This window comes from Bactrocera dorsalis, chromosome 1 (assembly GCF_023373825.1).
Source record: "Bactrocera dorsalis isolate Fly_Bdor chromosome 1, ASM2337382v1, whole genome shotgun sequence".
NCBI lineage: Eukaryota > Metazoa > Arthropoda > Insecta > Diptera > Tephritidae > Bactrocera > Bactrocera dorsalis.
The window spans coordinates 3,151,974-4,214,610 of NC_064303.1; the positions used below are offsets into that span (position 1 = coordinate 3,151,974).

At 35.5% G+C, this 1,062,637-nt stretch overlaps 39 protein-coding genes, 8 long non-coding RNA genes and 1 other non-coding gene across 78 annotated transcripts in view; 21 read left to right on the top strand and 27 right to left on the bottom strand.

The window, feature by feature from the left end:
* The window catches only part of LOC105232359 (uncharacterized), a 3,229-nt gene extending 2,578 nt beyond the window's left edge, over positions 1-651 (bottom strand). Inside the window, exon 1 of the mRNA XM_011214021.4 lies at positions 1-651. This exon is cut by the window's left edge and continues 385 nt beyond it. Coding sequence (XP_011212323.2) covers positions 1-396 — 396 coding nt within the window. The 5' untranslated portion in view covers positions 397-651.
* Positions 652-797: 146 nt separating this feature from the next.
* Positions 798-3,910, top strand: LOC105232360 (protein CNPPD1). The gene is made up of 4 exons (XM_011214022.4): positions 798-1,066; positions 1,126-1,419; positions 2,084-2,206; positions 2,273-3,910. Exons 1-4 carry the CDS (start codon positions 992-994, stop codon positions 3,155-3,157), a joined length of 1,377 nt encoding a protein of 458 aa, XP_011212324.2. The 5' UTR covers positions 798-991; the 3' UTR covers positions 3,158-3,910.
* An 834-nt stretch (positions 3,911-4,744) lies between these two features.
* LOC105232362 (tRNA (adenine(58)-N(1))-methyltransferase non-catalytic subunit TRM6) lies at positions 4,745-6,347 on the top strand. Its single transcript, XM_011214024.4, has 2 exons — positions 4,745-5,788; positions 5,851-6,347. The coding sequence occupies exons 1-2, from the start codon at positions 4,837-4,839 to the stop codon at positions 6,270-6,272; spliced, it is 1,374 nt and encodes a 457-aa protein (XP_011212326.2). The 5' UTR covers positions 4,745-4,836; the 3' UTR covers positions 6,273-6,347.
* On the bottom strand, positions 6,330-6,919 carry LOC105232361 (cytochrome c oxidase subunit 5B, mitochondrial). The gene is made up of 3 exons (XM_011214023.3): positions 6,779-6,919; positions 6,542-6,718; positions 6,330-6,470 (listed from the first exon to the last, which is right to left on the bottom strand). The coding sequence occupies exons 1-3, from the start codon at positions 6,882-6,884 to the stop codon at positions 6,367-6,369; spliced, it is 387 nt and encodes a 128-aa protein (XP_011212325.3). The 5' UTR covers positions 6,885-6,919; the 3' UTR covers positions 6,330-6,366.
* A 494-nt stretch (positions 6,920-7,413) lies between these two features.
* LOC105232364 (cytochrome c oxidase subunit 5B, mitochondrial) lies at positions 7,414-9,212 on the bottom strand. Its single transcript, XM_011214025.4, has 3 exons — positions 8,966-9,212; positions 7,937-8,110; positions 7,414-7,818 (listed from the first exon to the last, which is right to left on the bottom strand). The coding sequence occupies exons 1-3, from the start codon at positions 9,045-9,047 to the stop codon at positions 7,712-7,714; spliced, it is 363 nt and encodes a 120-aa protein (XP_011212327.1). The 5' UTR covers positions 9,048-9,212; the 3' UTR covers positions 7,414-7,711.
* A 267-nt stretch (positions 9,213-9,479) lies between these two features.
* On the top strand, positions 9,480-11,467 carry LOC105232366 (intraflagellar transport protein 52 homolog). 2 transcript variants are annotated; one of them, XM_049460706.1, is made up of 7 exons: positions 9,480-9,726; positions 9,780-9,997; positions 10,050-10,293; positions 10,349-10,532; positions 10,614-10,865; positions 10,944-11,266; positions 11,347-11,467. In XM_049460706.1, exons 1-6 carry the CDS (start codon positions 9,617-9,619, stop codon positions 11,235-11,237), a joined length of 1,302 nt encoding a protein of 433 aa, XP_049316663.1. In that variant the 5' UTR covers positions 9,480-9,616; the 3' UTR covers positions 11,238-11,266; positions 11,347-11,467. The 2 variants fall into 2 exon arrangements, with proteins under 2 accessions (XP_049316663.1, XP_029408686.2); XM_029552826.2 differs by having other exon boundaries at positions 9,481-9,726; positions 10,944-11,467.
* A 38,879-nt stretch (positions 11,468-50,346) lies between these two features.
* Positions 50,347-117,935, top strand: LOC105232365 (developmental protein eyes absent). 2 transcript variants are annotated; one of them, XM_049460680.1, is made up of 5 exons: positions 50,347-51,615; positions 104,747-104,793; positions 115,188-117,113; positions 117,182-117,426; positions 117,506-117,935. In XM_049460680.1, the coding sequence occupies exons 1-5, from the start codon at positions 51,562-51,564 to the stop codon at positions 117,685-117,687; spliced, it is 2,454 nt and encodes an 817-aa protein (XP_049316637.1). In that variant the 5' UTR covers positions 50,347-51,561; the 3' UTR covers positions 117,688-117,935. The 2 variants fall into 2 exon arrangements, with proteins under 2 accessions (XP_049316637.1, XP_049316631.1); XM_049460674.1 differs by lacking the exon at positions 50,347-51,615 and adding an exon at positions 94,032-94,402.
* A 15,251-nt stretch (positions 117,936-133,186) lies between these two features.
* On the bottom strand, positions 133,187-134,070 carry LOC105232367 (uncharacterized). Its single transcript, XM_011214029.4, has 2 exons — positions 133,964-134,070; positions 133,187-133,843 (listed from the first exon to the last, which is right to left on the bottom strand). Exons 1-2 carry the CDS (start codon positions 134,012-134,014, stop codon positions 133,268-133,270), a joined length of 627 nt encoding a protein of 208 aa, XP_011212331.2. The 5' UTR covers positions 134,015-134,070; the 3' UTR covers positions 133,187-133,267.
* A 25,667-nt stretch (positions 134,071-159,737) lies between these two features.
* Positions 159,738-299,101, top strand: LOC105232376 (uncharacterized). Of its 3 annotated transcripts, XM_049460737.1 has the most exons (7): positions 159,738-159,951; positions 161,289-161,561; positions 200,783-200,821; positions 260,075-260,292; positions 272,499-272,559; positions 297,150-297,835; positions 297,908-299,101. In XM_049460737.1, exons 6-7 carry the CDS (start codon positions 297,290-297,292, stop codon positions 299,039-299,041), a joined length of 1,680 nt encoding a protein of 559 aa, XP_049316694.1. In that variant the 5' UTR covers positions 159,738-159,951; positions 161,289-161,561; positions 200,783-200,821; positions 260,075-260,292; positions 272,499-272,559; positions 297,150-297,289; the 3' UTR covers positions 299,042-299,101. The 3 variants fall into 3 exon arrangements, with proteins under 3 accessions (XP_049316694.1, XP_049316689.1, XP_049316700.1); XM_049460732.1 differs by having other exon boundaries at positions 159,738-161,561; XM_049460743.1 differs by lacking the exon at positions 272,499-272,559 and having other exon boundaries at positions 159,738-161,561.
* LOC125779508 (uncharacterized) lies at positions 231,827-232,679 on the bottom strand. 2 transcript variants are annotated; one of them, XR_007423285.1, is made up of 3 exons: positions 232,576-232,649; positions 232,278-232,482; positions 231,827-232,215 (listed from the first exon to the last, which is right to left on the bottom strand). It is a non-coding gene; the product is annotated as an uncharacterized LOC125779508 (long non-coding RNA). The 2 variants fall into 2 exon arrangements; XR_007423286.1 differs by having other exon boundaries at positions 231,830-232,215; positions 232,278-232,467; positions 232,576-232,679.
* LOC105232369 (uncharacterized) lies at positions 233,775-235,515 on the bottom strand. Its single transcript, XR_007423281.1, has 2 exons — positions 234,175-235,515; positions 233,775-234,118 (listed from the first exon to the last, which is right to left on the bottom strand). It is a non-coding gene; the product is annotated as an uncharacterized LOC105232369 (long non-coding RNA).
* On the bottom strand, positions 237,576-238,338 carry LOC105232372 (uncharacterized). The gene is made up of 2 exons (XM_011214033.4): positions 238,183-238,338; positions 237,576-238,110 (listed from the first exon to the last, which is right to left on the bottom strand). The coding sequence occupies exons 1-2, from the start codon at positions 238,234-238,236 to the stop codon at positions 237,811-237,813; spliced, it is 354 nt and encodes a 117-aa protein (XP_011212335.2). The 5' UTR covers positions 238,237-238,338; the 3' UTR covers positions 237,576-237,810.
* Positions 248,043-248,743, top strand: LOC105232373 (uncharacterized). Its single transcript, XM_011214034.4, has 2 exons — positions 248,043-248,202; positions 248,292-248,743. The coding sequence occupies exons 1-2, from the start codon at positions 248,158-248,160 to the stop codon at positions 248,598-248,600; spliced, it is 354 nt and encodes a 117-aa protein (XP_011212336.2). The 5' UTR covers positions 248,043-248,157; the 3' UTR covers positions 248,601-248,743.
* Positions 299,102-306,889: 7,788 nt separating the features above from the next.
* Positions 306,890-377,413, top strand: LOC115066582 (uncharacterized). The gene is made up of 3 exons (XM_029552871.2): positions 306,890-306,893; positions 376,587-376,643; positions 376,706-377,413. The coding sequence occupies exons 2-3, from the start codon at positions 376,590-376,592 to the stop codon at positions 377,294-377,296; spliced, it is 645 nt and encodes a 214-aa protein (XP_029408731.2). The 5' UTR covers positions 306,890-306,893; positions 376,587-376,589; the 3' UTR covers positions 377,297-377,413.
* On the bottom strand, positions 313,898-315,358 carry LOC125779491 (uncharacterized). The gene is made up of 2 exons (XR_007423280.1): positions 314,298-315,358; positions 313,898-314,215 (listed from the first exon to the last, which is right to left on the bottom strand). It is a non-coding gene; the product is annotated as an uncharacterized LOC125779491 (long non-coding RNA).
* On the bottom strand, positions 316,943-317,811 carry LOC125779502 (uncharacterized). Its single transcript, XR_007423284.1, has 2 exons — positions 317,305-317,811; positions 316,943-317,248 (listed from the first exon to the last, which is right to left on the bottom strand). It is a non-coding gene; the product is annotated as an uncharacterized LOC125779502 (long non-coding RNA).
* On the top strand, positions 321,120-326,579 carry LOC105232377 (uncharacterized). 2 transcript variants are annotated; one of them, XM_049460771.1, is made up of 2 exons: positions 321,120-321,277; positions 325,603-326,579. In XM_049460771.1, the coding sequence occupies exons 1-2, from the start codon at positions 321,224-321,226 to the stop codon at positions 326,422-326,424; spliced, it is 876 nt and encodes a 291-aa protein (XP_049316728.1). In that variant the 5' UTR covers positions 321,120-321,223; the 3' UTR covers positions 326,425-326,579. The 2 variants fall into 2 exon arrangements, with proteins under 2 accessions (XP_049316728.1, XP_011212339.2); XM_011214037.4 differs by lacking the exon at positions 325,603-326,579 and adding an exon at positions 321,340-322,180.
* Positions 337,644-339,467, top strand: LOC125779423 (uncharacterized). Its single transcript, XM_049460789.1, has 2 exons — positions 337,644-338,517; positions 338,582-339,467. The coding sequence occupies exons 1-2, from the start codon at positions 338,464-338,466 to the stop codon at positions 339,374-339,376; spliced, it is 849 nt and encodes a 282-aa protein (XP_049316746.1). The 5' UTR covers positions 337,644-338,463; the 3' UTR covers positions 339,377-339,467.
* On the top strand, positions 344,417-345,211 carry LOC105232475 (protein TsetseEP). The gene is made up of 2 exons (XM_019992439.2): positions 344,417-344,516; positions 344,580-345,211. The coding sequence occupies exons 1-2, from the start codon at positions 344,466-344,468 to the stop codon at positions 344,961-344,963; spliced, it is 435 nt and encodes a 144-aa protein (XP_019847998.2). The 5' UTR covers positions 344,417-344,465; the 3' UTR covers positions 344,964-345,211.
* Positions 358,950-359,725, top strand: LOC125779448 (uncharacterized). The gene is made up of 2 exons (XM_049460809.1): positions 358,950-359,065; positions 359,124-359,725. The coding sequence occupies exons 1-2, from the start codon at positions 359,012-359,014 to the stop codon at positions 359,616-359,618; spliced, it is 549 nt and encodes a 182-aa protein (XP_049316766.1). The 5' UTR covers positions 358,950-359,011; the 3' UTR covers positions 359,619-359,725.
* LOC125779401 (uncharacterized) lies at positions 360,700-367,463 on the top strand. 3 transcript variants are annotated; one of them, XM_049460757.1, is made up of 2 exons: positions 360,700-360,860; positions 366,211-367,463. In XM_049460757.1, the coding sequence occupies exons 1-2, from the start codon at positions 360,810-360,812 to the stop codon at positions 367,285-367,287; spliced, it is 1,128 nt and encodes a 375-aa protein (XP_049316714.1). In that variant the 5' UTR covers positions 360,700-360,809; the 3' UTR covers positions 367,288-367,463. The 3 variants fall into 3 exon arrangements, with proteins under 3 accessions (XP_049316714.1, XP_049316720.1, XP_049316709.1); XM_049460763.1 differs by lacking the exon at positions 366,211-367,463 and adding an exon at positions 360,915-362,176; XM_049460752.1 differs by lacking the exon at positions 360,700-360,860 and adding an exon at positions 365,986-366,156.
* LOC105232379 (hypothetical protein) lies at positions 372,726-373,707 on the top strand. Its single transcript, XM_011214039.4, has 2 exons — positions 372,726-372,881; positions 372,956-373,707. Exons 1-2 carry the CDS (start codon positions 372,831-372,833, stop codon positions 373,643-373,645), a joined length of 741 nt encoding a protein of 246 aa, XP_011212341.2. The 5' UTR covers positions 372,726-372,830; the 3' UTR covers positions 373,646-373,707.
* Positions 377,414-378,857: 1,444 nt separating the features above from the next.
* LOC105232380 (uncharacterized) lies at positions 378,858-379,785 on the top strand. 2 transcript variants are annotated; one of them, XM_019992440.3, is made up of 3 exons: positions 378,860-379,018; positions 379,094-379,537; positions 379,596-379,749. In XM_019992440.3, exons 2-3 carry the CDS (start codon positions 379,127-379,129, stop codon positions 379,626-379,628), a joined length of 444 nt encoding a protein of 147 aa, XP_019847999.2. In that variant the 5' UTR covers positions 378,860-379,018; positions 379,094-379,126; the 3' UTR covers positions 379,629-379,749. The 2 variants fall into 2 exon arrangements, with proteins under 2 accessions (XP_029408747.2, XP_019847999.2); XM_029552887.2 differs by having other exon boundaries at positions 378,858-379,018; positions 379,094-379,785.
* A 1,595-nt stretch (positions 379,786-381,380) lies between these two features.
* On the top strand, positions 381,381-382,410 carry LOC105232382 (uncharacterized). Its single transcript, XM_011214041.4, has 2 exons — positions 381,381-381,529; positions 381,585-382,410. The coding sequence occupies exons 1-2, from the start codon at positions 381,428-381,430 to the stop codon at positions 382,323-382,325; spliced, it is 843 nt and encodes a 280-aa protein (XP_011212343.3). The 5' UTR covers positions 381,381-381,427; the 3' UTR covers positions 382,326-382,410.
* A 448-nt stretch (positions 382,411-382,858) lies between these two features.
* LOC115066585 (uncharacterized) lies at positions 382,859-383,930 on the top strand. The gene has a single exon (XM_029552885.2). It carries the CDS (start codon positions 383,103-383,105, stop codon positions 383,832-383,834), a length of 732 nt encoding a protein of 243 aa, XP_029408745.2. The 5' UTR covers positions 382,859-383,102; the 3' UTR covers positions 383,835-383,930.
* Positions 383,931-386,547: 2,617 nt separating this feature from the next.
* Positions 386,548-387,535, top strand: LOC105232383 (uncharacterized). Its single transcript, XM_011214042.3, has 2 exons — positions 386,548-386,788; positions 386,847-387,535. Exons 1-2 carry the CDS (start codon positions 386,738-386,740, stop codon positions 387,510-387,512), a joined length of 717 nt encoding a protein of 238 aa, XP_011212344.2. The 5' UTR covers positions 386,548-386,737; the 3' UTR covers positions 387,513-387,535.
* Positions 387,536-390,131: 2,596 nt separating this feature from the next.
* On the bottom strand, positions 390,132-391,445 carry LOC105232384 (uncharacterized). Its single transcript, XM_011214043.4, has 2 exons — positions 391,150-391,445; positions 390,132-391,074 (listed from the first exon to the last, which is right to left on the bottom strand). Exons 1-2 carry the CDS (start codon positions 391,201-391,203, stop codon positions 390,454-390,456), a joined length of 675 nt encoding a protein of 224 aa, XP_011212345.2. The 5' UTR covers positions 391,204-391,445; the 3' UTR covers positions 390,132-390,453.
* Positions 391,446-393,034: 1,589 nt separating this feature from the next.
* On the bottom strand, positions 393,035-394,267 carry LOC105232385 (uncharacterized). The gene is made up of 2 exons (XM_011214045.4): positions 394,110-394,267; positions 393,035-394,040 (listed from the first exon to the last, which is right to left on the bottom strand). The coding sequence occupies exons 1-2, from the start codon at positions 394,152-394,154 to the stop codon at positions 393,315-393,317; spliced, it is 771 nt and encodes a 256-aa protein (XP_011212347.2). The 5' UTR covers positions 394,155-394,267; the 3' UTR covers positions 393,035-393,314.
* A 713-nt stretch (positions 394,268-394,980) lies between these two features.
* On the bottom strand, positions 394,981-422,778 carry LOC105232386 (uncharacterized). Of its 6 annotated transcripts, none has more exons than XM_049446794.1 (3): positions 422,040-422,188; positions 421,553-421,972; positions 394,981-395,677 (listed from the first exon to the last, which is right to left on the bottom strand). In XM_049446794.1, exons 1-3 carry the CDS (start codon positions 422,088-422,090, stop codon positions 395,402-395,404), a joined length of 747 nt encoding a protein of 248 aa, XP_049302751.1. In that variant the 5' UTR covers positions 422,091-422,188; the 3' UTR covers positions 394,981-395,401. The 6 variants fall into 6 exon arrangements, with proteins under 6 accessions (XP_049302751.1, XP_049302755.1, XP_049302752.1 ...); XM_049446795.1 differs by lacking the exons at positions 394,981-395,677; positions 421,553-421,972 and adding exons at positions 409,499-409,762; positions 413,671-414,105 and having other exon boundaries at positions 422,040-422,778; XM_049446797.1 differs by lacking the exon at positions 394,981-395,677 and adding an exon at positions 409,499-409,762.
* Positions 400,192-401,127, bottom strand: LOC125775834 (uncharacterized). The gene is made up of 2 exons (XR_007421398.1): positions 400,976-401,127; positions 400,192-400,906 (listed from the first exon to the last, which is right to left on the bottom strand). It is a non-coding gene; the product is annotated as an uncharacterized LOC125775834 (long non-coding RNA).
* Positions 422,779-426,076: 3,298 nt separating the features above from the next.
* On the bottom strand, positions 426,077-427,117 carry LOC105232387 (uncharacterized). Its single transcript, XM_011214047.3, has 2 exons — positions 426,963-427,117; positions 426,077-426,876 (listed from the first exon to the last, which is right to left on the bottom strand). The coding sequence occupies exons 1-2, from the start codon at positions 427,011-427,013 to the stop codon at positions 426,187-426,189; spliced, it is 741 nt and encodes a 246-aa protein (XP_011212349.2). The 5' UTR covers positions 427,014-427,117; the 3' UTR covers positions 426,077-426,186.
* A 2,981-nt stretch (positions 427,118-430,098) lies between these two features.
* Positions 430,099-431,028, bottom strand: LOC105232388 (uncharacterized). Its single transcript, XR_007421816.1, has one exon. It is a non-coding gene; the product is annotated as an uncharacterized LOC105232388 (transcript).
* Positions 431,029-432,813: 1,785 nt separating this feature from the next.
* LOC105232389 (uncharacterized) lies at positions 432,814-434,062 on the bottom strand. Its single transcript, XM_029552850.2, has 3 exons — positions 433,914-434,062; positions 433,643-433,811; positions 432,814-433,580 (listed from the first exon to the last, which is right to left on the bottom strand). Exons 2-3 carry the CDS (start codon positions 433,691-433,693, stop codon positions 432,888-432,890), a joined length of 744 nt encoding a protein of 247 aa, XP_029408710.2. The 5' UTR covers positions 433,694-433,811; positions 433,914-434,062; the 3' UTR covers positions 432,814-432,887.
* Positions 434,063-434,196: 134 nt separating this feature from the next.
* On the bottom strand, positions 434,197-435,251 carry LOC105232390 (uncharacterized). The gene is made up of 2 exons (XM_011214050.4): positions 435,092-435,251; positions 434,197-435,026 (listed from the first exon to the last, which is right to left on the bottom strand). The coding sequence occupies exons 1-2, from the start codon at positions 435,140-435,142 to the stop codon at positions 434,328-434,330; spliced, it is 750 nt and encodes a 249-aa protein (XP_011212352.2). The 5' UTR covers positions 435,143-435,251; the 3' UTR covers positions 434,197-434,327.
* Positions 435,252-437,323: 2,072 nt separating this feature from the next.
* On the bottom strand, positions 437,324-438,291 carry LOC105232391 (uncharacterized). Its single transcript, XM_011214051.3, has 2 exons — positions 438,133-438,291; positions 437,324-438,066 (listed from the first exon to the last, which is right to left on the bottom strand). The coding sequence occupies exons 1-2, from the start codon at positions 438,181-438,183 to the stop codon at positions 437,422-437,424; spliced, it is 696 nt and encodes a 231-aa protein (XP_011212353.2). The 5' UTR covers positions 438,184-438,291; the 3' UTR covers positions 437,324-437,421.
* A 1,625-nt stretch (positions 438,292-439,916) lies between these two features.
* Positions 439,917-441,575, bottom strand: LOC105232392 (uncharacterized). 3 transcript variants are annotated; one of them, XM_049455883.1, is made up of 3 exons: positions 441,540-441,575; positions 440,816-440,923; positions 439,917-440,723 (listed from the first exon to the last, which is right to left on the bottom strand). In XM_049455883.1, exons 1-3 carry the CDS (start codon positions 441,558-441,560, stop codon positions 439,968-439,970), a joined length of 885 nt encoding a protein of 294 aa, XP_049311840.1. In that variant the 5' UTR covers positions 441,561-441,575; the 3' UTR covers positions 439,917-439,967. The 3 variants fall into 3 exon arrangements, with proteins under 3 accessions (XP_049311840.1, XP_049311875.1, XP_049311916.1); XM_049455918.1 differs by lacking the exon at positions 441,540-441,575 and adding an exon at positions 441,403-441,525; XM_049455959.1 differs by lacking the exon at positions 441,540-441,575 and adding an exon at positions 441,291-441,430.
* Positions 441,576-442,126: 551 nt separating this feature from the next.
* LOC109579967 (uncharacterized) lies at positions 442,127-450,640 on the bottom strand. Its single transcript, XM_019992507.3, has 3 exons — positions 450,500-450,640; positions 443,723-443,833; positions 442,127-443,512 (listed from the first exon to the last, which is right to left on the bottom strand). The coding sequence occupies exons 2-3, from the start codon at positions 443,783-443,785 to the stop codon at positions 442,391-442,393; spliced, it is 1,185 nt and encodes a 394-aa protein (XP_019848066.2). The 5' UTR covers positions 443,786-443,833; positions 450,500-450,640; the 3' UTR covers positions 442,127-442,390.
* Positions 450,007-451,596, bottom strand: LOC105232393 (uncharacterized). Its single transcript, XM_011214053.4, has 2 exons — positions 451,347-451,596; positions 450,007-451,259 (listed from the first exon to the last, which is right to left on the bottom strand). The coding sequence occupies exons 1-2, from the start codon at positions 451,395-451,397 to the stop codon at positions 450,510-450,512; spliced, it is 801 nt and encodes a 266-aa protein (XP_011212355.2). The 5' UTR covers positions 451,398-451,596; the 3' UTR covers positions 450,007-450,509.
* A 3,143-nt stretch (positions 451,597-454,739) lies between these two features.
* Positions 454,740-456,265, top strand: LOC105232394 (cytochrome c oxidase subunit 4 isoform 1, mitochondrial). 2 transcript variants are annotated; one of them, XM_011214054.2, is made up of 3 exons: positions 454,740-454,860; positions 455,355-455,775; positions 455,834-456,265. In XM_011214054.2, exons 2-3 carry the CDS (start codon positions 455,364-455,366, stop codon positions 455,965-455,967), a joined length of 546 nt encoding a protein of 181 aa, XP_011212356.1. In that variant the 5' UTR covers positions 454,740-454,860; positions 455,355-455,363; the 3' UTR covers positions 455,968-456,265. The 2 variants fall into 2 exon arrangements, with proteins under 2 accessions (XP_011212356.1, XP_011212357.1); XM_011214055.4 differs by having other exon boundaries at positions 454,805-454,877.
* Positions 456,266-457,293: 1,028 nt separating this feature from the next.
* On the bottom strand, positions 457,294-853,476 carry LOC105232477 (protein sickie). 12 transcript variants are annotated; one of them, XM_049446861.1, is made up of 17 exons: positions 790,456-790,759; positions 769,030-772,479; positions 737,004-737,174; positions 658,266-658,615; positions 600,552-600,682; positions 596,016-596,124; positions 594,150-595,838; positions 557,629-558,296; positions 556,806-556,950; positions 554,637-555,011; positions 554,454-554,480; positions 543,965-544,335; positions 543,708-543,859; positions 461,558-463,395; positions 461,233-461,488; positions 460,657-461,136; positions 457,294-460,582 (listed from the first exon to the last, which is right to left on the bottom strand). In XM_049446861.1, exons 2-17 carry the CDS (start codon positions 771,877-771,879, stop codon positions 460,463-460,465), a joined length of 9,732 nt encoding a protein of 3,243 aa, XP_049302818.1. In that variant the 5' UTR covers positions 771,880-772,479; positions 790,456-790,759; the 3' UTR covers positions 457,294-460,462. The 12 variants fall into 12 exon arrangements, with proteins under 12 accessions (XP_049302818.1, XP_049302819.1, XP_049302820.1 ...); XM_049446862.1 differs by having other exon boundaries at positions 790,601-790,754; XM_049446865.1 differs by lacking the exons at positions 769,030-772,479; positions 790,456-790,759 and adding exons at positions 811,453-811,882; positions 853,081-853,476 and having other exon boundaries at positions 458,496-460,582.
* On the top strand, positions 546,273-549,668 carry LOC105232395 (chitinase-3-like protein 1). The gene is made up of 4 exons (XM_011214056.4): positions 546,273-546,423; positions 547,959-548,415; positions 548,481-548,728; positions 548,786-549,668. The coding sequence occupies exons 1-4, from the start codon at positions 546,345-546,347 to the stop codon at positions 549,517-549,519; spliced, it is 1,518 nt and encodes a 505-aa protein (XP_011212358.3). The 5' UTR covers positions 546,273-546,344; the 3' UTR covers positions 549,520-549,668.
* Positions 689,912-776,171, top strand: LOC125775851 (uncharacterized). Its single transcript, XR_007421421.1, has 3 exons — positions 689,912-690,752; positions 775,673-775,754; positions 775,828-776,171. It is a non-coding gene; the product is annotated as an uncharacterized LOC125775851 (long non-coding RNA).
* On the top strand, positions 748,955-751,273 carry LOC105232397 (uncharacterized). The gene is made up of 4 exons (XM_011214058.4): positions 748,955-749,266; positions 749,380-749,588; positions 749,653-749,944; positions 750,013-751,273. The coding sequence occupies exons 1-4, from the start codon at positions 748,955-748,957 to the stop codon at positions 751,189-751,191; spliced, it is 1,992 nt and encodes a 663-aa protein (XP_011212360.3). The 3' UTR covers positions 751,192-751,273.
* A 13,265-nt stretch (positions 853,477-866,741) lies between the features above and the next one.
* On the bottom strand, positions 866,742-868,584 carry LOC125775850 (uncharacterized). Its single transcript, XR_007421420.1, has 2 exons — positions 867,060-868,584; positions 866,742-867,028 (listed from the first exon to the last, which is right to left on the bottom strand). It is a non-coding gene; the product is annotated as an uncharacterized LOC125775850 (long non-coding RNA).
* A 7,001-nt stretch (positions 868,585-875,585) lies between these two features.
* Positions 875,586-882,602, bottom strand: LOC125775848 (uncharacterized). The gene is made up of 2 exons (XR_007421418.1): positions 878,381-882,602; positions 875,586-876,967 (listed from the first exon to the last, which is right to left on the bottom strand). It is a non-coding gene; the product is annotated as an uncharacterized LOC125775848 (long non-coding RNA).
* A 655-nt stretch (positions 882,603-883,257) lies between these two features.
* Positions 883,258-1,032,077, bottom strand: LOC105232401 (uncharacterized). The gene is made up of 9 exons (XM_029552889.2): positions 1,032,052-1,032,077; positions 996,146-996,303; positions 969,182-969,227; positions 943,761-943,790; positions 905,997-907,726; positions 901,931-902,173; positions 901,435-901,805; positions 900,794-901,355; positions 883,258-886,585 (listed from the first exon to the last, which is right to left on the bottom strand). The coding sequence occupies exons 5-9, from the start codon at positions 906,250-906,252 to the stop codon at positions 883,980-883,982; spliced, it is 4,038 nt and encodes a 1,345-aa protein (XP_029408749.2). The 5' UTR covers positions 906,253-907,726; positions 943,761-943,790; positions 969,182-969,227; positions 996,146-996,303; positions 1,032,052-1,032,077; the 3' UTR covers positions 883,258-883,979.
* Positions 957,162-958,124, bottom strand: LOC105232400 (uncharacterized). Its single transcript, XM_011214062.4, has 4 exons — positions 957,839-958,124; positions 957,694-957,705; positions 957,557-957,619; positions 957,162-957,502 (listed from the first exon to the last, which is right to left on the bottom strand). The coding sequence occupies exons 1-4, from the start codon at positions 958,015-958,017 to the stop codon at positions 957,430-957,432; spliced, it is 327 nt and encodes a 108-aa protein (XP_011212364.2). The 5' UTR covers positions 958,018-958,124; the 3' UTR covers positions 957,162-957,429.
* Positions 1,012,177-1,021,324, bottom strand: LOC105232398 (uncharacterized). 3 transcript variants are annotated; one of them, XM_011214060.4, is made up of 3 exons: positions 1,019,987-1,021,324; positions 1,019,188-1,019,927; positions 1,012,177-1,012,369 (listed from the first exon to the last, which is right to left on the bottom strand). In XM_011214060.4, the coding sequence occupies exons 1-3, from the start codon at positions 1,020,945-1,020,947 to the stop codon at positions 1,012,304-1,012,306; spliced, it is 1,767 nt and encodes a 588-aa protein (XP_011212362.2). In that variant the 5' UTR covers positions 1,020,948-1,021,324; the 3' UTR covers positions 1,012,177-1,012,303. The 3 variants fall into 3 exon arrangements, with proteins under 3 accessions (XP_011212362.2, XP_011212363.2, XP_011212361.2); XM_011214061.4 differs by lacking the exon at positions 1,012,177-1,012,369 and adding an exon at positions 1,012,859-1,013,084; XM_011214059.4 differs by lacking the exon at positions 1,012,177-1,012,369 and having other exon boundaries at positions 1,017,637-1,019,927.
* Positions 1,032,078-1,062,637: the final 30,560 nt, after the last annotated feature.

Here is a 1,062,637-nt window from a genome sequence, read left to right on the forward strand (position 1 = left end):
AAAATAGTAGACATGTCCACTTCGCATAAGTAGCAAGGCATTCAATTCGAGTATGAACATATCGTTTACTATTTCTCCTGAAGGCATTGGCAAACGTACTTTTGTCAAACTAATTTTCTTCGTCCGCTTTGAGCGTTTAAATACGAAATTGAGCAGATATTCTTCATTCCACGTTACGAATACTGTTTTCCCAGCATCAGTGCCGTGATTTGTAAAACCGAGTGGATGGAAGAGGGTGTCATCATCTATAGACCAGAGTAGTTTCTCAAATTCTTTATCTTCCTTTTCATCAGAAACATATTCACTCTGTTCATCTATGTCCATCGCTTCCACAGGATCCAAGGTAGTTACCGACATTGATGTGTTCCCACATGTTGGCACTTTAAAATCACTCATAACTTAAAGAACTTTAGAATATCTCCAGACGTAATTTTAAATCGTACATTTGTTTACTAATTTTCGCGGTAGGCAGAGAAATGTCAAAATTCCTATGTCTGAATTAACAACAATTTTAATTCGACCATATTTTGAAAAAATTTCTTATTGGAATAAGTTAGATCGATTTTCAGGTGTAAGATTACTTATTTATTGAAAAAAACCAATTAAGGCATTATTTTGGTCTTATAAATACATATTATACATACATATTTTAGTAAATTAAAAAAATAAAACAAAACAACTTTTTAAAATTCGCATTTGCATTTTATGCAACCCTGCCAGAACCAACGAATTTCAAAAACATTTCCGAACCATTCCGCTAAGAAAAGACATGTGAAGCGAAATATGTCATTCACAATCGTGTAGAATTTACCACACGGTGTTGTGAAAGTTTTTTGTTTTGATTTGTAAATCATTATCTGTAAAATAATTCAACTTTAACTTAATTTTTTGCATTAAATTTTTTGTTTGTTAGTTGGTACGCACAAATTTGTAGTGTAATTTTGTATCAAACAAAATACGAGAACTGTTATTATTAAACGACGTAGTAAAAATGGCTTTTGGGCGTAGCGCCAGAAAGCGCAAAGACAATGGTGGCTCCCACTCCACTACCACAAAGGCGAGTCAGGTAAAAAAATGCAAATTTGTGACATGTGTGAGTAAGATTTTAAAGGTTCGAATTTGCAGGTGATGCCTCATGGCGAATACATCGATCGTATACGGAAATCACTTTACTTCGGCGATGATACACTCGACGAGGAAATGGAAATGTCCCGTCCACTCGCCGAATATGCTTCCGAATTATTTTCCGCACCTCATAAGGGGCACTCTCTAAAGCGTTTGACTAAAGTTGCTGCTGGTAGCGTACATGCTTCTCCCTGTTCACTCATAATGGCTTTAATATATTTGGATCGTTTGAATGTGGCTGATCCTATGTACGTACTGCGTATAACACCACAGGAGCTTTTTATTGTATCAATGGTAAGAACATATATTCAAAAGCAATGTGTTGAGAAGTTTTTGTTTTTAAACTAATGGTGTGAGTCATTACGCAAGACATGTTTACAACCTGTTGAGTAGCCGCAATGTCTACTTTGTTATTGCAAGAAGATTCCCCAACTTTCAGACTATTGGGACTCTTTGTCTCTTTTCATTTGTTCCTTTAAAAGTTTATATACATGTATATATATAAATTTATAATCTGAAGGTTATTTTGAAAAAAATTCTAACCACATTCAAAACCTCAGTCTAACACTCAAATTTTATAATTTATAAACTGATGTTAGTTGATTTCTTAAACGATAAACCGCTTGACAACATATTCTTATCAAATTTATAAATTGAATGCGCTTATGAAAATAACTTTTTTTGTGTGTTCATGTTATTAAGATTGATAGGCTGAAAAATCAAAACTGATAAACGAATTGAAAACATGCATATATACGGTTATTTTTAGAGCAGTGTTATCTGTTTTGAATTTTTTAATTATTTTCTGATTTGTTGTTGTCCTTTTTGTTTAGTTTACCATAAAAATGTACTTGGTCTTAATTCATTTATGAGATGCATTATATGTATTATTGTAGTTGTAATCTAGAAATCTTTAAAACCTATGAAGTATCATTATATATTTACTTATAACCTGCAGATGATTTCGACAAAATTCTATGCTGGTCATGATGAGGAAATCTACTTGAGTGATTGGGCTGAGGATGGGCATATGACTGAGAAAAGACTGAAGAAATTAGAGTTGGAATTTTTGTGTGCTATAGTAAGTATAAATAACTGTTCTATGTAAGGTATATATGCTTAAAAAATTTTACATTACCACAAATAGGAATGGAATATTTACATATCGAGTGAAGAGTTCTTCAATAAATTGAGTAGCATTGAGAAACATCTCGCACGGCGTGAAGGATTGCGGCGTGGTTGGTTGACATACACTGAATTAAGACAAATGTTACCATCGTTTACATTGGCAAAATTCATACTAAATAATATTGCTGTAATGGCTATTAGTTATGCGGCAAGTGTTATCACCATAGCTGGTGCCTTTTTTGTGGCTAGCCAAATTCCTGGAACTTCACTATATCGTAAGGCTGTGTCTATAGTAGTGAGTGATGATATTATAGTACAACAACCACCACCACCCATTGTTGACTATGCTACTACACAATTAAATGCTCAACAACGTCAAAGGCGCACTAATAAAACGGAAATAACAACGTCAACAGATCTACATGCCACAGCTCTAGATAGTGAAAACGTATTCAATGCTTCATGCTCAGCTCTAAATGTGGAAGAAGAACTTTTGAAGTTGGAGTGCCAGTATAGATTGGAAGCACAACGTGAGGCTGTACGTCAACGTCAACATGAAATTGAGAGTGCCACACGCCTGACATTGCCCGATGCAACGCAACACATCGTGAGTGGAAACAAGAAATCGAAGAATGCCTGGTATACGATACATTTTGGTAATTGGTTCGCTTTCAAAGAAGAAAATCCGGAGGATAGTGTTAGTGCTTGGCTACGAGTACTAGACGAATTGGATGAAAGAGACTACTCGTTCGATAAAATAGAAAAGAAACTATATGAAAGTCGCTATCCCGTTTTGAGAGACTGGAACGCCGGCAACTATACATCTGTATTCTGGCACATTTTCAGTGGAGCCGCTCAAATAACTTACATGCGCTATCCATTAGCTTGGTTTAAATTTGTTTAGCTTATGCAGATAGCCCTTGCAAATATGAAACTAAATATATTAAAGGACGCATCAGCAAGGGATATATGACATGTACATATGCTATATTCTTGCGTTTGTTTTAAATGAGTTCATCTTTCTGTTAGATAGACAAGCGAAATTTTTATATATACAATGTAACTGCAATCGATTATTGAATTAATTTGAGTTTAAATTATCATTTTTTAACACTGTATATGCATATAACTACGATAATGCACTTACTTTTACTTAGTTAAAAAAAATATACATGAATATTTATAAAGACGATCGTTTGACATGTTGCACATGCAAACATTTTGTCATCACTAATAATTTTAACAATACTTGAAATATTCCTTATTTGCGCCTTTTATTACTATTACTACCTAATTATTTTAACCGAGCAAGAAAGAGCTTAGCCTTAGACATTGAAAGCCTATGGATCTAAACCGAAATAAAAACTTATGCATAAAAAATCGAAAATGCAAAAACAAAAATATATATCAATAAGGATTTACTAATTGAAGTAATTTATACTAACTGATCACAATGTGTAAAGAATTAAGATTTCACATTTTACTGCATACAAGATTGCACAAACTATAATACTTATATCTATATAGTAAAAAATCATGGTTGAAGCTAAATAATTTTAAATATTATGCTCAAGTAGAGAGTGAATTGAATAGCAATCAGCGATTATAATGTTATTACAAGTCATGCATATATTTTAATAAAACAGCAGAAATACGAGATTTTGTTTGTTACTCATTATGTAAGTGGAACCCTCAGTTAACAATTGCAACATATTCATTTGAAAAAGGACACATTAAAACAGGGACAATGTTGGAGTTGTACATTTACATTGTTCCAGAAGGTCACACAAATTTTTGTTTTATAAATTTCCATGAAATATACCTATTTATACATTATAAAAAATATCGCCTAAATTTATTTAAATTTTGAATAAATAATTTTCAGATAAATGCGGACTTACCTCGCGATTGTGTGCGTTTTCAGTGAAGCTGAATAACTGAAGCAGCAGCCATTTTGAATTCCTAAGAAAAAATTCTATCACTTTTTAAACACATTTAGCAAATTTTTCACAATTTATTTCACTTTTAATGAATACAATACACACATAAATGCCTTCTCACTGAATATTATACACTTTTCACACATTAAAAAGAAATGCAATCATAACACAATAATATTTTTATATGATTTCTGCCTTTAATTTAAAATATATCTAGCTTGAAATCCGCGCAAATTAGAAAAGCTTCACAACTCCTCGACCAAAGTACCGTAACTAAAGAAAATAATGAATGCTTATTTCCAGCTATACGCTTCCTTCCGCCTGGAAATGAACCTGCCATATCTTCGTTTTCGAAATTTAAGTTTAATTTTTTTGAATTATATTGTTATATTTTCTATACATAAATGATGTCCAATAGCTCAAATATAAATATGTATATATAGTAAAATATTTAAATATATTAAATTATAACAGATAAATTGTACTCCCGATTTCAATACTGTGGTAACTCAATTTACATTCACGTGTTGCCGCTGGTTTTTTGACATTCCGGTCAGCAAGTGTTTATGCCAGAGATAAAGTTTATGCCCGGTTTATGTTTTTCTGTGTGGTTCCATAATATATTAAACAATAAAATAATACCATGACAAAAACTGAAGTGAACGAAATGTCTAAAATTCAATTGGGCGACTACATAGTAATTCAGCGGCAAAAGTATACTAAATTGCAGAAATTCGGCAATTTGGATACAACATCCATGTTGGGTAAAGAGCAATTGGAATTACGGGGGCTTTTAGATCAACCCTACAGCGCCACTTTCAAAATGTGTCCCAAAGAAACCACACCTTCCAAGCAGCGTGGACAACGTAATCTCCGTCTACACACGCTAGAGCTGTGCAATGAATTGGAAATGCGCGACATACGTGATCGTTTGGGTATATCGGCAAGTGGTGCTGATAATCGCGACATAATTGACGATGGTGATTCGCAAGCGTTGCGACCACAGGATATCGAGGACCTACGCGAACAACATAGTGAATCGACTAAAATTATTGAGAAAATTGTTGAAAATTCCAAAACATTTCACGCCAAGACCGAGTACTCCCAAGAAAAATATCTGCGTAAAAAGGAGAAGAAATATTTTGAATTTGTGCAAATACATCGACCCACACTGCGCTTAATTACGGAGATTTACTATCGACAAGATGCTGACAAAGTGATGGGCATGCGTATGGATACACTCTCACAACTTATCTCCTACTCAGGCGTGAGTGCATTTGGCAACTACTTAATGTACGAAAGTGGCACAAACGGGTTGTTACCAGCTAGTTTCCTGAATTCAATGGGTGCAGGTACCGAGGCAACATTGGTACACATGCATCCCGGTAATGTGCCGCAAAAGCAAGCTATGCTCGCCTTAAATTTGCCACATGAGCAATTGCAGCGTTGCATCTCGGTAAATTTGTATTCCGTATTGCGTGAGTACTATCAGGGTGAAGGCCAAGAAAGCACGGAAGTTGCAACAGAGCCAAGCACACCATTAGAAGAGATTGAGCCTAGCAGTAAAAAACAGAAATTGAACGATGATGATGCGGGTTAGTAAATACACTTATTTCGCAATTAAGTAATAAAAATATAAAACCTTTTTGATTTACAGCACCCACAACAACGTCTTCTACTAGTAGTGATAGCAATGGCGAAAACAATACGTCTCCGCTGGAATCATCAGTTAACATTCCTGTGCAAGCACAGAAATGGCAAGTAGAAAACCGTCGTGCCTGTGAACTCATGCGCGCGAAATTCGATGGGCTTGTAATTGCTGCCAAGGAGCATCCGAGTAACATAGTACAAGCTTTATTACCATTTGTAAAATCCTCCCGACCGATTGTTGTGTACAGTCAAAGTAAAGAGGTGCTCATGGATTTGCATGTAGAGCTAAAGAGCAGTTCAAATGCCACAAACCTGCATTTGACTTCAAATTGGTTACGCTATTATCAAATATTGCCTAATCGCACTCATCCGGAAGTAAATATGAATGGTAATAGTGGCTACCTATTGACCGGTTATACTATAGGTTAACAGTTTTAGTTTATAATAATTATTTAACTACAATTAAATACAAATATTTGTATGTATGTAAATTACTGTTGTTCACTCTTGTTTATACATTGCCTTAAACCGGCTTTACTTCCTTCAATTGGAAATAGAATCCACATTCACAACGTTTTGGCGCACCTTTTTCAAGCCACATCCAGTTCACAAAGCGATTGCCCTTACCTAATCAGAAACGATGGTGAGCCCATCAATTGTTATTTCCAAAATAAATGAACACAGCTTTAACAACTCACAGGAACAGCCCACAATACGCCCATCGAATGCGGATGGTATCATTGTTGGCTGCTCCTTGGTGCCGGGCCCGCGCTTTAAGACCGTGTCGAGCAACCAAGGATCTTTATTGCCAGCCTTCCATTGTTCTAATTCACGTTTCTCTATGCCAGTTGCATGATCCATGGGATCGTTCATTTCTTTGAGCGAAATTATTATTAAATTATGTGTGTACCTAATAAAAAAATGTCTCTACGCACCCGCTAAACATATTTTAGTACTTGAGATACAGCGAATCCCATTGCAAACGACTTTACGAGCGGCTTTCCGAAGTGCAAGCGAACAGTTGATTGTTATTGACGCCATTACTTTAGCCGATGTAAGTGTTTAAGAGTATTTTTTCGTAATTTCAGCTAAAATCAAAAGACTCAAATTTCCCTTTTTACTCGCCGCTATTTCAATTTTAAATAATCAATTTTTACAATAAATGCGCAGCCTACTTTACACGAAAACAATATGTTTGCGTCTCCTTTATTTGAAGTAATTTTTCTCCGGTTGAGTTGACAGTCCTTGCAGTATAAAAATCGGGTCCCTTTCCGATTAAGTAGACCCGACCGGAGGTGGAACGGCTTTTTTGTGGTTAACTGTTCAGTCTAACAACATTGAAAGATTGTTAACTAATCTATTAATTAAATTATATGTATTTATTCAATATTTTCAAAAACAACTCGACTGCAGTGGCAATTAAGAAAGACTTTACCCGTAGTTATGGCAATAAAAAAGCACTTTCAACAACTAAGGATAATTAAGAAGAAAAAAAGCAGAAAGAAATATAGCGACAGAAATCCTATCGAAAACTAAAATGCACTGATGTAAATTAATAACAAACAAGGCGTTTCTCTTCCACACTGCAGTATGTGCTCTATTCATCGCATACATTTAACATTAAATATTACAGTGTTCTTATTTCATTTATTAATTATTTATGTAATTCTATGCCAGTGGTGAATTATTGGCTTTAGCAAAGCAGCATCCAACATAGCTTGCAACTTTTTCAAACGTTGATATTCTTGCAATAAGTTCTCGGTTGTATATTTCACTATTATTTTAGAGTTTTGTGGTTGGTTTTGTGAATTTATTTGGTTACTTTTTGCTTAGTAAAATGAAATTAGCAGTTTATTAAATTATTTGATTTAAACAGGAGCCTTTTCAACCAATTTGAACCAATGACCGCATTCGCAACGTTTTGGTGTGCCCTTTTGCAGCCACATCCATTGAACATAGGTTTGATCTTCTTCGCCTGGTATGCGGGAGGATGACAAGCAACAGTTAACAGAAATAAAATAAAAATAAAGAAATATTTAGAATAATCTGTTACCAGCATTAAATGTTTACTTGATAATTGTGGTTTTACTTACAGATGCAACCCACAATACGGGCATCGAATGCTGATGGTATCAGGTTGGGAGAATCTTTGGTGCCAGCGCCACGCTTGAACACTTTCATGTCGAAGGGATTATCGTTACCAGCGGCCTTGGCCAACAGTTCACGCTTTTCAATACCGGTAGCGTGCTCCATAGGGTCGTTCATCACTACAATGAAAAATATAAGCACAAAAGTGTGGTGTTAAAATGTTTTTATGTATTTACTAGTATTAAAAACATGTTATATTAAGTAATTACTACAAATATTGGATTGCTTTTTAAATAGGGGTGGGGGTGTACAACAGCCAAATATCGAAGTACTTAAAACTGCATCTCATTGGTCTATACATTTTATGTTTCAATACTTTAGCAAGTTAGACATTCCAACAAGGCAAATAAACATCGCATATTGGCATATGATTGTGTCAAACTAAAAAAAAACTTTCAACTGTAAAAGTTACATAAACAGTTTGCGGTCATCGGGGGACTTTCAATACATTTGAAATGCATTATAGTTATCTGACATAATGGGCGTCGGCTAATATAATACTAATGATTTAAGAAAACATTACTTTAATACTTTTGTACTCAAAGATAAATTAAAAAAAATGGTTCCGAGAAAGTCTATTGATAATGTGATTGTACGTTCGGCTGAACGCCAATCAATGGTTACATAAACGTAGAGTTCCTAATCGCTAGCGTTAAAAATATTGCTTGCAGTTATTAATTTTTATAAAATTTAATGAAAAAGGTTCATAAACTCCAGTTTTGTGTTCTTTTACATTACGTAACATTCACATCCCGACCCTGCCGTTCATGCTTAGATATACTCGTCACACGAGAAAAATGCGTGCGAACTGTCAAATAGGTGCCATATGAAAAGTTTGCAGTGCCATAACCTTTTGGTAAAGCAGCTTTAATAGCTTCCATTGTTTCTTCCTAGATAATCCCGACATATGGAGGCTCTACAACTTTACATCACGGTTTTTTCATTTTATGTGCCTTTCCGCAAGTTTCACTTACTTTTACAGAAACGCGCTGGAGTGTATTGCAAATTTTGACGTGTCGCCGCACGCAAAGCCATACGCCCACAAACCGAAGCCATTTTTGTGTAATTTAACTACTGAGTTTGATTTCAAATCAACAAATATTCGCGATCTGCGATCACACAAATTTTCGATTTTTGACAAAAACTTTGATTTATTTCGTAATTTTCAACACACACAAGCTCGCTGGCTCGCTGTTCGTCGCTGCTTGAAAAGGTGAAAAGTCAAATTGACAGCTCCGCGGTGGTGATGTTGCCATTGCAGAACTACAGCAAATAGTTGAGAATGGGCAGCACTGCAGAGTAGCGAGTGCAGTAATTGGCAAAAATGATTTTGCTTTTAAAAGCTGTTTGTAATATAAAAGATTTCAATAACTTTCAAATATTGATTAAAATCGAAGACATAATTAAATGAGTCTGTCGAAAAATGAATTACAGTGAATGTCAAAATTCTAGTTTTGTGTTTGTCCGGCATCACTACTTAACTAATCCATTTCGAGTTGCAATTAAGTGTTGCTAGGAAACGGAAACGAACAACACAAACCGGCTAGTTGAAAATCCTCTGTATTAATTCATTCAACATTTTGATTAGTTAAAACCACATAAAATTGTTAAAAAAGCACTTAACCATGTCGAAAGGCGTCATTTGTTTTGACATATCGAAAAATGAACGCTTTCAATTGTCGGATAACTATAAAATGCTGCATCGCAAACTGAAAGTAAATTGGAAAGTTGAACAGTAAGTATAAAGCAAAATTTGTTCAAAATGGCGTTAACAAAGCTGTCCAACAGGAGCGATGGTGAGCTGAAGAAAGAACGGCTGCAGCGTGTGGGCATATTTGTGCTGGCCGGACCGCAGGATCGGTTCACCGAGGAAGAGTTTCAAGTGTTGAAGGAGTTCGTGGAAAAGGGTGGCAAATTGTGGGTGTTGCTCGGCGAAGGTGGCGAACAGGAATTCAATACAAATGTGAATTTCTTTCTAGAACAATATGGCATATACATAAATAGCGGTGAGTTTAATGCCATATAGGATCGCCAGTGGGTCTTAACATATCTTTTCAGACACCGTTGTGCGCCCACATTACTACAAAAATTTCCATCCTAAGGAGTGCATTATCGGCGGTGGTGTGGTTTGCGAGTCAATGTGGCGCCACTTGATCAAACAAGATATCGAAGTGGTCGATTATGACTTTAGCGATGAGAAATACAAAATACACTTTCAATATCCATATGGCGCGACGCTAAATGTCTCAGAACCGGCGAATGTGCTACTAAGCACAGGACCGGTTGTTTATCCCTTTAATCGGTAAGCGTTTTGGATTTTAAATGTGGGCACTTGTTTAGTATGTGGCGTTTTTTAGACCACTAGCTGGTTACTACGTCAACGAGCATGGCGGCAAGATACTCGCCATCGGCTCTGGCTACATGTGGCACGATAAGTATTTGCAGAGCGATAAAACAAACGACGCGCTATTAGAATATTTTATACAACTTTTGGGCGGCAATGAAATACAATATTCGCATTTGGACTTCAACGATGTGGAGGTGCGGAATATATTATATTTGATATATGATTAAAAAAAACTTAAAAAACTGACATAGTGAATTTGCTGCTGGTTTTTACAGATAAACGACAACAAAACATTCACCGATATCGCCTTCATTGCTGATTTGCCGAAAGCTTGTCTGATCGACTCCATTGGCGGCACCGAAACACCCGCCGACTTCAAACAAATGTTCGACATGACAATCTACTCCTTAAGTAATCGTCTGCTGAAGGATGTAATGACGACATACGAACAATTGAATGTCAAATATGAACCGTTAAAAATAATTAAGCCGCAATTTGAGATTCCGCTGCCGCCATTACAGTTAGCGGTTAGTGTGGAGATACTAAAAAATTTATGCATTTAAGCACCAACATTTCTAATATTTTATTCTTCTCCATCGCCTTAGACTTTCCCACCCATCTTCAGCGAGCCTGCCGCCCCACCACTCGAGCTCTTCGACCTGGACGAGGTGTTCAGCGCCGCGCGCACACAATTGGCCAATATGACCAGCAAGTGTGTGCAATCCATTACCGCGAAGGATGCCAGCAAGCCGCTAAATACACGTGAATTGGAGAATTACATCAAAGAGTGTGCGCGCATTACGGGCATCATACACGAGCACCAAGATGTGCAAGCGCGTGAGATACTCAACATACTGGCGCGCCAGATCGTAAGCTACAGACCGTATGCGGATGAGTAGTGGATGCGACAGCCGAAACCGGAGTGGAGGTGTGACTTGCGACGCGAGGCATAGACTACAGTCTAAATATGTTTTGTTTTTTTAATTACTTTTGTTTTTTAATTTTCAGTTGGAATTAGAATGCAAATATGGTACTATTAAACGCTTTAATTGAAAAATATGCAATTGCAGCAACAATGCACATTTAATATAAATATAAACAGTATTACTTTACAATTAAATTGCAAGGAGCGCCGCTAAACAATATTTCATTTTGCTCTCAGCCCAATTCACAGGTAAGTTAATCTAAAATTTTTTGAAAAATGATCGCAGTTTGTGTTATCAAGTAGATTATTTGGAAAACTAGAGTTTTTGGTATTGAACAAGCCTTTGACACAGCCACAGAACTTACTTGTCCGCTACTGCAGGGCATTGAAAGAACATAGTTTCCAGAAGAGAACGATGAGAAGAGATGGACCATGAACTATTTGAGCTTAACTTCTTTATCTCGAAACTCCCACAGCCACCAGAGGGAGTTTCTATCTTATCGTACAATGATGATTGCACCATGTTGTCGTTAGGCTACGATGGCATGTGTTCAAAAGTAAACGGTTATCGCTCCGACTTTTCTTTCTTCGTCTCTGCACAAAACTTAACACTCCCCCACCTACAAATTGGACGAAGGAGTACAGACCTGACCTTAATATTGCAATAGATGGCATCAAGATTTCAACTGTCAATAATCCTAAAATTTTCCTTAAGTCGCTAGCCGGCGGCACATGGGGAATGTGCCGGTCTTAAACTACATCGTACCAATATGCTCGGCTGGATGCAGTGAAACGCAGACGAAAAAGTTTCAGACCTGTCAGAATACTGCAGTCTGGACCACGACAGGATGCCTCTTGATGTCTCCTATTGAACAGTTAAGAATCATAACGAGCACCTCTCCAAGCAGTTTCTGCTGGAGTGCTTTCGCAGAAACCATTCTTGCAGTCACTTGCTTGGAGTGGAAACGCCTTCTAGGAAAATCAAGAGGTAATTCCTTAATTACGTCGACGACATCAGACAATACGTCGACCAGACTTCTGACGCAATTCTCTTCTTACAAGCACTGATTGCCATTCATAGTGAAGCCATCAACACATTCAACGACTCCCTTTCAGTGAATGACCACCTATTACAGATCAATATATGTATGTCCGCGTGCTATGAGTCCCCGCATAACACTGGGCACCTCTTTGCATTGCCCACCATCCCCACCCATCTGACACCCCTCACTCTTTGGACCGAGCTCGTGGATACCACCATCCTAATTGAGATTAGACATCCGTTAAAACAACAACAACATAAAAAATCAACATGTTCATCTCAGTCTATTTAGCGACATGGCCGTTTAACCATCTGCTCGTCAGTCTGTGTCAGCCCCTCAGAGTTTACGATATCGCTCTGAAATTTAGCATACGTTCTTTTCCCCAAAGAACCTGCTCATTTATTGGAATAGCCGATATCGAGCCACTACAGCATATACATAGCTGTTATATACAAACTGAACGATCAAACTCAAGATAAACATCTTTCTATGCCCTTTTAGGTCATAAGAAACACACCTGTTATGAGTATTATCGCGTAATAAATAATGCCATATCTTCGCACTTTAGACTCAGGAATCACCATCTCAACTATGAATCAAAATATTTAATTTATAAATGCTCCAACATGTATACACATGTAAGCACATAAATTTTTGTGTGTAAACACATAAGTAGCTACAGAAACATAAAATGTCAACACAAATTATTTTTTAATTTATAACCCAATGCTGTCTGATTTCATGCGCATGCGTAACTACGAAGTCAAACTTCATGCTTCCTTTTCACGTCTCCCACACTGTGTGTACATAGAAATGCCGAGTTTCACATCCAAGACTTCATTAACAGACTACACTTGGCACTTCCTGAAGTGCGGCCGGCAGAGTAGCGTGGCAGCTAATTGAAGTGTTGACAGCGATTACCGCATAAATTTATCATGTGAACAACTCGGTTGTTGGGGTTCAGTACCAATGAGAAGATTCATAGTGATGTGAGGCGTGAGGAGGGAAACTGTGATTTTCTGTCCAATCATGCTGAAGATAAATATTTTGGGGGAGATTACTAATGTGTGGCAGCTAATTATTGAATGATCCTATGAATGTGCTCGTTAATATGAAAGCGATACATATTTTGTAGTGGCCACAGGGGACTTGTTAGTTTTGTTTAATTTTTTGTAAATGAAATAGTAAACAATGAAAGAGACAATTAAAAATCGAGTCGTAAAAGCAGTTGTTGAGCTTTAAATCATAGAGTGCAACGTTTTTACTTTGAATATGCTGGCTAGGAGCTTGTTATCTTCAACAGTTGGTCTGTTTTTATGGTAAATCGGTTTTTATGAAGCAGCCAACAACTGGTAACTGAGTCCCGTCCCTTGTGGAAATCTTTGAGGGCATACGGGATTCGTTATCAATTCAGAGCATGCCTAATCGCACTGCGTGTAGAACGCTTTTCGAGTTCTATGAAAGCTACATAAAGTGCAAAGCACCAGTTAGCAAAATGCATTGTTTGACGAAAGCTATCCTGACCATTTCTAAATCCAACGTCGAGTTCCGAAGATAATCTTTCCCTTATAATTTCAGCAACAACTTTATTGAGGTAAAACAGTGGGGTTATTATTTTCGAGTTATTACACATTATAAAATCATTTCTTTTTGAGAAATTATTGATGATATCTTCGTTTAACTCTTAAGTGAAGAAGCTAAAATTGTGAAATAGGATTAGAAAGGCGCTCCGTGGTCTAATTTCATCAACTTTGGGGTACGTTGTCGATTTGAAACGCTTATTTTGTTTTCAAAGATCTAATAGCCCTAGTGATATTGACCAACTGACAATATACATATATATGGAAATGGAGGTGTTCTCTACGTTGCAACTACAGATAAGGTGTATATAGTCAAAAGTATGGTTATTATGGTTAGACGTTATATGATAATCTGTGTTTTTCTTTTTCCCTTAATGTCTCTTTGTGGCCTAGATACAGCTTTGGAATAACAGAAAGACAATCGTTTTGTGTTCGTGACCGTTGTAGCTTGAGCCATCTTCGCGATGTCATCAACCTGTTTTTGCTTGTAAGTATACAACCTTTTTAACTCGCGAGGTACCGGTATGTAATATCTTTGCAGTGAAGCTTTTATATTAGACGGTCTAGTGGTGTATACAGCGGCTTTCTTACGTTTCCTCTCTTCAATCAATTCCCAAGATCAGGTGGACAACCATTCCATCTTTTTTAATTCATTAAGCTATTGTGACCGTTGAACGAACATTTTTTAATGAGCTCCAGTTATGTAGTCCCTAACAATATAAAAGTCGAGTTTCGTTCTGACTAGGTAAACCGTGGGAACTGGACTTAAGATCAACTTCAGGTGTTTTTTCTTTGCAATTAGTATCCAAGCTCGGTTTGACAAATTTTTCTTCCTTGGTATTGCAATAACCTCTTCAGTCGGTTGTACGAAAATTTTTGTCAGGATGCTTAAGTCAAGTAGGCTATAGTATGAGAATTATTCCTTCCTTAGTACTTCAATGAGCTCTTCAGGCAGCTTTTTAACTGCATCAAAGTCCGCTTTCGTTTCGGCTAAGAACATCTAACTTTCATGGGAGCTGGATCGATCACTACATCTGCGGTAGTTAATTGAACATTCAGGACTGATTCTCACAGTATCTTTTTATACAAATGTATACACATACATACCTACAGGGTTTGTCTGGAAAATAATATGTCTGATTTTCTTCCGCCGCGACTGTACTTCGGAGCGACTGGATTCGGTAGAGGGCGTTCCTAGCTAATGAAGAAGGGAAGAATGAGCAAATCGAAAGTGAAAACGATGCTAATTGCCTTTGTTGACATCACAGACATCGTCCACCATGAATTTGTTTCTCTTGGACAAACCGTCAACACCAAGTTCTACGTGGAAGTCCTCAAGAGACTCAAACGAAGGATCAATCGGGTCCGACAAGACATCGTAGCCGATTGGAAGTTGCACCACGACAACTCCTCCGCTCACACCGCCTTTCTTGTGAGCAGCTACCTAACCGAGGTCGGCATAAAACGTTTTCGCTGCCGTTCTATAGCCCAGATGTGGCCCTTCTGGACTGTTTTTGTTTCCTTGCCTGAAAAGGCCAATGTAAGACAAGCATTTTGAGACGACAGAGAGGATCCAAGCAGCATGCACCTCGGCTCTCAAGGCTATTTCGGAGATGACGCTTTCAATGCTGGGAAATCGTGCTGAGCGCTACATCGACCAAGAAGGAGCCTATTTTGAAAGTTTTTAAAGAATTGTAACGATTGGTTTAATAAAGTCTATTAAATCGACTCATTCCTATTACTTTCCAGAAAAACCCTGTACGTGGTTATATAAATATTTCAATAAAGTTAAAAAAAATATTTCAAAATTTTTCATCTCTTTTAAGATGAGATGCAAGGTGCGCCCATAGAAATCAGTGCTGTATATATTTACATATATTCATGCATATGTACATATGTACATATAACTGCCCTACAGCTGCCGCCGATATGCACTATCCCAAGCGCCTCGTTAAGCAAACATACATATATTGTATATCTATGTATGGGTGTTTGTCTGTATGTGTGCACACACGATGCGTTGTACACCTTAGTAATTCGATACCGTAGGAAGTTACCTTGAGTGCATTTCATTTCACTTTATTTGTGTTTTTTTCCACTACCAGAAAAAAGTCGTCTATCTCCAGCACTCATACATATGCACACACATATGTATGTACATTTGTATGCTCGCTCGCATGCGCAGCCATAGAAATATTGGCGTTCATTCATGGTTTCACAACGAGCCATATTCAATGACATGGCATCTGCATGAGTTGAAAAAAGCCATTTTTTATGAATGAACAGCAAAAACTATTTCTACTCCAACACCAAACCACAGCGCAGTTTATTTGCTCAGCACCCTGACCATTCGCTTAGCCCTTGCTCTGCTGATCAGCAGCGAGACTGTAGAAAGGATATTCGATTGCAAATAAATAATTTCTAATATGCAAATATTTGTTTAACTTTTGACTCTAGTTTCAAGACTCAGCTGCCGCAAAGCCAATAGTGGCGCTTCACTCCTACACTTGAGAATTCTTCAAATAACAAACAGGACATTCAATTATCGTCCAGCTGCTCACACTATATTCATACTTTTACCTCTACTTTCCTTTTTTGTTTATTCGCCTAAATAATCGCCCCAAAAATATTTGTTCAATGATCTATTTTGTGGACAGTGCTAGCGGTATCATTTCCGTTTTCTCTTCTCTTACTTTTCTCTTTGCTTCATATTTGATATACTGAAGAAGTTTTTACGTTTTAGGAGAGCCCACAAGTTTCGGATATTTCAAATTAAAAAATATTCATCATATTTAGTATAGTTCAAGCAGGCCTCGTTCGGTTAGTCAGACTTCATTTCTTATTCTTTACTGGCTTAGATAGCGCTTACGCGGTAATAGCCGAGTTAACAACAGCCTTTCAGTCGTTTCTTCTTTTCGCAATGTGACGCCAATTGGAGATTCCAAGCGAAGCCAAGTCCTTCTCCACGTCTTACTAGTCTCACTAGTCATTTCAATGGAGTGGAGGCCTTTCTCTTACTCTGTTTCTCTAGGCGGGTACTGCGTCGAATACTTTCAGCGCTGGAGTGTTTTTCTCCATTCAGACAACATGACCTAGCCAGTCAGTGTCAGTGTCAGTCAGTGCCGTCGTATGTCTCATACAGCTCATCGCTCCGTCGAATACGGTATTTGCCGTGGCCACAAATCTTCCACAGAACGTTTCTTTCGAAAACTCGTAACGTCGACTCATCAGATATTGTCATCGTCCATGCGTCTGCATGTGCTGCTCAGTCCGAAGTAGCACCTGTTGGCAAGAGTTATTCTGCGTTGGACTTTGAGGCATATGGAATGATACAATCCTTTAAAAACTTTCAAAATTGGCTCTTTCTGCGTCGATGCAACGCTGCCAGCGCGATTTCCAAGCATTGAAGGCGTCACGGAAGGCATTCTCTGGAATACCCCTGAGATCCGAGGTGTTGCTGCTTGGATCACCTCTGTCGTCTGAAAATGCTTGCCTTTCATCGGCCTTTTCAGGTAAGAAAACAAAAAAAGTCCGGAGGAGGTCACATCTGGTCTGTAGGGCGATTGAGATGCCGGCATTATTAAAGTAGTCGTTCACAAAAAAGGCGGTATGAGCCGGGACGTTGTCGTAGTGCAACTTACAATTGGCTGGGATGTTTTGTCGGACCCGATAGATTCGTTTGAGACTCTTGAAGACAATGAGCATCGTTTTCACTTTGAATTTGCTCATTATTCCCTTTTTTGGGCGATGAGACGTCGGCATGTTCGTCCTGGCCCTACAAAAAGGCCATCGAAATACTTCACTTCTTCCTAAAGCAATATCTGGGTAAGCCTGCTTGATCATATCACATCTCTGTCGCAGATTTACCGAGTTTCACATATACAGTATTCAATCGCCTAAATATGTATATAGGAAAAAAATATTTTCCAGCTAAGCTCCTTCTAATTTTAGCACTGCATTTACAATTGAATATTTTTTTACCAAAACAAGGAAGTAAAAAGCCAGTTATGCTTTCTGGCGCTAACATAACAACAACCATAATGATTATTTTAGCAAGATGATGGCGATAAAAATAAGAAGGCGCCACATGCAGAAAAACTTGAACTTGGCACTCGTGATGGCAAAGACTAACGCTGTTTTAGGTGTTGTGCTAGAAATTATCATAAAATCTACGCGAAACGCTGATTACCAGCGCTAGTTAGACGTGAATGCTTATGAAAAACAAATAATATTTTACTAAAAAAAAGTGAGGTTAGGAGCAATGAATGAAGAGGTAGATGCTTGAATGCATTTAAGTATGTCTGTATGTGCTTAAACAGTTAGTATGCAGTTTAGCCTTAGCCTTAGCTTTAGCGCTGCATAGCATGTGTCTGTTCCGCTGGATGATGGCTATCGAGTGGTGGAAGTGGTGGTGGTAATGGCGTTGCCAATGACGCTTGCAATTTTGATAATTTTATTATTTACTTTAATATGATTTTTAGTGTTATGCGAAAGCGGCTCCAGTATTTTTACTTATATGTATAGATATGTATGGATCCAATAAGAAATGGGTTAAATGGGCTCTTTCGATAAATAGCTGGTGTTGCACATATGCCATGGTTAGGTTAGGTTAGATGGCTGATCAAAGATCACACGTGGACATGTAGTCCTTTATGAGGCCATCGAAAAGAAGAAGTTCTGTTTTCGAACTTATTAATTAGCAAAACGCTTAGCAGCCAGTACAAATTTACACAGACGTTTAATTTCCATTGCCGCCAGCTCGGTCGGATACATGAAGGTATGCGTTCCCAAGTGTTTAAGTCTTGACCTCCAAGCCAAGAAGGAATTTTTCAGTTATTTCCACCTGATCTTTTTCCATACAGCTTCTGCAGACGACGTCTGGTAGGATTCCCCAGCCTTAATGCGTGGATGCCAATAGGGCTGCCTTGAAGACTAATACTCGACCTTCTTTCTCAACTGAGATTCTTACTCATATAGTACAACGTCCGGTGGGTACCTGTTGGCACTGCGAATGAAATCAATGTGTTGATAAGCGCCCTGTAATGCTAGATACCAGTTGGCAGTGTGGAGTGGATATACTAACCATCTTGGTAGGGTTCGAGTCTCACCTCAAATATACCAAGGACAAACTTGTTGACATTCTCCTTAACGACATTCTGAACATGAAACAATGCATTCTCTATACTGCGTCCTTTCCTGAACCCAAACTGTCTATTCGACTACATACCCCGCGTTAGCTCCTGAGGCCTTTGGAGAGGAGCCACCTTCCAGGGACGTCTGACCATCCTCACGTCAGACCTCTGGGACGCCGCACTAAACTCCTGGATGTTCAGCCGGAGTAGCTCTTCCATGAATTCATACAGTGCGGAAATCTTAAATCAAAATTTTTATTCTTCAAAAAATATACCCGCAAGTCGTGAGTTTATTCCACAAAGCAAGCGATCGCCGCACAATTATCACAAAGTTGATCAGCGACAGATAACTCGAAAATCTCGCACATAAATCAAGCTACAACAACATGTCACGCCATAATCATTTCTTTTCACACCAAAAACATGTTTTATACACAAAATTCAAATGTTAGTTTACACGCTCCAACAAAGGCAGGCACACACCGGCGCATCCCCATCCCCCTGCGGGAACTTACAAGCGGACTAACGAGCTGCCGCGCAGCCGCACTTAATAAATTAATTACAAATGACAATAAATTTAATTGAGCGAATGTTGTTCGGTATAAATCTTAGAGAGATGTACACGTGAGTCATAAAACACACTTAAATACAAACACATTTTTGCTGAGGGTATTTTTTAGAGGAAATATTTTGGGGGGAATGTGAAATGAGCGGACTGTTATTAGCGGCTATATTCTAAACAGTCCATAAATGGTGGCTTGTGTGCCATACACCTTCTTTTGAATGATTTCCTCGAAGTACCATTTCTATTCCTGCACTTTTGCCTCTTTCAACGTCACTCTTATATTTTACCTTACATGTATGTATGTAAATAAGTTCTTCAGCGATTAATTTTGTGGATTTGGCTACATGTCCACTAAACTGACCGTAATCAGTAATTTTCGTTGTTTAAGTGTCAAAATGACAACATCACCTACACGACGCCTTGACAAAGGTCAGTCCCAGCACAGGCTCAGCCAATCGGAACTCTCGGCACTTTACCGGCAAGCAGCAGTTTAGATAAATGACCGACATGCATTAGACACTTGTTTTGATCTGATAGTGCCACACTGATTTTAGTTGTATTTGCTCTTTACACGATTTGGAGATAAAAATATGGGTTAGAAAATAATTTTTTGGAGGAATAATGTTTTCAGATAGACAATTCAAATTTGCTAGGAGAGCTAATTGTAAACATGTTTAAGAATATTTGAAAAGAGCTTGACGTGGACTTCGTGGGTAACGGTATATGGTTGTTTTTGGAAGCAAGCTCGAACATTAGAAAACATACCAATCAAACTGGCTGATTTCCTTCGGTACTCTTGCATATGATCTAGGCAATTCTGCATGCCCTTATGCCATTCCCACTCGTCTTGTTCTGTATGTCAGCCTTTTTGGAAATTTCATGGGACACTGTTATTAAAGACCTCCGTATTTCCCGTGCTTGTTCGGTAGCTAAATTAATACAATCTTATTAGCGTTTCCCGAAACTCCTTTGTGTCTTGGAGCCCATTATATATGCAGCCGCTTTCCGGTAGTCATCACACCTACTGCCTTTCTGCTTCTAAAGACATTCTATGACGGAATGCGGTGCTAGAATATTGCTTTAATTGCCGACTGGCTATTGACGTATGAAGGTATTGATTTTCATTATGTTGTTTCCTGCGTTGTTCTTTTCTGCCTGGACGATCCTGCAATGTTTGCTATCTCAGCCGCCTTCCTGATCGCAAATACCTCCGCCTGGAAGAAACTGCAGTATTCAGGAAGTTTAAAGGATTGCCTGAGATACAGCTCTGGTCAATAGATTCCAGCTCCTACTCTATTACGCACTTTGATCTGTCCGGAGTGCTAAATGTATGCATAATTTCATATAGGACTATAGACTTCAAATACCTCCTAGCTCGTTGCAGTTAAGTCGCGTTGAAGTCGAGAGTGTTAGTTAACGACGGGGGAGTTTTAATGTTTAAACATTTGAGTTTGAGATCGAGAAATGCAGTTGGATGAAATTAAAGACAGCTTGAACCCTAAGATCCAATATTTCTAAGCTTATAAAAATTTTCAACAGAACGCAATATATTTCACAGTAAACGGATACTCAGCAGTCATTGCCAAGAGTTCAAGAAATATTATGCTCCAATAAAAAATACAAAACAACAACAAGAGGTATGAATGCATGCGCCACATTTTTGGCCTAAATATACCCAAAAGGCCATTGTGTTCGTGCCACTTAGAATTGAGTAGAACAACGACGTTGTGGGTCCACGCACATAACCCGATCACAGAAATAAGAAGTGAGAATAAATGTCAATAAGGCGGAGGTAAGCAGCTGGACATGGGAAACATAACAACAATAAGCGACTTTGGTGGCTGTTGTGTATGTTGTTGTTGTATGCTGGCGTGCATGCTATTGTTGTTGTACTTGGAGGGTACTTTGTCGAAGATTTGTCACCTGGCTGACAATACATGCTGCCAACAGCGCCGCAACACACAGCGAAATAAGCTGTGTAGCATTGCGAGCCAAGCGGATAGATGGACGGACAGACACACAATCAGGCAGTTATGCATTTACGCATTTATATGTGTTGTTAGCCTTTATGTTTGTATAGCTGTGTAGTCATATGTGCGCTGAAGAATGCTTGCTGGTGGCGTCGTGGTTCGCGCTGTGGTCAACACGCATGCTCAACTGCTGCTGCTAGGCAGTTTAAGATAAAGTCGAAATTAATTCTTTTCACTTAAGTACACGATAGGCGATCATTAAATTGTCGACTCGCCATTCGGAGCTTGCCCGTTGCTGCATGTGGTGTTGCATGCTACGGGGCGTGCGGGGCATGCGTCTTAGTCGTGGAGACAAGTTCGATTACGGCGTTGTTGCTGACTCGGCTGACTTTTGACTGCGTTTCTGCGCTGACTACACCGTGTTTAGATCAATGCGTACGGACAATTATTTCACTTGTTCATTTTGTAAGGAATTATTTTTTATTCTTATCATACGCCGAACAGGGTATATTAAGTTTGCAATGAAGTTTGTCACACCCAGTAGAAAACGTTGCAACTTCTGTAAAGTATATATGACATCACTTTTCATTAGGGTACATGTGAAGGAAAAACGATATAACAGTTTTGGTTATGAAATGGTTATATTTTGGTTATGTGTTGGTTATATTTTGGTTATATGTTGGTTATATTTTGGTTATATGTTGGTTATATTTTGGTTATATGTTGGTTATATATTGGTTATATGTTGGTTATATATTGGTTATATCTGACAGTGGAAGCTGAAAATTTTACGATGTTTTTGAGATAACGTTCTGAAATCTTACACGCGTACTTTTTTCCTGAAACGGCTACTACTTTGTCGTAATTGACGGCATCGGACCACTATAGCATATAGCTGTCATACAAACCCAACGAAAAGTTAACCAAATTAAAGATTTGTATACCCTTTTAAGCTATAAGAATTGCATCTATGAAGGGTATTATAGCTTCGATGCAGCCGAAAAAACTTTTTCATTTTTGTTTTATTGCACACACAAGTATTTGGCATAAATGAAATAAAGGCAGCGGAAGGCGAAGAGTAATCACATAAGCATATTCCAAAGTATGAGTGTGTGCTTGTGTGTATGGTATTGGACAGGAAGGCCGACACATGATTTAATCGTTAATCTGTGGAATTTTAATCTTTGGAGCTTGCTGCATTGACATGCGCATTAGCGGCGAAGCTCCTTCTCTCCTTAACTCGTTCTCCATTTGAAGTATTCTATTTACTTATTTATTTTTAATTTGTCGCGAAGGTGTCGAAATTGTTGCTGCCGTTATCGCCCAAAGCATTGACAGTCGATAAGCTGACTCTCAAGCGTTTAGCTAGCAAAGCACAACGGACAGACAGCCTTACACACCTACAAACACAAGCACATCTCACAAATCTTAGATTTCAAAATACCTTTGGTTGCGCGTTTTTTCCTAGTTTTGTCGCTACATTTCGTAGACATTTTTTCCTCTTATTCGCTATGATTTCTCCTTGTTTAGTTGTAAAGCTGCAATCGTCGTAATAAGCGCGCATGTCCATAACTAAAACCATGAAACCGCAAGATCAGCAAGCGTATCAAAAGCGAACAAAATGCAACGCAACACATTTTAAATACTCGTCGACGACAAAAGGTGAGTTAAATAGAAAACAATGTGACACTTCTATCAAACATATTACGTATCTTTTGTGGATCAGCATCTATGGTTGTAGCTAGATAAAAGTACTCGTACATGCACTGAATGTAGCTCCTTTTCTGCGTTTTAAATACTGACGAGTGCATTATGCGCGTGGAACTGGCGGGCGCATCGTCTTGCTTCAAGTAACACAGCGTTAGAGAATGCAAAAATACAAATATTTCTCAATTCAAAAGAAAGCATATAATGTAAAGCAAAGTCGGTTACATATCTTAGAAAATGATTCCCACTTATCCTCGTGACATCCATCAGCCCAAACAAGAAAAATCTTTAACTTTAATATCCTTCACAGGTGTATTCTTATAGCATAAAATGGTATAAAAACATCTTTTTGGTGAAAGAGAATAAAGCACCTGTTGTCGAGAGTTATTCTGCGGTAGATTTCGAATCTGACATTGTTGTTGACTTCGAAGCCAAGACGTGAGTGCCACGACTGTTTGGTTGATTACAGCTGCACACTCTTATAGAAGATTGTACCTTTTCCATTTAGCTCTGCAGCTCCAGCAGTAGATTGAAAAAGTCCCACGATAGGAATTCGCCTTGTCTGAAACCTCGTCTGGTATCGAACGGCTCGGACAGGTCCTTTTCGATCCTGACGGAGCTTTTGGTATTGCTTAGCGTCTGTTTACACAGCCGTATTAGTTTTGTGGGGATACCAAACACCGACAAATGAATAGTGGTGAAAAAAGGATGTGAGCAAAAGTTCAGGATGATTTATCTAAACTGAGGGCCTAGTTTCCATAAAATAATCAGATGTACGGCAGATGGAGAGACGGATACGGCTAAATCGACTCAACTCATCACGCTGATCAGTTATACTTATACATTTTAAAGGTCTCTGTCGTTTCCTTTTGGGTGCTACAAACATCGTGGTAAACTCTATTTGTTCGTTCAGGGTACAAGTAGTGTTAAAAAGGGTCTAGGTGTTTTATTGGTTGGTTGGTTAAAAAAGGATTTCAGACCGCAGGCGACCAGACTTAGGCCGTCGTTAGGCCCATTGGGCTTCCATATGATAACCAATTAGAACTTATCAAACAACAGTGGCTTTGATAAAATACTCATTGAACATTGTGAACGTTGAAAAATATCCGTCTCAACCGATTTAAAGTTAGGCATTCGCAAAGTTAATATTCCTACGTCTTATCATCCTCCAAGTATGCTCTAAATTCCACCGATACCATTTTATCTAGTTTGTAAAAGGGTTACCTTAAAGATAAGTGCCCCAAGATGAGCTCTATAATGATACTTGGTTTCCCCTTGACTAAGTTGTGTTGCTAGTGTTGTAGGATCTAGAGTGGTCCTCTAGAGTCCATTGTGTTCCTGGCTGCCCTCAAGCAGACCATGACTGTCCACAAAGATATGAAATGTGTGTCAGATATGCTGATCTTTCTTGAACATACGATGGAAAAACTGACTTTAGTTGTACTCTGAGCGTCATGAACCTTACAACTAATATTTAAAAAAAGTTTTGTTCATCTTTAGAAAAGCTTCTAAAGGGTGATTCATTTCTAGGTTCAAAACTTTTTTAAAGAAAAAACACAGAAACTTTCAATTTAGTGGGGAATATTGATTATCATCCGAAAGTAAATTCTTTGTCGTTTACTTTTCGAAGATTATCTCTTTTAAATGTTAACCGCGGCTTCGTCACAGATGGTCCATACGTTGAGTCCAAGTTTCGATGACTTGTCCGAGGTAACTGGCGTGTGACTCGCGTAATGTTTTGCTCCAAAGCCTCGAAAACGTCGGGTCTTCTTGGAATTTTTCAAGACCCCATAGAACGAAGCAATGTCACTAGGGAAGGTCGGGCGGCTTCAGTTCTAGCACAAGCTATATTTTGCATGCTTTCAATTTAAGATCACTACTAAAATGCGAGTCCGAGTTGCTGCGAACGGCGCCGAATCTACTCTCCACTGTCTTCGTTACACTCTCAGTACGGCTGCTATATTTTCTTCACTCGTTACTGTTTTTATATCTAATGATCCGCGATCACAATGGGTTATTCCTGGAAATCTTTCTTTCTATAAAGTTTTTGGATGTCTATGGCTTCATATTGAGGCTGAGATAATGGCATTATTAAATGAACTTCCCGGATGGAGTAGAATGAGAAATTCATAGAAAAATTTGGCTGTTCATATCTCAATATGCGATATTATATTAGGTAAAGATGTGTATATGGACCTCAAAAAATATACTTTTACGGTTAAGAATTTTTTTTTCAATTACAAATATGGATTTATTTATTTTATTTTGATATTTGGTGTTAAGTTTCAAGAATATGTAAGTTCATTTGTATGGCTTGAAGAGCTCTGATTTTTCTTGACGACTGTAACAACAATTGTTGTCGACAAAACAAAACAACGCGTAGAGCTGTCAAACAACTTAACTGACATTTATAACTGTTTAAATTGGCATGAATATGTCAAAATGGACGTGATGCTTATGTAAGCACGCCAGCTTCGTCACTGCAAATTTTCTTTATTCAAAAGTGCCTTGAAGACTCCACAGTAACAGCAGCTCAGAGCTTATCGCGGACCCTTAAACGTTTGCAGCTTCTGACAAGTGACAATTTGTTTTATAATTTTATTGTTTTTCTTGTTGTTGTTGTTATTGTTGTTGTTGTCGCTGTTGCTGTTGCCTTTATTGCTTTGTTGGTGGTGCTGATTAGTTACAACATTCCGAATTGTTGAAGGCACAACGCAAGCAACAAGAATAAAGGTTGTAGAACATAAAAGACCGTAAGTACTCGCATGGTCTCCGTTCAAATGTGGAGTGTGCTGAGTCCGCCGTGTTAATGGGTGCAATGTAGGGGGATACAAGAGCGGTAAATAAAGGGAACACCCATTTAACAAGTCAACGATGCCATGCAAAACCATAAATAAAACTTTTTAAAGCCTCACACAAACAATAACAATAACAACGGCGACCAACAATGCGTTCAGGCTGTCGAATGACGGTGGCATAGGTAACAACACGAACATGCACACGAACTGCCTATAATACATGGTGTCGAACACGATCCTTATCTGTCGCCGGTTTCCAGCGGACTGTGCTGGGCCAAGACATGCAACACACCGAGAACCGGCAATTGACAGGCGACAGAGAGGTGGCAAGTGTAGTGAGAGCATTGGTGGGAAAGGCTGCTTTAAAGCTGCAACGAGTTTGAGGACGCTTGGCTCCATCACGTTTCCAACACAGCTGTCAATTGCCGACACGAAGTTAGGCTTGGACTTGCCAAGAGCCTAGTGGTGGCGATGAGAGTGGTGAGGTAATTTGCTGTCCAATTCGCATTCATTGCGTGAAATTGTCGCGCTAATCAAACACGCCATTAAAATGCTCTGCACATTCCAGCCGCGGCTGCTCTGAATATGACTGCATTGTTGTTGCCTTTTAATGTGCGCATGTTCAGCTGTTGTGAGTGCTCACTGGTGTCAATATTTTGCTGTCAATAAGATATCAATTTGAAAGGATCATTGTTATAGAGTAATGAGGAAAATTTGGAAAGTTTAGTCCCTTAAATAGTTTAAAATCCTTAAAAAGATGTGAGAGGTCCTGTAGAAGTCAAGGCAATCATATATATTAAACAGGATAAGTGAATACAAGAAATAATACAGGAAATGGTAGGTTGTCTCAATTCAAACAGATTCATCTGGAATATCCTTCTGTGATTTTTTTCGGCTTCTATTCGTTTTTGGAGCGTTATTCGATTGATTGTTGGACAGTTTTGGATAATATTGATAAATTCATGTCTCATCACTAGTAATGCCTTTATGAATGAACATTGTTCCGCTAAGTTCTTAGCCGTCTCTTTTGCGACTTCTACGTGATACCTTTTTTGCGAAAGATTCTGGACTTTTAGTAGTAGCTTTGACGTACTTTGTACCCCTAATATTAACCAAACGTGCTGCGTCGATCCCTTAAGAGATGTTGAGATTCTCTGATGTCAAAACGATGATTTTCAAGCACTGTTTCTTTAACTTTTCGATGATTTCATAACCAGAATACTTTGTGCCACTCTGACTCTCCAAAACACTTTTGCAATATTTTCAAAACAGATTAAGCTTCATACAAACGTAAGAAAACTATACCAATTCAGGAATCGTTATACTAATGGAAGATTTAGAATTTAAAGTGTCCTTAAGGTTCTATCGGGCGTATTGTCCACAGTGGACCTTATCAGTGTGGTTTTAAATCGACCACGAAAAGGAGTTGCCTTTATGCCGCGATGTCTGAATTTGGTATCCCCGCGAAACTAATACGGATGTGGAAACTGACGGTGATCAACACCAAAAGCTCCGTGATGGATCGGGAAAGACCTTTCCGAGCCATTCGATGCCAAACGAGGTTTCAAACAAGGCGACTCCTTATCGTACGCCTTCTTCAACCTACTGCTGGTGAAATTTATAAGAGTGTACAGGCATACGCTGATGATATTTATATCATTGGATTCATCATCCGCGCTTTTAGTTCAGCTTTCTGCAGACTGGATGTGAAGTGAAGCAAATGGTAGTGAACGAGGGTACGAAGAAACATCTCCTATCATCAAACAAACGGTCGTTGCGCTATCGACTAGGCTCCCACGTCACGGTTGACAGTCATTACTTCGAAGTCATAGATAATTTCGTCTATCTTAGAATCAGTATATTAACACCGACAAAAATTTCAACCTCAAAATCCAATGCAGAATAACTCTTACCAACAGGTGCTACTTTGGACTGAGTAGGCAATCTGATCAACAAAGACCAAACGCTAAAAGTCACTCATTATTTCCATCCTGCTATATGGTGCAGAGGCAGAGACCATGACAACATCCGAAGAATAGACCCCGCCCGCCGAGGAAGCAGAGGAAGAGGAAAAGCTCTTCATCTTTGGAAAGACCAGGTGAAGAAAGTTCTGGCTATACTTGGAATCTCCAATTGAGGCCAAACAGCGAAAAGGAAGAACGACTGGCTCGCTGCTGTAAGAGATGTTGCATAGTTTCTCTTGTTGAAAATTATTTCTATATTAGGAAATGTAAAAACCATAAAAATTCAACACATATTTTTATTACGCAACCCTAATAAACACTAAGCTGTTTTATTATTCTTATCCCACAATTTTTGGATTCTATTAAGAAAAAGGTTATATAAAATAGTTAATAAAAGACAATAGTCAATATCCATTGAACTCAAGTCGGAATATCAAACCCCTATCTCCTCTTATTCGCCATAAATTCAGCTGCAGCTTATGGCATTCATTTAATAACATAATTTTCACTGTCAACCAATTATTTTTCGATAAATTTCTCCGCTGCACCCTACGCTTTGTCACAGTCTGTCATAACCACGTTATAAAGTGATAAAAAATAATGAAGTGAGTCGAGCCAAAGGCATACATACACACATGCGCTTTAATAAATAAATTTCAACTGACTATTTCCACATTTTAGGTTATAAAATTGGCGTCTACGAAAGAGCCAAGACAACAGCGACAGCAACACACATTGCCTTCCCCCATTAAGCGGTCAATAAAAAATACAAAATCTCGAAGAACACACAAAAAAGTTAAAATGAATACTAAGAAAAATTTTAACTGTCAACTGCCCACCTGCTGGGCTGACCTAACCGCACACATGCGCGGGCTCCCCCGCACCCAGCGCCCCCTCAAGCGCTGGCCGGGCGACGTGTGAAGATGCTCGTCTGTCTGCCGGCAGTCAGCCTCCACGTTTGACACACTCTTATTTACAACTGAATGTGCCTATGTTTGTTGTTTTGAAAAGTTGTCATTGTCTTTTGTGATGTCGTCTTGTTGGGTCAGCTGGTCTCGTGCTGCTTGTTTATGTTTGTTTTGGTAATTCTCATGTGTGATTTATGTCAGTCGTAGCGCCATTTTATTTTAATTTCCTCGTTTTTATTTTGCTTTTAGTTTAATTTTACCACAAAATATAAACCTTTCGCTCTCTCGCGGGTGCTTAAAAATAATAATGACAATAAAATTAAAAATATGCGCTGTTAGATTAATTGAGTTTTATTCGTTTCTATTCAAGTCAATCAATTTGGGTTGGTAACAAGAGGCGCCGCGAGGTATGAGAGATAGGGTCGTGTGAAACAATTAATGGCCGACTATTACTGTCACTTAGTAATCTGTCACCTACGCTTAAAATTCGTTCTTTAAAGTTAATGAACTCGATCAAAAAGCCTGCTTAATGTTGTGTCATTATTAAATGGGTCCAATAACTCCTAACTAGATGAATACAGAGTTTGTCTGGAAAGTAATAGGACTGATTTTCTTGCGCCGCGACTGCACTTCCGACTGGATTTTGGTAGAGAGCGTTCCTAGCTAACGAACGAGTGGCTGCTCAGTTGTCTCCAAGCACCTGGAATGTCAGGACAAACATTTTCACGCGACGTGTTTCAGTGAGTGGTGCAAGCTGAAAATGCAGCGTTCCTGAGAGCAGAAGTACGCAATTAAATTCTGTGTGAAACTTGGCAAAGCTGCGACAGATACGTTTGATATGATCAAGCAGGCTTACCCAGATGTTGTTTTAGCAAGAAGTGGTGTGTTTCGGTGGCAGCAGGCCTTTTTGGAGGGCTGTGAAGAGGTCGCTGATAAAGACCGTGTTGGGAGATCTGATGTTAATTTATCAAAATCTACGGTTCATGACATAGTGGCGGAGCACTTGAACATTCGCAAGGTGTGCGCCAGAATGGTCTCAGAAATTGCAGCGAGTGGAATTGTGCCTTGAAAATTTGAACATGTGTGAACATGAACATGTCGGCATACCAACACTTTCGCAGCCACCCTTCAGCCAAGTATGGAACTTTAACTCACTAAAGATTCCGTAGGTTTGCATGTTAGTTGCGTTTTAAGTGATTTTCGGTAGTTCTATGCTCAACCCAACCCAACTTATACATTCGTATGTATCCTCGCTGGTCCACAGCAGAAAATATCTGAAACAAAAGAACTCTTCTATACTAATTATATAGGAACTATGTTATCAATAAGTGTCTGCTAAGAGATAGAAAAGGATAATGACGAAGGATGGATAAATTTGTAGATTAGACTACTGAGAGTTTCTGTTAAAAATGTTCCAAAAACTAGGACTACACTCCGGATTCGTGGCACTGAATCCGAATCATTTTGGAATCTTGAATTTAAGGCTTCGTTAATGAAACTCTGCTGTGGACACGTTAGATTAGGTCGTAAGTTTGATACAAAATATATGAATCTCACTTTACATTTGTGTTACCCATAAACTCCTAAAACCTAGATCGCCGGATATTCATCGTGCGATAATGTGTGTTGTGATTACCACAAATTTATTAAGGGGGTTAATATAATTCCCAGCAACTTCGCTATGTTCGCGACAGGTTTTATACCGAGATATATCAGTCTTAGTCTGCCAAAACCCGGGTAATAGAGGAGGAAGTGACAAAATGATTCCACCTTGCCTTCCTTCATACAGCTTTTACACGGAGTGCTCGACAGAATATTTAGCCAGAACACCGTCAGTGTCCAGTCAGAACACCTATAATTGTAGCGAGATTGACTCTGCTAAGAGCCAGTAGTTGGGATGATTTCTTACCGTAAGCGTTTTGTGCTCCCCAGAAACTTCAATCTCAGTCTGGTAAAAGCTCGCCTTTCCCTATACAGCCTTTACAAAGTGCCTCCGATAGAATGTTTAGCTGCACTGCATGTAAACTTATTGGACAGTGTCCAGCCAAAACACCTTATTTAGTTCAGATGACCTCTAACTCAGAGATTTTTCAATCTCAGTCTGGCAATAGAGAAGGAAGTGACAAGATGATTCCACCTCGTCGTCCTCCAGAATGGCCTGTTGGACAATTTCCAGTTAGAAGATCTATAATTGGGACGATATTGACTCTGCTAAGAGCCAGTAGTTCGAATTGCCTCTTGCGGTTCACTCTGAGCCATAACGTTCATTACGCAGTCGAACAAGTTCTGAGTTGCCTGCTGAGCTCACTAGAAGGTCCAACACCAGAACGCAAGCAGACATCGGAGAACCGACTCAACTCCAAACTCCTCCCTTTTCAGCGATTCCGCTGTGACGGCTATTGTGGAATATTCGAAGCAAATTAGAAATAAAGTCTCGTGGTATTTAATGATACTGGTATGTACACAGTGTCAAAGGACTTTTCCACATTTTAGAGGTCAAAGAGCAATAACCTTCGGTAGAAAATAATATTTGCCATTTTGAAAATGTCTCGCCATAATAAAATAAAACAATGTTTTGACCATATTTATGCATTCAATAAAATCATCGATTAATAATGTGACATTTTAGACGACAATAAATGTGCACACACCTACAAACACATGTAAATACATATGTTTCGATGGGTGCACGAAACGCCAGGGTGGCAAAAACAAAAGCAACAATAAGAGCAAAAATATGTGTGAAGTTTATTGACATTCACCATTTTAGGCAGCCAACTGACAAGCTAATGGTCATAGCAAAAATACTCATGTATATTCAGTAACTGACATAGCCAATTTGGTATCGGATTTTCTTGAGAACAAGCACACGCTCACATGTCTACATACGAAGGCACTCTCGCTGATATTACGAACCTAGTACGATGTATGTGGTTGTGTGTCTAAAACGGTACATTCTTTGCATGAACAATCTGAAATTAATATTCGTATGGCTATGACCAGCGGTGTGGTGGGGTGGTCGAGTGTCAAAAACCCTCGGCAGCGGCAACGGCGGCGGTGACAATGGCGTCTCCTACATACATACATACTTATATTCGGCAAAGGTGTTTCGGTGGTCAAGGTGTACCCACACACATATTATTGCCCCGTCGGTCACTCAGTGACTCTAAACTATGCGACAGTTTAGCCACATACTCTACATGCATACATACATACATACCAGCACTGTTGTCGAGTGGACAGAAAATCGATCATCGGCTGGCGCTTACAGCAGGCCATCTCATTCAACTTGCTGCTCGTGTGCGTGTATATTGATACCCACCGATGTTTTATGCATGTGAATCAGGCATTATGTGACCGTTGCTCTGCATATATTTATGTATGTATGTGCTTTAGTACAAGCGTTCTCAAATGAAAACATGTTTCAAATTTGATATCTTAACAAATGATTTTTTATATGCCTATTTCGTTTTTGTTGTTTGCTGCTCGTTTTGTTGTTGCTTTTTGTATGTTTTGAGTATTTTTTTGGTTTTTACTGTCGCCGTGATTTTATTTTCCATATTTTATGCATATTACTTCTTTAGTTACCGGTGACGCGGTGGTATGGCGCTCAGTGCCGTTTTGTAATTGACACCCAAATTAGTGGTAAATTATTTTATTGTCTATCTAACTGTTTAACCGATTCGTTTCATATTTTCGTTATGGCTGCGTGGCCAGGCGCTCTATATTATCTCACTTACATGTCTTTGTATGTAATTTTGTATGTAAGACGATCATTTATGTTATAGTTGATGTTATGTAAGTATGCGTCTTTGATTTTTCATTTCTTGGAAACTCATTTGCATAGCTTATTTGCCATTAAAATTCGATAGCTTCATCGACTTTAGGTGCGTTTTATTTATGTAAACTTCCTAATTTTATTAATCAGATAAGCGTTTAAGCGTTGTTTATTGCATTTCCTGTCACTTAATAATTGAGTTATTTAAAATGGTATTTATGTGTTCACGTGCGTACAAGTGATGGCGGTCGTTAAGTGCTAAATATATTATTTTCAATTGATTTGGGAAACTTAGAAAAAAATTTTGAATGGATTTCGGAAAAGCTGTAGAATATAATAGAGATAATTGATTAAAGAAGGAAGTAAGAGAGGAATGAGAGAGATGATGACCGTCTCAATGAATTTGTATGAATTTCTGTTAAAAAATAAGCCAATATTGTGTTTTTTTATATAAATCATTATTATCTTTAGTGTGCCATCTGATCAAATTTGACCCGGATTGGTGCATATAAACTCGCGCATAGTGACTGTTTGTTTACGACGAAAAGTTTGTCTGGCGATTTTTACCAAGCAAAGAATTGAGCAGCGAAATTGTTTGAAAGTTTGTGCTTCCAATGGAATCACAGCTACGGAATCAACGAAAATGTTGTCCAAGTGTTTTGTTGAGTCTACTTTAAGGCGAATACAATTACTTGAGTGGCACAAAACATTCAATGAAGGTCGTGAAACCATCAACACTTACTACCTCATGCGAGTCATCCACCTTCCGCTGCTATTGACGATGACATCGAATAGAGTGCTTGAAAGTGGTCGTGTTGGATCGCAACATCTCTCCTGGATATCATGCACTTTATACATATCGGTTAATGTTTGGGTATGAAGCGTGTTAGTGTTAGGCTAGTACTAAAATACATACCTGAATCTTTTGCAAAAGCGCTGTCGAGTTTAAGTCGCAAGAGAGATCCTTGACAATGTAGCTGAGAACCCTATTTACATTCAACGCATCATTACTTGTGACTAGACAGCGGTTTATGAATGTGACTTCGGAATTGTCAAACAATGTAGAAAATAATGCTACGAAAATGATCCGAAACTGAAAAAAATCAAAATGCACTGAATGTACTATAGGCCATCCCAGTTGATACTTACAAGTATAACAAGGTTATGGAAAATTGTGTTAAGCGTTGACATACTTGTATTGGCTCAGGACCCTATTTTGAATGTTTTAAACTACGTCAAATTGTAGTTTTTTCATCAGTCTGTGTCAATTTTGATTGTATGTTATATAGTGGTAAATGCGTTTAATCTAATTTCTCTAGTGTTTTGAAAGGATTCTAAAATCCTTCAAAGAAGTTCAAGCGCATTTTCTGGGCGAATATCAGAGGTTTGCTAGAAGAAAAATCCACAGAAGTTCGAACTTTGAATATAAGGAATAAAGGATAGCTTGTGTTTGTGCTTTGTTAGTATGAATCAATTCTGCAGGCTCAATTCCTAGTTGGTTTGGCATAAATAAACCTGAACTATTTGGTATGAGCTCAGTAGTAATGTCTGGTTTACATATTAAGTGATTCTTATTTGTGATCTTTTGTTTGATTCATGGATTAAGGATCTGCCTCAAGGTTTCTATAATCTCATAATCCTTACCTCGCGTATTCTACGTTTGTCTATAAAGTAAACGCCTAAAAATACTTTTTTAATTCTCATTTATTGCAGTTAATCTATTGGAAAGTCAAAATTCAAAAAGCATCCTATCGAAATAAAAAGTTTCTATACAAAAGTCTAACTGTTGGGTTTAAGCCTATTATTTGCTCATTTGAAGTTATACAAATTTCTTATCTTTCTGGCAATTTGCGAATTCCATTCCAAAGGAACTCTGCCGATTGGCGTCCAAGAACGTCAAGCCAATTTTTGATACCCTGTTCGAATGAGAACTGAATTTAAGAGAGGCATCAAGAGCCGAGCCGTTCGATACCAAACGAGGTTTCAAACAAGGTGACTCTCTTTCGTGCGCCTTCTTCAATCTCCTGCTGGAAAAAATAATTCGAGTGCTGAAAGCAGAGATTAATCGTGCAGATAAAATCTTTTATAAGAGAGTACAGCTGACGGCGTAAGCTGATGATATTGATAACATTTCTCATTTTCCTCTTCGGGCTCCTTTTGATTTTCTGGTTTATGATCTTCCTCCAATGTATCACTATAAGCTCAATTCAATAGCTTTGGGAGGCCTTCCCACATACATTTACAATACTAAGACGTCATCCATCAAAACTCTTTAGTCCTTCTTCCAGGAACTGATATGTAAAACCTTCCTTGAATTGTTGCTTTGACGATTTTGGTTTCTTACCAATACATTTCTGTAAAGACTTGTCTCAAATTTTGGACAAGTGACTGTGGAAAGTTGAAGTAAAAATAGTGTGTGCTCATATCGAAAAACCTTGTAGTTATGTGTAAAAAATGAGCTCCTTATATAATAAATAAGTAGCATATATGTAGGTATGTCTACATATGTACATCCGATTGCCCATAAAAGCTGCTCGGCCATGTTGGTGGTCTAAAAGTAATTTTGTCTAATGACTTGGAAATCCGTCAGCAGCAAAAACATAATGGAACAAGTAAGCGCGCTGTACAAGTACAAAAATAACTGTAGATATATGTGTGTGTATGTGTGAAACTTTGTTGGCCACCAGACAGCCAATTGACGATCACGTCGGCCATATGTTCACGCGTGTGTAAATTATTCATTCTTCCACTTAAATGTGGAAAAAAAAACAAATTTTTTTAAAGTTTAATCATTTATTGAAGTTTACCTTATGACTACTTAATTTCGACTAGTCTACCTTACGACTACTTAAATTCGACTGCTTAATACTAACAATTATGTCTTAACTCTATACCTATCAATAATTTATGGTCACATTGCACTTCAATGTGACCGTATAAAATTCGGCTGCGCTGACGTTGTAACTCTGCTGTGGTGTTGTTGTTGATTTCCGCAAATTGTTATTTTGCGTTTCCTGTTTTTGAGTTAATGCAGACGTGTCGTCAGCAATTTTGGTTTATTAATTTTATACTTGTGTTTTTAAGCAATTTTGGTTTATTAATTTTATACTTGTGTTTTTATTCGCTTGTTTATTGCTGTGTTAGCTAATTTATTATTATCTAACTAATTTGGTGTTAACTCCTCCGCCCTTAAATTCGAGCGTCCTCGTTCGAAGGATCTTCACAAAATTTAGGTAGATCGTCAACGCATACTTTCGTGGTATTACAGCCGGTTATTATTTTATTTAGTCCTCTATTTACTCTATATTTTTTTAATTTTTCTTTTAATAATACAAATATGCTTACAGTTATTATTATTGATATAATTGTTACATTTGCAGAAAAATAAATATAATTTTTTGTCTTTAGCAAAGAAATTTCTTTTTCTTCATTTAATTGTAGTTTCTTTATGGACTTAAGAGATAACATTTCTTCTACTTTACTATTATTTGCCATTGGTTGCAATATTGCTGGTAAAGGATTGCTACTAGTTATTACCTTAGAAAAATAGCTTTTACCATCTATTTCGATACTAGTATTATAGTGTTTTATTAAATACGTGCCATTTAATTTCATTGTTTCATTTTCAAATTTTACAAAACCTGTATATTGGTTTAGAAACAATACATCATTTGTTATTTCTTCAATCTCTTTTACATGATGATTATTAATTTTCGTACAATTGTCGACTTTACTTTTTAGCAGATGTGCTATGCATGTGCTATTCGTAATATCTTCTACTATATTTCTTGAACATATCGATAATTTATTATATGACTTACATTCTTTACTTTTTCCGTAAACTTTATTCTGGCAAATTAAAATTGACTTAAATTCGATCTTATTTATTAATTCTTTTTCTTTTATTGGTCTTATTTCTAAAGTTTTACAATCGTTTTGCTCTGTGGTAGGCAAATTTATTATATAAATTAAGCTTTCTTTATTTGAAGCGATTTTTATTTCAGCAAATTCTAATGCTTCATCTACATTAACGAATGGTATGTTTTCATCTATTAAAAATTGTTTAGTTATTTCCATTTCTTTATCAGACAATATGTATGAATTTATTATGTTAGATTTGGCCCAGTGTATGGCGTATGCTATATTAATTAGCTCTTCCTTTATAATTTCTAATTTAAATTTTATTTGTAATATTAAGTCATTCGCAACTTCTTTTTCTTCTTTCACTACTTTAGATATCTTATTAGTTTTGTCTATGATTTCGTTTATTTTCGCATTTGTCAGTTTGTTAATTATTAGCTGTCTATTATTACTTTCTAGCACATTATTGATTTTTTCCGTTAAGATATTGTAATCGGCATGGTCTGGATTTCCGGCAATCCATTTCCATGCGGAGCCTATAAAGTCTAGTGATCTCCTAACTTTACTGTTTATTCTAATTCTATCAAGATAATTTTTCGATTGGCTTATGAGGGATGTCAGGATGGGTTTCAATGGATGGTTTGCTAATTTATCATTAATTGTCATTTCTACACGGTTTATTGTGTTGTCATAGTCTTGTAATTCAATTGTATGGATTATTTTGAATGTGCCTGTTTGTAGTTTTGCGGGACCTACGTCGATTGTGACTAGTTGGGATGATGAATAGTCTAGTATTTGTACGTTTCCGTATGCCATGCAGGCAAAAAGTCTAAAAAAAACAAATAATATGTATTTCTGTCAAAAGTGTAATAATAAGCGTGCTATGCGCTCTTTTTATCCTTATAAAAGAAAAAAATATTTGTTTTTATATTATTTATTTTTTTTTTTTTTGAATAATAAGCGTACTATGCGCTCTTTTTATCCTTATAAAAGAAAAAAAATATTTTATTTATATATATATTTTTTTTTTTTTATAATAAGCGTACTATGCGCTCTTTTTTATTTATTTTTTGTTCATATTAATTTTTAATTATTTTTTTCCTATTTCTTATTTCCTATTTAATTTTTTTTTTTTTGTTTTTTTTTTAACTTTTTATAAGGCTTTTGTGGACTACCTTGCCGGTTTGTGTTAAAACTGTAGAATTCTTATTTTCTTTTACTATTTCTTCTTTGTACCGTGAAGTTAACTTATTTCCGTAACGTTTATTGATTCTAACATAGATTGTCTGTCCAATTTTATAATCTTTAAATGGGCTTCTGTTTTTATTGTGAAATATTAGGTCTTTCTCTTGTTTTTGTTTTATTCTTTGTATGTTATTCTGTCTTGCCTCTTCGTACTGGTCGGGATTAGTGAATATTCTTCGTCCAAAAAATGATTCAATCGGTTTTTGTCCTGTAGTTGTGTGAATTGAATAATTGTACTCATATACTGCCCTGTCCAGCAGTTCTTCAAAAGATCTTTCTGTCTTTTCCGATTTTAAACACCTTAAAATTTCTGATAGGGTTGAATGGAATCGTTCAACCTGACCGTTAGCTGTACTAGTATGTGGAGGTATCCTATGTATTTTTATTCTGAGTTGGTCTTCTAACATAAAAGTTATTGAGTTGGAATTTAATGATTTTTCATTGTCTATTATTATGTTTTGTGGAACTCCAAAATTGAAAATGATCTGTCTAAGTGGTTCTCTAATGTCTTCTGTAGCTCTTGATTTTAATATTTTCGCTTGTGCGTATTTTGAGTACTTATCTATGGCAGTCAGTATTAGTTGTTTTCCGGTAATATAGATGTCTATATGGATTATCTGTCCTGGGTATTCGGGAATAGGAGTTGCTTGAATTTTTGGGTTATTGGGATGTCTGTCGTACTTGTTTTCTGCGCATACGCCGCATTGTTTAACTATTGCTTTAATTTTCTGGAGCATTTTAGGGAAATAAAATTTTTCTATTAATTGCTGTTTATTTTCTACTGGGTTTCGATGAGCTCTTTTATGTGTTCGTAGTATTTCATTCTCTTGTTGCTCGTTTGTAATGAGATCTTTAACTTGCGTTTGTGTGTACCTAGCTTTGTAGTTCTTGAAGTGTAGGGGATAGATTTGTTGAATCTGCCCCATTATTTTTTCGGTTCTGAATATTCCATTAATAACTGAAGGGTTGAGGTAGCGCTTTAGTATTGCTGTCAAGTCGTCTATTGAATAATTAGGTTTAGTCAGAATGTGCCTATGGTACGTAGGGAAGGGTATTTTGAATTGATAGCTATCGATTTGGTCTGTTAAGATCCAAATTTGATTTTTGAATACATTTATTGGGGTATTAATGGTCGGAATTAAATTATGCGAAGAGCTTTCGTCTGAATTAGTGGCAACTGATAACGAATTTATTTCAAATGGTCTGGAGAGTGCGTCTGCAACAACGTTTGCTTTACCTGGTTTGTATTTTATTTCATAATGATATTCTTCTAAAATTGCCTTCCATCTTTTCAATTTGGAATTGTTGTTTTTGTTACTGAGTGCGTACGTAAGGGGTTGGTGGTCCGTATAAATGGTTATTTTAGCAGTACCATACAAATAATTTCTGAGGGAATTGAGTGCCCAGATAATGGCAAGCATTTCCCTTTCGTTAGTTGCATAGTTTTCCTCTGTTTTGCTTAAAGTTCGCGAAATGAAAGTGATTGGTCTTCCATTTTGCTCTAGGACTGCTCCTATTGCATGTTTGGAAGCGTCGGTGGTTAGAGAGAATTCCTTTTTATAGTCTGGATATTGAAGAATCACATCTTCGGAAGTGAGTGCAGATTTAATTTTTTCAAATGCTTCTTTTGCTTCGTTATTAAGTGTAATGGGGACTTTTTTTGACATATTTTTCGAGATGCGACCTTCTTCGCCGCGGAGTAGGGTTTTTAATGGTTTTGCAAGTGAAGCATAACTTCTTATGAAGCGTCTATAGTAACCTGAAAGGCCGAGGAATGACCTCAAATCTTTAAGGTTTTTGGGGTATTGGAAATTGACTATTGATTGAACCTTGGCGGGATTGGTTGAGATGCCGTCTGATGAAATAATAAAGCCTAAAAATTCCACTTTGGTTTTAAAAAATTCACATTTATCAATCTGAACTTTCATATTAGCTTTATTTAGGGTGTCAAAAATTGTATCAATGTGTTTTTGGTGGGACTCTTTATCTTTGCTGAATATGACTATGTCATCTATGTAGACGTAGCATATTTTCCCTATATGGTCTCTTAGGATGTCATCAAGCGCTCGTTGGAATATACCAGGGGCGTTTTTAAGCCCAAAGGGTAGGCGCGTGAATTCATATTTTCCGTTGTTCACGGAAAAAGCTGTCTTCTCAACATCGGATTCCTTAAGAGGAATCTGGTGGAAGCCACTCTTCAGATCGATTACAGAAAATATTTTATTGTCTCCTAGTTGAGAAAGTACCTCGTTTATTTCCGGTATTGGATACCTATCTGACACGGTGACACTATTCAGTTTTCTATAATCGATGACCATTCTATACTTTTTCTCTCCCGATGCGTCCTCTTTCTTGGGGACTACCCATATCGGAGAGTTGTAGGGCGATCTGGATGGTCTTATTATGCCGTCTTCTAATAGTTTATTTATCTGTTTATCTATTTCGTCCCTGAGGGAAAATGGGTAAGGGTAGGATTTCGAGTAAACTGGCGTTTCAGAGTTTGTTCTTATTTCGGCCACTACTTTGGTGGTGTAGGTCAGTCTTTCGTTAGGTTCGGAGAAAAGATGGCTATGTTTATGGATGAGTTTCCTCATTTCTTGTCTATCTTGAGTATTCATATGCGTGTCCCTAATTTGGATTGCGTTTACGTCCTGTGTTTTGTATTCTTTTAGATGAATTTTCGTGTGGTTTGCTATTATCATAAAATTATCCTTACTATGGATTATTGCGTTAATTTCTTTTATGCTGTCATTACCTAATATTCCGTGAAATGTGGTTAGGGTGGGTAGTAGGAAAAACTTTAATTGATTTTTGAGCTTGAAAAGATTTATATATGTGTGATGGGTGATCTTTATTTTGCCTCCTATCGAGTTTGCATGAAATGGGCTATTATTTTCTATTATTTTCCTTGCTAAATGAGGCTGTATGTAGTTCTTGTTAGAACCTGTGTCTAGTAGTATTTTAAGAATTTCTCCGCTCCTTGTTCTACATTCGAAGTAAGGAAGCGAAGAAGTTTTCATTCTAAAAAATGTATATCTGTTGGGTCTAGGATTTCGGGTTGGTTCTGATTGTAGTTGAGAGAGTCCTGGTCAAGAATATGGTGGTATGTTGGTTCTTCAAGAGGGTTTGCAGAATTGGGGCCTTCCGGCTGTATCTGAGAGCAGTTGATATGGAAATTTCTTTGAATTTTGTGGGGTGGATTCGTAAAATTCGAACTTGGACCTTCCTGTCGTTTTCCGGCATACTTGAAGTTCGGTCTATTGGCATAATTTATTGCGTTTGTTCTAATACTTTGGTCTATGTCCATCGGTTCCGGTTTTGGTAATGGTTTTTGCGCTAGAGGTCTTGGGGGTGGATTGTTGTAAGGATTATATTGTGGATTGTTATAGGTGTTATACTGTGGGCTGTTGAATGGTTGATAGGTGCGTTGCGCGAATTGCTGTGGGCGGTATGCGTTTGGCGAAAACGCTTGTTGTGTGCGTGGCATATATGCGAGTTCTGGGTGAAAATATTGTTGAGAGGGTTGTGTATAGACTTGTCTTTGGAAATGTTGGTGTTGTGGCTTTGGGGGAAGTTGTGGTCTATCCATTCTGTAGGGTGTATTGTAATTATTCGCGTGTGTGGTTCTAAAATTTTGGTTTTCTAGCTTCATGCAAAGGTGCAGAGCTTCTGGCAGGTCGGCAGGTTCTTTCATACCAAGCAATTTGGAGAGGTCTCCTGAAAGTCCTCGTATGAATGTATCGAGTGCTTTCTCCCTATAGGTTCGAGAAAGAATTTCTATTGATTCTTCGCTCATCTCCATACAGGCGATTTTGTTAAGAATTAGTGACAGATGTGCGTATACTTGCGAATAGAAGCTTTGTACCGATCGACGTCCTTGGATAATGCACGTCATTTGATATTCCAATGTACTTAAATCTCTTTTATCCGCGTAATGCGTTGTTAAGCATTTAGAGATCGCTGTCCAATTCAGCGGTGTGTTGTAAGATTCGAGTACCGCGTCGGCCTTACCAACTATTTTATTCCTAATTACGTTTAAGATTCCAAAATATTTTGGAGTGCCTATCAAATTTTCATAGATTTTGAGGATGCGCTCAACGCTTTTCCTCCAACTGCTAAATTCGGTGGGGTTTCCGCTAAATTCTCTAAGTGACCTGACAACGTCTGGGATTTTGTCCATATCTGAAAGATTGTTCCTATAACGTTCGTCAATCGTTTGGTCCACTATGGGTGCTGGGATCATGTCATTCTTAATTATACTTTGTATTATGTTTCGTCCATCTGTGAGTAGTAATTGACCTAGTAGTTCTCTTACTTGATTTGCTAAATCGGGTTGTGCAGGATTTGGATTAGGTGAGGGTAGTACTGGTGGCCTTATGAGGTTATTGGGATTTGCCATTTTTTTTCTTCCCTTTTACTTACTTGAAGATTACGAAATATATTAAAAAAAATCTATTTATTATTTTATTTTCGCTAAAACTAATATTTCCTATTTTTCGTTGTTAACCCTTCTAGGAAAGGTAGCTTTTCTACTCTGGAGGGTCCGGGGGAATCGCAGAGTTAAGCGTTGTTATAGGTTTTTTATTTATTTTTAGTTACTGGCTGTACGAGCCTTTTGTTATTTAATTTATAATTTATAAATCTCTGGAGGGTCCGGGGGAATCGCAGAGTTTTTATTTGTTATAAGCTGGAGGGTCCCCCCGAAGGTGGTGAATCGCAGCTTTAGTTTTTGTAAATTATTGGCTGTACAAGCCGTGTTTTATATTCTAAGATTTTAAATATGTACTTAAATCTAGTTTATTTGATTCGAACTATGTATTCGGAGAAACCAAAAGATGAAAGATATTGTCTTCTTATTTTATAACAAGATCTAATAGTGCTTATTTTTAAATAAATTTATTAATATAATATCTATTTGCTTAAAGTTTATTAATATGGTATTTATTTAGCTAACAAACTTGGCTTTTCAATCGATTTATTAAATTTGTCTCTTGTAAACTGAATTTAGAATTATATATTTACATTTGAAATGTAACTTGAGCATTTATTTATTTAAAACAAAGGTGTTCAAGAATATTTTTATTATGTTTGACTTATCGATTTACTTACATTAATACTAATTTGAGTCGCATACTGGTGAAGGCTTCTGTTTTCCGGGCTGGCTGTCCTATGACGTCCTGTTTGGATTTGTTTATAATCTTACTGAGGGGCCTTTATTTCCCGTGATGCTGCCTTGTTGTGTTCCTCGGGTGGAGTGTTGTATTCTGGGTAGCACTTTCTGCTTTACCCGTCGTAGCACTGTAGTATGTGGCACTGTTGAACTTTATACGATACTGTTCAATTCAGGTAGCACTTTCTGCTTTACCTGTTGCACTATATTCGTTCGATTAGGTAGCACTTTCTGCTTTACCTAATGCACTAATTTACTAAATCCACGCGAAGGAACACTTTTTAGCTCGGGCGCCAATTATTCATTCTTCCACTTAGATGTGGAAAAAAAACAAATTTTTTTAAAGTTTAATCATTTATTGAAGTTTACCTTATGACTACTTAATTTCGACTAGTCTACCTTACGACTACTTAAATTCGACTGCTTAATACTAACAATTATGTCTTAACTCTATACCTATCAATAATTTATGGTCACATTGCACTTCAATGTGACCGTATAAAATTCGGCTGCGCTGACGTTGTAACTCTGCTGTGGTGTTGTTGTTGATTTCCGCAAATTGTTATTTTGCGTTTCCTGTTTTTGAGTTAATGCAGACGTGTCGTCAGCAATTTTGGTTTATTAATTTTATACTTGTGTTTTTAAGCAATTTTGGTTTATTAATTTTATACTTGTGTTTTTATTCGCTTGTTTATTGCTGTGTTAGCTAATTTATTATTATCGGCCATATGTTAACTTGTATGTCGGTCAAGTTGACTGGTAGACTGAAAGCACACAAGTAAAAGGCGACTTTGTGGCAAAAGTAGGAAGGGCTTTCTGCACACCCAACACACACCATATATGTGTAGTAAGTATGTGCGTAGACATGCTTTCGTTTAGACATCCGCTTACAAGCAGCAGGAAAGTAGAGAAGCTGTGTGCGGCTCCAAAGCCGTTATGCATGAACGCCAACCGACGGCGATTGCGCTCGTGATTTAAGCAGCAGACGTCGATGCCGTTGGCATCACCGCTCCCCCAACACTGCTGCCATCTTTTGCTGTGCAGGAGGCTGCAGCTGTGCTGTACATTTGCAGTATCAGCTGCTCTTCATATATTCTCAAAGGCGATCGGTAATCGTGTGTGCAGTAGACTGTCCGATCTGTGTGGTCGTCGGGCTTATGGCTTTCTTGTGCGGTTGGCTGTCTTACGAGACACGGTCAGTTGCAATGACTGAGCACGTGTGTAATCCTATTAACCGTCAGTCAATATGAGCGCTCATACTTGACTCGTACGTAATGCTGTATGGATTTTGTTTTTGTTGTTGTGTGAGTAGAGTGGTTTTTCTTTATGAAAATAACAAAAATTTGTTTGTTTACTTTTCATAAAAAAATTCGTTTCTTCATATTCAAAATGTTTTTGAAAAATATTTTTGACAATTTTTGAAGAAATTTTTTTCTATGCTTTGTGGGCTGAAAATCCGATTTTTAATTTAATTTTTAAGAACTTTATTATACAAATTATATTAAGTTTACCGCGCAGTTTATAAGACTTAGAGGGAAGTGTGTGACAGCATATGAGGAACTGAGTCGACTTATCCTTGTCCCACTGTCCGTATTATAAACGCGAACCAGTGGCTCAGTTTTTGAGATCTCGCTCTGAAACTTTGCACATGTCGTTTTCTCTCAAAGGTGCTGTACTTTTGTCGGAACCGCTGAAATCGGACCACTATAGCCTAAAGCTATCATACAAAAAGTGAGGGATTAATCTTAAGTCCTTATATGGAAAACTTTTTTCTTTGCAAAAATTACTTCTTGAAATTTCAAGCTCGAGACAACTCTACAATCATAGAACAAATGGTTCGGATTGGACCGCTATAACATACAGCTGTCATATAAACCGATGGTTTAAAATCCAGTCCTTGTATGGAAAACTTTCTTATTTGATAAGATATCATCACTAAACTTCACATGAATTATTATCCAAGTCAACGATACAACATTACCACGTATTATTCAGATCGGATTACTATAAAATATAGCTGCCATACAAACTGAACGATCAAAATAAAGTTCTGGAGAAACTGAAGGTTTCTACATTTAAAATTCTACAACAAATCACGTCTAAGTTAGCTTACCGTTATTTTCACTGTATATATGCTCACTAGCATGTCCAAGCTGCTCTAATGTGTACAAAAGCTCGTGATAAACATGCGAGTAAATATGTATGTATGTATAATGCATGTTTGTAGTGCACATTTTATAATAAGAAAATTTGATCCTGTGCAAAGTGTATTTATTGGTTTGCTAATCTTGTATTCTGTATATTTTGTAATCTAATTTAATGCAATTAAAGTCAATTGCTTCAAAATCAACAACACAGCGTGTTAGAAGCGTTGATGGCCGTGGCAGGGCAGCAGCGGGGAGTGTTTTTGCGCAATCGAATGCAAAAAATAACGCACATCCTTCAGCGTGCCAAACCGCTATTGGCCCACCTACAACATAAGTTCCTACACATATACACATACACATGCATACATATGTACATATTTTAACACCAGCGTGCACTGCTTTTGCTATAAGTTTTTATTTCTGTATGTATCTCGTCAATGTGAGAGCACATCCGTTTTGCACTCAAAAGGAGACAGGTTGCATTGACAATTGAGTGGATTCGCTTATGCGCCGACGCATTGTCCAGCCATTGCCATGGTTCCTGCCAAGCCGCTGGGGGTTGTATGTCTGTGTTTTTGTTTTGGCTTCATTGCTTTGGCAGTGTGGCTGATTTCGGGGAGTTTCGTGTGCGTAGGTGGAGAACTTCGCTTATTTTCATGTTGACTCGTCAAGCGAAAATGCAAAATGGCTACGCAAATATTTACCAAAGGCAACACCGGGAAAAATTGAAGACAATGTGATAATAAAATTGTAAAAATTTACAAATATGAAATAATAAGCCAATTAAATAAAGCAAGAAACATCTTTGAATCGTTCAGTAAGGTCTTTTTCACATTTTTTGGGAAAATTTAAAATACATATATATTTTTATACCATAACTAATAATTTTTTGAAGGCCATGGTGCCATCCGGTATTTTCAAATTTTGGTAGAAGGCCTGGGATTTCCCCTGACCATCTTTATAAATACTGTAGTTATAGCCACCGTTAGCTGCTTCCACGGCCTTCCTTCCTTCACGGGAGATGGCTCCGTCTTCCCTGCTGTGGTCGAGCACTCCGAGATCTATGGAGCCTTAGTTTCTTGTCGAGGGAGGCCTCCACCTACTGCGACCTCTGTTGCTTTAGAGCAAATTGGGCACCGCTCGATCTCCGTCGCTCAGCACTATTTTAGACCACTCAGGTATACTACAATGCTGGATTCCTGTCCATTGTCATTATTGCCACCATAGCGCTCTAAGATCTTCGTTGCTAAGCGACAATCAGACTTTAGTTTTGTTTTGAGGCGGAGCCCTTAGCAACTGTCGGGGCATCCGGACTCCTAACAATCGGAATCGAGTATCGTCTGCTGATGCTGGGAGTTCCCTTCGCACCGAAACTCTATTTTCGCTACATTTCGTCAAGTTTCTGCCAACTGCCCCTACCAAATCACCTCCTTTGAGAGGTATTCGAGACTGATCGTCCGTTCGAGTCTTCGTTTGTTTTAGAAAATATCGATCCCGGTCTACTTACTCCCATGCTCTTTATTTTGTATAGTTTATTGTTTCCATGCTAAAAATGTTCTCACTCAGACCCGCTCAGAAGTACTCATGAAGGACCTTTCATGGTCCCAAAGTTATCTTAGTGATAAGACCGGAAAGAAGGAACGCCCTTATAAGGCAGTAACTTCAGAGCCAACCAGCGCAAAGAGGAGGTCATCTCCCTGCACCTATCACACTAACTTGCCAAATGATGAAGGGAGAGGAACGTACTCTAAGGCCTGCCAAGGTTTGTACGAAACGAAGGCAGCCTTGGTACTAACCCAACAGTCATTTTTGTAGAGTGTCACCTGTACATAACATGATAGAGTCACATGGGTACCAACCCAGGGGTTAACCGCGTCTGTCAGAAATTAATTTCAATACGAAATTTTTCACAGTGTAACTTTATTAAAATTTTAATAGTTTACCTCCTACCATGAACTGCTCTTCAAAACTCATCACATATTCTGAAAATTCTCCCTCTCATCCACGATTCAGCGAATCTCTACTGAAATAAAATCACAAAATCAACTTTGCAATTCATTGAATTCTTTTGCCTGATTTAACAATATTCGGCGTAAAGAATCCAACACTCGACCAAACAAGAAAGTAAACTGAGAGAGTTCGAAAGAAAGCAATTCTACTTCCAGGCCAATTTAAAGTGTTCGTCTGCTAACAAGGTCGCCACAAGCGGCTGGACGGCCAGGCTGTTGGATAACCGTATTTGTTCGACCGTTGCTCAAGCTGCAGACAGGGCCGACCGCATTATTGGCGACAGCCACAAGGGCGAAAACAATATTAAAGCGAGATTCAGGTGGTACGTTATGACATTTTTTGCCAATATTTGTTGGAGCAGCATGTTCCACTTGTATATTTGCTTGTCTACTCGATTTAATCCCCGTTTTAATAACATGCTGATGCCATGTTTCTCCACATTTTATGCTATATTTTTTTGTAATATGTATTGTTTTTGATTTTGATCAATTAAATTTTGCACAATTGACTGATTTTGGCGGAGCGCCACAGTGTCGTCATTGTGTGGTGTGCTTATGCTTGTTGTTGGTATTCATATTTACGGGTTTAAATAACAACTTTAAAGACCAGCAGTTGTTGAACTGTCTACAAGCTGTGATTTAAATTTTGGATACTCAGAGTTTTTTCTTTCTACATGCTTACTTAAATTTTGCATTAGTGCCGCAAGACTAATATAAAAAGAAAGAAAGTAGTTTCGGCTGGCGCCCAATCAAGTGTGTCGGGTTAATGAGGTGGACTATTTTGCGACTATAATGCGACATAAGTCTGTGTATTGGACACAAAATTTAGCCACATATCTGTATTTTGCTTATATATCATAATTCTTGTTTATTTAAGCTTAGAAAAACTTCTCTAGTTTTCTTGGAAGGATATGCGCTTCGTGGAAGGATCTCAATCAAGCTTAAGGATTGTGTGGATCACTCACATTTTCACCATTTTGATGGATTTTTTGTTGATAGTGTAGAATATTGGATATATGGTTCCGAAATCAGTATCAGAAGACTGCTTTAAGTAGATATAGAACTGCAGTGTAGTAACCCTTTGCAGTGGGTGGAATAGTAAATTGAGAAATTCTAATGAAAGAGACTCTTAATCACTTTGCAAGAAAAAATATTGTAACAGAATTAGATCAGCTTTATCGTATATAGTAGACCTATTCTTAGTCCTTAGTAGCCAAATGGAGGCTCAGCTAGCTAAAGTATTCGTCATACAAGACGTCAACACTTTTTGTTAACTTTAATAGGGAGTTGATATATAATTTTGATACTTTATTTATTCCCTTGAACTGCCAAGGTCTTAGATATTTCAGACGAATTATAAATAGTGCTGGACAGAAGCACAGAAGGTGTTCCAGCGTCTCTCTTATGCCTACTTCTCTTCTTTTTCTACACGTACATCGTAGTAGACCTGCCAGTAGGCCAATAACCGTCCTGCAGTCCATGTGAGTAAAAAGCATGCGTGTTTTCCTTCAGGGCTCTTGCACATGCTCTTGTTGATCCTGCATGCCCTTTAGGTATTCCATTTCGCCCTGATCAGTCTCTCAATGCATTCGGAAATTTCTTGTCTATCGTTTTTAGTAACTTCCGTATTTCCCGTTTTTGTTCGGTAGCCAGTCGGATGACACTTTTGGCAATCTCGTCCGGTGTTTCGTTTCCCGGCATACCTTTGTGCCCTGGAACCCAGTCAGTATATCTAACTTAAGATGCGACTGAAGCTAGAGCTAGATCTGATTTGGTCTAAAACCCCAGGATATGAGAGTATTCGACACAGTACCCGCTGGGTGACACTAAGCAATATTTCAACTTCGTTAGAAAGCAAGTGGAGAAGAACCTGGCTAAGCGGTATCTACGCCAATGAAAAAGAAGAAATCAGAGAAAGTTACATATTTTGAATAAAATCTGAACTCCAGAAGCGGCAAGGCATTCCAGCGTGTAAGACCGTTTCTCTCACTCGGTGGTTATAGTTCCAAATATTAATTCTTAATATAATGAGCACTTTGTCGTGCCATATCAGGAACTTCGTATATAGTTAAGATGTGAAGAAGCTAAACAATATAAATCGTGGGATTATAAGGGTTATGTCCAAGGTTTTCCTCTACTCGGAAGAGTGCATTTTGGTGTTTTTGGGAGAATGGGAATAAAAGTATCTATAAATCTGAAATCAGTTGCCAGCGGTTATAAGATTTTATATGAACCTTTCCTAATTCGATATTGTGTCGGTTCAATACTGTTTGCCAAGAACAGTGTCAATGGAAAAGATTTCCATTTCTATTCGGTTTTGGATTTTTTGTTTTGGAGGAAGTTGAGTCTATTGTCCAACTTTTGCAAAACTGTGGTTGAAACAGCTCGGAAATCATATCCTCACGGAACCTGGAAAAATAGCGGGAACTGACTTGGTTTTATCAATTTTTGAGAGTCTTTTCGATCGAGTTCCTTTTTGGAGTATTTAGGTATCATAATAGACCGGCTTTCTCACCTGTTCAAGTCAGACCCGTTTTGGATCGATATTTTGACCTTAGCAAATCTGACCTTTTAACCTGGTCTTCCATATTGTTCTTTTTATCTCTCTTTCTCCTCATTTTAACCTCAATAATCGAGTCAAATCATCCTCTTATACTAACTATGTGGTAAATCGAATAACCGTATTATCCAAAAATTATCGCTCTAATACTCGATAATCATTACCGATGACCGCATATTTCAAAATATTGTACTTAGGAACAGCTAACCACATACAACTAAAATCGAAGTGTAGTAAAGCAATTAAAATCGTTTTGAAACTTACCGATGTCAACGCCGACGGCAACCCAGTCGCTTGGCTACGCCTCGTTCGGGTGGTATATGAGTAAACTAATACCTATACACAAGCACACACATGCACAAGACACCACAGGCGCATTGAGTGAGCGTTTTGGCTGGCATGGCAGGTCGGCTGACTGGTTGGTTGGGCCGGCCAGTGACGAAAGCGTCAAAAAGCGCTCAAAAGGGCGGTGTGTATTGGTGTGCGTCAACACCGAAAACAAAAAAAATGCGTTATATAAAAAAGCAACAACAATTTTGTTGTGTCACTACCACCACTAAAAGGTGAACAAAAAAAACAACGAATTTTAGTCGCCTTGTTGGGTGTGCATTTGTAACTGTAAGCACGAACGCCAGCAGCTGTCAGCCCACCATAGCTTGCGCGGAGCAGTCGCGGCAGCAGGCCAATCAGTACGAGTGCAACTTTGTTTGAAAACGCATAAAATGACAATTGGAATTTGCAAATGTTTGTAAATACGCGTGTATTTGGGTTACTATAAAATTATGGCATGCTAATTAAACAATAAACGTTTGCTACGCGAGAGTAGTTCAAGAAATAATATGATACATATGTGTGTGTGTATATATGTATTTAATATAAGCGTTTATTTTTTCATATAAACACACCGCGTATGCCACGCCGTCGGTGAAATGTCAAACATTTTATTTTTACTGCGTTTAATGTGAAAGGCTACAAGCGATAAATGACAAAATGACAGCAACAGCAAACTAAAATTCGGCCGCAAACAAATTGACATTTCCCTATTGACACATAAAATGCAACTTCAACTGGCCGCTCACTAATTAATACGCTTGTCTGCCTGTGCCAATTAGCGACGTTCGCAGCTTGTTAATTAATGTTGAGTATCAGCAATTAAAATAACAGTAAAACAACAATATTCTAGAACAACTGCGTCGCAGAAAAAAAAGCGAAAAATATAAAATGTTTAAACTTTGTAAATTTACTGCAAATTAATTGCTCATTAGCGCGTCGTGACGATCATTAACTTGCGCGTATATTAGCAACAATCAGCCACCACGACAACAACCAACACAATCAACAGCAATCATCTGCAAGTCTCACCCAATTGTTGCAGCTGTCCGCACTGACAGCAGCGCCTGCTGATATTGCCGTCAGCGGCTGCAGAACGTCACGCGCTTTCCCATCTGCATTTTTATTGACCATCTGGATTGACACGGTCGTCGTCGCTTCTGGACGCGCGCCTTGGTGACTGCTGCGCCTTCTTCTTTTCTTCGCGTCATCTGCATACATATGCGCATGTGTGCGTGTTCCTCTGCGCGCATTGCAATCGCGAAATCGCGACATTTATTTATTACAAGTGTCAATGAGTGAATGTCAAGTGTCGAAGTGATTTACTTGTGTCATCGTATTGCCGTCGGCAGCTTTGATGCGCGTCGTGTTTTTTTTTGTGTAAAAAATGTGGAGAATTTGCTTTTATGTTTGTTTTTCGTATTGCGGATTTCTTTGATTTGCTACAAGTAGCGCTATAATTTATCGGTTCGTAACAATATATCTGACAGGCGCAGTGTGTTGGCAGCCGTAGTTTGTGCAACATTGAAATATGTTGTATAATGTGCCGTGTTATCAAAATTTTTCAACACTGGATTACTACAAGGTGAGTTTAGATGCTATTCAACGGAATTTTGAATTTTAACATGGATACATACATACATATATGCCTATATCGATTAATCCGTTCTGCAATGCAATGGTCTGTACCGATCGAGTTATACTTGAGTACCTACGTACATAATTCTGTAAGATATTGATCATCTGTTTTATGTTTTGATAATAATTAGGTTATGTACCATATGTTTATGTGCAAAATTCGGACAACTAACTTCTATGAACAACCGAATTCATTTTATAACACCGGACAAAAATTTTTCTTTAGTTCATGGTCATTTTGTTGTGTTTTAATGGTTATCTACTTTACGTTACGATGGTAAGGTTCAGATAAGTTGTAATCGAGGTATCCAACGATAGGCCTAGGAAACGTGCTTATTCGACGGGGTCGGACCAAAGGGAGAGGGGTGTCAGTGGGGTTAGTTTAGCGCAGACGCAGCAGAAAAATTTCTCCGGACCCGGGTTGAACTCATTGCCAGCACTAGTCAAGAGGATACGGAGCTACCATGTTGTAAGGCGTTTCTGTAGTGATGACAAAACTAATCTAAAACTTACAGATCCTAACGAGGTTAGATCTCCGAAAAAACAGTCGCTCGCTAAAATCCGGGTCAATTTCGGTACCGTAGAACTGCTGTCGTGGGAATTGTTTCAATTTTTAGCTTATAAAGTTTGTTTTGATGACACTAATTTGGCCAAACGAACATAAAAGAAATACGAAAAAAAATGCGTACCAAAGCAAACTTTAAGTTTTTCTCTTTAGATTTAATTTAGACCCAGAACCAGTAAGCTGTTTACTCTCACTAAGATAAACCGTTCCCTAGATGTGTGGGTTCTAATAGGTCATTGTCATATTTTACCGAATGCCAGCCTACTTATATAGTCGAAGGCGATGTGGAAACATCTCAAAATTTTTAATTTTTCCGCATTTGCGGAACCAAGGCTTAAACACTTGGGAGCTCACACTTTCAGATGTTTCAAACTGAATTATAGTGCTAATTAAATTTGTATTGGCCTCGCTTTACGGACTTATAAGAATAACATATATGTAATAGTCCAAGTGCGATCTCCATCTTGAAAATCGCCATCGAACTTAACCTAGTCTCTATTGTCAGAAAAGGAGAAAATCGAAAAGATCGCCCTACAATCAACAAAATATTTACCAAACATAACAGAAAGGATTATACAAATCGTAATCATGTACTAAATGTAGCATAAACTGAAGATCCATCCATTGATGATTCATTTCGAGGTTTCGTAATTTTTTAAAGAAAAAATACAGAGACTTCAAACACAATGGGGTATCTTTCGAAAGAACATTCTTTGGTATATATAATATTTGAAGATTATATCCTTCGAATGTTGGCGTATCAGAGGGTCCATCTATTGAGTCCAATTTTCTATGACTCGTTCGGGCATTTCGTCTGAAAACTGGCGAAAGACACGCGTGATGTTTTGCTTCAAGACTTGAATCGAAGAGGGAAGTCCGGATAGACCTTAGACTTTACATATCCCCACATATTTACATATTAATTTGGATACTGGTACAAAGAGCGCCAACTTTATTAGAACCATCTTCTATTAACGGAATGACGGGTTTAAGAAACTTTTTGAAATGAAAATTTGATTAACATCTTAAAAGTCTACTTATTCTATATGAATCCATTTCATAACTTTAATTCAAGGCTCTCTTAAACATCAAATTTGTTGTTGTGGCAGCAGCCATATTCCCTAATTAAAGAGTCTGAAAAGAGGAATCCAATATTTTATTTTGAACCATTATCCTTCAGCATACAAATCTCAAACCATATGAAATTCTTTAACGATTACTACGTGTGTTCTCCAAAAAATTTTTGATTGACTCAGCTAATTGTTCAAGGTATAAAATCAGCAACTGATGACTAAAAATGTTTTGACTTCAATTTTTTATAATTACGCAACATATTTCCAAATATTAGACCACCTACTTTTTGGACAAAACTCTTCATTTTGTAATAAGAACTTCAGCAAAAAATTCGTGGCTCAATTAAATTTTGACCTTCTTTTTGCTACTGTGCCTTATCGATGCATTAATCGAAAAAGTACTCCAATCCGCACTGCCAAAGTGTTGGAATATTCATGCTTTTTTGGAAAGGTTACTAGACCATAAAGAATCACGTTTGACTTAATTATTTCAGCAAACTGTTGCACTGTGTGCCAAACTCTAAGCAGAGATTGTTCTTTTGGGGTAAGCAGTTAGTCAGTTTTAAGTAGTCGAAGGCTGTTTGTTTGTTTGTTTGCATTTGCCAGCGTGGCAGGCAGGAGAAAGGGCAGCTGATCCTATAATCCCTAAGATTCTGTAGATCCTGCTTGTGTGTGTGATTGTGTCAGGATTTCGATTTCAACAGAAGCCAAATGAGTTTTCGTAGTAAATACTTAATACCTCGTTTGAATGTTATAATTTTTTGTGTTTTTTATATGCCAAATGTGTTCTTGCTTGTGGTCTTTTTGTCCTTTTTCAGTGCGTTGTTGATCCTTTTGTGTCGTTTACGGTAATTCGTAGTATTTGTGCTGAATGCTTGGAAATCATTTGACCAGAAATTTGTATATAAAACCACAAAGCGAGTGATCGTGGCAGGTTTCTTTATTTTCCACAATTCCTTTTCTTCGTTTTGTTTTGTGTTTGTTTTCTTTGCTAATGCTATCCTTGAAGGAGCGTTGTGCTATACTTTGTGTTGATCTGTTGTTGCTGTTTTTTGTTGTTTTGGTTCGCTGTTATTCTTATTATGGTTCGAGGCAAAGACTTTGGATTATTTTTGATTTCATTCTGATTTTTGATTGACAGTCATTTTTTATCTGATGAAGAAGTCTTAATAGTGCGCTACTGATTCCTGTTTTTTTTAACGAGTAAATGCTATTGAGCGTCTGTATGTCCAAAATGTGCAAATATTTCGCTCACTTAAGGTGGAAGATGTAAAATATTCGATTACTTTGAATTTATTCTTGATTGACTGGGCATATACAGACGATTATTGTATTAAAATAATTTGTATTGAATGGCGCTACAATCAATGCAGTCTTCCCGATTTTGCTGCGCTTCTAAATTTTTGTGATATCAAGTCTTCCAGATTTTGGCCCGCTTTTGAATTTTTGTGTTATCAAGCTGAATGTGCTTTTCTTCATTAGATTTTTTGTACATATTTTCGAATAGACAGGCCTTGTTTAAGATGGGCGTAGCCATTAGTTTAATTCGCTATATTTTCGAAAGTTTATCTTACCATCTTATGTGTTCTTCACATTTACTAAGCTGGAAGAGTTCTGAAATTATTGGATAATTTTTCTCAAAATCGATTTCATCAATTCTTACCCTATTCCCAAGGCGAACTTTAAATGGAATTATATCATCTGATCAAATTTGACCCGCACTGGTTTCTTAGAGCGAGTTTCATCAGATGTTTGTTTGTGACGATAAAGTTTTTCTGGCGACCTCAACACCTCTTATCGTTAGGCTGATGCTTCGACTGGACACATTTTGGTCAATGTTCTGCGTATCGTGAGTCATACCAAAAAAAACTAAATCTTTTGCAAAACGATGTCGAGTAAAGATCACAAAATAGATGCTTGACAATCTATCTGAGGTTTCTGCATTTCTCAAACGCATCATAACTGTTGATTGATGTGGTTTTATGAATATTACGTTGAAACTCTCAAACAATCTAGCTTTAAAAATGAGCCCAATCCGAAAAAACTAAAATTCGCTGAAAATACGGAAAATTAAATTAAGCGTTGGTATACCATTTTGAAGGTAATATAATTGATTTGTCAGTCCGGGTCAATTTTGATCAGGTAAACGCATACTTTTTTATGAAAAAAATACATCACTTCTGCCTGATTTGGGAATTTGTTATTTAGAGTATGTTACTATCGGTCCACACCGGCGCCTGGTTAAAAAAAAACAAAAACTTGACACTTGACTTCCTTACATTATTAACGTTCCCTCATACTCTACCATTCTTCGGCACTTCTTCACAGAATTTTATAAAAAATCGAGAATGTGTCAAGAGAGGAACCCCAATCAAGTAGCGTGCCTAATGCTAAACCTAAAAACCCTTGTATCCCCCATTGTCATTGCCAAGAGTCGCTAGTGCTTCCTATTTACTACAAAATTTAAGCGCTTAAACATTTCTATGTATTCCTTGTGACAATCAACTCTTTACATTCCTCAAACCTACGTTCACCCCACCTTATCTTCAATCATCCACCCATCCATCCACCAATGCGCATGCAACTGTACAAATACAGGTGTTGCTTTCAATGTTTTATTTATTTTGTTTATTTGTATTTCTAATGCCATTGTTTTTGTTTCGTTAGCCATTAAAAGTCATTTTACTCAAGTGAAATTTCCATTTGTGCAACGCTTGTCACACACACATTCGCTACTCTATATATACCCCACCTCAAACATCAACTAAACTACACCCTTATGCTAAAGCCCCAGCTCCATCAGCACTCCAGCCCCAACCACTGTCGCCACCATCACCCTTTTGTTGTTGCTATTTGTTCACCGTTTGATGCGCCGTTTTGTGTGCATTTGTTCAAAGCGAAAATTCTTTGTCAGTTCGGTGCGTTGCTTTCCTCGCTCGGCTGCCGCTCCGCTCCGCTCGTTGGCTCCTGCCTTTCGCCTGGCTTGGCGGTGCGCTTGTTCAACGCGCTGCTTGGAAATCTGAGCTTCTTCAAGAGCGCAAAATAATTTCAAGAAAAATATATCAACAAACCATTTCGGTTTGAACAATGAAAACGGTTGACAACGATGGCGTTACTGCTGCTGTCGTTGTCGTTAATGCTTCTGTTTTGTTCTCTGTCTCCATCTCTTTGATGGCAATTTTTTTTGATGGTGCTCATGGTTCGTCATGTTGATGTTGCGCTTGTTGGTGTTGGTGGTATTGTTGAATATGTTGTTGGTTTATGTGCACGCTTTGGTGACGCTGATGGCTCTTTTGACTGCACCTAACAATGTCTAACTAAATAGATATCGGCGTGTTCGTATATTTGGTATAGAAGAATCGCGTTTTATTGTTTGGACTTTTTTGCAAAGTGTGGTCTTGGGTTCAGGTTTCCGAAATTTGTCTGCAAATTTTGAATTTTCTTGAGCCCAGTTTTGCCCTATGCGCCTGTTTTAGGGGTTTTAGAAACCTGTCACAAGATTTAATATATTTGTGTACCCATTATTAGCGAGCATTTCAAGAAAAATACCACAGTTACCATATACTTAGGTACATTAATTGTATGCCTTTAAGAAGAATCTTCCAAGTATTTGTAACAATAAATGTATACCTAAGTAGTATGTTTCTTCGATATTGCTAGATCTTCACTAATTATATACAGATCCTCCAGTTTTAAAACAATATCTCCTATACTTATCATATAAGGTCAGGCCATTATAAAAATGAAACTATAATAAATTGTTTAATAATATTAATTCTATTTAGTATTGCAAATATTAAATGGGCGATCTACAAAATTTGATTCCAAATCGTTACCTTTGTCTTTCGCACAAGCCCCCAAACGATTCGGCCATAGATCAGAAGCAGCACACACAGTTTCTATTGGTAAAGCCGAGGCTGCTCGTACCAAACTTTTTGCGGCTATCCAAGTTTCTGTGGGGTATTCGTTAGGCTTTGTTCTTCTACTATGATCACAAACTGTATCTAATGAATTCAAATTTGGACTTACACATGGCCAATCATCTCCAACTAAGAAATAAGAAATATTGCCTTAAATCACTTCTGCATGGTTTTTGCCGTGTGTGCTGAAGCAGAATCTTGCTGGAAGATCCTATGATTTTCAGAGAATAGTTTATTTCTTGACCACTTAACCAGGCCTTCCAAAACAGCCTACTGGAATACTTTTTCCCCAGTTTTAACCAAATTTTCACGGAAGTGCAATATTTTATTGAAGACTCCCCATGAAACTGTCACAAGGCCTAATGATGATCACGTTGAACCTTTGGAGCTGTGGAAGATTATGAACAGATTTTGTTGTTCTGTTTATTGAAAACTTCAACAGTTAAAATTTTTTCATTTGTAAAAGAGATACTTTCACGGCCATTGATCGTGGGTCACTAAAGACGCCGTTTGTTCCGTTGTGTTGAGCCTAATTTCCTTCAAGTGCCTAGTTAGAAGAGGCTCACTTGACCGACGGTAGGCTTTCGTGGAGAAATCCGAATAAGTCTTGATATTGATTTGGTCTATATATTCATTTTCCTTGACATAGTTTTCTGCTTCCTAAGAGTTTATGGCTGAATTCGTTAAAGAAAAACACTTAAACTTCAAATTTAATGGGGAATGTTTACTATCATTCGAAAGAACATTCTTTATCAGTTATTTCTTGAAGATTATCTCTTTCAAATATTGCCCGAGAATACGTCTCAGATGGTCCATGCATTGAGTCCAATTCTCAATGACTCGTTCGAGCATTTCGTATGCTCATTGGCGAATGACATGCGGGATGTTATGTTTCAAGGTCTAAAGCGAAGCGGGATTGTCCGCATAGACTTTAAACATCACCACAGGAAAATGTCTAACGGTATGATATCACACGATCTTGGCCAATCGACGAACTCAAAACGTGAAATTATCTGTTTACTGAAGTGTTCTCTCAATAAATCCATTGATTGTAAGTTTATGGTAAGTCACGCTATCCTGTTGACACCAGATGTACCGTCATAATTTTTGAAAAAATATGGACCGATGGGTGTTTAGATACCCCTTGAGCCAGAAATGGGTCTATTCGCTGAACACAATTTTGGCTTGAAAACAGCGGATCTTCTTGAAACTTTTCAAGAATCCATAGAGCGAAGCGATTTCACTTGAGATGATCGAGCGGCGTCAGTTCTAGCACAAGCTATATTTTGCATGCTTTCAATTTAAGAACTCGACCTAAAATGCGCCAACTCGTTCCATACGACAGTCCGAGTTTTTACAAACGGCGCCGGTTCGACTCTCCACGGTCTTCGTGTACACTCTTAGCTACGGCTGCTATATTCTCTTCACTGCGTGCTCGACGTGGTCTATTCAGTCGAATATTAACCAGTAATGAATGCTCGGTCTCAAGGTGAGTGATGCTGTTGCGAATAGTACGCTCAGTCCTCCTAATGCAGCAACAACAATAAACTATTTTAATTGAAAATTTCTTCATATAACTGTCCGTACGGCGTTTAAACCTTGCCTGTTTCAGAAATGCTGAATCCTTGCTCATTTCGCGTTCGCCATTGCTAAGAGATGTTGTGTGTAATTTTCGGAATTTATTTTAGTTGTGTGTGTGTTCGTGTGTGAGTGATGATAATTTCATTGAAATTTGAGATTGCAGCTTTTTACGCTGTGTAATGATGCGTCGTTAAGGCGTGCACAACAACAAGTACAGTAACAACAACAACAACAATTGGAGTGAAAGTAACAACAATAGCTGTTGGCAAACAAAACGTACAAAATAGACGCACAACCATCACAGCAACAAGAACAACAGTGGTTAGTCGCTCCGGCAATGGCAGGACATGAAAAAGGACCAAAAGCAGGGAGCGCAACGCAATTCGACAGATTCGAGATTTTCGCAATGGAAAATGGAAAAATTCATACCGCAGCAGCACAGTAAATAATTGCTAGCCAGTTGTGAGAGTGTTAGTAAACACCACTGGCGGGGTAGTCGTGAGCGCCGAACGCGGAGAATGCGTGAGGCAGGGCTATACGCCAGTAGCGACTATGTTCCACATACATTTGGCACTTGGATTTGTTTGCTGTTCAAGTGGCAGTTAATGCGTTTGCTGATGTCCTTAAATCAACACACACACACATGCACACATACATACATACGTAGTAGTCTGCATTTCAGATATGTGCTTTTGTGTATGTGTGCTTCGTAATCACTGCCGCTGCGGGTCACAGCAGCCACAGCGGTGTAGAGCCTGCATGAGGCATTTGAAAACCAGCAAAAATGAGCAACAACCGACAACGCGCGGCAACTTCAGTGCAAAAATCCGACAATAAGAACGCAGAAGCTGTCATTACAAGCACATATCCTTGCATATATGTTTGTGTGTTTGTGCAAAATTTGTGCTGCGCGCTCACACACTACTCGCGTGCTTTTCGGCCCGCCAAAGGATCGCATTTTTGGCTTCGTTTAATTTTATGCTTTGCTTATTAGGTGTACTTTTCGCCATTTTGCTCGGCATTGTTGCGTAATTATTTGCTCACTTACCTCCCCGCTGCGGGTTTTGTAAATGATTTTTGATTGCCGCACGCCCTCGTCGTCAGCAGGATTTACACCGTTTTGAGGTTGTTGTGGCGGTTGCCACTGAATTTGGCAACGCGCCGCGTACTTTCGACTCAAAGGTACAACAAAGCGTGTGCTTATTTGCTCAGTTGGCCATTTGGTTGCCTATTCAAAGGCGCACACCTTTCTCGGCATGAGCTCTTTCAGCGCTTGCGGTGGCATTTAGTCGTTCCAGGTTCTTTTACAAACACACACACACGCATACACAATAGTTGTGTGTTCTATGCTTTTATAATGAACATTAAAATTTACTAACGCTGCGCCAATATCCATATCAACACGCTGCTATTATTTTTTGCTCGGCCGCCGCCATTTTCTACGTCGTCGCTGCGCTTGATATCACTTTACTGCCATCGTTGCCACCCATTTAACATTTTTTCAGCTTAGTTGTCTATCTTATTTGAATAATAGGTTTGGCTACGTCTGCTGCTTGTTCTACTTTTTTTTGGTTTTGTGGGGTGTGCCTTGACTTTAGTAGCTCATTATCGTCGCTAAAGCACGTTAATTGTTTGCGGCGGAATTATTTACCCGCTGACTTCATGGAATGCCTTTGTTTGCTAATTAGTTTCTTTAGTATGTAATTTAGTGCTAAATGAGTTTTTAGTAAAAAAAAAAATAATTTTAATATATTCATTAAGCGCTCGTTGATTTGCGACTACTTTCGTTTGGGAGATTAATTAATTAATGGAGGAGAAGGTGTACCTCTACCTCTGCTTTCCCCGGCGGGTACTGCGCCAAATACTCTCAGAGCTGGAGTGTTTGGAGCGTTGGATTTCGAGGCTGACGTTGTTGTTGGTTTGTTAATGCTGGTTCCAGCTAGTTCGTCTTGCCCTCGTTCGTTACCAGATCCATTTATCTGCTTATCCAGTCTGAAAAAAGCAGAACTAACGGCGCGGATGTTGAAACCAATGATATCAATATCAGCTCTTATAGAAGATCGTGTTTTCTCGGTTCAGCTCTGCAGCTCGAATTAGTTGTCCCAGCAATAGATTGAAGAAGTCTATAGGGAGTCGCCTTGTCTGAAACCTCGCTTGGTGTTGAACGACTCGGAGAGGTCATTTCCGATTCTGCAATAAGTTATTCGATCCATTACTCATGAGAATGAAATACCGCTTGCTACGTTATGACGAAGTTAGTGCTACAGCTGAACTCGAAGAAAAGTGGAATTTTTATTCTGAAGATGACAGCAATCCGAAATTGTTTTCCAGTTAATGATTTGGTGAGAAGCTTGAATCTTTTCAAGAACACTACTGAGTTACTAGGATCTTGGCTCAAAAGTAGGCATTTACTTTGCTTGGCAGTGTCTTCCTCCTTGCTGACTTCCAATCAGCTGCGATGTCTTAATGGAACCGATTGACCCATCGCTAGAGAATCTTGAGGACTTCCACGTAAAACTTCGCGTTGACGGTTTGTCCAGGAGGAACAAATTCATGATGGACTATGCCATTAATAACAAGGAGCATCGTTTTCACTTTGACTCTCCAGGTGCTCAAAGACAACTTTCGGATTCATTTAAGGTCTCTTATAATCCAGCACAGTGGTGGATTTCCATAGATTCTCCAAAAGAAGCCTTAGCAGTTATTCTTCAAAATGACGGGTACATACATTCCTGTCGGATATACCGCAAGAAAATCTCCCAGAACTTGGAATTTGTCTTTTGCAAACTGCGGAGTGTGTTTTGGTTTAAAAATATTGGTTTGATTTACCAAATTTCCTTGCTTGTAGGTCTGTATAATAGAATAGTAGAAAGCGAGAAAATCACTGAACCAGAAAGTGTTGGTTCCCAAGGTAACTTAAATTTCGCGAAAAAAACGATGAAACCATTGGTGTCTCTTGATAAAATCCATCAACCACTCACCACTGCTTCCCTTAAAGCTGGGATTGTTGAAGTAAAGTCACTTCCAAGGGACAGAAATTACGTCAAATACCTAGTATCAAGGGTTCCAGGTCTCTGGGCGACAAATTTGATGGAAGGTTAGACTAGATAGTTGACGTTTTTGGCACAGTTTATCACAGTTATGACGGATCCTCTAAGAACCGAACAATAACGAAGTCTCTAAATACAAACAAAACGTTAAAGGGATGTAGAAAGGTTGCCGAAGAAGTATTAACGTAACATACAATTCCTTCATTCCTACCACGACTGCTTTCCAGAACATTTTGATGACTAAGAAAACTTAGATGACGAAGAGCAAGGTATATTCACCAAAATATTAAGGAGATGGCAAAAAATACTAAGAGAGATGGATCAACGCAATGATGGCAGATTACTGTTGGATGCTTCAGAGAGACCTTCTAGATGCTTCCAAAAGGAAACTCACGGGGAAAAATGTGCTTAGTAGATACTTACTAATAAAAGTCTTTTAGATAAAAAATAAATTTTTCTATCGTTCATTTTAAGATGATACCTTGCTTAAGATATATCATACCTACATTGTCAGATATTAAGAATAGATTAGGAACGGTCAGTAAGTGTGACATTCATATATTGGGCCTACTATTCCAAGGAGCAATCATCTGTGCCAAATTTCGTGAATTTAAAAAAGTTTTCAATACAAGAACTTGATTTTGATCAATATATACGGGGAGCTTTAGTGACTCGATATCAACAGTTCCTATAAATGAGCGGATTCATGGGAGGAGACGGGCGTGTTCAAAATTTCAGATCAATATCTCAAAAACTTTGAAATCGATATGTCACAAACTGAAGCTGTTGCTTTAAAATTATTACTTGGTATTAGAAAAAAGCAAAAATGTATACCCAATTCGCTTGCCTATGTATATTGATTTTAAAGCGAATTTGACTCATTAGAAAGGTCAACGCTCAGCTTAAAGTCTAATTCATTGCTCCTTAAATTATCAAAATTCCACAATCAACACTTGTCGTTTATCACATATCAACATAATTTCCTTTAATTTCACTTTAAACATTATCACCTATTTAAACACATACAAACATACCAACTGTACATTAGAAAATACTATCAATTAATTTGGATATTCATTCATGGCCAAAATACTGAGTGAGAAGCTAAATGGGCGTATCCCATAACCAAGCAGCAAACAACAACAAGTACACGAAGGGAGACAAACACAGCCCACCAAAATGTGTACACCAACACAAGCACACACACATGCAGACATTTTTAGAGTCACCGCTGGGAATTAGGTAAAGGTAAATTACACAAACACATACAAAGCAAATAGTGACGCCATGACAATTACTAGAAGAGCATGAGAAATATATACGAGTATAAACAACAACAAGACAAACAGGAAAAGTAATAAAAATTTTACCTTTGCCAATAATTCACTCCGCATTTTAGCTGCGCTCGAAATGAGTGTAAAGAAGGCACTCACAAAAAGCACTCGCAAATCTGCTAGGAATTGAGTAATTGTCGTTTTATAAATATGTATAAAAATTAGAGTGTGAGACTAAAATGTATTACCGATAAGTGAGCGCTAATTGGAGTGCGTCTCAATTTAAAAATGAGTAAATTATTGAGTATTTGTTTGTGTTATATTTTCGTTTTTGTGATTTTGAGCGCATTTTGGTTTCCTTTGTGACTCCTTTTGCATTTTGTCGCCTGTACATACATACATACATTCATTTTTCCCCTTTTCATTTGCAAACTGGTTAATCCCGTTTTGCGTTATTTAAAAATCGCCATAAATCAAAATTATCAATAAACTCATAACTGCGATCTCGGCAAGTACATTTTTATTTATTATTTTCATGTAAACGGTTTATTCAAATTTCAACTTCAGTTTCATAATTACGAGATTTTTGCATTTTTATTTCATTATCGATGCGATATGCAGCTTTTTATTCCATCAAGTTGTTGGTGTAACTTAAAAATAGACGCAAATATGAGTGGTTAATTGACAAGTTTGACAGTTTTATAAGAAAATACGGTATATTTAAGGTTTAAAGAGAGTATATGCTACGGTGGTCAAGAAAATGTTGTTTGAAATTGCGAAAAAAATAAAATTGTGTTTGAGGGGTATTTTTTGTAATTGCAATTTACTTCACTGACTTTTTTAAAAAACACTGATTTTTCGACTTTAGAATTTTTGATTGAAAATATGAGTTTTTTTTCGATATTGGGTCAATATAATTTTTTTTGACATCAACAAACCTAAAGCTCACCAACTTAAAAAAAAAATCTGATATTTTTACTTCCGATTTTTTTTTATTCAAAATTTGGGTTTTTTATGATATTATGTCATTTTATGATATTATGTCAAAACAGAAAAAATTAATACTTTTATTTAAAAAACAGTGTATTTGAGATATTAAAATATAAGTTTACACCAAATTTCGAGATAGGAAAAAATATTTGTACAAAATAAAAATAAAAAACTTCAGAAGTGGGCTATATGAATTTTTCACATGAATTTTGAGGTTATGTAAAAAAAGACTTAGTGCAAAAGTTCTAGATTTTTTCATTACCTACAACATTGCCTTATGACATTTTTCTGTGGGACTCGTAGTTTTGCCCGAAATCGAGATAACTCGTTTTTAAGTCTAAAAAATTAAACCACGCTCTTCCTTTTACTTTTGCCGACCTCAGACCGTCAGTACATTATTTTTCCCTTAATTTTATTATTTTATCTTTCGTTCTAGAGGGTCTATAGAAAGGGTCTAATTTAATTTTTAAATGGATTTTTTTAAATTACTTAACAAAATAATGCTGAAAAATTATAAAATTATATTTAAATATGTATGTCCATAATCACACATACATAGTACATAGGTATGTATAAGTATATATGAGTAAAATAAATGCTTCACTTTCGCTCGCAACCAGCGTCATCTTACTGCAAACTGGCATTTGACGCCACTTGTCCATTGGAAAATACAAATTCACATACTACTTTTCCCCAACATCAATGAGAAAAATCTAATAACCGGCAACTTTTATTTTCATTCACAAAATCTACTTTGCAAATGGCCCATTCATCGTTTCTCAGCCGCCTAAGCCCCTAATATAGGCGCAAAAAAATTGTCAAAATGGCATAGAATGACAATCTCTGTCGAGATCTCGTGCTTGGCTACTGCAGTTGCTTTGTCATTGTCGCCATTGTTTGCGCTTGCCTTTTTGTTTTCGCAAATGTCAATGGTAATTCGAACAAATCGCTGTGTAATCTTCGCTTCTAATCACTGAGCTGAGCCCATAGTCTGGCTTTTGTTTGAAGTTGCTCGTCCAAAGCATTGCGCATTTTCACAGGAAGGATGTGCAGAGCAGCAAATAATTAGGTCAAAGTGTAACTGTTTCAGAGGGAGATGGAGTTACAGTTATTTTAAGAAATGTTGCTAAAAGTCTGAAAAAAAAGTATTTAAAATTTTTACGGATTTTTTAGAGCCAAGAGTATTCTACGAAAATTTACTTATAATTTAAAAGTTACTTGAACCCAATTTTAATCGCACAACTTAAGTAGTAAGTATTCGGGTAAAAATCTGAGAATTAACAATAACAGTGTATGAAATGTAATCTCAAATTACAAAACTGGTTCCAGTTCTTTGGTTAGGTAAATAGGCTGATTACTCGTGAGGTAACTAATAATACTACTTGATCTTCTAGAGACACTTGTCGTTGTGATGCCCAGAACTCTCGATACGGATCGCATGACGCCTGGAGCCTGTCATAAATTTAAGGAGGCGGCAAATATCAATACAGCCAATTCGCCGGTTTCTTAAAAAGTATGGCACCCGAGATGCTTCGTTCTTAGTCTGGCGAAACCTGGACAATGGAGGGGAAATGCCTAGACGTTTCTATCACACCCTCCTTCATTTCAATTTAAACAAATTTCACCATCTAAAATCTTTAGTCTCCAATTAAAACGCCTATGCGATGTGAGTCTTACTTAGAGTTTGAAAAAGTTTTATATTCCACACATGGTCAGAAGGGTTTCGCAACCCCACAACCACAATTTTCTACGATTCACCAGACAAGTTTAATATAGAAGTAGCTTATTGCTAATGTTGGTGAGGTCATGTACTTTTTGACTAGCTTTGCTATCGGAGTGGATGCATACTTCTCTAAAAAGCCGTTTTTTAGTGAACTGTGATTGGAATTAGGTTGCACACCGTTAATTGCTAAACAACACAGGTTTACATATCTCAATTTCTTAAGTAAATATGTCAGCATAAGAATATTCATATGTATTTACATATAAACTTATTTTTGTTCTGAAAAGAAGACCCACAAATTGAAGAGCAAAAGGAAGCGAACTTCCCACCTATGCTTAAGTGCCTGTATGCCTCCAAATATTAAAGTACCCATATAAGCCTACATAAAAAGTAACATTCAAACCTACATACAAGTATATACTGGAGCACATTATGTTCATATAGAGGGGTACTATTTCTACAAACCTTCATGTTGCGCTTAGTAAGCGAGCGGCCGCCGCAGTAGCAATGCCAACGAACTTAACTGGTTGTCAATGTCAGTTATAAGACTTCAATTGGTCAAGTCAATGCTTCAAATGAGAACTTGCTTCACTGCTTTTCCTTTATAGAAGGCATATAAAGGAAAATATGAGCTGGCAATTATTAAACTGACATAAAGAGCACATACATATGTACTTATACTGAGAGGAAAGTTGTTAAACGTTATTCCAAATAATTGCTCAATTAACGATTTTATATATTGATTGAGCCAATTAGCGTTATATTTTATTCTAAATATAATCAATTAGCGGCATATTTTTATTCTAAATATCGAGAAATGTTTACTATACGTTCTCACTCGCCTTCCATGTCTCATTTAAGCCAATAAAAATTCGCATTTTCACTTTTGTTCAAAGAAAATCCCACACAATTTCCATTAACCAGCCTTTGCTTTATAGAATTTTCCAATGAAATTATCTAATTTAGCCTGCTTAAGTCTTTAAAAGGGCACATTGAGCTGCAGGCAACTATTGGGTTTGTGCGCAAGCGTATGCAACAATTTGTTGCAGCTTGACTATATTCATAAATGAATACGTGAGTATGCATTTGCCCCTCCATTTTCTTTTGTTTTGACATGTAAATTTCAATATGTTACACTCAAGCACGCAACGTTAATTGGGGTAAGGCAAATAAAGAGTGCTTTTCAAGGAGGTTGAGTTGGAGTTGAGTTGTCAGATGTGGCTGGTGGGTGGTCGCCTGCAACAATTTACATATATGTACATACATGCAATCTAGTAAATATTATGCTTTGATGAGATCCGTGGAAAGTGATTGCGATTTGTGATGCATAGTTTTAGGAAAATTGACTTTGAGCCAGTTTTACCCACTCATAAGTGAGGGTTTCACTTACTACGAGTAGTTAAAAATATTTCTTAATAGAAGCGTTTTTATTTTAATTTATTTACACACGTATGTGTAGTAAGTAACTAAGTACGTACCGCCATTGGTGAATATATTGAGGAAAATATTCTTGCATACAATTAGTTTTTTTTTTCACTGCTGGAATGGTCATGTCTAAAGTCCAACTCCACTCCACTCAATTTCACAAACGTAATTCCCAGAATAATTTACATTAATTAGTCATTTGAAACGAATTGGGTCAGCAGTAACTGATGAGCTGACGAAATGTTAAATAAATAAAAAAAAAATAAATCGCTAGGCGTTTATTGAGCTGGACAAATTTTGTATTGCAATAAACTGCTTTTCGCTGAGTGTAAAATTTTTAAGCGATGAGTCGTAAGAGAAAATATTTGTGTAATGTAGGGCGAGGAAATATGTATGAAAATATTTCAAAATGCGTTTATTTTTAATGGTATTTAACAGAGAGTATTCACGAATCCACCAAACTTACAATATCTTGACATGTTTTTGTAGTAAAAAAGTGGTATCTAAATTATAGATCCAGCCCTCTTGGGCAGCCAAACCTTCTGAAAAACAATTTAACGTGTTTCAATTTCGAAAATGTACTGGATATGAAAAAGAATAACCCGTACTCTTTCTTTTTCATATCCAGTACATACAAATTTTTAAAGAAAATCCCCCCAAAACTTTAATCTTAAATTTTATTTACTTTTTTTCGACTTTTCTATATTTTTACCCAAAAAATTTAATTAGTAAATTTTGCAATATAAATCAAACAGGTTTTGCTCAATGTAATTCTGGTTGTTTAGTAAAAACATTCATTTGAGTAGTTTGAAAAAAAAAAAATTCATGAAGCGACAAATATCAGTATGATGAGGGGAGTCGATTTTGCCATGTTCGTCTGTCTGAATATACACGAGGTAGTCCCTCACTTTTTGATATACCGATCTAAAATTTTGTACACACCCTTTTCTCCCCAAGAAGCTACTAATTTGTCGCATATGCATGCATATTTATATAACTGCCCTACAAACTGACCGATCAAAATCAAAATAAATATCTCGTACACTGTGCAAATTAATTCGCTACTGTTTAGTAAATAACCGATACCGTATCCCTGATATCTTCTGCAGCAGTGCGAAAGATAAATAATCAAAATTTTATGATATTTTTGGCGGCTACCAAATGGCAAAGCGCTTGCGCAGCAACATAAACAGTGCAAATGGCGCGCACTTTTGGAAGAACATTGGCATAAATATAGTACGATGCGCCATGGACCATTCCAACAGCAGTGACTCGCATTAAATACAGTAGTGAAAATAAACAAGAAGCTTTGAAGTCACTGTTGCATAAACAAAAATAAGGACTGGCAGTGGATAAATGCACTAAGATTTTAATAAAAATGTATATTTCGGTATTGCGCACTCAGCGCAAAATCTGCGGCAAATACAACAACAAATGGAACAACGAAACCATGAAGTAATTGCAAACTATGCTGAGATATTGCATGCAAGCCAATTACCGGTTAACTACCACACCGGTAACCGGTTAACACAAGAGTGCTACCAGAAAATTTTGTTACAGTTTCTATGATTTTCTTAACGCCCAACTAACAATCTTAACCGAAACTTTTGTGTACGTGTGAGCGTTCAACAGCAAAGGTTTTATGAGTTGTACCTGCAAGTTTGCTGATTTGCAGTTTGGCTTGCACTTTACTTTCAGGTAGGTAGCACTAACTAGTTTGTTTTTAAATTGTCTAAAACCTATGAGTTCTTTGACAGCTTCAAACTGTTGACAGCGAGAAGTTTTTGAGTATCAAAAAGATTAAACGAGGTCGTTACTCAATAAATTTTGATTTTTCGTCAACCGGGAATTGTACCAGTTAATATTCGTTCAAGATGACCACTTATAAGACTTAAAATAGAAAATTTATGGTAATGCTCCTTAAAATTTGATAATCGTACTAGTTGTTAAGTAAACCTATAGTTCGGTGCTCCGTATGGGATCTGCTTTTAATAGTTTTTTCAAGCATATGAAAGCACTACAGTAATTTTCAATAAGACTACTTCATCCTTTGCGAATATCTTTCACTTTTCACATTTTTATATTTATATCCAATAAGTAAAGAGGGTACATACAACATACATATGTATGTATGTATTTACTTACAAATCCACAAATACATACTTATGTATGTATGTACGTGATTATAGTTGATTATAGTTGCAGCAACCCACATTCAAGAAGCTGACCACCAGGCCAGTTCCCTGAATTCTTCGCGTACTGCAGCCGCTGCAGTCGATGCTGGCGAACTGTCTGCAAATAATAAAAATTTGTTTGGTTGTAGAAGTTTTGTGCTACTGCAGCTACTGTTTAGCACTACCGATCATTGTTTGTTTTGTTTTTGTCCTGCAGCATTGATTATTAGTTGAGCCATTAATGTGCATTGGGGCACTCATATCATTTTGAGGCACTTTATCGAATGAAATGCTTCTTCGCTGCCTGGATATCAGAAAGTAAATAAATTGGAAACGTTTTGATTCAATACAAGCTGTAATGTTTATAGGAAAGCAGTTCTGAAACTGAAAAATTTTAGTGAAAAGTTGGATCCTCCACAACCGGATCTCAAATGAAATAACCTGGAGCTAAAGTACAATTACAAATAATCACCAATAAACAACTTGGGAGGATATCTGTCGTTCTTTAGTCAGAAACATTTTGAAATTTTAGGCCGATAATTTGATTTTCATGATACCAACGATGGTCCTTAATCTCATTGGCTCTGAAAGATATACTCCAAATATAAGAATTTATCGAATAAAATTACATTCTTATTTAGAAGTAAATTTATAAAGAGAGGGTACAAAGAGAAAATTGTTTGAGGTTTCTCGACGCATCACAGGGTCTACTTTAAAACTCTTGGTTGATTCACATACTTCATGGCTTCGTTTTGCTTCAGACTTTTTTCTTGAGGAATAAGTTCGATATTTACTTTCGTATAAGGTTTTTTTTAAACGTGTCGCGAATTTTGTATTTTCATTTAAATGATGTATTGAACTTCTCCCGAATTTCGCATTTCTTAAGAAAGTATTTATTTATTCATGAATATCCATTTTTCCTCTGCAAAGTAATCACGATCAGACAATGTTTTTTTTTCAATTCTCAAAATTCTTAAAAAATATATTTTTTTTTGTCTAGCTCATCTCCTTCGATGCAGTCATTCTTTCATGGGCATCTTCAGTTTTGAGAACCAAAATGAGTCACACATGGTCAGCTGTAGGAAGTATGGTGGCTGCGGCACCATTAATGTGTTGTTTTTGCCTAATTATTCGCACAAAAGCAATCCAAAATCTAATTTTTATTTTTCTACAAATGCGGGCGTTGAGGACTGCTTCTTGCAAATTGTGCATAACTTGCAAGCTAGAGAGTATTATTGAACATACGACCCTTTGGCAAGAACTTCTTTGGCAGGACTAGTCTTATCACAAGGACACTCGATACCATTGGCTACCGAGGTTAGGTACTCCTTGATCAGCCCTGAACGCACTGTTAATGAGTGCAAGCCTTGTACCGCCGTTCTGATATCAAATTGGATGGTCACTTCTCTGAAGGAGGCTGAATTCCGGAGAAGTAAAATTATTGCTACCTTAATGGATGCAACATCAGCTTGGAAGACACTGCAATAGTCAGGTAGTATGAAACTTGAGTTGAGTGAGAGCTTCTTCCAGTAAACCCACCAACTTTCTCCTCATGTTTTGACACATCCATAAAGAAGCTCACTGCCCCTCTCCTTCCAAGTGTTCCGGTATGAAGTCAAGGTGCGTGAGTATATGCGAGTGTTCAGACACGTCTTCTATTAAGAACCCATATTCTCGGAGTTTGGTAGTAACTTTCGCAGTCATACAACTTCCGACGATGTCTACGGGCACCATGTGCAAAATGGCCTTAAGTCCCATGGTTGGAGTGAACCTTAGTGCAACATACATGCACATGAGCGCCGCCATTGAACGCTCCCGAGTTTCTTTCTGTACCAAAAATATTGGTTTGAAAATTCTGCTCTAAAATATAAGACATTTTCACGATCTTGCTTATATGTGCAATACACAGGGATGTATTTTCGTGAAAAAGTACGTTTTTGCGAGCAATAGGTGAAGTTTAAAACTGATTAAGCAAAATCTTTTGAAATTTTTTTTAAAGCAATTAAGATTCACATCGATTCTAACCTATTCCTTAAATCAATTTGTATAACCCCAATAATAACAACTCTACTACCAATCTCCGGTACATTTACTAAATGTATGCACAAAATCACATAATCTTATCAGATAAGTATGAAAGTGAACATATGTATGTACTTTACACATACACACACCAACAACAAATAATGTGCCAATGCCGAACGCCCCAATCAAGGCGTTGATGATAGCGATAATGCGATGGGAAAGCGGAAAGTGTTAATTTGATCCCTGGGGTGTCATACATACAAAATCTAGCCGCAGCAGCAACTGGCGAACGCTTCCAGTGTTCTTGCTGTTGTTGTTGGCACCAAAGGGGCGGTTGGCGGCAGGAACGGAAAGAATACTACATTAAAACCTCAACACTAATAAAGTGTTAATAATCAACGCCGGGATGTCCCCAGACGCAGACGAAAGTGCGCTTACTTGACTTGTGAGCTTTTGCCGGGGAAGCTCCGGCGCTTGGCGACAACAATAAAGAATATGACATTAACTGCTGCTGATTGCAGCTCAAAAACAACAACAATAGCAGTAGGAAGAACAGAAAAAATGATGAATGATGACAAGCCAACTGGGGAATGCCGGCGTTCTATGCGCTCGTGCAAGGATGGAGCGTAAAAATTATGTTTATGACGCGAGCGGGAGCGCAGTAGAGACAATTTGATGCAGATTGTAGCAGTCGTGCGTGTGTGTGGAGGGATTTTTTTACCCACACCTAACATAGGTTAGAGTTTCACTTTCACAATTTGTGACAGCAACGCATTGGGCGGCGGCGGAAGTCGAATCGGTAGCGCTGACGCGGGGCAGTTAGGCAGGCGTGCGTTGCTTAAATTCAGCTTAAATTACATACAAGTAGTATTCTCCAAGGAATTCAGTGGCACTTAAAAAACCCAAAAGCCACAAAAAATAAATACACCAAATGTAATTGTATGTGTGAGTAAGTATATTTTTGGAGTGTTTTGTTGCTGAATTATGATTATTTCCGTGAGGCGGACATAATTCAATTTGTCACAAAAATTTCCAAAAAAATATGTAATAAATTCTACAACAATAACCAATGAGCGCCTTTAACTTTTAATGCTTCGTGAGACTGAGCACGAGTGTGTTGGTTTTGGTGCTGGTAGTGGTGTATAAGTATGGTGGTAGTGGTGGCAGCTGTGTGGGGTATTGTACAAGCGACTTTGGTTAGAGAACCCACAAATTAAATTTGCACGGCATGCGTCGGCGTCGGGTACACGCACTTGAGATGGTGTTGCTGATAGCTTTCGACAGCTTCAAGCAGAGTGCCTTGGCGCATAATGGGATTAGCAGCAACCCTCGATAAACAAACCGTACAATAAATAAAAACATGTTTTCTATAGTATTATTACAGTTCGGCAAATCCTTTACGCCGCCACTTTGCACACACACACACACACACACACACATAATCCGAGAAATCGCTTGCACCCAGCTAGTGCGTGTCCTAAAGCCTTCAAGTGTATATATTTAATTTAGCAGTCAAGTCAAGGATACCAACTTGCTTGTTTGTATATGAGTGTGTGTGTGTGTTGCGCAGAAATGTTTATAATTAATTTAATTAGAGTGTGAAATGGTAATGCCTGTGTAGCTAAGCGCCATCCCTTCCCCCTCGCACTTATTACCTTAGTAATTTTCTGGTAAACATATTCGCGTGCTTGGTGGCACCACCCAGTTTGGGTGCAGCGCGTGGTACACGTGCGTGGACGGTAGTTGGGCGGCGTTGGTATGCTGTTAGTTTCGTAAGAGAGTATCATGACTGACTTGCAGGGCACAGTGGGTTTTCGTGCATGTGGTTTAAAAGCTTGAAGGTCATGATTTCGACAATTTGGACACCAGGAGGAATTCGTCGGTTTCAAAGCTGATAATCTTGTAAGTGCTGCGGATTAAATAACTACTTCTGAAAATAAATGTCAAGTAGGGATTTACTATCTGATCAAATTTGACCCGGACTGGTACATTTAAACTGAGTGTATAAGCCCGATAGACAATTTTTTCCATAATTTTGTAGAATTTTCTTTTATATCCATATATTATATTATTTAGTGTATGTTCGGTAGCTGTTGGTTTGCGACTGGAAAAGTTTGTCTGGCGATTCTCACCTCGGAAAAAAATTAGGGAATTGAAATTTTGTCTTTCTTTTTAGAATCATGGCTACGGAATCATTAGGAATATTGCGAAAGTCTCTTAGGAAATCAATATTATCACGAACGTATGTAGTTGAGTCGCAAAAAGCATTCAGCGAAAATCGTGATGTCGTCGAAAACTTTCGACTAGTATGTCTATACACCTCTCTTAATGACGTTAATGTTGAAACGTATTCGCCAGATTTGCCTTTCAATGACTTTTTTGCTTTCGAAACTGAAATAACCGATTCAGACAATGCGCCATCAATTGAAAGCATTAAAAGTCATTCGTTGAAGACACAAGAGATGGTCTTATCTCCGTCGAGGCTTATGAATATAACTAGTGTTGACTTGTGTTGGCTGAAGAACCCATTTTGAAGACGGTAATCAAGATTTAAAATATATATGTGAATCAAATTTGAACAGTTGTCAAAATTGGTGAAGATTCCCTTGGATCTCCGTTCGCACTATAGTCGGGTCAATGGTATATAAACGATTTTTATTCAGCCAAGTGGCTTCAAATGAGGCGAATTCATAAAAGTTATATGGATACTGTTTTCTACCACTCCACCAACTTCATCTGAACTTTTCATATTTCCAAGGTTTAGTTTCGGCAGCTGCTAAGGTGACGTCAAAAAAATTTCTGTCAAAATATGAGGAATTGTTGTTGCATACTCTAGGTATCTCTCTATAGAAAATATGATATATTTTTACATCCTTTCCTCTAAAAACTTGGATTTTTTAGAAAATTTGAAATAAAACGAAGAAGAAAAAATTTCAAACTTTCGAAAATTATTAAAAAAATATAATTGATTTAATTTTTTCATCACATAGAATTCTACTCACATAATTTTCAAATTGCTTTACTATGCATATAACAAACTTCTCACATTAACGCAACTCTGACTTTTTTGACATTTACTTCAACTGACAGCTGGCATACTTACATACTTCGGCGAACTTTGTTGCTGAAGCTGATGCTCTCGGCCAAACGTTGACAAGCCACCCGCCACGACGTGGGTGTTCCAACGCGTTGCGCGTCGGCAAAGTGCAATGGGCGCAGCGGCACGCGTGTGCTATCACTTCACACGCCTCACGAGCAGGTCGTTACAGCGCGGACTTATTCACCTAATACGCGTATGTGAAAGGGCTGTGGTGGCAGCTCGTGTGTGCAAACGAAAGAGTTCGCTCTCACCTTGGCGACGTTGCTAAGGCAGGCAATTTTTTTTTTGGTTTTTTTGCGCCCATTTGTTGTCTTCCGCAGTTAATTGGAAATTCCATTTATCTTCTCCAGTTTGTCTTCCGTCGTTTTGTGTTCTAATTTGGAATTACGCACCGCTATTGCTGCCGTCACCTGGCAACACCCTAAAGCGTCAAATTAGGAAGGAATCCTTTGCTTTTCGGCATTCATTTGGAAGCATAGTTTTGGCTCTTAATTTGTTATCAGTGGTTGTTGTGTTCTTGTGTTGTTTCTTAGCGGAGTTGTTGTTTTTTGTTTGGTGCTAAAATGTAAGGTTTTGTATTACCAAGAAATTGCATTTTGTTTTAGTTGAAAACTGTACTTGATTTGGGATTTTGAGTGGAAAACTTAATTGGAAACAAGCTGAGCCCTTCTGGGGATATTAAAAAGTTGGTTTTAAAGTATGCTGGCATTGTATACGTAATATTCGTAATAAGGATGAATTTAGTGTGAGTTCTTTTTCACTTAATTTCTTTTCAAAATTTTATAATTCATTAACTTTTAGAAGTTATACTGTAACATTTCAACCCTTTTCACACACTTTTTCTCGAAAAACCACAGGTAAAATATAATTTTCTCACAATCTTCCCCATTTTTCTTCCCGTTTTTACCGATAATAATTTGTCAACCCTCGTAATCCATTGTTCAATTAACAAATTTATTTGAACTTTGACTTCGAAGGTCGTGGTTCAACGAGTCTCATAAGAAGGTATTAAAGGTTGACCTTGTCTTTGCAGTAGTTTTCGTTGATTTATGAAGAGAAATATTGACAAGTATTGTTAACTCATTAGTGGTGAAGTTTAATCTTGTAATCTAAAGATTTGTCATGTAAGGTTTTAAAGAGCGCTTGACATCCTTCATTACGGGATTGCGTGCGCTCAAATCGTAATTCTTACAATTTTTGTTGTTTAGTTCAATTTTTTGCCTTGTATTCTTCATTAAAGAGGACTTCAATGAAACACTGTTTCTTTTTATTTGATGTGAAAACTTCGCAGGCAGATGTGAACTCCTGATAAAAAAATCATATCTTACCCTCGTGGGATAGCTTGGGTAGGAGAGACTTACATTTTTGCCCACAGACTTGTTCTGTAAGCAAAGATAGAAAAATAATGCCTTTGATCTTTTAGTGGATCTAACATTCTATATCACTTTAAACCTACAATGGGTTCCAGTACTCAGTGATATCCCTAGTAACCGTGAAGCAGATGAACTAGCCATAACGGGCACTCCTCTACAGTTGGACTTCTCAAAAGAGGGTGTATGCCTCCGACTACTTGTAGATATTTATTTGACAAAAATATAATTAATAAAGCCGAATCTATGAGGAGTCAACTACTGACTTACTCAACAAGGAAGCAAACATGATGTCAATGGGATATGGGCGGCACATGTCGACTAATAAAATTTATGTGGAACGATATAAGAACCCTAGCAGGAGCACTAATAGGCCACTGCCTAATTTGCAGTCTCATAAGACTCGGAACACCATAAAAAGACTATTAATGAAGTTTTCAGGAGGTAGAAGAGGAGGAGACTTGAAAACAGAAGAAGAAGACTTTAAACTATAAAAAAACTATTCTATTGTTGAAGTTGTCAGGAGATAGAAGAAGAAGATACTTTATCTATGCAAAGCAAGGCTTTATAAACTATATTTCGGGGATTTCTTAACGACTTTTCGGAAGTTGCAAGACCTTTATCAGAAGCCTGAGGTGGTTCAGAGAGGACATAGTGAGGGTACTTTAGTGCCAGTTGTTTCACAGAGGGAGTCCTAAAGGCTTCGGAGCATCGTGAGTCACCTTACCTACCTACCTACTAAGATGGTCTCCAACGTTTCCTTCCGTGTATTCCAAACTTCGTAGCAAGGTTAAAATACCGTTTTCAGAGTTTAAACATCTTTTTGATAGCTAGTGTTCCCTAAGTTACGAATAAAAAAAGTAAGGGACTTTAGTGTCGGCGGTATCTCACAAGGGGCTTTCTAAAGGCCTAGTTGCTAAGTAAAAATGTGAGGGAACGTAAGTCTCGGTGATATCACAAGCGTTTTTGTAAAGGCCTATGTGCGTCGCCAGACAGCCACTCTAAGTACCTTCCTACCAACATATCCTTGTGGGCCTAAATTATGGATTATTTTGATACTACCGACTCAGTAGCTTCTGATTTTTTGAATTTCTGTAAATATTTCGAATAGATTAAATATATTTTATTTTTTTGTCCAGGACAATGACAGGATTTTAGTGATATTCTATCATATCCACTTCTGATGATTGACGATATCAATGTGAAATATTTACTATCAAAAAAGAGCTAAAGCTGTAGCTAAGTTGGAAATTAATCAGAAATTATGAATATTGTATAAATTAGTGTTTATGCTGAGCGGATGACTTTAAAACCCCTTAAAAGATAAAAATATTATATAAAAATGTAAAGTATTCAATTGTTGGTATTCAGGAGTCAAAATTTCTCATATTTGGTATTCTGCTTTAGTTCAGCTCCATTAAAGATGTCTGAAATTGTAAGGTCTTTAAAACCCAGCCAAAGGTGTGGGTACTACTTGAAATATACATACAAGCATATGTATGTACATCCATAAATAATAAAACAGTTTTATAAGTATATAAAAGTACTCAGTCCTTGTGAAACTACGCAGTTTGACTACAATCCGATTAAATTTGATATCACAACGCAATTCATTGAACTAGTTTCTAGAGCAAAAGATAAAAGCTGCCAGCTCAGTAGGCATAAAGGCTGGTAGATAATAACAAATATGTACATAAATAATGAATATTATATACATATATATACATACTTTTGTGTTATATATATGTATGTACATATGTATTTATCTATATGTATAGCTGATTTTCAATTGCATCCTCATTTCGAAATCAATCAAGCAAGACAATGAGGCGGCCAACCAAAACAATGCCAAGCTGCCACACAGCCAGTGGAGCGAGCAACTGAACAAACGACTGATAGTGTAAGACATAGAACTATATATAAAATATGTATACATGGATTTATACGCTGGTAGTGTAATATATGAGTTATGTACAGAAGCTTCTATGCGCGCAATTGTACTATACGACTATATGAATACATACATACATATATATGTATAGGTGTACAGTTTGTGTGTATATAATATTTACAGACACCGATGGCAACTCAATACCAACTCTAGCATATCAATTACAAATGAACCAGTTGAAAACATTTTGTTGGTTGCTCGTTTTGCGTTGGAAACACGCATTTCTACACACACATATACAAGTTTTGATTGTTGTGAGTGCAATCTTGTTGTATTTATTGGTTATAACCACCAGCATAGTGCAGAATTTAGAACAGACGCATAGAGCTAGTGTCGACAATTAAATATGACAATTGTTTGAAATATACACAAATACGAAAAAAAAGAAAAAAGAGCACAATAAATACCTTTAGGAAGCCGAAGAGTGAAACAAGAGAAAAACATAGACTTTTTCAGGGTTATTTGGTTTTCACAAGCCGCGGTTTTTTATGGTTATACTCGTACCTATGAGATCAATACACATGCATTTCAATAAATATTTGCTGGCCATATCGATTACCATTTCCAATTATACGCGCCAATAGAATATTTTTTTCCATTTTTTGTCTCTAAAGCGTTTATTATATTATGGAGTAGCAAAGAGCAACGAATTTTTTCCACAATTCTACTTTTTCTGATTTTTATACCCTTAACAACATATATTTGGCACTTTTTGCCATTCTTCCGCTAGAGACATTATTCCATCAGTGTACAGATTTTCTAGTTTCTCGGCGAAAAACTGCGACAAGTAATGTTCACAGGCTTCTCTTGAAGCCAAGTTTAATCAATTAGGGAGTTCTGCATTGACCAAAACAAATGGTAGTCCAATGGTGTAAGGTCAGGGCTATATGGTGGATGCATCGAAGCTCTCACTCCCAGCCAAGCTCTCACTGTTTTTGCCGAGTTATCAAAGATGTGTGTGGTCTAGCGTTGTCCTGATGGAAGACGAAGCTCTTTCTGTTGATCAGTTCTGGCCGTTTTTTTCGATTGCTTGCTTCAATCTCATCAGTTGTTGACAGTAAAATGTAGAATCAATCGTTCGACCAGGCTGGAGCAGCTCATAGTGGATGATTTCTTTCCAATCCCACCAAACACTCAGCATAACCTTTCGAGGTGTCAATCCTGGCTTTGCGACCATTTGTTGAGCTTCACCACGCTTGGACCATGATCTTTTTCGCACATTATTGTCATGCTTGATCCAATTTTCATCTCCTGTTACCATTCGCTTCAGAAATGATGCGATTTCATTTCGTTTCAGCAAAGAATGGCAGATGTTAATTCGGTCTATTAAATTTTTACAGACAACTCATGTGGTACCCAAACATCGAGTTCTTTTTGTAGACAGCCTTTTTATGATTCAAAACCGTTTGATGAGGAATGTTAAGTTTCTTAGCGATGTCATGGCTGCTTATGTGACGGTCCTGGTAAATTTTTCCATAATTTCATCAAGGTCTCACATCGAAATTTCTAGAGCGGAAGTGAGCGAACCGAACTGATACAGCATCGTCTCCGTAAACTTCACAAATTTCGGATCACTATAGCATATAGCTGTCATACAAATTGATCGATCAAAATCAATTTATGGCTTTTTATGCTCCTGTGAAGGGTATAATATCTGCGAAGTTAACGGTTTTTCTTTATTTAAATTTTTGTTTCTAATGAGTTTAACCCACACAAGTAAAAAAAAAAATTTTTGCACAATTTTACTTTTTTTCTGATTTTTTTGTAAATTCCGCATTAATTTTTGTTTGTTAGAAGTTTACTTTCGCCTGATTTGTTTCGTTTTCGCTTGATTTATACTAGCAGGTAATTATGTAACACATTTATGTACTACTTACTCACAGCCCTAGCCATATGCGCCGGTGTTTTGTAATCCGTTTGTGTGGCAAGGCCATCTGCTCTTTGCCAAAATAGTATCGATTTACAAACTTTTACAAAAGTCAGTACATGCATACATACATGCATATATGACATATAAAAATGTATATAGTATATATGTGTATGTATATGTGTAAGGTAAGTATGTGTGTGTGTTAAGCCATGTAGCAGTGTAATAGATTAACTGCATGGACTTTGGACATTGAACCTGAAAGTCTATACATCAGTATCAATATGTATGTAGGTGTTTCATGAAAATATTATTGATTAGAAATGTTGCAACATGATGCCGCAGCTGATGTTTTAACATACATACATACATCCATAAATACATACTAAAACACAATGTGTGGGCTGCAAAGGTAATTCAACTGTTATGCTAAAAGAGTTGAGCAGCGTGTGCATGAAAGTGGGAAAGCATTGGGGTGGTTAACGCTAGAAATTAATTGAAAGTGAGTGAAGTTGGCAAAAACAGGCTGGTTCTTATTGTATACTCGTATTGTGTAGCTTCAGAAGCAAATATTTTTTTTTTTTGTTGCGATTTTCATATTGATTTATGCAGAATTTTCCCAAAATAAATTTAACGGTGCAAATATGTACATATGCAACGGTTGTGCATAGGTTATATCAGGTTTCCATTTAAAGAGCACCACACGAGGTAGAATATATTAGTCAAGATCAAAGATAGTATACCTTTGAGAACAGTTATGAAGGAGATTAACTTTTAGCAACAAGAAACTAAACGAGAAAAGTGTTAACTTCGGCTATATTACTATATACTACGGTGACCAAATTAAGGTTTTTTTAACTTATACTTTGCGTGTTTTTCGAATCGAATTTTTTTCTCTGTAAGTTGATAGTACTGTTAGTGACACCTATCCTAAATTTCACGTCAGAATATTCATTAGTAATTGAGATACATACGTGTCGTTTTGTGAAACTCTTAAAGTGAATTCTTCGATTTTTACTATGTCTGAATTTATTGAAGAAAGAAGTGCTATTAAATTTGGTTTGCGGAATGAAATTTCGCCTGCAGAAACGTTATGGATGTTTCAAAAAGCCTTTGGGCATCAAAATCTGTCTTCTAAAAGTGTTTATAAGTGGTATAAAGAGTTCAAAGCTGGTCGTGAGAGTGTTGAGAAAAATGTGGTGTCAAATCGTCTGATGAACATCACGTCAAACAAGTCGAAAGAATATCGTGCTAAAGGCGAGCCGAAACCGAAAAAATCACGTTAAAGCCGATCAAAAATCAAGGTCATGTTGACAGTTTTCTTCGATTATCCTGGTGTGGTGCATTATGAATTCCTTCCGTCTAACCGAACTGTAAACAGGGAATATTATTTGAGCGTTATGTGTCGTTTACGCGAAGCTATTCGCCTCAAGAGGCCATGTCGATCAGTGGTTGCATTATAAATAATGTATTTACATATGAAATTGTCTAAATTCCGATCTTCTACTTGGCATTTTACACTTTTAGGTATTCCATTGGCGAAAATTCCTGCAAGTTGCAAGAGTATAAAATATTTGGTTGCACCCGAACTTAGCTCTTCTTGTATTGGTAACTTTGAATATTAGCTATAGATCCATATTCTCGTATATGGGTTGTCAAAAAAGTCTTGCGGTATTTTTATTGAATCAATTCGTGTGGCACCCATACATCGAGCTTCTTAGTGACTAAAAGCTTCTTCAAATGGTTTATAACGGTTTGATGACTACTATGCGATCTCTTTCGACCAATTCAGCGATTTTATCGCAACGACAGGCCTTCTGGAACGTGGCGCATCTTCGACCACCTCTACACCAGAACGAAAACGTTGAAACCATCGTTGTGCGGTGGAAATGGAAACTGTATCGGGTCCATAAATTGCACAAATTTTATTGGCGGCTTGAGATGCATTTTTGCCTTTATCGTAGCTGTACTGTAAAATATGCCGTATTTTTCTCTTTATTTTGCTCATGTTTGCGATGCTATATAACTCACGAACGACTTAAAAGAAACGGCAATCAATCAAACACGTGTTAGCGCGTGAATAGCTTTCCAAAAAGGTATAGCATGACCCGATGCGACGAATAAAACTAGAACTGCGCGCTTTCAGCGCCACTAGCGAAAATACCGCAAGACTTTTTTTGACAATATATATTTGGAGATTTATGTATTGCCTTGAACAATTACACTAGTCTACAACAGAAAACCTGTCTGGCTGCTTTCACATACCCCGCACTCCCAAAAACACAGAAATTACCCAAAAAATCAAAACAACTAATAATTTTTATTATTTCTTACAAACGTCATTCTTTCGAAATAAAAAAACTTTTCTATACAAGAACTTGATTTTTAACGGTCATTTTGTATAGCAGCTATACCATATTCAGCTCAAAAACTGAATGAGTCGTTCGCGAATATACAGGTAGACGGGACAGACATGGCCAAAACAACTCCGCTTAACGCGGCCTTAATCGCCTGAAAGTATGCCTCTAAAAACGACGAACTTCTGATTCTCTTCAATTCTGTGGGTTCTTAGCCGAAACAGTGATCCCTGCTCTAACTACAGAGGAGACTACATACAAATACTTTGAAAACTGAACACAAAATATATTTTTGTTTTCTTGTGATCATAAAAAATCGTTGAATAGGACCGATTAAAAGTAATATTTCCTTATCCACCTTTTTGATTTTTTTCATTCTAAGCAAATAAAAATTATATGTAAAATTTCAATACCTTCTGATATTTAATAATATGCGTAAAGCTTTCTTCAATAAAAACCCGCCTTACGCCTTATCTTCTGGGCCGTGAGAATTATTCCTCAACGAGAAAGTCTCAAACAAAGTTCATTGCTAAAATAACTATTAAACATTCATATAGAGTTTTGGCAACAAAATATTCAGCTCTTCCCAGGTAATATAAAGTTATTTTTTCAATAGGATCCTCCAAATATGGGCATAAGCTCACCAAATAACATTTAAGAGGTTTCCTCGGGTAAAAACAGATTTTTTTCAACAATTTGGCGTTGGCGGGATAATTCCTTACAGGATCATCTAAAGTAAAAAAATTCGTGTTTTTGTTAAAACCTTAACTTAGTACTTGGTCGAAGAAAAAACTGAAAATGGGATTTTTGGCATACTTTTTCCAAGTCTTTAAGAATTGTATCTCAAAGAATTTAATAAGACAATCAAAAAATCAGCTTTTGAAGCACGTAAACACTTTAAATCATTTTAATTCGATATCATTAAAATTAAAAAATAATCGCAACAATCGCAAAAAATATTTGAAAGATTAGTAACTATAAGAGAGTTAATTTTGCTCCTCCTGCATTCTGTGAGATGTCTCTGAACCCAAGCATCACTTTAATCGCATTGGCACGATCATGAGTCAAAGTATCGTCAACTACAAATTTCTTATTGCTCAACATTTCAAATCGACGACAAAGACAAGCGATGGCGAGATATTACAAGTATATGTGTTGTTGTTGATAACTAGTGGTAAAATTTGTCCGATTGCACTTCCACTACATACTCGTAAAAGAGCTTTGCAGTATTCCTCATCTACATGGAAATGAATACATATCTATATTGAATGCACACAACAACAAATTTGTTGTTGTAATTTGAAGTGTTTTTATTGTGCACTGCTTGCTGCTGATCTTAGCAAATTTCTTGCGGATTTGTGTCTTGGTGGCACATTGTGGCTGCACTGCCCGGCTGCCATGCTGGCGGCGAACGTGCTGATCGTGCGCGCGCTATCGCTCCACACTCGCCACGTTCACCAGTCCTGGGTACGCCAACTCTACTTTACTCCTCCCCCCGGGTTATGCTGGTAATCGTTGAGTTTGCAAACTGCAAGTATTGGCGTGCAGCGCATGCGGGATTTACGAACCGTGATCGCTCGTTGATCGGCGTGGACCCCCCGAGTGCGAATTTGCAGCGCAATTTGCTTTTGTTGTTGTTTAGTTTGTGCAGAAAGTAAGCGTTTCTCAAGTGTTATTGTTATTTGTTTTTGCCACTATTATTGTGTTTGTTGTTATTGCTTGAATTAAAAATGGCTAGTGATTGCGCTGTTCTTGTTGTTGTTGTGGTCACACTTCGTGTTCAATATGCCGCATGATTTGCTCTTCAGCCGTTCGTTTGCGCATTGTTCTCAAACTTCAATGGTGGTGCTTTAATTGTTGTTGGGTGGGCGCGATCAGCCACTATTTGTTATCCCTTTTAATGTTGCATTAAAATGCTGTTTGCCTCAACTTGAGATTTTTTCGATGAAGTTGCAGAATGGGAAATTTCAGCATAGTTGCACACTTATGGTGCTATTTTGTGGAAAGTGACGGTTGGTATTATCGCCTTGTAATAAGATTTGAGTTTGTTTTTAGATAAGAGTGTGTTTCCTCGCCCATTACATTTGGTAACTTGTCGAGCTTTGTACCATATAGCAGATTATTAAATAGTTCTTGAAAGCCTGCGTGCTCTAAGATCAGTGGTTTTGGACTGTATCATACATAAAATTAGGTGTTATCACTACCACAATTAAATACTTTCTTCCAAATTGGACTTATATTGTCACTAGAATATCGCTGGATGATCACTCGGAGATTTCAGATCAACAGAATGTATAACCTCTAGGTAGTGAAAGACTTCGTCTTTGCCGTTTGGATGCCTGCGCATGACGCGAATTTTAACAGCCTCCCTATCGATACCTCTCTCAGTGTATCATACCATGGGGACCACAGATATTTATAGCGTAGTCTTGTCAATGCTGGACATTCTCTAGCGCTTTGTTGCACTTACATCATGTTTCGGAAATCCTATATTATCTCCAATTTTTAAATGTTGGCCATTCATTTAAATTACGAAATTTAACAGCATTTTTGGTTTTGAATTGAACACACTTCACTCAAAAGCAAATTACAAGAAACATCATGATCTAAACGAAAAACCAATTTCTCCAGTTTTGCGTCAGGTGTTTCATCGATTTGCTGTCACTCTTCGTCTCTATTGATCTTTCAACTTGCTGCTACCGCTGGCATCCCCCTAAATCTCAGGCAGATCGCCGCAGAAACTTTTGATTGACACTTCGAGGCAGAGAGCAACGTGTGTCAGCGCGCCTGCTTCCAACGGAAATGAAGCAGAATGAAGGCCCGCTTTGTTTAAAGCAATCTTACAATATTTTCACAACCCCACTAAAGTTCGGTACTAACAATAGACGCGCCGCTGAGTTGCGGTTTGCTTTTAGATCAACTTCACCATCACAAAAGTCAAGAGGTTGCTACGGTATAAGAGACAATATACCATTGATCACTTTACTCACTCCCACACTCAACTAATGCTGCTTCAAAATTAAACATTTTCACCGCAATTCAAACGGTCTTCAGATACCACACTATTTGCTCCGCCAGCAACTACATATGGACGTCAGTCGAACTGTGACAAGCGTCCTACGGCTAACGGGTGCAGATGTCATTACAGCTGTCAAAATTTGAAAGTGTACAAAATGTTTCACCTCACAGGAATATCTTACAATATTTTCATAAGAAACAGCATTAACCGCATAAACATAATGAGTATCTCTACAAAATAATGAAGAAGAAGTAAATTGAAAACTGAAAACTACTGGAGAGCACTTCAGTTTTCTCAACTCTTCGTTGAGGAACTGTCAAAAAATTATGACAAGTTCATTTGGAGTGTGCATCCTTTACTTATAAAGTGAAAAAAAGAAATATTTTCAATTTATTTTCGTAGTCTTTTTTTATAAAAAAACGTGTACTTACAATACGCGGAGTGCGTGGATAAGCAACACACAGTTGGTAAATCAGCGTTGACTGTCGATTCATGAGAATTAGTGTAACAGACACACCAATTAACATGCGTCTTGACATGTCTTTGATGTGACAGCTGTGTTGTCAATGCTGCTGTTGTGCACTTTTGTTGACATTTGCCGCTAACTCGTTTCGCCTGCCACGAGTGCGTGAGTGAGTGCTTTCTCGTCTGCTCCAAAAGCGTCTATTTTAAGTCACTACTCACAACTACCTTAGTCTCTTTAACAAATTGTCGCTAAAATATTTCGTTATTTGTCATAAGTTTATTATTTAATGACATTTTTAGACTTGACAACGCACGCAGACAAGGTCACAGCTTTCAAAATAAAATTGTTTCGCCGTTCGAAGAAATTATTCTGTCACTTTTGACAATCGAGTTTGCAATTATTTGTGTTTTCTTACCTGAAAATAATCGATTAATAAATAAATAGATGTTAGAAAAGTGTCATTAACAGTTAGGAAAATTATTGCTCATAATAAACTGTCAAAATTGACAGTTCGTAAATAAGTATGTGAGTTCTAAATACCAACGAATAATATATCATTAAATTAAAAAACTTTGGGCTTAATTAAGGCTTATGTTGTTTTGAGCAGGGCACTAGGGAAACAATGGAGCATCTCTTGTGTATTTGTCTCGCATTGGCAAGACTACGCTGTAAGCATCTAGAGTCCCCACGGTATGATACACTGAAGAAGGCGTCGATAGTGAGGCCGCAGAGTCTGTTAAAATTCGCGGCGTCTAAATGACGATGACTTCGTTTGCACCTAGGAACTGAACTCCATCTGGTATCGCAAAGAACCAAAACTACTCTATGTGTGGCTTATTGGCCTACCAGTTCAACCTAACCTAACCTAACCTAAGCCTTATATTGTATTAATTTATATAGACAGATCATAATGGCTGTACAATTTTTTGGAACTCTTGAAACATTTTCCATAACTTTAATACATCATAACACGCAAACGCTCAGTCCAATTTTACAAACACTTGTTATGAATCCCATTGGAATGTCCTGATTTTGGTTTTCTTGCTTTCGTTTCATTTCATTTTTGAAACGCCACTTGCCAGATTCTTGGACATATGTACGTAATGTATATATAAACCCACGTCTCGTCACCAACAGTGATATGTTTAATGATTTGGTTCTCAGCTACGTTGTCAAGCATCTTATTTGCGATCCCTATTGAGTCTTTTGGTCAAAAGATTCAGATTATTTGCGATGCCTACTGGAGGTCGTTTTTCAAGAGATTTAGATCTTTTACAACGAATCTTGCAATTGTCCTCTTCATAACCCGAAACATGAAACAAAATATATTGTGTCCATACATAAGAGGTACTGGGATCCTCTGCTATATCTCTGAATTCTATGCGAGTATCTTAAAACACTGTGTTCAGTTTAAGATTTTTTTATCGATTAGGCTGGCACGGAGTTTAAATGGATCATTCCCAGTTGAATTTGATCAGATGGTGTGCCGAACTTTTGATTTTTTCTTATCATACAGAGCTATACACAGGTTGGCTACCTTACCTTATAGCGACGATAATTTCGAAAAACCGGCGGATTCCAGTTATGACCCGTCTTTACACTTTTGCGACATTTTGCGACTACAGTGAACTTAGTTCATCATCTAGGACATCTGAGTTTAGAACGACGATTTTGTTTTGGGTATTTTTGAAGGAACTGGACAAAAGAGCTTTTCAAAAGCGTAAACCTTCCAATAAGAGTTTTGAAAATAAGGAAGATGATGACGGACTTTTCGGTACTTAGTCCTTTTTAATCTTCCTCAGCTAAATACACCTTCAGTTGATCCGCTTAAAAGACAACGATTTAGCATAAGAGCGTCGAACCTTTTATCTGTTTTGGGTAATTAGAGCAGATTAGGCCTAAAACTAGTGCAAACATTTACAAAATATTTGTCTGCACTAAGGTTTTTGAAGGCGCACAGATTAAGAGATTTAAACAAAGTGGATGGATTAAGTGACAGCCTTATATTGTATATATAAATACAAGTACATGCCTATATGCATGAATGCGAGAATGGACAAGAGTAAGTTATAAACATATGTTTTCGAAATATTTTAAAAACACCAAATTAAGAGAAATTTTGTAAAGTAAGAGTGTAAATAGACAAGTGTAATATACATACTTGTTCGAAATAATAAAAATGAAGTCGAATTATTCCTATTACGACTACCGGGCTGGTAAAAATTGATTTACTAATGCCAATATCAACTTCATATGTAGGAAATAGGCTCACTTTCGCTAACCTCAAAGCACGTAGTCTAGGAAGAGTGTGTATAAAACGGCCATTTGAATTTGCTCGAAAGTTTGTAGGCGAACGTCTGTCAGTTTGGCACAAGATTCTATGTACCGATGAGACAAAGAGAGTACAGTTCGATTGTGCTAAGGAAAAACAAGTATGTCAGACGATCCCGTAATCAGCAAGTCAACGCAAAATATACAACGCATACTATGTTTGTAGTTACATTCTGTGAAATGGTGGGCCTCTAGCAAGGAACACAGGTACTAATAAATCATTTATTATGTTAATAATATTGTGAAAGACTTGGTTCTAACTTATGTCGAAGAGCATATACTATTACGATGGATCTATCAACAAGATAATGTTCCAAGGCATATCTCGAAGGGACATAAGGAGCGTTTTCGTAGCAAAAATATTAAAATAATGGATTGTCCGTGAAAAGTGATATTACGTTATTTTGCCTTTTAACTGACGATATGTAAGGTTTAAATAAAATAATTTTTCAAAATTTTTATTCATCGATTTCTAGGTTCGCTTTGGTTGTGTTCATTATTTCAAACAATTCTCTATATGTATAGGTATAGTGAAATTATTGCTGATTAAACAATAAATTTCACTATTTTTTTCTATTTAACTCTTTGAAAAAATTCTCACACCAATTAAGAAAACTCAAAATTATGGAAATGTCAAATGACCATTGTTTGCGTAACGAAATAGGCAATTCTTTAAACTTTATGAAGCGTGTAAGAAAAATAACCAAAAAAATTCAAGTTTTCCTCGAAATTTCGACCAAAAAATGTCAACTGACCATTGTTTGCTAATTAAGAAAATGTATGCCTTTAACCCTTTCTCTGAACGTTACCTCCAAGAAAAAGCATTTCCACTTCGGTTGTTACTAACTTGTCGAAGAGTGGCACATATTGCCTGTGACCTTTGACATGTCAAGTATTTAACGAGTGAAAATTGATAAACGTCTTCAAGAGGTTAGACGCTGATGGGGTGGAAAGGCACATACACATATACTTACATACATTTATGAAAAGCCAGCAAGCGTCTTGGCAAAAGGTAGCAATTTTTACATTAAATGGGTACCCTTACCCTTGGGGCAGAGACAAAAAAAAATTATACAAAAAAAAATCAGTCACATTTTGAGGACAAATTTTCCGATAAACGCAGGAAATGCATTTTCAACGAGGAAACGTATTTGACACTTTTCAGTCTTCCAAGAGGCGACATTTTTTTTGCACGCGAGAAATATGTTGGGAAATGTGTATTATAAAGGGGAAATAATTTACCAATTTCTGCCAGCAAATGGCAGCAACGAAGCAATTTTCGGTTTGCAATTTGAAAGGTTTCTATGGTTGTTGTCGGTAGCGTCGGGTAAAAGTATCGAATTGCACGCGCAAAAGAAAGCAGGTAAAAGTGAAGGCACATTGTGGCGACCGGTAGCGTGAGCAACTGCGCCGGCGCACAGCGCTTCTGCTGTGGTGCAATGAGGTACGAAAATTGGCAGAAAATTGAGAAAAATTGCTCATTTCGGAGTTTTACATGCGGTAAGCAGTTTTATTGCTGCCACAAATATAAATACAAGTAGGTACGGTGCGATGGAAGTAGCAGTGCATTTTTTTTGGTTTTTAGTTTTTGTAATGTGATATTTTTTGTAACTGAAAAACTGCACCCAGGCGAGTAAAATTTATAAAAAATCAATATGTATACATATATATGTATATATAATATTTAGTCAAGAATAAGTTGGACCACTGTATCGTTTCACGCTATATTCTAACCGCTTCCGTGTGAGCAGGATTAGTCGTCATTCCCAAATAGTTAGTGTAAAGCTTCTAAGTGTGAAGTCAACTTTTGCCTCGGGACCATTTGCTTGGTGATTTCCTGACGTCGACTTTCGCAACTTCGACGAATTTATTTGAATTGTGCGAGTCCGTTAAACCTATTCGATTCCGTTTCGTATTTGCATGTGCATAATAATATATTTTTGTGACGATATGGTAATTTTATTATTTCAATACTAATAACATAATTTTATAAAGTCATTAATAAAACTTTTCTGCTTAAAAAAAGGAACATTTTTTAGAAATTTCATAATAACTTTTGAATTGCAACAATAATTTTTTTTTACTATTAGATTGCCACATTTACAATAAAAATAAAAAGTTTGTTGTTAATTTGTGAAAGTTCGCTGTTAGTTTTCATATGTAAATATTTACTACAATACATGCAAATGTGCTGCGGTGTGTGTAAGTGGCTTTATTATTAATATTGTGTGGTTTTGAATTACATTTTTAACAACAACAACAGCAACAATTATTGAACACAACGGACATCCGCAATTGTTTTGCTGATAGCCACAAATAATTATGTCTAGCTGTTCTTGTTGCAACATGGCGCTTCTGTTGCTTATTAAATGAATTTGTGGAAAATTGCGTTAAATCCAAAATCAATAATTAAACAAATGCGCGAAATTAGTCACAATTGCGCTTACATATATGTAAAGCAAAATGACGGAGCACTTTAACTTAAAGTTTGAGCTGAATTGAGTTTTTTTATTTCTAATGGAAATTTTATGTTTTATGTAATTCGGATGTAAATGTTTGTTTGGTTGATAAAAACATTGAAAATGTAGTAATTTGCTGTAAAATAATTTGAAAAAAAAATATAAAATCATCTAAGAAAAGCAACCAAATAGTGCATGTGTACTGATAAAATCTGCTGGGAGATACTTCGGTTCGTTCAAAAGGTCGATTCTAAGAAGTATTTCACTTGGACAGCTTGGTCTGTTGCAGTAACTAAACCTAAAAAACAATAGGATTCCCCCATAAATGCCTGTTGAACAGGGCCCGGTAGGAACTCCTGCCAAAAATTCAAGATAAACTTTGCTCAGGGAAAGTAGTTCAGTAGATATCTTGCATTAAGGCTTCAGGCCAGAAGGACCTCGTAGACGCAACTGATTGTCGAACAGCATATACCCAGCTAAGCGCACGCAAGAACCATTTTTCCAATGATAGAACCCAAGACGCCAATGGATATCCAACTCGGTCTCATTCCAAAGTGAACAAGGCAAGCGAGCGCCGTTTGGCTAGCACCTCGGTTTTTAATTGCCAGCGATTACTCTGTGACTAGGCACCCAAATTAGCCCGATGTTGAAGTAACTTGAAGTTATTTCTAGTGAGGACAGAAACTCCTTGACTAGCTTTGAAGGCAAAATTCGCAAGCTCATTGCAAGTACTGCCGCTCTGCTGTCGAATTGAATGGTACCTACCTGAGCATCTATCGCCACCTTTATAGCACCCACTCTTGCTTGAAAAATCCTTCGACAATTCGAATAAACTCACTGCGATCCATCTACAACGACTTCTCTGCATCTTCATCTCCCTCGTTGGTATGTGAGCAGAGTTTTCAGGAATGTAATTGAAGAAGGAGTGATTCTCGGCGTGTCCTTGTTCGTACCCTTTCATATAACCAGCTTCCCTGTGCCTTAATGCGCGTTTCGCAGCCATGCACCTATCGAGAATGGATCCATGGATGTTGACAAAGAGTAATAGCCAATAATAAAAAATATTCGGCTTTTAAAGTTTGGTATTTTTAATTCATAAAAATCAATTGCGACCTTCATCACTCTGTACCGTTAAACACCATAAACATTACTCATGTTTCTTTGTTTCGCTTGCATCACATTATAAGTATGTAAGGCAAGTATTTTACAAAAATAAAAACCTCTTAAAAAAACAGTTAATTAATACAAAATCTGTTTTCTTTCGGTCGGTCATTCAATCTGGCATGAAATTGTGGCAAAGGGGCAGTAATTGATTAACGCTGGCGTTCAATTAGTAATTAATTAATTTAAAACAATTTTTTATTTGTTAATCATGGATTTAAGTACATGAGATTTTTTTAATATAAAAAAGTGTATGCGGAAAATGTTCTATGGATCATTCTGAACAAAAGCCCCAGATTTTTTCACAAAAATACTATTTACTTTAAGAAGCCGCCATTCTGTCAAAAAGTAAAATTCTACGGATCGTTCTGATCATTCTCGTTGCCTCCACAATTCGTGGTCTAAAACCGGTTTCAAGCCGGTTAAGGTAGTTAAGGCAAATAAAATCAAAAAAAAATTAAGCGGTTCTATGAGAGATATGTGATATAGTCGTCCGATCTTGCCGCTTCCAAATGTCCTGTAGAATATTGGTAGTCGAAAAAGTATTTTCGTATTTCTAATCAAACTTCGACATTGTTTTTATATTTATACTGATAAATTAATAAACAAATATGTATAATTTTGGTCGACCACTTTTTGCCATTTTTTCGCTAGAGACATTATTCCATCAGTGTAAAACTTTTCTGGTTTCTCGGCGAAAAACTGCGACAAGTAATTTTCACAGGCTTCTCTTGAATCCAACTTAACTCCATTAAGAGAATTCTGCCTTGACTGAGCGATAATGCAAGGTTGGGACTATATGGTGCATGCATCAAAGGTTTGCAGCCAAGCTCTACCAGTTTTTGCCGAGTCATCAAAGATGTGTGTGGTCTGGCGTTGTCCTAATGGAAGTCGAATCCCTTTCTGTTGATCAGTTCTGGCAGTTTTTTCGTTTGCTTATTTCAATCTCATCAGTTGTTGACAGTAAAATGTAGAGTCAATCGTTCAACCAGGCTGGATCACCTCATAGTGGATGATTCCTTTGCAATCCCACCAAACACTCAGCATAACCTTTCGAGGCTTCAATCCTGGCTTTGCGACCACTTGTCGAGCTTCACCATACTTGAACCATGATTTTTTTTGCACATTATTTTCGTATTTGATCCACTTTTCGTCTCCTGTTAGCATTCGCTTCAGAATTAGTTTGATTTCATTTCGTGTGAGCAAATAATCGTAGGTGTTAGTTCGGTCCATTAAATTTTTCACAGACAATTTATCAAGCTTCTTTTTGTAGGCAGCCTTTTTTAAATGGTTCCAAGTCGTTTTTTGATGAATGTTAAGTTCCTTGGCGAAGTTATGGCTGCTTATGTGACGATCCTGGTCAATCTTTTCCATAATTCCATCGACTTTTTCAACGATAGGTCGACCAGAGCGAGGTGCATCTTTCACATCGAAACGATGATAAATTTTGGAAGATCTGAAGAAGATTTGTCTGTTTAAAATTATCTCAAAACCAAAAAGCAGAAAAAAAATCTTAAAAGTTTTATTTTTGACAAAATGGCGGCTTCTCAAAAAAGTTGTAATAATAGTTTACTAAGTTTGATTAAAAATCAGAGAGTACGAGCTTAAAATCGCTTGAGTAAAGAAGCTCCAACCAAATAAATATGATTTAAATGAATAAAGTCGATTGCTGAACTCCCTTGAGCTATAGACAATGAAGAATATGAAATGAAGAATGCATTAAATAACACAATCAAAAATATAAAGGGTGTAGGAAAGATATTTTCTTATACACACATACATATAACTAAATAAATATAAATGTGTATGCATTTGAGTATAAACATCAATGTGCTTTATGTGAGTTTATTTTCATAGAATATACAAAATACTTGTGTTAGTATGTGTGTGTAAATGTTTATAATAGCAACGTGGGCGGAGCCAAAACCGCTTTGGAAACAGATGCGCCACGCTTTATGCTTGCACAAGCAAATACAAGCAAAGCAAACAAACGAACTGACAACCGGCTAGGTGCCAGCTTGCTCACACACATAAGACAGTCGTGCGCAAGGCACTCACACACATGTACAAGACAAAAAAGAGCAGTTGCTATACAATAAATGTCAACACCTGAGCGATGAGGCGCTGATGGCGTTCGCGCAACATCCCTTCATTCGTGGTTTGATGCGCCAATGTGTGTGTGAGCGTGCAGCTAAGCCATAAACCAGTTTGTGAGTCGTTAATAAAACACTCAATGCAAGCAGAACGCACACAGTCACCAATTGGAGTGCTCACATACACACACAAACATACGAACTCATTTGACGACTTGTAGTCACCCCACCATGCGACCACAATTTGTGAGCCTGCTTATTGCGCTTGAGTTCGCACTCAATGAGTAGAGTGCCACACTCAAGTGGTTTGAGTGTTTTGTATTTTTATGCCCACGTCGTTGGGCCAACGCAACCACTGGCATTGGCGATATTGTTTTCCTTTTGTAACTGGCACTTCAGTACGTTCGAGCATCTCAAAGCGTTATATGCGGCGCAAAAGTCGGTTGTGTTGTGTGATGTGTGCACTCTAAAGGCGTGATTTCGTTACCGTCTCTGTCAAGTAGAAACATTTCCAACTAGTTGAGAAATTAAAAAAAAAAATATATTACGTTAAGCAATATTATATTATAAAAAATAAGCACAAAACCAAATACCGTTATTTAAATGCCGCGCTTTAAGTGCTCACGTATTTGATAAAGTGTTAATTAGTAAGAAGAAGAACGCGACAGTTTGTTAATATCACCGGAATATGGTCACCCTAATGCCATACAGTTACTCTGCACCGAGATGTGGGCTAATTGAAAAAATGATTGAACCTAAGGTACCTAAAAACGATTTTCTAAAACATAACAATTGATTTACGGCCAACTTAGGGGCAAGTTTTGACGGAGTTAGTCTTAAGTGTAGACAAATTTTTGATATCCAAAACGGTACAAATAAGAAAAAACGTTAACTTCGGTTGCGTCGAAGCTAAAATAGAATACACAAATAATGGATTTTCCACTCAGGCACTTCATTTGATCGTCCAGTTTGTAAGGCAGCTATAAGTTATAGTAATCCGATCTGTACAATTTTCGGATATTGTAGTGTTGCTTTGGAAAATAATCCATGCTGAATTTCGTGGAGCTATCTCGTCAATTAAAAAAATTTTTCATAAAAGAACTTAGTTTTGAACGTTCAGTTTGTATGACAGCTCACATACTAAAGTTGTCCGACCAGAACAGTTTTTGTAGTGTTGTCTTGCCTAATAATCAATGCCGAAGTTTGTGAAGATATCTTATTAAACAAAACAGTTTTCCATATAAAAACTTAAATTTAATCGTTAAATTTGTATGGCAGCTATAAGCTATAGAGGTCCGATCTGAACAATTTCTTCGGATAATGTAGTGTTGATTTTAGAAATGAGTATTGCTGAATTTCGTGAAGATATCCCCTCAAATGAAAATGTTGTTCATACAAAACTTGATTTTGAATGTTCAGTTTGTTTCACAGCTATATTTTATAGTGGATATCAGCAGTACCCAGAAATGAGCAGCTACTTGTTGAGGAAAGAATGTATGGATAATTGCAGATCAATATCTCAAAAACTGAGAAACTGGTTCGAATATATACCGATAGACGGAGATGACTAAATCGACTCAACTCGTCAGGTTGAAAAATGTCGTCACCTAAAATGCAAAATAACCTAACATAACTTTTCATAAGTTTACAGGCGAAGACAAAACGATATAATAAAAACCACTAATATTGAAAAAAAAACTAAGTTTTGGTTATAAAATGGTTATATACTGGTTATATGTTGGTTATATATTGGTTATATCTGGCAGCGGAAGCTGAAAATTTTAACATTTTGTAGTGTTAGTGTAATTAGCAATAAAAAACTCAATTTCGATTTTTGGGTTGTTTTGCGTTTTAGGCGACAATATGCAGGTACATATGTATGTTATGTACATATCTACTTGTTTTATAAGACCTCTGACGTTTCCTTTTGTGTATTAAAAACCTCACGACAATCATGTTCAGTGCATAGAAATATCAAAATTTTGTTGGATATAAATTTTCGATGATTATTATATAATACTATGATGGTTTGTTTTTATCTCCATTACATCTTAGAAATCTCCATTGCATCTTAGAATTATTTTAGAAAATTTCGAAATTTTTTACTGAAAAAAATATATTGTTTACGGATCAGGAGGTATCTAGGTATAGTACAACATACTTCTTGGTTAATATGGTATATAAAGCAAAATAGTCGAAAAAAGTTTCTTTGAAATGTCAATGACGATTTCACCGTCGGTTAGTCTGAACTAAACTGTACATTATATATTTGACTAAACAATAAGTTTTATAGCATCAGAAATCAAAATTTTTAAAATCTTCAGACCTTCGACAATTTTTATTTATTTGGATATTTCATATAATCTTATTAAGATATAAGTTATAACTAACCGAAACCATAGCGTTGATAATTGTAAGTGCGTAATCTCATTTTTATATGAGATCCAAAACCAATTTTTTTTAAGCAAGTGTAAAAATTTAAAAAATTTATGATTTGTCGATTGGTTGTGATAAGTTGTGAGTCCCCTAAAGGTGTAGGATTGTATGATGGATGTTTGATTGCGCCTTGGTCTTTATGTTATTATGAAAATAGGATAGTTAACATGTTATAGCGGTTCTCTGATTTATGACAACTCATAGCTTCGATCAATTAATGATTGTGGGATACGTTTGAAAATTACATTAGTTCATGATGTCATGAACGAAAGGTGGTAGGACTTTGTTTGTAATTACTATGGTTTATCTGTATCAGCCCTAGAAAAGTGGTTGTATAAAAAATAATATATCGAAAATATTTCGTGGGTGCAGGGGTTGCTAATATTGAGTTTTACTCGAGTTGGTTGAAGCTCCAAACATATGTTTTAATTCCACATGTTTGCCGATCGATTGATTTCAGCAAATTCTTTAAAATAAGCAACTTTCTCGCCTCGGCAATTATATTTTCGGTGAACCAGGCGATATAACCGACACTGACATTAGACGCCTCAACAATTTGGAAAGGCTCAAAGCGCTTACTGAACCGTCCAAGTGAGACATCTAATAGGTTCGACACTTTAACCTAATCTAACCTAAAATCTAGTTTAACCCTTACTAATCCACTTAAATCGGGCGCTACTGCAATCTCAGTCAATTATTTTTGTGAAAATTCATTATTTGCGCTAGTTGTAGTCTAATTTCTTATTTGACGGCTTAAAGTCTGAGCTTCCTTCACGTTCTATTTGCTGTTCTTTTTTAACATATTTTCAAATCGCATGCAACACACTCAAACTACGAGCACACAAGTGCCACCATTTAACTACCTTTAACAACAACAACTTCATGCGTAAGTCCTCAAAGGCATAAACATAAGATTCAACTAATTGTTAAATTGCCCGAGCGAGTATTTGTAAGCGCTTACATGGTGATCGAGCACAAGCGCATTCGGTCTGCAGTCGATTGAATTTTATACCCCTTAATGAGATTGGCGAATGTGGAAAATTTTACTAGAGCATAAATTATTGGAAAGTTATGACGTTTGCGTGAAGCTATTACACTGAGAGAAAGATATGAAAGATATGCTTAATTGGCTGCTGCATAAATGTATAGTTTTCGCGTGAGAATTTGAAAGTTTTACGGCTTAAAGCAAGATCGTTGCATCAAATGCTTATCTTAGCTCATTAAAGCATTTGTTCTCATTGACACCACGTTTGAGGAAGCATGAAATGTAGTCCGTCTAAACATCACTGATGTTTGTAAAGTATTCAAAGTATACGTTAGTTATTAAACTTGTTCTCCAAATCTTCGAGGTAAGATTCCAAGAGATCCAAGATTGAGAAACGGGAGACTGGAATTATAAGCTATACGAAACGAGAGCCGGAAATGACCCTGACATATCAAATATATGCCTAGCGTGCAACGAGTCCTTATATGACACTAACCACCTCTTTGCATGCCCTGCTAACCCTACACATCTGACACCCCTCTCCCTATAGTCCGACCCCGTCGAAACAGTGCGTTTCCTGGGCCTACCGTTGGATGACCTCGATGACAACTTATCTAATCCTTAGTACCTTAACGGGAATTAGGTACCCGTTACAACAAAAACGAAGCGCATTGTGTCGATGAAATTTGTTGAGGCAGATAATATCAGTTTTGGCTGTGTCTCTGGTTCGCTGAAGGTATTTTAAAGCTGGGTAATGGAGCAATGTTTCCACCTCACCTTTATTCATACAATTTGCTTTTACATTTTGCTGGAATGACTGTTCGACAATGTTCAGTAAGAACTCTTACAATTGCGCCAAGATGAATATATTCCTCTCTTTCGACATTGATTACCCTGGCTAGAATTCTTCCCAGGATTTTTTGTAGTTTCAGCGTTGATTACTATGGCTGGAAATAATACTCAGACAAGTGAATTAATTCTTTCTTATATGAGATCCGACCATTTGAAGTTTCCTAGATCAAATTTTATATCTAGGACTTTTGTTTGTTAGTTCGTTTTGAGTTGACTTGTTGACTTCGGTTCTTAGTAGAGTTCCAGTGTTTCTAAAAACGTGTTGTATATATAAGAATATTCTCAAATCAGTAAAGTCCTAAATTTCATTGGTTTTATTACAAGCTTGTTTACAACACAATTTTATTTCTTCGCTGCTCATTCCATATTCCTGTAGTCTAGTAAAAAATTGCTCAATTATTTTGTCGTAAATTAAAGATTTAAGCACCGCGACTTTAATGATGACAAAACCCAAAATATGAAGTGAAAGAAAATGGGAAGAAAACAAATTTAAAAACACTAATTCTCAAACATGTTGACATGGTGGCATTAATCAATTGGCGAGCAGCTAAAGATGTGACCCAAAACTACAACAACAACGTGAGAGTAATACGGCAGAGTCTGAAGATGCGTTCATACATGTGTCACACAGAAGAACAAAAGCCAAACAATATAATAAAAACCAATAAACAAACCATAAAATGATAAAAACATAAAAGCGAGGTAGTGGACAACAAACACAACAACAATAAAATCAGGGAAAAAGTTACACAAGTGGCAAGTGAAACAAGAAATAAAGGGAGGCAGCACAACACAACAAAAACTGACAACAATAATCACAACAACGACAAATCAATATCATCAAGCGACAATAAAAATTCAACACACCATAATTTTTGATTGTCAAAAGATGGCTTCGCAGAAGGCACGACTCGCAGAGCGAAAACGAAAAAATATTGAGGAAAAATCAAAACTCAAAACTCCATGAAATTCACCTTCTTACGCGACGTCGTTGCACGTTGTAAGGACGGTAGGCGCGTTGGCGAGTGACGTAGCAAAGGTTGGTTGACTGGCGTGTGACGTCGCTATGGCTGAACGACAGTCATTTAGGAGCGCGCGGACCCCACGCTTATGCGCTTGTAATTTATGATTCAATTCTCGCGACGATCCTTGCGTGCAACGTGCAACCACTGGGCACAATACACGTCGGTGTGTGTGCCGGGCAATTAACGTAAACTCACCACGCATGCGCCGCAGCACAGCGCAAGCGCGTAGTGGCCAGCTAAGATGCGATCGTGCAATGTCACAGGAATGCTGTGGCGATTAGCAGCAGCAGCAGTCGACAGAAAAATTGTCACGCAAGCAACATAATTCAAAATTAAAGAATTTAAATAACTCTACACCGCACAGGCGAGCGAGCAGAAATGAGAGAAAAAAACGAGCTGACTAACTATCGATCTTATCAGCGCCGAACAACACGAATGAAATCACCAATAAAACAAACCAAGTGCACAGCACATAGCATTAAGAATCACACAAAAATAAAAAAAAAAACAAAAACACACACATGATAAAAGAAAGACTACAACAAATTATCAGTGCGCGCTGCGCCCGAAGAAATCGGGTATAATAATAAACCGAATCATAAGCCGTAAAGACAAAAGCGATTACGATCGCGCACAAGGAATTTTAGTTCGCTGCAACAACGCTTTAGTAGGCGACAAAAAATTCCAACTTACACACAAGTACATATGTCTGTCTGCAAGTATGTTTGCGTGTGTGTGCCTCCATTTGTCCAAAAATAAGAATAAAATCAGCTAAAGAATGGTCACCAACAGGTATTTGTTGCCACATACTACACAACATTGTTGTTGTTGGCTAGCTGTGACTGACTGCCGTGGGTTAAGGGCTGCTGGGGCACTCGCTGGTCTTCCCCAGGCAGGCACTTTGGTTGTTGTTAAATTAACGTGCCTCTCGTACGCGCTTGCACCATAAATTAGTTGACAGTTAAATGTGACAAACACGAGATGCTGTTGTGTTCTTAAAGCAACAACAATAAAATATTATTAAAGCAATACTTACATAGCTAAGGATTAGCTATTGAAAACTCACTTGTGAAATTTGTTGAGCTTTTGGAGGGACTTTAAAGTATGAAAGCTCTCTTTGCGAGCTTTCAGTTAAATGTGTTGAACTTTAGGGGGCACTTAACGTATGGAAGCTCTCTTTGCGAGTTTTCCGTGAAAAGTGTTGAGCTTCAGATGCGACTTTAAAGTATGAAAGCTCTGTTTGCGAGCTTTCAGTGAAATGTGTTGAGCTTCAGTTGCGACTTTCAAGTGTGAAACCTACGTTTGAAAGCTTTTGGTAGTAAGTTTAGGACGTGTTGCCTGCCTGAAGCATAGAACGTTCGCGCTGAAGTAGGAGGCCTACTGAAATCTAAATAAAAATCGTGTATCGTGTTTCAGGGAAAAAAAATTATGAGCTTTTGGAACACGTTTTATTTTAGTGACTCAAATACAAATTTTTTTTTATTATATTCTTCAAACCATCTTCACAGCGTTCCTTAATGGCAACGCCACAAACTAAATTAAGCAATATTTTCACCGCTTCCTAATGCCTGCTTCTTCCATACTCCAGTACTCGTTCGCTCACATTAACCACTGGGTGGTCGCACGCTTTCTGTGACGTCGTAGCTGTCGAATGCCTCCCGTCGTTCGCCAAGTAACCTTTGTGACCAACTCGCTTTAGGGCCAAAGAGGCGCATGGTGTCGCACCGTATTGACTTGGCGACAATTTCGTTTTGCTCCAGTGAAATTCAATTTCAATTTTAACACCGTCTAGTTACGTCGGTATTTGTATGTTCCTTGGTTTGTACTGCCATGCAATCGTATAAAATGCACAGTTATTACAAAATTTAATTGTTACACAGTTAACCGGTGCGCAGCTCATTAATTTCAGCTGCCTTCGTTACACTTTTAACACGCTGCATTTACTGCGGCGAGTTTCAGGTTAATTTTGACTGACGGAACTCGATATTTTGGAATTGCCGTGGTTTTTACTCACTTTTTTCTTGTTTTAATTACTCAACTCGGTACTGTCGATATTGGTTAGGTACTTGCATAGGATTATATATGTTAGGATCTTAGGCTGTAGGCACTGAGGTCAAGAAAATGATTCTTAAGTGTGCCGGAATGAAAAATTTGGTGCGTACGAGTAGTCTGGAGCAAATTTCGTACGACTATAATTTGTTGTAATGGAACTTTCTAACGGGTGATTTTTTTGAGGTTAGGATTTTCATGCATTAGTATTTGACAGATCACGTGGGATTTCAGACATGGTGTCAAAGAGAAAGATGCTCAGTATGCTTTGACATTTCATCATGAATAGACTTACTAACGAGCAACGCTTGCAAATCATTGAATTTTATTACCAAAATCAGTGTTCGGTTCGAAATGTGTTTTATCGACAAATTTTGTTCAGCGATGAGGCTCATTTCTGGTTGAATGGCTACGTAAATAAGCAAAATTGCCGCATTTGGGGTGAAGAGCAACCAGAAGCCGTTCAAGAACTGCCCATGCATCCCGAAAAATGCACTGTTTGGTGTGGTTTGTACGCTGGTGGAATCATTGGACCGTATTTTTTCAAAGATGCTGTTGGACGCAACGTTACGGTGAATAGCGATCGCTATCGTTCGATGCTAACAAACTTTTTGTTGCCAAAAATGGAAGAACTGAACTTGGTTGACATGTGGTTTCAACAAGATGGCGCTACATGCCACACAGCTCGCGATTCTATGGCCATTTTGAGGGAAAACTTCGGACAACAATTCATCTCAAGAAATGGACCCGTAAGTTGGCCACCAAGATCATGCGATTTAACGCCTTTAGACTATTTTTTTGTGGGGCTACGTCAAGTCTAAAGTCTACAGAAATAAGCCAGCAACTATTCCAGCTTTGGAAGACAACATTTCCGAAGAAATTCGGGCTATTCCGGCCGAAATGCTCGAAAAAGTTGCCCAAAATTGGACTTTCCGAATGGACCACCTAAGACGCAGCCGCGGTCAACATTTAAATGAAATTATCTTCAAAAAGTAAATGTCATGAACCAATCTAACGTTTCAAATAAAGAACCGATGAGATTTTGCAAATTTTATGCGTTTTTTTTTAAAAAAGTTATCAAGCTCTTAAAAAATCACCCTTTATAATGTTAAAGTTAATTATCTCTGAAGCTATGAGTATAGTTCGGTGGGTTGTGGCGTTTTGGCAAGTACCGACTGCGAGGATATACTCTGCATAGTTGGGTATAGGCAGCCTTTTAAGCTACCGGACCACTGCAATATATTTTAAGCAGAGACTTTTACTATTGAAAAAGTCGCGGAACTAACCTCAAATGCCTCAGCAGAAAACTTCAAAATTAACATCTACGTGGAGAGCTAAGCAGCAACTAGACAGCGTTTCTTATATTGGCCAAAAGTTATGAACTAAGCAGTGGCAGAGTACTGTCAGAAATAATTGAATTCACTTCTACTGGGTGCCGGGTCACAAAGCTCGATAGAATGAGATAGGAGACGACGTTGCCGAGAGTGATTTATGGTGTCATCCGAAGACGTGATCCACTCTAGAGAAGTAAATTAATGTCCCTGACCTTTAACAAGTGCTACGGGAGCTATAAAGTCTGTCTCAGGACCCATGCTGTATCTATACAATTGCCTGGGCATGATATAAAACGATCAATTTATCAAAAGTTATTTGTAAAATGGAGATCGGAAGTATTAAAGGATCCTACTGGTGTAGGAACATGATTGGAATATTCACTAAGCACAGTCTGGTGGCGGCACAGAAGAAGTCTGCAGGAAATGTCAGAGCAGAGCACACTCGAGCAACTCTTGTATACTTGACCCGCATTTGGGGCCTCTAAGGATCAGATTAAAAAGATGTCATTAGTGAGAGTCTCCTGAAGCTCGTGTCAAGCATCCTAAAGAATGACTACTATTCATAAACTTTGTAACTCTCTTCAAGAGGTATCATTAGTGCTGCCACAGAGAAAACACTACCTATTGCAAACGACGAGCTCGAGTTGCCGCGACAATCTAGAGTGACTTTGCAGCTTCGTTCTAGATACTGTAGCAAGTTAAACTCCTACCTATCCAGCTTCGACCCTGTATATCTAATATACATATGTCCAGCGTGCAACGACTCCTAGCATGACACTAACCACTTCTTTGCATACCATGCTAAACTTACACCTCTGACATCCCTCTCCCCATCGACCTTACCTTACTACGTGAAATAACTATTACAACAACAACAGCATCTCTCACAAATTCAATATCAAATTTATGTAGCACGATTGTTTTATACTAATACTAGGTAGTCGAAAAAGTCTTTTCGTATTTTTGTTCGTTCACTTTTGAGATATACGACTGCAACGACATCTATTGACAAAATACGAAAACACTTTTTCGACTACCCAATATTAAAAGAAAATCAGTCAAAATAAAAACGAAAAATTTATTCCTTACACAGTTAATTATAATTTTTGCAATAACTGTAAATTTCGGAAGCATTTTCATTTACTTTATTTAACGCATTTAATGCTTACGTTTCCTCACGCCAGCAGACACATGAAAAATTCCCACGATTATCATATGCGAAGCAATATAAATAAAAGTAAAAATATTATGCAAAAATAATATAAAAAATTTCGAATTTACATAATAAACGCAAAGAGCAGACATTTATTTAACAGACCGAACAAAAATCACCGAAAAAGCAAAAATATTTCAAATCGCAAAATATGTACTTATATTCACTCAACTGCTTTTGGGCGCTGGCAGGTTCATGACTATAACATATGTAACTAAATGCAAATATACAAACTTACCATACATATGTATATATACAAGTATCTATATAGTATATAAACGTATGTATATATACCTGAAAAAGTGTGCAGACAGAACAAACTGCATTCAGCTTTCCAAGAAGGCGACGAAACATCAGCAAAAATAAGTATTAATACAAAAAAATAATAAAAAATATAAACTATATATTTATGTATGTATTTAAAAAATAAATAAACGCATTCTCGCACAGAACTGCGGTGGAAAAAAGAACAATATTGAAGTGAGAAAAATTATAAACAAAATTAAGCAAATAAACTTGCATTTAAAAGCACAAACTCGCTTGGCGCTAGTCAATGCAGAAGTCGCCGCTTTAGAAACAAAATGAACACAACAAACAATTAAATAAATTAATGCGACAAATACACATACACAAACATATATAAACAAATGCAAGCCGGCGCATTTTGTGAGCCACTTGCGCGCTTTAAGCGCTCAAAAGTCAGTTGACTGACTGCCGTCAAGGCGAAGGCGGTAGCTACTGGTGTTTTTTGTTTATTCCCTGCGCACAAATGTAAACGAAAATGCAAAGGTTTATGCAAGCATTTATACAATTTGATTTTTATTTATTTTTACGCTGAATTATTTTTATATTTTTGTAAAAAAATAAACCTGTGAAGGCGATGGGAACGCTTAGGCGACGGCGTGAGCACCTATTGAGGGTTTGGCTTTGTTTAACCAAATGCAATTTGCCGATGCAACAGTAATCGCATAAATATGAAAATTATAAATAAATTGTGAAAATTTGTGATTGTTTGTTTTGGTTGTATACTATTTGTGTAGTTTTATATGTATGTGGACCTTATATTTTCTATAAATGACTCCAGAAGTCGTTGAGGTGTTAAAAACTGCAAATATGCACTCAATACTAATTATGTATGGTATATTTTATTACAGTTATTAGAATTTAAACACTTTAACTTATTTAAAATTTTTAAATATTTTTTTTGCAGGTCAAACGTCCCAAAACAGAGCACCCGGATACAAATGAACGAAATCGGTAAGTTTACTAGAAAAAAAATTAAAGATATGCACATACCTACATGTACATATATAAGTATTCAATACCACCAACGCAGTTCTCGATCCACCAAGCGTTGAAATGAACAAATTATGCCGATTGTTCAAACAAACTGTCAGCACCAGCCTTTTTTCAACAATTTTTTCTCATATAAAAAATGAAATATTTTATTATAATTTTTTACTGTTATAAAAATACACTATTAACAAAGAAACTTTGAAATTAAAAAAAAAAATAATATTTTATACTCGGCCATTACGACACCGTTGCCGGTGACGATTCGAAAAAAAGATGCGCCCGCGTTGGCAGGATAAATCCTTGCAGGCTCATATAAAGCGAAAAATATACGTTAAAACCTTAACTTAGAACTTTGGCAGACATTTATAAAAAAAATGAAAATTTCATTGAAAAGTTCGCAACATTTTTTTTAAATAGTTGTCATCGAAGAAAAAGCTTCATTCATTCAAATATTTGAGAATTTTATCTCAAAGACCTGTGTAAAATTTCATGAAGATCGGTTGAGTAGTTCTCGAGAAATGTTGCCAACCGACTTCAAAAAACAGTTTCGAAAAAAAAAACGTTTAAAGACGGCGCACTTAGCCTAGCTAGCCTCGAGTTCTCAAGGCTGTATCTCCTAAATTATTACTCGGATCAACTTGAAGATAGTTTATACCAGTTGTTTGTTCTATTCGCCACTCTTCAAGTTTTGACGAATCGAACATTGCAAATATTTATTGAGGACTTTGGCGTTTTAACCGCAATACTTGGTACATTTTTCTTGATTTATGTCGTTTGTAGATATGAATTTACTTCTTATTCAAGTTTTCTGGAGGTAATTTTGGTATTTTAGTAAATCGGAAAGTAGATTGAAGAATAATTTTTGAGGTAATTTTGGTATTTTAGTTACTCTTGTCTTGAATTACTGCTATCAGCTTTTAGGTGGAACTTTCTTGCAGCCTGTGTCTCGGAAACAAACGAAAACCTATGTATGTATATTTTTCTTTCAATTGTCGATCCATCGAGTCAAAGTGGCACCTAAAAAGTCCTTTTTTAACTTTAATTATTCTACAATACAATTCACAGCTTAAAAAAAGAAAATAAAAAGCAAACCACTTTAAATATTTCCCAAAAACCGGCAACAAATGAGCAATAAATTGAGTTTTTTATTTTTAAACGACAAATTATGCTCGCATACTTTTACAGCACACTTGGAAAATTAGAAAACACTTACGACCTTATGAGCACTTAGAACAAATAATATTAATCTCAAATTTGTATAGAAAAAAGTGTAACAAAATGCTTAGAAATTCCACTGAAACACTGCCTGTTCTTTTCACATTTTGCATACGCACACACACACTCACACGCCTACAAACCCAAGCACTCGCTTCTTGAAGAACATGTGTAAGAAATTCATAGAAATTTATGTCACAAATCTTCCAAACCACTTTTCATTTGGTGTGAGCACGCACTCGTTGCCATACTTGTTCGCCTAAGCGGTTTACGAGTGAAATCAGAAAACAAAAAGGACACCAAATAGAATAAATGTGTAGAAAAAGTGTCACACAACCTCAGTATTTTTAACACTTCCCGAGAGCTCGGCGTATGGCATTTAAATAAGGCTTGAAAAAATTAAAGCAAAAAAAAGAAGAGAATTCTAAGCATTTGAAATGCGCTTAACACTTAACGCCTGCGCATGCGTTTATTGAATATACCTATATGCGTGTGTGAAGGCTATAGAAACCTGCTGCAGATGCTTTGGCAAGATGCAGGATGCGCCCACTACTTAAGGGATTAGTATGCTGAAACGTAAAAGTTACAATAATGAGGAACGAAGGCGTTTGTCTTCCTGGGTCATGTGTGTTGTTGTTTAGTTATGTATGTATATATGTATGTATAATAAGATATTTGTATAAAATGTTTAATGTAATTAATATACATATACTGATAGAAAAAAGTCGAATCAATGTAAACGGAACACGCCAGAAAGTGTATCCAAGTAAAGTCTGGAGGTTATAGCTGAGTTTGAAGGGCATCTCTCATCTTAGGTGGTTGTGTCCTTTTCATTGGGGGTATTTTTTGACCCAGATCAATACCCTGGGAAGGACTTCTCACTTTAGCTCGCCTTCAAACAGGTGTTTTTTGGCTTCCCAGAGGATACCTCGTCTAAGACCGAAAGTATTGAGCTGAAAAAGAATCGTTTTTGGCCACTCCCAACTTAATGGTGTTCAGAGAGCTTTCTTCACTTGCGTGAGCTTCTATACATGGCTCCATCCTATACAGAATTTAATAACAATCTTTATTATTGTCTTCAGAAAAGGCTCCTAAGCCAAAACAAGCGTCCCAACGCTTAATTCAATTCTCCATATACATACTTACTATAAGCCTTGGGTGGTACAATCGCTTGATTGTTTAAAGTTTCGAAATCATATTCATAAACCCATGTTTCGCCAAAAGGTTTGCTGTGCTCGATGAATTTAGGATCCCCAGTTATCTTGTCAAGTATGTCTTGTGCGAAATCTCCTCAATGTCATTGACATTTTTCATACCCAAAACATTAACCAAAATATGTTCAGTCGATCCATAACAGATCTTGAGCTCCTCTGTTATCTCTCATATGACAACATTGCGATTTGCAAGCACCGTTTCTGTACCTTTAGACTTAGACTTGATCGTAGCCCCACAAAAAATAGTCTAAAGGCGTTAAATCGCATGATCTTGGTGGCCAACTTACGGGTCCATTTCTTGAGATGAATTGTTGTCACGAAGTTTTCCCTCAAAATGGCCATAGAATCACGAGCTGTGTGGCATGTAGCGCCATCTTGTTGAAACCACATGTCAACCAAGTTCAGTTCTTCCATTTTGGCAACAAAAAGTTTGTTAGCATCGAACGATAGCGATCGCCATTCACCGTAACGTTGCGTCCAACAGCATCTTTGAAAAAATACGGTCCAATGATTCCACCAGCGTACAAACCACACCAAACAGTGCATTTTTCGGGATGCATGGGCAGTTCTTGAACGGCTTCTGGTTGCTCTTCACCCCAAATGCGGCAATTTTGCTTATTTACGTAGCCATTCAACCAGAAATGAGCCTCATCGCTGAACAAAATTTGTCGATAAACACATTTCGAACCGAACACTGATTTTGGTAATAAAATTCAATGATTTGCAAGCGTTGCTCGTTAGTAAGTCTATTCATGATGAAATGTCAAAGCATACTGAGCATCTTTCTCTTTGACACCATGTCTGAAATCCCACGTGATCTGTCAAATACTAATGCATGAAAATCCTAACCTCAAAAAAATCACCCGTTACAAGCATTGTACAATTATTTATAATTTACTAGACTCCAGTGGACCAGTCCGGGTCAAATTTGATCAGATATGCTCATAGCAAATACAAGCAAACTACACTTATTCGAAATATATTAGACTCAAATATATTACAAAAATATTTATTCCCAAAATGTTAGTCTGGCAACGCTCAGAAAAAATTTTGTATTTTTAAAATTAACAAATAAGTGACATATCCATCAAAGCTGCAACAATTATTAATTTCCCACAATATTTTACACGAATGCAAAAGCATTCGGATTCATTTATTTAACGCACAGCTGTATTTTCATACAAAAAACATAAAAATTATAATAAAAGTCCTCAATAACTCTACATTAGCTATTAAATTTCACCTCACTAAATTAATCACCGCCACTCTATATATATGTACATACATACAAACGATAACATGATTACAAACACATATGCTCACACACACAATCACGCATAAACTAGTGTTGCTTGTAACCAAATGAAGCCGTACAATTTTCCCACTCATATTTCTGACGCTTTGGAGACATTTATTGAATTTCATATTACAACAACAACCATGCGTTATGCGAACAGCATTAGCTACGGCACCTATGCATCAAATTACAACAACAAATTGCAACAACTAAAATATGATCGAACAGCGGCACGACAATGAACTTCATTTATCATCAAACAATTATGCATATTTACATATGTGTGTATGTGTATCCATATCTGTAGAAGTAGCGCACGAGTCAAGTAGCTGAAGAGCTGCAAGCGAGTGAAGGCCGACAAGCAGCTGAGCAGCATTGAATCAAATGATTGCCAGACCAATTTTAGTTGCAAGAAAAACGATGTCAGATATTTTCCCATGCTCATCGTTTAACGGTACATATTACTATGTATGGGAGTGTGCAAGTAAGCGGACACACAAGAGTCCACCTCAACACTCTTTCTCCCACATTGCGGGAGAAGACAAATTTCATTCATATACTGTGTCTTATGCAGATTGTTGCGTTATATAATTGTGTGCATGTATATAATTATGGATGTACATATGTATGTATGTATATGTATGTGTGTGTTTGTGTGCTTTTCTTGTCAACCACACGCCACAGCATGCAGGTGTCAGATTCCATTGTAAAAATGTCACAAGCAACTTTTTTCGGGACTCTCATTGCCATGTCATTCTAAAATGATTAGTCGTGTTTGTTGTTGGTGTTGTTGTTTTTATCCCCTCAATTAGCTGTAAGTTTCTAATTTTGAAAAGTTATAACAAATTTCTTTTTGGCTCGAGCTCACAACTCTTTCTCGGCGTTCCTATCCTATTCTTGTACTAAAGTGTTTTGATTAATTGTCATATCGCGTAACAGTCAGTTGAATGACACAGAAGCGGTTGGAGCACATAAAAAATTAAAGTCTTATAATTCAAAAAAATAATTATTCGAAATGATTTAAATCAGTCAAATTTTTTCTGAGAGCTATTTAAGTATATACATATGTATATATGGAAAGATTCACTAAAGATATTTTTGGAGATTCAGGGAGTTAATTGGTAGTTGCTCTATAGATGGCTTTTGGTTTGAATTTTTTGGGTTTTTATACGAGTGCTCCAATGATCTTGATATCTCACTGCATCTCACTCCGTCTACCAAACTCAGCCAACATCTTCCAAATGGAATTACTGGGTATAGAAAAGTCCTGTGGAGTTCTATTGTATAACTACACCATATAAACGGATAGGCAGGTGTCATTGCTTTCCCTGTCGACACCACAGAATGATTCCAGGGAGTAAACAATTGCAGAAAGGCTTTAAGCTCACACGCAGGTTAACTTCTCTCATACCTAATTTGGGCTTTCGTTCACTGGAAGATTATTGTCAACGAAAAAGCTGACGAGTTGGCAAAGCTAAGCACCTCTATAGATGAATCCGAAGCGAAGTTAATGCCACAACATGTGGGAACGATGAAAATGAAGCTTCATCTACATTTTGAACAAACAAGTAGCTCAGAGCAAAAACAAGGCAGATTTGGCCTCAAGTATGACAAATAAAACCAAAGACTTATTTAATAGGTCCAGAAAGGACCACGGAAACTGTTTTTTCACTTTCTCTGTGAATGCCTTGCTCTTTTACAAACCAGAAACAGAAAACTTTGAATTAGCCACCAAACCTTGAACGCCTAACTACTAAGAGCATACCGGATATACATATGTAAGTAGTTTCTTTGAGAACACAAATGTTTTGAGCGCAACGATGAAATGGCATGTCAAGATTATGAGGTCCTACAATGAAGCATCAAAATGACGAATCTAGCGCCAATTGTGCTTATGGTGGCAGCACTACTTCATACCTAGCTATTTATGTGAGTCTCAACATATTGGTTGAATATTTGCTTACAATTGCTCCTTTGCAAAAAAAAAAGTCTCGAAAAACCTTCGTACTTGCTCGTGTCTCATATTTAGTTTAGATATCATGGAGTCGCCAAACCGAACTCTGGCGGCTCCTTATCTGCCCGTATACTGGTGAGGGAGTTATGGGTGGGAAGAAGCCATTGGAGGCAAGGAACAATGAGCTTCTTTTTTTTGTGTTGTTCATCTACAAGGAAGAGTAATAATTACTTTCATATATGCTAAGAATTCAAGTTTCCGAAGATGACTCGGAATTTATTCCAAACATCCATTGGGGTCTTAAAAACAAGCGTTCATCGATTTAGTCATGGTCAATTGTCCGTATATACGGGTATATAGTGTCTCAGATTTTGAGATATCACTCTGAAATTTTGCATGCATCCTTTTTATCCTAAGAGCCTGGCCATTGGTTGGGAACGCTGTTATCGGATAATCAAATCCTTTCATGTAAAATTTTTTTATTCGATGTACTATTTTTACGTCATTTGGCATGGATTATTGTCCAATGCAGTACAGCATTCTACGAAAGATTTATTCAAATCAAATCAAGGCAAAGATTTTTTTAAACCCTAAGCTGTCATGTTATTTTTCTTCAGTATTTTTTGGCATTCCATCATGGAAAGACTGACGCCTGAACAACGTTTACAAGTCATTCAACTTTAGCTTCATCGCTTCGGTCTATCGGCTCTCGAGAAATTTCCAGGAGATCCGACGTTTTAGATCCAAATTTTGTTCAACGGTGAGGTCTATTTCTGGCCCAATGGGAATGCAAATAAAAAAAATAGCCGCATTTGGGACAAAGAGCAACTTGAAGGGACTTAAGAGCTACCATTTTATTCAGAAAAAACAACGGTTTGGTGTGATTCGTTGGCCGGTGGCATCATCGGTTCATATTTCTGCAAAAATGAGGCCGGTGCGATCGTATTCGTCAATGACGACCGTTCCCACAGCAATCGGGTCTACGTAACTGGAACGGACCCGGATTTTTATCCGACCAAGGACTGTCAATTCGGCAGAATTCTACCACTACATCAACAACAAACGTTATCGCGCCATCATAATCGTTGGTGATCTCGGCGACATTTTGTTTCAACAAGTCGTCGTCACTTCCCACACATCGTATTAGTCAATGGATTTATGGAGAGAACACTTCGGTGAGCAGATAATTTCACGTTTTGGCCCGGTCAATTTGCCGCCAAGATTGTGTGATATCATACCGTTAGACTTTTTCCTGCGGGGAAGTAAATGTATGTAAAGTGTAAAGTCTATGGGGACAATCCCGCTTTAGTTTAGGCCAGCGTTGTCCACGGCCTATGCGCACAATAGCGCACGGACAGTGCCAGACACCTCACACCAATGTCGCGACAAGTGTCTGTGAAAGCACGATTGTGCTTCTGTTTCAAGTTCGTGATCTCGGCGACATTTGGTTTCATCAAGACGGCGTCACTTTCCACACATCGCATCAGTCAAGGCCTTTGGGCAAACCATCACGCGCGTCATTCGCCAATTACTAGTCGAAATGCTTGAACGAGTCATCGAAAATTGGACTCAACGGTTGGACAATCTGAGACGTGGCCGCGGGCAACATTTGAAAGAGATAATCATCAGAAAATAAATGCCAAAAACGTTCCTTTAAATGATAATAAACGTCCCTCATTAAATTTGACGTTTCTGTGTTTTTTCTTTAAAAAAATTGGGGAAACTCGAAATGGATTACTCCTTATAAGAAGCATTGCATGAACCACCCTTTACATTTATGTACTTATATCAAGCTGACATGATATGATGTTTAACGGTCAACGGGCAATAATTTCTAACTGGAGTTATCATCATCATCATCATCATCCAGTTGAATGCATAAAATTAAACGCTAGTGGTATAATGTCTATGTATGTATTTCATATATGTATGTATGTATGTATGTACATATGTCGGTATGTTTTAATAGATACATATGTTTGTATATGCTTAATGTCACTTAAATTTATAACCGTCATCAATCGACTTTTAAGACAACTTTTAGACTTCACTTCAACTTCATGCATACATTATAGGTATACAGTGTTTGTATCTTAGTATAGTGGAAGGTAGAAATAATAAAAATAAAAAAAAATAAAATTATCTGTGTATAGTTTGCGGCAAATTTCAGCCAAAACGGCAGAAGATAAAAAGGCATGAAGCAGCAACATTTGCCGCGCACATGTTCACACGTGGTCGCCAGCGAGGCACGGTCCAGCCAAACGGGCAACGGATCAAGTCAAGTGTGTCGCTAAATGGAACCGAAGCAGATGATTAGGATGCGCAGAGTTTTACAATTTTTTATTGTAATTCTGCATAGTTTTGCCTATTTAGTTTAATTTTTTGTGCATATGTATGTATATGAATGTATGCTTGAGCCTGTAGCATACTTTAATGCAGCTCTAAAACAGCCGCTAGAGACACTTAACAGCAATCTAAGTATGCGCCCACGTACAAATACATACATACAAACACACATCCAAATAGTATACAATACATATAAATGCATCTGTACATAGCAACATGTGTGTTACAGTAATTCACCGTTTTATTTTCACTCGACTTAAGGATGGCGCACTTGACTTTTCTGCTGGACATGTTTGTTTCAAGTGTTTATTTTTAATTTCCTTTTCAGGCTTTCCATTTCGTTTAGTTTTTTCTTCACGCCACTTCGCTCTTTGTGCGCTATGGTTGTTGTATTTATTTTATTGTTATTGGTTTTGTTAGCGTTTATGTTGATTTTTATGTTTGTGCCAAGAGTTATTGATTTTTTATTGCTCATTTTCGTTGCCGTCGTTGGCGACATCTCCAGCGTTTTGTTACTTTACGTCGATCCTTCCCTTTGTTTTATTTATTTTTTCTTTCTATTTCTTTACGTTTAACGTTTAAGCATTTTATTTATTTTTATTTACCATTCTTTCTGTCCAGTTTTCTCATAGTTCACTGCCATTCACTAGCAATTCGTGGAACTCTCGGTAATAATTCTTGGCTTTATTAGCCCATTTGGCTGTGGGACTTTAGCTGGCATTAACTCCAATTTGGTGCTTTGTCTGTAGAGTAGATCAAAATGAAAATATACAGATACGAGAGGCCTATAAAATATAAACAGTCTAATTATTTGATTGCTTATTTGATAAATTTCATTAAAATGTTAATGAAGCGCTTAGAGGAATATATTATACTTTTAGCGTTGAAGAATAAGTATTGGAAAGATGAATATAGTTCATTGAAATATCTCTAGATCGAATCAATAAACTAGAATTCTGTGGAGGAATAGAAACCTTTTGAGCCATCTTCCTTCTTTTTTGTTAGAGTGTTACAAATGTGCTTACATATCTGGTTTTCGGTTCTGATCTGTAACTTAATAAACCTAATCTAGATCTAGAACAATAATTTTCTGAACTTAGTGTTTCCATCAAAACAGTGTTTCCACCGGAATATACCTGAAAGTATCTAAGGTCTGATCTGACGAAAAACTATGTTTTCAGGAACTTTAATCGATGTAACCGGAACATACCTGAAAGTGTAACCAAATAAGGTCTGGACTAACAAAGAAAAGCTATTCTTTCACGAATTTTATTACAAATATTTATTATCTCCTAAAATTGGCTTCTTTTGAGGCAATCCACGCAATTCAGGACGCTTAATCGAATATTCCATAATCTTGTTAAAAGCCTCGGCTGGGAGCGCCTTCAGCAAATTTTGTTTTTGTCAATTTCGGCCGATTCTTGATCGTCAGGCGCTAAATCCTTAAGCAGCTTCATCTTTTTAAATCCACGTCTTATCACGATTTTCTCAAAGGTATCATTTGATGAACGAACCCTTAAATTCCGAAGCATCCCTTTTGCAACCTCGACTCCACGTCGTTGTTACAAGCCTCGACTGGTATCACTTTCATTGTCTTCAGCGAATTTTAATATTTTTAGTTTTGGCTGTTTCTTGAGTGTCAGGCGCTAAGTTCTTGAACAGCTTCATCATCTTAAACCCACGTCTTATCAATAGTAATGATATCTTTGATGAATGGACCCTAAATTATCATTAGCGACCTCGACCCCATGTCGTTTTTGGAAAAAATTCAGGTCTTTTGGTATGAGTCTAGCATTGATGCACTTCCTACTCAAAATATTAACCAAAATGTGTTGAAATCCTCTGCTGACTCTCTGATGCCAATACGTCGATTTTTAATCACTGTTTCTTTACATTTTTTGCTATGATCGTCATAAACCGATGTGGTTGGACGACTCGCATGAGGTGAGTGTGGATGACTCCACGATTATCACTGAATATTCGTGCCACATAAATACTTCTACTCATGGCAAAGTAGACCTCCCAGAATTTAAATATATTGAGATATGAAGATCAAACTGCCCACGAAAATAAATAAGGGTGATACCAATCGGGGAAAAATAGTATCCATTCATATCATGCGCGCAGTTTACATAAGTGGACCAGTTCGAATCAAATTTGGTCAGATTTAGTAACAAATAGTCTGGTACTAGGTTATATAGCTTAGCGCTGTTTACAACTCTAACGCCAAGTTGTGTTACGTATATTAGCTCCTTCCTAACTCATACCAATAATATACTATAAAATTCCCATCTTACAAATCTAAAAAAAATATTCTTTACTTTTCCAGCCTTTGTTCTCAAACCACCGCTCAATCGCCGCATCATCAGCAGCAACAGCAACATCAACAACAACAACAGTCACAGCAGCCTCAACACCACACTTCACAACTGCATCCTCACTCCCTGCCACATACACAGTCGCCGCTGGGCGGAGCTGGCGCCGCTTCCTCCGCTACGTCCGGTCAATGCAGTCCACTGACGCTGCCACCACAATCACAGCCGCTGCAACCAACAATCACTTCGCTGGCGTCACTCAGCGGCCACTACAATGCGGCGCCCAACCTGAATTCAAGCTGCAGCCTATCATCCGGACTAAGCGCCTACCCTTCACTTAACTCCGCTGCTGCCGCTTCATTCACGCAATCGCCCGGTAGTAGTTTCTCCACATATCAGCATCCACATGCGACGGCTGAAGGCGCGTCGAGCGGTGTCGATGGTACAACAGGTCTAAGTAACGCGGGAGCTACAGGCGCAGGACGACATGGCGACTTAGGTGTTGGTGTGGCGGGCAGCGGTAGCGCGGGTATGTCGCACTGGCTGCCAACTGAAACGCATTTGACATCCGTAAAGTCGGAGAATCGTAGTCCGGGTCTGAATAATAGCGGCGGCAGCGGTGGCACATCTAATGTGAATGCTGTCGGCGCTGGCATTGAGACGCAGTCTGGGCTGAGCGGCAGCAACGCTGCGCAGTTGGATGGCGGTAGCATAATGTCAGGCAATGGCGGCGTGCCAGCTAACAGCTCCATCTACAGTTGTTCATCGGTTGGTGTCAGCGGGCTGAGTGGCATGGAGAGCAGTGTGGCGGGCATTGGTACAAACTCCTCCTCCAGCGCTGCCATGGCGGCGGTGAATTCATCAGCTGCAGCAGCAGCCGCGGCGGCTGCGTACGACACCAGCAAACACGATTACTACAATTACTACAACAGCATGCAGCAGTATACGCCACCCTTCTACTCCACTTACGGCACACCTTACACAACGGCTGCGGCGCGTGCCGCTACCAAAATTGAACCCAGTTCGCCGTACTTAACTTCATCGTACGCTACTGCGGCAAGCAACAACAATTCCTCACAGCTCTACCCAACCGCTTACGGTTACAACAACTTCGCGCAATTCGGCACTGCAGCAGCAGCGGCGGCGCAACAGGACTACAGTGGCTACTACAATGATCAGTACGGCAACTACTACAATCCAGCCAGCTACTCACCATACGCCGCCGTCAGCTCGCCCAGTTCCAGCGCTGCCAGTCATGGCTTCCATGTGGGCGCTTCCAATTTGTCCGAGAGCCCCACAGATACGCACTCGACCACACCGGTGTTGCATGCCACACATTCACCGCATTCGCCGCTGCCGATCTCACCAAATGCTGCTGCGGCAACGCTTAGCACAAACTCCACGGCGGCCACGTCGGCGGCACATGCCAAGAGCACGCCCACCAGCAAGAGTGGGCGCTCGCGTGGTCGACGCCATCAGCAGCCGAGTCCAACGCGCAGCACCACTTCAGACACACCGAACAGTGATGCGGCCAAGCCGCCAGAACGCGTCTTCATCTGGGATCTGGATGAGACGATCATCATTTTCCACACGCTACTCTCCGGTTCCTTCGCCAATCGCTACACCAAAGACCAAAGCACGCTGCTGACGATCGCCTTCCGCATGGAGGAGATGGTCTTCAACATGGCCGACACGCATTTTTTCTTCAACGAAATCGAGGAATGTGATCAGGTGCACATCGATGATGTGTCCTCCGACGACAACGGGCAGGACCTGAGCAATTACAATTTCGCGACGGACGGTTTTCATTCGGGTGCGCCACCTGGCGCTCCGCCAAATCTCTGCCTGCCAACTGGCGTGCGTGGCGGCGTCGACTGGATGCGCAAACTGGCGTTTAGATATCGCAAAATCAAGGAGATCTATAACACCTACAGGGGAAAGTGAGTACCGCTATTGAGTTCGCTAATGAAATGTTTATTTATTTACTGTTCATTTCCCATTTTTACAGTGTTGGCGGTCTGTTGGGTCCCGAGAAGCGTGACACCTGGCTACAAATACGTTCGGACATCGAGATGGCCACCGACAACTGGGCCTCACTGGCCACCAAGTGTCTGAATATGATTGCGCAACGCGAGAATTGCGTGAATGTGTTGGTGACGCAGACGCAACTGGCGCCCGCCTTGGCAAAAGTATTGCTCTTCGGTCTAGGCGGCATCTTTTCCATTGAAAATATCTACAGCGCACACAAGATCGGTGAGTGTTCGATTACAACAATAATGCACTATTATTTAGTTTATTTTTAAACAAATTTTCGCTTTCGCTTTGCTTGCAGGCCACGACACCTGCTTCGAACGCATTATGACGCGTTTCGGGCGCAAAGGCACCTACGTCGTGATCGGCGATGGCACGGAGGAGGAGAACGCGGCGAAAACGTACAATTTCCCCTTCTGGCGCATATCGTCGCACAGTGATATACGCGCGCTCTACACGGCGCTCGACATGGGTTTCTTATGAAAGACGCGCAGCTGCTGCTGGGTATATTGCGCGACAATTACACTGTAAAAAATATGAGTTAAATGATGACTATTCTAATATTAACACTGCTTAACTACTTAACTAAGCGAAAATCTCTTGCATGTAAATTAAATATTATTCGTAGCTAAGCAAATGTACGCACTAAAGATTAAAAGACTTAATCATTGTATTTAGTAAAAGTAAAGTATAACTATTAAATAAATTAATAAATAAAATAAACTATTATATAATAACAATGAAATTTTTGAAAATAAAAAAAATTTATTGCTGCCTAAATGCGTCTCGAACAGACAAAACTTACAGAAAGTGTGAAAAATTTCTCTGCTAAGTTGTATTATATTTATTGGACTTATGTCTTCACGAAACTTCCCGGTCTAAGCTAAGTCTACACTTTGAATGAAATAACAATGAAACTATTTTTAATGTCAATGTTGTATTGTTAATTCACGTACTTAAAAACGTCTATGATATTGGGTTGTTCACAAAGTTATTTCGTTAGATGACAACAGCTGACATTAACGAACGCTTTCGCAGCCAACTTCAAACTTAAACGAACAGCTGATATAGCAAAGCTTGTTTATTAAAAAATTTCATACATTTTTTGATATAGTTTTTGTTTTGAATTTCGAAGATAGAAGTTCGAATTCAACATTATTGGCATATTTTACTCTTTTACTATAAAAAACGTTAAAATGCAGTTCAAACAATGCGAAAATTATGTGATGTGTACGGAAAGCCAATGGTGTTCATTGAACACCAAGGCCAAAATTGGTTTGCAAAATCCAGCAAATATCGATCTCGAATGGTCCTATGTTATCAACAACGACTTTAAAATACCTTCCGGGACATGGATGCCGTCCTGGCAGACTTTAGAAGCCATTGTTAGTAACCAAGTCGTTAGTGGACGCAAATCGTCTAATAAATACTCGAGAGATTGCTGAAAAATTCAGTTTGTCAAATTACTTAGTGAACCGCCTAATAATTCTAAAATATTTGAACAAATTCCAAAAAATTGTAACGATCTGGCAACAATAATCAAACACCTATAACAAAATTCATATCTCAAAGTACAGTTGACCAGTTTTCATTTCAAAAACCTAAATGAAGTCGTTTGACCCAGAGCTAAGAGTTAAAAAAATATAATAGTTCAAAAATAATTTTGTTTGAATTAGAACGCTTGTTTTAGAACGCTTTTAGACGCGTTTTTTTTTAAATTGTGTTACTTGAGAGAGTGCTTTTTCTTACGAAAATATCTTTAATCGAATCTTAGCTTTTCCTCTTGAATTTCTTGTTTACGTTTTGATGATTCTGTGTGATTGGTAACCTATTAGTCAGTTTTCACTCAAGAAACATATTTTTTCTTGACGTTTATAAAAAATATAAATTTATAATATTTGCTAGAAATGTCAGTTGCAAAATTTCAACGTTACACAATTACTTAGCGCTGGGAAGTATCAAAACATTTCATTAAGTATATGATACATATGCGAAATCTGTATAAATGCATATTCAGGCTAAATCAAATTTAATAATTAATAAAATAATATTATAATATTAAATTTCTAAAATTATTAATATAGTATTTTAAAGTTGATCCAATTAGTTTATAAAGTAAAAAAAAATATAACAAAATCAAATAAAATGCACTAAATTATATGAACGATTTGAGTTTTCTTACGCAATGAGGCGGATATAATTTTAAAGGCAGATATATGTAATTTCAGAGCTCCTGATTATACTCAAACGCTCAAATGTTCGTATCGTTTTTTATAGTATTCGATTTGTTAGGTCATCATTTATATCCATTTCAAAGTTCCGTACTTTTTTTTAAGAAAAAAAACACAAAAATTTAAAATCTAATGGGGAACGCTTATTATTCGAAAGAACATTCCTTGGCATTTAGTTTTTGAGGATTTATCTTTTTTAAATGCTGGTCGCGGGTACGCCACAGATGGTCTATTCGTGGAGTCCAATTTTCGAGCATTTCGTCTGGTAACTAGTGAATGACACGCGTGATGTTTTGCTCCAAGGCCTCAATCCCAGCAGGATTGTTGGCATAGACTTTGGACTTTAAATATCTCCACAAAATGATGGATAAAATGACAGCTCTTAAATCTCTTCAGATTCCTCGTAGTTCTAAATGTGGCTATTTTGCTTGTTTACATACCCATTGAGCCAGAAGTAGGTCTCATCGCTGAACAAAATTTGGCTCGAAAACGTCGGATCTTTTTGCAACTTTTCAAGGGCCCATAGAGCAAAACGTTGTCACTTGGGAAGGTCGAAAGGATTCAGTTCGACGTAAAATGCCTCAAGTTGTTCCATGCATCAATCCGAGAACGGCTGCGAATCGACTCTGCGTAGGCCGATTATGTTGACCATAAGTTGAGCGAAGCGCCCGAAAAAACCTTCTTTACAGAACGTGAATTTTCGTAATAAAGGTGACCGATTTGTTAACGTGGTTTAGGGGTAAGTCTTTCCATGGAGAAATGCCAAACAATACTGAACAAAAATAACATGACAGCTTGACACGACTCATGTATGATCTATCAAAAAAAGACTATTAAAAAGTACTACTTCTACTTGAATCACTTGAATCACCCGTGAATATCTCCAAAACTATCCATTGGATTATCGGACGTATCCGATATAAAACAATGCATATATCTTATATAAGACCAGTTTTTTGGCATAAGTAGGTAAGTAGGTTATATTCACTTGAAGGTAAAAAAAAGACGTTTGCTGTGAATATTTCTTTAAAGAGCCAATTTATTTGATAAATGGATAAAATTATGATGCGTTTCGGGAAAAACTTTGGATAACTTGATCCCTTACCCGATATACAGAAGGGCATCCGATGATGATGAGTGTCTGACGGTGGGAAAATCTTTTCTGCCTAAAATCATGTCAAATCAAAAACCTCAAACCCACAAAATTGTATAATAACAACGGATGATACAGATGATAATCGAATTCTAATTTTAATTTTTCAATAAAAGTCGTATTTTTGTAAAAAAATTAACAAAAAAAAAATCAAAATTATTATCAAAATCTTATTCCTTCTATTGTTACCTGGAAAATATATTCTTATATTCTGGAGGTCGTGTAAAAATTACAAGTTGATCGCGCCGTTTCGGAGCAGTTTTCCTCACCAACTCTGCGTAGGTAACTCTATTATGTTCTCTCTGAATCACGCAGTGCTTCTGAAGAAGTTGTGTAAGCTCCGAAATAATGTCAAGAAACTCTTAACCGATGGTTGAGATTCTTTTGTTCCCCGTTCCCATACCAGACGCGTTTACGTATTCGGAACGAATTTTTTATCCATTCAAGGACTGTCAACTGTCAACAACACAATATTCTTTTGGTTAGAGTTTAAAGTTTTGGGAGCCGATTGGGACCATCGAAACTGTCGGCCGCAAAAACTTTTATTTTCGTAGAACACAAGTGGATAGTAATCCCTTGACTTTGAATATTTGTGAAAAACACTTTCTGTCAGCTGCATATTTGTTGGCTTCCAAACTGTGATTGATTTGTCGCAATTTTTCTTGCGTCTACGTAGTTGCGCCAGAAAACGTATAGCATTACGTTTACGCCTAGCCATGCCATAAGCAGTGTTGCAGCCATTTCCGTCTGTTTGACAGCCACTGTGATGCACAGTTTGAGTGTTGTATTGTCATCAAATTAAAAAATAAATTATATAAACAGTTTAACGTACAGCTTATTTTAATATATATATATTTAATATATATTTATCCATACTCAATTTACTGAAGTTTAAGTTATTGCAGTATATTTATTTATTGTTACGCTTCGAAAGATTCCTGTCCAAACTAAATTGTGCCACTTTCAGCCAAAACACAAACCAATGTGTTGGAAGCTACACCCGCATTGAGAGTGGAACATTTTGAAAGCGCTGTACTCTGAGCGCAAGAATTGCAGGAGTGTAGTAACTACCGATTATCACGATACAACTTGTTACTTCTTAGTAGCAGCTGCAGAAATCAGTTTTGAACCGTTTAGTGGGGTCGTTCTTTGGATTATATTAGGAAACTTGTCGTTATAATGAATATTATGCAGGCAGAAAGAAGAGATTTCAATGAAGAAAATGTTTGATATTTAAAATATAAAAAAAGGATGCTTTACCCCAAAATTTCGGGGAAAATGATGTCACAGAAAAACATTAATTTTGTTATTTGATTTTTTTTATTACCTACGACTCTACCATTTATCTTTCCTCCATAGAACTTGTAGGTTTTCCGGAAATGGAAATAATACGTTTCTCCTTCGTTCCAATTTTTGGACCTCAAAAAAGCCCGAAAATTCTTTGTTATATAATTTTTCTTTTATTCTTTTTGTTCCTAATGACTTTCATCCTACTAAACCCTGGTCTATATTCTGTACTTATTATTTTACCTACCCTGCAGTAGCTTATGGATATCTGTATAAACATAGATATGTACGAAAATTTGCGAACTAAAAAAAAATAAATATATAATTAAATAGCGAATTTTGGCCGCAGACATATCCCGCTAGTGCAACCACAAAATAACACTTCATTCACACTGTCACTGACCGCAGAGCGCACTTAACCAACTGCAGCTGCCTCGCCGCAGCCTGCTCCCCGGAGCTTAATTTTGCAAGTGTAAATTGCAATTTTCAGTACAACTAACGCCGCATGTGCGCGGGCATACTACAACAAAACCAACATACAAGCTCGCGTGGGTGCCTACAAAAGCGGCGTAGCTGACAGCTGCAGCTAATTAAGTTACAAATATCGGTTAAATCAAACGCACCCAATGCTGACTCGTTGACTCGCGGCCGAGCAAATTATTCACGCGACCGCCTGGGGGCTTTGAGTTGCGAAGTGAAGTATAAATACACACGAGTTTGGAAATAATGTAGATTGTTAGTTTTCATAAGAGAGTAGAGCTTTACAAATATTACCAAAATCGAGGCAGTTTTGAGAACTTTGAGATTTTATGGAATCAGGAAACGATAGTACTTACGACTATCCAGGATAAGTTATTGTAGGAACTTTGTGTTGGTCCTGTGATATTGTTGCTTTTGTAAGCCTTTTCCAAATAATTTTAAGGAATAGTGCCAAGTCTGCGACCTGATAAAAATTAGGATCCGTCTGTGTGAGGCAGACCCGGGTTCAGGGATTTTTCAAAGCGTTTACCTGATTTCCTCATCAACATTGGTTCAGCTTTACAGTGGTAATAAATGTAGTTCGGGTTTTTAATGTATTCTTCTTAGATTTGCCTGTTATATTTTGGTTATGTTACAAGCTTGAAAGATTAGGGATTCCCAAATTTTAACGAAATTAGAAAAGCTTTTCTAAAAAAATATTTTAGAGAAGCCCTTAGTCGAAATACTGACGATCGACTGCTTGGCTTAAGCCCTTCTAAAGCTCCAAGCTTTGTAGGTATCGACTAGCTTAACTTCCTCGAGTCTTTCTAAAGCTCTAAGCTTTGTAGGTATATAGTGGCTGAAATTACTCAAGCCTTTTCTTTCTTGGCTGAACTTCCTCGAGCAACTGGACCTGCTTCATACTAATCTTACAAGTCAACAGAAACAGACAGGAACAGTTCTAAGCTTTATGGTGCAGCAGAAAGCTTTAAATGAACTTTCAGCAGAGCTTTCAAATGCCTTTCAGTTATTTTGTTTGGTTCATCCATCTTGTTAGTCTAACCTATGCCACATTTGCTAACAAATAGTAACGAAATTTATGCGGCGACAAGGCGAAGGTGTGGCAACATTCAACTTTAACCACAGCAATGAATTGTTGCATACAAAATTTGGCGGCCAACAACAACTAACGAAGCAACAAAATAAGCAACTACAATAAATGCATAACTATATATGTTTATAGCTTCATACCCAGGTACGTGTCTAAAAATCAACATGTACAACTATTGCAGCAACAACAAGCGTCAGTGCCACGCGGCTACAAAACGCAGTCTTCGTTATATATTCATGCAACATTTTGTTTCTTCGCTGCCTTTTCGAAAGGAAATTGAAAGTAGTTTGTGCGCTTTGAGTTGTTGGCACCCAGTCCAGACTCACTGATACAGTAGAAGTTGAAGGTGGAAGGAAGCGCTAGAATGTTGCAAGCTCTATGCACACAAATACGCACCTACGTGATGTTTTTGTTGGTGTTGGAAGATGTTGGTTTCTCGCATTTCACGGCGGTGGCGTGTGAAAAGCCGATAATTGAAATTGTAAAGAGGACAGCTGCGCGCAAATGCAACAAGCATAACAACAACAACTCCAATGATTGTTATACATTTTGAGGCCGCCCAGCAACAACGACAACAAACAATTGTAATAAGCATTATTTAGTTGCTTGAGCTGTCAGTCAAAAGTTACATCTTTCAACGCCTTTACCTTCACCTAGGTGAGGCTGTTGCAACATGATGTGGCACCGACATGTGTGTACGTGAGCGGCTAGCGACCTCTACGCCCTTTCTGTTGAAGGTAATAAAATTTTATCGTCAAAACATGACCGATGTTGGCGATCAAAAACCATCAATATCTGTGAATTTATGTGTAATCGACATTAATTTCACAAGCACTCATACACACTCATGCGCACGTCCATATGACAGCATAGAGCGACAATGCGAGCTGGCTTAGCCATATCTGGATAGCAGATTACAAATAGCACAGAACAATGTAAATCATAACTAGAAAGATAAAAACACAAGGGAAAATATTAACTCAATTTATAATACCCTTCACAGGTGTAATTTTTAATGCACAGAAAGGCATAAGATTTTATTCTGATTTTGATCGGTCAGTTGTATTTCAGCTATATGCTGTAGTGATCCAATCTAACCGATATTTTTGAAGATTGTAGCAATACTTTGGATGATATTCTCTGCACATTTTTTTCACATAGTAGTCCGATCGGAAAAATTTCTTCGGACATTATAGCATGGCTTTTGGTAATAAGCTCTGCCAAATTTCGTGAAGATGCCTTTGACAAATATAGGGTAGTCGAAAAAGTCTTTTCGTATTTATAATCAAACTTCAACTTATTTTTTCATATTTAAAAAGTACAAATATGTACTATTTTGGTAAAAAAATTTTTGCCACTTTTCCGACATTATTCCATCACTGTAAAACTTTTCTGGTTTCTCGACGAAAAACTGCGACAAGTAATTTTCACAGGCTTCTCTTGCAGCCAACTTTACTCCATTAGGGGAGTTCTGCATTGACCGAAACAAATGGTAATCCGATGGTGCAAGGTCATGGCTATATGGTGGATGCATCAAAACTTCCCAGCCAAGCTCTTTTAGTCTTTGCCCAGTCATCAAAGATGTGTGTGGTCTATCGTTGTCCTGATAGAAGTCGAAGCCCTTTCTGTTGATCAGTTCTGGCCGTTTTTTTTCGATTGCTTGCTTCAATCTCATCAGTCGTTGACAGTAAAATGTAGAATAAATCGTTCAATCAGGCTGAAATAGTGGATGATACCTTTCCAATCTCACCAAATACTTAGTATAACTTTTCCAGGCGTCAATCCTAGCATTGCGACGATTAGTTGAGCTTCACCACATTTCGTCTATGATCTTTTTCGCACACTATTGTTGTATTTGATCTAATTTTCGTCTCCTGTTACCGTTATTTGCTTCAGAAATGGTTCGATTTCATTTCGTTTCAGCAAAGAATAATTCGGTCTATTAGATATTCCACAGGCAATTCATGTGGTACCCAAACATCGAGCTTCTTTTTTTAGCCATCCTTTTTTGAATGGTTCAAACCCTTCTGATGATGAATGCTAAGTTCCTTAGCTATGTCGTGGCGGCTTATGTGACGGTCCTGCTCAATCTTTTCCATAATTTCATCGACTTTTTCAACGATAGGTCGACCAGAGCGAGGTGCATCTTTCACATCGAAATTTCCTACACGAACTGATATATAATTTCTTCATTATATGGTATGACACGATGTGAAAAGACTTTTTCGACTATTCAATAAAATAGTTTCCAATACAAGGACTTGAGTTTGTGCGGTATATGATGCCCACGGAGATGTATTTGTTGCCCAAAACCGCCGATTTCAACGAATGAGCAACTTGTTGCGGAAAAAAGAGCGTGAGCAAAACTTCACACCGATATCTCAACAACTGAGAGGTTAGTTCGTGTAGTATATGTATATATACAGACGGATATGACTCCAGTGGTTACGCTGGTACTTTATGTGGTCTCCGATATTTCCTTTTAGGTGTGACAAATATCGTGGGAAACTTAATATGCCCTGTTCAAGGTATAAAAACTTCTATGCGCATACACAAAACCGCACATACATACACATTTATGTATATGTATACATATGTAGCCAGCATCTGCATGTAGAAATAACAAAGGACGTCTATTTCGCTCAAATCACTCAAAAGCGCAACTCAGCGCGTCTCATTTGTAAGGAGGCTGATGGGGCCTGACGGACGCCTCACTTTTCTCTAATGACTAGGCGCGGGTAGTTTTCAACGCTACTATGGTGCGGCTCGTTATAGGCCTGCCGACTGAGCGACGACTGCATGCCTCTCCGTGCGCTTGTCTACAACAGTTGTCGGCCTGCTGGATAGATGGATTGAAATGGATGAATTGTTTTGTCCGTTCTGCTTTATTGCATTTGAGGTTGTGGCGTAAAATCACTACTCTGAAGGTTAGCAGGCATCATAATGTATCAAAATCATTATTGGTAATTATTCATTGTGCATTTTGCATGAGCTGGCGAAAGGACTGAACCTTTGTTTTGTCGTTTTCGCAGGCCTTGTAATAAGCGCTAGCTGTTGCGGTGGCCGTAAGTGGTCACATGGTCATGTAATGGTAGAGTGTTCTGCGGTGGCTGATGAAGCTCAAATTAAGCTTTTGAACTATCGTACGAAGCATCGATTATGCCTAATTTATCGCTATTTCGTTACAATAAATACTTATATTATCGTCTCGTCAGTTAAGTTAGCTATGTATTAGGGATCGTTCGAAAATTTAAAGACTGCTTTACTCATTTGAATTATTTCTGCTTTATTTTGTGAAGTTATTGGTTCTATGGGATAACCATTAATGGGGAACTCTACCGACAAGAACTCATCAAATGAAGCGAGCAATTACCGCAAAGTTCCCTGAATTTGCGACTAGACACGCGTCAATAATTTTCCTTCTTAACAGCCCTCGGCCTCATCTTGCAAGACCAGTTAAATATTATTTGGAAAACAGCTGTTGGGAAATTTTGCCTCAACCGCCTTTTAGCTCTGACCTTGCACCTTCTGACTATCATTTATTCAGTTCAATGCAGAACCCTCTCATTTGAATACAGTTCACATCAGAACTTGGCTTAATTCGTATTTGGTCGCCATGGCGGCGCAGTTCATGATAGGTCATGAATACAAACCCAAAGGAAGTCAGTTTTGAGCAATGTCCAATAAGAACTTTCACGATTGTCGAAAATGAACTTTAGCAAACAGTTCAACAGATCTTATACGTTCCACTCTAGGCCAGAAGGGTCACTCAGTCGCGCAGTGCTTGGTCGTCAACTATAGCTTACTAAGCACATATGAGACCCATAGATCCACTGCCCCAAGCTGCAAGATGACAACGGGGATCCAACTCGTTCCCATTCCGATTTAACCGGAGTAAGGGTGTGTTTTTAGTTTGCTCATCAGTTATGCAGTTCCCGGCAACTTTATGATACTATTATAATAAATTATACATACAGTTCGCGAGCTCTATGCCAGTATTGTCACTGTAAATGCTCACGTCCATGAAAGAAGCTGCACTTCTAAGCTGCAAGTCTACTGCTACTTTAATAGTAGTTACTTCTGCTTGAACTGCATACTACAGTGATCCAATATTATAAAGCTAAGTTTGACTCAGAACTCCTTATAGAAGATTCCCTCCCAAACTTGCCTCCTAGTCTCGACTCATCCATGAAAAAGCTCACCATACTTCTTCTCCAGCGATTTCTCCCTGTCCACATATTCTAAGCTGGTTTATGAGCGGAGAAAGAGCCACTAGGAGCAGCTTCTGCGATGCAGTCGTCTAAGCTTATAGACATGCGGTTGATTGTGGAATGAGTAAGAAGTCTGTCTCTAGGATATGGAGCCACCAGTAGTAGCTTCCGCCCTGCAGTGGTCCAAACTTACAGACATGCGATTGAAGGAGAAGAGAATTTCAGAGTAATGTTTTCACATTGAAATAAGATTACTTGGTTTTTTTAAGAGGATACAAAATTGCTAGAACATAAAATGTTTAAAGAACCTCTCACACCACTTAAAGAGCTTACTTTACGACATTTGTAAGCATAACTAGATCTTCCGAATACAACTACACGCATACATTTATAAGTGTGGTTAATATATGACATTCTAAGAACGCATTTGTCAACCTCAAGAAGTGGTTGCCTTATGGCTGCCGCTCGGCAACTTGCGGGTAACACTGTGTGCGTGAATAAACGGAAATAAATGCATACAAGTGTGTCAACGAGAGACCCATACACACACGCACAAGCCACAATGTATGGAAATTTATTTATACACCATGAATATTTGGCATTTGCTGAGAAGTTAGCTGAGTAACCATGCACCGCACAGTACGCAGTGTGAATTTGTAGCACGTTGCAAGCTGTTTCGCATTGCGTTTTGCTTGGTTGCTTGGGTGAATAATTGTGGAGCGCTTGTCATTGATGCATGGCAGTGGATAAAGCTACGCTTATTCGGAAGGAGCACCAAGAAACGAAGACGATGAATGCGTGCTGAATTTTGAAAACGTGTAAAGGAACGTGATTCCTTAAATAAATATATGTATTAGGGTGGATCTAAAATTTTTTTTTATATTAAAATTTTAAATTTTTTTTTGCCTTAACCGTGAACATATCTTGCGAAATTACAAAAAAAAAAATTGATAAAGGTTAAGCTCGTAATATCAGTTTTAACATTTTAATGATTTAGTGTCACAATAATTTATGAAAAAAGTTAAAAAATTATAAAAATCATCTTTTACGGTTTAAGCTTGGAAATTGATTACGATTAACATTTGAACTCGCCGATTTAGTTTTTTTTTTAGTCCACCCTAATATGCATATATAATATTTTTTCCGTACTGGAATCAGTGCATTTATGAAAGTATCGAGCACTGATTTAAAAAAGGGTTTTTTGGCCCACCCTAATATCTATACATAATATTTTTCTGCACCAGAATCAATGTACTATATTTATTATGGGAAAGTATCTAACTAAAAAATGTTTTGTTTGGGAATCAGTGCATTTATTGTAGGAAAAAAGATTTTTTTTCGGTCCACCCTAATAATCTTATATAATATTTTTTCCGTACCGGAATCAGTGAATTTATTATGGGAAAATATCGAGTACTAAGTTAAAAAAATTTTTTGTTTTGGCTCACCCTAATATCTGAAAATAATATTTTTTCAGTCATTTATTATGGGAAAGTATCGAGCACTGACTTAAAGCGCTTTAAACAGGATATCTGCCAATTTGTTGTTATAGTACATAGAAACACTTACAAATTATAGTCTTGGTATATAAACTCTTTGTGAGCTTTTCTGCACATTTACGCAATCTGCTCGCTTTTCAACGCTTAATTTGGCTGGCAAAACTTGAAGCACCAGCTAACTAACCAAAATACACACGCAGACTTTTGAATATTTGTGAAATTTATTTCAAAGTTATTTTTAACACATTGCTCAAATAAAGCAAATATCTTCAAAGCGTTTTGTGTTACTTTCATTTTCTGAGAAGTTTGTGCACAACAACAACCAGCCGTTGTCCACTTGTTGAAAAGATTCAATCTGCTTGAGGATTTGCTCGTTCTTTTCGGCTTTGAGGATTAGTTTGCACAGTGCTTACAGTAGTTACAACAACACTTATACTCACACTTACATATTTACATGGCGTGCTAGAGAAAGCTTTAACAGCTAGCTGCTGTTTGTTTTAGCTTTTTGGCTCCCTGACTTTGCCTTGCTGGGCTTCGTGTTGACACTGTTGCACAAGCTGGCTGTATTTAAATAATCTCCAGTCATTTCGGAAGTCAATTGTTAGATCTAAGCAGTATTGAGGATTACTGCTTAAGCTCCCGCTGAGTAAGCTAAGGAGATTTGCCGTTGTAGCGATATTTAAGACGCAAGCGTTTTTTTTTATTTAATCCGATGAAGTACTACATAAGTATACTGGTGCAATCTATGACAGTTGAATAAACAGTGAAAATTACGTTGCAATAAGTTCTTATGAAATAGCTCTTCATATCTTTTTCATCTTTATTGACGTATACACAATTTACGTGGTTATTGCCAGGTTTACAACAGCGCGCCAGTCGTTCCTCCTTTTCGCTGTTTGGCGCCAATTGCAGATTCTAATTGTAGCCAGGTCTTTTTTCACCTGGTCTTTCTAACAGAGTAGAGGTCTTTCTCTTCCTCTGTTTCTCCCGGCGGATAATGTGTCTACTCTCAGAGCTGAAGCCCAGGCGGCGGAAGAAGATAATAGAACTAATCATCACTGGGTCAATATGGTGGGCCAATCTTACAAATCTGGAAGGAAGAATAAAAAGTTAATACACGTCTTTTTGTTCTTCCTTCCAGATTTGTAAGATCGGCCCACCATATTCAGATCGATATCTGGAATACCGACCGCGGGATAGATATGACCGAATCGACTCAGCTCGTCAAGATGATCATTTATATAAATGCATATTTTATTGAAGGCTTTTGTCTCTTTTTCTTTGGGAGTGGTTTGTACATGGCGGGTTCCAAACCCAGTGTACAAGTTCGCTAGGTAAGTGGCTTAGAGTTTTGTACATATTTATATAGCCAGCCGCTAAATTCAAGACCGACTGCTACTGCATCTTACTCAAAGGTTGCTTACGTTTCCAGGTTGCGCGGAATATCTGGAATACAGTCGTAATGATGGGAACCGGAATGTCCCTACACATTTTTTTCTTTTTTAACTATTAACAACTGGCAAGCTTTTTCACAGATGGATTGAAATTAAGCGGGGTTTGGAGGTGAAATCTTGTGTCCGAAACTCTCCATCAACTCTAGTTTCAGGCTACTGAACCACCGCCTTTCAAGTAGTGGTGGCTGCCATCTAGATAGCAGAATTGCTTCGAAGTGCGTCTCTCTTCAGAAAAGTGTACATAAATTCTCTCCAATAGCCGAGCGGATATACTGGCTTTGAGCGCCTTAACTGTGCGCACTAAACTAGTCAAGGAATGCAAAACATCTTTGGCAGTAGTATCAAGCTTCTTCCAATTTAGATTTTTATAGATGCCCGGGAACAGTGATAACAGTGATATCGCTAGAAACTTCAAAGATAATGAGCTGGTTAGGGAGGGCAACCAATTTCAGCCCATTGAAAGCAAGTCGGTTTTCTGAAGTAATATTGCGTTCTGGGTCTGGACCAATGGACCTTCATTGAGTTCGCAACGGTTAAAAACCTTATCCGACTGCGAGATCCCTTTGACCCTGCTCTTAGCAAAATCCAGACGCAATTGTAGGTATTGTGACAGACACTCTTTGCTAAAGCTGTATTGAAAAAGCCGAGCTGAAATCATTTTGTCATCTTATCTTCTATTATCGAGCCTAGACGAGTGGATCAGTTCTATAATCTATCCTTTTTGGTAGTTTATCGATACAAGACGAACATTTATCCAATTCAGATCCATCGATTTGTATCAACCCTACGACCTAATTTAATATAATTACTGAATAAGCTAAAGTTCGGATAGAAATATAAAGCTATAAAAAGTAGAATATCACTTGTGGTCAGATTAAATTGGGATGAGAGCAAGTTACCCAAAGGGCTTTTGTTTCACGATTGCGACTGAAAGGTCTACACTTGTTGCTTTTTCCTCTCTTTTACTTCGCTACTTCATATCTGAGCCAAATTTGTTTGTTTGTCTTAAAGATGTTTACCAAGTCCCGTCTGCAGCAAGTCTTCTGGACTGTAATTAACAAATTTCTACGAATAAAGATGGAGAGAGCTAACGGTTAAGGATTTGCCTGGGCGTCAGCGCCATGAGCAAAGAATGGCATACCTCAACAAACAAGTGAATTCTTACCATTATTATAACCCCACTATTGGCACCTACGCCACCACAAAGCCAGCAGTGGTCTGCAACATTTTAAATATAGAGAATAACAAAATAATACAACAATAACACAATGTTGGCTGCACTTGACATTGAATTTACTGCAAGACCATATTGTTTCGGTATTTCGTTTTCTTTTGTTTTTTATATATTTTTCTTTTATATGAATGTATGTGTATGTTTCTTATAAAACATGTTTCCACGTATTTTCACTTGGACTTCTTTACACTTTCTATGCCTTCAATGCGACTCTTTAATGGCGGCCTTTCCTTCTTCCTCGCGCTTTGCCTTCCGACGCGGCTACTTGTTTCGGTTTCGGTCACTCTGGCAGCCATAAAGTACAAACAAATTAAAGTTTTAATTAAATTTACGGCTGCGCGCTTGTTACTAGAAGTTTACTTTACCGAAGTAGCGCCAACATTTTCAATATTTATTGGTTCCATACACGAAGAAACTTTCAGATTTACAGCGTGCTGTAAAAGTAATTGGGCACTTGTAAGGGAAATGGCCAATTAAAGGTTTGTTGCGAAATGAAAATTTATAACTGTTACTTGTGTACCTTCAAATAAAGAGAACAACAAGGAAAGTATTAAAACTAATTGATTTGCGGGGTAAAATTGTTTGATTTGAGAAATTTCATGGGAAAAACTCAAGTCTTTTCGGTTTTTTATTTAAAAGTTATTAAATGAGTGTTACTTTTACTTTTTTCCTTGGTATTTTATATATAAAATATATTTTCTATTATCTATTACTACATTCCGAGAGCTGGCCTCAATCTTTTCCATTATAGAACGCTTTTAACACAAAGAACATCTCGTTCAGACTCTGCGAGAGACCCTGAGAGCGACATTAGCTGGAAGCTCTCTTCGGCATTAGAGAACTTTAGTTAGATAAGTCGGAAAAACCGTACGGTTGCTTAGATAATTCTATAGTTTTATAAAAATACAGGATTTTGTCCGGAAAGTAACAGGAATGAGTCGACTTAAACAAATTTATTGAAGTAATCGTTAAATTCTTTAAAAACTTTCAAAATAGGGTCCTTCTGCGTCGTTGCAGCGCTGCCAGCGCGAATTCCAAGTGTGGAAGGTGTCACGGAAGGCAATCTCCGGAATAGCCTTGACAGCCGAGGTTAGATCTCCTCTGTCGTCTCAAAATGCTTGCCTTTCATCTGCCTTTTTAGGCAAGGAAGCGAAAAAAAGTCCGAGGGCCACACCTGCGGAAGCGTTGGGATGCCGGCCTTAGTTAGGTAGCTGTTCACAAGGCTACGGTGTGAGCCTTGCATACTTGCCAATTTTTAACAAGTCACTTGATCTAATAGATCATATATGTAACAATTTTAAGTAACAAAAACGGTACTACTGTTAAGAAAAAACCAACCCAGTTTTATTTTGAATTAAAATATACATAGTATACAAGTACATTGACTTTAAAAACTATTAAACTCACTTCCACTTATAGAGGGTTTATAACTCAAAATAATTCCACAGCTTAATCCAAAGTTGCCACTTTTCATCGTCGTCACTTTCGTTGTATTGCTGATGTAAACTCACCAAGCCAGCGTCCAACACCCGCTCCTCTGCCGTTAGTGTTGCAATGAAATCATCAAAGGCCTCGCCAAGGAAAAAATTAAATCTTTGCAACTCAAATGCCAGCTGCCTATGCTCCTTCACATCGCTCACTAATTTAATATTCGTTTGAGAAATTAATTCGCCGATTATGTTGGTCGCGGCGCGTACTTCAAGTGGATCTAACGGCTCATTGATTAAATTTATATTTTCAATTTTATCCAAAGCTTTTTTCAAAGCAGTGATTTTGTTGTTATCCGCAACACTATGCTCTGAATCAGCTTGCAAGTCAGCTAAAATAACTTTAATTGCCTCATAAGAAAATTGCGCAAAATGCTTTTCAAAATCCAACAACACCTTATGGCGTGCGGTTAAATCGAGTTTACCACTACCGGAGAGATCATTACCGCCTGTGCTGATTACTGCTTGTGCCTCCTCGATTTGCACAGGTACAGCTGAGCTGGTAACGATCAGCTGAAAAGAAGTGAGCTTACTTTTAATTTGGGATATTTATCAGTCTACATATTTCTTCTAAAATATTCATGTAAATAAATAAAATAAATTTCTGAAAATTTTTATATGCATATTATTTACCTGCACCATGATGAAGGATAACGATAAAGTCACACCGAAGAATTTCGTCATCGTTACTCTGTTGCAGTCGCTCGGTCTCACTCACTGTTAAACTTAAGTAGATAAGTGACTCAAACGCTGTCAATACACTTCATTTTATAGCAACTTGTCTTAAATTTTAATGCGTTTTCATTTAATTGGCTTCGATAATTAGCTGTTAAATTCTTAATAAACAAGTAGAGTATTTCCAACGAAAGTGCTTGTTTACTTAATGAGACGCCATTGGGTTCAATACAATATATATTTACGCTTTTATTGTTTTTCTACATAATATGATTGAAGATTCAATAAATTAACTATGACGTATGGTGTGGGTTTATTGGTATTACGTGGTGCTATGGAAATATTTTGTAATTTCAATTCCATTCATTACTCCCAACTATTTCAGTAATTGTTATTGAATATGACTTTGCATTGTGATTGTAATTGTATTTGCATGTGTATTTGTTTTTGTAGATTGTATTTATACGTTAGCTTGTAGTTATTTAGTTTGTAGTTTGCACTTTGTAGTTTTGTAGTTTTGTAGCTTGTAGTTTGTAATTGGAAGTTTGTAGATTGTAGTTTTGTAGTTTGCAGTTTGTAGTTCGTAGTTTGTAGTTTTGTAGTTTGTAGTTTTGTATTTAGTAGTTTGTAGTTTTTTAGTTTGTAGTTAGTAGTTTGCAGTTTGTAGTTTCGTTGTTTGTAGTTTCGTAGTTAGTAGTTTGTAGTTTTGTAGTTTGTAGTTTGTATCTGTATATGTAAGGATTTGATAGTCAGAACACTACAAAGCAGAGGTAAGTATACAAATTTATATTTCTGAGTTTTGTAAAATTATGTAGGAAAAGATAAAGTGTAATTTAGAATATGAAATATGCAAGGGATTTAATAGACATTTAATTTGGTCCTAATATTGAATTAATTAAAACTGCCCCCTCTTTACAAATATTCCTTCTACCGCAGATGTGCCTCTTACACTCAACTTTAAGCTTGAGCACCACAGATATATATTAGAGACCAAATTATAGTATCATATGTTCTCCCACATCACCTTTTCGCCATGTTTAATGGCAATTACTTTCATGAGCATTTCGAAAAAGGTTTACTGCCGCACATTTACATTTTCCTACTTCAATTATACGAAACATTTACTTAACTCAAATAGTTTACCTCTGCACTTTCGTGTAACCTACGCCCACTTGCTGCTAGGTGCACCGGTAACAGCTTGCCGTAGTGACGCAAAAACTTCGAGTTAATTTAAATTTGTAAATCAAATATTTGTGCCTCATTAAACATACATTTTCGATTGCTGTTTGTACAAAACATGTTTAGCCTATATAAACATTGGAAATGCGCCGGAAAGTATGCAAAGTAGCAGTGCCTACCGGCATTTAGTTGTCTGTGGTACAGAAAGGGTCACGTTGGGGCAGTTAGTGGGCGGCCTTTTGTTTGTTTGTTTATTTTTTGAGCATGCAAAAATCTGTGCCATAGAATTTTCACCCGTTTCGATTTCGCTGATTTTTTGCGTTCGCTTTAAGTATGCTAATAGGCGCCGAAGAGCATGGCGCATTTTGTGAAGTATTTTATTGAATATTTTGCGCATTTTACTGTTTTTTTATTGATAATATTTTTGGAGGTATGGTTGCTGTTTGTTTGTGTAAAAGTGACTGATGTGGAGTATGTTTTTGAACCAATTATTATATTTATTGCATACTTTTGTGCGGGGCTTAATTGATATGCTTTTTTGTCTTATTATATAATATATTTTGCTGGTACTTGTTACAAACAGCTTATTATGTATTTGTTTATGACCGCATTTGAATAAATATTCACTTTTTGAAATTTTTTGTATACAAGAATATATTTAATGTAGCTTCTAACCCTATAAGTAGGCAATTGTTGGAAATTTTATTCGTTAAATGTTCTTTAAATAATGTTTGCTTCTTAGTAAGTAGCAGTGAGTTTAAAAACACTTTAAATATTGCCCCAAAATGTTCAAAAATTGTCTGTGTGAGTGACAGGCCCACGCGTCAGGTGTTGAAGAAGGTAAAATTTCGCGCGTCGTCCTCAACCCAAGGGAGGCGCACGCACATACTGACATTGTTTACTTTCTTTTTGTTTTAATACAGTCTATTTCCACAATTCTTTATATACATATATGAGTTCTGCTCCCACATATATTTTATATGCTGATCTTAACTCTTTTCTTTCATTTATTATGGTATACCTTGAACAGGTATATATTGACTTTGTCTGTTCGGTATAGTATATAAGAATTAGTCCCTCAGCTTATGAGATGATGATCTGAAATTTTGCACACTTTCTTTTTTACCAAAAAAACTGCTCATTTGTTGGATTCGCTTGTATCGGTGCACTATATCATATAGCTGCCATACAAATTGACCTATAAAAATCAAGTTCTTATATGAAAAACTTTTTTATTTGACGAGATATCTTCGCAAGATTCAACATTACTTATTTCCGAAAGCAACGCTACAATATGTGATAAAATTGTTAAGATCGGACTCCTATAGCATACAGCTGCCATACAAACTGACCTATAAAAATAAAGTTCTTATATGAAAAACTTTCTTATTTGAGAAGACATCGTCATAAAATTTAGCATTACTTATTTTCCAAAGTAACACTACAATATCCGAAAAAATGATTCAGATCGGACCACTATAGCATATAGCTGCCATACAAACAGACTTTTAAAATTTAGTATTTATATGAAAAACTTTTTTAAATGACGAGATATCTTCATGAAATTTGGCATGGCAGATTATCCAAGACACTGCTAAAAGATGTGGAGAAATTTTCCAAACCAAATCACTATAGCGTATAGTTGTCGTAAAAACCGCCCATCCAAAGCAAGCTAAAGATCCTCCCATACCCATTCATGCTATAAGAAATGCAACTATGGAGGGTATTATAGCTTCAGTGCAACCAAAATTAATGTTTCTTCTTGTTTTCATTTTCATTTAACTTTTTCATGTGTATTTATCCGCCGCTCCTTATTTCATTTGTTGGCAGTTTTTATAGCCGCAGAGTGCTGCTTTGTTTGCCACTGTTTTATTTGCTCAGCTAATGTGGATGAAAATTTATTTGTGTTTACCTTCTGCGTTTTGTTCGCTCAGCTATATATTTATTGCTTTAAATGCTTACGTGCTTTGCGTCTCGCTATGTTTGTTGTTGTGTGGTGTTTTGTGATTTTTGTTTGATTCTAAGTCCTTTGTATTTTTGTGCTCTACAAGCGAAAATATATGAGCGTCACGTAAGATTTCGTAAACGTCAGTTTCCTAGTCACGTTCTCATTTCTGAATTGATTTAAGTTTACCACGTGCTTTTGTTTGTATGTGAGTTTGATTGCGCAAATCCTTTTAGAACTCAATGGAGGGGGAAGCTAGCAACAAAAATTGATTTCTGCTGAAGATATATGAGAAACTGAAGATATCTGAGGAACTTAAAATTAAGGAAATTAAAAATTTCTCAATATTCAAAAAATTTAGTTTCTTTGCATAAAATGTTGTTGTAATAGCAATGGAAGCTTAGCTTTTGTCAGAGGTAATAACGCCAATTAATATTATGAAATACCACAGTACTTCAAATCCCTCAATTAACTGATTAACACAGCAACAAACACAACAAAAACTTATATAGGCGCACAGTAAAAATGTTAAGCCCATTTAATTTCCATTTTTATGTGTGTAACTAGTGACTACCAACTTATTGAGGAATTATGCAAAGCACTCGCTTAATTCCCTAGAAGAGCGTCAAATAAGCATTATGCACTCACACACGTGCACTCAACCGCTTGCACAACATTATGCGAAAGTGATGCAAATCTGCATTTAACTTATTGTTATTGCTTTTGTAGTGCATAAATAGCTGCACACATGCTTCTGTAAATATGCAAAATTGCTGGGAAGCGCAGCAGTGGCTCAGCCATGTGTGCCTTAAAAGTAGTTGCGCATTTATCCTTTGTGTTGCATGTTCTCGGGGAGGAGTTACCGATAAGTACTGGTTATAGTGTTTGCCAAGTTTTATGGTGCATTGATCGTTAATATGTAGATATGTGGAGTAGCTGATTATGTGTGCGTTTGAGATTTTATTCTGTATACAATGACGGAAAATGATTAGATACAAACTGATTGCGTCCGTTGTCTGCAAATATTTTTTTAGTTAACTCAAGTAATATTTATTAAATTATTGATTTATAATATATGTAGTATAAGTATACTACATTTTAAGTAAGTAAATATTTTTTTTTATGTTTTAATAAAAAAAAGCAATAATAAAATGTTTAGAAAAATAATACAAACTATTCCTTAAAATCAAAAATCACTGGATTTAATATTGTGTTTGTCGCAACATTCCTTAAAAAGTTAATATGCTTGAATTTGGGCTTAATATACAGATCAATTCCCATTTGTGGGAAATTTCTTCATCGGCATCGGCAGCATTCTCCAGTATAATACGAAGTCTGTAGCACATATTCTTTCTATTTCATTCTTTTTCCTTTTATCCAGAATATCGTACCAACTGATGAGGTTGAAAAGCTTCTTCATAACGTAATATTGCTTCCTCCTGCTTCTGTTCTTGTTTTATAGCTTTTATTGTGTGTTTAGAAGCTGTAGTATTTATGAGTAAGTTTTCATACAACCGCATGGGTGTGCCTACATAACTTTCTTTTTTCTCCTTCCCTTTCTCTTATTTCTTGCAACTAAATTATATATTTTTATATAATTTTTTCTTTATAAGAATTGTATTGTAAAATATTAAAAAGCTGTCTTTTCAACGCACTTTCCTGCAATCAAAATTCGCATGACAGTGCGTATACGCAACATTAATTATGACAAGTATTTATAGTCACTATCAAAACTTTTACACAAATTACACAAAAAAAGAGTCAGAAATTTTCAATTCAAAATTTTAAATTGAAAAGTAAATTATTAATTTTTTGAAAATTCAAGTTTTAATTTTTTGAAAAATTCGATTGTTAATTTTTAATTGCAAATTAAGGATTAAAATTTGAAAATGAATCCCAGCAGTTTGGGATTAAATATTAAAATTTCAATTTTAACTTCGGTTTTGGAACTAAAAATTGAAAATCCAAGATTTAAAATCGGAATATTTAATTTTTTATCCAAAAATCGGAAAAAAAAAATTGAGAAAATATTTTTAATTTAAAAATTCGAATAACAAAAAAAATCAGCAAGGAAGGGTTATGTTCAGATGTAACTGAACGATTCCTACTCTTGTAACTTGCAAGAATTAAAGCCAAGGAAATACTATAAGCCGCAAAACGCCAATCAGAGGATTGGAGTCCAAACAATTATATATATATATAACGCATACACTGACCGCCAGATTTGACATAAAGTTTGTTAGAAAAACTAAAATCATTAATCGTAGTACTATATGGGTATTTGGGTAATTCGTAGACCTATTTTATTAGACCTGCTCGCATATATTATATATAAGTTTTTTTTTGCTTCTAATACTTCCTGGTACTCGGAACTATTCATTCGGTAAACAGGGATTGCCAACAGTACTGTTCTCGAATTCAAAAATGCGCTTCATACCATAGCCATAGTGAGCATCCGCCGAAATTGCGCTTCGAAAAATATAGCGGCACTTTTCGTAAACCTCTCCAGATTGCCAAAAATCATCTGGAACATCAAGGTTGAACATTTTCTCATCGGAAAAATCACATACAACCAGTTTTCGTAATTGCATTGTCTATTTGGCCGCGAACGTATTATATTATTCACAATTTTATTTTCTGAAGCTCACCTGATGCCAGTTTTTATTCGTGTGATTATGGGCAGAACTGAGATGAGAGACCTTATGGTGTGGTTTGAAGAGAGGCGATTTGTTCATTTGCTAATTTACAATGTTAGGATCTCATGCCAAATTGTTGAAACAGATGTAGAAATTTGGTTTTCCCTTTTCACTTTCCGTATTGACGTCGTTTTAATTAATAAATGTCACCCGTTGTCGGCCATTAGCGCTTAACCAGATGACCTGGATTACGCGGGCTATTGAAATCCGGCATTTGGGATCAAAAATAATTTTTTTACGCGTTTTAAATTACCATAAATATCATTAAAAATTTTAGCTTAAATTAAATTTTTGGCATTAAATTTTTTTCTTTTACATTTCGGTATTGAAATAAATTATTTTATATTTTTTATATCCAGGATTTGTGAGTAGAAATGTGAAAATTATAAATTAATAATTATTAATTAAGATTTCGGGATTACAAAAAAAGAAATATGGAAGGTTCAGTTATTTCTTTAATGATCAGCTTCAACCATGATTTTAATGACATTGATTTTAATTGAAGAAGAACTCGAAGGAATCACAGGAAGAAATTTTATAAATATTTCCCAAAACCGAAATAATTTAAATTAAAAAGATTCTCCATTGATCAGCACACTTTAACACAGCCCTTAGGAGAGGACTTTCTCCACAAATTATTGCCAGCCATACTAACTCCATGTTTAATTTCCGACTTAAACTTCTTCGTTCTATACTCACTGCTGGCAATCAGAAACTTTCTTGCCGCAAGTAACTTGCCGGCTATCGCATTTACTGCACAATTGCTGCTCAAGTTGTGATTGTTGTTGTAGCACACAATCAGCAAACACAATAAAGTTCAAATGTAGGAATAAAATAATGAATAAAAACAACAACAAATTGAAAACTGTAAACTGTTAAGTGTGAACGGGCATAAAAAATTAAGCAAGTTGCCGCATGCAGAGAATAAATAAACCAATACAAAGATAAATAAAGCAAACTTTTTATTTACATTGTTGTTGTTATTGTTAGAAAGAAAAGCGCAAAATTGAAATGGAAGTGCACGAGACACAACAAAGCCAAGACATTACTTACTTACGCGAAGCTAAGCAGCAATAAACAACAACTACTGGTGCGATGTGGAGCAGCTGCAGGTGTTTGGCGAGCGGGAGAGTGGAGAGCGCAGGCTAAGTTGACTTAAATCGTTACTTTTGTGGAAGGACCGAATGCAGTTAACTTTTTATTTTACTGCCAGCGGTCAGCAGCTGTAAAAGATGTACGATTGCGCTGTCGCTCTTCGTTGGGCGTGTGCTGCTCTTGAATTATTTATGTATTTGACAATGTGGCGGGCGAAAGCGATAAACCGTGGTGCTGCTAAAGTGCTTTGAGAGCTTTGAATTTTTAAAGGAAAAATTTAGAATACGATAAGAAAGTATTTTCGTGTTTTAAATGAGGAGTGTTTTTGTTAAGTCTAATATAATTTTTGCTTGAACTTATCATGATGTAAAGAGGTTAAATACGCAATATTCATCGATCCTGATTTGTAAACAGCGGATAAGGAATTATTTTAATTATTGTGAACTAAATTGTTGCATCATCTTACCATAAGCTTGTATCTTGCTCGGTTGCAACGAATTAAAAAAAAGTTTTGTTACAAGAACTTTGATCGGCCAATTTGTATGTCAGCTATATGCTATAGCCACTCGAACTGAACAATTTCTTCGGTGATGCACCGTTACTTTGGAAAGTAATCTATTTTAAATTTGGTGAAATGAAAAAGCTTTCCATATAAGCACTTTATTCGGATCATTCAGTTCGAATGTCAGCTATATGCGAGAGTGCGCGGATATCAACCGTTCCAATAATTTAACAGCTTCGTGGCCAGAAGTGGATGCCTGATAAGTTTCAAACCAATATCTAAAAACTTGAGAGACTATTTCGCGGATATACAGTCGGACGAACAAACAGACGGGCATGGCTCAATCGACTCAGTTTGTCACGTTGATAATTTAGATATAAGGTCTCCGACGCTTCCTTTTGGGTGTTTCAAATATCGTGGCAAACTTAATATACCCTGTTCAGAGCATACATATGGCAATGAGGTACCTGGGTAGGTATAAAACGCTAGGGCCAGAGACCCCGAATCCAAAACCATGGATGACTATAAAGGAACGAAGCGGACTGGGATATTAGTCCACACGTATAATAGCGGTATAACCTCAGTTGGTTCAAGTTCTGTAAAGTATAATTTTCCGATACTAATTTCCAATAATTTGGCATTAACAATACAAAATTATTGTCACGAAAATATTTATACATGTAAATCTCTGAACGTCAGTAACATTGTTTAACATATTTTCGAAGGTAAAATTGTTGTAATTTATTCGCTTATCATTTATCTATATGTATCTATACCCCAGACATCTAATATTTACGATGAGAAAAGCCAGTTGAAGGAAAAGTCTTTGTTGTGGTTAGCATTAGAACAAGTTGAATTGTGTCACAGAATAAATCAGTTGACTATCAAATGACAATCCACCCAATTACAATTGCAGAGCGTAACGGAATGACCTTGACTGCTTGGTCGTTATTCCAAAAGCTTTGAGGGGGAAAATTGAGTGGAAATTGAAATGTATAAAAAACAAATAAATAAACACAAAATGTATTGTTGATAAATGTATACTAACGGAAAACACAAAACAACCGTTAGCTAATCATAGACCGAACAGCGCGTGGCAATGACATGCAAGCGATTGGTTGGGGTGAATAGTTAATAGCATTTTGGTTACTTTACACGCTTTGTGATTGCTACTCCTTCACCTTTAAACTGGCACAAATGTTAAGCGTTTATTAAAAAAGTTGTAATTCACTTCCATTAGTTATAATTTCGTTACTTAAGAATTTACTGCAAATGCAAAATAAAATTCCATAGGCATTTAAAAAGCTTTATGTGAGTCTCAGCCATGAAAAATACTATTTTCATTAATGTAAGTCTTTAACGGAGTTTTGAAATTTCAAGATTAGCCAAAAGAGTTTTTTCCGCTCACATGCTTCTCTCTTAACCCTCATACTGCCACTATTATACTGCCAATAATTTCATTTTAAATTTAAATAGCTTAACTAGAAGTAAACACAGCAGTCAACGAGTTGTTCGTGTTTCATAGTTAAGTCATTGTGACTTTCCTTTTGTATGTAATACAGTCTTTTATGCATCCACAGCCAACTTCAATGTGTAATTTAGATACACGTCTGCTTATATGCCTTAGTGCTTGCTTATTGTTTTGACTGTCTGCCTCAGCGGTCTGGATGTTACTGACAATGTTTATCCGTTAAGACACTTTGAAGTCGGTTCGTGGCAATTTAACATTAAATATTTAAATATTATGAATGCTCGACATTTTCCACTTTCCGTTCGCCATTTTACAAGTTTATAGAGTTTGACACATCTCGTCGCATATTTATGCTTGAAACAACATGGGTTAAATATGTTTTTCGGTTTATTGAAGGTGAACTAGCATGACTGAAAGAGCTTAACATATTTGATATGTATACAGAGATGATATTTTAGAGCTGGAATCTAAATTCTCTATTAAAATTTATTATATTTATTTACTGGTATATTATATATACCTTTATTAACTACGCCTACTCATATACCTTTGTAGCCTATATTAATCAAATATTGATAATTTATCAAGACTTTTATTAAGTATTGTTATTCTGTGGTAATCTTGATAATATATTCAGACACAATAACGTAAAAAAAAAACAGCTGATTGCTGCTTGTTTGGTTTTTTTTTTTTTAACTTTTTTTAGTATGAACCGTGCCCAAAGAAGTTGGAAGCTGTCAGAATTCTTACCCCATTGTTATAGGCAGAATAGAACAGTTTGCTAATCATGTTGAGTTTGCCAAAGGCATAGAAGAAGGGTGTAAAACAATTTTTGGTCCAAACATATGTTTATAAATTTGAGAACCAGTAGTGACCAGTTTTGAACAAAGCAGAAAGTAAAGTATAATTATAAAATTTCGCGATTTCCAGGCGTCACAGAAGGCATTCTCCGGAATAGCCCTGAGAGCCGAGTTGCATGCTCCTTGGATTTGATTATTGAAATTTTGACGATTTTTATAAAAATGTATTACTTTGCGACAGTAATTATAACTCAGGCTATGTTATTCTTTAAAAATCGAAATCAGTATCAAAAATCTTATTTATTACATCATTACATAACAAATATGTCTAGAAGGACGGGTAAAAATTATAAGTCTATGGATTAAGCCGTAGCGAAGACACATTTAAGATTTACAATAAGCCGAAGATATTTTTACATATACTCTCATATCTTCGAAAATATTTGACGGATCAAGTTCAAATTTTCGGAGAATATTTTCGAATTTATTATATATATATCATCACATAAAATAAAAAACAACGTAACATCACTTTTCATAAGACCACGGGCGAATGGCAAATGATATAATAGAAACCACTGATATTGAAACAAAATTTGAGTTTTGGTTAAAAAATGGTTATATATTGGTTATCATACACTCATAAATTGGTTAGTTTTCGTTATAAATAGGTTATATATTGGTTCCTATATCTCACAACGATTTAAATTTTTTTGATGATACATTGTTTCGCATTTTAGGTGACGATACGTAACGGGTGGGCCATCTAACGTGTTAAATTTGAATTATCAACATTTCGACATTGGAAACGTCAAATACCATTCGGAAAGTGACAGATATTCAGTGAGTCTAAAATGGGTCGCTATTCACTATTCTACAATTCGCAGATTGGGCACAAGATCGTTTGACGTAGGATGGTCAATTTTACCCAAAAATCATATTTTCGGACGAGGCTCATTTCCACCTCGATGGTTACGTTAACAAGCAAAATTGTCGCATTTGGGACACAGAAAACCCGCACGTAATCGTCGAGAAGCCATTGCACCCAGCACGAATCACTGTATGGTGCGGATTTTGATCTGGTGGAGTTATCGGCCCATTTTTCTTCGAAAATGAAGAAGGAACCGTAACCATCAATGGTGAGCGAATAATATTTAAAAATAAGCTTAAGAAAATAATAAAAAAATTTGCATTGCCTTACTTTAATATTTTAAAAGACAGTTTTCTTCCAAAATGAAAAAGAAATTTAATATATTATTAACAATATATTATTATTAATTAAAATGTCATTCATATGTAAATACGAGCAAGAGCTTGAATTTTTACTAATTAGCTTAAGTAGTGAATTAACTTTTATTTTATTTTCAAATAGCAAAATAAAGAGTAAAGGGGAAAATGAAAATGCTAAAAATTACGTGTGTTTATTTTAACGGATCGGCGCAAAGCTAGCATATGTCTGACTAAAGCTAACCTACACACATTAGTTCACTAATTACGCTCATTTATCAGCACCGACTACGCACACACACTTTTCTAATGTGTGTGCGCTTTCCCCAACTAACCCAGCTTTAGGCGAGGCGAGGTCTTACCCAGGGTTCTGTGAGTAGTTATATATATGTATGTTAACATATGGTCACGTACTTTTGCTTCCTTTTCCGGTCGGCAATGGCGCTACAACACACATTGCATGCAAGAAATTAAACACACTTGTCAGTGTGACACTTGCTTCTGCTACATGCCCTACTGTGCGGTCTGCACAACTCAGCATAAAAATCGAGACTCTAGCATCTTCCAAGCGACACATACACACACACACATAAAACCGTTTATCTAAATAGATAACTGCAAGTATTTCTATTTTCGCAATTAACTCCATGAGTGGCTAAATATACTAAAGTTTAATCACACACACTCCTCCTGCATACTCCTGCAGTTATGTGGGTAGGGATGTAGGCATGTACATATGTGTGCATGTTGTCCTTGTGCCGTGCCTCAAGGCACCGAAAAGGCTATGGTCAAGGTGGATGTGGAAAAAAAAATATTTCTCGGAGTGTAAAGTCAACACAGTGACACATTTAAGGACGTTACTATACCCGTACGTACACTGAATTGTAAGGATATTACTATACACACATATACATACATACTCGCATATGCGGCTGGCCTTGTGTTCCGCAGTCAACTGCTACATTTCGATGCCGATGTGATCACGAGCTGCCATGAAGGCTATGCTGCATGTGGGGTCCATCCTCAGATATACAAGTGTACGCGGATATATTTATACAACTTTCGTATGCAGGTGTGACTACATTGCTAATGAATGTTTTACTATAGCTTTACAGTTAACTGGAGGAAAATGTGAAAAATCACGTTTCGAGCATAAAAATATGTGTTTGGAGGCGGCAAGCATTTATTTGCTGACAACTGGGAACATACAAACATACATATACATAAAAGATATATATATAGGCAACTGTATATAGAGTATATTTGTAGTCAAAGTGACGTAAATTATTTCAATTCTCGTGCTATGCCTTACGGACTATTGAGCGATAAAAATATTTTCGTTCCTCTAATGCATCTTAAAAACTCTTTGAACAGACACGTTGCAGCGGGTGGAGTATGTGAGTGGCATATCAATTTGGTGCGGTTAAATTTGGCTTTTCGAATGGTAAAGCAAACCTCAAATCGTGAACTTTGCAGTGGAAGGAAAGTATATCGAATAATGCTTGAGGGAGTATGCAGGAAATAATGCGACGGTCTGTGAAATAACTGTGAAGATATCTCCTTAATTAAAGTGAATAAGCAAAAGAGTTCATTATTCAAGGATTAAAAACCAATTAAAATTCATCAATCTCAGTGGGACGAAACCAAGAAGTCAAGCTGATAATATTGTACTAATTTAACATATTCATTCTCCATGGAATTACAAGAGCTCAGCTTGTACTTCACAACTGTTCAAAACCATATTAGAACCCACAATATAGCATATTCTTATTCATTGAAAAAAGAAAATCTTGATACTATGATAACTGGTGTTCTTATACTGGATACTAGTTTAAGATTATATGCGTATATATAGTATTTCTTTTAATTCTGGCTGGAGCTTAGAGCCAAAATATAGTCGTCAACGTTGTTTTCGGGTTTTCTTCTTTACTTTCTTATTGGTTTCAGTAATCCAGTATTTATAGAAAAATGAGTGATTACCTCAGATTTTCTATTTCGTTGATAGAACTACTAGTTTATAACGTTTATAACGCGATCCGCTTGCTCCAAGGCAGATGCCCATTGTAACCGTCACTACCATGTGGACAGATATGCCGACATCCCTCGCCGAAGGATTACTTCGGTACCAACTAAGTACAGCCGGTATCGCTCTCAGAATCATTGTACTTACAGAGCTCCCTCATCGCGACAAGATAACAAATTTCATGTTTAAGATTGCAGTTGTAAACAGAGGCGGGTACGCCCAAAAGTTAAAAGTTATACATTATTTCCATCAAAGCTGATACTCCGCGAAGAAAGAGACTTTGAGTTGCAAGTACAAAATTATTTAGTTCTCCCTGCAAAATTCTAATCTGGATTCGCTCCTGGTTGTAAAAACCTACAGATCTAAAGTAATTCGGTACTTTTACCGGCAATGAGTGTCTCACCTCAATATCAATAATCAATCTACTTCATTATCAGACTCCTTTGGGTACCTAGTCACAGCGAATGTAAAGCTGATAAGTTCGCAAGAGGCGGCAATCTCGCTCCACTTATATCGGAATGGAAACAAGTTGGAACCCGATTGTCATTCAGCGTTCTGACACTGTATGCAAAGACCTCTGCTGGGATGTTTTCGCGGAAACTTTCCCTGCGTCGACTGCTTGACGCGGAGCCCGCTCCTTGGAACATGAAGAGGTCCTTACTTGATTACAACGACGACATCGAATAACTTCGATGACGCAACAAACTTAACACATGCACTGACCACCATTCACAGTTTTGCCATCAACACCTTTACCGATTCCCACTCACTTAATGCCGTAAATGTAGTCAAACCCGCAGTTGTAGAAGTTCTTGGTGAACATCGTGCTGGCATCCTGTATTTTATCCGACGCAAATTAACAAAGTTGTATGAAGGAATGTGAGATAGAAACATGTATTCAATATTCTTCTCCATTATCCAGCTTTTGTAAAACTGAGGTTGAAATATTTCGGCAGACATATTTTCGGCGAACCGGGAGAGATAGGCAAAACCGATATTAGCTGACTCAAGAAATGTCTGGTAGACATAAAGTGCTTTGTCGTATAAGGACGGGCTTTATATTCATTTTATAAGATTTTTAGTTACCACAACGAACCGGCGTTTCTAAAAGACTAAGTGTGATATTTGTTTTGTTGCAGAATTGAACTGTTAACCAAACCTACTACCAATATATTACCATATTTGTTTTTTCAATTGAAAATAAAAAATATTTTTGTAAGCTTATCACAATGCAAATATAGTTTTCATTATTGTGTAATTAACCAGAAATTACAACGCGTAATTTTAATCAATATTGGTATGCCGAAGTCCCTTGAAATGTTTATTGAAATAAACATATTTTTTCGCCTGACGGAATTGCATTTTAATTAAATCGCCACTTGTCTTCTGGCTTTTGCAGGTGATTATACTTACGTGTGGATTTGCGTACATCATTTGATTGTACTTCTACATTGTAGAAATACGAGTTCATTACAAACTGGTTACTTTGGAACTAGTACTGGGGCTTTGGGCGAGTGTGGCGAAATTTTGTATCAAACTTTTGCCTTTTTTATGCAGATTGTATATATTTTTTTTAAATATTCATTCGCCTTTCGTTTCTGCTCTGCTAGGCATAGTCCTAGCAGCTCCTGAGGTTCAATCATTATCATCATCAACGATTTACACTAGTCCGCTTCGCATGTAATGACTAGTGAACATGAGTTCTCACATTGTCAGTAGCAACCATTTCATCTATTGGATTTCTCTGACTTTGCCTCAATAATTATTTATATTGCGTTTGTTTGTACCCATGGCGACCCGTATTCATGGCATTTATTATGTAAGCAGTCGATACGTGCATTAACAACTTAATTGTTCTGACATGACCCGACCCAACATTCATTAAATGCAAATGAGTTTTTATGAACAAAAGCACCATAAGGGAATGGGCGAAATAAAGTGCGTGTAATATACATATCTGTATCCGGGTTTAATGGACATGCTACTGGTTATTATGTGGGTATGAAAATGCGTTCATACATATGTATAAAGAAAACATCGTGGGTGGGAAATATTTCTTTATTGGAAAGTTTAGTGAATGAAATTGTTCTCAAACTTATTTTCGCTTTGATTAAACTGAATAATGTAGTTATCTTAAACACTCATGAGAATCCATAAAACTTGTAAGAAATCCCACACTTCATTTCAAAGATCCAGTTGCTGCCGTAAATGTTCTATATTCAGACAATCTTACTTATCTAGTGCATAAGCTACGGGTTTCATTTGGTCACACTGGTCCATAAAGACCCAAATTTGGCAGTTTTTCCTCGATAAAGGAGAAAGCGCAAGCAAGGTGGTTGAAAATATAAATAGAATTTATGGTCCTGATCAGTAACGCCAATACCGCCCGTTCGGGTAATTTCAAAGTCGTATCACGCTCTAGAAGGCCAGATAGTTGGATACAAAATGAAGGTGAAGCGCGAGTCAACAAAAAGGATAAATAAAATAAAATAACAAAATAGAATTACACCATGGAATCACTACAAAAAGGCAACCAAATCGAATCATTTCTAAAGTGGATGATTACTGGTGCTCAGATTACCTACGACAATGTCAAGCGAAAATGATTATGATCAAATTGCGGTCAGCTCTCACAAACGGTTGCCCGTTTGTACTTAGAAAAGTAATTTTTTGCGATATTGTTTAACACCTCCTTCTAAGTAACCGGAACGCACCTGGATTTTTATCCCTCCAAGAACTCTCAACTCGGCACCATTCCTCGAAATTATTTCAAGGAGCTTTTCTGCTGCTCCAACAACCATAACATCAACTTTTTATGTGGTATCAAAAAGTTTGAGGGTCACTATAGTCAGTGTATCACCTTCGAAGGCAACTATGTTAAATAAAAAAGTGTGTTTTACTAGGCCGGGGACTTTTCAATTGACCTGTTATTCTTTATTGACTGTTCGACCCTTTAGCATGAACTCATGATGCACGATACCCCGCCAATCGAAAGCTGTTAACACATTTAACCTTTCTTGGGCCAGTTTCGGTCCTGGCTCATGTGGTAGTTTCCATTGTATAAATGAGCTTTGGTTTCCATGTCATAACCACAAACACATAACTTGTCACCAGTTATGACCATCTTCACCGTAGTGGACTGGGCCCTGCATATCATGAGATATGTTCTTAGCATGGTCCGGTGTCGATAATTATTGTCTGTTCCTATGTATGGCCATTGCTTCATCTGCTGAAAAGTTTGCCTAAAAAGAGAAGCTTGTGAAAAAGGACTATCCCACGATTTTGCCAATAAGGATGTTGACCTAAATAAGATCTTCCTAACTTTGCTAACAAAAAATTCCTTCTTGTAAAAATGATAACAATTGAACATTTCAGTATCGTCACCATTCGACCTCTTTGAGGGATGCTGTGAACGTCGATACAACCCAAACAATTCTTTACACTTCAGACAAATGCATACCAAACAATACATTTGAGAGATTGAGACAAAAGTCGTCTTCAAGTTCTTAGAAAGCTTAGGTTGTATTAATGCGAAGATAGTAGGGAGTTCACGGAGTTTTTACTTGGCTTTAATATATTGATAAATAGTATGGTAACCACCCTCTACCAATATAAAACAAAATGCTTCTCATTCCCAGCCAAATTGGGTGCCAAAATGGCCACCAAATTTTAAGCCTAAAGTTCATTTAGACTAACTAACTTAAACATTACATTCTTTAAGCCTATCTCAACATCAAATATCAAACAGAATCCACGCTTCCGCTGCAGCTACGCATACACCCACTTGATTGCCACGCTGACGTATAATAAACGCTTTCCGCTAACAGCGAATAATTTTTATGTGCCATAAGACCCGCCACTAACTTCCCGAAATGAACGCCCCCATGCCTCGCTGCCTTAATAGATGCTTCTTATTAAAGCGATACGCATCTTAATTAGACGCGGCTGCTACAAAAGCCTTTGTTTGCAATCGGACGCCTTCAATAGCATCAAGGTTGCACGACGCCGCCGCCTCTGCTGCCGTGATTTGAGATGCGTTACAAATGTGCGCACTTGCCACATCGCGCTTGTATTGCTGCCACTGCCGGTGCAACGCATTGCAGACACGCACACGCGTACATACGCCAACAATCACTCACACATACACGCGCATACAAAAGCGTTCTTTGCGTTCATTTGTGCAGTGGGCGTTGTTGGGGTGTTGCCTGGCAGTTGCAACCCACTAATGTGGCGTTCATGGCATGCAACGCTGCTGCTGCTACGAGTTAAAATCATAGGCCAACAACGAATGTAGTGACAATGGAGTGCAATAATGTGAAGCCGACATGTTGCAATGTAAAAATTATGGTGAGAGACTTGTACTTACATACATATATCTGTGGTAAAAAAATACACACAAAACTATATTCAATATATAGATAGTAACCAAAGGTCTTACAGGACCTTCAATATGTAATGAGTTGCTGTAAGAGACAAAGAATTACAAAGGGGTCAGTTCATGTGGAAGCTTTTGCAGCACGACCAGATCCTTCACTTAACCTTTATTGCTGTAAATAGATCAGGTCCTCCGCTGACTGTATGGTTCTATGATAGCTGCGGAACGTCTCTCCAAATAAACGGTACTGCATTATTGGACATTTTGCCACTCTGTGTTGCCGATGAACTAGACAGAGTGTTTTTTTCCATTGACGTCTTGCGTTCTAGCATTGCGTGCATTTAACAGGTGACTGCGAGATCCTTCCAACCTAGAGTAAAACTCAATAGTTCTACTGAACTACTTTGATCTAAGTTCAAGATCTAAGTGCGGTTAGGCTTAAAATCATATCGGACACTAGTTGTCGAAGTTTTATGGAGGAAGGTGAGGGAGAAACGTCTATGTGTTTATTAGTTTAGGTACCACTTGGACGGCTTTCTAAGCTGAGAGATCACTCTCAGGATCGACTTCTTAATCTGACCTAACCTCTCTCCTAAGTCACAACGAATCACTTAGCCCCACCATATTGATGAATTTTAATATATGGCTAGGTGCTAGTGAGGCGACGGGATCCCTATTTGGAAACATGGATCCAAGAGCCTTTATCCTGCGTCGGCAGAATGCTATGCAGTCAATTAGCAGGTCTTCTGGAGTTTCAGGCTCCCTGTCGCAGAACCGGCAATTTGCAGAAGAAGCTGGGCCCATGTTTTAACTATAAATGCTTCTTCAGCTTACAGTGGCGAGTGTAGAATCAGAGAAGTAGTCTGAGTTTTTCTTTAGGGAACCTGCCGAGGTTGTAACCCCCCCTTAGGAACTTGGCATGGTGCATGCCTTGGAGTTGTTGCCAATACCTCTCTCTGCCTACTCTTTACCTTGCGGAGCAGCTCCTTTATTGGATGAAGACCTCCCGCGATGAAAGGTTTAGTGCAAAGCGGGCGAACTCATCAGCCAGTTCATTCCCAGCTAGACTAGACATAGATTATTTAGCAGTTCTCTACACTCTTGCAGTAGTAAGAGCTGGTAAGATCTGTAGAACTATATTTGAAAGCTATTATACCCATTTCACTTGCAATTTTTAAAGCTTTTTTTATAGCGTATACAAAATTTCTTCGGTTTTTCGGATTGCCTCATCTCGTGAACTATTTTCTGAATGACAATTTCCGAAAAGCACAAATTACTTGTAGATTCTAGACATTTTACAATTACTACGTATCATCTGGAAATAAATTTGTACCCATCTCTACATAGAGTATCATATTTCACACAACACTCACTGCCGAATAAGCCCTTTAAATATTCGCATATTACTACATAGGAATGTGTTTTCAGCCGCAATATTCACATCCTTAAACGCATAAATTCAACGAGCTAAACTGACATAGACAAATTATTGTATGTGTGTCATTGCTGGAAGATTTCGCAGACCGCTTGGCTCTACTCGAGCACAACTTTAGCTGGCGGCTTGACTGCTGTCTACTCGGCTGTTGCACTGTCTGCTCGCTGCGGCCTCTGCTAGACTGATTGACTGGCTGTCTGGCTGCCAGCCTGCTAGCGCTCTGCTGGAATCTGTAACAACACATTTAAGACTTACTTGCTTTTCTAGGCTTAAGAGTATTAAACGAGTCAATTCGCATTTGTTGTTGTTGTTTGCCAACATTTTTTCTTTCTACTATGTATGTATAGTATATCATAGAGCTTCAAGTGCCGCTTTGGCCGTGTGTTTAAATTGGCTTTTTGGTATTATTTCGCACCTCGTTGCGCTGCTCCTGTCTTTCTTCGTCTCCTTGCGTCCGCGCTGCGTGTGAATTATGCCTTTAAGAACTTGACTTTGCATGAATTCACGCATGTGTGTCATTTACTTCAAGTTAATTAGAAAATTAAGAATGCTCAAGATGAATTACTTTTGCGGTTTTGTGCAACATTTTATGTGTGCGACAAGTTGAATAATGAATGTGCTATAAATATTCATATATGTCAGTGGATTGCTTAAATGAGTGAGGTAGTACTGCTATGTCTACAGCTCTGACTTTGTATTATTTAATGCCATACCATTTGTTATCTCAAAAGAAATTTTTAAATGGAATTAAGAGAGTTTTTGCTCTAAAGTGATGTAGAATTTTCTTTTATATTTTTTGAACTTTTTTTTATTCTCTCTCTAACTCTTCAACGTTTTCTAATCACTCATCGCAGAATGATTGATTTGAAACCGTATTTTTAATGAAAATGTGAAACCCATTTGTTTGATGATAGAGTTTTGATCCGTGCTTTTAATATAATTTTATTTAATTTTTCAATAAGGCTACAAAAGTATACCAATAAGGACAGCAAAACACACAATATTTTTCCCACTTTTTTGACATTTTTGTTTAGTAAGGTTTGTCATTTGCTCACATTTGCTCATGGAAAGATATATGATCCAACGACGAGTCGAAATTATTAGAATTTACTACCGAAATTCGGAGTCAATATTCTCAATTTTAAGATCGTCCAATTTATGGTCGTCATAATCGTGATCAACAATTGAGCATATGGTGAAACAAAATTGAATCCACAGGTACAGTACAAAAAGTTCCCGTACCTGTGAGACAAGGACGTGTCCGTAATGTCGAGAATAATAGTGCGAGATCAAATTGACGCAAGAAGATCTTCATGAAATTTTACAGAGGTTTTCAGATACAATTCTTAAAGACTTTGACGAAAAATTTTTTTCGATCACAACTATTTGAAAAAAAAATGTCTTTGGTTCGCGTCAGCGTCATCAATACATCAATAACAGAAACAGTACTACTACTGATTAATGACTGCATCCTTTGAAGCATCACTCTTTCTGCATTTAGGCGTGTGTGTGTGAGTATAGCTTTAGTCTCAATCGCCTCAATATTTCACTGCTTTTTGTGTTTGCTTTTTTTATTGAAGCCAATCTTTTCAATCAACAGTTATAATATTTACCCCGCAGGATATACTTCGAGATATTTATGATACTGAAAAGTACTCCTCATTTACACCAACACCCATCGAAATGATCTAAAGCGCTTCTACACACAATATTCTGGTGAAATAATTCTTATAGCCAATCGAAACTGATAAAAGCCCTCAGGTGGGAAATTGCTTCTTAAGCGAGTAATGTATAAATAAAGGATAAGCAAAGGCGAAATGTACGACAATAAAAAATGAGCTCAACGAAATAAAGCCATTTAACCGTTACCGTTACTCACACCTTGCACACCGCCAAACACTGCAGTAACACCTTTGGTGCTCATTTCACTTCCGCCAGTAACCGCAAACTTTGGTGAGCGCACAATTTATTACCCATTCGATCGGGCACTCGCGCATGGTTGCATCGGCTAAGCAAATATATGCATGTGAGTTGGCGCAGGCGCCTGTTCTACGCCCACTACTGTTTGCGCATATTTACGATTTAGTGTCTTGAGTTCTGCTTTTGTCCAAGCGCCCGGCGGGCAGCTTACCGTTGCTGAGTGAGTGCGGCTTTTCAATCAAGACATTATTAAGGGGCTTGTGAGTGTGGGATTTTGACTGTGGTTGTTGTATCTAAGGGCACGCATATGCAAATTAGCTATCATCTCTTTGTGGATATTTACGATGTTTGAAATGCACCAAAAAAATTCACTTAAGAGGGATTATTCTCATTTCGTTCATTAAGGTTTGTGAATGATATGTCTCCAGTTCAACTTTTCACTTATACTACTATTTCCTTTACTTTTCTATTGCCTATTTTTTCTAAATTTTTTACTACTTTTTTCATCAGACCTTCGTCTATCTTGTTTGCTATAAATTAACTGCTTTTTATGCAATCTGTTGCGCTGTACTAGTACTACCTTACATATTCCCTCTTTTGGTTCACAGTTTTTAATTTTTACCAATGTCTTTCGTTGATAACAGCAATTATTTTGTTACCTTTTTTATACTACTTTTTCAAATACATTTTTCGCTTTAACTTCTAGCACCTTTTTCTAGAATTTATTTTAGTTTTTCTAGTTTCTTTCCCACTTATTTAACTTTTTCTACTAATACTTTGCAAATATCTACTACCTTTTTTGCTTATATTTCCTTTTTAATACCTTTTCTTTCGAATTTCTACCAACTTTCGCTACAACTTTTTTTTATCATATTCCAATCAACAATTTCCTATAATTTTTTTTACTACCTTTTTCCGTCTCATTACTTTTTCTATTGTACTATCTTTGTTTAAATTTATGCTAGTTTTTTCTAAATGAAAACTAAATTTTTTGCCACTTTTCCTACTATTTTTTATCCTTTTATTTATACCACCTTTTTCAGAATTTACAATACATTTTCTACTACCTTTTTAAGAATGTATGTAACTTTTTCTACTGTTTTTTTCAGAATTTCTAATTATTTTTATACTACCATTTCCACTCTCACATCTTTGTTCTGAAATGTCTGCTACTTTTTTCATTTCCAATACCATTTAAACAAAAACTAGGTTTTTATCTACAACTACTACTTCTTTGGTTATTATAGTTTTTCCTTTAATTTTTACTACCTTTTCTTATAACTCATACTTAGTTTTGAATTTGAATTTCACTACTTTATCGACGCCGCCAGAACCTCTATTAATTTACAGAATTTCTTATTTTTTTTACTACCTTTTCCACTTCTACTAGTATTCCACTATCTTTATTTTGGAATTTCTGCTACTGTTTTCGCTTTATACACCTTTTAAATAAAAACTGGCATTTTTCTGCTACATTTTCCGCTATAATTTCTAGTACTTTTTTCTATAACTTATACAATTTTCTAATATGAATTCCACTACTTTATCTAAGCTGGTAAAATCTTTCTAAACTTTTTAACATCTACTACCTTTTCCCTAAAACGTCCACAACTGGTTTACTCCTCTATGGCATAGTTTTTACTATTATTAAATGTGAATTTAGTCTTTCTCTACTCCGTTTTTTACTACCTTTTTATGTATTTACTAAAACGTCTACTACTGGCCTACTCCTCTATGACATAATTTCTACTCTTCTTAAGTATGCATTTGATATTTTATCTACTCCTTTCTAACTACCTTTACAGATGTAACTGCTTTTACATTTTTTTCACGCTCATTAGCATTTCTACAAACAAAACCTACTACTGGAAATTCTACTTCTTTTTTTACACCCACTTTATAACTTCTACTACTTTTTTAATTGCTATTTTGACTAATTTCTTTCGGAAAACGCGTGAAGATAAGACATATTACCCCTCGCCATAGTTCAATTATTAAATTTTTAATTCCTGTCCTCTGTCTAGATATGTACATATGTATACACATACGTATGTATGCCTGAGTAGCGCTCGTGCAACCATTAAGTTCGATTTGCTCATCCTCACTAGTTAAGACTTTTGAATCAGATTTTCATGGTTGTTCTTCACATGTCAGTGTGTTAATTATCATTCAGTAGCCACAGTGCTACCAGATTGTCAATCAACGAGTTTGGAAGTGTGACTAATTCACACAAATTGTAGCTGTTAGGCAATGTCAGTTAGTCTAACATGAAGGCAGGCTGTAGTCTGAGTAGTAGTAAAGACGCTCTCTGCTTAAGCGTCTGCAAATACTTAGTATTTGCAAATTTTAGTATACTTATTAGGGCGATCCGTACAAAATTTTTTTGTTTTTCAGTCTAACAAATTAAAAGAAGATTTGAGTGGAACGTATTGCACGTTAATCGAAGGTCAAAGATCAACTTACTTTATTTGTCACTAATTGCCATACATGTTTATATCTGGTAGCTATGATTATAGTAGAATTGAGTTTGTGTTTAAAATTGATTGAAAACTTTAAATTTTTAGTTCACTGCGATTACTTTGACCTCCGGGTCTTTGAGAATAGTCTTCTTAAATTTTACAAAGACGAGGTTCAAGCCTTTAAACACGATATTTACTATTATGCCCAGGCGACACCAAAGTTTATATGTGTTGTCTTCGAGAATAGTTGTATCGATGTTAGGGTTGCGATATAGCTGATCGTCATCTCTCTTAAAAGTCTTCTAAGACAGCACTTAATCATCTCAACTTGATACTAAATTCTGTATGTGGTACTTTCAATTATAGGAGTACCGATGTTGGAGTTCCGGTATTGCAAATCAGTCATTATAATTTTTTTGTCACATTTAAGAACCACCTTAATACAAATAGTATTGTATATAGCTATAATTGCAAGATACTAGCTTCTACTAGTTATTTTTACAATGTCCAAGCGCACGCATCATATTAAAGCAAGTCTTCAGTTGGCGTAGTCTTCACGCTTGTAAGCTGCATTACACGCTCTAAGCGCGCTAAAAGCTTGTCCTACACACACTACTTTTTTACTAGCGTTTTAGTAGTGTGCATTTTATGGTTGTTAGAACTCGGTTTATATTAAATTTTGAACGCTTGTTTGGCATTTAGCGGCTACACACGACCAACTAGCTGCTGTTTCTCCGCAGTGTGACTGACTGTGTAGACAACACTGGCAATTTTTGTTGGCCACCACTGTGCTGCTTGCAACATGTATGCTGTTGGCGCAAACTTATTCCCACCGCACAAATCCATTCCAACAAACCAAAGCGCCCCCAAAAGAGTCAATACAACAAATATTTCCATACATTTGTTGTTTAGAACTGCCGTTGTTGTTGTAGCAGCACCAGCTATACACTCAAATGTGGGCCATTAGGCAATTCTATTCTGCCTGTTGCATTCATTCACGGCGGTTCGCCAAGCAGCTGCGGGTAAACAGTGGCAAGTCGGTTTGAAGCTCATCACTAGCGTTTCGCTCAAGTGTGTGTATGTGTAAGCAGTGGAGCTTGGTTGCGTGTTGCTTTTGTTGTTTTCTACGGGCGTCGTTTGTTTCTGTATGATGGCGGCTTTTGTTCGAAGACGCCAATTTGTTGCTGTTTGACTGTTTCCCTCATATCTGGGGACTGGAAGTACTTGTGCGAATTTTTCGATTTCAGGTTTACTAATCAAAATCTAAATACTAAATCTATGGATAATCGGAAATACTAATAAGGGTGAATTGTTGATTGAAGTTGGTGCAATCAGGGATACTAAAATCTGTGAGAAAGTTATGAATGACATTAAATATAGTTTTGAAAACGAAAAAGTGGTAATCTTGGCTTTTTAACTTGGGAGAATATCTATGTGATCCTTAGAGGTTGATTTAAATGTCGATTTTCTTTTGAGGTTGTATGGATAATATATCGTAAATGTATCAGTTTGTTCAAAAAGTTTTGTCGTTTGGTAAGAAACACACAATTTTATGATTCAAAATGCACTTTATTATTCAGCATAATTTCCCTGAACATTAATACACTTGCTCCAACGATCTTCCAATCTGCGGATCCCATCCATGAAGTGAGAATCCGGAAGGTTTGCAAAATACGCCTCTACAGCCGTTATGATTTCTTCATTTGATGAAAAACGTTTACCGCGCATAAATTTTTGGAGTTCTGGCAACCAATGGAAATCGCTGGGGCCAAATTTGGTGGATTCGATGGATGCTCTAACTATTCGAACTTTAATTCGTGAATTTTAATCATTGTCAAAATGCTTTTGTGGCACGGTGCATTCTCCTGATGAAAAAGGAATTTTTTCTTCTGCAAACCGGGTCTTTTTTCACGAATTTTTTCCTTCAACTGGTTCAAAAGGTTGCAATAATATTTAGAATTTTTTCTACTAGTTTGCAAGTAATATACAAAATTCCTCTCGCATTCAAAAAACGGATGCCAAAATCTTCTTGGCCGATTTCCGGAGACGAACTCGTTTCGAAGCCGAACAACCAGGTTCGCATCACTCTTTAGCTTCTTGTTTTGATTCAGCATGAAGGTGATAGACCCAAGTCTCTTCCATAGTAATGAATCGACACATAAAATCCACTTTATCCTTCTTAAAACGCTCTAAATGTTGCTGAGAAAGTCTCATGTGTTTTTGCTTCATTGTTAGCGAATGCGGAACCCACTGTGCACACAGCTTTCTAAAACCCAAAATTTCACTTAAAATATGGTTCACACTGCCTAATGAGACATGTAGAGCCTCTACTAAATCTCTCTCAGTCAATCGACGATCTTCCAAAACTATATCCTGTATTTTGGCTATGATTTCTGGTGTTGACTATCCCACGCAACCATTTATGTCCAGCATATGTGTTCTTCGTATAAGTCGTATGCATTGTAAAATATCCATTACATATACTTCCAGTTTGCGCCACTGTACTCGATAGCCTTCCAGTCGCAACAAAACACAACATTACAACCCCAAAACAAACCTACGGCGAACTTGTTAGCAAGCAACAGTTGAAACGGCAGTTAACGAGCACGAGCATGGAAACGAACACTCATACAATTTGGTTGGCAGCACACATTTTGGCCAATTACCAGTGCTAGCTGCTGAATGCTTAGGAAGTTTAGTTTACAAAACGAGCTCTTGGACTAATGGTCGTGGGTGATGCGTACCGGGCCAAATTTAATGAACGGTTAATAGCAGTTGGTCAATTTGAAAACAAAAACCTCAAAAAAAGTAGAAAACGAGTAATGGAAAAAATATATAAAAATAATTAGAATCATTACTAGCATTACGTAATTAAAACGGGTGATGATTTAAAAAAAAAATACAAAGAAAAGTAAAAAAGGGTGCAAGTGGAAAATCAGTAATGAAAAGCATTGCAAAAATTATAAAAACAAAAGCGTGATCCAGCAACGAATTTTAGTGAATTGTGCTAAGCGTTGACGCGCCCATTTGGGGGTGTGGTGCGGCGACGATAAGTGTATCGTAGTGCACTCAGTGAGCTATGCTGGCGTTTGGCGCCCACAAAAACCGCTTTAATTGTTGTTGTGACTGTTTTAACATTTTACTAGCGGCGTGCGAAATAAAACTAACAAAAATACTAATGTTTTTCTAAGCGTGTATGTGTGTGTGTGTCAATGTAAAGCTGTCTACACGCTCGGCTTAGACGACGACAGCGATATGCCCGACAAGATTTAAGCGTTTGCAGTGGCTCAGCATCTGTGCTTTTTGTCTTCGGTTTGATGCCATTCGTCTATTCTTCGCTTAGACTTTGCTGTTTTTGGCCTTTCCGCAACTGGCTTTCAAGCGTTGGCCATCAGTGGCGGCTGCAAAAATAGTGGCAGCAGCACCACATTTGCAACCGCTGTGGCCGGGTGTGCCGTTTGTGTTTGTGTCTCTCTGACTGCATCTCTGTTTATAGTGCGCGTCCAACTTACTGTAAATTGCAAAAACAAAAAAAAAACAAAAAAGGCATAAAACGCAAGAAAATCAATTAGGAAGATAACAAAGTTAAATAAAACAAAAAATTATTGCTGAAAATGCAATTTGTGTGTGTGTTTGTGTATTTGTAGCAACTAGTTTTGTCAGCTGTATATAGAATATTAGGCTCAGTGGCATTAACTTAATTTTTAATTAATTAATTAGAAATTTGAAGTTATAATATCCATATTACTTAATATTCTAGTAACTGCTATAATTTACTAAACAGAGCACAACTAAAATTGTTAATTTTTTGACAAACAAAACAAAAAATATAAAAAGTAAAAAAAAAATTAACAAAAATTAAAAAAAAAAAATGTTTGGAAACATAAACAAAAGTAAAAAAATAAATGAATTAATAAAATATAATATATTATAAATACAGAATGAATTCTAGACATCTACTGAAAGTGTTAAGTTTTAACAAGCAAAACAAATTATAAAAAATGAAGGGAAATTAAAAAAAAAAATAAATATTAATTTTGGTCAAGTGCAAGTGAAACAAAAATTCCAAAAAAAAATAAAAAAAAATTCTATATATATAAATAATATCATATTTATGCCTTCAACAAAAATTTGAGTGTCAATTTCCTTCAAACAGAGCAAAACAAAATTGAAGTCGCAGAAGCGTGAACTTGCTGCATAAATAAATAATACTTAAAGTAAGCCTGATCACCAAGCTCAACACTATTTGTATACTGTGCATAAATAAACAATTATCGTTGCTTTTTAAAGTTCTACCTGCAACATCTGATTGATTCCCCAAACTCCAAGTGGTTGAACTCTTTTTCTTGTTCTAAAAACTTTTAGAACCTGCGACTACATTTAGCTGTAGATAAATACATAGGTGTACATAGCTGTTTAATTCAGTGTGGTGAGTGCTAACAATAAGTAATTAATATGCAATAGATTTGCAAATAAATAGCAGTACTAAATCCCTTAAGCATGTTGCCATATATTTTCTTCATAACTATCTTTTTAATATAGGCTAGGAATTAAATTTTATAACATTGTTATATTCTCGTGCAAACTTTACTCCTTATTTGTAACAACACACTAAGCGGTTTCCGAGATGTGGATTAATCGTTGTTAGGAAAAAAGTTTAGTTGAAATACTTTGCGAGGCATTTTAATTCTTACAGTATGGTCGGAAATCAATAAGGCTTGAAAACGTTTCAGTGAATGGATATATCAAGTCCTCAGTCAGCAGTTTTTTCACTTCGAAAGTGCCTTATAATGTATAAGGAGGACAGACTACGATGTTTACTAGATAAAGTACAGATAAAATGCAAAACAAAGTATCATAAAAAATCGAAAGTCGCTGTCAGATATATAACCCACTATGTAACCATAACTCAAACATTAAGGTTATATCAAAAACAAGTATAACAAATATAAACATTTACAGTCGCGAGCCGCTCCAAGAAAGACGCTCGTCACTATCATGTGATACAACCTCGATCGCAGAAGGATTGTATTATATGGATTGTTTTAGCTTCGGGACTCATCTTCGACTTTACCGACTTGGGAGACTCTGCCAGTATCTAAGCTAGTCTAGTGTCAGTAATGCCATCAGTATTTTTGTACTTACTTCGCCCTCTTATCCCTACAACATAACAATCCACTGTGAGCTGCATGTGAAACCTAAAAGAACGCGGTTAAAGTTCTCTTAAAATTGATCTTTGAACAGTTTTCTAAAAAAAAACTGTGAAACCAAAAAGCTCGCTGTAAAAGTTCTCTCAAATAAGAAATATGATAGTTATCTCAAATAATCTTGAAAGTTTTTAGAAAACCTGACACATGTATACAGTGCTCTTAAATGATAAAACCTGGTATATAGAAGAAATGATGACAAGTTAACAGATTTTTGTCGAGAGCATTCAACGGCCCAACACTATACTCACATATTTGAGCCAAGTGTGTATTTGACATATAAGATAGTTGGCCACCTGGGGAGCTTTTCAATTACTCTGTACGACACTCGTCTGGCTATTGGACCAAACTAACGACATGACTTGACCACTCGAAAAAATTGGTTTTGTCCGATACTCAGAAAAAAAATTGGTCAAATAATAGTGTTATGATTTGTACACCCATCTTCTCTTGAACTCAAGTCAAGATGAACACAAACTTGTATCAAGAGTAGTACTCGCGCGATATGGTAGATGAATATCGGTTTACAAACCATTGCCTACATAAATATAGTGTTTGATGTTTTATCGACCAATATCCATACATATCTATTCCACCACACCAGATTGCAGGATCAAAAAAGAACAGTATTCAGTAACAAGGATTTCTATTTTGAATTTAAAGCCGAAGCATTCTCAGCTTTGATATCGAACTGTGGAAATTTTTCGTAGAACATTTTTCCTGAAAACTCGTAATGCCGACTCATCCATACTGGTTTCAAGGCAGACATAATTGTTTATGATTTCGAAGTTATGACCACCAACAGTGACGTGGGAGTCGAGTCGCATATTACTTACTTTTGAAAATTAATGAAATGGGCAGACGATTAAAGCATCCCATGCTTCCATTATTCGTTTCAACTTTTGCAAGAATAATTCAAGTTAAAGAAAAAAAGCTAATTATCATTTTTCATGATTGCTTGTATATAATTTCTGCTCGGTTTAACTATACTTCTTTGCATTTTCATAGTTGCCGCATTAAAAAATAAAAAAATCTAATTACTTATGCATACTTTCTTCTCAAGAAGTAAGAAGCAAGAAGCTACTCAGTGGGCGCTCATTCATGCGGACACATTTCAATTCCAAGTCTTACAAACTAATTACTTAACTCTGCCACATTTCAGCAGCCCACAGCGGTGTATGCTCTTCTATGTATGTATATATATAAATGTGTATATGTTGAGCAGTGAACTTTCATTGTAATCTAGCCACTCATTGTTCCAAGTGTGTTTGTAAGACATTCTTTGCGATTTTCGCGCTTGCTAAAGCACCAGCTCGGCGTGGCGGCGTAATTTCCGACGAAAAATATTTGTCTTTCATAATTTTCTTCTTCCCCGGCTGTGTAAGCATGGCGACTGAATTTGTCTTCATTTGGTGCAAGTTTTCAATGGCATAGTTTGTTGCAGCTTGACTTTCATAGTAATTGAAATGTGTGTGTTGCACGTGTTTAATTTCTTTAAGGTAACAATAGGAGTTACATTTTTTCAAATTTGGCGCTGAAACCAATTGCTTAAAATATTTCGTGATCTAAATGCAAAATAACGTTACATCACTTTTCATAAGTTTATAGGCGAAGGAAAAATTAAAAATGGAAACCACTCATTTTGAAACAAAATTTGAGTTTTGGTTATAAAACGGTTATATATTGGTTATATATATGGTTATATGTTGGTTATATATTGGTTATATCTGACTGCGAAAGCTGAAAATTTTATGCTACTTATTTGTAATATTGTATGATGTAGTGAATCGTAAGCCATAAAAAAATAATTTCGATTTTTTGATGATAAGTTGTTTATGGAGCAACCAAGTCGTAAAAAAACTGATTTCTAAATGAGGTAATAGTTTAATTGACTATTTTCGAAATTTCAGTACAAATTATTGTTACTAAATTTCGATATTATAATTAAAAATATTACATAAAAAATTATGCATTAACTTTGGTGCAAAGATGTTGCAATTCTCACCTCATTTCTAACCAAAAGTTTGCCAAACAACTTGAAGAAACTAAAAAGTACGCAATTTAAATTAAACAAGGTTGCAGCAAAAAATAGGTCACATGACATGCATAAATAAGGTAATGCATGTAAATGCTAAAACATAGATCGGTAATTATGTTACATGCTCGCAGCGCTAGCAACTGCAAATGTTTGTATGTGCGCACGCACTCGCTTTGTGTGCCAAGTGTGTGCGCCTAGTCACGCATTGCATTACAAACTGCAATAACAGCAACAACAAAACAACAGCTAACACATAAAAGTTTCTTGTTGTTATTGCACATTGTTGCTTTTGCCATCTATGGGCAGCTAACAGAATTGCATCACCAGCCAACGGCCATCAGGCAGGCGAACGAGTTGGCCGCCGGGCGAATAGCGAGCAAAACAAACACGCAAACAAGCGGCGGAGCAGCAGCAGAGGCCACAGCAGTAGCAGAGGCCGCAGCTGCAGCGGCAGCGACATAAACCAGAGAGTGAGCGTGTGCTTGGAGACAGCGTGTTGTTGGTAGCAAGCAAAAGCATACAATGCTCTAATGGCAACAGCAACAATAAAACTGACAGCAACAGTAATCTAATGCCAACTACCAACAGTTTGCTGCTGCTTGTTTACTTTTTGACCAATGCAATTTCTGCTCACAACACGTTCGCTGGCAGTCAATCCAAAATTTGAGCCAAGCGGCGTGTCGGCCACCAAAAGCACACTCTCACACACTCACACGAAAACCGGTGTATGCGTGCACTTACTGTATTACATATCAATGACATGCTGCAATGTGGCTGCGGCTGCCGCGCGGCATCAGCTGTTTTTCTGCACGTTATTTATTTAGCTAAGTGATACTTGGTTTTATATGAGATTTTCTTGTAATTTGATTGCTTCTCCGCTTTATTTCGTTCATATTTCACATCTGCTGCAAGTGATGGTTTTGCGGGTGGTGGCTCAACTGACTGGCTAATCTGCTCGGTATTTGCTCTCAAATGTGAATGCACGTTCATAGTCCGGCAGCCATTCCGTATTATGGATGCACAGACTGTTTTAGGAGTATATAGATACAAACATGCCTACATACATACATATGTACATATATGTGAAAAATGTTTAGTTATCTGTAGAAACGTGTTGCACGATTGCCTTTTTATTGGTATCCATATCAGCAGCTGTTCAGCTGGCAGGCGCCAATTTTTATACTCTTGCCACATGTTGCTACAGAGTATAATAGTTTTGTTCACCTAATGGTTGTAGAGGGTTATGTATATCTAACTGATCAAAATCACGAGACAAGTTTAAATCCGGGTGAATGTTTGTCTGTCCGTCCGTCTACCTGCTCTCCTTCACTGGATACTGGTACTCTTTGGCAAGTACACAAGTTAATATTGTCGGAAGATTTTCGGCTAAAAATTCCGGTCCTCAGACAGCTCGCGTTATAAAGGCTGATCCATTTCGAGGCTCCCAACTTTTTTATCATTCGAAAGTACGTTCTTTGGTGTTTATGTTTTGATGAAAAAGTGGGCGTGGCTCCGTTTATAAGTTTAATGTACATATCTCTTAAACCACTTAAGATACAACAACCAAATTCGGCAGAGGCAAATAAATATTATAAGTACTCCTACCGACAGTCTAAAAATGGATGAGATCGGATGATAACCTCTTTCACTCCCCATATACCGGCACTGTTAAAAAACCTGAAGCGCGCTAAATCAATAACTAATTACGTCAGAGACATGAAGTTTTATGAGATGGTATGAAAGGGTTTTAATGGAGCCGGGGTCGAAATTGGACGCTGGGCGTGGCAGCGCCCATTCTAGGTGAAATCACACTTCTCGAGATTCACCCGACCGATTTCAACAAAATTTGGTACGTGACCCCTGTAATTTTTATGTAACAGTGTAAAAATGGGCGAAATCCAAGCTTATTTCCCATATAACACATTTTTAAACTCCTTTTGAAACTTACCAGTATAAAAATGAAGAATGAATTATTATATGAGCAAACTTTGCAGGAATAGTGCCTTTGAGGTGCGCCACCTTTTGAATAAAAATTGCGTAAATCGAACCAAAACTGTTTAAGTGTGTATATACTCAATATGTGAACCTCGGTATCTACAAGTTACTTTCCACCGAAAATATCGATCATTGTGTGAGATATCAATTGAAATTCAGAGAGAATCCTCTTCTAACAATAGTATGTCTGTGTGCTACTAAAAGGTTGAATTAAATCAATACTTCCCTTACCCACCATATATCTAATATAAAGATTTTCAAACTTGCGGAGACTCTATATTTCATATATCGGCCAATATACGATTTATCTTAATAAAATTGAGAGTATTTTCTTATAACGGTGCCCATTTGTGCTTAGAATGCATAAAATTGGGTAAAAACTCGACCTAGACCCCATATAACCAACCAACCTAATGTACTTTAAGTTACTTTCCCTGCTTTATTCCTTGCAAGTTGCAAGGCATTAAACGTTTGCTTATACCCGCACTAAGCGCATCCTTACTTTTTCCATTCGCTTTGTTGCCGCCGCTGTTGCTAGAAACCTATTTGAGGTTGTGTATGTTTATGTATGTGTGTGATTGCAGTGAAATGTTTGCTCTTTTGCTTTTCATCGCTTGGATGCGCGCCCAGATTACACTTTCCGATAAACGAAGAGAATTTACTAGTGCAAATTCATGTCGGCTGACCAATTTATGCTTGCACTTCGATGCAATCGCCGATATGGTGGTCTAATCGGTAAAAAATTGGTAGTAAAAAATAAATGGCTGATTGGAAAGTTATGCTTTTTTAGTTGTACATAGATAAAGTGATGAAAGAAAAACGTTCACTGCACCCATACATATGTATATGTATGTATATAGCAGATACAAATTTCGAGCTTTTTTCCCAACTTTTCCTGCAATACTATGAGTTTTGGGTGCAAACTATGGATGGCTGCATAAATGCAGTCTATAATATAGAGTCTATATTTGTAGTAGAAAATCACGAAAAATTCAATGAATACTCTTATAAATCCCTATAACTATAAAGTGTTCCTGCTGTAAAGTCAGGTAACAAGAAATCCATTATTGTCCAAATCGTTGACTTGAGATCTCTGTAACTCGCATTGCAACGGTGGCAAGAAAAGTAAGTAAAGAATTGCTATGTGTTTAGTGGGATTGCCAAGGAATAATCTTCTTATAGCTGCCACAGGGGAGGTCAAACTCTTAAGTCGCACTGTACTGTCAATAATTTGACTGCCTAAAGAAAGCAATCGCTCAAAAGTGGACAGCTTTGGCGAATAGGGAAGAAATTGTGTTTCATCAGGACAACGCCAGGCCAGACAGCGATAGTGTTCTAAAAGGTTGGGTTGAAGGTTCTTGCGCATGCACCTTATATCTTGGACCTTAGATTACTATCAGCTGCTGGTGAAAAGAGAAGCCTTTGAAAGATCGACTTTTTTTGCCAATGGGAAAAGGGTTTCTATTCCTTATGAAACTACCTTTGAAAAGGCAAAAGTTATCGAACACAACTATATATATTTCATCTAAATCGGATCTTTCTAACGCTACTAAATAATACCTTCAATTTAATCCAAAAAAATGATTCATTTTAGTCGACCTAGGTATTACATACGGTCTATTCAGCGCCATTTCTACCTCCTTTTCTGGAAGCTCGACCATTGATTACTAATTAAGCCCATCCGCATTGAGCATTAAGCTATTATTTATTTACAACTTTCGGTGTCTGCGTTATTGACACCTACTCCAATACGAACTGCCAACATGAACTTGCTATTTACACTTTCCCACCAACGAAAAAAGTGCCAACAAAGTTTCCTTCTGCATGCCAATTTCACTTAAATTTCGTCTTTGATTACAAAAGTAATGCTGCGCCAAAAGTCAAACGAAAGTTAAGCTAAGACGGAAAAGTAAATTAGAAAGGTAAAGAAAACTTTCATCTGCGCTAATTTCTTAAACTTTTTTTGATTTGTAATAAGAATGATTTACTGCACACATGCGTATATATTTTGTAACTTAGCGGTACATTTAAAGTGGGAATTATTTCAACACTTTTTAGACTCATTTTACTAGTCTAATTAGCAGTTGGCTAATTGATTTAGATTTAGAGAAGGAACAATCTTCTATAACAGTGTGAAGCTGCTGGCGCTACTTCTGCTTTCTCCAGACTGCATAAGAAAGCGAAGGTAATAGTTCTGATAATGAATGAGGGAAAGACAAAATATCTCTCTTCATAAGACAAACAGTCGTCGCACTCGCGCTTTGGTTTCCACGTTACATTGACAGTCATTACTTCCAAGTCGTAGATAATTTCGTCTATCAGCATCGAAATCCAACGCAGAATAACTCTTGCCAGTAAGTGCTACTTCGGACTGAGTAGGAAATTGAGACGTAAAATCATAATACTAAATACTATACTCTGACCTAACCTAAAGCAGGTTTTGAACAGTTTTCTGCAACAATTAAATCACTGAAGAGTTAATTTTTCCTACTAAGAATTTCCTCTGCAATCTCGCCTTTTTTTGGCACCTACCAACTCGGTTAATTGACTGACAGTTGAAAGTGGAAGACTTGTAAGGGTTTTCAGTTGCACACACTCTCCTCGGCGCACTTCATGCTTAATTTACTTAATTCAATACAGCTTCACTAATTAGTTTTGTACATGTCCATCTCCCAAATGTCTAAACATCACACTCCGCTTGAAATGTGTCCAAACTAATTCGAGACTGACAAGCCGTTCGTTCGGCAGCAGAAAAAGAAAAGCCAATTCTCGTCGTGTGACATTGTTGCGCAACAAAACTGAACATGTCGTCTGCAACCATACTGACGCTTCTTGTTATTGTCAGCACTGGCTTGTTCTGCATATTTCACTCTGCCGTCATATTGTCTCGTCTCTCACTTGACACACACACACATCCGTCGCATTTGTTTGTCATTCTGTTCGGCTGACACTCGCTACGTGACACTCGCCACCACAAGACACATCGCCTGATTTGTGCAGCCACTGGGGATTGCAACAATGTTTCGCCAACATTTGCGCTGGCAACATAACCTCAACAGCACAAATAAAAGAAAAGGCGCGCTGTAAACAAATAAATGCTTGGAAAAGGACTCAGACTCAATGACAAATAATGCAATGCAAATGGACCGACAATTATTCGTGCTGAATGATTGCATTGCCGCCGGTGCGTAGCAAAAAATAATTGCAATAACAAATGCTGCACTCGTTGCAGCGTTGCAACTTACAGCATTGTCCGCGTTTCGCCTTTGGCAACAATTTATTTGTTTTTCTTTCTATTTGCAACTTTTTCATTACTTTTCTTTCTATTTTATGCTTATTTGTATTTTTAATTGTTTTCTCCTTGTTTACTGCTTCGTCTGTCGATGTTGCTGTCGTTTTCATTGCTGTTGCCGACAGTGTTTTTTAAGCTGTCACCGCTTTGCTGGAACTTTGTGTCGGTGACAAAACGCCTCGTCGCCGACTTTTTACGTTGTTTGCCTTTGTTTGACAGTTGTGTTGTTGCTTTACTATTCTTAATTGCTTTTCGCATTTGGCGTTTCGCTTTTTGCCCTTTCCATTTTTATTTTCTTCGCTTATAATTCACTCAATTACCATTAAATTTCGTTACACATAAAATAAGTTTTAGCGAACATAGAAAAAGCAAGCTTTGCTTTGAGAGCTAATTGATGTTACTTGCATAAATGTTTTGAGAGATAATTCATGTTTCTTGCAGAGATATTTTCATAGTTTTGAATATCAGGAGTGTGGTTCCTAAAAAGAAAAGGTGTCTTTTCATACTGAGTAGTCGAAAAAGTCTTTTCGTATGTTGAATCAAGCTTCAACTAATTTTTTTATATTTATAATGAACTTTAACGAACCAAAAATGTATTATTTTGGTAAACCACTTTTAGCGATTTTTCCGCTAGAGACATTATTTCATCAGTGTAAAACTTTTCTGGTTTCTCGGCGAAAAACTGCGACAAGTAATTTTCGCAGGCTTCTTTTGAAGTGAACTTTACTCCATAAAGGGAGTTCTGCATTGACTGAAGTAAGTGGCAGTCCGATGGTGCAAGATCAAGGCTATATGGTGGATGTATCAAAACTTCCCAGCCAAGCTCTCCCAGTTTTTGCCGAGTCATGAAAGATGTTTGTGGTCTACCGTTGTCCTAATGGAAGACGAGGCTCTTTCTGTTGATCAGTTCTGACCGTTTTTTTCGATAGTTTGCTTTAACCTCATCAGTTGTTGACAGTAAAATATAAAATCAATCGTTCGACTAGGCTAGAGGAGCTCAAAGTGGATGATTCCTTTCTCTCCAAACACTCAGTATAACTTTTCGAGGCGTCAATCGGCTTTGCGACCATTTGCTGAGCTTCACCACGTATGGACCATGATCTTTTTCGCACATTATTGTCGTATTTGATCCACTTTTCGTCTTCTGTTACCATTCGCTTCAGAAATAGTTTGATTTAATTTCGTTTCAGCAAAGAATATCTTCATCAAGTTTCAGCTTTTTAGAGGTCAGCTCAGTTTTGGAGCGCAATTCTCTAGATACTCAAAACATTAACCAAAATGTGTTGAGTCATTCTATAAGAGCTTTTGAGATCTTCAGATCTAAAATGGATTAATCAACTAAAAGACTTTATATTCCATTTGATATTACCAGGGTTAACCAATTGTCACTGCACACCGAATTTTCTAAAAATCATCAAAGATCTCAAAGTGCTGCCTAATTAGAGTCAAAATTATCCGGTTTGGTTTCATATCATCAACTTTTTTGTGAAATTGTACAAAGAATAATAAATAAAAAATTCGAGGCATTTAAAAAGTTCAAGCGTTTAAAGAGAAATGCAGCTATTGAATATAATAAATGAAATGCTAGATTTTATAAATCAAACAACTGGCTGGGAAAGCTTCACAAGCGCATATTTGCAAAATATTGCATGTCACCCACTGCTATCAGCGGAAAATAAAAAAAGACAGCGTTTCGCAATCAAATGACAGCGTTGTGCTATATTTTCAACACGCTAGCAGCAACGAATGCAGCACACGTCTTCAGCGCTTGCGAGAAGAGCTTTGTTTCACACCATTTGATGTCATCGCATTGCACAAACCACACACACACACACCAGCAAATGGATGTGAGCGACAGCACAATCAGCTGCCAGTAAAACGTTCACGCATCCTCACTCACGCTTTATTGTCGCCGCATAGATATACAGCTATGTGCACGAAATTAGTAGTGTCTATATTGATTTTATTTTTATTAAAGAAAAAACAGAAAGAAATGCAGTTAACGGTCAAATTCTAAATGTTTGCGATTGATTAATATTATGAAATGAGCATCTTCGCTGAAGATGATTTTTCAATGAAAATTCGCATCATTTTCAAGTTGTTGCTGAGCGCAATTCACGAATATAGGTTGATTTTGGTGATCAACCGACTTCAGTTCTTGCGTTAATTTGATCTTCTGAGGATGTAGGTCAAGATCTTTTTTCAAAATTCGCCATAACGACGTCAATAAATTGGATGTAGCGCTCTTAAAGTTGAGGCTACTGACTTCGAATAGTAAATTTTAATAATGTTGACTCGTTGTTGGATCGTATATCTTCTCATAATGAAATGGCAATCTTTACCGATGAGAAATGTCAAAAGTGCGGGGAAAATATGGTGTCGTTTGCGGTTTCTATCGGTCTACTTTTGTAGCGTCCCTATTGAAACACCCTTTCGAAAACTCTGTCATAGAGGAGACAGTGGAAATTTTAGTAACTTGTTGACTTGGAAAGTCTGTAGATATACTTGTATGTTCGGAAAAATCTTTAAATATCAGTCTCCGTTGCACTACTAGTTTCATGAACACAACTGTATGGCGCTGTTGAGATGGCGAAACTGAGGCATAACGGTAGACATGTTTATATAATACATATGAGCAAGAAATATGAAAATGCATAATATATGTATCTATATTATATACATACATATATGTATGTCTATATTTACATATATGGCTGCCTGATTATGCATATAAATTGTTGCATTGGTAACAGTTGGCGCAACACTTTTTGCATACACTGTGGTGCAAATATTCCCATACATGTTCATATGTAGATGTCGTTGCATGGATTTTGTGCAAATAATTTCCCAGTTGGCCATCTCATTTTATTGCAATGTGAGCTGCTGAAGCTTTCTTTTCTCCAAAGCACACACATTTACATATACACCCGCACAAGCCGTTCGTGGCAAGGCATTGTCTTTATCGCATACCAGCAGAAGTGGCGCATTAGACACAGCTGCCACTGCATTTATCTGCTGTGGGAGGCACACCAAGCGGCGTTGTGACGCATTGCGACACTTTGTTTGACGATGCTTGGCACACACGCGCACACAAAGCGGCAACGAAGAATGTTAATGAGCGTGTGAGTGCAGAAACGAAGAAAGTTGCGGTGAGGTAGGGGAGACTGTGGTGGCTGTTGCTAGCAAGCGGAGCGTTTTGCATATGCAAATGCTGGTGCAAGGCGCATAGCAGCTTGAGTGAACGTTGCAAGTATAGGTGCATACATATATGTATATGTACATTTACAGCCAGATTTGCACAGACATATAGTAAGTGCATTTTATACATATATACAGATGTATGTCTATGCGTAGATGCCTGGCTTGCAGTTTGCTTGAGCCATCGCCATTATATAAACCTTTTCCCAGCCTCTAAACTAAGTAATAGCACCCTACACAAGTAGATACCAACATACATATGTACAAAAACCATATTTCTAGCATCGCTACTGTGTGAGAAATCATCTTTCTCTGATGCGCAGCAATGGATAATCATTTTTCCACAAAGCTTATGTTAAATTGCTTCATCTTAGGCGCTGTCGGTTTTGTGTTGCACGGTAGCGCAGGTGTTTCACACGGCAGGATAATTGAGGCAGCCGCAGCTACAGGCGGCTTTAGCACTTGCATATAAACATACATACATACATATATATTATATATACATATCTACAAATGCTTGTATTTTGATTTTGTTTCTTGTTGTACAGAAATTATAAAGTATTCAGAAGATTGCTCTATCAATTACGCATAGTGTTGCAAGCACGGCTGTATGTTGCAAGCAATGCTCACATATACAATGCATACATAATAAGCACTTTATATGCTTATAATAGGCACTTAAGCACAAATATATATTTTCATACACATATACATACATATAGTATATGATTATATGCGTGTCTGCTGCACAACCAAGGAAGCACCTGCTTTGCCACTAAATAGGTTTGACTTCTTTTTGCATAAAAGCAAACACTCACACACACACACCTAATTGTGTACTGCATTTTCTTTAAGTCTCAAGCTTAGTAAATCACTTTATCAGCAGCCCATTATATTTTTCTATTATCCTTTTATCCGCCTATATTCTTAGGAAAAATTCATGTAGCGCTTAAGACTGCTTAGCATGTAAAGCAGCGTGTCGACAGCCCGGCATAGCTTTTGTTTATAAGCTCATTATTATGCCATCGAGAGCATTCTTCTGCATACTTTCTAAAGTACCCTCATGTCTTTTCATTATTTTTGCATGAAGCGCAATCAACTGAAGTGAGTTTATATAATCGCTTTTATTGAATTTCGTTTAGAGAGACTTTATTGAAAAAAGTTATATTCGATATAAATTTGGATATACATATGTTTGTGTTATCGCAATAAGTGATTTTTTAGAGCTAATAATTAAATTAAATTAAATTTTTATATTTAGGAGCGTATTATAATTCTCATTAATACCACCGCAGTTTGCTTTAATTATGTCATATTTATAAAGAAACTGAAAGCTTGAACTATCAGCTTGAATAAGAGAAACGCTCGATCTAAAACAAAAAAGCGAAATTGTTTTTGATTGAACTTACGAAACATCTACGCAACCACTAACTCCAGAGACAATTTTCTGGGCAGATAGGAGGCATAAACCTTAAAACTCTATATCTAGAAGGTTTCCACCTAAAGCCTGACCAACTTCCATTCAATACTAACCCCAATATTTTGCATCAAAATTTTTGATGTTAAAATAGATCTTTAGACTCGATTAAGGTTTTTCAGGCTTAAGTATGTCAGAATTCCTCAAAAACAGCCATATACTTAAAAAAAATGTATTAAAGAATAATTAGTTCGAATCGTAGTAAACTTTAGTTTATGGTCTATTATGGTGTTTAGCATTGTTTAGCATTTAGTGTTACAAAAGCAAGAACTATACTTCAATTGCTGAGAAATATAAAAAACTTTGAACTAAATAAGTCCTTTGTTGGATGGATGGATTAAAGTACTCTCTACTTTCTTGCTTTAATGAACCTTATAAACTCTGTTGGGCTTCGGCCTGACGTAATAATGTTTTACAAATAACTCTGTTAAGTAATTTCTCTCTTCGCTAGCCTCGTACACCAAATTTCTTCATTGCTCCTTCTACTTGGTTACGCCACCGATCTACATTTACTTCTACGATTTTTACCACCGATTCTGTCAGCTTTCCTATATGGGCTCTTGAAAAGTTCCAAGAAGATCCGACGTTTTCGAGCCAAATTTTGTTCAATATGAGGCCCATTTCCGGCTCAGTGGGCATGTATACAAGCAAAATTGCCTCCTTAGGGATGAAGAGCAACCTGAAGGCATTAAAAAGCTGCTCTTTCATCTAGAAAAAACAACGGTTTGGTGTGACTTGTCGGCCGGTGGAATCATCGGTCCATACTTCGTCGAAAATGACACCGGTGAAAACGTAAGCGTCAATGGCGACCATTATCGCGCCATGATAACCGACTAATTGATGACTGAAATTGAAGCTCGTGATCTTGGCCACAATTTATATCAACAAAGCGGGCGGACAGCAAGCGATGTGACTTCCCAGACATCGCCTCAATCAGTGGATTTATTGAAAGAACATTTCGGAGAGCAGATGATTTCACGTTCTTGGCTGGTCGATTGGTCACCAAGATCGTGTTATATCATACCGTTAAACTTTTTTCTGTGGTGATATATAGAGTATAAACTCTATGCGGACCATCCCACTTCAATTCAGGCTTTGGAGCAAATCATCACGCATGTCACTCGCCATTAGCCAGTTGAAATGCTCGAACGAGTCATCGATGATTGGACTCAACGGATGTACCATCTGAGACAAAGTCACGGCCAACATTTGAAGGAGATAAGCTTCAAAAAATAAATGCCAAAGAATGTTCCTTGGAATGATCAGAAAAATTCCACATTAAAGTTGAAGTTTCTGTGTTTTTTCTTTGAAAAAGTAGATAACCTCGAAATGAGTCACCCTATCTTAGCTATCTGAGTTATCTAACTTTTGTTTGCTTGTTTTTTGACTAACTAATTTCCGCTGTTTTGCTGACATTGACATTTCTGCCCGCATTCCCAACGGTTTCGCAATATTTATGCGTCCAATGTATTTACACAAATTTGAAAATGCCCGGGCAGTATTCCGCATGCAATACATTGTGCAAATTTTAATGTAGCGATTTTGGAATGTACGAAACGGCCCATTAAACACATTCACCGCACTCGTCACGGCGCACAACACGAGTGTGTGGCGGCTATGCGCCGCTCTAAAACCTGCCGACCGCCCACAATTGCACAATGCCATTTCACAAACACATACACCACTGTACGAGTATGTATGCATGGTACATACTTTGGGTTGCCGAAAATTTTCGGTTGAACTCGCTACTTGTACAATATTCATAATAACGCTGCATAAAAAGTATGATTGCTATTATTTTTAGTTTGCTGCAACAGAGACAGCTACACCCGTATTAGCTGTGAACTAAAATTTCGTGTACTTTATGTTAGTGGTTGCTGCTATTGTTGTTGTTTGTGTTTTCCACGATATTTGTTATCTAAGCTTTTCAAATTCACATGCCACACACTTTGGTTGCCTGCAGGCGCACATGTCGCACGCTTGTGTGTGTGTGCTGGGAACATGTATGTACATGAGACATGACAACAAAATACATACACACACACATGTGTCTGGTGTTCGTGTATGTTTGCATGCGCCATTAGTGATTTTTTGTGGCAAACGGGAAGTAAACATTTTTCGGTTACAACGCCGCTGCCTCATGGGCCATGTCGTTGGCTGCACACGAACGCCACACCGCTTCGTCGCACCAACAACTCATCGCTTTACCACCGCTAGCCGGCCATGGCAACAATGCCGCAACATAGCTCACTTGCAACTTGCTTTTGTTGCTCCCTTATTGTTGGCCGCCCGGGTGTCTCTGTTTGTGGTGTGTGAGTTGCAGGCGGCATTGTTTTACTGCCAATTATTAATGTGATGTGAATATGCCTGGCATGGACAGCCAACCAGTGATACCACAGGCAAGTTGCGCTGGCTGTGGTGGCAAATGGGTAGCTGCCACACGGTTTTATAGAATGCATGCATGCGCACCGTTAGTTGCAATGCACTCATTGAACTGTACTCATGCTCTGCACATACTTACACACTCGAACTATGTAAAATATGTAAACAGTTGGTTTTGTCCTTAGCGACAATTTTCGGGGTTTCAGTTGTTGTTGTTGTTTCGGGTTTTTGTTGTTGTTGTTAGTCGCTTTACAGATAGCCATGACCATTTGTAGCGTTAGTTTTTCCGCTTTTGCGCTATAAAAGCGTAAGCCTGTCACGGTTATTATCATAGCTGGTTGCATATTGGTGGTCTTAAGTACTGGTGGCGGTACCGACTGTTGCAATGAAAAATGACGAAGAATAGTTTTTTGCAATTTTTTTCGCTTAAAACCAATTTTGACTTTTAACTCTTGCTCTTGTGTGAATTTTCAATGCCATTTTCGGGCAGTACGATATCGTAGCCACTGTTGTCTATTGATAACATAAAGAGGGGCTCGTACACATACTATATAGATATACATAGTACATATAGTCACCTAAAATGCAAATCAACGTATCATCAAAAGAAAAAATCGAAAATCGCTGTCAGATAAAATAACCAATATATAACCATTTATAACTAAAACTCAAATTTTATTTCAATATGAATATATGATAACCAATATATAACTATTTTATAACCAAAACTCAAATTTTGTTTCAATGTGAGTGTATAATAACCGATATATAACCATTTTATAATATGTATAGTATATGTTTTATAAGGCTTTCCAGCCTCGAACAATGTCTCTAAATAGCAGCACCCGTATTACAGATTCCGAAAATTCATACATATTGGAGAAAAATAGCAATAGAACTTGCGGGACAGCTGTTACCTTTGATATTTTATGATACTAAAAAACTCCTAAAAATGAATCACCAGATTATCTTAGATCCACGAAGCATTTTGAGCTTACGCTAATTTTTTTAAGTCGTTTAATATCAATCCCAACCAGTTATCAATCCTAACTCAGTTTTACAAAAACCAGGCAACAAAAGAGAAAGTGACAAGATTATTCCACCTTTATTCTTCTATACATCTTAAACAAAAAGCAACCCTCATAATATTTTGTCGCACCGCAAGTAAACCTATTGGACAGTGTCCGCTCAGAACTCCGGCGAGTTTGACTTTGCTAAAAGCGAGTAATTCAGAAGTAGTAGTAGAGCAAATAGTTTACTCTGTGCCAAAAGGACCTTACAATCGCACTAGTACTGGTTGTTGACCAGCGCTTGCCGAACTCACGGGAAGTCCATTGGTTCAGCGCTCGATCGAAAGAGAACAACGGAGTACCGACTCGCTTCCATGCCGCCATGGTAATGCTCTGTATTTGGATAGATGTCCTGTATCAGCTTCCAAACCCGAGCGAAACCATTAATGGAGAACGCTTTCGATAACAATTCATCAAATTGAAGCAAGCGATGGCTGAAGAACACCAAGAATTTTCAATTAAACACAAGGCAATAATTTTTCATCGTGACAACGCTGTTCAACATGTTGTAAGACTGGTTGAAAACTATTTGGAAAACCACGGCTGAGAAGTTTTACTCCATCCGTCGTATAGTCCAGACTTTTCCCCAGCGGACTACCATTTGTTTCGGTCGATGCCGTACGCCCTGGAATACGGTTCACATCAGAACACGATATTAGAACATTGCTTGATTCATGATTTGCCGTCAAGTCCGTGGTCTTTTCGGCTATAATCTACAAATTACCAGAGAGTACTTTAAAATCGTCAGGAAAGAGTTAGAGAGGTAGGAAGAGGGCACGACATCTCTCGCGATTCCACTAGAATGATTTTGGTGTATATTTTGGGTATGAAACGCATTCTCGTTCAACTCTTCCCGATAAAGCTGATTTTTTTTTTCAGAAGTGTACCGTGAAAACGTCTTTTTGGACAAGCTTGATCATGCGAATTCTGATCCCATATTCATTGAGACCACAAAACAAAATTCGCTGAAGGATCTGAGAGCCATCCCAAAAGTGCTTATGAAAAGTGTTTCGAAGACTGGAAAAGTAAAGTGTATTACATCTGATACGGATTTTTTATATACAATTTCCGGGTACTTTTTTGTCACAATTTACTCCACTGTTTACCTCGATTTGGCAGCACTGCCAACATAAAAAGGTATTGAAGATATATAGTATGTTGTTGTTATAATTTTTTCTTCTCATGCAATGCCAGTAACATTGATTTGAGTATCTTTTTTAACCGTAATGTATGCGACGTAGTGCCAAACTGTCGGCAGTCGCAAGTTATTGTCATTTGGAACACTCCCCCGAATACCCGCGGGCTCATAAATACAAATTCATACATAAAACGCTACACACATTAGTCGAATGAGTGCAGCGTAGCGGAACATTTTTGGTTTTTGGTTAGCATTTGGCATTGTTGCCAGTACTCGTACTCGTATTTTGGTCAGCGCACAGCTATGGGGCTACATGGTGCATGCAACATGCCAGCAGGTACAACCGAAAAACAATGTAGGAACGTGAACTTAGATGCTTGGCAAGCATATTAACATACCCCATATACATATGTATATGTAGTTATGTGTATTTGTGTATGTGTGTACGACTGGCAGGTTGTTGCAGCATATGTATTTGCATAGTCCATTGCCATTGGCATGTATTTGTTTGGCACTTACATACATAAGTACAAATATGCCATTAAGCTCCCAACCCTGTTTGCTTGTAATTACCTGTGTGTATACCAACAACATAAGCCTCTTTTTTGTTTTTTCCACAATTGCTGATACGTTTTTAGCCGACTTGCCCTTTGCTGCCAACCCATTCGGCGCTTGTGGAAGCCGTTTATTTTACACAAATACTGTTGTTTACATTCATTTGTAACTATGTATGAATACATGTGTGTAATATACATATGCATGTATATGTTTATTTGGTTTTTGTTCAATCATTAATGACACCGACAGCCGATTTATCAATTCGCATATGCATAGATATGTACATATATGTATGTATACTAATTCATATGTATATATAATATTTTGTAAAACTTCACAATAACTCTGAAATACGTTGAACATTAGCGTGCATTATATTATATAGATATGTACATAGGTAAAATATATCTACATACATATGATATTAACATTCTATATACATATGTATGTATAATATTTTCTTTTATTAGCATATTCAGACATATTAAGAACTTAGAAGGAATTATGTTCAGAATATAATTGATATTTGAGACTCACAAACCTAAGAGTCCTACGTCAGTCTAAAGCAATAAAAATTGGGTGAATTTGACAATTTAGTTATGAAGTTAGCAAAAAGCTCAAAAAAAGTTAATTTGTCGGACTATAAGTTCCAACAATACCGAAGTTAATCATATGTAGTAGTTTATTAGATAATATTACTGTGTGCTGTGCGACGACAGTTACAGTTTCTCCGAGTACTACCATAATTGCTCCACCAAAGTACGATTTGAGAAATGCAGTTTCGAGAAAAATGCAATTAAAAGATTACGTGCTGAAGCTGACTGACCCGAAAGCTTTGATTTTACTCCAAATTGGACAGACAAAAATTGTGGTAGTCTTCTACCTTCGACCTGCTTCTTAGAACAGTGTTTTCAGGACCTTGAAGGTTACTTTGAGCCAAAAAAGAATTTCTCGATATTTTTAGAAATTCATAACTGACCTAATTCTTTAAATTAAATAATTTTTTCCAAATTTAAGACTTGCTTCAACCTTTATATTAATTAGTGATGATTTAAGAAAGCGTATAACTGTAAATTGGATCAATTTTTGCCCTTTTACTACTTCATATTTTACTTAACTTTATCACCAAATTAAATTTGGAGTTTATTTGAAAATTTATTACTGATTTCAATGGAATATTTTAATTCACAAAAGCCGGTAAAAAGCTTTGAATAAATTTGTAATAAGCCCAATTAGTTCAATTGTCGCTTTCAATGAAAATCTTAAATTCTGATTTATTTGCGTAGTTACAATAAGAGTATGCAACATATTGTACATATATACATACTTACCTATGTAACCATGTATGTAAATATATGTCATATATTGCCTGCATATGTAAATATGTTTTTATAAAACATACATGTGCATAAATATGTTTGCATGCATCGCTTTTGTGCTGCTTAATTTATGAACAATGAAAATTTTGCTTTTTTGCAGATTACCTATAAATTTATTACAGTGGAAATCCGCACAAAAACTTATGCAAATAAATATTTTTGTATAGAATTAAGTCGGAACAGAAATATTGTGTGCTGTGTGGATTTAAATATTTCAATGAATTTTGTGCAAACATTTATTTATAACACAAATGAAAATGTCGGAACGTAATTCCAGAGAAAATAATTTGAGGTGTAAAATCAAAAAAAAAAAAAAATAACAATAATTGCAATTATATCCTGGTAGTCAGAAAGCATTGTTTTACTGACGTTAATAGGACGCTATTTTTAGAAAAAAATGAGTGATTTTTGAACCATTCGTGCTTTCACTTTACTTAGGCCCAAATGATATTTCAAAATAATTTTCACTGATCCTTCCGATATACCAACGATGGCAGTAGAAATTCAGTCAGTTAATCGTCGATTCTCAGGCACCAAAACCCTTATTTTACTGACGTGTTGATCACCAGTTGATGTTGATGGCCATCCTGGACGTGATTCGTCATCAACGCGTTCTCGACAATGAATAGGGAACTCCACATCAACTTAGTCATGCTCAGCAAGCTACTGGAAATGTTTAGAGTGCTGGACTTTTATGACTACATGTGATATAGCAGAGGGCACAATAGTCATAGTTCGCAGTGCAAAGCAACAATTACTTTCTATCTATAACTGACAGTCATTCTTACCAACATAGGAAAAAATGGGTTTTCGCGTGAAATTTAAATTAAAAAGTCGTCCTTTAAATATTTGATTTAATTGTTGTGTATATTTAATCTTTTCTATGAAGCCTTTTCCTTGTATTATTAATTTTCCTAATTATTCTTCCTATAAATCTCTCTAAATTGTTATTTTTCTTATTTTCTTTTTAGGTGAGTACAAATCAGCTAAAACAAACAGCCGTCAAGTCAAAGGTAGCGTACATATCGTATTAGAACAATTAGTATTCTTAATCGATGAACAAAATGCTTTGACGAAGGGTAAATAAGCCTTTTCTTAATACAGTAATTTAATTATCATCTGATCAAATTTAGACCGGACTAACACTAACCCAAAAAACACAACACTTGAGGTATTTCAATACAAATCCTTATTTTCACCTTTAGACAAAGAATCATGAGCTAATTTTCCATATACTTGTTATGGCCTCGGTTGGGACGGCATTCAGTGCCTTCAGCGAATTTTAGTTTTTTCGCTTTCAGCTCATTTCTGTGATCGCCATCCGGTATATTGTTGGATAGTTTCGGCGCTATTTTTATACACCCTCGTCTTGTTGCTGTTGTTGTAGCGCTGGAATTTTGAGAATCGACAGTCCATGATCGAGTAAAAAAATCGCCTTTTTGTTGTTGTTGTTGCAGCGGTGGAACTCTGCCGAATCGACAGTCCTTGGCCAAATACAAATCCTTATTTTCACCTTTAGACAAAGAATCATGAGCTAATTTTCCATATACTTGTTATGGCCTCGGTTGGGACGGCATTCAGTGCCTTCAGCGAATTCGATTGGTTAGACTCCAAACTGTGGGAATCTAAGACAGCTATAATTTTATAACCGCTGGCTTAACATTCCATTATAGAATACGCTTTAAATAATTGCTAATATTATTGCTGATCAATTATGTTAGTCTATACTCGAATTATGCCAGTTGCTTGTTCGATTTGCCAATCTCCAAGCTTCGGCGAAACGCCGAAACCCACGAATTATAATGAAAATGATTTTTAACCAAACTGTAAAAATATTTTACTAGAACTAGCATAAAATCTATAAGCAGCTTCACCAAGCGTTAGCAGCTGTGACATAAATAATTTAATCTCGCTTTTAAGGCCTTTAATTGGATGTGTGTGGAGAGGCTTAGCTGGTGGCGTATGATGGCATTGATTTGTGTCATGAATGTTGCAGCTCCAATTACGCAAACTACTAGGGCTTCATGCCACAAGCATGCAAGACAACAAAAACAACAACACAACAACAACAACAACAATTGACAATAGTTAAACTAAGCAACTAAAACAATGCCACAATAACAGAAACTGATTACTTGCTTAGCTATCAAAATAAACAATAAGAAATCACACCGGAATAAATAAAACATAGCACCAGCGCGTTTACATCTACGCATGTGTGTGTGTGTAGCAGTGTTTCGTGTTGTGATTTAATTTGCTTAACAATGAGCGACAATACAATAGCAAATGCAAATGCGAGTGAGTGCCATTGAGCCAATTGCAACATGTGTAAGTGAGCTGTTATTTCACACACATACATACTTACATATCTTTGTGTTGTTGCTTCTATAAAAAATACACATTTTATGGCAATTAATAGCCGTAATATATTTTTTATGCGCAAGCGTTGACAATAAAAGTGCGTGTTTAACCAGAATTTCCATTCAGAGATGCAGCAAAGGATAGCCACATGAATGGCGCACAACAATAAACACACATACAAACACATGTAATTACATATGTATATGATATAGTTACATACATATTTGCTTGATATAAATATGGTATTACTTCCACATATGCATGCATGGAAGTGAACAATTCGATTTGAAGTTTGCATTGTGCAGCGGCATGGCCCTGATAAATGATTAAAATGACTGACAATGAGTGCGCGCAACAGAAAAAAACAGCAACAACAAAAGCTGTAAAATGCAATGCAAACTGCCTGGGGGCTTACAGCATTGCGACTTAAATAAAAATAAATGCAAAGTGCTGCGCTTAAAAGTGTTTACATTTAAATTGAAAAACCTCAAAAACAGAAAAAAAACACAAATTATTTATGTATATATGCAACAGTTGCAGCGCCTGTTGTTGCAACAAATTACACTCGAGGGCTATTTGAAGTTATAAATTTTTAATATGCACATTTTAAGTTGTGTAAATTCAGTTTATTTGTTTAAAAAATGAGTGTGAGTGAAATAAAAATTAAAAAAAAAATAATAAAATTAAATTAGTCTCGTGTTGCAAGCTGGAATTTGCACGCTGACGCAAGTGACAATTGTTGCTTTGTTTTGTGAATTCAAGGTGGTTTGAAACGAAGTTGACATTTTCGGTACAGAAGTGGTCCGGTTTGTAATTCAACTGGAACCCTTTCATATTTTAGTAAATTTATGAAGAAGTGTCAATTTGCCGAACTGAGCAACAACTTAAGTGTTTTTGAGGAAAATACACATTGGGTAGTCGAAAAGTCCTTTCGTATTTCTAGGCAAATTTCAACTTTTTTCTTTTTATATTTATAAAACGACGGCACATACATAGATAAATACAGTGCACTGATCAGCGCCCAAAATAATAAATGTTTTATATTATTTTTTTTTATGTATTTTTGATTCCAATTGGTCAGCTGGAAGCGACACTTTTCCTACTTTGGACGGGTTTGAGGCCGATCTAAAACTTCTGCCGTGCTGTTGGTCCGGCCAGCAGTGCGACTCCACACCGAATTGAATTTGTTAGTCCTACCTGCCTTTAGTTTTAAACCGCAGCCACCACGAATCTCTGCAAATGGCCAAACCTAATGAGCAGATTGGAGCGAACTCCAAGGGGTAATTGCTCTCCATGGTACCAGACTTCAGTCTCTAGACAGACCTTGTAGCTTTTGCTAATGACTGTTGACATTTGTCGCTTGATTTCAAATGTCTTCTCATTAGAAGGAAACTCATTCAAAGTCTATAATATCAGTTCAACCTAAGTATTATGACGAAAACTATGCTGAAATTTCTAGGCAAGCCAAACAGACAGATACATATACATACACATATGTAGTGCATATGGATTTTATTCTTACGACAGGCATAACTTACCGCGGGCAAATTCTACCACCTGCCCGCTGGGGGAACATTTCAGTTAAATCGGTCCAGTGACACCTCAGAGATCGTGGATTTCGTTTTGATAAATACAGTTTCGAGAAAAATGCGTTTAAAGTTTCAGTTTCGGCCGAACCAGTTTGGTTACCGAATCAGAAAAATACCTACTATATATGTATGTATATCCGAAAATAACTTGATTTTTAAAAATCCTTCTGTAGACATGATTTCAGGATGAATAGTTAGGTTGTGAGCTAATTTTAGAGAGAAAAAATTTTTTTTTCCGTCAGGCACATTTTTCAGAAATGTATAATAGAAACCACTCATATTGAAAAAAATTTGAGTTTGGGTTATAAAGTGGTTATATATTAGTTATTATATTGGTTATTCGACAGCGATTTTCGATTTTTTTTTATGACATTTGACATTGTTTTTCATTTTAGTTTGTGTAACTTTACTTTAGAGTTGACCTTTATTGTGCAGTGACATTTTCTAAATGAGTATTGAAACCAATTTAGCGACATATTTCAATACCAACCTGCCATCCAGGCAAAAATATTATACTTATTTGCTGCACATTTCTAAACACATTAGGCATGAAAATGCCGCTCGCAGCCTTTAACTGCACTTCAGGCATTTACATTCAACCTCCAATGTCACATTTTAAAGCGCTCGTGCAGATGTACAAACATCGGTGCCACATACATATGTATGTATAGCTACGCGCGAGTGTAAATGCATTGCTAAGTGTAGCTGCAACATGTGGCAGCACAATGTATACACCGGATGCGAGTTGTAACTTTTGCCTGTGCGATGTAACTTTTATGTGCCCAGTCGGAAGTGTGTCTGTATGCACATATCAACTTCAAGCCGCAGGCTTTTATTCAGCATCAACTGAACCGTCAATTTATGCGCATCGGTTCAATGCAAATGCAGTTACAAACATATATTACATATACACATGTGAATGAATACTGCCATATAAATATACAGGTGTGTGTTTGTGGCGCATGTGTGTAACTTAAAACGATTTTACTAAAAGTCGTCGTCGGTGCTGCTTCAGCCAACTCACCGCATCTGCACACGTGTATGTATGTATGTGTTCCCCACTTTTCAGAAAGCCGCTTTGCCCCGCTTGCGGTAGCTCTCAGCCATTTTCGCAAGTACTTGGGAAAGTTTTTACCGACTACCTGGTAATGGGTTATGACTATATTAGTGTGACTTTTCGAACTTGCCAGACAGTCGCGGAGATCTGCTGAATTTACATTTGCAAATTTGCTCACATAAAATATGTACGTTTGTATGTACATATGTATAGAAGTATATAGGCTTGCATATATGAATTTATTCACTTTGATTTGAAGGCTGAGTGTTTTATGCAAATTTGCTTAAATTATGCATTTCAAAAAAACAAAAATGTTCTACTTTTAAAGGGAGTTTTAATTCACCAGGCAGCTGATTTTTAGTGATATTTGTTTACGATATGCGTTTTATCTGCTTAAAATGCCTTCAGTTATATAGGAACCGCTCAAAGTGTATCACTTAAAACACATCACAGCACACATTTCCTTCATCTCATAAAAATTTTTAGAGACATATGTGAACATTAAGGTGTGCGCTTATTTATTGCATACGAATCCTGTTTTTTAAACGATTGCTTCACGAAGAAAAGCGGCCATAGTATTCTTTATAGATCGTTTGCTACCGTGGAACGAGTTCGTGGCGATCCATACCACGGTAACCAGAGAAAATGATAAACATCACCTTGATTTTTAACCTACTTTGACGTGGTTTTTATTGGTTTCAGCTCATTTTTGGAGCACCATTCGCCAGATTGTTTGGCAGTTTCGAAATCATATTCATAAAGCCCCCTCTCGTCAATAGTTTGTTTTTGTTGAATGTAGGATCCTCAGCTACGTTGTCAAGCATCTTTTTTGTAACCTCTCCTCGATTTCGTCAGAGCATTAACAAACTTTATATCCAGAATATAAAAAAAATGTAGTTTGAATGAAGCAATCCGTGTTAATTTTGATCATATCGTATAAAATGGTCCGTAGTTTGAAGCAGTGATCATAAAAATGTAAACTATAGTGCGATTTGTTGGAAGAAGAAATCGTAAAGCAAAATATCTGTTAAAAAATTAAAATTTAGAAGAGGAAAATCTAGTTGTTCTAAAGAGTTCATTGTGTATATGTATGTATACTTAATTCGATATTCAGGCTTTACTTTTTGTGAAGACAGTCAAAAATATGAATACTACCCGAAAATCAAGAAGAAAAAGATTTATATTGTACAATATAATCCGCCATTTTAAGGAATAGAGCTATTGCATGCTTGAGTTCTGTGAAAAATCTTGGTCTACGACTCCACATGTATTCCTGGCTCTCATAAAGTGTCATCCGTCCCATACTAACATGTGGTGCGTTGGTTTGGTGGGTGTCACTAATGAATAAGTATCGCCTCCTAGAATAGGTACAACGAATCTGTTTGGTGGGGACTAAAGGTGTAATGAAAACTACATCAACAAATGCCTTGCAGGTTATCCTCATTATAGACCAAGTGGGTTTCTGCTCTAGTTTCTGAAAATCCATTAACCTTCTAGTGCATTGCCAAACGGCGATTGAAGTGATCCTTAGCGTCTAAACTAAGTTTCCTGTATATCCATATGAAACACTTAGTGGAAAACTCGGTAAAATCATATATGTATCCAGTCATACAGCAATAGAAGGAAACCAAAAGGCAGACGAGTTGGTCCGCTCAGTTACAGTCGGGAACACAATTCCCCTAGGATGACGTATACCATTGAGCTCCATTAAGGGTTGCTTGTAGCGATGGATCTTAGAGGAACACCTCAGGTCTTGAAGCACTAGTAAGCAGAGCGCATATCACAAGTTGGATAGGGTAGGTCAAAAAACTTCGATTTTTAGGCAAGACGGCACTAAGTAATCATTGTATTGGATTAGTAGGATACTTACCACTAACAACCCACCTTCAGATACTTTGTAAATTCTTTCTGAATGTGTAGACTTGTAACGGAATTATTTCCACCGCTCCCAATGTTGCAACGTAGAATATATTGGCAGCACAGAAGGAGGTATTTTATCACTGAGTTGCTGGATAAGGCAAAACTGTTTGCACTTGGAATCAAAATGAGCTTAATTGTGGTCTAAGTGTGGCGCTTCTGCGCCTCCCTTTTCTAACTACCAACCGATTGAAAACCAACCCATTTTTGTTTTTCGAAAATATTGTTTGAACTTCTTCAAAATTATTTGAGTTAAGTATGTTTTTATAAATATGTAAATATATAATATCTAGTCATATGGATTTTTTGAAAATAAAAAGTACAAAATAAATTCTAATACATTATAGATTTTTGAAAGTTGGAGACTAACTAAGATTTTTATATATTTTTTTAAGTGTATGAAACTACTTAATAGTTCTCTAAAGTCGGTATTTACTCACACATGAGTTCGACTCATATAAAATTATTTTTCTTCGAAAAGCAGTGGAATCAGGCACTTTTTGAAAACATTGTGTGTCATCAATCCTTAGTCTGTGATCTATATACATATGTACATAAGCACTGCATATTGTTTCCCTACTATCATCTAAATATGTACATATATGCAAAGTATGTGCCCATAAAGTGAAATGTATTTACCGGATATCCTTTCACCTTCAATTTAACGTTTCACCTTCGTTTTCATTTTCCATTGCACTTCCTGCATTGCAAGCCATTACTCAGCGCGTATGTGCATACCTGAGTGTGTAAGTCAATTATCGTCATTTGTTTATGACACCAACAACAGTAATTGTTTCCACACGACGATTACATGGGCTACGTCAAAGCAGTGAAAATAAAAATTTATAAATTAAAATGTAAAAAGCTGGCTAAAACGGTGAGAAAAACAAAAACACAAAAAATAAAACAATAACAACACATTAGCGTCGCCAAAAACCACAAACGCGGCAGTGATAGTCACAAATAACTGTAATAACCGCAAAGTCACATAAAGTGAATTTATGCATGGCGCACATACGGCGCATGTGTGTGTGTGCGCATATTTATTTTCATATTTGCGCGCAGCAATTTACCGTTTTCAGTATGCACATGTGTGTGTGCGTTCCAAAGTGCCGCATCATCATCAAATCGCGCTTTGTTTTTAACTGTTAGTCTACCGCACCGCACCACACCGCGCCGCAGCGCAGCCACTTTTGTTGGCAATGAAAATGCGAAATTAAACGCACTCAAACATACATACATATACTGAAGATGTACACCCAGTTGAGTACCCTCTCTCATAATTGTGCTTTCACTCGCCCACTTCGCATTATATCCCCCCTGCGTCGGCAATTATGGCATGCAGTAACTCCTTTGGGTTGCAACTTTTAATGGCAATTTGCTGCATCATCTTCCTACAAAAAAGCGCTCAGTTAGTTGCTTGTGTGTGTACGTATGTTTGCATACAAATGACGGCGACAATTTCAGGATTCATAAACATTCAAACCCACCGATTACGTTTTGATAATGACCGTGGTTACACCGAAGCATTCATTGCCACAACAATTTTTTGCCAGTCATAAGGTTTTTGGACTACACATTACATGTAACTATTACAAAATAATTATTGGATAAGGAATTTTGAGAAATTCCATAATTTTTGTGAGTTTTGAGATCATTATTGAGATTTTACTTCTATTACAACGTCCAATCTAACTTCAGATTACTTATTTTATCGTTTTTGTTTGACAAATATCATACAATTTCTTAACCTAACTTAAAATTATTTTTGTTTATTATTTTTTTTTGTTTGGCGTATGTCATAAATTTTCGTCCTTAAAGCTTTTTCAAGAACTAGGGAATATTTTCACATGTGTTCTTTAAAATCTGCAAACCATAAAATATGATATGTTGAAATAGGTTCCAGCTCTTGGATTCAAAACAAGAAGGACCTGACATTACCTAACCATTTTTCCTATGTCATTTAATAGCTTTCACAGTGTTTTCGAAATTTTTTACATTTTGAAAAAGGATTTTATCTCGAAAGCGCTCCTAGACGGAACTTGCCTTAAACGTTTTTTTTATTGAAATAGCTTTTGCTCACATATATCGGGTAGTCGAAAAAGTTTTTTCGTATTTCTAATCAAACTTAAATTTATTTTTTTTATATTTGTAATGAACTTTAATGAACCAAATACGTACCATTTTGGTCAAGCACTTTTTGCAATTTTTCCGCTAGAGACATTATTCCATCAGTGTAAAACTTTTCTGGTTTCTCGGCGAAAAACTGCGACAAGTAATTTTCACAGGCTTCTCTTGAAGCCAACTTCACTCCATTAAGGGAGTTCTGCATTGACCATTGTAGTCGGATGGTGCAAAGTCAGGGCTATATGGCGAATGCATCAAAACTTCCCAGTCAAGCTGTCCCAAGTTTTGCCGAGTCATCAAAAATGTTTGTGGTCTAGCGTTGTCCTGATGGAAGGCGAAGCCCTTTTTGTTGATCAGTTCTGACCGTTTTTTTCGATTGCTTGCTTCAATATCATCAATTGTTGACAGTCAAATATAGAATTAATCGTTCAACCAGCTTGGAACAGCTCATAGTGGATGTCTCCTTTCCAATCCCACCAAACACTCAGCATAGCCTTTCGAAGCGTCAATTCTGGCTTGCGACCATTTGTTGAGCTTCACCACGCTTGGACCCTGAACTTTTTCGCGCTAGTCGCTTTGGAGTTGTTTGTTGGGATTATCTAGAGTAAGCTCTTCCCCTACGGCATCTTTTAATTTGGGCTTGTACTGTCAAGAACCCTTCGTCTGAACGATGCAAACGCCCAGAAGTTGCCAGATTTGGTCAGTAAGAGCGGTGTAATGCTCCTTAAGGACAACTCACATATTTTCACCGGAAACTCCGTGAGCTTGGTTCGGCTGTTTTTAAGCATTCATTTTATAGTTTTGATCTGGCATCAAGTGATTACTATCTATTCTTGCCGATGGCGAAAGATTCTGCTGATCCATTTACTTCAAATCCTTACTAATTTCGCTGAAGGTATAAAATTTCCACCGCAAGCAAAAGTGAAACCACAACATCTTCTTCTCAATTGTTGCCGTAATTATTTGTGCATTGCAATGATTGCTGTTGCGTAACACGTGCCAAGCAACAATGGCACAAGTACTTGATGATTTTAGACAGTTAATGTTTTGACAATTAAACTGACAGTTATGTTTGACGCAAGCAACTAGTGTTGGAAAACGGTGGCAGGCAACTAAGCAAGGCGTTGCTGAGGTCACTTGAATACATATGTATGTATGTGTACAAAAGTTGTATATATGTTAAATGGATATATAAGTATTTGTATCTATGTATATATACTGATGAAATATATACGTTTGTATGCACGGTAGCCTTTAGCACTTCAGTGTTTATGTAACACCGAAAAAATACATATAATTTCACTTGCTTCTCACGGTTTTCACAACTCAATTGCCTCGACTGCTGGCAAAGGTTTCGCTCCACGAACAAACAATGGCGTCTGTCGCCAAAATGCCATCAACAAAATATACATTATCATTTGAAATAATGACAACGGCGTCGGCTAAGGTTGCAGCTTCTGTTTCGTCATATTCTTCGGTAATTTTCTTGATGTGTTTTTGGCTCATTTATTTATTGCTTTCTTATACACACACACACATATACAAACATGTTGGCATGTGTAATGACTCTGCTGTTCTTATTATTTTCGCTTTTTTTGAGGGCAATGCTCTTTTCTTAAGACTTACTTTTACACCGAGGTACAAGCGGGCAGTTTTGTGCGCTTCTTTAAATGGATTCTCTGGGCTTTTTTCGCACTTGCATGCTACATTTAATCTTGTGTGTCAAATCGTATGTTAATTAGCTGACGACAATTACGTCAAGAGATCACAAGGTACCGCCAACTTGCTTATCGGTTGCTTCTGCTTCATTTAACGGTGATGAGAAAACCTAACCTTGTAACACTGTGCTTAAAGGTTTTTCATGCATTATTTCTCGCGCTGGCATGACAAACACAAATTAGAGCGCGGAAGTGCTGCTTCAACTTCACAATGTTAATAAAGCTATCTCATAAGTGATTGTACATAAAGATGGTAAGATTTCGATTCCACTTGGGAAGAAAACCGTTAATCACTTGTGCTTTTCAGTACAATGAGCGGAAATCTTCACGGACATTGCATTTTTTGGGTGCAAATGAGTTGCCACATGTGTGATAAAATTAAGTAGATGCCTTTATGAATGGCATATAGAGAACTACATTAAGGAATAGACCTGGAAAAGTCAAAATTTGTGAACGTGTTATCTACTTGGAGGATGGAGTCATGTGTAGAAGTTCGCGCAAATGATGAAAGTTCTCTCAGCCCCAAAGCACAGGTAATTTTTTGTGCTCGGATTCTTCCCCTTTAATAATGTAGACACAGCTTACGTGATTATAGCCGCGTTAACAACAGCGCGCCAATCGTTTCTGTTTTTAGCTATTTTGCGTCAGTTTGAGATATCAATTGCAGCCAGGTCCTTCTCCACCTGATATCTCTAAAATAGCGGATGTCTTCCTTTTATTCTTTTTGATACTTCGTCGACTTTACTTCTGAATTGCCTACTCAGTTCAAAGTAGTATCTGTTGGCAAGAGTAATCGTATTCTGTGTTGGATTTCGAAACTCACACTGTTGTTGGTGTTGATGCTGGTTCCAAGATACACGAAATTATCTACGACTTCGAAATTATGACCGTCAACAGTGACGTGGGAGCAAAGTCGTGAGTGCGGCAACTGTTTGTATGAAGATAGGGGATATTTCGTCTTACCCTCGTTCACTACCAGACCCATTGGCTTTGCTTCCTTATCCAGTCTGGAGAAAGCAGAACTAACGGCGCGGATATTGGGGATAATAATACCAATATCAAGCAGCTCACGACTTCCGATCTTACACCAAGTATCATCTTGGTAGCCAGAAAACATCCGTTTGAAGGCGAGCTAAAGTGAGAAGGCGCAACAAAGGCTTGTGTGGTGGGTTTGGGACCCACCACTTAAAAAAACTACCAATGAAAAGGAAACAACAGTGCAAGGATTATTTATAAAAATATCTGTCTAAGTCTGGTTAGATTAGGTTAAGTTAGGTTAAGAGGTTTATCTGAAAAGGAATCTTACTTGGACAGCTTAGAACACCGGTCAAATGGAACATAAGACCCCTTCAAATATACAAAGTGATTTGAGCCTATCACAAATTTGTTGAGACGGTCAGTTTTATCTATCAGTTTTTATACCAGTTTCAGTCTTCTGGTTCTTCGGAGATAAACTGCCGAGATTTAACGACCTAAGTTTGCAAGAGCTGGACAATGAAAGAGAAAGTGTCTAGATGTTTCCAACTCACTCTTCTTTATACAACTTTGATAACTTTTATAGAATGTCTATTGGACATCGTTTAGAAAAACCTCTACGATTGCGCAAGACTTTGTTAATGGCAAGCAGTTCAGTGTTCTACTCTTGTCCAAAAGGAATCTGAATCAACCAGGTTTAATAAAATTAATTACATGCTGACCGAGTAGTGCCTAAATAATCCGTACGTGGTACTTTCTTCCTTCTAACCAAATATGTCAGAAATAGTCTAAGTTATATATAAATTAATTTGTTTTCTTAGGAAGTCAGCATAATATCTATGAGCTGTGCTGTAGCAAGTGAACTTTGGCAATTTATCAGTTTCAGTCTAGGTGACTGACTTCACTTCGCTTATCCTTGGCTTTAAATCTACTTACGTGTCTGCGTTCTTACTGTTAGATCTCAGGCAGTTCCTTGTAATTAAATTAATTTTGAGATCACAAAATAATTGCTTACCTTTATTGCTTGCTTATACTTCGCCGCTAAGCCGACATGCAACACATTTTCACGCCAGATTAACCAAATAAGATAAGCGAGCTCGGTACTTAACTATTTGCACTTGGCAAAAGCTCAAATTAAACTCAGACTGCAAACAAATTGCTAAACAGTTAAGGCACCGAAAATGTACCAATGAAAAAAAAACATAAAAGAAAAATAATAATAAAGGTAATGAAAAAGCCAAAAAATAGTCGTGACTGTGATTTATCAATAAATTGGGCTAACCGAACAATTTTTATGAAACACATGGCGTGAATGGGAAATCGAAATAGGAAGTAAAGCACAAAACTCGACAAGGAAAGCCCCGCAGACGCCAACAATTTTCTGCTGAGGTCACACAGTGCGATGGCGCGCAGGAGCGGGGAAAAATTCCGCACAGCTTAAATGGAATGAGCAAAGGCACGTAAGTCACACGAAAACCACAAACGTCACACATTCGTACCTCCACTGAGTATGGTACATATTTCGGAGTGCTTACGTGTAGGTAAAACACGGTGTGACACCAACAAATCAGGCCGCAGCTGTGACGCGTCTGGCAAAGACGTCTTTAGCGGCAAAAACGTGATGTTTACTTAATTAACGCGACTCCGGGAAGTGAGATGCCAGTGTGCTTGCTTTCTTCTTTCGTCTTACGTCTTCCACGTGCTGGCTTCGGAGGAAATATAGGAATTTTTCCGATATGCGTTATTGTTGCATGCCCTTTACGGTTTTGAAGTGGAAACACGCGATTAGTGAACGAGCGCGCGAACAAGCGAGTTGGCGAGCGATTGAAGCGCGATTAATTGTGGCCTCTTTTAGGCCAAGTTTAAAGCGATCAACGCGCAAGACAGCTTCGTATTTCTGTGTGTGTATGTGTAGGCGCGTGTAAGCGGCCTCTTGTTGAGAAAAGTGTCGAGCAACAACGCGCACAACGGAAATTGTGAAGCGTTGCAAGCGTGTAAGGCGCGCTTGTCGTGTGTAGCCAAGCGTGGTGGTGAGCAGCGTGCGCGGTCCATGACAAAGGTCAGCGCTGAAAGGTGAACAGCTGTTTCGCTGCTGCTGTTCACTTTAATTTCGTTTGTTTAACTTGCCGTGAGTTGGTTTTGTAATTTTCTGTCGTTTTTGTTGTGCTCTTGATATTCGGTCTCGATTAAAATGATTTGTTTTTATTTTTTTGTTGTTTTTGTTTTTTGGTTTGTTTGTTTGTATGCTTGTTGCTTCAAAGTGCTGCAAAAGTTCATAATAAAACATGTTAATTATTTCCACAAAGCTAATGGCGCTGCAACAACAACAAGCTGTTATTATGGGTCATTAGATTTATGCCGGCAAAAGATTGCTTTACAGTTAGCAATGAAAAAAACGAGAAAAAGTACAGCAAACCGATACGGCCGATTTCACACTTGATTAAACAATTCGGTGCTGTCTTCAATGCTCTGCCAGCTGCTGCGTTTGTTGTTGTTGCTACAGCTTTTTCACAGCCGCTGTCTGCCGCCAAGCATCGAGGCTTTTTCAGCCTTCGGGTTCTTCTCTGTTTTTGTTATTTTTCTGCATCACCAATGTATTCATTTTCGATCTTGTTGAGATAATGAAGGTGTCAGCTACGCGCTGGAGGTCTCCGCTCATTGCGTTAGTCACAACAGCTCGAACAGCTGTTGCTGTTAATTTCGTTTACTTGCTGCTGTTGTCGCTGTTGTTGTTTTATGTCGCTTTCCGGCTGTTTGGACGACCTTTCGTCGTTGGTTTTTTCTTCCACAGAAAATAAACTTTTTTTGTGCCACATTTATTATACTTTGTTTTTGTTTTTGTTAGTATTTGTTACATTTTCTACGCCGCTTGGTAGCCGCCGTTGAAGAGTTCATGTTCGCTTTAATTGAGAAATTTGTTATAACCATGTAAATATGGCAAGTAGCCTTCGTCTGGTCAAAGCTGCATTGTGTTTGTAACTTACGAAATCATCATTATTATTAGTCTAAGCTAGTGTTGTCTAATTTCCTGTAGAGTTAAAATACTTAAGAAATTTGAGCTCGAACTTACAATTTACGTAATGGTAGGCACACACCCAAACAACTCGCTTACGTCTGCTGCGAAAATGTAAGAAGCTTTAGTTATTATGTAATGCTAGCCACTTCCTGTTTTAATTGTTGTTACTTGTGGTTATTTCTAATTAGCTAGAACACTAATGTGTTTTCTTAAAGCAGATCTTTAATACGAATTGTGAGGAAGAGAGCTTAGCATAAAACTAGAATACTTCTTCTCCTTTGATGGCGTAGACACCGTTTACCCGGTTATGTTCGTGTTTGCAATAAAGCTCCCGTCGTTCTTTTTTTTTATTGCAAGTGAAACCAGGTCCTGCTTCAGCTGGTCTTTAAAACGAAGTGGAGATTTTCCTCTTTCTCTGCTACCCTCGGAGGTTACTTTGTCGACTACTTTCAGAGCTGGAGTGTTTTCATCCTTTCGGATTACTAGAAACTACAGAAATTACAGAAGGCCCTCTTATCCTGACAAAAAGGGTGCTTACAACAAGAAATATATTTATACTTACAGATACCCAAGCGGCTTCGAAAGCACTAAAGTCACTCAGTGTTTTACCAAGGATAGTGAAATAATGCCAAGATTTCTTTGTAGATTTTATCCTATTCCACGATAAACCTGCAATGAGTTCAAGTATACAGATATATTCCGGACAACTGAGAAGCAGAGAACAGAGGCATCACCCTACAATTAGACTCCGGTAAAAGGAGGAATATATGTATGTATGTATATGCTTCTGGCTACTTGTAGATATTTAATCGACAAACATCTTATAAATGCTGAATCTCGTTGGAATCAATTCCTAAGTTGCTCAACAAGTAGGAAAACGTAACATGAATGGAGTATAGGCCGCGCAATCCACTATTAAAATTCAAAAGGCATGTCATAATAACATATCCATATAACGATAGTTAAAAGCTGCCAAGAGGTAAAAGAAACTACACAGGACCTTCTATGAAAATGCTCGTTTTTATATAGGAAAACAATCGCAACTATTGGGCGAGAGTTTCTTAGCGATATCAAGAAAGTTGCTCATATAAAACCTTTTGTACTAACAAAGTTCATCAGGTGGGTCAGAGTGGACATAATTAGAGGACTTTAGTCTCGCTGGGCTCATAATAAGCCTGCTAAAGGCCTAGGTGCGTCATTAGACCTTAAATACTTACTTACTTCTATACTTCCGACTTTTCAGGGTATAAAGATATTTTAGATAGAATACCTTGATCCTTTTCCATTTAATCATCAATCGTATGTCATGACTAGCACATATGGTTTACTACTAAAGATCAAAGACTTCAAATAACCCCACAAGAAGTAGTCTACTGGTATTAAAACACAATTTCTTGAAATAATTGTGACATTGACAGTAACCATCTTCATTTCGAAGGCAATGATTCCACCAAACCTCACATCAAACTGATAATTTAGGTGGATATAATGGTTGTTCAGGAATAATTTATGAATTTACTTCGCAGCAGAATCGACAGTTTTGTTTATTTACCGCACCACTCAAAGGAAAGTGAACCTCATTGGAGAAGAAAAAGTGCACGAAAAGTTGCAATTGGAGAACAATTATTTTGACAATAAGATAGAATAATTTGTAAACGTTGTTCTTGTGTTTATTTTTCCATGGCGAAATTATAAACATGAATACAATGAAATAAATCATATTATGTTTATTGGAAAACCCGGTAGTTGAGTGACAATAACCTATAACAGGCTTAAGTTGAATGAATAGTTTCAGAATTTCAACAAACAATTTCTCAGGAAAGACAAGGAAGGTTTCGCAAATCTGAAGTACAACTGGAGACACAATTAAGAAGATATGTATGTGGAATTATTCAGTGTGGCAATTATGTTGATTTTCCGGTTTAGTTGACAAAGCGGGCAAAACTTTTTCTATGAGAATTTATATTTTTCTCTTAATTGAAGTTAAAAAATAATTTCAAAAATTTCTTAAGATTTTCTGATATACATATTTACTATTTCAAAGCATTTTATTGTGGACTATCTTTTAAATTGGCTCAATACAATTCAGAACACTTCCTGGTATTTAAATGAAAGAGCCAATACATTTGGTTTCTAATATTTTCGAAGAAATAAATTTTGAAAACATTTCCTCGAAAAAGCTCGCCTTTGCCTACAAACCAAAACATATTGCCAATTTAAGCTGCTTTCGAATTACAAAGCGATCATACCCACAAACCATTCTTCACCAACTCAAAACCGAATAATCAAATACATGCTTTTACTTTTACTTTTACCCAAAAGAAACAAAACCATCTCACAGCTCTGTTCTGTGCTTCCTTCATTGGCTTTGCCGCAGAGCAAATCGTTTGGCCCCATTCTAGCATTGAACGCATCACCAGGCATTTGTTACACTCCATTTCTTCAATATTTACCTTCGACCATTTTCGTTAACAAAGCACGCCTCGAGTATCTCATGGCAGCTGGGTAATTGTGCCGCATTGAACGAATGTATCTCAGCCAAACAAAAGTACGGAACAACAAGAAAAACGCTCGTAATACTGGAGCGTTTGTTGGCCTGCGACGAAGCAATTACCATGGGACAATCGCTTTTCGCTCAGTCAGCAAAATAAAACGAGTCGATTAATTAGACGCGATTGTAAATTTTTGGGGGCAGATGAGCAACAACAGCAGCAACAATGTGGCGGTGGCGAAATGAAGCGATCGATGCAAAAGAAAAAGCACGAAAGCCACAATTATTGCGAAAAACAGGAAAAAGAAACAAATAATGAAGAATAAAGTGCAAACAAAACCATTTTCAAGCGAAAAGTAGCAAAACAAAAGCTGCACCAAATCGGACGAGCTGTGCCAATGAAGCAAAACGAAAACGTAAGATGGCTCAAAGCTATCACTTATATGTATATGTATGTGTATAATAATGTATATATGTATATATACATCTATATGTGTAGATTCTGTTACAAATACAATATATGCTTATGTACACGTGTGTGTTTGTTGCTCTGGTGAAGGGCAAAGCGCAAATACCATTTCAATTCACATAAAATGAAGAAGCATTTCGCCCCAAAGACTTCTGAAGCTGCTACATTCCAATGTACTGTTACATTTACGTTAATAATAGCCTGAGAAAATTCGTCCGTCCCATAAGCAAACAAATACAATACAAGCACACGCACACACATATGCACGCGTAGGCTCTGCAGGCTTTGTGGCTGGCGTAGCGCTTAGTGCAGACTGCTTATTTGAGCTTTGCTTTGATTTAATATTTTTGTGGTTTTTGTTTTTCGCCATTGGCATTTATTTTAATCTTCATTTCTCTTTTTGCCGCCGCAAAATTTTTGAGTAAAGCGCACTTCAGAGGAAAACAAGCGCCAAGGTGAAGCAAGATAATTAGGGCTAAATGCCTAATTAGGGTGGGCATTTCAAACTTATTTTGGTATTATTTTGGGTATTTTTCATAATATTTGTGCTGGAATATTATGCTAATAGTGTTGCCACATTTATCTAAAAATAGTAAACTACTATTTTATTTATATAATTTTTCATTCGAAAATTCTAACTTCCTTGGACTTTATAGCAGATCTTACGTATCTTGGAGTTTGTCAAATAGTCTGGCAGCTTTTTCTCTGACCATATATAAACCTGCAAGAGAGTTGTGGGTATGTAGGCGCCGTTAGAGGAGTGAATCGATCAAAGCTTGGAGAGAATGTTGGTGGAGAAGTATATTGTCAGGAACTCTCTATCAACTTCAGTTTCAGACTAACTGACTATTGCAGTGTGTTTCAAGCCTGCTGCCATTAGGTAGGCAAGGTTCGATTAGATGACTGATCCCTCACCATGGCGGAGGGATCGCACTTAGACTGTTACGTATGTATGCCTCCAGTTGTTAGACAAAGCACCATGAATCTATCACAAATCTACATTGACGTATTATTTTTATTTTCGCTACTCCATCTGGATGTCTGAATATATGAGATCCGACTTATTTTTGTTTTGCACTACGAGGTACAAGGAAGACATTCGACGATGAAAATAAGATAATTCTATTTCATAAATTTAACTGCTATCCGGTAAGATATTTAATCTAACTGCTGAAGCTTCCTGACAGAGAGAGTGCCCCGAAAATCCTGTGATTTACTCTTGGCCAGATACACCTTGCGTCTACACATCTGCTAATAGTCGGTAAGTGCTTGGTGAGCTGGTCTGAATCCTAAGAGTCCAGTAGTGAACCACAAGAAGTCAACAAGGCTCCCACCGGATCCCATTCCCATGTAATTGCTAGCTAAGTGTCAATCAAAATCATCACTTTTACAGTTTCCTGCTATATCGCTGTGATCAGGCACCTAAACCAGTCTGATCTTAAAATATATCGATGCTAGGGTATCTTTTCAGTGGTCGCACTGAGACTGTGCGCACAATAATCGAACTCATGGCTAATATCGCTGTTCTACCATGCGCTCCGAAGCAGTGGATCTCTTTAATATTCTTTCTTTATTAGCAGACAACGCTTACGCGGTTATAGTCGAGTTTACTACGGAGCGCCAGTCGTTCTTCCTTTAAAGTCGTGGAGCCAATGTTGCATTTATAGCGGCAGCTCCGCTTGGAAGACGCTTCAGTGGTCAGAAGGCAAGAACTGGTGCTGGTGGAAAGTTCAGGATATGTGCATACTTCTCCACCAACCTTGGAGGCTTTAATCCCCCGGAAACAAACTCACTGCCCTCTCCTGCAGCAAGTTCTTCCCTCCCTCGAAAGTGTATGAGCAGAGAAACGACTGCAATGGTTGGGCTCAGCGCCCTGGCAAAATAAATATTTTGGATTGATTAAGTACTCAGTTTCTCTGAGTTTGAGAGCAGCTTTCGGGGCATACAACTGCTGCTATATTATGTTTATTTTCCTGTAATTAAAAATTTGTATAGCAAGAGTTATGACAAAAAGTTTGATAGCATTCTTGGCTGTGAACTTAATTGGCTAAATATCAATGAAAGTGGCTCAAATTGTGATCTTCTTAAGGTGCAACAATTTTTTAAATAAATTTTTAAAATATGTCCTTATCGATTTTTAGTCTTTTATTCTAATTTGCAGTTAATTAATATCAAATTTCAATTCTTTTATTGCAGATTCAAAGGATTTAATGTAAAGGCGCATAAAAATTATCGGTGAGTTTCCTGGTAGTGTGTAAAGTTATTAATAATTAATTTATTAAATATATATTTGGGCTTAATGAGGAAGAATACCTAATCTAAAATTTTTTATTTTGTAGAAAAAACATAAAAAATTATAATATTATATAATTATTAATTACCAAAAGCAAAAACTCCACAAAAAAAATAAAAATTTAAAATAGGGAGTTTGGGGTGAAAGACCTACGGGAAAAGTATTTTCTCGACGATCGCTGTTCTAGTAGTTGACTAGGATCGTTATCAAATTCATATCAATAAAAATGTCAAAAAGAAAAACTGTTTTCGGTTAAAATTCCAGTTAATCACAGCTAACTTACTTATGCACTTCTTTATTTACAGCATAAAATATATTGCACAGCTCTTTTGCAAGAAAATTGAATATAAATAATTTGCCAATTTCCGGCAAAGCCTCGATTTATTGGCATTACGTCAATGTGAACATAAATGACGAAAGTTTACATAGTTGACATACATACATACATAACTACATGCACACATACATATATACACGAATATACTATACACTGAAAATGCGACCTTTTTTAGAGTAGCCCCACTGAGGTTGTTAAGAGATTTTCATAAAATGTTTGCATACCTGCAGGCGCTCAACCGTTCAATATGTACAGGAGCTGTCTCCGCTTACTCCCCACAGTGCAATATTTCATACACATTGAAAACTTAATGATTTTTACTCTAAAGGTGCGTAAGCGTGTGAGAGTACCAAAAACACTGCATACTTTTGTGCGCTTAAGCGGGATTTTTCATGTTATGCTTTGTTCCGGTCGCTGTGAGCAAATTGGAAAAGGCTCTGCTTTTCGAGTCATCAGACACAGCGAGGGTCTATATGATTTTTGGCAGTTTTACGACTACTTCGTTTACTTGCTTTACTTTTTTGTGCTTTAACCTTTTTGTGACAATTTTTTTATATATATTTTTTTTTTGCATAAAAATGCCTTCATTAAAAAGCACATCCGATTGTGTTTGCGCCCGCCAGCCAGCCAGCCAATAAAATTTTGTCCACCGTCGCCATTCACCTGTTGACACGCGTGCGGCTGTGGTGCAGGTCACATTGTAACCCCAACGTCTGTAAACATGCTCGTACATGCATATTTACATGTATTGTTGTTTGTTGTATTGTTGCATACACTCTGTTTTTCCATGCGACATTCCGTTGTAAAAATATTTCGCATGCTTTGTTGAGAGTTTTTTGAGTAGCGTGTAAATATTGATTCGATTTGCCTTTGGCGAAAGAATTTAACTCAATGAAAATTGCGAAATTAAAACCAATAACCGTCGATGGTTAGCACAAAGGAAATATTTTAATTGCAGTTGACAAAGTAAATCGAGACAAAAGAGAATGTGTTTGTGTCAATACAGACGGATTTTTTGCTTGCTATTATTAACTTTTTTAAATAAAAATATTTGTATAAAAATTAAGTGAATATTGTTTTTGAAATTTTGGTTATATCAACAAATAAATGATTGATTAAATAAAGGGTGATCCGTTTCGAGGTTCTCTGCTTTTTTAAAGAAAAAAGAAAAATCACTTCATTTATGTATATTCGTGAAATTTTGGGTATATATTTTTGAACACCACGGTCGTCAAAAGGTTTGAAATTGCCTCTCCGTCATCCTATGGTGCGGTGAATCATTGCCAATATTGGAAAAGGTGATTCAGTTTTATCAAAAACACAAGTTTACGAGTGGTACAAGGCCTTCAAAGACCCTCGAAAGATCGGTGAAGACATGACTCGTTGTGGACGATCTGTTCATCTGATGAAAGTATTAAAAAACTAAAGGATATGGATCTCTCGACAGTCTGGTCAAATGGTTTCGGTGGATATTTTGGATATGAAACGCGTTCTTGATCGACTCGTCCTGAAAAGTTGAATTTTTTCCAAAATATACGATTGCGATCGAAGTTAGAGCCAAGAATCCAATGAATACCCTCTATCAACCCCCATATTTACCAGATTTGGCCTCGTATGATTTTTTCTTGTTCTCCAAATAGAAATTGCCGCTCCATAGAACCCATTTTTCAGTCGATCGAAGAGATAAAACGAAGTCCGCTGAAGAAGCTGAAGGCCATCCCAAAAAGTGTTTATGAAAAGTGTTTCGAGGACTGCACAAATCGTTGCCATAAGTATATTACATCTGGGAGGATTTATTTTGAAGGCGACAAAATAAATGTTTTTAAATAATTGAATTATTTCGTTTTACAACTAACATATACTTTATTGTCACAATATGTATATAAATAATAATAATATAAGAATTACTCGACGGTTTATTTGCGACAACATGGCGGTTTCCCAAAAGGTAATTCTTTGTGAAAAATTGACATTTCAGATCGACTTCAACTATTGAAATTGTTTCAAAAAATATTATTCCTTCCATCATTATCAAATAGATGTAAGAAGATCGTGTGAAAATTTCAAGTCGTTCGGTTAAGGAGATTTTTCTCGTACATTCATAAGTAGATTTAAAGTCTTAATATCTTAACTATCGCGATCAGCTTCTTGTTTGGCTTTCAAAAATCATTTTTTTATTATATTTTTAACCACAAAAGCTTTCATTAACATCCACTGGCTTCATCGTCTTCAAAACTGTTTCAAGCCATTGACCACTAGAATCATCTTTAATACTAGACTAATACTAAAAGATAGGTTAGATGGTTTATCAAAGATAGTACGTGAACTGCTATATGTAGTCCTTTTTGAAGCTATAGAAAAGAAAAATTCCTGTGTTCGAACTTATAACTTCATAACTTATAAAGCGCTTAGTAGGAAATAAAAATTTGCACACACTTTTAATTTTCACTCCCGCCGGTTTAGGGTGATGTCTGAAGATATGCGCTTCCAAGTGTCTTGACCTCCCAAACACGGGACAGTCAGGAAGGAAGTGTAGAGTTGTTTCGATCTCGTATTCTTCTATACAGCTTCTGCAGATGACGTCTGAGAAGATTCCCGACTCACTGAAATCATAGCGTTCATTCTGACATATATATTCTTTGCTTTCTTCGCTTCTTTGTTGAAATATGAATTTTGAAATAAATTGAGGAAATGTGTATGTGAATCGATCATAATATAACTTGAGAGATATTTTTTCTTGTCAAAAGTGCGCTTTGAGCATCGAATTTTGTTTTCGACGATAGATAATTACTCTTAGAAAAATTTATTACATTCTTTATCTGTTAAACAAATACATGAGTAAAGACGACAGACGATACCATCTATCAAATAATATTATTTGATTAATAAATTCAAATATGAACGCTTTTTTGCTTTTAGTATAGCTTTCCCTTTCTGTCTCTCTCCACACTCTTTAACTTCACAGCAATAAAATACCATTACACCTTCCTTGAGCGTCCTAGATTTGCATCGATTTCGTTAGCTTCTGTATTTCTTAGAAATTCCATGAAATAATTTTTCAGAAACATTGAAAATTAATTGAAAACAAATTGAAAAAAGTTCTTAAATTATATCAAATGTTTTTTCATTTAGAAATATACATGCAAACGCGCCCCTGCAGTGCAAAAATTCAATTAAAATTGCTACAAAGAAATTTCGAAAGCAAAAGATAGCAAAGATTGAGAAGATAAAGCAATATAAACACATATATGTAGGTACATACATGCAGATGCTGTAACAGTAATCATTTCCACTTGAAGCGATTGCAACAGAACTCAACTATTTTACTATTTTACATATGTACAAACACATACTTACACCGACGTTGACTACATCCGTAGCTTACAGATTTTATGACCCGAAGCATCTAGCACAATTGTGTATGAGTGTGTGCACGTATGTGTTATGCACATCCGTATAATCTGCAATTGAAATAGTTTAATTTTAGAATCGACCTTGACAATCTCGACGAACTAAAATAGTAAAAACTGACCTTCCCCAGCCACATTTCGTTTGACTGGCATGACCATTTTACCCATACTCACAGCGCTGTGTGTGTTTGCAGGTGTGTGTGCGTTTGTCTAGCTGACGATGCCACAGTTGGCTTTTCAATTTCATTGCTGGCGCAGATAAGTATCTGAGTGTGTGTTAGTATGTGAACACCTTTTAATGATTTTTTAATATTTTTAAGCATTTTCGTGACTGCACTAAATGCTAGACTCGCCCGTTCAACTTAGTACCTGCACAATATTTGGCATTACATACTTTTCGTCCAAAATAAACCTTTTGCTTTGGTATTTATATATGTGTGTGTTCGCAATTTTAAGTGCCTCGCCGCTCAATGGCGAAAATAATTGATGCGATTGAGTCGGCCAAACGGATGTACGGTCGGTTATACAGCCGACAAAAATGGCAACGAAGCTTCATAAAACACCAGCCGGAGAGCAATAAAATTAATAGGCGTAACAACATCAGCACAACAGATCCAAATCACCGGAATTATAGTTACAGACATTAAAAGTAAATATGAGGCAAACAAAAAGATAAAGATATAAATAAATAATTATTTTTTAGAGAGAAAAACAGAATGTTAGTTTGGTTTGAGGTCGCTGAGGCAATTGCTGTGCGTATGAGAAATACAATTATACAGACTCTGTAATATCTGGTTTATGAAAATATAAAAGATAGTAAAATGGTTGAATTTAACTTTTTAGAATCGTCTAAAGGTAACCTTTCAAATCCTGCATTCTTCTGCATTTAGAATTTGCAAATACTGCCATTGAAAATGTATCGAAAGCTATTTTCTTAGATTTTCTTCATTTAGTGATTATAATAATAAGCTCGAAATTGAATGAAGGAATATATCGATATATTGAAAACACAAAGACTAAAAAAATAGAAATCAAAACTAGACCTTTTGATGTATGGGCTTCCATTAGCACCATTAATCATTCGCCTAGTACCACCAGAGGCGAGGCAATCATCTAGAGATCCCCACTACGAACACCGAAGCGTTAGAAAATTTCAGCTTTCAATGCGATTGTGCTTATTCTTCTTCTAAGTTCAGGTATTGAAAGTTTTAAAACAAAAGGTCTTCACCTTTTAATGCTTATTTGAAAAAGTTGTAATAATTTTGCCCCAAATAGTTTCAGGTAAGTATGACAGCTGATAGAGCTGATGTCTGCAGTTAGTTAAGTCAAATTCATATGAAGTAATGTATGATGGATAGCATCCTATCCTTATATTGTGTTTGGAACAAAAGTGACAGTTGATAGATTACAAAGGATGACAGTATAAAAAGAAGACAGCAATATGACAACTGACAGTAAAAATGACAGGCGAGTGATGTCAAAAGAGGTGAAGAACGACCGGCGCGCTTTTGTAAGCTCGACTATAACCTCGATTAAGCCAATAAAGAGGAATAAAGATGTCGAATTTTTTATTTTTTTAGATTATTATTATTATATTTATATTTAATATGACAAGTGACAAGTAATATATATTATGAGAAATTGTTATTAGTTTTTGAATAATTTAGTATAGTAAATATAATATTGAATAGAACTTTAACGTAAAAAATAGTGTGTAGAAAAACAAAAAGTAGATACCATTATGTAAAGAATAGAGAATACTGGACAATTTAGTTTGAAGAACTTTCTATAAAGAGTATTTTTTATAGTAAGGGGAGCGTCAAAAGCCGGAGTGCGGAACTTTTTCGTCTAAACCTAACCTTCTCCCAACTCGTGTCTCTCCCACAGAACCATCTGATTAAGTATTACTTCATTAGAAAGAGTAGGTATGTAAGAGTATATCGTATACTTATTTGTATATATAGCGACTTATAACTCACGTTAACTGAAAAAAGCCGATGTAGTCAGTTTTTTGTTAAATGAACTTGGATTACCACTTGATCAAATTTGATCCGGACTGTCGCTAAACTCCACTTTTATGTATTATATTTTTGTACAGTATAGTTTTGTTTTTTCGGTTTCGACTCATTTTTGGAGCACCGTGCACTAGATTGTTGGACAATTTCGTCTCAACCCATGGCTCGTCGTCAATAATAATGGGTTTGATGACTGTAGAGTCTCAGCTAAGTTGTCAAGCCACATTTTTGTCACTTTTAATTGAAGACATTGTAATAAAATTGTCAGGCCATTTGGTATAGGCCGAACGAAAAAGGCTATATAAAACTAACCAAAATTAGTTGAGTCGATCCATAAGAGCTGTTGTGCGTTCTTTGCGGCTTCTGTTCGGTCTGAAGCTTCTAATATAGAACCGGCCATTAATATCTATCAGAGATGCTGAGATTATCTGATATATTTCTGATACCATACACGACTTTAACTTCTACGATGTTATCGATGTTATTATTTCTTCTATGGTAAAAATCGCAGGATCAATATTCGAGATATAAACAAACAGCTGACAAACACATACTAATAAACACATGGAGCTCAAACGTCATACGAATAGAACCAAAAACAAAGACTGTAACCGTCTAGTGAAAAGCTTTTTATCCATTCGGCTTGTGCGCGCAGTTTACATGGACCAGTTCGGGTCAAACTTGATCGCAATAGAATTGAAAGAGAAATCAATCATTTGTGACCTACAAATTCTACTTGATGAATATGAGACGAACATTTCAGAATTTTAATATATGACAACATGTTTGCAGTCATGTTAAGTACTCCATGAGACACAAGTGATTTCTGTAATGTTAAATGAACACAAGACGAAATATATTGATGTGATATGCAAAAATAGGCATTGACCTTCTTAAGCCACTTATAGCTCTATTAATAATCATATTTATCACATCAATATACACAGTTTGACAGCTGACGTCCAGCAGCTGATTGATGGATGATGACAGGCGAGAATTGAGCGTTGCTAGACCAAATCACTATTTTCCCTCCAGCATTCCGTCTAAATTATACACCTTAGCACATTTTGCACACACGCGTACGAACTTTTTTGCACAAAAACAATTTGCGAAGCTATTTTCGCACGTGTGTGGCCTCTGGCTGGCGTAAGTGAGCGAGCTTTTAACTACACAGCTATATTATTGTCACGCAATTAAACGCACAAGCGGAGCTATAAAGTACGGCAGTGGCTATATGAGCAAACGTATATCTGTGAGTTGAAAAAAGTGCGTTGCGTTGAGTATCTGGGTATCTGTGTAAGTGCTGGCAAGCTTGGAAGCCATAAATCCAATTACGCATGGATACCCGAAAATAAAAATCAAATACAAGTGAAGCGCACAATAAAAAGGCTCGGGGTTCTGGTAGCCAAAAAAGAGCTGCTGCTTTATGAGCACAATGGTATTTCATAATTTGATGACGCACAGCACACATGGTGCCCGGCGTTGACTACCTTTTTCATCTACTCCATTCCACTACAAAAACGTTTGGCACAAACACACAAAGGAATGAAATTGCCAGCGATAATAGCTGCTAAAGCGTGACAAAAGCGAGTGAATTATAAATAAAGTGTGAGCGCTGTGTGCCCGAATGCAGTGCAAATAGCAACAAAATGAGTACTTTATGGCCGGCAAGGGTACTGTGTGTGGTTGGCAACGGAACCGGAAGTACATGTGGTTTTAGAGTGCAACAATAACAATGACGGTATTAGTTTACTACAGTTAAGGATAGCAGAACAGGCGAGCTGCCGACACAGGTGTCTTCCAGCTAGTGGTTGTGGCAAGCTAGTAGTTGGCTGCCATCAGGTATCCGCTTGTGGCGAGCAGAAGTGTAGAAGAGGAAGATTTGCGGCGATATTTATGAGAATTTGCGGTGACGGCCTACAGGATATGGTAAGGAAAAGGCACATGTGTGTGTTATTGTTGTAGATATTCATATAGTATATATGTATATGTATTATATGAAGGTAATTTGACACATAAAGGGTTTCAAGTAATTTAACTGCGAAATAGAAGACAAAATGAGCTGTTTACTGTGCTTAAGGTAGTTTTGAAGAGCAAGAATGGTTAGTATCCCATTGCGTTCTCATGATGGACAAATGTAGTTCAAATTTGCTAAATTTTTGAAAATCTAGAGTTGTGGGAGAAATATGATCTCAAGTGGGTGATATGATGGTGATGTGATATCACATAAAATGTATTAGAAAGCAGTAGAGTTTAGAGAAATTTTAACTAAATTTCATTGTCTAAATGTACTACTGAACAAAAAACATTAAATTCATGTCATAACTAGAAACCTTTTCTAACATATATTTGGTAGTCTAAAAAGTCATTTCGTATTTCTGATCAAATTTTCCAGAACGGAAGCGAACGATACATTGTTGTGCTACACGAACGGATACAACATCATCTATTTACAAATTTCATTGTTGGCTTGAGTAATATTCTTCTCTTTTTTATATAAAAATTTCAAATTATAGCGAATTTCTTCATTTTTTTTAACACATTTTTGAACAGCTGTAACTTTTTTTCAACCTCCCTGAATTTAATTTTTTTTGGTTAAATGAAGCTTAAAATCTCACTTTTGCAACGCTTTATGGTATGACATAATGTGATTGGCAGCACAGGAGATATATGTATGACTGCAACGACATCTGTTGACAAAATACGAAAGGACTTTTTCGACTACCAATATAATAATAAAAGAAACTCATCGTCGGTCATTATACTTATCAATAAGCTTAAGGAGCGGTAATATTATGTTCAATATAAATAAAATATAATATATATAAATATACATATATAAAAATAGTTCTATCAGAAAATATTAATTTATACTAAAATATTTTATGTAAAACAAGAATTCATTTGTTTTACTGGCCACCCTTTTTAGCCACGCAAATCTCATTTGCTTAAATCCCGCTTTAATTTTGCGCGCCCTGTTTACACTCGCCTGTTCGCTTGCTTGTGTGTGGGTGTCTATGTAAACAAACATCAAGGTGTTATATAATGATTAATAACTGTCTCATGTGTGAACCACATACAAGCACTTACAAAGAGCCTTAAATATACATATATGTATATGTATAGTAGATAATTATAACAAGCTTTAGCGCTTCCATTTTGAGCCCAAAAACAAAGCCGTTTTCATAAGCTCAAATGCGTTTGATAAGTACTATCTTAGGAGTTTTGCGTAATTAAAATTAGTTACACTCAAAAGCCTGCTATATAACGAGGCATACGGATATTTTTAGAGTAACTAAAGTTTTTTAATTCTCGTGTGCGTGCTTATTCAATATTTTTAACAACAGTTTTGGAAGTAAAAGGAAAATTCTAAGAAACATTAAAAGTTGTTTCTCAGTTGTGCCAAAAGTAAAAATAATACACACAGTAAACAGCAAAACCGAGCAAAAAATAATAGAATTTTAAATTAATTTCAAAGTCAAATATAAAAATCTACAAAGTAATAAACTAAAAATTAAACCCACTTTGGTTTCAATACTTGGTCCATAGCTTTTTATTTTTTATGACACTTTCATTTGTTGCCACTCATATTGTACACGAAGCCATAGCTCGTCCATGTTCCCAGAATCCCATTTATACTTTTCTAGCCGTCTTTTCATTATCGTCCACAAATTCTCAATTGGACTTAGATCAAGGGATTGTGCCGGCCACTCCATTAGCGGAAAATGCTGCCTGTGATAAATACTTTGGCGGTGTGTTTTGGATTCCCGTTCTGTTGGAAGAACACTTCATCTTCAGGGTAGGCACTTAAATCTACGAAGTCTGGCAAATTGGTTTGCAAAATGTTCAGGCAGTCTTCCTTCTTTATTGCACAAGTTAGGAGACCCATATGCCACCATGTAAATTAACCCCATACCATTAGATTGCCTTCTGCGTGTTTTACGGCTTGCTTTTCATGATGCTTTTGGACACTTTCTTTAGGACGGTGCCGGTAATAGCTTATCCCATCAGACTGCAATTGGTTAATGTTCACTTGGTCTAACTAAGTTTCACATTTCCAGTCCTCTATGAGAAATTTTTGTGTTGTTCGCAGACAGATAGACGAGCTTTAATAAAATTTCTGCTGTTTTTCCGTATTTCTCTTCCATTAAACGTGCATCAGAGTTTTTCAATAGTTAGACCATCCACTAATGTCACATCAACTCTTTTTTACAAATAACATAAAAAATAGATTAGAGTAGGTCAGGTTAATCTGGTAGGCTATGCATAGACCAGTTTTTGTCCTTTGCTATACCAGATGCAGTTTACTTGCTAAGTCCAAAAAGAGTAGTCATCACTTGACGCAAATTTTAAAAATTTTACTCCGTGATCTCACTGTCGATACAAAGTAGTCAAAGTAAAAGGCTTGCTTCTGTTCACTTCACTTTGAAGAACCCACTCTAACAAATGGCGCATAAAGCTCACCCCACACACGGTGTGGCAAGTCGACTGACATGAGTTACATAGATCTCTAAAGGTAGTCTAATTATTATTGCAGCGAAATGAAGCAGATAAAACAAAATACACCAAACACAAAAAGTAAGATAATGTAACAGAAAAAGGTAGCCGCAGAAAAGCGATGCTGCCACAGAATAAAACAAAGAAAAAAACGATTTTATGCCTACCTTTTTGCACCAAAAAACAAAATGTAGGTAAAAAATGGAAAATAATAAAAAAGAAACGTCTAAGCTGAAATTAGAACATGAGAAAGGAAAGTGGCGAAGACAAACTCTCAGATCAAGTAGCGAAGTGAAGCTAGCGGCAGACTAACCTTCTAATGCAGTGCAGATGAATGCCTTTTGGTTGGTATGCAAATGTGAACAGATGTGTCGGGGAGCGTTAGAAAAAAGTGAAGGCGAAAACTATATGGCCTGAACTTTTATCTCATTTTCAGCTTTTTTAGCGCAGATTGAAGTGAGTGCTTTTTAAGAGTTTCTTACACGAGTTCTAAAGAATGTAATTTTTAGCTTTTACACTTATTTATATAGATACATACATACATATGAAAGTATACAGCACACACAACCATAAAAGTTTGTTTCGTTTAAAAAATGTATTTCCATGAGTTTGCATTTTCATTTGTCAAAAGCGAGAGAACTCACACACACACACACTTACATAGGTAAGCACACTGTAATTAAATTTCTTGCTGAAAATATTAGCAGCGGGCGCTGACACTTTGGGCCTGTAATTTTATGCTATAAGCCAGCAGGAAGCTTCTGCAAGTGGGCGGCAGTAGACACCATTTCACACTTTGCCTGCCATCTAATTTATTTTATTGCCTACGTACAGACACACATGCGTATAGGCGCTGAGAAGTCATGCGGCGCAAATTTCTCAAAATTAATTTGTACATGAAGAGATTCCATTAGCATTTGGTTTACTGCGTCGCTCTAATATCTTAAATAAACAGTGGTAATGTTTTGTGCTTTTCCATTTCTGGTGCACAGTGGGGGACTGTGCTCTGCTTAGAATATCATTTTGTAGCGAGTATTCAACTGAAAGTTAAAAAATGATTTGAGTGGAGAAAGCTATATTTTTGTTTAGGTGGTATTCAGTCAAGAAATAAATAAGAAAATTGATTTTTTTATATTCTCAAAGTTCAGGAATATGTTTGCAAGATAATTCGGACTTTGGATATTTTAGTATCCCGACTGGTTTGGCCAGAACTAAGACTTTACGCGAAATTTTAAACTTGTTTTTCTCGAAACTGTCTTTTTCAAAACGATGCTTGTGATTTCTTGATTATACTTGACAAATTTAACAACTTTTGCATGCTTTCTTTATAGACTTGTCTATGTCTGGAACTAACCCTATTCCCAAATGTAAATTAAATTTTTACCATTTTTTTTTTTATTAAATGAAGCTTAAGATCTCACTTTTTTAACACCATATCGTACGACGCAATGTGATTCGTAGCACTGGAGATATATATATGACTGCAACAACATCTATTGACAAAATGCGAAAAGACTTTTTCGACTAGCCAATATTAAAAAAAAACTCAAAGCCATTAAAAACTTGATACAAAAAAAAATAGTTCAGGCGGTCGCCATTACGTGAATTCTTTTTACCGAATTTTCGCACAACCAGCTTAAACATTTGTTTTGTTTCGGTTCAAATTTTCAAGGGAGATTCCTTGAGACCCTCACTCCATCCATCCAAAAATTGATGGTAAAAATATTAATACCGGAAAACTTGTCCAGCAATCTAGGCTTGAATCCGGTAACAAATTCAAAGAACATTGTTATACATATATAGGATGTAAGAAAATTAAATAATAAGTGGTCTTACTTAAAAAATACAGCGTAAGACGATTTCTGTGGGTTTCAACATGGTCTATATCCAAGGAGCTTCAAGAGTTTCAACTGAGAACCGTTTCGGTTCAGTCTGTATCGACATTTCAACGCATTATTCTCGAATAACTTCTACATTGCAGTGTCTTATTCCACTTTCTATGTTAACCTGCGATAAGTCGGAAGAATTTTTTCTCATAAAATGTTGAGAACGATTTACTAATATCACATTTACGTAAAGTTTTCTACAAAGAACTTCCACAATAAATCCAAGTACTCAATAACTCTTAAAGTTCGAGCAAGACAATTATAATCAGCTGCAATTTATTGCAAAAAAATAGCATAATTAAACTTGTAATTGCGAATAAGTAGAAGCACAATCAGAAGAAAATAAGAAGAAAGAAAACAAAATCGAAGAAAAAACAACTGAAATAATAGACAGTGGAAGTGTGGGAAATAAAGCACAATAAGTCTATAAAAAAAATGCATAAATAAATGTGATTTTAATTGCAGTAATGGCGGTGAAAGCAAGCTTGGTGGTAAAAAGAATTATAAATTCTCTGCTCAAGAAATGCGGCAATATTCTTTTAATCACCAGCCAACGTCGGCGCATATTTTTCTATGTAAATATTCAAGCAACACGAAAGCTGCAGAAGACATACGCTGTACAACATAGTTCACTTATAACTCGAGCCATTAAGCTGCCCAGCTGTTCATATATTCTGTGTATGCTGCAAATAGCGCCCAGCAAACATCCGAGTCTGCTTGACGCCGTCGTCGTGGGAAAATGCGTTCAAGTTGGTTGTGGCGACACTGATTGCCACGCAGTCTACAGAGCTACTTGTGCTGCCTTACGTTTGCCATCAATTTCCCTATTTTCTATTTTCTATTTGACTGCTATACTGCGTAGTGCCACCCACAGACGTCCATAGCGTTGTGTCTATGATGCCTGATTGAACGGAACAAATTTACGTGTCTTGCATAAATTTTCATGAAATATTTATTTATTCTTTCAAGCACTTTCTCCGCAGCGACTTTGACTGCCTTTGCTTGATCTCTATTAATATATACATATGTATATACATATATAGATATATATTAACATATGTAAGGATGTTTGCTCCTTATGCGGCATTCATACGTTCTTACGTACTTCAATTTGACAGCCGTTGAATAGCGTTTTGGATTTTATTGCCTACGCATGAGATTTGCTTGCAATCATATTTTAGATTTTCGCTATATTCGGTATGTGTGTAAGAGTAGGTAATCTGAAATACGAATTCGTCATAAAAAAATGTTGAATCTTAAATGAGGAACATAAAATAAAAAGGAGCATATATACATTTGTAAATTTTCAATATGGATTCTATATTTCTATATTTATGTACATTATGGTGGTCCTTATAGTTATGTTCGAAAAATTTAGTTAAGTTAAAACTTCGGGATTTTCTTTTTTTATTGTTTATTCCATACCCAAATAGATACTCCTATAATCTATTACTTTTACAGAGCTCTCATAGGAAAGTATTTATATATTTTGAATTATGTGAGGGTTATTCCTGTGTCTTAATCCAAGTCCAACACCGCTCCATAGCCAAGCACACACTGCTACAAATGAATGAAATATGGTGAGGCAGAGCTAAGGTAATCTCGTCCCAGAGAATGAAAGAGTTAAGAGGTACAATCCCTTCCTTTCTCCCGGCACTTAAAGCAATCTCCTGCCCCGAGATCAAATCGCTACTGATGCAGGAAACGGTGCAGAGAACGGTTGCATAGACTATAATCGGGAACGCATTGGCTGAAGAGCTCTGCCGCTCCGCAGTATCAACTAACCTAGTAGGACCTGAAGCCTTCGATACCATAAAGGTGCTGCTTGACAAGGAAAATGAGTAGGCAAAGAGAGGTACAAAGCATGCGCCATACCAGGTTGCTAATGGATCAATGTTTTTAAATAGGGATCACAATGGTTCGCAAGACCCAGCAGCATATTGGATCAATATGTTGGGGCCAGGTGAGTCTTTGTGGCTTAGGAGAGGGCACAATATACCTGAGTTCGCGGTGCATTCCTCGTTTATCAATCAATCAAACACTCCTCAATCAGCAACCATGCATTAAATTTTACTAAAATAATACTTCTCTTACTTTTTAAGAACCACCCTAATCCAATTGCAATAAATATTCGTAGTAGCGTCTTCCTTTTGTAAAACATTGGATTTTCATATTCAAATTTTATGTTACACAGCCAACTGAAATGCACAGGTGTGTAAATAATTTATAATTTTATTTACAGAATTTTTGAAATATCTTTAAGAGATTTTCTTTCTTAATCACTCCAAAATGTCTTAAGCTATACGTATCTTTCACTGAATTATATAGTTATAAGAGATCCCTAATTGTGGCTAAGCACCTTTTATAATAGAAATACGTGTGCAATTTGTCAGACTCCTTGGTATTCAGCGCTTGATTCAGGTATCACTCTCTAAAGCTGAATAAGTGCTGAGATGCATGCTTCCTCACACTCAGTGCTTTCTAACTTATGCAGTACCTACCTAATAGCATTTTACAGTATTTTCTCAACCGCCCATCAAAATTTCTATTCCGTTGCTCAACATGTATTCATTTTCATTTTCAGATTCAGATTTTTGTCTTTTCTCAGGATATTGCCTTATAACCAGAAAAAAGTGCAAAATTTTCTTCTTTTTCAACTAAATATATTAAATTTTATAATGTATCGTCTCTGAAATGCAAAAAAACGTTTCATCAAATAAATTGAAATTGAGTTTTTTATTGCACTACATAAAATTTTCAGCTTCATCTATCAGATATAACCAAAATATAACCAATATGTAACCAATATATAACCATTTTATAACCAAAACTCAAATTTTTTTGCAGTATGAGTGGCTTCCATAACATTGTTTTTTCTTCGTCTTTCGAAAAAAATATATATTAAATTTAACTTATAAACTGAAGCTAGATACTTCTAGAAAAGCCGTAATGTCATCACTATCGTCCAAGTTTTGCTTATGAATGCTATTCCGAACCAAGTAGGTTGGTCTTACAGTCTTCTATTATTAATATTAATCTTTTCTATATCAAGTTCAGTTCACCAATGGTCTGATTGCTTATTTGATAGAACCTATGTTTATTAATATACGTATCTTCTTCCAATTCTATATATAATTTTTGTATCATAAAAATCGATCCAATAAAATAAAGTCTAATAAAAGAATTTAGCAAAAATTTCGCTAATCGCATACAATTAAATTCAGCAAAGTTCGCAAAAACTCCCACACCAAATCCACAAATATTTATTCAAAGTCAACAACCTCATATATATTATATTATGGTCAGCCAAATCATCGTAATAATAAATTCACTTGTGCTCTGTGCAATTTCCGATTAACCTCAGCATAGTCCATTTCCATTCTAAGCGTCTAAATAAAAAGCATAATTGTAATATTTTCCGTTGCTCTATAATCAAAGCTGCTGCTCAGACGCGGCCAGCGCGTGATTTGCAGTAATTAGCGGCACGCATGCGCAACACGATTTTACTGTGCTCGTAGCGCAACAACAAAATCAGATTTTGCGGTCAGAAAGCTAGCCGCATAGCGCTTACACTCAGCTACTAACTAGCCCGCAGCGCTACATTTAGAATTTCTGTGTTAAAGCAAAACGTTGCCGACGGCTGACCATCGCTAAGCGCTGTGTAGCGCGTACAAATGCCAAATGTTTAAAATATAGTCAATGTTATGCTAATATTTCATGCCATAAATGGTACTGTCGGCACAAAATTATGGTAGTAGCACGATTTCGATTGCATAATGGCAAGTCCCGCGGTAACTATTGAATTACGAATTACCCGATGTCGTCATTTTTCGGGTTGGGCTTGAACTTTTTTTCAATGCATGACTTATTTGGCAAACGTTATTTCAGCTTTCGTTTCATTTTGAAATTTTAACTAAAGCGTTGCGCAGTAAAATATTGAAAATATATTTTTTTTCATAAAGCGGATGTGAGAATGAAAGAAGATATTGTTTTATGTTAGAAATATACGGTAATTATATAATATATTTTCTAAATGAAGATACATACATATATGTATATGTGTGTACGAGTATATACTTAGTACACATAGTATGCTTGGTTAGAAATCTAGTATAGGAATTTATTATTAAAATAAGAGTTTTGTTCCAGTAATGACATAACACAACTTTTGGAAGCAGTTCAAAGCATTGATTGCTCCACTGTGAATAGTCGGAAGTTAGTTGCGTCCGAAGTCTGGTCGGCGTATTGTCAGAGGTCGTCGAAGTAGTTGAGGGATGACCTCTTGATGTTTCTAGAAGGCGTTTCCACTCCAAGCAGGTGACTGTAAGGATGATTTCTGCGAAAGCTCCCCAGTAGGTACTGCTTGGAGGAAGTTCATTATGCTTTTTAACTGGGAGCATATGGGCCTCACTGTGCAGGTGTTTGAGAGGAGACATCAAAAGGCATCCTATCGTGGTCTGGTATTCCGACAAATCTGAAGCTTTCTCGTCTATCCTAATTAAGTTGTTTTTCTATGTAAATTTTTTGACAAAATATAAGCGAACACGAATATGACCATAAGCCAATATTATTGGAAATAGCTCAACTGTGTGTCTAAGTACATTCCATTGCTAACTCATACTCATAATTGTATATTTTCTAAGCCAACAATACAACCAGTCCATTATTTCTCTTCTGAAGCTATAGTACATCCAAGCATGCTTTCTATACTTCCGAAAATTTATCACTAATTTTACCGACTTTCAATCTACATATGTATTTATATAAAATATTTATAGGAGATTTCGATATTATGCATCAGTATTATTGCACACGTGACACGTGACCTTGTCATTGTGAGAATTACAAACTGAAAAGTCTGCATATTAACATTTAAAAACTTTTCATGGTCAAAGCAGTAATCACAAAAGTTAAATTGAGTGCGACATAAAGTTTGACAACCGACAGAATATCAATTCCAATAAAAGGAAATGCAAAAGTTTGAGAGCCACACGACCATGCATGTCAACAGAGTGCAAGGAGAGCGGGTAAGAACGCGCTTTCATTTGATTGTTTCGGTTAAGTTTCGGGTATTAAAAATAAATGTCGTAAGGAAAGAAAAGCGAAATAAATGAAAAATGAAATAAAGCGGATATTAACACCAAACTAGCATGGCATTAAAATCTTACTAAAATGAGAGATTAAAAATTTAAATTTTTTTTTCCAAATTCGTGGATGAATATTATCTTCTATAGAAGAGTGTGGCGAGAGACTTTTGCAAGTTTTTGGAACTTTTGCGTATTTTATAATACATAATTAATCTGATATTTTTTTCAAAAATACTTTTCTTCTCTAGCTTCCTTGGTTGCACATTTAGATGTGCTGTGCCATCGCTTATTAAAAGCCATTTTAACTGTTCTCGAATCCGGAGCATGTACAAATAATTGCGAAGTTAAAAATAGAAAAGCATTTCATTGCCAGCCATTCGTGTGCAAATGCATGTAACCGTGAGACATTTTACCGTTATTTTTACTTTTTACAACTGTAATTACAAGCAGCTGTAATTATGTGTCATAAAGCACCGGTATATGCGCACACAGACAAAACTATTTACACATTAGGGTGGATAAGAAAAAAAATTGTTTTTCATTTTGTGCTCTAAAAAATAGGCTCTTAGACAACTCTAAGAAAATCTTTCCCAAAGTGAACTTTTAATTTTAATGGAAACTTTCTCCACCTTACAGTGTTCTATTTTGTCTTTTCCTATGCTAGAAAAATTCAAATTTCCCTTCCAAGTACTTGGAAGAATATAATAGCTTTATCAAAGGCACTCCAAGTATGAGTTCCATCAACCTACTTTCCAAAGTACCAAGTGAAAAACAAAAATTCGTTTTTTTTGACCCACCCTAATATACATATTTAAACTATTTGAAGTAAAGTGATTTTTGCATACTCCGAAGCGTGTATGACCAAGCCGAGACAGTAATGTCGACAATAATATGTCACCCCAGCGACTGAGCGCTCAACAAACTGCCATGATTCCTGGCTGGTTGCTCATATGTATAACTATACCTAAACACACATACATATGTATATACATGTGTGGCTTATGTGGGTATGTCGTGTATATTTACTTACCTGACTGTCATTCATTATGTGGCAGGTGCACCAAGGCATGACCGCTGCAACAAAACCCGTAAATAAATTTTAAAGGCAGTAGCGTGTCTAAAAAAAATTAAATAACAACAAAAACAAAAAAAAGGGAAAAAACTTTTTTTGAGGAGGGTGAAATGAAATTCGAGCACTTTAGTGCCATAATAAAAGCATATGGCGTGTTAATTATAACGCAGCAGTCAGGCGCAACACAACAACAACATCGTCAGTAATTTTCATGCCAGAAATGTTTATTATTTTTGTTTGACAATGAAAATTCCATGAAAAGTTTGCTGCTGAAAAATCATTTATATTGAGAATGTTCGCAATTTCATTGTTGTTGGACATGTAAGGTGTGCCTGTAAGTCAAGAGAAGTTGACGAATTGAAATTTGGAAAAACTTCCAATTTTTTTGAAATTTTTTTCCAATTATTTTAGTAAAAGTTTAGCTATTTTGTTACAGAAATTTCAAATAAATAAATATATTTCCTTAAAATAATTTATATTTCATACCACATTTCTCACTTGAGAGTAATGAAAACCTTGACTACATTTTGGCGCATTGAAATTATGGTTTTTAGTTTAAATATAAAAAAGTACTTAGATGGCGTCATTTCGAGAAACAAAGAGTCCTCCTTCACCTAATCTCTCCAACGGATTGGAGTTTTTTTCTTCCTCTGTTTCCACCCGCGGGTACTGAATCAAATACCTTCAGCGCTGGAGTGTTCTCATCCATCCGGACAACATGACCTAGCCAGCGCAGCCACTGTGTTTTGATTCTGTATTCTCGTACAGACTGCGGTGTTCGCCGTTGCCAATGCACAGATCCATAAGTCTTTTCCAAAACCTCTCCCTCGAAATCTGCTAAGGTCGACTCATCAGATAATATTGTCCATGCCTCCGCACCATATATCAGGACGGGGGTATTGAGGGGCTTGTAGAGTTTGGACTTTATACGTCGAGTTCATCGTCGTTCGTTCGTTATTGTCTGCTCAGTCCAAGAAGCAAGAGTGATTCTGCGTTTGATTTCAAGGCTGATATTGTTATTTTTCTTAATAATGCTTTCAAGATAGATAAAATTATCTTGTTATTGATCTTGGTCTTAATACTGCTTCCAAGACTACCGTCTCTCGTTACTCTTATAATTTTCGTATTATTTTCTCCAGCAATATATTGAAAAGGTCCCACGATATGGAATGTGCTTGTCTGAAACCTCGCTTGGTATGGAATGGCTAGGAGAGATCCTTTCCGATCTTTACGGGACTTTTGTTGTAGCTCACTTTCCACAACTAGTTTTGCGGGTATACCAAGGGGATTCTCATTTATTTTCGAAAGAATATTCAAATATTGATATGAAATATTTCAGGCGATCTTTTTTCCTCAAAACGCTGCTCATTTTTCGGATCCGCTGATATGGCAACACTACAACATATACTTGTATAGCTCTCATACAAACTGAAAAATAGGAATCCAGTGCTTGCATGGAAAACTTTTTCATTTGAAGACATATCTTCATGATATTTAGCATGGACCATTTTCCCACGGAATAATGCAATCTCCGAAGAAATTATTCTTATCAGATGATTACAGCATCTAGCTGTCAAACAAATTGCTTACTTAAATAGTATTTATATACTTTCCTTTTCGAAAATTATTATTTCAAATTTTCACCAACAATTTTTTTCCTTTCTTTGTCAAGGTCAACCACTGAAATATTCAAATAGCCACCATCACGCCCAATTGCGTAACCATTTAACTTTAAATTATGGTAATTCATATAAAAAACATCAATATTTATAGCAAACACAATCAACAGTGAAGTCACGAAAAAAATCTAGTAAAACACACCACAGAATTCAAATCAGCTTAGTGGAAATTCTGCATCGAAAAGAGAATGTTAAAAGCCAATAAAAGTTAACTCTAAAACTACTACGAAACAAACAACGCGAACCGTTACGCACTTACGCTCATAATATGCACGCTCTGCTGCGCTCAAATAAAAGTAGCGAGCGTGATATATAGAAGAGCTGGCAACGCTGTGGGTATGGATTTTTATTACGAAACGGTCAGCCAGTGGCTATAAACCGGATGTGGCGCACAAAGACAACGTTTTTTTTTGTGGGTTGGTGGAAGTAGAGAGACGCCACAGGCGCACGGAACACCAGGCAATCGTAAATGTTTGCGAAATGGTGACAGAGTGTCTGGAAATTTGCGTACATTATGCATGCGCGCACACATGCACATACAAACATATGTATGTAGTATATGCGCAAAACGTAAAATTTTTAGTTTTCAATGCGCATTGAAAATACAATTTTTTTTCGAGGAAATGAAAGCCATTTTCGGTTGTAGCGCTTACATAAGCATTTTCGTTATTGGTGGGGTATCTATGAAGAGGTTGGATCGTATTGGGGCTTTCAAAACACACACCATATTTTAAAGGCTTTAAAGTTTTTTTTTTTCATTTATAAGTCGTATACTTTTCTCACCTGATAACGCAATAGTTTTTATTGCCTCCAAGTGAGCTTTATGAGAGCTTTATGATCCCACGTATCAGCTGAAAATTAATCGGTCCATTTTATTAATTTTTTGAGTGCCAGTTTATTTTTATCGAAAAGTTAATACTCTTCTTTGCTAGATAAAGGTTATGCAGTTTAGTTTTTATAAATTTTCAGACCAAAAACATTTTTTTTGATACTCCGTAAATAAGCAGTGAAATGATTTCCGGTTAAAGTGAATGCTTAGTATAAACCTTGAATGAGAGGAAAGAAGTAGATAAATATTAGAACATTTATTCTTCGTAGTACACATATGTATATACTATATATCAATTGATTGCCTCGATTAGCCACGATTTGTTATTATATATGCTGCAGTCCGATCTGAACAATTTCTTCGGAGACTGCATTTCTTCTTTAGAGAATAATCGGTGCATTTGCATTTGTATAAAATTGTGTTGGTATAAGAACTCAAATCAACAGACCACTTGAAGCGCCGCACCTTTGCTGATTGGACACTAGAAATGATGGAAGCCAATGATGGTTTCATTGAAATATCATCTTCTCAGATGAGACCCATTATTACATTTTCATATCGCATGTTTCTTCCTAGTAAAACCCAATTTCGATTCCTTTGATGATAAGTTATCTGTACTTTGCAGTTTAAGTGTCGATATGTAGTTCCGTTTGTATTCAAAATGTACCTTTTTTTATCAAGGAATACCTATTCCTTGCATTCAAATATTTCGTCTAAGATTGGTATTCTAACAGGCAGACTGAAAAGCTGGCAAGGTTTCTTTAAAATGTAACTACAAGTAACCTTGTAACCTTAATAACACATGTGAATAACCTTTACAGCTGGCGAACAGGGGTTCCTTAGCAACAACATTTTATGAGTTGCACGTCCTGGCGCGTTGTTATAATAACTCCTCTCATTTATTCACATAATTAGGTATGAAGGAGAAGCATCGTTGATATCAAGTTAACCTAAAAAATACTTTGAAAATATCCCATATCATTACCATTTTGTCGGCTACTCATTCGCGTATGAATCTAACTAACTATCAAGATTTAAATAGCTATAATACTTAAAAAGTTTCCCTACAAGTTTTCCACAGTATACAAATATACTAAATATAAATCGTATTTTCGAAATTATATTTGATATTTTTTACTTCCGTTACAATTATCATCTTAAACTTAATCGAAATATTTAAATTTGTCCCAAATCCAACAAGCTGCACCGTATCTAGCCTCACTTTCTGTCTCTGACATCCCACCCACATTTACGCTCAGTCGCCTGAACTCCATTTATTTAAATTTTCAACTCAAAAGTGAATTAACTGTGTACATGAACGCCTAACGTTCAGCTTATGACGCGCCTGAATAGCGCACTTGCCATTTCTTTGCTGCTGTCGTTGGCAAAGCAGGAAGCGGAAAAGGAAATGAGCCTATTAAGCCGCGCTGTGATGGCGGCAAAAATACCAAGCGGCGAGTTTCTAACGTAGAGAAATGGCAAACCGAAATGGAAAAAAATGAAATTTGAGAACATTTAGGGATTTGCCATTGGCCGTTACGGCATTTCTGCTGGTTGACCAAATTAAGCTGTGTGTATGTAAATAAATTGCTCGGCAGCACGCAAAAGTACAGGCTCGTTAGCTGCACAATGACGTGACTTTTTTTTTGTATTGTTGCTTAGGCGCCGCGCTTGTCGCGATTTCGAAACAATTGCTAGTAAAGAATTTGCTGCTGTTATTGTAGTTGTTGCTGTGCGGCTGCTGGCAAATGAAGAGAATTCTTTGTTGCGTAGAAGATTTAAATGAGTGCGCTTGGCAAGTTATGGTGTGCAGCTTTTAATTGCTGAATATTAATTTGATTTGTTGACAGCAAAGGAAATTGCTACAATCTAATTTGGACATTTGCTAGAAAATCGTGCAACAATTAATGCTTAAGCTGTTCCTTCGAAATATATATCTATACTTTTACGATGGAGTTGAGAAACTTTTTTGTGGTAATGGAAGGTGTGCACATAGAAATGCGTTGAAATGAGTATGGACTGAAGAACAAAATGGAAGAGGGCATATTTTAGTTCCAGAAAGCTATTTGGCTTAAATTTTAATAGTTTTACAGCAAATTTTAGGTACTTTTGAGTATATTTTGGATCTTAAAAATAATTATATGTTAACTTCATCAGGTTTTCTGACCTAATGAACGTATTTTTACAGTAATCATTATGATAATTTATATGAATTATAATTATGAAAGTTCCGTTCAGAAATTCTCACAGTGTAACACATACAGCACATATTCCTACCAAACTAAAAAAAAAATCGAGAAATATTTGCAGTTAAATTGACTTAGTTCTTAAAAGTTTATTTTTCAGCAACTTCCAAAAATAAAATTTTTTGAAACATATTTTTTTTTTATTTCTTTCAATTTTTTTTCCAAAGTTTTTTTTTAATTTTTTATTATTTTTATTTTTTTTTTAATTTTTAAATTTTTTGAATTTTCTTTTACTTTTTTTTAATTTTTGTTTACTAATAATCTCTCAAACAAGAAAAAACGCCTACTTCAGTTTTTCCGACACTTTAGTACTCTTTGTAGTTGAATGAGTTCTCTCTCAATCTATCATTATCTCTCTATTTTATAGTCAGACTTACTCTCTGCATTATGAAAAAAAAAAAAAAAATTTAATGAATATAGATTTTTTAAAAAATTATATCAGGAATTTTGAAACAATCTTAATTTTTTTTGTATTATCGCCCCCACAATTTCCCTAACATTATCACTCTTCATTTCTCCACTTACCTAACAACATTATCGATGTGAAAACCATATGAAAAGCAAATGTCACGTTGACATCGTTATTTTCGAAATGCGTTAATCAAAAAAGTAAACGCAAATGCAGTTGCACACCGGCGATTAACCCAGAAATCGTCTTTCGCAACCGAACACTGAATATACAGCTTTATTAACTATGTTTTGAAGCGTCGCTCGACATACTTATTAATGAGCATTTGTGTGTGACGACGTCGTCATTGCGACGCTCGTGTTATGTCACACCAACAGTCGTAAATACTGCGAAACTTGCTATGAGCTTGAATAGTGTGGGAGTGCGCTGGAAAAAAGTACTAACTCCAAAGTAGCGTTAACTCTGTTGTTACAATACAGTATTTATGTACGTAAGTGTGTAATCATGGGAAAAATATATTTAATTGTCAGTGTTGCTTGTTATCATTTTGTATTGCGTTACTACTCAAAGTAAGTAAGTATACTTAAATAATTAATATTTTGCAATGCGACGCTTGCTCCAAAATTAAAAACAAATTTTTTCATTTTTATTTCCGTAAGATTAACCAATGAGGCGTAAATATTTTTCGACCGTTAAGCACCTTATTTTTTAAATGTATAAAACTAGTTCACTCGGACAGAGTTCAATTACATATTGCTTTTCTTTGAATAACATTATCAATAAACGGACATTAATTTTTAGGTTGAAGTACCTTTGACCGAGTAAATTTTCTTAGAATTGTTAATTTTATTTTTAAATATGTAAATTTATTAATTGAAAAGCGATGTGTGAATGTTGATTTTGGAAATTACGATATATCATTATCATAATGGTTTTTAGGAAGGTTAGGTCAAAATCCAAGCAAAAGCTCTGTAATACTCATACAACCATTACAAAATTTTAGTTTTAGCTATATTGAACTTTCTCCTAATTAAATATTTATTATTATGAAAATGCAACGACCTAAATATGTGTATACATTTTTTCCCAAGAGCTTAAGAGCTGGTAGCTGTCCAACGGATCGACTGTGTGTTTGCTTCTATTGTACATCTTCATTTTTGGAAAGTATTATCCTTGATATGTGGCCCTGAAACAATATCCCAAAATTCCTTCAATTTATATACCAAAAGCTTGAGAAAAATAATATAGAGATCGATATTAATCCCGTACAGATATCTATCTCAATCCTCAATCATAATTAGTAAGCAAATAAAACTTCCTGTGAAAAACTCAGCATATATTGGTTTGGCCGGTAGGAAGGAATTCAGAGTGCACCATTTCTAGATAATCGAAGAAAATTGTCAACATAACCTTAACTTGATTTTATACTCGGCTTTTCACTTACTTTTCCGTTATTCCAACGATGCCAGTAAAATCTCTGATAATTAATCATCGATTTTTAAACCCCAATTCCTTTATTTAATTGGCGTGTTGATCATCAGTTGGTGTTGATGGCCGGCCTGGTCGTGGTTCATTGTCAACACATTCTCGACCCTCTTTGAGTAATTTGTAACAATCAAAAACACTTCCTCGCAACAAACATATCACCGAGGTTCTTTTTAAACATTCTGAATGTTTCTGCACCAGAAATGTGATCCCGCTCACATAATTTGATGGAATTTCTTTGTTGAATAATTTCACTGATCGTAAAATTCGCCGAATGAACTTTATGAACTTCAGAAAGGCACGCCTTAATAAATATTGATTATATCACCCTAGAAAAAAAATATGTTGATGAATAGGTTTTCACGAGAAATTTAAATTAAAAAGTCTTACTATTTTTAGTAGTAGTATATTTTTTCCTATAAAATATTTGATTCAATTACTTTGTGTATTTAATATTTTCTCAGAACTCCTTTACCTTGTACATATAGTATTAGTGATTTTCATAATTAGTCTCCGTGTAAATTTTTTCTAAATTTTTCTTCTTCTTGTTTCCTTTTCAGGTGAGTACAAATCAGCTAAAGCAAACAACAGTCAAGCCAAAGGTAGCGTACATATTCGAACATTAATGATGCTTAATGGGTGAACAATTTGTTTGCACGAAGGGTTAATAAGCTCTCTTTTTAATAATACTTAAGTTAATTACCATCTGATCAAATTTAGACCAGACTAACACAAAAAACATAACCCATGAAGTGTTTCAGAGATGATTTCAAAACAAATCCGTATTTTCACCTTTAAAGCAGGCTCCTGAGCTAATATTTCATCTTAATGGACGTATACTTTTATTTGGGAAGTCGATTTTCAGGTGAATTGAGATTCATTGGGTTGTAATGTAATAGATTTCTAATGCTGACAAGTAGTTGGTGCTAAACCAGAGTCGCACCACGAGTTTTCGCGTAGATTGGATTCAAATCACCTCGCAGACGAGATTAACAACTGTGATTTTTATATGGTGAAATCTTGTTAAATTTATAAGATTAGTGGCATAAACTACTCAACAGCCAAAATATTATGATTAAGTGCGGGTCTGAAGATGGTATAACCTACCATGTTTCATTTGAAGAGCTTTCATTAAGAAAATTTTATTTCAAGTTTCGTCTTTCCCTGCTGCCTAGCTCTGATAACATTTGCGCGCGTGGACGGATTCAATATTCTTACTGTGTTGTTGTTAAAAATTCTGAGCTTCAACCTTTATTTTTAAATTTCAATCAAGTTGTGTACTTTTCACTTTTAATACAGTCTGTGTGCCACAGCTCATTTCAGCACAATAATCGTTGGACTTATCATGCGCCGCAGGCCGACGAGTTTTCATTTCGAATTGTTGCCAACGAGTACGCACTTACTTATATACATATGTACATATGTATTTACGTATATACAAACATTGTTGTCTATATATTTTTCTGCATGTGCACATAAGTATGTGGTGGCGATTAAATAAATGCCAAAATGAAACTCACTTCAATTCATCAATGCGACAATGCGCGCTGACTTGACTATGTGCAGATGTTGCACGAAATTTAATTTTGTCTTTTGTCAAACGGACTTTTGTCGTACTTAAATGGAAAGTTTCGCTCGTACTTTTCATCACTGATTGAAATTGGCACTTTTGCTATGCTCGGCTAATGACAGCGAGCAAACTCGTGTGCATCTATGTGTGTATGTGTGTGTGAAGCTTTGTGTTTTCGCCATTGTGGGGCAATTGTGTGTAAATACATAAATACATATACATACTTACATATGTACACACATATGTATGTATTAATGTACTTAGTGCGCACTTTGCCGATTTCTTTTTGCAATTGATGAAATTCGTTTGTTCGACTTTAAAAATAAATGTGCAGTGACATTAAAAAGAAATTTGCAAAAACAAAAAGTTTTTCTGAATTTCGAAATTTGCTTGTGTGCAAGTGAAAACCAATATTGGCATCTAATTAAGTGTACATACTCGTATATATGATATGCTTTTGGAAACCTTTTCACTAACAAACTTATTAAGAAGTTTCAATAGGCTAGTTTTGAAAGTATTGAATAACTTTGGAGTTTTCCATTGATTGATTTTTCTTATGAAATAATTTTTAATGTTGTTATGTAATTTGATCTTTCGAAAAACCATTTTGACATTTTATATAATTGATCGTGTTAAATTTATTTCGTGTATTTTTTCGAAAAGTTCATTAAAAAACAAAAATTAAAAAAAAAAAAAAAATGGTCGCCAAAAGTCAATTTCTACAAAAGTTATGGTTATTTGAAAATAAAAAATCCATTTTTTTGAAAAATCCATAACCTTTTTGAAGTTCTTTGAAAGTTCTCAAAAATGTTTTTAAATGGGTAGAAAAGGATGGATAAGTTTCAGCAAAATCTAAAGGGGTCGGGTTCAAAAGTGGTCGATTTGGTATGGAATACCCCATATATAACGGGTGATTTTTTTGAGGTTAGGATTTTCATGCATTAGTATTTGACAGATCACGTGGGATTTCAGACATGGTGTCAAAGAGAAAGATGCTCAGTATGCTTTGACATTTCATCATGAATAGACTTACTAACGAGCAACGCTTGCAAATCATTGAATTTTATTACCAAAATCAGTGTTCGGTTCGAAATGTGTTTCGCGACAAATTTTGTTCAGCGATGAGGCTCATTTCTGGTTGAATGGCTACGTAAATAAGCAAAATTGCCGCATTTGGGGTGAAGAGCAACCAGAAGCCGTTCAAGAACTGCCCATGCATCCCGAAAAATGCACTGTTTGGTGTGGTTTGTACGCTGGTGGAATCATTGGACCGTATTTTTTCAAAGATGCTGTTGGACGCAACGTTACGGTGAATGGCGATCGCTATCGTTCGATGCTAACAAACTTTTTGTTGCCAAAAATGGAAGAACTGAACTTGGTTGACATGTGGTTTCAACAAGATGGCGCTACATGCCACACAGCTCGCGATTCTATGGCCATTTTGAGGGAAAACTTCGGACAACAATTCATCTCAAGAAATGGACCCGTAAGTTGGCCACCAAGATCATGCGATTCAACGCCTTTAGACTATTTTTTGTGGGGCTACGTCAAGTCTAAAGTCTACAGAAATAAGCCAGCAACTATTCCAGCTTTGGAAGACAACATTTCCGAAGAAATTCGGGCTATTCCGGCGGAAATGCTCGAAAAAGTTGCCCAAAATTGGACTTTCCGAATGGACCACCTAAGACGCAGCCGCGGTCAACATTTAAATGAAATTATCTTCAAAAAGTAAATGTCATGAACCAATCTAACGTTTCAAATAAAGAACCGATGAGATTTTGCAAATTTTATGCGTTTTTTTTTTTTAAAAAAGTTATCAAGCTCTTAAAAAATCACCCATACAAGTATGTATTTCTAAAAAATTTCAAATAAATATGTAGTGTTGCAAGTTATAAAATTGCAAAGTATTTTACAAAATCTAAAGATACATAGATTCAAGGGAATCATATTTAAGCCTTAACAAAATTTATTTCAAAACTCAAAAATACTTTTTAAACATTTTTTTGAAAATTATTTTTTCCAAAATTTTTATGAATTTTTTTTTAATTTTTATGAACATTTTTTTTTTAAATTCTTTTCAAATTTTTGTTTTCAAAATTGTTTTAATTTTTTTTTATTTTTTCTTTTAAAGACTAAAGATTTGTTTAAAACTTTTCTTTCCTAATTTCTTCAAACAAGGGACATATATTTCAGACGTAACTTAAAATATTAATTTCCCATATTAAGAAAAAAAAATGTTCAAAACTCACAATACTTTCTTTCAAAGTCTTTCGAATATTTTTTATTGTATTATTATGATTCGTCACTTCATTTGAATTATTTATTAATTTAGTTTATTGTTTTATTCACTGCACTTCTTCCGAGCATCTCTTTGGTGTATGGAAAAAACGCTCTGGCAATGGAAAACTGCTGCTAATAACCGCTATTCTAACAGTATCATTTGTGCAGGGCAAATCAACTTCCGCTGAAGACAGTTGAGCGCTGTAGACACCAGATTCGTCTCCTTCTTCGTTCTCAAGGTTTGCTACTAAATGGTCCACTAAGCCTTTTTTGAACTCCCGCACTCCTGGTGTATCCGGTATTATGCTTTTTTCATTTGGCGTCTTATTGTCGGCGATTTCTTTTAAATCCTTGTCATTTTCTAATGGGTGTGCAAATGCTGTGAACTAAAATCAACTATAAATATGTTTTCTTAAATTCTGTCCCATAATTGACCAACCTGTAGTGCAAACAGCATGCACAATAATAAAAACAATTTGATGCTCATTTTTTAAAGTAAAATACCTCCAAACACTTAGTGAAATGCAAAAAGACTGGAATAATCGTTCATTTGCCAGCTAATTTATAGTAGGTGTATAGAATTGACTGCAAATACAACAAGAATAATCTTAAATTATTACTTTGTAGTAATTATCACTTAATGCACCTAGAGTTCGTGTGCATGTGCTATCGATCATGTAAACCGGTTATCTCCAAGCTGATTTCTCATTCAAAACAAATCATATTACAACTAAAATTGTATTTCTCAGAATATGGTAGCATACAACCATCCATAGAAAAAAGGGTGGTCCATATAGTAGAAATTAAGCGGTATTTGATTTTATCTTGTTACTTAAGTTTAAATATACCCATGAGTTTAATTTCACATCTTAAAGAATGAAGGAGGTAACTGACGAAACGGTTATCTCCAATTTAATGGACATAATACACAATCCACTAAATTTATATCAACCAAACTTTCTGAAAACAAGTATTTCAAGCAATTCCTCATACAGTGTGAAAATGATTGAAATCGGAGTATAACGACGTCAAACTTCGTATAAGTGTTAACCGAAAATATTAGTCCGTCTGTGAGATCTTATATTGATTCGGAGAGAATATTTTTATGATATTAACATGACCTTGTGTTAGGTTAAGTTAGATTGAATGGCTAACCGCTCAATATTACATACGAGGGGATTGTACAGCTCTTTGATATGCCAATAAGAAGAACTGCTGCAGTTGGAAATCAGTTATCGGCAATAATGCTTTGGACCTATCACAAATCTGCTAGATGTTTTATTTCTATTTCCGCTATTTCGACTAGACGGCAAAAAGTATGACATCTGAGGTGTTTCTGGCTTGATCTGGCAAAAGCGAGACATTCGAGGTGGAAGTGTAGAGATGAGTGTTGTCGTTGTAGCGGAAGAGTTCCGCCGATTTGACAGTTCTTGGCCGGATAATAACTCTGGGTCCATTCCGATTGCGTAGACCCAACTGCCGTAGGAACGGTGTTGATATGATTCTACCTTTTCTTTTTCCAAACAGCTGATGCAGCTGGCATCCGCTAAGATATTCAATCTTAGTGAATGAATCCCGATTAGAAAGTGTCCATATAGAACTTCTACAACCACTGACAGGTGGACCTTCCTGAGAGAGAATTCTCAGGACTTCTTGTTATTTATCCTTGGCCAGAAGGACATTGCCACTGCACAGCTGCTTATAGTCGATTAGCACTTGCTGATTTGGTGTGAAGCACAACATTCCAGTAGTGAGCCACGGGAAGTTAAACGAACAATGGATAAAATTATCGAGCAAAGGAATTTTGTATGTCGTATCGTTACGAATGTTAGAAAAGGCTTACAGTGATTCAGAAACACAAATTTACGAGTGGTTAAAAGCCTTCAAAGACGGTCGAGAGATCATTGGAGACCTGCCTCGTTCTGGACGATCTTCCACTTCTTCAACTGATGAGAATTAAAAAAAATGAAGGATATGGTGCTTGAAAATTGTCAGGCAAGTGTTAGAAAGATGGCAAGAAATATTTACATCTCTCGCGAGTCCATTCGAATGAAGAAGTCGATTGTGATCGAATTTAAAGCCAAAGACGCAATGAATACCATTGATCAACTACCATACTCTTCAGATATGGCTCCGTGTGAGTTTTTCTTGTTCCAAAAAATATTGATTAAATTGCAACAGTATTTTATATAAAATGTTCTATTTTAATTACAAATTTAGTTTATATTAATTTATAAATATTTATAAAAAAATGTACACATATTAAATCTAAGGTTATAATTTCACAATCTGTACTAAATGAATGCTCAGTTCTCTATTATAACCACAGTTACGCCGTTTCTGCGTGGCATTTGCCTATGGCAACACACATTTGAACAACACAAAGATATAAATACTACGAACCAGAGAACACATATTGAAATGAACACAAACACCACAACCAAGGGAACTCCTTCTAGCATTGAATAATTTTTGGCTTTTGGCGGCTCCAGCCCCCATATATAGGAATCCTCCAGCGATTGTGAACAAATGCACTACAAAATAAAATTAATACAATTATTTAAAAAAAGTTTAGTTTAACTTTTCAAAAACATACATGCAGCTTTACAAACGCGCTCAATAGTAGCATAAATATTGTAGAATATGACGCCATAATTCCAAACATACCGCCACCAACGCAGAAATGTTTATGGCAACTGAAATTGTGCTGCAGCGGACTGAAGTGTTATGAGAATTTAATACTCGGGGCTTTTACCAACTACCCAGTAGGAAATAAGTGGTGTAATCTATTAAATAAAAAGCTAAAATATTTATTATCATATCAGTATTAAATATCAATAATTATAGAATTTAAAAAAAGTTTTGTTTAGCGATGAAACTTCTCATGCACTCACTTGTGTTTGAATGAACACTATAGCAAAGTAAATAGTAGCATTTGTGATTTTGATGACCTAGAAGATAGACGCAGTGACATTATCAAAAATCGCGGTTAACTGTGCTTAATGGGCAAGGAGAACCATTGGTCCATATTTTTTCAAATATATATCTATAACGCCATCCTTAATGACTTTTTCGTGGCCGATTTGCTCCTTCAAGATTTTTAGTGGCACCCAGACATCACAACATATACGCCATCCAGCCAGCGAAACACTAGAAGTGAGCGCATTGTCTCGAGTCGCGTGCCTGTTTCGTGGCCTCCAAGATGGTGAGATTTAACACTGTTGAACTATTTTTTGTTGGGTTTTATAAAGTAACTCGTCTACGTAGATGATGCCGAGACGATTTACGACTTGGTGAATAATTGCTGACATATGGCCTAATTTCTGCTAAATTTTTCTCCACCATATAGCCCTGACCTTGCACCATCGGCCTATCATTTGTTTAGGTCAATGCAGAACTCCCTTAATGGAGTAAAGTTGGCTTCAAGAGAAGTCTGTGAAAATTACTTGTCGCAGTTTTTCGCTGAGAAACAACAGCAACAAAAAAAAAATATTATTAATTTCGATAGTAGCACTCAGTATTGAGTGTAAATATTTTCAATTATGGCTATGTGGTTGACATGGCTGTTGTTAATACTTTAAAATTTCCTACTGGTTGCTTTAAGAATTTCTTTCGAAATCAGCTGAGTGTTTCTTGGAATTGCATTTAGATGCTATAAAATAACTCTACATACGATACTAATTGAGTAGACTCGTCATTTTTGCAGAATAATGGTTCTCATGCCGAAACAATATTAGACCTCCAAAGCTGATACAAAATGGTGAGAGTTACGATTATAAATGAGAATATATCTGAGGAAGCGTACAGCAAATTTCAGACCAATATCACACTATGATCAAATTCTCATACATACGATTTGTAACTGATATTATTTCTTGAAACACAAGCAAAAGTGCTTTGGGGTGGTGGGTGTTGGTAATGGAGAACCTTTCCACTTTTACGAAAGAGGGAATTGTAAAACATGACAGAGGTCATCACCGAAAAATTACAATTGAGATCTCACTTTCAGAAATACATGTGTACCATTATGATCGACCTCTTTTTGCCATTTTTTCCGCTAAAGTCAAAATATTAAAAAAAAAATACAAATATATAAATTCTTAAAGAGTTCATTTATTTCTCTTCCTCCGAACATCTCTTTGGTGCATGGAAAAGGCGCTCTGGCAACCGGAAATTGCTTCTTAGCACATGTATTCTAACAGCATCACTTGGCAAGCAGGGTAGATCTACCTCAGCTGAAGACAATTGCGCACTTAGGACACCAGTTTCATCTCCTTCCTCATCCCCAAGGCTTGCTATTAAGTGACTCACTATGTCTTTTTTGAACTCCTGCACACCTGGTGCATCTGATATTATGCTTTGCTCTTTTGGCGCCTTAATATCGGCTACTTCTTGTGTATCTTTGCCATTTTCCAATGGGTGCGCAAATGCTGTAAACTAATGTCAACTATAAATATTTTTTCTAAAATTCTTTGTCATTTGATGGCACTAACCTGTACTGCGAACAGTATACACAATAATGAAAAAAATTTATTGTACATTTTATTAAGAAAAAATACTTCCTTACTCTTGGTGAAATGCAGTGAAACTGAAGCTGTCGGCTATTTGTCGACAATATATAAACAAAACAAGATTACAAAGGTGGCTCATAATTGCGCTCAATTTTATTGCAATTCTCACTGAATACCCTTATAGTCCATTTGTAGCGGAGGTATTGGAAATCGGTACTATGCACGCTATTTTATGTGAGAAAATCTGTCAACTTAAGTCGTATTTCGAAGAATATGTTAGCGCTTGTTATTAGATTTATAATTGCAGTGTGCCTGCTCAAGCTTCTATTCTGAACGTTATTATTATTTACATATTTGTAACCATAGAAAAAGGGTGGTTCATATGCCAAACAAAAAAAAATAAAAAATTATTAAAAACTTAAAAATATTTATTCATTTTTTATTTATTATTAAAAAAAAATTAAAAAATTATTGAAAATTTAAAATTATTTGTTATAACACTAACTTTTGTCAGTTATTTAATAATATGGAAAAATATCAGACAAATTGAGGCCGAGAGGGACCGATCGCGTTGCCATCTTGTCTAAAATTCTACTGTTCTGAACTCCCAGAATGAAAATGGGTAGATTACCAATCAATGCAAATGTCATAATGGCGGTTAGGTTAACTGAGAAACAAAATTTTCCCAAAATGGCAGCTACATAAAAAAACTCAATAATTTTTTGTCTTTTCTGAATTTTCTAAGAATAAAAGGTAATTTTTTTTTGTTGCTTGCTGCCAAAAAAATATATTTAGGGAAAATATATGCCAAACTTCGAGAAAATAGGTTTATTAGATAAGTTTGTTTATAAAAAATCGGTTAAAGTTTTGGGTAAAGTTTCGGGTAAAGTATTAGCTAGGCGCGTTGTGAATACAAAAAGAGTTTAATTAAAGAGGAATTAAACCATGGAGTAAGAAAATAATTTCCCTTTTTTAATTTACTTATTTCAGTAACCCTCAATAAGGGGGTTAACATAAAATAGATTCAAGCATTTAGCTTTACGCTGAAAAGGCATTACTGAGACCTTTGCTCCCAGCAACAATACTTATTTTGTGAATCTCGATCTTGTAAGCTTTATACAAGCTTTATTTAGGTATTTATCAAGAAATCTGTTTGTGAATATCTCTATTAGTTCCCTTAGTATTTCACATATCTCCACTATTATCTAACTAAGCTCAAGCTTTATTCCTCCCATCTCATTGCCTCCACAAATTCACTGTAATATTTTCTCAATTTCGCACATCCCAACAAATTGAATACATATTTTAAACAGTTCTATAGAAAATAAAATCATTGCATTTATAAATTATTTCTATTACGTTGCACCGTAACTGGCTTACATCCACAAATACATGCACTGGGGCACAATAAATAGATGACTAATGGCAATATAAGAAAACACAATGAAATCGACGAAACAACAACCACCCAGAGCTTTGTTTGGTCCCAGGCTTTGCTGTTCTGGGAATCATTATCGCTTGCTCTATAAACCTCGTTTATGCTCTTCTCCTCTATCTCTCTAACGGGCATCATGTCAAGCGCATTGTAATCTATTGCAAACTCAGATGTTGCACGCTAGAAAACAACAACATTTGTATACCATGCAGAAAGCGTTTCTAAGTTTACTCTGTAACTTACCTGTAGCTTTAAGAGCACTGCTAGTAGTAAAAGCAGTTTCCAGACTCTCGACATTTGTGTGGTCTGACTTTGCTGGATGCGAAAAGATTTGTAGTGTAAATTACACAAAATTATTAAAATTATTTACATCTTTAAAATTTCAATTTCATAATTCAATTATTTCAATATATTAATTGACATTTATGCTGACAATTTATATTTTTAGTATATAGTGTTGAGCAAAATTTTAGAATTGTTGGATGCTGATATTCAGTGACGGATCTGCGAAGGGAATTTCGGGGTTCAAAAACCTCACAAAATAGGAGACTGCTAGTTCGGCAATAGTAAAAGATTGATGAAAAATTGGTATCAGAAGGAGTTTCAGTGAAAATCGATTACAAGATATTTACATATACGGTCTCTTGCTGGAGGAAAGTGATAAGAAAATTTGCCAGTGCGTAGTAGTTAATAGATAGATTCATAAAGTTGGGTACTATCATGAAATTAGGGCACGGAAAATAAAAATTTAAATTCAGAAGAATTTACGAAGTTACATTAAAATTAAAAATAAGTAGAATGGAATCTTCTCTCTGTAGAATCCCCCAAGAAGAAATCCTAAAATCAAATATTATATACTATATTAGCGAATATTCATGGCAGCTTATTTCAAATCTTCAGTATTTACATAGAAAGTATGCACAACATGTACGAAGGCTTTCGAGACGTGACTGTTATAAGATTTTTGCAAAGTACAGCGGGCGCTTAGAAGCTCAATATGATTTCTTATCAGTATTTGTCATACAAAAGCCCTATTCGATTTGCAAAACGTTGCAGAGTGGCAAAACGAATAAAGCATACCAGTTGTTGAAACGAACGGGCAGCACTTGCGGTACCACTCTGGGCTAACAAGTCTTACGACGCATGCATAAAGAAATAATTTTCGACTACTTTTTTCAGGTATTAAATCGCACAATCTTAGAGGCTACACATCGGCACACGCCGTGTGATAATGCGTTCACCAAAAGTTTTCTCCAAAAAATTGATTATTTCGTTCGCTGAATGGCATATAGTGTCGTCTAGGTGCAACCAGAAGCCTTGAAGGAGCAAATTAGACACGAAAAATATAGTGTTCCCCATTGACCCAAACATTATGGCTATCTTGAAGATATATGGACCAATGATTCTTTCTGCCGATTGAGCTCAGAAACAGCGATATTTGAGGATGTCACAGCGTCTCAACAATGGCTTTTAGATTATCATTACCGAAATGCGAGAATTTTGTTTCTTGACGTACCCATGACCCTTCGACTTCAATTCCTGCAACATTTGGATTTTGTAAGCCCGCAAACAAAGATCTTTGGTAGAGAGACTCATTCGTGTCTTCTTCGATTATATGTTCTAATTCAGCAATAGCGTCTTCGGTCTGTAGTGTATGGTATCTCTGAGAATGCGGATTCTTCGCAGAGTAAATTCACATGGTGCAAAACAGATTCATGGTTGCTCGAACAACCGACTCTGCTTGGATATTACTTACTAATGTCGATCAAATGTTGGCCGCCGCACAATATGTGACGAACCATTATTTCGTTATGAAAGGGCAAAACAAAAGAATAAAAATCAAGTATTGCTGTCGAAATAAGAACTCTGAAAAAAGTGTTGCTTCATTGAAAACTACACACACAAAAAAGGACAATCGCCACCTAAAATGCAAATAACGTAACATCACTTTTACAGGTGAAGGAAAAATGATATAATAAAAATTACTCATATTGCAACAAAATTTGAGTTTTGGTTATAAAATGGTTACATATTGGGTATATCTGTCAGCGGCAGCTGAAAATAATTTTTTTTTAGAGCTAGTCTATGTTGATATCTTTATAAACTGAAATTCGTATAAATTATCTTTATGACTACCTTAACATAAATACTATCTACATATAACTATCAAACTAAAAACAAATTCACTTTCTATTACTTTCATCCCAAGAATATTGTGGTCGCAATTCCCTATTATTGCGTTGCAAATCCATCTCTTTGCAGCCACAAAAGCGCAGATTTGGCCAAAACATGTATTTACATATTGACGCGAGCACGAAAATTAATGAAATCGCCGCGCACATTAAGACCCAGTGTTCTCTTTTCAACGGCAAATAATTTTTGGCTTTCGGCTGCACTCGCTCAGTTGTACTTTCCACCGGCGTTACTTGCACATTGTTTGCCACTGTGTCATTGAATTGCTCCAGCGGTTGTGTACGCACGCACTAAAAAATATAATTAACACAATTGTTTAAAAACATAATTTCTGCAATTAATTTAAGTTATATATAACATGCCTGCAGCACTGCAAATGCGCTCAATAGTAGAAATATTTTAGAAAATGACGCCATAATTTCGAACAGACTTCCCGCTTCCCAGAAATGCTTATTGCAACTGAAAAGTGAAGGGGAAGTTGTTTTGTGCGAAACGCAAATGTGAGAATTTAATACTCGGAACGTTTCGCCAATGCACGTGGGTTTACATGTTCGTACTGTTTACATGCACATGCAGGGGAGCCGCATGTTTTGCGCAGCGTAGTGACCCAGTAGGAAATAAGCGGCGTTATTAATGTTATTAAAAAGTTGTATCCGTGGAGGAGCTGATCGGAGTAAATTGAATAAATGTTTTGCCTTTTTTTTTGAAAATCTTTTATGCACCTTATTATTATTATGTATTTTAGCGAAATTTATTATGAATATTTATGTAATTGTTTTCCTTTATTCCCTCAAAAAGCAATGCTTAATTAACACACGAAATGCTTTATGATCAATTTTTTTGTAAACTTTACAAAAATTCTATATTTTTTTAATACCTAATAGAAATCATATAGATGGTGGTAGTAGAGTAATAGTATTATCTATGTATGTGTCAGCCTCAGTAAAGCGTGGGGTCCTCAGCCGCACTTTTTTAGAATTAAAAAAGAAAAGCAAAATTTCCCGTAAATGTCGAGAATTCAGCTCAAAAAGTGACATTTTCAGTTGAGAATATGTTTGGGATGCAAACAGATCTCTACACATATTTTGTTGGGTTAATGTTGACACAAATGTCCAAGTTCGATATAAAACGATTTAATCTATTGGAAAGTCTTAGAAATAATTTTTTAAAATTTTTAAAAAATCATTATGAAGGAAGAATAGGTTATACATATGTATATAAAATAGAAATTGAACATTTTTGTTGTTTTGGAAAATTCACAAATATGTCAAAAACAAATTGTATCCGTTAATATAGTTGTTGTTGATTCTTTAAAATTTCCTACAGGGTGTAGAAAGAATTATTCATTCGCTTCTCCCAAAATAAGTTGAGTGCTCACTGCAAATGCATTTCGTTTGCTGCAAAATAAGACTATACGCATGCATACATACACAGAGTAACTTGAGTGTGTCGAAACAGGTTTTTTCCTGTTGCTGTATTTTGAAAAGTTTGCAATATATAGGAAGAAAAGCTCAAAACAAGGTACATATCGTCAGATAAAATGCAAAATAACGTAACACCACATTACAGAAATTTACAGGAGGATATAATAGAAACCATTCATATTGAAAAACATTTAGTTTTGGTTATAAAGTTGGTATATATTGGTAATATCTGACAGCGGCAGCTAAAAAATTTATACTGCATAAATGTAATTTGATGTAGTGAATCGTAAGCAATAAAAAACTCAGTTTCAATTATTTTGATGATACGTTCTTTTGCATTTTAGCTGACGTTTTATAGTTTCTTAATGAATTTTACAAATTTTTGGAGCAATACTTTTACAATTCATTTCAGTTTAAATTATGAACGATACATATCGAATACTGAGGGGTAAATAATATATGGATATACTTGTATATTATTTAAAATACTTAAAAATAATGGTTTTGAGAAGCTTTAAGCTCGACGAAGGAAAATAAGTGGATTACTCAACTCAATTTTAACCAGCATTTTAATGCATCACCCTATATACGTACACTACTGAGGTGTTTTCTGTGTTTGTGTTAGTAATTCAAGAGAATACAAAAATATTGGGGAAATCCCGAAGTCGCAAATAATGCAACGAAAGTTTATCGGGTGAAAACCAAAAACATGATGTAAAATAGTTGAAAAGAGCTGAGCAAAAATGATAAAAGCTATGTGAATAAATGAGAGTAGATACATAAGTCGCAGCTTAAATACATTGTGACAAAAAAGTGCCCTTAAATTGTAAATAAAACGCAAAGTATTTAATTATTCATCAATATTTATTTTGTCGCCTTTTTCCAGGTCTCGAACCACTTTTCATAAGCCATTTTTGGGATGGTCTTCAGCTACTTCAGCAATTTTTTCTATATCTCTTCGATCGGCAGAAAAAGAGTTCCACGGAACGCGAATTTAAGTTTGAGGAATAAGAAAAAATCACACTGCCCCAATGGTGAATAAGGTGCTTGATCGATGGCATTCACTGCGTTTTTGGCTTTAAATACCGTCACAATCGTGGCTCGATGCGATATTGCACTATCCCTATGTAAAATTATATGAATTTTTCTTCCATAATTCCTACCATTTTTGACAGATGTTTTCACGTAAACATCTTAACGGACAACGGACAAATAGAACTGCTTGTCTGTCCCTCTGCAAGATATACATGAAGCGCTAAGCCACCAATATCGAGAAAACAAATGAGCAACACCTTGATTTTTGAGCTGTTTGGTGTGGTTTTTCTGTGGATCTTTTCCTCCATTCCGATAATTGTTAATTTGTTTGCATTTTACACTCATAAGCCAATGTCTCGTCAGCAGTTGTAATGCTCTCCATGAATGTAATATCGGAATTCGCACGATCAATCATGTCCAAGGAGACTTGTTTAGTAATCCCACCTAACCCACAAGCACAAACAAAAAAATTTAATTCAAATTTTTAATCTCAACATCGGCATTAAAACATGAAATTTTTGGTTAAAGCATAACTTTTGAAGTAAAAAATTCGCAACCCTGATTAGAACCCAATTCCATATTTCATGACCCACAGGATATACGGCTTTCTTCAAGGTTTTTGAAGCAAAAACCATAGAAAACAAGAAAACTGCTTAACTTCGGCTACGTCAAAGCTATAGTTCAAGATTTTGGCAAATTTGGATGAAGAAGAGAAAAGGGCATGTATATAGTTTCAGATCGATATCTAATTTCAATCTATACTAGTATGCCGTCGCATTTTCACTGATGTGGGAAAATTTCTATTTTCTTTTGTTTTTTTTTTGTGCAGAGATGCTTCCTAGAAAACATGAAGGAAGATTGTGTTTAATTCTAACTGAGAAACTCTTCATGAAATCCATTTGATTGGTTAATGAAGGCTTAAAGCTTTCAGGATCCGATTTTCTTCACGAAATAACGCCCAACTAGGAACACATTGACAATTTTAAGGTCGCTTGGTTTCTCCCAGTTTTCTTATCCACTTACCAGGAATAGGAATGAAATAAAGAGTTTCCATTTAAGCCGCTAAAGTCGCCAACTTTGGCCACTCACATCGCAAACGGACAGAGTATTTGCCTTCTAGCACAGAAACAGTTGACCACGCCTACACTATGTTTCCTTCGTGATGTTACAAGGTTCGTGAAAGACTAAACTTTTATAGTCTGTGTATAAAAATCGAGTGAAAATCAAATCATCAATAATCATTACTTAATTTGTCATAGAATTACTTTCCTATTGCTACAACTGCTGTTATTATCTCGTTTAACAGAAATTATATAATCGATCTGCGGTTAAGGAAGTACTTCCTCATATGCAAAACGTAAGAGAAAACTATTGTTTTTTGTAATTACCAATAACAATGTAATAAATTTGAACGCAAATACACATACATACACACATCTATCATAATCTTTGTATGGAAACTGTAGCTACAATAGTTAATCGAATTTCAATTCATTCATTTTGATTGCAATGTCTTTAGTTTCTAATGTGAAAGCATTAAAGTGCAATGACAATACACAAATGTCTAGGAAATACTGCACCGAAATAGAAATAATCAAATTGCAATAGACAAAACCGCAACAGAAAAACTGGTTAGACGCGTTTTATCTAACATCAACAGCACAGCGTGTGGCTGTGTGTCGCTTTGTGTGATTGTTTGTCAGTTGCATAATCGGAAAAATCATAAAAAATTGACTAAACCACACTCGCAGCAGCTGGTTGCGGCCGCAAGACGCTTCACTAACCCAATAGAATCGGCCTGGAAAATGCGCTGAGCGAAAAAATACGGCGAAAATGCAAAAGCGAGCAAATACGAGTAAGTGAAGCAGAGAACTGGAGACGAAAAGTAATGCAAGAAAAGTGTGTGAAATGTTGGGAGCATATAAAGCTAAGTGATATAATAATTTATGATGCTTTAGTTCTTTAGATTTTGAGATATGGATCTGATATTTTGCACATGTCCTTTTCTTGGAAAGAAGTTTTTTATTTTCCTTCTTTCTCGGACTCGCCGATAGCGAATAACTATAGCATAAGTCATCAAGGCATTTGGCATAGATTATAGCTATGAAAAATGCTATCAACACCGAATAAATTGTTCCGATCGGATCACTATAGCATATAGCTGCCATACAAACTAAATGATAAAAATTAAGTTTTTGTATGGAAAACTTTTTCGTTTGACAAGATATCTTCATACAATTTTGGTCAGATTATTCTTAAAAGCAACGCTATAATCTCCAAAGAAACCATACAGATCGGATTACTATAGCATATAGCTGCCATACAAATCACTCATTTATGATAAATTAATGTCACATAACTAGTATCCAATGCAATAACCACGTCCCACCCTAATGCATATTCTTCCGTAATTTATTCATGTTCACGCAGAGGTAAACATAACCCAGTGCCCCCGGCAAGCGCTGAAAACTTGTAGCGCCGCTTTACCGCACACCTTCTTGGAGCTGTTTGTTGCACAGTTACTTCGAACTGGTTTGTCTTACTTCATTTATCTCATATGTTTATGATTTTTCTCAGTAAGTTAGTCGGTAACAGGAAAACTGCAGCGAAAAGAAACGCAACAGCAAAGCAAAACATGTGTGTGTGTGTGTGCGTGTGTGGAATCAGCGATTGTTTTGCTGCTTAGCAGCTGACAGTTGATATTTCAACTTGAAGGTAGTGTCCCTGCTAAAGCACAAATACACACACAAAAGAGGAAACACCTTTGAGCGCATATATACATATATATACACATATAGGGAGGTTTAAGTGTGTCTGTCCACCCGCTATGTCGCTGACACATTTGCGCATCAGCGCCCAATCGGCATACGCAGTCGTGCGGCAAATGAATAGCGGCGTCAGCAACGGCGACTGGAGTAGCAATCATGTAGGAGTACAACAAAGTCACTATGACAACAACTTTGAGTGGCTGTGGCTTGCGGTGCTGTTGACTGCATTTGTGATATCTCTAGTGTTGTTGTTGTTGTTAATATTGTTGCTGCTGTTGCTTTTCTTATTACTATTTCTGCGCCGGCTGGCAGTTTGAAAGACGTGCATGCGTTTGTCAAAAGCGTACGTCGCGGTTGATGTACATAAGTGCATTTGCTGATAGAAACAACAACAACAAAAACTTACTTTGATTTCTTATTTGCAGTTGAATTTTAGATTTGAATAAATTTTCTTTGCATTTTCTCTGCTCAGTGAGTTGAAAGTTTCAAAGTGCAAATGATGGTCGGAGCAAGTTCATCGATTTGTTGACTGCGATTGCTCACTGAAGCGGCAACAGTGGCGTAAGTCTTAAATGCCGTTGCATTTTTATTGATCTGAGAAAATGTGTCTATTTTTTTTTTTGTTTGTAGAAGGTGGATAAAGAACCGGAAAGTGGGTTGAGCGTAATTCCGACTGAGAAACTCTTCATGAAATCCATTTGATTGGTTGGTGGCGGCTTAAAGTTTTCAGAATTCGACGTTTTACATGAAATATCAGTCAGATACAATTTGACAATTTTAAGCTCGCTTGGTTTCTCCCAATTTCCTTATTCACCTGCCAGGAATAGAAAAGAAACAAGGAATTTCTATTTAAGCCGCTGACCTCGGTATCTTTGCTTACGCACATCAGAATCGGACAGAGTTCGATATCTGGATATCCATTGGCAGAAGTAGTGGTCCTCGCTTACGCTAAGCAGGCGCTGAACGACGGCCTGCTCCTGTGCGACTTCAAGATCCTTATGGTCTAGATCATAGCAGATCACTACTTGCCTTTAGCTAAGTTCATCTTTCCCCAATATTATGGTTCTTACTGGACACTGCCCTATAAAAATTTGTGCAGTAGGGCTAAAATTGTTGGCGATCTAATGTTGAGGTGGAAACATCCAGGCATTGCTCCTCCATTGTTCAGCTTTTGCAAGGCTGAGGATAAACTTAGTAAACTTATCTTTGGCGAACCAGAAGTCATTGTGGTGGGTTCAAAGTACTTTGAAGATCTTATGATCTACTATATAAGAGTTTTAGGGAGTACAACGGACGGGATTTGAAAGCTGCCCTGTTATAATCGAACTCTTAGCTCAACCATAGTAACACACCGAGTAAGATGGCTGAATGGAAAGTGATTTTTCAAAATCGTAACCGATCTGCAAAGGTCCTCCAAGACTGCTTTGATTCCGGCCTTCTCGGTGAATGAAATTCAAAAATGAAATATCTGCTCTTGTGACATCAGAATCCGAGGCTGTTGACTTCTTTCCATTGGTAGGGTTTTTTACGTGACGGGTCCCAAACCCAGCGCGCAACACTGGGGAGGGAATGCTTCGCCTTATCACTTTAGCTCGTCCTCAAACGGATGTTCTTTGACTGCACAGAGGATATTTGATCTAAAACCGGAAGTCGTGAGCTGCTTGAGACATATGTAAAAATTTTTTTCTGGCCTACGGTTTCTTACCTTACGGTCGAAAAAAAGAAGTCAAAGTGACGTTTTTTTATGTTTTTAAGGAAAACTTTACACTTAAAAGTTCGATTTTTGATTGGATCAAGATTCCGATTTAAAACTAATTTATTTTCAAAGTTATAACTTAATGAAATATGAAAAAATCGATTATTTTCTAATTTGACACTAATTGTACCCCTTAATCGCAGCTCTTGTTCAAAACTCCATCCCAAATCACCACTCCTCCTGGAATGACCCCACGTGTCGCTGTTATATTAATCGTTTTCAATCAGAGACCAAACTCGTGCAACAGACATCAGCTGGTTGCATGCAATACATCGCAAAATAATGACATAAAAATAACAATAAAAGCAAAAACAAGCATTGGTAAGACAAGATAAGCGATGCGGCAGTACAACAGGTTATCTGGTTGTAGGCCAAGTCCACAAGCAAGCACGCATGCGTAAGGCGATGTGCAATAACACAACGTAATACACACTCAAACACTCACATACAAAGATACATACACAGTTTATGTTAGGAAGTAGCTGCTTCAGCCACATGAGAAATGCGTTGCCTCGCCAGACGTCAAAGAGCCACAAGTTGAGTTGAGTTGGTTAGTCAGTCAGCCGCTAGTCGGGTCTGGCGATCAGCCGGTCAACCAAGTAACCGTGCGGCCGGCCAACCGGTATCATCCGATGGCTGTGAACTGACTTAGCGGTTAATGCGTGTTCTTGTTTATAAATAAACATAATGAAGTCAATGTTGGGCTGCAACTACTCTTGCTGTTCGCTTTGTTCTTATTGTTGTGATTGATTTTTTTGCTGCTGGCAATCAGCTATTGCACAATGATTGCACGACTTAATGTGGTATCAATAAGATAAAGGCATATAAGCAAGTAAGAATATATATGCATACAATCATATACATATATACTCTCTTGTGGCTTCAGGCCACCACACTGTTCTGAGTATACATTACATATATATACATATTCTTTTCAATAAAAGAGCAGCAGTAAAAGTAATAAAGGGAGTCGTATTGATTACTTGCCACAAGAAATGTTTGCATGTATGCCTGTATATATTTTGTTTTATTGCACTTTGCTGAAGTGGTAGCAAACACCGTAATTTGCATGGGAACATTTTCTTTGGAGTTTTTTGCATCAATTACCGCCTTCCCTCCGCTTCGTGCGCTGCTATCGCTTGCGGGTGTTTTAAGTCGGCGCAAATCAAAAGTTCTGCATTTTTTACGAAATAAAATAAAGAGAATTGAATAAAAATTCTGCTTATTGAGGGAAATTCTATAAATAACTCTTTGATTTGGCTTTTGATTGGCAGTTTTCTACGCTTTTGTATTGTAATCTGGTAATTCAGGGCAACAATTGCAACATGTGAACCATTCTCATGCTTGCGCTCACGTGCGTGCACTCTGGACAGGGCGTGAGAAATATATTACAATGACTCTGTATATAATGTTGTTGCTATATTCTTCGTGAGATTTATATAGACTTTTCATACAAGTAAAGCCAACTAACAGAATTTAATTTAAGAAATTCAAATATCGAAATTCGGAGTCAGTGGCTTCAACTTTAGGAGCGCTACGTACAATTTATGGTCGTCATAATCGTCCTGCCAGATCAAAAATTGAAAAAAATTTAATCCACAGGGACAGTGCAAAATATTCCCGTACCAAAGAAACAAAGATGTGGCCGTAGTATCGAGAATACTTCTGCCGCTGGCGCATCAATTGAGAAGAGCCAAGTCAGTCTCTCATACGTAGTTCTCGAGCGTCGCTGTGGCGAATTTTTCGTAAAGATCTTGACCTACAATCCGGTTGATGGCTCATTAATGGCTTCGTCAATAAGCAAAATATGCTTATTGGTCAGTAATCCACATGTACTCCATAAGTCGCCACTACATCTCGTCATTGGACCGTACTTCTTCCGTGATGTTCAAGACCGGCACGTTACTGTTAATGGAAACAGCCAAATGATAACCGAAAATTTTTGGTCCGAATTGGATGATATGAACTTGGACAATATGTGGTTCCAACAAGACAATTCCACAAGTCACACAGCGAATGCCACAAACGATTTATTGAAAACGAAATTTGGTGCTACGGTAAGTCTATGGTCTATGCAAACAAGCCAGCGAAGATTGATAAGCTTCGTACGAATATCGAACGTGAAATTGCAGCAGTATCGGCCGATTTATGCTTGAAAACCGTCTAAAATAGGGTTTTGGGTCTGAACTTCTGCAAGTGTGTCTGTGGTAGTCATGCAAAAGAAATGGAAACACATCGCGCTCTTTTTGAAAAAACTTGTTATATATGGTATTTGTGGAGTTTTCGAGGTCTCATTCTGAGTGTTACAATTTTTTTGGAAAACTTCACCGTTTATATCCTAAGCAGGGTATTAAAAATTATGAAAAAGAGAGTCGACACTGTTGTCTTTGCACCCTGTTCACCCTATCTACCAAAAATATTGAGTAGTTCTGACTCTATACGACTAATGATTCACTCGAATTGCTTCTTGAACCGCATTAAATAGAAATAGATTCATCCACGAGATAGTCAATTGATGTCTTCTGAATAAGTCAAAATTATCTGTGTCGACTATCAAGATATAATTTGTTGTTGTTGTAGTAGCGGCAGAATTTTTCGGAGTTGAAAGTCCTTGATCGGATAAAAAGTCCAGACCGTTCCAGTTCCGGAACAGCAGTCTATTTGTCTATGCAGTATGGTATCATATTATCCTGTAACTAAAGTCCTGAGAAGTCTTTATCTTAAACTTTTGGGGCTCCAAGGCATATATTAGTAGCCAAAGTGACATTTTTTAACTTTTTTAAAGAAGAATTCGAATTTTTTCAGAAGCTCTGTACAAACTGATGCTCTAAGGACAGAGTGAGATAGAGCTGTAACTGCTGTTATGAGAGCAGGGAGAGATGGAACTGTATGCTCGATCGTAATTAGAGTCCGTGAGAGTTTTAATAAGAGATCGTTTCCATTTGTTTATTGAGAATTAAGACCATAGAACACTTTTGAATTTTTCATATGAATACAATATTTATTACTAAGCAAGAAAATGATTTTCCCTCAGTTTCTCAGTTTTTTAAGCAAGATTGATTTTCGCTCAGTTTCCATACAAAGAATTTCAACACTTAATTGTTTTCTTCTCACCATTTAAAGTAAATAATAAATTCCATGTGAGAATAATAGTGGTGTCTCATAAATGAATAAACACTCCCTAAAACTATAAACACTCCTTTAAATACAAATCCACATATATGTACTTAAGTATATTTCTACACACATTGCTACCCAGTTTACTCACATAAAAGTTAACTGCAAATATAATTGGTTAGTAGTGCTCTTTAGCGGCTCAAACAAGGCAGGCGCAACTGATAGCAGCTTACCGATATGGCAAAATGTTACAGCAGCTTTGCAGCAACCGCTTTTTTAATGGTGAGAGAAAATTTCAAATGAAATGCATATTTAATACAAAAGTGGCAGAAAGCTCGACCGGTTTTAATTTATTCTCTGCCCCCGCATAGTTCATCGTATTACAGCAGTGCTCGCTGCTTGCGCCGGTGAGCAGTGCTGCTGCTGAGTCAACAAGTTCAACGCTTTTGGAAAAATTAGCACCAGATCATGTATACTTTCCCGATGAAATTATGGCGAAGCGAGTTGAATATGACGACTTCTTAGATCCAATTTCGGGTGAGGATGAAGATGAAGAGTCTTACGAAGTTGCGGACTATGCTGTAGTTTCCTCAGAGGAGGAGGAGGATTTATCTACTGCAAATGACACTGTTATCGGTTATGTGTTGTTTCCTTCACCCGTAGAGTATGTTTCTCACTGAATGATTCTCTGAAGAATTAGGTTTTTATTTGCATATTGTTAATGTGTTTTTAGTATAACTGTACAAAAGAAAGACAATTTTAATAATATTTTTAATGAACTTGAATATTTGAATAAGCATCTGGAATAATACTTCAAAATACATGCGCATCTTTTTTAATTTTTTGCAAAATTCTCAATGATTTTTACTGAGTGCTCACTGAAAATAGCTCAATGAGAATTCTATTCTATTTTGAATTCAAAGTTCAGCTAAAAGCTTGCACTTAATGAATGTCCTCTACGAATGGAGAATTATATTTTTGGTGATACGAAAAAATATTTGAAAATAAATTGTTTCTCTTTTTTGGATGTTTCGATAGTCTGTATTTTTAAGCCCCATACTAATGCTTTAAATGAGTCACCAGTTTGAGCCTTATGTGTAGCCGCCTATTGCAATCAACTCTACCAGTTTATCTTTAAACGCGCATTACATTTTTCAAACAAATTTTGGCAGACAAATTCACTTATTTTTGATCTTTTGGCCATTGTGAAGACAATATAGTTTCTTTTAGAAAAAATACTTCCCTGCAGCAGTGAAGGATCTTTTTCTAGTGCCATGGGAGATGGCGTGTAACTCTAAAAAAAATTTAATATATGCTTAAAATAAATGTAAAATATCCTTAAAACTAAAATAACTGATACATTAGTTACTTTTCTTGAATAGACAAGCATCGTATTTTTTAGGCTTGCTCCTTACATTTTCAACTCTACTCTATTGATAATAAATAATTTAAGCTTCTATTTAAGTGCAATCATGTTCATTATATATTTCCAATGTACGCTATCTTGCCTTTTTGAACGAAAATTTCCTACGGGGTGCACTGACACTGACAACTAAGTGTTGAGCCTCAAAAGTGGTGTTGCATTTTTAGCATTTTAATTGAAATCGCTCAAGTGGTTTTATTGAACTTAAAATAGTTGCATATTTCAAAGCTAAAATTTTCATGGTATTAGGCGGAATTATAATCGTTGCACACCGAATTCTATATATAGACTTCAAATGAATATTTTTTTTAGTAGCGCTAATGGAAGCTGCGCTGAGCTCAGTTTACTAAGCTTTGAATTTCATTGTCAGTATTTTCACAATTTAGCAACAATTTAGAAATTGGAAAACACGTTTGATGAGTACGTAAATTTCCAGACGTCGCACAGTGGCATTTCGGCGGAAAAAATAGGATTTTTCCACTTTCTAATTTCAAAACTTTAATGTTTTTGGTTTGTAAAGAAATATTTGGATAAGAAAAATTCAACAAGGTTTTTTATAAAAAGTGAAATTTTATAGTTAAAAAAACTAACAGAAGTCGACGGAAAGTTATTCAATAAAATCAGATTAAAATTATTGTCCAAATAAAGAATTTTTTTTTGTGTGTAAGTTTATAGCTATGACTTTTCTTTTATTTTTTAGTGAAAATATAGCACCTACTTGTTTATAAAAAAAAAGATTTATTGAAATTGGCAAAGGAAGCTAATTTTTATAATTTTTCAAAAATTATACTAAAAAATATCAACTTTTCATTTTTTGATGGAAAAAAACTTTATGTGCTTTGCCTTGCTTAGCCCTCTTACTATAAAGAAATGAAAGTTCCAAGTCTGTACTTTCAATTAAAAAAAAAAAAACAACCGCCAATTACCGTCCCTTTTAGTAACATCGATTTTAATTTCAAAAGTCGCTTCCAATATTTCATACAAATGGTCAAAAAGCCAAAAAAATGTAGTATACTTTCAGGCGCTCATGTAAAGGGCAAGGAAATTAATGTATTACACAAGCTCCTTTTTACAATGCTGGATGGTAAAACCGCTCAGATAGTGACACATACTACTGCAGCAGCAGTATGCTACATTTGTATAGCGAAACCTACTGAAATGAACAACTTAGAGTTAGTTTCCATGAAAACAATTAAACCTGATGCATGTGAATTGGGAATTTCATCCTTACATGCTAGAATCAAGTTTATGGAATGCATTCTCCTTCTTATAATTTACCATTTCAGAAATGGGCTGCAACCTTCCAAAACAAAGAAATTAAAATACAAAATAAATTAAAAATACAAGCGGCCTTTAAAGATAAAATGCGGTTGCGAGTTGATTTTGTTCAACAAGGTACAGGAACTTCTAACGACGGGAACACGTCAAGGCTTTTTTTTTTTAAACCACAAATGGTTGCGGATATTACTGGCGTCAATGAAGAACTTATCAATCTATTCAGGATAATTCTTCAAATAATTACATGTGGCGAAAAAATTGATAGTGACAAATTTAAATTATATACGTCGGAAACTGCGAAACTGTTCGTACAAAATTATAGTTGGTTTTATATGCCTGTTACTGTGCACGAAGTACTAATGCATGGTAAGGATATAATGGATGCTGCCGTATTACCAATAGGAATGCTTTCAGAGGAAGCCGAGGAAGCCAGAAACAAAGACTACAGGAAGTATCGATTGATGTTTTCGAGAAAGTGTGATCGAATTTCCACAAATACTAATGTCTTCAACAGACTTCTCATAACTTCGGATCCTTACATAAGTAGCTTAAGGCGTCATTCGAACAAAATTTCCTTAGAACTAGATCCCATTGTTAAAGATATGGTGCTTGCATAATATTACAAATAAAAACTAACACAATTTTTCCCCTGTTACATATTCAATTAAAACATTGCATATTATATTGGATTTTTATCAAGGTAAAGGTATAAATAACGTCACTTTGCGTTTAAGTTTAATTTTTTTTTCATCAGGAGAACTCTATTAAGAAGTGTCCCGAATTTCAAGTCCCTAGGTCCAAAAATAAAAATTTTGGCAATTGCAGTTATATGGGAGGTGGGTGTGGCAGTGGGCGGTTTTCCAAGATTTTTTCAAAATTTCTTAATTTTGTCCAGAGAAGTGTTTCTGCAAAGTTTCATTGTTGTACGACCACTCCTTCTATTTTTTTCCAAGAAATGTATGGAGCGGTGCCACTGTGCGTCATACTCAGACATGCACTCAACTGCCGATATACTATATAACCGAATATTTATGTAATAGTAAATAAATATATACATATACAATTAAATTGAAATAAGATTAAAGCAAGTTTGTGATGAATCTATTTAAAATAAAATATATTGTAGCGAATATTTCAAAATACTGACAAGCATTTGAGAAAATGAGAGTTTTATATAAATATAATAATATAACATAATATATATACTATATATTTGTATATATGTAGTGTGTGTAGTAAATATGAGTAGCTGTGTATTCTTGTGAGTATGTATGTGTACACATACTTGCAATTCCAGCATCTTTGATTCATATTTTATTCACATTACAACCTTAGTGCATTAAGTGGATTAAAATAAGTTAATTGGTTATTGGCTGCATATGAAGTGACCTATTGACCGGCTTCGTCAACTTAATTTTCATCAAATGTGAGGTTTAAGTCAAAATTGTATATAATAGTTATCTACATACATATACATACATATTACATTACATGTTGGAAAGGGAAAATTATTGAATATTTTTTATCTTATTTTTTTATTTTGTTCTGTTTTATTTAATTTAATTTAATTTAATTTAATTTAATTTAATTTAATTTAATTTAATTTAATTTATTTAATTTAATTTAATTTAATTTAATTTAATTTAATTTAATTTAATGTAATTTAATTTAATCTAATTTAGATTAATTTTTACTCTTTATATTTCTGTCATAGTTTTGAAAGCAAAATGAATTCTTAGTTTATTTAAACGTTGCTTTAAAGAATTCAGAGGTCCGTATGTTACCAAAACACTTTTTACAACTTTGGTTAGACCTCTATTAGCTCCATTGTATGAAAACCTAGTTACCAAATCCATCCTGACATGTTAGAGTTGGTACAAAAATAATGTTTACTTTTAGCCATAGAGCATTTCCGTTGGAATCCTAGTTTAAGTCTTCCTCCACACTCTAGTCGTTTAAAACTTGTAAATCTACCTACACTGCCGAATCGTAGAGAAATGCTTGGTATTATATTCTTAGTTAAAATCCTGAATGGAACAGTTCGCAGTTCTTTTCTCTTGTCTTAATATCCTGATTCGCTTTTTCAGGCTGTTTAGACAATTACTCTTACAATTTTGTAGTTTAAATTGTGAACTTAACGAACCACTCAGTCGCATGTGTCATGATTTTAATTCTCATTCCTGCATATTTGATTTATCTGTTTAACTTTACGAAATTAAAAAGACCATATTGATTCCTCTCAGTAAATAAATAATGGTTTATTAGGTATTTAAATCTTAGCTGTTGAAATATTTTTTTCTGTAGATGAGCAGTTTTAGATCTCGTCGTTTCAGGGCTCTCTTGCCTTTGATGACTCGGCTGATTCAGCATGTATGCGGATGCGCCGTCCCTGTTGGTTGGCCGGAAGGAAGGTAATCGTTGGGTTATAATGTAACTTTAACTAGGAAAATCTGCGTCAAATTTCATGAAGACATCTTGTCAAGCAAAAAAGTTTTCTCAGCTAGAACTTGATTTTGATCGGTCAGTTTGTAAGGCGAGTATAAGCTATAATGAATCAATATCGGCAATTCTGGCAAATGAGTGACTTCTTCTAGCGAAAATGATGGGTGAAAATTTTGAGATCAATAGCTCAAATAATAAAGAGTTCAAAGTATAAAAAATTAACAAAAATATTCAAAAAAATGTATAGTATATATTATAAAAAATAATTATTTACTACAAAATCCCTTTATTCATCCAAGTGAATTATGAGAGTTAAATTGCCTTAATTTTTATTGCAGTTTATATAGAGTTTTTTTGCCACTGATTACCTTTTTCCGCATATTGTCGCTTTTTATGCGGAATTGCACTTCGCAAACGGTTTCAAATTATTTAAAGCACTTCAGAAAACATTTATTATAACTACACTGTTAATTGTTAAAACACACATTTAAGCAATTACATACATGAATACATTACAAACACAACATATTTGAGGAAATAAATATGTTTTCATGCTTTTTCATTACCAGTATGCCACACAATTCTCTCCATTTTCTCCACTTCTAACATTTGCCACATAATTGCCTGCATGAATTTTTTTTGTATTAAAATATTTTACTTTTTGCATTAAAGTGTTATTTATGATTAAGTGATGTAATATTTTTTGCAAATGCCGCAAATGAAAGTGAAAAAGAAAACTAATAGTATTACATAACAAAAAACAAAAATTGAAATAAAACGGCAAAACCTTAAATGGCTCGGTGGCATGTGAATATGTGTGCGCATATTTAATTACCGTTTGCCGGCGTTGTGAAGTGGAAAACTTTGTGTGGAGCAAAAAATTTGCATAACGATATTGCCACAGTAAATTACTGGCGAAAAGGTAGCCAAAAATTACAGTTGTTGTTGTTGCGAAATGAAAAGTTTCGGGTTTAACTATGTGCGCTTGCTGCATGGTGGAGTGTGGGGCGAGGTTTCGCATTTAAATATTTTTGGCAAATAGGAAAAAATAAAAATAACGAACAGAATTTATGCGAAATACAAATATTATGAAGATAACCGGTTTTTATTGGTTTAAATTACCACTTTATTACCTTAAAGTATTAAGTTGATTTAATTAATGATTAAGAAGATATTTGAGAATATTAATAATAAGTTTGAATGTAATTAACTACAAAACAAATTAATAGAGCTTAAAAGTAATGAGTTAATGTATTTCAATATATTTTCTAAAAAAAAAAATATATATTTCTTAAGCTAAAAAATGTATTTAATAAAATTATTTTTTTTTTTACCGTCGCAAATTTTTGTATAAAAGCTAGGGCATTTCATTAGCTATACATTAAAAAAAAATAAAATCTGGCTTTAAAATGACAAAAATTACTTTCAGCACTCGCTAAAAATCAATTAAAAAAAGACAAAAATTTTAAGTATATTTATTTTTAGCATTTTCTTTGTCATCCACGCCATTTCGCACATTGACTTTAAATACCTTTTCGCCCAAATTCGTTTTCTGCTTACTAAAGCAGTACTTTAACAGTCTCATAAGAGCACTTTTATTAACCCAATTATAAAGTTTTATCCAACTACGTAAACTTCACGGCTTACACAAAAGATTTACGCCATACGTCGAACGACTCAAACTTTTAGCAAACCATCAACGCTTTGCGTTCATCTCTCCTTTGTGCGCATAACAGGTAGGACGGCTTGTCGTACGCTGCGTATGCGTGACATGCGAGCGCACACAACCAGAAACACACAGTTTTCAGTTGCGCAGCTTTATCATAAATACATGGGTATGTGTGTGCGTTTTACAGCACTTCAGCACGCTCACAAAGCTGGCACTTCTTGAAACGCGTATGCATGGTTGTGATGTGATATTTTGCACGTCTTGCGTTTAAATTTTAAATTAACGCTTGCTCCTTATTTTCGGTGTTTTCAACACACACGGTCAGTTGAGTGACTTATGACAGTTGACGTGGCTGACATTGAATATATGAGAAACTGAAATACGTAAGTTGCTTGGTATGCAGAGATTGCTGTGAAGAATAGCTATAAATACAGGTCGTTGTATAAGTTATTGAAGATGAGTTAAACTTTTATGGGGTCAAAAAATATTTAAGGAGTATTGAAAATTTTAAGGACGCATTTTTCTAGATAACCAAATTTCGAGCATTTTTTGGCAATTGATAAGAAAAATTTGCTTGATGGGTTTTACTTTTAATTGCTTGCTCATATTTGAAAAGTATAGAATAAATTAAAATAATTATAGATTGTCAAATAGTCCTTGAAAAAAAATTCGAAAAATTTCACGTTCTAGGCGTCAGGATTTCTAGGCTTGTGACCACTTAAAAAATACGAAAAATAATATATTTTTGCGGCACGAATGTCATTAACACATAAACAAAAGAAATGGAATTTTTTTTTTTATAAAATTGGCGCTTCTGAAAAAAAGTTCGATTTTTGACCATTTTTTATTTTCAAGAATTTTTAATAACATAAAAAATTTGATATTTCTAGCTTTTGTGGGTCTAGTGTATATAATTTTTGACAAATATTTCGATTTTTAAGCCATTGTTTAGTCTATTCTTTTTTATATAAAAAATTTTTTTTCGGAAAGCGTCATTTTGTAAAAATATAAATATTTACTAGCACTTCGATCTGTATTTATACTAATCTATAGCAATAATACATTTTTTTAAGAGTATTTTACAGTTTTAAGCAGAAAAATCTTTATCAACGTCAGAAGCTTTATTTTGGCAGTGCACCTCGCGATCAACTTCAAGAGCAAAAAAATCCAAAACTTTTCAAAAAGAATCAGTGCTTATTAATGTACCTATAATTGCTAGAAAAGCGAATTATTTTCAACTACTTATCACCTAAAAAGAATTTCCAAAAAAAAAATATCATGGAAAAAAGCATTTTTCCTGACTAGAAAGAAGATATAATACAATGTATACTTTGAAAACCTTTAAGTTTACTGGATTTCAAACTGTTTCTTTTGTATTTATAATTTCTATATCTATAAATAGGAGAGCAGTTGAATCGGACTTGAAGTTTGAGGCTTTTAAAGAAGATACTAGCAATTGTATAAAGTATTTTCCAAATATTCATAAAGCATTGCTTTTGCTGACAGGTGACAAAGAAACACAATGAATTTCATATATTAAGAAATTATATATTTTTATTATAATAGTTTTGACTATAATAATCTTTATTTTTATTATGTTAGGTGTTTGCTAGCGACATAAATTTGCACTTGCATCGTTTCGCTATAGTTCAAAAACTCAGCAGTCAAGTTCAGCTTATAACACTTTCTCTCATATTGCTGCACGAACCGTTACAATGATACTACAAGCAATAAATATTTTCTGCTTTCGTACACATATGTATATAGGTACATACTTGAGTTTTTAATAACACACAGTTCGTAGGCACTTTGTTGCCATAATCGATTTGAAAATGAGCAATAAAGCATTTTTATTGCCTACTTAACGAGCAGAAAATAGTGCAATTGATGATATACGAGTATATCCAATGAGAATAAATATGCTGTATATAATTTATATATGTACATAATGCATGCTTATGCAAACATGACCTTTCTCAACATTCAATTGGGACTTACTGCATTGAAGAAAATTTTAATTCTTGTTAGTTTTCATCTTGTTCATGGCCTGGTCGTGATTTATTGATGCATCCAAAGTTTAAGCAACGCAATAGCGTGCATTTTAAGCGGTGTTAAGTGCCAACGTAAGTATGAAGACTGTGTTCAAATACATTATACTTTATCACATTTTTACAAGAAAATTCACTCTCGCAATTATTTACTTCAAAAGGCACCCTTTAAACAATTTTTTTCTGTCCGTGGTCACAGTGCCCAAAACGTTGCTTATACGCCCCCACACATTCACTACTAAAAATATGTTTTTACTGAGCATGCATAACACATATTTTATTATCATCACTTTTTACACTTTTATTTTATATATAATAATTTAAGCTTCTTCTGAAATTTTAATCTCACATTATTTTATATTTTCAATAAAAATCGAGCGCATGTACACAATTGCACACTTAAAGTCTCCCGCGTGGCTGCACTTCGATCGCTGAATTTATTTGCTCGCTTGTTATATTGTTGTTTTTGTTACATTTGAGTTGCCTGCCACACAATCACAGCTACATAATAAGAGCTTTGAATTTTGTATATAAATGTGTCCTTGCAAATGTTCACACCCGAGCAACACCTTGTCGAGTGTTATTGCCGAGGCAGCCGTAATTTCACGGCGCATCATTTGAAGCAAGGCTTTACACGCCTTTGTGCATTACATTTCTTTGTTACTTCACGCTTTCATTTCATCTGTAGTGTTTCTCCTTTTGTGTTTATGTGTAAGTTTCTTGCCTTTATTTGTAACTGTATCCAAGCGTGCCTTTTGTTTGTGCTTTGTGCTGGTAAAATTGGGCATTTTGTTTGTTTTCCAACAATGTACTTCATTTGCTCAGCAACTTGTGCTAGTGTTTTGTATGTTTTTATGTGTATGCGTGTGGCATGTGCTTTTATTTCTTTGCCAGCGTGTGTCTTTCAGTTTGTTTGCGTTAAATAATGCAAGCGCGTCTGATGTGCAAATTATCTGGTGTTTGCCGTATTAGCATATAAATTCAACATATAATTTTATTCCAAGCATCTCACAAATGTAAGCGTTTGTGGATGTGTGTTTAGATGAATGTGTAAACCACTCGTTTTATGAAGTACAATATTGGTAGCGTGGAATTTCTTTAATGTGGCGTTATGTGTTGTCTTTTTATTGTCGCTGCTTTATCAATATATCACTCATACATAAGAGTATACTTGAAGAAATTGTCTTTGCTCAGGCTGTTCACTTGTTTATGCTAATTGATTATGTCTTGAAGGATCACCGCACAGTATACCTACCCCATGCGGGTTAGGTTAGGTTATGCCTCGTATCAAAGGTCCCAGGATCCCATTTGAACAGCCATTAACGCCTTGTGATTCCAAATGCTTCCATGTGTGGATCATCTGACCATTAGAGATCGTCTTATCGCCTTGAGCTTATCCAAATTTGTTATGAGGACTAATATCAATCTCAACAACTTCCTCAGATTCGTTGAAAATGTATCTAACAAATGATTTCGACCTCGGTATAGCAAAAGTTTTGGCTGTTGACCAACGCTTGTCAAGCTCAAAGGTGATACGACATTGAAAATCTGATAAAATGTGTCTTCTATAGCGAGCTCATCGGCTGCGATTCCCCTGTAAACCGGTACCCAAACAAGTTGGATAACAAAATTGTTGAAACTATTGATAAATATGCCATGCACTCCTTGATAAGGCTTGAGTGTACTGTCTTCGAAGCTGCAGTGCGGATCCGAATATCTATTACTACCTTGTTGGCAAGCAGTATTCCCACACATATACCTAAATATTAGGTACCTGTACCTATACCTATACCTATACCTATACCTATACCTATACCTATAACCACTGTGTTTGATGTACTTGGCATACAATGTATCTGAAATTGCAATATTGGATTATAAGGTCCATTTTACACAAATATTTTAGTGGCTTAACGAAGAAATGAAATATTGACTTTCAATGTCCTTAAGACATCATATATTTCTTTAAAGAAATTTTATTGCAAATTATTTCAAAATTCTAATATACAACAAAAACTTATGGTATGAAAGTAATTTCCACTGTTATTGGCACTTATCCTTTAAGTATTTTTTTACTTTTAGTGATTTTCCTGCTTTTAATGGCATCAATAGAATAAAATATGAATAATACAATTTTTTTTATAAATCCATGAATTTCCTTTCGGTAGAAAGATCTTACCAAAAATAGAAAATATACTATATATTTTACTCATTTTCCCGTATTTGAAATAAATTTCAATTACATATATGTATAATTTTTTCATCTGCAAGAATTAGCTTTGCTGTAATGCTTTCCAAAATCCCAAAAACTATGCTTCCTAGCATCAGATGTGCTCAATTATAAATTTGATCACAATTTTAGTATTTTCACAGTATTTTGTACACATGTCCACACATAAGTTAATAATACCACATATTTTCTTGGAATGCTAAATGGACAAATATTCCACAATCTTTTACACACAAACAGAGAAATTAATGTTTTCTTGTCACCAAAAGCTTTAATTGTTTCTGACAAGCATGAAAACACATTTCTATCCACGATATTAATTATGCTTGTCCACTGGCGCGTGTTTATACCCGTATATATTTAGTAACAACAAAAACCACAAACAAATTAATGTGCAATTAAAGAGGCGTGAAAGTGTTGATGTGACAATTGGGCATAAAAAGGCTGGCTGGAAATAATTAATGGTTAGTTTAGTGGAAATGTAAGGAAAATTAGGCACTTTGAGAGAATGCATATGGGAAAGTATATGTCAGTAGGGAATGAATGTGTATTAGTTAATGTAGAACTGTGCTAAGTATAAAGTACTTTCATATGTATTTAATATAGATACTATGCATTGCTTGAAGAGATATAATAAAAATAGGAATTTTCTCAATTATTTTTGAGTTCCTAGATATTATCATGTATTGTGAACATTTTAGTTTTAGCAAAATGGTAATTATGAACAAATTTCCCCCTAAGCTCCTTTTGATAGTCATTAAAAGCACATTAAAAGTTACTATTTTAACGTTCTGCGATTCTACGGAGGTAGTTCTGGAAGTCTGCTTAAACATGTGTACAAGTAAAATATGTAGAACTCATATAGTTGTATACTAACCAAAATGAACAGAATTTCTTTTTTCCCATATTTCCAAACATTTCTCTATAATGGAAAGACAGATAAATAGCATAAATACTATTTGAAGATTATTTCTTAAAAACAAGTTTAAATATTACATGCAAATCTGCTTTCTCAGCGAAAAATATATGAATTACTTTTACATAAATATTTTATATTTTTACAGATTTTATCAACTCATGCGATATAAAGACTGTATAAGTGAAAAGTGCAGTGGAGCATATAAATAATATAAAACCATCTTTTTCACCAATGGGGAGACGATTTCGATTCCAATTAAAAACAAGCAGCAATATTACAATATCAACATATGCAAGGAAAACTATGAAAAGTTAGATAAGTTTCAAGAAAATATGAAAACATTTACAAAATCTATGAAACCAGGTGAGTAGTCAATCAAATATAGTTAAGTTCAACAGACAAAATGAGAAGTTGTAATAATGTAGCCAGTTGTCATACAATGTTTGATTTTGGTCTTCGATGTGAATTTACGCGAACATTTTTGTTGTAAAAAAAAGTAATTAGTAAAAAATGTGATATTTATGAAATATTGTATTAGCAGTGAATTGGGTTTATAAAGATTCATATCGTCAAAAAATCACTTTTCAAAAGTTTACAAGCGAAGGAAAAACGTTATAATAGAAACCATTCACATTGAAACAATTTTTGAGTTTTGGTTATAAAGTGGTTATGTATTGGTTATATGTCGGTTATTTATTGGTTATATATTGCTTATGTATTGGTTATATGCTGGTTATATATTGGTTACATATTGGTTACACATTGGTTATATCTGATAGATGAAGCTGAAAATGGGATGTAGTGAATCGTTAACAATAAAAACCCAATTTCGATTTTTTTTTTGATGATACATACGTTGCTTTGCATTTTAGGTGACAATATGACAAAGATCGGCATAAAAATGGTACAAGCATTGAGTACACCATTGCATATGAGCAACATTTGTAAGTTACACGTGAGCTGCTCAGTCATTAATACTTCACTGTTCAAGTATTTGTTCATTGAATTAATATTATTAAACAAAAACAATAAGCGCGTAAGCGGTGTTTATGCCAATAAAGAAAAAGAAGAAGAAACAACAACATACCTTACATTGCAATAAAATTTGAACTCAACTGAAGCAAATACTTGGCCACATTTTATTTAATCCATTTGTGTCTTTTATCCATTCACAAGCAAAGGTAATTGCTACTCGAGTTCACATCTCATGCTAATTCCAAAGTCTTTTTGCCTTTTAACAATGCATAACTTAATGATAGCAACAGAATGTAATGAAAAACTATCATTCGCATTGTATACATTTTTGCGTCCAGCAATTCAACTAAAATTACAAATCAACAAATGGCATTGGCGCAAACAAGAAGAAATGCCCGGTATTCATGCCGCATTATTCAAATTGACTGCGCCGTCTAACAATGTCAACTAGGCAACGCCGAAGATATAAATGCAAATTAAAACTGGCAGCAATGGTCGGGCAGTAGATTAGTGTAGCGCCAGCAAGGCTGCCGCACACTACGGCGAGGGTGGGAGAGTCTGTATGCAAACTGTGCGCCGGATTACAAAGCTCGCAGTGGCATTGAAAATATTTTATTATTGTAGTTGCTGAGTAAGAATGAAAATAGTGAAAGTGAAAATAGTTGCTCGTTGATAGTACGAGGGACGGACTTTAGTTGCTTTCCGAAAAAAGCCAACTAATTAAATTCCCAATAATTGAGTAATGCAAAACGTGCAGGTGTAATGGAAAACTCTGTCATCAGTTGAGAATTGTTGCGGTGTCAATTAAATGCAGTTCGGGGTGAACTCAATTTAATTGGTGGAAATTGTTGGAAATTTAGATGAACAGTGATGGCAAATAACTGTTTTAAAATAGAAAACTAATAATTGATGATACATAGAAAGCGCTTAGAATCCAGAGAATAATTGATGGGAATTAATGGGACTGCTAGCATTTCAAGGTTTTGTCGAATATAATTGCTTAATTTTAGATTGGAAATATTGCTAAATTCGACATAGATGGATGCTAAAAAACAGATATGAGATACCCTGTATGGAATTTCTTTCATTTGCTACAAAATTTGTAACAAGCACTAGAAACTTGGTTAATATGGCCACGTTGCTCACTCTGTATATACGATAACAAGTTTTTCAGTTTTTGAGATATGACTGATATGAGATTTTGTACTGGTACTTTTCTCTGCAAGAGACTGCTCATTTGTAGGAATAGAATATATCGGACCACTATATCACATAGCTGTCATACATATGGAACAATCAAAATCAAGTTTTTGTATAGAAAACTTTTTAATTTGAAAAGATATCTTCACGAAATTCGGCGTAGAATATTTCCGAAAACAATCTTGTAATCTCTGAAGAAATAGTTCGAATCGGTCAACTATAACACATAGCTGCCATACAAGCTGAGCGCTCGGAACCAAGTTCTTGTATAGAAAACTTTTTTATTCGATAAAATATTTTCATGAAATTTCTTGTGGATTAATATCCAAAGTATGACTTTAATATACGAAGAAATTGTTCAGATAGGTCATAGCATATAGCTGCCATACAAAGTCAACGTCTAAAATCAAGCCCTTCTAACTTCATGAGATTTGAAAGGCAAAGTTATTAGCATCAAATGTAGCTATTATACAAACTGACTTATCCGAAATAATGTACTTGTGCTAGAGACTTTTTTATTTCTAAAGAATATTATGGCTTCGCTGCTACCGAAGCTGGTGTTTTTTCTTGAATTTCTTATAATTTTTTTTTCCTTATATTTTTTATTTTTTATTTTTAGAATGGCTTATGCGGTAGTACTTATGTATGAAATATTTTTAGAATATTAAATATGAACTAAATATTCTTTAAAAATTAATTTCACATAGCATTTCATGCATTTTCTCACTTTCTGCCGCAAGAGTTTTTATTTTCACCAAATATCTATAGTTCACAAGGACTTCCGTATTTGCTTTTTTAATCACATGTGTTAGTGTGCCATCAGCTGCCAGCTGCCCCCTCTTAATCACGTGCTTTAACGTGTGCATGCAGCAACTTTTTAACAACTTTTTAAATATAGCTAAGCCCAGCTTAGTTGCAACTTACCCTCGTTTGCGTTGAAATGTCGCTGTTGAGAGAAATCCACTCTGGCATTAGATAACACTGCTTAGTGGTGATATTGGATTCAAAACTTTTGTAACAAGCGTACATTTCTGTGTAAATAGTGGAAGTATTGATAGCACATGAGCACGCTGCCTGTTTCATATTATTTAAATGTAACAGTTAATATGTCAGTGAACTCAATAATTTTAATTTTCACGTCTCTCATTAATGTAATGATAACTTTTTGGTGCAGTGTTTATTGAATTTTAATAGAAATTTTTAGAAATTGCTGAAGAGCTCATTTTGGAGTAAAAGTTGATTTGAAGTACTATTTTCAACTGGAAGTAAAAATGGGTTTTTATGTAAAAAAGATTTTTATAGACACTTTTTTTTCATTTAATTCAAAAAGGAACACATCGTCATTTGAAATGCAAAACAACGTATGATCAAAAAAATCGAAATTAGGTTATTTATTGTTTACAATTCACTACATAATATTATATATGTAATATTGTAAAACTTAAGCTTTCGCTCTCAAACATAACTAATATATAACCAAATTTTGTGTCAAAAACTTATGAAAAGTGATTTTATTTCGCATTTTAAGTGACGGTGTATTTTATAAAAAAAATTAGATTTTTGTGAAAAACTTTACTTATTATCAAAAATCTCAAAAAATTTTCTTCGCCGACTCTGAAAACAACATTTCGACGAAAACGCGTTTAAAATTTTGGGAAGCACTTAGACTCACTATTAAATTCTTAGTATAGCCTTTTGTCTACGAAACTATTCGCAATATCAATTTAAAATTTTCGGATAATATTCTCAAATAAACATTCCATTGATATTTTGAAATTCATAAGTAGATGTTCGCAAGAAAATATTCATGTAGCATAAAATTTTCAGCTTCCGCGGTCAGATATAACCAACAGTTAACCATTTTATAACCAAAACTCAAATTTTGTTTCAATATGAGTGTATGATAACCGATATATAATCATTTTATAACCAAAACTCAAGTTTTGTTTTAATATTAGTGATTTCTGTTAAATCGGTTTTCCTTCGCCTGTAAACTTAAGAAAAGGTGATTTTACATTATTTTGTACTTTAAGTGGCGATATATTTTTTCTAATCTCATTTTCAAAGACCTACTAATAACCTTGTTTTGAAAATCATAAAAATAGTTATTATTTAAATTTTCTAATTTATTTCATATTTTTAATTTATTGTTATATTATTTTAGTTTTTTTTTTTAATTTCCACCCATACTCAATTTATTTTCAATAGCAATCCAAAAACACACATTCCTCATACGCCATGGCAGCCTCATTACAGCGAATTATCTAAGCAAAAAATATGCTTGAAATATTTGCATTCAATCAAATCTGGCAACTGCGCCATGAAATGAAAGATTTTTCAATGCGAAAATTCAATTCAAACTCGCTCACATTAAATGCTAGAAATCTAAGCGTGAAACTTATTACAGCTCAGCGTGGGCGCAGCCAAGCTGAACGCTGCGCGAGACTGCAAACTAACAGACCACAAGCTGAAACCCAAATGGGGAAGCAAGAATTGCGCGCCGAGAAGTAACAAAATATAATGAAAAGCCTTGTGAGCAACCAAAAAATGTAAAGCAAAACAAATTTAATATTTTTGTTGTTGCTGGCTGCTTGCTGCTTGCTAGTGCGGCAGTGTAGATGAGTAGAATGGGAAACGGCAAAAATTGTTTCCGCTCATGCTCGTGCACTCAGTCGTTTAGCGTAAAAAATATATATTTATTACGCCGTGTTGTTGCTGCAGTGGGCGAAATGAAAGCGAAAAAGTGGGGAATACAAAGAAAAGCAAAAAATACTTGAAAACAAAGCGATGAAAAATCGCAGGCAAAGAATTTATTGCCAAGTGTCAAGGGTGTACGATTACAGCTGCGAGAGTGTTGCAAGCAGAATCTGTTGCTGGCTGGTGAGGCTGTGCTTCTTCACTGCTGTTTTGGCTAACGGTATTCGCAAATAACTTACACATACCTAGAGCTGCAAGCTTACATATGAGTGTTTTGTACAATCGTAAACTTACACCAACACACACACACATACACACATGAAAGTGTAGTTATAGCGGCTCCTACATATGCACATATCTTGTTTACTTACACTTACACTTATGCAGCTTAGTCGGGGGAGACTACTATACGTAAATACCAACAATTTCAAGTGTGACCTTCGCCGAACAAAAGTAAATTTGCAAACACGCTTACAGGCGCTCGCCTTGCGCATGAGTATTTAGGCGCAAACAATTGTAGACGTGCAACAACTGTGTATATATAAAAACTCGAGATTATAAGAATTTATTTAACTTAGCGTATGTGAGGTTATGTTCATGGGGAGACATTTGTTGAGCAGCAAATTTTCTTACCAATTGCTTTCACTTAGATTAAGTCACGTGTTCAAAATTTTTTTGAAATGTTGTATTTTTTGCGAAATTGGGCTGGTAATACGACAATGTTAAATAAATAAGAGTGCCGAATATAAAACTACTCAGCAAATTTGAGAAAAAAATTGCGACTGATGTGCTAAGAGGTCTTGGGGTGTTTAAGGTGGCCTGATAACGAATTTGAGTTAAAAAATTCTCCTCATGTACAGTTATTTTTATTGTTTTAGGAAATGTATAATATTTGGACTTCTATGCCCCTTATTAAAAAAACAAAAAATATCCAAACAAGTACATTTTATCATCAGTTTCAGTTTTCGAAACTTAAAATCAGCTTTTCTTGCTCACAGTCTCAAAATAAATGTAAATTAGTAAAATTTTCAATCTTTCCAATTTTTGTTGTTGCTCTCGAAGGAGACGATTTTATTTTCCTTAGTTTTTTTTATTAATCGAAAATCTTTATCAATGACTCGGACTGTTGAATAAATGGCATATCCCTGTAAGCATCCACAACTACTTGTGAATTTCAAAAAACGAATGGCTGTTTAGTATAATGTATCGAAGGAAAAGGAAATTTGTTTTGATAAATAGTTTTTTTTTTTTCAACTTTTTTCCGAAATGGCTGGGCTGATGATATGTATGTACTTGTATATTTTCACACGATTTTGATACACTAAGTTGTCGAAGTGCTGCCAATTACGTTGTGTCACACCATATAGTGTGGGAAAGGTGAGATTTTAAGCTTCATTTAAATGAAAAGAAAAAATTAAATTCGGAGAAGTTGAAAAAAGCACAGCTATTCAAAAATTAATGAAAACAACGCCACGCAAGCCACCAATGAAATTTGTGAAGTTTACGGAGACGATTCTAAAACAGTTTCGCTAACTTCCGTTTCAGAAAAGATTGACCAGGACCGTCACTTAGGCAGCCATGACATTGCCAAGGAACTTAACATTCATCATCAAACGGTTTTAAACCATTTAAAAAAGGCTGGCTGAAGAACCTCGATGTTTGAGTACCACATGAATTGAAATTTAATGGAACGATTCTTTGCTGAAATGAAATGAAATCGAACCATTTCTGAAGCGAATGGTAAGAGGAGACGAAAAATGTATCAAATATGACAATAATATGCGAAAAAAAAACTTGGTCCAAGCGTGGTGAAGCTCAACTAATGGTCTAATGGTCGCAAAGCCAGAATTGACACCTCGAAAGATTATGCTGAGTGTTTGCTAGGATTGGGAAGGGATCATCCACTATAAGCTATTCCAGCCTGGTCGAGCGATTGATTCTAGATTTTACTGTCAACAACTGATGAGGCTGAAGCAAGCAATCCGAAAAACACGGCTAGAAACTATCATAAGAAGGGGCTTCGTCTTTCATTAAGACAACGCTGGACCACACACATCTTTGATGACTCTGCAAAAAGTGGGAGAGCTTGGCTGGGAAGTTTTTATGCATCCACCATATAGGCCTGACTTTGCACCATTTCGGTCAATGCAGAACTCCCTTAATGGAGTAAAGTTGGCTTCAAGAGAAGTCTGTGAAAATTACTTGTCGCAGTTTTTCGCCGATAAACCAGGAAAGTTTTACGCTGATAGAATAATGTCTCTAGCGGAAAAATGGCAAAAGGGGTCGACCAAAAGGGTACATATTTGGTTCATTAGAGTTCGTTATAAATATAAAAATAAAAAATAAGTTGAAGTTTGATTAGAACTGTGCCGCAAAGCATTTCCGGCAACGAAAAGACAGACGAGTTGGCCAAGCTAGAAGCCTCTTTAGACGAATCCGAGGCGCAGTTACCATGCCCACTAGAAACCATCTAAACGAGAGCTTTATATACATTTTGTACAAATAGCTCAGAACAGCTATAAATCAGTAACCAACTGCAAGATAATGGACAGATATGGCCCCATTATGACAAGTCTAGAACTAAGAGCTTTTTATATAGTTCCAGGAATAATATATAAAGACTTACAAATTCTATAACGGAAAGCATGCGCTAAAAATAGGTCTACCTTATGACTACTTACCTAGTCTTGGAGCGAAGACCAACAAAATTTTTATGCTGATGAGATGTCTAAATAATTTAGTTTTTGACTTGGACTGTCGAAATTTTCGTGCGATCACCAAAGGCTCTATGAGAAGTTAAAGTACCAAAGAGAAAATATTTTGTTTCAAGAGCTTAAACTGAGTTGAGGCTGGAAACTGTAAAATGTCATATACTGTCATATACTTCTTCATATATAGTCAAGAAGGGTCCTTTGCGACGAAATGTTAATGTTCACTACAATTGAGCGAGAGATTGCATAAATATTTTAAAAGCGTCATTAATGAGCTTAAATTGCCGTGGACTTAATCTTTCTCAGTTGCATAGCTGAAATATAATATTTAACCTCGGCAAATAGGCTCTGCGAAAATACAGTGACAAAATATGCTAAAAACTGCTGCAAGTAGCGCTGCCAGTAGCTAAATATATTTAACCTTTGTTTCGTTTTGTTCCAAGCATATATGTACACGTACATGTACTGCCAGCCTCCGACTTAAGTGTCCTTAGGCATATTTATACCGTGTGCAGCGCAGTTTTTCAGTGCCATTGCCATGGTTTGCAGCTCAGAGGCCTAGACAATAAGTTAGAAAAAAGAAAATGAAATACAGACTTGGCCATTTAGATACATGCAGTCACGTACAGGCAGACTATTCAAGGTATTTGTGCATATGTATTTTGTAAGTATATTGTCAGTTTAAAAAAGCGATGTACCTTTTAACTTGCATGTAAGCATCTTTGACATGGTCACTAGGCATTCTGCTTTTAGCCATATATATTTATATTTCCTGCTTAAAGCATTTATCCTCGCCTTCAACTATTTATATACCCATCTACTGCCAAGTGTCTACTTCCGCTCGACTACTGACATCACAATGCTAATAAAAGTTTGCCATAAAATATGTAGTTGCAACTACACTACAAAAAACTGTATTCTATATATACTATAGATAGTGACTACAATAACAGTGAATTGTTGCGAAATTATAACATCAATTAGCCGTGCTGACAAATCCACCTTTCCTTCAGAGTTCGCTCAAGTTGAAGACACTATTTCGCTTTCCTTGACAATCTACATAAATTCTCTCCCCTTTTGCATTGTAATCGATGTTCATACACAAACATACAGTTACAACTGCTGTAGTACAGCTTGGCTAGGATAAACAGATTATATTTACCAACTTTGTCTTTATGCTTGCTTATTCTTGACTCCCATAATGCCACTTAATTGAATAATTTGCACAAATTGCATTTTAATTGGCTAATGGCACACAGCATAACGTCTTAGAGAAGAGTAAGATGGGATATAAGCACATAAATACGAAGATTAGTTTATATGGAATATCGCACAGAATATTATTGAACAAAATGAAGTGCATCTCCAGTCAACTAGGGAATTGTAGACATTAGATATTGGGAGAGTGATTGTGTTTTAATGAACTGGATTTATATGCAAATCGCTTAGTAATCTATTGAGGATGAAACATGCTTAAAATAGCATTCTAAATATATATATATATGTATATATATATATATTATTGCTTGCTATCTATTTCGAAACTGAGAAGATTAGCTAAGTTTTTTCAAACTCGTTTAGTATTATTTTATCTTGGAAATCCTTTTATTTTTAAACTTTCAAAATTAAAATTTTTTTTGTAGTCGAATGTTTTGCCATAGAAACTTTGGCAGTAAAATTTTTTGAATACTTTTATAGAACACTATAATTACTTATAGCCATCTCTTAATACGTTATGGGTGCATTTTTTAGAAGTTAGTGTTAATGTGGATCAGCAAAAATGCCTCTTACCTGTATCCTTTGAAGGCATTGGGGAGTCGCTGCTGGAATGTCATGATTTCAAGCTGGCTCTGAGTCACGACATTGCAGGCAAGTGACTCATATCGAAGACTGGTGTATTTCTGCAGTCATCTCCCTATGATGGACTACTTCGTATGCCATATTAGAAAAGATGTGAATCGGTCATTGCTAATGAGATACTTGGCGGTAGGTATAGGACGCTAGGTTTAGAGACCCCCCAATCCCAAAACTCAGCGTGGAAGTCGATAATAGTTGCAAAGCTATTTGAAGCTCAAATATTGACATAAACCTTTTATTATTCGATGAACACGGTTTTTCAAGGTTGCCACTGAGTTTTCAATAACGATATGGAAATACGGAGACTGTGAAAAGTATATGTAGTGTAAATAATCAGCTGGACGAATTAGTACCTCAGTTATTGAGATATCGATCCGAAATTTTGAGCGCTTCCTTTTCCTTGCAAGAAGCGCTTTAGCACATAGCTGTCATATAAACTTATCAAAATCAAGTACTTGTACAGCAAACGTTTTTAATTGGCAAGATATCTACACAAATTTGGTTCAAATCAAAGCCTAAGACAGTCAGCACTACAATCTCTGAGCAAATTATTAGGTCGGACTACTTTAGCATATTATTTCCATACAAATTGACCAGTCAAAATCCAGATAGAGGCTTTTTAACCTTGTTTGACATAATGAATGCACTTGTGAAAGATATTTTTGAAACACTGTTCTATAGCGATATCAGCACTTCCCATGAAGGTAAATTGATCTTTACAACACATTCATGGTAGAACATATGTACAAGTACATATCTTCACCTAAAATGTGTAAAGACGCATCATCCAAAAAAAAAATCTAAATTGAGTTTTTTATTCCTAATGATTCACTACATCCCATTTTCAGCTTCATCTATCAGATATAACCAATGTATAACCATTATGTAACCAATAAATAACCAATATGTAACCAATATATAACCACTTTACAACCAAAACTGAAATTTTGTTTCAATATGAGTGGTTTTTATTATGTTGTCCTTCACTTGTAAACTTATGAAAAATGATGTTATGTTATTTTCCATTTTAGGTGACAATATATACAATGATTTAAGAGGTTCTTTAAGTCTCTAATACTTCTTTTACCTATTTAGGAAACAACTAGTTTCAGAACCTGTATACTATTCGCATTACTATACGTATCGAGCTTGTAACATTTTTCATTTATCTAAAGTCACTCGCTAAATGAACCATACAATTTCACTGCTTTTAAGCCACTGTTTATACTTTGACTATTGACTGGAAATGTTGACCAGCTTTGCATAAGCCCACAACTAATTCTCGTACACTGTAGTACTACTATCTAGTATAAGTTATATTACATATGCAAATGTTGTAGTCTCTTTTAGTGCTTTCTTCTCCTTCGCGATTCGCCAATTTTCTGTGAATATATATTGAAATGCATTTTGCTCTGCTGAAACTTTTATAAGTGCTATTCCACGAATATGCCGTTTGTGGTTTCTGAGCTTATGGCATTAAGCACTTTAGCATATTCTCGCCTTCGGTGACATGAAAGCTGAAACAAAAGAAATGAAATCGCATTAAAATTACATACTACAATTTTAATTTCATTTCTTAAGGCTTTTACGTGCTTTCTTCTTTTAAAGTTGTGGAGAATTTTAATACTGCGTGAGGCTACATATTGGTCGGCTGAGTAGCTTGTAGGAGTTTGACCGAATAGAAATTGCTGGCGTCAATTTAATTTTATTTAAATCTTTTTTTATGGATAATTTGACATTGAATTGAATATTTTTAAACATAAACTTTGAGAAAATTTGAAATTTTTTCTTCACATAGTGTAAAATTTTAAAAAAAATATTATATTTTTTGCCTTCTTCGTTAATATAATGATATTTATATCATTGAAAATTCCATACAAAAATTTCCAAAAAAAAAATTATTTTATTTTTTGAGTTCTCCGCTAGTTTTTATCATTGAAAATGCCATACAAAATCTTTTAACAAATATTTTAAATATTTTTTGAATTACTGCGCTCTAAAATATACATAGCTATCAGTTAGCTTTAAACGCTTCCCCTCAAATTTTCTTCTAAAAATTTCAATATTTTTTTTATACTGAAGCAATGTTTATTACTTTAGCCAAAAATTGCTCTGAATTGATGAATATTTTATTCTAATACACACACAAAAACACAACCTAGCAACCTCGCGCCACCAACACTGTTATTTTCACCCACAACAAGCTGTTGTCGACTATCCAAATCAGTTTAGCTGTCACAATTGCGGTCTTCCACTGCAAAAACTAGTTTATTTTATTAATTTTACATCAAAAATATTTCTAGTATTGTTGTTGTTACATCGAAGAGCGAAAATAATGTAGTGATCGATTTGTGGCATGAAAACAAACAACATGTCCAACCAAACTTGCCACAACCACAGCATCGCACTTTCACTATTATATTCTATTCTACGAGTATAATTTATAATACTAACAGAAAAGTGAAGGAGGTTAGAGTGCCGTTATCCCTCCCACTGCTTCAACTGACCATTTTCCATTTACCCGTCAATCACAGACATGAAATCACGTCAAAACAAGCAAATTTTATTTTTTTTTCATCAGCACGCAGCTGAGCTGGTTGATGTTACGTGGCGGTGAAGGCAACGTTGGAAAATATCAATTCAGCTCAGAAAAAGAGTGTTCGTTAGTAGCAAAAACAATTTAAGTTTTATGAAAAAATATGATACTGTGCAAATCCTGTTTATGCAGTGATGAGTTTGATTTGCTCTACCGCGCTTATTGTTCCATTTTCACTCTCACTATTCTTATTAGCTCAAGGTTGTAGTCAATCGGATTTTAGTTGTTTGCTGCTTAGTTCTGATAGGTAGTGATGAAGCTGTCGTGGAAGTTGTTAAATTAGTGGTGGGAGGACAAAGTTTGAGATTAAAAATTAGTTGAAATTCATTTGAAATGATTTTGTAGTTAGACTTTTGAAAGACAAATTAAAGATTTTTTTGATGGTTTTAATGATTAATCAAGAACGAAAAGAATGTCTTATGGTTTTTCTTTATCACTTAACACACTTCCGATTTAATTTGTGTCATGCTTTGCTATACTTGTACATAAAGGTTACCTATTGATTAATTTATTTTATTTCATTTTATTTACAGTTTGTAAAATTCAATAAGTTTCAACATGGCTTAGAACAGCAGAGAATTGAAGCTGAAAGCTGTAAGTAAAAAACAAAAAATATGCAAGTATAAATTTTTATATACATATATTTTATATCTTACTACGTTCATAGTTCATAGTGTTCATAGTAACTAAATTCTTAGAGAAACTTATAGACAGCGAGCTTAGAGACCTTAAATACATACAAGTATGTAAGGATTTAAGAGAAAGAATTGAATCATCTCTGTAGGAAGTATACGAAACGGTATATGTTTAATATAAACTTGATAAATATATATATAAGTTTAAGTAAAAAGAAAAGCATAATTTTTATTAAACCGATGAGTTTATTTGGCGTAGTTAGGATGATCTAATTTAGGTCAAATATGCAACGTTATACCTTCGACCCCATTGGCAATAAAATTAAGTAGTAGGTTTTCTCTTGAAGCAAATTTGTCGCCGCAGACAGTTAGCAGGTCATGTCGGGGCTTCAGGTTTATGTAAAATGTTTAGCTCTTAGTTAATTGAATCAGTGCTTACACTAAGTCAGACTAGATGATTTTCATTAAGGGGTTACATAGATTTCCTAGGGTAAAAACAATATTTTTTTGTTTTGTTGTTTACAAGCCATTTAGTGTCATCGTGTCACAGTATTTTCTTGCAATGGAAAAATCTCGTGCAGTAATAAAATTCTTTTTTTTGAAATGTGTAGCATCAAAAAAATTCACTAACCAATGTTAAGATTGTATAGTTGTACAATTAGAACAGTAGAACGATGGTTTGCTGACTTTAAACGGGATCGCACAAGCACCAGAAATCATAGCCAAAACACAGGATATGGTTTTGGAAGATCGTCGATTGACTAAGATAGCTAGGTGAGCCATTTTTAAGGTGAAATTTTGGGTGGTGTGAACCTGGTTGTTCGGCTTCGAAACGAGCTCGTGTCCGGAAATCGCCCAATAAGGTTATGACATCAGTTTTTTTGTATGCGAGAAGAATTTTGTTTGTGGATTACTTGCAAACGGGTAAAGCAATTAATTCTGAATATTATCGCAAACCTTTTGCACCAGTTAAAGGAAAAATTTCGTGAAAAAAGACCCGGTTTGCAGAAGAAAAAAATTCTTTTCATCAGGACAATGCACTGTGTTACAACAGCATTTTGACAATGGCTAAAATCCATGAAGTAATGCTCGCATTGTTGAAGCATCCATCGTATTCACCAGATTTGGCCTCCACAGGCTTCCATTTGTTTCCAGAACTCAAAAGATTTATGCGTGGTAAGCGTTTTTCATCAAAGGAAGAGGTCATAACGGCGTATTTTGCAGTTCATCCAGATTCTCACTTCAGAGATGGCATCCACAGGTTGAAGGATCGTTGGAGCAAGTGTATTAATGTTCAAGGAGATTATACTGAATAAGAAAGTGTATTTTGAATCAGAAAATTGCGGTTTTCTTATCAAACGGCAAGAATTACTGAACAACCTGGTACATAATGATGCATCATTTTTTATATACAGAGAATATCAGTTTTCCTCCAGTCTAGTTTAAACTCATCATCATCATAATTATAACATATGTATAACCCACTAGTATTTATTTCACCCCTCACTTGGTTACCGACATTAATTTTCATCTCTTCGAAAGGTTTCATGAACACAACAGAAAATTAAAATTCTATAAATAACTATTTTTAATAAACAAATTTACTATTTCAGCACTTTTTCCAACCCTTTTTCGAATAAATATGTATCTAAGTTATAGCAATTACATCCCTTTACCAATTCAGATACACATATTAATGCGTCCACCAATACATATGTAATTACACAACTAACAACTATTTAGGTACAGTTAAACTAAACCGACGCAGCAGCATTAGCACTACAAAGCAACAAAAGCGAAAAGCATTAACAACACTTATACGCCCCGTGAGACAGACTTAAGTAGCTACTTTCCGTGCGCGTAGTGGCGTACGCTTTCATTTGCTCTCGCTAAAGCAAGTTGGGGGTTTCGTTTCAAAGCAATTTCGCCATGTGTAGCGTCTTTGCCATTAAACATACGGCTCTCGGGGCAAGGATTTTTTAAACGCTGCATTTATGGCCATTTGAGCAGCAAAGTCAAGGCAGAGAAGTGTGTGTGTGTGGGTGCATGCTTTGCATTTTTCGCCTCCACACATTTGCACATGCTCGCTACCGGCTTGCGTTCGACTTTAATCCTTTTTATACGAACTTGTTAACACACGGATTAATGTTAAACAAACCTAAGTACACTTAAGGTTCTCTTTAGCGGCCTGCCACAAACGCATAGCGGGATATATACGTATATGTACATATATGTGTTACATGTGAGCTGCATATGTGAGTAATAATAAAAATTCATTTAATGCCATGACCTGCTGTGCTGCTAAGTGCTTAAGGCTGGTTGTGGCTTCTGCATCGTGGCTATGCCGTAAGAATCGAGATTGCGAAGTCTGGCCTTAGTATTTGTCAGGGTACTACGTGCCACATTTTTATGATTATTCATCTCTCATACGCATACATACATATACACGTGTGTTATAGTGGGTACCTTCCTGGCTTTACATAAATTATAACTTTGCAGGCACTTCTCACACTCACACACACACACACACAGAAACATGTGTAGCCTCCCAAGCATGCAATCAGACAGTCATGCGTGAGCTAAAACATACTGTAACGGCATTTATGCGATTCAAACAAAGAGAAAGTCGACTAAAAGCTATATAACGTGCCCTTGTCCACTGTCGACAGCCGTTGGCCCAACAATGATGGTCAAGGTAACGTGTCGGCACACATACTAAACTATTAAATTGCCTCTACTTTTCTAGCGCTCGAGCCACATTTTTATTACGTGAGTGTGTCGTACCGTTAGTTTGACTGCAGCATCAGCGCGAGTGACTTACACGCAAGCAACGCACATCAACACATACCAGCACACACACATGTATGAGTGCTATAAACGCTCTTTCAATGTCACTGTGTTGGTGAAAATCACGTTTTCCTCATAAATCACGTGTAAATAAATAAACAGGTAGCACAATTCGCGCTGTCACAAAGCTGATGCATGGACGTCTATTGGATTCTTATTTATGCCGAGTTGGGCGTAAGCGGCGCAGCGCAAATGCTGAGCGGTTGTGTGTAGGCGAAAAGTGAATTTAAATGTAAGCAAATTGCCGCACATGAAAATTTACTCATTGCTAACATGCGGAGGTTTTTGGGGAGTGCAAAAGTTTTACATGCCTGAAGGTAGAGGAGGAAATTTTGTTGTACGAGCGTTGAAATGAATTTTCGGCAAATAAAAAGAAAATTTAATTTAACCGCAGGCGATGTTGTTGAGCTGCTCTACCTAAGCAATAATAATGGAAAATTTGCGGAGAGAGTTTATGATTAACTTCGTATAATTATTTCATTGTTTATACACATGGTAAACTTCCGTGAGTGTGTGTTTGTAGATATAATAAGGCTTTAAGGTTGAATGTAAATAACAACAAGAAAATTGCGTTAACTTCGGTTGTAACGAATTAGAACACCCTTCACAGTTGCATTTTTTATAGCATTAAAAAGATAAAAAATATAAATTTCTTGATTTTGATCGGTTTGGTACCAAGCGCTAGTCCTATCTATACAGTTTCTTCGGAGATGCTTGGAATAATAATCTATGCCAGATTTTGTAATGATACCTTGTCAAATAAAAAAATTTCTAAAGGAGAACTTAAGTTAATTGGTGCGTTTGTATGGCAACGATATGCTTAATGGTTAAATTTCAGTTATTTTATCGGATATTGTGGTGGTACGTCAGATAACAATACATACCAGATTTGGGACGATGGGTTATCAAGTTAAGATATTGTAGAGTAGTCTTTCGGAACTAATTCATTCTGAGTTTCGTGAAGATATTTTGTCAAATAAAAATGTTTTCCATACAAGATTTTGATTTTGATTGTTCAGTTTGTATGGCAGCTATGACCTATAGTGATCCGATATTGTCGATTCTGACAAATACCAGCTTTTTGCGGGGAAAAGTATATCTAAAAATTTTCAAATCGAAATCTCTAAATCTGAGGTACTGATTGGCGTATATACAGACCGTCCAACATAACTAAATAGACTCAGCTTGATGAGCTGCGGATTAGAGTATAATGTTCAGAGTATAATTATAATTTTTTTAATCAATACTTTAAATTTATTTCATATTTCCATTCACTTGTATGGTCTAACATCCAGAGCAGCTGTTCTAGATCGACACCTAGGTTTATATATCAGACTATAGATTTAAGTATGAAGAAGGGACTTCAAAAACATATTTTTTTGTCTGTTTTTAATTTACAACACATACTGAAAATACTTTTTTTACTCTTAAATACTTTTAATCAGCCGGGTTAACTTAAGTTAGGCTTGATGGCAGATCCAGATATCGCAGTTGGATATTATATGAAGGTTTTTGTCAAGTTATATAAAAAGAAGTTCTGTATTCGATTTTACAGGTATTTAATACTATGTTTCCCCCAAAAATGTTAAGTGATTAGATTACATTCAATTTCTTCACTAATCTAGTCCGTTCTTAATGCCGTTGGAGATTTATAAAACAGATGAATCAGAAGAATATCATTTTAAATTATGAAAATAAAAAATTCCAAAGTTAATATATTTTTAAAATTTTATATTGAAGTCAAAGTTTCAACACAAAAATTATGTTTTTATTAATAATTGCCTTAAAAAAATGATTTTCCATAATCACTAAAAATTCCCAGATTTATTGAGGCAATTTAAAGCATTATCACGTGCACCCACTTACAGCCTGCACACTTAGCCTTCGAAATTTTGTTGATTTTCCTTATCTCCAGTGGCAAAGCATGTGCACCTAAGCTATTAAACTGGCAGTTAATGTGATAAATGTGGCTGTGGGCTACGAACACGTCTATTTCAGTCATATGCGAAAATAAATCGCAAAATACAGACATACCAGCAGCAAGCCATACCTGCAAATGACAAATTGGAGGGGTGGGAGATGTCTCATTTTAAATCGAAGAGTAAACAATTGGGTGATAAAACGGTTTATCGACGGTAAATACGGATGCCAGCGTTCTGAAGCGAAAATTGATACATGGCACAGCATTAAATTTGCCCTGCCTGCTGCAGACTGTCGAGCAACGGTGGAACAGCAAGCGTTTGCTTGTAGTGAAATTAGACTTCCGTTTATTGCCGGCTGCGGGCAACAAATCCCACAACGGCAGCAAACAGCAGACCCAACGAACGGCTGTTTCAACGAACGGCAGCTTCAACAAACATCACCTTCAAGGAACGGCAGCTTCTACGGCTGGCAGCTGTAAGGGATATGCGAAGCAGCATACTCCAAGTGGAAAAGGATATCCGAAATAATAGCAAAGAATTAGGCCAATATTCCCAAATGCTTGTGTATGAAGAGGTTAAATTTCTCAGCTGGCATTGCTATTGTTTTTTTCTTTTGGCATAATTTATTGAGTATACGACGTGGCAGACCTTATTAGCCTGCGAACTGCCAGCAAATCGAATTTTGGGTACCATATAATCTTGGCAAACATGGTTGTTGTTGTTGGTTGGTATTTGTTTCTTGCTGATGTTGTTTGTTTTTTGTGTATTTTCTTGTTTTTGTTCCTTTTTTTGTTTTTTACAGTCTTCCGTTATATCGTCTGCACGGCTAACCACTTTGCGGCTGCCACTTTTGCTATAATGAGCATGTGCATGTATTGGTATTGTCTACATTGTGTTGCCTGGCAGCGTTAGCGGCTCACTCCCTTCACTTCACCGTGCCGCTCCTATTCTCAGTGCTGCTTTTTTGCTTGCTTGTTTGTTCAAGGCAAACTCTTTAACTTTTTCTCTTTTCCTTTATCTGCCATTTTCAGCATTTGTGCGCTGGGGATTTGCTTTGTGTTCAGCGAAACTTGAAAAGTGTACAATATAATATTGAGCATAATATCGGGCATATATGTATGTACGCCCGCTATATAAGACATATCACTTGTTAAGGAAAATGCTTATAAGTAAATATGCATGACTTGTTTGCATGTATTGCAACACGTGTGCGGCTTTTCCGGTGTTGTTAAGGCTCCAAGGCATATGCGCAGCTCCTTTTCAATTTTCGTACTTGTATGAGTTTACAAAGCATCACACATATACAGACAGGTATATACATACTAACATACATACAAGTATGTTGTTGTGATGCTACGCACTTTTTTGGGCTTGCCGCACAAATACGACTTTTTTCTGTTTGCTAAATATTTAATGATGTTATTATAAGAAAATTTCACTGCGCCTTGCCGCACACATGTGCGTCTCACTATTTTTTCCTGCATATGTATATGTATGTATGATGTGTGAATGTATTTATAAATCCACATATTTATTTTTTCGAAAATTACGCCGCACGCACGAAAGATTTACGACTTCAGTTTTGGATATTTGAATTCAAGCTTTTCATATTGTTTACACAAATGCTTGGTTACTGCGCGGCGTCAAGTTGACTACCCTTATTTCGTTAGAAAAATGTATTAGCTGTGTAAAAATGAGATTTTAAATTGATATAAACACTTGGCTGTACTTAAAGCCGAGAGAAGTTGTTTATCTTCGAGTTATTTTTCGACATCGGCATGAGTTTTCATTTGATGGGAATCGATAAACATAGGTATTACGAAGTTTCTCCCACGGAACCAATGGATTAGGAAGACTTTAAGTCTCATCTATCCGTATGACTGACGCCTAACATACTGTATATATGTCTTAGTTTTGTCTTAATTAGAGCTGACGCTTCGCTGACAGCTGTCCATTTACAAGAAGACTGTCAAATGTTCCACCAAAAAACTACCACCAAGTAAGGTTTTTAACATTTCCCTTACATTTGAAAAAACGAGGGCATTGAAAAAATACGTGCTCAGAGCCTTTTGTATACTCTGTATACGTCGGACAGTACGGACTAAAGTCGTGATGAAATCAGATGGAGGCTTAAATCCCCATGTTTTAGAGCCAAAAAAATATAATACTTTTAAGTACAATCCACTGCCTAGCGTTCAACGAAGCTGACTTTATTAAAGCTTTGACTTTGTCTTTGTTGAACTTTGCTGGTTTTGCTGGAGTTCTATACTTTGTTATCAACGTCGTTGTCCCTGTCAAAGCGTTGGTCGTCAAGGTGTTAGCGGTTTTTGTTGGTTGCGTACATTTTTGTTCCCACAAGTCAGCCGGGAAACCTTACAACGCAAAAGTATTTAAGAGGCGCTTATATCTAGAGGAGTTCTTGAGAAACTTACAGCTTTCATCAAATAATTCACCAAAGATATTCACATTTGCCCATCTTTTTTTTTATTGTTATCGATGAGGAATCTACTGGAACTTTACCGAACTGTTTGTTGTTTGGAAAGCAAACTATTTAAGTCCAAAGTTGTATTGTAACTACTTTATTGATGTGAAAGCTGGTCGTTCCAATGGAAGATATAGGATGTGATGATGAAACTAACTGCATCAAGCAGAAATTGTGATACTCATTATATATTAAGACAAAAAAGCAGCCGGAAATTGTAAATAAATCCTCCGGCTAAATGAGTTTGTGTACGGAATCGTTGTGAATTTTGAAAAAGACTTACGGTGATTCAAAAACCACAAGCCCTCAAAGCCTTCAGAGACGATCAAGAGATCGTTGAAGACATGTCACGTTTTGGACGACCTTCGACCTGTTCTGATGAAAATATTAAAAAAGGGAAGGGAAGGGAAGGGAAGAGAAGAGGGTGATTGAAAATCGTTCGGCAAGTATAGAAGGGATAGCGATAGTGCTTCATAATCCGTTTGAGTGATTTTGATTGATATTTTGGGTATGAAACGATTCGACTCGTCGCGATAAAGCTGATTTTTTTTCACAAATAGTATAAATGTAACCGAATTTAAAGCTAACCTTTAAAGCTATCCACTAGCATTAACACAATTATCTCAAAAGCGTTATTAAGCAACTCACTATGTAGCATAATGTACATATATATGTATATGTATATGAAATCAAATATCTCTATCTCTGTCTTTACGATCTCTTACTCTGTCCTTATACTACAAACTTGCTACTTCTCATTCTAATTAAAAGTCTGTCATGAATGTTAAAGAAGCTTACACTATTTATCATATTCAAACAGACAGAAGCAATGTGCCAGCTTGTATATAGTATGTATGTATATAGTTTAAATTAAACTTCCGCTGGCCGGTGAGTTGGACAGCAGCTTTATAAAACTAGGAAAAGGTAGTTTGCATTTCAAATGTAAAAGTAGACGCAATTTAATCAAACATTTAAATGCAAATGATGACAATAAGGAAGAAGTTGCGGCGGAAGTGAGAATAAGGAGCACGAAAATGAAAACGAAAGATGGCTCACAGCTGATGAAAAGTAAAAGAGACAAGGTGAATAATTTACTTTAATAAATTTAAGCTGTTGGGTTAGACGAAAGCAACTTTTCGTTATATTCACATGGAACAGAAAGTAGTATTAGAATGGGGATGCAAGGAAATATACTTTTGTTTGTTGTCTTTTTATTTACGAAATATTATTTTTATCAAATTTCATGTTTATGGGCGTCAAATTCATATTGCTACAAGATATACGCTGATAGAAATAAATTAAAATTCTCGTTACGAGCACATAACGCGCACCAACAACAAAATCTTCTCGCCATTAAAAGCCGCACAAATTAGACGCGCGCTCTAATAATGGCAGTTATTTACCGTTTGCCTGAGTTGGAAATATGAAGATTTAATTTAATCACCTGGCAAGCTGCTTCAACCACAAGCAAGCATCATTAAAGCCGCTGGAAGCGCTAAGTGCGCAACCACAATTCCACAATACGCTAATGGACCAAAAATGCGGAGCACAAAGCGCAGTGGCAACTCATTAGGCGGCAAATGAGTGAGGCGCATGGCAAAGGCTAAAATTACGCGATGCCAAGCAACGACGCCTGTGCGGCATGCATGAGTTTAATGTATGTGATGGCGATACACACACTATATTACATATATATGTTTGTATATATTTGCGCACTCCCGTCCATCAACTGTTACGACCAGCATTATCATTCAGAAGTGTTAATAAAATAATAATAGTGCAATAAAAAAGTGCCATCATCACTACTGTGTGTCTAGCTGCTGTATTTAGCAACAACACTTGTGCAGCATTTGAATCATTTGTGGCGATTGCAACTCTATTTAAGAGCAACAGTCAGCACTGAGCCTTCGTGGCATTAAGTTGGCTCTCTTGCTGTCTTGACTGGACACTAAAGCGATTACATGCAACATTTTGTGGCGAGCGCTACTGTGGCGTGCATCTACGTACGTTCTTGTTTTTATACCCTATTCTAAGTATATAAATTTTGCCACGAAGTTTGTAACACCAAGAAGGAAACTTTGGAGACTCTATAAAATTATATATAACTGATGATGATCTGAGCTTATTCAGACATACTTTTTGCGATACCCCGCTGAAATTTTGCATGCGTCCTTTTCTCTCCAAGAAACTAACCAAATGTTGGAATTTTCGATATCGGTTCACTATTGCATATAGCTGCCATACAAACTGACCGATCGGAATCAATTCCTTGTATGGAAAACTTTTTCATTTTACGAGATATAGGCAAGAAATTTGGTAAGAAGTATTAATCTAGGCAACGGTTCAATCTCTGAGTAAATTGTTTAGATCGGACTACTATAGCATATAGCTGCCATACACACTGAACGATTAAAATCAATTCCATATATGGAAAACTTTTTTGTTTGACTAAATATCTTCAAGAAATTTTGTACAGCTCACTGTCTGGGTAAAACGTAAAATCCCCGCATATATAATTCAGATCGTACCACTATATCATATAGCTGTCATATAAACTGACGGCTCAAAATCAATTTTTCGAACGGCAACTTTATTTGTGTAGGGTATTTTAGCTTAAGTTAACGTTCTTTTCATTTTTTTTGTATTTTGTTCGTTTTTTCTATGCTTTGTCTTCTTCTTGTCTCTTGTGTCCGCTGCCAACTCATCTAATGCGCGCTACAACACTTAGTTTAAGTGCGTCGGCCAGTGGCTGGTTGCATCCTGCGCTATAATTTGTAAATAATGAATGGTCTGTTGATTTCGCGATGATTTCTCGGGAAGTTTGCTTTCACAGGAAAGCAGCAAACTTAAAACTAATAAAATAATAATAAAAATGTTATTACATATATAACACCACATATATTATACATATGTATGTATATAAGTAGCACAACATATTCAATTATGACTATAGGTACTTAGAACTATGTATATTTCTCTGCAAGCTTACCAATGTGTATACATATATATATGTGTATACATCAGTTTGGACCCCCAAAACCCACCCGTGACATCGGTTTTGGCAGGTGCATAGGTACATATGTAAGCGCCTAACAACATTTCCATGTCAACATCTTTACAGCGCTAGCTTCAATTTGAGCTGCAAAAAGCATCGTTTTGTGCTTTACTTGCAGCTGTTGTAAGTACACATAAATCTTTTATGTTTTTTGCCACAATTTCAACACTCACAATTCGGTGAATTTATTTTCTCGCCGCCTACAGCTTTCTTGTATTCTCATAATGCGTAATTTGACTTTTGTATTTATTTATTTTTATCTGTTTATTTATCGCTTGTTTCTATGCAAATTTTCAACAGGTTTGTTTTTGCAATTGTTAAATTTTTTTTTAAGAAAACATGTTGTTTTCTATTTGCTATTACAGACTGTCTCCTGAGGCTTTATTATTTTCTTTAACTTTCTTCGCTTATTTTCATTATCAGCGCTGTTCTGCGAATGCGACGTTTTCTCCGAATGTCAGCACTTCATAACATTTATCCAAAAGAATCCTTATTAGAAGTTAAAAAATATATAAGCAAACACGTTTTGTTCGTTTGTAGAAAGGTGTTTACATTCGCAGATTATGCATACGAGTTTACTAAGACTACGTTCACAATAGGACACCTTTGTTCTCCATAATTGGCAAATTCTCTTTTGGTACCCCACAGGAGCGACCCGAGTCTGACAACATCTGTCAGATTTTTATAAAAATATACCACTTTTACCACTTCATAAAGGCAGTATTGACTTACTAGTTCGATTTAAAGCCTCTGTAACAATTAAATCTGTATTTTGTGAGCAATTTTATTTGCTTTATGAACGTCATTGTGTTGTCTATATCACTAGACGATATTGTGTTATCTTTCTGCACGAACTTTCCAAGAATGGGTATAAATTCGCTGGTTTTCTGACTATTTCGATTTTTTCGTTTCAGTGATGTTATACCTACATATCCACTCAGCCAATTTAGCACAAGCATATTTGTCGTATTGGTCCTTAGAGAAATGTTGATGTTTACTAAATCTAGTGTTTACAGAATACTTATGTGCTGCGTATCCACGTGCGGCACCTTTCCAAATAAATCTTAGTATCGAGAAGGTACATAAGTTGGTGTCTATCAATGTTATACACGTATGTACTTCATATTTAATACATACCTGTATATACGTAGTTGTCGCCTACTTGAGTGAATATTTGCTATGCGATTTGTGGTGGCTGGTTGTTACTAAATACATACAAAGTCATAGATATGTATTAATAACTGGAAAGCATTAACAGCCAAATTCATAATAATATACATATGTATGTATGTATATACATATACAAACGTATATATATGAAGTAATATAAATTTACGCGTGTTTGATTGCACAGTTTTTTTATTTTTTGATATTGATAAGTACAAATACTCTTGTTGCCCCTAGTGATGTTGTTTTTGTGTGGTGTTTAGCTAACAGTTGTGTAGCATTTGGTCTTCATTTCCGCTCTACAAGCTGTAATAAAATCTAGCTCTTATTAAGCGCTGTGCATAAATGTGTGTGACTTCATTTAAGTAGATATGACATGATAATATACGATGTGTTTTTTATTGTGCTGTGATTGGGCGGCATAAATCTATGAATGTTCAAGTGCATAAGCAGCTGCCACCGATATTATCAGCTTTTGTTCAAACATTGAATTGTTAAAGGTGTGATTTTTGGGATATGACTATTATTTTTGTGATAATTTACGATGTAAGTATGAATATCAATTTATTTGAAAAAAAATTGTTTATGGTTCTTGATTAATTGCTCAAAAAATCGTAATAACAAAGAATATATAAGTAATGTAAAATCAACTACACATTTAATGCAAAAGTTAAATTTCTTCAAAATAATAAGAATCCTATTTCCCTACTTACTTTACATCCTCCTTTTCATGAGTTTCTCCTTTACTCAATAGCTATTATCGTAAAGCTTTCAATAACAAAATTTTGTGCGCGGCGGTTAGATGTCTTTAGTATTGTCAAATACCCGGAAATGGTAAATAAAACGGAAAATATTTTATAATTCATATATCGATATTTCCAGCTCTCGAAACACTTTCATAAGAATTTTTTGGGATGGCCTTCAGCTTCTCAAAAAGGGTTCCAAACTCATAAGTCCAAGTCTCATGGTCAGTTATAATGCTCTCCATGAATGTGGAAATGAAATTCGCGCAATAAAGCATTGCCAAAGAGACCTGTTTACGGTTCTCTTTTTGAAAAAATATTCAGCTTTATCGGGACGAGTTGACCACGAACGTGTTTCATACCCAAAATTATTCCTACGAATTCGCGAGAGATGTCGATGAGAGATCTCTCTAACGCTTACCTGATGATTTTCAATCACCATATTCTTTATTCTTTTAATATTTTCATCAATTGAAGACGTCGAAGGTTGTCCAGAACGAGGTATGTCTTCAACAATCTCTCGACCTTGTATGAAGGCTGTTTTTTGTCCCACTCGTAGGCTTGTGCTTTTTGATAAAACTGAATCTCCGTAAGCCTTTATCAACATTCCCAATGATTTCGCATACGAAAGTACTTACAAATACAAAATTAGAGACTGAAATGATGTGATATAATTGTTGTGTGTTGTGGTGATTGATGTGCATTAAATATAGAGCTCTTTTGATATCCTATGTGCGTTATACAGATGTGATATAACGTGGTATACGATAATGTGATATAATGATATATGTGGATTATGAAATTATGTGACGTCACTATGTTGTGGTATCATAAATATGATGTGGCGGAATATCATATAATTTTTTAGTCTTGGTATAATATCATGTCATTTAATATGATGTAATAATATTTCATGTGATATGATTTAATATGATGTGAAAATATATCATGTGACGTGATATAATATGATGTGGTAAAATAGTCATATGAAGTGAAAAAATATCATGTGATATGATATAATACAACGTGGTGTGACTGCTGTGACTATATGACTACTCATTTGATTTTCCGTGTATATTATGTATATTAAATTAAAATCAAATGACACGATTTCATGGACTTAATTATCAAGTCAAGTCAAGAAATATTATATCAACTTGTAGATACAAATCTATTATTGAATAACCAAAGTAATTAATTTTCGGAAATCAATAACTGTAGTACAACAAATGACAACAATGAAACACACAAACCAATAAACATACTTATCCAAATATTTATAGTTAACAAGTGAGTATGTGTGAGCACTTACTTAAACACAAGCTAGATATTTCTTAAAGCTGTAAATGACTTAGAGACAATGCTAATATGACAGCTATTTTACACTCTACTTATGCATATACATACATATATAACTATTTTATGCTCTGGTGCATAATACTGTACGTCAACTTGTATATAAGCTGAGCTAAATAATATTTAAAGTCGCATCCGTAATCGAAAAGACGGCTAGTTGCCCAGGTGAGCACGGACAAGTTAAACAAATAGCGGGACAAAATTCAAACACCTCATATAAAGGGTGATTTTTTAAGAGCTTGATAACTTTTAAAAAAAAAAAACGCATAAAATTTGCAAAATCTCATCGGTTCTTTATTTGAAACGTTAGATTGGTTCATGACATTTACTTTTTGAAGATAATTTCATTTAAATGTTGACCGCGGCTGCGTCTTAGGTGGTCCATTCGGAAAGTCCAATTTTGGGCAACTTTTTCGAGCATTTCGGCCGGAATAGCCCGAATTTCTTCGGAAATGTTGTCTTCCAAAGCTGGAATAGTTGCTGGCTTATTTCTGTAGACTTTAGACTTGACGTAGCCCCACAAAAAATAGTCTAAAGGCGTTAAATCGCATGATCTTGGTGGCCAACTTACGGGTCCATTTCTTGAGATGAATTGTTGTCCGAAGTTTTCCCTCAAAATGGCCATAGAATCGCGAGCTGTGTGGCATGTAGCGCCATCTTGTTGAAACCACATGTCAACCAAGTTCAGTTCTTCCATTTTTGGCAACAAAAAGTTTGTTAGCATCGAACGATAGCGATCGCCATTCACCGTAACGTTGCGTCCAACAGCATCTTTGAAAAAATACGGTCCAATGATTCCACCAGCGTACAAACCACACCAAACAGTGCATTTTTCGGGATGCATGGGCAGTTCTTGAACGGCTTCTGGTTGCTCTTCACCCCAAATGCGGCAATTTTGCTTATTTACGTAGCCATTCAACCAGAAATGAGCCTCATCGCTGAACAAAATTTGTCGATAAAAAAGCGGATTTTCACATTTCGAACCGAACACTGATTTTGGTAATAAAATTCAATGATTTGCAAGCGTTGCTCGTTAGTAAGTCTATTCATGATGAAATGTCAAAGCATACTGAGCATCTTTATCTTTGACACCATGTCTGAAATCCCACGTGATCTGTCAAATACTAATGCATGAAAATCCTAACCTCAAAAAAATCACCCGTTATAAGCGCACAAGAACTTTTATACTCCCTCCCACATGCAAGTATGTGTGATACATTTACACTACCACATAGAAGCAGTTGTAAACTATTTAGTGTGGGCTCTTGAGCACTTTCTCGTTGACCGTCAAAGCCATTTGAATTGCCACTTTACTTTCTCTATTGCGTTCTCTCTTTCTATTTCATTTTCCGTTTTCCGTTTTCCATTTACTGTTTCGCCATATCCTTAGGCATAGCTTTGAATTATTTAGTTTCATTTTAACGGTCATAAATTATTACAAGCTGCATGCAAACTCGCTGGCAACCAACAACTTTACGAGTGACTGGTGGAAAGTGCAGCATTTTAACTTTGTAAAAGTTTCCTGGTAATTTTTCATTATTGCAGGGTTCTATTTATTGGCGTAAATTGTTTGTCGACTGAGTTAAGTGAGATTGTAAATCTTAGCGAAGTTTCCTGTGTTTGAAGAAACAATACTTTAACCAAAGTAATGAGATACTTGCGGTACTACACGAGGCTGTAATTCTTTGTAAGAAAAGCTGTATTGAATGTTTGTTGAGAAACTAAACCTCTAAGATCTTCATTTTATCACGAAAGTGCAGTTGAATGAAATTGCATACGGTCTTTAAAGAGATGGTGTACTATTTCAGTTCCACGAAATCTATAAATATTCCATAAAAGCAAATCTCAGCTCGTTCTATCCACCTCTCAAACCACCAGATTTCAATATCAAAACTTATTCACGCAGGCTTCGCTCCTGTTCCGGCAAATTAGCAATGTCAGTCACAAATTTACATAGCCTTGACCTCAATCAGTCGATATATTAATTCCTCATAATTTTATAGAATGCTCACATCAATTATTCTCAATTTGAATTAATCGATTTTTGCCCGAAATGTGCAGCCTTCAACTCGAATTACATTAGGTGAGTGAAGCCCATGAGAATCGAAGACATTATTCCTTGCGGATACCTCAATGCAAAAAGGCATTCGTAGAAAGCTGCTATTGTCAAGCGACTAAGAACTAAGAGTGACAAGCCAGCAAGCTCGCTGCCTACAGCACTTATTACTAAGGGTTCCAAAGTCGCTTGCGTGGCCTGTGTAAATATAATTGTAGTGGTGGCAGCGTGTGCGTGCGCATTTAAGTACCTCACACAACTCAATTACGCTAATGAATTACCTACAACCCACTAGCCGAGACCACCAGCTCTAGCCCTAGGCAGCCACTATGTAGTACACGTATGTGGCGCTTCGAAAGCATAAAAGTCAACAGCAAGAATGGCTAGTGGTTTGTAGAAAATGGAAAGGAAGGGAGTTGTAAAACAAAACACTCTACCGCCATTAAACTGTGCAATAAAACAGCAACTAGCGTATTCACTCGAGTGTGTTTGTATGTCTGTGTGTATATGCAACCCATTCATTTTTCTATCGTTGCATGAAAAATGCATGACTGTCCATTACTAAATCACTCAAACAATCAGTTTGTCAGTCATTCTTTGGAATTGACTTGATTTAAGTTGAGTTGTTGCATTCAAGTACCGATGGCTCTGCTATGCTGCCGGCCAACGCTCGTAAAGTGTTGTGATTTTTTCTTCGGCTCAACGTAAATTCAATTGTCATAATTAAAATGATGAATGGTTGGACACGTAGTGATTGTTGCATGCAGCTTTAGTGCGTTGCTTAGTTAGTTGATTTTTCTTTTTTTGTTTTTTTCTTTTTGGTTTTTGATAAATGGAGTCGAAGATTTTATGCAAAGTAAGAGCGAATATGTAGCTTTGAGCAAAATTTTAGGAAAGTGGTGCTCATAACCATAATTTAGGAAAATGGAAGATAGATGTTGTTTCAATTTCAGCTTGTAGAAGGCTGAAAGTGAGGTTACATGAGTAAGATAATCGAAAAATTTAATTCAGGAAAAAAATTTTTATAAAATCTGGTAAGTTCATATTAAAAATATGAATAGTTCAGAACTGATAACTATACTAACATTCTGTCACGCTTTTAGTTGAGAAAAAATACCTTCTTTTAGAAATTTCGATGTGAAAGATGCACCTAGCTCTGGTCGACCTATGATTGAAAAAGTCGATGAAATTATGGAAAAGATTGACCAGGATCGTCACATAAGCAGCCATGACATCGCAAAGGAACTTAACAATCATCATCAAACAGGTTTGAACCATTTAAAAAAGGCTGCCTACAAAAAGAAAAAAGAAGCTGGATGTTTGGGTACCACATGAATTGTCTGTGAAAAATTTAAGGGACCGAATTAACATCTGTAAGGTGAAGCCCAACAAATAGCTGCAAAGCCAGGATTGACGCCTCGAAAGATGCTGAGTTTTTGGTGGGATGGGAAAAGAATCATCCACTCTGAGCTACTCTAGCCTGGTCGAACGATTTATCCTACATTTTACTGTCAACAACTGATGAGATTGTGGGCCTCATCTTCCATCAGGACAACGCTAGACCACACACATCTTTGATGACTCGCCAAAAACTTGGAGAATTTGGCTGGGAAGTTTTGATGCAACCATCATACAGCCCTGACCTTGCACCATTTGTTTCCGTCAATGCAGAACTCCCTTAATAAAGTAAAGTTGGCTTCCAGAGAAGCCTGTGAAAATAACTTGTCCAGTTTTTTGCCGAGAAACCAGAAAAGTTTTATACTGATGAAATAATGTCTCTAGCGGGAAAATAGTAAAAAGTGGTTGACCAAATTGGTTTAATTTGGTTCATTAAAGTTCTTTATAGATAAAAAAAAAATAAATTGAAATTTGGTTAGAATTACGAAAAGACTTTTTCGACTACCCAATATTAGAAGTTCAAAAACAACTCAGATATTTTGGTTCGAAAATGTGTGACTTTAAAAATTACTGACTCTATGGGTTTATTGTGCAGATAGCTTAAGCTAATTTCATAACTAGAGGCTGAAAAACGATGGCAAAGCTTATGAGGTTCCGACTTTAAACTTTATACTGGGGCACCAAAGTGGTGTCAATAGCGCTATTATTTCTATTGAGATTTATCCAAATCTGCTTTTACCACCACCGTATTATGTCATTATTCGCGTTAGTTCAGGTAGGCGCAATAAAGCTAAATAATAAATCCGGAACCTTCTAATACTAGGAAACAAGCAAAACACTTGTGCATTTATCATGAGTGGTCGCTGCGTTCGCCACACCACTTTACATCTTTCCGCTAGTGATTATCTGTGATTTTTATTACCAGAACATGCAACATGTGCTATGTGTGGCATGCAACAATTGGAAACGGAAATCCAACTGACTGAAATATATTTGAAAAAACAAGGTAACGCGCTAATAACAAAGCGTTCTGCCAAAGCGCGCACATCAAAGCGCCCTTCCGCCTTTAGAAGCACATACATATACATACATGCATACAGAAATATATATACATATATATTCGCAAAACGCACTGCTTTGCTTGTTCTTCCCTGCTGACCTGCGTTCATCTGCCCATCAGCGTTGGACGAATGCAATCTTTAATTGCAACTTAGCCACTCATCAGTCATGCAATCATGCCACTGCCACTCACCAAAGCTATTAATATTATTCTTGCCATTTGTTCCCTACATAAGCGCGTATATGTGTGGATAAGTCTATATATATATTTATATTTGTGGTTGCTGCTGTTGTTGACTGACTCGCGTTGACTTGTTGAGTTGTTAAATTGCATTGCACAAATTTGTTGCACACAAGAATTTGCGGCATTTTCCATTAGTTGCAAGTACTGTTGATTCTTCTGTTTTTGATCTCCATTACAAAAAAAATGTTTACATGCATTGTTATCAAACAGCTGATAGCGTTTGCATTGTTCTTTTACTCCCTTTTGCTTTTGTATCTGTTGCAAGTCCATTATGTGTGGATTTTAGCAGAAATATGTAGAAATATATAATATATATAGTATGCGGGAAAATATGTTGAAGCTCACTCTGTGCATTTTGTTGGAAATTTAATGAAATATGCGGCTTCACATATTTTAGAATTCAGATTATTTCTTAGCTTTTTACTTGCCAGAGTTCACAATGACCTTTTTCTTAGAACTTACATGCGTGTTGATGATAATTTAGTCAGCAAAATAAAATATTATAAATATAGAGAATAATGAAGACAACAAAAATATAGTTAAATAGAATGTGATTTTATTTTGAACATTTTTTTATTGCTGAATTGTTTTACAAATTTTGGCCATTTTGTGCATATTTTGATGTTATTTGATAGAAAATTTTGCGATTGATTGCGAATTTTTCAGAAGTTTTTTTGATACGATTATACGCTAACAACGACTCGGGTGGTCTTAACTTTCACTTATGAAAGTTTTCACTTTTAGTTACATTTTTCCCTCAAACTAGATAACTTCCTCTTAAATACGTAAATACTATAGTCGAAAAAGTCTTTTCGTATTCACTTCAACTTATTTTTTTATATTTATACTACTAAATAAATAAACAAATATGTACCAATTTGGCCATTTTTCCGCTAGTGTCATTATTCCATCAGTGTAAATCTTTCATCAGTGTAATTCGAAAATTCGATATTTCGAGAATGAAAGCGAGCGAACCATTGTTGCGCTACATGAACTGATTATAACTTTTGAAAAGCTGTAACTTTTTTTCAATTTCCCCGAATTTATTATTTTTTGGTTAAATGAAGCTTAAAAACTCACCTTTCCTACGCTATATGGTATGACAAAATGTGATTGGCAGAACTGGAGATATACGACTGCAACGACCACTATCGACAAAATACGAAAAGACTTTTTCAACTACCAATATAAATATAATTAAAAATAGTTGATGTTTGCATTTTCGATTTGCATAAAGTTAATTTATTGAAATAAATAAATACGTACTCCAACTGTATTGCCACCACTTGGGTAAGCAAATATTGAAATTATATCTCTATGTCATATTTGTTATATTTATTTCCACACGGCAGCCAAAATTGCATATCATTGAACTAATTAAATAAAATCACGCCCAAACTGTTTTAGTGACAAAAAATAAAATTAAAATCACCACAACGAAAAACAAATATTTCATATGCAAAATTGAGCAAATCCGCATCCAATAAACTAATATAATCTAATATATGCAATCATCATTTTATTAAGCCACCACACCTACTTTAACGCATAAATGTCCATGTAGTAGTGAGCAGCTAATTTTAAACACCAATATCGCTTTCACCGACCAAAAATCGAACCACAAAAATGCTTTGGTTTCACAGCCTCGCGCTAATCTGTAAATAAGTGCATATTTTCGTGTCATTTGCCGCTTGTTAGCAGCCATGCCAAGCAGGCCTAGCCGAAATTCCTGCCGCCTTCGCTACGCAGTTTACACGACACAGTAGCTCCGAATTGCAGGCATTTGTATTGGCGCCGTAATTGCGTTTATTGGATTGCGTTTATTATGCAATTTGCATATGGGCACCCACTGCACACACAGCTGTTCGTATTAAAAATCATTGCATATTAATGGGCGCTCAAGCAATGACAGCCTGCAGCAGTGGGGTCCGTGGCGAAGCGGGTAATTAGTTGAGCGCATAAATTAAATAAAATTAATCCGATTTATACGATGATGGGTATTTTTGAAAATAAGCATGAAGTGTTATATATAGGGTTACAGTATGTGGCAGGGGAGGGGTATGGGAACCCCAAGTTTTAGTAAATCTCCATATTATTTATTTTTTTATGGATTCCAAATATGCGCCAAATTTTTAATAGTGATATTTGGGAAATGTAGAACATAACTTAGTTCAAGTAGCAGTCACTGAGAATGCAATGTAATGAGAGAGGTTAAGTTAGGCTAGGTTATGAGTTCGATCTCACTTGACTTAGAACATTGGTCCGTTGTGTTATCGAAAATCACTATATAATAGATAATAAGACCATTACAAATCGCCAAATCACTTTGAGTTTTTCACAAATTTTTTAAAAAAACAGCTGTCAGTTTCAGATTTGCCTTCTGCTTCGGTGAGGATAAGACTGCCGAGTTCTTTCAACTTCAGTTTTGCAAAGGCTACACAATGTCGAAGGAAGTGTTTAGATTTATTCACTTCACCATTCTCGATATAACTTTGACAACTTGCATCCGAAAATATTTTTAGCCTTACCGCAAGCTTACCTATTGGACATTGTCCAGTAAGAACTCCTAGGATTTCGACAAGATAAACTTAGCTAAGGACAAGTAAGTTATAAGGTTTAACGTTCTACTTTGGCCGACTAAGTCGAATATATCGGTCCAATTCCAAGACGAACGGTGCAAGGTGCTCCTCTGGTTAGCTCGTCGGTTTTTGCGATTCCGCTTCTGACCAGCAACCAAACGAGTTTGATGGTGAATGCTGCTATATCTGGGAAGGACAGACATTCATTCACCAATTTTCAGCGCACAGTTAGTGAGCTCAGCGCTAGTATTAACGTTCTCGAAGTAATGCTCACCTCATTGAACGAGGTAGCACTTTATAGCAATACTACCGTCACCTACATAGCAGTCACGTCTGCGAAAAAATATATAGTAGTTCGGTAGTCTTAAGCTAAGATTGACGGATACTCCTTGCAGAATATTTCTCCTCAACCGTAGCTTCGACCATGATCTGTGAAAATTTCCACTGCGGCTCTACTCCACTAACTCCTCCCTATTAATATAACCTGTCGGTATATCATCAGAGAAAAAGTCGCATTACGTAATGATACAAGTTTTCAGCAATACAGTTGAGGAGGATAAAATTTCGGTATGTACTTGTTCGGACCCCTACCAAGCTTCCCTGAGCCTTAGAGCGCCCTTCACAACAAATGAACCTGCTGGCAATGTCCACGTGTCCTATGTGTAAAGTGGTATTAACTGTCATTGTTGGTGTAGTTCGCAGTGTCAGGGAGATACCTATGAGATTTATACGTTCAAGCTTCTTAGGAAATCTCTTTGAGCACGCTTGCAACAAAAATATTTTGAGCAAAGCTTGTCATTAAAAGTTGTTATTAAGAACTTCTGAATTTCGTCTAGATAAACTTACCTCCTGATAAATGAAACCTTTTAAGTTTTACTTGGTTTGCCGGCTAAGTCGATTCTATTACCCAAGTTACAAGCATTCTACGTCAGGTACCCTTTGGTTAGCTCGTTGAAGGTATTTATAAATTTTCTTTTAAGGCTGCTGCCTCATAAAGTAAGAACATTAAATAATTATTATAGTGTTGGAAAGGTTAGAAGTTGAAAAAAAAGTTACAGCTGTTCAAAAATAAGTGTAAATAATGAAGAAATTCGCTATATTTTGAAGTTTTTGTATAAAAAAGGAAGAATGTCACGCAAACGACCAATGAAATTTGTGAAGTTTACGGAGACGATGCTGTATCAGTTTGTGTGGCACTACAATGGTTCACTCACTTCCGTTCTGGAAATTTCGAAATTTACATTTACATTGATGGAATATTGTCTCTAGCGGAAAAATAGTAAAAAGTGACCAAAATGGTACATATTTGGTTATTTATTTATTATTATAAATAAAAAAATAATAAGTTAAAATTTGATTAGAAATGCTAAGATTTTTTTCGACTAACCAATTTATTATTAAGCTTTCTAATTCACGTATAGATTCTCCATACACCCATACATACATGCCGTCTTCTTTCGAGCACCAAAGCTCATAAACCGTATTTGCTTTGACACCGCCACCGAATTTTCCATGTACTTCGCTCCATATGTTCGATTTCCGCATACGTTGACTCTTTTTACATACGTCCGTATGTTTGATGGTGTACTTCTCAATCGAGAGCAATACCCAATTTATTTAATTACGAACAAACCGATTCCCAAGCGAATTGTCGCTGTGATTTGATTGCTATTTCCGCCACAGGCGTCCATACCACCCGGACTTAATTCAATGATTTGCACTAGCACACACACACACAGATACGCAAATACACATGTAGTCATAATGGTTTGCCATGGCCATGAAGTTAGTGCCTAGGTCTCTGTGGGACGCTCTGCTTTGCACTGGAGAAGCAAAAATCAATTTCTCTCTTACAACGTGTGAATTGACGTTAGTCGTTTGCTGGCATCACCATTCCAAGGAAGTTTGGGTCGTAGGAGTTAAGCGTTCACATGTCAAAGGTTGTCATTAGAGAACAGAGGAAATGGCGCAAATTTCGCTTGTGATTTTTTGCTGGAGATCTCGTTAGTTTTGTACCTTGAACTCAAAGTAGAGATTACAACATATTGGTGGTACCAAACACACATTTACATGCACATACAAATACCAAAAAATATGTGGCTATAGATAAGCGTATAGTGCAACCAGTTCAATCTTAAATTCACATTTCAGAATTTGCAATAAAATGTTATGAGCCAATCATATTTTCGGCTTTACTTCATTACCTTACAACAGTTATTGGATTTATAACTTTAAAGGTCGATTCTATTATTATTACCCAAGCTAAAAATAAAATTTTAAATCGATCTTTCAATTAGTTTTAGAGTTGCAACCTTTTAATGTGTAGCCGCTGAGCTTAATCAGCTCCACCAATTTATTTTTAAACGCATTTTTCTCAAAGCAAAATTTTTCAAATTCGCTTGAGTGATTTCTCGAAAGCAAATGGTACGATCATTGTCAAATTTTTTCTGCCTGTTCTGTATACAGTGTTCTTGTCTTCTATACAATGTTGTGACAAGCTAAAAATTGACAAAAGCGTATATTTTTGTCCTTAAAAATTCAACCACGCACATTCCTTACTTTTTCCTGACCAAAGATCCACAGGAAACAGCTATTTACATATAATAATAATATCAAGAAGATGAAGAAATATTTTTAGATAACATTTTCTAGTTCTAATTTTTATTTTATGTTTCCCCAGGAATGAGTCCAGCAAGTCGACTCCACCCATTTGTTAATTATGTACCTTCACAATGTGAGGGAAATTTACGTGCATATATTTTTTTCTCTCTTGAAATATCTCCTTATTAAAAATACTGGCTCTTGTCCAACAAAAGAAAACGAAAAATGACAATCACAATATCCTTATTGTCAACGTTAGTTACGTCATTCCTCAGAAAACCTCATTTCTACCTTCGCCTTTTTATAACCTTTATTGATAGTATTTGCAGATTCTTCCCTGTACGCCCTTTATTCAGAGTTGCTAACGATTGTTTTTCTTCTTTGGCTAGATATGAAATTAACTCTGGACTTAACTAGGCGAACAACTATATTCGCACTAGCTCCAAGGTCCGGCTCGTTTGAAAGTTTGATGCTTGAGGTTTGGATCGTTTTCTACTCCTGAATATATTTCAAAAACGTAAGCAAACCCATGATCGTCACAAAGAACCAGCAGTTTATTCCCCCATTTATACGGCTTGCTTGGGCAGCTACTGTCGAAGAATAAAAAAAAGATGCTTTGGTCGCACACATTTGTTCATCGACCGACAGTGCTTCTCTTTTAGAAAGACTTTGACACTTTTTCGTAAGTTTTTCTAAAATAAGTTGTATTTTATGAAGACGATCATGTACAGAAATACCAAAGGGGCTCATCAATGTATTGTCCGACTTCTCCTTCTGGTAGTAATAAGTAAAGTAAATAAGTAACTTAATGTAGCTTAATATAGAATAAGAAAATTTCAGCACAATTTCGTCTTGAATTGTGTTTGTTAATTTTATAAAACGTTTACTTTTTAAATTAAAGTAGAACCCAAATCATGACACAAGTAGATTTGTATACAGAAGAGGCAACTTAAACGAAATTAAACGAAACCCTGTCATACCCACAACCGCCTGTTATCATCAACAATTTCTCAAAGCTTTTTTTGCTTTTTTCATTTCAGCATCAACTCATGTCAATCACGCAGCCAATATTTGCGTAGCGCTACTCCACACATACACCCACAGGCGACGAGTTCCCGCGAACAACCAATCAACGGCTGACAAAGCAACAAAGTAAAGTTAAATTAAAGCACGCGCCTAAATGTATGCAACGCAACGTGCAACGCAACTTGCTAAAACTATAACAATGGCATGCAGCGTGCAGAAGCAACCCACTCAACCGCAACACACAACCGCATCAGCAACTGTAGCGGCAGCCGCCGCGATACCACCCACAATGGCTGTGACTGCAATGGCAACCACCAACAATAACACAAACAACAACAACAGCAATACAAACAACATAGCCAGCCAAATGGGCGGTGGTGGCAGCAACAGCGGCAGCAATAGCAGCATGAGTGGTGGCGGTGTTGGCATTCTAGCCGCAGCTATCAGTGACGCGACCAGCAAACCGCTAACACCAAAACCGCGGGGCTCATTACCCAATGACGCAAGTCAACCGCCACAGGTAGAATTCCACTGGCCATCCATACCGGTGAGCACGCACACCAGCAACCTGCGCCTGAACATGATGAATCAGAATCCGAAGGACCTGCACACGGCGCGACTCATGATCGAGGAGTTGCGTACGAAGGTGCGCTATCAAGCGGAGCACATAATGAAATGGCGGCAAGCATATGGGCTACAGGTGACGCACATTGTACATTTACTACTTTTGCCCTGCAATGACATTAATGAAATGCATTCTTTTGTTTCGCAGATGCAGCAGCACTACCGCTACCAGAAGGAGAAGTCGGATCAATTGAACGCGCTGACCTCACAACTTCTCCTGCTGGAGTCACGTTTAAAACGTAGACAAAAGCAGATTGCGAGCCTGCTGGGCCATCGTGAGCTCACCATACAGCGACAGCAGAAGATTATCGATACGCTGTCGAATCGTCTGTCCGATCACGGTCTGGATGCTATCGAGGCGAACTTCACCACGGAGCTGGATTCACTGAACGACTCCGACTCGGCTGTGGTGCTGGAAGATATCGACTCGGATAGCAGTAATATGCCCTTTGGCGCAAGGCGACGCAGCAGCGGTGGCGGCTCAAGTGCTGGCATGGGCTCCAATGCCACACAGTGCGGTGGCGACGGCATAACCATTGTGCGCTCCATCTCCGATGCCATCGAGACGAACTTGAAGTACAGTGCCGTGCGTCGAAACAATTGCTATTTGCGCCGCCCGGAAATATTGGAGACCGTCTACTCAGTAGAGGAAGATCCAGAACCAACATCTGATGTGGCAGAGAAACGGGATAAATTCCGCACACGCTCGGAAAAAGCGCTGAGTTCGAGCTCTACGGAGGGACAAATAGATAGCAACTCTTCGCATGCACCGGCGCACGCTTCAACACATACCACATTACATCAAGCCAACAGCACTGAAGTGGAGCGTACCAAAGAGAACATACGCATTACACCTCCATCACCGCAACGGCAACTCAGCATTTCCAAACCCTTAGAGTCACCAACGAAGGACGGCTACACGGCGTACAGTGTTATGGTGCCGCAGCTGCGCACCACGGCTGCCACACCGACTACCGAGCGGGTCAATGCTTTGGTGGGCGCTGATGTCGATGGCAGTTCGCCTGGCGTTAAATCGCAGGTAACGAACTACAATCGCGTCATGTCCAACCATCGCTCGGTGACCAAACCCAAAGATGTCAAATATAAACGTATCAACAAGGCCAAGTCGAAGAGTTTGGAAGAATTACGCGGCCGTCTCAAAAATCTTGTGGAACGTGGCGGCAGCACGGGCAACGGACTCGATGCACATGGCGCCGGTGGAGTTGGCGTTGCTCCTTACACACACGGTGTTATGCCGCAGACCGCACAGTCATACGCGTGACAATGGCCATCATTTGGTGGCTCCAACGCTACGCTCGCCGTTATTGCAGCTACGGCGCCGATTGCCTCCTTCGATGCCGACATGGACGACTATGCAGTAGAAGAAGAAGAGTGTGATTGCATGAAAATGATGATACCTAACGAACAGCATGCCACGGAGTCTGCTGCTAGCGATCAACTTGACGATGCGTGTGATTGCGCGAAAATGGCGGCGCAACCACAGCCGGAAGTCCCAACGCCTGTCAACGGCACCGTGGCGGAACCCACAGAAAGAGACTGCAAACTGAGCACTTCCGAAGAGCAATTGCGTTCGCAACCATTTTCGCCACTCAAGCATTGCATACCCAAACGTTCGTTGACTTTGCCCCGCATACTTGTGCCGCAAAGCGCATTCGGCTCCAGCGGCGGTGGTGCGGCTGGCTCGGGACGCAGTGGCGGCGGGCGTAGCGGTTTCTAGCAGATAAAGAAATTTTTCATACGTAATTGTGATAAAAAGTGAACAAGCCGAACTTCGCTCCACTCCTCTCAGCATTCAGCTCTCTCCCTTCACCTCGACATTTGCACTGATTTGTTGCTTTATTTTGTATACTCACTTTGTAATTAGCTTTTCAATCATTTGACTTTTGTAACATATGTTTCCTGATTTTTCAACTACACTAACTAGTTTTTATAGCTTTTAGCGCCTAATTTACTGTGTTACTCTTAAGTTTGCATTTATTTTGCTAATTACTAGTTAAGCTGCAAGCGCATTTATTCATCGACAATTACATATATACATACATACTTATTTTGCTTCAGATCTAAGGCATTCCAATGATCTTGAGGCATGTATTTTTAATTAGTTTATGTTAGCAAGTAATTTATATAATTTTCTAATAAATTTAATATTTTAAAAATATATAATTTCGTTTTTCTTCTTTTTATATATGTATTTTTGTTTTGAAAATCGGCTTTTTATGCACGAAATGGCGTTACAATTGTGTGTGAAAAATTTCGCATAAAATGTATGACACCTTTAATTCGTGTTTTTATATAACAAAACACATCATTATGCTCCAAAATGTGAAGCATCATCATTAATACGTGATTTTTAATCATATGGCAACGCCTTTTAATATACATATATTCATTTGTACATATCCATAGTCAGTTTAGGCAGATCGTTATATTATTCTGCATACAAAATGTTTCTTTGATTTTATTTTTAAATTAATTTTTTTAGGAAAAATCGGATTGTATTATATAATATAAAATAAAAAAAATTGTTAATCCAAGGAATCCCAAACCACAGATACAACTGCTATTTGTAATGCTTTCCAGAAATTAAAAAAAACTATTCTCTAGCTATACACACCTTTAGCATCTTCTGCCGTCATCGTAAGACTCTTTAGTAATGCTTATAATAAATCAAGGCCTAACTCAGAAGAAACATTAACATTAACAATGGTCGTCATCAAAAGGAGCATTTCGGCTCCCAAACCCAGCGAACCAGCCCTGTGGAGGGATGCCCTGTGGAAGGATGATTCACCTTCTCACTTTACCTTGCCTTCAAACGAATGGCTACCCAGAAGATTTGTCTAAGACTAGAAATCGTGAGCTGCTTGAGCCATATGTAAAAGAATCGCCCAAGTGAATGACGCAGAGAACCAGAGAACCTTCTTCACTTGCGTGAACTTCCACATATGACTCTATCGGCCTACCTAAGCTAACTTCTTTCATATATACAAAAGATTCCATAATAAAAACTTGATTCCGATCATTCAGTTTCTATGACAGCTCTATGCTATAACTGTCCGATATCAGCGGTTCCAAAAAATGAGCTGATTATGTACTTATATTTTTATAGAGTGTCCGTCGCTTCCTCTGGTTTTTACAAACATCGTGGCAAACTTAATATACCCCGTCCATGGAATAATTGCAATTTATGAAATTTAAAATGAAATGGCTTGAAATATCCGGACCCCATTAGATTTTTTAAAGTACATTCTTAATAATATTTCTGCTCAGTTTAGCACTCTTTGTCTTATTTATATTCATTTACCATTAAATTTGGCTTTTCAGTTAGAAATACTTCTTCGTCTCAGTGTGAAATTTTCGAAAAAAGTCGATTTTTTTGTTGCATTATCGAATAGTATAGACTGTAGTAAACATTTTCTAAAATTGTGAAATCGAAATTAAAATTATCACGGTCGCTAATACATGTAATATATGTATCTCCTTTTCTTTGTTTGGTTTGGTTATGAAGTGTGTTTTGGACTATAAGCAATAAACTTTACCAAGCTTCACTTTTCCAGTCAAATCTTTCATAAAATCTGTGTCTTTCTTGAATTGTCGTATTTATGAACGATTGCACATTTTAACTCTTCCATATCAAGCTTTAAAAAATTTCTACAGCTGAAATTAAAATAAAATACTTTCACGTCTAACGCGTTGGTAAATTGCTTTATCATTCCAAAATTGATCACCGAAGTTGTTTGATCAACATCAGTTCATTTTGAGGCAATTACTTTGGCGAATATATCTCCCCCTCCCTTTCTCTCACACTGATCGTTTGTACCGATTTATGAAACTTGGCGGCATCACTGTTTTTGAGAGCATGCGTATTACTATTGGAGCGCAAAGGGCGATTTTCATTGAGTAAAACTGGATATTTTATAGATGGCAGTTTTATACAGCTCCACGTTTAATTTTTGCTCATCCTTGAAACATCCTTGCGAATAAGTTTTCCCAATTTCTTCGAAAAGGAATGCTAGAGTGGGAATCACTTGATGTTTGTGACATTTTCGCAACAATTAAGTGACGTAGGATAAGTGGGATATAATCATATAAGCGAACTGATGTTAAATATACATATGCTCATAAAAATTAAATAATCTTTGTACACATTTTTAGTTTCGCTTTCTAGAACACTGGGTCTTCGCTTTATGGTACAATGACCCCTGCTTTTGGATATGAAGACTATCAGTTAACTTGAATAATCAAGTATTTCTTGGCAGGAATGATTTCCAATTTTATTTTTTTCCATGCAGGACATATTATGGAACTCAATATAAATTATTATATGCACAATACATGTATACATATATACACCAATAATTATAATAAATTCAACCCAAATACGTTTAGCTTAGTAATAATTTTTCCATAATAAAATAGTGTTAGTGTGAATAAATAGTTTTTTACATTACACGCATAAAATGTTATAAATATTTTACTTTTTACGAACAATGAAGCTGTTGTAAATATTACTCTTTAAATGTTATATAATAATTCTATTTACCAATGTACCTAACGAGAATTTATAGACACTCCAACTTCATCGAGCTATACTTGACTCTTCTGAGACTGAATTTGGTTTTATTGTACTAACACAGACTTCACTGACTTATTGCTTAGCTCACTTTATACACAAAAAACGTATCTTCGATAGCATTTGAACATATCTAGGAACAGCAATTAGTTGAAATTTTTTTATAAAATTAATTTTAAGTGCATTTATAAATACAACGCGGCACTTATACGCTGTAAATATACACATAAGTATTAAAGAAAAATTATTTAGACAAAAAAATTTATTAATGGAATAAGAATTTTATTTAAATTTTATGTGATTTTGTTGTTTTTGATAAACAAACTGTTTTTGCATCTTTTATAAAGTGATTACAGAACATGTTTCTTAATCTACTTTATTGAAGAGGAAATGTCGTGTGTACCTTGAATAATGAAATAAAGTAGTTAGGAAAATTGTGAACTAAGAAATTTGCAGTTAGACAAAAACAAAATATTGGTAAGTGTAACAAAATTAGAAGAAGAGATAAAATATATATATATATGACTGTTTTATAAAGTCGAAATATATGTGCTAATGTGGTATATAAATTAGGGTGGGTAAAAAACGAAAAAATTTTATTCGCTTGGTACGCATAAAAATAGATTCTTTGAAACCTCTAAGTAAGTTCCGCCAAGTATGAACCCTTTTTTGTTACAAGAAGATGTTTCACCTTGCAGTTTTATACTTTTTTTCTTATTGTCATAGAAAAACTTGTGTCTCCCTTCCAACTACTTGAATAAATATGTATCTCATGTCATAGATTTTATAGAAAATTTATTGGTCACAAAGATGAGAATTTCTTTGAGGTGTCTTAAATCCAATTTTTCAGCATAACAAGCAAGCAAAAAAAATAATCTTTTTTTACCCGCCCTAATATACGTATTTATTAAATTTAACTTCTTAAACCATAATTGTGACTGTTAAGGCTATTATTAAAGTTCTGCTGATATTGAAGTTAATAAAAAATATAAATAATTATAAGAAATATAAAAAGTAAATATCAAAATTATAAATGTGATGAAAAATAACAGTAAAACTATAGTTTGATATATCCTTGTAAAATAGTTGCAAATGCATGCCTGTATCTTAAGCAACCGCGTATCTGAACAACTGTGAGTTTCAATTTCAATGTGCAAATTTATTGTAGAAAGTGTATCTCTAAGTAACCTTGTGGATCTTCTAAATCAAATAAATGCAACTACATACCTTCTACCGTTATATTTTTTGCAATTTTTGAACAAAAAAAAATTGCTGATACAAACATAATCAACAAAAGTCACTCATACGCCTGGGAGCACCACTCCTATAATAAAAGAAAGCTGTGTAAAGCACATAATTCCACAAAATGCACATAAAGATACACATAAATATTTACATACGCATATTTTTTAATTTACATTGTTGATGACTCATTCACATCATCACAATAGAGCGGCTCTGTTTACACAAATAAAATGCTGTTAGCTAACAAATAAAATTACTCAAATTACCTGAAACGCTAACTATTGATGTGTGATGAGTAGTAAAAGATATGTAAAACCTAAAGTGTATAATTTCTTTTTTAGTAGAAATAAGCTTTTGTATATAATATTTCCTCAAAAAATTTATATTTTTGTTTAACTCCAAGCTCTCTTTCATATATCTGTGTATATGTATATAGAAGTATTGAGCAAATTTGTTAAAATTTTCACAATTTATACACTAAAGAAAGGCATAGTTCGAGTCTTATCGAACATTTATACTCTCGCAACTTGCACATTTTGAAGCCGGGGTATGCCTTCAGACATTCGGTCACAATAGTACTCATTTTGAAAAAATTCAGGTTTATCGGGACGAGTCGAGTAATAACGCGTTTTATACCCAACCAAAATCATTCGAACGGACCCGCGAGAAATGTCGAGCTTTCTTGCAATCTCTCTAGCAATTGCTTGATGATGTTCATCTTTCACTTTTTAAATATTTTCATCAGTTTAAGAGATCGAAGGTTTTTCAGAACGAGGTATGTCTTCACTGATTTTTCGACCGTATCTGAAGGTTTTGTATCACTCGTAGGCTTGTGTTTTTGATAAAACTGAATAACCGTAAGCCTTTTTTATAATTTCCGGGTGTTTCTTTTTGTCTTAATGTGAGTAGGTAAAGGGAGCTTTGGTAATTCTTGGACTGATATCTCACATTTCTGAGACTAAACTATAGTATGTCCAATATTTTTATATAAGCTATATGTGGGCTAAGGAACGTTTCGACCCGTTTTTATCTAGTTTTGGTATTATAATATATAATTTCCAGAAAGAGGTGCTTTCTGAATTTCGTTAGGATATATGAACAAATCAATTTTGGGTAGGGGATACACCGTTATTAGAAAAATATTATTTATGAATTTCTTTAAGATTTTATACTAATTGGCCGATAGGTATGGTATAAAATCAAAAGGAAGTGCGAAAATATTTATATTAGCTATGTGGGATTATAAAAGATTATATGAGAGTATTGACCAGATTTTAGCAATTTTAAGGAAAAGAGCATGCTGTTACCACAAAAATATTCTTCCCGAATTGCAAAACTAAACTTTTCAGACATATCGATGTGTTCAGCCACAAGCACTAGGGTTCACATATATGTTTTCAGGACCCTTGAAATTAAGGAATTTTTCAGAAATTTTTGGATGTAATATGAAATACGTTGAGGACAATATTGTGAAGAGTTTAATTGCATTGATGTTTGATTTGCATAATGTAAAGTGAAGGAATCAGTTGGAATTTAAAATGTGTTATGTGAGAAGTAGGCGTGTCAACCATGGGCAAAATCACATATCGAATTGAGTCGTATTTTGTCAAGTAGTTCCTGAGCTTCGCGGAAGCTTGGCCAGTCTGGGCCACCATCGATACATTCGCTATCGCAAAAGCCTTTTGGCCTAAGCTTGATCGCAGAAGATCTAGTGATCTCTTTGCCCTCAGTAAGGCTAGCCTCTTCCTGATTGTGGGGATTTTAACAGACCATTTCCCTATTGGCGTCCTGCTGTAAGCTTGCGAATCTTACCAGACGCCACTTGAAGAAGATGAGGTGGAAACAACCCAATACTTCCATCTTGACTGTCCCGCGTTTGGTAGGCCATGACTTAAGCATGTGGTAGCGCATACCTTCAGACATCCCACAAAACTGACGGGAGTTAAAGTTAAAAGTCTATGTAAATTTGTATTGGCTTCTAAGCCTTTTGTGAATTTATAAGTTCGAACATAAGAGTTCTTCTTTTCTATGGCTTCACAAAGGACTAGATATGTTTGTCCACGGACGTTCTTTGATCAGCCATCTAACCTAACATGACCTAACTAAACCTCTTTTTCAAGTCTTATACTTACTTCTATAAAGTCCTTTCCTACCATACTATTTAAGAAATTGATTGCTTGTAGCGAATTTACGGTACTTAGTGAGTTATTGCTAAAAGATCCTCTCCACAGCATGTTTGTGTTCTTTAGCTTGAGCAGTTTGGAATGCATTAACATTAAGGGGTTATATACAGTTAGAAGGTCGAAGAAAGTGAATTTTCCAGATTTATTTCTGAGAAAACTATTCAATTTTATTTGTAAATATATTATGGTATTTTTAACTGTGTTTTAAGACTAAGAATTTGTAAAAATATTTGTTTGAAGAGGATATACTGCTGATCTCCGGGAGCTCCTCTCAAAACAGACGTTTTGTGGTGACCACTATATCTCTGAACTGAATCATCTGAAATTAAAACACCAAATAGATTTCGTTAAAATAATGCTAAATCTAGTCAATCATCGAAGGTATAAGCAAAATAAATTTTTTTGAGAAAATTGCGATTTCTAAAAAAAAATCGATCTTTCGCCAAAATATATATTTTTAGTAAGTTATCGAAGATTTTTTTTGCCGATAAATTGTCTTTAAACAAATTAACAAACAATTAAAAATAAAAATATAATGTTTTTTAGAAGCCCGTGTTAAAATTTTAGACTAATCGGTTTAGTCACTGACTTCGAGAACACCATTTACGAAAGACATGTCCAAGTAATCCGAAACGCCTTTTCAAATCTGCGTGTAACTTCGAAAATGTTCACCGAAACGATATAACATTTTCTATGTGTACTTTTAAATATATGTATGTACATTAAGAAAATTAAATAAAAAATATTGATTTTTTGAAAATTCTAACGTTACAATATTTAGGGGACGGCGCTACGCCCACCACTTTTTAACCTACAGGTTGCAAGAGTATAATAAACGATTTTATCTAACTATTTAGTTTTTATAAAAAGTTATAATTTTTTAAAATTTTTAATCTTAATGCCTGTGACACTTAAACAAAAAAATAATAAAAAATACCTTGAAACATAAAAAGGGTATTGTAAAAATTTATTGTAATTGAATTACCAAAACCTTATTATTTAGTAGTATTACCCGAAAAAAATTATAAAAAATTAATTATGAACCACAAATATTTTAATTGTAATAAATTGTAATAAAAACATTTGCTCACTTAAGGTTATGCACAAAGCAACTGACGAATTTGCTTAAAACTTAGTAATAAACAAAGCAGTATTTTTGCATATGTATGCATGTAAAATATAATTTACAAAAAAAGTGCTACTATGCTGTGGAAAATATGCAAAATTAATTGTGAATTATATGTAATTAATTAATTGAAATAACAAAAAAAAAGATGGCGAAAAAGGTATTTTGATGAAACCTTAAATATGGAATACCTCCTAGAGTAGCACTAACAGTGTGGAGAGCCATTGCATTTGGCTCTCAATTATAATTACAAATAAATTAATTAATAAATTTAATGAATTAAAAGCCAATTAGCTAATACAACATTTATCTCATTTAGCTAGCAAAATTATGGAAATATTACAAATTATCGTTACGAAAAAAAAACAAAAAAACAACTGTATGTGATGGCATCGTGAGCGATGCGCATGGAGAGAAAGCGTCAAATTCTGAAACCAAATTAGCTTAAAATGCGTAAATTAAAAAAAAATATTTATAAATATAAACTTATTAAAAATATTCGTGAAACCTTATTAGCTGTAAAATATATCAAAATTAAATCGCAAAAATTAAATATATATGTCTTCTTACTTTTCTTATAACAAGCAACGTCTGTCAACATTACTTTTTTTATAAATTAACAAAGTTTAGTACACGCTGATTTAATTAATTAGGTAAGCTTTGAAAGTGTAGTAATATAACTATAACGCATAATTTTGTAAGTAGTTAGTTTATTAGATATATTTATTATGCAGAACGATATATAAGAAACTAAAATTAATATATAATTATATAAGATCGCTACATAATCAATTATAATTAACTAATAATTATATAAGCTGTTAGTAAATAGCCCAGATGTTACAGTATTTTGCAGATGCGACTGGAGTTTGTGCCGATTGATTATACAACAAACTTAATATATAACCGATAAATGTAAGGCTTTTTAAAACTGCGCGCCTATCGAATATATAAGCAAACCTATTACCGTTAAGTGTGTATGGAGCTTACAAAAAGCTGCTTCTAAGCTTACTTCATTTTTGCTGCGAATAAAATATGAATTACTAAAACTCTAAACTTCTTTTTTATTGATTGCAAGGGAGGGCTTATATACCAGCTGATCAAATTTGATAGGGAGTGATCTATTTCAAGGGTGTCCATAGACCAAATCGATAACTTTTTTTTGGCAATGTTCGCGTGAAGGTTTAACTTCTTCTACTTTATTGGCGTGGATACCACTTACGCATTTATAACCGAGTTAGCAACAGTGCGCCTGTCGTTCTTGCTCTTCGCTGTTTGGCGCCAATTGGAGATTCAAAGTGTTGCCAGGTCCTTCTCCACCTAGTCTTTCCAACGGAAAGGAGGTCTTCCTCTTCCTCTGCTTCCCCCGGCGGCTATTGCGTCGAATATTCTCAGAGCTGAGGTGTTTCGTGCCGTCGTATATCTCATACAACTCATCGTTCCATCGACTGCGGTATTCGATTTCAGTAGCGCAAAGCATTCAGGCCGCGAAGTCAACGAAAGCTTGGCTCATGTGAGTTACCCAAACACCTCTATTAATAAGTGTAATTCAAATAACTTAAAGAAATAGAACTTGGAAATCCTGTTCTTACCTTTAGAGAGATAGCAGAGGATGTCAGGATCGCTTACGGCTCGACTCCACACATTTGGTTAATCTTTTGGGTTTGAAGCGTCTCATATTTGGAGTCGTATCAAAAGATTTACGAAACTTTCTAAACAAATCCGTATTCTTCGTTACAACAACATTTTATTTTTTTGTCATAATTTATATAACTTTTTACTCTGAAATAAAGACAAAGTATATAGCATAGAAACTGGTATACAACATTTAATAAACCTTGTCTTCTTAAAGTTTGTTAACACCTCAATCCACTAAGTATTTAGCCCAAGGTTTTTTTTTCCCTGTTTACTACCATTCCTAATTCATTATTAAATTTTAACTTCCGAAATCCATCCACCACTTATCACACATTTATGCCCCTTTGCACTCACTTTACTTTTTTAAGAATTTCAAACTTTTCATGCAAAGATTTATTATGATTTTCGTAACTTTCAATCTACAAGCATTATTGTAACTGAAGCTTTCATTTTACGAGCTTTTAAGAGCCTTGTTACTGCTCTTTGAAATTGAATGCCACTCACACAAGCGTTATGATAAGAGCCACTGCAAATTTCTGCTAAATTACCGGCGCTAAATTATTACTTCGATAACATTTGTCAGGCGGCACGAAGCATCAGGTGGTTGATTGTTGCGCCACTGAATCAACTTAAGTGTGGAAGTGAAAAATATGTTTAGATAAAAATAACAGCACAAACGACTTATCTTTTTCTTCGATGCTTCCTACTTTCTCCCCTTAATGTTAACAATGTAACAGGTCATAAATATAAATAGGAAAACATCAGGAAGACACGAAGGCTGCTTCCTGTGCCATCAACTCGATATGACAGCGCAGAAAGATGTAAGCTGCAGCAATTGTGTGTTGTCACATTTTATTTAAGAACGTGTTGACTCAGCTCTAGAGACATAAATATGTATATGTATGTCTACATGTATATAAATGAGTTTTAAAAATGTCTAGTAAAGATGCTACAAGTTGTAAAGTGTAGCACGAAATGTCCATTATCTGTTCATCCGCCATTATCAATTCCCCTGGCGTCGTAGGTGAGTGCCGTAATGCAAAAGCAAAGCTACGAGTATAACACTCAGCTTATAATTTGATAGCAAGCATAATATTTTGAATATAATAATTTAGAATTTAAAAGCTTGCTGGTTTTAAGCTTAAGTTTTTATATTTTTTCAGAATTTTATTATGCCTATTAATTGGAATATTTCTATTAAATCTCGCCTAAAATCGTAGAAAAGCAGCTGGGAATTTTCTATGCGGCCATTAATCGAAAGTGAGAGCGAAGTAATTACTTATCTACATGCAAATAGATAAGTAATGTACCCTGTAGGAAAATTTAAGGTTGCATTTAAAGTTAAGAAATGTGGAAATTAAACTCTTAGTTCTTGAACTTTTGGAAAAAATATAAATAAATAAAAATGTAAAAGTTGTTGCTACAAATAATTGTCAATAGAAAGAAATAATGAGTTGCTTGCTCTGAAATTCAATATTTTTTATTAATTATTTACTGTGATCAAATTGAAAGGTGAATTTTGTCCATATCATTTCCTTCAAAGTAATCCCCTCCCGCTGCAATACACTTATGCCAACGAATTTTCCAGTCTTCATGGCCATCAGAGTCTTCTTCGATTCAGTTTTTATATCCTCAATTGAGTCAAAACGGTGTCCTCGGCGTGGTCATGTGGATTTGCTGAATAGCCTGAAGTTACACGAAGGTAAATCAGGCGACTGCGGTGACTGCGGCACGATATTAGTTGAATATGTGGCGAAATGATCACGAATAACCAATGCAGTATGAGATTGTGGTCAAATACTAATAAATATTCAGTACTACCAACGTACAGAAAAAAATTTACCGGTTCGAAAAACACGCGAAGTATAAACTAAAAATTCACGTTTCAATTTGTTCACAGTAGTATAAACTAAGCTATCCTTCAAGTTGGACCAAACTGAACACAATATGTATAATTTTTCTAAAATGGGTTTAGTAGTTTGTGAGATTACCCCGGACAAAAAGTAAGACATAGTTATTAGTTTAGATAAGTAAGTAAGGATTGCACCGCGACCTAGGGTCTATTGTGCTCTATCCTAAGTCACAACGTCTCAACTAGCCCAGAAAATTGATAAATTTCAATAAACTGCCAGGTGTTATTAAGGCGATGTGTCCCCTATTGGGAAACATGGACCCAAGCGAGTTTGTCCTACGCCTACGGACTGCTGGGCAGTTGATTAGCAGGTGTTCTGGTGTTTCAGACTCTAAGTCACAGAACAGGCAATTCACACAAGAAGCTAGGCTCATATTGAATAAATGCTTTTTGAGCGACAAGTAGCCTGAGTTTTTCTCTTGGAGGGCTGATTACAGATATAAACCTTTTTAGGTTGTAACCACCTATTAGAAACTTGGCATGGAGCATGCCTAGGAATAGGTGCCAATACTTCTCCATAACCACTGCCTCCTCACTGCGGTGCAGCTTCTTTATGGTGTGGAGACCAACGGCAATGAAAGGTTCCGTTGCTACCATGCTAGTGGATGCTACGGAGTGGGCAAGCTCATTAGCCAGTTCATTCCGGGCTGTGCCTTTGCGACCTGGCACCCAAATAAGATGCACTTGATTACGTTCTGATAGACTATTCAGTCGTTCTATATACTCCTGCACCAATAGTGATTTGAACTCGTCGTTCGGAGAAATCGCTTTGAGTGCCGTTTGGCTATCGATTAGTATAGCTATACGAGTACGTTCATTGTGATATTTACGTTGGAAGTTTAACTCTACACACTGACTTATGGCTAAGACCTGCTTGGAAATTTCTAAAAATAATGCAATTTTAAAAATTTTATATTAATCATTTGCTATTTTAGCTATTTAATTAGTAATTTGTATATACATCTCCAGCAGGTTTCCACTTAAACAAATAAAATTATAATAAAAATTGTCAGCATATTATCGGGTTATCATATAGCACGACTGAGCTATTTGCAAATGAGTCTCATGTAGATCTATACGAGTCTAGGGAATGTATTCAACACGTGCTTGGCATACATTATATTGAAACATGTGTATGCGTAGGAGCATGCAGCGGGCTACAGTTGGCAGTACTAGTGAAACCCCTAATTAGTTGGAACATGAACCAAGTGGGAATGTACATGCTAATTTAATTTATATTCATAAATAGGTACACACATATTTAGTTAGTAGCATGTCTGCATATTTAAAATATCATGGGATCAAATTTAAATCGGACTGGTTCATTTCAACTACAGGCGCAAGCCGGATCGATAAAATGTTTACACCCTGAAGAGGATATACATATAATGCTTGCTACGAAGTTCGTAACAGCTAGAAGGAAACATTGGAGACCCTCTGGAGTATGTATATAAATAAATAATCAGCATTAGGGGTTGAGTCGATTCGCGAACTCGCGTCTTAGTTTTTGAGATATCGATCTGAAAACTTAGCCGAGATTATTGTCTAAAGCAATATTGCATTCTCCGAAGAAATTGTTTAGAAAGGATTGCTATGGTAAATATCGGTCATATAAACTGAGTGATCGGGTCAAGCCTTTATATGGAAAAAATGTTCCTTTGACAAGATATCTTCACAATATTCGGCAGTGGCTATTGTCTAAAGCGGTCTTCGAAGAAAATGTTCAGACTGGATTGGATAGAATATAGCAGCCACACAAGCTGAACGATTGGAACGAAGTTCTTTAAAGTAAGACTTTGTACGTGTTTGTAAAGGGTATTATAGTTTCAGTGCAAGTGATGTTAATATTTTTTCTCGTTTTTCCAAGATTGTACAATGGAAATATATTGTTTAATTTCCATATGTCAATGCTGGACCGTGCCAAAAGACTTGAATTCGTGCGAGGGGACACAAACGAGTTGCTTGACAAGGCAGCTGAGGACCAAACATTCATCAAGCGCATCAATACTGGAGACGTTTCAAGGACATTTGGTCTACGAGTACGTAACCGAAACATGCCAAGGACTGTCAAACCGTCAGCATTCCTCCAAATTACTTCAAGAATATTTTCTGCTGCTACAACAACAACACGAAACGGGATTTATGAGTATGACAACGAAAGTATCTAATAATATATTGAATTACCATATAAAAATGAGATGAAACGAAAAAACCCCATTAAAGTCGGTATAAAATCAAGGCGATATTCATCGTTTTCGTTTATTACGGGGGTGTGAGTTTCTTACACAGGGCAAAACCATCAAAACCATTGAATCTACGTGAATAAATTTGTCATAAACATCCGATTTTTGGGCAGAAAATTCGGTCTTTCCGCTTCGAGGAACCGAAGGCAAGCCAAGGCTTATAACAAGTGTATGGAAAATTAGATTAGGGTAATACGACAAAGATAATAAATAAAGATAAATATAATACAAATTTTTATTAATATATGCGAAATTTTTGTGGTCAATCCGGATCAAATTTGATCATATATCATTGGTGTAATACTTGGATGATATATTATTATTGATATATATGATATGTTATAGTTTACTGATATTTTATCAGGCGTTTTTTTAATTTGGCAACCGCAATGCCACAGTTGCTTACATAGCAATTTCTAAACTCATCAACAAAATGTTTTTTTTTTTAATATTTTTTAATTAATTTATTTCCCTGAATTTATTTTCTTCTCGAACATTTTTGCGTGCCACAACTACACCCCCACGAACAGCACATTTGCTAAATTCGCATTTCACAATTCAATTGATTCGGGCATTGAACTTGAACCACGATGTCACAATCTCTTCGGGTGCCGCAAGCCAATAACACATTTCGGCATGAACTTCTATATACCATATGTATGTATGTATTTAAATGCGTACATACACATAGCTCCCATATAAATTAGCTAAGTCACCCACGCTTAAGAATCGTTTCACTCCGTTTGCTTAGCTCAATTGACAACGCGAATTTTCTTAGCTCAATTGAAGCTTAATACTTAATACGCTGCAGTTGGAGCTTGTACATACATAAGCAATGAACTTGATATTGTGCCTTGAAAATTTGCTACAAATCTTCATACGCACACGAGCATAAATACCTACACACACACCTACACTTGCTCCGCATACATCCAGATGCCCGTGCATATGCACTTTTATGCGAATAACTGCTTCTAAGCTCAATGTGCAAATGTATTTGTCGCAATAAAATACCACCTTCAATTAATTTAACGAGGTCATATGTGGGTCAGCAAACTCAGCTGCTCTAAATTGTGTTTAGTAGCACAAATTTATGTGTTATGCATACATAAATATATACATACTTGTAGATGTATATACATACACTTTTGTGTCTTACTGTAGTAAATAAAAAATAATAGAAAAATGAATAAAAAAATGTGTTTTTTCAAAATATTTTCATTTTTGTACTTCATTATTACTTTTAATAATAAATTAAGTATTTTAAACCATAATATTTGCTAAAAAAATTAAAATAAAAAAAAAATATTTCTTTTCTCTTTCGCTCTTAAATATATTATTATAAGTAATATCTAATTATCCTTGTGGCAGTAAAATATGATAGACATTATTTTGCACGGCACTTGCGGTGGCAACATTGTTGAAAGTCCGCACATTGCTGGCCTGATCCACCGATGCAACCGCTGTTGCGCTCACCGAGGTATGTATGACAATGTCCTGTGGGCGTGCCTCAACTGCCTGAATAGCAATAATAAATAAATAATAAAATTATATAATAAGTAATAAATAAAAAATCATTTAATAACAAAGCCATTCATACCAGGCAAACCCATAAAAATAGAAAAACACCGCAGAATTTCATCATCTTAGACACGCATGCAAGTTTGTATGTATGTATGTATGTAAGTGCGATTGCGCTAAGCTCACTGTCTAAGTACTAACGCAATAACAACTACTTCTGAGCAGCATGCGCTGTCAAATACAACTAATCTTACGAGCGCTTGACTTTAACGGTTTTATACGCGTCTACGTGCATAGTTGTGGATTAAGGGCTGCTACTCGCCACTAAGCTTGAGAATGTATAAATGTGTGTTGTTATTTGAGAGCACGTAGTCAAGAAAATTTGTTCGCGGAATAACAACAAGTCGCAGCTTTCACTGGAATATTATGACGGATTTATTAATTAGTGATAGCTGATTGATTTTTCCCTACCATAATTGTTGTTTATTGAATTTTGAATTTCTGGCACTACTTATAGAAAGTATGTACATATATATGCAGCGGTTATTGAAATTAAATTGTAAAACCTAATTGCGTTGATAATGATTTCTTATCAAGTGATTAATTTAATGCCCAATCATAGGGGCTTCGCGCTGTTGGATTGTATGGAGCATACAAGTAATACGTAAGTACTATGTAGGTTCGACCCCAATACTCACTTGAAATCAAAAAACACAAGAAAATAAGCAAGGAAGGGCTAAGTTCAGGTGCAACGAACATTTTCTACTCTTGTAGGAATCAAAGCCATGGAAATAGCTTAAGGCGTAAAATATCAAGCAGAGGATCGGAATCCAAGCGCTCATATACTGACCGACATATTCGTCATATGATTTGTTAGAAAAACGAAAATCATTATAAGTAGTACATGAGAGTTGGGATAGTACTAAAAAAGCAACAGGTTGCAGGAGTCAGCTGAAAAAGAAAAACTCTATTTTTAACCATGATACAACAGACGCCACAAAGAGCAAGGAAGCTATGCATCAGCCAAAATGTGGTTTGAAATCATAATCATACAGCTCTGTTTTTGAATTAAAAAATTTTATCCATCTCAAAATAATCAATACCAAAAAAATTTAAAAATTTATTCTATGCTATACATGGTCTCTAGTTTAAGCCTACTGCAATTAAATCCGTACTAAACCTTCAAAATATTTTCGGAGGCGATTTCCTTAAATATAACGGTAAATCAGCATTCACAATAGCTACCTTCGAGTCTTAAAGCCTTACTTTCCAACGAATCAAACTATACCAGTCGTTGAATCGGGCAATACTAGTGGTACTCTCACGCTCGAATTGAACGTGACATCTTTGTTGTTACTCTTACATATAACTTTTTTGACAATAGAGCAGAGAAATTGTGAATTGAAGACAGCTAATATTTCATTTGGGACAATTTTTTTGTCAGAGTGAGAGAAAAATAATAAATGTGACCTCTTTTTTTAGCAATTGTGTTTCATGACAATACATAGCATTGAAATAAGTCCACTTCTTCTACTGTTTTACAGTAATCTTTTGACAAGGAAATCAGGTCAGATCATATTGTATTGTACTATTAATCGAGTTTTTTGTTCATCTAGTTCTTATATTTTCATATTTCGTAGGGCACGCGGGAGAAAAAAATTCTGGAAAATAGGCGGGACCCCGCCCTCTAGTAAGTTTACTGTACAAATCTCTTAAATCACCAAAGTTATAGTCTTTCACTTTCCAGTATACAAATCAAGAATGGATCAATTGTCACAAGAAGTGCATTTCAGGCGTGTCACCTTATCACAAATTTTCTGAATCAAAATAAAGCTGTTCAAATCTCTAGGTACCGAATATGTAGACCCCAGTATCAATAGTTGATTTTTTACCGAAATTATCGGTCAAAGTGTGTGATATACTATATAATTGAAATTCCAAGAGAATCTTTTGCTGATAGTAAATAGTGTATCTGTGTACTACAAATGGACTGAATGGGGTCCTTTAGCTCCCATATACCTAATAAAAAGATTTTCGAATATCGGTGTGCCTTTATACCGACTATTTCGGCCAATGTGTAGTTATTCTAATCAAATTGAGATAACGTGTTTTTCTTATAACGGTACATATCAATTCTTAAAATGAATAAGATCGTGTGAAAACTTACCCCAGAACCCATATCAAACCTTATGTACCTCAAGGTACTTTCCTGACTTTTATCTTTGCAAGTTCCAAGGGTATGAAATGAATCTAGCTCTTCTTTACTTGTTTCACTATCATTTCCAATCTATTTAAACCGATTTTTCAAACTTTGTACACATTTTTGACACATAAAATACCTTCCCTACCATTTTTTATTTTTTTTTTTTACTTCAAGGGTGTTTTCCACCCGCAAAATGGCGGAATTTTTCAGTAGAAAATAGCAGTTTTCACTTTAAATGGCCGCCAAAAATTTTTAAATGAAAAAAAATTTATCAGAGAACGATGGGGAAAGATTTAATTATAATTTGACTAATTTTTCTTAGTTTTTTGTTTTCGGATAATTTCCAGGCAAGTTATGGTGAATACCGCAAAGTGTTTTTTCTCAAGACGTTCTGGGAGAAACTCTGTTACTTCTCCAATATTTCTGCATGAAAAAATTACCCTAGAATGTCAAAAGTACGCCCAGTAATATACAACAGGTGTGGAAATAACTCAATCCATATTTTAGAAAAAACCTTAAAATATTTTTATAATACTAGTTTATAAAGGAAAATTTATTTATATATATAATATATTTAGAATTATGTAAAACTATTAGTTCACAAGTCTCAGTTGAAGTAATTAAGTCACTAAATGCCATAATTCCATATGATTTCCGGCCACATTTCATCATCTCGACAGCAGAATGTGAAAAATGTTGTTCTGTACAACGCTCGATGTGGCAACGTTGCTAAAAGTACGCACACCATCACTGTAGTACACCGACGCGGTCGCGGAGGCGCTCGCATGTGTTTCAATAGTGATTTCTAGAGGACGCGACTCGGCTAACTGTAAACAAATAAATACTTATATATTGTTATGTTAAAGAAATCATCTATACATACCTGCAACAGTAGGCAGAGGCAGATGCTGAACAGTACTAAGGACAGATTAATAAATTTTGTCATTTTTGTGCGTGTGTCGACTAGTGGGTGCGATATCCAGCAGTGTTGATTAGGAAATGCTTAATGAAAATAATAACATTAGCTTTTTATAACAGTAAACATAATATCTGAGTCATACTTGCGGCTTCTGGCCGCACACCTGTGTCTGCAGCACGTGCATTTCACAGACAAGCGGCAAATAAACCCACCCATTAACTGCCTAGAATACTTTGAATGCAATTACCTGCGGCAATTAAAATCTTTTGAAATTTTGCATGCCAGCTTACAGCTTTCAAAGCTGCAATGGTGGGGTATTTTCTATTATTAAATCTTCCCAACTACTGTACCGTTGCTTGCGCACTCATTTTCACCTTACATAAAATGTAATTCTCGCTTATCGCGCCATTTATAGCGAATTCCCAATCATAATCGCATCAACTATTGCCCTCACAGACACCTGCTTGTGTGATGCACATCTTTATTGCTCACTATCAGCTGAAGCTAGTTTCCGTGAATTTTGAGTTTGAAATGACAAAGCTAAACTTTGGCCACACACATATTCAACGCTATTATAATTGCTTAGTTCTGTTGAAACAAAAGTTCATTAAGCGCAAATTGCATGTGTATAAAAAGCAACATCACTGGAATATTTGCATCAGTTCATCACGATAGCTCACACGCAGCAACAGCGCTAAAAATCCAAAAATAAAAACAACTCATCATGAATAAATCCTTGACTTGCGTGCTTCTGCTCTGCCTCTGCCTGTCACTGAAGGTATTTTTTGGAACTAAATACATTTTTTCACATAAACAAATTCTTATAATTTCTTAAATCTCTTACAGTTGGCGGCGGCGCGTCCCGAGGGCGTGGTGATAAGCAATTCGGTGAGCGCTGTGTCCACGGCCAACGTGAAAAATGATCCGAATCTGCGTTCATTCACGAATTTTGCCAATGCCAATTCGGTGCAAAAAGACTTGTATCACATACTTTGCAACTGTGGACCACAAGAGGAGAACTCAAGCAGTGCGGGACAAGACTGAACACTGTCATACTTAAAACCAAATACTATGCGTAATATTAAACTATTTTTAAGCAACTGTTAGAAAATTCAAAATAAATATACATATATTAGAGATAATTAAATATTATTATTCTTTTGATATTTTTGAGGGATTTACATTAAATTTAATTAAACATTATATGTTGCATTCAGGAAGTAAGTAATGTTAAGGGGTCAGTAGTATCTTTTTTCAAAAAAAATTTTTATTTTTTTGCATTTTCTGTCCCCTTATACCCTTACAATTAATGTATAAACCCACTTTACCATTGGAAGGTTTCGAAAAAGGCCCAAAAATAATAATACCGCTCGACGCTCAGAGAGCCCGAAGTGCACACCTCAAACTTTTGAACTCGTTTTCCTAAAACACACTTTTTTAAACTGGCGGACATGATTCCGTTCGAACTACTCAATCGATTTGCCTAATTTTTTTTAATGTTTACAAAACGCCTGGGTCTCGTCCCTACTAGATTCATAATTTTTTATAATTTATTGACAATGTTGTAACTAAATATATGTAAAAAAAACATGAAGAAAAATTAAAAAAAAAGAAGGTTAATTACTTTTTTATTTATCAACATTTTTTCATCATTCTAATAAAGACGATAACCATTAACGTATTTTGATGAATAAATTGGGTTTTTGTGTTTCGGGATGAGAAATCGTGTCCGCCAGTGAAAAACCGCATCTCATTCACTCAGCCATTTCTCCGACAGATGCCATCAAAAAATTTCAAAAAACAAATTTTATACACTCCACGATATACATATGTACCTCATGATATGTGAAAAAAATTCTATTGTAGAATAAAAATTTCTATGAAAAAAATGTCAAAAAAAAACAGGCCAGATTAGCCTACTGAGCTCTTAAGAAATTTTGAAGTTTTGGCGCTTTTTCGTAGTGGTCAGCATTGAAAATTCGAAAACTAGAATTTAAATCTTTCTAAGCATTACCACTCAACCCCTTCCATTCATTATTTCATTTGCCGCATATTCTTCATGCGCCGATATAGTTAATCGCTCAGTCAATAGCTTTAGGTCAAGCAGGGTTTTGAACTCACCCAGCACAACAAATAAAAATAAAACTGAAAGCAAATGTATTGCAAATTTAGAAAAAGCTTCAATACTAGCTAAGAGCTTTTCAGCTTGATTTTACAGTAGCAAAAATGCCATATGCAAAAAACTTTATTTATATGTATATAAGATAAGACTATATTATAATTGAGTTCGTCGACCTGTGAGTGCAACGGTACATGAAACTTGCGATTAACTTCATGTCGAAACTATTTACTGTCTACGGGCCTGATCATGTAATTTAGTTTTTCCAAACTTCTAAACATTAGTTTAAAACAAAATCTTATAGATTATACACATTTACTTTAAAATTATAATATTTTCGGATGTCTGCTACTATTCATACTATATTTTTTATTTTGAACATTCCAAGGTTAACCTTCTCTTTCTTCACCTGGTCTTTCCAACCCAGTGGAGACTTTCTCTTTTTCTGCTTCCCCTGGGTGTACTGCGTCGAAAACTTTCAGAGCTGAAGTACTTTCTTCCATTCGGACGTTATGACCTAGCCAGCGTAGCCGCTTTCTCTTAATTGGCCGAACTATGAATAATAAGTGACTCATAGAGTTTGGTTTTTGTTCGTCAAGAGAGGGCTTTACTTCTCAATTGCCTACTTAGTCCGCAGTAGCACCTATTGGCGAGAGATATTCTGCGTTGAATATCGAGGCTGACGTTGTTGTTGATGTTGATGCTGGTTCCAAGATAGACGAAGTCATCTACGACTTCAAAGTTATGACTGTCAACAGTGATGTGGGAGCGTAGTCGCGACTGCGACAACTGTTTGTTTGATGACAGGAGATATTTCGTCTTGCTCTCGTTCGCCACTAGACCCATTTGCTTCGTTACAAAAATCGTATAGATTATATATTCTTGAAAATTGTCACATTTTTGGAGCACAAAATAATACGTAAATGTTGGTAACAAAGCTCTCTTACTAATTTTTTTAATACTTTTAACTCATAAAAACTTAAGATAGTAAAAAAAAATTATTCATCATAAAGATTAGTTGTCATGCTTCTTAGATATTAATAACAAAATCATGTATGGTCTAAAATACATATAACAGTATAACTCTTTGAAAATCAATAATCATATTAATAGCAGTGGGGTCTCTTATTTCGCCTCTCCACGGTCAAATTGGTCATAGTACACTACTAAACTTCTGCTTGACTACCGTATTCCACAGACTTTGCCTCATATGACTTCTTTTTGTCTCCAAACCTAAAAATTCCCCAAGAGGGCAGGCGTTTTAGTTGAAAGTATGTTAAGTTATCGTGAATTGAGCCATTTGTGTGTTCTTTGTGTCATAAGCAACTTAGTAGGAACAACTAATCATAAAAATATGGGAATCTCCCTCATAAATGCTAAATGGGTCTGTACTCCAACTACCAAAGTAAAACATCCACAACAAACATTATTAATAGAAAACAAGTTTTAAATCAATTCATACACAAGTACGCCTTCTTATGCATAAAGTTAATTCCTGATACTGATAATGTCAGAGCATGAGAGTATCGAGCAAAGCTAAATCGCAGCAAAACCTGTTTTTATCAAAGCGCGCATTGCCACCGCAAATTAAATGGAAATGGTATTGAAATGTTACAAAAATAAAATATTTACGATTAATAATGATGAATGTACTTATGATGCTATATAAAATTGCACAATGATTGTCTGACCATTCAGTTGTTGAAAGCACACTCGCAACGTAAGAAGCAACTGAGTACAGCAGATATTTTATGTATAGCAACAATGGTGGAATTCTGGGGCATATTTGTGGTATTTTCTGCTTGCGCTGCAATCCAGGTATGTTAGCTCCTACAAAATTATGCCACAAAGTATTGCAATGTTTTTGCTGCGCTTTACAGCTGACTGAGTCGCGAATTCAGCACGCTTACCGTCCAACCAGCCTCAGCGACTCCGACGAATTATCGGACATATCAAATAGTATAAGCGACTCGTCCAAAGATGATTCAGGTTCATTTATACAAGCAAATATGTATGAGGACATTTCGGTTACTTCTACGCGTGCAACGCAAGAGACGCAAGCAAATACAGTACCTCACGTGGAACATTCAACAGTAAACGAATCAACCGAATCAAATGTGGAGATCACAACCCCTAGCGCAACTACACGGAAGATACGTTTGAGCTTAGTTGAAAGACGTGAAGCATTAACTGAACTTACCGGAAATCTCATAGCTACATATCGGAAAAATTACGTGGGTAAACCACGTGACATCTTGAAGAAACTTATCCTTGAACTCGAAGCGTCAAGGGCGAAAAGTGACGATGTTAAAGAGAGACTAATTGAATTAAATAATACTCTAAAAGAACTGACGGCTTTTAACATTGAATCCGATGACTTAGAAGAAGCCGTCGATATTGTCCATGAACTAATTGACGAACTTGATTACCCTGAGGATGAGCCACCACAAGTGATCGCCGCACTCAGAAAAGTTGGTTGGTTGGACATGCGTTACGAGTTGGACGATGAAACACTTGCAATTACTGATAAATTTGGCAAAGCATTCAATAAATTTGTGGCTACGCTAACGCCGTGGGAGCGACTGACGGAGGCCGGCTTAGTCGATCTGAACAGACGTTTCAATGAGGTCCCAACTGATGACAAATGGGATTTGTTCACTGAGTTTTGGACATATGTAACAGAGAGCTATAACTAACGTAATAAGAACTTGTATAAGCAGATCTCTTTTATATAGAATAATATTATTTGTTGACTTAACATTGAAGAAATATAAAAATTTGTTAAATAAAAAGATTTATATAAAGTCGTAAAATCAGGTTTTAAATTTATAAATTTCATCAAGGCCTAAATTTTTATACTTATGTACGACGTTTTTATTTCTAAAATAGAGCACTTTTTTGACATAAGCGTCAAAACCTTGTTCGTCAAAAATTGTATTTTATTTTTCTAATGAAATCCAGAGAAAATTTTTTTAGCATATGGTATGTGGTATTGGCGAAAAGAGATACAAGATACTACATATAATTATTTTCGGTTTTCGAACAAACCTTATGCCGAATATGTCTACTCAGTGTGTGAATTAAGCACAGTGTAAAATCGACCACTTGCACTAACCAAAAGGAAAAAATAAAATACCTACGTGTTTTTTTACGGAATTACAATTTTTTTTTATTCACTCGATCGCGGAAATACTGTCTTTACAAAATTTTGAAACTGATAATTTGAAAATCTTAACTTGACTACCGAATTGGTCGAACAACGCGTCATCGTTTCTGTGCGATCGGTATCAAAAAAGAGACTGGGCCGCTAATCCTTGTTCCTTTTTGTTGAGGTTCGGTCTGGGTGTTGGTATGGTGAATGATGTGTAATGTGTGTTGTAAAATGCATTGTGTCAGTGTTGTGCATCTGCATAATGTTGTGTGCCAATGTGGTGTGGGGAGGCACATTTGGCCACGCAGTATATGGACATATAAAATTGCACGCATTCCGATCCTCTAGTTGATGTTTATACCCTCTATGGTTTTAATTCCTGTAAGTTGCAAAATGTTCGGTTGCACACGAACTTAGGCGTTCCTGACTTAAAACTTATTTTAAAATGTATTTAATTGTAATCGAAAAAAAAATCCCTCGATCAATCACGAGGTCATCCTATTTAGAAGAAATGTAAAAAATTATTTCAGAAAAACACGGTCAAAGACTGAATTAACGGACCGGTCTCGCCTGACCTGTGATTTTCTATATTTCTTTTTCAATTGATTATGTTATTTATGCTACCACTCTAGGAGCAAAGTCGGGCAATGCTGAAATCATTGTTACTGCATACGATCCAAATTCGAAGCATCTCAAGGTACATCTAGTCGATTACCGAGTACTAATATTATATGAAAATCGAAACACTTGAACTTCTCTGTTTTAAATATCCACGATAGACGAACTATCAACAGACTGGTGACCTCGAGAGCAGTAACATCAGGTACTGAGATTCAAAAAGAACTGAAGAGGACTTACTACGTGTAGAATTTGCTAAAGCGCATCAAAACTGGACTCCAGAACAATGGGCGATTGTATTTTGGACTTAGTCTTCAGGGTTCAGAAGGAATACGTTACATTTAGGAGAAGTCATTAAAGACCATTACCAGCCGCGATTTCATCCCAACACTCGAATTTGGGGGTGATAAAATCATTTCTTTGGCTTTCGTTTAAGTGGTGTTGGGGATCTAGTTTTAGTAGAGGGAAATATGGATGTGAATGTATACTATATATAAACATATTAGTGGGGGGGGGAGATACCTTTAGTACCATGAAAAAAGAGAATTTTTTTCCAATTTTATTATGGAAGAATAAAATCAGATCACATTCGATTTTTTTGTATATTAAGAGGTATTATTGACCTATAAAATAAAAACTATTTTATGTCAAAAAAAGCAAAATGGCAGAAAAATCAACGATCCCGTTGATTGACATTTTTTTGCGGCCGTCAACTTCCTGACTATGCTTTTTATCTGAAACGAAAGAAGTAAATTTTTGAGTTTGAGAGACCACTTGAGTATAAAATTGTCTATAAAATACGCTTTAGTTCAATTAAATCAGTTAAATAATTCGCTCGAAAATTTGACCTGTTTTTTATTTAAAAAAAAGTGGTACACAATTATGGTAGTCCACCGGAAACAAAAGCGGAAAGGCTAAATGTGTATGTAGTAAGTATGGACCTCGAACAAGAATGTGAAGATTTAGTAAATAGCGATCCCCAGAGGATTGAAGCGATGATTGCGGCCAAAGGAGGCTATACTAAACACTAAAACGGTAAAAATTACAATGTATCAAAACTGAGCAAGCACAAATAAAAAGACTGAAGTCTAATAAATCACCTTGGTTTGACCTTATTACCAGCGAAATACTAAAACAGCTTCCTCAAAACTTTATACGTAAAATTACGGCTATAATGAACACTACTATTAATCTACAATACGTATATATTTACTGGAAACAAAATTAAGATGCTTTTAGAGAAAGAATATTACAATATCTTAAAGCATACCTTTCTGACAGTTTTTTCGGTTTAAGCATGTAGATGTGTACTCTGATTTAAAGAAAATAAATGCTGGTGTTCCCCAAGGTGATGTGTTAGGACCCATCCTATACCTACTATTTACCTGACGATGAAAAAAAGGTGTTACATACTGTCCACGATCTTCTATTGACAGACTGTCAGTTGAAAATGTTCTCTACGGTCGCATTGCAACCAGATTACCGCGTTTCCTCACTCAAGATAAGAAGAACAACTTTGAGATCACTCCACAAAGAGTTTTGGCATTTTTTAGGTGCAATCAGATGGAGTTCATGCGTTGTTTCAGTTCGAAACAGTGAACTTTAAAGACGAACTAACTTTGAAGATGACGAAGACTGTCCTATCAACTAGTCAGGGAATGGCCACAATTTTCTCTGTTTCTAAGTTGGCTTCCTGGAGAATTAGTTTGGCTTATTTGATTTGTCACAGGGTTATAATAAGCTGAATTATGGCGAAGACGGTCCCCTATCTTCACCGACGAATTAGGCTACGAAGAAGATTTTGCTTCGGGCGACTACTTTTTGCTTCGAAACTTTAAGAAGTCTCAAGCTGAGCCGAAATTTGAGTCGAATGTTTGTATGTTAAATAATTGTTAATTGGACCACTGGTATTGTTTGAATCTTTAGAACATTTTATCATCTGGACACATCACAAACTCATAAGCAGTAAAATCGATGTATATACAGTTACGGAAACAGATAACAACGGAACGTACAAGTACCGAGAAAAGCTAAATCGCAGCAAAACCTGTTTTTATCAAAGCGCGCATTACCACCGCAAATTAAATGGAAATGGTGTTGAAATGTTACAAAAATAAAATATTTACGATTAATAATGAATAATGTACTTATAATGCTATATAAAATTGCACATTGACTGCCTGATCATTCAGTTGTTGAAAGCACACTCGCAACGTAAGAAGCAACTGAGTACAGCAGATATTTTATGTATAGCAATAATGGTGGAATTCTGGGGCATATTTGTGGTATTTTCTGCTTGCGCTGCAATCCAGATATGTTAGCTCCTACAAAATTATGCCACAAAGTAATGCAATGTTTTTGCTGCGCTTTACAGCTGACTGAGTCGCGAATTCAGCACGCTTACCGTCCAACCAGCCTCAGCGACTCCGACGAATTATCGGACATATCAAATAGTATAAGCGACTCCTCGAAAGATGATTCGAGCACATTTATACAGACAAATTTGTATGAGGACACTTCGGTTACTTCTACGCGTGCAACGCAAGAGACGCAAGCAAATATAGTACCTCACGTGCAACATTCAAGAGTAAACGAATCAACCGAATCAAATGTGGAGATCACAACCCCTAGCGCAACTACGAGTACACCGAAGATACGTTTCAGCTTAAGTGAAAGACGTGAAGCATTACATGTATTAACCTACTATCTCTTGTTGGAATATTCGAAAGATTACGTTAGTAAAACAAGGAACGTCATGAAGAAACTTATTCATGAACTCGAATCGTTAACCGAGAAGAGTGACGATGTTAAAAAGCGACTAACTGAACTAAAAGCTACTCTAAAAGAATTGGAAGGCTTCGATATAGAACCCGATAACTTAGAAGAAGCCTCAGAAATTGTCACTAAACTGAATCATGAGCTTGATGAACCTGTAAATGAGCCACTAGAGGTGGTTGCCGCGCTCAGAAAAGTTGGTTGGATGGACATGCGCTACGAGCTGGGCGATGAAATGTCTGCAATTACCGATAAATTTGTCATAGCATTCAATCAGTTTGTGGATACGCTAACGCCGTGGGAGCGACTGACGGAGGCCGACTTAGTCGATCTGAACAAGCGGTTTAACGACGACACAACTGTTGACCGATGGGATTTGTTCCCTGATTTTTGGAAATATTTAACAGAGAGCTATAACTAACGTAATCGGAGCTTTTATAAACGGATCTCTCTAATTTTGTATAAGATGATATTATTTGTTGACTTGTAGAAATTTTATTAAAGTCTTAAAAACAAGTTTTAGATACAAAAATGTCAATAAATTACTTTTATTTTTGTACTATGCTTTGAACATAACTATTTATCTCTTGAATAACTTTTTTGACATAATGATTGGATATTGTAACGCATCGTTGAAACGATGTGTCTCGTTTACACGATGCTTGATATTGCTTTTTCGCTGAACGAGAATTTCTCGCGATTAACAAGTAGTTGGATTGCTAACAATAATTGCAGCAACATCATTAACGGTGGGTGCATTGAATCTTCGCACATGTTCAGCTGTTGGGCTACAATCAATATATGTTTGTCCTTGTATCTGTAATTGCAAACAATCATTTGTTGAAGAATAAGATGTAACTTCTGATCGTGTGCCATTGGTTATGTGTATCTTTTACCTTGCAAGGCGACATGAAGCCGCCTTCTCGAATGATATTAGACCCCAAGGGAAGTCATGCGAAAGCAGTTATTGTATCCAAGGATGTGTTGAAGAAAATGGCTGGAATCGGGATCACTTCCATCGGACAATGGTTTCAGTGGCTGTCGTGGTGTAAGTAATGGATTCAGTTTGACTTTTCCACTTGCGCAGCACAATCCAGCCGTTTTTCTTTTGAACTTTAACGCTTTGTAATATCGGCAAATAGTCGTCATTAGTCCAATATCTAAATTTTCATCATCACTGTAGTTTGCAGTGGGATCATATTGGAATGCCAAGCGATTATATGACGCCAATGATCTTCGTGTCCTCACACTTTGTCTCAATCGGGCATTTTCTCTTATTATATTTTGTCTTTCTTGTGCGGCGGCCGATGTTCGCACGTCGTCCTCTACGCATTTTGCACGATCCACATAATTTACAGAGCTCAACTTACCACCTTAACGACAAATGCCTGCTGTTGAAATTGAATAAAAATTTGCACAATACACGTGATTGATTTGATGGTTTCCAATTGAAATGTTAAGAAACGAATAACTTATTTTTTTTTTTAATTTTTTTGCCACAATTTCACAGTGGACACAATATCGGTTTGTCACATGAAATTAACTGAGCAGAGAACAATGAGTAGCTGTCAAACAATGTACCACGTACCGGCGCCATCTACTTAAAATATTGGTTTGTGGTACATGCTATGTATCACAGATGACGCTGTATGTAAAAAAAAGATTTTCCCGCTTTTCTGTTGAAATTTTTCCTGAATTTTCTTTGCTATAAACCCGACCTTTCCAACGAATGCAAGACCGTGGAAATCGGTTCGTGCGTTCTGGAGTTATAGGGTCAGAAAGGAAAACCCGACTTATTATTATATAGTAGATAAGGAAAATTTTCCCTCAAATATTTGCATCAATAAGTGTGCTATTTTTCTGTACAAAGCTGTATGTAATATACAAACATATAATTATTTGTAACAAACCTTATGCCGAATATATCGCTACGGTTGAGGTTTATATCTTAAGGTATTTCCATGGTTTTGATTCCTGCAAGTTGCAAGCCTACTACTACTTTCACCATTTTTTCATATAATATATGTATTATTTCATTAAAAAATATTTGGAAAAAGATGATCATATTATTGTCTGAATTTTTTCTGGAAATTCAGCTTTTAGCAGCTGGTTTTCGCAGGGACGGCCCAAAAAGGTCTCCTCACGGTGCTGAGCATAACAGACAAAGGATTCATCTATAATTAAATTTCAACAGTTAGTAGATGAGTATAGGTCATAAGCAATCAAAGGATTTGGAAAGAAATTAATTTTTGGCAAAGTTGTAAATAAAACAGTATGATTTTAGAACTAATTTTTATCACACATTTCCTTGATATCAAAGTCATACTAATGTCGAGCTTTAAGACATTTTTATTGGTCACCATAAAATTCAAATGCGTAGTAAGCATTAGTATACTATATACGATTTTTTTTTTAGCATTTCTTGGGCATTGTTATGTATAAATCCGTTGAGTGCCCTTAAAGATGTGAGATGGGACCAATATGGATACCTGCAGGTTTTGGCTGACAAACAGATGATATGCAAATTTACAAAGGTTAACATTAAAGAGTTGTGAAAAATATGAAGTAAATTTGTGTTATAATAATTTCTTAATAATAGTTGCAGTAAGCAGTAAATCGACCTGGTTTTTAACTATCTACAGCTGTTACAGCCAAGATTTCATAGGAAACGAATTTAAAATCGATCTATATATAGGTACTGATACAGATATTAACAGAACGTGGGAGTATATAGAACAGCTAAATCGTAGCAAAACTGGTTTTTATGAAAGCATTGCCACCGCTAATTAAATGTAAATGATATAAGATCTTAGAAAAATTAAATATTTACGATGAATAAGGAAGAATGTACCGACTTATGATACTATATAAAGTTGCGATTTGATTATCTGTCTATTCAGTTGTTGAAAACACACTCGAAATTAAAGAAGCAGCTAAGGTCAGCAAAGATTATAAGTAGAGCAAACATGGTGAATTTCTGGAGCATCATTGTGGTATTTTCTGCCTGCGCAGCTTTTCAGGTACGTTAGGTCCTTGAAAATTATATCACACAAAAAACTAATGTAATGTTTAATACCTTACAGCTGGCAGAGTCGCGAGTTCAGAATGATTACCGTTCTTACAGCCTCAGCTACTCAGACGAATTAGCGGACAATAGTTTGAGATTAAGTGAGAGACGTGAAGCATTATATCTATTTACCGAAAATCTGCATATTGAGTATTCAAACGGCTACGCTAACGCCGTGGGAGCGACTGACGGAGGTCGGCTTAGTCGATCTGAACAGACGTTTCAATGAGGTCCCAGCTGATGATAAATGGGATTTGTTCGATGAGTTTTGGACATATTTCTAGTACTATATAACTATACCTAACATGATACGAACTTATATACCAAGATCTCTCTTATGCTATACTTATTTACATTATTTACTGACCAACCTGTATAAAATTTCTCATAAAATTTTTTATATATATGTTAGGGTGCTTTAAAAAAATTTCTTACATTTTTTGATCAACCTTACCCCCACAAATGTTAGTGATAGACAAACAAAAAATACTCCATCATGCCAGGCGCTGTAGCTTTAATCTAAGGGGTCGCTATTTTTTTTTAAGTTCCCGTACATTTAACATAGGAATTTTCGTTTTTTCATTCAAACTAAGATTTCACCAACTAATTTTCGTTTCTCAAAATAAACCATAAAATTTTTAAAGTTTGAAAAGTGAACTTTATGAATATGTTATGGTAATTTTTGAGGAACGAAAAATAGTTGGTGAAATCATAGTTTTAATGAAAAAACGAAAATTTCTATGGTAAATGTATGGGAACCTAAAAAAAAAAACTAGCGACCCTTTAGAATAAAGCTACAGCGCCTGGCTTGAGAGAAAATTTTTTGTTTGTCAATCACTAACATCTGAGGAGGTAAAAGTAGAAAAAAAGATTTAAAAAAATTTTTTGAAGCAGCCTAATATTCATATTACTTTAATAAAATCTTTGAACTTTAACGTTGCAATGAAAATGACTTACATCTAATTAATTTTTAATTTCCCACTTACAAGGAAGCGTAGCGTCACGAATGAATAGTATATGATTAATGAATGTTGCTGCAGTGCATCTGTTTACTTCAGCCACTACAATATGTCATGAAACCTATGAATGGCGATGAGTCTTGGATCTCTGCTTAAGACGTGGCAACAGAAAATACAACGATGAATGTCGTGTCATAGTTGAACGCTCTCTATTAAGCGGAAAACTTTATTAACTGGACAGAAAGGATGGTAATATATAAATATATATACTAGAGGACCTGTCCACGCTTCACTGTGGCTGATACATAGATAATACTACTACTACATGATTTCTATTAGTTGCATTATAATTATTAGTTAATGAGATATAGCATTTGAAGCAACTTGTGTTAGTTTACAAAAAAATGAATCATAGAGCATTTCGTGTGTTAATAAAGCATGAATTTTTGGGGGAAATGCTGTTGAATTTGGGCTCAGGGAAATCCACCGATGAAAAGATATTTGCTAAGTTTAAAGAGGCGAAAGCTTTGCGCAAAGTGGGTGCTTCGCAAGTTCGTAATCCAACAAAAACAACGAATAACTGATTCTGAGAAGTGTTTGAGTGCTCTTTAGTCGTAATAAAACCGAGTTTTTGCGTCGGTGTGTGATAATAGAAACATAGCTTCATCATTTCCCACCGAAGTCTGCACATGATAAACCGTTTCTCCGGCGTGGAAAGACGAAAAGGTCCGCTGCAAAGGTTACGACATCAGTTTTTTGGGATGCACGTGGTATAATATTATAATATTGTATAAGTATACATAACCGGCTTGACAAGCTGAGTCGGATTTGTCATGTCCATCTGTCTGTCTGTCCATTCTTTCGCCCATCTGACTGCATATACTTGAACTAGACCGTCAGGAATCGGTTGTATGAGAGATTGCTATTGCATATACATACATACATAGCTGTCATACAAACTGAGTTATCAAAATCAAGTTCTGTTAAGAATTTTTGTTTTATTTGTGAAAGGTTATCGGTGCAATCGAAATTAATGTTTAAGGATGGAAACGAGTTATCTGTGGTTGTCCATAAATAAAAAAAAATAATTACATATTTCTGATTTCACAGTATGGATTTAGCGGTTTATTGCAATACTGAGTATTTTCATAAAATAAGAACTTTATATTATTTGCGCTAAAAAGATTAATTATTGACTTAGTAATTGTAGGAATTTATATATGTACATAGGAGGGCGGTTCGAAAAGCACGTAGCCTCACCATTCGATGGCACGATTAACGACATTTGTCCATACACATCAGTTAGTTAGGTAAGAGAGCGGTTTATGAGGCTCTGAGGAACTGAGGGGCTGTTTCGTATGTACACACTCATCATTTACATAGGTACATATACTTTTACGGGGTTTCAGACGTTTGTTTCTTGGTGTTACAAACTTCGTTGAAGTTTAGCTTTTCTGCTGCTACTTTAATGACGAAGACACCGCTTAGGGGGTTATAGCCGAGTTAACAACAGTGCGCCAGTCATTTCCTCCTTTCGCAATTTGGCGCCAATTTGAGATTCCAAGCGAAGCAAGGTCCTTCTCCACTTAGTCTTTCAAACGGATTAGTTATTCAGAGCAAGAGCGTTTTAATCCATTCGCGCGACGTGACCTTGCTAGCGTAGCCGCTGTCTTTTAATTCACTGAACTATGTCAATGACAGCTCATCGTTCCATCGAATGCGATATTCGACGTGGCCAACGCGCAAGGAACTATAAATCTTTTGCAAAATCTTTCTCGCGAAAACTCGCAACGTCGTCTCATTAGATGTTGTCATCGTCTATACCTCTACACCGTATAGTAGGACGGGTATAATGGGAATAATGAGTGACTTATAGAGTTTGGTTTTGCGAGGATACCAAGTTCTGACATAGAGGCAGTTCCTATTCGTACTGTCAAAAGGAACTTTAAATTTAACGAAGAGGTGGGGTGTGTAGCTCCTCTTTACACGGGTCTTTTCCAAGATTTGGCACATGGTATATATCTGGTCAGTTGTTGATTTTCCAGGCCTAAAACCACACTGATAATGACTAATCACTTTGTTGACGGATGGCTTTAATCTTTCACACAATAAGCTCGAAAGAACCTTATACGCGATGTTGAGGAGGCCTATTCCACGATAATTGGCGCAGATTGTGGGGTCTCGCGTTTTATGGATTGGGACGAGCACACTTCGATTGTTGGGCATGCTTTCGTTTGACCATATTCTACAAAGAAACTGATACAAACACTTCATCGCTCCATAATACTTTTCTCCAAAAATTTTCATCACTCCCTAAATGAGTTTTAGCAAAAGTTATTCGCGCTTTTATATTTTATTTCATTAGAAACTAGCTGACCTAGCAGCCGTTGTCCGACGTGAAATTAAGTGTTTTGAAATGAAAATAAAGTTGAATTTATATTGTGTTGAAAAACATTTATTTGCGATTTTTCTATATTTTTTTAATGTTGCGCAGCTTGATAAACAAAATTGTTTGATTTCCGTTCTGGTGCGTAAATGTACAGAGAATATGGGTTTGCAACTCGTGAACACGCCACGTATATCTGGCTGTGTGAGAAACATAGCAATTCCAGGTTTATGCCACACTCTTTTAGCGACTATTCTCGTGTCCTATTGATTGTCATCGCAAATGCAATTTTCCCTGGAAACTGAAGACGTTTGAATTGAAATGGCTATCCCCTTGTATTCGATAACTGTCTCACAATCAGTCGGGTTCCATTACACAGTTTCGGCGTATGAAGATTGTGAAACATAATAATGACAGATCCAACTTTGAATGCTGCGGCATACCAAGCGTCTCTAAAGAATTTAGCTATTCCACTGGATAAGGATGTTGAGGTTTATACGAGTACCTTACGTTGCAAGAGTATAAAATGTTCGGTTGCGCCCGAACTTAGCCCTACTTTCACTATTATTTCCCAAAATTATATGAATTATTTTATTAAAATTATTTAGCAAAATATGATCATATTATTTTCTGAATTTTTTCTAGAAATTCAGCTATTAACAGCTGGTTTTCGCAGGGACGGCCCTAAAAGGTCTCCTCATGATGCTCCGCATGACAGCCGAAGGATTCATCTATAATCAAATTTCAACAGTTAGTAGATGAGTAAAGGTGACAAGCAATCGAGGGATTTGGAATAAAATTAATTTTTGGCAAAATATAAATAAAACAGTATGATTTTAGGACTAATTTTCATAACAAATTTTCTTGGAAAATTTAATTGCAATCGAAAAAACAAATCTTTCGATTAATGTCGACCTTTAAGACATTGTTATTGGTCACCATAAAATTAAATGCGTAGTTAGCATTAGTATATATGTACGTTTTTTTAGCATTTCTCGGACATTGTTATGTGTAAATACGTTGATTGACCTGAAAGATGTGATGTGGGACTAATACGGATACCTTCTGGTTTTGACTGACAAATAGATTAAATTCTAATTTAATAATTGCTTAATAATCGTTTCAATACATTCTCGTTGACGTCGATGATTCGATCATTGTTTTGACAACTGGATCGCGCTGTAAAATTATAGAGCGCTTATAGCTATAAACGTTGATTTTTCTACTGAAGAAGACAAGCGTCTACCACGGAGGTTAACGTGACCAAAGTCCTCGATCTTTCTTTCGAAACAGTGAACTTTAAAGATGAACCAGCTTTGAATATGGCGAACACTGTCCTATTAACTAGAAGGGGAATGGCCACAATTTTCTGGGTTTCTACGTTGGCTATGGGGAATGTGAGTATGTTAAATAATTCTTAGTTGGACCACATATGTTTTGTTTGAAACTTCAGCAACAACTCATCATTTTGACATCCTCACACCCTCATAAGCAGTAAACCTACCTGGTTATACCCTTAACAGGGTATATTAAGTTTGTCAAGAAGTTTGTAACACCCAGAAGGAAGCATCGGAAACCCTATAAAGTATATATATAAATGATCAGTATATAGAGCTGAGTCGAATTAGCCATGTCCGTCTGTCTGTACGTCTGTCTGTATATATACGAACTAGTCTCTTAGTTTTTAAGATATCGCTTTGAAATTTCGCAAACGTTATTTTATCTTCAAGAAGCTGCTCATTTGTCGGAATTGCCGACATCGGGTCACTATAGCATATAGCTGCCATACAAACCGAACGATTGGAATCAAAGGCTTGTATGGAAAGCTTTCGCATTTGACGTGGTATCTTCACGAAATTTGGCATGGATTACTGCTTGAGATAACAATATAATCTGCAACGAAAATGTTCAGAACGGATTACTATAGCATATAGCTTCCATACAAACTGAACACAAAGTTACTAACGGAAATGCACCTGTGAAGGGTATTTAGCTTTAGCTTTCTTGTTTTTAATTAGCCAAGATTTCATAGGAAACGAATTTAAAATCGATCTACATATAGTTACTGAAACAGATATTAACAGAACGTGCGAGTATATAGAACAGCTAAATCGTATTAAAACTGGTTTTTATCAAAGCATTGTCACCGCTAATTAAATGGAAATGATATAAGATCTTAGAAAAATTAAATATTTACGATGAATAAGGATGAATGTACGTATTTATGATGCTATATAAAGGTGCGATTTGATTGTCTGTCTATTCAGTTGTTGAAAACACACTCGAAGTTAAAGAAGCACTGAAGGTCAGCAAAGATTATAAGTAGAGCAAAAATGATGAATTTCTGGAGCATCATTGTGGTATTTTCTGTCTGGGCAGCTTTTCAGGTACGTTAGGTCCTACAAAATATATCACAAAAAAAAACTAATCTAATGTTTAATACCTAATAGCTGGCAGAGTCGCAAATTCAAAATGATTACCGTCCTAACAGCCTCAGATTCTCCGACGAATTAGCGGACATATCCCAATAGAATAATTGACTCTTCAAAAGAAGGTTCGAGTTCATTTGCGCAAGGAGTTAATTTGGAGGACACTTCGGACACGCAAGAGCATTTGAGTTTAAGTGAAAGGCGTGAAGAATTATATCTGATGAATGAGTATTTGAAAAATTTCGTGAGTAAAACACGTGACGTCTTGAATAAACTTATCCTTGAACTCGAAGCATTAACCGAGAAGAGTGACGATGTTAAAGCGAGACTAAGTGAATTAAAAGCTATTCTAACTCTACTTGACATAGAATCCGATGACTTACAAAAAGCCTCCCAAATTGTCACTAAACTGAAACATGAGCTTGATGAACCTGTAATGGAGCCACCGAGGTGGTCGCCTGCACTCGACAAAGTTGGTTGGATGGACATGCACAACGAGCTGTGAAATGAAATGTTTGCAACTACCGATAAATGTGCCGAAGCATTCAATAAATTTTGGCTACGCTGACGCCGTGGGAGCGGACTGACGGCCGCAACTGTTGATCAGTTTATAATAAAATTGTCTCATTTCACGGTATACTGATTGCTAGAAATTTTTGGAACTTTGTTTACGTAAACGGTGTTGAGTTAGATGTGTTAGGTTTTCCAGAATCAGTTTTTGAATAGTCCTCTAGTGTGCCAAATATTAGGTGGTTATTTTAAGTGTTTGGTAAACACATTATTCATAGGGTATGTCTCTACGGCATCTCTTTGAAGCAAACACGATGAATTTCATGCACCGTTACTTTAACCTTTCGATGTTATCATACTGTGTGCAAAAAATAATAAGCATTTTTAACTTAAATTTCGCCCGAAATTTATTCGTCGAAATATTTTTTTTTCTAGGTTGTGATCATGTTTTCTTGTGACATCAAAACATATATTTTCGTAAAAAGTACAAAATTCAGTCACACTTACAGAATTATTTCCTAATATCTAATAGATACTTATGATTTTCTTGAATATTTGGCTTCCGGTAGGTCCCTTTTAAGTCTCCAACAATAGTATGCTAGCATTCCTGGACTGGAGTCCTTGATAACGCTTCTCCCTTAAGGAAATGTCTTGATGGAACCTCTCACCTTGTTCGTCGCTCACAGTACGCAAATTTGCCGGAAAGAAATCCAGATGAGAGTCCGGCATATGTATATTCAAGGATATATTACACCCCAAAGCTTTAAATGATATCATTAGTTCATTTATTAAATCTTTGCAACTTTCCGCTTTATGGTTACCTAGAAAATTTTGCACAACATTCACAAAACATTTCCAGGTGAGTTTTTCTTGATCATTTTCTTGACCTTCAAAGCTCTTATCCTTCATCAATTGCCGTTTTTGTGGGCCTACATATATTTCCTGTTTGATTTTCGCCTCGCTGAGTTTAAGGAATTTCTCTTTTAGATATAAAAATCCATCTCCATCTTTAGGCATAGCTTTTACAAAATTTTTTATCAGGCCAAGCTTTATGTGCAACGGTGGTAAAAGTATGTCATCAGGGTTCACTAGAGGATTATTTTTAACATTTTTATGGCCTGGAGTTAGTGATTCACGCTTGGACCACACTTTCTTTGTATAGTGACTTTTTCTGTCTCTACTGTCCCATCTCTCATATTTTCGTAAGTCTCTTTCTTATTAGAACCATGAGCTATCGGCACTGAAAGAAGTTTCCGTTATGCAGTAACACTGCTTTCAAACTAGTTTTTGAAGAGTCAATAAACAGTCGCCAGTGACTTGGATCATATTCGAAATTTAATAAATTCATCACAAAAGGAACGTTATTACAATAGACTAAATCACCTCCTTCAGAAAAGTAAAGTTTTATTTCATCGACACGACGTCGAAAATAAGAAATCCTTGCACCACGAGAAAGTAAATTCCAGTCGTTTAATCTAGACCCCAAACGCTCAGCATGTTTTTTAGACATATTTAAATCACGCACTAAATCGTTTAAATCATGTTGTGTCAATAAGTGCGGTCCTTTTGAAGTTGACGGTTCATAACTTGAGTCACTACCATCAGATACCTTATTATGCTGACTGAGAACTAATTCCGGACTCGAATTCTCACTTTTTGATCGATTTGGAGGAATTGGCACAGGCAGATCGGCACTATGTAGGAAGGGTCTCTTGGTCGAAGACAAGTTTGAATACTGGATAGTGTGTTTGGATTTGGTAGTAATACCTTTTGTTTGAGTCAAACAAAAATAACAATCACTTGCATGATCCTTTGGTTCCGTCCAAATCATTGGTATAGCAAATGACAAATGTCTAGGTTCTTGTTTAGCCCAACCTAAAATGAGCCTCAGACACGTTACACAACATTTATGTGGAACCCAGGATATGTCTTGATTCCTCACAGGAAAACCAAAATAGTCTAAATAATGATGTGAAACTTCGACGCTGAGATGTAAAAGTTAATTCTCCACACACATAACAAAAATTGTCCGGGTTGTTCAAACACTTTCGAGGCATATTTACGATCTAGCTAATGTAAATAAAATGTAATTTAGCAAACACAATAGTTACACAGTTGACTAAATGTAGTTATGTAAACAAAGAAACGTATATGAGATCAGAAATGAATATGTAGCTGTCACAAGCAAACTGGATGTGATGGAAACAAAACTGTTACAACAAAAATAAAAATCATAACAAAGTTCATGTGACAAAAACAGTGTTTATCAGTGTAATCGTTTCAGTGCATTCTCGTTGACGTCGGTGATTCGATCATTGTTTTGGCAACTGGATCGCGCTGTAAAATTATAGAGCGCTTATAGCTACACTCGTTGATTTTCCTACTGTGAAGACAAATGTCTATCACGGAGGTTTCCGTGACCAAAATCCTCAATCTTTCTTTCGAAACAGTGAACTTTAAAGACGAACCAGCCTTGAAGCTGGCGAAAACTGTCCTATCAACTAGAAAGGAGATGACCACAATTTTCTGGGTTTCTACGTTGGTTAACTGCAAATTTTTTTTGGTTTATTTTATTTGTCACAGGGTTACAAGAAGCTGAATTATAGAGAAGACGATCCCATTACTTCGCCGTCGCAACCGTCAAATCGTTTCATTTGACTACGAAGAAAATTTAGCTGCATTTGACTTCATTTTAAAGAAATCTTAAAAAATCTTAATCAGCTGAAATTTGAGTCGACGATTTGGACCACATATGAATTGTTTGAAACTTCAGCAACAACTCATCATATGGACATCCTCACACCCTCATAAGTAGTACTCCGACCTGGTTTTTAACTACTCACAGCTATTACAGCCAAGATTTCATAGGAAACGAATTTAAAATCGATCTATATATAGGTACTGATACAGATATTAACAGAATGTGCGAGCATATAGAACAGCTAAATCGTAACAAAACTGGTTTTTGTCACCGCTAATTAATGGAAAGACCTTAGAAAAACTAAATATTTACGATGAATAAGGATGAATGTACGTACTTATGATACTATATAAAGGTGCGCATTGATTGTATGTCTATTCAGTGGTTGAAAAAATAAGTAAAGCAAAAATGCTGTATTTCTGGGACATTTTTGTGGTATTTTTTGCCTGCGTAGCTTTTCAGGTACGTTAGGTCCTACAAAATTATACCACAAAAAAAAACTAATGCAATGTTTAATACCTAATAGCTCGCAGAGTCGCGAATTCAGAATGATTACCATCCTTACAGCCTTAGCGCCTCCGACGAATTATCGGACATATTCAATAGTATAATTGACTCCTCAAAAGATGGTTCAAGTTCATTTGTGCACGGAATTAATTTGGAGGATACTTCGGCTTCTTATCCAGAGGAGACGCAAGTGGATACCTTACAGTACATGGGGCATTCAATAGAAACTGAATCAACCGAATCTAGTGTGGGCAGCAGCACTCCAAGCGCAAGAACGTCGAAGATGCGTTTGAGCTTAAGTGAAAGGCGTGAAGCATTATATCTATTTACGGACATTCTGACGATTGTGTATTCGAAAGATTACGTTGGTAAAACGCGTGACGTCTTGAATAAACTTATCCTTGAACTCGAAGCACTAACCGCGAAGAGTGACGATGTTAAAGAGAGACTAACTGAACTAAAGGGTACTCTCACAGAACTGGATGGTTTTGACATAGAATCCGATGACTTACAAGAAGCCTCCGATATTATCAGTGATCTGCGGGGCGAGCTTTATGAGCCTATAAATGAGCCACCAGAAGTGGTTGTCGCACTCAGAAAAGTTGGTTGGATAGATGTGGGTAACGAGCTGTCCGAGGAAATGGTTGTAATTACCCATAAATTTGTCACAGCATTCAATCAGTTTGTGGCTACACTAACGCCGTGGGAGCGACTGACGGAAGCCGACTTAGTCGATCTGAACAAACGGTTTAACGACAACACAATTGTTGACCAATGGGATTTGTTCAACGAGTTTTGGACATATTTCGAGTAATTTACAATTACTGCTGACATGATACGAACTTATGTACCCAGATCTGTCTTATTCTATACTTAATAACATTATATATTGACTAACCTCTATACAATTTTTTATATATATAACACTTTAATAAAATCTTTGAACTTTAACTTTGCAATGAAAATGACTTACATCTAATTAATTTTTAATTGCCCACGAATGAATAGTATATGATTAATGGATATTTCTGCAGCTCATCTGTTTGCTTCAACAACTATCATATGCTTCATATGTAAATATCTCAGTTTGTAATAAAATTGTCTCATTTCACGGTATACTGACGCCAAATATTAGGTGGTTATATTAAATGTTTAGTAAACACATTATTTATAAAGACATACCCTACGGCACATCTTTGAAGCAAACACGATGAATTTCAAGCGCCATGACTTTAACCTTTTCGATGTTATCATGCAAGTGGGAAAAATATAGTTAGACTTTTTAATTCAAATTTCGCGCGAAAACTTATTCGTCGATATATGTTTTTTCTAGGTTGGTATGACTGTCAGATACATACGTATGTATGTGCCAAATGTCACCTCAAAATAATTAGTGTTTAGTATTCGTTTGTCTTTCTGAAGTACACAAGGTGGAATCGGAAACTTTTACGATGACTAAAATTATTCAAACAAGAAGTTCCATTAAATTTTGTGTGCGGAATCAAATTTCTTGTTGGAAAAGGTTCAGAATGTTGGAAATGACCTTCGGTGATAATTGTTTGTCGCGAGCAAATGTTTTTGATTATTACGATTAACAGTCAGAGATGTTACTGGCATCATTGTTATATCAGAGGGATCAGTGAAAACCATTTTGAAAGATCATTTGAACTACGCAAATTGAAACCACGATTGCTTCCAAACTCACTACATTTTTTCGAAAAACAGCGTCGCTTTAACTTCGGTGAAACAATGTTTTCCGACTACCAGGATGTCATTGAACTTATTATGGCTGGCGATGAGTCTTGAATCTATGCTTAAGACCGGGAAACAGACGATACAACTATGAATATCGTTTCATAGTTGAACCGATGCCGAAACAAACACGTCAATACAGGTCAAAAATAAAGGCTATGTTGACAGTTTTCATCGATTATCGAGGTGTGGTGAATTCCTTCCGACCGATCCGATTCTGGCTATTTACCAGACTGAAACGACTGCTCCTGGGAAACCGTTTTGAGACAGTTAAAGATATTAAACGTGAATTGCTTCGCGCTATGAACGATATTCTGGAAATTGGCTTTAACAAGCGTTTCGAGGATTGAAAAAACTTTGGCAAAAGTGTATTTTTGCCAAGGAAATTAACTTTGAGATGGCCCACGTAAGTTTTAAAGAAAAAATTAAGAATTTTAAAATCATAAACAAACTCTTACTATTTTTTGCTCATAGCAGCATATCTCATATAGGACAAGTGTTCAATGACTTTACGGCCTTCACTGACTACTTTACACAATGCAATACAATGCTGTTGAACCTTATAGCAAGCCATTCATCACGAAACCGAGAAAAGAAGTTAACACGATTGGTTTTGGTTTTTTTCCTTATATTTAAATTTCATATATAGTATTAAAATATAGTAAGGATACGGAGCCCGGTTATCTGGTAAGAAAACCACGTATTGCGTATGCTCGGGTTTGCGTATTCTCGGTAGGCGGTTGATTGCTAAAAGAGGTCCTGATCGTGCCGACTATATCTTTTGTTGGTCGGTGAAGAGTGCTGTGTTTTCGTCATATATGGTAAAGGTATAGATGGTCCGCCTTGTGGAGTAGTATGTGAACTTTCAGAGCGGAGATCGAAATGAAATTATTTGCGATATTTTTTCCCTTACCTTGGCAATCTTCATAGCCAATACCAGTAAATAATTAAATTTTCCATGTATTTATAGTTTTTCTTAACCATAAAATTAAATTAGAATTTCTACCGTAAATATCAAAATGAGTAGCGAAAGTCACAGCACTATAAATTATCTTCACCTTGCCATTAAATATAAGTGTGGAAATAAAACCTCTTCATTATGGAACTCAAGGTGATAAGATTCATGGTTTTCGTCATTCTAGCCCTGCAGGTGGGCAAAAATATAAAGCCTAAGTGTGGCACGATATTTGTAATAGCAAAAAGGTCACGCCGGAGATCCCATCTTTATATATAAAAATTACGCTCACGTTCTTTGTCCGCGTTCGACTCATAAACTACTGAACCGGAAAGTTTAGCACACTGTCTCCAGTTCGAACCAACTTAGAATATAAGTTTTTAAAAAAATTCATAAATAAAAAATACAGTGAAAGCTCTGCATCCATTTAGCTCTATTAAGCGGACATCTCCGTTAACAGGACAGAAAGGCTGGTAATATATATATATATATATATATTTATTTATAAATGATCGGTATGACGAGCTGAGTCGGATTTGTCATGTCCATTCTTTCGTCCATCTGACTGCATATACTTGAACTAGAGCATCAGGTTTTGAGATATCAATATCCTCTTCTTCCAAAAGCAATTGCTCGTTTGTCAGAAGCCCCAAAACTGAACGATCGGAATCGGTTGTATGAGAGATTGCTATTGCATATAACTGCCATACAAACTCATTGATCAAAATCAAGTTAAGAATTTTCGGTGTTTTCGCTGCAACAGAAGTTAATGTTTTACATTATTTTTTTTTAAGTTGGCATCAGTTGCATTTGGTGATCGCGGAAATAAACTACTACCAAGAGATTATGTAGAACAACCAAGATGGATGCAAGGGACGACAGGGTAGGCAAGACATAAGTGACAGAAATCGACAATCATTCAATAGACCAAATATGCCATGTGCACTAAATAAAATGAAATTGTCTTTAATTGTCAATAAATAAAAAATTGTTTCATATTTCTGATTTAACAGCATGGACTTAGCGTTTTATCGCATTACTGAGTATTTTCATAAAATAAAAATTTTGTATTATTTGTGCTAAAAAGAGTTATTGTAGTTATTGTGGGAATTAATATACAAAGGAAATTGGTCCGATATGTACTTAACCTCACCACTCGATGGAACGATTAACGCCACTTATATATATAGTACACAACAGTTTGCTTAGTAGGAGAATGGTGACCATTAATATATATATTTTTATGGAGTCTCAGAAGTTTCTTTCTGGGTGTTACAAGCTTCCTTTAAGTCTAGCTTTTCTTCTTCAACTTTAATGACGAAGACCCCGCTTACGTGATTATAGTCAAGTTTACAACAGCCATTCGTTTCTTCCTCTTCCTCTGATTCCCCCGGCGGGTACGTTCGTCGAAAACTTTCAGAGCTGGAGCGTTCTCAGCCATTCGAGCGAAATGACCTTGCCATCGTAGCTGCTGTATTTTAATTCACTGAACTATGTCAATGTCGTCGTATATCTCATACAGCTCATCGTTCCAGAGAATGCCATATTCCACATGACCAACGCGCAAAAGCCATCGAAAACTCCCAACGTTGACGCATTAGATGTTGTCATCGTCCTTGCCTATGCACAATATACATTAAGTAGTAGGACGGAAATAATGAGTGACTTATGGAGTTTGGCTTTGCGAGGAGAACAAATTCATAAATCGCGGCACGAAGGCGCTTCTTTCCGTACTGTCAAAAGCAACTTTAAAATCCACGAAGATGTGGTGTGTAGATCTTTTTTTCACGGGTATTTCCCAAGATTTGACAGATGGTGAATATCTTATCAGGCTTACCCCACAATAGTTGGCGCCCTTTTTGCGGATTGAGGAGAACGCACTTAATTCCAATCGTTGGACATGCTTGCGTCCGACCATATTGTACAAAGAAGCTGATGCGTGCTCCTTATCTCAATCGGTCCCTGCCGTTTGTTGTTCTTCAGAAGGGTAATTGCTATTCGAACTTCTTCATAGTCGGGCAATGGAACGTCTGACAGAATGCCGGTGCAAGCCTTTTGAATGGTCTCTACGTCTGCATAACGTTTTCCTTTCATGGGCAAATGCAGTTTTCCGAAAAGGAAGAAGTCGCACGGTGCAATATCAGGTGAATATGGAGAGTGGTTAATGGTTAAAATGTGATTTTTGGTCAAATATTCGGTCACAAGCGTCGATCGATGAGACGGATTCTGAGCAATTTATGGTCGTCATTCAATTTGTGCGGAACAAACCGCACACTCACCTTTCGTAAGCCCAAATGTTCGGTCAAGTTGTGATAAATTGATCTTTTGGAGATGTTCAATTCCATTTCCATGAATTTCAATGATGATTTCGGCTGATTTTTGATAAATTCACGCACAGTTTCGATGGAATTTCCGGTAATCACTGATTTTGACCGGCCCACATGTTGATCGTCATTTATGTCCTCACGACCACTTTGAAAACGTTGAAACCACTGCTACGAGATACGCAATGATCGCCATAAACTTGTTTCATCAATTGAAAAGTTTCGGAAAAAGTTTTGGCAATTTTAAAACAAAATTTAATGTTGGCTCTTTGTTCACTTAAAACGCTATAGCTTCAATTCCAATCAATGAAACGTCATGAAATTCTCTTTGGACAATCGATAAAGATAGAAAGTTAAAGATTTTAACGCACCAGTCGACATATAGACGGAGCAAGATTCAAAAAGTCCTGTTTACTTTGGAAAACACCTTGTACAAGAGTATGCTCCGATCTTGAAACCTTTGGCTTAGCTTCTAGGGATTATAGAAATTTGTTCGTTAGTTTCTGAGATATCCAAATAAAATTTAACGCTTAGTGGATCTCTTTTGTACTTAGACCTACTATATATATTTTTAAGGAATCAAACATTTCCTAAAATAATTATTCCGATTTCTGAGCACAAAATACCATCATAATGGTGCTCGTAAACGAAAGCCTTTGTCAAAACACCTGTAAAAGAACGCCCCTCAGTATTTGTGAAAACAAAACATTACTAGATTTCCCGTTAGGGCATGTTAATTAAAATTACACACCTTAGCATGAAATGCTAATATTGAATAGGAATTTAAAAAACGATATAAAATGCTAATTAAAATTTCTAAAACGTCAGTGCTGCTTTATGTCATACCAATGAAAGTTTTAGGCGACTAACTGATGGCGCAGAGACATGCAGTAATGTGGCTTGTAGGCCTGCTTGTCATACAGGTTAGAATATAATATGAAAACACTATATATGAAGTAATTTAAATAATTTGTTGCCTTCTACAGATTGTTGTATCTCAACAACCAACTATAACCAAGTCCGATGGGAAAATCATATTAAATTTGGAATATGTCAACCAACCAGTCCTCCGATTTAACCCAATATATACGAATACATTTAAACCAGTCTCCTCGATAGTAGCAGAACCAGAACCACAACCGGAACAAACAACAGAACCAACACCAGAACCAGAACCGCAACCAGAACCAGAACCACAACCAGAACCAACAACAGAACCAACACCAGAATCAGAACCGCAACCAGAACCAGACACAACACCAGAACCAGGGTCAACACCAAAACCAAAGCGAAATCCAAAACCAGAACTAGAAGAAATAACAACCGAAAATTTGTACAAACTATTACAGTTTTTCAAAAATATCGTGTAATTGATGCCAAAAAGTCTTTCAGAATTAAGATTGGACAATGAAATTTAGGAATACATAATAAATTATACTTTTTTTCAATTTACAATATACTAGTTAACGGATATGAGGTTGCATGAATGAACTTGAATTTCGCAAACAATGTTATGTGATACTCGTACCAAATAAAATCGTTTTTCAGTTTAGAAACTATATGTTATAGTGTTACGATATCGACAATTTCAATAAAAAAGCAGCTTCGTAAGGAAGAAAGAGCGTGTTCGCTTACATTATATACACACAGACGGATAGACAACTTTATACCCTCCGACTTAGTGCGCGGTATTAAACCCAGTCTGACATATACGATCTGCGCCGAATACGCATAGGTTACGAAAAAGCTGAAATCGGTTTATGATTATCAAATATTAAAGGATGTGAGAACATCACCTGTAATTATACAGGTAATCTCCACTAGAGACCGAATCGGCGCCTTGTTGACCAACAAATGGAATCAGTTGCAAGCGACTCATCTAACGATTTTTGTTTTCGAGAATTTTAAAAGGCAAAAAGTGCCGCAAGTTCCTATGCAGAAGTTGAAATCGTGCTCAAATAATCTAAAGTTTCCAACTAAAGCGAGAGAGGATTTCATTCTAAGAAATGGTACGAAGTACAGGTTCCCGGCAAACTATATATAAATGTCGATCAAGGTTTTCTGACACTGAAATGCTTGTGTTGCCATTTCATTCACATTCATGTACCTGTCTCCTCACCAGAACTGTCAACAAAAAAATTAATTATAAGCGGTTTGTTTGACAAGAGTCTTGTCACGGCTTCAAAAAAATTATTGTCTTTCTTAAAAATATTCTTTGAAATGCTAAAAATGATCTGAGAAATATTTTTGGAGATACAACCTTGAAAGTTTCGCGCTCGGGGTCAACTGATAGTCACTAAAAGATCTAAATGTATTTTTCTCGAGATTGTGTTTCCAAAGTCAGTTCTCAAGATTTCTCGCAAAATACTCGGCCGATCTTAATGAAACTTTACACAGGTCTTAGATAGAGATATAATTTATAAGGTCTTGCGAAGATTTTTTTATTTAATTACGACTATTTAAAACCAAAAAAAGAAAAAAAAAAAATATATATATACATATGTATAACGAGAAATTTTACCAAAATTTCCATTTTTTTAAAACGTTTGCCAAAAATACAATTTTCTCTTTTTTATTTTCCTCCTTTCAATAAATATTTTATGGTCCTAATTAAAATACTTTTTTTTTCTTTTTCTTCATATGATCCTGTAAGAAGCTTTACTGTGGCACCTTTTCTCCGAGGAACCGACAATGACGTCAGACTTATGATGTTGAAAATGAGAAATGATAAGTCTTTAACAGCAAGAGAAGCGTCTAAGCAATTTAATAAAAACGTGAGTCAGTGGACAGCTATTGGTTCCAATCCCACCAAGTGCTCTTCCAGCTCTCCACTGGCTCACGTTTTTATTTTCGCATCTGTGAAATAAAATAAGACTGTGAAATGCTAAGACTCGGTTACAAGGGAATATATAACGTGGAGTTTAGTCTTTTCTCATAAACTATGTCTAACCGTCAGATAGAAAGAAATATAGTTGGCGCAGACCGAGCGATTAACTTCAAGGACATCATGTAAAGCAAATCATGAAGCAAGAAGAAGGTTGGAGGTGCTTACGTGGTGGCACCTTGGACCATTTCACAAGGTTGATAGTATTATACGAAAGGAAAATTATTTATTTTCCTCCCTTTTTTTAAATAGTGCTTAACTTTCAAAGGAAATGCTTTTTCAACAAGATGGGGACCATAAGCACTATGCAAAAAAAATTTTTTTTTTTCGTTTGGTACTCGAAAAAATACGTTCCTAGATACCTCTTAGAAAGCCTCTCCAAGCATGAGTTCTAAATTGTAACGGGAAGGTCCTCCTTCTTACAGTTTTCTATCTTTTCTTATTATCAGATAGAAAAATTTATATCTCGCTTCCAACTACTTGAAAAAATATCTTGTTCCTTAGATTTTTTAGGAAATTGAATGCTCTACAAAAAAGGTCTCCTATGATTTTTTTTTAAAACCCAACCGTTTAAAAGATATTAACAGTTAAATTTTGATTATTTTGGGAAAAATTTTGTATTTCTTATGAACTTTATAACTCAATGAAAAACTCATTATGAATGATGAAAATCTTAGGTTCATAGGTTTTTTTATAGGCTTTCTTGGAGATGTCAGGGAACCTATTTTTCCGAGTACCAAACGAAAATTTTTTTTTTTTTTAATCACCCTAATAAGCACACTGCGAAAATTGTTCGCAAATGGTTGGGAAACCACACAGTTAAATTGATGGGGTGGCCAGCACAAAGTACCGACCTCAATTCAATTGAGAACTTATGGACTTATCGTGAATTTTGAACAAAGGCCCGGACAGCATAAAGTTGATCCATCCAACCTTGACGACTTTTGAATATGAGTAGAAGTGAAGTAGAATCAAATTCCAAAAGAAATAGTAGGGAGTCTGGTTGAGAGTATATATTTTTATAAATAATAAGGGCTTTTGAACGAAATATTAATAATATATCACTTTTCTCTTTTATCATAAAAGGTAAATGAGTACATGCCTCTTATTGGCCATAGTTCTGATCGCCCTGCGACACCATAAATTGTTACCGTTTGCCCTATTTTCATACCTACTTGTTTTAGTCACGACGACGAATATCCTCAGGTCAGTCTAAAACTTTCAATCTAAATTCAAGTGACTTCATTAAAGGGTAAAAATTTCTATTAATGACCCACCGTCAAGAAAAATTGTAATTTGTACGGTTTTATATGAAATTTCACTCCTTTCAACACTTTTATAGTAAGATGTGAGATAAACAGAAAGTATAAAATGCCGAATAAGTGTCGTGTTTGTCAGTATCAGTTCAATACTGTTAAGAAACAGTTACACAGTTACAAAATACGCAATCTGAAAGGAAATTGTGAATAATGGGGCAGAAATGGCTGTTTTGCTTGATCTTAGCCATGGCGGCAATTCAGGTAGATCAGTTATTCTCTTAAAATATAAATTTATAGCTTTTTTCTCATTTCAGTTAGTAGCTGCACAATTTGGCGGTCTTCCCGGTGGCTACGGTGGCTTACGTCAGAGACCGAGATATTTCAATAGAGATGATGAACCAAATAATAACACCCGTAATAACCCACAATAATAGATAATAACCCACGCAATAGAATTGATTTCCGAATTACACCCCTTAAAACGATTTAGAAGTATTAGGATAACACAAAAGCCTGCCTCACGAAGCTAAATGATGACCCAGCGACAGCTCTATACGTAAATAACGGCAAAAAAGTAAGGGCTGCGAAAGTTAATTTTTAAATAAATCCCAAATAAACTTAGTCTCCAACTTATAATAAAATTTGCTTTTAATTCAAATAGAGAATAACATATGTAAATAGAAAGGAGATGATTATAATATTGAGTAATCGAAAAAGTCTTTTCGTTTTTCTAATCAAACTTCAACTTTTTTTCTTTTATATTTACTCGTATAATGAACTTTAATTCGCTTCAGAAATTGTTCAAATTGATTTCGTTCCATTAAATTTTTCACAAACAATTCATGTGGTGCCCAAACATCGAGCTTCTTTTTGTAGCTAGCCTTTTTTAAATGGTTCCGAAAAAAGTATGATGAATGTTAAATCTTACATACATATCGTGGCTGCTTATGTGACGGTATCTATGTGTCAATAAGTATATAACTCATGAATTTCTTCCAAAATGTATGTGTACGACCAGAGCAAAGTGCATAACTTTCATACGACTGAACCGAAATTTCCAGATAATTCGTTTTTTATAATGTCGAACTATTGTTGATGTTCACGAACTGTTTCTGCGTGTCCGTAAACTTCGATAATTTCTTTTGGAACCCCTAAAAACAGCCCTTTTTCATTTTTTATACAACGAATGGAATGTTTTTATTCGTTAGTACAGCTAAGAGAACTGGCTGATATATTGATGAAATTTTAACGACAGGTTATTTGTCGTGGATCGGGAAAAGCCTTTAGAAACAATAATAATCTATAGCGCCTTTCATGACCAGGTTGAATAAAAGTATTATTTTTTGAACAATCCAAAAAGACTTTAATTTTAGTTTCGCATACAAACGTCCCTAATTCCTGCGGAGACAATTCTCTGATATGTTAACTTAGATTAACAAATTTTTAGTACATAGAATCTTTCAAATTCATCTTTGCTTCATGAATATTTTGAAAATTATTCCGTGAAAAGTCTTGTAATGTAGTTATATTTACATACTTATCCCTCATCAATTACAAGCTTGAAATTTGTCACAAAACCGCGAAGAGTCTTGATTGTTCCCACAAGAGTCGGCGTTCTGTCTACATCAACACGAATTAGCTGGCTTTTTTCCGGCACAACGGCAGCCAATTCCACTCCTCCCAGGATGCGATGATTATCAGGGCTGTCTTTGGGTCGCGATACAACAACAACAGCGATCTTCATTTCCTTCTAGTCATCTTACTTTTAAACAGCTACAAAACATTATCAATAAGCAAAAAACTTACTTTATTTAATACTAGAGGACCCGTTCTGTTGAGTGGCTGATACAGAGAGATAATACTATCGCACACATATTATTTGATGGTAGGTGGATTATAATTATAGTTAATGAAATATATTTAAGCATACGGAAATTCCTGTCAGTTTGCAAAGAAAGAAGATCCAGGCATATGCAAGTGATGTTAATAAACCATTAAGCTTTTTGGAGGAACTGTTGACATTGACCCAGGGAAATCCACTTCGATTTGAAAATGTTTTGCTAAGAAACAGTATGCGACGTGCTTTTCTGTGGAAATGATTAGGTACCTCGCACTGTATTTTTCGGCGTCGCTCACCAGATAACAGAACATCCAACATTTCCCAACTGGAGTCCAATCGAGAGTGAATATCGAAGTTGGACTGCATATGATGAACCGGTTCTATATTCACCATTATTAGGCGGCTAGAAAGGTTATTCAAACATCAGTCTTTGAGTATTGCAAGGTGGTAATCGATAAAATACGTCAATGTATTGTATATCACCGAGCCAGTTATACATGGCTATTTCACTGCATACGGTTGCACTTCTTTTCTACTATTCCAAATACTTAGCTTTTTTGTACTAAGAATCTGTTTAAAATGTACGAACGTATATTCAACTGATTCCTACGCATGAATTTGGAGAACGACATGCTTATGAGTATTCAACCCATATACAATAATGAGTTGGATTAACACCGCCACAACAAGAGATAAAAGGTATCCTATGTCCTTTTGCTCAACTGGTTCTAAGCTATCCGTTTGCGACCAATTTCTATTCGGACAATATCGGTTGATATTGTACATGGAAAGCATCGTTAATTCGTGTAGAAACAAGGCCAACTTTCTTTTATATAGATGGATTTTCAAAAAATTAAAAGTAGTATTATCAAAATACATTAAGAAGACCACCCTTACAAACGTAATCCATCCTAAAATAACCTGGACGATGTTGAATCTATTTTTCGGTACATAATATCCATTTCATATTTCAGCGGTTCTGCATGCTTGCGAGTCATTGCTTACTGATTTACAGGTAGTGCAATCTTTTTGAAAAGCCTAGCAATTACAAGTTTGAAGTACGAAATGACTTCTTTGCATTAAAGGGTTAATGAAGTTTCGCACACTTTTCGCGATAATCATGAAAAATTCAAATCCGCGTCTATTACGGTTTGATATAAAATTTCACTTCTTTTAAGACATTTTATAGTAATATGAGAGATAACTAAAAATTGAAAATGGATAAGTGTCGTGTTTGTCAGTATCAGTTCAATACTGTTGCTAAAAACTGTTCCACGGTTTACATTGTACGACAATCTGAAAACGAAATTGTGAATAATGTGGCAGAAACATTGTGCAAATTATCTTAACTGCGCTATTTCTTAGTGCACGCGCAAGTTATTCCCTTAAAATATGGAATTTCTAAATTCTCTTGGAAGGATTGGTTTGCCACCGCACTATTTGCGTCTCAAATTTGGTCTCCCGGTCGTTACAGTGGCAATCTTCAGAGACCGAGAACTGTATAAGATGATGAACCAAATAATAACACCCGTAATGCACCTATCGAATACAAGCAGATAGACTTGATTCTACGTGAGTTCCTTAAATGATCTACCGAATTACCACCCTTTAAAACGATTTAGATTCCATTCAGATAACACAAAATCGTGCCTCATTTGAAGCTAAATGATGACACAAGCGATAGTCTCTAGAAAATGGACAAAAAAGTAAGAGCTGCTATGTAAATTTTTTCACGGCCAAATAAACTTAGTGTGCTCACGAGTTGGAAAATATCGTTGTTATACATTTTTCAAATGCACCGGAACAGAAACCAATAATAGTCTACAGTTCTGGCTTACATTGAATAAAATTATATTTGATTAAATTTTAGACTTTCTTTTCAGTTTCGCAGAACTGTAATTTCACGCAGGAGACAACGGGCTGCGGGGTCAAGCTAGATTAACAAATTATCTTTAATTCGCTTCAGAATAGTTTCACCTTCATCATTGTCGATCGAATGAATATTTTTCCCAGAATAATGTATTGCATGAGTTCAAACTTAAATCGAGCTTCTTTTTGTAGCTAGCTTTTTAAATGGTTCAAAATCGTTACATGGCTGCTTATCCCCTCATCAATACTGTAACATATAATTTCTTCCACTTTTTCAAGCAGACAAGGGTCTTGATTGTTCCCACAAGAGTCGAGGTGCATCTTTCTACACACGAAATGTACCTGGTTTTTTTCCGGCGAACGGCAGCCAATTCCATTCCTACACGAACTGATTACAGGGCACGTCTTGTCCGATACAAAAACAACAACAGTTTAATATGGTGGCTTGTATAGTTAGTCTTACTTTTAACCTCTATAAAACATTTCAGCAATAAAAAAAAACTTACTTCCCGTAGCAGCTATTTTCAAAAATTAAAAGTCGGGGGAGGCATACAAAAAACATATATAAGACCACCCTTAACAAAACAATAGTGATCCTATAAATAACCTGGAGAATTGAATCTTTTTTATATACATAATATCCATTCCATATTCCAGAGTTCTGATTGCCTTGCGACCTACCTTTCCACTCTTTTCGTACCCATATCGATTAATTTGGTCATAATGGAAATCTATTTTAATATCTCACTGCAATAAGCAAGCACTCAGGTCAGTTAAAAATTTACAATCTACATTCAACGTTTGAAGTACGAAAGTGACTTATTATGCATTAAAGGGTTGAAGAATTTCTATTCGAATGACCCACCGTCACTGGAAAATGTAATTTATACGGTTTTGTATAGCAAATTTCAATATTTTTAAAATACGTTGCATCACAACGTGAGATAAACAGAAAGTATAAAATACGAATAAGTGGTTGTCAGTATCATTGTTCAATAGCTGGTTACAGAAACATTACACAGTTACAAAATAATGCAATCATTGAAATTGCTCCTCGAATAATGAGGCAGAAATGGCTGTTGTGCATTATCAATTGCAGCAAAACCGGCGAGCAGAATTTGAAATGACGTAGATCCTCGTTATTCTCTTAAAATAAAATTCTATAACTTTTTGAATTCCAGAGTAGCTGCACAATTTGGTAACGGTCTTCCCGGTGGCTACTATGGTTACGTGCAGAGACCGAGATATTTCAATAAAGTGATGAACCAAAGTAATAACCCCGCATAACCCACCCAATAGACCACGGCAGACGTGATTTTATTAATTCTTTGGCTCGAATTACACCCCTGATAAAACGATTTAGAGTATTAGGAGTTGCACAAAATCCTGCCTCACGAAGCTGAAAATTGAACCCAGCGACTAAGCACGAAAATAATCGACAAAAAAGTAATCGCTGCTAAGAAGGTTAATTTTAAATAAATGGACCAAATAAACTTAGTCTCCAACTTATTAAATTTGCTTTTAATTCAAATAGAGAATTGAACATATGCTCCAAATAGCTTATAAGGAGATGATTATAATATTGAGTAACCTTGTTTCACAAGGTTTTTCTAACAAGTCGTCTTTTTTTCTTTCTGGTATTTACTCTGTAAAATCCTGGAAACTTTAATTCGCATTTCAGAAATTGGTTTCTAAATTAAATTTCGTTCCATTAAATTTCATTCACAATACAATTCATGTCCGTATGCTCAAGGAAATCGAGCTTATTTTTGTAAAGCGCAATGGTTCAAAATCGTTTGATGATGAACATATCGTAAGTTTTGCGATATCGTTGTCTTATCCGTTTGCACTCCACTGTAATGCCCTGACATGTTTGCTTTCATAATATTCCCTGTCCAACCCAACTTCGCCATATCAAGATGGACGACCTGTACAACGCATCTAAGTATGACTTTTGATAAGTTTTCCAGAACGGAACGAGCGACTATTGTTTGTTGCTACACGAACTGATTACAGCTTACCGTGTGTATAAGAGTTTCAAAAGATTCAGTCAGTGATAAATCTTCTTTCTATTTGCGATTTATTTACAAAAATTCAAAATATTTTGGGGGGGGGGATGGTGGTGTTCTTCAGCCCTTATTCTCCGCCCCCCTCATGGCTACGTGCCTACAGCACTGGATATATATAACGGCAACGACATTTATTAACAAAAAACGAAAAGCCTTTGTCGACTACCCAATAATAATCTATAGCGCTGTGAACTGGTTGAATAAAAGTAGTATTTATTGAATTTGGACTTAAATGTTTAGTTTCGCAGAACTGTCCCTAATTCCTGCGGAGACAACTTCTCTGATATGTTAACTTAGATTAACAAATTATCTTAGTACATAGAATTTTCTCAACCTTCATCATTGTCGATCGAATGAATATTTTTGAATACTATGTATTTGCATGAGTTCAAACTTAAATATTTTTCCACTAAAAAATTGGTGAAAGTCTTGTAATTAGTTATATTTACATACTTATCCCCTCATCAATACTGTAAACATATAAATTAATTAAAAGCAGACAAGGGTCTTGATTGTTCCCACAAGAGTCGGGTCTGTCTACATAACACGAATGTACCTGGTTTTTTTCCGGCGAACGGCAGCCAATTCCATTCCTCCAAATTATTTCAGGGCTGTCTTTGCCGATACAACAACAACAACAGTCTTAATATACTTTATAGTTAGTCTTACTTTTAACCTCTATAAAACATCAGCAATAAAAAAAAACTTACTTTATTTCATATTTTCAAAAATTAAAAGTAGTCAGGCATACAAAAAATCATTAAGAAGACCACCCTTACAAAACGTAGTGATCCTAAAATAACCTGGAGAATGTTGAATCTTTTTTATACTACATAATATCCATTCCATATTCCAGAGTTCTGATTGCCTTGCGACCTACCTTTTCCACTCTTTTCGTACCTTCATCGAAATGTGGTCTCATGTTGTCGAAATTATTTAATTCTCAAGACATAAGAATCATCCTCAGGTCAGTTAAAAATCTTACAATCTAAAATCAAGTTTGAAGTACGAAAGTGACTTCTTTGCATTAAAGGGTTAAAATTTCCACTAATGACCCACCGTCATGAAAAATTGTAATTTATACGGTTTGATATAAAATTTCACTTCTTTTAACACTTTTATAGTAATATGAGAGATAAATAGAAAGTATAAAATGCTGAATAAGTGTCGTGTTTGTCAGTATCAGTTCAATACTGTAAAGAAACAGTTACACGGTTACAAAGTACACAATCTGAAACGAAATTGTGAATAATGTGGCAGAAATGGCTGGTGTGCTTGATCTTAGCCATGGCGGCTATTCAGGTAGATAAGTTATTCCCTTAAAATATAAATTTATACGTTTCTCTTATTCCAGTTAGTAGCTGCACAATTTGGTCCCGGTCTTCCCGGTGGCTACAGTGGCTTAGGTCAGAGACCGAGATATTTCAATAAAGATGATGAACCAAATAATAACACCCGTAATAACCCACAATAATAGATTATAAGCTACCCAATAGACCATGACAACGTGATTTTAAATGATTACCGAATTACACCCTTAAAACGATTTAGAAATATTAAGATAACACAAAATCGTGCCTCACGAAGCTAAATGATGACCCAGCGACAGCACGAAAATAACGACAAAAAAGTAAGAGCTGCAAAAAGTAAATTTTCAAATAAATGCCAAATAAACTTAGTGTGCACCTTAAAATAAAATTCGTTTTTAATTCAAATGGAGAGGAAAGGAAATGGGTATAATAATAGTCTACAGTGTTCTGGCCTTGTTGAATAAAATTATTATTTATTGAATTTAGACTTAAATGTTTAGTTTCGCAGAACTGTCCCTAATTTCTGCGGAGACAACTTCTCTGATATGTCAAGTTAGACTAACCAATAATCATAGTCGAATTTTTTCAACCTTCAGCATTGTCGACCGAATGAGAACTGACAAAATAAGTATTTTTGTTCTTAAGCACAAGCCTAAATCGAGCACACGCAACACTAACCCTTTCAACGAGGCGAGCGAGCGGTCTATTCTATTAAATTAGACGAACTGCAAGCTATCGGCAAACAATACGTAAATGTAGATCCAAGGTTTCTGACAATGCAATTCTTCCAAATATTTTTGAATGCTATTTGTACGAGTTCAAACTTAAATATTTTTCCAATAAAAAAATGGGTCAAAATCTTGCAATTAGATATATGGTTTGTCCGGAAAGTAATAGGACTGATTCGATTTAAAAAAAACTTCAACCAGTCGTTACAATTCTTTAAACACTTTCAAAATATGGTCCTTCTACGTCGTTTCAGCGCTGCCAGCGCGATTTCCAAGCATTGAAAGCATCATGGAAGTCATTATCCTGAATAGCCTTGAGAGCCGAGGTGCATGCTGCTTGGATTTCCTCTGTCATCTCAAAATGTTTGCCTTTCACCGCACTTTTCAGGCAAGGAAACAAAAAAGTGTAGGGCGGCTGCGGTAGCGTTGGAATACCGGGCTTGGTTAGTTAGCTGTTCACAAGAAAGGCGTTGTGAGCCGGGGCGTTGTCGTGGTGCAATTTCCAATCGGCTGCGATGTCTTGTCGGACCCAATTAACCCTTCGTTTGAGTCTCTTAAGGACTTCCACACGAAATTTGGCGTTGACGGTTTGTCCTGGAGGAACAAATTCATGATGGACTATGCCTTTGATGTCAGAAAAGACAATAGCCATTGTTTTCACTTTGGATTGGCTAATTCTTCCCATTTTTGGGCGAGGAGGCGTGTGCAATTCAGAAGATTGCCACTTTGTCTCGGAATCGGATAAGCGTGCTTGATCATATCAAACGTCTCTGTCGCAGATTTAACGAGTTTTCTAAATTCAAGTTTGAAGTACGAAAGTGACTTGTTTTCATTAAACGGTTAAAATTATCATTAATGACGCACCGTCACGAAAAATTTTAATTTCTACGGTTTTATATAAAATTTCACTCCAGAATTTATAAAATACTAAAGAAGTGACTTCTTTGTCAGTATCAGTTCAACACTCTTTTGCAGTAGTTAGACAGTTAGAATATATACAATCTGAAACTAAATTGTGAATAATGAGGCAGAAATTGATGTTATTCTTGATCGTAGCCACGTTGGCTATTCAGGTAGATGTTATTATTCACTTAAAATTTATTTTTATAAGATTTTCTTATTCCAGTTAGTATCTGCACAGTTTCCCTTAGGACTGAATATGAAATATGTGAATCAACCAGTGATAGATTTTACTGCACTACAGCAAATGGGCATAATTCCTTCAGAAGATTTTCAAGTAGAACAAAATGATGACCCCCAAAAATATGCGCCACAAAGTGATGACCTACAAAGTGATTTCCCGATCTACACGTAAATGTCGACAAAAAATAGAGACTGTGAAGTAAATTTTTATTGAAATACCAAATAAACGTATAAACCCATTTAAAATAAAATTTGCTTTTAATCGAAATGGAGCATAACAGAAGTAGAGAGAATATTTATAAATATTATACTATACAATAATTGTCTATAGAGCTATGATCGGCTGAATAAAGTTATTATTTATTGAATTTAGACTAAACCTTTACGGAGACAATCTCTTTGATATGTCCGGTTTTTAAATCATCATAATAGAAGTTTCTTAACAACGCCCTTACGTTTAAAGTTGTTGTCCTCTAAAATATTCCCTCCATTATATGTATATAATAAAGAATTTTCAAGATCATACGAGTATATCATGGAATGTACAACATTTGAAAATTTGAAACTATGAAGTGCAATTACTTCCATTAAAAATTTAAGGGTGTCTGCTTCATATTTCAGTTATGTAATAGCTACGTATTTGGGAATATCCTTGCTTCAATCACGCCATGTAAATCAACAAACTATTTCAATAACGTTAGCGCTCTCAAATCTCTACCAAAATCACATTCCATGAAAGCGATAGCAGAAGTAAGAAAAGGGATCAACACGATTAGCAAAAAATAATGCATGGACAATCAGAAACAAATTGAAAAACTCTCATACAACCAAAGCCAAAGAAAAATTATCCGCAAATCAAAAACCTCAAAAACAAGCAAGTACCAAATTCTCCAAGAACTCTTCATTGTGCTAAAGAATCGTTTAACCCAAAGTATCAGAACAACTGGCAGTTTCCTCAGTTGTTACCAAGCAAAATCCAACTGGTACATTGAACAATCACAAAAAAAAAAAAAAACGTTTTACATATACCCTTAAATATCAGAAAACAATGCTTGAAGCACTACGCTTGGTACAATATCAAAAGCAATAATTGTCAGAAATGGCGTCATATGATCTAGAATCTGCCGAATCAGATTGGCAATCATCTAATATTCCAAACTTGAGAAAACAATGCACAAAAAATAGTTTTGGTATAAGATCAAAAACAGCCTACATTTGGAAAATCTCACTCAGAGCGAAAAGTAACTAGTGATTCAAAAACGGATGGAATATTGAACAAACTGAAAAAATTAGAAAAACTATACCCTTCTTCAAATGTTATTAAAAAAAAAACCAAACTAAAGATTTGCCAGAAATTGTGGCATGTAAGCATACAGAATCCAGATCGGAAGCCACATGAAGGCGTCACGGAAGGCATTCTCCGTAATAGCCTTGAAAGCCGAGGTGCATGCTGCTTGGATACCCTCTGTCATCTCAAAATGCTTACCTTTCATCGGCCTTTTCAGGCAAGGAAACAAAAGGGTTCGGGGTCACATCTGGGCTTTAGGGCGGCTTCGGAAGCATTGGGATGCCGACCTTGGTAAGCTAGCTGTTCACAAGAAAAACGGTGTGAGCCGGGGCGTTGTCGTGTTGCAATTTCCAATCGGCTGCGATGTCTTGTCGGACCCAATTAACTTTTCGTTTGAGTCTCTTGATGACTTCCACGTAAAACTTGGATTTGACGGTTTGTCCAGGAGGAACACATCCATGGCGGACGAAGCCTTTGATGGCAAAAAAGACAATGAACATAATTTAACCTCTTTTTTCACGTTCTCCATCAGCGACCTCTTCCCGGCCCTCCCAGAAGGTCTGGTGCCACCGAAACACACCACTTCTTGCTTAAGCAAAATCTGAGTATGCCTGCTTGACCATATCATACGTCTTTGTGGAAGATTTACTGAGTTTCACAAAAAATTTAATCGCGTATCGTTAGCTAGGAACGCCCTTTACCAGTCATTTCTCGCACGCTCCGAAGTACAGTCGCGGCGGAAGAAAATCAGTCCTATTACTTTCCGGACAAACCCTTTAAAGTTTGTTATATTAAAACTTCTTATCTATATACAACTATATCAACCGAATCAAATTTCTTGTTTCCAGTTTTCTTGTCACGCTACATAATGCATAAAATTCATTTAACTTTAAAATTTACCATACATTTTATTATTAACTTTATTTTTATTATTAAAATTTATTAAAATGTATATTTTGAAAAAATTCCATGCAATATGCAACGCAACTATTTATTATGTGCTACAAAAGAAACGAGAAATATATCTAATGTTTGGCCAACAACAATTAAGAGTTTTTTTGATAGTCTCATTGGCTTTGCAGGTATTGAAGAAAAAAAATATTTTTACTAGAAATGATAACCACCGACTTTGTTTTACAGTGCACCGCGAAACCAACATTAGCAGAAACTAATGAATTGCTGTTCACTTTAGGGAGAGAGAAGTATGACGATAAGACAAAATTAAAGGCACTAGCGTTGGAACCACAACCGCCAACTCAAGACGATACTGAATTAAATGTAAAGATTATACAAATACCATTTCTACACAAACTACAACCATCATCACTTTGCATGCATCAAAAAATAGAAGCAGACGTGGCTCAAACTAGCTTAGAGATTCCGTTACAAGAAGTACATTTGGAAGACGGATCGAACCATGAAACATCTAGCGAATACAGAATATTAATCCAAAAAGAAAAAGATCCAAAATCAGGAACACAAAATATTCATATAATACGAATGCCAAAATCGGAATTAGGGAAACATCTGGTACACGGATTTACACCACTAAAAGGTCAACAACCATTTTTTCAACTACAAACAAAACAACAAGGTCCAGATGGAGCACCAGGATTAACTATACTTTTGTGGTAACAATGAAATGATATAAATATTTCTAAAAAATTGCCAATATATAATTTAATACCACTCAAATTATTTGAAATACAAGTGTACCCTTCACAAATACAAACGATTTTGTAGAAAAATTTGTTTTTTATCGGTGGTTTCTTTGAAGATTGTACCGTTACTATCCTATAGTTCTTTGATATTAACAGCTTCTGCAAAATATCAGTTTGTTGAGAAGAAAAGAACGTGTTTAAAATTCTGATATTTCAAAAACCGAGATACTAGTTTACATACCGGGTTGTTCAATAATGCTCGGGTCTATCACCATGATCCTAAATCAAATAAATAATGGATTACTTGCAAACTGGTAAAAAAATTAATACTGAATACTATTGCGAACCTTTTGGACCAGTTGAAGAAAAAAATTCGTGAAAAAATACCCGGTTTGCAGAAAAAAACACCTTTTTTATCAGGACAATGGCTAAAATCCATGAATTAAAGTTCGAATTGTTGAAGCATCCACCGTATTCACCAGATTTGGCACCCAGCGCCTTCCATTTGTTTCCAGAACTCTAAAGATTTATGCGTGGTAAGCGTTTTTCATCAGAGGAAGAGGTCATAACAGCTGTTGAAGCGTCTTTTGCAGATCTTCCGCAATCTCACTTCAGAGATGGGATCCACAGATTGGAAGATCGTTGGAGCAAGTGTATTAATGTTCAGGGAGATTATACTGAATAATAAAGTCTATTTTGAATCATAAAATTGTGTTTTTCTTATCAATCGACAGAGCTTATTGAACAACCTGGTAGTGCTGTTAAGTAATATTAGCATCAAAGCTTTCCAAGTAAGTCTTCCTGTTAAGCTTTTCTTAATTAATTTTTATTCTAATTACAGTGAAAAATACTTTGAATTGTTCTAATTTCTGTCTTCCACATTATATATATTTATAATAATGACGAAATTTTAGCTGTGAAAGTAACACTGCGGAATTCATGGAAAGAAACCCCGGAAAATACAATGTTATCACAGATCGTCAATTAAGAAGAACACACTTTTGAATAATTAATAACGCCGAGTGCAATGCAGTCCTCCTAAATAAATTTGAATGATATAAAACGCCAATTGAGCAGCACAAAAAGCTCAGTATCAGTCAGAGTGTCTTCACAATTAACAAATCACAATTCACAGCAGAATAACGCAAATGAGAAAAGATTGGAAATGTTGGTGCAAAGATTATTCGTTGTAATGATAGGCTTGCTTGTAACGGAGGTTCGTATATAATTTGTGGTTTTACTGTGGAAATTATCTTTTTGCTGCTTTTAGTTAGCGGCAACGCATCCTCTATGGTCATTTAGTTCTTTGTTTGTCTCGGCGGAAGATGAGGGATTTGTAAGGAACATTGAGTATGCAGACCATTTGCGCTCTTCGGAGGAAGTGACAATTAAAATGGATAACAATTTATGCGCTACAATTAGTTTGACTAACACACCACCAAAAATTTTGGAAAAGTCTTATAGAATATTCGCTGAAATTTTGGTGCGCGACTCAAGGACAGTCAGTTCAACCAAATTGAAAGAAGCAAAAGCGATGTATACGGAAAACGAAACGAGCATCGGCCATTTCTTCCTTATGCGAAGAAATTTGGATAAAGTCAATATCACGTGGGAAGGCAAAACAATGTACAATACTATAAGAGAAATAGTCGCCAATACCTCAAATTCCAATGAGACCGAAAACGAACCGGCTTGGTTGGGTCAAATGATTGAAGGCGTCGTCTGTGGTGTGCTCAGGGCACAAGAACAGGGTGTTGCAGATAATTTGGTTGATCAAATCACATTCGAAAAAGAAATTAGCCAGCATTTCGATGTGTTTACGCGATTTTGGCTGGATTACCCGAAATCTATATATATACCAAAAAGGCAAAAGAAACAAGCAAATAAAGAGATTTCATGTGTAATTCCAGCATTTGAGCTTGCCGTAACATCAGCCAATACAGCCTATCGCGCATTTGCTGTGATTCTCGTACGTGATTCGGCAACAGTCGTTGAAAGCAAATTGAAAGCGAATCCCGTGAATAGAAAAGAAAAATTCGACTTGTCTGCAATGTTGAGAAATATTGAAAGCTACGAGATTTCTATTGGAACTATGCAAGGAAGACTTATGCACCAGAAGCTGCAAAGAATCAATCAAGAAATGGTTGAAGAAATGGATGAAGAAGACTCAACCTGGCTAAGGGATATTGTCGATAGGATTTTTTGTCTTACATTGAAAGTGCACACAGAAAATGATTTCAAGTTGTTAGTTGGCAATACCACAATGACAAATACAATTAAAGAACACTTTAACGTATTTAAAAAATTTTGGCTGAATTAGAGAGCTTGTCTTATAGTAAAGCGGGGGACAGTGATTTCCAAGCAGCTAAATTATGATGTGCTTTTGCGGTTATGCTGTTTTAGTCAAAAATAAGTAATTTATTTATTTTTTTGTGCAAACTTATTAAAACATATTAAATTTAGAGCAAACAATTAATTTTTGTAAATGTAACTATTTATTTATTTCATCAATAAATTAAGATTTTATCAGAAGTTTTGGAAGCACTTATTCATTTTTATTTTGCCCGTTCATTTTTTGCGCTGAGTAACTAGCTGACTTTGTTTTCTAAATTGAAATATAATATAAAAGACAAATATTTAACAAAATATGCTATGCTTGGTGTTATACATATATTAGAACATAAAATTGGGCAAAGATTTGGAATTTGGTATAATTTGTTGTGGCCTCTTGCTTACCCGCCGGGCCATAGTTCCAAGAACGAGTCCAAATTATTAAAATTTGCGATGAAAATTCTGAGTCCGTTGTCTCAACTTTAACCTTAGAACCGTGAGTTGGGCACTCAGTGACCATTCTCATTTTCGATATAAAATTTCTGAGGTTTGGGTAGTCCAATTTAATCAATTTTCAACATAGTGATAAACTATAATTTTAGTTAGAATTTTATAAGTTTAGGTATATAATTCTGATAATAAGGAAGTAACTGCGTTTTATATAGTGAGTACGCTATACGTAACTTGGACACTCAGTGCCCATAATATTTTATCATATATTTTGTTTGAAGAAGCGAAATTTTCTAACATTTTTGATGATTATTGTGCATTTCTAATTAGTTTCGAGTAAAAATTTCAAGTGAACAGTTAATTTTTTAGTTGTGACAAAAATAATTTTTTGAAATGAGTAAAGAATTGATGATATTTGGCTAACTTACGGCGTGAATTGACGAAAGAAGAAGAGGATAATATTTCAAATTATTTGAATGCTAATGATAGCGGTGATGATAATAGGATAGGAAGGGATCCCAAATTTGGTGGTGACGCGAATAGATACCCAGTGACCAATCGGACTTCGGAGATGAAAATAAGATATTGGCAGGACGCAAATGCGGATGAACTATATATATGCTTTTATTGTAATAATTTTATACTCCAGTGCTGAGAAGGCAAACTTATTTCATGCTAAGGATCTTTTTACAAACAAACATGTTTCAGTACTTTATACGCCCTGACGATTCCCTGACTCGCGCTGAGAGACTACAATACGACAAATTGACGATACCATTCGTCCCACGTGAGGAATTTACAGTTGATGAGCAGTTACCTCCAACAAGAAACCGATGCAGTTCTTCTAAGCCTGGAAAATATGGCAAAACAATCGTTCGGTTTGTTGACGCAAAAACCAACTATACACTTAACGGCGAAGTATATTTGGGTGCACAGCCTAATGAACAGGGGTCGCCTGGTATTGCGCGCAATCTCCTTTTGCGTCAGCAACTTTTTCTTAAACTATGACTTTGCGGAAGATTTTCTTTTGCTGAATACCATCTTGGAGAGCACAATAACAGGCAATAAGCCGCAACTGTCAAAGCTATTTACTCACAGGATGTAAATAGCTTTGATGCAATAAAAAGGGGTGTGTTTGAATCAGTGTCTAGTAAGCTTCACAACACATTCGAAGAAAAACATCTAGTGCTTTCAACTGATCATGCCAGCGAAGATATAAATCCTGTAACAAAAGAACCACAAGTCATAAGAAATTACACCCATGCTAAACAAAAATTAATTCAGCAACAAAAATTGTAATGGACGTGATAAATTTAAAAAGGGTTGCTGTTCAATGCCGAAGCTGTTACGGACTCAGACAATGACGAAGATGCGGGCAATACTCCAACAAAGTCTACACCCAAACAAAATGCTTCAAAAAGACAGCGAAGATTTCACCCATTTGAGCAGTTCGAAATTAAAACTTTATTTGATTTTCATATTTTTCAATTAAAATACCTTTTTTTCTAGCAATAAACACAAGTTTCATTAAATTATTTGCATAAAAGTCTAAATTTCCGTACAAAGTGCATTAGAGGGCACTGAGTGCCCAAGTCATCACGAAATTAAGCGCTAGCGCATCAATTGAGGAAGACCGAAATCAGTCTCAAGCACGTCGTTCTCAGGCGATAGGCAACTGTGTGACGTCGTTGTGGCGAGTTCTACGAAAAGATCTTGGCCAACATCCTTACAAAATCAAATTCACACAAGAATTGAAGCCGTTTGACCACCAGAATCATCGTACGTTCGTGAATTGTGTTGAGAAACAACTTGAAAATGATGCGGCGATGAGGCTAATTTCTGGCTGAATGCCCTTTTCAATAAGCACAATGTATGTTATTGTCAGGCAGCAAAAATTACGGTTTGATGAGGTTTATGTGCCAGTGGCGTCATTGGGCATGATGATGAAGACCGGCACGTTACTGTGTATGGGAATCGTTACCACTCAACGGTAACCGAATATTTTTGGCCCCAATTGGATGATAACGACAATATGTGATTTTAACAGAACGGTGTCACAAGCCACACAGCGAATGTCACCATCGATTTATTGAAAACCAATTTTGGTGAACGTGTTATCTCACAAAACGGCCCTGTCAATTGGCCATCTCCTGTGAAATTGCAGCACCATCGGCCGATTTATGCTTGAAATTAAGTTTCTTACATAAGGACATGGAATGCACTCTCACAGGAATAAGGAATTTCATTGATATCCCAAACCTCTTTTGTTTTATTTAAATAAACTTTTCTAGCGCTCTTAATGAAAAGCCCGTTAGATATATGTACATATGCATTAGTTTCATTTTACTAATAAACCCGGCCGAACCTGGTTTCTATATTCCACTACACAGATATATGTATGTATATGAAATATTAAGATGTATATATAAGCATGACTAAAAGCATTGAAAAAATCGGAAAATTATAACTTTAACACCAATTTTTAGTGGGACATTTTTTTATTTTACATAAGAAGTTCGTACGATGCTTCCGAGATAATAAATAAAAGCCTTCCACAATGATCCCACCCAACTTCAGTCATTTCGGACTTAGCCTTACCTTAGAGATTATTTATAGCTATGATAAACATGTGCGGGATATCGTGGTCTAATTGAGTAAATATGCGACAGTATATCAACACTGGTAATTTTTTACATACATACTTGGTTGTTCAAAAAGTTTTATCGTTCGATAAGAGAGGACGTTGCTCTTGCACTCTTCATATGAACAGTTTTTTTTTTACAATGGAAAAAATTGAATATCGCGCAGTAATAAATTTCAAAAGAAATTTAACGAATGCTAAGATTGTAAAATTGCTAAAGAGTAGTGTGAACCTGCTTGTTCAGCTTCGAAACGAGTTCGTGTCCGGAAATCGGCCAAGAAGATTATGGCAACATATTTTTTGGGATGCGAGAGGAATTTTCTAAAGAGTTGGAATGAATTGTTGGAGCATCCACCGTATTCACCAGATTTGGCTCCCAGCGACTTCCATTTGTTTCCAGATCTCAAAAGATTTATGCGTGGTAAGCGTTTTTCATCAAAGGAAGAGGTCATAACGGCTGTTGACGCGTATTTGGCAGATCTTCCGCATTCTCACTTCAGGGATGGGATCCACAGGTTGAAAGATCTTTGGAGCAAGCGTATTAATGTTCAGGGAGATTATACTGAATAATAAGGTGTATTTTGAATCATAAAATTATGTTTTTCTTATCAATCGACAAAACTTATTGAACACCTGGTAGTGCTGTTAAATAATATTAGCATCAAAGCTTTCCAAGTAAGTCTTCCTGTTAAGCTTTGCTTAATTAATTTTTATTCTAATTACAGTGGAAAATACTTTGAATTGTTCTAATTTCTGTCTTCCACATTGTAAATATTTATAATAATGACGAAATTTCAGCTGTGAAACTGATACTGCGGAATTCATGGAAAGAAACCCCGGAAAACACAATGTTATCACAGATCGTCAATTAAGAAGAACACACTTTTGAATAATTAATAACGGCGACAATGCTGTCCTCCTAAATGAATTTGAATGATATAAAACGCTAGTTGAGCAGCACAAAAAGCTCAGTATCAGTCAGAGTGTCTTCACAAATCACAATTCACAGCAGAATACCGCAAGTGAGAAAAGATTAGAAATGTTGACGCAAAGATTATTCGTTGTAATGATAGGCTTGCTTGTAACGGAGGTTCGTATATAATTTGTGGTTTTACTGTGGAAATTATCTTTTTGCTCCTTTCAGTTAGCGGCAGTGCATCCTCTATGGTCATTTAGTCCTTTGTTTGTCTCGGCGGAAGATGAGGGATTTGTAAGGAACATTGAGTATACAGACCATTTGCGTTCTTCAGAGGAAGTGACAACTAAAACGGGTGACAATTTATGCGCTACGATTAGTTTGACTAACACACCACCAAAAATTTTGGAAAAGGCTTATAGAATATTCGCTGAAATTTTGGTACGCGACTCAAGGACAGTCAGTTCAACCAAATTGAAAGAAGTAAAAGCGATGTATACGGACAAAGAAACGAGCATCGGCTATTTCTTCCTTATGCGAAGAAATTTGGGTAAAGTCAATATCACGTGGGAAGGCAAAGCAATGTACAATGCTATAAAAGAAATAGCTGCCAATACCTCAAATTCCAATAAGATCGAAAACGAACCGGCTTGGTTGGATCAAATGATAGTAGGCGTTGTCTGTGGTGTGCTAAGAGCCCAAGAGCAGGATGATGCAGATAATTTGGTTGATCAAATCACATTCGAAAAAGAAATTAGCGAGCATTTCGATGTGTTTACGCGATTTTGGCTGGATTACCCGAAATCTAACAGAGCACAGTATCAAAGTTATACCACCAATACACCAATAAGGCAAAAGAAACAAGCAACTGGAGAGGTTTCATGTGTAATTCCAGCATTTGAGCTTGCCGTAACATCAGCCAATACAGCCTACCGCGCATTTGCTGCGATTCTCGTACGTGATTCGGCAACAGTCGTTGAAAGCAAATTGAAAGCGAATCCCGTGAATAGAAAAGAAAAATTCGATTTGTCTGCAATGTTGAGAAATATTGAAAGCTACGAGATTTCTAATGGAACTATGCAAGGAAGACTTATGCACCAGAAGCTGCAAAGAATCAATCAAGAAATGGTTGAAGAAATGGATGAAGAAGGCTCAACCTGGCTAAGGGATATTGTCGATAGGATTTTTTGTCTTGCACAAAAAGTGCATACGGAGAGTGATTTCAAGTTGTTAGTTGGCAATACCACAATGACAGACGCAATTAAAGAACACTTTGATGTCTTTAAACAATTTTGGTTAAACTAGACATGATTTCCAAGCAGCTGAATTATGACGTGGTTATGCTGTTTTAGTCAAAAATTAGTAATTTATTTATTTTTTGTGCAAACTTATTAATACATATTAAATTTAGAGCAAGCAATTAATTTTTGTATATGTAACTATTTATTTATTTCATCAATAAACTATGATTTTATCAGAAATTTTGGGAGCACCTATACATTTTTATTGTGTCCGTTCATTTGTTGCGCTCAGTAACTTAAGGATTCTGTTTTCTAATTGGAAATATGGTAGTCGAAAAAGTCTTTTCGTGTTTCGTCAATAGATGTCCTTGCAGTCGTATATCTCCAGTGCTACCAATCACATTATGTCATACCATTTAGTGATGCAAATTTAAAATTTTAAAAGAAAGAAAATCAGTCCTATTACTTTTAGAACAATCCCTGTATACTCCATTGCAGAAATAGTACAGTAAGATGCACATATAAGCGTGACGCAAATCATTGAAAAATTACAACTTTACGCCAATTTTTAGTGGGACATTATAAGCTATAAGTATGTCATTTAATTCTACGAAACAAATGCGAAAAATATTAAATGTTAGTTGTGAGAGAAGTTCAGTGTCTGCCAGTAGATCATTACAATTCAGAACAGAAGTGAGAAATGGTGAATATGTTAAGGCTCAAACAAATACTCGCTCTGGTGATAGGCTGCTTTATATTTCAGGTATCTAACGGTTACCAACTGTCTACATAATTTTTTGTAAAACTAAAACTTTATATTTTTAGTTGACAGTAACACAAGCCATATTTTCATTAAAACCATTAATTCTGGATTGGTGGAAAACATCGTCACAGAAAGTAATCTACATCAACCAACCAACTTTATCTGCATGAATATGTGCAAGTGAAATTTAAATATTAGTTTATTGGATTTTATTTAACTTTATTAACAAATTTAAGTGTTACAATTAAACTTATACGTCGCATTTCAATGTTTGCTTAATGACTCGCTCATCCTTCCTTAATAGCTACAAAAGGTCATCTCGATTATTTCACTTCTAACGTAAAGGGTGATTTTTTAAGAGCTTGATAACTTTTTTTAAAAAAAAAACGCATAAAATTTGCAAAATCTCATCGGTTCTTTATTTGAAACGTTAGATTGGTTCATGACATTTACTTTTTGAAGATAATTTCATTTAAATGTTGACCGCGGCTGCGTCTTAGGTGGTCCATTCGGAAAGTCCAATTTTGGGCAACTTTTTCGAGCATTTCGGCCGGAATAGCCCGAATTTCTTCGGAAATGTTGTCTTCCAAAGCTGGAATAGTTGCTGGCTTATTTCTGTAGACTTTAGACTTGACGTAGCCCCACAAAAAATAGTCTAAAGGCGTTAAATCGCATGATCTTGGTGGCCAACTTACGGGTCCATTTCTTGAGATGAATTGTTGTCCGAAGTTTTCCCTCAAAATGGCCATAGAATCGCGAGCTGTGTGGCATGTAGCGCCATCTTGTTGAAACCACATGTCAACCAAGTTCAGTTCTTCCATTTTTGGCAACAAAAAGTTTGTTAGCATCGAACGATAGCGATCGCCATTCACCGTAACGTTGCGTCCAACAGCATCTTTGAAAAAATACGGTCCAATGATTCCACCAGCGTACAAACCACACCAAACAGTGCATTTTTCGGGATGCATGGGCAGTTCTTGAACGGCTTCTGGTTGCTCTTCACCCCAAATGCGGCAATTTTGCTTATTTACGTAGCCATTCAACCAGAAATGAGCCTCATCGCTGAACAAAATTTGTCGATAAAAAAGCGGATTTTCACATTTCGAACCGAACACTGATTTTGGTAATAAAATTCAATGATTTGCAAGCGTTGCTCGTTAGTAAGTCTATTCATGATGAAATGTCAAAGCATACTGAGCATCTTTCTCTTTGACACCATGTCTGAAATCCCACGTGATCTGTCAAATACTAATGCATGAAAATCCTAACCTCAAAAAAATCACCCGTTATAAGAGAGTATTGAGATTGATTTATCGTTTGAACGAGTGTAGCAATGTCACTTGCATACATACTCGTATAGTGCCAGATATTGTCTTTTACTGGAGTAAACTTTTTGAAAAGTCGAAGTGTTTTGTTGGCACTCGAGAGTGATATGATATAATCTGTATAGCTAAAACTAGATAATATATATGAGTCCATACGACTGCAATATGCTCGCGGCTTACTTTAACCAAAAGAAGAAAAAACGTTAGCTTCGGCTGCACCGAAACTAACTATAATACCCTTAGGTGCATTACACATAGCTTAAATGGGTATAAGAGATCATTATCTTGATTTTAATTGGTCAGTTTGTATGGCAGCTTTACCAAGGCGTGTAAAAGTTTTCCATAGAAAATATATATCTCGTAAATGACAAGAGCTATAGAAAAAATGTACATGCCAAACTTGTAGGGCATTTTATTTGCTACAAAAAAGGTCCAAGGTGAAAATCGCTATCATTAATACTTCTCGAGATATTCGGCTTTTTAAGTAAGGCTTTATAGAATTTTCATAGAATTTTCATAGATGGTATGTAAGATGTAACTTCAGTCATCTGGAACTTAGTCTTTATAACTATGATAAACATGATTGCTGTATATCACAGCCTAACTGAGTAAATATAAGAACTCAGGGTAAACCTTATAATAGACTGAGGCTGGGAACCACGACATGCGACAGTATATAAAGCATTGTATATAAAACACAAAACAACGAGCTACTGTTTTAGAAATTTAGAGAATTATGATGTTGGAACCAAATAAAATATAGCATAATATACAGCGAAAAGGAATATAAAGATTTGCAAAAATCTTGGGCTTGATAAACTTGGCCCAGCTGTGCTCCAACGTCTTCAAACGGCTAGAAAATTACATTTTCTAGACGTTTGCAAGCAGGGAGGGATGCAAAATTACCGAAAGAGAAGGTGAGGGTTTTGAAAAATCACTTACGGCTTACATTTCTGCTCGAGCAGTTTGATACTGGCAAAAGCAAAGGTTGTCAATTAAATTTCTGCTTTGATAGTGACGCCATTGGGTAGTTCGACTAAGTACTTATAGGACCGACCTTGTACCTTCCAATCGAATATGTATATACATTTGATTACCATGGCATTTAGAAATAGAGCGATAAGTAGTAAAAGCAGAAATCTTTCTGCAACTATAAAACAACACTTAAAGTTTATAGAAAACAGTGCCTTTTTCTTAATATTAAAAATATGTAGGTGCGAAAGCAAAGCCTTCAAAACACTGAAAGGCACGTTTAAATAACAAACGTTTTATTTCATTTTATGCTTGCCCTGCAGGTTTGCGAATATAAAAAAATATGTTTGTTTCAAATTTTTCAATATCTTCTTTTGCCCAATAGTTGTTAACAGCTATACTCGGACAAGCTTCATTTTGGGATGACGAAAGCCTACGACAATCTGGCAGGTGATGAAAATATCTTTAAAAGCTTAGAATGAAAATTGTGAAATTCTGCTGTAGTAGTTCTCCTTCTTTATGAGATATCTTCTTCTTCCTCTTTATTTGCCTCCGCATACGCTGTTATCTTCTGCAGAAACATTCTCTCGAAAACTCATAACGCCAACTAATGAGATGTTGTCATCATCCACGCTTCTGCCCAATAGTAGGACAGAAATAATGAGTGACTTGTAGAATTTTGTCTTTCTTCGCTGAGAGAGGACTTTACTTCTTAATTTCCTACTTAGTCCTTGTTGTTGATGTTAATACTGATTCCAAGATAGACAATGTTATCACTGTCAACAGTGATGTGGGAGCCTACTCGCGAGTGCAACAACTGTTAGTTTGACGATAGGAGCTTTTTCGTCTTGCTCTAGCTCATTACCAGGCCCATTTGGTTCGCTTCTTCGACCAACCTGGAGAAAGTAGTAGGTATAAGTCCGAAGTCACAACTCAATATGGAGAATAATGAAGCGGACGGAGATATCAGCACAAACGTCGGTGGGAGACGACACTGCTATTACCGGCGGGCACAGCGATTTGACATTTGACTCACATCAAGTGCCGTCATTTGATGATCGCAGGGAAATGGTAATGTGAAAAAGGATCTCAGCATTGAATAACTCATGGCATCTTCACTTGTCTTACAGGAGGTGAAAAAGGGACCTGCTCTGCATTCCAAGGATCCGAAAAACCTGTAACCGGTAAACCTGCTTCAGAGATGATATGATATGATCAAGCAGGCTTACCCAGACGTTGCTTTAGCAAGGCCCTTTTTGGAGGGCCGGGAAAAGGTCGCTGATGAAGACCGTGCTGGGAGACCTACAACTTCGACAAATACCGACAATGTGACTCGTGTGCGCAAAGTTTTGAACTCAGACCGTCGACTAAGTATTCGTTTAATTGCCCAGATGTTAAATTTATCAAAATCTGTGGTTCACAACATTGTGACGGAGCACTTGAACATGCGCACAAGATGGTCCCAAAAGTGCTCACTGACGACAAGAAATTGTAACGAGTGAAAGTGTGCCAGGAAAATGTGAACATGTGTGGAAGTAACACCAAATTTTTGAATAACGTAATCACAGATGCCTAGTCATGGATCTTTGAGTATGATCCCTAGACAAAGAGGCATTTTGAGACGACAGAGGGGATCCAAGCAGTATGAACTCCGAAAAATGCGTTCCGTCACGCCTTTAATGCTTGGAAATCGCGCTGGCAGCCCTGTATCGAAAGAAAGAAAGAGCCTATTTTGAAAATTTTTAGAGAGTTGTAACGGTTAGTTCAATAGATTTTTTTAAATCAACTCAATCCTATTACTTTCCGGACAAGCCCTGTATGTGTGGCTTATCAGGCTAACCGGTGTTTTCAGAAATAACGCCAGTCATCTGAATTTGTTTATCAAAATATTTGGAGGAAGTATTACAAGAGCTTGACGATTTATACTTCAACCTCTGGAGGAAAAGTAAAGAAAAATACTGTGGCGCTTGATTTTCATTATTCATAGCGCGAACAAGTAATTAAAACACGACTCGATTCTATTTACAACATCTAGTAGGCGTTGTTGTAGCTTGATTGGCATATATACATCGCACTTTCTTGTGTAACTTTGTGGGGGAATCGTGGGTTATTTTTGCACGTCTGAAATATATTTTCCAGATACCAGCTTTTGAACACGAACATACATTTAGCTTTGTAACTAGATGCGCCAAGTTCTGGGAAGTGTATATTGCATTTACACTGAAAATATTGGCCCTAACATGTGCAGCTATTGCATGCAAAGATACATTAATAGTTGTCAGCTAATTCAAACTCGTAATCCCACAATTTTCTCAATCTGTGCAACGCTTTAATGCTTTCCGAGTATTACATGAGAGTGCATATGTACATAGGTATTGTTGTACAAAAACTACTCACGATTGGAAGAGCGTAGGTAAAATCAAAGTTCCAGGGATAAATTGTATATAAATTAAGCGCCGATCAAGCTTTACTCAAATGTATTTAGTGCTTCTAACGACACGTACGAAAAAGTAAAAAGCACACACACACACATACTTATATAAAAATATGGCAAAATCGTTTGGATTAGCGGTTCTGTGCGTTTATTGTACGCTACAGGTGAGTTGAGCCGATCCGCATACTCTCAAGAACAACAATCTTATTAAAAATCTTCGGTTTTCTTACACTTGCAGCTCATTGCAGCTTTTCCCTATCAAAATTCCTTAAATGGCATCGAGGGTGAGGACTTAAAACTAGTTGGCTTAGAGCACAGTAAAGCAGTAAAATTTGCCGAGGATGACTTTCGCAAATCGCTACAGCCCGTTTTGGCTAGCACGCTCGACATACTAGAAGAGCACTCAAAAACACTCATATTGGAGTCGGCAAGCTTTCTCGACGATCTGCTGGTCGAATTGAATACACTGCCCGAGGACAATGAATACGTCAAAGAGCTTATACCAGAACTGACAAGCCTGTTGGATCGCCTGGAGAAACTCGATTTAGATGACGAATCGACGCCGGCGTTAGAAGAGAAAGCAGCTGTTTTACTGGCTATCGCCAAGGTTTATGGAAATTTCGACGTTATAGCGCGGAGCAGCGATGACAGTGGCGAGCAGGCTGTGGTGAAAACAGCCTTCCAGAAGTTGGAATCTAAAGGTCTAAATGAGCGTATTAATAAGTCTTCAAAGCGGGCGGTAGACAAATTCACCACAGTATTTGCGCCTTTCTGGAATTCGCTTAGCGATGTACAAAAAGGGGAGCATGCAGACTTGGCCGATTGGTATGAACGCTTCCAAGCCATTGAGTCGTCGCAGGAGAAGCTAAAAAGTTTTATAGAATTTCTCAATATTATTCATGATATCGTCATACCAAAAATAAATTAAGACCAGGGGGTCTATAATGTGATATTAAATAAATATATATGTGACCTTTTTTTATAAAATAATGTAAAAAATGTAAAAATGTACAAACTATCATACTATATTAAATTACTTTGCTGTTTATAAAATATATATGTACATATGTATATTTTTAATTATTCTACCAACACTTGTGTATTTAACTATTATACTAGTACTGCTCTGCTCTACTATACTCTTTATCCCATTTTTTATATGACGTGCAGGTTCCTTTAGAAACTAAAATACATTATTAAGTTTCAGTCTTTCAAATCTTCGTCCTTTAACCATATATAGTATATGATAATACGAATATACGAATATATCTAAGTCTTATATAATTTTGAAGTGCTCTAAAAGAACAACAATATCAATGAATAGCGGGAGAGAACCGACCAATTCGCAATCCGAAACCTTTCAAAGGAAAGTTTTTATAAGTTAATAAATACAACATTTTTGGTACAGCTCAATGAGGTCTGAAAAAGCTAAACGTTACTAATAATAGATACATTCTCTGAAATAGTCTCCACTAGTACGAAACTTCTAACTGTTTTCGTTGAGTACATCTTTGGAATATCAACTAGTGGTGAAATTGCATTAGCTGAGGAGCTACCAGATTGCGAGAGAATACATATACATACTTTCTGAAAAAGTCTAAAGTAATAACGGGTGATTTTTTTGAGGTTAGGATTTTCATGCATTAGTATTTGACAGATCACGTGGGATTTCAGACATGGTGTCAAAGAGAAAGATGCTCAGTATGCTTTGACATTTCATCATGAATAGACTTACTAACGAGCAACGCTTGCAAATCATTGAATTTTATTACCAAAATCAGTGTTCGACAATTTTTTTTTTTTATCGACAAATTTTGTTCAGCGATGAGGCTCATTTCTGGTTGAATGGCTACGTAAATAAGCAAAATTGCCGCATTTGGGGTGAAGAGCAACCAGAAGCCGTTCAAGAACTGCCCATGCATCCCGAAAAATGCACTGTTTGGTGTGGTTTGTACGCTGGTGGAATCATTGGACCGTATTTTTTCAAAGATGCTGTTGGACGCAACGTTACGGTGAATGGCGATCGCTATCGTTCGATGCTAACAAACTTTTTGTTGCCAAAAATGGAAGAACTGAACTTGGTTGACATGTGGTTTCAACAAGATGGCGCTACATGCCACACAGCTCGCGATTCTATGGCCATTTTGAGGGAAAACTTCGGACAACAATTCATCTCAAGAAATGGACCCGTAAGTTGGCCACCAAGATCATGCGATTTAACGCCTTTAGACTATTTTTTGTGGGGCTACGTCAAGTCTAAAGTCTACAGAAATAAGCCAGCAACTATTCCAGCTTTGGAAGACAACATTTCCGAAGAAATTCGGGCTATTCCGGCCGAAATGCTCGAAAAAGTTGCCCAAAATTGGACTTTCCGAATGGACCACCTAAGACGCAGCCGCGGTCAACATTTAAATGAAATTATCTTCAAAAAGTAAATGTCATGAACCAATCTAACGTTTCAAATAAAGAACCGATGAGATTTTGCAAATTTTATGCGTTTTTTTTTTAAAAAAAGTTATCAAGCTCTTAAAAAATCACCCTTTAGTATACAGTTAGTGAATTGAGAGAACCATTCGAGCGTTTCGTAAATACTAATAAAGTGAGTACTATAAATTAATAGCAGTGGATAGGATTCAAAGGAACTAAAGAAAAACTTGAAATGCATTTAAGCTTTCTTGCCTCTTCGAACAGCAGTCAAGTCAACAGGTGTATGCTTACACAAGTACATGTAAAAACGTTTAAGTTAAAAGGAAAACCCATCACTTGTTATATCAGTACGTAGGTAGCCTTCATACTTCGGAATTAGAGAATAAAAACAAACTATTCTAACTAGAGACATTATTCCACCATCGTAAAACCTTTCTGATTTCTTGGCGAAAAACTGACACATTATTGTCGTATCTGATCCGCTTTTCGTCTCCTGTCACCATTCGCTTCAGAAATGGTTAGATTTCATTTCGTTTTAGCAAAGAATCGCAGATGTTAATTCGGTCCATTAAATTATTCACAGATTCATGTGGCACCCAAATATCAAGCTTCTTCTTGTAGCCAACCTTTTTTAAATGGTTCAAACCCGTTTGATAATGAATGTTAAATTTCTTAGCGATGTCATGCCTGCTTATGTGACCGTCCTGGCCAATCTTTTTCATAATTTCAACGACTTTCTTAAAGATAAGTGGACCAGAACGAGGTACATCTTTCACATCGAAATTTGTAGAACGGTAGCGAGCGAACCACAACACGAACTGATACAGCATCGTCTCCGTAAACTTCACAAATTTCATTGGTGGCGTGCGTGGCATTCTTGATGAAGCTTAATCGATGCACTGCTGCGGTGTTAATCCACTTAGAAATAATTGCGCGGAAATGTTCGCAAATTAATTCTATTTTTGGGCGAGGTGAATATTTGAAGTTACTGTACATAACACGAATAGCCCTTGCATGTGAAAACGCTACTCAGATTCAGATCAAACTTTGTTAAACTTTACAATAAAGTCGTGAGTTGCCCGATTGCAACATTAGGTTTGCCAAATCGCGAAATATAAAAGGCAACCTACGTAAGCATAAGTTCATTAAATAATTTTCTCTCTAACCACCCACTGTTGAAAAGCTCTGGGCGCAATTAAATCCGCGATTTCAATGTAAACAGCGCTCTTTAATTGGGAAACTACACAATACGATAAACCCATATGATTTATAGAGAATGAAAATGTTGATGAGGCAAAAAATTAAAATAGGTTTTACTAAGAAAAGCAAATGATTCGATAAATTTCTTTTGAAATAGGCAAAATTATGAAATGCTTAGCATATAAAGTAGGGGTAAAAAAAATCGAATACTCAGTAATTTAAAGTTGGCAAAGAAAGCAACTAAAATGGCAGCAGCTAACAGAATACTTGCTATCATCTATTTCTTTATGATCATGGAGGTAAATATATTTTGAGTAAACTTTAAACAAATATATTTTTAAACAATCAAATTGACTTTCAGCTGATACATGGCAACACCCTGTATCCCACAAATAAATATGAATTAATTAAGTTAAAAATACCAGTTATGAAAACTGAGAGCAAGTCTTATTCTGAGAGCACAGCAAATGATTTGGCGCCCCCTTGGCAGACAGCAGCTCATTATGATTTAACCATTACAAAGCCCTTGCACAAAACAGACGTTTTACAACACACCACAAACCCCATCGACAGATTGTTAGTAACCTGCACCGAAGCTTTCATGCGTGCTTCACTTAATGTTTTTCAAAACAAACTGAAAAGTGCAACAGCCGCAGAAAGCGTTGAGATCTTCGACGTTTTACTGAAAATTAAAAATCTCTCCAAGGCAGATGAAGCGCTGTTGAACAAAGCTTTATATACAACTTTCGAAAAGATCAACGAAATAAACGTCGATTTAACGCTTAGTGAGAGTGAACAAACCTTGATGGAGGCGCTATTGGAACACTACGAACAAATGTTGCAGCAGGAGCAACTGGGTGTACCAAAACCGGATGCTCATGAGGGTTTAACCATCGAGCATGATATTGAGCGGAATTTTGATGCTGTGAAGAGATTTTGGTTGGAATTTTAAGTTAAATTGGATATATTTCTAAAATTAAGTAGTTGATAGATATTTTATCATAAGCATAACAAATATTATTTATTTTTTTATAAAAGAGTCAATAAATTACAAAATGCTATATTTTAATGCGATTAACATATGATTATATCAGCATGATCTATATTATATAATTATCATTGCCAATCAAGTTATTTACTCAGCATTACTTCCGCAATCAATAATGTGCATTTGACCCCACACTATATAATTCATGACCTCAAATCTAGTTTAAATAATCACCATTAATAGCTGTGCTTTTATGAAGATTATAAATCTAAAATGTGTGGTAGCTACAATTTTACAAAACACAGGGTGCTACACAAGTATAACTAAAATAAACAGTTCGGTTTCTAGTTAAATTCCAGCAAAATGAATACGTATTTACCATCTGATCAAATATGAAATCAAATTTGACCCGGTCTGAAAAAGTACAATATTTTCAAAGCTTTATTATCGTCTTCATTATAGGCTTTCGCTAGACTGTTTTGACAGTTTCGACGTCATAGTCATAAACACACCACCACACCAGTAACGTTTGTTAAATGTGTTAAGGACCCTCAGCTCCCTTGTCGAGCATCTCTCGGGCGAACTGTACGCGACGTCGTTTAAGAAAGAGATTCATCTGTTTAGGTACGAGTCTTCCAATGGCACCTCACAAAATCTTTGTTGCGATTATTTGCTATTTCTTTGATGTCAATAAGACGCTTTTTTTTCACTGCCTTCACTGAAAGCTTTTCAAGTTTCATCAAGTTGTCTCAATTTTTACTCAAGTTACAGCTTGCACGAACAACTTTTCTCGTCCTTCTGATATTTTATATACATACATACAGTTGTACCAACCTAGGAAAAAAAATTACCTGTCTTCCATATAAGCGGGAAATTTAAATGAAGAATTCCCAATACTTTCTGGACAGGTATGTATATAGAACCCTACATCTATACCGATTAATTTTAGGTGATATGTACAACCGTTAGGTGAACCAAACTATTATACGCTGTAGCAACATGTTGAAAGAGTTTAAAAAGACAGTATCAACCTAGGGAATAAAATTGAATATACTACCCTGTATTCGTATGTTATAAGGTGAGCCAAAACTTAAAAAATTATTAATGAAAAAAGGCCCCTCTAAGGTAGATCTTTTAGCAAATTTCATGCATTGCATTAATTCAGGAAGTAAACACTTTTTCAAAGACCTTTCTAAACTTCGATTTGTTTTAATTTTATTGGAGAAAAAAAAAATTTTAAATTTTGCGTACGATAGTATGTTTTCCCTGTTTATGGGTTAATTTTAACTCTTGAGTTCGATAAGTTAGTTTTTGGGTTACCCTTATATGTATTATATTATATTAATAAATAATAGTTTTGCTGCACATTCTTAAAGCAGCTTTCTTATAATAAGTTCCCAATTTCTCTAACATCAAATGAAGAAACTGGTTCAAAGCAAGCAAATAAACTTATGCTCAGGCTTCAACAACTCACGCTCACTGCTGCCAAGTTTATTTTGCGATTTACACTCAAGTGCAAACAATTACAATGCACTGGTGAGGGGTGAATGCCACCTGAAATTCTTGTGAAACCGATATAAAAACAAGGCATTGTGTGCTGTTCACAACACAAACAATTGTCGGTTACACGAAACAGCTTGCGGCGGAGAAAACCAAAGCTTTCATATTCGGATAAACAACAAAAAGGTACGAACGGGATGTGGGAGGTAACATTAACTTTTGATGCAATATTTCTAAACCAAGCTTTTTATTTATTTACAGTTTACGACAAACACTAAAAACAACCAATTCACAATGGAACCCATTGAAGTCATCTTAGAAACAACGGTCATAACACTGGACCAGCTGATGAACTTTACCATTAGTCTTACGGAAGCACATTGCCGCACACAAATCCAACTATCACACGATTTCATAACGAGGATGCTTGAAGAGTTGAATGCATTGCCAGAGAAAACTGAATATATTCAAGCACAAATCGAGCGCGTCACAAATATTTTGAAGTCAATTGATAAGAGCAGTTCGAATGAGTCGAATAGCTGGCTAAGCGAAGAAAGACTCGCACTTTTAGATGGAACAACACAGTTGTTTCTCGAATTAAATGCCATAGCGAAGAGTGAGGAAGCCTCAAGCGATACAGTTATTATAAAGAAAGTGCTGGATAAAGCTGATCTGCAAGTGCTATTCAAGCATGTGGATGATTTGGTAAAGACGACTGATCGAAACTTTGGTGCCGTGTTTCATCAGTTCTTTCGTTTTCTAGGAGATGAAGAGCGCAAAGCTTTTCCGAATTTGAGCCTTTTGTACGATGAATATCAAACTAATTCACTGGAAGGAAAATTTAAAAATATGTTGAAATTATATGAAATGTTCAACTACTACAAGCATAAATAAAACACGTGTGTTATTAATATATAGGTTTAAAGTATAAATACTACTATGGGCTAAAAATAGTAAGACTTTGTTTATAATTTTAAAATACTTAATTTATTTTTTCAAAATCTTTTTCACCCCCTTAAAGTAAACCCACTTATACCAACGTTTTTTCAAATTCTCTAAATAGTTGTTAAAGTTTAATGTCACGGTTCCGCCGGAGAAGTCATTTGATCGAAAGCATACAAGTAGATCCAAGTAATAATACGTGTCATGACATCCTGGAAAGCTTTGTTTCACAGACGTTAAGGTGACGATTATGAATTTGACATATGAGTCAAAATGGTTGTGCTTTCACAAAAAAGGTGTTGGAGCTTTTGTGCTTTCATACAAGCGCGACAAATCGACGAAGCTTTCAATTACCTTTAGCCGTTCATACCGGTATTGAATTGATTTAAATGTATGTATATAGAGATTAATATATTTCGTGGTCTTATTCTACAAAAGGCATAAACGAAAAGAAGTAAAGAAAAAACAGTAAATAAAAGGCTCAAGGTTTTGTTTTTTTCACTTATTCGATATGTTTAAATCAACTAGTAACATATTTACTGTCTATATTTAATGATATTAAGTCGTGTGTAATAAATATTTCATAAAAATGGAAGCTGCCTTACAATTATATCATAGAAGATGTCAAACACGGTATTTACTGCTGGTTCGCACTTTGCTTGACCTCTCGACACTCGTTCTCTTCCTCGCTAGCTTGCATTAGTATGTTAGTAGTGATATGCTTCTGAGAAATATCTTGAAAGAAACTTATGTTCTCTTGACACATGTATTAATAATTTTGCATGAATCAAAACCAGTTTTTCATTATTCCGCCTTAACATAATAATTAATATGTCTCGTAGCTATATACGAGGGTGGTTTGAAATCCCAATGGTTATCTACATCTCGTATTAAGCGCAAGCAATTTTCCAAAGCTGGCAAGGAAAAAAGAGTTACAAAAAGCTGTGAGCTAGAAAATATTGATACAGATTCAAATCGCCAACTGATGATAGAACTAATGCACTAGCCTTTAAAGCGCTTCCAAGAAACATAATCAAGATGATCGTCAAGGCCTTTAATAGCATACACATACTCTGCTGTTTTCTTATCAATAAAAATAAGCGGACATAATTTTGATTCCGCAGCCATAGAAAATTATAAATACTGTTCTGCACTTTTCCTTGATCTCCTTATTTTTGATAAGGTCTGGTACCTAGGCCTATTAAATAAGTTAAGGAGGCTTTTTCCATGCCTTACTACCTGCTGCTGTGATGCAGAGTCGCATCCTCAAGGGTCAAGCTTAAAATAAGTGGGTCTTACGTGAAAACTAAAAGAAAAGAACCCAACTTAGGTTAAGATTTGCGCAGCTGTACTGGTTCTTAAGTTCAAAATCCCATCTCAGTCTAAAGCTACACGTAGATATATTATATAAAGCAATACTCAGATCCACCTGGTCGTATGGAATTCAAATCTGTCGAAGCTCAGCTGATTCATGTTAATCAAAGAAATTAAAAGAATTATCATAATTTTTTTCACCGCAAAAGTCACTTACTTATCAAGCGCCCCTCCTGCAATTCTGTAAACTTTATTTCTTAACAATTGTGTGTATTTATATTCTTATCGGTAAATAATTTATTTATAAGCGACCGATATTCATATAGCCGTATCATTTTAATGGAGGCTCTCCCCAGGAACACAAGCAACAAAATGAGCAGCATAAGGGTAAAATCTCCTGTGATACTCGCTTTAATTTGTGGTCTATATCTAGCGCTACAGGTAAGCAACCCAAAAATTGGCTTTTGACTTTTCTCAAAGGATTATTTTACTTTAGCATGCCAACGCATTACCGCAAGAAGCGTTTACTGCTGACGATGACGAGGAAATAGTAGCAAGGGTTGTCGCAACTGTTGCAGAAAATGAAATACCCGTCCACGTACCTGTAACTGGAGATGATGAAGATTCAAGTGAAGTTGAGTCCTCCGAAGAGTTCTTCTATCTGCCAGACATATTTAACACGCCAACATATCGTCTACAAATTCGGTACTTTAGACTCATACAAGATTACGTCAACAAACTAATAACTGAAGGACGAGATTTTGTTGAGGCCACATTGACAGCAATGAATGCGCTACCAGAGTCTATGGGTCTCAGTGGAAATTTAACACGCATGCGTAATTTATTGGAACGCATTGATAGTCAAGATTTATCGAAAAATGATTTGGCTTCGATAATTGAGAAAACCGAAATTACCGATGAACTAGCGGATTTGTATGGAGATTTCCTGGCAATTATAGACGCACTCTCTGACGACGATGCACTTGTATTAAAGGAAATCTTTGATAAAATCGATTTGGATGGCTACAATGAACGTTTGGACGTTTTTCTTAAAAATACGGCCAACAAAATAACGAAAGTGGCGAATAAGTTTTTCAACAAATTAAGCAAAGCGGAGAAGGAAAAATATCCAGAATTAATCAAATGGTATGAAGATTTCAAACAGCCGAAATCTGATCTAGACAAATATAATGACGCTGTGGTTTTGGTAAAATATCTATTGAAACATCGCTTTTGAAAAATTAAGTATTTTTAAAATTAAAAAAATAATTATATTTTATGAGATATTTTGGAAACTTAAAACAAGCATATATTTTTTTTGATAATGATTATATTTAACAAAGTCTTTATATATATTTTTTAAGTTTAAATTATATTACGTTATAAAGCGTTATATTAAAAAAACAAAGCTCTATGAGAGAAAAATTTTATTAAAAATAAAATATTTAAAGCAACTAAAGTTATTTGCTTAGCAGACTTCTATGGAAAAAGCTAACCTAAAATCTGTTTATATTGATTAAATTAGTGATTTCACGAACAGCTTTAGTTCTTTGAAAAATCGTATAATGCACAGTTAAGCTAATTATGGCCATTAGAAACTAATTGAAATCTGCTTAACAAGAAAGCTTTCAAGAAATAGAGTCTACAGCCGCACAGAAAACACAGCTGGCTACATATAGTATAAATATATTTACGATTTTCAGTTTCATTCAACACGAGATCAAGAGAGAATCGCAAAAACAAAAACAAGTTAATTAGAATTTGTAATTCCAAACGGTAGTTCATTAGAATTGTAACTTTATAGCTGAGTTATGCATCGTAATTACGAATATCAAACAACATGTGAAATGCATTTCACGCTAAAAACTTATTTCACAAGCTTTCGCAATAAAGCTCAGAGCGTAGAATGACAAACGAAATAAGCGAACAATTACGTGTGTAACTTCGCATGAGAGACACATGTTTGTAGCCACTTTTCTGCTAATCAGTATAGCTGTTAACGAATTTGAGTAGAATGAGTGCGGATAACTCGGTTACAGGCAAGGAGATACTGAAGACAACACCAAAAGAGAGTGATAACACAAAGCCAAAATCATCAGAGCAAAACTGTACCAATTTCGATGCAAAAGAAAGGTCCAAAAACACAGCTGAAATTACGCAAACACTGCAGGTGGGCTCCGAAAGCGTTGCGGAGCTAACAAGCCGTGATGTTCTCTACACGCAGGCCTGCAAGGAAATGTCAGACTACGCGAAGTGCTACGTGGGTGCATATCAGTCCATTATTCAACTCACATTGAATAAATTAAAACTATTGCCCCAGAAAAGTGTTGTACTACAAACCAAAATGCTTGAATTGGAAAGTGTTTTAGCACAAATTGAAAGTATTGATCTGAAGGCTGACTTTGTTTACGACGATGATCTCTATGCCATCGTCAGAGAGATAGGAAAAGTAGAAGATGAGTATGTGGCAATGAAAACGAACGTGCAGTATAAATCAGAAGCCGATTTGCTACAGCGGATATTGAAGGAAGTTGGCTTTGAAGCACAAGAACAGAGATTAACGGAGGCAAGACGCTTGTTGGTGAAGAATTTTGCTAATGCTTTGGATAACTTCAACGCAACGATTAGTGACGCGGAGCGCACGACAGAGTGGGAACTGGTAGAGTTTTATGAACGATTTAATGCAATAACCGATTTTCAGGAGCAATATAACTATTTTGACGAGTTTTGGCCGATATTCTGGTGATTTTTGTACATTTTTCGCAGGCACTAAATCAGTAATTATAATACTTATTTATCTTTAATAAAGTGATTTAACAAATTCAGGAAACACTATCGAAAATTTTTATATGATTCTGTGAAATGTATATTTCTTCGACAATGTGTGATATTCGTCGTATATTTCAGTTTAAATGTATTTAAGATATACTATAAATAATAAACTTTTAGGATAGAGATATTTCTTCAGGAGATTTAAATTCTTAAATATATCAAAACACTTGTTTTAAAATTTAAGAATTTTTTATTTTTAAAGAAAATACTGATATTAGTTATATAGAGGCTAGGCCAAGTTTTCGCTCAAATTTATATATTTTAGGCAAAATAAAAATACTCTATTATGAGTAAAACACGATATTTTATTTTCAGTGAGATAACTCACATATTGGCCGATATATGCCTTACAAAGTCACCTGGAAGTTTGAAAATATATATTATGTGGGTATATGGGGACTAGAGGAAGCATTGGTCCTATTCAACCCATTTTAGACACATAGACATACCATTATAAGAAAAGAATTATCCCTTAATTTCAAATATATATATATATATATATATATGTACATATATTGACCGACATATTCGAGCAAAAGTCAACTATATGTACCGGGATCTAAATATTCGGTACCTAAGCGGTTGAGAAATTTTTATTGGATTTCCACAATTTTTGGCCATAGGGTGGCACACACTAAAGACATTATTCGGATAAAGGAAACTGCACGAATCGATTGTAATTTAAAATAGTGCTACATGCGAAGTAGGCGTGGTTGTTGTTCGACTTCGTCTATTTTCACAATGTGAAATAAAAATGTAAAAAGAATGCCACGTATTAGTTGAAAACGGTTGGGCGGGTCCCGAGATATGGAATTTCACCAAAAAGTGGGCGCCGTCACGTCCATCGTCCAATTTTCATAACAGCTTCCGTAAAGCTCTCCCATACTATCTCGGTGGTAAAATTTCATGTCTCTGCCGTATTCATTTATTGATTTATCGCGCTTTTGGTAGTTTTTAGTAATACTGTTATATGGGGAGTGAGCGGTGTTATCCTCAAATTTCATCAATTTTCACAGTGATGGTAGAAGTTCTTACGATATTTGTACTCAGCAAACTTGGTTGTTGTCCTGTTCGCTTGTAATACTAGTAGGTTGTGACCTCTCAAGCGCTTAACAACCGTCCGTCCGGTTGTCATTTCAATATCTTGTGAGTAAAACGCATGCAAGTTTTTTTATCTTGGTGATCTTGGCGATCTAGCATGACATCTCATCTCGCCCTGATCCGTCTGTCACATCTTTGCTAAGAGTTCTGTGGATGTATTTAGGATGTCCTGATTACGAATTCCAGTTCAAAAATTTTCCATCTCATACAGCAATTTTTGTTATTTTAGTAAATGGTGGTGGTTTGACCCATATACTCCGGGACTACGACACAAAACATCCCACCTGTTAGGTAAATAGCAAACATCCGGTTTTAGCAACCCAAAATTACCAAGAAACAACCTGTAAAATCATAGTCCCAAAATGACAGTAAACCAATGTAATTTTTTTATATTTATGAGCAGTCTCTACGGAAATTATTCACACTTCTACTATCTACGAAAGATCCTATAAGCTATCTGCCGCCAACAAACATAAAGTTTTTTAGGTAAAAAAAAAATTATTTTCGGTATTAGATTTAGTCTTCTAGGATTTGCTCAACTGTAACGTACAGGTACTTGGAAAAAAATAACTTGCTTCTCGACACACAGGAAATAATTGCCAATTCGTCACTGGAACTTCTCCGGATTTCTCTTATTACGACAATTTTATACCAACGAGTAGAGAATTAATAAATAAACTTTAATTTGTCGAGTTCCACGACCGTTCAACTACAATCCATACAAATTTCATGTTTTCATTGTAGTCTCAAAGTTTGTTAAATCTTCTCGCTGATTCAACGAGCAGGTATAGGTACATATATAAACTAAATCATTTAGCAATAAGGGGACTAAAAAATACATATGTACGTGTCAAACACCCTCCGGAAAGTCTGTATATATTATACTTTTCTATATTTAGTATAATAATTGCTTCTAACATTTTTGGGTCTGTAATGAGTAGTACATATACTAGATATGTACATATATATATATAAATATGTTTATTTATACCTTAAACAGGGTATATTAAGTTTGTAATAACAAGATGGAAGCGCCGGAGAGCCTAACAAATTGATATATAAATGATCAGCGTGACGAGCTGTGTCGAATGAGCCATGAAGGTTAGTCCGTCCGTCTGTCTGCATATACACGAAACAGTCCATCAATTTTAAGATATCGTTTTGAATATTTGCACACATTCGTTTCTCTGGAAGAAGCTTTTTGCACGGAATTTCGCATGGAATATTCCCTAGAGCTTTACTACAATATCTGAAGCATATGGTTGTCAAACAAAGTGATCGATCGGAATTAAGTTCTTATTTGGAAACTATTTTTTTTTTCATGTGTAGGGTATTCTAGCTTCGGTGCAATCGAATTTGGCATTTTTTCTTTTTTTTTCTAATTTTCCCAGTGGTGTGTAACTTTATTTTTTATTTCTGATTTTGTGCAAAACAATAAACTTAAGTCATCTGACGTATATGCATCGGTATATATACACAGTCAACAAACGCTATTCAAATTCAATTATACTGGCCAGAACAATACCGGGCTACTAAACAGCTGTCTATAAACTATTGTTGCGCAAATTTATAACTACCCGCACGTACGTCTATATATAATATATGTGTACACTTGGGGCTAATATAAAAGTTTAGCACGGATGGAGCTCCGATTTAGTTTCATTTCGAATTTTCAAAACGAACGCTAGGCGGATATACTTAAAGTCATTACATAAAATGAGTACGAGCTGGCTTGTATTACTTTTGAGCTGTTGCATGGCGTTGCGGGTGAGTCAGAAAATAAGCTGATAACTCCTACAAACTTGATATAAATGTTTTCCAATAGTTTGCGGCTGCATTTCCACAACAAGCCATTTCCAAAACCAACGAATCGCAGACGCCACTTTCACAGGAGAGTTCCTCCGCAGCCACAGATAACAATGCTTCTAGCAAGAACACGAATATTAAATTAAGTTTGGCGAAAAATAACTTGCTACTCGATACACTGGAAATACTTGCCAATCAGTCCACCGACATACTACACACTTCGAATACTTTAATCAGGAACTTAATCGCAGAACTGAAAGCGCAACCTAATAGAACCACAGAAATCGATAGGTACATAGATCGATTCGATCAAGCGCTAAAGCATATTGAGAAAATCGATTTCGCTGCAGAACAAGCGCAATTAGAGGACATTTTCGCATCGGTCGACGAGATTGGTGCAATCTTCTATGATATTGAAGACATCGACGATGGTGATAGTGAAATATTACAAGGGGCATTCGATAGAGTCGGAGCAGAAAGCATAGATAAGCAATTCCGTGAGAATATGGAAAGCACATTAATTACGCTTGCAAACGTATTCGATGACTTTGTGAACTCACTGAGTGCAGTAGACAGACAAGCAGAACATCAATTGATCGACTGGTTTGAGCGCTTTCAGAAAGAGGATGATTATGAAGAAAAACTTGGAAATTTAATAGATGAATTTTTGCAATTTTTCGAATAAAAGTTTACATTGGCTTATACAAAGTTTTCAAAGCCAGCAGTGGTATATTTTAGAATTTCCAGTATTAGAAAGCAGTTCATCTTCAGTACTTAACTTGAATTCTTATAGTGCACAAGTTTCGGCCGTAAATATCTGTTAGAATGTCTTGCATTCAATTTCAACGGAAATTATAAAAATTACAAGAGTTATCATAGCTAAAATAAATGATGTCATCAGCATATCGACGTCATTTAAGGTTTCGTATAATTAATCTATCACAGTGGTGTTTCTGAAAAGCGTTCTGCTCTATGTGCGTTCTTAAGGTAATACTAGGAAGTGTCTATCGCGTTTAGTTTTTAGAATGTTGTCACGATTCTAATGTGGCTTCCGTTGAGGTATCAAAGGGTTTTTCATCACAAATCAACCCCTAGGGAGTTACTTTTTTTCTATACTTTCTAATTATACATAGTTTCAAGGAGCATATCTTGCTCAAAAAGTGTAATAAACATATGAAACCGTTTTCCGGTCTGTCGGGTCTACGTAACCGGAACAGCGGCAACATTCCTTCAGTAATGTTTTCTGCCGCCAGCAACAAAACATAAACCAACGAACTTTAAAAGTTCTTATATTCTTTTTAATTGGCGTAGACACCGCTTACGCGATTATAGCCGAAGTTTTCATTGGGTGTTTTTTTTTACGTGGCGGGTCCCAAACCTAGCGCACAACCCTATGTAGGGGATGTTTCGCCTTCTCACTTTAGCTCGCCTTAAAACGGATGTTCTTAGGCTACCCAGAGGATACTTGGCCAAAGACCGGAAGTCGTGAGCTGTAAAAGAATCGTTTCTGGCCACTCCCAAGTGAATGGCGATCAGAGAACTTTCCTCACCTGCGTGAACTTCTACACATGACCCCATCCTCCACTTCCTAAGTTCTTATACACTTAATTAATGTAGATAATTTTTTAGGTTTCGTACTATTTCACGTTAATACACTAAAATATAATCTTCGAAAAAAAAATTCCACTAAAATATGCACCATTTGCTTGATTGTTGAACAGTTTCTATTCATATTCTCGTTACCAGCTGTGATCCCTTTGATGAATAAAGGGTTCTCAGCTGCATTGGCAAGTATCTCTTTGGCGACCTCTATTCGACGTCGTTTTTGCATTATTTTTCAATTATTTTGGTAAGAGGCCTCATACCTAAAATATTAAATAAAATGTGTTGAGGATTTTCAACCGATGATGGAGGGACGACTCACTTGTAACAAGTTTACGATGACTTCACGGCCTTCACTATCTGCGTTTTGACTTTCAAACACTTTTGTTTCTTGATAAAGTAGACTTCCTGAAAGTACTTTTACAGCATTTTCAAGATTTCGTAGCCGTGATTCCTTTAGAAACGAAGCGAACTCGTAATTCAATTTTGTCCGTAGTAAAAATCGCCAGACAAATCTTTGGCTTTCCTGCCAAACATGCACTAATAATTAATCAATTAGTGACTAATTGACATATGGAATTCAAGCTTCACACACAAACACAAAAAAGGTTGTACCAATCTGGGAGAAACTGTTTTAACGACGACACTTTTTTTTCGAAACTTCGTGAAAACGTGGCTGAGTACGAACATGCTTCAAGATAGATTGATCGGCCTGGCGTTGGAACACGCATCATGATATTGAAGCCACTGCAGAAGAAGTTCTCGAAAAATTCTCAAAACTTGTGTTTTTTCAATTTAGTACTATTTAATATAATAATCTTCATGTTTTAAGTAAACAAAAAATATTTCTATATCCTCCTCTGGTTGTATGGTATATATAGTTTGTTTAAATTTATTTCTTTACGCTTTTTTGTGTTTATTCTGATTTTATCAAAAAAAAGGAGTTCGTCTACAAGTTCTTTATAAGCTACTCCTATCCTTACTGCCCTCGAAAATTTGACGTTGGTGTAAAAAAAAATCTATAGAAAATCTGTATTCATGATTTGAAAGGTAACAAGACTACACACAATTCAGAAAATCATCATCATGACTAAGCAAGACTCTCTTCCCTTACACTATACGAAAAAAGCATAAAAAAATACAAACAAAAAGAAAAACAAGAACAAACGTTAACTTCGGCTGCACCGAAGCTAATATACCCTTCACAGGTGCATATCTTTTAGTAACTATGTGTTCAGTTTGTATGGCAGCTATATGCTATAGTAATCCGATCTGAAAATTTTTTTTTCGGAGATTACATTGTTGCCTTAGAAAATAATCTGTGCCAACTTTTGTGAAGATACATTGTCAAATGCAAAAGTTTTCCATACAAGAACTTGATTCCGATCGTTCAGTTTGTATGGTAGCTATATGTTATAGTGGTCCGATATTGGCAGTTCCGACAAATGAGCAGCTCCTTGAAGAGAAAATGACGTTTGCAAAATTTCAAAACTATATCTTAAAAACTGAGGGACTAGTTCGTATATATACAGACAGACGGACAGACGGACAGACAGACGGACATGGCTAAATCGACTCAGCTCAACACACTGATCATTTATATATATACTTTATAGGGTCTCCGTCGCTTCCTTCTGGACCTTACAAACTTTGTGACAAACTTAATATACCCTGTTCAGGGTATAATTAAAAAATACATACATACATATGTCAAACAATAAATAATTATGTATTTCTATATATATTTCAACTACATGATAAAGTGTCACTTCTACAAGTAATATTCACACCATTTGTACATCTGGTGAGTGATAAACTTAAACAGCTGTGTATGTAACACACACTTAGCATTTACATAGACTGGCCCCGCAAAGCCCATAACGATAACGAGCATTCTTATCTGCAAATATGATTCATTTATTGACTATAAACGCTTTGATGGTTAGCAATCGCAATTATTTTTTTTAGCGGAAATTCTTTTCTACCTCATATCATCACATTTGGTTAAAAACAATTATTAACTTTCAAAATCGTGCATACATCTGTGCGAAATGCGTAAAGATATCATTCGCTCTTTGCTCTTCAGTGGAGTTTCGATAATTCTGATACCATTCCACCAGCTTGTGGTTCTTAATTTTATCCTCCTCCGACAGATCCGTGACAACAATATCCATTTTGAGCAAAAATTCATTGATAAATTCCGTCTTACGGATTTTCAAATTATTTATCAACTCGTCCAGGCCATGGCGTTTTAATGCCGCCTCAATTAGTCTATACTCATCGGAAGGTGTCGGCAGCGAGGTGGTATTGTAACGCTTCACGATGTCTCCGAACAAATTTAATGTGTGTATGTTGGCGACGATGCACAGGAAACCATCCAATTTCGTCATATTTGTTGGTGGTGGCTTAAGGCGCTCCGTAGTTTCAGCAATGTAGCCTTGGAATAGTACTTTAGTCTGGTTTATGTTGTTATTCCGCACAATAGTGTCATCCTTTAAAACACTTTCCAACAGTTCGCTAGTCTTAATCAAGGCATGGTATAAGTATTTAAACAGATTTACGTAAAATTCAAACACAGTGCTTTCAATTGCAGTGTCGAATTTCACGAAGACATCATGAGCGGGAGCGGTTGCGCTGTAGCTCACCTACAAAACAATTAGAAATTGTTATAATTGCAATGCAGTAAAATGAAAATATTTCTTCTGATACACTATACTTACAGCCGTTGCGAGTAGCACCAGCGCACCCAGCAAAAGTCCGTTAATTCTTCCCATATTCAGTGTTCTTTTGTACTACGGGAATATATTATTTTTAGTATCGCACAACTGAGTAGACTGGTATTTTTTTTTATTTATCTAGTAATTACTAGATATTCTCAACTTTCGTTTGCGCGTTGTTTCTCCACTTAGCTTTCGTTTCATACTAAAAATGTATGTCGATTATAGCAAAGTTTTTGGGAAAAATCGAAACTGTCGTTATCTGTTTTATTGTATCTATTTTGCTTTGGGCACTTTAGGCTACGCCAATTCTTCGCTGTTGTTGCAGATAAGGGCTCGAGTAGATATACCTATACGTCATTAGTCATCATTCAGAAACCCCCTTTATATGTATGTAAATACATGTTCACACCTGGTGCAAAGATAGATAAGCTTATATAGATTATGCGGCTATAAAGCAGGATACACAGATTACGTATATACATTTGAGTACACCGGCACCTGTTCCGATGGTTTTCGGTGATGACATCTTCAATCGATGAAAATTTCTTTCCAGAGAGCATTCTTCTTTTGAGTTCTGAAAACATGAAATAGTCGCTGGGGCCAGATCTGAAGCATACGGTGGATGCGAAAGCAATTCGAAGCCTAGTTCATGGATTTTTGCCTTCGTTTTCACTAACTTGTATATCGGTGCCTTATCTTGGTGAAACAGCGCTTTCTTTTTCTTCAAATGCGGCCGTTTTTCGGCGATTTAGTCGCTTTTGATGGTCTTTCCTTTATCAAGGTAGTCAATAAAAATGATTCCCTCTGCATCAGAAAATATGGCCTTACTTTACTAGCCGACTGTTGCGCTTTTCCATGCCTGATGACTCCGCTGACTATCGATTGATCTTTGGAGAGTAGCGATGGAGTCATGTTTCATCCATTGTCATATACCGACGCAAAAACTGGGATTTGTTCCGCTCCAACATATCCAAACACTGCTCCGAATCTTTAACTTGTTTTTGGTCAAAAGTGAGCTCGCGCAGCAGCCAGCTTGCACGGAGCTAAATTAACTTAGCTTATATAATTATTCATGAATATCACTTTATGAAGGACTTAACAGTTTTTTCCGTTTGTTGCGCAATTTTACCCATACTTGAATTTTACCCTATTAAAACAAATTGTTAGAGGAACTGCAGTAAAATCTATAAATGCCAGCTTCTTAGTGTTACAAACAACATTTTATTAGTGCTGCTACTCGAGACTGATGAAACTAATGAAGCGAATAGGTCTTTGTTACAAATTCGAAATTTCATCGAAACCCAACATTGACTCAATTTTTATGAAATTATCGCCAAAGTTATCAATTTGTAGATCTTTCGGCTTTCATGTTCGAATATATGGTGAAACGTCGATGTCGATTAGAGCTAACATCCGAACGGGGACATTTACCTCCAGAGAAAATAATCTAGAGGCGTTAAATCGCATAATCACTGATGATTCCATACACCCCAAAAGCGTCGATTTTGTTTATTGACGAAGCCATTAAGCCATAAATGGGAGCCTACTGAGAAGATGATTTTTGGGTTTTCCTGATTTTCTGGAATATATGAATTTGCGTAATAATCTTGAGCGATTTCCCAGCGTTGCACTAATGTGAAACGTGACATGAAATGACAATGACAAGTCTAGCTGAACACAATTCTGTAAACAAACTTGACCACGGGTTGTCAAACCCACGTCATCCCTATTGTTCGACGCTATATTTGATAACGTAAGCAACCACCTGGTTATTCGGTTGTAGTACCTACAACAATCTGCCTTTGATTACTAATACTCAAGCAAAAACATGTTTACAGTTAAAAGTATTAACGGCTTGTTATCTAATTAACGGCTGTAAGCACACTTAGTTGTTAGTGTATACGAGTATATATGCACATATTTATTTATGTTGTAAGCTATATATAGTAAGTATATACAATATACATATATATAAGAGTACGTGTCTTCAGTTCATTTTTTTAACAGTGATAAGAAACCAAAAAATATAACACTGTTGGACGTAATAACATACATACACACATTATAAAATTACACTGGTGGCGAAAACTGAACTGCGTTAAAAAAATTAATTTTTATTACAAATTCTTTTTCGCTAATAAAAATTAAATAAAATAAAATTGAATTTACATATCCACGCTACCTTTACGCATCACTATAAATTCCTCATCTGGTTTTTGTGCGTTAAAAAAATTCACGTACCGAAATCCATAATTCGCCTTATCCATAATATCTTTATTCTCCAAATAAGTCTCCTGGACATACACTAAATCCTTTTCTTTCTCGCGACCTGCTGGCGAAAGCGACTTCAAATACTTCTCGAACTCATCGGCATACTGGTAACCGATTTCGTTCAATAATTTGGCTTCGTCAGCGTCGAACTGATCCATACCATGTGCCTTCAAAGCTTTGAACCAAATATCATCTACATTCGTAAGATTATTTTTGCTGAAAAAGTGTTCGTTCGTAAACGTGTAAAAGTCCTTAAGCACACGCATAACGCATTTCTTATCCATATCGTTAATGATATCATCGGAATCCCGCACAAATTGTTCGAGCACTGCCTTTTCCTTCTTACCATCTACGCTGTTTATACTATTGATTGCAGGATCGGCAAGTATTTCTTTGGTTATTTTATTGCTACCTTTCAATAGAAATTGATGGTGTTTCTTGTCGCCTTCGGCTATCATAGCCGAAAGTCGTTTGCGTTCGCGCGTTATTGCGTTTTGCTCTTCCAAAGTCAAAGCCGTGGGCTTAAGAGTGTTTTTCGCCGGTGTCAGTGCATTCAGCTCCGTGCTGCTGCTGTCCTTGAGGCCACTTTGAGTTTGCGTAGTTGGCAAACAAATTACAAACTAGGAGCGGAATAAAAGTTTGCAAATGAATTACAAAAGGAAGATGATAGAAATTTATTTCCTACAAACCTGCAAGTAAGCTGCAAGTACAAAAATCCAGAATATATTCGTCATTTTGTTTGTCACTGACTTTCTCTTGGTTAGTAATTACTGCACGCTGTAGTAGAATGCACTAGTCACAGTTATAGTGATTGTCCAGGCATTTATACTTGGCGATGGGCATGTTTACTAATAACATTCATCTCATTTTTAATTTATTGCAAACGCTTCAATTGATAGTCTAATGAATGTACGCCCGAAAAAAAATACGAAACTGACGAACAAAGGTCAAATAGTCGCTGCTACGCGGATGCAGAGCCGGCAATAGCGGTTGTGGACCCCAACCAGCTGTTCAGTTAACTGCTGACATCTCGTCAAAATACTTTGAAAATGTATGAAGAAGTAAAATAATTCTACAAATGTGTGTAATTCTTTGACGACATTGGTTGAAAGGCCATTAAAAATAGAGAAAAAGGGCATATACTGATGAATGAAAATACAGATGTCTACATAATTTTTTTTTTGAAAAATAAATGAGGTCTAACAGTCCTCCAACTTTTCCAAGCTTTTCGACAGTTTAAAGCCAACAATCCTTCAAAATAAGTGTTGGTTTCCATATTCACACCCTCATTTTAGTGAACTATTTTTTAAGCCTTCGAAGGAGGGAATAATCACTAGGAGTCCCATCCGTCTAATTTATTTTTTCCATCAGTTTATCGTAGGACAAGCTAAATGACCAGTAGCGTGGGTTTGGTGCCAAAGCATGTCGTGAAACTTAAATAGCAATCCAGTTGAGGCAAAAATTGTTACAACTACTTTTTTTTGTAAGGCGATCTCTCGGCAATCCTCTCTCTCTCTCTTTACCCCATGAAATACAGGAAAAATGAAAAATCTAATCTCATAAGATATCATTCACAGCACTTTTAATTAGCTTCTCAATTTTTCATAATTATTCATTTGTTTTTAGCAACAAATAACTGATTAACCCTTGGTGTAAAATTTTTGGAGACGACACTGGGCAAACACAGATACTAGAGTTTATGTTGTGCGAATTCAGCTAATCAACAATAATTAAATTAAATGTAATGACAATACTGTAAGCATTACATCGTCATACTACTCGTTAGATACGGATTTCTTCGTTATTTGTGTTGTCATTTAATTATTATTTCAAATACAAAGGAAGATTTCGCTCTAAAATTATCAGAGGCCAACAAGTTATAGGCTACCTTTTAATATACATACATACATTCTTTTTTAATCAATACATTTTTTTAGTTAGAACAGATATTGAATCATACCAGCTTCCAAAAACAGTATTTCTACGGTCTCCTAAGCACCTCAATAAACTTATTCTGAATATTTATTTTATGCAATATTGTCCCAAAATCAAATTTACTAATTTCATTCCTTTTGTATGCATTCCATGCCGCCATCATATCTTTCATATCTTTATCCTTCTCTTTTTCGGCAGCTGAGAGTGTTTTCACATATTTTTCGAATTTGTCTACCATGTTGCTTTGGTATTCGTCAACACGTTTATGCATCTCTTCACGGAATTCCAACCAGCCATGTTTTTTTAAAGCATTCCATGTTACCTGCTGTTCCGGTGTAAGTGGGTCGGTCTTAAAATTTTGAAATCTGCTCAAATGATGACCGACGATTTGTGCATCCTTTACAAACAAGAAAAAAGTGCTCGAACTTAACTGGTCGGCAGCTTGAACCTTATTTAAAACTTCTTTAGAGTCTATCACATACTTTCTAAGTAGATTTAATTCTTCCTGCATTGCTTCGCTCTCAATACTATACATAGAAGGATCAGCGAGCACATCTTTGGCTATTTGATTGGTTCTGTGCAGACCCAAGTTTGAAATATTTATTAAGCCTTTACTGAGCGCCTCCTCAAAGCCATTGTGACCGCTTGGCACAGCATTTTCTTCGGAGGAAGATGATCTCGGTAAGCATGAAACAAGCTGAAACAAAACATGGAATATTTATTTTAATTTAATAACAACAATATTTTCCGTATATTTTTCAAACCTGTATTAGCAAGAGTAAGATGATTACAAGGTACGTAGTGCCCTTAAACATTTTCACTTTTTGCGTTTTATTAAAAGCGATCTCTCAAGTTCCGCTGCACACTGAATGCTTAGCAAGCTTACGCAAGCTATTTATATGCGAAATCGGGACACGACTTAAAAGTCTTTGAATAACAAACAAAACTACACATTTTTGCAGACATTTCGACAAAGATAAGAGAAGTTCAAAGTCTTAAGCAGTACATTGGATTTGAGCCAAAATTTTATACATGAATAACTGTTTACTTATATATTAATATATATATAATCGCATATAAGTATGAGAACCTTGTTTATATTCTTATTACTTTCTTTTATTCAGAATTTAAACAACAATTTTGAATCTATATAAGATCATTAGGGTGTGCAATATCTCATAAGATGATTTGTTTTCTAAAACCACCTCTCAAGATCCAGCCGCAAGCTAAATGAGCTGTAAAACTTGAAGACTTTAAAGGACTTTTTTATAGAGCGGGAAGTTTTGTACCAGAATACAATTTTTTAAGGTTGAGATATTGAATGTTATACGCACACATGAGAAAAAATATAAATTAGTTTATATTAGAAATGAAGACCTTGTTAACAATGGATCCCTTTTCAGCGCAGAAACTGAAACTTCGGGAGCAGTTTGCAAAAAAATCGACTTTTGAATTAATGTACACCCTAATGTACATATATATTTTCACCAAACTAAATAAGGTCATGAAAGGTGAACCCATTCGTTAGCGAAAAAGAATAAACCGAATTATCAAAGTAATTAAAACAAAACTATAATACTTTTAAGCAATAGGTTGCAAGACTATAATGAAAGTAATAAATACGAAAATTTAATTGAATGAAGTACTATCTCTTTTCTTAGAACAGCAATAAATCAAAATCAGAAAGATCCAAAGATGCCTGCTAATCGAATTGTTCCGAAGTGTGCTCTTCTTTTTTCTTTTCAAATACGTTGAAAAAGTCATTTCGTATTTCTAATCAAACTTCAACTGATTTTTTTATATTTATACTCACAAATAAATAAACAAATATGTACCATTTTGATCGACCACCTTTTGCCATTTCTCCGCTAGAGACATTATTTCATCAGTGTAAATCGAAATTTCCGGACTGGAAACGAGCGAACCATTGTTGTGCTACACGAACTGATACGGCATCGTCTCCGTAAACTTCACAAATTTCATTGATGGTTTGCGTGACATTCTTCTCTTTTTTATACAAAAATTTCAAAATATAGCGAATATCTTCATTATTCTCATTAATTTTTTAACAGCTGCAACTTTTTTGCGACTTCTCCGAATTTAATTTTTTTTGGTTAAATGAAGCTTAAAATTTCACCCTTCCTGCACTATATGGTATGACACAATGTGATTGGTAGTACTGGAGATATACGCCTGCAACGACAACTATTGACAAAATACGAAAAGACTACCTAATATCTGTATTTTCCACATATGATAGATATGTATCATTAAATTACATGAAATTTTGCTTTGTAATTTTTTTAATCTTCAAAGTAGTGTTTCGATAACAAGAGTAAAGAATAGGTTTAACGAGATTCAATGTGTTTGCAAGTCGGTTGGCTTTGAGCCACGCCCAGCTGCCCCTAACGGCTAACACGAAAGATAACGAAACATTCCATTGGCTTGTATTGACACAAAGCCTTTCGAAGTCGCACAGAATAGCTAAAGCGCCTCACGAGATCGTTAGGCTTATCTTATATATATTATCTCAATCATACGATTAAATATATTGATTTGAAATTTGGACTTTTTTCAATAAAAATAAAAAAAAAGTTTCTGAGAACAATAATTTTGTCGCAGAAATTTTTAAAATCTGAAAAGGAAACTTTCTGAATATGTGGTTATTTTTGAGAAACGAAAATTAGTTGGTGAAATTTTGCTTTGAATGAAAAAACGAAAATTCCTATGTAAAATGTATGGGAACCTAAAAAAAAAAATAGCGACCCCTTACAGTTAAGCTACAGCTCCTGGCTTGAGGGATGATTTTTGGTTTGTCAATGACTAACATTTGAAGGAGTAAGAGTTGAAAAAAAAATTCAAACATTTTTTTTTGAAGCAGCCTAATAAGTATATTATACTTTCTCTATTGATATAGACAAACGTGAAAACCAGACGGATGGCATTCGAATAGAATGGTCCTCATACTGTAATCATAGCGGTCTTCGATACGTCATTTCTTTGCTCGCTTCTGCTCTCTTAATAAAAAATTTACAATTTCGAATTCATATAAGAGATAAATTAAATAATTTTGTATATAGAATCTTTTAAACATGAGACTTCAAATCTGTTGTATTAATTTATTTAATAAAGGGTTATAGCAATGTTTCTATAAGCGAAAACAATAGTTTAAGATACATAACATCGATTCGCTGGAGAGTAACGCTTGGCGATGTAATCTATTAAGCGTCATTTTGGTTTCGTCGATAAGTTTCATGTAATTTTGTGGCCGAAGTTGCACCACGCTCTGGAAGTTGAATTGTCACTTGCAAAATATACATAGTAACAATAAAATGATCGTAATCGTAGGGTCGATCCCTTATGAGTTAAAAATTAAATAAGAAACCGTTGCGTAGTACTTAAACAAGATGGGATACAAGCCCTCGGGACGATATATGGGTGCCACACGATTATCGTCATTGTAAAAGCTAAACGAACTGGAAATTGTAACTCCTGAGTGATAATAGTTGAATCCGATGATATCATTGCAATACGTGGCAACAGGACCACTCTGATTCGAGCGTTGTTGAGGTCTTTTTCTATTATTTGACAGTCACAATTATACGTTAGCTCCAAAATATTCTAACAGATGACGTTAACTGTTGGCTGGATTGAGTAAGTATTCAATAGACGGCGCTATGTTAAAAACAAATTAAATTCTACAACGCCTCTGGAAAAGTGTCCTAAATTTTCAAGTTGATCCGAAAAATAGTTTCGGAGACACACCTTGAAAACTTATGTTCTGGAGGTCAACTAAGCTAAGTGCGCCGTCTTTGAACACGTTTTTCTCGAAACTGTGTTTTTGAAGTCGACTGGCAAGATTTCTCGAGAACTACTTAACCGATCTTCATGAAATTTTACTCATTTGTTAGAGATACAATTCCTGGACGAAGTATTTTTTTCGATTAGAACTATTTGAAAAAATAGCGAAATATTCATTTTTTGGTAAAAGAGCCTGCCAAAAATCCAATTTATTTTTTCCCTTGTCCAAGTTTTAAGTTACGGTTTTAAATAAAACAAACCGAGTTTAAAATATTGTTTCACAAAAATTTCAGAATTTCTTTGCTAATAGTGTAGGTATGTAACAATACAAATTCTTATAAAATATTTAATTTTTATTTGAAAAAAAAAAAAAATTGTTAAAAAAGGTTGATTTTACCGAGTCCTTGTAACCCCTTAAATTACCGAAAATTTCGCTTGATACTTTTTTTAATATTCAAAGTACATATATTTTTAATAGCACATCCTTTGTGTGAATTCTGTCTAATCAAAATTATAAAGAAAATACTAAATTTTCTGTTTCGATAACAAGAGTAAGGAATTGGTGCAACGAGTTTAAATGGGGTTGCTATGGCTACGCCCAGATGCCCCGAAACACGCTAACGAGAAAAATAACGTAACAAACATCCATGTACTCATATTGACAGAAAGCTTTCGCAAGGTGCACGACCTGAGGCACTTCACTCGTTAGCACCTCGTTAGGGTTATATTTTGCATGAATACGAGTATTTTGTACAAAGCTGTCGACGTGACGAGTGTGCGACTTTTCACTGCGGACAACAAGAGCAAATGAAACACTACTTCCTTCATTTTCCTGAATAGTGAAGTCCATCGTCTTCTGGGATTCACAAGGTGTAATACACATCAACTACCTTAAAAAGCGCAAATGCTCACAGCGCTCTACTTAGCCGAATAATTTAAAAATATCAAAGGTCAACAAATCATAGGCTAACTTTTAATATACATTCTCATATTATATTTTAATCAATACATTGTTTAGTTAGAACAGATATTGAATAATGTCAGTTTGCAAAAGCAGTTCTAAGCCACTCATCATATTTATTCAAAATATTTATTTTATACAATGTCATCCCAAAAATAAGTTTACTAATCTCATTCTTTTTGTATGCATTCCATGCCGCCATCATCTCTCTCATATTTTTATCCTTCTCTTTCTCGGCAGCTGAGAGTGTTTTCACATATTTTTCGAATTCGTCTATCAAGTATCGTACAATTTCGTTAAGAGCTTTATCATGCTCTTCACGGGATTCGAAAAGGCCATGTTTTTTTAAAGCATCCCATGTTACCTGCTCTTCCGGTGTAAGTGATTCGTAACCAAAATGAAAATGTCTCATGAAACCACTAAGGACGTTTTCTGTATCTTTCATAAACAAGAAAAACGTATTCGAACCAAACTGGTCGGCAGGCAGAACCTTACTTAATGCTTCGTTAGAGTCTGTCACATACTTTCTAAGCAGACTTAATTCCTTCTGCATGGCTTCACTATCAATACTATCATAGAAGAATCAGCGAGCACATTTTTGGCTATTTGATTGGTTCGTTGTAGCCAATAGTTTACGCTTCTTATTACGAACTTTCGGACCACCTCCTCATAGCTACTGTGACCGCTTGGCACAGCATTTTCACCTACTGTTGGAGTTATCGTTGTTGCTCCAGGTAAAATGGAATCCACTGAATCGGAAGAAGGTGATCTCGGTAAACATGAAATAAGCTGAAACAAAACATGGAATATTTATTTTAATATATATTATTTATAATATTTTCCGTTTATTTTGCAAACCTGTATAAGCAAGAGTAAAATGGTTACAAGACAGGAACTGCGCTTAAACATTTTCACTTTTTGCGTTTTACTGAAAGCGATCTCTCAAGTTCCGCTGCACACTGAATGCGTAGGAAGCTTCCGCAAGGTATTTATATGCGAAATCGAGACACGACTTGAAAGTCTTTGAGGAACAAACAAAGCTACATATTTTTGCATACACTTCGACAAAAATAAGAGGAGTTCAAGTTCTTCATCTGTACATTGGATTTGAGAAAAAGTTTTATACATGAACAAATGTATACTTATACATATATACGTGCATATAAGTATGACAACCTTGTTTATATTCTTATCACTTACTTTTACTCAGAATTGAAACAACAATTTTTAATCTATATAAGAGCACTAGGGTGTGCTTTATTTCACAAGATGATTTGTTTTCTGAAAACACCTCCGTAGTTCCAGGTTTGGCCGTAAAAAGACCATTCAAGCTAAATGAGCTGTAAAACTTGAAAACATTTAAAGGACTTTTTTATAGAGCGGCAAGTTTTGTACCAGAATACAGTGTTGTAAGGTTGAGAAATTTAATTTTTTACACACACATGGGAAAAATAGGACCCAGACAATTTTTATATTAAAAATGAAGACTTTGTTAACAATGGATCTCTTTTCAGCGTAAAACTGAAACTTCGGGAGCAGTTTGCAAAAAAATCGACTTGTGAAATAATGTACACGCTAATGTACATATTTTCACCCAATTTAATAAGGTCTAAGAAGAAGAACCCAATCATTAGCGAGAAACAATAAACCTGATTATCAAAGTAATTAAAACAAAACTATAACACAATACTTTGTAGCAAAAGGTTGCAAGACTATAATGAAAGTAATAAATATGAAAATAAAATTTAGTGAAGTACTATCTCTTTTCTTAGAACAGCAATAAATAATAATCATAAAGATCCAAAGATGTCTGCTAATCGAATTGTTCCGAAGTGTGCTCTTCTTTTTTCCTTTCAAATATATTGAAAAAATCTTTTCGTATTTCTAATCAAACTTCAACTGATTTTTTTATATTTATACTCAGAAATAAATAAACAAACACGTACCATATTGTTGGACCACTTTTCACTTTTCGGGAACACGCTTGCTAGAGACATTATTCCAACAGTGTAATTCGAAATTTCCGGACCGGAAGCGAGCGAACCATTGTTGTACTAGAAGAACTGATACAGCATCGTCTCCGTAAACTTCACAAATTTCATTGGTGGCTTGCGTGACTTTCTCCTCTTTTTATACAAAAATTTAAAAAATTTCATTATTTTACTCATTTTTGAACAGCTGTAACTTTCTTTCAACTTCCGCGAATTTAACATTTTTTCTGGTTAATTGAATCTTGAATTTTCACCCTTCCAACACTATACAGTATGACACAATGTGATTGGTAGTACTGGAGATATACGCCAGCAACGACATCTATTGACAAAATACGAAAAGCCTACCCAATATATGTATTTTCCCACATATGGTAGATATGTACCAGTAAATTACAGTAAATTTCGCCTTGCAATTTTTTTAATCTTGAAAGTAGTGTTTCGATAACGAGAGTAAATAATTGGTGTAACGAGGTTGAATGTGGTTACAAGTCGGTTTGCTATGAGCCACGCCCAGCTGCCCCTAACGGCTAACACGAAAGAAAGCGTAACAAACGTCCATGGACTCGTATTGACACAAAGCCTTTCGAACAGAAAATCTGAAGCACCTCACGAGATCGTTAGTTATATTTTCCATGAAATATTGGGTATGACAAAGCTGTCGACGTGATGAGTGCTGCATTTTTTCACTGAGGGCAGCAAGTAGTAACACTACTTCATTTCAGAGTTTGCTGCTGTTTAAATGCAACTGAAAATATTTCTATCGCCCTGAATACTGAAGTCCGCCGTCTGTTGGGAACTCAGTATTGTGAAGTACCCGGAAATTGTATGCAAAATACAAAATAGTTATTTATTAATCAATATTAATTTTGTTGCCTTCAAAGTAATCCCCACCAGATTAATATACTTATGCCTACGATTTTTCCAGTCCTAGAAACACTTTTCATAAGCACTTTTTGGGTTGACCTTCAGCTCCTTGAATATTTTTTATCTCTTCGATACAGAGAAAACGGGTGCTATAGAGAGAATTTCAGTTTGGGGAACAAAAAAAATCACTCGTAGCCAAATCAGTTGAGTACGTTCAAAATTCCGGACGTTTTCGACGGATGTTCTCATGCAAACGCCTCTATACGCCCAACAAAAACTTCTTACCTGTACCTCCGGAATAAATTCAAAATATACGAATTCACGAATATCGAATAAACAAATAGCATTATTTTGATTTTGGAGCGGCTTTGGCGTGGTTTTTTTGGTTTTGGCTCGTTTTTCCACTCTATTCCAAGAATTGTTGACTTGTTTGGATATCCAACTCATAGACACATGTCTAATCAGCAGTTGTAATGTTTTTCATGAATGCGGTATCGGATTTCGCACGATCAAGCATGTCCAAAGAGAGCTTTTTATACCCAAAACATTCTCCAAATCATTCAAACGGACTCGCGGGCATGTCAAGGTCTTTGGTCTTTGAAAACTTTTACGACTCGTAGACTTGTGTTTACCAAAGTGGTAGACAGATCGCGCAATTTAATTTACCATAAACAAAAATACATTTAGGCACATTTTGCAAACCTGTACTAGCAACAGTAAGGTAGGAAATGCTCTTAAACATTTTCACTTCTTCTGATCTGTTAAACAGACTCCTCGATTCACACTAAAAGCGCAGCAAGCTTACTCAAGGTATTTATATGCAAAATGGGGACACGACTTCAGTGACTTTGAGTAAAAAAGAAATACATATGTAGCTGTACATAAAATAAGAGGAGTTCCATACCGTTGCACTTTACTCACACTTTCATTCATGAAAAATTGTTATATCCTATATTAGCATGTACGCGTTTGTAATAACTCAGACTACAACTCGGAGTTAGGTGAATAATTTGGTGTCCTTATAAATCGAATTACTAAGTTAAATGCGACATCGAAAATCTATTTCATTTATTTTAGAAAACGAATAAAATCAATAAAAAAGAATATACAATTTTATGAGGTACTATCCTGTTTAAAAATCAATTAAACCTATTTTCATAGACCAACAGTTATGACCAAACCAAATTGTTTCAAAGTATTTTAAATTTGTTTTAAATTTCAAAGCTATCAGTTGTGCTCTTTGGTGGACAGGAGTACGGAAATCCACCTACCGGAAGCCAATGGAAACGGCTCAGAGGCTCCCTGCGCTATGCATAACGGGAGCTTTATGAACAACTACAAAGGCGGCATTAGAACTGATACTAAACCAACCATCTATACACCTCCTCTGTGACAACTGCGCAGCAAAATCGGCAGGACGACTATTGGTTGCAGGAGAATATACATATAGAACCTTTGCACATAGCTCGGTGGGTAATGGCGGTTTGGCAAACACTGACTACATAATCTCACTTTTCAGCATGGTTAAGAAAATCAAAACTCGTTGGGACAAACTGCCTAGCTGCAAAACTGCAAAAGTCCTGTGCAAAACGATAGATCGGAAGTACACAAAATTCCTATTGGCAGTCGAAAGAAGAAACTGAAGGAATATTCGACACTATTTAGTGGCGACACAGACACGCAGAAGGAAGCTGATAGATGATAGAGAAGACTGCAAGAAAAGTTCGCTGATATACATATAAATAGACTGGATACAAATTAGACCCGTTATATGGGTGCCATACACGTCAACACAAAAAATACTCATGGACCGAATTTCCAACTGCAAATCGCTACAAAACTGATTGCTTGTGACAGCGTCACTGCAAATCGCTACAAAATTGTATTGGTGGAATCACGGTAGGCAAACCGGAATTGATGGTCGGTATTATTTTTCCCTGTACTCGGTGGAATTGATAGGGAATCATATATGTACTTTAAGATTCACACATATTTCCAAAGTCTCAATTGGAACCCGTATTGTCAACAACTCTTATACTTATTGAGAGAACACCGCGGTGAGCATATAATTTTACGTTTTGGGCCGGTCGATCGGCGACCAAGAGGTTCTTATATCACACCATTAGATTTTTTTCCATGGCCCAAAGTCTGTGCGGACAATCCCGCTTCTTTTCAGGTCTTTGAGCAAAACATCACGCGTGTCATTCGCTAGTCAACAATCGAAATTACTCATCGAAAATTTAACTCAACGGATGGACCATCTGAGACGTAGCCGCGGCCAACCTTTGAAACAGATATTCTTTTAAAAGTAAATGCAAAATAATGTTCTTTCAAATGAAAATAAATATTTCCCATTAAATATGAACGTAGGGAACATCAAAATGGATCACTTGTTATATTTTAATCAACACATTTATATATTTAGTAAGAATAGATATTGAATAATGCCAGTTTCCAAAAACAGTATTTCTACGGTCTTCTTAGCACCTTATCAATGTTTTCTGAATAGATTATATATTTCAGACAATCTTTTCGCAAATTTACTAGTCTCATTTTTTGTGTATGCATTCCATGACGCCATCATATGTTTCATCATATCTTTATTCATCTCTATTTCGGCACCTGAGAGTGTTTTCACATATATTTCGAATGCGTCTACCACGTTGCTAGAGTATTCTTCTATATGTTCATACATCTCTTCATCATATTCCAAAAAGCCATGTTTTTTAAAGCATCCCATGTTACCTGCTGTTCCAGTGTAAGTGGTCCACCCTTCAAACGATTAAATCTGTCGAATTTACGAACGACGTTGTTCGTATCTTCTATAAACAAGAAAATAGTATTCGAATCAAGCTGGTCGGCAGGCAGAACCTTATTTAATGCTTCCTTAGTGCCTGTCACATGCTTTCTAAGTAGATTTAATTCTTTCTGCATTGCTTCGCTCTCAATACTATACATAGAAGGATCAGCGATCGCATCTTTCGCTATTTGATTGGATCGTTGCAGACAAAAGTTCGAAATATTTATTGCCCCTTTGCGGAGCGCCTCCTCAAAGCTGTTGAGGCCGCTTGGCACAGCATTTTCACCTACTGGTGGAGTTATCGTTGTTGGTGGATGTAAAAATAATGCCACTGAATCGGAGGAAGATGATCTCGGTAAGCATGAAATAATCTAAAGCAAAACATAGAATATTTATTTTAATTTAATAACAAAATAATTTTCTGTTTATTTTACAAACCTGGATTAATAAGAGTAAGATGATTACAAGGTAGGAAGTACGATTAAACATTTTCACTGTTTGCGTTTTATTAAAAGCTATCTCTCTTGTTCCGCTGCACACTGAATGCAGAGCAAGTTTTCGCAAGGTACAGGGTGGCTGATGAAAGCCGCTACCAAAAAAAAATTAAATAACTTTTTTTCTATTTAATGAATCTGGTTAATTTTTTTTTTACTTTGCAGATTGACTTTTACATTTAACAATTGATAACTGGGACACTGAAACAAGGATTTGGATTGTCCGCCGCTATCACGCACATGAGTCCGTAGTTTCGGTTCAAAGAGAGTATAGGCGCACGTTTGGCGGCAATCCTCAGAGCAGATGGGCCATAATGAGACTTGTAAACAATTTTGCCGAGCATGAGACAGTCAATAGAAGACCTTACCATCGAAACCCTTCAGTTCGAACGGAGGAAACAATCGCTGCTGTAGCTGCTGCCATACAAAACAATCCACGTGTTTCGACAAGAAGCTTATCTGCTCAAATGGGTGTAAGCAGACAGTCATTACAGTCAATTATGCACAAAGATTTGGACTTATTCCCATATAAAATTCAAATGGTCAACAAACTGAACGCTGCAGACTTGCCGATTCGCTCGGAATTTTGCCAGAAGATGCTTCAAATGGTGGAAGAGGATGGGAAAATGTTGAACTTTCTTTTCATGTCTGACGAGACCCATTTCGATTTAAACGGCAACATAAACAAACAAAATTGTCGAATATGGAGTGCTTCCAACCCACAGATACTCCATGGGACGGAATTGCATCCACTTCGTGTCACAGTGTGGTGTGCAGTTTCATCTCACTGCATTGTCGTGCCCTGCTTCTTCGAAGAAAACGGTCACACCGTTACGGTTACTGGAGACCGTTACTTGAGCATGTTGAGAGAGTTTTTCTATCCAGAATTACGCCGAATGAGAACTTCTTTCAACTCTGTGTGGTTTCAGCAAGATGGCGCAGCTCCTCACATAGCCCAACCTGTTATGACAGAATTGCGACGAAAATTTCCCAATAAGCAGATATCCAGAAACTCCACATTCCGTTGGCCACCCAGGTCGCCTGACCTTACTGCACCTGACTTTTTCTTGTGGGGTTATTGCAAACAGGAAGTCTACAAAGCAAAACCAACAAATTTAAATGAACTAAGGCAATCCATTCGAGAAACAATTGCGGCTATTCCTGTCCCAACTCTCCAAGCAGTAATGAACAACTTTTTGGTAAGATGCCGCACATGCATCAACGAGCAGAGGGGGAATTTATATTCCATTATTTTTAAAACTAATTAAGCTATATTTAATCAAATTGAATGAGCTTTAACATGAATAAAAGAAAAATGAATTCCATACCCTGAAAAAAAATTATTTGAGTTTCTTACTGTAGCAAAATTCATCAGCCACCCTGTATTTTCCCCATATGAAACACATGTATAGTATCCTACTGCTTCCAGTCAAGGAAGCGAAGAAATCTCAAGTTGCACAAGCAGTGAGCTAAGTGAGGAAACCAAAAATCTGAAAAAACAAAAAATCACCCGGTCTCGACCTGATTACTGCCGACGTCCTAAAACAGCATCCTCAAATAAGTATAGTAAAAATTACCAACATTATTAACGCGGCTTTTCATCTTAAATACGTGCCAACTTATTGGAAACTTGATGAAGTTATCATGATTCCAGGAAAATGATGTATCTTTCTACAGGCCAATACCACTTCTACCGATAATATCGAAGCTTTTTCAGAAAATTCTTATAAAACGTATAAATAGAACGAAAAACCACAACTCCAGCGCATCAGTTTGGGTTTCGCGCCAATCATTCTATGATTGATCAAATCCACAGGATTACACACAGTATTGAAAAAGCCTTTGAGGAAGCAAAATATGTTCTGCCGTGTTTTTGGATGTTGCAAAAGCATTCGATAAAATTTGTCACAAAGGACTACTTTCGAAACTGAAACAGATTTTACCGAAACAGCATTATGACATCATAACATCATATTTATCAGATCGCTACTTTCACATTAAACAAGGAGAAAAATATGCTATCCTAAGGGAAAAAAAAGCAGGAGTTCCATAAGGTAGTTTGTTGGGCCCTGTCCTTTATATTCTATTCACGCACGACCTGCCAGTAGACTGCAAATATACAACAGCCACATTTGCAGATGATACCACGTTGCTTGCTGTTGGAAGTAGTGAACATGAGTCCACTACTAATCTTCAAAAAGCTGTAAATAAAGTCTTACAATGGGCAAAGAAATGGCAGATAAAACTGAATGAAGCTAAGTCTGTTCATTTACAACAAGATACAGCACTTACCATTTTCCATAGATGGTGGACGTATACCGTACTTTCAGGAATGACGCTTGACTCTAAGCTACGGTGGAAAGTTTACGTAAAAAACAATCGTAACGTAATTGGTCAATCGGTAGCAAATCAGTGTTATCCTTCGAAAATAAATACAAAAACAAATACTCCGACCGATTTGGAGCTATGGTGCACAACTCTGGGGATGTGCAAACGCAAGCAATAAAAAAGTCATCCAACAATTTCAAAACAAGGTACTAAGACTAATTGTCAAAGCGCCTTGTATTGCAGATGTGCTGATACAGAGCGTGAGAGGAGTAAATTTGGTTAACGCAGAAATATTAAAAATTGCAACAGCACATACATAGCTACAGCATTGTAACGAAGAAGACGAACTTCTAGAGATGGACCACCAAGACGTCTCAAACGCTTCAAACCCAGCGAACTTTAAAATTAGCCAATACTCTCATAGCAATTTTGTAATTATACATACGTTTAAATCATATTCATGTTGCTTGTTAGTCTTTTTTTCAATGTATACACAAAATAAAAAAAGTATCCCATCATTAGCCCGTTTTCTAAGGGTATATGTGAAGTCTAAAGACTATGCGGACATTCCCGCCTCGATTCACGCCTTGTAAGGAAACATCATGCGTGTCATTCGCCAGATACCAGTCAAAGTCGAAAGTGATCGAAGGAGTCTTCGAAAATTTATCGCAAGTAATCGACCATCTGAGACGTAGCCACGGCCAACATTTGAAACAAATATTCTTTAAAACCAAATGCAAAAGAATGTTCTTTCAAATGATAATAAATATTCCCCATTAAATTTGAAGTTTCTATGTTTGTTCTTAAGAAAAGTGGGGAACCTCGAAATGGATCATTCTTCATTTTTTAATCAACAAATTTTTTTTGTTTAGTAAGAACAGATATTGAATAATGCCAGTTTCCAAAAACAGTGTTTCTACGGTCTCAAATTTATTTCAAGCAATCTTTGCACAAACCTAGTTTTACTAGTCTCATTCTTTGTGTATGCATTCCATGCCGCCATCATATCTTTCATATCCTTATCCTTCTCCTTTTCGGCAGCTGAGAGTGTTTTCACATATTTTTCGAATTTGTCTACCATGTTGCTTTGGTATTCGTCAACACGTTTACGCATCTCTTCATCATATTCCAAAAAGCCATGTTTTTTTAAAGCATCCCATGTTACCTGCTGTTCCGGTGTAAGTGGGTCGATCTTAAAATCTTGATATCCGCTCAAATGATGAACGACGATTAGTGCATCCTTTACAAACAAGAGAAAAGTATTTGAATCGAGCTGGTCGGCAGGCGGAACCTTATTTAAAACTTCTTTAGAGTCTGTCACAAACTTTCTAAGTAGATTTAATTCTTCCTGCATGGCTTCGCTATCAATATTATGCATAGAAGGTTCAGCGAGCGCATCTTTGGCTATTTGATTGGATTTGTGCAGACCCAAGCTTAAAATATTTATGACGCTTTTACGGTGCGCCTCCTCAAAGCTCAAAACTACACATTTTTGCATACATTTCGACAAAGATAAGAAGAGTTCAAGATCTTTAACAGTACATTGTATTTGAGCCAAAATTTTATACATGAATAACTGTTTACTTATATATAATCGCATATAAGTATGAGAAACTTGTTTATGTTCTTATCACTTACGTTTACTTAGAATTAAACCAAGAATTTTGAATCTATATAAGATCACTAGGGTGTGCTTTATTTCACAAGATGATTTGTTTTCTGAAAACACCTCCTAAGTTCCGGGTTTTGCCGTAAAAAGACCATTCAAACTAAATAACTTGTAAACTTGAAAACATTTAAAGAACTTTATTATAGAGCGGAAAGTTTTGTACCAGAATACAATTTGTTAAGATTGCAAAATTCAATGTTATATACATACATGGGAAAAAATAGGACTTAGACAATATTTATATTAAAAATGAAGACCTGGTTTACAATGGATCCCTTTTCAGTGCAAAAACTGAAATTTCGGGGGCCGTTTGCAAAAAAAAAAATCGACTTGTGAAATAATGTACACCCTAATGTATATATTTTCACCCAATTTAATAAGGTCTAAAAAGAAGAACCCAATCATTAGCGAGAAAGAATAAACCTGATTATCAAAGTAATTAAAACAAAACTATAACACAATACTTTGTAGCAAAAGGTTGCAAGACTATAATGAAAGTAATAAATATGAAAATAAAATTTAGTGAAGTACTATCTCTTTTCTTAGAACAGCAATAAATCATAATCATAAAGATCCAAAGATGTCTGCTAATCGAATTGTTTCGAAGTGTGCTCTTCTTTTTTCCTTTCAAATATATTGAAAAAATCTTTTCGTATTTCTAATCAAACTTCAACTAATTTTTTATATTTATACTCACAAATAAATAAACAAACACGTACCATATTGTTGGACCACTTTTCGCCGTGTTTCCGCTAGTGACATTATTCCAACAGTTTAATTCGAAATTTCCGGAACGGAAGCGAGCGAACCACTGTTGTGCTAGAAGAACTGATACAGCATCGTCTCCGTAAACTTCACAAATTTCATTGGTGGCTTACGTGACATTCTTCCCTTTTTATACAAAAATTTCAAAATATAGTGAATTTCTTCATTATTCTCACTAATTTTTTAACAGTTGTAACTTTTTTTCAATTTCCCTGAATTTATTTTTTTTGGTTAAATGAAGCTTAAAATCTCACCCTTGCAACACTACTATATGGTATGACACAATGTGATTAGTAGTACTGGAGATATACGCATGCAATGACATCTTTTGACAAAATACGAAAAGCCTACCCAATATCTGTATTTTCCCACTTATGATAGATATGTACCAGTAAATTACAGTAAATTTCGGTTTGTGGTTTTTGTAATCTTCAAAGTAGTGTTTCGATAACAAGATTCAACGAAGTTGCAAGTCGGTTTGCTATGAGTCACGCCCAGCTGCCTCTAACGGCGAACACGAAAGAAAACGTAACAAACGTTCATGGACTCGTATTGACACAAAGCCTTTCGAAGGCGCACAGAAAATCTTAAGCACCTCACGAGATCGTTAGTTATATTTTCCATGAAATATTGGGTATCACAAAGCTGTCGACGTGATGAGTGCTGCGTTTTTTCACTAAGCACAACAAGGGCAAATGTAACACTACTTCATTTCAGTGTTTGCTGCTGTTTAAATGCAACTGAAAATATTTCTATCGCCCTGAATACTGAAGTCCACCGTCTGTTGGGACTCACTATGGTGAAGTACCCGGAAATTGTATGCAAAATACAAAATATTTATTTATTAATCAATATTAATTTTGTTGCCTTCAAAGTAATCCTCACCAGATCAATACACTTATGCTAACGATTCTTCTAGACCTCGAAACACTTTTCATAAGCACTTTTTTGGATGGCCTTCAGCTCCTTGAATTTCATTTTATCTCTTCGATTGACGGAAAACGGGTTCTACGGAGCCGCAATTTCATTTTGGGAAACAAAAATAATCACATGTAGCCAAATCAGTTGAGTACGTTGGTTGATCGATGATATTCTTTGCGTTTTTGGCTTTAAATTCAGTCACAAACGTAGCTCGATACGATGGTCCATTATCATAGTGTAAAATCGACGATTTCTTCTTCAACAACTCTGACCGATTTCGACGGATGTTCTCACGCAAACGCCGCAGAACGCACAAATAAAATTCCTTATTGGTTTTCTGTAGCCCCGGAACAAATTCATGATATACGAATCCATGAATATTGAATAAACAAATAGCATTACTTTGATTTCGGAGCGGCTTTGGCGTGGTTTTTTTGGTTTCGGCTCGTTTTCCCCCCTCCATTCCGATAATTGTTGACTTGTTTGCATGTCAAGGCAGCTGCTGTAATGTTTTTCATGAAAGTGGTATCGGAATTCGCAAGATCAAGCATGTCCAAAAAGTCTTGTTTTTAACACAAAATACACACCAAATTCATTCGAACTAACTCGCGGAGGATGTCGAGGTCTTTGGTCATTGAAGGCTTTGTACGACTCGTAGACTTGTGTTTTAGACAAAACTGAATCACTGTCAGCCTTTTACAACATCCGGAGCGATTCTAGACACGAAATTTGGCTAGAAATACAATTCTTGAATAAATTTATTTCTTCGATACTTCATCCATTGTAAAAACCGCAATGCACTACTGATGTGTACCGACTTAAGCAGCTGCTGTAACCAAAGTGGTAGACAGATCACGCAATTTAATTTACCATTAACAAAAATACATTTAGGCACATTTTGCAAACCTGTACTAGCAACAGTAAGGTAGGAAATGCTCTTAAACGCTTTCACTTCTTCCGATCTGTTAAAAAGACTCCTCGATTCACACTAAAAGCGCAGCAAGCTTACTCAAGGTATTTATAAGCTAAATGGGGACTTGACTTGAGTGGCTTTGAGTAAATAAGAAGAAATCTTCAAATGTTTATATTTCTTTCCTATGGGGATATGTGAAGTCTAAAGACTATGCGGACACTCTCGCTTCGCTTCACGCCTTGTAACGAAAAATCACGCGTGTCATTCGCCAGTTACCAGTCGAAGTCGAAAGTGATCGAACGAGTCATCGAAAATTGATCTCAAGTGATCTGAGACGTAACCGCGGCCATCGTTCTTCAAAAAATAAATGAAAAAGAATGTTCTTTCAAATGAGAATAAATATTCCCCATTAAATTTGTAGTTTCTATTTTTTCCTTAAGAAAAGTGGGGAACCTCGAAACAGATTACTCCTTATTTTTTAATCAACATATTTCTTTAGTTAGAATAGATATTGAACAATGACATTTTCCAAAAACAGTGTTTCTATCAATGTTTACAATAACTTCAAATTTATGTCAAGCAATCTTTCCCCAAACTTAGTTTCACTAGTCTCATTCTTTGTGTATGCATTCCATGCCGCCATCATATCTTTCATATCTTTATCCTTTTCTTTTTCGGCAGCTGAGAGTGTTTTCACATATTTTTCGAATTCGTCTACCAAGTTGCTTAAGTATTCGTCAACACGTTTATACATCTCTTCATCATATTCCAAAAAGCCATGTTTTTTTAAAGCATTCCATGTTACCTGCTCTTCCGGTGTAAGTGGTTCGAATTTAGAACCATGTGACCAATGAAATCTCTCGAAGCGGAGACCTATGTTTCGTACATCGTATGAAAACGAGACAAAAGTATTCGGACGAAACTGGTGGGCAAGCAGAGACTTATTTAAAACTTCCTTAGAGTCTGTCACATACTTTCTGAGTACACTTAACTCTTTCTGCATGGCTTCACTATCAATACTATACATAGAAGGATCAGCGAGCACGTCTTCGGCTATTTGATTGGTTCGTTGTAGCTCAAAGTTTACACAATTTATTAAGTTCTTGCGGACCACCTCTTTAAAGCTGTTGAGACCGCTTTGCACAGCATTTTCACCTACTGATGGAGTTATCGTTGTTGTTCTAGGTAAAATGGAATCCACTGCATCGGTGGAAGATGATCTCGGTAAGCATGAAATAAGCTGAAACAAAAGCAAGAGTAAAATGGTTACAAGACAGGAACTGCGCTTAAACATTTTCACTTTTTGCGTTTTACTGAAAGCGATCTCTCAAGTTCCGCTGCACACTGAATGCGTAGGAAGCTTCCGCAAGGTATTTATATGCGAAATCGAGACACGACTTGAAAGTCTTTGAGGAACAAACAAAGCTACATATTTTTGTATACACTTCGACAAAAATAAGAGGAGTTCAAGGTCTTCAACGGTACACTGGATTTGAGCCAAATTTTTATACATGAACAAATTTATACTTATACATATATACTTGCATATAAGTATGAGAACCTTGTTTATATTCTTATCACTTACTTTTACTCAGAATTAAAACAACAATTTTGAATCTATATAAGAGCACTAGGGTGTGCTTTATTTCACAAGATGATTTGTTTTCTGAAAACACCTCCTAAGTTCCGGGTTTTGCCGTAAAAAGACCATTCAAACTAAATAACTTGTAAACTTGAAAACTTTTGAAGTACTTTTTATAGAGCGGAAAGTTTTGTACCAGAATACAGTTTTGTAAGGTTGAGAAATTAAATGTTTTACGCACACATGAAAAAAAATATGACTGGAACATTTTTTATATTGAAAATGAAGACTTTGTTAACATTGGATCCCTTTTCAGCGCAAAAACTGAAACTTCGGGGGCCGTTTGCAAAAAACATCGGCTAGAGAAATAAGGTACACCCTAATTTACATATTTTCACCCAATTTAATAAAGTCTAAAAAGATGAACCCAATCATTAGCGAGAAAGAATAAACCTGATTATCAAAGTAATTAAAACACAACTATAACACAATACTTTGTAGCAAAAGGTTGCAAGACTATAATGAAAGTAATAAATATGAAAATAAAATTTAGTGAAGTACTATCTCTTTTCTTAGAACAGCAATAAATCATAATCATAAAGATCCAAAGATGTCTGCTAATCGAATTGTTTCGAAGTGTGCTCTTCTTTTTTCCTTTCAAATATATTGAAAAAATCTTTTCGTATTTCTAATCAAACTTCAACTAATTTTTTATATTTATACTCACAAATAAATAAACAAACACGTACCATATTGTTGGACCACTTTTCGCCGTGTTTCCGCTAGTGACATTATTCCAACAGTTTAATTCGAAATTTCCGGAACGGAAGCGAGCGAACCACTGTTGTGCTAGAAGAACTGATACAGCATCGTCTCCGTAAACTTCACAAATTTCATTGGTGGCTTGCGTGACATTCTTCCCTTTTTATACAAAAATTTCAAAATATAGTGAATTTCTTCATTATTCTCACTAATTTTTTAACAGTTGTAACTTTTTTTCAATTTCCCTGAATTTATTTTTTTTGGTTAAATGAAGCTTAAAATCTCACCCTTGCAACACTACTATGTGGTATGACACAATGTGATTGGTAGTACTGGAGATATACGCATGCAATGACATCTATTGACAACATACGCAAAGCCTACCCAATATCTGTATTTTCCCACTTATGATAGATATGTACCTGTAAATTACAGTAAATTTCGCTTTGTAAGTTTTTTAATCTTCGAAGTAGCGTTTTGATAACGAGGGTAAAGAATTGGTTCAATGTGGCTAACACCAAAGATAACGTAACAAACGTCCATGGACTCGTATTGTCAGAAACATTTCAAAGTCGTATCAAAAAGCTGAGACCCCTCACGAGATCCTTATGGTTTGTTTGAATGACAACTCTCCTCTTGAAAAGGAAGAAGAGTAAATTTACGGACGCGCTAAGATGGAAATGGGCCTCATCACTCATGATTATTTTTGATGAAAAATCATCTTCTTCTTGGTGGTGATTAAGGATGGCTTGAGCGCATGTTACACGCGATTGGCGTTCAGTAGCTAACAGCTGATGCACTGTCTGGACTTCTTACGGAAACATCTGCAAATCTTGTACCAAATTCGCTGTAAACATCTCCGACTGATACCCATTTGCGTGGCACGTCGTCTGGTCGATGTCGACGACGCTTCCATGACATCCTCGGCAACAGCAGCAATATTCTCCCCAGACGGCCAGGAAATCTGCGACGAAATTCATGTGTGCCAAAGTCACCGACCGATTATTGGTCAAATAAATAGTTACCAATAACCCGCGTTTTGGAGCAGTATAGCGTACCATTGTTTATTTCCGTGTATTTCGCATGTGTTTACTACACAAGTGTCAAAACAGAACTGACATTAGAGGTCAACTGCAAAATTTATAGCATCTCTTTTTATATAATATATATGGTCGAACTACAACAACAAATCAACTAACTTCAAAGTCCGTAACTGTCCCTTGCAACAGGCTAGCAGGATTGCTTACAAAATATTAAAGCACAAACAACTCGTGCTCATATGTCTAATAGTACATTAATCTCTTCAGCGAGATCTTAATAGCACAAGAACAAGTACATAAAGTCCAAGTATTAGGATGTGCCTACATTATTATTGCAGACGAAAAAAGTCCATGTACACCGGCAGAAGCTACACGTTCAAAGCAAGGTGCTACAAAACTAAAGAAGGGTAAAGATATTTCATGTGCCAAATTCATTGCTGAGATTGACAGTTTGATACGAATACAGCACTCGATTTTCATCTTTACTGATTCAAGACAATTCTGAATCAATATTAGAAATAAAAAAAAACAATTTAGACAATTTTTGGACGCGTCTTCAAGCTGCATATGTCGCAATGGTGGAATCTGATGACAGATCAGATCTACCAGAAAATTTTAAATCCTCGGCTTACGCCAAGTATGAAAACTACCTGGACCAGTTCGAAGAAACAAAAGCGATGATTTCTGATCAACTAAAGGAATTAAAAGCAATTGCACCTACTCCACATCCGAGAGTAGAGCTGCCACAAAGTCAAAGTCAAAAGGCAAGTTCAGGCATATACCTCAAAGTGCCAGCGTGCGTTACAAAGATATTTCATGGAGGTTATGAAAAATGGCCTTCCTTCCTGGACATGTTTACAGCCGTATACATAAACCATCTAAAATTATTACAAGCGCAAAAATTGTATCACCTCCTATACGAAACTAAAGGTCAAGCAGGCATAATAGTAAAACAGTTCATTCTTAATGACGATAATTTCATTTTGGTTTGGGAAGCTCTAAAAGCTAGATACGAAACCGAAAGATTACTGGTCGATAAACAAGTAACGACACTAATGAACTTGACAAAAATTAAAAAAGAAACAAGTGTAGAATTCATCAAACCAGAATCCACTGTTTCAAATTGTTTTTCGGTTTTATCGACACAAAATATTCCCACAGACAGTTGAGACCCTATTCTGGTAAACATATGTACCGCAGCATTACCAGAAAATCGTTAGTTTTGTGGGTGCAATCGCTCTCATCACGAAAGAAGTGTACAACGTGGCAACGAATGAAAGACTTTCTAACTAACCAATATTAAATTGCGGAAAGAGTAAAAGTAAAAATGGACAGAACAAAAAATATTCAACACGACCTCAATATAAGCTTCAATAGACCCCAAGCTAGAAGCAAAAACAAATCAAACAGAATTTTTAACAAAACATAATGGTTTACATAAACTTATATCTTACGCGAAGTTTGAAAACTTAAAAGTTAACAAACGAAATTATTTTGTGAAGTCAAAAAGACTTTGCACAAGTTGCTGGTCCCATGCGCATACATACACAAATTGCAAAAGCAAATTTAAATGATTATATTGTCAAGAAGACACCATACAATGCTTCATTATAGCACATTTCCCCTCTCCCCCAAAAAAGCGCTTATACAAAAAGAAGCATGGGTTTACATAATTACAAAAAAAATCGCAAAATCCAAAATTTTAAAAATTGCAAAGCAACATGGTGTCTGCTCAAGGGCACAAAAAGCTCAAACGCCGCACAGCGGAACACAAAGTGGACTAGTTACAGAACTAGTTACTACCATACTGACATCAAGTTGAGTAAGTATAATACAAATGAATACCTTAATTCACAATTAAGGAAAGCTCAAAAGTTAAGGAAACTTCGCCCCATAACGAACAATACTCTAAAATATCAGTATTTCGAAGACCTTTCTAAAGCTAAAACTACGCGATCAAATAATGGCCGGTATGTCGTACGACTAACACTAGAGCCACAATTGTCTAACATCCCAGATATTGGCAAAAAAAACAAACTGAGAATTCATTCTGACGATCCCAATATTAAAAATTCAAATACATATATGTATATATCACTTTTCGACTCCCCCAGGATGTTTTGATACGAATACTGCTCCGAAGCGGTGATAACCTACTTATTAGATTAAAATTTCTACACGGCGAGTAACTTTTTCATGTTTCAAAAGGAGACGCATGGCGTGACTGCTGAAGCAGCAGTCGTAGTATGGTTCGACAAAAGTGCATATTGTCAAATAATCGAGGTAGATCATACCTTCTTAATCTCCTTTCCAGTAAATAAGACAGTTCTTATCTTCTTCGACGTAGACGAAGGGTGTGACCACATCAAAACATGTATTTATGTATACAGACAGAAATCACTAAAGTCTCTTAAAAGTCGATTAAAGATAGTGAAAGAACGCCATGACCTCTCGGTGCATCTGACATTCTATTTCACGATAAGTCTGCAATGGTTACCAGATTAAAGCGATATTCTTGTTAACTGTGAATCCGATAAACAAGCCAGAGCGGGCACAACCCTGCAATTAGGCCCCGGAAAAAAAAGAATTTATACGCCTCTGCCTACTTGAGGGTATTTAATCGACAGACAGGCTATTAAGTACTTGAACGGAATATGGAACATACATCTTATTTTTCTTTGAGTTGGAGTGCTCTCATCCATACGGCCGATAAGACCTATCCTTAATTAGCTGAACCATGTCATTGAACGTCGTACATCTTATTCATATCATCGTTCCATTGACTGCAGTATTCGCCGTTGCCAAGCAGGACGGGATGATACAATCATGTGTAGAAGTTCATGCAAGTGAGGAATGTTCTCTGAGCGCCATTCAATGACCTAATAAATTTATTAGGAGTGTTTACACTCCATTATATTGTATTGCGATGTTTGAGGAGGTTTTTAGTTTTTAATAATTTTCTCATCGGTATGAATATTTTTTCCTGTAAATATCCAAGCCATAACACCATATGTTTTTCAGTTTTCTCCAAAGTGGAATTTCGACTACAAGAAGTTGTTTTTGAACTAAGTGCGTCCCAGAAATTACTGATTGTCGAATGGAACTCTCATGTTTTTTAATTAATTTTATTGACGCTTCGTTTAAACCAAAAGTTAAAGAGGTTGTTTTTTAATCGAGGAAACCCATGTAACCCCTTAAATTACCGGAAATTTTTCGCTTTGCACTTTTTGTTATTATCCAAAGTACATTCATATATTTTTAATAGCACATCCTTAGTGTAGATTCTGTCTAATCTAAATTTTCTGTTTCGATAACGAGATTAAAGAATTGGTGTAAAGAGTTTGAATGAGGTTGCAATGGCCATGCCCAGCTGCCCCTAAACAGGCTAACAAGAAAAATAACATAACAAACATCCATGGACTCGTATTGACAGAAAGTTTTCGGAAGGTGCACGGAAAAGCTGAGGCACCTCACGAGATCGTTAGGGTTATATTTTGCATGAATATTGGGTACAAAGCTGTCGCCGTGTAGAGTTCTGCATCTTTGTACCGAGGACAACAAGAGAAAATGAAGCACTGCTTCAATTGAGTGTTTGATGTTGTTTGAACGCAACCGAAAGTGTTTTCTACATGGTTTCGAAGTCGTTGAACATCAGATGTCAAGGAGCAGTCGTAACATTGGAATTTACCTAGGAAATATTCTCTGGAGAATGTGAAAACATTTCTATCGACCGGAATAGTGAAGTCCATCGTCTTCTGGGATTCACAAGGTGTAATACACATCAACTACCTTAAAAAGCGCAAATGCTCACAGCGCTCTACTTAGCCGAATAATTTGGTCGCTTCAATTAGGCTACGAGGCACGATATTTTTTCGAGATGACCTCTTGCGATTACTTTTTTAAACCAACTTGTCAGCAGCGTTCGGGCCGACTAACATACAAGTCAATACGAGGCTTAGTAATTTTTACTCGCCTTACTTCAAGAGTTGCAGAGAGTTCCAAGTAAGGAGAAAAATCAAGTTCCAATACCTAATTCAATAATCTTGCAAAATAAAACAAATATTTTTGGGTCAAATTTCTGTATATACGAGTATACATTTCATAGAGATTACATATATTCGTATATATAGAAATTTGACTTAACACATACTCACATGCACAGTTCAGTATTTATTTTCGAGTGAAAATATGTACATAAATATGTCTCTATAGTTCCCATCTAGGGAAATGCATAAGCTCTAACAGTCCTTTCGATAGTTTTTCGACGGTTTAAAGCAACGAACTCTTCAAAATAAGTATTTGTTTCCATATTCACCCCCTCATTTTAGTGGACTATTTTTTTAAGCCTTCGAAGGAGGGAATAATCACTAGGAGTCCCATCCGTCTAATTTATTTGTTCCATCGATCTGTCGTAGGACAAGCTGAACGAGACAGAGCGTGAGTTTGGTGAAAGAGCATGTCATGAAACTTAAATAGCATTCCAGTTGAAACAAAGATTGTTAAGACTATTTTATTGTTTGTGACGCGATCTCTCAGCCAATCCCAAATCTTTTTACAACATGAAATACTTGAAAAATAAAAAATCTAATCTCATAGAGTCACCTTCACAGGACTTTTAATTATCTTCTAAATTTTTTTTAAATATTCAGTTTTTTTTGGCAACAAATTGCTGATCACTCATTGGTGTAAAATTTTTGGAGACGACACTGGGCAAACACAGATACTACAGTTTATGTTGTGCGAATTCAGCTAATCAACAATAATTATATTAAATCTAATGACAATACCTTAAATGTTACATCGTCACACTATTCATTAGAAACGGATTTTCTCGTTTTTTGTTTCGTAAAAACAGAGTTGTCATTTAATTATTCTTTCAAATGCAAAGCAAGATTTCGCTCTAAAATTATCAGAGGACAACCAGTCATAAGCTAACTTTTAATATACATTCTCATATTATTTTTTAATCAATACATTTTTTAGTTAGAACAGATATTTAATAATGTCAGTTTGCAAAAGCAGTATTTTTACGGTCTCCTAAGCCACTCATCATATTTATTCAAAATATTTATTTTATACAATCTCTTCCCAAAATTATGTTTACTAAGCTTATTATTTTTGTATGCATTCCATGCCGTCATCATATCTTTCATATCTTTATCATTCTCCTTTTCGGCAGCTGAGAGTGTTCTCACATATTTTTCAAATTCGTCTATCAAGTTATGTACGTATTCGTTAAAACGTTTATACTGCTCTTCACGGGATTCCAAAAAGCCATGTTTTTTTAAAGCATTCCATGTTACCTGCTCTTCCGGTGTAAGTGATTGGTACTCAAATTGAAGATATCTCCTGAAATTGACGATTTGTGTATCGTTTACAAACAAGAAAAAAGTATTCGAATCGAGCTGGTCGGCAGGCGGAACCTTATTTAATGCTTCCTTAGAGTCTATCACATACTTTCTAAGTAGACTTAATTCTTTCTGCATGGCTTCACTATCAATACTATACATAGAAGAATCAGCGAGCACATCTTTGGCTATTTGATTGGTTCGTTGTAGCTCAAAGTTTCTAATATTTATTAAGCCCTTGTGGAGCGCCTCCTCAAAGCTACTGGGACCGCTTGACACTGCATTTTCACCTACTGACGGAGTTATCGTTGTCGTTCCAGGTAAACTGAAATCCACTGAATCGGAAGAAGGTGATCTCGGCAAGCATGAAATAAGCTGAAATAAAACATGGAATATTTATTGCAATTTAATAACAAAAACATTTTCTGTTTATTTTGCAAACCTGTATTAGCAAGAGTAAGATGATTACAAGGTAGGAACTGCGCTTAAACATTTTCACTTTTTGCGTTTTACTGAAAGCGATCTCTCAAGTTCCGCTGCACACTGAATGCGTAGGAAGCTTACGTGGGGTATTTATATGCGAAATCGGGACACGACTTGAAAGTCTTTAAGTAACAAACAAAGCTACATATTTTTGCATACACTTCGACAAAAATAAGAGAAGTTCATTGGATTTGAGCCAAATTTTTATACATGAACAAATTTATACTTATACATATATACTTGCATATAAGTATGAGAACCTTGTTTATATTCTTATCACTTACTTTTACTCAGAATTAAAACAACAATTTTGAATCTATATGAGAGCACTAGGGTGTGCTTTATTTCACAAGATGATTTGTTTTCTGAAAACACCTCCGTAGTTCCAGGTTTTGCCGTAAAAAGGTCGTTCGAGCTAAATAAGCTGTAAAACTTGAAAACTTTTGAAGTACTTTTTATAGAGCGGAAAGTTTTGTACCAGAATACAGTGTTGTAATGTTGAGAAATTAAATGTTATACACACACATGGGAAAAAATATGACTGGGAAATTTTTTATATTGAAAATGAAAACTTGTTAACATTGGATCCTTTTTCAGCGCAAAAACGAAAACTTCGGAGCAGTTTGCAAAAAACTTGTGAAATAAGGAACACCCTAATGTACATATTTACACCAAATTAAATAAGGTCTAAAAAGATGAACCGAATCATTAGCGAAAAAGGATAAACCCAATTATCAAAGTAATTAAAACAAAACTATAATACTTTGTAGCAAAAGGTAGCAAGACTATCTCTTTTTTTAGAACAGCAATAAATCATAATCATAAAAATCCAAAGATGTCTGCTAACAGAATTGTTTTGAAGTGTGCTTTTTTTTCTTTTTAAATACGTTGAAAAAATCTTTTCGTATTTCCAATCAAACGTCAACTTATTTTTTTATATTTATACTCAGAAATAAATAAACAAACACGTACCATATTGTTGGACCACTTTTCACTTTTCCGGAACACGCTTGCTAGAGACATTATTCCAACAGTGTAATTCGAAATTTCCGGACCGGAAGTGAGCGAACCATTGTTGTGCTAGAAGAACTGATACAGCATCGTCTCCGTAAACTTCACAAATTTCATTGGTGGCTTGCATGACTTTCTCCTCTTTTTATACAAAAAGTGTTTCGATAACGAGAGTAAATAATTGGTGTAACGAGGTTCAATGTGGTTGCAAGTCGGTTTGCTATGAGCCACGCCCAGCTGCCCCTAACGGCTAACACGAAAGAAAGCGTAACAAACGTCCATGGACTCGTATTGACACAAAGCCTTTCGAAGGCGCACAGAAAATCTGAAGCACCTCACGAGATCGCTAGGGTTACATTTTCAATGAAATATTGGGTATGACAAAGCTGTCGACGTGATGAAAGCTGCACTTTTTCACTGGGGGCAGCAAGTAGTAAACTACTTCATTTCAGTGTTTGCTGCTATTTAAAAGCAACTGACCACATTTCTATCGCCCTAAATACTGAAGTCCGCCGTCTGTTGGGACTCACTATGGTGAAGTACCCGGAAATTGTATGCAAAATACAAAATATTTATTAATCAATATTAATTTTGTTGCCTTCAAAGTAATCCCCACCAGATTAATACACTTATGGCTACGATTTTTCCAGTCCTAGAAACACTTTTCATAAGCCCTTTTTGGGTTGACCTTCAGCTCCTTGAATTTTTTTTATCTCTTCGATCCAGAGAAAACGGGTTCTATAGAGCAGCAATTTCATTTTGGGAAACAAAAATAATCACATGTAGCCAAATCAGTTGAGTACGTTGGTTGATCGATGATATTCATTGTTCTTCAAAAGTTCCGGCCGTTTTCGACGAATGTTCTCATGCAAACGCCTATATACGGCCAACAAAATTTTCTTACCTGTACCGCCGGAAAAAATTCATAATACACGAATCCACGAATATCGAATAAACAAATAGCATTACTTTGATTTTAGAGCGGCTTTGGCGTGGTTTTTTTGGTTTTGGCTCGTTTTTCTCCCCTATTCCAATAATTGTTGACTTGTTTGGATGTCAAACTCAAAGACACATGTCTAAGCAGCAGTTGTAATGTTTTTCATGAATGCGGTATCGGATTTCGCACGATCAAGCATGTCCAAAGAGAGCTGTTTATACCCAAAACATCCTCCAAATTTATTGGAACTAACTCGTGGAGTATGTCGAGGACTTTGGTCTTTGAAGGCTTTGTACGACTCGTTTGTGTTTTGATAAAACTGAATCACTGTAAGCCTTTTACACGAAATGCTCTTAAACATTTTCACTTCTTCTGATCTATTAAAAAGACTTCACGATGCGCACTAAAAGCGCCGCAAGCTTACTCAAGGTATTTATAAGCAAAATGGGGACACGACTTGAGTGGCTTTGAGTAAAAAAGAAATCTTCAAATTTTTATATACATTGCACTTTACTCACACTTTCATACATGAATAAATGTTATCTCCTGTATTAGCATATACGCGTATATAATTATGGAAGCTTTGCTTATATGCTTTAGAAATCAATTAAACTTATTTTCATAGACCAACAGTTATGACCAAACCAAATTGTTTTAAAGTATTTTCAATTTGTTTTCAATTTTAAAGCTATTAAATATGTGAGTATAAGGTCCAGAAATGCTTGGCACAAACTGGGAGCTATCTCCCTCTCTATGCACTGATGCTACACAGCTATTGTAAGTTCAATTGTGTTCTTTGGTGGACAGGCGTACTGAAATCCCCCTATCGGAAGCCAATGGAAACGGTTCAGAGGCTCGCTGTGCTGTGCATAATGGGAGCTTTAGGAACCACTACAAAGGTAGCAATTGAACTGAAACTAAACCAACCATATATACACCTCCTCTGTGACAACTGCACAGCAAAATCGGCAGGACGACTTGGCTGCAGGAGAATATATGAAAAAGCTGTCCAGCTGCAAAAATGCAAAAGTCCTGTGCAAATGGTAGATCCGAAGTTCACTAAATTCCGTACTAGCAGCCAGTAGAAAAAACTGTGGAAACATGATCGGAATATTGGTCACTATTTGGTGGCGACACACACTAGCAGAATGGAGCTGATAGATGATAGAGAAGACTGCAAGAAAAGTTCGCTGCAAAGTAACGCTTATCGAATCGCAGATAACTCATGTAGTATACTCGTATTATGCGCAATTTTGGTTTCGTCGATAACGTTCAAGTAATTTTGTGGTCGAAGTTGCACTACACTCTGGAAGTGCAGTTGTCAATTACAAAATATACCGTTTGGTACCACTTAAATAGACTGGATACAAAAAATACCCGATATATGGCTGCCATACAAGTAAACACAAAAAATACTCATGGATGGAATTTCCATCTGCAAACCGCTACAAAATTGATCGATTTCAAAACCAAGTGTTCACATGTGACAGCGTCAAGCGAAAATTATATTGGTGGAATCACGGTAGGCAAACCGGAATTGGCGGTCGGTATTATTTTTCCCTGTACTCGGTGGAATTGGTAGGGAAACATATACTTAAAGATTCACACATATTTCCAAAGTCTCAATTCGAATCCGTATTTTTAACAACTCTTATACTTACTGAGAGAACGCCTCGGTGAGCAGATAATTTTACGTTTTGGGCCGGTCGATTGGCGACCAAGAGATTGTTATATCACACCATTAGATTTTTTTCCATGGCTATATGTACACTCTAAAGTCTATGAGGACAATCCCGCTTCGATTTAGGCCTTTGAGCAAAACATCACGCGTGTCATTCGCTAGTTAACAATTGAAATGACTCATCGAAAATTTAACTCAACGGATGGACCATCTGAGACGTAGCCGCGGCCAACATTTGAAACAGATATTCTTTTAAAAGTAAATGCAAAATAATGTTCTTTCAAATGAAAATAAATTTTCCCCATTCAATTTGTAGTTTCTTTGTTTTTTCCTTTAAAAAAGTAGGGAACCTCGAAATGGATCACTCTTTATTTTTTAATCAACACATTTATTTTCTTTAGTAAGAATAGATATTGAATAATGCCTGTTTCCAAAAACTGTATTTCTTCGGTCTTTTAAGCACCTTATCAATGTTTACTATAACTTGAAATTTATTTGAAACAATCTTTGCCCAAAAGCAGTTTTATCCATTCCACCCTCATTCTTTGTGTATGCATTCCACGCCGCCATCATATCTTTCATATCTTTATCCTTCTCTTTTTCTGTGGCTGAGAGTGTTTTCACATATATTTCGAATTCATCCACCAAGTAGTGTAAGTATTCTTTATAACGTTTATCCACCTCTTTATCGTACTCCACCACACCACGTTTCTTTAAAGCATCCCGTGTTACCTGCTCTTCCGGTGTGAGTGGTTCGGTCTTAGAAGCATGTGACCGATTAAATCTGTCGAAGCGTTGAATGACAACATCTTTATCGCCTGCAAAGAAGAAACGAGTGTACGGACCCAACTGGTCGGCAGGCAGAACCTTATTTAATGCTTCGTTAGAGTCTGTCACATACTTTCTGAGTACACTTAATTTTTTCTGCATGGCTTCACTATCAATACTATACATAGAAGGATCAGCGAGCACATCTTTGGCTATTTGATTGGTTTGTTGCAGACGAAAGTTTTGAAAATTTATTAAACCTTTGTGAAACGCCTCCTCAAAGCTATTGTGACCGCTTGGAACAGCATTTTCACCTACTGATGGAGTTATCGTTGTTGTTCTAGGTAAAATCACATCCACTAAATCGGAGGAAGGTGATCTCGGTAAACATGAAATAAACTGAAAGAAAACATGGAATATTTATTTTAATTTAATAACAATAAATTAAAAATTAACAAATAACATTTTCTGTTTATTTTTCAAACCTGTATTAGTAAGAGTAAGATGATTACAAGATAGGAACTGCGCTTAAACATTTTCACTTTTTGCGTTTTACTGAAAGCGATCTCTCAAGTTCCGCTGCACACTGAATGCGTAACAAGCTTCCGCGGGGTATTTATATGCAAAATCGAGACACGACTTGAAAGACTTTAAATAACAGACACAAATATATACATATTTTTGCATACATTTGGACAGAAATAAGAGGAGTTCAAGTTCTTTAATTTAACATTGCATTTGAGTCATAATTTTTTATAGGATTGAATATATACTTATACATATATACCCGCATATAAGTATGTGAACCGTGTTTATATTCTTATCACTTACGTTTACTTAGAATTAAAACAACAATTTTAAATCTACACAAGTACATATATAAGAGAATTAGGGTGTTCATTATTTCATAAGATGATTTGTTTCGGAGAACACCTTTCAAGTCCGCGTTTTGCCGTAAAAAGAGGATTCAACCTAAATAAGCTGTACAACTTTCACTTCTTATAACTTTCAAATCATTTGTTTGTAAAGCGGGAAATTTTTTACTAGTATGTATTCTTTTAAGATTACATGATCGCTTATTTCATGCAAAATATCAAAAACTTCAATGTATACACATATAGGAAAGAATATGACTTCGATACGTTTTGTACTGAAAATGAAGAGCATAAAAGCTGAAACCGTAGACGGCATTTGCAAAAAATATCGTGCACCCTAATGTACATATTTACAATAAATTAAATAAAGCCTTATAGTTGATCACAATCATTTGAGAAAAAGAAAAATCCCAATTATCAAGGTAATTAAAATTAAAGGTAAATGTGAAAATAAAATTTAACGAAGTGCTATCATGTTCAAAAATTATTGAACCTCTTTTCTGAGAACAGCAATAACGGTCATAATAATCCAAAGAAACCTGCTGATCGAATTGTTTGTTGTATAATTTACTTTTTTCTTTATATAGTATATTTTGTATGAAGAATTGCTCAGAAGCCTTATCAAATATTTTCTTAAACAACCGCACATACATATGTATATAAATATATACATATGTATATATTTTCCCACATATGACACACATGTAGCACTAAATAACAATAGATTTCGCTTGGCACTTTTTTTAGTATTCAAAGTTCATACACAAATTTTTTGTAGCACTACACTGCACTAAGGATGTACAGAGCGATCCAAAGTAAACAGGACTTAAAAAAAAAACAGAACTAGTGGTTTTTTGGGCAAAATCAATTTATTTTATTCAAAATACATAGTCTCCTTCTGCTTTAATACAGCTTTTTGCACGGTTAAAAGTAAGTCGAAAGAGTGGTTACCTCGTTGGCCGGTATTGCCACCAATATGACGGTGCAAGCCTTTTGAACGGCCTCTACGTCTGCATAACGCTTTCCTTTCATGGGCAAATGAAATTTCCGAAAAGGAAGGATGGCACCATATCAGGTGAATACGGAGAGTGGTTAATGGTTAAAATGTGATTTTTGGTCAAATAATCACGGAACAAATCGTGCACACATCGTTCGTAAGCCTAAATGTTCGGTCAAAATGCGATAAATTGATGTTTTGGAGATAATTCCATTTCCATGAATTTTACTGATGATTTGGGCTGATTTTTAATGAATTCACGCACAGTTGTTGATCGTCATTTATGTCCTCACGACCACTTTGAAAACGTTAAAACCACAATTTTACAAATTTTAAAACAAAATTTAATGTTGGTTCTTTGTTCGAATCTCATTTTCGCACCGATAACACAAACATACTGACACTTAAAGCGCAATAACTTCACTTCCAATCCATGAAATGTCAAGAAATTCTGGACAATCAATAAAGATAGCAGATTCTAACGCATCAGTCGACTTATAGATGGCGCCACCAGGGGGCGCTAGATTCAAAAAGTCCTATTTACTTTGAAAAGCACTTGTATATGCAGTCCGTTCAAAATCTTAAAGAAAATACTAAATTTTCTGTTTCCATAATGGGAGTAAAGAATTGGCGGAACAAGTTTCAATTTGGTTGCGAGTCGGTTTGCTAAGAAGCATCCCTAGATATCACTAACGGCTAACATGAAAGATAATTTAACAAACATCCAAGCCTTTCGAAGGCGCACGGAAAAGCTGATGCACCTTACGAGATCGTAAGCGTTATATTTTGCATGAAATATTGGGTATAACAAAACTGTCGACGTGATGGGTGCTGCGTCTTTTCACTAAGGACAACAAGGGCAATAATTTACGTCTTGGGCCGGTCGATTGGCGAACAAAGATTGTTGTATCACACCATTAGATTTTTTTCTATGACAAAATGTGAAGTTTAAAGTCTATGAGGACAATTACGCTTCGATTCAGGCCTTTAAGCAAAACATCACGCGTGTAATTCGCTAGTCAGTCAACAATCGAAATGACTCATCGAAAACTTAACTCAACGGATGGACCATCTGAGACGTAGCCGTGGCCAACATTTGAAACAGATATTCTACAAAAATTAAATGCAAGAGAATGTTCTTTCAAATGAAAATAAATTTTCCCCATTAAATTTGAAAGTAGAAAACATCGAAATGGATCACTCTTTATATTTTAATCAACACATTTATTTTCTTTAGTAAGAATAGATATTGAATAATGCCAAGGGCAATTGAAGCACTACTTCATATCAGTGTTTGTTGCTGTTTAAACGCAACTGAAAGGATTTCCTATATATGTAGTTTCGAAACAGTAGTTGAACAACAGAGGCCAAGGAACAGTGAAAACAGTAGACTTCACCCAGAAAATCTGCTCTAAAGAAGGTGAAAATGTTTCTATTGGCCTGAATAGTGAAATCCACCGCCTTCTGGGACTTAGTGATATATATACATCAACTACCATAAGAAGCGCAAAATGGTTACAGTCTACAGGTCTACTTAGGCGAATAATTTGGTCGTTTCAACCAATTTAACCTTTTGTGATTACTTTTTGGGGAATTAACTTGTCAGCAGGGTTCGGGCCGACTAACATATAATACGAGTTAAAAAGATGCTTATAATTTAACTTTTACTCACCACACTTCAAGAGTTGCTGAGGGTTCCACGTAAAGAGCAAAATCAAGGTCCAATTCCTAATTAAATATTCTTGCAAAATAAAACAAATATTTTTAGGTCAAATTTCTATTTATACGAATACATATGAATATGCTCACATGCACAGTTCAGTATTTACTTGTTACAGTTCAAAAGATAACATTATTAAAATCTTTATTTCTTTCTACTTTTCTGATTCGTAATCGAATAGTCGCATAAACAATTTTTTTCCAAATTCAAGCTTGTCTAATCCAAGTTCATTCTTTGAGTACATATCCCAAACTTCTGAAAATTCCTTCTCTTGCTCTTTTTCGGCCGCTGGCAGGGCTTTCATATATTTCTCAAATTCATCTACTATGTAAAGAGCGAGGTTCTTCGACCTTTTCTCCTTTTCTTCGGCATATTCTAATACTCCATGTTTCTTTAAAGTGTCCCACGATACCCTTTGTTCTGGTGTAAGCTTTTCTATAGGCACATAAGCGGTACGTGTTCGATTGAATTGTTCAAGCACATAATCTTTACCCATGCCGAAGAAAAATCGATTGTTCTTCTCACTTTTACCAGTGGGAAGAACAGCATTTAACGCCTCGTCTGAGTCTTTGACATATTTTACAAGTATATCTCTTTCATTTTCCATAGCTTGACTGTCGATACTGTACATAGAAGGATCAGCGAGCGTTTTTTTTCGCTATTTGATTGGTTCGTTGCAAACCATAGTTTAAATAATTAATATAACCTTTAAAAGCAATCGCTTCGAGCCTCTTGCGACCTTCTGAAATAGCACTTTCCCCTACTGTCGGCATTTTTGTTGAGGTGCCATGTGTAATGGAATTATCTTCCTCCGATTCCGAAGTAGACCAAGAAGCTTGAAGTTAGCTGAGACAAAAAGTAGAAGTTTTTATTTACCATAAAGTACATTTTAGGCACATTTTGCAGACCTGTATTAGCAACAGCAAGCTGAATGCAAGGTACGAAATGCTCTTAAACATCTTCTGATCAATTAAAAGACTCTCCAAGTTTCTATGCACACTAAAAGCGCAGTAAGCTTACGCAAGGTATTTATGGAGACTTAACTTTAGTGACTTTGGGTAAGAAAGACATCATCAAATTTTTATATACATATGTAACTATACGTAAAATAACAGGAATTCCACATCGGTGCACTTGAGTCACACTTTCATACATGAATGAATGTTATCTCGTATATTTGTATATACGAGTATATAAGTATGGGAGCCTTGCTTATATAATTATCAGTTACTTCAGACTACGACTCGGAATTAAATTAAAAATTTTGTGTCCATCTAAATCTTCTTCTTAATTGGCGTAGACACCGCTTATGCGATTATAGCCGAGTCAAAAGTCCATCCAAATAGAATTATTAAATTAAATGAGACATCGAAAAGCGATTAGAACCATTTGATGGAAACGAATAAAACCAATAAAAGTAAATATATATATACATATATTAAAAATTAACTGAACCTATTCTTATAGAACATCAATTATGACCGTAATATAGTCGGTTAACCAAACCAGTGTTTTCAATTTATTTTTACGTTTACATCTATTATACATGAGTATAAGGTCTAGAAATCCATTAGTACAAGAGTTACGTTATATGCCGTTAGAGAGGCAAGATTTTGAACTAGAAAAACTTCTCAGAGATTTTTCTGATTACCTAAATTAATATTGTTTGAACATGTGTCAAAGATGGACATCAACAAAGAGAAAATACGCCATATTTTATATGTTCTCTTTGATAAAAGGGAAAGCCACAGGGATGAAATGCAAATAAAATGGTCCTGATAATCAAAGATGTCTCCAATTCGTTATTTCTTTTCTTTTTTTCTAAAATCTACATGTAAAAGCATTAACAAAGTTATCGTGTTGAATTTGTACAAGAGAGTAAGTGGACTTCTTATTAAAGTGGTACTTATATAGCCACTATTTTTATTGCTACCAGCTTTTATTTTGCATATTTTAGATCGGTTTTACTATTCTGAATAGTTGGATATTATTTCTGTGTATCAAAAATGGGTTGGATCGCGTCAATTCTTCGCTGAGCGCCCATATACCTAATATAAAGATTTTCGAACTTCCAGGTGGTTTTATGGTGGATATATTGGCCAACATTTGAGTTATCTCAATAAAAATGCTGAACATGTTTTACTCACATCGCGATAGAATCATGGTGAGCCGTCACCACAGGTAGGCAAGCCGGAATTGACAGTCGGTATTATTTTTCTATGTATTCAAAATCATCTAATTTGAGATTTCCCTATACTTCCAAACTCTCAAGTCGAACCAGTACCATCTATAATTCCTTGAAAGGAAAAATATCCAAAAAATTTCTTATATATAAAAAGAAAGTTAATTGAAAAAAATCTCAATAAGTTAAATTATTTGTCACTTAAAAAAAATAATATATAAAATTTGACGAATGTATAATTTCTAAATGCTTGGCTCTGCTTCCATTTACGATGTGCGATAATTAAATATTAATGAACAAATAAGAAATCTTACAAATTCCAAGTAGTTTTCACACTCATCGTCTTTTAGATCCCAGCTCCTACATATTATAAGTAGGGGCAATTGAAAGAAGAAATCTTGAAGTTAGTAAAACCCGCCGCCTCATCCATATTTTAAGGACGGTTAGCAAGTAGTAGCTTAGTGAAAAACATATGTCATCTATGTATGCGTATACATGTATGTATGTATTACATATGTATATATATTTAATAGTGAAATTTAATTTTTTTAATTTTTATGCGTTTATATTATATACATATGTTTATTTATTTCTCAAAACTTTTATAATAAAGCATTTCATTCTTCACAATTACTTTTAGGATTCGTATTGGAATAACTGAAGAAATAATTTTTCACCAAATTCAGCTTTGTCCATATTAAGTTCATTCTTGGTGTACTTATCCCAAACTTCGACCATTTCTTTTTCCTTCTCCTTTTCGGAAACTGAAAGTGATTTCATATATTTATCGAATTCATCTACTATATGGCAACCGAAGTCTTTCGAGCGTTTCTCCATATCTTCGGTGTACTCTAATGCACCATGCTTCTTTAGAGTTTCCCATGATACCTTTTCTTCTGGAGTAAGCTCATCTGTCGTTGAGGCACGTCGTCGGTTGAAGCCATTGAAATCTTCTAGCACAAAATCTTTACCCATTGCGAAGAAGAAACGATTGTTCTGATCATTTTTATCGGCTGGCAAAATAGCCGTTAACGCTTCCTTAGAGTCTCTCACATATTTCGTAAGTATATTTCTTTCATGCTCCATAGCTGAACTCTCTATACTAGTCATAGAGGGATCGGCTAACACATCCTTTGCAATTTGATTGCTACGTTGCAAACAAGAGTTTAAAAGATTAATATACTCTTTGAAAAGAACCACTTCGAGTCTCTTGCGACCACCTGGCATAGCGCTTTCAGCTACTGTTGGCATTGTTGTTGAGGTACCATGAGGAATGGTATTATCATCCTCAGATTCCGAAGAAGACGGCCTCGGTAAGCATGCAACAAGCTGGAACCAAACGAAAAATATTTAATAACTTGTCAAAGGCATTTTCAGTTAAATTTGCAAACCTGCATTGCCAAAAGCAAGGTGAACGACAAAAGTGTAATTTTTTTAAACATCTTTACTGTGTTTCAAAAGCGATCTTTCAAGTTTCGATGCACACTAAGCACGTAGCGGACTAACACAAGGTATTTATAGGTATGCCGAATCGAAATAAGAAATATGTATATTGAAAATCTGTGAATAAAAAATAAAAAGAAATATTGTTTTATACACTTGTACGTAAAATAAGATGAGTTCAAGATCTATAATAATATATTGCATTTGAGACATACATACCTTAATAAGAGTATTCCCATATATATTTCTACTTGCTTATAAGCAAGAAAGCTATACACGTATGCTTATCAATCATTCCAATTAAGTGAAACTCAAAAATAAATATATTTTATTTACTATTTTGGAATTTTATAAAAAAAAATATTATTAGGATTATGAGTTGGACCCTCTCCTCTCTTCTACTCTTTTGAATTTCTTAGAAAACAAGCAAAAGCGATGAATTGAGCAACGTTTGTAAAATCTTAAATAGTCTGTTCATTAATAAAAACGAAAAATTAAAGCGTTCGTTGAGAAATGGTTTTGTTTATATTTTATTAAGTAATCCACCTAAACACCAACCATGCCCATATTCGATATTTATTTTTTTTCTTCGTAAATTTAATTACATACACATTTACCAACAATTTATTGCGATTATGCTTTGGAATCATACTGGAATAATTCCAAGAACAATCTTTGCCCAAATTCAGCCTTATCCAATCCAAGCGCATTCTTTTTATACATATTCCAAACTTCCACCATTTCCTTTTCCTTCTCCTTTTCGGCCGATGTGAGAGCTTTCACATAATAATCAAAATCATCGACTATTTGGTAGGCAAAGTCTTTCCCACGTTGCTCCATCTCTGCATTGTACTCGAGTACACCATGCTTCTTTAAAGCATTCCATGAGACCCGTTGTTCTGGTGTCAGTTCTTCTGTTTTTGATGCACGTCTTCGATTAAAGCTGTTGAAATTTTCCAGCACAAAATCTTTACCGATTGCAAAGAAGAACCGATTATGTTGGTCATTTTTGTCGGCAGGCAAAACTGCAATTAAGGCTTCCTTAGAGTCCTTCACATATTTCCTAAGTACCTTTCTTTCCTCCTCCATAGCTGGACTATCGATGCTATTCATTACAGGATCGGCAAGCACATCTTGGGCAATTTTGTTGGTGCGTTGTAAACGGAAATCTAAAAAGTTGACAAAACTTTTGTAAACATTCGCTTCTAGTTGTTTGCGAGCACTTGACGTAGCACTGACGAGTGCTGATGGCGTGGTGGTTGTTGTACCATGTGGAATGGTATTATCTTCCTGCGATTCCGAGGAAGATGGTCTCGGTAAGCTCGCGGCAAACTGGCAAAAAAGGTATAATAATATTTAATTTAATAGAATTATAATTTTTTTATGTAAGTTCCAACCTGTATTAGTAAAAGCAGTGCGAATGCCAAAAACGAAGCTTCTTTCAACATCTTTGCTTTACTTTCAAAACGCTCTCTCAAGTATCGATGCAGACTAAATGCGTTGCAGTCTCAAGCAAGCTATTTATATGCAGAATTGAGAGAGGACTTGCAACTCTAGAGACAAAAAGTAATATGCGAGAAAATATTTTTTGCAAATTTTTAAATGAAAAGTGAGTTCAAGATCTGCGAGGAACGTAGTATTCGATTCATATACATATGTATATACGAATAAGAGCATTTATATATAAGTATGGGAGCCTTGCTTATTGCTTATCAATATTTCTACAGAGTAAAGTAACACAAAATTAAATTAATAATATTTTTGTTTATACCTTTACAGATATACATATATTGGGTATGTACATATTTATGGCATCAAATAAAATATATATACATTGAAAAGTCAATGAAATTATTGGAGAAAAAAAACGATTATAAAGCAACAAAGCGTAAAAAAAATTTAATAATGTGGTGTGCGTTTTACAAATCATTAGTACTTTCTAATTAAGTATAGCAATAACTGTCAAAACAAGAAAAACATCGCACCGAATACCAATACCCTTCACAAATAGAAGAGGTGCCTTACAAGAACGTTATTCCGATTGTTCATCATGTATGGCAGCTATATGATTTAGTGAACCGATCTTAACAATTTCTGCATATATTGTATTATTTCGTAAAGATATTTCGTCAAATGAAAAAGTGTTCCATTCAAGCACTTTGTTCCGATCAATCCGATGGTATGGCAGCTTTATGGTATTGGTAGTCCAATAACGTCTGATCCAACAAATGAACAGCTTCTTGTGGACAAAAGGACATGTTCCAAATTTCAGATCGATATCTCAAAAACTTGTACACCAGTTCCCGTATATACTGTCAGCTAGACGAAGTATTATTCTGAGTGCTGCAAACTTGATAGCAAACTAACTTGTCCAGTGTATAAAAATGAGAAAAAGGCTTTATTCATTAACAATATGCAAAGCTCTCCAAATACTCATGTAACATAAAAAGAGTGATACATTTCGAAGTTTTCTTTTTCGAAGAAAAAACACAGAAACTTCAAAATTAATAGGGAATGTTTATTATCACTTGAAAGATTATCTCTTTCAAATATTGACCACTGCTATGTCTCAAATCGTTCAAGCTTTCCATCTACTAACTGACGAATGCCAAACATGTTGTTTTTCTCCAAGCCCAAAATCGAAGCGGGATTGTCCACATAGACTTTAGACTTTACATATTCTCTCCGGAAAAAGTCTAACGGTGTGATATTACATAATCTTAAGTGCCAATCGACCGACTCAAAACGCAAAGTTATCTGCACAATGAGGTGTTCTCTCAATAAATCCATTGACTGATGCGATATGTGAGAAGTGGCGCCGCCTTGTTGAAACCAAATGTCGCCGAGATCACGAACTTCAATTGCGGGCATCAAATACCAATGATTCCTCTGGCCCACAAACCACACTAAATCGTTGTTTTTTTTTCTGGATGAAATGACAGCTCTTGAATTTCTTTAGCTTGCTCTTCATCCCAAATGCAGTAAATTAAATATACATTGAGCCAGAAATGGGCCTCATCACCGAAATAAATTTGGGTTCAGATCTTCTTGAAACTCTTCAAGAACTCATAAAGCGATGCGGTATCGCTTGGAAACATCAAACGGCTTCAGTTTTTTCCACAAGCTATATATATATCAATTTAAGACATCAACGTGAAATGCTAATGCCAAGTCTTCCCACACGTCAGTCCGAGTTGCTGCGAATGGAGCCGAATCGACTCACCGCGGTCTTCGTGTACTCTCTCGACTAGTATATTTTCTTCACTGCTGGCTGGACGTGGTTTATTCCGTCGAATATTAACGTTGATCTAAAAATCGATTTGTTACACATAAGCGGATCATGGAAAGAGTGTCCTCCCTATCCAGCTTATCAGTTTTGCAATTTCCGGCGATTCCAGTCACCCATACAAGTGAAATATGGAAGAGGCTTGAAGTTATTGCCAATTAGATCATGCTTTCCTTGACTAGTTTTGAGTCAGCGAGCTCAAACTCAGTATAGCCGTTCGGCTATTGGAATGAATGTACGCCTCTTCGAAAAAAGCTGCAATTCGGAGCAGTATATCTAATGCTAACTTGATGGCAGCCAATTCAATAAGCCTCAGCACAAAAGTTGAAAGAAAGCCTCAAAATGTTTAGCAACTCTATATACTAATGTTTTATTTATTCACTTAAAAGTTAAACATTATATGATTGATTGTACAAAAATATGTATATGTTATAAGCAGCTTCATGGATTGAATGTGTCAAAGAAGTTAGAGTAAAATTCTGCCTTCTTCTCATCGTCCTTTTCATTTGTAAATCTAGTATACCAGTCAATTAATTTGGTCTCGTCCTTCTTTTGCTCCTCCGTCAAGATGGATAAGTAATGTTCGATTGCTCTTTCGAATTTGCCTGAAACCACTTTCAATTCGGCCATCAAATCATCCTCGAACTTATCCGAACCATTATCGATAAACGCTTGTTGCACTGTCTTCGTTTGCTCCAATTCTGGTGGCATTTCGTTAGCGTCTTGCAATATGCTAGTTAGCGTGATCATCGACTCGAAAAGCGCCAACATGTCTTCGGCCGCATCCGATTGCCCACTGGGTTTGTTAGTTTTCAAATATTCCGAAATACGTGTAATGTTCGCTTTAAGGCCGGCGCACTTATCGGGTACAGCCTCCAATTGCGCAAGTGTCTTGTTGAAGAGCGGACGTCCATGTTCGGTCACATATTTCGCCAAACCAACTAAATCCGCAAGGGTTGTGGTCATAAGCACCTGACGCGGTCTAAATTTCAACTTCTCGTTACTGCGGGCGGTATGTGTGCTCGCTGGCTTCTTTTCGACAGCAACTTCACCGGCCTCGCGGCGCATGCGTGGAACAGCTTGCACCTGTAAGGCAATATATGATGGTAGTAAGTTATAGATAGGAATATTTGTTGTTGTAACCAAACTTACCTGCAGTAGCAGCAAAGCGCTGACTATGAAAATAATGAAAGTTTTTGTCATTGTTGCGGTTTAACTGAATGTTACTGAGTCTCAAAATGTACTGAGATCCGCTGTTGCATTTCTCAGTTTATATTTGCTTTGGAAAAATTAGAAAAATCTTTTTTGAATTTATTAGCTCACATTATGCATTTTAAAATACATCTGTTAGCTGTATTTTACTTATAAAAAATAAATTTCTAATTAAATACAGTGCGATAATAGTGACCCGGTCTTCATTCACTGCCCTGTCTACAATGTCTTATCATCTCTTAACGTACGTATGTATATGCATATGCCTACACAATCACACATACTTATTTTTATTTATTATTTATATACATTTTCCCAATAACCAAAAACAAAAATAAGTGTTCAATAAGAAAGCTATGAACAAAAGCTACACAGCTGCAGTGCCCGGAAAAGAAAGCTCACCAAACACTGTACTTCAAAATTAATTAAATGTAAAGAGCAATCAAACTTATTTTTTGTTAATTAAATACTCGAGTGCCCATATGAGGCTAAAGCGGAGCTGCTGGGGAAGGAAATAGTGGGTGTCTAAATGAATGATTGATTTGCGAGGAAATCGATAGCTAAACCCATATGGTAAATCTAAAAGTAGTGAATAATCCCGTCTAGCGAAGTTGTCTGAAAGATTATGAGGTAGACACTTCTTGGCACGCATTTTAATGACTATCCATTCATTATGAGACTAATCAGTACACTTCTCCTCTGTGATATGGTCTCATCCATTTAGGGAATTATTGCATTGCTCTGAACATGATGGTTTTTGCCTCAGCGTAATTTTCCGTTGAGAGTTCCTAACCTATCCCAAACTAATCTAATCCACTTAATTACCTTAATAAATTATTTAATCAGTGGTGCTGTCATAAATGTTAAACGCTTGACACGTGTACATTTAATACATAACCATATAAATTCACTTTTTAAACCGAAACTAAGTAGTATAGCATGCGAGAGATAATCAAGTATTTGATAATCGAGATTCAATGAAATGTCTTATTTCAGCTGTGGCACAGTGTTAATCGTTTCTGATTACAACAGGCAGATTACAGACTTAAAGCACAATCACATACTGACCCTTTTAAGATTTAACTATAAAAACTCACAGACAAAAACTTTGCAGTTCCATATAAATTTGTTGTAGTTTTCAGAAAACTATTAGATACAATATGATTTCCTGGTTCAATATATAATAGAATCTATATATAGATTTTGTCTGTTCAAAAAATTACAATACTTCAGCTTTCAAACGATCCCGTGCAACAGAACGATCTATACAAGAGCAATTGTTCGGTGGGAATCATCAGCTAGCATCAGGTACATCTGTTCGAATATTGACCTAGCCGAATTTGAAAGCGTTAAAAGCATGTAAGCCATTGTTGTCATCTATAATTAAAACATGTCTTCAGAGTAATCTTTAGCAATTGATTCCTTCAAATGAAATGTTCTATCTATCAGCAATACAAGAACTTTTGACCCGCTGGAATCCTTGAAATCATGATCTCTCTCGATGAACTCTTCGGCAGGAAAATGATTTTTCGGAGTGTTATGAAACAAATGAGCCCAATTTAAAGATTGTTATAAGTTCCCTAGACTTTTTATCAATACTTCTTTACATAGTAAATATGATACTAACTATTTAAGATCCCAACATTTATGGAACTACAACTGTTGTTAAATTTTTTTTTTTCCTCACACGAAAATATTTTATTTTTAATAAAAAGTTGCAGACATTTGCTATTTTAATATATACTTCAATTGTTTTAATATTTATTTCTCATCACTTATATTGTATATATTGTATATTTTACAAAATTTGTTTGGCTAATTGAAAAGAATTCGGTTAGTTTAATAACTTCATTACCGAAACCATCGGTTGACTTGAATTCTTCATACCAGTTGACGATTTTAGTCTCCTTAACCCTCTCCGCTTTCGTTAAATCTTTCACATAATCCCGTACCTTTTCGCCGAACGATTTGCAGAAATCTTCGAAACGTTTCTGTATTTTTTCGAGCAATTCATAAGCATCGCACTGCTTGAGCGCCACCTGTATCAGTATCTCTTCAGCAGTCGGTATTTTTAAGCTGTGATATTTTAATATCAATTCGCTCAATTCGGTTATGGCCACGATGGTGTTTTTAAAGTAACGCAAAATCAAAGCTGCATCTTCCGAGTTCTTGATATTCTTAAATGCGTCGTCATCGCCAAACTTTATTGTAAGTTTAACCTTAAGTTCATCCACAGCTGCATTATTAACTTTTGAAACTAATTTGTTTTCACTAAACTTTTTGGCCACAGACTTCCGTTTGTCGTTTACGGACTTCACGAAATCGTAATATTTATCTGCAAAATCGTTGAACAATTTTTCAAAATCTGCCTTGTGATCTTCAACAGATTCACTCGAACTAGAGCTAGAGCTGCTGTCAGAGGAACACTTATTTCTGCCCTTCGCCGACTCTTCGGAAGATTCCGACGATGATGAGGATGATGAGGATGATGACGAGCTGGAGCTTTCGTCACTATCACGCGCTGACACTTGCTGTTAATTTTTAAGAATATTTGATAAAAGTTAGATTTGTTTATTTTATTTTTCGAATTAACAACAACATATGGTATATGTACGAGAAGTACCTGCAACAAAATGCACGCAATTAACAACACTATAGTAGCCTTCTTCCACATCATTTTCTTTGATGGAATTTTAGTAATCTTCAGTTGCTCAAATGAAACTAAAGGGAGCTGAAATTTAGCATCTAATTATATAGCAGTTTCAAAATTGTGCTTGAGGACAAATAATAATTGACTTCTTATTAGAATTTGATAACCTAACGCAAAATATTTGGCGCTGAGCGCGCTTTATTTCGATTCAAGCACTTTAAAGACACTATTTACTAGCTTAAACTAGAATGAGCAGTCAAGCAGAAGAAAGTCGAAATTAATTTACGTTCTCAAATATGCAAAGCAAAAGTTGTTTTTGGATTTTCAAATAAACAACATTCCTTTCCGTACATTTGCGTTAATATTTGTAGATAGCGATTATTAGATTTATGTTTGTAAAAATAAATTTAAAAAAAATCGTTTATTATTATTTAATAAATATATGTACATGTAAATAAACGAAAAATTTTATGTGATTATTAACAGCTAATTTTGGGCAAGCCAAATATCCTTATCTCTTCAAATTCCGGTGCCTTTCTATAAGCTTGTAGTCTATATACATTGACGATTATTTTACTGCCCCCAACCGTAGCCAAAACTAATATGAAAGTTATTGTTTTAATGGCAGCGAACAAAACTATAAAACGATCGCGTTATCTGTATTATCGAAGTGTTCTTGAAAGATAAAGAAAGGCACCTGATCTATGCAACAATTCATCCTTAACAACTACGTTGTATATGTACGGGAAACTATAACTTCAATGCGACAGCAAATCGCCATACCACAACTACGGGCTGCTGTTTTGTATTTGTGCTTACCGTTTGTAAACTCTGAGCGGATTCCTCAGTGTGCCAGAAATATCAATGATTCTCACTGCGCCAAGTAATTGAGTAAGAGCGTTATGTGCTCATAGAATACCGCAACAAAATGCGCGAACTCCCAGCCAAGCCTTGATTTATTGTTGCGAGCAATTGGCGGCTGCATTTTTCTCACCTTTTTCTGAAGATGTTGGCACTTCGGTGAACACAAAAAAATGCACTGCGAGAAATTTCGCTTGTTTCTAAATTTATAAAAGCTTTATGCTTACTCTTCTCATAGAACTTACACATATTTTTAGAGTGAAAACAAATCATTTAAAAATAGTTGTATTTTATTAGGCACAATTTTACTGAACATATGAGTTTTGTTAAGCATATATGTATGTATGTATGTTTGTATGATTACTATAATTTGAACAAACAATTTTCGCAATGTGACTTATTACTTGGCAGCTGCTTAAAATTAAAAAAAAAAACAAACAATTTTGAAGGAGTATTAAATGCAATTCTTGTGTGGCACTTACGTCTAATTAATTAATAATACTTTATTTACATAGGTAAAACTTACGGCACAATGCTTAGATGTAAACAAATACTATACACTAACTTACTTAGCGGCATACGACATTAGTATTAGTAATAAAATTAAAATTTTGCTTCTCTTTAACACTAGCATTATATTACTTTGCGCCTGCAGGTTTTTTCACACTGAACCCTCCTCAACATCGCTCAATCCGCATCCATTTTCATCTTGTGAAATACATCTTTATAAAGCGGCAGAAATTTGGTCAAAGCAATCACTTGACTGCTCATATTCGTCGCTGCGCCGTATTTCCGATACCAATCCACCAGCGATTCATCGAAATCGCTGCGCTGCTGCTGTTGCTGTTGCTCATTCGCCAGCAACTTTTCGACATATTCACCCACTGTGTTGTTGAAAAGTTTGGTGAACGCCACAAATCGCTTTTGCAACTCCACTTCGATCTGCAACACGCCCGCTCTACGGAACGCATTATCAATAATCACATTTTCCGCTGTCGGCTGCTTTATGCGCGTCGTATTATGTAGCTGCACAAACATTTCGAAATCTTTCGCCATCAGTGTTTTCACACCGAACTGTGCCAGTTGTGTTGGAAAATCATTTCCTTTGTTCAGCTTGAGTGCTTCACTCACATCCGCCATGAATGCGACGCAGCTCTGTTTCACCGCCTCCATTGTCGCACACTTCACCATCTCGATTGTTTCGTCTTGCAGAAACTGGTTGACAACCGATCTCTGTTGCTCCAATGCATAATCAATCAGCCGTGTGACTTCGCGCATCATTATAGACGCAAGCCGATCGCGTTCGCGCTGCTCAACTGACGACGCTTCGCTCGTTTCTTCACTAGCATCGCCAACATCAACACCAACACCATCAACGTCGTCATCATCACCATTAATGGCACTAGCTCTGGCACTAGCAGCGGCACCTTCACCACCACTACCATCATTGCCGCCACTACCCTCGTCGTTCGCTACAGCTATGCCATCGGCTTGCCCGTCACGCTCATCGTCGCGCAGTTGTGTGCTCGCCTCTTCGCTTTCGCGCACCTCTTCGCTTTGCCCTACTTCTTCGTTGTTTAGCGTTGTTTTCATAAATTGTGGTGTCGCATGCCTTGTCCTGCTCGCTGCACCGCGCTCTGTGTCCTCCTCGTCGTCTTCGTATGTCTCAACTGTTGCTTCGTCAACATCTTCATCCTCTTTGTCGTTGATATCCAGTGCTGTCTCTACGAAACGTTCTGCGCTACTACTACTGGTACTGATGGCTTCTGCATGGCCTGCCGCCGCTCGTGTTGATTCCGCAGCGACCAACTAAGTAAATAGAAGTTTTGATTAACTTGTAGCTCTACATATGTATATATGTATAGTTGTATGTATGTATGTGTGCGTTGTGTTTGTTCTTTATTACAGTGCTTTCATCTATTTCTTATTTGTTTAGTTTTGCATGTAGTTTAAGGTCAGATTTGTTTATAAATACTAATAGAAAAGTATAGTGTGGGAAAAATGATGACACCGACTCACCTGTGCCAAGAGTAATGCGGTGAGCAGCAGCAGCAGCAGTGGCAGCGTCGCTTTCTTCCACATTCTCTCAGCGAAAAAATGCTATACCACACACCAATGACTGAGATGCAACTGAAATTGTTTATCATGTCTATAGTCTTTTATACATTACACTTAATAAAAGAGAAATTGCAATATCTCTTTGATTTGTTTTGTATGTTTTTATATTTTCACACCCTACACGCAACACATGGAGGAGTGTCAGTTTGTCGCACACATAGAGCGCAGAGTGTGGAGTCCACAGCAATTGCTTGCGCGTTAAATATGTGATATTTATAAGTTTTGAATGAGAATTGAAATGTAAAGTCTTGATGAGCATGAGATTTTTAAAAAAATTTAAAAAAAATTAGTAGAAGTATTTGCAAAATATGAAAAAAATATTATATATTAAAAAATTAAATATTATATTAAATATTGATATTAAACAAAAATATTTTTTTAGTAAATGTAAAAATAAAAATTAAGATTTTAATTATGTTTAAAACTTTTTTTTTTTTTTTAATTTTTATATTTAAAAATTTTTTAAGATTTTAGTGCAAAAATGTGTTTTTAGTATTGCTTGCGACAATAATCTCTAGTAAAGTATATTTTTGCGATTATATAGAACAAGTAGCATATAATATAAAAGCACATCAGTAATGCATATATTTTTGTTATATACATATAATGTTAAATGTTCCTATTAGCTTAACAACAAATGTAGCTAAAATGTATTAGAACGACAATAAACGCAGACAGCCTTTACTGTTATTTGTTCAAGTTATTAACACTAATGGCGCAGAGCTAAATGTTAGAAGCAAATTCGTACTTTTTATTCACTCCATTTCATTTTAAAAATAACTGAACTGCACTGAAAAGATTGCAAATACACATTAGAAATAGTATAGGAAGATTTCTTTATTATTTTTAGAAAAATAGTAAAAATAAAAACATCAAAAACTACCAATAACATACAGTAAAAGCAAACACGAGACGAAATACGAAAATTAAAATTTTATATTTAAGAGCAAAATAAGATTTAGATTTAAAAAATAAAATATTAAAAATTTATTTTAATAGAATTTGAAAAATCGAGCCTATTTAAGGCCTAAAAAAATTTCCAAAAAAATAAATAAGTATACTTAAATAATAGTTCAATTTTTTATTTTATGGCAAGTCTGGAAACATTTATTATTCATTAGTCTTAATATAAAATAAAAATATTAAATATACCCAAATTTATTTGATAAGAAAATGCGTTATCTGAATGAATATGCAAATTCTATTTGAAAGTTATAAAAATTAAATTTGAGTTTAAGCAAGTCGTTTAGTGATATATACTATAATTTATGACATGACAGCTGACAACAAAATTCAGTTAGAAAACGTTAGAAAAGCTCATATTTTGAGCAAAAGAAATCTAAATAATAATAAATACAATTCCTCAGGCCAAAATACAAGATACAATTAATACGTTTTCGGTTTAAAAATGAATTTCTATTACTCTGAAAAATATTTAACTAAATTTTCATTGTTTTAACCATCACAAAATAAGTCATAATATATCAACACAAAAGTCAATTTTCTAATGTCAAATATTAAATGTCAAAACTCAAACGTCAAAAGTTAGCTGTCATATGTCAAAATAACTTGAACGAATGTAATCAATCAACTGTCAAACGTCAAGATAACTTGAACTTATGCAAAAATCAACTGTCAAATGTCATACTAACTTAAAAAAATGTGAAAAGTCAACTGGCATAACAAATTTAACAAGCGCCAAAAAGTTAACTGTCAAATGTCAAAATATTTTGCACACAACGTCTTAAACATAAAAAAATATATTTTAAGTAAAATTCAACCTCACCGAAACTAAAAATATATTTAAAGCAAATCACCACACTTTTTTTTGACAAGAACCTTTTTTAAAAGCCCACAATTGCACTTATGTACCGTCAAACACCACCAAACACAAATTGAGATTTTATGAATATAATATTTATATATTTGAAATTTATTCTATATTTAAAATTTGATACGTTATTTTTTGTATATTGCTTCCGTCAGCACCCCACCGTCGTAGTGCGCCTCATATTCGCACTTGACCGCACCGATTTGCGAACTTGTTTTTAATTGGAATCAATTGCTTGCATTTTCAACACCCAATTACATACATATTTTCATACATAAAAATCACACGCGTTCATAAATACATATTTATAAGAGTACATATCCACGCTTGGCGACACATGATTAACCCAACGTATGCTACTTAAGTACGATGCTGGTGTACATAAGTATTTGGTTTGGCAGATGAGAGTTTTCATATAGTGGAGTGTTGAGTGATTACGTTAAGTGATTCTTGTATAAACAATTTTAAAAATTAATAAAAATTAAAATTTTTACTAAATAATTTAAAAGAGTTCGAATTTTTGTACTTAAAATATAAATTTATAATACAAAATTTATTTACTTTTCACACGCATATAAAAATTGATTCTTACTGATCGCACCAATAATTAGTTGAAATACTGCTTTCAATGACTTTTCTATACAAATTGCAAATTTCTCAAAGAAATCATATGTTTTCATACGCAATATAGGCTTTAGAGTACAAACTTATATACAAATTTATTATTTATTGTATTGAAATTACATATTTTCTTTACTGAAATTTGTAAAATCCTCTCATCTCAAATACATTTTTTCATATTATATATGCATACCTAAAAAAAATATCTGCTTTACTACACTTTTATGTTCGCGAGTGTATGCAAGTATGCAAAATACAATGTATGTATTTAAATGGGCGCACACTCTGAGCAACTTTCAATGGAAAATAATGCTCCTCTGCAATGCTTTCAGTTGCGTTTTGGGATAGCTTCTCTTTATATCTCAATGAATTCTTTATATTTACGGCATGAAGACATTCATAACAACTCCATAATACGGACGTAAGCGCATACACACATATGCATTTCATATTTAATATACATACGAGTATATGTTTTATATATGTATATGTATGCATTTGTGGGCGCTTGTATGTGTGCCTTAAATTTACGGAATGTTTGTCATTTATATCTTAATCGATAATAGCAAATTTTATGATTACACTATATGTATAGTATATGTATGTCAGCGCCGCAATAGCGAAGTCAGGCGAGGGATATACGTTTTTGAGCGGTGCGCGAAATTAAGCTATTTCAAAAGCGCCCTAAAACCGTGATTCATCAATGCTTGATTGCAATAGCTCATAATAACCAGTATCTATAACCTAAAGGTACTCCATTACCTCAAGACCCGCATATCTGTATCGTTGTATGTAATAATACTGCAATGTATGTTCATATGTATGTATGTATATACAATTTTGCACATATGTACATACACACATACTTGTATATTCATTTGTATGTATGTTTGCATATATGTTGCTTTCTATGAGTTCAGCAAAGAGTTCACTATTAGTTTTATTTCTCAATCAGAAGACAGTATGCTATTCTAACATAGTAACCACAATGTATTCAAATATAATTACTGTGTATTTTTTCATGCTTTACAATTCAATAAAAAAGTATACAAAGTAATTGAAAAAGTAGCGTAACGTGATTTGTTTGAGCATAGGAATAGTGGAAGCTTGTGGACTCGTATATGTATGTATATGTAAGTATGTATGTAGGTATACGAATAACAGTTTTTTGTTTGTATTTGGAAATTGTGTCTCATAAAATCTTTCGTTCAACATTTTGTAATCAAATTTAGCGATTTTGAATTATAAAGAATAAATCGGCATTCAAAAATTGTAACCCAAACTCCCTATAATATCACACTGAAAGAAGATGGGTAGCGCAGAGCACGCGAGCCGCCAGCCGAATTTACATACATATGTATGTATGTACACAAAATAGCTAAAGGCATGAGCGTAGGAATCTATTGCCCAAAACTAGATCTCTGGCAATACTTCAAGCTTCAAAACGGCAGTATCTTGCAGGCGGAAGTTATTGCGGACAGGGAGTCAGGAGATGTCGTGGCTGCGGGAAAACGGCTGCTTAAATACTGGTTTCCAGACCGAAGTGGGATTTCAAGAAAAGAAATACATAGCTGATGAAATTGTCAAAAGTGCCATCCGTCTGATTAGCGAGACAGTGCAGAAAATAAGAAGGACGCTAAAAACGAAACATAACCAAATTTTCGAAATGGCGAACAGGCGAATCAGGGGGAGATGGATTGACTTAAGAACATACAGGATCGAAACATGATGTTTAAGAGTTCCAAAGTAAAACACACATGTTTTTACTCACACGGTCTCGAAAGAAATGCAGAACGGTTGTTGCTCTAGTCATCGGTTACAACTGCAGAAACTGCTGGGCTGTAGGCATGTCTAAAACTTATCTTAGATCTCTAGAAGCTTCGAAGTTCAAGCGAATATAAGTATGAAGCAACAAAATAGATGTCAAATCGCTCTTAAAATTCGCAAAAAGCGTTGACGATATTAAGGAATACTTAAGCACAAATTAAACTGAACTACTAAGAACCAGTAAGTTTATGTATAGCTTATATCGTTATTCTGCGTGAGACGATTGTCTCATGTCTCTAATTGTCACAATAGTAATTTAGTGACCCTGTTAGTCAGGAGTCTCATTTTGGCATTCTGGCAGACACAGTAAAGTAGTATATGGTAATATACTGTATCTGCCAGAATACCAAAATGAGACTCCTGACTAACAGAGTCACTAAATGAAGATTGTGACAATTAGAGACATGAGACAATCGTCTCAAGCAGAATACCGATATTAACCTAACCCTATAATATTACCTTCAAATCGGCACTCTCATTTTAGAACTTCTGTACAGGAATGATTCCAAATGGGCTAAAAAAACAATAGATTTTTTTTCGAAGATAAAATATCTATATCGACGTAGTAAACGAGATTTATGTATGTCTACTCCTTTAGCAATACTTTTCGGTGCTTTAAGGACTTCGAGTCTATACTTCAACTTTTATTAAGATACTTCCCGACTATGCAATTAAGGCGTTAAATAGGTCGGAGAATTGGCAATAAAGCCAGAGAACTTGGTAACAAAAAGTTCAAAACAATTTTGGCATAATTTTAAATTAATGAATTTAGTACTTATAGACTCCTTTCATAAGATGCAAAAACAAAAGGAAAATAGCCGTAATCTGTAGCGTTGATCTGGAATTATTCTAGTAATCATAACCAAGATGAAATTCCCAATTTACAGGCGATGAAAAAACGATATATTAGATATCACTCTTATTGAAAAAATTGGGTTTTGGTTATAAAAGGATTATATACTGGTGTTGGAATATTTGTAATTTTATATTCCTTTAAACACCATAAACTGAAAAGAAGAAAATATTTAGAATGGAATAACTTGATTTTTTTGGTTTTTATTTAGAAAAAAAATATTTTACACCAATTATTTCGACAAATGCTGATTCTTCTTTTGAAAAAATTTTTAATATATGAAAGTGAAAGATTTCGAAAATATTTAAGTCTCATAAAGTGAAGCAAATCTATCAAACTATTTCCACCTATTATTTTGTCCATCTGTGTATACACATACGAAATACCTATAAGTCACATACGTCGATTTTTTCAATTCATAAAAGGACATACGAGGTATGACAATCAAGTAATGAGACTGATTCCATAAAAACCGTATATTTGAAAATTATTCAACAACTCTGCCATTTTCTTCAAAGTAGTCCCCTTGGGTAGCTATACAGCGCGTTTTCCATGCTTCGGCGATGCACGGCGATCCCTTTAGAGGTCAAATACTGGGACACGCTAATTGTCAAACCTCGTAACTCTCTAAGTGGAAATATTGGTAGTCGAAAAGGCCTTTTCGTATTTTGTCAATCGATGTCGTTGCAGTGGTATATCTCCACATTGTGTCATACCATATAGTGATGGAAAGGTGAGATTTTAAGCTTTATTTAATAAAAAAAAAATAAAAAAAATTAAATTCGGGGAAGTTGAAAAAAAGTTACAGCTACCCAAAATTGAGTGAGAATAATGAAGAAATTCGCCATATTTTTAAATGTTTGTATAAAAAAGAGACAAATGCCACGCAAGCCACCAATGAAATTTGTAAAGTTTACGGAGACGATGCTGTATAAGTTCGTTTAGCGCTATAGTGGTTCGCTCACTTCTATTCTCGAAATTTCGATTTACACTGATGAAAATTTACACTAATGGAATAATGTCTCTAGCGGAAAAATGGCAAAAAGTGGTCGATCAAAATGGTACATATTTGTTTATTTATTTGTGAGTATAAATATAATAAAAATAAGTGTAAGTTTGATTAGAAGTACGAAAAGACTTTTTCGACCACCCAATATTAGCAAAATATGTCGTTTTTTTTAATGCACAAGTGGATATAACCTTTAAGTGGAATTATTTTTATTAATAGTTATCTAAAGACGCTCAGCCAAATTAACAATTTCACTTAAATTATTTTTTTTTATTTTTTTTTGAATATTTTTTGGTACATATTATTATTAGAAATAGATTAAACAACATTTTTGTCAGTATCATTAACTTTACTCAATTAGTATTCTCGGTGATGACTTTTTTTTCAACACTTGCATTGCTAATTGCTTAAAAATGCTTACATAATTCGCACACACGCTCACTTTAGCAATTAAAACAACAACAATTCTTAATTAATTTACACATGCATTAATAATTAGTATTTTTAATTATAATTGTTTAAATTCATTTCACATACGGGCAGACGCTCAAGCGTACAACTCGAAAAACTTGGCAAAGATCTCCACTTTCTTCTCCGAGTCCGTTTCGGTATTGAACGCACGTTGCCATTCGATCATTTTGCGTTCACTCGCCCGCTGTTCGGCCGTCAACTTTGCCAAATAACTATCGACACGAGCGTTGAACTTCTCGCTGAAGACGAGAAAGCGTTCTAAAAAATCTACCTGTAACTTATCCAAACCATTCTTCTTCAACGACATCTCCAAGTACATATTCTCTGTTGTGGCATTCTCGAGCGCCGTCGTATTATGCCGCTCTACCAGCTCGGTAAATAATACGACCATATCGTATAGTTCGCCCACCTTTTCGTCTTCGCTCAATTTCTTCACATTGTCAGCGCGTGCGACGAAATCGGAAAAATTTCCCAGGTGTGCTAATAAAGAAGCGGTGGGCTCCATTAGTGTGGCCGCATCTTTGAGTACGTTGCGTAAAACTTCGGTACCATGTTCGACCGTAAAGTTGGAGAGTAGTGCGAACTGCTCGAGCGTGTAGAAGAGTAGTTTATCACGATCGCTCCATTCATCAGCGTAAACTTTGTTGCCACTATTGTTGTTATTGTCGCTGTTGCTACTAGTGTTTTCGTCATGTGCAATAATAATGTTATTGTTGGCGTTGTTGTATGCGTTAGTGGAAGCAGCTGATTCAGTTCTAAGTTGCGCTTCTTTAAACGCTTCTGGCGAACGGCTCGAGTCACTTGCTTGGGGTAAGACGCTGATAAGCTGCGTACACAAATGTACAGATATAAGTACAAATCAGACAATAATTATGTTGATATTTCGCATTAGCTTTTGTATATTTACACTAACCTGCGAGCTGACCAGCAAATAGCAGAGCAACATTGTGTTTCCCTTAAACATTTTGAGCGTTGTCACGTCGTTGAAGCTCAAATAATTATATTTACCAAAACAATTTGTGTGTAATTCTCAGTATTTTCCTATTTTCAAACAGCCTCTAACTTCTAACACGCCTCAATTCATACTAAATTAGCGCCTAGTAATTTTTTAATACACGAATCGTTTGGTTATCGTCTACGCCACGCAGAAAACGCTCAATAGCGCGCAGACAATGTTTATAAGCAAAGAGCGCTCGCTGAACAAATCATTATAATGAATATGTATATTTAATAAAAAACAAAGTATGTTAAATATGAAAGTTCAATGCGGTCAAGTTCCAGCGTAAATTATTTTATGCATTGAGTTCCACTGATGACTGAGCTGATATCGTGCTGCAGCGCAGCTATCGCGCTTTGCGTTCAAGCTTACTGCGTTCTTGTTTTCTAGAAATGCTCTATATCAAAGAAATTTGCATTTTAGCCAACTTACATGGGTTGTATATCACGGGTGGTCCAAGTAGGGATACTATTTTCAATAGCCTTTTTTTGACAGATCACGCATTAGTCGTGTCAAGCTGGCATGTTATTTTTGTTCAGTGTTTTTGGCATTTCATCATGGAAAGACTCGACCAGAACAACGTTTACAAATCCTTTAACTTTATTACGAAAATTCACGTTCTGTAAAGAATTTGTACAGCGTCTTCGGTCAACTTATGGTCAACCTTATCGGCCTACTGAGCTTACTATTCGCAACACCATCACCCATCTTGAGACCCAGCATTAATTATTGGACCGAGTAGACCACGTCCAGCACACCGTGAGAAATATGAAGCAGCCGTAGACAAGAGTGTACACGAAGACCATGTAGAGACCATTCGACTCCGTTCGCAGCAGCTCAGACTGACGTATGGAACGATTGGCGCATTTAACATTGAAATTTTATATTGAAAGCGGACAAAATACAGCTCGTGCAAGGACTGAAGTCGCTCGATCTTTACAAACGACATCGTTTCGCGCTATGGGCTCTTGAAAAGTTTCAAAAATAACCGACATTTTCGAGCAAAATTTGTTTCAGGGATGAGGTCCATTTCTAGTTCAATCGGTATGTAAACACGTAAAATTGTCACGTTTTCGACAAAGAGCAACCTGAAAAGATTCAGGAACAACCATTTCATCCAGAAAAAATAACGGGTTGGTGTGGTTTGTGGACCGGTGGAATCAACGGTTCATATTTCTTCAAAAAGAAGCGTTATCGCGCCATGATAACCGACTATTTGATGCCTGAAATTGAAGCTCGTGATCTTGGCGAAATTTGGTTTCAACAAGATGGCGCCACTTTCCACACATCGCGTCAGTCAATGGACTTATTGGGAGAACACTTCGGTGAGCAGATAGTTTCAAATTTAAAGCCGCTCGACTGGCCAACAAGATGTCGTGACATTACACCGTTAGAATTTTTTCTGTGGGTAAATATAAGTCCAAAGTCTAAGCGGACAATCCCGGTGCCACTCAAACCTTGGAGCAAAACATTACGCGTGTCATTCGGCGTTACCAGTCAAAACGCTCGAACGAGTCATAGAATACCATCTAAGACGACGCAGCGTCCAACATTTGAAAAAGATAATCTTCAAAATATAAGAGCCAAATAATGTTATTTCAAATGATAATAAAATTAAAATTTAAGTTGCTTTGTTTTTTCCTTGAAAAAGTAGGCAACATAGGAATGGATCAGTCTATAAATATAAAGATATAAATATATATACTACATACTTAGATAATGCGTGTCTACTTATACTCATATAGCCACATGACATACTCATATATGTACATACATACATACATACTTACTGAAATGGAATGTTCTGTAAACTTTTTCTAATACATATTTCAAGGTTAACCTTTAAGTAAAAAGTATATACATACATATATTAAAGAAATGTTAGTATCTTTGCATTTTATTTCTAATGATGTTTTACTAGATCTAGATAGCACACATGAACTTACCGTATCTATGCATCGGTAGTAAACAAAGGGTTTAATTATAAAGGAGGTTGTCTTCCTTTAGTTATATATTGCATACTTTTAGGGAGCTTAATCATTTAAGGGACCCCAGCAACCCTGCCAACCACGGCTACCCGCTTGTGACAAAATTTCAATACAACTACACATTTTTCTCTATGCACCAACACCAATGAACATTTTCGGGTTATTTTTTGTTGTATGATCACATGTATACGTACGTGAGTGGGTAAAATATTGGTTCGGCCTAAGACAAACTCAACATGTTTATCCCCACGTTTACCCCCATGTTACCCACTGATTATCTGGTTTTTTACCCGCTCATGGTTCGCGGGGAAGTTACGGCTTATTAATATCCAATACATTGAAAGGATTTGGGCGGAAGTTACAAGAACACAACTCTTAATGCCTTTGTTTATGAAAGGGGTAAACGATCACAAGTACAGAGGAGTTTCGGTGAGAATTGCCAATTGGACCACAAAAAACTCAAAGAAATTTTAACTTTAATCTCTCAATAGTGTTCTCAAGCTATGGAGACACCCGAATATAAAGATCTCAATACTTCTGATGACTTTATCCTTCATTATGTAGACTAACTCGGTGAACATCTTCCGATGCCAGTACGATTTTAGTCTTTCAGATAGGTCACAAGCAATCAGTAAGAAGTTTTTAAATAAAATTTGATAGCTGTCATCAAACATTAATGGACACGATACACACTGTTCTTCAACTTTCTCATTATCCAACTTAATGATTTCCAGCCTTCTGTTTGAATCATAGCCATTCTGATGAATTGAGAGTCTATTCTCGAGTGGGGTCTTCACTGCTTTCTTAACTCGTCTTATAATCCCAAGAACTAACTCTCAGCAGGAAAATTCGTTCTGAGTAAATTTTGGAATCTACGTCCGTGGGTTTGTCCGTCTGTCTATGGAGTATTCCATACCAAATCGACCACTTTTGAACCCGACCCCTTTAGATTTTGCTGAAACTTATCCATTCTTTTCTACCCTTTGAAAAACATTTTTCAAAATTTTTTGTCCAACTTCAAACAAGTTATGAATTGAAAAAAATGGCTTTTTTATTTTCAAATAGCCATAACTTTTGTAGAAATTGACTTTTGGGGACCTTTTTTTTTAATTTTTGTTTTTGAATGAACTTTTCAAAAAAATACACGAAAAAAATTTAACACGATCAATTATATAAAATAATCGGTTTTTTCGTCATTTTATGGAAGTTCGCCTGCAAAAAATAATTCTGTATGACTATAAAATTTTTTCAGCAAAAATATATTTATTTTAATAATTAAAGTTTTAAAAAAAATAATATTAAGAAAATACAACCCTGTGCCATGTGTTTATTGATTTTCTTGTAGTTACTCGTTATATATTCAACGAGTGTTTTACACTACTCGTCGCATTGCAACTGTCATATTCCGCGAATCTTACCTCACAGTCGACCAAGTGGAAAAAGTAAGGCCTCATTAAAGGTTTCTATAAAATTTTATTTGTTTTGATTTACTTATAAATATTGCTAATAGCAAACATTTGTTAAAGTATATTAATTCAAATTATCATACAGTAAATCAGTGGCCACGGACGGGTGCAGAAGAATGAAAAAAACTAAAGCTATTTGGTTGTGTAACACTCGCTGCGGTTTTTCTGTTATTAATTTTGTAGATTATTGATTTATTAAAACATTTTAAATCACCGAACTTATAACTGATATTTTGGTATTAAAAATCCATTTGTTGTGCTTGTAAGAAGCCCACTTATTTTACGTATGACACAAATCGAGTAATAAAAGTATAGCGATAAAGGTTACATAACCTCTGCGCCGTCATCAAACCGCCCTTCTGACGGTCAACCGCTGCTACTATTTCATCAAATTAATTTTTTCATCGTATTTCTATAAGTTTCTTTGTAATGAAATTAATTTCTACAATTTGTGTTTTTATCATTTCAAGGCATACAAAATGGCTCTCCGTGGTTTCAGCATGTCCATGCAGCGTCAGCTGTTGAAGCAATTGCTTAAAAATACCCAAACTGGAAGCATTGCATCCGTACATACATTGGATAAAATTGGCAACCGCGAAATCGTCGGTTACGGCTGGAACGGTACCGCTTGCTACGCCGATCGCACAGACTACCCAATGCCGGCCATTCGTTTCCGTGAGCCCAACAATGAAATTAAGGCTCTGCGCGAAAAGGAGAAGCAAGATTGGAAAAAATTGAGCCCTGAGGAAATTAAGGCTTTATATCGTGCCAGTTTCTGCCAAACTTTTGCTGAAATCCAAGCGCCAACCGGTGAATGGAAACAACATTTGGGTATTGGTCTCATCTTCGTCAGCATGGCCATTTGGATTGCAGTTCTCATGAACCTTTTCGGTATGTTTATATGCTATAACTAAAATAAACTTTTACTCATAATGCATTTACCATTTAGTTTATGATGACTTGCCCGTCACCTTCGATGATGAGCACAAGAAGGCGCAATTGAAGCGTATGCTTGACTTGGAAGTCAATCCTGTTACTGGTTTGGCCTCCAAATGGGATTACGAAAACAAGAAGTGGAAATAAATCAAATAAGCTAATTGTGTGAAATAGTGCTGCCTCTGCAGTTATTTAATAAGTCTAAAGCAATTCAAATCTACAAAATATACCATCATTGCAAAGTAAATTACGATGTTAGTGTTATTGTAATAAAGCTTGTAAACAAAATTTGAATAATAGAGTACATTGTAAACTATGCTATAGCCAACTACATATGTGAAGCTAAATGTGTTAAATCAGAGCTTTAGTAAATTTCTAATGTTAAAACGACACAACAAACAAAGAGCGAGTATTATTAAAATACAAACACATTTAAAAAACTAAAGGGAAATAGTTTTGTAATGCTGGGTAGAACATATTTTATTTTTAGAGCAGCTCTTGTAGGTTTTAGGATACTGATATCTGAGTCTAAGTACAAAGATTTCTGGGAGGAGAAACATGCTTTGCTAAAATATCAAAGTAGTAAATTTTGGATCCATGATTCATGATTTTGACAGGTGAATTCAATATCACGTCTACATTGCAATTATAAACCATAGCAAGTAGTACTGATGATGTGTCCAATATACAGTTTAATTTCGAACACCACGTTACCTAGATGTCTAATAAAAATACAGAATATGCTATATTCGGCGCGAGGATATTCTCTTTCCACCAGCACCTCATTCATCAAAATTGGTTTTGATTTGCCGCAGTTATTCATAACTACTTCCGTCTGACAACCACCTGATCCCATGCTTTGTTCGCCTGGTACAGCGTTATGCACAATGCAGCAAATATACATTAAACACGAAACAAAATATAGCGCCTTAAAGTATGCAACGTTCTCGACTTGCCCGACACTCTTGAATGAAGATGCAGAAGATTGCATTTTACTAGGCGCCCAGAAACAGCAAGTAGGCAGCTAACACAAACCAGCGTCTGCATTTTATCGCATAGCTTTTCAACGCCTCAACTGATTTTGATGAATGCGGTGTCTAACGAAAAGGAATTCTATAGCGGTGCTAATGCGTAACACTTGGATGTGTAACATTGATTATTAAGTGTGTCATTTGGGAGGATAAAATATGAGTGATGTTTAAACGTTCACATGCAGTGTTTTGGTTAATCAAAGCGCCAACCGATTTTTATAAATGAGGTGTCTAATGAAAGGCGATTCTTTAGTCCTGCTAATGCTGAACATTTGGATCTGCAATATTGATTACTGAGTGTGTTATTTCAGAGGAAAAGCTGTGAAGCCCTATAATACTAAAGTATAAAACTTTCCTAAGAATATTAAAGTGCCAGAGCATTTGTGCTGCCTTGAATCCAAAGATTTCTTTTTCACTTCTCTGAATTAAAACACAGTTGCTGTTGCTATTATATTTAATACTCTCTTTATTATTGTTTGCTTTGCTCGAGTTTTGATTCCGCATTCTTTTATTGATTCCAGCGCTATACTATATGTTGTGTTACTTATGTATTAATATACATATGTATGTACTGCTTTGCTTAGCCAGCCAATTAATAATCTCGTGTTTTTTTGGCGTCATAGTGAACAAAAATCTTCCAACAAACGGCATGAAATCTACTTAAATGCACAAATTAGGAAATGCAGCTTAGTTTCGTATTTTCTTTAGAAATCATTCGTATTTGCTGTCATAAATGTCAAGTGAAATCTGAAACTCAGCTGTTCAGTTATTTGTTTTTTTGTAATTACATATTTTTATTATATTATTTTTTTATTTCTATTTGTTATTATAAATTTTGTAAACAATTTATATAGTCAATAATTTACGTATATTTTTAAGCAATTAAGGAGTTTTTGTTTTTTATTTTTGAAATTAAATAAAAACATATTTTTCATTTTTTTTAACATAGCTAAGGTATTTATTTATTTTAACTTCAAATAAATACAATACGCATAATTATTTTATGTTTATTTGCAATAATAATTATTGTAAATTTATAATTTGTTTTAATTAAAAATATCTACCGTTATTATATTTGCTCGCAGGCCAGCAATAGTCAAAGGGACTAACTTTTTATCGCGTTTATTTATCTTCATATTTAGTTAATTAGTAGCAAAAGTTAGTTAATTCATGCTTCTTCTTCTTCTTCTTCTTCTTGACACTACACCCCACCGCAATATTATGCATCGCAAAATAATTTGTATATATGATAGTTCCTTTTATTATTTTTTATGTACGTATTTATGTGTAGCATGTATAGTTAGGTATAATTTTGGTTTGTAGGGTATAAAAAGTGACAAATTCAATAAATTTTAATTATACATACATACAATAATATTAGCACATGCTTTTTTGTAATTTTTTTTCATAGCTTTCAACTATTTTCGTTACACTTACATTTTATTTGTTATTACTTTTACATTAATTTGGATTTCCTTCGCTTTGTTTTTGCTTTTTTGACAGCAAATTCATTACCGTTATTTCTTATGGCCGCTTACTCGCCCCAGCAATTTTCCACGTGCCAAAACTAGCTTCGTGAAATTGTTCAGTGTTCGAGTGCCAGGTTTTTGTATACAGTTATTTTCTTATTTATTTTCAATTTGCTTTTATTTTTTGTTTTTTTTTTGTTTTTGCTTTTTGTGGAACTTAGCGCTTAGTTTAACTATTTACATATAATTTGTTAGTACATACTAAATATTTAATTACAGTTAGTTTGGTATGTGTTGTAGTTTGCATGACTTCTTTGTAGCGGTAAATTTATGTTTGCATAGACATGTTTTTTCATATTTTTTCTTTTGTAAATATTATCAATAGACATTTAAAATTTATATTTTAGCTAGTTTTCATCTTTGCATTGAACTGTCTTATTTTGGATTATCTATTATAAGTATATAAATATGTGTATGTATGCGCAGGATTTGTTGATAATCACTGATTTGCGTAGGTATTGCAATTTTGATTTGGTTTTTGCTAATTTGTATGTTTTTGGATTGTATCTCGTTTTCTATGTGCTCAGTATTTTATTTTTCACGCTACTGTAGAGGCTAATATGTTTGTATGCAATTGAATTTTGTGGAATGACTTTTTATTATGGTTAGCTCTTAAAAGCATTACATTAATGAAAAATGCATATTATGGTTTTGACGATAAAATGTGAACAAGAGTAAATATAAAATATAACTGATTATAAAAAATTAAATAAAATTGAGAATAATTTAAATAATTAAAATCAGATAAAACTTGATATAAATTTTAATTAACCAAAAAAAAAAAACAAAAAAAATTTAATTATAAAATAAATTAAAATTATAAATAATTTAAAAAATTAGGAATAATTTAAAAACTGAGGATAAAAACTAAAATAAAAAAAATTGAAATAAATTGTTTACTTTTTCAAAAAAAAAAATTAACTCAATTTAGTTTGAATCTTCTCAGACTCTTAAAAAAACTTTAAACTTTGTGCATGTCAACAATAACCAAAATAATAATAACTATGAACAGTAGTGTTTGGAAAATAACAAAAACTAAAAAAAAACTTTACTCAAACAAAACTTAGGCAGCTTAATAGTGGTCTATAATTTGCATTTTTAACAAGTGCGTTTAAAAGTGCAATTTTTTAGTACAATTTTCAAAGGATTTTTTTAAACGTTTTGGAAACATTGTACAATGTGCTGCCTGTGATTCGTGACAAATAAAATTTTCTTAAATATAACTGCTTTCTTTGAATCGTGCGATTGAGTGCCGAAAGTAGTGCAAGAAATTTTATTTGTACAGTCAAAAAAAAAGGCAAAAATCAAATTAACATTTTACTTAATAATTCATAATAACAGTTAAGAGTTTTTGACTCTAAGTGAGATGTCCATATGTATGTATGTATATGTATACACATATTGTATATTTTTATTCTTTATTGAAATGTGTTTTTTCTATTTACCGTTTGTTGTACGCGATTAAAGCATATTTTTATTATTTGAAAATAATTAATATTAAGTTGAGTATTTTTTAGCTGATGAGAGACACTTTTCGAGTATTAGAAAATTTTTTAAATTGAAAAAATAATTTAAAAAATTTTTAAATTCAATAATGAGTGGTTTGAAAATAAAAAAAAATAAAAAAAAATAAAAAAAATAAGAAAAAGAATAAAAAAAAATTAAAAACAAAATAAAAAAAAATAAAATTCTTGTTCACATTTCAGTGCCCTAAAACTGAGCTCAGCGCTTGGCAATGATTTGATTTTTACACTAGTTTATAAATTACACACGCATACATATATAATATAACATATAAATCATATATGTAGTTATGTATACCTAAATTGCAGTTAAAATCAGTGTTGCATTCCCTAAACAAAAGTCGCGTTTGACTTCATAATTTACAAAATATCCAATACGCACATAAATATACTTACAAATATACAAAGCCATGCATATGAATGTTTGATTTTTAGCGAATATGTATGTATAATGTTTGTATATAGTTAGGTAAGTAGGTATTTAGTGTTTGATTAGTTTACTAAGGACTCAAAGTCCGTTGCCGTCGGTAACTGCAATTCCGTGACACTAAACTGGCGTTTACTCAGCGCCCGCCGAGCTGTCGGGTGTAACGTTCGAGTCTAAGCTCGCACAATCAGACTCCTGTTCTTGGTTTTCGGAGTAATTCGCAGCCTCTTGTAGACGCATAAGCATGTTCAACTAAAAAAATACATGAAGACAGATACGTTAGCTTTTTCTGTAACTAAAATTTACAAAAATATTTGTTAACTTACCAGTGGATCCGGGTTATCGCCATTGCTAGCCGCCACACCTTCCAGTCCGACATCCTCCGCATTGATTTGACGCAGCGGTGGTACTGAATCGGGTCCATATGGCCATGGATATGAGTTGCGTATGAAAATCGATGGATCATTCCAGGCGCCACCACGTCGCCCATACAATTGTACGCCCTCGCGCACCGCCTCCACCAGATATGGTGATAAGTGATAGTTCCAGATGTCGGTAAACCACACCTGTGAGTCCTTCAAGTCCAATGGGCAGGCGAGGAAGAGTCGCGGACCGATGGTTACATCACTGGAACTATGTGCTTCCAAGAAGCGGTTTATATGCTGCCAAACGCTAGGCAACCATGCCAGTACAGTGGCCAGTTCGGGTTGTGGATGGCCAGTCTGTAGTTCAAGTTGGAAAAGACGGCGACGCAGAAAGCGGCCGAGGAAGCCTTTTACTGGTTCCATGTGGTTGGCAGTGAGTACCTGTACAGAGTGACAGAGAAGTAAGGATTTAGTATTGATTTGGGAGCAACTTCGTAAAATAATATCTCATTGCTACAGGAAAAAAAAAATACTTACCCAACGGAAATTGTGATGTAATTGCAGATTAGTTGTATTGCAAGTGGCCTGCGACATGGTGCCAATTATACAGGGCAACTTGCCGGCGGGACCCGCGCTTAGCAAGCACGAAAAGACATCACCCAAAGCTGAAGCGTGATGTAGATTATCCAATATGATCACAGATGGTAGTTCGGAAGCGCCATTCGCAATGGCTGCCTGCTCGGCTATATGGCCTAAATATTGTCGCAGCTCCTTAGAAGACTTATGATCGACGCTTTAAAGAACAAAGAACAAATTAATATTTATAATTTATTTTCATATGCAAATTCAAGTCTCAACTTACTTGAATGTCGCAATCGCTTCGGAAGGATTGCCACGTCCGGTGCGCGCTACCAGAAACTCCGCTAACCTGCGCGCCAAATAGGATTTACCTGTGCCACTAGGGCCGCACAGAATCAAACGACGATGTTCGGTCAGCAAACTAATGTAGCGATGCACGATGCTGCGTGGTATCAAGCTGTCGAAGGCGAGACTACCAACACCTTGCAGACAGATATACAACGTGCGTACATTGCCGATGATGTAACCGCAAGGCAATAATTCGGGAAAGCCCATTTCCGGACCACGCTTTGCCTCACCCAAGTGATAGGATGTGATTGAGTCTGTGTTCAAACCCAAATTGGTGCCGGGATCGATGCGCGACACGTAATCCTTGAAAGTTTTGCGCACAATATAGTCTAAATTCTGCCAGGTGGTCTTGCCCGAGATGTATGTATAGGCGACGACAAATTCGTTTAAACTGGCTGTCGGAAAGGACTTACGCTCATTGATGGCATCCGCATCGACGCCGTTTGCATAGAACTCATCTGCCTCAAGCATCTCTTCGCAGTATTTAACAAATGACTCTGGCTGTCCCAGATAACAAGCGATTGCGATCTTTTTGCCATCAGTCACATCGGGCAGCTCTTCAACTGCAGCGGATGCAATATGCGCTGGGCTGGGCATAGTGTCGAGTGCGGGTGGCGGTGGCGTAAGATCGATATGTGTGGAGGGACTTAGTGGCGGCGGTGGTGGTTCAGGTGCTGGTGCCGGCGGTATGTTCTCCTCTTCGACTTCCTCTTCCAAACGCTTTGGCAACTCCATTGGTGGCCGCGCATTGCCATCGGCTAAGGAGTAACGTCGTGACTCTCCTATGGAACCGCTTGGACTAATAGCATTACCCAACGAAGCCTCTGAGCCCGCCAAAGAACGGCTAGTTACCAGCTTTTGTAGGCGTTCATTATTTTGTTTCAGCGACATCATCTCGGCGCGCATTTTATTTACCGTCTCCTTGAGACTCTCCAATTGTGATGCTGAACTGAGCGCCTCTAAACGAATATCGGTCAATACTAAGTCCTTCTCACGTAATTGCTTCTTCAGGTCTTCCACTACCTGATGATCCTCGTGGTCTATTGCGTCGATCGGTTTCGCATTATCTATCAATGTTACTGTCTTTGCCGGACTGCCTTTCGTCGGTGAGGCATTGGCTGCGGGCAGTGGCGGCGCAGGCTGTGTAGCCAACGCAGCCAAACCAACAACCGCCTCGGCGTGACTATGACCATTAACTTTGTTATAAACTGTGCTGTTGTCGCCATGTAAGCCATGCATTACTTGACCGCCGACATTATTGGCAGTGCTGCCGGCTGCGCCGACATGATGATGGCCGGCGTGCCGACTAGTCTTTGATATTTTGGCATTGCGTGAGAATGCTTTGGTGAAGGAGCTACGTAACCAACCCTTCTTCTTCTGCTTCTTATCCTGCGCCGAACAGCCGGAACTAATGGAGTTCAAAGAGCACATCGAATCGGAGCTGTGATGGCGTTGCATAACACCGGTTGTAGTAGATGATGGCGTCGATGAGGCTGTGCCATTAGTAATGCCATTTTGATTTGACATCGGCTGCTGGGTGATGGCGGTGCGGCCAAGCTGTTGCTGCTGTTGTTCATGTTGCTGCGTCTGCACGCCCATACTTTGCATATGCGCCGAAGTAAGACCTGCTTGTATGGACTGCTTGCGCAGCAGCTCGATTGTTTGCCGCATGTCGGTTAGCTCGCCATCCTTGCGCTCGGCCGTTGCGGTTAGATGTTGCAGGCGTGACGTCATGTTGGAGAGCGACTGCTCAAACGCGGCGACCACATGAGCCTGCAAGACAGAGTGGGTGAAAAAGGTTAAGTATATTGGCACAAAAGTGAGAAATAAACGAAGTGATTACCGTGATAGAAATATTATTTGACTTATTTTGAATTTTTAAAGATTTTACTGTCTTGAGACATCTATATGTATGTAGGACTTCAAAAAATATAAGACAAGATAATGATTTCTAAACATTCGTACTCCAATATCAGGCATACATTAGTTTGTATAGCCTGAACAAAGTATATTAAGTTCGCCATGATGTTTGTAACACCAAAAAGATACGTTGGAGAGTGATCAGCGTGACGAGCTAATTCGATTTAGCCAAGTCCGTCTATCCGACTGTTTTATAGGCAAACCAGTCCCTTTCCATTTGTTGAAGTCGCTGATATCGGATCACTATAGCCTATAACTAACCGTTCAAATTGAAGTCCTTGTAAGGAAAACTTTGTTGTTGGGCGAGATTTCTTCTCGAAACATGTCATAAATTCTATCTCCGCGCATATCATTCAGACCGAACTACTATAGCATATAGCTGCATTGAAACTAACCGATCAAAATCTAGAGAAAGATCTGTTTATATCGCTTAATGGAATAAAAAATGCACTTGTTAACGGTATTACAGTTGTCATCTGTCAAGTTCTCTGACATCGTAAGAATTTTGAATTGACACTCCTCATGTAGACCCCTGTTTACTTTAATTCAGAGTAATTATATGCACTCACAGCCTAAGAGACTTAAGCCTTGAACTGGCAAATAAGATCGCTGATCGCTTTTTAAAAAATAAACTGTTATTAATTCGTTTTAATAGAACTGTAGACACATTACAACGAAGCCATACAACAACAACAAACTGCCTCTTTAGTTGTTCATATGTATGTTTGCGTGTGTCGAAAATTCACCAATAAAGATTATAATTTCAGCAAACGAGAGGTAAAAATAAATAGTAAATACACAAAAGCACAAAAATTAAGAATAATTTGAAGCCAGCTTGAGCGCAAAGTAAGCCACGAACAACAAACAATGAGCGCAAGACGCAACAATGTAACAATGAGCCAGCGGAATTAGCGGGTGGGCGCGCTGTGCAACATTCCAAGTAACGCAACCAGCAACAGAACAATGCATGCAACCGCAGATGGCACGAAACAGTTGCAACAACAACAACAGCAACCACGTACAATAGCAAACGCCACTATCGTGTACAAGTATACAGTTAGCCGCAGGAATGTAATAATTTACGAAATTACAAAGTGCAAAAATTGCATGGAAGTCCGATGCTGGAAGCTAGAAGATCGGAGCTGTTGCAGAGCGCACGCTGCGCGAGGTGGTATAAAAGAATTGTGCAACTACTGATTGAGCTGATGATTTTGCCAAGTTAATAACTATGTGAATATATATAATGTAATATAATTTAATATATGTACATACATATATATATGTATGTATGCGTGTGTGAAAACGCTTTATTCTTTCATTATGATTATCTTTATCTTTTGTGTGCCATGAAGTTTGCGCTTGCGTGCCAGTTTGTTTAGCATATTATCGATAAGATCGTAATGCTTCTAGGTAGCGCGTAGATACTCTTATTGGTTTAGCTGATGGACAAATTGCGTGTGGAGAAAATAATATATCAAAAACTAAATTATGAGATTAGGAGCCTTTGGTTATATGTCAACTATTCTGATAGAGATCAGTTGCTGTTAGAAGCCACAGAAGAAAGCTTTGGAGTTATTAAAGACGTGAATTGGAGGAGTATGCTGACCTTAAAAATATTATAACAGTGTTATGGCAAGATTTAGAGTATCTCAGTAATGACATATGAACTTTCTACGCTCTAAAATTGCGAAGATATTGGCTTTTTTCAGTAAAAATAATGTACTTTTTCTGGTAAAGGATTGGCGCGCTGCTGTAAACTCGCCTATAGCCGCGTAAGCAGTGTCTACGACAGCAAAGATGAAGAAGAAGAAGAGAGGTTTCTACCTTAACAATAACGCTCATATTTAGTCGATATAAAACACTCAGTGAAAGTCGTGACAATATGAAACATTCGTACGAATTCCTTCTCTATTAAGGACAATTTTAGGTTAAGTGAAAAAGGTTGAAGGCTTGGAAAGCCGGTCCGTTGTGGTACTTAAAACTCTTATATATTCATTATAAATACCTTAAAATATCGGCAACGCGATTTGAGCCTATGCCAAATTTGTGAAGCCAGCTACTAATATTAGTTTTCTAAATATCTCCTGGCTCGCCGAAAGTATGACTGCCAATAAGTTTCCACCTCAGCTTACAAAAGCTCAAAAATGGCGAATTAAGTACCCAGAAGTCGCTATCTCGCCTTCTTCTGTGCAATAAGGGTTTTAGCTTAACCACATGCATGAGCTCTACCCAGTAAGAACGCCTACGATTGCGCCATGATATAATTTTCTAAGGACAAATAGTTCAATAAATGAAGTTTAAGACCAGAAAATCAACACCTACCGAACTCACGAAAGTTCTATGAATACAGTGTTAGAATGCAAAAGGACATTGAGATCAAACTAATTCCCACTCCGATGTCAGTTGGGTAAGAGTGTCCCCCCTTGCAAGTTCATCGACTTTGCAGGCAAAAACCAAACAAGCCTGCAAGATGTACTTTGTTAAGCGCAAATATTTCAGTAGATAACTTTTTGGGCCAGAGACCAAGGTCTACTAAGCTCAAGTGAAGTCAATAGATGCAGTGTTAGAATTCAAGAGGACAGTGGGGGTCAAACTCGTTTTCACTCCGATGTGAGTTGGGTAATACTCTTGTTAGCTCATCGATTTTCCAGCGATTTCGCTTTGCTAAGGAAAAAACCAAAAAAATCGAATAATGACATACATAACTTGACGATAATGATAAATATGTAGGTCAGACACTAATTTACAAAATTTTTTACTCAAAAAGGTGCCACAGAAGAGTTACTTGTCTTAAAAAATAATATAACCCCACGCTGAACCATATCTGCTTATATCCTGCTATTCCAAAAAGTCAAAGGGAAGCTCTAAAAACACATGAGAGGTCATCTTGGTCGAGGCTTATAATAAGAACAGTGCATTTTAATCTATTATAGTCGGTATATATGGGAACGAACTAAAGGAAGAACGTATATATACTCTCCAGAAATCGCCTTCTGAGTGATAATACTGGTTTGCAGTCGTTTGCGACTTGCTGACAAGTGTAATTTTGATAAGCAGCAACTAAGCACATGAAGAGTTTGAAAAGTGAAGCAAAAAAAAAAAATAAAATAAAATCATTAAAATTACTTTAATAAGAGAAAATACTCTTATTTATTCCACAAGCAGGTTAATCCAAAATTATAGTGATTTGGTGAGCTTGAGGGTAATAAAAACAAAGAAAACTTAGTATCTACTCTTAACTACACATGTGTAGGTCTGTAAAACATTGTGTGCGTGTGTGAGCGAGCAATTTGTTGTCGCATCACGTAAGTCGTTGCACATAAAATTTGATTACATCCCACGTGATGCGATGCGTCTGATAGCTGCAATGATGCTGACTGCCTGCATGGCTGGCTGCTACTGTCCCTAAACCTTGACTGCCGTAGGCAACGCACGTGTGTGTGCAGTTGGAGCTGGTTGCGTGCGTGTCAAAGGACAAGTGTAAGCTAAGTTTGTAAGAGAAACGGCATGATTAGAGGCTGCATAGAAAAAGGTTAAGAAATTATCGTGAAAGAGTCGAATAAAGTAAGTAGTTTTTGGGAAGATTTTCTGTTGGAAAGTTTGCGGTTAAAGAAACGACACCCTTGGGAGCGGATAAGGCAAGTGGAAGCAAAGAATTTACGGTGTAATGAAATTGGCTTTTGATATATGAAAAATATACTCGTATATATATATTTTTTTAATAAGTTGGGAATTTAGACCATGACTTTGTTGATAAAAAATTCATTAAATCGAAATTTTAAAAATTTTATCAAAGCTGCCACTATGTTAAGTGAGCGCTATAGATATGAAATTTGTAATACACCCATAACTAGAAGTTTTAAGCAACGTCCCTTAATTAATATCAATATCACCAAATTTCATTACAAATTTTCATTTCGTATGCAAACCCCGTGAATTTTATCACAAAGCAGCAACGAATTGGTCTAATTAGTTAAAACACGAAATAAATGCTGCACCGCGAAATCACGTTTCCAACACATCACATCACTCGAACGGGTTCGGGGGCCGTTAGGAGACGATTAGTGGGAAAGCATAATTTTTCCACGCACATTACGGTATAGACAAAACATCGCTCGGCAATTGGCAATAAAATTTTCAGCGCGCACTCGCTTTTTATACGTTTTCGCCGCAATTGAAGCTCAAAAAAGCGTGCAAAATTGCTGTGAGTAATAATCGTGCCACAGCCGCTGCCACCGCGGTTTCAGGGAAACCCATAAGCACATACACCCGTGTTTTCACATGTTGTTGTTGTTTACAGTGGTGACATTAATGACGATTATGTGCTCGGCATGAACGCAATTAACGCTCGCATACACTTACGTGCGTGTCACGCGATAGTCGTTTAGGAAAGTATTAAAGCGTTTAATTAGAAGTGCTATTGAGAAGGCACAGGATGTTGACTGGCAGCGCAATGTGGGTGCTGATTTAGTTACAGCAAATTTAATACTACTAATCTAAGATTCTAGTAAAATTTAATAATTCCGGTGGATTTTAGTAGCAAAGAATGCAGATTTTTGTAATGTGGAGGTTGGAGTAAATAACGGTATACGAGCGTTGTTTTTGTTTCTTTTATATATGCAGTGTCCTCCTTTGATTGATTTGCGACTTTTTAGTTGGCGATGTTTTACGTTCTGAGTTCAAACTCTTCAATGCAATTCAACAAACTGTATAGATACCAAAATGAAATGCTATTTACTTCTTTCTGGGTGGAAGAGCCTCTACAGGAGGATTCCCAGACGATTTTTGCATCAGCTAATTCGCGTAGTATCGATCTTATTCATGTTAGTTTCGGTCGGTCCCGGCTTCTACTTCCTGTGGATTCCAGTCAAGCGATATTCTTATAATGCTGGCATCCCAAAGGATTTTTGCATCGACTAATTCGTGTAGTATCGACTTTCTTCATGTTAATTTTAGTCAACCGAGACTTCTGTTTTCTACGGATTCCAGTCAAGCGACATTCTCTTCTGGGATTGCATTTCTATTTTATGCAGGTCCCACTTGTAAGCATATTTTGGATTATCATGGCTAGTTTTTTGTCTGAGTAGATGGTGTTCAGTGCGGTTATCACTCTCCAGTGCTCCCTCGTAGGTCTCCTTTTATTCGGTGGGTTCAGAATGATAATGTTGCCTTTCAACCATGATGTAGGCATACATATTTTTGGTGTGTCGAACCGCAGAAATATGGGGATGCAGGTTTCTATCTAAAGTTTAATTTATGCCAGTGGTTAAAAAAAAGTAAAATTTAGTTAAACCATATTTGAAGACGAACCCAACATTTACACAGTAGTAAATGCGTCTTCTATGTAAGTATGTATAAAGTAACATAACTCATATCACTTTCAAATTGCCATCCATTTAGCGTATGCCTGTAAGCCACTCAACAGCATAAATTAATATTGATTATTACCAACAACTTAACATGACAACTCAACTTATCCAGGCTACGAAGAGCCAATGCAGACTCGTTAGCAAACTCATTATCTTAATTAAAACGAGCCAATATTGCTGGCTTTACGTTTATTGACGTCGTCACACTGGGCAATTGCGCATGGTTTGGTGTTGGAGGCTTTGGAGTATGATGACCATATCTTGGACGTTGCTTAGGGGTATATATGTAGCAATCTATATACACTTAAGTACATAATAGTTACGCAATTTGTAGAGACGATTATTGAGGTAATTATTCTATTGGTCGAAATAGGTTTTGATTAAGTACATAATGGTGCGCCACAGAGCAGAATTCGGCTTCTGCAGAATAATTTTACTAAGGAGTTACACGTGCATTGCGATAATTTATTGATAATCGCTTAAATTGAGTAGATAATGATTGCAAAATTGTTCTGCATAAATATTAATTTATAATGATTATGTATGCCAAGTTCTCGATTTGTTGGAATAAACTAAATATTTAATATTTTTTTCTAAGAATTCCAAAGAAATACATTAACATTCTTACTAATTACATTAATATACATATGTATATCCCAGAACACTAAATGCTTGCTTAAAAGTTTTCCATTTATTTTTTACCTATTTATTATCCCGTACGCTATTTAGAGATGTATGTAATGGTAACAAAAACAAAATTGTTGAAAAATTGCTGGTGTAACAAATGACTAAAGAGAAGGACTGACAGCATGTGCAACGCACACATCCGAAAAGGTCAGGTTACCACCACTACTGTTGCATAACTAATTAGAGGCTACCGTTTTTTTGGCTACTTCTCTTAGCCAGGCTATGGGATAACTAAAGCAGAGAATTAAAGTTACACGTGTAGCATAGTGTGTTAGCTGGGTAGTGTGGGCTCTAAGAAGCATATTTTCTGAGCTGAATGTTAGCAGCCACAAAACTTGTTGCACACGTGCGTACCTTTCTGACGTAGGGGTTAGAACCCAAATGGTTAGTTTTTTGGTTTTTATATTTCCTTACGGACGGCTTTTTGATGACTTTAAATAATGTTTGTGAAATTAGGTAATTTTCAGTTGGATATTGAAGGTTTATTAGCTTTTTGGAATTGTGGGTACACACATACATATATACATATATTTTATAAAAATGAGAGTTTTAGATTTTAAACAAAAAAAATGACTGTAACAAGAGGGCATTTTTAGGTATTTACGAGCAAAACTTTGTGATTTCACGGTCTTTTAAGGGGTTACCCGAGGAAGCCGGGTAAAAAAACAAAAAAATTATAAAATTTTGGTTTAACAAAACTTTTGTTTTTGGTGAAGTCGTTTTTTTTTTGTTTTGTTAAAAAATTAATATTTTAGCAAGTTCTCTAATCAGAAAAATCTTTCTCGATGCCAGAAACCTTTTTCAGATATCTTTCTGGAAATTCTTGAAAATGGATTATCGATTACTAAAGTATAATAAATGCTTTTATTTTTTATTATTTAAATAAATACATTTTTAAAAAAATATTACAAAAAAACGCGTTTTTTCGGACGCTAAAGTGGACATAAGCCTTTTGGAACCCAGTAGACACCAGTAAGACTTTAAAGAGAGAAAAAGACAAGGAGAACATTCGACTCGAAGAATTCTCTCTTTAATTTACCATGTTGCTATGCACCTTTTCGTCCCTATCCAAACTTTAATTTGCTGAAAAATATAACTTAACGAATAATTATATGATTTGGGTTACTCTGAGGTAAAGTATAAACATATAATATATAATATGTGTTCTTCAAAACAATACTGTGAATTACTAGAACTATAAAGGTTTGAAAACACACAGGTTTTCCAACAAAACATAATAAATCACCAGCGTGTTATGTTGTGATCGGTGTAGATAAGATAAATTACAATGAATAAGGCAATAAACGCTCGCGAACCGTGATAAACAGAGCATAGAGCAAGTGTAATCATAGCAAGGGGAGTGAGTTACGGCACACGCGTGAAGATACTTTAACACGCTGCTTACGACACTAAATACTCAAAGGTAGTCTAGTATATCAGTAAGTATTTTATATGTACATATTTAAGTATGTATGTATGTATATATTTTCTATGCAAGTCAGTATGCACTGTGGAGGTGCGGAGTTCCGCCGACATTTCAGAACGCACTCCGCAAGCGCGCAACGCTTTGGTCAAAGAAGACAAAGTGCAAGTACAAGCTTAGTAGACGTATGTAGGTAAAAGGTGTGAATGTGTGCTTGTATGCGAATGAGTAGTTGGAAATTGAATTTGTGTACGTGCCCACAATCTTGCTATTAAATGACAAACAATTACGCGACGATTAAAAAATCACAACTCGAAAGCATAAAAGATTTTAAGTAAACAAAGCAATACACATAGAGAGCGAGATATTGTGAGTGGTAACGTGTTTGTGGGTTAGAAAAGCAGTAGCTGTAACCGGTAGCATAACCTCATTATAGAGTATTTGTAGTATTTTTATTACGGCTAAGTAAAGATTCTCATAAACAGTCACGCGCACATATGGATTTTTTATGATATGTGCACTCAACAATATGTATATTTATTAAAACTTTTTATGTCTGTATATATAAATGACCATGATAATTGTTTATGTTATTTTTATTATAATTCTGGAGCAATTTATTTTTTCAACTTAATTATTATGCAAACAAATGCAGTCAATAATGTTAAAAATTCTCGAAATGTTAAAATATTAAAATAAAATTTTAATGACAGCGAATGAAAAATTCCTGTAAAAAATTTATATAGCGATCTCATTTAGTTTTTTATGCCATGCACATACATAATGTATTTTTTTTTATTACCACTCATTTAACTAAAACGTGTTTATGACGAAACCCGATGAAATATTAAACTCAATACAGAACTGTTATGTGCATATTTGCATAAACTTTTTAAGTGCATGTGTATTTAGGTGAGTAAGCAATTGCTTCGGTATATGTAGGTACTCCAAATGGAATGCTAATAAAATATTCACGTATTTGTGCATTTTATATTTATATTTATATTTTTCTTAGTGTGTGATATATTCAAATAAATACCACAATTATACATTTGAAATTTCAACTCTTTAATAAAATCTACATCAACTTTAGAACGGGATAGATATACAATACAATGTGGTAGTTATCAATAAAAAACGCATTAGAAACAGTGCTGAAGACAATAAGGCCGTTCACATGACAGTTGGGTCTACAGAGTGCTCGGACTTAGCGAAGTACTGTCAACTCGGCAACATGCCTCAAAATTGGTTGAGCAGTGATTTTTGATCCTGAAACTAACGAGTAAATAATATTACAAGGCTTTGATATAACTAAATCGCCTAAGGTTAACTCTCCGATAAATTACGTTCTTCAACTTCTTTATAGTAAAGTTTCAACAAGAGATTAATAGGAATTTGTTCCATGGGAAGATCTCGGTAATTAGGTTGTAGTGCGGCCCTCATGGGCTCAATTAACATTGGATATGTCATTTTGGTGCACTATCGAAAGACTTACATTCGTCCTGTTCTATATATATCCTGCTAGCTCTTAGCAAGGCTCACATTGCAGCTATGATAGGCGCCTTAACTGAACACTATCCTATTAAAACTTACGCGGTGAGGCTAAAGATTTTGGAGGACGCAACTTGCGAAACTTACAAGAAGAAAATGAGGTGGAAAAATCTATCGCAACTTTCTCCTCCACTGTTCAGAATTCGCCAGACTAAGGTTGAAGCACCTTAGTCGCCATACTTTTTAGGAACCCGTTGAATTGATATTAGCCACCCGGTGGTCTTTTTGATCCATACCTACATAAGAGTTTTGGGCACCAATCTCTAGCTGTCCAAGTGGATTTTTCATGGTCACAGAGAGAATTGGTCAAGTATTTACTTAACCTAACCTAACTTAAAATATTCTAAATACCTTACAAAAATTAAATAAATTACGCATTTTTCAAATACTGACAATGCCATTGAACTAAGCAAATAAAAAGTAAAATAGTCTGCAAAAATATAACAACTACGCAAATTAAAAATACTGAAAAAATTGCATATATTTGCACATTCATTCACTCGCAGCCAAGTGGGGGCAACAAGCAACAAAAAAAGAACAAAAAGTTAAACAACAGACTATCGAATGGCGAAGCGACCCGCTGGCAAATGCGCAAATGTAAACGAAACGAAGCGTTGTGTTTCGCATCACATAACACCCCAAATGCAGTGCAGTTTTGAAAAAGGAAAAGAAAAATCGAAAGTAAAAACAGCGTAGACAGCAACGCAACAGACAGAAAGAAGTAGCAAGACTAGTAACAGCAACAGCAATAACGCTCAGCAGCATAAACTCAATGACAAAGTGTATACAAATGTCGAAGGCATAGTGCCAACAGCAAACACATACTAGTAAAATAGTAATCTTGCAACAGGAATGCATGAATGACCTTAAAAGTTGTGCCGAAAGCTATGAAGCCGGAGCTTTTCATAAAATATAGATTGTTTGAATAAGAAATTTGTGCAAAATATAGATTTCTGGCATTTCTAAAGAGTTTTCCAAGTAAATAAAAGAGTTTCTAGATTTCAAGGATCTAAGATTTCCAATTGTGAGTGGCCTCCCAAGCTTTTTCTGACAATTTTCTCGAACTAACCACAGCGAACCCGCCTAATGTCAATGGTCACACTGCTGTGCAACTTAAATGCAACAATGATGACGACAAAAAATGGGCTTACAGCAAGCAGTAGTGCCACCAGATGCATCAACGATGCAAAAGCGCGACTGAAATTGAAGGGCCCCCTGCAAGGCACAAACTACTCCGATGAATATGATTTCTATGCTGCAAACTTTCCGCTACAAGCGCAACGACTACAACATCACACCAGCGCAATCAAAAGCAGCTTCGCAAATAAACGCAACACTTGTGGGTTTGTGCATTTGGTGTTTTTGTTGTATATTTTTTGCATTTAATGTTGCCAGCAACATCATTGCAATTTTCTTCACAGATCGCTGGCTCGAAGTCTGCCGTGCAGAATGGCCAGCTTGCCTCACTGGCTGGCTGTCTGTCTGTCTGCCGGCTAAAGTGCCGTACCATTGTTCGCTCATTGTACTATTAAATTGAGAAAGAGCATATGGAGTTCGCGCGCGTCGGCAGCAGGAAGAGCAAATGGAAAAGGTAATGGAAATTGTTGCAATTGCAAAAAAAGTTGGAAGAAAAAATACAAAAAAAAATACAAAAAAAATACAAAAAAAAATACAAAAAAAAAGTAAATAAAAGTCGGTTCGTTCCAGAGTTTTTGCTTTTAACGAACTGTAAAAGTTTCAAAAGCTAAATAACAGTTTAATTGGAAACAAAAATTAAGCGAAATTAAATAAGACGGCGGAAAATGGAAGAAATGTGTTCGAAGTGATGATACTGCTATACACATACACACATACAATTAAAGAAAAGTGAGTGAAAAGTTAAAATTGACAAAACAACGAGATTGAATAAAATGAATTATCGAGAAGACAAATATCTTTCAATTAAATTTGTATTCTTTAATTAACATATTCATGCATGTATGTAGATGAAATTTGTTGCTTAAAAATTTGAAGGTCCTGGTAGCGGGTGCTTCATAATTCAATTAGAATTGTCATTTATAATCAGTTGCCATTTAATTTCATACCGAACCATTTGGATCATAGAGTTGCCGTAACATTTTCTGGTGGCATCATACCGATGAGAGAGATGCGATGATACTGTCGATAGCTTTCCATCAATAGTGTTTGAAAAGACGAAAAAGATCTAAAGTCTGCTGCTCCAGAGTACGGTCTCTTTTCGGTAATTAACTATCCTCTCTGGTAGTAGACCGGCAATACTCGTATTGTACCCAAAGACCGTGCGCTCGAAGCTGGTTAAGCTCCCTATCAGCAGTATCGAGCTACTTACGAATAAGACTTCTGGGTACGAGGCCTTAGCGGAATCTCAGGCTACCGCAAAGCTGATGAATTGGCAAGGAAAAGCAACTTAAGTTCCTGTCGATGGAGTGAGAACATGTAACTATTGGAACCAGCGAGCTTTGCGTTTTCAGCAAGATTAAGCTTTCCTTAATTGTGAGTGTTATGTCTGAAAATTGTTTTCTTGGGTTCTACGGTAATCTTACCGGATGCCAGTTTTAAAAGTTGCTTGGAAGAAGACGAAGTAGAGGTAGGTCAAATATTTTCTCTGATTTCCCCAAATCTACGAGATCAAGGCTAAAACATCTGGAATCCCACACTATCAGACATTGAGCTGAGCTGGCAGGAATAGAAATTAAACGCCTAAGCAGAAAAGTATTGGATACAAGGCGTTTCGGCGAAATCTAACATAAAATTACTGGAGGTATTTTTCCCACTTCATAAAGCAGTGATCATACTTAATTAGTCCAAGTGCAGTCCTAACCTAACCTTAATTGTTTTTTGAGTAAAGAGTTAAGGATAGTCTAGGACACACTTAAGAGTTCCAAAAAAATGTTTAATTCGGAAAATTAAAGACTTACTACGTTCTTTGGTACCACGTCTTATATAGATAGAGATCCCGTTTACTACTTTGTTTTAGGTAGCACGAGTTCCTAAAATCAAGGTCGCCAGTGAAATCCTTTTAAAAAATGTTATTCCAAAAATCTGTGTGTGGAAATATCTAGTCACTATCCTCTCCATTATCCAACCTTTGCAAAACTGGAATTAAAACATTTCAGCACTCTTATCTTCGGTAAATCAGAAACTGATATTAGACTTGTCAGCAAATTTGTAATGGGCTGAAAACGCTTTGTCGATTTGTAAGGGTCTTATGATCTATTATATAGGTGTTTTAGGCAAAACTACGGATCGGCGTTCTAAGCTGTCCAAGTGTGAACCCAGAAAGGATCGACGTCTTAAGCTAACCTGACCTATCCTATATGTGTTTGTAATTTGTCAGTATCTGGATAACAGAGATTTGATTCCTTACTTCTAATTTGGAGACTTTAAACCAAAACTATTTTATAATTTTTCCATGCCACACACAGAATTAACAATTCCCAAGCGATGAAACTTTCACAAATCCAACAGTAAATTGCACTTTTGTCGATAAATGATGACAAATAAAGTCGCATTTGTCGTTGTGACCTCCGAGATGCGCATACACCTACATACACATCCACGTGCGTGTTTGTGTTAATGGCAAATTGTTGTACGACACAAGTTGCATGCTGCAATTTATGTTATCGTGGGCATTTGTAATGGCGTCACATCATTTGCACCAGCATAAACAACACAAAAACATCAGCAAACAACTTTAAAGTCAACCACGCACACAAACATACATACACACATACAAACATGCTTATATATGTATGTATGGTATTTGTGGTACGCACACTTCGACCTGCGGCACACTGCAGTTGAGTGTTGCATTTCGTTGTCATTTTCCATATTCTGCCAGGCAGGAGAGCAAACAGCCACCGACTCGCACTAGCGTGGAAGTGGAGCTTGTGCGACGCCCCGACGCTGTTGACCTTTGTGGGAAATGCATAAAAAATGCTGTTGCAGCAACTGTGGCGGCATTGAAGATGCACGAGCGCATGTGGTTGCCACCGCCAGCCACGTGTAAGAGTGGGAGTATGTGTGTGTGTGTGCTTGTTTGTGTTTGTGTGGGTGGCGTTTATGCCCTCAAGCGCTGCTGTGCTCACGCCCCGTTGAATGATTTATGTCAAGTGCGCGCACTATGCCGACCCAAATGGCACAGCAACAACGCATGGCCAGCAAACATTGTCACCACCACTTCGTGCACCGTTTAGCTGACAGCACTTTCAAAGTAGTTGTAAAGTCATATACCGTTGGTCGAACCTTTGCATTTGCAAGTTTTATGACTCTGGCTTCGGTGTTTGCCGTTGCCGGCGGTGCTGAGCATATTTTGCGGATGACAGTTTTTGCAACAACAACAAGTGCTTACATCACAGTTAAATATGTATGTGTGTGTGCAAGTATGTACTCATTTATCGGCAAATGCATTTGATGAAAGTTAGTGTGGCTGCATTTGTTGTTGTTACATTTATAGTTATTTAGTTTGTTGTCAAAAGTACATTATTTCTCAGTTGAGTGCGCCCGAAAAGTTTTTCGATCAATGAAAGGACAAAAAAAAAAAATACTTTTTACAAATACAAAAGATTCCTTACCAGAATTTGATTCCGATCGTTCAGTTTGTATGACAGTTATATAACATTAAGGTCCGATATCGGTTGTTCCGATAAATGATCAGCTTCTTGGCGAGAAAAGGTCGAATGCAAATATTTATCAGATCGATATATCAAAAACTGAGGGGCTAGTTCGCGTATATACAGACTGACGGATAGGGAGACAAGTACTTGTAAGGAAAACTTTTTACTTGACTTGATATCTTCACGAAATTTGGCATAGATTATAATCCAAAGCATTACTACAATATCCGAAAATATTGTCCAGATCGTACTCTGATAGCATATAGCTGCCATACAAACTGACCGGTCAAACTGCAGGCAACCGTAGACAAACTACGACGCATTTTGACGAGTGATTGGGGTCTCGGACGTCATGCTGTTTGTACCATATATCTTGGCTTATTTGTGTCCTGTGCCACTTATAGAGCCGCTGTATGGCTGCCATGTCAGTCTTGGGGTACCAAAAACTCTTCGCAATTCAGTGTAATATGAAATTTGCCTGTTTGCCTGTATACCACACCGTCTCAACGAATGCCAAGCAGATTCTGCTAGGTGCCCGCCCTCTTGATCTGATTGTTATACAGAGTGTTGTTACATTCAGGTTAAGAAGGGGTTTGAGCATGCTGCGGAATGAATGGATTTACAGGAGCAGGAGCATCTAGATGATAGGGTCAGGCGTAGATGGCAAGAACGTTGAGACAATAGTACTAATGGTCGAGTGACTTATGAGAACATTTGGGACGTTGGGTTTGTTGAGGATAATTGTCTGAGTCTGAGCTTTCCGCTTACAGGGCATGGGCATCAGAATGGGTGGTTTTTATGGGGCGGGAGTCGAGGGTGTATGATATTGAGAATGCCTGATGTATTCGGACATTAGGGATCTGGATGGTATGCGGATTAGCTGGACTGATCTCCACCATTTAGAGTCGTTTGGATAAAATTTGATAAAACTTTTGCCGATTTCTGAAAAATGTCTTCAATTTTTTAAATTTAAAACACTCTCTACTCTACCCACTCCGACCAAGTGACAACACAGCACCATTATATTTACGAATTCACGTCAAAACTTGACGCTCGCTTTGTCATAGACAGACGCACGCTCGAAATGTTGAAGGTTTTTCGGTGCTTCTCAACTACAACAACCAACTCACCTTGAACATTCACTTTGGTCCGTTTATTCTATGCGCACACGTACTCTAAATGCACATATACATACATATGTATATATAAATTAGGAAAAGCTCTGCAAAAAGTGTGCTTACAAAGCGCAAGATCGCCTGCAGGCAACTGCGCGCACACGACTGAAGAGCTGCTGAGTGCATGTTGCATGCAACATTCAATGTCGTTGTGCCGTTGCATGCAATTATGTGTCTAAGCAAAATGTGGAATTATGTCAAAAGCGTTCATAGTTGAGATGAAATGGCAAAGCGCGCAGCTTAAATGACATGTGCCTCATTTTGGCGTCTACCGGAGGGTTGCGTAAGTGCTGCCAAGAAGAACTTTAATGCGTACAAACTTAAGGTAGTAATGTGGCGAACTCAAATTGAGCGCTATGTGAGTGATTAAACAATATTTTATAGTTTAATTTTTTGTTTTAGTATATTAAACCAGCAACAATTAATTGTACTAAATACGAGTACTTCATGTAGTAATCATGTGACTTATCAGCAAAAATTACTACCTCACTTCGAAACTCAGCTCACCATAGTAAGCAAAAAGTTTTTATCTAACAGATTTTACTTTTCTATTTTCACTTTTTCGCCTTTTATTTGTAATACCAAAAGGTCACTAATTGCTCATTGTGATTGCTACTAAAAGCAGTATATGTTTAATTAAATTTTTGCTTTTTTCTCACAAAAGTATGTGAGGTATGCAAGTTAGAGGTCAGCGGTATCAAATGATTTATTTTCGTTTTCATCTCTCTGCAGTTGTGTTTGTGCATAAGTGAATATATAACAATTTCTGTGTGTGTGTGTGTTGTGAAATGCACTTGTCACAGCAAATTATCATCAATCACAACCAAATAAATGCATTATTTATTTATAGCTTACTTTCAGCATTGTGTTTGGCCTTTTCAGTGCATTCCAGAGTGAACACTTTGCTTTTACGTTATTTTTCACAAACGACGATCGCATAAAACAAGTGTTGTAAATAATATAGAAATGAATGCTAAATGAAGATTCGCTTACTTTGACCTTTGGTTGACTGCTCAATTTACGATGTTCAATGAATTTTTATTTTTCTGAATTGATTTTCACATTTTTGCTTCTCCAGTAAAGACATATAAGATTGTCATATACTCGTATAGTACGTTTTTGGATATCAAGTAATTTCATGTAATATATGAATTTTGATGATCTCAGTTGCTTTCTGCTTTCAGTATACTCTTGCTAAAAAAGCAATCAGCAGCTAGAGGAATGCTGTCGGATTTGTAAGTGTATTTTGGCTATTTTTTTTAAGTTTATAATTTGAAAATATAGTGTATATGAAGGAACTACATAGACCAGTCTAAATTTGTTGACAATTCGTTTTTGTTTTGTTTAATGTACATATTAGGGTCCTGAAAATAATATTCAGTTGGGGTAAAAGCAATTCTTCCCATCCAATCCTCTGTAATAACTTCAGCATGTAAAAGTTTAAAGGCGTTTTTTTGAAAACTGCATTTCAAAGAAACGTTGTTGGCAACTTACAAAGCATTTGGTCCACCGGTCCTTAACTACGCCGCACCAAAACGGTCGCCAGGTTGCAGTGATACGTAAACGAGGAAGCTCCAGACTTGTCAAAATACTGCACTACGGACTACGACAGGATGCTTCTTGATGTCTCCTATCGAACACCTACATAGTGAGGTCCGTATGTTCCCGAAGCCTCTCTAAGCAGTTCCAGTTGGGGTGCTTTCGCAGAAATCATCACCTGTCACCTGCTTGGAGCGATACCGCTTCGTAGGAGCATCAAGAGGTCATTCCTCAACTACGTCGACGACATCAAACAATACGCCGACCGGACTTCGGAAGCAACTAACTAATGCATTATTACTTCTGATAAGTACTGACCGCCATTCACATATTTAATATATGTTCTGCGTGCAATGAGTCTCCGCATGACATTGGCCACCTCCTTGAATGCCTAACTAACCCCACTTAGCCGACAACCCACTTACTTTGGTACGACCCCGTCGAAACAGCACGTTGTTTGGCCTATCGTTGGATGACGTCGACGACAACTTAGTTAACCCTTACCATCCTAACGGGGATTACGTACCCGTTACAACAAGAACAACAATAATTTAAACTCCAAAGAAATTGTTTAGATCGGAAAAGTTAGGTTAGGTTGGTGATTCAGTGATCGCATTTGGACTACTATGTGCAGTTGTCAGTGCTCTCATAAATTTCTAAAAAAAAGCTAATTTATTTAAATGGTATTAAAGCAGATAATCAGATAAGCCTATATGTATGTAAATATGAAAAGAAATTGTCATCTTCAAACTGGGTGGTATTAAAAGACACCAAAAATATTTTAAACGAACTGACATGAAGGCAGAAGAGATAGTGAAAAGAAAAGCGTCAATCGAAAATGAGCTGTGTCAACATCTTTAACATTTCACGGTAATGAAAATATTTGTATGTAGAAACCACAAATAATAATATGTAGGCGCTAATAAAGCTGATTTTAACCGCACATAATCACTTGCATACATATGTATGTACGAGTACATACATACATATATTGTATATAATGCGTGTATATAATTATTATGATTATAATTTCATGCAACAATATCATCTTTTTCACACTTTCATACACTTCATATATTGTATTTTGTTTAAATGTATGTATAGTACAATATGTATTAGACAACATGTTGCTCGAAACGAATTGAAGGCGTTAGAAAATTAATGATTTCATACGCCTATTATAAATAACTATGCCACAAATGACACCGAACACAAAAACTAGCGCATAAATGAAAAAAATCTAAAACAAGACGCTACTCACAACAATGCCGCAGCTTTCTTCTAAACAGCTATGAAATTGCTCGCGCGTTGACACTTCACTTAACCCCTTCGCTTGTTGGTGCGATTGTTGTGTGTCATACTGCTCACTACATGCTGACGTTTGCTTTGGTTGTTGAGCTGTGCGCTGTTGTTTCTATTTTTCTTTAATGAAGAGCAACATGGAGATATATATTTATACGTTTATATTCGAAATTTTAAGCCTATCTGATAACTTTTGACACTAATGATTGGACGCTGTGCCTGCGGCTCACTCAAATGTTCTCCACGCGGTTGTCAACGCCGCCAAAAACAACAATCGGCCACAAGATGCTAGGCCTCCGCACACAAATATGTACATACATATGTATATTTCCATTTATAGTTCACAATTAAGTAGAGAGACAGTGGCGGTGACTTCAGCAAAGTCAGCGAGATTACTTGTAACTCGAGGCATATTTTTTTGGTGGCAAAAACCTAGCATTTTGAATAGTTTGTGGCGCGCTAAGGTTGCGTTGAAATAAATTTAATAGCAGGCACGAGACTTAATGCCTATGAAAAGGCGCATTAAATGTACTTATTGGATTGTGGTAGCGGCAGATGGTATATTTACATATACACATGAACATATTGTCAAATGTTGCATATAAAAATACAAATATACACTACTATATATGTACATTTGTAGTTAAACAATATGCTATTGAACTGCTGAAAATGATGTCAATTATTGCTCAAGCACATTCATAATTAATTTTGCGTGATCTACTCATAGAGAATGGTTCCCCAAAGTGATAATAATAATTTCGGTTATAGATAATAATGCCATTTGAATGTCACCATTGAAAATTCTTCAGAATGTAGCATCTTTTTGGAAATTCGTAGATAACGTAACAGTTCAAGTAGATTGATGAACCCAATCTTGGTTTCTTATTGCAATGTAGGATGTGTAGATATGTCAAAGTTATTTCTGATATTACACGAAAAAGTAAAAAAAAAATTTTTCTTTTTGAAATTCGAAAACCTTATTTATCATATTTATAGGTTGAAAAATATTTTTAATTTTTTTTTTGAAGAATATATAACTAAAATAAATATAAACATACTTATTTTTTGGAAATTCGAAAAAATTAATTACCATATAAAAAAAAAAAAAATTTTTTTCAAGAAAATTTGGAGGAAAACTGTATTCAAAAATAGTTTTATTTTTTTCTTTGAGGTTCCTAAGGACAGCTTGATTCAAAACCAGTTGTCTGACTTGTTTTGTATGTTACAAGTTGATTTTTAAGTAGTTTAGCTCACTTCTGTTGGATCTAGCCAGCAATTTTTTTGGCAAATTTTGGGGAAATTTCTTGTCAAATAAAAAAGTTTTCCACACAAAGACTTGATTTTGATCCCTCTGTTCGTATGACTGTTTCTTAAAGAGAAAGAGGCAAAATTTAAGATCACGATCTCAAAAACTGAAGGAGAAGTCCATTTATATATTATATGTATGTAGATATACATATATTCTTACTAGACCCTATAGTACGTTTCATGACTAGATTTTTCAAAGTTTTACAAATTTCGGTAATCACTTACGTACAATACTTAATGTTGTAATCAAAACTCACCTGAAAAGACAAAGAAAATATTTACCATTAATAATGCAAGCAGAAATGATGTGATTTTAATAAAATTAATACATATGACATTTAAGTGTAATAATTATATAATTGTGCTTTTTATAAAATTTATATAATCATATTTTTTATAAAATCATTTAATTAAAAAAATAATAATAAAAATAATTATTATTTTTTATTATAACCATAATTTTTATATGTATAGGTAGTATAATTTTTTAAAGAATTCTAATTTTTTTCATATTTAAAATTTTAAATATAAGAAAATGTAGTTCTAAATTTTTTTTGTTTTTTTTATTTATTTTTTTTAATTTTTGAACCTACAAATTTTCATATACATACATGTTCATATATATGTATGTCAAATTTAAAATGTTTCTAAATTATTTAGAAATTTAATAACCCTAAAGAAGCATTAACACAAACACATTTATTTTTTGCAAATTTTTAGAAATCTCTTTGAATTATTCTACATATCAGTTAGTATTGTATAATAATATTTTTTATAGTATATTATATAATATTATTTTAAGTCCACCATAGCATTTCTCAATCTTAATTGGAATACTTATGCCATTGGCAACTCAAAACTTTACACTACAAAACAAAGAAAAACGCAGCAACAAAAGCCACCGTCCACCGCTCAAATGTGGAAATCATAATTGCATTTTTACGTGTGGTCTCACGTTTTAATTTACGGTTATGCGTTTTTCAACTGCGAAATTTGCAGGCGAACGCGATTAGAGCGCGGATGCACAGAAACAATAAGAAAAGCTACGTGCAATAAAGGAAATTGGTAGCAGAGTAGGAAAATCGTAAACATAACCTCAAATTGCAGACAAAAACAAAGTAAAAGCAGCAAACAAAAGTGTTAGCCAAACGCCAAATTGCTAAGGCCGCAAAATCGCAGGAATGACATGCAAAGCGACTCCGACAAAAGGCAAACGAGAATCAACCAAACGTTTTCGTAAGAGCATGAGGAAATAGTATTGAAGTGTGTGTGGGTGACCATCTTGTATGTGTGTGTAAAAAAATGTAGCTTTGGAGGAGGTGAGTAGCCAACAAGAGTAGTGGGCGCTAGCAATAAGCGAATTACGTCAGAAATGCCTAAGGCCTTAATAATGACGAGTCCTTTGGCATATTGGCTTGCGAATAAAGGCACAAAGCAACGAAAATTGTTTGCACATTGTTGGAAACAAACAAAGCTACATACATAGATACCAATATACAAAACTACAATTATAATTGCCTAACCTTCGTAAATGGATTTGTTCCGAGAAGCAGCTGCTGGTGGATAGGTGCAGACATATGCGAGTTAGATATTGAAAATGGCATTAGCTTAGCTGGAAAAAGGCACATATTCAGATCTGGAAACATACACGTGTCTATGTATGTACTGTATTGTACCTTATTTCAATTTTTTCTGAACCACCCAACCGCACTAAACTTCATATCCCATCAATCAATTTGCAATCAGTGCTTTGCAAAGGCAAATATTGTTTCTAAGCTCACTCATACTGGTAAGTCGTTACCTCACATGCATTTGTATGTGTGTGGATACTGGTCTGTCCATATTTGTCTGCCTGATGTGCGAATGTTTAGAGTTTTGGCACTCAATTATTCGTGAGTGTCTTAAAATTAATTGCTTTTAATTAAAATTGACAGTTGTTTGTTGATAATTGTAAACAAATTTTGACAGTTATGAATATATGATCTTATAAATATTTATATCTTAAGCTTATAAGGCTTTTAACAGTGAGAGGATTAAAGACATATGAACATAACGCTCGAAAAGTATGCCAATTGATGGAATTCTATGGTGGGTATTGGCATTTAAGTGAATAAAGTTTACGAAAACAAAAATGGCGGCCGTTTAGGAATGGAAGATTTTGGTGAATGCTAAGAAATATGTCAGAAACAACACTACAAAAAAGATATTGATTTGAAATTGCTAAAAACGTATAAACTTTATAAAGTCTTGAGTAGCTGTTTCAAAAACATAGCATACATGTAAGATCTTATGAGAGATCTGCTAAAATATCAGCTAAGGAAGTCAAATTTTAGTTGAGTTCTAGATAATCTTCTGAAAAACAAAGTACTCAAATATTGTCATGTTGGGTATAAATGGATCATATTATATCCTTTATATTATTATATATATTTTAAATCTAACCTAAACTATTTACAAATACTGTCATCATTACACTCATTTCATACATCACTGCATTGAAGGGGCATTCGAAATTATATCCGAGGTTCAGGTTCAGTATACAAACAGTAAAAATCAAAACAAACAAAAATTGAACCATCATTACGTAATTTAAAGTCTCCCCTCTTCAGTCACGACAGAAGCATTTTACGCTGACAACAGCAATATCAAGTTAATTTTTATAATTTTTATTATGCACAACAAGTTACAAGTAATCTAAGCGGCATGAAAAAAACAAAAAAATAAATAAAAAGATCGACGAAAAAATTCTCACACTGTTGCAAGAATAAAGAAATGAGGAAAATATAAAAAGAAAAGAAAAAAATCACAAAACAATGAACCCTACCGCAAGGGACACCTGTTATGTGCCCAATTGTTTACCAACTATCGGTTATGTGACAAAAGGGAAAATACAATCTAGATACAAAAAAAATAAAAAATAAAAAACTGCAGGCAACCACACAAACCGGTTATAGGCCACTACCAAATACAGTAAATTTAATAGTACTCATAATAAGTAGCTACAGGAAGAGTGCAAGAGTACGTGAGCAACGGGCAATCACAGCCAGTTCATTGAGGAGAAGACACTGCAGCTGAAGAAGTAACCGAAAGAAGCGTATACGAGTGCCTTGAAACCACAAAGTCTTGCTTTTCAATTATTCAGCAGAACACTTGGACAAAAGGCCACGAACTGACATGCAAACCAACATAAATCTTGCAGACAAGTGATCCCTCAACTTTAGGATTTCTTGCGGCGGCAAATTGAGAAGTACAAGCTGGTGCTGGTAATCACAGCAGAGCACTGAAGGAAACGAAAGAAAACGTATAAAGAATCAAAACAAAAAGGGCGATACTTATAAAAAAATAAAAAAAAAACAAGTCAAGTTGACATTATCCCAGAGGAAATCTGAAACAAACTAAACAAATGATTGCGGACTTACGAAGATACCGAGTGAAGTAATCAAGCCGCAAGAGTATGGTTTACAAAAACAACAATAAACTAGAATAAAATAAGAATATAGAAGTAGGTATAAAGACGGAAAGGGTTAAGAACTCAAGCAGGGTTTGATTAAACAAGCGCGGTTTAAGATTTCAACGAATTTTGTTATCGAAACCAGCAGCACTGCTGACAAGTTGATGCTGTGGTCAAGGTAGTGAGTATGATACATATCAGAAAAGAAATAAAATAAAAATGTGTGAAGCAAAAAATGAAAAAAGAACGCTTTGAATATCTCCTTTAACTGGTTTACCAGCTACTTGATAATTTTATAAATCCGAATTTGTTAGAATTGATAATTGAGTTTTTGATTATCAGCATTAACATTTGATTATCGAAACATGTACTGGTTTAGAGACGCACACTATACGATAATAAATACGCTAAATATGTATAGATTCTTTATGGAAATTTAAATAATTCTACAAATTGAAATCGTTGCTTGAGGTAAGAAGCCTAGATAATAAATAGAAAAGCATAAAAATTATTTTAGTTGATTTAGCTGAAAATATTGAGATATTGTAGTTATTTTCCAGGCATATGTGTGTAGTTATTATTAAATTATTTGAAGAGATTACATTTTGAAATTTATACAATTTTAATATTATTATACATATTCATACAAATAGAGGAAACAATATTTTCCTACGAAAAATTTTGAGAACATCGTTTAAATAAGTTATTAAGTGAAATTTTGGGTTTTAGAGAGCTGTGTGCGCAATGGGTGCCGCATTCGCTAATAATGGAACAAAAACACATTCGAATACGCCTTTCTCAGCAACCGTTTTAAAAAAATGGGTTTTGTGGGTCGATTTATCACTATGGATGAGACCTGAGTTTATCAATATGATCCTGAATCAAAACAAGAAGCTAATGAGTAGTGTGAACCTGGTTGTTTGGCTTTGAAACGAGTTAATTTTTGGAGGAGGATCCGGAGATCAGCTGTGATACTTTTATAACTAAATATCTTTACTAATAATAAGTCTTAAAATAATATTAAAATATACCATAAATTTGTAGAAGATTTTGGATTAAGAAATTTAAAAGTTTCCTCAGAAAAAATTCTGGAAAATTCGCGTTTTTCGGTCTTCTAACTGCATATAATCTCTTAAAGAATTCTCAGTCTTAATGATGAAACTTTGAAAACTACCAAATAACAGTTTGGCATATAAGTAGTATCTGTCCTAGCTTAAACCGAAAAAATAACGGTAAGCACTTGATATTATATCTGTTTCTATCACTCTGGACTTAAACTGCAGGAAATTGAGCCAAAATTAAATGCAACACTTTCAAAACCAATAAAATCTATGAAGTAATGATCTCTGCCTAACGTAACGCAAATTTGCATGAAAAATCAATACTTTTTGTTAGAATTTCTCTTTACTCAGCACCTTCTATCTCACCCTTACTTAGTGTTTCTCGACTAAAACATTCTTTGCCGCAATAAAAGTTACCTGAAATTCGCTGACTCAGTAAAAATTACAGTCACAAACTAGTAATCGTTTATTAAAAGTTGAATTATTGGTAAGTAATTAAATTTCAAATGCAATACACGTAAGCTGAAATAACAAGTAAATGAACGAGTAATAAAAATGGCGCGCAATGCATGCTCAATAATTATTGTGCAACGAAAGTCAACAAAAACGTTTAACACGAAAAAATTAACAACAAAAATCCATTCTACAATAAGCAATAAATACTACAAATTAATGAATGCGCATAAATTAAGCGCAAAACATTTAATTGTCGTCATACAAAGGAAAAAACGAATACAAATGAAATATCAGTAGAATAAGTGGTAAATAATAATGCAGTAAATAATGAGTGCGCACATAAGTATATATACTAGTACATGCATACATATGTACAGCGACAAAGCGTTTTAACGCATATTTGCGCACGAAAAGGCTGAGCGCATGCGCAAAACGCCTGGAGCTGCCATGTACTACGCGAACTTGTGTGTACTCATATGCTTATATGGTTAATAACAGTAAGTGCTTGTTGTCGACAGCTGAAATGCTTTTATGTGTAAATTATAGCATTTAATTATTTTGCAAATTTGCTTAATGATTTCCCATTAAGTTTGTTAATTAAAGTAAAACGTTAAAAACGCACTATATGCCGTTATAACAATGCTAAAAGGGTGGCATGTCAGCTGTTAAGGCTGATAAATGCTGCCACATAATTATGTTTATGCAAGTGCAATTGGTTGCAACGAGGCTTCCTTGCAACACAGAAACACACACTCACATACATATATGTACATATGCATTAAAGCACTGACATAAGCTTGTAAAAATGCGTGGTGAATGCAAACGCTGACAGCTGCGAAACAGCTGTTGGCCTTAAGACACTCAACAATATTTTTCAATAATTTCAACTCAAGTCACTCTGACTTTTTTTGCGCCTGCAGGTGTCGACTTTTATAAAAATCATCTTGCAACAAAAATTTGTGGCGCGCATTTTTCCACCGCAGTGCGTCTGCATACTTTACGAACACGCTGTGGCGGCAATAAATCAAACGCTCGCTAGTTAACTGCTCAAAAACTTTTCAACGCCGCGCCACTTGATTAAACCGCTCATTCCGCCTCATTGCGTCTACATGATTTTTCTCCACTTTGTTTCTTATTTATATACTTATAAATGTTTTAAAGTTTGTCGTTTGCCACTTTCTGTTGCAATTATTATTGCCACATTGCGCATTACAACGCGCTGGCACAAGTGCAGCAGGCACTCGAAACTATCAACACCAACAGCAATAGCAAGCTTCTGTTGGCGGTTGCCAGCCAGGCTCTGGCTTAAAAAGCCAGCATTGCCGGCATTGTTGTTGTAATTCGCGCTACTGCCTAGTTGCTTCATTACTTGATACAATGAGTGACAGCTGCTGGTCGCCTAACTTTGATGTTGTTTTGTTGTGTGGCACACTGTGTTGCCGCTCAGCCATTGTTTGTAAGTTACAACCAGCTGCGGCACGGCTACTGTTTTCTGTAATGACTGTTAGTTTGACTTAGCGACTGCTTGATTATTTTTAGCGATAAGCAGCAAACTAACGACTCACTTGCGGTAACTTATAGAGAGGACTTGAGAAGCCAAATTGTTGATGATTTAAATTATTGGATTGGAAAGAGTTTAAGGTATTTTTAAAGTGAGAGAAAGAATCACACAGAGCTTCAGACAATCATTAAGTTTACTTTGTTTTACCGACGGCAATAAGAATAAAAGAATTGGGTGGTTAGAATCAGAAGGGACATAATGATATTCGAAACAAACTCAGTGTAAATGTCAATAAATCAGACTACAATCGCCCGATACTGGATTTCAATTGACACTTTTAGGTGAGGATACCCTCTAGACGAGAATGGAGAAGGGGCATAATAGGGGAGAGAGATACCATTTCAGTCTATACCGACGGGTTCAAGTGGAGTAGGCACGGGAGTATATTCCGAACTCGGCTAGCATTTCCGCAGCGGAAGTACTGGGCACAGAGAAGGCCTGCGGAGCTCTATTGAATAACTACGAGAGGATACATAAAGCAACAATATACACGGATAGCCAGGCGGCTCTCCGACCTTTTCGTCGCCCATGACTAAATCCAGCATGGTCCTTAACTGCAAGAAAGCACTGAGCTCAGTAGAAGATAAGCACCAGCTAGACTTGATCTAGGTTCCCGGCCAAAAGAACATTTTCGGAATCGGAAAAGTAGACGAGTTGGCAAAGGCAGGAGCTTTCCTAAACGGATCTGAGGCAGAGTTAATCCAAGCCCGCTAGGATCGATCAGGAGAGTGCTCAATATACAATTTCAACACTTAGCAAATAACAGATAGAAAAATTTAACAAAATGCTATATAACTAAACAGATATGGCCATTATATGACAAGAAAGGAACTAACGACTTATTACATAGAATCCAAGAAAAGTATCTACAGACTAACTGCTACTACAGCAGGACATTGGCCATTTAGAGAACATGCGTCCAAAATGGGTATGCCCTGTAACAACATTTGCAGCCTCGGATAGTAGTAGGAAACTTGTGGAAATAAGGAAAAAAATTTCCACTTTCTCTGTGAATGCCCAGCCCTTTCACAAATCCCTTGCCATTAGAGAATTTTTAGTTAAAAACAAAAAAATAGCTTTGACTGTGAGGAACGCATAAACAGGTATGAAAGGGTATTTTTTATCTTAATTTTCGATGTGAACATTTTAGGGAACTGTAGTGTGGCATCGGAGAATGGCAGCTAGGTATATGATAGTGGCTCGATATGGGCAGTTCCAAAAAATGAGCAGCTTCTTAGAGTGAAAAGGGCATATGCAATATTTCAGATCATTACCGACATAAAGATGGACAAAACTAAATTGCCTAATTTGTATGTACATTTTATAGGATCTCCGATGAGTCTTTCTGAGTACTAGAAACGTGGCGAAGTTCAGGATATAATAATCATATGTCGTTAAGTGAAATCGATCTGAAAATCGGTCTGGAGCTTTTACCAATTGACAGCTTTGTAAAACCCATCTTAAAGTGAATTTATGTCAAAAATTACAGCAATTTGGATTTTATTTTATTTAAAGGCTGTAAATGTCTCTTTGATGAAAAAAAATTACCATATCTTTAAGACAACTCAATGGAAGTTCAGCCAGTCCCGAAGAGAACTAATAAAAGCGTCTTGTTGTCTCAAAAGTTAAAGCTGAAATAAAGATAAAATTATTACGAATATACTTAATTTTAAAATGATTTTTAAATAAAAGCTTTCCAATTGGAAAAAATAATCGTGGAATTATTTTTAGTTTTCTAAAATAAATCGTTTGTTTCGAAGAACAACTTTACCAACAACCGATATCTATCAATGATATTATCTGGGAATCCGCGCGATTTCGTCACGTTCATGTGATACTCGTGGCATGTAAAACTGTTTGTATGAGTGTACTTTTATAGAATCACGATAAAGGAGCTCACTAACAATTTTCACATCAAATTGATTGATTTTTTGACATCTCAATTGACATATTAAGAATGCGTAACCGAAAAATTGAATCTTTTTATAAATTTATATGCGCCATCAAGTTTGAGATTTGGAAATGATTGATGTGTGAGTACATACATATGTACGAATGTGTGTGTATTTATGTACTTCTTGAATGGCAATTATATGCTTGTGAATTCGTAACAAGTTGCTTGAAGTTTTTCGACGCTGATGGGGGTCACGTAAAACGCAAACAGGCAATATTTCTGAGCAGATATTGCTAAGTATGTGCACATATATAGACAAGTAGAGGTATTTTCTTGCTTTTATAATCACCACATTTATTATTTATTTAAGCAAGAAGCATTAGCAACAATTCCGCTAATTTCCAAGGCGCAAAAAAGAAAAAAGTCAGACGCTACAAGGAAAAGAACTTAGAGCATGACAAGCTTTTTCCGTGCGCCGCCGCCAGAGCGCGCAGCCAGTTTTGCCGCGTCACCTAGCAGGGTGTAGTGTTCCGCTTGTTTGTAAGTTGGCAACCTTATTAAATCTAGTTGCTGCTGCATTGGCACGCATTTTCCAAAACACAATTCACATGTCGCCGGAACCGCCGCCTGCCCCGGCCAACACGCAGTCGCTCGCATAAACTTGACACACAACTTGCCCGCTTTGGCTTGGCTGCTCCTGCAACGCGCGTCGACAACCGCAATCTTTTTGTTGTTCATATTCATTTTTTCTCTATCTCATTATCTGCGCTCACATTTGATATCGATATATTTATGTTTAGGCTTAACTATAAATCGCATTGAAGTCACACACAGACACGCATGCAAGCGGCTGGCATTGCCATACGCGGCTGTCGTTGCACGTTCAAGTATTTATGTACTGTGTCGACTAGTCTGTCTCGATTTAGATTTCCTGATTAACCGCCAAATGTGGTGATTTATAACGTTATTTTCTACTATGTTTGTTAGTTAGTGCTAATTCTATAAGCGCGTTTTCCTGTGAATTCCTCATTGACGCGCCCTCAATAGGAAAATGCGGTTGCAATGCCAGGCGGTGAGGCAACTAACTACTCGTATATAGTACATACTAGCATAGCCAGTATACTATCAATACCTATCTTCTGAAAACATGTCTATTCATCTGCTTTGACATTCACCTTTTTAAGATAGTTTGAGGCAGAGTTTGGATTACTGCGTCGGCGGTTAACCGATTCTCTAGTTTGAGTCCTATATGGATAAGTATGTACACATGTAAGCAATCTTTTTTACATGAAGTTTGCGATTTCTCTTGAATTTTGCCATTGATGAAAGCTTGCTTTAGGCAGATAAATCGTAATTTGATAGCGGAAGGCATACTAATTAAGAAGAGACCGAGAAATAGCTTTAAAATAGTTTAAAAAAGACTTTGCTCCACAGCCAAAGATAAAAGTGATTGAGCGGTAAACTTTAAGTTAATTGTGAAAGGAAGTAGAACTTTTTCGCAGTTACATTATTCCATCAGTTTCTCGGCGGAAAACTGCGACAAGTAATTTTCACAGGCTTCTCTTGAAGCCAACTATACCCCATTGAGGGAGTTCTGCATTGAACGAAACAAATGGTAGTCCGATGACGCAAGGTATACTTCTGACCGGTGGATGCATCAAAACTTCCCAACCAAGCTCTCCCAGTTTTTGTCGATGGAAAACGAAGCCCCTTTTTTTTGATCAGTTCTGGTCGTATTTTTCGATTGCTTACTTCAATCTCATCAGTTGTTGACAGTAAAATGTAGGACCAATCGTTCGACCAGGCTGGAGCAGGTCATAGTGAAGTATTCCTTTTCAATCCTACCAAACACTGAGCATAACCTTTCATGGCTTTGCGACCATTTGTTGAGCTTCACAAACGCTTGGACCACGATCCTTTTCGCACATTGTTGTCGTTTTTGATCCACTTTTCGTCTTCTGTTACCATTCGCTGCAGTAATGGTTCGATTTCATTTCGTTTCAGCAAAGGATCGCAGATGATTCAGTCAAAATTTTACATAGAAAATGTATGTGGTACCCAAACAACGAGCTTCTTTTTTCTCAGAAACAACTGACCTATTTCACACGACTTTCAGGACATATATGTATATTTGTTAGGTATTGGTCGAAGAATTAAGATTTTCGATGATAATTTCGATTTTAAGTCAATTCGTGGTGGAAATTATCACGGAAAATGCGATTGGTTTTGGGGTAGCCGTTAAATTTGATTAGATCCTTCAATCATTATCAGCATTCATCTGATGTTATATACATTTTTTGGTTTTTGGATTTTGAAATTTAACATGCTGAAGTCAAAGCCAAAAGATCCTTAAGAAAACGATATTAAAAAAAAAAAAATACTACAATCGCTTGCTCTGCGATTAATCAAACCCCTTGAGACATTTATAAATACCTAATTATTTGCAACGCCATTAAAGCAAATATCAAAATGTTAAAAAAATACAAAAAAATTCGTATAATTTTTTCTCACCAAAAATTATTGCACTTGCCAATTTAATCATTCCCATGAAAAGTTTCTAATATTGCGCGAGAAAACATGCGTATGCGACTACGAAAAAGTACCGTAAAAGGCGGCGCATACAATATTTTCAATCACGTATAAGTCTAAAATAGTCAAGTGCCATATATATTATATGCAACTGCTACATATGTATATGCCACTATGTATATATATTTCGAGTGTTCACATGAAAAGTTAGTATGAGCCAAAAAAGTCCGCAAGTCCGTGGAAATACTAAGTTACGAGTGAAACGCCACAAACGGCGCTACGCGCGTTACAAACGACCTAAATTGGATTTTCCTGAGCCGTTGTTGACATTGAGTGAGTTAACATGCAGCTTTTCATACTAGCTGCCGCACATTCATTGTTTGGCGAGTTTATTTGCACACCGCGTTGGCATTGATTAGACGGTTTTACTATTTGACGCAAGACAGTAGCGACATTTGTATGACAGATAAAGTTCATATTGAATATGGCAAAACAACGCTTTTTCACGCTTTGGGAAATTATAGTGTTGCTAACTGAGGTATTGATTTTATTAAAGACGGTATACGAGGGAAGAAAGGGTTAATTAAGTTTTGTGATTTGAGCTTTGTGAACCTTTACTTTAGTGCGCTTGATGGATCTGTTAGGAATGTACATACTAACATGGTTTTATTTTCCAAATGTCATATAAATGTTTGCGTGGAGATGATGGGTTAAAGACAGTTACTACTTTAAGACAGTTATCTTGATTTTTGAAATTCCTATCGAAAATGTTTCAGAGATTGTAGTTCAATGAAGAATATACTATAGATTTCTATTCAAAGAGAGTGTGTTACAGTATATTGTTGGAGAAACGTAGGCCCGTTCTCTCGATCAGAAGATTCCTACTTTCCATAGAGAAAATTTTTTTAACAGCTTTTAACTGACAACTTAAACTATTAGTAGTGATAGTGATAAAGTTTAACAATATTGCGATCTTGAATATCTATTTGTACAGCAAACGGTAGAAACCATGAGACCAAAATTTACAGACTGAGAACTCCTCGAGTGCTCTCTGAAGCTATTTTGTCAGTTTATCTAAGGTAGAAAAGTGATAACTGTTTTCTATATACTCAAGTTTTTTACCAACAATTTAGCATCATTTCTGCACACCCAACTCAAGCACGTAATCTGAAATATTTTGCCTCACCGACTCGACGTATTCATTCTTTTCACCCGATCGCCTCTTCATATTTATCTAGTTATGTATATATGTATACAGTTACATGTGCTTTTTGAGCTGTAGACGCGCATCTGTCATTTTAATTATGCGCTTTTCCTTATCTCATGTGTCTTTCAGTTGCATTCAAGTCATGCTTACACGATTTCCCCCTTAGCTACTTAATCTTCTTGCCACATATGCGTACGAGATTGTATTTAGTTAATGCGCTAAGGAGCGCTTATTTATGTGACTGATGTGTGAACGTGTGCGACATGCTCAAGTAAACTATTGGTGGGTATCCCTGTAGGGAGATGAGAACTTGGGAATTGTGCAAAATTTGTACCAACTTGCAAGCTTAAAATATATGACAAAGCGTTCCGCACACTCTGTTGTATTGACTACTTTTAGACACTCAAATCGCAAGAGAGGTCGTACAGTTCACTTTTTTGCTCTCATCGAAATTAAAGGCGGATTGAAGAGAACGAAAAAGGTCTTGCTCATAGAAAATTAATACTCCCGAAACCGGGCCTTATATTCAAGTACCCTTTGAGATGAACTAAAATATTATATGAAAAAAAGGTACGATCGAAAATTCTCGTCTACAATCTTATAAAAATCTAATTAAGTTAAAAGTGATGTATAATAAACAGTATCAATATAAAAAATATATTAATTAAAAGTAAATAATAACCTTATTATCCGTGCTGCGACTCATGCTCAGTGTGTTGCTGCTAGTCGTCAAACCGCTGCCGGTAATCGGTGGACAAGACTGTCGCTTAAAGTCCTTCTTTATAGCCAACTCATACCAAGGGATCACTGGCTTACTGCGTAGCGTCGTTTGGCAGCCAATTTTAAAGTCCAATGGGTCAACATATTCCGGCGCTAAACGGTTTAGGTCCGCAACAGCATCATCAGCCGATGCATAAATATTCCCAGCCGACTTATTCGCTTGCAACATCGCGTGATGATGCTGACGACCGGCATAGACGGAATAGTAAGCGCCATTCATCATATTTAACATGGAACCCATTGGCGACGAATCATACGAGCGATACAAGCCCGCACCCATACTTTGTACACGCATATGACCCAAGGTGTGATAACGTCGATCGACGGCGTTCTGTAACACCGGCATGGCACTTGGAACGGCGGGTATATCGTCTTGATCTATGGTATTCAGCGAGTGACTAGTATGCGAACGTTCGAGTATTTCGGCGCTGGTGCTGCGTTGTGCCGTCGGTAGCTGATAGGTACCGTTAGTTGTTGTAGGCGAGCGTATTGGCGATTTGGATGGACTGCGACATGGACTGGTCGGTCGCGATTGTGAGGACTGTGCTGACGGTGGAACGCTTAGCGTGGACATGGCATAAATCTTTGGTTTGGCATAGAGACTTTCGCGACGCACCGGTGTTGGTGGTGCATTAGGCGAAAGCGCTGGACGACCGGCATATGTTGGACTCTCACTCTCACTGCGATGATAAGAGCTTGTCATCAATGTGGTCGGACGTGCGCTCTCAATGAGTGACTTGGTGCGACTGTAGTGGGAACTGGTGTTGGATGTATTGCTGCGTGTAGATAAGCGGCGCAGCTTTGAAGGTGAGAAGTCACCGGAGGTGCGACCACTAGGTACATTGTATTCCTGCATTTCGAAAGAGTTTTTCGTAGATATTGGTGAGTAGCAACGTTCCGAGTCGCCATAAGAGTGTCGTGTGCTTGTGCTGTCCAAGCGTCGTTTTGGACTATTCGGTGCGGTATACAAGAATATATTTTCCTCCTCTGCAGTTGTATAGTCAGGTGTTTTCGGTGTAGCGCTGCTTTGCAGTGAGTCCAACGAAAAACGTGAGTTCTTTTTTAGATTCTGATACTCGACAGTAATGCTGCCCGAACCGGTCGAACCGATAACACTATCACGACAACCGCCGCCATTACTGCCACCGCCATTGCTACCGCCACCGCCCGACGAAGATGAGGCATCCGAAAGTGGACGAAACCCGGAGAGACGCAAATGTGTGCTCGCGTAGAGTGGTTCCAAATCGCTGATTGTTGGAGTTTTCACAGCTTTGCCAACAGGACGGCTGGCGTAGATCTCCTCCGCCACACTGGGTGTGTGCGCGCTATTCGTGCTGTTTGTGGTGCTGTTGGCTCTACCCAAACGCTGTGCATTATGGCACACGCCACTATTGCCCGAACAGCAAGAACACTGACTGTAGTCGCTTTTAAGTGAAAGTGTGCGTCGTCGCTCTACAAGGACCGGACGACGCATATCTGTGGAACTATTGCTGACCTTTGCATCAGCGCCGCTGAGTTCAGCTTCCAATTCGGCAGCGCGTATAGAACGCGACCGATAGAGTCCACGCGAACGTATGGTCGCATAGCCATCGTAGAGTGGGGTTGTAGCGGGAGAGGTTTGCGCCCGCGCTGTGGCGGACATATCGCTGCCTACAATACTGCACTTTTGTAAGTCGCTCACAAGCGCGGTGTCGTCGTCGTCGTCGCAGTTGTCGTCAAAGTCGCCGTAGTATTCGTAATTACCGCTGTCACATTTTCTTTCTTTTGACTTTTTTGTCGTTTTGAGTTTTTCAATTTTCTTTTGCAGCTTCAGTTTAACGGCTTCAAATGATGATTAATTGCAACTGTTATTTCAATGTGGAAAAGGAAAAGAATAAAGTATTTTTATCATTGCAGCGCGTCGGTCTGCTGGCTCATTTGACAGCCGGCCAACGCTCTGCAATGCCTAACGTAGTCGAAGTGCGTCCACTCCTCGTGCCAGTGATGCTGGTGGTCCAATTTAAGTGAGTGGTGCAGAGTTCATTATTATGCAGTTAGTTTTATTATTTTCATTGTTTGTAATTTTTCTCTTGAGCTAACATGCTCATCAATCATTTTGTCATTATTAATCGGTTTCGGAAAATATAAAAATGTGTTGGTAAATTGCTATATATTGACTTGATACGTCCAAATCGACCATGAGTAGGCATATTTGTATGTGAGGGGTAGAGAGAGTTCATTACGCTTGTTGAGTTGTGGCTTGTGATTAAAGAATTTATAGTGATTTGGCATAATTTAACAGAGTCAAGTTATTACTCTGTTGTAAAATGACAAACCATCAATTGGTTTACAAAACAAAAACAAAAAATTAAAATAATGTAAATTCCATATTGGAATCTTACATGACTTAGTGAGATGGAGCTTTATTATTTTTCTGATCAGACGATAAGTGAAGACAATTTTTTATTGGAATATAATTATCATTGAAGTGTTATTGAAGAAGATAAATGTATTATTCAGCTAAGGATTCCTTTGTTAGAGAGAGGAGGGAGATGCAGTATTGTATTGAGGAAAAAGCATTGTTAATATTTTTTTTTTTTTGAATGAATCAGTCTTTCGTACGACAGCGCGAACTGTGGGCAAAAAATAATAAGACTTTTGAACTTAAATCTCGTGCGAAAACCCATCCGTCGAGATATATATTTCTTTTGTGTTCGGATTTCTGATGCCGAAACATCCTGAATGTTGGAAGAGACCTTCGGTGATAATTGTTTGTCACGAGCATTCAAAGAGGGTCGAGAATGCATTCCTGAAAAACCACGTCGAGGACGGCCATCAATTGATGATCAGCACGTGAATAAAATTTATGAGTAAAAATCGACGATTAACAGTCAGAGATCTTACTGGCGTCGTTGGAATATCGGAAGGATCAGTGAAAACCATTTTGAAAGATCATTTAAGGCCAAGAAAAGTGAGAAAATCCAAAATCACAAAATTTTTTCGAGAAACAGCGTCGAGTTAACGTCTGTGAAACAATGCTTTCCGACTACCAGGATGTCATGAACCTTATTATTACTGGCGATGAATCTTGGATCTATGCTTACGACCCGGATACAGGCGATCAATCGGCCAAATAAAATGACAAAGGTGAGCCGAAGCCGAAAAATCTACATCAAGCTAACGAATAAAGTGAAAATGAAACATCGAACTATCTGTGAAAAACTTTCCTAATAAGCATAAAATGTAATTCTGTATTACCTGGAATACTGAAGTTGGTTCCAACTCTTGATACTTTCAACTTGCTTACTATTTTCACTTTTTATTTTCAACCGGCTTGCTTCAAATATGGAAAGAACTACTGAGTTGAATACTGTGCAGTTTTAAGATTCAAACATGTTTTTAATTTCAAAAATTAGTCTACTTGTTAAACTCCCCTAGACCTCCACATGTGGCATACTTCAAGGATAATAAACATAATAAAATGTGATTACTATAATTTCCTACAGCTCAAAGCAGGGTTAATTTATTATTTTCAAACAACTTAATCTTTTATGCAAATAATTCTAAATATGCATTAAGACGACCCTTAAATGTATTTTGGATATCTTTTTTATCAGGTTTTCTAATCTTCAAACACTGTCCTTAGACATCTCACATTCGGGCACTAGCCTTTTATTGGTGAAGTATGACAATTTGGTCTCAATTAGAGATGGCTAAGGTCAGCTATACTTTGACATCTGGAAAAGAGTCTTTATACACTGAACAGCATATTAAGTTTGCCATGAAGTTTGTAACGTCCGAGTCTTTACAAGTATATACATACAAGATTAGCTTGACGAGCTCAGTCGATTTAGCCAGGCCCGTCGATCAGTCAGTATCTATGTATGTACAGATATAAGCGAACTAGTTCTTCAGTTTTTAAGATATCGATATGAAATTTTGTATACATATTTTTTGCCTTAAGAATCTGCATATTTGTCTAAATCGTCGATATCGGATCCCTAGAGCATATAGTAGCTATCATACAAACGGACCGATCGAAATCAAGTTCTTGTAAGAAAAACTTTTTTATTTGAAAAGATATCTGAAAACTTAACAAGAATTATTTCTTGAGGCAACAATAAAATTTCCAAATAAATTTTTCATATCGGAGCACTATAGCATATAGCTGCCATACAAAGTGGCCGATTATAATCAGGACAAAGATCATTTTAAACCTTGTAATGTCAAAAGAAATGCACTTTTGAAGGATATTTTAGCTTTGCTGCAGTCGAAGTAGACGTATTTTCTTGTTACTATCTCATGTTGAGCCGCCCTAACATACATACAGCATGTGTGCTTATACGACTGAACGGTTACAGAAGCTTAGCGTGAAATCATACGAAAATTATTGCTCACCATGACAGCGGTCACGGTGACTTCAAGTAGGAAATGTTTACTGCTACAACTATTTCAAAATCTCAAAATATATACAGACATACATACATATATGTACAATAATGTATAATAAATGATATACATTTCTGTCACTAAGTGAACACCAGTTGTGCCATTTGAACGTGTCTATCGCCTTGTAAGCTCTACAAATGCACATTGTACAACAAAAATAACAATAAAATAGCTATAAACAACACGCGACGCCGTTGCAAAATGAGCACTGAATTACGAAACAAGCAATAATAATAATAACAATAACAAAAAATGCAACGCTCGTTAGTGAAAAAACAGCGAAATGAGAGTAAATGAAAATGACATTAGAAAATTGTGTAATTTATTACAATTTCCTAGACAAAAAGACAGTGGAGGCAGTGAAAAAGATAAACAATGAACAAAGAACAATAGCCAACTGTTTCTCGCTTAAATGTAGAAGTCAAACACACACATACATATGTACATACACATGTAGTTACTGGAAATAAAAAGTTAATGTTTGCAAGACGTTGAGTGATACGTTGTGTCATGCAAGCACACAAACATACATACATGAGACAAACTCACAAATCTACAATGCAACAGACACTCATACACACTCACACACACACTCACTCCGTTGCACTTTCGTTTGCACGCTTTTATGCGCATTTGCTTTGTGTTTTATGCCTGTCTAATGCTGCTTGCTTTCCGCAACTGTCAAGTGACAAGCTGCAAATGACACATGCAACATGTGGCATAAACTCGCACTCTAAGTTTTGTTCCTTTTAAAATATGTATGAACATTTGGTTGGTTGCTCGTAATTTGCAGCAGTAACATGAAACAGGCGCGCGCAGCAAGCATTAACAGCAAAATGCCAACAGCAACAACACTATTAGTAAGCAGTCGTGTGCACAGTGGCTGCAGTTAATTTTCGTACAACATGTGTAAAGGTCAACATATGTGATATGCGTATAATTCCATGTGGAGCAAACAACAACAACAGCAAAAACAACACATGGGACTGTTGTATAAATAAATACATATTTTGCTGTTGCAATTTACGCAAACGGACATACATATGCATGGAGATGCATGTGGCTCAGCGTGACACCATGCGGCTAGGCGGCCAACCAACACCGATGAGTCTCAAGTGCGCATGAATTGCGGGCAATTTGCAGGCGCTGCAGCAGCTAACAAGCGACAACGGTTGCTCTGACACTCGGCAGGCCTGCTGGTCAAACTGTAACGCCTTGCTTGCTTTCGATTTCACTACGAATCAGGGAGTGGCTTGGACGCTTGTAGACACAATTTGGTTCAGATTTGAAAATTTGGTAAACGATGTTATGGTAATTTTTGATGACCACAGCAAAAAAATTTTGAAATCACTCTTGCTTTTTATGACATAAAAAAACTAAAAAGTATAAAAAAAATAGAAAATGAAGAAAAAAAATTAAAATTAAAATAATTATTAAGAAAAATTATATGAGAATTATAAAAAAATATTAAAAATTAAAAAAAAAACAAAAATTATGAAAAAACTAAATTAAAATGAAAAAATAAATAAAAATTAAAGAAACAATAATTAAAAATATAAAAAATAATTAAAATTAAAAACAAAAAAATTAGTAAAAATTAGATAATACATATTTTTATTTTATATTTTAATTCTATTTTATTTATTTAATTTTTTATTATACTTTTATTCTTATTTTTTTATATTTATAATGTTAAAATAAAAGCACAATAATTATATAAATTAAAAGAAAACTAAATTAAAATTAAAAAATAAATAAAAATAAGGAAAGAATTGTAAAAAAGTTAAAATTAAAAAAAAATAAATCAAAATGAAAAATAATAAAAAATTGGATATAGAAAAAAATTAAAATTAAATTTAATTATAAAAAAAACTCCATTAATATGAAAAAAATAAATTAAAATTAGATAACAATAACAAAAAATATAAAAAAAAATTAAAATTAAAAACAAAAAAAGTAGTAAAAATAAAAAACACGATAAAAAAATATATTTTTCATTTACTTTTTTATTATTTTTTTATTTTCATGTATTAATTTTTTTAATTTTTTATGATTTGTATTTTTTGATTCTATAACAAAAGCAATTAAAATAAAAATTAAAAATATATTTTTTATAATATTAATTAAATTCCCAACAGGGTCTACATAATATGTATGTACACGCACACTCAAACATACATACACACATATGCATCAAATAGGCATATGTGCACAATTTTCTTATGAACGAGAAATAAAACGCACAAGTCTCCCAAGCAATAAGTGCCATATGCCTCAGCATAGGAAAACATAAAATATTTTATTGCTTGGCAATTTTGCATTTCGCATGCAATTCATGTATTTGTCCTGCTGACGTTCAAGCCTCTTTATGCTCATCAACACTGCTGTGCTGCCTTGGCCGGCAGTTTTAGTCAGCGCTTATTTTTCCACAATTTGTTGACTTTTTATTTGCATTTACTTGTTTAGTTTTTATTACAACTCGGTCTTTGACTTGTGAGTCATCAGCTGAAGGCAACAACAATAGCGAAAAAAGACGTTCACAGCTGGCTGTTTCGTTTGCTGAAAGGAAATGCCACTTGCTGCGGCTGAGTAAGGCAAAATATTGCGGTTGACAGTGTGCGTTTTGGATAGAAGGGGATATTTCTGGTGATTGTGGTTTCATGAAAAGAGCTTGCTGGGTATTTAAGGGGTTTTACATATACTAAGCTAAGCAGATGTAAGCTTATTTCGGTTAGAATAGATGAAATATCTGATTTTTTTGTATTGCGAAAGCTCATAATTCAAGTAAATTACTAACTGTGTTGTATAAAGCAACAAGTAAATAATTGTCCTTATAATTTCCAGCAGTTATATCAGTATGGCCCAACCATAATTTCACATTTTTGACTTCTAAATTTGATTCATAAAAAAGTTCGACGAATTCGAATTGACGATAGCTCAGAACCATGAGATATAGCGCAGGGAAATCTGATATTTGATAATTACCATATTGTTGGCTGTAAATTTGGTACTCATTATCAACCTTCCACAGATCTGTGGGTCGTTAACGCAGTTGCATATAATAGGAATGTCAAACGCAAGCCCACTAAGCTGACTCGCTTCTAGACACTAAGCTTCTTGTCAGTGTCCAAATAATGATAATTTGCCGAAATATTTTTGATAGCTTCAAACATAAATTGTATATAATTACTATGAAAATGTGTATATGTGTTGTGTGTATCTGCAACAAATAACTGCACAAAGTGCAGCTGGTGCAATGGAGCCGCAAATTAACTTCGCTTGCGTGCAGACAAATTTTCGAAATATTTTCGTGGGCTTTTGTTCTTTGGATTTACACACCTACACAATGGCTTGGATATGTATTTACATACGCGAATATAAGTGCATATTTGTTACTGATACTTTTTGAGGTCGAATGTGTAGCTATTGTAGTAACTATGGATATTCGGCGGTTACTTTCAATTAGCGCAGAAAACTATGCGGCATTCATTATATTACGGTATCCAAATGTAATACATATGCATGTATTGTAATATATGTACAAAGCTGTGTGTATATGTGCTTGTTTTCAATTAAAAGCTACAAATAGCTAATGATTTTGCAGGCTTGTAAGCTTTGTTATCGCCAGCAATGGAATCAATGTGCAACGAGCGCTTAGCGGTAGCCGAAAGCAAACTACACATACATAAGTACCATATAAATATATGTACATACTAACATATGTATATGCATGCATATATGTATACACAATCATACATACATCTTCAAATATGTAGCAAGCGTGTAAAATTTAAGCTTACAAAGCCTGCAATTGATTGCATGCAATTATGTAGCCACCTCTAATACACAAAACCACACACACAAACAAAAATACGGGCTTAAATATGTGTGTGTGTGTGCATTGTTTGTTAAACGTTGTTAACTCATATTGTCTTTGGCCTACAACAAATACGCTTTGTAGGCCGACAAATTGCTCAACTCACATGTTTAACAATCATTGTTCTCTGCGCTGCATTTGTGCGCTTGTAACTATGTTTGTATGAGTGCATGTATACGGGGTATGTAAAATTAAGTAAGCCATTAAGGCTGACTTAACATGCCGCCTGAGCGATCAGCAGCTTTGTTTAACTGGTTTAACTGTTGTGTGTGTGTGGCCAGGTGGTTGACTGGCTGTTTGACAGGCTGGCTCGGTTTGGCTGAAGGCCTGGCTAATGGGGGAGTGCTCTGGCATTTGACGATAATTGATACATAAAGTCAGTATACAGAGATATTTACAAATATACATACATATATGCTTATATCGAGGTACACAATTTTCTAAAAAAATTTAAACTAGTTTAATCGCTTCTGAGACTCGTTTAAAATTAAATTTAATTATGGTTTAATGAAGTAATTACTGAGTAAGCTCAAGCAACAAAAAAAAAATCTGCACAAATAAGACGTTTGCCGGGTAACATATTTAAAAATATTGTAATATACAAAAGATATTAAAAATAAATAATCCAAATACAATTAAAATAAAAATATAAAAAATAATGAAAAAAATAAAAGAAATATAAAATTTATTTAAATAAAATATAAATTAGTGATATTAATAATTAATATAAAATTCTGCTTTATTTAAAAAAAAAATAAATAAAAATAGAAACCAAATAAAAATATTAAAAAATTATTAAAATATATTAAAAAAATGTAATAATAAATAAAGAAAAAAACAAAGAAAAAACTGAAAAAATATATAAAAAATAATATGAAAAAAATAAAAATTACATAAGAATAACTAATAATGAATATAAATTTCTGCTTTAATTTGATAAAAGTATTGATTGCTTAGCAATAAAATCAACGGAGCCAAAAAACTCAATCATAATACTGACCTAGTCAAATATTATATACATACATGCATATACATATGTACTACTAGAAAAGCAGAGACGCAAATAATATAACCTAAACTATTTAAATTAAAAAAAAAACTTATGTAGACCTTTGTTTGCCACCCCCACACAATCCAATCAAGCTGTGAAATTGACTTATCGCCCAAGTGAAACGCTGTCAATCACCAAACGTCAGTGGCTATTAATTTTAGAGGTGCATTTGACCTTAGCTGACACTTTAAGCTGCCAGTCCAGTCAACTGGAACAAATGCTCAGGAAAATTGGCAATGCTTGAGCGAGAACGTAAAGAAAAACACAATTTCACAGCCAGATTTGCACTCAACTTCTATTATTATTGATTTTTCTTGCTAACAGAAAAATTTCCATGTCTTTAATTGAAAAAAAATATCAAGAAAACTCAAATTTATAGAAACAAATAAATCTGGCATACCAATCGCTTTTGTAAGTCTTTACCCTGAACCTTTAAGCTTAGCACCCGCTAAGCCGCTTAGAAATCGATAGGGGGCGCCGTCAAAACAAAGTATTAACGGTGTTCGCCATGTTTATTTTCAATATTTTCTGCCTTTTCAAGCATTTTGAATACATTTTCATAATTGATTGCAATCTGATGTTTTGTAGCGCGCCAGTTGGCCCCACAAATGACAACTGACTGCATTGGAAACGCTAAACGAATTTCATTAAATTTGCCAACAAAATGTAGGTGGATTGGCATTTTTTGTATTTTTGGTTAAATTTCAACGGCTTAGTGTAGTGGAAAATCGTAGACAGTTGAAGTCAACAGTCAATAGCAGCATATACAAACAAATTTGAAATTTATTACTAAGGAAACAAAATGACAACAGTTTACCCATAAATATTATGAAATTTATGCCTATTTTTAATTTTTAGAATGTTCTATTGCAACCATGTGTGTCCATGTGTGCACTTTTAATAAATGTGCATAAATTTATAGTAAAAAGGAACAACAATAAAATATGGAAATTTTCTGTTGGATACAGCGACTCGCTGTGCTCTGTGTAATGGGAGACCTAAGAATCCCTCGACCGACTGTACTAGAAAGGTTACTCAATCTATCACCAATCGATATTACAACTGAAAACTCTGCTCAAAATCAGCTGCAAGATTGGCGGCATTAGGTGAAATCTTCATTTTCGGCTATAGCACTATAAGCAGCGAGTTTGTGGATCAAAAAAGACCATACCCTAATGCTATATGTTTGGAGAGAAGATCTCAAGCCACACTGAAAGAGCATGCGACTCGGTTACGGAACTTACAACATTCAACATTTATACAGACGGATCATAATAATGGAGTGGAAGTCGGAATCTATTGCTCGGAGCTGGATCTCAGGCGTCTCTTCAAGCTTCCGAAATACTGCAGTAACTGCCACACGCAATCTTTGTGTTCAAGAAACCGGGCAAATAAGACTAAATCTCACATCGCATTATGTCAGATAATGCACATAGAAGCAGAGAGGCAGTGGATATAGCAGCTGAAGGAAATCGGCTGCATATATAATGGGTTCTAAGCCACAAAAGAATTTCGGGAAACGAATTAGCTCGTGAAATTGTCAAAAGTGCTTTCAATCTGGCTACTTAACCAGTACAGAAAATATGGAAGTCACTAAAAATCATATACAAGGCAATTTACGAAATAGATGACATACGGATAAGGAGAGATGGAATGCTTTAAGGACATTTAGGACTGCAAAGATCATGTGTAAAAGCCTTGAAGAAAAACACGTATACTTTTTACTTACATGATCTCGAAAGGATTACAGAACGGTTGCTGGCCTAATGACAAGTCACAATCTACTGGCAGAACATGCTTCTGTACAACATTGCCATTGGGACTAGATGAAGCATCAAAATTTGATACCAAGTCGCTCTTAAAGTTCGCAAAAAGCGTTATCCTGTTTGAAAAAGACTTCAGCTCAAATTAAACTGAACTCGCTTTTCTCTACTAAAGAGTTCACTGCGCACGGTTGCATTTTGACACCGTTTACAGTAATTTCTCCGCTTGCCCAAAGGCTTATCCGCCAGCTGTCTACTAATATTTATTAGCTGCTATAAATTTACACACACATCGCTCGGCGGTTCTGGCATATGTCATATTTTTGACATTTCTGCAGCCAAAGCGCATGCGCACACGCCATGTGGCGCAGACACTTTGAGTTTCATAAATTATGGCAATTTCCTACTGATCGTTTGCGCTTGATAAGCGTGTGCAGTTTTTGCTATATTTTCATGTTTTTGTCTTTCTTGGTAATTTAGCATTTCGCTGTCATTGCCTTACTGTTGGCCATTTAAGGTTTTTATGCACATATTCGCACATGTGCACATGTCTGTGTGTGTTTATGTGAGGAAAGTGTGTCTCTGCGCTTTTCCACTGCAGAAATGGGCAGGTTTGAAAATTGGGTGTGGGTTGTGGTGTGCCGCTTTGACTGCGGTTGTTCGCCTCTGCTGATGTGCTTGATAAGCTGCACGGCGCGCACCCAATGGGCAAATCCGCTAACTGTAGAATACGCGTATAAGGCGAGTGAAAATCGCACATTTCGGTAAAGAGTGTTGGGCGAACTTTTATATTTCTTTTCTATTCATATTTTATTGTGCATGTCAATGGGTGATTTCGGTCGCGGGTAAATTAATAAAAATCAAATAAAAATTTCGAGACTTTCTTATGTACATAAGTATATACTTTTTTGTATTATGTGATTAAGCCTATTTGGTTTCATTCAGTTATTTTGTCACTAAAACTGCATTGGCCTTTAATATGCATAAACATTCCAAATTATTCAACTCTAAGATTGCTTGCGATAACGCTAGAGACAGGAAATTAAGTAGGAAAATATGCGTAACTATCGCTTATGCAATCAGATCTTAGTGTAGGCTGGAATCTATGAATTTTAGTGTTTCTGTAACTATTGGAGAATGGAGTAATATTTTATTTAGAGTGGAAAAAAATATTATTTATAGGAAATTGGTAGGTATTGGTTGGTATATCGCAATAATGATAGGGATAAGACTGCATTATGTGACGTCACAAACGATACGAATTGTCAAACTTACATAGTGATAGTCAATGAAGCATTGCCACATTTTCGTTGATGACTTCGCGAAGTAAAATCAAAAAGTCAATACTGGCGAAAAATTCGTTAAAATATTTAAACTCAAAGGGACATTAACAGACATCTCTGTTAGCGCTGTTGGTTAATTAACCAGTGATTTAACCGACATTTGTTGGGTAACTAACCGAATTAACCGATATTACTATTAATTAACCGGTTACTTAACCGATAGTTGGCTTGTGGCATGCATTTGCCTATTAAACGCACATTACAAAATTTGCGGTACAAAGTTGTCGTAATCTCTATTTCTATCAAACTCGAGCTCGCGTTTATATGTTATCAAGCTAGTAAAATATGAGCTCTTTTCGTATTTTTGTACTTTTGAGACACGTTCTTAGCTTATTCTACGTTTTTCAATAACAAAAAGTCGTGATTATCGGATTTGTGGCCATTAGCGAACAGTAAACAACAATAATGTCAACAAACTCGTTTGCAATTCGCAACCGAAAGCCAATGTCAAATTCAAATGCGCAAAAATAGAAATAAAACCAAACAACAACAAAAGCCAGGCAAATAAATAAACAGTGAATTTTAGCAATTTAAAACTGTTGAATGACTTAATGAAGTGAACGACAGGAAATTGCAAGTACTTCTAAGTACTGAATCGGATTATAATCAGGTTCTATATAATGTATAGAATTTAGAATTGGCGCGCCTGTGAAATTCGTTGAAATTTGATATGACCGACAAATAAAATAAGCGGAATTTAAGTATATAAAAGCGCATAAATGACTTAGAGAATTTAAAAATTTTTTTTCATGCATTTTTGCACATACTTTTCTAACTATACAGACACACAAACATAATATGATTAATAATTCTATAATATATTACATAGTATTTATAGTTGCCCATATAATTATGCTTGCCGAATACTTCTTCATTCAAAATCGCCTTAGCGTTTGCTAATTGCCGGATATGGAAATTAATTGTGCGAAAAAATATATTTTATAGAAAGAAAAAAATAGAAATTAATTGAATGACCGCTGATTAGCCAAGCCGGTTTTGGTTATTCCCTTTATGCTGTCATTAACCGCAAAAAAAACCAACTGATGCTGGTTCTACGTTTTTTATATGATTATTCTTCTGGTTAGGTTTTTACCGTTGGGGAAAATATTTCACATTTTTAACTTTACTGTTGAAAAATAATATTTTATACTCTTCAGTCAAGACTTTTTCGTATTTATTTATTATTTTTCTTCGGAGTCAATAATAATTGGTTTCATGTAAGTGAAGTTAGCTAGTGACCGAAGTTCATGGTTTAGTGCCCAATAGTTTTTTTAAACCATAGCTCAAACCAGTTAACAAAAGTAGAATGAAACCTATTGAAAAAGGAAGTTAATATAACAAAAATGAAAAGAATTATCATTTTTAAGCGATTTTGCGTTTTTAAGGGTAAATAATAGTTTTGGATGATTTCCAAGAAAACTAAAAGCTCTATGGAAAAAAGTTGTATAGCAAAGTTGCAGGTAGTGAAAGGAGTTGCAAGTTTCACCTTAACAGTTTTTCCTATAACCTTAAAATTTATGTAAAATTTCAAATAACTAAGTTCTTGGTTTTTTAGTTTTATCTTCTATCAGAAATTATATCACTCCCTCTACTTTCCGGGACAGATCGAACGTAAATAATTTTTCCTTTTTAGTTATATTTTCTTCCATTTCCAATAGGCTGCATCCCACTTTTTTTACTTTCTTGGTTCAAAAATCATCGAAGCTGGTGCTTGATAACAGCAGTGAGAACCATTTCATGATATACATACTATACTTTATGACGTTTCGAAATTATTTAGAAAAACCTCTAGAAGACTCAAGTCAACAAATTAATTCGGTATTATATAGGCAAATAAAATGTATTTAACAAAAAATATATATATTATATATAGGCAGGTCTGGTAACCCCTTAGAATTTGCGCGGATGAGATTATAAATAATAGGCTAGTTAAGACTTCAGGCTTTCCAGACCCTTAAAGCATTTTTGATAACTGTATAGACTTGAGAAATAATCAGCTCACTGATGAATTCGACCGAAATCTTGTAAGAGCTTGAAAGAACAAATTTGTCTGAGTTTGGATAATGCTAATGCCTACTGGTGATAGATCGAACAAATACCATTCAATCAATACTTCATCTTAGGGTTTCTTAACCGACGAGCTCCTAAAATGTATAAACAATACCTTATCATTTAAAATTTAAGTTTATACCACTAAATACACTACAAATTTTAACGAAATAAATTCGAAGAGTCGACACCATTAGCAAAACCCTCTTATCCTCATCTTATATTAAATGCATATTAAGCAAATTCTTGCATGCCATTTACATAACATATTAGTTAAATGACGGCAAACCGATACAATTCCAATTGACGTGTTTTGTGATAATACACATAACGGGTTTAACAGGCGCCCCACCGCATGCGCATAAGCTGGTCTGTTAAGTTTTGGCAGCGAGTTTCGTTAGGCAAAGGTGACTAAGGTGAACTCGGTATGCGCTTAGGATTATATGTTATACACATATGTAAGTATATTTGTATGTGTGACCAACAAGTTTTTATTTATTTATTTCTGATTTTATTATTGTTTACTGCTTTGAAAGTTGAAACAAAAAAATTTCATGCAACTGACTTATAAATTTGCCCAACGAACCAGTGGTGTTATTAGACATCTTTTATAAATAGAAATATTGAGAGGAATAGTAGAAATATTTTTGGTTTTAACAGCGAACTTGAATAAAGATGAATGGAGTAAAAAGTAGTTAGTGTTTCTAATAAAATATTATAACTAAAAAACACAATTAAAATTGTGAGAAAAATATTATCAGTTGAAAACTTTACACAACAAATAAGATACTTTCTAGGAAAACAACTGTCAATTACAACTTTTTTAAATGCATCACTTGCTTAAACAATATTTTGCATGGAATTAATAAAATCTGGCCACTCCAGCCGTTCGAGTTAGCATTGCAAATCGCTTGCTGTTTAATTCGTATACTTTGCCACTGCTGCTCTTCGGCACATAAGCGCTCCAAGGCGTGAACTTTCGTTTATTTACGCAACTCAGCTACGCCTCGCCGCTATACGTCGCGCAGGGGCAGTTAATTAAGCGCAATAAAATGCAGAAAGTGGTGGAGTAAATTAAAAATCGGCGTTGCGCTGGAAATTTACGAGGAGCAAAGCAATAATAAAGCAACAAACAAGACGAAGAAGAATATGAACCAGCTACCAGTATACGTACTAAAAGCAAAACTGATAGGAGCAGTCGAGGCATTATAGGTCAGAGGCGCATTATGTACGTATAAATTAGGGACTTACGAGCTACAGAGACTTATTTGAATTGCGAGGTGCGAAATGTGGGGGCAGAGTGTGAACTTAAGTTAAGTTAAAGGCAGACGCACAATAAAAATCAATGTGTGTACAATAATATAGAAGTATGAGGGTCTGAAGAAATGCTCTCAAATTTATAACTGGTCCAAAAATTCGAAAGTGATTTTATATTGGGAAAATATTTTTTTGCGAAGAAATTTTTTTTTGGAAATGTTGTTAGTTATATATTTAAACAGGAAAAGACATACCCATGGCATTTATTATATAGCTACAGGCAATAGTATGCCGATTTAAGGAATTTGTTCGGAGATTATAATGTTTCCTTAGAAAATATTAAATGAAAAATTTCGTGATGATATCTTGTCAAATAAATAAGTTTTCCATATAAGAACTCGAGTTGGATCGGTAAGTTTGTTCAGAGATTATAGCACTATCTTCAAAAATCATCTATGCAAAATTTCATGAAGGTATGACAAGCTTAATATGCACTCTCTCTAGTATGCACTTAAAAAATTTAAAAAAAAAATTGACTTTTTTTTTAATTTTAAATCTTTGAAAACATTTATAACTTCTTACAAACATAAAAGAAACATATTGCTTATTAACCTCAATCTTCAACCTTCTTTACTCAAAGTGCACTTTGTGAAGAGCACTCTACGCAATTAAAAGCATAACTTTAGAACAAGTAGCATTTGTTAGCGGCGCATCCGCCCTCAACTTGTCGATTATATATATATATATATATTTTCCATTTATACGATTAACAAAAAGAATGAATTTTTACAGCACAAAAACAGCAACTACGGCTCCCCAACATCATGTCTTCAGCATAAAAATATGTTTCTGTTGCTGCTAATAGCCACGAAATCGCGAGCAAGCAGCAATGTTGCGCATTTTACAACATGCAACATTAAACTATCAGCATGAAGTCATCAAAATCGGCAATCAAAATGCAGACAGCCACCCAAAATGCAACTCAATTCGACTGGCTAGGCAGCAGCGGCACTTCGTGGCAAGTTACTGCATGGCGCAATGCAACCAAAAGCACATTAATAATAATAAAAAAAAGAGCTTGTGGCACAAAAAGACAATCAATTGCTTGTGGGGTTGCAGGATGGTGCGGTGCAGCAGGTGGAACTAAATAAGTGACTACAAGTGGCATAGTAAAAAAATGTTTTAAAAACTCTCGCATTACTTAAGTGGCGGCAACTTGCAACAAACATTGTTGCCACAATAAGCATAAATGTGGTCACGGGGGTGCTCTGCAGCAGACAGTCATCCGTTGTGCGATGGCCTGTTTCGTCGCACATTATTGTTTCCTTGCCTTTAATTCGTGCGTCCATCCAGCGCGCTCGACGCTCAAGTGGAGCAGATCTGCTTTGTATGAAATCAGTTCCTCGAAACTGATTTTCATTCATTTATTGTTTTTTGTTTTTTAATTGCGTTTACTATTTATGCATTACATTAATTGTGCTTGTTTGTTGTTGTTGCAAGTACTTCACTTTAATGGCAATCAAGTTCTCTATTTATGATTTTCGCTTGCGGCTCCTTGGCTGTGGCTAATAAATTTACATATCTACATGAGTATATATGTAAGTGTATTTGAATGATATGCATGTGTTTTTGGTAGCCAAGCAAACTGGTGAGCAAATAGTGAGTGATTGAAAAATTAGCTTGCATAAAAGGTTTTAATTGAAATGTATTGAACGAAGCGGAAGTCTTGCATGGTTGCATGGCAAAATGTGGTGAAGCAGACAGGCATATTGTTGCGCTTTTAAAGTGTTTTATGCTCGCTCAAGTAGTCGATAAACATAGTTTTGGATGATTTATTGGTTTATGCATATAGAAATAATAAATATGCAAATATGTATGTATATATGTACATAGGTATTAATGACTGAACATGTGGGAAATGTCGAAAACTTGACTTTTTATATGTTCATATATGCATATGTATATTGGTTGCAAAATGAATATATAATATATTTGTATTGCCGCTGGCATGAAAAACGTGAAAATTTTAAAAAAATATTCTATTTTTTATACTTTTTAATTTTTTTTTAATATTACTTAATATTAAATTTTTTTTTTATTTACTATAATATTGGTTTAACATTTTTTGTATTATTTAAAATGTAAAAAAAAAATTAAAAAAATATATATTTTGATGTTTTTTGTAAAAAATATTTTTTTATACATTTTTATATTACTTTTTTATAAAATTGATATTTTTCTTTTTTTATTTATTGCGATATCGATTTTTAAATTTTTTTTATTTTTTTTTATTATTTAAAATAAGTAGGAACTTTTTTTAAAGCTTTTAATTTTTTTCAATTTAATTTGTTTTTTATTGTTCGTTAAATTGTTTCTAAAACAAACTTTTTTATTTAAATTATTGTACTTCATTTATACTTTTAATTCTCTCTATTTTATTCTTTATTTTTTTTAATATTATTAATTTTTTTTTATATATTTTTTAAATTTATTTTTTTCCAACCGACCTTTTTATGTTTTTTCCGTTATTATTTTTACTTTAACATTCATATTTTTTATTTTTCTACCAATTGTTTTTATGTTACGTATTTTTTTTTTTTTTTATTATATAATTTATTTTTATGCTTTTAGACGTGATTTTCTTCTACTTTTTTTTTAATTTTAGTTATTTATGTTTCCATTCATTATACCTTTGAATTTCTTTAATATACTTAATTTTTTTTTTTATATATTTGCATATTTTTTCACATTTTTATTATAATTTTTAACTTTTTATTTTCAAAAATTATTATTTTTTCTTTTTTATGATGTTATAAAATTTTTTTCTGCTACTCTTTTATTTCAATTTTATTTTTCTAATTTAATTTTATATAATTTTTTTTTGTTTTGTAATTTCCTAATTTTTTTTAAGTTTTTTATGTATAATTTTAGTAATGTTAATATTTCTCTTTTATTTTTCTAAATATCCACTAAATAACAATTTAAGAATCCATCTTAATACCATTTTATTTATAAAAGAAGACTTTGTCGAGTGAAAGTTTTTATTGTCCCGAAGCTCTCAGACATTAGATTTCAGCATAAACAGAAAAAATAGTTTGACCAAACTCCAAGCAAAAGTGTAATATACATTTATCCATAAAAATAATGTTTTTAGCAAGAAGTATAAAATGTTCCGCTTAAAGCATTCAAGGTCACTGCGAAATATTTCAAATTTCAGCACTAAAAGTCCACAGCAATGCATTATCCAAGCGGTGTTTACGCCAATTAAGAAGAAGAAGAAGAATGCATTATCCAAGTCACATATAAGCTCCAAGCAGCTCGAATTACAAAGAATGTCTTGTAAAACAATCTTCAACTGTGAAAATAATGACTGGCCTGTAAAGCCGTAACGGTAAATTGAATTAAATTGCTAAGCAGCAAACTTTTCAAATAAATAACTGACAGCACTACAAACCGTGCGGTAATTGAGAAGCTACAATTTGTGGCTACTCAACTAAGCTTAGCTTAGCTTTGTCTAAGCTGTAACATAGCCCAAAGCTGATTTACGGCGTTACGCTTGAGTTGGATAATATTCATATGAAAAGCACTCAAATTAAACTGTGGAGGATTAGAGCGCTTATAATTGTTTCATGGAAGTTAGTTAATTGATTTGTTGTTGTTAATGTGGGGATTTAAATGTTGAGATTCATATGTATGCAGCACAAAGTGGGAGGGAATAAATATTAGAGGGATTTATTAAGTTATTGTAGGGCCAAAAAAGGAGAAGGCTGATGGTGAGATTTTTGAAAGAAAATTTTATTTTAATTTAATTAAAATTTTAATTATTGAAATATGCGTTTTCAAAAAAAAAAAAAAAATAGTGATCTTTCAGAATTATTTTACAAATACCATAGAACTAAGTGTGTATTCTCATCAGCCGCTGTTATGAGAAAAATATCGACTTTTAATGAAAAATTTTACTTTGTTGTCATAAATGCGACATGTCGACACAATAACAACACAATGCAAAAAGTAAGCAACAACGTCGAGAACACAATAACTATTGAGTAATTAGGGTCTTCAGCACATAAACAGATCCCTACATATATACATAGAATTATATGTATACCCATGTTGCAACAAAACCGGAACAAAGGCGAACAAAAGACGCTTGTAACAGGAAAGCAGCTGCAGTACCCAAGAAAAAAGGCGAAGAAAAGGCAGAAAAATGCTAGACAGCAACAGAATCGTAGTCTGGCACAACTACTGCAACGCCTTGTGTGTGCCGAAGTCAAGTAAGGCAAAGGGATGAAAGGCAATATGCGGCAGCGTCTATTTGTGGCGGCAGCAATATATTATCCGAGCAGCTTCCGCTGCAACCTCAAACAATGATTGCAAAATACAGCGAAACAAGAAGAAAACATGCAGCTGCAAGGAGGCAGCGACATGCAGCAATTATGAGCTGCTGCAGTGGCAATATAGCGAGCGCACAAAGCGGCTCCTTGTGCCACTTTATTGTCAACATGTTGACGGCGGCTTTGCAAATACAATATTGCAGCGCAGTTTAACGCCGGCAGCTGATTAATAACTTTGTCGCAATTTCGATAAAAAGCTGAACGAAAAAAAGGATAAAAATAAAGTAGACAACCGTGTAAGACGCGTGCCACGGGTCCTTTCGTCGCGCTTGCCGCAATTTCGTGACAAAGCGCGTATATGTAAGCAAAAGGTGTAATATTTATCAATATAATTGTTGATTTATGACAGTTTGCCGCATTGCTATGATGTGGCAGTAGCAGCAAGAGCGGCAATAAACGCTCGTCTGCAACTAGTTTTTCTAGTAAGCGCTGATAATGACATTAGCCTCGGCAGCTGGCACTTGGCAGCAGCTGGAAAGCAAGCACCTACCTATGTTGTAATTTGTGGCATGATAAGCGTTGCATGCAGTTGAAGGTCCTTCAAGGTGATATTAATGTGTATATGTATGCGTGTATTTAGTGTAGAATTTTGTAAAATTATACGAGCACCTGCTAAAAGGATGAAATGTGTTTCGTAATTACTGTTGGAATGCCTATTGCCATAGGAAGAAAAAATAAATTCCTACGAAAGAGGTTATTTTTGAATTGCTCAGAAATAGAGTTGCCACATATTTGTATAATTATTTTAATATTTAAAATATTCATGTATAATTTGAAATATTATTAAAAAATTTAGAAGCCCTATATAGCACATATGAACTTATATAAACGACGAGCGTGTCAATCTGACTTGATTTGGCCTGTCTGCATATACGCAAACTAGTCTAGTTTTTGAGATACCCAGCTGAAATTTTACACACGTACTTTTCTGGTTACGAATATGCTAATTTGGCGGAATCACCAATATCAAACCCCCATAGCACATAGCTGCCATACAAACTGAGTGATCGAACTCAAGACCTTGTATGGGAATCTTTTTTATTTGACAAGTTATCCTCACAAAATTTATCGTAGATTTTGCTCCAAGACATTGCTACAATATCCAAAGAAAATGGCTCAGATCAGATAATTACAAGATAAAGCTGCCTTACAAACTGAATGATCGAAATCAAGAATTTTTTTTAAATATTTTTCATTTTCTCCATTCCTCCGCAATAATCTCCTAAAGCACTATTTCCCTTTATCTTATCGGCTCTCCTTTACAACTGTCAACAGAAATTTGCATTTTTACAATCGCTCAAATTGCAGCGGCGAAAAATTGTTTGCTTGCACGCTTGCATTCCAAGCTGTCAAGACAGTCGTCATCAATGAGTCTACCGCTTGTATATTGTTTATTTTGTTGTTATGCGCAAAAAGAGAGTTGTATTGGTGATATATATGAATATATGCATGTATATACATACATATATATGTACGAAGACATGCAGTTGCTGACATTTCTTTTTTCGCCATCGCCAAACTGTCAAACTGGCAGTCCATGCCATGAGAAAATGTATGAGTAGACGGTCTGACTTGTGTTCAGTCAGGCGAGTGTATTTTTTGTGGCTAAAAATATGATCAATAAAAGCAAGCTTTGACAAATGCAAAACCGCTCACTTTCGCACAGCAATCTTCAGTTACCAATGACATGTTTATATAAATGTGTGTACTATATATGTATATGGCATGTATATTTCTTCGACTGTTTATTTATTTGTTGACATTTGTATTTATGTTAATGCCACGACAAATATTGTGATAACTCGTGAATATTTTTAATAGTACAAATGTTTGACTTTACAAGTAAGCGATCGAAATAGCAGTAACTGTCAGCTGGTAGAGCGCACAGCAGTGACTTGACTGTCAAATTTTTATGATTTGAATGTCAATTACTTACTTTACTATACACACAAGGTATATGGAAATGAAATTTTCTTGACTTTGTGGTTCAAACGACATACTTTTTGACTACTTTAATAATTTTTTTATAATTTTAAATAATCATGTTTCATTTGCTCAGCATTTGCTGAGTGACGCACTTATTGAATATTGCCGGAAGCTGACCGGAAATGAGAAATTAACTCGGTTAACCTCGAAAACGACTTAGAGACGTTGAGTCTGAAGCTACATCTTGATATAAAACCACACTTTTGTTTCAAGTGTTACACCAACAACAAGCCAGCCATTTTCAACACAAATTTTCTAGCCCTTCATGTTAACTTTATGCTCGCCACTCTTTGCTTCTTGCAACCATTACAACTTATTATGCAGGTCATCAACGCATCATTAACAGCAACTTCGACTTCAGAGCCAACGGCAATAAGTTAAGCATCGACTTATTTGTGCACCTCAGCACTTGAGCTGTTAGCGCATGCGTGGAAATTTTAATGAGTTTATGTCTTTGTGTAAGCAATCATATTCAAAGGCACAAATATGAGTTGCTTTTCCGGCGTGAAATGCATTCGAATCTTCAAAGGTTGAAATTCGTACCCCTCTACAAATATAGATATATGGATTTCGGCCACATTTGCATGTAAATTTCACCAGAGGCGTACACCACTCTCGCAGTTAATTATCGGGTCACGTGATGACGAGTTCCACTCGTTTCTCTTTATGCTTTTAAGTGGTGGTTAAGAGCAACTAAGCGTCTTTGTAGTTCTTAAAATGATTTACAAATCATCTGCGTTACATATGTTGACTGCTGTTGTATGTATGTATGTGTGTGGAGTGGGTTGAGTCGCCGACAGGAAACTATTTACACAACAAATACAGATGTGTTAAATTAGCGGAAAGAGGTGGTAACCTGATGTAATCGGGTACATACAACCGAGATTAAGAGGGGGAAAGCGTGGGAATTAATTGATGGCGATGCATTTTATGTGAGAAAATTTTATGAAATTCGTAAGTAGAAATTAAATATGGATGTAGATCTTGATTTTTGTCAGAAGAAATATGTATGTGTAATGAAATTTAATTGAGTTTTTGTACAAAGCAAAACGTTAACATCTCCTGAACCGAAGCTATAATACCCTTTACAGTTGCATTTCTTACATCATTAAAAGATATAAACAACTATTTCATTTCTGATCGGTCAGTTTGTATGGCAGCTATATACTATAATAGTTCGATCTGAACAATATGTTCGGAGATTGTAGCATAGCCTTCGATAAAAATATTTACCAAATTTCGTGACGATATCTCCTCAAATGCGAAAGTTTTCCATACAAGAGCTCGAACTTGATCATTCAGATTGTATGGCAACCTTATCCTCCAGTGGTCCAGTAATATCCGTTTTGCCAAATAAGCAGCTTTTTGGGAGAAAAAGGACATGTGGAAATTCATCCACCTCTAAAACTGACGGCGGACTGAGGTGCAGGCAAACATAGACGTGGTAAAAACTTGGACGTGGTAAGAACATAGATATGGGTAAATCGGCTCACCTCACTATGTACAAGTATAGGAGCACTTTAAAGGGTCTCCGTCGTTTCCTTCTGGGTTTGATAAGCATCGTTGTTAACTTAAAATACTCTGTTTAGGGTATACAAACTTTCCAAAAGCAAATGTCGACCGCGTTTGATATTTCGAATGAGAAATCAATAGAGATATAAAAGTTGCTGCATAAATTAGGCGCATTACTTACTTGCGCTGTCATTTCAGCGAAGACACACACCTAATAACACCAGCTGAGTTCTCTACGACTATTATCACTGCTGTCACTTTACATTTTTCAGCATTATAACTACAAATACGAAAGTGTCAACCCGATTATGAGTTAAGTTTTGTACAATTACAAATGATCTCATCTCCACAGTAATTTGCAACACAAATAAGCATATGATTTCATTTTCCTGTGTCGCAGGCGATTTAATACGATTCATTAAGTATAAAACTTACACACCACTAGACACTTGACGAGCCAAAAGTCAAAGAAACAAGCGCGCACCCAGCACTAGCAGACAAGTGTAGTGTAGGCGCGCAGGCGTCTTAGCAAAGAGTGTTGTGCTCATGACGCAAACGAGACTGCGCGTTCATAATTATTTGCTATAATTACGATCACTTGCCAATTAAATCGAATTAACTCATTATGATGACGACACACGGCTGAACAAGCGAGAATATATAGTAGGATGACTTGCTGCTTAGCGGACTCCAGGCATTGAACGCTTAAGTGCCAAGCTCAAACGAAAAATTAGAGAATAAAGAAATTGCTTACCATTTTTTGTCAAATTCGCCATAATTGGTGTTAGTTAAGCGAAATAAAATTGATTGAAATAATTTTTAAATGTGGAGTTAATTGAGAAATTGCAGACGTGCAAAAAATTACTTGAAAGTAGCGCAAGCATATAGAATTCCTCAGCGGTCAGCAATGAGCTCATCACTCAACGCTTGAGCTGAATCAAATGTTATCCCCAACTGGTGAATGCGCTGTGCACGGATCAGAGCGGAAACAATTTCGATGTTATGTGAATGATTGCTGAAACATTTCATTGCCGCACACAGCACGCAGCACGCATTTGAAAGCGATCGTACATTCGCAAATAATTGATTTGAAATCAGGCGCGTTCGATGAGCAGCCACAATGGCATGTGATGATCACATGTGATCGCTGCAAGATTAATACAACTCGCATTCACATACCGGCCTAACGCAGTAGCGAGTTGCTGAAGTATTTTCGGAAATGTACACGGCGCATAGATCAGTCATTGATATTGCGCATGCGCACAGCTGTTCACTCACAACAATCGTTTCGTATGCGGCTGCGGCCATCGTCTAGTGCACATAAAATATGCAAAGCATTGACAACGAAATTTACAATGATAATTTGTTGCGCTGCGCTAAAAGCGTGCGCACTTTCTGCGCCGCCACAAACTGGGCGAACGCCAATGCATGCGCAATTGACTTTGGTGAAATTTGGCGCAAGTAAAGGAAAATATAAATAAATAATGGCTTGGCCGTTAAAAGTGCGTCACACAAGCAAGATCAGAGAAAATTAGAGAAATGGAAAAATAATAAAAACACCGCAAGGAAAAATAGTCAACGGAAATATGCAATTGCGGCAGATCAAATAAAGTGCGCCGTCATGGAAATTTGCCGCCAATAAAGTACAATGCATGCATGTGGGGGGAAAATAACAACAAAAATGTAAAATAAAATATTGCCGCAATGCAAATGCCCTCGCGGCTTGTTGCAGCAATTTCGTCTTCATACACAAGTCGCTGGTGCGTTGGTGTGCGTGTGCACGCATATCTTATTATTGACTGCAAAAATTTCCTGCACTCAAATCGCTTCATTTCGTTTGGCAATTTCAATTTCAAAGTTTTATTGTTATGACTTTCTTTATTGCGACAAAAGTCTTTTATTTAGTAATTTAGTACGTTCGAGCGAGTGCAAGTGGGGTACACTCGTGTGGCATGCATGCAACAGTACATACATACATATGTATTTATTCGTAGTTGATGAATCAATTTTCAACGTAGATGTGTTGGCAACACTATATGCGTGCATATGTATGCTTAAGCAAAGTTTTAGCTTCCATTGATAGCTAGCGGAAAACTTGTTTCTTTTTTAATGGCAAAAAATAAACTAAAATATTTTTTTACTATCAGTCGCTGTAGTTCCGTGTTTTACGAGAAATCGTGTTAATTTTCAAAATTTATTAAATTTTTTGTTATTTTTTTAACGTTTTTTAAAGTGGGGAACTAAGAGTTAGTTGTCATAGCTGTCTTCACAAAGAGTCACAAAGAAGGAAATGAACTGGCTGATGAGCTCGACCGCTTCGCAGCATCCACTAACATGGCAAGACATGAACTCTTCATACCAGTAGATCCTCATACCATAACAGAGCTGCTCCGCAAGGAAGAAGGAGTAGGCAGAAGGAGGTATTGGCAACAACTCCAAGGCATGCGCCATACCAAGTTGCTACTAGTTGTTGACAACCTCAGGACAAGAGACAAACTCAGGCTAATTCTACATATTCTACACTGGCCGCTGTAAGCTCAAGAAGCACTGATGTATAGTATATAACACGGACCTCCTTCTTTTGCGAATTGCCAGTTTTGCGACAGGGAGCCTGAAACTCCAGAACACCTGTTGGTTGGCTGCAAAGCAGTCTGCAGACGCAGGATAAAAGCCCTTATATATATGCTCGGGTTAAGTGGATCGTTGTGACTTAGGAGAGAGCACAATGCAATCCTAATTTATTTATGTTAACGAAAACACTTTGACAGGCTTATACTGGCTGTATCTAAATGGAGTACCTAATTGAGGCCGAAGCACTGCTACCTACATATATTGGTTCAAGAGCGTATTTTGAAGATGATAATGAAGATTTGTTTTAAAATACGTGAAAACGTAGTTTTTTTCTATCAGTCCGGGTCAAATTTGATCAGATGGCGGTTCTTCGATATATGATATACAAAAGGTATAAAATTTGTAGAGCCTAGAATAATAATAATTTTTGAAAAATAAATGGTTCCCGGAAAAAATTTTGAGTCAAAAGTTTCACTTTGACAATTTGAACCACAAAAAAAATTATATGAAAACGAAAATTTTCTTCTTTGCAATGGACGTGTATAACATGATGATATACCAACAACAAAATGCTCAACGATATTTTCTGATTCTCATTAAAAAGTAATTTTCAAGCAATCTGCTCTCAACATTTATTCAAACAATGCGCATATAAATGTTTTGTAGTGCTGCTTTTATATTATTTTATTGTCTCTTCTTCTTCTTTCGATTAAAATACCCTTTAATTTCTGTGCGCTAGCATTGAAATCATGTGGAGGCAAAGTCACGGCAATTGTTGAGGCAATTTGTTGCATGAATACCTATGCATGTATGTAAAAATGCCACAATACACATAAATACATATGTACATATATGTGCAAGCGTCTGCTCAAGTATAATTTAGTGCGACGAATTGATTGACAACGGCTGCATTAAATGCACTGGGCAATTCGCCGCTTTCCTCTTTCGTAGCAATAATTATTTTGTTTGTAAGTGTGTCTGAGAAAAGTCGTAGGTCGCAAGGGAAAATCTTTCGAGTAATGAGTACATAGAGATTTATGTAGAGATAATTCCGTGTTTAAGTGAAATAATTCAAGCAAGACGCTGGAAATTTGTGAAGAAGAGTTAGAAGCGAGGAAAAAAATATTCTTTTTTTGTTTAAAAATTTTCGAAGTTTTGTTGAAAAAGAGCTCCTAACTCATAAATAAGCATTAATACTTGTACAGCAGGTTATACTCACACGATTGTAAGGTTTAATGGGTTCTTTAGCTGCTCAAATGTATATCAAATATAACACTTAGTTGTTTATCATAAAATATTTTTTTACTTTTTCGGATAATAATTATATTTTTATTGCTCACAGTTAATATTGCAACTCAAACTGTTACTAATCACCAGGCATTAAAATTTCGTTGCACCAGCAACAACCACACAAGATTGCATGAAAACTTTTTTCTTGATTTAGAGACTTTTCTTCAAAAGCAATTCCTCAAATTCAGTGCTGAGGTCTTGGCCAGTTGAAGGTCAATGCTATTAGCGTGGTGGGTGTTCATTGCTTATTTCTTATTTTTTCCTATCATTACTTGCACTAGGTAACAGCTCAAGCCAATCGTGAATGACAGCAACAAATTGTTGACAAAGCGATTTAGAGGAAGAGTTAAGCACGACCAAAATACAAAAATACAAAAAAGAAAGAATATGCACGCCTGCGCTTATTTGCCCGTTTTTGCCACAAACATTGCTTGAAAACGCTTTTTGTTTTGCTCTGTTGCTTTGCTAAGCGCTTGATAATGGAGGTTAAAGACGTGCCTTATTGTAGGTCAGCATGTCTGACCGCTTAACGAAAGGTTAAATGATAAAGAGGATGACACCTCTCGGCTGGCTTGGAAGTACGCGCAGACAACTATTTGGCAAGGAGAGTTGGCTGTTTGTAGTTGTAAATATAAACATGTTTGCATCAAAATTCAAATTCAAAATGAAAATAAATTTGGAAAAAAGTTCATCAAACCAAATATTTGTATGTACATTTGTGTAATAAAAAGTGTGTGCATACATTCCAAAAGTTAAGACAAAAATATAATAAAGTTTGTGCTCTTCAATCATTATTCTTAAAGCGGGTCGGTGGTGCACTTAATTCAATTAGTGCACTCGGTATTTTATGAGCTGTTTTCGTTTAATTGGTTTCTCAAGACAATTTATGGTAATCAAAAGCTGCTTGCAGCGAATATTGCTACCCTTCAAGCTACTTAATCTATAACAGAATAATATTCTTGATTTCGAAATCTTCAAGCTAATTTCTTATTTGAATATTTTATGCTTAACGATTAACTTAAGCATTCTAGGAGGCTGTTCAGAAGCATAAGAATAACCAACTATTTACGCTAATGTCAAATGAATTCATAAATCTACTAAATATACTCATTAGGGTGGGTAAAAAAAAATTTCGATTGTTTTTCTCTGAAAAAAAGGTTTCTACTCTAAAAAAAAGTGTCACTTATTTCTTAAAAAAAATAATAATTTTTTATACCGACCCTAATACTTATTTATAGTATACATGTATGTATATGTATGTAGAAATATTAGGCTCTTGTTCGAAAATGAACAGAGATAAGTATGTATATTTTTTCTTATATAAAAACAAACATATACATACATAAGTATTTGCATACTTGTCTATATTCCCATCTTCCCATCGCACTCAAGTGTACAATAAATAATTTATAACAAGTCCTTCCCATCAATTTTTGAAACTTAAGCAAGTCACAGTATTGTCCATACAACAAACTACTGGAAAAAAGCGTTGATTCTTTTCTTATCTCTATGCTTGGCATGGATTTACTTGGAAGCAGAGGCTGCGTAAAATTTGGGTGTGCTTCCGGAATTCCTCAGTAGCAGACACAGCAGAAATGCCAGTGTACGACGGCTAGACAGTTGAAGCGTGTGGGAAGAGACACAGACAAACAAAAACAATAGTTTACAGAAGCTGCCACCGGCAGAAGCGTCAACGAGGGGGTCCAAGCACATATACTACATACACCGCATATGAAGGTATGCTTATGGAGAAGGTAGGCAATAAAAGCAGCGCAGACGCACCCTCGAAAAATGATATTAGTGTGTGGATGGGAGCGCGCTCTTGGTAGCTTAAGCCTGAGAACTTCCCTACGAAATGTACACACACACACATACGAGTACATACATATATGATAACAAAAAATTACTCAGCAGAAGAAATTTTAATTGCACAGACAACAGTTGAGGGTCGCGCCAGGCATATTTGAGCAACATCATGCCGTTTACCCAGCCAGACGCAAGCTTCCTACATGCATGCAACGGTGTCCGGACTGGGAAAGTGGAGTAGCACATCCGTGCGCATGCAAACATACGCACACATACAAGCACACAAGTATTTGCTGTGTTAAAAGGTTAGCACATCTGCTGTCACAGATTAAATAACACCAAACATCGATATATGAAAAAGTGTATATAACGGCACGGTAGTGCAACACACACCCTAAAAACGCTTGAGACTGCAGAACAACTGTCATAAATGGTGTATTTTTAGTTATTTCTTGTTTTTTTGGGGGTTTGCCTATAAGTGCAACGCATCTATGGTTTCGTCCTTTCCCAGTTCAGGACGTCTGTCCCTTCGGTGTCATGTTGCAAGCAACTCAAGTGCGTGTGTATCTTTTGCTTTTGTTGTAAGAATAGCATTATTTGTTGTATATTTACTATGGAGAGCATGACTTTGAAAACGTGAAATCAATCGTTTAATTTGACAAAATGCACACCATTTAGAGGCAATCAGTGCTCAATGCTCCTTTGGAGGGATGGTTGCTATGATATAATAGCTGAAGAAGGTTTACTATTGTCAGAAAACATGATTTGTGGCGTGAAAGGAATTTCAGAAATAAATAACTTTGACAGTGGCGGAAGTTAGACAATTAATATGACTACGAAGCAAAGCAAATAAGCGGGACATACAATTTGAGACCTGAATTCACTGCTAAAAGGTGTGGAACTATATTTTTGGGATTTACGACAGGAATGGCAAGTGAGTTTAAGCTTAGTCCAATAATGTCAATAGAGCGTTTATTAGGCCAACAGCTTCTTTAGAAGAGTTTTGTATTTTTACTTTAAACGGTTTAGGGCTCAATTATGCTTACGAGCGCTTCATAAAGACTTTTAATTGAGTCGATTACTGATTTTTCACCAAATATATTAGTCATATACCCTCTTAATTGAGTCAATTACTGATTTTTCACCAAACTTATTAGCGACAACAATTTGCTAATAGGCTTAATTAAGGCACTGTCTGAAATATTGTATCTAAGTCAGTCTTAATATTTATCAGCTTAGGAAAAAATACTACAATGCGAGAATAAACCTGTTCGAGATCTCCTTATTTATCAGGAAAGTCAGTTAATTAAGCAGACAATAAGAAAAGGTAAGCATCTTATTGGGAAAATATTTAATTTCGAATCACCCTCAATCTTAATAGTTCCTAAAGGTTAAAGCAGCTAAAGGCGTTAGTCCTGATAACAGCTTTAGGACCATATTTGACAGACCCGTCAATATTTATATAACAATCAAACCTTTCCTGCCCCAACTCCATCTGAACAATATTAAAATTCATGAAGCTATTTTTTTAAAGCATTAAAAAATGAAAATAAACTCACTATGTAAACAAATTCATTCTTAAACTCTCCACATTTAACACTTTCTCCTCATTAAGATCAACACTCGTGCATGCAAGAAATCTATTAAATAAAAAATGCTTTAACAACACCTTACTTTCTACGCTTTGGACAACCCATGAGCACGTGATGACCATAAAATTGCAAAAAGCATAACAAGTAGGTAAAATTTCATATCCTGAGCTATTAGTGAGGAGCGGTTGTTGGCAGACAATAATTTATATAAAAATGTGGGAATATGGTAAATCAAATGTTTAGGAGCGACCAGAAAATCATTTGTCCACATTTTTTTTTTTAATTTTCGCTTGTTATAATCGATGCTATCTTCACAAATAAAAAAGTTTCCATACAAGAATTTTATTTTGATCTGTCAGTTTGTATGACGGCTATATGCTATAGTGGTCCAATTTCAACAATTTGTTCGGAGAATATATCTTTGCTTTAGAAAGTAATCCATGCCAAATTTTATGAAGACATCTCGTCAAATAAAAGAGTATTCCATACAAGAATTTTATTTTGATGTCAGTTTGTATGGCAGCTATTTAAAATAGTGGTTCGAAGTGATTAATTTGTTCACATTTTATAGCGTTGTTCTAGGAAATTACTCATGTTAAATTTCGTGAAGATATCTTGCTAAATAAAAAAGTTTTTCATACAAGAACTTTATTTTGACCAATCAGTTTGTATGGCGGCTTTATGGTATAGTGGTCCAATATGAACGATTTCGATAAATTAGCAGTTTTTTGAGGAGAGAAGTAAGTGTGCAAAATTTCAGATCAATATCTCAAAAAGTGACGGACATATGTAAAGTATATACTATTGATGGCATAAAGTCTTTGTCTTCAACGAAACGACCCTTCTTAATAAAGTAAGTTATTCGCACAAAAATAGCGTACGAGTCAAATATGGTAAACTGATTGCTTTCGTCATCATCGCATGCTGCATGCCACATACTTGCATGAATGCAGATGGACTCAGTTATGGTATGTGCGGCACAAAGCCTCATAAATCAATTTGAAGCCTATGCGGTGAAGAATGTTTCGAAAAACTAGCAAAACAAAGTGCCTTGGCGCAGAGACAAAACAAAGAAAACAATATAAAAATTCACAAATTAGTCGGCATAATGCGGCACGCAACCCACAATAGCAACTACAGCGCTTGCTACTTGCAACAAAGGCAATTGTGCGCGTAAATTAGCAACGATTTCAGCTTCAATTAAGTGGGTCTCTTCACAGTGCGCCGTAGGAGTAGCGCACACAGTTCACACGGGTGAGGAGTTTAGGAAAAATCGTTTTGTTTCGTCCCCTTGAGGGGTGTTTTGCGCATACTTTTTACACATTTCCATGTCGCCTGCAGTTAATATTGCCGGTTGCAAGCGCGTAAGCAACAATTTGCGGCATGTATGTAGCACATACGAGTATAAATGTGGCACAGCTAAGTACTCGCTTAAATTAAGCGCGCATTTATCAAGCTGCGCGTTCGGTGGCGGCTGTCAGCATTGAAAATTCTTATTTATTTATTTATTTATGTCTGGCCTAGCAATAATTGCAATTTGTTGTATTTGCCTATACGCAATGAATGTACAATTAATTCAAATAAATTAAATTTATGTTTCCTTTCGCAAAGATATCTGCACTATACTCAATCAAGCGTAATGAATAGTGGGGCAACTGGCGTTCGAAAAAATTGCCAGCATGAGAGTTAAAGTGGAGATAATGGCGTACATAAATGTTCATGTTTTCAGTTTTTCAATGCAATTTACCAACACTTACACACACGAATAACAACGGGCGACATGCAACATGCTCATTGTGGTTCATTGATTTTCGCGAGCCAAAATGCGCTGTTGTTTTTGCAGCCTTTTGTTGCTGAGTTTTTGTTAATTTTCCTGCTGGCTACTGCCCGGTCGCCATTCAATTCGGTTTTGCACTATTTTGATGCTCCATTAAACAACATGGAAATCAGCACTGTTTGCATGTATGTATGCATTTTTTAATTCTTTGTTCTTGAAATTTGCATGTTTTTTATGTTGCAGCGCCGGCGTATGAGGCGCAGCCATCAAAATGTCGTTCACCGACAGTATTTATAGAGCGACTCTGCGCATAAGGCGCTGATGTATGTGTTGTGAAAATGTCGCTGCTGCTTTTATGCGCTTTTGTGGCAGCTTTAACGATTTTTTAAGCAAATAAATGTTTTATAAATTTTTTTGGTTATTTGAAAGTATTATTGAGATTTTTTATTTTGCAAACATTGCATTTAATGTTTATTTTATAAACTCGAACATGAACTCTGTACATTTTTGAACCACTGCATCACTGGTGTGGGTTTTATTTTCATATTCAATATTTATGAAATTTATTTTGTACATACATTTGATTTTCAATGCAAAAAAATTATTACGCGGCTTTTTTGTTTTATTTTTTAATATTTTTATTGAATCCATATTTTATTATTAATTTTAATATTAACAAAATCACATAAATTAGTTTAACACATTTTGTTAAATTCTTTTTTTAATTTTTTGGTCTCTTTTAATACTTTTTTCTATTTTTTAAATGTTATCGCATAATTTTTCAGTTTTGAAAATTTTATTTATTTTTATTTTTTTCATAATTTTTATTGCTTTATTATTGCAACCTAAAAAATTATTTTGAAAAAAAAAAATATGTTGTGTCACTTTTTATAGTTTTAGGTTTTTTTCGTATTATTGGCTTGTTTTTATATTTTTATTGAGTGCATATTTAAATATGAATTTTAATTTAAAATTTAAAATTTTTAAATTTTTTTAGTTTTAACTTTTTTGAATTTTTTTTATAATTTTTTGTTTTTGGTATTTTGAACTTCGAATTATTTTTGTATAAAAATTTCGATATATGTATTTTATAATTTTTACTTCATTTTTTTTTTCAAACCCAACACATGTTTGCTTTATTAATTTTAATTTAAGTTTTAGAGCTTGTTCGGTTTTCTAAAAATTGTAATTAATTTAATTTTTATATTTTAGTTTCTTTTATTGCAAATTCAAAGCGCAAAAATTTATACTGGCAATAATTTATACCTTAATATAAATTTTGTTTAATTCATTAATGTATTATTTTTTTTTAATTTTCATAAATTTTTGCTCGCAAAGATAACTTTGTGCCATTAACTTGTTCCTTAATTATAATCCAAAAAATCAGTATACTCTTACACAATATCACAATACCGCCTAAATATGTACATAATAAAGTTCATATTCATTGCTTCTTGTTGTTGCCTTCTGCACGTTGTGTTATTTTTCACAGTTTCTACTTCATTCATTTAACAAGTGCTCGACTCGTATTTCCCCAGTCCGCTTATCAACACACTTATCAACACTTCGCAATCGATAAGCTTGCTATGCTTAGAAACTTGCGGACTGCACTGACGCCACTACTTGCTTAAGGTGACAACCACGTATGTACGAATGTATATGTAAATTTATATAAATAATTGTAGGCGAGCATGAATATTAAGTTTTGTTTCATGATTAGACGGCGAGCTTAGCATTACTTAAGGCCTTGCATTATTCTAGCCAATATTTGCTTAGACAGTCTGTTACATTTGTGTGCATGAGTGCTTCTAATTACTATCTCAAGTACGTTCTCATATGTAAGGTGCTTATAGCACTTAATACAGTTTGTGGAAACTCGCTTCTCCTATGTTGTCGTAGTATATGCAAACATTTCGTGTAGTTTTTCGTTATCAGATGACCTGCTTTTTAATTGCAGTAACTAGTAGTTTTTCTAATTGTTTTGTGTTTATTCTGTTGGTACACACCTCTAAGCTTTTCTATAGAAATGCTTGAAGAATTAAGCGTGTAACTAAGATGAGTTAAATGTAACTAAATAGTAAAAATCAAAAGTATGATACTCATAAAGTTACCTTTTTTCTATTGAGTATCTGAACATTCGACCAAAAAGTAAAACAAAAAAATTCTTTCTCAAACCAAAATAATAGCTTTTATAAGCACTGAAGTTTATTGAAATATTAAATAAAATCTCAAACTACTTTTTCTGAAACCAAATAGTCAAACTTTTATGAATTCTCTGTTCAAATTCAGCGCTTTGAAGTACAAAATGAAAACAAAAATACACAGTTTTCAGTTTGAATTCGAAGCTTCGAAGCGAAAATGGAAAAAAAGTCTTAGTAAAATATTACTAAAAGAGGCTGAAGTTAATATTGATGAAACTACGAAATTAAAGAAAATATAAAAGCTCGTATTAAAGCTTTCTTAAGCTTCGAAGATCAATATGAAAAAAAACTCAGCAAAGTATTACTCAAAAAGGCTATAAAGTTAGTATCGTTGAAAATACGAAATTTTAAAGAAAACGCGAAAGCTTATGCGAAAGCTTTTTAAGTAACATTGGCTGCAGGAAAGAAATCGGATGTGAAAAATAGCCCTAGAAACAGTAAAATTTGTACGATGTCAATGTTCCTCTATCTTCAGTTTTATTTCATTGATTCTAGGCAAATTAGGCTTAGTTTATAGCTTATTTTTTCTGTTTAGTTCGTAAGCACCAAAGAGTTAAAAAAATGTTTTATTGTAGCATTGAAAGCACGCCTAACGCTTTATTTAAATTTTATAGCATATTTTTATCTTTAGTGTGTATCAATTTAGTTTTATTCACACTCAATAACGGCAGTTGATAAGAACGGTTTCAAGGTTGATGGAACGAAGAACGAAAGAGATATGAAAAGTAAATAAGAAACATTTTGGTGGCCAATATATTTTAGTACCTCAAACAAACACGCATTAGCAACCACGAAAAGTTCTAAATAAAATGAATTTCAAAAGCAAGTGCTTTAATGATTGATTTGTGCAACTTTTTTTCCGCCACACACGCTTAACCAGTGTGCTTTGCAAATAGTTGCAGTCACTGTGTGCAAAACTCGATGTGCCAAAAAAGCAACTTTGTTTATTAAACTTCAACGCGCCGTGGTCATAAATTATGTTATTAGTGATATCCGTTTGTTTGGCTTATTTTTCGCCTTAGACTTTAGTAGCGCACATATTGGACTTATTAGTCAAACTTCAAATTTTTATTTATTTGTTTATCTGCCACATTGGCGATTGCTATCTCGCATTTAGCATTGTATGTGTGTGTGGGTATGTGTTTGCAATTGGCACTTGCAACTGAACGCCGCAACACTTGTTGCACTCGCTGCCAGCGGGTTTGGTGGTCGATTCAGGCGCGCTGCAGCTTTATCATGCGCCATAAATTTTGCGTTTTTATGTTTTCTTAACACAATTTCATTTTTTTTTTTTGGATTTTTGTGGTCTTGCGTTTTCATGCGTCTTGTGTGCATTTTCGAATTGCACAAAATTAATTATGAAAATGATTTTTATCGTCATTGCCATCTGTTGCTATTAATTTGTATTGCAAATTTATAATGCTGTTTTGCCACAACAACAACTTTACAACTTTTGCAATTTTATTTCGATTTTAACAGCTTTTTCATATCTCTATTATGCGGTTTTATGTCAAAATTCACATCCTTTTGAGGAATAATTTTGGTGGCGCCAATGCTTGGCAAGGGTGCAGAAATCGAAAAGCAGTAAATTGAATATTTTTTTATTTGAAAATTTACACACGTTCACAGGCAACAACAAATGAATATGTTTATTAACGATTTTCAGATTTTTATACACATTTCTTAATTCTTAACTGATTTTATGCACACTTAATGACCCAGAGACATTTATGTACTTTTTGCACGTTTTATAGCAATTTTTCAATTTTTTATAATTGCTTTTAAGTTTTTTTTTTGTTTTTTTTTTTTTGTTTCTTCAACGGTCGGTCAGACTCTACGTCTTGGCCCTCGTTGGCTTACGGCTGTCGTGCCCAGCATAAAAAGTATCTCCAATTGTATCCACCAATTGGTATTTGTGCCGTTAAAGTGACGAAGGTGCAAACAAAGCGCATGTGTTGAGAATGAAAACAGAAAGCAAAAAACACTAAAAATGCGCGTAATGAAAACAATAAACAGAATAACGACAGCAAAACAGTTTAACGCATTTCAATAAAATTGAAGTTTTATTAATTTGTTTCCCGCATTATCTTTTGATTATTCACTTCTCGAAATCTCGAAATCAGTTTCACACAATTTTACGTTCTCTTCATTATTGCTGCGTCTTTAACTCTGATCACAATTCTTTTTTACAGCATTTTATTTTTATTTATTCAATTAATTTCACTCATTGTGTTTTATTTTCATTTTTCTTCATAATCAGTTGAACAAACACTAGATCATTTGCCGTAGCAAAGGTCAACAATAGGCTTATAACGGTTAACGCCACCGCTTTTGGCGCGTCACTTTACTTACAAAAATTAATTTGTATTCTTTTCTTAACGCCTTTCGTTTTTTTAGCGAACACGCGTAATTTCATTCAATTAAATTCACACTTTATTAATGATATTAATGAGAAACGGAGCGTTTATTGAGAAAAAAAGTACGCGCAAAAGTGTACTCCACCAACACAAGTTACTTTTCAAACTAAACAAAACTTCCGCCGAAACTACCACAAACGATCGTGGTGATGTTGCGAACGGTGCGTATGGTGAGCGGCATTATTTTGTGGCAGAGAGAGTGAGAGCGCGAACTGTGTTTCGATACGAGTGTGTGTGAAAGTGTGTACAGAGAGCCCGGAACAGCTGAGTGCGAGAGTTCGGTGTAGCTATTGTTTATCTTTAGCGCTTGCAGCATGTTGCTAAGGAAAATGTTGCGCAACTATTTTGGTTTGCGCAAACTGAGATAGTTTTCGATTTTACGCCACTTTTTTTTTATTTTTTTTCGGTTTAATATATTAAATTTCGAGTAATAATATATAATCGTGCGATCAGGACATTAAAAAAAATTAAATATAAATTAAAAAGAAAATGTCAGTATTAGTCAATGGGGCTTCCGTGCTTGAAAGAGGCATTCAATATCCATTATTATTCTTCAATCTCTTATCAAATTGCCATGAAATTTACTTATTGAGGAGGGTGTGAGCCGAGTTCTTCAAAAATTTCTCTGATCATCAAAGTCTAAGGAAGTCGAACTTATAACGAGGTATATGTATTTGGTGAAGGATAACTGCTTTACAGCACTGCACACATAAATATATAATTATCATGTTTTAAAGCTGAGTCTTAACTTTAAGCTTCGAGAGCGACTCAGAATTCTTAAATAGAATAATAACTGCGTTCTAAACGCTGGAACTAGATGGAAATTACATATGAAAATATGTATGGCTAAAAAGTGAGCATGAATGTTACCGATTTAGCCACTTTGAGTATTGGTTCGGCAGAAGAAAATCAGTTAGGTAACTAAGACTATTTTTCCAAAATTTTTTAACAAATTTGTCTCCATAAATTTAAAAACACTGATCTGTTTTGATGTAATATTTTTACTTAATCTTTTTTTCACCTGTTTCATGGGCCCATGTAATATCCGATAAATATGCACAAAACACATACACACATCATTTATAATTGATATGAAAACATTTTCGCCTCAATTTTCAATTAAAAAATTTTAATAACAGCAAAATAACGGTATTTAGTTTCTTTTCACAAACAAACGAACTGTTTTATGACGCGTCCGAAGCGACACTGAACTCGAAATAGGTGGCTGTTTAGAACTCCAACATTTCAGCTGACAATTGAATTACTGGCTACCCAAAACTAGACAACAGTGGCGACTCGCAGCCGCAACGTCACTGTGCCAACAGCCAACAACTAACAGCTTCCACAACTCAATAACGAGGAGAAACTCCAACAATATAGCTTTTAGAGTTTTCCAGCTCCCTTTGAAAAGACACACATACACACACACATACACAAAGGCATAGCTGCAGGATAAATGGCCATCAAAGCATTGGCGCCAAAGTGGCGACACTGGCGCGACTGTGCAAAAATAACAAAAACGCAAAGCAATCTCATAGACACCACACACACACAGCTATACACACACATACATATGAGCTGGTGGCTCGCGGAAGAATGAACTACTTTGTTATCCTTGCAAATTACAGCGTGCTGTGGCATAAAAGTAACTACTCAGTTTGGTGAAAAAGTTCAACTACAAAAACAATAATGCGGAAAAGTTGTAAACAATCATAAACGCCAACTAGCTTGGGGAAAGCATTGGAAAAGCGTTAAAGTTATGTTATCTCGTGAAGCGTTACGGTTTTGGTTGCCAGGCGCCCAGCCATCAAGCCATTCAACTAGATAACATGAGCGCCAATACACTCCCATACATGAATGTATCCATATGAGCATACATGTGTAGAATGCTGGCCTTTGCGGCAAATACAAATATGAAATTTGTTTGCTATTTTCTATTTCCTGTATCAGTTTGCTTTGATTTTCGCTCGGTTTGTGGCGTCATCAAGTCTCGGTTAGAGGGTGGTGGCCGAATTTTTTTTGGCGCGCCAATGACGCCAAAACTATTGCTTGCGCAGTCACAGTGGATTTTCGCCAACTCACGAGGCGTTGCATTTACATACATAAATACGGTAATTCATAGACATACGCTCAGTATATATGTATAGTTAGAGCTATACCTATGTATGTATGTATATATAACAGTATAACAATAATGTCCAGTAGCTGTGTGGTTCATGTTTTTCTGGAGTTTTATGACTCTATCTCTACTCATTTGTTATATTTTTGGCAAGTCGCTTGGTACTAGCGCATAATAATTGCAATGGCGCAGCAATGGCCTCGAAAGCTAAAGCCAAGAGTAAAAGCTCTGTGTTGACTGTTTACTGTGTGAGCTTCAGGGTTAGTCAAATTTTGGAAGGTTTTATGGGAAATATTAAATTCAAATGTAGATACATATGCATTTACAAATATATGTACTATATAATAGGGTGTGCCAAAAGTTTAACATCGCACTTATCGATTAAAATTAACGTTTTAAATAGTCAAAGTTTTGAATTGAAAAAAAAAATCCCAAATCTTTTTTCGAAGTTTAACTATTCAAGAATATGTCTATAAGAAAATTTTTAAAAAATTTTAATATTTTTTGAGATATCAAGTTTGGAGAAATCATCGATAGGTATTTTGCTTACCCGGCATCAAAATTAATTCTGCAGAAACTGAAATTTTAAATGTTTTTTCTCGAAATTGTCGTTTTCAAAACGATACCTACGATTTCTCAAGTTCTACTGAACCGATTTAGCTAAAATTTTATAGAGTATACTTATACTTGTAGACATGTCTATGCCTGGAACTAACCTCAAATTTAAATTTTTATTCATGTTAAAATTCGTAGCAGTCAAAAAAATGATAAAACATTATTTTTAGGCAGTCGCTATTTCGTGAATTTTTTTTCACATTTTTTCTAAGTTTTTCTTTAGGATTCAGATTGCTGGGAGGGTTGAAATTGTGGACCAAGTGCCAGTTTATCAGCTGGTTTTTAAAGTTTTCAACTTTTCTATTTTTTGATTTTTCCTGTACTTTAACCTTAAATTTCTGCATTTAGACAAGAATATCCCCCTAAGCTAAAAAGCTAAAAATCGGGTCTTGCGACCATATGAGCCTTGATAACTTTAACCAAATAGCTAAATACTACAGTATGATCATTTTATTAAGGTATATATGTAGGTACATTTTAACCCACAAATTCGTTAGGTTAGTTTTTGACTCACCCTAATATAAGTGTAAGTTATTGTGTTTAATATTACATACATACTATATACAATTTTTTTTATATATAGTTGTTGAAAAGCTTCTGAAATAATTGTCAGTTTTTCTTTATTTTTTCTTTCGAAAGGAAATAGAACTCCACATCCATCTTGAAATCATCCATTAAACCTCGATCCTCTTCTTTGAGAATACATTTTTTTTAAATAAATATATGAAGAATACATATAAGAGGATCACGGACAGATATGGAGTTGGGAAAGTTGTTTGATAGTACCTATATTTCGAAGATAAAAACTGAGATAAGTAAATTTTGCCAGACCTTAATACTTGTACACACTGGTAAAAATGTTCAAAAAAATTTTTAAAACCATATAAAACATAATGGTACAAACCTTAATGTATTGACATTTACATAGAGAAATCTTGGAACTTACCTGAAATGAAAGAAAGAATATTATTTGAAATTAATATCAGAAAGAGTTTAAAAAGTGATCTAATATTAAATAGTATCTTAGTAGTCGTAAAATATAAATCTGCTGAAATGATTAGGTCATCAGCTTTTTTATAACGACTAGTTGAAATTTTGTATATAACTAGTACTAGTTGACATATTATATATAGATGTAAACAACATTAAACTTTCGTAAAAAAACACTATTCAAATTTGAGGTTGATCCACAAATAGTTTCGAATATATGAGCATAATTTTCTTTAGCCGTCGAGTTTACATTTTCACACGACCTTCCAAGATATCTTTTATATTCAGCTAATGACCGGGGAATACTGATTTATGATTTTTTTTTAGACATTCTGAAGGGAAATTTTTTTGGGAAGCCGTCATTTTGACAAAAACCAAAACTCTGTCCTTCGCTCTTTAACTGTATTCAACTATTGTAATATGAAATTTTTTGGTTATTGGATATGAGATAATTTTAAGCAGAAAAATTTTCCTTATCGCTAGACATTTTTTATTGATGGTTCTCTTGGAAATTGGCTACGGGATCAAGTAATTATCAAATATCAACCGATTATTAAAGTACATTAAATTCTGTAATGTACACTTATTAAACACTACCTTAAAAAAATATATAATCAGGAAAAAATGGAACTTTTTTGACTTGCATGATGTCTGTACCCCTTAAGCATAATTAAATTTTACATTCTTCAGATATATTTCTTATATTAGTAATGACTCATTGGAGCCCGAATGTACTGAGCCAGCAATACTTTTCCAACACCGACTCAATGTTATCTTGAGAACAAACATTTCGGATGGATACGTTAATAAGACACAGAAAAACTCAGAGAGAAAGACCTCCACTCCGTTGGAAAGACTAGGTGGAGAAAGACCTGGTTACACTAGGCCAAACAGCGAAAAGGAAAAACGACTGTCGCGCCGTAACCTCGTAAGCTGGTCTACGCCAATAAAGAAGAAAAAAAAACTCTGAGAATTTGTTTCTAATAAAATGTATGTAGCTTTCTTTTACACCTTGAACCTTGCATAGTATTGAATCGAACAAACGATTAGTATAAATGTAACAGACTGGTATAATCACATAGAACTACCACAGCTATTAGCTTTCACGTGTAATTTTATTTATGCCAAAGAGCAGAGTGGAAACTCAACAAGATAGAGCATTGCTAAGGAGGATAAATGAGCTAGAAAAAAGACTAGATAACACATATAACTAAAATGTGTTGAATAAAGATTAAGTGTGACCATAAAATACTTTCAGAAACATAAACATACTTTATCCAAGTTTGAAAAAAAATAAAAAAAATTATAACTTTTAAAATCAGTAAAAAGTTGTAAGAAGAAAGTCAAAAGAAAGGCAATCAAATGAAATTAAAGAGTGCGAAATGTGCCAGCTGCTGGTTATATTTTCTGTCAAGGCAATACACCGCTACAATTCATTGCTAATGCCAAATAATTTACTTCAACCTTTGGTCATGGATGCCATAAAAGTGTTGGCGGCTGGCTTGTTGATGGCTGCCCGCATTCGTATGCATGTGTGTGTGTGGAAATAACTGTAAGCATAAAAAACCGGCAAGCAAATACCAATAACTCCAGCCGTGGACGAAGCAGCACAGCAGCACAACAACAAAATGAACTACAAATATGTATGGTATTTATGTGTGTGTGTATGTGGCGGCGCTGGTGGATGCACGCGAATCAATGGTGCATTAAAAATGGAGAAAATCCAGTATTGCTACGTGCAACATAAGGCAAAAACAGCAACAAGGCAATAGCAACGAAGCGCAAATATTACAACTGTCATAGAGATGCTTTGAATGTACAACAAAAACATACAAACTCATATATTTATGTACATATGTACATATAAGTATTTGTATGTATGCATTACATGTGCCTGAAGGTATGTATGTAAATATGTATGCGTAATATGGGTGTGTATAGGTGCATACGCCAATAACCACAACAATGGAATTTAATAGTTAAAGTATATTTGCTTGCGGTCGTCACACCGTTGCCACAAACACATACATATACACACAATCGCTAAGTCAGCTGTATAATGCCAGCAATGTAGTTATGGCCTTAGCTGAGGCGATGCTGATTACTTTGGCAATGGCATTGCTGATATTCGTTGTTAGCAATAGCTATCAAATGAAGGTAGCCGGCTACAAAAGTCACATTACAAATAAAGCAAAAACAATTCAACAAAATAAGTGAAGTTTGTAATAAAAGAGGGGAGTAGTTGTGGTGTAGCAACGCGGGAGAAATATTGTCACCAACAGCCAGATGCATAACAGAGGAAAAAACGCACTTTTTAGTTGCCAGTATTGTTGGTATGTTGGCTGGCGCGGGGACTGTTAGCCGCCAATTGGATTGCACCCGCATGAGCGCTTAAAAATTTATGGATTACAGTTAGCTGTTTTGGTTAGAGGCTACTGTATGGCATGTTTTATTACTTGGAGACTAGTTTGCCATGCAGCTTTCTTTCTGAAAATACGATTTTTGCATATGTGTTGATTATTTTTTTTTTATATAGAAAATTTCGCTAGTTAGACCGATTCTGCTCTACGGTGCAGTAGTATGGTAAACATGCGTATGGAAATCCAACTTACGGAAGACGATGGAAAGGGTTCAGAGGCGTGCTGCGCTGTGCATAACGGGAGCTTTAAGAAGGCGGCTCTTGAACTGGCACTATTGGCCCCTTCGCAAACTGCGCAGCAAATTCGGTGGGGCGACGATTGGCTGCAGGAGAATTTACATATATAAAATTAGGGCATTGTTCGGTGGGTAATGGCGGTTGGGAAAGCACCAACTACATGACCCCACTTTTCAACTGGGAAAGAAGGTTCAAAGTAAACATAGAAAAAGATGGCTGGCGTAAAGGTATGTTAGCTACGCGCAACACTCTAAACATCTATACGGATGGCTCGAAAATGGACGATGGAGTTGGTGCGGGAATATACTGTCCAGAGTTAGGCATAAGGCAACCTTTTAAGTTGCCGGACCACTGCAGTATATTTCAAGCTGAGGTCTTTGCTATTGCGAAAGCCGAGGAGCTGGCCTCTAATGCACCTGCAGGCAATTCTAGAGCCAACATCTACGTAGACAGGCAAGCAGCAGTCAAGGCAGTAACCTTGTATCGCTTATCAACCAGAAGTATCATGGGGAGCTGGGAAGCAGGGATGTAGTGAAAAGTGTTGCCAGAATTAAGCATCTTAACTTCTACTGGACCACAAAGGAATCGAGGGCAATGAAATAGTGGACGAGATTGCCAAGAATGATATAAGGCTGACATCCGAAAACATGATCAACATTATTAAATGTATGCATTGTCTATACGACGACCTCGAAAAAAGAATGGTGAAGAAAATCAAAACTCGATGGAACGAGCTACCTGGGTGCAATGGAGCATCTCTTGTGCACTTGCCCTGCGAGGCACGATGACTACCTCTTCTTGAACTTAGCAAGTGAATTTCATCTGGTATCGCAAAGAACCAAACTGGTCTACGCATGATATATTGCCTTACCAGATTAACCTGACCTAACCTATTTTAAATGAATACTTTGTCCTTGTTTTGTGTATTATTACTATTTTTGAAGCGCAAGACTATAAAAATTTTATAATATCCTTTTCTATTCTTAGGTTACTACCCTTTTTTATCAAAATTATTTGATTCAGATCTCCTTTTCATTTTGATATTACCTCCTCACTTTCAAGATGTGAAAATATATAACTTTTAAGATTATATTTTCTTGCATTTTCCTTTTAATTTACGAACACAAACTTTATAGTAACTTTCGAAACCCTTTTGATAAGCGCTTCATTGACAGAATTTCAAAGTATCGTTAAATGGAATGACTTTTGTTGCAACAGCCACAAGCAAGCTGACAACTTTCAATGCCGAGTAAGCAGCAAACACAAAGCAGCACGATGCAAAGCAACAATAAAATCGAGTAAATGGAGAAAAAAAATATTACCGAGAAAATTATATGAAGGCAAACTTTATTTTATTCTGCGTATTTGTGACCAGAATCATGAGAAATATTAATAAGAAAATTTAATGGTGATTATTAAGAGTTGAAGAAATAGCTTAGAAATACAATTTAATTTAATTAAATAGTTTGGAGCTACCTGCGGTAGATAATTTTAATAATGCGGGCAGAAATGCATTAAAAGTTCTTTAATCAAATGGTGAAAACTTTTTCCTAAATGCATTAAAATTTTCTTTAAGAAACCAGCAATGGTTAATCAGGTGAAGGGCGGTATAGTAAGTTGAGTATAGAAGTTTAGTGTTTCTTTCAGCTGGATTAAACATGGCAATACAAAAATAAAAAAACATATTTTCAAAGCAAATAGAGGATAGTAAAACTAAAAGAGAATACATATATTTTGTGAACCAAAAAATTCATGAAATTATTTTTTTAGGTTTTTATGGCAAAAATTTCATTTTTGAAAAATTATTTTTCTAGATACATATGATTGTTTTTATACATTTTGTAATAAGAAGAAAATATATCACTAGGAATAAATATTCATAAATATTTTTTTTGAAATTTTTTCTTATCAAATTGCGACATTTAAAAAAAAAAAAAACAAAAAAAAGCTGCTTCTGAGTTCTTCTTATTTTAACTTGTGCAAAAGTCCTGAATAAAATGCAGTCAAACTGCCATTTTCTGCATCACCTCATTGAAATTTACTGAAGAAACATAAAAAAGAAATAACGTTATCAACCAAAGAGTTGCCATGCAGCTTCATTTAATTATACTCCACTACATTTGAATGGAGTTTTGCGCTTCATTGCGCACAAATAAAAAGTGAATTGGTGTGAGCCACAAAATCGACTACTTTTTTAGCGGCAACAGACAAATTTTTGTAGTTGTTTTTATAATTTGTTTTAATGGTATATGCGGGGAATTAAAAAAGGTAAAAGAGAATATTCTTCAATATAAGTATATATGCGGGCAATAGTTGCAAACTTTTAAGCCAAATCGTGAAAATCACGAAACATCGTCAACTAGAAAATTGGAAAGAAAGACGAAAAATGTCACTAAACATTGTTATACACTTACACATGAACAAAATAAAGAGAGAAAAGGGGAAATTACAATTAAACGACTGTCTATGCTACGATAAAATTACAGATTTTTTAACCTTTCACTTGCGAATCGAAGTTTTGTCGGCAGTTTGCATGGCATGCCAGTGACAATGTGATTTTAATTGACACAAAGAAATCAATGAAATACTAAAAATTAATGAGATTTAAAAAATAAAGTGTCTAAAAACAGTCGAACAAATGCCGAGGGAAATTATTTTTTACGATGCTATTGTTAAAGGCATTGGAATAACTGTTTAAAAGTTAAAGAGGAAATGGCAAAACAAAATTTTTAGCTAACGCCTAAAAGTGAGCTATAACTATAAAAGAAATTAATATAAGGCAGCGCGCTGACGAAGTAAAGAGTCGTCAACCAATTCCGATGATTTGTTTGTATAGTAAAATATATGCTAAATTAATTATGTAAAACATTTTGCATATACATAAATTTTAAAAATATTTTTCATAAAATAATTCAAATTTTTTGTTATCTCTAAAGATACTGCAGTCATTGCTAAATATGCAAGTTGAAGCCATTAGCAGGTACATATTTTTTATATTTTTATTCAAATATAGGCGCTTGAAAAAATGGCGACCACTTGTCAACGTAACGCTATCACGTTATTCCTAAGATGTGCCTCTTGTATTTTGACTGCCATTTCGTGCTTCCTGATTTTTATGCGCGTATTTTTGCGCATTTGCCAGACACATTTTGGCAGCTTGTCAAAAAAGTTAGTACAAGGACTGAGATATAAATATTAGGGCGGGTTGATTTACAAAGAGTCAAAGAAACGAAAAATCGTGAATGTGAAAAATGTTCTGTAAAACATTCTGAACAAATTTGCTTAAGAGACTAAGAGTATAAAACCAGTTTCGGGCCAGCGATTTTTAAGGCAAAGTTCTTTACAGATTATAAAAATTTGTGCCACAGTTTTTGAGAATAAGTAGATGCATTTTAGTATTCTGTTTATTATTTTTCGGAATCGGCCAGATCGGTTAACTTTTTCACATATCTGCCAAACAACTGATTATTCTGATTTTTTTGGCTCGAAACCGATTTTAGATTTATAGTGTTATAGTGTCTTAGTTTAGAATGATCCCTAGAATATTTTCCGCCGGTGTGATTTTACAAAAAAAAAGTCGACCCGCTCTAATAAAAATATAATATATACATATATATATAGGGGAACATTTGTAGGAGAAGGCTTTTATATGAAAAAGTGGCCGTAATTTTTATGTTGCCTGCGCGTCTGTGATTTTTTGTTGACAATCTCTGCTGGCGGAAAACTTTTTCCATTCCGAGTTGGTTATCTTAAGTAGGCATTGACAGACAGCAAGTAGACGGCGTTGATATGCAATAAGTGTGAAAAATATGTCTTGCGCTTTTAATGTAAAGCGCAGTGATGACTACGGTGTTGAAAAGTGTGCTTGAAGCTTAAAAAAGTCTGCGAACTTTTATTTGCAGGCATTGTTGGTGATAAGGTGATAAAAACAGGTATTTGACAGCCGTAGATTTTTAAGGACATGTGTAAATTTTAAATTTAGTTTAAAGGGCTTTATATATGTATGTTGAGACAACAAATTATTTTAAATATTTGTTTGTATAATAAAAAAAAATAATTTTTAAACATTTTTCTTTTTATCATGATAAATACTTATTTGTGAATATCAAAGCTCCAAACCATAAATTGAATATTTTTATGTTGAAAAATCATTTCGAAACATTATTTTTATTAGCCTTGCTAAATTTACCAGCTTCTTCATTGTTAGTTGCATACGCTTTATCAACAGCCTAAATGTATGCAACATTTTCTTACGTATGAACTGCGGGATTTACATTGTGAGCACATAAATTCAATATTAAATGTTTTCAGTTATCTTTTCACTTACTATCGCTATTTCTTTCAGCTACCCGAATATCATTCCGGAATATAGAAAAATATTGAAGAGTTGGCCTCAATATCGAGGCAAATTATTTCTGGCAATTGGAAAAATCCAGATTTTAACGAAACATCCTATAATATTATATAACTTCATAATTCAACACTCCTCATAATAATTATTATATATGTATAATCATTAATAATAATATGCAACTACTCACATTTGTTGACAGTTGACTGCTCAAGCTCAGTACCTGTTCGCGCGCATCCAATAATTCACGCTTTAAGCGACGTATCTCGTTCGCTTGACGCTCCTCAGCTGAACCGTACAACGAACTGCCACCGGAGAGCAACGATGCGGCGCTGCCATGCACTAAAAGTGAATAAAAATCACATGTAAATATATATAATATTTGCTAATAAATGGACTTCAGCATTATTTTTCATTAAATACGCCATAAAGCACACAAATACTCACCCTCATCATTCTTCTTAGGATATGTGAGACGGTGACCTGCCACATTGGCGTTGGCGCTGCCCGGCGCTCCCACCAGGCCGACCAGACCAGGCATGCCGGCTGGATGTGTGGGTGAGAGTGTGCCACCGAAGCCGCGACTAATGGGTGTGGGTGAAGTCGGTTGACTCCAGGCCACGGGGGCGCCGCCAGCACCCGCCGTTGGCTGTCCAGTGACCTGTGACATTGCTGCCGCTGCTGCAGCGGCCATTTGAGCTGCCAACGAGCCATTTTGTGCGGTTATTGTGCCCACAGGCAGGCAGTAGTAGGGTTCGATTTCGACATCGGGGCCGCGACTCAACATCGAAGGGTACATTTTTTCCGATTTGGTGGATCTGTAGAAGAGAGGGGAAGGAAAATATACTTATTTAATAATGAAGTATATTGTTGAGGTGAATATTGTGAGTATATTGGAAAGCACACCGAAAGCTTGATGAAAGTTTAAAAGCTTTAAAATATTTGAAATAGTTTAAGCAGGATAAAGTATGCAAAAGAAGTTATATAGCGATAAGAAAATAACGCTAAAATATTAATATACACAATTTATTTAATTATAAAATTATGTTTATGTAAATTGCTCATTTGTTGGACTAATTCCTAAAATTAAAAAATAGCTTAAACCAAACCTTTAACAAATACCCACAAAGCTTCTACATATACCAGCGTTCGTGTGATATTTATACTTCTATTTAGGCCATTCTGTCTGCAATCCAGCTATTTTTAGTGAAAATCTTAATTTCCGTTTGTCGCTTACCGCAAAATCGGTAAAACACAAATAGCCAACTGAAGCGTCAACAACTCCTAACTCAATAAAGCACACACAAATGCATGCACATTGCTTCACACGTATATTACCGCCAACAACAACACTTTACTCGAAGCAAATTGCATAAAACCGTAGTCTGCTTTTAGGTGCACGAAAATCGTGCCACTTTCAGACTCACCAGAATAAACCGTAGTTTGCAGCAATTACACAGCCGCACGCAGGCTGGTGTTTTCAGAATTGCATTTCCAACACTAGACGATTGCAAATTTCCGCTTCGTGCCACTCACTTAACGAAACGGCGCAGGCGGAAACTTGCATGGTGTTGGTAGCTGATGTATTGGCGGTTGGTGAGTGGTAATTGAGTGAGGTGAGTTATGCAAATTTTTTTGTAATTTTTTTTTTTGCTTTCGTGGGAACATATTATATATTATTAGGGTAAAAGAAAGTAACAAGTAATGAATACTTCAGTAAAGGAATGTTGTTTGTTTATTGTAATATAAAGAAATGTTATTTTGTAGAAGGAAATGCTTAAGAGGAAATGTTTAACTTAGGCTGAGCAATGATCGGAGATTAGTTGTATGGTGGGGTAGTTTTGAGCATGTTGTTTTAGTAGGAAACTAGTTTTGACTGTATTTAAAAAAGGTAAGGTAAGGTTCGTAGTGATACCAAGACTCACTCACGAAGACCTAAAATTTCGAGCGGGATGGCCGTTAGTATTGCTTCATACTTAAATATATGTTTATGACTTCTAATCGGTGATATAATAACAGTTAGGACTTTTTTGTTGCTTCACGTTATTTCCTTATTCTGAACTGACGATCGCAAAAATTTTTATATTTTGGAAAGAAAGTGTGTTTTCTTCGAAAAATATTTCACTTTACATATTTTATTCTATTCTCTGCTCACTCAAATGCAGAGAAACACTTCTTCTAAAGCAAGTTTCTTGTTAAACGACTATTTTATTGATTTTGGTGTGTCAGCTAGTGCATTACTGATGTTATACTACTTTGTATTATTTATCTATTAAAATAAGTAGAAATATTACGAAGTGCAATGGTAAAAAAAGATTTTTTCACATTTTACATTAACTTCAAACTTTATTTCTCGAGAAAAAACATTTTCTTCGTAAAATATATGAATATATATAGTACTCAAGAGTACCCAAGAGCAGCCATTAGACCCTGTAGAAAGCAAAAGTTAACAACAATATATGCGTCATACGAAAGTATGCAAGTGTATGATGTTATTACGGTATATTTATCTCAGTGACATCTCTTTTATCAATGCATCAATGCTCTCTTATCAGTTAACGGAAAAGGTTTGCCAATATTTAGCTTTCATTGTGGCATTCTGGTGTCATTGAAATTTTGTTTTGCGTTTTTTGCCAAGCGGCAAATAGGAATTATTGAACTCAAGTGGGGATTTTATTTTGTAAATAAAGAAGTCTGCCTTTCGCAAATATCGATCGACTATAAATTATCAGAGCGCCGCGTTTCTACGCTTAGTAATGATCGAAGAACTGTCAAACAGCAAACAACTTGAGCAAAGTGAAAGTGTGACAGTGTGAAAAATTGTGAAATGTTCTTAAAAGTAATTGTGCTGGTTTCACTGGGTGTGCTGTTGCAACAGAATGGATGCGCAAAAGCGCAAATTCGAAGTGAGTTAAGAGTTGAGATGAAAAGAAAATGCAATTTCAGTGTTATTTAAGTGGATAAATAAGTTTTTTTGGTCCTTCAACAACATACAAGTGCATTTAAACTGTTAATTCTTCATACCATCTGAGTCAAAAATTTTAAAATTGTAATTTTGTTCAAAAAAATTCATTATACGGCAACATAACCATAAAGGACTTCAATTCACTAGTGAATCGACAAATAAAAAACAATACGTTTTATGGATTTTCGAAACCTTCTTTAATTTAAATTACGTTTTAAATAACTTCTTTTCTGTGCTTAAAGAGAAAATGGGGGACTAGTTACTTTTGAAAATTTGGTGTTTATTTATTCTATAATAATTACTTCGTTGAAAATTAGTACCGGATTACAAATAGTCAGCTTTGAAAATATTTTTTTAATATTTTTGTGCTTTTAGGGATTTATTCAAAAATTACGACTTGCCAGGAAGATGTTTTCAGACTTTGTTAATTGATATAAAGTTCTAACGCCAGCTGAAAATTAATTTCTTAAGGCGAAATTCTAGACTAGAGGCATACATTTCAGATAATTTTTGAAGTGTCGTAAAAAGAGCGTATTTCATATTTATACCATCCATTTTTTATTGATCATTTATTAATATTATAATAATATAGAAAAAAATCAAAAAAAAATCGTGAAATTAGAGCGGTGTCCTCCAAGCAATCTCCAATCAAAAAGAAAAGTTTTAATCTAGCATAATGTCACAATGATTGAAACTACGGAGAAGTTGAAAAAAAATTGTAGGAAAAGGCGGCTACCTAAAAAATATATTTTTTTAATAATTTTTTTAACTTTTTTAAATTTTTTTCTTAATTTTTTTTTAATTAAAAAAAAAAATGTTTGTTTTTAATTTTTTTAAGTTTAAATTTGCTGATATGTTTAGTTCTGGACAAGTTTATAAAAAATACTGTCCTAAAATTTGAGTATATTGGTCTAGTATATCATGAGAAATCGTTGGTACTCGTTTGAAAAAGTCAGTTTCAAAAACAACGGGCTTAATATTTTAAGTAAAACTAAACCGACCAATTTTAACGACACTAAACCGGCTGTAACTTCGAAAATAATTTGAATTTTGAAAAATCATTTTATAGAGATAGTTTTTTAGATATTAAGATGTCCTAATATGGAAAAATTTTCTAGACTATAAAATTCATGACACTAAAATTAAGATTAAGAATACCAAAAAAATATATAACAAATATAAAGAGACATGCTTTCAAAATTTAAAAGAAACCTATTAAAGTTACCCAAAAATAATAGCTACACAAATTAATATAAAATGCAAATAATGCAATTTTTAAGTAGGTGAAGCTCTTTTCAATTAGACCCATTCATGTTTACACATTTAATGATTATGCTTGCAAACGAAATCAATCAACATAACACTAACAAAACGATATGAAAAAATGATAAAATTTTTTCACTTCATTGTTGTTATCTTTTTATTGCACTTCAACATTACATGCACACCGTTTTTCGCGCCTATCTTTCCTCACAGAGAATGTTGTCTGTTATCACGGCACTTGGGCCACATATCGGCAATCAAGTGGCAAATTCGACGTGAATACCATTGATCCCTTCTTGTGTACACATCTTATGTATGCTTTCTTTGGGATTGAGGAGAGTGGGGATTTGCGCATTATCGATCCATATTTGGATTTGGAGGACAATGGCGGACGCGGTAATATACGTAAATTCAATGCACTCAAGCTTCAAAATCCCACGCTGAAAACACTAGCGGCGATCGGCGGTTGGAATGAGGGTTCGGCGAACTTTTCGATCGTAGCAAATGATCCGGAACGGCGTAAGCGATTTGTGCGCTCGGTGGTGCAATTTGTACAGCGACATAGTTTCGATGGTGTCGATTTGGATTGGGAATATCCGAACCAGCGACACAATTTGGACTATGATGATAAGACTAACTTTATAACGCTGCTGCGCGAACTGAAAGCGGGGTGAGTGGGCGTTGATTTTTTACTGAAAATTATTGTGATTGAAATCTTCTTTAAATAATTTACAGCTTGGACCCCTATGAGTATTTGCTCACTGCCGCTGTAGGCTCCTCAGCCGAATCTGCTTCGAAGTCGTATAATATAACGGAGATCTCAAAGTACTTAGATCTTATCAATGTGATGGCATACGATTTGCACGGTCCATGGGATCCGGTCACTGGCAATAATGCGCCACTCTTTGCAGGACCCAACGATACTACCGAGAAGAATAAGCAACTGAACTTGGATGCCATAATGAAGTATTGGTTAAGCGAAGGTTTGTCTTTAAAAACTTTTAGTTGTTTTCATGCATTAATTCATAATTTGATTTCAGGTGCGCCACGCGAGAAACTAGTGGTTGGCGTACCCTTCTACGGACGCTCTTTCACACTCTCGGATGCGGAGCAACACACTGTCGGTGCACCACATTTGGGACGTGGCCTTGCCGGCCAATACTCCATCGAACCGGGCTCAATAGGCTACAACGAGCTCTGCGAACTCATGCAAACCCAACCTTGGAAGGAGGAGTGGGATGATGCGCAAATGACACCGTACGCATATATGGGACAGCAGTGGGTGGGCTTTGAGAATCCGCGCAGCATTGGCCTGAAAGCGCAATATGTGAGGGATAACGATTTGGCCGGCGTGATGTTGTGGTCATTGGAATCTGACGATTTCCGTGGCACTTGTGGTGGCGAGAAATATCCGCTCCTGCAAACTATCAATCGTATACTCTTCGATGGTCACACCGCAACGGGTCTAACGCAAGCAGTGCTGAATTCGGTGGCAGAAACCATACAGCGACCTGCGGCGGCTGGTGTTGTGGCGTCGTCCGCTGTAGGTGGACAACAGCAGCAGCAACAACAGCCAATAGTACCCGATCCGCGTGGCAATAGTGAGTGTGGCAGCGAGGTTGAAGGTTACTTGCGTGATACGCACGATTGTGGCAAGTTCTACTATTGCCAGCGCGGTGTTAGCTACACATTTAATTGTCCACAAGGCTTACAATTCGATTTATCAACAGGCAACTGCAACTACGCGCAATTGGTGCAGTGTAAGGGGATTTGAGAACCAATAATAGAATCGAAGTTATTTTTACACTAGTTACCTATAGTAGGTGTCGTGTAACGGGAATATGTGTTGCATACGAAAATCAATTTAAGGTGTATTATTTGAATAATTAAATGGGCATAGATATATGCAAATATATAAATATATACGTATAAGCATTTATATTAAAAATTTGGTTTTTTTTTGGAGAATAATTGTTTGTATATTTAAAGGTTTTCTAGGTATCCAGTAATAATAACTGTTACCTAAATGATTTCAAAATTAAGTGTCACAAATACACAAATACTTAAAAGGGTTTTAAATATTTTATTGAGCTCAGAAAATTAAACAAAAAATAGTAGATGACTAATCTCGAGATTTTGCTACAAGAATTATTTCCTTCTACACTTTCTTTCTCTATTATCTCTCAAATATATTATTCTTAATTTCCGGCTGGTATTTTACTGCCTTAAAGCCTAAACCTAACCCTTAACAGTTGTCTCCATAAAAAAACTTATAACTATGCATAAATTGGAATTTCACGCATAATTCACTCACACCGAAATTTAACTCTTAAGCAACAGTGTAATATATAAATGTTTAAACTTATGTACGTGTGTCTGTTAGTACGAACGTAGACTTGTATCAAGCGTGCCAACAAATTCTTAGCATACTTTTAGTTGCATGTGTAATTCCTAAGTACTTTAACATTGAGTGGGGTACAAAAAGTATCTAGTGGAGGCATTCTTACAACTAATAACGGAATTCACGAATATGAATTGTAACAATAGTTTTGTACTTTTAAGAAATATGGAAAGAATTAGGCAACTAAATAACTTAAAAACTTTTAATACCCCGAAGAGGGTGTATTAAGTTTGTTACTGGTACACAGAAGGAAACGTCGGAGACCCGATGATTTATAAATCGATCGGAAATTTTCCACTCGTCCTTTTCTCACGAAGAAGCTATTCATTTGACAGAACCGCCTATAATGCCACTTTAGCGTACAGTTGTCATACGAACTAAACGATAGGAATTAAGTTTTTGTAAGGAATGATTGCGTTTGTGAAGGGTGTGTGTTAAAGAAACTTGAACGATAATACTGTTTATTGATTGTAGGAAATGCCTACCTAAAGCAGGACACCAGATTCGCATTGGCAAGACTACGCTGTAAGCATTTGGGGTCTCAATAGTATGATACATTGGCGGAAGTATCGTCAGTGACGCCGCAGAATCTGTTAAAATTCGCGTCAAGCGCATCCTAAACAATGACTACTCCTCTGGGATTTAGCACGTGAACTCCATCTGGTATCGCAAAGGACCAAACTGGTCTATGCGTGGCTTATTGGCCTGGACCAGCTTAACCTAACCTAACCTAACATGAACGCCTACTTTGCTTAGAAATGTAAGTGCATTTTGTAAATGTTATCATATATCTAATACTTGGCTAATGTTAAGGATGTATATATTATTATTTATGATTTTTTGTTGTTTTTGTTTCAACTTTAAATTTTGCATAGCTTTTAAAGTCCATACAAAATTTAAGGAAATTCTGCTTGATAGCACAAATGAGTAAAATCAGACAAATGCAAATAATAAAAGATTGGCGCGCACTTATAAAATAATAGAAAAATATCGCTTCATCGACAATGACCATATTGACAGCGCCATCAAATGCGAGCGCTATGAAAATCATACAGACGCACACATACACATAAAATGCCAAGCCACATTGCAACCAACCATGCAATCAGCCACTCAAGCGAAGAGCCAGTGTCCAGTAGACAGTTGCAGCTAACACACATTTTGTTTGTGTAAATACTTGCATTCACAGTTATAAAACTGCAATGTGTGCAAGTGGGTATGTGTGTTCATCATACGCCCTGCTGACGCTGTATGTTTTCTTCTGTGTATATGTGCGGCCATGAATCAATGAATGCTGCAGCATTTCATATTTGCATGCAAAATGCCATTAGTGTCAGTATAACAGACACACATACACACAAATAAAAATAATAAATATATGTATAAAACCATGTGTAAATGTGTGTTAGTAAAGACAATGAGGTTGTGTGTGTGTTTGTGCACTTGGCAGACATCAGACTGGTCATCCGGCGACAGTTGCATCATATTTGCTGCACGACTGCTAATTTTCTGCCTTCATTGCGTTGCTTCACACAAGTTCACATTGCTGGGAAGTTATTTGCATTCCCATACATATATATTTACATATGCACACACATAAGCACAGCAGTATACTTTCGTAGCTGCGAAAGCTTTGCACATCCTTTAAAAGTATGCTTTCTTTCTTTTGTCCGACACTAAGTAACTGCTTCATATATTTTATTGCTTGTCGTGGTAATTTTACTGGAAATTATTACCACTAGCAGATTTAAATATGCATGTTCACATAAACATACACATTCGCAATAATTGGCATATTTCATTTCCATATTTTTCATTGCCCATTTTATTTACTCGGCAATCAGTACTCCTGATGCTGATGCTTTATTTTCGTATGAATAAGTATTCGCAGATGCGTTGTTATTGTAGTCCTTGAGTGCACTAAGGATAATTTATGTATATATTATACTATGTATGAATATGCCTTACAGATATGCAAAAACTTTTCAGGAGGAACGAGTGAATATTATTATAAATAAAATTTATAATAATTAATTAAATAAGGAATATAATAATTAATAAGGTATTAATAATAATATCGCGACACACAACTTCATACATGAAGCGAACTGTCACACTTTAATTTTAATTGTTATCAAAGTCTTCACCTTCTTTCATTTTCGACAAAACGAACCAATTTATTTTTCTCTCAGACACTTATAAAAAAACAGTTAAGAGAAACTGTCTTATTTTATATTTATATCATTCTTGAGCATTTTTACAGCTTGTTGAACTGAAATAGTATAACATGCAACTTTTTTCTATTTTCTATTCTGAGGTAGTATACATGTAGTATCATCATCATCTTGTGGGTCTACTGAACAATTAAGGGAATATTCTTAAACGCAACCACAATGTGTGTTTGTAGAGAAGGAATCATATACAATTTCGTGAGAAATTAAAAAAAAAATCTATATTTCATATTTTGAAAGGTTATGCCTTTACAAATAACATGATAAAATTGTATAAAATAAATTCCAAATATATTTTGTGTTACAGTCTTCAAAATTGTATCCGCGCTGTGTAGTCAACTCGATCGATTTTTAAATGAGTTTTATAAGAAATGAATCATTTATGTTTGTTTAAGTGATTACTTGGAGACAAAAAATCTCATCACTATAATTTTTTCTGCATGTTCAAATGACCAAAAATGTTTAGAAAAAAACTCCGCCTTGTTTTTTAACCGCTAGTGCCGAGAATATCTACTAGTAAGACATTTTTTAGATTTCATTCACTGAGAAGCTCGAAACAACTGAAGAGAATCTTTTCTTTCTATAATTTTTTCTTAAAAAAATTACTGTTTATTCCAAATATAACTATAAAGAGACAATTGATATAGAAAATTGTGCTTCTTTCAAAAGGTCTTTGTAGATACATTTTGAAATTTTTGAAAGAAATTATTCTACTCTGACGTTACATACGAGTATAGGTGGGGCACCCGTCAGTTCCACTAATAAGTTATTATATGAGGTTATAGCACCAACCTTTTGGAAAAATATATTGCCGATTATGGATATCATTACTACGAATTCATATTTTAAGAACTTTCGAAAGAAAATACTCAATACATTTTGTAAAGTCTTACTCAGGATATATAAAAAATTACATAACATTTTGATAACAGCGCCATCTATTTATTATATAGAAAAGGAAGACCCTAAATGAAAACGAATCCGACTTTAAATACAAGAATGCGATATATATGGACCACAGCAAAGTCTAGTGAATTATAAGAGAGCTCCTGTAAGACCACTGGCATAAGTAATAATCTGCTGTATCATAACTACCTTTTATATACTTACTCAAATATGGTCACAATATTTATTAATAAATCGAAATTTGTGTTAAAAAATTTTAAAATTTTATTTGTGAGAAAATTTAAGTAATTAAGGGGTTACATGGGTTTACGGGTTTCAAAAAATCGATTTTTTTATTGCCTTATTAAATTCTACAAAACCTCTAGAATATTGTTAAAAATTTTCAAGTTGATCTGGAAAATAGTTTCGGTGATACAGCCTTGAGTAGTTGTGCGGCTAGCTAAGCTAAGTGCAGCGTCTTTAAAAGCGTTTTTCTCGAAACTTTGTTTTCGAAGTCGGTTGGCAAGATTTCTAGAGAACTACTCAACTCTCTTCACGAAATTTTGCAAAGGTTTATGAGATACAATTCCAGAGACTTGGCTGAAGGATTTTTTTCGATTACAATTATTTGAAATAAAACTTTCGCGAATTTTTTTCCAAAATGGCGTCGCAATGGTTGAGTTTAAAACATTTTTTTTTTTGTTATTTCAGAATTTCTTTTTTAACAGTGAATGTTTGTATAAATAAGAAATTCTAAAAAAAATATTTTCTATATGAGGAAAAAATTTTTTAAAACAGGCTGTGTAACCACTTAAATAATTTAATATAAGTATTTAGATTTGTTAATAACAGTATGAAATTTAAAATAAAAATATTATTTACTCGTCGACAATATGTATTATTGAGCATTAAAAACAACAACAAATCAAACAAAATTATTGCAGAGATAATATTTTGAGAGCGATGAGAAAATGTTTTAATGTGAATTTTTAAGCATAAGTTTGCAAAGCGTTATTTTAAATATGCGAAATGATTAATATAGTTAGTATGCAAAACATATATGAAATTTATTTTACTTTATTGTTAGTAATTATTCGAATCGATTTAAAAATGCATTTTTCAAAAATATGAATTTTGAAGTGAAACAAATACTAAGCGTATTTAAGCAAATTTAAGCGTATTATTTTTCACCTTGGATATGTCCGTTCTTTCAAGTAGCTTTAGCACAGTTAAAAGTTAGAAAAGTTATATATTTAAACATTGTTTAACAAAAGTAGAGTAGCAATTAATTTCAATATAATATAGTTTAACAATACAAAACCTAAACTCGTTAAATTTAAGTGAATTTTGAAAATTATTAGCAATTCCACTCACCTAATGCTGTTGCTGCGATTCAGTCGTGGGCTCTGCACATATGGCGACTCATTGCCCGCACCGGTGGCCGCCACACCGCCACCACCAGCACCGCCCGCTTGCTGCATGCCACTGCCCTGTGCGGCTGCAGCTGCCGCCGCTGCTGCAACGGCTGCGGCAGCATTGCGATGTTGCAACATTTTATGGCTGTGGCGTGACATGGCCGGCGAACCGATTTGCATATTCTCCAGCGAATCGCCCTCGGATAGACGACTGCCCGCCGTGTTGCTGTGCTTCAGCCACATGGCGTATGTGCTGTACTCGGGCTTGACTTCGGCGTAGGTTTGCGTGTCCGAGAGTGAGCCATCGATCATTTTGCCAGGACGATTTGATATTCTGAAAAAGGTGAGTGGAGTGTTATATATACTATGCTTGTGAAGTGTGTACGGATTTGTGTGAATACCGGCATTCAATGCGGCTAAGGATTTAACTTCGGTGTTATCGCAATAAATCAGTTAAATGATCATGGTAAATGCATGTAATTAGTGGCATTTAACGGCAATTAGTTATAAAATAAAGGGTGTTTAGGAATTTCGCCTAAATTACGACGATGGTACTTTTTTGTAGATAATAGTTATACATATATTTCGTCGTCGAAAAAGTATTTTCGTATTTCTAATTATACTTAAACTTATTTTTTTCTGTATTAATAATAAAACAAATATATACAATTTGGTCGACCACTTTTTGGCATTTTTCTGCTTAAAACTGCAACGACATCTATTGACAGAATACGAAAAGACTTTTTCGACTACCCAATATAATGTTTTTTAATTTCAATATTTTGAATAGGAAAAAAACGTCCTATACTTTAAAATTTTTAACTATAAATATATAAATGGTGGGCAGAGTAAATTTATACGCGAATTAGTGTCTCAGATTTTAAGATATGGTTCTCAAATTTTGCACTCGTCCTCTTCGGCCCTAGAAATTCTCAAATTTAATTTTTTGGGTTTTAGAAAATATTAAATTATTTTGTTAGTTTTCCCTGCATAAAAAAACGATTCCAATTCTCCATTAGGAAAAACATTTCATTTGCGACACCCTTTACTAAGTCTAATTGGTAAGAGACCTTCAACATAATTAGCATATATTGCATAGACACATTTGTGGTTGGTGCGCTGCTCAACGGTTTTCACCGAATCAATAAAATTTTTCAAAATCGCACCATTTCTAAAATACATACATATTTACACACTATCGTTCGCTTAATATAATTTTATTATTTTCAAAATTTTCCCAACTTTTTATATTACTTCTTTTATTGGCCTCACATCACTGTGAAACTTGTTGGAGCAACTAAAATTAATTACATCAGTTATGCATTAATTTGCACCAGAGCAAACCACAAAATATGCTTTGCTAATGCTTGCCGCAGTGCACTAATTAAATAGCTGTTGAATATTGGCGCCGAACTGGTGAGAGACATGGGTATATTTCGCTAATTAATAAAAGAGTTTGAAGCTGAAATTGAGTTTATATAAAAAAATTGCTCTCTGTGGAGAGGGTATGAAAATTTTTCGTTATATATATTTTTTAATTTGGAAAGGAGTATTATGAACTTTAATATAAAAAAAGGAGCTTTGAAACAATTTTGACTTGAAACGTATTTAGAACAGTAAGATGGCGGCCAAAAGTGTGCAACAATTTTTGTGCAGAGTATCAATCAGCTTCTATCAATGCCCAGCGACTAAGATCGCTTGACCATGTAAGAAGAATGGACAACAAGGATCCATCAGGATGTGAACGAACCGATATTTTCTTGCCTTTGTACATGCTGGCTTTGGATCTGTAAGCCTGATGTGAGCTCAGCAAGCTGGACGCTGTTTAATTGGTACTCACGTGGTGAAACGAAAGATTTTGGACCATACAATTTGTAAAACTTTCTCCAATCCACTGTCTAGTCGCCAGTCTAAGGTTTCTACGAAGCTGGCAAATAGACTGTAATTAATACTAGTCGCCTCAATGAATTTATGACATGTTCTAATTGTTTTCTTGATATGCGACCGTCTTTCTAATTCATATCATGGAGTTCTGGAGATCACAACGGATTATTCTAATTCTATTCCTAACCTATTTAAGTAACTTGAAATACTAAAATATGCACATAATATAAAGATAAGAACTTACCTGTGTTGAAATAGATGTAAGTCTGTGCCCGGCTTGGGTAAACTGTGCGATCCAGTAGCGAGGCGTTCGCGTATTGATTGGCTGAGCTGTGTTGCGCCGGGTCCAGTTAAAGAAAAGCTACGATGTTGAGTGTTGGGAGGAAGTTCTGGAATTTGAAGAAATTATAGTTAACAAAGAAACCTAGAATTTAAATAACAGCATGTATATGTAGACAATATAAAAACATGCCTTTCGAAAACTAATGATTTGAGGTGAGGAAGACCTCAGTTCTTGGATCATAAGCTACCTCTGGCATACGACAAAGTTACTTTGGGGTAGTGTTGATAGTGGATAGACCAAAAAGCTCCTACTTTTAGTCAAAAGGGAGCTTAGCAAAATTGTATAAGTTAAAACAAGGTCACTGCCCTTAAGAACTTTCAGAAAATATAAAAAATTAATTCGGCGGAATTCATGGCATGCGCAGAGGATGATGAAACGCTGGAACATTATTTGTGCGAATGCCATGCTTTCAGCCAAAGAAGAGAGACATATACCACGACTCTCAATACTCTCACTTAAGAGACATTGGACAGCTTGGGAGGAAAAGAATCAGGTCTTCTACATAATCTCAAGAGTTGCTGGATAAGGCTTAAATTAGTTACTTCCCGGGACACAATGGGCCTAACCCCGGTCTAAGAGCGGCCGCTTGCGGTCCAGCGCCTATGCGTCTCACTTTTCAACCGACAAACTATGGTCAACAGACTTAAAAATGTTTTTTTTTTTAACTTCTTTCAAAAACTTTCCTTGAACTTCAAATACTCAAAAAAATCTATTATAGACTTACTTGTCATATCGTTGGGCAATGTCTGCGTTCCGCCAGAAACTTTCCGTCCTCCCGCACCTGTGGCAGTACGCGGCACTGCGGAAACGTGTGCTGTACGTCCAACGCCGCCACACATGCCACCCGGCGAACCACCACCACCGCCATTTGGCTGACCACCGCCTGCGTTCATCAAGGCTGCGCCCATCATTGCGATATTCTGTTGTTCCGCCGTTGCTGTGGCACTCCCATTCGTGCGCTTAACATAGCCAAAACTGGGCGGTACACCCTTAGTGCGACCCGATGGTGAACCTTGTTTGGAAGAGCTACCACTACCACCGCCCATGCTGCGCCTTGACGGCGATGACTTTTCAGATTTTTCACCTTTATTGTGTCCGTTCAGTGGCTCCGGCATTTTTGTCCAGTTGTCACGCCCATTTCGTGAGTTCGAGCGATGTACGCCCACCACACCGGCGGAATGGTGCTGCTGCATGTGTTGCGCGTGCTGAGCATGTGTGTGATGTTGTGGACTTGCATTGGCGCTGGTGTTGCCAGAACCGCCGCCGCCTCCACCGCCACCACTGTTGCTGTCCATTTTTGGGTTCGAGCCACCGCTTGAGCTGGCCTGTGAGGCAGCCGATGAAGGGGGTGCAGTGCCGATGCTATCGAGACTGCCACGGCTGTTGCGTATGCTAGGGGAGAAGGAGAAAAAATACGATAAAGATTAAGTAAAATTATTAAATTTTGGTACTTTGGGAGATAATACAAAAATTTATTATAATATTTTCATTATTTCTGATTTGTTTGGAGAAAATGTCGCTTTTTGAGTGCTCTGCTCATGTCTACACTTCTGCTTCATATTCCAACTCATTTCATTCAACAAACTATTTTAAACTGCTTATCAGCACATTTGCAATTCCCATCACGCGACCGCTCGCCATTTTTCTATTTATTCGAACTCGCCAAAGTTGCTTGACTCTTCGCATAAATATTTGCATTTACATGAGCTTGCATGTGTGTTCCTGCGTTGTGTGTGTGTAAAGTGGCGAAGTGAGGTCAAAAGTTGCAGCCAGCGCTATTTGCGCTGCACTGTTTCGCATTCGTATTCGCGAATTGTTGTAAGCAAACAACAGCTGCAACAGCGGCAAACAAAGGAAGTCAAACACCCTTGCCAGCATGTTAGTCAGTCTGTCCCTTTGTCGGGTTTTTCGCTATGCGCGGCACTCCTCACTGCCGCGTTAGCACCCTTGCATTGTCTTTTGTTGCAACAAAGTGTAGGTTGCTTTGGTAGAATTTTCATTCGGCGCATATGCCTAGTGGCACAGTTTTAAACGGTGCTGTCGTTCGCTTGTTGTTGCTATTATTGTCATGACAACACAACCGGCTACAATGTGTCAAATATCGATTTAATTCTTTTGAGCGCGGAGTAATTTTGAAATGTATGATATTTGTGCATGAAAGATTATGATTGAAATGTAAACTGGCCAACTGCCTAGAAAACATTTTTTGTTTTCATTGCATTAGGGGTGTCTGTGTTTTTGGATGAAAACACGAAAGCTGTAATAATCTCCACGAATAAAAAAGTTTTCCATACAAAAGCTTGATTTTCATAGCTTAGGTTGTATGGCAGCTATATGCTATAATGGTTCTATTCGAGTGATATTTTCGGAGGTTGCTCTGTTGCTTTGAGAAATAATATATGCCAAATTTCGTGAAAATATCTCATTAAATAAAAAAGTTTTCCACACAAAGACATGATTTTGAACAGTCAGTTTGTATGGCAGCTTTATGCTATAGTAGTCCGATCTGAGCAATTAGTTTGAATATTGTAGAATAGTCTAGGGTGCAATTTCATGCATGTATCTTGTCCCATAAAAAAGTTGTCCATATAAGAACTAAATTTTGATTCATTTTGTGTGGCAGCTATACGCTATTAAGATTTAATCAGAACAAACGGAGATTGTAGCATTGCTGTAGAAATATAGTACTTTCGAATATTTCCTCCAGTGTTTCATAAAAGTCCACCCTTAACACTGTAATGTAATGGCTTTACTATTCTCCTCATTTTGTTCGTACTAAATATTTATTGCTTAATTGGCATCAGCAGTCAGCAAGTGCTTCATTTTTTAGTCAGTCCAAGATGTCGTATCCGACATATTTATGAGTTTATTACATATAATTTATTTCATATGTTGACACATAGGCATATGTACATACTTATATACATGCATTCATACTTTCTTGTGTACATGAGCCAGTGTATGAAACTGCTGCGCGAGCAATGAACTCTTGTCATGCAACTGCAGATATATCACATACAACAAGTAGCAAAATTAAAAAAAATACTTATGTAACAATTTTTGAATTGGAAGCACAGTTGATATACAAATAATTGAACACGATAATTAATAGAGCAAAGTTATTATTACATGGGGATTACAAGGAAGTCAGACTTCAGTCAGTTTCAGACATAAAGAAATAATATTTTCTACTTTCTTTATTTTACGAAACCTGGTCTGACTATCTTGAGGCGAAATAACTGTAAGCCAACTCATGCTTTACATAAATTTCCTTTTATACTTTGGTATTGGAAACTTTAGTTTTGCAATCTGACAACTCAAAACTTTATCGACACGTTTGACATTTTTGATACACGAGCTCTATTTGTGCTGTTTACAGTAATTAAAAATATTGATCTCGGCCAAGAAATATGATTAAATCGCGAAAATTTTTGTACAATTATTTCTTAATAATTTTCGACGTGAACTAACTCATCAAGAGTGCATAGATGAACTTAATACAATTTTTGACGATGAAGCTCCGAAGCAGTGTTTATCAATGATATGTTGAATCAATCGAGGCCGTTGATCACTCCAAGACAAATTTCGAGAATATCGTCCAAAATCAATTGTTGACTCTACACCACGACAATGCTAGCTCTCTGCAGATTTGAACACTTTAAACATCGATTTGATGAGTCACCCACTGTAAAGTCCTGACTTGGCACTGAATGCCTACTTTTTATTTTAAATATTTTTATTTTCAAAAGCAATAAAGCGATTTCCGATGATTAAATTTTTGTTTTTATTCTCTAATCCCGAAATATGAAAGGCAACACTCGTACACGGCATTGTTAAGGGTGTACAAAATATTAAAGATAAAGCTAAAGACTACATCATTCTTAAGTGAGATAAAAATAATTAACTGATCTACTGGCACTGCTTATTTATATGTTTATGCCAAGCTTATCTTATTTGAAACAATACTGTTCTAATTTATGCGGAAAACTAAGAAAAGTTTTTAACCTTGAGGTATTAGCTTTGCAATTCTTGAAATATATATTTAGAGACGGAAATATTTAAAAACAAACAAATAACTTATATTTTGAACTTATTCTACATTAAAAATTGACACAGACCTATAAACTCATTCGATCTCACTCTCTTTTTAATCTTTCAGCATGAGTATGTCCTTTAGAAGAGTCTTTTCCAATACAATTTAGCAAATCGATTAATGAATATTGCTCAGTGCCCTTTTGTAGTTGCATTTGCATTGATAACTGGCGAAAATTCCATTTCAATTGGTAATCAAATAAGCGCACAAATACACAGACAGACAAAACATTCATCAAATTTATTCCATTGAATACAAAGGGCACGCAAGCACTCGTACGAAGAGATGCACATGAGAGCGCAGCTCACAAAGAGCACACATATATGTATGAGCGTGTATATGTATGAATAAACGTATGGATGGCAGTGCATAGAATAAGTCATTCAGTCATTCGAATATTGAAGACTGTTTGATAATAAAATTTTGCAGACACACAAAGCAAATATTGAACCGAAAAAAAGAAACGACTAACGATCGACAAATTTATATGAAAACATAAAGGATATAACACAAGAAGCTGACGTACAGACCGAAAGCGCAAGAGAAGGCAGCAAATAACTGATTGATGGGTGGGTGGATCAATGCGAAGTTAAGAGCAGTCAAGATGTGGCATCAACTCCTGTGAATGCTGACTCGATGAAAAGGAAGAAATGCAGACAGTCTTTATGCCACAACAACAAATCTACATATCAGAAGTGCTGCATGGAAAAGCACAATCGCGCACACAACTCCACAAGCGCCAAGGTTGAGAAATAACTGAAGTGTTGCGGTAAATGTAGAATTTTCGGGTTGCTGCAATACATAAATTTGTGGCAGGCCACGGGAATGCTGCAGCAGAAACAGCTGCAACAGCGATAGTGGTATAAATTATTCAGTGGCAGGGAAGCGAGCGATAAGCGGTAAACATTACGGTTGAATGGAGTGAATACAAAGGAATTTGACAATTAGAAGAGATAGTGCTGTGAGGTGCCATGGTTGACTTAGTTGTATGGAGTGTGCATTATCGGTGAAATGAAGGATTAAAGGAAAGGATATTTGGATAAAACTTTGAATTTCAGAGTTTAATTATTGTTGCAAGAAAAAAGTGATTGGAATGAGTTACAAATATGGTGCGAAGCAGTGTGGTAATTAAGTTTTATATTTTTCGCCTAAAGGTAGGCAATGAAATTTTTTCTATCTATTACTAACACAATTTTCTTTAATAAATGAAAGCAGTTGAAAACGCTATATTCAGTGCCATTATTTATTACAAAAAATTCATTAACATAAATATTTCGTCACAGCACTCCCTCATTTCCTTAACATAAATGCTCTTCACGCCCTAATATAGCTTAATTTGCACCTGTTAAAGACCATAGAAATATGCCATAAAGCATGGTACGCATTTAGGCACTTTAAGCGTACAGTCATACACCTCCTTCTTCCCTGAAATAAGTAGCGAACACACCTCACAACAACAAAATCTATTTGCCACAAACCTTCACCAGTTATAAACAAGCATACACACCGCATACTATATAACAACGACAGCAACAACAAGGGAGTAAACTAATATGCTTGCATATATTTAGGGTTAATTGAGCGTGATATATGATTTTGCCGCAGACACAGAAAAGCGCTGAGGCGTAAGGCAGGAAACAGGGAACTGGGAATATAAATAACACATAGGCTCATGTAGCATGTGGCAAAAGGGAGCTGAAAATGTTGCACAGGTATTTATGTAAAGCAAACCACTAAACATACGAATAACTTGTTTTCATTTAATATAAGCTTAAGCGCCTAAATGCACACTATGGTCTAGTATATGTAAATGCAGATAAAGAAAAAATATTTTTTGTGGCATATTTTTAGGTGCGCCTAATCTATTACTTTGCTACTGATTTAATGCGTATTTTATTTGAGAAATGACAACTTGTAGTAAACGAGCGGTAAAGAGATTTATTTCGAATTTTGGTTTTTTTGACATGAAAGTGGGTTAAGTGAAGGGTAAATGAGGTAAATATTTCTTAGAAGAAGTTGAAATAAGTGTACTATTAGGAAGCCATATTTCGATAAAAATTTAAACTATTAAGTACCATGTGATCAAATTTGACTCGGACTAGATGGTTTAAACTGCCGCCAGAAAGAGGTGATAAAAATCGTTGTTCTAGAATGGTAAAGCTATTTAGTAAAGTTTGTTCTCCATAGATAATTAATCTGTGATTGGCGGTTATATATTTTTGGTTTGGAGATACCGTAGAACCCGTTTTTTGTTAGAGTGAAGTTTGTTCTCCATATGTTAATTAATCTGTGATTAGCGGCTATATAATTTTAGAGTCTGGAGTTTTTTTTCTTCGGAAATAGTTAACAATAAATAAAACAATCGTTGAAATATAGTGTTCAGTTGAGGCTTCTACATTCATAAAATGCATTATTGCTGGTGATGAGACGTGTGTTTATTAATATCACGTCGAAACTGTCCACAAATCTAGAGAATGACGCTCCAAAAATAAGCCGAAACCGAAAAATCTAAATCGCTAAGGGTTTTCACAGCCGAGGTTTAGAAGAAGTGTATGGAAACTTGGATTCAACGTTGCCATGGTTATATTGGTAATTCGTGAAAAGTTAGTTACTTTTTACTTTTGAAAGTTATATTAAAGATTTGTATAAATATGTATTTGTAGTCCGGATCAAATTTGATCAGATGGTAAATAAATTGTTTATGTTGACTTATAAGTGATATTAAAGATTTGTATCATAATTCGTGAAAATTTAGATATTTATCAATCCGGGTCAAATTTGATCAGAAGATAATAAATCGTTTATGCTGACTAATATTTTCATCGTAGCTATTTTAACGTTCTACAGTTTAAAATTATTGAATTAAAATTCGTAGTCCGGGTCAAATTTGATCAGATGGTAAATAAATCGTTTACGCTGACTAAAATTTTCACAGTAGCTCTTGTAACGTTTCACTGTTTAGAATAAAATTAAAAAATACCTAAAACTTAATTTTTTAAGCTTTAAACAGCTTTACATATTCCACCTTTCATGTATTTTTTTATAAATTTAATATGATAAATAAATTTAATATATGAAACGTCTAGCACGCAGCGTGGTGCATTCCTTACTACCAAGCTTAAAGCTACTAGTACAGAGCCAAGTTTGTAGCACTTCCCTTCTACTGTAGACAAAACAAGAGCTATTTTCTCATTTTTTCTTTTCACGCTTTCTTCCACGTTTATCGCCGTTAAGCGGCGTGTAATATTTGTTGTCCTTTTATTAATTTAATCTTATGCGTGCCGTCTGCCACACTTTAGATTTTTATCATACACTTTATATGCCACTTTAGCAGCTTTTGTGTAAGCACATCGCCGCTGTTGTTGTTATTGTTAAGCTGTCTGCTGTGTCTGCATTATCGCTGGATTGTGGCGTTGTCGGCGGTCGCTTTAGATTTGATTTTAATACGGTAGCTTTTCATGTATTTTATTATGCTTTCATTTCGTTTAAGCAAATTCTTTTCAAGCGCTGTATGTTTTCATTATTTTTACACGGGAGAGATATGGAAGTGAGCAATAAATTGTAGTTAGAGGTAGTTTTAAAAACAAACAAAAAATTTATGAAGCATACTTTAAGGGGTTCATGGCTGGCGTATGAATTTTAAGACTTTAGAGTTGAAATTATTTATTGTTATTATATAACTTGGGAAATTTTTGTTTTAAAATACTTTTTGAGAAATTTTTATTTATACTTAAATATTTTTGTTTATTTTTCTTAACCTTTTCTTTGCTTATCAGTAAGCAGTTGAGGAAGATAAAGGTAATAAATAGTCTGCCAAATAGTTCACTGGGGAGCAATAGTAAGTGAAACGCTTTAAGCGTGGATTACAAAGGACAGAATGAAATTTATTATTCGCGAAAATGCTTTATTTATATAACAAAGAAGTTAAGTAGAAGACTGTACCAAATAATTTTAGTCAAGCATCGCTGGTATATTCACATCATTTTTCAACTAAACTGCTGCAAATTAAATCTACTCTAATTGATTATTTCCGAAATAATTTGAAATAAAGTATCATCACCCCATATCTGCCCACACGCCCCTCTTTTACTCAACTCTTTGACTTCATTTCACATATATGTCTCAAAACCTCTGCTTTTCTAGCTCATAATTGCCAGTTAGTGTGTCACCTTTGTGCTATATAAGCAAATTAAAAATACAACAAATATACACAAGTATTTATGATTAAATTAGCGGTTGAGAAAATTGCCATAGGCAGGCATATGACAGCGAAGTACGACTTTCTTATAGTCTACAAAGAGTTGTTGGCAAGTCGTCGCCACCGCGCAGGTGACACAGTTTAAATATATACAAATAACTGTAAATTGCACAAATGCGTGTGTGTGTGCAGTCTGCTTGAAAAAATATAAAACGTTTCGTGCTAATTGAAAATCAATAGGCATTTTCTAGCCACTAATAAATACATTGCACTGTGCCAGTTATGAGTGGCTTCAGGCAGAAAGAGGCTTGGCAATAAGAAAAATATGTATGGCAAATAAATCGATGAGGCATTAGGTGAATGTGTGTATGAATATTAATAAAATTGTGCTAAACTAATTTAAGAAGGCTTAATTAAGGAAAGTGGGTGCTTAAATGGACAGACTCAAAATTTTTTTGTTAAGAATATTACGAAATAGTAAAAAAACATTTTATGTGAAAAAAAACTAAAAAATAATAAATAAATATTTCAAGCAAAATTTTGTTAAAAAATATCGTTTATTTATTATTATGCATCATATTAAGCAAAACAACTAATTTATACGCAAAAATTAATACAAACCTACTACGAGTACATGTGATATCGAGAACAAATCATTATTCCATCATCTCCGCTGACAAATAACTATAAATCACATTTTAATATAATCTTAATTGAAATCATTATATAAATAAGCAGCAGTTATGCATTTCTAAAATCACATTGAAGCCATAATTGCTGCGCTACTTGCTTGAGCAGAAAATTTGCGAAATTATGCAAAACTAACAGAGACACACACACATGCAAACCAACACATACAAATCACTCGAAGCGTTTGAGAAATTTTGTATAACTCAAATTGGTGGTATAACCGAGCGCATTCTGTTGTTGTCAGCTTATTTGGAAAGCATCAGCAGCAAATAATATCGGTAAGCCAGAAGCTGCTGCATGCAACCAATTTCATGGCAGCAATTTTTGGGGCAAAAAGTACTCAAATTAAATTTGCTTACTTAAGCGCAAAACCAACTATGAATTTCTGTGTGAGTTTATGCAACATTTGCACTTAAAAAGTTGTGCGTTCGAAAGGTCTGCCTGCCATTAATGGTGCAAGTTTCCACTTACCACGCACACAAGTATTTCCCTAAAGTGCTATGTTGTGGCTGATTGGAAGTTTGGTTTAACGGTACATGACTTCACTTGATTTATTTTCGACAAGCAATAAATCACAGACGGTGATCTTTGATAGCAATACAAATTCGTAAGTGTGTGTGTAAATGTAAAAACAATGTAAGATGGTATGCATGTAACTTAAGCTATCACGCCTCAAAGTATGCAGCAAAATATGTGTATATGGCAAACCACATATAAATAACGTTCTGGAAATTTGTGTTGTTTTTTTTGTTTGTTTCTTAAGTTTGCAATAATATTGAAACTTGGAACATCGGAACTAAAAGTTTAAAACAAGACTAGTTACAGAAGGACCAGTTAATATACATATTATTATTCTTATAACCTGACAACGCAGAAAGGACACTGGGGAGACCTAATTAATCAATTTAGCCATGATTGTCTGTCTGTATATACGCGAACTAGCTCTTCAATGTAGTACATGTTCTTTTCTACACAAAAAAAACTGCTCATTTTTCAAAATCACTTGCTTGAGCCTGTCTGGTTTTTAAATAGATTTAAGATTTTGTAACTTATTGTTCGATTTAAATAAAAAGCAGATGCAATAAATAAAATAATATTGAATAAAAAAACTAAATTTTCAAAATCCCTGTTTTCGAATCACTATTGCATATAGTTGCCATACAATCTAACCAGTTCTTGTATGTAAAACTTTTTTATTTGACAGAATCTCTTTAAGAGCTTTGGCATTGATTATTGCCACAACATTCTTTGTATATATTGTTCAGATCACACCTTTATAGCATATATGTAAGTGCCATTCAATCTGATGGAACAAAATCCAGCCCTTTTATGAAATATTTTTCAGTTGTAAGAACAGCCCATGAACCAGACTAGTTACAAAAGGACCAATTCATGAATTATTTTTAAATCTTTTAATAGCTCTGAAAAGTTCGGAAACTAAATTTCAGTCGATATTGGAAAAATATTTCTCTACGTTGACTAGTCCGAAAGTAGTTCCATTATTACTACGCTATTATTTCAGAAATAGTCAAGTAAACATATTTTTGGGTTTCCTAGTATATGTAGGGATACATGTTATTCGCTTACTTTAAGAAAATATTTGCGAAAAACAAAACTCTATTTACAAGATTTCTGCTTCAATACAACATTTTAGTGTTTGGCATTGGTTACGTTGAAGCCTTTTGGTAATTTTGGTTCTGTTTGAGTGCATTGTGTACCGTTTATGACTCACACACGTAGATATTTTTACTGTACAATTTGTAATTTTTTTCTTTTTATTATTTTTTCGTGTACGAATTTGTGCACGAATTTTACGAATACAAGCCGCACGAGCACAGTAACAACAAAAGCTCCAAAAATGCATTTCAACTGCAATTTGTATGTTTGCGTACAAATTTCGCCGGAAAGCAAACGAGGCATGTTAGTTGGAGAAACATGCAAATTATTGTTAGAAAGAGATTACATGTAAATATAAATGAACATGGGATACATATAAAGAGAGAATAATTTAAATTTTTCTTCATCTAAAAGAGAAATTATTTCAAAATGTATACAATATATATCAAACATATGTGCGTATATACTGATTTTTTGAAATTAATGTCCATTAGCGATATCAAGGTAAAAAACATAAATATTTAAAATAAGAAAAAAATTGGTTTGGACCTAAATAGGTTAGCTTACTTTAGATAATTTATAGAAAGATTTTTTTGGTCTTTATTCTTCGAGAGAGGTTTTGAATTACATCTATTAAACAAAACGTCAAAAATTTTTAACCAAAATTTACATTTTTTTTAAAGCGTCTGCCAAAAATAAAATTTTACAGTTTCTGTTTTTTCTTCGCCCAATTTTTAGTTGGATGATTTAAACTAAAATACGTTTTTTTTAATTTTTACTTTACTTTACGTCCACCTTTGTATAAAGAATTCTGTCTCCTATAGTCAATTCTTCTTATACATCAATATTTCCCTTTTTGTTTGGAATGTTACTACTCTTTTGTTAACGTGTCCCACTTGCATCGCTAGTGGCTTTGACTTATTTACCAACATTTGCTACAGTTATAACTACGAAGTATATATTTTACTATTGTTAACTGCACTTTTTTAGTTACTCTTACTTTTTTCTACGTCATTGCGATTGCAGTTTTTCTTTTGAATGTGTTGGAAAAATTGCAATGCTTGCAACAAAAACATACTTTTTTACACACCTATGACAGAATAACTTTCTACAGCACGCAGTGGAAACGGAAGCTTGCATACAGTGCAGGAAACACCGTCAGTTTGCATTAAAAATAAAGTTTTCGCGGTAAAAGCGTTAACTTGTGTTATATAACACGCATATCTAATTTTTTTAATCGACCTTCGAATACGAATATCAGTGCAGGAAAGCGTTTGCGGTGCTTTGAATAACTTTGTTTTACTAACAAAGGATGTGCTGTAATCTAAAGTAATATTAAATTTGCTTTCTACGCCTTTCTGTGGCTAAAGCCATTACAGGCAATATTAAAAGCTCATAAGTAATTCATAAGGGCATATCTACCGAGCAGTTAATCCCATTAAATCTGCTTTAGATAAGTATCTTATGCACTTATACTACTACATGTGATATATTTGAAGCTACAGTTATTTCAATGACAACGCACATAAATTTTCAAGTTTAATCTGTGACTTAACGCGTATCTACTTAGTCATTTTGCTTTAAGCCGCTTTATTGTCATATTTCGCATATGAAATGGGTGTGTAATAAAGCTGGGTTCTGGTGCCACAAAGTACTTACGCAATACGAGTACTTAAGTGAAAATCCGACATGGAAATATATATTTATATAGAATTATATCTAGCGCCTTAACCTTATAAATACATGTTTATACATATATTGCAACTGTTGAATTGCTCGGTAAATCTTGAGAGCCCTAAAGTTAATGCGCATTACATACCACCAGCCTACTTTTGCCACTAATACACACACACACATATAAAATTATATCTCCTAAAATCACCCAAACTGACCGCCTGCCAGTCACGGTGCACTGTGTAGGTTAATAAATTACGTACGAACAATGGCGGACAATTTTAGTCGCATTAAATTTTGTGGCCTTTTGGGTGAACAATTTCAGTGAATGAACGAGTGAGTGAATTTTATGCGTCGTTCGTGGCGAAAACACAGGAAAGGCAACTTGAAGTGAATAAAAGCGTCAAAGGAAATTATAGATATGTGCAAAAATTTACACATACACATATACTCGTACATTGTACACATGCGACTGTTCATAGAGTGTGTTCGAAATCTCTAAGGCTGCCACAGCTCGTGTATATGTGTTTGTGGAGTGTGTTGTAGGTGTGATGGTGTATAGAAGCTGTAATAAAAGTAATGGATTTTTATGAGTTTAAGTTCAAGGGTGGACAGATGAGCAGCATGCCGTTTTCCTCTCGGTTGACTATGCATGACGTCATCAATGAATTGTGGAAGGTTGTATACTTTACATGTATATATGTACGTGTGTGTATAAATAGCGTTAAATTATTGCCAAATTGAATGTATTAGAATCAAGATAAGTTACATGAGTAAGGGGTATAAGGGCATATGGCGAAAAGAAAAAAGAGCATAACAGGATATACTCATATAGAGGGTATAACAAAGAGTGTTATGTTAACAAGTAGCTCAAAGTTAATTGAATATTTTGCCCTTTGAACTTGAAATTTGGTAACTATAGGAATAAAAGCGAAAGAAACACTTTATTTGTGATATAATATGCGAAAATGTTACCCAACATTTTCTTAAAAATCAGATTTTAGCGTAGGCGTAAGATACATTTTTTATGTTAATTTTCAAAAATTATTCCACACAGTAAAAAAGTAAATTTTTAGTCAATATAAAATATGTGAAGATTGGGGAAAATGTGAGTTGGCAACTCTAAGTCAAATACAATTTTTTTTGTTCAAAATAAATTCCAAACAAACTTAAATTTTATTACTTTAGGTCATTAAAAATATGCTAAGATTAATCATAACTGTATGTTGGCAACTCTAAGTTAAATAAAGTTATACTTTTTAATATGTTTTGTTTATTTAAGTTCCAAACAATTTTAACTAAATTTTTTTAGTCAATATAAAATATGTCGAGAATAATGAAAACTGTAAGTTGGCAACTCTAAATCAAATAAAATTGTGTTTTTATAAGTAAGTTGATAAAATCTTAAATTTTATTATTTTTGGTCAACATAAAATATTTCCAGATCAATAAGAAAATTTTTTAAAAATTAAAAAAAAAATCCATAAAATGTTATTTTTTTATTTTTGATCATTAAAAAATATATTAAGTTTAATTTAGAGCGCAAGTTGGCAACTCTAATCCAAAACAAAAAAGGTTTGCTTTTAATAATAATTATATATATAACGTGTCTAACTTCTTTTCCATATATAGAGACATTTGAAGACTCTTAAATGAGTCATTAGCGCAATTGTACAGAAAATTTACTAATTGACTCAATAAAGGAACTTCTGAAGTTCCTACTATATCACAAATTTACATTTGCGATTACACAGCAATTAACAAGTAAGTCACATAACTTCCTTAAACACTTGGGTCATATTCTTTTCCATTAAAACCTAACACGCTTCTCATGTCAAAACAATAAAAACTCACATCACTTAAATGCTTGGTAGACTCAATTTATGGACTTCCTTCTTTTTGCATATAAAATTCGTCAATTTGCCTTCCACCACCAATACACACATAAAATACTCATTAAAATCGCATGACTATGTTGTGTAATTTATGGCGGCGATCATGCAAGGGTCACTTTTATTTCCAAAATTTTGTGTTTGAACCAATTGAGCATAAATTATATGTTATATACACAAATGAGGCAATCTTTGTGTGTGACTCGTTGATTTTGGGGGTGTCTTTTTGCTGAATATTATGTCGTTCTTGGGCGGCGATGATAAAAGGAGCGCTATGCATGACAAAAATGGACAAAGCCATCAAATTTAAAAATACTTTTTTTTCAATTTCGCTGGGCCATTAAATTTCATGTTATTAAACATATTTTTTAAATGGCAATAAATAGCTTTTTTATAGGCTTCAACATGTCTATTAAGAGAAATTAGAAATTTTAGTATTGTAAAGATAAATTAGACTTGAGGAAGCTAGCGAAATTATGGTTAATTGTAGGCTTATGGATTACAACAATAATTTATTTATTATTGGGGGGAAGAAGAAGAAAAAAAAATACTGTTTATGCGAGATAATAATTTAAAATTATTTTCGATTGCCCTTAACAAATAAAAACATTCTATAGAAGATCTGGATTTAGATCGGTAATTCTGTATGACAGCTGTATGCTATAATGGTTCGATCTAAACTATTTCTTCGGAGAATGTATCGTTGTCTTGGGCAGTAATCCATGTCAAATTTTTGGTAGATATCTCTTCAAATATAATTGTTTTAAATACAAGGATTTGATTCTTACCGATCGGTTTGTATGGCGGCTATAGGCTATTGTCAACCGATTTGAAAAATATATTCGGAGCTTGTGTCGTTGCTTTCATTATTTATTCATGTCAAATTTCGTGGAGATATCTCGTCAAATAAGAAAGTTTGCCATACAAGGACATGATTTTGTTAGTTCAGTTTGTATGACAGCTAAAGGCTGTAGTGCACCGATACCTTCGGTTTTCAGAAATGAGCTGCTTCTTGGAGAGAAATAGATGTCTCCAAAATTTCATAGCGATATCTCAAAAACTGAAGGGCTAGTTCATGTCTGTATAAAACAGCTTGACAGTCAGACTGATGGACATGGCTATATATATGCCGACAAAAGAAAAGAAATTAAATTAATTTGGCACACATTATTTTTAGCTGTCCTTAACTAACTTTAAGCTGAATATATCTAGCGGCATGCGATGTAGGTTTCAACTATTTATACAAATTTTTTGCCAGCGATACCCACACACGAGTTCATAAGAAATTTCATTAGCCACCCTTTGCGCCAATTTTCATTTAACCCACAGTGTGTCGCATAGTAATGAAGTGTTTGTAAATAGCTGTTGAGCGCCAAAAAATATGCAAAGAATTTCGTACAGCTCACTGAAGGTAAAACACAAGACTTGCGAGAACGACAAAAAGTAATTTCCGAAAGAGAAAAAAGAAAGCGACAACATATTTTACAAACACAACACGATACACGACAGCTCAACTAAGCGAAAAATTTTAATTAAGAATTACGCTCGTACCTTGCAACAACTTCAAAAGCTTCGTAAATTGCGGCTGAGACGCAGCTGCTAAAGCGATTGTTCGCCACCTTAGACACAACTTAACAACTTTCCTCTTCATTAGCTGCCATTAACTAGCATTATAGTAAAGTACACAGGATTATATGTAGTCGGGAAGTGGGTAAAATTGTAGAGCACCCACATAAAAACAAACAAGCAACACTAAAGGAAGAAAAAATATACGAGCAACAACTACAATAAAGAAAATATACATACAAACAACAACTACAACAATGAAAAAGTATACAAGCAACAAGTACAACCAAAAAAATACAATGCAAAATGCTTGATGGGCCACGAAGCAAAATTATTGCTGAACCTTACTTGTTTTTACACAAATAATGTGGAGCCAAGTTGTGTTGTGGACTTAAATTTTACAACACTAGAAAATAAAAACAATAATAATAAAAACAAAAACAACAAAAATGGTAATTAAAGTTCATTAAAGTGCAGTGAACCGGCGAGTTGGTGAAGACCTAATGCAGAAACGCCAAGGAAGCACTTGCGCTGGCTTTAATGATGCTTGGAAAGAGAAAGCGAATGAAATGTAGAATCTGGCAGGACTAACAAATAACAGTATATGCACACATACATTTATTTACTAGCTCGTAGTACAACAAATTTTACTTTACAGCTATAGTAAAGTGGAGAAGTATGTGTGTTTATGCATATTATATGTCCTACTCATCCTCAACAAGCAAAGTAGGGGCGATCACCTGCTGCGCCACGCCATCATTGTGCCACTTCTTTGCATGTAAACTCTACTATGTATGTATGTAAAAATAAGTATGTACATAAAAATATGTACGTATATACATACAAGCATATAGTAAGCAAAATCACACTTAATTTAGCTAGCCAGCCAGCCAACCGGCTAAGGTGACTATAAAGAGGTGCTGCAGTGGGGTTCAAAGCATTAACGTGAAAACACTGTCTGATTGCCAGATGGAGTCCATTGAGTAGCGTTTATGTATTTATAAATATGTGTTTGTATGTGTGTATTTATATGTCCGTGTGTGTGAGGGAAGCAGCTGACAATTTCGCCATTAAAGCTTAGAAAGTGGCAGCAGGCGAACGGTTTTTGCTTGGTAATCGAGTAGGATTAGCCATGAATGAATTGGCGGCACACTTTGCAGAGCTGATTTGCACTACATGCACACCACACACAAAGTAAGAAAGCGTATACTTATGTACAATTCCTGCTCAATATGCTTGACTTTTGTACACAATATTTATAGTAAAAGACCAGACTAAGTAAAAAAAAAATCATAGTAGAGTGAAACATATTGTAAAGGAGGATAAAATAACAAAAATTAAATTAAAAATAACTGGTCGTTCTAAGGTCGGCAAGAGGAAAGAGAGGAAGTTGTTTAAGTTCTTCAGTGCTAAAAAGGTGTTCTTCAATATTCGGCAGAGCTACGAGTCCTATGCAGAAAAGTTATTTAACAAAGTTGTAGGTAATGGAAAGATCTACAACTTTCGTATTATTATTTTTTTCACATAATCTCAAAATTTATGGAAAAATTTAAAGAAACAACAACGATACCCAATGTATCCAAAACAACAAATTTAATTTCTTTCACAACAGTTGGGGTAAACTATTCTTTTTACAGTTTACCCGAAACTTTGTGAAAGAAAAAAAATTCCGAACACATCATAATTTTTTGAATGACTTTTTTTTTACCGAAAAAAACCTAATTTTCAAACCAATATTCTCACAATAGAATACTTTTTTTAAATAGTCGATCGTATTCTCCTTTTTTGAAATCTTTACTTTCTGATGGCATAAAAATTATAAACATTTTATAGCAAGTTTTCTCAGCAAATACCCCTTTAAACCCTCCAAATCCTTAAAGCGCAGAAAATACCAATACAACTTTCCTTTTCACAAGTACCTACATACTTGCATTGTTAGCCAAAAATTGCAATTCTCAAACTCGTTCTTTCTTTTCTCAAATGTAACGTGAAAGCGCCAGCCAATAATCTTTTCCAAGCACGCCTGTTGCAACAATTCACATGCCAATCGTTAGAGAATTTGCTGACTTATTTGTAACCAATCTTGCTCATGTATAAAGCACCCGCATACTGCCTGCCAAAAGTGCACACACGTGTAAGTGAATATGTCAGCTTTACGCTTAAGCAGTTAAGTGTTTTTTGTTGCAACAGCTGCTGCCAATACAAAAATAATAACAAACAATACTAGCTTTTTATTTCGCCACACACATTTTTGTTCTTTTTTTGGCATTTTTAGTCTCAAAGTAAGTAGAGGGTGTCCGATTGTTGCTGTGAGTTTTGGTATTGCTGTAATGTAATTTATTTGCTTCTTCCTTTTTCCGAAATTCAGTAAGGTGTACATATGTATATCAATTGGGGTTTCTTTATATATGTGTAGACAATTTGTGTGCTTTAGTTATTAATATTAGCGTGTCTGTTTGGCAGTTGCTATATTTCTTAGTCGAAAGCAATGGACTCATTTGACAGACAGTGGCCGCATACACGAAATTTCCGAAAAGCAAATTATATAAAATAAAATAAGACTAGAAAAAAGGCTAACTTCTGCTGCACCGAAGCTATATGTAATAACCTTCGCAGATGTATTTCTTATAGCATAAATGGTATGAAAAGATCCTCAGCTTGATTTTGTTCGTCTGGTTTGTATGGCAGCTATATGCTATAGTTGCTCGATCGGCAAAATTTTTTCTAATATTGCACCGTTGCTTTAAATAATAAACCGTATCGAATTTAGTGAAGATATTTCGATAAATAAAAAAGTTTTCCATACAATGCCTAGATTTTTATCGGTCGGTTTGTATGGGAGCTATGCGCAATAGTGGCCCAACCGGAACAATTTTTTTGAATATTGCAAAGTTACTTTAGATAATAATCCATGTCGAATTTCATGAAGATATCTCGATAAGGTAAAAAAGTTTTTCATACAAGTATTTGATTTCAATCGATTGGTTTGTATGGCAAATGCTATAATGATCCGATATCGCCGACTCCAATAACTAAGCAGCTTCCTGTGTAGAAAGGGATAGCGGAAAATTTTTGAGTCGATATCTCAAACAATAAGGGAGTTCGCGTATATGGAGATGGACATGCCTAAATCGGGTTTTCCGATAAGAGTGTTAAGATTTCTTAAAAAAGCACAAGTTGTTAAGGAAATCAAATATTCTTTTTTTAATTAGAGGCACAAACTATGCAATTGTGAAGTACATTTGAAACAATTAAGTACTGAATATAACATCGCATCCATGACTTCTTTTACAGGGACAAATTCGATGAACCCAATTTTTGAGTATTTTTTCCATTAAATCAAGTTGTATGTCATGAAAAGCACGTTCAGTATTGACTTCTGAAGTTTGAAGAGAGTCTGGTTTATTGCTAAAATATGTGTATATGTTATGTACATATGCACTTTATAGAATTTACAACGCTTCCTTCTGGATGCTTCAAACTAAATAATCTTTGTAGGTATATCCTGCTCAGGTTATACATACAAGTAGATATTACAAAATATGACTACTTAGGAACAGTAAGAATACTAGTACTCGTACTCGTACTTACGACTCGTCTTACTGCTCCTTAGTACGCATTTGCAGCCGCGGCTTTGTTTGCCTTACTTCATATATTTTTGCTTTTTTTTGCATTTGCTTGCCTTCGCTGCAATTCTTTTGCCGATTTTTCCAAATATGTCGCTTACTTTCTTACTTTGGTACATTTTTTGCCGCTTTTTTCTTGCTCTCTTCTTTTATATTTATTTGGAGTTATATTCGTGCCATCGTCAGGGGAACTGTCAAAGATTTATTATCCTTGCAAGCAGAACTTCCGCTGCTTCCACGCTTTTTGTTTTTGGTGAGTTCTTTTGCTCTTAAATTTCATTTCTTGCTTTGGCTTAGTTTTCTGTAGTCTTTGTTTAACGCACTGTTGCTTACAGTTCGCTGAATATCAAAAATTTATAAATGCACACATACATAAGAAATATTACAGTGTATATTTTCGGTGGTATTTTTTGAATTTAAATATTTATATATTTACATGTATATATATAATTGTGTACATTTATATTTAAAGTGCATGAATTTCGTTTTTGAAGTGGTGAAAGCAACAAAAGCGCTCAGACCTTGGCATTTATAAATGCCATACGAGTGTTGACTGCAGTTGAAGGATGCTTGAACTCTCGACTGGAAGTCCTGAATATTTTATAAATGCAGAAAATTGTTTCCAAATGCGTAAGTTACATTAAATGCGTACAAAGAATACTTTTGTATATAGCTACCAATCTAACAAACATGCAACATATAAATGTAATCACAACCTAACTCAAGCTCAGACCCGGTAGCATGCAAGCTAACCACTGAAAAGTATACTCACGCGCACATATACATATACATATATCTGTCTATAAGTTCATCAATCTATGATAACGAAATGTATCTTCGATCATCCAAATGTGTATTTGTTTTCATCTATGTATTACATATGTATGTACATAAATACATATATAAATATACATACAAGTAGAGTAGCTACTTTTCCGGCACGCAATCACACTTGGCAGCGACACTATCAGCTAAACTCCAATATACATATTTTCACCTTCTTTCAGTAATCCTTTATCCTTGCTATCGGACCAGGGTTGAATGGCTCCCCTTTACTCTAATTCCTATATTTACCCATTACTTCAACACACACACTCACACATTACGCCCGCTTATTTCACCTTTTATTTATTGAAGCTTTTTAGGTTTTTTCCTTAACTGCTATTTTTTGTTTACTTATCCACTGCAGATGTCATGTCGCCCCGTCAGTGTATGGCGTTTGTGTGGGTCCATCACTTATACACATGCGGTACATATGAATTCATGGCATTTACATGCAAAGCATTTTCACATGCCCATTTGTTTACATTTTCACATTTCTCTGACTTTAATATGCTATAGTTGTGCACACTAATGTAGATATGTAGTTGTGTATGCACCTACTTGCCGTTATCTACCCCCCAACATCGGTTTGCTTTTATTTGAGTGCCTAAATTCATGTGAAATTCTATGCATTGTTGCTGCTGTCGTTGCTGTTGACATTGTTATTGGTGTTGTTGTTGTTGTTGTCGTGTTTGTCGTTGTCCTTGCGTGTCATTAACCTTTTCGAAATGCATTCGAATTGTCATTTGTGTCACATGAAGCATCACCGGAATGCAAATTCAGCCAAAGTACAACATTTGTCCGCTTACATGGAGGACTCTCAACAAAGTACGTAAACAAAATGAAGTGTGCTTTCGGGCGTCAATGGAATTTTTTATAAATTACATTCGGAAATGGTTGTAAGTGGTGGGGTTTTTGAAAGTTTTTCAACACTTTGCGGTATTAAATATTTATAGGAAGAGAATTTAAAATGAGAGATAAGAGATATAGAGTAATTTGGGGTTATAGATACAACTATGAATAACAAAAATGGGTATGTATAAAGAAGCAGAACGTTAATAAATGTTTTTTTGGTGGGTAAGGTTTTGATAAACAGTTGTAAGTTTATTTTTAATGGACTTTTATTGCTCTCGACCGGTCGAGTTTTACTTATTTGCTAATCGGTAAACTTTGCTCAAGACAGTTCGGAAGAAAAGACAGATTTAAAGCTGATAAACTTTTTGTATCGAAGTTTTTTTTGTTGAAGATTATTAGTTCTTAGCAATCCTATCCCAAATTTATGGTTACAGAATTTGTAAATCATAAGTGAGAAATAACTCTTTGCTAGGCTAAATATAGAGAAAGTAATGCCTTACAAATTCCTGGTCTAGTAGTTGCCTAATAGAGAAGCTTTATATAAGGCTTTTTGAACAAATTGGCGTCCAGAACTTATTTAACTTAAACGAATGATAGCTGAACAAGTCTTGAGTACCAAAAAATTTAAAAAGCCGTTTAAGGAGTGGCAACTTTAGCGTTGGGGAAAGAGTATATCGGAAGGTCATGGTTCTTTAAGGTATGATAATTAATTGATTGAATGCACTTTATGATCTCTGAGTAACATAATATAAATACATGAAAAAATATAAATTCAAGAAATATAGTTGGAACTATTTTATGACTATATTTTTCCATGATAGAAAAATACAAACAAAAGGTTTCCAAGAAATATTTTGGGAAACTGGGTGTATGAGTTAATGTATATAATCAAGTCAAAGTTAAGGAAATGGTATTGAAAAAATACTTATATAGAAGAGTACTTATATTGTCATCTAAAATTCAAAACAACGTAACATCACTTTTCATATGTTTACAAGTGAAGGAAAAACGATATAATAAAACCACTCATATTGAAGCAAAATTGGAGTTTTGGTTGTAAAATGGTTATATTGGACAGCGGAAGCTTGAAAATTGCATATATGCAATTTGATGTAACGAATCGTAAGCAATAAAAAACTCAAATTGGAATTTTTTATGATACGTTAATTTGCATTTTAGGTGACGATATGCTCCCGTATATACGATAAACTGATTTTTATTTGTTTACCTTTGTTACAGCGTGGCTCAGCAGACAGCTCAATAGTCTAAGCGTAGTTTTTCATCCAAAAATATATATCTGTTCGCTACATTTTCCAGTATAACATAGTAATCCGATCACTTCAAGTTATAAGGAGGCATTGAAATTCTCAAACAAAAAAACACCAAAGTAGCAAACTCCGCTAATATTAAACTTAAGTATCACAGTGAACAAGGCAAGATGGAGAGAAAAAATAGTGGCACAAGCGAAAAAATACAACGATGACTGCCGCGTTATTTGCAATCAAACATTTTGCCACAAGCACAGACGCGCGTACACTATTTCGGTTTAAAGGACAACACGGAATATTTGCGGTAGACTTAATGGTACTCGTATAACGGCAAAACCAGCGCTCACACTCGAGTCAAGTGGCGGACAAAACGTGCCGAAATTTTTAATTTATATATGCACACACACATACATAAGTATACATACATATGTATTATTCGCGTATTTCTTTGAATCCTGACAGCCGCAACACAATGGCGCAAGGATACCGGAAATAAAATAGCGTAGGGTGTGGCACTATCGTTTCGAGCATACTTTTATTTCAAACTTTTAGTATTATTGCTATATTTTGCCATTTTTTCGATTGCAATAGATTTTCACTGCATTTTTATTTTATGCTCTTTTACACACAGCCACCACTCAACACAGCATATTTAATTATACACAACAGACACGCTATTATACTACAGCCTTGTGCGAGTAGCGCTCGTATTTTTCGCGTCCAACCGCATCCACCGAAAGTCAAAATATGTTTCCTACTTTGCTTTTGGTCGGCGACGCGTTTGTAGCTGTTGCAAGCAGACCAGCTGGTTGTTATTCGTTGAAGGCGCAGCGTAAATAATAAATGAAAATGGTAAAGCGAGAGCGTGGTGTGTTTTCGAAGTTCGAATTTTAAGAGTAGGATTTGTGAGTGAAGAGCGAAATATGGAGTGGTGAAGTTTTGCTGTTTGTGGTGTAGAAAGCTGTCACAGAGTTGGATTGTACGATTGATAGAAAGCTTTTGGTCGATAAAATATATGGTGGGTTTATACGGGACTCTTGTAATTGATTACAAAAAGAGTAAAATACTTTCTGGGAATTTTTTTGACAATCAGTGAAGTAAACCTGAGTTTGTTACAAATTGAAAAGTAATGAACTTAAAAATTTAAAACTTAAAAATTTAGCATATTAAACATTCGAAAATAAGCTTTTAGGACTTAACGCCAAAAAATGTTAATGTCCTTCAGTAGCAGGCCAGCTTTCGAAAATAAGCTTTTAAGCCTGTTTCGAGTTTGTATGAATATCACATGCGAATTTAATGGTGAAAATTAGTTTAGGAAAATACAAATGTCTAGAATATCAACATCCAACCTGTAGAATCGATTTTCGAACTTCACTACTAATGTCAAAAAGGTGAAGGATGAAAAAGTAAAGGGAAATTATACGGTACATTGACATTTAGGATGAAATAATGAAAATTGACAACGTTTGTCGTTATTTTGATTAAATTTATCATACTAACTTTGTATTCATCCCGAAGAAGTATTGAGATTTTTGTCTTTATTTCTCATAAAAAATTCTAAACTAAAAAATTTATAAATTTTTAAACTTTGATTGGAATACCTAATAAATATGTAGGGTTAAGTTAAAATGATCAAAATTATAAGAAGTTCTTATTCAAATCTTATTTTTTTAGAAGCACCAACTGAACGGTTTCTTAAAATTATTCCCATATATTTTTCACATATATCAAAATATTTAAAATTTCTTTATTATAGTTGGAATAGGGTATATTAAGCTTACAATGAAGTTTTTAACACCCAGAAGGAAGCCTCGGAGACCCTATAAAAATATCTAAATGATCAGCGAGATAAGTTGAGTCAATTTAGCCATGTCTATCTTTCTGTATATTTATCTGTGAATACGTGAACTAGTTTCTAAGATTTGGAGATATTGATCTGAAATGTTGCACACGTTTTGTTGCCGTCAAAAAGCTGCTAATTTGTCAGAATTGCCGATATCGGACCACTATATCATTGGCTGCCATACAAACTGAACGATCCGAATAAAGTGCTTGTATGGAAAGCTCTTTCATTTCATGAAATAACTTCAAGAAATTCGGCATAGGCTATTATCTCAGGCAACAGTTCTAACTCAGAAGAAAATGTTAAGATTGTACCACTATAGCATATAGCTGTCGTACAAACTGATCAATGAAAATCAAGTTCTTGCTAGTATTTGTATTTGTGAGGGGTATTCTAGCTTCGGGAAAACCAAAGATAATATTTTTTTTGTTTTTATATATTGTCATGTATGTTTCTAAATTATAACAAATATTCCACCGATAAACAATTTCCAACTCACGCATGCCTACAATCTTTCCACAGTTGTTAAAATGCAATTTTCGAATTTAAGTGACAGTTGACAGCAACAAATGTCAAAGCAAGAAATTTCCATTCCAAGGAAATCACATAAATTCAACTCCATGCGTGCAGCAACAACAGCCGCAGGACATTGAACACATACACCCGCACTTATGTGAGCTTGTATATGTGTTATATACATGACGGAAATGTTAAAGCAAATAGTACAAAAGACAAAGGAGAGTATAGCGTGAGAGCGCATAATATTTTTCGAAGAGCGCAGCAGAATATGCAACAATTGCTTTTCGAAAAGCTGTTTTAAGAGCGCCGATATTAGACAGCGTAAAGTACACTGTACTCTTAAATAATCATAAATTTTGTATTCATTCATAAAATTAGCAAAGGCTAGTAAACGCTGTTGCGAAACTGGTTGTTGTTGTGTGTTAATATAAATATTTTTTAACTTTTGTTTTTATTATTATTGAACAAAGGTGTGCAGGTTCGTCGGCAATAATTTATTTATTTTATTTCAGAATGTATTTGATTTTTCTTGTTGTTTTAATTGTCGCTCCGCAAACTTGTCTTCAGCAACCCACACAGCTGTTGATTGCGCGCTGCTGCTGCTGTTGCTGCCTACTTTGTGAATGAAAGCGAATTTTGCTTTTGGCGAAAATTACTGCAGCGCAACCAAAGCGTAGTAGTTTTTCAATATTTTATTGCCGCCACAGATACTCGCAGCTTAGCGCTGTTGGCGTTGCAAACTTGTTTACTTGCTTTTGCTTTTGTTTTTGTTATTGCTACATGTAGTACTCACATGGGCGCGCAGTCGACACATGGATAGATAGTTCGTAGACGGAAAGAATGTTTTTGGCCTACGTTGCGCTGTTCGTAAATTGGCGGAAGAGGCGTTAAGGTGGAAAAGTCGTGCGTGCGCATGCGCAGTGCAGTGTGCCAAACTACGAGTATCTGGCAGTTAGATTATTGACTGTGGCTTGCAACTAGCCAGCAGGCGATATGCCATTGTGTAATCGAATAGTCTGCGAATTTACTAATTTTTAACGGCATGCAGGTGTGTGGTGCAGCAAATGACAGATGACAGCTCTGGTGGGCACTTTGTCGGTTCAGTAGATTAGGTATAAATTTATGTGTCGACGCAGGATCTCAATGGTATATTGTTAGAAAGGAAAGTGTTTTTTTTTGTATTGATAAAAATATTTATGAAACTGCAACTATGCTTTGGTTGGGATAGGTCGTAGGGACGATACAAAATCGATGAATCTCACTTGGATCGATTTTCGTTCTTTGTATTACCACAACTTCGATTACTAGATCCTCATCGATCGACGAACTGTTGAGTAACTATGTCTTATATTTAAAAAAAAAATTAAGAGTATGAAATATTAAGATAATTTTTCTAAAAATCCAGCAGTTGGCTTTCATAGTTATTATACATGATCTATCAGTTCTGAGCGGTTTCACAGTCAATAGTCATTCTTAACCCTATTTCTTTTCTGTGACCTAAATTGTATTGAATCTAAACGAAGTGTCCATGATTTTAATCATATTTACACTATCTAACTTACAATAAACATCTTTTTATAGTTCTAATGGACGCAATTATAAAAATTGGCATGGATTCTTTAACATTCGACGATTCTGTAAAGGAAAGGTGCAACTGCTTTAATGGACCGTCAGTACATTCAGCATATAGAGTTATATGTACATCTGCATATAATAATGTCATTCAGTAGATGCCCTGTAGGAAATTTCCATATCAAAAGTGAGTTTAAATTTCATCTACAATTGTAATATGGAACACTTATTCAAATTTGTTTGTTGAGGGCAACTTATCATTATGGTTGTACTAAAATATACACAGAATCTACATATGTATATAAAATACACCATCTGAAAAATTTTGACTCGGACTGAAACTGTGCTTAAGCGCAGGTATCAAAGTGATAGCAGAGTATCTCAACATCACTGTTGGATCGACTCAACACACTTTAGAGTATCTTTAGGGTATGAAGTGTGTCTATGCTAGATTCGTATCAAAATACCTGAATGTTTTGTACAACCGACATTGAGTATAGGTCGCAGAAGAGATTCTAGAAAACGTAGCTGAGGACCCTTTACTCATCGTTACCGGTAAAGAAAGGGAGTTTTTTTAATATGACATTGAAATTGTCTAACAGTTTAGCAATAAGCGCTCCAAAACTGAGCCGAAATCGGAAAAGCCATAGTTCATTGTAGACACTGAAGACGACGAAGCATGCTTTTATTAGCTAAAAGGGAGCCTTTTTTTAAGGCGATAATGAAGATTTGTGTTAAAAAATGTGAACATTTAGATTTTTGTCAGCCCGGTGAAATTTTGAATAAATGGTATACTGGCATAAGCCGCTTGCCAATTGCAGTTTCCTTTATTGGCTTGGCAACTTAGTAGGTTTTAATAGGTCTTACATACCTACAAATATTCATATACATATGTGTGTAAGTTTATAGTATATAAGCACTAGGCATAAATGCCAAAGCACATGGCACTCTCTATTGGCAACCAAGAGTTAATACCTTCAATTGGCAACCGCTCACATATGTATATAAATGTAAGCACATACTTATAAATTTATACATATTTCTATATGTAAATATATATGCATTTATGTACATACATATATACAGCCATGTGTACACATATGCCCATATCAATAGAATGATTGTGAGTAAATATATCTGCATGCAAACACATGCCAGCCAATGCTGACTTGTGGCAGCTGCTGCCGCGCAAGACACAAGTTGCCTTAAGTGGGCGGCTGGTGGTAGCAAAAATTATAAGGTTGCTAGAAATTAACGATTATTATGATTGCTCCTACACGTTGCACTGAATTTCGCAATCGATTTTATGCAAGCGATGCTGGGAAATGTAGTTTTAGTTACGACAAAGGTGAGGCAAGGGAGAACTTGGAAGATTGTTGAACTGACATGTAGAGGGCATACGAGTGTGAGCTTTCACGTGTATGGTAATATTAATAGGATGCTGTTATATAATTTAGTTTGATTTTACGTAAACCAATACGTATGTATATACATTTGCTTATTATTATCCTTGAAATATTCGCAAGTTCATTGTCAGCATTGGTAGCCCACACAATGACAGAAATGTAACAATGGCAATGCTATGCGATTCAAATATTTAATTTCACTATCATCCCAGTCCTCAGGCGCTTTTGTTTTGATACTCATTCATAACATTTTTGTGATTTCATTTCATTCTCTCTTGAGACCATTTCCATTGTTAGGTAAAATGCCATATTTTCGCTTGAGTACGATGAGATTTGTAGCTTTCGTTTTCGATTTGCTGAATTCAAATGTCTTTAGGTGTTGATGAGTTCGAAAATTAAAAAGTTCAATAATATTTGTATGACAATAATATATATATAGGTAATCAGAAGGGATTAAAAGATGAAAAGCTATTTTTTAATGCCTTTAAAAATTGAATTTTTAATCAATGATGCGTGAGAGTATGTGAAGAAATTTCGTCAAAATTGTACAAAGTTTAGAAAAAATATAATAAAATACAATAATTTAAATAATTTATATTAAATATCAAATTGTATTTTTCTCAGCTCTTCCGCTCATTTCGCGCTTCATGGGCGAATGTGAGTGCTTAAAAGGAAAAAGCGCAGTAAAAAAACCCTTTTATAAGTTTAGGAAACCCCGTCTCTTATCTATGTTCTATTGTAATGTTATACTGCGATAAAACGAAAAACTGACCTAAGCAATTGAAAATGTGTCCAACTAACTTTGAATATGCAAATAAAAATTTATTACTTTTATTTCGCCATACAATATTGTGTGTAAGAGAGAAATTCACCTACTTTAAAGAGTAAAATTCCGTTTTAATTGTATATTAGCCTTCAGGTGAGTTTCTCTCTTACACACAACATTGATATCTGACTTTCATTAAACGCACCAGCTATGGTAAAAGCTCTAAGTAAAGCTTTCAATTTTATCTTTGAAAAATTTCCAACAGAGGTCGCGGCCAGTAATATAGTAAAGGTAAAAATGTTTGTTGAAATCCTTATTCCAAAATCATTAAATATTAAATAATTTTTTTTTTTACAAAAATTAACGAGAAATTAATTTTATATAACTATCAATATTTGGTAAAAAAATTTTTTAAAGTAAATATATGTATATTAACACGTATATATATATCAACTGTAAAACAAATTCATATTTTCCGTTCATTGCACGATTTTAAAAGTATTATTAAAGACATTATTTGAGAGATAATTTTCTTCTTTGTGTTATGTGTGGCAATGAAATTTTTTTATAAATGATTAGCATGACAAGCTGAGTTACTTTCCGAACTAGTATTTCAGTTTTTGAGATATCGATCTGAAATCGAGGCGGCATCAAGTCTTGTTATTTGACGAAATATCTTCAGAAAATTTTGCTTGATTTATTACTTAGGAGAAAGGTACAGACTATGAAGAAATTGTCCGTAAAGTACTTGTGTAGAAAACTTATTTTTTTGACAAGATATTTTAACCAAATTTGACTTGGATTATTATCTCCGTCAACAGTTCAAGCTCCAAAAAAAACTGTTCAGATTCTATCAGATCCTATCGCATATATTGCCATACAAACTGAACGTTCGGAATCAAGTTCCTGTATAGAAAATTTATTTATTTAACGAGTTATCTTCACGAAACTTAGCTCTATTTATTGCTTAAGAGAACGGTACAATCTTTAAAGAAAAGTTCAGCTGGACCAACATTGGCTATAAGTATATGGCTGCCATACAGACTGTCCAATTCTTGTAAAGAAATTTTATATTTGTGAAGAGTTGTATAGGTTTTCCGCATCTGAAGTTAACGTTTTTTTTTCCTATTAACCTAATTACTCAAATAATCCCGGTAAAGTACCTTACCCTCTTTAAAAGTATCATAGCAAATTATGAGCTTATCGCCCCTCGGAGGCGTGCAAGCATCACTTTACATCAACGCTGAAATCAAAACAATTTGGGTGACTACTAAAAATTATGAGTAGGGGACTCCGTAAAATACGATTTCTTTAAGCAACCTTTATGGCATTTAAAATATTTTTGGGTATTCTCGCCCTTGTCAAGGCATGTCACTCTATTTTACAACTTTTTTCCCCTCAACTCGCAAGTCTTACTTGCCCTCCAAGTTAAGGTTGCTGTGTTATTTGTATCAATTTTAATCAATTTAGCAGTACTTTTGGCACTTTTTTCCAATTTTTCTCCAATTTTCCCATTTCTGAGTTATTTTTTCACGCGTTGCACGTCCTTGTCTAATGAACTGTGAACGTTAATGTTGTGCGTGTAAGGATAAGCACCAAAATTCTGGATAATGGCTAAAATTGATTATGTTTTCCAACTGTTACTACTGCTGCTGCCAGCTACTCGTTTATTTTGATTGATTTTTTGTTTTGTTTATGCACCTAAAAATATGCTACGTGTTTCGTACGTGCTTTGCATTTAGAGAGTCGGAAAATTTGTGCGAGTGGCAAAATTTAGTGAAGTATGTATGCTGTTAATATTTATGGTGACAATTTATTTTGGATGCAAATTGAGTTGTTAATATGTTAGTTCAAGTTATAAGTTTATTGTCAAGTAGTGACGGCTAGCAGTTTTGGTAAAAAAAAGGTTTTGAAATTGAATTTTTGATTTAATTTAACTTTTGTTATTTACGAAATATTTTTAGGAAATTTTTGTAATTTGTTTTGCTTTCATAAAAAATGTGTTTGAGAAATAAGCCAAATTTTAAATTTAAACTCGACAAAAATTTGTTGCAAGCATTAAAAGTGCACATGATTTCCGCTTAAACAACTCCGTTATATTTTTATGCTAAGCAGTGTTGTTTTTATAATGCACACACCATTAAAAACTGTTAAAACCAAGCATTAACGGCAGGACATCACATTTCACAGTGACATAAAAATACAAGCTTGCATATTTTAGGGCGCACGGACGCAGCATGTGACCGACGCAAACGCCAGCAGTTGCGCCATGACAACAATAGTGAAGATTTATGAGAATGGTAGCAGGAATATAAAATTTTTTAAAAAATATCCAAAGCGCGCACTTAAAAGCATAAAAATATAATCTTAAGCGAAAGCACGCACTCACACTTTGAGACACAACGCAACGTCTTAGCAATAAAGTGCTTCCGGCTATTGTGGCGTGCTGCTGGCGCACATCCTTTGGCTTTGGTTCACACTTAAAGCAGCGGACAGCATTGTCTAGGCGGCCATAAATCAAAAGCTTCTAAGAGAGGTACGTGGCAGAAATTTTACAGTTAACGAACGCACGCAAAACCACAAGCGCACACATATACATACACATAAATAAGCAGTATTAGCGTCAGTAAGGTCGACAGGCTGCGGCTCGCCAGGCGTGCAGCTGACAGCCTTACAGCGAGAGCCGACAGTTTGCGCCACGAATTGAAAACAATTTCCTCCGCGTACATATATGTTTGTATGTGTTAGTATGCGTAAATGCCGCCAGCAAGGACAAGCGACGCTCGCTGTGGCGTGATAAGAAATGGCCGCTGGCCTTTCGAAGAATTTTCACTTTCACCATTTACTATAACGCTATAAATAGAAAGCTTTGTTGTTGTGTGTGTGTTAGCGAGCGCAATGCAGGCGTCACGCTGTCTGGTCTGCGCCAGACTGCCGCCCCTAGAAAAACTAGCAAAACAGCAGGAATTTTCGAAATTCCTCCCCAACTCTCGCTGGCAACCTCTGTCCAGTGCGTGTCCAGACGCTTGTGTCGGTTATTATCGCATTTACTATCGCCTACAACTGTTATGAATTTTTATTTATTGCTGTTGTTGCTTTTGTTATTGTGTCTGGCAGTCATTTGAAAAAGCTTGTTGCATGCCATGCTCTCCCTTTTTATTGCGGTTGTTGTAGTTGTTGTGAATTTATTTTTAATGCCCTTAATATTTATTTTTTAGATATTTTACAGGTAAGCTTGCAGGATTAGCTACGTTTAATGGTTGCTATGTTGTTGCTGGACGTGCGGAAATTCAATTGTCGAAGCTGTTGCATGTTTCTGACCGGCAACGTGATTGAATGCTCATTGTTGCTTGGCATGCAATACGAGTATAAGCGATGTGCTGTGTTGTAGTATTTTCGAAGCATACTTTTGGGCGGTGTGAGTGAATAAAATTTAAAATTCAATTAAACTTGTTAGGAAAATTTGTTGCAATTTTTTTGATAATCGATTTTACAATATTTCCTTTTTATTTATATTATTATTGCAAATTATCGAGTAAGGAGGTTCACAGCAGAGGATCTGAATGTTTCAACTGATTTTTATTCAGAGTGATATTAAAATCTCAAAGCCAAACCAACTCCTTATAATCGCTGTTACTTAAAGGTGTTTCGATATTTTGTATCAATATTTTGTTGATATTTATCGATATTGATCGATAAATTAATCGATATTTTTTACACTTGATCCATATTTTGATTGACATTGAATGATTTTTTCTATTATCGGTAAAAATATATATTAATCGATAAATTTGTGTTCGTAATAATCGATAAAAATACATCAAAATTCGACAAAAAAACAGTTAGTATTATTAGTTTAATATTGAATGTTAAAATTTATCTATTATACTTTTATTTACTATTATTTTGTCGAAATTGTTATCGATATTAACCGATATATTAATAGATATTTTTTATATTTGGTCCTTATTGTGATTGACAGTGAATGATACTTTCATTATCTGTTAAATGAATATTAATCGATAAAATTCTGATAATAATAATCGATAAAAGATACATTAAAACACGACAAACTAACAGTTATACTATAAGTTTACTATATCGTTTTTATTAATGCATGCAAATCATTTCTTATCATATATGTACTTATTACAAACATTCTTAAAAATATCTACATATAATATAATTAGTAAAATATTTAAGTAGCACTCAATTTCAAAGTCGATGCCACAATTTAATTTATTTCCAATTATAAAATAAATAAAACGAATAAAAAAATTCTTCGATAACGACATATTATCGATAGCTTGAAAAATTATCGACTAATAACGGTTATTTTTCAAACATCGGTATCGGTTACTGCACTTTAATTAATCGATAATCGACTACTAAGTACAGTTTCTGTAATAAATAATATAATACAGTGCTCCATTTACACGAAGAAGGCCAATTATTTGCGACTTCATCTACGTTTCCTTGCGAAAAAATAATAAAAAAGCAGAATTAAAGAAGTTATTTGCAGTTTCGGATACATAATTAAAAAAATAATTAAACAGCTGAATAGTTAAAAGTTCCTCATGATTATGAGCGCCATAAAAATGAATAAAAAATTGTTATTTTTTCGAATTTCAGAAAATTGTAATTTCCTAGTTCATCACAAGCTGTCTGCTTATAACAAAATCTCTTCAAACCTAATTGAAACTTCTAATTCAAATTTCCCCTCCCCCCAGAAATTCAATTAACTCGCAACTGGAGTATGAAATTTTTATTACCACTGTTAATGACCTAAATGAAAGAAAAAGTAAAAAAGTAAACTTGACAAAATTTTAGTGAGTGGATGTGAGGAACGCCCGCTTGCATTAATTTGTTAGATCAGACGTGATGATATGCGCGACGTATGCAGGTTCAACGCGCATGGAGTGAGGAATATGCAAATGAAAGACAACCATCAGCAACAGTATGAAACAGGATAGCAGAGAAGAAAAGGACAATGGAGTTTTGGTTGGAAAAAACGTCGTATCACTGAAGTTAGAAATAGAGTTTGTATGCAGGAAAAAGGCAAACGGAAGTTGGGAGCAAATTGAAAGTTTCGCAATTGTAATCTGGTCTTTGAAAGAAAGGAAGGGGAGAGCCTTGTGTATATGATACAAAAATAATGTAAAAATATACAAAGTTAACTAAAAAGAAGTTGAGAAAATGTAGCAACAATGAGATATAGAATAACTTGAGGAAATGAGCGAAATAATAGCACAAACTGTTTCCAAGTGCGCACCAGAGATGAATGAGTCATTGTTGCGATTGTATATGGATCTTTAATATTATGTAAGGCTTTTATTGTTTTCTGTTTTAGTCTAAAGTAAAAAAAAGTATTTATAAAAAGCTTTAAATCTATCTGAAGCGATTTTTGAAGACCAAGTTCTCCACGCGTTGGATGTATGCTAAATAATTATTAAAGAGAGCTCCAAAAGTCCTAGAAAAAAGTATATAATATTGCTCAAGAAGAGAAATTAATCTTGAAAAAAGTATAAAAACATAAGCCTTTCAGTTGGATCTTCTTTTCTTTCTCGATCATTGAGCCTGTGACTTCGACATTGCTACATCTTATTCCCTCTTCTTCTGATTTCTAGGAAATTCTTGAAGGTATGAAGTCAAATAATTTATTTTTTGAATTTTTGACCACTGAACCCTTTTATTTCTCATATTTGCTGTATTAAAAAAATCTGAATAATATTTCAAACAGTTTTTTAATAACTTTTCATAAAGTAGTTGAAGAGAAGTCTATAATATCTATAGTGTTGGTATTAATAAAGGAATTTTAGGTTATTTTAGCACTTTCTTTTACTCCTCTCATTATGCCTGATGCAGCAGTTATAAATAAACTTCAAGGATGCTAAATAATTAGCGTCTGATATTCAAAATTACTCTACAAAACAGTCTTCAAAAATGAATATGTGGCAACCCTTTGCTATTGTAGTTATGACACAAACCTTTAACAAAGTTTATATGTATGTTACCGTTATACATATAAAGTTACTTTACTATTAAACAAAGGTACAAAGTATCGCTCCCTTCACTAACCGCCCAGTAAATATTATAACTTCTCAATACCCAAATTTGTCAACAGAGTACATACACATTATATTTAAGTTTGGCAATGATCGCTACCGTATCGGGGCAAATGAAGGTTAAGAGACCGAACAACTGTCTGTGACAGATTTTACAACAAAAATTACAAGAAAAGCTAGTTATATAACTAACTCGAAGCAAGTAGTTAAAGGCAAGTGGAAGTGAATAATTAAAAAAAGCAATCAGAAGTAGCAAAACAATGAAGCCAACAGCAACAACAACGCATTATGATGAAGGTAACTAAGCAATTACATTATTGTTGCTTTTGTAGTTGTTACAGCATACATAAATACCACAGTAACAAGCAACCACTTGTCTGTCCGTCGATTGCTGGAGTAGCATGTTACAAATTTATTGCTTTGACAGGTGACAATTGTATTCGGTTGTCGAGGATGCCATGTTAGGTTGTCGACAGACGAAGTGAAGTGGCCGTTGCCGAGCGATGCAAGTGGACGCATGCTAGGTGGGTGTGGAGAGTGGGTAAACTAGTAGTGAGTTATAAGGAAAGAGAGAGAGAGAGAAAGACGAGGAATGCAGCAATTGACATGCCTTGAAGGTGGACAAAAATTAGTTGTGATTGTATATATTAAATACAATTAAGAAATATATTATTTTTTTATATGTTTTAAATAATTAAATTTCAGTTTATTGCTTGAAACCACATAAGATATAAAGATCATAAAAATGTTTCAACAGAAATTTGTGGCACTAACTATTTTTTCAGCAAGTTGAAGGTTACTAAAAGTGCTTTAAGAAATAAAAAATATTAAAAAAAATTCAAAATAAAATAAACAAAAAAAAAATATTCACATGACTCTAAGTACAACCCAGTTAATGTGCGAATCACACGCTTTTTTGTGTTTTGAGTTTATTCTTTTTTATTTTGCCATTCGTTCCGCCTCTTTGCCATTTGGCGTTCCAGTTACACGTAATTAAATTGTATGCCACAATTAAAATGCTCAAAGGCAAACAGCGCAAAGAGAAGAGATAAAAATAAAGCAACGAACTAAAAATAAGTAGATGAATAATAAGTAAAGCGGCGCAAATGAGCAATAAGCGACGCAGCGAAACAGGCGACAAAACTGGCGCTACAAAGCAGAAACAATAAAGAGCAACAACAATAAGTGCAAAAATCCAGTTCAAACGCTGTGACGTTTCATGGCTCAGCAGCTGGAGAGTAATTGGCACAAACGCTTTATTTTTGGCCGAAAACGGGCGCAGCAGCGCAAAAAACAAAAATAAAAACAACAATCGTTTTTTAAGTCACAGCATGCACCGCAAGAGTTTTTGGGTGGAACTGAGTGCATTCGTTTTTGCTTTCTTACTTTTCTCCAACAAAAGTGTCAGGAGCAAACGAGTAAATGAAGCGAAAAGGGCGTGAAGAATGCAACGAAGTGACTTATGCGCGCACACTCACTTAACGCCCGCTGGTGGTGACTAAAGTAGAAAGAAGACAAAGAATACGGCTATTTCGGTTTTAGCCAGGCTATAATACCCTTCATAAATAAAAAAGTTTTCATATAATAACTTGATTTGGATACATAACTATATGCTATAGTGATCCGATCTGAAAAAATGTAATCCGAGATCAATTTTGCGACGATATCTCGTCAAATAACTGAGTTTTCCAGAAGAACTTTAATTTTTTCCTTTAGTTTGTATGATAGCCTAATGGTATGGTTATCCGATCTAAACAATTTCTTCGGATCCCCTTAGACAAATTTCATGAAAACATCTCGTAAAATGAAAAAATATTCCATACAAACACTTGATTCCTATGGTTCATCATGTATGACAGCTATATACTATAGTAATCCGATCTGAACAATAGGTTTGGAAATTGTAGTGTTGTCTTGGTGAGTAATTCATATCAAATGTGGTGAATATACCTCGTCAACTAAAAAGATTTTCCATACAAACACATGATTCCGATCGTTCAGTTTGTATGGCAGCTATATGCTATAGAGGTCCGAATCGACGGTTTCGACAAATGAGCAGCTTCTTGGACGGAAAAGGAAGTGTGCAAAATTTCGGATCAATATCTCAAAAAAGAAAAACTACTTGTCGTATATACACATAGACAGGCGAACTAAGTGGACTCATCTTATCACGCCAATCATTTCTATACAATTTTTTAGGGTCTCCGACATTACTTCTTGTTCCAAACTTCGTTGTAATCTTAATATGTTCAGGGTATAACAATTTGCTTGGCACGTTATTGCGTTATTTTGCTGGACTTATTTTGTTTCTTTTTGTTTGACATTTGCATTCTCGCTGCGTGCTAACTTGAGCTATTATTTATGTGGTTCGAACACGAAAAAATGTGTCTTCAATTCTGCGAAGAAGGGCATCTTCGCGGACTAACCGCAAGAATGGCCGAAAGTGACGCGCGTGCTATGAATCATTACGAAAATTTCTACTTAAAATGTTGGCAGTGACTCAAGGCTGACAGTGTGGTGAGCTGAAGGACCAAGATGAGAGAAATTATATACAAGTATAGGTATACAGGTAGAGCGCAAATTCCCTGAAGTCTTTCCAAGACTTTCTGCCTTCGTTTTCAGTACTCAATATTCCCTATAAATTATCGTTAGTTTTAAGTTTCGCTCTAAAGATATCATATATCCATACATTTTGCTTAAATGATTTATCTTGAGATGATTTTTGATGTATGCGGTTAGGATATAAACAAAAAAAACTGTATTTTCGACTTACCGTTCTTCGATGGTCGTCGGTAGTTGGGTCCGCGCGCGCATCATGCTCAAAAAGTGTTTGGTATGCGCCGCCGAGCTAATGCCGCCAGCCATGAGCATGCCATGATGTCCAACACTACCGCTGCCTTCCGACAAATAACCGTTATCTATGTCGTGATAGCGTCTCGCTGTTGCGGCTGCGCGTTGCGCTAAGCGCGCTGAGGCGCTCACCCTCAACGAATCGCCATCGCTGCAGTAACCTTGATTTATTTCCGCTTCCATGAAATCGGTCACATAATTCCGCGTGCCACCGCCGCGTACACCGCGCGTCGGCAGTGTCACATGCGAATTGTAGCCACGCAGTAATGGAGGCATTGGCAGCAGGCTTGTCGGTTTCTTCTCCTCATAGATTGTGTCTATTCTGGAGGGTATTGTGTGGAACTTGGCGTTCGCGTGATGGTGTTGATGTGCGGACGGCGAGTCAGGTGATTGTGCGTTACCGCGTAGTGGCGAGCGCTGTGGTGAAGCGAGTATACCCGGACCGGCGTTGTATTCAAGTTTGCGCGCAGCTGGCGCGTTGCCGGAAGGTGAAGTGGCGGATTTTGGCGGCGGCAGACGACTGTTGTTCACATATGTGGCATGATCTTGTTGTTGTTGCTGCTGCTGTTGTTGTTGATTGTAATAAGCTTGCTGTTGCTGTTGATATTGCTGCTGGCGTTGTTGTTGTAGCTGCAGTTGGTGCTGCTGTTGCTGTGATATGTTTGTGGCGTTAGCGTAATATGGTGGCTTGCTGCCGGGCTCCGGTAGTATCGGCACCGGTTTCACGATATGTGGTTGATGTTGTTGCTGCTGATGTTGTTGTTGTTGCTGTTGTTGTGTTAGTTCTTTCGCTTTAGCGTTCTCACTAGATATGTTTGCATGCATGCTTGATATGTCACTCTTTTCACGCTTCATCATCTCCTGCTGCGAATTTGAGTTGCTTATGCCACGGACACGATTGTCGGCGCTGCCACTAACGCCACCCAAAGGCGATTGCGGCAGTTTACTTGTGCCTTTTATGGCGGCAATTGGTTTGGGTAGACCGGTGTTTGAGCCATTGGGGCTGCAGAGCCCCTTCGTGGGCGGCACTATCAATGAGGACTTTGAGTCTGACTTGGAATTCAGTGAGCCCTTGGAGGAAGATTTGATCGAGTTCTTTTCAGTAACACGCGGCAGTGAGTTTTTGGCGCGTCCCATTGTTGAGTTTCGACTCTCACCACTGAAGTCCTCCTTATTTAGCGAGCGCGCTGGACTCTTTTCCTTCTTGTCCAGCTTGCTGACTTTTGTCTGCTCTTTTTTCAGTTGTGCCGCCATCAGTTTAGATTGTTTGGTATTGATTTTGCTCTTGCCAGATGTTACACTGACTGCTGGTGGCTTGATTTGTGATATGTGTCCATCGTTGAGGCTCAGCGAAGAGTCCGAGCGTTCGGAGCGCGCCGATGAGAAACCCGAAGATGAGGAAGTGCGCTTCGATTGCACCTGCATCTTGGTGGAGGCGGCATTAGCTGCGTTCTGTTGTTGTTGTTTCTCTTTGTTGAACAACTTAAGCTTGTCAAGCATGGAGTGCTTTTGCTGTGGCAGCGTTGGTCCCATATTGCCAGCGGCAGCGGGTATGCCACTCGGTGGCGGTATGCCGCTAGCGTGCGTGGCTTTAGCCGTTGGCGGGCGTAGGCTATGAATAGAGGTGGAATAAGAAAAAAATAGTAATATATGTCGAAATTGCTTAAATTATTTATTAGTTAGAAATTAGTAGTACAATTTTATCACATTTAATATTTTTCATTTCATCTAAATATTAAATATTTCTTGAGTTTTTGGTTTTAACTTTTTTTCAATTAATTAGACTCACCCATTGTTATTGCCAGTTTTCAGACTTTGTATGGTATGATTAGTGGTTGGCGGACTATTCGGTCGCCCGCTATTAAAGTCAACGCCACTTTTTCCTAAACCGGGTATGGCTGTAAATATAAGAAAACAATAAATTTGTAAGAAAATATTTAATGAATATCGAGTAACAGTATTCTTGAAATTAAATTTTATAAAATTGGACAGGAGTACACTTGGTACATGGAGTACCTGCTGCTGACTTGGAGAGTTAATATATACAAAGAAGTCGAAGCAACCAAAATACTGTCAGTTTTTGAAGCGAAGAAATATATTTTCCGAAAGGAAGCTCATAGTATAATGTATCAGTTTTCGAAGCGAAGAAACATATTTCTCGAAAGAAAGCTTAGAGTGGAATATAAAATAAAAAATATAAATAAATTATTTAGTTATTATATTTGAAGAAATTGGCGGACGTCTCTGAAATGTTCAAATAAATATATAATTTTTTCTTCTAGAACTAAAAAAAAAATATTTAAATAATTTTTTTCTGTTTTTAATTTTTCGAACTCAAATGTTTTCCACGACTTACAACAACAAACAATCTGAACAACTTTTGTCATATGTAAACTTCAACCTTAATTTACGACACTTGCCGCAGCGAGTTGTCAACACCCTTTAAACAACTTTTTGTCATCTCCCATATTTCTTTTCCTCCTCTGCTCAGAGAGTATTGTAGAATCTTGTGGTAGTCTTATATATGGCAAGCGAGTGGACATTAATTTAAATTACATGCATGTGATTGCCAAGTCCGCTCTACTCATGGTGGAAGCAAGCGCGTTGCATTGAAAACTGATTTATACCAGCAGGACTCAGGCAACTACATACGAGTCTAGCGTTCACTTGTAAAGGCGTAAGGATTTTTTTACTGCCGCTGAAGCGAAACAACTGTCGGGTGAACAACAGCTTGAAGATATGCGTTAATTAATTTTCGAAACACGCGCCTACGCCATGCATTTAAGCAAACGAGTATATAAGAGAGTGTATAATATGTATGCAAGTATTGTGCATAAATATGTGTATGTGTGTGCATGTGCACTTCCCTTAGGAACAGCAAAGGAATTCGTTTTGGTTTTTCGAGAAGGGTGCGTCGATCATTCAGCTTTAGAAAAAGAAGCCACAAATCGCATGCGAGTGTAACAAATTAGTGACAAGCATAAATCAAAATCACAGCTTGATGAAGCGATAAGCACGAAATTATTTATGAACACTTTGCGGTTTGACAAATACCAGTTTTCACTGTCATGTGAGCATTGCTTTCAGAAATTTTATATTTGAGGAAGAAAGCATGCATTCGAAATAACTTCCTGACTTGATAGTAGCGATCACTATCGAGTGAAATTGTATATGGAGTCAAAAGACTTCCGTTCTTTATAAAAAAATAATTCATGGAAATTTACAATATATTGAAACCGGTTTACTTGCATTTTTCATATATAATATAATATTTTTTTTAATTGTTATTATTTTTTTAATTTATTCAATGCCTATGTAAGCGTTTTAGGACTCAATTAATTTTGACTCGTATTAACGGCACTGGATACATGAGAGATTTGGATCTAAAGCAGCAAGTCGTATTCAAGGATTCGCTTTTTCCACCCAGACAATATTTTTTCTCTTAGATTCAGCTATTTTCTTAAAGGGAAGCTTCTAAAAATAGGTTCAATAAGATAGGGGCACGATGAAGAGTCCTGGCGGTTATTTAAACTACCTCTTATCTTCATATGGTCACACAAGATCTTTCATATAATTCCATTCGGTGGCGATTTAAGCCTTGTATAGTATGTCATTTCATTTGCCAGATACTGTCATAATTCATACCTCTTATGGAAGCAGAAGCTCCATTAAATATCTCTCGAAATTGCGTACTATAACTTTAGAATTATTTTAGAAATATCCCTGTAAGATCAAAGCATCTCTTTTTTTGTATGACTGTGTTGAGTTTCTAAACATTTTGACTCCACAAAATTGCTCAGAAGATTTTAAGGCTATACATTTCTTTATAATTCAATGATTTATTTATGTTTCAATAGCCTTTCAATGCTAACTTAGTCCATCTTGAGACATATTCTTATAACAAATCAATTACTTACGAGTATATCAAAAATGTGAATCATAAAAAATCAGTTAAGCTTTCGCTTCATTATAATTTTCCCCAGTCTTTGGCATATAAAACTTTCGTTGACTTTTTCTAAATAATTTCGCACACTAAAAAGCTTTCAGGGGCTTACTAGTGCAGCCAGATTGTTGCAAACACATAAAAATTGCAGCCAGACACATACAGACTATTCACACAAAGTGACGTCGTTGACAAATTTCGGCGCAACACAACTATAAAAGAACCCTTGCAACCACAACATCGTCGTCAGTATCATCAAAAGGCCATCACAAGCTCGTAGATCCTATCATTATCAAGCCCAAATTTAAAAATCCCCATGTGTGTCATTTGATATAAGAATTCATTGGAAAAGGTGTTGGGTATGAGGTGCGTCATAGCGCCACCGAGCTTAGACCAATTTTTACGCATTTACTGAACTTAACACCATGACAAAACCAGCGAAAAATCTTCCCTTGATGGTATTTTCTGCGAGTTATTTGTATGTATATAAATATAATACGAGTATATCAGCCCACATACATGCTTCAAGCGCTTTGGCTATTTTTACCCTTTTATCTATGGCTACCGCAACACTCATTGCTCACGCTCTCCTACTCCCACGCTGTTACGCTCATTTACTCATACACCCATTTACTCATGTATCCATTCACTTGCGCCCCAACGTACTCATGAAATTTTTCGACTTGAAGTACTATTGTCCTCATTGCGCTTTGGCCACGCCACTGTGGCTGTCAAGCAGAAATCTCGGTCAATTTTCATGTCGTTTTTGGTCGCCTCACACTCATCCACACTAGCATCATACGTGTATTGTATTATTATTTACACACACACATTTGTACATTAGACTTTTGCTCTTAAGATGCATATTTCTATTAATCTAGGCTTTAATCTCTAGAGAAATAAAGTAACGGTGGGTTATGAGCTTGTTAAACGGGATTTATTTTTTTATTGCTGTGGCACAAATGAAAGCTTGAAAGGATTTCCCCTTTTTATCCTGTTGCTCAAGTGCAAACAGACACCGGCCAAAACAGTTGAAACGAAGGCAAACCTTTTTAGGGGTGATTTCTATGTGGGTCCAAACATACGAGTATATAATACGTGAAAACAGTCAGTATGAGTGGTGGCTTTATTGAAAAATGTTGAGTGGATTTTTAATTAAAATTTGTGGAGCAGCTAACAAATATTTGAAATGAACTTCAGCCGAACGAAGTTGTTTTAAACATGTTTAAGGGAGCTTCCTAAATATGAGTTGCAATTTTAAAGCGAGTGATTATTAGAGATTGCTAATAAAGAATATGAGGCGAGGATAACACATTTCAACCTAAACAGTTTGTTGCTTTTATGCCAAATTGCACAAAGAAAAATATATTGAGTAAGTCTTAAAAAATTTTAAATACTTAAAGCTTTTACTATTTTTCTGTCTTAAGTTGATATCACCTCTGTCATTATCTGCGGGTTATTTGTTCACTGAAAACAGTCTTAAGGTCGATATGACCCCTGTGATTATCAGCGGGTTAATTGCTCACTAAAAAGAGTTGTAATAGCCTAGGTTTGTTGCCTCCACTACAATTTGAAATTATATTGAACTCCAAATTAATTTCTTTATCAAGAATACAAACTATCGGCCTTTTGGGTGATTGGATTAACAATTTCCTCACATAATAAAATTTAGGCTTAAGGTTTGCGTGAAAATTTGATTAAGCCCAGTTTCTGCAGAATATAGATATATTTGGATTCTCTCCTGTTAAGAGTTTTAATAATAGTTTATGTACTCTTGTATACCTGACTATACACTCCAGTAGCAGAGCGGCGATACTTGCTTTGAGCTCACTAACCGTGCTTTCAGGGTTGGTTAAGGAATACCAGCCTTGTTATAAATGGCATCGAAACACTTTGTGATAAGACTGTTATGAGCCAGGCTACAGCGAAGTTCAGGTACCAGCTCATCAGCTGGCATAGAAAGGTCTTTTGGACCTGTCATCAGTAGAATGGGAACAACCCCACTCTTCGCGTGTTCTACTATTGGATAGCTGGGCTTCGAGGGACCTAGGCCTGCGCTGGTGTTTTTATAATTTAGTAAGCATTTTGGGTCTCCACGGTATGATACATTGGAGGAGGTATCGATGATGAGGCCGCAGAGTATGTCGAAATTCGCGTCAAGCACAGGCATTCCAACGGATAACTACTTCTCTTGGACCTACGAAGTGAACTCCTTCTGGCATCGCAAAGAACCACAATTAGTCTATGCGTAGCTTAATGGCCTATCAGTTTTATCTAACCTAACCTAACCTATAATTTGTACGTACTTTACCCCGAAATTGAGAATACCCTAATTCGACTTAAGCGTTTTTACAATAAAATTGCTAAATTTTCTCCACTTACATGGCGTGTGATTTGGTGTCGGTGGCAGTGGTCGTACTTTGTCCGGTGGGCAGCGGCGTTGCACCATAACAGTGGCGGGCAGCGGTATGGCAGTGCCACCATTGGCCTTGGAGTAAGCGGTGGGTATTTGTCTGCAAGAAAAGGATAAAGTAAAAGTGTAAGATTTGCACAAATAAAGAGTGTGACATAAATTCAAAATGTTTTAAAATAAAATAATATTGACAATAAGTATTTTGCATATGAAAACAAAATTGTCTAAATATGTGGATATTTTAAACGTATAAAGGTGCGCAAGCGCAGGCTTTCTTTGCAATAATTTTAACGGATTGCACATAAATTCTTTGTAATTGCATATTTCCAACTTCCAGTGCAACAATCTAATTTTACGCGCGTGCATAAATACATTTGCATGTATGTGTGTGCGTGCGTGTGTCATACCCCATCTTATCGTTTAATCGCTTATGTAATGTGTTGCGAGTTGCTTGGCAAACACCGGCGCAACCACACGTTGACAGTTAAAAATTTACGACGATTTTATCACAATTCAATTCACAGTTCACCGCGGTGCTTTCTGGTTGCGTTGCGTTGCGTGGCTTTGCTGGTTGGCTCAGCGCTCCGGTGCGATGTGATGCGCGCTGCTCTCCACTTGTGCTGCCAATTTGCATGCACTTCGCTGTGTGAATGCATTCATTAGCTGTAAAAATACTTATACTTATACGCTGGCATGCGGTTTCGCGCAAAAATTACGAAATTATGCAAATTTAAGCTGCGGCAATGCGAAAATGCGAAAACCTGCTGCCTAATACCGCAATTACAGGCTTTTTGTTCTGAGGCGCGCGCAAGCAAAAACAATAACTAAAGCGTTTATTGGGTAAGGGAATGTGTCAGGTTCAACAAAGGTGTGCAAAAAAGGGTTCGACAGATGTGGAGCGAAAGCGCGAAGAGTTCATATGTGTGTGTGTATGGGGTAAATATGCCGTAAGGGTGTGTGCGCTGCAAATTAAAATAATTTTTGGTGAAAAATTAAAACTTTTACCATTACACTTTTAAAGAGGTTAATTGATTTTGCATTGCATTTGCGTCATTGCGCTGGAAATTTTTTGAACCGCGTGCCTTTGACAAAGCAAAAGTGTGGATTATTATAAGCGCGTGGTATTTATTATTGTAATGTACTTATGTACGCAATAAAATGGTAATGTTTTAACAGGAAAACACGCTGGCAGCTGCAAGAATAACTCGAAATTCGTTAACATAGCTGGTGCGGAGTTATTTTATGCACGAAATAAAGGAACATTAAATGCGGGTGGATGTCGCAAGTGAGATTTGTGACGCAAACCGTTGAAGTTGTACTCTAAACTGCGTTTTCAACATTAAAATTTTGAGTTGAATGTATTTGGCAAAGTGAAAAGTGCGGTAAATTGAACAAAGCATCGACGAGTTTTCTCAAAGAAGCTAACAAAAAAATAGCCAGACTCTTTTTTACAGCTGCTACTACGAAATAACAGTTGGATGAAATAAAAAAAGCTTGTGACGTCTGTTATTGTTTTTGAGAAAATGTACCATAGTAATGCATCCTTTTTACAACAACAGAAATTATATAACTTAAAATACATAACAACCACTATATTAAAAAAAAACTGGTATTTATACGTGAAAGTTTTGATTGAAAGTTAGGGTCCCTCTTAAATAATAAAAACCGAGAAAAATTAATGTCTTCAATTTAACATAAATACAGTATATTTGGGAGGTAGAGAGATAATTTCATACCAAATGTTTTTGTAAAAATAAAAAAAATTGTGGAAATTTAAACTACGAGTACAAATTCGCTTATTCTAATTTTTCACATATGTACATTTTTAGGTTTTATGAATTTTTTTTTCATTTAACTTTTTGCCATAAAAAGTAGTGATGGACTGTTTATAATACTTATAAACGCTTTAGATATGGATGAGATCGCACCAAGAAAACACAATATGCATCGAGAAATTCAAGGAACATTGCAACTCTTGCACGTTTCTGTAACTGCTCATCATTAAAATATTGAACGGTGAATGAATGCATAAATAAAATTCCCACATGAGCATTAAAGACATTAAATTATTGGCGAATTAGGAGACGAGGAAAGGAGAGGATACAGAAACAATATGCGAGTAGCGACTGAAAATGCGTGTGATGGGTAATGAGAAATATACGTGAGCACAAAAACAAGCACACACGTTAGCAGGAATGCAAAATGTCTACATACATGCGCATAAGTGTGGGTGTGTGTTTAGTTGTGCGTTACTATGTTGCCACTTGTTGTAGGACTTCAACTGATGCATTTGTTTATGTGCAGACTTTTTGCATTCACTGTAAATAAAGCAGCACATATGTCTGCATGAGTGTAGTGTTATTTAATTGCATTCATGCATGGATGTGTATGTGTGCGCTTGCGACTACTGCTATTTTATGTGTGCGCGCCGACTCTGCACTAAGCGTTGCCATAAACAAATGTGACAGAATCATTACTTAGTGAGTTGCCTTTTTGGACTCCACTCAGACGTTGGCGTTGGCTGCAAATAGTGGCAGCAACATTGATGAATGCCTGCGCAACAGCAATTGGTTGCAACGGAGAAAGGAGTTGCGCTGCTGCTGCTGACGGAAGTCAAAAATAATGTTGCATATTCACATAAATATTTTATCGTTCCTTCCTACTTCTTTTGCCAATGTTGCCACTGTAGCACGGCTGCTACTTTAGACCATGGCGTCTTCTTTGTTCCACTGCCTATTTGAAATCCTGTTCTTTTTTTGCATTTTCCCTTTCTGGTGTGGAAGTTGTGCAATTTCACATAAATAGAAAACGTGCGGAAATGTTGAAATGTCGCTAAATGCAAATGCAACAAAATGCCAACACACATATGCACATACACGCGTGCGTCACGAAGTGGCAGTTAGCAGGCAACGAACCATTGCAGCGCGGCTCAGTGAATCAGGAGCACACAAAAGCAGTCGAGTGTTTTCGCTTTCGGCTGGGAGTCGTGGTGCGGGTGTATACTCAGAAGCTTTTGCTGCTGTGGCAACAAGCAACAGCACCTTTCTTTCGTCTTCATTAAATTGAAACGTTGCACGTTGGCATGCACATTTGGCGCATAAATGCGCAGGCGCATGCAAATTGCGGTAACATTTATTTCACAGCGCAAAAATATTCCACGATTTGTGGCTTTGAACGAAGCCCGACGTTGCATGTTCGCATGTTCGGGGTCAAAGACATTTTTAAATGATTTGTGGCGCATTTCGCGGCAGGGAAAATGACGACGAGTTTATAATTGAGTAATACAGTGCTTTTTATTTTATTAAGGAAATGTTGAATAGTTTATTTATATACTTTGACATCGAAGTTAGCTGTCGGCTTTCCAAGTTAGCTCAAAACTGGTAAGACCTTTCATTTGCTTGGTATCAAAGAAGATATGATAACCGAAGTGCTTGGTTTTAGGATAAGAGAAGAATCGTAATTATATGACCGTGTTTACAAAAACGCGCCAGCCGTTCTTCCTTTTCGCTACCAATCGAAAAAAAAATTGAGATTCCAAGATCTTCCCCACCTGGTCTTTCCCACGAAGTGAAGATCTTCTTCTTCCTCTACTTTCCCCGGCGGGTACTAGGTCGAATACTTTCAGAGCTGGAGTGACATGACCTAGCCAGCGTAGACCCTATCTTTTAATTCGCTGAACTATGTCAATGTCGTCGTATATCTCACACAGCTCATCGTACCATCGAATGCGATATTCGCAGTGGCCAATGCGCAAAGGACCTTAAATCTTCCGCAGAACCGTTCTCTCGAAAACTCGTAACGTCGACTCATCAGATGTTGCCGTCCTCCATGCCTCTGCACCATATAGCAGGACTGGAATAATGAGTGACTTAAAGAGTTTGGTTTTTGTTCGCCGAGACAGGACTTTACTTCTCAATTGGCTACTCAGTCCGAAGTAGCACCAGTTTGCAAAAGTTATTCAGCGTTGGATTTCGAGACTGACGCTGTTGTTGCTGTTGATACTGGTTCCAAGATAGATAATCTACCTACAATTTCAAAATTATTACTGTCTATAGCGACGAGGGGGCCAAGTCGCGAGTGCGATGATCTCGTAAATTCGCTTAAAAATCAAAGTGATGCTCATCGTTTTCATTAATTACCCTGGTGTAATTACAATAAATTCGTTTCATAGAGTCAAATGATCATTAGGAAATACCACTTAGTCGTTTTGAGGCATCCATGTGAAGCAACTCTTCAAAAACGATAGCATCTGTGGACAGAAAATTCATGGATTTTTCACCATGATAATTCATTATCACATTCTAACATGATTGTTACTGACGAGAAATATCGCTCGGCAACCGTATTCGCTAGATTTGGCTCTCAACAAATTTGTTCTGAAAATCGGCTCCGGGAAACATGCCATTGGTACTTTGAAGTCATTAAGAGTCAAGCACTGAAGATCATCGCAGCCGAGGCTTATAACAGATGAGTAGAAAATGCTGAATCCCATTGATTGATAAGGAGCCTCTTTCAAAGGCGATAATAAGGATTTGAATAAAAATATAAGTAAATGTTTTTTTTTCAAATTTTATCAAACATCTGTCTTAAACTTGAAGATATGTCCTTGCTCAGAGCTATAGTATAATTAAACATAATCGGCATGCCAACACAAATTAAAAACACAAACTTTACTTCCTATATATACCACAATGTAAACGCCGGCACATAGACCCATTCATCACCAAGCATTCCACAAGGAATAAATGAAGAAAATTCGAAATAAAAAGAGCGAAAATTGCTTTCAATTTAAACTTTTTATTGCCGAGAAGAAAAGCTGCCGAACGAAAAAGTAGAAAAAAGCATAAACAAATTAAGTTCTTGTGTTGTCTTATTAAATAACCCCATACACACGCACACAAACAGTCAACGAGACGAGAAGTTGTGGCAAACGACAAGCTGTTGCTCCTTGCAACAAACAGCCGCAGCTGTCGCAATGAAGCAAAAGGATAACAAACAGTGAAAGCAAATTGCGAACTGTTTGCCGAAAACGATATTAGATTTCCCTATTAACAGGCGCCGCAGCCAAAGTGTGTGTGTGAGTGGCGGAAGCCAGCAAGGCGCTGTGCGAAATCTAGACGAGCAACGGAAGTGTAAAGTTGGCGCGCCGCATGTAAGCAGCTTTTGACTTCTTAGTCGTCTATGTATATGTGTGTGTGTTTGTGTCTGCGGCAAAATTTAAAATTACTTTTGTTTCACTTCTACTTTTTTGTGGCACCTTTGCTGCTGCTTGACTTCTTCTATAGAGTTATTGTGTATATTTGTGTGTGTGGTGGCAGCCAAAGTCAATGCCATCTGAGCAAGCTGAGTAGGAGTAGTAGAGTAGCGACGCGTATCCTGGCAAACTCTTGCTAGTATTTATGCCAGGTATGCGAGGTGTGTTGTTGTTGTGAGTGGCATTGTTAGCATACACAGCAGTCACAATCAGCTTTCAACGCAAATAAAGTAATCTTTTTGCACTTCATTCAGCGCGTGATATAATTGTGCGACTACTCAGATGCCAAGAGCGTTGTTTTGGCTGTTGACGCCAAAGATTTGAGTGAACAAATACATACATACATATATACTAATTTATATTTGTCCATATTGTAGTAAGACGTTATATCACAAAAGCTGCTCATTTTTGACGCCTTGAAGGTTACGTTTTTACTGTTTTTTAAGACTGTGTACTTTTTCCAACTCCTTGTTGAAAATTAATACGCTACTGTCTACATGTTCTTTGCTTTCCCTTCGCGCTGCAAATATTAGTCGCATGCTATCCTTGCTGTTTCTCTTTTTTATGTCTTAACAAAAGAGATATTTGATGTTGATGTTGCCTGAAAATACTTTGTTATGTCAGGTTTGACATTTTATAGACAGTTTTATTTAATGGTCTTAAATATTTTATGTTCGTTTCGGAGGCTTTAATTTAATTTGTACGTAAGATACTTGCGAGAAAGAAAAAAAAGTCAAACATTATTTTACGTACGTTTGATGTGATCAAGCAGGTTTACTCAGATGTTGCTTTACCAAAAACTGATATGTTTCGATGGCCTGTTTGGAAGACCGTGCGACTTCGACAAACATCAATAATGTGATTTTGTTCCTCCTGGTCAAACCGTCAACGTCAAGTTTTACGTAGAAGTCCTGAAGAGACTCAAACGAAGGGTCAATCGGGTCCGACAAGATATCGCAGCCGATTGAAAGTCGTACCACGACAACGCCCCGGCTCACAGCGGCTATCTTGTGAACAGCTACCTAACCAGATGTGACCCTTCGGACTTTTTTGTTTCCTTGCCTGAAAAGGCCGATGAAAGGGAAGCATTTTGAGACGACAGAGGGGATCCAAGCATCATGCACCTCGGTTCTAAAGGCTATTCCGGAGAATGCCTTTCTTCAATGCTTGGAAATCGTGCTGGCAGCGCTACATCGACGCAGAAGGATCCTAAAGATTTTAAAGAAATGTAACGATTGGCACAAACATTTTTTAAATCGACTCAGTCCTTTACTTTCCAGACCAACGCTGTATATGCCATAGTGGACGGATCTGATCAATTTGTTCACAGATTGTTGAGTTGCCTTAGGCAACATTTGTTGGAGATATTTTGTAAAACATAAAAATTTTCCATATAGTGTTCCGTGGTCGGCGATTCCGACAAATGAGCAGCTTCAGATCGATTTCTCAAAAACTGAGGGACTAGTTCGCATACAGACAGACAAATTGGCATTTTTTTGCAAATTTTGTGGGAATAAAATACTGATCAGTGTATAAAAAGAGAAATCAGGGCGTAATAGGATTATCTGAAGATGATCTTCCTTTTGCTCGAAGTACATTTAGGTTTACAAAAGTATTATGCTCATTAACGCATTTTATTCTCAAATATATACTATGTGAAGTGAAGCTAAAAATATACAATTTTTACGTAGACTAAGATCCTATTTTTTATTTTTTTTGGCATGTACTTCTAGAAACACTGTCCCCCGCCGAGACCCTCTGGAAAAGGTGATTCCGCAAATTGAGCAAGTTACTTTGTTTATAAAAAAACCAATTATACTTTTCATACTCTCGAACACTTATTTAACAAAGATAGAAGAAATTAAATTCAAATCCTCTTTCCTTACCCGAAAAAATTGTCAAAGTTCTAGAACTCTAGTCTGTTCTACCCTCAATAAGTAAAGAAAATAAAATAAGAAAAATAATCTACAACAAAAACAAAATTCGTTTCCATAAGTGATATATAAAGAGTATAAGTTGAAGAATGACATTTTCGCCACAATGTCAAGTCTACATGAAAACAAAAAACCCATACTTTGAAAAAATAATAATCCCTCACACCTCTGCAATAATTAAAGCGCCATTGTCCGCTGTGTGCAGTTGAAACACAACACTTTTAGGCACTTAACACTTGAAAGTGCCTCCATACCCTCTCTCATAGTTTTTGGTAGTAGAGTCAGCGTCTGCACAACTTTTGTAAACAACTCACTTTTGCTGCAGCACCATTATTTCAACCATACCTACACCTACTTGCAACATTTTTCGCACGGCGCATCAATGGCGCGGTAATTACGCTTATTATCAACCATTCAACACCTACTCAAAAAACTATCACTTATAATAATGCCGTTAACACATATGTTGCGTTCAGACGGCGTACCCGCACAGCACTCTTATACCCCCTCTAGCAAAAAATATTTGTGTGTTCATGAATGTGTAGTGCGACAAGTATACGTCCCACATGTTGCACCAAGATGTTGCATGATTAAACCAGCGACTTTCCACTATTCCTGCCAGCTAACGAACAACGTGCCACAAATGTCTGGACGCTCGTTGTATAACTTAACAATGGTGCAGAAGGGGCAAGGGGACCGCAGTGGTGAACAAAAAGCATTTAACCGTTTTGCTTAAGTGCCGTTTGGCGGTATAAATGTTGTGCTTGTGTAGTTTTGCAACTACCACGACGTTCATAATTTACATGCAACTTGAATGAGACGTTTAACTCTGCCTTTCTTTTGTTGTTGCTATTTTTCAGTTTTATTGCCTTGGCGTGCCTGGCTTGCTTAGTTATTGATGTATTCATACCTACGTAGACGAGTTGACAGTTGTGGAGCGTATGTTGCATGCCACAAGTAAGCCATCTCGTTGATTCTCTACTTGTTTGCATATTTTTACCGCCTACTTTTACAAGTTTCGTGTTCGTGTTGTTGCTGCACAAGTGTGCTTCGCTTGTTGGCGTGAGCGTTGTGAGGCTAATTTTATTTTTTTATAGCCTAAAGTCCATTTAACAAAAATTAAATGCAATTTCAGCCAGTCGCTGGCGCATTGCAAAGTTGGAAAAATATGGGTCTGAGGTGGTTCGCTGCAGTGTTGTTGTGCGCCTGTCGCTGTATGTTCAGAGTGGGTGCAAAGGTTGAGCGATAATTTGATGGCAAGCAAAGCTTGTAAATACGAAAATTGATTAAGTGAAAGTTAAATGTTGGCAAGTTAACAGATTTTATGGTCTATGCAATTTGCTAGCGTCGCCTTTAACGATTGGTTTAACTGTGATGATAGTGGGTTTATAGGTTATGTTAATTGAAAAGTAAGAAATAGGTTAGGTAAGGCTTGGTAAAGCTTCAAAAAGCATTTAACGGCTTTCAGGGATGATATAAACTTGTTTGTGTATAAAGATCCAAACCAAAGAACCACAGACTCAACGCTGTAAATACAATTTTGTCAGGATCTTTAGCCGGTTTAAGTCCGTGGCAGAGTTCAGGTTGTCAGGATTGCTTGTGAGATGTAAATAGTTTCAAAGGTTCATATCTGCATTTCCTTAAGTTATTTGAATGGATCAAATAATTTCAGACTCATCCAATACCAATCGCATAGAAATTACTTCTTTTCTGAAACTACCGTTTGATGACCTTCAATATTTCATAGACTTATTCGAGGACGCGTACAGGCCGGCAATCAACATGAACTGATGATCAAAACGTCAATAAAGTAAAGGAATTGGTGCTTGAGAATCGACAATTAACCGTCAGAGATCTTACTGGCATCGTTGGAATGTCGCAAGGATCAGTGAAAACCATTTTGAAAGATCATTTCCGGCTAAGAAAAGTGAAAGTACGATTGGTTTCAAAATCACTAAATTTTTTCGAAAAACAGCGTAGCGTTAACGTCTGTGAAACAATGCTTTCCAACTACCAGGGTATCTTGAAACGTCTTATTACTGGCGATGAGTGTTGGATCTTAGCTTATGACCCGGAAGGAGACGATCATTCGGCCGAATATCGTGGCTAAGGTAAGCCGCAACCCAAAAAATCACGTCAAAGCAGGTTAAAATTCAAGGTTATGTTGACAGGTTTCTTCGATTATCGAAGTGTCGTGCACTTCGAATTCCTTCCGACTGACCAGACTGTCAACAAGAAGACTATTTGAGTGTTATGCGTCGTTGGGGCAATACTATTTGTAAAAGGATGCCGGAATCATGAGCCGACAATTCTTGGTTTTTGTACCACGATAATGCACCCTGGCATACTGCATGGATTCTTGGTACTTTTTTGTCAAATTTTCAGTGAATACCGTGCCACAGCCACTGTATTCGCCTGATTTAGCCCCGTGTGACTTCTGGCTATTCAGCAAACTTAAACAACCGATTCGACCATTTTTAGTCAATTGAAGACATTAACAACTATTTCGATGATTGGAAAAAACGTTGTCACTACTCTATTGAGGCCAAAAGGAACTAAATACTTGGAATGGAGCAACATAGATTTTGAAAAATAAATTTAGAGTTTTAAAATTATGAACAAAGTCTTACTGTTATTTGCTCACAGTAGTATATACTTTATAGGGTCGGTATAATAAGTAACAATATATTCAAGGCTTTTGGCTGGATTAAGTCTATTGTTTGGAATTGTATGAATTGTTGAAATTTTGAAAGTAAAAATCGCAAATATATATTTATTGTGCTTTATGATGTCTTAAACCATTTAGAATCCACTATGTGTACTAAAAACGCATTCTCAACTACAATTCACACTTAAGCACTTTGTGACATTCTTCAAAACAAACACCAACACTCCTTTCGCTCGAGCACTCAGCACAGAGCCGCATCAGCGCCACAAGTACCTCGGTCTACTCCAGATTCGCACACAACACACTTGCCTACTTGCCGCCGCCACCACTATGCACACTCGAGTATCTACTCAGCTACTTGTGTATAGGTGCTACTAAAAGCGACTACACTCGAGCGACTCGCAGCACCTTAAACAAGCAACCGGCACACCAGCCACCATATCCTTGGTGCTGTAAACAAACATAAACTGGATAAAAGTAAGCGCGTTGAGGCGCTGAGGCGACACAGCCACTTCATCTGCTACACTCAGCGTTTTCAGGTGATGAGATGCCAACATGCCGTCTGTCCATAAAGTGATACATATGTTCTTAGTTTGCTCGTATACATGTGTACGGGCATATGTGAAAGGCACTGAAAGACACACTTCACTACAATGTGGGCAACAACTTGGGCTATAAATGTGTGTTTGTTGGCAAAGCAAACAACAATTGGCGCGACTAAAAGGAACTCGTGTTTATGCGAAATGAAAGGAAGGTATCATAAATGTAAGTGGAGTGCAGTGACAGCGGCGGCGGCAGCGGCGCGCAAGTGCAGGAAGTGAGAAGTAGACATGGAAGTGGCATTTGTTGTTGTTTTTATTTAAATATGTGCGACATTTTGACTAACTGACTGACTGACTGTCTCCAACTTCGTTTTCAACTTTGTGACCAAACACGCGCCACTGTAGCAAGCAACCAATTGTCTGTAGCTCCACGAAGGTCTATGTAGATATACACATGTATACATATATGTGTATGTATAATATTTATGTGTTTGTAACCTTGTGTTTGCTGCAATAGTATCATGCTAATGCAGGTTTTATACGCTCATAAACGTAAGATAAAAAGTGTCAACTTGGTAATAGAGAAGAGGAAGTTGTCGCTCGACAAGCGAGTTGAGTAGTTAAAGTATATGAAAACATGCATACAAATATACCCACATAAATATATAGAAAAGTATTGCAAGCAGAAAAAAGTGTTGCAAGCTGAAAAAAGTCTTGCTTAGTTTGACCAAAGCCTTGTATTGAGTTCAGCGGAAGTGAAGTTGTGCTTTCATTTTTTACCTTTCACATTTAACTTTTTGCAATTTTTATGGACGCATATTAAATTTCGATGCTAAAATGCTTAAAGCCAGTAAAAACATTTTGTAGCACAAATTAAGAAAGTAAGCTGTCTCTGAAAGCTAGAATACTATGTTGTCGTGACATATATCTCCAGCGACAATTTGGGTTCTAGATTAGAAATGTATGTAACCATATCGTAGGTTTTCTTCAATATAATGCAGCAACAACTAATACGCGTCGCTAATCTGAACTATAGGGTGGTATGTAGATGACACTGACATCGTAGGCTTTAACAATAGAGCCGCCAGCACAGATTTTTCCTGCCTCAAAAAAAACGAAAGAGGTTGGCTTTGTTTGATGTTTCTGGAGCTATAGATTCTAATAAGTGAAGAACTTTGTCGTTTTTGGTATTAGCATAAATGTATCAACTATCTAAGCCTGTACATCTAGAACGGAATAACACTTGTGAACAGGTACTACTTGGGATCGGTAGAGAATTGAGCTATTTAAGCGTCCTCAAATGTCATTTCTATTACATAACACAGAAAAGTGAACAATGATGAACTGAGACACGAAAAGCTCCTCAGATTCGAGACTCATTAAGACAACATAAGCAAGGAGACACACTCACTAATGGAAGAACAATGGGCATAGGGAACTTTACAACTGCCGTGACCTTGCAAAGGATAGCTCAAGTTTTGTATTTTCGGCAGAGACCGACTCAAGGTTGTAGTTAGTACCAAAGGAGAAGAGAAATATTTGAATAAATTTCGATAGTACTGAATAACATCTTACAAGCAGAAAGCCAGTGACTTGTGGGAGGTTAATTTTTAAAAGCAGTCTACATTCGGCATATGTGGATTTGGTTTGATTTAAGCCCATTACTTTGTCGTATTATACCACTTATGTGTTAAGAGACAAAATTGGTATTTTTTCGCTGGGTTTTTGTATCCACTAAGTCAATGCTAAGAATACTATACCTTAACTTTATATTCAGATTATACACCCAGCGAAATATTTATAAAGCCACTTTCGTTAAGCTCAATAATGAAAGAAAAATTTATAATTTTGGTATTATTTATTATTTTTTCGAATAAATATTTAATTCAATTAATGTTTTGCTTAGTTTTAGGAAAAAAAAAAAAATAATGCAAGTTTTCTCAAACAATATTTAAATAAGCCGAACGAAATAATTATAAAGCCACTTTGATTATGCATTATATTTTTAGTATTTAAGAGAAAAATTAAATGTTTAATAAGAAGTATGACCTCCATTGTTAGCAATAACTTCTTCCAATCGTCTGGGCATAGAATTAATTAAAGAATGGATAACGGTTTGCTCAATTATTTCCCATTTTTCAACAATGGCATTTCTTAGACATTTTACGTTATCAAATTGCCGTCCATTTTCGAAAACCTTGGCTGATAACATGGACCAAAGGTTTTCAATAGGGTTTAGATCGGGACTAATTGCAGGCCAATCGAGAAATGTAATATTCCGAGCCAGCAAGAAATCAACTGTTTTCTTGGAACGATGTATCGCTGCATTATCTTGCTGGAAAATGAATTCATTTCCAACAAATTCCTCTCCGAAATCAATAAGAACTTCATCCAATAATTTAATGTAGTATTCCGAGTCCATTTTTGTTGTTACAAAGCAAACTGGAGTTTTCCCTCTGTAAGTTATCCCAGCCCAAACCATGAGTGATCCGCCACCAAAATTTCGTCGCTTACATTTCTGCCTAGTAGACTCTATGGGCCTCCAATATTTTTGGAGACCATCGGGGCCATCTAAATTGAATTTTTTTTCGTCAGTAAAAATAACGGTTTTCCACTCGTCGTCCCAAAAGCGATATTTTTCTGCGAAACGAAGCCTGGCTAATTTGTGTTTTTCGGTCAATGACGGTTTGGCGCATTTTTTACAATAAATACATTCTAATTCACATTTAAGTATTTGTTGTACTAGTTGCACTCCTATCTCCAAACTAACTTGCTGTTTTATTTGTCTCGCACTTACATTTTCCTGCATGATAAGTCGTTTAATGCTACGTTTTTGCCTTTTGTTCACTTTTGGAGGCCTCCCACTTCTCTTATTTTTTCCATAATTGGTTCCTAATTTAAAAAAAAATTTCTCACAATATCCTTCGACCTATTTAAACGTCTTGAAATGTTTCGATTTGACAAACCCTCTTTATGACATGCCATAATTTTTCCCCTCTCTTCTTCCGTCAAAGTTTTTCCGCGAGGCATTCTTTACGATTTCGAGAAAAATTAAAAAAATTAATGAAATTAAATAGCTATTTAAATTACTTATGCAATAATAATTAATAACTCACATGTAGTCTTATTTGTCACAACTAAAATAACAATGGAATCAAATAAGCGCCCTCTGGCTTTATAAATATTTCGTTTAGAGATAACGGTTCTTGTTAAATATTCACCGCCTACTGTGATTAAAATATTAAATGAATATGGAATAATTCAAACGTCATCCCGTAAATTTAAAATGCAGAATCTGTGGACGCTCACACCAATTTTTCTAAGAAAAATATGGAATTTGACGGTGGCTTTATAAATATTTCGCTGGGTGTATACAGGGTAGGCCATTTAAAGTTGACCCATTTGTTTCTAAAAAAAAAGAACAAAAGAAAACAATGTTTTTTGTTCATTTCAAAAATAATTTATTTTGGTCCAAGGGGATTTGTTTCAGCTAATATTTAAAAATTAGATCGCGTAAATGGGCACCTTTAGCTTTGACAGCTAAATGCACTCTTTTTTCGACATTTTCCATGACTTTGGCCAATGTTTCGGATGATATGGCGGCTGTTTCACGTCGAATGTTGGCTTTCAGTTGAGCTAAGGTCTTTGGCTTATTAGCGTATACCTTGGATTTCAAATAACCCCACAAATAAAAGTCTGGTGGCGTCAAATCTGGTGATCTCGGTGGCCAGTCAACATCACCATTTTTCGTTTTCAGCCATTTCGATGGCCCATTTGCCAAAATTAAGGCGTCGCGGATAATCAGCTGGGTTTAGTTTTTGTGCCATTTGAATTTTATATGGAAACATCTTCAAATCTTTATGAATTATGCGTCGGAGAGTGGTGCGAGAGATGTCTAATTCCTGAGAGCGGCGATAACTCGATGTCGATGGAGTCTCCTCAATACTGGCTCGTACAGCTTCGATATTTTCATCAGAACGTCTTGTGCGTTGTCTGGATGCATGACTGGCATTACTGAGATTACCGGTGTTCACAAATTTTGCGTATAAAGACTTAATTGTGTTCTTAACTGGAGCACTTTTCACTTTATTTTTTTTGCGAAACGCACGTTGAGTTAACACAATTGAAAAGTTATTTTGAATATAAAGCTGAACAATTTCAGCGCGTTCTTTTGGAGTGTACTGTTCCATGGTATAAATTGTCTTCGAATGACGCTTCTAACGCGGTATGACATTAGCCGATTTGTCAGCGCTGTTAAAAGTTACAGCGTTGCCAGATGGGTCAACTTTAAATGGCCTACCTGTATTTATACAGTCTATACATGATTTTTTCACATATTCTTTAGACTAAATCAAACACAACTTCCTTGCGACCTGAAATGTATAGTTACTGCATTGTTTGAACATACATATAAATCATATACATATGTCACTAAAAAATATGAACTTTAACTTTTTTCCACATCCGCATAACCAAGGTCTGAACTGCGCGTTAGTACCACATAAAGTTGCAACAAAGAATCAGCAATAGCCTTAATACAGCAGGCAAAAAAATGTCCTAAAAACCTTCGCTTCACAGAAAGTAACAAAAAAATCACTGTCTGCCAGCGCACCTAAAGCAAATTTAATAAAAAATGTCATAATACTGGCGTAAAAGCCAGAAAAAGGTTTGCCACACGTTGCACGTGCTGGTATTGCTGGCTAAATATGCATAAAAAGGTTTGTTGCACCGACAAGCGCGTTCCCTATAGCAAGCTACAACAATACACACGCACACACAGGCTCATGAGTGCTTAGGTGCCCAACACATCAGTTTCATGCACCTTCCTGTGCTGCTATGTATGTGGCACATGTCAGTACGTGTATATGTCTATGGCTTTTAATAACGCCACAGCACGGAGAATTTCACACTTTGCACACGTTCGCAACGTGTCGCATTACGATTTATAATTCATATTCATATGCATACGAGATGATGGCGGTGCGTCGTTACGGTCTTCTGATGTCAACCGTTGTTGAATGCTCGTTGCATGCCACAAAAACCCCATTCATTGAACAATGAAAGTTGTGCAGCGGCTTTCACCGCCGTGTGTGCTGGTTCGTTGCTTGCTTGCCGCTTGTCTGGCAACGCTATCGGCCGTTAGGTACTTGGCATAACAACTTTTGTCCCTATTGTCATGTGGTGCCTATCAATTCTATTCTAATATTCGCTTTTATGTGCCAGTTGGTGTGTTTTATTCTATTAAAAGTTTACTATGCAGAGATTTGTGATACTGATAAATTTATATTTATGGTGTGTGTTATGTGAAGCTGCTTTGGTTGAGAAGTGAAGAGATGGGATAAAAAGCAAATTATCTATGTATTTGTATCTATCTAGGGGAAATAGTTCAAGAGCATCGTACGTAACGGTTTATTTAAAAATCACACAAACTAAAGATTAACTCGTTCGATAAGCTAGACATACAAGTATACTTGGGTACTCAAACAGATGTTAGTTGATCATAGGAACTGATACAAACGAGTATGGTGATCACTGAAGGGGAGAATATGTTCTAGTGATAGTTCTTTGTTTTAAAAGTGAAATTTAAGACATGCTATAACATAATCATGCATATAATGCACAACCGATTTTCTGAATTTTATCGATATATGTACTTTTTCGATTATAGTTAGAGTTTCCTTTCGCAAGATTCAAAGTTTTGCTTAAAATCGATATGATATCCACTTACGATAATAATAATACTTAAATTATGTTGAAACAAAGATGTGTGAATTATTGTGAAAGTTATTCGATAGATAAAAATAAAAAGTATCGATGGAAATATTTATAAAAAATAAAGAATAAAAATTTTTTTAATTAATATACTTTACAATAATATGTACATATATAATCAAAAATTTTTATGAGTGATTAAATTAAAAATAATCGATAAAGCAAAAAAGATCGAATTAAAAATTTATGAAATTATTGAAAAACAAAATAATTAATAAATAATAAATAAATAATCGATAAAATCGAGTGTATAATAATCACTATTTTTGAAACTAAATCTCAATAATAAGGAGAACGATCATAAGTATATGTTGATATGCTTTCTTTAAGATTTTTCATACGATGACTTTTCATTACCTCTAACCCACTTGAAATCTCATTCAATTTTGTTTGTATGAGTAAAAACATAAAAATGAGGATTAGTAGCGCATTGATCATTTCTAATGTTCCCAATAAACTGATAAAATTTCACACCTTGAGCTCGTGAGAACTTATGTATCTAACTTCAGCAAACATTCAGCTTGAATTCTGATCGCACTTAACTGCATATTTGACTTCCCCATCGATACGATCAGAATAGAGGGTGCATAAATCTATTCACAGCAAATAATTCCCGGTTTAAGGGGAAGTTGCGCTTGCGCAGCAGCACGCAGTCACCCCCACTTATGGCTATATGTTTAATGTTCAGAAACCGTATTTATAACCTATTATAAGAGCGCAATAAAGGTTGGGAATAATGAGCAGTGACGGCGAAACTAATATGCGGTTGAAAGATATTATTTTATGAGGACCGTGAAAAATGGTGGTGGGAAAATCGGAAGCGAACAGACAAAATGCAGCCAGATTTGGAAGTAATGAATGTTCTTCAACTGAAATCGGTGGTGTGACAGTCTGACTTATGCATTTATCAAGGGAATTAAAAGTAGTGAGTGGACAGCTATGTAATACGGCACTGATGAGTAATAAATTTTGGAAAGAACAAGTAGACTTACTTCACTTTAAAATTATTACCAGAAGGGTGTAATGATAATCGGAGACGTTAGACGACTAGCAGAAGATATGGAGAAATAAACATGCTTTTATACGAAACAGAGGCAGGTGGGACTACTTTGAGACAGATATTATTACCACGACTATCTATTTGCTAGACCTTTCATTTATGAATTTTCCTGGTTTCGAAATGTGTTTAACGTATCTATGTATAAACCCATGTATAGAGCATACATGACCTTCCCACAAATAATGCTGCATTTCTTTCCTGTTTATTATTTCCATATTTGTTTGCTAATGGAAATGCCAAGTTTTTATTTGCACTTTGATGTTTGTAATTGAATCAAATGCTCATAAGGGATGCTGATTTTCTGACTTTTTTTGGAACTCTAAACTTCATGCGGTGGTGGAAAATGAATTTTAAGGGTTGCTTATGTGAAAATATCGAAATCAAAACCAAACCGAAGCGAAGTGAAATATGAATTTCTATTATGAATATGAATAATATATGAATTGAATGCTTGCAACGAGCACAAATAACGAAAAATAAGTCTAAGCGCATATGTATTAAAAATAGAGTACGGAAAAGTAAAATCGGCTTGATTATAAAATATTGAACAATATTCAAAAATTCAAAAACAGCCGCGAGCGTTTTACATACTAACTAGCGTAGTAAAAAATTGCAAATACAGTACTATTTTGTTACTTATTTTGTTTCTAAAAAATTTATGAATGTTTTAAAAGAGCATCCCGATTTGGCCTGTGACCAAAGTAGCGTTGCTGGCGTAGTTACTTAGGAAGGGTGAACACCCAAAAATTGCATACTCGTATGGCTGCAAGAAATAAATAAAAACGCAAAGGAGTATGAAAGCAGCATAAGAAAGCTTTCTGGAGCACAAAAATCTGTAGGAAAAATGGCATATCAGTAGCATGCGCCATATGGTGCAATACGTGCAACAAAGCAATCGTTGCAATAAGCAAAGTTTGATTTGAGGTTATTTTATAAAAAGGAACAGACAATCGCTAAGATTGTAGTATTTGTGTATCCCAATGTTAAACAAATCAACATATTTTTAATTTTTTTGAACGCATTTATCCTACAACAACTCACGCTTGCAGAAAACCGAAAATAACTTTTTTTTAGAAAATTTTATGAAAAATATATTTTACGTTGGATGGTGTACAATTATTCATCTCTTTCTACTGTTTTAAGTGTTATCAAGAGTTAATTTCTTTCAGGCGATTTAAGGCCACTTATATTTTGGGATTTGGCAACCCAACCCTGTTTGTCTTGTTTACAGTAACTTAAAATATTCAACTCAGCCAAAAAATGGTGAGACCAGCATAAATTCAATAATGCAGGAATATTTGACTGTAGGAAAGTTTGTTTTACATTACATCCTACACAATTTGACAATCGCTTAAAAAAAGCAACACTCGTGCGTATTACTCCTGTAACATTTCCTAAGGATTGAGTCCTCGGTGGTGATTTTGCAGGCTACAATCTCGATCATTTGGTTTTTATTTGACTATCAATTACTTTTATATTGTCGATAGTTTTCTTCAGATCTATCTAGGACTTGCTGTAACATATTATCTAATTATACAAGTATTTTATGACAGAAAGCTGCTGAAACTAACCGAAAATGTCCTTAGATATGTACATAAATACCATAAAATATAAACAATATCTTCTAAATGCCACATTTGCACATATTTTTGACCTTAGCGCGTTAACTTTAATCAGAAATCATTAAAATCTCACACTGAGTTTCGTTCTTCAACTGCATTTTCTATTTCCAAAAACCATTTTAGTACAATATTTTCTCAAAAATCTATACAAAATACTGTCATGAAACAAAAAGTATTACGAAGTCAAAAGATAATAACAACAACTAAGAGTTTATACAACAAAATGGGCAGAGAAAATATTTAAGTGCGTCTAAAATTAGCCGCAGAACTCCCAACCACATTGACATTCGTTGCTCCGACCGCCGACATGCGGCCGACTAGGCTACAGCGAAGATTTATAGCCACAACAGAACGAGAAAATCTACAACGCCCTCGAAGGGCAGCATTAGCAGCCAGTGTGCTAGAGTTAGAAGTGAGTTATTTTCGTTATTCTCTCTGCCACAGCACTCAAATAGGCGCACATATACATCTGTTATGCGTGTTGTTACATATTTACTACAAATCTATGTAAATATATACAAGTACTACATAAAAATATATGTCTTCCCTTTTTGTAGAAAAATGCTTCAAATGATTATGCTGTAATGTGCGCTCATTAGCGGTGTTCGGCAAGAACAGTTGATATACAGATGCGGTAGAAATTTTGAGGGGCAGCTGTGGGAGGTGGCTACAAAGCAAGTTTGGCGCTAAGTAAGAACCAACCGCAGTACACGATATGAATATTTAGTTATAACGATTCCCGCTAACCCGGAAGTTTATTGCATTCTTTTGATGTGTTAATGGCAAATGATATACTTCTAGGCGCATAGACACACTCATATATTTCTAGCAATATATGTATATATATAGTTAAGGTTTGTGTGTCATACTTCTCCCCCAACAATTTTCATTGATATTTCTTTGGCATAACATCTAACAAAATATTTAGTCATATTATGAATATTCAGTGGTTTTCGCGGCATAATTTCATCTATGCTTTTTGTTGTTGTTGTCATTGCTTGCGGGAGTAGCGAGTACCTACCTTCTGACATCCGGCGAGTTGGGCAGACTGCGACATTTGCGACTACTCTTGCTGCTGCTGCCATGGCCATGCGATGACGATGAGTTGCCCATGTTGTTGTCAGTGGCAACAACAACATTTACGTTTTATATATTTTTTGGTGTTGCTGGAGATCACGTGATTTTTGTTATTTAGTTGGACTCCTTTTTAGTTTTTGTTAGAAATTACATTTTATTTGATTTTTGTATTTTTTGTTTTTTGGTTTTCAAAACATAAAACTAATTTTTTGATGTTTTTTATTTCAAATTATGTTGTAAAAATTAATTTGGCGTATTATTTTTGGAGGCTTTGGTTTATATTTTCTTGATTGCTGGTAAATATATTTGGCACTTTGGAACACTTTTACAAATTTTTTATATTTTTAAATTATTTGATTTGTTGTTTTGTAAATTTTTGCTTGAAACCGCTGAATTTAGTTTGAAATCACATATTTTATATCACTTCTTGAGGTGTTACGTAATGTTTTTAATTTCGTGTTTCTAATATTTGAGCAAAGACATATTCATGCGTTTTTATTATCATAAATTCTTTGGAAAATGTAAAAAACTAACATTTATTTATTTTTATAAACGAATTAAGAAAAATCTCGAAACTGATATTTTTGGATTCAAAATTGATTTTCCAAAAAAAAGAGTAATTTGATTTTTTTAAGAAAAGAAAAAATCATAACAATAACATATAAAACGGGTTTAAGAAAAAGTTCAAAACTGATATTTTTGAACTCAAAATTAAATTTTGAAAAAAAAAAAATATATATTTTTTTTTATATGAACTCTTTGAGAAATGTAAAATGTTAGCATTTATTTATTCATACAAACGGATTTAACAAAAATTTCGAAACTGATATTTTTGGATTCAAAATTGATTTTCCAAAAAAAAAATATATTTTTTTTATAATAATTCTTAAAGAAAAGTAAAATATTAATATTTCTTTATATTCACAGATATAACAAAACCGAAATTCGAAACTAATATTTTTGAATTCAAAATTAATTTTTCAAAACAAATATTTTTTCAATATGACTCCCTTGTGAAAAGTGGAATCATTATTTATTTTTGCAAAAAGATCGAAATTATAACGGAAGTTCAAGCCTATAAACATATTTAAAAAAAGTGAGGTTAAGTTGCTTCCCGCCATTATTTTGACGCTAAAATCTATCATTGAGTCCCTAAACCACAAGTCTTCTTCTTTATAAGCTCCTGATGAATTTGTGTAGAAAATAAAATGATATTTTTCAAAATGTCCAGTGAGCTTTATGTAGAGAAGTCATAAAACCTGAGTCCTCAGAAGTGTACAATGAACAAAATGAGAACAACAAGGCTCAAAGTTCAATAAACAAAAGAGTGAAGACAGAAAATTTATGCATAAAATTAAAACAGTTTTGAAAAATATTTTCATAAAATACCTTCGACAATTTTTTCTCGGTATATAAAAACCAATATCTGTAAAATACGAAGAAATTTGTAGCAATTGACTGTTAATTGTTTTATTATTGCTTTAATCTGAAAATTTTATGCATATCATAAAATATTTGTCAAGCACTTACACAAATTTACTTATGGCGATATAACTTTAACTGAGAGGGGTTGCCAACCCTGAGGCAAGTAATCAACAAAACCTAATCAAACAAAAAACGTCAATTGTCCAGATCATGCAGCCGAAATTGAGACACATAGAAATTCACCTAGATAATAACCAATCTATGTATGTATGTATATACATGCCTTTGAAAAAGTAGTTGCCCAACACAATAGGCTGCCTTCGGTCATAGCCAAACAAAAGGTAAAAAGCATGCAGGCATAGAAAAATCCCACAAACAATGCGCACAACACTCGCATAGACAATAGTCCTCCACATTTCAGCCACAAAACTTCAACGAAATGACCAAAATGTCTAAGCTCAAAAGCGTTGCACGCATCTGTGTGCTTTTGGCCTTTATTAGCTCATAATGCAATTAAGCTAACAGATTTCCAACTTCCGTCATGAGTAGGGTAAATGGTAAATACAAAGCAGACTGTGAGTAAATAAGCAAAATAATCAAAAGAGAAGCATACGAAGGGAGTAATACCAGTAACAAGCAGGAGGAAGAGCGATTAAAAATGCCCGAGGATATATGACGGGGGCTTGAAATACGAGCTTGATCGAGTGATGTGTACTCTGACACTGAAGTTGGCTAATAAACAAAAATGTCATGGAGCAAATGGGGGAATTGAGTAAATATGCTTGTGCTGAAGTGGGGTTATGTAATGAAGAGGAGTATTCTAAGTGGGGTTGTGCAACAAATGGGGTGGATTGTGTTTATGGATTGAAGTGGGGTCAGATTTGAGTTGATAATTAATTTAATGTTGCAAATTAAATTTAAGTACTTTTTGAGGTAAGAATTAAATGTCAGAGAGCGAAGGTCACTTGAGTTTCAAGGAGGTTTGGGATTTTTGTTAACATATTATCAACTTTATATGAGAGTTTTAATTCAATAACTGAAAATAAAAGTGAAAATCAGATTTTCACATATTTAATTTTCAAAAATGTCAATACTACCGCTTTCAAGCACTGCTCAAGTTTTGATTATAATTGTATGGTCTGAGCGACAGCAACAAATTGAGAAACAGCATGCTTTTGACAAGTGACAAGTGTCAGTAAACAAATTTGCTGGCTGCAGAATGGAAAATAGTATAAAAAGGAAAAGAAGGAAAGAAAGAAATCAATAACTTTCAGCCTTTCTTACATACTTATATACATATGCATAGGCTTATGTTTCATGCTGTAAGCTGATACAGCGCAGAATACACAGCTTCTGCTAGACTTGTGTGAATCGAACATTCGCTTATTTATGCGGTTGTATTAGTGTTGGTGGCAGAGGGTGGTTTGAAATTGCGTGTAAATAATTTACGCGCGTGTCTGACACGTGATGCAACAGCCATTTTGGATTTGCAGTTGCATGCGCTCGACTGCAGTCACTGGCATACGCACACCCCCACTCATTACGAGCTGTGAATTAACGGCGGCGCAGGGTTTTCGTGAGTTTCACGTGTGATTTCGGAAACATCAATTTTGCTTTGAGTGGCTGCTAAATGGCAAAGCAATTGGTATTACGCATGGTAGTTGTTGTTGCACATACTTATTTTTCGCCTTTATTGGCAGGTGAAGAGGGTGCGAATTTATTGGGTTAATCAATTTGTCGTAAAAATTAATGAGAGTGGATTCGACGTTTTTTCTACTGAGAAAAGTGAAGCCTTAAGTTGGTTCTGAAGATGCTGTAAGGAGTTGCCAGCTATTACAAATTATTATGTGCCAGAGTCTAATTTTCTTTATGGTCAGGAAATCGAAAGTAAATGTACTTGAAGAAAATAAGATGAATGTTACTGCTGGGACAAACAGGTTCAGCGAATGTCTAGCAATTGTCTATTACAGCAATAAGTAATGTGTGGTAGGTGTGGCCGTAACTGAGTCAGCGGTTGAAAGTAAAAGGTAGACGGAGTTAAAAAAGGTGAAAACAATATATTTTTGGTACGTAAATGTTTGGAGAGCGTGCGCAAAAATTGAGGTGAATGTGCTATTGTAAACTTTGCTTGAATTATTTGCTGCATTAAATGATTTACAAGCTCTCTAGTGGGCTATAAATAATAACGGGTTGGGTTGGGAGGAAGCTGAGAGTAATTGCTATTATTTGGATGTTAAGTTTGTAACTAAACAAATATTAGAAAAGTTTACAATTTTTTTAATAGTGTGATATAATACCAATAATATATATATTTAGAAAAAGAGTACGTTCGAAACCAAAATTAAAAAAAAAATAAAAAATCAAATCTTACTGCCTTTAAAATTCTATTTACTTACTATTTTTATATTTCAAAGAGGATACTGTTAATATGTCTGTTCCCACTGTCTCTACTAAAATTCTCAGAAAAATATTGTTACTACACTCCTCTATACGAGTCAACTGAACTTTGAACATGGTTAATAGGGCGTATCATATCATAGGAAACTAAAATGTGAGGAACGATCATCTCTTCATATTAATTTGATAAGCTCCATTATTAAGAGGCTTTTTTGGCTACTCGAAAGTTTTTTTTTAGTATTTTTCCAATTAAGGAAAAAAGTTGTTAAATATGGCGCACCTTAATGACTAAGCAATCCATCAAAGACTTAAATAAGGTGACAAACGTTTCAAAGAAGTTTTCTGAAGAGAGTCTCCTTCTGAAAGATGATTGTATGAACGGTTTCATCGCTGTATATTCTTTTAACAGATGAAAAAATGTTCATTGTTGAGAAAGCTTTTAATACAAAACGACAAAGTCTACGCACAGAAAAGGTTCCAAAACTGCAAAACTATTATGCCAAGGTTATGCCAAGACTTCCACAGACGCAAAAAATTTTATTCTAAGGTTCAACGTGGTCGCCATTCAGCTGCTGTAATGGTTTTGGGGAGATCTCTTGTAAAGTCGTTCTAACTCTTCACTTCTGTGGAAAAATGGTTACAACTGAGAGAAAAGTTTACAAGCAAAAGGTTTCAGAAGGAGTGGTGAAGGCAGTTAAGCAATACTCTCCCCGGTCGAAAGCATTGGATCATCTAGCGAGATTCTGCCACATGGCATAAGGAAAAATCAGAAAAAGCAGAGGCTTAAAAGCAATATTTCTGTTTAAAGCTTAAAATAATTGACTGTTTAGAAGTCTAGATTATCTAGTTTCTGGTCAGAGTTGAAGAACATGGCCTGTCGAATACCCTACGGAAATTTGGAAAGTGTCAAAAAATCTTTGCTTTGACCAGCATCGTCAATTTCAATAGAAACTTTGCGTGCTGCTTTTGATCAATGGCTAAATCGTTTAAGGGCTTTGTTGAAAACAAGAGATGACATTTAGAGAAAATTTTGTACAACGTTCATTTACTATTTAGGTTTTTAATTCAAAATTATTTTAAAAATTTATTATTTATTTTTTTTTTTATAAATTTTTATAACGTCCTAACTTGTAACAGAACTTATGGCAGCACTGAGTATATTCCTCACATAATGATTTTGTTTACTGTCTCTCACGGCAAATCTGTGTAGGCAACTTGATTACTAATCATTATAACTTTCGACTTGAAGTATTATGCAAACACACAACCAAAAAAAAGTAATTTTTAAAAAATCTTAAAAATCAGTTTTGACGCGTGTATTGATTGCTTAATTTCTTATCATTTCTGACAGCTGACATAGGAAATGTCACTTCGCAGCAGCAATGTAAGCAACACGATCAAACATCGAACCAAGCAACTTCGTGCCTCCTGTACAGCTGCAGTGATTTTGGACTTGGCACATTCCACACACACACTCATCCACAAAAGTCAGTTGCGCTTCGATGGCAATCAAATAAATTGTGGCAAATTTGTGCAGGCAACCACAGCAGACTGTCACAGTGCGCTAAACAAAGACAAAGAGGGGGGAATAACAAGAAGAAATAAGTGATTGCCAGCAAAACATGAGTTGCAAGAAATTTATATGCCTCTTAACAACAACTGCATAATAATGAGTAGGTGATATGCGAAAAGAAGGTACGCGTTGCCAGCAATGCAACGGACAACCAGCACCAGCAACAGCAACAACAATAATATGCAACGAGCAGCAGCACAACGCAGCCAAGTGATTGTGGCAATTACAGGCGTCAAGCTGACGCGCAACAACAAGCAAAATTATATAAGCAAAAGAAGTAAATTAATAAAGTGCATACTCATGCAAATACACACACATAAATAAGTACACATGTAAGTGCTGTAAAGTGTTCTGGCTGCAGGCAAAGTAGCTAGATAAATCGCTGTGATTTTATTTAATTTATTTTTCTGCTTTTCAACTAAATTTTGTCATGCACACTTGTACTATTTAATTGTGGCGACACAAGTTTGCATGTCACATGCAGCATCTTGCTGGCCGTGGCGACAATGCTGCATGCAAGTACGTTGGTGTAAAACATGCTGAACGGCATGTTGCAACTTGTAGTGGCGCATGTGTTTGTAAGTGCACACTTCGGCATCCTTTCATCGCAATTTATTTACATGAAACTAAAAAAATGCAAATAATTTTGTTCAACATGCAAAATTTTGTTGTGCAACAACAATCATTGTGTATATTGCAGGCATGTGGCATATGCAAGTTGCATGCAAAATGCGGTATGTGTAACGAATTTGGTTAAACAAAAATTGTAAACACGCAATTATTTGTCAAAACAAAGGTTAATTGCTTGGGGAGTTGCGGAAAATTGCTGAAAATTCCATGGTTTAATTGAAAAAGTTGAGGAATTTAGAATTTTAAGTTTTAAAATTAATTGACAAAAGAGAAAAGTTTTAAAATTGATTTTAAATATAAGTATTCGAAGAACGTGCCAATAAATTTGCTGAGCAAACGTCAATTTCAGAGAAATTACGAAAAGAAAGAATATGAAAAAATTAAGAAAAGCAAAATAAATATAAACAGAGAGGTGGAGAAGAAAAATCGTAAAAATCGGCTGCACAGCTGCTTAGTACCCTTCAAAGATGCATTTCTTATTGCATAAAATAGTATAAAAAGATATTTATTTCGTTTTTGAAAGGTCAGTTTGTATGGCAGCTATGTGCTATAGTAACTCAATTCAAACAAGTTGTTCTGAGATTGTAACGATGCCTTAGAAAATAATCTATACCAAATTTAATGAAGATATCTTGCCAAATAAAACAGTTTTCGATACAAGGACTTGCTTTCGTTGGATCAGTTTGTATGGAAGCTACATCCTGCAGTAATCTAATGTAAACAATATGTTCGCAGATTGTAGCGATGGCTTTGAAACTAACTTATGCTTCATTTCGGGAAGATATCTCGTCAACTAAAAAAGTTTTCTATACTAGAACTTGATTTTATTTGGTCAGTTTGTATGGCAGCTATATGTTGCAATGGTACGATTGGAATAATATTTGCGGAGATTTTAAAATTGTCTCAGAAAATAATTCGAGCCGAATTCCGTGAAGATATATTTCCAAATAAAAAAGTTTTCCATACAAAGACGTGATTTGGAATGTTCAGTTTGTATGACAACTATATGTTATATTAGTCTGATCTTAAAAATTTCTTCAGATATTTTAGCACTAGCTTACATAAAAATACATGCCAAGTTTCGTTATGAAAACTTGTGAAATAAAAAAGTTTTCCATATAAGGACTTGATTTTGATCGATCAGTTTGTATGGCAGCTAAATGCTAAAGTAGTCCGATATGGATAATTTCTACAAGCGAACAGCTCTTTGCATCGAAAAGAAGGTATACAATATTTCAGACCGATATCTCAAAAACTGAGAGAGTAGTTCGCATATTTACTGACAAACATGGTTATATCCACTCTGCTGATCACGCTGATCATTGAAATATATGCTTTCTAGAATCTGTGACGTTTCCTGCTATGTATTACAAACTTCGTAATAAATTTAATACACCCCTTTCAGGGTATAAAAAATATAAAATAAAATTAAATTTACTTTAAAGCGCAATAAAATTCAATAAAAAATATATTTTTTTTTAGACGTTTAATACTTTCAGATCTAAAGACTATCCTGCTCAATTATTTTTAATTCACTTGAAAATATTTTTACACAACCCTTAAGCCTTCTAGTCGCACCCACAAACTTTTAAATTCCAATTAACGCCCACATCAATGTCCCCACGTCAATAACGAAGCTTGTCAATGCTGCTTACACTCATTCTGACGTATCACGAATTTATATGATCTATTTTAAATGCATTTTATCACAATTTTATTACTTTTATACTCATCAGCTATAACCACCGAACAGCTGTTTCTTGGTACTACTCACCGAAACCACAACAGCACCACCATCGGAGAACATCACCAACCAGACCATGCGACGCATTAAATATTTTACTCACACCTAAGCGCTGCGAAAGCCCTGCTAATCGCAGAAGTCGTGAAAAATCACGTTTCAAATACATTAGAATGCAAGCAAGCACATACAAGACTTTATATATGTATGTATGTATATGTAGTATATTTGTATGTACACACAAATATATTTATGGTAGGTGTCCATAAATGAATTTAAGAATCCATGGCATGAAGCATATCATAGTTGCATTTGCCCTTTATTGGAACTTAATGTGAGTATGGCAGCTACACAGTGAGAAATTGTTGGTTGTTAGGTTAGTTTAGTACTCAAAGTCATACCAATTTCTGTGGTATATGAATTATTGATAAAATTATTGAAAGTTGATCGACTGCTTCTGAATAAGAGCATTTGAAACTTCTAAGACTAAGGTTAGATATTGAGACAGAGAGCTTTAAGAGTTATATTCCCTGGATTCTGTAGCCGATATCCAGGTGAACCTTCAATAAAAAGCTGTCTGGAGGTGATGAAGCTTTTTCTTGTTGCAATTATCTTGATAACCCAAACTTACAATGAAAACAAAACACATTTTATGTGAAAAAATCTAAAATATTATTAATAATCGAATTCCTGCGACCATTACCAAACAAATATATCCATATGTGGAGACACTTTCTTAGAAGTGTCGAATAACCTATTCTTCAGATCACCAAACAAAAAAAATTCGGTTTTTGACCCCCTAATTCTCATGTCACCTTCAAACCACATATTTTTCTCAGTGTACGCGAGCATATCGCCTTTATCAGCTGCCGGAATAGTTTAAATGAAAAACAGACCGCAACGATTAGTGCAACATTAAGCCACATTTTATCGCCCCCCTGTTGGCAACGAGTCAATGGGTCTTTCGAAGAACCATTGCGCGGCCCACAAAAAAGGCGATATGCGCAAAATTTGTGCGATCGATGTGGAGGAAAATTGAAATTTAGTCACGTACACATGCTTAGCGAACTGAGCGAACTGCAAGTAACTTAAGTGAAAAGTGTAGTAAAGTAAAGAAATTAAAATGGCAGTGCACCAAAAGAGGATTTTGAGCTGGCAATAAATGGAGATGCCACACTGAGTTGATATACATATCTAGATAGTGTGGAGCGGTAAAAAGGGCAAGAGCACTCGCCCACAAAAAAGGGGCGAAATGTGATGCAGAGTAAATTAGAATAAGGCATTATGACCAAAACGGTGAAGACGTTTGCCAAGAGCACGCAGTCGGCGATAAGCGGGCGAATGCAGCAACTGCTGGTGATGCCAATGATTGCTTAATTTATGCGGGACTCACACACATATGACATTGTATCATACCCAGCTCACTTTTCGCACGCTCCTTCTTCCACCGACTGCTTGTTCAACGAACCCTGCTTGTGGTTGCTTATCGTGAAAGGGTTCTGCGGCTTGTGGCACTACAAAAAGAATTAAAATCAGGAAGCAGTAAGACGCGTGCGGCCAACAAAGTAGCAGAAAACACGTAAATTTCCAAAAGGCAGCGAGTGTCTCGCGTATGCAGTTTAGTGCCCTTCGATTTTCGGTCGGCTAGCCGCAATGGCGCTGCAGTCGTTTAACGGCAGGAAATTGTCAACACGCGTCCACAGACTTACTCGTATTTTACCAAAAATCTTTCACGCATAATTATATGCCAGCGCTTTGTTGCTGTGCATTTAAATTTTTACGAATCTGCTTGCAGTTGGCGTACGACCTTTTTAGTCAATGTCTTCCTACGTTTCGGTCTTGAAGTTATTATTTGTTGTTGCTATTTTTGTTGTTGTTGGCGTTTAAATAATGTTTACGGTTATTTTGTAGCGTACTAAAATTGTCTGCAGTAAGGAAAGAGGAAGCAATTAACGTTGTTGGTGTCATTTGAACGTGTTTTGACAGTTCAACGGGAATGCAAGTGCCCAAAACGGGCAGTGAATAGAGCACAAGATAAAAAAAATAAAAATGTTATGTCACCAAATTAGGCTTCAGCACATATTTAGCTGGAAAAAAATTAAGTGACGTGACCATAATAAATAGTTGACGAGTTCCTAGAACACATTTAGTCTATTCGTATTATTGGAAGAAATTGTTCAGAAATTGTTTAAAATTCAATGATGGTCTTTAAAATTACAAAGAATAAGCTTGAATAAAAATTTATCAAATTTTGGTTAAAAAAAATAAAAGATAACGGTTAAATTTATTCAGTTTGAATTTGGTATATTCTTCGAAAATTTAATTTCAAATTGTCAACCGGATCTTAGAAGCCAGAAAAATAAAAATTTCCGTATTTGTCGATATAAAAAGTAATCACAAAAATTCGAAATGTTCCTAGAAAAGCATGAAGTCCTATTCAATAAAATAAATACCCTCTAAAATAATGTTTTTCTTCCAAATTATTTAAATTGTCATATAAATAACTGTCGGAAAAAAAATTCTGTCAAAAATCTGGCAAGTTTTGACGAAAATGTTTCATGAAATAAATGCCCTGTAAAATAATGTATGTATTCCAAATTATGTATATAACAATGTTGACAAAAACTTTATGTCAAAAAACTGACAAGTGTTTGACGTATGCAAAATAGCCTAAATAAATAAAAAAATTAACCCTCAATGAAACTACTATCTGATCTTATGTTTTTCAAGTAACGTCGGTGACCCTTTAAAGTACTTATTTGCACATATGAAGATGAGTCTGACGAGCTGAGTCGATTTAACCTGTCCGTCTCCATATACGAGAGCTAGTCCCTCAGTTTTTGAGATATTGATATAAAATTGTACACACATCCTTTTCTCTCAAAGAAGCTACTTATATGTTAAAATGACCGATATCGGAAAATTATAGCATATAGCTGCCATACAAACTGACCGATCAAACTCAAGTTCTTGTATAGAAAACTTTTTTATTAGTCAAGGTATCTTCATGAAATTTGACATACGTTATTACTTAAAGTATATCTACAATATTCGAATATATTATTCAGATCGGACAACTATAACATATAGCTGCCATACAAACTGACGGATTAAAATAATTATTTTATGGAATTTTTTTATTTCTGAATGGTTTTTGGTGCAATCGAGGTTGAGCTTTTTCTTTTTTTCTTTAATTCATTCCAATTTCCCCCAAAATTGTGTTAAGTTCTTTTCACTTCCTCATTTCACGTCATTAAATTGCCATTCGGAGAAGTCGCGAAACCCAAAACGATTGATTTTCAATTTTGATAAAGCACAAACTTAAAGTGTGTCACTACAGAATACCGTTTCCGTCACTTGTTACTGTTTTTATTTTGCTGTTTTACTGAATTTTTTTTTGGAGCATTCCCATCAAAAGGCACAGCGAAGCATTGCTGTGACATTTATCTTGCGCCGGTTCAGCGCTAGTTGGTTGGTGTCTTTTTATTACCTTTTCTTAGCGACATTAAATGTCACTGGTGAGTAAACCAAAAAGTAAGGCAACAACAGCAAAGAAGAATATAATACGTAGACGTAGCAACTGACAAATTACCGATTAACTTTGACATATAAAACAATCGCATGACAGTGCGTCTGTTGCCGTTAGCAATTTCTTTCGCTCTTGTGGATTCTTAAAGTTTATGGCTTTGCCGGCTTGAAAGGCATAAAAAATAAGGAAGCGTATGTGACTATGCTGCTTTGCTTTTGAAGTATAATACTTAGTGTGCGTCTGCTGCTTTACCTTGCACTTTAAGCACATTTTGAGATTGGCCGCTTTGACAGCTGTCAAGCGGTGTGCATTTCAGATAAAAGGCGCGTGACAAAATTTTGCGATTTTTTGGTGAAGAAGGAGTTATTTGAGCATTCTTTTAATGAAGTCAAATATGATAATTGAAGTATAATTTTTTGAAACTTTTTTTGTATGTCAAAAATAATTGAACTTTAATTTGAGTTTTTTATGCTTAAATTTTCGAAATAATTAGCTTTCAATTTGAGTATTTGTTTAACTCTAAATATAATTATGAGTTTTATTTGTTGCTCAAACTCATATGATTAATTCTAAAGATGAGAAAAAAACTTAATATATGTATGTATATATACATTTTTTTTGATTTTTATTTAATATCTTCTAGCATCTGTAAACCAGCTGCAGCTGTATTAAAAACTCATCCATCCACCGCTCATCAGACACATTAAAATTATGAAGTGCAGCAATAAAAAACTACATAACAACTACTCAACTCAACTCCCTGGAGCTAGTGCTGCCCTCGCATACTGTCAGTAACAACAATAAAAACCATCAACAGTCAGTGTCATCTCTTGCCATAATATCAATAAAGCGTGAAGCTCATTTACTGCCCCCATACACACACATGCACACACACAAAGTAGAGAAGTGCTGTCATTAGCTGACAAGTGTGCTACTGTCATTGCTGCTGCTGCTGCCGTTGGTGCGTACGTTCGTTTAGTCTATGTTTTATTGTAGCGCACATTTGTTTTTGTTTGATCTGTTTTGAACTTTTGTTCGTAGTATATCTGTTATTGGCTTTTGGCCGGTCTGGTAACGTAAAACAAGTTTATGCTTATCGCATATTTCCGCTGCAACGCACTCAAGCGTGCAAATGTTGTTAGAATAGCAACAAAACAACAAATACAGAAACAAAAAACAAATGAAAAGAAAACAAAATAAATGGAAAACAACAAACAAACACTTCAATTGCTACAAAAGCAAATTCAGTAAATCAAAACTTCGGTGGCACATCAATAATATTAGTTTATAGAAGCGAAACAGTTGCGTGTATTAGCTGAGCATACACTGTGAGAAAATATTTGTACAAAGGATTTTATATTTTTCAAGCTCAGCTAGTGCTAGAAAGTCTTTCAGACTTCCGAACCAACACAAATGTAGTTTTTAATGATTCAATAAGAGTAGAAATACGAGTATAGTCGGTTCTTGTAACGGGTTCTTTCAAAAGGACTTTACAAAAGTAGACCGATAGGGACAGCAAACGACGGCCATATTTTCCCCGCTCTTTTAACTTTCTCTTCAGTAAAGTTTACCATTTCATCATGAATCCAAGAACGAGTCGAAATTATCCGAAATTCGGAGTCAGTGACCTCAACTTTAAGAGCTCTACGTAAAATTTATGGTCGTCGTAATCGTCCTGTCAGATCAACAATTGAGCGTCTAATGGAAACATTTGAATCCACAAACACAGTACAAAAAGTTCCCGTGCCCATGATATTCTCAAGAAGTGCCCATAGTGTCGAGAATATTGCTGCCGCTATATCATCAATTGAGAAAGACCCAAATCAGTCTCTCACACGTCGTTCTCAAGTGTTTGTCATCTGTATGACGTCGTTGTGGAGAATATTCCGAAAAGATCTTGGCCTACATCCTTAAAAGATCAAGAAGCCGCTTGACCACCAGAATCGTCGTATGTTCGTGAATTGGGCTGAGTAACAAATTGAAAACAATCATGATTCGATCGAAAATCATCTTCAGCGATGAGGCTCATTTCTGGCTGAATGGCTTTTTCAATAAGAAAAATGTGCAATATTGGTCAGGCAGCAATCCGCACGTACTCCATGATTCACCATTGCATCCCGAAAAAATTACAGTTTGGTGCGATTTATAGGCCGTCGGCGCCTTTGGTCCGTACTTCTTCCGTGATGATCAAGACTAGCACGTTACTGCGAATGGGAATCGCTACCCCTCAATGATAACCAAATATTTTTGACCCGAATTGGATGATATAGACTTGGACAATATGTGATTCCAACAGGACAGTGCCACAAGCCACAAAGCGGATGTCGTAACCCATTCATTGAAAACCAAGTTTGGAGACCGTGTTATCTCACGAAATGTCCCAGTCAATTAACTGCCTCGATCGTGCGATTTGACACCGTCAGACTATTTCCTGTTAGTACGTCAAAGTCTATGCCAACAAGCCACCGACAATTGATGAACTTTGTACGAATATCGAACGTGAAATTGGGTTCAGCGTCTGGATTTCTGTAATAATGAGATTTTCATCCCAAACAATTCACAGAAACATTCCTGTTTTCGCACGAATTATTCCTACTCCTCCCTAAATGAACTGAAATTTTGTATAATTTCGCTTTGGAGTTACCCAAATTTATATAATTGAAAACTGAAATTCTCTTCTCTTGAAATTTTGACAGATTTTCTAACTATATCTTCTCTTTCTCTCGCTTATAATGGTGCTTTTCGTTGATAAGGTTCAATGGTAACATTCTATGTAAATTCTTTCTGTCAGTGGTGACAAGCATTAACTAATTATGGCAAGGTCTACGCAAAGTAAACATATTGAAAATATCATTCTAATAAAATATTGTCCGCAGTCGTTTTAGAAAACTTCAGTTTATTTCATGAGAAGGGTATGGTAAAGATTTTAAAAGCCTTAGGGTTAAAAGAGGTGTTGAAAACTTAAAAATTTCCTCATGAGTCAAGTTTGATTGCTATAGAGTCGAAAGTTCTCAGTGTAACAACAAATTGTTTCAGAACCTACCTTTAAAATCAATATAATGATAATGAAATATTTTAAAACAAATACAGAACTATTCCGCATGAAGTACTGCACTTGATAATGACATGTATGAAATTCAGCGATGATTTTTAAATCAACTATTGGCTCTTACATCACGTGAACATACGCTTCTATGTAAGCGCATATTTGATAGCGCATTCCAAAGAATGATGCAAGCGAGAACTAGCACAACTGCAATAATAAAACCGACAAATGCGAATGCCACTTGATACCTATCACGACTTTGACAAGTGTGTGGTCGCAGCAGTTGACAGTACAGTAGCTGTCATTTATAAGATATCATATAAATCAGCTAGTGGCAGCGGTCATTTGTGCTTATAAAAGAAAATAGTAAAATAGTGTGGAAAATATAAATTACATATGTATACTTATTTTAAATCTAGTATATGACTTTTGTAATAATAATCTAGTAAGCTGTAGATTCAAGTGTTATTTGAGAGAAATAAAATAGAATTTATTTACTAACACAGCTCTAAAGAAAATAAATATCAAGTCTTACAGCTGTTTTCTGTCAGAAAAACCTTCTTTAAACTCACACAACTTACTAACAGCTGTTTCTCACTTCGTGCCCCTTCATTATGCCCCTACAACTCCACATGCCACACAGCCGCTTTAAAAGATATTATAAATTAAAATAGTATACAGCTAACTACCCAATTATTACCCAAAACGAGTCAATTTAATGAGCCATAAACTCATAATTAAATCACCATTCAAAGGAACCTCACAAACACACGCTTTAGATCGACTATTTTACATATCGCTTGCAACACAATTTGGCTGGCAGCAAGCAAAGGTGAGTATTGCTTTTTGACACTTATGCGCAGCTGTTTTTGACAGCGGTGCTATTGTATCCATTTACTATAGGTACAACAACACAGGGTTGCACTGCATTTTTTCCAGCTGGTGCGCCTTTAAACAGTTTTATTACATACTTCACTCATTTAAAATGGATTAAAAATTAAATAAATGAAAATATATATTGCAAACACACCTACACATACACACATACAAATATATCAATATGACATTTCATTTGTCAGCCTAACGTTGCTGTTCCTTTGGTATTTTGACAGCTTGCGATTGACAATTGTGATATCATATATGTATGGATGCAAGTAAACCGTGCGCCCGCTGCAAAGGAAGCGCACATATGCGAGCAACTGACAGCCGATAAGGGTGCAGCGAGAGCTAAAAAGGAAAGTCAGTTTGATTGATTTCCGTGTGGGCATATGAAAATATGTATCTTCTACGATTTTTATTTATACTTAAAAAAGTGTATGCCACTTTTATTTTTTTTTTGTAGAGCTGTCAATATGTGCGCTAGAGTTCGTTGACACTGACAGTCAGTACACACTGGCTCCAAAGAAGTTCATTGTCAAGATGAGCCCAATGTATTAATACTGTGATTTTTTAAGAGCTTGATAACTTTTTAAAAAAAAAAAACGAATAAAATTTGCAAAATCTCATCGGTTCTTTATTTGAAACGTTAGATTGGTTCATGACATTTACTTTTTGAAGATAATTTCATTTAAATGTTGACCGCGGCTGCGTCTTAGGTGGTCCATTCGGAAGGTCCAATTTTGGGCAACTTTTTCGAGCATTTCGGCCGGAATAGCCCGAATTTCGAAAATGTTGTCTTCTAAAAGCTGGAATAGTTGCTGGCTTATTTCTGTAGACTTTAGACTTGACGTAGCCCCACAAAAAATAGTCTAAAGGCGTTAAATCGCATGATCTTGGTGGCCAACTTACGGGTCCATTTCTTGAGATGAATTGTTGTCCGAAGTTTTCCCTCAAAATGGCCATAGAATCGCGAGCTGTGTGGCATGTAGCGCCATCTTGTTGAAACCTCATGTCAACCAAGTTCAGTTCTTCCATTTTTGGCAACAAAAAGTTTGTTAGCATCGAACGATAGCGATCGCCATTCACCGTAACGTTGCGTCCAACAGCATCTTTGAAAAAATACGGTCCAATGATTCCACCAGCGTACAAACCACACCAAACAGTGCATTTTTCGGGATGCATGGGCAGTTCTTGAACGGCTTCTGGTTGCTCTTCACCCCAAATGCGGCAATTTTGCTTATTTACGTAGCCATTCAACCAGAAATGAGCCTCATCGCTGAACAAAATTTGTCGATAAACACATTTCGAACCGAACACTGATTTTGGTAATAAAATTCAATGATTTGCAAGCGTTGCTCGTTAGTAAGTCTATTCATGATGAAATGTCAAAGCATACTGAGCATCTTTCTCTTTGACACCATGTCTGAAATCCCACGTGATCTGTCAAATACTAATGCATGAAAATCCTAACCTCAAAAAAATCACCCGTTACTTAATAATAATACTGGATATGTGTGTACATATTTCAATGTGTACGCTTACAGTAGCAGTTTTGCTTTTCACGCTGTTGACATGACATTTGACAGCTCTGTCATTAGCCGAGAGGCTTAAGCAGATGCGTAGAAAGACAGCGAAGGCAGATTAGCGTTAACAGCAGCATAAATAAGAAGCTACAATGATTTGTTAGCGTTGGAAAAGGTTTCGAGAATTTGTCAAACAATGAAATGTCTTGTAGTTAGAATATTAAAAGTCAGTCACTTATGACCCTTACCATCAACGTGGGTTAAGCTTATTTGCAACTGCTTATGTGTTAGACATATTTGAGTAGTTTTTGCTGTTGTAGCTTTGTTTAAATGAAAACAAGGGATGAACTTCTCAACAATTGGAAAATTTTCAGCATTCGTCGGCGGTAAGAATTTTAAGGGGAGTGAGCTTTGACAAAAATTAGTCGTCAAACTAATCTCCGATAAATCCAAATGGCACTTCAAGCACATACATTTGTATATCTATGTATATACAAACCCTTCAGCACTTGAATGAAATTAACTTTACAACAGTTTAACTTTTTCCACTCCACACAACTCCAGAAAGTTTCCCAAGCATTTTCCATTACAACGACAAACTGCTTTTCGTTACAAAGGGGGGTACTTGAAGTTGGCTGGAGTTACTACATAAACTGCCTCTATAGCCATTCATGTGACTTTGTAACTGTACAAATGTACGTCTGCATGTATATATGTAAGCTTGAACTCCTTTCAAGTGCGCTTTTGTGCGCGTAAATTGGAAAAACCACACAATGTTTGTATGGTTTTAAAAAAAGGGGGAAATTTATGGCGCTCAGAATGTGCTGTAGCAGGCAGACAGTGGAAATTGTTATTGGAAAAGTGGAAAAGGATGTTCGCGTACCGAAAACTACATGCTGCTTACAAGTCAAATGAAGATTAATTAAAGCCACGCGGAGTCTTAAAGAAGATAATTAAAAGCATACCGTTGACTGCACAAATTGGCGCTGTTGTTGTTTTGTTCGAAGTTCGTGGTTATCGGTAATGAGGTTGGTGACAACGCGCCATTTAAGTAGAAAAGGGTTAATCAGCGTGAAAATGTCTGAAGTTGTAACTTGTGGGGTGACGGGAAAGTGGAAAATTATTGCGCAGGGAATTTAGTTTTTAAGGGGTCGATAGATGCGCTTTAGTAACAAAAATGATAAATTCAAAATAATATAACTTTAATTAATGGAAAATAACTTAAACTAGTTGTGAGACTACAATGTGTAACATGTTATAACTGCTAATAAGAAGAACGGATTTTGTTGGGTTCGAAAATTTGTTAGCGCCTAACTGGTTGGAATCAAAAATTAACTATAATAATAATAAAAAAAATTAAATTTAAACATAAATTTCCTCACTTCAATTCGTTCCCTGCTTTTGAAGTTTTTCAAGCTGCAGACTAGCAACATTTCCATTTCAATCTTCTCGCCCTCAAATTCGACTGTCTGCGACCATGTTCTTATCAACTGTAACCATTTTTCCAACAACATGAATTTGATCATAAATTTTGAAACCTTACCAGCTGAAAATTTTTGAAAGCCATGCCGTAAACACACACGCGCATTAATTTATACAAGCATATATTTGAGGTTATGTCTGTATGCGTGCGCCATACGCGCACATTATATGCGGTGTTTGCTTGCAGCTCGTAAATTAGCGCTTATCTCAAGCACATTTGTCTGCCCGCTGACCCGGCTGCGTGTGGTCAGTAAGGGCGACCATTGGCGTTTTATCCTTTGGCGACAATTTACCGTTAGTACGTTAAACTGCATGATTTACATATTTATGATACGATTTTTGAGGGGAACGAGAGGTAATTACTGGAAATGTGTTAGTACACGAAATTATCAGTGTCTTGAATTGGTCAGATCAATCAGATCCAAAGCTAATATAGGCTAATATAATAATAAAACTCGCTGAAAGCTATATAGGAGTATTTAAGTCCTGTGGATGAAATATCTTAGGCCAAAAGGCTTTCGCGACAATGCAAGTACCGATGGTGGCCCAGCTTCAATGCTCCGCGAAGCCCAGCTATCTAGTAGTACAACACAAGAGGATACGGGAGCACCGACCCGCACCCATTTTACCGATAGGGGTTCTAGGGTACCTTTCCTTGCTTCCTTTGAGGTAGTTCACGAAGATATATATGGTAAGGTTAAGACTCAACCGTTTCACAGATTTTAGAATTGCACAACATCTTAACAGTAAGAAGAATCCTTTTTTAATTCGGTATAGTCTATGTTACTTTGTATAATTCAGCCGAAAGTCATGGTATTTTGGTCGCAGTTTATGGTGAACATGCGTTAGTTGAGCGAAGGTTTAAACGATTTGAAAGTGGGGAGCTTAGTTTGGATGACGATAAGGCTGGGTCAAAAAAAAATAAAAAGTTAAGGTACTAAAAGAATTTTTCAATAAAGATTGAAGAAGAAGAGCTTGCAAAATCTTGGAGAGTCATTAAAGCAGCCATTTAAAATTGTTTAAAGGCACCCTGATACAATGAGAAGTAAAGTAAGGAAGTTCGGTGCTATAAAAATTTAAGCCAAAAGAGACGTTGAAAGATGATTTTGCATATCCGAAATGTTACTTGCACACTACAAAAGAAGTAATTTCTGCATTGAATTGTGACAGGTGATGAAAAATGACGGTTCAGATCAGAACTGGGTACCGAAAAGCCTAAATCAATCGATTCAATTTTGGCTCAGTTCTTTCGGGAGGGAATCCACAAATTGCAAGAAAGATAAAAATATATCACAGCTTCAGATGGGCAAAATTTTGAAAAAAAAATAAAAACACACTAAAATAGATATAAACCCAATTTTAACTTATTAAGAAATCAACTTTCGTGATAAATACAAAATTTCTAATGAAAAACAAATATTTAAATTTTTTTAAATTAATTTTTGAATTTACTCTTTTGTAGAAAATTTTCGGCAACCAAGTTATCCAAGCATATAAAAATTATATCAATTTAATTAGTTTACAATTTTATATACCCTTCACACATCAAAGGTTAACAGAAATATTATTTTCACTTGCGCTCTAAATATATATAACTTGATTTACCGTTATTAAAAAAAAATGTTTTGGCACTTTTTTAAAAGTCAATTTTGCTTTTATTTTCCTCTTTAAAAATTTATTTTAAAATTTTTATTTTTAAAAATTTTCCACTTTTATCCACAAGCGCATTCAAATATTTAAAGCACTTTCATCACAATACGCTCTCATTGAATTTTCGCCACTAAATTTGTTGACAACACTTCACTGATAACTGATATCAAATCAATGTTTACCACTTTTAACACAAAACTGCATCAACAACACCGAAGCAAAAAGAGCCGACACTCGTGCAAGATTGTTTCGCGTAAGAATTGAATTTTCCTCGCGACTCGTACACTTCACAGCGCGCTCAGTACACAAACGATGAAAATAAACGTTCAACACGTTCAATGTCCGCGCGACGACTACTCCAAACAGATGCGAGCGTCAACAAAAAACGCTGTGGCGCGCACAGCTTGCACAAACAACCCGACAAAGCGACTGAAGCCAAAACACGCACCAAGAAGTTACGACAACCAGCCAGCCAACCAGACCACCATCCAGCAGCGGACAATACAAACAGCCTTCAACAACAACTGTGCGGGGTGGCTGACGGGTGGGTGAAATGAGAAAGAAGTCAGTGTGCTTGCGAGTAAATACAACAACATTTTAAATGCATATGGTGTGTGGCAGTGGAGTTGAAAATGAAGTTGCATACAAGTTGTAAAGGTTGCTCTGCAACTGTTGAGCGGAGAGACAGAAATTCGCTCCCCAATTAACTTTTGTTTATAAGAGCGCGAGAGTGTAAAAGCGTTTTGTATATCAAACGGTTTTTGTTTATTTGCCTGGCGCATGCGGTGTGCGTATGTTTGTGCGGCGCTGGAAATAAAATAATCAAAACAGAAACTGACAGCCGGCTGCCGGAAAAACCGGTTCGCAAGCATAGGGTACATTCGGTAGCATTGAACGTGCTGAGTGAGTAGAGTATACTGCTGAGAGTAGAGAGTTGGGAGGTTGTGGGGTGATTGTAGCTGGTGGGGACTATGACTGAAGTTGGAGCCACAACATGTTGGATGTTGCATAGGCACAAAGAAAAGTGTTGGTAGAAATAAATATTTTCTATATTATCCTTGCCGATTAATGAGTTGTGTGCGCTGAAACAATTTTTAAGTAAAGTTGCCAATACAATGTTATTCTATTTTGAGGTATATAAGTATTTTAAAAATTTGACATCAGGTTTTCAAGAAGAAATAAGACGTATTACTAAATATTGTGGTCTTTGTCAAAATGATAAATGTTTGCCATTATGTTTCAAAAATTATTTCAACTTAGTGACTGCCGCGACTGGCTAGAGCAAATTCTAGGGGAAAGACCCAACTTTCGACCACTCTTTCAACAATTGGGGACACATGTGAGTAATAATATGCCGAATATTCTCTTAGAAAACAATGATCTCGATCTGTCTCTCTCTGGGCAAGCGACGTCATATAGCCAATGGTGTTAAATCACACGATCTTGGAGTTCACGCTACAGAACTACGATGTGCGCAGCAAAAATTTCGATCAATAAATTTATTCTTTGGGTAGCTGTAAGGTCTTGTGGAGAGTATTTTCCAATTCAGTCACGAAAAAGTCATTAATCCAAACAGTGACATTTTGAGGATGTAACTTGTGGGTTCAATCAAATCTAAGCTTCAGCTGAATACAATTTTCTTTTGAAAATCTGGGTCGGTGGTAATCTCGAGCCTATTCACCGAACGTGCAACGCACTACATGGTCGTTCGGCTTCACTTGTTGTACGAGTTGGATTTGTAAGCCTGCAAGCCAATATTCGCCATATCTTTCCCAAAGTGGATGGACACAGCTGCAATAGTTGCGTGCGAAGACGGTGCGTACTGTACGGCATCTATGAAGATGCGCATCACACTCGAGAGTAAACGTGGTGCGGAACCGATTCATGGTTACTGGAATTATCGACTCTGTTTTTTCTCAAAACTATTGCATATTGGTTGCATCAGTTGCCAGGCAAATACCAATCGATCCGGGTACAGTTATCGAAGCGAACTCGCCAGCACAGCAAACATAGTATTACCATAAAATACGCATAACGCATATTTGAAGCACCCTTGAATTCCTAATAAGAATTCTTAAGTGCTGGGAATTCCTTGCAGCAGCACATCGCTATGTGCAAAACAGTAACGAATTGCGTCGCCGCACTCAGTCTCATGATTATCGTGCTGAAATGCAGAACACTCGAGCCAACGCCAACGCGCGTCTATATGGCAATGTCGCAACGTCAGCTGCTCAAGTGGCATTGCATTGCGTATGCGGTTGTTTACCTTGTCCGCTCTCCAGGGAGCACCAACAAACACACACACACACGTACATATATAAATATTCACGAATATACACTTGTATGAATTTTACGCACTTTGCTGGCTTCAAGTGTGCTGCAGTAGCCGTGCAACAGCAACATCATAATCATCAATGCACAAGACGCGACGTATTTTGATGCAATTTCTCAACGCCAAAAAGGATTTTTCCACACACGATTATGTGCTGTGCTGCCGTAATGTATGTATGCAATGCATTTGTTGTGTCTCGCTGACTGACTGCAACACGCACGAGCTTGCGCGCCACATTTTGGAGTCTTTGCCCGCACTTTGGCTCGCCCGCTGCCTGCCTGCAGCGCGCCGCTTTCGTTTGACTGACGTTTGAGTTTTAAAAATAGCCGCGCATTTGATGTACGCGCACAAGTGGAAGCGCTGCATTTGTGTTCTCTTCCTATTTTCCGCATCTTTGCATGGAAGAGTTGCACAGACAGCCGGTCCGTTGGATGCGCTAGCGAAGGAGCGCGGCCGTGTGCGGCTGCCGCGGTGAGGCAGAGGTTAATTTGCAACTACTTAGAGTTGTGATGTTTGCGGAAATGTTTGGAAAAATTAATTAGAATGTAGAAATGAAAAATATCTAAGTAGAAGAGACAGATGTACAAGCAATTTGTAGGCGTAAAAATAGACGCGCTACACAAGCGAAAAGAATTGCAAGTGTTTTTATATTTCCACGGTAAATTGCTAAATCTGCTACAAGTATGAGTCTTAAGTTCTCAAAAAATTTTTAAATTTTTTTTAAACACTTTGCGATTACAAAACGGTCACTCAACGCCATGAACTCAGCAAAGCAGGTCAACTAACGTCAAGCAACTTTTTTCAACTCTTCAACTCAACTCTTTCGTCATTCTTATAGCAATTAAGCGACAATTAATAATAATTTGCTAATATTGTAGTAATAAATAACAACAATAAAAAATAGCAATTTATTTATATAAGTAAGCAACTAGGCTGTTGTAGTGCGCACGGTGTTTGTGAGAACCACAATGAAATTGTTTAATCATCGCATTTAATTTCTGCTAAATGCTCATTTCCACTGGACTCTGGCACGCCTAGGCCCCTTAGCCATTTGGCCATATATGGGCACTCGCTCACTTGGCCGTGATAATGAATTGCTCTTAAATTGCTCGCTAAACAAGCCGTGTAATCCGCTTACGGCTCTACTTGTGCTCGCAGCAGCACGCGGTCTTTAGATGGAGCTCGTTTACTTCGAAATATAGTGAGAAGCACACGCGTCGCGTTGTGACTCCAAATGGAGCCACTTTACGACTTGTAATTAATGCGATCACTTTGCTGGACAAATGACGCTAATAAGTGCGCAAGTGAGCCGTGTTTGGTATGTGAGCGCCTGTATTGCGGGCATAATTGTCCAATATGTGCGGTACTGAGCTCCACGCGTCTTAACCTTGGTTTTATGGAAAACCGGCTTTTCACTGAATGATCGGCTTGCACTATCGTGGAGTATGTAGAAAAATATATTTGGAGCAGTAAATAAGTTCTCTAAAGAATTTGTACTCAATAAAACTTAAGATTTTCGTTTGGTATGTTTACGGGTAGTCAACATATTAAAACCAGCTCTCAGAACAAATAGGATATTGCAGATTAGAAATTACTAGCAACAGAAAATGAAACATGGAATCTATTAGGTTAGGTCGTAAGGTTGATCCGAAATCGATGGAACCCATTTGGACAGATATTACTCTTAGCTCACCGAATCCTCATAGATCGGCGTAGCGTTTTCGTGTGTTCCCAAAAGTGGATGTACCGAAATATTTCAAACTCTGTCTAAAAAACCGGGTAAAAAAAGAGAAAGAGACAGTTTAATTTTATTTCATCTTTCTCCTTACTGCTTGACAAAGAACGTGCGAGCCTATTGGACATTATCCAATCAGAACACCTACAATTGCGGCGAGATGCACTTTTCTAAAGGCAAATATTTTGAAGAACCTCATTAGTTTCCCTCTAGGCCTTATGTAGCTCGCAGTCACACAAGTTCTTGTTGCTAAGCTCACTGGAGATCCATTGATAACCAGAACACACGACGACGTCGGAAAACCCATACGCTTCCATTCGAATGAATTGGGAACAAGCAATCTGTTTTGAAGTTTCCGCCGATACCGCTGTGATTGGACACCCATATACCATAAGTCTAATATAATCGAATTTGAACATCAAATCTGCTTCATCTTAAAAATGAAATTGACAACTTTGCTGAAGTCCTTTATTCCTAACATTTCACATTTGTCGCAGTGATCAAAGAACTTATACTTTCGTCATCCCATTTACTCAGTGTTTTGTCTACCATTTTACATCGACCGAATGCATATGACCTTTACTTTCCATTTAGCGAACACAACCTCACTATTTAACAACTAAATATAACAGTATGTCATAAAAATACACAACTGCTTGCAAGCCGGTCGGTAGCATGCACTTTGCAATCCCTTAACAAATTCAATTTTGTTTACCTTTCATTTCAGACAAAGTCTATGCAAATATTTTCACTGAAATATTTAGTTTTCACTGCAACCCTGAAGCTGTTGCTTCCAAACTGGCTGAGGGTTGGGCAACTGCATGCACATGGCGGAAAGTTGCGGATATTAAATGCGAAAGCACGCGTGATTTTTGTTAAGAAACGCATAAGTGAAAAGTTAGTGGACGATGCTGTTAAGTATTTTAGTGTGGAACTTTTATTTGATATGCTGTGGGTTGGAGTCTTAAGATGGTAAAAAGCTGAGGGTTCGTTAAAAATGGTATAATCTTGTGTTTGGCAACTAAAATCAGGCGCTTAGAGGTACTTCACAACAGTAAATAATCGGGTTTAGGTTAAAAAGAGGTAACAAGCAACAAATTGGTACGGAAGTTCGGCCAAAGTCCTATCAAGCTGTTGAATCGCTAACATAGAGTGTGCAAGTGTTCCATTTATAGATATAATTGACCCTTACTAATTTCCTTCGTAAAATGCTTGCGAGTGCCTAGTAGTGTCGCAGTAACCGGAAACATCTATGCCATTTAGAATATTTCATGGTCACTGCTGACTTCTAATCCGTACTACCGAAGAATATATTCGAAGAAAAGTGCAACCCTTTGATGGGTGAGCTTAAAAAAGCGTTGACTCAATTTCCTTTCGGCAGTAAATTTGGAACTATTTTCGCACGAACATTAATGGCACATGTTGCTTCCATTTCTAAATATTTCGCACCCCATTTTATGACATTATATATAATTTATTTATAAATATATATATACAGGCATATAAATTTGTTCATAAAGCTTTTGCCACGCGCTCAGCGTGCTCAAAATTAATTTATGCCGACTGGCCGCTTTCCGAATTTCTTTACGTGTGCCTGTGGCTGTATACGTTAATGAGAAAAGGGATTAACAATTTTAATCAGCAACACCGACACTTTGCCATCAAGGCATTGCTGTGCCTTGTTGGCGCCTGCTGGACAACAAATTGTACGCTTTTTGACACCTTTGACATGCGGCTGTCAAAATACACTATTTACAGCTAAATTACGAAAGTGAACTTGTTATTATAGTATTTATGAGCGCAAATACTCGAGAGAGTTAATTACAAAGGCATTAAGAATTTAATGCATAACAAAGTAGTAGATTAAATACTTATTGTGTAGTGTAGTTAAAATATGCAGGGTTGCAATTTTTGTGTATTTCAAACTAAGCCAAATGAGAGTGAAATTGTTGCATACACAAAAGTAACTAATGAACTAAGTGATCCCTAGAGCTTTGGTTTGGTGGGGATAAACTCCACTTTTATTCTCTACAACTTCATTTCACACATAATTCATTGCTAGTACTTTTGTACGCATTTTTTACGCCCACCAGCTGCAGCCGTCGCTCTGTATCTGTATGAGTTATTTTTGCAACAGTAATTTTTCGATTTGAGCAGCGCGCAATCAGCTTGTGGAGGCGGCGTGTTCGGTGTGGCGGAAAATAAAAGATGAAAGTACAACTGTAGACGACAGTTGGCCATAAAGCCCACACTGTACCCCCTGGTTACCGGCTATGGTTGCTGTGGTGAAGGTAAAGCGTTTAAGCGGCGAGTGCAAGGGGTGGCAGGGCACTTGTATAGGAGTAGTAGAGTAAACAAATGCGCGTAGTTAGCATTCGAAGTTGAAAAAAGGGAGTTTCTCGCACAGCGCGACTCTTCCTTGAATGATTGAGCACCAACTACTGTTTCTGACAGCTGAATAAATAGTGTAATATTTTTTCGTAAACACTAGAAAAAAATTGTAATAATCACATAAATAACAAAATGCAGTGAGTGCACGGAGTTGGTAATGAAATTGTCGTAAAATTATTTCGATTTCGCTATGGCAACAGAAGACTGTTTTTTTTTTTGTTTTGTATAAAAAAATAATAGAATAACCATTTCGTGGTAAATACTAAGCTCTTTACTGCTAAGGATTGATTTTATTAGAATTAATACATAAATTTTATAGACCTGTTACCAGAATTCTGTACCTTTTAACAATTTCAAATTTAACTGTCTTGATATCTTCAATCATTCTAAATTCCGTCTCTGAAGCTTTTCTACAGTTCCTGTCGTCATTTCTCTATTGGCTTATAAGCTTGAAAAGTTATATTGAGTAGTCGAAAAAGTCTTTCGTATTTTGTCAATAGATATCGCTGCAGTCGAATACCTCCAGTGCTACCAATCATATTGTGTCATATAGTGTTGATAAGGTGAAATTTTAAGCTTCATTTACCAAAAAAAAAACCAAATTCGGGGAACTGACTACAAAAAGAAGCACGATGTTTGGGTACCACATGAATTGTTTGTGAAAAATGTAATGTAACGATTGATTCTACATTTTACTGTCAAGAACTGATGAGATCGAAGCAAGCAAGTGAAAAAAACGGGTTTTGGTTCATTAAAATTCATAAATATAAAAAAAAAATGATTAGAAATACGAAAAGACTTTTTCGACTACCCAATATTATAATTTTATAGCCTTTCTCAAATATCGAATATACGGGTAAACCCAGTTGTATATTAGCTTTATCGCATTAAAGGTATATATTGTAGCGCTCTACTATATTTTAACTTCCACTTACTGTGATCTTTCTCGATAATTGAAAATAAAAAAACGCATTTGGCAGCTGTCACGCGCACTTGTGCAATTTCTATGACAACCTTATATTCACCATACGACACCTCCTAAAAAGTGGATTTCACTCGACAGTCCTTTATAAAATCTGTTGCAAAAGTACTAAAAACCAGTTTCAACCCTTTATGTTGGTGAACAATTGTTAATTAACGCATGCAACACTTGTCGCCCGTATACCCACACATAGAAATTATGTGATTTTACTGCAGATGATGCATACATACATGTTCCACAATTCATACTTTTATGACTCTTCTAGTGATAGCTTTGTGTGTATTTGATTTCAATAAATCAGCGCACACAGGCTTGGCTGTCATTTAGATGTCAACCGCTCAACAACCGTTGCAAATGCTGTCAGTACTCACTACACTTCTGCTGCATTTAACCCCCACTGCCATATTAACGTCAAACCATTGCCATCTACGCACTGTGTAAATCGACAGCTAATGACCAACCCTTGAAAGCGTCGGTTGATAATCGGGCATAATGCACTTTTTAGCTTCGCCCTTATTTAAATATAAGGTTTTTTTCGCAGAAATCGTTTGGTCATCGCTCATCAAGCGTCGCATTGTGTTTTCTGCATAACTGTAATTCGTATTAGTGAACTTTTTTCGTAATTTGTTTTGCGACTGTATTGAGACTTTTTCATTACCGTGTCAAAATAGGGGCGTAACATTTCTGAAGTTATGGGTATGTTTGTAGTTTTGTATAGAATTTTGAAATGTCAAATTGATGAAGATTATATTTAAACTTTAATTTTGAAATAATTAACTCTTTTGTTAAAATTTAAATTTTAATAATCATGATTGCAGTTTTTATTGCTAAAATATCGGGATCCCGAAAAAATTATGGATAATTTTTTTGTTTACTTCAGTTATGTAAAGTAAAAGAAGTCGATTAAATTTTTTATACGAATATTTCGGGATCCCGATTTTTTATTGTTTAAGTTTTAGACCTATATTTTGTAATTTGCATTTAACTAAAGTAAAAGTGCGATAATTTTTATTTTTAATATGAAAATTTCGGGATACCGAAGAATATATTGATTAACTTTTGACATATTATTAATTTTAATGTAGTGCACATTTTTTTTAACTAATCAGAAAGTTTCTGGTTATATCAAATATCTTTCGGGATCCCGAAATATAATTTCGGGATTATTAACTTTGATATAATAAATTAATTTTATTTGCGTTAACTTTTTTCTTCGATTAAGTCAAACAAATTTCGGGATCTCGAAAAAACGTTTCGGAAGTATTTATCTTAAGGCATAAAACTATTCCACAAATGAAAAACTCTACTCTTTAAATGATAAAATTTTCATTTGTCAACTCATTTATTACTCATTTATGAATTTAATATTAATTGCTTCACCCACACCCAAATAATAAGCGATTGAGTCCAAGCACGCTCCAAATGCAACAATATGTTCAACAAAGTTTACGCAACGAAGCCATAAACCGCAAGGAGACATGCAGCCAATAGCTAGACGTGCCATTGCAAACACTGAGTGAAATTAATTCGACATTTACGAAATTAAAGCAAATGAAATTAGGAAAATTGCAAACGCCACAGGTAAAACAAACACCGCTGATGGATGGGCAGCCGGCGAGAAGTTAAGTGAACAGCAGCAGACAAGAAAAGTGTGGACAGCACTTCTTGTTTGAGGAGCAACTACAGGCAAGTTGCATTGTAATGCGAAGGATGCCGCAGGATGCCAAAGTTAAGCCACAAAGGACATCAAACATCCATATGGCATTAGTGAGGGAGAGAGTGAAGGAAAGAGTGTGGAGGCAACGCCGCAAGCATTAAAATTTGCAATTCTGTCGGGCAGTCAGTTGAGTAATGCGTCAATATGTGGTTTGCCTGCATGAAAGTGGCCACATTTACGCTTCGACAGGCAGCTTTTTTTGATTCCTGCGAATGGCAATTTTTTGGGCAGACGGGCCGTGGACATTTGGGAAATTTGTATAAATATTGCACTGTGCCAACGGAGAGCTTGTGTTGTTTTTGCTTTATGTCCTTGGGGTGTGCTTTTTGCACGCCTAAATGCATTTAAATTAAAGGCACGTACAACAGGCTCGACTGCTCCACCACCCAACCGCTCGCTTGGCGTGTTATCTATAACTACACTGTGTATATACGTATGTGTATATGTGTGTGAGTAAGTCTGCATCCAGCTGCGTTAACGCCGGTTAGGTGAGTTTTAAGTATGTTATGTGATCACATTAAATGTGGGGAGGGAGGGGGTGTCATCAGTGGGGAGCCGGCTATAATGCCAGCTTAAAATTATAATGCGTGTGCACAGGAATTTCATCTACATACATACATATAAATATCTCCCACTAGCTGAGGGGAGCGTGTATGTCGCATGAGCTTGCCGTTGAAATGCCAACACTTGCTGAGGCAAGTTCATGGTTAATGCCACCGACGGTGTGGCAGTAATTTCGGGGTTGCTTGCGGGTTAAAAACGATGAACGTGAGCGACCTTAGAGCGGGGTAACAACAGGCAAAGAGCAGACAGTAGCAACAATCTGTAAGCTTGCTAGCTGCGGCAAGTGTTTGGCGGCACGGGAGTGTGTGGCATTGTCATTGCCTGCAATTTTATTGCCACACAATTGTATGTTTGCAACAAATTATGTTATTTTAATTTTGTTTACGTTTTGTGTGTGTGTGTATGGAGAAATAAATACATTTGGAAACATATTGTTGTGTCTGGGGATAAAACAACAACAATTCGTTACAAACGACCGACTTAACTGTAGTTTGGGGATATGGGGGTTGTAATTGGCGCTTTGCCGGCTTTTACACGCCGTTCCATATTCCATCTCTTTCTCGCACTAGATGCACTGCATCGATTGCTGTCATCAGCTGCATTTTATGTGCGTATTTTTTCGAAATAAACTTTTAATTCAACAACAATAAATCTGCAAAGCAGTCGTGTGTGTCTTGCGCTTGAACGAGCTCGAATGCGCAGTTTTTTTTTGCGATTGTGGCGGCTTGCGAGCTTTCACTACTTTAAAGTCATAGCTGCTGTAGTGAAGTTTATTGACTTTATAGACAATTTTTCTAATTTTTTTCAATCTTTTATACCCTAAACAGGGTTGAAATTCAAGTCTTTATAAGGAAAACTTTGTTATTTGGCGGGATATATTCACGAAATCTGGCATGAAGTATTGCCTAAGCCAATCTTCTCATCTCCAAAGAAATTGTTTAGATCGGATCACCACAGAGTATAGCTGCCATACAAAGTGATCAATCAAAATCAAGTCCTTCTATGGAGATCTTTTTCATTTCAAGAGATATCTTTAAGAAATTAAGCGTGGGTAATTGTCTAAGGCAATGGTGCATTCTCAGTAAAAATGATTAAGATTGGATCCTTATAGCATATAGCTACCGATCAAAATCAAGTTCATGTATGGAAACTTTTTTATTTGTAAAGGGTATTATAGCTTAGGTGCCACCGAAGTTAACGTATTTCTTCGTTTATCTGTTGATGTGTCTCTAAATTGATAAGCTTTGAAACTATGATTTCTTTTTTACCAAATTATTTGCTTCTGGGTGACTTAAGAGCTCAAAAAATCTCGAATTTCATTGCCTCGAAAATAAGATAACTTACTGTAAATATTAATAAATAATTCTATTGTGCAAAGTGATATCCAAAATAAGATTAAACATCTAACTCAACTTAACCTCTTCGCTTTTCCAGTTATCTTAACTGAATTTTGCTCTGGCTTATTAATTATCCTTCCCGCTTTACGCTTTACATTACATTCCGTTGTTATCTTACTAGCTGCTTTGAAGTATTTTAATTATCTCTGCAAACCACGCCCACACCCACATTCAAACGACGCCATGGCAACCCGGAGACACTTTTGTAAATATTAACATACAAACACACACACACATACGCACACACCTAAGCAATAAATGCATAAAATTGCCCAACGCGTTCCACCAATTCAATATTCACTTGTTTTCGATCTATGTATGTGTGTTTATTCCGTCTGGTATTGTTGCTCAAACGCTTGTTGCTATGCTACCTTATTGGCGTTGTTGTTGTTACTATAGCAACATGTGATTGCCCTTATAGCTGAATTGCTTTTCTCCGTTTGTAAGCTCGCAAGGCGTGCAGAATGAATGGCCATGTTGCAACATTTGCCGCACTCTAGCCATTTTTCTCATTGGTGGCATGTGAGTGTAAGTAACGGTCTTCAAGTGGGCATATTTATGCAATTTATAAGTACATGAGCGTCAGGATAATGTTTCTGAATCCCTATAATATCCATAAAACGACAGCTGATTGGAGAGCATGAGACAATTTATGGAGGTGTCTCAAAGGAGTAAACTAAAGGGTGGCTTTTAAAGAAATATTAACTCAAATTTGAGCTCTATCTTCTATATTCCATTTTCGAATTTATGTTTTTAAGTAAGCGGATTTAAAATTTTAATTATGAGCTAAATTAAGTTCAGTTAAGTTAAGATATGTTAAGATAAATTAACTTAACTTAAGTTAAGTTAAGTAAAGTTAACTTAAGTTAAGTTCAGTTAAGTTAAGTTAAGTTAAGTTAAGTTAAGTAAAGTTAAGTTAGGTTAAGTTAAGTAATGTCATATAACATTCAGTTTGTATCTTATTTTATTTTACATCTTTTAGTTAAATTTTGGTTTAAGTTAAGATATGTTTTGTTATGCTAACGTTACGTTATAAAATATGTACTACGTTATGTTTTTTACGTTTATTTGTGTTATATAAATTTACTTTATATGTTTTTTTAATTTTTTCGCTCCATTTATCATTTGAATGTTTTTTGCCTTTTCAGACCACTTTTTCCAGCACACTTTCCATTGTCACTTACAACGCATTGTTGAAATTCCGCCATTTTCATTTTAATAGCTTTACATTTTGAAACGTTAACTGCTTTTTTCTGGTATTCTAGGCCACCTCCGCTCAACTGAATGCGCTTTTCCGGTTTGTCGACTTTTGCATATCGCACGTTTTTCCCTTTTTCAGCATTTACAACATACAGTTAAACTTTTGTTTCGTACCATTTCGGTGTAAATTTCGTTTTTTCAGAGCAATCGGTGGTTATTTTGCTACCTCTCTTATGCTTTTTACTGTCAGTTTTTTGTTTAAATCTGTTAAAGCTCTACATGCCCCAGAAGCCGCAGCGCCAACAAATATCCTGCTTTCAGTCGCCATAAGGACCTTTATGCGCTCACGTACTCTCATGCATGTGGCATGTCTGCTCCACTTGTTTCGGTGCTGTCTGTCGGTTGGGTATTTGTTTTCAATGTCGCCGACAAGGTTGATGGTTGAAAGTGACTCCGGTGGTTGACGGTCGGTTGTCGGCTGCTGGCGCTCAGTGGTTTGGGGATTTCCACTGCAGTTGGAGTCAAGCCGCAGACGCTATAAACAAGTGGCGGGCAAACAGACAGATTTTGTCAGTTGTTTGCGCGAAAGGACGAGTATATGCAGTCGGAAAACAAGGAAACAATGTATTCGTAGAAACATGCAAAAGTTTTATGTTGTTTGTTCGTGGTTTTTGGGTTTTAGTTATATTTTCATGACTATTAACATTGTTGCTTTAATTAAAGAGACGTTTATGTTTTTAGTTTTAGAAAATGAATTTTGTGTGAGTGTTGTTTTTGCACAAAGTGAAAGTTATAGTAGACAAGATGTGATTTGTTTGAATGTGTGTGGAAAATGTGGCTAAAACATATGTACATATATGGAAGTACTTATGGGTTTTTAATACTTCATATATGTTAGTGGAAATGAATACCATTGTATTGTTTCTAACCTATAAGTTCTGGCCTCTTAGGGCTTTCTAACTTTTTATATTCTCCTTTAATTAGACACTCATTTGGAGTGGATAACCTTTAGATAATAATTTTTGTAGACTTGACTTCCTTGCATTTTTAGCACAATATTGACACTGCTAATATTTGTTCGTTAAAAGAAGCATAGACAAATATGAGAGTAACTCTAGTATATGGCGGTTATGAAAATGCTGTCATGGAGTCGCCAATCCAAATCTAGGCTAGGCTTTGTCTTTACTCACATACTTATGAGGTAGTCGCGGGTGGGTATAAACCACTGGAGCAGAGGAACAATGAATGATATAGGGCGGCGATACTAGCCTTCAGTTCACTAACCGGGCGTTCAGGGCTGGTTAAGAAAAGACATCGATTCACTTTTGTCATAAGACTAGTATGGGCCCTCGACCATAGCAGAATCGGAGGTAACTAAAAGTTGATTAGCTGGCAAAGAAAGGTACGCTATTCCCGCTTTAGTAGAGTAGGAAGAAGTCCGTGCCCTCTCTCCTCATCAGGATAGCTAGGATTTGCGAGAGCTTGGCCAGGCCTGGTCTACCACCGGTTCATGCGCTGTCGCAAAATCCTTTTGACTCAAGCTCGATCGTAAGGCATCAAGTAAGCTCTTTGCTTGCCGGGTTTGTAACTGCCATTGCACTACCGTACTGTAAGTTTGAGAAATTTTCACGACGCCATCTGAGGAAACTTTATGAGAGAAGACGAGGTGGAAACAGCAACACTTGTTTCTTAATTATCAAAGCTGTATAGAAGAAAGTGAGTATGGAACATTTAGACACTTTCTCCTTCGTTGTTAAGCTTTTGCAAGACTGAGTTTGAAACATCTCGGCAGTCGTATCTTCAGCGTATCTGGCAAAATAATTGACATTGATATCAACCACCTCAACATAAGTGCGCCAGATTCAAAGAGCTTTGTCGGTTTTTGATTTTTCGATCTTTTTGATCAATACTTAGCAGTAAATAGGTATCACAATGGACACGCGATCTCAGCTGTCTAAGTGCGATACATTTTGGATAAACCTTTAGCATTTAACAGGGTACTGGAATTTGTGTGTCGAGCCTATGTGGTGCGTTGTGATAAAGGGTAGGGCACTATAGACCTTAGATCGCGGTGCATACCTCAATAATATTCTATTCTAACCTGACACAACCTATAATAGGAGTAATATACTCTATTTACTTTCATTTTCTCTAACTAGATTAAGACACAAGATGCATGTAGAAATATATTTGTTTATAAAATTAGAAGACGTTTAAACTAATGATTTTAAGCTTCAGCAATTATTGCATCTTTCTTAATATATTTAAAATGGAAAATTTAAATATTTGTCTATGGCAGATGATGACCGAAGTTGTAATCCAATTTTGCGTTCAGACTTTACTTTAGTTCCGTACATTTAACACAACCTCAATTATAGAAACTTCCACAATCGCCTAAAAAGGAAACTCGAATACTTCTTTAACTTTCACTTCAATTCCAAAACTTAAATCACTGCTTATTATTGCCACTCGAATTATACATAAAGTCCTGCATTACAGGCATCCCCACCGCTGCTGCTTGTAATCCTGTTGATACATATTGTATTTCCGTTTCGCATTTAAATTTCATAGTCAAAGCAAAGTCATCATCATCATCAACACTATTTGACTGTGTCTCCATAGCTGCGGAGAAGTATGCAAAAATAAATGACACCAACCGCCCCACTGCCACATTAGTAGAAGTCGCACCATAAAACAAGGCTAATGCCCCAACACACACACGAAATGCCGACGCTTCCTCCGCCCTCGTGCGCAAACAAAACCGAAAGTTAAACGCTTTCGCTTACAACTTCTGCAGCTAACGACCTCCATTCATGCAAAGCGCAAACAACGCAAACAGCGACTCCCCAAAGTACGCTGGGGAGTCACCAAAGCCATCAACAACAAGCAACCCCCATTCATCAGACCCACCGGTATTATCTGCTTATTTGACGCTGTGTTTGTTGTAATGTTGGTGGAGTAGCTTTAAATGCGAGTGCATACCGAAAAGCAGCTTCCGTTTCCCGTCTAACGGGATTTCCCGCCACTTGCGCCATTTGGGGTTGTTTGCCGAGTCATGTTCTGTGCAGCTGCTCCCCACCAACCTACCGTTGTGCAGTGAAAAGTAGCAGCATCAAAGCACAGCGTTGCTATGACGATGAGGTGGAGTGGGGGTGTTGATGGTGAAGGTGGTTGTGGCTAGCCAGCGCAGTGAAGGTGCGTACGTTTGAACAACACAAATAAACTTGAATCGAAAATTGGTCGGCAAGTTTTGAATTTTCTAATATTTTGAGAGTTTGCTGAAGCTCTGGAGCTCCACAGTTGGGCAGTAAACGCACTTGAACGCACACTTTTGCAAATTTACGTGTACGTATACACATACATACAAAGAAATGCTAAAGCGGTACCCTCTTCACAAGCAGCAAACCAACACAAGTGCGAAAGCGTAAAAAAAACAACAACAAAAAATAAATAAAAAATGTGTAGCTGTGCCAACTGCCAATAAAAAATTGTGTTGGAGACGTTTTTTATTGCTGTTGTTGCAGCTGGGTGAACTTTTTCCTTCGGAATTTCATTTCGAAGTTTAACGTCTGAGATTGGAGTTTATTGGAGTTGATTGAGTTTGTTGGTGGTTTTTGTGGAGCGCATAAAAAACTGCCGTTAACACATACATACCCAAGTATATGTACACATACCTACACACATACTTATACATTTGAATGTGCGTACTAGAAACGGAAATCCGCTGGGAATCGATATGCGCCGTAATTTCCTAGCAAACAATGCGATAAATCATATTAGATTTGTTTGCTGGCAGACAGGAGTCGATCGCACGCACACAAACGCATCTATTGGCATACCAAGGCATACAAACATATATATTCGTATTTACATACACGACAAGGCGTTTTCTTCTTCATTTCCGTTCAACTTTTAATAATGCTTTTTTATGTATTTATTTGTTATTTCATAAAACTTTGTCAAAAGGTTGTCAGTTGTTCATTTTTTATGTATTGACAAACAAACTGTTCAATTAAAGGAATTGCCAAATCTGACAGCTCAATGGGAGCAATTACTATTGAGTGATTTTGAAGATAAACAAAGCTTATTTACATAAGTTGACAAAATTTTTAATTGACTGAGTTGGTCTTTTTATGATTTCTTATAATTATTCGTTAAAGCGCCCTCCAAGCTTTCTCTCTCCAGAAATTTACTCTTTACTGTGGAAATCGAATCTGCCGTATTTTGGATGAAAACATATTGTCTTGTCGCGCCCATAATGCCGGTCGGTCACCCTAATACTCTGTGTACAACAGTGGATACTTGCTGAGTTAAAGTGACAGCCTTTGGATTACTGCGAACAGTTTCTCAAAGTTTAGACTTGGTATATTCGAAATATGTGTTTTTCTAGATTCTTTGCAGTCAATAGCTAAATTAACACCTTAAAAAATGGCATCTGTTTGATATATAGTACAAAGGACACCACCACAATTTTAACGCAGTCGTCTATATCCGGAGATAGCCCGCTTTTCTTTGTCATACATTAGTTCTTGGATGAATATCTTGGCATCTTAGTAGAAATTAAGGACAGTATAACGTTTTTGTAGACGCCTGCATAGCTAGCTCGGTATGCTCACTAATTTTACATTCAAAGCTGGTTACGGAATACCCAAATGGCATAGAGTCACTTTATAATTGGACTAATATTGGTACCAAGCCATAGCGGAATCTCAGGTAACTGTAATTTTGACAAGCTGACAAAGAAAGGCATGCTAGACCTCATATAAGTCAAAAGGAAATGAGATACTTCTCTAGTTGTGAGGTTATTGGTCATTGTGCTTTCGGAGTCCAAGGTTGAAAATCTTACCGCTTGTCAGCTGCAAAAGCTGTATGAAACAAGACGAGGTAAGACCATTTGTACTAGACAACACTTGAGACCTCACACTTTCAGATATCCCACTGAGTTGGCGGGAATAATAAGTAAAAGTCTAATCTAATTTGTATTGGCATCAAGAAGGCTCTTAGTCGATTTATATGACCTAATGTAGAGGTTCTATTTTTATGATTACATAAAGGACAACATACATATAATATCCCAATTCCGATCATCATCTTAAGGATCTGCCATAAAACCTAACCTAACCTAGCGAAAAGTTCTGTAGGTTCCTATAGTTCGAATCTTAGAATATGTATATCAAAGTCTATTGAGAAAATTATACACTCTTTGGGAAAAGAAGAATGAATACTCGTATAAATTGTAATAAGCCACTTCAGAATAAAAAAATTAGGTGTTCTCAAACAGCAAATTCAACAACCGTAAACGTACATTCAAATAGCAATGACTCAAACCCACAATATTCTACATACATATTTGTTCCCATTGTATATTCTTCTTAAAATATTTTAATAATTTGTTTCCACAATGAATGCTAGTGCAGAGCACAATAAACAAATTTGTTCTCTGGTCCCTTTCAAATTTCATTCCCAATAAATATAATGAGAACACTTTCGTTTACCCCAAACAAAAACCTTCTCAAAGACAATAAATCTATACATCAACATATGGTGAATTCAGTACTCACCTATTCAACATGGTTTCATTGCCGTTCTGCAGATGCTGCTGCTGTTGCTGGTTTTGTTGCTGCTGCTGATTACTGGCGCCAGTCGTCGCGCCTGTAGCCGCTGTATTGTTTGTTGTGGCAGCCGAGTTTGTATTGTTAGTCGTTGTATTTGTTGTGCCCAATACAACATTCGCATTTGGCGTTGTGCTCGTCGACAGTTGTTTCGATTGTTGTTTGTAGCGGCTGAGCGCAAAAAAGAGCGCCAAGACTGCTTTCAAACGACCAGCACAAATGTCATTGGTGGTGATGTTATCCAAGCCACAAACCGCCTGTGTGCGCAGCACATTCAGGCATGAGTTAACGTTGTCATACTGTGTGGTGAGAAAAGAGAGTAAAGTGAGAATAGTTAGTTGAGTGTGGTAAGTTGAAGGTGGTAGAGAATAGTTTTGATGTGAATGGTGAGAATTTGAATTTGTGGTAAAATTAGTGTAATATGGTAATGAAATTAAATTTTTGGATCGTCATCAATAAATTAGTTATTTTTATCATAAACTTAACATAAACTATATGTAAGATATTTGGTGTTCTTTTTATTACTTATTACTAATGATTTATGGTCTGCAGGGGTCATCATACCAGCTTTTTAAAGGATCTTAAGATCTTTCGAATAGTCAAAATAGCGTCCAAAATTACTTTTGATCTTCGTGGTAGACAGAGGAGTTTTTCCATATTACCAACAGTTAAACTATTGTTTCTACTCAAGGTTTACGAGAAGAGGCTCTGTATGTTGAAAGCCCGGTTATGAACTATAGGACAATGTTCATCGTCCAGACCTTGAATAATTTAGAGTTCACTCTTGGCTGTAACTTTAGTACCTCAGGAAGACTATATAGGAGTATGTCAAAAGATTGAAGTTTCTTCCACAAAAACTTGGTACCAGATAATATCTAAGTACTATATACCTAGTGCAGAAGCGTGATACCACAATAGCATAGTTGGATAGAGAAATCTTTAGATTGGTACCTCGCTACCCTACATCCTATTAATTTTTTGAAGATCACTGCAATTTTTCAGTTATAAGTCTATAAGCCTCAAACCAACACCATTTTAATAGTTTGGGCTATATTGTAGAGATACTGGGCAGTTCACTAAATTATTTGGTTCGATGAAAGCCGATAGTCGCCAAAAAAGGTTCGACCCAATAGGTTTTGCTTTAAGTATATGAAGATCTTGATCACGTCATCACCTTGCAACACTTCTAAATTAAAGTTGCGTGCTTTCTTCGAACAAAGAAGTGATGGTTGGTAGTTCTTCATAGTCCTATACAAAATATCTAGGGTAAGGAAATGTTTGAGTCAATGCAGAGAAAAGAGTACCGACAATTTTGTTTGAAATATAAAAACAAAATATATTATACATACATACATATATGTGAAAGAAATGGTGGGTGATCTATGTGGGAAGACTGGAGGTAGCTTGTTGCCAAATGTGAATAAAAGTATATTTCAATTACTAGGCAGACGGTGTGATTCATTCTATGGCCAAGCGGCTTACCAAGCGATGCGATTTTTGTGTCTATCAAACTCAGCGGTGACAACAAAGCAACTTCCTTTACGAGTTCATGAGGAAGGTATACAAATTTACGTGTCGTAAAAGCTTTTAAGCATTTATTTTTAGCCATAAATGAGTGTGAGTTTCTATGGTCAAGCTTTGACAAGAAGAATGCATAAAACATGACACATGACTGTTTGAAATGTTTTCAGCGCTAAAGGGTGGATAGTAGTCCAATTTTTCTTAGAAAAATAATTATTTTACTATTACAAAATGACCTTGAAATCAATAAATGTACCACCCAAGCGACACTTCCGAGCAATTAAAATGCGTAGTTACCACTCATTTAAATTCTCTGCACAATTCCTTGCTTAATTTCACTGCTTTTGATGCTTTCAATATGCTCAAAGAACACTTTGATAGTTAACGGGCAATAAAGTTCACGGGCCATGAGAAAACTTCGCACACATTTTATGTTCATGGTTGCTTTAAAAAAGGGCTTTGAACAAAAAAAAAGTTGCTACTCTGAAAATAAATGAGCGCTTCATTCATCTACAAGTTTTTACGATTAAGCTGTGCGAGCGCCGTTAAACATGTGAATGACAGAAAAGGCAATGAACGAGTTGGACTCAAATACATTCATATATACAAATGCGTGTGAGCACATTTTCCGACCACATACTTACAACACCACAAAACCCCACCGAGTTGTGTGTGGTATTGCCTTTTATTGAAGTCGTGATTTTCATACGGCACTCAGCCACGAAAATTTGTCCAAAAAATACATTAAGATAAGTCAAAAACTTTGTACTCGCCGGCATCAAACAACAGCAAAAACAAAAAAAGTTAAACTCACACATATATCAAACTTGGATATGCTTGTAAAGCGTGACGTTTGTTTGACAGCGTAAACGTCAAGAGATTCTAAACAAGCCACGAATTTGTCATTACTGCGCGTGTGAGTGTGTGATGAAGAGATGGCTTCTGCTTCCATTATAAGTAGAAAAAGAGTGTTTATAATGTCATGTTTTATTTTTCAGAATATTCTTTCCACAGTTGCAACAACAAATTTTTTTTTCAAATTCTTTAAAGTTAGCGTAAACCAGATTTTGTTGATGTTCGAGGCTTTCCAGCTGACAGGCGCATTGATAAATGACGCTTTTTACTGTTAGCTGAGCGCGTGCGTTTGAAAAACAGCTGATTGCGGCATTTATTTTAAACTTTTTTGTTGCATGGCAAGTTTGGTGCCATGAAAAATTATATGTATTTATAAAATATCTGATATTTGTTCAAAGTTTTTAGCTCATGCGGCTCACCGCCCGGCTCAGCACTCACACACACTCTTGACATTTGCGCAATTTTTCAGCAGTCAATTTCCTGCTCCAACTGTCAGCGGCTGTAGTTGACATTTGCCGCTTAATGATCGGTCGCAATGCAATGGCGTTTGGTTCGAAAACAAGTACTAATGCATTTACATATATTTATATATATGTATATATGACAAGCATATGTATGTAGAAATATGCTTTAATCTATATAAGAAGCTCTACACGAAAAGTATTTATTGATCATGACTTGAAAGAAAATTGTGAAAGAGAAATTATTCCTTATTTATAATCGTGCGCGGAGTTCATATAGTTCAAGTTCAATGTTGGGCGCCGCAATTTACTATAAGAAATTAAATGCAGAATATGAAATACGATGTGCACGCCAATTTACGTATTCGATAATTCGAACTTAATAAGTACCCAGCAGGAAAAAAATACTTTGAATGAAAAAATATGTACATACTCGGAAGTTTTAAGTGTGTGTAGAAATTACATATTTTACAATTACGCGTAAATGTTTCAAAATCCCGAAATTATGACACATGGATTTCGGGATCCCGATTTGCATAATTTCATTCATTTCAAATCAATGTGAAATATGACTTTGGCATTTAATATATTTTACATAAAATAGGGACATTCTATTTCATTTGTTCAAAAATCCCGAAATTATGTCACTTGGATTCCGGGATCCCTAAATGGATTATTTGATAATTTAATAAAAATAATTGTAAATTAGGTAAAATATGTTTTGAAAAAAATAATGTTTTATTTAAAATAGACAAATTCATTAATCTGGTTACACTAAATAATTCGCCAATTTTTTACTCAGAACCCTGAAATGTAAAATATGTTTTGAAAATATAATATATTTTACATAAAATAGTTTAATGCAATAACTTACTTAGTTTATATTTTTTGAAAGTGATTGCTTCAGAATCCCGAAATACAAATATTAAAATAATAAATGGAAATAATTGGAAGTTTTTTAATACGTTCCTATTAAACTTTTTATTTTTTTTTGTTCGAAAATCCCGAAATAATGTCACTTGGATTTCGGGATCCCGATATGGATAATTTATAAAAATTATTTTTAAATCAATGTAACTATAGTATATTCTATATAATATAGGTAAGTCGATATAAACTAGTTACATTACCTATCTACTATATCTGTCATTCTTTAGTACTTGACATTTTCCGAAGGTCTCTGCTATCAAATTACTTTATTTACAATTGTTTTATTCTATATACGATAGTATCGCAAAATTCATATGACTTATTTTACAGACTGCTATAAAAATTAATATTAATCCCGAAATTTTCGGGATTGCGGAAATAGTTTTATAATTACTCAAACAATGTTTTTGAAAGAGTTAATGATATTTGAATAAATAAAAAATTATTGTTAGTAAACTGTCTAAGAAAGTATTAAACAATTTTCCTACAGGGTATATTCGTATATACTTTCATATTACCCACGTCACTGACCTGCTTTTATTACCACATCTGTTCGCCACATCTGTCCGCTGCTGGTATTTCCTGAGCGTTCATTGAAGCTGATTAAAAATTGTGCTTTCAATTATTAACTGATACACATAAGCGCACATATGTATATAGTATATACACATATACATATATGTATGTACATAACCACAAATATTTTTTAATTACCCGACAAGCTTTTGCTTGTTAGTTAATAAATGGATTTTTGTTCAAAATATATCTTTTTTGTGTACCGCATGTGTTGTTGTTTTCTAATTTGTATTGACGTGTATTCGGTAAGTAGACACATTCAATTGAGGTCATCTTCTTAATCAATCAAGTAAGTGTTCAAAAGGAACATGAAAACTGCGGCGGCAGTTGTTATATGTATGTATGTAAGCATTACTTGTTTACGTTTTTCCCACTCGTTTAAGTCAATAATTGAAGTTAACTGTTATCTGTCATGTTGACGCAGCGGGTGTTCTAAAGCGCCACCCTATTGATCGGCAATTTGTTGTCCCACTTGCTTGGCTTGTACTACATATTACCTTCTAGGCAATCTAATTTAGAGAATTGGCTTATGTTATCATATTATTTTATCTGCGTAAATTTGTAAAGAAATGTTTTTTCAACACCCGTCTACAACTTACATATAAATACATGTACGTTAAAAAATTCCTTTATTTTGCAATGAAATGATCAATCAAATGTTACAAAATCGCACAACGAAGAGATGAGATTTATCGCGCGATAGAAGTTGAAAGCGAATGAAGTTGTCGCAAATACCCGACTGTTGATGGTTAATCAGCTTAATGGTGTTAACGCATTTCTTTGTGGAGATATGGATATCGTAAGAGATTTCTAAGAGGAGAAAGATGTTCGAAATTCTTGAATTTTTAGAAAGATACAAGCAGTCGCAGTATATTGTTCTAAGACATACTATTTTTATTTTTGCTATTTCTTTTTTTAGAAATATCCCAAATGCCTTTATCAATTAAGAATTAATTTTCTCTAGTAGAAAAGTATATAATTTTAAAGGTAACAAATACCTTTTTTAGAGTTGCCAAGTCAATTTAAACAGGTTATTTCAACAAAAACCTGATGTTTTGTATGATTCTGAGTACTCTTGAGACCTCGCCAACGATCTAAAATAAGTTAGAAAAAAATGTATAAAGGTGGTCCCACCAAAGCACGAAATGGTAAACTTCTTGGTTTTGATCGATCAGTTTGCAACAATGTTCTATATATTGTTCCGATATCGGTATTTTCGATGAATAAGACCTTTAAAAAGAAAAGGACGTGTGCAAAATTTCAGATCCTAATCTGACCGAGTTTCCCATATTAACATAACTTAATACCCTGTTTAGGGTATTAATGGTGATCTTCTTCAGCGACACTTCCCAATTTTGTAATATTTTGGCTTTGTTGTGAAGAGGTTCTTATACTTACCACAAAAGCTGTAAGGCGTTGCTGGAAGTGGTGGCTTACAACCTTAAAGCTTTCATCTTCACAATACAATATTAATCCTTTCATAATGCCGCAACACATCACACAACAATAGGTGTGAATGATTCTCTCTGCATATAAATATCCATAAGCATAAGAATTTTCCAATCTTCCCTAACCAAGGCTGTAACATACTCAAGCACATACATATGTACGTTCCGTGGACACAATTCAAAATCATAACACAAGCGTCGAAGAATTAGAGCACAAAAGCAGTGAAGGAAATAATGGAATTTCCCACGCAACTTTCCGTTGGCCAAGATTGACCCAGGGCCAATCGCTAGACAATTGATGCAACAACGGTATGTGTCATACGTGTGGTCAGATCAGCAAGTGCCAAACCATACGTGACTGTGACTAGACTTTGATACAAACATGTTATATACATATACATGTATGTGTACGAGTATATGTGAGATAGCAAGGAAGCGCACGGAAATAGCAAATAGCGCACACGCCCGTGGAGCATAGAGCAAATCGGTTGATTGCAGTTGCCAATAATACAATAACTCGACTCATCCGCTTGCAGCGGACACTTGCGCGCAGCTCAGAGCAATGTCAATGCAGCGGCGACCGCAGAGAAGCCGCATCCAGCTACACACTCATAAATCGGCGCTGTGTGGCGGCAATAAATGCCACTTGCTGTCTTCATTTTAAATGGAAAACGAAAAAACAAAAGTGGCAAGTGCCAAGCGGTGGACAGCAAAGCGTGTACAGCGCATGTTATTGTAGAAATAATAACAACTACAACTTACTGGCAGTAAGGATAACAGAAGCGCGCGTTTGTCCAAATCCAAAATGAGTGCAATAAGCGTGAGAATGTGCTTTGGGTCCACACCGGTGGCCGCCAGTCTGTTTGACCAGTCGCCACCACAGTCTCCACGCTCTCACACTCATGCTCAACCATTATCGCTGGTGATAAGAAATATTGCAATTGACATAAATGACAAAAGAAATGGCAGTAAAGTGCATACGAATACCGACTTATGGCGCAAGGACGTAGAAACCTGCCACTTGACTCACTCATTTGAGCGGTAAGATGAAAGTAGAGAAAATCGATTATGCGAAGCAGAAAATCTTATATGACTTGAAAGCTCATTTAGTCGTAAGAAAAGTGCCAATGGCTTTCGGAATGCGTTGAGAATTATAAAATTCACCAATAAAGGAAATTAGGGGGTTAAGGGGTATAAGAACTCCAGAATAGAAACTTTAATTTAGGATATCTTAACTTATAGGTTCCGGGAGGTTATAACGTTGGTAAGTAACAAACGATTTGAAAGAGGGAAGAAGAGGGAATAAAAGGGTCTCAAAGACCCCATCAAATTTCTGGAAACAGATATTTTACTTTCTAAAACTTATGCGGAATGTATCGGTACTAGTTTCATGGGGTTAAGTGGTGTTGATCATTTCAAGACTAAAGAATTCAAATAAAAGTTTAGAAGACCCTCGTCAGTTCTACAACCTCCGACTCCTCCTTCAAAAAAATCAAATGTCGCCACTGTTTACCTACCGCTAACCGCACCATTATTAGTAGTTACTGCATTGGCAGCTTCGTTGCTTTGACCACTGCAAATATAACTGCGGATATCGCTTATAACTTCATCAAGCCAACCGATGCTTAGCTGGTCGTGCGCGTCCGCAGCTTAACTACTTTTCACCTCACACCACCAACGGCAGAGAACGGTGCTATCGCGCTGCTGCCGCACATTTGCGGTTGCTATGCACCGCGTGAGCTCAGTGCAGCGCGCAGCAACAAAGCAATTCATTTCGAGTATGCCACATGTTTCCTACTTATTAGTATGTTCGAGTATACATTGGTTGGCCCCACCGATCACACCACACACGGCTGTCGTTTGCGGAAAGTCAAAAGCTCAGCGGTTTCAATTGCAATTGACAGGCGGTCGTTCCGTCGTCGGCTTTACTCGCGCATGTGGCGCGTGTGTGTGGTCCACATATTGCTCTAAGAATTTCCGTTCACAATTGACGGTGTGTAGTGTTTCGTTTGTAGGTGGGTGGTTGCGCAGCTGCTGAAGTTGCATGTGGTGGTGGCAAAGTAGTCTCTTAATAGCAACGCCATTTTTGTGGTTTCATCTTTCAATTTATTTATTAAGAAATTTTTCTTGCACATTATTTATAAAATTTCATAGATTATTGTCAACAAAGCGTTTTGTGTTTCACAGTGTGGAAAATAATTGCGCAAGAGTGAATGGTTGTGGTGGAAAGGAAGTTGAGTCAAGTAAGTTGTGCTGGGAGATTAAGAGAAATAGCTGTCAATAATTTGGAGTGTTAGGCGGCTTTAATTGGTACTTCAGAGAATCTCTTAAAATACCCAGACTGGGTGTGTAGAGTGTAATTTTTTATTTTAGAGGTATATATATATATGTAAGAATATACTTGATTTCTAGACTTGAACCTTACAGCGATCTTCACAACAATGCACCCGCGGGCTATATTGATAGATAAATACTAGACATATATGAATATAAGTATGTAGTATGTGTGAAATATATATTCATTTCAAATAATGCATGCGAAAAAACAATCGAAAATTGTAAAAAATATATGTAATTAGCAAGAAAAAATGCAAATTTAAATTGCCATGTATTTTTAAAGGGTCTCTCAACCAATTCATGCATGTTGCTATGCATATTAATTGAGCATTAAGCAAAAAAATAACAACAACAAATTACATTAAAGAAGTTTTCAATATTCAAAAACGTTTTCACCACATTTTTGGTAAATAATTTCACACTTTTATTTTAAATGACAAAGTATTTGAAAAAATGCCAACTTTTTTATGCAAATATTTAAAAAATCATTATTTGCGAAAAATTAATTTATTTTTCACAATTTACACGCAATCGCTGAAAGAGGATTGCGCTAAAATATGCTGCGAAAGGTAGAACGGCGTGAAATCTCAAAAAATGAGTAAACAAAATCCAAGCAAAAAAATGAGAATATGCCATCAGGTGTGACCAGGTTTTAAAAATTTTATGAATTTTTAAGCTTCACCTGCACACAAACACGCACAAAGAAAAGAATGTGAGTGTGTCGAAAAAAATATGGCAATACTAACAAAAAGAGATTGCGAAAACTGAAATAAAAAGGATTACTGCAAATAGTTATATATAAGACAAAGTGACTAAATAAAGTCAAATGCAATTTGAATAAAGCCATTAAATATCAAATGCCACTAACATAAAAACAAAGCTGAGTGGAGTGTGAGCCATAAAGTGGGATTTTGAAATTGTTAAACTCCAGTAGCCGTCTGTGGTGAAGCGATTAATTTTTATGGGCATTAAGTGGCAAGAATGTGCGGAAAAAACTGAAAATAGCTGCATGAAACAGTAAGACTTTAATAAAGCGAGGTTTAAAGTAAGTAAGGGGATGCTAACATATGATATATGAGCTACCTAAACTTCTAGTGATTTGCTTGAAGTATAAACAAGGAACTTTGGAATCACTGTGGAATATACGACTCAGAAATACATCTCAGATTGAACATTTCTAAGTATTTTGAGAAGAGTGGACAATATTTCAAAAAAATAGGATCCAACAGTAGCAAGAGCAGCAGCTTAAAACACTAAATATAGTAGCGCCTTGTTGTTCAAGTCTGAGAAAATTAGCTATTAATCACCATCAAGTGCCGATTTTCTCAAGAAAAAGTACTAAACACACTATTTACCTTCACTTGCAGCGATTTTACCTTAACTCACGCTTTGTGTACAATTTGAACTTTGACTTTACTCTTGAACTGAACTTGTGAAACGTTTTAACGCCCATTCGAGCATCATTACGGCATTACACTCAAATTTCACTTGAACTTTTGAGAATAACGAAAAATTGTGCATGAATGCTTTGAATTGTTTTGTGATAGACCCTTGAGGGAAACTTGGGCTTTTGTACCGCTACACAGTTGTTGACATTGCAGCAATGTTACATAGTTAGATATATACAGACTTACAACCGCCATTGGGCATTGATATGCGCTTCTAATGAAGAGAGAGACGATTAAATTTCATTGAAATCGATTTAATGCTCAACTGAATTGACCGCAATAACCGCCAGCAGCCACTGGCAAGCCACAACCAACTTTGTCACCCACACGCACATACAAAACACACACAAACAATACTCTAAACCAATCAACCAAAATTTGCAGTCAACAAAGGCGCACTGATGTTATGAAGTAGATATGCATTTGGGAAGTAATGGGATGGTAGCGGCATGTTTGTAAGGGGAGCATAGTAGCGATAGTAGGTGGCTTGAGGCTTGTGGCTTGCATTATATGTCCGCTGAAAGCATGGCACGGCGAAAATGTCAGAGAAATGATGAAAACATGATAAAAGTGATTGAAAGTTTGTCACTTTGTAGGAATATAGCCTTTGGTGGCAAAGCCATGATTTTCAGTTTTTTTTTTTTAATATACACCGGGATTTTTATATTCCCATGTATATACTATACAAATATTTTGCAATTTGGTAATTAATTTCTAGGAAATATTATATACAAATTTCTGAAGCAAATGGTTTCAAGAAAAATATCCGTAACTGATCCAAATTTTATATATCGGTAACTAGTTTCTATGTAATGGGTTTGGTAAGTACTTAGAAAATGCAACAATGGATTGAGATTTTTCTATTGTTTATTTGCGACTTAAAAAGATTTTTTCCATTGTACGATTATTTTTTAAAATTAGGGATGCATATTTCTTGCTCGTTAGTGGTCTCAAGGTAATGCGTAGTGATCCAAAGGAAAATTGTTATTAAAATTACATAAACTTTCAAAAGCAAATATTTTCAAGAAAAAAAATCCGTAGCTGACAAAAATTGTACATATCGGTAACTAGTTACAATGTAACGAGTTTAGTAACTACTTAGAAAATTCAACACTAGGTAAAAATTTATATTTCAAGATATTGTTTGTTAGTAGTTTGAAGATGTTTTTCCGTTGTAAGATTGGTTTTTAAAATTAAGCGTGCATTTTCTTGCTTGCCACTGATCTGAAGGTAAAACGTACTGGTCCAAAGGAAAGGGATAGGATTTTTATTTACAAAAGTTAGCATGAAGTTGATATTAAAAAATAATTTTATATCTTTAAGTATGCATATTTCTTATTCCGAATTAGACTTAATACATTTCATAAACTATTGATTACGAATTTCCTATTGGTAGTGGTTAGCAAATAACGGCAACTGGTTCAAAAACAACTACTCCGTTTTTCTTATGCTATAAGTATGCGTATATACTATGCACCTATGTTATATGTATGTATTTCTACATAACGAGGCAGCTGACGAAGTCGGAAGTGAATTATATTGATATTTTTTAATCAGAACATATTTCATCTACTCCATTCCCTCAGTTTCTTACTTAATATTTCCGTTAGTTGTTTGTGTATTATCACACAGAGCATTTTTCTGGCTTCAGGCACATTTTTCCAGAATTTGCGAAACCCACTTTGGAACTACTAAACTAAAAAATATATACATAGAAGTACACATTTTTTCATCTACTCCGTTTCTTTATCGCTCTTGACCGCATTCTGCTGGCCTCAGTCAGCTCACTTACGGTCGGTCACTGTAAATGTGAGTGCATTCAATTGAAAATTAAATTTTCAGTTATTGGCAGCAAATACTGCAAAGTTCAACCCGCAGCCACACTGGCAGTTTCTTTTACTCGATCTCTTGTTAGTGGAGTGCTCGTGCACACAGGATGCGGGCGCGCCTGTGCTTCCTGCCTGCCTGCATCGCCTGTTTGACTGTCTGCTCATTACGCAGAGATGCCAAGCTGTTCGAAGCAACATCTTCTTTCGATAGCGCCAGTAGAGTACAACAGTATTGGTTTTGACTTCTTGGCTTAAATTTGTTGTGGCACTTTTTTGCGATTTCCTCCGGACATTTGTGGCAGCATGCACCTATATGTATTATGTATATACATACATTCATATAAGTATGTACGTTGCCACTTCCTTATTTAATGTCAGTGCATTTTCATTGATTTGTCTACGGTTTTTTTATTCCCACTCACTTGCTGGATCTTTGCGAAAAATTCCTTAAACTTGAAATTATTGAAATTGTCTTCCTGTTGGATGCTTCACATCCTCCGCATACTTCTATCGGCTCCGTGCCGCACGGCCAGCGCTCACTCAATACAGCCATTTAGCAGTCAGTGGCTTGACTTGGCTTTTCAGCTTTTGTCTGAGTGATTTTCTTCGAAATAGTTTTTGATATTTCAATGTCGAGGCGCTTTTTGCGGCAGCTGACCATGTCCTAGATGCCGCTCGTTGCCCAAGAGGCCACTACAAGCATTAATAATGAAAATATTTTGCACCGAAATTTGCTCTTGACTAGCAGTCGGATGATGTTTCCTCTGACAATGACGATGATGAGCAACATGATAATGGCGATGCTGCTGGTGCTGCTGTGTTCATCAGCTGATGCTTGGTGCTGAAAGTGCTGATGCTAAGCATATTTACTGATGCAAAATCGTTGGCAATGTGCTGAGTTGTTGATGGCGGGGCGTGCGTTGGTGTGTGCTGGTGTTTTGTCGGCATTCTGCCTTCGCACTAGACTGGAAATTATCTACAATCAGTCGCAGACGTGTCAGCATGTGAATTCAATTTGGTATTTTAATTGGAAGTGCAGCCAATTTTCGGCAAGTGTGGGTGGGCAAACGGTCGGTTGGACTTTGGGATTGCTCGAGATGAGCTTAGAGGAAATATGACTTTGTAGTATTTCCACTTTAATTAAAATTTTATTGTTAAGTACGTGTGGTGTGTAATGAGCTTCGAAAATAGTACGGAGCTGTTATTAAGGGTTATATTCCATATGTGTGCAGGTGTAAATGTAATCTCTTATGCAGCTGTGGGAACCACTTAGAAGGCCGTGATGTCAAGTTATGCATTTCTGATTTAAAAAGTAAGTTTTAATATCAGTTTTTGGGTTTAAGATCTTTTTTTTTTGTCAATCATATGTATATACCTTTAGCCACCTTAACAACTCTTCTCGAGCTCAAATATCCATGTTGAAGTCAATGATCTTTTCGTATATCTTTGGCGCGATCAACGGCTTTTTTTCCTCGGTTTACCTATAGCCAAGTCAACAACCTTCTTTAAACTCATTGACATTTCGTGAGGTCGTGTATCTTATATTTTTATCTTTGTTCAAGTCAACAAACCTTCCTGAGGTCAATGAACTTTAGTGAGTACAATGAGCCTTGTGTTTACTTTTAGCCAAGCCAAAAACCCTTTGCGGCCTTTAATGTCGGCATAGACCCTTTTATTTATCTTCGGCTAGGACAACAACCCATACTGAATTCATTGTATCGTTTGCTTACCTTCAACCAAGACAACAACCGCAACTAGAATATTAACATTTTTTGTTTACATTTAGCCAAAACTCTTTGTTTGTGGCAAACTTAATATGCATTGTTCAGGGTATAGAAATAATAAAATAAATTAAAAATATTTTGGATTTATTTATGGATTTTTTTTGATAGCCAGCATTTTAATTTTTTTTTGCTGAATATTACAATAATAATATACTTTCCATATCTTTAGACATCCCTGCACTTATGGTATACTATTGCACTTGCCTGTCAGGCTTTGGCATGTCATTAGTGCACAATGCCTCACCCCTTTCCCTCGACCAGCGCACTCAAAAGATGACGTTCGATTTCTTCGGCATCCGCTACAAATGTTGCCAACATATTTCCCACACTATTTCATTGTCATTGCTATCGATTTGAATGTGCGTTTGACTGCATGCTCCTTTTCCTATTACACACGCTTACAAGAACTTGCAACAAACACAACAACATACTAACATGGAGTAGCAATGCATGGGCTTTCACTGCACATTGACACGCGTTTGGTAAATAAATTTCTCTGCAGCTATTTTGCTATTTTCATGCTTGTCTAAGCGCGCTGCACACAAATATCGCTGCGATACGATCGGAAATATGCATCCTGTTGTTCACTCTGCCAAAGTTGAAGTGGAGAAGCGTTGTAATTTTGGAAGGCGAAAGAGAGGTATAAAAATGCGCTGGTGAAATAAAAGAAAGTTTTGTTTTTTCGAAAAGGAAGTAAATTGCAAAACAAGTGGAAATTGCGCACGTCGAATAAAAATTGTGAGTTGAAGTGCTGCAGATGTGCGTGTACATATGTGTATGTATGCAAAATGCCTCGCCTCCTGTTTACACTTGTGCTGAGAAAATTGCATATGTAAAGTTTTCGATTTTTTATTGCTTCTGCTGACGCTGTTTTGCTCGACTCATATTCATTTTGCCGTATTGAGCAATTTTCCCTATGCTGTTTCGTTTCTTTACGCTTTACGCTTTTTCGCTCTGATGCTTTATAGCAGGAGTTTCTCTTCCTTCTTTCATTGGAAACCGCTGTTAGAAATGATTCATTGTTGGCCTTAATATAGTGGTAGAAAACGATTGCTGCTGAGGTTAAGATTTTTATAAGAGGAGAGTATCACATGACTAATGAAAGCTTTATAAAGTGATTGTTAGAAACTTTTAGAACTTTTAAAAAAAAACCTTTATCTGACATTACTAAGGGTCAGTAGGTCTTTGCGAAGGGTTTTCAACTTGGCTAATCTAACCTAACCTCAGAACTTTCATATATGAGCTTTCACAAAAAGCAATGTTATCTGATATCAAATGAAATTGAATAAATTTCAACAATACTTTTATAGGATTTAATGTTAAAACCAAGTTTTAAGACATCTCCTGACTTGAAGCATCGATGATAGTCTTCACATAAAATCTCAAATAATCGAAAGGTTTATTTTAATAAATATATGTAAGTCTCTCTTCGAGTTCCTGTGTACTAAGGTCAGATCTCATTTCAAGAACTTTAAGGATTTGAATCACCTATCTTAGTCTTCTCATTAAATCTAAAATAATTGAATGTTTTATTTTGTGAAGATATGAAAATATTTCTTCGAGTACAGAGTTTAGATCTTTTTTCAAGAATCTTACGGATTTCAACAGCTAATGGTGAATTTTTGCTTTTATTCTTAAAAGCTTACAGCACCTCTTTAGCACATTTTTTGTAGATTAAAGACTGCGTTCTTGTATCCAACCGACTTTTTCTTAAAAACTGTTATATTTGAAACTTCTTTGTGTATGAAGTCAACAGTATTTCTAGAAAAACGTATTACATATGTACGATGAACATGTAGACAAAATCGATTTTTTAGAATTCACAAGTGGATGTAACCCCTAAATTACTCATTGACTCTACTCGTATAATAACAATGAAAGTCTTTGAAATCGAGAAAGACAATATCAAGTATCACTAAACCAGGCCAAAGCGTTGCTCATAACTTCCAGAAATCACCGGGAAATAAGTGTTAAACAGGAAAGAGGTAAATATTAAAGCCGTAGGCATGCGTACTAGATCAATAACAACAATAATAACAAGTAATAAAAGCCGTAGAGCACTTTTCATGCCACACACACAAAAGATAACAGCAAAGGCAATTTGAATAAAACCACTTCCTTACAATTGCCAATCGAGTAGCAAAGAATGCGCTATGCAACAAATAAGAAGCTGTGGCAGCTACCTATTCTATAAGCGGCAGCAACAGGAAAAAAGTAAGAAATTATAATAAAAGTAAATAAATAAAAATAGGAAGTAGCAATAAAACACTTCTGAGGTCCATAGGTATATGGGCTTGAATGACTAAACCGTTGTTGGGCGCGGCGAAGAGAGCGCACGCCATAGATTAACTGTAAAGATATGCGAACACGCGCGGATGAGAAATGACGAAGCATGGCTTGCAAGCGGGGAAATAGTGCAAGAATATGCATAATGCTTTGCAGGCAAGCGGCTGCCGGCGAGCAGCGAGTGGCACATCGAGTAGAGTGAAGTGAAGTGGCGTGGTGTGGAGCGGATGAGAGTGGTGTACGTGTTGTAATATCGTGTAATGCGAATGCACTCATTGTTAAGTGCTGTAAGCTTGTTGCCTGTTATTGTAAACTATCGATGAACTTTTTTATCGGAAAAAAATAAACGATTTGCTTAAATACCTACTTAGCTTTATGGAGTTATGCCAACTCTGTTGCCTTTGTTACACTTCTGTCACGTTTACCTTTATGCAGTTTCGTTGGGCGGCTGCCAACTAGCATTTCAACTATTCTCTGCATTTCAAAAAGCGATTTGACGTTTGCTTTGCTGTTGTTGATGAAAGTGTGCAGATATTGCACTGTAATCGGTGACATGCTTTGAAAATGGTTTTGTGGAACTAATTTAGGGTTTTGTATTAAGTATTATTTTGAATGAGTATAGTAGTATGTAGGATCCTTCGATTCTCAGTTATGATTTCTTGTAATTTTTTTACTTAATAAGGAAAAGAGATAATTTATGAATATCCTTTAGTAGCTGTATTCTACAGTTGTCCGATCTGAACAACAGGTTGGATATATGTATGTGTTGGACATACATACATATATACTAAATTTCGTAATGTATCTTGCATCGTTTTTTAGTGGATTTTAAAGAATTACTAACTTTTATTAAGTGACCCTTAGTTTTCCCTTTAGCGAGCTCAACAATTCTTACCGAGCTAAAATATTTAAGATGAAGTCAATGACCTTTTTGTTTATCTTTAGCGACACCAACAATCCTTCCTCTTAGGTTTATCTTTAGTCAAGTTAAAAGCCTTTCCTGAGCTCATTGATATTTCGTGAGATCGGGGACCCTATTTTATCTTTGTTCAAGTCAATCGTTCCCGGTTTAAGTGATCTTTGGTGATAACAATGATCCTTGTATTAACTTTTAGCCAAGTCGACAACCTTTCGTGACCTTTGATGTGGTCATTGACCCAATGAGTTCATTGATTTTTTGTTTACCTTTAGCCAGGACAACAAACCATATGAAAAGATGATTTTGATCAATCAGTTTGCATGACAGCTACATACATATATCTATGGTGTTCCGATCTGAACAATTTTAAAGCAATTGTACCATTACACTATAGTGAAATATGATATTATTATTATTTTTTTGATAGTCCATCAGTTTATATTTAAACTAGCTTTTCTCAAAACTAAATTTTTTTAAATTGTTTGAGACTTGAGAATTTTTTTAAAATGCTGCCATTTTGTTAATTTGGATTTTTTTTGTCGACCGTAGATACGGACAATATATTCTAGTAGCAATTTTTTTTAGATTTTCGGAGTTACTGCAGTGAAGGTCCTTTATCTTTAGCGACAACTCGCGAATAAATCGAAAAATACCTATTTAATTTTTTTTTCAATTTGTTTTTTTTTGCAAAATATTTTAATTTTTTTTTTGTATTGTGTATAATTATACCCTTAAACTGAAAAAGTGGTCAACTATTTTTTGTTTAATACCCAAAAATCACCTACTGGCACATCTGTCCCTTAACACTCAAGCACTGTTACCGTTATGCGTTTTACATCACTTTAATCTCCTCAAAATATGAAAATTATTATCAGCATGGATTTCAAAACAAATTGGTGTATGGAGAATGCTATTGATTATAGAAAATTAGCGACATTTGTTGTAATTGAATTTTCGGAAATTATTTTGCAACAAAATTAATTACAAATTGTAAACGAAAACAATACGAGCGCATGCACATAAAGGGACTATGGACAAAATGAAAGCCCAAAAGCATTTAGGTGCATTGCAGAGCACAACGCTTACATACACACACATACAAATGCAAGTAAGCCTAATGTTGCAGTGCATGTGTCTGTGAATATGTATGTACGTGCTCTGGTATTTGTGCCAACGTACAGGTGTTTAACGATATTTATTTTGGCAAAATTTAATCGCTTTTGAAATGAAATTTGCAGCGAACACAAATCACTATGCATGAGAAAGATTTAATTATAACAAACTACGCTGATATGGCATGTTGAATGTGCACCGTTTTGGGGTTCTCAATTGAAGCATTTTGCATTTTTAGGGCAACTGTAGAAATTTTGATAAAATGGTATTTTATAGCGGTGGAGTAAATGAAGCAGCAAAGTTTAAAAAATCGTTAAAATTATTGTGGCAAAATTTAAATATAATTGATTGTCCATCATAAAGCAAAAAAGGGAAAAATTCCCAAATATTATTATTATTTTTTTTTTTTTATCTCCCCTTCCCCTTTTAGCAATTCTCTCATATCAAATATCATATATCTTATTCCACCATTCTATCTACTCTTCTAATTCTTCTATTAAACTACTCAATACTTCTTGACTCTTGTACCACAATCGATTACTTGCAGCTTAATGAAATCCATTTCAGTTACATTTTCTTCATTTTTTCGCAGCAAAAGTTTCGATTTCAATTTCGCTTCTAATTAAAATTGAAACACTACAACAGTAGCAACAACGCCAGAGAACATAGCGCAAAAGGCAAACTAATAAACAATATTTTTTCACAATTTTTGTGTTCTGTGCTATTTGCACTTAAATCGTTATAATCAATCAATGTGGCAAACAATAAGAGGAAATGTGGAGATTGCGCACAAAAAATGTATAAAACTTTGCCGAACTATGAAAAGGCATTGCTAGTGGTTAGCGGGCACAAACATTTAACAGTTTGATAAATTAAAAATATTATAATTGAAAAGTTTTCTTGCAAAAAATATTAAGGGATTAAATGAAAATAATTAATGTATGAGAAAAATAATTATCGGTTGTTAATGGTTGCTTTTGAAATGAGAGAAATAGCCATTAGGTGGATTGAATGGAAAATTAATTTATATTTTGTAGTATAAAGATTCAATGTAATAATTAAAAATTCAAGAGAATTAATTGAAAGCTGCTATAAAAGAGTGCGGTTAACGTGTGCGTCAGATTATTAAATCACTAAGGAAAAATAAAAAAATAAATGAGGAGTAGAGTTTTGTCTTCAAACAGAACAACTTCAGTATATTCGATGAAAATTAGAGGTTAGAAACATATACATAAGGCAAAATGAATTTAGAAGAGATGGTAGTAGTATGAAACAAAAGGAGTTAACTATAAAAGCTAGATTGCTGTCGACGTAATCCAACGGTAAGCCTAAGAAACGTGTTTCGACGGGGTCGGACCAAAAGAAAAGGGATGTCAAATGAGTGGGATTAGTAGGGCGTGCAAATAGGTGTATTGCGGAGACTCATTGCACGCAGGACATATATTAGAAATCTCGGGGTCTTTACTGGATAAGTACGAGTTTAATCTGCTACAGTATCCAGAATGAGGATGCGCAAGAGTCACTCTTGTTTCTAGCGGTAACTCGAGCTTTTCGTCTGCAATAGATGCACTATTCACTGAAAGGGAGTTGGTGAAGATGTTACTGGCTCCACTGTGAATAGTGATAAGCGCTTGTCGGAACTTGGATGTTTCCGAAGGCTGGTTGGCGCATTGTTTGATGTCGTCGACGTAGTTGAGGAATGATTTCTTGATGCTCCTAGGCGGTTCTGCTCTAAGCAGGTGACTGCAGGGATGATTTCTGAGGAAGCACCCCAGGAGTAATTGATTGGAGAGGAGTTCATTACGCTTCTTAATTGGGAACAAGACACTTCTGGACTATATGCGATACGAGGTTACTGGCGAGCTGTCTGCGTAGATGTTGACTCTGGAATTGCCTGCAGTGGTTAGAGCCCAAATCCGCGGCTTTCGTAATAGCAAAGACCTCAGCTTAAAATATACGGAAGTGGTCCGCCAACTTTAAAAGCTGCCTTATGCCTAACTTTGTCCTCCAAGGTGGAAGACATTTTAAAAGACCGTATTATTTTATAAACTCGTTGGGAAGTTAAATTTTTTGATGTTGTTCGATAAAGTAAAAAATATACTCAGAAATCTGATGGGAAAATTTGCAAATGATGTGCTAAGAGATGTGGGGGATATTTGAGGTGTCCTAATGAAGACTTTAAGTTAAAACTTTTTCCTCACGTACAGTTTTTTGTACCAAAATGATGGTTTGACCCTTACACCTTTTGACTACAACGTAAAAAATTCTACGCGTTCGGAAAATTTTACTATCACTCTCCGGCTTAGCAATCCTCCTGGTTATCCGTTTCGAAAATAATTACATTGTATGAGCTCTGTCACAGCTTAAATATTGTTTCCTCTACGAGTTAACAGTATAATAAAATATTGTTTAAAGCAATCCATTATATTGTATTGCATGGGAATTGAAAATAAAAATTGTCTACAATTTAATTGAATGTAAAATTTTATGCTTTTGTATTTGCTTATCTAACATTGTCAGCGTTGAAAATGCCACCAATGGTGTCATAAAACAAAAAGATTCATTTAGCGCTGAAATCATACTCGTACAACATACCAACAAAACACATACTCACTCATAGCAGCATATATGTATGTGCTTGTGTGCGCATATATGAAAAAGTAATGAAAATTTCCACTTGATACTGTATGACATACCTGAAAATAAAAGAAACATGAAATTGTTAAATAAAGACATACAGATTTGTGAGCACGCACACATGTAAGAAATATTTATTACATGAATATAACAACGATATACTGATAAATATGTTATATATGTATATAGGTAAATATGTAATATTTTTGTGAGTATTATTTAAATCCAGCACACTGCATGGTTTATGTGCATTTGTGAGTGTGAGTAACTAGCTCGATGATTTTTTATTAAAATTTCACTTTATTTTGCGCATATTGCAGATGAAGCGCTGCCCTGCATTGGCTCAGTGTTGCATGAAAATATTTGTGTACGCAAAATTGTGGTGCGAGAGGTATTTATGGGAGGTTTTCAATACATTTGCCATTTGTTGCATCATAAATTTTTGAATATTTTGTTGTTATGTGTTTGCGTGCGTAGAAATTGTGAGCTTGTTACAAATATTTTGAGCTTTTAGAGAGGTTTATTGAGCAAAGTAGTACTACAATATCGTATGGTTTTACTGCAATGTGTTAGTGTATCTCGTAAACAAGTAGAAAACCATCTATAACTTGAGCGCTACTCTTTTATGTAATATTTATATTTACCATTTGTGTGACCTCTGCAGTAAAAGGGACTTCTTGTAAATTATATTATGACTACTCTGTCCAGGAAACTTAACTGGTAGGCTAGAATAGACTTATGAGTTGCGAAGTCAGATCTCAGAGTACCAGACCATACTTAAACTAGTTTAAGATTGACAAAACAACTAAAATTATTTATGAACTAAAATCATAGATTTCCGGTTGTTATCATTTTTTTTTATCGAATTTTTGATCTTTAAGAAAATTTCCCAAACAAAACTTCAAGTCGAAATTAACCTAAAGATTTTCTGATTATTTTCAGTTCCAAAAGTTCTAATTGTAAATTGTTTACATTTTCTCCATGAGTATATTGAAGAAGTCGAAAGATAGGAAATGACCTTGTCTGAAACTTCCGTCAGTTTAGTTCCGCGGGATAAAGGCAGCTCTTTTTCATGCTATCAAAAGCAGCTCTGAGATCGACGAAGAGGTGGTGTGCGTCGATTGTCTTTTGGTGAATATCTGGTCAGTTGTTGATTTTCGAGACCTAAAGTCACACTGATAAGATCATATTAGTTTGTTGACGGTGGATTTTAATTTTCCACTCAGTACGCTCGATAGAACCTTATATGCGATGTTGAGAAGGTTTATTCTACGGTATTTGGCACAGATTGTGGGGTCTCCTTTTTATGGATTCGGCAGAACACACTTAAGTTACATATGTCGGGCATGTTTTCGTCCGACAATATTCTACAAAGAAGCTGATGCATGCTTTTTATCAGTTCTTCGCCGCCGCATTTGAATAGTTCGGTCGGCAATCCATCGCCCCCGTCGCTTTGATGTTCTTCAGATGGGTAATTGCTATTCGAACTTCTTCATCGTGGGGGAATGGAAGGTCCGCTACATCGCCAACGATTGGGGAATCGGGTTCGCAATCTACCGGTGTTAAGCTTTCACTGGCATTCAGCAGGCTGGAGAAGTGATCCCTCGATAATTTTAGTATGCTCTGGGTATCAGTTACTAGATCACCTCTGTGGATTCTATAACAGTAATAGTACTATATACTTGTGCATATACGTATATATTTTTTATGTAGTAGAACATTTTCACTCCAGAAACTTTTCCTTTTTCCAAATAGCTCAAATTGAGTTATTGATTTTAGTAATGAAATTATATTCCTTTTTCTAATTCGATGATTCTCTGCAGGGTATCTTCAATATGTGTATGTATAATCAAAACATACATATAAACCTTGTATTTATACACGTTACTTTGTGCGCTTGTAGAATTATATCCTTCCATCGCATATTTTTCACAGTGAAGGATAAATTTCAGTATGCACTTTTTATTCCTCAACTTTTACCTATATTTGTATTTATTTATAAAAATAATTTCGCAAACACATATTGCCATTTGTTTGCTTATGCCGTTAGTTTTTGGTGAATGCAATGTGAAATTGATATTTTATTGCCAAAATCTGCGCCACACCAGCTTTAAGCTGCGACTCAATACAGCGTTGCTTGTTAGTGCACATCAATTGATTCTCCCACACAGTTTACAGCAACATATTTTGCAAACACCACGAAAATATATTTAAGCGAAAATTTTTAAAATATAATTTTTTTTAATTTTTTCTCATCCCTTTTGCATGCATAAGCTTAATTACGACATGGCGCACAGCGTTTATCAATTTATTACATTTTAATTAAAATAAGTTCTTTGCTTTCATTTGGAGCATATTCAATAACACATTTGTGGGAAAAAAATATTATGAAAAAATTTTCAATTATTTTATTATATAAATGCGTGATGCTATTAAGGAAAATAATGAAAATAAAACTGTGAAATATGTTACACTTTTTTTGATAATATGTTTTAAACTTTAGCGCAGATTGCTTGAATATTAAAGCACAAATTAATAATTGATATGCTGCAATTTACGGTAATAGTCCGAAAAATGGTCTAAAATAAAAAGTTGGTGAGTATAACTCAAGTCAGTGAGCTGATACTCAGAAATACTAGACTTTTTTAAAGTTGCTTTAATATCGACATTAGCTAACAGTACTTTAAAATATGTTTATATATCAATGGTAATAATATACTGATATCGATTCTTGCGGATGAAACAGCTACGACAGCTATGCCGTAGTAAATGTCCCATCAGTGATTCAAGGGCACTAGAGGAGCATTTAGCTTTGGTTGAAAAAATAGCTATTCAACTAGCGAGTAAATTTAAGTGAAGAAGGGTGTAAGCATGTTACGTTTTCATCAAAACCAAAAATGTGTCAGCCGATTAAAATCCAAGGTGAGGCCCTTTTTTCAATAGCACATTCAGCACGTAGTGAAGAGAATATAGCAGCCGTAGCTGAGAGTGTACACGAAGATCGTGGAGAGTCGATTAGGCGACGTTCGCAGCAACTCCGACTGTGGGCCGCTGGAATCATCGGTTCATATTTTTTAAAAATGATGCAACTAACATTAATATAATTCAGAGGTTATAGTAAAAAATCCTTGGAGCTATAACGGGATCACTATGGTACATTCATAATGAAACATTCTCAAAGATCTTGATATTCCTATGGTAAAGAAGGAAGTGGAGAGAAAAAACAGCCATCCAGAATAATCTTACCTATGGCATTTCGTAAATGATGCCGATTGAGAAGTAAATTCTTCGCTCGATGAACAAAGACCAATCTCTACGAGTCACTCATCATCCCCGTCCTGCTATATAGCGCAGAGGCATGGACGATGACAACGTCTGATGAGGCGGCCTTGTGAGTTTTCGAGAGAAAGGTTCTACGGAAGATTTATGGTCCTTTTCGCCTATTATTATTGAATAATCGGAAATTCTCTAAGCATTATTACTAAAAGAAAATTTAAAACTGGCTCAATCAGCACCTTTAAGTCAACTATAAATTATGGTTAAGTTGGGAAAACGGCACACTGCCGAAAGGTAAGACGTCGTCAATGAAGCAGAAGCATTTTTTCAGCAGAAGGGAGGCATTCAGGCAGAGCCACCTCCGTCCAATTATCTAAGAAGTAACTAAGCAAACCAATAATTTCTGCTCATTATTTCCGCAAGCCTTCGAATGCTACAATTTTTCAATTAAATCAAATTTTTCAGAGCGACTGCGGCCGCAGTAAGCGATGTGCGAGTTGGGGGCGGCGACACACGATACTTTTCGTGCAATTGTGGCATAAATTAAATTGCAAATACGACCGAACAGATAGAACAATAAACAGAAACAACAAAGAAGTACGTAGCAACATTGTTGCAGTAAGGAATATTGTGATTGTTGCTGTAGTAACACGCGGTCGCCGTGGTGAACTCCCAGACACACACACACGCTCACAGAGAGAGCCGCAGAATTATGTACACAATGTAGAAATTGTTTGAAGTCTTTCAAATGATTTTATATGAATTTTTTATGATTTGCGCGCCACATTTTTGATAGACGCACGTAGCAAGGCGCACCGCAAGTCGACGGCGGCGTCGCTGCTTGCGGTTGCGGTGGAGACACTGAAGGTCTAACTTATGACTTCAATTGTGGTTGCTGCTTCGTGCATTCCTTTCTTGTTGTTATGGTTGTTGTTATTGTTGCTTGTGTTGTGGACATTTGATGATAAATTAAAGGAAAAAAATTGCATTATTAATAAGAACCGCAGGCGTGGCCGCTTTCAATTCAAAGTTAATAATTCTCATTATTTATTGCAATGTTTGGAGCGATAATAAAGTTGTCATAACTCGCCGAGACACACGTATTTACACACATATCTGTCGACATTTATTGGCATTAATTTGAAAATGAGGGGCAGCAAGGCAAATAAAATACTAATGTGCATATATACATACATATTTAGATACGTACATATTTACATGTATTGAGTAAGCATAACACATTAAGTTGTTGTTTATGCAGCTCACATCATAGTCTCAAAGCTTGAAATATTTTTGTGCCTAACACGCCAGTGGAATGTTTGTAGGTATTAACAGTTATCTATTAATTTGGGGAGTTTGCGATATTTATAGTATTCAAGTATACAAAAGTGCCTGTAAGCGCCAGCATTATTGAGGCACACTTAAGACATCTTTGATAAAAAGGGAGAACTTGCAATAATTTGTAAAATAATTTTAGAAAGGTCAAAAGCATTTTAAGCAAGTTTCAAGGAATATTTTTTAATACTGATAAAAACCTTTCATTTTTCGAAACCTTTTGAGGTATTGAAGTAAGAGTCCAAAGTCAAATGTTATAGATTGGATTGGAGATTTTATAATTTTTAATAAAATAAACCGTTAGTAAAACTCTTTATCTATATTTTTATGCTCCCGACAATGGTACCTGCCAGCTATGACATAAGCCCACCATATCTTATTAGAAGACAACCACTCACAAGCCACGCAAGGATTATTCTTTACAGTCCTACTAGGAGTTTTCTTCACTATTTTACAAGCATATACATACATCAAAGCCCTATTTACTATTACAGTCTCAGCTTAGTACATAATTTTGATCCCTCTGCGGCGAGATTTAATTACTGAATTTTTTAAAATTGAATTTTTTTTATAATTTGTACAATTTTTTGGTGAATATCTTTTTAAAATATTACATTTGATTTTCTTATCAAGCTCATTACTAATATTTATTAATTTTAATATTTTATTTACAGTTGTTATTGTTATTAAAAAAATGTTTAAATTTGCAAATTCGTTTAACGAAGCCCGCAGAAAACCACATATCAACGCTTCGGTCAGCTTTTAATTTATGCAAAATGACATATTTTCCCAGCGAATGGAGCTAACTAGTTACAATCGTGGATGCCAAACATACGAGGCGTCTTCGAAAGGTAAACTGATTTTTCTTTGATATTCTTAGTTTTTTTTAATTATTCGTCAGTATTGATGAAGGTTGAAGACAATCGGCACAAATATAACAAATTAAAGGCAACGAATATTCAGAATCCATTAAGTACTTTTATTGAGCTCTTTATGGTATGACCTTTAGTTCTTCCAAGGATGAAGATCTTCATTATTATAAATAACAGATTCAGATAACCTTACGTACTTTATAGATCACTAAGGTGTTGGATACAAACAAAAGTCACAGGGTCTTTTAACCTATAACGTGAAATATTTGGTAATAGTGTTTCGCCAAAAGAAACGATTAGCATGATCTGGATAGAGTCTTAGTTCGTAACCCACAACTCCGGATGTTCGGCTTTCTTTATTGATAACGCTTTTCTTGAATCGTAAACCCTTACCGTAAAGTAGATAGAAGTGTAACCTTTCTATTTTTGCTATCTAATGTCATTGTTGCGTTTCAACCATTTGATGCTCTCATTGAAACTACGTAAATATCCATTATAGACAGTCAGGTTTGGTACCTAAAGGATTCCTATTTCGGGAAAGTGAAAACTGATTTCTTATTTTCTTGTAATTAACAGTTGCGGAAAAAACTGTTATCTTATAGGCTTTTATTTAGTGCTTGGTTTCTAAATGACCAATATCCTTTATATTAGCCGTAAGTCTGTATACATATATACTATTTCTGAATCTAATAAATCCTTAGTTTTTGTCTTGCCATACTTATGTAATATCTGATCCGTTTTGATTATACTTAAAATATCTGAATAATTGGATTTTATCATCTGATCAAATTTGACCCGGACTGGTACATTTAAACTGATAACAACTTTAAATATGTGTTAGGTAGCTATTTATTTGTCTACGATGCGAAAAGTGCATTGGGCGGTTTTTGCCATGAAAAAATAAGAAAGATTGCTTGAAATTTTGTGTTTCCTATAGAATCACGTATACGAAATCTTTGAAAATAATGAAGAAATGTTTAGGAGAGTCCAATTTATCACGAATACAAGTATTTGGGTAGGAAAAAGCATGCAACGAAGTCATAAAAGCTTGCGTTTAAGTCGTCCATCTACTACTGACACAGAGGTAATGACGATAATATCTAAAAACAACAAAACAGTGCTTGAATATGCTTATGGCATGTACCAAAATAATGTAACATTTTTGATCTAAATCTTTTGCAAAAACAACGAAGCACAGAACAGATGCTTGCCAACGAAACAGAGGTCCCTATATATAACGGGTGATTTTTTTGAGGTTTAGGATTTTCATGCATTAGTATTTGACAGATCACGTGGGATTTCAGACATGGTGTCAAAGAGAAGGATGCTCAGTATGCTTTGACATTTCATCATGAATAGACTTACTAACGAGCAACGCTTGCAAATCATTGAATTTTATTACCAAAATCAGTGTTCGGTTCGAAATGTGTTTATCGACAAATTTTGTTCAGCGATGAGGCTCATTTCTGGTTGAATGGCTACGTAAATAAGCAAAATTGCCGCATTTGGGTGAAGAGCAACCAGAAGCCGTTCAAGAACTGCCCATGCATCCGAAAAATGCACTGTTTGGTGTGGTTTGTACGCTGGTGGAATCATTGGACCGTATTTTTTCAAAGATGCTGTTGGACGCAACGTTACGGTGAATGGCGATCGCTATCGTTCGATGCTAACAAACTTTTTGTTGCCAAAAATGGAAGAACTGAACTTGGTTGACATGTAGTTTCAACAAGATATGGCGCTACATGCCACACAGCTCGCGATTCTATGGCCATTTTGAGGGAAAACTTCGGACAACAATTCATCTCAAGAAATGGACCCGTAAGTTGGCCACCAAGATCATGCGATTTAACGCCTTAGACTATTTTTTTGTGGGGCTATGTCAAGTCTAAAGTCTACAGAAATAAGCCAGCAACTATTCCAGCTTTGGAAGACAACATTTCCGAAGAAATTCGGGCTATTCGAAATGCGAAATGCTCGAAAAAGTTGCCCAAAATTGGACTTTCCGAATGGACCACCTAAGACGCAGCCGCGGTCAAACATTTAAATGAAAAATTATCTTCAAAAAGTAAATGTCATGAAAAACCAATCTAACGTTTTCAAATAAGAACCGATGAGATTTTGCAAATTTTTATGCGTTTTTTTTTTTTTAAAAAGTTATCAAGCACATAAAAAAAACACCCTTTACATTAAACACATAGTTACTGATGATAATATGTGGGTTATGAGCAATCAAGATAAAGGCGCTCCAAAAATGAGTCTGTACTGAAAAAACTAAAATTCGCTGAAGTTATTAAAGGCCATCCCAATTGAGGCTTATAAAATGTTAGAAAACGAGTTAATCGTTAGTATGATTGTATTGGCTCAATATTCAATTTTGAAGATTATAAAGAATTCAATTAAGCTACATGAAAATGTAGTTTTTTCTCTGTTGAAGTCAAATTTTGATGATCGCCTAACTTGACGATTATTCAAATTTAATAGTTCAGAGCAATTTTGGAACAACTGTGCCAGTTTTGCCAACTCCGCCGCGTTTTGTGCACAAACCTCGTACAGATTTCCATGTAATCGAGATTTTTTCAGAGTGAAATCATCTTTGCTGATTTACAAGCATTTACAAAAACAAAAATCGCATTTAATTACTTTCAATTATGTTTAATTGCTGTGCTGTGTTAATTAAGTCAATATTTTTTCGCGACACTAGTTGTCATGACGAACATGTGAAGCGCAACGCAGATTAAATAAAAAAAGGCGAAAATAGTAGATCAGACATAGGCGAACTTAATTAAGCGCACAATGACATGAGCAAAAAGCGCGCAGAAACAAAGTGCGAATTAATGAATTTTATTGTCATAAAGCAAACAGATTTTTATGTAAAACCAAACAATGATAAGACACACACACACACACATGCACATTTAAACTATAAGGCGCTCAATTCATTACGCTATTAATTTTTAATTCAAAATCACATTTGTACACGCAAAGCTTTAATAAATATGCAAATTAATGCAAAGTCAAATAGCTCGCATTCATTTATGCATTATTCATTGATATTATCTATGAATGAATTCATTTATTGTCGCGCCAAGTAGATAAATTGCAAAACCATTTGTAACAGAGGCAATTTGAAAATGCGATTTTTCCGCGCAGCAATGAAATAATTTCCCCAAACCATGACTTTTTTAGAAACCCGAAATAAAAGCAAAGCAAAATCACGAAAAATAACTGTATATATGCCAATGAAAAGCGACAAAAAAGCGGCGGAACACCGGCGGCGGATGACACTTGATAAATATATGTCAATTTGACAAGTAGCGCAAACAGCCTGACGCCTGACATCAGCAGTAAAAATAAATGCGAAGACAACGGTAACGAAATTGTGCGCCAACTGTGTGGCAATCGCGTATAAAAACATCCGCCCACAAGAGTCGAGTGATTGCGCGAGCATGCAAATACCACCGGGCGCGTTAAAGGCAAGAAAAAAGCGGCTTTAAAGCATAGCAGCCAAAAGAAGATTGCATCGAGTGATAGCGGAAAAAGCGGGACTGAAAAAAGAAAAGCAGAAAGTGCAAAAAAAGCAATAACAGCAAACGGAAGCGTTCAGCGAAATTAAAACATTTCAACAAAAGTGCTTTTTTGAAAAGAAAAAAATGGTAAAATAAAAAAATAGCAAAAAAGCGCTTGCTTGTCGCTGACGAAGCTACTCGTTGGCGTAAAACATGCAACAGAGCCTTTTGTCAAACGTCAACCGTGTGCAGCACTTGACATTGACAATTGTGTATTGTATTATATCGTATATACAAATACATATATTTTTGTTGTTTGCCAACAAGTAAAGCACAGAAATGCAACATTTAACATTTTTTACTGTCAACCTGCAACATGCACCGTTATCTGCCATGTTGCTGTTACAAAAAGTGCGCTGCTACGCTTGTCACTGCGCGCAAATGTCAAAGTTTCTTTTTTACTTTTAATTTCATTCGCATTTTATTGCTTTTTGAACTGTATTTTCTTTTCGTTGTCACTTCGCGACTTTTTCCACGCAAATTTCACCAATATGATGTGATAACAATCGCATCCATTTTGGGTGGAAGGACATTTGGCGTAGCGACTATGCAGGCAATTTGTAGTCAATGTACATATATATTCGAAAATATATATATTACTGATTTGTATTGTATTGATTGTATTGACCGAGCGGGATCTCTATTGGCTTCTTGCGTTCTAGCACTAAAACAATGAAGCTGACAAGAGCTTAGCAGGCGGTGGACGACGACCAGTTTCTGTCCGACTGTGAGGTCCTTCTGGCCTGGAGTCGAACGCAAGAGATCTACTGAACTACTTCCTTGAACAAAGTTCATGTTGCTAAAATTGTACAAGCTCTTAGTGGTCACTGTTCAATGGGCATTAATGTGATTAGACTTAAAATCTTTTCGGACGGTAGTTGTATGGAGGAGAGTGAGGTGGAAACTTCTATCTCAGAAGGAGATGAAACATCTCGACAAGCATACATTTAATCAGCAAAGACTTTCTGAAATAATTTCAATGTATTCACACGAGAGTATTCGTTCCGCAGACAAAAATGGATGATACTTCCTTCCTAAGCAAAAAAATTCATAAAAAATAATTCGTTAAAAATTTGCTTGCGTTTCTGGTGCGAGGGCATATCTCGGCATGGTAAAGAGAATCAAAGACCGATTGGACGATCTACCTGAGTGCAAAACTGTGAAAGTCATGAGCAAAACGGTAGATCAGTAGTACACAACATTCCTGTGGTTCCCACGGTGTGAGACACTGGATAAGGTATCGATAGTGAGGCCGCAGAGTCTGTTAAAATTCGCGACGAGCGCAGGTAAGAACTACTCCCCTTGGACCTAGAAACTGGGATCGCAAAGGACCAAAACTGGTCTAAGCGTGGCTTATTGGCCTACCAGATTAACCAAACCTAACGTAACCTGATGACAAGGAGTTTTAAATGACAATTTTACTTTACTTTTTGATCACAGTAGTATAATAAATTATGTGTATACCTCATATATATTTTTTCGCCATTATACCTCTAGTTTTTTATACTGGAATTTTTTCTTTATACCAGTTGTTTGCCGAATTTGTTATCATCCAATACTTGTCGAATCGCAAACCGCTGAATAAATGCTTAATATTCTATATGTATTTCATTATACCTTTCTACTTGATTGATCTGTGTACGCGATAAAGGTGTTCAGGATGATGTTCCGATAAAAATGTATTAGCCTTTGGGTAGCTAAAGACGCATATTCATACCAATTTAACACGAAATTTTTGTTGAAGATTAGAAAAAAAACAATATTTTAATCTTATGATACCGATATAGAGGTCTTATAAAGTGATCGGTGAAAATGAATGTACAAATTTTAGTAGAAGAGTAGAGGAAGCAATTTTCAACAAGTGAGAAAATTGTTCATAGTCTACATTCTTTTTTTTTACTCAAAGCTACTATTTTTGGGCTTGACTATATTTATATCTAATTAGAACTGGGTTTATGTTCTTAGAATAGAAAGTGCAGTGGCAACAAAAATAACTTTCTAAACTTTACAATTCAGAATTAGAAAAGCAAAAGCCGGAAATTGCAAATTTGGTAAACAAGCTTATTTTCATATCCAAAACATATTACAATGACATTTAAATTGTAAATAATTAATTGCAGCGAGTAATTTCACTTACTCAATGTCAAGTGCTTAGAAGGTCGACGCTTGTAGTCTTGCTTTATGCTTATTCCATAGGTAAAGAAAATAAATTCTACATGTTTATTATGGCAATTCGCCTAGATACTAGAATGGGAGAACCTACTTAAGACACACCAAATAAAATGCACTCAGAAACCAATTACCCAAACAATGCACAAAGAAGAGCGTCAGTTCAACTGAAAAAAACACTTTACAATGACATACAAACATACATATGCACCATATACACATACAAATGAGTATACACATGGATGTCCAACACTGATAACAAGACACTTGACCACTAACGAAACATCCATTAGGTATAGAAGAAATATTTGACAAACGAATATCAAGTGTCGTTACCGACTGGTCACATCGGAGCATGGAAAATTGTATTGACATTAAAAAAGCAGAAGATAACAACAACAAATTGCACACCTGTACACAAAAGTGGTTAGAATGAGCATAAATAAACAAACGAAACAGTGTGCAAAGACATAATGAAAACGTTTCTACTGCCAGAACGGAGAACGCTCATAAAATATTTGTTTGCGGACAGCTGTTCTGGTTGACCAAATGGCACTAAACGAGACAAACAATTGGCAGTTGACAATTGTCAATTGAACATTACTCATTTTGGTGAGAAATGAAATGCAAATAAATTTCGAAATGTTGCCACAGAAGGTAGTTGGTTAGAAAGCGGGCGAGCGGGTCACTTGAAGGCACCGACTACCTGAGCTATCGACGTACTGCTCCTCGTACTTTGTCATAAATTTTTACACCCAATTGTGTATATGTGTGTGTGCTGCGGCATTGAGACACCTGCCAACTGTTGTCATACTAACCGTGATTGCTGTGTTTGGCCAACTGGCGGTCTCTTATTGACACAAGCGCAGCGCTGTTTGCTTAGATTTTTATCGCGCTTTTCTTTGAATGGCAGTTTTTAATAAGCGCTTTGCTGGTGGTGGAAGAAAATTGCTATTTGCGGTTAAATTAAATGGAAATTTGAGCTACGTTGACATTTGTCATGTGCAAAAAGTTTTTAATGACAGCTGAATCGATATTTTAGATATGAAAATGTGGAAATTGTCGGAGTTGAAGGTACATATACATGTAAGAATTAATTGAGTCTACATGTAGTTGGGGTAAAGAGTGAATTATCAAGCTGAAGCAATATAAATAAAGATTATTTGAGACTTTAAAATATAAATATTGATTTAATGGTTTCATAGAAAAATACGCATTTATCAGGTATAGATTTAAGAAAAACAAGAATATCGCGGTTTTGTGGAATATAAAGATATTTTTTTTGTCTCTTTAGAACAAGAGACGATTTCAAAAACAAAACAAAAAAATTAAAATAAAACACATATACGTATATGTATGTATATCTAAGACCAAGTAAAAGCAAATCCATAATTTTTGCAATAGATGGCTGTAATAACCTATATCTCGCGTTATATAAGAGCGATCGGATAATACTGTATGCTGTTAGGAAAGTAAGATTTCATACTAAAAGGAATTATCAGGCAATTTTGTGATTGATTCACTCAGTTTTACTTGATTAGGCTTCAAAGATGAACATCAACAAACAGAAAATACTGCTTATTTTACAGTTCTCTATGATAAAGGTGAAAACGTAAACTATCCTAACTATAGTGATTAGGGTAACGATGCTGTATCAGCTAACTACGTGCAATTTTGATCGTCGATTCCGTTTCCCTATTTTTGATGTCAAAAATCCTCCATGGAGGTCTAATTGAAGATAAATACTCGTATTTATAAAATAATATAAATTGTCGAGTCCACGTGCATTAACGTAAATTCATGGACTGAATCTTCATCTTGGAATAGAAACAAAATCGATCCGTTTTTGAAACTTGTGCTTACTGCTGATGAAAAATGCGTCAGTCACGACAAAGTCAAGCGAAAACGATCATGGTCGTTTCGAGGAGAGCTAGCGCAAACAGTGGCCAAGCCAAAACTGACGGGCAGGAAGAGTTTGCATATGAGTTTGGTATGATTGGCAGAATATCATTTAGTATGAGCTGCTCCCCTACAGGCAAACTTTTAGTTTGGATCAAAAATTGGACTGTCCGAAGGAATCCAGCGCTGAGAAGTTCCCAGTCTTGTTTAATAGGAGGAAAATTGTGTTCTATCCGGACAATCCCACGCTACACAAATCGATAGTAAGTCGCCAGAGGCTTCTAAAGCTCTGTTGGGAGCTTCGTACACATCAACCTTAAGTCTTGGCAACAACTTGACCAATTCCTGTCAATGGCGAATGATTTTTCTAGTTACATTGTCTCAAAAAAAGCTTGTGAAAGTCGATTTCGAAGTTTGTTGCCAATAGGAGCCATGGTTTTTGTAAGAATGGCATTATGAAAACTACTATAAGTTATTAGCTATTTTTTTGCCTCTTATAAATGAAAAATTTTAATTTTAGCAAAAAAAAGACAAATATTTTTTATTTGGCTTTGAAGCATCCATTAGACACTTCACGAGAAAAATTATTAAAATTTTGTCCCCTAAATGTCATTCTGGCACAATCGTATGCAAGTAGTACAAAAAAATTTCTCTATACTATATTCTCCTTCTTCTATATCTTGGGGTCTTATGAGTGCAATTTGTAAATTTTCAGGTATTCCCATTTTAACTACACAAACCCACCATCCTTCCATACAAAAAATCAAAAATGATTTATACTTCATCAACTCACTTCCTTATTGCTCCTCTCAGTTTAAAAACCGCTTATTAAGTTCTTCCGTGAACACCCGAAAATCAATAATACTGATGCGATTAACTGTATTTAGGTCCACCAAGGTGTTATCGTCCACTATATTTATCATAAACACTTAAGCATCTTTGGATTTCAGCGAAAAAAGCGGTAAACAATAAATAATTCACGCAAATTTAGCGATTGGCTACCACAAAAAGGGCCGTCAGCAGCGCCATCAGCAGCGTGTATCACCATAAAAGTACATGGAGGAGCTAATTTGTTGCGCCCATTTCCGTAGTTGGTGCAAAAAAGGTTGAAAGCGCGTTGTGCGGTCCGTTCACACAACGGTGTTTAACTTTTAAGTTGTTGACGTTGTTATTGTTGCTGGCGCTGGACCACAGCGGACCGCATGCGTGCCCTACTCCTTTGTTTTGCGACACCTACTCTACAACTTTTTTTTTGCATTGAAAGTTTTGCGGTTGATTGCGAGGTTAAACTGTTGGACAAGCAACAGCGCGACGCGGCAATTAACGGCGACACCAGCGTGAGCAAAAACAAAGAAGTGATGGAGCAGAACAGACAAACCGATTGTCAATATAGTTGTTAGTGCTTGTGTGTGTAATACGACTGTGTGCACAAGAAAGCTCAATTCAATAAACCGTTAATTTAGTAACTTTCTGGTTTCAGTTTGTGGTCAACAAATTTGCGCAATAAAAAAAGAAGAAGTAAAAGGAAAAAAGTAAAGTTAACTGATTGTTGTGGCAACCAATTGTTGGAGTTGCAACCGCAAGCCACAAAAATGTTTTGAGCGTTCAAAGACAGCACAGCTTGTAGTCTAATTAAAAATATAGGTAGGTAGATATATATGTACATATGTATGTATATATGTATATTATTTGTATATACAAACAAAAATGTCCAAGCATCATAATGCAATTAATTCGTATTAGCAAAAACTGTTGAATATTTGTTGTTGCAAAGCTTTTCCTATTTCTTCGTTTCTCCAAAGCTACAGCAATAAAAACAAACGACCTTGTTATCATTACTAAAAACATAGTATGTATGTATGTATGCATGTGTGTATGTGTTGTTGCTGTACAAATGCATTTGTCCACAGCTGGCTTATTCGTATTACCTCTTTGCCGACAGCCGCAAACCGTTAACTATATTTAAAAAAAAGTGTGAAAAAAATTGTGGAAACAAAAACAAATGTCTGCTGTCAAAGAATTAACCAAAATTGGATTTTCTTACCAAAAGCTGATAAATTACGTATAAACTGTTATTGTTGTTGCTTGACCACTTGCGCTTGTTATACTTAAAACAACAACAATTATAAGCGCCATAAAGCATAAACATAAAACGTATAGCCGCCGGTTGGCTTCTATGACTCATGCGACTATTTTACACTTTGAGGTAAAGAAACAGGTTTTTCTGCCTGCAATTAATTACTTTGTATTGCAACTTTTGTTTTTTTTTTATTCCAACTATTATTATTATTTTATTAAAAAGAACGCCAGTACTCGTAGAAGCCAGTTCAACAAACTTTTGTTAAGTATAAACAAAAATTTAATTAATAATGATTTGCTTTGCTTTGGAAGCACTTCGGGTTTCTTAAAAATCTTTCTGATATCGAAGTTGGGAAAGGTCGTGAAATCGATTATAATAGCTTAAGAGGCTTATTGAATATAGGAACTGATTAATTTATGGGGTAAAAACCAAAATAGTTAAGGAATCAGATGTGTAAGCTTGCCTGGCTGACTAGAAAAATGTTTGAGGGCTTTAAAGAATCATATTACAGCCTACGAAGACTAACTTTTCATATATTGGGTCTATAACTATTTTCACTTCACTTGATTATTACATTAACGGTCAAAAAAGTTTGAAGATAAAAAACTGGAAGCATTACTTGATGAAGATTGTTGCTTAACACAAGAAGAGCTCGAGAACCTCGGAAGTCATTCTAGCAGTCATTTCAAGACGTGTAAAAGCAGTCGTATATATCAAAACCAAGGAGATCGGGTGTCACAAGAGTTGAAGAGAAAATTCGTAGAACAATTTTTCAAGTGAGAAAGCCTGCGTGAACACTACAAAAGCAGTAGTTTACCACCAGATTGTGATGGAAAACAGATTCACTACGGCAACTCTAAATAAAAAATTCAAATGTCACATCAGACCAATATGCCAAATCAACCGCAGAGCTGGACATTCATAACACCAAGGTTGCTCTGTATTTGGTGGTATCAGAAAAGTGTGCTCTATTATGAGCTTCTAAAACCAGGGAAAATCACAAATGGGGAAAGCCACATACAACAACTAATAAAATTGAAACGAGCGATTGCTGAAAAAGCCCGGAATTTGTTACCATTTGGACAGATTCATTCTTGGCCGCCGTGAATTTTGGATGGAGTCCACAAATTGCCAGGAAGATGGAAAAATATTATAGTTTTAGATAGGCAATACTTATACCAATAAATATTTGTTTTTAATAAATAAACATTGAAGTTTTGAGGGTATGCTTGGCCATCCAGGCGTAAAAAAAGATACCGCTTTAGGTAGAGTCTACGCTATACATCTTCACAATCAGAATGTTTTTGAAGTAATTTTTTCGGAAAAACGAATGAAGTATGTAAGTGATTTTGTGATCTTGATTACAGTTTTTTTCACATTAAATCCCCGACTTAGGAAGAGTTTCATTAAAGAAGTGGATATTTAAACGGACCTTAATCTACTGGATATACAAGTATATTTTGAAAAATTTCACGAGATTTACTTTATTTTTTTTTAATTTTAGAAAGCTTTTTGAAGAATTAACCTTGTACCGGATATTGACCTTAAATAACTTGAGAGATATTTTCAGAAGTTTCAAGAGATTGACTTGATTTCTTCCTTTACATCTAATGAATTTTAAAAGCCTTTTTGAAAAATTAAACTTGAACCTCAAATTTATGATTGACTTGAGTAAGAGTCTTCAATAACATTGAAACCACAGAATAATTAACTTCCAAGGTACTCAGAGTAAAGCCTTTAACAGTTCAACAGTCAACAAAATAGTCCTGCCTGTCAGCTGGTTACATACGACAACGAGCTATTGCAGCTGCAAAACAATTCGTGTAGGAAATCGACGACGAAAAAAATTGAATGTTGCCACAAGCATCAAAACACAAGGCACAACGCAAACATACGCGGCATATGCATTAACAAGCGCAAGCATGGCAGCGGAAACAGTGGCAGTGACAATCTAGCTAAACAACAACAACACTGACAACAGCAGCAAATGTTGTTCGCAACATTTGGCAACGAGCGCCTACTAAAACATGCAAAATTCAATTAACAATTGTCAGCGCCAACAGTTGTATTGCGCACGCCCACCCCCACAGGCAACCACACACACATATGCGCACATACGCAATCTTCAACACACTCACACAGCGGCGCAACTCCTTCAAATGTCATAAACCCACTTGCAAAGGCTCCGTGTGGCAGCAACAGCAACGACTGCCAGATTGGCCTATTATGACCGTTGGCAAACAGTTTCGCAGCGGTGGCAACACAAAATCCACAGACAGTTGCATACTGCTGCTTCTGTTGCTGTTTGTGTGTGTTCAAATATGAAGTGGCATAAACAAAATTATCGCCACCGACTCCATTTGCTGCTCCCGAAACTATTTGCTGTACGCTGCGTGAGTGGTCAACGGGCGACAACTTCAACGACTTGCCGCTTCGTTGCTGCGTAACAGTTAATGTACAGTTAATTTTCGGTCATCGGCCATAATGACAGAAGCAACAACAATGCGTGCAATCAACACTTCATCACCCATACATTTACACGTGTTTGTGTGTGTGTGCGTTGGTGGCTCACTAATCATTGGCATTTGTTAGTCACAACTCGCTTGTCACTGTGCGCACCGCATAAGGTGGGAGTATGTGTGTGTGTATATACGGTTGGAAAGCCGTGCGAACAATTTATTTGCCAAATCCAAATAATGTGATGTATCTATTTGCACTACACAAAGTAAATACACATTTGCATATGGAAATAATTGACAGCACTGATGGACAGTTTGGTGAGCTTATTAGTTTGAGTTTATTAGATCGATAACTGTATTTTGTATTTTAAATTAATATTTAAAATTTATTTATTTATAATTTAATAGTGAAATGAATATGTTATGGACTTACAAGGGCGATGACCATAGACCTTTAAAACTGTCAATTTTTAGTCTTTTGCTTAATAAATGCCTATAATATTATATATATGTATAAAGTATATGGTTTAAGGTAGTCAATGTAATGACATTTTTGGTAAACTGTGACCCATTTGTTGAAACGATGCTGCTCAAAAGAGAATATTTACCCCGAAATAGTGATATATTTGCCTACAATAGTCTAAATTGTGGATATTATAGGAAACAATTTTTTTCAGTCTTCGTTTTGTTGTTGTACGACAAGCCATAGGAGGCAAACTATGTGTTGTTTTGGGTAGTCAAAAAAGTCTTTTCGTATTTCATCTCAAATTTCAACTTATTTTTTTATATTTATAATGAAATTTAATCAACCAAATATGTACCATTTTAGTCTACCACTTTTTCCGCTGGACACATTATTCCGTCAGTGTAAAACTTTTTTGGTTTCTCGCCGGAAAATTGTGACAAGTAATTTTCACAACTTTACTCCATTAAGGCAGTTTTGCGTTAACCGAAACAAACGGTACTCTGATGATGCAAGGTCAGCGGTATATGGTGGATGCATAAAAACTTCCCACCCGAGCTCTGCCAGTTTTTTCCGAGTCATCAAAGATGTGTGTGGTCTAGCATTGTTCTGATGGATGACGAAGCCCTTACTATTGATCAGTTCTGGCCGTTTTTTTAATTACTTTCTTCAGTCTCATCAGTTGTTGACAGTAAAAATGTAGAAGCAATCCTTCGACCAAGCTGGAACAGTTCACAATGGATGATTCCTTTACAGTCCCACCAAACACTCAGCATAACCTTTCAAGGGGTCAATCCAGGCTTTATGACTATTTATCTAACTTTTTCACGATTGGACCATGATCTTTTCACATATTATTGTCGTAATTGTTCAAATTTTTGTCTCTTGTTACCATTTACTTCAGAAATGGTTCCGATTTCATTTCGTTTCAGCAAAGAATCGCAGATGTTTATAATTCGGTCCATTAAATTTTTCACGGACAATTCATGTGGTACCCAAACATCGAGATTCTTTTTGTAGCTAGCCTTTTTTAAATGATGATGAATGTTAAGTTCCTTAGCGATGTGATTGGTAGCACTGGAGATACACGACTGCAACGACATCTATTGATAAAATACGAAAATACTTTTTCGATATTGGTCAGGGAAAATAGAATTTTTTATAATAATTTCATAAGAAAAAAAATTATTGTCTAAAAATAATCAAAACTTTATCTGTTAATTTTTTCTAAACGGTAAGCTTCATGAAACGACCATTTTGTAGAGCATTCAATTTCCTACATAATGTATGAAATGAGATATTTTTACAAGAAGGTTGGAAACGAGATATGAGTTTTTCTATCTGATATACATAGGACCAAAATAGAAAAATGTAAGGTGGAGGACCTTTCCGTTACAATTAAGAGCTCATACTTGGAGGGATTTTCGTAGAGATTCTATGAACTTATTTTCATGGTTTCATGCGAAAATAATAATATTCGTTTTTTTTAACACATCCTAAAATATAATTCAAAATGAAATACCAATAATAAATATCATTATTATAATATTCTTTTAAGTTTTTAAAAAAATTTTTTTAAAATGTTTGTTATATTAAAGTTCTGAAATTAACTTCAAATTCAACAAAATATTAATTTTTCGCCAAAAATTTTGTATTTTTAATTCTTTCTTTGAATCACAATATCAACTTTTATTTAGTTCACCATATTTTGTCACTTTTGACCCACTGTGCCAATGTTAACTAAACCTGATTTTTTCCTGAACGCATTGAGCTTTTCTAAATAAATTGCAAATTTTCATAATTCTCATTCAATTTCGCATTTCAAAATTCAAAACGTCGAAATATTGCGTTTAAAACGAGTGAAATGTTTCCAAGTGGCAAATGCAAACATAGTGAATGCAAAACAGCGTAAATTTGACCACCCTCAGGTAGTGTACAAACATGAGTACTAAATATTGGCGACCACAATGAGAAAGCAAAACAGCGTGGTAAATATTTTGCACGTGCAAATAGTTTCAAATATGGAATTAATTGGAGTTAAATTCTATTGTTTGCATTTTGAGGTTGGAATTTAATTAAAAAGTTTGTTTTTTTATGAAAAATTATTGGAATTTTGAGTAAGGCTTTATTATTGATTTATTTTAGCATAATATACATATATATTGCTGATTTATATTTGTACTAGAAGCTTGGCTGAGGGGCTCCAAATGCAACTCTGACTTGTGTTTTTTTGTTTCTTTCTTTCTCACGTATTTATTTATTGTCATACATCAAGATCGTGTTTTCTACTACTATTTTTATTCCTAATTCTTTTCCGTTTAGTTATTCAACAATTCATCATTTTTACTTTTCTATACCCATTTGCAATCATCTTTTTTCTAACATCTTTTCTACCACCATTAAGTGTACGAGCATCATCAACACATCAATTTTTTACTCTCCATTTCCTCACTTATTTATTCCCTCGATGTTCCCTAAAGGTTCACTTTTATCATCAATCAGCGAATCGTTAACTTTTTAATTGTTTAAAATATGCGTCGCTTATTTACACATTTTCGGCTTGTAGCATTATTATCAGTTAATCACAGGTTTGCTGACCAACTGCCAACAGCTGTCACAAAATCTTAGGCATATGTATGTACATACCATACAATATACATATCTTTTATATATATTTGCATATGGAATAGCAACACTCGTATAATTATGTTCTTATGCAAATTTGGTTTTGGAGTTCGATTCGTATGACTTCTGTTGCGTGTGGCTAACGGTCGCCAGAAATATATGTAGATATATGTATATGTACGAGTGTTTGTGCATATTATCTGATCTCTCTGCTTAAAAACATTTAAATGATCACTGAAAGTAAATTACAAGGTAGTTTATACAATTGTCTCTATTTCTAAAGAGCGTCGTAAACTGTGATGTTGCTTAAGGGGCGTACCTAGTGTGAAATGTTTGAAAAATGATTTTTTCCTTTCATATTTCGATAAGCTATACCTTTAAAAATTATCTATATTTGAAGTATTTCTGTGCTAATATACATATATTAATATATTTTTAAGCTTTATACCGAGAGTTCTTTGAAACTTTGTAAAGATATTCTGAAGAGATGCCCACTATCTTAGGCAAAAGCAATATATTGCTTAGTCAAAGAAGTCTTTTCGTATTTTGTTAATAGATGGAAAGGTGAGCTTCATTTAATAAAAAAAAATAAATTCGGGGAATTTAAAAACAAGTGACAGCTGTTTAAAAATAAGTGAAAGTAATGAAGAAATTCGCTATATTTTGAAATTATTGTAGAATAAAAAAGGGAAGATTGCCATGCAAGTCATCAATTAAATTTGTGAAGTATGAAGTATGGTGTATCAGTTTGTGTAGAACAACAACTGTTCGCTCGCTGCCGTTCTGGAAATTTCAATCTGAAAGATGCACCTCGCTCTGGACGACCTATCGCTGAAAAAGTCGATGAAATTATGGAATTATTGAAACCACACCAGCACAATTAGTACCTCTGTACTTAATATAGAGCTGCAATACGTAATGTGTCGTTCAGAGAGACATATTTTACTTAACAGCACACTAATTTGAAATAATTGGTTCCAATAATTTTCTTCAATAAGTGATCATTGCTCTAATAATCGCTTATATATAAACTGGAAGAACACACCCAGCTAGAATAGTTAGAATTTCCCACAGTTATACTCAGCTGCACGACTTGCAGCTATTAAATTCAACGGAAGTTCTAAGTATAAATGTTTACGAATAATTCTAAATGTATATATGTATGTATTTGTATTTATTATATATTTATCTTATTCTATATTAAACTTTATAGCTATATGCTTAATACCAAGATAAAGTTCATAAAATCAAAGTGCAGCAGAACTCTAATTGCAAATGAATTTGCCATTAGTTTGTAATTTGCTGTTTTAATTAGTATTTCTATAATATTATACTATATGGTAATGTTTGTATGTTTGTGAATGCTTTAGTTCAATAATAATTATAAAATTATTAACGCTCGCTTTTGCAGTCACACGCAAAATGCTCAACTGCTTTGCCATCATTAGTTGCTAAGTGGTTAGGCGACTAATAGTCGGCGTAACTATAAACGTGAGCTTGATTTTATTCGTATTTTTATATGAAACGGAAAACTGTTAAATAAAAAATTAATAATTAATACTAGTTTAATACTAATATTGTCAACAAATTTCTGAAGAATGCGAATTTAATGAACAGGAGAAGCAGAAGATAATAAAAAGGAAATATTTTTATAAAATACCATTTGACTCGTACTGGTCCATTTAAACTGAGCCTTAAACTCGCAAACCGCATCAGTAAAAATGCTGGTACAACCTTTTCTATGTTCGTGGAAAGTTTGATCTCCATATGTCAATATTTTGTGTTTGATTGCTTTTATTTTGTAACGTGAAAAGTCTGTCAGGCAATTTTTATTTTAAGTATGGGTGTAGATATTATATATGTATATACATTAGGGTGTTTTTTGAACTATTAATTTTTTTCTATCCCGTCTCGAGATTTCTTTGGAATACCCTAAAAAATCCTCTGAAAATTTTAGCCTTTAATATTAACATTCAAGTCTCTTTCTGAATGTGCTAGTGAACAGACGTGTCACGTGTTTAGTGGAGATCTAAATATCAAAGTGTAGCAAAATCGATTTGTTAATAACATCCAACAATTGTAAAGTCGCGAAATGAATGCAGAAGGTGAGAGTACTCTCTTCAAATGGCAAAGTGTTACAAACAAAAATGGAAAGCGTGCCAACAAAGAGTCCCCTAGCTTGTATGTCCACAGAAAACAAGTAATTATACACCCAAACCGATACGATCTTTTGAGTGACGACGACAATGATGAACGAGAGGCTGGCGAGAACAATAATATCGAAGCGAATGAAGCAACAATGCCGAATATTCCAAAGCCACCACCGTTGATTATACCTGGAGTAGTTAACATAAGTGAAATGATAACCTCTATTTCAACTTTGATTTCTAGAAAAGATTTTAGTTATAAATCGTCAAAAGATGGACAAGTTAGACTATTTATAAATAACATAGATTCATATAGAAAAATTGTACAACTACTAGAAGCAGGGAAGATAAGTTATCATACATATCAGCCCAAACAGGAACGGTCATATAGAATAGTACTAAAGGGATTACACTGGTCAACTCCTACTGATGATATAAAAAATGACATTACTCTATTAGGACATAAAGTCAGAAATGTATTTAATGTTAAGAGTAGAGTAACAAAACAACCTTTGTCAATGTTTTTTGTTGACTTGGAGCCAAGTACCAACAACAAAGACATCTATGAGTTAAAACATTTGAATAATGCAAATATTAAAGTAGAGCCCCCTAGGCAAACAAGTGACATGGTTCAATGCCATCGATGCCAAGAATTTGGACATACCAAAACGTATTGTAGAAAACCCTATAAATGCGTAAAATGTGGACTAATGCATCCAACCGCAGAATGCACAAAACCAAAAGACACTTTACCAACATGTGCTCATTGCCAACAACACCACACCGCGAATTACAAAGGCTGCATAGTTTATCAGCAACTCACTGGAAAGAAGCCTATATTTTCCAACCGTACGAAAGAGAGTGTAAACATGAGATCGCAAAACACTAATAATAACACAAATACTGTAATCAACAACAAGCAGTCATACGCTAGCATTTTAACAGGTAAAGACAACAGCAATGAGGTAAATGAACAAAAATCACAGAGTTTACTCTCTAAACAAATTGAATTAACAAACACACTTCTTAATATGATGTCACTACTTATCGATAAACTATGCAAGCAGACTTAAGAATAGCAATATGGAATGCCAATGGTTTATCCCGTCATACACAGGAAACTGAAATATTTTTAAAAGACAACTTCATTGATATAATGTTGATTTCAGAAACCCATTTCACAGACAAAACCTTTTTTAATATAAGAAACTATGACCTAATCGCCACTAATCACCCTAGTAACAGGGCTCACGCCGGCTGTGCTGTTTTGGTTAAATCAAATATCAAGTATGATATACTTGAACCAACACAAACATTGTCAATACAAGCTGCAGGGATCAAACTAAATTGCAATAATATTGACTTACATATTTATGCTTTGTATTCACCGCCAAGACATAGCATCACAACTCCGGAATACGAAAACTTTTTTAATTCCCTGGGCAATAGATTCCTTGTGGGAGGTGATTATAACGCTAAACATCCCTGGTGGGGCTCACGTATCCCTAACCCAAAAGGTAGAGAACTTTATAAGTGCATTACAAAGAATAATTTTAAAACTTTATCTACTGGTGGGCCTACTTACTGGCCAAGTGATCCACGTAAAATCCCTGATCTGCTAGATTTTGCTGTATATAAAGGCATTCAAACTCCACTGCTTGACATTGTCAGTTCTGAAGAACTAAGCTCAGACCACTCGCCAGTTATTATCAGTTATAGCACTCTTATTGATACAAAGCAACGGAAGTATATTGGATTAAATAATAAAAACCAAATCAATATTTTTCAAGACCAGATAACAGACAATGTGGAACTTAATACCTCAATCAAAAGCTCAATAGAACTGGACAATGCAGTTGAAACATTTACGTCGTTAATTCATCAAGCAGTTGCTGCATCTATAATCGAAAATAGTGCAAACTTTACACCTAGACGTCGTGCCTGTGTGCATGTGTCTGCAGATATCAGAGCATTAATTCAACAAAAGAGAAAATTACGAAAAAAATGGCAAAATACTAGAAGCCCAGCAGACAAGACTATACTAAATAAGGCTACAGGTGAACTTAAAGATAAACTTAAAGAATTTAGAAATAAATCAATCTCAGATTATATTGAAAATCTAAATGACAATAGTAACGATGACTACAAAATATGGAAAGCTACGAAGTACCTGAAACGCCCAAAAAAGAGAAATGTGCCAATAAAGGACTGCAATGATGCATGGTGTAGATCTGACAAGAGCAAGGCAGATGCATATGCGAAACATTTAGAAATAACCTTTACACCTATTACAATTAATAATGGTAACGATTCCGATGTTCTTCAATTTCTTGATGCCCCATGTCAATTGTCAATGCCAATCAAACATATAACACCTGCAGAAATTTGTAGTGAAATCGAAAAGCTTGACAAAAATAAATCTCCAGGATATGACAAAATCGATGCTAAAGGGTTATTTTTTAAGAGCTTTATAAATTTTTAAAAAAAAAAAAAAAACGCATAAAATTTGCAAAATCTCATCGGTTATCTTATTTGAAACGTTAGATTGGTTCATGACATTTACTTTTTGAAGATAATTTCATTTAAATGTTGACCGCGGCTGCGTCTTAGGTGGTCCATTCGGAAAGTCCAATTTTGGGCAACTTTTTCGAGCATTTCGGCCGGAATAGCCCGAATTTCTTCGGAAATGTTGTCTTCCAAAGCTGGAATAGTTGCTGGCTTATTTCTGTAGACTTTAGACTTGACGTAGCCCCACAAAAAATAGTCTAAAGGCGTTAAATCGCATGATCTTGGTGGCCAACTTACGGTCCATTTCTTGAGATGAATTGTTGTCCGAAGTTTTCCCTCAAAATGGCCATAGAATCGCGAGCTGTGTGGCATGTAGCGCCATCTTGTTGAAACCACATGTCAACCAAGTTCAGTTCTTCCTTTTTGGCAACAAAAAGTTTGTTAGCATCGAACGATAGCGATCGCCATTCACCGTAACGTTGCGTCCAACAGCATCTTTGAAAAAATACGGTCCAATGATTCCACCAGCGTACAAACCACACCAAACAGTGCATTTTTCGGGATGCATGGGCAGTTCTTGAACGGCTTCTGGTTGCTCTTCACCCCAAATGCGGCAATTTTGCTTATTTACGTAGCCATTCAACCAGAAATGAGCCTCATCGCTGAACAAAATTTGTCGATAAAACACATTTCGAACCGAACACTGATTTTGGTAATAAAATTCAATGATTTGCAAGCGTTGCTCGTTAGTAAGTCTATTCATGATGAAATGTCAAAGCATACTGAGCATCTTTCTCTTTGACACCATGTCTGAAATCCCACGTGATCTGTCAAATACTAATGCATGAAAATCCTAACCTCAAAAAAATCACCCGTTAAAATAGCTAAGTGTCTACCAAAAAAGGTATTATGTTTTTGACACTAATATATAATTCAATTCTAAGATTAAGCCATTTCCCTACGCAGTGGAAATGTGCAGAAATTGTGATGGTTCCCAAGCCCAACAAACCAGAAAACGAGATAACCTCGTATAGACCTATCAGTCTACTGACGCTGTTCTCAAAAATATTTGAGAGAATATTCTTACGTAGAATTTCGCCAATACTCAAAGAAAATAACATAATACCTGAACACCAATTTGGTTTTCGCCGACATCATGGCACACCTGAACAATGCCATCGAGTTATAAATTTCGTTGTTGACTCTTTTGAAAGAAAAGAATATTGTTCTGCTGTGTTTTTGGATATACAACAAGCATTCGATAAAGTTTGGCACCATGGTCTGTTATATAAAATGAAAAAAATCTTCCCATCACCAATTTATTTAATTATTAAGTCGTATCTCGCTAATAGATCATATTATGTAAAAGTAAATGATGAAACCTCTACCATAACATACATCAAAGCTGGTGTACCTCAAGGAAGCGTTCTCGGACCAGTCCTTTATACAATTTTTACTGCAGACATGCCACAAACTGAAAACGTATTTATTGCTACATATGCTGACGACACTGCTATACTGGCAACAAATCCATCTCCAATTGAAGCTTCCAACTTAGTCCAGAAACAACTGAATGAGATACAGTCCTGGCTAGATCGTTGGAAAATAAAGGTCAATACAAATAAATCTGTACATGTGCTATTCACTTTAAGGCGAAAAGACTGTCCTCCTTGTCACATATATGGTAGTACGATTCCGAAAATTGACAGCGTCAAATACTTAGGCTTGCACTTGGACAAGCGCCTAACATGGAAATCTCATATTCAAGCCAAAAATAAACAATTAAAAATGAAAACTAAAAAACTGTATTGGCTACTTGGACCTAAATCAACTCTATATCTCGAGACTAAACTCCTATTATATAAAGCTTTATTAAAGCCAATATGGACTTATGGCATTCAGCTTTGGGGCACAGCCTCGATTTCAAATATAGAAATATTGCAAAGATATCAGTCTAAAACTTTAAGACTAATTACAAATGCTCCTTGGTACATCACGAATAAAGCCATACACTCGGATCTAAATATTCCTTTTATAAAAAATGAAATTAAAAGGTTCAGTACGGCATACTTACGCAGAATTAGTAATCATGAAAACTTACTGGCAATTACGCTATTAGATGAAACCAATGAAATCATTCGACTTAAAAGGCATCATGTACTAGATCTACCCTTTAGAAGTTAATTAATATAAAATTAAGTTAAACAAATTGTAAATGTACCTATGTACATACATAAGTATATTATTATTGGCCTCACTGGAGATCAATAATACAAGTCAAATTTCCATAGTTAACTAATTTGCTTATTGTTCTACGAATAGATTGCAAATACATGTATTCAATAAAAAAAAAAAAAAATAAATAACATTAAGAACTGGACCAAGGCATGTAAACATTTTCCATTGAAAATACACTACAATCGTGATTTTTTATATTTAAATTCCTACAGATCAGAGGTATTTTATGGCATCGCTTTGACTTTTGACGCATATTGCTCAGAATTGTTCACTCTACAAAAGTGCCCAGTGCAACAAAGTTGTAACTCACACCGGCGAGGTAGTACGGGGCTCTAAATCTGACTTTTGCTTGAAATTCGCATTTTTTGTATATATCTCGTAAATGACAAAAGCTAAAGAAAAAATGTATACGACAAACTTGAAGGAAATTTTATTTGCTTTAAAAAAGGTCCGAGGTCAAAATCACTATCTTTAATACTTCGCGGGATATTCGTATTTTTAAGTAAGGCTTTATAGAATTTTCATAGATGGTATGTAATAAAACATCTATCTAAATACGATGAAATAATCTGCTTGGATCTTACATAGCTTTATATCTATAGAAATACCAGGTAACCCTATAAACAATACCCAAAATAATTAAAATGAAACCAAATTTCTATATTATTCTATATTTTCGTTAATTCCCTCCCTCCAACCACTAAATCCTATCAGGCGTAACTAAAACTTCAATTAGTTAGCCCTCAAGCATGCAAATTTCTCATTTTTCACAGCTCATCGTTGATCTATTTCAAAGCAGTTCGCACTTATTTGATGTGCGATTAAAAATATTTACACACCCATGTTTTGAAAATCATTTTCCTTCATTCTTACGCCTCTGCTTTGTGCTGCACTGCAATTATAATTGCCACTTCCAATTCTTCGCGCTCACACTTATGGATTTTGCTTTATTTGGTGGCGTTTAATGGCTTCCTGTGGTCATTTTTATGTCGCCACTTCAGCAAAAACACACATTCACACACACATTCATACACATACTCACATATAAAGATATGTGGCAGCATATTTGCGCGCGAATTTGCCCCAATTTTCCAGTTACTTTGAATTTTTATGCTGATAGCTTCTTTTCTTCGGTTTTTTGGTTTTGTGTGTGCAGAAAGAGGAATTGCAGTTTTCTTCAGTCATAAAAGCGTTGAAAGCCTGCATATTTTTTGCCTATTAAGTTGAGGTTTAGATAGCAGCGCACGCCGCATGAAAACACTGTATGTGCATATACGTGTGTGTGTATAGATATATGTATGTATGGATGTGTGCGCAATTGTGATGTTAGTTGGTTATTAGCGGTTTCGATGATTTGTGTCTATATAAAGCATGTGCATGTATGCGAATTAATGACTAGACATGCTTGCTTGCCACAAAGTGTTGCAATTAGCCCCTTTTTATCTACTTCGTTTTTGTCGACTTTTGTTGTTATTGTTGTTGGTAAGGAATATGTCAATTGTGAACAGCAATTGACCCAAATGCTTGAAGAAATCTGCGTTTGTTAGACCTACTCCATAAAAATCTTGCATTGGACATAAAAACTTTGTTGCACCCCGCAACAACTCACACAAATACAAGCTTAGTCACTAAAAGATTTCTACGAAATTCCTTAAATTGCTGCTTTCACATGATTCCCGCATTCTTAACTGCTCCTTCTTTCTCCGCTCACCGCTAACTAATAACTGTTTTATAAGCTGATTAAACACTAAAAGCATAAACAATGTTGCAACCCATTTGTGCTTCACGGCAGTAGCAACATCCATAAGAACAGGCGGACCCCACATGCTGATCCATTAGATGAGTCATTACCGACCATTAAATTGAGCCTTCAAGCAAGAAAGCTTAGAATGTATTTGTGTTGCACTTGAATGTGGCATGCTGCATGCACGCGTTACGCATTGAAGCCTACTTAGATTGGTTGCATGAGAAAAGTCGGAAGATGAGTCATATTTGTGGAATGTGAAGGTGTTGCAGGCATTTGGTTTTGATTAGCCTGTGAAACTTTGTAAAAAAACAAAATAAGGTGGGAAAGGAAATAATCAATTATCGTAATATCAAACCATGTTGAGCTTTAAAGCTCTATTAAAGCTTCTTCTTGAATATTAAAAGATTAGGAGTGCCACAGAAACTCTATCGGTGCAAATTTGAGAATCTTATTTTACTTTTTTTTTCAACAAAACTCCAGAGTATTGTGATTTTTCTTAAATAAGCAAATAGCTTTTACTTTATCTATGTAGAATTAAACTGAACCACCTTCTGGCATTGTAAAGGATCAGAAGTACTCCAAAAATACTGTAATGAATAAAAACCTCTAAAAATATCGAAAAACAAATATATAACCACATATATACCTTTAAGTTCTTAATTAAAGTGACACCATCATTGATGACCACTTTGTCATTTGCGGCAAGCCAAGTTTAACCATAACAACAAGCAGAATTAAGTAAAAGTGAAAGAACAAAAAAATCAACAAAAATTCAGCTGAAAACCTATTGACGTAGAAGGCAAGCAAGAAAAAATAAAATGGAGCACTTAAAATAACAAAAAATTGACAGACAATAAAGTAACAGCCAGTTAGTCAAGTCAACTTTTCATGGTGCATAGCCAGCAGACGAGAGACAAGTGTCTCGCTACACATGTCAATACAGATCGATCGATGCAGAGACAAATACTCGTACTGCATGTAGAGCTGTAACAGACAGACAAACAGCCTGACAAATGCGGCAGTTTGTCGAAGCCGCCAGACACGTCACGGCTGCAACGGAGCGGCAAAAAATCCGGCGCAGAGTTGGAATGACAGTTGACAGTGAATTAGAGTTGCAGCGCAAGGCGAAACAGAGTAAAGTCAGCAGAGATATATACAATATTTGCAAAAAAGAAGAATAAGATAAAGATATTGCATTCGGCTACATATGCATGTACATATACTACTCGTATAGAGTGTACAGCTGGCAGTAAGTGGCACAGTCCAGTGCGTCAATCGGCTGCATCTACTCGCATATATTCACCAGTTCAGTTGCCGTTGTAACCTTGCAAGTTTTGCATGCAAAATATACATATTTATACAGACATATAGAGATTACTACGGCTGACAGCGAGCATGCAACGACGACGTTGACTTATGTGGCACATCAGTTAAGCGAAGGTTAAGCATATGTAAACAACAACAGCTGGCTGCTGAGCGGTAATCGCTGCTTCAAAGGCGGCTAGTGGCTGCTGCCCGCTGAAAAGTGGGTTAAAGAGGCGTCGAAAATCGGCACTTGTCGATAGTGACGTCAGTCGTGGCATGGTGATTGGAAAAGGACTATGGAAATGTGGCGAGAGTATTGAATTTAATTGGTTTAAATTGTTATCTTCGACAATTGTTGGTGCAATGTGGTGTAGTTAGAAGCAACTTCATTTAATACTTAACTATGAAATTTCTATATTTTTTTTTGTTTTGATTGTTTGGTGATATCGCTTCACAATATTAAAAAAAAAAATATTTAATTTACAATTTTGAATTTTTTTAAATTATTATGAAAATATTTCTTTGTTTATATTTCGTCATACAACAAATTTTCTCCTTCTCGGCCGACTCAAAATTTGTTTACAGTTCATTAGTGTCGATTAGTTGTTTGTTTTGTAATTAACTTTACTACTATTTGACTTTCTGTACAGTGAGTAAATATTGTGGTGATGAAGGGAAGAAACCACACAAAAAGTAAAATATAGCGGTTTACTAAGTCTGAGAGAACTTTAGAGTGAACTAGTGATGCCTTGATGTACATTTTAAAATGATAAAAGTTGTTCAAGTATGTTAAAGAAAACAAACATTTTTTTATAAACTTTTAAGACTCGTTTGAGAATAGGGCACAGAAGTATCTTGTAAGAATATTTGTTAACATGTTAACTCAAGATCAAATTTGACCCGGACTGGTGCAGATATAGTAAACAGCGGACAAATCAAATCCATTAATACTTGTTTTCTAGAATGAAGCAACTTTTTTTTTTGGATCTCTATATTTCATCTTCTTATACATTGGATCAATAGATAAGAAGAGAAGCTCTAAAAAACAAAGTTTTAAGTTCCAAATCAAGAACATAGTCTCAGGAAACCAAATATGGCAATACGCTGAATGAAGCGTAACTTTCGTCTCGTGTTTGACCAAAAAGTCAATTAAAATCATACTAAAATTTGACGAAGCATTCAGGTATTTTGATTCCAGTCTAGCATTGATATGATTCATACCCAAAACATTTACCAAAATGTGTTCATCTATAAGAGATGTGTCGATACATATAGAGAAGTTGAGTTCCTCCGCTATCTCCTTGATAACAACATAACGATTTTCAACCCATATTTCTTTAAAATGTTCGATGTAATTGTTAATAACAGCGGTGCATAAAGAACTCGGATTAGGTAATGACTTCACGACCTTCACTGAATGCTTTGTGCCACTATTAAAGTTGAGGCCACTGACACCGAATCTCGGTAGTAAATTTTAATACTTTCGATTCGCTTTTGGATCGTATATCTTTAAGTGATGAAATAGCAAACCTTACGAGAAAGAAATGTCAAAAGAGCGGGAAAAAATATTGAAAAACCCTATACTTATGACAGAAGAGACTCTCCAAAACATATTTGGCTGTATATCCTTGAAATCAATTTCTAATTTTTTCACTTTTAATTCACAAATTCAGAGTTTTTCAGCTTCCAGGCTGAGACCTCACACGCTTCTCTCCTTTACAAATTATTTTACAGCTACATACACATATGGTCCACCTTGAAAACACTCCCTCGCCAGCCAGATTTCAACACTCTTGACATTTCAAAAGAGAAACCATAATTTATCTACATATACACAATTGGCGGGATTTAATTTACAAAAACAAAAAAAAAAACACAACATACATATACATACATATATATTTTTTTTAAAGATATGCCAAGATCAACAAATAAGCATAAATGCGACGATTGCCGACGGACAACGGACGACACACCCAAATTGCAACATTGGAAAGATTTACAAGTGTCAAAGCAATAAGACGAAAAGCAGCACAGTTCACGCTGGGCGAAAAAAAGAACACAGCGTTCGTAATAATAACAACATAAATAAAATTAAGTGGCCGACTGCAGACAAAAGGATGAATTTAAAATACGAAATAAATAAAAGTGAAGAAGAAGTAAAAAAAAAACGATACAACTTTTGTCAGCGAGACATAATATGGATAATGAGCCGACAGACCGGACACCGCTGCTGTTGGCCGCAATGACATTGTGGCAAAACGTTGCACTCGCTGTGAAGTGGCATAGTGCACCATATAGTAGTTGATTGTGTTGCAGCTTTTACAAGTGAACCGCTGATTGACTCACTGACTTACTGACAGTTTTACTGTTGCAACCACTGACTGATTTGCAACGTGCTGAGTATTTACTGCGCGCACATGGCTACGGATTGGATCAAAATAAAAATAAATCTGACTGCTTAACTGACTCACTTGTGGCAGACTTCCGGAATAACCGAAAGTATGCTGAACTTCATAATTTATTTGATTGTATATTTTCGCAGTATGAAAGTGTGGAAGAAAGCATGTCAAGTAAATAAATACACTTGATATAGTTAACAGAAAATTAATGTATGATGAATTACAATTATTTTTGCGAACGAAACCAAAAAATTCGGAGGTTACAGGTAATCAATAAGTCAGTTATACTTTTAGAAATATGGTACGCAAGTTTAAATTTTATAATTCAGGTTGAATAAAGACATAATGTAATGATTTAAAGCAATCAAGATTTACTGATTCACCGATGACTTATGAAGAGAAAAATGTGAAAAAAATTACGAAAAAATTTGGGAACCCTAAAACCGATAGAAAATACATCTTTAAAAACTGAAAGTTTGTCGCATTTTTCCTGTAACATTCCTTGACACCACTATTTCGGTCAATGGTGCTCACTACAAAAGAATGAAAAGTGATTGTTCTTTGCCGAAAACGAAACCCCGAAACCTGCGTCCACTGCGCCAAATTCAATTATAGAGTTTTGAGTCAAGTCCATTTATCCTGTCAATGGATTCTCGTCGTGTGAGATAATAAATGATTCCGGCCGGAATTTTGAAAAATAATTCTCCTTAGGTCATATTCTACAACATCCATTAAGTGACATAATTTAATGGAACTCCAAGGAAGAACGTCTGAAAGTGGCTTATTTTGAGTTTCGAATTTTGAAAAATAATTTGAGATTTAGAAGTTCAGTTAATGTCTAATACCCAGGACGAATATCTAACTGAAGCTAGTGAATGGTTTCAAGCATAATGTAAACCAAACGGTCTGAGTTTGCTAGAGTTTCCATCAAATGAGCCGCCTTGGAATTAATGCGTTGGTAATTTTGGTTTTGCTTCAGCCTTTCATATATCTTCTATGGACTTGGTTTTACTTCGAAGAGGCGGTGGGATGATAAAGTCATGAGTCAACATCGCCACTGATATTTTTATGAGTTTATGCATAAATTTTAGCTCAAACACTGCCATTTCGATTCTGTTTTGATTCTTCATGAATCTCTAGTGCATTTTAAGCTTTAAATTTAGCATAACTTATGGGACATATCTATTGTTTAGAGGGTTACATAGGCTTATGGGTCAAAAAGTCGATCTTTTATTGTCTAATTAAATTCTACAACACCTTAGAATATTGCCCTAAATTTTTAAGCTGATCCGAGTCATGGATCCAAGTTTCAATTTTTCAAATATCGAATGAGGCAGGCCAAAAATTACCAAATCGTGGGTAAATTCAACCTTTTTTCACACGTCGCAAATATAAATTTTTTTTTTGAAAATTTGAGACAAATTTGATTTTGGAGGAGAATCCATGATTAAAAAATATCATAGCCCAATGAATACCACTTGCCAATGTGAGCAACATAAACGTTATTATTGGTTCAAAATCTTATCGTATATTATACTGTTTGCTTCGTGAAATAGAAACTTACATTTATTACGTTTACAAAGAATGTGACGGACGTTAAAATTGAACGTATTTAATAATATTAGTGATATCAAAAAACATTTTAAAAATATTTGCTGAAATTATATGGTTGTGTGTAATAAATAAAAAAACATGAAAACTATAAGATAACCATAGATAGAAGCAAACATGTGTAATTAGCGCAATCACAGAATAAACTCACCTTCAATCCTTAAATTAATAACAACAAAATAAGCACATCTTTGAAGCGTGTGGCGCCGCCGCTAATCCATAAGCTAACGTCAATAAGTATGGAGAGCTAATGAGGCATGATGAAAAAATGATGAACCCAAGATATGGTAATGATGAAAAAACTAACGAAAAGTGTGACAACATAGTTAACACCATAGAACAAATGTAAATATTTACAAATTTACATATGGAGATGTATTTATATCTTTATGTGCAATAAGTATGTAGAATACAGGTATGTAAATATTAGGGTGGGTAAAAAACGAAATTATTTTTTTTTCGCGTCATTGTCTCAAAATTTGAGAAGGCGCTTCAAACAGAAAAAAACAGAAAACTGTTAGTCGGAGGATCTCCCTTTACAATTAAGAGTTCATACTTCGCAATCCTACCAATCCAATCAACCAATTTTTCGGTATACCAAGCAAAAAAAAAAATCGTTTTTTTTTCTGACCCACCCTAATATATATAGCTATACATGTTTTTATGCGCGCGCTTAAGTGAAAAATCTCCGCGCCTAACAAGTAATCTTGTACAGGAAAGATTTTTCAATAGCACCTACTTACATGTAATTTGTGCATGTGGCAATGCGGCAACTGCGTGGGCGCCAAGCACTTCTAACTGCTCAATTCCAGCGAGCGCTTAGCATACGCTGTCGCCTGCTGCCTCTTTGTGATTTGTAATTTATAATGAAATCAATGCTAATGCACGCAATTTCCGTTTGCGCCGGAATTAGGTGTTTGCAACAATGCGCCCATTAAAGCTTACGAGCAACAAGCGGATAAAATTCAGCATTTGCCTGCTTGCTTGCTGGGTGTGTGTGTCAGTCAGTCACCTACGACTGTGGCACATGTGTAGGCGCACAAACAGCCATTTCCAATTTGAATTCACTAAATGGCATTGTGTTAGAACGCAAATGATGCGCATTTTTCACTTTTAAGTGTGCGCATGTGTGAGTGTGAGTATGCGTGTGTTGCAATGCAATCAGCTGTGGCGCGTAGAGTGATGTAAGGCTGCGTTGCTGCGCCTTGGCATAGCTGCACGCGTGGGAAAAGCGTTTACGCATAATTTATACGTGTGTGTGTGTGTGCGCGTTCGCGCAGTTAGAACGTTTTGTTTGCATGTGTATGTGCATGTGGCTGCAAGCCAAGTAACGCCTTTTCTTAATAAATTATTTAAATGTCATTTATTCGCTGTTATTTTACATGCTGCCGGCGCAAGGAAGCACAGTGTGGCACGTACAGATATATGCAATTGAATGTGTATGTGTCTTTAATGATTGGATTTGGCTCAAGTTGAAGTCGTAGCTTCAGCACTGGCGCCAAGGCAGCATAAGGCGCTGCAAATGCTGAGCATGTGAAATACGCATGTAAAGCACGCAACAAACATGCTGAAGCGCGCACAACTCCATATAAAAACATATAAACAAATGTGTTGAACACAAAAAATAAAAAAAATATAAAAAGCCATCACTAGCATACGCCAGCCATCATGCGCTGTTTAAAATGTAATAAAATACAAAAAAAGAAATCATTTACACTATCATTAAAGGCAACAAGTGACACAATTGCGTTCGCGCGTCTAGCATTAACCCTGCCTCCGCCGCGCACTTAGCACCCAATGAAGCAGCGAAACTCCGCCATACACTCCATGCTTAATAGTTGTGCCTCTTTTATGCTTTTCCACTCAATTCAATAAAAATTAAAATAACATTAGCCTGTCAAAGTCGCAGAAAACGCACAAAACAGCACGTTGTAGCAGCGCTTAGTGTGAATTGTGCGTGTTACAATGCGCGCATGCGCACATTTTGTTGCCGCCACTATGGCACATGCGTACCATTTTAATACTGTTGCAACATTTGAACAGCTTGTGGTGCCACAGCGCGAAATTATATAGTTGTTTAGGCATTGCCTTATCTGTTGTACGTGTAAATATGCCATATAATTTAAAATCTTCAGAAAAATGCTTGTCTTATAAGAAAAATAAATTAAAAAACAAACGTTATTTATAGAACTTTAAAACACCAAAACTGTAATACTTTTCACAGATACATTAGCATAAAAAAATATTGAAAGATCATTATCTTGATTTTGATTTTTCACTTTGTATGGCATCTACATACATAAGTATATGCTTTAGTGATCCGATCTAAACAATATATTCGGAGATTTAAATATTGCCTTAGACAATAACCAACAGATCGGTCAGTTTGTATAATCATGTTTTCCGATGAAACAGTTTTCCGATGTTGGATAGAAAATAATTGAGGTTTTGCGTTGCGACCTATGGTCTATTGTGGCTTTTCTCTAGCACATATGATCACAAAGGTCTACCAGTCTGAACAATTCCAGGAGCTTGCTGAACGCTACTAAGGTGATATGATCTCTGTTCACGTAGATGGAACCTAGAGCCCTGAGCCGACTTTTGTTTACAAATTGCTGGACAATCCTCTGTGGTGTAGAGCCCTTCGCAATGCATGTTTTTGGCCGTTTCTTCCTGAAAATTACCGCAGAGCGGGCTAGTTAGTCGGCTAGCAAGTGCTGCTCCTCAGCAGTAGGTCGTTTGTGAAGTCACTCCACACTTACTGCCGAGAGTAATTCTAAACTTCTTTCTAAAATTTACCTAAAGCCTTCATTTGTTGAGACGGCATGATCTTTCTTTTGCCAAAACCCTCTGCTGCCATGAGCAGCATAGTATGTTTCGCTGCCTGCTTGATCACTAGATGCAGCGATGTGAGCTCCAGCATGACTTCAAGTGCTGCAATTGGGCAAGTGCGCATTGGCCCTGAAGCACAAATGCAGGCGAATAAACGTGTGCAAAATTTTAGTCTGATGTTTCGGAATTCCCGTATGTACAGATGGACATGGCTATATCCAGATTATTATGTGGATTAAATGTATATATTCTTCCAGGAATCTCTAATGTTTTCTCCTGGGTCTGCCTGACTTCGTGGCAATAATATATTATGGATATCTTTACCAATCCCATTACGAACCGGGTGCTGATGTTAGGGCCTATCTCAGTTGACATTAACTTAATATTGTATTATTTAATAACTGGTATTCTACTTATATACCATCCGATCAAATATGACCCGGACAAGTCCATAAAATTGCGAAAAGGCAATAATAAAGATTTGAGTTTGAGTGAAAATGTGTTTTTTCTAGTCCGGGTTAAATTTGATCAGTTGGTACATCTCCAAAATAAAATATGGTTGCATAAGCCAATTTATTTTGACATATTTACTCTATTTTTAGACGTAACTCAACAATTCGTACATTCTCCAAACAATTCCACAAATCAATTGAGACGTTTAATCATGACAATAGGTCACCAGCAGACCTCGGGCCACCCATAATGACACACAAGGTAAATAGTTGCTTAAGAAACAACAAACAAGGCGCCAAATAATAGAGAGAATATTAGTAAATGACATAATTGACAGCTGTCAAATAAAATGGCAAATCATGACACTACAACAAACCAACAAAGGGAATATTACTCTGAGAGCAGAGTAGAATAATAAGCAATACAAAGTCAGGGCAAGTAACAATCGAGCAAACAAAGGAATGACAAAAAATATTCAAAGCAGCTTACAACCAACATAAAAAGAGAAAAGTGATCAACGCCAATGAGTAAACATGCTGGTGAAATGTGAAAGTGGCGCGAAGAAAACATGAATGAAACATCAGCAGCATAAAGTGAGTGGGCAAATTATGTAATTAAACGCTTATCGAAAAGCATAATGCATAACGAACTAGGCACAAGCAACTACAAATGAGTGTGTATGTGTGCTGGTGGCAATAATTTGCTATGAAATTTATGATAAATGTGACAAAACACGCATGCCACACGCAGAGCGAGCGTAAAAATTCAACGAAATAAAGGATATAGGGAGACAATGGTTAAAAGGCATGACAAACGCACAGTTAAACTGAATGACAAAGGCATCATAATTGACCGCTGTGCGGAGTGTAGGGTGCGAGAGGTAAAAAAAAAAATGTGTGGCAAGGACATATAAACAATGTAGCACAGCAGTAAAGCGAGCAAATGGCAAGGAGAAAACTGAAAGGTGCTCGCTACGTATGTTAGCTGGAAAAGCGTGTGGTAAATTGGTAATGTCATGTTTTTTTTTGGTATTATTGTGCTATTATTGCTCCAAAAAATCGCTATTTTCATATGGTCCACAATTAATGGAAAGCAAAATTGTCGACGGAAAGTAATGAAGCGCGCAGAGATAAAAAGCAAACACAGCGTTAAGTGGTGGTGAGCCAACAACCAGGACGACAGCAGGCAAGGTAATAAAAATTATGGCAAAAGGAAAAGTAAAGAAAGGCAAGAAATAGCATGAAATACAGGATTTATTACCGAGGGCAAGCGTTTTAAGGGTAGGTGACCTTTAGAGGGAAAATATTGTATAGGAGACAGTTGTTGAAAAGGATAATGAGCGCGGGTGAGCAATAAATTTCCATGTGGTGTTGGAACTACTGCAAAAAATTTGGAAAAGTACACATATTTATATGGAAAGGTGGAATTTGTTGACGGAAAACATTGAATAAAATGCATTTGTGACGCTTTTCGGTGCGGTGAGGAAGTGAAAATTAATGGTTCCATTGAAGAAATTAGTCAATGTAATTTGTGTATTTTTTTTATGTATATGAGTCAAATAATGCTTGAGCCTATATTTGATTATAATTGGTTGTTTTATGCAATAAATAATTTCTTATAAGAACTTTGTAAGTATTTTCGCAACAAGAAAGCGAGAGAAAAAGGCCAATCGGGTGTCCTTAGTAATAATGGTGCAGATAAGAGACGGCTATGTCAAAAAAAAAAAAATACTGAGAAGAAACATGTTAACTCAGTAACTAATTACTGAACATAAATGTTGTTATATGGAGGACCTTATTTTTTGATTATGAGTAGGCTTCTAGCATGAATAGCTCTTTCAAGGAGACGGGCCACGTTGATGACGTCACTTTAGCAAGGTTTTAGGTTATATCATATTTTTATTATCATAAAAATATATTCAACAGCTCTCTTATGGGTTCCCTATATCTTTAGGATCCGATGGCTATTGCCAAACTAAAACTCTGCATTTGAAAGCGAGTTTTATTATAATTATAATTGCTCATTCATTTCACCGATGTTGTTTCCCAACAAGAACTCTGTTTTACTATGTATGTATATATATATATATTATCTTTTCCTTGGGGAATGGCGTAACTCTGTAACCTAAATAGGGTTTATAAAGTTGCAGCAAAGTTTGAGGCGATCAGCATGACATGCTGAGTCCATTTCGCCATGTCCGGTTGTCTGCTCATCTATCCATCCGTCCGGTCGCCCTTCCTCCTGTCAGTATATACAAGAATAAGTCACTGGATTTTTGAGATATTGATCTGAAATTATGTACACGTCTTTTTTCTTCAAGCAGATGATCATTTTTCGGAACTTCTGATATCGAACCACTATGGCTCGTAGCTATCCTACAAACTAAAACATAGGAATGAAGGGCTTGTATGGAACACTTACTCATTTGACGAGATCTTCAAGAAATTTGGTATGGGTATAGGCAATAGTGAAATCTACGAGGGAATTATTCAGATCGGATATATAGCTTCAGTGCAACCGAAATTGTTGTTTTTCTTCTTTTTGGTTCCAAAAAGTTTTGATTATCTCATCTGCTAAGGAGAACAATAATGTCAATGACGTCATTTCAGCAAATCTTTTAGATCATATCTTCGTTTAAATCTTATAAAAGTACATCTAACAAATATCTTATGATATTACTAGTAGCTTTGGACTCCGATGCTTTTTTCTCAAACTACAACTCTGGCAAGGAAACCAAGTTTGAATCTGATAATATTTTGCTAGATCTCAATATGTTTTTCCTCTCGTAGATATTTGGGGAATAGAAAATATTCTCACGTCATTTTAAGCATAGAATCATTAGAATTAAAAATTTACTACCTTTCAACAACGAAGATAAATTCTTGGCGAGTTTGAACTAGACAAGTTTCAGACCTTAGCATAATTCATAGACATTCATCTAGATCATACATAAACTCAGTAAAAAAAACTCTTTTTTTTAACTCTACTAGCATCAAAGAAGAGTTTGAATCTTTTCTTTTGAACAAAAATCCAGGTTCACCAAAAATTTCCATAGCTTCCAACCTAAATTGCTTAGTATTTCTCTTTTTTACACTTGATCTTAGCTACGAATCACAAAGTACTTCGATCATACATAGAGCTCATAGTTTTCTTTCCCAAGAATAGCAGGTTAAATTAGATCAATCAACCACGTAAACTTTTGAAGGGTTTCAAAAATTATGTTCTTCTCTCACATTCAAAAAATTAGTTTATTGATGCCATATTATAAAACATAAACTCAAATATGGTTCCCTTAAAAATTCCACAACCAAAATCATTTCAAAATTTCTTTCGACACATATAAATAAACAGACAACCGCGACCAAATTCGGCAGACGTTCTTACCTTGCGAAAGCCATTGCGTACTTAATATGGTGCAGTACAAAAATTTCCAGCAATTGACCTACTTCCTCGGCGAACAAGGAAAGCAGTGTTTGAAAACAATTATAATTGCGCACTTCAAAACTCAAATTTGTATGGTCAAGTAGTACAGTTAGAGCTGCTTACACTTGAGGTCGCTAAAATATTTAAAAAAATCGAGAAAAAAAGAAACGCGAAGCTAACAGTAGGAGAGGCTTATGACCAATTGTATTTCAATTTGAATTTATTTATGTACACTGAGCACTTCAAAACCAAAACAAATAATTTATTCACTTTTTTGCGGCACTTGAGATTGAGATAATTTATTGATGATTATTATTTATTGCCGAAAATGTACAACCGCAGGCACTTAAGTTGATTTGTTTGCGAATTTTGCTAATTTGAATTGTTGTTTTTGCATTTCTATATATGCATGTAAGTGTGTTTGTTTATATGTATTTATTTATGTGTTCATCACTTTCAGCATTTCTACACTTGACTGCACAATTTGCCGTTGGCACTTGTTGTTGTTGGCTGCATTCTCATACCAATTACTTCAATTGAGAATGACTTCTGCTTTGCTATTTTTAAACACAATAATTAATTAAACAAATATTTGCTTGAGTAATAAATTATTTTCAGACGCGGCTCATGTGGCAAACAGAGACCACACTCTTTGGACGCGCTTTTCAAATACCGCAAAGGTCGCAACTTCTAACCTTGATCTAAGAACGTTTAATTTTCATTTATTTGTTTTTATTTTTTATCAAAATCTATTAAATATTTTTAAACGAAAAAACTCGCAACTCACGCGCGATTCGCGGAGCCTCTTATATCGATTCGCGACTTTCGTAATTTTACTATTTCGTTAATTCACAGCTCCGCCAACAACTCACACTGTCTTAGCAACACGTGCGCCACACTCAACAGTTGGTTGCCTACTGAAGCGCGTCTGGCGTCCATAACTGACGCAGCCACAGTCATTGGCGCTGCCGGCATTTGAATACAATATAGCGATTGCCTGCACCGCCTTCGCCACTGCGGAGTCACCGGCTTTCGTTTTGCCCACAATGTAGAATTCTTACGTACCCGAATATCGGTAGGTTTGTATGTACGCGCGTATTTACGTTGATCTCGTTACGTAGCGCTTGCTGGTTGTGGCGTTTTTGCCTGACTTTTTGCTTTTGATCCACTCGTTGCGATCGTTTTGTGCACCGTCTGTGTTCGACTGGTACCTTATTTGTTTGTTGTTCTTTGTGCTCTTTGCACTTCGTGCCGGCTGTCCGCTCCCCAATGTATGTGTGAGTATGTGTGTCCATTGTTTGCTTACGATCTTGAGTAATTGTTTTTGTTTGCCTTTTCGATTTCATCGCAATTCAATACTTTCTTTGCAATATTTAGTTCGTTGGATACTTTTTTTGCCTATGCAAACTGTTTTGGGTACACCCTACGATGGGTATCGATTGAAAAGTCATGAACAAAAATAAATAGTTAAAATTAAGGGGGAAAAGATTCGTACCTTATGTGAGATCCAGGGTACTTGAGGTCTCAAAGAAATTATGTACTTTTAGCTAGCATATTATTGAATTCTTAAACATTTGATATGGGTAATAGAGTTGGAGAAATTAAAATCAAGTTATTCGAAAATAGTCATAAACCCAAAAATGGTACTTAAGAAATACTCCTCAATGAAATAACGTTTTTAACAAAACAACTTCGAAAAAAAAGTAAAAAATAAAAAAAATATTTATATACATACATATGTATTCGGAAACCTTAATTATAAAAGGTCGATTTCTTTGTAAAATACTGATCCAAAAGAGTTCAGTTAAAGACAAGTAAACTCTAAAAAGAAAAATCAATCCCGAAAGAGAAAACAACTTCTTCTCATGACCGATTTGAAAAGTCAGTTACAGATATTTTCTTCTAAGTCAAACAATTTTAAGGTGATTTAGAAGTAAGGATGAGAATATGAAGGGAACTTGATGTGATGAGAATACCATTGGAACCTCATCGGCAGCTTATTAAGTTCTGACGGTATTCTCAATCTTAATTCTACTCTCACATTAACACCGAACTCTTAAGAATCCTATGAGGCTGTTATACCAAAAGTGGGTGTATGAGTGCAGAATGTCAAAAATATCTTCAATTGTTATCAGGCAGTGATCATGAATTGCTTCATCATTCCTTCTATCGTTCGGGAAGTCTTGATCAACAATTGGAGTATGATAGGGAAGGATTCATAAACAAAAAAAGTTCCTTGGATGATCTCTTACTTCAAATATATAATTCTTTAATGAATGTCTTCATCGTACATAGGGAACCTTACTTTCGACCATTGTGCGGAAGGTCTCACAGATTACTATATACGTTTAACCTGATATCTATCAAATTAGCCGCCTTCCAGCAATCTCAGAAACACCGACTATAGCGGCCCCTTGAATTAACTCTTCAAAACGATTAACCAGCAAAGTGTTTTGGAATTATTGTATTAATACCACACTTCAACTTCAGCTATGCAAAAGTGTTGTCTTTGGGAAATCTGTGGTTTTGTGGTTAGTAAGAATGAGGATTATTTCCTCTTTCTTGCTTATGTCAATACCAACGACTGCCGGAGTGCTGCACAAATGGCCCGTTAATGACTTCAGCAGGGGATCCGCGCTGATCGATTATTTTGTTTTTCTTTTACGAATTGCGGAATGTAAACAAACACCACAGGCCACATGTGCCGAACCGTGGCGCACAGTAAAGGCGCTAAAGGCCATAATGGTGGCACAATAACCCGAAAGAAATGGGAAAACAACAACAAGAATATATATTGTGTGTCGATACATGTGGGAGAACAGACGTTGAATAGATTCCACAATTGTTTGTGAATGAAAAGAAGTTGTGGATAAACGTATGTGTTGCTAGCAACATGTTGACAGCTTGCAGGTTGCGGCAGAATGTTGCGAAAAGTGTTTAAAGTGTTTAGACTGGTTCAAATGTGTTTTAAAACGAGATTTTACTGCAAATTGTTGATAGCATCAATGCGCATAATTGATAACTACGTAATTTACTATATAATTAGAATTTTCTTCTAATATTTTCCCACATAACTTTCACCGCAAACATGTGCACCACAAACTGTCAGCACTCATTTAATCTTTTAGTCAATAGAAAATTGAAACAATTTTCTTAAACAAGTCAACAAAGGATTAATTTGTGTGCCAGACAGTAAATTGCGTCTACCAGACAGTGCGATTACAAGCACACAAACATAAATATGTGAAATTTCGAACCAGAAGTATATGAGTCTTTAGCTGGGAATGTCTGTATTTGTACATATTTACTTGGGCGTGCGCCAGATGTTTGTCGCTGATCAGCAACACACTGAACCCAACTGAACCAGAAACTCATATACAGAGATGTGTACGGCCTACACGCAGTTCAATGAGTAAACAAAAATTAAATGGAATTCTCAATAAGTCATCATACTCGCGCAACGAAAACAAATACTGTATGGAAAAAAATGGAAAATAAATAAAAAATAGTTCAAAATTAAGAATTTACATTGAACATCACAACAATAGGCGAGTGAGGTGGCTCCGCGCTTGTTGAACTGATCGCTGATCGAAGCTGTCAGTTGAGTTGATGGAAGACGTTGGCGAGTTCTTTGACATTTTCGACTTGTTAAGACGATCATTGTTTGGGGAGTGCAGTTGTATTTGAGGAGTGGATGCTCAGTAATCCTTATTGCAGGCGGTTGATATATGTACATATGATTATTTCATAATTTGTGGAAAAATTATTTGGTAATGGTTGTGATATTGGTAAATTAATGTTGATTACACACATAAATACAAAAGGAAAATAGAAATAATAAATATAAGGTGATATTTTATAATCAAATACATTTTAAATCTAACTATACTGAATTTATTTGTTTTACGTAATGGTTTCATATTTTAGAAATATTTAAAAAAATGTACTGGTAATGCGATATTTGAATGATTACTGTAGTTATAAGCATTAGTATTTGATTAATCATTATTCACAAACATTTTTTACAGTAACGCTAGTTACGAACAGACAATTACAAAAATACTATATAAACGAATACTGCTAGACGTAATTATAGTAATGGTGTAATTATTGTAAGTTATGGTATAATAAAAACATAAAAATGAACTCTTAGTATACAACATTATAAAACCTGATAATGATAATGTTTGTAGTAATCTTCTAGAAAAACGAAAGTAATCATTACTATTCGTCCTGTTATAACCAAGAATTTGAAATGGAAATACTTTTCATTTCAACACAAAAAAACGCATAATTAATAAAAATGAAAAAGTAATGCTAATGCAAAAGTAATGATTACTGGCAATAGTTGTATTTCTGAGCAATGGTATTATTAAGAGGATTACTTAACTCCATATCACTACACAACTAATTGGAAGATAAATGATAAACATGGTTGTAGTAACATTCATAAGTAATGGAAGTAATCATTATAAGTACTACTACAGTATTATAGAATACACTTTTTATAAACGCAGTGACTTATCTAATAATAAAAATGAATTGATAGTTAAACACTTGCAATGCTAATGTAATGGTAACGATTACTGATGTCGGCTGTGTGTATCAATATTGGTAATATAAAAGTATTGCTTGCCTCCATATTACTTCGGCAGAAATTCGATGAGTATTGACTTAATAATTACGATAATGATGATTGTCGTGACAATACGAAAAGGTAAGTTGTCATTTCATCTTGCCATAAAACATAAATCTGCACTATTTTCCGCACGTATCACTGCAGGGTTAACAACCATTACGCATAGTCACAGCAAAAGCAACCATTTGTCATCTACGGCGACTGATCGAAATGGCTAAAGCGACATCAAAAATTAGCCGCACAAAGCTCAAGGAAGCTCAGCGCCGTCGCGCGCCAAGAAAATTCGCCAATCGTACAGAGATGAAGCGTTAAGATAAGATTACGATCGCGCGCCGAACGAGGATCACTTGCGACTTGTAACCCAGATATGTATGTTTCTACGAATTTATTTCGGTTGCAATCGCCAATTGTGGACACATAAAGCAACAATGCGCAATTGTTGAAGGCTAAGCTGGACTATGTATGGTAAAATGTCGTGGCTTGCATTTTCCATTTCCATTGAATGTTGCAGTTGCTTTTCTTTTGGTCTTTATGTTTGTTATAGTTTTCTGTATTATTTTTTATCTAATTTGCATTCATTTGGGTTATGGCGAGTCGTGATGTTTGTATGCACGTATTTTTTCTCATTGATTGCACTAAGCACTTTTTAAACTAGGTATTTATGGCGAAATCAGCATTAAGCTAAAACAAGCGCGTAAATGTGAGCTGAAAATAAGTTGAGGTGAAAAAGGTTGCAGAAAAATGTATGGACATTGAAGTAAGCGAGGGTGCAGAAAGTACAACAGCTTATAATGTACACGAAGACTGTGTAGAGTCGATTCGGCGCCGTTCGGAACAGGCTCTTGAAAAGCTCCAAGAAGTTTCGACGTTTTAGAGCCACAGTTTGTTCAGCGATGAGGCTCATTTCTGGTTCAATGTGCCATGTACAATCTGAACATATTCTATAGCTGCCACTTCATATAGAAAAATCCACGGTGGTTTGGTTGGTTTTTCGGTGGAGTCATCTGTTCATATATCTTTAAAAATGATGCCGGTGAGAACATAACCGTCAATGACGTTCGTTACCGCGCCATGATAACCGACTATTTGATTTTTAAAATTGAAGCTTGTGATCTCAGACACTACAAGACGGCGCCACTTTCCGCATATTGCATCAATCAATGGATTTAACGAGAGAACACTTCGGTGAGCAGCTCATTTCACGTTTAGGTAAAGTAAGTAAGTATGTAAAGTGTAAATTCTATGCGGAGAATCTTGCTTCGCCTCAGACCTTGAAGAAGAATCACGCGTGTGATTTGCCAGTTACCAGTCGAGATGCTCGAACAAGTCATTAAAAATTGAATTCAGCAGAGGGACCATCTTAGACGTAGCCACGACCATTAAATTGCTGTGTTTTTTTCATTAAAAAGTAGGGAACCTCGAAATGGAGATCTACTGAACTACTTGCCCAAAGTCAAGTTAATCTTGCAAACATAGAAGTTCTGAAAATTGTCCAATAGGCATTCGTGCGGTAAGGATATAAATCTATTCGGACGCAAATAGTGAAAATTAAGTGAAAGGAGAGCGGGTGGCAATATTCAGCCACGGTTCCCAGTTCGGCAGTCATACTTTCAGAGAATATGGAGACAAGGAGCTGTAACTGGCATTATCCGCCGCAATAAATATGTGGTAGGCTTAAGTGTTGATTTATGATGGTCTTTATGTTCAATGTTATAACATTTTTAAGTACTATAAGTCCAAGTAAGATCGTTGTTAGCAATGACTTTTTTTTTTAATTTTTAAATGAAAATGTTTTATTTAAGAAATTCGAATAATAAGTAATAGAGTCCATTTCAATTATCTATATAATTTTGTCAGGCTGTTATCTGTTCTACCATGATAATATAGGCTTTGGTTTGAAGAAAATAAAAGTTTATATTATTTGAACGAAGTTGATGAGTATTTTTTAGATTAAAATTATTATCTGGATTCGCTCTCGGTTTTATTGTATACTGTATTGTATAAAAAAATGTGTTATATATAAATATATATGTATGTATTTATATGTTCGAGCGTTTTGTGTTATTTTTTCAGCATTTCTTCCAAAATTATATTATGTTACGAGCAACTAGTGTCTGAAAAAGTTTGTTTATTTCATTACAAGCGTAAACGCAATCTAATTTAGAACGCATCGCCTCGGTATAGTAATTAATAGCACGTAGCATGTGGAAAGTGCAGTACACGTAAACTTGGAAAACCAAACGTAAATGTTTATGGACTACATCTAACCCACCCACCAACCAGAAATGAGAACCGAAAGACGCCAAGGAATAATTATTTTTATAGCAGTTTTAAGTTCAAAGATGAAGTTCTGTTTTGTTTATACGAGAAACGAAAAAAAGAAAGAAACTAAAAAAGCGATTAAAAATGCGAGGAACTATGTAGTTACTAATGCCATAGGAAAATGGCAGAGAACATACATAAACATAAATAACATTGCAAGCTCTCTAGCGAAGATGATGTTTTACAGCAGCATTTTTACAAATTTTGTAATAACTGAAGTCATTACAGGGATTTTTAGTATTATAAATAAAATTTGTTTATGAGCTTTTGCTTGTATGAATGTGTGGTGGTGTAGTATATAACTTACAAAAAGTTCTAGAAATACTTTTTTTTGGGAAATTTAGAATTTTATACTAATATTTGGGTGAAATTGATTTTGCTTCCAACATGGTTTCTAGCAAACATTAAACAAGATTTAGTTTTGAGTTGAAAATTTTATCGAAGTTATTTATGTTGATAAGTATGCATGTTCAATGCTATTAGAATAATTTATATGATACAACTCTATTTGTCAGAGCTTCTCTTTTAGTGTAAACCTTCGATATTCTCATAACTGAAATTTGTTCGTAAGGAAATCAACAACAAATGCTTGATAGCTATTCAATATATTGGCAACATATACACTTTCAAACACGCTATTAATTGGTGCTTGTGCTTTCATATTCCTACAAATGCATACAAGCCACGTTTCCTTGATTCCAAAGCAAACGCTAGCTAACTTTTATGCACACTCATGCAAGGAATTACCAAAAATTTCGTATGTTCCTTTTATATACCTATGTGTTCCTATACACATGTATGAAGGTTTGTTGGCATATACTCGTATATACCAATATTTCTATTCACATTCGCACTTTGCATATGAAACATGTCACAGTTACACTTCTGTAACAGCGCTGCACAAATCAAATTAAGAGCAACAATTTCAATATTCATGAAATTTCGGGAAACCTCTTTGACAAGGCGCAGATGTAGCTAAATGCAATTTAATACCAATTCATGGAGTGCTTATGTCAAAGGCAGCGCGTTGCTGGAGTGCAAGATTTTTTGCAAAGAAAATTGCTCAAAATTTGAATAAGAACATTTTAAGCTTTGATAGAGTGATTAAAATATAAACGAAAATGTTTTAAATGAAATTTGGTACGGATTTCCGAAAAATATTTTTAGTGAAAGCACATGAAAGCTTGAACTATTTTCAAAATGTGAAAGCTCTTACAAAAGCTTATACAAGGCAAAAATAGTAATCAACATGGGCAATATTAAATTATATTTGCTACCGATTTTCAAAATAAATTTTAACTTAAAGCACACGAAAGCTTAAGTTATTCAATATTATAAGTGAAAGCTCTCAAATATATTTTATAACATTAGAACGTTATTCAAAATAGAGCGTATAAAATGATGTTGGTTAAAAATTTTCAAAACATACTTTCAACAGAAACACGCGAAAGCTTAAGTTAGTAAATTTGTGAAAGTTCACACAAAAACTTTAACAATATCCGTAAGTTAACTAAGGTAGGGAAAATAAAATTGTATAGGTTACTCGTTTTCAAAAAAAAATTTTATTAGAAACCCTCGCAAGCTTAAGTTGTTAAATAAGGAAAATTCACCATAAAAGCTTTAATAAGATAAAATAGGCTAAGTTACGTAAATAATGTATGCTAAAAATGTTCAAAGCACACGGAAGCTTAATTTGTTAAATATGTGAAAGCTTGCGCCAAAGCTTTAATAATATGTCTTTCATTAAAAACGATATATGCTACAAGTTTTCAAAATGCTTTTTTACTAGAAACACTTAAATGCTTAAGTTATTGAATGAGTGAAAGCTCCCACGAAAACTTTAACTAGCTCCGAATAGTATGGTGATGTTAACTACAAATTTCAAAACACATTTTTATTAAATGAAGCTTTCGAGTTCGAGCTATTAAATATGTGAAAGCCCGGGGGAAAACTTTCACAATAGGCGAATAAACTTTAAAATAAGGTGAATGTTTGCTACAAATTTTCAAATACGTTTTTACTAGAAACACATGAAGGCTTAAATCACTCAGTGAGCTCCCGCAAAAACTTTGAAAAGTTCAAAACTAGCAATGAAACAAGTTATATTTTTTTACTCGGATTCTAATGTCGTTAAATCTCAAATGTGGTAAAATCCAAAATCTGTAGGTGAAATTGTTTCTCAAGGCGGTAGATTAACATATACGCGAGGAACAATTTTGGAATGTTTTTGGGTGCTTAGAAAATATTTTTTTTAAGTAAAACTCATCACTGATTTTCGCAGAAACTTTATTATTCTCTGATTCATATTCATAGCTTTAGTCTTAAAATAGTGGATATTTATACGATAAGATAAATTTTTGTATTAAATGTTTAAAAACTCATATTTCCAATTTAAAGGGTTATATTTTCAACACCAGGAGCTTTTCTATTATCACAAATCAGTTTATAAATTGCTTACATTAGCTACAGTGCACTCCAGCGCGCCAACGAAAAGGCAAGCAACAAGCCAGTCAACTCAACTCAATTGAATTGAGTGAACTCATACTTCGCGCGCATTGAGCATAATTTCCAGCGCGGCGCACTGAAGAGTAATCACCTTTGTAATGTCGCGTAATTTATGCAAATCGAGCGACTCCCCCAGGAAGGGCGCTGTGTGAACCACAGGACTGCTTATTTGAATTGCATTCGGCGACAGTTCAACGTTAAATTATGGGGCACGACGTCTGAAGACGTTGGACTTGATTTAGTGATAGATATTAGGGTGGTGTGATAAAAAGGGAAAATGCATCACTTAAATACAACATTTTCATAGTACTTTTATAAGTGTGCGTGAGCAGTTGTAGTGTTGCGCTCGCATTACGGCGAGTTAGCGCAATTGATTGTCGCAAAAGATGCAAGAGTTCGACTCCGCGACTACCGCGACCTCAACCATTTTGGCGACATTGCAGTCTGGGTCGTTGCACAGCAGTTGCCGTTATGCAGAAAATGTCTACAAATGAGCTACGATTTACAATTGCTTGGCTACGCAAAATGGCACCAAGCATAGCGTCCCTAAGTGGGTGAGTGAGGGAACCTCAACAGGCACGGCTTGCATAAGTAGGGACCACAAAGTGAATATGTGTGTATATATGTCTCGTTGAGTTTTTAATGACCAAAGTCAAGTTGAAGTTTCACTTGCGCGCAGGTTAATTTAGAATTTATTGGTGCTAAAATCGTACGCCGCACAGCTGGTGTGCTGTGTGCTCGGCTGGGCGTGTGTAAGCGAGCGCGTGAGTCAAGGGATTGTGCCGTTTATGAGAAAAGTTTACAGCAGAATTTATAGGTGTGAAAATTAATTGTAGGCATCGTGCCAAGCCGATTAGGGGATTTAAAGTTTGCACGTCCATGGCACGGGAATACAGCGGTAGGAGTGTGGTTTATGTGACTTGTAGAAAAATATTTACAAAATACGTGTGTGAAAGCAAAATTGTAGTAGAATTTATATATTTTCATTGAAAGCTAGAAAATTGTTGTGGGAAATGCAAAAATGCTTTGAAGCTGGCGGAAAGTAGTATTGGGCGTACATTTGCTACTAAGCTGACCATTATTTTGAATGCAGTTTGCGGCAAAGTAGCAATTGCAAAAGTTGTCGTATTTCATGGCTGCAGGTAAATCATGGGGCGAACAGGTTTCTTTCCGAAATTTTTGTACTATGCACTAAAATCGACGCTTTATACTATATCACATCACATGACTGAAAATCATTTCACTCTTAATTATTTTTTCTCACGGTTCAGTTAGAAAACAATATTTTCCAAAATTTATTACTTAAATCACTTGAAATATGTTCATATGATATAAAGTTTTGTACTTAAACATTTTGCAAGATTATAAAGATAAAAGAAATTACTTCTTAATTAACTTCAATTTTATATATGTATGAAATAATATGATGTTAAATCACATGTTATCTTATTTCATATGACATACTTGACCCATCATATGATATAAAATCAAGGGTTAGCAAAATTATTTAAATAAAATGGATTTTTCATAAACTCATAATACTTCAATATCGGAAATCATATGATGTTTAATCACATGATGTCTCATCACATAGTATTTTATAGTCTCAGTAGATGATATTTTATATTTAAAAATATGTCACTATAAGAATTAGTAAATTTATGAATATATGAGGGATTATTAATAAATTATAGGACTTTCATATCTGAAATCATATATCACGTTGTATTATCATTTGATATTTTATACATCCAGTTAATGATATTTTATACTAATTTTTATTTATATAATAAATCAAATCACGTGTGTCTAATCATATGATATAAAATTAGGTCACCACAAGAATTTGCAAAATTACGAATATAAAAATTAATAATTCATATAATTTATGAAATTATATGATGTTAAGTCACGTGATGTGTCCTGATGAGATGATGTTTTATTCTCTTAATCACTTATATATTAAGATTATGCGCATATACATATATGTAAATGCAAGTCATATTATAAACATTTTCGTTGTTCCAAATCAAACTTCTTCATTATCAAATTCTTATGGCTGCCTCCTTGCAGTGGATTCTCTTAAAGGGGATTAAAAACGAGTTACATTGTCCTCTTGCGTTCTTGTGCTAGACCTACATACTTCGCGTAAGCTTGGCGTACGTTTATCTCGTTTATCACTTGTGCGAATTCGAGTTCTTAGATCTAGAGCACAGCGCCACCATAATATTTTAGCCAGAATCCAGACAGGCTCAATGCGCTTTGTGGATTTCTGAAAGTCTTTAAATCAACACTTAGGAGCATTAAAGTAGCATAATGGACTGGCGATCTCAGTTACTCAATTGGCATCCTTTGGGTTTTTGTCATAGGATCGACTTTTTAACCTGACCTTAACGTAACCCTCATCGCTCAGGGTTCCGTGGTCTCACATCTAACTGTTATATCATACGATTGTCTATCTCTGAAATGACGTGCTTTTGGTAAAATAAAGTACTTAGAAAGATGACAATTTCAATGAAGGTGATATTCAAAGTAACTCCAGCAAATATCTTCAAATATTGCTAAGAAATTTGCAGTAGCTATTTCGCTAAGTAAAAGAAAGCTAGTTATAAAAAAACTCGAAATTACCGCCAATCGAATTTAAAGTCTTTCGTGTCAAAAACGCATGCGCAGCATAAAATTAGCTGTCGCTCAGTAAAAATTAACTCGCCTAACTCAATTTTAGCAACATGTCACACACGTACACTGTCACGCCCACTCAACGCAGACCGAGACACATTTACAATTGAGTGGCCTACGTGCAGAATAAATGTTGTGCTTTGAGCTGCAAGAAGCTGCGACAGCGAAGAAGAATACATAAAGTGAGCGCAGTGTAGCTGCTGCTTAACTAATTTGCCAAATTTCAAGTTGGCACTTTTTTATTTTTTACTTTTACATTTCTTTCTATTTCCTTTTTCATTTTTTGCGAATGCATGATTTTTCAGTACACATACCCGCACATATTTCTAGTAAGCATTTTTTTGCTTTCCACTCATGTCACGTTCGTTTTTCAAATTTTCTCTTCACTTTTATTATACGACATGCCGCACTTTCTGGGCGTTGCATTGTATTCGCACACATAGCGCGCTTTTAGGCGCCGCAGAGCTCCCGCTGGTAGCTCGCCAGCAGTTTGCAAGTGTTGCGAGTTGGCATGCGGCGTTTCTCATTGCTTATGCAAAGCGTCAACTCGACAAAAGTTGAAATAAATTTTTATTTCATAGACTTGCTGCAGACGCAGTGCAGTGTGGCGTACTGCTGCGGCGCGGGGTGGATATGAGGTGATCGCTTTTAGTTTATTTTTTGTTATAGTTTTCATTTGTATGTGTAACTCATAATGCGATTTTGCATTTCGACAATGAACTTGAGCTCAATTTGGGTGTAAATGTGGTTGCGCTTTTTCAGTTGGCTCGAGAATTTGAAATTTTCAAATGAATAACCCTTTCATTTATTTTCACTTATGAATTTCAAAAAATTATTTTGGGTATATTTGCATGTGATATTTTCTTTAATCTTAATTTTTTTCTCTCCTAGAACTGATATTTCTACTGGTGCGAGTCTCATAGAGTTTAAATACCTGTATTCGGGAAAATTACTCAGAGCTATCAATATTAAATTTAAAAAAAAATTTAAAATTTTCTTTCACTTAAATTTCCTTCAACCCAACCAATTTAAAGCTCATTACTTCATGGTCAATGTTGGCAAACTTTTCCACTCACTGCGCACTTAGCTCTATCACTATCTTTCTTACTCACTTGACAGCCAACGTCACTCAAACTAACGGCTAAAACATTTAAATAAATTCAATACAATAATAATAAAACTTTTAAATCAAATACGGGCGAATACTTGCACCTTGAGCCACCTCACCAAGAAGAACTACAGAAGCTGCTTACTCTAACTCTTTCAAATTGCACTACCGTTAGTTTTTTTCTCTCCAGCAACCTTTTCCTCTTGAGTGCTCAGCACAGCTAATGCAAACACGGCAAGTTTTTAATAAAGTTTTAAAACAAAACTTGAACAGAAGTTGACAAAAAGCGCAAAAGAAAAAGGAAAAACAAAAAGAAACAGTCAGCGCAAAGTATGCACGCGAGGGAAAGCGGAAAATAGGAAATAAAACAAATTTTGTATGCGCCGCAGCCAACACTTTTTCTAATGAGTGGTTTCAGCAAATGCACGCCAAGTGGAACAAAGCAAAGCGAAGTTGAACTGAGTTGAGTGGAGTGAAGCGCAAAAAACGGTACCTCCCCGCGCACCGTCGGTTGCATGTAGTGAAAAATCAGCGAAATGTAAAAGTGCTCAAAGTCAAGTCTGCCAGCCAGCCAGCCGTTCGTGTAAATTTTTCCAGTTTTCAGCCAGCTTTTTTCAATCGCTGTGCCACTACTGGGCTGCTGGCCTGTTACGCGCTAGCATTTTTCCTTGCGCTATTCAAATGTTGATTTAAGCAAAAGTTTGCGTCGTATGCGCAGTACGTTAGGGACGCGTTGTGTGCATGTGTGCGCGTTTTATTTTATTTATATTTGCATTTTGCGCTACAGCGAAGTGGTAACTAAGCAAAGCTAGAAAAGTTGTAAGAGGATTTTGATTCATTTTACGTGTCTTTGAACTTCAATAGGCAAATGGGCGACAGATACGCTGCCTAGTGAACCACTACGTGACAGGTGTGTGCTGAGTTATATATTAGAGACCAAGAGCGTTGTGGACAGTTGGTTGGTAGGTAAAATGTTTGATTTCAGAGCTAGAGCTTTTAGTTTTGGATGAGGATTATATATTCTTCTTAAAACACTATATATGATTGAATGTCGTATCACAATGATGCCGACATGACTTGAATTAAATCCCTGGTTTCAAACCCGTATATGATGCAATAAAATTCTAAGGAACCACTCCAATTTCACGACATTATATATAACAATACATCACATTGCGTGATATCAGATCACCTTACAAAAAAATGTTGCATAATGAAAAAACTACGAATGATGGCAGGTCAATTATTATATATTACAGAATTTCTATTAAGATCATATGATTACACATCACATACTCATATGATTACACATCTCGTGCTCATATGATTAAATATCACACGATGTTCCATTAAGATTACATGCTTATACGCACATGGTATTCCATTATGATCATATGATTATCTATCACATGCTGCCAGATCACTTCAGTTTAGAATAACTTTTTACAGAAAGTCGCATAACTTTTCATCATGTGATCATGACACAAATCCTATCCTATTTTACTTTCAGCTACGAATCCTGTAAAATAAATGACATTTAGTAACATATGATTATACATCACATTTGATGTGTATATCACATGATTCTGCTAAATTCGTAATAACTTTCTTAGAAAGTCATATGACTCAAAATTAAGGCAACGAGCTATCAAATGTGTACTCAAGCCTCTTCTTCTGATTAAAACTTAAATTAGATAATTTCAGGTCACTTGACTCTAAATCACATAATCACACACCTCTCTGAACCAATTCAATATCTGACCAGGACTCGAGCCTATAATCGCGTTCTAAGATTGCAAGCAAGCATGAAACCAGATGTCATATGATGTTCCATCACATAAAGTAATGTCGTTTCGAAATTTTGATAGGGCATGAGGTATCTCAGTTTTATATGCAAATTCACAAAAGTTACTAGAAAAAATCATATGACTTCAAATAATACCATTTGTTATGACATGACCTAATTTTATCGAATTTGTACTGTATCTTGCTAATTCGAGTCATGGCAATTGAATTGTATCATATGACATCATGTCATACCATATAATGACATTTTCTAAATCATATGACTTTCTTCATAAATCAAATGTGGTCAAATTACCCACAATTCAACAATTCTCATATCGTATTAAATATTTCTCATGAATTTTGCCTTAATTCATTTTATTTAACTGTCAAACAGACAGCTCTTTAAGCTTATAAAAATTTAATTCGGACGTTGCATTTATTCTTTCCCCTTATTTAATACATTTATTTATTTTAGTTTCTACTTTAATTTAATTTTTTCGTTTGTAAGTTTCTACCTTCATTCATTCATTTGCTGGGAAACAGTTTGTCATTAATACGATTTCCCTCAACTGCGCTGCTGACACTCTTCCAACCGCGTCACCGAAGGATATGTGGCATCACCAGTCAAGCTGGTTGTCGTGGCTTTTCAACACGTCGCATTGCGTTACAGCGCCAAGCTAGACATGGAAAAAGACAAATCCACATGCGTGGACATGTGTGTGTTTCAACGTGAATGATGGCAGTAAATGGAGTTAGTGTTTGCGTGAATTTGTATGTGTGCGTGAAGAATAAAGTCAAGTGCGGAATATGTCTGCCGCCGAAAATTGGCAGGGAAATATACCCTACATGCATATAGAGTGGATTTTTCAAGAGTATACTGAAATAGGTATTTTTGTATTTGATAAGCCAAAATTTTGTAAACTTTTGAGGTAAAACAGAATTTTTAGTAAATAAAGGTATTTTTTTAGGTATACTTTTAGGCGCTAAAGCAAATTTTTGAAAATTATTGAGAAAAACAGTAAATTTTTGTCAATTTCATACAAAAAAAATATATAACGATACTTTTTTGCTCCACGTATACTTTTAGGCGCTAAACCAATTTTTTTTTATATTTTTGAGGAAAAGAGAGCTTTCAGCAAATTTATGTGAATTATAAAAAATGTATCTCGGTACTTTTTGAATTAAAATTATAGTCTGTCAAACCTTTCTTGGGTATACGACAACAGTCAACGATTTTTGCTCACTGTACCGCAAACTAGTGCTTCTGCAACAAAACGCTGTTTAACGGTGGTTGAAAAATATGGGGAAAATGAAATATTTTCACGTTTTGTGCCGCGACTTTTGTATGTGCGAAAAACAATTAACGAGTTTTCTATTACGCGGCAGTTGCTTTTATTTTAAGAACGCTTCACACATACATTGAGACATATGCGGAAACATTTATGTGTGTGCATGTGTGCGCGGTGATATCAGCATTTGCCATGGATGAGTCAGACGAGTGTAATGTGTTTGTTGTTGGAGGTGTGACAAGCACTCTTGAGGGAAAAGTGCACTTCCACACACGAGTTTACCTGCTCATTTTGCGGTCGTGGCTGTTAAAGTTTTAGACATTTGCGCTTAAAGCCTTAAGGTGTGCTATGCGCTTATGCCAGCTTTATTTGTGTGTCTTTTTTAAATGTTTTTACACTCAGATTACTCTGAAAACTTTGCTGTATAATTAGGAAGTTAGCGGAATAGTGGCCTTTGCTGTATGCAATTAATTATTAAATTATGATTTTATAACTTTAAGAAGTAATTGAGTGATTGTATGCCACGTTGCTAGTTGAGGAATTGATATAGATATTTGATAACTGCTATTTTTCATTGATCGATTCATTGATAAATGATGGCGGAAAGTATTAAAAAAATTTATTTCTATATGCTCTCTGGAAAGCAATACTTTTTTCATATAAGTATGTATTTGCTCTGAAGAAAAACTCCCTCGCAGCAAGTATGTTATTTTCGGAAATAATTTTAGCTTTAAAAAAATGGTAATCATAAACTTTAAATATTTTTCATAAAAAATAATTTACATATCTATATTTCAACTTACCATTTGTTGCTGATTTTTCGGCTTTTTCACCAAATCGGGCACTTTAAACGACGTCACCGCTTCAATGACTTCCGCGAGTAGCAAACCATCGCGACAGTCTGCTGACAAATCGGTGACTTTCTTTTTGGATTTGGCACGCTCGAGATAATAGTTGGCCCAGTCGGTGTAAATCTGGAAAAAGGAAAGTAAATATAAGTCTTTTAAGTTGAATGAGAGAATTTAAGAAATTTCATATAATAGAGTGAGTGTAAAATCTTCAGTAATATTTTTACTGTTTCAAATACACTCTTAAATTCATTTTACGAAGAGTACACCATCATAGTATTTGGCAAACATTGTAAATTATCGCAAATGGCTAGAAGAAAATGTGGACCCCAACATCACCATTTCCTCTAAGGCAGACATCAAAAACTAGAACCACACAGAGCGTCTGCAAGCTTGCTGAACAGCTCTGGTCCAATGAGCTTATAACGAAGCTCACAGAGAGGAAACGTTTTGGTCATGCATGGCAAGTCAGTATAAATCTTATACTGAAACACTTTTCAATCAAGCCAAAAAGGAGCTGAAGCATGTTCTCTCCGGCCCTTAGAGGCGCTTCTAGTTGCTGCCAAATCTGTACACCCAGTAAACAATCTTTGGAACTAATGAGTAGATTCCTAAGCTTATTTAGTGGTGCCTCAGTATATATATATACATATATACATATCTATATATGTATATTTGCATGCACAGCTTATAGTTACTCTCACAAGACACTATAACATTAAAACTTGTAGTCGGAAGTAAGCCATTAGGCATAGTACCATTACGGTCATACGAGTGTAATGAGCAAATGTGTCGATTGCCAACTGATTACGTATACGCCCTGGTGACCCGAAGCAAGCAAACAAACACAATCTTATGCAAAATTGGCAAAGTCGCAACATAATCTACGCCCTTCCAGTGATGTTATCATAATTATTGGCAAAGGACTTTTGTAATTTCCGCACAGCAACGTATCAAGTTATGCCAAGCCATTTTTGTTAAGAGGCAAGGAAGAACTGATGATGCTGCAATTGCAATTACATGGGGATTTACATATTATGGTATAAGTATATGAAATGTAAGTATTCAAATGATTTTGTAGATGTGTTTGCCTAAAACTTCTATGAAAATATACAAAACTTATTACATTTGTAGAGAACAGGCATAACCAAAAACTTCAACAAATGAAATAAGAAAGCCAAATGCAGCTGTTTCTTGTTGGCAGTTTTGAAGCAAGAAACAAACATTTCTGCAGCTGTTGACCATAAAATATTGTGTAATTGAACTTGCGAGTGCAATGAAACAAGCATTTGAAATAAAATTCTACTGAAGTGTAGAAAACTTGTTCAAAAATAACATTCTTGCTTAGAAATAACGAAAATTTCGCATGTAGCAGCATATTTTAAGCCTAGAAATTTGAAATTTCACAAATATTTTCAGAAAAATGCAGTTGTATATATTCATAAATTTGAACAAAATCTGTATTAGCTCTGCTCCATTTCAATTGTGCATTGTTGCAGCAAAACAATTAGCAACTGCAATGTGCACAAATTACGCTTTTGTATATCCTTTGTGGCGCTGACAGGCAAATTTGTTTCATATTTCCTTTAGAACTAGAAAATTAAGACATGAATAAACATGAAAATGCAAATTTTTGCATCAACTATGCAAGAAAGATAGCTTAGAGCACCTGCTGCGCTGTTGTACTTGTTGGATTATGGTAGGGCCAAAAGAAAGGGGTTGAGTTATAAGAAAGGTTAACATTTACTTGGACTGAGATAGTGGCAAAAGATGTATTAAAGGAATGTGTGTAGTTAAAAATTCATTATTCTAAATAAAAGTAGTATTCAGTTCAAACAACAGTGGTATAAAATAGTATTGGTCTTAAGAGTTTTTTCACGTGAAGGAAAAGTGAGACCACTCATATAGAAAAAAATGTCAATTTTGGTTATAAAATGGTTATATATTGGTTACATGTTGGTTATATCTCGATTATATTGGACAGCGTAAGCTTAAAAGTTTGTCGCAATAAAAAACTCAATTTCGAATTTTTTAATCTTATGTTAGTTTTGCTTTTAAATTGGTTATATATCGGTTATATTGGACAGCGGAAGCTTAAAATTTATGATACTTATATTGCATATAATAACAATAAAAAAACTGAATTTTGAATTTTTTGCTGGTATTGAAGTAAAATGGGTATTTGGGTTATAAATTGGTTATATTGGACAATCGAAGCTGAGAAGTATCATATACAGGCATACAATATGATGTAGTGAATCGTAAGCAACCAAAAACTCAATTTCGAATATTTTGATGATACTTTGTTTTGCATTTTAAGTGACGATATGTAATTTATAAAAATCCTTAAAAATATTTTCGAAAATCGAAGTATATAGAACCATATCAGTCTACATATGTAGGTCATTTCTTGTTGGAATATCCATTATAGTATAAGCCGAAGAAAAGGCAAACAAGTTTTTTAAAAGCTTTCAAATTATAATAGTTAATAGGCTAATTTCTGCTCCAAATTTACAAAAGACATAACCTTCTATAAAATAACTCCATTCAAAGAGTATAAACTTGAATAAAAGTCTTGTGATTTTTCAATAGACTTCCTCACGCGATCCACTGTACCACATTCGTATCTCACAGTAACCATAACAAAGAGCACAAAACTCAAATCTTAAACAAGCCAACACAAGCTAACTAGCAAAGAATATGGCAAACGGCCTGAAGTTGACTACAATAAAATGGAGAATCTATGATGATGGCGGTGATGATGCTAACTCCATTGCCGCCAGTAACTGTTGCTGACACGAAAGTAATGTAAGTGGAAGTATCCATAAAGCGAAAGAGAAGACGCAAAGCACACACACGAGGTAACTAAGTAACAGCAGCGCTGTTAGCAAGAAATAGTTCGACTAGTGTTAGTCGAACGGTGTGTGGTGCCTGCAACAAATGCCTAAGAATACCAATGTAGGCTGCCTATTTCGCAGGCAGGCCTGATAAACTTGACTTTCAAAAGGATAAAGAGCATGTGAAGTGACAGGCCTTTCAATTTAAATCCAACTGGAAATATGCAGGCGAGATGGCGGAGCAAAGCGGCTTACACAACAAGTTGGTTGTGTGAGTGTGTGACTGCATTCTTTTGCTGTATAAATTCTTTTATTGTGCCTGTATTGTTTAGTATGGCATAGCATAGCCTATCGCTACATAGCATAGCATAACAGAGGCATTAGTTGCAATGTGCGCTCTCATTCAGTTGCCAATGGCAACAAATGTTGGAAAATTCATGTTGTGTGGAAAATTTTATGGAAAATCTAAGTAAAAGAATGCAAACGAATATTTATTTGTTAGAAATTTTTATTTGTGTGAAAGAAATGTGGATATAACTGGTAAGTTACTAGAATATAAAATGGACTTAAATAGAGTTTGCGCAGCAGGTGTGGCTTAACTAACTGCAGTTTGAAAAGAAAAATATTTTTTAAGAATTTTAGTTTGAGAAAATAGTGATTTAATATACTTTTATTCCATATATTTTGATATTGGTATATGTAGAGTATATGTAGATATTATTTATATTTACAAAATAAAATATCTAAAGAAAATTAAAACATCTTTAGTTACAGTATTGGATATTGAAATAGGTATACCTGTTATAAATGATACTCAATCCTTAATTTAATGTAATTTACTACAAACCTTCAAGTAATCAGCGCCCAAAAGTGCTGCAACGTCGTCGCTGGAGCCCTGAACACTTACGCAGCGGCCCAACATTTTTATTTTTTGTTACGAATTTCAGTTATTTTAATTGTTTTTACACTTTTGAAAACATTTTACAAATTTTTGATCACAAATTTTCTTATTTCAAATAGCAGTTGCAAAGAAAGACAAAATTTTCACAACCAAAAATAGATCCTAAAGGTATGCAAAAATATCGATCATATTTTTCTTGGCGAATTGATAATGATTTTAATTATTTTATATAATAAAATTTCTTATATTAAATAGCGATTGCCAAGAAAACAAAATTCTTTACTCTAAAAAATGTATCCTAAAAGTATGCAAATAAATCGTATGTGTTTTTCATGAAAGATGAACTGTTTAATAGTTTAACACTTTTTAAAACATTTTTAACAAATAATTCTCTTATCTGCGATACCTGTTGTCATTTAAACAAAATTTCGCACGAAAAAAAAATTACCCTAAAAGTATGCCAAAATTTTTGTTATATTATTTGGTGAACTCCTTGCTTATAGCTTATCATCCTTTAACACTTTTTAAAAATAGTTAATTTTTGAAAAATAATTAACTAAATTTTATTAGTAGATGCTAAAAAACAAAGTCTTCCACCATTAAAAATATGACCTAAAAGTATACAAAAAAGCTGAACTTCACGTTAATAGTAATAACTTTTTAAAAAAAAACAAAATTATAATAAATAAAAAATAAATACTCCTTTTTGAGCATTAAAACAAAAACTCAAACCATAAGCCAGTCTTTTAGATTTTTGCGCTAAAAAGTATGCAACAATTTTATTCCCCATAAACGTACTTAGTGCAAGCACAATTCACACCCAAAACTAATTTGCATACAGAATTATGTTACAGATTTTCATGCCTAATTGTTTTGCAAAGCCTAAAGGTAGGCTATAACTAGCGACATAACAATAAATGTAAACGACCAAAATTAGCATTTCCCGTTATCACAATGAGTGCAAAAAGCCGTCGAGCATTTGAGTTCCTACACAATTATAGCGAAATATTATTTCAATAAAAAACGTAATAGCAGGCTACGCGCTGAAAAGTATGCAAAACAATAAATATTATATTGAGAGCACGCCACGTTGAGTGCGAGGTATTTGAGCTAAGTACTCGCGCATAAATATTAAAGTTTTATGTAAAAAACATTAAGCAAATTGTGCGTGTGTGGGTGGTGAGACGCAAAGTGCGTATGGGCAGCCTTATCAACGTAAAGCAGCCACGCCTAATGCACAGAAGTCAGCACAACCCTTTCGAAAAGTGTTTTGTAGAAACGTGAACCAATTCACCTAACCCTAAATGGTTATATGGCCACTTGCTGCGCTTGCCGTTAGCATTGGCATACATTTGTTCTACATATATTGCATATTTCCGGGCGTTTTGAGTGGCACCCGCCCTCAACTGTGCTACATAATTGCAAATGAAAGTGCAAAGCAGCATAAAAGAAAGTAGCTACTAAGTCACTGCTACTTTCTATGGAGCACGTGCTGCCGGTCATTTTTCGGGGGTGGCACGCTGCGCCCAAAAATTATGCACCACCAGCCGACAACAGGTTATTGGCCGAAGTCACTTTGCTGCATGTCGCTGACACTTCTACACTACCTATTCGGACTAGAAGAGCACGCGGTTACACCCTTGTCAACAGCTTTTGACAGCTAAAATTTTAAGCCCAAAAGTAGGCTTGGCGCTGTGTAGTTCGCATACATCTCTTAAGTTGGCAGAGTTCATTTGAAGTGTTGAATTCCGGCATGCGGTGGTGGTGTTACACTGCCGATAACAGCAACTCGTTGCACACACGCTGTGTCAAATCAACTAAAAAAACAGAAACGTAAAATCAATTTTCGACATTTCTTGCTCCATCTGCATGTGCGCCTAAAGGTATGCAGCTGTGATAATAATGGGCAACCGCTGTGGCAGTATTATACGCAATGGCAAATGGGGGGACAAAAACAAAAAGCCGGTGATATGTAGTGAAATTTATGCAAAATGCCGAGATGATTTGCAAAATACACGAAATGGGTGGCATGTCGGAAGTGATACTTGTCGAATTTGCAGCGCAAATATGTGTGCTTGTGGGAGGGGATAAGCGATTGGGGGTTGCTCGGCACAAGTGTTGAAGTGAAACAAATTGCTGACGCCATCGAAGTATTTTAAAGATTTTAGAGACAGATACGCAGACAATGACATTTACGATATGAGTGAAGTTGTAAAAAATTACTACGCAATCAATAAATATTTGCGAGTACTTGTAGGGGTGATATGGATGTGTACATACAAATGTTAAATAGAAAAAGGAAATATTGACAAATATGTTACTAAAAATGTTAAAGATTTTGTTATACTAAAGCATACTTTAAGGCGTTTTAAAGCCGCAGGATGTAGCTCATTATAACTACAATAAAAAAAGTTGAAGTTTGATTAAAAATACGAAACGAATTTTTAGACTACCCTATATTATACGAAATATATGTATAATAGTAGTCGCCTTTTTGTAATACTTCATCTGATAAATCAATATTTATATACTAGATGATATACGTAAAAATTATCCCGTCATCCTGCTAAATGAGCCATTTTCTTTCGATAACAGATGATGTCAAGAAATAAAGCAAGCTTTTAGATAGTTTCTCTTTATGAAAATGTAATAAGTAAAACTAAAAGAATCAACAAAATATACTATTTATACCTCCCCGTTAAAATTTTTCTGTGTGGTCTACTTTCAGGCGCATTTACATTTCTGTGTCATATACTACTATTCTTTCACAACTTCTTTTGGGTGAAACCCACTTTCTTATTTTAATCTGTTTAAACATGTATTGTTCTCAGATTTGCTTGTTAATTTGGAGAATAAAGAAGTGAGAGAAAAAGTAATGTAAATCAGTATTCTAATTGGAGAATTGTAGGTTGCCAATATGTTTTCAAGTGAAGAAAATTTATGCAAAATGGAAATAAAATCTTATCATACCATAGGAATATACGTGTATTTACATTTTTCCTCCGAGAAATAAATTGTGCTATTGTTTATAGTGCCCAATTTAGATCTGTCTTTTTGTTGTAAAAATAGAGTTTTCGAATGTTAAGACTTTTATTTATTTTTTTTTTAATTGGATACCAATATATATAAAAAAATCGGTTTAGTAACATCAGCTATAAATCGAAAACAACTCGACCACTTTTGAACATATCTGGTTCTTTCAAGTTCATAAGTAGTACTCAAATCGAAATGTGAATTAAAACTGAATCAAAAAACATCAGGAATTAGAAAATTAACAGCTCTCAGGCAGTCTTTCATTAGAAGGCACAGCATTCCTGTTAAACAAAATTTTGTTCAAAATAGTTTGTCGACTAACGAAGGCCTTTGCATGGACTAAAATGAGAAAGTGGACCTTAGAAAGGCTCAAATTTGTTATTAGTCTGCATAAAGTGACTTTGAAGACCTCTACTGTAATCAAATGAGTCTTCACTAAAAAGGAAAAACCTATCAAGTCACTCTATAATCTAACTCATCAAAGAAAATTTAAATGTACTTCAGATAAGTGGGAAAAATTCGATTGACATAATTGCCCAGAGAAATCGGTAATTGATCAGTTTCGCACCACAAATAGTAGATATGGTAAATCCTCAGAGATGCCGTATGGTTCGCATCTAAGATGCTATTGTTGTTGTGGAATAGAATATAGGAAAAGAAGTTATGAGTCCAACCACTATCCGAACAATTATGGAAGATTTTACGCAACGATCTTGGTCGATTATAAGCCGACTGACCATCAAGCTCGTCTCATGTTTGATGAATGGTTCCAAAACGAGATGGGCACCGATCCCGATTTTCACAAGAAAAATTTGTACGCCATTGAAATTCACTTTTGCTTAAATGGGTATATTAATAAACAAAATTTTCGTTTCAGGAGTGGTGATACTCTAAAAGCCATTATTGAAACGCCAAGGTATACTCAAAAAGTCGCTGTTTGGGGTACTCTAGGGGTACAGGGAATAATTCCTTCATATTTCTTCAAACATGAAATGATAAATATTACACTCAATAACGAATGCTATATACTCATGTCTAAGATTCTCTTAGTGCCTGGATTAGAGAATGTTGATGTGGATCTTTGATTCCAAAAAGACCACAAAGCCAACGAAACAAAAAAATGATTGCAGGAAACTTTTGATGAGCGCATTATCTTATGTCGTGGGCTTCTGGCGTGATAAGGGCGAGATGATTGGCCTATTGGAAGATAAGATAAGGTGGCCAAAAATTGGACTTATTGGCAGGAATTTCTTAGAGGCAGTCGCAAGTTGCCTGAAGTCACTAGCTTTATAAAAGAAAGAAAAATACCAAATATTTTTTTTTCCTAAATATATTTGTATCTAAAATTTTTCGAACAACCAATGTCTATAATTACTTATTCCAAGGAACATTATTCCGAAAAAAGTTCATAGTAGTTACTTTGTTACTATGTACCTATTGCTGGCTAACAAAGCTAACGAAAATATCAAATTCAATTTCAGTTTGGCCTATCTAACTACAAATTAAAAATAATAACAGGCTTGGAAAGACACTTTGTCAAAATAATTTGATTGTGGCTGTAGAAATGTCATTGCAGTCATTCTATTTGTGCCACCAAACTAACTTTTCCAATTTTTCCATAAACAAAGTTTTTCTATCTGTTTAAGCGCCAAAAGTCCCACTCAATCTCGCGCGCCACACAACTCAACAAAATATCAATGAAAAGTGAGTGCGACAACTGAGCAGGCAATAAAGAAAAAATACCGCTATGTGTGAATTGACCAGCGTAGTGGGAGTATTTGCGCTCAACTCATAATTCACCGGAGAATAACGTTATTTCATTCTGGCTTCTATTTATTTTGTTTTGCTGCCGCTTTTCTGCCTAAGTTTTATTTATATTTTTATATTCTTTTTTGCTTGTTTGTCACACTTCGCTTTTGGCAAGCTTCCGAATTGGCGCCACTCGCGTGGGTGATGCCTCATAGTTCTTATTTCTGGTTAGACACACTTTTGCGTTGGTCAACTTGCCTACTCAATGCTGTGGATGCGTTGATGACGTTTTGGCCTAAATTTGTTTTCGATGTTTCATGGCATTTCGTCAGCCACCGCAGAATGTGTCATTAATTTTCGCTTTTAATTGACTCGTTGTGAAATGACCGGAAAGTGATAGTTCGACATAGAATATGTTTTTGTTGGTTTTTATAGTTTTGTTTTGGCATTATGTGGCAATATTGTGGTGTGTAGAAATAAATTGAGGTGTGGGAATTCCGCAGAAATAATTTATCCGTCATTTAAGTGTAGTAGTAGTCACTAGTTGACAAAGAAATGATTATGTAGTGGACAATTTTCTGGGAACAATTTGAGTATTGAGATGTAATATCGGGTTGTCGAAGAAGTCTTTTCATATTTTCTAAATAGATGAATGTCCAAAAATCTTAGAAAAGCTGCTTTGTAACAAAACATTAGCAAAAAAGATGAGACCAATAAAAGTGAAGAGTGTATGACATGAAAACCCGCAAAAATAAAATATTTCTGCTAAGACTTAATTTTCTTCATCAAAAAATTATAGCGAAATAATTTTTTTTTCAAATAAACAAAATAAATAACGGCAAACAAATGGCGCCATAAAATGTCATAACAGCCCATCCAAAGCGCTAATATTTGCAATTTCTTATTTGAAGAGCAAAATATTTGAAAACCACTTAAAAGTGATTCATGGCCACAATTATAAAGGCAGTTAAGCGACCTAAGGAAGCGAAGAAAAAAGTCAAAACGCCAACAACAACGTGAAAGAGATACCAGCCAACATTTAGTAATGGCAACTCATCAATTTTTAATGTGACCCACTTATGGGTCACCAAAACTGACAAGCTGCCAAGGAAAATGTAAGAAGATGTAAGAAGGGAAAACAGACTGACGGATACGCGCGTTGACACACAGTGACAAATATTACAGCATTGACAGCATAAATATGAATGTGTAATTTTAAAGAAGTTGTCTTGGTGCAGTGCGCTCTCAGCTGTGGGAATATATATTCCTAGATATATATGTATATAGATATATTTATAGACTATATATGCGTACACACTCTACCTGTACCTGCGTCTATTCTTCATCTGCATTTATGATCAAAGCTCTTGACTTTATGTCCCCACTGTGTCACCTTTTAAGCAAATTGATTTTGGCAAATGCTGCGCTCGTAGCTGAACTGTCAGAATTTTTTAATAAACTCGCATATATATCTATAAGCATATATACTTATATATAGCTAGATCTATTCATGTTGCTTATCAACGCTTAACTTCTGCTTCATAAAAGAGTCCGTGTGTTTGTTGCTGCGAATACTCGTGTGTATCATTTCTCTTATATGCTTCTCATTTTTCCTTTTTGTTAGCAATTGTTGCTATTTTTTTCCTTGAGTAGTGCGTCAAGGGAGACTCATAAAGATATGATAAGAAATATAATAGAAATTTATGAGTGCAAATAAAATTGTTTTTTATTTCGTTGTTTTTTGTGTACCTTGGCGAAAGGTGAACATCGTAGTGATAAAAGAAAAGTGAAAAGGTGTGAGCAGCTTATTTGAAGTTAGAAAAATATGTTGAGAGCTCACTTTAGAGTATTGCGAATTTATTCTTGCGTAGCTCTGGAAAATACGTGGACATATTATATATGGAGACATACCACTTCCTCTTTGTTTGCATACGTAAAGAACTATGTGGACAATTACGTTGATGGCTTTAGTACTCTTAAAAATCTGTCCATTGAGGTTGTAAATACACTGTGGCAACCACAAACATATAAGTAGATATATGCATCCATGTTATAGGTTGAAATAGACTAGATCGTATGATTGATCCTCGCTTTATGGGTTGCGCTGAATCGCACTTGGACATCTAGGCATGTTGGTCCTTTCTGGTGCACAGAAACTACTAAGATCCAGATCCTAATAGATGAAGGAAGTGTTTTGAGGTTACCACAAATCTTTTAACGCGATTAAAATAAATTTCAGCCACTTTGCTAAGATCGTTGAAGGTTTGTCTATCGAAATATTACCCTCTCAGTATGAAGGCTGTTGGGCAGTAGAGAGAATATTTAAACTTCGCCTTTATTCATTTGACTTTGGCAAAAAGCTTCCGACAAACTATATAGCCGCACTGCCTATAACATTGTGAAAGCCTATAGGACATGGTCCCATCAGAAAATCTACAATTTCGGCGAGGACACCTTTCCTATCGGAAGTTTTGATGTGAGTGCCTTCTAGAATGTGTTCATATTTAGATAAAGCAAGAGGTGACGAACCATCTTGATGGAAATAGAGATCGTCTGCGTAACGTCATCTTCTGCCCATTTCGGAAGAACTAAAGTCCGATGATTTCACCATACCACAATCTGCACCAAACGTTTAATTTTTATGTATGTAATTTAATTTCCACGAGGCGAAATCAATATTTACGGATAGAAAAGTTCTTGTGGTGAATTTCGAGATTTACAGGGAATCATTTACTATGAGCTCCTCCCAGGACCAAACTCTAAATTGGGTCCTTTAATGTCAATAATTGGACCGTCTGCAGGAAGTAATAGCCTAGAGGTGGCCAGGTTTGACCGAGGGAAGAATGCCCAGAGGGCAACACAGGGCCACACTAATCGATGAAGGCTCGTCAAAAACTTCCGGAGTTTGGTTGGAAGGTTCATATCTGTCCGACTTATGGCTCGAACCTGGCACCAAATTATTACTATATGTTCTTAATCTTCGGTTAGTTATTTTAGTGGTGATTATTTTCTCTCGAGAGAAGTTTGTGTAAATGTTTATCATAGTGCTAATAGGGTCGAGGGTTTCTATGAAAGTGATATTATGAAATTACCTTAGAAATGACAACTAGTCTCACAGCTCACAATTACCGAGGAAGTTACTGTTGTACCAATTTGAAATATTGGTAAAAAATTTTGCGATCTTCGCTTAAAAAAGTTTTGTTAAGCTTTTAAATCCCGATCCGAGCTCGAGAAGAGTTGACTTTAACACACATATATAAATTAATCAATACCAGCCAAAAAGAATAACTCCAGACTCAAGTGCTTTGGAAACTTCAAGCTTTGCTTTTTGTTTTACGCCAAAAATTCTTACATAACAAAACTGTAATTGTAAATGTAATAAAAAAATGTTTTTACTTTTGAAGAAATTCGTTAGCAATGTGTTTCGTAAAATTTTTTACAAAATGACACACACGATACGAGCAACTAAAACACGAAGCGATCTAACGCCTTCAGTATTAGTACTAATACTACTATTTGTAATAATATACTACTGTGGTTATCGCATGCGCACCGGATATAAAAGTGATTTAGAGCTTATTGATACGAGAGAGTTGTTGGATCTAAATCTGATGATGGACTTCGGCGCGACCGATGAGAATTTCGTGGTGCATGACAGTGTTTGTAAAATACCACGCATAAGTCCCTATTCACCAGATGTAAGTACGATTGTATAGGTTTAAGGCTGAAACGTCTGGTAGTGGCTAGTCTGCATTCATTAGAATATATTCTCTAAGTAAAGGATGTCATGCCTAAATAACTATATTTACAGCTAGCAGCTTTGCAAGCACCGGATGTGATTTGTGGAACTAAACTACAATGCACAAAACCATTGGTCACTAAGCGGTTCGATAACATAACCAATCGTTACTATTTGCATATAAATGAGGAATGGAAAGATCTTTACTTGCAGGAGGAGAGCACTGGGCTTACTTGCTGTTTCAGAGAGATAAAGAATGAGGCCAGTGATGAAAAGTTGATGTATAGTACTAAGGATATTACGGCTTCAGGTCCGTAAATAATAGCAAATTCTCATTATTTTCAGTGGTACGCCTTGCTTCATCTTCAAGCAAGACTTTTTCTTATCACTCGATGTGATTGGCGCTATTGTTAACTGTATGCAGCGAGGCGACAAGAAAATCATTTTCATGGATGCATTTTCCTTCATACATAAGCGGAATTTCAGCGAAGAGACAAAAAACGACACTAAAATCGGTGTATTGCTCTTTGGTCTTGATAGTTTGTCACAGATTAATTTACGCCGTCGAATGCCAAAAACATACAAATACTTAAAAGACAACAATCATCGTTGGCACGAGTTGTTGGGGTTTAATAAGGTCGGCTTAGTTGGCTAACTCAACTAGGAAACTTACTAAAGAAACTTTTTTCTTTCATCTTAACTCAGCTCGGCTACGATGCCTTTCCCAACTTAATGGCGCTTCTAACGGGTCGCCAGCTTCAACAGCAGGAAACTGTATATGCATGTAAGCGAGGTGGTATGCTCGACGACTGTCCCTTTCTGTGGCAACAAGTCAGTAATATGGGTATGCCAACCGCCTACGCTGCGGATAGTAGGGACGACAACACTGAGACCCTGAGATTCCAACATTCACCAACGGATTATTACCTCCAGCCGCTTATGCGGGCAGTGGAGCGTCGTCTGCGAACCGATACATTCTATATAACACCAGAATATTGCTTGGGACCGCGGCTCGCAGGCAGTTATGTGCTGGATTATGCAGTCGATTTCGCGCAGAGTTTTGCCGGCCTTGGCGGTTTAGGTATATTTTGGGTGAATAGTTTTAGCGAGCAGCATGTGATACCGCAAATGATTGATTACGCATTCGTCAAATATTTGAGGTTATTGAAAAGCACTAAGATACTCGAAAATTATGTGGTGATATTACTCAGCGCCAATGGCATGCTACGCGGTCGACTTAGCAATCTAGATAGCGGATTTTATGAAGAACGTTTACCGGTACTTTACATTTCACTACCTAAAGCTTGGAGGAGAGAACATACGGCTTTGTTTCAAGCCTTGGAACTCAATCGTAACCGTTTGGTGAGTCCCTTGGACTTGCACGAAACCATCCAACATGCTCTAGCGCTTGGTGCAGGCACCACGGAGCTACACTATACTGACTGCGCGAGCTGCCAATCGGTACTCAGACCAATAAAGGCGAACCGCAGCTGCAGCGATGCTGGCATTGATTGGTTTTGGTGCAGTTGTGAGCCTTTCGTTGCCAAGTGGTGCAACTCTTATGAGTCTAGCTTGCTGCTGAAGGCTCTGTTGACGCATATGAATGGCTTATTACAGCAGGCCGGCTTGCTCAACGGCACTTGTGGAGTTCTAAGCGCGCACACACTACACAGCGTCTATAATAGTCAAAAGGAGAGCGACTACTATTATGTAAAATTCGAAACTTCGTTAAAAAATGTCGCATTCGAAGCAGCGTTTTGGTACAAAAAGGGAGCGCAGAAGGTTTTGCTGGATCAGAGAAAACTGAATCGCTTAGATTACAAGGTTACTGGTTGTGTAGAGCATCAGAGTAAGTTGCTGAGAACGCTGTGTGTTTGTCTCTAGAATGTAGCTTATAGAGGACTGTGGAAACAAGGCTAAAAAGAGAAGGTTAAAAAATTTTAACCTTTTTTTGCATTATTGTCTTCTAACCATAATTTTGATTTAATTTGACTAAAACTTAATAAAATTTATGTATCATTGATATATTTACTTTTGAACTGTGTTCTTCGAGGGTAAAGATAATGCAGTATTTACCGCTGAAATAACCAAAGAATTTTACTAATTTTTTAAAGCGTTCCACATGTGTTGGACAAAAAGCACTGAGATTCGACAGGTTCTAAGCTAAAGAAACTGTTGACCAACGAATTCAAGTCTTGAAAGCGTTAAAATCTGTATTGAGGTTACTGTGAGAGACTATTTTATTTGGTTGGTTGAAAAGGGAAGCGCATTATCGCCAGGTCACAGGCAGCCAAAGTTTGCCCATCATTGAGCCTCGTGTGTCTAGGCATAGAAGCGCTTTAGTTTCTCCAACATCAACAATCCGTGTGTTACTTTTGCTCAAAGACTTGAGTGTTTCTCTAGGTCTTCAAATAACACTTGAAAGAACTGAATGGCTTGGGACAGCTTTAATAGAATTGTGCTTTCAGTTGTCACCGAGCGGACCACCCCGTTTGCCACTTTATTTCCTTCTATTCCTATAAGACCGCAGTGAGAGTAAGCTTGGGCGCTACGAATAGTCTTAATTGCAGCTTGGATGTCCACTAGCAGGTATACAGACTTCCTGGTGAAAGCAGAAGCTCACTTTGCACCTTTTGTTTTGCCACAATTTCGGCCTGATATACTGAATTGTGGTCAATCAGCTTGAAACTACCTTCTGCATTTGGATTACTACAGAAGAAGCCTGACCCTGTTCCTATTTCACCCTTCGGTCCGTCGGTGCATATGTAAATTTCGCGTTGGAACTGTCAATCACAGAACCATTGGTCCAGTTTTGTACTTGTACAGACTTTATTAACAAGTTAGGGTGTGATGCCATGCCCGTATAGACGGGGAGTCTGGCTTCAAAGTAGCTTTTGGTTATTTAACACTTAACAAGAAAAGTGCGTAACACACTTCGAAAATGCTGAGGATAACACTCATATTAAACCAATCATAAAGAAATGAGAATTTCTACTTTTAATGACCTAAAATTAATTCTTAACTTAACAATCCAAACACGAGGATTCTCAAAAAGTATAAATAATTTGAGTTATTTACTCTCTTGAACCCTGTGGAAATAAAAGCTGAAATAACTCAGCATCATAGTTAATATTTATGTATGTATGTATATATGCCCTACAATCTATAGCTCGCATTACCCTCCCTATTCCAGCAAACTAATAAAATTTTCCTCTCATTTAGACACGAAAGAAAGCACTTGTAAATCCACTCAATGAATCTCCATTGAGCACAGCTGTTCACCTTCGACAAATAATATAACCAAATCAAATTCAGGATGACGCATTTTCATGCGCAATTATCGAATAAAAGACAAAATCCAGACGAAACATGTGTTCGACAGGACCTTAACATGGAAGGGCACAAGTGCTTGTACAATGCTGCGACCAATATTAGGGATGTAAACAAAATCAAGCGAGCGGAAGGGAGGGATAAAGCAATGCCACTGCGTTGGGCAAATGATGTAAGCGCAAAAAGATAAGATTTTAAGGGTCAAAAATTATGCGCACAAAATATGTGAGTGGATGCGTTAGTGAATATCGATGAGCTGATAAATGTGTAGAAAAAATCAATATACTCGTAATGTTTGACCGAAAATTATTTCTGCTAAGCAGGAGTTGGAATTACATATGTACATATATGCATATGTATAAGTATTATGTAAGCGCACGGTATGGTCACTTTTATTCACTTTCACTCGGTCATCAATGGCCATTTGTTGCCTGGACTGATTGTGTTTTATTGAGTTTTGTGACTTCCGCCAGCAGGATGGGGACCACAAACAGCCGAATTTCCGTCACATATACAACACACGGACTTATATATTTATGTATGTAGTTGGTTGAGATTGTGTTCATGTTCTTTGTGTGATTTATGAAAATTTGCTAGCCAAATGTGGAGTTTTTCTATTTTTCTAACCTCAAACTGCCAGGAAACGTGCCAGTGTGAGTTTAGGGAGGATAACAACCCTCCGATTAACTGGTGGCGATTTGTCATCGTAAATGTGCAAATTAGTAAATTCATTTATAAGCAATTTTATTACGATGGTATGAGATGTTATGTGTGAAATAAGATTCATTTGTAAGAAAATAATTCTAAGTGGACACTAAGCATCGATAAGGATCGATGATATAAGAGAAAAGGGACACACATAAATTTTAGCGACTCTAGAAAGTTTTGGAATATTAATAGGTTTAGGTATGTCATGTCACTATTTAAAAGCTTAAAAATCCGTAGCTGAGAGCTGCTTCTATAGTTAGAAACACTCTGAAAAGTATAAAACTCTTTTATTTTTTAAGGTATCTTATAAAATTTTTCACAGTTTGTTATCTAAGGCATTACTATGATTTCTGAACCTCTTGGTGAGATCGAACCACTATACTAAATAGCGGCCGTACAAACTAAACAAAAAAAAATAGAATAAGTATCCTTTATACCCTTTTATCCTTTAAAAAAATGCACCTGTAAGGGTATTATGGCTTCGATAAAGCAGTGAAGTTACCGTTGTTCCTTATTTAGCAATAAATTAGTGTATGAGGCTTTCCTAATTCACTACCTGAAAGCTGCAAATATCTCATAATTTGTTCTTAACTTTTCAACTAATTATACATTACAACTCTTTTTTAACTCTTTCTTCATCAACTTATTCATAATTAGATATCAAAAAAACAATTAATATTCTTGCAAAGTAAAACTCAACATATTGGTAATGACTTTTCTCAAATATTACCACCTTTGCGCCTTGGCATATGCTACCCCACTCACAATCCTTTACCTGCTGTTACCGTTATACATAATTTATACGCTAAACGATTAATAAGTTTGTTGTCCACGTTTGTTAAGCGCCAGCCGCTGGTGAAATATTCGTTAATTTAATTACCAACTGAAAAAAGAATCCATATATAATAAGCCTTTGCTCAAGGCTTGGCGTTGGCTTAAACGCTCACAACTTTCTTAAACAAGAAAAGCTGAGCAAGCAAAACAAATAGCAAAATTATTATGCCAAAGGCGTAGTTGGCAGAATGTGTTCAAAAATACAATTGGAGGGGGCGACTGATTTCGTTGGGGTTATGGGGAAACAGCTGTTTATACATACTTTTTTTGCCACTTAATTTATACCCCACACCGTTGCAAGGATGCTCGAAGGTGATTTCCCGAAGCAACAGCAGCCGAATCAAACTTCCGCCTTACACATACAAAAAATATATATAAGTATGTATTCATATACGATTGTAGTGGGCGATTGAGCCTCGAAATCCGAGATACGTGAGGCTTTATTGGCATCAGCATGTGCATAACAATACAAGGAAGTGATGGCGGAAATGAAAAAATGAAGGAACTACCAAATAAAAACCAAAAAAAAAAATGCGAGGAGATTTGCTTGGCGTTGTTAAGTTGCCGGGAGCGGCAAAAAGTATGCGAATCGAGTACGACGAGTTGGTTAACGAACCTTAAGGAAGTAGTTTGTGTATATAGCGCTCATATATGCCATGCCTGACTAAAACCGGGGAGCGTTGTAGCGCATTTTTATGAAAACACTGAGGCTGAGCTTCATATTTAAGCCCTTACATGCTTGGAATGGGTAAATATCACATAAAGTTAAAAAAAGGTTAACAGGAAGGTGCAACTTAGAGAAAGGTAAACAAAGCGGACAGCGCAAATACCACCAGCCAAGCAATCGACGACTAAACCATCTCTTCTATTTTCTTAATTATGAAAGCAGCTTGTAAAACGGAAAAATCGAACAAACTGATAAGCTGAAATAAACTGAGGAATATGGTTGTGTTAGTGCAATACGTAAAATCAGCAATCAGCTGCTGGCAATCAGTCAGTCAGTTGAAATTAAGGACTACACCTTCACAAATGTGAGCAGAAATGTGGATGTGATTGCATGAAACTTATATGTGTATGTTTATACGTTTTGCCTTGGAGGTGAAAGCAGTAGATTTGTAGATGAGATGATGGAAAGGCTGTCAGAAACCAAGTAGGGACAGTTACGCTTGTTTGCACAGGAAGTGAAGCATTAAATAAGACAGAATTGTAAGAGGTGATATATTCCATATGCCTGGAGGTGATGTGGAAAATTTATACAATATTAGAAAGGTATGAAATGACTGAAAGAGTTTGGATATCGTTAGGGTTGAGCCAATCTACGACACAACAGCTTTTGGTAGGTTGTTGGCTAAAGTAAAAAAAAAAAAATTTATTAGGCATATTACCAAATATTTCAAGAATTCATCTCATATACTATTTATGATTTTTAAGATTAAAATCAAGGAGTACTTATGGGCTGAAAATATTATTATGTATTTTATCCGAATTTCCATAATGAAAATGTAAAAATTTTGAGCACTAAGTTAAAATTATTACATAGGTGGAAAACGTTGCCTACATGCGGGCGTACATTGAAAATTTAGTGGAGTCATGAACCAAATTTGATTAGGGCGAAAAAAAGATTATTTTATTAAAATTAATACGAATAAAGGACCAGGACCTTAGAGAGAAGCCGGAGAGGATGTGGGATACCAGCCTGCTGATCAATTGTTTGATGAAATAAATAGAAAAAATTTATTGAGAAGCACCGGGCTCTGAGATATATACATATGTAGTATATATAAGCAAATATTCAGGGTAAATTAATGCATTTTTGGACAATTTAAGGTACTGTGATATAAATCACATAGAATAATCACCTAGTATGTTGCATTTATCAGACCTGGATTTTCTTCTATTTTGATCGATTATATGAGGTTGAGGTACGAACTATAAATAAGTGTTTGAAATAAAGTATAATCTTTGGCTTGTTAGCGGGGACACAAACCTCAGAATGATGCATCTTTCAGATCTGGCTTTCTTCCTATTTAATTATGTAAGGTTGTTCTTGACCTTACGAAATAAGCACGTTCTAAAACGAACTGTAAATAAGTCTTTGAAAGAAGCATAATCCTTCACGTATTAGCGGTGACGCAAACCGCAAAAATATAGATAAAGATTATCTCGAGTATACTAACTGTTGTAATAAGTTCTTTACAAATTACCATTTTCCCTCCTAATCAACAGATTACTAACTTTTGATTTTGTGCAAAAATAAATTCCCATATTAATCCCGTCAAATCATATTATTAAGCAATTTTGTGTATTAACAAACAGAACTCTCTACACTCCTCGAGCATTGTCTGTCGTAAGTTTGCTCTTACATAACCCACAACCATCTGATTTTCTTTGAAAATCCGTCTAATACCGTTATATACACAAAGCAATTGAAGCTTATTTCTTCAAAATTCATGTACTGATCCACTTGTAAGTCAATTGCTAGGTGAAATCACCCACAATAGAGATGTACTCTAGAACACGCGCACATATACACTTTTATATACTCGGAAACACACAAGCGATTCAAATCGTAAATTGCGTTTAATTAACCCATTTTTAATTGAAAAATTTATAGCAAGATTGGAGCAGCCGCCACCCACACGCGCGCGCACGCCAACACACGGAGCGGCAATCGAGAACCAATACAATTATAGACGCTCGTTACAAGCACTAATTATTAAACGCAGATGAGCGCAAGACTTCTTATAAAATATTTCTTTTTTATTCTTTTTTGTTTACATGGATTCACTATTAGAGACGGTCAGCGGTCACGCAACTGCATTTCACGCATTCACCGGAGCTAAACACACAACAAGCAACAACAAAGCGAAAAATAGTGCTACTGTTTACTCTTACTCGCGTGTTGCCCGTTGATTGCACGCTGACTCGGCCGTTGGACCGCTTGTTTACAAAACACGCAACGCTTTTCAATTTTCCAAACACTTTTCGCTGCTGCGCGCTTGATTTCACAGCAATGCGCGCGGCGTCACTGATCGCGTAAAAATAGACTCATGTCGCGGATGCTTCACCAGCGCGAAGGAGCACTGCAGCGTCTGATTCACAAAATTTTTATATTCAATTTAGCTTCGCATGCGATCGCGTTCACGTTGCAACTGAGCGCGCGGTTGGCGCGTTTGCAGGCGCAAGCGATCGTCGTGGAGTTTTCTGCCCCAACTCTCACTCAAAAGTTGAGCGCTTCGCCTGCGCCACACGAGCGCTTTTATTTATATTCAATTTAGGTTTGTTTTTCTTATTTATTTCCTTTTAATTGGCGCTGTGGACCGTAGCCAACAACATGTGACGAAAATTGGGGAAAATCTGCATGCGGCAAGTGCAGCAGTCATTGCCTTCCCTTCGCCGTTTGGTGGCTTGTGTCTGCGTATCCGCAGGCAGCAGGCATCAGGCAGTCACCGACTGACAAGCGCACACGTGCCGTCGCGCTGCCGCGTTATATTTATTTTTGTAACAAATTTCTCATACAATTCCGTTTGTGTTTGTTTGCTTGTTTTGAAAATTCACCGCGTGCAACGGTGCGTAACGCGATTTCCAAAGAAAAAAACGCACGACAGTTCCACTCTTTCAGATTTGAGCGCATACTCCGACAACTGAGTACTTTGATTTTTTTGAGTTCCAAAATTCTTGAAATACTTTAGTTTGTGTGCCGCCCTCCCTCTCTGCTAGTGCTTTGTCTGGGAGACCCAAGTGACATGTGTACATCTGTCCCCACATCATTACGTAAATTTATGTATAGCACGGACGGAGGTTGTGTACTGTTCGAGTTTGGTGCTGATATCTTATTAATTATTTACGAAAATGACATGTAAATTTTGCTTAAACGGATATGTTGGCTTAACAAATGATAATTTTTGGAATCTAAAGGGTGATTTTTTAAGAGCTTGATAACTTTTTTTTTAAAAAAAACGCATAAAATTTGCAAAATCTCATCGGTTCTTTATTTGAAACGTTAGATTGGTTCATGACATTTACTTTTTGAAGATAATTTCATTTAAATGTTGACCGCGGCTGCGTCTTAGGTGGTCCATTCGGAAAGTCCAATTTTGGGCAACTTTTTCGAGCATTTCGGCCGGAATAGCCCGAATTTCTTCGGAAATGTTGTCTTCCAAAGCTGGAAAAGTTGCTGGCTTATTTCTGTAGACTTTAGACTTGACGTAGCCCCACAAAAAATAGTCTAAAGGCGTTAAATCGCATGATCTTGGTGGCCAACTTACGGGTCCATTTCTTGAGATGAATTGTTGTCCGAAGTTTTCCCTCAAAATGGCCATAGAATCGCGAGCTGTGTGGCATGTAGCGCCATCTTGTTGAAACCACATGTCAACCAAGTTCAGTTCTTCCATTTTTGGCAACAAAAAGTTTGTTAGCATCGAACGATAGCGATCGCCATTCACCGTAACGTTGCGTCCAACAGCATCTTTGAAAAAATACGGTCCAATGATTCCACCAGCGTACAAACCACACCAAACAGTGCATTTTTCGGGATGCATGGGCAGTTCTTGAACGGCTTGTGGTTGCTCTTCACCCCAAATGCGGCAATTTTGCTTATTTACGTAGCCATTCAAACATAAATGAGCATCATCGCTGAACAAAATTTGTAGATAAAAAAGAAAAGAAACGATCACTGATTTTGGTAATATTACCAAAATCAGTGTTCGGTTTTTTTTTTTTTTTTCGGAAAAATTTTGTTAAGCGATGAGGCTCAATTCTGGTTTAATGGCTAAGTAAATAATCAAAAATGCCGCATTTGGGGGGAATAGCAACCACAAGCCGTTCAATAACTGCCCATGCATCCGAAAATGCACTGTTTGGTGTGGTTTGTACGCTGGTGGAATCATTGGACCGTATTTTTTCAAAGATGCTGTTGGACGCAACGTTACGGTGAATGGCGATCGCTATCGTTCGATGCTAACAAACTTTTTGTTGCCAAAAATGGAAGAACTGAACTTGGTTGACAAGTGGTTTCAACAAGATGGCGCTACATGCCACACAGCTCGCGATTCTATGGCCATTTTGAGGGAAAAACTTCGGACAACAATTCATCTCAAGAAATGGACCCGTAAGTTGGCCACCAAGATCATGCGATTTAACGCCTTTAGACTATTTTTTGTGGGGCTACGTCAAGTCTAAAGTCTACAGAAATAAGCCAGCAACTATTCCAGCTTTGGAAGACAACATTTCCGAAGAAATTCGGCTATTCCGGCCGAAATGCTCGAAAAAGTTGCCCAAAATTGGACTTTCCGAATGGACCACCTAAGACGCAGCCGCGGTCAACATTTAAATGAAATTATCTTCAAAAAGTAAATGTCATGAACCAATCTAACGTTTCAAATAAAGAACCGATGAGATTTTGCAAATTTTATGCGTTTTTTTTTAAAAAAAGTTATCAAGCTCTTAAAAAATCACCCTTTATATTCAAAAGGTGCCGAACCTTAAAAGTTCGCTTTAGTAAACTGAAATACATTTTGTAATATCATAATGGTGGAAATTACAATGTCGGAAATTCAAAATGCCTACCTACCTACAAAAATTACTAACTGCCTACAAACCTTACCATAAGTGTAGATGAAGCGCCAGAATGCAGGCAAGTATATTGTCGTGTTTCACTTAATTTGTGGCTTATTACGAAATTTCCGTAATAAATTCGTAACATGTATATCATTCCTTATAAAGGTAACTAAAAGTGTTTCTTAAATTGAAATTGCATTTTTTAATTTTTTTCAGGGCAGCGAGTTCAATTTTTTTTAACTATCAGTAGTCAACTCCATTATCTATAATTATTTTCAACTTTCAATATTAAACGGTAGTCACCGAATGCATATCCTGTCCTACGGTTGCTTTCATGCAACAACATTTCTGTGCAAGGACCGGCACATGCTCACACACACATGCATATAAACGGTAATTTCTGATTGGCGGAAGTTAATAACGCATTTAATGTGACTTAAATAAAGTATGAAATTAAAAAGCAATTTGTATTACCCGAAGCGAAGCGTACGAGCTCGCGAATTAATTAAAGCGAACGCATATAGACGGTGTTGGTAACGCGAGAAGGTAAACGAAGAGAATGAAGCAATTATGAGAGTGCAATGCGGAAATGCAGGCAAGCAGAGGGAGTGTGTCGAAGAGAATTTTTAAAGCTTTGGCATGAAGCTACTCGATGTTTTTATGCTGAACAGTGTATATTTAATTTTTAAATCCCAAAAGGAAACTTCCGAGACCCTATGAAATGAATGTATGTATAAATGATCAGCGTTACGAGCTGAGTCTATTTAGACATATTGGACTATCCGTCTTTTTCTTGAACATATGCGAACTAGTTCCTCAGATTTTGAGGTATTAATCTGAAAATGTGTGCATCTTCTTTTCTCCTTAAAAGGCTGTAAACTTTGAGGAATCGTTGATATCAAACCACTATATCATATATGTAACTGCCATACAAACTGAATTATCAAAATCAACTTCTTGTAGGGAAGACTTATTCATTTAAAGAGATATCTTCAAGATATCTGGCAGAGAGCATTTCACAAGGCATCGCTATAATTTCCGAACAAATTGTTGAGATCGGACTACTATAGCCTATAGCTGTCATAGAAACTGTGCTATCAAAGTCAAATTAAAGATTGTTTATACCCTTTTTGCTATAAAAATTGCTTCGGTGAAAGGTATTATAGCTTCAGTGCAGCCGACGTCAAGATCTTCTACTATTTTCACTGAATTTATGCTTAAATTTATAAGTCTCTTCGCTTTCTCTGGCAAAAATTACCTACATCCGGTCAATTTAAGCACTAACTGCCCTGAATATGCACTTAGACAACAAAGCGCAATGCCAAAGTAAATAGAAATGCCACAGCGTTGCGGTGGAGCATTTTAAAAGCACGCTTTCTGCAATGATTCACCATTCAATTGGCTCAATTGCCTAGAAAAATTTGCATAAATGGCGCAGCTGAACGAACCGACTGACCCACTTGACTGCAAAGCGGGGTACAGCGGAGTAAAAGTGGCAAATGGATTACTTGAATGAATGGATGAGTGAATGAATGAATTCACAAGCAAGTGAGTAAGTGTGTAAGTGAGTGGGCAAGTGCCTTGCGCTGCGCCTAACAGCATGCAACGAAGCGTGAAATACATCAATGCAAATGTGTGGCTAATGCACGTATATACATTGTACACAGGAATAAATGCAGTGTTGCAATTGAAGGAATCGAGCTGAGCGTCAGTGCTTTAAAAACAGACACACACACAGGCACACGCCTGCACTCAATGCTTTTATGCATTACAGCCGCCGGCAGTTTTATTGCAGTCATAAATCACACAAAAAAGTTCAGGCGGGGGTGTATGAACGCCAGGGCGAAACAAAAGGGGCACAAGCGCTGAGACACGCGTCTCAAAGCGAGGATTTGTCAACTCGGCAAGTGGATATGCGGCGTGTGCAGGGCAACACATACACACATATATACTCCAGCAAGCAACGTTGCAACCCTCGGTTAGCTTAGGATACTCTTCGAGCGGTCAGCGTATGACAAAATAACTGACTGCTCATGATTATTTCAGTGCAAGCGGCAGGGGTAGCGTAGGTCGCCTGCAACACCACTGAACGTAATTGTGCTGTGCAACCACTGCTGGCAGGAAACTTTTGGCGAGACAATTTTTACAGCTTATTGGGCCAATAACTGCTGCAGCAACTCCAACAACAACAACAGCTAAAGTAAAAAAGTAAGGAGTAAAGTGTGCACTTTGAAACGTGTGTCTACTTGCCACATATGCCGCACGACCGCGCCGATGCCAAATAATTTCTGTTGCAAGCGTGCGCTCGCGCGGACTTGCACTAAGTAGCTCACGCGTGTCGAAACAAAGGCGTGTTTACGCATGTTTGTTGTTCTTTTTTATGACATTCAATTGTGCTTTTGTTTTGTTTTATGATCTTTGAAAGACATAATTCTTTCCGTTTAATGCGATTTTCGGGCTGTCGGTACGCCATATGACGTCTTGTTCCTGGAATATGTCGCACTGCGAAGACTTTTTTATATGCGTTGATCATTTTTTAATTGGGCTGATATGTACATTTGTATAAATATACTTTTTTTGGTAATAAATGCTGCTTTTGTTCATACATTAATAACTTCCTAATTATTAATTAAAATGAATTTTTCCCCTAAACAGTTAATCTTAAACAAAATGCATACATTTTGAGATAACTATCTGTTCTCAAATATATTTTGTTATGACTCATAAAATATCTCGAGTAGAAATACTAAAAACCATAAGGTAAAGGCAACAATTTTGTTGCCTACATTAGGAACATAATTTTTTATCATTACAAATATATCGGAGTCTCAAATATATCAAAATATTATAATATTATTCCAAATAAACATTTTGCTACAACCCGTAATATACCTCAAGCAGAAATACCGAAATCTATAAGGTAAAGAGTACTAAAACATTTTTTGCCTACATTTAGGTGCATCGACATTTATTATGGCTAATATCTCAGGGTCACAAATAACACAAATTTTACCTTAATTCTCTTCCGAAATTCTAAAATAAAATTATTTTTATTACAGCAAAATTGAATGCTCTCTCTTTCACTCATATTTCACCAACTCATACTACCATTTCTTGCTGCCCTCCCACAACCACACTACAATTTTCCCACTGTAATTGCATGCTTGAGCAGTGTTGCATTACTTGTTCCATTAGTAAAGACTTCAATTTCGGACTAGAGATTCGTGCATTTGTCATTTGACACCCTATTTCCTGTACAAAACAGTAACCCACATGTTTGCCTATCTTGCTAAGCAATGCAATGAATGAATGATTGTCTTACTCTGCCTCCCTTGCAAAATTTTTGTGTATAATTTTTGCTCGCTAAAATTTCGTATGCAATCGACGTTTCGCACATCAACTGGGTGATGTTTTGTGGTATAGCCGGCACGCGTGCCTAAAACTAAGCGTATGCGTGACGTGCTGCAGTGTAGCGTGTCGGTATGGCTTGTCGACTATAATGCGTATCATATTTTTGTATTTTAAGCGCCAAGTAGGCCTTAACTACCGTGTGTTTGCGGTCTTAAGAGATGTTTTTGTTTATTTCTGTATAAACTTAGTTAATGCCGCAAAAACTAGGCATCAGTTCGCCTTATATGTGATGGTATTAGTATTGTAATTGATTTTGACAAAAAAAAGTTTGAGTTACATAGAGTTGGGGTTTCAGCAGTGAGTGACTCAAATACTAATTATTTGGAGTAACTTCAAAATCAAGTTAAAGTAAGTCGTTATTCTTACTGGAAGTTCAATATTTCGTCGAGGAAAAAGGTAACTACAAACTTCGGAAAAATTCTTTTAAAAACTCCGTTCTCATTGTTTTAATTATTAAGTGGCACTCCTGTTGTGAAATTAAAAGAAAATAAGTTTTTTATTTTCCGTTTCATTTACAAATAACCTATCTAAAGTTTAAATCTATATATCAAACATCCTTTGAATTACAGTCTTCTAAAATGAAGTCCCTTGGTTAAGTCAATTAGCTACATCAATTTATCTACAGTTTTAAACTACGGTTTCAAATATTCTTGAGTGATACTCCGAAGCAAATGATCCGACACTATCAAATACATGTTTCGTATATAGTTCTCTATACAATCATCCACCAAATTTGATCAGAACCATTTCTTTAAGTTGTCGTACTACAAGATGTGCGCCCCTCTTAAGACATTGGCCTGATATTTAGAACAGTATGGTACGCACGTATCATATAATATGTATGTATTGAAATTATGTCATTAACCGTTTGAGAATTGCATGCTAATTTGAAAGACGAATGAAAATCCATAGGGAATGGTAGGAAATGAAAATGTCTGCTTCCTATCTATCGTACTCTCCAAATATGAACCCCAGCGACTATTTAATTTTTCCAGATCAAAAGAATGCTCGCTAGAAAGATATTTTCGTCCAATGAATAGGTGAACGCCGAAAGTGAGGCCTATTTTGAAGCAAAGGAAAAATGGGAATCGCTACCGCTCAATGATAACCGCATATTTTTGGCCCGAATTGGATGATATGGACTCGGACAATATGTGGTTCCAACAGAACGGCACCACAAGTCACACAGCGTATGTCACAATAGATTTACTGAAAACAAAGTTTGGTGAACGTGTTATCGTACTTGAAATTGCGGAAGCATCGGCCGATTTATGCTTAAAAGCTGTCAAAAGTTGAGTTCATCGTCTGGACCTTCGCAAGCGTGCAATGGCATCGAATGTACTTTCTCAGGAATAAAGAATTTCATTGCAATCCCAAACAATTTTTGTTGTAATCAAAGAGTTAGTAATCAAAGTTAAATTTAACAGTTGGCTTAAAGCCAGCTTTTTAAACCGATTTACTATTGCTAATCAAAACCTCAATTAGAATGAAATTTAGTAACCAACTTTTGTCAAAACATCACTGGATATAAGATGCTGTATCGAAAGGCAATAAACATTTTGAACAGAGGTTTTGAATTAAAAAGCTTTGATTGTTAGAATTAAAAAGCTGCTCCCGAAAATAAGATCTCATTAGAGGCAAAACAATTTAATCAGTAATTGTTAGAACTGAACAGGGTCATCGGAAATAAGTGTATAGCAAAACCGGCAATATGATATCAGCAAAAATGAATATATAAAGTGACTGATATAAATTCATGTGACACGTTTTTGTAACTGCGAGTATATTGCTAAATAACCTGTTTCAGTGATATTAAATTCTACAGCGACAATAAAAAATATACATTTAGTATGCTCAACACACATGCATTAGGAGTATACATATGTATGTGTGCATCATACGTGATATTAGCAATCAAATTAAAGTGCTTGAAATTTCCTGAACAGCTGCCATTCGCTGCACTTGCGTCAGTCGTGAAAATTCCTAAAAGAAAATAGAAATATATTTTCCAATCGCTCACAAGCTACTTGCTTCCCCAACTTCCCGTAGAGTTGCACGAATAGTGCGCAAGAAAGCACTAAAGCAATTTGGGTGAGGCAACGAAAATTTGTCCACACACACCGAAATGAATCAAGGAAATAGCGACGACGTCGACGAGGCAACGATTGATTGCCCCCAAGGGTCGACAGCAGCAGCAGGAGCGCACAGCTTGGCGGAAAGGGAAAGCTAAAAACTGCAGTTAGCGCGCTGTGCGACGCGTTAATGGTGGTGTCACTTGCAGCAACGCAGCGATTAGAGTTTTTACGACGCAAATGAACATACACATATACTCAATACATATGTAGGTTTGTGTGCATGTGAGAAGGTAAATGGGTAGAGGGTGCGTTGATGCTTTAATGCTGAAAGCAACAACACCCTTTTGTACGAGTATATGTGCTGGCGTTGCAAGTGGCAAATGGCAAGAAATCAAGTGTTGCACTTCACACAACGTGAAGCAATCGCTGAAGAAGTGGAGGAAGTGCCAGCAGATGTAAGTGCTTACGCAGGACACGAAGGCTATTTGTAGTTGTTGTTATGTATTTGTGTGAGTGTGCTACAAGGCTCCCTTGATAATTGCGCGCATTTAACCCGCTTCCCAACACTGCTCTGTGCTGTGCGCGCGGTAATCAAACAAGAAATTATTGCAATTTCGCAACCAATTCGACCAATTTTCTTCTTCAGCGGATGCGGTGGTGGGTTTTGGTGGCGCAGATAAGCAAATGACTTCCGCTCTGCATCATGTACAATTTCCTTAACTACATCTTCGAGTAACGTAGTATATATGGCTCGACCGGCAACACGGGAAATGCATTTTCCATGGGTGCCGCTGATAAATCGCGGAAATGAGCCCTCAAGCGCCAGCAGCCGGCAGCGTGGGAGTTGTAGCCCGGCAACCGTCTTGAGTGTGTGTGTTATTATTGTTGCAAGCAACGATTTAAATGTGTTAAGATTATTACAAGTTATCGCACCGGTGCTGAGAAAGCTAAGAAACACACATCCCGTGCGCGTTAGCGTATTAGTATATCTAATCATAAGTTTTGCTAAGCCGCTTAGTGGCCGGTGCGGTGCGTGCGGCGCGCTGTGGTGCCACTCATAAATGTGGTAAGTCGTTACTTACCATCAGATTAGCAGCTAAAGCAAAAATATGATTCCACATTATGTTTGTTGTATTTTCGAATTTAGAACCGCATTGGGATTTGCGTTTTGTCATCAACAAAAATGACAAAGGAGTGTGCCAGTTGGCGAAGCCATTAAAATAAATGCGAATTGTTGTGGGTTAATTAACTGCTTTCGAAAGAGAAATATATAGTATTATACAATATTCGAGTATATTTTCATGTGTAAGTAAATCTAATCTTCTTTAAAGGCTGAATAGAGTTAGGAAAATGTTTATGATCTTTATATTCTCTTCTTCAGATGACAATAAATTGTAAACCTTTTTCATTGTATCCTTGTTTTTGTTTAGGTGGTATAAAACCCCAAAAGAACAAATCGGCTCGCAGAGACTTTACTGAAATAATATCTTCGCATTAGGGGAGTTTTTAGGCTTAAGATCAAAGATTTAAGATTTAATAAGTCCTAAATAGTATAACAATAATCTAAGAGATTGGTGCAAAATATTTGATTAGATTTTAGAACAAGATGAAATGTAGGAATTATGCTCCAAACATATCATCATTGGTATATCCTTATTAAAGCAGAATAATAGAAAAGAATGTACTTAGTATGTACCAGGAATATTAACGAAAAAATTAACTTGAGAGCCAACAACAATCAATAGAAATATTGCTTTAGAAGTGCTCTCTTTGCTCTTCAATGCAATTCTTAGTTTTGTACACTATCCAATTTCGTGGAAAAAGTCGCATATTATCTTGATAGATAAACCTGGTGAATAGAAGTTCCTATCACAGATGTCTTCTTTCCTTCACGAAAATAATATAATGTCAACGCATTAAATCGGGATAGAGCAAGTACATAGAATTACTAAAGAAATAGGAAAAGCATTTGAACACAGAGAGTACTGTTCAGTTATATTTTTAGACATGGCTCAGGCGTTTGATAAGGTGTGATGAAGGCCTTTAGAAATGTATAAGATATTGGAGGTTTATTTAAAAAATGTACAATTTATGGTTAAAGTAGGAGATTTTATATCCGATGAAAGACATATAAAGGCTGGTATACCACAGGGCAGTGTTTTAGACCCAACTCTATACATAATAACGGGTGATTTTTTTGAGGTTAGGATTTTCATGCATTAGTATTTGACAGATCACGTGGGATTTCAGACATGGTGTCAAAGAGAAAGATGCTCAGTATGCTTTGACATTTCATCATGAATAGACTTACTAACGAGCAACGCTTGCAAATCATTGAATTTTATTACCAAAATCAGTGTTCGGTTCGAAATGTGTTTCGCGCGCGTGTTTTGTTCAGCGATGAGGCTCATTTCTGGTTGAATGGCTACGTAAATAAGCAAAATTGCCGCATTTGGGTGAAGAGCAACCAGAAGCCGTTCACGAACTGCCCATGCATCCCGAAAAATGCACTGTTTGGTGTGGTTTGTACGCTGGTGGAATCATTGGACCGTATTTTTTCAAAGATGCTGTTGGACGCAACGTTACGGTGAATGGCGATCGCTATCGTTCGATGCTAACAAACTTTTTGTTGCCAAAAATGGAAGAACTGAACTTGGTTGACATGTGGTTTCAACAAGATGGCGCTACATGCCACACAGCTCGCGATTCTATGGCCATTTTGAGGGAAAACTTCGGACAACAATTCATCTCAAGAAATGGACCCGTAAGTTGGCCACCAAGATCATGCGATTTAACGCCTTTAGACTATTTTTTGTGGGGCTACGTCAAGTCTAAAGTCTACAGAAATAAGCCAGCAACTATTCCAGCTTTGGAAGACAACATTTCCGAAGAAATTCGGGCTATTCCGGCCGAAATGCTCGAAAAAGTTGCCCAAAATTGGACTTTCCGAATGGACCACCTAAGACGCAGCCGCGGTCAACATTTAAATGAAATTATCTTCAAAAAGTAAATGTCATGAACCAATCTAACGTTTCAAATAAAGAACCGATGAGATTTTATGCGTTTTTTTTTAAAAAAAAGTTATCAAGCTCTTAAAAAATCACCCTTTATATACTGCAGATCTTTCAAGAGCTAATAATCAACATTTGTGGATGATATAGCTTTAGTGAGCCGTAAAAAATACCACATTATAACATCAATAATATAAGCGGAGAACTTAAGTTTTTAAGTAACTTATTGTTAGGCTTTAAAAAAAAGTAGATCCAATAAATAAAGAAATATTGAAAAAAATAAAATAAAAATTACGACGTTGTTTTCCGAATGATAAAAAAACACTTTGACTAAAAGCTATATTTCTGCTAAACTGTCCGCTTTGATATGCTGCTTTTTAATGGATTTCACACTCGAATATCATTTTTCTAACCCTTGCTTTTATATGAACTCATTGGAATCGTCGACTGATTGAATCGGATTGTCACAATAGAGGAATCAATCAGGTTTTCCATCATCTGGAATATGCCAGAATACTTCGTAAAAAGTTATTCTGAAAACATATGTATCGCAGGAAGAGAACTATCTCCTAAATAAGCTGTTAGACTTAAACCCACACATTTTTTTCGACCATTACATATATGTAATCATATCTCCGAAGTGCTTACATCCTCAAAGTGTACTCTTTTTACAAAGGAATACTCTCTTGCGTTCATATACAATATATAATATATATGTATATCAAGCTCTTAAAAATACCTTAACTTATCAACTTACGAGTACGTCTGAATACATTATAGCCAAAACTACTCACCTCAATGTATCCCTGTACGCTATCGCATTGTTGGAGCACCAAAATCGCCGAATTAAATTTCAAAGCCGACAGTTCATCGGGCGAACAGGGACTCAAGAAGCCACTATCCGCATCACTGTGCGAGGACAGTGGACGCGGCTTACGTATTTTATACGGCACATTACGACTCGGTACTGGACCCGGATTGAATAGGACATAATTCGATTCGATTGGCACTGTACGCGCGCGTAAATGTTCCTTACCGTCCAGCAACATATGCTGCAAATGAAGCATATGTTCTGAACTGACAAGCTCCGAGACGGCACGCTGTTCGATGCTTAATACACCGGCACCGTCGGAAATAGAGGAGCTGTTCATTTTATTGTCATTGCCCGCGGAACGCTTGCCGCGCTTATCATTCGCGTTGTCTGTGCTGCCGTTAGCAGACGAATGTTTCGACGAGCGAAACGGTGAAAGATTTAGGAACGTTAAACGCTTTTTTGTGCGTTGCAGCGTCGTTTGCGAAGACGTCGCTGAGGTGGACGAGCTCGTTGAGTTAGTTGAGGTGGAAGATTCTACGAGGGCAGTAGATGTAGTTGTAGTGGTGGAGGCAGTGGTATTTGTGTCCTTTGATTCCTGGCTATTCGACATGCTTGGCGCTGCATCGAGAACTTCGAGTAGCTGCTCAAAACTGGCGGACTCACGTAACATGGGCTCGACGGTATTTGGAACGGTCTGTACCGCCAATGCCTCTAAATTAGCATGTACTAGTTGTTCATTAGTATATGGATTTGGTATGCCAATATCGGCTATGGGTTCCTCTTCAAAGTCATCAGGATCAATGACAAAGTAGTTGTGATGATCGAAATTCGCTGTATTCGCTGCACCGCCGCACGCCTCCTCGAATGTCACCTCTACAACGAGCGTGTCTTCCTCCGCCGGCAGTTCCTCATTGTATATCACCTCGGGCACAATTTCTTCTTCACTAAAATTCAAGTTTTGACGCGAACTAAATAACGGATCACGTAGACCATGTACTGGTGATGGCTCGAACAGGCCACCTAACTGCTCATGTGTCCGTTGACGCATAGCTTTCTCATTGATAAAGTCGACGGGATCGAATAAACAGTAGTTGTCCATATGGGACACGTGTGTCTTACGCTGACGCACCGGCAAATTTTTCAATTTCTCACTGTAGTCCGCATCATTATTATTCGAAGCATTCGAGTTCGGTGGGCTGGCATCAGGTGGCGCCGGTGGCGGTGGTGAGACCTCATTCGACGAGGATGTGACATCATCCTGCGTCACGCTACTCGCTGCAAGCGACTTCTGCGAACCGCGACTGAGTGATGCAAATAAACCACGCGCCAAGCAATTCTTCAGCTCAGACACGCGACCTTTATAGGGACTTGACTGCGCACTCGCACTCCCGCCCGCATGCTCGCTACCATCATATACACCCAAACGCGCATTCAACTTGCTCAACTCCTTGCGTTCCTTCTTGCTGAGCACAACCTTACCGCGCGAAGGTGTCGCTGGTGCCGACAGTGAGACACCACCCTCGGCAGAGGTTTGCATTGCGAGGTAGCGCGAATCGCGCGTTGGCATTTGCGAGATCGGTGGCGGCGTCGGTGGTGGTGGCTCACGATAAGGCGGTGGCTGTGGTGAGTGCTGTGCCGACATACCGCATTTCGCGAACTGTGAGTTCGTAATGACCGTCGTCGACTCATAGCTCACGGGAAAGTCACAAAAGAGCTCAGTAAATTGTGTCGAGTCAGCGCCTGTATAGCGACCATTGTAGAAGTTCAATTCCATGTAGTTAGCGTCACGTATGGCGTTCGGATCATCGCGAAAATCCTGCGTGTGCGTAAATGAGTCGTTGCAAAGATTACGATTGATATGCGGTTGCGAGGCGTGCAATGTGGACGCGCCAGCAGACTTCGGTATTGTGCCGGGTGCGCTGTTATGCGAGTGTATTGACGCTGTTAATGGATTATGATCGGCGCTGAAGTCACCAGTGGGCGAAGACGCACTCGTAGCATTATTTGCGTTCCGATCTGCGCCGGCTAAGGACTTGCTGTGTCGCAGCTTATTAGTTTTTTCTTTACCCTGACGTTGTGACTTCGGCATGTTGCTTTGTAACTTCGTTGCAGATTTATGTATACATTGTGGTGGCGGTGGAACCGTTACTCCGTTGTGTATCGTTCGTCGTCGCAACTTTCTACTCACCTCCGCCACAGACTTCTGGCTTTCATTAATTGCATTATTGTTTCGTTTATTATCACAAATATTTACTTGGTTGTCTTCGGTGGTTTTCAGCTCAGTGTTCGCCGCAGCTTTTTTAGACGTCAAAGCTTTCACTGAGAGTGCGGTGTTTTCGGAAGCTGCATTCTGTTGTACCTTCGCATGACCCAAGCTTCGTGGCAGCTGTAGGGATGCGCTTGCTACTGTATGTGGACGTCGGTTCCGCCTCTTCACTGTGCCGGTACATGAGCTGGGCGAGTCCCAGTCGTAGATTGATGTTTTCAAACTCACACCTAGCGTGGCGGCATTTTCGCTGGCGACTGTGCTATCAGACTTGCCGCTGCCAACAGTATTTCGCCGCCCCGTTTGGCAGTTATTGTTATCCTTTACTTCGTGTTGGTCACTCGTCTGCGGCGTGTCACAAACTTTATCCCCAACTCTTCGCGTTTTATTGGCTCTAGCCGTGCACTGGGTACTATGCTTGCTGACGGGCGCTGTGACTTCCACTAATACTGTTTCATCATCATCAACACTTTTCGCTTTATGCTCAGTCGCTGTACCGTTACTTTGCGTATCGTTCACATGTGGCGTTGTTGCAGATGGAGGTCGTCGGTGTTGGCTAGACATTTTCGTTGCCAGTAATTACAAGCAGATTGGGTCCACTGCAGCTCACTGAGCATCGCATTTAGTGTAAAATAGTTGTTTGTGGATTTTTTCTTGAGGTGTGGGGTGGGTAGGTGTGTTTTGGTGGGGGTTAACTGTGCTTGCATGCTTTTGAGTAACATTATGTTGTTGTTGTGTGTTGTAGTGTTGCTTGCTGCAGTTGTATGCGCCTATGTAGACCGCACCGCTTGAGTTTTCATAACTCGTTTCTGTTATTATTGCTGTTATAACACTACTTCTTGTTTTTATTTTATTTTTTTGCTTTATGTAGCTTGGGTATTCGTAAAATTTTAATATGATTTCACAAGCGCAATTCCGTTTCACATTCTTTCAGGTTTCACTCACTGCAAACTTTTTTCAGAAATCTTTCATTTTGACCAATGCAAATTCTTCACATTTTCACGCTCAACTGACCAAGCAGACAATCGGTCAGTGCTTTTGTGCTGTGCGATAAGTTACAGTGCTTTCTTTCTTTATATTTTCCCTTCGTTATCATTTTCACTTTGTTCACTATTTTCTGGCCTTTTGGTTTTTAATTTATCTGCGTATTTTTTGTTGGCCTAACTGTGTTGTTAAATAAAATGAAATTAATGGTTTCATAAATCTTCATCCTTATGTGCCTCCACCCTTAGATTTGCCGTGCTTTTCTTTTTTCTTTGCCCTCAAACGGTTGCAGAAAGTGTAAGAGTTAATGGATTTTTATTGTATTTGCTTTGAAACAGCGAAAAAATAAAAATATATTAAACCGTAAAATCGTATGGAAGATGGAAGTGCCAACGGTTTTTTCGGCAATCGCTGACAGGCTTTCACCCTTTAGGCAACTGAAGTAACAGTAAAGTGCTATTGTGCTTTCGTCGAAACTTTTACTGGCTTTCATTCGCTTTTGTCTTCTCTTGGTTAATTATTGCCTATTTTTTGTGTAGTTGCTTTTTTCACTTCAAATTATTTGTTGATTCAAAAACCAATTCTTTAAACGGAAAAAAATATATTTAAGAAAGATTGGCTTTTAATGGCGAACCTTGAGAAAAATTAAACTTTCCTTTAATCAATATAAGGTCAGGGTTTCACCAGTGCTCTCTACGAAGCAAGAAATCGCAGTTAAAACCGTTTTTATAACCATCAAGAGGAAAATAAATCTTCAAAATCTTCATGGTTTCGAATTTGGAGCCCCTAGAAGCTTATTAGAATATTTATTCAAGCAATATACAATTTCCACCAATTCTGGTAAGTATGGGCTAGTTCTGAAGAAAACAAACACCAAACTTTCATCATTATGTGTGCTCAACTTAGGTGGAAAAAGCACGTAGATTCCACTTAAGGTGATTCTGGATCTCACTGCACTCCATAGCAGAACAGAACAGAATATTAAGCGCTCACTCCTTCCTAGAAACGACATTACCAAGAGGATTTACATCAAAAAGGGAGTCAAAGTGTCACTGAATGATAGAGGTCCAACGCTTACGAATAGCTGCGTAGTAGCACAAAACAATGGAATACACACGGATCGAAGACGGCAGATAAAATTGGGGCTGATATAGTGGACTCATGTGGTCTACGCCATTGGCATTGGTTCGGTAGTACGAAAGGGTTATTACTGCAAACAATATCGTACTAACATGGATCATTCGCCATAGAGGAATCAGTGGAAATGACCTAGTCTGCTGGTGAAAAAAGCTGCGGCAACCAGTCCTAGAACTGGAACTACGCAAACAGGAAAGGATCAGTAAAAAACACCACTGGCAACAAGTGCCTGGGGTTCGAGAAACAAGAATGTTTCTGGGAGAGTACTACGCAGAACAGGCTAAGAAACTAATCGCCTTTTCTAGAGACGATAAAAGACAGCTTAGACAGAGTTTATACAGGTCACTGCAAGTTGGCGATTAGGGTACTTTTCCTCGGATTAATGTTGCTTTTATGACTAAAGAGCAGAGAGGCCAGAGCACATACTCCTGGATTGCTGCGTGATCGGCAGGCCAAGGAGTCAATTAATCAAAAAATTCAGTCCGGTGAGATAGCACATTACAACCATTATCACAGAAGCTATACTTAGATTTAACTCAAGCCCAGTTTACAGGGCACAAAAGACCAGACCTACCGGTACATAAGGCCTAAATGCATGCACTACTTTACAACCAGCTTTAATGTGCTAACTATTAACTCAGTACAGCTGATGGCTTTAATTGTCTAATTGTAAACTGAAATGGCAGTCAAAGAGACGCGCGACTAGGAAACGCTGCTAGCTGTCCGCCTAACCAGCCCTTCGCATTGTACTTGTATGTGGTAGCTCCTAGAAATATGTAGTCTAGCAATAAGTTGTAAATTTGCTATTTCTCAGCCACTCGTCAACCACATTGCGCAACAGCCCTCCCCGAGAAAGTTAAAGTGGCAAGACAACTGAGCAAATTGATTCACACTGTTTCGTTTTTTCTTCCTTTTTAACGCTAATAAACTCCAACAAGTTGCATAATTGTTGGCGCATGATGAATTTAAATGGCAATGAAATGAGCTGCAAGCCGAAAACGAAATGGGCAAAGTAATATGCAATGAAAGAGAGAGAGCAATATATACAGCGAAGCGACCGCTGAGCGGTGAAAGCAGAACTTTTGTCATTACCTTCGAGGCCGTTGTAATTTCGCGTTACTTTTGTAATTAAAATGTAAATTTTTAATTGAATTGCGAGCAGCAAGATTGTCGGTTTTTGGGGCGGTGAAGTTTATATGAAGAATGGCATACAATTAGGCGCAGCAATGACTTATTGTAATTATGTGAGTTAACTACTTAGGAAATTAGGTTAGTGTGTATTACAAGTTGGTATTGCGATGATTTTTAATTTAGTACGAGAAAAAATTGCGAGTAAATAAGAGCTGAAATGGTGATAAGCATACCTTTAGGCGTTTAAATTGCTAGAATAAAATGTTGTGCCTTTTTAAGCTTGAATTTGTTTCAAACGAGGATGCATACAAGTAGAAAGTCCTGATAAATGTTCAAAAGAATGCATAAATATAAAAAAACTAATACAGTTCCCTAAAACATAGTATAGTTTTAGGCGCATGACATTTTTTTGTGCCCAGCGAAAATTATAAACAATTTCGACTGAAATAAGTGTTTTTGAAATTCTCCGAATATATTTTATTAACTTTTGTCTGTTTCATAAAATATTGTATAGTTTTAGGCGCATAATGTTATTTTTTTTGTTTCTAATGAAAGTTATAATTTATTTCGAGAGAAATAGGATATTTGTACTATAATTTGCAAATTATGTTTTATTATATTTATTTTTTCATAAACTGTAAAATAGTTTTAGGCGCAGGATAATTACTTTTCTATTTAGAATGAAAAATGTGAGCGATTTCGAGTGCAGTTAGTATTTTGCAATGAAATTTTCAGGAAACATTTCATATAACTTATATTTTCCATAACCGTACTATAGTTTATGGCGCACGGCAAATATTTTTGTGTTATGAATGAAAATTTGACCAATTCCGAGTTTAATTAATATATTAACAAAGAAGTTCTCAAAATTGATTGACTGTTTATATGAGAAAAGTATGAATTCAACACTCATTTACGAAATTAATTAACTTCGACAATGTTTCTTTCTCCCCAAAATTTATAAAAACGTGAATTGGACTAAAGAATTTAAGAGATAACCGTCTTCTCAGACGAAACTGGTCTAAAAATAACTAAAAAGCCTTAAAGTATGCTATAAAATTGTGTGATTTATTTTTATTTCCAACTTAAACACATTTCTTTCCAGCATTTCCTCATCACAACTTCACCGTTAACTGAACAAATGCTACTTCCAACACAAAAACAATGACAACTTCAACCATGAGGTAGTAAGTACACTAGATCTAATGCAATACACTACTTCGCTTCAATGCAATACTTTGTGTCAACTTTCATCGCCAGCCAGCAAGTGAGAGGCAGTCGGGGGGACAAATGCTTGGAGTCAACGAGCAGCACTCATCAAATGTCACAATCCTTGGTATTTACACTGTGCAACATTGAAAGCTCACCAGCAACGGTCAACATACATTAGAGTAGTAGTAGTTGTAATCATCAAATACAAATACAATTGGTCAACCATGTGAAAAGCTGTGCAAACAGTTAGAGAACAGAGTGAAGCACGAAATAAAACCACCGCAAAAATGATGAAAAAGAACCGTAAAATAGTTGAAAAACGCATTTCTCAAAGTAAACAAATTTAAAGCGGAGCATAAGTGTGGCAGCACATAAAAGTGAAAGAGATTAAAAAGCTCGTCACTTAATGAAGATTCTAAAACTTGCACTTAGAGTTGCTAAAGTTTTAGCCAGAAAACGGGCGCACACTACGAGATTGTAGACTCATTTCCAACAATGCACCATAAACATCAGCAACTACAAACACACATAAACATACACACTAACCATTCGAAGCAAAGTCTCAACTATTCAGCGCAGCTACTGTCAATAGCATGTATAAATGCTCTTCGCCGTTGTTTCAACTCTTCTCTTCACCGCTGTTGCCTAACACTTTTGCTTCACTTTTTGCCGCTTTTATTTGCCTCGCTGCAAATGCATTGTGCGGTTTTGTGTCAAAATCTTACCGAACTTTTGTGGCAAGGAGCACAGCAAATTTACTCACTTTCCATTTGTTTTTGCTGCCACCACAGCTGCACATCAACCGAAAACTGATAGCAGCTCAACTCCATTCAACGCGCGCAAAAAGGAAATGCAGCAGAAACTTCGAACTGCTTTTAAGTGTGACATGAAAGCGCTGAAAGTGCTCCAGTAGCGCCAGCACAACAACTGTGCCACTATGCTATAGTTTTTTTTTAGCTGTTAGCATGTATCTGTGTGTGTAATTATGCATAAATATGTGCATACGCTTGTCTGATTTTTGAGAAATATGCACTAGAATGCTTGTTCAAGTTGTTTTACGCCTTAAAGCATGCAGAAATTTAAATTTTGTAGAAATTTTTAACAATATGAAGACAAAGATATTTGAAAATATAATTTTGTAAATAATTAAATATTATATGCTGAGCAACAACACCCAACATTATTTTTAGTAAAACCATTCCTTATCTTTTCATTGGACAACCCTTGGCGCCTTAGCTTCTGTGAGGTGGTTGGTGTATAACTATATTCGTGCCTAGAAGCCATCACTTGTTTTTGTTTCAGTGTTCCAAAACTCCTCATATGCACTGGAAAGCTACAGGCCTCGTAAATGCTTTTCAATATACACCATTCATTGGAAGCTTTGAACATGGAAAAGGGTTTTTGCGGTGAGGTGTTCTCAAGTACTTTAATAGAAAAAAGCTTTGGCCGCAAACTATCGTAGTGTGCTAAAAGTTTATGGTGCATCTGCTCTAGCTAAGTATGTCAAAAAATAGTTTGTATGATTAAAAGGTATTGTTTTTGGCTTCGAAGACGAATAACGTCCTGAACGACCAATAAAAATTGAAAATAAGGAAATGGAAACATTACGCGATAACTATTGTTATTACAGAATCTTTCTTATTCTTAAATACGAGTAATATACAATGGTAATGCTCTACATTTGCTGCTATCAAAAGATACCCTTCTAAAACAGGGTACAACCGATATTAGGAGCACTACCGACAACAATTATTCAAATTGAATCAAGCGATAACCGAAAACGCACACAATTTGCCACCAGACACGAGACAATCATTTTCCATCATCACAACCCTACGTCTCATGTTTGCAAGACCGGTCAATAACTATTTGGAAAGTAGCGAAGAGGAAAGTTTGTCAGACCAGTTTTATAATGCAAGCCTTGCCCTGCTGAATTTAATCCAGTTGATATGGAAGACTTTCAATGGGATGCGGTTAAAATCACAACAGGGTAACAAAATTTGACTTAGCTGAATCTTGGCCGCCAAATCTGCAGAGTCCTTTTTCACAAATCGCCAGAATGATAGAAAAATATTAAATCATCAGATGGGCAATGCTTTCAATAATGCTACTGTGGGCAATAAATAGTAAGACTTTTGAATTTAAATTTCGCGCGAAAACACATTCGTTAAAATAATTCTTTCCTAGATTGGTATGATTGTTAGTGACATCTATGCCACATGTCTCATCGATATAATAATTAGTGTTTAGTATATGCTTGTCTTATTGGAGTACATAAAGTGAATTTGGCGATTTTTACGGTGAGCGAAACTATTCAACAAAGAAGTTCCATCAAATTTCTATTTCATCAATAAAATAAGAAATTAGTGCTTGAAACCGAACCATTAACAGACCGAGATATAGGAAGCATCAGTAAAAACCAGTTGGGAAGATCATTTGGACCATAGGAAAGGTAAAATCACTCACTTTTTTTCGAAAAACAGCGTCCCGTTAACGTAAGTAAAACAATGATTTTCGACTTTTCGATATTAATGGCGAAGAGTATTGCATTGTTAAAAACATTCGCACAAGTGTACTGGGTCAAGGGAGATTACTTTGAGGAAGACGACATAGATTTTAAAAAATATTTTAAGTATTTGAAATTATTATTTGCCCATAATAGTACATTTACCCATGTATTTCTTGTTTAAAAATGAAAATTTTGAAAAATAAACTACACGAATATAATTATGATGCCAATTCTTCTTCCAAATTACTAATTAACTAATTTACCTCATTCCATATTTAGCTAATTTAAATCATTTCTAACGATATTTTTCTATATTTTCATTAATTAAGAAAGAAATTTCATATTCTGAATTAACGCCTTTATGTATGCTTCAAATATGCAACAAACTCTCTCTATATTCATATAACATAGTAAAACTGGTTGATTATGAACTTATACTTGCATATTATAAGTTACTCTTTGATCATGTGTGTGCTTAACACGCATATATATAAGTATACACGCATATTTATATAACCACTAAGCCGAAAACCTACGTATAAACCTAACGGCTCTCCAAGCCACTCATAAAAAATGTAAATAAACGCCCGCTGCTGCTAAATTATGCATATAGCACTGAGGTCAGAAGCTCTACTTAGCTCCAACCAAATGAAATAATAATAAAGGATTTCGGCAGTGATTCGCATAAAATATGCAATTGGACCAGAAACGCATTAAATGAGCTGAAGCTGCAAGCCAAAGCTGCAGATTACATATGAGCCAACATTATATTAAAGATTTTACAACTCTATTTAAAGATTGAAGCACACACAGACTGATATATGTAAACGCACGCATATTCACTCCAGCAAGCAGCGCTATAAAGGCGACCTAGATTTTGAATGTATGAGAGTGTGCAGAGGAAGGTAAATATTTGCGAGCAGCGCGCAAAAGAGAATTGAACTAAAATGAAGCGGCAAAGGGAAAGAAACAGTAGAGAAATTGCTGGAGGATACTTGTGTGCTGCTCCTTTGTGCTTTGTGTGTTAAGACCAAATGTTGTAAAAAGCATACTTTATGGCGCATAAGCATTGATTGTGCTTATTGGTTTATTAGTACTAATTGAAAGCGCTCTAACAAGCAACAGTAGCTTTAAGCTACAAGAGAAATATATGAAATGATCGTCTTCAACAAAATTTTCGGCTTTAAAGACAATTACGGTTCAAAATCAAACTTCTAGCATAAATGTAGGCTGCAGTATACTTCCTGTATATTCAATTTACTCTACTCAAATGCCTTCGCAAATAATTGTGTCCATAACGTAGAACTGCAGCGCAGCGGGCCCGTCAAAACCCATTAACTAAGTCGACAAATTTGTGCAAGCCTTCAAGCAAAAATTTCCCCAGCGCATGGCAGTTAAACGCAGTGTCAGTGTCCTTGGTCGAGAATTGAGTGAAATGCCGAAAGCATGAAAGAAAAAAAACGAAGAAACGTTTCAAAGGCAAAACAAAAACAAAAATTGCAAAGTAAATATTTTCAGTCATAATTTACTGCCCACTGCCTGAGCGGAAGCCGACAAAGAAGAAGGATTTCGGAAAAGAAAACACAAAAACCTAAAATGGAAGCGCACACAAATGGAGAAACGCACAAAACTGGTAATGGATGACGGCTGAATATGGGCACGCGTTGAGCTCATAATTTTAGCCGGACCATTTTGCTTACAAAACTCCGATGGTCCCACGTTTCCCACACTTCACCCGCTCCGCGCAAGCATTATGGCATTTTGTTAGATTTGCAAGCGAAAATGTATTTCAATGCCAGCAAAATGACTCGGCGAATATATGCGAAAGCACTTTTTACGATTACTCTAGCATACTTTTGGGCTTTATTGCTTAGCAGTAGTGCTGAAAGTGTATTTGGGTGCGAGTTATGAGCTTAGCGTAGCATTTATAATGGCCTCCACAGTGTAGGTTGACAATGTGTACATTTTTCGTCTTTTTTGTTTTTTTTTTTGCGAGGGATGCAGAAAAAGTGCCGCAATTTCGTTGCATAGCTGCAGGCGTGCTGCATTTTTGTGTGTGTATAGATGTGGAATTATATGAATAACTATAATTTAGTTGCCTTTGTCACGTTTAAATTATTTGGGTGCACTGAAGTCGTGTTATTTAATTAAACGAATTTAAATGATAAATTATGGTGGGGGAGAAATGTCAAACAATTTAAATAAAATGGTAGAAAAAATGTAGAAATTATTTATCTTTGGCATTTTTAGCTCCGATCTTCAAATGATTATGTGTATGAATTTTCATAAAGAGTTATGACCTACTTCTTTTTGATTTTGTTGAATATATATTGATTTTAAATTATCGATCGATTCGCTTGTATTGTATTTTGATCAAGCACATGCTGTCTTTAAGCTTAAGATTTTATAATTTTTAATAAAATAATATTGGTAAATATTATTGTTTTTTACTATATATTTAGTTCTCAAAGAAACTGCCAAACATTTGATTTCACCGGAGCAGGTGTGAGACTTTGCTTAAGTAAAACAAATATGCCTAAAGGTATACTACATTTATTTATGATCTCTTCTAACTGATCAAACGCAAGCATGGTATAATAATATATGTATATATTTATCTAGGAAGCTTGTCGAAAGTAGTGGATCAAGAACTAAACATGCGAAGCCAAGTAATTTAAAAATTGAAATTATAAAAATCTATATCTATTCATTTTTATATAATAATAAGTGAAGACTTATATAGTGGTCTACTATTTATTGTACTTCAACAATGCCACGAATATTGTTGTCTGCTATCGGTTAAAAGTACTAAATTCTTTTTTCATGCATTTGGTTTGAGACTTCCCTGAAGTTTCTGAATATGCCCAAAAGTAGGCTAGATTTAACTATAGTCTAACTGTTAACATGAAAGCATTTCATATAGTTAAGATTTCTATGGTTAGCACTGGATCAAGGTAAATTAAAAGTGAGCTGATAAATTAAATATTCTAATTCCAAAAAATCTGGAAAAAGTATTATATTTTTTCTTTTACTGTTACAGGATTTATTAATCACAAATTTTTCTCTTAACTCAGATATTTTATGGAATTTGTTTGAGACTTCGCTAAAATATAAAAATGGGCCTAGAGTTATGCTACATTTAATTATGGTATTCCTTAACTGTTTACACGTGAAATTTGTATTTATTTAAATTTTTTGTTGATAGCAGTGGTATCGAAATATGGGTAGCGAAGTAACTAAAATTATTACAATTATTATGCTTTTGTTAATTATTATTCGGTTAATGGTATAACATTCTCTTTACAATCACACCCTCTCTCTCTCTCTCTCTCTCTCTCTCTCTAATCACAAATTGTTCTCTGATCCTTGGCATTCCGCGAATTCGGCGTGAGAATTTTTTTTAGTGTAAAGACTGCCTAATTGTTCGTTAAAAATACCTATTTGTTTTACATAAATGCTTTAGTTTTGAAAAACTAACCATTTCATTACATTTAAGATCCTCTTGAATAGATAATTTAAGTAGTACTAGTAAATTTATGAGAAAGTTTTAAAAGAATTAATTTTAAATCACCATTATGATGTTTGCATAGAAATCCATATACTCTCTATGCCTTCTTATTTGTCTATCCACGCTTTCATCGCTATATTTACTTGACCAACTACACTTTGTCTTTGTTGTTGGCGCGCTCCTTTTTCCAAGCAATCAACTACTAATCTAGATAACAGTTTAACCCATTTTATTACATTCAGAAAAGAAAATTTTGTACATATCTTGAGAGCACGCTGTAAGAAAGCAACGCAATGAGATTTTCTTACAGCCGTCACCCCACCCTCTGAGCGCTGCTGCCTGAGAATGGGGTCAAATGACAATGTGTAACGAAATTATCCACTTTCTTCTTTGTGTGTTCACTTCATTTTTCGAGCGATTTAACGGTACATTGAAAGCAGCCTCATTCTTCAATCGCAAAGCACACAGAGATGATAGGGGCTTAAAGCAGGAAGAGGAAGCATATTTGTACCGATCTGTGTGTAGCCTTCTTTGTTTTCGCATGCCAATGCGGAGATGTGAGCCGGTACATGCGTTTATGGCGACGGATATGAGAATATGCGAATGCCTGGAATGCGAGCGTTTACGTCCATTTCATGTACTCATGTTCAAGTGTTTGTTTAGCAATTCTTTTTGCGCTTTTGTTGCGCAAACCGAGTTTGAAAGGCAGAGGGCAAGGAGTGGCGCTTAATTTCCGCTTGGCCCAGCACTTTTTTTGCGCTACAAATAAGCGCACATATGCTCTGGGCACAGACACACACACGCACACACACATAAAACAAACATATGTGGGGTGACAAACAGTCAATCGTTGACGTCCTCTTCAAACGCTCCCTACGCCACCGACATTTGTTTGTATTTGTGCGTTTATTTATTTGTTTTGGATTCTACGTACACAGGCGAGCTTCCGCTACACAGTATCTGCCGCCTCAATGCGGCACTTTTTCGTGGGCGGGTGCATACTTCCGCTGCGGAAGTGTTTTGTGTAGGTTAGGCGAGCGCTGTGTGCACACACATGCGCTTTGAGTGTATTGGCGCATATGTGGAGGCGCTTCCGTGCGTGCGTGGTTGAGTGTGTGTGGGTCAGCGGCTGCTTGTATGCTTCTATATATAGCTGCGATTTAATTGTTAGTTGTGTTTGCATTACTCCACATTTTTTTGCTTTTTTTCAGCAACAGCTCTGCACTCGATTACATCTTGCTTTATCGTTGTGTATTGTAACAAAATAAATTGAATTTCAATGCAGACTTTTATGCGCTTTTACTTAGTAATGGATTTGTGTTTGTAGCTGCTGCAAAGTCATTGGATTTATTTTGAGTTACGTTTAAATGCCGTACTGTTGAAATCGTATATGCAATGCTACATTTTAGAAGTGATATAAAATGTACTAGAAATTTATAGCTTTGTGGGTTTAGATTTTTAAAGCCAACTTTTAGGGGTATATACATTTGAAAAGCTACTTGAAATAATGCGATTAGAAAAGAAGATAAAATTAAAGATATTTTAAATAAATTAATTTAAAGACGCATTCAAGTGGACGTGAGATTAGGAACTGGATTTACATAATTCTTCACAGCTTCATTTTTTAAAGCACTAACATTGAAAAAAGGTCTCTATCTTAATTTTGGTCGGACAGCTTGTATAGAAGCCATAAGCAAAAGTGATCCGATCTGAACAAGCTTGTAGTATTGCCTTGGGTAATAACTTATACCAAATTTCGTTAACATGTCTTTTCTAATTTAATTATTTCCCATACAAAACTTTATTTTTGGTCGTTCAGAGTGTATAGCAGTTATATGTTATAGCAATCTGATCAGAAAAATTTCTCCGGATCCTGTAGCTTTGTCTAAAACAAAAGTCTGTACCAAATTTCGTGAAGTTATCTTGTAAATAAAAAAAGTTTTCCATACAATGACTACATTTTAATCGATCAATTGGTATGGCAGCTATAAGCTATAGTCATCCGATCAGAACAAATTCTTAGGATATTGAAGCGTTGCCTGGGAGAATAATCTGTACTAAATTTCATGAAGATGTCTCGAAAAGAAAAAAAGTTTTCCATACAAGAACTTTATATATGTAGATCGTTCAGTTTGTATGGCAGCTATATGTTATAGCAATCTGATCTGAACCATTTCTTTTACATTTTTCACAGATGCTTAGGAAATTAATATCTCAGGAAGTTTGTGAAGATATCTTGTGAAATAAAATATTTTTCCTTACAAGGACTTGATTTTTGTCGTTCTGTTTATATGGCAACTTTATGTGATAATGGTCCGATATCGGCGGCAGATAGCGGTCTGTCAAACGAAAGGCTGCTTCTTGGGGAGAAAAATTTCAGATCGTGCAAAATTTCGGATCGATATATCACACTCTGTTAAAAGTATAATAATAATATTTTATTATCAAAATGGTAGAATAATAATTGGATGCTTTAAATAATTTTCTATATTGGCCCGAAATTCTGAAAATTAACTTAAATACAGTAATTTTTTCTTTTTCCAGTTGTCTAAAATATCGAAAACACCTCCTACATTTATCTTAACTTGCATACCTTTTAACAAATTTTATATATTTTTCAAACATGTGGGCTTTTAGGCGCTTTAAAAAAAAATAATACAAAATTAGGTCCGATGCGTAAATAAAATTTAGATAACTACCAAACTTAGATATTTGCTATAAGAGTATTTTATGATCATAAAAATTTAATTTCTATATAAAATACTTTTAGGCGTCAAACGAATTATTGCTTCATTCTAAATTTTTCGTAATTTAATAAGTTAAAAATAGTATTATATAAATCAATTTACATTTATTTTAACTTTATTTTTTATATAAAATAACAATTAAATCCCTAGCATATTTTTTCTTTCGGTGTCCGCGACTGTTACCAAAAAAATATTTTTTTTATTTTTTTCTCTTTTTTAATTCTACAAAACAAATATTTTGTCACACCATTTATTTGCTTATACATTAAAAAGATTAATGGCGCTCCAGAAATTTAATTAGCCAAAAATAATGAGATTTGAAATAAATTTGACATACGTGCGTGCCAAAAAGTATGCCATAAAATATGCGCTGTCTTCACAAACGCAACTACTTCATAATATTTGTATAACAGTTGTATATAAAACATACGCAGCCTGCACGAGAACACCTCAAACACGAAACAGCAGTTACAACGCCTAATAGCGCACTTTGATTTCCACAATGGCAGCAAACATTTCGATGTGAAACAATTAAAAGTTGCCAGACACGTTTTGTGGCGTACGTAAATAACTACTTACATTGTTTGTAAAGGAAACCACGCAAAGGCAAAAAAACAACACTAATGCTAAACTAAAGTAGGTGTTTATGTGTACGCCTAAATGTTGGCAATTTCAACGACGTGCGGTTGCGAAATTTTCAAGACATTCTAGTCACACATTTCATTGCTTATTTTGGGCTCGAGTTTCGCGTGCACAACACAACACAACAAATAATCAACACTTGCGCGCCTAAAAGTAGGTACGTGGCAATTGCCAGCGAGTAAACCACAAGCAGCAAGCAGCGAAGAGGAAATAGAAAATAAATGTGGCGTACACAAATAAGAAATCTCTTTATTATTTTTATTATTATTACAACTCTTAATGTTAAGCAGCCAAGGCAGTTACATTTGCGGGCGCCTACACATTTCACACGCTCCAAATATAAAATACATAGTATACTTTTCGGCTGTCGCCGGTGTTTTAGCGTTTTGTGGCGCAATTTTATGTGCACACATTTCGCATATTCCGAGCGTAAACAAACAAAAGCACAGCAATGCCGAGTGGCGACGCGATTACAATGCCACTTTGGTGCTTGTGCCACTAAAACGTAATAAGTAGCAAAGATCACGTAAACGACAAACCGAGCGCGTTGTGTTGAAGCATGAATGTACAGAAAATGTAAAGGAGTGTGTAGGCTGTCGTCGAATTTGTGGGCATGAAGCAAAAAGGGATAATTGAGCTGCCACATGTGTTTAGCATCAGCGCCTACATGTATACTACTACGGAGCATTTGTAGGCAGCTCGACTAACTGTAGCGCATTGAGGCCTTTAGGAATTACATAGTAGTCGACAGCGCCGACCGTGCGTCTACATTAATCCGGTCGAGACATTATCTTTTATTATGAGATTTTACTGTCACTTGTCTCAGACTGTTTGCCTTTCGACGCTCGTGCTTTTTGTAGACTTTGTTTGCGTTGGTATTTTGTTTTTGGTACTTTTTGCTGCTCGTATTTATTTGTTTTTGTGATTTTGGTGGCATTGTCCTTCATTTGAGATAATATTTTTTTAAGGGATATTTTTAGTAGCTCAATATTTGGTTTGGTCACTGTTGCCAAAATAAATAAAATTTTATTTCGGCTGGGTTGACTTGTTCTTTGAGAAATTGACGATTTGAAATTTAATAGCATTTTTAAAGAGCTTAAACTCACTGACTTTACAAATTCTGTAATGATTGGGTATTACACAGGAGCTAATAGGATAAATCTATAAGTATCTAAGGGTATCTGAGAGAATAATGATTGGGGATTCTACATATAAACTGAAATGGTGTTCAGTTCCTCTACTGAATTTACTTTATTTCCAAACTAAATTTTCAAGAAAAAGACTGATAATGTTCTAGTTTCAATAAAATAGAAGCTACTGTAAACATTCTTACAATAACATTGAGTGGTTGCTTCACTCGTAATAAATTCACCAAAGTATCAACAACCAAGAACAGAATTTTTTGAAAAAAAAAAATTCGAAACAGCTAAAATTATTACAATTCCTTTCCTTATAGTCGGTTTGGGATAATTATATTCCTGGATGGTTAAGGCGGATCACTCTTAAAAATAATAACCCTCTTTATATAATAACCCTATTTCTTTAGAGTCGAAATGGTAGAATACTTTGAAAAAAGCTTTTGAAAAAAGCGAAAATTTTCGCAATTCTTATGAGCTAGCTAGTTTCGAGAAACAATTTACCTAGTTGCTAACCTACAACCGATTCTCTCTACATTTAAGCAAAGAATATAGCAATCGCGCCTTAATCTCACAGTTTCTATTTTTTACTATGAAACTTAATAATATGCAAAAACAAACTAAGCAACTTATTTGAACAAGTACAATTTTACATAAATATTTTTTAATATGCACCTAAAGGTATGCTTTACCATTATCATTTCCAGTTTTTATTCTGCCATTATTTGAAATATTGTTACATTTTATATAGAATTTAAGCTTTCAAACTAAATATTTTTTTCAAAAACAATACCCTTACATATTTGGCAACACCGCCGTGTAATATGTAATAACCCAACCGCAAATAAAATTCATTGCATACCACTAGGCGCCAAGAGCGACCGTCATAAAATGCAAAGAAAGGCAGAAAAGGCAAAGAAAACGGATAACAAAAGACAGTAAAAAACGGCGTATGGCTTACAAAGAGCCTTACGAGACCCAGAACGCACGTAGCTTCTACTAAGCGCACATTAGCGCTGACAGCGAAGCATAACGGCACTGCAAGGCTAAAAGGTAGAAAGATAAAATAAACAAAACCACAAAGCAGCAACACATTTATTTCGCCATTTCGTTTGCAAATGCAGCTTTCGCTTTTTCACAGAAAAAAAATAACACAAAAACAACACTTTTGCTTGCACTTTCTGGCTGAGTCTGGGTGGGAAGACACGCGGCTTGACATTGGCGGGCAGTAAAAGCACATAAAGACGAATGACTTTCGAAAGTAGAAAACACTTGAGCGCACTTTTTGCGCTGGCAATTGTTTCACTGTATTGTATTTTATGCCTGCATTCCGCCATATGAGACACGGCAATGGCGACGACAACAACAAACGCATATGAATTGTAACGCGCACAAACACACGCGCCGCTATGGACTACAATGCGGAAACGGAAATGGCAGCGGTCGCATATATGTACTTAAGTATGACACACGAAAATTTTATGTTTGCAAAGGCACACACACACACAGATTTATATAGTATATTTCTTAAAAGCTTATGATTACGGCTTTCGGCTGCTTAAGCCACGACTACGTCGTTTGGGCGGTGAAGACATTTGAGTTCTTACTTGCCTACTTTATGGCGGCGCAGGTGTTGCGAGTCTCAAATGTCGCGGAAGACCTGTGTTTTTCATATATGTGAGCATGTAAGTGTATGTGTGTGAACACTAGTATTCTGCATGCTTATCGCACGGTTTCAGCTTTCTTATAGAGCAGCCAAAAATAAAATGAAAAAATCACAGACAACACAAAATGACACTACAGAGTTGGCTGTAAGCTGCTCCTTTGCCACTTTTGTAGCATAATTTTAGGTGCACACACGTGCACTTCGCTTTTTTGACTATATCGCGTTGTGCTGCATACAGTCTGCCACATTAAACCGTTTTAAAATATTGTTAAACTACGCGACGCTGTGTGTTGTGTCTTCTTAGTATTTTTTTTGTTTTTGTTTTTGTGGGTATAACACTTGGTAAGTAGGTATTTACCATTAACACTTGATTATCACTTCACTGCGGTGTCTTAGCGCGTTACATGTTTACGGGCGTTGGATTTGCTCAGTAAACATGTGCATAAACTGTTTAGAGAGCAACAAATATGTTTTTCGTTCAATTTATTTTCAGGTTATGCATATTTTCAGGGCTTTCGGCCATATTTCTTTATATTTTCCTGACTATTTTTAGTTTAATTTTTTCTTATCAAAATTTTAAAATACGTGGAACATTTTTTCTGTACTACTTAATGCAAGAAACTTCTAGGCATTGAGCCATTTTCATATTTTTGGTGATTTTTCTGAGAGTTATAATTAAGTTTTGTGATTATGTTTAATTATGTTAAAGCACTCAAGCTTTTGGCAGGGCTTATAATGCTTTTTAAAAGAGTAATTTCTTCTTCCTGTCTACGCCAATAAAGAGGTAGAAGATGAAAAAGAATTTCTGCTGGATACCAACGATCATTTTTTTAATGAGATTTTTTTTAAATAGAGACTAATTAACTCATTTATATTTTCTATCAAAGATGTAATATTTGTATTTTCTTGTTACTTTTTGGAAACTTATTAGTTAATAGCATCTGTCATACCTCAATATAGATTGCTCGGAACTCTCTAGCTCAACAATTGCCTAAACTCTATAAAAAAAAGGTAGCATACCATCAGATGAACCATATTGTTAGGGATATTTAAATTTGTCGATCTTAAATGGTTTAGTAAAAATTATATCAATATCTGTTTGCATTCAAACACGGATTTTATTTTTCACAATTATAATGATGGGATTTAAGTCAAATATCACCTTGAAAAGCATTAATAGCTTCCGTACAAATTTGAGCTCTTTTTAATACAATCCTAAAGGTATGCTTTAACCTTTTATACAACCTAATACAACCCTATATGTATGCTTTAAATGTTTAGCGTCTTTAACAAATACCGGTTTCTTCGACAACTTGTTGCCAATTTGAAGCTAATTCCATAACGTCACACTCATAGGAACCCATGCCTCGATTTGAAAAAACAGAGACGGTCAATTTTCACAAGCCGCTTTTGAAGCGAAATTTTCTAAAGCAACTAGCTGGTAAGCACTTGGCGACTCTTATCTTGAGTCGATCAAAAATTGAAGATTATTTAAATAGAATTAATTTGTCTACTTTTTTTATAAAATAAAATAGAATTAATTTGTCTACTTTTTTTGCAAAAATCGTGTTTTCTAAACTGACTGTAGACAAGGATTGCATATTGGCCAGCTGACCAGTTTCTTAAGAATCATCTATTATTTTTTATATATTCATTAAGATTCTCCTCTATAATAAGACATCTTCTATGCGAATTTAAAGCTTTTTAAAAGAAAAGAGGCTTGAAAGTTGCACATTTAAAACTTTTTGTACTGTTGAACGTCTCAGTGATTTCCTAAGGACCTTCTAAAGGCCTAGGTGCATCGTCAGACTGCCACTCTAATTACCTACCTACCTCACTATTCCTTAACAAGTCATCTAAACTCAGTACACAAATGAAACAGAAAGCTATCCTATCGGAATATGATACTGTTTTGAAATCTCCTTCGACTAATTAAATTTTTTTTGTTGTTTTTGAACAATTTGATGAATATTTCTTACAAAAAAAATACTAAAATAAATGTTCTTTATAAATTAATATGCTTTTAGGAAGTTAAGTTGTAAGAAGTTAAAAAAATAGTTATTATCTCTAATATACAGTCGGAAGAGTGAGATTGGTAGCTCAGAAGTAAATGTTGTATTTAAAAAATATTTATTGAGCTCATAACTCTAACTGGGCAATTATAGACAATTTCGACTTTAGGTGAGCCACTGTACAGTTTATAGTAAACAGCCCAAAGGTCTACAAATTGTTTTTTGTCGTTTCTTGGAACAAAAAGTCATTAACAATTAATTTTTAATGTTATTCTTTTTTTTCATAAAAATATTTTATTTAGTTCACTTAAAAGAATTCGTTAAACTAACAAGCGAAACAACTTTATTGAAGCAAGGCAATTCTGAAATAGTTGTCACTATTTATCAATAAAATTCAGAGAATAAGCGGAAACACTCTTATATCACGGATTGCTTTAAAAAAAATTTCGAACACACCTTTTCTGTTACTTTGTTTTACTTTTATTTGTTTATTTATTTCGTTTTTTTGAAAATTTTTGTAAACCATTTTTCCACTTTTATTCAATTAATTCTCCACAACTTCACTTCATCAACGATTTCGGTATATTCGCAGTATATTTACTTTAAATTATTTACACTCGCGTCCTTTGGCTCCAAACAACAAAACGCGCACTGAGTTATCGCAACACGTCTGATTAAGTCGCACGAAAGTCTTTCGACAACTTTCAGCAAGAGCACTTGTCTTCGCCTGATGTGTCCTTCTACCGGCAACGACGCTCCGCAACTGAAATATCCTGTTGCAAAGCGATGGCTTGTGACTGTAAGTCTTCTGTAGGGAAATTTGCGTGAGTCAAACGCCAAGAATTTTCCACCGAAATAATCACAATTGGGAAATATGCTGTGTCGAGAGAGCTTGTAAGTCTCTTGCGCTCTTATGGCGCGTCACTGGAAATTTTCAGTTAAAGTGCATACACTCACATACTGTAAACACTGCCACCGTTAGCGCTTGTGTCCTTAGCCTTCATAGCTGTGCATTTGCCGGCTCGGTCAAGGGTTGTTGTCCTTTGCGCCGCTTGTGCAAATGGAAATTTCAGTTTTTGTTGTTATTTTTGTTTTTGTTTTAGGTTAGGCATGTGCTTGTCGGCTTGACTTCCTGTTCGTTTACGTTTGGCGCTTGTGTTGTCACTGAACCACATGTTGTCAACATAACTTCAGTGTTGTTGCTGTAGTCGCGTGTTTATGCGCTTAACAGGTTGATTTGTGACGTCATCGATGAGTGTTCAGAGGGGAAATGTCTTATTATTGCCCCGCTGGAAGTTTATTTTGGGATTTTTTAGTGTGTAAGCGGGGAGTTGGGTATTACTTGAATGTAGCGGAGGGACAATAGGAGGGATTTTTTATTAAATGGTTAGAAGATTGAATGTAGAAAAATTTGAAAAAATAAATAAAAATATAAAAAAATATAATAAAGTAAAATAGAAATTAAATTAAATTAAATTAAATTAAATTAAATTAAATTAAATTAAATTAAATTAAATTAAATTAAATTAAATTAAATTAAATTAAATTAAATTAAATTAAATTAAATTAAATTAAATTAAATTAAATTAAATTAAATTAAATTAAATTAAATTAAATTAAATTAAATTAAATTAAATTAAGTTATCATCACTCTGTTTTACTTCTCACTTTTTTCGTCTATTTTGATATTAATACACTTAGCTTCAGCTATGTGAACTTAAAAGAGTTTGAGAAACTCTGATCAATCCATTTTAAATAATCTGTTGATCCCTGAACGAAAACTTGTATTTTGTAAAAAATCTAAATAGCAATAATTTTAATTAGTCATCACAAATAATTTAGTTAATTTCTTTGGGCAGCATATTTAACTCCAAATCAAAGCTAAATATTTTAGTTGTTATTTTATTTCATACACCACTTCATTATGTACTATTTATACAGTATAAATATACATACAAATATTTTAGTTTTCATCTAAAATTATTTGCATTATTCGCCCTCCCGCTTATCTCTGCAAACTTTAATTAAGCGCAGTCAACGCGCTAACAATGCGTATTTAGTGCCTTTCATGCCATGGAAAACAATAGGCGAAAATCCAAAAGTCATCAGCTAACAAAATAGTGAAAATGCAGAAGTGAATTGAAAAACAACAACGCAAACGCAGTCATGAACCCTAGGGTATAGTACAGCACAGTAGCACAAACTAACATTTACACACACCCATACACACACGCAAATACCTAGAGGTTCCCACTGACGCATCAGTGCAAAAGTGCAAAACAAATGCAAATCATACAAAAATTCTATGTAAATTCTGCCGGGAATTGTGTGGCGCGGCGACAAAATAGTGGACAGCGAGTTCTATTCAATATTAGACCAGTTGGAAAAGCCAAAAAGACGCGTTTATGCAGAGCTTATACAATTGTATGAAATGCATGTATGTGTATGAGTGTGTTTCTGGTATTGTTTGGGCTAACATGTAAATGTGTGTGTAGTTTTGGTGTGCTGAGGCAATACTACTGGCCACAATTCAGAAATCAATGACTGGCTATTTTCATTTAGAACATAGAAATTAATAAAAAAAAAAAAAATTGAACAATTTTTTTTGCCAGTTTTTTATTTACTTTTCAATTTCACTTTCATTCATTGTCATTTATACACTCATGTTATCTCTAGAAAACACACTCCAATGCATTTTTGAAAGAATTAGCACTATCGTGAATTTAGTTATGTTCATCTATCTGTCTTTACATATTCACGAGCTAATCCTTAGTTTTAGACACATTGTTTTCTTCACAAAAATCGAGTCATTTGTTGGAACCGCGCTTACGGACCCCATATACATATGAAAGATAAAAATTAAGTTCTTGTAAAGAAAACTCTTTTATTTGACAATATACGAGATTTGTTCAAAAACTAATGCGAACTTTATATTTCCTGAGAAACTACGTATTTATTGATGAATATCTATTTTGTCCCTCTTAAAGTAATCATCCCCCAAATTATCGACTACTACCAGCGTTTTTTTCCAATCCTGAAAACACTTAGAAATTTAATTTTTTGTGATCTTGTTTAGCTTTTCCTTTGATGTAGTTTTTATCTCCTCAATAGTAGCGTAGCTTTGTCTTTTATGGGGCTCTTCAGTTTGGGAACAATGAAAGTCACAAGGGAAAAGTTTAGGGAATACGATGGCGTTTCCTTTAATGTTTTATTTTTGACCAAATATTCGCGCTCAAGCAACTATGCATGAGCAGGAACGTCACAATTGTGTAACCCCAAATGTTTGTCCTTCCACTAATCTAGGCGTTTCTGATGGATTGCCTAACAAAATTTTGCATATTTAATATCTTTTATTGACCGTATGACCTTTTGGCAAGAAGCCATGATGCTTGACTCATTTGTAATCGAAGAAATCTGTTAGCAAAAACTTCACAATGGACCCAACTTAGGGGGTTTTTTTGGTCTTAATTCATACGGCAGCTTCCATTGGAATTATTTCCTCGCCATGAACATAAAGCACTGAGTCATCGCCAGTTGTGTTCCTCTTGTGCAGATCTGAGTCGTCGCGATCTGAGTCCAACATCTCCTGAGTAATGTTAGTGCGGTGCTGTTTTTTGTCGAAAGTGAGCAATTTCTGCACAAACTCTACTCAAATCATTGATTAAAATCGAATGGTTCGAGACATTAATGGATTATTGTCATAAATTTCAAATAAATTTTACAAATTTCTTATATATTACGTATAGCTGCCACACAAAGTGATCGTTAATATTCAAGTGCTTATATGAAAATATTTTTATTTGCGAAGGGTATTAAGAGCATTTTAACTTCAGTACCACCGAAGTTAATGATTTTCCTTAGTATTCATTATTTTTTTTTTATAATTATTGTCATTATGTATAGTATTATTATTATTATTATAGCGCACAAAAAATTTCCTGGCATATGAATCAAAGTATTTCAGGAGAAAATGACAATAAATTCATTCAGAATTTCATTGTTCTTCGGTAAAGCTGTTAATTTACGTTTGCGTAATTACAAGATGTTAACAAAATTTGATGAATATTAATGCTAATAAGTGTTAACATTCTCTGATGATGTTCTGTAGCTAACATTTTTCGTTTACAGTCATTTAAAAGACTGTCCGCCGAATAGGCTTTTTGCAAAATGAACACTGTTTTCGAAAGTGAAGACACAAACCGGAGCAAAAAATGCTATAATTTTCTTCGAATTTATTTGTCTACTAAAATATCGACATCGAATTCGAAATCTCGCTATTGTGAATTTTTCTTTTAATTTTTAATATTTCCTCTAATTTATAATTTCTTAGTGTGCTACTGTGCCATAATAATTTCATTCAAATTCGAAGGTGAGTGTATTAGGAGAGCGTAACCGCTATAATTCGGATAAAGGTGTGAAACTATGATAAGATATAAAACACTAATGATTTATAGTAACAGCAACAATGATTTGGTAGAATTCGAACTTTCATAGTAAAAATTTTATAGATAAAAAGCTTTGAAGAATTGTAAATTTTAAATTTTTCAATAACATATAAGAAGTGAACAATTCTCATCACAACAGTCTTTAAAACAAACGAAATTAAAATAGTTATTAAAATATTAAAATTTTATTTGGCTAAAAAGTGAAACTTTATGATTTAAGCCCTCTCCAGAGTCTGTTCTAAACCAAATTCTTATATATTATTCTATATGTTTCTTACAGACACAATTGAAGAATTTGTCTGAAGAAAATAGCAGCGCCATGGAAATCAGTCCTAAGATGCTTCGACACCACTTATGCTCTACCTTTACAGATTTTTTTCAAACGTTGAATTTATTGCTGATTCTTTGGCCGACTTTCAGCCGTAAAAATAAAGTTATTACACATAATATAATATATGTATATATCATTATATAATAAGGTAAGAGATGTGAAAAAAACATTTCAATAATTCAAATAAGACGAGGAGAAAAAGGATTGTATGTACTCAAACAAAGTACTCTAAAAATCTCAGCAGAAAAAAGTCAATTAAAGTGGTTCGTTTTTTATATATTTTTTTTTTTCTTCAAGAAAGGTTAAGTGACCGATACAATTTTTTTGCGATTGTATTTGCTTTTTGGAAATATTTCGATCTGAAAACCATATGTACACACAAATAAGCCATATGCAGTTATGTAAGTAGAGTCTAATCATACGTCTGTATATTTATAGGAACACCTAGATACTCCTATGTATTAGCCCCACAACACCAATTTAGGCGACTCAACGCCTATTAATACGCCTCGGCAATCACATGCCGCCATAATGCAAAAGTAAATACAATTTTATATTTATTTCAGTGAAACACAAAAACGTATGAAATTACAACAAACACAGGTGAAGAACAAAACCACGAAACAAACAAAGCAAGAAGCAAGAAATAATGGCAAAAAAAATCAACAATAAAATGAAATAAAATGTTGGAAAAACATAACATGGTGTGAGTAGCAAGCAACCGCAGGCATAAAGCAAAAATAAAAACAACTCCAAGAATTGAGTCGGCTAGGCGTAAATGAGCAAAGCGCCAGCATACAACAAACAAGCGATATTGTGGTGATAACAAGTGAAAATAAGTGTGAGGAAATACTTAAACACTTACATACACATACATAGTCTTTTGCACAACCGCAAATGTAATCAAAAGCCGCCAGCAGTGTAAAGCAATTTGACAAAGCATACTTTGAGGCGTAGTGACGCGCAAGCCATTCAACGCGCTAAGCGGCTGAAAACAGTAAGCCAAGTGAAAGCGAAAAAAGAGCATGAATGAAAGGAAATAAAGCAAATGTTTACATGCGTGTTTGTATGGCTGTGCGGATGTCTAGCTTTAGGCGCTTAAAGTGAAAGTGGCAAAAGCATTTAGAAAATAAAAATATCGCAAAGCAATCGTTGACGGCTTAACACATACGTACGAAATGAACTGTTATTCTATAGGCAGTTGTGTAGCCGCCGAGTGTAGGCCTAAGCCTAAAAGTAGGCTGTGCTTATTTACGCAATAGCTTAAACAAACTGTCGGCTGCCAGCCAAAAGCGCACGTTATAACAAATGTTAGGTGTCGAATGGCGGGCGCGCAGCGATGGGATGTGCAAAGCGTGCTCATATTGCGGTTTAGTTAAGCGAAAGTAAGTGCTAAATTATCCGTGCGCTTTAAGCCGGCATATTTGCTGCTGTGTTGTGCTGTTGTGTGGAATAGTTGGTGCGCCTTAAAGTGAGTTGTGATGTATTGCGTTTGTTCGGTAGAAAGTTGTGAGGAAGTACTGATTTAAAAGGCTTGAATATTGGGTGCTTTTAGAAAATTTTGTATGATAAATATTTAAGGTATTCAAAAAAAAATAAAATATCGATTTCTGTAAAACATAAATATTTTAACAACATATTTTTCACAAGGCAGTAATTTAAAAAAAAAAAACGATATATTGATTTGCAACAAGACCTTGTAAAATATATCGATAACATCTCCACAAACAAATTTACTTATGCGTAATTTTACTATCGCCATTATATTTTTTTGTAAAGATTTTAAAATATGAAAAACTTCGAAAAAATTATCGATAAATAATCGATTATTTTAAATAAATTTTATGTTATCGAAATTTTAATCGTCATTATCTCAAGATTTTTTAAATTCGGAAATAATTATCTGTAAACAATCGAGCATTTAAAACCAATTTTATGTTATCGACATTTCAATCTATTTTTTTTGCGGAGATTTAGTACCTATTCCTTTTTTTATTTGAAGATATTTAAAAATATGAAAAACTTGGAAAATACTATATATCGGTAAATAATCGGACTTTTTAAATCTGTTATCGATATTTCCATCGTTTAAATAAATCGAGATGACAGGTATAGGAAAAACGTATTTTCCGTTAAAAAACGAGTTAAATGAATCAGAGGCGGAGGGAGGGGTTGGGACATATATGTCCCGTCAGTATTTTTTGATGGGACATATTTATCCCAATCAGTACTTAATGCTCCCAAGGCTTACATATTATTTCAACTGGTTTTTATATGAAAGCTAATTTTATTTGTAATTCAATGAACATTTTCGGTTAACAAAAGTGAAATACATATTTCATATTAGACTATAAAATAAAATTAATTTGAAATTAATGAAAATATTTGAAAATTAGTATTTATTTGTGATAAGGTGCAAAACAGTCCTTGCAGAGTGGAATCTGACATTCTTCGCATATTGTTTTTGTACGTCTTTCCTTCTTTTGTTCTGCGCAACCAGCACAACGCCTCCGATTGCAAATTTGTATCGGTAGATGCCCAGCACTTATTTTTCTTTTTCTACCAGATATACCACTGCGACGAACACATGCCTTCTTCTTTCCCTCTTCAATCATGTTTTCAGCCAAAACTATCATAAATTCAATTAGTGGGTTTTGTTTTCGTCCCAGTTGAGAACTGATTACCCAGGAATTTCCAACAGACATCATAAGTAGTCTATAAAAAACTTTTTTCCACCATTTGGTAGACTTCCGGTCCAATTCGTATTGGCCTGCGATTTGGTCAGCTCGATCAACCCCTCCCATTATCTGTCTGTAAAATTTTATCATTTCAGGGCAGTCTACATTGACTTTTTGACCGTTTTGTAGTTTTTTTTCTATCGTCGACATTTCAGATGAATGACAATTACTTACAACGATTACTTCCTTGGTATCATGCCATTTCGCAAACATCAAGCCTGTGTTGCTTTCTCGCAAAATACATTGACCCTTCTTGAGCTTAATATTAATTACTGGTAATTTCTTACGGTTTGGCATAACAGTTCCTAACGCGGCATAATTCAAATTTTCAAGGAGGTTGATACTAGTGAAGAACCGATCGAAGCATAATGTGACATCAGTTTTTCGTATTGTAGCAGCTAATTTATTAACTACGCGTTCGCCAAGAGTTCCTTCGAGAACTCCTTCTTCTTTACCGCAGTAGATATTAAAGTCATAGGTATAGCCGGTAAGAGCATCACACCTAAGCCACATTTTAATGCCACGCTTAGTGGGCTTCAACGGCAAATATTGTTTCATAGAAGATCGGCCCTTGAACTTCGTCATACTTTCGTCAATACTCTGGTATGCGCTTTCCATCCTTGAACTTAAAAATCGAGATTTCAGGCACTCCAACATATCTTCAATATAGTATAGTTTAGATGCTCCCTCTGGCTTTTCAGGTGAAGCAAAATACATTTTCGATGACAATAACTGAAATCTATCCCGTGTAATAGCTGATTTTATAGCATCGTTTCCCATAGAACAATGTTTTGACCAATAGTGTCTAATGGATGGTAGACGATTATATGACATAATGATCATACAACCAAGAACAATCTTTATTTCTCCAATATCTGTAAGCATTGTATTTTTATGCACCGGTTTAGATTTTCGAAAAATTTCTATTCGTTCGTTGGTACATTGTGTAATACGCATAAAAAGGCTTTCTGGGAAAATTTTCATGAATACATCATAAGGATTATCAGTCCTTTTAAAACGTTGTCCTATGTCTGGAACTCGAGGGCTGCTCACTGTTTTTCTTGGAACAAAAGCCACATTGGGAACAGACCAAATGGTATTATGAAAACTGTATGCAGAGTTTACTTCTTGTAAGTTATCTCCTACATCCTCGTCTTGATGATCAATATGCTCAGCATCACTGCTTTCAGTAGTAGACTCCTCACCATCTGTAGGCTTATATTCATCACTACTAATGCCGGAAAAGTCGTCACCTTCATCAGAAGACTCCAAGATATTAGCAATCGTATTGCGATCTATTGATTTTGACATTTTTAGTCTGTACAAAAGTTACAAAATTATTAATAGAAATAAAACGTTGACAATAAATGTGTGCGTCGGATCCTGACTGGGACATTTTTAGCCCAACAAGAATACTGATGGGACACATATATCCCACAAACTTATAAATATCAATAATTACAAAAATACAATATAAAATTAGTACTCACCAACTTCACAATATGTCAAAAACACTAACACAACTATTTATTAAGGTTTCAGTCAATTTAGAAACAGTAAACTTACAAATATCAACTAAATTCACTGCGAATTATGAAATACGCGTCCAACCATTCGTTCTATTTTGGCAAATGAACACGTGTTTCTTATTTAAAATACCACGAATGTAAACAAATACCGTTAAGAATAGTATAAGCTACGAAAAGGGACTAATTTCAACTTTTTTAACCACTTATTTTCTACGCTAGGTCTCTTTGAAAATACACTGGGACACATAGGACCCGTTCGGATCGAAAGGGTTAATTATTAGAGAAAATGTATAATAGCTTGTAAAATTGTCGATAAATAATGGAATATTATGACTCGACTGAATGTTATCAATGTTTTAGATATACAGTGATATCTCACTTAAGTGGTTACTGGTGAGACCAACCTTTCCGCTTGGTTAATAGAGTTGTCCGCTGAATAGACTGTCCTTAATAACCATAAAAAATAATCGTTATCGATATATAAAAAATATTAAAATGAAAAACGTCGATACCTTACCGATGAACTGCCGATAATTATGTTATCGACATTTTTAAACTAATAATCGCCACTATAGATAAACAATCAATTTCATAACCTTAAATTTGAGAAAAACAATACTAAATTTAACGAGCAAACATTGGTAGATGTTACCTTTATATCAAAAAAGAAATGATAATATTCACAAAATTAGTTTGAACCCAAAATCACATGTCATGAACACAAAGGGAAAGCACATTTACACGTCAGGTTCATGTAACATATTATTCACATAACGGCACAAATTCATAAGCACCAATATGGGTTTTTAATTTACTGCTTAACACACTTTGTTGTTGAAAAGGAAGGTTGTTGTTGTAGTCCAAAAGTACCAAAAAATTTATTAGCCTAGCAAATGAGTTGTAAAAACACACTTATGTGCCCACAAAAGTATGCAACACATTTTCAACAACACACAATATTTTTGAAAGTTTAACATAACACCTAAAAGCATGTAAATCAAAGCAGACATTGTGTCTATAGCCGTTGGCTCAAATGAATATTTTTTTGCATCGTTGGCTAGATTTGTAATTAACCCTCGGTAATATTTTGTAATATGCAAAGTCATTTACAAGGTTTTATTACAAATTTACAAGCGTGGCATAATATATTGCATACATTTAGGCAGCATATCATTTACCATTTGCTAAGTTTTATGTTAATTTGAAAAGGAACGACAAGTTGTCGTGGCGTTTTGCTAAAGTTTGGCGCTAAATTTAAATGAACTGATACGGGAGAGCGGGAAGGCGAGAATGAGGGCGAGAAGAAAATGATGGTGAGAGGTTGTGCTTTTGTAACATTTTAAAATGCCGAAACTCACAATATATACGCGCCTCACATGAACACCCTTCCAATTTCACGTTTACTGCATTTTGTATGGGAATTTCTAATGATGTCTGCCCGCCTTTACGGATTTACGAGTAGTAAAAGCTCAGCCGGCACACACACACACACTGGCGCATCTATGCTGGAAAATCTAAAATGACTTTTCCGATTTATGTTTATGTGAGTTTCCTAGTTACTTGCCGCTTTTATTTGTTTGCCTTTTTCATGCAACCTTCCTCGTTTATTTGTTTGTTTGCTGTTTGAAGGAAAAACTTTGACTAGCCGCGGCATTTACTGACTCTTTGGAGTACCACTCCCTGCTACCTTAGCATTTTTATCTCTGTTACAGCCCAGCAAATTTCGCCTATGCAAGCAGCTATCGAAGTATTACAAGAAGAAGGTTAAAAGTTACGACCTTTAGGAAGTTTTTTATGTTAATTTACTACTTTACATGCACTTAAAGCAGTTCAGACGGCTTAGCAGGGTATAGTAATGGGTGTGAGGAGGTAAACTAATAACGGACCGAAGGTCGAGGGTAGCTACATTGGCAACATTTTGAGTTCAGTATGAGTTTTCGCTGATTGAGTTTGGTTTTTAAAAGGAAAACCACGGGAATTCGAAGGAAAACTAAAAGTTATGCAAAACAAGGCATACGTATAGGCGCAGTGAGCGAATTATAAGCTAAGTAAAATTGTTTGGCACTGTAAGACTGTTAGGAAAAAAAGAGCAAATATATTGTAATAATAAGTAAAATAATAATATAAAAAGGGATAAGTACAGGCATACTTTTGGGCGGAATAAGTAAAATTTGCAATCATCAGATAAAATTTTAGTTTGTAAGTCAGACAAAAATCGCAAAAATATGTATTAATAAATCCTAAAGGCACTAACTAATATACACAAAAAAAAAATTATAAAACGGAGAAAATACTTGACCAATAATTTTTGCAGCAGCATTTACAAAAACAAAATATTGAACTCTCAAGTTGACAACAAAGAAACGCATCATTCCACATCAGCTTACTACTACCATATCAGGACCACGAAAGTCTCCTCACTGTTTGCCAAACCATCATTAATCTTTCATTTGCATGTCAAACGCCTATAAGTATGTCATACTGATGAGTAGAAATTACATGAGCGACATGAGAAAGGGAAAGTCACAAACAGACACAAGGGAACGCACACATACAAGTATATAATAATTGACTACTATGCAGAGCATTCAACATTTATGGTTGTTAGAAGGCGTATCGCTGACGGCTGACTTGACGGAAACTCTTCACGCTGGAGACGTTGCCCTTTGCAGAGTTTTTTTTCGCATGCTTGTATATCCACGCAGCATCTCTCTCAGTCTCAGTTGCAAAAGCATATTTATATAATATTTTTGGTAATATTTTGTAACTGATTTAATATTCAAAACATGCGCTGACACACTAAGCGAATTTGAGCGCGTAAAAAATAAAATATATGCAAATATGTAAACATAAAAGGAAATTTAATATTTTCCTTTTGCCAGCTGGTAGATAATATTGATTTATATCTAAGAATTTCGCAGCAAGCTGGCAGCAGCTGTAACGAATCGCTGAAAAATAAAGATTTGGCACAGCAATGAATATTGATTTACATGATTAGCATAATTTTAGGCGCACATGCAGTTAAATGTATGCAAATGTGTTTTGTGGCGAATTTAGGTAGACATTTTCGGAGAATGTAGGTATTTTCGATGCCAAACGAATAACTGTACATACATACATATATAGCTTGTTTTGGGTGAAACGTATGTAATAGGATAGTATAGGTACTAAAAGTTGATGACTTATTAGTTCCTTCAAATGACTTCGTTAGACTTTTTCTACTCAAATCTTAAAAAATTTTAAATGTTTTTAATAAAATTTTTAAACCCAAAAATTTTTTTAAACTTTTATAATTTAAAAACAAATTTTTTTGACAAATTTTTTTTAAATTAATTTTAATTTAAAAAAAAATTTCATAAAATCTGAAAATTAAAAAAAAAATTACAAAACTTTTTATATTCATAAATTAAATAAGGCGCTGAAAAAATATTTTGTATAAACACATCAGGTAACACATTTCCATGGCAGCTTTTAGGCGCCTTTCAGGCACATCACTTTCAGTAAAACACTGAAAATAAAACAAGAAAACGAACAAAGAGATTATTTTTCACTTTATTATTTCAACCGCAAAATTCTATTTAAATACCATATTGCTATTATTTTTTGTCTAACCGTAGTAGGCATTACGCGCGAAGCTCCCTCAGCAAGTCTGCTCGCTCCCTATGAAGTTATGAGGGCAGAGTCGAGGAAACATAATTGTCCTTGCCATTGACAAACCGTTTGTCAATATCATACGACGTTTACCGCCGACGTATAATTTAATTCTTGCGCATAAATACTCCTGCATACATACATACATGTACAAACATGAGAATAAGCCTTGTGAATTTACACAGACGCAACAACAATTCTACCTCCTACGAGGAGACAAACTAGACATTTCCGTTTACTGCAGGTTATGTATATGTACACAAGGTATTTGTGTACAATAGCCGTTGCTAAAAAAGCAGACGCGAGCATGGAAATATGGTTTACCGTTGTTTGAAAGTAGAATGGGGCAGGAGTAAAGGTTGAGTCGTATAAAACGCCGATATAAGGTAAAATCGAATTTATTGTAGAAGCAAAACGAGCGAAAGGAAAGCATACAATGACTGAAGTTCAAGTGCAGGTTGGTCTACGATTGGCTTCTAACCCTAAAAGTATGCAACACGGAAAACGGTAGACAATGCACGTAAGTGATATGGAAACATATGCACAAGCGCAAATACCAAAACAAATAGTAAGTCCAAGGTTGTGTGTTTGATAGCGTTTCAATTGAACTCGCTTGCACTTGAACTGCTGTATCGGTTACGCCTGAATTTATGCAATAGGACAGTGATTTTGAAGCTAAACATAAGTTGGCTGCCGTTGTTGGGTTTCCTACGGTTAGACAGGTGGAGGAATGTATGCCTTTAAGGTATTCTGTGTGTGCTGTGGGCGTTTGACTCCTAAAATTATGTTAAGAAATTTTAACTTGATGGTTTAACAGGCGACTTGAAACGTCGTAATATATGCCATGATAGCAATTTCTATGAAATATATGCCTGCATAAAATATTTATTATAAAAAAAATTTCTTAATTGCTTGCGCGCCTAAACGTATGCCACAGGTTTTTATATAAAATCGCCAGCAATATATTCACGCATTTATAATTTTTTTATTCCATCTATATTCTTGGTCTCTAGTGAAAACTATAATTGACCCTTGAAATTTGCATACTTTATTCACGGTTTACCCGCGCGAAAGCTAAACGCAAGCCATTTGCCCATATTACTAAGGAAAATAAGAAAACCACAAAAGAAAAGACGTAAGGAATAACAAGTAAATCAACGGTAAACAAGTCGGTAAGTATTGCGTAAAAAATTAAGGCCACCCGACTGCCCACAATTTCACCTGCGGGTCAATCTGAAGGTAAATAGTAAAAGTTGCAAGCCATCGGACCACAAGGACTACAAGAAGCGACTATCCTCCAGCAACAACAGCAACCATACAACAACCTACAAGTGGCAGGTAATGTGTGGCAAGCAAAAACCGACCGCTTGCAGAAGGTAAAAAGTAGCAAAAATATAAGCACATATAACCACAGCTGCAGTTGAAAGTGGCGCAGGATGAGCAGGATGTTCAGAAATGCTAAATAGCCACTTTGTGTTCGGTGCTCGCACCACAAGAACGCACACGGTAATAGCTCCTGCGGCATGGCGCTGTTTGCAGTAAAATGTGTAAAGCGGGCGAGAGTGGGTTGAGGTGAGTTGTGCTGGGGAGAGTTGAAGCAAAGTGAAGTTTTTACACTTTACGTCTTTGTTAACATTTCTCGTTTTACACCCGCGTTTGTTGCTTATGTTTTCAACCATTTGTTTACTTTTTGTTTCTATTAATTTAACGTTGGTCTTTTTTTTTCTCTAGCTACTCTGATTTCGCTTGCGGCCAACGACCGCCCCAAATTGCTTTGCTGCCATTGCTGCTAAAAAATTTTCAAGGAAAAAAATTAAAATTGCAAAGACTCGAAAAAGTGGAAGCAGAAGTCACCCTGTGCTATTAGCTCAAAGCAAAGTAAGACTTTTGGTTTCTTTCTGCACTTGTCTTCCATTGATTTTGCATATATGTATGTAGCTCAGCTTTGTTTGGTTTTATTTAGGCAGTCATACGACACTCATGACTAGCGGGTCTTTCAATCTCAACAGCGAAAGTTTGATTAGAAAGTGCATAGTGCCAAAGTAAGAGCAGAGGTAGATGTACACGGAGAGAAAAATTTGGATTCAAATGTGGGAAAATATGTGAAATTAGCATGCATGGTAGGTTGAAACTGTCTAACAATATAGCGAATGGTACTCCAAAAAGGAGGCAAAACGGAAGAACCAAAGGTCATTGGAAACATCGAAGGACACGATCATATTGTGAATAAAAATTTGTTTGGGAAAATTTTCCTAGCAATATTCTATGACTTCGACGACAATGAGAATTTGACAGATGCATCATAGCTGTTATTATTAAAAAAATTCTGTCTCCATTGACATTTTCAACAAAAATATGCATCGAACACCTACTATATCTAAGAAAATTTACGGTCTTTCCTTATCCCAAGAAGCTACAAATAGAAGTATTGTTCCTTTAAGTTTCCGCTAAAAATATGTGTTGAACATTTTGCCTCAAAAAAAATGCTAGGATTTGTCAATGACCTTTTCGATCTTTTTTTGTTAGGATTAAAACGTCGCTTAACTTATTCTGACAAATTGCTTTGTGGAATAAAAATACGATAAAGATCACTGGACTAAATAACTCCTAATCACTTTCTATCACGACGTCAGGAGGTTCAAAATCCATTGATTACTTAATGTACTATTACCAAGTTATTTTAAAGCAATTTTTGGCAAAGAGATCGTAGTACTTTTTAATTGGAATCCACCCAATCGAATCCAAATAACTGTCTTTGATTAGCATTTAACATCTACTCTACGTTATATAGCTTCACCCAAATATTTCATCTTCATACTATAAATTCTCACAGTGCATGTTAGATAAACACAAAAAAAAAATCACCGCCATCATCAATGTCAGGTTCAAATGCAGGCCAAACGCTGAGGGGATGCACACCCGCGTCAAGGTGGTAGATTTTTAGCTACACTACGACTGCAGAAGCAACAAAACAACAACAAGAGCACATGAATATGTACGCTTCTGCTTAATCGGAAAACACACGCCTGCTCAAACTCAGTTACTCATCTTGAATTTCATCCCCCACCAACGGCGTGCAACATTGCCACTCTACGCCAACAATAGCCAGTTGTTGTAATAGCATTTTGACACTCATATTACAGTCATTCATAACCCACTACACATTCCAGTTATGCACCTCCTGCTACGAGTGCGTACACGGGTAGAGTTGGCCGACAGCACCCCCAGAAGTATGCAATGAAATTTAATTTCAACAACAGCAAGCAGTGAACAACACCAAAAACCACTACTACAACCAACAAATCGAACCACCTGCACTCCCTGCCACTTTGAGATTTGCAGAATCTCCAATTTTACACACACACACACACATACAATTTCGAAAAATTCGCCTGATTTTGCCACAAATGACGCGCAGCTGCCAGCTGACGAAATTTCATTGTTAGATTTTTTCAAAATTTCACTCTTGTTGTTGTTGGGCAAATGTGTCTGGCGCTTTATGGAGTGAAACGAAATGAAAACTTTTCACAACAACAACGCTGTCAATTTTCAAGTGCAACGCAGTGTGTGTGCGCTCCAAAAGAGTGAATACAAAAGCGAACCGGCATCCGTACAAGCCCTCAAGGTGAAAAACAAATTCATTCACATGCTCTCGCACTCTCCGCTGAGTTGTTCAATTGGAGTATTGGAGAGCGCTCTCATTGAGCAAAATGAGTAAGTTTAGAGGGAGGTGAGCTCAAGGTCTCCAAAAAATGTCAATGTCGCCCAGGAATTTGTTGTAGGAAGTCGCATACAAATGCTTTATAAAAGCAACAACAATGAGTTCAAGTATTTGTTTCGAATTCCAGCATTTAAGTCACGTGCTTTGCTTACTTAACGGTAAAAAAGAAACAAAAATAAGGCTATGCAGAGCAAACTCGCATGTCAACATTGTAAAGAGAGCGTGGTTCTGTGAGAGTATGAGTTGGTTAAATATGGAAATGAGAGCAAGTGGTTTTGCAAAGATTCCCTGTGTGAAGGATTTCGATTTTGATTTTGGCTGATTTGCCTATTTTCTATGAATTTCGAAACGTTGTTAAAAATATTTTCTTCTTAAAAATTTTCAGCGGAAATAATATGGTGCAGTGAGAACTTAGTAACTACTATACTCATAATAAATTGTGCCTTTCTTGGAATATTCCAGTTCAGGACCTCAAAAGACTTTTTCTGAGAAGAAAAAAACGAAAAAAAAAATTTCGAGTGTTGATAAAATATTGGGAAAAATTTCAATTTAATTCAAGGTTTGGATTAATCAACATTATTTATTTGGACTATGTACCAGGTAAATCGGCCATTGAATAGTAGTTTCCTAAGTTTCATCGAGGCGAAATGAGTACCGAAGTCGGTGCATGCAGTGGACGTCCAAATGAGGCTAGTACTTACGAAACATTAAAAAAGTCCACCAAATAATTTTGTAAGACCGTAAAGTGATCGAAATAGCAGGTAAGAAAGGTAAAGTTACCAGTTATCAACCGAACTTGCATATCATATCATTCAAGAATACTTGGGTATGAGAAAGCTCAGTGTAAGCTGGGTTTCGCGTGGTCTCTCTTTTAATCAAAAACAGCTACGAGTTGATGATTCAGAGCAGTGTTTGGAGGTGTTAAATCGTAATAAACTCGAGTTTTTCTGTCGATGATGACAATGGTCTGACATGGCTCCATAATTTCGCTCCGAAGTCCAATCGTTATTTCTCCGAGTATACCACACACGACGAACCCACTCCAAAGCGTGGAAAAACGTAACAGTCATTTGATAAGGTTATGGCTTCTGTATTTTGAGATGCTTAAGGAACAGTTTTTATTGAAGTGAGTTTAAGCGTTATTACGCCGTTCGAAGAACGAATTTGCCAAAAAATGGCAAGCATTTGAAGAAATAGAAAGTGCTGTTTCACCAAGGCAATGCACCATGTTACAAGACACGATACCAAAAATCTATGAATTGCTTCCTCATCCACCGTATACTCCAGAATAGACCCCTAGAAACTATCTATTTCCTGTTCTGAGATCTCAAAAGAATGCTCGCTGCGAAGAAATCTTCGTCGAATGAAGAGATGATCGCCGAAGCTGAGGCTTATTTTGAAGCAAAAGACAAATTGTACAACAAAAATAGTATCGAAAAGTTGGAGAGTCGCTATAATCAGTCTATCACCTTTGAGGGAAGTATGTTGAAAAGAAAACAAAGTTTGTCAAAAAATGTGATTTACTATAGTAACTTGGGGACTTTCCTAGTGACTGGTATACCGAACAGGTAATTTTGCATCTAGAAGGTAACGTTGGAGACCCTATAAAGGATGTAAATAAATCATATGCGTGATGCTGCGTCGATTAAGTCATGCCCTCCATCTGTCCGTCTATATATACTAAATTTTTTGATATAGATCTAAATTTTTGCACACTACCTGTTTTTCCTAATAAACTGCTCATTTCTCAGAACGACCAATATCTTACCCTATAGCACAAACTGAACTTTTATATTTTACAACATATTTTCACGAAATCAAAAAAATCAAACTGATCCCTCCAAATCAAATACTTGAAACAATTTATTTTTACCAAAGACAATTCAAGACAATGTTTGTTGATATAGTCACTTATCAGACTAATGGATTAATTGAGACCAATATGAAACTTGTGATAATATGCAATTTGAACCCATAAATATAAAAAGTTTATTTCTCACACACTTCGAATAACAAATAATCTCCAATAACTAACATAACCACACTTTTGAATTATTTAATTTCATTCTAAAATGTTCATTGTCATTCCATAAATGATGAGTTAATTACGCTAGCGAACTAATTAAAGCACTCGTAAACATAAATTTTTGCTTATTGCGCACAAATTAAAGACATTAAAACTTTACCGAATATTAAGAAATAACAAATCTTCCACAACGCTTTCTCCACTCTTTCGAAAACAGCTAAGTTTCATCTAATCTAATTTAAGCATGAAAGTTTCGCAGTATCAAAGGCAATAAAAATTTCATATCCCGCACAATAAATGTCAAGCAGCGTCACACTGCGTAGGTGCTGGGGCGTATTATAAAGGCGAAAACGGAGGAAGAGGCAGCTAAGATTACTAGATAATAGCGCGGAGTTTGGGTGCTGGTGGCAAGGCAAATGGCAAATGCGACAAACAACAAGCATTTAAAATTCCTCAACAACGTTTCATTAGCCTGTCAAATTGCGCCAATGGGGAATTCAAAGCGAGCGTTTGGCGCGAAAGAGTGGCATATAAATGCGAGCTGTTTTCTATTCGCCCATTGCGGAGAGAAATGTGTTTTTGCATGCTTTCTGCTTATTTATTTCCAGCAGCATGGCGAAGCAAAATTTATTCATAGAAGTTTAGAGGTTGCGTTCAAAAAAAAAAAACAATCGTTAGAGCGTATTTGCAATGGTAGCAAGAAAAATCGTGTTTTTGTTATACCGTTATTTATGTTTTTCTGATTCACTTAATGAAACAGTTGGTGTAATAACATACATTATATGGACTATAGTATGAAACAGCTTTTATATTTGAACTTTTAGTTAAACAAAAATTATGAAAAAAAATATGTTCTAATAAAAATGTAATTAATTTCGAAATATAAAGAAATATCGAGTAAATTGATAAATTATCTGGATATGGTACGCATGTAGTCTTATTCAACAATCCTTGCATAAATCGATATTTTTACAAGCAACTGCGAGTAAATTGTGCGGTATTTGACATAGAAAATGATGAAAATCATATCCTTAAATCAGGGATTAGAGGAAAAATTGGAGCCCGAGGAGGATATAGGAAGATAATACTGTCCTATTTAACCATAAATTCATTTATATTATATACACTACTTTACTTAGAAATACTCTGAGACGTACTGTATCAGTTCGTGTAGCACAAAAATGGTTCGCTCGCTTCCGTTCTGGAAATTTCGATACGAAAGATGTACCTCGCTCTGGTCGACCTATCGTTGAAAAAATCGATGAAATTTTGGAAAAGATTGACCAAGACCGTCACATAAGCAGCCATGATATTGCTAAGGAACTTTAGATTCATCATCACACGGTTTTGAATCATTTAAGATGGCTGGCTATAAAAAGAAGCCCGTTGTTTGGGTACTACATAAATTGTCTGTGAAAAATTTAATGAATCGAATTGCTGAAACAAAATGAAATCGAACCATTTCTGAAGCGAATGTTAACAGGATATGAAAAGTGGATCAAATACGATAAAAATGTGCGACAAAGATCATGGTCCAAGCGTGGTGAAGCTCAACAAATGGTCCAAAGACAGGATTGACGCCTCGAAAGGTCATGCTGAGTATTTGTTTGGATTGCAAAGGAATCATTCACTACGAACTGCTCCAGACAGGTCGAACGAATGATTCTACATTTTACTGTCAACAACTAATGAGAAGGAAGCAAGCAATCGAAAAAAAAACGGCCAGAACTGATCAAAGGAAAGGGCTACGTCTTCTGTCAGAACAACGCTAGACCACACACATCTTCGATGATTCGGCAAAAACTGGAAGAGCTTGGCGTGGAAGTTTTAAAGTTTTAATGCATCCACCATAAAGCCCTGACCTTGCACCATCGGACCACCATTTGTTTCGGTCAATCCAGAACTCCCTTAATGGAGCAAAATCGGCTTCAAGAAAAGCCTGTGAAAATTACTTGTCGTAGTTTTTAGCTGAGATATCAGAAAAGTTTTGCACTGATGGAATAATGTCTCCAGCGGAAAAAATGGCAAAAAGTGGTTGACCAAAATGGTAATTATTTTGTTCATTAAAGTTCATTATAAATATAAAAAATATGTTGAAATTTGATTAAAAATACGAAAATACTTTTTCGACTACTCAATATTATGCATAGAATCAGCAAATTACTCAGATAGCTTTATTTTCGTGTCTTAAGGCTCAGCTGTGTGTTTCAAAATGGAAAGGTTTTAGCTATTTATCTAACAAAATATAACCATCTTATACAATATTTCATTTTGTTTCCTCTTTTTCCTTAAATTTCTTGACTTGTGCTCTCTAAGTTGCACATTTTCAAAACCTTATCCATATTTTTAGGCAAAGGAAATGTAACCATGTGTTTCCTTATGAATTTAAAACCTGTCTTAGCAAATTTCCTTCGCCCTTACACTACTTTAATGAAATGGCATTTGGTCGCGTGTCACGAATTCAACGAAGCAAGGCACTTGTCATTGGCATTAAGAAAAGCAATTTATTTTACGCAAATTAAAAGAAAAAACAACAAAATACAAATTAGAATAAGAGTTGTCAATTTGTGTTAATTACGAAATGTCCGCTGAAACTTAAGAATGTTGTGTAGTTTTTGCTGTTATTATTTCTTTTCTGCTTATTTTGTTTTTTTTTTTCTGTAGCGCGTTGCTTACAATAATTTTAAAAGACTTAAGTATAATAGCTACAACTATTCCTGCTGCTTAACTAAAGTCTCTTCACATTTTCATTACCATTTCTACGTGATATTGTTGTTTTAGTTTGCCTCTACGCGGAAGTAGGAAATAAAATATTATACATAATCACGCCAAGTGCGCGTTTACACTTCAACTTGCAAGGACAAGTGGTTGCACACGCACACAGTCACATATATATACGAATGAGCTCATGCATTAAATCACACACACACACATAAACACAACAACCGTTTATATCTAAACAAATGGCTTAATATGAAACGAGTCGGTTTTTATATGAAAACAAACACTTACCTGTATCGTTTCCTGGGCGGAGTACTTCCGGTTGTAGTCGACATGATGATGGTGCGGCATTTTCGCTCGAACACTTTGCGCTTTTTAACGCGCCGCTAGATGACGGTGGGAAAATTTCTTGGTGCTTTAAGGCGACTTCTTCGCTACAGGCATAGCGTACATATATACATATGTGCAGGTGTAAATATGTATGTGTTTACTCCTTCACTTTGCTTTCGCTTAGTCTGATTGATTGCTGGCTAATGCTCTTGCTGTTTTCGGCTCGTGCATTTTGCTGACAAATATATACCGTTAACTTTTACGCGCAGCTAATAAAGAGCTTTGCGTTGATTGCAATGTTATATTGTTGCCAGTTTCACTTAAGCGGTAATTGACGGGTTAATTTATCACATGAGAGGAGTATGCAAAATGCTCTATGGGCGAGATAGTTCTGAAAGTAGAGAAGAAAAGTAAGTTGTGTAAAATCTGGTTTGGAGCTTATGTTTATAAGAAAAATGTAGGCTTAGATTACTATTAATATAGAAAAATCAAATTTCCTTAAGCAGAGCTAAAACTAAGCAAATATTGCCTTGTACTCCTTACATCTATGCAGCTGGATGTCTTGTGGCATATAGCACCTCACACACCTTAGATGGAGGCAAGGGAGAGAAGGACTTGCTGGAGGAGAGAGCCAGTGAGCTTTTTAACATATGGAGCAAAACTTGTGGATAGGCTTGGATCAGGAGTACACTGTCGGAACTTTCTATCATTACAACTTTTGACTTCCTGATCACTGTGGCGTCTTCAAGACGGCGTAGGCTGCCGTAAAGGTAGCCGTAGATCTATGTAAGTAGATCAATGAAGTTGAATGAAGATATAATGCTATCTTTACGGCAGATACACTTAAAGTAGTGATTATCAAATCAGATAGTAAGGCAGTGGTATTAGCCTTCCGTCCGCTTCTGTACGTATGAATAACGTATCTATCGGTTTTCATCGATACCTAATACGCTTTTAAAACTAACTTTCAGGTTATGAAACATAGCATTCTGATTAAATCCGTTTCACCACTGGAAAAAAACTAATCTTAATACATTGAATTATCTTTAACGGTTAATTCTTTGGAATGCAAGTAAAAAATATTTCCACAAATATTACAAAAATTTAAATCAGAAATATAATTCATTCATAGACAATATTAAATTATATGCCAACTTCGAACCTTCTCTTAACCTAAATCCATACTACAATCCGCCAGCTTATCATCTCATATCACTTGATGCGCGACAAGCGATTTGAAAACACATCGGCATACGATACGGGTCGCATTCGTCTTTCTTCGCCTCATCCAACCTAAGGCCTCTCCTACACAAACAGTCATCAACAAAAGTATGTTGGCTTGTATATCTCCTGTATTGTAATACTAAAAAGCGCAACGCTGACACTTTGCGCGCACAAAGCGGAATTTGTAAGTATCCGTGCAAGTGTGTTGGTGTAGGTGCGTGTGTTGGCGACCCGCATGAATTATTACCAACGTCCTGTATTGTCCTTTGCGAGTAGCGAACATTCAGCGTTTTGCTTACTTTGCACTCGCTGGCAATTCGCGTTGATAATTCCCCAAAGCAAGCTGTCAACATGGGGTTACCAGCCTTGGATTACCTCGAGCCAATGGATTTGAATGTCATTTTGAAGAGGTTGAAATGATACGAGTAGCTTTAGTAGTGTTTCGCAGATTCTTCGGTTGAAATTTGAATGAAAAGCAATAATTCTATTTAATTTTCTACTTCAATTAAAATTGATTCGTTATATTGAAGAAGAATTTCATTTTTTTAAGTTCACTTATTGGTCTGGTTACCCTTCTTCAACATAAATCTTTTCAAACGAATTCGACTTTATATGAGTCTAATTAATGTGATACAAAAAATTATACAAAATTTTCCAAAATAAATATTTACTCAAAAATGAAGGTCGTTCGGATTGCGTGCGTTCTAACCAAATCTCTAGCTTTAATTTGTATCTCTATGTATCTATATCTTTTTAAACATATATCTGTATATGTATTAATGTGTGTCTTTTCATTGCTTTTATCTTCATTTGGCAGATTTTTGTCACGACAGGCTGTGCGTCTCATTTCACTCGCTACTCCAACTCCTCAGCTGGGTGATTGCCAAGATGAAATGGCAACGGAATTTTGCTATTTTGTTGTGAAAATACGTGCTTGGACTAAATTTATTACTTTTTGCGATCCCCAAAGGTTCATTGTCATGAGCTACAAAGTTTCTGTTTTTATATATTTCTTAAATTTCTGCTGCGATTAGTTTTCATAAAACGTTTCTATTTACGTTAAGAAGGAATTTGAAGGATATTAAAGTTTTGGACTAATCACGAAAGAACGAAAGTTAAAAAGATTTGTGGAAGAGAAAATTAGGTAAATGCATTTTGTTTCTTACAAAAAAAAGTAAAAAAAAATAAAAAAAGAAGTCTAATTGTGGCTGTTTTAAAATTGAGTTTAGCTCTGTCAGTCTCTATATCTGCTTTTTTCTAATCTATTGTATTAAATTTCCTCTATTAGTTGAATAGAATACATAAAAAGTCAAAGGCATGTAATATAATATAGTGTATTGCTTACAAAGTCAACGATTACCTCGTGCGCGCTCAGCAGGCTTTGATTGATAACCCGGCTCCATGCGACTACTTTTTGACCTAGATTAAAACGTAGGAGTACTTCTTAGCTATTTGTCCTTAGTAAGGTTCATCTTATCACAGTCATAGGAGTTCTTATTGGATATTATCCAATAGCCATTCCTGCTGTAAGAAAAAAAATCTAGGCCGACACAAACTGTCAAAGTTATATGGAAGAAGGTGAAGTGAAGACATACACGCTACACGCACATTCCTCCATTGTCCAGCTTTTGCAAGATAGATGTTAAAACGTCTCAACAATCCTACCTTTGTCGAACCAGGAGACATATCCGAAACTGACACTAGTCACATCGACAAGTCACAGTTTGAAATGTCTCAGCAAACTTATTTCTGGAGAACCAGGAGATATCTCCAAAACTGACGTTAGTCTCATCAACAAATTTGTGATCGGCTCAAAGCGCTTCACGAAGCTTTATGAAGATCTTTGTGATCAGTTTTATAGGACTTTAAGGTATCAGAACGGACCGGTGATAAACTGTTCAAGTGAGATCTCAGTTAGTATCGACCTTTTTACCAAAACCATCCTTAGTCAAAGTTTACACTCTTCAGGTCGACAATTCAAAGACATTATGAGTCTCAATATCTTAGCCACGGGATCATCTGTCAATTACCAAATAGAAAAAAATTACTGGCAATGTATTATTTCAAAGGAATTTTGCCGTTATATTCCTGTGATATTCTGTTCAAAAACGGTATTCCAGAGCACATGAAAGTGAATTTTTGATTAAAACCCCAAAAATAAGGCAAGCAGTTCCACCTGACGGATGGTTCGCTCGGCGTTCATTGCCAGAAAAAAACATAAAATAATTTTTTTAGAATAACAAACACGACATTGCGCTCAAAACGTTAGAAAATATTGCCGGATTTATTTCGGTGACGTGATTTCCACTTTGTGAGACTGCATGCCATCTTTTACAAAAAAGTAAAGGCTAAAGCAATAGGCTTAAGAAAGAACTAGAATTTATTTTTTCCCAAATATTAAGAAGGAAAGACAAAAAGCTGAATATCGAATTGATGAATTTATAATAAAATTCTAACAAGGAAATTATTTGCTAACATAATTCCAATTTTGTTTGAGAAGTAATATGTACCTTTACCACAGAGACCACAAGGAAGAGTGAGAATTAGACTCCCATTTCAGATATAAAATAAAAACAAAGATAATTACGAGTAAAAATTGCTCTCGATTAAACTGGAATATTTTTTATATTATATATCAAAAACAGAAATCTGGGAAAAGCTCTTTCAAAATATTAATCCGATACTTCCAACCTTTACTTTCACATCAGACTTTTTAAATATCATCCGAAAACCGAAATAGTAAGCATTTTGGCAAACAGCTGCTACTTCTGAATACAGTTAATAACAGCACATCACCCAGGCAAGTCAGGCTCATCTTACTGTTTGCCAACTTTCTTTGCTGCCACAACTTTTATCTGGCATTTCCGAGGCAAGCATTGACTGGCACGTCGGCAGCCGGCAGTCGGCAGCCTGTCATGATGACAGCGTCGGTGAGTTGAACATGTGAGTTTGTTGAACCGGAAAATGAGCTAATTTACGCTTCAGATACGCACACAAAGAAACCAAAATATCTTTTCCCTACTCACTTCCTACAAGCTACAAGAAAGGAAGAATGAAGAAATGGCAAATGGCGAATGGCACGTGCTTTGCCATTGACTGCGAAGAAAAAAGTGAGCGGTAAGCAAGACGGTGTTGCAATCAACATAGTTTTTCACGCATTTTTCGAATTTTTCCCCAGTTTGGTTTCGTTGGCCTTATGAGTTTTGACCTTAATTTCGGGTTGTTTGTTTGGTCGCTGGTTTTTCTTTCTTGTCGTTTTTGTGGTGATTGATGTTTGTGCTAATTTGTGTTGAATTTGAGGAAGGCGTGGCAGTCATGTGTGTATTTAAACTGTTATGCTTTTGTGATTATGAAAGCTTGAATTTTTTCTCTCTTTTCATGTATTTTTTACAGTTGTTATGAAATATGTTTAGGTAATCAGTAAACGCGAAAATATTCATATAATATCACTCCACATGTCTTAAGTGAAAAATCAATACGAATTGCGGCGCTAATGTGGCGCAACAGCTGCTGACTCCTCTTGCCACATTGACTGTGCTACATTAGTGCGCCTCTTTATTTAACATTCTGCGCCGTCTTAATGGTACTTCAATTGTCGTAAGTTGGCGCAAATAAAGTCGATATTAGAATTTTTATGATAATAACGCGCGCTAAAATTCATGCCGCGGAAAAATTATGTCAACGCCATTAAGAACTTATTAAAAGTAGACACTCAAAGAAAAGTTACTATCCACATGTATGACAGTGTTGCCATAGCTCTGGTATTATGCTAAAAAATGATGATGCTTATTAGAGTCGAAGGATGCCGACCAAAAAGATATAATATATTTATAATGTCGAGTCTTCAAATGTATTTCCGAATCGTGAAATCCATTAGTATAAGTCGTACGACTATTTCTCAAGGTTTAGGGAGCCCTATTTTGACCGATAACATTAAAACTCTCAGCACGAAGTTTTAAGAGATCTATGTAAGCATTTTTTTCAAAAAGAGCTAATAATCTAATAGACCTCTGTAATATAATATATTCCAATGATCATTTTGAGATCAAATAAGATTGATCCGTTGATATTTCTACAAGTTCTTCGAAGTATAGAACGATCTCAGTCTTTAATAGCCTTAGATATCAGACTAGTATTTATTTCCAGTCATCGCAAAATAGCTCAGCTCTCCTATAAAAATGCTCATGAAGTTTTAAGAGATCTACGTAATTTATTTCAAATAACTCGTATAGTTCCGTAGACTTTGTTAAACACCGAAAAATCTCGATTAATACCATAAAGCCTCGTAATATTTATGTTATTTTTCCCGATACTCTTTGTAATAATTTTAGTTTTTCTTTTCATTTCTATTGTTGGAATCATGGATTATAAATCTGATGGTTTTTACCCTCCCTTGAACTTCTGGGCATTGTTTTACTAGAAGTTAAATTTTTCGGTCAGTTTTTCTAGTTTTCGTTTGACTGTTTCTAATGACCATTTTGCACTCAAAACAGAGCATATTAAGAACTTTGTAACACCCTGAAAACGTTGCAAACTGATCAATTAAGATTAAATTCTTGCTTTATATTATTATAATCTTCAACTTAAACTTATAATCACTATTTTTCAATAAAACGAAATGCTTTCCTTGAATTTGTGGACTGAATCTTTATGTATATAAACCGAATATGAATTCAGCTTAATATAGCTGTAGAAAACTGAAATCATTTGAAGCTTTCAGTTAATAGAAAAAAAAGTTTTGAAGAAGGCGACATCCTCAAATAATGTCAGTGGAGACTAAGGTTCATTTTCTTGAGCTACATAGAGTATTAAGGTCTCCAGAAATATTTTTTACTACCTTCTTCATGCACATTTGCCTTTTTATAGATAGAGGTTTATTTATAGCGCCCACCCAAAATCTTTTTAATTGTCTTAGTAGCATACCAATAAAACTTCAAAAAGCATATGGCCACAGTATACCCTCATCAATGACACAAATAAGCTTCTCAACACAGCACAGAAACTATTGAAAACGCGCAGCTGGCACTCTGCAAGACAAATATCACAAAAAGTACACTTCCTCCGAAAAGCATAAATGCCGCGGCAGTGAAATGGGTGTAAGTGCAAATTAAGTTGTAAAACTTAAGAACCGGAATGGCCAATAAAAGCAGCGTGAAAATTACTATTTCATCATAAAGCGGCTGAAATTAGCGCCACGAAGCAATTAATTGCGATAATTTAAGGTCAGCGTTTTGAGGTTAAGTAAAATTTAACGCATCAAAGTTTCAGTAAAATCAACAAAAACAGCTGCGCTGTGTAACGGGCAATGACCGGACCGTTAGTATTGTTGTGACACGTGACCAAGCCGACGCTGCCGCCGGCGTAAAAGCCGTCTGCGCTGTCAAATTGAATTTTAAGTCAATTAGCAAACAACTGGCGTTGACGGCATAGGAAGCAGACACCAGCAATGGGCTGCTGGTGGATGTGGTGAGAGAAATAGAAGCGTTGCAGGAGCAGCTTAGAAGTGCTGGAGTCCTTAAAGATTGATCCGAATGAAACAATAAATCAAGCTGCGTTGCGGTGCTTCTAACATGTGATTTATAATCGAAAATCAACTAAACGACAGCAAACAGACGGTAAGACAACCGCAATGGCATCACCCGGAGAATTCGTGTGTAGAGAAAAAACGGCGGATTTTTTGACTTTTTGAGCTCTGCGCTTACAACAAGTGTTTAGACTGCTTGTATTTCACGCTGCAGATAACTGCCGAATCATTTTTGTATTTTCACAAAAAGTATGTTATATGGCTATATGTCAGTGTATACGTGAGTTTGTATGTATATACGGTCGGTTAATGTTAGCAAACTGACATGCCCACCCACATGCACACGCCTTTTAAATCGCACCCATGCAAGCACACTGCAATTTGTAATTGTAACGGTCACGTGCTGTGTACTGTTATTGTTTGACAGTTGAGTCGTGTGCCTGCGAACGGTGCGTCATGGCAAATAAAAAATTTATGACCTGATCATCATTGATGAATAATCAACGAGCGCACACCAATAGCCTGGACAACAGTTTACTCATACATATACATATACATATATACATACATATATTTTATGTGTTTACATATCAGCATTACCTATGTGAATCAGCCTTAAATATATAACCAGCTTGTTTGTCTATAGTTGGAGTACTTTCCCCTCTTTTTTTCAGAAAAGAAGGGTGCCACGCAAGGACTCCACTTGAAAACCTCCACAACCACAGCTCCCTGCGGTGGAGCTCTTTAAAAGCATTTAACTACTGTTTGTCTTGGGTGGAAAACTGCATGTCAGTCTGCCAGTCATCCCTGGAGTATTGATTGTCTACTTTGACATGTGCATCATGCAGGAAAACTTAGTTACCGGGGTTGTGACAAATTAAAGACGGCTCCACTCGCGGATGTATCTGAAGGCACCGTCGTCATGACGTTGTAAATAATAAGTGTGCTCCTCTGTTTTCAAGGTAATGAAAATTGACTTTCGATTATTTGGATATTTTAGTATACACAGTTCTCAATGAGATAAATTGAGTTTAAAGTGAATCATTCGAAATTTTTCCGAAAACTTCAGTTTTGTTTAAAATTAACAATAACACTAGTCTACAGGCAATATGCAACTGATTGGCTGTTGGTGTTTTTATATTAAATTAGGTGTACTAATAATCAATTCATATTTAAAAATTCCGTACCACGTAAGATTTTTAAGAATTTCAAAATTATTTTTTTTACGTAGTATTAAGTAATTTTTTTGTTCTACTTGCGCCAAATCCATATATACTTTGAGTTATTTGTTAGTCGAGAGTATTTATGACATTTCTCGTATGTCTTATCTGTATTCTTTCTTGTTTATCAATTAAAAACTTGAAGGTAGTTGTATATTTATTGCGATAGCCGTGGAAGGAGAGATTTTTTGATTAAAATGTCTAAAGTACGAAAACGTGGTTGTAATACATCGACTGTTTCATTTTGTTATGTTTGTGGCTTGTATACACCTAAATCTCATGCCAGATTAATAACTAAAGTGACTGAATTAGCATATCTCAAGTATTTTGGTTTTCCTATAGTGAATCAAGATCGGAATTGGACTCCTCATATTTGTTGCCAAACTTAAGCCACTGGCTTAATGGAAATAGATCATCAATGCCCTTTGCTATTCCGATGATCTGGTGTGAGCCGACAAACCATGCTACCGATTGCTATTTTTGTATGACAAACGTATGCCGATTTTCAAAAAAAAATAAGCACAAAATTCAATATCCCAACATATCTTCAGCTAAACCCGTTCCTCATGTCGAAAATTTACCAATTCCCGTTTCACCATTACCACAGGACTTAGATACAAAAATTGGACGTTGTGCTGTTGATGATGCTATAGAAGATAATATTATATCCCGTAAAAGAGGCAAAGAGATCACATCAGATTTCCGAAGATGAAGAAGAAAAGAAAAAAACACATTTGATCGAGCAGCCTGAACTTAATGATTTAGTGCGTGACCTTAACTTATCTAAACAACATGCAGAACTTTTAGCGTCAAGGTTACAGCAGTGGAATTTACTGGCCAAAGGTACAAAGGCCACCGCGTTTAGATACCGTAATGAAGAGTTTGCCTCTTTCTTTACATTACGAGATAAAATTTGCTTTTGTACTGATCCTGCAAGTGTTATAGAGAAGTTAGGCTATCAACATAATACAGAAGAGTGGCGTTTATTCATAGACTCATCTAAGAAAAGTTTAAAAGCCGTTTTGCTACATAATGGCAACACTAAATCTTCAATTCCACTTTCCCACGCTGTTGATATGAAGGAAACTTATGAAAGTATGTCATTGATTTTGAATTGCACAAACTACAACACATACAAGTGGCAGATATGTGGTGATCTTAAAGTCATAGGACTACTTCTTGGGCTTCAAGGGGGATTCACTAAATACTGCTGTTTTTTGTGCCTTTGGGACAGTAGAGCAACAGAAGAACATTACAAAATAAAAGATTGGCCACAAAGAGGTGATTTCGTGCCGGTGAAGCTACCATCAAGAATATACCTCTAGTTGACCCTCGTAAGGTTTTGCTGCCCCTTTACACATAAAACTCGGATTGATGAAAAACTTTGTTAAAGCTTTAGATAAGAATAGCGAAGCTTCCAAATACCTCAAAAAGATTTCCCGAAGTTAAGTGACGCCAAGCTAAAAGAAGGAATTTTCATTGGACCCCAAATCCGAAAAATTCTGAAGGACAAGCAGTTTGAAGAGAAACTAAACCCCGTTCAACGTAAAGCCTGGATATCATTTAGAAGCACTGTCACGGATTTTTTAGGAAACAAAAAGTCTAACTACTAAAGAAAACTACCAAAGAATGGGTTGCAGAATGTCACTAAAAATTCATTTTTTACATTCACATTTGAGTTTTTTTCCACAAAATTTGGGTTCCGTCAGTGATGAACAGGGAGAGAGGTTCCACCAAGATATTTCAACAATGGAACAGAGATATCAAGGCCGCTGGGATCCTGCAATGATGGGGGATTATTGTTGGTTCCTAATGAGAGAAATACAAGAAAAAATCGCCATTTGCAAAAAGGAAATCTACAAAACAGGTTCAATAGTTATATGTAATTATTACACGATATATTAAACGTCTTACCTAAAGTAAAGTAATTTTTTTTAATTTTTAAATTTTATCAGTATATTAGTCAACAGGGCATTTTTCAAATATTTCTTCAAAGAGACTTTTTTTTTGATATAACTGGAAAACTGTACGTGATGTTTTTTTTTTACCTTCTAATTCAAACTTAGGAACCTTCAAAGATAACGATGCACGCATAGCCAAGACAGTTGCATTTTTTCGCTTTTTATTTGTCGACTTGTGTAATGGGAAAACTATCTCGAGATCGAACGTATTCTTCTCTTATAATCAGCATTTGAAGGATATAGATTTCAATGCATATTATTTTAGTAAATCTCCTATGAACTCAGAAACTCAGAAATGATTTACAGTGTGCGACAAAACTAAACCACGGATTCTACCTTGTTTGATGTTTTATTGAGTTGTGCTATTAATTCATGTATTCTTCTTTTAAAATTAATAAAAATTAAACAAATTAACTTACTAAAATAATACATAAAATTAAATATATGAAGAACTCCAAAAATCTGGTGCGACAAAACTAAAGCACATAACTAAGAATTCACATTAATTGTTTTTCTAACGGTTTGCAATGATCAGAAAATGTTTAATATGTGTAGTTATTAGCTAAATAGAAAAATATTAGTGCATATTCAGTTGCAGTTCGTTATTCAATACGTTTGGTTGTATGTTTAAGTGAAAGGTATATCAATGGCTCGAAATTACTATTCCGCTAATTTTAGAGAAAAAATTGTTAGTTATTTTAAGAAAAGAGAATCGGCTATGACTATAGCAAAACAGTTTGGAATAAATCATCCTATTGTTTCCCGAACATTAAGCCGATTTCGCAAATCAGGCTCTTCAGTTACAGTGCATAGAGGTGGAAGGCCGTGGAAAACAACCGAAAGAGAGGATAAGGCAGTCACTCGGGCAATAAAAAATTACCACGTTATATCGGCAACATCTATTGTAAGACAATTACGGTTAAACATATTACACAGATCCATACAACGTCGAGCTGTCCATGGGGGATTTTCATGCTACCTGTAGCAAGTTAGTGCAAAAACGCCGTATATTTCTTTAAAGAACAGACTGGTGCGACTGGAATTTGTGAGGAAGGTCGTAAATTGGACGATTACCAAATGGCAAACTGTACTTTTTTCTGTCGAATCTAAGTTTATTATGAAAGATTCGGTTGGGCTGAAGCTGATAGGCAGACTGAAGGAATAACGCCTAAATTCACGTTATACGACAGGCACAGTGAAACACGGTGGAGACAATGTACTAGTGTGGGGTTGTTTTTCAGGGAATGGAATAGGGCCAATTCATCATATAATTAGTATAATAGACAAATTTAAGCATAAAAATATTTTTCAGAATATTATACTGCCGCATGCTGCAAAAGAAATGCCTTTCAAATGAAGTGATCAACAAGACAACGAACAGAAACACACTGCTTTTTATGTAAAACAGTGGTTTATTGATAACATGATTGAGGTCTCGAAGTGACCCGCATAATCACCAGATCTCAATCCCATAGAGAACCAATGGGAAATTGTGAATCGAAAAATCAGACGTAAGAATTGTAAAAATAAGGACGCTTTATTCATACAAGTAAAGGAAGCATGGAAAAGCATTTCATGTGTCACATCAAATAAATTAATTACGTCCATTCTTCGCCGATGTGCAGCTATATTGAAAAATAAGGGATACACAACCAAAAATAGAAAGATAAAATTTTTTCAATCATAAAATCATTTCGTGCTTTAGTTTTGTCGCACCAGACTTTTATAATTTTTCATATATGGAATTTTATATTTTTTGTTAATAAGTTAATATGTTTAATTTTTACTAATTTTAAAAGAAGAATACATGAGCTAATAGCACAACTCAATAAAACATCATTCAATGCCTACTTTATGATTTTATTCAGTTAAATACCGGCAAGGTAGAATCCGTGCTTTAGTTTTTTCGCACACTGTATATCTATTAGTACTATTTGATCAAATTTGACCCGGACTAGTCCATTTTAACTGCACGCATAAATTTTTTCGGCACACAGTTGTTTTGCAAGCTTAGATTTAGTCATTGAGTTTATGCAAAATCGATGGTTCTCAGTCGGACAGATATGCGTTCTTCATGTTATCCGTAAACTTTTAAAAATGGATAATCTGATCCTCATGGATCAACAAAGTGTTTGAGCAGGTAAAGGCAATACAATAGAGGAGAATATTTAGCCACTAGGGTGTGAATCTATTGGACAGCGTCCAGTAAAAACACCCACAGGAACTTGAAGGACTTCGTGCGGTTCAATTAGGGCCAAGAGTATCTCGTAGTCGCACAAGTTATGGTTGTGAACCAGCGTTTGCTGAGCTCACTGGAGGTCCAAAATCTAACGCCAGTATGCAAGAGAAAAACCTACTCGCTTCCAATCGGATGAAATTGGAAAAGTTTAGTTCATCGGCCGCTCGGCTATAGAGGTGAATACACACCTCACTAAGGGAAGTTTTTGCTCAAGCGGTTCGGTGGGATATCCGAAAGTATGAGCTCTCAAGTTTTAAACCTCACGACATGAACGCCGATAGGAGTTAGTAGAGTTAGTACACCTAGTAGAGTTAGTACTCCAGACCTAGTGGTCTCAATCGATTTCAGGTCTAAAGAACCTTGTGACGGTACATGAACTTATGGTAGCCCCGTGCGGTTCAAGCCTCCCCAAGCTCAGCTATCCAATAGTAGCCTACAAGAGGGGAGTAGAGCACCGACCCGTACACAATTCTAAGTTAATTCACTTTCAAAAAGCATTTAGGTTAAGCCACATTGGGGTACGAATTAAAGTAGTAATAATTAACACCCGCAGGGCAAAGCTTTCAAAACGAAAAGCACAAATGAATTAAGCATGTTATTTGGAATGAACATATAAATGAAGTCAGAGACGTAGTTTGGATTATTGTAACAGGTGCTTTTAAAATATTTTATATATACTTTTAGACTTTTAATTAACCAAAATGTTATGAATAATGTCAGCGGCAGATAAAAAAGCAAGATAAAAATATTTTAATAAATCCGCGCAAGATAGAGTTTTCATAAAATTCGAAACAGAGGCTTTTGTAGGTAGGAGCTATAATTATATACTTATTTGAAATAAATGGTAATAGATGAATAGGAAATACCCTTGATCTACTTAAAAAAAAATTAAGCACTCAATATCTTTACAGTTGAAAGAGGTTCTCTACCCCCTCTCAACGTCCGAAATTGTTCTATCACACTACGCCACTGCTAGCCATTAAGCATGTGCTTAACTATTACTTTATGGTACATAACTTCATTAAAGGACAATTTAATTTATTTTCACAGTTAACATTTGTGATGCCAATGCAAAGCTTTCAAAGCATACAGAATTAAACTGAAAATATTTCTAGGGTCTGAGCAATGCTCGTAAACACAGCCAATAATATTCATTGCCAGCTGACCGAAGGTGACCAAACGGGATCAAGATAGAGCAATACATGAGTGCAAGTGGAATTTAACACACTACTGCTACCACATACTCGTACATACGTATAGAGACACATGTTGGGGCAAGCAGCTGGCGTTGGCAGATTAACATGTCCTTTTTGGCTCATAAACTTGCCAACACTAAAAGGTGAAATGTGTGGTCACAGCGAAAGCAGCTAATAAATTCCGCTTTCCTTTGTGCGCAACAACAACAAACAGGTTTGGAAACAATGAAGAAGCAACGCTGGATGGTTTATGCTCTTGCACTTATACCTTTCTACATATATGAGTATGTATGCTTTAGTGTGGTCATAAACATTTTGTAGTTCATTTCTTGCTGCGTGGCGAGCACAGTAGCGTTTTGTTGTTGTTCTACACTTGTATATGTTTGCTTGAGTAATCACAGCATAGTGTACGCTTAATTAATGCTACACTATTAATGTACACAGTAGCATACTTCCGGGCGCACAAACCTAATTACCCTCATATTCTTATGCGTGCGGTGTTAGCTTTGCAAGACTCCACCGTGCATATATATTAATAACACGGTTTGTAAATCATTTTTATTTATTTAATTAAGCATGTCATGTACACTCACGGGCATAATAATAGAAACATGCTTTGTCTTTAGCGCACTCATAAATTGCAACGTCGCATGGGCAGCGCTTTCTTGCGGTGCAACGCGTACGCTTCATTGAATTAACTCATTCAACATGTTTGCTTTGTTCTATCGCTTTATCCACAAATCACTTGCTGCAGCAGCTGCCGCATGCAACAGCGATGCGAAAGGTACGAAACAAAAGCACCCCAATTTCTATTTAACTTTCGGTGGACTATTGCCGCTATCCAGAACTGATGTCACGCACTAGTGTTAGTATTTGCTTAGGTACACCCACATATCATTCTGTAATTTGCACTCTACAAATAATGATTGTTAGACTATCTCGGGTTGGTGTGGGTGTGGGGCGAAAATTGCGAGGCGTTCGCAGCAATTTGTGCTATCCCTTTTTATTTCCACAACAACAACAGTAATGACAACAACTACCCTTAACAGTGAGTTTAACTGTTTGTCGGTCGCATGTGCAGCTTGCAATTCGTTATCCTTAAATAAATTATCGCCTCATATGGCAATATTTGCTGCGAATCGGAATTGCTTTGTGGAAATGCACGCGTTTACTATGACTTTATTGAACTTTGCCGGCATTGCAAACGTTTAACACAATGGCGTTTGTGAAGTTTTATTAAATCGTTGGTCGGACAACTTTTTGACGTTTTAAATGGAAGGGAATTTATTAGTTTGTAAGTAATTGATGTGACTGAGTTATATGAAATGCCAAGTGAGAACGTGAAATACATACATGTTCAAAAATTACATTAATATGTCGCTTGTTATTCCACATTTTCTTACTTATGACCCTTTTATCTGACTTATACCATTTGTTTACTCGATTCGTTACTCTCTAAGGTTTACTAAAGGGGTTACATGGGTTTACGAGTTTCATGAAACCGATTTTTTATTGCCTTTTAAATTCTACAACATCTCTAAAATATTGCCCTAAATTTTCAAGTTGATCTGAGTAACAGTTTCGGAGGTACAGCGTTAAAAACGTATGCGCTCGAGGCTAGCTTGATTAAGTGTGCCGTATTTTCCGCCGTTTTCTCTAAACTGTGGTTTTGAAGTCAGTTGGCAAGATTTTTCAAGAACACTGAATCGATCCTCACGAAGTTTTACACAGGTCTAAAAAAATTCTAATAAAATATTTCATTTTTTGTTTAATCTATAGCTCAGTAAGGATTCCACCACCTTCAACAAAATTCGGTGCATAAAGTTGTAATGACATACAGTATGAAGAGGGGCGAAATTAGAAAACCTAATCTTGGTGGTTTTCCGATTTCGTTTTCTATATATGAAAATGTTATATTCTTTTATTTCCTTCATTTTGCTCCTATACTTATAGTACATAAACTAAACACCAATGAAGTTATCGGAAGAAAACTTTTTACAAGTAGTGACCTTAATATTTGATCATCGAATGTCTCGAAATTACCGAAATAGGTCCAAACAAGTCCACATATGCCGAGTATGCGGGCCTAAACATCTATTACTGACTATTTAGCGATAATAGCGTTCAGTACCTAAAATAAACAATGGCATTTATAAAACGCCTTTTCCTAGTAACAATATCTCCTGAGCGTTTATTTATTTCAAAATCCCAATATCAACTGGGTTCGATCATTAGTTGACAATAAGACCTTTGTTTGGTCACCTTTTTGTTGACAGAGAAAGAAAGCTGCTGTTTTAAAAAATATTTACAGAAATGATAATGTTTTTTAAATGTTGGTTTTAGCAGTAAAATTAAATCACATACACGGCACATAAAGGAGAAATTCTAAAGGGTAAACTTCCCTTACGTATCCCAGAAAAGTTGGGTGGTGATGAGTTGACAACGTTAAGTATCAAGTACTTAGAAGTATGAGAGGCAAGTGACAAGTGGCATGTGGCACACTAAAAGTGGCTCAACAACAAAATATAAACAAATATAAGAGCAAATACACAGATATATGAGAATATATCATATACTTTATACATATGAATAATATATACATCCTGTGTTCAAAAAGGTGTGAGTTGAGACTCTCAGCCTCTTGGCAATTCATTAGGCTTAGAAGAAAGAGAGACAACAAAAAAGTTTAAAGCAACAGCAACAACTCAGCAAATATTATACAAAAATGTCATAGAAGTTGCCTGTTAGTTATACATAAATAATAAAATGAACATAAAGCAGTGTGAGTTTCTCAAGTAAACAATGAAAATGAAAACAGACTAAACTGGACCACAAGTCAAATAAATATAATTTAAGGATTTTTGTACCTTTAGAAGTGTTTCCACAAACATACAACCATATGTTAACACAAAGGAAATGCTGAGGCTCATAAAAGTGACTGAAGTGCTTAGCAAGTAAGTGAGTGAGTGGTGTATAAGTGAGCGACCGTCTTGTTTGAGTAACTAAACAGACGAGCGACAACGGAGCGAAAACTTATAAAGGGTGATTTTTTAAGAGCTTGATAACTTTTTTTAAAAAAAAAACGCATAAAATTTGCAAAATCTCATCGGTTCTTTATTTGAAACGTTAGATTGGTTCATGACATTTACTTTTTGAAGATAATTTCATTTAAATGTTGACCGCGGCTGCGTCTTAGGTGGTCCATTCGGAAAGTCCAATTTTGGGCAACTTTTTCGAGCATTTCGGCCGGAATAGCCCGAATTTCTTCGGAAATGTTGTCTTCCAAAGTTGGAATAGTTGCTGGCTTATTTCTGTAGACTTTAGACTTGACGTAGCCTCACAAAAAATAGTCTAAAGGCGTTAAATCGCATGATCTTGGTGGCCAACTTACGGGTCCATTTCTTGAGATGAATTGTTGTCCGAAGTTTTCCCTCAAAATGGCCATAGAATCGCGAGCTGTGTGGCATGTAGCGCCATCTTGTTGAAACCACATGTCAACCAAGTTCAGTTCTTCCATTTTTGGCAACAAAAAGTTTGTTAGCATCGAACGATAGCGATCGCCATTCACCGTAACGCATCTTTGAAAAAATACGGTCCAATGATTCCACCAGCGTACAAACCACACCAAACAGTGCATTTTTCGGGATGCATGGGCAGTTCTTGAACGGCTTCTGGTTGCTCTTCACCCCAAATGCGGCAATTTTGCTTATTTACGTAGCCATTCAACCAGAAATGAGCCTCGTCGCTGAACAAAATTTGTCGGACGTAAAGCGCGAAACACATTTCGAACCGAACACTGATTTTGGTAATAAAATTCAATGATTTGCAAGCGTTGCTCGTTAGTAAGTCTATTCATGATGAAATGTCAAAGCATACTGAGCATCTTTCTCTTTGACACCATGTCTGAAATCCCACGTGATCTGTCAAATACTTATGCATGAAAATCCTAACCTCAAAAAAATCACCCGTTACTCACAATCAATTTTGCCCTTCTGGGGTTATTCGGGTTCAGCGCCTCAAAAGATTTTTTAGTTCAAAAGTAGAGCTCTTGATGTAATCTTAAGCCCATGAAAAATTTCATTACGAGCTATGAACATTTCAGGACTTTCGGGGGAGAAAAAAAAACGATAAAAAATTTCGATTTGATAAAATATTAGGGAAAAATTCAATTTAATTCAGGGTTTGCAGGTCGTCTGGCAAGGTTATGGCTTCTGTATTTTGAGATGCTTAAGGAACAATTTTTATTGAAGTGAGCTCAAGCGTTATTACGCCGTTCGAAGAACGAAAATGCCGAAAATAGCTAGCATTTGGAGAAATAGAAAGTGCTGTTTCACCAAGACAATGCACCATGTCACAAGCACGATACCAAAACTCTATGAATTGTGCTTCTAATTGCTCCCTCATTCACCGTATACTCCAAAATAGACCCCTAGAAACTAATTACTTCCTGTTCTGAGATCTCAAAAGAATGCTCGCTGTGAAGAAATCTTCGTCGAATGAAGAGATGATCGCCGAAACTGAGGGCTATTTTGAATTGTACAACAAAAATAGTATCGAAAAGTTGAAGGGTCGCTATAATGAGTCTATTACCCTTTAAGGGAAGTATGTTGAAAGTAAAACAAATTTTGCCAAAAAATGTGGTCGGGGACTTTCCTAGTGACTGGTATACGAACAGGTAATTTTGAATTTAGAAGGTTATAATGGAGACCCTATGAAGTGTATAAATAAATCATATGCGTGATGAGCTGAGTCGATTAAGCCATGGCCTTCGTCTGTCCGTCTGTATATACGCGAACTAGGAATTTTTAAGATATAGATCTAAATCTTTGCACACTACCTGTTTTTCCTAATAAACTGCTCATTTCTCAGAACGACCAATATCTTACCACTATAGCCTATAGCTGCCGCACAAACTGAACTTTTATATTTTACAACATATTTTCACGAAATCAAAAAAATCAAACTGATCCCTCCAAATCAAATACTTGAAACAATTTATTTTTACCAAAGACAATTCAAGACAATGTTTGTTGATATAGTCACTTATCAGACTAATGGATTAATTGAGACCAATATGAAACTTGTGATAATATGCAATTCGAACGCATAAATAATAAAATCTTATTTCTCACACACTTCGAATAACAAATACACCCACCAACATTGCCACACTCTTCAATTATTTAATTCCATTCTAAAATGTTCATTGTCATTCTATAAATGATGAGTTAATTACGCAAGCGAACTAATTAAAGCACTTGTAAACATAAATTTTTGCTTATTGCGCACAAATTAAAGACATTAAAACTTTACCGAATATTAAGAAATAACAAATCTTCTACAACGCTTTCTCCACTCTTTCGAAAACAGCAAAGTTTCATCTAATCTAATTTAAGCATGAAAGTTTCGCAGTATCAAAGGCAATAAAAATTTCATATCCCGCACAATAAATGTCAAGCAGCGTCACACTGCGTAGGTGCTGGGGCGTATTATAAAGGCGAAAACGAGGGGGAGGCGGTTGAGATTACTAGATAATAGCGCGGAGTTTGGGTGATGGTGGGAAGACAAATGGCAAGCGCGACAAACAACAAGCATTTAAAATTCCTCAACAACGTTTCATTAGCCTGTCAAATTGCGCCAATGGGGAATTCAAAGCGAGCGTTTGGCGCGAAAGAGTGGCATATAAGCGCGAGCTGTTTTCCGTTCGCGCGTTATGGAGAGAAATGTGTTTTTGCATGCTTTATTCATAGAAGTTTAGAGGTTGCGTTCAAAAAAAAAACAACCGTTAGAGCGTATTTGCAATGGTAGCAAAAAAAATCGTGTTTTTGTTATACCGTTATTTATGTTTTTCTGATTCACTTAATGAAACAGTTCGTGTAATAACATACATTATATGGACTATAGTATGAAACAGCTTTTATATTTGAACTTTTAGTTAAACAAAAATTATGAAAAAAAATATGTTCTAATAAAAATGTAATTAATTTCGAAATATAAAGAAATATCGAGTAAATTCCTAAATTATCTGGATATGGTACGCATGTAGTCTTATTCAACAATCCATTGCATAAATCGATATTTTTACAAGCAACTAAATGGTGCGGTATTTGACATAGAAAATGATGAAAATCATATCCTTAAATCAAGGATTAGAGGAAAAATTGGAGCCCGAGGAGGATATAGGAAGAAAATACTGTCCTATTTAACCATAAATTCGTTTATATTACATAAACTACTTTAATTAGAAGCACTCTGAGACGATGCTGTATCAGTTCGTGTAGCACAAAAATGGTTCGCTCGCTTCCGTTCTGGAAGTTTCGATATGAAAGATACACCTCGCTCTGGTCGACCTAATCGACCTATGGAGAAGATTGACCAAGACCGACACATAAGCAGCCATGATATTGCTAAGGAACTTAACATTCATCATCAAATGGTTTTGAACCATTTAAAAAAGGTTGACTACTAAAAGAAGCTAGATGTTTGGGTACTACATGAAATGTCTGTGAAAAATTTAATGGAGCGATTTAACATCTGCGATTCTTTGCTGAAACGAAATGAAATCAAATCATTTCTGAAGCGAATGGTAACAGGATATGAAAAGTGAATAAAATACGGCAATAATGTGCGAAAGATATCGTTTTTCAACCGTGGTGAAGCTTAACAAATGGTCACAAAGCCATAAGTGATGCTTCGAAAGGTTATGCTGAGTATTTGTTTGGATTGGAAAGGAATCATCCACTACGAGCTGCTCCAGCCAGGTCGAACGAATGATTCTACATTTTACTGTCAACAACTGATGAGAAGGAAGCAATCAATCGAAAAAAACGGCCAGAACTGATCAATAGAACACCACACACATCTTCGATGATTCGGCAAAAACTGAAATAACTTGACTGGAAGTATTCAACATAAAGCCCTGACCTTGCACCATTGGACTACTATTTGTTTCAGTCAATGCAAAACTCCCTTAAATGGAGTAAAGTTGGTTTCAAGAGAAGCCTGAAAAAATTACTTGTCGCAGTTTTTAGCTGAGATACCAGAAAAGTTTTGCACTGATGGAATAATGCATGGAATAATGCAGAAGCGGAAAAAATGGAAAAAAGTGGTTGACCAAAGTGGTACATATGTGGATCATTAAAGTTCATTAGAAATAGTTATTAAAAAAAATAAGTTGAAGTATGATTAGAGATACGAAAAACTTTTTCGACCACTCAATATTATACATAGAATCAGCAAATTACTCAGATAGCTTTATTTTCGTGTCTTAAGGCTCAGCTGTGTATTTGGGAATGGAAAGGTTTTGAGCTATTTGTCTAACGAAATATAACCATCTTTTAACTTCATTTTGCATCCTCTTTTTCCTTAAATTTCTTGACTTTTGCTCTCTAAGTTGCACATTTTCAAAACCTTATCCATATTTTTAGGCAAAGGAAATCTAACCATGTATATTCTTATGAATTAAAAACCTGTCTTAACAAATTGCCTTCGCCCTTACACTACTTTAATGAAATGGCATTTGGTCGCGTACCACGAATTCAACGAAGCAAGGCACTTGTCATTGGCATTAAGAAAAGCAATTTATTTTACGCAAATTAAAAGAAAAAACAACAAAAAACAAATTAGAATAAGAGTTGTCAATTTGTGTTAATTACGAAATGTCCGCTGAAACTTAAGAATATTGTGTAGTTTTTGCTGTTATTATTTCTTTTCTGCTTATTTTGTTTTTTTTTTTTTAATTTTAAAAGACTTAAGTATAATAGCTACAACTATTCCTGCTGCTTAACTAAAGTCTCTTCACATTTTCATTACCATTTCTACGTGATATTGTTGTTTTAGTTTGCATCTACGCGGAAGTAGGAAATAAAATATTATACTCAATCACGCCAAGTGCGCGTTTACACTTCAACTTGCAAGGACAAGTGGTTGCACACGCGCACAGTCACATATAACGGGTGATTTTTTTGAGGTTAGGATTTTCATGCATTAGTATTTGACAGATCACGTGGGATTTCAGACATGGTGTCAAAGAGAAAGATGCTCAGTATGCTTTGACATTTCATCATGAATAGACTTACTAACGAGCAACGCTTGCAAATCATTGAATTTTATTACCAAAATCAGTGTTCGGTTCGAAATGTGTTTCGCGCTTTAATTTTGTTCAGCGATGAGGCTCATTTCTGGTTGAATGGCTACGTAAATAAGCAAAATTGCCGCATTTGGGGTGAAGAGCAACCAGAAGCCGTTCAAGAACTGCCCATGCATCCCGAAAAATGCACTGTTTGGTGTGGTTTGTACGCTGTTGGACGCAACGTTACGGTGAATGGCGATCGCTATCGTTCGATGCTAACAAACTTTTTGTTGCCAAAAATGGAAGAACTGAACTTGGTTGACATGTGGTTTCAACAAGATGGCGCTACATGCCACACAGCTCGCGATTCTATGGCCATTTTGAGGGAAAACTTCGGACAACAATTCATCTCAAGAAATGGACCCGTAAGTTGGCCACCAAGATCATGCGATTTAACGCCTTTAGACTATTTTTTGTGGGGCTACGTCAAGTCTAAAGTCTACAGAAATAAGCCAGCAACTATTCCAGCTTTGGAAGACAACATTTCCGAAGAAATTCGGGCTATTCCGGCCGAAATGCTCGAAAAAGTTGCCCAAAATTGGTCTTTCCGAATGGACCACCTAAGACGCAGCCGCGGTCAACATTTAAATGAAATTATCTTCAAAAAGTAAATGTCATGAACCAATCTAACGTTTCAAATAAAGAACCGATGAGATTTTGCAAATTTTATGCGTTTTTTTTTAAAAAAAAGTTATCAAGCTCTTAAAAAATCACCCTATATATACGTATGAGCTCATGCATTAAGTCACACACACACATACATACACACAACGACCGTTTATATCTAAACAAATGGCTTAATATGAAACGAGTCGGTTTTTATATGAAAACAAACACTTACCTGTATCGTTTCCTGGGCGGAGTACTTCCGGTTGTAGTCGACATGATGATGGTGCGGCATTTTCGCTCGAACACTTTGCGCTTTTTAACGCGCCGCTAGATGACGGTGGGAAAATTTCTTGCTGCTTTAAGGCGACTTCTTCGCTACAGGCATAGCGTACATATATACATATGTGCAGGTGTAAATATGTATGTGTTTACTCCTTCACTTTGCTTTCGTTTAGCCTGATTGATTGCTGGCTAATGCTCTTGCTGTTTTTGGCTCGTGCATTTTGCTGACAAATATATACCGTTAACTTTTACGCGCAGCTAATAAAGAGCTTTGCGTTGATTGCAATCTTATATTGTTGCCAGTTTCACTTAAGCGGTAATTGACGGGTTAATTTATCACATAACAGGTGCATGCAAAGTATGCTCTATGAGCTGGAGAGCTCTGAAAGTAGAGAAGAAAACTAAGTTGTGTCAAATCTGGTTTGGAGCTTATGTTTATAAGAAAAATGTAGACTTATATATTACTATTAATATACAATAGAAAATAGTAGGAGTACACTGTCGGAACTTTCTATTTTGGACTTCCTGATCACTGTGGCGTCTTCAAGACGGCGTAGGCTGCCGTAAAGGTAGCCGTAGATCTATGTAGATCAATGAAGTTGAATGAAGATACATATAATGCTATCTTTACGGCAGATACACTTAAAGTAGTGATTATCAAATCCGATAGTAAGGCAGTGGTATTAGCCTTCCGTCCGCTTCTGTACGTTCATGAGTAGTGAAAATATGTCTAGACTTTGTTTCTCTAGTATTGAGTTATTTCAAGATTAGACTGATTTGCGTGCCTGACCACAGCAGCTTTGGAGGAAACTGTTAGGCTGATGAGCTCGCTAGGACAGGTACTCCAGTCACAATCATTTCGAAACGGGAACGGGTAGGAGCTTGATTGGCTTCTTGTGGCTCACTATTGGACTGACCAGCTCAGTAGGCGTTGGTCAACTACTACAAACTGTGCATTCACAAAGTATTTCTGGCCCAGAGTAAATCGCAAGAGGTCTAGAGAACTCTTCACCTTCAGCAAGGCCGATCGCGTTCTCTTTCAGAACGTTTAAGTTAGGCAGAAAATCCGATCCTTTCAGCGGCGACCATACTTCAACTGATATAGCGGTCCTTTGCAAAACCAACTGCTTCGAATCATGAGTCTAACACCTATTTATTTGTAAACAGAATGAGGTCGTCACAGATCTGTGGAAGAGTCTAAATTTGACTCCATTTTGCAAATAGTTGTCTAACTTACTAAAATGACGTCCTTCGAACTTAGTCTTATGAAAAATGGATAGTCTTGAAGAAAGTATCGAGGTGATTCTATTTGGCTATCTTCCAAATAACTTCAACAATTGGCTTCTAGTTTTTAGTTCACCACTTGGATGCTTATGATCTGGTTCTTACTGGACTTTAACTCCACGACCAAGGCTAGATGAATCTTGTTAAAGGCAAAAAATCTATGGATTTCTTGCGATATGGTTTGGTCTGAGTTTCATAGACAGAGCTCTGCAAATCACGGAACAAATAGGAAGAAAAAACGGTCCTCATAAGTTATACATACAACTTTTGAAGATAGAATTGATAAAAGACAGTTCTAGACGTCTTTTTTGTCAGTGGTGAAACGGATTTAATCAGAATGCTATGTTTCATAACCTCAAAGTTAGTTTTAAAAGCGTATTAGGTATCGATGAAATCCGATAGATACGTTATTCATACCAAAGCAAAAAAACTAATCTTAATACATTGAATTATCTTTAACGGTTAATTCTTTGGAATGCAAGTAAAAAATATTTCCACAAATATTACAAAAATTTAAATCAGAAATATAATTCATTTATAGTTAGTATGATCCGCCAGCTTATCATCTCATATCACTTGATGCGCGACAAGCGATTTGAAAACACATCGGCATACGATACGGGTCGCATTCGTCTTTCTTCGCCTCATCCAACCTAAGGCCTCTCCTACACAAACAGTCATCAACAAAAGTATGTTGGCTTGTATATCTCCTGTATTGTAATACTAAAAAGCGCAACGCTGACACTTTGCGCGCACAAAGCGGAATTTGTAAGTATCCGTGCAAGTGTGTTGGTGTAGGTGCGTGTGTTGGCGACCCGCATGAATTATTACCAACGTCCTGTATTGTCCTTTGCGAGTAGCGAACATTCAGCGTTTTGCTTACTTTGCACTCGCTGGCAATTCGCGTTGATAATTCCCCAAAGCAAGCTGTCAACATGGGGTTACCAGCCTTGGATTACCTCGAGCCAATGGATTTGAATGTCATTTTGAAGAGGTTGATATGATACGAGTAGCTTTAGTAGTGTTGTTGAAATTTGAATGAAAAGCAATAATTCTATTTAATTTTCTACTTCAATTAAAATTGATTCGTTATATTGAAGAAGAATTTCATTTTTTTAAGTTCACTTATTGGTCTGGTTACCCTTCTTCAACATAAATCTTTTCAAACGAATTCGACTTTATATGAGTCTAATTAATGTGATAGTAACTGTATATAAAATTTGTCAAGTAAAATATATATGTATTTACTCAAAAATGAAGGTCGTTCGGATTGCGTGCGTTCTAACCAAATCTCTAGCTTTAATTTGTATCTCTATGTATCTATGTCTTTTTAAACATATATCTGTATATGTATTAATGTGTGTCTTTCCATTGCTTTTATCTTTATTTGGCAGATTTTTGTCGCGACAGGCTGTGCGTCTCATTTCACCCACCGCTCCACCTCCCCAGCCATGTGATTGCCAAGATGAAATGGCAACGGAATTTTGCTATTTTGTTGTGAAAATACGTGCTCGGACTAAATTTATTACTTTTTGCGATCCCCAAAGGTTCATTGTCATGAGCTACAAAGTTTCTGTTTTTGTATATTTCTTAAATTTCTGCTGCGATTAGTTTTCATAAAGCTTTTCTATTTGCATTGAGAGGGAATTTGAAGGATATTAAAGTTTTGGACTAATCACGTAAGAACGAAAGTTAAGAAGATTTGTGGAAGAGAAAATTAGGAAAATACATTTTGTTTCTTAAAATTGTGGTATGATGAATAAATAATATAAAGTCATAAAACAATGAAAAGAGAAGTCTAGTTGCGGATGTTTTAAAATTGAGTTCTGCTTTGTAAGTCTCGCTATCCACTTTTTGCTAATCTATTATATTAAATCTCCTCTATTAGTTGAATATAATACATATAAAGTCAAGTAAACGTAATGTAATATAGTATATTACCTACAAAGTCAACGGTTTCCTCGCGGCTTTGATTGATAACCCGTCTTCATGCGACTGCTTTTTGGCCTACATTAAAACGTAGGAGATCTACTTATGTAGCTACTTATCATTAGCAAAGTTCATCTCATCACAGTCATAGGAGTTCTTACTAGCCATTGTTCAATAGCCATTCCTGCTGTAAGAATAAAAATCTATGCCGATGCAAACTGTAAAAGTTATATAGAAGAAGATGAGGTGGAGACATACACGCTACACGCACGTTCCTCCATTGTCCTGCTTTTGCAAGATAGATGTTGAAACGTCTCAACAATCCTACCTTTGTCGAACCAGGAGACATACTAATATTAGTGACATCGACAAGTCAGTGGTTGAAATGTCTCGACAATCTTACTTCTGGCGAACAAGGAGACATATTCGAAATTGACATTAGCCACATCAACAAATTTGTGATCGTCTCAACTTTATTATCAATTTTATATGACTTTAAGATATCACAACGTACCGGCTATAAGTTTTTCAAGTGAGATCCCTGTTAAAATCGACATTTTAACCTAAACCATTCTAGGTCTAAGATTACTCTCTCACGGTCAACAATTCACAGACATTCTGGGTCTCAAGAAAGCTCGTTATTAATCAATATTTTATTGATAGATAGATAGACTGGCCAGCTCTTACATCAAAAGGATCTGTATACCCTTATTCTTCCTGTGATATTCTATTTAAAAAAGGAGTTTTAGTGAAAAGATGTTTTTGATTAAAAAGACATACATATTCAATGAAGCCTTTAAGTAAGTAGGTTTATGGTTCCATCTGATGAATGGTTCGCTCAACGTTCATTCCCAGAAAAAAACATTGCTACATTTTTCGAATAAGAAACACGACATTACACTCAAAAATTTAGAAAATATTCCCCAAATTATTTTGAGGAACGCTTACAGGCTTAATTGTAACTGACCGAATATAATTCCGGGTATGTTTCATTGCTACATTTTGAGTTAATGTACATAACGAGATCTCAAGGAACAGTGAGAATTATTATACTCACCTTTCAGAAGTAGAAATTGCTCTCTACAAAGCTGGAATATTTTGTAAAAATATAAATTTAGAAATAAGCTAAGTATTTCAAAATACTAATCTGATACGGCCAACCTTCACTTTCATGTCAGACCTTTTAAATACGAGTACCATCCAACCTCCCTGAAAAAATAAACACCGAAATAGTAAGCATTTTGGCAAACAGCTGCTACTTCTGAATACAGTTAATAACAGCACATCACCCAGGCAAGTCAGGCTCATCTTACTGTTTGCCAACTTTCTTTGCTGCCACAACTTTTATCTGGCATTTCCGAGGCAAGCATTGACTGGCACGTCGGCAGCCGGCAGTCGGCAGCCTGTCATGATGACAGCGTCGGTGAGTTGAACATGTGAGTTTGTTGAACCGGAAAATGAGCTAATTTACGCTTCAGATACGCACACAAAGAAACCAAAATATCATTTCCCTACACACTTCCTTCGCTACAAGAAAGGAAGAATGAAGAAATGGCAAATGGCGAATGGCACGTGCTTTGCCATTGACTGCGAAGAAAAAAGTGAGCGGAAAGCAAGATGGTGTTGCAATCAGCATAGTTTTTCACGCATTTTTCGAATTTTTCCTCAGTTTGGTTTCGTTGGCCTTATGAGTTTTGACCTTAATTTCGGGTTTTTTGTTTGGTCGCTGGTTTTTCTTTCTTTTCGTTTTTGTGGTGATTGATGTTTGTGCTAATTTGTGTTGAATTTGAGGAAGGCGTGGCAGTCATGTGTGTATTTAAACTGTTATGCTTTAGTGAATATGGAAGCTTGATTTTTTTCTCTTTTTCATTTTTTCTATAGTTGTCCTATACTCGTATGTATGAGGAAATATCAGTAAACCCGAAAATATTCATATAACCTCACTCCACATGTCTCAAACGAAAAATCAATACGAATTGCGGCGCTAATGTGGCGCAACAGCTGCTGGCTCCTCTTGGCACATTGACTGCCACATCTGCTGTCTTAATGGTACTTCAATTGTCGTTAGTTGGCGCAAATAAAGTCGATATTAAAACTTTTATGATAATAACGCGCGCAAAAATTCATGCCGCGGAAAAATTATGTCAACGCCATTAAGAACTTATTAAAAGTAAACGCTCAAAGAAAAGTTAATATCCGCATGTAGGACAGTGTTGCCATAGCTCTGATATTATGGTAATATTATGTTGATGCTTATAAGAGTCGAAAGAAAAAAAAAGATTTTTAAATTTTGAAAAATCTCGAATAATATCAGTACCTGGAAAATATTACGAGGGTCTATGCAGTAAAAATATTTATGGAGACCTACTACTGTAACTTTGTGGCTCTCGAAAATGAACTTCGTTCACATTTTCCTGCTCAAGGGTAGGGTTTTATTTCAAGACAAAGTTTTCTTCTTAGTCAGCTTTCTTTTTAGTCAGCTTAGTAACATGTCAATGAAAGTAAACTTCAAAAAGCATATGGCCACAGCACACCCTCATCAATGACACAAATAAGCTTCTCCACACAGCACAGAAGCTATTGAAGGCGCGCAGCTGGCACTCTGTGAGAAAAATATCACGAAGAGTACATACTTAACATAACATTGCGGCAGTGAAGTGGTGTGAGTGAAAATTAAGTTGTAAAACTTAAGAACCGGAATGGTCTATAAAACCAGCGTGAAAATTACTATTTCATCATAAAGCGGCTGAAATTAGCGGCACAAAGCAATTAATTGCGACAATTTAAGGTCAGCGTTTTGAGGTTAAGTAAAATTTAACGCATCAAAGTTTGGCGTGTTATAAAGGCAAATCAACAAATACAGCTGCGCTGTGTAACGGGCAATGACCGGACCGTTAGTATTGTTGTGGCACGTGACCAAGCTGATGCTGCCGCCGGCGTAAAAGCCGTCTGCGCTGTCAAATTGAATTTTAAGTCAATTAGCAAACAACTGGCGTTGGCGGCATAGGAAGCAGACACCAGCAATGGGCTGCTGGTGGATGTGGTGAGAGAAATGGGAGCGATGCAGAGGCAGCTTAGAAGTGCTTGAGTCCTTAAAGATTGATCCGAATAAAACAATAAATCAAGCTGCGTTGCGGTACATGTGATTTATAATCGAAAATCAACTAAACGACAGCGAACAGACGGTAAGACAACCGCAATGGCTTCACCCCGAGAACTCGTGTGCAGAGAAAAAATAGCGGATTTTTTGACTTTTTGAGCTCTGTGCTTACAACAAGTGTTTAGACTGCTTGTATTTCACGCTGCAGATAACTGCCGAATCGTTTTTGTATTTTCACGAAAAGTATGTTGTATGGCTATATGTCAGTGTATACGTGAGTTTGTATGTATATACGGTCGGTTAATGTTAGCAAACTGACATGTCCACCCACACGCACACGCCTTTTGAATCGCGCCTATGCAAGTAAACTGCAATTTGTAATTGTAACGGTCACGTGCTGTGCGCCGTTATTGTTTGACAGTCGAGTCGTGTGCCTGCGAACGGTGCGTCATGGCAAATAAAAAATTTATGACCTGATCATCATTGATGAATAATCAACGAGCGCACACCAATAGCCTGGACAACAGTTTACTCATGCATATACATATATGTATATACATACATATATTTTATGTGTTTACATATCAGCATTACCTATGTGAATCCATCGCTCCCCGCCACCAAACAGCCTTAAATATATAACCAGCTGATTTGTCTATAGTTGGAGTGTTTTCCCCTCTTTTTTCAGAAAAGAAGGGTGCCAAGCAAGGACTCCACTTGAAAACCTCCACAACCACAGCTCCCTGCGGTGGAGCTCTTTAAAAGCATTTAACTGTTGTTTGTCTTGGGTGGAAAAACTGCATTTCAGTCTGCCAGTCATCCCTGGAGTATTGATTGTCTACTTTGACATGTGCATCATGCAGAAAAACTTAGTTACCGGGGTTGTGACAAATCAAAGACGGCTTCACTCAGGGATGTATCTGAAGGCACCGTCATCATGACGTTGTAAATAATAAGTGTGCTCCTCTGTTTTCAAGGTAATGATTTCTTAAGTCAACCCAATTGACTTTCGATTTCAGAATTGCGAGATAAAATAAAACTGAATCGCACACACAGCTCTCAAAGAGATAAATTGAGTTTTGAGTGAATCGTCGAAATTTTACTGAGAACTTTAATTTTGTTTAAAATAAGCAATAATGGGAAAACTATCTCGAGATCTAATCTCCTCTACGTACATAATCAGCATTTGGAAGGAATAAATTTCAATGCACATTATTATAGTAAATCTTCTATGAAATCAGTACTGAATGGTACTCTAAATATCATCTGATCAAAATTGACCCGGACTAGTCCATTTAAACTGCACGCACAAACCCTTCCAATAAATAGTTTTTTTCGTTAGGTAGGACAGGTCGTAGAGTTGATCCAAAATCGATGGTTCTCAGTCAGATATGCGTTCCTTGTGTTACCCGTAAACTTTTAAAAATGGATCATCTGATCCTCATGGATCAACGAAGTGTTTGAGCAGTTCAAAGCAAGACATTAGTGGAGAATGTACCTAAGCATTTCGCTTTTCCCGTACAACTATGGCAAAATATTTAGCCGCTAGGGTGTGAACCTATTGGACAGCGTCCAGTAAAAACACCCACAGGAACTCGGAGGACTTCGTGCGGTTCAATTAGGGCCAAGAGTATCTCGTAGTCGCACAAGTTATGGTTGTGAACCAGCGTTTGCTGAGCTCACTGGAGGTCCAAAATCTAACGGCAATTGGATGAAATTGGAAAAGTTTAGTTCATCGGCCATACAGTTTCCCGCGATTACGCTGTAACCGGGCTTTTTAGAAGCCTAATACGGCAAACGTTTAAAAGCATTCATAATGAGATCCTGTACTCTTAGACTAATTTTGAGCGCATAGTTAACGAACTCAAAGCCGGTGTAGCCGCTCGGCTATCGTAGTGAATGCGCAACTCACTGAAGGAAGTTTTTGCTCAAGTTCTCTCAAGTTTTAAACCTTACGACATGAACGCCGATAGGACAATGGCCTGCTAGAACTCCCACAACGCTAGTACCTAGTGGAGTACTACGTCTTAATCGATTTCAGGTCTAAAGAACCTTGTGACGGTACATGAACTTATGGTAGCCCCGTGCGGTTCAAGCCTCCCCAAGCTCAGCTATCCAATAGTAGCCTACAAGAGGGGAGTAGAGCATCGACCCGTACACAAGTCTAAGTTAATTCACTTTCAAAAAGCATTTAGGTTAAGCCAAATTGGGGTACGAATTAAAGTAGTAATAATTAACACCCGCAGGGCAAAGCTTTCAAAACGAAAAGCACAAATGAATTAAGCATGTGATATGGAATGAACATATAAATGAAGTCAGAGGCGTAGTGTGGATTACTGTAGGAGGAGCTTATAAAATATTTCATATATACTTTTGGATTTTTAATTAATCAAAATGTTATAAGTAATGCCAGATGAAGAAGATAAGAAAGCGAAATAAGAATACTTTAATAAATCCAAGGAAGATCGAGTTGTCAGAAAGTCTGAAACAAAGACTTTTGTAGATAGGAGAAATAATTATATATTTATTTAAAATAAATAGCGATAAATGAATAAGGGATACCCTTTATTTGCTTTAAAAAAATATTATCATACACAGTTGAAGGAGGTCCCCGACCCATTCTCAACCTCCGAAATTGTTCTATCACACTACGCCACTGCTAGCCATTAAGCATGTGCTTAACCATTACCTTATGGTACATAACTTCATTAAAGGACAGTTTAATTTATTTTCACAGTTAACATTTGTGATGCCAATGCAAAGCTTTCAAAGTGCGCAAACAGAATTAAACTGAAAATATTTCTAGGGTCTGAGCAATGCTCGTAAACACAGCCAATAATATTCATTGCCAGCTGACCGAAGGTGACCAAACGGGATCAAGAGCGAGCAATACATGAGTGCAAGTGGAATTTAACACACTGCTGCTACCACATACATACACATAGAGACACATGTTGGGGCAAGCAGCTGGCGTTGGCAGATTAACATGTCCTTTTTGGCTCATAAACTTGCCAACACTAAAAGGTGAAAAGTGTGATCACAGCGAAAGCAGCTAATAAATTCCGCTTTCCTTTGTGTGCAACAGCAACAAACAGGTTTGGAAACAATGAAGAAGCAACGCTGGATGGTTTATGCTCTTAGACTTACATATACATATATGAGTATGCTTTAGTGTGGCCATAAACATTTTGTGGTTCATTTCTTGCTGCGTGGCGAGCACAGTAGCGTTTTGTTGTTGTTCTACACTTGTATATGTTTGCTTGAGTAATCACAGCAGACTGTACGCTTAATTAATGCTACACTATTAATGTACACAGTAGCATACTTCCGGGCGCACAAACCTAATTACGCTCATATTCTTATGCGTGTGGTGTTCCACTTGTTCAGTTAGCTTTGCAAGACTCCACCGTGCATATATATTAATAACACGGTTTGTAAATCATTTTTATTTATTTAATTAAGCATGTCATGTACACTCATGGACATAATAATAGAAACAAGCTTTGTCTTTAGCGCACTAATAAATTGCCACGTCGCATGGTCAGCGCTTTCTTGCAGTGCAACTCGTACACTTCATTGAATTAACTCATTCAACATGTTTGCTTTCACCTACCGTTATGCAGTCTCTCATGGTTGCCACCAAACAATTTGGTGTGTTCTATCGCTTTATCCACAAATCACTTGCTGCAGCAGCTGCCGCATGCAACAGCGATGCGAAAGGTACAAAACAAAAGCACCCCAATTTCTATTTGACTTTCGATGGACTATTGCCGCTATCCAAAACTGATGCCATGCACTAGTGCTAGTATTTGCTTAGGTACACCCACATATCATTCTGTAATTTGCACTCTACAAATAATGATTGTTAGACTATCTCGGGTTGGTATGGGTGTGGGGCGAAAATTGCAAGGCGTTCGCAGCAATTTGTGCTATCCCTTTTTATTTCCACAACAACAACAGTAATGACAACAACTACCCTTAACAGTGAGTTTAACTGTTTGTCGGTCGCATGTGCAGCTTGCAATTCGTTATCCTTAAATAAATTATCGCCTCATATGGCAATATTTGCTGCGAATCGGTATTGCTTTGTGGAAATGCACGCTTTTACTATGACTTTATTGAACTTTGCCGGCATTGTAAACGTTTACCAATGGCGTTTGTGAAGTTTTATTAAATCGTTGGCCAGACAACTTTTTGACGTTTTAAATGGCATGGAATTTATTAGTTTGTAAGTAATTGATGTGGCTGAGTTATAAGAAATGCCAAATGAAAACGTGAAATACATACATGTTCAAAAATTACATTAATATGTCACTTGTTATTCCAAATTTTCTTAATTATGCCTGTTTATCTGACTTATATCAGTTGCTTACTCGATTCGTTACTCTCTAAGGCTTACTAAAGGGGCTATATGGGTTTAAGAGTTTCAAAAAACTAATTTTTATTGCCTTATCTACAACACCTCTAAAACATTGTCCTAAATTTTCAATTTGATCCGAGTAATAGTTTCGGAGATGCAGCCTTGAAAACTTGTGCGCTCGAGGCTACCTTGATTAAGTGCGCCGTCTTTTAAAGAGTTTTTCTCTAAACTGTGTCGGTTGGCAAGATTTCTCAAGAACACTCAATCGATCTTCACGAAATTTTACACAGGTCTAAAAAAATTCTAATAAAATATTTAATTTTTTGTTTAATCTACAGCTCAAGAAGTATTCCACCAATTTCAACAAAATTCGGTCCATAAAGTTGTAATGATACGAGTATGTCTATTATGCAGTATGAAGAGGGGCGAAATTGGAAAACCTAGTCTTGGTGGTTTTGGCGATTTCGTTTTCTATATATCAAAATGTTATATTCTTTTATTTCCTTCATTTTGCTCCTATACTTATAGTACATAAACTAAACACCAATGAAGTTATCGGAAGAAAACTTTTTACAAGTAGTGACCTTAATATTTGATCATCGAATGTCTCGAAATGGGTCCAAACTTATCAAGTCCACATATGCCGAGTATGCGGGCCTAAACATCTATGACTGACTATTAAGCGATAATAGCGTTCAGTACCTAAAATAAACAATGGCATTTATAAAACGCCTTTTCCTAGTAACAATATCTCCTGAGCGTTTATTTATTTCAAAATCCCAATATCAACTGGGTTCGATCAGTAATTGACAATAAGACTTTTGTTTGTGTAGAGGTGACTATGTTGACAAAGAAAGAAAGCAGCTGTTTTAAAAAATATTTACAGAAATGATAATGTTTTTTAAATGTTGGTTTTAGCAGTAAAATTAAATCACATACACGGCACATAAAGGAGAAATTCAAAAGGGTAAACTTCCCTTGCATATCCTAGAAAAGTAGGGTGGTGGTGAGTTGACAACGTTAGGTGTCAAGTACTTAGAAGTATAAGAGGCAAGTGACAAGTGGCATGTGGTACACTAAAAGTGACTCAACAACAAAATATAAACAGATATAAGAGGAGATATACAGATATATGATAATATATCGTATATATGGATAATATGTACTACCTGTGTTCAAAAAGGTGTGAGTTGAGGCTCTCAGCCTCTTGGCAATTCATTATGCTTAGAAGAAAGAGAGACAATCTCAAGTAAACAATGAAAATGAAAACAGACTAAACTGGACCACAAGTCAAATAAATATAATTTAAGGATTTTTGTACCTTTAGAAGTGTTTCCACAAACATACAACCATATGTTAACACAAAGGAAATGCTGAGGCTCATAAAAGTGACTGAAGTGCTTAGCAAGTAAGTGAGTGAGTGGCGTATAAGTGAGCGACCGTCTTGTTTGAGTAACTAAACAGACAAGCGGGACACAGCTTGTTAGTTTCTTACGCCACTGAATACATTGTTAGTTTTATGTGTATGCATAATCTTGCCTTACGGCTTGTGCGCCTGAGTGTATGCCTTTGACATTTTGTCTTCATGGCAAATGTTTATTTAATGGGGTAGGAAAAGCTTGCTTTCACTGCAGCAATGTTCTTTGCTTTACACACATGCCTATATACATGTATTTCTGTACACAATGACATATCTTTATATACATATGTATATGTGGCATGGGTCATTAGTGTGGCTGCGTGTACTTTGGATTGCTATAATATCCAACCTAAAAGCCTAAGAATTTGGCCCTTGTGCGGCTGTTTTGTGGTTTCCTAAGGTTTATGCTGAAAGCTGCGCATACCGCTATATGGAAGCTGAAATTTTCATTTAATCGTAATCTTTATAAATTATTGGGCGTGATAATGTATACATATTAGGGTTAATACTAAGTTTGTGGCAGTAATTGCATTGTTAGTTGGCAAATGATTAATGTGGTTGAGATAATACACTTTCGGGTTGAGTGATATTATTGTTAATGTGTCAATATTAGACAAATTAAGTTTATAGTTTGTTGCAACCCTTTCCATATTAATGATGAATGAGGGAAACTTTAACTGACATTTAAAGCAAGAACAATTTCATGATTTTCTTCGATTAACTTATATGGCAGATATTTATATATATATATACTACAACGGTCCTATTTGAATAATTTATTCAGATATTGTACCATCGTCTTGAATAATAAACCATTCCAAATTCCTGAGAAGTGAAAAAGCTTTCCATACAAGCACTTGATTCCGATTGTTCAGTTCATATCGGCCCTCTGAGCACACTATTCGCAAAACCTTCACCCATCTTGAGACCATTCATTATTGGAAAATATTCGGCCACGTCCAGCAGGCAGTGAAAAATAAATGGCTGAGAGAACCATGGCTGAGAGTGTACACGAAGATCGTGAAGAGTCATTCACAGTAACTCGGACTGACGTATAGAACTACTTAGTGCATTTTATGTCGAGATCTTAAATTGAAAGCATACGAAATATAGATTGTGCAAGAACTGAACTTCCCACAAATCGCTTCAATCAATTGATTTATTCAGAGAACACTTCGGTGAGCAGATAATTTCACGTTTTGGGCCGATCGATTGGCCGTCAAGACCGTTGATATCATATCGTTAGACTATTTTTACACTTTTTATATTCCCATAAAGTGTAATGCGGACAACCTCGCTTCGGTTCAAGCCTTGAAACAAAACTTTACACACGACGTGCGTCAGATATCAGTCGAATTGCTTGAACAAGTCATCGGAAATTGAACTTAACGGATGGACTTTCGAATATTCCCCGTTAAATTTGGAGTTTCTGTGTATTTTCTTTAAAAAATTGCGTTGACGTTGCTAATACTTAAAACTCTACTGGGAGAGCATAGTTTGAAAAAGGCCTGGAAACTAGGTAACTTAGAGATTCCCTCGACAGTGAATATAAGAATCATGTTTAACTAGAATTTTGGACAGTTTTTGACAGTTCAGAGAAAAAAAATTAACTTTCCTTTCTTAGAGACGACAGTAAAAACGATTAGGTTTATCAATACTAACTCCATATAATCTTAATGACCTAGAAAATGATCTTGCCCAGACGAAAATATTAATGTGAGAGATTTAAATATCCAAACAGAAATGTTTTTTGTTTATTGGACTCGTCTCGGAAGACTGCGTTAAGTTAGAGGACAAGTTTTTTCCACGTTGAAAAGATGTGCCAAAAGATGTTAACGCAAGGGACTGCTTATGCATGTATTGAGCAAACATACGGTGAAAATTACATCAGTTTTATCAAACTAAAGCCAACAGTGTCTTTAAAAAGTAGTTATGTACATTTTCTAATAAACAACGAAAGCCAGCTGGCCAGCTTTATTACACGTAGCTAATTTGCATTTATCCTCTTAACTAACTTGAAACGTGCTATACTACCTAACAACAAAACTTCAGACCAAACCCCACACCGAACGAGTACAAATAACATCATATATTTTTATGAATACAGTCACAGATTAGCATAAATATGGTTGTTGATGTTTTCCAACAGATTAAGCGAGGCAGCAAGTTGGAAAATTTTTACAAGCAACAACAACAGACATCTTGCCGAATGACAATAGATGAAAACACCACGCTTGAAGAACTATGGACTTCCTCGGAAAATAATAACCAGAACATACAAAGTCGCGAACAGACATCACGGTAACGCGACACATCATGTGAGATGGTAATCTAAACAATACTTCAGTCGAGAGGAATTTCGCTGTAAACATGAACACGAATGACAAGTGACTTGATGATAACGCTGATAGCATTGACACCAAGCGAGCAACTCGCAAGAAGCAAGATGAATAAGACCCGAAAAAGGAAGAAGAATGTCTTAGGACACGCCACATTACAAGCAAGTAAGTGTGAGTTGCAAGGAAAAACTTTCTTTGTTATCGTGGTGTTAGGCACTTAAGGCCTGCTGGGTGGCGTGGTGGCTTACAGGCATATAGTTTGTGAAGCGACGTTTCTGTAGCGGTATAGTAATATGGATGTGGGGTGTTTTGTGGACTAACAACAAACTGGGTGGTTGTTTACGGACACTTTACACAAATAAAATGATAATGATTGACAAATAAAGAGCCGAGAGGCTATCAGGCCGGCAAGAAAGCTTGTGTGAGTGTCAAAGCGCCCCAAAATTGTGTGCGAGGCCTTAAAGGGAAAACATTAGTTGGAGATTGGAGTGAGGGAAGATCTACATCTAAGACAGTAATAGAGGGTGAAGCAATAATATATACAGTATATATCTAACTGACTTCGCTGTAGTTGGCGGAAAGTGTGAGTGGAGAAATTAGTATGAAAGCGTTTTAATTTTGTAATTAAAGATTAGCCGTTACAACAAGTGTATTCGGTGGAAACTTTAAGTGGCTTAATTATGTGTTCCTTGATAACTTTTTAACTACACCCTTAGATGACATCGCAGCTGATTTATTTACTGATTTGTGTTATTGTTATGATACTTCAGTAAAGTGTGAAGTATATTGTTTTTAAATACTCACATGTGCTGCAAACTTTTCGAATTGTCTTCCTTGTCTTGTCTTTGTAATTTGATCTTTTGCGATATCCGAAAAGTTTTAAAAATAGATCACCAGATCCTCATAGATCAAGCCACTTCATTAGGGTTGCTGTAGGTGTGTCTACTGAGATATTTCCATCTCAGTACCTCAAAAGCTGGACAGTAGAAGAAAAAGTGCCTAGATGTCTTCCACAAAGCAGTTTTGTACAAAAACGTCCGACACACACAATTGCGGCGAGATTGACTTTGCTAAGGGCAAGCAGTTCCGAGGACCTCCCATGGTTCGCTCTGTATAAACCTCAAGGGAGGTCCAAACGTCCATCAAGAGTCTATCGACCTTCCAATCGGATGAGAGGGGTTTAGTGTAACTTCAGGAACATTTTCAGCAAGAGTAAAAAGGTAGACGAGTTGGCAAAGCTAGGAGCTCTTTAGACCAATTTGAGGCGTATCGAATACTATTTCTGATAGGAACGTTCGAAAGAATACTTGAAACTTATCACGCACCACTCCTTGAATAGTTGTGGTTGTCCTCAAAAAGCATAACGCATTGCGCATCCAGCGCTAATTGAGCTCATAGTAGCAGCACTCCGACCTACCTACCTGGAGCGTTTTCGCGGCAACCATTGAAGGCTTAAGTGAAGCCAATTCAACACTTTCGACTTAAAGGTTCACACAAGAAGACATAAAGCTTAAAAAAATCCAACAGACTTTTTACACTAAGAATAATATTTCAAGATTGTAAAAATAATACATTTTTTCTTGAATTGTTACCTTTTTTTAAGGCGCACAAGGCTCTTGAGCGCTTTTTAATAAACCAAATAAATAAAATTTCTATAATGTACAATTATTTTGCTATAATAACCTATATTAATAATAAGACCTCTCCCGTATCCTCCCACTAATAGTGTTGAGAAACTGACGAAGCAGTATAACCACTACAACCAAAGTCTTACCAATAGTACAGAGTGCCCTAATTTCTACTTCTTTTTTGCTCCTGTGCATTTTGCACTTTCTTTCGCCATAATTATATTAGCCAGAATTTTTTATGAACACATTAATTTATTGCATCCCCTAAGAGCAACTGACTCCCTTCACACATATAACCAATACTTTGGCAAACGGTGCAATTGCATTGCTAACAAGCGCGCATCCAACGGAAAATGAGGAAATTGGAAAACAATACAAACACAACTGGTAATAATACCAGGGTAATAAAAATGGCGCAGGAAAGTAATAAAAGCGCAGATGAAATGACAGCATCGCCGGAAAGACACACATCTACAAGCAAATGTGAAGATTTTGCTGTGTCGATGCATACGTGTGTGTGTATAATTGTCTTTATATAGGAAATTTTGTGATTGCAATAGAACCTGCATGCGCCTTGTTTGCAGAATATCCCCCACTCCCATCGTGTGCTCCAAAAACGATCAAATTACCGGCCCACACTCGCATGATTCATAACGGTTTCATGCGCTGTCTCAACTGTGTATGTGAACAAAAAATCATAAATAAACTCATGTATGAATCATTTGGCGAGCTTTCAGGAAAAGCGTTATGAAATGCAATGCCGATGACGTAGCAAGCTTTGGCACCGCACGTACAGGCTGCTTTGTTCTTCATAAGCGCCTGTGCATATGCTACACTAAATGCTATTGTAGTAGTATTTATCTTGCTCCGACAATTTCTTTTTCCATTTCCATTTCATTTGCGCCCTTAAATGCCGCACACTTTAAATTGCCGCCTCGTCTTTTGTGCGAAACATCTTACTTTAGCTGCTTAAATTGTATGTACCCCGCATCCTTCTCGCAAACAAATGTACGAGTATTTATGCACTCAACTCACGTTCCAATTTTACTTAAGTCTGCTCCATATAACGCAATATTATGCCACCTGGGAGCTATCCCTGGGTAGTTGTAATATTTACTCGTAAATATTTTTATAGACTTTTCACGCACACACAGACGTAAGCCAGCTTCGTGTTTTCCATGTTTGCGCCTGGAAGTATGCTGGCTGGTTGGTGTCAGCATCAACGGTAAAGTATGCGTTATTGCCACCTTTTTGCCAGATTACTTCATTCTGCTTTTCACACACGTTTTGTGCAACGGAAGCAAAATTCAATTTCGCCTTTTTTCACCAAAGTTTGCGTCGGCATTTGCTCTCGCATTTAAGCTGTTTTCTCCTTTTTTTCATTTGATTTTTTATCACTTTTCACAAAAAAGGTGTAAAATATTTAATTTTAACCCGGTATGAGGTTAGGTGTGCACGAATGCGTTTTAATGAGTAAGATTGGATGCTATAGGTTAAGGTGGTTTCCCTGATTTTTGAGGGCGTTGTGAATTATGCGTTTGAAATGACATACTAAATATACACCGCACTTATTTTTCTGAGAAATCACGAATGAAGTATACTGAACTTTTCGTTTAATATGAGTGAATGCAACTTCTTGGTTTATGAAACGGTAATCTAAATAATTTTTTGAATTTCAAGCTTTTTAATTTGTGAAAACATTTCGATAATTATACTTATTCTGAGTAGATAGTCTATGTAGATCTCTATAGCTTCATTTACGCTCAAGTGTTTATATTATATCTCTTACTTTTGGAAAGTGCGTCTCTCTTAAATACATTTTGAATTATACGACCAACTTTTAAAATCTTATATAGAAAACCGTTGGAGGCAATAGTACAGTGGATTTTTTCTGCATAATGGGAGCGTTAAGAACCATTCGGTTGCTGCACTAGAAAAGTTACCTAACCTATTACCAATCGACATGAACTGGAAAGATCTGTAACAAAATCAGTTGCAAGATTGGCGGCGTTAGGTAAATTCTACACAAAGTTAAAATGGATCACATACCCTTCCTGCTTGGTTTGGGAGATAAGGTTTCAAGACACACTAAAAGAGGGTGAAAGGCTCAAAAGCATGCGATTCACCAGTGAAACTTACAACATATACGCAGACGGATCAAAAATCATTGGAGTGGGCGCTGGAATCTTTTGATCGGAGCCAAAGCTTAGGCGGGCACATTATATTTCAAGTGAAAGTTTTTGCAATCAGGACTGAAATAGCCAACAGCACAGAAAAAATAAGTAAGGTCAATATAAACATCGATAGCCAGGAGGAAATAATCTCACATCGCTTCACGTCAGAAAATGTTTTTAGAAGCAAAAAAGCACTTGATGTAGTGGCTATGAGTAGACGCTTGATCATCTTCTATGCTTCTATCCAGCATTATCTAGAACACGTCTTAGTTATCTAAGAACTTCACAGTTCAATGGACTAGATGAAGTCTCAAAATTAGGTATCCAGATACTCTTAGAGTTCGAACTAATTGGGTTTGAATTGTAAAAAGATAGACTGCAAGCTAAAGCTCCCTCTTTCCCACAATTTCAACACAAATGTATAATGCCGTCCATATTAATACCGGAAACCAATTATATTTACAATTGTTGGGGAAAGAAGATAGGGAACTTAGCAATGAACTGTGATAACCCTTCCAAGTAAGAGATATAATAATCCTAATGACAAAATGGAAGCGATCAAAAATTGGGACTTGTACCCTCTATATACAACATATTGATTGTAATACGCAAAAGTAAACGTTAGAGACCAAAGATATTTTCACAAAAAGGGTACAATCCTCGTAAAATTGGTTCAGATCGAAACACTATAGCAGAGAGCAGACAAACGAACTAACCAATCAAAGTTCTTGTAAGGAATATTTTGTATTTGCTTAGGGTATTATAGCTTCGGTACAACCGAACTTAATACAAGCTTTGAATTATTTCCTTTCTTTTATGAATCTTGTAGCCATATTTAAATTTTTACCCTATGGAAGAAACATGAAAATAGGTCAATTATAAAATTTAATGCACTCTTGCTTTGACACGTATCTTATTAGGGTAATAAATTACGCACTTACGCAATATTTAGCAATAAAATCGACTTACCCATCGGAAACCAACGCATCCGCACGCGGAAATCCACAATGTAATCCCTGTGTCGCTGCAAGAGTGACAATTTATATCCTCGCGCTATGCGTTAAAAAGCAGTGGTAAACGGAGGAATCTTTAAAAGTGGTGGTTACCGTTACGCACACATATAAACACACGAATAACTCTATTGATTTGCACTACAAAATATTGTCAGGGGGCTGACACCGGTGAGCGTGAGCACACAACACTTGCTTATTGCACTTTTTATTAACGCTATTGTTGCTTTTCACATACGCTGTTGTTGCTGTTGTTTTTGCAGCATTGCGTGCACCGATAGAGCGATTAACGCGAACATAAAACGCTTAAACCGATTTAAGATAAACGCGAACGCGTCAAGTAGGAGGCCTTCACTATGTGGGTGTGTGTACGCTTATGTGTGGATGTGTATGTGAGTGTTTGCCCTTGTAGATGGCGCGATATGCGTTGAAGCGTATGCACGCAGGTTTCTGCCTTTGTGGCACATTGTAAATTTGTAGATAATCAGATGTGTTATGTTCGTACTTGATTCAATTAAGATATGCAAAATTGGGGGGCTCGGTTGGCGTGCAGTGGGCTCAAATGTTATAGACATATAAACATATATGTATATTGGTATGTGTGTTTGCTTGCAGGTATGCGTGGGCGTTTTGATGTAATGTGCAAAAACCGGTAAATTATTGAGAGAAGGCTTTTATGTATGGCCTCTAAAGATGCGTAATGCTTGATGCTTTTCACACTCGTTGAACTGATAAACGGTATTTTATAAAATATCTAGTAAAATTTTACAATAGAAATATTTTTATGAGCATTTCCACACACATTTTTTATTTTTTTTTTACCTTCACCTTCCCATTATTTTTAAATTATTACTGATTATTCTTTTTATTGCTTCATTAAGTTTAGTTTTCTAAATTATTTTTTTTTTTTTTAATTTTTATGTTAATTTCACTTTATCTAATTTTTGCTTAATATTTAATTGAAGAATTTCATTGAACATAATTTACTAATCGATTTTTATCTACATTTGTACATACATATGTACATATATGTTCATTGCACATTTTTTTTAATTTTTAATATCACTATTTTTATAAATTTCATTAATTTTGGTATTTCTCCATTGCAAATCAAACTAATTTGACTATTTTTTGTTTTAAAATTTAATTAATTGCACCGTCTAAAGAATTATTCACACAATTTTACCATAATGCACAACACTTTAAGCTAAAATTAAAATAACTTCACCACCATATTTATTCAACTCTCCCACAATTATCATTGACATTATTATTTGCTTAAAAATTTTCCTTGCAAATTCGTAGATAGCCTCCTTTATCATTAGCATCAAGCTGCCTCCAACTGTTTGCCTTGTACCGCACAATATGGCCACTCTATCGCCATTCAACGCGTTATTCCTTTATACATTTTGCTTATATCACACTTTCACTTTCCTGCAGCATGCATTCATTTCTCATGCAGCATTTCTATCGTTCGTTATTCATTCGTAATTTCATTTTTTTCTTCACTCAATTTCAATGTTATGAAATTCGCACTACACATTTCTAACGGCTTTCCGCATCCCTTTCGCTGACTGCACAAATGTAATCTGCAAGGCTTCGCATTGACTTCTACCGACCGCCGCCTACGCCTCGTCAGCGCGCCTGCCTCTCTGCCGCACGCACGAGTGTCACTTGCCGTTTGCTTAGCCTTGACTTACCAATTCACCCTCGCGATTTTTCCGCACAACCTTTCAACGCGAATGCCGAAACGAAACTGGAGCGCATGGCCTCGCTCACTGATGGCACGTTGCATGCACATATCATTTTTGGGTGGCTGGGCTTTAGGTGAGCAAAATGCCCATTTCCGTTAATTTGCTCTCCAAACACTTTGCAGGCGTTGGTGTTATTTGTGGGAGAGCGGCAACAATAACACACAAGAACACAGTTGTGAATGGAACTCCAATTGTATTGGCGCTCAGTTGCTCTTGCGAGCGCTCACTTGCCTTGCTTTGTGTTTGTTGTGAGTTTTTGGAGAATCCTTGACATTGACGCTTGAAAACGCATTTGTTATTGTTTTCTGGTAAATAATATAGTGTTTATATTTTTCTTTGTGGCGTTTTTTTTGGGGGTCTGAAAGCTTTGGAGCGACAAACATTATTTGTAGTATAAAAAACAAATATTGCACAAAAATTTTGTTGTCTGGTTGTTGTTGTAATATTAGACACCTATTGATAGGGGTGCCAACTGGAAATTGTGGTTAGTTAAGGAACAAAAATTTGCAACATATTGTCATATATAATAACAGAACAACACTTCAATTAAGCTGCTGGTTTACTGGGAACACAGCATTTTTTTGGAGAATTCTTTCTAATCATTTTCCATTTTTATCTATTCAGACAATCAAATTGCATTATAAAAGATCTAAAGCAAAACCTTGCCAAAACATTGGACCTTGAAGTAAGGTTGAGTACCAGACAACGTAGAAAGCACTCAGCAGATGGTATTCCAATACAAAGGCGAGACCTGATAGTTAGACTAAATTTGGATCTTCCCTTTCAAAAAGTTGGACGAAGATAAATATAACGAAATTCCGATCGATATTGAAAAATAACCGAGCAAATTTGTCCAACGAAATATCAAGAACTGAGTAAATGGAGAACTGAGAATTCGAAGAAAAAGTAAATGCAGTCCCTCATTGGGGAAATATGTTGCAAAAAGGACATGCAAGGGAACAATTATTGCATATGGCGTAATTTCGTAGAGCAAAATAAAAATATTTTTCAGTGAGAATTCTTAATACAGGTGTGTATCGGTCCATATATTTTAAAAAATGATGACGGTAAGAACGTAACCATCAATGGTTACATGAAATTGAATCTCGTGATCTCGGCGACATTTAATTTTAACAAGACAGCGCCACACATACCATCAATTAATGGATTTATTGAAAGAATACTTCGATGAGCAGATAATTTTTCCTGTAGGAATACATAGTATGTAAAGACTAAATGCTATACGGACAATCTCGCTTTGATTCAAGCCTTGCATCAAAACAACCCTCGTGTCATTCGCCAGTTACCAGTCTATTTGCAGGAACGAGTCATCGAAAATTGGACTCAATGGATAGACTAATTGAAACGTAGCCCCTGCCAATATTTGAAAGAGATCATCTAGCACCAATGAATGTATCGGGATGAAACTTTTCACGAATAGTGCGTTTCATGTGGTCAGCTTGATGATCATAAATTGTCAGAATCGAAATACAACAGTTTAAACCCTTTGATACCGAATATGTGGATCCTGTTGGTATTACGAACTTTTTAATGAAAATATCAGTCAGCCTGGGAGACATATTATAGAAATTCGGAAATAATTTTGCCCTGCTTTGGTCTTTCTGAGTTGCGAGAGTATCAAATGTTGGGTTACTTGTGTTTGGTGTAATATGATGCAGGTGAATATTTTTTTCTACGAGTCCAAAAGTATTTAGTTTGAATTTACCTTTGATAAATGGCAAGTACATACTTATATAAATATGTCATTGCAGATAAAATTTTGTTGATATATGCATACATATATTATATAAAATTCGAAATCCGCCAATATTTACAATATGCATTGTTGTTTTCAAATCTACAAAGTAACAATTGTTCGGAGGCAATATGCAACAACAATTGCGGATTTTGAAATTTAACCACTTGAGGGTTAAAAAGAAAATGTAATTTTCCGTCTTTGTGTATATGTCAATGCATGTGTGCACACACATTTATGGACTCACACGCATGTGTTTGCTGTCGCCACTGATTGGAAGGCAATAAAGGCTGACAAAGGGGCGTGTGGAATAAATATGAAAGGATATACAAATGCATAGGTGTGGGTGTATTTAAATATGTATGATGTGGTGTGTTTTGGAAAAAATCCAACTTGAGTAGCTGCGCATATATTTAAGTGTTATTAAAGCGGTCGCTGTAACTGCATATGTACATGTGTATGTGTGTTTGTAGCATAGTGTGTGTAGGCTTATCTTGATATCCCTTTTAGGTAAATTTCGTGTAGCCACATTTAAATTTACAATGTTTTTATTGCGACTGTTGGTGCCAAGTAGCAATAGTGAGTGGCATATGTATGAGGCAAATCAGCTAACGGCAAACTATGTGACCCTCATTTATAGTAAGCAAAGCAATTTCGGCTTAAATACCTATGCACATAAATAATTTCGAAAGTGGTTGGAAACTAATGAGCATTTAAGTTGAATATTATTTGAGTGAGTTATGAAAATGGAATACGCAAAAGTTATGTAAATGAGCGTTTTTATTGTAACAATACAATATTTTGTTAGAAATGTTTATATTTGGTAAAGTAAATAAGGATATGGAAACTTTGTATTTACTTTTATTTTACATACAATTATTCTAATTACCTTCAACTATGATTTTTTTTTAATTACCAAACAAACATGGAAAATCATTGAGCAAAAATTTTTGATTGCTCACATGTTTTTATTGTGGCTTAAAAGTGTATAAAAAAATCTATATCTTGATTTCGATCTGTCATGTATGTATAACAAGTATATTTCAGTGTACCACTTGATCGTTCTATCCTGAAGCAGTAGCTCGAGAAAGGAATGATTCCATTCAGAAGGGCCAATGGTATAGTACCACTTAACTCTTTCATCCGCAGGGACCTCTGTCTGAAACACTCTTCTTCTGTCATTAGCAGCAGTGTGTACTGACCGATCACTAGATGAAAGGGTGTGAGCTCAAGCATTACTTCAAGTGTTGCTGTCGACAAGTGTGCATTGCACATGCATGATGATGGCATTTAAAAAAGTTTTCTATACAAGAGTTTGATATTAAAAGATAAGTTTTCATGTAGCTTTAACATATAGTGATCCGATATAGGCAGTTCTGACAAATAAGCAGCTTCTTGAGGTGAAAAGCTCGTTTAAAAAATTTCAGATCGATGTCTCAAACTTCACATAATATTCCCTGTTCAAGACATAAAAATATCAATTTCAATTGAGTAAAATTGTATTAAATTATTATTCAAAAACTAAATTTTATTTTAGTTTATCTATTTAATTTGAAATCCTACCACATTTACACGTACCTGTTGATTTTTTCCATCATGTCGTTTGCACAACTCCACGAACCACTTGAGCAACACCAACATTCACTTAGCTCGTCTACACTCGAATATCCGCTCATTGCTTACTTTTTGCAGGCATTGAAGTGTTATTAATTTATTTAGTCATATCCCTAATGTCATGCGCAAAAAATAAAGTGCACATAGCAACCAGTGCGAAAAAAACATTGTCGAATGAATGGAAAATTTAAGCTACGGGAGTGTTATACAGCCAATGAATGAGTAGTGACTGGCTTAGAACTAATCCAAAACGTATCAAAAGTAAACCAATCGAGTTTTATTGTGTTAAATATGATAATTTAATAATGAAGAGAGTCGTTGACCAGTTGACCAGAGTGATAATCCATAATTATCAGTATATCATTATTGAATCATATAAAATATCCGCCGGCAAGGCAAAGTGAAAAATCTGTAGTATTTTACAAGAAGAAGTTAGCTTTGATATAATAAAACATTTTCTAGTTAAATTACATTTTTAGTAAAATTTAAACAAAACAAAAACAAAACAAACTAGTTTGAAACTAGTCATTACCATCTACCACCAATTTAGTCATAAATATATTTTTTAACATTTCTTTTAATTTCCTTGTGAAATTTAGCATTACTCCAAAACAAACTAACTCGGAATTAGTATCACACTTCAGGACCGCAGCCACTTTCCACTGCCCAAACCAACTCTCTTTTTGCAAATTTTGCGGAAATGCGTTTGAATTTCAATAATGAAAATCCACACTTGACAGTAAAGCTGAAGTGGTAGCATTGTTTGGTTGCAAACAGAATTGTTAACGGTTTTTTGTTTGTTTGTTAGATTTTACTCTGTTTTCGCCATTCAATGTTGCATGGCATTTGCTGTGGCGCGATATTTTGCGGAAAATACTCGAGGTTGGCATAATTGTTTGTTGTTATTTGTATATTTGTAGTTCTGTTAGAATAATAGTGTCATAAATAAGCATTTGTTGATGTAAAAAGTTAATCAAAACTTATTTTAAAAAAATGTTACCTTTTTTTCAAAGAGGATGGGATTTTTTTTCCAATACACATATGTATGTAAATCTGAAAAAAAAGTGACGGAAAACGTTAATTAGTTAACACCTACTCATTGAACGTAAAGTGTTGAAGAAAAATCTAGTAAGATTCCTCTCGATCAAAATGATGTCAGAAACAAACATCTAGTTCTTATTAATTTCTCCATGTAATAAGGTGGTCGAATGTCGTGCATTCACTGACGCTCCCATTTAATAGCTAAATCTTGACAAAAACAACTGTACTTACATTGTATGACAAGGTGGTTGATACCCGCTTTACATCCTTAACACTCCACCTGCTTGTGACGTTGGTGCATTTCATTTTACAGACACTACTCCGGCATGATTCCTGTAAATCAACACTTTAAAACAATAATTAAAATGTAAATTAAGTTATGAGAGCAACAATAAAATGACAAATGTCAGAAAACTATGATGTCCGGATTAGGGTCGCGTGGCAAGCACGTGGCGGTTGTGGGTGTGATCGAACGAAATAGGAATACTTAAGGGTAAAAACTAAATTGTGATGAACATAAATGGAGCGGTAATACTTAGTGGTGAAACAGATGTTTGTGTGTGTATAACAAATGAAGGTTGACATTGAGCTGGAAGGTATGACCCGCGCACTTTCAGAATTTCAAGAACTACTATTAAAAGCTCGCTGACATTCATTAATGAAATATTATTTATGTACTCTTAATAACAATCTTTTTATGCATGAGCGTTTTTGTCATAAAATAAAATAATTGATAGTTTAATTTCTCTAAGTTCCAGATTTGATTCAATGATATTTGGCCCTTTTTACTATCGCGATGATAGAAAGTATGGTATTGTGAGATAAAATATATATTTGCGTGACGAGCTGAATCGATTTTACTATTTCTGTCTGGTTGTCAGTCTTCATAAACGCAAAATTTCTTAGATATGGTCCTGAATGAATGATTTTAGACACATCCATTTTTAACCAAGAAGCTGATTTTTTATAGGACTCTGGCGATATCAAACCACTATAGCATATAGCTCCCAAAAAAATTGAACGATCGGAATAAAATGCTTATATGTATAAAAAGCTATTTCATTTGACGAGATATCTTCAGGAATTTGGCAAGCGTTGTTGACTAAATCAGATCGGGTCACTATAGCTTCCGACACAACCGAAGTTAATTTTTTTTTTTTTAACTCTTTTCGGGCATTAAAGAGTGTCATAAATATTTTCAAGCCTTTATTCATATAAACTCATTGCTTACACTGGTCTTGAATCTTTGTCCATCCTCTGACATAGTGCCATTTTAAATGGCACGCCCCCTGCGTGTATTATCCTTGTATGCATAAATAATTAATATAATACATAACTTTTAATATGCACTCAGCGGCAATACTTTAAATATTTTAAAATATTTTCGCGACCATAACGATGCACTTAACACCATCGCCCCGCAGTCAATTTGCAATTTAAGGATAATAATTAATTTCATCGTTGATATTCGCAAGTCATAATATCGTAAATCAATTAAAATGGTTTTTATTTCATATTTTCACGTAAGTGGCACTTAATATGGATATATTAATAACAAAAAATATGAAAAGATGAAAACTGAAATGATGAAATGCAGCAAAAAATTATCATTCACGAGTCAATTGCTTTCCCGCCACAAAAATTCCTACCACATTCATACATACATACATTCACATAAAAGCAAGCATGTGGCATAACGGACGATTAAAATCAACACAGTTTCAAAATACACAACAACAACAGTAACACTAACATAACAACAACCACGGAGGCAAACACCGAGCAGACGATTGAAGTGCTCAATGTAAATGGGAGCAGCAAGGCTGTGTCAGGATGAACGGTGAGCTGCAATGGATACAAAACAGCGCGCCGACGACCGCAACGGACAGCCGTAAACCAAGCGAGTAAATCATCGCAGCGCGTAGAGAGTGAGCAGAGCCAAAAGCAGTAAGGTGTGTGAGGAGAATTGGGGAATCCTATATAATGGGTGAAAGGATATTTGAATGTTGATATAACGTACATTTTGGTTTATCGTTATAGCTGTATGTGTGTGTGTGAGTGTGCTCACACATAATCGAATGTTGGAGCGGCGGTAACGTGACCAAAAGCCTGTGTTACAAATCGAATTGCCGTTGTTGTTGGTTTTTATTTGAACCCAAGTGGTGTTTGCTGTTGTTGTTATTGTTGTAGTCGGCATTGGTACGCAAAACGCATAAATTGTGGTTTGATAAAATGCGGTTAACATGCCAGCAGACGCACCAACACACAGACAGACACATATATATACACACACGTGCTTGTGTGAATATGTGAATATATAAACAAGTATGTTTGTATAAGCACATCCTTTCTCCTTCCCAAAAAAAGGATTGGCTTAATATAATAACGGCTTCCTGGTTTCATTTCATCACCGCCCAAAATAAAATTTCGTTTGGATTTGTATAAATTTGCAATGAAATCAAATTATTTCATAAGTAATTTCAGAATTGATGTGTGCACTCGAAATTTGTATAAATAACCTTTGACAAGCCTATTATCCTTTCAGTCTCTATTGCTATGAAAGCTGAGCGAAATCGGATTTTTGACTATCGTAGTTGAAGGTTTGAGGGAATTAGAAAGTTTATTTTTTCACGTAGAAAAGTTTGTTGAAAGAAAAAGAGATAGAGAGAGGGGATGGGTGAATGAATGGTAGTGATGTTACCCTGTTTAACTACACTTAACACTCAGTAGATAACTTGGCATGCAACGATCTCGATCCCTCATTTTTGAACATCTCTGAGACAGACTGTCAAAAAAACTACATTTTCAGGTGTTCTAACACAAACCTTTATAATCGCCTTCAAACTATGCTCCTTAATCCTATTTCTATACACTAATGCTTTGGTCTCCGCAGCGAGTTTTGATTTTTTGGTTTTCGGCTCATTTTGGCAGCGCGATTGTTGGATATTCATAAGCCCACTTCTAGTCACTAGTAATGGTTTATTTGAGAGCTCTCAGATACGTTGTCAAGCATCATTTATGCGACCCTACTCAAATGAACGAGATCTTTTGGTGAGAGAGTCTATTATTGACCTACTTTATACCCAAAAACTAACCAAACTTTCGTTTCGATGTTATCGTCATTACAGAGGTGGACGGACGACTCGATGAGCTAAGTTTTCGATGACTTCATGAAACCCTTTTGCAGCACTTTCATCAATCATTTAAGTGTAAGCAAACTCATGGCTTTTTGATGTTCAAAGTAACTAGAGAAAGTTCTTGCGTCGTAAACTAACAACTACCACACTAATGGACATATGGAGGAGATCCGGCTCCACCCGAATTAAAAAAAATTCTGTCAATCTAGGAAAAATTGCATTATTTATGTATTTAGGACCAACTATATAAAAATGTGGAAGGAAATAAAAGTGGGAGTCCAAAAGGAGGTTATAAAAAGCCAATTCTTCAATTAAGAACTTTAGACGGATATCCTTAAATACCTAACGGAAACTCCTATCCACAAAATAATTAATACACATAAGTGGTGAATTGAACAACAAATGATTTTTGGAGATAAAGACATATTCTTCTTCTCCCTACTTTCTTAGCACAAGTAATAATATAGATCAAATTTTTTGCTAGTTTAAATTACTCATATAGCTCGAAGTTCGCTGAAATCGAATTATGCATGGAGCTTAAATTTTTTTAACCGAAAAAATCTCCTTCGTCATTAGTTCCGAAATCAACAAACGAGAATTGGTTACCAGGCCTGGGTGGCTGATTTATTTATATAAAAGCTCAAAATTCTAGCGAGTATTTTCACCGAATAAGCGTTTTCGGAGTAACCGTTTCAAGGGTTCTTGTGTCTGCTAGGTGTAATATAGGGAAATATAAACAATAAAGCCCAAATTTTGTACAAGATTTACATTAGAAGCTTTTCGGATACTCCGAAATATACCGAAAGTTCATTTCTTAGCAATGACACGCACCAAGTACTTGCAGTGTCTTTGCTAGATATATCAATATATGAGTCCGCGACATCTATGCCATTACACCAAAATTGGTGTTTGACCTGACTAAAAACTAATCAACAGGGTGTGCATAATTATGATTAAAATTATTATACCGAATTCGCGACGGCGCGTCTGCAACCTTTACACGTTAATAAGAACTCAAAATTCCGCATTAAGATGCATCCGGCCATATTATGCTGATCGAACACTTTTAGCCTTGCGCGTGACAGCAACAAAATAAACGCAAGACAGCAAAGAATTGGCCAATAACGTGCTGCAACTAAAGTTAGGGCAAGAGTGTAGAGGTTTAGCGCTAACGTCGCTCTTATGTAGCCAGTTATTTCAACTCTTCCGCTGAGACCGGCTGCCCTTGGGGATTACCAAGGGAAATAAAATTTTCTAAAAACAAATTGGAATATTACTTACATATATTTTTACACAATTATCGAAAATGTTTAAAAATGCTGTAAACAATCCAGAAGTAACAAAAGTTTTTATATAATAAAAAGAAGTCTGGAACTCTGTGCCTGAATTTTGAGTGTTGGTAGCAGGTTGCGGTCTATCAGGTCTTTAATCAAAGGACCTAATGCTTGTTTGGGTCGAATTTAAAATAATATAGCATAAAGTTGCTTAGCACATACAATGATCTGCTTCGGTGTCTCCGAGAACTTCATATGAAGGAGTGATTGTTAGAAACCTCAAACTCGCTTCAAACAGTTTTACCATATAAGTTCCAGATAAATTAAAACTTATTGGAGCACTATTGACTAACTTGGTACAAAACCTGTTTCTATAGAGAACCTAATGGACAGTTGGTTTCCGTACTTCTTCTCAAGATTGTTTCTAGTTAAAAAATAATTCGAGTGCTTGTGTCTTTTTTTAAAGATGCCATATAAGAAGGATTTTTAGACCTTTCTGTCTTTCAATGTTTATTCAGCATAAGAGAGCACATCTGAAAATATCTCTTAAGGAAAAACCCTGGATAGAGTTCCTTTCCCATCAGCGTTCGCTACTCAAACTTTACTATTTATAACCCATTTTCTCTGTATTTTGAAATAAAAATTCCGTAAAATTTATTTTTAATCATTTTATGCTTTATTCACATTATTTGTGGTATTTTTTTGGTTTTTCTATATATTGTTTATTTAATATAATATAATATAATAATTCGTGTATTCTGTGTTAGTTAATAGCTTTGTTGTTCTTTTAACTTCAGCTAATACTCTTTGGTTGGTTTTCAGGATTTTTACTTCAACATTTATTTCGTGGAATTTCCTTGCCTTTTAGGGGTTTGAAACACTACAGTAACAAATTTTTTGGGATATTTTAAAGTAAAAAATTATTAAATTAAAGGTCTCCCAGCCTATTTTCAATAGTTCTATAAAAGATTTCATGTGAAAAGTTTTTGTACAAAATTTATGACAAATGAAAATAAATGAGTGAAGGGTATGAGGTTTGTGGTAAAAGTCTTCCACGTTCAAAACCCATATAGAAAAGAGCTGAGAAATGTTTTAGACTCAAAATGAAAGACACCATTTGCTACTCTACCGGACACCACTAAAGTCCGGGGTGTAAACACCATTTAGCACTTATTCTCTTCTTTGATTGGAACTGCCGAGTGGAGAAAAATAATTCATTATCGCCTGAAGATTTTTTGAATTTATTCTCGGGAGAAGATTAGTTTAGAAAAATAATCCATTATCACTTGTTTAATTTTTGAATTTATTTCCAAGAATTGGACCACATTACGGTTTCACCGCACAATTTCTTGTGGCTGTAAATTCAAGCAGAGGTCTATTCTCGAAAATTATTTACTACCCTCTCTTAAATTCTGTACTCTCACATTCCCAGCGCCTTCAAGACTTCTTTCTAATACAATCTTGCCTGAAACCAACCAAATTTAGCTGTTCTTTCATTCTTTTCGTGAACTCTTGTATAGAGGTTTTTTCACACTTCATTGAGATTTTCTCTTTTTCGTTCTTCGCCACATTCGTAGCTAATAATGATTTTAATAATTTGCTCATTGGTTATAAACTATAAACTACACACGCACACATAAAAGAGAGAAAAAATTTTACTTTTTATTTCTTTTTTATATTTTTTGTATCTAATATTTATTTATTTTGTTTTGGTATCTAAGTTATTTTGTTTTTTTTTTTTTGTTTCTGTTTTTTCTTCATGACTTTTGTGTTTTGTTAATTGTTTATTCTATTAATTTGTTAGTTATATATAAGTATGTGTTTTGTGTTTGCTTTCACTTTGCATTTGTTACCCTACAATTTTTTATTCATTTATATATGGTATATATATAATATTTGTTTACTTTCTCACTTCTAATACTTTTTTTAAATTATTATTTATTATTTTTCATTGTCTTTGCCGCTCTTGCTGAGCAGTTCTCATGCGGTTTATTTTCTTTTATAAAGAATTAAATTTAATTATACTAGCTCACATACGTTAACATTTCAGCTGCATTTACTCAATCCATGCTTTCATTCATTGTAATTTTTAATTTTTGTCATTTTAATTTTTTTATAATCATTATTCAGATTTTTTTATGAAATGCAAATGAGAGGAAACCTTTGAGAGAGAGTTGTTTTGAAAATGAATGTAATGTACAATAGGAATATTTTTATTCAGTAAAGATGTACTTATATGCCTTAAAAGGATAAGAATTATACAATAGTATATGTGTGTATATTCTTTTGTTTATTTTATTAGAAATAAATTTTTTGTTGAAAACAATTAAAATTATTCAAAATATAAGTATATTCATTTGAGACTAAAATTATTATGCCTGGTTAAGACTAAGCCATTACTTTGTGAAAGTCTTAACATTACCGTGTCAACACACGCCATTTTTCTCCATTAAGTCACTAGAATTTTTGAAATGTTTTGTTTTATTTTTTAATTTATTTTAAATATTTTGCATTAAGTTCCAACAAAAAAATAAACATTTATAGAAAGAAAATATTTATTCTGCTAAAACTATTTTTTAGTGAAAAAAATTATAATAATTTAAATTAAAAAATTAAAATAATCAAAATATTTGCATTTAGCAATAATGGCAACTATATTAATGCTTGGTTTACTCTATGCCATTTTTACTTGACAATGTGACAGAGTCTTAACTTTATAGTGATACACGACAGTTTCCATCAATTCGTAACCAGAAACTTAGAAATTTTTTATTTTATTTTTTTTTATTAAGAGATTTTATATTTTTGAATAATTTAAAAAATTTTTATTTGGAAAAAAATAGACATATTTTATTAAATTTTTTTTTTTTGAAAAATTTAGAATTTTTTTATTTTTGAGAAATTTAAAAATTTTTTGTGTAAAATTAAAAAAAATTTTATTTTTGAAAAATTAAAAAAAAAAAAAATTATTTTGAAAAATTTAAAAAAAAAATTTTCTCCAAAAATTAAAAAAAAATCGTTTTGAAAAATTAAAAAAAAAAAACTATTTTTGAAACATTTAATTTTTTTTTTATTTTCTAAAGATTTTAAAATTTTTTTATTTTTGTAAAAATTAAAATTTTTTTTGAAAACTTTATAAATTTTTTTATTTAAAAATTTAGAAATTTTTTATTTTTGAAAAATTTTGAAAATTTTTATTTTAGAAAAATTAGTTTAAAATATTTTCCTTAAAATCTCATTGTGTCATCTACTTTTTAGTGACAAAAAATGAATTTAGATTAAAAAAGTAATTTAATCAAAATACCTGTATTTAGCATTGCAATTATAATGCCTGGCTTAGACTATGTCATTATATTGACAACACATTTGCACGATAATATCATAAAGTTTTAAAATTGTAGTGTCATTACTTCATTATGTAACTAGAAATTAAAAAATTATGAAATATAAGTTTAAAAGATTTTACTTCTAAACTTAAAAAAATAGCACAAAAAAGAAATAATGTTCCCCTAAAATATTATTTTTTTAGCTTTCAAAATATTTTTTTCGATTTTGAATTTTTCTTTCATCAAACACACAGTTTTGCACTCTCATTTTGTTATTCTGTTAATATTTTATTAAATTATTTCTACTTTGTTTTTTCTTTCTTCTTTATTTTTTTTAAATTTCTTCATAGTTTTTTTCTGGTTTCTTTCCTAGCTGCATTATCATTATTATGCTTTAACAAAATTTTCAACAATTTTTAATCTCAAATTTCAGTTTTTCAATTTCGTTTCAGTCTTTCCAAAATGTTTAGCCAAAATTGTTCGCCACCGCAACACTGTTATCGAAATATTAGCACAGATACGAGTTTTAGTTTTCAAATACTTATTAATTTTAATATTTTTCTCTATACAGCTTTCTTAGAAATTTGTTTTTGGGCGCCTAAAAGTTTTGTTTTTATGAAGTAAATGCTTTCATTTCATTTTTAGTTAAGTAAAGTTTTAACTTTAGTGTGAGGGTCCGTTTTGCTGTAATCTTCATTTAATGCCTGTTATTCGTATAATAATTATTTATTACTGTTTTTAGGTTTTTGTGGTTCAGCACAAATCACATTTACTTTGATGCATTATTTTTATGTTTTTTGTCTTAAATGTTTTTTGCTTACTTATTTGAATATGTTTAGTGAAACTTTTTTATTGCAAGTATATTTTTATGCATTTATATAAGTAAGTATGTGTGTATGTATGTTGTTGGGTTATTGTATTCGGTTGCATATTTTGATTTGGTGAGCTGGTGATTAAACGTAGTTGGGACACCCTGTTGGCAATTGAAAGTTTGCAGTTTTATGCTGACTTCCTCACCCTCTTCTCACCAGTATCTGAAGGCAATGCTTTTCAAACTCAAAATTGACCATATAAATTATTTGAAATTAATTTTCAATCTTCGTTTTTCTATCCGTCAAACATAACCTCACAGCATTTATCAAATTTCAATCGCCAACAAAATGTTTTGTTTGATAACTTTTTGCTTTTGCATTTCAGTGCAAACTACGGATATATTTGCTTTAATTATTTATCAAATTTATGTGCGAAAATATTTTCGTTCTTGTTGTTGTATACCGAGTAGTGTTACTTTATTTTATTATTATTGTAAAAGCACAGTTGTCATGTGACTTTTTCATATACTGTATTGACATATATGTATGTGTATATGTAGTTAGGTTTTTGAAATGTGGTTATATGTAAGTTTTGGTTAGTTGTTGTAGGCATATCAGCAAATGCTTAGCAAAATATTTATAATTTTTATTATGATATGGTGAGAATGTTTAATACAACAAAAAAATATATAAAAAAATTTAAAATATTGAGTCATAAATTGTATTGAATCATTAAATGGTTTCCATAATTAAATTAGAAAAAAACAGAATAAATAAACAAATTAAAAAAATTTTACTAAAATTTTTAAACTAAAAAGGAACTAAAATTAACAAAAAATAAATAATAATAAAAAGAAAAAAAAATTAAAAAAAAATGTATAAATTTGTCTTAAGTAAATAAATGAAATTAAAATTCGTAAAAAATTTAATTTAAAATTTTAAAATTTTTGCTTAAATTTTACTAAATTAAAAAATTTTAAATAAAAAAAAATATTAAATAAAAAAAATTTAAATTAATAATAAACTAAGTTAAAAAACAATATTCAAATTGATCAGTTTTTGTATATATTTGCTTTAATTAAAATAAAAAAATTTAAGTAAATGCAAAATTAATCAAATTTAAAAAATATTATATTAAAATTAAAAAAAATGTAAATTTTTTAATTTTTACATAAAGTTTACAAAGATAAAAAAAATAAATAAGACATTTAAAACATAAATAATAAGAGCAAAGAAAAATTTAAAATAAAACTAACTTAAATTTAATAAAAAAACTAAAATAAAAAACCGAAATTAAAAAGAAAAAAAAATTAAAAGTAAAAACTTAAAATTAAACAAAAATTAAAGTTTTACAAAAATTATAACTAAAAAAATATCTTGCTAAGTTATTTAATAGTTCTTGCTTTCAATATTTTCATTAAAGTTTATATATTAATTAGTATTTAATTTTCATATTTTTTCATAATTTTTTCAGGCTGCAAAACCAAATTTCTTAACCACTTCTTTAATTTTTTTTAACACACCATTTTGTTGTTTTTAATTCTATTAAATTCCTACAATATTTGAATAACTATTGCATTATTGAAATTTATTTAATAATTTGTGCTTAGATTTTCCTTAAAGGATTCACTTTTGCTTCACCACATAGCTACATTTGGTACATTACTATATATAATAATTATCATATATGATATATTTGTTTAACGTAGACATCGAAAAAGTGGAAATTGTTTATAAAATAATTATTGTTGTATTTTCGCTATATTTTTATAAGTTATTTTAAGTGCTAAGTATATTCACTGCTCGCTTAACATACATTTTAAGTCACTATAGGACATACTGCTGTTTTAATCATAAAAAAGGGTATCTACTTATGCACTTTCAAAAAAAAAAACTTATTTTTTGTGTTGAGAAGTAGTTTTTCTCAGGTTTACTCTTAGTTTTAGTGAGAAATTGCTTTTTAAATGTATTTGTTTTGTTGCATTATACAAATTATATGTATAAAAATGTTTTTGTTGGAGTTCATAGAGTCACAAGGAACACTCCCGTAACATCTAAAGCCGCTAAGAATAACCACTTAACAGGACTTTGCACACAACTGAGTGGCGGATCTCTGCTTAAATACATTTTTTGTAAGCTTTCAAGAAATATTCAAGTAATTGGAATGTAATGTGGGACGTTGAAGAAAAACTATATACCTTAAAGATCTATTCCCAAATCTATTGTTTCCAGATCTTTAAAGTGTATATTTTTTCTTGATTCCATAGCTTTAAAGCATATTTTTTTCTTCAAACGTTTTTGTTTTATTTTCTAGAATATTTTAAGAGTGCTCTAGTTCAAAATTTCTTAAACTCGAGTTAATTCGGTTTTCCTCATGGTCACAAATTTGTGTTAATTGTTAAAATTTTTTCTTCTAGATTTTTATCACTTTTCTTATACTATTTTTTCTTTATTTTTGACAAATTAAGCTTATTACATAATAATTTATTAAAATTCTTGCATTTTTTTAATCTTTTTTTATTGTTATTGCTAAATTGTTTTTTTTAATGTGTTCTATTTTTATTGCTAAACATTTTGTTAGCAATTTATAGTTAAGTATTTAATATTTTTCGGCCTATTAGTTTTTAATGCTAATTAATGCTTAATTTTAATGTTATAGAGTTTTATCACACCATTTGAATATATGCTGGCGGGGAGGTTTGCTTTGTTTGTTTGTGTTTTTATTATTAATGGTTTTTTGCTTTTTTTAAATAATTTTTGTTTTTTATTTCACTATTTTAGCTTTAAAATTCTCATATTTTATGTAAGCAAGAAATTAAAATTTTTGAGGTTATGTAGTCAAACGGCATAACTTCACTTTGAGTATTTTTGAAAAAAATTATTTCATTTTTTTTGTGCCTGGTTTAACTAGCCACTTTGCGTATTTTTGTAAAAAAAAAAAATATTTGTAAAAAAAATTTTGAAAAAAATTATTTGTTGAAATATTATGAAGCTTAATATTCGCCTAATGAAAATAACTTGTTCACAGTGTTCTAATTTAACATATCTAGCTGTAAGAAATTCTTTTTAGAAAATATTTTTTTTTGGAAACTAAAATTTGTTTGACCCATTGCATTAAAAAAAAAATGTTTGCTTGCATTTTAGGCGCAAATTTTTACAAACTCTTCAAGAATTATTGCTTTTTTAAGTTTCCATACCTTTTATCTCTTCTTTGCTAGGATCTTCCATGCATATTTCTTTAATTGAGACAATTATAACGTTCTCTTGTATTCGCTCCCTTAAAATTTTTCGTATTTCTACGATATTTTTTTATATTTTGTTTCTCTTCTTTTCGCTTTTTTTTAATTTTTTACGTTTCCACCACAATCTTCATTTATTTCGCCATATTTTGCCACACTTGTAACAAAAATTTTATTTCGGCTTTGATTTTCATACTTTTTGCGTAACATTTTTATGTGCTACTGTCAAAGTGTAAAGTGATATCTCGTTATTTCTCTCATTATAATTATTTTCGGACGTTTTCTGCACACTGCATCACTTCAACTTGAGTGTTTTAATTTATTTTAACAACTTCTCTTATGTGAATCACTTCTGACTATTTTTATCATTATTACTTTTTTATCATATTTAATATCTTCTCACTATCTTTATCATTACAATTATTTAATTTTTTTATTTTTATTCTATAATATTTACTTTTATTTTATTAAATTTTTTTTCGTTACACTCCTGCAATATTTTTACACCCTTAACGCCATCATTTCATTAATAAATGCTTCCTAACCTATCATCTAACATTGAGTTGTGCTTTTCTCCCTTAAATTATGCATATCTGCTGCTTCATTACTTTCCTATTCAAATACATTTCTAACTTAATTGAAGAACTAAATTTATATTCTTTACAATTTAGTGAAGTCTTCTTATGAATCAATTCGAAAAAATTTTAAATAAATTAATTAAAATGGAGTATATATATGTGCCACTCTCAAGTTGTTAGTTTTCAAGTGTTATAATAATGAAGAAAGTGTTTATTTACTACATACATATAAATAAATATACTGATTGTTTACATATCACAAATGCTTAAGTGCTTATAAGCAACATTGTATGCCAATTAGGTAGACTACTAAGACTTGAAGTGGTTATACTTGGTATGATAAGGATGCACTCGTTACTTAAGTACAGTGTCTAATTTCTAGCTTAATTAAAATAGTTGGTTGGCTAACAATTTCGGAAACTACTTATATAATAATCACTTTGCATAAGGAAAAATAACTCGAGAATTATTCATACTCCTTATTAAGTTCGCAACATTTAAGAGCGCCAATTGAACAACATGATATTAGTATTAAATAATTAGAAAGAACTCAAATAGAAAAAGATATAATAAACCAAGGGATCAAGATCTACCGAATACAAAATTGTCTTTTGTAAAATTCGCGTGTTGCTGGTATACAAGACCTAAATAAGTACATCCGCCATCGTGCGCTACAATTGGAGCTGTGTCCATCTACTTTATGGAGGATTTTGCGGAAAAATTTCGGATTGTGGGCTTACAAAGGTCAACTAGTGTAAGATGTGAAGCCGACCAACCATCCAGCGCGTTCACGTCCAGTTAATCTGTCCAAAACGTGAAAGCCTACAATTTGGATTTTTAATAAGAAAATTTTGTTCAGCGGGAAAGCTCAAGCTTTTGGTTGAATGGGTTCGTTAACAAAGAAAATGGTCGCATTTTGAATGATGATATTCTTCAAGCCATTGTTGACAACGCCCTTAAAAATTCAAAAAGTCACTGTTTGGTATGATTAATGAGCAGGAAATTATTGGCCCAATAATCAAAGCGACCATAATATTACAGTCAATGAGGTCTTTTCGTGTCTAAATAGGAGAATGTGTATTTATAATATCGATTTCTGAAGCCACTCTGAAGTGAAATTTGTTTTACAAAAATCATTAAAAATAAAAATTTTGTCTGTATTCATCTACAGTTAAAATATTTTTTTGGTTTTGAGATTTAAGAAAATTTTTAGCAGATAACTCACTGTCAGAAACCTCATTTCGGAGGGCCTGATGGATATCGGTTACAAGATCAAGGGAGTTTAAAACTTTTCAAAATGATTTACCGTTTATTATCTTAAAAAATTCCCAAAAAAACAGCTTCTGACTGGAAAGTGGATATAACGCCTTAAGTTAAAAAAAGTTGCGGAAATCATAAAATACGTAAGTATAAGCGATATCTATAACTAGAAACCCACTTATTATAACGTACTAAAACTCAACACTACAATATGCAAAAATTAAATTAAAAAATTACATCTTGAAAGACGTGCCCGAAAAAAATTTAAAATAATTCAAAATTTTAATTGTAGCTCTGCCTAGTTATTATATAATTGAGTTGCTCACTTCATTTCCAGTTCCGCCTAATTTTTCAACTTCAAAATTTATTTTATCCTATACATATATATATATATATCTACTGATTTTTGATAATTTCTATATTTGTATTTCTACATATTTTTAGACACTGATAAATTTAAAGCATGTATTTAACACTGAATTCTACTATTGGTTAAGTATTATCTGCAAATCAATTTTATATCTGAGATTTTCGAATATTTCTTGAGAACTTTTTACGCGTGAGCAGCACGACGCTTTCTATTAGACACTCGAAAACAGCTGAATTTTCATGAATGCATTGAGTTCGCATGCTACGTTGCGAGCTTTGTTTTAGCTTCCATTTTAAATAAAAACTTATGCTCATTAGAGCTTTTATAGCTTTCATCCTAAATAAAAATTTATGCTCATATGAGGCTTTGCAATTTTTTATATTTTTTTTAATAATTCATATTAACTTTTTTATTGTATCACTAGTTTTAAAAATTGCACATACATGCTTTTAATTTTTCTTAGAATTTGTGTAAGAAATTCTATTTGCATTCCAGTTGATATACTCTTATTAATTATTATTGTTGTTGTTGTGTTGTTGGTTATTTACTGTTATTTTTCTTGTTTTTTCTTTTTGAAAAAATAGACTTCACTACTATCACATTGAGTATTAGAAGAGGTTAGACGGCAAATGCTGACATTGAAAGCGAGTCATTTCGAAAAAGTTTCTTTATTACCTACTTTCATACATATGTATGTTTGTATGTGTGTATAGATAATAAATACAATGTTTGGTTTTCATTACTTTTAATATTTGTCCCTTACTTTACATAACACACTTGACTCATATACATATTTATCATTTAGTTTTTTGTTTATTTTTTCAACTATACATTATACAAATATACTATTCGTATTTGTATTCCATCATTTTAATACTAATATCATAGCTATTTTGTGAGTATCGTTTGTATTTTTACAAGGATTATTTCATTTTCAGCGCAAACGCTGTCTATTTGCTAATTTTACATACAATATTTACAGACAAGTATTTTTTAATTTATTTTCAATATTTAAGGAAAAAGTTTGGCAAATTAGGTATCATAATTGAGTCATGAAATAAATTGAGAGGAGGAGGAAAAACGTTAAAAAAATTAAAAAAAAAATAATTTTAAATTCTTTTTAATTAATTAATAAAATAATTACTAGTTAATTAAATAATTATAACTTTTAGTTAATTAATTAAAATTTACATATGAAATTAATTAATTAAAATTATTCTCAATGAAAATTAATAAAGTAAAAATAATTTTTTATAATTTTATTAATTAATTAAATAAAAAAAATAAATTATTTTATAAAATATTGTATAAAAAATTATTTTTAATTAATTCATTTTAATTAACTAATTTAATTAATTAACTAAATTTTTTATTATTTAATTAACTAGTAATTATTTTAATTAAAAGTTAAAATTAAATAAAAATTAAAATTATTTTTCTCCTTTTTCTTGCTTATTTTGGCATTTTAGAAAGCCAACTGAAATTTCTCACATCCATTTTTAATTAAACCGACAAATGGTGATTTTAATTAAAAACCCTTAAAATACGAAGTATTAAAAGTGCTTCAATAACTTAAAATTAATACAATAACATTAATAAAATTCCAACATTTTTGTTTAAAAGTGCTTTCCGTTCAAACCTTGCGACAATGAATGCGAATATATTTATGAGAGCTTATTTTGTCACTTTTTTCACTTCAAGTCTAATTTTAGCTAGTACTATTTTTACTAACACTTTTTTTTATAATTTTTCCAAAAAATTTGCTTATTGTTTTATGTTATAAACGAATTGAATTGCAGAGCTTAATACTCAGTTCCCACAGGCAATAATTATTGCCAGCCGTCTAACATTTTTGTTGCCAATCTGAATATTTCAATTCGAAACGATCTTAAATTTTTATATCGCTTTTCAATTTTCATGGTTATAACATTTTCAGTACCGGTCTGAACAGATTTCCTTTCATATAGTCCCGAAACTTTTCAAATCGCTTCTCACCACTTTAAATTTTAATAATTTTGAACCATAAATTTAATACAGAAAAGAATATATAGCGGTTAGACTTCAGTCAACGAGGTTGAATGTCTTTTCGTATGCTAAACTTTGCAGTGAATTATGTCGCATTTCTTGATAAAAGTCGCCATTTTGATAATTTCTTGCTTATAGACCTATCAATTTCATATATAGTCACATATTTATTTGTGTAATGCTAGTGTGACGTCACAAAAAATTACAAAGTGACAAATTAATGATGTAGATTTGATTTTTAGGCATAACTGTGTGTTTTTATAGTGTCATAGTCAATTATCTGTTCTTGTTTAAGTTCTTCAGACAAATGAACATCACAATTAAATGATTCCTATTTATTTAGTTTAAATGAATACGTTCCCAAATTTACCACATAGAATGATAAAAGTTGTTATTTTGATATTTTCTTACTAACATACACAACGTTTTCTAATTTTCACATTTTATTTTTTTTTTAGTTTTTCGCACATACATATCTCCCTGTATTACGCTAGAGTGACGTCACATCAAAATTACGAAATGTCAAATTAAGGTCTGAATTAGATTTTTGAAATTTCTGAGTGACTCATACTGTACAAAAAAAGTGACTAAAATTATGGAAAGTAGGCTTGAAGTCATTCTCTGGTATATTAATTTCAGTTATTAGAAAGAAAATATAATAAATACCTTTGAAAAGTATTAACATAACTGAAGAAAAGTAATAATTTAACTGAAGTTTTTATTAAAGGCATCTTATAAATTATATTTAGCAGTTACAAAAGAAATTTAGCATGAGAAAAAACGTCTGTGTAATTAAAAGATCTGTGAGAGTATTTAAAATGCCCTGTAAACGACTGACAGACGCTTTTTCTCAACCTAAATTTCATTTGTAACTGCTTTTTAATTATGTCTTCAGTTGGCTGTTTACTAATTTGAGCATTAATTTATGAGTCATTAGCAAATAAATCAAAAGCAACTAATTTATTTACATTTTCCAAGCAACTAATTGCCCGAGCTGCACATCTAACTAGAATACTACCCAATTACTCGCCTTTTCGAAGTTATTTCCTTGCAGAGAGGAAGGATTATTTTACAGTAAATATTTACAATGGTTAATGCTGAGTATTTGCATGTCTGCCTAATATTTATAAACCTACAAACTTCTAATTACTTTCCTATTATGTATACATACACATATTTTATAATTTTAATAACATTGCTTGCTCGTCTGCTTTAAGTCCAGTATTGACATTTTCTCTTACGAATTTTTCAACTTTTTTTTATCGCAATGTGTTTTTGTAAGTAGTATGTGTGCATTATTGTATGAAAAAATGTAAAATAGCTGCCATTAAATGTTTGTATTTTTGTTTATTTACTTATTGCATTAATTTTGTATTTTCATATTCGTTTTTGGTATTTTATACAAGTATAAGTTCATATTTTATGTGATGTCTTGTGGAATTTTATGTTAAATTTTTATTGAACCCTACTGTTCCGCTTAAAACTTGCTACGCCCTATTTATATGATTAATATGTATGTTTTTATTGTTGTATGTCCTTTAATTTTTTGTTATCCTTGGTGCTTTTGATATGATTTTCCATGTTTTCACTTACAAAAATACACGAATGTGTATCATGTGAATGGGTCAGCGTTCTTCTCCAACATTTTGCTGTCTTGCGTCTGAAAAGAGATTTGCTTATTTGATATATGGATATAACGGAACATTTTTTAGTTTTAATTAGGTATGAAATCTCCAAGTAATTAAGTTGGCAGTGTGGTTAAGTGCTTTTTTAATAATTGTCTAAGAGAATTAGGAAATGTTTTATACATATGAATGACAGTTATGTTAATAGCTCAGCACACTAAGATTACAATCTCTATTAGGATATAAGAAAAAGATGGAAAGTCAGATATAGAGCTGACAGTTTTTTTAAATATGTATATACACATATATGTGAGCGGATATTTTTTATGATATTAGATTAACTTCTATCTCCAAGATTGCCACCAATTCCAGAGTAATCAAATAAAACTATCAACTTAACCGTGAATTTTGATTTGCCTTGACGTGTTTTTTCGGCTTCGGCTCACCTTTGACACGATATTCGGCAGATTGATCGTCTCTTCACGGGTCGTAAGCATCCTGGTAGTCGAAAAGCCTTGTTTCACAGACGTTAACGCGACACTGTTTTTCGAAAATATTTATCGAAAAAAGTGATGCGGTAGTCGACTTCCAGGAGTAATACCAAAAAGAGAGGTGAGGAAAATTTTATTAAATTTTAAAATTATTGAAAGTCTCATTTATTCGATAATTATCTGATTTTGGGACGATCAGTCCATCTGTTTTGTGCGAAATTTTCCTCACCGATTCTGAAAACAGCTTTCGGAGAAAATGGTTTATAGTTTAGGAAACCAATTACATTAAGCTAGAGAATTCTAACCTAAAAGATACGCTCATGTCTACGAAACAATTTGTTGGATCAGCTTCAAATTTTCGGGGTTAGTTCTCAAATATATAAGTTTGCATTCGATATATTAGAAAAGGAAGATGAAGCCGTATGTAGAAGTTCACGCAAATGAAGAAAGTTCTCTGAGCTCACTTGGTAGTAGCCAGAAAGGATTCTTTTTCATATGGCTCAAGCAGCTCACGACTTCTGGTCTCAGACCAGGTATCCTCTGGGTAGCCAACAAGCATGCGTTTGAAGGCGAGCTAAAATGCGATGGACATCCCTTCACAGGGTTGTGCGGTGGGTTTTGAACCCGTTTTGAAGAGGGAAGCAAGACGCATTAGCAGACAGAAAAAGAGAGAGGCCGAAATGAGTGAGTGCGAAGAGCTTGCATAGCGGTGACTAACAAAATGTTACACTTTGAATCTCCAATTGGTGCCAAACCGCGAAAAGGCAGAACGACTGGTAAGCGTAAGCGGTGTCTAATCCAATAAAGAAGAAGAAGATATTAGAAAAAAATGTAATTTTTGAAAATCGCAGTTTGTATAGCCCCTTCATACATACAAATTACACTTACAAAATAAACATGGAGATTTCACTAACCTTCATTAAATATTGAAACTTGTTTGTATAGTAGGCGACTTACCTAGACCAAGTGTAGTCTAGAATTTAGCTGCATGGCGGGCTTTGAAGTTTCTTGCTTCTAATTTTTCTGCAATATTTCTAGCATACTTTCTCCATTTCGTCGCTTTCCGGTGTATATTTTATGCTTAGATGTGTGGGTATGTATGATTCTGGTATCGCATAGACATTTATATATATTTTTTACATAATATTTTATATTAGTAGTAATATTATATTTTATCATAATTTTTATCATTAATGTGCGTTTCCGAGATTTTTTTACACTAATATTAGTTTGGTGTATAAATCATTAACTTTTTGATTTTTTATTAGAATGTGGTGTGTAAATAATAAAAATGACATACTGAAGAGAACAAGTTAACTCAAGGTAAGAGGACTGTCAACTTAAAATAGTCGCATGTGACTTTAAGTGGAAACTCGATTGAGAAAAAATAATAATAATTTTTTCGATAAAAGAAAATAATAATTTTACGATAAAAGAAAATTATTATTTTATAAATTAAATTAAAATTATTATTCTATATTTTTTTCTCGAAAAAATTATTTTTTTTATATTAATTTTCTTTAATTTATAAAATAATATTTATTTTTTTTTAATAGGTTGGTAAAAATAAAAGTTCTTGAATAAAACAAAAATATTTGAATTTTTTGATATATGTATATATATTTTGTATTTATAAGTTTTACTTTTTGCCTTTTTTGTGTTATAAATTAAAGTAAATATGTATTTGCATTGATAATTGCTAAGCTTAAGTGGAAAAATAATATATAATTAATAATACACGTAAAAGTAAATAGAACCAAATTCGTCTGCATTTAGGCAGAAAAAAAATCTTACTGACTTAATGCACAAATAACTGTAGTTTGTGTAGTGGCAAAAAATTAAAAGCGGGTTTGCTGCATTTTTATATGGTACATACATATATATGTATAAGAATTTAATATTGTTTTTGTAATTATTTTTATGTATATTTGCTTGTTTGTTTGCTGTGGTTTTTTATTTATATATAAAATGGATTTTTATTTTTGTTTTTAATTTTTTTAGTATGAAAAATAATTTTCAATGAGACCAAGAATCGTATACCAAGTGTTCTTTTTATAAGAATCAAAAGTTGTCTTAAAATTTTTACTTTTGGGTGCTGATTTTTTTTTTGAAATAAAATTGCGTTTTCTTAAAAAATCTTACTTTCAATAATTAAGAAATTTACAAAAAGTTTTCGAGTTATAAATAATTTTTTTTTCATTACAAACTAAAATGACTTTTTCGTGTGTTTGCTTAGAGATAATTTTTCTTATTTTTGTAAAAAAATTTAATAGTACTAACGCATAATTACATTTAATTTATATGTTGCTAAGTTACAAAAGTTCATTTTTGCAAATTACAGTTTTTTATACAAATTTAAAAAAAAAAAAGAAAATTTACAAATTAAAAAAAAAAATTACAAATTACGAAAAAAGTTGCAATTACAAAAAATTTTAAGTGCAAATTACAAATAAAAAATTTTATTTTTTTTTGCACAAAAAATGGTTGTTGTTTGCAAAAAAATTATGTTTTAGGTTTTGAGTAATTTTGCAATTTTTATTTACAACAAAGAAATATTAATTTTTTTAATTACAAAAAATTTGAAATTTTTAATATTTTTATAAATGTATTTTTTCTCGTGTATTGCAGTTATATAATATAATTTTTTTAATATTACATTTGAGTTGTCATTTCTACTATTCTTCGTCGACCTTTGACGTAATTTACAAAATCATACATTAGAAAAGTAAAATTCACTTTAAAAAATCTTAAAAGTGCATGCTTGATTAAATACTTTATTTTAAATGTAATTTAAATTTTAAATATTTTTTGATATAACATATTTTTATCTACTACATATTTGCTGTTGCACCGCCGCTGTACATATTTATTTTCATTTTAACTTTTATTTTTTAAGCTTAATTATCATTTATTTACAGCTAAAATTACAAATGAATATTTTTACGCTAATTTAATACTTTACTCGAGCTACAGACGTCGTATAGCCGTTTTGTTGTTGTAGCGTGTATTTAAATTGCCTTGCAATACTATAAGCAATATTTATATTTCAATAATTTTCATTTCATTTACCTTTGTAGATATTGGAGTTCGAATATCTGATTGAAAATATTTAAAATTCATTGCTTATCGCTTTTGGTTCGAAATTTAATATTTACATATTTATAATTTGCAATCGCATATATTCGATTTCAAAAATCATATTGAATTCTGCTCAATTAATTTTATTTTTGTTTTTATTTGTTTGTGATATTTCAATGACTTTGACTTGCGTGTTGATTGATGAGTCGGGTTGTAGGGCTATCAATAACATCTAACTTCTCTTTAACTGTGCTTGTGTGTTTGTGAAATGGCATGTACAGTTATACTACATATGTGTGCTCTGAGATGGCTATTGATATTTATTTGGTGATTACAGTATAAAAACAGTATTTGCAAAGCTGTGGAGTTACTGATTGCCACGAACGATAATGCTGCTTATGTGAGGGGTGAGATATGACGGGTTATTTGTATATATGTACATATTTTACATATATTAAATAATACTAGCTGTCCTGCAAGTGTACTTATCCTGTGCATGATTTGGGTGTAAAATTGCGTTTGCTGTAGAACTTGTGTTTTATTATTTCACTACTTGAAAACTCATTCACTTTACTAAAAATAAAAAAAAAATCTTATTTTAAGCCGTTTACGCACTGAAATAAATATTTCAGTAAGTTTTGTGCTTAAAAACCTTAAAGCTTTCACCAATCCTTGAAGCCTTGTGCTTAAAAGCTTTAAAGCTTTCATCAATCTTCAAAGCTTTGAGCATTAAAGCTTGAGAGCTTTCATTTGTCTCTTTTACTTTACGCAAAAAAAACTTTAGAGCTTTCATTAAGCCTCAGAGCTAAACACAAAAAAAGCTTTAAGAAAGTTAATAAAGCATAACGCTTAATTCTAAATTAAGTGCTTTTGCCTAAAAAGTTGTAACTTCCTTTAATCAAAAAAAGGGTTTGTCGAAAGACACCAAAAGTAATTAGATATTAGCAAGCTATTAAAAATAATTAATTGATGGAAAGCTTTAGAAATCAAGAAGATTACAAGCAGAAATACTTATATATGTTCTACTATTTTCGTAATCAGAGCTTTCATATCTGCTTTAAGCTGAGCAAAGCTTGCTGGTTTATTACTAGCTCTGGAAAGCTTGTAAGCTTTCACCAAAGTTAAACTTGACATACAAATATGAAAGTATATGTATTGGACAAGTGCGCCATTTTGTATCCTTTGATTAAGACTGCAAGCTTTCACTGTATTCCATCTTTCAGAAGCTAGGTGATAAGCCGTTTCAAAAAGGTTAAAAATTCGGCGATGCTCAAATATATCAAAAGCTCGAACCATACTTTTCAGACTTTGGGCTAGCTTTCTCACAAATAATTTTCTTTGCAAAAAAAAAGTCAAAAAATTCACTTACCTCAAAAAACAAACTTGAGCTTTTAAATTTCTTGAGTCTCGAGTGAAATTTTAATTTATTGCAGGACAGCTAATATTTAATTTAATTTGATTGTGAGATATTTATGTATATGTTTTGTATACTTAAACCCTCTGGTTGAAATATTGTATGCCTTAATTGTGACACATTTATATTGATGGCTTGATTAATTGCTTGACGATTTGTGATTTATGCCGGTAATGATATTTGTATGAATATCTAGGTATATTTGCTCTGCCACAAATTAGTATGTTTTCATATTTACAATGTACATAAGGTGAAGTTGATTGTGGTTTCGAATTATTTGCTTTTGAAGTAAATATAGGCCTGTAATTAATTTCAAATGAAGTTTTTATGTTAGTGATTCAGTGAAGACGAGTGTATATCTGTGTGGTGAATAATCGATTAATTGTGATAGTGATTAACTAATCGACTTTTGGTTAAACGATTTTAATTGTCTAATATATATATTTTTATAAGGTGTTGAAAATGTTACTACGGAAAATTTTTGACTAACGCGATAAATGGAGCTAACTAGCCGATCGGTGTATTTTTTCGATTAATCGATAATTTTGGATATTAATAATTTAATTTGAGTTAGTCGCTTAATCTGAAATTAATCTTATATTAAACGACTAACAAGAAATTAATCTTAGTTTAGTTGACCAAACTGAAACTAATTTTAGATTATTCGATTAATTTGAAATTAATTTTCGATTATTCGATTAATCTAACGACTAACAAGAAATTAATCTTAGTTTAGTCGAATAATCTAATATTAATTTTCGATTAGACTTCAATATGAGATTAATTAGTCGATTAATTTGAAATTAATGTTATGTTAGTCGCTTGATCTGATATTAATCGAGACTAATCAACTAAATTTTTCGTCGTATACAATTTAGTTTACCGATTTGCTATTTGTATGATTGCCTATGTACTTCTAATTCACAGTTACTAATATTTTTTAATGCTTTTCAATTTAGGTGTTTTATTTAAATGCGTTTTGGTGCTTATACTGCAGCAAGCTTAATACTATTTCATTAAATTTGTATTGATTTTTTGTTAATACTAATTTGCGCGACTCATTTTGATTTTCGTTTAAATTACCCATTGATGTTTTGTGTATTTACTGTAATTATTTTGTTGTTATTGTAAATAATGAAGGTAGTATTTATTTTATTTTCCCATATGCAATACTGTTTAAAAGAACATAATTCTTCATTTAAAAATGATAGTAAAAATAAGCCAGAAAATTTCGAGAGCGACATTCGTGAGTGTCTTAAATTTGTCTATCTCTCTATGTGAAAGTTGTAGAGGACTGAAAGTATAAGTAAACTTCCACTTGAGCTTTTCGAAATGAAGAAATATTCACAAAAAGAGCTACAAATTGAGAGAGATTTCAAAAATAGTATATTATTGTAACAAATAGAGTAGTCTATTCGAGTTAGGACAGTTGGATACTTCGAAACATGTCAAAAATCGGAGATAAACCAAAAAAAGTTATTAAAATTGTTCAGTCTCTCACTTTCCTAACTGAAAGTTGATCTAGACTATAGCACATCTATCTGTTCGTTTCATTCTCAACACAATAAATTACGCCTTTTTCGATTACACGAAGTCACTCTCACAAGCTTCCTGGTTATATTTTGTTGACAAATGTATCTTAATGTATTTAAATTTCGAACTTTTGCATGTCTTTGAGTTCATCTTGGTTAAAACTATAGTTTACCGATATATATTTCTATATCTATTACACTTAATTAAATACAAAATCCCACGCCATCCACACTAAGCTAAAGCCATATCAATATGTATCTTCATTATTAAAAAAAAAAAATACCTTCTAAACGCACCTTTATCATTATCGCTTAGAAAACCCTAAACATCACATATCTGTTTCCTCTTTCGAGCAGTTCGAATCGTAGTTTAATATTAAATTAGATTTAATCACTAGTTCTCACGCACTCAGTTCGAATTGCTGCTGAGCAAGTGTGTTGGCAACGCCGCGACGGCTCAATAGAACCCCTTGCCGTTGCTTATCATGCTCAACACCGATGCACCCAATTTCCAACTAAATCACATTAGTCATCATTTCAGTGTATTGTAAATATTGTCAGCCACCTCCTCCAGTTCGTTTGCAATGCTTGCTGCGGTAGCGCCAATACTACCGCCATTGCTGTTGCTGTTGTTGTGCATATCATTGGCCGTTGTCGAGTTACCCTCCAGCGCCACTGTGGTGACATGCGCGCGACTCTTGCTGCCCACTTTGCCACGCCTTGTCGCGCGGTCGCGTTGTTTGTCGTTGTGCAACGGCTCGTCGCCCAAATATACCGTGTGATAGCTCACCGGACTGACGGAGCTGCAATTGATTTGTACGCGACTGATCGCGAGTCCTGCGGGTGGCGCTATTGCGCTGACCACAGTTTGACCGCTCGTCGACTTGCTGAGCGCGCTGGCAATGCTCGCGCTGCGTGCACTACCGTTAAACGGCTGTGCGATTGTGGTGTACGTTAGCGATGCGTAATCACCGTAATCGTCCGAGATCTCTGTGGAGTGTGTTTCAGCGGAAAAAGTGTCACGCGTGGCTGATGTACAAATGCCGCCCATAGCCGAGACCGTGGTGCCAGCTGTGGCTGCGGCATTGTGACTAACATTGTCATGACATATCTCTGCATAGATATTCTCCTTGTTGTAGTCGATCATGTTGAGTGCCTGACAAATGTTGCCCGCCGGATTTTCCGAAGCCGATTCGTCGCTTGAGAGCACCAGCGAATCGCGCACGCTTGAGTAGGGCAGGTCGTCAATTAGGCTGGTGGGTGTGAGCGGTGAGGCGAGCGCAGTGTGATTGCTTGAATGGCCCAGCCCACCGTTGCCGGCAAGCAGTGAAAGCCCGCCAGCGGCACGTCTGCCAGTTACGGGTTCGCCGATGTTGAAATCAAGTCGTTTGTCACCTAACGTTGGTTTTGCTGCTAAGACGCCATTGTTGCCATGGTGCTTCAGTTGCGCCAGCGAACGTTTGTTGTCGTGTAACTGCATTTTTTGTGGTAATGAAAAATTCAAGAGCTGATGCAGGCTCGAGGAGGATTTGCTGTACTGCCGCGTTTTGACGTGGAACTCATTATAAAGCTTTTCGGTTATAAAAGACTGTGGCATGAGATCCTGATTCTCGAGATCTTCAAGATCGGTGCCCGCCTCTGAGATGGTATCGGTGTTTGGTAGCAAATCAGGTTTGCGTGCAGCGGCGCCGCCACTTATAAGCTCAATATCCTGCAGCGACATGGATTTGGTGATCATTTTGTTGCCGCTCGTTTCGACTTTCTTGAATTTTTCATCAATAGTCGCCAAAGTTGTGGTCTCCGTATCAGAGCAACCGATATCCGATGCGCCACCACTCGGTTCTGAAATGGATTCATGCGCGTCTTGTGGCTGCGTATTTGGTTTGTCTCCGAAACGTTCCTGTAACAGCTTCGACATATCCGAATAGCGTTCCATGCTCATGCGCTTCGCCTGCACATCTAGTTCATAGGAGGTCATTGTGTGCGCTGCATGTTTGTCCTGTTTACGGAACCATTTCTTCTTTGTCGACTGAAAAACTTTCATCTTATCACTTATGCGGTTGGTGCTGCTTGCTGCGCTTTCAAAGGCTGCTTGTGCGGCTGCTTCTTTTGCCTCCAGATTAGCGAGATCCGATTTGCTGAGAAAGATTATGGAGTCTTCCTTCTCATGCGCTGGTATTGTGGTCTTTTCACGTCGCAGCAGCTTTGGTAGATGTAGTGGTTTCAAAATTTTCAAACCTTCACCACGACTTTTCGAACCAGAGCGCTCCGGACGGTGCAGTATCTCCACCTCAACCATCTTCAAAAATTGATCACAATTGAATTGACAGAACTTCAATATATTTTGCACATTGGGATTTGCCAGCATGCGTTGTTCACTCTCGAAACCCAGTGAGCTCTTCAACAAATTCATCTCTTTGGATAGATGCAGCTTACGTAAATGCAATGGACTTTGCACTTCCACATCCTCGATGGGACAGGCGATCACCACATGCTCAGTGGTTATGTGTGTAACGCAAACATTCTCGGGTATCGCGCTACTACAGCCATGCGGTCCGGATATGTAACGTAGCGTTAACGGCAACTCCCGTTGTGGCGTTATCAGCGTCGTAATGCGATGCACACAATCCGGATTGACTTTCTTATTCTCATTGCCGATACCACCGAGTTTCTGCAGTATTTGTGGTATACCCGGTTCGATCTCGTAGAATTTGCCCTTCGTGGAGAGCGATACGTACAACACCTGTCGATTCTCATTCAGCAATTGCGCATAGCGTCCCTTCTCCTTCTCACGCCCATGATTGTTATTCGCTTTTGTTGTAACACCACCGGTACAACCGATTGTCGTGTGATCTTGCTTGCCATCTTCGAAAACGGCTAGCAGTCGAAAGACTTGACCACCTCGCGCTGTCGTCTTCACATACTGTGGACGATTGTTGGTCGGTGGTGGCGGTGGTTGTGTATATATTGGTATGCAACCCTCTGTGGGTGGGTTATTTACGTTGGGTTGGGATTCCGTGAAGGCGGGCATATTGTCGACTGAGACGAATTTGTAAACACGTTCGCGCACCAACTGTATCAGTGAGGTGTAGAGCGTGGCTGTGGGTATACCCTTGTCATTGAGCAGCGAAAAGTAGCCTGCAATGAGAAGAGTGGAAAGTAAGTATGATTTATTTAATAACTTAGCATTTCTTAGTAATATTTTTTGAAATTATAGTAATAAAAAATTACTCTGAGATAATATATCTTTTAAGCTGTTTGAAAAACATTGACGAAGGGAAGTTTAAAATGATAGGTCGGAGGTTTTAGAACGAGTAGCACCAATAATACATATAGTAGCTTTTCTGTATAGTTCAGGAACCAGTTGGTTTGAGGAAAGTGATGAGCTTTAATGGGTAGTGAGCTGTTTCGGTCACACCAAATACCACTAAGTTTTCTGTAAATAGATAGTTTTGAAACCGAAAATCGATACAGAAAGGCAATGTGGAGCTTTAAAGTCCACAAAATAAAAATAGCCTGATTGCCATCGAATTCCATCAATGAATCCGTAGAGAGCTATATGGATTTGTGAATGGTGTGTGTCTAAGCTTGAGAGTGAGTTGATTGTGATTTTTCAAATTAACAGTTAACCGAAACTTGCGGTGTAACGTAAGTAAGTTAGTGGTGTGAGTCTGTGTTACAAATTCTCTTAATTTCAGAATATTACGTATATTTCATTCGCCCACCATTGTCAATGTAGGATTCTCCAATGGTTTATATAATAGTCGGAATATAAACAAAATTCTGCTATTTGAGTTTTTTTGGATAAACCAATCACTTTTTTTCTCCGTAACGGGTATATTGCATCAACTTAACCCTATGTAACTATGCTCGAAAGAGCCTGCAACATTAAGTACCTTGCACTTAGCACGTGAAATGAAAATGTTAAATGGCGCATAAATATGAAGGGACGCAAAAGGTTATTGGTAAATTCAGAACGGTAACAATTACTACAATTGTAAATGTGATGTGAGGGAAAGTCAGTGTTAGTAGTTTCAGTTAATGTCTGAGGGTCATGTCATGTATTGTTGTGTACAACGATTTATTAAAGAATGTATGAGTATAGCTATGTACATATATATGATATGAGGCACTAATAACATGATTATGTGCTGCAGTGATCCAAAGGACGTGCTTTTGATATGTTATTTAAGTACAGTGGGCTCTTTATATTAATAACTCATCTGTTCCTTCTGACACTTAGACTTTATTGCCCAGAGAGAGTGTTGATTTTATCAAATAGTTTTGTTTTATATTTTTTTTAATATACATATATATATACTCTAAAGGGTTTTTCTGGGTGTTTCAAATTTCGTAGCTTGGCTCAGAATATCCTGTCCAGACTATACTGAAAATCCAAAAAAAATGTTTTGAAAAAGCATGTAAAGAATATTATTATATTATGAACTGACACTTGCACTTATCTTTCAAGCGATCAATTTGGGGAGCCCCATATTAACACCAGCGACAAAAAGCAATAGGGAGGGCTAACTAAGGAGAAAATTTAATTAAGAGGTAAATAAGGGAAGGTGAGAAGCAGTGAAGGAGCAACAACAAGAATGGAAAAATATAAGCCATCGACACAGACAGACGTGGCATTAAATGAAATGCTTTACCAAAAATGGAAATCGCCAACACAAATGCTGAAATACGTGAAAACTATTAGCAATGTGCGTAGCAACAGCAACAAGTAAGGAAGTTGTGAAAAGCAACATGCAAATACAAGAAAATAATTTTAAGAATTTAAATTTTTTTTAGATATACGCAAAAATAGCTTAATTAAATAAAGTAATTGCGGATTAATGAAGATGGCAGCGTAAAAACTGCAGCTCAGCAAGAAAAGTGCAGCTAAGGAACGAATTTGTAGCGAATGCAAAGCGCTTGAAACAACTAAAGTCTACTTTTGGGCGTTAAAAAGTGGCAGTTTTATTGAAAATATGCGGAAATAAAATTTGAGGGAAAGAAATGTTTAGGAGAGTAAGAAGAGAAGAAAAAATATCAAAAGATGTTAAATTTTAGCGTAAGCTTTGTATATTTTCAGGCGCTTTAAGGTATTATTTTTAGTTATTATTTAACACTAATTGAGATTATATATATTATATTATCCAATATAATGACATGCATAATTTGGCTGCAAACATACAATAGTGTTATTATAAGGTTTGTGACATTAAAGGCTTTAAAATTTGTGATGATTTTCAAGCACTTTTGGCTTTAGAGGGGAAGCCAGAAAAAAAGTTCGGAAAATAACGGTTTTCAGATATATATATGCCTCTAGTAACTGAATCTACTTATAACATAATTTAGCAAATTTTAATTTATTTTCATAAACTACACTTTTAGATAGCTTTTAAAAAATCTGTAGCATCTTTTAGGCGTTCTTCAATCAGCACACTTTTCGTTTCCCTTTTTTACTATTTTATACTTAGTTTCAAACGAATTTTACATTCAAATACGAAATTTAAAATAGTGCGCATAAATAATAATTTCTTAATTGCATTTCGTTGCGTTAAAAGGCAAATGCGAAACCACAAACGGCGACAGATAGACAGACAGATATCTTTCTTATACGTTGTCGTCATATTTGTTTGCGTTCTCATTCACTTTTGCGTGCAAATTAAGTTTATGAAGTGGCATTGCCACCATTTTTTATTTATTTTTTTTTTTTTTGCATTTATCATGCAGCAAAAAAATATGCAACGAAAATATGAAGCGCTGAAAAGCTCATAAAGCTTTAGCGTCATAAAGGCATTAAATGACAGAAAATAAAATTTCGAGCGAAAAATGCGTGCTACACAGAGAAACGCATAAAAAATTAAGAGCGCTGGAAATCTGTAGATAGCAAAGCAAGCACAAAAACAAAAAAAAAAAGAACCGCGCAAGGATATGCCACGACTAGTGCTGGGGACATGGCAAAGAGACTCTGATTTTCTGTTGCATTTTGCTTTCACACTCATTTTGTAGCGTGTATTTTTTAAAATTGCATTTTTTGTGTGAAATTTTAGCTTGTCAGCAAGCAGTAGCGTTGACGCCAAAAGGATATACAGTATTTAATTTAAAAGGAGCTTTGACGTATTTGTGCTATTATATTTTTGATATTTTTAAATAAGCTGACGTTTTTGGATAGTTATTATGAATTTTGGCGTCACATGGCGAGTGGAAACAGACTGAAGTCGTTAACTTTTGCGCTTTAATGTAGAATTCAGTCTTTAAAGCACGTTCTGAACACAAAAAAAGAAAACAAAAATATAAGATATTATAAAGTTTTGAAGCTGTCTTTAAATGGAAATAATCTTCATTGAAATATTTCTAAATAAATACGTTTTGAAACTTCATTAATGCCACTAATGTCCATTTTTTCAATATCGGCCAAATTCATCAATATTGCTTCTAAATAAAGTATACCTTCATTTAGAAGGGTCTCCTTTATTGGCATAGACACCGCCTACGCGTTATACCCGAGTTTACAAGAGCGCGTCAAGATTACAGATCATGACCTATGAAAATGGTCCAAACAACACTTGGAAATATCCTCCCCATTGAAATGCCAGGGATTTGATCAGCTAGTATTACAAAATTTCATATATAGAGAAATTTTAAATTTTTAGCAATAGACGTCACTAACTAAATAATTCCTATAAAAAATATTTCCATGAGCAAATGCATTATTTAGCACCATGAGAGCTGGTATCATAACCTTCACACAACCACACAAATAAAGATTTTTAAAATTTTTTTTCTAAGTAAAAATTTCTTGCGAAATTTTACGCGCGTAAAATTTGCCAAAATATTTTTTTTAACGCCACCCCTTTGTTTGTTAGTTATGTAAATAAAAGTTTGCTAATTCTCCACAAACAATGCTGTCAAATATTTTCGGATAGAATAAATTAAAAAGCGCAAAAGAGTGTAAATAAATGAGTGAGTTGTTGTAGTCAAGTAGAAGTTGATGCAAAAGTGGCAAGACAGTAGAGTTTAAGTAAAGAAAATAGTGGGAAAAATAGTATGGAGAAATGGAATGGCCTAAATAATTGTGGTCCTATTCAACAGTGAAGAGAAGATGCATTTGGTGTTATATTTTAACAAGAAGTCTGACTCTGTGAAAAATCTGTCGAAAATCGATTCATAGTTACTCTGAACGGATTCTGGGAACAAAAATTTAAACCAATACTGCTTTCCAGAAACACAAACCTAGATCATATTTAGCTTTATTTAAACTATAAATTCGAACACCGTCCTAGGATAGGTTATCTTAGGTTAAGTACGGTTATATGGCTGATGGAAAAAGAAGATCGAACATTATGCTTAGACATTTGTGAAGATAGAGACCGTTAATTAGTTTTGAAGTTTCGATAAAGTGCCGTGTACTCATTACATATCTGTGTACAAATCTTCTTACGCATTTAATATCTCTTTCCGCGAGCTCTACTGGTTTTGAAATCTAAGTTATTTTTGCCTTGATCTCTCAAAAGCATTGAAGTCAATGAGAAAATCTGTAGATATTTCTACCCCGTCTTCTTCTAAGCAGCTTCTGTAACTGGCATCCGGTATGATTTTTTACCTTACCAAGTGGATACCCACAATTAGAGAAATCTTAACCTTGCTGAAGGCGAAAATAGAATATTATGACTGCGCAGGTATCGATAGTTGTCCATCGCTCACCCAGAGAACAATGGAGCTCTGGCCTGTTCCTACTCCAACGACTGCGAAGCTAATGTTGCTCATCGAAGTGTTCTCTACCACAAATCCATTGATTTATGCGATGTGTGTGAAATGGCGTCGTCTTGTTGAAACCAAATGTCGCCGAGGTCACAAGCTTCAATTTTAAGCAAGTCTGTTCAAGATAGTCTGTTATTATGGTGCGATACGTCATCACCGGAAGATGAAGATATATGGACCTACGATTCTGTCGGCCCACAAACCACATAATTAGTTGATGTTTTTGGATGAAATGACAGTTCTTGAATCTCTTTAGGTTGCTTTTTGTCCTGAATGCTTTCAGTTTAAGATTTTCACGTAAAATGTGCCAAGTCGTTCTATGCGAGTTGCTGCAAATGGCGCCGGTTCGAAAGAGTTTTTCTCGAAACTGCTATTTTTAAAGCGTTTGTCAGCATTTACTTAAAACTTTAAATGTAGAAAAAGTTGAAAAATTGTAGAAAAAAACCGAAATTTGTTGAGCAGCAACCAATTTAGGATTTTTCGTTTCAGTTTCGACATTTGTTTGAAAAAGTAGATTTTTTTAAATTTTTCCGTATGATCATCAAGAATCCTTTTATGTCTTGCTTACAGATAATCGCGACGACGAGGTCATGGTATTTTTCCCTCTACTTGAAGAATTTTATGAAATTTTTTTTTTACCTCCTTGAAATCAAACCAGAAGCTAAAACTACCATCAACTGACCTAAGCCTGTAACCATTTCCAGGCGCACAGTCACATGTCATATGTTCCTCCAAGAAAATTTCAAGTAAACAGTTTCCAACTCGCGCTCTACTTGAAAGTACACAAACAGCAATAAAAATAGGCGCAAGTGTGAGCGCATGCATGCGAATCACAGTAAATAATGGCGCAATTGTACTTGGGTGCTTAGATGGAAGGCTCGTTTGATTTTGTAAACCGCCATTAAAACTTGCTGTGTGTGGGGGTGTTTACGGCTCCGTGGCTTTGTGTGCGTGCGTGGGCGCCAGACTACTTCAAATTGCCGGCAACAAGAGGTGAAAACAACTACAAAAGCCATTGTCGCGATGACGGAGCCTTAAAAGCATCATAAACATGAGTATAATTTGTCGTAATAATTTCTATGCAACTCTGAGCACTTGTGAGTGTAATTATATATATACCTTCATATATACATGTGTATGTTTGCGTGAATGTGCAAAAACACGGCATGTGGTCAGCGTTGGTGAAAGGGCAAAGGGGCAAATTGTGGGTGTGGATGGGCCTCCGCTTTAGCTATATGTGCATGTGTGCCTTTGTGTGGGAGTGTGGGGCAGTGCGGGTGTGTATGGCTGCGCATAACTCTGCTGTTGCAAGAAGTGCGGCTTTGCTGGTTTTTCCTGCCAGCACTTGGCGCCAAATTAATATTGCAATTTGCAAACAACTACAAAGGCGATTATAAGGCGCAACCAACACTCACACAGACACAAAGAGAGTTGCACTTTCAAACACACACATAGCCGAGTGCATAAATAAAATCCTCTAAGCCAGTGAGACGCGCAAACACAATAAACGTTTATTAGACGCTGCGGCCTGTGTTAAATGGCCAGCTGCACTTGCCAACTTGCAGCAAGTTGCACAAATTAAGCAACCAGTGTTGCACAGGCACACTTCCCAGCCGCCACCGCATATGAGCGTAGTGTGAGCAGTACTTAGACTTGCGCTCGAGCATAACTTGTGGCGGGCAAACGTAACGCTTAGTAGCGCGTTGCCACAATTGCTGCAATTTGGCAGCGTGCAACACAACTTGACGGGGTACTAAATATATTTGGCAAATGCTTTTAGCCAAAATGTCAACAACAGCCATAAATGGTGGTTATGGCATGCAATATTAGTATACGTTTTAATTATTCGTCTTTATGGGGGCGCACACACTTGCGTTTTGTTGTTGTTTTTTTATTTTTTTTTGGTACTCATATGAAAGTGGTGCTTAGACTGTGGAAAGCCCTTCAGAGCACAAATGTTGTACGATTTTTAATCCCAAAACCATTTTTGAAGAGTTTAATCTTTTATTTTGATTTTTCTTAATGTTTTTTTATGAGTTCTTCTTAAACTCTGCATGCCACAACTGTGCAATTTCATCTGGACTTAAAACAGTATAAAGTATAAAGTATACAGCAGGGTGAGCCAAAAACTAGTCAATCACATTCATTGGTTAAAAATAAATGAGAGCTATAATAGCCTTATTTTTTCTTATAACACAAAAGGATAAAAAAATGTCTTTATCTTATTTCTGATGAGTCATTTTGTATGCTGGCTTGATAATATATTAATCCGATCTGAATAATATGCATGGAGATTGTAGCCTTGTATAAGGCAAGTAGTCCGTACCAAATTTCTTGTAGATTTTTTGACAATTAAAAAAGTTTCCATACAAGAATTTGGTGTTGATCATTCAGTTTATATGAAAGCTATATAATATAGTGATCCAATCCAGAAAATTCCTTCATATTTTTTTTTGCGTTTTCTTCAAATCTTCGTCAAACAAAACATTTTCTCATACGAAAGCTTGATTTGGATCGGCCAGTTTATTTGCTAGTGTTCCGATCAGATCAGTATATTCAGAGATTATGGCTTTGCCCTCGGCAATAATGTATGAAAATTTGGGTGGAGATATCTCGTCAAATAAAAAAGATTTCCACACAAGGACTTGATTTTGAACGATCAGTTTGTATGGCAGCTACATTTGTATGTATATGCTAAAGTGGTCCAAACTGTAGATCTGTAGGGTGCCCCATAGTCCTAGGCTATAATCCACGCCAAATGAAAAAGTTTTCTAAACAAGAACTTGACTCCGGAAGTTATATACCGACGGTTCCGATAACACTCTTACACTCCGAAACATTCTTAGTTTAAGGGGTTACATAGGTTTCCTCAGGTAAAACACAGTCTTTTTTCAAAAATTATTATTTTTTACCTAGAAAGTATCTCGTTTAAGTACTAAAGGCAAAGGAAGTGAAAAGAGAATTCAAGGAGTAAGTATGAAAAGGGTGATATCTTGATTTCTTTATGAAAGAGCTTATACCTCTGGATTCTTATTTAGCTTCAGTTTTGAGGGTGATGGCTTTGATTAAGAAAGAGGGACTCAACTCGGAAACTTATATTGGTAGATATTTTGTTTTGTTTGTAAGGATAGAGTGTAATAGGGTAGATAGAGTAAGTAACAGGTCTGGAACTAAAAACAAATTAACCAAATCAGTATTGAAGCCCGATCAGCTTTTTTGTCGTTGAAAATAGTTGGCCAATAGCTCATTTTAGTACTATAAAGTAAAGGGAACATAGAGAAGAATTCAAGGAGTAAGTCTGCAAAGGAGTGACTACTCGAGATTTTTGTAGATTTATGAATGAGCTTAAGTCTCTAGATTCTTATGCAAATCTTTGTTTTGCTGATGACGGCTTTTCGAAAACTTAACCCAAAAACTAAACTTGGTTGTTATTATTTTGGTGCCTTAGTCAGCAAATTAACGAGAATCTTGAGTTCATAGTTTCAGAAAGAAAAAGAAAAATAAATACAGTTAGTTTAGAGTGGTATTAGTGTGATACTAAGTAAAAGAACTCTTTTTGTCATATACAAAAAGCAAATAGCATTGTCTTCTCCACCCTTCCAACTACTCAACTTGTTTGTAACGATCCCACTTGTTGTCATATAAATTCGAATTAGCTTCACAAAATTAATAGTCCATACAGCAGATGTTAGTTATGCGCATAAATTATGTAGAATTATTTTCTCTTTGATAAAACTGTCATTTCAGAGTTGATTTTTGTGGCAAACAATGCCAGCAATTTGAAGCTTCATAATTAGAATGCTATAAAGATCGGAAGGTCGCTGCTCGGCGTGTGCGTGTGTACGTGTGACGGCGAAGTACGACATGTTGGTACATAAGAGCTGCAACAATGCATGACATTAACTACAGTTTGTGGTTAGTTGCAGCAACTGCTAATTTGATTTATCACCCATGTAACAGATGTTGCCGACATATTTACATGTATATTTGTATATGTGTGTGTACAAAGTTGTTAAAAGTTCTAAATAGAAACTTGCTGGCAGTCAGGTGTTCATATGCATGTCTGCATGCAGATTTATGTGTGTGTGTGGTTGTGTATATGCATATGTATGCATGTGTGCAAGCGGTTTAATGCGCGTGTTGCATGCACTTGTACGTAGTACACATTCCTTAACAGTACTTACGTGCCTATTTTAATAAATGCAGACACGATGAAATCGTATGATAAATATTGTATTCAATTCTTTGGTATTTGTAGGAGATATTGTCATATCAATGGTCAGCACCGTTGCTTATATGACCATAATATATTGATAAAAGTTTAAAATATACGGTATTAGTTATAAATAAAATATAAAATCTACACAGAAAAGACTTCAGTTTCGTTAGCATAAAAAATATTGTTAGTGGGGTGTTACCAGATCGGCAAAAAATATTTTTTTTTCGATTAAAATAATTTTCGTTTTAAAGTTCTATGTCATTTCTGCTGCTATATTTTATATATTTTTTATTTTTTTTTTTTAATTCTTTTTTTATTTTTTTTTTTATTTTATTTATTTTCTTTTTAATTTTATTTTTATTTTTATTTATTTTTTTATTAATTTTTTATTTTTAATTTTTCTAACACTCTCATTTTTAAAAGGAACTTATCAATGCAATGCCTTTTTACTGTTATAAATTTTCAAATTAGTAAACAAGCCGGGTCTTTCATTGCACTTATCTCGCATATTATTGCTACATCACGATTACTAAAGCACCATCCAACAACAAAAACAGCATAAACAACTGAAGCGCAAACAATCAATTGCTGAAACTTATGTGGAAGCCCAGTAGGAATTTTGGGTCACTCCAGTAAAACAATAAAAAATTTTGTATTTCTACAGATGCCTTGTAGGAAATCACTGTCTTTCTTAATAAGACAGAAATAAAGGTTAAAGCTAAAATCGAATAATATATAAACAGGATGAGATAACTGCCATTAACTACTCGGAATATTTCTCAAACCGGTTCCCCTCTCGCTGATGATAGAACGGACGTCCCATTGCCCGACTATGAAAAAACTCGAATAGCAATTTCCCGTCTGGAGAATAAAGAGCAACAAATCGAAAGGAGCCGATAAATTGGTGGACGAATTATTCAAATACGACAGCGAAGAACTGATAAGGAGCATACATCAGATTGTTTGTATATATGGTATGTAGTACGAAAGCATGCCCAACGATTGGACTTTAAGTGTGATCTTCTCAATCCAGAAAACGGGAGACGGTTGACCCCACAATCTGGGTCAACTATCATGGGATAAGCCTGCACAACATCGCATATAAGGTTATATCGTGCTTACTGCGTGAAAGATTAAAGCCCCCCGTCAACAAACTGAAACTGACGTGAAAGAGGATCGACACACACCTCTTCTTCGTCGATTTCAAAGCTGTTTTTGACAGCACAAAAAGTTAAGTGTAAACTGACGTTGAGCAATACCTAAAGCTCTGACAGGTTTGGGAAGGACCTCTTCGAGCCGTTCGAACCAAACGAGATTTCAGTCAAGACGACTCCTTATCGTGCGACTTTTTCAATGTATTACTGAAGAAAATAATTCGACTTGGACTTATCTTGGACAAAGTAAAAAATATCAAAGGCATTGCTAAGTGGTCCGATCTGAACAATTTCGTTGAAACTGCTGTATTGTTGCAGACAAGAACCCATGCCAAATCTCATGAAATAAAAAAGTTTTCCAAACAAGCACTGGATTTCGATCGTTCAGTTTGTATGGCAGCTATGTGCTACAGTGACCCGACTTAAGCTGTTTTTGCGGAGATTGTTTTATTGCCTTAGATAATAATTCATACCAAATTTCCTTAAGATATCTTGACAAATAAAATAGCTTCCCAAGATAATATTTGATTCCAAAAGTTCAGTTTGTATGACAGCTATATGCTAATGTGGTCCGATATGGACGATTCCAGCAAATGAGCAGCTTATTGAAGAGAAATAAATGTGTGCAAAATTTCGGTTCGATATTTCAAAAACTGAAGGACTAGTTTGCGTATATACAGCCCGATAGAATATATTATTGGGTTTTCGACGATTGATTCTGGATGCTACAAATATCGTAGCTAGCTTAATACAACCTCCTCGGGATATACAAATTATTTTTGATACAATCGCATTAGAAAATGTTTAAAAATTCTAAAAAGTTTTTGTCAATGCCATAGTTTATTTAAAAGTATCTGGGATTTTCATGAATTTTATAAAAAAAAATCTTATCGCTTCAAAATTCCAACAAGGCACTTAAATTAGTATTTGTAGATTATATGTATTTGTGTAACTCTTTACAAATGTATGAAAGGCATTGCAGAGGCGAGTACATATGTTGATAAGCGCACACGCGAAACAACTTCCATAATGTCAAAGTGCGATTGTGTAAACACTAATGTAATAATATAACAGCAGAAGCTGCCAGCGGCTACAACAAAAACAAAATGTACACAATAAAGCCGAAGGCAGTGGCAACATGGCTCAACAGCATTTAACCAAAACGCTGGCATTATGGCATTATCATGGCTAACAACGAGCCATAACTATAAAACTGTATATTTTTCACATACACACACATACACTCAAACTTGCTTCAGCAAATACAAATACACTAATGAGTATAGTAAAAATATACAGCAATAGCAACAAAGAGCTTGTCGGCGACAGCAGCAACGAGGCGTATTTGAGAATAGCTGTGACTTTGGAAGAGAATAACTGTATGTAAATAAGTGTGTGCGTATGTAAATATACAAGTATGTATATATGCTTGTTGGTAGGTTTGTCTGCATTAAAAATGCTACATTTGCCATCGTCGCCGTTTGCCATCGAAGTCGTTGACAGCAAATGATGACAACTGTTGTCAGAAGGACATTTGGCATTGCCCAGCGACCGCCATAATCATTTCATTTATTGCTTTCCTTTCATTACACAACTACTAATGCAGACCGGCATATGTGTAACCACATACATACATACATATGCAAATGTGTGCATATGTATTTGTGTGCTTCCTTTCAACGCTTAGTCGCTGTGATGCCTTACTTTGCCTTCGGTATAGAAATTTTACTATGGTTGTTTTTGTACTTTTTGTTGTTATTATTATTTTTGCTTATACAATTTTATGAGCCATTTTTACACCACATTTGCATTTTTCATGTGATCGTGACCGGCCAGCTAGCATACACGGACATGTAACACCCATGAAATTCACATATATGTATGTGTGGACACTCTAATCCTTATATATGTAGAAGTATGCCTCGATTATTTGTTGTTGTTAATGTAATGACCGTTATGTCATTGTTTGGCACTACTGTTGCTGGCCAAAAGTACTTAATATTAATGACAGCCAATTGTATTCAAAAGCTAATGCCATATCCACTCATCATAAACTATGAGCATTTCTGAGATGGGTATCGTGGCTGCGAAAAAAAATCGAATAAATACATGCATATATTTACTCGTAGTCTATTAATATTCCCTTTCAGTTCACAGCTAATTACGTGTGTGTGTGTGTCTGTATGTTTTGCTACGAAATGTGCTAATTTTATTACTTTCCAATGAAATATTGCAGTCTGTATTCAAATTCAAAATCAATTGTTATGTAAATTACCTTTGAGTGGTATTTATAAACCTGTTTATAAGCCTTCTTCGTCGCTTTATAGTTTTTTTTGTATCCTCTATGAGAATTAAGCGCACTTTGCTGGACGGGTTTCAATTTTGGATACATATATCATATGAATGTTTAGATATGAAGTTTATTTTTTGGAATTATTATCAGAAAAAAATTAATTAAATGAATGAAAATGTGTTTGAAGAATTTCTGTATTAAGTTAACAATTACAAAAATTTAAAATAAAATATTGTTTTAAAGTAAACATTCTGGTAATCAGTTAATTAATGAAAAAAGGGCTCAAAAGTTCCAGCTTTTACTCTCATTCATATTATAAGTACAGAAATGTAGGCTACTTTCAGGATTACGCCACATTATCTTGATAGCCGAAACCAAGCCTGATATGTATGTAAGGGTTCTTCAACAATTCTACGAAATGTTTTCTTTGTAAAAAAAAGCTATTTCAGAACACTGCAACACATCGAAACCAGTCAAATAATTAGTATTAGGTTCTAAAGACTAGGTTAGGCTAAGTTGAGAGGTCGTTTCTAAAACTACTCTCACTTGGACAGCTAAAAACGCCTTTCTGTTGTATTAACTAAAACTCCTTTATAATAGATAATAATACACTTACAAGCCGACAAAGCACTTTGAGCTTATCACAAGTTCAAAGTTTCGTTGCTTCGCGAAAGTAAAACTGCCGATTTGTTTCATACTCAGTCTTGTAAGGGCTGGACAATGAAGGTGAAAGAGCCTCCGCCTCATCCTCCATACAACTTTGGCAATTCGCATCCGTCAAAGTTTGTAACTTTACCGCATGAATACTATTGGACAATGTTCGATGGCAACCTTTATTATTCCGGCAAGATGAACTTTGCTAAGGGTGGTTCTAAAGACTACTAAGCTCGATTTAAAAAAATTTCATATAGTAATTTATATTGGGTATATTACTATGTTGTTTCTCTTGCCAAAAGATAGCGTAACTATGGTGCTACTCAACGAGATACTGCTTCAATTCAACGGCCGTAAAGCCGCCAAGCTGGCACAATTAATTTGGGTATGAATCAACAAATTGGTAAAAGGTTATAGCTTCTGATGTAGAATACTTTGAATAATATTTTTTTAAGCGTTCAAATTTTGCATAAAAAATCAAACGAACATAGCAAGAGACCCAAGACTATTGCATGTAGGAGGTGAAATACTCCACGAATTTGTCTTATAATTAGGAAAGCCTTCAATACATATTTCATACTTCGGGATCAGATCGTAATTCGCTGAGCAGATATCGAATTCTTTAAGTTTTGGATATTTTCTAGAAATAATTTGGGCAATGACGTATAAAGTCACAATTAAAAAGGACGATAATAAAATAAAATAAAGGATGATAAATAAAAGTTATATACCACTGGAAACGAGGACTAAGGAAATACTAAATATCAAAATGGTTTGAAATTTCGTCCTTAATTGGTTCCACAAAAAGTATTATATAAAGTACAGTACAATTATCAGAAATATGATCTTCCAGAATAAGAGCTGGATATATAAATTTCAAAAATCTTTCAAAACTAAATTTCTGTTTAGTTTTAATTGTTAATATGGGCCTCAGCATCGACCACCAAGTCACGCCATTTCCTAAAGCTCAGTACTTGTTTCGTTTTATATTTAATTTCACAACATTGGATAACAAAAAAAAACATATTTATTAGTCAACGAATTCCTGCTGCGCATATTTTCATAACGGCACGTATGTACGTACCTAAATTATCAGCTCTAAAAGAATCTTTTGACGCTGACTCACATTTCTCTACATACATAGCATGTACATACTTATATAAGAGTACAATAACCAATATGTATTCAATTAAAAATTGTGAAGGGCGTGAAATTGCTTTTAACTACTTGTCATTGCGTCAGCTCGTCTTACACTTTTTCACTTGACTCACCTGGAAATTCTTGCGGAATCAGCACACCTTTCTTGCGGCTCGCCGCCGCCGTTTTGGCATTATGCCCATGAAAAATGTGACGCTGGCGTATTAGCCGATAAAGCAAGAACAGCTCGCCATGATCGGCGTGATCGCGATGATCCGTATCGGCGTTGCCATTACCGTTAATTGCTGTATTTGACTGAGTTGCCGACGACGCCGCTGCTGCTGCTGCAGTCGATGTCGAAACTGTTGTGTTGTGCGAGGTGGAGTGCTTGGCGGTCACTCTTTCACCACTGCTGCTCGTATTCGTAGCACCCGAGCTGTGCGCATTCACATTGCCGCTTGAGGAGGCCGTCGATGAGGAGGTACCGGTGTTAATGGCCACTGTCATGCCACAAGCGCTAACCGACGAGTTCGAGGCGCTGGTGCCGGTGGTGTGTGTTGTGGCCGTGGACGAGCCATTCGATGAAGAGGACTGTAGCGTTTCGTCGGAGAACTTCGTCTTGTACGAGATACGCACTACGCGCGGCAATGAATAGCGATCGAGAAAGATGTCCGCAGGTAGAGGCTCGTGCTGGGACTAGAAGTAGACAAAAACAAAGAAATATTTTATAAAATTTCCTAAATTCAGTTAGAGTGTTGTTGAGTTCGACACTCACCTCATTGCTGTACTTGGATGCTTTGCTGTCACCGGTGGAGTAATCGCCGCCACCACACATGCTGCCATTGCCACAGTTGCCCGCACCGCTGCCATTGCCATTAGCGCCCAGTCCGCAACCATTGCCACCGGCCAGATTCGCGCCCATACCGCCAACGGCCGCAGAGCCATAACCGCCACCGCCGGCACTCATGCGCATGCGTCGTGCCAAACGCTGTTTCATTTCGATTTCATTGCGTCGCGCCAGACGTGCATTCTCGAAGTCCGCCACGGAGAACATGTTAGCGCTGGTGTCGTGCGAGTTGAAGCGTCGCAATTTCGGTTTGCGTCCCTCGACCGCCCCGAAATGGCCTAACGGACCGCCGGAGACAGCTGTAATGTGCCAAGTGTTGTAATTAGTCATTTGCATGTCGCGAATACAAATGAATAGTAGTAAACGGCGCAAAATGCGAATGCGAAAAATAAAACCTTAGCAAATCTGCTTGCTAATTACTTACCACTTATCGCATTGGGCGGCGTAGCAACACCTGTAGCAGCCGGTGACGCATTGCTGCTGTGCTTGCTGCCATTGACAAGATTGCCGTTTGTGTTGCCATTGTTGGAGACTAAGAAAAAGACAGGAGGCGGTGGATTAGCGCTGCTGCCGCCACCACAACTGCTGTGATGCTTAGCATTCAATTGCTGTTGCTGATGATGTGCGGCGGCTGACGACGACGACATGCCATTTGTATGGTTGCCACCTGAAAGTGAATAAACAGGGAGGCGGCAGAATTGCATTAATAAATGACTGGAGAATGAGTAATGTACTTAAGATTCGATTAGACAAAAGTAAAGAATGGAAAACGGAAAAATACTGGAATTTTTTTTAATTCGGTTTAGAATTTTTATTCAACTAAGCACTGGCTAGACAAGAAAATTTGCAAAGAAGTCTATTTAACTGGTGGGCGTAAAGTCTTGCCTTCTAGTTACTCAAACTGCTTTTAGGGTGGTTTTATAAATATGTTCTGCAAGCAAAAAATTTGCCATGGATACGTTTCGATTGTAAAGCATTCAGTGCAAAGAGCTTTTGCTAAGGTCAAAGATCTTTTTAGTTGGTATAGATTTTATTTTATTCTTAAAAGTTGTATGTATGGAAGGTCCATGCAAAAGTGACGAGATTATAAGGAATTGGAGTTATTTCAACTATTTTGAAGTAGGCATGATAAGATGTATGTAGTTTATTACTTTACAGAATTTCGTTGGGAGTCTAATGAAAATATAATAGAAATAATTTACACACTCTTTTCACTAATGTGATGATATTTATACAATATGGTTCACTCCAGCGATAATTTCAGCAATTTCGTGCTAGTAACTTTCATAAATATCGTAATGAACTCCTTGAAGCCTTAAGGTCTCTAATGAATTTTTGTTTAGTTTAAGTTGGATAACTATATAACAAATAATACTTGGGTATATAGTTTGAGATCTAAAATTTTGAAAATCAGGACATATGAGGCTGATTTGAGAAAGATTATATTAAAAAATTTCATGAATTTATCCCTAAAAGAAAGAAGAGCCATATAACATATCATTTTAATCTTATGGGCGGAATAATACAAATTTTGTGTATTTATGACTTTATAAAAACTTTTTGGAATAAAAATTGTACTTTCAAGGTAGAGAGAGGTCTTTTAGCATATTTTCAAGATGCTCATCTATTATTGAAAGTTTTGACGAAATAACCATTTTGATATGTTGGTATGGAAGTATGTGTATATCGAAAACCGAATTTATTAAAGGCAGTCGTAAATATGTTTACAATAAATATTTTGAGTTAAGTCCAGAGGCATGATTTTCAATTAATTTTTTATGTGACGTAAAAACGGCAATTCAGTTTAGTGCACCTAATGGTTGCACTTATCACCTAAAAGTAATCGAGATAGATAAGGAGTTATACATATAGAGATATATAAATGACCAGAGAGACGATAAAATTTAAATTCGGGGTGACTGTCTGCCTGTTCGTCTATCCGTGCAAGGTGTAACTTGAGTAAAAATTGAGATATATTTATGATATGACAGAGAATCGCAGTAGCAAGGGCTACCTGTGGGTAAAGAACTTTTAAAAAGTGCGCGTGGCCCCTTGTTTGTCAGTGTATGAGTTATAATTAATATCTGCATATTTAAAAATGCTTTGATTTTGATCCTCTGGTTGACGTTTTCACCTTACAGTATTTTGCGGGCTTTGATTTTTGCAAGTTGCAAGAGTGTAAATGTTCGGTTGCACTCGAACTTACCCTGCCTTACTTGTTTTGTATAAATTTTTATTGGTTATTTATTAACTATCTACGGAACAAACACTCGTCTTTCTTATAGGACCCTTTATGTATTTTTAATATGTAATAATTTCGTTTGGAAATTCCTATCTCACGATCATTGCGATAACACTAAAAGTTAACTTTTCGTGTTTTCGACATTCCAATTTACTTTAAATATTACATTATTAATCATGCAATGAGTAATGAAAATTTTGAAAATGATTTTGCCTTTAGAAAATTATTACTTTTACAATAATATTCGCAGCATACAATAATTATATTTTACTGGAAGGCTTGCAAGCCATATACATATAGACCTGCTATGCTTTTTTATAATATTTACTTTAAATACAAGATTTTATATTCTTATAAAATTGGTTATATATGATAGCAATGTTTACAACTCATAATATTTTATTATTTAAATATTTGGCCAAATGAAGCCTTTGTCAGAAATTACAAAATTTTCAGTGCTTTTCCGAAATATTTACTATCATTTAAATATTTAATAAAATATATTATTCAAAATGAAAATTATTTTCAAATAATTATATTATTTTTATTTATTGCTTAAAATTTTAAATAATTTTATTAAAATTATATGTTTGTTAGTTTTGTAATTTCTTTATAAAAAAAAAATTTCATTTATTATAAAAAATTGTATGGCATTCTACATGCTTGTGCTTTATGAAGCCATGAAAAAAGAATTCCTGTATTATATAAACATTTTGGGGTCAATAAAAATTTGGTCAGGCATTCAATTTCTCGCCAGTTCGGTGGGATGTCTAAGAGTGTGAGCTCCCAAGTGTTTAAACTTTGATCTTGCAAACATGGGACAATGAAATTAGAAATGCTGAGACGTTTCTACCTTGTCTTCGTTTTTTTTTTTTTGAGGCAAAAGTATCTAGCGAGAGCGCGTGAACCGATAGTAAGCCACCACTGGCCAAACTCCCGCCAAGCCCAACCACCCTTAAGAATATACGAGTGGAACGGAGCACCGACCGGATCCTATTCTACCGGTAGCGGGGCTGAAGAACCCCTCATTCCCAGCTCAACAGCTTAGCAGTTGCCTAATATTCCGCTGTGGTCTGGCATCAATACTAATCTTGACACAATTCACTTTGCGGAATTCCATATAAAATTTATTTTATTCTATTCATTTATTCTTAATCTTGGAGATTAAAGAAAAAAATTAATAAACATTTTTTAACTCTGTTGTTTAGTCTGAGTCGATTGCTTGATAAAAAATTTCAACTTCAGGACCTTGAAATGGAACGAGTATTTTCTTCATTATTTAAACCTCCATTTTGTGTAAATACAAGATTTTGGAATATTTGTAAATCTGACTAAATTGTATCAAATTAATAAAGTGCATAAAAAAAATACCGTAAAAAATTTAAAAAAAATGGTTAAAAAATGACACATTTATAATCACCGCGAGCTATTGTGTGAATAAGTCAGAATTTACAGATTTGGAATATCTTTTATAGTTTTCGTGCTAAAATTAAAAGCACACCACTTTTGGAAAGCTCGATAAGCAACATTAGAAATATGCATACCAAAGAAAAAATTATTTTTTCAAACCGCGAAGGTAGACGACCTCATTGAATACTATTCTTCATATCTTCTCAATTATATTCTGTTAATTTTCCATTAATATTAAATTAATTTTGCAAACACCACTTTTTGATTTTTATTAATCGTTTAAAGATTCGATTTTGTCAGCGACACATTTCGACTTAAAATTGTGAACTCAAAATAGCATTTGATTTCACTGCTACGCGGTCACACAATTAATTTCAGCTTTTTGCACATGCAAGCAATTATTCGCAGCATCATTTAAGCGCTATTAAACGCGATATTATCCACTTAGAGCGTTCCCAGCGCATTGTCAATGAGCGCGTGACATGTGAAAAGTTCAACAATTTCATTGCCAGAACGATTAAAATGATTAATTGATTGCAATGAGCATTTCATCATCTTTGGAAGGCTTCTTATTGCTTTTTTTGTTTCGCCTTTTTACTTTTTGCCGAACGCGCAACATTGTTGCGGTGAGCGCAGCGCAGCGCCGGCCAACAGCAGAGCGGCGCTACGCCGCAATGCCTATAAATAAATCAACGCGCGTGCGTGTGTGTGTGTGCTTAGTAACTGTCGTTTATATATTTAACTACGCTACAATTTCGCTACATTTTTTCGCTTCATTTGGATTTTTTTTTTAATTTCTAAAGAATTTTCGACGCTGCCGACGGTGTACCCTACTCACCTACTAGATTTGTTGTTGATGACGCTGTATTTTTTATTGTTGTTGCTGCTGCTGCTGCTACGGCGCTCGTAGTGGTCGTATCTGTTGTGGCACCAGCTGCTGTTGCCGTTGTTGTTGCTGTGGTTGCAACGCTGCCGACAGTGGTTGGTGTTGCCATGTGCGGGCTACTCTTGATAAACCAGTTGGCCAAGTGTCGTTGACGTTCGAATTCGATACTACTGCGTTGCATTTCGGATAATTTCATGGAATCAGTCATTTCGCTAGGCAACAAAGCGATTTGAGCGCGCGCGCAAAAAAATCACAGAAACAACAAACACAAAAAAAAAATTGAAAGGAATTCGTTAACTACGAGGAAACACACAACAACAACACTTTTAATTTGCTTTTATTGTTTTGTTGTAGTAATGGTTGTTGTTGTTGGTTACTGGGAGCAGCTGCCGTAAGGGTAGGGCGTGCACGCCTGCGCACAGCACAATGAAATGATCGCACACACTCACACACGCACACAGTGAATGCGGTTTTCTTTTATTTTATTTTTTTAATTTTTTTTTCAATACTTTTTCAGCTCTGCTTCTGCTTAGCTACTGGAATGTTGTACGCACTACACTTTATTATTGTTGTTGCTGCCAACTTCAGTGCACTTGCTTGCCTGAATTTGCGAAATTATATTTTTTATATTTTTTCGTGGACACTTCGAAATCTTTAGAAAAATCACATTTTTTTTAGTTTTCACACTTCTATGCATTTTTTGCGGCTTTTGCTTGCGTTTGCTTTGCCTGCGCTTGTTGGATTATTTACACGCCCGTTTCTGGCCAAACCAAGCAGAGCACTCGTTGTCACTTGGTTCTATTCTAATTCACACTGTGCTAGCCTGTCAACTGCCGGCCCGTATTTGGCATGATCTACAGCCCAAAAGCACTGCGCGCACATACACACACGAACCGCTAATGACGGCGTTGACAACGCTGCTGCTGACGACAAACGGCAACCGACGTAGCTACAAAAACAACAATATTGTATATATATTTTCTATATATACGTGACTATAGGTGAATCGCTAAGCGGAAAAATTCGCGTTGACGACCTTAACGACACGCGTACTCGCTAACACTCGCCGTGCCAGACTCACGTAGACTATAGACACGACCCGTTCCGTTGGCGCGTCGAATGCAACTGCCGGCCAACGTCAGTGCTAGCCACATGCGAAGCTCCACACAATTCGTTGTATGTCTCTGCTTGTGTGCGCGCGTGTATGTGTGTCTGCTCCAAACAAAACTCACAGCAACAACAATAGCGCGCTTGTAAGCAACACTCCGCTATAAACAATGAAGGCATGAACTGCCGCTGTGACTCAGTCAGTCAATCCCAGCGTTCGGGCGTCATCGTCATCGACACAATCAACCAACGACATTTGTGTATGCATGTGAATATGTATGTACTTAGGTGCGTTTGTTGTAAAATCGTTGACTGCGACGTCGACGTTCAAATAAAATGAAACAAAAGCAACAAATGCCAAGAGCCAGTCAGTTAGTTGGTTAACTGAATGATTTTGCTTGCTTGTTCGCTGGCTTGGTTGGTTTGATTGGTGAGCGAGTGGCGTTGTGAGTGCTGAGCACTACACAACAATGTGCTGAGTAGCCACACAATGTAAAAAGCAGAGAGGCAGGCCGGCAAACCGTTGTGTATATGGCTCTTGTTGCTTGGCTAACTGGTGTGGAGGGGTTGCTTACCTGTGAATATGGCAAGAAAAACGAAAAAACAAAAACAACAATATTAGTTATGTGCATACAGTTGTAATGTGTGTTTAAATACTCGTAATAATAATAAAAATAATTATTCTTATAATAACTCTAATATAACAATAGTTTGCCAGCTGTAATAGGTGAGTTTACTCCTAATGAATGCCTGCCGCTTGCTGAGCAGCGCGTCTTCTTTTTGTTGTTGGAGACATGTACAATGTGTTGGCAGTGTTTGCGGGGTATACTCACATGTCATTATGTACATGCATACATACGTACATAAATATTTCCTATATTCGTGAGAGTATATACAGGTCATATGGATAGAACAGGTATTTTGAACTTTTAGCATAGAATGCTTATACCCTCAACTGAAGCGGAATATTGCTACTTTAAGAAGTTTTTAGAAAATATTATATGTACAATAGAGCAATCGATTTTTTTCTTATAAGGTCACATATATAAACAATGTTTTATGGATCATTTGAGTTTTGAGTTAATTGAAGACATCAAAAGAAATTCGGCGCGAGAGCTGAGGTCGACTGACTTAAACAGCTGCTGTAAACACACTGGTTGACAAATCGCGCTAATTTTTGGCATCATGATTAAGGACAGTTGTACCAACCTAGGAAAAATAATATCTTAAATACAATCAATTATTCTGATTTTTAATTTTCCAGAAGAACTAATTAGTAGCGTAAAATCAAATTAGGAGTATTTTGTAGATTATGTTTATTGGGAAGGGTTGCCCCTACCCGTTCAACAAATATATAAAAATAATATGTGTACATAAAAGTTATTATTTGAAGAATTGTACAAAGTAACTTGTTAAAACAATACACAAAATTTTTCTATAGAAATTAAAAAAAAAAAAAATATAAAAAAATCGGAATTAGGTGGCAACTCGGTTATTGTGAAATTTCTTGTTCCAGAAGAAAATTAATTTGCTTTGAAAACTTTGAAATTTTTTTTTTAAGTTTAATAATTACAATCGAAATTAGGTGGCAACTCTTTATTTGTAAAATTTCTTGTTTTAAAAGGAAATTGATTTTCTTGCAACTTTATTAACACTTGCCACCACATTTTCAAGTTTAAAATTAGGTGGCAACTCTGTTTTTATGAAAGTTGATTTGCTCTAATATTTTTAGTTTAGTTTAGTTAAATCTAAATCACAAAAATTTAAATTAGATGGCAACTCGTTTTTTATGGAAATTTCGATTTCTCACAGAAAATCCCACTAATTTGCTTTGAAAATTATAATTTTTAGAGAAATGTAATACAGTTGCAGTAAAAGCTTTTAAAGCTATTTTTCACTAAAAGCTCCCTCTTTCATTCAAAGTTTTTGAAAGCTCTAATTTACGCTCGCTTTCTATTTTCTTTTACAAAGGTGCCATATAGTTTATTATAATATGTATACATATGATATAAGATATACATATGTATTATATAAAATAAAAAATTTAGATAAGGTGGCAAGTTATTTGGTCTGTATAAAAAAAAATTGGTTTGCTTTAGAAAATTTGAATTTATTCAAAAAAATACATTAGGAGCTTAAAAGCTTTCTCATTCTCTTTCATTGTAATTTTTTGAGTTTTATTTTTATATTTTTTCCATCAAAAATTAAACTAAGTTTCTTTGAAAGTGTGCAATTTATACCAGAAAGTAATTCAAATAATATGAAATAATTAATAATTAATTAGGTGGCAAATATATTTATGTGAAATTTCTTATTTCACTAAAAGCTTTCAAAACCTCTTTTATACTCTATCTTTCTAATTTATTTTAAAAAAGTCTCACAGAACTTTAAAAAATAGTCCTAATTTGAATTTTGTTCCAAAGTCGGCTATAAATTTTGATGTTCCTCACTAGTTTAACAACATTTGGTCACCATTGTTGACATTTTTTCTAATGACTTGGCTGGAAACTGCACTATGGAAATCTATTTTAGTACAATTTCTCAAACTGAAATGACAGAGTGGATATAATAATGATTCTACAAGGCCATCCTTCAAAGAGCTAGTTCATAAATTATTTCTTTATATAAGAAGTTGTGTTACACATAGTTGCCCAAACAGGTCGAACAGATATTTTTGGTTCAGTTATGATAACTGAATTTCTAATATATAAGTCTATCGATCCTTAACCAGAGTGAACTCACGGTCTTGAGATTATTTCTGATAGTTCAATGTCATGCTCGTGCAAATTTTAGCTTCTTGATAGTAGTCAGTATGCCATTACTAATACTTTAATATATTCTTAAAAAGAGAGAGGAAAGCTTTTCGTGAGCTGAGTGGTAGGCTGTCTGATAGGTCAGTTTTCTTCGGCACTAAGATGAAAAAACAGCAATTTATAATTTTAACAGTGACAGCTCTCACTAGTGAAATGAAACTACCGTCTAGGAACGACATTTCCAACGATACAACCTCGAATTATAATGTTAATGATGATTCAGTTGGATAATTACTTGCACTGTTTCTAGCTCTTTAGTTTTAAGCTCTTTTTTAGCTTTAATTAACTTCCTAATTTTCTATAACTACCAAGTTCGCTATATCGAGCTCACTCTGCATTAAATTTCAAACGTGTTTCAATTGCTTCCTAATCATTATGACAATAATAATTTCCTATCACATTTTATATTTACCTAATTGCTTAAGAGCTTAAAATTATTTCGAGATAATTTAGTTCACCGTAATTTATAGGTATATAGTAGGGTATGCTTTAATACATTGTATGTCACTTGATAACAGCAAGAATGACATAACACAAAAAGAAGAAAAACACAAGAAAAGTTTTCAAGTTTCGGCATGAAAAGCTAATGAAGAGAACAAGCAAGAATAACACAAGGAGAGTTTTTAAAAGGCATTGGAGTGCATTTGTAGGGAATAAAGCAGTAAGATGATTTACTATTGTTTAAAGATTTGAAAATTTTAATTTTTTAACTTATGCCACTTTGCCTGGCAACCACTGTTATATAGTATATGTATTGTGTCTTTTCAGCTTAAAGCAAAAATCGAAATAATTTATGGTTATTCCTGGTATTAGCTTAGCTGCGATCTCTTAAAGATCAAGCTTTTGTGTTTTAAAATTAAAAAAATATTTATTTTATATAGTTTTGTTCAAATGTTTTGCAATATTTGGCATTCTGACACATTAAAGCAGGAAATAAAATTAATACCACTTTGAAGGAGATAAGCAAAACACACGAAATAATAATAATAATAATAATCGCAAAAAATGAGCACGTTTAATCCGCACCTCCACCTACTATACATCAAATTATATCCAAACATACATTAAATACATATATATATATACACATGTATGTTCGTATGTACACTTACGAGCACTGACATGCTCACCGATGACTGGCGATAAGCTTTCGCGCTGGCTGGCATTGCGCTGTCTCGCGGCAGCTGTTAAAGTGTGATAATCAAAAGCGGCCGACGTCACTGTCGCACGGGCCGTCACTCGGGCTGGCGCGTTGCTGTTCCTAGTTTTGTTGTTGCTGTTGATGGGGGTTTAGCTTAGCGGTGGCGTGTTGGGTGCCCTATTTCTAAATTACTCGCGCAAGCAACAAGCAATTGCTGGCGTCATATGGGGGAGGGGGAGCGTTGTTGAGGAGGGCGGAAGGTCTTTTGCAATGTACGATATCTATTTATGTACTTACGAATATATAGTATGGTTGGGTAAAGCATGTCGAGTACGTTGGAGCAAAAACGTGTGTACTTGGGCTACAAATGTTTGCACATACAAACAATGTGGCATACTCACATACATACATACATATATACACACCTACAAACATTTATTTTTGGGTTCTAACTCAATAATAATTATTGTTGTTCTTATGTTTTTTTTTTGTATTTTTTCGTATTTATTGTTCTTGCTTCCAATTTATTTAGACCGCAGCAGACTCTGTGCTATATTTAGTTGTTGTTGTTGTTGTTACTCTTTTCCTAAAACGAGTATGTATGAATTATGACGTGCGCTGGCTTTCAAGTGTGCACATACTCGCTTACACACATACATACTAAATAGTATGTGATTTTTATGGTTTGTTTGAGAGTTTTCTCTCTGGGCGATTCTACTTAATTAATGAGTGTGACCTTCAGAAAGTGTAGTGTGAAAAAAAACTAAATAAATAAATTAAATTTGAGGTACTTCATAAATGTACTTGAGCTTGAAGTAGTTATTTACTTTTGAAATGCTTAATTTTTTGATTGCTTCGTGCTTTCATTAGCCCTTAAAATCATCTAAGTACTCGTAAGCACAAAGTGGTTTAAGGTTAGATTTAGTAGGTGTTAATAAGAGTATGTGGCAATTAGGCGACCGTGAGTGAAATTCAGCTTGAATCAACTCTCTCACAACGGACCGGCGTTCTAAGCGGCTGAAGTGAGATCTCTATTGGGATCGCCCGCCTAACTTAACAGAAACTCTGTCAGGATTATTCCTTCTCTCTTGGTTTAATTTCGGTCTAAATTCTTTTTTTTTTTTTATCCTTGAAGTGAACAATTATTTAAAGTTACAAGCGTTAAAGGCCATCTGTAGTAAATTTTTGTTGAAATTATCTTATCTTAAATGATGTGGTGGAAATCAGCACCTTTCCTAACAGCGTAGCTTCTGCTAATATAATATTATCACTTTGAGTTTTTGCTCAAGCATTTTATTGGAACTGATCGAGTTCGTATTTGAAATACGTGTCGGTTGTCTATTTACTTAAATTTTCAAATAACAACATATCGATTCTCATAGTTAAATTCTCTCAGAGTCTAGGCCCGTTTCTGTTACACGGAACCGATTGTCGTGTAAACGATTAAGCTCAATGCAAATTAATTTGACAATTGGTAGATACTAAAAATTATTTCGGTAATTTCCACCCGATTCGGACCAAATCAACACGCGGGGAGGATATCTGAAAGAATAAGATTATTTTACCAAAATCGCTGAGAAAACATCAGCCTCAGTCTATCAGCTTATTAATTTAGACGAGGGTCGCATCAAAATGATGGATTCATACACGTAGAGCATATGGGAAAGAAATAGAGGTAGTTTACCGAAGTCGCACTGAGTTTCCTGGGAGTCCTGCTTCGTACAGCGGTCTAAGGCCAGGAACGATGTAAGAATCAGTCTAAAAGCTATAGTCATGTTTCATAAAATGAACTGACATACTGATTTAGGTTAAGAACTTTATGAATAACTAAAACAAATTCTGGTCTTTTTAGGGCTTACTGACACTCTTTCAACTGTCATCTTGAAGTTTTATTCTTGTTTACGGAATTACCACGACAAAGCACTCAAAAGACTACCAACTGCTTCAAAAATCTCTATGATTTGAGTGAACTTCAAAATTATTAAAATCTTAAGAGATACTTTATTCCAAAAAGGAATCGATAATCCGCTCTCCTATTGCTCTACCGTTTGATGTATGGATCTCTCGTGAGTTTGACAAGCGCTGGTCAAGAATCAAAACTCGTGTGGCTGTGAGAGCCTTCCGGTTCAAAGTGGAACGCAAGAGGTCTGTTGAACAACTTGTTCTTAGCAAGCTTCATCTCGTCACCATGACGGGTGCTCTGACTGGTAAATGACCAATATGTTTACGTGCGGTAAGGTTATATATTTTGTTGGATGCAAAATTAACAGAGCTACATATGTATATGGAAGAATGCAACTTAGATGCATCACTTTCTTGTGAACAGTTCAACTTTTGCCGCACTGAGGTTGAAACATTTCGATGGACACACTTTCAGCGAAGCTGGCGAAGTGACTGAGATTAATGTGGTATTAGCCGCTTTAAGAAATTTGTGATAGATTGTCGATCTATAACGGTATACAATTCCATATCTAGAAGTTTTAGGAATCACAAAGTACCAGCGTTCACAGCTGTCCAAGTCAGATTCTGTGATGCCCTGGCTACGAAGATTAGCCTTACGAAGTAAACTAAAATTTTTAGTTATATCTCCCAGCTCTCACTTTAAGTTACATCTCTGGCTGATAGCTCTCATTTACATTTAAGGAATCGGTAGACTCAAATAGCTTTAACTACTTATTTCAATGATCTCATAGTACGAATAAGTGGTGAATAAAAAAAAAACAGATTCCTGCAATTTTCTTAACAATTTTCTATTCTTAAAAAAGAAAGCCAAATTCCATTATGAACGTTTTTGTTAAAGAACATGGTGGCATGATTTCTGTTTTACTTAATTTCACAATTAAAATTTTATTGCATAGACTTTTCGCTGTCATTAACTTCTGTCGTCGTCGTCACTATGAATCACTGTTCGGCATATATAAAGTTGACATACATATATACAAGTGTATGCATGTATAATGTAACATATGTAAGCATGTGTTAACACATAGCAATGCAGGAGCATGAGATTATGTGTACATAAGTATGTATAAGTATTGGACGTGTAAGCGCAGAGGAAGGTCAATAACGTGCGCGCATTTAGAACCAGTTGCCCACAGCGGTGGCAGGGGGCCAAGGCGGTGAAGTGCTAGACGCTAAAAAAATGTTCGCGCGCACATATTTACATATGTACGTACAAGTATTTAAATGCGCTGAGTGTCAGGCCATAAAATAACTGAACCGCGCAGCGAGGAAGTGAAGAAGGCAGCGAAAAAAGTGGAAAAGCACAACGCAAGCAATGCTCATATGCGCGAGTAGACAAGGCAGGTAGATAGGAAAGTACGCCGAAAGTAAACAATATAGCTGTGATTTAACGGTTCATTGGTATTGTACAAAAAAAGGAGATAAAGAAGAGAGGAAAAAAATACATTTAAGAATAAATAAGAATGCGCAGTCGAGAATGCGCAATCAAATTAGTTAAGTTTTTTTTATTTGGAAACAGTTGTAGATAAAAGTATGTAGCCGAAATGACGAAAGCTTCGTTGGGGGCGCACGAAAATACATATGTCGACGCAACGGTGGGGGACACACTTGCCAAATAGTAACACATACATACATATCGCACTTGTTACGTTAAAGTGTAACAACTCAAAATTTGAACATTTTCAGTAGAGACGAAAAACTGTTTCCGTAAATATTAATAATATATTACAAAGAAAAAAACAATGTAATTGCACGAAAATATCATTAAAAATAATATAACCGTTGTTTCGTTTTTATTTGTCTAGTATTTGCACGAAAATAACAAATTTTTGAGTTATTACTCTTTTCCTGAAATTTTTTTATATACATAGTGGTATTATTTTGAGTTGTCTCTGTGTAACAATTCAAAATGTTACGCTTTATGTGATACACTAACGAACCAATTTGATAAAATACTTGGAGACAACTAAAAATGTAACTCTTTAGTTGAGTCGAAAGAAGTCATTCTGAAAACAAAGAGAGAGTCATAACGGTTTTTTTTAACGAAAGTCTAGACAAATCACTGAACGATTTTTACAGTGGGTAGAGATGACCACTGCACATTATTTTCTTGCAAAAAACTAAAATTTGGAAATTTTGAGTTGTTACACTTTAACGTAACAAGTGCGATATGTTATATGTCCTACGAAAGCTTGGTAAATACACAAAATGAAATCAAGAAATTTCAAAACACTCTTAAATTATGCACCACCAACAACAATGGCAACAACAGCGACAACAAACGGTGTCAGAAAACCCACAACATTCCAACCCCATGAATCGCTGTGCATGAAAGTCACTTGAATGAAATGAAGCAGCGAAAAAAACCGAGATAAAGAATGAATTGAAATGAAATCATTTGAAATTCGTCGTCGTTGTGGCTGCATTTCGTGGAATGACGTTTCATTTCCATTTCTTGTTTATTTTTACCGCTTAGTTGCTCGGCTCACTTTTGACTTTATGTGCGAGTAGTTGCCAACGGAGAAGACCTTGAAATTGACTTTGAACTACTGCTGTGTGTCTTCTCCGAAATGAACGTAAATTCAATTGCGTATCGAGTGCATTGGGTGAAGTCCGCTGATATATGTATGTTGTTGTGCTTGTTGTTGTTATCATTAGTGTTATTGTTTGTAGGCATCGCATTGGGTGCGTAATCTTATCAGTGGAAGCCTACAAGTGGATTGACTAATATTTAATTTCGCTGAATATTTATTCGGAGATTAATTCAACGAATATGCGGAAGTGTGTGCCAATAAAGTTAAATATATGTATATAGTCTAATAAATGGGAGTGTTATCACTTAATGCCACACACACATAGACGTAATTGTGTAAACATGTCCTCGCCAGCTGTTTGTTAATGACTATTGATCTCAAGTGGTGAAATTAATATCGAACAAACTGTCAGATTTTATGATGCGCAATAAATCAATGCGAAATAGAGACAAAGGAGATAAAGAGAATATGCACAAATATAGAAATAACTAGAATAAGGATAACTAACCTGTAATAAAATAAAATAAAAAATTAAAATAAGTAAAAATAAAAAAATGGAATGAAAAATAAAATAAATTATAACTAAAATAAAGATAAAAATTAAAATCGAATAAAAAATAAATTAATATCATAATTAAAATCTAAATTAAAATTTAAAATAAAGTTACATTTAGAATTTAAATTGTTATTAAATTGAAATTAAAGCTGAAATAAAATGAAATTAAATTATAATTAAAATTCAGATAAAAATAAAAGCAAAAGTAGGAACGAAATCAAAAGTGAATTAAAATTGAAAATAAAACTTTAACTAAAGTTTAAATCAAAATAAAAGTTAAGTTAAAAAATTTGGAATTAATATTCAAGGTAAAATTGAAAAGAAAATTAAAGTTAAGCTTGAAACTAGAATTAAAATTAAATAATAATCAAAATTAAGATTAATAAAAAATTAAAATATAATCAAAACTTAAAATAAAATCAATATTAGAATTTAAATTGAATTAATATTAAAATTTCTATTAAAATTAAAGTTATTATTAAATTAAAATTTAAACTTAAATAAAATTAAATTATAAACAAAATTAAGATTAAAGTAACAATTAAACTAAACGTAAAATTAAAATTAAAATCGAAATCATAAGTCAAATTAAAAATAAAGTTTAAAATAAAATTTAAATTAAATAAAAATTTCTATTAAACATAATTTTAAATTGAAAATTTAAGATAAATGTAAAATTAGAATTAAAATTAAAACTAAAATAATTTAAAATTGAAATAAAGTTAAAAATTAAAATAAAATTAGAATTAAAATAAAAGAAAAATTAAAATTGAAATAAAAAGTGAAATTTAAATTAAAATTAAAAATAAACATGAAATTTTAACCAGAAAAAAAAATAAAATTGAAATTTAAACTCAAATTGAAACGAAAAATTAAAGTTAAATTTAAATTAAGATTAAAATTAAAAATTAAATTGAAATAAAGTTAAGTTGAAATAAAGTTAAAAATTAAAATTAAAAAAAATTATTAAAACTAGAATTCAATAAAAATTAAAGATTTAATTAAAATTGAGATTAAAACTGAAAATTAACTTTGAATAAAATTATTATTAATTTTAAATAAAATTTCATATCACCAAGCACACTTTATTATAATATAGCTTAACATTACGTAAAATAGCATAACATAATAAAGCAAGGCATAAGCCGTGATCTTACTAGATCCTTCTATACGTCCTTTATCGTTTGGATGGAATCCACAGAGCATTTATTAAATGTTATTATAAATTAAGAAAAAAAAGCTTTGAAGAAAAAATGGCTCTAAACGGGAATGATTCAGACAAGGATTGTCACAGGGTGTAAGTTTTAAAGTCAAGTATTAAAAAAATTACAGTGAAAGAAAAAAACGTGTTGTTAAACGCCAACTATCAGTCGCCTATTAAGCAAAACGCACACGAAATTTAAGCAAAATCTATAAGGAAAAAGAAGATAGAAATAAATAGCTAAAACAAGCCATATTTTAAATATTATAGCTGCAGTGAAATATAGTTTTATCAGTTTGTTTTATCAAAGTAAAGTTGGTTATATGTAAGTACTCGGAACATTGCGCGGGAAATTTAAGAGCTCCAATCTTCTTAGAACTATAGAGGATAGCAATGGCAGTCAAACTAGAGTGTATGCCATCTAATATGAGATTTGAAACTATCAATACTCAGACCAAAGCTCGATGAGCGTTTATATCAAATTTGGCGAATTTCGTCATAGAATATAAATACTGCTGAATATCACACTATAGTTGGTTGCGTAAGAGCTTTGACGATTGAAAAGTTTTACTTTGGGGTGCCGTTACGTAGACATAGATATTACCATTATAAATAGATATAGGCGTATATAAGAAAGGTATAAATTGCAACATTATAAGTATGGAGGTATTATTTCGATATAGCTACACCTTTTTAAAGCACACATACTATTTATAATTACTTTCTTACTCATATACACCTATAAAAAGTAAGAATCACGGTGGGACATCACTTACTAATATGTAATTTCGTACACAGACATATAATTTAATATATATAATAAAAAAAATTTAAAATTAAATAAAAAAACTAATTGAAATAATTTTTAAATTGAATTCAAATTTGTGTTTTGAATCCCGAAAATTTTAACTGAAAAGATTGAGAAGATTATACTCCAAACCACCGATCTAAAAACTAAAAATTTATTTTTTATTTCCGAAAATATTTATAAAAATAATTTTTGGAAGTTCTTATCCCAAATTTTGCCCTTATTGAAATATTAAAAACAAAGTTTTAATCCCAATTGGCGCATTAAGAAATGAAAAAGCAAATTTTGAATCACAAAAACCGGATTTAAAATTTAAAATTAATTTTTTGATCCCAAATAGCGGATTGAGAAAATAAAAAACGGATTAAAAATAAAAGAACAACGCGTATACCATGTCTACAACTTCAAATAAAAAAATGATTTTTGAGTCTATATTTTACTTCCGGTTCTACCATTTCAAACCAGATCTGACACGGAGCCACCATATTCCATACTTCAGAACAGTGGTCAGAAAATTTGTGATGTAAGCCATTTTATTAACATTTTACACATTTATAATTAACATTACGGGATTAAAAGTTAAATTTTCAACATTAAATTTTTGTAATTAAAATTAAAATTATCAAATTTGCTCCCCAAAATTGGAATCAAAAATTTAAATCATATTTTTGAAAAATTTTCTAATTAAAAAATTTTTAAAGTTAATTTTAGAAAATTGGAAATCTAATTTTTCATAAATTTTATTATTATTTATAATAATTATTAAAAATTTCTCTGAAATTTTATTTTTAGTTTTCCATAATAATTTTAATGGAGGATCTTTGGCAACAACTATACAAATATGGAAAAAGAAATCGTTGAATTTATTTTCTTACTAAAATTATAATTTTTTTTAAAACCCATTTCAGAAAGGCGTGATCTGTAACCAATTTAGTCCATCTGCTTGATCAGCTGGTTGCACTGTGCACCAACTGCACCTGTGTGTGATGGGAGAACACGGTGACGGCAAACATGTCATTGCCATTTTAAGTGAGGCACGAAGCACATAAACTTTAAGTATTCCTGCTTATGAACACGTTATTCAAAAGTACTTACTTATAGCATGCACATACATACATACATATGTACATACAAATGTAGGTAGTTAAATACAAATATAAACAATGCAAAGTGGGAGTTGGGCGCACATACAAGCACACATATATGAATAAATATACAATATAAACATATGTTTAAATTGTGACAAAATAGTACCCGAAAAATGTATAAAAAATATTTAATTATTCATAAATATTTATATTTTTGCCTTTAAAGTAATCCCCATCATGTTTAATACCACTGATTTCTCCTGTACTCGAAACACTATTTATAAGCACTTTTTGGGAGGGCCTTTAGCTCCTTCAGCGAATTTTGTTTTATCTCTTCGATCGACTGAAAATGGGTACCATTTCAATGATTGTATGTCAAACTTATAAGCCCATATCCAGGTAAATCATGTCCAAAGATACCGGTTTACGGTCCTCTTTTTGAAAAAAAATTAGCTTTAACGGGACAAGTCGAGCAAGAAGGCATTTCATACTCAAAAGATATTCACCAAAGTCATCCCGCTCATATTAAGGACAGTCCTATCAACTTAGCGAAATACATTTTTTGAAATATCATTTACCCGGTTAACTTAATTACAATTTCCGGGCGCTTTTTTGTCACAATATATTATACGTGCGTTTTATTAGCCTTTACAAGGGTTTGTGCAAATTTACGGTATAATATTCATTCACATTCAAATATAAATATATAATATTTGCATTACAATGCATCATGCGCTGAATATGACGGACGTGCTGCTCCTCATCGCTATGTACACATGCATATAATGTATATATAAAAATATATATGATGTGTGTTAAAACAAGTGTTTGTGCACATGTAACAATGAGGTGTAGTCGTATTTATGACTTTGTAGAGGCGAATCTTTGCAATTACGTAATTGCATTGGTGCATTAAACGTCAATTTATTTTATGTTTTGGTATTTAATGATTTTGTTGTAAAAGTGGCAAAGATTGGAATGATTATAATAAAATATTTTATAGTCAGTAGGAAGATAGTTAGTTTCTTTAATCAGTTATACTATTGTGAGCAAAGGATAGTACGAATTTGTTATAATTTTAAAATTCTTAATTTATTCTTCAAAATCTATGTCACCCCCCTTAAAGTAATCCGTTCTTTCCAATCCTTAAACTAGTTGCAAATGTCAATTTCCAGAATATCCTTCAATTCAAAAAAATTAGCTCGCGACGAACAATTATCACCAAAGGGCTTTTTCTAACATTCTGAACGTTTGAGCTTCAGAAATTCGATTTCACACAAAAAATTTAATAGAACTTCTTTTTTGAATATTTTCAATCATCGTAAAATTCGAAAAATAGTACTAGTAGAAGGGTAGTGAAGCAAATTTCTCTCCCAAAAGCTAAATGGCTTATTAGTACTTATTTTACTACTCTGAAAAAATATAAAGTAACAGAAATATAATCTACAAATTTGTCATTAATAAATAATGTTTAGATATTACAGAAGTTACAAAGTGTGATAGAGAAATTGAAATAGATACTGCATTCAGCTTCATCTGAAATATGTTCGATTAATATATTCTCCGCGGTTTATTCTCCAAGTTTTTCAACATAGAATTAGTAACTGAAGAAATAAAGAATTGGCCTTCTCATAAAGTTTATGTTGTTAAACTAATACTTCAGAGTGGATAAAACAATCGAAATTGTTATCAAAAATCCTTATCTTTCAATATCAGAAAATTATAACTAAAAGAGACATAAAAAATCTCAGGACGAACAGTCCAGCCGTTTCGCAGACAATTTCGAAAATTTTAATTTTTGACAAGTTCCCTTTTCAACAGATTTGCCACAGATTTTATCAGTTCATGAATTATCACTTTTTAACAAGATTTCTCTTGAAGAGAGTTGTCAAAGGTGTTTATTTGGATATTTTTCTCTGATGGTAATTGTTTGAAAGGTTAGCTGGATTAAGATATTAGAAGATATATACTTTTTATACCGAAATAAAGGCTGCCACGAAGTTTGTAACACACAGAAGGAAACGTCGAAGACCTTATATAGTGTATACGTAAACAAATAGCGAATAGCTTTAAGTACATATATATATGAATAGCCTGTAGAACTGAGTCGGTTATCCATGACCGTCTCTTTGTCCGTCTGTATATATTTAGTTCGCGTATATACAGTTACTCCGATTTTGAGATGTCGATCTGAATTTTTATATAAGCTCTTTTTTTCTCAAAGCAGTGGTATAACCTCCGTTGAAATTGTTAAGATAGAACTACTATAGCATATAGCTGTCATACAAGCTGAACGATCGAAATCAAGTTCTTCTAAGGTATCTTTTGCGTTTGCGAAGTAAGTATTATAGAGTATTAAAGTAATTTCTTAAAAAGACTTGCCGCAGGTTTTTAAAATAAATATATTTATTATTTACATTTTGTCATATTTTATATTTATTTACCTTGAAACAATAAATCCACAAATTAAATGAGACTGTCTTTATGAGACGTTTATGAGCTATTATAATTTCACTTATTTTATTCCGCAAATTAAAAAATTAAAATTCTGTATGTGGACAGTATTAATCACAAATTTTTTGAGAAGTTCAGTCAGTTATCATTTGCTTTTAATACTAAAAGAGACACCATTAATGGGTCAAGTGCCTCAAATACCTTATTCAATATGCTAATGTGATTATGAGAAAACAGAAAAGTACGCAAAAAATATGTGTGACTAAGGCAAATTTTTCGTAATCTTCACTGATTACAGAGAAAAATTCAAATTTTATACTTCCTAATAAAAATGGAATCACCAATAAACACTATGCAACCAACTGAATAAATTTCAAAAAACAAAAAAAAAAACACAAAAAACAAACATAAGCGCCTAACAACAAGCGAAGTGGGCGCCTATTGATTTTATTGAGACTCTTTCGAAATTGAGAACGTGCACAAAACCAGCTGCGACTGAAAGAAATTTAATAATTAACAAATAAAAAACAAAACACAGAAAAAGAAAAAAGAATAAGAGAACAAAATCAAAGGCACACAAACAGCAGCAACAGCAACAACAACAATTTAAATCAATGAAATTCGCCCGTTCATATGTTTTGCCACCTGACAGCTGAAAACAGCTGACAACGTGACGTCAATATAAATTGCCGCAGAATAAGCTACAACAAAATGCAGGTAGCGAGCAGGCAGTCGTGTGCGCGCGTGTGTGTGCGTGCGCGTATAAGTATGCACTTCGATACATATGGTAATCAGAACAGGCAATGCAATAACCAAAGCAACAACAGCAATAGCAACAGTAACAGCAGGCAAATAATTGATTGACTGACTGACTTGACTCTATTTTGTCGTACGAGACTGCTTACGCTCGTTGCATAGTAATGAGCCCAACGGCGCGTAATAAATAGCGAAATGTGATTGAACGTGCTTTAGTATTTTCGTATTTTAATGCGAACAAAGTGCCCAAAGAAGTGTGGTGTATGCCTGAAGGTGGGCGGTCATAAAACTTTTGTGCACACATAGACACATACTTGTAGGCGCAGGAGCGTTTGCCGGGCGAGCGGCTTCATTTGGCAGGTGCCACATTTGAATTGTAAAAATTTTGTAATGAAAGCAAAGTAATTTCGGTGACGGACGCCTTTGACGTGCGCCATGTGAAGTGCAGTTCGAAACGAAATTGAAACAAAAGAAGTAAGGAAGGGCTAAGTTCGGGTGCAACCGAACATTTTATACTCTTGCAACTTGCAAGAATCAAAGTCTGAGAAATTACTTTATTCTAACCCCCGGCGGTATTAAAGCAGTCATACAGTTGTCCTGGAAGTAATAGGATTGAGTCGACTTAAAAAAAATTATTGAACCAATCGTTACAATTCTTTAGAAACTTTCAAAATAGGCTAGTTCTGCGCTGATGCAGCGCTGCCAGCGCGATTTCCAAGCGTCACGGAGGGCATTACCGGAATCGGGACGGGACGCTCTGAAGTACAGTCGCGGCGGAAGGAAACCAGTCCTATTACTTTCCGGAAAAACCCCGTAAAAGCTAAAGGCGGCCATACAAGTTATTAGTTTATGAATTTCAATCGCACCTTTACATCTAAGTTCGAATATTGTTCACATGAATTATAACGGGTGATTTTTTTGAGGTTAGGATTTTCATGCATTAGTATTTGACAGATCACGTGGGATTTCAGACATGGTGTCAAAGAGAAAGATGCTCAGTATGCTTTGACATTTCATCATTTACCAAAATCAGTGTTCGGTTCGAAATGTGTTTTATCGACAAATTTTGTTCAGCGATGAGGCTCATTTCTGGTTGAATGGCTACGTAAATAAGCAAAATTGCCGCATTTGGGGTGAAGAGCAACCAGAAGCCGTTCAAGAACTGCCCATGCATCCCGAAAAATGCACTGTTTGGTGTGGTTTGTACGCTGGTGGAATCATTGGACCGTATTTTTTCAAAGATGCTGTTGGACGCAACGTTACGGTGAATGGCGATCGCTATCGTTCGATGCTAACAAACTTTTTGTTGCCAAAAATGGAAGAACTGAACTTGGTTGACATGTGGTTTCAACAAGATGGCGCTACATGCCACACAGCTCGCGATTCTATGGCCATTTTGAGGGAAAACTTCGGACAACAATTCATCTCAAGAAATGGACCCGTAAGTTGGCCACCAAGATCATGCGATTTAACGCCTTTAGACTATTTTTTGTGGGGCTACGTCAAGTCTAAAGTCTACAGAAATAAGCCAGCAACTATTCCAGCTTTGGAAGACAACATTTCCGAAGAAATTCGGGCTATTCCGGCCGAAATGCTCGAAAAGTTGCCCAAAATTGGACTTTCCGAATGGACCACCTAAGACGCAGCCGCGGTCAACATTTAAATGAAATTATCTTCAAAAAGTAAATGTCATGAACCAATCTAACGTTTCAAATAAAGAACCGATGAGATTTTGCAAATTTTATGCGTTTTTTTTAAAAAAAGTTATCAAGCTCTTAAATATTCACCCTTTATTACTTTATATGTACTATGGTACCAGAGTATGTTAAAAAGTTTTTAATTAAATATAATTAACTTTTCGTAAAAAAAAAAGTCATTTGAATGTTTATGTTTCTAAGCACACCTGCACTGTTTTTTACTATACGTGAACACTTTTTGAACTCGTATGGAAGGAAAAAAGTTTATTTCGTTCGAGCTCAATGTGCAGCCAATGACAGCAATGTCGCCACGCAACCAATAGAAAAACCAAGAGCACAGGGAACTATCTGCACTAGGGAAGTACAGCTTGGGTGACCTGCCAAAGCATATAGGAACTGGCAAAGTTTTGTGTTCCCGACCCAGACCGTTCAGCGGTTGTAGTGTTAAAGAGGAAGAAGAAGATATTTTTAGAAAATAGTTTGCAAAATCTCTGCTCTTAAAATGCAAAAAGTCAAAAACTAAAAGAGAATGCTTATAATTGCGGTAGAAAAACTACAAGAATCTCTCCTTAATTTGTTAGAAAAATTCCATTCATTCCATAAAATTTTCAGTAATTTACTTGCCTAACCTCAAAAATATTGCACATTAAGAAGCTGTAAAAAAATTAAGGCACAATTCGAAATAAAATTTGTATTACGGACATAAACGAAATTTTGTTGCACCTACAAGTCGGTCGTACAAGTTGCACCGATGACGCGTGCCAGTTCGCCATTAAAATGCAAATGCTCATTTGCACTTTTCTAGTCGATCACTTTGCAATGCGCACACCGCTGCGGCGTCGACGGCGACAATGTTGAGTCTGAGTCTGGATGGAAGGCGCGAGCGAACACACCATGTTTATGGGTAATTAAATATTATATGCGGCACCGTTACCCCGCGATTTCCGCAGCAAACATACAAACACACGCATACACACTTGCATTCACACATACACCTATACACACATATATATGTGTATGTCATTGCAACGCTGACAGCTGAGTTGTGGATGGGCGGCTATAACCGGAACTGACGTGTTTGTTTCGCTAATAAAATTGCCGTCAAATTCGTTGCGCTAAATACACGCTTTTGATGAGTGAATTTATAAAGATTTTTAATTGTCGGTAATTAAATGAAATGAACCAAAATTGATTGGAACACTGAAATCGAAATCGAAATCTGCACAAAGTAAATATATGAACCAGTAAATATATGGTCATGTAAATGTGTATGTGTTTGTGTAAATAACGAGTCAAGTGAATGTAAATATTTATGAAACGAATGCATGCAATCAAAGTCATTTCGCCTTTGTTTATTTACGATTTTGCAATGTAATTTTATGGGCTTTAATTACAAACAGAAAATAGGAAATGAATTATAATGCCGAATAATCAAAAATGTAAATGCATATTTTTTTTAGCAAACCTTTTTTGCTGCCAAAAGCAGTATTCGCTTTTACGGAGAGAATTTAACTTTTAAATTGAGTGATGTGATCGCCTTCTAAAATGCGAATTCTACTATTAAGAGACTAGATGCTGAAGTAAGGGTGCCTTCTGCAGGCAAAAAGGTGTCGGTGTCGACGGTGTTTCTCAAAAAATTATTTAAAGCCCAAAAACAAAATGCAGAGTTATTATTTTAATGTATAAATACAGTTACATTGAAATTGTTAAAAAAATAGTAAATATTTTTTAGTTGATAAATATATGTATCTAAGAAGGTCACTTGAGAATTTCAAGTCTATAGGTCTAAGTTTGGGAAAAGTTTTCCTTATCGATTCTGAAGCACTAGCGTTTCGAGTTACTGCCGTTATCCATTTTACAAAGCGAAGTTCTCTTCCCACCTTGGGGCCCCTAATCCTCGGTGGAAGGGGGTTGGAGGTGTCTAAAGTGGTAAAATCCTTGACCTTATCACTATCGAAAACCACTTTCTGTCAAAACAAATGCCTGAAGAAAATCGAAGTTCAATGTGAATTGGACATTACAGAGATGCTGGAACACCTCCTTCTGTCGCAATAAGCGTTGGCGTCCAGCACGATATAATTTTAAGTTGGTAATAAACTGAACGTCCGTCTGACATTACTAAGAGCTTGAAGGTCTAGCACATGCCATGATATTCAGCGAGTATAACCCAACCTAACCGAACTGTAAACATTTTTACGACTCCTTACAGGACACTTCCTAGCTCAGTTTAGAGAAGCTACACGCTTCATATACATATGTATGATATATTCTTGTCGATTTTAAATTAGTCCTTCCGATATTAAATGCGTTGCACTTTTCAAACTGGTTCTTTAACACAATTTGAAAATGTTATATTTTGAGCGTATAAGTAAACAATAATAGAAGTTTTATATATGCGGTATGGGTCCACGCTAGCTTTAGATGTTCTGCAGCCTGGCTTAATGATCACGGCAAACATAGAAGGTATTATAATTCTTGAATATTTTCCCGCAGCATATTATTAGTTAGTTCAAAAGAATATTGTAATATCTGTATGGGCATAAAAATAGCTAGATAGCATTCACCAGTTGATATATTGTATATAATATAGTTTTAGCCCAGCTTTTTGTAAAGCTTCTAGCTAAAGTGAAATTCGTTGAATATAGGTAATAATATAATGATTTACCGGATTGATTTAGAAATATACCGAAGTGAGACACTAAACAATCAATATAGATGTTTAGTTCATATGGTGTGTGTATATGCTAGAACTCCAAGGTTTGGAGCACGGATGAATTCTTTTAACAGAAATTCAATTCACCAAAAAAAGTCTTGTATTTTAGGGTGGATCAAAAAAAACTTAGCTATACAACTGTTGTGTTCCAATTTAAAACTATTATACTTTTATTGAGTTATACATTTTAAAAGGAAAATAATTTTCCCTTAAAATTATCAAATTCCAGCCTTTAAAAAACTTGATTCCGATCACTCAGTTTATTTGGCTATATGATTTATGAGCAGTTATTGGGGAGCATGTGTGCAAATTTTCCGAGCGATATCTTAAAAATATATATTTTATAAGGTCTACGAAATTTCCTTCTAGGTGTTACAAATATAATCGCAAACATAATTTGCCCTGTTCGTGATATAGAAAAGAAGATTGTGAGGCAGAGGACCTTCTTCTTGCAATTAAAAGCTCATGTTCAGAGAGCTTTCTTAGAGGTGGCTAAGTACAAATTTTTCAGAGTACCAAGCGAATAAAAATATTAGTTTTTTTCTTGACCCACCCTATTGTATTTGCACACACTAGCATCCTTATTACTATTATCAATTTTTTTGTGTTCATTTGAACATGTTCGATACGAAAGTGTACATTTTTCCAGTATCGTAGGGCTCAATGAAAATTTATTGCCTGTAGTAACATGATCTATAGCAAAACAGATGCGATGCACACTCTGTCATTCACACAAACACAAAAGCACATACACATAAATGTATGAATTTCGCGGCTATTAGGCGTACAACAGCAACAAAGCTTGGCCGTTGTGCGAGCACAGCCAAAAGGTCCTGCCGTTGGTCTAAGCGCGGAGCGAGCGCAAGGGTGTGGGTGGCGGCAAGTGGGCAATCGGGCAGTCAGCTGGAGATAGCACAGTGAATATTCGCTGTAATTTAGCAGCAATTTAACTTTTTTCCCACTGCAGCCAACGCTTTATCTAGTTGGATTTGTTTATTAGGAAAACGAAAACTGCGCTCGCCATTTGGTGCTTGTTTGCCATGTGCTCGTGCTTTATATGACTAGGATTTCCCACTAATTCTAGTATTTCTTTTACCACCTTTTTTATGTGCACACACTTCGTCATGCTTTTGCCGTCTGCGGGTTGGAAACTTTGCCATTTTTAAAAGTCAGCGTCGCATGTTCTTTTTCAATTTTGTTTGTCTTTCTCTATTTTTATGATTTTAGAGTGGCTTGGAAGTGCGAAAAATTGCGATAGTCACTATTTTAGGAAGTAACGGCAGTAATGGGTTGTTGTGCAGTCACGGAGGTAGCAATATGCCAAGCAAAAAACTGCGTTTGAGTGTGCGCATGTGTGTGTGTGTGAACTCGCGTGTGTATGGGTTGTTTGGAATGACTCGTTAGATCGATTGCTTGTTCTTTAGTTTATTATTCTTTATTTTCTCCCCTTTTTTCGCCGCTTTCTGATACTTTTTTGCCGGCGCTTTTGTTGTTTTTATAGTCTTATTTTACTTTTCGCTTTTATTACTATTGCTATGCCTGTGTTTTTTCGCATTAACTATTTACTGTAGTTGTTGTTCGTTAAAGTTAGTTCGCGGAAAGTGCGAAAAACTTCTGCCACTTGCCAAAAAAGTTAACGAAAAGTAAATAAAAGTTTAATTTCTTCTCACTACTTCATTTCCAATTCGTAATGGATTTTTTACCAAAGAAGAAAATAAAAAAACTTATTTCTTTGATAACATTTGTTTTGCAGTTGGCATGACAGCTATTCAACGGTACTGTAACCAGTACAGACCTGTTGAAATATTGATTTAATTATTATGGTTTAATTGATAGTTGATTGAAAGTGATGAGTTATGTATTGATTGATGTGTTTACATATTAATATTCGCAAAATGATTGAGAAAGGATCATGTAACCTCACATTGAACTCAGATTATTCAGAGGAATAAGTTGGGGGAGAAAAAGTGATAAAGAGGAAGAGTTAGAGAGTAACAGAAGGAGACTGAGAAAAAAATAAATATAAGTATTTGAAGAGAGAGAGAGAGAGAGAGAAGGAGAAAAATAAAGAGGGCTAAATAAAAGAAATACAAAAAGGGAAAGAGGAAAGTTGATAAGGGAAAGAGAAGAGAAGTGGAGAGTGAAAAATATACAGGGACTGAAAAAGATAAGTTTAAGAGTTAGAGGAAGAGAGAGGGACGAAGCTATAGAGAAGGAGAGAAAAATAGAGAGAAGAGAGAAGGCAGAGAAGGGGATGGTCAGAGACAGATAAATATATAGAGGAAGGAAGGTAAGGGTGGAGATAGACAGGAATAGATGGAAAGAGATAGAAGGGAAGAGGAAGATAGACCGATTGATGAAAAGGGAAGGTAATGAAGATATGGAAATAAGGAAAGGAGGAAAAAAGAAATAGAGAAAGCCAAAGATGTAGAGGGTCAAAGAAAGAGGGAAAATAGAAGGAGTAGAGGGAAAAGAGAGAGTATAGAGAAAAGAGAACAGAAGAGATAATAAAAGATAAGAAAGGCTAATCGGTAATAAATTTCTTGGACTAAATAAGCATGAGTAAATACTAAATCACTTTAAATTTTATTAAATTATCAAAAAAGTTCTTTAAAAAGTAAGTAAAGTCATTCTCCCACGATATTGATGCAAGATTTCCGGCCCATTTGCTGTTCAAAAGTTGAATTAGTAACATAAACCGAAGAAGCATATTTTGGGGACCCTCTAGGAACGAACTCGGTTTTTGGGAGGAATCTTTATAGAATAAACATATAAGGAACTGTGAGAATATCTGCAAACAGCCATTTTTTGGCTATCCACATTTGAGACATACTTAGGCATATATATATTAATGGTTACCGACCTCCTCCTCCTTCTTTTCTTTCATCCTCTCCTCTTATGTTTTCTAAATATGGTGTGTGTCTTAATAAAATTTTACACACGGAATAAGTTACAAATGTGAAGGCTTGAATCTTCTCAGATTGATAGAAATGAGTTCAATAACAGTTTTAGAGAAGCAAGACGGCTTGGATCTTAGCTTACTTTTCTCAATTCTAAATCGAAAATATTTGATTTTTAGAAGAGCTGTGAAAGAAAATAAAAAACCTCTCAATTATTTTCTTAAATATTTGTTTACTTGAAACTAAAATTTAAAACCGTTCGAATGCACTCAAAATAAAACGAAAGCCCAACAGAGAAACCAAAACCCTAAAAATAAAATAACTGTCATGCAAAATACTAAGCGCCTTACCCATACAGCATTCACCACAACCGAAGACTATAAATACTTTTATGTTACTCGAAATTACTTTGCAGCACCACTAGACAAAACTCTCGAACTGTACAAAATTTTAATATTTACATATCTATAAATTTGTTAGTGCACAACCAATGGAACCCATAGACCCCGAGCTGCATGCAGACTTGTGTCGAAAAGTGAAATTCAATTAAGCACTTCGAGAGAGTAAAGAAATATTGGCCATTACTTACAACTAACAAAAAATGTAATAAAAGTGCACAACAACAACAACAACGGCAAGGCGGAGCAAATGGGCAAAAACGCAAGAGCAAATTAAAATAAACAAAACTGGCAGTAAAAGTTAGTAGCAACGAAGTGCCTAAGAAAATAATACGAAAACAACACAGACACACTAACACACACAAACACTCGAATACACCAACGGCGGTGTATGCCGGTGCGTATGCGTAACTTTGAAAACACTTTTCGCTTAGAGTTGCACATGGAGTTGGAGTGGGTAGGCAGAGCAGCATGTAAGAGAGTTGTGAAATCTCACGTAGGGCGTATTCTTAAATGCTGTTGCCACAAAGTACATATGTTTTGGCAAAATTGTAGATGGTAAATTTTTATGTTAAAGACTTTAATTAAAATGTTTAGACTAATAAATGCAGAGATTTCGCTCGAAATACCTTACCGCCGCAAGCTTTTATTCTAATATTTTGAATTTCATTGTTTCGGCAATTTATTGCAGCGTGTTATTTTTGCGCTTACTGCAGGGTTCGAATGAAAAATTTTTGAACAAACACATTTATCATAATCAAGCATATTATCTGCCTTAATTCCATAACAGCGAAAAGTTTTCTTTGCGCTTATTCACGCGAAGTGCAGTTTCGGCTTCCATTTTGTGTTGAAATGTTTATGTATGTATATATGTATTAGTGTATATGTGTATATACTTATATGTAAGCATGTATATAAGTAAATATAGACGTATGTATGTATGTATTTATGAATGTATGCTTGCGTATATCAAAACTTCTACCGAAGCGTTTTTTCGGCGAAGCAAGTGATTAACATAAATGCTGCCGATAATGAGGATGAAGTGCAGTTACGCCGAAAAAGCAGCTTAAAAGCATTAATATTAAAGCGTGAGTTGGAAAAACACTTTTTCAAACGGTTAACTGTACAATAAATTTGGGAATAAAGTTGATGTTTACTTACATGTTATTCTTGTATGGAGGGAAGAGTACGAAAATTTTAATACAATTTTTTATTTAATTTTTTTTTTTTAAATATGGAGGAAAAAAGGGTGTAAATATGACAATATGAGAGGAAAAAATTTCAATTTTTTTGAAAAAAATTGTACCACTGTGCCTTTTATATAAAACAATTTGCGTCAGTTAGTGGCCTATTTTATGAGATATCGATCTTAGTTTTTGTACACATCATTTTTCCATCAAGAAGCTGCTCATTTGTCAAAAATGGCGATATCAGATCACTATGGCATATAGCTGCTATACAAAATGAACGATCAATACCTAAACATTCTATGAAAAACTTTTTTGTTTGGCGAGATATCTTCACCCAATTTGGCATAGAATATTCCCACGAGCAATGCTATAATACATGAAAAAATATTTCAGATCGGACTACTATAGCCTATATGCCATACAGAATGCGTGATCAAAATAAAGTCCTTGTAGGAAAAACTTCTTTAATTGATAAGATTTCTTCACAAAATTCGGCTTAAGATATTATCTCAGAGAATGCTAAAATCTCTGATAAAAGTTTTGTAATCAGACAACTATAGCACATAGCTGCCATGCAAACTGGTCAATCAAAATCAAGTCTTTGTAGTGAAAACTTTTTTATTTGCCAAAATATCGTTTTTAAATATGACGTAAAATATTATCAAATATAGTGCTATAATATCAGGATTCAGATCAGACATATATAGCATATATGTGCTATATAAACAGACTGATAGAAGAAAAATGAAGATCATTTATAGCCTTTTATACTATGAGAAATGCACTTTGGAGGTGTATTACTGCTTCGTGCAGCGCAGCTTAGCACTTTTCTTGTTTTTTCTTAATTCAAATTACTATCTAACATTAATTAGCATATTTGTCAAAGCTAACATATGCATTGGTTATACAAAGTACAACAGTGCGTATTAGCAACCAATATGTGTGAGCAGAAGTCTAGCAAGGAAACCAAATATCCACTTCTTTGAAAAAAAATAAGCAAAATATAGCACTTATTTTGCAATACTAGTGCAAAAGACATCATGGTTTTCGAGCATTAGAAAGCAGCTATTGCCACAGCCCCATAGAGCGCTTAGTTACGCATTCCGTTGCATTTTGCACAATTTAAGCTTCATGCACATTTACAGATATAATTTATATACGAATATATACACATGTACATTCTCATTTATATCTCTATATGCTTGCACCCTTTATATTATAGGATACAGCATAAGTTGTGCGATATTATATTGCTTGCATACATAAATCTCAGTACAGCCAAATATCTATCACTCGCTCTCACTTTTCGCGCTGTCGCTTCGCTTGTATTTTTGCACGGGTGTTTGGCTGGGAAGATACTCGTTAAAAATCACTTAAAATTCCATCATCATAAATTTATCAAATTTTCGTTGCAGTCTTTACAAGGGGAGCAAGCAGTCGAAATTATTACAAAATAATATTAAAATTTTAACGAAAACGTAAGATTTTGTTGGTTACAAAATTATTAAAGCGAAATTTATTTTCATAAGTTGTAATGAGTGTAATATATGTGTTCTGATTGCATTCCTAATGCGCATTTCGGTTAATAGAGACTACAGCACGTACTTGGACGTGATTAATGTAATGGCACGACGTGACAGATGAGTTTCAAAGCACCGCTTGACCAATCGGCGCTAGCCTTTTTTTGAGCGATGAACAAATTGTGTAAGATCCAACGTGACCAACTTTATCTTTCCAGTAAAAAGTATTTGTATCTGCCCGCGCACATCATCAATAGTTTCGAGAACGACCTTCACGAAATTCTTTTTGGAGTGATCTACCATCTCGATTGAATTCAACATATCATCGATTAATGTCGGTCCTGATTTCCCAAAACTGGATTAAGTTTTGTCATGCACTGTTGCGACTTAATTCTATTTCTTGGCCGGTATGAATATTTTAAGTTACTACAACAAAAATAACGCTCGTATGTCAAAATTATCTGACTATCTATAACATCGAAAAAATCAAAATTCAGGCTGCAGTTGTGAGTTACCGCCATATAAAAGGTAAAATGATTTTTGAAAATTCAATATATACAAAAAAACGCAAATTTGTATTTTTTTGGGAAAAATGAAAATTAACGAAATTTTTTTTCAAAAACGTATGATAATAATTAAAAAATAAAAAATTATTTTCAATAATTTTATGCATTCAAATATTTTTTTTCATTATTTTTGCTCTGATTGCCAATTTTTTTTTTTTGGTGGAAAAATCTGAAAATTCAAAAACAAAAAAAATTAATAATAATTAAAAAAAAAATATTTTTAATTGTTAATATATTGTTATGCATTAAATTCGTTTTCATTATTTTTGCTTTGATTTTTGATACTTAGTATATATTTGTCCAAAACTTGTCATTATTTGATATATATTTTCTATAATATATTTACAAATTTTTTTTGCCAATAACTACTAATTTCAAGACTTCATTATTATTTTTTAATCGATTTTGAACATTTTTCCGTTAGGTGGTTGAACTAAATTTGCAGCAAAATGATAACAAGCGGATTTCATACAACTCTCTGCTTAATATTTCCCAAATTTCTATGCAAAAAAAAAAATAAATATAATTGCCGACCTTGACTTGCCATCAAAGCTGCCAATTATCTTAACGGTTCCAATTTTTCGAGCACATTTTATCACGTAATAATTCTGCAAGTTCACATTAGCATAGAAACAAACCAGTTTTCGCTGCACAGTGTTAATCTAGAGGTGTTAATTTTCACGCTGCCGCCCAACAATGTGGCTTAATGACACTTAAAACGTCGGCCACCGCGCCACCACGCTACCCACAGTACCGGAACCGCACAGCTAGATTCGTTTACAAACATCTTGGGGTCGCTTTTCAACAAGCCTGCCTGATAGCAAGGTAGCTACTGCAAAGCCAAGTGTAAAACTGTGCTTGAATTCAACTATTTTTATTTACTTAACTTTTTTTCTATAAAAGTATACTATTAGTTGACTTCTATTTATTTTAATTCGTTTTTTTCAGCACTCAACTACAGGGAAACAAGTTTTGTCATATGTAATTAAAAGTGTCAATTTTCGTTGTGACCACTTGAGTGCGTTGTGCTTGAAATTTCAGTATTTTGGACTTCCCTCAAGCAAACGCTTTGATGTTAAGCACTCGCATGAAATACAAGCCGCACGTTAATCGCTTAAGTGGTTATGTAAAAAAAGATTAAAATTAATGAAGCCCGCAAATACCCAAGCCTCGGGCTCGCCATTAGGTGAGTAAACATTTAAAAGCTCAGCAGCGCTACCGCTGGCGGAAATCTGACAAATATGCCGTCAGCTAATCACCGATGGATTGCACGTGACAGCTGCCAAATCACTTTACTTCAGGTTGACGCTTAAATGACGCAATTTTTAATCAATATCCACGTTTTGTGCTTTTAGTTACGTTTTATGTTACTCTGCTTGGAGCCTCGCAGTTCTAATTCAGCACAGTAAGCTTTTTACAGCGCGATTAGTGTAATTAGCAAAGAATATTTTAGTAACTGATTTTTGAAAATTGCAAATTAAGTAAAAAATTAGTTCGAATTTAAATATAGACTTATTTAATATTCCTTAGTTAAGTAATTTTAGGCCGATAGAAGTTATTGATACACAAGAAGAAAGGTTAACTTCGGTTGCGTAGAATATAATACCTTCAAAAATAGAAAAAGCTATTACAAGAACTTGATTATGTTCGTTCAGTTTGTATAGCAGGTATAAGCTATAGTGATCCGATCTGAACAATTTCTTCAGAGGCTGCATTATTGCCTTTGGCAATGATCCAAGCCAAGTCCTGTGAAGATAGTTCGTCAAAAGAAAAAAATTCCATACACGCATTTGATTCCGATTGTTAAGTTGCTATGGCAGCTATATATTATAGTATTCTGATATCAGCGGTTCCAACAAATAAGCAGCTTCCTGGGGAGAAACGCACGAGCAAAATATCAGATCGATATCTCAAAAACTGATGGACTAATTCATGTATTACATATAAGTAAATGATCAGCATGACGAGCTGAGTTGATTTGGTAATGTTCCTCTGAATGTCATTATATATAATATGACCAAAACAACTCAGTTCGTCATGCTGATCATTTACTTATATTTATAAAAGGTGTCCGATGTTTTCTTTTGGTTGTTACAAACTTCGTGGCAAACTTCTTTCTGTTATTCCTCTTCTTTACTAGCGCAGACAACGCCTACATTGTTATAACAATAGCGTGCCAGTCGTTTCTTCTCTATTTTATACCAATTCAGCCATTCATCTTTCTATCTGATATTTGCAATGATCTCTTCCCCTACTTCCACCGGCGGGTACTGAAACGAATACTTTCGAAGCTGCAGTGTTCTCATCCCAAAACCATGACCTCTTGATTCCCTGAATTATATCGCCATATATCTCGTATAGCTCATCGTTCCATCGATTGAGTTATTCGCCTTTGCCAATACCAAAAACCATAAATCTTCCGCAAAACCCTTCTGTCGAACGCTCTAAAGGCCGATGTCACCATAGGAAGAAGTCACACGAAAGAGAGTCGCATTGTGTATAACATTTAGTGGGGATAACTTTTATTTACAATTCCCAGGTGCTTTTTTGACAGAGTGTATGCATTCCGTATATCGATCGGTAGAATTCTGTTGCAGTACTCCGTGCGATATTAAATAGAATATTAAATTATATCCTATATTTAATTTACAACTTTTATAAATTCGTAATTATTCCGCTTTCTCAGCTTTATGATAATATTCTCCTTTATGACAAACATCATACTAATGACTGGCCTCTTAAAAGGTTCAACAAAACCATTATCAATTCATATTAAGTATTCTTATTAAGGCAATACAAGCACACATTATTTAGCCTTACATTATTATAGCAACTAAGAAAAAATAAAGTTTTGAAATAATAAAACAAAATTACAAAAACAAAAAGTAATTCATTTAGTTCATTTAATATTCACAAACGTCGAACAAAGAATTCTTCAAGGTTATTAATATTATAAATTCTCTTTGTGGTTACATTATTGGAGTCAATATGCACATATGTAGTCCCGCTATACACAAATACCATATCATACGTACAAGTCTATATCGTGCATATGTGCAATGAGGCTTCGCCATAAATGCATAAAATCATGTACTACAAAAACAACTAAAGTAATTCAAACTACATGAAGCTTCGCATTAGCAGAATAATAGATACGGTGTGGAGTATCATAAATATTCAAAAAGTTGAAGTGCAACGTAAAATGATAAAATAAAATAAAAAAAACTTAAAACTGAAAATAAAATCATTTATTCGAATTAATATTTTGGACTTCGTATATTTTATAAATTTTTGGAAAAGCTGGCAGTAGCATTTGTATAGCACTCAAATTTATTTCATTGTACTGAATCGTTCCCCAATCTTCAATATGTCTTTATAAATATTTTTAATCAACTCCGCGCTGAAATGCAGGCAATATTTCCTTGAAAAATTTTCGTATACATAATATAGGATAGTCGAAAAAGTCTTTTCGTATTTTGTCAATAGATGATTTTACATATATATACAGCATCTTTAGGAAACTGTGTGTCTATGCTGGATATATTATCTATATATCAAAAGACTAACTCTAAGCTTTTGTCAGCTCTTATAAGCTGTCAATTGTATATATTGAGAGGCACTTTAAAAATCTTGCAGCACAGATAAGAAAGTCGCAAGCAAGATCTCCGACAGTCTTCACTGTTGGGTGAAATAGAAAAAAATTTTAATTGCAAAATTTTCAAAAAGGAAGCCGTACGAAGAGTAGAAACTAACGTAAAGGAAACTAAAGTTGAGGCTAACAGGCTAGAAGTGTGCATGTGTGCGTATGCATACATACACTACGACTCAAAGCATCACAATAAACTAAACGAACAGCATTTTACGAGCTCGTCCATGATTTATGAGTGACATCGTTTTGCAGGAACATGAAAAGTACGGCAACATGTGTGCACATAAGCACAGAAACATACATGTGTATGTGTGTAATCGTGACTACAAATGTTTGAGTATGTTAGTTGTACTACTGCTTATGTTAGCAGACAGGAGTATATAAATTTTTAGCTGATAAAATATGGGTTTATAATTTTTCGTGTTAGCAAAGGACAAATAAACGTTAGACATTTCGGCAGTAAAAAGAGAAAAGCAGAAATTAAATATTTTTAGTTCTCCTCAACAAGCTTAATTAATGCTAAAAAATAAGTAAGTGTGTTTTGCACTCATTATTGTTTGCATTTACGGTATTTTGCAGCCGTAAAAGTTCGAAAAAATCTACGAAAAAACAATTAAAAAGTTTACATGCTTTTTATCGCACAACCGTACGAGGCCAGGCAGAGGCGCCGTTAAGCGAAAAATGAAATCAAAGCAACCGATACACGAATCCAATCTATGGAAATGACATCTCCGCGCCCAATGTACTGCAACGTGCGCCGCCACTTGGGTTGTTGAACTCATAAAAGTATGGCATTGATGCAACGTATGCCACCAGCGAAGCTGCCGATGCCATCACCAGCGAGGCAGCCCAGCCAACACGCCGCTCTCATGCGCTGCTGCGTTGTTGCTGTGATGTGCAGCAATTGATGCAATGACTCATAAATTTTGCTAAAATTTTATAATACTAAAAATGGATTTTTGTATTTTACAGCGCATCATAAAAGTCAAATACACGCATGACACCAATGCACGAGTGGCTAATATAAATACTGTTGCTCCCAAGCGCACATGCACACGTACAGTACATGCGAACTGCAGGCTATGAGGCTATGATGTGCTTGTGCTAAATTTTTTATGAATAATACGCGGCTTCACTTGTGATTACTTACGCTTGGCTGGCGCAGATGCCGTTGACAATTGAAGAATTCTTTTGCGTACTGCATAAAGTTAAATTAGTTGAACTAAGGAGTACTTAAACCGACTGGGCGACAGCGGTAGTAAAGTTAATTCAATTAAGCGAGTTTTATATTTTCTGCCTATTTTTTGTGATGATGTTTGGAAGCATATTTAATTTTCTGTCGAAGTTACGAGGGTTGACGTAAGTGCTTTTGGTGCTGAGTGTGTTACACTGTACACGCGAGATATTGAGAACATAAGTTTTGAGAAAGCCTTAAGAGATGGTGTATTTCAATATTTTTTTCAGTACTCATTAATGTCAAAAAGCATTCTTCTTTCATTATCGTTGAATAGTCATTAGTAAATAACAATTACCAATTTGAGAAATGATAGTTTTTTTAAGTTAGCTACAGATTTACGGATTCAAAATAATTTTAATTGAAGAGCTCTTGGCGGAAAAAAAAATTGTTTGATCACCCTACACATCAAGTAAGTGCATAAAAGTATAAGACAATTGAGTGAACTTGTCTTCCTTCGAATAATCTATTGAAGTTTGTGGATCATGCAGGAACCTATATGACTTTTTTATATATCCACTAAGCTTCACTTGGTGTATATAAAGAAGTATTTTAACATTTTCTAGTTTCGTTTCAATTTCATCCAACCATTTCTTCGATTATAATAATGTTTTGAATACTATGGGTGTCATCGTTTACTGCTTTGAAATTAGTAGATTCTTCAGAAACTTACATGAATATATTACATATATATCAATAATGACACACTAAGCATATACATATAGAGAAGTATCATTTTCTGAAATCGTTTCTTGAATTTAAATGTATATCAAAACTCAAAATGTAGAAATTTAGTTACATTTTATTTTTAATTTTTTTTGGTCGATCCGCAAAAAATTTTCCTGAAATATCTTCGTTTTATCTGGAGGTAAATAAACATATATAACTGTACTATACTCTGCGGTGTGATCTCCACTAGTTGGAATTTGTGGCGTGGGGGATGAAAGTATGGGGCCACTAGTCCAGAGAGGTAGGAGTTCGCTCCAACCAGCTGATGCGGATTTTAATACATATAGTAGAAATTTATTGATCATGCAGAAACCTATAAGACTGTATTATATCTCTGAATTAAAATTTTATTTGTTCTGATCTTAAAAATTCGAACTAAATAAGGACCCTTTGGTGCTTTCGATTAATTTTTTGAAGTTTGTAGATTTTGCAGAAGGCTATATGACTGCATTATATCTCCATAATGACGCATAAAGTGTGCATGAAGAGTTATCTTCAAAGTTTCTGACTTCATTATTATTACCCCAATCATGTCTTTTAGTATATCGTATCACAAGTCAAAACGTAGAAGTTCGTTCATGTGAAGAATATTTTCAGTTTTTCTGACTTTATATGTATATTCAAAGTCCACAAAGAAATATCTGTTTTCTGACTTTGATTAATATTTTGAAGTTTCTAGATTTTCTCTTTGGAGATTTAAGAAATTAAAAGTTGATGCTTCCAATCAGGCAGTTCATTTATCGACCTTTTCTTTTTCGACAAACCAAATTATGATTTTCGATTGTACTATTTTGTTAGATCTACGTGCTATAGGTTTTAAAAAGCATTAGTAGAAGTTTGAAGGCGAGGTAAAGTGAAAAGGCGAACCATCCGCTCCATGTGGACTGGGTTAGGCACCCACCACATAAAAAACGCCCCATATGAAAAGTAAAAAAAACAGCTTCGGATTTGCTGGTAGTGTACGAAGGTAACACAAAATATCTCCTGCCATTAAAGAAACAGTCCTCGCGACCAGCCTTCCTCATCACTGTTGATAGTCATAACTTTGAAGTCGTAGGTAATGTCGTCTATCTTGGGACCAGTATTAACAGCAATAACAATGTCAACCTCGAAATCCAACGCAGAATAGCTCTTGCCAACAGGTGCTACTACGAAGTGAGTAGACAATTGAGAAGTAAAGTCTCTCTCTCGACGAACAAAGGCCAAACTCTACAAGTCATTCCTTATACTCATTGGTCACGGCGAATATCGCAATTGATGGAATGATTAGCTGTATGAGATATACGACGACATTGACATAGTGCCTGTTCTGAGAGTATTCGGTGCAATACCCCCCAATTAGAAACACCAGGTGGAGGACCTGGCTTCGCTGGGAATCTCCAACTGGCGCCACCTTGCGAAAAGAACAAACGACTCGTCCATAACCGCGTAAGCTTGACCTCGAGGTTTCAAAAGGTACTTCGTCAAAATATTCACATTACTAATGATGGTTATGGTTATTGAGTGTTTTTGGTAAATTCTCTTTCTTTACTAACATTTCTAGTAAAGTGGAATTGGAACCACCACGACTGAATCGAAGGTTGCTACATTGCAGAGTAAAGCAGAAGCTCCAAAAAACTGAAAATAGTAATGGAAAACTTCTTATTGCTTTTTCTATCCGCAACCATCTAAAATATATTCGCGGCAGATTATCAACACTGTTCCGTACCACCAAAACTAAATAAATTTTCCTAGAAAAGCGTAATGTATTCACGAAACCAATATCAAGCTCCTAATCAATGTAATTAAAATCAACCAAATTGACACACCAACTTCAAACCAATTCAATTTATCACTAAAGCATGCAATTTGCCATGAATTGAAGCATGGATCATAGAAAACTAACGGAACAAAACTAGACTATGAATCAGAAGACAAGCGCTGCTTAATGGCAACACCGCTTCTGCCGAGACCCTGAACATGCACGATTGAGAGTGTGGCAGAGGCGCCGCAAAGCCTGACACCCAGCTCGTCTGGCCACAACAAATTGAGACAAAATTAAATTAATATGCCATTTAATTGAAATTTAACCACATTTGCATTTATCGATGCAAAATATGCACAAACATAATATATCCGAAGGATAAGCAGACATGTGGACTCACCTACATATGTATACGGTGATGGTAGAGGACACAATTTATACGCATCAAAGGGGATGGGTCACGGAGGAAGTAAGCCATTTCATGTTGGTGACACTCGAGTTAAGCTTGCCATGTGTGTGTGTTTATGTGCAGATGTTAAGTTTGAAAATTGAATATTGTATGCAATAACGTGAAACTTCCTCAATTTCATTAAACACGAAATTTGATTGAAAATTAATGTCCGTACTTACGCGCTGCCGCCCGAAGGCTATAGTGACCGACCAGCAGTGACCAGTCGCGCAATGTGCAGCAGGTGTGGTGAAAATAATGTGATTGGAGCGAGCGCAAGAATAAAGCTGTCAACAACAGTTCATCGCCCGCGGGGTGACGAGATAGCGAATGGTACTCGCACACATATTATATTCGTATGTGATAACGTGATCTTTTTTTCGGGTTTAGCTACGCTGATAAAGAGGAGGTAACTCAATTTGTATGGCTGATTTGGATTTTTGGGGAAATATGTGTTGGTTTTATATGATAGATTTCAGTGAGTCAAAAAATTAAAGGAAATTCAAAAGCTGAGACCGTAAGAGTTATATAAAAATATTTAAAGAATGCAGGATATAAGACTTTCTCAGATTTAATACAAAATAAGGACTGCACAAGGCTTTTCAATAGAGCTGCTGTCAATGTAGGACTATGCCAATGTTGGACAAGTTTTGATTTTCGTACAAAATCCAAAATTATTTTCAATTTTAATCACAATAAGAAAGGGAGGTCTAAGTTTGAGTTTAACAGGAAATTTTAAACTTTAAAAATTTTCAATGATCAAAGTCGAGGTCATATTTTCAAGTGTTTCGGTTCGGCAGAGGTCTACATATTCGATATTTTGGGACTTAAAACTTTTTTAGAGTCCATTTTATATAATTTTAGGGAAGACAACAAACATTGAGGAGTATCCTCATTGGAGGTAGAAAAAGTATTTTCGTATTTTGTCAATAGATGTCGTTGCAGTCGTATATCTCCAGTGCTACCGATCACATTGTGTCATACCATAAGTGTTGGAAAGGTAAACTTCATTGAAGCAAAAAAAAAAATTAAATTCGGGGAAGTTGAAAAAGGTTCCAGCTGTTCAAAAATGAATGAAAATAATAAAGAAATTTACTATATTTTGAAATTTTTAAATAAGTAAGGGAAGAATGCCACTTTAGCCACCAATGAAATATGTAAAGTTTACGGGGACGATGCTGTATCAGTTCGTGTAGCACAACATGTGAAAGATCCACCTCGCTCTGCTCGACCTATAGTTGAAAAAGTCGATGGAGTTATGGAAAAGATTCACCAGGACCATCACATAAGAAGCCATGACATCGCTAAGGAACTTAACATTCATCATCAAAGAGTTTTGAGCTATTTAAAAAAGGCTGGCTACAAAAAGAAGCTCGATGTTTGGGTACCACATGAATTGTTTGTGAAAATTTTAATGGACCGAATTAACACCTGTGATTCTTTGCTGAAATGAAATGAAATCGAACCATTTCTAAAGCGAATAGTAACGGAAAACGAAAGTAGATCAAATACGACAATAATGTGCGAAGAAGATCATAGTCCAAGAGTAGTGAAGCTTAAAAAATTGTAGCATTGACGACTCGAAAGATTATACTGAGTGTTTGGTGGGATTGGAAAGAAATCATCCACTATGAGCTGCTATAGCCTGGTCGAACGATTGATTGTACATTTTACTGTCAACAACTCATGAGATTGAAGCAAGCAATCGAAAAATCGGGCAGAACTGATCAACGGAAAGGGCTTCGACCACACACAACTTTGATGACTCGGCAAAAACTGTGAAACCTTCGTTGGGAAGTTTTGATGCATTCACCATATAGCCATGACCTTGCACCATCGGACTACCATTTGTTTCGGTCAATGCAGAACTCTCTTAATGGAGTAAAGTTGGCTTCAAGAGAAGCCTGTGAAAATTGCTTGTCGCAGTTTTTCGTCGAAAACCCAAACAAGTTTTACACTGATGGAATAATGTCTCTAGCGGAAAAATGGCAAAAATTTGGTTCATTAAAGTTTGTAGTTTTGTAATTAAAAAAAAAAATAAGTTAAAGTTTGATTAGAAATATGAAAATACTTTTCCGACTAAATATATAATATAATACATATATAATATTTGTACTATAAAACGAAGTTATAAATTGTCTTATATGAAAAGTAGGCGCGATTGTAGTCTGATTTCTTCCGTTTTCACACCATAGCATAAGAATATTAAGAAATATTTTGCACCAAATTTGGTTGATACTGGTCGAACAGTTCCTAATACAATAAATTTCATCTAAGAGTGGGTGGTGTTCCAATCACTGTTCAATTTTTACACTGAGTCTTATGCAAGCTTCTCTGGTTCTAAAGCCAATGCTTCTGACGTATTTCTTCAGTGAGTTAATGCCGTTTTACAAGTTTTTAAAATAACGGTTATACAAGGGCGTGTGTATCACTTAATTTCAAGAATTTTTAAATAGTATGTGAAGACGATGATACGACTTTAGGTTATTAAAACAAAATGATACTTACATTCAATTATGCCTTCAGAGCCGTCAAAATCTGGAAAGAGAAACGAACATTGTTTATAAAAACCAATTAAGTAAGTTACAATAAATTTACTAAAACATAATTTTTTCACTTACTAATTCTTTGCACCTAAACTATTTGCATTATTTACAACTCGATTCTATTATTTACCAAAAAGGGTTTTACTCCATTTCCGAAAATTCGAAATTGACAGCCACAGAATTCAATTAAAATCGAAACATGCACGTAGGTGGTCAGCGAAATGCTTTAAATATCCACAGGGTGGAATTTATGACGACATGCCAGCGTACACGACATGCGGAGCTACACATAATGCGCTTCAAAAAAGAAGCGCACAGCAAGAATTATGCTCATATTATGTAAATAATGGTAATTATTGTTACTATCGAGTTTGTTAAGCAGAAATATTGAATGCTGGAAAATAAAGGCACTTAATTACTCATTAAATGACTAACTAATGCTTCCCAACGACTGAGAGGCGAACAAAAATGCCGCGATGTGTGGGATTAAAGCATAAATATAGGCATATAAATGATATATTAAACTCGTGTCAAGTTAGCGAAGCGACGTTAATTTTTTTAGTGTAAAACTTATATTTTATTTTAAACTTCAATCTTATCTTCTTAGTATTGCTTTGAAACCTTTAACTTCCCTTTAGCTACTATCTTCATTTCTTACCTCTTAAAACCATCTATCTTCGCTTCAGCTCATTGACATTTAAAAATTTTGCACAAATTACCCAAAATATCACTTAAACTGTCTATAGAAACTCCCCACTCCTCTAGTGACATTCATATGTGCCTTTGAATTCGTGTGGTTCAACTAAGATGGCAAGGCTCAGCAGCAGTGCAGGTCCTTTGTAGCTGCCAACAGCAGGTGTGCTTCAAAGAGGACTAATAACGTGGTATTCGGATATAGATACCTAAGTGGCACACGCATGCAAACACGTGCAATACACACAAACATACAAGCGCGTTCTCACCGATATTCTTGGCTTGTTTTGCATTGAACGGTGCCTGTCGTGCTGGTTTTGTAACCGGTTGTATTGGCTCACCGGTCAGCGTACAAGCAGGCAGGCAGGCAGGCAGTCGGTCGGTCGGCTGGAACATGTGCGCTGTTCGTTAGCGATAAGGACATTTCCATGTAATCATGGATGAATAATTGGATTTTGAATCTCAGTTGGTGACTGAAATGGTCACATGCTGGCTCCGGCCTATCTGCTGTATAGTTTGTGTATATGTTTTTGCTGCAAGCACATGGCAACGACATGTTTTGTACTTGGACAGCTGTATTGGTGAGCATATGTGAAAGGATGTACACAAATGCTGCTTGACTAGCGATTATAACCCAAATAATATTCACACCGGGAAGTCCATATTAATATTTAGACATTTTCTAAATCTTATTCATTTATTACATTCGAAATGTGGAGATGTGTGTATTAAATATAAAGGGTGTTTTTAGGAGCATGCAATTCCTCTTTTTTTTTGTTCTAGAAAAAAGAGAGACACACTTCCAATGAAGTCATAATTTTACGGTCACCAAAAGTTCGGTGCGATAAAGCAAAAGTGCTGTGCTGTTTCTGATAACAAGTTACTGCAGAGTTTATAACCTATTTTTGTTACAATCGGGAAGCAAAATATAACGAATTATTTGTCTTTGGAGCAGTCTCTCTACAAAATTATGAACCTCCAAAAACGCACCCTATATATAGTGACTATGACAATAACGTTTTGGGCTTAAAAAAGTAATAAATTAGATATCTGTTGTAGGATATAAATAAAGAAAATCTATCTTTATATATTTTTATTTATTTGTTTTTGATCTGCTTCAGTGAAAATTGTTAATAATTTTACCTATAGACCAGGGTTGATATTTTTATAGTAGGATAAACACATTAGAAAAAGAAGATATTTTAATGAAAATAACATGATGAATAACAATATTGAATAACATAATGATCCATGAAAATTTATTGAAGATATCTCGTCAAACGAAAACGCTTCTTTACAAGCACTTTATCTCAGTTGTGCAGTTTGTATTTGCAGCTATGTATATGTTACAGTAGTCTGTTATATTCGTTTCAAATTTACAAATTGATATTTCAAATATTGAAACATGAGTTTACATATGACAGCTCAATTGAAAAGACCACAACCTAACTTGCCAAAACAAATTTTTTGGGAAAATTAGTTTTTTGTTTTTTGTACTCAACTTAGTTCCCTTCAAGTGTGATATACTGATTATTACTTTTCGAAATCAGTTTTTTGTTTTGAAAATTTCAATAACAATACCGATTCGTCTTTTGGTTCAAAATAGGGCGCAGTTTCGGCGAACACCTCCTTATTCGTCGAAAATTTCTTTCCAGTGAGCATACTTTTGATATAAGGGCAAAGAATAGTCACTAGGGCCAGATCTGCAGAATATGGTGGATGCAAAAATAATTCGAAGCCAAATCATGGATTATTGTAATCGTTTTAACAGACTTGTGATCATTTAAATTTATACTTTATAGGGTCTCGGAAGTTTCCATTTAGGTATTACAAACGTCGTGGCAAAACTACAATATTATATACTACTTTAGATCGTAGTTTAATAATTAACGGGATTCCGGAAGTTGAAGATTAGACCATTGACTATGACATACGGATGGTAGGTACATAGTAGACTAATAGAGTGGACATTGTATTGGAAATGATGACAGGTCAGCAGAGTATATTGGTGACTATTGAGTGCATCTGTATTTTGTCTCCTGTTCAAAATCACTCATCGAAATCTTCTTCCTAAATTATGCAAACATGTCTTATCGAATTTAAGAAGTTTCATTATGAATCACAGTTTATATAATTGAACTAATATTGATAAATACAGGAGTGATCCCATTTGCACAGCAAGAAACGGCGGTTAATTGTGATCAAAAGTCTGCTTTGTTGATAAACCGCCTTGAAGCTGCCATAAATCTGTTGAGGCGACAAATATTATAATATAAACTTCAGCTACTAAGTCTTATCCGTAAAAGGTAAGACTATAGAGAAGCTTAAACTTTTATTTAACAAAAGTTGGACAGTGGAAGATGTACCGCGTAAGAAATAATAAGGCAATGTCCAGTGAGATCTTCATTGTGGTGTTATGAAGATTGCTAAATTTAACTTTTGCAGAGGTGCTGGTTGTTAACCAACACATTCTGAAGTCAACAGACCTGCGGGGTAAGGATGCACGTTTTTATGAGTTTATAGGCTTTGCAATATGATTAGATACACAGACGAATCTGTTAATAAAGTATAAAGTAGGATGCTATTGATAGTGTGGGCAGACTCTTTTTAACTATCTCTGAGTGCATAGTCAGCGAGAACTAGGATTGTCGCTCTACTGTGAATGCTCACCTCACCGAAATACAGCCTTCGAAGTAATACATTTTCTACTACCTGGATTGCAACCAATTTTGTTTGAAATATACTACAGTGTTCTAGTATCTTGACGCTAAAATTATTGTAGAGCTCTTAACAAAAAACTATCCCTCTAAATCTTTAGTGACCAGAATATTATTCTTTAATCTGTAGCTGTCAGATTACAATTTCACTCTTTCCAATCCTAAAATACTCGTAGATGCGGATTTTGCGCTAATCTCTTTGAGTAGGAGAGCTTAGGCGATTTTTTTTTCATTTTTTACCCGTACCTGTCTCAGAATATGAAGGCAGATCATATGGTCAGATATATAAAAGTATATATTTACATACATATACGCAAAAGTAAACATATACATTAGCATATTTATATTTACACTTACTTACTACCTCAATTTCATTACTTGTTATAAAAAATTCATTATTGGGCCCCTAGGTATGTGCGCCGAAGTAATTTACTCATTTCGCTTGCATTCGATTTCTTTTTCACAAAACAAAAAACAAATCGAAAGAATTACTTCATTTGCCTGATGCGTGGCGAATACTAATTTAGGATAAAAGCCTTTGTGCGTAATTTGAAAATCTGCATTACAATAGCCTTTAGCACGATAAGCGAGTGCACCACAAAAATCGTATGTGTACTCGTATGTGCGAGCATTCGAAACGAACGCCCAGTTAGCGAAAATGGGAGAATATGGGAACGAAAAGTTTTAATTGGAAATTTCATACCGGCCATGGATTTCAGTGGAGAAAAATACACAATGTTTGAAAAAAGGAATATCATTTTTCCCATTTTTAGTTTCTACACCTACGAAGGAATGAGGGAGGAATATACATAAGTTATTCGATTTTCTGTTGACCTCTTCCAAAGAGCAGATTGAAAAAAATGCAGTTTTCAATTAGAATTGTGAGCCAATTTATAGTAATAATTCATGGACAATCTGCTTCAGGAAAAGCTTTGGTGAAAGATGTGTTTTTCAGAAGCTTTCCGACTTCTCTTTTCAAATCCCAAACTTGGTTCACTCACCTTAATTTTTCATATAAACTTTATTAATATCTCCACTTAAAAGCTGAAATCTTCAGAAGCAAGAGAAGAATATGCAAAAGCTCCGCAGATTTGCTTTGATTTCTTGAAAAATAACTAATATCTAATTCGAATTGTGAGGAAAATGTTGAGTTATGATTCACAGCAGTTGTTCAATGAATACTTATAAAGAAAGCTTCATGAAAACTTTACTTGAAACTTTAGATTTAAAAAGCTTTTTTATCTCCCTATCATTATAATCTCTTAATTTTTTCTAAATTTTTGATTATAAGCTTCATATTAAGAAGCTTCTCTTTCTTATAACAACCAAACAATAAACTAATTTCTTTAAAGCTCTATTTGAAAGCTGTGATAATCAAAAGAATTCATAAATGCTTTACTGAAAAACTGTTATCTCAATACCAATCAAGTAACTACGTTCAAAAAGCTTTTTAAAACTTGTATTTGAAAGCTGCGATCTTCTTAAGATTTTCTTCCTTATTAAAACCAATCTATTAAATTAAAAAGCTTTACAAAAAAATAGATAACTATTTTCGAAAATCTTTATAAAAAGCTCTTCCTTAACATAATTAAAAAGTTAGCAATTTTAAAAAACTTTTTAAAGCGCTTAAATTGAAAGCTGTGATCTTCAAAAGCTTTTCTTCCTTATCACAGCTAAGCAATTAAATAGTTAGAAAAGAAGATTATTAAAACACTATACGGGAAAGCTGTGATTTTGAAAAGCTTATTTTCCAGAGAGCTTCAGAAAAGCTCTAATTAAAAGTTGTGATTCCTAAATATTTGTCTTTCGTTAGATCTAAGTTTTACTACTCATAGTTTTATAAAAAGCTCTTGAAAGCTTTCATAGTGTAGTGACAACTTTTCTCGTTACAAGCGTAAGGAAAGCACAAAAGTTCTACGAAAACTGCCACATTGGCTCACTGTGTTTACAAACTGAATCACATGTATATATGTGATGTGGTGCTTACAAAGCATATGTATATGTGTAAGCGTATTTCGTTGCCTACTCCACCTCCAATATCCAGTGCAAGCCATAAAGTTAACAAAAGTCCATTCGGCTGCGACGATACCCACATATTACATGGATACGAATATAAAGGGTGATTTTTTAAGAGCTTGATAACTTTTTTTAAAAAAAAACGCATAAAATTTGCAAAATCTCATCGGTTCTTTATTTGAAACGTTAGATTGGTTCATGACATTTACTTTTTGAAGATAATTTCATTTAAATGTTGACCGCGGCTGCGTCTTAGGTGGTCCATTCGGAAAGTCCAATTTTGGGCAACTTTTTCGAGCATTTCGGCCGGAATAGCCCGAATTTCTTCGGAAATGTTGTCTTCCAAAGCTGGAATAGTTGCTGGCTTATTTCTGTAGACTTTAGACTTGACGTAGCCCCACAAAAAATAGTCTAAAGGCGTTAAATCGCATGATCTTGGTGGCCAACTTACGGGTCCATTTCTTGAGATGAATTGTTGTCCGAAGTTTTCCCTCAAAATGGCCATAGAATCGCGAGCTGTGTGGCATGTAGCGCCATCTTGTTGAAACCACATGTCAACCAAGTTCAGTTCTTCCATTTTTGGCAACAAAAAGTTTGTTAGCATCGAACGATAGCGATCGCCATTCACCGTAACGTTGCGTCCAACAGCATCTTTGAAAAAATACGGTCCAATGATTCCACCAGCGTACAAACCACACCAAACAGTGCATTTTTCGGGATGCATGGGCAGTTCTTGAACGGCTTCTGGTTGCTCTTCACCCCAAATGCGGCAATTTTGCTTATTTACGTAGCCATTCAACCAGAAATGAGCCTCATCGCTGAACAAAATTTGTCGATTTCGAACATTTCGAACCGAACACTGATTTTGGTAATAAAATTCAATGATTTGCAAGCGTTGCTCGTTAGTAAGTCTATTCATGATGAAATGTCAAAGCATACTGAGCATCTTTCTCTTTGACACCATGTCTGAAATCCCACGTGATCTGTCAAATACTAATGCATGAAAATCCTAACCTCAAAAAAATCACCCGTTACATGTGTATATACACAGGCACATACATTTATCAGTATGCAAGTATATACATACATGTACGTGCATGCATCCCATCGCCTACAATCAGGAATTGGCTTCGCTCTGCAAATATTAACCGAACACATATGTACAAATCGTCATATGTACATATGTATGCATGTGTATGTATTGGACAACCAGAGCAATATATACCTGCCACGTCTGCTCAATCTATTTTTGCATGCAACAGAGTTTGTGCAACACATATGGAATTTATTGATTGCACACACGCAATTTAGGCTTCATGCGATTGTCCGTCGCCTGGACGCTGTTGCCTGCACATGTTTGTGTGTATGCGTGTGTGGGTATGTAACGAGGTACACAACAAGGCAACGCTCCTTGTGTGCATGACTCCATTGAACGTTACCGTTACCAGGTCCGTATATTTGCATGTGAATATGTGTGAGGTTGTAAGCACGTTTGTGCGTTTATTTGCATGGGCGCAGATATTTTTTAATTAAAATGCAAATATGAGCTGACATTTGCTTAACGCATGCAATGCACAGCTGCACGCATACAACTACACACACTCACATAGCAATTACTGCATGACTATGCATTTCCGTGCAGTTTGGCAATAATGTGTGTATGACGGGGCGTATGAGTGACCAGAGTGCATTTTAATTTCCTCTTTGCTCGCATTTTTTCTACACTTTTATGGCATAAATGAAGTCGTTACTATATTACTGCACTAAATTGCATGAGGAGTTGATGCGTACAGCAGTTAATTTCGGCTGATAAAGGTATTTGCGCTTCTTATTTGTGTTTGAATACAAATGTGGAGTTCAGTCGCATTGAAATAATTAGTCTAACCTCATTTAGGGAATTGAAAAGGACAATTTGAGAAGAAAGCAATACTTCTGAATACAAATACTACATTTTATGCATTTAAAATATTGAAAATAAATACATAAAAATATATACATATATAGAAGGAATTTAAAACTTGTTTTGGCAAATAGTTCCAGAGATATGAGCGCATTTGTAAGAATTTTTCAACTTATCAACTGGTTCCCAAAAGCACAAACACTGCTTTCAGAGCCTGTGAGAAAATTTCCTCCGAAGCGGCCGTTCCATTTAGAGTTGTGTAACCTTAAATATATTTTTCAGGTGAATAATTAATAAGACTTTTAGTAATATTTTCGATTTTTCAACCCACTCTGAAGTGTATACTTTTTCACAAAACAATACTATTTTTACTAAAAATCAAAATTTTGACTAGTGCTTCCAACATTAAATGTATTCATGTTCCGTTATAACTATTTATTTTTGGTTTTTGAATTTTATATTGGTCTACAACTTTGCTTCCGACGTTTTCCAATATATGTCTCTAGGGACCGTATTCGCTTCATATACCAATTCAGGGTATAGAAATGTAAACAATTGCAACCAAGCTCATGGATGTTCTTGAGAGTCGCTATTGAAGTGTGTGATCTGGCATTGCCTGATGAAACACAATTTCTCTGCTATAGACCAAATCTAATTACTATCTTTGTCGGTACAGAACCGAATTGAGAGTTTAGTAGGAAACCAGCTCTTAGTAGATACCATGTTAATCTCACCAAACCTTTCTGGCCATAAATCATGGCTTGGTCATCGTTTTCGTCGGTTTACTATCCTTACCACGACCGTTTTCGCTTGATGTTTTAGTATGCTTCGCCTTCATCGAAGTTAGACTGTAAAGTACGGCGTATTTTGCCATTACTGGTATCTATCTTTGACGAATGCTCACTAGCAAAACAAATAACAAAACTGGCTGAGAGGTTTCTTTAGAATAAAATCTTATCTTTCTCATGCTGTAAAGGCTAATCGCATTTAAACAAAGACAGATACAGATTACTAAATTCATCCAAAAGTAATGGATGTTTTTTTACTAGACCTTGAACAGTTTAAGCCTACTATATATATATTTTCATAATAATATATTCGCAATAATAAAAAACATAATAATTATAGAATTAATTATGTTTTGAATATTTATTTATTTTGGTATAAATACTTTGGTGGTTTGATATCAACAAGTAACGTATTAATGTTTCAAAGCTGCCAAATAAATTAAATAAAGTAATTGGCTTAGTCACGAAACGCCCAAAATCGACAATTCAAACATTTTGAACTTCAAATGGAGAGAGCTTCAGTAGCTAACTGAGAGTCTGACGGTGCGTTTGTTTTTTCACAATATTCAAAAACATAAATAAATTAAAAAAAATGCTGATTTTCAAAACCGACCGGACGAAATGTTTCGGTTACTTATTTCTCATTTTTCACTTGAGCGCTCAATATTCCAAAACCACAACAGCTTTGGAACACCCACATTCAGTGTCACTGAAATTAAAGAAAGCTTCAGATGGCGCTAAACGCATTGTGGTCAAAAGTGTCAAGTGCACACATCTAGTGCCACACACGAATATAGTTGAATTGTTCGATTGCCAATTGAACCGTCGTAATAATCGTTCATACATCTCGGGCGTTATGAGTCTCCGACAACCTGTTGCTCACTTGGAAGCGAATGTTTTTTACCGTTCAAGCGGACAGCTCAAGAATATGTTCAATATAACCTTTGATTGCTGTGCGATTTCAGCAAGTGGTCGACATAGCATCAAATTATTCGAGAGTCTTGCGCAAATTCTATTCAGCAAGTTTAATGTGATACCAAAGTGTCCTATGAAGGCGGTGAGTTTAAAATCTTTAATGGCTGTCAGCACACTTTCAATTGTTAAATTGTCTTAATCTTTAAATAGAATTTCAACTATACTTGCACGGACTTGGATTTGAGTGCATATGTACTCCCTGTTTATGTAGCGAGCAGAAGTTTCTACGCTGGTTTAAATTTTCGGCATCAAGGACTTATAAATGGAAAGGCCACGGTAGAAGGAAAAGTGATCACTTCAAAATTAAAGTTGACGGAAATATGAAAATGAAGTGCCGATATTTTATTTGATTTATATATGCATAATTTGAAGTTCATTCAAAGTGAGTGAATGAAAATTTTTGCCTAATTTTAACCTAGAATTTTCAATCATGTTTCAAATTTACCTAATAGACAATGCTTTCATTATTAAAGAATTTTATTTTCTTTGATTGCAAGTTATACGTTTTATGTATAGAATCAATGACTAAATCACCAAGTAATTAAGATTTGAAGTGAAGATTTTCCATCTAGATAATTTTCTAAGACTGAAACAAGAAATCGTTCAAAGGTGCAGAGTCTCAAGAATATGGTGGGTATAATAACACATCCCATTCAAACCGCAAAAGCGTTTGTCGAGTGATCAAACTTGTATGAGGTCTCACACCCACATCTGCTGGAACACCGCACTTTTTCTATCGATCAATTCTGGCTTCTTCAACTTATCCAGTTAACTACAATACACCTTAAAATTATTCGAAGTGTCGTTGAGCGAAAGCTCAAAGTAAGCGATCTCTTTGAAATCTGATTAAAGAGAAAACCTAACTTTTTCATGTTGACTATCGGCATTCGGAATGGTTTAAGTTAGCTCATCCTATTCCATCTACTATAAGATACCAAACAAATACTATGCTAAAAAATGTAAGAAAATTGAATACAAACAAGCCTTACTATATCAGCTACTAAAATATATAATGGCGAAGAAGTTAAGTGTGAAGTTGGCTGCGAGAAAATTGAATAACATTGGCCGTTGTCAGCAAAAAATTCTTTAGCGAACGACCCAATATTAAGACAACCAAATGTATTGAACCATCGATCCGATTGAACTGAAACTTTGCACACGGTTGTTTTCTCCACAAGAAGCTGCTCATTTCTCGGAAATGCTGTAATGGGTAGTAGAGCTGCAACCAAGTAGGTAATATACAAATAAAAATAGATTTAATGGTATTTTTAAAAATATAGTTTTATTATGCCAAAAAAAACATTTTATCAAACTTTTCACAATATTTTAAGCAGTAGGCGTACTACCACTATTATGTGACACAAATAAATTACTAGACAAATCAATATAAACAAATCCAGTCAAATAGTAAACAATCGCTATTCTAATTGATATTGAGCGCAGTTAAAATGGAATGCGTACATATATGTACATATGTATGCTCTGCTAAGGCCAAATAATACAAATAATTCTGCTGTATCTAGTAATTATTTGCTCGAACAAGTTTAGCGCGTCATATGTTTTTGTTATATCAATTGTAATCAATTACCCGCTAATTACATATAATAAATAATTGATTTAATGCTATGTAACGTCAGTTAGGAAACTTTGCTCGCACTAGTAATTGGAAAAGCATATCAAAATCGAAATTCCAAATACAATGGCAAAGCAAAGACGATATCTGTTTGGTGTTTGTGGTTCGTAAATTGGTGAATTCGATTGAAAGCAGAATTCGAGATGTATGAGCAAACTATTCAATAGTAATTGGAGCATTAATGCAGGAGAGTGATGTGTATGCGCTCATAGTAGACATGCGATAATTCATTTTGTAACGCGGAGCTAATTAATTGCTACATGGTGCTTGTATATATGTGTTTGTATATGAATATGAATGTATATATAAAGCTGTAGATAAGAGTTGTACGGCGAAAGTATAGCGAAGAAATATGAGAAATTCTATGCGCTTGGTAAGCAAACAAACTGATAATCAGAGTATGCAAATTAAGTGCCGCAAAGTATGCAATAATTTCTGTTAACGATAATGCAATTTTGCTTATCCGCACTCTTATCTCGGATTTTTTTTTGTTATTGTAACAAAGATTACTTTGCTCCTGGTAGGCCTTGCTTATCACTTGCAGCTGATACGAAGAAAAGCACAACATAAACAACATATAATAAGATCAGAAATTTACTTGAGAGCGGCTGAGACTTTAAATAATGACAGAGTTGTATTAAATATTGGAATTTTATTTTATTGTATAGAGTAGTTAAGTGATTGATTATAAACGAGTTTGTTGACCCATTATACCATTGCTGAATACTGAAAAGAACTTGCTGAAGTTTTCGAATAATTAAAATAAAAAAAAATGTATAAAGAATTATTTGTTTAAAAAAATATAATGTTTAAACATATTTATTAATTAAAAAAAAAATATATTATTAAATTTTTTATCATAATTTTTTTAAAAACTCTTTTAGAAATATGTTCGAGTATAATAACTTTTTTTCGAAATTGTTCAATATATAGCCTTTTATTGAAATGCATAACAATTTGTAGCTTTCTTCGAAATTTTCTTTTAATAACTTTTTCAATTACTAGGTAGTCATACATAAAAATATTTAAATAAGATATTTTAATTTTATTCGCTTCATACATAAAAACAATTTTTTACTTAAAACTTTAAATGTTTGCAGTTGTTGGATATACCAAAGAATTTGTAAAACAAAAATCGGTTTTTATTTTTTCTCATAATTCTTTCGGTCAGAATTTTGAAAAAGATGCTAAACTATTTTTTTCTTCATTTTTTTTCTTTTAATTTCAAAAAAAAACTGTTTATTTTTAATATTAAATGAGAAAGTAAATTATACATACATTTGTATAAAGAATTTGTAAATATTAAAAATATTTTTTTTTTTCAAAATATAAAGCAATTGTTTTAATTCTGTTGTACACTTTAAACATTAAGGCAATATTGAAATATTTATACTGAAAGCTGTTTTCAAACAAAACTTATTTTCTACTTTTTTTTGAAATTAATAACCTTAAAAGTATTTTTTTTTTAATTTATAAAATAAAAATAATTATCAAATTTTTTATCAAAAATTTAAGAAGGCATTGAAAAATATAAAAAATTTATACTTTTAAAAATAACTAAAAAATGCTTTTGTTTTAATTTTACTTTATTTCGATTTAAAATAGATTAGATTAGGTTAATCTGGTAGGCCAAAAAGTTACCCATAGATAGAGATAGGTTCATGAGCAGTAGTCATTCTATAGGATGCCTGCGCTTTACGCGAATTTTAACAGACTCTGCGGCCTCACTATCGGTACCTTGTACAAAGTATTGTATGTTATCGTAGGGACCCTTGATGCTTACAGCATAGTCTTGCCAATGCGGGACAAGTGCACAAGAGATATTAAATTGTTTCCTTGATACTTTGTTCTAGACATTTTCTTCCGATCTCTCAGCGCTATTCTGCGGGCGTATGTCGACACCAAACAGTGACAAGTTAGTATTCCGATAATGCTCTTACAGTTTCTTTTATCGCATGCCAATAAGAATTTTGTGTATTTCCGATTTTTTTTTTTCGAATACTATTTAATATATTTTTTTTTATAAATCGAAAGTATTTTAGTTCCATAAACAATTTATACAAAATTAATTATTTTTTGAGCTAAAAAAATCTAATGGTTTTAGGTTTTTTATTACGAAAAGTTTTAAAAAAATTTCTTTTTGCATTTTAGAAAAGTATTGACTATCGAAAAAGGTTAAAATAAAATAATAATAAAAAAAAATTGTATTTCTTATTTTGTAATTATTTATAAACCTTTGTGTAACTTTCTAAGCCTAGCGGTAATATTGGAAACCAAAAAAAAAATTAACCGCTTAAAAGTAAGATAACACCTACCCTAACTTAAGCTATATTTATTTAATGATAAAATGTTTTGATAATTTCAAATAGGGTTACAATTTTTGAAATTTTTCATTTTTTCTTAAGGTACATTATATTTTTTTTTAATTTTTGTTTTAAATATAAGCAAATATTCAAAAATAAAATGAAGAAAAGAAGAAATACGCACAGGTTTTATCGCCAGTGAAAATATATTTCTTATAGTTTTTACTTGCTGTTACAAATACATGTTATAAATACTCTGGCTTTCTCATTACAATTTCATAAGAATTACATCTGTACATATATAACATAATTGAACGAAAATTGATAATACGCCTCCATTCAACTAATTATTGTTATTATTATATATTGTATTCATTGAAAAGGCATGCGAAATTATCAGTAAACATAATGGTATTTTTAACTAAAATATTTCAATTTATTAAAAAGTTACTGTGAAGAATTTATTACCAATAATTAGCCTTTCCAAGCTATTTAAATTATTATACTGAAGCCACGTGAATTACATACACTTCTTACTCATATACGGAGCTTAGATATTGAGGCGCGGAACGGTTATCGTCCAGAAAAAATTTACTTTCCTTCCAGTTAAAGTTCATGTTTCCGGTTTATATCGGTAATTGAAATCTTACATTTACGAGCACCCTTCAAAGATTCCATGCTGAAATAACTCTGAAAAATTATGTTTGCCCAAAGATAATGTAGAAGTGCTTACTTCTTGGCCAAATTCTGCATCATCCCAGTCAACTTTTCAATTGAGTTTTCGATTTTGTTTAATCTTTGAATGAAAAATCACATAAATATCTGCGTATTAAAATTACTGAAGTCTTTTACTATTGGTAGCACAATCACCTATTTGACAGGCTGCAAACCGAGAGTTGAGGAGTTCACGAGTTAGCGGTTATTCGAGCAAATCACAAATGAAAGAGAAAATATATTAGATATGTAATTAAAATCAAAACTACTTCACACATTTAGCATGCACTCATTTTATTACTCTGTATTTAATTTATTTCCGGAAATACGAATTGCGTCCACGTCTGCTTTTATGGCGCTGAACTCTTTGCCGCCATCGAAGAAAACTGTGAATGCATCCTCGGCTGAGACCTGGATGACAGCCGTGATTAAGAAAAAACCGAGTAAGCCCGTCAACACGTTCGTCATCTTTAGACACATAATTGAGACTAAGCATATGCTAAGTGAAATCCATAATTACAAACTGGAATCAAGGCTGCTCTCGTGCTCAATGAAATGTACGCACCGAGCAACTGTGAGATCGGTGACATAAACTGATGTATTGCTGCATTTGTATATACATATATATATATACAAGTATATTCACATATATATTAATTATAAGGAAAAAATATTTTGGAATAACCCTTAGAGCTTTAGTTAGAGCTTTTTGAAATCTTTCAACACAGTAACGAAAATCTTTACAAATTAACCATTAGCAATCAAGCTTTTATTTAGTGAATTGAATATTTATAAAATAATTAAAAATAGTAACCTTACTCAAGGCGGGTTTGATTCTGCTCTGTTCTTAGTAATATACTAAGTCATTGCTTCAACGGTGAGTCAGTGCTACTTCTACATCAGAGAGCCTTATCAGGCAAACATATACGAAGATATTTTGTATATAAACAACACGGTTTTAAAACAGCCCTTTATAATATAAATAAACAAAAACTAAAGAAGAGAAGAGCAAAGAAAATGAAGAAAGGAGAGAAATTTAATGTTTGAGCATATAAAAGCGACTTATTATTTTTTTCGTAAATTGAGAGAGAGAAAAGAAAACTGAACAAGTAAGGAAGGGCTAAGTTCGGGTGTCACCGAACATTTTATACTCTCGCATGATAAAGTGATAATCGAGATTTCATTATCCGTCATTTACATATTGTTTTATTTTGCTGTAAAATTAATTAGAATTAAATTCTGAGAGATTTACCGATATTTTCGGTGAAAAATTAGGTTAGGTTAGGTTAGGCACTGAGTTCTTCGTGTTCGATTCAGGGACCTTGAAAAGTTATATTGGAAGAAGGCGTGGTTGTGAACCAATTTCACCCATATTTCGTACATGTCATCAGGGTGTTAAGAAAATATTATATACCGAATTTCATTGAAATCGGTCTAGTATTTCCTGAGATATGGTTTTTGGTCCATAAGTGGGCGACGCCACGCCCATTTTCAATTTTTAAAAAATTCCTCGGTGCAGCTTCCTTCTGCCATTTCTTCAGTAAAATTTAGTGTTTCTGACGTTTTTTGTTAGTCGGTTAACGCACTTTTAGTGATTTTCAACATAACCTTTGTATGGGAGGTGGGCGTGGTTATTATCCGATTTCTTCCATTTTTGAACTGTAAATGGAAATGCCTGAAGGAAACGAGATATGTACAAAAAACTTAGTAGGGGGCGGAGCCACGCCCACTTTTCCAAAAAAATTACGTCCAAATATGCCCCTCCCTAATGCGATCCTTTGTGCCAAATTTCACTTTAATATCTTTATTTATGGCTTAATTATGACACTTTATAGGGTTTCGGTTTCCGCCATTTTGTGGGCGTGGCAGTGAGCCGATTTTACCCATCTTCGAACTTAACCTTCTTATGGAGCCAAGAAATACGTGTACCAAGTTTCATCATGATATCTCAATTTTTACTCAAGTTACAGCTTGTACGGACGGACGGACGGACGGACAGACAGAAATCCGGATTTGACTCTTTTAGTTTTAGGACTTACAAACAACCGTTATGTGAACAAAACTATAATACTCTCCTAGCAACTTTGTTGCGAGAGTTTAAAAATTATTTAAGTGATTCTACTTCAGTGTTATTAAACTTGAGATTTAGTGAATTTGGAAGATAAGCTTGTATTAGAGAGTTATGTACTCATCTGACTTCTTTTAGGGAAAGTTTGCAGAAATTCGAGCTTTTGAAGCTTTTTTATGGTTACTAAGTTCGGTTGTACATGTTTTATTAATTCGAATAGATTTCAACAACACTTTCACTGAGAGCTGCAATGGAGCTTTTAAGCTGTTAGTTCTTAGTGTACCTTCTTTGTCTTAAGCTATCATAAGAAATAAAGTTCCATGTATTTAATATACTAATAAAAGTGTGGAAGAACACCATCAAAGCAGGTAGATACTTTCTATTTGTACCAATTGTCTAAAATTACAGTTAACCCCAGCTACTGGAATACAGTACTCGTAAGTATACGAAGTAAAGGGAGTGGTCGGAAAAAAAAACCACAAGTTGAACGGATTAACGGAAAATCGAAGATGACAAAAACCTTAAAAGCTTTCTTGTATCTACAGCTGGCAGAAGACAAAATACTTTAGATTTGAAGACTTCATTAAATTTTTAAAAATTATTTAATGTGATATTGCGGAATATGAAGTGATGGGACATATGTGTGTCACCATCTATTTGTTAGATCCGACCCAAATAACCTGCAAAATTGCAGCTTAAGGTTCAAAAAGTCTTTTCCTCAGTCTTAAGTAAAAACTATGAACATAACTTTACAAGAAAATAAAAGTGAGAAAGAAAATGTACTAGATTCTTATAATTTTATGCTCGCAAGTAACTTTAAAGGCCGAAACTTTTGGATTAAGTAAGACTATATTTATTTAAAAGTTTGATCTTAACAGGTTTCTCAATTGGACAGCTTATAGCGGGTCTGCTTTGGTACTTAGGAACTCTGAAATTTATTTGGGATTTAAATAAGGTTCCCCTTATTGCGTTGCATTCTTGATTACGCTAAAGGAGTTGCTGCCTACATAGCCTCCGTAGAATCCGTAGAATTGGATCTAAGCTTTTATCCTCTTCTTTGTTATTGAGCTGTGATAGCAAAAATCCTTACTAATTCAAAAATTATCTTAAAGAAATTTTCTGGAATCTAAATCTTTTAAGGGAAATATTTTTAATACCAAGATAATTCGCTGAAAACGTTCTCTTATATTGATCGAAATTTAATTTCAAAATATATACATACATGAATAGATATCGTACAAAATATATACATTTTCAGGTTGCGTCAAAAAATATGCCACAAACTGATTTTGCAATTTTTCCCACTGCTTATGGGAATAGCAAAATAAACACAAACAGATATCGGTAAATATATTTAGTCACACATACATACATATATATGTATATGAGCATATGCATATTCAGCTACGAATTCCACACATCTTCATACATATATAACAATTTCAGAAGGCTTTTACATATGCCTGCCCTAATATATTAAAATTATTCATGAGAAGTTAATATTTTGCTATTGGGAATATGGTGTTACTACAAAAAATCGATGAATTTTTATTAAATATTAAAATTAAAATGCGGATGGCGCTACATTTTGCACATATATACATATGTATGTGTAGGGCTGAGGAAGCTTGACGGCATTTTTATTGTAAGCTTTGTGTGGAAATGTGAGTATGTGTGTAAAAGCAGAGCATGAGTATGTGAGTACAGCATAAATATTGTACAATATTAAAATTTTCACATATTGTACTTCCCACATACTTATATAGGTACACACACACACTTCCGGTAGAGCAATGTTAATAACCTGCCGCTACAAATTACTATACATTTGTATGTATACACCAAAACACACATAGGAGTCTGCAGGTGTATTTTTTAGGCAAAGAAAAAATTGCAAAGATTCGATGTGATGCAAAAACGGCAAACACACATATGCTCATATTAACATACACACATGTATTATGGTTTGAAAACCGACAAACCGGTAAGTGCAAAGAACACCACCTGCGCTGGGAAGTTGTAAAGAAATATTTGCACACACTCACACACACACACATCCATAGATTTAGCAAAATGCGCTTCGCCCTCAAATGCTTCCTCGCTACTAGCGAAGTGTTTGCACACTCGCACCAGCACTTTTGTGTACCTATGAACTTATGAAACGGCTTGTATGCTGCAATGCAGGAAGGTAGCATACATTTAGGTGCAGTGGTTGTTATTGAGGTGCTCTTTCGTTCACGGAGCAATCAAGTGCTGCATGCTTTTAGGTGCATTTAGGTGAGTTTAGTCCATTAAGTCTACACGCACTCCCCTACCCACATAGAAGTCCAAAACGGGTTTTAGTTAAAAATGGTTATGCCTAAGGCAACATGAAGTCTGTACATATGCGAGTGAGTTCCAAAGTTTTTGGGATATAAGTCTGAAAATTTGCATAGTTTTATTTCATGACATGTCTTCATTAAATTAATTTTAGATTTTTATCGGACGGCATAGAGCTGCCATACAAATTTCAAAATCAAAATCAATTTTTATATGAAAACGTTGTCATTTGACGAGATATCTTAACGAAGTTTGGCTCACATTATTATTTGAGTCTGCAATAAAATCTCTGAAGAAATCGTTTAGATCGAATTACTATAGCATATAGCTGCCATACAAACTGATCAATTAAAATCCATGCATTGTATGAAAACTTTTTTATTTGACGAGATATAATAACGAAATTTGGCTCGAATTATTGCTTAAGATTACGATATAATCTGTGAAAAAATGTTTGAAATCGGATTACTATAGCATATAGCTACCATACAAACTGGTCGATTAAAATCCATTCCTTATAGGAAAACTTTTTTATTTGAGGCGATATCTTGACGGAATTTGCTTGGTATTATTTTTTTAAATAATGATGTAATTCCTGAAGAAATTGTTGTAATCGAAACGCTATAGCATATAGCTGCCATACAAACTGATCGCTCAAAATTCACGTTTTATATGGAAACCAGCAAGCATGACTCATAAAAGTCAAGATACAAATTTTTTCTACCATTTTATGCTCTAGAAATGCAGCTGCTGAGGGTAATATATTTTCGGCACACCTTATTTTATTGTTTTCGTTATATTTTGCTTAGTTTATATTCAAAAAAATACATACTTTTCTATTAGCGCAGCTAATTGTCTTCTTTTCCTGAATTATATAGGAAAAATCAGTTTATTTGTAACACAAAATCACTTCTTTACTACTTTGCAATAATAAATTTTGCTTTTATTTGGCACCATAATCGAATTGCTGATGCTTTTCGCTCGGTTTGTGTGGTAATTGATTTGGCGAGTGTGCGCTTGTGCGTTGTTTTCGTTGCAGCATTAGCTGCAACATTAGTCAAGTCGCTTAATAAATCTTCTCACAGCCAACCGCCATCGCCCTTGTCTCCCTTGGAACATCGCCACTCCCACAGTGAAAAGTCTATGCTGTAGGTCTGTGATATTTTTTTCAGTTTTGCACTCATCTTTTTCTGCACTGTGGCCACATCGTTAAAACAACCAGCAGCGCGGCGCGTATAAACGACAACATTTTGAGGTTTATTGCCAATGCTGCAGTGTTGCCATGATCTGCGCAGCTTTTTCGCCGCTGTTGTTATTATTTTTGTCACCACAGTCTTTCGATTAAACGGCAGTTGGGCACTTGGCACAGCCAATTTTGCACACAACCAATCACACACACACACACACATATGTGTACATATGTAGGTACGTTGCAAGAGCAACAAAGATGGCAGGCGCTGGTACCGCCATTGCAGCTGTCAAAGCAGCCATGACAGATGGCATTGAATGCAATAATTTTCAATTTACCGCTAGAGCTGTGATCCACAACATTTGCGGCAGCTGCTGCGAAAGCCATTCTAGTCACTTCACACCCAAACACACAGACATACAAGTTCCTTGGTTCTTGCGCCGCGTACAACTTAGCCGCAGCAGGCAGTGCATCATTAAATGCTGTTCATTTTCTTCAACGGTGCGTTTCTCAGTGCCTTCTACTGCGGTTCTATGTTGAAAAGCGCATAATTTTCGTACATGCCACGCCTCGTTGTTTTGAAGCGCTAGCTTTGTTTTTGTTGCTTTTGCGGCAGTGACTGCTGCTCATTTTATTATATGCGCTATTGTAGTTGTTGTTGCATGCGGTTATACGCACATTTTCGCTTTCATGCTGGGCGTATATGCATAATTAGCGCTGATTAATGCGATTATGTAGCACAGTTTTGGGCGCGAATTGCATTTCGTAATGAAGCGTCTATGCGCCAAATACTCAACGCCAGCCGGATAGCGACAAATGATAAAGCAACAATAATGCTTTTGCTATAGCGGATGTATAGAGAGCAAATAATAAGATAATTAATTGCTATTGAGTGCTTAACTTTGTTGAACGGTTGGCTTGCGGTGTAGGACATTAGGAATTTTGTTAAAAAAATATTATACTGAGTGTATCATAAAATAGTGAATTAGTTGTAAATATATCTAAATCGATGAAAGAGTGGCCCTATTTTTGTCAAATAAGCATATATCCGTGTAATCTGATCAAATTTGATAGTGATTGACCACATTAAATAACTTTTCATATATTTCAATGACTGTCCTTATTATTTTCTTCAAAATAGGCTGCTGGGCTAATAGAAGCATGTTTGATCCAATTTTCCTTAAACTTATTATAAGCTTCGGCTGAGATGGTTTTCTGTTCATTTTGACTTTTTGGTTTCGGCTCATTTTTGGGGCACCATTCGCTGTTGGTCAGTTTCGAAATCATATCCATAAGTCCACATCTCTTCACCATTAATAATGACTTCGAATAATCTTGAGTCTTCAGCTCTTTTATCAAGTATCTCGTTTGCGATCTCTATGCGTTTCTGCTTAAGAGGAGGATTTTTTAGCACAAGTCCAGACGCTTTATACCCAAAACATAATGTAAAGTCGATCAATTATAGATGTTAAACTGACAGCCTTTTGAAAGCATTTGAGAGCTACCTGACAACCAGTTGAAATTAAATGAAAGCTATTTGACAGTTATCTGACAGTTTCAGTCTTATGGGAATTCTCTGACAGCAGTTTGAGACCCATGTTACAATATCAAAGTACAGTCAATATTTAACAGCTACCAATTAACAGTACAGGTTTTGTCCGGAAAGTTCTGATTTTTTTCCGCCACGACTTTACTTCGGATCGTGCGCGCACCGACTGGGTTCGATAAATGGCGTTCCTAGCTATCGAACGAGCGTCTGGTCAGTTGTCTCCGAGCACCTGGAGAGTCAAGATAAACATTTTCGCGCGACGTGTTTCTGTGAGTGGTGCAAGCCGAAAATGCAGCGTTCGTTACAGCAGAGGTACGTGATTAAATTCTGTGTGAAACTCGATAAGTCTGCGACAGAGACGTTTGATATGATCAAGCAGACTTTTGGAGGGCTGGGAAGAAATCGCTGAGAATGCGCAAATCCAAAGTGAAAACGATACTCATTGTCTTTTGTGATATCAAAGGCATCGTTTACTATGAATTTGTTGCTCCTAGACTCAGTTTATCTGTTTAAAATCAATTAACTACCAAATAACCATATCAGGTTAGTTGCTGGACTCAATAGCAATGAGGTCTGAAGATCGTTTATAGAAAACATAGATTTTAAGCATTGGTATAGCGGTATATTCAGTTTGAAGTACCTAGTTTCACTCAGAGTAACAAATTCTAATACCATGCTACAGAAATACCCACTTTCTCTTAAGAAAGGGTTTGAAAAATAATGGCAAAACCGCGAGTAAAGTAAGAAACTGTATCCCTATTTCAAAAAAGTATTTTCTCTAGAATCAGATTGATCAATTCAAATTCGTCGTAACTCAAACTTACTCTATCATTCATTTAAAAACTAAGTCGAACCCATGCAAAGAAATAATTTTTTGTTTCAAAAAAGTTTTTTCCCAGACAAAGGTGTGGACCTTTACGTCTAAAAATCATATTCCACTTCATTTATTTGGTTGTGAAATAAAAAATTTTCGCCAACTGGTTTAGGTAAGTTATAAAAAGGCTCTTTGCCGCTTTAACACGCCTCTTTTTGCCTACTTTATGGCGCATTTCCAGCAAAAATTATTAAATAATGCGGGTAATGAATTTTGATAAATGAACCATGTCTAAGTGCCAAATTGGGTGCGAGCTGCGACTCACTGTTGTAGTTGTTGTTGGGAAATATGAAATAAGAGTTCAGAAAATAAATGGTGAAATAATTGCAGAGACGATAGTCTATAGATGGTTTTAAATAAAATATATATTTTTTTAATATTCATGGCGCTGAGACTAGTGAGGAACGGCAGCGGATAGACGATTTATATATTATGCATGTATATTTTAGAATTTATAACTTATAGATATGAGAAGCAGCAAATTGCAAACAATTTTTAAATGCTTTCTTTGGTTTTCAATTTAAATGAGGAAAGTTAATGCAACACCAACTAAATGATTCAAATAACATGCGCTTTATGGTTAGACTTAAATAAAAAACTAAATCTACTCCAAACCGCGCCATACAGCAGCGCACTTCAATTTATGACGCCTAGATGTATGCTAGGGCTTTTACGCCGCCTGCAGCAGCTGCCATGGCGTGCATTTTTTCCACATTTTACACTTACATATTTTCATAAAAGTCGCTGAAATAAAAAACTTAAGTAATTTATATTATTGTTGCAACAACAGCGGCAACTCAGCAGCGGCGGCGCTGTAATATTGTGGCATTCAGCTGAATTTTACTGTTACTCCAGTACATATGTTCTTCATTTCATTTCTAAGCAGCCACATTGCAACAGCATGGGGAATAGGGAATAGCGAAAGAAACCCCAGCAACGCAGTGAGCGAATAGCGCAGATAGCTGGAAGTGCAAAAAGTGCGGGTGGGCGGTAAAGGATTTTTCTTTCATACTGCTGCCATACTTGCAGCTTCCGCACTCGTCGCTCGTGCTTTTGCGCTTCCTGTGCTAAATCTGCTGTGTTTTTTGTTGTGCATGGCTCCCTGGTTGACGGTTGAAATAAAATCGTACTTGCAACTAGAAACAGAGATATCCTTTTCTTCGCACGAAATCTGTTGGCGCAGTTCTAGTTGCTCGTGTGTGTTTTGTGTGTATGCGTGTGGAATGCAGATAAAGCTCGGATTTTATGTGATGTGTAGCTGGTGAGCAGTTGTGGCAAAAGTTAAAATTCACCACAACTTCTAGTAATCACTTGGATATACCCCATGTTGTTGTTGTAGTTGGAAAATAAGGAAGGCTTAAAATTTTATGTGCAATGCAATTGGCAGAGATTTTCTTAGCAAGTGGAGGAAAATTAAAATAAATTTAATGGTGAGGTTATGTTGCACAGTTATACTTGAGAATATTGCGGTTTTTCTGAGAAAAAAGTATGTCTGACTTTGTCTGAGTAAGCTAATACACCACCGAACCGATTTCATTAATGTAAAGCACAATGCGTCCAGTCTGATCCAAATTAAAAGATATGTTAGTTTATGCCTTAACTATGTTAGAAACAAAAAAGTCATAAATAAAGAAATAGACCATATTTTGAGACAAGTATATCTTCAAGATTAAAAAAAAAACACAAAATAAAAAAAAGGAAATTTGTGGTTTTGTCTTTAACAAATATTTATTTGTGTGAATAATTTTTAAGAACAAATTTCAAGTACAATCGCTTGGACTCTTATACCAGCAATAACGTCTTCGTTTATATTATTGCCATTACCCCAAAGTGTATTTAATATTTTTCAGAGAACTGCTGAGCTGATGGCCAACCCTACTAGGACTGTAACGTCAAATCAGGCGGTGCTTTATATCACCCTTCCATCCCTACAGAAGCAATAATATCACTCGATATCAAAAAAACGTTTAAGTTGATATTTTGGGAATGAAGCCTAAGACCCTAGGCTCGTATGGGAAATAGTTGATTGTTAAGAAGAGAAATGCCAAATAGAAAAAGATAAAAATTCAAAATATAATCAACGCTTAGCTACATATACTAATTGCCAGAGATAGCACTAAATGATTTTTGTATATGACGAAGGACAGTATTCTGATTCGGATAATATGTCAAGAATCAATTGAACTCGTAATAGGAGACTGACTAAAAGAACCAAAGTAATATATGTACAATATAAAAATATCATCAATTTTATACCAAAAAAAATTAATTATCCTTTAGGGGTTCGAGGAGTTCGAGTTTCACAATTCTCTTGTAAAGCATTTGTCTGATCATGTCGGAACGAATACCAAAACTAGGTTAGTTGGTAGACTTATCCTTTCGCTGCATATCACTTGAATACTTAAATAAAAACTTCTAAAAATTGATCAAAAGAGCACCATAAAAAATCGAAGCTTACCAAAAATTTCTTAAGACGGTTTATATTAATCTCTGCCACTTTGCTAGGCTCACTGAAGGTGTGTCTAAGAGATGTTTTAAACTCAGTTGGATAAAATGATGGTCAGTAGAGGAAAGAGTTCCGATGACTCCACCTTGCCTTTCTCCATAGTGCATTGGCAATACATCGGCAGAAGATCTGTATGGTTCACTCTGAGTCAGAATGATCTCGCTTTTACATATTTTGTTCGGCGATGAAGCTGACATTCGGTTTCATGGCTCTGTCCATGATCGTTTAAACACTCTTACCTCCTCAAAAAGGTTACTGTTTGATGTGCTCTATGAGCAGAAAAAATCATTTTATTTTTATCATAAAGCTAAATTCTTTGCCATACCATTTAAATTAAAACCTTTTAACGGGTGATCCAAGGAGGGGTAGTTTTTTCCATAGTATTTTTTTGACATATCATGCGTGTCAAGGTGTCATATTATTATTACCGAAAGACTTACGCCCATAAAATTATTTAGTATGAAAATTACTCAAAAATGGTGCTGGTGAGAACGTATTCGTCAATGACGACCGTTATCGCACCAAGATGACCGATACCTGAAATTGAAGCTCGTGACTCAGCGACATATGGTTTCAGCAAGATGGCGCCACTTTCCACTCTTCCCATAAATCAATGGATTTATTGAGATAACACTTAGGTGAGCAGATAACCAAGAACGTGTAATATCTCACAATTAAACCTTTTTCTGTGATGATATGTAGAGTCTAAAGTCTATGCGAACACTCCCGCTTTGACTCAGATCTTGGAGCAAAACGTCACGTGTGCCATTCGCCAGTTTGCAGTCGAAAGGCTGGAACGAGTCATCGAAAATTGTACTCAACGGATGGACTATCTGAGATGTAGCCGCGTAGTGAGCTTATCCATATGAATCAGATTACACTTGGACATTGGTACCAAATGTTCATGAAAATGGATCATAAATCGTTTCAGTGTAATTTGAAGTATGTAGATCAAGTATATCTGCAGTGATTAAAACCTATATAAGATGTAGCACGTGAACGACTGTAGGTATGAGATTCAAAATACTTCAGTATAATTCGTTTGGAAACAGGGATCGATATATATCACTTTCCTTAAAGCTCAAGCCTTCAATGAAATTTTCATTCACATTAAAAAGGATATTGTATTTGATACTCACATGTTTAGAATGCCTTTGAGCTTCAGTTGAGTCTCACATTTAATTACTGGAAATAAAAAAAAATATAGTAAAGCTTTATTATTAAAAAAATTGGACAATACTTATAAAATAAAAAATCTAAAATACCAGAACATATATTGTTTATAACTGAAAGAGGAAATCAGAAATAGTTTCCCTTTCTGTACTAAAAATAAAATATCTAATGATTGTAATATGTATGTATTAAAGAGCAAACTTTTGCAATAACGCCTTGCTTGTGTTCGCAGCACTTTATTGCAGCCAATATAAGTGTGCAAAATGTCACAGAAACGCTATCAAAATTATGTCATAAATATTTGATACGGTCTATGTGCTAAATTGCTCAAGCCATCTGTAGAATTTCAAATGTGTGGTGAGCAAATAGCAGTTCAACTCAATAACAATAACAACAATATGACGCACGATATGCTTCGTAACAAATGACACATGTCTACGCCGGCTATTACTCACACAATTACAATATAAGTGCTTCACATATGCACAAACGGCGACTTACATGTGTGTTGCGCCTAAATGTATGCCAGACCGCTGTTGTTAAATGTAATTTCCTTTTGCATAACCATTAGTTTGCATAAAGTGCAGCGACGAGAGACCAGAATTGCGAATGTAAGCAACTAAACTCAATAGTTGAGTGGACAAATAAAATTGCTGACAATTTACATTTCTAACTAAGTAAGTGAAGGGAAACGAGTAATATCGTAGGGAAATTCAAGAGAGTCAAGCACTAATTTAAGAGCTAAAGATAAGTTGTAAGAACAAAAATAAGAAAATATTGAATCTTAAGTTAGGGTGGCTTTAATGTGCTATTTTTATAAATTCGTTGAGAATTGCGAAAAAGTTCATTTGGCGAAAGAAAATAATTGTCGCTTCTAGTCGACATAAATGTCATCAAATTTATGTGTCAAAAAATATGTATACCTATATTTATATAAGGCAAGAATTAAATTTTCTTGGTACTTAGATGACTGCAAGCTTAGGCACTCTGGAATGCTAGAACTAGGATAACCAGATCGCTGAGTCTAGACGGGCTGTCGTTTCTCTTCTAAGAAGGCAGGGAAGGACTCGCTGAAGGAGACGGGCGGTGAGCTCTTTTATGATTTATTACGGACGGATAAATACTCGCGGTGTGTGTTTGTGGAAGAATACACTGCTTGGAACTATCTATCAACTCCAATTTTAGGCTTTCTTGACCACTGCAGCATCTTCCAAGCGGTGGTGATTCAAATAAAGTTTACATTAGATCTACTGTTTCGGAGTGTGGCCTCCTTCGGAACGGTGACTATCCAATTCTACTATCGGAGCAGCGATATTAGCCTTGAGTTTGATGACTGTAGACTTAAGGCTAATGAAGGGATGTCTCGACTCTTTCTCTCTAGCATCGAATTATTGGACGATTAGACAGCTTTGGGTACCTGGCCACAGCGGTATTGTAGGAAATTGCAAGGCTAATGAGGTTGCTGAGATAGCTACTGTGGAATGGAAACGTTGGGTTCTTGTGGTTCATTATTAGATTGTAGGTTCTCAGACTAGCTAAGCAATTTTTCTGCAGTCGCAAGGTCTTTCTGGTACAAAGAAAATCTTAAATGGTTGAGTGAACTCTTCGCTCTTAGCAATATCCCCTTCGATGGTTATAGGACTTATGGACTGGAGTTTCTAAAATTTTCCCAATTAATGCAATCCTAAAAGTATGCTAACCTGTTCCGCTTGTTCAACTTTCCGTAATTAAAATAAGTTAAAGGGCATTGCATGAGTGCTTGTTTTAAAATAAATGTTAAACACACTATTGGTTTATTATTGAAATCTGTTTACCATTCAGATATTTGCACATATTTTTTGCGTCGAGCATATGCCGCGTACAAAGGCAGGCATTGGTGTTTGCACTAGTGTTGCGGCGCAAATATTTGTATTTTTAAAATACACAATAAAATTTCTGGTGTTTATATGGATTCGCCGCCATTTTATTTATATTTCTCAATCTTTCATTTTTCACATTTTCTGTTTCCTGGCGCGCCTCTGCCGTGCCTGCTGCCTGCTGCCCGCATTTGGTGTACTCGTATAAATTAAATGCTGTATTTCCGACAGGTAACATAAAAACGGCACACGGAAAATAAATGAATAAATATCAGGATACACATATGAGTATTCAAAGTAAGCCTTGCATGCATTCAGCAGATTTATTTTATTGTTGTTCGTTCGATTTTTGGCGCGCCGCCGGCGTCGCAGGTCATATACAGGCGGAAGTTGTTCATCATACAGCGTCCAGTTTCGTGTGGCACGAGTAAGAGGGGTAAGAATGCTATAACGGTATAGTGGTGCGAGTAGACACAGCGACAAATGCTTTGGCTGCAAAAGCTCATTGGAGGTACTTGAAATAAAATATGTGATACGAAAGTAATAATATTCTCGAAGGCCATAAATGGGTTAAAATATGAGAAGAGCAAGTTTTAAACTCCCTCTTGAACCAACTAGGCACGGAATGAAGTTTGACGACTTAGCTATTTAATGACTTTGATTGCGAAAAACTGATCAAGTGAAACAAATAAGCATAGTTTTAGGATGACATTAACTGATTTAAAATTTTATGAGCTGAAGACTGAAATTGCTGCTTTTTTAAACGCATTATAAATATCTTTCAACTTTTATTTCTTCAGTCGTTCACTTCATACCGTCTGATGTCCTCGCGCACCCTCATTATGACTTTCCATATTTTACATTTTTTCGCCGTGTATTTCCCTTGTACATAGCAGCCACATGTAGGCACCACCAGCTTTCTTTGCACATTTTTCTGTTTTTGGAAACATTTTTTTTCTGTTTTGGCGCGATTTTTTCAAATACCTTGCTGGCGTGTGCACACGAAATAAATTGAAAACCGCAGAACGAAAATTCGCACATACAAAATGGAGTTGTTGTTGCTGTTGCATAAATATCGGAAAATCGGAAATCGAAAAATACTGAAAGGACCTTCAGCCAACGCGCGCGTTTTGTAAGAATTTTCCAGTCACATAGGCGGTGTTAAATTCACCAACGGCATCGAGCAACTACGAGCACATATACAAACATATCTTTATATATGTATATATATATATATATATATATGTGTATATATGTGCATATAAACACTGCATTTACTTGGCGTTGTTATTGAATAATATTTGTTCACAGTTTTTGGGTTTAACTCCTTCACGCCAACACCATTCAAAAGATATTCCACTGAGTTTCCATTCGAAAGTTAACATTGACATACGAATTCTGGGAAAAAGATGTATTGGTATAAAGAGCAAATTGTTACTTCCATGTAGACCGCTCTGGAATACTACAATATAATACTGAAATATTTGCAATTCGCGAGCACTTTCCGAACGAATCATCACAGTACTCTTCATTCTCTAATGAATAGTAGTAAGTTTTTTAATATACGCATTGCTTAGTAGTAATGAAATAGGACGCGAGACTGTTGATGTGGGCTTAGAACTATACTTTCTTCATAAAAGAATCAACGGTCTCGGATAAATCATTGCTTAGGTTAGATTAGGTTAGGTAAGAGATCGATCCTAACAGAGACCTCACTTGGACATCTTATACCTACGGTCGGTTTTAAGACCTCCAACTCCTATATAGATAATCATAAAACCTCCAAACGAAACGATAAAGCATTTTGAGAGTATCATAAATTTGTTAGGCCGCTAATGTGAAATCACATAGCAACGTTCGATAAAAATCCCTACTATTGTTGAAACCATTACCCTGTTAAGGTAAGCGATGAGAAGAAGGCAAGGGGAAGCTAGCTCATCTGTTTTGTTGTTATCAGCAATTCCGATAGAACCGGAAACTCAAACGAGTCTCAGTCAGTGACTCGAGAATGCTTGATACTTCCTTTCTCACACTTGCGGCTAATTTCAGTTCTTATGCCCACAGATGAAAATATATCTTTTTAGACGAACAATTATAAAAGAAAGACTAAAAGTGTTGGGAGACAATTGAGCTATAAAAGTATGTATGGTAGTTGTTCAAAAAGCTATGATTCTAAAAAAATAAATAAAATTAAAAAAGGTCGGCCCTTTCCTTTCAATTTTTGCTCCTCTTTCTACACTTTTTATTTCCCAGTCTCGTTAGGAAGTAGCAAGCAACTCGATAAAAAATAAAACAGCCGGTTCTACGCACCGGAATTGACTCGGATTTTATCCGACCAAGGGCTGTTTTTTCGGCGATCTAACAAAAACAAAAAAAAATAAAAATAAATCATATATTTTTGGAGTTCCTTGTGTATATTTAATAAATGCATATAAATTTTAAAACATTTCACAGTCTTATTTTCTAAAGAGAAATTTCCAAAAATCAAACTTTTTTAAGTAGTAACATTAGACACCCCAAGATAAGTAGTTAGGAAGGATTTATGATGTTGAATGATCCCACAAGACACCCCAATATAGGGAGGTGAGAGGGATGGATATCTGACGACCAACCTGGATCTTTAGGAGACCTTTTGTGAAACCTTGTGCAACTATTTTTTATAATCCCCTGGCAGACGGAAAGCGATGATCGTATTTAATTTTGATGAAATGGCACTACCTTTCAATGTATTATCTAATATGAACCCATCCGTATAGACGAATAATCTTATGTGACTGTCCACTTCACCCTATTCCACTCTTCTGCTAAAGGGAGGGCAATATTGAGGACCGAATTTCTGTTTAATTTTAAAGGACTTCTAAACGGAAATTTGACAAGTCTTTGAATGCGCTGCTTACAGGCGATTGATTGGGAGGTTTCTTTTAGTTTAAAAGCTGACTTCACTGGCATTCGATTGCAGAACAAATCTGAGGACTGCTATACTAAGAACTCCACTGATGCATATACTAACTGCTATGTAGAGTCAGAGAGCTACCTGAAACTCCTATCTGAAACTCATGCTTCTACAGGAATATTGTGCAGTAACTGCTGTTTTTACTCTTGCTTCAAAGTTTCCTGTCCAAAATTTGTCCGAAGTGGCTTGCTTTCTCTCTTATTACGAGTGCTATTTACAACTTCCGGAATTTTTTTTTTTAAGTAGTTTTTTCTAGTGAATAATACTAGCTCACACTTACAATTGCTGCCGTTCGGTACGGCTAATCGATTTATGTAGTTTAATATTGTTTGCACTAGCATATCGGCATCATCAGCGTAAGCCGAAAGTTATACGTTTATATTTTCTAGATCTAATAACATTTTATTCATTGCTCAGATCCAGTAAAATGTATAAAACACGTATCTTTAAACTGTATCTCTTTGGACAGATTTGCACATCGTTGCAACTCGCAGCGTTGAAATTATGGATCTGTCCAGCAGCAAATGTGCAATCAATTTTACGAGAGATTTGGCGTTGCTCAGATATTTAAGCGCGCTCAGTATGGCTTTAGGCTGCATGTTGTCGAAAGTCAGGATTGACGCCTTGAAATGTTATGCTGAATGTTTGGTGGGATTGGAAAGGAATCATCCACTATGAGCTGATCCACCCTGGTCGAACGAATGATTTTGTACTTTGCAGTCAACAACTAATAAGATTGAGGCAAGCAAATCGAAAAAACGGCCAGAACTGATCAATAGAAACGATTTCCTCTTCTATCAGGACAACGCAACAACTGGGAGGGCTTGGCTGGGAAGTTCTGATGCATCCACCATATAGCCCATACAACGCTTTTAGAAGGAGTAATGAAAGACTAATGGGTCTTAAATGCTTTAGATTTCTATGTGAGCATTTACCTGCCTATTGGAACCCTCTAAAAAATTTCAAATTACCTAGTCCTGCCATATTTTAAATAGTTTTACCCCAGAACTGTATATAAACACTTTGTCCCTTTCGTAGACACAATGAAATTTGTTTCAGTTACTATTTTTTATTTTTGTTGTAGTTAGCTAACTTTATTACCCTCATGTCCAAAATATTCATTGCTCTAATCCGACAGCCAACAAAAAAGTTGATTGTAAAACCGAAATATTTCATTTTTAAATTTCTGTCATGGAATTTCACTATATTTTATTTCAATAAACACACACACACATGCATACATATTTGATTTTACTTATATTACTTTGTCATTTCCGCCACTCGCATATTTTTAGCGCTTGCATGTTGAGCGCCGACAGCGAAAAAATTGGGAAATTTTGGATTGTCGTCTCGCTGTTCATCAACTATGTATGTGCGCGGGTGTGTGCGCGTGTGTGTGTGTGCCGCCATTTTTCTACTTCAAATTTTGCACCCATGCAGCGAATTTTTATTAGAATTGTTTCGCTTTACTTTCGTTTATTTTTCTTTATCAAATTTCATTTACAACTTTTGTAGCGGAACTTTTTGTTGTTGTGCCGAAATTCATTTAGTGTTTTGTGTTTGTTGGGAATGAAGTTCGCGTTTGCGTTTTTTCATTTTCTTTTTGGTGTTTTGTGTTTGGTTGCCTGATTGGTTGCATGCAACGTCTGTCATGGGTGCTGTTATGCAGGTGATAAATTTATAATGAAATTGCGCATATGACAGCGCCAAAGAACAACAATACAAAGTTGAGTGAGTGCAGCAGCAGCAGAAGAGTTATGTGCCCATTTGTATGTGTGTGTGTGTTCATATGTGTGAGTGCAGCACATAAACTGAGTTGCCGCAATAAATTTATTTTTTCGCAAACTGTGCTGGCGTTTCGGGTGGATGACGGCCGCCAGTTTGTGGTGCAGCGTGGGCGTGAAGTTGTTGTTGGATTTGTCTTTTCATTTGGGTTTACTGTTAGCGCATAGGCAATCACAACAGCGTGATCGCTGACATCGTTTGGCTTTAAATGATGTGGTGTTTTATTTTTATATATGAATGGCAGCTTAAAAAATTGCATTGTAGCCTGCTTTTTGGCGTTAAGCCACTTATAAATTGATTGATTCGGTGTGAATTTAATGGAACTCGCGCAAATAATGTGATTATTGGCAGAAATGCATGAGCAGACGCCGCAAGTATGTGCATACGCAGAATTAAATTTTTGTATTGCATACATGCAGGCGCAGCAGCAGAAAAGTAGCGGAATTGTAGGTTTTACTAAAGTTTAAAATACGATAAACAATATTTATATCATCTTTTTCTTATTAACGTTTTAAATAAAGCCATTCGGAATTCTTATTGCATACATTCAGGCGCATGAGCCGAAAATAGCTCAATTGAAAGTTTTAGTTAAATTCAATAGTGCTAAAAGTTAAATAATAAAACTCTCAATACTCGCAAAATATAAAAATTTTGCTTGATTTTTAATGAAAATTTTGTTGCATACTATTAGGAGCAGTACATGAAGTTTATATTCTTAGCTATTAAAAATTAACATTCTGTGGTAAAGTACATCTAAATTATAAGAAGCTCTGGCGGTATTATTACTTTCAAAACTACCATTTTTGTTGCATACTTTCAGGCGTTTTATTTGGCTTTTTTTAAATGAGTTTCTCACGGCATTTTAATGCAGTAAAGCACATTTCACACACCAACAGATTTTTAGCGTGCACAAATAAGTGTGCTATTTTGTCTGCTAGCCTAAAATTATACAATGATTCTAGTTATTGTGTTTGTGTTGATTTTTATATCTTTATGCTCCACACGTTTCTCGCTGCTATTTAATTTTTCTGGTCATCACTTCTTACTACAATTCTTCTACATGCACAAAAGTATGCAATGAGCTATGCAAATTGCTATTACTTTGCTTTTTGGTGTCGTAAAAGTTAAATTTGCGTTAAATATTCCCATTTAATTGTGCGTGTCGCGACAATTCTATTGCTTTGGTAATAATTTGGCGTGTAATTGACACATAGAGAACATAGCGCCATTAACTGTACTTGGGTGGAAATTTATTTCGCATTTGCTATGAGAAATATTTTAACGGTAATTTCTTTTAAGATTTATTTCGCACACTGCGGCAGCAAAAGTGTGGATGCCGAAATGTTTTCAAAGCCACAAACGTAATATGATTTAGAGAGTTTAGTAAGGTTTGCGCTGGGATCCATTGAAGATAAATAGTTATGTTTGGGTGGGCTTAAGAGGCAATAATTATTGCGAATAAATACATTATTCTGCATTAGTATTCTAAATTTAATAAAAATAAAAATTCAAGTCAAGTAAAAATATCAGTTCTCCTTATGGATGGTTTTAATGGCCTGTATTTCACTCTTTTATACAGATAAATAGAGATTATAGAGATCAGATGAAAATTTATCTTTTATTTCGGATATTGACCATCTAACTAATTGTCTTGTCCTCAATAAATTCTTTGAACATTTTGCTTTTGTAAAAATAGAATTTTTATGAACTTTTACTGCTATGATTTCTCTGCTCTTAAATACAGATACAAAAAATTCTTCAGCCAAAATTTCGTTGGAAAATTACTTGAATTCACATTTATAATAAATGAATTTCACAAAAGATCTTGCAAACAAAGAATTGATTTGCAATTCTTGGCAGAAATTCATACCGGCAACTAACAAATAATATTCGATTTCCTCATATTACGCAAAATCAATTATTTCTCAGCTAAATTCGCGGGTACCAGGCGTCGTTATGTCTGCCCGCAAAAAGTATAACAATAAACAACGAAAGCAAAAAAGTCAAGTCAAGAACAGGGGCAGTCGAAGGGTTACACAGTTTAGGGGATTTTACAGGGAAAAAACAACAAACTAACACACTCACATAATTCACTCGCTACAAATGCCAATAAAACGTGTAATTGCTTGTATAATGAGCTTTACAGCAACAACCACAACAACACTCGCTACTCGTACTCCAACCATGTAGGTATGTATCGATGCCGGGGTGCCAAAGTTATTCTACGCTCACATAGCGCACAGCTCACATAGTTCGTTGTTGTTAACAACGCAAACAACTCGAGCGCCGAGAAGCTCGAAGCATTCCTTTCGCAAAAGCGGCTCCTTGTTGTTCCAACTATCCTTAATGTTGTTGCCATTGCTTATTGTTTTCTCTGCATTGTTCGGCGTACTTGTTGTTGTTTTTGTTAGCATGTTTGCAACTTGCGTTAGTTGCTTATGCAAGCAGCTTAGAGTCGAACTTGTACCGAGTCAGCGACGAGCTGCAAACCAAATCAAATCAAGAATCCTCGCTTCGCAGTACCAAAGCAGCCTGAAGACTCCGCAAACGGAGAGCTTATATCCGTAGCAACGTTTGTTGGTCTCTTGTTGCTTTCTTGCGCAGAAAACAATAACTCCATCTCGGTGGGTGGAAAGTTTGCATTACGTCAATAGTTGGGAACAGCTTCGAGCTAACTGTATTTGTGTGCAGGCGTGTGTATGTGTGTGTGAGCGCATGAGAATAGGGTAGTGTATACAGTGGTGCGTGCTTTCCTGAGTAGTTCGTCAGTTCACCTGCTTCTTCTTGCTATAACGGTAGTAACAATTTCCAACGCATAATCCTACATATACCTTGAAATCGATGTGTGTTTGTACATATTTACTGCACGTAATTTCGTATCGAGAATTGAAGTTGAGTAGCTTCGTTCTTGTAACCAGGTAGATATAGTACAGGGTGCGCCATCCTTAATATGAGTATGTTAACATTGAATAGCTTACAAAACATGTTTAAAACTTGGGATATCATTATATAAATTTTGCATCATCCCCTAGCTACTCGTTTGTCGGAATCGTTAATATAGGAACACTAAATCATAACAGGTCAATTGAAAAGTCCCCAGCCTACCTTAGTAAAACTCATTTTTTTGTCAAAATTACATTATTTTAATTAATCATAGTTCCTTTCGAGCCATCCTCCAACTTTTCGATGCCTTTTTCTGGTACTCTTTGTTTTTTTTTTCTTAAAAATATACCTCAGTTGTGGCGATCACCACTTCATTCGACGAAAATTTCCTCCCAATGAGCATTATGTTGAGGTGTGAGAACAGCAAGTAGTCAAAAGCGCCGGATCTGGAGAATACGGTGGCTAAAGAAGTGATTTGAAGCCAAATTCATGAATTTTGGAGCTCGTTTTCACTGATTTCTGACACTGTACATTGTATTGGGAAAGCACCACTTTCTGTTTCTTTAAATGCGTTCGTTTTTCAGCTATTTCGTCCTTCAAACGGTCCACTCGAATGATATGTCGATTAGACTTCAAAGTAAAACGGTGGAGCCGTGTTTGATTTATTGTCACATATCGAAAACTTCAGTTTTAATATGATGGAACATTTCCAAAAACTGCTACGAATCATCGGTTGGTCGCTGTTTTTGTCAAAAGTCACTTTGCACATAGCTTTCTCGTACCCAAATATTCGTGAATCATTTGATGTAAGAATTCAGTTGATATCTTTGAAGTGTCTGCTATCTAGTGGAACTGTAATTTACGGTTATCCAAATTTATTTTTTGGATTTTTTGATGTTTTTGTTGGTTACAACTTCGTTTGAGTATCAACTGAGTTCACCGTCTTCGGTGATCACTTCACCACGTCTAAACTAAGCATACCAAACCTTGTTGGTTGATTTTCCTGGGACTTAAACTATTTTTTTCTTCAAAAAGTAATATTTTACTAACAACTTTCTTTTTTCCATTTCTTAGATTTTCTTAGAGCAGTGTACAAAAACTTGTCATAGAGCCTAGTTTTTGTTTCAATTGTTTCGGTTTTTTTTTTCAAAACACAATATTTTATCGTCACCCGAAATTCGTTTTTATCCATTTTTTGTACAAGAAGAAAAGTTGGTTCACTTAAAATCATATTCTTCATAATTTAGTGATCAGATATCTGTTAAATTTATACACTTTGCCTTTTGAAGGTTGGATAGGAAGGTGGCTGCATACCTGGTAGCGCCATTTAATTCAGGCGGAGGACTTTCCAATTGAATAGTTATCTTCATGAAATTCAGCACAAAATCTGCGAATATATTGATTGGATCAGGGTAATATATTATATTGCTGCAATACAACCTGGTCGACCGAAAGGAATTATTTGTATTGAACATTTTTTTTAATTGTCTTTAGAAAACTCAGTATAGAACATCGATTTCCCCTTGATGAATTATGTACCAGTCCCGGTAAAAATAATCCTATTAATTTCAATTTATGGATCTCGAATTCATTTCTACTATTTCGACTTCCTGTTCCAGTATTAAGCGGTTCATGGTTTAATTGGTAAGAATTAGTGTTGATGAACACGTCTTATTAGTTAAAATTAGTTTATAAATGTTAAAGTTAATAATGTTAAATTTCTTACTACCGGCATACCCTGTAGTAATGCTTCAATACACACGCATTTGTTTTCATGACATCACCCTGTTCGCAGTTTTTTTTCACTATTTTTTGCAATTGAATTTATATATTTATTGTTTTCTTCTTCCATGCTTATGGAATATTTCAATTTACTCAAACTTCAATACACTTTCCCATCGACAGACGAAAGACACACGGACTGTTTTAAAAAGAAGTAGACAGCATTATTGTCGCTGTATTATTATTATATAATAAAGGTTGTTAGTAACGGGCTTACATTGTCATAAGCTCGAGAACATTTAAAATCAGTGTGTTGCATGCAACACCATTATTGGTGCTTAAGTGTCGTTAAACACATTATATAAGTAGTACTCGTAGTAATAAGCATACTGATAATATGATCGTAAAATCAAAAATAATGCTTTTAATACGAGTAAATGAGCTGCTAAGGCGTAGTCTTCTTCTAAGTTTAAAAGGAAAAAGAGAGGGTATAGTAGAAGAGTGCTATACCCTCTCTTTTTCCTTTTAAACTTAGAAGAAGACTACGCCTTAGCAGCTCATTTACCAATTTGCTTAGAAATAGTAACTTCAAGGCTTAAGATCTTCATTTTCAAAGCGCCTAAGAGTTGGCGGCATTTATTCTCTAATATTAGTTACTCAAAACATTGCCCACATATAGGCTTATAATGATTAGGAGAGTACATTAAACAGAAAAGAAAATGATTTCCAAGAAGCCGTATCATAGAGTTTAATAAAAGAAACAGAATAAACTAGTTAAGTTTTTATTTTAAAAATATTAAAAAAAAAAATAAAACAAGAACTCTAAATCGTTTGTTATTTAGCCCAAAACTTAAAAACTGTGCACCACTCATGGGTTTACAAATCTTTGAGATACAATTCTTAAAGACATGGACCAAGGTTTTCTTTTCGATTACAATTTTCCTTTTTTTGTAAAAATGTCTTCGAAAAATCCAATTTTCAATTTTTTTCCTTCGTCCAAGTTCTAAGTAAAGGTTTTGACTAAAACACGATTTTTTCCCCTTTAGATGCTCCTAAATTATTTTTTTTTTAATATACTTCAATTGGAAAATTTTTGACCTTATATGCCGTTTGCGAAGTTTTCGAATAATTTTATTTTTTTCAGCTAATCTTGAAACTTTATTTGATTTATGCCAGCTGTCAAGCGTGTCAGGTAATGTCATACTTAATGAAATGCTAAAGCAATTAAGGTTAATTTGCCTATCGATCTCCGCCCTACTCCGTAACGGGTCATATTAAAAACCATTTTGAACTGTTGCACTGGTACCTAGCAATTATTCTGCCAACTATAATATATCCTTAGCCGTTACGGTAACACATAACACCAACAAAGACAGTAAAGGTCCTGGAACTTCTAAATAAATGTGTGTGGATTATACACCAATAATATTGTAATATAATTATATAATACACTTCGAAGACTCAGTAGAAAAAAATTTTGTTTCTAAAGTTAAATTTTTTAATCAAATAATAAAAATTATATTATGATATATTGATACCAAATAAAATATATTCGGGTTCCCGAAGTTACAATTGAAATTTTCCAGTATTTTGAGACAAAGTTCGTCATTCTAAGGTATAACTTTGTACACAAGCTTTTAAAAAATAGTGGATATTTTAAACAAATTATATGAATATTCTTATTTTAGAAGAATCAGAAGACAAAGCTAATATTAACCCTCGTCCTCTTAAAAAATTATGATAAGCTCAAAGCGCTTGCTCTAAAGAATCAATCTTCAACCTAATAAAAGCTAGTCTGACCTTATTTACATCCTCTAAATCATGTTAATAAGTTAGTTGGACAGAGAACAAAGAGTTCGTTTCAGTTGTTCATAATTTCGAAAACTAAAGAAAAGTATGTTTTCCACTTGTCCATAATTTCGTACAGAAAAGAACACAGTGATTTCGTAAGCGAGGGAGTGCTAGGTGTTCCACCTGTTCATTATTACGTACAGAAAATAATCGCGCTGGTTTCACTTGCTCATAATTTCTCACAAAAAATTATAGAATGTGCTTCACGTGTTAATTAGCGAAAGAAAAGTAGGCGTTCCATTTGTCCAAAATTTCGTACAGGAAAGAATAAAATTTGTTTCACTTGTTCATAATTTCGTACGAAAAAGAGTGTGTTCCATTTGTTCATTATCACGTACAGACAAGAATCGCACATGTTTCACTAGTTCATAATTTCTTATAGCAAAGTATAAAATGTGTTTCACTTGTTCATAATTTCGTACAGGGCATTTGCTATTGCAGAAAAACACAACAATATGTGTATGTGTATGTGAAAACCCTTCGGAAACTACTGCAATTGCATTCATAAATTATTGAAAATAGCAATTTTCCGCATATTTTCCATGCACAGGTGCATGCCAACGCAAATAGAGGTGTCTCGTTTGTTCCTATCTCTATGCAGTTATTTTCGCTGCCGTCATCCTGTTGCGGTCAGACTAAAGCGGAAATTTGCATTTGACTTTATGTTAGGCTTTTGCCACAAATCTGTTTAAATTTCCTATTGAATGTATGAGATTATGGCACGCATAGCAGAGTAGTCTGTTGCATAATTTAGGAGGCAATAGAGAAACATATTGGAAAAGCAGATTTTTACAAGTCTTAAGAGCAAACTTTCTTGAAACATGAAACAAAACATATACGAAGTTCCAATTTCAATACGTCAAACTGTATTATTTGTTCATTAGTGGCACTTAGTTTCTACCAATTTACTTATTGCTGCTTTTTGTTGATTAGAACCATGAGAGGGTATCATTAAGGTTTTAAAAATAGCAAATTTTGTACATATGTAGAAACACACACGCCCATAAACTAGACTTGTTTAAGTGCGACTGCTTCGATAATTTCTTAGAGCAAGTCAATGTCCTATAACACCACTTAACGACTACACACGAGCTCGTATTGCAGACGATATGCATTTATAAACAAGTCACTGCAGGCAAAACACGCAAGTCCGCTCAAGTTGCCTTCCAAAGGATTCTGAATATTTAATGCCCTAACCAGTTTAATACAATAACAAGCGCTTTGTAATTAGTGCAGTCATTTTAATTTTTCGCAAAGCATTCGCGTGTAACGCTTTTGCTTGCCCCGAGCGTTGGCAACATTTAACACGGTGTAAATACGAGGTCACGCAAATGTCGCTTGTAATTTCAGAGTTTGACGAGAATTTACATTCATTAGCTGGTGCAACATTTTCACCATAAAATAGCAAACCAAAAATAACATATTGGACTGCCTTTTATGGGTGCCAAGAGGGGAAGGGAATCAAAGCTTAAGTTTGAGACAACTTTACTGTGCGCTGAGTTTTGTCTTCAGTATACGAAAGTAATCTTTTTAATATTTCGGAGTAACTTGTCTTCTTTGGATAGGTACGCAGCTCTGGTTTCAATTTGCAAATTCTCTGCTGTTCGAACACTATTAGTTCAAGGAGTAGTACTCCTTTAACTTATCGCGATAAACACTCCATTCTAAATACGTTTCTTCAATATTTAATGTTGTGACCAAGATTTTACCATTCCTTTGATCGATATCTAATTATGTTGGCTCTGATAAGTGAGTTTATGTCATATAAGAGAGTACCTGAACCTTTTGAATTTTTAAAGGTGGTTGTCTTAACTAGTAACTTAAAAATCAGAACCCAATGTGAAATGGTTATTTAGCTATAGAAATCTAGCCAAATTAAAGAAAATTTTATAGCTCAATTCATATATGTGAATCATATTTGCCGATCCATTAAAGGTTAGAACCCAGATTAGACCCCAATGAAGCTCTTAAATAAAATCTTAAATTCATCAAGGGTTGGAAACCAGACTAAATCGCAATGAAAATCTTAGATCTTAAATTGTGATAAGTTTTGAAAAATTTTGTACTTTACTAATACCACCGACTTCATAATTTATCGCTTATAAATCAAACCAGGTTTTTTCCTTTAATCGAAACTAAATTAAATTGGATCTGGTAGGAGCTTATCACTGAGGCCAAGATTTTTTCACTCAATCCATATTAAACCAAATTGGATTGTGTGGGAATAAGTGATGAGGTCTTATAAGAGAGTACTTTCTGAATTTTGAAAGGTTGCTGTCTTAGCTTGGACAGATATATATATCAGAATGTAATTGAGGTTGAAGTTAAGCTAAATAAATAAAATCACTCATCGTCAAGAGATTTTGTCGAATGAAAGAAAATTTCATGGCTTAATATGGAATGTGGAAAGCAACTAGAATTTAACAAAGATTCGGTACCAGGATAAATTCTTACCCGACAATGAAAACTTTAGATCATAAATTTTGAAAAGTTGTGAGTAAAGACTTTTTCTTTAATCGATATTTCATTAAAGTGGATCTAGTGGAAGTGAGCGATTTTAGGTCTTGCGAGTTTGAATATCTTTTCTGAATATCGAAAGGTTGCTGTCCTAGCTATGTAGTACAGTCAAAATCAGAGCCTAAATCGTTGATAGCCAAGAGTTTTTGTCAAATGAAAGAAAATTTGACGGCTCAATATGAAATTTGGAATGAATCTACAATTTATTAAGCTTTCGGTACCAGGCTAAATTACTACTCGCCAATGAAGACCGCAAAGTTTGATAACTTGCTTGAATATTCCCACTACTGTAGACTTCGGGTTTTTTCAACTTTAAACAAACCATTATATGGGAGTTTTTGACAACCAACGAACTCTTATTTGACATTTTAGTAATCATGAATGAGAAATATTTTTTTAACAGCGCAAACTGAACCCGCAGTTTGATAAATTTCCAGTACATCGACTTAAACAATTTCGAGCTTCGACTTTAAGGAACTATTACCACTATCTTGTTTATGCTTATATAATAGTACAATTTGAGATCAATAAAAGATTTGAGACACAAAATTAGATTATACACGAATTTATGTTGACATAACCTCAACAACAGAAACGCTTCACTATATTCACTAACATAAGTACACCAAATCCACCTAAATAATCCAACTTTAATTGCTCAAATTTCGGATAAGCCAATTTACCTAAATTATATTCGAATACGCCAAAGACACCGCTATTTGACGGCGACATAAAATTGTTTCTCAATCAAAACGGACTTAACGGTTTTACGCGCACATTAAGTTGTCGTAAATTTTGCTGTTTTTACCACTTCGCTTTGCTATCTTCCGAAACTGCAATTAAAAGCCGTTGGAAAACATGATTATCAAGCACCAAGTCAACACCTTGCAATAAAATTGTAATAATAGTGTTTTGTTTGGCTAATAAAAAGCCAGTTGAAACCAATACTAAGGCGCTAGCGCAGACTTTAGCGCTGACAAAGGCAGCCAAGGATAATGGTGAGCCGTATATTTTTGGGTTGGAGACCAAGCTACGAATAATGAAAGCGAATACAATTATTAAAATTACAAGACACGCAACTTGGTGGCATGTTTGGGGTAAGGCTAGAAGGGAGCTTAACTTAGCAACTGCTCGAAACTTAATGTGCTTAGACTACAGTGCGATAATTTGTTGTGGAGTGTGTGAAGTGGAGGTAGTAAGGAGTGGTTACTACTGTGGTATTAGTGGTACTATTGAAATGAAATAAGTTAAGGTAGAATAAATTATTAGAAATAGTAGAAAATATCTAATATTTTTATTACAATAAAAAACCCCAAAAATATTCTATAAAATAAAATTAATCAAATTAGCTTTTTTACAAAAACTTAAACAAACTAAATCTCAAGCAATCTCGCACTAACCCCCGAAAAACGAGCCGCTTCCAATGTCGTGTCGGCAAAAAAAAGGTCAAGCCGTCAGCCACTGAAAGCCAAGAATTAAGTGGCAACGTGACAATTTTATCTTTTTTGCACACACATTTTAATCGTGTCTCCTTTTATCTGCGTCTACTGTGTAACTTGTGTCTTTTTGGGTTTTGTTGGTTGGAAAATGTGCAAAGACACAAGTTGCAAATAATAAAAATAGCAACTAACTGGCTTTTAGTCCCTTTTAAATATGCTAACAATGAACTTTTGCAAAATTTATGGCCACAAAATGCTGATAGCAGGAAAATTCGCTAAGAAACATAGAGAAGCGATGGCATGGAAGGCATGGACGAAGGAGCGCACCAGCGACGCAGCAGACAATAGCAAACAAATTGTGGCACAAATTTCGTTAGTGAAATACATAAATTACAATGCAAATCAATTCATTTTGTAGCAATTTAATTAAAATCGTGATTTGCCGGCAAACAAGACAGCTAAATGGAGCTGTGACACTGCTTAAATATTTATGTATGCGTATGTATATGTGTGTCTTTTGGAAGGGATGCGCTAAGTGATGAATGTTTTTTGAGTATGAAAAATTAAAGGCAAACTCAAATTGATTATCCGCAAACAAATTTGTTATAAAGTGAGTGAGCGCAGGGATGAATTAGAGTGAATTAAGAGACGCATACACATATTTAGATGCAAGAATGAGGATGTCACGCATTTAGAAAAATAAATTGAAAAGGAAAAAGTAAGTTAATCAACTTTATATCCTATCCCGAGTGACGGATATCTTTTGAGGTTTTTCGGAATTTTTTACAGTGAAGTGGAAAAACTCAGAGCTTCCAAATTTTTCTTGTATATTAATTAAGCTTTTAGTTGAATTATTAATTTTTTAAGTAAAAATATTTTGTCAATTTCGAGATTTATCACTGACACACATGACGAAAAGCGGTAGATATACGGCGTCCATGATGCCAGCAGACTGGCTAACTGAAAATGAAATAGACATATTGCATTGTATTCTATAGACAGATGGCTAACGCCGAAGCTAGGATCTTTTAATTGAAAATTCAATACGATAGAAGCTGTTAAATATTAATACACGAAATTTCATAACCTTTTGCGAGTATTTGTTTATAAAAAAGGCTGTTCAATATTTATAAAAAATGCTATTACGGGCGGTAGCCAAATGAGTGATAAATCTACCATTAAAATTCAAAAGCAATTGATGAATCATTTTTGAAAAATCGTGGATGCTGTTTTAGAAACTGTAGTTTCCAGAAAAACACATTTGAAAATTCAAGTGTGTAGGTCACGCGCTCTACAGACCTCAATTACAGTAAGTACATTCGATTTTGAAAGAGTACTTTAATATCACATTCTATGAATGTTGTAGACTATAACAAAAGTAAACGTCTATATCACTAAAAATATGAAGAAGCGTGATGAAAATTTGTTTAATAATCTAATTTCAAACTCTTCTCATATTAAATATAAGTACATATAATTTCTCAACTCAAGTTTTTAATTCAAGGTAATTGAAAACTATTCCATTCAGATATTTGCATTCTATTTGTAGGGAAGTCCAATTAAGTATATGTATATGTATGCATATGAAGCTCTGCATTAAGCGTACTCAGTCAGGGTTTAATCATCAACCCAGCGCTGAGTGCAACAAGCATAATTCACTCTTTGTGCGCCTGTGCGTATGTGTGCAGTGGTCAGTTGAATATGAGTAAAAAAGGAAATATAATTCCCTCGCACAAGTTGACTTAGTCCACTTTGCAGCTGGTGCGTGTGCCAGTTTTTCATATTTTCAGTTTTTTACCTTTTTCATAATTTTGCTACCCTAGTGACCAGCGGCGAATCCGCTTTTATGAGGAGAGATTTAGCAGAACTGGGAAAATTTATAGCCATAACTACGTTGGTTTTGTTGGTGCTGAAGATGCACGATTTTTATTAAAAAAAAATTATTATTGGCGTTGCAAGTAGGAGAAGTGTCATGTAGGATGAAATAGTCTGACTTTTATTTTTAACTTAAATTTTTCTAAATTTCTGTCTCTTTCTTGTCAACTCGTTGCAATAGAAGTTATATAAAGTGTATATGATAAAGGTGTATATGATGGATGATTTTAATTTTTTCTGCAGGGTATTTAATAATATGTGTACACTACACTTGCGGACATATGGCTTATGCTGATTATTCTAAAAACAACAGGAGTACAGTAAATATACTTTCATATTCGAATACTTAATCTGAAATGGTAGGTTGATTTATTTACTTTTGTTGCTTAGCAAAATCCAATGCCTGCTGTTAAATACACAAATATCAACTAATTAGGATCATGCATATGTAACGGTGTTTGCATTTCCGCAAAATATATAGTATATATGCTTATATATATACAATATATGTATAAATATTTTAAATTGTTGTTCGAAGCATTGGACCTGGTGAGTTCATATTCGTGAAAATCACAATTAGTGGTCATTGATACTAATTTTCGGGGCTTATATACATTTCTGTGAACCAAAAACACCAATACAGGACATAATATAGCTGATGATTAACAATTCTGCTGAAACTTTGAATAGCATAACTGGCAGCTGTATGTACGGGATACCTTTTGTAAACCCGAAAAAATCGTTCACAGGTCAATCTAATGCTTATTATTATTAGAAATACAAATTTTATTAGAAATGTCATATTGCCGTTGCAAAAATATAAAATAAAATATCGAAACTTTGTTCTTCCTCCCATTTCGAAAAATTTCCAAAACAAAGAAGAAAACTTTTAAATGAGCACACAATTGTTGGCCTACATCAAACTTAATCTATCTCTATCTTCACCTACCATCTTCTTCTTACATATACATCTCTTACATATATGTACATACAGAAAATACAATACACAAAATTCGGGGCACATTTTCGTTCAAACCGCCTAAAAGCAGTTTACATATTTGTACAAATGATAAACTGACATCAGCACGTACTTGTACAACTGTCATTATATAGTATTTAGATAAAGAAATTAGAAACAAAAGCAGGAGTATACATTAATATTATATATACATTAGTTGCATCAAGGTGATTTAATACAGTGCGCCTAAATGTATACCTTCAATTCATAGAAGAAGCGACTTTGTTTTTACGAATTCAAAATATTTTTATGTTTTATGTTTACAAGGACTTGAGAATGTTCGACCAGTTTGTATGGTAGCAATATGCTATAAAAGTCCGATCTGAACAATATTAATTCAGTTTACAGCGTTGCATTGGGCAATAATCCATGCGAAGTTTCGTACAGATATCTGAAAAAGCTTTCCCTACATGTACTTGAGTTTTATCGATCAGTTTGTATAACAGCTATAGCTTCTAGTGATCTGATCAGAATAATTTCTTCGGAGATTACAGCGTAGCTTTGGAAAATAGTTTATGTCAAATTTCGTAAAGAGACGTTGACAAATAAAATATTTTTCATATAAGGACTTAATTCCGTACGTTCAGTTTCTATGACAGTTATAAGCGATATCCAATATCGATAGATTCACTAAATGAGCAGTCATTTATGGAGGAAAGCATATGTGCAATTTCAAAGAAATAACTCAAAAGCTGCGTGACTAATTTACTTATTTTATACTGTCTTCGTCGTTTCCTTCTGCGCTTTTCAAACTTCGTTGCAAATTCAATATACCTCGTATAGGGTATAAAAATATGTGGAATCTAAATTTTATTTCTCACTTGAAACAATAATTTCAAGTTAATGTTTTCTTAAACCCTGTGTGCCAACTATACTTTCCCTTGCTTATTTAGTGCACAAACTTTTCTCAACTTAAAATCTCCATTTCTCTTACCACTGGCCTCAATCGCCTACCACGTTTGACCACGTACACACACACACACACACAGAAATATTGATATTTCGGAACTGCTTTGTTGCACCACTTCCACTTCTTGGAGCTACGCGTGCACTGGGAGCGATTATTTTTTCATGAAGCTGTCTGTCGACCTCAAAAACACATAAACGAGCAGAAAATTGGAAACTTTTAATGTTTACCATGTTTGAGTTGAGTTGAGCTCAGTTTGGGTTTGCATTTCGGTATTTTGTTTGTTCTAATATTTTTGCTACGTCCTTGCGGTAATGCGCTGTGAACTCGTCGAGTCTCTAAATAACCCAATATGTTGTCATGTTAACAAAACCATGCAATATTTATATATACATTTTGGGTACTCGCTTGTGCGTGCGTTATTATTATTTATAAACAAAAGTGCAAAATTTGCAAATAACGGGTGATTTTTTTGAGGTTAGGATTTTCATGCATTAGTATTTGACAGATCACGTGGGATTTCAGACATGGTGTCAAAGAGAAAGATGCTCAGTATGCTTTGACATTTCATCATGAATAGACTTACTAACGAGCAACGCTTGCAAATCATTGAATTTTATTACCAAAATCAGTGTTCGGTTCGAAATGTGTTTCGCGCTTTATTTTGTTCAGCGATGAGGCTCATTTCTGGTTGAATGGCTACGTAAATAAGCAAAATTGCCGCATTTGGGGTGAAGAGCAACCAGAAGCCGTTCAAGAACTGCCCATGCATCCCGAAAAATGCACTGTTTGGTGTGGTTTGTACGCTGGTGGAATCATTGGACCGTATTTTTTCAAAGATGCTGTTGGACGCAACGTTACGGTGAATGGCGATCGCTATCGTTCGATGCTAACAAACTTTTTGTTGCCAAAAATGGAAGAACTGAACTTGGTTGACATGTGGTTTCAACAAGATGGCGCTACATGCCACACAGCTCGCGATTCTATGGCCATTTTGAGGGAAAACTTCGGACAACAATTCATCTCAAGAAATGGACCCGTAAGTTGGCCACCAAGATCATGCGATTTAACGCCTTTAGACTATTTTTTGTGGGGCTACGTCAAGTCTAAAGTCTACAGAAATAAGCCAGCAACTATTCCAGCTTTGGAAGACAACATTTCCGAAGAAATTCGGGCTATTCCGGCCGAAATGCTCGAAAAAGTTGCCCAAAATTGGACTTTCCGAATGGACCACCTAAGACGCAGCCGCGGTCAACATTTAAATGAAATTATCTTCAAAAAGTAAATGTCATGAACCAATCTAACGTTTCAAATAAAGAACCGATGAGATTTTGCAAATTTTATGCGTTTTTTTTTTAAAAAAAGTTATCAAGCTCTTAAAAAATCACCCTTTAGTTAAACATGAAAACAGCAAGTTGTTCGCTTGAGTAGTAGAAAATTTCATTTTTAAAAGTATTTGCCTACCATTAGCTAGAGCAGACTTGAGTGTTTAGCATACTTTACGGCACTCAGATGTCATCTCAATGGTTGAAGCATACTACCAACTGATCAACTGCGAGAGAGAGAGAAAGGAAAAGTTGTCGGCAAGAATTTATTTGAGTTTGTTACAGTTACTTGAATTTGAATGAGTTGAGTTTTTGGTGGAATGGCATTTATATAATTATAGGTCCTTTTTAAGATAGTAAACTTTTAGGAGTGCTCCTAAAACTGGACAAGAAATAGTTCACCGTGTGATTTCGGTATAAAATGGCAATTGCAATGAAGGGAGTGAGAGTGACGTATTTGTATATATTTCATAAAATAACATGTTGTTATTGGGAAAAGATCACTATCTTATTGATGGCTGAGAGCGAAAAAGGTGATAACTAGGTGAAAGGATCGTAAGGATATTGTGAAGTACGGTTTGAAAATTCGTTGTCGGATAGTAGTAGTGGGAGTATTTAGTATCAATGGGGACGTAAGAATGATTTTAAAAGTGGCATGTTATAGAAGTGAAAATAGAGATAGTTAGAGACAGAGGAAGCGATGGATATAGATAGAGATAAGGATAGAGGTAGATATAGAATAGTTATTAAAATCCTAAATTTATAGGAATTGAAAAAGAAATGAATATAATGCCAGAAATAGAGGAAAAGAGAGATAGAAAGATCGAAACAGAGCAAAGGATATGAAAAGTAGAGACTGATTTCCTTACTAAATGAAAGTAAGTATACTCAAAATACTTGAGCCAGCTATAGCCGGTTTGAAAGTTATCGATTATTATACTATTCACCGCCTATGATCTATTTTTCATCCTTTGGGTCCACATTTAAATTCTCATCCCTCCCGCACATCACTACATTCATCACTTGAGCGTATCTTGCCGTTTAAAGCAATTTAATTCCATCTAAAAGAACTGCAAAAGTTTCTGATGAGTGTGGCATGCAAAATGTGGCATGTGGTAAAAGCAAAACAACGCAGCTACATTTCTGCGCCCGCATGCATGCGTGTATGCTATGTGTTTATTATGCGTTTGTGGCATGTGGCAAGGATAATGGTTTAAATTAGTTGTGCATGCAACAAAAGCCAATAAAACGACAACAACAACAACAGCGCACAACATATGAACTGAGCAAGTAGCGAGCACAACAACTCGCTCTATTGGGGGCGATAAGTTGCAAGGCAGAAAAAAAGTAAAAAATGAAAAGAAACAAATTGTTGCGAAACTTCATACAACTTTGAAATAATTTTACAGTTGCACGCCTGCAAATATGCAATGCAAAAATTTGTATGCAAAGCGCATGGTGTTAGTATGTGTGAGCGTGTGTCAAAGTGCATGTGTGTGTGTTGAGTTTGCAGTCCATATGTATATGACGCCTAAAAGTAGATTACGCAATTGTGAAAATAATAACTGCAATTGCACACATACTTTCTTAACTGTCATTACGCGAGCTTTTAAGGCAAGAAAGAGATTATAGTACGGTTGGAGGAGGATTATTGTTAATCGAGTCTATGCGCCTAAATGTGTGCTACATTTTTCATAAACTTAAAACTTCATAAACCTATTTAGATATGTTATAATTTTGTCATTGGAATAATAAAACTGTATAATAATGTATTTATTATTGATTTATTAAGGTCCTGCTCCTAAATGTATACTATAAAATTGTGAAGGTGTTTAAGAACTGGATAAATATTTTATATAAGAATAAAATGTTCTCATTTTTCTAAAAAAAATTGTTTAAGTTGTGCTTACATTGGATTTAGTAATTTTGTGCGCCTAAATGTATACTACCAAAATTTAGAAATAGTTCAAAACTGGTACAAGATTTTGTAAATTTAATAGTATTTATTATTCTCTCACACAAGTCATACCCATGCGTCATTATATTTTATTAGGGCTTATTATTTTAGGGCTTTGCTCTTGAATGTATACCATAAAAATGAAAAGTTGGTTGTAGACTGAATAGATATTTTAGTGGATAATACAAGCTGCTTATAAGTCCGAAAAATTAGTTTGAATTATACTTCCAGCGAGATTCTTAAGACTATGCGCCTAAATGTATGCAATAAAAATCGGGTAGCTGGTTGAGAACTGGTAGAAAACTTCATAGATATAAGAGTACTTATTATATATACTTTATAAACCACTTTTTAGCTTTACAATAACCATTTTCTCAAAAACTGTTCCATTTGTTCCCGCTACTCGCAAATTTAATGCAGTGAAACTATATAGTATCCTGTTTAATAAACACTTTATTTGCATTTTCTTTCCCATAATTTATTTTTGTATTATTCACTTCTCTTTGTCGACAAAACGAAAATTAATTAATTTGATTTCCTGCTTGCTGCTATGGCTGCCGCATAACAAATTCATATTTCATTGCGCATATTGCGGCAAGCTCGTATTTTCTGCCATAGCTCTCTTTTAGTGCAAGCTTATTGTTTAGAAAATTTATTTACTACATATTTGCAAATCAAATGGCATACGCCACACAATTATGTGGCATAACTCTGTTTCTCTCTGTCTAGTATGCCTTTTTGATGGTTGTGCATGTTTTTGTATGAAAATAACTGAATAAATGCAACAAAGGCTTCGTGGGAAACACTACTCGCACAACCAAATAAAAGTCACTTAGATATTTATTACGGTAAGGATAAACAAATACAAGCAAACTACATATATTAAGGTAAAAAGTTGTGAAATTTGATTACGGTGCAAAAAATTTTGTTGCAAATATTATTCCAATGAAATGTAGCACTCGTTCTATATTAAATTCCATATGCGTTATGGTGGCTGAATTACAAAATTTTTATGAAAAATAGAAAATACATTTTTTATAGTTTATTTTATTTGTTTTCACAAATCTTTATTAAAGCCACTTAACAGAACTAAAACAAGAAATTATTATTGTATTGTACTCAAGGATACAACAAAAAGCTTATGATTGGATTTATTTCTGTACAATTTTATATACCCTACTGTAGAGAATATGTGTGAGAAAGTTAGATAGAGGGGAGCACATTTACTTTTCTTCAGCATCGAAAAGTATGCAACACTAAGTTCCTTTAGTGGTTTCATAAATGCAGATAATTTTATCATATTTACTAATATGTATGTATATGGACTTATATAGGGGTAGGTCAAAAAAACCTATAGGTCCTTCGACATTTCTATGAAAATCTCTCCTAGCTCTTAATAGTAACTGGACAGTCCTCCGCTATGCAGTTTCCTTTTTTTTCTTATTATTTGATAGATAAATTCATATCCCATAGCCAATTCCTTGAAAAAATATTATGTTTCATACATTTGACAGGAAATGAAGTACTATAGAAAAAGTTCTCTTACGATTTTTACGTAAACCTGACCGTTTAAAATATTTTAAAGGTTAAAGTTTTCTTATTTCAAGACAACACTCTTCTCCATATGAATTTTAGAATTAAGTGAAAAAAAATCATTTTAAAATAGTATTTAATTTTTTAATTTTTTTTTTATTGTTTTTAGTTTTTTTATTATTATTAATTTTTTTTTATTTTTTATTTTTGAAGTCGAATATAAACTATCCAATCTTTCAAGTTGAATCCAACTGGACAAAATGTGCTAAATTTTACAAATTATAGGAGTTAACCCCGGACAAAAGTTACACATAAAGTTTATATTTTTTGATTTTTTAAGAGCTTGATAACTTTTTTAAAAAAAAAAACGCATAAAATTTGCAAAATCTCATCGGTTCTTTATTTGAAACGTTAGATTGGTTCATGACATTTACTTTTTGAAGATAATTTCATTTAAATGTTGACCGCGGCTGCGTCTTAGGTGGTCCATTCGGAAAGTCCAATTTTGGGCAACTTTTTCGAGCATTTCGGCCGGAATAGCCCGAATTTCTTCGGAAATGTTGTCTTCCAAAGCTGGAATAGTTGCTGGCTTATTTCTGTAGACTTTAGACTTGACGTAGCCCCACAAAAAATAGTCTAAAGGCGTTAAATCGCATGATCTTGGTGGCCAACTTACGGGTCCATTTCTTGAGATGAATTGTTGTCCGAAGTTTTCCCCCAAAATGGCCATAGAATCGCGAGCTGTGTGGCATGTAGCGCCATCTTGTTGAAACCACATGTCAACCAAGTTCAGTTCTTCCATTTTTGGCAACAAAAAGTTTGTTAGCATCGAACGATAGCGATCGCCATTCACCGTAACGTTGCGTCCAACAGCATCTTTGAAAAAATACGGTCCAATGATTCCACCAGCGTACAAACCACACCAAACAGTGCATTTTTCGGGATGCATGGGCAGTTCTTGAACGGCTTCTGGTTGCTCTTCACCCCAAATGCGGCAATTTTGCTTATTTACGTAGCCATTCAACCAGAAATGAGCCTCATCGCTGAACAAAATTTGTCGATAAAAAAGCGCGAAACACATTTCGAACCGAACACTGATTTTGGTAATAAAATTCAATGATTTGCAAGCGTTGCTCGTTAGTAAGTCTATTCATGATGAAATGTCAAAGCATACTGAGCATCTTTCTCTTTGACACCATGTCTGAAATCCCACGTGATCTGTCAAATACTAATGCATGAAAATCCTAACCTCAAAAAAATCACCCGTTACTAATAAGTATAAAGCTACATTTAGTTTCTCACAACTCACCATTGTTTTATTCATATTCCATCTCTTTTCTTGTTTGGGTGTGTGTTCGTTTTTTGATCCCCTTTTTGTTGATATTGTTGCAATTGCTATTGTTTTTGTTTTGCTCATGTATTTTGCTTCCAAATTGTTTAGAACATTACACAATTGCACGCACGTGACTGCAAATAAAGATGAAATAAAATGGGGTAACTGTTAATAAAATCGTGAATGAGTAGGGTTGGTTGATATACTCGTACTTGTATGTATACATGTGTACGTAAAAGGGAGCTTGAAAATATAGAAAACTTACAGCTAGTTTTATGTACATGCCTTACTGATGTTAGAAAATGCAAACAAACGCACTTTTGGAAAGCTTTTAGTGTTTTTTCTAATAAGCTAACCGGTACACTTCGATGTTAGCCAAAGCTTGGTACCAATAACTTGTACATATTTATATCAATTAGACCGGGAAAATATTCTTGTTCCCAACTGCAAATATTATATCTGAATATTGTTGAAAGCTTAAAAAGTGATTGCGTTGCCTAAAAAGCTTGAATTATCATATTTCTCTTAGACCAACCGTGATGGGACTGGTTTATGAAGTGCTTCCTCATGCTTAAGTAAGTAGTTTATATGGTAGGTATCATATGTATGTTTCGTGAAAACGTGAGTATATTATTCTGGTAATTTTTTAACCAAAGGACGATTCATACTAAGAAGGCTTCTGGAAAAGCAAGGGTCTTGAAAAGAAGTATTGAGATTTAACCATAAGTAGTTATGGAATTATCTTTCCCAATATATCCCATTGAAACCAAAAACAGCTCTGATCATAATTTATTCTTAAAATCAACGCCACCATACGTGCTGGAGACAGTTTCATGGGTAGTTAACTGATCAAAAAAAAAAAATTTAAAGCATAAACAAAAAATTAAAATTACTATAACTCTTAGGGAAGAGTCGCTGAAGAAGAGGCTCAGCTTTTTCGCGGAGGGATCGAAGTTGGGATAGGAGGTTTTCCACAAGAATATCTCCGTCATCTTAGCCTCAGGCTACTATACTGGTATAGTGTATTTCAGGACGCTATTAAGGTGGCAGTAGATAAACGTACGTAGACGCTTGTCATGGTGTGTCTCACCAGAGATAGCATCAATATATATCGTCATCAAACATGGTTGGGTCGCCTGGTCATTACAGACAACTGCAAAGCGAACAAGCTGTCTAGAAAGGATATTGGTGCCCTGCTCTCATTGGAATGAAACCGAGTTGGATCGCCATTAGCATCTTGACCTCTCGAGTGCTTAGCAGACGCTGGTCGACGGACCGCATCTGTATGATTGAAAGACCACAGAAATTAAAATAATGAGTATTTGATTTACTTAATGGACGATAATAAATATACTGTGCCACAGAAGCAGTTAAGGGAACTAAATCTGCTTTAACTTAAAGCTTCCAAAAATAAATTTTTTATGCAAATTGATTTCATATTCAATTTTTTAAATATTTTTTTATAATCAAAGAACCAGTAAAAAGTCACCGGCTGCTATCTTAAACTTTAGCCTAATATGGGACCTGCAACAATAATCTTCAGCAAGTTACCACACCAACTTTTCCTTACAGCACCATAATCTTAATAAGAAAAGTGAACCTGGAAGCTACACTTCTTCATATTATTTATGTGCTATGTGAAACCTAAGAGTTTTCCCGTATTAAATGAATAAAACGTGAACTGCGACGCACATGTTTGCAGAGCATCTACTCAGTCATAAATTTGCGCATACCATCGACTGCTGTGTGACCCCAAACGTGAGTGCCACAAAGGTAGCAAAAGAATTTTAAAAGGGGACGCACTTACTTGCATACTCCCATATATGTGTATACACACATATAAAACTATATATGTACATATATGTATATGCATTATATAATATACTAAATGGTGTGCATTCACATGAACACACATAATTTAAAGTAGAAAAGCTTTATGCGCTGACGCATTGCGAGCACGCTGTTGCCAGGCAAGCTTCTTCAACGTTCTTGTTGTTGATGTTGGTGTTGTTGTTTGCCAATCTTTTCTCCCCCTATAGCTTTTTTTCGTGTGTACTCTTTTGCTGCCTTTTGCACGCAGTCTCTATTTCATCTCCCTTTGGCCGCGCGCTGTTTGCATCACTCAAAGTGGTCACACACATGCACACGCACACTAAACGCAAATGAATATCCGGCTTATCGCGATTGCGTGCAACGTGCGTTGATTTCCCACCGCTATTTGTGTTTATATGTTGGCATGTTATTGTTGTTGCTATTTTTTTGTTTGGTTTTGTTGCCAGCTCGCTTTTTGTAGCTGCTGCCGCTGAAATGGGGGTCAACAGCTTTGCTATTGTGCAAGATGAAAGAAAAGTGTGCTGCCACTGCTGCAGCAGCTGCGTCATCAGCGTTGAAGTCAAACTTTTTAAACCACATGCGGCCAACTCGCACACATTGTTTGTTTCTTTCCACAAATATGTGCGTGTGTGTGTGTTGTAATGTGATTGACTCTAGGGGTTGTTGCTTATGCCTTGCTGGTTGGTGTTGTTGTGTGTTGTTGGGTAGGTTGCGATATTGTCAGCTTGATTAGTCGCCTGCTTTATGCCCTTATTCTGTTACTTTTATTATTATTTTTAACACTTAGGCGTTCAATTACGTCGAAAAGGATTTTTTTCGCTCTCGGCAAAGCTTAGCCGGTAGCTGTCAGCTCACTTCGTGTGCAGTTGCCAAGCGCATAAGGGCAGCAAAAGCGTTCATAGCATAAAATTTGATATCTCGTAAATATAAAATGGCGTGTGAATGCAGCAACTTTTTTCTTTGAGGTTATGACACCCATCAATTTCGGAATGATTATAGTATTAGAAAAGCGTATGTGTCCTCTATGAAGATGAAATAGGTCATGAAGTGAAAGAGTACATCTTACAAATTGAAACGCTTGCGCCTGAAGTTCACATATTTGAAGCTTTACAGCTGGACGAAGTGAAATAAAAGCTCACATTGCTTCAATATTGATGCAAAATAAAAGCTAAGAGTTGTAAATCTATTTTTCTGTTCGAAAAAAATAAATTTAGAAACCAAATTAATTTTACCAGCTGCCATTATTTAAATCAATTTGGAAATCTTATTTTTTTTTATACATTGTACACAGCGCCATCTCTTAGAGCTTTTATATGATTTTAGTTAAAGGCTTGACCCTTCCCATTCTACTAATAGCAGGTTACTAGTGTAGCTTTCCCTGCCTGCTCAGCTCACAAAGTGACATGGTGCTATTGATAAAGTGGTTAGGTATTCCTTAAACATCCCTGAACGCACCTTTAGTAAATTCACCTCGGCTTCTACCCACTCACAATTTCTTTGCGCGGCTAGTGGTCCTTTCTGGGGTCCTAACGGGCTTGACTATGATTCCGTAGAGTCATGGGAGTACTTTCGATTTGAACCCATTTTGCCAAAGGCTCCTCTGCAACTGGGAATCAATGCCTTCTTTACTCTCACATCAATAATAGTCTTACTTCTCCTACCAACCATAGAACCCGCCTTAAAAGAAAAATATTTTTTAATCGCAAGTTATAAAGAAAAAAGAAACAGTTTATTTTTCGGAGTTCTCTGTATGAGTCTAATAGTAAAACTTGCCTCCATGCCCTCATGCCTTATGTAGAAGAAAGTTTTTCTAATAACCAGTTTATTCTGCTTAAATCAACACAGACTTCATTCTTTAGCTTTCATTTATTTTTAATGCAATGGCATCAGGTCAGCTTTTTGTTCCCCAAATACATATATTTCTCAATTTCGTTCAAACAGTGTTTTAAAAATATAATTTGGAGTTCTTTAGTTATTTAGTTAGTCTGCTTGGACAATGTTTCTGGATTCCTCAGCTTAAACAAAAAACATAACTCTTGATTGTTTTATTTATGCTGAAGTTATGTAGACCCTAACATAAATTTTCTAAGCTCTCGAATGAGATTTCTCACATATTGATTAAGTCATTTCTGCCGACGAGTGCCAACAAGGGATATTATTGTCATTGCAGTAATATACAACTTTCTTCACACAACAACAAAATTCGACATAGGATGATAACCTAAAATAATATACAATATTTTCCGTAGTAGATACAGTAGTCATACCTCAGCCTCCTTCTGTCACTCCTACACCAGAGCGGCTATACTGGCCTTGAGTTCGTTGACTTTGCGCTCAAAACTTGTGAGACTGCGACCTCTTTTTGGCCAAAGTGCACAGTAAGAAGTCCTCGGAGCTATTTGCACTTAACACAGTCAATCTCGCCGGAATTGTAGGTATTTTGACCGGACACTGCCTGCGCGACTAAATATTTTTTCGGACGCTCTTTGCCAAACCTGTACGGAAAAAGGCAAGATGAAATCATGTTGTTACTTTCTGCTCTATTTTCTACCTTTCGTCAAGGTAAAGTGCCTAGGATTGACATTAAACGCCTTAATAAATATGTGGTAAGTTCAAAACGCTTTGTCTGTCCGTAAGGTAATGCGCTTTAAAGCATTTTTTTGGGTAACAGAAAGGACGAATATCTGTCCAAGTCTGATTCATCAGTTTTGGATCAACTCTACGTCTTAACCTAATTAAACTTTCGGGATATACATAACCACATTTATATATGTAATAGAATTTTTATCAAGAACATTCGTTTTTGCATTTCAAAAAATTTACGAGTAATACCGGCTCTTCAACAAAACTGTTTTTCTGAGAGTCCTTCAATTCAGACAGAAGCCATAACATGCAATTTATAAACCCACTGAGAACTTGAGACATGAACGAAATGAGTAGCAAATTATTAATTAAGACCCAAAATTTTAATTTTTATTTTGTTTACCCACATTTTCATTACCTCACAGCAGCGCTCAGCTCGCCCTCTCGCTGATATAACAGGTGAACCCAAGAAATACGTAATTGCCTTTAGCCGCAAAGCAACACAAAGTGCGCCACTCAGCGCTCACGGCAGCCACAACGAAGTGGCCGCGTCGCTCTTCACACACATTGTGCGACCGCGTTCAGGTGCATGCAACCGACTGACACTTTGGCCCATCGAATGTCATTATTTCTATTGTAATAAGAAGTAGCGCTGCCTCTTTTCCCAAATAAAATGCAAATACAACAATAACTACAACAACAAGGCACAAAAGTGAATTGCGCAATCGACCCAGGCGAGTGTCTGTGGCAGCAGTAAGTTAGTCAGTGGGTAAATCATTATTTCATTTTATTTGTGCGATGAGTTTTCTCTACGTTTGTGCCGAAATTGTAGTAAATTTTCCCAGCGCCTGGAGGCAATTGTTAAATGGTGACTTTGAAATTTTGTAAAGAAAGTGCAGTGGCATCTTCTGGCTTTGGCAGCTTGCCCAAACGAGCGAAATGCGACAGCGGTGGCTGTGACCCACACACATACACACACACACATACATATATCCAAATGTCGTCAGAGTCGCTCGTTGTTTGCTCGGAAACTTTGCAGACACATACTTTATTGCCAGCATTTCTTATTAATGCGTTGCTGTTGTTGTAGTTGTTCTGCAGCCACAGCCAAAGATATGAGTTGTGACAGTGGCGATTCTGAAAGCCATTGTAGGCGCACAAAAATAAATAAATGTCATTTATATTGCTTGCATGCAATTATTTTCACAAAAGCAGTGCAAAAGCCACAGCAAGTGTGGTCGGGGGTGGGGGAGGCGCTCAAAGAGAATGAAAAATTACATAATAATTGATATTTTTCAGTGGAGCTGGTTCCAATAAATAATTGAATGCGCTTATTACAACGCAGCTGCATGTGTGTGTGTAACTGCCACTGCCACGTCTTAAAAATGCTTACGTTTGCATAACAGCGAAAAAAAGAAAAAAAATGTCCACTCTTCTTGTACGTATATGTAATTATTTTAAGTAAGCGCTGCTGTGCATGTACGCATATGGAGCCGACGTCATTATTTGCCGTCTTGCTGTCTGCTACGTAACTTTGCGGCTACCGGCATGCACCGTAGGTAAGTCACTCGCAGGCACACACACGGCCGTATATTGCCATGAGACCACCATATTTCTGCAGTCAGCTCCAGAACGCTTCGCTGGCTAGCGGTGCCAGTGGCAGTGTGGTATGCTTTCTGTGCGAAATTCTCTGGAATCTACATACGTAACATTTTCTGCTTGCGTTCACTTTCGCATGCAAATTTATATAAGTAATTGAGGTGGGCCCTGTAGGAAAAATTAGACTTGGGTAGACTCTGTATCATTAATTTTAGTTCCCAGAAGAATACAGATTCACGACTACTCAGTATTCACTGAATTCGACTACTTTATGCTGTCTTGCTGACGTCACATTAGCGGGTTTGTATTGGCAGCTACCCACCTATCACTAACTTGACATCACTAATTGAGTAATCGTTCGAAATTTGGAGTTACGGACTTTGTGAACAACAAATTCTGTATAGCTAGAAAAAAATAATGGATTGACTATCTTCACGAAATTCGGCACGGTATATTTTCTCAGATATCGCCTCCGAAAAACTCGTATAGATCGGACCGCTATAGCATATAGTTACCAAACAAACTGAACGATCCACTTGATCGCTACAATCTTCGAACAAATCGTTCAGATCGGACAAGTATAACATATATCTGCCATACAAAGTGACTGATCAAAAAAATAAAAAGTGAAGAAAGGTTATTAAAACTATAAGCCGAAGTTGACCTTCTTTCCTATTTTAGGAATAATTAGGTCTGTTCTGTGTACATGACCATTTAAAAAAAGTCAAAAGCGAGTTTAGGGTATGACATGATTTGGTTTTGTCGATCATTTTCATCTATATTAAGAACCGTTTTTCAGTTAAAGACCTATGACGGAAAGTTTTAGATCTGAAGTCCCAAGCTATTACTTGTGAGATTTTACAGAATTCGCAAAATTTTATTTTAATCTAAAATATGAGGAAGATTTTAATCCAATGATAATTTAATTCACATTTGATATGATATGAAACATCTTCTTCAAGATCCAGTCAACATTTCAATGAGAAGATAAATCCCTTTGATTCTTATGAGATTGTAACCAAACCAAAGTGGTCATAACGATTATATATGTATATGCAAGAGTTGTTACTGAGTATTTTTCGAGAAGACATATCGCTTTGATTCTTATGAGATTGTAAGAAGATATTTTCAGCAGAGTCTTTCGAAGATTACGGAGTTTTTCTGTACAGTTTGGAAACCGCTCCTTCTAAGTCTTAAGTAAGAAAAAAGTACAACCAAATGCGATTATTTGAACTTCTCAGCATAATTTCGAAAACTATTACAATCACTTGAGTCCAAAATTTCCTAGAGGCCACTCTCACCCATATTTGGTGCGCTATATAAGCATGTAGGTATGCAAACGTTGGCATGAGAAAAAAAATTGCAGTCGCATTGAATTACACGTGCCCATATTACTGGCCAGGCGACTTAAATTATACAAGCATCGCTACAGACAAGCTCTTATGTAGTCGTAAGAGCGTTCATATGACTACAGGAGCCATTGTCTTATTATTCTGCTACTTGTTTGTTGTTGTTGGTTCTGTTGCTGTTATGTGTGTTTCATATGAATTGGCGCATTGTTGGGTTAAATGCGGGTCACAGCAACATTTTTCACATCAGACCCGACACTGAACACGCGCGATCAGATTACAAGCGCTGGGCTATGCACTCACACAATTTTCATTTCATTTCGTTTTATTCTTTTCAAATTGGAGAATAATGCAAAAGAATTAATATAAATGTACATATAGAAGGTTGTTAAGGATTACGTAATTCAAAGTTTTTATATTTGAAAATTATAGATATAACTCAAGATAAGAAAACAGCACTCAACAGTGGATTTAGAATATTCAATTAATAATCATCAATAATTGTGACAAAAATCTTTAAAAATTCTTTTCCATCATTAACTTTATACCTGTAGCTTCTGAAATTAATTTTTTTTTGTCTTCCAAAGCTGGAATAGTTGCTGGCTTATTTCTGTAGACTTTAGACTTGGCTAGCCTCGAAATAGTATATTTTAGCATTTATCTTTATGGCCAACTTACGGGTCCATTTCTTGAGATGAATTGTTGTCCGAAGTTTTCCCTCAAAATGGCCATAGAATCGCGAGCTGTGTGGCATGTAGCGCCATCTTGTTGAAACCACATGTCAACCAAGTTCAGTTCTTCCATTTTTGGCAACAAAAAGTTTGTTAGCATCGAACGATAGCGATCGCCATTCACCGTAACGTTGCGTCCAACAGCATCTTTGAAAAAATACGGTCCAATGATTCCACCAGCGTACAAACCACACCAAACAGTGCATTTTTCGGGATGCATGGGCAGTTCTTGAACGGCTTCTGGTTGCTCTTCACCCCAAATGCGGCAATTTTGCTTATTTACGTAGCCATTCAACCAGAAAATAGCCTCATCGCTAAAAAAAATCGCGCGCGAAACACATTTCGAACAAAGTTTTGAATTTATAATATTTAATTCAATGATTTGCAAGCGTTGCTCGTTAGTAAGTCTATTCATGATGAAATGTCAAAGCATACTGAGCATCTTTCTCTTTGACACCATGTCTGAAATCCCACGTGATCTGTCAAATACTAATGCATGAAAATCCTAACCTCAAAAAAATCACCCGTTATTTTATTTATATTTTAATAAATAGTAGGTATTTAGTTCATAACTCCTTTGTATTTTTGAAATTATTTATATTAAAATTGCACTGGGGTGGCAAACCTGTCCAATTCAAATTTTTTATTTAAAATATTTTAAACTTAAACCCAAAAGACCTACCACTAATTTTGACAATAAAATAATTAAAATCCCTTTTCAATCATTAAATTTCAAATAATTACATATTTAGTTTTTATAATTCAATAAATATGGCAACATGGTTTATGCTTTATAATTTTTAGATAACAAAGATTATTTAGTTCATATCCATCCTAAATTTTTGAAAATATTTGTATAAAAAAATAAAACGGGTGGCAACCTTATCCCTTTACATATTTAATTGGAGCCTTGGAAGGAATGTAAGGTTTGTTTCTGTCTTCAATCGCAAATATATTTTGTTTGAAGTCATGTGGCAACTCTATCAAACCATACTTGTGTGATATAGTATATATAATCGATGAATGTTCATGTAGCTGGGGTTCATTGATTGCGGAATTTTGATTTTAGAAGTTCTTAATTACACAAAAACATGTGGCAACCTTTTTTAAGTTTTTTAGACAGGTTTTTGTTGAAATCAAGTCCTATGAAAATATGCATATAATGGAATGGATTGACAAAACGTAGGCATTACTATGTATATGTTTACATTTTGAAAAGCTTAACTACAAAGATATAAACTCTTCTCTCTGTTAATGTACTTTTTAAGTTTAAATTGATACTTTCACCAAAAGAATGCCTGCTTTTTACTACCAAACAAAGGTTTTTGAAACATTCTAAAAAAAAGTCGTTCCAAACTGCATACCCGTACATCGTCTTTACGAATCTCTCATCAGCACTCGGTCTTGAACCTTTAATGAATTTTAAAGAGGAAAGATAATTTCTACACCTTTTTCCATAGATGAATTTTTCACAATCTCAATAGACTTCAATAGAAGAATGCCTCGCTATTAAGTATATATGTTCATATGTAACATATCCATACCCAATACATCGTAAAAACATGTCACATATGTGATAATTCAGCAACTGTCAATTTTATTGAACATATTTTCGGTTTATTCGCCTAATGGGTGTCTCAGCTTTTTATGCGAATATTTTTGTATTTTTTATATTATTTGTGTCACTTGTATTTGTGTCTAAATATGTATAGTATATGGTTTGTGTACTTATATTTATGGTATGAACATACGAAATATTTTTTGTTTTAAATTTCAACTTTGACTGCAAGTCAGCCAACTGTCGACAGCGAGCATTGTGCTTGTCATAATTTCATTACACGCTATGGTACAAACATACGTAACGTATAAGTATATATTATAGAAATATAAACGTGTGTATATTACGTATTTTTGACAACAAAATCAACCAAGCAAAACACTCGCTTCGAAGAGGAAAAAAATAATATTTCAAAAAAGCAGCATGTAATTTTATTATTGACAAGAAATGAAAGAAGATGCTACGCAGACATAAAATTGCGGCTGTTTGATATTGATATAGCATATATTGATTACACATACCCGTGAATATAATAAGAAAGGTATAACTGTGTGTAGAGTGACTTCATGTTAAGTATTTAAATTTTTTTTTAATTTTAAAATTTAATTTAAAAAAACGTTTAAATAGTAATCAAAGAATATCTGGTCTGATTTTCAAATTTAAGTATGAATAATGTACTACCAACCACACGAGTCTTTCATGTCATGTCAAATAAAACATTTCAAAGCTAAATAATTACTCATGATTTTCATTTACGAATTGTTTTTATGTATTTTTTTATATATATATATATTTTTTTTTGTAATAAATTTTTCCATATACCTGAATCTCACTGGAAAAAATATATATATTTTCACACTGTCTTAAAGTGCTACTAATTTCACCCATACTAGTATTTAGTGAAAACAGACAGGCAAAGCGCATGCGAAGCGTAAAATTGCGCGCTGTCACAATTCGACTGGAATAATCAACCTCTTGAGTACTAATTATTTGTAATTTGAGTAAATTTTCCTTTGGTTATAGTACACATTTTAGGGGTATGATTAATTTCAAAAATAAATTTGTATAAAAAGAAAAAATAATTTGGGATATTTTTCAATTTCTAATACAGGTTTTAAATTATTGGAAAACAAGTAAGGAAGGGCTAAGTTCGGGTGTCACCGAACATTTTATACTCTCGCACGATAAAGTGATAATTGAGATTTCATTATCCGTTATTTACATATTTTTTTATTTTGGTTCCTATTGTATACATATATTGTATTATACAGAGAAGGCATCAGATGGAATTCAAAATAGCGTTATATTGGAAAAAAGCGTGGTTGTGAACCGATTTCCCCCATATTTCGTATATGTCATATATATGTTAAGAGAGTATTATATACCGAATTTCATTGAAATCGGTAGAGTAGTTCCTGAGATATGGTTTTTGGTCCATAAGTGGGCGACGCCACGCCCATTTTCAATTTTTAAAAAAAGCCTGGGTGCAGCTTCCTTCTGCTATTTCTTCTGTAAAATTTTGTGTTTCTGACGTTTTTTGTTAGTCGGTTAACGCACTTTTAGTGATTTTCAACATAACCTTTGTATGGGAGGTGGGCGTGGTTATTATCTGATTTCTTCCATTTTTGAACTATATATGGAAATACCTAAAATAAACGACTCTATAGAGTTTAGTTGACATAGCTATAGTAGTTTCCTAGATATGTACAAAAAACTTAGTAGGGGCTGGGGCCACGCCCACTTTTCCAAAAAAATTAGGTCCAAATATGCCCCTCCTTAATGTGATCCTTTGTGCCAACTTTCATTTTAATATCTTTATTTATGGCTTAGTTATGACTTTTTATAGGTTTTCGGTTTCCGCCATTTTGTGGGCGTGGCAGTGGACCGATTTTGCCCATCTTCGAACTTAACCTTCTTATGGAGCCAAGAAATACGTGTACCAAGTTTCATCATGATATCTCAATTTTTACTCAAGTTACAGCTTGCACGGACGGACGGACGGACGGACGGACAGACGGACGGACGGACAGACAGACATCCGGATTTCAACTCTACTCGTCACCCTGATCACTTTGGTATATATAACCCTATATCTAACTCTTTTAGTTTTAGGACTTACAAACAACCGTTATGTGAACAAAACTATAATACTCTCTTTAGCAACTTTGTTGCGAGAGTATAAAAATAATATACTACTTCAAAGCTATATTTTATAAATGGTTTATACCCACTTGAAAGATAGATAAAAAAGCATTTTTCTATGCCTTGTAAACATAATTTTATGTATGTATTTAAATTATTGGTGATTCATTTGGAAAACATTTTGATTCGCTTGACCAGTAGCCGATTTCCAAGAAAAATGTTGTATGAGTATGTCCTTTCAAATATCTCAATTCAAAAATTTAATATATATTATAACAATGGACGAATACAGGCAATGACCGAAGAGCTATTCAATTATAAATTTTTGTAAAAATGGCCAGTTACCAAAAATTGTATTTTTTGTAAATAATTGGAACATCAAAGTGGCTAAAATAATCTCAATTATTATTAAATTAAAAATTATTAAAAAGTGTATTCCTTCGACCATTACAGACAAATATGTCTAAGATGTTCGCATGAAATATACAAGAAATCGCTTTTGTCGTTCAGTGCCATTTTCCTCACTAACTCTGTAAACATTTTTACGAGCTTTTTACAAAAATGCTCATATCTCCAAAACTGTTTGCCGAATCATTCAAATATCCAGAATATATTCATATTTTAACATTTTTTGATATAAATAAATTCCTTTTTTTTAATATTTCTATTATTTTACTAAAAACAAGTTTTTTGAAATATTAAAAAAATCGGTCATACCCCTAATATGTATACATATAATACACAATATGTGTATGTGAAGATACGCTAATATTAGCCCGGTTACGCATGCAAGCATGCGTGTTGCCAAAGTTTATGGTAATATATTTTAGTTGGCAATTTTTGCGTAACTGTATTTGACGCATGTCAACGCAACTGTCAGATAACTATTTACTCATAAAATATGCGTATATGAACGTAGGTGAACTGAAACTTGCATATAATATATTGCTGCATATGTGTATAAATCTTACTAACATATTAGATGTGAGAGAAATCAAGAAAAACTATGAAGGTCGCCCAAATTTTCCAAATTGCACAGCGAAAGTTTTGAAGAAAATTGTTGAAGAAAGCGGAGCATGCCTCAGTGTACATATATCTCAAGCGTGACAAATTGCATTAACATATTTTTGTTCTTTATAAAGTGAATATATTTGGCAAGTAAATACACTAGAGTCAAATTATGAAAGTGAAGTTTGAAGATTTTTCATAAAATTCTTGTTACTTTAAGAAATGAAGGTGAGAGTAAGAGTTAAATGGGAATAAAAGGCAGTAGTGATGCTACGCTGAGTTTCTTCATGTACCAACGTTTATTAGAATAACTTTGCCAAACTAACAATTCAACGAATCTCCAAAAAGAAATATATTTTTTCCTAACAGCGAATTTCGCAACATTTTAAGTTATATTAAAAAAAAAAGATTTCAAAACACATTACCCTCATTAGCGACCTAATTTTATGACATAATTTATGTATTAAGGTAAACACATAATGTCTGTACTGAGACTAATTTTAAATTAAGCACAATTATTTGAACCGGTGTTGTCATTGGTGCTGCGTGACAGACATGCAGTTCAATGCATTCACGAATTCATGGCATACAATAACCAACAATAACAATAACAACACATATATAGACGATGCTTATCTGCCGAAGTTGTCAACAGTGAAAATCGCATCTTTAATCGCAACTAAAACTAAGCAAACTATAAAAAGCAACAACAACAAACAATTAAATAATGTTGCACGAAAATCTGTTATGACATCAAGCAAGCAACAAGAAAAAATGTATATTAGCTGCTGACAGCTGGAAGGGGCCACTGCACGCTTTTTCATGTTTTATGGGCACCTGTTTTGTAGGTGTCTGTATGTATCTATGTACCATATCTATGTGGGGACTTATGTTTATTGCTGTTGCATTACTTGCAAGCCCCCAATATGCGCTCATCGCTTACATTCCAAATTTGTTGCACTGCTTACAACCAATAGTCATGTATTTGTATGTGTATATGTGTGTGTGCCACTTGTGGTGGAAGGTGGAATGCGGTATCGTTGTTAATTGTAAGATGCAACGAAGAGCATGAAAATGCATTAAGTAATAATTTTTAGAGCCGGTAATTGTGTCATCATCATCATCATTACAATTCGGTTAGTGGGTAATTGTAATGCTCGGTTGCATTTGGCGTTGTGATTTCAGATACTGTGTATTATGCTAGTAAGGGGGATAAAAGACGGAGAAAAAAGTCGTGATTTATTGCAATAAAATAGCGAGGCACTAGTGCGAAGAAAAATGTCATAAAAAATATTAGTGTTGTGTGTTAAAAGCAAAAATTATGAGTTTGGGTGTAAGTGACAGTAGTACGAGTACTTACATACTTGTATGTATGTATGTAGGTACCAAGAAAGCAGCTATCTATGATTATCTAACGCAAAAAATGTTTGTGCTTTGTTTCTCGAAAATTTTTTTTCGTTTCTTTTTGGTTGCTATTCTATCATTATTTTATTATACCAGTTTCTAATATTTATACCAATTCAATTTGGTAAACTAAGGAATAAGTAACGATCATACATACATATGTACTGCGAAGACATAAGTACAAGTAATTAATCTGGCATAAATGTGGGGACAGGGAAACCCTATTATAGCTTAATACGAACAAGAAATATGGCAACTACGAACAGCATCAGCAAAGTGTCCATAACAAAATTACAAAGTCGAGTCCCGTTTGAGAAGCCGAAGACGAGTTACGAAATTTTGGTGTCTGCAGTATTTTTTAATTATAAACTTTTAAAAATTCATTTTGAAACCATTACTTCTTTCAAATCATCCATTTCATTATATTGTATTCGTTTAACAAATTTCTAATTAAACTCAATGAACATTAAACACATTTTTATACTCTCGCAACAAAGTTGCTAAAGAGAGTATTATAGTTTTGTTCACATAACGGTTGTTTGTAAGTCCTAAAACTAAAAGAGTCAGATATAGGGTTATATATACCAAACTGATCAGGGTGACGAGTAGAGTTGAAATCCGTCAGTCCGTGCGTCCGTCCGTGCAAGCTACAACTTGAGTAAAAATTGAGATATCATGATGAAACTAGGTACACGTATTTGGCTCCATAAGAAGGTTAAGTTCGAAGATGGACAAAATCGGCCCACTGCCACGCCCACAAAATGGCGGAAACCGAAAACCTATAAAGTGTCATAACTAAGCCATAGATAAAGATATTAAAGTGAAATTTGACACATAGGATCGCATTAGGGAGGGGCATATTTGGACGTAGTTTTTTTGTAAAAGTGGGCGTGGCCCCGCCCCCTACTAAGTTTTTTGTACATATCTCGGAAACTACTACAGCTATGTCAACCAAACTCTACAGAATCGTTTCCTTTAGGCATTTCCATATACAGTTTAAAAATGGAAGAAATCGGATAATAACCACGCCCACCTCCCATACAAAGGTTATGTTGAAAATCACTAAAAGTGCGTTAACCGACTAACAAAAAACGTCAGAAACACAAAATTTTACGAAAAAAATGGCAGAAGGAAGCTGCACCCAGACTTTTTTTAAAAATTGAAAATGGGCGTGGCGTCGCCCACTTATGGACCAAAAAGCATATCTCAGGAACCGCTCGACCGATTTCAATGAAATTCGGTATATAATATTTTCTTAACACCCTGATGACATGTACGAAATATGGGTGAAATCGGTTCACAACCACGCCTTCTTCCCATATAACGCTATTTTGAATTCCATCTGATGCCTTCTCTGTATAATATATACATTAGGAACCAATGATAATAGCGGAATAAAACTTTACACAAATACGGTATTTGAGCTGAGGTATCCCTTGTGGAAAAATTGTCGTGATCGGACTATAACTTTTCAAGGTCCCTTATATCGAACACGAAAAACTCAGTGCCTAACCTAACCTAACCTAATTTTTCACCGAAAATATCGGTAAATCTCTCAGAATTTAATTCTAATTAATTTTACAGCAAAATAAAAAAATATGTAAATGACGGATAATGAAATCTCGATTATCACTTTATTGTGCGAGAGTATAAAATGTTCGGTGACACCCGAACTTAGCCCTTCCTTACTTGTTGAACTCATTTTTGTGACTTGTGGGTGGAATCCTACATAAATATTTCTGGTCAATCTTTATTTTATTCAACCATTATAATGCTTTTATACCAGTTGTTTGTTCACACCTCATGTCTTTTTTTTGAAATATTTTTTATTTATTTATTTTATTTATTTTTTTGCTCAATCATTTACATAATTTTTTTAATTCTCCGGATAAATGATATTTTTTTTCTTGAAAATTTATTAAGTAATTTATAATACGGCTTTAGGTTTTCGCCCCTCAGATATCGTAGCTGCAAAATATAGAACAAATAATAGCTAAACTATTTGAATTAGTCAGCCAAAAAGGCAGATGAAAATTTTATTTGCTCTAAGACTGTATTAAATAATATATGTATATTGTATATAGAAAAATATCGAAAAACTACTGTATGTAATATATGCATACATATATGTATATATATGTAGTATATATTTTTTTTTAATTCAGACGAATACATGCAACAATTCGTACGTAAATATTGTACTTTGTGAATGCATAGAGGTTGCTAAGCAAGCTGTTAGGTATAAGCTATCATTATAGAGTTTAGAAGCGTAGAAGTGAGGTCTTTTTTAATATCGAAATTTACGAATATTTGGAAGTGTTTTTTTAGGTGTTCAAGATTCTAAGACTTTTGCTGGAAATTTTTGCTATTAAATATAATTATATACCAGACTATAGAAGCAGAAGCTGCTAAGACTAAAAATTCCAAAAACTACAATTTTCAATTTTGATTTAAAATTTCAACTTTTATTAGATTTTCAAAAAAAAAGCAGTCTCATACATACAGCAAGCAGTTTTACAATTACAATTTATAAACTAATATTTTTATACAATTTATTTATTACATTCTATTATTAAGTGTTAATATACGAGTCTCTTATGAATTAATTTTCTATTTTAAAGTAGCCAATTTTCATAAAATAATTGCTTTCTGCTAAATTTGCTGGCAAATGCGTGAAGCTTGAATTTTCAATGTAATTCACAGTTAAACTGTATGGAATATAATAAACATAATTTATTTTATGAACTGTTTATTACTTAAAGTCATTATTTATTTAAAATCCAAATAAACACTTAAAGCATTACCTCAATAGCATACACATTTGTTATGACTACGAAGAACAGAAAGAGAAAGAAAACAGTAAAATTCTGGAATAAAAAACAAAAATTAAGAAATATGGATGAAGGGAATCGTAATGCCAAACGAGATTTGAAAATTGAAAATTACTTGCCAAAGATAAGAATTACAAAGGCACAGAATAATTTATACAATTAAAACTACTAAATTGAAAGAATATATTATGTTAGGAAACGTTTATGAGCATAAAAATAGAAGAAAATTCAATTGCACTTAACTTAACTTAACATGTTAAATTGTTATGTTAAATACCATGACTTAAATTAACACGACTTAATTTACCTTGTCACAAAAACATATGTAACTTAAAATAAAAAAAAAAAAAAACAAAAAAGCACTTTGTTCCATATTTGAACTATACTAAGCTTAAATTAACTTAACTTTGAGTAATTTAACTTAGTTTAACTTAGGCTAATCTGGCTTAACTTATCACAGCGTTATGAAGCTTAGTCAACTTGCGTGTTTGCATTATACCAAATAACTTAACGTAACTTACCATAATCCGACTTCACTTAAATTGAAACTTAACGCAAAGCATATAGAAAGTCAGTAAAAATTGCCCTAACTCAACCTGGCATAACTTCACTTTATTCTTTTATAATGAAAAAGCTTACTTAAAATGCTTAATTGTGATGTATCAGATGTAATGTATCCTTAACTTAACTTAGCTTAACTTGACTTAACTTAACTTAGCTTAACTTAACTTAGGTTAGCTTAACTTAACTTAGGTTAGCTTAACTTAACTTAACTTAGCTTAACTTAACTTAACTTAACTTAGCTTAACTTAACTTAACTTAACTTAACTTAACTTAACTTAACTTAACTTAACTTAACTTAACTTAACTTAACTTAACTTAACTTAACTTAACTTAACTTAACTTAACTTAACTTAACTTAACTTAACTTAACTTAACTTAACTTAACTTAACTTAGCTTAACTTAACTTAACTTAACTTAACTTAACTTAACTTAGCTTAACTTAACTTACTTAGCTTAACTTAACTTAACATAATTTAAGTTAACTTTATTTGACTTAAAGAAAGAAACTTCAAAAAATTTAATGCATCTAAACTAGTGTTCTCTATTTTTAATTAAAATTCTAAATCAATATATTATTTCTCTTATTTAAGAAATGCTTTCAACGACAAGAAGAATCCATTACACAGCATCACTTCAATATCATTTCCATCTTTTTACTCTATGGTATAGTATGTGTAAAGAATTTCTTATTTCACTTAGAAAATTAAAATAAATTGAAGCTTTTTTGCAGCCACAGCTGAGACATTCTGCCACCCTTTCTTTGCAGCTTACACACTTACACACATGCATGTCTACTTTACCAAACGGCAATCAAAGTAAAATGTAATTCAATTCTATTCAATTGAATTCAAAGTGAATGGAATAGAAAATAAAATTTATATTATCTACATATTTTACAAAAGATACACTGCTGTGTTTTTTTCGCAAACACCACACGCTGTTAGACGGCTTTAAAAGGGAGACTTTTGCGAAGAAAGTGGGAAAAATGAAAACTTCATAGTTTAAGAACTTAAGACAGAGTTTGAAAGAAGAGAATAATATAATATGCACCAAAATGGGTGATATTACCAATATTTTCTGCCATAAGAATCGAGAACTTGTGAAATTTTACTTAGAAAGCATTACCGTTAAAGCATGTGTCGGAAATTTAGTATTTTACTATTTTTGTACACTTGCAACATGTTGCTAGAAATAGTTTTGTTACCCTATCGGTTGTACGTATCGCATAAGACTAAGTGAGATAGATATAGCGTTATACATACATATATAAATCGTCAGTACTACGAGATGAGTTGAAATTCCGAGAGAATCCTTTCATGATAGTAATATGTCTGTGTGCTACGAATGGGTTGAATAGAGTCAATACTTCCTGTAGGCCCTATATACCTAATATAAAGATTTTCGGACTTCCGGGTGACTTTATACCGTATATATCGGCCAATATGTGAATATACTTCCCTGGCTTTAATCCATGCAATTTTCAAGAGTATGATATAATCGGTTATACTCGAACTTAGCTCTTCCTTACTTGTTCAACACATACTTTTTGGCGCTTTCACATTTCACATAAATTTCGAGCTATCGCAGCATAAACAGTAGCTAAGCGGCACACTCCAGTATTTTTTCGCCTAACACCAGCGGTATAAGCTCTATATTTATTCACTTCGATGTGGTCATTTATCAGCGCTTAATGCTGCAGCATATACGCCTATAAGTATGCAATATTTTAGTGGATTTCTACTTTTTGCATTACTTGGAAACTTTTCGCATAGGTGAGAAGTTATTGCTAATGGCACCTTCGGCTGTGATTAGCGCAACAATTTATAGTCTATTGATGTGAATGAGAGCATGGAAGCTGTTTTTGGCTGCTCAACTAAATATGTGGGCGTATGCTGAGCAGATAGTGGCTAGTGATGGAGGATGAGTGTAAATTGAAGACCTCGTGAAGTAGTTAAAGAACAGTAAATGCGAACTTTCCTAGAGAAAAGTTAATCTCTTACTTTAATAACACTAAAGCTATAAACAGTAGATACAAAATAGTTTTTCTACAGAAATAAAGCTACTTGTAAATATCCTTAAAAAATGTCTGTGTAAAAAGTATGTTTGTGTATGTTGTTAGTAAACAAAGCGTTTGACAAGAAATCATTTTAGCAAAGCACTGTGCTCACATTTTGATACTAAGCAACCTATATAAACACTGTTCCCACACACATATGCATTCGAAAATGTCTAGATAATGCAACTGTGGATACAATTTTGCAGAAAATAAAAATTTAGCATGCATTTAGAAGTGAATTAGAAAATTGCTAACTAATGCAAACGGTTTGTGCAGTTATTTGCAATGCAAACATGATTTTAAAATTACAATGCAACAACAATAACAAAGCAGCACAAAATTACTACAGTAAATGCATTGAGTAAGGGAACGCCACCAAGCAAAACTATGAGCAAAGGAAATGGGAAAAGCAAATGAATTGAAATTTGAAAAGCAATTGTCGCACATACACACGAAAATGCATATAAATGTGTGTGCGTGTGCACTGGCTATTGCTAAACCCTACTGCAGTTGCATAAGAAAGCTGATTGGCGCTGTGCGTTGGGGCGTATGATGAACAAAAATGAATGCAAATGCTTTTTCGATTGTCGGAAATACAGCTAAAATGCATAATGTAACGGAATAATACAAAACTAATGGAATAGATATTTTAGCAGCACGGAAGCAGGTAATAGGAATAAATGAGAATCAATGGGCAGCACTTTCTAGGCGACTTCAAGCGAGTGACGCTGTTTCTAATATAAATATAGTATGTATGTAGGAAGGCATTAGGTGGCTATGAGCAGTGTCTCAGTGTGTTAAAAAAATACAGGATGCGAGATTGACGAACGAAGTGAACCTTTAATTTGACAGACAAACAAAGGCGGGTATATGAACTAAAGCTTTTATCTTGATATTGATAGGTGAGTTTGAATGAGAGGTATACTTGTATGCTATAGTAGTCGGACCTCAAAAATGTAATTGGATATTTTAAGATTGGCTTAGACAATAATGCATGTCAAATTTTGTAAACATATCTTGTCATATAAGAAAGTTTTCCATACAAAAACTTGCTTTAGATCTGTCAGTTTGTATGGCAGCTATATGCTATAGTCGTTCGATCTAATCAATTTCTTCAGAAAATATAGAGCTGCTTTGGGTAATAAACCATATCGAATTTTGTAGAGATATCTCGTCAAATAAAAAAGTCTGTCATACAAGAACTTGCTTTCGATCGGTCAGTTTGTATGGCAGGTATATGCTATAGTAGACTGATTTGCGCAATTTCTTTGGTGAATGTGGGGTTGCTTTGGGTAATATATCAGGTCAAATAAAAAAGTTTGCCATACATGAACTTGCTTTCTATCGGCCAGTTTATATGCCAGCTATATAATAAAGTGGTTCGATTTAAACAATTCCTTAAGATGTTTCATACAAAAACTTGATTTTGATAGGATATATATGTTGTAGGGTCTCCGACGTTTTCTTCGAGGTTTTTTCCGATTTTAATACACCTTGTTTGGAGTATAATACACTTTTGGAGAGCGAAGTTTTTTGGTCTATAATAGCTTCTAGTAGGGTGTTGAGAAATATAACATACAATAAATAATTCTTTTATTCAAATCTGAGTCTGAAAATTAATTTAAGAAGTTATATAACTCAGATTATATCCATCGGACTACTTGAGTTTGAGTTTGCTGGAAAAATGTTTTTTCCACACTAACTCTTCTTCTCGCAACGCAACTTAGGTCGAAATTTGCTACAATAAACCTCAACTTGAAAAACATCTGAAAACAAGAAAAAAAATAAATACGCGAAAAATCTGAGACTTCTACCCTTCGCCACCATTTAATCAAAACAAAGTGCCTATATTGGTACACATAATTTTTTCTTTATTCAGAAAACAAAACCAAAACTCAGTTCTTGCCTTTCAATCATACAAAGCATTTTTGTCTACTTGAAAGCACTTCAGACACAATCTCTCTGGACAGCATACGCCGAGTGACAATGAACACAACCAATTATACTGAAGAGCTATATCCTGTTGCATCATTAAGCTGCGCATGAAAGTAAAGAGTTGCTTGGCTTCCCCAAAAAATGTGAAAGAGCAGTGTTACGTGCATGAAAAGTTTTTGAAAATAAGCTAGCTAGCAAGCTGACTGGCTGGCAACAGAGTTGCAAGTGCGAATAATTTCAGATTTTTCAGCAACTCGAGCACTTGAGCTCAAACACAACACACACAAAGGCAGCAAGCGTGCCATTCAGAGAACTTTTCATTTTTAGCTGTGGCACGTTCACTTTGCAGCACAACTGAAGTGCTGTTGTGGAGACAAAAACACTTTCGCACACAAACAACAACACACATGTATTGTTAGGTGCTGGAAAGGTACTTAAAGTTACAGCTCTGAATTGGTTGTCTCTCGTTGGGAACTATAAGCAACTGCAAAGCACTTCACTGGCAATACTATAGGCCGCTAACGGTAGTAGCTCGAATATACTTATAAGGGAATATATTAATGAATGCTACAGTTAAGCTACAATGTAGTATTTATGTGAAATAATATTTCTCTTTGCGAAATAATGGATTCAATACGGAACTGTTTAGAAAGTTACACTCGTGAGTGAAAAATAAGAAAGGGAATAAAAAGCTTCGTGAGAACTATCTTCAAGCAAGTGTTCCATAAAATCTCAACTCCATAAAAGCTTTCAAAAGCTTTTGAAACATACTGACCGACTTAACTTCAACTTTTGATTCGCAATCTAGCTTTGTAATTGTAATTTGTGTAATGCATAAGAATTAAAGCTTTAAAGCTTAAAGAAAAACTCAAATTAGAACAAACCAACTTAACTTCAACAATGTGACAGATTTTATATTCGCATATATAGAAGATTACAATAGTTACATACATACATATACATGGCTACAAGTACACAAAAGCTTATACCAAAATTATACATACAATACATACATACATTTACAAAGCACACACAGATTAAACTCGAATATAAAACAGACACTTGTAATCCACACCAAAGCTTACACGAGCACAGCAGCTACACATGATTACGAAAAGTGAAAGCTTAAGTGAAATAAGCTTTCGTTTACGCCGAAGCTTTAAAGCATGCTTTACTTTTCTTATTTTACTTTTCCAACGGTAAGCTTTGGGCTCTTTCTCCCTTTCTCACAGCCCATACAAAGTGTTATCATTTTGTATGATATGCAAAGCATTAGCATGACTTGCAAAGCTTTGTGAACCTGCTGGCACTTGTACTAGGTGTGGATTAATACTCAAAGTACGATAGAAAAAAGCCGTTAAGAATGAAGCGCTCACAACGAATGCAATAAAGAAACCCAAACAGAAAAGACAATCCTTATTAACCTGTAGACATAGGCAGACTGCGGCACAAAAATCAGTGATGACATTCCAGAGACGCGTGCATAGCGGGGGACGACGCAGAACACTCGAGGATGGCGAAGAGTTGGCCTCAATGTGTATGGTGTGGTAGGTGCGTTCACATGGCGCATCGGTAGTGCTACCAACTTGACCGGCGCTGTCGGTGAGTATGGAGGTGACACGTGGTGCATTCGGATCTTGTGTTAAGTCGACTGTAGTCGGCGGTTCACGTATCTTCACCAACGCTGACTGACCGGCTGCGCTAGGAAACTTACTCTTTGACTGTGCTATGTTGATCTCGCTGGTCTCGGTAATGTCGTTGTAGGTAGTGGTGACTGCGTCAGCAGAGCTAGTCGGTGGTTCGGTTCTGGAATCAATTATGAGCGCATTGATAATATCATCGTCGGTTTGTGAGAGATCTCTTGCTATGGAAGAAGGTAAACGACTGTAGGAGCTGGTTTCCATCGGTGACATTTGCACTGCGAAGTAGTCGGTAGAAGTCTGACAGCCAATAGTGGTGAGACTCTGCACGGGTAATATGCGTGCTGCATAAAACGATGGATCTGCAGCGGTCGGCTTACGCTCATCAAGTAGCTCCAAACCACTGATTGTGGTGGCCATATCACGGTACATTGGATCCAAGCCAGCTTCGGATTTTTGCGGATAGGCGTTGTTGCTGGTTGTATTGCAGGATTTGTGCGCATCGTTTTGCACTGCTGGTGCTTCTACAAGTACGGAAACATAAATTTTCTTTCATTTGGCGCGACTTTTTAATGTATCTTACCTTTGCTAACATCGCCTTTGCTTTCACCGTGCACCTCCAAATAAAATTCGTTGGAAACACTACCCGCTGATGCTGCGCTAACAGCCGCTTCGCTAGCTCGCTCCGTGCTGCGTACGCTCTTAAAGCTTAAACGCCTACGTAATGGCAATGTCGCATTTTCAGCAGTTTCCTCACCTGTCTGTAACCCAGGCATTTCGAGACTCTCCAAATTTTTGGTAAAACTGTCGAACATTTCCATTATTTGTCGAAAGCGTTCGGCGATTTCTTGGTTTTCGCGCTCCACTTGTTGAAAGTCGGGTCTTTCGGTTAAACGTTTCGTCGCTGGCGAAATGTTTTCGGCCACAATACGTTCCACCTCGTCGTGTGCCATACGTTCAACTTCTGTGAATGCCGCAAACTCGTCACTAAGCTTGCTGGTAAAACTCAACTCTGATGCTCCCTTGATGGTCTCCAACTTCAACGTTTCCCTTGGAACGTCTATAATTTGTGCGGCGCTGGCCTGTGGCGTTGCCGCATAACGTGGAGATGAACAAACACCAGTTCCATAGTCTTCTAAGCGACTTTCAATCTGTTTCACGTATTCTCGCACATTATCCACCACCTTGCTGGTAGATGGCGTCGGCATACCCAGCTCTTCCATGACCTGTTCGAAATTAACGTGCTTGTGTATTCTATCGGTGCTCTCTACACTCGCCAACGACTCGGTGGTTGTGGCTGTCGTGTGTGTACCTTCGAGTGTCACTACGGGCGTTGGCGGCTTGAATTCCTTAACGCTAGAGACCACATGTAAGCCGTAATCCTCTTCGTCTTCAGTGTCGTTTTGTTTTTCAGCTTCTTTGATGCGTTCGGCTTCTGTTACATTCTCAGCTTGCCTTGAACTATTTGAGTCGCCGTCCTCGTCATCATCTTTAGTTTCATCTTCTGACTCTTTAGTCTGCTTATTATCTCTTTTAAAATCCATTCTTTATAAAAATCAAAAATAATTTCGAAAGACTCCAAATTTTCTTTTATATGAATCTAATTTTATTTATTTGTTTTATTATTATTTTGATGTTTTGCGCCAGTTCAAATTATTTACCAATATTTTTCCTACACATTTTTCTCTGTCAAATGCGAGAAGTCAGTGAAGTCGTTGAAGTATGTACTAAAGTTGAGATAATGAGTGCGCCTATTTTATGGAGCCTTTGTGATCTTCAAGCTGCGGATAAAAGTTCAGCTCAAAAAGCTCGGATCATATAATCATCATACTGAAGGTATGTGATGTTCTTAATTCGATCCAGATACAGGCAAGTTTGATGAATTTTCCTGTGCTGGATTCTAGTACTACAGATAACCATATTTCAGGCAGCTTCGAAGTCGATCAGCCATAGCCCATATTGATTAATGTAGCAAAAAAAAATGTCTTAGCCCAAACTTGACATCGTGACGGAACGCAGTTATCACAAGCGCGCTCTAGGTGCTTATAGAAAGCATTTTTGGTCATATCCTGCTTCTCTTCCGTCGGAGCTTGGACCCAAATCAGTGTTATGTTTGAAAAATTGTTATCTAAATCGGATTGTGACTAGACGCTCATCGACTGGAGTAAACGCCAGGACTCGACGACTATACCTTTCTCCCACCACGAATCCCAAACCGAATTTGAGCTCCTTTACAAGGCGGCTGTAGTATATGCATGTGACAAGGGCCAACTCCACTCCGTCCTAGTCCCGTCCATCGAACTTCTTGTATGATATGTGGTGATATCAGCCTTTACTCTCATAAGGGCATCAGCAGTTTGGTCAGCGGCACCTTTATAATTTAGGGACCAAACATTCTAGATACATGCCCTTAAACCATATTCCTTAATATATTTGGGGATCTTTCATACGATGCTGTTGTCTCTTTTTTATTAGCAGTGGTTTCTAAGTGGCGTATTCCAAATCGATCGACCAACTCGCTAGTAGTATAAAGTTTGGTACACATTTATATAGCAACCCCTTTGCTTCCGCACCTCTGGTGATCAGACGCTGCAGTTACACTGTAGAAATACCTTTAACCGAATATGTCGTAGTGCCTCCACAGAAGCCTCCTTTCGTTTAGCCATGACCCTAGGCTCCACACGAGTTGGTTACCGCATCTTACATAAGGATTGTTCAAGGATAGGAACACAGCCCTATGACTTTCACTGCATACCCAGAAACAGGACTCATTTCTTAGTAACACTGTTTATACGTTGAAGACTCCATGATACCTAAATACTTCATTAAGCGTCATAATTTCTATTATTTTATAGTTGCCGCGCTGTCATTGGAGTATAAACGTGTTGGGCCTTAACTGTCCGATTGCGGGTTATTATTGAACAGCTGAGCCTAAATAGATTTTGATGAGTACCGTGCAACTATCGGTACAGTGTGATCGTAATATCCTTGTGATTCAAAGTAAAATGCAAGAGAACCGCAACCTTACCTCCCTGGATTGATTTCTACGCAGTAAAGTTAAAACTCTTAAATGCCAGCTGAACTCATGGAAATTTGAATGAAAACCTTAAGCAGATTTGTAATCGGTTCAAGCTTTATTGACTCTAATAAGGTAATAACTGAAGTTATTTATCTCACAAGGTATAATCAGTCAAAGCGCGACACTCTCTTGGAAACAGCCATACCATATAATTAAACTTATGCTATAGATGCTTCAGATGCATTACCGATTTACACCACTATAATCTATGAACTTTCAGTTGTGAAGGCCTCAATGCTTCAATGTACATAATTATGTTAATGCGAATGCAGAGACATATATGTTAATTACCCAAAATTTACCGATGTAATTATACCACTAAATTTGACAAGTGTTTAGACAAACAGATTTTATACCAGTTTAAATTGTAAAACAAAAAGATCATTTGTCATCTCGCCAAGCTTACAATACAAAATTAGAAATTTCTTTATACCTGCTTTCATTCAAGCTTTCGTACATTATACATTCCAAAACGTCAAGTACATTCTGTGAGAAGGTGTTTCATGAAAGAAATATTCTCAAAGGTTTTGCACTGCCTCTGGTCAACCAAAAAACTTTTTTGTTATATAATACAAAAACTAGAACGAACAAAGGTTTCAAAAGTCTTAGGTTCATGAAAGATGAAAGCTTTGTAGAGACTAGCTTTCATACCAGCAAGAACTTTTGAAACTCATGTGGATTAGATGAGCGGTTAACAGTTGCTATGCGATGCTGTTTCATTAAAGAAATATCATCGATGGTTTTTCATTGAATTAAGTCAATTAGAAGATAATTTTTATGTCACTGGCACTTAGGTCTAAATATAAATAATATATTTAAAACGTAAGTTAAATTTTTTCTTTTCATTATTTCTAACTAAATCGATGATATAATTGCTAAAAGTGTGAAATATGAAAGCTTTGGTGACATAAGCTTTCATAACTAGAAAAAGCTTTGACATATTTTTTTCTCTTCGAACTTCTTTAATTAAATAAAAAGCAATTTTAAACCAGTATGACGACAGTTTTTTTGGACTATCTCAAGTAGAGGAAATGCTTAGGACAAAAGTATATGTTCATACACGAAACGCTAATAAGATGCCAAGCAATTTAGTGATTGCACAAAAGCGAAAATTTAAGCGCAGCGCCATGATATGCCATTTTATATAATTTTTAAGCGCCACAATCGAGCCATTAGCACATTTAGATACTCTGCATTAATGCGCCACAGCTAAACAAAGATGTCGGTCCAGCCGCATGAATGTTTGCATGCATGTTTATGTGTGTGTGTGTGTTTTGCCATCACTGATTGCACAGTCAATTGTTGTGCAATTGTAATTAATGCTTAGCCATGAGTGCTGCACTAAGTTGCTAATTCTTCACACTTCAGCATCGAGGCGCTATGCTAACATACAATCTTCCATGCTTCCATCCTCAGTATACGTGTGTGTGTGTATGTGTTGAATTGAGTTGAAAAAAACTATGCCAAATTCATACCCGCTCGCATGCTAAGCATGTAACACAATCAACGTGACATGCGATGCCGCAAATCATTCACAGCGCTGGCATTCGGTGTTGCGGCAATATGTTGCATGCAACATCGCCTGCCTGTGTACAACAGTAGCGCTGGCACATTGCGCGAAAATATGTGACTACAAGCGAGCATGCATAAAAATAGAATTTGCAAAGCGCCGATGAAAAGTGCAAACTCACACACACAAACGCGCTGTAAATGTTTCATAGTATGTGTGCGTGTGTGTGTTGCTGCACTTTTGCTACCTGTGAATATAAGTTGATTGTTTTAGCATTTTCGTATTACACATTCGTGTGATTTTTCTCGTGCAAATCTGCCACTTGCGGTGCTTGCGCATTTATGTAACCGAAAAAACTTATTACGCGTGTGTATCTGTGTGTGTGACGCGAAGTGTTGCCACAGAGTTGAGGAATTTAGTGCATGCGAACTAATAGTTTTGGAGCACATACTATGGTAATGCTAATTATATATATTTCTGCATATTTATACACAGACGTGTGATGACTTTTAGGCGCATGCTGGAATTGATTTCGAAAATCTCAAAACGTAAACAAAACAAAAAGGTAATTAAAATTTTAGTCAAAATACTGTTAATTTATATGTAGACATATAAGATTGCAACCACAGCGTCATCTGCCACATACTTGGTTTTAAAGGCAACGTAATTCTTTGAATCTTTAGGCATTTATTTTAATCAACAGGTCAATGGAAAAGTCCCGGCCTACCATAGTAAAATCTATAATATATATAAAATATATGGATATATAAAATATAGTTTCCTTAAAGATCAAAATACTGCTTATAGCGACACTCCACCTTTGCGATACCATTTTTGTAGTACGACTTTTCCTTTGCTTCAAACTTCGTTTTTTATTTAGCCAAGAAAATTTCTTCCCAGCGAATATTTTTTTGAGATCAAAAAACAGAAAATAGTCGCTGAAAAACTCGTTGCGGAAACCGTTTTGATACTCTCCTTGGCAACATCCTCTTTTGGGCGTCCATTGCGTTCATTGTTTTCGGTGCTCATTTCACTACGTCTAATTTTAGCATACCAATTCTTGCTAGTGGTTTTTCCTGAGCCAGAAGGTCCAGAAGCTCGTCATAAAGCCCTCGCTCGGCATTCGCAGATAAAGTGGAAAATCGTTTTGGTATTCCCTTCTAGCTTGTTGCTTCGTCAAATATTATTGCAAGACAGACTAATTTTTAGTGCATGCTTACCTAAGTATTAGTGGCAGATTATGTTAGTTGCAAGACTGTGTATACTCGTACTTCTTCCAAACCAATTTAATAAGTCCTTAATTCGATTCCTGTCATATTTGGGCCATATCTGGGTTATTATCTCACATCTTGTTATTGATTTCCATCTGTTCTAAGCTATTTGTTCAAATATAAAGCACTCTTTTGATCGTTCCTATCGGGTATATTATTGACTCCGCTTCGGACGCGTCTAAAGAAGCTCCTTGTTTTGACAACTCATCTACCTTTTTATTGACGCAACTGTTCCGGAGGCCGGAAACTCCTGTTATGGACAAGAGGAGCTGATATAGAGTATTTTGAGCTTAAGTCCTTTATGCGATTTTAACTACGCTGGAAATTAATCTGTGACGCCAACAATTCCTGCAATACCATATGACTATTTGTTTGTATAGTTGCTTCAGTATTCTCCAGTAGTTATTTAAAACCTTTCCTACAGTTCCTTTCTTACAGTACTTCCGCTTGGACGATACTAGCTGAGTTTAGTAGACGGATTGATACAGGCATGATAAGATCATTGAATATGCTACACATAATTATACAAAATTTTTGGTAAGGGTACCAACTATTTCACATACAGTTTTAGAGTTTTAGAATATCAAACCATTTTTCGCAAGGTTGCCAACTATTAGAAATTCCAAAAATATGAGAAATATGTTTGTACTACAATTAAATCGGTTGTCACCATTCAAAATATTAAACAATAAAAAAATTATGAGAAAGATTTTCGAATAATAACTTAATAAAATTCAAAAACTTATTAGTTCACTCCTGTGAAGGACACTGCTGATCTTCTGTGATAAAAGTGTACTCAATAGTGATTTTTGAAACTTATAGCAAGATTCTGCTACAGCACAAAAGCCAAAAACTACCCAGAAGTGGCTTAAAATAAATATTTCATATTTTAGGTTTCATAGTGGCAGATGATTCATGCGATTTCACCTGGAAGTTCAGATTTGAATACATTGGATTATAATTTGTGAAACGTGGAGAGTTTCAAAAGGCTTTGGTCGAGAAGCTTCGAGTAAACTACCAATAAAAACTATGCGTCCTGCTATTGACCAATGGAAGAATCATTTGAAGGCTTGTGTGAAAACAAAAGGTGACCAATTTGATGAACATTTGTACATCGACCATTTATTATAATAAAAAATGTGTTGTTGTTTCATTTATACAAAGGTCGAAAGTTGTAACAGAACTTATGGCAAGACTTTGTACGTACTTATGTATATGTCATTGTCATTGTGAGAATAATTATTTTAGAATTGAAGTTCATGTATAACTAAAAAGAGGTTGCCACATTTTTTAACTAAAATTTTAAACACTCTAAGCTTGATAAATTTCAGTTTCTCGGTTATCCGTTCCAAATATTAAAAAAATGTACTCGAACTAACAATGCAAACAGAAATTTGTTTCGCAGAAAATCCAAAATCAACTAAATTTTTGCTTTTATTTTCACTAATAATTCATTTTCCCACAACAGTGGCGTTCAATTTGTCATGTAATGCAGCTCACGCGCTACCAAACAACATACAAATATAGTAAGTCATGTGCGCACTACTTTAAAAATCTCATATCGATTTTAACAACACACAAATATTTTTGTAATTTTAATTTTCATCACCAACACAACGACATACCGTCACTCAAACGCGTGCACATTCAGTCACGTGTCACGAAAACCCCCCCATTAATTGCAAGTCCGCGATTGACAAATTAAATAGTGTGACTAATTTGCCGTTGGCCGAAAATGCACGCCATTTTCAGTTTGGCCCCAGCGTTGTTTTTGCCAAATACGGTTAATTCGAGCGCGGCTACAACATTATTTGAAATGAGTTTATGAGTGCAGCAGTGGCTCTGGAGTGTGGCGAGCTCCATAATAACGCCACACTGATTGGGTTGTATACAGCACAACAACAACGGCAATGTTCAGCGCCAAATAGGGCAACGAATGGAAATTGTTATTCCTCGCTAATTGCTGGTATTTGAATTAAAAATTTTATAGTTAGTAGAGGTTGTTTAAATTTTGGAAATATTGCCATACTTAAATGAGAATTTATATCGCTACGAATTGCGCAATGTTTTCTCCACGCGTTTTAATGGAAAATAGGATAATGAAGTTGTCTTTCAACGAGTTTGAATAGAAATTTGTAAATTTAGTTCAAGAATGTTTATATTTTTGGTGTTGTTGTCTTTTAGTGTTAGGACTACCTGGTGGTTGCCTAGTAAATGCTACTCTAAAGACATCCTAGGGCACTTACTCCGAAATTTGGTCTAAACACTTTGGACTTTCAAAATATGCTCCTTCTGCGTCGATGCAGCACTGCCAGCGCTATTTGCAAGCATTGAAGGCGTCGCGGAAGGCATTCTCTGCTTGGATCCCCTTTGTCGTCTCAAAATGCTTGTCTTCCATTGGCCTTTTCAGGCAAGGAAACAAAAAATGGTCCAAGGGGCACATTTGGCCTGCAGGGCGGCTGCAGAAGCGTTGGGATGTCGGCCTTGGTTAGGTAGCTTCACAAGAAAGACGGTGTTTTACTGAAAAGGAATAGAAGAACCTTCACCCAGAATTCAACTTGCCTCCTGAACCTGTTCGTAGCGAAAGTCCGAAATATACATGAAAAAGCTTCTCATTAAATTTTTAACTCTTTTCTGGTACCACAAAATAGTTCGAGGCTCTACGATTACTGTATCCACCAAGTATTTGAAAGCGCAAAAGTGCCAAATTATAAAAATTAAGTTTTCAAAACAGAAGTCTAATATTACTGCTTGAAGTTTTAACTTGCAACAACTTGAACACACATACACACACCACCTCATCCAATCCTTTCTCAACTACAAACAGCAACAACTTCAACAATTTTCTCACACAAACAGCCTGAGGGTGCCATCTTCGAAAAAATAAATAAAGTTAGCTAAACAAATATTTTCGTTTTAATTAGAAACTCAATCAAAGCAGCCAGCACTCATCTCCACGAGCCAAAAAAAGCACAAAAATCAAAAACACACAGAGCCACATAACGGGTAAGCATATTTCCGCAGCTTGTATTTAACTCCACCAAAGCGGAGTGACTTCGCTTCAATTAAGCTCCATGAACGCTACACGAAGAAGAAGTTATGACCGAGGTGGTGTGGGGCGTCTTTCTATGGCTGCGCGCTTTAATCAGTGAAGCGCAACAACACCTACCAACTTTAGTGTACAACACACAATGGTGATAGCTACAACCACAACAACAACACTTTCAATTATGAACACGTCCAAAGTCCGTGTCCTTAGTTCTTTTTGGGCTTCTCTCGCCCCCGATCGAGCGAGTGCACACATAATGCTCACTTTAACGAGTCTCGAGTCAGTCAACAATTCACCTTTGTATGAGCTCATCAGCAATTTGTTAGACTCACCAGCACAATCATGCATCCATCTTCCCATCATTTCATCCATCCCTCTATCCTTTCTATATATCTATCTGTCGTGTGGCATTCATATTCGTTGTTCATCGGACTTTTGTGTTCGACAGGAACAGCAAAAGCACAAAAGTTCAAATGGCTATTATATACCGTGCTCTTGAATAGCCATGTTTCTGCAGTTACCCCTCATGCATTCTACTTCCGCCTCCTCACCCATTTCCCCACTCCGCTGTTGTTCTTTGGCGCTATCTCCATTAACGAGTTCTCTTAGTCAGTCTCTGTGATATTCGTTTACCATACCCCTAATTTTCGTGAACTTCAGTGGCTATCAGCGCCACTCAAAGCCAGCGTTTTTTGTTGCTTTCGTTCGCTGTTCATTACACTTCGGTGTTGTGCTTGAGTATGTGTGTGTGTGTAAGTGTGGCTCTTTTATTTTCTTTTAATTATTCAGCGAGGCATTGGCTGTGAAAATGTTGTTTTTGTAATTAATTTAATCGTTCGAACGCGCCCTCCACTGACACTCGTCAATAACTTTGCTCGCACGAATTTGCATAGCTCAATGCATAGTTGAGAAACACTTGAGCGTAAGAGTATTTGACACTTCAATACCGTTGCTTCATGGATTCATCCAACTTGAAGACTTAATTTAATCACTTTAAATGTTTTGTGGTTAAAGTTCCGAGGCTTAACTGTGATTGCCTGAAAATGTGCGGGATGAAATCTGGTCCATTAGGTTGGACTGGAATGAAATGCTATGGAACATAAGAGTTCCATTAGCACGTCAATTAAATGAAAGAATCGACGAATAATAGTCAGAGAACTTACTGACATCGTTGCAGTATCGGAAGTATCAGAGAAAACCCTTTGGAAGGATCATATTGGTATAGGAAATGTGAAAGCACAATAGGTTTCAAAGTAACTTAATTTTTTGAAAAACAGCGTCACGTTGACGTCTACGAAATAATGCTCTCTCTCTACCAAAATGTAATGACTAATATTATGACTCGGAGTGACTTCTCTCTGGATCTCTGCTTACGACTCCAAAAAGGAGCCGAAACCAAACCTCGCTGAAGACCGTGTCAGTTGAGGCTTATAACAAGTATATGAAAAGTTGGATTAAAATTGCTATGGTTGTCTTGACTTAAAAGGAGCTTTTCGTTTAAATACATTAAATTTTTTGTCAGTTCTGGTCTATTTATAGTGAAGTTGTTAGCCACAGACTCCCAATCTAATTGGCGGAATTTTGTAGGACATTTTGTATGCGGAGTTTTTGATTTTTTTTTGGAATTGGGATTTGACCAGATATTGAAGCAAAGTACCAAGACAGAGGCGATCTTTCAACCTAATCTAAAATATGTATCTTAGAAAATTAAATTTAATTGGAGAGGGGGTTTTCAGCTATTTAAATTTTACGAACAAATACCAAACAGAGTATTATAGTTATACAAAATATGAAATTATAGAAAATGGAATGAATTTCCAATTCTATAGAATAATTTATATTGATAAACAATAAAAATTGCTACTTGAAAACAAATCTCACTATTTTTTTTTACCACAAATCAGTTGTGAGGCCAGATTAGGGCTGTTAAACTAATTTTGGTTTATTTAAAAAAAAATATTTCAACAAAAATATGGCAACATTGGTTGTGTGCAACCAAAATCCCAATTTGCAAATGGCAATGACCAGCAGATGGTTAAGCGCACAAGTTGCGGTCGGAATACCATGAAATCAAAGGGGCAAATGGAGCAGAGGAAATTACCAAATTAATGGCAACTGAATGGACGCACACATACACATTACATGTGCATAGAAGTGTGTGAAGTGTGTAACTTTATGCCATATGTACCGAACCCTTACATATATACCTCCAAATATAAAATATATATACATATATTAGGGTGAACCAAAGAAAGTAAGCAAACGAAATTATAGTTAAAATAAACCATTATATAGAGTAAAAATTTCTCTGAAAAACGGGATTTAAGGGGGTATTATAATATAGAAAAATCGCTAATTCTTTGGGATCATAAATTTTCCTTAAAGAAATAATATTTAGAGAACTTTTTCTTTAACTCAAAAATTGTATACAAAAGCTTTGAAAATGAAAGCAAATGTGTAAATTTGGCTCACCTTAATAGATAATATACATATATACTATACACTATATATAAGTAAATTACAATCCCTTTATGTATAAATACATAAGTATGTATATGTGGTATATGGTTAGTAATGTAACTCATTCGCCTATCCGTTGGAGCTATTGGCGAGTGTCACATGATGATGCACATACCACTACACCCACACTGCGCATCGAGTGTCTGGCATATTGGTTTAGGCAAAAGTGAAAATGAAGACATTAATAATATTGTTGCCACTAATGTGAATAGCAAGGCAACATCTACATACATTTAGAGACATTCCAATGTACAAATGTACACGTATGTTCATATATTTGTATGTATGTGTATATGTGTGTTTTTGTAATTTGCGTTTGTATGCCTGTGTGAACGCTTTTATGGTTTGACAGTGTTAATGTTGATGTTGCCGCTCTTAGCGTAAGTGCCATTCAATGTCCAGCGGCCGCATGCCTAAGAGCATTCGCAAATACATAAACTCATATACCATACATATGTATGTATGTAATATTTATATGTATATAGTGTGTAAATAGGAAATGGCATGCTAGGCGAGATACTGGTACTTCTATCAATGCATAAAACTTTTATTTGCAAAATGCAAAGGTAAAGTTAGTTACGTGACGTTGACAATTAAACAAGCAAAGTGGTCCGAAATGAGTCAGAAATAGAGCAGTTGTATGACAATGAGCGATCACTAGGAAAATTTGTTAATTTTTGAGTGTTTAATTGGAAAATAATATGAAAAGAAGTTGAAATCGCAGCACAGTTAGGGCAGTTAACTTCATCGCAAATCTAAACGGGTTGAAACATTAAAGAAGTCACAGTCATAATCTATCGTTTCTAACATATGTAGCAACCAGCACTCCCGCTAAGTAACTTAAATTTACCTCAGTTCTTAAATAGATAATTTTACCACAGTGTTGCGCTTCAATTATGGCACATGTACTCAAGTGTGTCCTACTCTAAGGAATAATATTTGCTCGCACTTACTTATCGCACTGAGTAGTTACTCTTGTCACCTGCTGATGAGCCTTAGAAATTCACCTTTGTGTTTAGGAGAAGTGTTTGCTATAAAAGCAACGTAAGCTGGTATAAATTTCAGTGGAATATCGTTGATATTCTTCAATTTAATGCAAGTATGAGCTCTCAAGCGTATGTGGTGTATCAATGGAAATGGATACAGAGTTGCGTTTTAGTAGGAATTTGTTATTTATTTATATATATATTTAGACATTAATTATTTTTTAGACACTCACCACATTTTATTCATCGTTGCTTTTATCTGCAAAAGAAGAGATCACCATTAAAATTTGTTGAAAATATATGAAAAATTGCATGTTATAAACTATAACCGTTAGTTTCATAAAACCGTTTCCGTTTTAGTTACTTAATATGGTTTGTATTCAGCAGTAATTTATTAATATAATACCTGTAAGACAGAGTATATTTCAAAATGGAAACACATCACGATATTTATATTACTTATTTTATTAAAGGGTGATTCATTTCGAAGTCCTCTACATTTTTAAAGAAAAAACACAGAAACTTCAAATCTAATGGGGAAAGTTTGTTGTCATTCGAAAAAACATTCTTTGGAATTTATTTTTTGAAGATTACCTCTTTCAAAGGTTACATAAAAATAATACTTTTTAAGTAACTGGTTACAAACTAGTTGGATAATTCATGTGTAACTACCAGTTCAGTAGTAACTGTGAAATAGTGTTTGAAAAAATTTAAATTACTTGGATACATGTTGAAGACGAGTTTCCTCCTGTATTGGCCTTGTTACGAACTAGTTGTTAACTAGTTACTTCAGGACTTCTTTGCAACTAAGCGCATATTATTTTGAGATTAGTTTGAAACTAGTTGCATATTATTTTCAGATTAGTTCCGACCTAGTAATATGTAGTTTTGGGACTAGTTTCGGATTAGTTTTAAGTAAGGATACTAATTTGGGTCTAAACTTTATTTAAGTTTAATTTCCGCCTATATTGGCATTGTTACGAGTCGTAGTAGTTACAAATTACTTTGGGACTAGTTGCATAATGTTTTGAGACGGATTCCAGATTAGTTATATATAATTTTACAAATAAGTTGGTTACTAGTTTGGGTCTAGTTAGTCGGGGACAAGTTACGACCAAGTTATAACTGGCTAGTTGGAAGCTTGCTACATTACATACTAGTTATAAACTGACTGAGGCCCAATTTTAGAGTAAGAGTAGTTGCCAATAAGTTACGGACTAGTTATATACCAGTTACAAACGACTTTTTAGGGACTTCTTACGCCCAAATTATGAACTGGTTAGGGCATAGTTGCAGATAGGTTATGGATTAGATGGAGACTTGTTACCTTAAATACTTCCTGAAACCTAGTTATAGATAAGATTGATTGATAGTTGCCGGCTAGCTACAAACTAGTTGTCGGGAGTTACAAACTAGCTAAAAATTAATATACGAATTAATTTGGGACTAGTTGTGAAGTACTTAAGAACTGTTTAAGGACTGTCATGAATTATAGTTTCGAATAAAATTTTAAGAAGTCAAGAGCTAATTACAAACTAGTTATAGGTACAGAGTGGTTAGGGACGAGTTGGCGACTTGTTACATTACAGACTAATTACAAACTATTTGTGGCCTAGTTATAGATTATTTGCAGTCTTTTTTTGACCTACTTGGAACTTGTTGTCGCCTAGTTACAGCTAGTTACAAAATAATAGACAGCGGTTCGTATAAGAAAGTGCCTCGCTGTAGATCAGTGTTATTTCTGGAAACTTTGCTAAAATAAACGCCAGAAAATAATTTAACAGAGTAAAAAGCTAGTCTTCAAACTGAAGAAATGGCGACACGGACTTCTTAGCCAAATTATTTATTTAATTTTTTTAATTTTTTCTATTATCTTTTATAACTTCTATTATTTTATAAATTAATTTAATTATAATTTATATTTGTTTCTATTTTTATTTTATTTTTTTAATCGAATCCACGACATCACATATGTATGCAAAGCATATGCAAATTTGTCGCGCGCGCATGTGCCCAACCACATTTATACAAATTTGCATGCGGTTAGGCGTTGGCGGTCACAGCGCGGCAGCCGCTTCCCACGCCTTGCGCATAATCATTTTACTGCCAACCGATCAATAGCGAAAATAAAAATACAATAGAAACAAAACATGCTAAATATTTTAAATGAAATAATAAATAAACGCGCTTTTGAAGCGAATAAATTAGCAAGGGTACGACGTTATGGGACAATAATAAATGCAACAACAACAATGCCCAACAACCGATGATTAGTAAATGAAGTTAAATTTCTTGTCAATTTGTTAGGCGGCCGACTGTGGTTATTTGCATTAGACATTAGTTGTTTTTGCTGTTGTTGCGCTCAGCTTAGCTATTGTTGTTGTTGCTGGTGTGGCGGCTCAAGCTTGGTAGTCATTGAGCCCGCCAACGCACGCGGCTCAAGTACAATATCGAGTTTCGCTCAAGCGGCGCCGCGAAGCCAAACTAAACGGCCGCATACAAACACACACATACACAGACACGACTATATTTGAGCTTAAGCGCGCATTACAGTAAACGCTAAGACAATAAATGCATATGCAATGTCGAAATAGCATTTGCAATTAAAAGTAAAAATGTTGTAATTTTTATAGTTTTACGACTTAACATTTTTACCGTTCTCGTTCTTGTTGTTGTGATGCAAAAAGTTTCCATTGTAAAATGTTTCCGCGCCTCAAAGCGCGTTCGCGCGACTCTGCGTCTCCTACACAATCGTGTTGGCAGCGCCGGCGCTGCTGTTGCAACACCAGCCATTGTTGCCGCTGCTACTTTGTGTGCAATTTGTATTTGTTTTCCTATGATTTTATGTGGAAAAAAGTACTCAAATTGATTTAACCCGCTCAAGGCGGTACCACAGTGCCCATGAGCCAAATTTCGCGTCGAAAATTACAAATTTATTCTCAATTTTTTTCTTCGAAAATTCGTTAAAAGCTTTTTATTTTGCTAGACTTCAATTTTAGCGCCTCGCGAAGGCGTCTAATTTGCGCTTTGATGCCAAGGTAGAATTTTTCGAATTGACTTCATAATAAATATATGAAAAGACAACATTAAAATGTGTGTAATGTGTGTACGAAAAAGATAACGGCAAACGCATTTAAAACTCATTTGGGCGTTGGAATTCGTATTTGCGGTTTATTTTTTGTACCGCTGCCCCCAAAAATAATCGAGGTACCTTTAGAATATATATTTATATCAGACTGCTCATAATGAATAGGAGAATTGATTTTCGAATATCAATCGCGTCTACCACACTCGTTTAACCATTTGGTTTAAAAATTACATAATTGGTGTGGCAACGCTCGCTTTTGGGATACATTTTCATCCTCACTACCCGTTTGAATCACAATTTCTTTGTAAGATTTTCATCTCATCCTATGGTACCGTTGCAAATAGGCGAAATCGGACTAAAACCTCGTCCAATTCCCGTTTATGGCTTTTCCGGCGTTTCCTTCTGGGCGTGAACTCTTTCTGATAATATGACTTGACACTAGCAATGTATAGCTCCACTACACTTACCTATTACATCTAATGACTTCCCAACATTTAATTGACTCGATTAACAAAATTAAGTAGGAAAATATTCCAGAGTTGAAATTTGAGGAAAAAATTAATTGAAAACATCTTAGCTGTTTCTCAAGTTCTCTAGTACCCATCATAATTTCCCACACCTTCATTGAACTTGGACATTTCTTGCTTGAAATACATAAATTTCATTTCTATTAACATCGTATCTCCTATTTTTGTTAATTTTCCATACAAAAGCTTTAAACTTACGTTTTTTACCATAAAATAATCATCTCTTCCCCTATTGCCACACAAATATTTATCATAAAGTTAGCCAAAAAGAAAATATTGCGGTTACAATTGCCCACTAATCGATAAGTTTGATAAAGGGCCAAAAGTTGTTCCACACAGTGGCATGCCACGCTCCAAACGCTCGCTGATTTACTTCGCCCCTCTTTTGGCATTTTTTATCGTTTTTTGCTCGTTTTGTCGGGTATTTCTTTATTTGGTGGTTATTGTGTGTTCTCACTTCTGTTTTGTTCATTTACAAATGATATTATTGCGATATAAATCATAAGCACAGCAATAAAAACCACCGTTTGGGGCCAAAGTGGAAGCGTACTAAATTATAAACTTGTGTTGCTAAGGGTAAGTTTTAAGCTTTAAAAATTTATAATACATTTTTCTCAAACTAGTGATTTTGGTATGTTTATAGAATTGCGGTAAAGATGTTAACAAAACAGTGAGAATACATATTAAAAATTATTAAATAGTTATTACTCTTACAGGAAAGTTTATGAAATATTCTATAACAGTTTGGAGTTGGAAAGTGCCTATACGTTCCATTTCCAAAGATCAGGCAAAGTCTGTTTTAGCATGCAAATTTTGTTTACATTTTGTCTCTTGGAGAGGAAGGAAAGTCATTTCATACTTATCTGGATTACGTTAAGGTTAGTGGCAAGAGATATTGAAACTTACGACACTCAGCACAGTATCAATATAACGAAGGAATCTAATCGTAAAGAGACAGCGCTTTACTCTCCTACTCAAAAAAAAGAGAGTACCAATTAGAGTATAATAGAGTACGGTTACCATCTAATCAGATGTTAACCAAAAAATTTCTTTTTGCTTTCAAAGTAGGCAACACAATAATGTCAATACTTCATTCAAATTTCAGTACAGTTCTTACGACCGTTGACTTATTGACTGTTAAGGCCTTTTATTAGTGGCATAGAATCAACTCAACAACTTTTTCAAAGATATTTTTCCACAGACTTTCATTGAAATCCTATTTTGATACAATTTTCATATCCACTTAAAAAATATTACCACAGCGGAACCGCTTTCAACAAATTAACAGCTGCTAGCTTATAGAGCAATCTTTTTTCGGACACTCCCCATAACAGATATTAAGTACTTGCAGCCCACTTCCGAGAGGCGTCTGCTACGACTGAACTTAATGGTGCTCGTTTTCTTTCAAATCGGTCTTAATTATTTTCTTAAACATATGCGACCCTGAAAACTCAAAGAATGGCCAGACTTTATTATTATAATATTTTTTGTGGTACACGCCTCTCAAATTATGTTGAGTAACCGTAAATTAGCGTTTCACCGTCAAATAAAACTGCAGTAAAAAAATCGACGCCGTCAAATGCAGTTTTAAAGCAATCAGTTTTACTAATGACTAACAGATTGTGGTTTTTCTTCAACCAATTGAGTGAATGTGTATGTATGTGTAAATGCAAACCGCCGCACGCTTCAGTGGTTAAGCGGTTGCCGTAGCGACTGACTGCGCTGCGCTTGTGCCGCCGCGGCTGTGTGTGCGTGGAGTTGTTGCTGTACTCCATTAAAGAAAAAATTGAAAAAATCGAGCACTCAATTTACATATCAATACCAGTCATTAGTGTTTTACTAACATGTTATTTATTTATTTATCATGTTGTGTTAGAAATGACCACAATTAAAGCGTAATTGATAGCTGTGATTGGCATTGCAATCGTTACTTTGTGTGTCTGTTTTTTATGAAATAAATATGAAACAAGGAAAAAATGGTAACTTCCACTTTTATACCCTGCTTAAGTGCTTTTTTATAGCATGGAAGCTTACAAAAAGATTTGTATATTGATTTTCAACGTTCACTTTGTATGGCAGCTATATGCTATAGTATTCCGATCTGCACAATTTATTCGGAGATTGTAGCAATGCTTTAGATAATAATCTGTGCTGAATTTCTTGAAGATATCTCCTCAATTAAAAAACTTTTTCATACAAGAACTTGATTTTCATCGCTCAGTTGTACGTATTATATAGTGGTCGTTTCAGGCTGTCACAAACTTCATTGCAAATTTAATATACCTTATTTAGGGTATAAAAATAATCAAATAAAAGAAATGCAAGCAAATCACAAAGTAGTTGCAATTAGACCCCACTAAATGTGAGCAATAAACCCACGTGGGTCAAAGCTAGTGGACATAAAATCGCTTAAAAGCCGTGGGTGTGAGATTATATATGCATTTATGCACTAATGTGTGCCTGTGTGTGTAAATTTGTGCATGTTGGTGTGCCACTAAAAGTGCAATAGAATAAATCAGCTGGAAATTTCGCTAGAAATGCACTTGCAAGCGCGCTTAAAGCAGCAAACGAGATGAAATCCACTGCTTTTTTCACTACAATTTAAGAGGTCAAAGTTCACTTCGCAGCAGTTTTGAGTATTTATAATCGCGCCACGCATGCAAATGCAACGCTATCGATAACACTGTTGTTGCGTGCTGATAATTTATTTAAAACATACGCTACGCATGTGTGTATGTGTGCGTGTAAGTATAAATAAAACCGCAATATTTTATATTGCCTCATAAATTAATGCGCGACTATGGAAGAAGAAGGCCTAGTTAAAAAAAGCGAAATGTTTCCCAACACTTATTTATATTTATAAAAGCCTCGAGGGGCATTTGTTCGGGTGCGTATAATTTATGGCGCTGTGTCGCGCGTATACACGCTCTGCCCTTACTCATCTCCCATATGGACCCATACGCCGGCGTTGCTCTCTGTGTGTGCCTACTTAAAGTTTCACATATGTGTTTTAAAATTTAAATCATTACATAACGTGAAAGCGCACTTGTGCTCTTTAAAAATAATCGATAATTTTTGTAATGAGCGAAAATTGACATGTGATCACGCATGTTGCAAGCTGATGTGCTGAGTTTAGAAAATTAGTAATTGGGAAAAAACAGAATTTCGTAGGTTGAATGTTGCAATTTATAATTCTCTACCGGTTAGTGAAAAATTATTTTTATATATGAGTTGAACAAATGAGGTTTTTATTTAAGAGCAACCAATATAAAGATCACGATAATTGTCTACCGTTACCGATCGGTTTCGGCTGTGACATATGTGACCAAGATTTGTAAAAACAAAGCGGAATCAGGGACGTCTTTGGCTATAGCAGTGTTACGTTTTTGTTTACAATTTACAAGGCATTTGATAATTTATTTCGTTGCCTCTTCTAAAATGCTTTGAATATATATGCATGGTTCTAGTTTATTTAAAAGTAACATTTCACTAACATTTCGAAAACCATATTCTTTGTGGCTTTGTCAGCAGTGTTGACAAAAACGGCCACTAAAAGACCATTACAGAAATAGTAGATTATTCTTCAGCAGCTCAGCAGCAGGAGCCTTTACTCTTCAAACTATAACAAGGATATCTCTAAAAACTAAAATAACTATATTGCGCATGATTCCAACAAATTTATTTGCGTCACGATATTTAATGTTGTCTTCATTGTATTGATCATTCTTGTCAAAGTTGTTTGGAAGTGGGTGCGGTGGAAGCATCCAAAAACTTTCTTGCCAATTGTGCAGTTTTTGCAAGATTTTAGCTGAAACATTTCGAAAGACACACGTTCGTTCAACCAGGAAACGTAGAAAATTTATATCACCCGTCTGAAGATATTTATGGTAGGCTCAAAGCACTTTTTCGACTTATGAGGCTCATTATGCTCATTATGGGGTAGTTTTAGGTATCACATTGGACCACCGTTCTAAATTGTTCAAGAGAGATCCATGTTAACGATTGTAGTAGGATCGATCTTTTAATCTAATCTAACCTAACCTATGGGACACTATTCGGGAAACCTTTTAGTAATTCGCGTAAGGTTCGCGATTGTAACAGTATCGACCTTTTAACCTAATCTAATCTAACGTATCGGCCACTATTCGGGAAACTTTTTTTAATCGTGTACAGCTCATGGGAGTGGTTACAAGTCACTCCAGTGGTCAAACCTCATCATAACTGCATTATAATCCAGAATTTTAACACCTTAATTCGATTCTGGCAATTAATCGAAAATACCTTAATATGTATAAGATAATTCGAAATAGTATATTTTGTTTTAAAATTAATAGTCTCACAAGATATTAGAAGACAAAGGAAACTTATTTTTCATCCTCAAAACATATCTTTTAGCTAACTAATTCTAGTGTTACCAATGGGCTCCTTCCTCTAAGATCCCGCCATTATTAAACACGTAAAATGGAATCAGCGGAATGCAGAACATGAACGGAGCGTGCAGGTGCCGCTAGAACATTACTTTTGCGAATGACTAACCTTTAGTAAGTTGAAGCCAGATATCTTTCACAGCTCCCAATGCTCCTACTTAAAAGACATCGGGCAGCTGGGGAGATGTATAATCAGTTATCAAATCTACAGAGTTGATTGATACAATTTAATTGGTTCGGCTTCAGGACTCTGCGCCTCAGTCTTCAATCAACTAAACCTTAATAAAAACGATGCCTTCTAACCATTTTAAAGCTAGGAAAATTAGTTCAACCTATGCTACGCAGTTCAAATACAACGTCTACTAATAGCAATGTTGTGATTTTGACAGACTTGTGTCAAGTTCATCACTTTTCCAAGACTATTAAGCAAATTCACGTTTTTCGGAAAATCTGTCGGAAAAATCATTTTCTCAGTTGAGGCTCATTTCTGACTTAATGGCTTTGTCAACAAACAAAATTGTCGCTGTTTCGGTGAGTCGAATCCTCGTATAGTTAAGGAAAGAGAACTACATCTCTAAAAATTGACTGCTTGGTGCGGATTGTGGTATGGTATGCGGACGCCGGAAGTGAAATAAAGTTGTCTGGGCAGTAGTGCCTAGTTGGAAATATCTATTAAACAATTATAGTAGAAGAAATTCTGTTCTAAGTAAGCATCTTCAATAAGACCCATTTTAAAACAAAGTCACAAAAGAAAATAATCTAAGGAAATTCAGCAGATTTCGTTTGAAAATGTTCTTCGTATAATAATTTCAGCTTCGCTTTAAGAATTTAGATGCTTTTTTAAGAAGACTGGCATTTGAATACTTTGGCAGATTCGACAAATATCGCTTTTTGCATTTTTAAACCACGTAAATTTGTCGCAATTCAAAAATCAATATTTGAAATATTTGAAAAAAAAAAACAAACCACATCTGTCCCTTTTTTTATTTTTTAAGGTCATTTTTATGTACATAAAACTTTTGAAGAAAATAATTAAATATTATTCGAGTTATTAACTGAAAAGAAAAAGAGTCTCACAGGCCTAAGTCAAAAGTTCTTCTTAATATAAAGCTGTCCAATGAATATACTACATACTATAGAAAGAATTAATTTTCATTAAAAAAATTATGTTTTTCTTTTGAATAACGAATACCTATGACCTCGCCAGCTATGTACTTTATTAACGCAACATGCCACTTTTCGCCGTATTTTTAAAACCAATGTAAAAAGCTCTACCTCAATGACTCATTTCTTTTAATGCACTCAAATGTGACGCGTGTACTCACGCTATACCCAAAACCAAAATTATGCACTTATGTACTTTCATTTGTGCAATGAATGCATTCGTAAAACCAATAAACTTAAATATGTGTGAGAGTGTAAATCGCAATTGAAAACGTGTAAATAAATTGCGGTGGAAATATGTAAGTTTGCGGTGAGTGTAAAAAATTGAAACTGCGGCGGCAAACAATGTCAAGTGTGTGCAGTTGAAAAAACCACAGAAACGGGCGAATTAAACAACACAGAACAATAAAAATAAAGCCATAAATAGTATATAATGCGAATATGAAGGGTAAAAATGATATGTGGCACTATTTTAATTAAAATAAAATAAAAGAAACACAGCGAAATGCTACTGTGTATGCACAGATGTGGTCATTTATGTATTCGTATGTGTGCTTAATCGCCATATTATTAATAACAAGCAGGAATTACGCTAAAAATTATATCATTATATACAACTACAAATACAGTAGTGGAAAATTACAACGTTTTATGTAAATATTGAAGACACATGCGGCTGAATACTCAAGTTTGCATATATCTTAAATGCCTGCTAGGGTGGCAAAGTTGTGAAAAAATAAAATAAAATATTTTATATATAAATGCTTATTATTTCTGCCTCAAGTGTAGCAGTAAAAGTTGAAAAGTATTTTAGGATTTTTAAAATTTTGTCAAAAAATTCCTACAGGGCGGCTATTAGCTGTAATGAACAACGCAAATTATCAGCCCGTAGGCGCACACGTTTCGATAATAGCATTTGAGCCGATATAAAAATGCATTACTCGTGTGTTTTTTTAAATAAATACATATTTGTGGAATACTTAACTCATAGCAATCGATTGGCCCTACACAGGGGAGGCATAATATTTGATTACGTGAATGTACTGTTTTCGCTTAGTGAATGCCTATCCGTAAGTGAGCTTTTTTGTGTTTGCAGTGACTTCCCTCAAGTAAAGAGGGGAATATGTGGATCTTAAACTTGAAAAGCAGATTCTATGATTTTTATTTGACCAGTGTTGCCAATTGGAATGAAGTGTGGTGAAATCAGCAGGCAAGTATGTACTTACATATGCATAGCAGAAAAACTAGTCTAACATAAAGTCAAATTTGAAAAAATATTAAGATAATAAGAAATGTCTAACTTGACTGCCATATTTTTTTAATTTTTGTAAATAGCGTATCTCTGTATAGTTAGCAGCAAAAACTTATGAAAATCATGTTATATTTACTGTTTAAAAAAAAAAAAATTTATGAAGAAGAAATCTTGAAAAAATTCTTATAGGGTTGCCATTTATTTTATATTTATTTATTTCCAAGTTTAATTCTCCTTTTGTTTAGAAAACAGCTTAATGAAAATATTCCATTTATTTTCAAATAGGTTTGCCACCTAATTATTTTTATTAAATTCTCAATTTTAGAATATACTGAAAATTAAAATAAAAGCAAGTAAATTAGAATTGCCAACAAAACTAAATAAAATGTATTTAGAAATTACTGTAGTAAATACTACTAGATTATATTTTAATTATAAAAAATATTAATGTATATTTTGCTAAAGCTAAAGAAAAATTAGAAAAAGAGATAATGTAAAAAAAATATATTTGAAAAATGTGTTGAAGTGTTGCCAACTAATTTCAGTTAAAGCTTTCATAGATTAAAAAGCAAAAATTAACATTTTTTTAATTCACAATAAAAAATTAGATGACAGAGTTTGAATTTGAAAAGAAAACATGAACAGAGTTGCCACCTATGACAAATTAAGTTCTATAAAAAAATTTAATTTCTTAATTTATTTATAGAAATGTTTATAAAAGCTCGTTAAATTTTCATAAACTTAAATAAAAAGTAGACAGAGTGGCCAGCTATGATCAATTAAATTTAAAAAATTTAAATTTACAAAAATATTCAAAAAATTTTTATGAAATTAAAAAAAAAATTAAATTATTATTTTTATTAAATTTAATTCATCATAAGTGGCGACCCTGTCAGTCCTTTAAACTTAATTTTATGAAAAATGTATTTATAAAACTTTTAATTTTATTAATTTTTTTAGCATAGATGGCAACTCTACCAAAGTTTTTTTAAATTTTATTTAATAAACTAAAATTGAATTTTAATAATTACATCATAGAAATGTCAAATATGACAACTCTGTCAAATGTTTTTATTTAATTTCATAAAAAAATTAGTTAGTCAATTTTATTTATAATTCTTATACTAATATTCTGAAATACATAAATGGTATATATAGTATATACGATAAACATCAGAGAAATGATTTGATTTAATAGAAAGAAAACATTGCAAAAGCCAAGTCTTTAAATTGATGTACTAATTTGGTTAAAAAAAAATGTCTCTAACATAAAAATACTTGCGAGTGACTGCAGGCACATTAATTTCCAACACCCTATACCTACAGAAGAACTCAACACAAAGTCAAGCAGGGAAATGATGAAATAGGATCGGAAAATGAAAAGAATCATAAAGGCTTCAGGCAAGAAAAAGCATAAAGCTTTGCATAAATTTGTCCCTACTTAAGGGGGAAAAGAGAAAAAAACGAAAAAAATTAATGAAAGATAAATAATAAATGAAAGGCACAATAATTACTGCGAAAAAATTTCTTACTCACTTTACCAAATACGAAATGTGTCTCAGAACTTAACTAAAATGGATTTTTCTCATTTACTGCGAGCTCTAAATACTTGTTCTTTTTTTCTAGAGACAAGCATGTCGCATCCACTTACAATTAATTATGCAAGAAAGGTCAAATGGAAGTATATTGATGGCTGCAGGGAAGAAATGTGAAAATTTAAAGAAAATGGAGAATTAACGGATATAAATAAGAATGTGAGTAAAGAGCACATGGATTTACGTAATTTCTATAGTCTTTATTTTGTGTACTTACAAATAATATTTTCTCACTCACTGCTGCATTACCTAAATGCCGTAATGCTATTACATTGCGCGCTCAGGGAAGTCAAAGCGCATTTATTAAAAAATAAAAAAAATAAAGCGGAGACACGGTTTTGCCGCATCATAATTGATATGCCGTAAAATCGCCTTTATTTGGCAATTTCCATTTACAGTTTTTTTTCTTATAATTACATTTTGCGCTTATTTTTTACCGCTTCTTGCCATTTTCACTTTCATTGCATGACTTTGTAAATTTGCCAGAAGTATGAGTTAATCGTCGAAAAGCAATTTACGGGCATTTTATTTTTTGCAAATATGGCACCGCACAAAATTGGCATTTGATTAAAGTTCCATTAGTGTATGCCCACACGAGCGTGAGCGTGAGCCTGAACGGTGTCTTGCGGTGCATGAGTGTCGGCCAATATGAACTTGAAGTCAATGAGAAAATCGATTTGTGCAAAACAGTTTCGGCGTGCGGGTGTAAGCCACTGCAAATTGAACTACTCAATTTGTGCGCAAGCAAAATATTTATTGACTTATGCCAAGATTTTCACTGATTTGATATGCTGTGATATGACCGGCGTGATATTCGTTAATGTAATGCGAGTTGACTTGCTATAATATGAAATTACTTTGATTTGTTTTGCATAAATAGAGAGGGATTTGTATTGATTGAGAGTGATTTTGATATATGGTCGACATGATGCTTTTATGAAAAATAAAAAATACTAAGAATTTGAAAACATCTGCTATGGTAAGATGTGTGATGTGTATATATGAGTTGTTGTGAAACGATATGGTATAATATAATATGTTTTGATGATGTGATATGATATGATTTATGATAACCAATGCCTGTTTAACTGACTATTTACTACAATCAATTGAATCAAGTGATGTGGCGTGATTTGGTCGGTATAATATTGCAAGTTGTGATGCAAATAATCATTATGAGACTGTGTGAAAGATTTATGATTTAACAGTTTGAGTTATGATGTGATGCGATGTGATGATAAAATAGTATTACTCTGATATATCAATTTGGCATCGGGAATGATGCTAGCCTAAGCAATTAGGCGTAATGTGGAGGGGTGTGAGGCGCTTTGGCTGTTTATTTATTTTAAATTTAACTGTGGGCTTAATATGCTACAATTTAGCAAATTAATTATGATCATGTTATGTGACCGTATTTGATGTGATATCAACTGAGTTTCTAATAATATAATGTAATTGTGTTAAAGTAGGCTGTGGAATTATTATATTTTGATGACATGATGCTATTCAAGCTAGCTATGATGTAACGTGGCGGGAAGTGATTTGATTTGCTAAAATGTGATGTCACGTTAATTAATGTTATGTTGATTTTTTTTAACCTATAGGATGTAATATCACAAAACATTACAAATTTAATTATGATCATGTGATATAATGAAATCGTTTAATACACATGATGTAAAAGAACAGATAAATGTTAAGTGGTGCGATGAATGAAGTTATGACCTGACGTGATGTCATCTGGTCGATGTAATGTAACAACTTTTTCAACATGATCGCAGAAAAAAGGTTAAATGACTATTTTACATAAATTTTAGTACTCAGTACACAGGTTTTTTTTTTCAATTATTATCCAAAAACAAAACTTACCATAATTTTCTATGCCCACCGCTTCACAACATGTCCAAGTTTGTTGTACTGCCAAATATGGCTCTTAGAAGCACATCACTCCGTCAAAGGAAGGTGATTTCCGTATACCGAAAACGAGCACTTCAGACTCTCTCAACAAAAAAAAAATTCCAAAAAAAAACAAATCCTGTTGCCCAAGTGAGTGAACTCACTTCTTTCCAAAACGAAGCCATTAAAAGACGTAGACCGCAATTTAAGGACAGTGAAAAAGTTGTTCACAACAAACGAGCGGAAACTGCCAACTGCATCCTGGCGATGCAGTCATGCCTAAACACAAGCGCTTGTGAGTCATTTAAAGTGAAATGCTCACTCATAAGTACCCGCATACATGACTTTGTATTTTATTTGACAAGCTTGTATGTCTGTGCGTTAATGTTGTTGTAAAAGTTAGGATGCAACCGGTAGTTAAAAAGCGTTAAAGCTAAATTGCCACTTTTTAAAAGCCACTTGAATAGGCAATTGGCTAATAATAACATAATAACAACAATTACTTCGCACAGCAAAGAACGTCTCGGCTCGGTACTGCCCTGCTCTCGCCGAGTCTAGTTAGTCGGTCTCGTATATGTGTGTGCTTGTGTAGCTTTATAAGCATACGGCATAAATGTTGTTGGTTTCGCCGCGAGCGCTTCTCGTTTTAATGTTAAAGCTCGTCTGATAAATGCATATAGTGGTGACTTCCGGTGTGGGCTTGCCGACGAAACGGTAATTTCGCGGCACCGTGGGTTGACTGCAACACCGAAAATGATGTTTGTAGTACAGAGAATTATCGACGCTCATGGGTTTCAAAAAAGTTTAGGAGTGCATTAAAGTAATTTGAAATCGATGTTGCTTTATAAAAAAAAAAAATCTCAAAACTATACATACATGAATCGTAATGAGAAATTTTTAACTTTGAAAAAGCATAAGCACCCAAAAGCTTTAAGAAATTTGAAGGATACTTGAAAAATTCCAGCAAAAGCTTGATCAAATGTAGCCATCATGCTAGTAAAGTTGAATAAAGATTTTCTTAAAATAAACTTAAGTTTAAGAATGGGGTTAGCGAAAGCTCTAATTAAAGGCTTGGCAAAATGTGGCTTTCACGCCGTTATAAATTTCTACAAATGTTTAGAAGAAATATAAGCTTGAGCAAATCAAAAGTGTCGGTGAAAGCTCGAGCCGAAAGCTTGATAACATGAAAAAAATCTAATAGTGGCAAAGCATTTTTCCGTTTCTAAATCACACTCTATTTTGGCTTAAAACCTTTTTTTTATTTTTCCGCGCTTTCTGACTGAGCTTTTATAATTTTTTGTATAAAATGGTAAATTTTTATTTCAATTCATACATACATCTTTATATGCTAAAGCGCGGAAAAACTTCAGCTTACACAAATCTTAATGTAGATGAAAGCCCCAACCAGAATTTCGAAGCTTTTGGTTACAGATTTCTACAAAATGTTACAAATAACAACAAAGTATGTATTCTTCCATTTTTAAAGTATAGTCCGTTTAAGTTTTGAAAACATTTCTTTTTTTTCGCGCTTTTACAGGAAGCTTTCATAACTTTTAAACAAAAACAATAAGTTTGTTCTTTTCTTTATATCATATATTTTTCTGATATTTTTCGAAGAAATTATACAAATATAGCCAAAACTCAACCGAGAGCTTTAAAGCACATATGTCTAGAAAACTTTCGAAAACCATTAAAGTATTTGTACATTTTTACAATAATCAGATTTAACTTCCAGAGCTTTTCTGTTTTGTCGAGCTTTCAGATTGAGCTTTCATACTTATTTTGTGCAGAACACTAATTGTTACACTTTTCTGCGTAAAACAGTAATCTATTGCGTTTTTGATAAATATTTGCTTCTATTTTTCGTCCAGCTTTCAGGTTGAGCTTTCATACTAATTTTATGTAGAGCAGTAATTTTCATACTTTTTTAATTTTAATATCGTACATTTATCGCGAATTTTTGTAGAAACTTCAGCTGAGACAAAGCTGAGTAATACCTGGCACAAATTTTTACAAAATTTTCAAAATTTTAGTTTTAGCTTTGAGAGCTTCTCTATTTTGGAGAGCTTACAAACCGAGCTTTTATACTTTTATTAGCAAAAAAAAGTAATTTTTTTCTGTTTTATACATATTATTAAAAATTGCCCCAAATTTCGGAAATCAAACCCACTGTGCGTATGCGGTTCGCTTTTGACTGGTCTAGTCTGGTCTCAGCTGCTACCGCTGAATACTCACAAGTGAAGCATGCACAAACATCAAGGGGTGTGTGTGCTAAGTAGCGGCGTATGCATGAAAATAAATGCGCGCTTCGCAGTTTTTAATGACTTAATTGGCCTTCAATATGTGTCTATGTGTGTATGTATGAGAAACACATGACTCAAACAAGATTGCATATTCAATTACATGAATTCACACACACATTCACGCATTTCACAGACTTATGCGATAGAATAAGACTTGACGACACACACAAACATACACAGAGCAGTATATTATATGTATGTTTGTGCGTACGTATGTATACATGTATGTAAGTGTTTATGTATGAATGTATGTGTGTTGTAAAATGCGCCATTAGTCCCCCCCATTTAAGTTTGAATAAAATGCAATTTCTGTTCACAGCCACGACGCAAAGCGCTCTAAATGGTTTGCTTGATTGAATTAGTCGCTGAAGTGGCAGGAAGCAAGGCGGCAATTCGTTGCAACGCTTTGGCTCATTTTACTTTTGCGAAGTATTATAATTTTACTTTTTTTTGTTTTGTATTTTTTCTTTTCCGAATATATTTTTATTAATTTCATTTTATTTTGCATCTCTCGCTTGGCAGCGTCTGCTACGTAATTGATTTGTTTCCATTTGGCTTGGCTGCGCAAATTTAATTAGAATTTTTGCATGCCACCAATTGTGCGTAACACATTGAAAATAATATTGTTGCAATTAAAGAAGCAGCATTTACGCTCGATGCTTCGATTATTTTTGTACTGTGACCATTCAAGCAAACACACTTAAGATGCGGAAGTGATGGATGGCAAAGTAATTGTGAAAATCAATTAGGATTTTATGGCATTAGTATAGAGTTTATTTTCTTTTTGTAATTACTCATTTTACATAATGGCCGGTATGACCATGAGTGACCGAGTGCATAAAGAAAAATATGTAAGTATTATATGACTAATTTAGTACAAAAACACTCATAATCATTATATGTCACCGTCACAAAATAAGCCATGAAAAAAGTGGTGGCATAAAAAATGGTATGACATAAGACAACTATAGACAAGTAAATCGAAAAGGTTTTAGTTTATGTTTATGGGTTAGCGAAGCAATGCCAAACAATGAAAAAATGTATGACATAAAATATGGTATGATATAAGACAATTATTTTAAGCTAATCGAAGAACTTTTAGCATATATTCACATTTGCAAACTATAAAAAACAATCTAAGAATATAAAATATATGTAAGTAGCTTACCATAAAATATGGTATAATATAAAAAATGTTCAAAAATATAAGCTCAATATCTCTACAACGAAATATAAACGTAAACAGACTCTCAAAAGTACATGGGCTATCAAATATGGTATACCAAAAAAATGGTATAACATGACAAGAGGCAAAAAATTTCAATCCTATTCCAACATTTGTCACAAAAAAAGGAAAAAAACAAAATTACAGAAACACTACAGACGCCATCGAATATAGCGTACTATTAAATATGGCATACAATAAAAAATGTCAGAAAATAATTTTACAATACCCACCATAAAAATAATAACATAAAAAAAATTTAAAGCATATGCCATAAAATATGGCGTACCATTAAATATGGCTTACCATAAAAAAAAAACAATGTATACATATATTGCCCATATTCACAAAAAAACTTTAATTGTAATAATAAGTCGCATGGTCCACGTTTGGGTTTCAAAAAAGAGAATTTGTCTGTTCTACTTAACTAGTACGAGAATTGACTAATATGACTCAAACGAAAAATGGCCGATATAAAGATGAATTATGTCTCATGCCTCACATAAAAAAATTCTGAGAGAAAAAAATATGTCTCACCGAAAAAACGTCTGGTCTGAAAAGTATCTATGCATATTTTAAGACAAGGATCCAAAATTTTTGAAAATTAGAACAAAACCTGCGTAGAAATTAAATAACAGTTAAACACTTCTATAACTCTTTGTTTACTTTTTTGTCACATTTTTTCTTTCTGCAAAAACACTTGACTTGTTTTCATCTCTTCAAGCGCCTCCACACTCCATGCACCATACACTTGTTTACAACATTCTAGAGCACAAAGGCGCCTTCGTCCTTTCACGCACAAAATCCCACACAGTTCACAATTCAGCAGAAATTACAGCTATTTTGGCAATGCGCCAGGCCAAATCGAAAACAACGGCTGTCTTTGAATGTCAAACAATTTTCGTGGATTTTTTTGCTCCCAATGCTATTTGCTGCCTTCTTTAATTCACTCATAGCCCTCACTCAAGCCCTTGACTTCCCCTACATCCGCTACTTCACTGCCGAACAATTGCGGCAATCGCGGTCAGCATTTGATGTGCGCTCTGTGTCAAGCTGTGTCCGTTATTCGCGTTTCCTGTGCAGTTACAGTTAGCTCTTCAATGCCCCCTGTGCGCCTAAGTGCATGCCGTCGCATATAATACAGCTAAGTTAATCGCACAGTTGGTCTGTCGCTAGTGCACAATTAAGAGTCTATGGAAAACGATTTGTATTGTGATGGACTATTGGAGTGCTGCCATAAACAACGTGATGAAAGAAAAATTGCTTTAACGCGAGTAAATTGTGAAAAAATTGGTGGAAACGCGTGGAAGCCGTTTGTGCGCCTAAATGCTGATTATGAAATAGTTTTATGATATTTGGCGGTTGAAATACTATTTAGATAAGAAATATTAATTCAACATTTTAGTTAATTTGGCAAAAAAAATAAATAAATAAAATAATATGTACATTTTAATTTTAAAATTTAAAAAAATTGTGATCTAGAGCTTTTTATTGGATATTGAAAGTCTCAAAAAATGTACAAAAACCAAGATTTCCTTCAGAATTATATTGAATATAAATGCTGGCCAACTTAATTAATTGTTGTCTAACAAAAAAATTTCCCTGTCCTTTTAGGTGAAATCTGTATAAAATTACAGGGTCGGATACAAATTTAGGATATTCTGCTTTCAGACATTCACCCTATATGTAACATCAAGATACTTAATTATCAGACTCGTTTGGTTACCAGGTCATGGCGATATCGCCGGAAACTGCATAACTTTACCACGCTAAAGCGTAGCTCTCTCACTTCGGAATGAGAACGAGTTGTATCGCCGTTGTCATCTTGCCCTTAGCAGACTACCAGTCTCTTTGGTACTGCGTAACCTCTCTGGCCTGTAGTAGAAGATATGCTGAACTATTTGCTCTTAAAAACATTAATCTTTCCGCAATCGTAGGAGCTCTTACTGGCTATTGTCTGATGGACATTCATGCTGTAAGGCTGAAAATTCATGTGGACAAAACCTATTAAGTTTTATGGAAGAAATTAAGGTGGAAACATCCAGGAGGAGAATACTCCATTGTCCAGCTTTTGCAACAGATGATGAATGCAGTGGACGCCCAAAAGAGGCTACGAAAACATCAATGAAGTCCACAAAATAATTTTGTGTAACCATAAAGTGAAATTGTTCGAGATAGCAGGCACTCTTCGGATATTCACGGAACGTGTACATCATCACATTCACAAATATTTGGGTATGATAAAGCTCTGTGAAAAAGTGGGTGCCACGCGAGCTCACTTTTCTCCAAAAACAGCGATGAGTTGATAATTCGAAGCAGTTTTTGGAGATGTTCAAGCGTAATAACGCAGAGTTTTTGTGACGATATGTGACTAAGAATAAAATAAGGCTCCATCTTTCCACGCTGGAGATCAATCGACAGTCATCAAAGAGAACAGTTTATTATGAACCTACATCAAAACGTGGAAAAGGAATGCCATCTGTGAAGAAATTTTTATTGAACCAATCGGTGAGCATTGAAAATGAGGCCTATTTTGAAGCAAAAGATAAATCGTACTACCAAAATGGTATCGAATGGTTCAAGAGCTTTTTTTCCAGCCCTTTGTAGCATCCAGTACTCAACTCTCCCCCACACAACCAAGAAAAATAACTGCATATGACTTTACTTGCCACAAATTCAATTAAACATTCCAAAAGGATAAATCAATCTTTGACCTCAGAATCCGACGGCGGACTTCCTTAACTGCCAGACTTCTACTTCTCGCACAAATAAAATGCATTGCAAATTCTATGTTATACACATTTCCATATAAACAAACTGCAACTGAATGCGAAGAAAGCAATGGGTGCATGTAAGAGCATATTTCAGGCGATAAACAGAGCGTCAACCCAGCGACGTTGGTGATGAACAAGTGGCGCTCAAGTAGCGCTGACAGAAGTGCAAGTACAACTAAGAGGGTGTTAAGTATGCAGGCGAGAAGCGGAACATGTGTATATACATATTTGTATGTATATATGTATATAAATGTGTGTCTGTTGCAACTTGGTTGGTTGTCATAAATTTAAATTATGCAAAGTGTCAGCTCAGGGGAACTGCGCGCAAATCTGTGATTGCAAGCTGGTCGAGTTATGCGACTGCAAATTTATGTAAGTGTGTGTGCCGTTGCATTCTGCGTCGCAACGCCGCTGTCAGCGCTAGTATAAGCCCGCCAAGCAATGCGTTTATCAATATTTTGCATGATACTTTTTACCAAATGCAACTGAAGCGTTGCTGGAATAATAAATTGTGTGTGTAATAACGCTTGATAAGCGCCGGCAAGCGAGTAAAAATAAATTATTGAAAATAAAAATGGAAAAAGCAAACTGCAAGTGCCATAAGAAGTGCACGACATTGTGCAAAATTTAATCAGCAGCTGCGGAGAAGCCCACTGCAGAAGTGATAATGACGCGTCACAGCGTCAGCAACAGCAGCTAGCGTGATATCAGCAACGACGGCGCAACTGTGACGACCAGCAGGGCGTATGAGTGATAAAAAGGGGAGATATGTCAACAAATCATTTGCACTCGCCGCAGTGATGCATGCAGCAATCTTACAATGCATAATACTGGCAAATAACAGCAGCAGCAACAACAACAACAAGCGTACAGGCAAGCAATAAACGGAACCACAACAATGACAACAGCGCAGGGTAATCAACAAAAGCCACAAAGAGGAGAAAATGCAAGAATTACAAAATGAGAAAAGCGAAAATGTTCCAGCGCAACGTGAAAAGTAAAATGAAATCACAACAATACAACAACACAGTGTGCCATCAGTCGACCAACCGTCCGACCGCATTCTTTTTTTGCAACTCCAGAAACACAATTGTGCCACTGGCTTCATTTCGGACAATTTCTCTAAAATATTAGCGCTGATCTTTGTTATTTAACTTGTTACACGCACACACACACAGGCACATAAATTTACAAGCGTGTACACGTATGTATGTTTGAATGATGGGAAAATGTTGATTTATACAAAACACCCCACAAGTGCTGCTGATTTTCTATGAAGAGTTGCAATTCGTCGAAAAAACGCGTGAAAATATTCAAGTATGCGAAATCTCATTGTTGCCGCGTGGAAAACTACTCATTTACTGTTGCGTAAGAATAAAAGTGCGGCAAATAGTAAGCGAGATTGCGTCAAAGGGTGCATATATTAAGGAATGGAGTCAATGTCTGCTAAATTTTTATGCGTTCAGTCGCCTTGTTCTTCAGAAAATATTTGTAAGGTGTTTGGTGGAACTATTTAGAAGTAATGGCGTACTTTTCGGAGCACGATAAATTAAGAAAAATTTCGTTAATATAAGTTATGCAGAAATTGGCTGAAATATTGTATAGAGATGCTTCTGTGAATTAAGCAATAAGTCAAGTGATTTTATTTTTTTTTTAAGTATTTTTTTAAATTAAATGTATCAAGCTGCTGTAGATGATAGGAATTATGAAGCTTCTTGGTACTACTATCTTCCAAATCAATATCTTAAGCACATTAGCTTGACATCCCATAAAGCAGATACTATAGATAATGGACTACTACTACTTAGTTCTCATTTTCATTTCATTTAAAAACGTTTCATCTCACCGCAAAATATACAGACCACTCCTCAATTATCTCATAAGTACTTCCGACATATCAAACTATTACTTTTCATAAAAAATATATAAATACTTAACACTTCAATTTCACACAGCTGAAATTCCGCAATTCAATAATTTCTTTTCTGACTTGCCATCAAAAAACAAAACAAAGAAAGCTAAAATAGAAAACCGCAACAGTAAAAAACAAAACCGTAATAAACCGGAAAATTTCGCACGCTGTTGCCACTATTATGGCAGCAATTGTTGATTTGGCCGGCAATTGCGTAAGAAAAGCGCGACGCACGTTACGAATTTTGAGTTCAATGCCTCATATTTCCACAAACTTGTTGCAGCAACGAAATGCAGCACATTGCAATGCGTTAATAATGTAAAATAACTTGCAATAACTATAACAAATGTGTTTGGCTCTTTAACACTACGGAGCGACGATCAAGTGAGGTTATGTAAGGGAAAACCCATCTACTTATAGTACTAATACTTTGTACTGAACTTAGTGTTTAGGTCTAGCTGTGAGGTACCATATACTGTAAATAATGAAAGAAATAATGAAAATAACTTGAATTCCGAGTCAGCAAAGATTTTTTTTTTGTAATGTTACGAAATGATTACTTGTGGTGTAAGTGTAAGCATTTAATGCCTGCTGTGTTAAATGTTAGCTCTTAACCGGCGGTTAGTGTTCAACAATTAGCTAAAAAATATATATATGTACTTAGCTTTCAACCGATAAAGGCTGTTTTCACAATATCTGCTTATTAATCATCTGTCAGTTAAGTTCTGGTTAACTTTACCCAGAGATGGAGTCTTACTTGGACTGTTTTCTCAATGTATGGTTAGCAGATATCTGTCAGTTAAGTTCTAGTTAACTTAATGAATACAAAACTTTAACAAACCTTCTTTTGATGAAACCCCTTTTTTACCCTGAGCATAACTGACAGATGGCTGCCAACCAGACACTGAGAAGCGGTTATAAAGAATAATCATATGGAGATTAGTTTTAACCGAACCGATTTTCATAAACTGATACCAAATCTCAAACTTTATTTTTCAAATTCTTACAACTCCTACCTTAAATTCATTGGTTAACTAACTAGTAGTTAACTTGAGATAATGTTTTATATTAAAGAAACATATATTAATAGTTTAAGAGTTACAAATAATTTCTTATTAAAAATTCTAGAATTCTCAACTTCAATTCAATTATTTTTAACTGGTGGTTAACTTTACTTAAGCTCTCTAAATTTTATAAAAACTAACCGCTGGTTAACTTCAACCTTACTTTATCGATATATATTTTATAAAACCACTAAATTTAGTTTAAGAGCGGAACACATTTTTTCTTCAAAATTCTGGAATTCCCAGTATTGAAAAAAATTTCCGCTAATCGGTGGTTAACAGTACTTTAACATTCAAAATTTTATAAACTCTTTAAAATTAGTTTTAAAAAGTATTAAAGTAGTAATTTTTTTCTTCAACACTCGAGAACTCGCATTTTTGAATAAAATTTCTGCTAACCGGGGGTTAACTAACCCTCAAAATTTCATAAAACCAATAAAATCACTTTTGTGAGATTATAAAATTTTTTCTCAATTTTGAAAAAAAAACCTCAATTTTGAAAAAAAAAACTGCTAACCGGTAGTTAACTCACTTTAAAAATTTTGGAAACCACTAAAATTATTATAGTTTCCAGAATTAATCAAATTTTTCTTTAAAATCTGGAGTCTTAAATTTTGAATAAAATTACTACTAACCGGTGGTTAACTAACTCTCAAAATTTTACTAAACCACTAAAATTAGTTTCCAGAATTAATCAAATTTTTCTTTAAAATCTGGAGTCCTAAATTTTGAATAAAATTACTACTAACCGGTGGTTAACTAACTATCAAAATTTTTTAAAACCTCAAAAATTAGCTACAGTATGCAATACATTTTCTCTTTTAAAAGCCTATAGTTCTGAATTTCGAAAAAAATTATGCCAACTGTTGGTTAACCTTACTTTATCGACCTAAATTCTATAAGACCTCCAAATTTAGTGCCCGAATTTACTTCTCGGTTCATTGGTTGTATAATAGTACAAATGCTAATAGGCATATTTGTTGTAGTATTGGTAGAAATATCGATAAGCAGTTACGATTTTTTTTATCGCGCAGGCATGTAAAATAGGCAGCGCCCATAATCAGCACAGCTGGTCAGTAAAAATTTTATTATTCCGCAGGCACATTTTGTTGTGGCTACCAGCGCTGCATTCCATTAGAATGCAACCAGAGCTGGGCAGCGCCGAGCAGCGCGCGACGCGACAAGCCTTTCAAGTAGTGCAAGCGTTGTAACGTTGGCTGTAAAATTGGTGGCGTGACGCGGTTTACGCGCGCGCTGTTTGCTTGTTAACTTGTTTGTTTATGCAGCAGGCAAACACAGCTGGAGGAATCGCTTTTTTTCCTTCCAACGCTGTTTGTCTGACTTTCTTAAGACTTCTTACCCATGCGGATTTGTGAATTTTTTCCAACACTTTGCTTTAACTCTAATTTTCTGTATTTTTTTTTTAACTTATTTTTAATTTTTTTGTGTTTTTTTTTACATTTGATTCTTGAAACTTTTGCATGGCTGTAGTATATTCAATTTCTTTTCAATAAACCGTGGCAAAAGTCACCAGCAGCGGTTGTGGGCAGGGAGCGCATGACACAGCGCCTGCCTTGTCAGCGCGGAAAAACCGAAAACCAAAAAAGAAAGAAATAATAATATAAAACAAAGCTGCAAAAACTGCATAAGAGGCAGTTTAATTAGAATTACAAATGAGCAGCGCCGCGGACTGCGCTGTCGCCGCGGTGTGCCGCCTCGTCTGCATGCCGCTGTGGCTGCCACAATCGTTTGCATTAATTTTGTGGCGCAATGACAGCGCACAAGCGACCAGTTGGTGACGGCGGGCGTAAATTTGCCGCGTGCGAGGCAGAAATAGCGCAGGAATAGAAATGTCTAAAATATGCTATGCAAAAATTTCAAATGTGCAACGTGCGGCGGTTTACAGCAACGTGTCAACGTTCGATTGCATAGTTGCATGTAATAAGTTTATATTCGCTTGAAATGTACGACTGTTTGTACGCTTTTGATGTTGGACTGCTATCGCAAGGGGCTTTAATGAATTTTGACAGTTTTGAAATATGTATTACAGTTTTTTCTATGTAAAATATTTTGAATATAGAAAGTAGTATAAGCCTTTCCAGTTTTAATATGTGAGTACTGTTTTGTGAAAAAATTACTTCTAGAATCGACCGAGAAATTATCTGAAAGCCTTGTGATATTATTTCCGTCGATATTACCTAAAATTATTTTGGTTAAACCCAATCTCACTCCCTCCCGGGAAGCAGAGTAGATTATTCAATACTCCTACAAAAACTTTTTCCCAGAAGCTCTTATTTGCTGTAAGTTTTGAGAAAAAACTTCTTTTTGTACTCAATATCACCTCTCTTGCATTAAGTTGAACTCTCTTCTCAACTCAATCTCCTGTTGAAGCTAACTTCGATGGGTGATGATTTGGGAGCCCTTGGACACCTGATCAATTGTTCACTTACTGTAGTTGCTCTTAAAGTAGTATATAATATAATATTGCTTAAAATTTTGTTTTGTTTTGTAATAAAATATGAGCAAATATGTGTGTTTTCTTTTTGGCACTTCATTTTACTTGACTTATCTCAATATACTAATAGAAGATTGAATATGATATTGAACGAGCTAATAAAGCAATCTTGCTACCATTCTTCCCTTCTTCTTATCCATAAGAAAAGTAAACCTTCTTCGTTTCAGTTTTCTCTAATACACAAAGCCCTTATTCGCTGATTTTGGAGGAACCGCATTCTAAAAAACTCCGTTTTTTTTTTGATCACTTCAGCCTATTCACAAAGGCTATTTATGGACTACTACATAGACTAACCGGAGATCACTATTCATGACAAAAAATATTATACTGCGACAATTTTTTACTTTGGAATAAAATTGATTTTCTCTGGTACTGGACTGTTTACCAAAGATCTTCTAATCTCTAATCTAATCTAATAACGCGCCAAAGCCAATATTTCGGTGGAACATTAGTTTGACTCATTGCAGTTGAGAAAAACGTTAAAAAGATAAAATTTTCAATTGAGTTTTTCGGAGTCAGTGGCCTCAACTTTAAGAAAGCTACCTCGAATTTATGGTCGTCATAATCATCCTGTCAGATCAACAACAACAGCGTCTAATTGAAAAATTTAAATCCATTGCCACAGTATAAAATATTCCCATGCCAGTAAGACAAATAGGAGCTCGTAGTGTCGAGAATTTTGCTTAACGTTGACAAATTGAAAATGATCCGAATTTTCATCCAAAATCATCGACATCGATGAGGCTCATTTCTGGCTGAATGGCTTCTCTAACCTAACTACTTTCCTAACTCTTTTTTTACTTGTTTTGCTAACTTTCTGCCCTTTAAGTGTGTTTCATTTATTTTTAGTACAACTAACATTAATTAGAAAAAACAAAATTGTTTCACCTTCTAAGTCCCTTGGCGTCCAATCCTTTGTATAAACAAAAATTGTTATTTTTCATAATTATGAATCCTTAATAAATAACCAGCTGACAAATGCAGCGCTGACTACAGCGAACGCTGCCAATCGTGCCACGTGCACGATAAATATTTTCATTTGTCAACGCATTTAATTAGCCAGACAGTTGCACAGTCAAAAGAACCAAAGAATTCCTCTATTTACCTACGGATACTACACGCTTACTAAAGGTGTGTGTGTTCGCTTGTAATAAGCACAGAAGCTAATGTTGTTCTTCATTTGTTTTTGTTAGCTTATATAATACATATGTTGCAAATATATATTTTTGCGCTTTCTTCGCATTTCTTTTTCTGTTAAATGTATATTTGATTAAACGCTCGAATAGCTTGTTATTCTGGCTTATTGAAGCGTATGTTTGCACTAGCATGTATGAGCGAGTTTGTGTGTGTATGTGCGCGTGCATGTTTATAATGGTCTTGCAATTAATCAACAACTAATCATGCCGTGTTGCAAGCAATAACACACATACATGTGTGTAAATGCAAAAAGGATGCGCTACTTGCTTCAGTCAAGTACTGGAATGTATACTTATACACGCATACACACATAACAGCAAGCTGATTGCACATAAATGTTTGCTGTGTAGCAATTCAGAGCAGTGCACACTCACACGCTGACACTTAACCCGCTGGTAAATCATAGACAAACGCTCACACACACGCAGGAAGTGCCACCCACACTCACACAGCCAGGCGCATGCTTTAATACGTGTATTTGCTTGTGTGTGGTCGTTTTGTCGCATAGCTCTGCTCGTTCGCATGTATATTTGAATGGCAGTCATTCAGCAGCTAATTAATGTTTGCGCTTGCTTGCGTTTTTACTCGCAACCAAAGGCAAAGCAACCGCGCCAAAACTTTGCCGCTCTGTCTCGCTCGCCATCTTTTATTCGCATGATTTTATTTCTATTTATTTTTTGTTCTATTTTTTCTACTCTTTTCACTTCTTTCATTCATTTGGCGTTTTGTCCTTTAGCAGATTTACGCTCGTCTACTTCGCAGCTTGACAATCTGCGACCTTTCTCGTACAACCCCCCGTACATCTCCGCGCGGAGTTTTTTGGCTTCATACTTGTATCCGTTATTGTATGGAAGTTCACTTGGCTGTGTCAATTAATGTCATCAATTACTTAGTATGTCATCAACGTGCACAAATCCACACAGATGTCTGCCATTTTATCACCTTTAACCAACTCGAAGCTGAGCGTGTAAATAGCGGGTGGTAATTTTCCTGAAGGAAGTAAATATTTATACTTCCAGGAATTCTATTTTTATTTTCGGTATTTTTTGATATACCTAAAGGTTATATATTTTGTTAATTGATGAAATATATTTCGGTATGCTTAATGAGTAACCTGTATCAAAAAAATCGCCAATCGCTAGAAGTAGGTACTAAAATAACGACAACCGTAGCTGATCAACTTTCTTTCCCATCCACATTACCAAGCCGATTTTTACTTAACGATTTTTGCCCACTTTTCCATTACAGTTTTTTGTGAAATGAATAATTTTTGGTGAACCATATTATGTACGTCAATCTTCATGACTTTCAGATATCTTTATATATAAAAATTACGCGTCAAGATGTTTGTCCGCGATGGACTCCTAAACTACTGAGCCGAGTTTAGTAAGATTTATCATACTGTGTCCAGTTCGAACCAACTTAGAAGATAGGACAGTTAAAACAATTCATAAATAAAGAATACAATGAAAGATCTCTTAAATGGACGCCCTGTTAAGGGTACTTCTCCATTGAGCATACACATTTTGGATGTTTTTTAAGTACAATCTATTAAGCGGACAACTCTATTAACTGGACAGAAAGACTGGTAACCACACATTGAGAAATCAGCCCTAAATTCGTTATTTTTTCTAATGAAATTTATTTTTATGAACATATTCAAAATGAAGCCTTAAGTACAATACCTTAGACTCTTATACCGACCAACAAGTTTTCGCCATTATTCTTAATAAAATTTTCACTGTATTGAATAGTTTATGATATGAATAGTATTATAGAATGTATACCACAGCAACACGTGGCCGGATCACCTAGTAATATTCACATTTTTTCTAGCTTCTTTAAAACACAGAAGCCCAAAAATATAAAAGACATAATCTTCGGTATCTCTGAAGCTCTAATATCTTTAACAAAAAAGTGATTTTATATAATAATTGAGTTTGAACGTTGAGTTCAGTTTGTATGGTAGCTTTATGCTATAGTGGTCCGATATAATAAAATTAGTTTTAAAATTGGGTCGTTTCTTTGGAAAATAACTCATGCAAAATTTCAACGAAAGCTTTCCGAATATGAACTTGAGTTTTATCGGTCAATTTGTATGTAAGCTGTTACCAAGGTTTCAATGGATTCAAAAAAGGAGCTGCTTCTCTTAAGGAGAAAAGCATGTGCGCAAATTTTCAGATCGATATCTTAAAAATTAAGATACCTAGTTCTCATATATACGGACAAATAAGCGTGACTAAATCAACTCAGTTCGTCATGTATGTTATCCGGCTTTTTCTTACTGGAAATTGTGCCTGCAAGAAAGAGCATTTTCACCTAAATCCTGTCAAAATGGTTGCCGGTGTTTTCCTATACACATGCGTGGACATTGGTATTAACGCGGTAGCTCCTCCACTGGCCTGCTTTTCCAGACTAAAGTTCAAACATTTGAATCGCAACGCCTTCTACGTTTCAGGCAAATTGGCTGGAATTTATATTCGCTGTCTTAGTAAGGTCGAGCTCGGTAATCCCCATAAAAGGGATCTCAATTTAGAAATGCAGCAACTGGTAAACCAGCATAAGCGCACAAAATGGGTGGAGCAATTGAAGTCTTGCAATCTCTCTGCCGATGCAAGCAAGTTATTAACTGCTTTTAACATAAGTCCACATCCAATCGGGTGACGTTCAGTGTGAAAGGCTTTTAAGTGATTTGTCGATATGCGACGGTCGATTCGAATGCGTACCTAGAAGTTCTGGGCATCACAATGGATAGGCGTCTCTAGCTGTTCAAATAATATTTTTTGTAGTCTCACGAATAGTAGTAGTCTCCTGTTTATCTAAGCTAACGTAACCTAAACTAACCTAACATAATTAACAATCTCTGAAAGTCAGTTTTAAAAACTAAAGAAGTCTTAGTTCTGATTATGTGCTGCGTTGGTCCAATCTTGAACAATACTTGGAGCTCCTAGTTTTTCTATCCAAATTGCAGTGCTGGATTTAAATCTTCATTGACAAAATTTTTTGGTTATAGCTGTAAATTACTAAGTGTAACTCTTGACTTTTCTCCTTTGCTGAGTTCATACACATACAAATTTTGTCGTCTTCCTTTTAACAGTTTGGATTACCACTCTTAAATACAATATTTGTTGATAAAGCAAAATTAAGTAAACAATTACAGAAATTCAAAATAAACATTGATGTTTGGCAACAATTACTACACTTGTGCTAAATGAGCAAATATTTGTCTGCGAAAAAGTGTTGCACTTGCAACAAAATAAGACGCTGCTCTTAATCGCAGCATACAAAAGCGTCGGTTGTCGCTAAAACAATGTAAACTGCAATAAAGAAGCAGGACATGCGAAACTCAAACGAAAATAAAAAGTAAAAGATAAAAATTTGGAAAGCATTTATTGCGGAAGAGGAAATAAATGTTGCAAAGAAGGAAGAATGTTGCGCAAATTAATGGTTGCCGAATTTTAAATTGAGTGCAGTCATAGACGAGGATTTGAAGGCGGTTGATACTGTAGATTAAAGAGGTTAGTAAAGGTGACTTTGTTTGTATTTTTGTATGTTTTTTTCTAAATTTTTTAAATAAAGGGTCTAATATATAAAATGTGAGTATCATTTTGGGCATTATTTATAATGAATTGTTTTTTTTATTTGGTAACTAAATATTTTTATTCATCTTTATCTTCATAATCATTTTTATCTTTATATTTATCTTCAACTTTATCTTTATCTTTAACTTTAAATATTCAACTACATTTTATAACTTCAGTAAATATTATAGAATATAATGTTAATAATCTAAGAACACAACTCTCTTTATGTCTTTGAAGTAACCTTAAATCCCGCCTACAAAGTTAAGCTTCTGACGAAACAGCAAAAAAGAATAAGC

Coding starts and splice junctions, on each gene's coding strand:
- LOC105232477 (XM_049446861.1), bottom strand. CDS start 771,879: ATGTCTAGCCAACACCGACGACCTCCATCTGCAACAACGCCACATGTG. Junction 737,175..769,029: donor GCGTACAGGGATACATTGAG/GTGAGTAGTTTT, acceptor TCCTTTTTCCAG/ATTTACACCGACTGGGCCAA. Junction 558,297..594,149: donor CCGACGACCATCGAAGAACG/GTAAGTCGAAAA, acceptor CTTCTCCCCTAG/CATACGCAACAGCCGTGGCA.
- LOC105232366 (XM_049460706.1), top strand. CDS start 9,617: ATGTCGAAAGGCGTCATTTGTTTTGACATATCGAAAAATGAACGCTTT. Junction 9,727..9,779: donor GTAAATTGGAAAGTTGAACA/GTAAGTATAAAG, acceptor GCTGTCCAACAG/GAGCGATGGTGAGCTGAAGA. Junction 10,294..10,348: donor GTTGTTTATCCCTTTAATCG/GTAAGCGTTTTG, acceptor GGCGTTTTTTAG/ACCACTAGCTGGTTACTACG.
- LOC105232360 (XM_011214022.4), top strand. CDS start 992: ATGGCTTTTGGGCGTAGCGCCAGAAAGCGCAAAGACAATGGTGGCTCC. Junction 1,067..1,125: donor CTACCACAAAGGCGAGTCAG/GTAAAAAAATGC, acceptor TCGAATTTGCAG/GTGATGCCTCATGGCGAATA. Junction 2,207..2,272: donor TGGAATTTTTGTGTGCTATA/GTAAGTATAAAT, acceptor TACCACAAATAG/GAATGGAATATTTACATATC.
- LOC105232364 (XM_011214025.4), bottom strand. CDS start 9,047: ATGGCTTCGGTTTGTGGGCGTATGGCTTTGCGTGCGGCGACACGTCAA. Junction 8,111..8,965: donor TCCAGCGCGTTTCTGTAAAA/GTAAGTGAAACT, acceptor TTTTCATTGTAG/TGATGAACGACCCTATGGAG. Junction 7,819..7,936: donor CCGTATTGTGGGTTGCATCT/GTAAGTAAAACC, acceptor CCCGCATACCAG/GCGAAGAAGATCAAACCTAT.
- LOC125779423 (XM_049460789.1), top strand. CDS start 338,464: ATGCTGTATTTCTGGGACATTTTTGTGGTATTTTTTGCCTGCGTAGCT. Junction 338,518..338,581: donor TTGCCTGCGTAGCTTTTCAG/GTACGTTAGGTC, acceptor AATACCTAATAG/CTCGCAGAGTCGCGAATTCA.
- LOC105232362 (XM_011214024.4), top strand. CDS start 4,837: ATGACAAAAACTGAAGTGAACGAAATGTCTAAAATTCAATTGGGCGAC. Junction 5,789..5,850: donor ATTGAACGATGATGATGCGG/GTTAGTAAATAC, acceptor TTTGATTTACAG/CACCCACAACAACGTCTTCT.
- LOC105232389 (XM_029552850.2), bottom strand. CDS start 433,693: ATGTTTAAAAAAATTACACTTTTGTCGTTCACCTTGCTTTTGGCAATG. Junction 433,581..433,642: donor CCTTGCTTTTGGCAATGCAG/GTTTGCAAATTT, acceptor GTTTGGTTCCAG/CTTGTTGCATGCTTACCGAG.
- LOC105232380 (XM_029552887.2), top strand. CDS start 379,127: ATGGAACCCATTGAAGTCATCTTAGAAACAACGGTCATAACACTGGAC.
- LOC109579967 (XM_019992507.3), bottom strand. CDS start 443,785: ATGTGGAAGAAAGCGACGCTGCCACTGCTGCTGCTGCTGCTCACCGCA. Junction 443,513..443,722: donor CCGCATTACTCTTGGCACAG/GTGAGTCGGTGT, acceptor CTATTTACTTAG/TTGGTCGCTGCGGAATCAAC.
- LOC105232379 (XM_011214039.4), top strand. CDS start 372,831: ATGGCAAAATCGTTTGGATTAGCGGTTCTGTGCGTTTATTGTACGCTA. Junction 372,882..372,955: donor GCGTTTATTGTACGCTACAG/GTGAGTTGAGCC, acceptor TTACACTTGCAG/CTCATTGCAGCTTTTCCCTA.
- LOC105232365 (XM_049460674.1), top strand. CDS start 94,331: ATGGTCACCCTAATGCCATACAGTTACTCTGCACCGAGATGTGGGCTA. Junction 117,114..117,181: donor TATAACACCTACAGGGGAAA/GTGAGTACCGCT, acceptor CCATTTTTACAG/TGTTGGCGGTCTGTTGGGTC. Junction 117,427..117,505: donor CTACAGCGCACACAAGATCG/GTGAGTGTTCGA, acceptor CTTTGCTTGCAG/GCCACGACACCTGCTTCGAA.
- LOC105232475 (XM_019992439.2), top strand. CDS start 344,466: ATGGCGCAGAGACATGCAGTAATGTGGCTTGTAGGCCTGCTTGTCATA. Junction 344,517..344,579: donor TAGGCCTGCTTGTCATACAG/GTTAGAATATAA, acceptor TGCCTTCTACAG/ATTGTTGTATCTCAACAACC.
- LOC105232397 (XM_011214058.4), top strand. CDS start 748,955: ATGTTTTTACTTTTGAAGAAATTCGTTAGCAATGTGTTTCGTAAAATT. Junction 749,267..749,379: donor TAAGTCCCTATTCACCAGAT/GTAAGTACGATT, acceptor CTATATTTACAG/CTAGCAGCTTTGCAAGCACC. Junction 749,589..749,652: donor GCCAGTGATGAAAAGTTGAT/GTATAGTACTAA, acceptor CATTATTTTCAG/TGGTACGCCTTGCTTCATCT.
- LOC105232392 (XM_049455883.1), bottom strand. CDS start 441,560: ATGAATTGTTGCATAGATCAG. Junction 440,924..441,539: donor TGAATTGTTGCATAGATCAG/GTGCCTTTCTTT, acceptor GCTAAATTTCAG/CTCCCTTTAGTTTCATTTGA. Junction 440,724..440,815: donor TTGCGTGCATTTTGTTGCAG/GTACTTCTCGTA, acceptor AAAAATTAACAG/CAAGTGTCAGCGCGTGATAG.
- LOC105232398 (XM_011214059.4), bottom strand. CDS start 1,020,947: ATGGATTTTAAAAGAGATAATAAGCAGACTAAAGAGTCAGAAGATGAA. Junction 1,019,928..1,019,986: donor CAAAGGCGATGTTAGCAAAG/GTAAGATACATT, acceptor CCGTACTTGTAG/AAGCACCAGCAGTGCAAAAC.
- LOC105232376 (XM_049460732.1), top strand. CDS start 297,290: ATGTATGCAACGCAACGTGCAACGCAACTTGCTAAAACTATAACAATG. Junction 297,836..297,907: donor GGCAAGCATATGGGCTACAG/GTGACGCACATT, acceptor TTTGTTTCGCAG/ATGCAGCAGCACTACCGCTA.
- LOC105232390 (XM_011214050.4), bottom strand. CDS start 435,142: ATGTTGAAAGAAGCTTCGTTTTTGGCATTCGCACTGCTTTTACTAATA. Junction 435,027..435,091: donor CACTGCTTTTACTAATACAG/GTTGGAACTTAC, acceptor CTTTTTTGCCAG/TTTGCCGCGAGCTTACCGAG.
- LOC125779401 (XM_049460757.1), top strand. CDS start 360,810: ATGTTGGTGCAAAGATTATTCGTTGTAATGATAGGCTTGCTTGTAACG. Junction 360,861..366,210: donor TAGGCTTGCTTGTAACGGAG/GTTCGTATATAA, acceptor TGCTCCTTTCAG/TTAGCGGCAGTGCATCCTCT.
- LOC105232391 (XM_011214051.3), bottom strand. CDS start 438,183: ATGACAAAAACTTTCATTATTTTCATAGTCAGCGCTTTGCTGCTACTG. Junction 438,067..438,132: donor GCGCTTTGCTGCTACTGCAG/GTAAGTTTGGTT, acceptor ATTGCCTTACAG/GTGCAAGCTGTTCCACGCAT.
- LOC115066585 (XM_029552885.2), top strand. CDS start 383,103: ATGAGTGCGGATAACTCGGTTACAGGCAAGGAGATACTGAAGACAACA.
- LOC105232400 (XM_011214062.4), bottom strand. CDS start 958,017: ATGTGTCTAAAGATGACGAACGTGTTGACGGGCTTACTCGGTTTTTTC. Junction 957,503..957,556: donor ATGCAGAATTTGGCCAAGAA/GTAAGCACTTCT, acceptor GAGTTATTTCAG/CATGGAATCTTTGAAGGGTG.
- LOC105232386 (XM_049446794.1), bottom strand. CDS start 422,090: ATGTTTAAGCGCAGTTCCTACCTTGTAATCATCTTACTCTTGCTAATA. Junction 421,973..422,039: donor TCTTACTCTTGCTAATACAG/GTTTGCAAAATA, acceptor GTTTTATTTCAG/CTTATTTCATGCTTGCCGAG. Junction 395,678..421,552: donor CACTTACACCGGAAGAGCAG/GTAACATGGAAT, acceptor CCGGAACAGCAG/GTAACATGGAATGCTTTAAA.
- LOC105232384 (XM_011214043.4), bottom strand. CDS start 391,203: ATGGGAAGAATTAACGGACTTTTGCTGGGTGCGCTGGTGCTACTCGCA. Junction 391,075..391,149: donor TGGTGCTACTCGCAACGGCT/GTAAGTATAGTG, acceptor ATTGTTTTGTAG/GTGAGCTACAGCGCAACCGC.
- LOC125779448 (XM_049460809.1), top strand. CDS start 359,012: ATGTTTGGCCAACAACAATTAAGAGTTTTTTTGATAGTCTCATTGGCT. Junction 359,066..359,123: donor TAGTCTCATTGGCTTTGCAG/GTATTGAAGAAA, acceptor TTTGTTTTACAG/TGCACCGCGAAACCAACATT.
- LOC115066582 (XM_029552871.2), top strand. CDS start 376,590: ATGGCAGCAGCTAACAGAATACTTGCTATCATCTATTTCTTTATGATC. Junction 376,644..376,705: donor ATTTCTTTATGATCATGGAG/GTAAATATATTT, acceptor ATTGACTTTCAG/CTGATACATGGCAACACCCT.
- LOC105232393 (XM_011214053.4), bottom strand. CDS start 451,397: ATGTTTAAGGGAAACACAATGTTGCTCTGCTATTTGCTGGTCAGCTCG. Junction 451,260..451,346: donor ATTTGCTGGTCAGCTCGCAG/GTTAGTGTAAAT, acceptor TTGTGTACGCAG/CTTATCAGCGTCTTACCCCA.
- LOC105232377 (XM_049460771.1), top strand. CDS start 321,224: ATGGTGGAATTCTGGGGCATATTTGTGGTATTTTCTGCTTGCGCTGCA. Junction 321,278..325,602: donor CTGCTTGCGCTGCAATCCAG/GTATGTTAGCTC, acceptor TGCGCTTTACAG/CTGACTGAGTCGCGAATTCA.
- LOC105232394 (XM_011214054.2), top strand. CDS start 455,364: ATGGCTCTCCGTGGTTTCAGCATGTCCATGCAGCGTCAGCTGTTGAAG. Junction 455,776..455,833: donor AGTTCTCATGAACCTTTTCG/GTATGTTTATAT, acceptor TTTACCATTTAG/TTTATGATGACTTGCCCGTC.
- LOC105232383 (XM_011214042.3), top strand. CDS start 386,738: ATGAGTACGAGCTGGCTTGTATTACTTTTGAGCTGTTGCATGGCGTTG. Junction 386,789..386,846: donor GCTGTTGCATGGCGTTGCGG/GTGAGTCAGAAA, acceptor GTTTTCCAATAG/TTTGCGGCTGCATTTCCACA.
- LOC105232387 (XM_011214047.3), bottom strand. CDS start 427,013: ATGTTTAAGCGCAGTTCCTATCTTGTAATCATCTTACTCTTACTAATA. Junction 426,877..426,962: donor TCTTACTCTTACTAATACAG/GTTTGAAAAATA, acceptor GTTTTCTTTCAG/TTTATTTCATGTTTACCGAG.
- LOC105232395 (XM_011214056.4), top strand. CDS start 546,345: ATGTTCTTAAAAGTAATTGTGCTGGTTTCACTGGGTGTGCTGTTGCAA. Junction 548,416..548,480: donor CTGCGCGAACTGAAAGCGGG/GTGAGTGGGCGT, acceptor AATAATTTACAG/CTTGGACCCCTATGAGTATT. Junction 548,729..548,785: donor GAAGTATTGGTTAAGCGAAG/GTTTGTCTTTAA, acceptor ATTTGATTTCAG/GTGCGCCACGCGAGAAACTA.
- LOC105232401 (XM_029552889.2), bottom strand. CDS start 906,252: ATGACTGATTCCATGAAATTATCCGAAATGCAACGCAGTAGTATCGAA. Junction 901,806..901,930: donor GCCGCCCAATGCGATAAGTG/GTAAGTAATTAG, acceptor GGCACATTACAG/CTGTCTCCGGCGGTCCGTTA. Junction 886,586..900,793: donor GATTCCGCAAGAATTTCCAG/GTGAGTCAAGTG, acceptor TTCTCATTGCAG/GCTACTTTTCGCTGCTCAAT.
- LOC105232382 (XM_011214041.4), top strand. CDS start 381,428: ATGGAGGCTCTCCCCAGGAACACAAGCAACAAAATGAGCAGCATAAGG. Junction 381,530..381,584: donor GTCTATATCTAGCGCTACAG/GTAAGCAACCCA, acceptor ATTTTACTTTAG/CATGCCAACGCATTACCGCA.
- LOC105232361 (XM_011214023.3), bottom strand. CDS start 6,884: ATGGCGTCAATAACAATCAACTGTTCGCTTGCACTTCGGAAAGCCGCT. Junction 6,719..6,778: donor TACTAAAATATGTTTAGCGG/GTGCGTAGAGAC, acceptor TTTCGCTCAAAG/AAATGAACGATCCCATGGAT. Junction 6,471..6,541: donor GCGTATTGTGGGCTGTTCCT/GTGAGTTGTTAA, acceptor GTTTCTGATTAG/GTAAGGGCAATCGCTTTGTG.
- LOC105232372 (XM_011214033.4), bottom strand. CDS start 238,236: ATGGCGTCATTTTCTAAAATATTTCTACTATTGAGCGCATTTGCAGTG. Junction 238,111..238,182: donor GCGCATTTGCAGTGCTGCAG/GCATGTTATATA, acceptor TATATTTTTTAG/TGCGTGCGTACACAACCGCT.
- LOC105232373 (XM_011214034.4), top strand. CDS start 248,158: ATGGCAAAATGTTACAGCAGCTTTGCAGCAACCGCTTTTTTAATG. Junction 248,203..248,291: donor CAGCAACCGCTTTTTTAATG/GTGAGAGAAAAT, acceptor GCCCCCGCATAG/TTCATCGTATTACAGCAGTG.
- LOC105232385 (XM_011214045.4), bottom strand. CDS start 394,154: ATGACGAATATATTCTGGATTTTTGTACTTGCAGCTTACTTGCAG. Junction 394,041..394,109: donor TACTTGCAGCTTACTTGCAG/GTTTGTAGGAAA, acceptor TTCCGCTCCTAG/TTTGTAATTTGTTTGCCAAC.
- LOC105232367 (XM_011214029.4), bottom strand. CDS start 134,014: ATGACGAAATTCTTCGGTGTGACTTTATCGTTATCCTTCATCATGGTG. Junction 133,844..133,963: donor TATCCTTCATCATGGTGCAG/GTAAATAATATG, acceptor ACTTCTTTTCAG/CTGATCGTTACCAGCTCAGC.